General features: G+C 50.0%; 7 protein-coding genes, 3 long non-coding RNA genes and 5 pseudogenes across 10 annotated transcripts; 6 read left to right on the plus strand and 9 right to left on the minus strand.

Moving 5' to 3' along the window:
• The first annotated feature begins 73,531 nt into the window (after positions 1-73,531).
• LOC139605362 (zinc finger protein 551-like) lies at positions 73,532-558,413 on the plus strand. Its single transcript, XM_071456700.1, is given in 5 exon segments — positions 73,532-73,600; positions 89,235-89,563; positions 110,424-110,442; positions 333,501-333,760; positions 558,002-558,413. Coding segments are annotated over 5 exon segments (1,089 nt in total).
• LOC139605351 (uncharacterized) lies at positions 162,822-163,502 on the minus strand. The gene is made up of 2 exons (XR_011684335.1): positions 163,340-163,502; positions 162,822-163,066 (listed from the first exon to the last, which is right to left on the minus strand). It is a non-coding gene; the product is annotated as an uncharacterized lncRNA (long non-coding RNA).
• On the plus strand, positions 163,676-168,826 carry LOC139605352 (uncharacterized). The gene is made up of 2 exons (XR_011684336.1): positions 163,676-164,989; positions 168,333-168,826. It is a non-coding gene; the product is annotated as an uncharacterized lncRNA (long non-coding RNA).
• On the plus strand, positions 204,274-204,957 carry LOC139605350 (uncharacterized). The gene is made up of 2 exons (XR_011684334.1): positions 204,274-204,439; positions 204,713-204,957. It is a non-coding gene; the product is annotated as an uncharacterized lncRNA (long non-coding RNA).
• On the minus strand, positions 229,301-243,167 carry LOC139605353 (TOG array regulator of axonemal microtubules protein 2-like). Its single transcript, XM_071456694.1, has 10 exons — positions 243,013-243,167; positions 241,238-241,343; positions 240,265-240,500; positions 238,591-238,740; positions 237,309-237,426; positions 236,242-236,345; positions 233,988-233,991; positions 232,868-233,084; positions 231,699-231,785; positions 229,301-229,536 (listed from the first exon to the last, which is right to left on the minus strand). The coding sequence occupies exons 1-10, from the start codon at positions 243,165-243,167 to the stop codon at positions 229,301-229,303; spliced, it is 1,413 nt and encodes a 470-aa protein (XP_071312795.1).
• Positions 291,253-308,330, minus strand: LOC139605356 (serine/threonine-protein kinase PAK 3-like; annotated as a pseudogene).
• On the plus strand, positions 326,316-327,014 carry LOC139605357 (olfactory receptor 14J1-like). The gene has a single exon (XM_071456696.1). It carries the CDS (start codon positions 326,316-326,318, stop codon positions 327,012-327,014), a length of 699 nt encoding a protein of 232 aa, XP_071312797.1.
• LOC139605359 (TOG array regulator of axonemal microtubules protein 2-like) lies at positions 441,772-466,839 on the minus strand. The gene is made up of 16 exons (XM_071456697.1): positions 466,750-466,839; positions 465,052-465,212; positions 463,748-463,791; positions 460,151-460,239; positions 459,037-459,214; positions 457,776-457,937; positions 455,524-455,656; positions 453,750-453,855; positions 452,769-453,004; positions 451,094-451,246; positions 449,812-449,929; positions 448,746-448,849; positions 446,727-446,931; positions 445,335-445,551; positions 444,172-444,258; positions 441,772-442,007 (listed from the first exon to the last, which is right to left on the minus strand). The coding sequence occupies exons 1-16, from the start codon at positions 466,837-466,839 to the stop codon at positions 441,772-441,774; spliced, it is 2,319 nt and encodes a 772-aa protein (XP_071312798.1).
• On the minus strand, positions 506,786-527,139 carry LOC139605360 (serine/threonine-protein kinase PAK 3-like; annotated as a pseudogene).
• On the plus strand, positions 551,009-551,806 carry LOC139605361 (olfactory receptor 14J1-like). Its single transcript, XM_071456698.1, has 2 exons — positions 551,009-551,509; positions 551,777-551,806. The coding sequence occupies exons 1-2, from the start codon at positions 551,009-551,011 to the stop codon at positions 551,804-551,806; spliced, it is 531 nt and encodes a 176-aa protein (XP_071312799.1).
• Positions 558,414-674,803: 116,390 nt separating the features above from the next.
• LOC139605348 (serine/threonine-protein kinase PAK 3-like) lies at positions 674,804-681,658 on the minus strand. Its single transcript, XM_071456691.1, has 13 exons — positions 681,580-681,658; positions 680,599-680,636; positions 680,033-680,159; positions 679,963-679,974; positions 678,934-679,068; positions 678,189-678,252; positions 677,509-677,557; positions 677,086-677,198; positions 676,709-676,826; positions 675,856-675,955; positions 675,378-675,574; positions 675,144-675,281; positions 674,804-674,905 (listed from the first exon to the last, which is right to left on the minus strand). The coding sequence occupies exons 1-13, from the start codon at positions 681,656-681,658 to the stop codon at positions 674,804-674,806; spliced, it is 1,272 nt and encodes a 423-aa protein (XP_071312792.1).
• A 3,284-nt stretch (positions 681,659-684,942) lies between these two features.
• On the minus strand, positions 684,943-691,797 carry LOC139605349 (serine/threonine-protein kinase PAK 3-like). The gene is made up of 13 exons (XM_071456692.1): positions 691,719-691,797; positions 690,738-690,775; positions 690,172-690,298; positions 690,102-690,113; positions 689,073-689,207; positions 688,328-688,391; positions 687,648-687,696; positions 687,225-687,337; positions 686,848-686,965; positions 685,995-686,094; positions 685,517-685,713; positions 685,283-685,420; positions 684,943-685,044 (listed from the first exon to the last, which is right to left on the minus strand). The coding sequence occupies exons 1-13, from the start codon at positions 691,795-691,797 to the stop codon at positions 684,943-684,945; spliced, it is 1,272 nt and encodes a 423-aa protein (XP_071312793.1).
• Positions 691,798-865,305: 173,508 nt separating this feature from the next.
• Positions 865,306-882,458, minus strand: LOC139605363 (serine/threonine-protein kinase PAK 3-like; annotated as a pseudogene).
• A 152,885-nt stretch (positions 882,459-1,035,343) lies between these two features.
• Positions 1,035,344-1,052,304, plus strand: LOC139605364 (serine/threonine-protein kinase PAK 3-like; annotated as a pseudogene).
• Positions 1,052,305-1,138,855: 86,551 nt separating this feature from the next.
• LOC139605365 (serine/threonine-protein kinase PAK 3-like) overlaps positions 1,138,856-1,145,183 on the minus strand; it is a 17,183-nt pseudogene continuing 10,855 nt past the window's right edge.

Consider the following 1,145,183-nt stretch of genomic DNA (forward strand, 5'->3'; position numbering starts at 1 on the left):
AGCCCCACTGAGCCCAGGCTGTTTGTAGAGGGAGCAGCCTTGGCCAGCAGCTGCTTCTCTTCCTGTGTGGGAGCTGTCACCTTGTAGCTCTCAGTCTGTGGAAACAGAACACAGGGCTGAGTGTCAGAAGGGGAGCACTTGGGCAACAAAGTCCTGTGCTCCTGGGCCAGGGAGTTCGGAGGGCCCTCTTCTTAAGGGCTCATCATTTTGGCTTATGGCATGGGATGCTGCGCTTGAAAGAAATAAAGGCCTTCTGGGAAAGGCCACCTGATGAAAGGTTTAGAAGATGGCCCTCCCACTTGCTGGTCTCAGCAGCTGGAAGCCAGGGGACCGCAAAGGGCCCAGAGCTGCCGGCAGCGGGGCTGCCTTTGGGAGGGTGTGGGGAGCGGCGTCTCTGTGTGCGAGTGAGCGCCCTGCGCTGCTTTTGTCTTTCAGGGAGCATTGTGAGTCCGGGCCAGCCAATGAGCAAATACACGGCATTTGAAGAACTGGGATGAGAGTAAGCGTGGCGTCGGCTCCTTTTACAAAAGTGTGGGCCAGGTCTTTGGCTGGTGCAATATCAAGCGTGAAGTCAGGCAAGCTCCAATCACGGTCAGGCTCTGGCTTTACCTCCTGTCGCCTGCCTGGACTGCTGGGGCAGAGCAATCCGAAGGCCTCATCAAAGACAAGTTGATGCTGGCATTGTCTTGCTTGCAGCAAGGAGGAGCAGGAGCTGGGAAACCCTCTGCCCCTGCAGCTTTCTGGCCTGAAAGAGCACCTTGCCATTCAAGAAATGTCAGATTCTCAAGGACAGTCTTCTGACTCTAATTGTTCTCACTCTTTTGACACACACATGCATGCACACCTGCACAAGGAGGACTGTTCCCCTTAGGTTTGGAAATGACCTGCCTGAGCGTGCGCCTTGGAGATTTCCAGCAGCCCTTGGTCTTCATGCTGCACCTTAGTGTTCCCTTGGACAGGCTGCCCCGCACGGCAGAGGGCTCACGGGCCGACGTGCTGTTGGCCGAAGAGACGCCGCAGCCAGGCCTTTTCTAAGGAAGGCGTGCAGGCAGCCTGGGGAGATTGCTGCCTCGGCTTGATTTCAGTGCCAAGGGATAAAGGGCTCCTTCTGCTGCTTTTGTCTTTCCAGGGGGTTTGGAGCTGTTTATAAAGCCCTTGACACCAGCAGCGGACAACAGGTAAAGTGCCAACAGCCCCATGCCATTTTGCAGCTCCGGAGCGCTTTCCCCGCTGCTGTGAGCTCTGCCTGGAGGTTTGGGTGGCAGCTCCATGTCTGCAGCAGAGGCTGTTCCTCTGAAGTACACTCTAGGCTCAGGGGGCAGAATGCATTTGGGATGGCCTTTGGTGCTTCTGCTAAGCTCTGCTGTCTAGTGACAAGGCACTTTGGCTCAGCCCGCTGCCTCATCGCAGCAGCACTCGCTCCGTGCTGCTTGTCATCTCGAGCAGGGGGCGTCTTCTCAAGGTAAACGGTGGCCAATGTCATTTCAGGTGGCAATCAAGATCATGTCGCTTGAGGAGGAGATGTCCGAGGAGCTGGCTGCCAATGAAATCCTGGCCATGAGGGACAACAGGAGTCCCAATATCGTTACCTACTTAGACAGGTTGGCGTATTCTCCTGTCAATGTAGCTTTAGCTAGTGCAAGCCCGAAGAGACGATGCCCTTTGATCACTGGCAGAGAAGGGAGCTGGTGGTGATTTCTCTGCTGGTCTCCAGAGAGTGGCAGGAGGTGGAGCTGGTGATCATGAATCTCGTGTGGCACACATAGCTTGGAGAGCAGTTGCTAAAACCTGGCTCGGGCCCGCGAGTGACTGAGGCTGTGCCCATTGCTGTCTCTCCATGCCGTGGTTTTCTTCTTTCAGCTACCTGGTGGATGCGGAGCTCTGGCTGGCCATGGAGTTCATGGACGGCGGCACCTTGTTTGATGTGCTCAGCGCAGTGTACCCGGAGGAAGGACAGATAGGCGCTGTCTGTCGGGAGGTGAGGGATCCCGCTTGTGCTTCCCCAAGCCTGCCCAGGATGCTGCTTGCCAGCTGGAGGTTAAGGACAGCTGGGATTTCTTGGTCTCACCTTTCTTTTGCTGCTGCTGCTGCTGCTGTCACCACACACAGGAGAAGAGCGAGCATGGGAAGTGAACTGCCTGCCGCTGTCCCCGCACTCCTCAGGCTCTGTTCTTGCACTCTTCCATCCTGTGTGTCCTCTGGCGCTGGTGCTGGCTCACTCGCTTGGTTTCACTTGCTTCCTCTTCTTAGCTTTGCCTGGGAATGTTAGCCTGGAGCCTGTCTGTCTGTCCTACATTCCTTGCCACAGGAAGGCAGCATGCAGGCGGCAGAATTTCCAGCTAAGGCCAAAGAGCCGTCCTCAGCTGCAAAGGATAGCATTGCAGCCCGCATGGCGACGGATTCTGGAACAGCTCTAAGGTGCTGCTTCCTCCTCTGCTGCCACTAGGCTTCCCCAAAAATCTTTGCCGTGCCGCCTCCCAGCCAAAGGTGACACGCTTCCTACCCAAGGCCGGCGGAACTTTTGGGAGCCCGGATGCCTTCGCTTGGAAATCGAGAAAAAAACTTCCAAGAGTGTTGAAGCAGCAAGCTCTTCTTCATGACAGCACCATGATGCTGTGCCCTCGCTCACAATTCCCTGAGAAAGCCGTCAATCCCGTTGAGCTCTTTCCTTTCTGGTGGGATGAAATCCGATCCTGTATGTTAACTTTCCCTCCCTCCTTTTTCTCTCTCAGTGCCTGCAAGGACTGCATTTCCTTCATTCCCGCCAAGTCATCCACAGAGATATCAAAAGCAACAACGTCCTTGTGGGCATGGATGGATCTGTCAAGTTGGGTGGGTATCCCTGCTGGGCTGCAGCATTTCCAGCACCTGCCGTGCGCTTGCATTTCGGTGACTGCCACTTGGGCAGAAGCGCCGCTTGGCCAGTGCGTGAATGGTGAGGGTGTTGTGGAAGTGGCCGATGCCTTCTTTGCCTGGCTCCAGGCACGTGGAAGGAGAGCTCAGCTGCTTTTTCAGCTCGATTCAGCATGGCCTGGTCAGGCTTGGAGTGGGCAATGGTTTTGGCCGCTTTGCCAGTGGGAGCTGGCTTTGACAGGCTTTGTTTTTGGCCTCAGGTGACTTTGGCCTCTGTGCTCAGCTCAGCCCTGAGCGCAGCAAGCGCAGCTCCAGCGTCGGCACTCCCAGCTGGATGGCACCGGAGGTGGTGAGAGGAGAAGCCTACGGCCCCAAAGTGGACATCTGGTCCCTGGGCATCATGGGGCTGGAAATGGGGGAAGGGGAAGCTCCTTACGAGCGGGAAGCCCGTCTCAGGGTAAGGTGCAGCTTAACAAGAGGGCTCTGTGTGGAGAGAGCTGATGTGGCTAGCAAAGGAGCAGGTGCAGTGTCCTCTTGCATCCATGTGCTGTAGGTTTTTGAACTGATAGAAAGGAACGGGCCCCCAAAACTGCAGAACCCCAGGCACCACTCGGCTCTCCTGCGCGACTTCCTCCGCTGCTGCCTGCAGGCAGACGAGGACAGGCGCTGGTCTGCCCAGGAGCTCCTGCAGGTAAGAAAAGCAAAGGGGCAAAAAGCCCTGTCAGCTGAGGACACCTGCATGAAGGCATGAGGAGGAGTGTGGGCCACGTGGCGCAGGCAGTTCCCAGCACAGGAAGGCGCAGGGGGACATGCTGCCCTCGGTGCTCTTTGTGTGTCTTCCTGGTAGCCAGGGAATCCTGCTTGAGCCCGTGAGGATGGGACCCTGGAAAGTAAGAGTTCCTTTCTTTGTTCTTTTTCCTCTGGGCAGCATCCCTTTGTGACCTCCGGTGATCCTGCCTCCAGCCAGGCTGCTCTGATCATCTCAGCCAAGCAAGTGCAGGAAGACTGGAGAGGAGACACCTGCGCCTGAGGAGGCCCTTATGCCCCGCCAGCCGAGAGGAGGGAAAAGGGGATGTGTCATCTTTGGGCAGAGCTCCAGCCATCCCCCGAGTATTAAGAGGAGCTGTGCCATAGATAGGAAATATGATTTTTTTTTTCGTATTTGCTCAGTTTAGGTGTTTGGTTAGGTTAGGTAAGGTAAGGTGAGGTAAGGTAAGGTAAGGTAAGGTAAGGTTAGGTTAGGTTAGGTTTGGTTAGGTTAGGTTTGGTTAGGTGTGTGCTAGGTTCAATTTAAAGCTCTGTTGTTTTTTCTTTCTCAAAGAGATGAAAGTTTAAAAGAATTAGGAGATATAGGGATCAACATTTAAGGGCTATGGAACGTAGATAGCTTAGATAATAGAGGATTGTTTAGCTTAGAGTGTTGTTAATTTAAGGAAGCTCTGAGGTATCTTTGAAGTAGAAATGAAAGAATTGTCATAAGAAGAATTAAGCTGTGAGAGGAAAAGCTGGGCTGCAGCCAAACTGGAGCCTGCAGGCGCTCCAAGCTGTCAGACTGAACAGGCCACCTGCAGGACAGAAGGATGAAGATGGAGAAGTAGCGAGGGGATACTTTGTTTCAGCCCGAGTGAGAATAAAAGTCTAAAATATCCAGAGTGTTGTAAGACTCCCTTCCTTGCCAGGCTGTAGCTAAGTGGACGGTCCCCTTCAGAGGCCCAAAGAACATAGTGAGGTAAGCAGCTTTGCTTGCCTGAAGCGTGGAATGCCCGCAGGAAGCTGCCAGACTTGCGGGTAATGAACGCCAGGTAATGAGCTCCCATTCAGGACAACACCAGGAGGCAGATGTGCACTCCTTTCTGGGCCTCTTGTCGTGGAGATGTCAGGGTGATCAGCAGGAATGACCATTTTGTTCCCAGCCTCCTCTCGCTATGTCACCTATGGGATGGAATGGCATTCTCATAGCGGCATCTGGCCCTTCCTCCCTGCTTCTCTTTTCCCCCCTTTTCAGCCCAGAGCCCCAGGGACCATCTGGGCCAGCCTGATCCCCCACGGCTGTGTGCAACCACCAGGGCCTCCTGCACAGCCCCATTGCCACTCTGCTGCCTCCTTGGCCTTTTCCCACATCTGGGCCAGCCTGCTTTTGCCAGCTGTTGGGCACACACACACACAGAGCATACCGCACCTGTCAGGGAGCAATTTGATGCAGGAGCCCCCGCTAAGCACGGCTCACCAGCCCGGCACTTTTCCCACCGAGCTGTGGCTCCATTTGGACTCCATCTGCAGGGATACCCACTGTGAGGGACCGCTCAGGGACTGGATGCTCCTTGACTGGTGCCCACAGGCCTGATTTCCACGCCTCCCCATTCCTCCTAGCCCTAAGGCTGCCTCAGCCTTCTAAACACAATTTTTCTTACTCTAATGCCTTGCTGTGCTTTACTTCATACTCTAAGCAGGAGTACACAGTTTTGATGGTCTTTATTCTAGAATTAAGAACAATAAGTTGGAAGTGCTGCTAGAGTTTGTCATTTTGAACTTGAAGCAACTGCAAAAAGTAGAGAAGCTTTCGGTGCAGCTTTTCAGTTAATTTGAAGTCTCCTTCCTCTTCACTCAGTTTCAGCATATCTGTTGATTTTCCTTTGCTGTCATCTTTTAAGCTTCATCACTTGTCTATGGATCTGTAAAAAACCCCTGTCAACCCAGCGCAAATTTACTAGCCTTTGTAGTTTTCCTCCTCTGGAAAAGCTGAGGCTCCTGTGATCTTCTCCTGTGATCTAGACTTTGATTCCCCTCTTGGCTCTGGCTAAGAGCAGAACAAATGGAATTTATTACCTGCTAGTAAGATCTGCTTGCAAAGGCCGCAGTTAGAGCTAAGCATAAGGCTTCTCCTCCTCCGCCGAATACACATCTTTGTGTCTAGGCCTGGCGATTTCCAGGAGCACCTGGAAGCTACTGCCAAGGACAAAAGTCTCACTCTTGCTGGTTTTGACATGGAGTTTTTGGTAGGATTTTGATCTACATCTACAGTCATCTACAGGAACTGGATTTTTAGATACAAAGTGCCTTCAAGCAACATTTCTAAGCATAGTGGGCAAGGAAGTCTGGATACTAATGAGTTGTGGTTGGTTTTAACTCTGTGTAACATCTGGTACAATATCCCACACCGTGTTATTTTTGACTCTTTCAGGCATTCAAAACTTAGGCTTATTCTTGTCAACACTTTTCTTTCCTCCCTTCAGAAATCTGCATGCCCAGGACTTGTGTTTCCTACTTCATCCTGGGTCATTTAATTTGAAAAGTTTTAGACTTGGATTTTCAACAGTGAATTGTCATTGGCCCAGACTTCAAATTCTCTCAGCACATTCATGTTTTCAACATGACAATTTTTACACTCCAAAATAGTATCTTTCACAGAATTTTAGTAAAAAAAGAAATGGGTGAAGAGCCCTTCACTTAATGCTTTTGCTTCATGAAAATTCCATATTGATCCAGAATAAAGTGGATTTATCTGGATACTCCTGGAAACTCCATGCCTTCTTTCTCCCCTTCTGTAGGAGCACTGGCGGGTGGGACGGCCGGGACGGACGGAGACGAGAGATCTCTGCAGCCAGGCCGTGGAACCTGCGGCTCATTGCAAAGGGCCTGGGTGCAGGGCCCTGCTTGGAGCTGCCAGGCACAGCTCGGAGCAGGCCCGAGAGAAGAGAGGGGCAGAGAGGATGAGAGGGGGAGAGAGTAAGAGGGGAAGAGCGTAAGAGAGCGAGGTTCCCGCTACAATACAATAAATCTTCTTCTCTGTTGAATAGTCTAATTCTCACTAACCAATCTAGTCCAAGATACAAATCCTATAGCATTTACATCCAGCCTGTAAGAATCATTACATTACCATACTGTGTTACATTTTAAACCCTAAAAACTCCTCTTTGGACCCCTCTGCTGAGCTAGTAGGGTCTGCTCTGAACCTTGGACCTGCCTGCAAGCAGAGGGAATTGTTTCCTCAAAAGGGGATTACCTTCAGTTGGGCCACACCATTGTTTTCCAGTTGTTCACTAACTAAGGTATCTCAAAGCTTGCTTTCATTTCAATCTTGCTTATAGTTTCTATATTCTCAAAATCTTTTGCCAGACAATCATATTTATAAGGCTTTCCTGTTTCATCTTCCTCAATACCCTTCCTTTCCTCAATACAAGGAATACCAACATTTCTTATGCCATGATATTTGTTGCCAATATGTTTGTTTGAAGATCATGCATTTAGTAATGCAAGTTATTAAAATCATCTGATCTGGAATCCCTTCCCCACTTCAAAACCCACACACTTCATTTTTGACTCCAGCTGCAGCAGACCTAGACATCTCTTTCACCTGCTTTCTCTCTTGTAATTGACCAGTCCTTTCTCTCTTTGACTACTGATTTGGTCAAATAAAACTAAAATGCAATGATCCCTTGAAACATGATGCTCTAGTCAGCATATTTCCTATTTTCCCATTTATTAGGCAACAAGACTTCATTCTGACAGGTAATAAATACAGACCTTCAGCTTTAAGAGGCAGAGCACATGAATTCCATTCAAATGGGCTCCTTCATATTTAGTTTCTCTTCAGAATGACTCATGAACCGTTTCAAGTTTGGATAAGCAATTAATGCATCAGTGACTAACACACAAGGAAGAGATGATTGTGAGCAAGCAAATAATGGCTTGCTTAGCCACACAGCAGGCTCTGCACTTTTGAAAGAGAATTTCATTACATTTTGTGAGTTTTAAAGAAGCAAACGGAGAACAAAAGTCTCTATATGTTTGGAAGTATCATATATAATTCTGCAAGTGTTCATGTGAGAATCTACAGAGTATCCTGCTTAATGATACATGTAGTTGTGCAGTTTTTTAATTTGTTCATGGGTATGTTTGTGTCAATAACCACATGGAAAGGAATTTTTCTTACATCTTGCAGGAATATTTAAATGGGATGAATATTCATGCTCTAAGCTCTGTGGGCTGTGGCAAGAACACTAATGCCTATATAGCAAGGTTTCCTTTTACAAAACCCTTTTTTCCTACTCCTTTCCAACTTGTTCCCTGCTCTCCTTGGGTCAGCAGAGCAGAGCCACTCTGCCTCCACCTGGAATTTGTCTGTCCCTTTCTTCTTCCTGTTCCAAAATCACCCTTAATCCCTGCCTCCCACAGCTCTGCTCACTGACAAATAAGTGCAGCACCAACCAGTTCATGGTCTCCACACCTGTGCATTATTTGCTGCCGTTCTGCAGAACCCAGTGGAGATGTGTGGGCTTTGCTACCACTGGTGGATTTCTGTATTTTCACATCTCCACAATTGTCATGGATTTAATGCTGCTTCTGCTCCTGAAGTCTCTCTATGTCCATTTATCTGCTGCTATTGCTCAGGGTCCCCAGTGCTTTTCAGCTGGAGCAGAATTGTTTTAGCAAACACCTGTGTGAATGCTCGTGCAGATACAGTGTAATAGGGACTTAGGAGAGCTGCATCATACAAAACAACATCAGTGGGCATTTTTAGGAGAATCTGAAGAAAAGGGGATGTAGTTCTTACACTCTGGACAACAGCTCCAAGTGCCTATTGTCACAGAGCACCCTGCAGATCATCCTGTGCTCCTTTGTGCTCGGCCTGAGGTGCCCGTGCTGCTCTCTGGGCTTGTGCAGAGCCAAGGAGATCCCCGTGGAGGCCACTCTACAGCCTCATGCATGCACAAGAACTTTAGGACACATTTAAGCCTCACACACATGCAAAAAACCCAAACCAAACTGAAACACCACAACAAACTCTGAAAAACGCCAATCACTTGTTTTTAAAATTTTAAAAGTTTAATAGTAATAAAATGGTTATAAAAATAGTAATACAGTTAGAGTAGTAATAATTTGGACAATTTGAATTAGGACAATATGAGACAACAAATACAAAGAGTTACGGACGTCCAGGTACCTTTTTCTGGGCAGCAAAAGCTCAAAAAAGGACACCCGTTAACACAGGATTAACCCGTAAAAGCAACAGCCTGTTGCATATTCATACACTTCATACATGATGCATAAATTCCAAACACAGGATTCTGTCTGGTCATTGTCAACTTCTTCCTCCGAATCCTAACAGCGCCTTCGAGGCGGGAAGAAGTTCATTTCTTCTGATAAGAGGGCCATAAATTCTTTTTCTCTGAAAGATTTAGGTGTCCTGTGGCTGCTACCTCGCTGCAAGCCCTTCCTTTAAAAAAAGTATCCTACATAGCATCGTTTCTATTTTAACAATTTTTATAACCTAAAACTATATTTAACACGGTACTTAAGAGAATTAATACAGCATTACTTTCTAACACAAGACATATAACATTCATTTTAATATTTGCAAAAAGCCAATCATAAAATACATGCATTTTTCACAAAACCAAAAAACCCATGGAAATTTGTTTCCAAGTTATAATCGATTGTCTCGTGTCACCTCCATTCTGTTTTCCAAAGCAGTGTCAGTGTTCAGACAGAAGGACAAAGAGAGGTTTTAGCAGGACTGACCAAGTTTTGGAGGGATGGAGCTGCTCTCCCCCATCAGAGCCTGCTGGCTCTGCCTTTCTGTCTGGATGGGCGGCACAGCCGCGGCCATGGCAGAGCAGCCTCCTGTGCCCCCGCAGTGGGGCTCAGCAGCACTTTAAGCCACTCTCACCCTGCACTGCCCAAGGGCTGCTCTGGCAGCGTCCTCAGCTCTCTCTTGCCCCTTTCCCTCCGTGCTGCCCTGGCAGCTGAAAGCCCGGCTGGCCCAGGGGGGTCTGGGCTCTCAGCCACAGTTGGGTTCTGCTGCTCCAAGCCTGGAGCTGCCACGCTGGGGAAGCCACAGCTGAGAGCTTCCCTGGAGTGCAGCAAACAGAGGGCCTGACACGAGGGGAAAGGGCCCTGAGGTCAGGCCAGAGATGAAGGAAAAGGAAATGGGAAAGGAGAGAAGAGAAAATTCACAGGGCTTGAGAGCTGAATCTTCCCTGCAAACTTTGCATACAAGTCTGGGTTCCCAAAAGATCACTGGTGTCTGAGTTTATTATGAAATAAAAGAGATTAAAAAGAATATTGATTAGTTGCTTATCGGCTATTCTGAGCACTGATGATTTTGGGATCGGAAGGAAAATGGAGTATGTGACCCTGCTATTAAAAAAAGATACATATGCATATAAAAATGTAGGAATCAGAAACACAACATAAAAAACCAAAGATCAAACTAATTCTGGCATTTCCTCATTTTGAAAGTAAGGAATCTGAGCTACAGGTTTCTAAAATCCTTGCAGGTACTTTTATATGTAATACAAGCATACAAGACTTCAGAATGGCAATTTCAAAAGCACTGTGTCTTCACCATGTTCTAACAGTTTTCCAAACAGTTGGAGACAAGAAAATATCAAAGTTCTGGAACCTCTCAAGTCCTTTCATCTCAGTCTAATCCTGAAAGAAAAATCTAAGTTATTGTCTTCTGAATAATAGGTATATTATATTCTATTAAGGAGACATTTGCCTTGTTGGTTTTTTTTTTAATCAGCTGTCCAGTACTGGGAAGAAAACAAGGAAGAAAACAAGATCTTTCTGGAGGCCTAGAATGGTAGCAGAAAGAAGAATTTAAGAGACTCCATTTAGAGCTTCATTTTTCTTACTGGTTATTTTTTCTGGAATTGCCTAGCTAAAACCTGCCAGAATTGCTCTAATAGACTGATTTCTTCCAAGAGAGTAAGAAGGAGAGGAAAATACAGGTCAGTCAGCCTTGCCTCCATCCCCTGACAGGTGATGGAGTAGCTAATCCTGGAAACCGATCCAAACAAATGGAGAAGAAGTTGATTGGGAGTGATGGTTAAGCTACCTGATGCCCGTGACAGGACAGCCAAACGGATGGATATGGGTGGAGCAATGGATGATGTTTACCCCAGCTTTCCCCAAGCCTTTGAGACAGTCTCCTACAGCATCCTTAAACACAAACTGCCAAAATGCCCAGCGAGGAAGGCTGAAAAATGGATGAGGACTGTCATCAGTGGCACAAAGTAGAGCTGGAGGCAAGTCACGGGTGCTCTGAGCCCCAGGGGCTGATGCTGGGGCAGATGCTCTTTAATGTCTTCATTCAAGGCCGGGCTGGAGGAGCAGCTCACCCTCAGCAAGTCTGCAGACAAAACAAAGCTGGCAGGAGCAGCTGAGAGCCCAAATGATTGCACCATTCAGAGGGACCTCGGCAGGCTAAAGAACTGGCCTGAGGGGAATCTGATGGAGTTCAAGGATGGGAAATGAGAAGTCTGGGACCTGGGCAGGAATAACCACAGGCATCAAGAGCTGCAGGAGGCTGACTGCGAGAGAAGCGGCTGTTTTCTCTTCCTTGTCTTGCTGGTTGGGGGTTGTAGCGCAAGGCCAAGGCAGAAGGATGCCTGCAGGCAGAGAAAGAGGGGGTTGGCAGCTGGCCCTGCCGAGCCGAGCGCGGCCAGCCCCGGAGCCGCCCCGCCCGCGCTGTGCCCGCAGCCCCGGCTCTGCCGCGCTCGTCCCCGCCAAGTCCGGCCCGCGCCGGGGCCGCGCTGGGCGCGCGCGGGCCCGAGCGCAGCGCCCCCCTCAGGCCGCGCGCCGCCGGCGCAGCCGCGGCCGTTGCGCTGCGGACGTTGTGGCCACAGTCGGCGATGGACGCCATGGCGGAGCTGCCGCTGCCCGCCGGACTCAGCGCCGGCACCTTCCCCGCCAAGCTCTGGCGCCTGGTGAACAGCCCCCGCGTCCGCTCCGTGCGCTGGGACAGCCGCGCCCAGGGGCTGCTCATCGACCGCTGCCTCTTGGAGCGAGAGCTGCTCAGCTCGGGCCACGCCCACAGGGGCCGTGGCCATGGGCCGGCCCCGGTGCCGCACACCTTCAGGGCCACGCAGTTCCGCAGCTTCGTGCGGCAGCTCTACCGCTACGGCTTCCGCAAGGTGCCGGGCTGGGTGGGCTCGGCTGCGCCGGGCGATGCCGGGGCCTGGCTCCACTACTGCAACCCCTGCTTTCGCCGCGACCGCCCCGACCTCCTGCTCCGCATCAAGCGCCGCAGCGCGGCCAACAGGCAGCGGCCGGCGGCGGGCCGGGAGGGCCGCAGGCGCCCGCCCTGCGGCTCCCGGCAGCTCCCCGGGCCGCGGCCGCTGCCGGCCGGGCGGCGCGGGCGCGGTCGCTTCCAGCCGCTGCCCAGGGAGCGGCCGCCGCTGCCGGCCGGGCGCCCGCCCAGCGGCTTCCTCCTGCTGCACAGGGAGCGGACGCTGCCGGACGGGCGGGAGCTGCGCAGCCCCCGGCCCGGCCGCCTCCAGCAGCCCCCCGGCGAGCGGCCGCTGCTCGTCCGGCGCCCGCCCTGCGGCTTCCACCTGCTGCACAGGGAGCGGCCGCTGCCGGCCCGGCGGGAGGGGCCGAGCCGCTTCCAGGAGCTCTACGGGGAGCGGCCGCCGCCCGCCGAGCGGGAGGTGCTCGGCATCCCGCCCTGCCACTTCCTCGGGCTCCACGGGGAGCGGCCGCTGCCGCTCGGGCGGGAGGGGCCCGGCAGCCGCTCGCAGGAGCTCTACGGGGAGCAGCTGCCTCCGGCCGAGCGGGAGGTGCTCGGGCTCCAGCCCTGCAGCTTCCAGCAGCTCCACAGGGAGCAGCAGCCCCCAGCCTACGACGCCCGAGGTAGGAAAAGAGCTGTAGCCTTGTTTTTCCGAAAGGTCGTGAAAAGTGACCGTTTCAAGTCTTTTTCCACAAGGCTCTGTCATTCTCGGCCAGAAGTTGTCAAGCCTACTAGCAAGGGGCACCTAGGAGGCCGAAAGATTCTCTGCCTTGTTTGCCTGTGTGCTTCCCGTGATGTTTGATCCACAGCAGCACTAGAGCTCTGTGTCCCACAGCCACGTTGTGGAGCCTGACCAATGTGTTTGGATTCTTGCAGCCAGCCCGGGCGCTTCAGGGCCCAGCGCTCCCGCTGGCAGTGCAGCTTGTGCAGCATGGACGGCCTCCAGCTCAGCACAGAACGCGCCTGGGGAGGAGGAATGGCCACCAGCAGATCTAGGCCTTGCTGTAGAGAAAATGATTCGGGAGATCAGGAGGTCCCTGTCTGAAAGATCTCCCTCTGCTCAGGTAATTCCATTGGATGGGGATCAAAGGGGCTGGACTGAGAGCTTTTGAACCTTGTGACACGGTTGAGAAGCAAAGGCTTCTTTAATTGAACTTATTTCATTATTATTTAGTTATTGAATTATTCTCGGTTAAGAAAGATTTCTAAAAGAGAGGATGAAGAAGAAACAAAGAAGAGGTTTTACTTGCTGGGAAAGAGGAGAAGAGTGTTTGGGGAATTGGCCCTGAAGGCCAAGTGTCCCGTGCAGGGAGGGGCATGCCAGAGGTGCCTCTGTCCCAGCTGCAGCAGATGTGGGCTGTGCCTCTTTTGGGTGGGAAGGCCAAGGCAAAGCAAGGGCTGGGCTGCAGCTGCTGCTGCTGTTGTTAGCGTTCAAAAACACACAATCACATAAGCGATTATATGCGGTGCTTTTTATTTAAGAGCTCTGGGAATCGGGGTAGTTTCCACCCAAATCTGATTCCGACCATACATTCAAGGCGAACGTGTTTTATACTCTATCGTTTTGTAACTTTCATGTTAATTATTAAACTTATATTGTTCTATTGTAGGCACAGATTTCAGCTAAACATAGCTTCTCATGGTTCCCCCTTAAATTTCTAACATAGTTTCTCATGATTCTTCTTATGATTATACAATAATTATATTTAGTTACTAAACAATCATCACATCTAACAATTATATCATTTATCATACTGCTTATGCAGGTGCAGTGATCTGAGAAAACACAAAGCCCAACATTTTCAAAGTCTATGTTTAACATTTTCCAGGGCTCCACTATCACTGTGTGAGCCCTGCCGTGCGTGTAGGCGCTCCCAGAGCCATGGCTGGGGCTGGGCTGCAGCTGCAGCTCTCTGTCCTTTTGCAGATTATGACACGTGTTGGCCAAAGAATGTTTCTCTTTTTGTTGATGTGCTGACCCATTGCCTGCAGTACATTTGTGATTATGACTCAAGGGGGGAGTGGGATTTTTTGGATTTACCAATACCTTATTCTCAAGTGGCATGACTTTTGTCTTCTGTAAAGTCACACATAGCAGTTTAGAGAAGCATTTTATTCCATACTAAAAGGAAACATTGCAGGCTCTGAACCATCTTTAGAATCTTTAGGGTTCTGATGGATGAGCTATGGCAGAAGAGATGAATGTTCTGAAACTGGTCATAGTGAGAATATCTTTGTGTCCAAAGGTAATTTGCTTCATTGTGGACACTTACTTCCTCAGTGGAATAGAAACACTACTTGGTTGTCTGGCTTTTCCTGTCTTTTGGGTTGTTTTTTTTCCCTACCCTAACGATGTACAGATTTTTGCCACTGATCCCAAATGTGATCCTGGCAATACCCAGGGTGCATAAATGTTTGCCTGGATGACACCCGTGGGGCAGCAGCAGAGGGCTCCGAGAAGCAGCACCTTGTGATGGGTTGTGTGAGCGGTTGGCTGCGGGTGCTGAGACTCCCAGGCAGAAATGTGTGCTTTGCCTGTGGGTTTGCAGCACACAGCCCTGGGCAGGGCTGGGAGCGAGCTCTGCCCTTGCTGGCAGCCGTGCTGGCAGCAAGGAGAGCCCCTGGCTTTGTGCTGGCTGATTTCTCACAGCTCTGGGATAAGGCAGGCTCAGAGCGTGGGGGCACGTCCCCTCACTTGGTGTCTTCTGGTTTGCTGTGTTCATGTTTTGTCTCAAAGGTCATTTTGGAAGAGCTTCAGTTTCACCTTGGCCCCCTGAATCCTGAGTTTAAAAGGCTTGTCAACCGTGGGGGCAGTGTTCCCTCCTCTGTGCTCCATGTCCTTTGGGAGTGGAGAAGGAGAGTTATTGTATCCCTGATATGATTCCAGCAAAATAGCGAGTGATCTTTGGGTTCCTTTCTTTCTGTTTTTCTGCTCAGGACAATGTTGGTGCTGCCCCTGATTCTTCAGGAGGGGAGCCTGTGAACAGAGCTGCAGCAGAGGAGGCTTCATCTGGCACCGAGAGCTGCAGGAACAGTTCCCAGGAGCCCCAGGAGCCTGGTAAGGACAGAGCCCACACTGATTTAGAGAGCTGTGAGATGGCTGCTCTGAGCAGGGTTGGTGCTTCCTGGTGCCTTTAGTTCAAATCCTGCACTGGCACAACCTCCCTGAGCCCTGCCCTCAACGCTTCTCCAGAGGCTCTGACACTGAGTCCTCTGCTGTGGCAAGAGAGCAGGGAATAAACCTGACCTTGTGGGAGTTGTGTCACCAAGCTGGGTGTCCCAGTTTTGTGCTGAAGTGGGTGGATAAATTTGCTGCAGGGTGCCAGGGGAGGCCAGGCTGAGCGACTCTTGAAGGAACAGGGGAAAAAAGAGCAAAAAGTCAGGGTAGAAGTCCAAATCACTGACTAAATGTAATACCAGTCTGCTGGTATTGGGCCTGACCCACAAGAAAAACAAGGAGCACAACATCAGAGGCCAGCCAATAGAAAAATCACAGTAACTCCAGTATCAGAAGGAAAAGCTGGAATGACCCCTGATTAGGGAGGCCTAAGAGGAGAGAGGGAGCACTGTGGATCCATTCCTTAGCCAAGCTGGTGCAGCCTGCAGGCCTCGTAGGGAGCTCTGTCCCTCCCAGCCCTTCCTGCCAGAGCTGATGGTTGAGTTGGAGCAGCTGCTGCTGACTGCAGAGGGCAGTTTGTAGATGCCAGGTCATGGAGTTGGTTCATGACTCAGCTCCCAGCACCTTCAGCTTCAGCCATTTCAGTGAGGGCTGAGATCTCTCTGTCAGCACAGAGAAAGAACAAGGCTGGGCTTCCTTGTGGCAGCTGGGACTGTCTGTGTTTCAAGCTCTCCTGGGTGCCCTTTGCTTTGCAGGAACTGAGACTTTATCAAGATACTTCAGTGTTTTGAAACACATTTTTGAACACTTGGAATGGTCCCTGTTCTTTTAAGGGCAGATTGCTTCAAATTGCCAAGTGAGAGTCTGCCTTTCAGGCCATCTTTGACAGCCCCTGGTCGAAGGACAATTGCTGCCCAAGGGAAAGGTGCAGAAGGGCCAATATTGACTGAGCGTTGCCTTTGCTTCCCAGATGCCATCTGACCAACATCTCCAGGAGGGCTGCCCTGCATGGCAGGAAGAGACAGGGGAGAGCCTGTGACCATCGGGCAGGTAGAACTCCTCTGTTTGTAGATATGTTTATAGATTTCTATGGTTCTATTTATTAGTGGGTATAGTTCCATTTATAGATGATAGTGTTCTTTTTATATGGACATATATTGATAGATCTGTAGAGTTAAATGTGGATATGTATATAGTTATAGATGTGATATAATTATATTTTATTATATATTTACATTTATAGATTTTCAGAATTAGATTTTTTATATGTGTATAGTAAAATATTTATATATATATATACACATATGTATGCAGTTACATTTATGAATGTGTATAGTTATCTAGTAAGAGGAATAGGAATGTTTAGATGGAGAGATGGATGGATAGATTGCTGTTTGTGTAGGCCTAGGCTGCATTTTTAGCTCTTTTCCCCCTCGGCTGCCTTTTTCACCTCTTGCTTTTGCCCCGGTGCCCCCTGTGTCCCCTGTCCCTGTGCTGGGTCCGAGCTGGCGGCCGGGCCGGGCGGAGCAGCACTTCCAGCCCCGGCTGTCCCTGGAGTGGTGGGAGCTGCCGCTGGCCCCAGGCACTGTCCCCTGAGGAGCTGCTGAAGGACGGTGAGACAGAGGGGGCTGAGGGGCTCAGGGGGCGCTGAAGGGACGGTGACCCTGAGCTGCTGCTGGGGCTGAGGGCTGTGGGGCAGCCGAGGGCCATGGTGGCACTGAGGTGACAGGCAAGTGGCACAGGCTGGCAGGGTGGTGGGTCTGAGGGGACGGGATGGGTCAGAAGGGACTGAGGGGGGTGAGAGGACTGTGAGGGGCTGAAGAAACTGAAGGGGGCTGGGGGTTCACCGAGAGCATGGCGGGGCTGAGGGGATGGAGGGGGCCAGCAGGGAGCACAGAGGGCTCCGGGACTGCAGCTCTGCCAGGCCTTGGAAGCAATTCCAGAGCCTCCACTTTTGCCACAGCTGCCATGAAGACCTTGAGGACAGCCGGAGACTGACGGGAGCCAGCAGGGAGGAGCTGAAGGCCAGCAGCAAGAGCAGTGAACGGGGACCTGCTGCTGCCAGCCTGGAGAGAGCCCGGGTGAGGCCGCAGGCCCGGGGAGGCAGGTGGGGCTGAGGGTGCCGTGGGCTGTGGCCGTGGGCACTGCCCGGCGGGGCAGGAGCGGGCCCTGCCCGTGCTGGGGCTGCTCAGCGCAGCTGCCCCGGCCGGCACAGGGGCTGTCCTTGGGCAAGGCAGCTGTGCCGGCAGGGCCGGGAGCTGTGCCGGCTCTGCTGGGCTGCCGGGGCTGCGGGACAGTCCCGCCGCGGCTGCGCTCACCACAGCCTGGCCCGCTCGGCTGCTTTCTCTTTCTGACCCCCCTGGGAGGCTCTGACATTTCCTCTTCCCTGATGGAAGTGCAGCTGCTGCCAAGGGAAACGTCCCCATACTCACTCAGTGTTCCCTTTGCTTGCCAGATGTTCCATTTGCTGTCGCTGTCCAGGAGAGCTGCTCTGCACGGGAGGAGGAGACCGAGCGAGAGGCTTTGAAGATGGGGCAGCTGGGATCCCTCTGCTTCGAGTGCTGTTTAAAGATACACAGAGTTGAACGTAGCCACAGTTATTATATGTGTATTTCCATATGTGGGTTGCTATTTGTATGTTTTTATTTCCATGTGTATATTCTTATATTTATGTATATTTATTTTGTTATGAATGTATGCTATGTGTATATATATATTTTTGAAATTACATATATGTGTATAAATTTATCTATGTAGACATGGATATTGTTATATCTGTGTTAATTTCTATTTCCTCTGGGTAAAGTTGTGTAGATATCTCTTTTGATACAATTTTTGTTATATGGTTTTTAAAATAGGAATATTGGTAATTGTATAGGTATATAAGTCTATTTTTAAATGCATACTTATCTGTTTCTGGATGTAATTCTATTTACATATCTATGGAGATATTTTTGTATTCCTAGATGAGCTTAATCTTTGTAGTAATATGTAATAAATTAAGTTGTTAAACACCTAATTGATCTTTGTGTATAGTGCGTTGTTGTGGAGGTTGGCAATAAATTAACTGAAGTTGGTATTTGTATATTATTACTTAGAAAGGTTGTAATAATAGAATAAATTCCTGTTTTTAACCTAAATTGAGATTTGTATAGTTCTGTATTGTCGGCGTGGGTGTAGCACTTTGTAATAAATGACATTTTTCAGCTGAAATTGATTCTCGTGTATTTGTGGATCAGCAGTGCGGCTGTAGCAATCTGCAAGAAATGCCATTTGTCAGCTGCGATGGGTGTTGTGTGATTTGTGCTACCCAAAGCCATGAGCAGATGGAAATGCTGGAGGATTTTGGCCATGCAAGTCTCCGGCCATGCCCAGCACATGCCCCACCTGCACTCAGGCTGGGCAGGGGAAGCGCAGATTTGGGCTGGCAGCAGAGCCCCACCTTGGCTCAGAACTCGCTGCAGAGGCCTGCTGAGAAAATTCCGGGGCTCCACTGAGAGCAGAACTCCAAGCAGGAGCAACCCTGGCAGGAGAAATCATTCACAATGAAAAAAGAGAGAAAATGTGGCCAAGCAGATGTGGGGACACTCTGTGAGGCTGATAAAATGCTCTGAATCACCCCTGCCTGGCCACGTCTTCTGCAGAAATGTTTTGTTAAAAACTGAACACCTGCCATGAAATACAGATTGCACTTTCCCCTTCACTTACCTTGCTGTGTGAGTGGAGACATTCTCTCCTTAGCACTGAGAATTTTTGCCCTTCAGCACCTCACATTTAATCAAAGATGGTGTACTACCACTTGGCACCATCAATGAAAACAGCCCTGCCCTCGTGGCAGCGTTTGCAAAGTCTTCCCTCCTCCTGTCCCCACATCTGACAGATGGAACCATCCCCTCCTGTCCCAACTGTGCCTGAGCTGAGTGAGGGCTCCAGGAGCTCAGGAGGCTGCAAGAGCACCGCACGTGGGAAGGTTTTGCAAAGCTTCCTAAGCACCAGTAACCTCTGGGTTTGCCAGTCTTCCCCTGCAATATTGTCCTACTCAAGAATGATCCTGGAGGACACTGTGCCTGCAGCTTACTCAAGTGAAGTTTGTTTTCTTCAAGGCTTGAATAGAGGAAAATGAAAATTGTGGTTTTTAGAGTGAAATTTGGGGTTGGTGCGGCTGGGTTTGCTCCACTATTTGCTGTGGAAAGTAGGGTAAAAGCTTTAAATTCCCAGCAGAAGCTGCCTACCAGCCCACACAGAGCTGAATGAGGCCCAGGTGGGCTTGCTGCATGCTGGTCCAAGGGAAAAGCTGGAACAAAGTCCCCTTTTATTGCAGATGGAGTCTGTACTGGTGTCTCCAGGGCTGTCTGTGGTAAGACACGGCAATCCAGCCAGAGAATGTGGATAGGAGAGTTCCAACAGCAACCTGCTTCTCCAGGGTGAGAGACGAGGCCAGCCCAAAAGCCTGGAAGGTGCTCTGGGCACTGGAGAAGGCCAGGCTGTCCTTGTGCAGGGATGGCCTTCAAAGGGCACCTCACACCTTGTGCTGCTGACCAAGGGCAGCTGGTGGCCTTCCACAAAATGCTTCTTTTGTCCAGCTCTTGGAAAAGTTCCAGCCAGCAACAATTCCTGCTGCTCACACCAGCCCTTTCCAAGCAGGAGGAATTTCAGCAGCAGCCTGACAGCTTAGTGGCAGGAGAATAAAATACTCAGCTGAGCATTATCAACTCTCTGTCAGAAGCCACATCCTCAGCCCCTCATCTCCTCCAGTTGTCTCAGACGTGGAGGAAGCAGCAGGAAATCTCTGATCCTGGAAGGGAAAGCAGAAGGAGGAGAGGCAGTGGCTGGTCCCTGGGGCCTTGGGAGCAGTGAGAGCCATCCAAAACAGGATCTCTGCCGGGCTGTGGAGATAAGAGTGACCAACCAGCAATGCTCTGTGCGAGACTGGAGCCAGATTACCAGAAGCAGTTACACTGATTATTGACCTCCACAATTAGAAATGCACAACAACCACTTAGGTGACTTAATCTGGCCATGATCTTTAGCTGCTTGTTGTGGTTCGTTTTGAGTTTGTTCTGTTCCCCCTTTCTTTTGTCATGATGAAAGGTCCTGTCCGGACTCAGTTAACTGTCAATAGCCAAACCCCTCCCCAACTTCCATGGTTACGACATGAACCCTTTAATTCTCCACCCCCAGTTGCTTGCCTGTCACTCGGCACCCCTGCCTCTTTTTCCAGAAGCTTCTGGCCAGGGTGTCGGTGATTGGCTCAGGGACCGGGACCCCTCCCTTAGTTGTGTATGATTGGTTTTGTCGTTATGTCAATCCTCAATGTATCCTTCCCTTCTTACTCCAGATTTGTTACCCCCCCCCTCCCCTCCCACCTTCTTTATAAACCGAGGTTTTCCCAACCTTGCGGCTCTCAGCCTCTGGATTCATTGGGAGTGTTTGGTCCCTCTGGGGCCCAATAAACCCAATTATACCGAGACACTGAGAGACGCCTCTTCTTTCCTGCGGGTTGGAGTTCAGCGGCCAACGTCCTCAAGGCAGGTTCATTGCCTTAGGCGCGGTACCTGGCTTCGAGTTGGGGAAGCGCCCCACTGGCTGGAGACGGGCTGGTCATCTAGCCAGGGCGTACTCTACCGGCCACACCGCTCCAAGCTGCAATGCCAAAATCTCATCAAATATGTTGCTATCCTTTAAACAAGGAAGGAGAGCACAAATACCGACAATTCTCATCAGCCTTCTGGGTTGGAAAGACCATTTAATTTATGCTCCCTTAGCTGTCACCCTAAACTGCTGTGCAAACCTTAGGTCTCTGTTGGACCTCATAAACTTCTTGAGCATCAACTTAGGTGCAAACCTGCTACAAAACCCTTCAGGCACCACACTGATTTAGAGTGGCAGGACTTCACTGTTCCAGCAGAGAATTTCAGTGCCTTGCTATCTGGATGTGATAGGATTTTCCTCCTGTCCCAACAGACAACAGGGGAAAAGATTTGTTTCTATTATACCATTACATCTAAATCTTTGGTTTGAGAGCAAAAGGAAAATGTTCCTTTAAGAAGTAAGTTCTGCCTGGGCTTTTTGGCATGAGGACAAACTGTGGGGTGCTGGCAGGAGCAGCACTGTCCCTGTGGTTGCAAACCCCCTGAAGGATGAACAGGCTGCTGTCACAGGGGCCACACCTGCAGCATGAAAAGCCAGCGTGCCAATAACTCGATGCAAACTAAACACAAGTGACACAGCTCTGCATCCTCAGCAAGAACTTGTCTCTGCAGAGATGTTGCTGACAGACTCAGCTCTTGTTTGCAAGTGCTGTTAAATTGTCACACAAATCAACCACCCCTCCCTCTCTTGTCCTTCTTGGCGTCGTCCGGCTGCTGAGCTGCTGCAGAGAAAGAAGAGGCAGAGTCCTTCAGGGCAAACGGGGACTTTGCAATGGGCAGAAACTTCCTCCTTTCTTTTGTTTTCAGTGACAACAGAGGGGTTTGTCTTCAGTCCCTGTGTCAGCAGGGAAATTGTGCCTGCCCGTCACACCTAGGATCTGAACAACCTGGATTTTTATTGGTGGAAAACCCACAGTGACCTGACCTTCTGCAGGAATATGGAGAGAAGAGTCAAAAGGGATTCCTGGAATGTTGCAATAAGCAGATAGTGGTCTTAAACATATATAGATAAAAAGGCATAAAAGCTCATAAAAGCGTATGGAACTGATGTAAACCTAATAAAAACAAGCATTTTATTGTAGTAAAGAGTGAGGGTTGCAGACCACAGTGTGAGAAATAGCTACTCACTTTTCATAGTTTAGGAAGGTTTATTAAACCTTATCAAAAATACAACAGAAGACTGAATAAAGAAAAAAGGTTACAGCACCAGCAGCAAAAGATTTTCCTCGCCATGTGCTCAACCCCCTCCCGCTGGAGGCTTTCCCTTTTGAACCCTTTAAGCCCTCCCAAAGTTCTGTCCATCAACCCCTTCTTCGCTGTCCAGTGGTGGAGATCTCTTCCTCAAATTCTGATTGGGGGCTCAGGTGTCGCCATAGTGACAAAGCCAGCCCTCCCAGATGTCCCAGCCCCAGTTTTCCCTTGATAACCAGGGCATGGGGTGCAGCATAACTATAAATCTATAAAACTTTCCTTAAGTTATATACATGATATTTGTCTATTAATTGTGAGAGTCAATCATCACATTACTCAGATATCTATCACAACAGGAAAGGAAGTTTCTGGTGGGAGGAACACTGGTTTTCAAGGTAGGACCAGCTGTTGAGGTTTGATTTGTTCCCTCTTTAGATTACAAGGAAGTCATGGTGTTCCAGAGTAGAAGCTGGTGCCAAAAGTTTGAGAACAGGGTGTGATATGATCACCAGAGTATTTTATCTGTATCCAGGAAGAAGCCCTGCAGAGCTTCTCTTTGGCTTTGACTGAAAGTAGAAGTCTTGTTTTTACCAAGAATTTTGATCTCTTGGTGTTTTGGAGAAAGAAAAAGAAAACCCCAAACCACCTGAAGTCTGCACTGAGGTGAGGTGTATCACAGAGGGCTGAGGGCTCAGCAAGGCAAGAGACCCTCCTGTAATTTAAACTGTTTGTTCAATAATAACAAGAATTTCTCAGGACATGTTGATTTCAGCAGGCACCAGATTCCTTCTTCTTGTTCTGGCCTTTCACATATCACTAAGGAAAGGTGAGGCTGTGTCATTCCCATTTGGATTTTTAATTCTTCAGAAGTCAAAACTGAATTCAAGTCAGGTTCAATAACACTGTAATTTACATACTTCTAAAATCTTGTAGCCTTTTATATTTGCCTGGAGATTTGAGCTTGTTCCTTGACAAGAAGAAAAGACTACATATGGTACTAATCCTTCTTTGATATGAAACAGTTTTCAACAGAAAACAGGGAAAAATGGCATTGAACACATCATGACTTGGAAGAAAGGTGGCTGCTGCAGCAAATACTTACCAGGACAAAAAGGCATGAGCTGTCATTCTTTATGTTATTGTGTGTGCATGAAATACTGTTACTAAGCCTCTGTTTTCAAGAGTATAAAACACACAGGGCAATGAGAATCTCTGTTTAATCTCCTCACCAGTACAACTTGTGCTGGATACTGAGAGCCCTGTTTAATTACTTTAATGCTTTGATCGTTCCTGTCAATATTCAAAAGCCATTAACCATAGCATTCAGTCTCTGGCAGATATTTGGTCTTTTGACCAACTTTTGACTAATTCTTTTCCTCTCTCTTTTAAAACTCACTGGGCTCAGTTAATATCAAGAGCTAGAAAGCCAAAGCCTGTGGGAAAGCACTATTTATTGTAGCAAACATCTATGTTGTCAGAAAATGTCCTTTAGATCAAATCAGAATTTCCAAGGCCTCTATCCTCTCCCTTTCTCCCTTTCTCTTTCCTTTTCCTCTTTTTTGACCTTTCCCTTCCCCTTTCTCATTCTCTCTTCACTCCTATTGTCTCTTCTTTTCACAGAGAGAGGTTTTTATGACCCGTCCCCTTCAGAGGGATTTACCAGCCCTTCATTAACTCTGCCAGATGCTGTTTGAAGGTGTTCTCTGCATTCTCTGAGAGGCATCTCTGCACCATCCTGCCCCTGCAGATGCTCTTGCTTGGTGGCAGAGGCTGCCACAGCAGTGCCAACAGCAACTGTGCAGCCAGAGCTGCAGAATTTGTCACTGCTGGCCTGAAAGTGCCAGCCCTGGATGGAAATATCAGTAGGAGCTCACGCTCTGCCTCCCCGTGCTGACAAATCCCTGGAATCCCTCCTGCTGGGCTCTGTGGCAGCACTGCCAGGGGAGGCAGAGGATGTGACAAATCCTCAGGGACCCCTCGGGCTGGCTCTGGGCAGCAGCACCTTCCCTTGGCCCATGGTCAGTTCTGCAGGCAGGTGCGGCCCCGCTCCTCAAAACACTCCTTGCTTTTTGGGGGAAATCCCTTCAGCTTTAGTCATTCAAGGCTCTGAAAGGGCCCAAAGACTCAACCCTCTTTTTCTGAAAAAGCAGATGATGGGCAGTTCTTCAGCCCATGGAATTAAAAAGAAATTCTTTTGACCCAAGTAGCCTCCAAGCACATATTTTGTGAGGGAATTACTTTGCCACACATGGTGCACTTTCCCTCTTTCACTGCTAACAAGATCCCAGTGTTTGATGCAAACAGCCCCAGAGTATTTTCATGAATAGCTCACAAAATTGCTCACAATCAACCTCTGGAGAAAAGCAAAGTGTGTTTTCTAATGTAACCAATTAGTTTGAATTTTGAATGTTTTGCATTTGCAGCTGAGGCCCTGTAAGCAATTCTAATTGTTGTCAGTAGGTGAGGTACTTCTCAACAAAGAAATAAGGTTTACATGGCATTTCCTAATGGATAATGGTCATAAAAAAGAATGGATGTTTGGAGAGTCTGTTAGTATAATGTGGTATGTTCAAGGTGTCACACACACACTACAACATCTCTTCTTTATACTTCTGTTTTATAAATACATAGGCCTAAGAATTTATAACTTTTATTTGGCTTAAAAGGTCAAAGACTCAGTAGTAAACACCTGTCTCGCCTCCTGGACCTCCGTTCTGGCCATCCAGGGCCATAGGGTGCCACTTCAAAAGGTATTTTCCAGTCAACAGTAGCAGACATAGGCCCCAAGGCACCAACCTGCCCTCTTTGTGTATCATCAGCAATAGAAATTAGTTCCTTCCAGTTCCCAAATGTCAAAATGTATGTATTTTTGCATGGAAACTATGATAACTTTTGCTGATGTTTGTAACATTTCCCAGGGCCAAAGATGATTAAGATTTCTGAAGTTTTACAAAAGAGAGATGCAAATGTCACAGCAAGCATAGCAAGGATGAAGGTTTAATCAGCCTGAAAAAACCCTCTCTTGCTGAAGTCTCCGTAGAATCACAGCTTGATGCAGAGTGCAGGGGTACCACCTCACCCTGTCCATGGGCCATCCTGGAAATGCAGAGATGCCAGCCCCAAGTCTGGTCCTGTGCCTGTTCCTATGCACAATTGTCTCCAAAATCTGCAGCAGCATGTTAGGAAAATTAATCCACAAACACCAGAGGTTTATGTCTAAAAAAGGAGACAGAGGAGTCCTTTTACTTTATTTGAATAAAGGGAGAGGCCATGGGGCATTCCCCTGGGATCTCTCGAATTTTTGGAGGACACAGCCTCCTTTTTATCCCAATTTCCCGGCCCCATTTCCCTTCTCTCTTTCCCCATTGGCTGAGGTACTTGAGAGGGACAGACTCCCCAATATGCCTGATACTGAAGATTTCCCTCTGATGTATAACCCACCCTTTTCATTTTTAATTCTTATGGAATGGAGGGGTTTTTCTTCCCCATTGTTTCTTTCATCTTTCAATGTCCAATTTCAATTATCAGCAAACCTAAAGTTTATTTGTAAAAGCAAATCTCTTTTTCCATTCACCAATCAGTGGAACCCTTCCCATTGTTAGTTTTATCTCCCAGCAGACCCACAGCTTGTCTGTAAAGACAAATGCACTATTCCTCTCACTAGCTATCCCATAACTTGCCTTTCTGTGCAAACACAGAGGTTTCAGTTGCCCACCTTTCAGAGACTGGAGCCTGCCAGACCAGGATGAGCATTCAGCAATGTCTACTTGAATTATCTGAAGTTTTCAATCCAGAAGCCCAAGCTTATGAAGTGTGATTCCTCATTTAATTTCCTATATTCAAAACTGATTTTCCAGATCTACTCATGAGATTGTTCTCAAGGTCTGCTGAGGATATGGAATGGTTTGGAAAGCAAACTAAGGAACAAGGCACCAAAAAAAATGTTACAGGGCCAGGGAGAAAATGCTAAGGGGGGAAAAGGGCAATTGTGTTTTTATTGCACTGTTATTAGCTTGCAATTATATATATATATATATATATATATATATATATATGAGTATATAACTTGCAATTGCTGTGGGGTACTCAACAGTTTATTCAGGTTGAGAACTTGAGTCAAAAGTTTATTACTTCATTCCTGAAGCTGCACACTTGAAATTCTTCAAGTTTGTACATCCCCCGTGAATCCTGTATGCAAAATACTTGAAAACACATTCTTTATCTGAAAGGAAAAATAGATTTAGGCATCATTGCAAGCATTTTGAAAATTCATAGATTCTCAAAGTACTAGGTTAATTCCTGAGACTATTTTTATCTTTTGCTCTTGTGCTTTTTGTTGTCTTATTTCATATTCTGTTACTACCGGTAACCTACATTAATCCTATCTCACTTCAGTGCAATAATAAAGCAAATAATTACCCAAGGGATGAAAAGAGTCTATTCCTCACTTTCCTGCATAAGGATGAAAATGGAACATTTCAGGGACATCAACAACTCATTTCTCTTAATAGTACCCAAAAAAACCCGCCCCCCCCAAAAAAAGCAGCAAGCTTTAAACACTCCACAAATTCTGGCTGAAGTAAGAAGCTCACAAAGGGCACTAAGCCAGGGAGACGTGCACACCATCACCTCATCTGACAAAAATGAACCTGTTTCTCACCACCAGCCAGTTCATAGACCCAAACTCCATCCCCAGCCCCATGTGGAAGCAGTGCCAAGGCACAGGAACCGGGAAGTGTCCCAGGATGCAGAGATAATGCTGCCAGCAGCACTGGCTCAAGCACATTGAAGTTAAGCTGCTGCTGTACAGCAGTTTCTTCAGACTGCTCGGTTCCATGGTCCTGGCTGCATTGTTCACAACAGCCACTTCAGTACAGGACCTGGTGTAGTGAAAAGTTCTGGAGTTCTCTTTCCTGTCTCGTAAATTCCTATTTCTCTTCTTCTTTAAGACACTCACAACTTGAGACACCTCAGGAGGCAACACTTAATTGCAACCAGTTCCCAAAGTGAGCTTGTAAATTATGCTCTATGTTTACATTATCTACTATGGGGATTTCAAAACTCGAAACTGTTATTTTTTCAGTTAAAAATGCCTGCCAATAAAAAGCTGAAACTTGCCAGTTTTAACTCCAGAGGAGAATACTCTCTGTCCCAGACCACCATCCAAACACACCCTTGCTTGGGTACATACAGCTCTGGTACCTTTTGGGTATCTTGAGTGCAGAATTAAAAGATCCAAGAACAGGGGTACAAATACAAGCACTTGTGTAAACAACTAGAAGCAACTAGGAAATTGTTGGGTTGTTTAAATTTTATAGGAAGAATTAACACAGCAGTAGTAGAAATCACCTTTCTACAGAAGCAGCTCTCACAACTAGCACGCTTAAGACTGCACCACTAGTAGTTACTAGGGGTGAAATCCAGTTGTTACATGCCACCAATAGCATGTGGAACTGCTGTAGGAAAATACCACAGACACATTTTCTTCTCTTTTTCTTTCAGTTCCAAAGGGAGTCATAAAACCTGCCTGGCTCCCTGGGTAGCTGTGTTAACACTAAAAATACTGACCAGCAGAAATGATTGCAATCACACTCTATTAAATGATCCATCGGAATCCAAATTATCAAAAATGAGAAAAGATTTATTTATCTTTTTCTGTGACCAAAATACGGTCCTCAAAACCACCACAGCCAAAGAGACAGCGTCGAGCCCGGGGTGGGCGCTGGGTGAACCTGGATCCCACCTCTATCTCATCGGACCCTGCCCCGTTCATTGCTCATGAGAGCCACTTCTTGCAGGGATGCTTTGTACAGTTTATTATGCCCGAGGCGAAGGAGTCCCAGTTTCTTTTGTAACTCTGCATATTCATAGTTGGTTCTTTCCCTGTGCAGAGCTGGACCATCGCCATTTCCTTGTTGATAGCCAGCGCTGATGGATCGGGGAAGTCGGGTATTCACATGGACCTTTCTGGCGACTTTGGCCATCTTGATCGATGTTATCAACAGGGCAATGATCGCTCTGAGGTGTCTTCCCATGACTGGGATAATGGTGATCATTGTGCTGGGTGCTCTGTTCATAAGCTAAGTGCTGATTGTTCTCTTGCTGCCTTCAGGAATTTCGGAATTTGAATAGACGTCTGCCTCTGGGCTGCTTGTGGTAAGAGACTTGTTTGGATTTCACAATCTTGATGAAATACATGCTTTTAGAGCATGAATTATTTCCCCACATACATTACAACACCACTACAATCTTTCACAGAAGAAGGCAATCATACAGATCAGTGTATGGTCAAATTGCCCCCTAATTCTCATAAAGTCCATCTACTCTGGATACCCTTACTTTGTATTTTTGTTTCTCGGTCATCACAGAACTGAGAGCTGCAAGAAAAAGAGAAAGAAATATGAACAGTCCTTGGGTAAGGGAAATACTGGACTGTCAAGAAACTAAAAATAGTTGATAGCATCTGTACCAGGCAATTTCTTTTACTCTCCACCAGTGTCCATTTCAGGCATCCTGTTAGCATAACTAAGAATTTTGCAGCTAAATGCAATGGGCTGCAATTTGAGAGGCCTACAAGAAAAAAACCTTATCAGACTTTTCTTCCCCTCAAGTGACAGGTGCAAATTACAAAAAGGAAAGGGCCTACAGAAATTTAAAATTTTCTAATTTTAGAAAAATATAGTATTAGCATCAGATTCCAAGGGGATAGAGATATAGGAGCAGCAAGGAAATGCTCCCAGAAATGGTTCCTAGCCTGAAGAGACAAGCTAGCCACAGGAACAGGAGAGAGCCACTTCTTTTAAAATGTGTGAATTACTGAATGCAAGAGCCATTGGCCCTTTCAGCTTCTGTTTTTAACAACAAGTAAGCTATTAACTTGTGTTTATGAAGACTTCATTTGGACTTTAATGTTTTTGAGACAGCTTCTGAGCAAAATACAAAGAAACTACATTACATATTAGTAAATGCAGCATTTAGAATAGCAACTAAATAGTCCTATCTCATAGTTAAACGTTCAGTTCTTCATAAATTGTGATCAAGTCCATGAAATGCAGTACCTAATCCAGTTAAATGCCACCTACACCTCAGATTTGCTTGTGTAACTAATATTTTCCACTCCACTCCCTATCCCTTCTCTCCCCACAGTCCTCAAGCCCTCAGCCAGGCACAAGCCAACTTCTCACCTCAACTGCTGTTAGCAATTACCAAGCACCTGTTGGTAATTACCTGAGCACCTGCCCCACCCACAGCAGCTGTAGGTCCCTGGCTGCTGGGAGAACAGGTCTGAAGTGCAGACCCGAACACCACCAACCCCCCACCACAAAAAAAAAAAAAAAAAAATTACGACTTTTCTAAATAATTTGAGACTAGTAAAAGATCAGGACATGAAGGGACTTGTTTATCCCCTTTAGGCCAGTCAAGAAAAAGTTTATATCCTTCTCTGGAAAGGGAAGACAGGGGTTTTTCTTGAAGCAGAAGCATGTTTTATCAGCCCCCTTCCTCATTTGTCCCTGCTCCCCAGGAGGCCATTCACTAGGCATATATATAAATGTCTATGTCTGAAAACACATCTACATGAGTGCATGACTTGCACTGGTGCAATTTAAAGCATAGATTTTATTGCACCAAGATGCAGAAATCTGTTCCAGAAGAGGCACATCTTGTGGAGCTGTAAGGACCCTGCCAGCACATCTGCTACCAAAGCAACAATTCCTGCTCTGCAGTGGCTTAAGTGGGTTGAGATGGAAGTGTTTCTTCATCAATGCATAAACCACAACAAAGCAGTGGTGACAAGCCTTTTTTCCAAGTCTGACTGATGGTTTGGGAAGCAGGTTTGCCTGCAGAGGGCACACAGAAGCATGACACGTTTGCCTACTGTGCACCTCCAATTTCCACACCATCATATCACTCACTGCTCGGTCACTGAGCAAGCTGACAGTGTATGACAGGTTATCCATCCTGCACAGAAAGTCACAGAAAGAAGAAGAGAGGAAGAAAACACGGAAGATGACAATGCAAAAGAAGTTGAAGAAGTGTGGCAAGGATTGAGCATTAAGGGACAGAAATAAGAAGAGACCATACCCTTGAACTGTAAAATCCTGACAGGAAACTGCAAGTGCTTGCATCTATGAGTTCACCACCCGGACTTGCATGCTTCTCCACATTACCATTCTTTCAAAAATTTTGCTTCCTGGACAAGCTGCCAGGTCTCCAGTACCAGTCCTACCTCCCTTCCAGCAGTCTGCATCTGAGCAGAGAGTTGAAAATAGATCAGGGATTACCTGTTACGCTGTAAGCATTCAAGACAGCCAAAGAACTTTGAGGAAAAAGGCCATACTGAGTGCCCAGGACAAAGAGATCTTAAGAAATTGGAAGAAGGAAGTATTGATTGAGGGTCACAGTGATGTTGAGGTTTAGCCTTTCAAAGGTTTGTTGCTTTTCTACTGAAAACTGCAGGTGAGAAAGCCTAGGCAGAGAAGGGAAGGAGAAGCTGTGTAAACAAACCCATATCTGTATACAAGGACAGAAGCAGATTTCTTCTTCACCAGGCTGAAGAGAGTGGTTTTATTATTCGAAAAACAAAAGCCAAACTCCCCCAAGTCAAATATATATTCTCCCACTACATTTAGACATTACAACAATAAAACTGCACTATAAAACTACTGCAGTAAATTAGTCAGTTAGGAACAATAAACAGGGCACAGTTTAATAGTATCCATATCTATCTTTGGAAAGATGAGCAATTACGATCTACATCCCAGCTCGTGCTCAGTATTTACTACAATCTCAAATAACAATAAAGTCAAACACAACAGATGACTGCTGTTCCTACCTTCTGCTTTCCAAACAGAGTTTTAAAAGATAGTTTATTGCAAAATCAGTCTCAAGTATGTTCAAGGCCTTGGGAGCTCTCTAAGCTTAATTAACAACAGAAATAAAAACTATATCTTTATAACAAAGTTATAAAGATCACAACTTTAACATCACACATATAGAATCCATTTTAATATTTGTGGAGAGCCAAGATTATAATATGTAATTTGTATATAACAATCTATTTGTAATATTGCTGAAAGAAGGCACACTTTTCTAAATACCTACTGGCTTTGGTAACTGCTCAAGGTAATGTAGATTGGGCTGTACTACTGTTTACTCATCTTTCTGTTGCACAGAAATCTTGGATACTTTAGTGTGTACATCTGTAATTCTGACATTTTCTGAAATGAAAGCGAGAGGAGAAATGGGCTAAATTCAGATACCTGAAGTTACGTATCAACATTTGCAGACGTAAATCAAATACCCAAGGAAAGCTTTTCTATGGGAAGAATGCCAGAGCAAGTTAAAATATGTATTGATAAGAATAATCAACACAGTAGAAATGAAGAGCATCTGCACCATAGGAGAGAGGGTATAAAATCACACTCTGCATCAAGAGAACATAATTCGTATTTCTTCACAGCCTTCTCCCTTTGCATGCCCCTCTGCAAAGTGCAAGGGGCCCCAAGGACTGAAGGAGACACAGGGAGTCAAATGGAGACACTTGCACCGATCTCACTGGGGGCTCCCAGGGAAGCAGTTTCCTTGGGAATCAAGCCCCTCTCTTCCAAGGGCACCTCCCCAAATGTGTACATTTCCTGGGGAACACCATCACACCCTTAAGTGCATGGTGCAGAGGTTCATGGACATCACAACATAACCAATATGATCCAGTGAAGCTAAATTTAATATTCCTAAAAAGACTTTTTATAATAAATCTCTACTGTCCACGTGTCTCTAGCTAATACATGATTGGTTTATCCTAGCTGTTCACACGTCTAAAACAGAATGCTGATTGGATCATCTAATTTTTCACGCATCTTGCTTTGGTTGTCTGGCCCACCCATGGCTCACTTTCCCAAGCTCGCTGACAAACTTGCTGAGTCCTGATGACTCTTCTTCTTGTATCTTTTTCAAGGATATACCGACCCCATTTCTGAGTATGTCCATAATTCATTCTTTGTGAACGTGTCCATTGTCCATTATTACAAGCAGGCTGGATTGTGCATCGGCTGAATATGGCCCTTGTCTTGCAAAAACTCCTCTGTTCTGTCTCTGAGCCAGCATTCGAGCCGGTTAAACAAAATCCTGCATCTCACGCTGTAAAGAATGTGGAATTAGAGTTGGAATGTGACCCTGAAATAGAAGCAGCTCAGAAACTAAGGTAGAAAAAAGTTATTCCAGAAGCTATTGTAGAAGGGACTTTTCTCTCAAATGATGGAGAGGCTTTTCCTGTAGTAACTAATGCTGCAAGTAGAGTTTGAGAACCTTTCACTTGAAAGATTTTAGAAAAGTTGAGAGCTGCAATTTCACAATTTGGTTGAAAATCCTGACTTGCACAGTCACTTCTGCAGTATATTTTTACATCTAACACATTAATTCCAGCTGATGTGTATACCCTAATAAGACTTATAATGCCACCCCATCAGCAGGTGATGTGTCCTAAAAGCTGGGAGGAAAAGTGTGCTCAGGAAGCACCTAGAGTGCAGGGTGATCCTCTGTATGGTTTAACAGCACAACAGTTACTTGGCAAGGGGCCCTGGGCTACTGGACTGCCCAGGCTAGGAGCATTGATCAAGTCTTGCAGATGAGCCAACAACTAACATATAATGCTATCCTTGCACTTCCAGATAAGTTACACACCATGTCTTTTACACAAATTCACCAAAGAAGAATGAAGACTTTGATAAAGTTTTAGACAAATTGCATGAAGCTATCTCTAATAATTCTGATTTAAATTCAGACACAAAGATACAATTGTATGGACTTTGGGATTATTACTCCATTCCAAATAGCTTTCCCTTCAGTCACAAGAACCTTCCATCTCTTCCAAAATTTGCCTGCTGAAGCTCTTCTGCTCCCTTCCAAATCAGTTCACTACTCCAGCATAACCCTTGAAGCACAGACAGATGACTCTTCGACTAATTATAGTAGAAAAGAAGGGTATTTATTGCAGTGCTGGATACATGTGAACATGTTTCCAAAGACACGTGCAAGGAGTTGCAGACTCCTGCTCTCTATTTCTACAGAAAAGGTTTTACATTAGGTTTCTAAGGACCCATAATACATAATTATTACCTGCCTGCTTCGTATTTTTATCAGCTGAATATCTATTTCAGCTGCGCAATTGTACTCCCTTAACTGGGTTGGTGGGATTTTGAAATGAGGGAGTGGTTGTATGGGAGGAAGAAAGCTGTCTTCCTCATGGTGAACTCTTCTCCCATAGCCAGTTGGCAAGACCTTTTGACCTGCTGGTCATGGTCCAAGCCTCTCCTAACTGTTCAATTATTCTCAAGGCAAGGTATTTCTATGGTCTCTGCTCCTTCACAATTGCTTCCTCTATCCCTGTCACTCCTAGCTTTATGTTCCTAATATATTTGGTACTCTTTAACTAAGGTGTGTGATTTCTGCTAGCTGTATTACTAACTTAGCTTCTTACCTCATTTTAAAATCTTAACTAAAATATGCAATTTTCTACTATCCCAATTCTATTCCCAGCTGGCGCCTCGACTCATCTGCACTTTTCAATTACCCTAATTACATTTTCAGCTAACCCCTTGACTCACCTCAGGCACATCCCTGACTGCCTCTCTCCCAGCAGCTCAGAGCTGCATTGCACAGCGCTTGCTGTGCACCAGAGAGCACAAAGCAGGCTGGCCTGGGGGGCCTGAATATTTCTGCCAAACACTCTGCATCTCAGCCCTTTGCTCTGGCTCAGTGCAGAACTGCAGGTTTGCAGGCGCTTCCTGCCAGAGCTGCGTGAGGCGCTGGCTCCTGCAGATGTGCCCTGCCAAGCTGTCCCTGCCTCACGCTGGCCTCGCTTCCCCTGGCACAAGTGCCGGGCCTGAAGGAGGCTGCCCTGTGCTCCAGCCTGCCGAGCAGCCCGGCTCCCTGCCCCGGTGCCCAGAGTGCTGCACACACTGCTGACCTTTGCCAGGAGTTGCAGGGCAGCCGGCAGGAGAGGAGGAATCCTCAGCCAGCCCAGCGGCCCTCGGCTGCCCTTGGCCTTTCCCTGCTCCTGGGCACACTCCGGACGGCCAATGCCTCCAGGCTGGGCTGTGCCCAGCACGGCTGCGCTTCCCCTCGGGAGCAGCCAGCTGCCACCTGGGCTCTGAGAGCGGAGGATTCGCCCGCTCCCAGGAACAGGCACCCAGGGCCCGGCTCTGCCTCTTGCAGCTCCAAGGGCCTCCTTCCAGCCGGCCTCTGCCGGGGCTCAGGCTGCTCCGGCCTCTGCCGGGGCTCTGCTGGGGCTCCACCCCGGGCAAGGCCGGGCCCGCTCTCACCTCACAGGCGCTGACAGCTCCGCACCACAGGAGACCTTCCCGAGCACCCTCTCTGATCTTTCTGCTTTCTCACTTGAGCAAGGCTCTCCTCCCGCCAAAGACATTGCACCTAGGGATACAAATCCAAGTGGCAGGAACCCCAATGCTCTCCAGTCACAGCTGAAGGCCTGCATTTGCACAAGATGTTTTGGCTGCCTCATTCTTCCTTTGGTTTTGTCTTCAAATGCCATTGTCCTTTCTGCCTCAACTAGAAGTGTCACACATGAACCAAAATGGGCCAGTGTGCTGGCCAAGGGCAGTGTGCTCTGGAGATGATGAATGAAGAGTCTTCCCAACTTTCAAAGCACACTGCAAAAAACACCAATCACTTGTTTTAAAATTTTAAAAGTTTAATAGCAATAAAATGGTTATTAAGATAGTAATAAAAGTTAGAGTAATAAGAATTCGGACAATCAAAGTTAGAACAGTAAAGGACAATAAAAACAAAGACATACAGACAGTCCTGGTGCCTCCTGGGCAATTATGCCCGGAAAGCACGCAGGCTAACAAAGGATTAGCTCTTAAAAGCAATAGCCTGTTGCATATTCATATATCTCATCCATGATGCATAAATTCTTTTCAAACAAAGGGTGTTCTCTGGTTATTGTCAAGTTCTCTCCCTTAATCCAGTTGGCTCCTCAAAGTCGGGAAGGAGGTGGAAGAAAGTTGGTCTTTTCCAATAAGGACGCAAGAATTCTTCTCTTGGGGCTTTAGGTCTCCTGTTGCTGTTATCTCTGGGCAAAGAATTTCTTGATTATTCCATCCCTTTCTTGAGCTAGTTAAAAAAGTATCTTACATCGCATAGCTTCTATTTTACATAATGTTATAACCTAAAACTATATTTACCACTGAAATAATTACCAATATTTTTTTATTTGGAGGTACTTAGGAATAAAAAGAGGATGTATCAGCATTGGAAGGAGGGTCAGGTCTCTAAGGAAGTATTCAAGAAGGCTGCTGGAGCATGCAGAAAAAAAAAATAGGGAGGCCAAACCTCATTTTGAACTTAGAATGGCGACTTCTGTAAAGGATAATAAAAACTGTTTTTACAAATACCTTAATGCTAGAAGGAAGGGTAAGACCAGCCTTTGTTCTTTATTGGACAAGGGAGGGAACTTAGCATCTGCAGATGAGGAGAAGGCAGAAGTGCTTAATGCCTACTTTGCCTCAGTTTTTAGTGGGAAGATGACTTGCCCTCAAGACACCAGCCCGCCTGGAATGGTTGATGGTGTCAGGGAGCAGAATGGTCCCCCCATTATCCAAGAAGAGGCAGTCAAAGAACCACTGAAATGCTTGGATGTTCATAAATTTATGGGACCAGACGGGATCCAGCCCAGGGTAATGAGAGAGCTGGCAAATGAGCTTGCCAAGCCAGTCTCCATCATTTACCAGCAGTCCTGGCTCACTGGTGAGGTTCTGGATGACTGGAAGCTGCCCAATGTGACACCCATTCACAACAAGGGTGCAAAGGAGGATCCTGGTAATTATAGACCAGTCAGCCTGACCTCAGTACCTGGCAAGATAATGGAACAGTTTCTATTAAGTGCCATCACACAGAATTTACAGCATGGCCAGGGTATCAGACCCAGTCAGCATGGCTTTAGGAGGGGTAGGTGATGTTTGACCAACCTGGTCATCTTTTATGACCAGGTAACCCGCCTAGTGGATGCAGGGAAGGCAGTAGATGTTGTTTATTTGGATTTCAGCAAGGCCTTTGGCACTGTCTCCCACAGCACACTCCTAGACAAGCTGGCAGCCCGTGGCTTGGACAGGAGCACTCTTTGCTGGGTTAGGAACTGGCTGGATGGCCGGGCCCAGAGAGTGGTGGTGAATGGTGCTGCATCCAGCTGGCGGCCAGTCACCAGTGGTGTCCCTCAGGGCTCTGTGCTGGGGCCAGTTCTGTTTAATATTTTTATTGATGACATGGATGAGGGCTTAGAGTCTTTCATTAGCAAATTTGCAGATGACACTAAGCTGGGAGCGTGTGTCAATCTGTCAGAGGGACGGAGGGCTTTGCAGAGGGACTTGGAATGGTTGGATGGATGGGCAGAATCCAATGGGATGAAGTTCAAAAAGTCCGAGTCCTGCACTTTGGCCACAATAACCCCCTGCAACGTTATAGGCTGGGGATGGTGTGGCTGGACAGTGCTCAGGAGGAAAGGGACCTGGGCGTGCTGGTTGACAGTTGGCTGAACATGAGCCAGCAGTGTGCCCAGGTGGCCAAGAAGGCCAATGGCATCCTGGCTAGTATCAGGAATAGTGTGGCCAGCAGGAGCAGGGAGGTCATTCTTCCCCTGTACTTGGCACTGGTGAGGCCACACCTTGAGTATTGCATCCAGTTCTGGGCCCCTCAGTTTAGGAGGGACGTTGAGATGCTTGAGCGTGTCCAAAGAAGAGCAACGAGGCTGCTGAGGGGCTTGGAACACAAGCCGTATGAAGAACGACTGAGGGAGCTGGGGTTGTTCAGCCTGGAGAAAAGGAGACTCAGAGGTGACCTCATCACTCTCTTCAGCGTCCTGAAGGGTGACTGTGGTGAGCTGGGGCTCGGTCTCTTTCTCCGGGCAGCAACAGACAGAACAAGAGGACACAGTCTCAAGCTCCGCCAAGGGAGATACAGGCTAGAATTAAGGAGGAAGTTTTTCACAGAAAGAGTGATCAAATACTGGAATCATCTACCCAGGGAGGTGGTGGTGTCACCATCCCTCGATGTGTTTAAAAAAAGACTGGATGTGGACTTGGTGCCATGATCTAGTTGAGGTGTTAGAACATGGGTTGAACTCGATGATCTTGAAGGTCTCTTCCAACCTAGAAATTCTGTGATTCTGTGAATATAGCCGGACGGGACGTACATGAGCTTGTCTGGCCTTTGCTGCTTGACCAAATAGCAGCAACTGTGGAATTTTACCCCAGAGACACTTTTGGCTGGCTGGATGCTGCAGCTGGGCGCTTGGAGGCAAGTCCAGGCATGCAGGAGTTCAGGTTTACCTTTGGTGGAGAAGCTTTAAGGCGAGGTGAAGGAAAGGAGTTGGTTCTGATGGAGGGTTTCGATCCAGAGCTTTATTCCTGGCCCACAGGCCTCTGAATCCATCAACGGCTCCAGGAGAACTCCCAACTGCATGGTTTGCTCGCCCTTTTACCCAGGGGAGAGGGCGAGGGAAGGAACACGGGGGACCACCAGGCAGGTACGGGGCGGGGAAGTCTCAAGGGACTGAGGACACCTGGATGGCCCAATGTCCTTCCAGGAGGGGAGGGCATCTTTTGAATTCTGCCAATCACTCGCCGCCCTTCTGGAATGCCAGGATTGACAGACAGCGCTCAGCAGGGGTCAGGGTGTGGAAAGGAGGGATGATTGACACACCTGGCAGGGAATTATCAGGGAGGAACCTGGGGTATCTGAGGCAAACCATGACATCACACCTCAACATACCACACTACTGAAAAAAATACAGTACTACTGACTAAGATAACATAACACATATAGTATATTAATTTTTATATATATATATATATATATGTTCATTTTAATATCTGTGAAGAGCCTATCCTGTAATATGTACTTTTCATAACACCAAAGAAGCCATTTGCACCTTTAATAGACAGCTGAACACTCAGAAGGAAATGCTCAGCTTGTTCACAGGGTGAGAAAGAAAGGATTCTTCCAGATGAGTTAAAGTTTCAGAAACTTTATTTCTTTACAATCCTACTCTATAATCCTGTAGGGTGGTATTTGCAGAAAAATGGACAGGCACGAAATGAACCAGCCTAACCTCTGGAGCTAACTAAACTAACTAACCTTCTAGAACTAGGTCAGGTTTTTAATAAAGCTGCATTCAACTTTGTGGGTAAAAAGGTGAAGCAGAAGAGTTGCTGACAGACAAAGCGGTAGCAACCCAAATAAAATGACCCTTACAGCATCTACCAATTAGATTAAGGAAAAGATGCGTGCTTGCCTCAGGACAAAATAGAGCTACCAGTCAAGAGATGCTGGACAAAGTGCAGCAACCAACCAAACAATGCATGTCTATAGAAACCTATAGGATAGGAACTAATTATAAACTATGTTTAGAAGCACAATAAATGGCTTCTCCTTGATTCACGTTGAATTGTGCAGAGTCTTTTGTCTTTTCTCCATATACTCCTACTCTAAATCCTACTCTACAGTCCTACTCTAAATCCTACTCTAAGATGGCTATGGAGAAAATGGTCCTGATATGATTATAGCACTGTTTGCTTCTCCATCCTCCTCTTCATTGAGATGATGAGTGGTCTCAGGGTGGATGCAGCCTCAGCTGATGTTACAAATGGATGCTGTTCACAAAAAAACCCCAAAAACAAATACAAAAACAAAAACAAAAAAAGAAAACAAACAAATTAAAAAACAAACCAAAACAAACAAACAAACAAACAAAAACAACAAAAAGACAAAGAACAGTGAAGAGTGAACCATTACTTTCCAAGCTCAGTGCTTCACAGGCTCAATCGGGATTGCTCTGGGTCCTAAAAAGACCCAGAAAGAGGAGCAATGGCACCATCTGCTACCCAGCAGTCATGTGCAGGACCCTGCCATCACAGGCAAACCTGGCCCAGAATCCCACTCATCCATTTATTCAGGTTTCTTTATCTTGTTGGGATCTTTGCCCTGCCAGTGCTCTAGAAATGGTGCTTTCTGTCCCTGGGTTATCTTCCTTTCAGGAAACTCCAATGACTCACATAGGTCCCTGTCTTTGAAAGACAGGCACTGTGCTAATTCCCACAGGGACAGAAAGCAATGTCTACCTTTCCATGCCCTGCCCCTCGTGTGCTGGATGGCACCTTCCTTCCCAGCAGGGCCAGCCCAGTGGCACTGGGTCCTGCAGTTCCCTCTCTGCCACACAACCTGGCAGTAACCCTGGCGCAGTTCCCGTCTGCTTGAGCGTGCCAGGCAGCAGATGGGGCTGGGACAAGTCCCTCCCAGCTGTCCCTGTTTGCGTGCCAGAAACCTCCAAGGGTGGGCTGGGGGGCACAAACCAGGGCCCCTCAGAGGCTCACAGTGAGCCCCCACAGCCCCTCCTGCCACAGCCAAATCTCTGACTGCTCAGCTGGGACTGGCTTCCTTGGGTTCCTCCACCACCATTTCATGTCTCTGTACCCTGCATTGCTCTGCTTCAATTCTTTTGCCATTAGATAAAACTGAACACTCCACCAAATTAGAAAAGAGGGCAACAGAAACAGTCAGAGGACAGAGCACCTCTCCGCTCAGGAAATGCGGAGAAGAGGTGGAGTTATTCAGTTTTGTGAAGAATAGGCCCCAGGGAGACTTTATTGCCACTTTCCAAGACTTCAGAGTAGCTTTGAAGAAAGTGGGGGACATCTTTAACAGGGCCGGTTACAATAGGATATGGACAAATATTTTTAAACACAAAGGGCATCTAATCAGAGTAGGTCTAAGGAAGAACTTGTTTACTCGGAGCATGGTGCCACCCTGGCACAGCTTGCCCCAAGAGCTTGTAGGTGCCCCATCCCTGCAACCATTCCAGCTCCGATGGCAAAGGGCTCTGAGCAACCTGATCTCTTTAAAGATGTCCCTGCTCATTGCAGGACACTTGCACCACAGGACCTTTACAGGGCCCTGCCAGCCCAGCCCAGTCTAGGATTCCTCACTGTTTTCATTTGAAGAGCACCAAGAGTGGAGGTGAGGAGGAAGGGGGCTCATCTGATGCCTTGGACTTGAGTGGAGGAGGAGCCCGGCCCTCAGACCCTGTTTCACCTGCAGCCCCTTCACATTTTACCTGCAGGAGCTCCTTGGCAGACCAGCGCCGCGCCTCGTCTCTCTGCAGGCAGCAGCTCAGGAAGTCACGCAGGCAAGATGAGAATAGGTTGGGCTGCTGCAGCTTTTGTCTTCCTCCTGTGGTTATCAGGAGTTGAGGCTGGGGAAAAAGGAGACACCAGGCTACACCTGCTTCTTTCCTATCTGTAACTGCTCTCCTGGGTCCCATTGATTAAGCTCCACTCTGCAGTGGCAGTTTCTGCCCTGGCAGAGACCCAGAGATGACTTTCCTTTACCAACCAAAAACCCAAACTCCGATGCAGCCACAGCTTTTCCAACATCCCACAGATCTTGCCTTGGCAGCTGATTTCATTGACTGACCTAGTTAGTGGGAACTACATTACCACAAGCACATTTCCTTCCCTGAAGATTCATACCAGCTTGAGAGGCTTTTTTGGAAGAAGGACTTTGCTATACTAACTCTACTATATCCAAGGGTTAGTACATGGAAAAGTATCTCTGCAGTGCTTCTTGGTCCCTTAAGAGCAGCTGCCATAAAACAAAACTAATCAAGCTTTTTGCTTTGTTCTTGAAAACAATGGGAATTGGAAGGAAAGAAAGGAAATCCACCAGGTGTTCCTCAGGTAAGGAAACAAACATTTGGAATCTCATCTTCAACACAGACACATTAAGATGCATGCACAAATGTACTGGGATGAAGATGCCTCCTTGGACACACAGGAGCCACCTGCAGCTCTGTCTCTCAGCAGCCTGAAAATTTCTGCTTTCCTTACATGGAAAAGAAAAACTTTTCATGGTCAAATCAGAAGGAGAGGTTCCATCCCTACGGTCACCCTCTACTCATTTGGCTACTCAAGTCAATGCATTAATGGTAGGCCCATCCCAGAAAGTGCCAGGAAACAAATGGGAGGTTTTGGCAGGCTCTCCACATCACCAGGCTCTGGCTTGGTGACGTGCAGAATGTGGCTTGGGCTAGGAGAGAAACACGATCACTGAGTGTTTCAGCAGCACTGCACAAGAAGCAGAAGAGACTCTGTGGCCTTTACACCCTCATGCCCCAGTTTGAAGCATGTTTCCCAGTGAGAAGAAACTGCACAGTGGGGTAAGTTCCTCTCTAAAAACCAGGCCTTAGCAACTTTCTTGTGTTTGGGCTTCTTTTCTTCATTTCTGGAAATGTAACACCAGTTCTGAGAGGCTTGCCTTGTGGTTTTAGGGGCATCTTCACAGACAGACAAGTGGGAACAACTTGAAACCCAAAGCAAATGTTGCCTGAGAAGAGCTGGGGAGTGTTTGCCTGTGGTGAGGCTTGAGCTGTCTGGCAATCCCTTTCCATGATGTGCAGAAACATCCAGCTGCTCCCCAGAGCTCAGTCCCTCTGGGCACGCCGGCCTCTGGAAACACCTGACGATCCCAGCCTTTCTCCTGCTCAAGAGCATCTAACCTAAGCTGAGCTCCAGTTTCTTCAGCAAGGCCAAGGATGCTCACTTCCATGCAGCTGACAGTGTCCATGGAGCTCAGCAGGTCTTTCTGATACTCCTCAGGCCAAGGAATTACAGTGTAGATTGGCAAGACATTGGCTGATCGTTATCCAGTGTGGTTCGTGTGGAACCAAGCTCTAACATGCTGACAAGTCAGAGGGAGAGAGCTCATTCTGCTTTTGCAAGATGGTATTTAGAAACATAGGACACCAACTTGGAACTATTCAAACCTCAACTTGCAGAATCCATCTCAAATAGACAAAAATATGAATGGCAAGAGGCCTTGGAGTCTCCATAAAAATGCCCACCACTGTAATGATAACTCTGTGCTTGTGGCACTGAAATAGATGGTGACCAAAGAGACTTTGCTATTATCCTCTTTAACCCTCTTTAAGGGTTAACCCTCTTTAATTCTCTTTAAGGAGAATTTCAAATCCAGAAATGGCAATGCACTCCCCTTGTGTACAAATAATTTATGCAGCTTTCTTTCCTTTTCCCACATCACCAGAGGTGACAAAGAGGGTTTTATCCTGACTCTCAGCTGAGCTCAGCCACTGGCCATGGTGGGGAGCTGGAGTCCTCCCTGTCATTAGAACTGTGGAGGCCAGGGATGGCCCTGCTCCTGTGGTAAAGAAACACAGCACCGGTGTCAACTGCCCACGTTGGATCCCAGCCCAGGCACCTGCCTGCAAGCTCATCAACTTGTTAAAGTACCAAGAAACAGCCAAGGGTTTGGCAAACAATTCTAACTGCAGTCGGAGAAAAACACATCCTAAACTTATCCAGGCCACCCACACACATGACTGAACCATGTACAGATGACTTGAAAGCCTGAAAGTTTCGAAGACCCACAGCATTTGGAAAAGATGCTAGAGAATGGAAGAGAAGAGCTGTGTTTAAAAAATGAGAAAGCAAGCAGAACTGCTTGGGCATTGCTTTGGTAGTAGGTTTTTTCTCTTTTTCTTTTTTGTTTACTTTTCTTTTTCCTTTTTTTCTTATGATTTCTATAAAATTGAAACTGGGAAGGTCTGACCTCCATTTCTCAGGATATTTATCACATGTCTACCCTCTCCACTGAAAAATTCTTGTCCTTCAGAAACAGAGTTCCAACATTGTTCAAAAAACAAGTGAGAAATGTCAGGCATGGCTGGAGGCCAAAATGGCAGGTTTCTGAACTGGTTAGGTTTCTGAACTGCCACTTCCCTTTCTGATACAACCAAAGCTACAGCAGATGCTGATGTGTTGCAGGGGCATTTTTAGAAGGAGACCTTGGTGGAAGTGGTGCCAGCAGATGGCAATGGGATTTTGTCCAATGGCACACAGAACATGGGACAGGTGAGAAAGACAGTGGGATCGGTGAGTATTTGCACCTTACCAAGACAGGAGTTGCATTCCAGTGAGGAACTTCTCGTTCCACCATTTCGATGCCCACGATTCCCAAAGACCATATGTCCACTTTGGGGCCATATGGTTGACCTGTCACCACTTCAGGCGCCAGCCACCCAGGAGTGCCGGCCACGCAGCTCCGTCTGCCCTGCTCAGGGGTGAGCTGAGCAAAGAGGCCAAAGTCAGCTGTGGAGAAAACAACAAACCATGAAAGCCAGCTCCAATTAGGAAACCAAGCAAAAGAATTCCCCACTCTCAGGCTAAGAATGTGCTGTTGAATCTCCTGGAGAACTGCGCACGCTCGATTTCCTTGGGGCTTTAGCCAAGGGAGTATGGAATTGGCCGCTTCCAAAAAAACCCAGGTTTCTTAACGCTGCTCACAGCAGTGGACTTTATGCCCCTGAAGCTTTAGATTGTAGCTCCCTCTGTCTGGAAGGGACACACACAGAGCAACGCCACTCTTGACTGCTTGTGGTTCCTTATACCTCTGTGCACGTTGCAACGGTGCCTTCAGCTCGCAGCAGGGGTCCCTGCACTGCCACCAGCACCATTTCTGGGGAGCTGGCAGTCACTCCAAGCAGCCCCACACCCACATCCCTGGAACGCTGCACCTGACCAAGAATATACTGACCCAGCTTGACAGAGCCGTCGGTTTTGAGAAGGATGTTGCAGCTCTTCACATCTTGGTGGATGATGCGGTTTGAGTGCAGAAAATGCAGTCCTTGCAGGCACTGGGCGAGAAAACAGAAACAGGAGGGCAAAAATGAGTGATGTGATTTCATCACACAAGAAAGGAAACAAAGAATCTAAAAGATTCCCTCTCCAGGGGAATGGGGAGTAATGGCAGAACAGTAATGGCCACTGAGAGGAAGAGCTTGCTGCTCCAACACTTGCAGAGCAGGACCTTTCTAAGGAAAGGCACGTCAGCTTTTGAAAGAGCAACAGCACCTGCTGTTGTAGGCTGTGCCCTGCAAACCAGCCAGGATGACTCCTGCTGCAGTGGATGTGCTTTTTCCATGCAGAGGACAAAGGAGGGGTTTTGAAAGGAAAAGTCCCTCCCCTTTGGTGTGAAGCGGATCACTTTTGGGTGGGAGGCTGCATGACAAAGATTTTCTTGCTGGCCTCAGCACAGGCTTGGAAGTATCCCACCAGTCACTTTCCGGGAGCAAAGAGCATTTTGGCTGCACTACTATCCTTTTCAGCTGAGGACTGTGAGACATGAGTCTTTTTTCTTTGCTGATCATTTCAAATCCTGCCACCAGCACCTTTGCTTTTACAGGCAAGGAATGCAGTGAAGACAGACTCCAGGCAAACATTTAGAGAGGCAAGGTGGAGAACAGCAAATACAAATACAAGAGACAGAGCGAGAATACAACAGCAGGAGATAAGAGTACTGGCACTGAGTACAGGGAGTGCAGGGGCACTGGCAGGCCTTTCACTTGAGATGCTTTTACTTGCCCATAGAATAGCAGCAACACAGAAACAAAGCTTGGCACAGGAAATCACTCCAGCTCTGAGCCCCTGTTTCCCAGACAATCCTGCCCAAGCCCTTGGAAACACGGATGGGATTGCTGACCTCCCGACTGATGGCTGCCATCTCATCTTCAGACAGGTAGGTCTTGCTGATGACATTGCTCAGAGTGCCTCCATCCATGTACTCCATAACCAGCCAGAGTTCCTCACCCACAAGGTAGCTGAAAGAAGGAAACAAGGGCGTGGAGATGAATGTACATGGCTAGGTTGCTGTGTGGAAAAGACGGGTTGATTCTTCTTTTCAGGTCCCTTTGAGACAAAGACAAAATAAAGGAATAGACATTCCCTCTTGGCTGTGCATTGTTTGCCATCTGTGCAGTCTCAAGGAGAAAGGCACAGCTGTGAAAAAGGAGATGTCTTAGATGGGCAGCAAGCAAAATGTGCAGTTTAGTAACAGCCCAGATAAAAAACCTGTCATGCATGGTGTTTCTGGAAAAAAGCACCTAGTCTTCCTGGCATGCATAGCAATGGAAAACAGTCAGGCAACAATCCAAGGGAAATCCTTGTTAGTTTACCTGGACGTAAGAAGACACTTGAAAAAAATCAAGCTCCAAAACAAAGTGGTGGCTGTGAATATAGAGATCATTGATTTAGTAAGACACGACTCATCCGGGTTTTTGAACAATTTTCAAATACCATGTGCCAGCGAAGACTCATGCAGACAAAATGCAATCTCTTCCCATCCACTGGAGATGAAAAGAGCAATAATAATTAGCCAATAATTACAGCTCTATTTTCTGCCAGTGACCAAAGTGGGATATTACCTTGCATGTTTGCAATATGTGAACAAACATTCATGGGACAAAAGCACAACTCACCTGTCTAAACAATTGACCAGGTTGGGATTCTTATTCACCTTCATGACCATGAGTTCATTGACTTTTAGTTCCTTCTTCCTCAGTCCTTGAAGATGTATTTTCTTTATGGCCACCTAAAATGACATTGAAAATCAGTAACTTGAGAGGTTGGTGGCACGAGACCACAAGGCACATGGAGCGAGTGATTTTGCAATGACACAGCTGAGCTGTGCCAAACTGCCTTGTGATTAGGCACTGCAGTAATTAGGAACTGACGTTCCAACAGCCCATTTCTCTGCTCCCTTGGGAGCCACTTACAGGACACGTGGGGCCACTGACATTTTGCCTTGACCACTTGGTAACAGCAGTGTCTCAGTTATCACCCACAAAGCTCTGACCACACTCTCTGCTGCTTTGTTTGCGACTCAGAAGAAGCAATCCATGCCTTAAAACTCTGTGGATACATCTTGGGCTATGGGCAGGGCTTAGGGCTTTCAGGGACGCCTTGCAGATCTCTCCCTGTGTGCAGTTCCCAAGTGCAGCAGGTGGCTAAGGAACTACCAGTAACTTTCAGATGTATTGCTGGCAGCCAGAAATGAGACTTCAGGACTCTGAAGCTGTAGCCCCAAAGAGCAGTGAGGTGCTCGAAGGCACCACCTTTGTTTCAGCAATGGAGAGCGAGTGAGCGCGTCCTTCTCTGAAAGGAGCCGCTGCCCTCCGTGCCTTCCTTCTGGCAGCTGAGGAGGACAAAGTCCCAAATGCATTTTGCGGGCTGGCACCAGTCTGTGCTTCTTGTGCCTTTTCAGCACAGCTCTGCCCAAAGCTCCAGCCACAGCTCACACCAGAGGGGAAAGCCCTCGAGTGCAGCAGAATCTGCAGGTGCTGTTGACATTTACCTCTCCTCCTGTGGCAGTGTCGAGTGCTTTACAAACATCTCCAAAAGTTCTAGAAACAAAAGAGAAGCAGAGAAAGGAGAAGCCATTTAGATCTTGCAGTGAAAGCCAGCCCACGCAGGAGATCTGTGCTGTAAATGCCTAAGACCTGCAGGACACTGGAAGCATGGAGATGTCTTTGACAATGCCTTCTGAGCACACTTAGAAATTCTGATCAGCACTGACAATCTAAGCCCAGTGCCTGAACACATTTGCAGCTTGTCTGACTTCACACTTGATACCTATTCCACCAGCAAAACACCTGATGCATAGTTTGGTAAAATTAACATTGCTTGGACTCACCCACTGCCAATATTTTCCAGTTCAATGTATTTTATAATAGGATTTTCCATCTTTGCCATTCTCCCTGAGGGAAACAAAATGCAAGATGTTCACTTTAAAGCAGAGATCCCAGCTTCTAGGAGATACAAAAGGCAGCCCCACTGTCTGGGGCTCTGAGCCCTCCCTTTGTGGACAGCTGGCTAACAACAACAGGAACAGGAACTGGAACAACAAGAAAAGAACAGCAGGTCCACAGCACAAGTGGCTGGCACAGAGACTGATTTCTAGCATCCTTTGAAGTGAGAGACCTCTTGACAGCAGACACACAGGGAGATACATTCAGAGACTGAGACCAGAAGAGAATACCTACCAAGGCAAGTAAGTTTGTCATCTAGAAACATTAAGGAGAGCTGGAACTAACAGTGCCTTTGTTTTCTTGGGAATAAACACTGTGAGATTTAGAAAAGGTTTCCTACTTGCTAAGATTAAATGCACCTGGACATCTAGAATCAATTCCTCTGAACAGATGTCAAGTTCAGAACAGGAGGAATTATTGCCAAGTGTTCCCATCTTTTCCAGCTTGCAGCAGTTTGCCAGAAGAATGCCTCTGCGTTTGTAAACCAGAGCAGCTCATGCTAGAAGCAATCCCGACGGGGCTTTCAGCGTCAGGACCCTCACCCTTTATGAGCAGGCTGAGCTCAAAGACGCCCTTGCCCGTGCCCCGCGTGAAGAACCACGCCGCTTCTCTCCACCCCGACAGCGCGGATCAGTCGCTCCCATTGCACTCGCCCTCTCGGCACCGCACACGTCCCCATCCTCCCAACTCGGCACGGCAGGCATGGGCACAGAGGACAGCAGTGCTCCTCAGGCGCCCTGTGACACAGAGAGCTGCCCAGAGGAGATGCTGACCCTCTTGTGAGTCCGGGCCGTGCGACGCAGCAGCCGGCCCAGAGAAGGGGCTGCTGCCTCAGGCAGCTCCGCGCTGCAGCAGCCGGGCAGCAGCGGGACCCTCCCAGCTAAGGAAGGCTCCAGCCTCTGCACTCCCACCAGCCCTCAGGGGCAGGGCAGCGACCACAACAAGGCTGGCAAAGCCCAAGCATGAGCACTGACAGGCACTGACTGGAAGAAGCCAGAGTGAGCCTGATCCCCGTACAAGCTGTTGCCCCCATTCAGGACACAACAGGATGGGCTTTGAGATCAGCCACACCGAGGCGCAGATCAGTGCCCTTTTTGTCCCAACAGGTGATGGTAGACACAGAATCCACTGGGCTCTCTTCTCAACCCTACCAGATCTTCTCTGAGAGCACAGCACTGGCAGCTGTTAAGGGCAAGAAGCAGATTCATTGGGTTGTGCTGCAGAATCACAAAGGGCTTGATGTGTTCTCCTAGAGACTGATCTCAGCAGAGCTTCTGCCAGTGGCTAGGACTCAAGCAGTCACAGCCTTCTGCTGATCCAGGAACAATCCCTGCTTCTGCCTTCGGCAGAGAGGGAAGCCCAGGCAAACTCCAGCCAGTCTAAGCTGCCCTCAGAGGCAGCAGGAACACCCAGAGCTCTCTCTTGCTGCCTCGGAGCAACGCCAGCACTTCTGTGACACTAAACTGAGGAGAACTCTTTGGCACAGCTATGCTGACACATGCACACAATACACTGTCCCTCAGATAAGAAAGATACCAGACGCACTCAGTTGCTCCAGGGAGTCACCCGCCATCTCCTGTTGCTGAGCAGCAGCTGGGTCAGCACGGGAGGTGAACCAAGTGCTCAGGCCCCACTTCTTCAGCTGGAGAGCAAAGGCTCCTTGGGACAGCACTGCTGCTTCTGCAGCAGCTTCAGTGTCAGAGTCGGTGTAGGTCTGAGACAAGAAATGAGTTTATGTCAGGAAGGTGTGGCAGAGATTGCCCTGAAATGCAAGAGAGATTGCCATTTGAAATGCAGGCCCTTAGGAAGCTGCTGTCAGCCACATGCAGAGCTCTTCAACTGGATTGCTTTGGATGTCCACTTGTGAAACCAAATGGTCAAAACCAAAGGCTGGTTTTACTCGAGGTCATAGCCAGTTTCTTGTTCTAAAGGATGACTGCAGCAACGACCCCTCCACTTCCTCCCAAAGACTCCTTTCCCCCTCCTAGGTCTGCAGATACATTTGCAGCTCCTCATTCTAATGTTCTACCTCCTGCCATGAAATTCTCTTTTTCTGCACCTTCCTCGGGACGTGCTCATCCTGCAGCATCTCTGGATGGTTCAGTTCCTGGGCCTCATGCCAGCCTCGGGGCTCTTGGTTGCCCATCATTTGCTGGAACTCTCTGCAGGCTGCCAGGTAGGATGGCAACACTTCCACCTCAAGTCAAACAGAACAAAGCAGTCAGAGACTACAGCTTGTCCCCGTCAGCCAGGAGTCATCGACTGGGAAGAAAGTAAAGAAAAGGACAGGAGCAGATTCACAAGGGATACAGACAGCTTGTAGCTCGTATTCCAATCTACGTGAGTGACCATGTTCACCTGCAAAAACACCTCAAGAAACAAGGTCACCTGGAAGAAGCCAGCAGGAGTTCATTCGGATGAGTGCTGGCTAAATGGCCAAGGGAGTAATGCTACTGTCTAGAGCATCAGCTGAGATTCAGCAGACCAGGAAGTGCCCTTCAGAGCAGCTCTGACAGAGGCCTCATCAGGATGGCACTCAGAGGCATCACCCACCCCCTGCTGCTCTGCACTGGAAAGGCAAGGAGGCCAGAAACCACCCCTTGGGTGACTGCAGTGGCTATTGCTGTTTCACTCACTTGCTTTTCTAGAGCCTTTTGTTCCTGAAGGAGGCGATTAATTTTCTCTTTGATGATTTTAATTTTTTCGTCTAGCCTCTTCTTCCTTGCCTTGATCCTAGCCTCAGTTTCCTGCAGCTGTGCCTGCACCTGTTCATCAATTTTCTGTAAACAACAACGGAAAGGACTCTCATGAGTGGAGTGGCTGCCATTCCTTCCTTCACCTGTTTTTGTTGATTGCCCCTCTGCATAGGGAGATTCTTCTCCTCTTGGATGTCTTCATTCCTCCTCTTTGCTGCCATGATGTCACTCTGAGCTTCAGGCAGCTCTGCTTGTGGCTCTGCCTTGATGTTCTGTACACACAAAAGCAGAGCAAGTGACTGAGAGCTGCCATCAAGATCAGCTTTTCCCTCTTTTAGCCTCAAAATCACATTTATTCAGCCCCTTCTTTCTGCTTCCCTCCCCAGCTCTGCTTCCACTGTAACCATCCTGTCCCGGTGCTGGTCTCTGCAGATTCCAAGGCTCTGTCCTTTCAGTGCCTGTGGGACTTCCTGGCCTCCTCAGTCCCGGGAGCTCTGGTTTATGCCCCTCTTCCTGCCCTTCCCTCTGTCCCCTGGCCCGTCAGGCTTACCTGGCCATTCTCCTGTGGCTCTTCCACCTGCTGCCTGAGCTGCTCTTCCTGCTCTCGGGCAGGGAACAGCTCTCCCTGAATCTGGCATGGCATCTCAGATAAGGCAGTCTGCTCCTGCTCTTTCTCTAGAAGCACCTGCACAGAAAGCAAGAGAAGATGGGTTTCACCTTCCCGTACGACCTTTGTGGGCCAAGACTCAAAGACTGCTGGGCTCACACGCTCCCAAAGCACTGTGCTGCTGCTCTGCTGGGTCCTTCTCTGCCCGTGGGGAGGCACAGATTCCAAAGTGACCCTGGCCCTACAATCAGGGGCCATCTGGGGCTGAAGCTCCAACAGCCTCTCAGGCAGCTGACAGGGAAGGTGTGGCATTTCTCAAGGGTCTGGTGAGGGCCTCCCTCTGCTTCTGCCATGTCCTCTTTGTCTTTCAGTGGTGACTGACACCTCGCCCTGTCCCACAGCTCCATCCTGGCCCTGCAGGTGGCTTCCTGGGTGAGCTCACTCCTTGTGAGAGACACTTCTGGAGTTCACATTCCCTTCAGGCCTGCACCAGCATTCCTCCTTCCTGACATCTACACTCTTGTTAGAAAATGGGGTCATTCAGGAGATAAGCATGCATGCAAAGATCTCTGATGGAAGTCAGAGAACCTCTATGGCCATCTCAGTATATGGAGGAGGACCAAGGTGTTTCTTCTCCCTCTTTTGTCAACTGAGAATTCTGACCAGCAGTAACAGAGTTTCTCATAAGGCCCCATTAACAAATGCACTTACACAGCCCTGGGGATGCCTGCGAAGGAAACCATGTGTCATGTAATGCATGTATGGGCAAAGTCACCAGACCCCAACTACAGCATGGGATAGTTCCACTCCCTTAGGACATGCAAAAATTTAAAGGATAAAAAGAAGGCTTCAGGTCAGAAAAGGCTGGAGTAGGAAAACATGAGGGGGAAAAAACAACCATCTCTGGAGGGGGAAACATCTCTGCCTGCTCAGGATCAGTCAATGGAACTTGTCTCTACTCCTCTCCTGAAGGGATGCCTTTAGGTGAGCTTTGCATCTTCCACTGCTTTGGAGCAGAGCCAGGAAGATTCAAATAGATAGATAGACAGACAGATCTCACTTTTATAATCTCTCTTTACTGTACTGTGGTATTTACATTCTTTGAACACAGAGAGATATAATTCTCTCTCCTAGGTTTTTTTTAAGGGGAGGTAGTGAGAAACTTAGAGAAGAAGAGAAAACAATTATTATCTCTACTTGCTGTTCTTGTTGTTTAGTACATGTAGAATGTGTTCTAGTGATTGTTTACTGAAAGTGATTTGTTAATTGGATTTTAGTGATAGTTGTTTAGCTTGATTAGCCAATTAGATAAAAGCTGTGTCATGACTGTCTGGAGACAGTCACAAGTTTTTCTTTAGTAGCTTTTTAGTATAGTATCTCTTTAGTATAGTTTTAATATAGTACTAGTGTGATATAACGTAGCTTAAGAAAGCATTTGTTAACCTTCTAAATCATAGAGTTGAAGCACATTATTCACCACCTGGGGGTCACCCTGAATCAGTACTGTCCTTTCTGTCGCTACACACATCAACACTCGGTAGCAGTGCCCCGATCTGCAGCCATCCTGAACTTGCTCTCCTGTTGCTTCAGTAACCCACACTCTTGGGGAATCTGGAGCGTGTGGGTCCTTATGGAATGCAATCAGACCCAGAGAGTTGCACTGGGAACTGCATTCTTTGTGCATCTGTGCTCGGGCAAGTTCTTCTCTTGGACTCGAGCACACTGATGGTGCTAAAGTGGCTGGAATCAGAAATGCAGCCCAGCCCCTCCCAGCTCCTCTAATCTCTGAGCACCAGCTGGAATGCAAGGGCATTGATTTCCTGCTCAATTCCCAAATACAACACACACTGATTCCCTGGGCTGCCAAAAGACACGGGAGCTGTTAACCTGAAAGTGATGTGTTTCTGCCAGTGCTGGAAAAGGGCAGGAAAGATTGAGAAAAAGCTCCCTTGCTCCCTGGAGAAGGAGAAATTACACAAGGCTTCTCCTCCTAGCAAACAAACAAACAAATAAACAAACAAAATATGAAAGTGTTACCTACTCCAGTGTCTAAAGCACTTGGATGCAGTGAAGGGATGTTTGGCAGGGAAACAGCCCTTGTGCTGAGCATTGGATCTATGGATCTAAGGCAGGGATCTATGGAAGTCTGCCTGAAGGTCCCTCATGAGCCCCCCATTGTCCAGGCTAAAGCTCCCTCAGCACCTCCTCGCTGGCCTTGTGCTGCACCCCCTTGCCCAGCTCCCCTGTCCTTCTGTGCACGCGCTGCAGCCCCTCAAGGACTTTCTGCTTCCCAGGGCCCACAGCTGCACCCAGCACTGCAGCGGTGGCCGCAGCGCTGCCCAGCACAGGCCACGCTCGCTGCCCTGCTCCTGCTGCCCCCCTGCTGCTGACACGGCCACCGTGCCCTGGCCCTTCTTGGCCCCCTGGCCACACGCTGCCTCATCTTCAGCGGCTCAAGGCCGCCAGCCCTGCGTCCTTTTGGCCCACGCAGCTCCCCAGCCACAAAGGTGCCCATTTCACTTCAGATACAGCAGGCATCATTGCAAGGTGTACATCCTGGATTTAGCATTACAAGACAGCAGTCAAGGACTTGCAGCTTTGCTCCCACTCTAGGCTCCAATGCAGTTTTCAAAGCAAACTACACAATAGAAGGTATCAACAGACACATGCAGCATCTGGTTTTTGCCTCAGAAGAAGGGTTCAGAACTACTCACTTTGTTTCTTTTGCCACACTAGACAAGAATGGCCCCCCCAGCTTCATGGACAACACAGTCATCTCCTTGCAGCTTATCAAAGACCAAGAAACAGGCAGACTCAGAGCACCTATCTGCTCTGCTACTGGCTGCTCTGCCTGAAGAGGCAGAAGAGCAACCTGACAACAAAGGCACCAAAATCCCTGACTTCAAGCAGCAGCTCTACATCCCCAGCGTGTCTCTGAAATAGTCCCAAGTAAGCACACCCAAGAAGTTTGTGGGGACAAAGCACCACAAAGAGCTTGTGTGGTCAGATCAGCATTTTTTTGTGCCTGCAGCTACTTGGCCAGTCCGTGCAGGGGGACAGGTCCCTCCACGCCACAGTGTCCCCTGTGTATCTGACAAGGCTGAGCACAGTGTCTTTGACATGCTCCCTGCTCTGGGATCAGGGAGCATTCATGCTCCAGGCTGGCCCCTATCAAAATGCCAGGAAGCTGCTGCCTAAGCATGACAGATCAAAGCCCATTGTCCAGCTGTCACAGGCTGGGGGCAATCACCAGGTCCTGGCAGGACTCCAGCACTCAGCATCCTCAGCCAGCAACAGCAAGTGCCGGCTGGTCAGAAACTTGCAGCTCTGCCTTGCACCAAAGACAGCAGCACACACAACTGGCACTTACTGGCTCAGAATGGTCAGGCTGTGGTGTGACCACAGCTGGAGGCTGGCGCTCATCCACCTCATTTGCCTCCTCTTTGGCCTCCTCTCCATGAGCAGAGGGAGCCAGAGGAGAGACTGCTGTTGGTTCTGTGATCTGTGGACAAACAGCAGTGTGAAGGACAGAAAGTTACCTATAATTTATAACCTTATTTCTATTCAGCACTTTATTCTATTCAGCTCTATTTCTACAACCAGCTGTACTAAGGACAAATCAGAAACTTTGAGAACAATGGGATTCTAAGTCACTGTGACTGAATTTAAATGGGCTAATTCAACAGAATTGCTAATAGTTCTGAATTAGACATTATGCCCTGGCTACTATCAAGAAGCAACGTTCTCTCTGCAAAATGAGCTTTTCATTCCTTGAAAGTTCTGAAATGGAAAATCAGGAAAAAGCCAGCAATGGCTTTGTTATTGCTGCTGCAGACATGGAAATGGATTTTCTTTCAGCCTACCCAGCTGGCCCTCTACACTCTGCGGCCACAGGCCAAGCTCACAGCTTGCTCTACAATTCTTAAGCACCAGGAACATGAAATGTTCCTTTCTCACTCACCTCAGGATCAGCACCTCTGAATACACGGATCATGTGATCTGGAGTGGGCAAGGGAAAATGAACAAGGGCTGTGAGAAAACTGCCTGGGCTGCTGAATCCCACAGAAGAGAAGAAGTCAACCCAAACAGAGAGTATTTATCAACATCCCTTCACGTGACATACTTCTTTCACACAGCCAGCAAGAGATCAGGACAATAATCTTGGTTGTGCCTACACTTCGGCGTGTTTAGCCAGTAAATGAATACAAACGTGATCAAGAAAATGCAAATTGTTCTTCAACACTCAATGCTTCTGTTCTGTTCAACAGATAAAGCAGCTCTTGTTCTCTTGTCTTTCAGGTACTTTTTTAAAAAACAGAAGTTGCATGCACTAATTCCCATTAAGTTGCTGAAAACAGTCACCCAGAAAAGCTTCCCCAAAATCCCCCTGAGCTGTGGCAGTTCTACTGTGAAACAGCACAGCAGCAGCTCCAGGGCTCAGGAGCAGACACTCACGGCTTTAGAGTTTGCACTTCACTGCAAAGGGAATCACTATTTTAGCACTCAGCCAAGGGTCAAAATAGACAGTCAAATCCTTTCATTACAAAATTTAGAATAAAAGAAGCTGTCCCTCAGTTCTGGGGAGAACTACAAAGTCTTTAGAAGGCCTTCTGAGAAGGCCTCCCAGTCTGCATTTTGGAATTTGTCCTGCTTGATCCAGCAAACTGAGGAAATGACAGACTCTGCTGCCACAGACTCTCCCGTGGAGGGAACGGAAGCCCTGCAGGTTCCCTTGCAAATGCTGCCCCTGTGGCTACAGGCACCCCCTTTTTAGCTGAACGCCCTGACAGGAGCTTTACCAAACCACTGGCATCCTAATGCTCTTTCTCTTTCAAAATCAACCCAGTCACTAAGAAAGAGCAGGAAGACATGCAAAAGCCAGGTTAGCTTACACCCTAACCTAAATAGAGTTGAAACCTCTACTTACTTGCCAGGCTAGTCATGAAATAGGCGGAATAAACAGTGCCATACATGGTGCAAACTGCAGCAGCGAGTTGCTCAATCATTGTAGCACTGTTGTTCAAGTTTACCCCAGCACTACAAAAGCCAAGACTCCTGTCAGTGTGCAGCTACACACTGACAAAGGCCACAATCAGGAGGATGCTCCTGATCTCAGCAAGCCCTAGGGCTGCTCTGGCACTGAGGCCTTCCGTGCAACAAGGCAACCTTCTGATGTCACCACGACGATGTGGCAACCATGCCCTGATATCACAAAGCAAAGTATGACAAAGCAAAGCATCACAAAGCATGTTAGTCTGTGAATTTATGCAAAGCAGTAACCAACCTTCCCTACAGCAAACACAAAATGGCCTCGGAAGTTCTCCTCTGACACAAAGCAGCACAAACTCCCCCCATGGGCCAAACCCTGTTGTTCAAGGGATCCAAGAGGAACTCCAAGAGTGCCCCAAGCACCTACAGCCTGTACCCCAAGTGAGCATTCAGATGGGACCCAAGCAAAGGAAACCAGACCAAGAAAATGGCCCAAAGCATTGTACAGAACCAGGAGAGAAAGCACTATTGGCATAGCAGCTGAAGTAATTCCTAACCAATCACCCCATATATCTGCATGTTTATTGGATGTTCCCAGGGCTGCTGTGTATGTACATCTCTTCCCCTGCTCCGCCGTTCTTCCCCTTTGGCAGCAGTGGAACTGGCAGCATCTGCCCGCCAGCAGCAGCTGCTCCAAGCTGGGAACGCGGCTGGCGGTGCTGATTTCCAGAGGCTCCTGTGTCCCAGGGAAGCCAAGGCAGGAGCAGCTGAACGGCGCTGGCGCTGCTGCTGCTCTGTGCCAGCGAGCCCCGGCTGGGCAGGGCACGGTGCCCACTGCACTGCGGGCTCCTTCTCCTGCCAGAGCTGGGCACACCTGGGAGCAAGGCATGGCAACCTTTGGGCAAACCAAGGGGTTTCTGGGGCTGCACTGCTCTGCACACACCCAGCTCACCTGCAGCACAGAACCTTGGTCCCCCAAAAGGTAAACAAGATGGAAACAGCTGGAAAAGATCTCATTTCAACCATTCTTTATGCTTCAATAGAAATGACCAAAATGAAAGTTACCGAGCAGGGCCCGATCCACACTGCCAGCTCAGTGTGAGAAAAGAGGCATTACTTTATTTCAGTGCTGGGTGCGTGGGGAATCACTTCCCTGAAACATGCACACCCACGTGTGTGTATCCATGGAACTAAGACATTCCTTTCATTACTTTTATTCATTACTTTGCTCAAACTCACAGGCTAAACATTCTCACAAAGTATTTGACATGTTTAAATCACTTCCCCAAAATTACTGACATTTAGAGTAGGGGTCTCTTGAAGGTCTCTGCTGGTCATGTGGTGAACATCCCATTCCTCAAATTCTCCTTCCATGGTTAAGAGCCTTCTTCTCCTTGAATGCATTGCAGCTACCTCCTCAGTAGGCCCACTGTCTTTATTCTCAAGGCTAAGATATCCACTTGCACACATTAACCACTGGTGTGAGGGAAGGTATGACTCAGCACCGCCTGTTAAAGCTTAACAAATTCACAATTTGTTGCGGGTAAACACTTCCCCAACGTCTCTCCTTCCTTCTCTGGGAATCAAACACAAGCATTTTGTGAGCACTGAGCCCAAGGCCGCCTCCAACCCTCCTGTCACCCACCAGCCCTTCTCTCTTCACAACAGCAGGTCCAGCAGTGCCTTCCCTCACTGGCTCAGTCACCAGCTGTGTCACAAGTTCTCTGTCACACACTCCAGGAACATCCTGGGCTGTTTGCTCTCCGCTGCACTCTGTTGCCAGCAGACATCCCCACCCTGTTCCATAGCCCTTGCAGAACCCTGCACCTGCTATCCCCGGGCACCTGGGAAGGGGAGGCAGTCACGGAAGAGATGCACCAGCTGCACCGGGCAGGAACCAAAACCCTCTCGCGGCACAGCTGCTGGCCTGTCTCTGGCACAGCTCCGGCTGCCCCACTCCTCATGGGCTTTTGGCTGGAAATGCAATTGCACTTTCTGCCTCATGTAGAAATACCAGGGCTGCACAAACAACAGCCAGCAGGCCACATCCCAAAGGCACTGCAGCATGGAGTTGAGAAGGAAGAAGACCCTTCCCCAATTCCTAACCATACCAAAAAATACCACCATAATTGGGACTTTTAATCTTCTGAATGCAGAGTTGATTCACAGGGTGACAAGGGAATCTTCCAATGGAGTTGAAGTTTGGTAGAGTTTTTATTCTGAGTCCTACTCAGACTGTTGATTTGAAAATTTATTTTAAAATATTCTTTAAAAGGCTGTGCAGTCATATGGTTTTGGTCTAATACCAAAATGGCTAGATTTAATTACATCCAAACTGATTAGTCTGTAAAAGCTTTCCTGCAGAATAGCCACTAAACAAGAAATGAAAATCTGTGGACTGTTGACTTTGCAAAATTCTACTAATTTATCAGACAATGAGGCATTTTTAGTTAGATCATAGAGCAAATTAATTCCTATGGATAACTTGATTTGGGTAAACCTGTTGATTTCAAATTAAAATTGCCAGCATGTACTAAGTGGAAATCTGAATACTCACTTCTATGAGGTCTGAATTATTAGATAGTCATTGTTCACCATAATAACAAAAATTAACATTCTGGCTATTTTTTTTTACTTATCGTCAGCTCTTCAACACTCTTTGTAACATAAGAAAGAGAGTTTGTAGCAAGGTGAACCATGGGTTGGTGGAGCATTGCAGAAGGCTCCTGTGTCAGCACTAAATGTTCACATTTACCATGGCATCACTTCTTGCCTTTAATTCCAAGCTACAGCTCAGTTCCTGCAGTATAGATTCACACTTGTAGTCTGTACTTGCAGCTGGTTCTTACTTCCCTGTCCAGAAAAAAATCATGCTTGGATCTCAAATCAAAATGAAACAAGGAGAGAGTCAGGTTCTGGATAGGTATAGCAAGAACTAAGAGATTCTTTTTGCAAATATGTTGAAAAGTTGTTTGTAGATACTGCAAAAATGGCAGATTAAAGACTTGCACTCTAACTTGCAAGCTGAGGTTTGCCTGTTATTTCTGGACTGATTTCTTGAGGCCAGACACTGAACCTAATCAGTAAGAAAATCAAAACCACAGGAGTAGTTTGGAGAATATTGTAAATTATTCTGTCATGATGCTTTTTGCCTAAAAGTTCTGGCCATCATCCGATTGGAGTAATTAGAGGAGATCGAAGCCATCATTCTGTGCCTGTGCACACAGTTCCTTCCCAGGAGCAATCCATGAAGCAACGCTGACGAATCCACACCAGCAGCTGTTGCCACACAGTCATGAAGCAGAGAATATGTATTTCTGCTACACTTGGACAGCTGAAGATGCCTCTGCTGAGCTAATTTTAGTGACTGCTCACCACAGATGAGACCTTGTGGTCAGTCTCCAACAAGTCAGGGCAGTTAATATTCTGCCTAAATGAAGTAAGTCTAGCAATACATAGGCCATGGAGCCTGAGGAAAGCCAGCAGCTGTGGGAGATTTAATTTGTTTCCGTATCTTTCCTTTTACTAATTTATTGCAGTCAATTATTTAAAGAATGGAAACTTTTGGCATACCATTGGCTGGAAGGTTGGTCAATCTTCCATTCATGACTCCTCTGAAAGCATCACCCCAGTGTTTTTATCAGTAACTCTTCCATTATTATGGCTCACACAGCATTTCCTGCAGCTCTTCCTGGAGTCAGGGAAAGGCACCAGGAGAAGGGGGAGAAAGCTGTGTGCAGAGACTGTGTCAGATAAAGAGACATTTGTTTCCTCTTATTTGACTGAATGGCTGCAGGAACCTCGCTAGCACTGCTAGCACTGCTGGCAAGGTGGCCTTTTGCAGGGCTGGGCAGAGTTTGGGGCCCAGGGTCCCTCCTCTCCGTGGGACACCAGGGTAAGCAGCCCCTGTGCCAGCCAGGAGCAGAGGTTCTGTGACTCTGCCCTGGGCACAGGGACCTGCCACTGTCCTGAGCTCCTGCCGCGGGTCCTCTGGGGCAGGTCCTGCTCTGCAGGGATGATGGGCGCAGCTGGGGGGTGGCTGCAATGGGGGGTGGCTTCCAGTGTGCTCTGTTGGTCTGCCACACTGCAGCCAACAGAGCTTCTGGAAGGAGCCTCCTCTTGTGAGCTGCTGGAGCTGGAGCTGGCGCTGGCCACAGAGCCGCTGCTCTCATCCCTGACAGGACCAGAGCACAGCAGCCTCTGGGCCTCCTTGCTGCACAATGACAGTGAGGAGGCCATGGACCAGAGGGTCAGTATGTATGACTCAGTTTCCTGATAAACTGTGCTAAGAAAACCCTGCATCCCTCCTGCCAGATCTAAGACACTCCAAGAAATCTGTTGGCACATTGGGAACTCAGAATTGTTTGCATTTTGAACAATTGTCTTATGAGTGCTTTTGATTGTTTTTGTCATTTTGTGTTGATTCAGTTGATCCTTCAGAGAAGCTTTCCTAATAATATAAAACACGGGGAATTGTGGAGACCCTGGGGGGGCATTCCCTGGTCTAGGGAGACACGAGAAGCTTCCCTCAAAAAGCTGTTAGAGCCCATTGGCTCCTTCCCCTGTTCCTGTGTCTGCTCCTGTGTTCCTGAGCCACACCTTCCCTATTCCCTGACTGGCCCCCTTATCTTTGTACTGCCCCGAGATCAGGGTCAGCCCCCAGGCCCCTGTGGAGACAAAGTGAGACCCTCTGTGCGTGGGTGCTGGGACCTGAACATCTCCCTGCACAGCTGAATAAAACATCTGTGGAGATGATGCAAAGGTCCTTTTTGCTTCTTTACCCTGGACTATGCTAGCAGCAATTCAGATTGCTACAGAGGACAAGCTGCAGTACTGGCACCAAGATTTTGGCAACTTGACCATAGGCACAGAGGGCGTGCAGGATGCTGCTCTATGAATTCTTTAACCAGCCATCTCTGGTGCTGGCATATTCCCTCCAGCTTCTGGTGCAGCCAGGGCCACCTTTGGTCCAGTAGATGACATTGTTATTTGAAAAATTCGGCCCACACCTTGGGCAGGAGGCCATCCACAGGCTCTGGTCCTGCAGGCCCCTGCTCAGCTGGGGACAGTGTTCCCCGTGGGGAAGATGGAGCAGCCATCTCAGGGTCTTGGGGGCTGTTTTCAGCAAGGTGGCCAGGCTCTCTCCCTGCTGGACTCTAGCAATTGTTTGGGGGAGCTGATGGCAAATTGTATGTAGTCCTGTTCATCCTACTCAGAAAACCTGACAGCTTCTATCATTCTTCTGCAGAGTGGGCACGCTGGATTTCTCTTTGCCCACTGCAGGATGCAGCCCAGGCAGAACTGGTGGTGACAGGGCAGAGAAAAATTCACATCCTTCTTAGTGACCTGGCAGATGGGGCAGCTCCATTCTGTCCCCATGGCCATGTCTGTCTGTCACAGCAGGAGGGAGGAGCTGAGGACCATGAGCTGCTCTCATTTGCAATCTTGCTTGGCGAGAGCCCAAGCTCAGCCAGAGGGCTCCAGGCTCTGTCAGTGCCCAAACATAAGCAGAAAGGGATGTTGTATCACAATCCATTCCTTGGTGAAGGAGGTCCATAGCAGCCTCAAGAGGCACCTCAGACACTCAACAGTCAAGGCAGTGACATATGGACAGGACACAGATGGCAGTTCATGGCTGGGAGAGCATTCGTAGACATATCCAAGGACAAATTTCCCAGGAACGCTCCACAGCTCTGGGATCTGCCCATCAGCTCTGTCAGAGGCTTCAGCAGAACAACCAAAGTCCTAAAAAGCAGCTTCCAGACACTTTTCCTACCATCCTGCCTGAGTAGCCGGGTTGCTTGCTGCAAAACACTCTTTTTCTCCTCTTCCCCAATGCCTGTGGACACTTGCAGCCAAAATAAAAAGCTCCTGGCCCTCTGTGTGATGTGATAATACAGTTTTTATATTTCCATGCTGGGATGAAAGAAAGCTGTGCTGTGGGTCAGGAGAGGCCAGGACCCACTTGGCCTTCCTGCAGGCTGAGGCGGTCCCAGCAGACATCCTGCTGCTTTTTTGGGGAATGTGTGAGGTGGAGTGGAGGGGGTGACAGAGAGGCCGAGATTGTAGAGTGGAAACTCAGCTCCAGAGTGGCAGTGCAGACTCTCCCTGCTGAATGCCTGCTGGGGCTGACAAAGAAGGAAAATGCCCCAATAACAGCCCGGTGGCACTGTGTCTCAGGGACAGGTACAGGGAGGTGACAAGAAACAGCAGCATGGCCCGGTCTCACAGCTTCTAGGAAGCAGTGACAGAGGGGCCTCATGTGCCAGAGATTTCAGAAAGGCTGTCTTCTTAAATGGCCACTCTGAAACCCCTCTCTTTGCCTCTTGGGTTTGTGAATGCTTTTGACAGCCACAGCATCCTGGGGCAACGCATTCCACGATTTCATTAAATACTCCTTGAAAAGCTCCTCCCATTGTTCAACTGAGCTGCCAGCCTGGTCATTTCAGAGGCTGCTGCCTTGGTGGAGAGAAAAATCAATCTTCTGCCTTTCAGGGAGCTGAAGGAGAAGGGACTCTTCAGCATCCAACACCTGGCTGGGTCCCATTCAGAGGTCCTGCTTTGTAGACTTCGTGAGGTTTGCTTGGCACTTACCAGTGAGGTGAGAACATTGCTCTGAATTGTCCCCCATACTTGATACACAGTGAGTAGAGTAGGGATGAGCTTGTTCATCTCCATGTGTGCTCAGGGTCTGCCTTCATTTCTGGTTTTAGACCTGAGATTTCCAATGTCTCTCAGCTATCTGCAGGATCTGTGGGCACATGCAGCTGTATTTACTGGCAGGTCGGGTATCTGACACTCATCTTTGAGTGTGGTGCCTTTATAATGCAATGTGCAAATGCAGAAACTGAGACACTAATGCTGTTATTTGCCAGAGTCCCAATCTCTGCCCAAGTTGTAATTCAACAGTGCAAATGAGTCTGTAGAGCTGAGCCTGTGTTTTCTGTTTCCTGGCTGAGTGCTTCAACTGCTGGTGTTGCTTTTTTGAACAGGAGCACCTGACTCTTTTATCTTTATCACTTGTGCCTTTATGATTTGAAAGCAGCTCTTGCTTTAATTTTCCAGTAAAAGGGCCTAAAATCAAAGCTGTGGACCTTTTAGAAGGGTCAAGTAGAACACTTAATGAAATTTTTATTTTAGGCCTGCAGTGAGCAGGTCTGAGGCCAGAAATTGGTGCCAGAGTAAGTGCCTTTCTGTGCTTGTGCTCTCCTGCTCTCCCTGTACTTGTATGTTCCTCTGGACACAGTGGGATGTGTTGTCATTTCCTGGGACTTCTGTTGAAGGCAACTGGTTTTCTTTCCAAGGTGATTCTTCTGTTTCCCCTCATGATTTCCCCAGGTGACCAACCTCCGTTCCAAGGTGTCCTACTCTGCCATTGTCACTCTGGGAGAGCTCTTTGTGACCTTGAAGAAGGACATGGACTCTGAGGTGGATGAGGTTGCTCGGGTCCTTCTCCAGATGGTGTCCAACTCCCCAGAATTTGTTCGGAAAGCAGCCAGTCAGACCCTGGGGATCATGGTGGAGAATGTGACTCCTGCACGAGCAATGACTGCTCTCATGGACATGGGAGTCAAGTAGGTTCTTCTTCTTTTAGTGATGTTCTTCACCTTCGTATGCGTGGGAGGGAGAAGGGATGAGACAGAGAATGGGAATGGTGGGAGGGAAGGGTCCTGCATCCTGCATCTTCTGTGGACTCAGTGACTTGATTCTCTGACCAACCTCACTTCTTTCCTCTTGTCACCTATTTCTGCCCTCCTGCAGCCTATCAGTTCTCAGAATCACAGAACTGTAGAATATGGGGAGTTGGAAGGGGCCCATCAGGACCATTGAGTCCAGCTCCTGGCCTTGCCCAGAACAGCCCAAGGGTCACACCAAGTGCCTGAGATTGTTGTCCAAATGCTTCTTCAACCCTGTCAGGCTTGGTGCTGTGACCACTGCCCTGGGGAGCCTGTTCCAGTGCCCAACCACCCTCTGGGTGAAAAACCCTTTTTCCTGATATCCAAACTAAAGCTCCTCTGACCCAGCTTCCTGCTGCTTCCTGGAGTTCTCCCAGCCTGTCAGATTTTCCTAGATGTGGTGATCAGTGGGGAAGTGAAAGTGCCTGCAAAGGCCAAGGATAGAGCCTTGTGCTTTTGTGGGAAGAGGGACAATTGCAATTGCAGCTGTGAGCAGTGTTTGGTATTTCACAACTCTAACCACAGAGGCCCTGGGAAAACCATGGCTCCTCATGATGCCATTAACTTGAGAAATGAGGAGGGTCCTTGCTGGGGCGTGGAGCACATGGGGGACAATCTGCTGGGTGTGGCCCAGCCTGCACAGCAGGGGCAGCTCCTGCCAAAGGAGCCTTGTATGACTGTCCGGGCCTTGGAGCTCTACTTTCTATTCAAACTGATGTTTCATGTTAGCCTTGAGATGATGAATCACTTTACAGGCACCTTCACAGGCTGACTGCCATGGGACAGCTGAAGCAAATGCTGCCTTAAATGTTGGTGCTGGGCCTGATAGTTCCCAAGAGACACTCTCTAGAACAGGACAACCTGGCTAAACTGCCTGCCACCCTTTCCTCAGCTTTGGAATAGGGTAAAACATTCAGATGGATCCGTTGCCAAGCCCCACAGAAAAAACAGGCTGCATTGCTGGATATTCTGCAACTTCATGGCCCACAATGTGTTTTCCCTGCATTTGTTGTTTTCCAAAGTTCTGCAGATTTGGGGATAAAGGGGTGGAAAGAGCCTCAATCCTGCTGCAGCTCTGTGTACTGGGTGCCCTCTGATGGTCAGCATCAATTGTCCTTAATCTCTAAATTATTCACATGTCATCTATTTCTTGAATCTTTCTCCAAGTAAATACTGTGAAAGAAATTGAGTATCAGACAGTGCAGGGAGACTGAATTCTTCCCTCTTCCATGCAGGCAGGCCTTGTGTACAATGCTAACTTTGTGTTTACCTGAGGACAGAACCTTCTGCAGGTGTCTGAAGGTGCAGGGAGAGCCCAGGCTCCTTCCCCCAGCAAGGGCAGGGAGCAGGCTCTGGCCAAGGCCTGTGCTGCTGCTGCTCCTGGTCCCTGTGGCCCAGGGTTTGCTCTCTCCTCCCCAGCAGCTGCCCCGCCCCGGTGCGGCAGTGTGCGGCCCAACTCCTCCTGTCCCTGATGCAGACAATTGGAGTCACCAAGCTCGCAGGCACAGCCTGGGCTGAGAGGCTGGCACACGTGGCAGGGAAGCTTGCTCAGGACTGTCACAAGGACACAAGGTAATGATCTTCATTTCACCTCCTAAAACAGGAAAACCCTTTTGTGTCTGGCTATAAAGGTGAAACCACACAAGAGTGGAAACTAAAGGGAATATGAAGTTACCTCACGGTGTGAATAAGGGTCGTAGAATCATGGAATATGCTGAGTTGGAAGGGACCCATCAGGGTCATGGAGTCCATCCCCTGGCCATGTGCAGTGACCCCAAGAGTCACTCCATGTGCTTGAGAGCATTGTCCAAACACTTCTTGAGCTCCGTCAGCCTTGGTGCTGTGACCACTGCTCTGGGCTGCCTGGGCAAATGGCTGTACTGGGAAACCTGAGGTTGGCCAGCAAAAAGGAGCATTGCCAACTTTTTCCTGTGGCTTGAAGGATTCTTTACTGAGATCAAAAGAGCTCAGATCAGCCAGTCCAACAGTCTTGTTTGGCCTTAGGTGCACAACACAAAGCCAAAGAGTTGGCTAATGTTCATCACTGAAGGATCCCAAACATCCATTTCTCATTAACTTCAGACTTTCCTAGAAATATTTCAGGGGTCTTTAGCCAACATATTCAGTCTTTCTAAAGTTGTTCTGCAGATTTCTAGAATCTGTTATCTGTGGCTCAGTGAGCTCCACATTTCTTCTTGAAGAAAACTGTGGTTTCCTAGTGGCAAAATCAACCCAAACGACCAAAATCTCCTTCCTTTGGTGATGAAATTCCCATGAATAGCTGCCAAGAACACCAGAGCAACTAGCTGCCCCTGTGCATACACATAGTATAGAATAATCAAGAGGATGCATGAGGTGTTTTGTCCTGGCTTCCCTGCCAGTTAAAGAAAGGCAAAGTATTGTGCAATGGCAGCAAGACACTGCTAATAGGCTCTGACAACAAAGCAGATGTGTTTTGCTTGTTCCCTGGGATCCTTTGATGCACAGAAGCACACCCCCAGTTTCAGAGTGAAATGGTATTTTTCTGTTGCCCCACATTCTCCTCCTGCCTCTTGTGTTCAGCTGACAGCACTGTGCAGTGTCAAGTGAGGTAAATCTCCCTCTTTGCTGAGTAGGTAATGCCTTCTCATGCAGGGATTACACCTGATGAGTTTAAGGTATCAGCCTCTTCTGTTAACACTCTTCCTGTGTTTGTTCACTTTTCTTTCACTTCCTTCCTTCCTTCCTTCCTTGAGGCATTATGGACAGAAGATGGTGAAGATGTTGCTCACTCATCAACAATTTAAATTGCTTCTGGAACAATCTCTTTCCCCCCGTGACCTGGAAGATATTCTGACAAGAATTAAGAAGGAAGTAAGTGCTTGGCAGGAGAAATGTCTCCTTTGTGCAAGTATTGCCACTGCTAATATGAGATCAAACATACCCAATCTGTCTTTAGCTCCTTCCTCTTCTGCTGAATCATTTTGCTCCTGGGAATGAGCTGTTGATCCTCAGCCTGTTCATCAGCAGGCCACAAAGGAACTGATATTATTAGGGACAAAGTGGGGTTTTGAATATTTTCAATATCGGTCACAAAGAGGGAAGGGAAAGAGGAGAAAATGGGTTTACATTTAAGAGTAACCCCCACCATGCTCTCCCTACTCTGCCCCCTGTAAAGCAATTAAGTGAGAATTGTGCTTCTGAAGATAACAGAGTCTTTGCAAAGGACACTGGAAGTAGTAGCACCAAGAAAATTTCCAAATTTACAAAAGATGTCCAAGTCAATCCTAGTTACTACAATGACTGTCTGTCTTTGGGAATGCTGCCCTGCTGTCAAGCCCTGTGGAGCTGGAAGAAGCTTGGTGAATTCAGCAGCATCCAGTGGAAAATCCTTTGTTTGTGTGATGGGGGGGATTTTATTTTTTTTATCGACATTACAGAAGGGAGCCAGCCTTTGAGCAGGCACAGGGAGAGTGAGTGTTGAACCAAATCAACTTCCAACACAATGGGCCAACCCCCAAAGAGTCCAGTTTGTTCTGCTGCTTCCTTCACAAACACTCGTTGCCTGCCAGTTTGCATTATTCCCATTTATGCTCAAGACTAAGGAATTTGGGATTTTAGACTGCTGCTCAGTCTGGTAGCACCCATAACCTGCCTTGGGCTGTTGAAAACAAAGAGTTGGCATCACTGAATCTCTGCTCTGTTTCCATCTGTAAGTTAGGAAATGTTTCCCTAGGCCTTGGTAGCAGTGATCCTGGTTCTAACTTGTGTTTTCAACAGGGAATTTCCTGTTTTATATTCTAAAGATGGATGGGGTTTCTCTATGTCTTTGTAGGGCATGGCAAACCAGAAGGCTGAAGGCCCATCTGTCAAGGAGCCGGTGAAGGAGAGGAACGGTGGCTCAAAGAAGCCCCAGGCCACATTGTCTTCTAGCAAACGGTACTGAGCACTTTTGTCAGATGAGACAAAGCACATGACAAGCTTTACATGTCTCTTCCTCAGGAAAATCTTCCTGGAAGACATGACCAGTGCCACAGATTGTTTCCTTTCCCTACAAATGCTCTAGGATAAAAAATGTCGACTTCTGCATTGTGCTGAACACAACTTCTCTGGAGGGGTTTCCACAAAAATGGAGAGACAAAAAGACACCCATTGGTTGCAGCTCAGACGATGCAGTGCAGTGGCAAGGGCAGTGTTGTGGAGGCTGGGAGAGGGCCAAGTTTCTGCTGCCTGACTTGGGACAAGTAAATTCAACCAGGGCTTTTTTTCCATCTGAGTGGAGTCTTTTTCAGATGGGTGTTTTGATGAGAAATCTCAGTCTGGATGCAAGATGCCATTCCACAAAGATGCAGTTCTCATCCATGGGCTTTGGCCTGGCTGAATCATGGTTTTCTTCCCCTCAAACAGTACCAAGTTTGAGTAGTAAGGAGCAAGGCAATTTCTGAACAACTTCAGTCAACAGGTGTCTGAATGTGGACTTTTTGTCTTGATATTCCTGTCCTTCATGTAACTTGCTTGATGGACAGCATGTTTGGTTTATTTCTCCCTGTGCTGCAATCAGCATTTAAGACAGGAATTTGCTCCTTGCTGTCTCTTCATGCCACTGGCAGAGCTACTTGTACCTGTTCTCCTCTGATAGCAGAGGGGATTTATTTAGCCCTGTCCTGCTCAGCAGTGGCAGGAAAGTGACCACATGCCTCAGTAGCACAGCTAGCATCTTCCTGTGCTCATGGAAGAGACAGGTTGATCAGGAGAATTGTTCCCAGTGGGAACAAGTTAAGCTGTGCATCTAGTCTCTAGGGAAGCAAATGAAATGTGAGTGTAGTTCTGGCATGTCAGGCTTCTGTTTTTATCTCTGTTACTGATTTTCTGAATCCTTCAAATATGGCCCTGTTTATTTGTTCAGATGCATCTGAGCTACTTTTCCAGATTGTCATGCCTGGTTGTAGAGACACTTCTCCAGAGTGATGAGTTTCCTTATTGTAAGACACACACGTCCCATATGAGGAGGCATTTAAACTTGGAAGTAGTGTCTCTCTTTCTCCACAAAGCAATGTGACCTGTGTGCCCTGGCAGCCATCTGAAGATAGATCAGATGCATCTCATCCTTGGTTTTCCTGAGTGAGCAGTGCTGAGAATGTCACTTGCAGATTGTCTGCCATAATGATTGTCATGAGGCCCACGTTGTTCTTCAGAGCCTCATGATTTTCCAGCTTGAAATCACATAATTGGGAAAGCTGCTCAAGATGTTTTGCTCACAATTAATTGAAGGTATTGTCTGTGGCTGCAGCTCTCTCCACAGAGAGGAGCAGGCACAACTTTCCCAGGCATTGTCCTGGGGAAGGCTGTGAGAAGATCAGAGAAAAGAATGAGAAACAATTCTTATCTGCACTTGCTGCACCTCTTGTGGTGAACATGTGGAATGTGTTATGGATATTTGTTTACCAAAGGGTAGTTTCTTAATTGGCCACTTAATTAGTCAATTGGATTCAATTGACTAATCTGGTCTGTCTGTATCTGACTGTCTGTAAGGGTGATGAGTTTCAGTACAGTATAGTATAGTATAGTATAGTATAGTATAGTATAGTATAGTATAGTATAGTATAGTATAGTATAGTATAGTATAGTATAGTACAGTATAATAAAGTGATTGATCAGCCTCAGCCTTCTGGAATCATGGAGGCAATGCTAATTATTTCCTCGACAGGGATGCCATGCTATGATAATGATCACCACCAGGTCCTCATTTGGTTTTATTTTCCAGGGTGAAATCTCTCTCTGATGGGCACCTCCTACACCGTGCAAAAGCCCAGGTCATGTCACCTCCAGCTGTGGAAGAAACGGAGCTGCTCCAGAAGCTTTACCATCTCCTGGAAGCCAAGGGGTTTCAGACAAGGATGGAAGGAGTGGAACTCCTCCAAGACCTGTGCAGAACAAACCCCCAGCTCATCTCCACTAACATTGTCCAAGTATGTAGGGTATCTTCACTGCTCCTTTCCTTTAGCTCCTTTCCTAAGCCTGTAGCAGCAAAGTTAATTCAGTGTGTCTTGGCACTCTGTCCTGGCTGTTTGGGACATGCTGGTCCCTCTTACCCAGACAAATGTAATTCAGGTCCAGGCTTCAGGACAAGTTATTTCAGTCCAGCTGTATTTGTCTGGCAGGTGCCTATTGATGCTGTTCATCAGATGATGGCAGAATTTTCTGCTGGTGTAACTGCTGCTCTCTCCTACTCCCAGTTGGGTGAAGTGAAGGGAATCCAGCCCCTGAAGGCATGGCAATTGCTCTCTAGACCAAAAATGGATTTGCATAGGGAAGAGAAGTATCAGGCTTGGTTGATTTAAACCCAGTTGTTTTTTTTTTAAAGAATACTTCTATATACTCCATCTTGTCTTACACAGGACCAGCTCTGGCTTCTCATTTCCATCCTTGTTCCTATTCCTCTTGGTAAAGACAGTGCTCACCCATCTTGGGAGTCTTTTTTACTCTTTGGAAAAGGAGGAAAACAGCGAAGGACTCATCTCTGCCGTCTCCTCCCAGTAGCTGCTTTTTCCCTTTTTCCAGGAAAAGGTGCCTGACAATGAGGCTGTCAAGGGACTGAGCCTGCTCTAATGAGAGCTGTACAGCACATGACATTTCAGAAGTCCACGTGTTACTTAGAGAAATGGTCTGGATGCTGGAAGAGTTGATCAGAGCCCTGCTCTTCTCCAGACACAGGCTCTGAGACAAACAAAAGAAAACTTCTATCTCCTCCAGCCATAGTTTTGGCAAAATCATAACTGCCCTCAGTACTTGAGGCAACTGTATAGAAAACCGGGCATTGTAAACATCTGCTTCCATTCAGAGCAAAGGTACTCTTTAGCATTAATAAATGGAATTGATTTAATGATTTAGAGATGGAGAGAAATGCCATAGGAACTATTGTGTCCCCAGCCAAACCTCCTAAAAACAGAAGAAAAATCTTTCAACCAGCATGAGGTTGTGCCACCATTCCAGTGAGTGGCCCACAGGAAAACAGTGCAATTGTGCAAGCGAGTGTTGGCCTGAGAGAAAGGATCACTTTCATCTTTGACATTGCTGACTGCTACAGCCACTCTTCAAACAAGGACATTTGAATCCAGCTTTCACGTTGCTTGTTCTCTTCACAGATTTTTGATTATTTTGTCCTGAGAATATCTGACAGCCACAAGAAAGTGAAGCAGAGGGCGCTGGACGTGCTGGCTGAAATCACAGGAGCCCTGAAAGATGCCCTGAACCCGGTGATCATTGGTTTGGTGGAAGGAATAACAAAGAACCTGAATTCAAAGGATGCCAGGGTTCGTGGGGCAGCTGTGAAAGCACTGGAAGAATCCATTGCTCCTTTGGGTAAGGCTGAGCCCTGGCAGGGACTCTCCTCAACTTCGTCTCTGTCTCTCCTGCACACGAGAGCGCTGAGTGCCTTGACAGCTGCTCTTGTCTGTGGAACACTGCAGCTGACACCCACCAGAAGCTGTGCAGCTGCAGTCCTTATGCACCATCCCCAACAGGCTGGAATGTGATCAGCATTTCCCAACAGTCCCAGGAGCCCTTGGCTCTGTGCTGCTTGTCTGAAGAGCAAGTCCTGGGCTACAGCTTTGCTGCAGCTCAGAGGCAAAGGGGGTTTGGAGTTTTCTTGGGCCCCGTCTGACTTCCCAAATGAACAGCTTTGCTGTTGGCATGAAGGGACACTGACCCATCAGAGCTTCTGCAGAGCAGCCACCTGCAAGGCTCTACATTAGAGGCATCAGCTGCCTATTTTCCACTTTTCTTCTTTGTCTTCTATTTTCAAAGGGGAACTGATGATTCACCAAGTTCATTTCTTTGGAACAAATGGGTATAAACCCAGCTGTCAATGATGCCTTGTTCCACATGTTGTTTTGCATGGAGCAAGATGGCCACAGCAATTAACTACATAGGCAAGGGCTGCTCTAAATTCCTCTGCCACACAGATTTATGTCAGCTCTGAGAATGCTGCACTGGGGAAATATGCCTGGAAAAAGGAGTGTTGAAGAGGCAGGTCTTCAAGGGGAGTTTCCACTTTCTCCTCCCCAGTTGCTCTGTGAACTCAGGAACTGCCTGACTCAGTGCCTTTCTGTGACCCAAGTATGGGCTTCTTCCTTTTTGCTCTGGGATGCAAAACCTTTTCACTGCTTCCATGTGACTGAAGTCTTGAGGTCCCTGACGTGAAATGTTTTAACACAGCTCCTGCTACTGCAGACAAGTTTGCATTTACAAATGTGAAAGGAGAGCTTTTCTTTTGGAATTTAAAACCCTGCCAAGGAGGCTGGAAGGAATGAAGAAAAGGATTCAAAACCCAGCAGAAATGTACTTGATTTTATAAAATGGGGTTGGCCCTGCCCTTTGCCTCCCCACTGTGCTTTCTCCTATGACCTGAGAAAAGTGAGCAGAACCATGTGTTTCCCTTGTAGATCAAGTGTCACTGCTGAAAGAGTTCAGCTACCAATGGAATCACCTGAGTGGCCAAGCTCTGCTGGATGTCACCGAGCGTATCACAGGTATGGCCTCCCCTTCTAAGCCAAGAGCTCTGCCCAGGGAGTATTGACAGGGAATGCCTGTGAACAGACAGCAGAGCAGCTCCTCCACATCAGGAGGTGCTGAGCTTGTCCCTGCTGCCCAATAGCCCAGGCAGGTGGATTTGGCAGTTTTGCCCTGGCTGCTGCAGAGCTGGGCAGCATCTGAGATGGGGGCAGCGCTCGGCCTTGGGGCTGAGCTCTCACTGGGGCATCTCAGAACCACCTCCAGCAAAGGGAGGGGCTACAAATACCCCAGCTGGCTCCTCTCTGGGAAGCTCAGGGACATCTGTGATCTTTGAGGGGAAATGGTAGCAAATGCTCTTTCAGGGCATCAGTTTGTTTTGTCCTCACGGAATTCTTGTTTTTCTCTTGGAAAGTTTTGAGGCTGAACCGTGCAGAGCCTGGGGGTCACAGCTTAGGTCAAAACTCAACAGAGGCATCAGAGGCACGGGTTTAGTGCAAGGCAGCCTCTGGGGCACAGGGACAGAAGCAGAGGGCTGAGGCTCCCTGCCTGTGCTGTCCAAGTGGCCTTGGACTGAGCCTTTCAGGGTGTGCAAACAGTGTCTGCCTGTGCCAGCGCTGTCCAAAATGCTACAAATGCATCTGATAATTGATTCCTCAGAGGAGCTTGCTATGTCAGCAACAGCCAAGGAATGGAAAAAGGATAATCTCAATATATAGTAGAAAAGATGATTGATAGCCTTGCTTTACCTGGGGCTAAATCCACTGCTAATGATGCCAGCATCTTTGAATGCAAGGCTTAATACACTTTGTGTCTTCATTAGGAATCTCAAAAGGGCATGTTCAGCAATTGGGAATGTCAAAGGCCCTTTAAAGAGCATTTGAATAAAGTAGATCTCCAGCAATAGGGAATTTAGTTTAGCAGTTCTTTTGTTCTCTTTTTCAAATAAAGGAATTAACCATAAATTAGGAGTACTTTAGAAAGAGCAGATGTTCTCTCTGAGATTTAGTAGGAACAGACAGCTGTTCCTCACGTTTAGTAGTCACCAATGTCTTTAATTGCATTTAAACTCAAATGAACTCCCACTTTAAAATGGGTACCATAACCCTTTCCTGCTTAGCAGAATTGGTTTTGGGTACTTGCAGGAGCTCTTTCAATGTTGATGACTGCTGGTGGATTAACAGCATTGAGAAAATGAAGTCTCTTCCACCACAGAATATTAAATGGCTGCCAGATAACATTTTGTCTGATCAGAAAATAAGAATGGTCTCCAGAGCATTTCAGGTTTTGATCTCTCAGCCAAATCTGCCTTGCAAGAAGCCTGTTGGTAGTAACTTTTTGTCTGTGTTTGATACAGTTCAGTTCAGAAAACGGGCAGAGAGATTTCAGAGACAATATGAGAAAACACTCGTGTTTTGGCTACATTTCAGTCCCCTGTGTAGCATTTTTCTCTCTCTATGCCCCTATTCCAGTGGACATCATAAGAAAAAATGCCATTAACATTGGGAGGGGAAGTGGCATTAAAATGTGGAGATGCCCAAATGCCAGGGCAATGGGGTCTGGGTAATTCTCTAAGACACCCTGAGGTTTGAAACAGCTCTTTGTAGGAAGCCCCAAAAGCATTCTGCCAAAGACACCAGCTGGTCCCTGATGTTTCTCATCCAGCTGTCAGGCAGCAGCCATCTCTGGTGGGCTGGAGTTTTGAGGTGTGTTCTAATCCTGCCCTTTGCTGTGTGCCACTGAGCCAAGGGAAGAGCCAGATTAGACATTTGGCACTTGACATCAAAGGTACAAAAGTGGAATCATCCCTTTTATTAGAAATCTCTCCATTTCCTCTCTGTGGTGCAGTTCCAAATCTTCAGGGTGGGGTTAGAAAAGTTCTTAATGGAAATAAAAGGCAGTTGGACATTTCATTCATTGTTCATGCAGAAAGAGATTGTGAAATAATTTAGTAAAGGTGAAATAATTTAGTAAAGTCTGCCACAGGGACAAGGCTCTGGTTGGAGCAATTAGTCCTGAGGGGTTGGTGGTTCTGTTTCCAGGATGATCAGCTGCTTTGCCCGTTTCTGGATCAAGGGGCTCTGTGTGCTGTTTTGCTGACCTTGGCCAGAGAGGCTTGCCAGAAGCAAAAGCAGAGGTAGATCCTTGTTTGCATTGAGGTTGTGGCTAAGGAGCTGTGTCTCTGTCCCGGCAGTGCTTGTGCAGTGGGTCCATGCCAGGAGCCCTGCAGTCGTCCAGCGCGACGCCCTGCCCGTGCTCTGGTCCTTCCTGGAGAACAAGGCGCTGCCCGTGCGGAGCGCCAATGTCCGCACCGTGGCCACCAAGCTCGCCTCTGCCCTCTACAAGGTGATGGGCACCCAGCTGAAGAAATGTGCTGCCAGCAAGCCTACACACGTGCAGGAAAACCTCTCCAAAATGCTGGGCTGGTGAGGGCGAGATGTTCTCCAGAAAGCTGAGGAAGCGCTGAGTTGGACACCTCTGGATTTGCCTTTTTAGCTGTGCCAAAAATGACAAATTCCAAAGGAAGGGTTTGCATCTGCCCCCGCTCTCTCCATTGCCCTTCCTGGTCATGGCATGGGGGACCTGAAGCAGCTCCAGATGGAGGACAAGGTGAAGGGAACCATGGCTCAGCCTCACACAGAGGTGAGGGGGGAGCTGGGCCAGTCTCTGTTGGGAGGAAGGGTCTTGTGGCAGCGCAGAGAGGCTGTGCACATTGCCAGGGAACAGCTGTGCCCTGCATGTGCCCCTGCAAGGAGCTGTGCTGCTGCCAGTGCCCCTGGAGCTTTAGGGCTGCTGAGCTGTGGGGCAGGCAGAGGAGCAGGAGGGTGCATGTGCAGCTGAGCCATTCCTGGAGAGCACAGGGCTCTGGGCTCCCTGCTGTCCCAGGGCAGCCCAGAGGCCAGGCTGTGCCTGTGCTAGCTCTGGGCAAGTGGCTCAGGGTTTTGCCCTGGCCTGCCTCAAGTGTCTGCCAGCAGGAGCATGTTTCCCTGTGCAGCTGTTTAGAAGTTTGCAGGAAATGTGTCCCATGAAATATGGAGCTTCAGCTGCTTTAGGTTTGCATGGTGGCCTCTGTTAAACATTGTGTCTCCATTTTGCAGATCTGGCTGGTTACAGTCTTACCGAGAAGTTTTCTCAGGACACTTCTAATGTTCCCTCACCCACAAAGTCCTCGCCTCCCATCCAGAAGAGCTCTCTTTCCTCCAAGCTCAGGAAGAAGCTGCCACCTGTATGAAGAGTGTTTGTAGAACAGGATGGATGCCTTAGGCTTCGTAGTTAAAGCTGTACATATGTTCTGATCTTTAGATGTAGTTTTGAATTAATGTGGTTTGATTCTGTCTTTAAAATTTGATGACATATTTTTAATTGTATATATTTTATTTTGATGATGAAAAAAAAGTAAATAAATAAATAAATTAAATTTAAATAAACCAAAAGGAGAATGTGAGACCAGGACCTGCTAGCCTAGAGATTATGGGAGTGCAGCTCACTCAATGTGCCAGTGTCTCACCACATCCTTTCCTCTTTGGGCCTCTCCTCTTCCTCTTTGGCCATGTTTTCTTTGTGTCATTTGTGCTGCTCTTTGTTACTTGGCATTACAACAGGGTCTCCTGTTGACCTGTTTGGGGGACAATGGATCCAAAAGATCCTGTCTAGTCAAAGGTTTTCTACCTAGGTGTGTTCTGGGCTCACCAAAGGCCTGAGCAAAGAAACCAAGAGAAGTGTGCCCAAATGCCAAAGCTTTGCTCCTTTGCAATCTCCCACAGATCTGGCTCACAGGTGTCTTCAATCACAATTCCATAGGTAAGAAGAGGTCATGTCTTTCCCTGGGAAATGATGCATGGCTTTGGCAGAGTCACCTGTGTGTATATTTACCCAGGACAGCAGTCCAGCTGTGTTGTTTGCATCTTGTTTGCAGAAGGATGAGTGCCCTGGGAGGCCAATAACAAGTGCCAAGGGTTCCTCCAATCTGTACTGCAGCCTGGGTGCCATTCAGCCCAGAGCCTGGGGATCATTTGTTCCCACGGACCAGTGCTTGCCAGTGTAATGAATTCCTGCACAGCTGGAAGAAGCAATTCTGGATTCAGCTCCAGCTCTTGGTGGGCTGCATGGTCATTGACAATGCTGCCCTCCCAGAAATTATTCTGCAGTTTCCTTTCATAATCATTGGAAGCTTTTAAACTTCACATTTCAATTTGCTTTTGCCTTAGGGAAAAACACTTCTGGGCCCAGTGCAAACTGTAACCTTTTGACAGCAAAGTCCTCATGGTTGCCAGCTTCTGATGTCACACAGTGTCACCTGGCTGCATGTGTTTTCTGAGCTCTGGGTCTAGTCCTGGCCTAGTAAAGCCCAGGCAGGGTGGCATGTTGCAGGGAAAACGGGTCCATGAGCTTATGGGGTTGCCATCAGCAGCAGAGTGAATGTGCCCTTTGGGGATTACTCTGGAGAGAAAATTAGGGACCTACTCCATGACACAATATTCTCTTAGATCTTTCTGAAATATCCTAGAAAAGGCTGTGAAACTTCACATCTCCTTGCACACCCACTGTTTGAAGAGGGGCATTTTTGTCCCTCCTCAAAGCCATTGCTCTTGCACACAGAAACATGAACATCCACCAGCAGGAATGATGCATGGTCCTGCTGCTGCTGCTGCTTCAGAGCACTGGGCAGTGCAGACCTGGGTATTACCAATATGAGCACTGAATTAGCATTTCATGCTCCTTCAAGCTGTCCAGATCTCAGGGCTTTTTGTTTCAAAGCAGCCACTCCACCATCTCTAGGGAAGAACAGGAAATGGGAACCAGCGACTGCCAGCCTTGCAGGGGTGTAGGGGAGAACCTGAAGTGTCTGCATCCAAAGATGAATGGGAAGAGTAATTGCCAAAGCAAACGCTTCATTAGCATAGCAGGACCAGTTCTTGACTGCATGCTTGCATGAAGATCATTTGGGATCTCCTTTTTGTATCTCATGCAGAAAAGGAGCTCTTAATAATACCACGCTACTTAAACCAGATTGGGATGTAGCTCTGTAGTGGTTCACAATGAAGCAGACTGCCTGCTTTGTCACTGCCAGCCCTGGTGAGCCTGCGAGGGACTGTAGTGTATCCCATGCCTGTTTTGCCTCCAAGAAAAGCTTGGTTTTCCATATTAGTGTGGAGTAAATACAAGAGTAATAAAATGGACAATTAAACTGGCTACTTTGGAGGATATGCTCATGCTTTCGCACGTCAGTCCTGTACCTCATGCTCCCAAGGCTTGTTACTCCTCATGAAATATTTTAACAAAATATCTCAGCTCTCTTGTTACATTTGAATAAAATTGCATCAGATCATCAAGAATTCTGCTGTCAGGAACAAGACAAGAGCCTTGCGACACTCACTTGCAGCTGTCCTGGATTTCTGCAGCCCTTTGTGAAAAGCTGCTGCAGACAGAGTGTTTGGAGTTGGTTTGGGCCTTTCTGGGAGATCTGTGGAGCAGTGTGCAGGGCTCTCCTGGCAGAAAACTGTTTGTCCAAGCCCAGGGACATGGTGCCGGCAGAAGCGGAGCGGCCCCGCTCCCAACCCAAGAGTCTGTGAGCTGAGCCACGCCGGGGAGAAAAGACAGCGAGGGGCTCCAGCCCAGCTGCTTCCCCTGCCCTGACCGTTCCATGGAGCTCTGCCATGGGAGAAAGTCGACGCCGCACGAGCCACCGAGCTTCCATCAGCTGCTGGAACTGCTCCGTGACAGCTCCTGTTCTTCCCGAGAGAGAACCCGGCGCCTTCTTGGAACGCGTGTCATGGGGAGATTCTGTTTGTTAATAAACTGCTGGGGTTTTTCCACTTTCATCTATTAGTACCAATTTCCTATTGCTGGAAAGGGATTGTTGGAACACTTTAGAGGAGATGACTTATTGCACAATATCCTGTTTTAAGTTGTCTCAAACTGTGTGTGAGACAGATGGCTTCACACAGGAGCATCCCCAAGGCTGCTGAGGGGAAGGCACAGAGGAAGACAAACCCAGTATTTCTGAGGGAAACTCCTTGACACCAAACTAACCTGAGTTGTCAAACAGCAGACCTGACGTTTCGAGTCATGGCCCAAAGGGGAAACCTTTCAGTGTGTTTGGTCCAGGCTGGGTTGTGCTCGAGGCAAAGGTGTGTCAGTGTGTTGGATAATACTCTTTCCTTGACCTAGAGATGGGGACACTGAGAGGTGTTTTAAAAACTTTTATTTCATTTTCAGTCTCATGAGAAGGGTGAGACAATACAGATGTTATAATTCAATCAGAAGCTGACTATTTCCTAATTACAGTACATTATAAGTGTTTCTTGGTCTATCAGCTTTTTGCCACACCATGTTGTAGATGCCTTAAAGCCAATTATTTCAAACTACCCCTTGTGGGTCCCTCTACAATGCATCTTTCCTAGCTCTATTTTTCCAAAGTCTTATTTGCAAGGCCATCTTTTGAAACTTTCTTCCAGCTCCATTCCTCTCTCAACAATATCTGTCCTAGTCCATGGCATTTTTAAGTTAGCATTTCTTGTCTCAAGGTTTATAAACAGATTCATACTGTGTGGGCCTTCTATTAGGCCCTAAAAACTTTCTACAAATCCATTTCCCACATCAGTGCACTTGGCTCCTTCTCTGCTCATTGTGCCTGGCAAGCACAGGAGCCCAGAGCTCCTGCAGAACCCATCACAGCACTCAGTGGGAGCAAACTTGTGTCCAGTCCTCACCTGGAGCTGTGGTGCCCAGCATTCCACCTCACTGGAATGAGGAACTGTTCCTGCTCTTTCAGAAGGAGCTAAGGAGGTTTGGCCTTCAGATCAGCTCCTTCCCAGCTCTTGATTTGCTGCCCTGGGGGAGCTGCTGCTTGTGGCAGCACTTGTTTCACAGCTGACAGCCCTGCTCTGCTGGCCTGCAGCCATTGCAGGAGCTTTTGCTGGTGACATTGAACGTTTCAGATCTTCTTAAGGAAAACTCAGGGCGGAACTTGTCAAAAGAGCATTGCCTGGATGATGTTTTTAACATTAGATCTTTCCTTCACCATTGTTCATGTCCATGGGCCTGTGACCCCGAGTGGGTGCTGCCTCCTGAAATCCCAAACGGGGCAGGATGTCTCCCAGCTCCAACCTGCCTGCTCCAGGGGCAGTGTGCTCCGCTGGTGACGGGCACTGGCAGGGGCTGTCCCTGCAGGTCTGTGCAGCAGCAGGGCACCCGCCAGCTCGCCATCCCCACCTGGGGCAGGGGCACGGCTCTGGACAACCCGGCGACATTCTGCTGAGGAGGTGTCCCTGCAGGGGATGGGGTCCCAGGAGCTGGGTGATGTTGTCCTTCTCCCCTGTTTACACACAACTGCAATGGGGTCCACGATGGGGAGGGGATTCCTGACCAATGGGGGGTCCCAGTGAGGTTACACCCATCAACATGGGGGAAGGGGGGAGACGAGTGCAATGGAGGGCACAGAAAAGGGAGGAGGAGAGGTGGGGGGGTGGCCACTTTGGGGTGTAAGGGCAGGAAAACTTGGAAATGGAGGCAAGAAAATGGTGGGGCTGGATACGTTGCTGGCACTGTTTTGTGGGGAATCAACAGGAGGGGGAAGTGGGTAAAGGGGCACAGGAGGGAGGATGAGGGGAAGGTCCAGGGCAGCAGATGCTTTGCTGTCCAGGCAAAGGGAGAGAGGGGATCGGGAGGCGTCAGGGGATCGATAGCAACCCTGGGCCAAGTGACAACGACTGCCAGCCCACTGCCCCTCAGGTGAGGAAGGGTTTTGGGTACATGGGGACAGGAAGAAGGGGAAGTGGTTTTGAACTGGGGATCAAAACCTTTTCCTGAATTTTCCCCTGATTGTTTAACTGAATCACAAAATAAAATGAAAATAAGGATAAATGGAAAAGAGGATAAAACTTCCCCACTTTAAAATTTCCCTCCATTTGTAAAACAAATAACTTGATCCCAACCACATCCAAAACTCAAGCAATAAAACCAATTCCCTCATAACATTCACAAAGTATTTGGAAAGAAAATGAACAAAAGCTTTCCAATTTTCCTTAGAAAAACAAATTCTCCAATCAACAAGGGCACCCACAACCTTGGAATAGACGTGTCTTTGAGGAGGACTCAGCTTAGGGTGACTAAGGTTGTTGCCCATCCTCAGACTTTGTTCCCACACCCAGCAGAAAAAGGAAAATGAAAAAGCAGAAGACCCTCATATATATATATATATATATAACTTACAGTTGCTCTTTGGGCCATTGCCCATCGGGTCAATGAAAATCTGCTGGGCAGGTGCTCAGCCCCTCAATTGGCCTCCGCTACTCCGGGAGCTCTTCGGCCTCTTCAGTCTTCGGAGGGTCCCGGTCGCCCTTCGGACAGCCCCCACTAAAAGGTGAGGGCTTCTCCTGGGGAAAGCGGCTGCGCCAACAGCGACTTTTGTCCTGCAGTGGGAGGCTACAGGAGACACTTCTTCAGGGATCTCTTTGCAGAGGCCGCACGCTGGGCGCCACAGGTTGTGGCAGGTGGTGCTCAGAGCGCTGCAACCTTCCCGAAGAAACTTCTTGAAGAAGACACCTCGGGGCACAGGCAATGTCTGTGCTCATGCCGAGGGATTTCAGCTCTTCTGTGATCCCAGTGACGCAGGAGGAGAGATGGGGTCTTGGTGTGGGGTTCCAAGGAGAACCTTTCCTGAGCTTCATCCTCAAAAGGGTCCAGGGACAAAAAGCCACTCAGGCAGGGAAAGCAGGGGTTTTTATTGGGATCTGGAAGGGCAGGACAGAACACTAGAGTGAATGGGATCAGGGCACAGGGCAGAGCAAAGGGGAAGGACCAATGGATTGCAAGGGATCAACATAAAGCAACAAAGGATTTTGGGGGTGATCTTTTTCCTCTCCCTAACCAGAGGTTATGGCTTAGGGGTTGGTCCTCCAGGGGAGTACAGCAGGCTTTTCCTTGGCCAGTTCTCCGGCCTCCACACAAAGTACCTTAAAAATCTTGAGTATCTCAAAGTATTAATGAGCCCCACTGAGTGTCAGTACAAAGCCCTCAAGGGACTCCTTAAAGCAGATAATTGGGGCCATGATTGCACAAACCTCTCAGAGACTCCAAGGCAAAAGCAAAACCCAAAGTCCTTTGAAAAACCTGCAGTCCCTGCAGGGAGCATTCAGGAGCCCCCAGGGCCAATCCTGAGCAAGGCTCCCCTGGGACTCCTTCCAGCAGATCCTTGAGGCCACTGGGATGTGGGCTAGGGGGGGATGCTGAGGGCAGGACAAGGGGCTGGCAGTGCCCAGCCTGGCTGGGGCTGTGCCAGGAGGCCCCAGGGGCTCAGGACAAGGTGTCTCCTCACAGCCCTTGGTGGCACAGACCCTGCTGTGCCCCAGGGCTCCAAGACTTGGCTTCTCTTTGTCCCCACCTGCCATCAGTGCCTCCAGTTCTCTGCTCTGCCTGGGGCCTGGGGACACTTTCTCAGTCCTGTCCCTCAGTGGGACCCATTAAAACTTCAAGAAACTTTTGAGTTGGATTCTGACTCAGAGTTCTGGAGAGATTTCTTCAGCTCCCTCTCAGGGACTGATGTTCAGGGCCTCAGCACAAAGCCCCAGGGGCTCATTCAAGTCCTGGTGCTGTGTCTGTGCTGCTGAGCTGGGCCGGGCTCCTGGCCCAGAGGCAGCTCCTGGCAAGGGCAGCAGAGCTGCAGAGAGACAGCTCTGGCCAGGAGCAGCTCCTGTGCACAGCCCAGCAGGGCTGGGGCACTGCCTGCAGCCAGCCCGGGCACAGCACAGAGGCACAGAGAGCTTCAGTCACTCAGGGCTGGGAAGGGGCTGAGAAGTGCCTGGGGCACAATCACTGCCAGCCCTTGGCACAGCAACCTCTGGCTGCAGGACAATGCAGCTGCAGCTCCTGCAGTGATCTCCTGAAGCTGCAACATCCCAATGCCTGCAGACCCTGTGAGTACAACTCTGGGTATTTCTGGTGCAGGGGAGGTGAAATGCTCACGAAGCTCTGATGTACTGAGGGGTTCTGATCAGTCACAGAATATTCCCAAGACAAGGATTTTGATAAAAATGAGGAAATTTCCTAAGACTTGGTATTCAGTTTCCTACTATTGGAGAATAGCAGGGAGGAGGGATAAATATTAAAGGATTATTATGGATTTTGACAAGTGCCTGAGACACCTGAACTGTTACTTTTAGTGATCAATAGGTTCACAGGAGATCCCTAATGTGCTTTCAGCCACTCCTCTGCCCATGGCCAGCACCAGCATCACCTTTGCTGGACCCATGAGATTCAGTCTGAGCTGTCCTTTCTCCAAGCTGCAAACAGAACCTGCCCCCAGCCCATGCCCTGCAAACAGGCTGTAGGGGCACAGGGAGTGCATAGAGATTTGGGGTCTGTGAGTGCTGGTGTGGAGAGATTGGGCACAGGGAAACACCTGCAGGAGGAAAGTCTCCAGGAAACAGAGAGAAGATCAGGGAAGGAGAGAAAACAAAACCCAGCAATGCTGTGGCAGGCTGAGATTAGAGATGTGCACAGGATCCCCTGCAGTGCAGCCCCTCCCTCTGAACAAGCCCCCGCCCTCCTGTGCCCCAGCCAAGCCTCTGCCCTCAGGGCCGGGGCTCCAAGGCGCTCAGCCCCTCCTGTGCAGGCAGAGCTGCTGCAGAGCCGTGGGGCAGCTCTGCAGCCCCGGGCCCAGGTCCCTCTGCAGAGCACAGGGCTGGGAGCAGCTGCCCGGCCCTGGGGGCTCTGGAGGGGGCACAGCTGGCTCAGGGTGACGCTGTCCCCAGGGCCCGGCTCTGGGCAATGCTGTCAGGGCAGCCAGGGAAGGAGCTGCATCTCCCACAATCCAATGCCATCAGAAGGACACTTGGGAGTCTCCCTGAGATTTCAGTCCGAGCTGGGAGCTTCAATCCAGGGTGCAAACCTGTCCTAGAGCATCTCTGAGTCATGAGATTGATGGGGAAAGGCAGAGGTGTTCTGACTCTGAAAATGCTGCTGGGTTGGTGAAATGAGCAATGTGAGTCCTTGGCTACAAATGTGCAGCTGGGCTGGGGTGGATCCATCTGCTCTCAGCAGTACCTGGTGACATTTTAGGGGAAGCATGGGAAGGTGATCACCCTCCACCTGAGACAGGTTAAAGCCCAGAGAAACTCTGAACCGGTCACAATGACAGACCATCTCTCCTCTCAGACCATCTCCAGGCTTGGCTGAGGGCACAGGAGGGAGGGGGCTTGATCAGAGGGAGGGGCTCCATCTGCACCACTGTGCCCAAAGACATGCACAATTCCCTCCGGGACACCAGCACCATTTCCTACTCAGCTTGTGCTGCTCAGCTCTTTTTCTTTCTGTTCTTTATCACAGCAGGGTATTCACTGCTGACCATCATGTGCTACGACCGCTACGTGTCCATCTGCAAACCCCTGCACTACGGGACCCTCCTGGGCAGCAGAGCTTGTGCCCACATGGCAGCAGCTGCCTGGGCCTGTGCCTTTCTCCATGCTCTCATGCACACAGCCAATACATTTTCCCTGCCCCTGTGCCATGGCAATGCCCTGGGCCAGTTCTTCTGGGAGGTGCCACAGATCCTCAGGCTCTCCTGCTCACACTCCAACACTCTCAGGGAAGTTGGACTCATCACAGTTAGTGCCTCTTTGGTATTTGGTTGTTTTGTGTTCATTGTTTTCTCCTATGTGCAGACCTTCAGGGCTGTGCTGAGGAGCCCCTCTGAGCAGGGACAGCACAAAGCCTTTTCCACCTGCCTCCCTCACCTGGCCGTGCTCTCCCTGTTTGTCAGCACTGGCATATTTGCTCAGTTGAAGCCCCCCTCCATGTCCTCCCCATCCCTGGATCTGGCCCTGTCAGTTCTGTATTCAGTGGTGCCTCCAGCCCTGAACCCCCTCATCTACAGCCTGAGGAACCAGGAGCTCAAGGCTGCAGTGTGGAGACTGATGACTGGATGCTTTCAGGAACATTCATCTGCTTGCCAGTTTCTGAAAATCACTTGTAATAAAAGTCATCTTTAATACTTCTTGTTGGTTTCAGTTTGGCAGTTCTTTTTCTTTGTTTTAGTTTTTTTCATATTGTCCACAAAGAAATGTCATTGTTTGTGATGTTTCTAATTTTTTTTCTCTCCGTCTTCCCTGTGGCCACAGACTGTGTCAATGAGTTCTTGGTGCCTTTAAAGGAACTAAAGGATCTCCCAGCAGAGTTTTCTGCAGAGATGCCCTTTTGTTGCCTTCTCGGGAGCTGCAGCAGCAATGTCTGTGTGCAGAGCTGGGGCAGATCAGGGCTGGCCCAGCAGCTGTGCCCAGCAGCAGCAGCAGCAGCACTTGGTGTTGCCAGTGCTGCTGCCGTGGCCCTGCCCCGCTGCCCTGGTGGCCCTGGTGTTGCTGCAGGGCCTGAGTGCTCTCGGGGCCGGGCACAGCCCTGGGGGTGGCAGTGCCGGGGCTGCAGCAGGGACAGGCCATGGGCACTGCTGGGGCAGCGCTGACGCCTCAGGCCAGGCCCTGGGGGCTCCAGGCTCCTTGCCCAGGCTCTCTCAAGAACACGGCCAGGCCAATGCTCAGCACAGAAACCCCCGTGAGCAGCCCCAGGCTGGCCATGGGCAGGCTGGGGGCAAACAGCACGGCTGGGGCTCTGCAAGGGCCCTGGGGCAGACGGGAAGGAGCAGCAGAGCAGGGGCTGATCCATCCCCAGTGCGCTGCACAGCCCAGGGCAGCGTCCCAGAGCGTCCTCATGCAGCTGCCAACAACATCCCCCCTCTGCAGCCCTGGCCTCTCCCCCAGCTCTCACAGGTGCCCCATCCTTGCAGGCACAGACACGGCAGCACTGGCTCAGCAGCCCCTGTTTGCATTGCACACAGCAGGGGGAGCACCCCCATGCTGTTGCTGTGGGGACATGAACCTGAGGGAGCACAAATGCCATCAGCCCTGGGGCCAGCAAGGGCTGGGGGACACCAGGGAAACCACTCAGCTTTGTCCTGGCCTCTGCACTCAGCCAGAAAGTTTGTTCCCATCAGCTGGGAGTTTCCTGTGCCACTGCAGACGCTGTTGCTCAGAGCCAGGGCTGCCTGGCAGCCAGCCCCAAACTGCCCTGAGCATTTCCTTTGCTTCACCTTTGCTTTCTTTCCTCTTCCTGATACAAATGTCTTCCCATTGCCCACCCCCGTTCCCTCCCCTGCAAACAGCCCATCCCTGGTTGCCCTTTCCTCTCTGGCCCCACTGCCCATTGCAGTTCCTGACTTGGCCCCATGGGAACGTCCCTTGGGCAGCAGGATCATCCTACAAGTGCTGCAGGAATTGTCTGCAGGCTCCTGCAGTGCCTGCTGCTGCTCCCTTGCCAGAGGCAGCCCAGGCCAGGGGGGCACATCTGGGCTGCTGTGTCTGCCTCTGGGGCTCCCTGTTCTGGGCAGTGAGGAGGAGCTGCACAGGCTCTGCACGACTGACAGGATGGGCTCTGGGGCTGCCAGGAGAAGCTGAGGGACCTGGGCTGCTGGAGCTCCTCAAGAGGAGGCCCAGGGCTCATCCTGCAGCTGCTCCAAGGGTTCTTTCAGAGAATCCCAGAATCAGCAAGGCTGGAACAGGCCATGGAGATCATCAAGTCCAACCTGTGCCCTGACACGGCCTTGTCTCCCCTGGGCCTCCTCTTCTCCAGGATAAACAAGCCCAGCTCCCTCAGCTGCTCCTCAAAGCTCTTGTGTTCCAGACCCCTCCCCAGCCTTGTTGCCCTTCTCTGGACACGCTCCAGCCCCTCCATGTCCTTCCTAAATTGGGGGCCCAGAACTGCAAACAGCACTCAGGTGCTGCCCAAGCAGTGCTGAGCACAGGGGAACAATCCCTGCCCTGCTCCTGCTGCCCACACCATTCCTGAGCCAGGCCAGGAGCCATTGGCCTTCTTGGCCACCTGGGCACACGGCTGGCTCATGTCCAGCCTGCTGTCCATCTGTCCCTGCAGGTCCCTTTCTGCCTGGCTGCTCTCCAGCCCCTCTGTCCCCAGCCTGTAGAGCTGCAGGGGTTGTTGTGGCCAAAGTGCAGGACCCGGCACTTGCACTTGTTCAACCTCACCTTGTTGGATTTGGGCCCTGGATCCAGCCTGTCCAGGGCCCTGTGCAGAGCCCTCCTACCCTCCAGCAGATCCACACTCACACCCAGCTTGCTGTCATCTGCAAATTTGGTGATTTTCTATTCTTTTTCACACATGTGGTAATCATTTCCTCAAAATCATTAACATATTTCCCCTCCTCTTAACCCATGTGTTCTTCTGTCCTGGGGGTGTCTCTGCTGGTCCCTGGTGCTCGTGGAGCCCAATGTTCCCGTGGGCCTGGCTGAGCTGGCAGGACACTGAGGTTGCTGAACTTCCAGTTCCCCTTCTCACACAATGGGCATTGAGTGGTCTCCACAGGCCTGGGGTTGTGGAGAACAAGCTCCAGGGGTCAGCTCAGCTGGTGGAGACAATTTATCCTCTGGTAACATGAGGTCACAGAGTGGGCTGTGACATCACAGAGTGGATCATGTGAGGTCATCGAGCAGCTGTGGCATCATAGACTGCATCTGTGACATCACAGAGCAGGCTGTGACATCACAGGGCAGAGGTCTGACATCACAGAGCAGACTATGACATCACCGACTCTGGTGTGACATCCCAGAGGGGCTGTGTGACATTAGAGAATGGGCTGTGACATCACAGAGGAGGCTGTGACATCACAGAGGGGCTGTGTGACATCCCAGCAGGGCTGTGTCAGGTCACTGGGTTGCTCACTCTGCCCCAGCTCCCCCTCATGTTTCTCCCAACAAGTCCAATGCTGTCCATGCCCAGCAGGGTCCCTGTCCCCTGAGATCCCCCTGGCCCACCTGGAGCCACAGCCTCCACCAAAGGATGTTCCACAGGATCCACCCCAGAGCCTGACAGGGGACAAGGGGCCAGGGCTGTGTGCCCAGGACATCAAGGACAGGGATTCTCCAGGTCACTGTGGCCTGGGTTGGGTTGCCCAGGGCAGGAAAGATGTCTGGCAGCTGGAGCAGGGCCTGGGAAGGGCCTCCAAGGTGGGGCTGGAGCCCTTGGGCTGTGAGCAGAGGCTGAGGGAGCTGGGCTTGTCCAGCCCAGAGCAGGGAAGGCTGAGGGGCTCCTCATCCCTGCCTGGCAGTGCCAGCGAGGAGGGGATGGAGAACACAGAGCCAGGCTCTTCACAGGGGGGCTGGTGGGAGACAAAAGCCAATGGGTGGGAGGGGAAAGAGGGGAGATCAGCCAGGGCATGAGGAGATGAAATGAGTCAGGCTGCTTTCAGCATTTCCTCAACACCAAGAGCAGCCTGACCTCCCTTCTCCATCCACCACTGGCAGCTTTGCAAATCAGGAATTGTTGGAGCTGTTGTGCCCCGACACCAGGATGAGCATCCTGATACAAGAACTTAATTGTGTTTATGTCTATTACCACATTTGTCTAAAATTAATTTTAGTATGGAAATCACCTGTGGATGGTGTACTCATCAGACACTACTGGGACATTTCACATAGCTCAGGGAGGAGCGTGATTGTTATTAAATTGTGTCCTGTTCAACTATGGTCTGCTGGCCATGAAGAGAAACTTTCTGTGCCTCTGAGTCCCACCAGTTCCTGGTCCCTCCAAGGACACAAACCTGATGAGTTGTGGTTCCCACTCCAATGGTGGCACTTGGACCTTGCTCCATAGCCAGAGCAGAGCTCCCTTGTCCCAGAAAGTGCCTGGCAATGCAGGGATGAAGGAAACAGGACAGGCTGTGGGGATCAGGTGCAGGGCAGAGCCAGGGAAATGAATGACTTTTGCATTTTACAGAGCTGTGCCTTCCCTTGGCTTTGCTGGCTGACAATAAATGAACATCCCTCTGGTCTCTGGCAGCTCCTTCTCCAAGGAAAGCAGGGGGGAACTGGAGCCAAGGAGCTGAAAGCTGCAGGTCCAGCCTGGGCTGGAGGGAGCTCAGATTTGCACAAGGCTGCTCTGAGTGCCAGGGCTTGGATGGGGGAAATGGTGGGATGGGGGTAGGGACAGAGTCTGATTGATTGTCAGACATAAAGGGTCTTGATTTTCATATCTATTCCAACTGCATGAGGAGGTACTTGGATTCAGGATCAATTGGAGATTGCACACATCAATGAATTAACAGGAAAAGAAACCTAAACAGAACCAAAAACTATTTCCTCACTGTCTTTGTAAATATAATATATTCACTTTGAATGCAGTTCTGAAATCTGTCCCATTAACCGTGAAAGATTTGGAAATGTAAATCAGATTATTCCCAGAGGATCAGCTTGTTAAGGTGTGCTGAATGTTAATGCGCTCTGGGGCACTGAATTCCTGAACTGAAGAGCTGAAGGCTGAACAAGCCTCTGGAGAAGTAAAATTCAGAGGCAGCCTCCAAGTTTTTAGAGTGTGTGGAGGACAACTTTTTGTCACAGCTGGTGAGTGAGCCCAGCAAGGGAGGGACTATGCTGGACCTGTTGTTTGGGATTAGAGATGGGCTGGGGGGAGATGTGGTGGTTGGAGGCCGCTTGGGGCACAGTGAGCATGAAATTATAGAGTTCCCAATATTTGTGAAATCAGGAGGAACATCTATAAGACTCTTACATTGGACTTCTGGAGGGCAGACTTTGGCCTGATTAGGAGACTTATTCAGAGAGTTCCTTGGGAAGCAGCCCTTAAAAACAAAGGAGTTTGGGAAGGGTGGGTGTGCTTCAAAACAGAGATCTTGTGGGAACAGGAACAGACTGTCCCTGTGTGCTGAAAGAAGAGTTGATGAGGCAAACGTCCAGCCTGGATGGGCAAGGAGGTTTTGATGGAACATAGGAATAAAAAGAGGATGTATCATCTTTGGAAGGACGGTCAGGTCTCTCAGCAAGTATTTAAGGGGGTTGCTAGGGCACGTAGGAAAGAAATTAGGGAGGCCAAAGGACAGTATGAACTTAACTTGGGACATTTTTTAGGGGATAATAAAAAATGTTTTTACAAATATATTAATGGCAAAAGGAAGGGCAAGACCAACCCTTGTTCTTTATTAGATGTGGGAGGGGACTTAGTAACCGCAGATGAGGAGAAGGCAGAGGTGCTTAACACCTTCTTTGCCTCAGTCTTTAGTGGGAAGACTTGCCTACAGGATAACTGTCCTCTTGGGTTGGTAGACAGTGTCAGAGAGCAGAATGATCTGCCCGGGCCAGGGGCTGCACTGCCAGCCCAGAGCCACGTGGGGATCGCCCGGTACCGGCAGGGCAGCAGGGAAACCGGCACTGGGGCAGCAGAAATGGGCAATACAAGAGCTGGGGGTGCTCCAGAAGCCTGGACACGTTGGGATCATGGACAGGGGGGACCCATGGATAGCCCAGGAACCTGAAACAGGGACCCCAGACAGTGCTGACCCCTGGGACGCCTGTGATGCCAAAGTGGTGAGCCAAGAGAAGGGGAACCTGCGGGATTGCCAGGAGCCCCAGAAGCCCAGAGAGAGGAACACCAATACAAACTTGAACTGGAGCAACCCAGACAGGGGGGGCCTCCAGGAGCCCAAAGTGGAGAGACCAGAGAGGGGAAACTGAGGGCTGGGTGTTTTTGCTGCATCTTGGTCATTTGTGTATTTTGGGGGACTGAATCTTGGTGCTTTGGAGGTTTATATGGGTGGCAGATTCCCGGTGACTTCTAGGGATGGGCTTGGGCAGTAGGAACCCGCTAACCCAATGTGCTCATCCATTGTATTTTTCCCCAAACCAGGATTTCTCTTTCCCAAACCTTGGCTGGATGGAGAAGGAGGCTGTGAGGAAGAGGAAGATGTCCCAGGACACGCAGGCAGGTGAGGAGGAAGTCAGTGCCCCTTTCCCCCTCTCTCCTGCTCCATCTCCCAGCCCAGCACGGGCCCTGGCTGCAGGACAATCCTGCTGCCAATGCCATCCTGCAGCCAGGGACACATTGGGAGGATCTCCTTCCCTCTGGCATGGAGGCAAATCCCATCCTCTCCTTGTTCTTCCTCCCCCAGACCAGGAGCTGAGGATGGACACCAGGGAGGACAAATCCTCATGGTATAATCTCATGGAAGAGGCTGTTTTGAGTGACTCCACAGCACAGGAATGCAAGAGGGAGGAAAATCCCTGGAGATCCCACACAAGGAGGGGCTGCAAGCCCAGCCCAGGGTGCTCTGAGGAGGAAAGAGCCACCCTGTGCCAGGAAGGTGGACAGAGCTTCAGCCAGAGCTCGGAGCTGGTGGCCCATGAGCAGCTTGGAGTGTGGGAAGAGCTTCAGGCAGAGCAACAGCCTGATCTGCCACCAGATGATCCACACTGGGGAATGGCCTTAGGAGTGTGGCAAGCGTGGCAAGTGTGGAAAGGGCTTCAGCTGCAGCTCCACCCTCATCATCCACCAGTGCATCCACACTTGGCAGAGGCCCTACCAGTGTCCTGAGTGTCTGAAGAGGTTTCAGAGCAGCTCCCACCTCCTCCTGCACCAGCGGATTCACACTGAGGAGAGGCCCTTCCGCTGCCCTGACTGTGGGAAGGGATTCAAGCACAACTCCACCCTCGTCAGGCACCGGCGCATCCACACCGGGGAGAGGCCCTACAAGTGCTCTGAGTGTGGGAAGAGCTTCAGCCAGAGCTCTCACTTGAACAAACACCAACAGAGGCACCGGTAAGGGAAGCCCTGGAATGACTCGACTGAAGGAGGAGCTTCATGCACTGCTCCAGCTTCATCCCCTATTGGAGGACGCACGTTGGGAAGAGCTCTGGTGATCCATGTTCCCTGTGATCCATGCTGGGAAGACAGCTGTCCCTTTTCCTGCCCCTGCCAGTGTCATGATGGGAGATGGAAGAACATGAGGGTCTGGCCATGGCCGTGTCATTACAGTCACTCCCACCTCAGGTCATTGCCAGGGGCAGGAAAGGGACTCTCTCCCTCCCTGAGAAGAAAGGTGTCCTTTCCAGGCAGCAGGGAAATGTGGCCGGGAAGACCCAGTCGCTGGGGATGTAGTTTTCCCTGTAAATAGCTTTTCTTATCCCTTCTGTTACCAATATTATTTCTGTTCCTGTTTGTTCTTTATCTCGTTGCTGTTCCCAGGAAATTGTTCTTATCCCAGCCCGGGATCTTTGTCTTTTGTGCTTTCCATGGGAGGTGGGAGGGCAGCGAGCGCAGCGCGGTTTTAGCAGGAGCAGGAATTTGAGGAATCCCGTTCCTGAACCCCAGCAGGTGGAAACCGAGCATCCCAGCTGGTGCCAGCCCTGGTGGCCATGGCAACAGCCTTGGGAGCGGGTCCCTGGCTGGGGCTGTGGGAACCTCTTCCCTCTGGTGCCCAAGGGCAGGAGTGGAGGGAACGGCTGCAGCTGAGTTGGGGCAGGCTCAGGTTGGACGTCAGGAAAAGGTTTTTGCCCAGAGGCTGCTGGGGCCCTGGCCAGGCTCCCCAGGGAAGGGTCCCAGCTCCAGGGCTCTCTGAGCTGCAGCAGCGTTTGGCCAGCGCTGCCAGGCCCAGGCTGGCATTGTTGGGGTGTCCTGTGCAGGGCCAGCAGTTGGACTGGAGGATCCTGATGGGTCCCTCCCAGCTCAGCCAATTCTGTGCTTCTGGGATCCCATGAGCCTGGGATGGGACTGCCAATGGTTGCCATGGCAACGGGCTCTGGGTGCAGGCCTGAGCTGGTGTCCATGGCAACCACCCCTGGCATGGGTTCTCCATGGAGCTGCTGAGGGACGGAGCATAGCAACAGGGAGCTGGTGATGGTTGCCATGGAAACTGACCATGGCAACTGGGGGCTGGGGATGGTTGCCATGGAAACCGACCATAGCAACAGGGGGCTGGTGACTGTTGCCATAGAAACTGACCATAGCAACAGGGGGCTGGTGATAGTTGCCATGGAAACTGGCCATAGCAACAGGGGGCTGGTGATAGTCGCCATGGAAACTGACATGGCAACAGGGAGATGGGGATGGTTACCATGGCAACTGACCATAGCAACAAGGGGCTGGGGATTGTTGCCATGGAAACTGACAATAGCAACAGGGAGAAAGGGATGGTTGCCATGGAAACTGACCACAGCAATAGGGAGCTGGTGATGGTTGCCATGGAAACTGAGAATAGCAATAGGGAGCTGGTGATGGTTGCCATGGAAACTGACCATAGCAACAGGGACCTGGGATGGTTGCCATGGAAACTGACCATAGCAACAGGGATATGGGGATGGTTGCCATGGAAACTGACCATAGCAACAGGGACCTGGGGATGGTTGCCATGGAAACTGACCATAGCAACAGGGGCTGGGGATGGTTGCCATGCAATGGTGATGGTTGCCCGTGGCACTGCTGCCATTCTCTGCTGCTGCTGGGGCACTCGGGGCTCTGGCTGAGCAGCAAAGGTGACCCTGAGCCAGGAGCTTTCCTTGCCTGCAGCAAAGCCTCGGCACGCAAAGCCCTTCCTGGGGCTGTGTCCTGTGCCAGCAGGGATTGTGCCAGCGGAGCTGACCCGAAATTTCTTCTCCCAGGCAGCTTTAGGACACACAACATGGAAAAGCCAGAGGCCACTCTCAGCTCTGTGCAGGCCTCCAGCAGAATCCGGAGTGTGAAGCAGCCTGGGAACAGGGTTTAGTGTCAGGGGAGGGGAACGCAGAGCCCTTTTCTGCCCTGTGGGCTGAGGCTCTGCATTTCCAATGGCCCTGCAGCTTCCAAAGGGGCCTTTTTGGCTCACCTGAGAACAGTTCTGCTGAGAGCCTGTCCTAAACCTGCTTTTCCTGCAAATGTGCCCAATCAATTATCTTTTTTTGCAGCCCCAGGTCTTGTGTGAGTGCAAGTGTGACAACTGAAGGATGGAACAGCTCTACTGCGGGGGAGTTCTCTTTTTCTTGATTTGTTTTTTTGTTTATTTGGTTGGTTTGGCTTGATTTGGTTTTTTATCCTTTGTTCTGTTTTGGTTGGTTTGTTTGTGTTGTTGTTTTGGTTTGGTTGTTTGGTTAGGGTGCTGGGGTTTCTTTTGTTTTCATATGGTTTTGTTTGGTTTTTTGTTGGTTTTTCGTTTTTTGTGGTTTCTTTTTTTTATTTTTTGGTTTATATGGTTTTGGGGTTTTTTTTAATTCTCTCTTCCTAGAAGCTCTGGGCAGAGCTCTGTGACTGTGTCTGACACTTGTCTGTGGCACTGTGCAGGTGGCCAGGGGGACCTTCCCCGAGCTGTGTGCAGAGGAATCCACATCAGCCCAGGCCGGGGTGGGCAGTGGCCGCTCAGTTCCATGGACTGGACGCGGCTCTGGACGCTTCCCTTGGAGCGACTGCAGGGAGGGAACGCTGGGGCTGTCACTGCTGGGGTGTCACACACAGGGGACACTGGGGCTGTCACTGCTGGGGTGTCACACACAGGGGACACTGGGGCTGTCACCAATGGGGTGTCACACACAGGGGACGCTGGGGCTGTCACCAATGGGGTGTCACACACAGGGGACACTGGGGCTGTCACCAATGGGGTGTCACACACAGGGAACACTGGGGCTGTCACCAATGGGGTGTCACACACAGGGACACTGGGGCTGTCACTGCTGGGGTGTCACACACAGGGGACACTGGGGCTGTCACCAATGGGGTGTCACACACAGGGGACACTGGGGCTGTCACCAATGGGGTGTCACACACAGGGGACACTGGGGCTGCCCCACTTCTGCCCTGTCCCCAACAGCTCTGCCAGCACCTTGAGGGAACACAAAGGTTGAGCCAAAGGATGAGAATTGCAGAAGGGGCTGAGCTGGGAGGGACCCAATGGGATCATCAAATCCCAGAATCACAGAATCAGAGAATTACTGGGTGGGAAGAGACCTTCAAGAGCATCAAGTCCCACCCATGCCCGAGCACTTCAACTCAACCATGACACTGAGTGCCACATCCAGCCTTTTTTAAACACATCCAGAAATGGTGACTCCATTACCTCCCCAGGCAAACCAATCCAGGACTTTATCACACATTCTGTGAAAACCCTTCTTCCTAATATCCAACCTGTATTTCCCTTGGTGCAGCTTAAGATTGTGTGCTCTGCATCTGTCAGTTGCTGCCTGGAGAAAGAGACTGACCCCCACCTGACTACAACCTCCTTTCAGGAAGGTGGAGAGAGTGGTAAGGTCACCTCTGAGTCTCCTTTTCTCCAGACTGAACAACCCCAGCTCCCTCTCCTCACAGGATTTGTGTTCCAGACCCCGCCCCAGCCTTGTTGCCCTTCTCTGGACACGCTCCAGCCCCTCCATGTCCCTCCTAAGTTGGGGCACCCACAACTGGACACAGCACTCAAGGTACGGTGCCAGTACAGGGCAAGAATGCCAGGTACACCAGAGCCAGGTACAGGTGGAGAATGATCTCCCTGCTCCTGCTGGCCACACTGTTCCTGATCCACACCAGGAGCCCTTGGCCCTCTTGGCCACCAGGGCACTCTGCTGGCTCATGTTCAGCCGGCTGCCAACCAGCACCCCCAGGTCCCTTTCTGCCTGGGCACTGTCCAGCCACACCGTCCCCAGCCTCTGGCCTTGCAGGGGTTATTGTGGCCAAAATGCAGGACTCGCCACTTGGACTTAATTAACTTCATCTCATTGGACTCTGCCCATCCCTCCAACCATTCCAGGTCTCCCTGCAGAGCCCTCCTACCTTCCAGGAGATGGACACACGCTCCCAGCTTAGTGTCATCAGCAGATTTACTAATGAAAGACTCAAGCCCCTCATCCATGGTGTCAAGAGAAATATTGAACAGAGCTGGCCCCAGCACAGAGCTCTGAGGGACACCACTGGTGCCTGGCCCCAGCTGGATGCAGCACCGCTCACCACCACTCTCTGGGCCCAGCCAGCCAGTTCTGAACCCAGCACAGAGTGCTCCTGTCCCAGCCCTGGGCTGCAGCTTTTCCAGGAGTGTGCTGTGGGAGACAGTGCCAAAGGCCCTGCTGGAGTCCAGGCACACAACACCCGCAGCCTTTCCTGCATCCACCAGGAGGCTCACCTGGTCATAGAAGGAGACCAGCTTGGTCAAACATGACCTACCCCTCCTAAACCCCTGCTGGCTGGCTCTGATCCCCTGGCCATCCTGGAAGTGCTGGCTGATGACACTCACTAGAAACTGTTCCATTGCCTTACCGGGTACTGCGGTCAGGCTGCCTGGCCTATAATTACCAGGATCCTCCTTCCCACCCTTGTTGTGAATGGGTGTCACATTGGGCAGCTTCCAGTCATCTGGAACCTCACCAGGGAGCCAGGACTGCTGGTAAATGATGGAGACTGGCTTGGCAAGCTCAGCTGCCAGCTCCCTCATCACCCTGGGGTGGATCCCATCTGCTCCCAGGGAGCTATGAACATCCAAGCAGCTCAGCAGTTCTCTGACTGCATCCTCCTGGATAACAGGGGCCCATTCTGCTCCCTGATGCTCCTCTATGATGCTGTAGCTGCTCAATGACCTCACACAACAAACTCTGTGATGTCATAGCCCAATCTGTGATCTCACAGAACCCACTCTGTGCTGTCACACAGCCCCTTTCTGACATCCCAGCTGCTCTGTGCCTCTGTGACACAGCCACAGAGGTGCCACTGTGACACAGCCCCCTCTGGGACATGCCACAGCCCCTGCCAGTGCTGAGCCCCTGGGAGCTCTGTCTGTGCCCTGCTGGTGTCCCTGAGGGGCCCTGGCAGTGCCCCAGCCCTGCTGGGCTGTGCACAGGAGCTGCTCCTGGCCAGAGCTGTCTCTCTGCAGCTCTGCTGCCCTTGCCAGGAGCTGCCTCTGGGCCAGGAGCCCGGCCCAGCTCAGCAGCACAGACACAGCACCAGGACTTCAATGACCCTCTGGGGCTTTGGTGCTCTTTGCATCAGAGCCAGTCCCTCAGAGTGGGCTCAAAGACTTCTCAAGAACTCAAAGGGAGATTGAAATACTGAAGTTTCTTGTACTTTAAATAGAACCCTGTGAGGGACAGGACTGAGAAAGTGTCCCCAGGTTCCAGGGAGAGCAGAACACCGGAGGCAGTGATGACAGCTGGGGACAAGCAAGGCAAAGGTGTCTCTGGTGCTGAGCAAACCTGGATGTGTTTCAGGAATGCAAAGGGCCAAGGCCTGAGCCCCAGCCCTGGCCAGGCAGATCCTGTCCCTCCCTCCTTGCTCAGGCTCTTCCCGGGATGGGCACTGGCATGTGGGGATGGGCAATGCCAAGGGCAGGAGCATGGGGCGGCCCCTGCCAGGCTGCTGAGCAGGGACAAGGAGGCCATGAGGCCCCAGGCCTGCAAGGGTCACTTGTCCCCTCCTCACGGCTCAGGCCCAGGGCCAGCAGCCATGGCCAAGGTGCTGCCCAAGTTGGCTCTGGCAGGGCTGTCTTGCAGCTGCTGCCCATCCCTGTGCCCTGTGCAGCCCAGGCTGTCCTACGGTGTCCCTGCCCTGGCCTCTGTCCCTGCAGGCTCTCGGCATCCCCCCGCTGCCCCACCTGGCTGGGCCCTTCCTTTGCTGGCAGCTCTGCCTCCTGCCTGCCCCTGCCTGCCCACACAAAGCCTTGGGCTGCTCCAGGCTCCTGCTGGGGACGTGCTGCACCACAGCCCTGCCCTGACAGGGAAATTCCTTTCTCCTGGTGCCACTCTGGGCCTCCCCAGCTGCCCTTGTGCTGCATTCTGCCCCAGCGAGGGGCACAACAACTCCCCCGGCCCCGGAGTCTCAGACCTCAGGCAGCCACCGGTGACCAACAGGGACAGGAATGCAACAGGACGGGTGCAGCTTTAGCAAAATCCAGGACCCTTTATTGTGCCAGGGAACAAGACAAGAAATGAGGGGCAGGGGTCGGGTCATAGGTGTTACATGACAGGGTAGGGGTGGAGTTTAGGGTCAGGGTCCAATAGCAGGAGGAGCAGGGGACTGCAATGGGGTGGATCAAGGAGCAAACCAATGGAAAAAAATAAGGTGGAGACACTGCAGTAGAATTTAAAGCAATGAGGGCACAGGAAAGGAAGAACATTCTGGGGCCATTCCTATTTTGACCAGATGGGGTGGAGTGTCTTTTCCCAGGCTTGCAGGGCCACGCCCCACAGGGTGGAGGGGTGGAATCTTCATTAAATCACGCCCCTCGCCTGATGCTCTCTGTCTGGGTAGAATCCCCACCGCCTGGGGCGGGGGCACTCCACACCTTTGGTGCCATTCTTTCTTTCTCTGCCTGTTTCATACAATGAAGAAAAACTCCAGCATCTGTGGAACCACCCTCCAATTCCTTTCAGGCTACTCCTGTCCTCAGTCTGCACACAACTGAGCCCAGAGCCATCAGCCTCTACATCCTGGTTATGTGATGAGGCCTCCCAACCCCATCTTGGGAGATTTTTGGGTCCTCAATGTGGTCTTTGTAAATGGAAACAGTGGTCAAAGTTATTTTCTCACAGATCTTGCAGTGACAGAACAAGGGTCAATATCTTTGTTACAGATCAGTAATGCCATGGTTGACTCTCCCAAGTAAGGGGCAAATATTAAGTATATGTTAAGAGAAGTTTTGCAGCTGTAGAGTTATGTTTTCCCTCTCCCTTGCATTGTTATCACAGGGTGGCCTCAGTAGTTGGGGCACTTGGGAGGGTCGGCTTGTTACTATGGCAGCACCTGACCTCCAATCCAGCTGTGAGAAAGTGATCTGAGCACCACTGTGAAATAAACACAGGCAGGAGACTTTTCTCCTTTTTAATGCCTTTATTGCAAGTGATGAGCTCTGGGGGGAGAGCTGACGGGTTCACACTCACGCTGCCACTGCTCCCAGTGGTGACTTGGAGGAGGAGGAAGAGTGCAGCTTTGTCCACTGGTCTGTGGCCAGAGCTGGGGATTCTGTCCTCATGGGAGCATCAGGAATAAACCCTTGTTCACTTTTTCAGTTTCACTCCCAGGGTCCTGCCTGTAGCTCAGGTCCTCCCTTGGCTAGGGCAAGGGGCAAAGAAAGGGTCTCAGCATCTTTGCAGGCTCTGGGCTTTGTTCCTCACATCCAGACATCACTTTGATCTCTTAATTCTGTGTTGGTTCGTTGGTTTTGGGGTCTTTTGGTAAGTTTGGAGGGGTGGCTTTCCCGTGGCAGGCTGGCTCCAAGGTCATTTGCATGCCCTCCCATGTCCCCCTGCCATGTCATCCACCTGGCAGCAGTCAGGGTGGTACTGACAAAAGGAGTAGGTAACTAAAAGGACTGGTGATTACAATAACAAACAGTTAGAACTCCACCCTGGCAGCAACTGGTCCAACCTGTTCACTCTGCAACCTTTTAAAAAAAAATTGGCAGCTTTTTCTACTTGTAACAGTCCCCCCTCTTTTTCTTTGATCGGGCTTAAACTTAAGCTTGCATCAACTTGCAATTTCTGACTCATGAGCACAGAATTTCCTTAATTTTTTGTATTGATTATAAATTTCTTGAACACTCTGATAATCATGGCTACTTAACTTTGTTCCCTTTCCTGGTTTCTTCAGGTTAACTTTTTTAGAGATCTTTAGGTTGGTCTGCCTGGCAGATACTACCATTTTAATGAAGCAGGGAAGTAAGCATAGTAAAAAGAGCAAACCAGCAAGTGTACCCACAGTGAAGAAAGCTACTTTTTCCACCAATCTCCTTTGAAAGTCCATAGGTTATTCCAGCAACTGGAATCAAGTGTAGGAGTCCGTACTTGGTTACTTACACATGCTAGTTTTTTATCTTGTTGGAGAGGTTTCTAATGATTGCTCTCTTCATCTCTAATACTGCCTGAAGCCTGATGATTCTGTTTAACATGGATATCGGGGCCCGATAACCCCAGGACCCATCTTGAGCCCAGGTGGCTGGGCCATAAGTCTTGATAATTTTTCTTGGGGTCCAAACCTGGCTCTTAGAATCTTGGATTCTCCCAATTTCTATTGCATTTTGCCTCTTCTGTTTGGTTTCTCTTAAATCATTGTGTATAGGAACTCCTAAACTTGATCCAGTTTCTTTGGGTAATAAGAAGAAAGCTGGTTTTATCATTCTAGCGGTGCAGCTGCCAGACCAGCTTCTCGGCAATTTAGTGCATTCTATAGTACTATAGATCAAAAACAGGACTTTAGGGGCTCCCCAAAAATGTGTTTTTAGCTTCTGTTGGACATTCCAAATATTTAGAAATGTCTTTCATTCTCCAAAAGGGGTTTATCCCTTCTTCAATACATTCATAAAATGCATATGCTTCATGGTAGATACACTTGTTCTTTTCTTTCCTTTCAACAGACCAAAATCTATTTGGATCTCCTGAGATCCACCAGGTAGCAGAGTTCTTTACTGCTAGATACCTTTTACAGACCATTCTTTTGACTGGCCTGTTGTACCCTTTAATACTAAATTCTGAGTTATTCCGTATCCAATTTAAGATTTCTAATAGCCTTAGATTAATTTTTTCCATTGGCCAAATTTCAGTCATCTGGGTACAAACTCGACAATCGGTTAAATTTAGTTTGTGGCTGCCTCTTTCTACTGAATCTATGAAAAGGTTCTTACCTCGGGGTATCTCTAAATGATCTTGTTTTCTTATTGCTTTTACTAACTCTTTCTCTTTGACCAGATCTACCAGGCTTGCTTCAGCAGCATCACATTCAAAGCGCAACCAGGCTTCTCCTACAGGGCACTGTCCCAGGAGTTGCTGCCTAAAAGTGGCGGTATTCTGGGCTATCCAATACATTCTCTTATCTTCTTGACAAAGGACCAATTGGGAGAGGTTAACACAATTAGGGTTAGAATTGATGGACTCTAGACAAGGAGCTCACTTCTTCCTCCTCATAGAGGGGTTGGTAGCACTCACTGCATGGCTCTCCTGGGCTCCCCAGAGCTCCACCAGCAATTAGAGCCATCATTACTACCCTTCCCAAGGGTCCGGTATGGGTCATCTTGCATAGCCTGCCCACCCGGCCTTTCCTCTTGGGGACTTTGCTGAGAAGAAGCTTCCAAGCTCTTTAGAGTCCCTTCTGTGATAAACGAGTCCACTGGATTTCAGGATCATATAATTATTTTTATTATTATGCAAGTGAGAATAAGCAAAGTTCAGCGCTGGGCGGCCGGGAGTCTCCTCTAGGCTCGCACCATTCCTATCCCCAAAGTTCGCCTTTTATCGCCTTCTTCTCCCGGGTCCAGGGATGACGTGGTCTGTCTTTTGAGCTTGCTCGTTCAGTTGCTAGGGGGTCTTTTTCTGCCTTCTGGTGGTCATGGGATGAAGGCTCCAAGTCTTCCTCTTTAACCGCTGAGTGAACTTTCCCTTATAAGGCATATCTAGACAGTGGAATTTTCAGAACACTGTACGATTCCTGCAAGCCTAAGCAATTCTTGCGAGTTTAAGGATTGTTGTTACAGCCTTCCTCTGTGACCTCTGGGTGAACTTTTCCTTATAAGGTATATCTTTACCATGGAATTCCCAAAGCACTATACGATTCCTGCAAGCCAAGCAACCATATGTGGCTGCACATTTAAGAATCAAGCGGTTTTAGCTATTTAGTTCTTGCTTTTATATTGTATAATTATTTAGCTATTGATTTAATTAATGAACAAACGTATTGCTACTTATTACAGTCAGCATGATCCTCTGTGCTCACACAGATGCTCCAGGAGGAAGACCTCAAGATACCCAGCGCCACTGCCCTGAAGCGGGCTGAGCCACTCCTGCCACGCTTGGAGAATGTAAGGCTCTGTGCCCCCAGCCATGGGCACTGGACGCTGCCCAGAAATGTTGTGCCTTGTGCACTTTTGGGCCTCTGCCCTGATGGGCCTGGAATAGTTGGTGCTGAGGTCTTTCCCTTTCCTCCAGGACAACAGCCACGTGCAGCTGCTCTCCATTCAGCTCTTCTGCAAAGTGATGGAGCTGGTAGTGGAAGAGGGGGAAAAGCCTCTCACGAGAATTGTGAGCCAGAGCCTCCTCCCTCTCTTCTTGTGTTGGCACGATGAGAACCGGCGTGTGGCAAAAGTCAGGAGGAGAGACCCTTTGTCATCATGGAAGAAGAGAAGAAAGCTGAGTCGATGACAAGTGGGGAGATGTTGGGGCCCGAGAGCTTGGCCTGAGGGAAGAGGCCACAAGCTGTGAATTCTCCCAGTCGGTGCCAGCAATGGCAGCGAAGGAAGCGTCCCCACGCAGAGCAAGGAGTGCCCACAAGCTGCACCAGTGGAAGGCGGCTGTGAGGGTGCTGTGGGGAGATGGGGCACAGCAACAGCCCTGCCAGTGGCAACAAAGGGCAACAGTCCAGGAGCTGCCCCCAATGGAAAAGGAGGTGACTGAGCCAGAGCTGAGCCAGCGAGGGGAAGGAAGTGTGAACAGCCGGGAGAAGCAGGCACATTCTCCTGCCCCCAGGGAGGAGGTGCCATCAGCAGGGACACAGAGCCCAGTCCCTGCTCCAGACAGCCCCTGCTGCCCCCCAGCCCCTCACCCAGCCCACTGGGAGCCCAAAGCCCCAGTGAGCAGCTGGAAGAGGCAGAGCAGGGCTCAGTGCTGGCAGAGAAGGAGAGTGAGGAGGGCACCTCAGCTGGCAGTGATGAAGACTGGGAATCCTACAGCCAGACTGAGCTGTCCCAAGAGTGCCAAGGTGAGGCAGAGCCAGAGCTGTCCCAAGGAGAGTTCAGCAGCTCCCAAGACCTTTCCAGCTGGGAAGACTGCAGCGAACCAGAGCTCAGAGACCTCCGAGACGATTCCACGGAGGAAGAGAGCAGCAGCACAGACCTGCCACAGGACTGCTGTGAAGGTAACAGCCTCTTCAGCTTCGGGCCCATTCCCTTGCTGTGGGAGGAAGAGGAGGACGACAGCTGGCATGAAGTCTACGCCCAGGAGCTGTATAAAGGCGAAGGCAGGGCCCAAAGGCTGGCAGATCTGGCGGCAGATGGGCTGCCACTGCCCGTCCCTCAGCAGGTCTGGGTTGAGGGGCAGGCAGCGGAGTCCCTGTGTGCCTCGCTTCCCTCGCTGTGCAGCGAAGGCTCCGTGGGCCAGCAGGGGCCCGAGGCAGGGCCACAGAGCCCGGGGCCTGCCCCGCAGAGCCCTGGCGGCGCCTCAGCTGGCCAGCCGGGAGCGCAGGCCCGCAGGCAGCAGCGGCTGCCCCAGGCAAACGGCCCGGCCGCCTCAGGCAGGCACTGCGGGCGCTGCGGGCGCTGCTCTGCTGGCCCTGCCTGGCGCGGCAGCTGCAGGAGCAGCGCCCGTGGCCCTGCCCAGCCCGGGCCGGCCGATGGCGGCTGCTCCCTGCGCGGGGCCCCAGGGAGCCACACGGGCGGCCTCGGCCTGGACATGGCCCCGCAGCCTCAGCTGCCCCGGCCAACCTGGAGCATCTCCCCAGCACCCACAGTCACTGCTGGGGCCAGCCCTAAACAGCACGCGTGGCACACGATTGGTGCCAGAGCGCTCAGCAGGGAATCCCAGAGTCATCGAGGTGGGAGGAGACCCTGATGCTCACCCAGTGCCACTGGCACCCTGGCAGCACCATCACCACCGCAAAACCACATCCCCAAGGGCCACATCTGCACAACTCCTCAACGCCTCAGAGACAGCGACTCCACCGCCTCCTTGGGCAGCTTCTTCCAATGCCTCACCCCTCTGTCAGAGAAAAATTCCTTCTGATATTGAATCCAAACCTCCCCTGGTGCCATCAAAGGCCATTTCCTCTCATCTTGAAAGGATTCCACGCTGGTCCTTTGGGATTATATCCCTGAAGAATGGGCATAGATGGGAGCTGTTGCTCCATGGATGTGACTGCAGGACTTTGATTCACACCATTCCTCCAAAACAAATTAAAGTTGAGTTTAAGAAATAGTAGTAGTAAAAAAAAAAACAAAAAAACCCCCAAACAAACAAAAAAAAAACTTAGATGAAAAGTATTTTAAAAATTAAAAAAAGAATAGGAATAAGAAGATGAAGAAGAAGAAATAGTAGTAGTAAATTTAGTAAGAATAATAAGAATGAAAATAGGAATAAGATGAAGAGGATGATGAACAACTAGTAATTAATATCAGAATATTAAAAAAATAAGAATGACATAGTAAGTAAGCATAACAAGTGAATAAGATTACTTAGAAGGAGAAGAAGAAGAATATTTTAAAGAAGAAGAAAGAATACTAGCAGCAATTAAGAAGAAGAAGAAGGGGAAGAAGAAGACGAGAAAGAAGAAGAGAAAGAAGAAGAAATAATAATAAGATGAAGAATATTAAATCAAAATGCACATCTACAGGTCTTCTAGAATCCCAGAATGCAGGAAAGGACCTTAAAAAGTATCTACTTCCAACTGATCATCCTCTGAGCTCTCTCTCTCTTTTGTACTTCGATCTCCCTAGCTCCCATTTCTTGTTCAATAAAATCCATGTCCAAAACAATCTGGTTTTGTTCTCCTATGGTCTCATTTGTGCCTTCACTGGGGCAGAGGCGCCTCTCCCTCATGGCACCTTAAGCCTGGATGGAAGCATGGGCAGGTTCCTTCCAGCCACAAGCATTCCAGCATTCTGTCAGGGACTCCCTTCCCTTCTTCCCTCTGCTTCCAGCTGCAGAATGGGCAGCAAAGCCGCCTTTGCTGTCTGCTCAGGGAGCCCAGCCAGCTGCTGGAGCTTGACCCTGCCCCTGCACAGCTCCCTTGGGAGGCACGGCAGGAGCAGCACCCTGGCAGCCTCAGCAATTGCCCTCTGACAGCTCTGGCACACACTGCAATGGGCTGCAATTCCAGCTGCCAGTGAGGAAAAGATGGTCCTGCCCTTCAAGGCAAAATTCTGAAGGGGCCAAGACACAGCGAGATCTTACAAAGACATTTCACTGCCAGCCTCCATAACTTCATCCAGGGCTGTTTGAGCACCTGGATTGGGAAGGAAAAAAAAGAAAAATCAGGGGAGGGTCTTTGGCTGGGAGCTGCCACAGGTAAAGAGAGACACTGGAAGGGAAAAGGAGCAGACAAAGGAAGGCAGGAGAGAAAGCAGGACACAAATGGCAACCAGCTGAGAAGGTGGCACTCTGGAAACCAAACCTGGACTTAGGGAATAGGAATGGGACAGAAAGGAAGAATTCTGAAACTTTATTTACTATGCTTGTCTGAGGAACCTGTGCCAGGACTTCACCACCCTGACAGGGAAGAAGTATTTTCTGTACCAAACCTGAATTTCATCCCTGTCACAAGGACATTTTATGAAAAATCCTTTCCTTAGGATTTTTTTCTCCTGAGAAGCTGAGAGGCCTCAGGAACAAAATGTAAACAATGGTTATCTGCTGCTGTGGAATGCAACAGGTGCATCTGTGATTGGTCTCATGTGGTTGTTTCTAATTAATGGCCATTACAGTCAGCTGGCTCAGACTCTCTGTCTGAGACACAAGCCTTTGTTATTCAATCCATTTCTTTTCTATTCTCAGCTAGCCTTCTGATGAAATCCTTTCTTCTATTCTTTTAGTATAGTTTTAATATCATATATATCATAAAATAATAAATCAAGCCTTCTGAAACATGGAGTCAGATCTTCGTCTCTTCCCTCATCCTAAGACCCCTGCGAACACCGTCACAATTTGTGATTTGTGACCTCGAGTGACTGAAGAATTCCTCATTTGGTGAGACCCCAGAGGAGCACTGCTACACTGGGTAAACCCCAAGTGTGTGGCATTGATGGTCACCACACAAGTGACTACAGAATTGGATTCTAGCCAGGAGCTGAAGAGCTGAAGATCCTGAATTTGGACAGAGTTCACAGCAAGGCTGACCACAAAGAGAACCTTTTGAAAAGTGTCCCAGATGTAATGAGTTAATGTCTTGGTTAGTTCATCAAGTTGCTAAAAAGACTAAAAAAAGGGGAAAAGCCAATAATAGAAAAACTGCAAGGATAGATGTAACCAGCTAATATGTTGCAAGATGAATATAACGGGCTAATATATTGCAAAATAACTGTCATAAGGCTTAAACCGCAAAATGTCAGAAGCTAATATGTTGAAAGGCTAAATAAGCAATGTGTAACTAGATGTAGCTATATGCCTATATATGGTAAAGGCTATTGTAAGACCTTGAGGAAGAGGATGGGAGCCTTCGTCCAGACGACCATCAGAAGGCAGAATAAGACCCCCTAGCAACTATCGGCACAGACACAGAGAACACTGGAAGGACACCCAACAACAACAGATAAAAAGGAGGACTGAACTGCTGGGCGGTGTGGGCCAATGGTGGAGAGGTGACTCCCCGGCTACACCCAGTGCTCCCGGTGGGTGCAAGCCTTTTGTTGGCTTCACCCAGTGCTGTAATTTGCCTGTTATCGCTTGCTTTATCAATTAATAAATTACACTTTATTTGGACTCACTTGTCAGTGATTGGTTCCTCACCACAACTTATAACACTAGATACAGATAAAATACTCTGGTGATCTTATCACACCCTGTTCTCAAACTTTTGGCACCAGCTTCTACTCTGGAACACCATGACTTCCTTGTAATCTGAAAGAGGGAACAAATCAAACCTCAACAGCTGGTCCTACCTTGAAAACCAGTGTTCCTCCCACCAGAAACTTCCTTTCCTGTTGTGACAGATGAGTAATGTGATGATTGACTCTCACAATTAATAGACAAATATCATGTATATAACTTAAGGAAAGTTTTATAGATTTATAGTTATGCTGCACCCCATGCCCTGGTTATCAAGGGAAAACTGAGGTTGGGACATCTGGGAGGGCTGGCTTGTCACTATGGCGACACCTGAGCCCCAGTCAGAATTTGAGGAAGAGATCTCCGCCACTGGAGAGCGAAGAAGGGGTTGATGGACAGAACTTTGGGAGGGCTTAAAGGGTTCAAAAGGGAAAGCCTCCAGCGGGAGGGGGCTGAGCACATGGCGAGGAAAATCTTTTGCTTCTGGTGCTGTAACCTTTTTTCTTTATTCAGTTTTCTGTTGTATTTTTGATAAGGTTTAATAAACCTTCCTAAACTATGAAAAGTGAGTAGCTATTTCTCACACTGTGGTCTGCAACCCTCACTCTTTATTACAATAAAATGCTTCTTTTTATTAGGTTTACATCAGTTCCACATGCTTTTATGAGCTTTTACGCCTTTTTATCTATATATGTTTAAGACCACTATCTGCTTATTGCAACATTCCAGGAATCCCTTTTGACTCTTCTCTCCATATTCCTGCAGAAGGTCAAGTCACTGTGGGTTTTCCACCAATAAAAATCCAGGTTGTTCAGATCCTAGGTGTGACGGGCAGGCACAATTTCCCTGCTGACACAGGGACTGAAGACAAACCCCTCTGTTGTCACTGAAAACAAAAGAAAGGAGGAAGTTTCTGCCCATTGCAAAGTCCCCGTTTGCCCTGAAGGACTCTGCCTCTTCTTTCTCTGCAGCAGCTCAGCAGCCGGACGCCAAGAAGGACAAGAGAGGGAGGGTGGTTGATTTGTGTGACAATTTAACAGCACTTGCAAACAAGAGCTGAGTCTGTCAGTAACATCTCTGCAGAGGCAAGTCCTTGCTGAGGATGCAGAGCTGTGTCACTTGTGTTTAGTTTGCATCGAGTTAATGGCACGGTGGCTTTTCATGCTGCAGGTGTGGCCGCTGTGACAGCAGCCTGTTCATCCTTCAGGGGGTTTGCACCCACAGGGACAGTGCTGCTCCTGCCAGCACACCCCAGTTTGTCCTCATGCCAAAAAGCCCAGGCAGAACTTACTTCTTAAAGGAACATTTTCCTTTTGCTCTCAAACCAAAGATTTAGATGTAATGGTATAATAGAAACAAATCTTTTCCCCTGTTGTCTCTTGGGACAGGAGGAAAATCCTATCACATCCAGATAGCAAGGCACTGAAATTCTCTGCTGGAACAGTGAAGTCCTGCCACTCTAAATCAGTGTGGTGCCTGAAGGGTTTTGTAGCAGGTTTGCACCTAAGTTGATGCTCAAGAAGTTTATGAGGTCCAACATAGACCTAAGATTTGCACAGCAGAGTTTAGGCTGACAGCTAAGGGAGCATAAATTAAATGGTCTTTCCAAGCCAGAAGGCTGATGAGAATTGTTGGTATTTGTGCTCTCCTTCCTTGTTTAAAGGATAGCAACATATTTGATGAGATTTTGGCATTGCAGCTAAAGATCATGGCCAGATGAAGTCACCTAAGTGGGTGTTGTGCATTTCTAATTGTGGAGCTCAATAATCAGTGTAACTGCTTCTGGTAATCCGGCTCCAGTCTCGCACAGAGCATTGCTGGTTGGTCACTCTTATCTCCACAGCCCAGCAGAGATCCTGTTTTGGATGGCTCTCACTGCTCCCAAGGCCCCAGGGACCAGCCACTGCCTCTCCTTCTGCTTTCCCTTCCAGGATCAGAGATTTCCTGCTGCTTCCTCCACGTCTGAGACAACTGGAGGAGATGAGGGGCTGAGGATGTGGCTTCTGACAGAGAGTTGATAACGCTCAGCTGAGTATTTTATTCTCCTGCCACTAAGCTGTCAGGCTGCTGCTGAAATTCCTCCTGCTTGGAAAGGGCTGGTGTGAGCAGCAGGAATTGTTGCTGGCTGGAACTTTTCCAAGAGCTGGACAAAAGAAGCATTTTGTGGAAGGCCACCAGCTGCCCTTGGTCAGCAGCACAAGGTGTGAGGTGCCCTTTGAAGGCCATCCCTGCACAAGGACAGCCTGGCCTTCTCCAGTGCCCAGAGCACCTTCCAGGCTTTTGGGCTGGCCTCGTCCCTCACCCTGGAGAAGCAGGTTGCTGTTGGAACTCTCCTATCCACAGTTTCTGGCTGGATTGCCGTGTCTTACCACAGACAGCCCTGGAGACACCAGTACAGACTCCATCTGCAATAAAAGGGGACTTTGTTCCAGCTTTTCCCTTGGACCAGCATGCAGCAAGCCCACCTGGGCCTCATTCAGCTCTGTGTGGGCTGGTAGGCAGCTTCTGCTGGGAATTTAAAGCTTTTACCCTACTTTCCACAGCAAATAGTGGAGCAAACCCAGCTGCACCAACCCCCAAATTTCACTCTAAAAACCACAATTTTCATTTTCCTTTATTCAAGCCTTGAAGAAAACAAACTTCACTTGAGTGAGCTGGAGGCACAGTGTCCTCCAGGATCATTCTTGAGTAGGACAATATTGCAGGGGAAGACTGGCAAACCCAGAGGTTACTGGTGCTTAGGAAGCTTTGCAAAACCTTCCCACGTGCGGTGCTCTTGCAGCCTCCTGAGCTCCTGGAGCCCTCACTCAGCTCAGGCACAGTTGGGACAGGAGGGGATGGTTCTGTCTGTCAGATGTGGGGACAGGAGGAGGGAAGACTTTGCAAACGCTGCCACGAGGGCAGGGCTGTTTTCATTGATGGTGCCAAGTGGTAGTACACCATCTTTGATTAAATGTGAGGTGCTGAAGGGCAAAAATTCTCAGTGCTAAGGAGAGAGTGTCTCCACTCACACAGCAAGGTAAGTGAAGGGGAAAGTGCAATCTGTATTTCATGGCAGGTGTTCAGTTTTTAACAAAACATTTCTGCAGAAGACGTGCCCAGGCAGGGGTGATTCAGAGCATTTTATCAGCCTCACAGAGTATCCCCACATCTGCTTGGCCACATTTTTTCTCTTTTTTCATTGTGAATGATTTCTCCTGCCAGGGTTGCTCCTGCTTGGAGTTCTGCTCTCAGTGGAGCCCCGGAATTTTCTCAGCAGGCCTCTGCAGCGAGTTCTGAGCCAAGGTGGGGCTCTGCTGCCAGCCCAAATCTGCGCTTCCCCTGCCCAGCCTGAGTGCAGGTGGGGCATGTGCTGGACATGGCCGGAGACTTGCATGGCCAAAATCCTCCAGCATTTCCATCTGCTCATGGCTTTGGGTAGCACAAATCACACAACACCCATCGCAGCTGACAAATGGCATTTCTTGCAGATTGCTACAGCCGCACTGCTGATCCACAAATACACGAGAATCAATTTCAGCTGAAAAATGTCATTTATTACAAAGTGCTACACCCACACCGACAATACAGAACTATACAAATCTCATATTAGGGGTTAAAAACAGGAATTTATTCTATTATTACAACCTTTCTATGTAATAATATACAAATACCAACTTCAGTTAATTTATTGCCAACCTCCACAACAACGCACTATACACAAAGATCAATTAGGTGTTTAACAACTTAATTTATTACATATTACTACAAGGATTAAGCCCATCTAGGAATACAAAAGTGTCTCCATTGATATGTAAATAGAATTACATCCAGAAACAGATAAGTATGCATTTAAAAATAGACTTATATACCTATACAATTACCAATATTCCTATTTTAAAAGCCATATAACAAAACTTGTATCAAAAGCGATACCTACACAACTTTACCCACAGGAAATAGAAATTAACACAGATATAACAATATCCATGTCTACATAGATAAATTTATACACATATATGTAATTTCAAATATATATATATATATACACATAGCATACATTCATAACAAAATAAATATACATAAACATAAGAATATACACATGGAAATAAACACATACAAATAGCAACCCACATATGGAAATACACATATAATAACTGTGGCTACGTTCAACTCTGTGTATCTTTAAACAGCACTCGAAGCAGAAGGATCCCAGCTGCCCCATCTTCAAAGCCTCTCGCTTGGTCTCCTCCTCCCGTGCAGAGCAGCTCTCCTGGACAGCGACAGCAGATGGAACACCTGGCAAGCAAAGGGAACACGGAGTGAGTATGGGGACGTTTCCCTTGGCAGCAGCTGCACTTCCATCAGGGAAGAGGAAATGTCAGAGCCTCCCAGGGGGGTCAGAAAGAGAAAGCAGCCGAGCGGGCCAGGCTGTGGTGAGCGCAGCCGCGGCGGGACTGTCCCGCAGCCCCGGCAGCCCAGCAGAGCCGGCACAGCTCCCGGCCCTGCCGGCACAGCTGCCTTGCCCAAGGACAGCCCCTGTGCCGGCCGGGGCAGCTGCGCTGAGCAGCCCCAGCACGGGCAGGGCCCGCTCCTGCCCCGCCGGGCAGTGCCCACGGCCACAGCCCACGGCACCCTCAGCCCCACCTGCCTCCCCGGGCCTGCGGCCTCACCCGGGCTCTCTCCAGGCTGGCTGCAGCAGGTCCCCGTTCACTGCTCTTGCTGCTGGCCTTCAGCTCCTCCCTGCTGGCTCCCGTCAGTCTCCGGCTGTCCTCAAGGTCTTCATGGCAGCTGTGGCAAAAGTGGAGGCTCTGGAATTGCTTCCAAGGCCTGGCAGAGCTGCAGTCCCGGAGCCCTCTGTGCTCCCTGCTGGCCCCCTCCATCCCCTCAGCCCCGCCATGCTCTCGGTGAAGCCCCAGCCCCCTTCAGTTTCTTCAGCCCCTCACAGTCCTCTCACCCCCCTCAGTCCCTTCTGACCCATCCCGTCCGCTGAGACCCACCACCCTGCCAGCCTGTGCCACTTGCCTGTCACCTCAGTGCCACCATGGCCCTCGGCTGCCCCACAGCCCTCAGCCCCAGCAGCAGCTCAGGGTCACCGTCCCTTCAGTGCCCCCTCAGCCCCCTCTGTCTCACCGTCCTTCAGCAGCTCCTCAGGGGACAGTGCCTGGGGCCAGCGGCAGCTCCCACCGCTCCAGGGACAGCCAGGGCTGGAAGTGCTGCTCCGCCCGGCCCGGCCGCCAGCTCGGACCCAGCACAGGGACAGGGGACACAGGGGGCACCGGGGCAAAAGCAAGAGGTGAAAAAGGCAGCCGAGGGGGAAAAGAGCTAAAAATGCAGCCTAGGCCTACACAAACAGCAATCTATCCATCCATCTCTCCATCTAAACATTCCTATTCCTCTTACTAGAGAACTATACACATTCATAAATGTAACTTCATACATATGCATATATATATATATATATATAAATATTTTACACATATAAAAATCTAACTCTGAAAATCTATACATGTAAATATATAATAAAATATAATTATATCACATCTATAACTATATACATATCCACATTTAACTCTACAGATCTATCAATATATGTCCATATAAAAAGAACACTATCATCTATAAATGGAACTATACCCACTAATAAATAGAACCATAGAAATCTATAAACATATCTACAAACAGAGGAGTTCTACCTGCCCGATGGTCACAGGCTCTCCCCTGTCTCTTCCTGCCATGCAGGGCAGCCCTCCTGGAGATGTTGGTCAGATGGCATCTGGGAAGCAAAGGAAACGCTTTTAATCAATATTGGCCCTTCTGCCCCTTTCCCTTGGGCAGCAATTGTCCTTTGACCAGGGGCTGTCCAAGATGGCCTGAAAGGCAGACTCTCACTTGGCAATTTGAAGCAATCTGCCCTTAAAAGAACAGGGACCATTCCAAGTGTTCAAATGTGTGTTTCAAAACACTGAAGTATCTTGATAAAGTCTCAGCCCCCGCAATGCAAAGGGCACCCAGGAGAGCTTGAAACACAGACAGTCCCAGCTGCCACAATAAAGCCCAGCCTTGTTCTTTCTCTGAGCTGACAGAAAGACCTCAGCCCTCACTGAAATGGCTGAAGCTGAAGGTGCTGGGAGCTGAGTCATGAACCAGCTCCATGACCTGGCATCTACAAACTGCCCTCTGCAGTGAGCAGCAGCTGCTCCAACTCGACCATCAGCTCTGGCAGGAAGGGCTGGGAGGGACAGAGCTCCCTACGAGGCCTGCAGGCTGCACCAGCTTGGCTAAGGAATGGATCCACAGTGCTCCCTCTCCCCTCTTAGGCCTCCCTAATCAGGGGGCATTCCAGCTTTTCCTTCTGATACTGGAGTTACTGTGATTTTTCTATTGGTTGGCCTCTGATGTTGTGCTCCTTGTTTTCTTGTGGGTCAGGCCCAATACCAGCAGACTGGTATTACATTTAGTCAGTGATTTGGACTTCTACCCTGACTTTTTGCTCTTTTTTCCCCCTGTTCCTTCAAGAGTCGCTCAGCCTGGCCTCCCCTGGCACCCTGCAGCAAATTTATCCACCCACTTCAGCACAAAACTGGGACACCCGGCTTGGTGACACAACTCCCACAAGGTCAGGTTTATTTCCTGCTCTCTTGCCACAGCAGAGGACTCAGTGTCAGAGCCTCTGGAGAAGCGTTGAGGGCAGGGCTCAGGGAGGTTGTGCCAGTGCAGGATTTGAACTAAGGGCACCAGGAAGCACCAACCCTGCTCAGAGCAGCCATCTCACAGCTCTCTAAATCAGTGTGGGCTCTGTCCTTACCAGGCTCCTGGGGCTCCTGGGAACTGTTCCTGCAGCTCTCGGTGCCAGATGAAGCCTCCTCAGCTGCAGCTCTGTTCACAGGCTCCCCTCCTGAAGAATCAGGGGCAGCACCAACATTGTCCTGAGCAGAAAAACAGAAAGAAAGGAACCCAAAGATCACTCGCTATTTTGCTGGAATCATATCAGGGATACAGTAACTCTCCTTCTCCACTCCCAAAGGACATGGAGCACAGAGGAGGGAACACTGCCCCCACGGTTCACATGACAAGCCTTTTAAACTCAGGATTCAGGGGGCCAAGGTGAAACTGAAGCTCTTCCAAAATGACCTTTGAGACAAAACATGAACACAGCAAACCAGAAGACACCAAGTGAGGGGACGTGCCCCCACGCTCTGAGCCTGCCTTATCCCAGAGCTGTGAGAAATCAGCCAGCACAAAGCCAGGGGCTCTCCTTGCTGCCAGCACGGCTGCCAGCAAGGGCAGAGCTCGCTCCCAGCCCTGCCCAGGGCTGTGTGCTGCAAACCCACAGGCAAAGCACACATTTCTGCCTGGGAGTCTCAGCACCCCCAGCCAACCGCTCACACAACCCATCACAAGGTGCTGCTTCTCGGAGCCCTCTGCTGCTGCCCCACGGGTGTCATCCAGGCAAACATTTATGCACCCTGGGTATTGCCAGGATCACATTTGGGATCAGTGGCAAAAATCTGTACATCGTTAGGGTAGGGAAAAAAAACAACCCAAAAGACAGGAAAAGCCAGACAACCAAGTAGTGTTTCTATTCCACTGAGGAAGTAAATGTCCACAATGAAGCAAATTACCTTTGGTCACAAAGATATTCTCACTATGACCAGTTTCAGAATATTCATCTCTTCTGCCATAGCTCATCCATCAGAACCCTAAAGATTCTAAAGATGGTTCAGAGCCTGCAATGTTTCCTTTTAGTATGGAATAAAATGCTTCTCTAAACTATTTGTGACTTTACAGAAGACAAAAGTCATGCCACTTGAGAATAAGGTATTGGTAAATCCAAAAAATCCCACTCTCCCCCTTGAGTCATAATCACAAATGTACTGCAGGCAATGGGTCAGCACATCAACAGAAAGAGAGACATTCTTTGGCCAACACGTGTCATAATCTGCAAAAGGACAGAGAGCTGCAGCTGCAGCCCAGCCCCAGCCACGGCTCTGGGAGCGCCTACACGCACGGCAGGGCTCACACAGTGATAGTGGAGCCCTGGAAAATGTTAAAGATAGACTTTGAAAATGTTGGACTTTGTGTTTTCTCAGATCACTGCACCTGCATAAGCAGTATGATAAATGATATAATTGTTAGATGTGATGATTGTTTAGGAAGTAAATATAATTATTGTATAATCATAAGAAGAATCATGAGAAACTATGTTAGAAATTTAAGGGGGAACCATGAGAAGCTAAGTTTAGCTGAAATCTGTGCATACAATAGAACAATATAAGTTTAATAATTAACATGAAAGTTATATAAAGATAGAGTATAAAACACGTTCACCTCGAATGTATGGTCGCAATCATATTTGGGTGGAAACTACCCCGATTCCCAGAGCTCTTAAATAAAAAGTACCGCATATAATCGCTTATGTGATTGTGTGTTTTTGAACGCTAACAACAGCAGCAGCAGCTGCAGCCCAGCCCTTGCTTTGCCTTGGCCTTCCCACCCAAAAGAGGCACAGCCCACATCTGCTGCAGCTGGGACAGAGGCACCTCTGGCATGCCCCTCCCTGCACGGGACACTTGGCCTTCAGGGCCAATTCTCCAAACACTCTTCTCCTCTTTCCCAGCAAGTAAAACCTCTTCTTCATTTCTTCTTCATCCCCTCTTTTAGAAATCTTTCTTAACCGAGAATAATTCAATAACTAAATAATAATGAAGTAAGTTCAATTAAAGAAGCCTTTGCTTCTCAACCGTGTCACAAGGTTCAAAAGCTCTCAGTCCAGCCCCTTTGATCCCCATCCAATGGAATTACCTGAGCAGAGGGAGATCTTTCAGACAGGGACCTCCTGATCTCCCGAATCATTTTCTCTACAGCAAGGCCTAGATCTGCTGGTGGCCATTCCTCCTCCCCAGGCGCGTTCTGTGCTGAGCTGGAGGCCGTCCATGCTGCACAAGCTGCACTGCCAGCGGGAGCGCTGGGCCCTGAAGTGCCCGGGCTGGCTGCAAGAATCCAAACACATTGGTCAGGCTCCACAACGTGGCTGTGGGACACAGAGCTCTGGTGCTGCTGTGGATCAAACATCACAGGAAGCACACAGGCAAAGCAGGCAGAGAATCTTTCGGCCTCCTGCTTGCCCCTTGCTAGGAGGCTTGACAACTTCTGGCCGAGAATGACAGAGCCTTGTGGAAAACGACTTGAAACGGTCACTTTTCACGACCTTTCGGAAAAACAAGGCTACAGCTCTTTTCCTACCTCGGGCGTCGTAGGCTGCGCGCTGCTGCTCCCTGTGGAGCTGCTGGAAGCTGCAGGGCTGGAGCCCGAGCACCTCCCGCTCGGCCGGAGGCAGCTGCTCCCCGTAGAGCTCCTGCGAGCGGCTGCGGGGCCCCTCCCGCCCGAGCGGCAGCGGCCGCTCCCCGTGGAGCCCGAGGAAGTGGCAGGGCGGGATGCCGAGCACCTCCCGCTCGGCGGGCGGCGGCCGCTCCCCGTAGAGCTCCTGGAAGCGGCTCGGCCCCTCCCGCCGGGCCGGCAGCGGCCGCTCCCTGTGCAGCAGGTGGAAGCCGCAGGGCGGGCGCCGGGCGAGCAGCGGCCGCTCGCCGGGGGGCTGCTGGAGGCGGCCGGGCCGGGGGCTGCGCAGCTCCCGCCCGTCCGGCAGCGTCCGCTCCCTGTGCAGCAGGAGGAAGCCGCTGGGCGGGCGCCCGGCCGGCAGCGGCGGCCGCTCCCTGGGCAGCGGCTGGAAGCGACCGCGCCCGCGCCGCCCGGCCGGCAGCGGCCGCGGCCCGGGCAGCTGCCGGGAGCCGCAGGGCGGGCGCCTGCGGCCCTCCCGGCCCGCCGCCGGCCGCTGCCTGTTGGCCGCGCTCCGGCGCTTGATGCGGAGCAGGAGGTCGGGGCGGTCGCGGCGAAAGCAGGGGTTGCAGTAGTGGAGCCAGGCCCCGGCATCGCCCGGCGCAGCCGAGCCCACCCAGCCCGGCACCTTGCGGAAGCCGTAGCGGTAGAGCTGCCGCACGAAGCTGCGGAACTGCGTGGCCCTGAAGGTGTGCGGCACCGGGGCCGGCCCATGGCCACAGCCCCTGTGGGCGTGGCCCGAGCTGAGCAGCTCTCGCTCCAAGAGGCAGCGGTCGATGAGCAGCCCCTGGGCGCGGCTGTCCCAGCGCACGGAGCGGACGCGGGGGCTGTTCACCAGGCGCCAGAGCTTGGCGGGGAAGGTGCCGGCGCTGAGCCCGGCGGGCAGCGGCAGCTCCGCCATGGCGTCCATCGCCGACTGTGGCCACAACGCCCGCAGCGCAACGGCCGCGGCTGCGCCGGCGGCGCGCGGCCTGAGGGGGGCGCTGCGCTCGGGCCCGCGCGCGCCCAGCGCGGCCCCGGCGCGGGCCGGACTTGGCGGGGACGAGCGCGGCAGAGCCGGGGCTGCGGGCACAGCGCGGGTGGGGCGGCTCCGGGGCTGGCCGCGCTCGGCTCGGCAGGGCCAGCTGCCAACCCCCTCTTTCTCTGCCTGCAGGCATCCTTCTGCCTTGGCCTTGCGCTACAACCCCCAACCAGCAAGACAAGGAAGAGAAAACAGCCGCTTCTCTCGCAGTCAGCCTCCTGCAGCTCTTGATGCCTGTGGTTATTCCTGCCCAGGTCCCAGACTTCTCATTTCCCATCCTTGAACTCCATCAGATTCCCCTCAGGCCGGTTCTTTAGCCTGCCGAGGTCCCTCTGAATGGCGCAATCATTTGGGCTCTCAGCTGCTCCTGCCAGCTTTGTTTTGTCTGTAGACTTGCTGAGGGTGAGCTGCTCCTCCAGCCCGGCCATGAATGAAGACATTAAAGAGCATCTGCCCCAGCATCAGCCCCTGGGGCTCAGAGCACCCGTCACTTGCCTCCAGCTCTACTTTGTGCCACTGATGACAGTCCTCATCCATTTTTCAGCCTTCCTCGCTGGGCATTTTGGCAGTTTGTGTTTAAGGATGCTGTAGGAGACTGTCTCAAAGGCTTGGGGAAAGCTGGGGTAAACATCATCCATTGCTCCACCCATATCCATCCGTTTGGCTGTCCTGTCACGGGCATCAGGTAGCTTAACCATCACTCCCAATCAACTTCTTCTCCGTTTGTTTGGATCGGTTTCCAGGATTAGCTACTCCATCACCTGTCAGGGGATGGAGGCAATGCTGACTGACCTGTATTTTCCTCTCCTTCTTACTCTCTTGGAAGAAATCAGTCTATTAGAGCAATTCTGGCAGGTTTTAGCTAGGCAATTCCAGAAAAAATAACCAGTAAGAAAAATGAAGCTCTAAATGGAGTCTCTTAAATTCTTCTTTCTGCTACCATTCTAGGCCTCCAGAAAGATCTTGTTTTCTTCCTTATTTTCTTCCCAGTACTGGACAGCTGATTAAAAAAAAAACCAACAAGGCAAATGTCTCCCTAATAGAATATAATATACCTATTATTCAGAAGACAATAGCTTAGATTTTTCTTTTAGGGTTAGACTGAGATGAAAGGACTTGAGAGGTTCCAGAACTTTGATATTTTCTTGTCTCCAACTGTTTGGAAAACTGCTAGAACATGGTGAAGACACAGTGCTTTTGAAAATGCCATTCTGAAGTTTTGTATGCTTGTATTACATATAAAAGTACCTGCAAGAATTTTAGAAACCTGTAGCTCAGATTCCTTACCTTCAAAATGAGGAAATGCCAGAATTAGTTTGATCTTTGGTTTTTTATGTTATGTTTCTGATTGCTACATTTTTATACGCATATGCGTCTTTTTTTAAAAGCATGGTCACATACTCCATTTTCCTTCCGATCCCAAAATCATCAGTGCTCAGAATAGCCGATAAGCAACTAATCAATATTCTTTTTAATCTCTTTTATTTCATAATAAACTCAGACACCAGTGATCTTTTGGGAACCCAGACTTGTATGCAAAGTTTGCAGGGAAGATTCAGCTCTCAAGCCCTGTGAATTTTCTCTTCTCTCCTTTCCCATTTCCCTTTTCCTTCATCTCTGGCCTGACCTCAGGGCCCTTTCCCCTCGTGTCAGGCCCTCTGTTTGCTGCACTCCAGGGAAGCTCTCAGCTGTGGCTTCCCCAGCGTGGCAGCTCCAGGCTTGGAGCAGCAGAACCCAACTGTGGCTGAGAGCCCAGACCTCCCTGGGCCAGCCGGGCTTTCAGCTGCCAGGGCAGCACGGAGGAAAAGGGGCAAGAGAGAGCTGAGGACGCTGCCAGAGCAGCCCTTGGGCAGTGCAGGGTGAGAGTGGCTTAAAGTGCTGCTGAGCCCCACTGCGGGGGCACAGGAGGCTGCTCTGCCATGGCCGCGGCTGTGCCGCCCATCCAGACAGAAAGGCAGAGCCAGCAGGCTCTGATGGGGGAGAGCAGCTCCATCCCTCCAAAACTTGGTCAGTCCTGCTAAAACCTCTCTTTGTCCTTCTGTCTGAACACTGACACTGCTTTGGAAAACAGAATGGAGGTGACACGAGACAATCGATTATAACTTGGAAACAAGTTTCCATGGGTTTTTTGGTTTTGTGAAAAATGCATGTATTTTATGATTGGCTTTTCGCAAATATTAAAATGAATATTATATGTCTTGTGTTAGAAAGTAATGCTGTATTAATTCTCTTAAGTACTGTGTTAAATATAGTTTTAGGTTATAAAAATTGTTAAAATAGAAATGATGCTATGTAGGATACTTTTTTTAAAGGAAGGGCTTGCAGCGAGATAGCAGCCACAGGACACCTGAATCTTCCAGAGAAAAAGAATTTATGGCCCTCTTATCAGAAGAAACGAACTTCTTCCCGCCTCGAAGGCGCTGTTAGGATTCGGAGGAAGAAGTTGAGGATGACCAGACAGAATCCTGTGTTTGAATGGAATTTATGCATCATGTATGAAGTGTATGAATATGCAACAGGCTGTTGCTTTTAAGGGTTAATCCTGTGTTAACGGGTGTCTTTTTTTGGCTTTTGCTGCCCAGAAAAAGGTACCCGGACGTCCGTAACTCTTTGTATTTGTTGTCTCATATTGTCCTAATTCAAATTGTCCAAATTATTACTACTCTAACTGTATTACTATTTTTATAACCATTTTATTACTATTAAACTTTTAAAATTTTAAAAAGAAGTGATTGGCGTTTTTCAGAGTTTGTTGTGGTGTTTCCGTTTGGTTTGGGTTTTTTGCATGTGTGTGAGGCTTAAATGTGTCCTAAAGTTCTTGTGCATGCATGAGGCTGTAGAGTGGCCTCCACGGGGATCTCCTTGGCTCTGCACAAGCCCAGAGAGCAGCACGGGCACCTCAGGCCGAGCACAAAGGAGCACAGGATGATCTGCAGGGTGCTCTGTGACAATAGGCACTTGGAGCTGTTGTCCAGAGTGTAAGAACTACATCCCCTTTTCTTCAGATTCTCCTAAAAATGCCCACTGATGTTGTTTTGTATGATGCAGCTCTCCTAAGCCCCTATTACACTGTATCTGCACGAGCATTCACACAGGTGTTTGCTAAAACAATTCTGCTCCAGCTGAAAAGCACTGGGTACCCTGAGCAATAGCAGCAGATAAATGGACATAGAGAGACTTCAGGAGCAGAAGCAGCATTAAATCCATGACAATTGTGGAGATGTGAAAATACAGAAATCCACCAGTGGTAGCAAAGCCCACACATCTCCACTGGGTTCTGCAGAATGGCAGCAAATAATGCACGGGTGTGGAGACCATGAACTGGTTGGTGCTGCACTTATTTGTCAGTGAGCAGAGCTTTGGGAGGCAGGGATTAAGGGTGATTTTGGAACAGGAAGAAGAAAGGGACAGACAAATTCCAGGTGGAGTCAGAGTGGCTCTGCTCTGCTGACCCAAGCAGAGCAGGGAACAAGTTGGAAAGGAGTAGGAAAAAGAGTTTTGTAAAAGGAAACCTTGCTATATAGGCATTAGTGTTCTTGCCACAGCCCACAGAGCTTAGAGCATGAATATTCATCCCATTTAAATATTCCTGCAAGATGTAAGAAAAATTCCTTTCCATGTGGTTATTGACACAAACATACCCATGAACAAATTAAAAAACTGCACAACTACATGTATCATTAAGCAGGATACTCTGTAGATTCTCACATGAACACTTGCAGAATTATATATGATACTTCCAAACATATAGAGACTCTTGTTCTCCGTTTGCTTCTTTAAAACTCACAAAATGTAATGAAATTCTCTTTCAAAAGTGCAGAGCCTGCTGTGTGGCTAAGCAAGCCATTATTTGCTTGCTCACAATCATCTCTTCCTTGTCTGTTAGTCACTGATGCATTAATTGCTTATCCAAACTTGAAACGGTTCATGAGTCATTCTGAAGAGAAACTAAATATGAAGGAGCCCATTTGAATGGAATTCATGTGCTCTGCCTCTTAAAGCTGAAGGTCTGTATTTATTACCTGTCAGAATTTGTGACTGCGGTCACAAGGGTTTTCAGGATGAAGAAGAGATTAGAATGTTGACTCCATGATCAGAAGGCTTGATTTATTATTTTACGATATATGTTACATTAGACTATACTAAAAAGCAATAGAAAGGAAAAGGTTTCTTGAGAAGCTAGCTAAGCTAAGAATAGAAAAGGAATGAATAACAAAGATCTGTGTCTCAGAGCAAGAGCCAGCTCTGCCATGAGTGGTCAAGAAATCCAAACACCCACAGGAGACCAATCACGGGGTCTACCTGTTGCATTCCACAGCAGCAGATAACCATTGTTTACTTCAGAGCTGAAACTGCAGCTTCTCACAAGGAAAAATCCTAAGAAAGGATTTTTCATGAAAGATGTCTGCGACATGTCACCTTTTTTTATTTAGTTAAATTAAAAGGAAAAAGTGTTTGCAATTTTCTCTGCTGTACTCATGCTGAAGAAAAAGACAAACACTTGACAGGCTATCTGTTGCCAATCAAACTCCACTCAAGTGCTCCTGTGGAATGCACTGGGAATTTCTTCACCCGTAGAACATAAATTCTATCATATCACTAAAACAATTCTATAATATAAGAAAATGCAAAAACAATGCAAAGAAAATTCAAGTCCAAGCAGCTGAGTTTCAGGAAAAGTCCATGGCTTGAAGATGTTCCTCTTTGCCATATCTGAAAGTTTCTTTTGGTCCTGAAGCAGGCTTGCTACAGAAAGTCCATCAATAGTTATCAAATGTCCATTGACAGTCTTCAAAAAGAATTTCGAGAGAATTTCTGAAATGTCTTGCCACAGCCCTTTATTGAACAACTTGGGCTGAAGCCAATCCCTGGCTCCTCAATGCCTCTGAGCTGCTGCCAGCTCTTTCACCCTTTTTTATTCAATTCAATTTAATTTTTTTTTTTTTTTTTTTTTTTTTTTTTTTTTTTTTTTTTTTTTTTTTTTTTTTTTGTCTTGTCGGAAAGAGCAGCAGCAGCAAAGGAGCCAGAGAGAGGCCCTTGGGGGCCCTGGCCCATGTGGAAGGATCAGGAACCCCAGACCTGGCCCACAGAAAGGTGGCCCAGGACCAGAAGGGGGAAGCAAAGCCCCCAAACCCAACAGGAGGCCGGGAGGTGGCCCTGGCCCAAGCAACCAAGCCAGACAGCCCAGGCCCAGCCCCCGAGGCAGGTTCTGCATTGGCACAGACTCGCAGTACAATGGCAGAAGGGGTGACCAAACGCTTCCTTTCCCCAAAATCACCGAGGCATGCTGGCAATGGGAAGACAGAAGCTGTCCCGAGAAACTTGTCTCGGGTCTGGGGATGTCCTTTCCCCCCAGCAGACAAGCGATGCTCGCTTCCTGCTGTTCCCTCTGCCTCTGTGATGCAAATGCACCAGGTGTTCCTCCCATCTTCGTCACGGCACCACCTCCACCCTCTCTGGGCTGGGGACCAGGGGCAGAACTTTCGGGACCCACCTCCCCCTCGCCGCTGGGGCGTGCGAGGGGCGGCAGAGAGATTCGCATCCCCCAGGGGGAAACCCTGGACCAAACACCCCCCAACCCGCCAAAAATGCTGATCTTGAAAACAGGCAGCCGGGCTGCGCCCACAGCCAGCTGTCGGGCCATGCCTCCTCCACGGAAGGACAGGCTGACGCCCTCTTCCCCTGTCCCAGCTCCCCCCGTAGGGGCAGCCCCGGGACAACCCGAAAAACTCGGGGAGGAAGTCACGCTGGATGCAGGAGGCGCCGCTGCAGCTGCCGCCGGCTCCAGGTCAGCCTCTGACGCAGGCACGGAGGACGGAGTCCCCGCAGGGGCGGGCAGCGCGGCCGCCTGGGGAGGCGGCGGGGTCGGCAGCTTCTTCTGCACCGGCCTCTGACATGGGCCGCGGAAGCGCAGTCGCAGAAGGCAGCGGGACGGCCGGGGGGAGCGGTGGATCGCTGTTGCCCAGCAACATCGGCGCAGCCGCGGGAAGCGGTGTCTCTGAGGCCTCAGATGCAGGCAGGGAAGCCGGCGGAAGCGCGGCCGGAGCGCCCACAGGCTCCCCAGCAGGGGCAGCCGCGGGAGGGGCCGCGCGGGGAAGCGCCCGCACGTGCGGGGCGGGTTGAGGCGGCGCTGGCGGCACTGGCCGGGGCGGTGCCTGTGGCACTGGCCGGGGCGGTGCTGCCCACTCCCATCCCCCCTGAGAGCAACGGGAGGGGGGAACAAACGGCTGCGTCTGAGCATGCTCCGAAGACGCAGTAAAAAAAACTTCGGCTGCAGGCAAAACTTCACCCCCCCACTGTGGTTCAGGGGGGCTGGAAAGCAGCAGAGCGTCCCCTTCCAAAGGGTCTTCCCCCGGAATCGGGGGGAACGGGGCTTTGCCCTTGCAGTTAGCAATCCAGGGAAAAACAGCTGCTCTCCGTTTCAAGACTAGAAAGAGCAACAAAAAGGTTGGATAAATCGAGGGGCATCCGAACCCACGGCCCAAAAAGAATTGGAAAATGGAGTCCATACACTCCCAGACAAACACATCAAGGGCATATAGCACATTCGTAAAAAACCCAAAGAGCTTTGCCCATCGAAAAAACTCATATAAATCTGTCTCCAACAGGAGAATTCCGTCCTCTTCACCCCATTTTTGCCAGAGGGCAATAAGTTTCTCCTCTGAAGGGGAGAATGGAACCTCATCCTCTATGGGAGAAGTCCTCCAGATGAGCAGCCACAAACTGCGAATGGCCTCATCTTTAGGAGGGGAAAAACCAACAGTACCTTGTGACAGTGTCCAGGACTCTCTGGCTATCTGCATGGTGCTGCTGAGCATTCTGAACATCTTCCTGCAAGCTTTTCAGAAGGTTCTCTTTGTGGTCAGCCTTGCTGTGAACTCTGTCCAAATTCAGATCTTCAGTTCTTCAGCTCCTGGCTAGAATCCACTTCTGTGGTCACTTGTGAAGCAACCATCAATGCCACACATTCGGGGTTTACCCAGTGCAGCAATGCTCCTCTGGTGGTCTCACCAAGTGATGATTGTCCTCCTCAGTCGGGGGTCACCAATTGTGACTGCGGTCACAAGGGTTTTCAGGATGAAGAAGAGACGAGAATGTTGACTCCATGATCAGAAGGCTTGATTTATTATTTTATGATATATGTTAAATTAGACTATACTGAAAAGCAATAGAAAGGAAAAGGTTTCTTGAGAAGCTAGCTCAGCTAAGAATAGAAAAGAATGAATAACAAAGATCTGTGTCTCAGACAGAGCAAGAGCCAGCTCTGCCATGAGTGGTCAGGAAATCCAAACACCCACAGGAGACCAATCACGGGGTCTACCTGTTGCATTCCACAGCAGCAGATAACCATTGTTTACTTTGGTTACTGAAACTGCAGCTTCTCACAAGGAAAAATCCTAAGAAAGGATTTTTCATGAAAGATGTCTGTGACAAGAATTAAGTCTTGTTGCCTAATAAATGGGAAAATAGGAAATATGCTGACTAGAGCACCATGTTTCAAGGGATCATTGCATTTTAGTTTTATTTGACCAAATCAGTAGTCAAAGAGAGAAAGGACTGGTCAAATACAGCAGACAAAGCAGGTGAAAGAGATGTCTAGGTCTGCTGCAGCTGGAGTCAAAAATGAAGTGTTTGGGTTTTGAAGTGGGGAAGGGATTCCAGATCAGATGATTTTAACTAACTTGCATTACTAAATGCATGATCTTCAAACAAACATGTTGGTATTCCTTGTATTGAGGAAAGGAAGGGTATTGGGGAAGATGAAACAGGAAAGCCTTATAAATATGATTGTCTGGCAAAAGATTTTGAGAATATAGAAACTATAAGCAAGATTGAAATGAAAGCAAGCTTTGAGATACCTTAGTTAGTGAACAACTGGAAAACAATGGTGTGGCCCAACTGAAGGTAATCCCCTTTTGAGGAAACAATTCCCTCTGCTTGCAGACAGGTCCAAGGTTCAGAGCAGACCCTACTAGCTCAGCAGAAGGGGTCCAAAGAGGAGTTTTTAGGGTTGAAAATGTAACACAGTATGGTAATGTAATGATTCTTACAGGCTGGATGTAAATGCTATAGGATTTGTATCTTGGACTAGATTGGTTAGTGAGAATTAGACTATTCAACAGAGAAGAAGATTTATTGTATTGTAGCGGGAACCTCGCTCTCTTACGCTCTTCCCCTCTTACTCTCTCCCCCTCTCATCCTCTCTGCCCCTCCCTTCTCTCGGGCCTGCTCCGAGCTGTGCCTGGCAGCTCCAAGCAGGGCCCTGCACCCAGGCCCTTTGCAATGAGCCGCAGGTTCCACGGCCTGGCTGCAGAGATCTCTCGTCTCCGTCCGTCCCGACCGTCCCACCCGCCAGTGCTCCTGCAGAAGGGGAGAAAGAAGGCATGGAGTTTCCAGGAGTATCCAGATAAATCCACTTTATTCTGGATCAATATGGAATTTTCATGAAGCAAAAGCATTAAGTGGAGGGCTCTTCACCCATTTCCTTTTTTACTAAAATTCTGTGAAAGATACTATTTTGGAGTGTAAAAATTGTCATGTTGAAAACATGAATGTGCTGAGAGAATTTGAAGTCTGGGCCGACGACAATTCACTGTTGAAAATCCAAGTCTAAAACTTTTCAAATTAAATGACCAGGATGAAGTAGGAAACACACCCTTGAACCTTGATTTGCCTCTTCTAGCTCATTCCTGAAAGTGGTAGGCAAAGAGGATCCCACAGAAATCAGAGGAGCATCAGGGTCTATCCCTAAAAGGCAACTGTAGATGGGAAACAACTTGGGAATTAGAGGGACATCAATGAGCCACTTGTGAGTCCAGCTGTTAGTGAAGAGCCCTTTTCCAAAGAAATGCCAGCTTCTCTCAAGGAAGCTGAGCAGCAGGACATTATGGCTGACGTAGCTGGCAGGTACAAAGCAGAGAGAGCGGGAAATTTCTGGAAATGAACCCTGTCTTCACTGATGACAGCAGGATGAAGAACCCATTTTATCAGACTCTGGCTCTTAGTAAGAAAGGAAGAAAGCTCTATTTATGAGATCAGGCCCAGCTGTTCATGGTCAGAGGTGGTATCAGCTGCTCAGCAGAAGGCATAGCTTTAACTCCAGCTCATCATGCCTGGAGGCAGCCCTGGAAGTGCTCCTGCACTTCAGCTGGTGCCAGGGCACAGGGACACCCGCACACCCTCCCTAGACCCCTGTATGCCATAAAACTAAAGGCATCTCCCCAGCCAACCATCCAATCCAGCACTTAGCACAGAGCACACATCTGCATGAAAAAATACAGAGAAAAGTGCAATTACAAAACATACTGGGGGCTCAATATAATACAGGAAAAATTCAGATTTTGGTACTTACCTTCATAAATGAGCATACCTACTAGCTCTTTTCCCTAAATTAATTCATGGTTAAACGTCTGCACTTTCCATAGCAGTGTCCTAAAATTCTTCCATTCATGCATTCCCAGCTAGCAGAGCTCTCACACAACCTGTTTTTTCTCTGAAGTGTAAGGAAGGACTTAGTTCAGATGAACTGTGCTGCTTCCTCTGAAAGATATAAAATTATGGAAATAATATCTGCAAAGCCATAGGTTCTTTAAGGCAGGCCTCTGGTATGTAAAATAGGGAGTGTTTACATTTAGCATCATGTGCACATAAGATAACGATCAAACCAGGTTCTTACCTTCATGAAAATTAGTTTTTGTGCTCCCAGATATGGCACAGCCAAATAAGGCCGAGCTCAGACACAAATGCGTTCCTCACCACACAAATGGCCAAACAAATGACAGCTGCCAGTGACACTTTTCCTGCGGTCCCGAGTGCCCCAAGCGCGGATCCAAGCGGCGTCTCACCTGCTCAGCTCTTTCCGGCCCGCGGATCCAAGCCCGTCCCGGAGCGTCAGGAGCAGGGATGGGAGCTCAGCAGCTCGGGCTCGATGCCGTGTGCTCCGCTCGGGGCTCCGAGAGCTCCTGCGGGGCCGGAGCAGCCCCGGGCAGCGGGAGCAGCTCCTGCTGCGGCAGCCGGGCAGCCTCTCCCCAGACACACAGGTGGCTGCACACCTGTGCATTCAGGGCCAGCTCCATTCTGCTGCCCTGGGGCTGGCGCTCTCCACTGTGTTGCTGTTAGTGCACATTGGTGTGTTGGTCCTGGAAACACCCAGGAACAGGCAACTCTCAGGCACACATTCTGCTCCCCGGGATGTGCTGCACAGTCCCTGCCTGTTCCAAACACCAATTTGGTTTTCTTCTGAGAGCTGTGTTTTCCATCTCCATGTTTGACCAGCTGATTGCCCCCGTTGATTATTTTCATTCAGCATTTGTGGATTTCACACATTTGCAGTTGTGCTGACTGCTCCTTCCAGCTGCGCAAGGACAGCCAGTGTGGACCTTTTCCTATGTAAAATGCATTGTGTGAGGACTGTTGGGCTGGAGGGCCCTTCTGTAATGTTATTGCCCCAATTCCTTCTGCTGAGAAAGAGAATTGGATTCAGGCAGTTAATCCATTTTGTAGATGCTGCAAAATCTAATCTGTAACAAACACACGATCAAGTATATGGGAATTGGTGTCAGTTCCTTTCTTCCTTCCCAAACTAGGAAAGCCATTTTTTCTAAAATCCTCTAGCAAATGGCTGTTCCATACTGGAACTTCTCAGCATTAAAAAATTGCATTGACATCTCTATAAAATATTTCTCTGGATTTTCTTTCTCTCTTTTAAACTCTCATTGCAATCTAGATGGAAACCAATGTTCAAATGGCAGAATTTCTCTGCCAGTCCAAATACAGCAATTTGCCTAAACGTAATTAAACTGAAGTTTGGTGCAAACCTACACAGGCCTATGTAGATAAGAAAAAGATGAATACTGATTATTCCTATGCAGTATAGGGAAAAAATAATCTATGGTTAAATCATGTAATGTGATATATCATATTTATTTATATATTAAATAATGAAATCTGTTTATTATTTTTATATATCATGTAGTGCTAAATCCTGGTTTATTGTTTTCCTATTAAAATGTCATTGGTGGATGACATAAAGCAGTGAGTCAAATTAAGAAAAAAAAATTTTGAATATTTTTCTGACAAGATTTTTTTAAGATTCAGAGGTAAATAACAATCATCTGATACAAGAAGTTGGTGAAACTGCATTTTGCCTGTTAGTCAGAATCTTTGATTAGCTCTATCCAGTGATTTCTAGATCTGGCTGAAATGAAGTAGCTTTTTACAGACAGTATATGGAAACTTTGAGGGAGAGATTAAAAAAAGGCATTGACAGATCCTGATATCTGATTTATTGGGGTATTTAGCCATGTGCATAAGCACATGAACTGCAGTGATCTGTGACAGGCTTCATTTGCCTAAAGGATCTGGCTTAACTTGGAATGCACAATTCGGAAAGAAGATTCCATGGACATAGACAATGAAGTAAGCTTTAAAAACTTGACAACAGCAGAGGAGAACTAGTGAAAGCTTTACTCAGAAATGAATAGAGAATTTTCTTTTTTCTAAAATTATAAGAGCATATTTGTTTGTGCCTCACCAGTGCCTAATGCTTTCTGTGGTTCAGCACGGGGAGCCATCCTAGACCAAATCCAGACCCAGACGAATCTCTCAGATAATCACAGCTCACCCCCTCTGCTCCTCTGACTCGGTGAGCTGCGGGAAGGCGTTGCTCCAACCCAACTTGTTTTCCTTTGGAGGCCATTCCAGATTGTGAATCCAATGGCTATGTTTGGCAAAGGACATGTGCTCTGTGTCATGCCATGGTTTCTGTGACGTGGGTCAGCCACAGGATCCATCTCCTTTTGCCTCTCTGTTTTGATTTACTCAGTGAAAAAGTAGCCATGTACATATGTTTGGATGTACAGGCATGTGAGCAAATGGTTCATCTTGCTCACTGTGAAGGCAGGTGGGAAAAATTGGAAGAACAAGACTGCTTTTATACAAAATTCAATACTAATTTCATAGAAAATCACTAAGGAGCTGATTAATGAAGAAGATCACTTAATGCCTCCTAATTAGATTGATGGCATTTACCCAGCGCCCTTAATTCATTGTGCATTAAGGAGAAATGGCTAAGGTTTTCAATTGAAGGCTTTGTTTACTCCCAGTCCTTAATTTCAAGGTTGTCATCCATGCAGTGGAATTTCCTTTTGTTTTTTTGCATTAAGAGTTCAGTGGAAATAACTTGGCTGGTTAAAACCAAAGTACAAAGAAGGCTCCAATGGTATTATGGTAAAGATCTATGGGCAGAAACATCATTAAGGAAAAGAGGAAAACACCATTATATAAGGGTTGCAGTGTTGATCCAAAAACAAGGGAACGAGGATGATGGCATCCAAAAGTGACCAGTATGATTTGATGATTATGTAATTGCTGGAACCAGATATTACAAGAGGTGAAAAAAATCTGAAAAACCTAGAGGAAATGCTCCTGGATCTGAATCCTGATTTCCCCACTATACAGCTGCTTATGGCCTCTGTTCTAATATCCATCCATCTACAAAAAAAGATGAAATTACCACAGAAGCTTTCTTTCCAGACTGATTAAAGGGAGCAGGATAATAGACAACAGAACTGGTAATACATTATAAGTAGAGACTTGTTGCAATGTAATGGTCTAAGGCATAATTTGTGGCATAAATCCTATTTCAGGAAAGAATTTAAGCATATATTTAAGTCTATCTTTATTGACACAATGCCTTTAAAATATGCTTCAGATGAAATGTGGGCTTAAAGTCAAATTAAATATAATATTGAAATATATGTGCAAACTTACAATGATTTTTTTTAGGATTCCCAAGTGAGGATAACTTCAAAACCATTTTATTTTGTCTTAAATTAACATTGATTTTGTGCACAAGAAAGTTATCCAAGATATTGCTGGCTGGGGGTCTATGTACAAGTCATGAACGGGACGGGACTGCTGAGGAATGTGCCTCGAGCTGTTTGTTTTCCAGCATCAGTCTGTTATAAATGATAATCGAATGAGCCAAATTATCAAAAATGCGAAAAGATTTATCTTTTTGCGCATCCAAAATATGGTCCTCAAAACCACCACAGCCAAAGAGACAGCGCCGAGCCCGGGATCGGCACTGGGTGAACCTGGATCCAGCCTCTATCTCATCGAATCCTCCCCCGTTCATGAGAGCCGCTTCTAGCACGAGGTTTTGTACAGTTTATTGTGCCCGAGGCAGAGGAGTCCCAATTTCTTTTGTAACTCCTCACATTCATAGTTGGTTCTTTCACTGTGCAGAGCTGGACAAAGGCCGTCTCCTGGTTGATGGCCAGCGTTGATTGAGGCCGGGGAAGCCATGTATTCACATGTATGTTCCTGGCATCCCTGGCTATTTGATCGCTGTTATCGCAGGACGGTGATCGCTCTTAGGCGGTTTCTGATGACTCGAGATACCGGTGATCATCCTGCTGGGAGCGTCCATTCTTACGCTAAAGTGTCGAACTTTATCTAGCCGTCTCTGGGAATCTTAGAGTTTGAATGGACATCCGTCCCTTAGGCCATGTGTGGTCAGAGACACGTTTGGATTTCACAATCTTTATAAAAGACATTCTTTGGTAGCATGAATTATTTCTAACATATATTACAAGTCTCATTACATGGTTATGACAATGGGAAGATGCCAGCAGCTCACATCCCCAGCAGCAGACAAAGAATGTCTGTTATCAGCAGATGTCCTCTCCCGAGGGAGGTGTGAATGTGGTCACTCAAAGAGAGAGATAAAGCAAACTGCCCACTTGACAAAAGATAATCTGCCATACAGATGGTAATTGAAAACATCTTGCATTGCAATCTTCAACGTTATCCACCCCTTTTTCTATTTCCATTTGCATCACAAAGAAACCTTACACACAGTTCTCACTTAAGACTAGGTTTCCCCGTGGTACACAATGGCTTTCTCCATCTTTCTGCTTTACCCACCAAGTGCAACCAGGTCCTTGAGCAAAAACAATTCCACAGATGGGTTTGTCTTTGCCTGAGGTGGGAGTAACCCAAACAGTCTTTCCTAAAATACCTTTGACGTGTACAACGGGGACTTTATCTCCATCCACTGTGTGCAGGGGTTCAGACTGGGCAGGACCAGCTCGATTTATGGACCCTCTGGTGTTGACCATCCAGGTGGCTTTTGCTAAGTTCATTTCCCAATTTCTAAAAGTCCCCCCCCCGAGTGCTTAAGGGTAGTTTTAAGTAGTCCATTGCACCGTTCAACTTTCCCAGCAGCTGGTGCATGATAGGGGATATGATATATTCATTCAATACCATGTTCCCTGGCCCAGGTGCTGATAAGGCCATTCTTAAAATGGGTCCTGTTGTCTGACTCAATTCTCTCAGGGGTGCCATGTCTCCACAGGATTTGCTTTTCCAGGCCCAGGATGGTGTTCCGGGCAGTGGCATGAGGCACAGGGTCGGTCTCCAACCATCCAGTGGTGGCTTCCACCATGGTCAGCACGTAGCGCTTGCCCTGGCGTGTCTGGGGCAGTGGGATGGAGTCAATCTGCCAGGCCTCCCCATACTTGTACTTGGGTCACCACCCACCATACCACAGGGGCTTCACTCGCTTGGCCTGCTTGATGGCAGCACACGTCTCACAGTCATGGATAACCTGAGAAATACTGTCCATGGTTAGATCCACCCCTCAGTCTCGTGCCCACTTATAGGTGGCATCTCTACCCTGATGACCTGAGGCATCATGGGCACATTGAGCTAGGAACAACTCCCCCTTATGTTGCCAATCTAAGTCTATCTTTGACACCTCTATTTTTGCTGCCTGATCTACCTGCTCGTTGTTTCGGTGTTCCTCATTAGCCCAACTCTTGGGGACATGGGCATCTACATGGCAGACTTTCACAGGTAGCTTCTCTAACCGAGCAGCAATATCTTTCCATTCATCAGCAGCCCAGATCGGTTTTCCCCTACGCTGCCAGTTGGCCTTTTTCCACCTTTCCAGCCAGCCCCAAAGAGCATTGGCTACCATCCATGAATCAGTGTAGACGTAGAGCTTTGACCATTTCTCTCTCTCAGCAATGTCCAGGGCCAGCTGAACAGCTTTGAGTTCAGCAAGTTGATTTGATCCACCTTCTCCTTCGGTAGCTTGTGCAACCTGTCGTGTGGGGCTCCATACGGCTGCTTTCCACTTCTGGTTCATCCCTACAATGCAGCAAGCACCATCAGTAAAAAGAGTGTATCGTGTATCTTCTGCTGGCAGTTCGTTGTATGGTGGAGCTTCTTCAGAACGTGTCACTGGTTCTTGTTCCTCTTCATCAGTCAGACCAAAGTTCTCACCTTCCGGCCAGTTTGTAATTATCTCCAGAATCCCAGGGTGATTCAGGTTTCCAATATGGGCGCGCTGTGTGATAAGAGCAATCCAGTTACTCCATGTAGCGTCGGTGGCGTGGTGGGTGGTGGGAACCTTTCCTTTAAACATCCACCCCAGCACTGGTAGTCGGGGTGCCATGGGGAGTTGTGCTTCCGTGCCAGTCACCTCTGAGGAGGTGAGCCTGGACTCCTTCATAGGCAGCCAAGATTTCCTTCTCTGTGGGAGTGGAGTTGGCTTTGGACCCTCTGTAGCTTCGACTCCAAAATCCCAGTGGTCGGCCTTGAGTCTCCCCAGGCACCTTCTGCCAAAGGCTCCAGGACAAGCCATGGTTCCCGGCTGCAGAGTAGAGCATGTTCTTCACATCTGGTCCCGTCCTGACCGGGCCACGGGCTACTGCATGAGCCATCTCCTGCTGGATCTGGGCAAAGGCTTGTTGCTGCTCAGGGCCCCAGTGGAACTCGTTCTTCTTGTGGATTAACCAGGTAGAGAGGATGCACGATCTGACTGTATTTGGGAATGTGCATCCTCCAAAAACCTATGGCACCCAGGAAAGCTTGTGTTTCCTTCTTACTGGATGGTGGAGACATTGTAGTGATTTTGTTGATGACCTCAGTGGGAATCTGACCACTTCACTCCCAGGAACTGGATCTCCCGGGCAGGTCCCTTGACTTTACTCTTCTTGATAGCGAAGCCGGCTTCGAGCAAAATCCTGATGATCCTCTCTCCTTTCTCAAATACTTCCATTGCCGTGTTCCCCCACACAGTGATGTCATCGATGTACTGCAAGTGCTCTGGAGCCTCACCCTTTTCCAGTGCAGTCTGGATCAGTCTATGGCAGATGGTGGGGCTGTGCTTCCACCCCTGGGACAGTCGGTTCCAGGTGTACTGCATGCCCCTCCAGGTGAAAGCAAACTGAGACCTGCATTCTGCTGCCAAAGGAATGGAGAAAAATGCATTAGCAATGTCTATAGTGGCATACCACTTTGCTGCCTTGGACTCCAGCTCGTACCTGAGTTCCAACATGTCTGGCACAGCAGTGCTCAGCGGTGGAATCACTTCATTCAAGCCACGATAGTCCACAGTCAATCTCCATTCTCTGTCAGACTTGCGCACAGGCCAGATGGGGCTGTTGAAGGGTGAGTGAGTCTTGCTGACCACCCCTTGGCTCTCCAGCTCACGGATCATTTTGTGGATGGGGATCATGGCGTCTCGATTCGTCCGATACTGCCGGCGGTGCACTGTCGAGGTGGCAATTGGCACTCGTTGCTCTTCCACCTTCAGGAGACCTACTGCAGATGGGCTTTCTGATAGTCCAGGCAAAGTGTTCAACTGCTTGATGTTTTCTGCCTCCACAGCAGCTATGCCAAAAGCCCATCTCAGTCCCTTTGGGTCCTTGTAATGGCCGCTCCAGAGGAAATCTATGCCCGGAATACACGGGGCCTCTGGGCCAGTCACAATAGGATGCTTTTTCCACTCTTTCCCAGTCAGGCTCACCTCGGCTTACAACAGGGTCAATTGCTGGGATCCCCCTGTCACCCCGGCAATGGAAATAGGTTCCGCCCCCACATGTCCCAATGGTATCAGGGTACACTGCGCACCAGTATCAACTAAGGCATCATACTTTTGTGGTTCTGATGTGCCAGGCCATCGGATCCACACCATCCAGAAAATCCAGTTTTCCCATGCCTCTCCCTGGCTAGAGGCAGGGCCCCTCTAACCCTGGGTATACATGGTAGAGGTACCTTCCAGGGGATCTGACAGATCATACTCAGCAGCTCGGTCATGGGAGGCTGAGGCTACCTTCACTTTACTGGAGTTCCCTCGATTAGTGTTTCCCTCCTTGAGTTGATGCCCCCGTGCTGCCAGGACAGAAGTGGGTTTTCCATCCCACCTTCCCATGTCTTCCCCATGGTCACGCAGAAAAAAACCACAGGTCAGCCCGTGGGCTGTACCCTCTCTCTGTAGCTGGGGAACGTTGGGCTCTGACTCTGGGGCCTGTGACTCGCACTGGTGCCATATGGGAACTGTTCCTCCTCATCATCTCCCTCATCTCCTCTCTGAGTCCTTGGACCACGGCAGAGACAGGAACCTGCATCGGGCCATTGATCATACTTTCATAATTCCTAAGCTTGTTGGCCACAGAACCCACAGTCTCTCAGTTGGTATCGGCATTAATTGTTGCAATAAAGGTGGTGTATTGGGATGGCCCTAGATTTGCCAGGCTCCACAACATTTGCCCTGTGCACCTGACTTGCCCGGGGTCATTATCATGCTGTCCATCCTTCCCAAAGGGTATCTCCAATACTGCCACTTCTCTCAGCTGTTGAATCCCTTCCTCAAGAGTCTTCCAGTGCATTCTGTGGTGCTGCTCCTGCATTCTTTCCCTGTGAACAAACCTCTCTCTGACACTTATTAAAAGCCGCTCCCAGAGGGAAAGGGACCCTGGCTCCCTTACAAAAATCTGATTGATACCTGAATCCTGGGTCAAGGGTCCCAAATTCCTTGCCTCACCACCATCCAGCTGGACGCCTGTACCCATAAGATCCCAGACCATGAGTAGCCAGGTTGTATAAGCCTCACGTCCCCGTCGTACAAAGTCTTTGTGCAGATTACGGAGACTTTCGTACATCAGGGACTCGGTGATGATCGCAACCTCTGGCTCCCCTGTGGGTTGTGAGAGCCCTCCCCTATCTGGGTGCTCTGCTTTCATCTTAGATCTCCTTGTTTCTACAGGGGCAACTGCTGCTGGCTGTGATTGCCTTTGCAGTTCAGCTGGAACCTGGACAGTTGTAACATCTGTGGGTTCTGCTGCTGCACTATTAGACTCTCCCTCTTGAAGGCAGGGGAGGGCTTCTCACCAGCTGGGGAAGTGTATTCCTTCAGCACCTGGCCCATCTCACGTATCTCCTTCACCAGACCCCCCATCCAATCTGGGTAGTTCACATCTGGGCTGGGCTGTGGGGCAGGGTCAGACTCTGGGGCAGCAGCATCCCTAGACTCTGGTGGCGTATTAGGTGCTGGGGTAGGTGTCATGGTAGTTATCCAGGTTAGTCTCCCCTTCTCTCTAAATCCTAAATAGAGCAGGCCTACCAGCAACACCAGACACTGTATGATATCATTAAGATTTAGAGTGGATCTGAGCCCTTGAAAAACTGGTGGGGTGGACCCAAAGAAATGGCTAAAGTGTTGGGAGAAGATTTTGCCTGGTGTCATTTCTTTACAGCAGGTGCCATTATTAAAGTAACCCCAAAAACATACAGTTAGTGTGTGATAGCTGTGAATCCATTTGCCTGCTTTCCAGAGGAAGTTAAAAATCCATTAATTCCTCACCTTATTCACCCATAAAACAAAGCAGATAACAGACATGGTAGCCTTGGTTATAGGACCCACGTTTAGATAAGGGCCTATAAATGGGAGAAATACAGCCATGATCATGTGCCACCCAAACCAGGGCAAGTTGGACCACATGGTGTTGCTTAATGAGGTTTCTATAGCTACACACAAAAATTAGATTACTCAAGAACTGTTATTCCCTTTTTGTTTCTGTGCCCTTGAGCCCTACGTTGGGCACCAAAATCTATCTCGGGTTTGGAAAGACGGGAGTCTGCTAAGGAAGGCAGGAGCCTCCTGTGAAATGGAGAATGTAAACCCTCCCCACCCCTCTGAATTGCTATAAATTTTACATTAAGGGGCTCTCAGGTAAAAATATGGGAGCAGGAAATAACAGTTCTATATTGGGGAAAAGAAAAAAAAAAATGATAAAATAAACAATGCAGTACACTAGAACAACACTGACAGAGTAAGAACCTGACCTGAAACCCTGTGGGCCAGGGTGCTGGTGGCAGTCCAATTGGAAATGTGGCTGCTGTCCTCCTAAAGTATCAGGTGTGGTACTGTTGGAGCGAGGGGGATCTGTAGAGATGGATGTATTCTTCCTCTGAAGATCCAGTGGAAGAAGAGGGAGCTGCTGTTTCTCCAGGGAAACCCGTGGAGAAAGCCGTATGGCGTCTCAAAAACTTCTGGATTATATCTGGGTAGCAATGCTTGGCTCCTCCCTCTGGGCAGAGCATCTCACAATGGGATGTTTTAGTCCTTATCAGCCATGCAGTGACATTCAATGGTCTGTTATCAGCAGATGTCCCACACCAAGGAAAGTAAGAATGTGGTCACTCAAAAGAGAGAGATAAGGCAAACTGCCCACTTGAAAAATGTAATCTGCCATAGAGATGGCAATGGAAAACAACTTGCATTGCAATCTTCAGGAGGGGGGAAAAGAGAAGCAGGGAGGAAGGGCCAGATGCCGCTATGAGAATGCCATTCCATCTCATAGGGGACATAGTGAGAGGAGGCTGGGAACAAAATGGTCATTCCTGCTGATCACCCTGACATCTTCACGACAAGAGGCCCAGAAAGGAGTGCACATCTGCCTCCTGGTGTTGTCCCGAATGGGAGCTCATTACCTGGCGTTCATTACCCACAAGGTAATGGGTAATTGGCAGCTTCCCGCGGGCATTCCACGCTTCAGGCAAGCAAAGCTGCTTACCTCACTATGTTCTTTGGGCCTCTGAAGGGGACCGTCCACTTAGCTACAGCCTGGCAAGGAAGGGAGTCTTACAACACTCTGGATATTTTAGACTTTTATTCTCACTCGGGCTGAAACAAAGTATCCCCTCGCTACTTCTCCATCTTCATCCTTCTGTCCTGCAGGTGGCCTGTTCAGGCTGACAGCTTGGAGCGCCTGCAGGCTCCAGTTTGGCTGCAGCCCAGCTTTTCCTCTCACAGCTTAATTCTTCTTATGACAATTCTTTCATTTCTACTTCAAAGATACCTCAGAGCTTCCTTAAATTAACAACACTCTATTCTAAGCTAAACAATCCTCTATTATCTAAGCTATCTACGTTCCATAGCCCTTAAATGTTGATCCCTATATCTCCTAATTCTTTTAAACTTTCATCTCTTTGAGAAAGAAAAAACAACAGAGCTTTAAATTGAACCTAGCACACACCTAACCAAACCTAACCTAACCTACCCTAACCTTACCTTACACCTTACCTTACCTTACCTTACCTTACCTAACCTAACCAAACACCTAAACTGAGCAAATACGGAAAAAAAATCATATTTCCTATCTATGGCACAGCTCCTCTTAATACGCGGGGGATGGCTGGAGCTCTGCCCAAAGATGACACATCCCCTTTTCCCTCCTCTCGGCTGGCGGGGCATAAGGGCCTCCTCAGGCGCAGGTGTCTCCTCTCCAGTCTTCCTGCACTTGCTTGGCTGAGATGATCAGAGCAGCCAGGCTGGAGGCAGGATCGCCGGAGGTAACAAAGGGATGCTGCCCAGAGGAAAAAGAACAAAGAGAGGAACTCTTACTTTCCAGGGTCCCATCCTCACAGGCTCAGGCAGGATTCCCTGGCTACCAGGAAGACACACAAAGAGCACCGAGGGCAGCATGTCCCCCTGCGCCTTCCTGTGCTGGCAGCTGCCTGCGCCACGTGGCCCACACTCCTCCTCATGCCTTCATGCAGGTGTCCTCAGCTGACAGGGCTTTTTGCCCCTTTGCTTTTCTTACCTGCAGGAGCTCCTGGGCAGACCAGCGCCTGTCCTCGTCTGCCTGCAGGCAGCAGCGGAGGAAGTCGCGCAGGAGAGCCGAGTGGTGCCTGGGGTTCTGCAGTTTTGGGGGCCCGTTCCTTTCTATCAGTTCAAAAACCTACAGCACATGGATGCAAGAGGACACTGCACCTGCTCCTTTGCTAGCCACATCAGCTCTCTCCACACAGAGCCCTCTTGCTAAGCTGCACCTTACCCTGAGACGGGCTTCCCGCTCGTAAGGAGCTTCCCCTTGCACCATTTCCAGCCCCATGATGCCCAGGGACCAGATGTCCACTTTGGGGTCGTAGGCTTCTCCTCTCACCACCTCCGGTGCCATCCAGCTGGGAGTGCCGACGCTGGAGCTGCGCTTGCTGCGCTCAGGGCTGAGCTGAGCACAGAGGCCAAAGTCACCTGAGGCCAAAAACAAAGCCTGTCAAAGCCAGCTCCCACTGGCAAAGCGGCCAAAACCATTGCCCACTCCAAGCCTGACCAGGCCATGCTGAATCGAGCTGAAAAAGCAGCTGAGCTCTCCTTCCACGTGCCTGGAGCCAGGCAAAGAAGGCATCGGCCACTTCCATAACACCCTCACCATTCACGCACTGGCCAAGCGGCGCTTCTGCCCAAGTGGCAGTCACCGAAATGCAAGCGCACGGCAGGTGCTGCAAATGCTGCAGCCCAGCAGGGATACCCACCCAACTTGACAGATCCATCCATGCCCACAAGGACGTTGTTGCTTTTGATGTCTCTGTGGATGACTTGGCGGGAATGAAGGAAATGCAGTCCTTGCAGGCACTGAGAGAGAAAAAGGAGGGAGGGAAAGTTAACGTACAGGATCGGATTTCATCCCAGCAGAAAGGAAAGAGCTCAACGGGATTGACGGCTTTCTCAGGGAATTGTGAGCGAGGGCACAGCATCATGGTGCTGTCAAGAAGAAGAGCTTGCTGCTTAAACACTCTTGGAAGTTTTTTTCTCGATTCCAAGCGAAGGCATCCGGGCTCCCAAAAGTTCCGCCGGCCTTGGGTAGGAAGCGTGTCACCTTTGGCTGGGAGGCAGCACGGCAAAGATTTTTGGGGAAGCCTAGTGGCAGCAGAGGAGGAAGCAGCACCTTAGAGCTGTTCCAGAATCCATCGCCATGTGGGCTGCAACGCTATCCTTTGCAGCTGAGGACGGCTCTTTGCCCTTAGCTTGAAATTCTGCCGCCTGCATGCTGCCTTCCCGTGGCAAGGAATGTAGGACAGACAGACAGGCTCCGGGCAAACATTCCCAGGCAAAGCTGAGAAGAGGAAGCCAATGAAACCAAGCGAGTGAGCCAGCACCAGCGCCAGAGGACAGACAGGATGGAAGAGTGCAAGAACAGAGCCTGAGGAGTGCGGGGACAGCGGCAGGCAGTTCACTTCCCATGCTCGCTCTTCTCCTGTGTGTGGTGACAGCAGCAGCAGCAGCAGCAAAAGAAAGGTGAGAGCAAGAAATCTCGGCTGTCCTTAACCTCCAGCTGGCAAGCAGCATCCTGGGCAGGCTTGGGGAAGCACAAGCGGGATCCCTCACCTCCCGACAGACAGCGCCTATCTGTCCTTCCTCCGGGTACACTGCGCTGAGCACATCAAACAAGGTGCCGCCGTCCATGAACTCCATGGCCAGCCAGAGCTCTGCATCCACCAGGTAGCTGAAAGAAGAAAACCACGGCATGGAGAGACAGCAATGGGCACAGCCTCAGTCACTCGCGGGCCCGAGCCAGGTTTTTGCAACTACTCTCCAAGCTACGTGTGCCACACGAGATTCATGATCACCAGCTCCACCTCCTGCCACTCTCTGGAGACCAGCAGAGAAATCACCACCAGCTCCCTTCTCTGCCAGTGATCAAAGGGCATCGTCTCTTCGGGCTTGCACTAGCTAAAGCTACATTGACAGGAGAATACGCCAACCTGTCTAAGTAGGTAACGATATTGGGACTCCTGTTGTCCCTCATGGCCAGGATTTCATTGGCAGCCAGCTCCTCGGACATCTCCTCCTCAAGCGACATGATCTTGATTGCCACCTGAAATGACATTGGCCACCGTTTACCTTGAGAAGACGCCCCCTGCTCGAGATGACAAGCAGCACGGAGCGAGTGCTGCTGCGATGAGGCAGCGGGCTGGGCCAAAGTGCCTTGTCACTAGACAGCAGAGCTTAGCAGAAGCACCAAAGGCCATCCCAAATGCATTCTGCCCCCTGAGCCTAGAGTGTACTTCAGAGGAACAGCCTCTGCTGCAGACATGAAGCTGCCACCCAAACCTCCAGGCAGGGCTCACAGCAGTGGGGAAAGCGCTCCAGAGCTGCAAAATGGCACGGGGCTGTTGGCACTTTACCTGTTGTCCGCTGCTGGTGTCAAGGGCTTTATAAACAGCTCCAAAGCCCCTGGAAAGACAAAAGCAGCAGAAAGAGCCCCTTTATCCCTTGGCACTGAAATCAAGCCTAGGCAGCAGATCTCCCCAGGCTGCCTGCATGCCTTCCTTAGAAAATGCCTGGCTGCGGCGTCTCTTCAGCCAACAGCACGTCGGCCCGTGAGCCCTCTGCCGTGCAGGGCAGCCTGTCCAAGGGAACACTAAGGTGCAGCATGAAGACCAAGGGCCGCTGGAAATCTCCAAGGCGCACACCCAGCCAGGTTATCTCCAAACCTAAGGGGAACAGTCCTCCTTGTGCGGGTGTGCATGCATGTGTGTGTCAAAAGAGTGAGAACAATGAGAGTCAGAAGACTGTCCTTGAGAATCTGACATTTCTTGAATGGCAAGGTGCTCTTTCAGGCCAGAAAGCTGCAGGGGCAGAGGGCTTCCCCGCTCCTGCTCCTCCTTGCTGCAAGCAAGACAATGCCAGCATCAACTTGTCTTTGATGAGGCCTTCGGATTGCTCTGACCCAGCAGTCCAGGCAGGCGACAGGAGGTAAAGCCAGAGCCTGACTGTGATTGGAGCTTGCCTGACTTCACGCTTGATATTGCACCAGCCAAAGACCTGGCCCACACTTTTGTAAAAGGAGCCGAGGCCACGCTTACCCTCGTCCCAGTTCTTCAAATGCCGTGTATTTGCTCATTGGCTGGCCCGGACTCACAATGCTCCCTGAAAGCCAAAAGCAGCGCAGGGCGCTGACTCGCACACAGAGACGCCGCTCCCCACACCCTCCCAAAGGCAGCCCCGCAGCCGGCAGCTCTGGGCCCTTTGCGGTCCCCTGGCTTCCAGCTGCTGAGACCAGCAAGTGGGAGGGCCATCTTCTCCACCTTTCATCAGGTGGCCTTTCCCAGAAGGCCTTTATTTCTTTCAAGCGCAGCATCCCATGCCATAAGCCAAAATGATGAGACCTTAAGAAGAGGGCCCTAAGAGGTCACCAAGGGCCTTTGCAGCCTCTGCAGTCACAGCCACCATCACTGGCAGGTCCACTGCCAGCGGCACAAAGTGTCTGAGCCAGAGGACGTGTAAGAACGGGAGCCCAAAAACAGCTGGGGCCAGAGAGCTCCCTGGGGCCTAGTCACTTGCTAGGTGCCAGCCTTCTGCTCAAGCAGAAACAATCTCTGCTTTTGTCTTTGGCACACAAGGCAGCCCAGGCAGAGCCAAGCCAGGCCCAGCAGCCCTCACAGGCAGCAGGAAGTCCCTGAGCGCTGCCGCGCTGCCTCAAAGCACAACAACAGCTTCTGCCGAGAGGCCTAAGCGCCTCTGAGAGCGAGGGGCAACTTCTGGCACAGCCTACACCCAGACACACACACAACACACTGCTCTGGCAGACAAGAAATGCACCCGACTTACTCAGTGTCTGCCGGCCCTGCTCCTGCCTCATCTCGGGCTGCTGGGCTGCGCTGCTGCAGGAAGTGCCAGCAGCGGGGGGCGAGCTGGCTGCTGCAGGCCACGCTGGTCCAGTGGCACCAGGTTGAATTGCAGAGCCTGTGTTGAGCTGGGACCAGAAAGGATTGCCCGTCAGAAGGGTGCCTGGCACACATCATGCTCCGCCGAGTGCACGGCCAAAGCAAGGCCTTGGGAAGGTGCTGTCAGCCACCGCCAGGCCTCTCCAGCTGGGGCCTTTCCCATGTCCCCTTCTCAAAGGCAACTTTGGCAAAAGCCCAAAGGCTACTTGGATCCAGCCCCTCAGGGCCACCTCCATGCTCCATGTTTTCAGCTTTTCTGCAAGACACTGGCAACAAGGGATCCATGGGGCTGCCAAGATCCAGAAAGACATCAGAGCAGTTTCCCAGAGCCTTGTTGCTTTCCTCCTCCTGTCTTTCCCTGGGCAATGAAATCAGCCCGCAGCTGGCATGCAGTGGTCTGCTCAGAAGCCCGCAGCATGGCCCTTCTCTGATCCTTTTCACGCATTGCCCCTGTCCATGGCAGCCTTTAGGGAGCGGCCCTTCGGAGACGCCTTCCTGCCCTGCCCAGACCCACGCGCCCTTCACAATGTAGGGCTGCCAAGGATTCTCCTCTGCAAAGGCTGCTCTGACCGGCTGGAAGTGAAGCACAGCCTGAAGCTAATTAGTCCATGGAGAGGGCAGGTCCCTTCCAGGGGCCAGTGTCTGCCAGGTCCCCTGCAAGGCCGGCAACTGCGTCTTTGGGCCGCTCCGTCCGCTGACCACAGGCCATTTTGTTCCCAAATAAACTCGGTCACTGCTGTGGCATAAAGAGCAGAGTCAAGCAAAAGCCGGGTGATGCCAGCCCCAGGAGAAACCTTTACTTACGAGTCAGCTGGGTCAGGTAGTAGCCAGAATAGACAACAGAAAAGACCGTGCAAACCGCGGCACAGACCTGCCCGATCATTTTGGCAGCGCTGTGCGGGTTTGCACACTGGATGCCACCCAAGGCAAAGCCCAGACTCCTCTCGGGGTGCAGGCCGTCTGCTGAGAACTCCTTGAGCACAAGGATCCTCCTGCAGGGAGCCAGCAGAAGAGCCGCTCTGGACAAGCAGGCCTTGTGTGCACCGGGGCAACGCTGTGCTGACAGCACTGTGACGTGGCACCGCTCCCCTGACCTCACAATAGCAGCTGTTCTATGGCTTTCTTGTGCCCAGCAAGCCAACCTTCTGTACAGCTGATGCGAAAGAAAAGCCTGGGAAGTTCTCCTCACTCATAAAGCAGCAGAAAATGTCCTCCCAGTCCATAAGGCAGTGCTCAAGGCATCCCAGGGGAACTCAGAAAATGGGCCAACCCAAGCGGCATCCAAGGAATCCAAGCAAACGCGCCTTTTGGTCCCAAAAGTGCAAAAGTCTGGTTCTTCTAGGTGGCATGCTAGCTGGTTCTGAAAAGTCTCACTTCTTCAATGCCATTTAGGGGGGAAAAGAAGCAAAGATAATAAATTTCCAGGAGTATTTTAGGCTGCAGTCACTTCTTGAGCACGTGGGTGCGTGCTGACCTATGGAGGGGCTTGACAGCTGGCCTGCAAGCAAAGCTGAGTTCATAGAAGACATCCCAATTGATGGGTTTTCAGTGTATCCATAGCAAGGAAGAAGACAAGGCCGTCAGCATGGAAACCGATTAGAAAAGAGAGATGAAATTTTCGTTAGCGAGACTAGTGCCTAAGTAGATGTGTATACTTGCCTTATAAATTTCTGTAAAACTTTTGCCAATTCTATTGATGTTAATTGCTTTGCACCAATGGATATAAGGAGTTATTGTGGTGTAGTCAGTGACTTAAGATCACGCTTTGTTAAGAGTGTATAAGCTGGAGAACACGCAGAATAAAGAAAACTTTTTTCTTCTTGGACCCTGATCACGTGTGTATGTCACGTCCGGCCTAATGGTGACAGTTGCCAATCTCTGGGTCAAGAGACAAGTATTGTCTGACAGATAGCTTGTCAACAAACTGAGAAAGAATTGAGTACCTGGGCATGCAGATTTCTGAAGGGAGGAAAGAAAAGTGTTGACAAGAATAAGCCTAAGTTTTAAACACCTGAAACAGTAAAAAATAACACGTTGTGGGATATTGTACCAGATATTCCATAGAGTTAAAACCAACCACAACTCATTAGTATCTGGACTTCCTTGCCCACTATGCTTAGAAATGTTGCTTGAAGGCACTTTGTATCTAAAAAATCCAGTTCCTGTAGATGACTGTAGATGTAGATCAAAATCCTACCAAAAACTCCGTGTCAAAACCAGCAAGAGTGAGACTTTTGTCCTTGGCAGTAGCTTCCAGGTGCTCCTGTGTCGCAGACATCTTTCATGAAAAATCCTTTCTTAGGATTTTTCCTTGTGAGAAGCTGCAGTTTCAGCAACCAAAAGTAAACAATGGTTATCTGCTGCTGTGGAATGCAACAGGCAGTCCTGTGATTGGTCTCCTGTGGATGTTTGGATTTCCTGACCACTCATGGCAGAGCTGGCTCTTGCTCTGTCTGAGACACAGATCTTTGTTATTCATTCTTTTCTATTCTTAGCTTAGCTAGCTTCTGAAGAAACCTTTTCCTTTGTATTGTTTTTTAGTATAGTCTTGATGTAACATATATCATAAAATAATAAATCAAGCCTTCTGATCATGGAGTCAACATTCTCGTCTCTTCTTCATCCTGAAAACCCTTGTGACCACGGTCACAGTCTTTGTCCATGGAATCTTCTTTCCAAATTGTGCATTCCAAGTTAAGCCAGATCCTTTAGGCAAATGAATCCTCTCACATGCAGTGACATGCAGTGACATGTCACATGCACATGAACTCCATGCAGTTCATGTGCTTATGCACATGGCTAAATACCCCAATAAATCAGATATCAGCATCTGTCAATGCCTTTTTTTAATCTCTCCCTCAAAGTTTCCATATACTGTCTGTAAAAAGCTACTTCATTTCAGCCAGATCTAGAAATCACTGGATAGAGCTAATCAAAGATTCTGACTAAAGGGCAAAATGCAGTTTCACCAACTTCTTGTATCAGATGATTGTTATTTACCTCTGAATCCTAAAAAAATCTTGTCAGAAAAATATTCAAAATTTTTTTCTTAATTTGATTCATTGCTTTATGTCATCCACCAATGACATTTTAATAGGAAAACAATAAACCAGGATTTAGCGCTACATGATATATAAAAATAATAAACAGATTTCATTATTTAATATATAAATAAATATGATATATCACATTACATGATTTAACCATAGGTTATTTTTTCTCTATACTGCATAGGAATAATCAGTATTCATCTTTTTCTTATCTACATAGGCCTGTGTAGGTTTGCACCAAACTTCAGTTTAATTACGTTTAGGCAAATTGCTGTATTTGGACTGGCAGAGAAATTCTGCCATTTGAACATTGGTTTCCATCTAGATTGCAATGAGAGTTTAAAAGAGAGAAAGAAAATCCAGAGAAATATTTTATAGAGATGTCAATGCAATTTTTTAATGCTGAGAAGTTCCAGTATGGAACAGCCATTTGCTAGAGGATTTTAGAAAAAATGGCTTTCCTAGTTTGGGAAGGAAGAAAGGAACTGACACCAATTCCCATATACTTGATCGTGTGTTTGTTACAGATTAGATTTTGCAGCATCTACAAAATGGATTAACTGCCTGAATCCAATTATCTTTCTCAGCAGAAGGAATTGGGGCAATAACATTACAGAAGGGCCCTCCAGCCCAACAGTCCTCACCCAATGCATTTTACATAGGAAAAGGTCCACACTGGCTGTCCTTGCGCAGCTGGAAGGAGCAGTCAGCACAACTGCAAATGTGTGAAATCCACAAATGCTGAATGAAAATAATCAACGGGGGCAATCAGCTGGTCAAACATGGAGATGGAAAACACAGCTCTCAGAAGAAAACCAAATTGGTGTTTGGAACAGGCAGGGACTGTGCAGCACATCCCGGGGAGCAGAATGTGTGCCTGAGAGTTGCCTGTTCCTGGGTGTTTCCAGGACCAACACACCAATGTGCACTAACAGCAACACAGTGGAGAGCGCCAGCCCCAGGGCAGCAGAATGGAGCTGGCCCTGAATGCACAGGTGTGCAGCCACCTGTGTGTCTGGGGAGAGGCTGCCCGGCTGCCGCAGCAGGAGCTGCTCCCGCTGCCCGGGGCTGCTCCGGCCCCGCAGGAGCTCTCGGAGCCCCGAGCGGAGCACACGGCATCGAGCCCGAGCTGCTGAGCTCCCATCCCTGCTCCTGACGCTCCGGGACGGGCTCGGATCCGCGGGCCGGAAAGAGCTGAGCAGGTGAGACGCCGCTTGGATCCGCGCTTGGGGCACTCGGGACCGCAGGAAAAGTGTCACTGGCAGCTGTCATTTGTTTGGCCATTTGTGTGGTGAGGAACGCATTTGTGTCTGAGCTCGGCCTTATTTGGCTGTGCCATATCTGGGAGCACAAAAACTAATTTTCATGAAGGTAAGAACCTGGTTTGATCGTTATCTTATGTGCACATGATGCTAAATGTAAACACTCCCTATTTTACATACCAGAGGCCTGCCTTAAAGAACCTATGGCTTTGCAGATATTATTTCCATAATTTTATATCTTTCAGAGGAAGCAGCACAGTTCATCTGAACTAAGTCCTTCCTTACACTTCAGAGAAAAAACAGGTTGTGTGAGAGCTCTGCTAGCTGGGAATGCATGAATGGAAGAATTTCAGGACACTGCTATGGAAAGTGCAGACGTTTAACCATGAATTAATTTAGGGAAAAGAGCTAGTAGGTATGCTCATTTATGAAGGTAAGTACCAAAATCTGAATTTTTCCTGTATTATATTGAGCCCCCAGTATGTTTTGTAATTGCACTTTTCTCTGTATTTTTTCATGCAGATGTGTGCTCTGTGCTAAGTGCTGGATTGGATGGTTGGCTGGGGAGATGCCTTTAGTTTTATGGCATACAGGGGTCTAGGGAGGGTGTGCGGGTGTCCCTGTGCCCTGGCACCAGCTGAAGTGCAGGAGCACTTCCAGGGCTGCCTCCAGGCATGATGAGCTGGAGTTAAAGCTGTGCCTTCTGCTGAGCAGCTGATACCACCTCTGACCATGAACAGCTGGGCCTGATCTCATAAATAGAGCTTTCTTCCTTTCTTACTAAGAGCCAGAGTCTGATAAAATGGGTTCTTCATCCTGCTGTGATCAGTGAATACAGGGTTCATTTCCAGAAATTTCCCGCTCTCTCTGCTTTGTACCTGCCAGCTACATCAGCCATAATGTCCTGCTGCTCAGCTTCCTTGAGAGAAGCTGGCATTTCTTTGGAAAAGGGCTCTTCACTAACAGCTGGACTCACAAGTGGCTCATTGATGTCCCTCTAATTCCCAAGTTGTTTCCCATCTACAGTTGCCTTTTAGGGATAGACCCTGATGCTCCTCTGATTTCTGTGGGATCCTCTTTGCCTACCACTTTCAGGAATGAGCTAGAAGAGGCAAATCAAGGTTCAAGGGAAGGACTTGTGTTTCCTACTTCATCCTGGGTCACTTAATTTGAAAAGTTTTAGACTTGGATTTTCAACAGTGAATTGTCATTGGCCCAGACTTCAAATTCTCTCAGCACATTCATGTTTTCAACATGACAATTTTTACACTCCAAAATAGTATCTTTCACAGAATTTTAGTAAAAAAGGAAATGGGTGAAGAGCCCTCCACTTAATGCTTTTGCTTCATGAAAATTCCATATTGATCCAGAATAAAGTGGATTTATCTGGATACTCCTGGAAACTCCATGCCTTCTTTCTCCCCTTCTGCAGGAGCACTGGCGGGTGGGACGGTCGGGACGGACGGAGACGAGAGATCTCTGCAGCCAGGCCGTGGAACCTGCGGCTCATTGCAAAGGGCCTGGGTGCAGGGCCCTGCTTGGAGCTGCCAGGCACAGCTCGGAGCAGGCCCGAGAGAAGGGAGGGGCAGAGAGGATGAGAGGGGGAGAGAGTAAGAGGGGAAGAGCGTAAGAGAGCGAGGTTCCCGCTACAATACAATAAATCTTCTTCTCTGTTGAATAGTCTAATTCTCACTAACCAATCTAGTCCAAGATACAAATCCTATAGCATTTACATCCAGCCTGTAAGAATCATTACATTACCATACTGTGTTACATTTTCAACCCTAAAAACTCCTCTTTGGACCCCTTCTGCTGAGCTAGTAGGGTCTGCTCTGAACCTTGGACCTGCCTGCAAGCAGAGGGAATTGTTTCCTCAAAAGGGGATTACCTTCAGTTGGGCCACACCATTGTTTTCCAGTTGTTCACTAACTAAGGTATCTCAAAGCTTGCTTTCATTTCAATCTTGCTTATAGTTTCTATATTCTCAAAATCTTTTGCCAGACAATCATATTTATAAGGCTTTCCTGTTTCATCTTCCCCAATACCTTTCCTTTCCTCAATACAAGGAATACCAACATTTCTTATGCCATGATATTTGTTGCCAATGTGTTTGTTTGAAGTTCATGCATTTAGTAATGCAAGTTATTAAAATCATCTGATCTGGAATCCCTTCCCCACTTCAAAACCCACACACTTCATTTTTGACTCCAGCTGCAGCAGACCTAGACATCTCTTTCACCTGCTTTCTCTGTTGTAATTGACCAGCCCTTTCTCTCTTTGACTACTGATTTGGTCAAATAAAACTAAAATGCAATGATCCCTTGAAACATGGTGCTCTAGTCAGCATAGTTCCTATTTTCCCATTTATTAGGCAACAAGACTTCATTCTGACAGGTAATAAATACAGACCTTCAGCTTTAAGAGGCAGAGGATATGAATTCCATTCAAATGGGCTCCTTCATATTTAGTTTCTCTTCAGAATGACTCATGAACCGTTTCAAGTTTGGATAAGCAATTAATGCATCAGTGACTAACAGACAAGGAAGAGATGATTGTGAGCAAGCAAATAATGGCTTGCTTAGCCACACAGCAGGCTCTGCACTTTTGAAAGAGAATTTCATTACATTTTGTGAGTTTTAAAGAAGCAAACGGAGAACAAGAGTCTCTATATGTTTGGAAGTATCATATATAATTCTGCAAGTGTTCATGTGAGAATCTACAGAGTATCCTGGTTAATTGTACATGTAGTTGTGCAGTTTTTTTATTTGTTCATGGGTATGTTTGTGTAAATAACCACATGGAAAGGAATTTTTCTTACATCTTGCAGCAATATTTAAATGGGATGAATATTCATGCTCTAAGCTCTGTGGGCTGTGGCAAGAACACTAATGCCTATATAGCAAGGTTTCCTTTTACAAAACTCTTTTTTCCTACTCCTTTCCAACTTGTTCCCTGCTCTCCTTGGGTCAGCAGAGCAGAGCCACTCTGCCTCCACCTGGAATTTGTCTGTCCCTTTCTTCTTCCTGTTCCAAAATCACCCTTAATCCCTGCCTCCCAAAGCTCTGCTCACTGACAAATAAGTGCAGCACCAACCAGTTCATGGTCTCCACACCCGTGCATTATTTGCTGCCATTCTGCAGAACCCAGTGGAGATGTGTGGGCTTTGCTACCACTGGTGGATTTCTGTATTTTCACATCTCCACAATTGTCATGGATTTAATGCTGCTTCTGCTCCTGAAGTCTCTCTATGTCCATTTATCTGCTGCTATTGCTCAGGGTACCCGGTGCTTTTCAGCTGGAGCAGAATTGTTTTAGCAAACACCTGTGTGAATGCTCGTGCAGATACAGTGTAATAGGGGCTTAGGAGAGCTGCATCATACAAAACAACATCAGTGGGCATTTTTAGGAGAATCTGAAGAAAATGGGATGTAGTTCTTACACACTGGACAACAGCTCCAAGTGCCTGCTGTCACAGAGCACCCTGCAGATCATCCTGTGCTCCTTTGTGCTCGGCCTGAGGTGCCCGTGCTGCTCTCTGGGCTTGTGCAGAGCCAAGGAGATCCCCGTGGAGGCCACTCTACAGCCTCATGCATGCACAAGAACTTTAGGACACATTTAAGCCTCACACACATGCAAAAAACCCAAACCAAACTGAAACACCACAACAAACTCTGAAAAACGCCAATCACTTGCTTTTAAAATTTTAAAAGTTTTATAGTAATAAAATGGTTATAAAAATTGTAATACAATTAGAGTAGTAATAATTTGGACAATTTGAATTAGGACAATATGAGACAACAAATACAAAGAGTTACGGACGTCTGGGTACCTTTTTCTGGGCAGCAAAAGCCGAAAAAAGGACACCCGTTAACACAGGATTAACCCTTAAAAGCAACAGCCTGTTGCATATTCATACACTTCATACATGATGCATAAATTCCATTCAAACACAGGATTCTGTCTGGTCATTGTCAACTTCTTCCTCTGAATCCTAACAGCGCCTTCGAGGCAGGAAGAAGTTCATTTCTTCTGATAAGAGTGCCATAAATTCTTTTTCTCTGAAAGATTTAGGTGTCCTGTGGCTGCTATCTCGCTGCAAGCCCTTCCTTTAAAAAAAGTATCCTACATAGCATCGTTTCTATTTTAACAATTTTTATAACCTAAAACTATATTTAACACAGTACTTAAGAGAATTAATACAGCATTACTTTCTAACACAAGACATATAATATTCATTTTAATATTTGCGAAAAGCCAATCATAAAATACATGCATTTTTCACAAAACCAAAAAACCCATGGAAACTTGTTTCCAAGTTATAATCGATTGTCTCGTGTCACCTCCATTCTGTTTTCCAAAGCAGTGTCAGTGTTCAGACAGAAGGACAAAGAGAGGTTTTAGCAGGACTGACCAAGTTTTGGAGGGATGGAGCTGCTCTCCCCCATCAGAGCCTGCTGGCTCTGCCTTTCTGTCTGGATGGGCGGCACAGCCGCGGCCATGGCAGAGCAGCCTCCTGTGCCCCCGCAGTGGGGCTCAGCAGCACTTTAAGCCACTCTCACCCTGCACTGCCCAAGGGCTGCTCTGGCAGCGTCCTCAGCTCTCTCTTGCCCCTTTCCCTCCGTGCTGCCCTGGCAGCTGAAAGCCCGGCTGGCCCAGGGGGGTCTGGGCTCTCAGCCACAGTTGGGTTCTGCTGCTCCAAGCCTGGAGCTGCCACGCTGGGGAAGCCACAGCTGAGAGCTTCCCTGGAGTGCAGCAAACAGAGGGCCTGACACGAGGGGAAAGGGCCCTGAGGTCAGGCCAGAGATGAAGGAAAAGGGAAATGGGAAAGGAGAGAAGAGAAAATTCACAGGGCTTGAGAGCTGAATCTTCCCTGCAAACTTTGCATACAAGTCTGGGTTCCCAAAAGATCACTGGTGTCTGAGTTTATTATGAAATAAAAGAGATTAAAAAGAATATTGATTAGTTGCTTATCGGCTATTCTGAGCACTGATGATTTTGGGATCGGAAGGAAAATGGAGTATGTGACCATGCTTTTAAAAAAAGATACATATGCGTATAAAAATGTAGGAATCAGAAACACAACATAAAAAACCAAAGATCAAACTAATTCTGGCATTTCCTCATTTTGAAGGTAAGGAATCTGAGCTACAGGTTTCTAAAATTCTTGCAGGTCCTTTTATATGTAATACAAGCATACAAGACTTCAGAATGGCATTTTCAAAAGCACTGTGTCTTCACCATGTTCTAGCAGTTTTCCAAACAGTTGGAGACAAGAAAATATCAAAGTTCTGGAACCTCTCAAGTCCTTTCATCTCAGTCTAATCCTGAAAGAAAAATCTAAGTTATTGTCTTCTGAATAATAGGTATATTATATTCTATTAGGGAGACATTTGCCTTGTTGGTTTTTTTTTTAATCAGCTGTCCAGTACTGGGAAGAAAATAAGGAAGAAAACAAGATCTTTCTGGAGGCCTAGAATGGTAGCAGAAAGAAGAATTTAAGAGACTCCATTTAGAGCTTCATTTTTCTTACTGGTTATTTTTTCTGGAATTGCCTAGCTAAAACCTGCCAGAATTGCTCTAATAGATTGATTTCTTCCAAGAGAGTAAGAAGGAGAGGAAAATACAGGTCAGTCAGCCTTGCCTCCATCCCCTGACAGGTAATCCTGGAAACCGATCCAAACAAACGGAGAAGAAGTTGATTGGGAGTGATGGTTAAGCTACCTGATGCCCGTGACAGGACAGCCAAACGGATGGATATGGGTGGAGCAATGGATGATGTTTACCCCAGCTTTCCCCAAGCCTTTGAGACAGTCTCCTACAGCATCTTTAAACACAAACTGCCAAAATGCCCAGCGAGGAAGGCTGAAAAATGGATGAGGACTGTCATCAGTGGCACAAAGTAGAGCTGGAGGCAAGTGACGGGTGCTCTGAGCCCCAGGGGCTGATGCTGGGGCAGATGCTCTTTAATGTCTTCATTCAAGGCCGGGCTGGAGGAGCAGCTCACCCTCAGCAAGTCTGCAGACAAAACAAAGCTGGCAGGAGCAGCTGAGAGCCCAAATGATTGCGCCATTCAGAGGGACCTCGGCAGGCTAAAGAACCGGCCTGAGGGGAATCTGATGGAGTTCAAGGATGGGAAATGAGAAGTCTGGGACCTGGGCAGGAATAACCACAGGCATCAAGAGCTGCAGGAGGCTGACTGCGAGAGAAGCGGCTGTTTTCTCTTCCTTGTCTTGCTGGTTGGGGGTTGTAGCGCAAGGCCAAGGCAGAAGGATGCCTGCAGGCAGAGAAAGAGGGGGTTCGCAGCTGGCCCTGCCGAGCCGAGCGCGGCCAGCCCCGGAGCCGCCCCGCCCGCGCTGTGCCCGCAGCCCCGGCTCTGCCGCGCTCGTCCCCGCCAAGTCCGGCCCGCGCCGGGGCCGCGCTGGGCGCGCGCGGGCCCGAGCGCAGCGCCCCCCTCAGGCCGCGCGCCGCCGGCGCAGCCGCGGCCGTTGCGCTGCGGGCGTTGTGGCCACAGTCGGCGATGGACGCCATGGCGGAGCTGCCGCTGCCCGCCGGGCTCAGCGCCGGCACCTTCCCCGCCAAGCTCTGGCGCCTGGTGAACAGTCCCCGCGTCCGCTCCGTGCGCTGGGACAGCCGCGCCCAGGGGCTGCTCATCGACCGCTGCCTCTTGGAGCGAGAGCTGCTCAGCTCGGGCCACGCCCACAGGGGCCGTGGCCATGGGCCGGCCCCGGTGCCGCACACCTTCAGGGCCACGCAGTTCCGCAGCTTCGTGCGGCAGCTCTACCGCTACGGCTTCCGCAAGGTGCCGGGCTGGGTGGGCTCGGCTGCGCCGGGCGATGCCGGGGCCTGGCTCCACTACTGCAACCCCTGCTTTCGCCGCGACCGCCCCGACCTCCTGCTCCGCATCAAGCGCCGGAGCGCGGCCAACAGGCAGCGGCCGGCGGCGGGCCGGGAGGGCCGCAGGCGCCCGCCCTGCGGCTCCCGGCAGCTGCCCGGGCCGCGGCCGCTGCCGGCCGGGCGGCGCGGGCGCGGTCGCTTCCAGCCGCTGCCCAGGGAGCGGCCGCCGCTGCCGGCCGGGCGCCCGCCCAGCGGCTTCCTCCTGCTGCACAGGGAGCGGACGCTGCCGGACGGGCGGGAGCTGCGCAGCCCCCGGCCCGGCCGCCTCCAGCAGCCCCCCGGCGAGCGGCCGCTGCTCGCCCGGCGCCCGCCCTGCGGCTTCCACCTGCTGCACAGGGAGCGGACGCTGCCGGACGGGCGGGAGCTGCGCAGCCCCCGGCCCGGCCGCCTCCAGCAGCCCCCCGGCGAGCGGCCGCTGCTCGCCCGGCGCCCGCCCTGCGGCTTCCACCTGCTGCACAGGGAGCGGCCGCTGCCGGCCCGGCGGGAGGGGCCGAGCCGCTTCCAGGAGCTCTACGGGGAGCGGCCGCCGCCCGCCGAGCGGGAGGTGCTCGGCATCCCGCCCTGCCACTTCCTCGGGCTCCACGGGGAGCGGCCGCTGCCGCTCGGGCGGGAGGGGCCCCGCAGCCGCTCGCAGGAGCTCTACGGGGAGCAGCTGCCTCCGGCCGAGCGGGAGGTGCTCGGGCTCCAGCCCTGCAGCTTCCAGCAGCTCCACAGGGAGCAGCAGCCCCCAGCCTACGACGCACGAGGTAGGAAAAGAGCTGTAGCCTTGTTTTTCCGAAAGGTCGTGAAAAGTGACCGTTTCAAGTCGTTTTCCACAAGGCTCTGTCATTCTCGGCCAGAAGTTGTCAAGCCTACTAGCAAGGGGCACCTAGGAGGCCGAAAGATTCTCTGCCTGCTTTGCCTGTGTGCTTCCCGTGATGTTTGATGCACAGCAGCACCAGAGCTCTGTGTCCCACAGCCACGTTGTGGAGCCTGACCAATGTGTTTGGATTCTTGCAGCCAGCCCGGGCGCTTCAGGGCCCAGCGCTCCCGCTGGCAGTGCAGCTTGTGCAGCATGGACGGCCTCCAGCTCAGCACAGAACGCGCCTGGGGAGGAGGAATGGCCACCAGCAGATCTAGGCCTTGCCGTAGAGAAAATGATTCGGGAGATCAGGAGGTCCCTGTCTGAAAGATCTCCCTCTGCTCGGGTAATTCCATTGGATGTGGATCAAAGGGGCTGGACTGAGAGCTTTTGAGCCTTGTGACACGGTTGAGAAGCAAAGGCTTCTTTAATTGAACTTATTTCATTATTATTTACTTACTGAATTATTCTCGGTTAAGAAAGATTTTTAAAAGAGGGGATGAAGAAGAAATGAAGAAGAGGTTTTACTTGCTGGGAAAGAGGAGAAGAGTGTTTGGAGAATTGGCACTGAAGGCCAAGTGTCCCGTGCAGGGAGGGGCATGCCAGAGGTGCCTCTGTCCCAGCTGCAGCAGATGTGGGCTGTGCCTCTTTTGGGTGGGAAGGCCAAGGCAAAGCAAGGGCTGGGCTGCAGCTGCTGCTACTGTTGTTAGCGTTCAAAAACACACAATCACATAAGCGATTATATGCGGTACTTTTTATTTAAGAGCTCTGGGAATCGGGGTAGTTTCCACCCAAATCTGATTCCGACCATACATTCGAGGCGAACGTGTTTTATACTCTATCGTTGTATAACTTTCATGTTAATTATTAAACTTATATTGTTCTATTGTATGCACAGATTTCAGCTAAACATAGCTTCTCATGGTTCCCCCTTAAATTTCTAACATAGTTTCTCCTGATTCTTCTTATGATTATACAATAATTATATTTACTTCCTAAACAATCATCACATCTAACAATTATTTATCCTACTGCTTACGCAGGTGCAGTGATCTGAGAAAACACAAAGTCCAATATTTTCAAAGTCTATCTTTAACATTTTCCAGGGCTCCACTATCACCGTGTGAGCCCTGCTGTGCGTGTAGGCGTTCCCAGAGCCGTGGCTGGGGCTGGGCTGCAGCTGCAGCTCTCTGTCCTTTTGCAGATTATGACACGTGTTGGCCAAAGAATGTCTCTCTTTCTGTTGATGTGCTGACCCATTGCCTGCAGTACATTTGTGATTATGACTCAAGGGGGGGAGTGGGATTTTTTGCATTTACCAATACCTTATTCTCAAGTGGCATGACTTTTGTCTTCTGTAAAGTCACACATAGCAGTTTAGAGAAGCATTTTATTCCATAATAAAAGGAAACATTGCAGGCTCTGAACCATCTTTAGAATCTTTAGGGTTCTGATGGATGAGCAATGGCAGAAGAGATGAATATTCTGAAACTGGTCATAGTGAGAATATCTTTGTGACCAAAGGTAATTTGCTTCATTGTGGACACTTACTTCCTCAGTGGAATAGAAACACTACTTGGTTGTCTGGCTTTTCCTGTCTTTTGGATTGTTTTTTTTCCCTACCCTAACGATGTACAGATTTTTGCCACTGATCTCAAATGTGATCCTGGCAATACCCAGGGTGCATAAATGTTTGCCTGGATGACACCCGTGGGGCAGCAGCAGAGGGCTCCGAGAAGCAGCACCTTGTGATGGGTTGTGTGAGCGGTTGGCTGCGGGTACTGAGACTCCCAGGCAGAAATGTGTGCTTTGCCTGTGGGTTTGCAGCACACAGCCCTGGGCAGGGCTGGGAGCGAGCTCTGCCCTTGCTGGCAGCCGTGCTGGCAGCAAGGAGAGCCCCTGGCTTTGTGCTGGCTGATTTCTCACAGCTCTGGGATAAGGCAGGCTCAGAGCGTGGGGGCACGTCCCCTCACTTGGTGTCTTCTGGTTTGCTGTGTTCATGTTTTGTCTCAAAGGTCATTTTGGAAGAGCTTCAGTTTCACCTTGGCCCCCTGAATCCTGAGTTTAAAAGGCTTGTCATGTGAACCGTGGGGGCAGTGTTCCCTCCTCTGTGCTCCATGTCCTTTGGGAGTGGAGAAGGAGAGTTACTGTATCCCTGATATGATTCCAGCAAAATAGCGAGTGATCTTTGGGTTCCTTTCTTTCTGTTTTTCTGCTCAGGACAATGTTGGTGCTGCCCCTGATTCTTCAGGAGGGGAGCCTGTGAACAGAGCTGCAGCAGAGGAGGCTTCATCTGGCACCGAGAGCTGCAGGAACAGTTCCCAGGAGCCCCAGGAGCCTGGTAAGGACAGAGCCCACACTGATTTAGAGAGCTGTGAGATGGCTGCTCTGAGCAGGGTTGGTGCTTCCTGGTGCCTTTAGTTCAAATCCTGCACTGGCACAACCTGCCTGAGCCCTGCCCTCCACGCTTCTCCAGAGGCTCTGACACTGAGTCCTCTGCTGTGGCAAGAGAGCAGGGAATAAACCTGACCTTGTGGGAGTTGTGTCACCAAGCTGGGTGTCCCAGTTTTGTGCTGAAGTGGGTGGATAAATTTGCTGCAGGGTGCCAGGGGAGGCCAGGCTGAGCGACTCTTGAAGGAACAGGGGGAAAAAAGAGCAAAACGTCAGGGTAGAAGTCCAAATCACTGACTAAATGTAATACCAGTCTGCTGGTATTGGGCCTGACCCACAAGAAAAACAAGGAGCACAACATCAGAGGCCAACCAATAGAAAAATCACAGTAACTCCAGTATCAGAAGGAAAAGCTTGAATGCCCCCTGATTAGGGAGGCCTAAGAGGGGAGAGGGAGCACTGTGGATCCATTCCTTAGCCAAGCTGGTGCAGCCTGCAGGCCTCGTAGGGAGCTCTGTCCCTCCCAGCCCTTCCTGCCAGAGCTGATGGTTGAGTTGGAGCAGCTGCTGCTCACTGCAGAGGGCAGTTTGTAGATGCCAGGTCATGGAGCTTGTTCATGACTCAGCTCCCAGCACCTTCAGCTTCAGCCATTTCAGTGAGGGCTGAGGTCTCTCTGTCAGCACAGAGAAAGAACAAGGCTGGGCTTCCTTGTGGCAGCTGGGACTGTCTGTGTTTCAAGCTCTCCTGGGTGCCCTTTGCACTGCGGGAGCTGAGACTTTATCAAGATACTTCAGTGTTTTGAAACACACATTTGAACACTTGGAATGGTCCCTGTTCTTTTAAGGGCAGATTGCTTCAAATTGCCAAGTGAGAGTCTGCCTTTCAGGCCATCTTGGACAGCCCCTGGTCAAAGGACAATTGCTGCCCAAGGGAAAGGGGCAGAAGGGCCAATATTGACTGAGCGTTGCCTTTGCTTCCCAGATGCCATCTGACCAACATCTCCAGGAGGGCTGCCCTGCATGGCAGGAAGAGACAGGGGAGAGCCTGTGACCATCGGGCAGGTAGAACTCCTCTGTTTGTAGATATGTTTATAGATTTCTATGGTTCTATTTATTAGTGGGTATAGTTCCATTTATAGATGATAGTGTTCTATTTATATGGACATAGCTTGATAGATCTGTATAGTTAAATGTGGATATGTATATAGTTATAGATGTGATATAATTATATTTTATTATATATTTACATTTCTAGATTTTTAGAGTTAGTTTTTTATATGTGTAGAGTAAAATATTTTTATATATATATACATATGTATGAAGTTACATTTATGAATGTGTGTAGTTACATAGTAAGAGGAATAGGAATGTTTAGATGGAGAGATGGATGGATAGATTGCTGTTTGTGTAGGCCTAGGCTGCATTTTTAGCTCTTTCCCCCCTCGGCTGCCTTTTTCACCTCTTGCTTTTGCCCCGGTGCCCCCTGTGTCCCCTGTCCCTGTGCTGGGTCCGAGCTGGCGGCCGGGCCGGGAGAAGCAGCACTTCCAGCCCCGGCTGTCCCTGGAGCGGTGGGAGCTGCCGCTGGCCCCAGGCACTGTCCCCTGAGGAGCTGCTGAAGGACGGTGAGACAGAGGGGGCTCAGGGGGCGCTGAAGGGACGGTGACCCTGAGCTGCTGCTGGGGCTGAGGGCTGTGGGGCAGCCGAGGGCCATGGTGGCACTGAGGTGACAGGCAAGTGGCACAGGCTGGCAGGGTGGTGGGTCTCAGCGGACGGGATGGGTCAGAAGGGACTGAGGGGGGTGAGAGGACTGTGAGGGGCTGAAGAAACTGAAGGGGGCTGGGGGTTCACCGAGAGCATGGCAGGGCTGAGGGGATGGAGGGGGCCAGCAGGGAGCACAGAGGGCTCCGGGACTGCAGCTCTGCCAGGCCTTGGAAGCAATTCCAGAGCCTCCACTTTTGCCACAGCTGCCATGAAGACCTTGAGGACAGCCGGAGACTGACGGGAGCCAGCAGGGAGGAGCTGAAGGCCAGCAGCAAGAGCAGTGAACGGGGACCTGCTGCTGCCAGCCTGGAGAGAGCCCGGGTGAGGCCGCAGGCCCGGGGAGGCAGGTGGGGCTGAGGGTGCCGTGGGCTGTGGCCGTGGGCACTGCCCGGCGGGGCAGGAGCGGGCCCTGCCCGTGCTGGGGCTGCTCAGTGCAGCTGCCCCGGCCGGCACAGGGGCTGTCCTTGGGCAAGGCAGCTGTGCCGGCAGGGCCGGGAGCTGTGCCGGCTCTGCCGGGCTGCCGGGGCTGCGGGACAGTCCCGCCGCGGCTGCGCTCACCACAGCCTGGCCCGCTCGGCTGCTTTCTCTTTCTGACCCCCCTGGGAGGCTCTGACATTTCCTCTTCCCTGATGGAAGTGCAGCTGTTGCCAAGGGAAACGTCCCCATACTCACTCCGTGTTCCCTTTGCTTGCCAGATGTTCCATCTACTGTCGCTGTCCAGGAGAGCTGCTCTGCACGGGAGGAGGAGACCGAGCGAGAGGCTTTGAAGATGGGGCAGCTGGGGTCCCTCTGCTTCGAGTGCTGTTTAAAGATACACAGACTTGAACGTAGCCACAGTTATTATATGTGTATTTCCACATGTGGGTTGCTATTTGTATGTGTTTATTTCCATGTGTATATTCTTATATTTATGTATATTTATTTTGTTATGAATGTATGCTATGTATATATATATATATTTGAAATTACGTATATGTGTATAAATTTATCTATGTAGACATGGATATTGTTATATCTGTGTTAATTTCTATTTCCTGTGGGTAAAGTTGTGTAGGTATCTCTTTTGATACAAGTTTTGTTATACGGCTTAAAATAGGAATATTGGTATTTGTATAGGTATATAAGTCTATTTTTATATGCATACTTATCTGTTTCTGGATGTAATTCTATTTACATATCTATGGAGATATTTTTGTATTCCTAGATGAGCTTAATCCTTGTAGTAATATGTAATAAATTAAGTTGTTAAATATTAAATGTTAAACACCTAATTGATCTTTGTGTATAGTGCGTTGTTGTGGAGGTTGGCAATAAATTAACTGAAGTTGGTATTTGTATATTATTACATAGAAAGGTTGTAATAATAGAATAAATTCCTGTTTTTAACCTAAATTGAGATTTGTATAGTTCTGTATTGTCGGTGTGGGTGTAGCACTTTGTAATAAATGACATTTTTCAGCTGAAATTGATTCTCGTGTATTTGTGGATCAGCAGTGCGGCTGTAGCAATCTGCAAGAAATGCCATTTGTCAGCTGCGATGGGTGTTGTGTGATTTGTGCTACCCAAAGCCATGAGCAGATGGAAATGCTGGAGGATTTTGGCCATGCAAGTCTCCGGCCATGCCCAGCACATGCCCCACCTGCACTCAGGCTGGGCAGGGGAAGCGCAGATTTGGGCTGGCAGCAGAGCCCCACCTTGGCTCAGAACTCGCTGCAGAGGCCTGCTGAGAAAATTCCGGGGCTCCACTGAGAGCAGAACTCCAAGCAGGAGCAACCCTGGCAGGAGAAATCATTCACAATGAAAAGAGAGAAAATGTGGCCAAGCAGATGTGGGGATACTCTGTGAGGCTGATAAAATGCTCTGAATCACCCCTGCCTGGCCACGTCTTCTGCAGAAATGTTTTGTTAAAAACTGAACACCTGCCATGAAATACAGATTGCACTTTCCCCTTCACTTACCTTGCTGTGTGAGTGGAGACACTCTCTCCTTAGCACTGAGAATTTTTGCCCTTCAGCACCTCACATTTAATCAAAGATGGTGTACTACCACTTGGCACCATCAATGAAAACAGCCCTGCCCTCGTGGCAGCGTTTGCAAAGTCTTCCCTCCTCCTGTCCCCACATCTGACAGACGGAACCATCCCCTCCCAACTGTTCCACAGTCCCAACTGTGCCTGAGCTGAGTGAGGGCTCCAGGAGCTCAGGAGGCTGCAAGAGCACCGCACGTGGGAAGGTTTTGCAAAGCTTCTTAAGCACCAGTAACCTCTGGGTTTGCCAGTCTTCCCCTGCAATATTGTCCTACTCAAGAATGATCTTGGAGGACACTGTGCCTCCAGCTCACTCAAGTGAAGTTTGTTTTCTTCAAGGCTTGAATAGAAGAAAATGAAAATTGTGGTTTTTAGAGTTCAATTTGGGGGTTGGTGCGGCTGGGTTTGCTCCACCGTTTGCTGAGGAAAGTAGGGTAAAAGCTTTAAATTCCCAGCAGAAGCTGACTACCAGCCCACACAGAGCTGAATGAGGCCCAGGTGGGCTTGCTGCATGCTGGTCCAAGGGAAAAGCTGGAACAAAGTCCCCTTTTATTGCAGATGGAGTCTGTACTGGTGTCTCCAGGGCTGTCTGTGGTAAGACACGACAATCCAGCCAGAAACTGTGGATAGGAGAGTTCCAACAGCAACCTGCTTCTCCAGGGTGAGGGACGAGGCCAGCCCAAAAGCCTGGAAGGTGCTCTGGGCACTGGAGAAGGCCAGGCTGTCCTTGTGCAGGGATGGCCTTCAAAGGGCACCTCACACCTTGTGCTGCTGACCAAGGGCAGCTGGTGGCCTTCCACAAAATGCTTCTTTTGTCCAGCTCTTGGAAAAGTTCCAGCCAGCAACAATTCCTGCTGCTCACACCAGCCCTTTCCAAGCAGGAGGAATTTCAGCAGCAGCCTGACAGCTTAGTGGCAGGAGAATAAAATCCTCAGCTGAGCGTTATCAACTCTCTGTCAGAAGCCACATCCTCAGCCCCTCATCTCCTCCAGTTGTCTCAGACGTGGAGGAAGCAGCAGGAAATCTCTGATCCTGGAAGGGAAAGCAGAAGGAGGAGAGCCAGTGGCTGGTCCCTGAGGCCTTGGGAGCAGTGAGAGCCATCCAAAACAGGATCTCTGCCGGGCTGTGGAGATAAGAGTGACCAACCAGCAATGCTCTGTGCGAGACTGGAGCCAGATTACCAGAAGCAGTTACACTGATTATTGAGCTCCACAATTAGAAATGCACAACAACCACTTAGGTGACTTCATCTGGCCATGATCTTTAGCTGCAATGCCAAAATCTCATCAAATATGTTGCTATCCTTTAAACCAGGAAGGAGAGAACAAATACCAACAATTCTCATCAGCCTTCTGGCTTGGAAAGACCATTTAATTTATGCTCCCTTAGCTGTCAGCCTAAACTCTGCTGTGCAAACCTTAGGTCGCTGTTGGACCTCATAAACTTCTTGAGCATCAACTTAGGTGCAAACCTGCTACAAAACCCTTCAGGCACCACACTGATTTAGAGTGGCAGGACTTCACTGTTCCAGCAGAGAATTTTATTTACTTGCTCCTGCAAGTCATTTCCAGAGTGGAAGTGAAATCAGTGCCTTGCTATCTGGATGTGATAGGATTTTCCTCCTGTCCCAAGAGACAACAGGGGAAAAGATTTGTTTCTATTATACCATTACATCGAAATCTTTGGTTTGAGAGCAAAAGGAAAATATTCCTTTAAGAAGTAAGTTCTGCCTGGGCTTTTTGGCATGAGGACAAACTGGGGTGTGCTGGCAGGAGCAGCACTGTCCCTGTGGGTGCAAACCCCCTGAAGGATGAACAGGCTGCTGTCACAGGGGCCACACCTGCAGCATGAAAAGCCACCGTGCCATTAACTCGATGCAAACTAAACACAAGTGACACAGCTCTGCATCCTCAGCAAGGACTTGCCTCTGCAGAGATGTTACTGACAGACTCAGCTCTTGTGTGCAAGTGCTGTTAAATTGTCACACAAATCAACCACCCCTCCCTCTCTTGTCCTTCTTGGCGTCCGGCTGCTGAGCTGCTGCTGAGAAAGAAGAGGCAGAGTCCTTCAGGGCAAACGGGGACTTTGCAATGGGCAGAAACTTCCTCCTTTCTTTTGTTTTCAGTGACAACAGAGGGGTTTGTCTTCAGTCCCTGTGTCAGCAGGGAAACTGTGCCTGCCCGTCACACCTAGGATCTGAACAACCTGGATTTTTATTGGTGGAAAACCCACAGTGACCTGACCTTCTGCAGGAATATGGAGAGAAGAGTCAAAAGGGATTCCTGGAATGTTGCAATAAGCAGATAGTGGTCTTAAACATATATAGATAAAAAGGCATAAAAGCTCATAAAAGCATATGGAACTGATGTAAACCTAATAAAAAGAAGCATTTTATTGTAATAGTGAGGGTTGCAGACCACAGTGTGAGAAATAGCTACTCACTTTTCATAGTTTAGGAAGGTTTATTAAACCTTATCAAAAATACAACAGAAAACTGAATAAAGAAAAAAGGTTACAGCACCAGAAGCAAAAGATTTTCCTCGCCATGTGCTCAGCCCCCTCCCGCTGGAGGCTTTCCCTTTTGAACCCTTTAAGCCCTCCCAAAGTTCTGTCCATCAACCCCTTCTTCGCTGTCCAGTGGCGGAGCTCTCTTCCTCAAATTCTGATTGGGGGCTCAGGTGTCGCCATAGTGACAAAGCCAGCCCTCCCAGATGTCCCAGCCCCAGTTTTCCCTTGATAACCAGGGCATGGGGTGCAGCATAACTATAAATCTATAAAACTTTCCTTAAGTTATATACATGATATTTGTCTATTAATTGTGAGAGTCAATCATCACGTTACTCATCTGTCACCACAGGAAAGGAAGTTTCTGGTGGGAGGAACACTGGTTTTCAAGGTAGGACCAGCTGTTGAGGTTTGATTTGTTCCCTCTTTCAGATTACAAGGAAGTCATGGTGTTCCAGAGTAGAAGCTGGTGCCAAAAGTTTGAGAAACAGGGTGTGATAAGATCACCAGAGTATTTTATCTGTATCTAGGAAGAAGCCCTGCAGAGCTTCTCTTTGGCTTGGACTGAAAGTAGAAGTCCTGTTTTTACCAAGAATTTTGATCTCTTGGTGTTTTGGAGAAAGAAAAAGAAAACCCCAAACCACCTGAAGTCTGCATTGAGGTGAGGTGTATCACAGAGGGCTGAGGGCTCAGCAAGGCAAGAGACCCTCCTGTAATTTAAACTGTTCGTTCAATAATAACAAGAATTTCTCAGGACAGGTTGATTTCAGCAGGCACCAGATTCCCTCTTCTTGTTCTGGCCTTTCACATATCACTAAGGAAAGGTGAGGCTGTGTCATTCCCATTTGGAGTTTTAATTCTTCAGAAGTCAAAACTGAATTCAAGTCAGGTTCATTAACACTGTAATTTACATACTTCTAAAATCTTGTAGCCTTTTATATTTGCCTGGAGATTTGAGCTTGTTCCTTGACAAGAAGAAAAGACTACATATGGGACTAATCCTTTTTTGATATGAAACAGTTTTCAACAGAAAACAGGGAAAAATGGCATTGAACACATCATGACTTGGAAGAAAGGTGGCTGCTGCAGCAAATACTTACCAGGACAAAAAGGCATGAGCTGTCATTCTTTATGTTATTGTGTGTGCATGAAATACTGTTACTAAGCCTCTGTTTTCAAGAGTATAAAACACACAGTGCAATGAGAATCTCTGTTTAATCTCCTCACCAGTACAACTTGTGCTGGATACTGAGAGCCCTGTTTAATTACTTTAATGCTTTGATCATTCCTGTCAATGTTCAAAAGCCATTAACCATAGCATTCAGTCTCTGGCAGATATTTGGTCTTGAAGGAAAACTTTTGACTAATTCTTTTCCTCTCTCTTTTAAAACTCACTGGGCTCAGTTAATATCAAGAGCTAGAAAGCCAAAGCCTGTGGGAAAGCACTATTTATTGTAGCAAACATCTATGTTGTCAGAAAATGTCCTTTAGATCAAATCAGAATTTCCAAGGCCTCTATCCTCTCCCTCTCTCCCTCTCTCCCTTTCTCTTTCCTTTTCCTCTTTTTTGACCTTCCCCTTCCCCTTTCTCATTCCCTCTTCACTCCTATTGTCTCTTCTTTTCACAGAGAGAGGTTTTTATGACCTGTCCTGTTGTAGTGCGTTCTTATATTTTGTAATACCTTGAAGTAGTTGGTTTTGTATTCCCATGTTTTTCCCAAATGGTTTATCCCAGACTGCACCCCCCTCCTCCTTTTGTGTTATCCCTTTCCTGGGATAAGATCTCCAAAACCCCCACCCTGGCTCTCTGCCAGTCACCTCGACATCCCAGCCCCCTACCTAGAAGTTTCGGTCCAAGTTGTCGAGTGATTAGCCAGGGGCCAAGGGTCAACCCCCCAAGTCCTGCCCCATACGCTGTTTTGTATGTCTGTCCCCCCAGCACCCATCCCCCAGAGATACCTATTGGTCAGTAGGATTTTATCTATGTTAGTTTCCTCCCCCCTTTAAATGTAAGCTTCGAACATCCCCCAGGGCTCTCGGCAGGAACCCCCTGAGGTATAGGAGCTCGCTCGGGACTCCTTAATAAAACCTTGGAATACCCCCTGCTGGGAGACGGCCCCTTTCCTCTTCCACCGACGTCTCGGTCGTCTCTGCTGCAACGAAGGCAACCAGCCTGAGTGCCCTCAGCACCCTCGGGGCACAGAGAGTGTCTCCCTGCAGTCGGCCGTGGTGGGGCTACCCCCCCACTCTCTGCTGACCCGGGTAAGGCCCAGGGACTTGAGAGGCTTGCAGAGAGACTGGGACAGCTTGGCGCCCAGCCGTGGGGCTCTGGGACCATTCCAGGAGCCCACGGAAAGGGGCTCGGACATACTTTCAGTCTGTTCGATAAGCCTTCGGCCGGCAAGCTACCTCAGGAAAGAAAAAACTCCGTTCTAGTGAGTTGCTCTCCTGTGGACGAAGCTGGGAGCTTCTTATGTACCCTAAGAAGTCAGCTTTAGGTGGAAATCAACATCCCAGGCTTTTTCGTTCCCCTCTCCTGCAGTTGGATTGGTAAGTTTTACCCTTCTCTTGTTTTTCCCCTCTTTGGGAGGGGGTGTTTCCCTGCCCTTTGTTCTCAGCCCCGCCGCGGAGGGCTGAAGTTTTTTTTCTCTCTATTGTGGGCAGACTGCCAGCTGTAGGCTTTTCTCCTCCCCCCCCCCCACCTGGGTTGCTGAAATTTGAGATACAAATTTAAAATCAGAGCCAAAATGGGTGCTAGGCTTTCTGTATCTCACAAGGGTGTCTATTATCATCTCTTAAACATTCTTAAGAGTGAAAAAATCCGATTTTCAAAAACAGATGTTAAACAGTTCGTCAGATGGCTTTTCCTTCACTTCCCTGACGTGTCCACTGAAAATCTCAGTGATTTGGCTTTTTGGGACAAAATTGGTAGTGAATTATTGAAGGCAGGGAAAGCAGGAGACATATCTCCGTCAAAATTTGCTTTCTTAGCCCTGCAGATAAGAAATGTTGTAAAATTTAATTTAAAGATGCAAGAACAGCCATCCGGCAACAGTTTCAATATCTCTGTTTCCCAAAAACCCGATCTACCCCCCTCCGAGTTCGGTTCTCCCTCCCCCACCCCCCTTTCCCCACTCCCAGCCCCTGCACAAACCCCTGCCTCCCCCCAGAGGCCCCCTGTCTCCAACCTGGACACTTCTGCCCTGAATTCCCGAAATCCCACCCTCCCCCCTGCTTCCACAAGTTATAATACCGTGTCTCACAACCTTAGTGCCCGCCTTGGTACCCCTGAGCCGCGCCCGGTAACTTCCCCGGACCATAATGGCGGACACCACGTGGCAATGGTGGTTTCCTTGCCTTCCCATAATCCCTTTCGCTCTCCCAACAACCCATTCTGCTCGGAGCACCCCGCCCCCGAAACCCGCCCTCCCGCCCTTCCCCCGTCTCCTCCCCCGGCCCCGGCCGCCCCTCCCGCCCCGGCCCCGGCCGCCCCTCCTGCTCTGGCCCTGGCCGCCCCCGCCCCCTCAGAGCTCTGCCCGCCCGCCGCGGGCTCCCTCCGCCCCCCCCACGGCCCGCCCCCCGGCGCTCAGAGCAGTGTAACAAGAGACGCTGTTGCTGGGAGACCGAACCCGGAAACAGGACAGTCCTTTTCTGCTGCCCCTGTCTCATATATCCCTGATTTAAACGGGGCATTCCAGCCAAATTATAGCCCCCTTTCTGTTGATTCTGTTAAAGAACTAGCCAAAGCCCAGAAAGATTTTGGGAGATCAAGTGAATATTTTAGAGGGCTCCTTAAAGCTACATTATTCGCTCACATTTTAACCCCTGCTGATATAAAACACCTTTTTTCCTGCCTGTTATCCTCTTCTGAATATCTCTTGTGGGAAGTTGCATGGCAAAAAGGATTGAGAGCAATTTTACCAGCTCTGTGGGCTGATGAAGCTACTGCTCGTGATGTTTATGGTAATATGTTATCCCTCGATCATCTCTGTGGACAGGGAGGTTGGGAAGATAGCGTGATCCAGGCAGAAAGCATTCCCACAAGGGCTTTCAGAGAAGGTGCTAGAGCAGCTGAGAAAGCTTTCTTTGGGCTCCGTCCTAGTATTCCAATTGAAAATTATTTGAAAATAACACAATCTCCATCTGAGTCCTTTTTGAGTTTTGTGGAAAGGTTGAGAAAAGCTGTTGAATTGCAAGTTCAGAATGAAGGAGCCAGGATGGAAATCCTCACCGAGATTGCTAAAGAAAATGCCAATGAGAAGTGCAAAGCTGCTATCCTCAGCCTGCCTCTTGACCCAACGCCTACGCTGCAGGCCATGCTTGAAGTGTGTGAGAGGAAAGTTACCATTACCCTCGCTGACCACGACGAGAGACCAAAACCACAGAGGAGGATTGCTGCAGTGGAAACCCCTGAGCCATCATTCACCAGCCAGCTCCAGCATGTCACGATGCCACAAGAGAGAATCTCCAGCTCTAATAGACCTTGCCATCTTTGTGGGAAGTTGGGGCATTGGATGCCGGACTGCCCTCTGAAAAAGCAGTTTTTAGATTTTAAATACAATATGCTTAAAAACCAGAATTCCCCAAAGGACCACCTCTCAAAAAACTGAGTAAAGAGCGCTCCTTTCCCCAGCGCTATGACAAAAATAGGGTGGGCTCAATTCAAGTACGGGGGAGGGAAAAGAAATCTAGTGTAAAAGATGTATCGGTGCCAAGCGAGGCACTGGCTTTGAACAAAACAGAACACTCATTTCATTGGAATAATCCCAGACCAATTTTAACCACTGACTCTTCACATAACCCTTACAGGCTGGCGTTGACCGAACCTCTCCATCTCAGAGACACTAACTGGCATTTCATATCTGTTAACCCTGAACAACCAGGTACTTGGACACAGCTTTGCCAGAAGCGTCACAGTAAGTATGTCGTCCTTGGGGACACAAAGCACACACCCCAAGAAATTATTATTCCTCCAGGTCTCATATCATCAGACCCGAAACAATTTGTCATATGGCTTCACTGTACTCATCCACCCGTGTATTTGCCCAAAGGCCAAATCATAGCCCAAGCCATCCCAGTGCCTGAGCCTCCATGGGAGCAGGAGCAAGCAGACACCCTCAGAGGTAAACTCCTTCCCAATGTCTGCTGGACTCAGGTATTGGGAAGAGAAAAACCCAAGCTATCATGTGGGTTACACCGTGGTGGTGAGTACAAGTCCATACAAGGACTTCTAGATACTGGAGCAGATGTCACGATTATTCCATCTAAAGAGTGGCCATCACACTGGGAATTGCAAAACGTAGCAGGACACGTGCAAGGTGTAGGGGGAATTCAATTGGCAAGACAGTCAAAAAACGTTGTTCAAATTGAGGGACCCAATGGCAAAATAGCTTCCATTCGCCCGTTTGTTTTAGACTACACAGAGCCCCTCTGGGGCAGAGATTTAATGGTTCAATGGGGAACCACAACTGACATCCCAGAAAACCCGCAGGTTTTTCGGGGAGCGGTCGCTGAGGTGCGCCATGCCCAAAAATTGACTTGGAAAACTGATACTCCAATAAGGGTAGTTCAGTGGCCGCTCAATAAAACCAAATTAAAGGCGCTTGAAGAACTTGTACAAGAGCAGTTAGAAAAAGGTCACATTGTGGAGACCACGTCGCCGTGGAATTCGCCTGTCTTTGTCATTAAAAAACCAAACAAAGACAAGTGGAGACTACTCCATGACCTCCGTCAAATCAACAACGTTATTGAGGACATGGGCTCCCTACAACCAGGGATGCCCTCCCCAAGCATGCTTCCACAAAATTGGTCTTTAGCTGTAATTGACATCAAAGATTGTTTTTTTCACATTCCCCTACATCCTGACGATGCTCCGCGTTTTGCCTTTTCGGTTCCCACCATTAACCTGGAGGCCCCAATGAAGAGATACCATTGGACCGTCCTCCCTCAGGGACTAAAAGTCAGTCCTGTGATTTGCCAGAGGTATGTTTCTTCCCTGTTGTCTCCAGTCCGTGAAGCTGCAGGAGATTCCATCATCCTGCACTACATGGATGACATCCTGGTGTGTGCCCCAAGTGATGACATGCTTACTCACACACTTGACCTGACAATCAATGCATTGGTTGCTGCAGGGTTCGAGCTCCAAGAAGAAAAGATTCAAAAGATGCCACCTTGGAAGTACCTGGGCCTTGAAATTGGAAAGCGGACCATTGTGCCGCAAAAATTGACTATCAAACATGATATCAAAACCTTAGCGGATCTCCATCAACTTTGTGGATCCTTAAATTGGGTGAGACCTTGGCTAGGCATTTCCACCGAAGACCTAGCCCCCCTTTTCAATTTGTTAAAAGGGGGAGATGACCTTAGTGCTCCCAGGACCCTCACCCAGGAAGCGAAAACCGCACTGGAGAAAGTTCAGGAAATCATGTCTACTAGGCAGGCCCACAGGTGCCAGCAGGGTCTCCCCTTCAAATTTATCATCTTAGGCAAACTGCCACATCTCCATGGTATGATTTTTCAGTGGGAAACTGTCCAGGCAAAGAAAAAGGACCAGGTCAAGAAAGATCCCCTCTTAATTATAGAGTGGGTTTTTCTCAGTCACAACAGGTCAAAAAGGATGACAATGCCACAGGAGCTGATGGCAGAATTGATCCGGAAAGCAAGGATACGGATCAGAGAATTGGCAGGGTGTGACTTTGACTGCATTTACATTTCCTTAAACCTGAAATCAGGCCATTTGTCTCAAGCAATGCTAGAGCAATTTTATCAAGAGAATGAAGCCTTGCAATTAGCCCTAGATAGCTACACAGGCCAAATTTCAATTCACAGACCAGCCCACAAAATTTTCAACTCAGATGTTCAGTTTTCATTATCACTGACAAGTATTCAGAGCAGGACACCTCTAAAAGCACTGACAGTTTTTACTGACGCGTCTGGTGAGTCTCACAAGTCAGTGGTAACTTGGAAAGATCCCCAAACTCAACAGTGGGAGGCAGATATTGCCAAGGTGGAAGGATCACCCCAAATTGCTGAGTTGGCCGCTGTAGTCAGAGCTTTTGAGAAGTTTCCTGAGCCTTTAAATGTAGTTACTGATTCAGCTTATGTTGCAGGTGTAGTGTCTAGGGCAGAGAATGCTGTGTTGCAAGAAGTTTCCAACATTCCTTTATATGAATTACTTTCTAAGTTAGTAAGAATTATTTCTGGCCGAGAACACCCATTTTATGTAATGCATGTTAGGTCACACACAGACCTGCCGGGGTTCATTGCAGAAGGTAACCGGAAAGCTGATGCCCTTGCGGCTACAGCCAAGATGGCCCCGCTCCCAGAGGTATTCCAACAAGCAAAGATCAGTCATCAATTTTTCCATCAGAATGCACCTGCCTTGGTCCGACAATTCCATCTGAAGCACAAACAAGCCCAAGCCATCGTAGCCACCTGCCCTTCTTGTCAAAATCAGTCACTACCTACCTTAAGTGCAGGTGCAAACCCTAGGGGCTTGCAGAGCTGCGAAGCGTGGCAGACAGATGTAACCCACATCCCGTCATTTGGCAGATTTAAATATGTCCACGTCTCCGTGGATACCTTTTCTGGTGCCATCTATGCTTCTGCCCACACAGGGGAGAAAGCCAGTGAGGTAAAGAAGCATTTCATGCAAGCCTTTTCCACATTAGGAATCCCTAAGGTCATCAAAACAGACAATGGCCCAGCGTACAAGTCCAAAGACCTTCAGAGCTTCCTGCAGCAATGGGGAATAGAACACAAAACAGGCATCCCCTATTCCCCGACAGGCCAAGCTGTGGTGGAGAGAGCCCATCAGAATCTAAAAAAGGTTCTTCACCGACAACGTGAAGTGATGAAAACAGAGACCCCTCAAATCCAGCTGTCCAAAGCACTGTTCACACTGAACTTTTTGAACTGTACCTTTGAAAACCTTAACCCACCTATTGTAAGACATTTTAACGAGAACAGTCAGCACAAATTAAAAGTCCGTCCGCCAGTCCTCATAAAGGACCCTGAAACTTGGAAAATAGAGGGGCCCCATGAGCTCGTAGTCTGGGGTAGGGGATATGCGTGCGTATCCACTCCCTCAGGCTTGAGATGGATCCCCTCCAGGTGGGTGAGACCGTACATTCCTAAGGTGTCAAAGGACAAAGCTGCAACACAGGTAGCCAGTGCCTGCTGGAGGAGGAAGCGCCGTCAGACTCTTTAAAGTTAAATTGTTGTTACCTGGACCTCATCCCTAACATTTTTTATTTTCAGTTTTAGTGTTTTCCTTTGATCTGAACTCAGCCCTGGTGTCATCAGAATGAGCCCCATCCTTCCGTTGCTTCTGTTGACAGCCGTCCATCCAGGTCAGATGTGGATTGTTCCACAACCCCAAGCAAATGTGTGGACCACCCTCGCCAGAGTCCTCAACCAAGACCACATTTGCCTGTCAACCTCTTCTGTGTCTGACCCGATGTCCACTTGCCTTGTGGGGATCCCATCTAAATATGATGAATTTCCGCCAACATTAGCTGCTCCCCTTCCCCCAGTATATAATCCGTTATCCCCTTGGTCAAAATTAATTGATAGACAAGCAGTAGCAGAAAAAGAACCCCAAGAATTTGAACTCCTTGGTTCTGCCAAGGCATTCTATTGTGTTCAGTTTACGTTTACACCAAAAGATCAAGTAGATTTGTACCATGAAGTCAAACAGTTTAAAGTGAATTATACAGCAAAAATTTGGTGTAAGAAAATTTCCCAAGTAGGAATACCTTCTACCCCTGATAATAAGCCCCGTGCCCTTCCTAAGGGGTTTTTCCTCATTTGCGGGGACAGGGCATGGGCAGGCATCCCCTCTCGTCTAATCGGAGGTCCATGCACCATTGGAAAGCTGAGCCTGTTTACACCCAACAAAACCCAAATCATGGATTGGCAAACCAAAACCAGCACCCGCAATTCGGCCCGCAAAAAGAGAGATTTAAGGAATCTGGACCCAAATTGCGATTCTGAAATTGTACATTGGTCCAAACCAAAAGGAGTTGCGATCACCGTGTTTTTGCCATGGGTGTCTGCAGCTAAAGCTCTAGGCGAGTTATCACATCTAGAGTGTTGGGTTGCTAAACAGGCCAATATTACATCAGCTGCACTTTCAGACCTCCTGGCAGACGATGAAACAACAAGGCAAGCCACCCTACAAAATCGGGCTGCAATTGATTTTCTCCTCTTGCTACATAATCAGCGTTGTGAGGAGTTTGAAGGTCTCTGTTGCCTGAATCTGTCATCCAAAGCTGAAAATGTCCACAAAATCATCGGGAAGATGCAACAAATGGTCCAAGACATCAAGCAAGAAACAGCGGACTGGATGGATGGACTCTTTCAGGGATGGGGACTCTCGGGCTGGGTCAAATCCATTTTGAAATCTGTATTTTTAGTTTTGCTTGTTCTTCTTGTTATTTTGATCAGTTTTGGGATCATCAAGAGCATTGTGACCAAACTGATCTCGAAAGCTATTTCCCCTTTAGAGGTCAATCAGGTGACTGTTCCCACCTCTTCTGAGGAAGGGACAGAAACCTCTGCAGAATTTACAAAACAGCCTTGGTTTGCTGATGATTGATAGCACTCCGAGCTGAAATTTAATGTTTAGGTGCCTCTTCCTTTTTTATTTAAACGAAAAGAGGGAGATGTTGTAGTGCGTTCTTATATTTTGTAATACCTTGAAGTAGTTGGTTTTGTATTCCCATGTTTTTCCCAAATGGTTTATCCCAGACTGCACCCCCCTCCTCCTTTTGTGTTATCCCTTTCCTGGGATAAGATCTCCAAAACCCCCACCCTGGCTCTCTGCCAGTCACCTCGACATCCCAGCCCCCTACCTAGAAGTTTCGGTCCAAGTTGTCGAGTGATTAGCCAGGGGCCAAGGGTCAACCCCCCAAGTCCTGCCCCATACGCTGTTTTGTATGTCTGTCCCCCCAGCACCCATCCCCCAGAGATACCTATTGGTCAGTAGGATTTTATCTATGTTAGTTTCCTCCCCCCTTTAAATGTAAGCTTCGAACATCCCCCAGGGCTCTCGGCAGGAACCCCCTGAGGTATAGGAGCTCGCTCGGGACTCCTTAATAAAACCTTGGAATACCCCCTGCTGGGAGACGGCCCCTTTCCTCTTCCACCGACATCTCGGTCGTCTCTGCTGCAACGAAGGCAACCAGCCTGAGTGCCCTCAGCACCCTCGGGGCACAGAGAGTGTCTCCCTGCAGTCGGCCGTGGTGGGGCTACCCCCCCACTCTCTGCCGACCCGGGTAAGGCCCAGGGACTTGAGAGGCTTGCAGAGAGACTGGGACACCGTCCCCTTCAAAGGGATTTACCAGCCCTTCATTAACTCTGCCAGATGCTGTTTGAAGGTGTTCTCTGCGTTCTCTGAGAGGCATCTCTGCACCATCCTGCCCCTGCAGATGCTCTTGCTTGGTGGCAGAGGCTGCCACAGCAGTGCCAACAGCAACTGTGCAGCCAGAGCTGCAGAATTTGTCACTGCTGGCCTGAAAGTGCCAGCCCTGGATGGAAATATCAGTAGGAGCTCACGCTCTGCCTCCCCGTGCTGACAAATCCCTGGAATCCCTCCTGCTGGGCTCTGTGGCAGCACTGCCAGGGGAGGCAGAGGATGTGACAAATCCTCAGGGACCCCTCGGGCTGGCTCTGGGCAGCAGCACCTTCCCTTGGCCCATGGTCAGTTCTGCAGGCAGGTGCAGCCCCGCTCCTCAAAACACTCCTTGCTTTTTGGGGGAAATCCCTTCAGCTTTAGTCATTCAAGGCTCTGAAAGGGCCCAAAGACTCAACCCTCTTTTTCTGAAAAAGCAGATGATGGGCAGTTCTTCTGCCCATGGAATTAAAAAGAAATTCTTTTGACCCAAGTAGCCTCCAAGCACATATTTTGTGAGGGAATTACTTTGCCACACATGGTGCACTTTCCCTCTTTCACTGCTAACAAGATCCCAGTGTTTGATGCAAACAGCCCCAGAGTATTTTCATGAATAGCTCACAAAATTGCTCACAATCAACCTCTGGAGAAAAGCAAAGTGTGTTTTCTAATGTAACCAATTAGTTTGAGTTTTGAATGTTTTGCATTTGCAGCTGAGGCCCTGTAAGCAATTCTAATTGTTGTCAGTAGGTGAGGTACTTCTCAACAAAGAAATAAGGTTTACATGGCATTTCCTAATGGATAATGGTCATAAAAAAGAATGGATGTTTGGAGAGTCTGTTAGTATAATGTGGTATGTTCAAGGTGTCACACACACACTACAACATCTCTTCTTTATACTTCTGTTTTATAAATACATGATCCTAAGAATTTATAACTTTTATTTGGCTTAAAAGGTCAAAGACTCAGTAGTAAACACCTGTCTCGCCTCCTGGACCTCTGTTCTGGCCATCCAGGGCCATAGGGTGCCACTTCAAAGGTATTTTCCAGTCAACAGTAGCAGACATAGGCCCCAAGGCACCAACCTGCCCTCTTTGTGTATCATCAGCAATAGAAATTAGTGCCTTCCAGTTCCCAAATGTCAAAATGTATGTATTTCTGCATGGAAACTATGATGACTTTTGCTGATGTTTGTAACATTTCCCAGGGCCAAAGATGATTAAGATTTCTGAAGTTTTACAAAAGAGAGATGCAAATGTCACAGCAAGCATAGCAAGGATGAAGGTTTAATCAGCCTGAAAAAACCCTCTCTTGCTGAAGTCTCCGTAGAATCACAGCTTGGTGCAGAGTGCACGGGTACCACCTCACCCTGTCCATGGGCCATCCTGGAAATGCAGAGATGCCAGCCCCAAGTCTGGTCCTGTGCCCGTTCCTATGCACAATTGTCTCCAAAATCTGCAGCAGCATGTTAGGAAAATTAATCCACAAACACCAGAGGTTTATGTCTAAAAAAGGAGACAGAGGAGTCCTTTTACTTTATTTGAATAAAGGGAGAGGCCATGGGGCATTCCCCTGGGATCTCTCGAATTTTTGGAGGACACAGCCTCCTTTTTATCCCAATTTCCCGGCCCCATTTCCCTTCTCTCTTTCCCCATTGGCTGAGGTACTTGAGAGGGACAGACTCCCCAATATGCCTGATACTGAAGATTTCCCTCTGATGTATAACCCACCCTTTTCATTTTTAATTCTTATGGAATGGAGGGGTTTTTCTTCCCCATTGTTTCTTTCATCTTTCAATGTCCAATTTCAATTATCAGCAAACCTAAAGTTTATTTGTAAAAGCAAATCTCTTTTTCCATTCACCAATCAGTGGAACCCTTCCCATTGTTAGTTTTATCTCCCAGCAGACCCACAGCTTGTCTGTAAAGACAAATGCACTATTCCTCTCACTAGCTATCCCATAACTTGCCTTTCTGTGCAAACACAGAGGTTTCAGTTGCCCACCTTTCAGAGACTGGAGCCTGCCAGACCAGGATGAGCATTCAGCAATGTCTACTTGAATTATCTGAAGTTTTCAATCCAGAAGCCCAAGCTTATGAAGTGTGATTCCTCATTTAATTTCCTATATTCAAAACTGATTTTCCAGATCTACTCATGAGATTGTTCTCAAGGTCTGCTGAGGAAATGGAATGGTTTGGAAAGCAAACTAAGGAACAAGGCACAAAAAAAATGTTACAGGGCCAGGGAGAAAATGCTAAGGGGGGAAAAGGGCAATTGTGTTTTTATTGCACTGTTATTAGCTTGCAATTATATATATATATATATGAATATATAACTTGCAATTACTGTGGGGTACTCAACAGTTTATTCAGGTTGAGAACTTGAGTCAAAAGTTTATTACTTCATTCCTGAAGCTGCACACTTGAAATTCTTCAGGTTTGCACATCCCCGGTGAATCCTGTATGCAAAATACTTGAAAACACATTCTTTATCTGAAAGGAAAAATAGATTTAGGCATCATTGCAAGCATTTTGAAAATTCATAAATTCTCAAAGTACTAGGTTAATTCCTGAGACTATTTTTATCTTTTGCTCTTGTGCTTTTTGTTGTCTTATTTCATATTCTGTTACTACCTGTAACCTACATTAATCCTATCTCACTTCAGTGCAATAATAAAGCAAATAATTACCCAAGGGATGAAAAGAGTCTATTCTTCACTTTCTTGCATAAGGATGAAAATGGAACATTTCAGGGACATCAACAACTCATTTCTCTTAATAGTACCCAAAAAAACCCGCCCCCCCAAAAAAGCAGCAAGCTTTAAACACTCCACAGATTCTGGCTGAAGTAAGAAGCTCACAAAGGGCACTAAGCCAGGGAGACGTGCACACCATCACCTCATCTGACAAAAATGAACCTGTTTCTCACCACCAGCCAGTTCATAGACCCAAACTCCATCCCCAGCCCATGTGGAAGCAGTGCCAAGGCACAGGAACCGGGAAGTGTCCCAGGATGCAGAGATAATGCTGCCAGCAGCACTGGCTCAAGCACATTGAAGTTAAGCTGTTGCTGTACAGCAGTTTCTTCAGACTGCTCGGTTCCATGGTCCTGGCTGCATTGTTCACAACAGCCACTTCAGTACAGGACCTGGTGTAGTGAAAAGTTCTGGAGTTCTCTTTCCTGTCTCGTAAATTCCTATTTCTCTTCCTCTTTAAGACACTCACAACTTGAGACACCTCAGGAGGCAACACTTAATTGCAACCAGTTCCCAAAGTGAGCTTGTAAATTATGCTCTATGTTTACATTATCTACTATGGGGATTTCAAAACTCGAAACTGTTATTTTTTCAGTTAAAAATGCCTGCCAATAAAAAGCTGAAACTTGCCAGTTTTAACTCCAGAGGAGAATACTCTCTGTCCCAGACCACCATCCAAACACACCCTTGCTTGGGTACATACAGCTCTGGTACCTTTTGGGTATCTTGAGTGCAGAATTAAAAGATCCAAGAACAGGGGTACAAATACAAGCACTTGTGTAAACAACTAGAAGCAACTAGGAAATTGTTGGGTTGTTTAAATTTTATAGGAAGAATTAACACAGCAGTAGTAGAAATCACCTTTCTACAGAAGCAGCTCTCACAACTAGCACACTTAAGACTGCACCACAAGTAGTTACTAGGGGTGAAATCCAGTTGTTACATGCCACCAATAGCATGTGGAACTGCTGTAGGAAAATACCACAGACACATTTTCTTCTCTTTTTCTTTCAGTTCCAAAGGGAGTCATAAAACCTGCCTGGCTCCCTGGGTAGCTGTGTTAACACTAAAAATACTGACCAGCAGAAATGATTGCAATCACACTCTATTAAATGATCCATCGAAATCCAAATTATCAAAAATGAGAAAAGATTTATTTATCTTTTTCTGTGACCAAAATACGGTCCTCAAAACCACCACAGCCAAAGAGACAGCGTCGAGCCCGGGGTGGGCGCTGGGTGAACCTGGATCCCACCTCTATCGCATCGGACCCTGCCCCGTTCATTGCTCATGAGAGCCACTTCTTGCAGGGATGCTTTGTACAGTTTATTATGCCCGAGGCGAAGGAGTCCCAGTTTCTTTTGTAACTCTGCATATTCACAGTTGGTTCTTTCCCTGTGCAGAGCTGGACCATCGCCATTTCCTTGTTGATAGCCAGCGCTGATGGATCAGGGAAGTCGGGTATTCACATGGACCTTTCTGGCGACTTTGGCCATCTTGATCGATGTTATCAACAGGGCAATGATCGCTCTGAGGTGTCTTCCCATGACTGGGATAATGGTGATCATTGTGCTGGGTGCTCTATTCATAAGCTAAGTGCTGATTGTTCTCCTGCTGCCTTCAGGAATTTCGGAATTTGAATAGACGTCTGCCTCTGGGCTGCTTGTGGTAAGAGACTTGTTTGGATTTCACAATCTTGATGAAATACATGCTTTTAGAGCATGAATTATTTCCCAACATATATTACAACACCACTACAATCTTTCACAGAAGAAGGCAATCATACAGATCAGTGTATGGTCAAATTGCCCCCTAATTCTCATAAAGTCCATCTACTCTGGATACCCTTACTTTGTATTTTTGTTTCTCGGTCATCACAGAACTGAGATCTGCAAGAAAAAGAGAAAGAAATATGAACACTCCTTGGGTAAGGGAAATACTGGACTGTCAGGAACTAAAAATAGTTGATAGCATCTGTACCAGGCAATTTCTTTTACTCTCTACCAGTTTCCATTTCAGGCATCCTGTTAGCATGACTAAGAATTTTGCAGCTAAATGCAATGGGCTGCAATTTGAGAGGCCTACAAGAAAAAAACCTTATCAGACTTTTTTTCCCCTCAAGTGACAGGTCCAAATGACAAAATGAAAGGGCCTACAGAAACTTAAAATTTTCTAATTTTAGAAAAATATAGTATTAGCATCAGATTCCACAGGGATAGAGATATAGGAGCAGCAAGGAAATGCTCCCAGAAATGGTTCCTAGCCTGAAGAGACAAGCTAGCCACAGGAACAGGAGAGAGCCACTTCTTTTAAAATGTGTGAATTACTGAATGCAAGAGCCATTGGCCCTTTCAGCTTCTATTTTTAACAAAAAGTAAGCTATTAACTTGTGTTTATGAAGATTTTATTTGGACTTTAATGTTTTTGAGACAGCTTCTGAGCAAAATACAAAGAAACTACATTACATATTAGTAAATGCAACATTTAGAATAGCAACTAAATAGTCCTATCTCATAGTTCAATGTTCAGTTCTTCATAAATTGTGATCAATTCCATGAAATGCAGTACCTAATCCAGTTAAATGCCACCTACACCTCAGATTTGCTTGTGTAACTAATATTTTCCACTCCACTCCCTATCCCTTCTCTCCCCACAGTCCTCAAGCCCTCAGCCAGGCACAAGCCAACTTCTCACCTCAACTGCTGTTAGCAATTACCAAGCACCTGTTGGTAATTACCTGAGCACCTGCCCCACCCACAGCAGCTGTAGGTCCCTGGCTGCTGGGAGAACAGGTCTGAAGTGCAGACCCGAACACCATCAACCCCCCACAAAAAAAAAAAAAAAAATACAACTTTTCTAAATAATTTGAGACTAGTAAAAGATCAGGACATGGAGGGACTTGTTTATCCCCTTTAGGCCAATCAAGAAAAAGTTTATATCCTTCTCTGGAAAGGGAAGACGGGGGTTTTTCTTGAAGCAGAAGCATGTTTTATCAGCCCCCTTCCTCATTTGTCCCTGCTCCCCAGGAGGCCATTCACTAGGCATATATATAAATATCTATGTCTGAAAACACATCTACATGAGTGCATGACTTGCCCTGGTGCAATTTAAAGCATAGATTTTATTGCACAAAGGTGCAGAAATCTGTTCCAGAAGAGGCACATCTTGTGGAGCTGTAAGGACCCTGCCAGCACATCTGCTCCCAAAGCAACAATTCCTGCTCTGCAGTGGCTTAAGCGGGCTGAGATGGAAGTGTTTCTTCATCAATGCATAAACCACAACAAAGCAGTGGTGACAAGCCTTTTTTCCAAGTCTGACTGAAGGTTTGGGAAGCAGGTTTGCCTGCAGAGGGCCCACAGAAGCATGACACGTTTGCCTACTGTGCACCTCCAATTTCCACACCATCATATCACTCACTACTCGGTCACTGAGCAAGCTGACAGTGTATGACAGGTTATCCATCCTGCACAGAAAGTCACAGAAAGAAGAAGAGAGGAAGAAAACACGGAAGATGACAATGCAAAAGAAGTTGAAGAAGTGTGGCAAGGATTGAGCATTAAGGGACAGAAATAAGAAGAGACCATACCCTTGAACTGTAAAATCCTGACAGGAAACTGCAAGTGCTTGCATCTATGAGTTCACCACCTGGACTTGCATGCTTCTCCACATTACCATTCTTTCAAAAATTTTGCTTCCTGGACAAGCTGCCAGGTCTCCAGTACCAGTCCTACCTCCCTTCCAGCAGTCTGCATCTGAGCAGAGAGTTGAAAATAGATCAGGGATTACCTGTTACGCTGTAAGCATTCAAGACAGCCAAAGAACTTTGAGGAAAAAGGCCATACTGAGTGCCCAGGACAAAGAGATCTTAAGAAATTGGAAGAAGGAAGTATTGGTTGAGGGTCACAATTATATTGAGGTTTAGCCTTTCAAAGGTTTGTTGCTTTTCTACTGAAAACTGCAGGTGAGAAAGCCTAGGCAGAGAAGGGAAGGAGAAGCTGTGTAAACAAACCCATAGCTGTATACAAGGACAGAAGCAGATTTCTTCTTCACCTGGCTGAAGAGAGTGGTTTTATTATTCGAAAAACAAAAGCCAAACTCCCCCAAGTCAAATATATATTCTCCCACTACATTTAGACATTACAACAATAAAAATGCACTATAAAACTACTGCAGTAAATTAGTCAGTTAGGAACAATAAACAGGGCACAGTTTAATAGTATCCATATCTATCTTTGGAAAGATGAGCAATTACAATCTGCATCCCAGCTCGTGCTCAGGATTTACTACAATCTCAAATAACAATAAAGTCAAACACAACAGATGACTGCTGTTCCTACCTTCTGCTTTCCAAACAGAGTTTTAAAAGATAGTTTATTGCAAAATCAGTCTCAAGTATGTTCAAGGCCTTGGGAGCTCTCTAAGCTTAATTAACAACAGAAATAAAAACTATATCTTTATAACAAAGTTATAAAGATCACAACTTTAACATCACACATATAGAATCCATTTTAATATTTGTGGAGAGCCAAGATTATAATATTTTAATTTGTATATAACAATCTATTTGTAATATTGCTGAAAGAAGGCACACTTTTCTAAATACCTACTGGCTTTGGTAACTGCTCAAGGTAATGTAGATTGGGCTGTACTACTGTTTACTCATCTTTCTGTTGCACAGAAATCTTGGATACTTTAGTGTGTACATCTGTAATTCTGACATTTTCTGAAATGAAAGCGAGAGGAGAAATGGGCTAAATTCAGATACCTGAAGTTACGTATCAACATTTGCAGACGTAAATCAAATACCCAAGGAAAGCTTTTCTATAGGAAGAATGCCAGAGCAAGTTAAAATATGTATTGATAAGAATAATCAACACAGTAGAAATGAAGAGCATCTGCACCATAGGAGAGAGGGTATAAAATCACACTCTGCATCAAGAGAACATAATTCGTATTTCTTCACAGCCTTCTCCCTTTGCATGCCCCTCTGCAAAGGGCAAGGGGCCCCAAGGACTGAAGGGGACACAGGGAGTCAAATGGAGACACTTGCACCGATCTCACTGGGGGCTCCTGGGGAAGCAGTTTCCTTGGGAATCAAGCCCCTCTCTTCCAAGGGCACCTCCCCAAATGTGTACATTTCCCGGGGAACACCATCATACACTTAAGAAACCATGGCAAGGCCGAATTGCTTGTGCTTCTTGCAGCACAGGCGCTCCAGCTGGAGCTCATCTTCCTTGCCCCGAGTCTGTTTCCACACGTCACTTTGGGCACACAGCCCCGGGCCCCTCCAAACACGACCTGCCTGCTGCCTCTGCACGTGCCTGAGCTCCTGCCCGCACTCAGGGCAGCAAAACCAGGCTGTTCCCAGCCTGGGAGCGGAGCCCTGTTCCCGCAGGAGGCCCTGGTGAGCCCCTTGCAGGATGCTCCACCGTGCACGCAGCCCTTCTCCTGCCCGCCCAGAACGCTCCTGGCACAGCAGGACACAAGCTGGCCGGCTCTGGGCTCAGCACAGCCCAAACAGAGGCACAGGAAGACGCAGCAGCGGTTTTGCAGCCCTGCCCAAGAGAGGTGCGAAGGGTCTCCTCCCTCTGGTCTCACTTGGTTGGGTTTCTGACTGGGCCTGAGGCAGGGGCTGCCATTCCTCACTTGTGGGGAGAGCAGAGCTGCCAGAACCACACCGAGCTTGCAGGCACTGCCTGACAGCGCTGTGGCCGCTGGGACGGTCGCGCCTCTGAGGCTCAGCCACTCCCTGCTGCTGCTGCTTTTAGGCACACCCAAAGCTCACTGTTAGGCCACGACAGTCTCTGCTTCCGCCCTCTTCCTGTCCGTGTGTAGGCATGGAGCATTGCTGTGCTTTCAGGAAGCTCTCTGTGAAAAACTTCCAGCATTGCAAGCTCCTCTGCCCTCCATAGATGCATGCTGTGGAATCCCTCACAGCTGCCTTCAGAGCATCCTCAAGCTGGCTCTTCTAAAACCCAGGGTCCTTGTTCCCTTCAGCATGCTCAGCATGACCTTCAACTCCATGGTGCTGTGCAGTTGCACAGGACAGGGACCTTTACAGCCTGAGCTGCCCTTGTTCCTCTCTGCCTGTGCACAGAACACAGCGTGGAAGAGAACGGCAGCAGGGCCCTGCGTGTCCCCGGCCTCAGGATTTGTGCCGCTTCAGCTCCACGGACACGGGGGTAAAGTGACAAAGCCAAACTGTTTATTAAGGGAAGGCAAAGCGAAGGGGTCAATTGGGAGGCAGAAAAGGGGACAGGCAGGGCCTGGGGGCTGGAGAGAGGGAGGGAACTGCCAACAGGGAGGGAGATGACAGGAGCTCCTGGAGCTTCCCACAGGCTCAGCTGTGACCAACAAGAGCTGTGCCTGGAGTTCCAGCTGGAACCCTGTGCTCTGCAGGTGGTCTCATCTGCATTGGGAACTGGGGGTTGCCGAAGGACACGGGTTCTTCTGATCCTGCAGACAAAGTTCGGCAGATCTTGCCTCGAACTTCAGCTGGATTGAATTGGTTGATGGAGGAGGGGCACTCGTATTCCCTCAGGGCTTGAAGGGCTGGAAAAAAGAAGCCCAGAGGCACGGTTAGAGGCCGGATTGCGGGAATCCAGGGAAACACTCCTGCCAGGCAATCCCAGCCAGCTCCTGCTATGGCCAGAAGGGAGCCGGAGACAAGGGCTTGGGCCGGAAGGTGCTGGCCTCGGCTCCCCCACGTGTCCCTGGCAGCTCTCCGGGCTGTGCCCCCGCCGCCCCTGGTCCGCACGGGGAGCAGAGCCCTCGGCAGCCCGGGCAGCGATTGTAGCTCCGGAGCCGGGATGTGCAGCTGCCCCCGGCGGCCCCCGCTGGCACCCCCGCGGCTGCCCCCACTCACCCTGACTGGGGACCTGGAGCTCCTCCTTCTGCCCCATCATGAGCACTCTGGCGAGCCCTGGCAAGCCGGAGCCCGTGGCGGCGCCAGGTGGCACAGCTGCCCGACACGGGCGCTGCCAGCCCTGCGGCCGCACGCCCTCCTGCCCGGGCAGGGCTCCTGCCGGCCCCTGCCGCACGCTGCCGCCCGAGGGCTCGGCTGCGGGAGGGCGGCGGCAGCGCCGAGGGCGGGCGGGGCTGCAGCGGCCCGGGCGCGGCTCCCGCTGTAGCCGGGGCAGCAGCCGGGCCGGGGCAGGGAGGGGCGCCGGGTTCGTGGCTCAGCGATGAACCTGAGGGCCGCCTCTCGCAGGGGCCTCTGTGGGCTCTGCAGGTGCAGGGCCCAGCGCAGGTGCTCGGCCGCTCGGCTCTCGTCCTCCAGCAGCTGCGGGGAGCACCGACAGGGAAGGCTCGGCGCGGGCTCTGCCCCTCGGCCGGGCGCTCCCTGCGCCCAGCAGCGGCCGAGCCGGCCCGCACGGCCCAGGGCAGGGAGCGGCGTGTGGGGCGCAGGCTGGCGGGCCCGGCTGCGGCGCTGGGCAGGGCCACAGCTGCCAGCCCCGGCACGGGGGGCAGGGGGCTTCTCCAGCCTGCGGCTGGGGCTCCCGCGCTGTCCTTACCAGGTGCTCGGCAAACTTCATGCGCTGCTCCTTCATCAGCAGCTCCTCCAGGTCCCTTCTCCTCAGGAAGCGTGCCGCACAAAGCAGGGCTTGGCCGGAGGCCTGGAGAGCGGCAGAGAGCCGCAGGTGGCACCAGAGCCCAGGGCACAGGACCCGGGTCCCTGTGCCACGGCCAGGGGAGGCTGGAGCCCGCCAAGTGCCAGGGCAGGAAGCAGCCAAGCCCCCTGCCAGGGATGCGGCAGCGTCACACAAAACCTCACCTTGGCCACGTGCAGGTTCTTATCCTGCCAGCGCAAGAATAGAGGGAGCAGGCTCTGGTTCACGATTGTCGTGAGAAGCTCTTCCCCCTCTTCCGCTACCAGCTCCATCAGCTTGCAGAAGAGCTGAATGGAGAGCAGCTGCACGTGGCTGTTGTCCTGGAAGGAAAGGAAAAGTCCTAAGCACCAACTACTCCTGGCCCACTGGGGCAAAAGCTCAGAACTGCACAGAACACAAAGTTTCCAGGTAGCATCCAGTGCCCTTTTCTGGGGGCACAGAGCCTTACGTTCTCAAAGTGTGGCAGGAGGGGCTCAGCCAGCTTCAGGGCGGTGACGCTGGGTAGCAGGAGGTCTTTGTCCTGGAGCATATGTGTGAGCACACAGAGGCTCATCCAGACCACCTCTGCATCTGGATCAGCCAGCTGCTGCACCAGGTGTTGATAGAGGCCGCGTATTCCTCCGGCCTGTGTGCAAGACCAGGCTGTGCTGTGAAGCCGTGAACGGCTGCAGCACCAACAGCAGCAGCTGAAGCGGGAGGCAGGAGAGCTGGGAGCAGCTGCCTCTGCTGCCAAAGGCCAGCCAAGCCAAGAGGTCTGCGTTGCCCAGCCCCACGCTGCTGCCAGCGGGGCTTCAGCCACTGCCCCCTTCTCACTAGCGAGGGCTCCTGGCTGAGCACCACGAGGCCTCTGAGCGCCAGGCGCAGCCTGTCCCTGCACTGGCTGGGCAGGTGCCTGGATACCAGCAGCAGGGCACTGGGACCGTGTTTGCTCAAGTCCAGGCACTCCAGGAGCTGAAAGGCACAGGAGGGCAGTGCCAGGGGATCCGGCCGGCAGGAGCCCGGAGCCGCACAGGGCCGGGCCAGGCAGCAGCAGCGGGTGCAGGCGGCGTCCCAGGCGGCTGCAGCTACGAGAGGCCCGAGAGCTGGGAGGCAGCTCAGCCAGGCAGCGCTGGCCATCAGGCTCACCTCCACAAAGAAGGCCAGGGCAGGCAGATGCCAGTGGGGCTGCTTCCCCATGAGCAGGCTGAGCAGGTGCGAGGCCATGAAGGGACACAAGGGGCTCAAGGCACGGCGCATCTCCCTGCCAGGGGAAAAAGGCACCAAGGCCCTGAGCCGGCGGGCAGGCAAACCTCTCCCAGGAGTGACTCACAGAGGTCTGATCTTTCCCCAGCACTCTGCAAGGGCACATGGGCCCCTTGGGAGGTGGCTGCTCCTGGGCATCCTCCTCTCCCAGCCTTTTCCAGTCTGCTCGGCCCTCTCTCGCTGACAAGGCCCTCTCGCTTACAACCCCGGGGACTGTGTGGGGCACTCTGGGCAGGGCGCACAAATGCTGGCGGTGGTGGCAGGAGTAAGGGATCTCACCTGGCCAGCAGACCTGCTGCATAGTGCTGGGTGTCAGCACAGAGCAGTTTCTCCCAGACCCGCTTGTGCTTCAGAGCCACCAGCTTCTTGTCAAAGCCCAGGCGGGACAGCAGAGCCCTCATGGTCTGTGCTGCAAACCTGCGTGCCGAGCAAAGGCCAGGTCACTCTGGGAGTGCTGGTCCTGGCCACAAGGGCGTGGGAAGGAAGGGGTGACTGGCACCTGTGGGGATGGCAGGGAAGGCCGTGTTCCTCCCGGCATGCTCTCCAGAAGCTCCAGGTCTCAAAGTCCCCTGGCATCTGCTCTGTGGTGGTGACAATTTGCAAGAACAGAGCCACGAACAGTTGGGGAGAATAAAGGAGAATGGCATAGTGCCACTCGGACATGGGGGCAATCCTCCACAGCACCAGAGTTGCCTGCAAGAGACAAAGCAGCCCGAGGCAGGGCTCAGTGCCAGGGTGTCCATGAGGCAGAGGCTGAGGGGAGATGCAGGGGGAGCACCGGGCCTGCTGCCCCTGAGCCTGCCCCTAGGCCAGCTTTCAGCCCAGGCAGGGAGCTGCAGGCTGGGAAGAGCAGGGAGAGCTGCTAGAGAGGTGACCGGGAGGGCGAGCAAAGGCCAGCTCCAGAAACTCACAGCCAGGGCAAAGACGGCCTTGTCCCCACAGGAGAAGCTGCCGTAGGGCGGCTGCTCCTCCACGGCAGAGAGCAGCGCTGGAAGCACCTCCTGGGCGGCCACTCCCAACGTGCCCATGGCTCTCCACGTCAGTGCGGCGGCTCTGTGGGACGAGAGCTGCGCGTCAGCACTGTGCCCCGTGCGGCTGCGTGGGGCTGGGTGACAGAGCCCCAGTGCCCTGAGGGGCAGGGAGGGAGCATGGCAGAGGCTCAGGAAACAGAGGGGCCTGAGGCTCCCGCAGCTCTCTGCCTGTCTGGCAGAGCCCGCTGGACAGGCTGTACAGGGCCAGGGGCCCTACGAGCCGGTGAGCACCAAGCTCTTGAGGCAGTTGTGCCCCGTACCTGTCACACGTCGGGGCACAGCACAGGAGGCTCATCACCACTTGAGCAGGGTGTTCCTCCGTCAGGCTCAGAATCTCCATTTGCAGCCCAGCGTCCATGGTGACACGGGACGCCAGTCTCTGGAGAATGTCCCTGACCCTGGCTAGCACCTGGAGGAGGCGCCATGGGGAAGACTTGGAGTGCTGCCCAAGGGAGCAACTTGCCCAGCTTCCCCCAAGAAGTGCTTGCCTTCCCACCCCGCTGTGATGGCCTCAAAGGCTGAGGGGGTCCAGCGGATGTAGCTTGAGGGGCCAGGTGATCCTGGGAGGCCTTCAGCCCTGGCCCCAGGCTGCTTACCTGCTGTGGAGAAGCAGCACCCTTCTGGAAAACCTCCAGAGTGGGTGCAGGAGTCCCGGTCAGTGTGGGCATGGCCTGAGTCTCTGGCATGCCCTGAGCCTGGGTGTGGGTGGTGGCCATGCCCTCAGTCAGGGCCATGTCAGCCTCCGCCCTGCCCTGGGCCGTGTCCTGCTCAGAGGCTGCTGCGAGCTGCGAGGACGCTGAGCTGGCAGCAGGCTCTGCCCACAGCCGGCCAGGCCTGGAGTCGGGCTGGGCCGTGCCCCCGGTGCCGGTGCCGCCGGTCTTTGTGCGGCCAAGGCGCAGGAGCCTCCGCAGTGTCTGCAGCAGAAGGAAGGGCGGGAAGAGAGGGACGTTCCACGGCCTGCTCCAAGCGCAGGGCTCGGCCGGGCAGTGCCAGCAGGCCCGGCCCAGGTGGGGACGGCCGCAGGTACCTGCGCTGCTCTGCGGAAGCGGCCATGGGTGGGCTCCTGCTCTTGAGCCTGGTCCTTGGCTGCATCTGGCAAAGAGCGAGCACAGCCAGAGCTGAGGGGCTGCAGGAGAGGCCGGAGAACACGGCCCAGCCCTGCGCTCCCCAGGCAGGGACAACCCCCTGCATGCCCAGGGGACAGAGCACGACCATTGGAGGGGCAGCCCCGGCCCCTGTGCCATCCTGTCTGTGGGCACATCCTGGGATGGGATGGGATGGGATGGGATGGGATGGGATAGGATGGGATGGGGCCAGGCTTGCTGCAGGCACCTGCCCTGGGGCCCAGCTCTGCCACTCACCGTCCTGCAGCGGCTGCACGTGCTCCGGCTCTGCAGGCTGCTGCGCTGGGGCAGCTGCAGGGCCATTCTTTTTCTTCCCTCGAAGCCCCTTGAACAGGCTGAGCACTCTGCCCGCCATCCCGCTGTCTGACCTCTAGGGCACTTTCAAATGCCTCAGCCAAGGCCCGAGTCAGCGAGTGCTGCAGTCGTGCCTTGCGGGCACCTGCAACAGAGGAGCCTTGGGAAGGCTACAGGACAGCAAGTCCTGCACTCAAGGCCTCCTGTCACAATGACAGGAGACTCCTGGTGAATGATGGAGGTCACCAAGTCCAACGGCCTGGCCACGAGGGCAGCGGCCGCAGGGATGGGAAATGCCTCGGAAAAGCTCCGAGTCACCGAGTGCCGAGGTCTGGCCGTGAGGCCAGCCGCAGCAGGAACGCCTCGGAAAAGCTCAGGGTCAGCAAGGAACAAGCCGGCTGTGCAGGGGCTCCTCACAGCACCGCTCTGTCCCGTCCTGTCCCCTCGCGTGCACCGAGCACTGTGGCGTGGTCGCAGCGCCGCCAGCCCCTATGTCAGCGCGTGTCACAAAGGGCTGCTCAGACACGCTGTCCCTTTCGGTTCCACGGTCACCCTGCTGCACCGTGTCACAAAGGGCCCTTGGACACGCTGCCACGTGCCCCGGGGCTGCCCCCTCCCCACCCAAGGTGCCCCCGGTTGGAAGGAATCTCTTGCCCCGAGTGTCTGACGCAGCCCTGGACACACCAAGCTCGGCCAAGTGCTCAGGGAAGGACTCTCCACAGTGCCCGGCCTGCACAGCCCAGCTCAGTGCCGGCCCTGGAGCTGAGCAGCTTCCAGCAAGCAAGAGGCAAACGTGTCTTGCCGAGAGTCTAAACACACCAGAGAGGCAAGATGGCATTAATGTGTGCATAAAGGCCTTTGAAATCACAGCTCTCTGAGAGGCATTTGGGGCTCTCAGCTGGACAGAGATGATCCCGCTCTGTCCTGTGCTCAGAGGTGGGGAACACACCCTGCCGCTGGTGCTTGGCTTGGTCTCTGCAGGCCCAGGCAGATGCCAAAGCTGCTCTTCACAGCCTTCACCCCTCTGCCAAGTGCAAGGGGCCTCAAGGTTGGAAAGGAGCACAGGGAGCCAAATGGAGACAGCTGCACTTACCTCACTGGGGGCTCCTGGGGAAGCACTTTGCTTGAGAAGCAAGCCCCTCTCTTCCAAAGGCATTTCCCCAAATGCCTACATTGCCCAGGGAACACCAAAGCACACTTAAGAAACCATGGCAAGGCTGAATTACTTCTGCTTCTTGCAGCACAGGCACTCCAGCTGGAGCTCATCTTCCTTGCCCCCAAGTCTGTTTCCACGTGTCCCTTGTGGCGCACAGCCCCGGGCCCCTCCAAACACGACCTGCCTGCTGCCTCTGCACGTGCCTGAGCTCCTGCCCGCACTCAGGGCAGCAAAACCAGGCTGTTCCCAGCCAGGGAGCGGAGCCCTGTTCCCGCAGGAGGCCCTGGTGAGCCCCTTCCCCACTGTACACGCAGCCCTTCTCCTGCCCGCCCAGAACGCTCCTGGCACAGCAGGACACAAGCTGGCCGGCTCTGGGCTCAGCACAGCCCAAACAGAGGGGCAGGAAGACGCAGCGGCTGTTTTGCAGCCATGCCCCAGAGAGATGGGAAGGGTCCCCTGCCTCTGGTCTCGCTTGGTTGGGTTTCTGACTGGATCTGAGGCAGGGGCTGCGATTCCTCACTTGTGGGGAGAGCAGAGCTGCCGGAACCGCACCCAGTGTGCAGGCACTGCCTGACAGCGCTGCAGCCACTGGGACGGTCGCGCCTCCGAGTCTCAGCCACTCCCTGCTGCTGCTGCTGCTGCTCCATTTGCTTTCAGGCACACCCAAAGCTCACTGCTAGGCCATGGTGGTCTCTGGTTCTGCCCTGTTCCTGTCCGTGTGTAGGCATGGAGCATTGCTGTGCTTTGAGGAAGCTCTTTGTGAAACCTTCCAGCATTGCAAGCTCCTTTGCCCTCAGTGGATGCTTGCCATGGAATCCCACATGGCTGGGTTCACAGCATACTCAAGCTGGCTCTTTTAAAACCCAGGGTCCTTGTCCCCTTCAGCATGCTCAGCACAACCTTTAACTCCATGGTGCTGTGCAGCTGGAGCAGCAGGACAGGGACCTTTGCAGCCTGAGCTGCCCTTGCTCCTCTCTGTCCGGGCCCAGAACGCAGCACGGAGGAGAACGGCAGCAGGACCCTGTGTGTCCCCTCTGACCGTGTTCACAGGGGTCTCAGGTTGAGGGAAGAGATGAGGATTTGACTCCATGTTTCAGAAGGCTTGATTTATTATTTTATGATATATATTACATAAAAACTATATTAAAAGAAGAAAGGATTTCATCAGAAGGCTAGCTAAGAATAGAATAGGAAAGAATGATAATAAAGGCCTGTGGCTCAGACTCTCTGTCCGAGCCAGCTGGGCTGTGATTGACCATTAATTAGAAACATCCAACATGCACCAATCAAAGATCTGCCTGTTGCATTCCACAGCATAAGATAATTATTGTTTACATTTCATTCCTGATGCCTCTCAGCTTCTCAAGAGGAAAACTCCTACCTAAGGAAAGGATTTTTCATAAAAGATGTCTGTGACATATCACCCTTTTTTAATTTTAGTTAAATTAAAAAGAAAAGTGTTTGTAATTTTTTCTGCTGGGCTCATGCAGAGGAAAGAACAAACACTTGACAGGTTATCTGTTGCCAAGCAAAACCTCAATCAAGTGCTGATGTGAAGTGATCAGGGAAATTCTTCACCTGGAGAACATATAATTCTATCATATCACTAAAACAATCTTACAATATAAGAAAATGCAAAAAACAATGCAAAGAAAGTTCATTGCTCCAAGTCCAAACAGCTGAGTTTCAGGAGAAAGTCTGTGAAGATGTTCCACTTTGGCATCTCTGAAAGTCCCTTTTGGTCCTGAAACAGGCTTGCAGAATCCTGAAACAACAAATTGCTAAAAAAAAAATCCATCAATAGTTATCAAAAATACATTGATAGTCATCAAACAATTCTGAGAAAATTTCTAGAATGTCTTGGCAACAGCCCTTTATTGAACCACTTGGGCTGAGGCTAATTTTTGCCTCTTCAATGCTTTTGAGCTGCTGCTAGCTCTTTCAACTTTTTATTTAATTTTTTTAAAATTTTTTTTTCATTTTCGGAAAGAGCAGCAGCAGCAGAGAGGAGTCTCTGAGGCCCTGAGGGGGCCCTGGCCCTCTTGGAAGGATCAGGAACCCCAGACCTTGCCCACAGAACGCTGGCCCAGGTCCTGATGGGGGAAGCAAAGCCCCCAAACCCAACAGCCGGCCGGGCAGCGGCCCTGGCCCGGGGAACCGAGCCAAACGGCCCAGACCCGACCCACGAGGTGGGCTCTGCGTTGTCACAGACCAGCACCCTGCTGCCAATGCAATGGCAGATGAGCGACCAAACGCTTCCTTCCCCCCGAACCACCGGCCCATACCGGCAGTTGGGGAATAGAAGCTGTCCCGAGAATCTTCATCTCGGATCCGGGGATGTTTTTTCCCCACAGCAAGCGAGCGATGGTCGCTTTCCGCTGTTTCCCTCGCCTCTGCAATGCAAATGCAAAAGGTGTTCCCACTTTCTGCCCCTCGGTACCACCCCCAGCCCCTCCGGGCTGGAGACCAGAGGCAGAACTTTCAGAAGCCACCCCCCCCACGCCACTGGGGCGCACGAGGGATGGCAGGGAGCTTTGCAACCCCCAAGGGGGAACTCCCAACCAAACGCAAACTGGCTCGTGAAAAATGCTGAGTTTGAAAGCAGGCAGCCGGGCTGCACCTGCACTTAGCTGTCGGGCCATGCCTCCTCCATGGAAAGAGAGGCCGACGCCCCCTTCCTCTGTCCCAGCTTCCCCGCAGGGGCAGCCCCAGGACAGCCTGAAAAACATGGGGGGGAGTCACGCTGGTTGCAGGTGCCGCAGCAGCTGCTGCTGGGGGCGGCAGGACCGCGGGCGGCTCTGATGATGGTTCCGCAGGCTCGGCGTCATTTTCAGCATCATCTTGAACTGGGACCGGGCCGGCAGCAGGTGGCGAGGCCGGAGGGAGTGCATCCCCCGCTGGGCCGGAGGCAGCAGCCGCGTCTCCTCCGGGTTCCGGAAGCTGCAGCGCAGGCAAAACAGCAAAACCGGCGGAGCCAACACAGGAGACAGCGGGACAGCCGGGGGGGAGGCAGGGCCGGGGGATCGGCCCCTGGCTCCGGGATCGGCCGCGCAGGCGCAGTCGCTGAAACAGCCGGAGCCGCGGGTGGGGCTGCCCAGGGAGGCGGCCACGCCCGCGGGGCTGGTCAGGGAGGCCCCGCAGGCCCGGGAGGCGGCACCACGGGGACTGGTGCTGCCTGCGGAGCCAGCTGGGGCGGGGTCTGTGGGGCTGGCCAGGGCGGGGTCCGCGGGGGTGGCCGGGACAGGACCCGGAGGCCCAGCTCAGATCTCCCCTGAGGGCAACGAGGCGGGGGGGAAAAGCGGCTCCGTCTGAGCATGCTCCAAAGGCGCAGAAAAAAACCTCTCCTTCAGCTGCAGGCAAAGCCTCAACCCCCCGCTGCGATTCAGGGGGGCCAGGAAGCAGCAGGTCGTGTTCCTGGACCGGGTCCACTCCTGCCGGGGCCGGCGGGAAGGGAGCTTGACCCCTGCAGTCGGCAATCCACTGAAAAGAAGCTGCTTTCCGTTTAAAAACTGGGAAGAGAGTTCTGAATGACAGATAAATCTGAGCATATCCAAAACCCTGATAACGAGTGTCATCGAAAATCGATTCCATACATTCCTATATATATATATCAAAAGAATACAGAACATCAACAAAAAACCCAAGGTGTTTTGTCCAACTAAAAAACTCATAGAAATGTCTCGTCACCAGAGGAACTCTGTCCTCATGACCCCATTCTCGCCAGAGGGTAATAATTTTCTCCGCTGATGGGGAGAATGGAACCTGCATCTCCGTAGGAACCCTATCCCAAATGTCCTCCCACATTCTGCGAATGGCAGCATTGTCAGGAAGGGAAGAGTTAACAGTACCTTGTGACAGTGTCCTCTGGGCTTCAGCAGGCTGCTCTGTGCTGCAAAGGTTTCCGGACATCTTGCCTGGTGTTATAGGTTGCGGTGAGGAATCAATCGCCGACAAGTGAGTCCAAATGAAATGTAATTTATTAATTGATAGAGCAAGCGATAACAGGCAAATTACAGCACTGGGTGAAGCCAACAAAAGGCTTGCACCCACCGGGAGCACTGGGTGTAGCCGGGGAGTCACCGCTCCACCATCGGCCCACACCGCCCGGCAGTTCAGTCCTCCTTTTTATCTGTTGTTGTTGGGTGTCCTTCCAGTGTTCTCTGCGTCTGTGCCGATAGTTGCTAGGGGGTCTTATTCTGCCTTCTGGTGGTCGTCTGGACGAAGGCTCCCATCCTCTTCCTCGAGGTCTTACAATAGCCTTTACCATATATAGGCACATAGCTACATCTAGTTACACATTGCTTATTTAGCCTTTCAACATATTAGCTTCTGACATTTTGCGGTTTAAGCCTTATGACAGTTATTTTGCAATATATTAGCCCGTTATATTCATCTTGCAACATATTAGCTGGTTACATCTATCCTTGCAGTTTTTCTATTATTGGCTTTTCCCCTTTTTTTAGTCTTTTTAGCAACTTGATGAACTAACCAAGACATTAACTCATTACATCTGGGACACTTTTCAAAAGGTTCTCTTTGTGGTCAGCCTTGCTGTGAACTCTGTCCAAATTCAGGATCTTCAGCTCTTCAGCTCCTGGCTAGAATCCAATTCTGTAGTCACTTGTGTGGTGACCATCAATGCCACACACTCGGGGTTTAGCCAGTGTAGCAGTGCTCCTCTGGGGTCTCACCAAATGAGGAATTCTTCAGTCACTCGAGGTCACAAATCACAAATTGTGACGGTGGTCGCAGGGGTCTTAGGATGAGGGAAGAGACGAAGATCTGACTCCATGTTTCAGAAGGCTTGATTTATTATTTTATGATATATATGATATTAAAACTATACTAAAAGAATAGAAGAAAGGATTTCATCAGAAGGCTAGCTGAGAATAGAAAAGAAATGGATTGAATAACAAAGGCTTGTGTCTCAGACAGAGAGTCTGAGCCAGCTGACTGTAATGGCCATTAATTAGAAACAACCACATGAGACCAATCACAGATGCACCTGTTGCATTCCACAGCAGCAGATAACCATTGTTTACATTTTGTTCCTGAGGCCTCTCAGCTTCTCAGGAGAAAAAAATCCTAAGGAAAGGATTTTTCATAAAATGTCCCTGTGACAGGGATGAAATTCAGGTTTGGTACAGAAAATACTTCTTCCCTGTCAGGGTAGTGAAGTCCTGGCACAGGTTGCTCAGACAAGCATAGTAAATAAAGTTTCAGAATTCTTCCTTTCTGTCCCATTCCTATTCCCTAAGTCCAGGTTTGGTTTCCAGAGTGCCACCTTCTCGGCTGGTTGCCATTTGTGTCCTGCTTTCTCTCCTGCCTTCCTTTGTCTGCTCCTTTTCCCTTCCAGTGTCTCTCTTTACCTGTGGCAGCTCCCAGCCAAAGACCCTCCCCTGATTTTTCTTTTTTTTCCTTCCCAATCCAGGTGCTCAAACAGCCCTGGATGAAGTTATGGAGGCTGGCAGTGAAATGTCTTTGTAAGATCTCGCTCCATTTGTGTCTTGGCCCCTTCAGAATTTTGCCTTGAAGGGCAGGACCATCTTTTCCTCACTGGCAGCTGGAATTGCAGCCCATTGCAGTGTGTGCCAGAGCTGTCAGAGGGCAATTGCTGAGGCTGCCAGGGTGCTGCTCCTGCCGTGCCTCCCAAGGGAGCTGTGCAGGGGCAGGGTCAAGCTCCAGCAGCTGGCTGGGCTCCCTGAGCAGACAGCAAAGGCGGCTTTGCTGCACTTTCTGCAGCTGGAAGCAGAGGGAAGAAGGGAAGGGAGTCCCTGACAGAATGCTGGAATGCTTGTGGCTGGAAGGAACCTGCCCATGCTTCCATCCAGGCTTAAGGTGCCATGAGGGAGAGGTGCCTCTGCCCCAGTGAAGGCACAAATGAGACCATAGGAGAACAAAACCAGATTGTTTTGGACATGGATTTTATTGAACAAGAAATGGGAGCTAGGGAGATCGAAGTACGAAAGCGGTCTTGGATAGAGAGAGCTCAGAGGCTGATCAGTTGGAAGTAGATACTTTTTAAGGTCCTTTCCTGCATTCTGGGATTCTAGAAGACCTGTAGATGTGCATTTTGATTTAATATTCTTCATCTTATTATTATTTTTTCTTCTTTCTCTTCTTTCTTGTCTTCTTCTTCCCCTTCTTCTTCTTAATTGCTGCTAGTATTCTTTCTTCTTCTTTAAAATATTCTTCTTCTTCTCCTTCTAAGTAATCTTATTCACTTGTTATGCTTACTTACTATGTCATTCTTATTTTTTTAATATTCTGATATTAATTACTAGTTGTTCATCTTCCTCTTCATCTTATTCCTATTCTCATTCTTATTATTCTTACTAAATTTACTACTACTATTTCTTCTTCTTCATCTTCTTATTCCTATTCTTTTTTTTAATTTTTAAAATACTTTTCATCTAAGTTTTTTTGGTTTTTTTTGTTTTTTTTTTTTTTTACTACTACTATTTCTTAAACTCAACTTTAATTTGTTTTGGAGGAATGGTGTGAATCAAAGTCCTGCAGTCACATCCATGGAGCAACAGCTCCCATCTATGCCCATTCTTCAGGGATATAATCCCAAAGGACCAGCGTGGAATCCTTTCAAGATGAGAGGAAATGGCCTTTGATGGCACCAGGGGAGGTTCGGATTCAATATCAGAAGGAATTTTTCTCTGACAGAGGGGTGAGGCATTGGAAGAAGCTGCCGAGGGAGGCGGTGGAGTCGCTGTCTCGGAGGCATTGAGGAGTTGTGAGGATGTGGCCCTTGGGGATGTGGTTTTGCAGTGGTGATGGTGCTGCCAGGGTGCCAGTGGCACTGGGTGAGCATCAGGGTCTCCTCCCACCTCGATGACTCTGGGATTCCCTGCTGAGCGCTCTGGCACCAATCGTGTGCCACACGTGCTGTTTAGGGCTGGCCCCAGCAGTGACTGTGGGTGCTGGGGAGATGCTCCAGGTTGGCTGGGGCACCTGAGGCTGCGGGGCCATGTCCAGGCCGAGGCCACCCGTGTGGCTCCCTGGGGCCCCGCGCAGGGAGCAGCTGCCATCGGCCGGCCCGGGCTGGGCAGGGCCACGGGCGCTGCTCCTGCAGCTGCCGCGCCAGGCAGGGCCAGCAGAGCAGCGCCCGCAGCGCCCGCAGCGCCCGCCTGAGGCGGCCGGGCCGTTTGCCTGGGGCAGCCGCTGCTGCCTGCGGGCCTGCGCTCCCGGCTGGCCAGCTGAGGCGCCGCCAGGGCTCTGCGGGGCAGGCCCCGGGCTCTGTGGCCCTGCCTCGGGCCCCTGCTGGCCCACGGAGCCTTCGCTGCACAGCCAGGGAAGCGAGGCACACAGGGACTCCGCTGCCTGCCCCTCAACCCAGACCTGCTGAGGGACGGGCAGTGGCAGCCCATCTGCCGCCAGACCTGCCTTTGGGCCCTGCCTTCGCCTTCGTACAGCTCCTGGGCGTAGACTTCATGCCAGCTGTTGTCCTCCTCTTCCTCCCACAGCAAGGGAATGGGCCCAAAGCTGAAGAGGCTGTTACCTTCACAGCAGTCCTGTGGCAGGTCTGTGCTGCTGCTGTCTTCCTCCGTGGAATCGTCTCGGAGTTCTCTGAGCTCTGGTTTGTTGCAGTCTTCCCAGCTGGAGAGGTCTTGGGAGCTGCTGAACTCTCCTTGGGACAGCTCTGGCTCTGCCTCACCTTGGCACTCTTGGGACAGCTCAGTCTGGCTGTAGGATTCTCAGTCTTCATCATTGCCAGCTGAGGTGCCCTCCTCACTCTCCTTCTCTGCCAGCACTGAGCCCTGCTCTGCCTCTTCCAGCTGCTCACTGGGGCTTTGGGCTCCCAGTGGGCTGGGTGAGGGGCTGGGGGGCAGCAGGGGCTGTCTGGAGCAGGGACTGGGCTCTGTGTCCCTGCTGATGGCACCTCCTCCCTGGGGGCAGGAGAATGTGCCTGCTTCTCCGGGCTGTTCACACTTCCTTCCCCTCGCTGGCTCAGCTCTGGCTCAGTCACCTCCTTTTCCATTGGGGGCAGCTCCTGGACTGTTGCCCTTTGTTGCCACTGGCAGGGCTGTTGCTGTGCCCCATCTCCCCACAGCACCCTCACAGCCGCCTTCCACTGGTGCAGCTTGTGGGCACTCCTTGCTCTGCGTGGGGACGCTTCCTTCACTGCCATTGCTGGCACCGACTGGGAGAATTCACAGCTTGTGGCCTCTTCCCTCAGTCCAAGCTCTCGGGCCCCAACATCTCCCCACTTGTCATCGACTCAGCTTTCTTCTCTTCTTCCATGATGACAAAGGGTCTCTCCTCCTGACTTTTGCCACACGCCGGTTCTCATCGTGCCAACACAAGAAGAGAGGGAGGAGGCTCCGGCTCACAATTCTCGTGAGAGGCTTTTCCCCCTCTTCCACTACCAGCTCCATCACTTTGCAGAAGAGCTGAATGGAGAGCAGCTGCACGTGGCTGTTGTCCTGGAGGAAAGGGAAAGACCTCAGCACCAACTATTCCAGGCCCATCAGGGCAGAGGCCCAAAAGTGCACAAGGCACAACATTTCTGGGCAGCGTCCAGTGCCCATGGCTGGGGGCACAGAGCCTTACATTCTCCAAGCGTGGCAGGAGTGGCTCAGCCAGCTTCAGGGCGGTGGCGCTGCATATCTTGAGGTCTTCCTCCTGGAGCATCTGTGTGAGCACAGAGGATCATGCTGACTGTAATAAGTAGCAATACGTTTGTTCATTAATTAAATCAATAGCTAAATAATTATACAATATAAAAGCAAGAACTAAATAGCTAAAACCGCTTGATTCTTAAATGTGCAGCCACATATGGTTGCTTGGCTTGCAGGAATCGTATAGTGCTTTGGGAATTCCATGGTAAAGATATACCTTATAAGGAAAAGTTCACCCAGAGGTCACAGAGGAAGGCTGTAACAACAATCCTTAAACTCGCAAGAATTGCTTAGGCTTGCAGGAATTGTACAGTGTTCTGAAAATTCCACTGTCTAGATATGCCTTATAAGGGAAAGTTCACTCAGCGGTTAAAGAGGAAGACTTGGAGCCTTCATCCCATGACCACCAGAAGGCAGAAAAAGACCCCCTAGCAACTGAACGAGCAAACTCAAAAGACAGACCACGTCATCCCTGGACCTGGGAGAAGAAGGCGATAAAAGGCGAACTTTGGGGATAGGAATGGTGCGAGCCTAGAGGAGACTCCCGGCCGCTCAGCGCTGAAGTTTGTTTATTCTTGCTTGCATAATAATAAAAATAATTATATGATCCTGAAATCCAGTGGACTCATTTATCACAGAAGGGACTCTAAAGAGCTTGGAAGCTTCTTCTCAGCAAAGTCCCCAAGAGGCAAGGCTGGGTGGGCCGGCTGTGCAAGATGACCCATACCGGACCCTTGGGAAGGGTAGTAATGATGGCTCTAATTGCTGGTGGAGCTCTGGGGAGCCCAGGAGAGCCGTGCAGTGAGTGCTACCAACCCCTCTATGAGGAGGAAGAAGTGAGCTCCTTGTCTAGAGTCCATCAATTCTAACCCTAATTGTGTTAACCTCTCCCAGTTGGTCTTTTGTCAAGAAGATAAGGGAATGTATTGGATAGCCCAGAATACCGCCACTTTTAGGCAGCAACTCCTGGGACAGTGCCCTGTAGGAGAAGCCTGGTTGCGCTTTGAATGTGATGCTGCTGAAGCAAGCCTGGTAGATCTGGTCAAAGAGAAAGAGTTAGTAAAAGCAATAAGAAAACAAGATCATTTAGAGATACCCCGAGGTAAGAACGTATTCATGGATTCAGTAGAAAGAGGCAGCCACAAACTAAATTTAACCGATTGTCGAGTTTGTACCCAGATGACTGAAATTTGGCCATGGGTAAAGATTAATCTAAGGCTATTAGAAATCTTAAACTGGATACGGAATAACTCAGAATTTAGTATTAAAGGGTACAACAGGCCAGTCAAAAGAATGGTCTGTAAAAGGTATCTAGCAGTAAAGAACTCTGCTACCTGGTGGATCTCAGGAGATCCAAATAGATTTTGGTCTGTTGAAAGGAAAGAAAAGAACAAGTGTATCTACCATGAAGCATATGAATTTTATGAATGTATTGAAGAAGGGATAAACCCCTTTTGGAGAATGAAAGACATTTCTAAATATTGGGAATGTCCAACAGAAGCTAAAAACACATTTTTGGGGAGCCCCTAAACACCTGTTTTTGATCTATAGTACTATAGAATGCACTAAATTGCCGAGAAGCTGGTCTGGCAGCTGCACCGCTAGAATGATAAAACCAGCTTTCTTCTTATTACCCAAAGAAACTGGATCAAGTTTAGGAGTTCCTATACACAATGATTTAAGAGAAACCAAACAGAAGAGGCAAAATGCAATAGAAATTGGGAGAATCCAAGATTCTAAGAGCCAGGTTTGGACCCCAAGAAAAATTATCAAGACTTATGGCCCAGCCACCGGGGCTCAAGATGGGTCCTGGGGTTATTGGGCCCCGATATCCATGTTAAACAGAATCATCAGGCTTCAGGCAGTATTAGAGATGAAGAGAGCAATCATTAGAAACCTCTCAAACAAAATAAAAAACTAGCATGTGTAAGTAACCAAGAATGGACTCCTACACTTGATTCCAGTTGCTGGAATAACCTATGGACTTTCAAAGGAGATTGGTGGAAAAAAGTAGCTTTCTTCACTGTGGGTACACTTGCTGGTTTGCTCTTTTTACTATGCTTACTTCCCTGCTTCATTAAAATGGTAGTATCTGCCAGGCAGACCAACCTAAAGATCTCTAAAAAAGTTAACCTGAAGAAACCAGGAAAGGGAACAAAGTTAAGTAACCACGATTATCAGAGTGTTCAAGAAATTTATAATCAATACAAAAAATTAAGGAAATTCTGTGCTTATGAGTCAGAAATTGCAAGTTGATGCGAGCTTAAATTTAAGCCCGATCAAAGAAAAAGAGGGGGGACTGTTACAAGTAGAAAAAGCTGCCAATTTTTTTTTAAAGGTGGCAGAGTGAACAATTTGGACCAGTTGCTGCCAGGGTGGAGTTCTAACTGTTTGTTATTATAATCACCAGTCCTTTTAGTTACCTACTCCTTTTGTCAGTACCACCCTGCCTGCTGCCAGGTGGATGACATGGCGGGGGGACATGGGAGGGCATGCAAATGACCTTGGAGCCAGCCTGCCATGGGAAAGCCACCCCTCCAAACTTACCCAAAGACCCCAAAAACAACAAACCAACACAGAATTAAGAGATCAAAGTGATGTCTGGATGTGAGGAACAAAGCCCAGAGCCTGCAGAGATGCTGAGACCCTTTCTTTGCCCCTTGCCCTAGCCAAGGAAGGACCTCAGCTAGAGGCAGGACCCTGGGAGTCAAACTGAAAAAGTGAACAAGGGATTATTCCTGATGCTGCCATGAGGACAGAATCCCCAGCTCTGGTCACAGACCAGTGGACAAAGCTGCACTCTTCCTCCTCCTCCAAGTCACCACTGGGAGCAGTGGCAGCGTGAGTGTGAACCTGTCAGCTCTCCCCCCAGAGCTCATCACTTGCAATAAAGGCATTAAAAAGGAGAAAAGTCTCCTGCCTGTGTTTATTTCACAGTGGTGCTCAGATCACTTTCTCACAGCTGGATTGGAGGTCAGGTGCTGCCATAGGAACAAGCTGACCCTCCCAAGGGCCCCAGCTACTGAGGCCACCCTGTGATAACAATGCAAGGGAGAGGGAAAACATAACTTGTCCCAGTCTCTCTGCAAGCCTCTCAAGTCCCTGGGCCTTACCCGGGTCGGCAGAGAGTGGGGGGGGTGACCCCACCACGGCCGACTGCGGGGAGACACTCTCTGTGCCCCGAGGGTGCTGAGGGCACTCAGGCTGGTTGCCTTCGCTGCAGCAGAGACGACCGAGACGTCGGTGGAAGAGGAAAGGGGCCGACTCCCAGCAGGGGATATTCCAAGGTTTTATTAAGGAGTCCCGAGGGAGCTCCTATACCTCAGGGGGTCCTCCTGCCGAGAGCGCTGGGGGACGTTCGGAGCTTACATTTAAAGGGGGGAGGAAACTAACATAGATAAAATCCTACTGACCAATAGGTATCTCTGGGGGATGGGTGCTGGGGGGACAGACATACAAAGCAGAGTATGGGGCAGGACTTGGGGGGTTGACCCTTGGCCCCTGGCTAATCACTCGACAACTTGGACCGAAACTTCTCGGTAGGGGGCTGGGATGCCGAGGTGACTGGCAGAGAGCCAGGGTGGGGGTTTTGGAGATCTTATCCCAGGAAAGGGATAACACAAAAGGAGGGGGGGGGGTGCAGTCTGGGATAAACCATTTGGGAAAAACATGGGAATACAAAACCAACTACTTCAAGGTATTACAAAATATAAGAACGCACTACAACATCTCCCTCTTTTCGTTTAAATAAAAAAGGAAGAGGCACCTAAACATTAAATTTCAGCTCGGAGTGCTATCAATCATCAGCAAACCAAGGCTGTTTTGTAAATTCTGCAGAGGTTTCTGTCCCTTCCTCAGAAGAGGTGGGAACAGTCACCTGATTGACCTCTAAAGGGGAAATAGCTTTCGAGATCAGTTTGGTCACGATGCTCTTGATGATTCCAAAACTGATCAAAATAACAAGAAGAACAAGCAAAACTAAAAATACAGATTTCAAAATGGATTTGACCCAGCCCGAGAGTCCCCATCCCTGAAAGAGTCCATCCATCCAGTCCGCTGTCTCTTGCTTGATGTCTTGGACCATTTGTTGCATCTTCCCGATGATTTTGTGGACATTTTCAGCTTTGGATGACAGATTCAGGCAACAGAGACCTTCAAACTCCTCACAACGATGATTATGTAGCAGGAGGAGAAAATCAATTGCAGCCCGATTTTGTAGGGTGGCTTGCCTTGTTGTTTCATCGTCTGCCAGGAGGTCTGAAAGTGCAGCTGATGTAATATTGGCCTGTTTAGCAACCCAACACTCTAGATGTGATAATTCGCCTAGAGCCTTAGCTGCAGACACCCATGGCAAAAACACGGTGATCGCAACTCCTTTTGGTTTGGACCAATGTACAATTTCAGAATCGCAATTTGGGTCCAGATTCTTTAAATCTCTCTTTTTGCGGGCCGAATTGCGGGTGTTGGTTTTGGTTCGCCAATCCATAATTTGGGTTTTGTTGGGTGTAAACAGGCTCAGCTTTCCAATGGTGCATGGACCTCCGATTAGACGAGAGGGGATGCCTGCCCATGCCCTGTCCCCGCAAATGAGGAAAAACCCCTTAGGAAGGGCACGGGGCTTATTATCAGGGGTAGAAGGTATTCCTACTTGGGAAATTTTCTTACACCAAATTTTTGCTGTATAATTCACTTTAAACTGTTTGACTTCATGGTACAAATCTACTTGATCTTTTGGTGTAAACGTAAACTGAACACAATAGAATGCCTTGGCAGAACCAAGGAGTTCAAATTCTTGGGGTTCTTTTTCTGCTACTGCTTGTCTATCAATTAATTTTGACCAAGGGGATAACGGATTATATACTGGGGGAAGGGGAGCAGCTAATGTTGGCGGAAATTCATCATATTTAGATGGGATCCCCACAAGGCAAGTGGACATCGGGTCAGACACAGAAGAGGCTGACAGGCAAATGTGGTCTTGGTTGAGGACTCTGGCGAGGGTGGTCCACACATTTGCTTGGGGCTGTGGAACAATCCACATCTGACCTGGATGGACGGCTGTCAACAGAAGCAACGGAAGGATGGGGCTCATTCTGATGACACCAGGGCTGAGTTCAGACCAAAGGAAAACACTAAAACTGAAAATAAAAAATGTTAGGGATGAGGTCCAGGTAACAACAATTTAACTTTAAAGAGTCTGACGGCGCTTCCTCCTCCAGCAGGCACTGGCTACCTGTGTTGCAGCTTTGTCCTTTGACACCTTAGGAATGTACGGTCTCACCCACCTGGAGGGGATCCATCTCAAGCCTGAGGGAGTGGATACGCACGCATACCCCCTACCCCAGACTACGAGCTCATGGGGCCCCTCTATTTTCCAAGTTTCAGGGTCCTTTATGAGGACTGGCGGACGCACTTTTAATTTGTGCTGACTGTTCTCGTTAAAATGTCTTACAATAGGTGGGTTAAGGTTTTCAAAGGTACAGTTCAAAAAGTTCAGTGTGAACAGCGCTTTGGACAGCTGGATTTGAGGGGTCTCTGTTTTCATCACTTCACGTTGCCGGTGAAGAACCTTTTTTAGGTTCTGATGGGCTCTCTCCACCACAGCTTGGCCTGTCGGGGAATAGGGGATGCCTGTTTTGTGTTCTATTCCCCATTGCTGCAGGAAGCTCTGAAGGTCTTTGGACTTGTACGCTGGGCCATTGTCTGTTTTGATGACCTTAGGGATTCCTAATGTGGAAAAGGCTTGCATGAAATGCTTCTTTACCTCACTGGCCTTCTCCCCTGTGTGGGCAGAAGCATAGATGGCACCAGAAAAGGTATCCACGGAGACGTGGACATATTTAAATCTGCCAAATGATGGGATGTGGGTTACATCTGTCTGCCACACTTCGCAGCTCTGCAAGCCCCTAGGGTTTGCACCTGCACTTAAGGCAGGTAGTGACTGATTTTGACAAGAAGGGCAGGTGGCTACGATGGCTTGGGCTTGTTTGTGCTTCAGATGGAATTGTCGGACCAAGGCAGGTGCATTCTGATGAAAAAATTGATGACTGATCTTTGCTTGTTGGAATACCTCTGGGAGCGGGGCCATCTTGGCTGTAGCCGCAAGGGCATCAGCTTTCCGGTTACCTTCTGCAATGAACCCCGGCAGGTCTGTGTGTGACCTAACATGCATCACATAGAATGGGTGTTCTCGGCAAGAAATTATTCTTACTAACTTAGAAAGTAGTTCATATAAAGGAATGTTGGAAACTTCTTGCAACACAGCATTCTCTGCCCTAGACACTACACCTGCAACATAAGCTGAATCAGTGACTACATTTAAAGGCTCAGGAAACTTCTCAAAAGCTCTGACTACAGCGGCCAACTCAGCAATTTGGGGTGATCCTTCCACCTTGGCAATATCTGCCTCCCACTGTTGAGTTTGGGGATCTTTCCAAGTTACCACTGACTTGTGAGACGCACCAGACGCATCAGTAAAAACTGTCAGTGCTTTTAGAGGTGTCCTGCTCTGAATACTTGTCAGTGATAATGAAAACTGAACATCTGAGTTGAAAATTTTGTGGGCCGGTCTGTGAATTGAAATTTGGCCTGTGTAGCTATCTAGGGCTAATTGCAAGGCTTCATTCTCTTGATAAAATTGCTCTAGCATTGCTTGAGACAAATGGCCTGATTTCAGGTTTAAGGGAATGTAAATGCAGTCAAAGTCACACCCTGCCAATTCTCTGATCCGTATCCTTGCTTTCCGGATCAATTCTGCCATCAGCTCTTGTGGCATTGTCATCCTTTTTGACCTGTTGTGACTGAGAAAGACCCACTCTATAATTAAGAGGGGATCTTTCTTGACCTGGTCCTTTTTCTTTGCCTGGACAGTTTCCCACTGAAAAATCATACCATGGAGATGTGGCAGTTTGCCTAAGATGATAAATTTGAAGGGGAGACCCTGCTGGCACCTGTGGGCCTGTCTAGTAGACATGATTTCCTGAACTTTCTCCAGTGCGGTTTTCGCTTCCTGGGTGAGGGTCCTAGGAGCACTAAGGTCATCTCCCCCTTTTAACAAATTGAAAAGGGGGGCTAGGTCTTCGGTGGAAATGCCTAGCCAAGGTCTCACCCAATTTAAGGATCCACAAAGTTGATGGAGATCCGCTAAGGTTTTGATATCATGTTTGATAGTCAATTTTTGCGGCACAATGGTCCGCTTTCCAATTTCAAGGCCCAGGTACTTCCAAGGTGGCATCTTTTGAATCTTTTCTTCTTGGAGCTCGAACCCTGCAGCAACCAATGCATTGATTGTCAGGTCAAGTGTGTGAGTAAGCATGTCATCACTTGGGGCACACACCAGGATGTCATCCATGTAGTGCAGGATGATGGAATCTCCTGCAGCTTCACGGACTGGAGACAACAAGGAAGAGACATACCTCTGGCAAATCACAGGGCTCACTTTCAGTCCCTGAGGGAGGACGGTCCAATGGTATCTCTTCATTGGGGCCTCCAGGTTAATGGTGGGAACCGAGAAGGCAAAACGCGGAGCATCGTCAGGATGTAGGGGAATGTGAAAAAAACAATCTTTGATGTCAATTACAGCTAAAGACCAATTTTGTGGAAGCATGCTTGGTGAGGGCATTCCTGGTTGTAGGGACCCCATGTCCTCAATAACATTGTTGATTTGACGGAGGTCATGGAGTAGTCTCCACTTGTCTTTGTTTGGTTTTTTAATGACAAAGACAGGCGAATTCCACGGCGACGTGGTCTCCACAATGTGACCTTTTTCTAACTGCTCTTGTACAAGTTCTTCAAGCGCCTTTAATTTGGTTTTGTTGAGCGGCCACTGAACTACCCTTATTGGAGTATCAGTTTTCCAAATCAATTTTTGGGCGTGGCGCACCTCAGCGACCGCTCCCCGAAAAACCTGCGGGTTTTCTGGGATGTCAATTGTGGTTCCCCATTGAACCATTAAATCTCTGCCCCAGAGGGGCTCTGTGTAGTCTAAAACAAATGGGCGAATGGAAGCTATTTTGCCATTGGGTCCCTCAATTTGAACAACGTTTTTTGACTGTCTTGCCAATTGAATTCCCCCTACACCTTGCACGTGTCCTGCTACGTTTTGCAATTCCCAGTGTGATGGCCACTCTTTAGATGGAATAATCGTGACATCTGCTCCAGTATCTAAAAGTCCTTGTATGGACTTGTACTCACCACCACGGTGCAACCCACATGATAGCTTGGGTTTTTCTTTTCCCAATACCCGAGTCCAGCAGACATTGGGAAGGAGTTTACCTCTGAGGGTGTCTGCTTGCTCCTGGTCCCATGGAGGCTCAGGTACTGGGATGGCTTGGGCTATGATTTGGCCTTTGGGCAAGTACACGGGTGGATGAGTACAGTGAAGCCATATGACAAATTGTTTCGGGTCTGATGATATGAGACCCGGAGGAATAATAATTTCTTGGGGTGTGTGTTTTGTGTCCCCAAGGACGACATACTTACTGTGACGCTTCTGGCAAAGCTGTGTCCAAGTACCTGGTTGTTCAGGGTTAACAGATATGAAATGCCAGTTAGTGTCTCTGAGATGAAGAGGTTCAGTCAACGCCAGCCTGTAAGGATTATGTGAAGAGTCAGTGGTTAAAATTGGTCTGGGATTATTCCAAGGAAATGAATGTTCTGTTTTGTTCAAAGCCAGTGCCTCGCTTGGCACCGATACATCTTTTACACTAGATTTCTTTTCCCTCCCCCGTACTTGAATTGAGCCCACCCTATTTTTGTCATAGCGCTGGGGAAAGGAGCGCTCTTTACTCAGTTTTTTGAGAGGTGGTCCTTTGGGGAATTCTGGTTCTTAAGCATATTGTATTTAAAGTCTAAAAACTGCTTTTTCAGAGGGCAGCCAGGCATCCAATGCCCTAACTTCCCACAAAGATGGCAAGGTCTATTAGAGCTGGAGATTCTCTCTTGTGGCATCGTGACATGCTGGAGCTGGCTGGTGAATGATGGCTCAGGGGTTTCCACTGCAGCAATCCTTCTCTGTGGTTTTGGTCTCTCATCGTGGTCAGCGAGGGTAATGGTAACTTTCCTCTCACACACTTCAAGCATGGCCTGCAGCGTAGGCGTTGGGTCAAGAGGCAGGCTGAGGATAGCAGCTTTGCACTTCTCATTGGCATTTTCTTTAGCAATCTCGGTGAGGATTTCCATCCTGGCTCCTTCATTCTGAACTTGCAATTCAACAGCTTTTCTCAACCTTTCCACAAAACTCAAAAAGGACTCAGATGGAGATTGTGTTATTTTCAAATAATTTTCAATTGGAATACTAGGACGGAGCCCAAAGAAAGCTTTCTCAGCTGCTCTAGCACCTTCTCTGAAAGCCCTTGTGGGAATGCTTTCTGCCTGGATCACACTGTCTTCCCAACCTCCCTGTCCACAGAGGTGATCGAGGGATAACATATTACCATAAACATCACGAGCAGTAGCTTCATCAGCCCACAGAGCTGGTAAAATTGCTCTCAATCCTTTTTGCCATGCAACTTCCCACAAGAGATATTCAGAAGAGGATAACAGGCAGGAAAAAAGGTGTTTTATATCAGCAGGGGTTAAAATGTGAGCAAATAATGTAGCTTTAAGGAGCCCTCTAAAATATTCACTTGATCTCCCAAAATCTTTTTGGGCTTTGGCTAGTTCTTTAACAGAATCAACAGAAAGGGGGCTATAATTTGGCTGGAATGCCCCGTTTAAATCAGGGATATATGAGACAGGGGCAGCAGAAAAGGACTGTCCTGTTTCCGGGTTCTGACTCCCAGCGACAGCGTCTCTTGTTACACTGGTCTGAGCGCCGGAGGGCGGGCCGTGGGGGGGGCGGAGGGAGCCCGCGGCGGGCGGGCAGAGCTCTGAGGGGGCGGGGGCGGCCGGGGCCAGAGCGGGAGGGGCGGCCGGGGCCGGGGTGGGAGGAGCCGGAGGAGGGGCCGGGGGAGGAGACGGGGGAAGGGCGGGAGGGCGGGTTTCGGGGGCGGGGTGCTCCGAGCAGAATGGGTTGTTGGGAGAGCGAAAGGGATTATGGGAAGGCGAGGAAACCACCATTGCCACGTGGTGTCCGCCATTATGGTCCGGGGAAGTTACCGGGCGCGTCTCAGGGGTACCAAGTCGGGCACAAAGGTTGTGAGACACGGTATTATAACTTGTGGAAGCAGGGGGGAGGGTAGGATTTCGGGAATTCAGGGCAGAAGTGTCCGGGTTGGAGACAGGGAACCTCGGGGGGGGAGCAGGGATTTGTGCAGGGGCTGGGGGTGGGGGGAGGTGAGTGGAGGAGGGAGAACCGAACTCGGAGGGGGGTAGATCGGGTTTTTGGGAAACAGAGATATTGAAACTGTTGCCGGATGGCTGTTCTTGCATCTTTAAATTAAATTTTACAACATTTCTTATCTGCAGGGCTAAAAAAGCAAATTTTGACGGAGATATGTCTCCTGCTTTCCCTGCCTTCAATAATTCACTACCAATTTTGTCCCAAAAAGCCAAATCACTGAGATTTTCAGTGGACACGTCAGGGAAGTGAAGGAAAAGCCATCTGACGAACTGTTTAACATCTGTTTTTGAAAATCGGATTTTTTCACTCTTAAGAATGTTTAAGAGATGATAATAGACACCCTTGTGAGATACAGAAAGCCTAGCACCCATTTTGGCTCTGATTTTAAATTTGTATCTCAAATTTCAGCAACCCAGGTGGGGGGGGGGAGGAGAAAAGCCTACAGCTGGCAGTCTGCCCACAATAGAGAGAAAAAAAAATTCAGCCCTCCGCGGCGGGGCTGGGAACAAAGGGCAGGGAAACACCCCCTCCCAAAGAGGGGAGAAACAAGAGAAGGGTAAAACTTACCAATCCAACTGCAGGAGAGGGGAACGAAAAAGCCTGGGATGTTGATTTCCACCTGAAGCTGACTTCTTGGGGTACATAAGAAGCTCCCAGCTTCGTCCACAGGAGAGCAACTCACTAAAACGGAGTGTGTTCTTCCGAGGTAGCTTGCCGGCCAAAGGCTTATCGAACAGACTGAAAGTATGTCCGAGCCCCTTTCCGTGGGCTCCTGGAATGGTTCCAGAGCCCCACGGCTGGGCGCCAAGCTGTCCCAGTCTCTCTGCAAGCCTCTCAAGTCCCTGGGCCTTACCCGGGTCGGCAGAGAGTGGGGGGGGTGACCCCACCACGGCCGACTGCGGGGAGACACTCTCTGTGCCCCGAGGGTGCTGAGGGCACTCAGGCTGGTTGCCTTCGCTGCAGCAGAGACGACCGAGACGTCGGTGGAAGAGGAAAGGGGCCGACTCCCAGCAGGGGATATTCCAAGGTTTTATTAAGGAGTCCCGAGGGAGCTCCTATACCTCAGGGGGTCCTCCTGCCGAGAGCGCTGGGGGACGTTCGGAGCTTACATTTAAAGGGGGGAGGAAACTAACATAGATAAAATCCTACTGACCAATAGGTATCTCTGGGGGATGGGTGCTGGGGGGACAGACATACAAAGCAGAGTATGGGGCAGGACTTCGGGGGTTGACCCTTGGCCCCTGGCTAATCACTCGACAACTTGGACCGAAACTTCTCGGTAGGGGGCTGGGATGCCGAGGTGACTGGCAGAGAGCCAGGGTGGGGGTTTTGGAGATCTTATCCCAGGAAAGGGATAACACAAAAGGAGGGGGGGGGGTGCAGTCTGGGATAAACCATTTGGGAAAAACATGGGAATACAAAACCAACTACTTCAAGGTATTACAAAATATAAGAACGCACTACAACAATAACTCTACAGCTGCAAAACTTCTCTTAACATATACTTAATATTTGCCCCTTACTTGGGAGAGTCCACCATGGCATAACTGATCTGTAACAAAGATATTGACCCTTGTTCTGTCACTGCAAGATCTGTGAGAAAATAACTTTGACCACTGTTTCCATTTACAAAAACCACGTTGAGGACCCAAAAATCTCCCAAGATGGGGTTGGGAGGCCTCACCACATAACCAGGATGTAGAGGCTGATGGCTCTGGGCTCAGTTGTGTGCAGACTGAGGACAGGAGTAGCCTGAAAGGAATTGGAGGGTGGTTCCACAGATGCTGGAGTTTTTCTTCATTGTATGAAACAGGCAGAGAAAGAAAGAATGGCACCAAGGGTGTGGAGTGCCCCCGCCCCAGGCGGCGGGGATTCTACCCAGACAGAGAGCATCGGGCGAGGGGCGTGATTTAACAAAGATTCCACCCCTCCACCTGTGGGGCGTGGCCCTGCTAGCCCGGGAAAAGACACTCCACCCCATCTGGTCAAAATAGGAATGGCCCCAGAATGTTCTTCCTTTCCTGTGCCCTCATTGCTTTAAATTCTACTGCAGTGTCCCCGCCTTATTTTTTCCCATTGGTTTGCTCCTTGATCCACCCCATTGCAGTCCCCTGCTCCTCCTGCTATTGGACCCTGACCCTAAACTCCACCCCTACCCTGTCATGTAAAACCCATGACCCGACCCCCGCCCCTCATTTCTTGTCTTGTTCCCTGGCACAATAAAGGGTCCTGGATTTTGCTAAAGCCGGACCCATCCTGTTGCATTCCTGTCCCTGTTGGTCACCGGTGGCTGCCTGAGGTCTGGGACTCCGGGGCCGGGGGAGTTGTTGTGCCCCTCGCTGGGGCAGAATGCAGCACAAGGGCAGCTGGGGAGGCCCAGAGTGGCACAAGGAGAAAGGAATTTCCCTGTCAGGGCAGGGCTGTGGTGCAGCACGTCCCCAGCAGGAGCCTGGAGCAGCCCAAGGCTTTGTGTGGGCAGGCAGGGGCAGGCAGGAGGCAGAGCTGCCAGCAAAGGAAGGGCCCAGCCAGGTGGGGCAGCCGGGGGATGCCGAGAGCCTGCAGGGACAGAGGCCAGGGCAGGGACACCGTAGGACAGCCTGGGCTGCACAGGGCACAGGGATGGGCAGCAGCTGCAAGACAGCCCTGCCAGAGACAACTTGGGCAGCACCTTGGCCATGGCTGCTGGCCCTGGGCCTGAGCCGTGAGGAGGGGACAAGTGACCCTTGCAGGCCTGGGGCCTCATGGCCTCCTTGTCCCTGCTCAGCAGCCTGGCAGGGGCCGCCCCATGCTCCTGCCCTTGGCATTGCCCATCCCCACATGCCAGTGCCCATCCCGGGAAGAGCCTGAGCAAGGAGGGAGGGACAGGATCTGCCTGGCCAGGGCTGGGGCTCAGGCCTTGGCCCTTTGCATTCCTGAAACACATCCAGGTTTGCTCAGCACCAGAGACACCTTTGCCTTGCTTGTCCCCAGCTGTCATCACTGCCTCCGGTGTTCTGCTCTCCCTGGAACCTGGGGACACTTTCTCAGTCCTGTCCCTCACAGGGTTCTATTTAAAGTACAAGAAACTTCAGTATTTCAATCTCCCTTTGAGTTCTTGAGAAGTCTTTGAGCCCACTCTGAGGGACTGGCTCTGATGCAAAGAGCACCAAAGCCCCAGAGGGTCATTGAAGTCCTGGTGCTGTGTCTGTGCTGCTGAGCTGGGCCGGGCTCCTGGCCCAGAGGCAGCTCCTGGCAAGGGCAGCAGAGCTGCAGAGAGACAGCTCTGGCCAGGAGCAGCTCCTGTGCACAGCCCAGCAGGGCTGGGGCACTGCCAAGGCCCCTCAGGGACACCAGCAGGGAACAGACAGAGCTCCCAGGGGCTCAGCACTGGCAGGGGCTGTGGCATGTCCCAGAGGGGGCTGTGTCACAGTGGCACCTCTGTGGCTGTGTCACAGAGGCACAGAGCAGCTGGGATGTCAGCAAGGGGCTGTGTGACAGCACAGAGTGGGTTCTGTGAGATCACAGATTGGGCTATGACATCACAGAGTTTGTTGTGTGAGGTCATTGAGCAGCTACAGCATCATAGAGGAGCATCAGGGAGCAGAATGGGCCCTCTGTTATCCAGGAGGAGGCAGTCAGAGAACTGCTGAGCTGCTTGGATGTTCATAGATCCCTGGGAGCAGATGGGATCCAACCCAGGGTGATGAGGGAGCTGGCAGCTGAGCTTGCCAAGCCAGTCTCCATCATTTACCAGCAGTCCTGGCTCCCTGGTGAGGTTCCAGATGACTGGAAGCTGCCCAATGTGACACCCATTCACAACAAGGGTGGGAAGGAGGATCCTGGTAATTATAGGCCAGGCAGCCTGACCTCAGTACCCGGTAAGGCAATGGAACAGTTTCTAGTGAGTGTCATCAGCCAGCACTTCCAGGATGGCCAGGGGATCAGAGCCAGCCAGCAGGGGTTTAGGAGGGGTAGGTCGTGTTTGAGCAAGCTGGTCTCCTTCTATGACCAGGTGAGCCTCCTGGTGGATGCAGGAAAGGCTGTGGGTGTTGTGTGCCTGGACTCCAGCAAGGCCTTTGGCACTGTGTCCCCCAGCACACTCCTGGAAAAGCTGCAGCCCAGGGCTGGGACAGGAGCACTCTGTGCTGGGTTCAGAACTGGCTGGCTGGGCCCAGAGAGTGGTGGTGAGCGGTGCTGCATCCAGCTGGGGCCAGGCACCAGTGGTGTCCCTCAGGGCTCTGTGCTGGGGCCAGCTCTGTTCAATATTTCTATTGGCACCATGGATGAGGGGCTTGAGTCTTTCATTAGTAAATCTGCAGATGACACTAAGCTGGGAGCGTGTGTCCATCTCCTGGAAGGTAGGAGGGCTCTGCAGGGAGACCTGGAATGGTTGGAGGGATGGGCAGAGTCCAATGAGATGAAGTTAATTAAGTCCAAGTGGCGAGTCCTGCATTTTGGCCACAATAACCCCTGCAAGGCCAGAGGCTGGGGACGGTGTGGCTGGACAGTGCCCAGGCAGAAAGGGACCTGGGGGTGCTGGTTGGCAGCCAGCTGAACATGAGCCAGCAGAGTGCCCTGGTGGCCAAGAGGGCCAAGGGCTCCTGGTGTGGATCAGGAACAGTGTGGCCAGCAGGAGCAGGGAGATCATTCTCCACCTGTACCCGGCTCTGGTGTACCTGGCATTCTTGCCTCGTACTGGCACCGTACCTTGAGTGCTGTGTCCAGTTCTGGGTGCCCCAACTTAGGAGGGACATGGAGGGGCTGGAGCGTGTCCAGAGAAGGGCAACAAGGCTGGGGAGGGGTCTGGAACACAAATCCTGTGAGGAGAGGGAGCTGGGGTTGTTCAGTCTGGAGAAAAGGAGACTCAGAGGTGACCTTACCACTCTCTCCACCTTCCTGAAAGGAGGTTGTGGTCAGGTGGGGGTCAGTTTCTTTCTCCAGGCAGACACTGACAGATGCAGAGCACACAATCTTAAGCTGCACCAAGGGAAATATAGGTTGAATATTAGGAAGAAGGGTTTTCACAGAATGTGTGATAAAGTCCTGGATTGGTTTGCCCGGGGAGGTAATGGAGTCACCATTTCTGGATGTGTTTATAAAAGGCTGGATGTGGCACTCAGTGTCATGGTTCAGTTGAAGTGCTCGGGCATGGGTGGGACTTGATGCTCTTGAAGGTCTCTTCCAACCCAGTAATTCTCTGATTCTGTGATTCTGGAATTTGATGATCCCATTGGGTCCCTCCCAGCTCAGCCCCTTCTGCAATTGTCATCCTTTGGCTCAACCTTTGTGTTCCCTCAAGGTGCTGGCAGAGCTGTTGGGGACAGGGCAGAAGTGGGGCAGCCCCAGCGTTGCCCTGTGTGTGACACCCCATTGGTGACAGCCCCAGTGTCCCCTGTGTGTGACACCCAAGCGGTGACAGCCCCAGTGTCCTCTGTGTGTGACACCCCATTGGTGACAGCCCCAGTGTCCCCTGTGTGTGACACCCCATTGGTGACAGCCCCAGTGTTCCCTGTGTGTGACACCCCATTGGTGACAGCCCCAGTGTCCCCTGTGTGTGACACCCCATTGGTGACAGCCCCAGTGTTCCCTGTGTGTGACACCCCAGCGGTGACAGCCCCAGTGTCCCCTGTGTGTGACACCCCAGCAGTGACAGCCCCAGCGTTCCCTCCCTGCAGTCGCTCCAAGGGAAGCGTCCAGAGCCGCGTCCAGTCCATGGAACTGAGCGGCCACTGCCCACCCCGGCCTGGGCTGATGTGGATTCCTCTGCACACAGCTCGGGGAAGGTCCCCCTGGCCACCTGCACAGTTCCACAGACAAGTGTCAGACACAGTCACAGAGCTCTGCCCAGAGCTTCTAGGAAGAGATAATTAGAAAAAACTCCAAAACCATATAAACCAAAAAATTAAAAAAAAAAAAAACACAAGAAATGAAAAACCAACAAAAAACCAAACAAAACCATATGAAAACAAAAGAAACCCCAGCACCCTAACCAAACAACCAAACCAAAAACACAACACAAACAAACCAACCAAAACAGAACAAAGGATAAAAAACCAAATCAAGCCAAACCAACCAAATAAACAAAAAAACAAATCAAGAAAAAGAGAACTCCCCCCCAGTAGAGCTGTTCCATCCTTCAGTTGTCACACTTGCACTCACACAAGACCTGGGGCTGCAAAAAAAGAGAATTGATTCGGCACGTTTGCAGAAAAAGCAGGTTTAGGACAGGCTCTCAGCAGAACTGTTCTCAGCTGAGCCAAAAAGGCCCCTTTGGCAGCTGCAGGGCCATTGGAAACGCAGACTCTCAGCCCACAGGGCAGGAAAGGGCTCTGAGTTCCCCTCCCCTGACACTAAACCCTGTTCCCAGGCTGCTTCACACTCCGGATTCTGCTGGAGGACTGCACAGAGCTGAGAGTGGCCTCTGGCTTTTCCATGTTGTGTGTCCTAAAGCTGCCTGGGAGAAGAAATTTCGGGTCAGCTCCGCTGGCACAATCCCTGCTGGCACAGGACACAGCCCCAGGAAGGGCTTTGCGTGCCGAGGCTTTGCTGCAGGCAAGAAAAGCTCCTGGCTCAGGGTCACCTTTGCTGCTCAGCCAGAGCCCCGAGTGCCCCAGCAGCAGCAGAGAATGGCAGCAGTGCCACGGGCAACCATCACCATTGCATGGCAACCATCCCCAGCCCCTGTTGCTGTGGTCAGTTTCCATGGCAACCATCACCAGCCCCCTGTTGCTATGGTCAGTTTCCATGGCAACCATCCCCATCTCCCTGTTACTATGGTCAGTTTCCATGGAACCATGCCCACCCCCTGTTGCTATGGTCAGTTTCCATGGCAACAATCCCCATCTCCTTGTTATCACAGTCAGTTTCCATGGCAACCATCACCAGCCCCTGTTGCTATGGTCAGTTTCCATGGCAACCATCAGCAGCCCCTTGTTGCTCTTGTCAGTTTCCATGGCAACCATCCCCATCTCCCTGTTGCTATGGTCAGTTTCCATGGCAACCATCACCAGCTCCCTGTTGCTATGCTCAGTCCCTCAGCAGCTCCATGGAGACCCCATGCCAGGGGTGGTTGCCATGGAGACCAGCTCAGGCCTGCACCCAGAGCCCGTTGCCATGGCAACCATTGGCAGTCCCATCCCCAGGCTCATGGGATCCCAGAAGCACAGAATTGGCTGAGCTGGGAGGGACCCATCAGGATCCTCCAGTCCAACTGCTGGCCCTGCACAGGACACTCCAACAATGCCAGCCTGGGCCTGGCAGCGCTGGCCAAACGCTGCTGCAGCTCAGAGAGCCCTGGAGCTGGGACCCTTCCCTGGGGAGCCTGGCCAGGGCCCCAGCAGCCTCTGGGCAAAAACCTTTTCCTGACATCCAACCTGAGCCTGCCCCGACTCAGCTGCAGCCGCTCCCTCCACTCCTGCCCCTGGGCACCAGAGGGAAGAGGTTCCCACAGCCCCAGCCAGGGACCCGCTCCCAAGGCTGTTGCCATGGCCACCAGGGCTGGCACCAGCTGGGATGCTCGGTTTCCACCTGCTGGGGTTCAGGAACGGGATTCCTCAAATTCCTGCTCCTGCTAAAACCGCGCTGCGCTCGCTGCCCTCCCACCTCCCATGGAAAGCACAAAAGACAAAGATCCCAGGCTGGGATAAGAACAATTTCCTGGGAACAGCAACGAGATAAAGAACAAACAGGAACAGAAATAATATTGGTAACAGATGGGATAAGAAAAGCTATTTGCAGGGAAAACTACATCACCACCCACTGGGTCTTCCCGGCCACGTATTCCCTCCTGTCTGGAAAGGACACCTTTCTTCTCAGGGAGAGAGAGAGTCCCTTTCCTGCCCCTGGCAATGACCTGAGGTGGGAGTGACTGTAATGACACGGCCATGGCCAGACCCTCATGTTCTTCCATCTCCCATCATGACACTGGCAGGGGCAGGAAAAGGGACAGGGGTCTTCCCAGCATGGATCACAGGGAACATGGATCACCAGAGCTCTTCCCAACGTGCGTCCTCCAATAGGGGATGAAGCTGGAGCAGTGCATGAAGCTCCTCCTTCAGTCGAGTCATTCCAGGGCTTCCCTTACCGGTGCCTCTGTTGGTGTTTGTTCAAGTGAGAGCTCTGGCTGAAGCTCTTCCCACACTCAGAGCACTTGTAGGGCCTCTCCCCGGTGTGGATGCGCCGGTGCCTGACGAGGGTGGAGTTGTGCTTGAATCCCTTCCCACAGTCAGGGCAGCGGAAGGGCCTCTCCTCAGTGTGAATCCGCTGGTGCAGGAGGAGGTGGGAGCTGCTCTGAAACCTCTTCAGACACTCAGGACACTGGTAGGGCCTCTGCCAAGTGTGGATGCACTGGTGGATGATGAGGGTGGAGCTGCAGCTGAAGCCCTTTCCACACTTGCCACGCTTGCCACACTCCTAAGGCCATTCCCCAGTGTGGATCATCTGGTGGCAGATCAGGCTGTTGCTCTGCCTGAAGCTCTTCCACACTCCAAGCTGCTCATGGGCCACCAGCTCCGAGCTCTGGCTGAAGCTCTGTCCACCTTCCTGGCACAGGGTGGGCCTTTTCTCCTCAGAGCACCCTGGGCTGGGCTTGCAGCCCCTCCTTGTGTGGGATCTGCAGGGATTTTCTGCCCTCTTGCATTCCTGTGCTGAGGAGTCATTCAAAACAGCCTCTTTCATGAGTGGGGATTTGTCCTCCCTGGTGTCCATCCTCAGCTCCTGCCCTGGGGGAGGCAGGACAAGGAGAGGATGGGATTTGCCTCCATGCCAGAGGGAAGGAGATCCTCCCAATGTGTCCCTGGCTGCAGGACGGCATCGGCAGCAGGATTGTCCTGCAGCCAGGGCCCGTGCTGGGCTGGGAGATGGAGCAGGAGAGAGGGGGAAAGGGGCACTGACTTCCTCCTCACCTGCCTGCATGTCCTGGGACATCTTCCTCTTCCTCACAGCCTCCTTCTCCATCCAGCCAAGGTTTGGGAAAGAGAAATCCTGGTTTGGGGAAAAATACAATGGATGAGCACATTGGGTTAGGGGGTTCCTACTGCCCAAGCCCATCCCTAGAAGTCACTGGGAATCTGTCACCCATATAAACCTCCAAAGCACCAAGATTCAGTCCCCCAAAATACACAAATGACCAAGATGCAGCAAAAACACCCAGCCCTCAGTTTCCCCTCTCTGGTCTCTCCACTTTGGGCTCCTGGAGGCCCCCCCTGTCTGGGTTGCTCCAGTTCAAGTTTGTATTGGTGTTCCCCTCTCTGGGCTGCTGGGGCTCCTGGCAATCCCGCAGGTTCCCCTTCTCTGGGCTCACCACTTTGGCATCACAGGCGTCCCAGGGGTCAGCACTGTCCGGGGTCCCTGTTTCAGGCTCCTGGGCTATCCATGGGTCCCCCCTGTCCATGCTCCCAACGTGTCCAGGCTTCTGGAGCACCCCCAGCTCTCGTATTGCCCATTTCTGCTCCCCCAGTGCCGGTTTCCCTGCTGCCCTGCCGGTACCGGGCGATCCCCACGTGGCTCTGGGCTGGCAGTGCAGCCCCTGGCCCGGGCAGATCATTCTGCTCTCTGACACTGTCTACCAACCCAAGAGGACAGTTATCCTGTAGGCAAGCCTTCCCACTAAAGACTGAGGCAAAGAAGGTGTTAAGCACCTCTGCCTTCTTCTCATCTGCGGTTACTAAGTCCCCTCCCACATCTAATAAAGAACAAGGGTTGGTCCTACCCTTCCTTTTGCCATTAATATATTTGTAAAAACATTTTTTATTATCCCTTACAAAATTTCCCAATTTAATTTCATACTGAGCTTTGGCCTCCCTAATTTCTTTCCTACGTGCCCTAGCAACCCCCTTAAATACTTGCTGAGAGACCTGACCCTCCTTCCAAAGATGATACATCCTCTTTTTATTCCTATGTTCCATCAAAACCTCCTTGCCCATCCAGGCTGGACGTTTGCCTCATCAACTCTTCTTTCAGCACACAGGGACAGTCTGTTCCTGTTCCCACAAGATCTCTGTTTTGAAGCACACCCACCCTTCCCAAACTCCTTTGTTTTTAAGGGCTGCTTCCCAAGGAACTCTCTGAATAAGTCTCCTAATCAGGCCAAAGTCTGCCCTCCAGAAGTCCAATGTAAGAGTCTTATAGATGTTCCTCCTGATTTCACAAATATTGGGAACTCTATAATTTCATGCTCACTATGCCCCAAGCGGCCTCCAACCACCACATCTCCCCCCAGCCCATCTCTAATCCCAAACAACAGGTCCAGCATAGCCCCTCCCCTGCTGGGCTCACTCACCAGCTGTGACAAAAAGTTGTCCTCCACACACTCTAAAAACTTGGAGGCTGCCTCTGAATTTTACTTCTCCAGAGGCTTGTTCAGCCTTCAGCTCTTCAGTTCAGGAATTCAGTGCCCCAGAGCTCATTAACATTCAGCACACCTTAACAAGCTGAGCCTCTGGGAATAATCTGATTTACATTTCCAAATCTTTCATGGTTAATGGGACAGATTTCAGAACTGCATTCCAAGTGAATATATTATATTTACAAAGACAGTGAGGAAATATTTTTTGGTCCTGTTTAGGTTTTCCTGTTAATTCATTGATATGTGCAATCTCCAATTGATCCTGAATCCAAGTACCTCCTCATGCATTTGGAATAGATATGAAAATCAAGACCCTTTATGTCTGACAATCAATCAGACTCTGTCCCTACCCCCATCCCACCATTTCCCCCATCCAAGCCCTGGCACTCAGAGCAGCCTTGTGCAAATCTGAGCTCCCTCCAGCCCAGGCTGGACCTGCAGGTTTCAGCTCCTTGGCTCCAGTTCCCCCCTGCTTTCCTTGGAGAAGGAGCTGCCAGAGACCAGAGGGATGTTCATTTATTGTCAGCCAGCAAAGCCAAGGGAAGGCACAGCTCTGTAAAATGCAAAAGTCATTCATTTCCCTGGCTGTGCCCTGCACCTGATCCCCACAGCCTGTCCTGTTTCCTTCATCCCTGCATTGCCAGGCACTTTCTGGGGCAAGGGAGCTCTGCTCTGGCTATGGAGCAAGGTCCAAGTGCCACCATTGGAGTGGGAACCACAACTCATCAGGTTTGTGTCCATTGGGGGTCAGGAACTGGTGGGACTCAGAGGCACAGAAAGTTTCTCTTCAAGGCCAGCAGACCATAGTTGAACAGGACACAATTTAATAACAATCACGCCCCTCCCTGAGCTATGTGCAATGTCCCAGCAGTGTCTGATGAGTGCACCGTCCACAGGTGATTTCCATACTAAAATTAATTTTAGACAAACCTGGTAATAGATATAAACACAATTAAGGTCTTGTATCAGGATGCTCATCCTGGTGTGGGGGCACAACAGCTCAAACAATTCCTGATTTGCAAAGCTGCCAGTGGTGGTTGGAGAAGGGAGGTCAGGCTGCTCTTGGTGTTGAGGAAATGCTGAAAGCAGCCTGACTCATTTCATCTCCTCATGCCCTGGCTGATCTCCCCTCTTTCCCCTCCCACCCATTGGCTTTTGTCTCCCACCAGCCCCCCTGTGAAGAGCCTGGCTCTGTGTTCTCCATCCCCTCCTCGCTGGCACTGCCAGGCAGGGATGAGGAGCCCCTCAGCCTTCCCTGCTCCAGGCTGGACAAGCCCAGCTCCCTCAGCCTCTGCTCACAGCCCAAGGGCTCCAGCCCCACCTTGGAGGCCCTTCCCAGGCCCTGCTCCAGCTGCCAGACATCTTTCCTGCCCTGGGCAACCCAACCCAGGCCACAGTGACCTGGAGAATCCCTGTCCTTGATGTCCTGGTCACACAGCCCTGGCCCCTTGTCCCCTGTCAGGCTCTGGGGTGGATCCTGTGGAACATCCTTTGGTGGAGGCTGTGGCTCCAGGTGGGCAGGGGGATCCCGGGGGACAGGGACCCTGCTGGGCATGGACAGCATTGGACTTGTTGGGAGAAACGGTGAGGGGGAGCTGGGGCAGAGTGAGCAACCCAGTGACCTGACACAGCCCTGCTGGGATGTCACACAGCCCCTCTGGGATGTCACAGCCTCCTCTGGGATGTCACAGCCCATTCTCTAATGTCACACAGCCCCTCTGGGATGTCACAGACCATTCTCTGATGTCACAGAGCTGCTCTCTGATGTCACACCAGAGTCGGTGATGTCATAGTCTGCTCTGTGATGTCAGACCTCTGCCCTGTGATGTCACAGCCTGCTCTGTGATGTCACAGATGCAGTCTATGATGCCACAGCTGCTCGATGACCTCACATGATCCACTCTGTGATGTCACAGCCCACTCTGTGACCTCATGTTACCAGATGATAAATTGTCTCTACCAGCTGAGCTGACCCCTAGAGCTTGTTCTCCACAACCCCAGGCCTGTGGAGACCACACAATGCCCATTGTGTGAGAAGGGGAACTGGAAGTTCAGCAGCCTCAGTGTCCTGCCAGCTCAGCCAGGCCCACGGGAACATTGGGCTCCACGAGCACCAGGGACCAGCAGAGACACCCCCAGGACAGAAGAACACATGGGTTAAGAGGAGGGGAAATATGTTAATGATTTTGGGGAAATGATTACCACATGTGTGAAAAAGAAGAGAAAATCACCAAATTTGCAGATGACACCAAGCTGGGTGTGAGTGTGGATCTGCTGGAGGGTAGGAGGGCTCTGCACAGGGCCCTGGACAGGCTGGAAGCAGGGCCCAAATCCAACAAGGTGAGGTTGAACAAGTCCAGGTGCTGGGTCCTGCACTTTGGCCACAACAACCCCTGCAGCTCTACAGGCTGGGGACAGAGGGGCTGGAGAGAAGCCAGGCAGAAAGGGACCTGCAGGGACAGATGGACAGCAGGCTGGATATGAGGCAGCCGTGTGCCCAGGTGGCCAAGAAGGCCAATGGCTCCTGGCCTGGCTCAGGAATGGTGTGGGCAGCAGGAGCAGGGCAGGGATTGTTCCCCTGTGCTCAGCACTGCTTGGGCAGCACCTCGAGTGCTGTTTGCAGTTCTGGGCCCCCAATTTAGGAAGGACATGGAGGGGCTGGAGCGTGTCCAGAGAAGGGCAACAAGGCTGGGGAGGGGTCTGGAACACAAGAGCTTTGAGGAGCAGCTGAGGGAGCTGGGCTTGTTTATCCTGGGGAAGAGGAGGCCCAGGGGAGACAAGGTGGTGTCAGGGCACAGGTTGGACTTGATGATCTCCTCCATGGCCTGTTCCAGCCTTGCTGATTCTGGGATTCTCTGAAAGAACCCTTGGAGCAGCTGCAGGATGAGCCCTGGGCCTCCTCTTGAGGAGCTCCAGCAGCCCAGGTCCCTCAGCTTCTCCTGGCAGCCCCAAAGCCCAGCCTGTCAGTCGTGCAGAGCCTGTGCAGCTCCTCCTCACTGCCCAGAACAGGGAGCCCCAGAGGCAGACACAGCAGCCCAGATGTGCCCCCCTGGCCTGGGCTGCCTCTGGCAAGGGAGCAGCAGCAGGCACTGCAGGAGCCTGCAGACAATTCCTGCAGCACTTGTAGGATGATCCTGCTGCCCAAGGGACGTTCCCATGGGGCCAAGCCAGGAACTGCAATGGGCAGTGGGGCCAGAGAGGAAAGGGCAACCAGGGATGGGCTGTTTGCAGGGGAGGGAACGGGGGTGGGCAATGGGAAGACATTTGTATCAGGAAGAGGAAAGAAAGCAAAGGTGAAGCAAAGGAAATGCTCAGGGCAGTTTGGGGCTGGCTGCCAGGCAGCCCTGGCTCTGAGCAACAGCGTCTGCAGTGGCACAGGAAACTCCCAGCTGATGGGAACAAACTTTCTGGCTGAGTGCAGAGGCCAGGACAAAGCTGAGTGGTTTCCCTGGTGTCCCCCAGCCCTTGCTGGCCCCAGGGCTGATGGCATTTGTGCTCCCTCAGGTTCATGTCCCCACAGCAACAGCATGGGGGTGCTCCCCCTGCTGTGTGCAATGCAAACAGGGGCTGCTGAGCCAGTGCTGCCGTGTCTGTGCCTGCAAGGATGGGGCACGGGTGTGAGCTGGGGGAGAGGCCAGGGCTGCAGAGGGGGGATGTTGTTGGCAGCTGCATGAGGACGCTCTGGGACGCTGCCCTGGGCTGTGCAGCGCACTGGGCATGGATCAGCCCCTGCTCTGCTGCTCCTTCCCGTCTGCCCCAGGGCTCTTGCAGAGCCCCAGCCGTGCTGTTTGCCCCCAGCCTGCCCACGGCCAGCCTGGGGCTGCTCACGGGGGTTTCTGTGCTGAGCATTGGCCTGGCCGTGTTCTTGAGAGAGCCTGGGCAAGGAGCCTGGAGCCCCCAGGGCCTGGCCTGAGGCGTCAGCGCTGCCCCAGCAGTGCCCATGGCCTGTTCCTGCTGCAGCCCCGGCACTGCCACCCCCAGGGCTGTGCCCGGCCCCGAGAGCACTCAGGCCCTGCAGCAACACCAGGGCCACCAGGGCAGCGGGGCAGGGCCATGGCAGCAGCACTGGCAACACCAAGTGCTGCTGCTGCTGCTGCTGGGCACAGCTGCTGGGCCAGCCCTGATCTGCCCCAGCTCTGCACACAGACATTGCTGCTGCAGCTCCAGAGAAGGCAACAAAAGGGCATCTCTGCAGAAAACTCTGCTGGGAGATCCTTTAGTTCCTTTAAAGGCACCAAGAACTCATTGACACAGTCTGTGGCCACAGGGAAGATGGAGAGAAACAAAATGAGAAATGGCACAAACAATGACATCTCTTTGTGGAAAATATGAAAAAAACTAAAACAAAGAAAAAGAACTGCCAAACTGAAACCAACAAGAAGTATTAAAGATGACTTTAATTACAAGTGATTTGCTGAAATTGGCAAGCAGATGAATGTTCCTGAAAGCATCCAGTCATCAGTCTCCACACTGCAGCCTTGAGCTCCTGGTTCCTCAGGCTGTAGATGAGGGGGTTCAGGGCTGGAGGCACCACTGAGTACAGAACTGACAGGGCCAGATCCAGGGATGGGGAGGACATGGAGGGGGCCTTCAACTGAGCAAATATGCCAGTGCTGACAAACAGGGAGAGCACGGCCAGGTGAGGGAGGCAGGTGGAAAAGGCTTTGTGCTGTCCCTGCTCAGAGGGGCTCCTCAGCACAGCCCTGAAGATCTGCACATAGGAGAAAACAATGAACACAAAACAACCAAATACCAAAGAGGCACTAACTGTGATGAGTCCAACTTCCCTGAGAGTGTTGGAGTGTGAGCAGGAGAGCCTGAGGATCTGTGGCACCTCACAGAAGAACTGGCCCAGGGCATTGCCATGGCACAGGGGCAGGGAAAATGTATTGGCTGTGTGCATGAGAGCATGGAGAAAGGCACAGGCCCAGGCAGCTGCTGCCATGTGGGCACAAGCTCTGCTGCCCAGGAGGGTCCCGTAGTGCAGGGGTTTGCAGATGGACACGTAGCGGTCGTAGCACATGATGGTCAGCAGTGAATACCCTGCTGTGATAAAGAACAGAAAGAAAAAGAGCTGAGCAGCACATGCTGAGTAGGAGATGGTGCTGGTGTCCCGGAGGGAATTGTGCATGGCTTTGTGGACAGTGGTGCAGATGGAGCCCAGGTCGCTGAGGGCCAGGCTGAGCAGGAAGAAGAACATGGGCGTGTGCAGGTGGTGGCCGCAGGCTACGGCGCTGATGATGAGGCCGTTGGCCAGGAGGGCAGCCAGGGAGATGCCCAGCAAGAGGCAGAAGTGCAGGAGCTGCAGCTGCCGCATGTCTGCCAATGCCAGCAGGAGGAAGTGCCTGATGGAGCTGCTGTTGGACATTTGCTGGAGCTGGCCATGGGGACCTGTTCATGGAGAAAGGACAGTGAAGAGTTAGAGGAGATCCCTGTAACCAAAATCAAAGCCATTTCCCATACACTCTCCCCAAAACACACACAGAGACATCCTTTTGTGTTCAAGAGTTCTGTTTTTTTTTTTTTATAAGCTTCCCCACATCTCTTCTGGTGTTTTTGGATATCAGAAACCCTCAGCATTTCTGCTGCACTCAGGGAGAACAGAGCAAGTTCTGTGAGGCAGAGTGATGAGTGGAGACTGAGGAGAGATGGTCTGTCATTGTGACCTGTTCAGAGTTTCTCTGGGCTTTAACCTGTCTCAGGTGGAGGGTGATCACCTTCCCATGCTTCCCCTAAAATGTCACCAGGTAGTGCTGAGAGCAGATGGATCCACCCCAGCCCAGCTGCACATTTGTAGCCAAGGACTCACATTGCTCATTTCACCAACCCAGCAGCATTTTCAGAGTCAGAACACCTCTGCCTTTCCCCATCAATCTCATGACTCAGAGATGCTCTAGGACAGGTTTGCACCCTGGTTTGGAGCTCCCAGCTTGGACTGAAATCTCAGGGAGACTCCCAAGTGTCCTTCTGATGGCATTGGATTGTGGGAGATGCAGCTCCTTCCCTGGCTGCCCTGACAGCATTGCCCAGAGCCGGGCACTGGGGACAGCGTCACCCTGAGCCAGCTGTGCCCCCTCCAGAGCCCCCAGGGCCGGGCAGCTGCTCCCAGCCCTGTGCTCTGCAGAGGGAACTGGGCCCGGGGCTGCAGAGCTGCCCCACGGCTCTGCTGCAGCTCTGCCTGCACAGGAGGGGCTCCACGCCTTGGAGCCCCGGCCCTGAGGGCAGAGGCTTGGCTGGGGCACAGGAGGGAGGGGGCTTGTTCAGAGGGAGGGGCTGCACTGCAGGGGATCCTGTGCACATCTCTAATCTTAGCCTGCCACAGCATTGCTGGGTTTTGTTTTCTCTCCTTCCCTGACCTTCTCTCTGTTTCCTGGAGACTTTCCTCCTGCAGGTGTTTCCCTGTGCCCAATCTCTCCACACCAGCACTCACAGACCCCAAATCTCTGTGCACTCCCTGTACCCCTACAGCCTGTTTGCAGGGCATGGGCTGGGGGCAGGTTCTGTTTGCAGCTTGGAGAAAGGACAGCTCAGACTGAATCCCATGGGTCCAGCAAAGGTGATGCTGGTCCGGCCATGGGCAGAGGAGTGGCTGAAAGCACATTAGGGATCTCCTGTGAACCTATTGATCACTAAAAGTAACAGTTCAGGTGTCTCAGGCACTTGTCAAAATCCATAATCATCCTTTAATATTTATCACCCCTCCCTGCCATTCTCCAATAGTAGGAAACTGAATACAAAGTCTTAGGAAATTTCCTCATTTTTATCAAAATCCTTGTCTTGGGAATATTCTGTGACTGATCAGAACCCCTCAGTACATCAGAGCTTCATGAGCATTTCACCTCCCCTGCACCAGAAATACTTAGAGTTGTACTCACAGAGTCTGCAGGCATTGGGATGTTGCAGCTTCAGGAGATCACTGCAGGAGCTGCAGCTGCATTGTCCTGCAGCCAGAGGTTGCTGTGCCAAGGGCTGGCAGTGATTGTGCCCCAGGCACTTCTCAGCCCCTTCCCAGCCCTGAGTGACTGAAGCTCTCTGTGCCTCTGGGCTGTGCCCGGGCTGGCTGCAGGCAGTGCCCCAGCCCTGCTGGGCTGTGCACAGGAGCTGCTCCTGGCCAGAGCTGTCTCTCTGCAGCTCTGCTGCCCTTGCCAGGAGCTGCCTCTGGGCCAGGAGCCCGGCCCAGCTCAGCAGCACAGACACAGCACCAGGACTTGAATGAGCCCCTGGGGCTTTGTGCTGAGGCCCTGAACATCAGTCCCTGAGAGGGAGCTGAAGAAACCTCTCCAGAACTCCGAGTCAGAATCCAACTCTAAAGTTTCTTTGACTTTTAATGGGTCTCACTGAGGGACAAAATGGAGAAAGTGTCCCCAGGCCCCAGGCAGAGCAGAGAACTGGAGGCAGTGATGACAGGTGGGGACAAAGAGAAGCCAAGTCTGGGTGCCCTGGGGCACAGCAGGGTCTGTGCCACCAAGGGCTGTGAGGAGACACCTTGTCCTGAGGCCCTGGGGCCTCCTGGCACAGCCCCAGCCAGGCTGGGCACTGCCAGCCCCTTGTCCTGCCCTCAGCATCCCCCCCTAGCCCACATCCCAGTGGCCTCAAGGATCTGCTGGAAGGAGTCCCTGGGGAGCCTTGCTCAGGAATGGCCCTGGGGGCTCCTGAATGCTCCCTGCAGGGACTGCAGGTTTTTCAAAGGACTTTGGGTTTTGCTTTTGCCTTGGAGTCTCTGAGAGGTCTGTGCAATCATGGCCCCAATTATCTGCTTTAAGGAGTCCCTTGAGGGCTTTGTACTGACACTCAGTGGGGCTCATTAATACTTTGAGATACTCAAGATTTTTAAGGTAATTTGTGTGGAGGCTGGAGAACTGGCCAAGGAAAAGCCTGCTCTACTCCCCTGGAGGACCAACCCCTAAGCTATAACCTCTGGTTAGGGAGAGCAAAAAGTTCACCCCCAAAATCCTTTGTTGCTTTATGTTGATCCCTTACAACCCATTGGTCCTTCCCCTTTGCTCTGCCCCTGTGCCCTGATCCCATTCACTCTAGTGTTCTATCCTGCCCTTCGAGACCCCAATATAAAGCCCTGCTTTCCCTGCCTGAGTGGCTTTTTGTCCCTGGACCCTTTTGAGGATGAAGCTCAGGAAAGGTTCTCCTTGGAACCCCACACCAAGACCCCGTCTCTCCTCCTGCGTCGCCGGGATCACAGAAGAGCTGAAATCCCTCGGCATGAGCACAGACATTGCCTGTGCCCCGAGGTGTCTTCTTCAAGAAGTTTCTTCGGGAAGGTTGCAGCGCTCTGAGCACCACCTGCCACAACCTGTGGCGCCCAGCGTGCGGCCTCTGCAAAGAGATCCCTGAAGAAGTGTCTCCTGCAGCCTCCCACTGCAGGACAAAAGTCGCTGTTGGCGCAGCCGCTTTCCCCAGGAGAAGCCCTCACCTTTTAGTGGGGGCTGCCCGAAGGGCGACCGGGACCCTCCGAAGACTGAAGAGGCCAAAGAGCTCCCGGAGTAGCGGAGGCCAATTGAGGGGCTGAGCACCTGCCCAGCAGATTTTCATTGACCCAATGGGCAATGGCCCAAAGAGCAACTGTAAGTTATATATATATATGTGTATATATATATATATATATATATATATATTAGGGTCTTCTGTTTTTTCATTTTCCTTTTTCTGCTGGGTGTGGGAACAAAGTCTGAGGATGGGCAACAACCTTAGTCACCCTAAGCTGAGTCCTCCTCAAAGACACGTCTATTCCAAGGTTGTGGGTGCCCTTGTTGATTGGAGAATTTGTTTTTCTAAGGGAAATTGGAAAGCTTTTGTTCATTTTCTTTCCAAATACTTTGTGAATGTTATGAGGGAATTGGTTTTATTGCTTGAGTTTTGGATGTGGTTGGGATCAAGTTATTTGTTTTACAAATGGAGGGAAATTTTAAAGTGGGGAAGTTTTATCCTCTTTTCCATTTCTCCTCTTTTTCATTCTATTTATGATTCAGTTAAACAATCGGGGGAAAATTCAGGAAAAGTTTTTAGTCCCCAGTTCAAAACCACTTCCCCTTCTTCCTGTCCCCATGTACCCAAAACCCTTCCTCACCTGAGGGGCAATGGGCTGGCAGTCGTTGTCACTTGGCCCAGGGTTGCTATCGATCCCCTGACGCCTCCCGATCCCCTCTCTCCCTTTGCCTGGACAGCAAAGCGTCTGCTGCCCTGGACCTTCCCCTCATCCTCCCTCCTGTGCCCCTTTACCCACTTCCCCCTCCTGTTGATTCCCCACTAAACAGTGCCAGCAGCGTATCCAGCCCCACCATTTTCTTGCCTCCATTTCCAAGTTTTCCTGCCCTTACACCCCAAAGCGGCCACCTCCCCACCTCTCCTCCTCCCTTTTCTGTGCCCTCCATTGCACTCGTCTCCCCCCTTCCCCCCATGTTGATGGGTGTAACCACACTGGGACCCCCCATTGGTCAGGAATCCCCTCCCCATCGTGGACCCCATTGCAGTTGTGTATAAACAGGGGAGAAGGACAACATCACCCAGCTCCTGGGACCCCATCCCCTGCAGGGACACCTCCTCAGCAGAATGTGCCCGGGTTGTCCAGAGCCGTGCCCCTGCCCCAGGTGGGGATGGCGAGCTGGCGGGTGCCCTGCTGCTGCACAGACCTGCAGGGACAGCCCCTGCCAGTGCCCATCACCAGCGGAGCACACTGCCCCTGGAGCAGGCAGGTTGGAGCTGGGAGACATCCTGCCCCGTTTGGGATTTCAGGAGGCAGCACCCACTCGGGGTCACAGGCCCATGGACATGAGCACTGGGTGGAGGGAAGATCTAATGTTAAAAGCATCATCCAGGCAATGCTCTTTTGACAAGTTCTGCCCTGAGTTTTCCTTAAGAAGATCTGAAACGTTCAATGTCACCAGCAAAAGCTCCTGCAATGGCTGCAGGCCAGCAGAGCAGGGCTGTCAGCTGTGAAACAAGTGCTGCCACAAGCAGCAGCTCCCCCAGGGCAGCAAATCAAGAGCTGGGAAGGAGCTGATCTGAAGGCCAAACCTCCTTAGCTCCTTCTGAAAGAGCAGGAACAGTTCCTCATTCCAGTGAGGTGGAATGCTGGGCACCACAGCTCCAGGTGAGGACTGGACACAAGTTTGCTCCCACTGAGTGCTGTGATGGGTTCTGCAGGAGCTCTGGGCTCCTGTGCTTGCCAGGCACAATGAGCAGAGAAGGAGCCAAGTGCACTGATGTGGGAAATGGATTTGTAGAAAGTTTTTAGGGCCTAATAGAAGGCCCACACAGTATGAATCTGTTTATAAACCTTGAGACAAGAAATGCTAACTTAAAAATGCCATGGACTAGGACAGATATTGTTGAGAGAGGAATGGAGCAGGAAAAAAGTTTCAAAAGATGGCCTTGCAAATAAGACTTTGGAAAAATAGAGCTATGAAAGATGCATTGTAGAGGGACCCACAAGGAGTAGTTTGAAATAATTGGCTTTAAGGCATCTACAACATGGCGTGGCAAAAGTCTGATAGACCAAGAAACACTTATAATGTATTGTAATTAGGAAATAGTCAGCTTCTGATTGAATTATAACATCTGTATTGTCTCACCCTTCTCATGAGACTGAAAATGGAATACAAGTTTTTAAAACACCTCTCAGTGTCCCCATCTCTAGGTCAAGAAAAGAGTATTATCCAACACACTGACACACCTTTGCCTCGAGCACAACCCAGCCTGGACCAAACACACTGAAAGGTTTCCCCTTTGGGCCATGACTCGAAACGTCAGGTCTGCTGTTTGACAACTCAGGTTGGTTTGGTGTCAAGGAGTTTCCCTCAGAAATACTGGGTTTGTCTTCCTCTGTGCCTTCCCCTCAGCAGCCTTGGGGATGCTCCTGTGTGAAGCCATCTGTCTCACACACAGTTTGAGACAACTTAAAACAGGATATTGTGCAATAAGTCATCTCCTCTAAAGTGTTCCCGCAATCCCTTTCCAGCAATAGGAAATTGGTACTAATAGATGAAAGTGGAAAAACCCCAGCAGTTTATTAACAAACAGAATCCCCCCATGACACACGTTCCAAGAAGGCGCCGGGTTCTCTCTCGGGAAGAACAGGAGCTGTCACGGAGCAGTTCCAGCAGCTGATGGAAGCTCGGTGGCTCGTGCGGCGTCGACTTTCTCCCATGGCAGAGCTCCATGGAACGGTCAGGGCAGGGGAAGCAGCTGGGCTGGAGCCCCTCGCTGTCTTTTCTCCCCGGCGTGGCTCAGCTCACAGACTCTCGGGCTGGGAGCGGGGCCGCTCCGCTTCTGCCGGCACCATGTCCCTGGGCTTGGACAAACAGTTTTCTGCCAGGAGAGCCCTGCACACTGCTCCACAGATCTCCCAGAAAGGCCCAAACCAACTCCAAACACTCTGTCTGCAGCAGCTTTTCACAAAGGGCTGCAGAAATCCAGGACAGCTGCAAGTGAGTGTCGCAAGGCTCTTGTCTTGTTCCTGACAGCAGAATTCTTGATGATCTGATGCAATTTTATTCAAATGTAACAAGAGAGCTGAGATATTTTGTTAAAATATTTCATGAGGAGTAACAAGCCTTGGGAGCATGAGGTACAGGACTGACGTGCGAAAGCATGAGCATATCCTCCAAAGTAGCCAGTTTAATTGTCCATTTTATTACTCTTGTATTTACTCCACACTAATATGGAAAACCAAGCTTTTCTTGGAGGCAAAACAGGCATGGGATACACTACAGTCCCTCACAGGCTCACCAGGGCTGGCAGTGACAAAGCAGGCAGTCTGCTTCATTGTGAACCACTACAGAGCCACATCCCAATCTGGTTTAAGTAGCGTGGTATTATTAAGAGCTCCTTTTCTGCATGAGATACAAAAAGGAGATCCCAAATGATCTTCATGCAAGCATGCAGTCAAGAACTGGTCCTGCTATGCTAATGAAGCGTTTGCTTTGGCAATTATACTCTTCCCATTCATCTTTGGATGCAGACACTTCAGGTTCTCCCCTACACCCCTGCAAGGCTGGCAGTCGCTGGTTCCCATTTCCTGTTCTTCCCTAGAGATGGTGCAGTGGCTGCTTTGAGACAAAAAGCCCTGAGATCTGGACAGCTTGAAGGAGCATGAAATGCTAATTCAGTGCTCATATTGGTAATACCCAGGTCTGCACTGCCCAGTGCTCTGAAGCAGCAGCAGCAGCAGGACCATGCATCATTCCTGCTGGTGGATGTTCATGTTTCTGGTGTGCAAGAGCAATAGCTTTGAGGAGGGACAAAAATGCCCCTCTTCAAACAGTGGGTGTGCAAGGAGAGGTGAAGTTTCACAGCCTTTTCTAGGATATTTCAGAAAGATCTAAGAGAATATTGGGGCATGGAGTAGGTCCCTAGTTTTGTCTCCAGAGAAATCCCCAAAGGGCACATTCACTCTGCTGCTGATGGCAACCCCATAAGGTCATGCACCCGTTTTCCCTGCAACGTGCCACCCTGCCTGGGCTTTACTAGGCCAGGACTAGAGCCAGAGCAAAGCAAACACATGCAGCCAGGTGACATTGTGTGACATCAGAAGCTGGCAACCATGAGGACTTTGCTGTCAAAAGGTTACAGTTTGCACTGGGCCTAGAAGTGTTTTTCCCTAAGGCAAAGCACATTGAAATGTGAAGTTTAAAAGCTTCAAATGATTATGAAAGGAAACGGCAGAATAATTTCTGGGAGGGCAGCATTGTCAATGACCATGCAGCCCACCAAGAGCTGGAGCTGAATCCAGAATTGCTTCTTCCAGCTGTGCAGGAATTCATTACACTGTCAAGCATTGGTCCATGGGAACAAATGATCCCCAGGCTCTGGGCTGAATGGCACCCAGGCTGCAGTACAGATTGGAGGAACCCTTGGCACTTGTTATTGGCCTCCCAGGGCACTCATCCTTCTGCAAACAAGGTGCAAACAACACAGCTGGACTGCTGTCCTGGGTAAATATACATACAGGTGACTCTGCCAAAGCCATGCATCATTTCCCAGGGAAAGACATGACCTCTTCTTACCTATGGAATTGTGATTGAAGACACCTGTGAGCCAGATCTGTGGGAGATTGCAAAGGAGCAAAGCTTTGGCATTTGGGCACACTTCTCTTGGTTTCTTTGCTCAGGCCTTTGGTGAGCCCAGAACACACCGAGGTAGAAAACCTTTGACTAGACAGGATCTTTTGGATCCATTGTCCCCCAAACAGGTCAACAGGTGACCCTGTTGTAATGCCAAGTAACAAAGAGCAGCACAAATGACACAAAGAAAACACGGCCAAAGAGGAAGAGGAGAGGCCCAAAGAGGAAAGGATGTGGTGAGACACTGGCACATTGAGTGAGCTGCACTCCCATAATCTCTAGGCTAGCAGGTCCTGGTCTCGCATTCTCCTTTTGGTTTATTTAAATTTAATTTATTTATTTATTTACTTTTTTTTCATCATCAAAATAAAATATATACAATTAAAAATATGTCATCAAATTTTAAAGACAGAATCAAAACACATTAATTCAAAACAACATCTAAAGATCAGAACATATGTACAGCTTTAACTACGAAGCCTAAGGCATCCATCCTGTTCTTCAAACAGTCTTCATACAGGTGGCAGCTTCTTCCTGAGCTTGGAGGAAAGAGGGCTCTTCTGGACGGGAGGCGAGGACTTTGTGGGTGAGGGAACATCGGAAGTGTCCCGAGAAAACTTCTCGGTAAGACTGTAACCAGCCAGATCTGCAAAATGGAGACACAAAGTTTAACAGAGGCCACCATGCAAACCTAAAGCAGCTGAAACTCCGTATTTCATGGGACACATTTCCTGCAAACTTCTAAACAGCTGCACAGGGAAACATGCTCCTGCTGGCAGACACTTGAGGCAGGCCAGGGCAAAACCCTGAGCCACTTGCCCAGAGCTAGCACAGGCACAGCCTGGCCTCTGGGCTGCCCTGGGACAGCAGGGAGCCCAGAGCCCTGTGCTCTCCAGGAATGGCTCAGCTGCACATGCACCCTCCTGCTCCTCTGCCTGCCCCACAGCTCAGCAGCCCTAAAGCTCCAGGGGCACTGGCAGCAGCACAGCTCCTTGCAGGGCACATGCAGGGCACAGCTGTTCCCTGGCAATGTGCACAGCCTCTCTGCGCTGCCACAAGACCCTTCCTCCCAACAGAGACTGGCCCAGCTCCCCCCTCACCTCTGTGTGAGGCTGAGCCATGGTTCCCTTCACCTTGTCCTCCATCTGGAGCTGCTCCAGGCCCCCCATGCCATGACCAGGAAGGGCAATGGAGAGAGCGGGGGCAGATGCAAACCCTTCCTTTGGATTTGGTCATTTTTGGCACAGCTAAAAAGGCAAATCCAGAGGTGTCCAACTCAGCACTTCCTCAGCTTTCTGGAGAACATCTCGCCCTCACCAGCCCAGCATTTTGGAGAGGTTTTCCCGCACGTGTGGAGGCTTGCTGGCAGCACATTTCTTCAGCTGGGTGCCCATCACCTTGTAGAGGGCAGAGGCGAGCTTGGTGGCCACGGTGCGGACATTGGCGCTCCGCACGGGCAGCGCCTTGTTCTCCAGGAAGGACCAGAGCACGGGCAGGGCGTCGCACTGGACGACTGCAGGGCTCCTGGCATGGACCCACTGCACAAGCACTGCCGGGACAGAGACACAGCTCCTTAGCCACAACCTCAATGCAAACAAGGATCTACCTCTGCTTTTGCTTCTGGCAAGCCTCTCTGGCCAAGGTCAGCAAAACAGCACACAGAGCCCCTTGATCCAGAAACGGGCAAAGCAGCTGATCATCCTGGAAACAGAACCACCAACCCCTCAGGACTAATTGCTCCAACCAGAGCCTTGTCCCTGTGGCAGACTTTGCACCTTTACTAAATTATTTCACAATCTCTTTCTGCATGAACAATGAATGAAATGTACAACTGCCTTTTTTTTCCATTAAGAAGTTGTCTAAACCCACCCTGAAGATTTGGAACTGCACCACACAGAGGAAATGGAGAGATTTCTAATGAAAGGGATGATTCCACTTTTGTACCTTTGATGTCAAGTGCCAAATGCCTAATCTGGCTCTTCCCTTGGCTCAGTGGCACACAGCAAAGGGCAGGATTAGAACACACCTCAAAACTCCAGCCCACCAGAGATGGCTGCTGCCTGACAGCTGGATGAGAAACATCAGGGACCAGCTGGTGTCTTTGGCAGAATGCTTTTGGGGCTTCCTACAAAGAGCTGTTTCAAACCTCAGGGTGTCTTAGAGAATTACCCAGACCCCATTGCCCTGGCATTTGGGCATCTCCACATTTTAATGCCACTTCCCCTCCCAATGTTAATGGCATTTTTTCTTATGATGTCCACTGGAATAGGGGCATAGAGAGAGAAAAATGCTACACAGGGGACTGAAATGTAGCCAAAACACGAGTGTTTTCTCATATTGTCTCTGAAATCTCTCTGCCCGTTTTCTGAACTGAACTGTATCAAACACAGACAAAAAGTTACTACCAACAGGCTTCTTGCATGGCAGATTTGGCTGAGAGATCAAAACCTGAAATGCTCTGGAGACCATTCTTATTTTCTGATCAGACAAAATGTTATCTGGCAGCCATTTAATATTCTGTGGTGGAAGAGACTTCATTTTCTCAATGCTGTTAATCCACCAGCAGTCATCAACATTGAAAGAGCTCCTGCAAGTACCCAAAACCAATTCTGCTAAGCAGGAAAGGGTTATGGTACCCATTTTAAAGTGGGAGTTCATTTGAGTTTAAATGCAATTAAAGACATTGGTGACTACTAAACGTGAGGAACAGCTGTCTGTTCCTACTAAATCTCAGAGAGAACATCTGCTCTTTCTGAAGTAGTCCTAATTTATGGTAATTCCTTTATTTGAAAAAGAGATCAAAAGAACTGCTCAACTAAATTCCCTATTGCTGGAGATCTACTTTATTCAAATGCTCTTTAAAGGGCCTTTGACATTCCCAATTGCTGAACATGCCCTTTTGAGATTCCTAATGAAGACACAAAGTGTATTAAACCTTGCATTCAAAGATGCTGGCATCATTAGCAGTGGATTTAGCCCCAGGTAAAGCAAGGCTATCAATCATCTTCTCTACTATATATTGAGATTATCCTTTTTCCATTCCTTGGCTGTTGCTGACATAGCAAGCTCCTCTGAGGAATCAATTATCAGATGCATTTGTAGCATTTTGGACAGTGCTGGCACAGGCAGACACTGTTTGCACACCCTGAAAGGCTCAGTCCAAGGCCACTTGGACAGCACAGGCAGGGAGCCTCAGCCCTCTGCTTCTGTCCCTGTGCCCCAGAGGCTGCCTTGCACTAAACCCGTGCCTCTGATGCCTCTGTTGAGTTTTGACCTAAGCTGTGACCCCCAGGCTCTGCACGGTTCAGCCTCAAAACTTTCCAAGAGAAAAACAAGAATTCCGTGAGGACAAAACAAACTGATGCCCAGAAAGAGCATTTGCCACCATTTCCCCTCAAAGATCACAGATGTCCCTGAGCTTCCCAGAGAGGAGCCAGCTGGGGTATTTGTAGCCCCTCCCTTTGCTGGAGGTGGTTCTGAGATGCCCCAGTGAGAGCTCAGCCCCGAGGCCGAGCGCTGCCCCCATCTCAGATGCTGCCCAGCTCTGCAGCAGCCAGGGCAAACCTGCCAAATCCACCTGCCTGGTCTATTGGGCAGCAGGGACAAGCTCAGCACCTCCTGATGTGGAGGAGCTGCTCTGCTGTCTGTTCACAGGCATTCCCTGTCAATACTCCCTGGGCAGAGCTCTTGGCTTAGAAGGGGAGGCCATACCTGTGATACGCTCGGTGACATCCAGCAGAGCTTGGCCACTCAGGTGATTCCATTGGTAGCTGAACTCTTTCAGCAGTGACACTTGATCTACAAGGGAAACACATGGTTCTGCTCACTTTTCTCAGGTCATAGGAGAAAGGACAGTGGGGAAGCAAAGGGCAGGGCCAACCCCATTTTATAAAATCAAGTACATTTCTGTGGATTTTTGAATCCTTTTCTTCATTCCTTCCAGCCTCCTTGGCAGGGTTTTAAATTCCAAAAGAAAAGCTCTCCTTTCACATTTGTAAATGCAAACTTGTCTGCTGTAGCAGGAGCTGTGTTAAAACATTTCACGTCAGGGACCTCAAGAGTTCAGTCACATGGAAGCAGTGAAAAGGTTTTGCATCCCAGAGCAAAAAGGAAGAAGCCCATACTTGGGTCACAGAAAGGCACTGAGTCAGGCAGTTCCTGAGTTCACAGAGCAACTGGGGAGGAGAAAGTGGAATCTCCCCTTGAAGACCTGCCTCTTCAACACTCCTTTTTCCAGGCATATTTCCCCAGTGCAGCATTCTCAGAGCTGACATAAATCTGTGTGGCAGAGGAATTGAGAGCAGCCCTTGCCTATGTAGTTAATTGCTGTGGCCATCTTGCTCCATGCAAAACAACATGTGGAACCAGGCATCATTGACAGCTGGGTTTATACCTGTTTGTTCTAAAGAAATGAACTTGGAAAATCATAAGTTCCCCTTTGAAAATAGAAGACAAAGAAGAAAAGTGGAAAATAGGCAGCTGATGCCTCTAATGTAGAGCCTTGCAGGTGGCTGCTCTGCAGAAGCTCTGATGGGTCAGTGTCCCTTCATGCCAACAGCAAAGCTGTTCATTTGGGAAGTCAGACGGGACCCAAGCAAACTCCAAACCCCCTTTGCCTCTGAACTGCAGCAAAGCTGTAGCCCAGGACTTGCTCTTCAGACAAGCAGCACAGAGCCAAGGGCTCCTGGGACTGTTGGGAAATGCTGATCACATTCCAGCCTGTTGGGGATGGTGCATAAGGACTGCAGCTGCACAGCTTCTGGTGGGTGTCAGCTGGAGTGTTCCACAGACAAGAGCAGCTGTCAAGGCACTCAGCGCTCTCTTGTGCAGGAGAGACAGAGACAAAGTTGAGGAGAGTCCCTGCCAGGGCTCAGCCTTACCCAAATGAGCAATGGATTCTTCCAGTGCTTTCACAGCTGCCCCACGAACCCTGGCATCCTTTGAATTCAGGTTCTTTGTTATTCCTTCCACCAAACCAATGATCACCGGGTTCAGGGCATCTTTCAGGGCTCCTGTGATTTCAGCCAGCACGTCCAGCGCCCTCTGCTTCACTTTCTTGTGGCTGTCAGATATTCTCAGGACAAAATAATCAAAAATCTGTGAAGAGAACAAGCAACGTGAAAGCTGGATTCAAATGTCCTTGTTTGAAGAGTGGCTGTAGCAGTCAGCAATGTCAAAGATGAAAGTGATCCTTTCTCTCAGGTCAGCACTCGCTTGCACAATTGCACTGTTTTCCTGTGGGCCACTCACTGGAATGGTGGCACAACCTCATGCTGGTTGAAAGATTTTCTTCTGTTTTTAGGAGGTTTGGCTGGGGACACAATAGTTCCTATGGCATTTCTCTCCATCTCTAAATCATTAAATCAATTCCATCTATTAATGCTAAAGAGTACCTTTGCTTTGAATGGAAGCAGATGTTTACAATGCCCGGTTTTCTATACAGTTGCCTCAAGTACTGAGGGCAGTTATGATTTTGCCAAAACTATGGCTGGAGGAGATAGAAGTTTTCTTTTGTTTGTCTCAGAGCCTGTGTCTGGAGAAGAGCAGGGCTCTGATCAACTCTTCCAGCATCCAGACCATTTCTCTAAGTAACAGGTGGACTTCTGAAATGTCATGTGCTGTACAGCTCTCATTAGAGCAGGCTCAGTCCCTTGACAGCCTCATTGTCAGGCACCTTTTCCTGGAAAAAGGGAAAAAGCAGCTACTGGGAGGAGAAGGCAGAGATGAGTCCTTCGCTGTTTTCCTCCTTTTCCAAAGAGTAAAAAAGACCTCCAAGAAGGGTGAGCACTGTCTTTACCAAGAGGAATAGGAACAAGGATGGAAATGAGTAGCCAGAGCTGGTCCTGTGTAAGACAAGATGGAGTTCATAGAAGCGTTGTTTTTGAAAAAACAACTGGGTCTAAACCAACCCAGCCTGATACTTCTCTTCCCTATGCAAACCCATTTTTGGTCTAGAGAACAATTGCCTTGCTTTCAGGGGCTGGATTCCCTTCACTTCACCCAACTGGGAGTAGGAGAGAGCAGCAGTTACACCAGCAGAAAATTGACCATCATCTGATGAACAGCATCAATAGGCACCTGCCAGACAAATACAGCTGGACTGAAATAACTTGTCCTGAAGCCTGGACCTGAATTACATTTGTCTGGGTAAGAGGGACCAGCATGTCCCAAACAGCCAGGACGGAGTGCCAAGACACACTGAATTAACTTTGCTGCTACAGGCTTAGGAAAGGAGCTAAAGGAAAGGAGCAGTGAAGATACCCTACATACTTGGACAATGTTAGTGGAGATGAGCTGGGGGTTTGTTCTGCACAGGTCTTGGAGGAGTTCCACTCCTTCCATCCTTGTCTGAAACCCCTTGGCTTCCAGGAGATGGTAAAGCTTCTGGAGCAGCTCCGTTTCTTCCACAGCTGGAGGTGATGTGACCTGGGCTTTTGCACGGTGTAGGAGGTGCCCATCAGAGAGAGATTTCACCCTGGAAAATAAAACCAAATGAGGACCTGGTGGTGATCATTATCATAGCATGGCATCCCTGTCGAGGAAATAATTAGCATTGCCTCCATGATTCCAGAAGGCTGAGTCTGATCAATCACTTTATTATACTGTACTGTACTGTACTATACTATACTATACTATATTATACTATACTGAAACTCATTGCCCTTACAGACAGTCAGATACAGAAAGACCAGATTGGTCAATTGAATCCAAAACACCATCACCAGTGGCCAATTAAGAAATTACCCTTTGGTAAACAAATCTCCATAACACATTGCACATGTTCACTACAAGAGGTACAGCAAGTGCAGATAAGAATTGTTTCTCATTCTTTTCTCTGATCTTCTCACAGCCTTCCCCAGGACAATGCCTGGGAAAGTTGTGCCTGCTGCTCTCTATGGAGAGAGCTGCAGCCACAGACAATACCTTCAGTTAATTGTGAGCAAAACATCTTGAGCAGCTTTCCCAATTATGTGATTTCAAGCTGGAAAACCATGAGGCTCTGAAGAACAACGTGGACCTCATGACAATCATTATGGCAGACAATCTGCAAGTGACATTCTCAGCACTGTTCACTCAGGAAAACCAAGGATGAGATGCATCTGATCTATCTTCAGATGGCTGCCAGGGCACAAAGGTCACATTGCTTTGTGGAGAAAGAGAGACACTACTTCCAGGTTTAAATGCCTCCTCATATGGGACCTGTGTGTCTTAGAATAAGGAAACTCATCACTCTGGAGAAGTGTCTCTACAACCAGGCATGACAATCTGGAAAAGTAGCTCAGATGCATCTGAACAGATAAACAGGGCCATATTTGAAGGATTCAGAAAATCAGTAACAGAGATAAAAACAGAAGCCTGACATGCCAGAACTACACTCACATTTCATTTGCTTCCCTAGAGACTAGATGCACAGCTTAACAACCCCACTGGGAACAATTCTCCTGATCAACCTGTCTCTTCCATGAGCACAGGAAGATGCTAGCTGTGCTACTGAGGCATGTGGTCACTTTCCTGCCACTGCTGAGCAGGACAGAGCTAAAGAAATCCCCTCTGCTATCAGAGGAGAACAGGTACAAGTAGCTCTGCCAGTGGCATGAAGAGACAGCAAGGAGCAAATTCCTGTCTTAAATGCTGATTGCAGCACAGGGGGAAATAAACCACACATGCTGTCCATCAAGCAAGTTACATGAAGGACAGGAATATCAAGACAAAAAGTCCACATTCAGACACCTGTTGACTGAAGTTGTTCAGAAATTGCCTTGCTCCTTACTACTCAAACTTGGTACTGTTTGAGGGTAAGAAAACCATGATTCAGCCAGGCCAAACCCCATGGATGAGATCTGCATCTTTGTGGAATGGCATCTTGCATCCAGACTGAGATTTCTCATCAAAACACCCATCTGAAAAAGACTCCACTCAGATGGAAAAAAAGCCCTGGTTGAATTTACTTGTCCCAAGTCAGGCAGCAGAAACTTGGCCCTCTCCCAGCCTCCACAACACTGCCCTTGCCACTGCACTGCATCGTCTGAGCTGCAACCAATGGGTGTCTTTTTGTCTCTCCATTTTTGTGGAAACCCCTCCAGAGAAGTTGTGTTCAGCACAATGCAGAAGTCGACATTTTTTATCCTAGAGCATTTGTAGGGAAAGGAAACAATCTGTGGCACTGGTCATGTCTTCCAGGAAGATTTTCCTGAGGAAGAGACATGTAAAGCTTGTCATGTGCTTTGTCTCATCTGACAAAAGTGCTCAGTACCGTTTGCTAGAAGACAATGTGGCCTGGGGCTTCTTTGAGCCACCGTTCCTCTCCTTCACCGGCTCCTTGACAGATGGGCCTTCAGCCTTCTGGTTTGCCATGCCCTACAAAGACATAGAGAAACCCCATCCATCTTTAGAATATAAAACAGGAAATTCCCTGTTGAAAACACAAGTTAGAACCAGGATCACTGCTACCAAGGCTTAGGGAAACATTTCCTAACTTACAGATGGAAACAGAGCAGAGATTGAGTGATGCCAACTCTTTGTTTTCAACAGCCCAAGGCAGGTTATGGGTGCTACCAGACTGAGCAGCAGTCTAAAATCCCAAATTCCTTAGTCTTGAGCATAAATGGGAATAATGCAAACTGGCAGGCAATGAGTGTTTGTGAAGGAAGCAGCCGAACAAACTGGACTCTTTGGGGGTTGGCCCATTGTGTTGGAAGTTGATTTGGTTCAACACTCACTCTCCCTGTGCCTGCTCAAAGGCAGGCTCCCTTCTGAAATGTCGATAAAAAAAATAAAATCCCCCCCCATCAAACAAACAAAGAATTTTCCACTGGATGCTGCTGAATTCACCAAGCTTCTTCCAGCTCCACAGGGCTTGACAGCAGGGCAGCATTCCCAAAAGACAGACAGTCATTGTAGTAACTAGGATTGACTTGGACATCTTTTGTAAATTTGGAAATTTTCTTGGTGCTACTACTTCCAGTGTCCTTTTCAAAGACTCTGTTATCTTCAGAAGCACAATTCTCACTTAATTGCTTTACAGGGGATAGAGTAGGGAGAGCATGGTGGGGGTTACTCTTAAATGTAAACCCATTTTCTCCTCTTTCCCTTCCCTCTTTGTGACCAATATTGACAATATTCAGAACCCCACTTTGTCCCTAATAATATCAGTTCCTTTGTGGCCTGCTGATGAACAGGCTGAGGATCAACAGCTCATTCCCAGGAGCAAAATGATTCAGCAGAAGAGGAATGAGCTAAAGACAGATTGGGTATGTTTGATCTCATATTAGCAGTGGCAATACTTGCACAAAGGAGACATTTCTCCTGCCAAGCACTTACTTTCTTCTTAATTCTTGTCAGAATATCTTCCAGGTCACGGGGGGAAAGAGATTGTTCCAGAAGCATTTTAAATTGTTGATGAGTGAGCAACATCTTCACCATCTCCTGTCCATAATGCCTAAGGAAGGAAGGAAGGAAGGAAATGAAAAAAAAGTGAACAAACACAGGAAGAGTGTTAACAGAAGAGGCTGATACCTTAAACTCATCAGGTGCAATCCCTGCATGAGAAGGCATTACCTACTCAGCAAAGAGGGAGATTTACCTCACTTGACACTGCACAGTGCTGTCAGCTGAACACAAGAGGCAGGAGGAGAATGTGGGGCAACAGAAAAATACCATTTCACTCTGAAACTGGGGGTGTGCTTCTGTGGCATCAAAGGATCCCAGGGAACAAGCAAAACACATCTGCTTTGTTGTCAGAGCCTATTAGCAGTGTCTTGCTGCCATTGCACAATAATTTGCCTTTCTTTAACTGGAAGGGAAGCCAGGACAAAACACCTCAAGCATCCTCTTGATTATTCTATACTATGTGTATGCACAGGGGCAGCTAGTTGCTCTGGTGTTCTTGGCAGCTATTCATGGGAATTTCATCACCAAAGGAAGGGGATTTTGCTGGTTTGGGTTGATTTTGCCACTAGGAAACCACAGTTTTCTTCAAGAAGAAACGTGGAGCTCACTGAGCCACAGATAACAGCATTCTAGAAATCTGCAGAACAAGTTTAGAAAGACTGAATATGTTGGCTAAAGACCCCTGAAATATTTCTAGGAAAGTCTGAAGTTAATGAGAAATGGATTTTTGGGATCCTTCAGTGATGAACATTAGCCAACACTTTGGCTTTGTGTTGTGCACCTAAGGCCAAACAAGACTGTTGGACTGGCTGATCTGAGCTCTTTTCATCTCAGGAAAGAATCCTTCAAGCCACAGGAAAAAGTTGGCAATGCTCCTTTTTGCTGGCCAACCTCAGGTTTCCCAGTACAGCCATTTGCCCAGGCAGCCCAGAGCAGTGGTCACAGCACCAAGGCTGACAGAGCTCAGGAAGTGTTTGGACAATGCTCTCAAGCACATGGAGTGACTCTTGGGGTCACTGCACATGGCCAGGGGATGGACTCCATGACCCTGATGGGTCCCTTCCAACTCAGCATATTCCACGATTCTGTGACCCTTATTCACACCGTGAGGTAACTTCATATTCCCTTTAGTTTCCACTCTTGTGTGGTTTCACCTTTACAGCCAGACACAAAAGGGTTTTCCTGTTTTAGGAGGTGAAATGAAGATCATTACCTTGTGTCCTTGTGACAGTCCTGAGCAAGCTTCCCTGCCACGTGTGCCAGCCTCTCAGCCCAGGCTGTGCCTGCGAGCTTGGTGACTCCAATTCTCTGCATCAGGGACAGGAGGAGTTGGGCTGCACACTGCCGCACCGGGGCGGGGCAGCTGCTGGGGAGGAGAGAGCAAACCCTGGGCCACAGGGACCAGGAGCAGCAGCAGCACAGGCCTTGGCCAGAGCCTGCTCCCTGCCCGTGCTGGGGGAAGGAGCCTGGGCTCTCCCTGCACCTTCAGACACCTGCAGAAGGTTCTGTCCTCAGGTAAACACAAAGTTAGCATTGTACACAAGGCCTGCCTGCACGGAAGAGGGAGGAATTCAGTCTCCCTGCACTGTCTGATCCTCAATTTCTTTCACAGTATTTACTCGGAGAAAGATTCAAGAAATAGATGACATGTGAATAATTTAGAGATTAAGGACAATTGATGCTGACCATCAGAGGGCACCCAGTACACAGAGCTGCAGCAGGATTGAGGCTCTTTCCACCCATTTATCCCCAAATCTGCAGACCTTTGGAAAACAACAAATGCAGGGAAAACACATTGTGGGCCATGAAGTTGCAGAATATCCAGCAATGCAGCCTGTTTTTTCTGTGGGGCTTGGCAACGGATCCATCTGAATGTTTTACCCTATTCCAAAGCTGAGGAAAGGGTGGCAGGCAGTTTAGCCAGGTTGTCCTGTTCTCGAGAGTGTCTCTTGGGAGCTATCAGGCCCAGCACCAACATTTAAGGCAGCATTTGCTTCAACTGTCCCATGGCAGTCAGCCTGTGAAGGTGCCTGTAAAGTGATTCATCATCTCAAGGCTAACATGAAACATCAGTTTGAATAGAAAGTAGAGCTCTAAGGCCAGGACAGTCATACAAGGCTCCTTTGGCAGGAGCTGCCCCTGCTGTGCAGGCTGGGCCACACCCAGCAGATTGTCCCCCATGTGCTCCACGCCCCAGCAAGGACCCTCCTCATTTCTCAAGTTAATGGCATCATGAGGAGCCATGGTTTTCCCAGGGCCTCTGTGGTTAGTGCTGTGAAATACCAAACACTGCTCACAGCTGCAATTGCAATTGTCCCTCTTCCCACAAAAGCACAAGGCTCTATCCTTGGCCTTTGCAGGCACTTTCACTTCCCCACTGATCACCACATCTAGGAAAATCTGACAGGCTGGGAGAACTCCAGGAAGCAGCAGGAAGCTGGGTCAGAGGAGCTTTACTTTGGGTATCAGGAAAAAGGGTTTTTCACCCAGAGGGTGGTTGGGCACTGGAACAGGCTCCCCAGGGCAGTGGTCACAGCACCAAGCCTGGCAGGGGTGAAGAAGCATTTGGACAACAATCTCAGGCACTTGGTGTGACCCTTGGGCTGTTCTGGGCAAGGCCAGGAGCTGGACTCGATGGTCCTGATGGGCCCCTTCCAACTCCCCATATTCTACAGTTCTATGATTCTGAGAACTGATAGGCTGCAGGAGGGCAGAAATAGGTGACAAGAGGAAAGAAGTGAGGTTGGTCAGAGAATCAAGTCACTGAGTCCACAGAAGATGCAGGATGCAGGACCCTTCCCTCCCACCATTCCCATTCTCTGTCTCATCCCTTCTCCCTCCCACGCATACGAAGGTGAAGAACATCACTAAAAGAAGAAGAACCTACTTGACTCCCATGTCCATGAGAGCAGTCATTGCTCGTGCAGGAGTCACATTCTCCACCATGATCCCCAGGGTCTGACTGGCTGCTTTCCGAACAAATTCTGGGGAGTTGGACACCATCTGGAGAAGGACCCGAGCAACCTCATCCACCTCAGAGTCCATGTCCTTCTTCAAGGTCACAAAGAGCTCTCCCAGAGTGACAATGGCAGAGTAGGACACCTTGGAACGGAGGTTGGTCACCTGGGGAAAGCATGAGGGGAAACATAAGAATCACCTTGGAAAGAAAACCAGTTGCCTTCAACAGAAGTCCCAGGAAATGACAACACATCCCACTGTGTCCAGAGGAACATACAAGTACAGGGAGAGCAGGAGAGCACAAGCACAGAAAGGCACTTACTCTGGCACCAATTTCTGGCCTCAGACCTGCTCACTGCAGGCCTAAAATAAAAATTTCATTAAGTGTTCTACTTAACCCTACTAAAATGTCCACAGCTTTGATTTTAGGCCCTTTTACTAGAAAATCAAAGCAAGAGCTGCTTTCATATCAGAAAGGCACAAGTGATAAAGATAAAAGAGTCAGGTGCTCCTGTTCAAAAAAGCAACACCAGCAGTTGAAGCACTCAGCCAGGAAACAGAAAACACAGGCTCAGCTCTACAGACTCATTTGCACTGTTGAATTACAACTTGGGCAGAGATTGGGACTCTGGCAAATAACAGCATTAGTGTCTCAGTTTCTGCATTTGCACATTGCATTATAAAGGCACCACACTCAAAGATGAGTGTCAGATACCCGACCTGCCAGTAAATACAGCTGCATGTGTCCACAGATCCTGCAGATAGCTGAGAGACATTGTAAATCTCAGGTCTAAAACCAGAAATGAAGGCAGACCCTGAGCACACATGGAGATGAACAAGCTCATCCCTACTCTACTCACTGTGTATGAAGTAGGGGGGACAATTCAGAGCAATGTTCTCACCTCGCTGGTAAGTGCCAAGCAAACCTCACGAAGTCTACAAAGCAGGACCTCTGAATGGGACCCAGCCAGGTGTTGGATGCTGAAGAGTCCCTTTTCCTTCAGCTCCCTGAAAGGCAGAAGATTGATTTTTCTCTCCACCAAGGCAGCAGCCTCTGAAATGACCCGGCTGGCAGCTCAGTTGAACAATGGGAGGAGCTTTTCAAGGAGTATTTAATGAAATCGTGGAATGCGTTGCCCCAGGATGCTGTGGCTGTCAAAAGCATTCACAAACCCAAGAGGCAAAGAGAGGGGTTTCAGAGTGGCCATTTAAGAAGACAGCCTTTCTGAAATCTCTGGCCCATGAGGCCCCTCTGTCACTGCTTCCTAGAAGCTGTGAGACCGGGCCATGCTGCTGTTTCTTGTCACCTCCCTGTACCTGTCCCTGAGACACAGTGCCACCGGGCTGTTATTGGGGCATTTCCCTTCTTTGTCAGCCCCAGCAGGCATTCAGCAGGGAGAGTCTCCACTGCCACTCTGGAGCTGAGTTTCCACTCTACAATCTCGGCCTCTCTGTCACCCCCTCCACTCCACCTCACACATTCCCCAACAAAGCAGCAGGATGTCCCAGGAGATTCCACCCCTGGGCAAGAACTGTTGAAACTCTGGCTTTTCCCAAAACCCCCTACCTAAAACAACCCCCACAACAGCAACAGGTTATTTAAAAGGTGCAAACAACTCTGTCTCTGAGCACTTGCTTTGTGCAGGCCCTCAGCCACAGGAAGGTCTGTGAGGCATCAGGGCTGCAGCCCAGGGCTGGTGACCGATCCCACGGGCACCCCTGAGGGTCATCCGGACCCCCCACACCTGCAGAAGCTCTCTGCACCTCAGAGGGCACCAAAGAGAAATGGGGAAGAGAAAGCAGAAGAGAAAGGGCAAAGCAAAGGTGACTGCACAAGGAGATGCATCGTGGCAGATTTTTCATGCTTATCCCAGTGAGAATGGAGTCCTTAACCCAGTGTGAATGAAGCATCCACCAGGGAGTGATCAAAAAGACATCAGAAAGAAAACCAATATCACCTAACATTTGTAGGGTTATCACCTCTGGGCCTCCTTCTGCTTGTGTATAGTTTTGGGACACATTGGGAGTATTGACAAAACATCTCAGGCCCATATGAAGCAGTGAGAAGGAAAAAGTTGAATTCCAAAGTTCAAGATTTCTAGAGGATTTTCTTTCTTTTTCCTTCTCTTCTGCCATGAGCCCTTCAGGAGTAATGGCAGGCTGAGGGACTTGAAAGCACAACTCAGTCCATTTCTCAGAAAGAGGAACTCCCTGGAGCTGCTTCTGGGACTCCCATGCAGGAGGTCACAGGGAGACCCTGTCACCTGCCACTGCTGTCAGCAGTGGGAGCAGAGAGGAATCTTACTCAGTCCCACTGGGCCAGTGGCCCGAGGCACCCAAATCTCTACACTCAAAACTTCTGCCATCCTGCTTCTGCCTTCAGCCAGCAAATCATCTCCTTCCAGAGCTTTCTCTCTTCCCTCAAGGTTTCCTTTGCAGCTCCATGGAGCAGCAGGCAAAGCAAGGAAACAGCACGGACCTGCTGCAGCTGCAGCACTGCTGCAGAGCAAGGCCAAGAAAAGGCTGCTCCCCAGTCTTCATCCTCTCCCTGCTCTGCAGTGGTTTCACCAGTGCCCTTTGGCCCTCTGGGCTCTCGGGGCTCTGAGGCATGAGCAAGACACGCTTCTGACCGACCTTAACGCTGAGAGGGACACAGAGGGAACGGGGCCTTTCTTACCAGTCATCGCTGCCCAGCAAGGAGACTGCCTCCTGCAAGGACTGCTGTGGGTCTGAAGAGGCTCTGTCCTTCTGCCCACGCCCACAGAGCGGCTCCTCTCGGCGCTTGGCACCAGGGGCCGGCTGCGAGGTCACTGTGAGGAGAGGGTCGGCCATGGGCGCTGCAGCCCCGGGCAAGGCCCCACCATGGAGCGGCCTCAGCCCCATCTCCCAGCCAGGGCTCCGTGCGCTACAAACTGGCGCTGGCTCAGAGGCTTCCCTGCTGTCTGGCTCCTGGGGCTCCTTGCTTGCTCCCAGCCTCCCCCAGCTGGGCCCAGCTCCGGGCTGAAGCTGACAATTGCCCCCGCAGCGCCAGCTCCCAAGTGCCACAGGTGCCACAGCCAGCGGCAGTTCCTGCGGCCGCAGAGCTCCCGCTCCCTGCGAGGCAGCGCTGACCAGCAGCACTGGCTGCCCAGGAGGGAACCCCTCAGGGGCCCCTCTTGTCTCAGTGCCCTGATTGCCCCCAGCCCTGAGGACAGGGGCCCTCTGCAACTCCCTGAGGAGAGACCTGCAGCTGCCTGGAGACAGCACCAAGCCCAGCCTGAACAACCCAGCCCTGCTGGGCCTGGCTCAATCCCCACGGAGCAGCTGCCAGGGAACAGCCACACCTGACCCTTCCCACCTGACAGCGCCTCTGTTCCCATTAACTGCAAATATTCCAGACAGAGGCAGCTGAGTGCACATACATTTTAGCCTGCTATTGGGAAGGGAGTACTTTATGGATTTTCTTCTTTCCAAGCATCATGAACCTTTCCTCTTTCAGAGGTACACACTGCCTGTATTTCAAGGATGCTGAGGTGAAATTGATTTCCCATCTAATGGACGTCTTTGCAAACGCAGCAGTTTCTAAGCTTTCTCTTGTGGAAAAATGCAATTTCCAGACTAGACAGTTGATAAAAAAGCCTTCCAAATGCACTCTGAGGATAAAAATATGCAAATACAGATCCACACTGTTGACAGATGCACTCTCTTGTTAATCAGTTGACCTGGGTTTGCCTTAATTGAATTTTTTGGTACGGAAAACAATTTACAAGGTATGAGAAAAATCTGATGAGAAATGCATTCCTTATGAAACCCATTTGTTATCAAAAGCACCGTCAATCAAAAATTTCATGTCATGCACTCAGAAGCTCATTTTCTAATGCATAGATGAAAACATTTGAGATGTCTAAAATGATGGAGTATAAATATTGCACAGAATCTAGATGAACTGCTCTGGACTCTGTAGGGTTTTTGTGCTACCTTGCATGTTCTCACAAAGTATGGAGGAACCATAACATCAAAAATATTCAGAAGGGAGCTAATCTGGATGTCACTGAGGTACCCCAGCCACTGACACCAGTGATGTAGGCACACACATCTGGATTCCCTGTGAATGGAGAGCCACACCAGGCTAGTTCTGGTCAATTCTGAACATGGAAGTAGCATCACTAGAAAAGAGCATTCAAGTATCACTCCTAGCTCCCTTCTTCTTATCTCACCCTACTTGGGATCACAGCACAGGCAGGCTGCCCACAAAGGAGAGACCAGAGCCATAGGGACTATCTGCTGGGTATTTGCTGCAGGCAGCAAACAGCCTGGGAGCAGCAGGCAGCCCCTGCTGGCTGCCATCTGCTGCACAGGGGTGCTGTATTTGCTGGGTGACACAGGAGGCACTGCTTGTTCCCTCCTGGCACTGCAGGCTGTGGGATGGCGGCAGCGAGGAGCCATCGGGCACCTCTGGCAGCAGCAGCAGCACGACTGCACCGAGCCACTGAGTGCCCTGCAGAGACAGCCCTTGCTGGATAGCAGGACAGCTGGCTGCAGAACTGGACAGCAGCACAGGCACAGGGCCCAGATGCTGAGTGAACAACTGATCGTGGTGGTTCTCGTAGGAGCACAGTGAGCACAGCCTGGCAGAGTGCCCTGCAGCTCATCCCTGCAGTCCCAGCTGCCTCCTGGCACCAGTGCTGTAGTTTGGACTCTCAGCATGGGCAAAAGCCAGAGCTCAGGCCTTTACCATGACTTTATTCAGCTCAGCTTTCCAATGGATCTCTAAGAACCAACTGCTCCAGTACTTCCAAGCTGGAGTAACTCAAAAGTACATTTGCTGTTCACTCTCAGGACAGACTATGGAGCCAAGATCCCAGCAGTGCTGGCTGAGGCAGGAGGCAGTTTATGCTCCTTGTGCAAGGACAAACCCGGTGGGAAAAGCTGCCATGGAGCAGGCTTACCTGAGGAGCTGTGTGGGAAGCTGCCATCCCCATGGGTAATGGGTGTATTGGGCAGTAAAGGAACATTGTCCTGCTTCCTCACAACCTCCTTCTTCAAGGCACCACCAGGGTGTGTTCTCTGCACTCTAGAAGCTGTGCCATCAACAGGTGGTAGGCTAAAGGCTGCAGGGACCAAAGAGGAGCTTGTAAGGGGAGAGTGCTGGACAGAAAACTTGCTGGAGCTGGGTAACATCTGCTTGTTATCCCAATGAACTTCAAGTATAACAATGAAATGCCACTTTATACCAAGTATAACACTAACATGGGACAATGATCACAGAATCCTAGACGAGTTTGGATTGGAAGGCACCTTTAAGCACCATCTAGTCCAACCCCTGTGAGCAGGGACATCTTCATCCTGATCAGGTTCCTCAGATCTCCATGTAAGCTGGCCTTGAACACCTTCAAGGATGGACCAACAACAGCTTCTTTGGGAAAACCCTTCCAGCTTTTCATTCCCTTCATTATTAAAAAAAAAATCTCCCTAATATCTAATCTAAATCTACCTACCCTATTCTAGCCAAACTGCAGTGATGCTTCCCCTAAGAAACAAGGACAGCCGGGATTCAGTCGGGAACGCTGCTGCCTCCTGGGGCTACAGCAGAAGCCCTGGCTGGGGCTTCAGCACAGCTCTACAGCGCCAGCTCCTCAGCAGGGAGTGGCAGGAGAAGGATCTCTGGTGTTTTCATCACAAGGAGCTGAATTTTGTTTCTTCCAGGTTGCAGCCTGGTTGAAAAGCATTCTTTTGGACTCCCCTTCCCTGGAGGCTGCTCTCCAGGACAGAGTCTGAAGCCCCAGTGTACTTTGCAAGACAGAATTTTCTACTCTGAAAGACTTTAGAGATGAAGGGGGCAAGCTGATATTCTCTTACTGACTCAGTGAGGCCATGGGCAAGACACTTCATGCCTCTCTATTTTTCTTTGGGAAACAGAATGCAATCCCAAGCAAGCTTCCACTCAGATGCAAGCAGAACAGCTCCCCAGTCTGATTGCAACGCTGTGCAAAGGGCAAGCAAGTGGTCAAAAAGGACCACCACAAGTGTAGCCACCACTTACTTGCTGCAGCTGCATCCCCAGGCTTGACTGTCCCAGGAATAGGTGGCAATGATGTTTTCCTCTGTCTCCTTTTCTTCATCTCTCTCTCCAAAAGCTCTGCGTCCTTCCGCCCCAAGTTCTTTTGAGCCAACATGCACAAAGCAGCACGGATCTGGGTGCAATGGAAATACATCATAGACTGTAAGCAGAGACACACAAACCACACACAACATCTCATCAGGAGCACAGAGTCCACACAGTGCCATAGGCTTCAATGCAGCTCCAGCCACATTCCAATAGTTTCAGAGGAATGTCTCCTGTCCTTACCTTGGCAATTACACACAGTGAGGGGGAACACTTCAGTGCCACAACCTTCCACTGCTGCAACTGCAACCTATGTCAGGAAGCCCTGCTTGAAGCATCAAAGTCATAGGAGTGCTCCAAGACAGAGGAAGAGCTGACATGGCCAGCGAGCAGGCAGTTCAGTTCCTACAGGCCATGGCAGGAGAATAAAAACCATGTGCAATACCCAGCAAGGAGGGCTAATGAGCTGTTGCTTAACACTCCAGGAATTGCAGCTGTTTCTCACTTCCTGGCTTCTGAACAACTCAGCTCTGAAGGGCTCTGAAGGACTTGGTCTCTGAGACCAGGAGACCAAAAGGAGGAGTCATGTGAAAACAAATTGCAGAAACACTGATGGCAATGAGCAGAAAACTTGAGAATGAGAGGGCTGTGAGATACAGCCACAAAGGTGACCAGGAAAAATCAACCTCTCCCATTTTCTTTTGCAGCCTTGCTTACACCCAACATTAGAATCTTTGTTTCTCTGCTTCCGAGGGTGCACTTTGCCCACAGTCACTGATGTGTAGCTTGCTCTGCCATTCAGAACTTCTCTAAAACAGCCTTTGCACATAAAGAATGCTTCTGGCATGACCTTAGCACCATCTCCAAACCAGGGACCTAGGCACCACTGGAAATAGCCAAGCAATGGTTCTGTAGCTGTCCAATATATTCCCAAGGGAATCCCCAGCCCCCAAGAGTGGCAGATGATGATTTTCAGTGACATTTTGGGCCAAGCACTAAACAGCCACAGGAAAGGAAGTCTGCTCATCCCTGTCCTTATCCCTTACCTTTCCAAAGCCGTCCCTCAGCTCTTTGTCCCTCGTTAGACCAGGACTGGTGGGATGATCTGTCTCCTTGGCCTGGCTCAGTGGGAGGCCTGGGAATGGAAGCAAAGGTTCCTGGAAACCTCTGGCAGACTTCAAGCCCCCAAAAACGCAATGCTGGGCAACAGGCAAGACAGGTTCCAGAGTGCAGAGCTCTCAAGACACAGAGATTGGGATTGAGAGCAGCAAGGTACAATGCCTAGACCCTCTCCCAAGGGAGGGGCTACTGGCAGCAGACATGCCATGGCTCTGTTGGCCAGCAGACTGAAACCTGCTGCATGGTGAAGGCCTCAGCCCCTGCATGCTGGAGAGCCTCTGTGCCTGATAGAGAAGGGCAGAGATGGAGATTGCTCTGGACAGAGATTCTTATCTGCCCTTATTCATGCTGATTGTAGTAAACATCATCTTTCCTGTTCCTGAAAGGAGCCCCAGGTTCTAATACCTGGATGCATGTAGATCAACATTGTCTTCTCTTTGTCGGAAAATTTTAGAGGACATTCAAAGAAAATCTGAGCATTGCAGGAGTGCAGGAGTGTTACCCAAATGTGAACTGTGCTCTTGACACTAGATATTTCAATTTCCCCAAGGATTTTCATTCTAAACTGTATGAGATTGGGCCACTTTTGGGCCAGGCTGACTAAAGGCTGATTTTCTAGTTGAAATTCTATACAACAGCTTCACAGAGGATAAATTAAGTGGCAACACAGTAGAAAAAAAGCAATGTCTTAAATCAGGATTTTTGGCCCCTGCAGAATGGTCAGCATAATAATAAAAAAGGAGACAGATAGCAGCTATGTGAAAGGAGGGCCTTGGAAGGGAAAAGCATTTGGGATGTTGGCAGGGAAACTACAGATCCCAAGGTAACCTCCTTGGGACCATTTCTGTCAGTCAGGCCAGCAAAAGGGACACACAAAATGTAACAGAGGTGGAGATGCAATCTAAAGCATCTGAAGCTCCATATTTCATGGGACACATTTCCTGCAAACTTCTAAACAGCTGCACAGGGAAACATGCTCCTGCTGGCAGACACTTGAGGCAGGCCAGGGCAAAACCCTGAGCCACTTGCCCAGAGCTAGCACAGGCACAGCCTGGCCTCTGGGCTGCCCTGGGACAGCAGGGAGCCCAGAGCCCTGTGCTCTCCAGGAATGGCTCAGCTGCACATGCACCCTCCTGCTCCTCTGCCTGCCCCACAGCTCAGCAGCCCTAAAGCTCCAGGGGCACTGGCAGCAGCACAGCTCCTTGCAGGGGCACATGCAGGGCACAGCTGTTCCCTGGCAATGTGCACAGCCTCTCTGCGCTGCCACAAGACCCTTCCTGCTGCCAGCAAGCAGCCCAGCTCCCCCCTCCCCTCTGCCCTTGTCCTCCCTGGCAGTGCCCCTGGGGCCAGCGCGGCTCCGCGGCCTCTGCCGGGGCTCCTGGGCCAAGGCCCCTGAGCCGCCCGGGAGCCCAGACCTCCATTCCCAAGGCCGGGCTGCGGCACAGGAGGCTCCAAGCCCAACAGGTCAGCCAGTTCCCTTGGGAACAGAGCCATCCCAGCTCCTATCTTGCACCAAGAGCTCTTTCCCTTCTTCCTCTGCGTGTTTGCTGTAGGCTCAGAAGAAGCTGACATTCAGGTGCAAGAGAAGAAGTGAGTTAATTGAACTCATGCCTTTACAATCAACCCATCTAATGGGTGAGGAATTCAAAGCGTATTCTAGTTACTGAAAAGATTGCTTGGTTTTTTATTTTTCATGAAACTAGCATCAGTTTAATTTCTCTGAACAAGATGGAGCTGGCAAGCCAAGAGAGAAGGGCTCTACTAGTTCATGTGGTGCCCGTTGCCTCCCCACTACTACAGGATCCCTTTCCTTCCAAACAGTTGGGAATTCACAGTGCTCTCTAGAATCTGACCCTGGCAAGGAAGTAATTGTTTTCAAAAGTAATTTCCAAGGCCTTTGTTTCTGTAGGTCCCACTCAATTCCAGGTCTGGTTTTGCATTTTTGGGGTTTTTATATTAGTCTTTGCAACAAAAGAAGCGCTGGGACACAAACAATAGCACCACATTTTAGAAAGCAAAAGAAGCTTTGCTTTCTGCATTAGATGTGCCCAGTATTCTGGGAGCCTGTCTTTGTAGGGAAAAAAATGCTCATCTCAAAGTTCCACTTTTGCTCTACTTACTTGTTCCAGGGGTTTATTCCCTGCTGTCTTTTCAGCAGAGACACCCAAACCCAACATAAACATGACCTGCCTCCAAACATTTCTGATCTTGGCTAATACTGTCAATTCAAAATATTCCTAATGGAAATAGCAGAGGGTAGGTCATTTTGAAATACTCTCCAACAGAGCAGTTAGAATTAAGAGAACAAGTTCTTTACATGGCTGCACAGAGAATAAAATCCTATGGCAGCCAAGCAGGATGAGTGTCTTAAACCTGGATTCCTTCATCCTGTAGAATGCTGGGGTCAGTAATAAAAGTGAGACGGGTAAGGTTTAATGAGATAGGGAATTTCTAGTCCAGAAATGATCCAGCAAAAATGTCACCTTACTTACTGAGCAGGACTATTCTCTGGCTGCATTAAGCATTCCAGATGCACATCAGCAAGTAAGGAGTCCTTCCAAAGGGGCCATAGCCAGGATTTGGCAGAACTAACCCTGAGCCCCAAAGGGACCAGGGGATCTGATCCCTTGTTCTGCATCAGCAGAATTATTTCTCCAAGTCTCATCTCTCCTATCCTTACACACCCAGAGATGCCTAAGGAACAACAACAGTGTCATTGAGGCTTTCAGCTTGAAAGCATTGCCTGACCCAGATGCAGCAGAGACTGCATTTTGTCTGGCACAATTCCACTTGTCAGGGATCAGGCAAGGCAGGGACAGGGACAAGGCAGAAGGCATCTCCTGCCCCAGCCTCAGCCTGCAACACTGACACAGGCAGAGACAGCCAGGGAAGAGATTTGTCACTGTGAACCTGCCATAGGTGGCTTTGGGCTTGTGCTGTCACAGCATGACAAACTCACACCCTGCCTAGGCTGCATCCATTTGGAAGCCTCCTTCTCCTTCACTGGAAAATTCTAAAGGACTTTCTATCATAGGAGGTTTCCCTATTTCTGCCAGTGCAAAACCAGGCAATGTCCATGAATCCCCTTCAGATGTCAAAGGGTTCAGCTCAGAAACTGCCCCAAGGAAAGCTTTTCTGCTTCAAAAGCAGCAAGAAGGAGTGGAAACATCTCACATTTCATGTTAAATGCCTTCTTTTTCCCTGCTAGTTGTGACACTAAAAAGGCTGCAGGGAGATAAAAAGAATGTGCAGGATGGAGAGGAAGGTATCCTATTCCAGCACTGCATTTCAGGGGCCCCCAGGTACCACTCAACACTTCACACTGGAGGAATTTTCACTGTGCCACCAGAGAACACTCCCACTGACTGGGCTCTGGGAGAGTCCACTGAGCCCACCAAAGAATTGAAACGAATTTAAAGAAATTTTGAAAAGAATGGGTTTTCACAAAGCTTTCCAAATGTCACCTCTGAGTCAAGAATACAATGGTCATTCTAGGACAGACATGCCCTGTACCTACCTGTATCTTCAGAATTCTCTTTGCTTCTGCTGCTGAGTCTTGGCCTTGAGAAAATGAAGAACAAAAGAACATGTGAGGAGGTAGAAAGAGAAGGGAGGGAAAGGGCTTACCATAAGAGGAGGCAAAACTTTGAAACATGGTCACTGTGATGAAGGGGGAAATTCAACACAGAAACCCAACAGGATGCTGTGACTGTGGTCACAAGGGTTTTCAGGATGAAGAAGAGACGAGAATGTTGACTCCATGATCAGAAGGCTTGATTTATTATTTTATGATATATGTTACATTAGACTATACTAAAAGCAATAGAAAGGAAAAGTTTCTTCAGCAGCTAGCTAAGCTAAGAATAGAAAAGGAATGAATAACAAAGATCTGTGTCTCAGACAGAGCAAGAGCCAGCTCTGCCATGAGTGGTCAAGAAATCCAAACACCCACCGGAGACCAATCACCTGTTGCATTCCACAGCAGCAGATAACCATTGTTTACTTTGGTTGCTGAAAACTGCAGCTTCTCACAAGGAAAAATCCTAAGAAAGGATTTTTCATGAAAGATGTCTGCGACAGGATGCAAAGCTGTTTCATTGTCCTTAAGTTTGCCATTGCTGGAGTCACACAGAGCTGGCCAAGCTCTGGCTGAAACACAGCAGTCATTGTTCAACTTGCATCAGAACTCTCCAGTTCTGCTGCCTCTCCTTTTGGGGCCAAGTGGCTCCCACAGCCTCTCTGAAGCAGCAAGAGCTGCTGAGCTGAGACACGAGTCTGTAAGGAGGGCAGCTACTTTTGTACAGCTGCCAAAGCTTGACTTGGCCTGCCCGTGCCTTACCCTGGTGACAGCCTCGTGCTACATGTGGTCAGAGCACTGCTGTCTCCTGAGAATGCTATTACACCTGCTGGCTCTTTCAGGAAAACAAAGGCTGTTTCCAACTCAGCTGCTAGGGAAGGATGTTCAGATCACACCTTAAAAGCTCCACCGAAGATTCTCAATTGGCATGATACTTCTGTGACTCCCTCTTTATTGTTACCACTTGGATAAGGGTAATAGCTACATTTTCTCTTGCATATCCAAGCCAATATTTTTCCATCAGGTACAGTCCTATGCCTCTTCTCTAGCACCTTGCCCTCTTTGATCTTAAACCCAGATCAAAATATTAAACATCAATCGGACTATATGTCAGATTTTACATCTATACTGCAAAATTCATCTGGCATCTCATTTCACAGTGGAGGCCCAGGCACAGTGAAGTTACACCTGATGTTTACAGAAGCAGCACCTGAATTTGCAGACACCTCTCCAGTAGCCAATATTTGCCCAAGCATATTCACCTGGTTGTAGAATTTGACAGTCAAGGATCACAGCTTTCAAAGACCTGCAGGACCCCATCCCATGCAGTACAGTTCCCAAATGACACCACAACCATTACAGAGGGATTCAATAGCCAAGTCCAGCAGAGGACCCATCCTGAGGTGCTTTAAAGCCCTGCCTCCTCTTCCCCACCACCACCTCTGTTCTTGGGGTATATATGTGTTGGGTTTGACATTGTGCTGGATGATCATCATGGATGGGTAAATATTGAATACACAGAGGTTTTCCAAAATACAGGAGACAGATGGCTGTGCAAAATAACCACACGAGATGGGAAGAGAGAGGTGAACAGCACGCTGGAGTAACAGACACCTTGGCTTACCTCATCTCCTGGGACTCCTGGAATTCCAGCTGGGCAGAGCTTGGCAGGGACCCTGCAGCACTGCCCACAGGGGGACTCACTGCCCTGCGGATGGGGGGGATCAAAGGCAGTCCCAGTGACCCCTTCTTCATATCCCCACCAATGGAGTAGAGCAAGGAAGCCTGGAAAGAGAAGAACACAGTGCTCAGATCAAGCATCCAGCCTTGCCCCCATTCATGCCTCAAGACATTTAGCCGTGCATTTAACTGGGACCTGCCAGGAAAAGCCAAACTGATGGAGCAGCTTGGCCCAGGACAGGGAAAGGTGACCTAGGAAAGGGAAGTGGTGAGGGAGAGACCATGTCCCACATTTGCCACCACTCCCCTTGTGCTCAGTTTTCTCCAAGTGTGGTTGCATTCCCAGCTGGCTTCCACGTGTTTGACATCAAGATGTCCTGGGGTGCCACTGCCTCCACTGGCCTTGTGGATGGCATGGGAATGGCTTTAGATCAATATTCTCTTGCTGTCCCTGAGGCACCAAACAGCCAGTGCTGATCTCCAGCCATGTCCCCACAAAGCCATTCTGCAGGATGTCCAAACCTGCTTTTCTCAAGCCCCTCATTTCTTCTGCTGCTGCCCTTCCCTCCTACACTTCCCCAGCAGCCTTTGAGCCCAGATGCTGCTGAGCTCTCGGGATGCTGGCTGCTCTCCAGCTCCCACACATCCATCATCTCAGGCTCCCTGGCACTGAGGAAGTTCAGCAGAGCTCCCTGCCCTGCTGCTCTCTGCAAGGTCTCTGCCAGCCCCAGTTGCTCCAGGGCCCCCATGCCATGGCCAGGAATGGGGCTGGAGGCAGCAGGGGCAGGTGCACACCCTTCCTTCATATTCCACCATTTCTGGCCCAGCTAAAGAGCCAAACCAGGACCTGTTCAAACTGCACTGAAAGGGTCAGTTCCTGTCAGGGATACACTGGGCCCTTTCTCAGCAAGGCTGAAATCAACTACCAGACTCCTTGATTGCACATTCTGTCTACCAAAACTGTTGTTCATCTGCCTCCTCCTGCACCCCATGGCAAACCCAAAACAACTGCAGGTCCTGGCCCTGCTGCCAAGGCAGTCGTGGGGCTGGGCTCTGGGCTGCTCTCCCCATGGCCACCTCCCATCCCTTCCCTCTGCACAAAGCCATGCCAGAGCACACAGCTGCCCAGAAGCTGATGAACTCTAGAAATAGCAGCAGACACAACTGTGCAGAGGGCATGGCTGTGCAACTCAAAAGCTGAGACAACCTGGAACTGACTTTGCAGGACTGCCTGTTCCAGCAAACACCTTTTTCCATCCTAACCAGACACAGCTGACAGAAAACACCACCAAGACACAGAGATGGTTCACAGATACCCATAGTTTACTCAATCTAGAAGGACAGCTTCTCCAGATTGGACAACTTTAGCTGCTCTGACTGCTTGTTGCTGTTTTCTCAGCCATAAGACACACAAGGAACCACGGCAGAGCCCAGAAGCCATTCAAAGACCTCTCCTGCTATTGATCCATGCTGAGGATGTGAACTCTCCACTACACACCCACTGCAGAGACAGCCTGAAGCACAGTGTCCAGCTGAGCTCTTCTTTGGCTCAGCTGCTTCCCTGGGCTCACAGCACAGGAAAAGGTGTCCAAGCTCTGCCTACAGCAAATAAACTGAAAATCTACCACACAGGACTTAGCTTGGTCTCCTTACCTTAGAACTTTTTCCTTCTGAACTCTGCTCCTGGTTTCTTCCTCTCTCATCATCATAGGCAGTGCCATTTTTCTTGTTCTCCTTCTCCATGCTGTCCATTTCATTTGTGTCAGAGGAAGGAGAGCTCGCCCGGATGGGAGGCAATGGCTTGGAGGGAAGCAGCGAAGAGGGACACGGCCAGAAAGACTTGGAAGAAATGAACCTATCCCAGCCTGCAAAGTGGAGGAATTCTCACTGTGCCACCAGAGAACGCTCCCAGTGACTGGGCTCTCAGAGAGTCCACCGAGCCCATCAAGGAATTGAAGCGAATTTAAAGAAATTTTGAAAAGAATGGGTTTTCACCAAGCTTTCCAAATGTCTCCTCTGAGTCAAGACTACAGTGGTTATTCTAGGACAGACATGCCCTGTACCTACCTGCATGTTCAGAGTTCTTCTCTTTGTTTAGGCTGCTGGGTCCTGGCCTGGAGAAAATGGAGGACAAAAGAACATGTGAGGAGGTAGAAAGAGAAGGGGGGGAATGGGTGTACCATGAAAGGAGGAAAACCTACTTAGCATGGTCACTGTGATGAAGGGGGAAATGCAACCCATAAACCCAACAGGATGCAAAGCTGATTCATTGTCCTTAAGCTTTCAGTTGCTGGAATCACACAGAGCTGCCAGGCTCTGGATGAAATAATGGCCAAGTGCAGCAGAGGACCCATCTTGAGGTGCTTTGAAGCCCTGCCTCCTCTTCCCTACCACCAGCAGTCATTGTTCAACTTGCATCAGAACTCCCCAGTTCTGCTGCCTCTCCTTTTGGAGCCAAGTGGCTCCCACAGCCTCTCTGAAGCAGCAAGAGCTGCTGAGCTGAGACACGAGTCTGTAAGGAGGGCAGCTACTTTTGTACAGCTGCCAAAGCTCGACTTGGCCTGCCCGTGCCTTACCCTGGTGACAGCCTCGTGCTACATGTGGTCAGAGCACTGCTGTCTCCCGAGAATGCTATTACACCTGCTGGCTCTTTCAGGAAAACAAAGGCTGTTTCCAACTTAGCTGCTAGGGAAGGATGTTCAGATCACACCTTAAAAGCCCTACCAAGGATTCTCAATTGGCATGATACTTCTCTGTCTCCCTCCTTATTGTTATCACTCAAATAAGCTTGACAGCTACATTTTCTCACACACATCCAAGCCAATATTTTTCCATCAGGTACAGTCCTGTAACTTTTCTCCACCACCTTGCCCTCTTTGATCTTAAGCCCAGATCAAAATATTAAACATTGATCAAATTATACATCTATACCCCAAAACATATCTGGGATCTCATTTCACAGTGGAGGCCCAGACACAGTGAAGTTACATCTGATGTTGACAGAAGCAGCACCTGAATTTGCAGACACCTCTCCAGTAGCCAATATTTGTCCATTCATAATCTCATGGGTGCAGAATTTGACAGTCAAGGATCACAGCATTCAAAGATCTGCAGGATCCAGACCCATGCAATTCAGTTCCCAAATGACACCACAACCATTACAGAGGGATTCAATAGCCAAGTCCAGCAGAGGACCCATCCTGAGGTGCTTTAAAGCCCTGCCTCCTCTTCCCCACCACCACCTCTGCTCTTGGGACATTGCTGTTGCCTTTGCCATTGTGCTGGATGATCATAGATGGCCAAAATGGTGAATACACAGAGGTTTTCCAAAATACAGGAGACAGATGGCTGTGCAAAATAACCACACGAGATGGGAAGAGAGAGGTGAACAGCACGCTGGAGTAACAGACACCTTGGCTTACCTCATCTCCTGGGACTCCTGGAATTCCAGCTGGGCAGAGCTTGGCAGGGACCCTGCAGCACTGCCCACAGGGGGACTCACTGCCCTGCGGATGGGGGGGATCAAAGGCAGTCCCAGTGACCCCTTCTTCATATCCCCACCAATGGAGTAGAGCAAGGAAGCCTGGAAAGAGAAGAACACAGTGCTCAGATCAAGCATCCAGCCTTGCCCCCATTCATGCCTCAAGACATTTAGCCGTGCATTTAACTGGGACCTGCCAGGAAAAGCCAAACTGATGGAGCAGCTTGGCCCAGGACAGGGAAAGGTGACCTAGGAAAGGGAAGTGGTGAGGGAGAGACCATGTCCCACATTTGCCACCACTCCCCTTGTGCTCAGTTTTCTCCAAGTGTGGTTGCATTCCCAGCTGGCTTCCATGTGTTTGACATCAAGATGTTCTGGGGTGCCACTGCCTCCACTGGCCTTGTGGATGGCATGGGAATGGCTTTAGATCAATATTCTCTTGCTGTCCCTGAGGCACCAAACAGCCAGTGCTGATCTCCAGCCATGTCCCCACAAAGCCATTCTGCAGGATGTCCAAACCTGCTTTTCTCAAGCCCCTCATTTCTTCTGCTGCTGCCCTTCCCTCCTACACTTCCCCAGCAGCCTTTGAGCCCAGATGCTGCTGAGCTCTCGGGATGCTGGCTGCTCTCCAGCTCCCACACATCCATCATCTCAGGCTCCCTGGCACTGAGGAAGTTCAGCAGAGCTCCCTGCCCTGCTGCTCTCTGCAAGGTCTCTGCTGGCCCCAGTTGCTCCAGGGCCCCCATGCCATGGCCAGGAATGGGGCTGGAGGCAGCAGGGGCAGGTGCACACCCTTCCGTCATATCCCATCATTTCTGGCCCAGCTAAAGAGCCAAACCAGGACCTGTTCAAACTTCACTGAAAGGGTCAGTTCCTGTCAGGGAAAAGGTCTCAGAGCTCTGCTGACAGCACATCAACTGAACATTTACCACACTGAACTTTGCTTGGTCTCCCTACCTTAGGTCCTTTTCCCTCTGAATTCAGCTCCTGTTTTTTTCTACTCTCCTCATCCCAGCCAGTGCCATTTTTCCCATTCTCCTGCTCTCTGCTGCATGTTGGGCTTGGCTTGGTAGAAGGAGAGCTCTTCTGGATGGGAGGCAACGGCTTGGAGGGAAGGAGCATGGAGGGATTTGCCAGCGAAAATCTCTTGGCAAGAGGGTAAGCAGTCAGGCCTGCAAAGTGGAGACACAAAATGTAACAGAGGCCACCATGCAAACCTAAAGCATCTGAAGCTCCGTATTTCATGGGACACATTTCCTGGAAATGTCTAAACAGCTGCACTGGGAAACATGCTCCTGCTGGCAGACACTTGAGGCAGGCCAGGGCAAAACCCTGAGCCACTTGCCCAGAGCTAGCACAGGCACAGCCTGGCCTCTGGGCTGCCCTGGGACAGCAGGGAGCCCAGAGCCCTGTGCTCTCCAGGAATGGCTCAGCTGCACATGCACCCTCCTGCTCCTCTGCCTGCCCCACAGCTCAGCAGCCCTAAAGCTCCAGGGGCACTGGCAGCAGCACAGCTCCTTGCAGGGGCACATGCAGGGCACAGCTGTTCCCTGGCAATGTGCACAGCCTCTCTGCGCTGCCACAAGACCCTTCCTCCCAACAGAGAATAGCTCACATCCAATCTCACCTCTGGGTGAGGCTGAGCCATGCTCACAAGAAAGGAAGTGGGTTTTGGGAACTCCCACCTTTATCATCAACACATCTATTGGGTGTGGCACTCAAGGTTTTTTTTTTTAATTTTTGACACAATTCCTTTGGGTTTGTTTTTTTTCCTGGAACTAGCTTGTGTTTAATTCTTCTGAACAATATTAAGTTAGCACGTCTGAAGGGAAAGATAGAAAGCTCCAATGGTAAGAGGGGAAAAGATTCCTTCTTGAGGGTGGCCTTCTGTGAATCCACAGGAAAAATCCACACAGATATGACTGTTATTTCTGAAAACCACAAAGACCTCTCAGCCACCAGGCAGGCCTTATTGGTGTGTCTGTAGCACCGTAATACCATCCTCAATGTTTGACCTGATCAGCAAGCAGAGGAAGAATGGGAAATTTATCTGTAGTGAGACCCAACATTGATGGCAAAGAAAGCAACAGGACTTGCATCTCATGCCCATGTCCTATCTGTGGTCAGCTGTGGCCACAGTCCCTGTCCTGGCTGACAGTATGAGTGATTTGGCTACTGTCAAAAAGGAGAATGCAGAGTAAACTAATGACAGAATGTTGTGATGCCATGGGTGTCCTTGCAGGATCATCTGTAGCTGTCAGCCACCTACTCTGACACAGAGCCAGCACTGACCACCATGGAGCTGTTTTCCCTGAAATCTGGGGGGATTATTTTTCCATTTTGTTCTGGCCTTTCAGCTCCTTCCTATCCTCACCTTTTCCTTCAGGGGTCTTTCCTTTTCCAGTAAAATCCATGTTTGAACCCATGCTTCTGCCTGGCAGAAGTGCCTGGGTTGGAATTTGGGGACGCTCTCAGAGCAGTCAGCGCTGGGAGCTCGGTGCCAGCCTTTGAACAAGGCCGGGTGACTCCAATCGCCAGCGCTCGGCACAGAGAGGCAGAGCCAGACGCGTCTGCTGCCACTGGGGCCGTGCCAAGCACAACCTGCACCACCCCAGCGTGGGGCTGCCCCTTTGTGACACGCTCACCATGGTTCTCTCGTTTCCATGGCTGCAAAACCCCAGCCCAACTCCATCCCCTTCCATTCCCCTCCCAAGGGCAGCCAGCCCTTAGCCCAGCCAGGCCAGGCCTGAGCGTTTCTCACTGTCTAGGAAGGAGACCCTTTCCAAAGCTACTTTTCAAGGCCTTTATTTCTGTAATTCCCACTGGGTTCTGGGTTGCAGCTTGTTGGTGGGGGATTTTGTTTATTTGTCTTCACATTAAACCAAGTGCTGGGACACAAACAATGGCCCCGGGCTCTCAGGACTCTAGCTGGTCAGAGTGACCCTGAGATACGTTAGAAAGTCTCTTTTCCCAGCCAGGCGGTCGAAGAAGGAGTCAGAGCTTTCATTTCTTGGTCTCAAGGTTGTTTGTTTTATCTTATCTATAAACTTCTTTCTCCTGCCTGCCGAGATCCACTCAGCAAGAATGTCAGAGGCACTCTGCCTGCCTCCGGGGTGGTGTTACCTTTTTTACTAAAAACTACGTGTACAATATTTACAATTACTTTCCAATACCTATCACCTATGTTAGACAGTGAGCTTCTACTCTAAACCAATCTAAAGGTGCCAACATCACAGCTGAAGATGGAGGCTAGGAAGAAGAAGGAAAAAGGACAAGGCACACCCAAATTCCTCCATCTTGGGACCCTGAGCCCCCATTCTAAAAACCTCAAAAATCTATTTTTCACTCAGTGATAAATTCACTATCGTACCACTTAAACTTGCGTGGCTTGTAATTCTTCATGTAAGGTTGGTAATTGTTTTCTCCAAGGGCTAAATCAAAGGCACTGGGGTCTTGGGCTCTGGGCCAGGGTCTCTGAGCCCCCTGGGCAGGGGCTCAAGTCCTCCAGGGCACCCAGAGAATTTCCTGGGTTCTGACACCGGGCGGTGAAAGTAAAAGCAGCTTTGCACTCCCCTGTAGATGACCCCAGAATTCAGTTGGCTGAGAGGTGTAGGGAGCAAACTGACCATCCAAACATTCCACTTTTGCTCTACTTCATTGTTCCAGGGGTTTATTTCCTGCTTTCTTTATTGCACAGACACCCAAACCAAACATAAACATGATCTACCTCAAAACATTTCTGATCCTGGCACTTCCTGACAATTCCAAATTTTCTTAATGGAAATGGCAAGGGGCAGTCATTCTGAAATACACTCCAACAGAAAAGATAAAACGAATCATGCTTGATTTGGCAGAACTAAGCCAAATCTATGGGACCCCTGGGGCTGATCCCTTTTTCTCATCTTCAAGTCTCATCTCTCCTGTCTATTCAAAGAAGCTTTGCACTCTGCATTAGATGCCCCCAGTATTCAGTGGGCTGATATGATCAGTCTATCTGTAGGGTGTAAATTGGCCATGCAGAGTTCTCCTTTGTTGTTCAAGGGGTTTATTCCCATTTTCTTTCCTGCAGACACACCCAAACCCAACATTACAACATGCCTCAAAGCAAATCTCATTTGGACTGTCCCTGAAAATTCAAACCTACCCTCAGAGTGTTTCCCTGTCCCCAGGGACAGGCTCCAAGGCTGGGCTCTCACCTGCACGGAATGAAGAAGAGCTGCTGCCCTTGCCAGCGGCTCCGGGCTCTCGCCATCAGCGCTTTGAATGCAGCTTTTGTACACACTCTGCCTCTCTGAGCCCCGCAGCATTCCCGGGCATCAGCAGTGCTGCTGCAGGCCAACATCCTCCAGGCCCAGCTGCAGCAAGGAGATTGCAACAAGGCCTGGCTGCAGGAGTCTCCAGCCTGCAGCAGCCCTTCCCCTGCGGCGGAATCATCTTGTGCTGCCATGGGGGAGCAAAGGGGGTGAGGGGCTCTTTGCAGATGAGGGTCTCCTCCATGTGCTGCTGCTCGCTGGGCTGATACAGCTGCTGGTGCCCTCCCACACAGCTGTACCTGGAGCCTGCCTGGGAAAATAACACTGCCAGTGCCAGTGCCAGTGTCAGCCACCCATCCCTGCCATGGCCCTGCCCTCAGGGCGTCCTGCCCACCAAACTGCTCCAGTCAGGTGATGTCAGGCACCATCAAAATACATTCAAACAATGCATTTTCCACATTCTGGCAAAATCATGGCCATACAGGCCACGTGCTGGAGGCAGACTGCTGTTGGCAGAATGGGGGAAGCCCCAGCAGCTGCTCTCCCCAGGCTGGATGGCCATGGCAGCAGAGGCAAGTCTCTCACTGTGCCCACTGCTGTGGGACCCAGTGCTTTGGACATGTTCCCACTGAACTCAGGCTGCTGCTACAGCAGCACCATGCCTTCACACACTTGATAACAAAGAGTTGGAATGGCACACAGGACTGCCCCAAATGCTATTAAAAAAAAAAAAAAAAAAAGCGGGGGGAGGGGGATGGGGAAGGGGGCAAGTGAGTTAGAATAGTTTGCTCATTTTTAATACAAACATGCCTGGATTTAAGCAGGGACACTGGGCTAATCCTACCGGGGACTGGTTTGTAAGCCTTGTCTCTAGCAATTCCCACCAGTCTGCAGGCATTTTCAGTAGAAAGGGGTAGATAAGATTTTACAGCACATGCACGAGCAATTCTGAGCTGGAACTCAAAGGACAAGACAAATACCCCCAAATCGGCCACCCATGGGGAAAGGAAGAAAGAAAAGCAGATGAAATAAGTGCCATTGTGGCTGAATTGACTGCATCAATCCCATGGTCAAACCTTTCTGTACAAAAGCACCTCAATTCAAACACACAGCTTAAGATTAAGGAATTCAAGTTTTTCGAGAGCATTTAAAGCCTGATTCCTATTACTTTCAAGGAAAGGTAGATGCTAAATTTCTTAAAAACACAAATGTGGGTCTATTTGGTACTGCATCCTTCAAAAGCAGGAATGGAGGTTTAGAATTGCAGAATTGTTTCCATTGGAAAAGACCATCAAGATCATAGAGTCCTCCCAAAACCTGAGGCCACTAACACTGCCAAGGCCACCACCAAAGCATATCCCAGGTAATGTCGTGGGATGGGACATCTTCCTTGTCTCCTTTGTCTCCCCAGGAGCCCTTTGGAAAGAGAAATGCCCACACAGGCTTTATCTGACTCCTTTCCAGCCAGCCTTTCCCTCACTCCTGGGTCTCATTTGCTCCACAGGCTTCACCAGCTCGCTCAGCTCAGAGGAGCTGTCAGAGGAGAAAACGCTGCCTGGTGTGGGGCTGTCTGATCCCTGTCTCATCTTGATTCCATCTGCCCCGCTCCCTCCCCCATCCAAGAGACCGAAGGATCCCCCAACCCCACGGTGCTGCACCAGATCCCAGGCACATTCCCTCCTGCACTCCTTGGCGGCCCCGGGGAGGCTCCAGAGCCCTCCCTGTGTGCGGGACAGCTGCTGCAGCACCGCTGCGCCTGCGTGCGAGCAGCACCCAAGGAGCAGCTGCGCCAGTTCAGAGTCTGAAACGGAATCCTCAGGGCACACAAATGACAACTGGCATTTCAGGGCTGGCAGGAGAAGCTAAATCCATCTGCTCGCTGCCCTTTCTAGCCATGGCCACGCTGATGCAATTGGAAGAATTGCCCCTGCCCAGGAAGCTCTCAGGTGCAAGAGAGCAGCAAAAGCCAGGTGTTTCTGAGGTGCTAGCTGCCAGTGCTTCAGGTTTTCCTTCCAAGTTCTAAGGGGTTTGGACTATTTTTACCATTTCAACATTTTCTGTGTGTCCCTGTGAGTGAGTAAGCACCACAAACCAACTCCCTCAAAGCCTTGAGGTACTGCCAAAGCAGAACTTGTTCATGCTCTTTTCTCCTGGTGATTTTATAATCCCGTGCAGACTCTGATATCAAACCCATGCTGTAGAGAAAAGATTGACCTTGGCATCCTGGGGCACTTTCTGGGTGGGTGTTTGAATCTGCTTTTCCAGGCCTTGGGCTTGTTATGAATGAGAAGCTTGACTGGGCCAATATTCAAGCAGCAATCAATTTATTATTTAATATGGTAAAGTATGAGCAATACAGCGCTGGGTACAGTGGGGGAAGTTTTCCCTCCAACTGCACACCAATAATTGATGGTTACAGGTATTTATAGGGGTACTCATCAGTTTTTTTTTTAACAGTTTCTATTTCCAATTTTTACTCATCAGCAATTTTTATTCCAAATCATTACATCACAATTCTATACACTATTGTGATTTGAATTTCTCAGGATGTATTTTCAAAGGAGTATCCCCAGATGGTGCTGGTCCAGTTTCCGAAAGAAGAAAGATGAATCCCATCTGGTGGAGTCCAGCTCCCCAGATGTGTCCACCTTTTAATTGCAGAGACTATAAATCTCATAACAGTGATGTCCAGCTTCCCTTTGGTTGAAACCATAAGTCCTTGAGGTGATGTTCATCTTCCTTTCTCAAGCTGTTTTTCTCTGCTTTAATAAGGCGTGAGATAAGCATATTTCCTATATATGTTCCAAAGCTATAGTTTCAAGGATACAAGTAATATTCTAAAATTATACTTCAAAATGTTATTATTGCAGAGCTTTTTTTTTATGGATTAAATGCAAGCAAGAAGCAACATCATTAACACCTTAATTCCAATGCTCCTAAATCAACCAGGGTTAATTTCAAACAAAAGATATGGTCAAAGGCCTTTTCCCATGCTTTATTTTCCTCAGTTATTATTAGAATTCACAACTATCCCATTGTCGATGTCCACACATTTCGCATTTGCAAGTACACACTTCGCCTGTTTGTACCTGACACCAAACACAGCTTTGCATCTCACACCCTCAGCAAGTCTGCAGACAAAACTAAGCGGGCAGGAGCAGCTGAGAGCCCAAATGATTGCGCCATTCAGAGGGACCTCGGCAGGCTAAAGAACTGGCCTGAGGGGAATCTGATGGAGTTCAAGGATGGGAAATGAGAAGTCTGGGACCTGGGCAGGAATAAGCGCAGGCATCAAGAGCTGCAGGAGGCTGACTGCGAGAGAAGCGGCTGTTTTCTCTTCCTTGTCTTGCTGGTTGGGGGTTGTAGCGCAAGGCCAAGACAGAAGGATGCCTGCAGGCAGAGAAAGAGGGGGTTCGCAGCTGGCCCTGCCGAGCCGAGCGCGGCCAGCCCCGGAGCCGCCCCGCCCGCGCTGTGCCCGCAGCCCCGGCTCTGCCGCGCTCGTCCCCGCCAAGTCCGGCCCGCGCCGGGGCCGCGCTGGGCGCGCGCGGGCCCGAGCGCAGCGCCCCCCTCAGGCCGCGCGCCGCCGGCGCAGCCGCGGCCGTTGCGCTGCGGACGTTGTGGCCACAGTCGGCGATGGACGCCATGGCGGAGCTGCCGCTGCCCGCCGGGCTCAGCGCCGGCACCTTCCCCGCCAAGCTCTGGCGCCTGGTGAACAGCCCCCGCGTCCGCTCCGTGCGCTGGGACAGCCGCGCCCAGGGGCTGCTCATCGACCGCTGCCTCTTGGAGCGAGAGCTGCTCAGCTCGGGCCACGCCCACAGGGGCCGTGGCCATGGGCCGGCCCCGGTGCCGCACACCTTCAGGGCCACGCAGTTCCGCAGCTTCGTGCGGCAGCTCTACCGCTACGGCTTCCGCAAGGTGCCGGGCTGGGTGGGCTCGGCTGCGCCGGGCGATGCCGGGGCCTGGCTCCACTACTGCAACCCCTGCTTTCGCCGCGACCGCCCCGACCTCCTGCTCCGCATCAAGCGCCGGAGCGCGGCCAACAGGCAGCGGCCGGCGGCGGGCCGGGAGGGCCGCAGGCGCCCGCCCTGCGGCTCCCGGCAGCTGCCCGGGCCGCGGCCGCTGCCGGCCGGGCGGCGCGGGCGCGGTCGCTTCCAGCCGCTGCCCAGGGAGCGGCCGCCGCTGCCGGCCGGGCGCCCGCCCAGCGGCTTCCTCCTGCTGCACAGGGAGCGGACGCTGCCGGACGGGCGGGAGCTGCGCAGCCCCCGGCCCGGCCGCCTCCAGCAGCCCCCCGGCGAGCGGCCGCTGCTCGCCCGGCGCCCGCCCTGCGGCTTCCACCTGCTGCACAGGGAGCGGCCGCTGCCGGCCCGGCGGGAGGGGCCGAGCCGCTTCCAGGAGCTCTACGGGGAGCGGCCGCCGCCCGCCGAGCGGGAGGTGCTCGGCATCCCGCCCTGCCACTTCCTCGGGCTCCACGGGGAGCGGCCGCTGCCGCTCGGGCGGGAGGGGCCCGGCAGCCGCTCGCAGGAGCTCTACGGGGAGCAGCTGCCTCCGGCCGAGCGGGAGGTGCTCGGGCTCCAGCCCTGCAGCTTCCAGCAGCTCCACAGGGAGCAGCAGCCCGCAGCCTACGACGCCCGAGGTAGGAAAAGAGCTGTAGCCTTGTTTTTCCGAAAGGTCGTGAAAAGTGACCGTTTCAAGTCGTTTTCCACAAGGCTCTGTCATTCTCGGCCAGAAGTTGTCAAGCCTACTAGCAAGGGGCACCTAGGAGGCCGAAAGATTCTCTGCCTGCTTTGCCTGTGTGCTTCCTGTGATGTTTGATGCACAGCAGCACCAGAGCCCTGTGTCCCACAGCCACGTTGTGGAGCCTGACCAATGTGTTTGGATTCTTGCAGCCAGCCTGGGCACTTCAGGGCCCAGCGCTCCCGCTGGCAGTGCAGCTTGTGCAGCATGGACGGCCTCCAGCTCAGCACAGAACGCACCTGGGGAGGAGGAATGGCCACCAGCAGATCTAGGCCTTGCTGTAGAGAAAATGATTCGGGAGATCAGGAGGTCCCTGTCTGAAAGATCTCCCTCTGCTCAGGTAATTCCATTGGATGGGGATCAAAGGGGCTGGACTGAGAGCTTTTGAACCTTGTGACACGGTTGAGAAGCAAAGGCTTCTTTAATTGAACTTATTTCATTATTATTTACTTACTGAATTATTCTTGGTTAAGAAAGATTTCTAAAAGAGGGGATGAAGAAGAAATGAAGAAGAGATTTTACTTGCTGGGAAAGAGGAGAAGAGTGTTTGGGGAATTGGCCCTGAAGGCCAAGTGTCCCGTGCAGGGAGGGGCATGCCAGAGGTGCCTCTGTCCCAGCTGCAGCAGATGTGGGCTGTGCCTCTTTTGGGTGGGAAGGCCAAGGCAAAGCAAGGGCTGGGCTGCAGCTGCTGCTGCTGTTGTTAGCGTTCAAAAACACACAATCACATAAGCGATTATATGCGGTGCTTTTCATTTAAGAGCTCTGGGAATCGGGGTAGTTTCCACCCAAATATGATTGCGACCATACATTCGAGGTGAACGTGTTTTATACTCTATCTTTATATAACTTTCATGTTAATTATTAAACTTATATTGTTCTATTGTATGCACAGATTTCAGCTAAACTTAGCTTCTCATGGTTCCCCCTTAAATTTCTAACATAGTTTCTCATGATTCTTCTTATGATTATACAATAATTATATTTACTTCCTAAACAATCATCACATCTAACAATTATATCATTTATCATACTGCTTATGCAGGTGCAGTGATCTGAGAAAACACAAAGTCCAATATTTTCAAAGTCTATCTTTAACATTTTCCAGGGCTCCACTATCACTGTGTGAGCCCTGCTGTGCGTGTAGGCGCTCCCAGAGCCGTGGCTGGGGCTGGGCTGCAGCTGCAGCTCTCTGTCCTTTTGCAGATTATGACACGTGTTGGCCAAAGAATGTCTCTCTTTCTGTTGATGTGCTGACCCATTGCCTGCAGTACATTTGAGATTATGACTCAAGGGGGGGAGTGGGATATTTTGCATTTACCAATACCTTATTCTCAAGTGGCATGACTTTTGTCTTCTGTAAAGTCACACATAGCAGTTTAGAGAAGCATTTTATTCCATAATAAAAGGAAACATTGCAGGCTCTGGATCATCTTTAGAATCTTTAGGGTTCTGATGGATGAGCTATGGCAGAAGAGATGAATGTTCTGAAACTGGTCATAGTGAGAATATCTTTGTGTCCAAAGGTAATTTGCTTCATTGTGGACATTTACTTCCTCAGTGGAATAGAAACACTACTTGGTTGGCTGGCTTTTCCTGTCTTTTGGGTTGTTTTTTTTCCCTACCCTAACGACGTACAGATTTTTGCCACTGATCACCAATGTGATCCTGGCAATACCCAGGGTGCATAAATGTTTGCCTGGATGACACCCGTGGGGCAGCAGCAGAGGGCTCCGAGAAGCAGCACCTTGTGATGGGTTGTGTGAGCGGTTGGCTGCGGGTGCTGAGACTCCCAGGCAGAAATGTGTGCTTTGCCTGTGGGTTTGCAGCACACAGCCCTGGGCAGGGCTGGGAGCGAGCTCTGCCCTTGCTGGCAGCCGTGCTGGCAGCAAGGAGAGCCCCTGGCTTTGTGCTGGCTGATTTCTCACAGCTCTGGGATAAGGCAGGCTCAGAGCGTGGGGGCACGTCCCCTCACTTGGTGTCTTCTGGTTTGCTGTGTTCATGTTTTGTCTCAAAGGTCATTTTGGAAGAGCTTCAGTTTCACCTTGGCCCCCTGAATCCTGAGTTTAAAAGGCTTGTCATGTGAACCGTGGGGGCAGTGTTCCCTCCTCTGTGCTCCATGTCCTTTGGGAGTGGAGAAGGAGAGTTATTGTATCCCTGATATGATTCCAGCAAAATAGCGAGTGATCTTTGGGTTCCTTTCTTTCTGTTTTTCTGCTCAGGACAATGTTGGTGCTGCCCCTGATTCTTCAGGAGGGGAGCCTGTGAACAGAGCTGCAGCAGAGGAGGCTTCATCTGGCACCGAGAGCTGCAGGAACAGTTCCCAGGAGCCCCAGGAGCCTGGTAAGGACAGAGCCCACACTGATTTAGAGAGCTGTGAGATGGCTGCTCTGAGCAGGGTTGGTGCTTCCTGGTGCCTTGAGTTCAAATCCTGCACTGGCACAACCTGCCTGAGCCCTGCCCTCCACGCTTCTCCAGAGGCTCTGACACTGAGTCCTCTGCTGTGGCAAGAGAGCAGGGAATAAACCTGACCTTGTGGGAGTTGTGTCACCAAGCCGGGTGTCCCAGTTTTGTGCTGAAGTGGGTGGATAAATTTGCTGCAGGGTGCCAGGGGAGGCCAGGCTGAGCGACTCTTGAAGGAACAGGGGGAAAAAAGAGCAAAAAGTCAGGGTAGAAGTCCAAATCACTGACTAAATGTAATACCAGTCTGCTGGTATTGGGCCTGACCCACAAGAAAAACAAGGAGCCCAACATCAGAGGCCAACCAATAGAAAAATCACAGTAACTCCAGTATCAGAAGGAAAAGCTTGAATGACCCCTGATTAGGGAGGCCTAAGAGGAGAGAGGGAGCACTGTGGATCCATTCCTTAGCCAAGCTGGTGCAGCCTGCAGGCCTCGTAGGGAGCTCTGTCCCTCCCAGCCCTTCCTGCCAGAGCTGATGGTTGAGTTGGAGCAGCTGCTGCTGACTGCAGAGGGCAGTTTGTAGATGCCAGGTAATGGAGCTGGTTCATGACTCAGCTCCCAGCACCTTCAGCTTCAGCCATTTCAGTGAAGACTGAGGTCTCTCTGTCAGCACAGAGAAAGAACAAGGCTGGGCTTCCTTGTGGCAGCTGGGACTGTCTGTGTTTCAAGCTCTCCTGGGTGCCCATTGCACTGTGGGGGCTGAGACTTTATCAAGATACTTCAGTGTTTTGAAACACACTTTTGAACACTTGGAATGGTCCCTGTTCTTTTAAGGGCAGATTGCTTCAAATTGCCAAGTGAGAGTCTGCCTTTCAGGCCATCTTGGACAGCCCCTGGTCGAAGGACAATTGCTGCCCAAGGGAAAGGGGCAGAAGGGCCAATATTGACTGAGCGTTGCCTTTGCTTCCCAGATGCCATCTGACCAACATCTCCAGGAGGGCTGCCCTGCATGGCAGGAAGAGACAGGGGAGAGCCTGTGACCATCGGGCAGGTAGAACTCCTCTGTTTGTAGATATGTTTATAGATTTCTATGGTTCTATTTATTAGTGGGTATAGTTCCATTTATAGATGATAGTGTTCTATTTATATGGACATAGCTTGATAGATCTGTATAGTTAAATGTGGATATGTATATAGTTATAGATGTGATATAATTATATTTTATTATATATTTACATTTCTAGATTTTTAGAGTTAGTTTTTTATATGTGTAGAGTAAAATATTTTTATATATATATACATATGTATGAAGTTACATTTATGAATGTGTGTAGTTATATAGTAAGAGGAATAGGAATCTTTAGATGGACAGATGGATGGATAGATTGCTGTTTGTGTAGGCCTAGGCTGCATTTTTAGCTCTTTGCCCCCTCGGCTGCCTTTTTCACCTCTTGCTTTTGCCCCGGTGCCCCCTGTGTCCCCTGTCCCTGTGCTGGGTCCGAGCTGGCGGCCGGGCCGGGCGGAGCAGCACTTCCAGCCCTGGCTGTCCCTGGAGCGGTGGGAGCTGCCGCTGGCCCCAGGCACTGTCCCCTGAGGAGCTGCTGAAGGACGGTGAGACAGAGGGGGCTCAGGGGGCGCTGAAGGGACGGTGACCCTGAGCTGCTGCTGGGGCTGAGGGCTGTGGGGCAGCCGAGGGCCATGGTGGCACTGAGGTGACAGGCAAGTGGCACAGGCTGGCAGGGTGGTGGGTCTCAGGGGACGGGATGGGTCCGAAGGGACTGAGGGGGGTGAGAGGACTGTGAGGGGCTGAAGAAACTGAAGGGGGCTGGGGCTTCACCGAGAGCATGGCGGGGCTGAGGGGATGGAGGGGGCCAGCAGGGAGCACAGAGGGCTCTGGGACTGCAGCTCTGCCAGGCCTTGGAAGCAATTCCAGAGCCTCCACTTTTGCCACAGCTGCCATGAAGACCTTGAGGACAGCCGGAGACTGACGGGAGCCAGCAGGGAGGAGCTGAAGGCCAGCAGCAAGAGCAGTGAACGGGGACCTGCTGCAGCCAGCCTGGAGAGAGCCCGGGTGAGGCCACAGGCCCGGGGAGGCAGGTGGGGCTGAGGGTGCCGTGGGCTGTGGCCGTGGGCACTGCCCGGCGGGGCAGGAGCGGGCCCTGCCCGTGCTGGGGCTGCTCAGCGCAGCTGCCCCGGCCGGCACAGGGGCTGTCCTTGGGCAAGGCAGCTGTGCCGGCAGGGCCGGGAGCTGTGCCGGCTCTGCCGGGCTGCCGGGGCTGCGGGACAGTCCCGCCGCGGCTGCGCTCACCACAGCCTGGCCCGCTCGGCTGCTTTCTCTTTCTGACCCCCCTGGGAGGCTCTGACATTTCCCTGATGGAAGTGCAGCTGCTGCCAAGGGAAACGTCCCCATACTCACTCAGTGTTCCCTTTGCTTGCCAGATGTTCCATCTGCTGTCGCTGTCCAGGAGAGCTGCTCTGCACGGGAGGAGGAGACCGAGCGAGAGGCTTTGAAGATGGGGCAGCTGGGGTCCCTCTGCTTCGAGTGCTGTTTAAAGATACACAGACTTGAACGTAGCCACAGTTATTATATGTGTATTTCCATATGTGGGTTGCTAATTGTGTTTATTTCCATGTGTATATTCTTATATTTATGTATATTTATTTTGTTATGAATGTATGCTATGTGTATATATATATATATATATTTGAAATTACATATATGTGTATAAATTTATCTATGTAGACATGGATATTGTTATATCTGTGTTAATTTCTATTTCCTGTGGGTAAAGTTGTGTAGGTATCTCTTTTGATACAATTTTTGTTATATGGTTTAAAAATAGGAATATTGGTATTTGTATAGGTATATAAGTCTATTTTTAAATGCATACTTATCTGTTTCTGGATGTAATTCTATTTACATATCTATGGAGATATTTTTGTATTCCTAGATGGGCTTAATCCTTGTAGTAATATGTAATAAATTAAGTTGTTAAACACCTAATTGATCTTTGTGTATAGTGCGTTGTTGTGGAGGTTGGCAATAAATTAACTGAAGTTGGTATTTGTATATTATTACATAGAAAGGTTGTAATAATAGAATAAATTCCTGTTTTTAACCTAAATTGAGATTTGTATAGTTCTGTATTGTTGGCGTGGGTGTAGCACTTTGTAATAAATGACATTTTTCAGCTGCAATTGATTCTCGTGTATTTGTGGATCAGCAGTGCGGCTGTAGCAATCTGCAAGAAATGCCATTTGTCAGCTGCGATGGGTGTTGTGTGATTTGTGCTACCCAAAGCCATGAGCAGATGGAAATGCTGGAGGATTTTGGCCATGCAAGTCTCCGGCCATGCCCAGCACATGCCCCACCTGCACTCAGGCTGGGCAGGGGAAGCGCAGATTTGGGCTGGCAGCAGAGCCCCACCTTGGCTCAGAACTTGCTGCAGAGGCCTGCTGAGAAAATTCCGGGGCTCCACTGAGAGCAGAACTCCAAGCAGGAGCAACCCTGGCAGGAGAAATCATTCACAATGAAAAAAGAGAGAAAATGTGGCCAAGCAGATGTGGGGATACTCTGTGAGGCTGATAAAATGCTCTGAATCACCCCTGCCTGGGCAGGTCTTCTGCAAAAATGTTTTGTTAAAAACTGAACACCTCCCATGAAATACAGATTGCACTTTCCCCTTCACTTACCTTGCTGTGTGAGTGGAGACACTCTCTCCTTAGCACTGAGAATTTCTGCCCTTCAGCACCTCACATTTAATCAAAGATGGTGTACTACCACTTGGCACCATCAATGAAAACAGCCCTGCCCTCGTGGCAGCGTTTGCAAAGTCTTCCCTCCTCCTGTCCCCACATCTGACAGACGGAACCATCCCCTCCTGTCCCAACTGTGCCTGAGCTGAGTGAGGGCTCCAGGAGCTCTGGAGGCTGCAAGAGCACCGCACGTGGGAAGGTTTTGCAAAGCTTCCTAAGCACCAGTAACCTCCGGGTTTGCCAGTCTTCCCCTGCAATATTGTCCTACTCAAGAATGATCTTGGAGGACACTGTGCCTCCAGCTTACTCAAGTGAAGTTTGTTTTCTTCAAGGCTTGAATAGAGGAAAATGAAAATTGTGGTTTTTAGAGTGAAATTTGGGAGTTGGTGCGGCTGGGTTTGCTCCACTGTTTGCTGTGGAAAGTAGGGTAAAAGCTTTAAATTCCCAGCAGAAGCTGCCTACCAGCCCACACAGAGCTGAATGAGGCCCAGGTGGGCTTGCTGCATGCTGGTCCAAGGGAAAAGCTGGAACAAAGTCCCCTTTTATTGCAGATGGAGTCTGTACTGGTGTCTCCAGGGCTGTCTGTGGTAAGACACGGCAATCCAGCCAGAAACTGTGGATAGGAGAGTTCCAACAGCAACCTGCTTCTCCAGGGTGAGGGACGAGGCCAGCCCGAAAGCCTGGAAGGTGCTCTGGGCACTGGAGAAGGCCAGGCTGTCCTTGTGCAGGGACGGCCTTCAAAGAGCACCTCACACCTTGTGCTGCTGACCAAGGGCAGCTGGTGGCCTTCCACAAAATGCTTCTTTTGTCCAGCTCTTGGAAAAGTTCCAGCCAGCAACAATTCCTGCTGCTCACACCAGCCCTTTCCAAGCAGGAGGAATTTCAGCAGCAGCCTGACAGCTTAGTGGCAGGAGAATAAAATCCTCAGCTGAGCGTTATCAACTCTCTGTCAGAAGCCACATCCTCAGCCCCTCATCTCCTCCAGTTGTCTCAGATGTGGAGGAAGCAGCAGGAAATCTCTGATCCTGGAAGGGAAAGCAGAAGGAGGAGAGCCAGTGGCTGGTCCCTGGGGCCTTGGGAGCAGTGAGAGCCATCCAAAACAGGATCTCTGCCGGGCTGTGGAGATAAGAGTGACCAACCAGCAATGCTCTGTGCGAGACTGGAGCCAGATTACCAGAAGCAGTTACACTGATTATTGAGCTCCACAATTAGAAATGCACAACAACCACTTAGGTGACTTCATCTGGCCATGATCTTTAGCTGCTTGTTGTGGTTCGTTTTGAGTTTGTTCTGTTCCCCCTTTCTTTTGTCATGATAAAAGGTCCTGTCCGGACTCAGTTAACTGTCAATAGCCAAACCCCTCCCCAACTTCCATGGTTACGACATGTATCCTTTAATTCTCCACCCCCGGTCCTGCCTGTCACTCGGCACCCCTGCCTCTTTTTCCAGAAGCTTCTGGCCAGGGTGTCGGTGATTGGCTCAGGGACCGGGACCCCTCCCTTAGTTGTGTATGATTGGTTTTGTCATTACATCAATCCTCAATGTATCCTTCCCTTCTTACTCCAGATTTGTTACCCCCCCCTCCCCTCCCACCTTCTTTATAAACCGAGGTTTTCGCCACCTTGGGGCTCTCAGCCTCTGGATTCATTGGGAGTGTTTGGTCCCTCTGGGGCCCAATAAACCCAATTATACCGAGACACTGAGAGACGCCTCTTCTTTCCTGCGGGTTGGAGTTCAGCGGCCAACGTCCTCAAGGCAGGTTCATTGCCTTAGGCGCGGTACCTGGCTTCGAGTTTGGGAAGTGCCCCACTAGCTGGAGACGGGCTGGTCATCTAGCCAGGGCGTGCCCACCGGCCACACCGCTCCAAGCTGCAATGCCAAAATCTCATCAAATATGTTGCTATCCTTTAAACAAGGAAGGAGAGCACAAATACCAACAATTCTCATCAGCCTTCTGGCTTGGAAAGACCATTTAATTTATGCTCCCTTAGCTGTCAGCCTAAACTCTGCTGTGCAAACCTTAGGTCTATGTTGGACCTCATAAACTTCTTGAGCATCAACTTAGGTGCAAACCTGCTACAAAACCCTTCAGGCACCACACTGATTTAGAGTGGCAGGACTTCACTGTTCCAGCAGAGAATTTCAGTGCCTTGCTATCTGGATGTGATAGGATTTTCCTCCTGTCCCAAGAGACAACAGGGGAAAAGATTGGTTTCTATTATACCATTACATCTAAATCTTTGGTTTGAGAGCAAAAGGAAAACGTTCCTTTAAGAAGTAAGTTCTGCCTGGGCTTTTTGGCATGAGGACAAACTGGGGTGTGCTGGCAGGAGCAGCACTGTCCCTGTGGGTGCAAACCCCCTGAAGGATGAACAGGCTGCTGTCACAGGGGCCACACCTGCAGCATGAAAAGCCACCATGCCAATAACTCGATGCAAACTAAACACAAGTGACACAGCTCTGCATCCTCAGCAAGGACTTGCCTCTGCAGAGATGTTACTGACAGACTCAGCTCTTGTTTGCAAGTGCTGTTAAATTGTCACACAAATCAACCACCCCTCCCTCTCTTGTCCTTCTTGGCGTCCGGCTGCTGAGCTGCTGCAGAGAAAGAAGAGGCAGAGTCCTTCAGGGCAAACGGGGACTTTGCAATGGGCAGAAACTTCCTCCTTTCTTTTGTTTTCAGTGACAACAGAGGGGTTTGTCTTCAGTGCCTGTGTCAGCAGGGAAATTGTGCCTGCCCGTCACACCTAGGATCTGAACAACCTGGATTTTTATTGGTGGAAAACCCACAGTGACCTGACCTTCTGCAGGAATATGGAGAGAAGAGTCAAAAGGGATTCCTGGAATGTTGCAATAAGCAGATAGTGGTCTTAAACATATATAGATAAAAAGGCATAAAAGCTCATAAAAGCGTATGGAACTGATGTAAACCTAATAAAAAGAAGCATTTTATTGTAGTAAAGAGTGAGGGTTGCAGACCAGAGTGTGAGAAATAGCTACTCACTTTTCATAGTTTAGGAAGGTTTATTAAACCTTATCAAAAATACAACAGAAAACTGAATAAAGAAAAAAGGTTACAGCACCAGAAGCAAAAGATTTTCCTCGCCATGTGCTCAGCCCCCTCACGCTGGAGGCTTTCCCTTTTGAACCCTTTAAGCCCTCCCAAAGTTCTGTCCATCAACCCCTTCTTCGCTGTCCAGTGGCGGAGCTCTCTTCCTCAAATTCTGATTGGGGCTCAGGTGTCGCCATAGTGACAAGCCAGCCCTCCCAGATGTCCCAGCCCCAGTTTTCCCTTGATAACCAGGGCATGGGGTGCAGCATAACTATAAATCTATAAAACTTTCCTTAAGTTATATACATGATATTTGTCTATTAATTGTGAGAGTCAATCATCACGTTACTCATCTGTCACCACAGGAAAGGAAGTTTCTGGTGGGAGGAACACTGGTTTTCAAGGTAGGACCAGCTGTTGAGGTTTGATTTGTTCCCTCTTTCAGATTACGAGGAAGTCATGGTGTTCCAGAGTAGAAGCTGGTGCCAAAAGTTTGAGAACAGGGTGTGATAAGATCACCAGAGTATTTTATCTGTATCCAGGAAGAAGCCCTGCAGAGCTTCTCTTTGGCTTGGACTGAAAGTAGAAGTCCTGTTTTTACCAAGAATTTTGATCTCTTGGTGTTTTGGAGAAAGAAAAAGAAAACCCCAAACCACCTGAAGTCTGCATTGAGGTGAGGTGTATCACAGAGGGCTGAGGGCTCAGCAAGGCAAGAGACCCTCCTGTAATTTAAACTGTTCTTTCAATAACAACAAGAATTTCTCAGGACAGGTTGATTTCAGCAGGCACCAGATTCCCTCTTCTTGTTCTGGCCTTTCACATATCACTAAGGAAAGGTGAGGCTGTGTCATTCCCATTTGGATTTTTAATTCTTCAGAAGTCAAAACTGAATTCAAGTCAGGTTCATTAACACTGTAATTTACATACTTCTAAAATCTTGTAGCCTCTTATATTTGCCGGGAGATTTGAGCTTGTTCCTTGACAAGAAGAAAAGACTACATATGGGACTAATCCTTTTTTGATAGGAAACAGTTTTCAACAGAAAACAGGGAAAAATGGCATTGAACACATCATGACTTGGAAGAAAGGTGGCTGCTGCAGCAAATACTTACCAGGACAAAAAGGCATGAGCTGTCATTCTTTATGTTATTGTGTGTGCATGAAATACTGTTACTAAGCCTCTGTTTTCAAGAGTATAAAACACACAGTGCAATGAGAATCTCTATTTAATCTCCTCACCAGTACAACTTGTGCTGGATACTGAGAGCCCTGTTTAATTACTTTAATGCTTTGATCATTCCTGTCAATGTTCAAAAGCCATTAACCATAGCATTCAGTCTCTGGCAGATATTTGGTCTTGAAGGAAAACTTTTGACTAATTCTTTTCCTCTCTCTTTTAAAACTCACTGGGCTCAGTTAATATCAAGAGCTAGAAAGCCAAAGCCTGTGGGAAAGCACTATTTATTGTAGCAAACATCTATGTTGTCAGAAAATGTCCTTTAGATCAAATCAGAATTTCCAAGGCCTCGATCCTCTCCCTTTCTCCCTTTCTCTTTCCTTTTCCTCTTTTTTGACCTTTCCCTTCCCCTTTCTCATTCCCTCTTCACTCCTATTGTCTCTTCTTTTCACAGAGAGAGGTTTTTATGACCCGTCCCCTTCAAAGGGATTTACCAGCCCTTCATTAACTCTGCCAGATGCTGTTTGAAGGTGTTCTCTGCGTTCTCTGAGAGGCATCTCTGCACCATCCTGCCCCTGCAGATGCTCTTGCTTGGTGGCAGAGGCTGCCACAGCAGTGCCAACAGCAACTGTGCAGCCAGAGCTGCAGAATTTGTCACTGCTGGCCTGAAAGTGCCAGCCCTGGATGGAAATATCAGTAGGAGCTCACGCTCTGCCTCCCCGTGCTGACAAATCCCTGGGATCCCTCCTGCTGGGCTCTGTGGCAGCACTGCCAGGGGAGTCAGAGGATGTGACAAATCCTCAGGGACCCCTCGGGCTGGCTCTGGGCAGCAGCACCTTCCCTTGGCCCATGGTCAGTTCTGCAGGCAGGTGCGGCCCCGCTCCTCAAAACACTCCTTGCTTTTTGGGGGAAATCCCTTCAGCTTTAGTCATTCAAGGCTCTGAAAGGGCCCAAAGACTCAACCCTCTTTTTCTGAAAAAGCAGATGATGGGCAGTTCTTCAGCCCATGGAATTAAAAAGAAATTCTTTTGACCTAAGTAGCCTCCAAGCACATATTTTGTGAGGGAATTACTTTGCCACACATGGTGCACTTTCCCTCTTTCACTGCTAACAAGATCCCAGTGTTTGATGCAAACAGCCCCAGAGTATTTTCATGAATAGCTCACAAAATTGCTCACAATCAACCTCTGGAGAAAAGCAAAGTGTGTTTTCTAATGTAACCAATTAGTTTGAGTTTTGAATGTTTTGCATTTGCAGCTGAGGCCCTGTAAGCAATTCTAATTGTTGTCAGTAGGTGAGGTACTTCTCAACAAAGAAATAAGGTTTACATGGCATTTCCTAATGGATAATGGTCATAAAAAAGAATGGATGTTTGGAGAGTCTGTTAGTATAATGTGGTATGTTCAAGGTGTCACACACACACTACAACATCTCTTCTTTATACTTCTGTTTTATAAATACATGATCCTAAGAATTTATAACTTTTATTTGGCTTAAAAGGTCAAAGCTGTCCCAGTCTCTCTGCGAGTCCTCTCAAGTCCCTGGGCCTTACCCGGGTCAGCAGAGAGTGGGGGGGTAGCCCCACCACGGCCGACTGCGGGGAGACACTCTCTGTGCCCCGAGGGTGCTGAGGGCACTCAGGCTGGTTGCCTTTGCTGCGGCAGAGACGACCGAGACGTCGGTGGAAGAGGAAAGGGGCCGTCTCCCAGCAGGGGATATTCCAAGGTTTTATTAAGGAGTCCCGAGGGAGCTCCTATACCTCAGGGGCTTCCTGCCGAGAGCCCTGGGGGATGTCCGGAGCTCACATTTAAAGGGGGGAGGAAACTAACATAGATAAAATCCTACTGACCAATAGGTATCTCTGGGGGATGGGTGCTGGGGGAATAGACATACAAAACAGCGTATGGGGCAGGACTTGGGGGGTTGACCCTTGGCCCCTGGCTAATCACTCGACAACTTGGACCGAAACTTCTAGGTAAGGGGCTGGGATGTCGAGGTGACTGGCAGAGAGCCAGGGTGGGGGTTTTGGAGATCTTATCCCGGGAAAGGGATAACACAAGTAGAGGGAAAAGGAGGGGGGGGGGTAAAGTCTGGGATAAACCATTTGGGAAAAACATGGGAATACAAAACAAACTACTTGAAAGTATTACAAAATATAAGAATGCACTACAACAAAAGACTCAGTAGTAAACACCTGTCTCGCCTCCTGGACCTCCGTTCTGGCCATCCAGGGCCATAGGGTGCCACTTCAAAGGTATTTTCCAGTCAACAGTAGCAGACATAGGCCCCAAGGCACCAACCTGCCCTCTTTGTGTATCATCAGCAATAGAAATTAGTTCCTTCCAGTTCCCAAATGTCAAAATGTATGTATTTTTGCATGGAAACTATGATGACTTTTGCTGATGTTTGTAACATTTCACAGGGCCCAAGATGATTAAGATTTCTGAAGTTTTACAAAGGAGAGATGCAAATGTCACAGCAAGCATAGCAAGGATGAAGGTTTAATCAGCCTGAAAAAACCCTCTCTTGCTGAAGTATCCATGGAATCACAGCTTGATGCAGAGTGCACGGGTACCACCTCACCCTGTCCATGGGCCATCCTGGAAATGCAGAGATGCCAGCCCCAAGTCTGGTCCTGTGCCCGTTCTTATGCACAATTGTCTCCAAAATCTGCAGCAGCATGTTAGGAAAATTAATCCACAAGCACCAGTGGTTTATGTCCAAAAAAGAGACAGAGGAGTCCTTTTACTTTATTTGAATAAAGGGAGAGGCCATGGGGCATTCCCCTGGGATCTCTCGAATTTTTGGAGGACACAGCCTCCTTTTTATCCCAATTTCCCGGCCCCATTTCCCTTCTCTCTTTCCCCATTGGCTGAGGTACTTGAGAGGGACAGACTCCCCAATATGCCTGATACTGAAGATTTCTCTCTGATGTATAACCCACCCTTTTCATTTTTAATTCTTATGGAATGGAGGGGTTTTTCTTCCCCATTGTTTCTTTCATCTTTCAGTGTCCAATTTCAATTATCAGCAAACCTAAAGTTTATTTGTAAAAGCAAATCTCTTTTTCCATTCACCAATCAGTGGAACCCTTCCCATTGTTAGTTTTATCTCCCAGCAGACCCACAGCTTGTCTGTAAAGACAAATGCACTATTCCTCTCACTAGCTATCCCATAACTTGCCTTTCTGTGCAAACACAGAGGTTTCAGTTGCCCACCTTTCAGAGACTGGAGCCTGCCAGACCAGGATGAGCATTCAGCAATGTCTACTTGAATTATCTGAAGTTTTCAATCCAGAAGCCCAAGCTTATGAAGTGTGATTCCTCATTTAATTTCCTATATTCAAAACTGATTTTCCAGATCTACTCATGAGATTGTCCTCAAGGTCTGCTGAGGATATGGAATGGTTTGGAAAGCAAACTAAGGAACAAGGCACCAAAAAAAATGTTACAGGGCCAGGGAGAAAATGCTAAGGGGGGAAAAGGGCAATTGTGTTTTTATTGCACTGTTATTAGCTTGCAATTATATATATATATATATATATGAGTATATAACTTGCAATTGCTGTGGGGTACTCAACAGTTTATTCAGGTTGAGAACTTGAGTCAAAAGTTTATTACTTCATTCCTGAAGCCGCACACTTGAAATTCTTCAAGTTTGTACATCCCCGGTGAATCCTGTATGCAAAATACTTGAAAACACATTCTTTATCTGAAAGGAAAAATAGATTTAGGCATCATTGCAAGCATTTTGAAAATTCATAAATTCTCAAAGTACTAGGTTAATTCCTGAGACTATTTTTATCTTTTGCTCTTGTGCTTTTTGTTGTCTTATTTCATATTCTGTTACTACCTGTAACCTACATTAATCCTATCTCACTTCAGTGCAATAATAAAGCAAATAATTACCCAAGGGATGAAAAGAGTCTATTCTTCACTTTCTTGCATAAGGATGAAAATGGAACATTTCAGGGACATCAACAACTCATTTCTCTTAATAGCACCCAAAAAAACCTGCCCCCCCCCCCCCCAAAAAAAAAAGCAGCAAGCTTTAAACACTCCACAGATTCTGGCTGAAGTAAGAAGCTCACAAAGGACACTAAGCCAGGGAGACGTGCACACCATCACCTCATCTGACAAAAATGAACCTGTTTCTCACCACCAGCCAGTTCATAGACCCAAACTCCATCCCCAGCCCATGTGGAAGCAGTGCCAAGGCACAGGAACCGGGAAGTGTCCCAGGATGCAGAGATAATGCTGCCAGCAGCACTGGCTCAAGCACATTGAAGTTAAGCTGTTGCTGTACAGCAGTTTCTTCAGACTGCTCGGTTCCATGGTCCTGGCTGCATTGTTCACAACAGCCACTTCAGTACAGGACCTGGTGTAGTGAAAAGTTCTGGAGTTCTGTTTCCTGTCTCGTAAATTCCTATTTCTCTTCTTCTTTAAGACACCCACAACTTGAGACACCTCAGGAGGCAACACTTAATTGCAACCAGTTCCCAAAGTGAGCTTGTAAATTATGCTCTATGTTTACATTATCTACTATGGGGATTTCAAAACTCGAAGCTGTTATTTTTTCAGTTAAAAATGCCTGCCAATAAAAAGCTGAAACTTGGCCAGTTTTAACTGCAGAGGAGAATACTCTCTGTCCCAGACCACCATCCAAACACACCCTTGCTTGGGTACATACAGCTCTGGTACCTTTTGGGTATCTTGAGTGCAGAATTAAAAGATCCAAGAACAGGGGTACAAATACAAGCACTTGTGTAAACAACTAGAAGCAACTAGGAAATTGTTGGGTTGTTTAAATTTTATAGGAAGAATTAACACAGCAGTAGTAGAAATCACCTTTCTACAGAAGCAGCTCTCACAACTAGCACGCTTAAGACTGCACCACTAGTAGTTACTAGGGGTGAAATCCAGTTGTTACATGCCACCAATAGCATGTGGAACTGCTGTAGGAAAATACCACAGACACATTTTCTTCTCTTTTTCTTTCAGTTCCAAAGGGAGTCATAAAACCTGCCTGGCTCCCTGGGTAGCTGTGTTAACACTAAAAATACTGACCAGCAGAAATGATTGCAATCACACTCTATTAAATGATCCATCGGAATCCAAATTATCAAAAATGAGAAAAGATTTATTTATCTTTTTCTGCGACCAAAATACGGTCCTCAAAACCACCACAGCCAAAGAGACAGCGTCGAGCCCGGGGTGGGCGCTGGGTGAACCTGGATCCCACCTCTATCGCATCGGACCCTGCCCGTTCATTGCTCATGAGAGCCACTTCTTGCACGGATGCTTTGTACAGTTTATTATGCCCGAGGCGAAGGAGTCCCAGTTTCTTTTGTAACTCTGCATATTCATAGTTGGTTCTTTCCCTGTGCAGAGCTGGACCATCGCCATTTCCTTGTTGATAGCCAGCGCTGATGGATCAGGGAAGTCGGGTATTCACATGGACCTTTCTGGCGACTTTGGCCATCTTGATCGATGTTATCAACAGGGCAATGATCGCTCTGAGGTGTCTTCCCATGACTGGGATAATGGTGATTATTGTGCTGGGTGCTCTATTCATAAGCTAAGTGCTGATTGTTCTCCTGCTGCCTTCAGGAATTTCGGAATTTGAATAGACGTCTGCCTCTGGGCTGCTTGTGGTAAGAGACTTGTTTGGATTTCACAATCTTGATGAAATACATGCTTTTAGAGCATGAATTATTTCCCAACATATATTACAACACCACTACGATCTTTCACAGAAGAAGGCAATCATACAGATCAGTGTATGGTCAAATTGCCCCCTAATTCTCATAAAGTCCATCTACTCTGGATACCCTTACTTTGTATTTTTGTTTCTCGGTCATCACAGAACTGAGAGCTGCAAGAAAAAGAGAAAGAAATATGAACACTCCTTGAGTAAGGGAAATACTGGACTGTCAGGAACTAAAAATAGTTGATAGCATCTGTACCAGGCAATTTCTTTTACTCTCTACCAGTGTCCATTTCAGGCATCCTGTTAGCATGACTAAGAATTTTGCAGCTAAATGCAATGGGCTGCAATTTGAGAGGCGTACAAGAAAAAAACCTTATCAGACTTTTCTTCCCCTCAAGTGACAGGTGCCAATTACAAAATGAAAGGGCCTACAGAATTTTCAAATTTTCTAATTTTAGAAAAATATAGTATTAGCATCAGATTCCACAGGGATAGAGATATAGGAGCAGCAAGGAAATGCTCCCAGAAATGGTTCCTAGCCTGAAGAGACAAGCTAGCCACAGGAACAGGAGAGAGCCACTTCTTTTAAAATGTGTGAATTACTGAATGCAAGAGCCATTGGCCCTTTCAGCTTCTGTTTTTAACAAAAAGTAAGGTATTAACTTGTGTTTATGAAGACTTTATTTGGACTTTAATGTTTTTGAGACAGCTTCTGAGTAAAATACAAAGAAACTACATTACATATTAGTAAATGCAGCATTTAGAATAGCAACTAAATAGTCCTATCTCATAGTTCAATGTTCAGTTCTTCATAAATTGTGATCAATTCCATGAAATGCAGTACCTAATCCAGTTAAATGCCACCTACACCTCAGATTTGCTTGTGTAACTAATATTTTCCACTCCACTCCCTATCCCTTCTCTCCCCACAGTCCTCAAGCCCTCAGCCAGGCACAAGCCAACTTCTCACCTCAACTGCTGTTAGCAATTACCAAGCACCTGTTGGTAATTACCTGAGCACCTGCCCCACCCACAGCAGCTGCCGGTCCCTGGCTGCTGGGAGAACAGGTCTGAAGTGCAGACCCGAACACCACCAACCCCCCACAAAAAAAAAAAAAAAATTACAACTTTTCTAAATAAGTTGAGACTAGTAAAAGATCAGGACATGGAGGGACTTGTTTATCCCCTTTAGGCCAGTCAAGAAAAAGTTTATATCCTTCTCTGGAAAGGGAAGACGGGGGTTTTTCTTGAAGCAGAAGCATGTTTTATCAGCCCCCTTCCTCATTTGTCCCTGCTCCCCAGGAGGCCATTCACTAGGCATATATATAAATATCTATGTCTGAAAACACATCTACATGAGTGCATGACTTGCCCTGGTGCAATTTAAAGCATAGATTTTATTGCACAAAGGTGCAGAAATCTGTTCCAGAAGAGGCACATCTTGTGGAGCTGTAAGGACCCTGCCAGCACATCTGCTCCCAAAGCAACAATTCCTGCTCTGCAGTGGCTTAAGCGGGCTGAGATGGAAGTGTTTCTTCATCAATGCATAAACCACAACAAAGTAGTGGTGACAAGCCTTTTTTCCAAGTCTGACTGAAGGTTTGGGAAGCAGGTTTGCCTGCAGAGGGCCCACAGAAGCATGACACGTTTGCCTACTGTGCACCTCCAATTTCCACACCATCATATCACTCACTACTCAGTCACTGAGCAAGCTGACAGTGTATGACAGGTTATCCATCCTGCACAGAAAGTCACAGAAAGAAGAAGAGAGGAAGAAAACATGGAAGATGACAATGCAAAAGAAGTTGAAGAAGTGTGGCAAGGATTGAGCATTAAGGGACAGAAATAAGAAGAGACCATACCCTTGAACTGTAAAATCCTGACAGGAAACTGCAAGTGCTTGCATCTATGAGTTCACCACCTGGACTTGCATGCTTCTCCACATTACCATTCTTCCAAAAATTTTGCTTCCTGGACAAGCTGCCAGGTCTCCAGTACCAGTCCTACCTCCCTTCCAGCAGTCTGCATCTGAGCAGAGAGTTGAAAATAGATCAGGGATTACCTGTTATGATGTAAGCATTCAAGACAGCCAAAGAACTTTGAGGAAAAAGGCCATACTGAGTGCCCAGGACAAAGAGATCTTAAGAAATTGGAAGAAGGAAGTATTGGTTGAGGGTCACAATTATATTGAGGTTTAGCCTTTCAAAGGTTTGTTGCTTTTCTACTGAAAACTGCAGGTGAGAAAGCCTAGGCAGAGAAGGGAAGGAGAAGCTGTGTAAACAAACCCATAGCTGTATACAAGGACAGAAGCAGATTTCTTCTTCACCAGGCTGAAGAGAGTGGTTTTATTATTCGAAAAACAAAAGCCAAACTCCCCCAAGTAAAATATATATTCTCCCACTACATTTAGACATTACAACAATAAAAATGCACTATAAAACTACTGCAGTAAATTAGTCAGTTAGGAACAATAAACAGGGCACAGTTTAATAGTATCCATATCTATCTTTGGAAAGATGAGCAATTACAATCTGCATCCCAGCTCGTGCTCAGGATTTACTACAATCTCAAATAACAATAAAGTCAAACACAACAGATGACTGCTGTTCCTACCTTCTGCTTTCCAAACAGAGTTTTAAAAGATAGTTTATTGCAAAATCAGTCTCAAGTATGTTCAAGGCCTTGGGAGCTCTCTAAGCTTAATTAACAACAGAAATAAAAACTATATCTTTATAACAAAGTTATAAAGATCACAACTTTAACATCACACATATAGAATCCATTTTAATATTTGTGGAGAGCCAAGATTATAATATTTTAATTTGTATATAACAATCTATTTGTAATATTGCTGAAAGAAGGCACACTTTTCTAAATACCTACTGGCTTTGGTAACTGCTCAAGGTAATGTAGATTGGGCTGTACTACTGTTTACTCATCTTTCTGTTGCACAGAAATCTTGGATACTTTAGTGTGTACATCTGTAATTCTGACATTTTCTGAAATGAAAGCGAGAGGAGAAATGGGCTAAATTCAGATACCTGAAGTTACGTATCAACATTTGCAGACGTAAATCAAATACCCAAGGAAAGCTTTTCTATGGGAAAAATGCCAGAGCAAGTTAAAATATGTATTGATAAGAATAATCAACACAGTAGAAATGAAGAGCATCTGCACCATAGGAGAGAGGGTATAAAATCACACTCTGCATCAAGAGAACATCATTCGTATTTCTTCACAGCCTTCTCCCTTTGCATGCCCCTCTGCAAAGTGCAAGGGGCCCCAAGGACTGAAGGAGACACAGGGAGTCAAATGGAGACACTTGCACCGATCTCACTGGGGGCTCCTGGGGAAGCAGTTTCCTTGGGAATCAAGCCCCTCTCTTCCAAGGGCACCTCCCCAAATGTGTACATTTCCTGGGGAACACCATCACACCCTTAAGTGCATGGTGCAGAGGTTCACGGACATCACAACATAACCAATATGATCCAGTGAACCTAAATTTAATACTCCTAAAAAGACTTTTTATAATAAATCTCTACTGTCCATGTGTCTCTAGCTAATACATGATTGGTTTATCCTAGCTGTTCACACATCTAAAATAGAATGCTGAGTGGATCACTAATTTTTCACGCGTCTTGCTTTGGTTGTCTGGCCCACCCATGGCTCACTTTCCCAAGCTCACTGACAAACTTGCTGAGTCCTGATGACTCTTCTTCTTGTATCTTTTTCAAGAATATACCGACCCCATTTCTGAGTATGTCCATAATTCATTCTTTGTGAACGTGTCCATTGTCCATTATTACAAGCAGGCTGGATTGTGCATCGGCTGAATATGGCCCTTGTCTTGCAAAAACTCCTCTGTTCTGTCTCTGAGCCAGCATTCGAGCCGGTTAAACAAAATCCTCCATCTCACGCTGTAAAGGATGTGGAATTAGAGTTGGAATGTGACCCTGAAATAGAAGCAGCTCAGAAACTAAGGTAGAAAAAAGTTATTCCAGAAGCTATTGTAGAAGGGACTTTTCTCTCAAATGATGGAGAGGCTTTTCCTGTAGTAACTAATGCTGCAAGTAGAGTTTGAGAACCTTTCACTTGGAAGATTTTAGAAAAGTTGAGAGCTGCAATTTCACAATTTGGTTGAAAATCCTGACTTGCACAGTCACTTCTGCAGTATATTTTTACATCTAACACATTAATTCCAGCTGATGTGCATACCCTAATAAGACTTATAATGCCACCCCATCAGCAGGTGATGTGTCATAAAAGCTGGGAGGAAAAGTGTGCTCAGGAAGCACCTAGAGTGCAGGGTGATCCTCTGTATGGTTTAACAGCACAACAATTACTTGGCAAGGGGCCCTGGGCTACTGGACTGCCCAGGCTAGGAGCATTGATCAAGTCCTGCAGATGAGCCAACAACTAACATATAATGCTATCCTTGCACTTCCAGATAAGTTACACACCATGTCTTTTACACAAATTCACCAAAGAAGGATGAAGACTTTGATAAATTTTTAGACAAATTGCATGAAGCTATCTCTAATAATTCTGATTTAAATTCAGACACAAAGATACAATTGTATGGACTTTGGGATTATTACTCCATTCCAAATAGCTTTCCCTTCAGTCACAAGAGCCTTCCATCTCTTCCAAAAGTTGCCTGCTGAAACTCTTCTGCTCCCTTCCAAATCAGTTCACTACTCCAGCATAACCCTTGAAGCACAGACAGATGACTCTTCAACTAATTATAGTAGAAAAGAAGGGTATTTATTGCAGTGCTGGATACATGTGAACATGTTTCCAAAGACACGTGCAAGGAGTTGCAGACACCTGCTCTCTATTTCTACAGAAAAGGTTTTACATTAGGTTTCTAAGGACCCATAATACATAATTATTACCTGCCTGCTTCATATTTTTATCAGCTGAATATCTATTACAGCTGCGCAATTGTACTCCCTTAACTGGGTTGGTGGGAGTTTGAAATGAGGGAGTGGTTGTATGGGAGGAAGAAAGCTGTCTTCCTCATGGTGAACTCTTCTCCCATGGCCAGTTGGCAAGACCTTTTGACCTGCTGGTCATGGTCCAAGCCTCTCCTAACTGTTCAATTATTCTCAAGGCAAGGTATTTCTATGGTCTCTGCTCCTTCACAATTGCTTCCTCTATCCCTGTCACTCCTAGCTTTATGTTCCTAATATATTTGGTACTCTTTAACTAAGGGGCGTGATTTCTGCTAGCTGTATTACTAACTTAGCTTCTTACCTCAATTTAAAATCTTAACTAAAATATGCAATTTTCTACTATCCCAATTCTATTCCCAGCTGGCGCCTCGACTCATCTGCACTTTTCAATTACCCTAATTACATTTTCAGCTAACCCCTTGACTCACCTCAGGCACATCCCTGACTGCCTCTCTCCCAGCAGCTCAGAGCTGCATTGCACAGCGCTTGCTGTGCACCAGAGAGCACAAAGCAGGCTGGCCTGGGGGGCCTGACTATTTCTGCCAAACACTGTGCATCTCAGCCCTTTGCTCTGGCTCAGTGCAGAACTGCAGGATTGCAGGCGCTTCCTGCCAGAGCTGCGTGAGGCGCTGGCTCCTGCAGATGTGCCCTGCCAAGCTGTCCCTGCCTCATGCTGGCCTCGCTTCCCCTGGCACAAGTGCCGGGCCTGAAGGAGGCTGCCCTGTGCTCCAGCCTGCCGAGCAGCCCGGCTCCCTGCCCCGGTGCCCAGAGTGCTGCACACACTGCTGACCTTTGCCAGGAGTTGCAGGGCAGCCGGCAGGAGAGGAGGAATCCTCAGCCAGCCCAGCGGCCCTCGGCTGCCCTTGGCCTTTCCCTGCTCCTGGGCACACTCCGGACGGCCAATGCCTCCAGGCTGGGCTGTGCCCAGCACGGCTGCGCTTCCCCTCGGGAGCAGCCAGCTGCCACCTGGGCTCTGAGAGCGGAGGATTCGCCCGCTCCCAGGAACAGGCACCCAGGGCCCGGCTGCTGCCTCTTGCAGCTCCAAGGGCCTCCTTCCAGCCGGCCTCTGCCGGGGCTCAGGCTGCTCCGGCCTCTGCCGGGGCTCTGCTGGGGCTCCACCCCGGGCAAGGCCGGGCCTGCTCTCACCTCACAGGCGCTGACAGCTCCGCACCACAGGAGACCTTCCCGAGCACCCTCTCTGATCTTTCTGCTTTCTCACTTGAGCAAGGCTCTCCTCCCGCCAAAGACATTGCACCTAGGGATACAAATCCAAGTGGCAGGAACCCCAATGCTCTCCAGTCACAGCTGAAGGCCTGCATCTGCACAAGATGTTTGGGCTGCCTCATTCTTCCTTTGGTTTTGTCTTCAAATGCCATTGTCCTTTCTGCCTCAACTAGAAGGGTCACACATGAACCAAAACGGGCCAGTGTGCTGGCCAAGGGCAGTGTGCTCTGGAGATGATGAATGAAGAGTCTTCCCAACTTTCAAAGCACACTGCAAAAAACACCAATCACTTGTTTTAAAATTTTAAAAGTTTAATAGCAATAAAATGGTTATTAAGATAGTAATAAAAGTTAGAGTAATAAGAATTCGGACAATCAGAGTTAGAACAGTAAAGGACAATAAAAACAAAGACATACAGACAGTCCTGGTGCCTCCTGGGCAATTATGCCCAGAAAGCACGCAGGCTAACAAAGGATTAGCCCTTAAAAGCAATAGCCTGTTGCATATTCATATATCTCATCCATGATGCATAAATTCTTTTCAAACAAAGGGTGTTCTCTGGTTATTGTCAAATTCTCCCCCTTAATCCAGTTGGCTCCTCAAAGACGGGAAGGAGGTGGAAGAAAGTTGGTCTTTTCCAAGAAGGACGCAAGAATTCTTCTCTTGGGGCTTTAGGTGTCCTGTTGCTGTTATCTCTGGGCAAAGAATTTCTTGATTATTCCATCCCTTTCTTGAGCTAGTTAAAAAAGTATCTTACATCGCATAGCTTCTATTTTACATAATGTTATAACCTAAAACTATATTTACCACTGAAATAATTACCAATATTTTTTTATTTGGAGGTACTTAGGAATAAAAAGAGGATGTATCAGCATTGGAAGGAGGGTCAGGTCTCTAAGGAAGTATTCAAGAAGGCTGCTGGAGCATGCAGAAAATAAAATAGGGAGGCCAAAGCTCATTTTGAACTTAGAATGGCAACTTCTGTAAAGGATAATAAAAACTGTTTTTACAAATACCTTAATGCTAGAAGGAAGGGTAAGACCAGCCTTTGTTCTTTATTGGACAAGGGAGGGAACTTAGCATCTGCAGATGAGGAGAAGGCAGAAGTGCTTAATGCCTACTTTGCCTCAGTTTTTAGTGGGAAGATGACTTGCCCTCAAGACACCGGCCCGCCTGGAATGGTTGATGGTGTCAGGGAGCAGAATGGTCCCCCCATTATCCAAGAAGAGGCAGTCAAAGAACCACTGAAATGCTTGGATGTTCATAAATCTATGGGACCAGACGGGATCCAGCCCAGGGTAATGAGAGAGCTGGCAAATGAGCTTGCCAAGCCAGTCTCCATCATTTACCAACAGTCCTGGCTCACTGGTGAGGTTCCGGATGACTGGAAGCTGCCCAATGTGACACCCATTCACAACAAGGGTGCAAAGGAGGATCCTGGTAATTATAGACCAGTCAGCCTGACCTCGGTACCTGGCAAGATAATGGAACAGTTTATATTAAGTGCCATCACACAGAATTTACAGTATGGCCAGGGTATCAGACCCAGTCAGCATGGCTTTAGGAGAGGTAGGTCATGTTTGACCAACCTGGTCACCTTTTATGACCAGGTAACCCGCCTAGTGGATGCAGGGAAGGCAGTAGATGTTGTTTATTTGGATTTCAGCAAGGCCTTTGGCACTGTCTCCCACAGCACACTCCTAGACAAGCTGGCAGCCCGTGGCTTGGACAGGAGCACTCTTTGCTGGGTTAGGAACTGGCTGGATGGCTGGGCCCAGAAAGTGGTGGTGAATGGTGCTGCATCCAGCTGGGGCCAGTCACCAGTGGTGTCCCTCAGGGCTCTGTGCTGGGGCCAGTTCTGTTTAATATTTTTATTGATGATATGGATGAGGGCTTAGAGTCTTTCATTAGCAAATTTGCAGATGACACTAAGCTGGGAGCATGTGTCGATCTGTCAGAGGGACGGAGGGCTTTGCAGAGGGACTTGGAATGGTTGGATGGATGGGCAGAATCAATTGGGATGAAGTTCAAAAAGTCCAAGTCCTGCACTTTGGCCACAATAACCCCCTGCAACATTATAGGCTGGGGATGGTGTGGCTGGACAGTGCTCAGGAGGAAAGGGACCTGGGCGTGCTGGTTGACAGTTGGCTGAACATGAGCCAGCAGTGTGCCCAGGTGGCCAAGAAGGCCAATGGCATCCTGGCTAGTATCAGGAATAGTGTGGCCAGCAGGAGCAGGGAGGTCATTCTTCCCCTGTACTTGGCACTGGTGAGGCCACACCTTGAGTATTGCATCCAGTTCTGGGCCCCTCAGTTTAGGAGGGACGTTGAGATGCTTGAGCGTGTCCAAAGGAGAGCAACGAGGCTGCTGAGGGGCTTGGAACACAAGCCGTATGAAGAACGACTGAGGGAGCTGGGGTTGTTCAGCCTGGAGAAAAGGAGACTCAGAGGTGACCTTATCATTCTCTTCAGCGTCCTGAAGGGTGACTGTGGTGAGCTGGGGCTTGGTCTCTTTCTCCGGGCAGCAACAGAACAAGAGGACACAGTCTCAAGCTCCGCCAAGGGAGATACAGGCTAGAATTAAGGAGGAAGTTTTTCACAGAAAGAGTGATCAAATACTGGAATCATCTACCCAGGGAGGTGGTGGAGTCACCATCCCTCGATGTGTTTAAAAAAAGACTGGATGTGGACTTGGTGCCATGATCTAGTTGAGGTGTTAGAACATGGGTTGGACTCGATGATCTTGAAGGTCTCTTCCAATCTAGAAATTCTGTGATTCTGTGAATATAGCCGGACGGGACGTACATGAGCTTGTCTGGCCTTTGCTGCTTGACCAAATAGCAGCAACTGTGGAATTTTACCCCAGAGACACTTTTGGCTGGCTGGATGCTGCAGCTGGGCACTTGGAGGCAAGTCCAGGCATGCAGGAGTTCAGGTTTACCTTTGGTGGAGAAGCTTTAAGGCGAGGTGAAGGAAAGGAGTTGGTTCTGATGGAGGGTTTCGATCCAGAGCTTTATTCCTTGCCCACAGGCCTCTGAATCCATCAACGGCTCCAGGAGAACTCCCAACCGCATGGTTTGCTCGCCCTTTTACCCGGGGGAGAGGGCGAGGGAAGGAACACGGGGGACCACCAGGCAGGTACAGGGCGGGGAAGTCTCAAGGGACAGAGGACACCTGGATGGCCCAATGTCCTTCCAGGAGGGGAGGGCATCTTTTGAATTCTGCCAATCACTCGCCGCCCTTCTGGAATGCCAGGATTGACAGACAGCGCTCAGCAGGGGTCAGGGTGTGGAAAGGAGGGATGATTGACACACCTGGCAGGGAATTATCAGGGAGGAACCTGGGGTATCTGAGGCAAACCATGACATCACACCGCAACATACCACACTACTGAAAAAAATACAGTACTACTGACTAAGATAACATAACACATATAGTATATTAATTTTTATATATATATATATGTTCATTTTAATATCTGTGAAGAGCCTATCCTGTAATATGTACTTTTCATAACACCAAAGAAGCCATTTGCACCTTTAATAGACAGCTGACAACTCAGAAGGAAATGCTCAGCTTGTTCACAGGGTGAGAAAGAAAGGATTCTTCCAGATGAGTTAAAGTTTCAGAAACTTTATTTCTTTACAATCCTACTCTATAATTCTGTAGGGTGGTATTTGCAGAAAAATGGACAGGCACTAAATGAACCAGCCTAACCTCTGGAGCTAACTAAACTAACTAACCTTCTAGAACTAGGTCAGGTTTTTAATAAAGCTGCATTCAACTTTGTGGATAAAAAGGTGAAGCAGAAGAGTTGCTGACAGACAAAGGGGTAGCAACCCAAATAAAATGACCCTTACAGCATCTACCAATTAGATTAAGGAAAAGATGCATGCTTGCCTCAGGACAAAATAGAGCTACCAGTCAAGAGATGCTGGACAAAGTGCAGCAACCAACCAAACAATGCATGTCTATAGAAACCTATAGGATAGGAACTAATTATAAACTATGCTTAGAAGCACAATAAACGGCTTGTCCTTGATTCACATTGAATTGTGCAGTCTTTTGTCTTTTCTCCACATACTCCTACTCTAAATCCTACTCTACAGTCCTACTCTAAATCCTACTCTAAGATGGCTATGGAGAAAATGGTCCTGATATGATTATAGCACTGTTTGCTTCTCCATCCTCCTCTTCATTGAGATGATGAGTGGTCTCAGGGTGGATGCAGCCTCAGCTGATGTTACAAATGGATGCTGTTCACAAAAAAACCCCAAAACCCAAAAACAAATACAAAAACAAAAAAAAGAAAACAAACAAATTAAAAACCAAACCAAACCAACCAAACAAACAACAAACAACAAAAAGACAAAGAACAGTGAAGAGTGAACCATTATTTTCCAAGCTCAGTGCTTCACAGGCTCAATCGGGATTGCTCTGGGTCCTAAAAAGACCCAGAAAGAGGAGCAATGGCACCATCTGCTACCCAGCAGTCATGTGCAGGACCCTGCCATCACAGGCAAACCTGGCCCAGAATCCCACTCATCCATTTATTCAGGTTTCTTTATCTTGTTGGGATCTTTGCCCTGCCAGTGCTCTAGAAATGGTGCTTTCTGTCCCTGGGTTATCTTCCTTTCAGGAAACTCCAATGACTCACATAGGTCCCTGTCTTTGAAAGACAGGCACTGTGCTAATTCCCACAGGGACAGAAAGCAATGTCTACCTTTCCATGCCCTGCCCCTCGTGTGCTGGATGGCACCTTCCTTCCCAGCAGGGCCAGCCCAGTGGCACTGGGTCCTGCAGTTCCCTCTCTGCCACACAACCTGGCAGTAACCCTGGCGCAGTTCCCGTCTGCTTGAGCGTGCCAGGCAGCAGATGGGGCTGGGACAAGTCCCTCCCAGCTGTCCCTGTTTGCGTGCCAGAAACCTCCAAGGGTGGGCTGGGGGGCACAAACCAGGGCCCCTCAGAGGCTCACAGTGAGCCCCCACAGCCCCTCCTGCCACAGCCAAATCTCTGACTGCTCAGCTGGGACTGGCTTCCTTGGGTTTCTCCACCACCATTTCATGTCTCTGTACCCTGCATTGCTCTGCTTCAATTCTTTTGCCATTAGATAAAACTGAACACTCCACCAAATTAGAAAAGAGGGCAACAGAAACAGTCAGAGGACAGAGCACCTCTCCGCTCAGGAAATGCGGAGAAGAGGGGGAGTTATTCAGTTTTGTGAAGAATAGGCCCCAGGGAGACTTTATTGCCACTTTCCAAGACTTCAGAGTAGCTTTGAAGAAAGTGGGGGACATCTTTAACAGGGTCGGTTACAATAGGATATGGACAAATATTTTTAAACACAAAGGGCATCAAATCAGAGTAGGTCTAAGGAAGAAAGAACTTGTTTACGCGGAGCATGGTGCCACCCTGGCACAGCTTGCCCCAAGAGCTTGTAGGTGCCCCATCCCTGCAACCATTCCAGCTCTGATGGCAAAGGGCTCTGAGCAACCTGATCTCTTTAAAGATGTCCCTGCTCATTGCAGGACACTTGCACCACAGGACCTTTACAGGGCCCTGCCAGCCCAGCCCAGTCTAGGATTCCTCACTGTTTTCATTTGAAGAGCACCAAGAGTGGAGGTGAGGAGGAAGGGGGCTCATCTGATGCCTTGGACTTGAGTGGAGGAGGAGCCCGGCCCTCAGACCCTGTTTCACCTGCAGCCCCTTCACATTTTACCTGCAGGAGCTCCTTGGCAGACCAGCGCCGCGCCTCGTCTCTCTGCAGGCAGCAGCTCAGGAAGTCACGCAGGCAAGATGAGAATAGGTTGGGCTGCTGCAGCTTTTGTCTTCCTCCTGTGGCTATCAGGAGTTGAGGCTGGGGAAAAAGGAGACACCAGGCTACACCTGCTTCTTTCCTATCTGTAACTGTTCTCCTGGGTCCCATTGATTAAGCTCCACTCTGCAGTGGCAATTTCTGCCCTGGCAGAGACCCAGAGATGACTTTCCTTTACCAACCAAAAACCCAAACTCCAATGCAGCCACAGCTTTTCCCACAGATCATCCCACAGATCTTGCCTTGGCAGCTGATTTCATTGACTGACCTGGTTAGTGGGAACTACATCACCACAAGCACATTTCCTTCCCTGAAGATTCATACCAGCTTGAGAGGCTTTTTGGAAGAAGGACTTTGCTATACTAACTCTACTATATCCAAGGGTTAGTACATGGAAAAGTATCTCTGCAGTGCTTCTTGGTCCCTTAAGAGCAGCTGCCATAAAACAAAACTAATCAAGCTTTTTGCTTTGTTCTTGAAAACAATGGGAATTGGAAGGAAAGAAAGGAAATCCACCAGGTGCTCCTCAGGTAAGGAAACAAACATTTGGAATCTCATCTTCAACACAGACACATTAAGATGCATGCACAAATGTACTGGGATGAAAACGCCTCCTTGGACACACAGGAGCCACCTGCAGCTCTGTCTCTCAGCAGCCTGAAAATTTCTGCTTTCCTTACATGGAAAAGAAAAACTTTTCATGGTCAAATCAGAAGGAGAGGTTCCATCCCTACGGTCACCCTCTACTCATTTGGCTATTCAAGTCAATGCATTAATGGTAGGCCCATCCCAGAAAGTGCCAGGAAACAAATGGGAGGTTTTGGCAGGCTCTCCACATCACCAGGCTCTGGCTTGGTGACGTGCAGAATGTGGCTTAGGCTAGGAGAGAAACACGATCACTGAGTGTTTCAGCAGCACTGCACAAGAAGCAGAAGAGACTCTGTGGCCTTTACACCCTCATGCCCCAGTTTGAAGCATGTTTCCCAGTGAGAAGAAACTGCACAGTGGGGTAAGTTCCTCTCTAAAAACCAGGCCTTAGCAACTTTCTTGTGTTTGGGCTTCTTCATTTCTGGAAATGTAACACCAGTTCTGAGAGGCTTGCCTTGTGGTTTTAGGGGCATCTTCACAGACAGACAAGTGGGAACAACTTGAAACCCAAAGCAAATGTTGCCTGAGAAGAGCTGGGGAGTGTTTGCCTGTGGTGAGGCTTGAGCTGTCTGGCAATCCCTTTCCATGATGTGCAGAAACATCCAGCTGCTCCCCAGAGCTCAGTCCCTCTGGGCACGCCGGCCTCTGGAAACACCTGACGATCCCAGCCTTTCTCCTGCTCAAGAGCATCTAACCTAAGCTGAGCTCCAGTTTCTTCAGCAAGGCCAAGGATGCTCACTTCCATGCAGCTGACAGTGTCCATGGAGCTCAGCAGGTCTTTCTGATACTCCTCAGGCCAAGGAATTACAGTGTAGATTGGCAAGACATTGGCTGATCGTTATCCAGTGTGGTTTGTGTGGAACCAAGCTCTAACATGCTGACAAGTCAGAGGGAGAGAGCTCATTCTGCTTTTGCAAGATGGTATTTAGAAACATAGGACACCAACTTGGAACTATTCAAACCTCAACTTGCAGAATCCATCTCAAATAGACAAAAATATGAATGGCAAGAGGCCTTGGAGTCTCCATAAAAATGCCCACCACTGTAATGATAACTCTGTGCTTGTGGCACTGAAATAGATGGTGACCAAAGAGACTTTGCTATTATCCTCTTTAACCCAAAGGAGAATTTCAAATCCAGAAATGGCAATGCACTCCCCTTGTGTACAAATAATTTATGTGGCTTTCTTTCCTTTTCCCACATCACCAGAGGTGACAAAGAGGGTTTTATCCTGACTCTCAGCTGAGCTCAGCAACTGGCCATGGTGGGGAGCTGGAGTCCTCCCTGTCATTAGAACTGTGCAGGCCAGGGATGGCCCTGCTCCTGTGGTAAAGAAACACAGCACCGGTGTCAACTGCCCACGTTGGATCCCAGCCCAGGCACCTGCCTGCAAGCTCATCAACTTGTTAAAGTACCAAGAAACAGCCAAGGGTTTGGCAAACAATTCAAACTGCACTCGGAGAAAAACACATCCTAAACTTATCCAGGCCACCCACACACATGCCTGAACCATGTACAGATGACTTGAAAGCCTGAAAGTTTCGAAGACCCACAGCATTTGGAAAAGATGCTAGAGAATGGAAGAGAAGAGCTGTGTTTAAAAAATGAGAAAGCAAGCAGAACCGCTTGGGCATTGCTTTGGTAGTAGGTTTTTTCTCTTTTCCTTTTTGTTTACTTTTCTTTTTCCTTTTTTTCTTATGTTTTCTATAAAATTGAAACTGGGAAGGTCTGACCTCCATTTCTCAGGATATTTATCACATGTCTACCCTCTCCACTGAAAAATTCTTGTCCTTCAGAAACAGAGTTCCAACATTGTTCAAAAAACAAGTGAGAAATGTCAGGCATGGCTGGAGGCCAAAATGGCAGGTTTCTGAACTGGTTAGGTTTCTGAACTGCCACTTCCCTTTCTGATACAACCAAAGCTACAGCAGATGCTGATGTGTTGCAGGGGCATTTTTAGAAGGAGACCTTGGTGGAAGTGGTGCCAGCAGATGGCAATGGGATTTTGTCCAATGGCACACAGAACATGGGACAGGTGAGAAAGACAGTGGGATCGGTGAGTATTTGCACCTTACCAAGACAGGAGTTGCATTCCAGTGAGGAACTTCTCGTTCCACCATTTCGATGCCCACGATTCCCAAAGACCATATGTCCACTTTGGGGCCATATGGTTGACCTGTCACCACTTCAGGCGCCAGCCACCCAGGAGTGCCGGCCACGCAGCTCCGTCTGCCCTGCTCAGGGGTGAGCTGAGCAAAGAGGCCAAAGTCAGCTGTGGAGAAAACAACAAACCATGAAAGCCAGCTCCAATTAGGAAACCAAGCAAAAGAATTCCCCACTCTCAGGCTAAGAATGTGCTGTTGAATCTCCTGGAGAACTGCGCACGCTCGATTTCCTTGGGGCTTTAGCCAAGGGAGTATGGAATTGGCCGCTTCCAAAAAAACCCAGGTTTCTTAACGCTGCTCACAGCAGTGGACTTTATGCCCCTGAAGCTTTAGATTGTAGCTCCCTCTGTCTGGAAGGGACACACACAGAGCAACGCCACTCTTGACTGCTTGTGGTTCCTTATACCTCTGTGCACGTTGCAACGGTGCCTTCAGCTCGCAGCAGGGGTCCCTGCACTGCCACCAGCACCATTTCTGGGGAGCTGGCAGTCACTCCAAGCAGCCCCACACCCACATCCCTGGAACGCTGCACCTGACCAAGAATATACTGACCCAGCTTGACAGAGCCGTCGGTTTTGAGAAGGATGTTGCAGCTCTTCACATCTTGGTGGATGACGTGGTTTGAGTGCAGAAAATGCAGTCCTTGCAGGCACTGAGCGAGAAAACAGAAACAGGAGGGCAAAAATGAGTGATGTGATTTCATCACACAAGAAAGGAAACAAAGAATCTAAAAGATTCCCTCTCCAGGGGAATGGGGAGTAATGGCAGAACAGTAATGGCCACTGAGAGGAAGAGCTTGCTGCTCCAACACTTGCAGAGCAGGACCTTTCTAAGGAAAGGCACGTCAGCTTTTGAAAGAGCAACAGCACCTGCTGTTGTAGGCTGTGCCCTGCAAACCAGCCAGGATGACTCCTGCTGCAGTGGATGTGCTTTTTCCATGCAGAGGACAAAGGAGGGGTTTTGAAAGGAAAAGTCCCTCCCCTTTGGTGTGAAGCGGATCACTTTTGGGTGGGAGGCTGCATGACAAAGATTTTCTTGCTGGCCTCAGCACAGGCTTGGAAGTATCCCACCAGTCACTTTCCGGGAGCAAAGAGCATTTTGGCTGCACTACTATCCTTTTCAGCTGAGGACTGTGAGACATGAGTCTTTTTTCTTTGCTGATCATTTCAAATCCTGCCACCAGCACCTTTGCTTTTACAGGCAAGGAATGCAGTGAAGACAGACTCCAGGCAAACATTTAGAGAGGCAAGGTGGAGAACAGCAAATACAAATACAAGAGACAGAGCGAGAATACAACAGCAGGAGATAAGAGTACTGGCACTGAGTACAGGGAGTGCAGGGGCACTGGCAGGCCTTTCACTTGAGATGCTTTTACTTGCCCATAGAATAGCAGCAACACAGAAACAAAGCTTGGCACAGGAAATCACTCCAGCTCTGAGCCCCTGTTTCCCAGACAATCCTGCCCAAGCCCTTGGAAACACGGATGGGATTGCTGACCTCCCGACTGATGGCTGCCATCTCATCTTCAGACAGGTAGGTCTTGCTGATGACATTGCTCAGAGTGCCTCCATCCATGTACTCCATAACCAGCCAGAGTTCCTCACCCACAAGGTAGCTGAAAGAAGGAAACAAGGGCGTGGAGATGAATGTACATGGCTAGGTTGCTGTGTGGAAAAGACGGGTTGATTCTTCTTTTCAGGTCCCTTTGAGACAAAGACAAAATAAAGGAATAGACATTCCCTCTTGGCTGTGCATTGTTTGCCATCTGTGCAGTCTCAAGGAGAAAGGCACAGCTGTGAAAAAGGAGATGTCTTAGATGGGCAGCAAGCAAAATGTGCAGTTTAGTAACAGCCCAGATAAAAAACCTGTCACGCATGGTGTTTCTGGAAAAAAGCACCTAGTCTTCCTGGCATGCATAGCAATGGAAAACAGTGGCAACAATCCAACGGAAATCCTTGTTAGTTTACCTGGACCTAAGAAGACACTTGAAAAAAATCAAGCTCCAAAACAAAGTGGTGGCTGTGAATATAGAGATCATTGATTTAGTAAGACACGACTCATCCGGGTTTTTGAACAATTTTCAAATACCATGTGCCAGCGAAGACTCATGCAGACAAAATGCAATCTCTTCCCATCCACTGGAGATGAAAAGAGCAGTTATAATTAGCCAATAATTACAGCTCTATTTTCTGCCAGTGACCAAAGTGGGATTTTACCTTGCATGTTTGCAATATGTGAACAAACATTCATGGGACAAAAGCACAACTCACCTGTCTAAACAATTGACCAGGTTGGGATTCTTATTCACCTTCATGACCATGAGTTCATTGACTTTTAGTTCCTTCTTCCTCAGTCCTTGAAGATGTATTTTCTTTATGACCACCTAAAATGACATTGAAAATCAGTAACTTGAGAGGTTGGTGGCACGAGACCACAAGGCACATGGAGCGAGTGATTTCGCAATGACACAGCTGAGCTGTGCCAAACTGCCTTGTGATTAGGCACTGCAGTAATTAGGAACTGATGTTCCAACAGCCCATTTCTCTGCTCCCTTGGGAGCCAGTTACAGGACACGTGGGGCCACTGACATTTTGCCTTGACCACTTGGTAACAGCGGTGTCTCAGTTATCAACCACAAAGCTCTGACCACACTCTCTGCTGCTTTGTTTGCGACTCAGAAGAAGCAATCCATGCCTTAAAACTCTGTGGATACATCTTGGGCTATGGGCAGGGCTTAGGGCTTTCAGGGACGCCTTGCAGATCTCTCCCTGTGTGCAGTTCCCAAGTGCAGCAGGTGGCTAAGGAACCACCAGTAACTTTCAGATGTATTTGCTGGCAGCCAGAAATGAGACTTCAGGACTCTGAAGCTGTAGCCCCAAAGAGCAGTGAGGTGCTCGAAGGCACCACCTTTGTTTCAGCAATGGAGAGCGAGTGAGCGCGTCCTTCTCTGAAAGGAGCCGCTGCCCTCCGTGCCTTCCTTCTGGCAGCTGAGGAGGACAAAGTCCCAAATGCATTTTGCGGGCTGGCACCAGTCTGTGCTTCTTGTGCCTTTTCAGCACAGCTCTGCCCAAAGCTCCAGCCACAGCTCACACCAGAGGGGAAAGCCCTCGAGTGCAGCAGAATCTGCAGGTGCTGTTGACAGTTACCTCTCCTCCTGTGGCAGTGTCGAGTGCTTTACAAACATCTCCAAAAGTCCTAGAAACAAAACAGAAGCAGAGAAAGGAGAAGCCATTTAGATCTTGCAGTGAAAGCCAGCCCACGCAGGAGATCTGTGCTGTAAATACCTAAGACCTGCAGGACACTGGAAGCATGGAGATGTCTTTGACAATGCCTTCTGAGCACACTTAGAAATTCTGATCAGCACTGACAATCTAAGCCCAGTGTTTGAACACATTTGCAGCTTGTCTGACTTCACACTTGATACCTATTCCACCAGCAAAACACCTGATGCATAGTTTGGTAAAATTAACATTGCTTGGACTCACCCACTGCCAATATTTTCCAGTTCAATGTATTTTATAATAGGATTTTCCATCTTTGCCATTCTCCCTGAGGGAAACAAAATGCAAGATGTTCGCTTTAAAGCAGAGATCCCAGCTTCTAGGAGATACAAAAGGCAGCCCCACTGTCTGGGGCTCTGAGCCCTCCCTTTGTGGACAGCTGGCTAACAACAACAGGAACAGGAACTGGAACAACAAGAAAAGAACAGCAGGTCCACAGCACAAGTGGCTGGCACAGAGACTGATTTCTAGCATCCTTTGAAGTGAGAGACCTCTTGACAGCAGACACACAGGGAAGCACAGGGAGATACATTCAGAGACTGAGACCAGAAGAGAACACCTACCAAGGCAAGTAAGTTTGTCATCTAGAAACATTAAGGAGAGCTGGAACTAACAGTGCCTTTGTTTTCTTGGGAATAAACACTGTGAGATTTAGAAAAGGTTTCCTACTTGCTAAGATTAAATGCACCTGGACATCTAGAATCAATTCCTCTGAACAGATGTCAAGTTCAGAACAGGAGGAATTATTGCCAAGTGTTCCCATCTTTTCCAGCTTGCAGCAGTTTGCCAGAAGAATGCCTCTGCGTTTGTAAACCAGAGCAGCTCATGCTAGAAGCAATCCCGACAGGGCTTTCAGCGTCAGGACCCTCACCCTTTATGAGCAGGCTGAGCTCAAAGACGCCCTTGCCCGTGCCCCGCGTGAAGAACCACGCCGCTTCTCTCCACCCCGACAGCGCGGATCAGTCGCTCCCATTGCACTCGCCCTCTCGGCACCGCACACGTCCCCATCTTCCCAACTCGGCACGGCGGGCATGGGCACAGAGGACAGCAGTGCTCCTCAGGCGCCCTGTGACACAGAGAGCTGCCCAGAGGAGATGCTGACCCTCTTGTGAGTCCGGGCCGTGCGACGCAGCAGCCGGCCCAGAGAAGGGGCTGCTGCCTCAGGCAGCTCCGCGCTGCAGCAGCCGGGCAGCAGCGGGACCCTCCCAGCTAAGGAAGGCTCCAGCCTCTGCACTCCCACCAGCCCTCAGGGGCAGGGCAGCGACCACAACAAGGCTGGCAAAGCCCAAGCATGAGCACTGACAGGCACTGACTGGAAGAAGCCAGAGTGAGCCTGAGCCCTGTACAAGCTGTTGCCCCCATTCAGGACACAACAGGATGGGCTTTGAGATCAGCCACACCGAGGCGCAGATCAGTGCCCTTTTTGTCCCAACAGGTGATGGTAGACACAGAATCCACTGGGCTCTCTTCTCAACCCTACCAGATCTTCTCTGAGAGCACAGCACTGGCAGCTGTTAAGGGCAAGAAGCAGATTCATTGGGTTGTGCTGCAGAATCACAAAGGGCTTGATGTGTTCTCCTAGAGACTGATCTCAGCAGAGCTTCTGCCAGTGGCTAGGACTCAAGCAGTCACAGCCTTCTGCTGATCCAGGAACAATCCCTGCTTCTGCCTTCGGCAGAGAGGGAAGCCCAGGCAAACTCCAGCCAGTCTAAGCTGCCCTCAGAGGCAGCAGGAACACCCAGAGCTCTCTCTTGCTGCCTCGGAGCAACGCCAGCACTTCTGTGACACTAAACTGAGGAGAACCCTTTGGCACAGCTATGCTGACACGTGCACACAATACACTGTCCCTCAGATAAGAAAGATACCAGACGCACTCAGTTGCTCCAGGGAGTCACCCGCCATCTCCTGTTGCTGAGCAGCAGCTGGGTCAGCACGGGAGGTGAACCAAGTGCTCAGGCTCCACTTCTTCAGCTGGAGAGCAAAGGCTCCTTGGGATGGCACTGCTGCTTCTGCAGCAGCTTCAGTGTCAGAGTCGGTGTAGGTCTGAGACAAGAAATGAGTTTATGTCAGGAAGGTGTGGCACAGATTGCCCTGAAATGCAAGAGAGATTGCCATTTGAAATGCAAGCCCTTAGGAAGCTGCTGTCAGCCACATGCAGAGCTCTTCAACTGGATTGCTTTGGATGCCACTTGTGAAACCAAATGGTCAAAACCAAAGGCTGGTTTTACTCGAGGTCATAGCCAGTTTCTTGTTCTAAAGGATGACTGCAGCAACGACCCCTCCACTTCCTCCCAAAGACTCCTTTCCCCCTCCTAGGTCTGCAGATACATTTGCAGCTCCTCATTCTAATGTTCTACCTCCTGCCATGAAATTCTCTTTTTCTGCACCTTCCTCGGGACGTGCTCATCCTGCAGCATCTCTGGATGGTTCAGTTCCTGGGCCTCATGCCAGCCTCGGGGCTCTTGGTTGCCCATCATTTGCTGGAACTCTCTGCAGGCTGCCAGGTAGGATGGCAACACTTCCACCTCAAGTCAAACAGAACAAAGCAGTCAGAGACTACAGCTTGTCCCCGTCAGCCAGGAGTCATCGACTGGGAAGAAAGTAAAGAAAAGGACAGGAGCAGATTCACAAGGGATACAGACAGCTTGTAGCTCGTATTCCAGATCTATGTGAGTGACCATGTTCACCTGCAAAAACACCTCAAGAAACAAGGTCACCTGGAAGAAGCCAGCAGGAGTTCATTCGGATGAGTGCTGGCTAAATGGCCAAGGGAGTAATGCCACTGTCTAGAGCATCAGCTGAGATTCAGCAGACCAGGAAGTGCCCTTCAGAGCAGCTCTGACAGAGGCCTCATCAGGATGGCCTCAGAGGCATCACCCACCCCCTGCTGCTCTGCACTGGAAAGGCAAGGAGGGCAGAAACCACCCCTTGGGTGACTGCAGTGGCTATTGCTGTTTCACTCACTTGCTTTTCTAGAGCCTTTTGTTCCTGAAGGAGGCGATTAATTTTCTCTTTGATGATTTTAATTTTTTCGTCTAGCCTCTTCTTCCTTGCCTTGATCCTAGCCTCAGTTTCCTGCAGCTGTGCCTGCACCTGTTCATCAATTTTCTGTAAACAACAACGGAAAGGACTCTCATGAGTGGAGTGGCTGCCATTCCTTCCTTCACCTGTTTTTGTTGATTGCCCCTCTGCATAGGGAGATTCTTCTCCTCTTGGATGTCTTCATTCCTCCTCTTTGCTGCCATGATGTCACTCTGAGCTTCAGGCAGCTCTGCTTGTGGCTCTGCCTTGATGTTCTGTACACACAAAAGCAGAGCAAGTGACTGAGAGCTGCCATCAAGATCAGCTTTTCCCTCTTTTAGCCTCAAAATCACATTTATTCAGCCCCTTCTTTCTGCTTCCCTCCCCAGCTCTGCTTCCACTGTAACCATCCTGTCCTGGTGCTGGTCTCTGCAGATTCCAAGGCTCTGTCCTTTCAGTGCCTGTGGGACTTCCTGGCCTCCTCAGTCCCAGGAGCTCTGGTTTATGCCCCTCTTCCTGCCCTTCCCTCTGTCCCCTGGCCAGTCAGGCTTACCTGGCCATTCTCCTGTGGCTCTTCCACCTGCTGCCTGAGCTGCTCTTCCTGCTCTCGGGCAGGGAACAGCTCTCCCTGAATCTGGCATGGCATCTCAGATAAGGCAGTCTGCTCCTGCTCTTTCTCTAGAAGCACCTGCACAGAAAGCAAGAGAAGATGGGTTTCACCTTCCCGTACGACCTTTGTGGGCCAAGACTCAAAGACTGCTGGGCTCACACGCTCCCAAAGCACTGTGCTGCTGCTCTGCTGGGTCCTTCTCTGCCCGTGGGGAGGCACAGATTCCAAAGTGACCCTGGCCCTACAATCAGGGGCCATCTGGGGCTGAAGCTCCAACAGCCTCTCAGGCAGCTGACAGGGAAGGTGTGGCATTTCTCAAGGGTCTGGTGAGGGCCTCCCTCTGCTTCTGCCATGTCCTCTTTGTCTTTCAGTGGTGACTGACACCCCGCCCTGTCCCACAGCTCCATCCTGGCCCTGCAGGTGGCTTCCTGGGTGAGCTCACTCCTTGTGAGAGACACTTCTGGAGTTCACATTCCCTTCAGGCCTGCACCAGCATTCCTCCTTCCTGACATCTACACTCTTGTTAGAAAATGGGGTCATTCAGGAGATAAGGATGCATGCAAAGATCTCTGATGGAAGTCAGAGAACCTCTATGGCCATCTCAGTATATGGAGGAGGACCAAGGTGTTTCTTCTCCCTCTTTTGTCAACTGAGAATTCTGACCAGCAGTAACAGAGTTTCTCATAAGGCCCCATTAACAAATGCACTTACACAGCCCTGGGGATGCCAGCGAAGGAAACCATGTGTCATGTAATGCATGTATGGGCAAAGTCACCAGACCCCAACTACAGCATGGGATAGTTCCACTCCCTTAGGACATGCAAAAATTTAAAGGGTAAAAAGAAGGCTTCAGGTCAGAAAAGGCTGGAGTAGGGAAACATGAGGGGAAAAAACAACCATCTCTGGAGGGGGAAACATCTCTGCCTGCTCAGGATCAGTCAATGGAACTTGTCTCTACTCCTCTCCTGAAGGGATGCCTTTAGGTGAGCTTTGCATCTTCCACTGCTTTGGAGCAGAGCCAGGAAGATTCAAATAGATAGATAGACAGACAGATCTCACTTTTATAATCTCTCTTTACTGTACTGTGGTATTTACATTCTTTGAACACAGAGAGATATAATTCTCTCTCCTAGGTTTTTTTTAAGGGGAGGTAGTGAGAAACTTAAGAGAAGAAGAGAAAACAATTATTATCTCTACTTGCTGTTCTTGTTGTTTAGTACATGTAGAATGTGTTCTGTGATTGTTTACTGAAAGTGATTTGTTAATTGGATTTTAGTGATAGCTGTTTAGCTTGATTAGCCAATTAGATAAAAGCTGTGTCATGACTGTCTGGAGACAGTCACAAGTTTTTCTTTAGTAGCTTTTTAGTATAGTATCTCTTTAGTATAGTTTTAATATAGTACTAGTGTGATATAACATAGCTTAAGAAAGCATTTGTTTAACCTTCTAAATCACAGAGTCAAAGCACATTATTCACCACCTGGGGGTCACCCTGAATCAATACTGTCCTTTCTGTCGCTACACACATCAACACTCGGTAGCAGTGCCCCGATCTGCAGCCATCCTGAACTTGCTCTCCTGTTGCTTCAGTAACCCACACTCTTGGGGAATCTGGAGCGTGTGGGTCCTTATGGAATGCAATCAGACCCAGAGCGTTGCACTGGGAACTGCACTCTTTGTGCATCTGTGCTCGGGCAAGTTCTTCTCTTGGACTCGAGCACACTGATGGTGCTAAAGTGGCTGGAATCAGAAATGCAGCCCAGCCCCCCCCAGCTCCTCTAATCTCTGAGCACCAGCTGGAATGCAAGGGCATTGATTTCCTGCTCAATTCCCAAATACAACACACACTGATTCCCTGGGCTGCCAAAAGACACGGGAGCCGTTAACCTGAAAGTGATGTGTTTCCGCCAGTGCTGGAAAAGGGCAGGAAAGATTGAGAAAAAGCTCCCTTGCTCCCTGGAGAAGGAGAAATTACACAAGGCTTCTCCTCCTAGCAAACAAACAAACAAATAAACAAACAAAATATGAAAGTGTTACCTACTCCAGTGTCTAAAGCACTTGGATGCAGTGAAGGGATGTTTGGCAGGGAAACAGCCCTTGTGCTGAGCATTGGATCTATGGATCTAAGGCAGGGATCTATGGAAGTCTGCCTGAAGGTCCCTCATGAGCCCCCATTGTCCAGGCTAAAGCTCCCTCAGCACCTCCTCGCTGGCCTTGTGCTGCACCCCCTTGCCCAGCTCCCCTGTCCTTCTGTGCACGCGCTGCAGCCCCTCAAGGACTTTCTGCTTCCCAGGGCCCACAGCTGCACCCAGCACTGCAGCGGTGGCCGCAGCGCTGCCCAGCACAGGCCACGCTCGCTGCCCTGCTCCTGCTGCCCCCCTGCTGCTGACACGGCCACCGTGCCCTGGCCCTTCTTGGCCCCCTGGCCACACGCTGCCTCATCTTCAGCGGCTCAAGGCCGCCAGCCCTGCGTCCTTTTGGCCCACGCAGCTCCCCAGCCACAAAGGTGCCCATTTCACTTCAGATACAGCAGGCATCATTGCAAGGTGTACATGCTAGATTTAGCATTACAAGACAGCAGTCAGGGACTTGCAGCTTTGCTCCCACTCTAGGCTCCAATGCAGTTTTCAAAGCAAACTACACAATAGAAGGTATCAACAGACACATGCAGCATCTGGTTTTTGCCTCAGAAGAAGGGTTCAGAACTACTCACTTTGTTTCTTTTGCCACACTAGACAAGAATGGCCCCCCCAGCTTCATGGACAACACAGTCATCTCCTTGCAGCTTATCAAAGACCAAGAAACAGGCAGACTCAGAGCACCTATCTGCTCTGCTACTGGCTGCTCTGCCTGAAGAGGCAGAAGAGCAACCTGACAACAAAGGCACCAAAATCCCTGACTTCAAGCAGCAGCTCTACATCCCCAGCGTGTCTCTGAAATAGTCCCAAGTAAGCACACCCAAGAAGTTTGTGGGGACAAAGCACCACAAAGAGCTTGTGTGGTCAGATCAGCATTTTTTTGTGCCTGCAGCTACTTGGCCAGTCTGTGCAGGGGGACAGGTCCCTCCATGCCACAGTGTCCCCTGTGTATCTGACAAGGCTGAGCACAGTGTCTTTGACATGCTCCCTGCTCTGGGATCAGGCAGCATTCATGCTCCAGGCTGGCCCCTGTCCAAATGCCAGGAAGCTGCTGCCTAAGCATGACAGATCAAAGCCCATTGTCCAGCTGTCACAGGCTGGGGGCAATCACCAGGTCCTGGCAGGACTCCAGCACTCAGCATCCTCAGCCAGCAACAGCAAGTGCCGGCTGGTCAGAAACTTGCAGCTCTGCCTTGCACCAAAGACAGCAGCACACACAACTGGCACTTACTGGCTCAGAATGGTCAGGCTGTGGTGTGACCACAGCTGGAGGCTGGCACTCATCCACCTCATTTGCCTCCTCTTTGGCCTCCTCTCCATGAGCAGAGGGAGCCAGAGGAGAGACTGCTGTTGGTTCTGTGATCTGTGGACAGACAGCAGTGTGAGGGACAGAAAGTTACCTATAATTTATAACCTCATTTCTATTCAGCACTTTATTCTATTCGGCTCTATTTCTACAACCAGCTGTACTAAGGACAAATCAGAAACTTTTATAACAATGGGATTCTAAGTCACTGTGACTGAATTTAAATGGGCTAATTCAACAGAATTGCTAATAGTTCTGAATTAGACATTATGTCCTGGCTACTATCAAGAAGCAACATTCTCTCTGCAAAATGAGCTTTTCATTCCTTGAAAGTTCTGAAATGGAATATCAGGAAAAAGCCAGCAATGCCTTTGTTATTGCTGCTGCAGACATGGAAATGGATTTTCTTTCAGCCTACCCAGCTGGCCCTCTACACTCTGCGGCCACAGGCCAAGCTCACAGCTTGCTCTCCAATTCTTAAGCACCAGGAACATGAAATGTTCCTTTCTCACTCACCTCAGGATCAGCACCTCTGAATACACGGATCATGTGATCTGGAGTGGGCAAGGGAAAATGAACAAGGGCTGTGAGAAAACTGCCTGGGCTGCTGAATCCCACAGAAGAGAAGAAGTCAACCCAAACAGAGAGTATTTTTCTTTATCAACATCCCTTCACGTGACATACTTCTTTCACACAGCCAGCAAGAGATCAGGACAATAATCTTGGTTGTGCCTACACTTTGGCCTGTTTAGCCAGTAAATGAATACAAACGTGATCAAGAAAATGCAAATTGTTCTTCAACACTCCATGCTTCTGTTCTGTTCAACAGATAAAGCAGCTCTTGTTCTCTTGTCTTTCAGGTACTTTTTTAAAAAACAGAAGTTGCATGCACTAATTCCCATTAAGTTGCTGAAAACAGTCACCCAGAAAAGCTTCCCCAAAATCCCCCTGAGCTGTGGCAGTTCTACTGTGAAACAGCACAGCAGCAGCTCCAGGGCTCAGGAGCAGACACTCACGGCTTTAGAGTTTGCACTTCACTGCAAAGGGAATCACTATTTTAGCACTCAGTCAAGGGTCAAAATAGACAGTCAAATCTTTTCATTACAAAATTTAGAATAAAAGAAGCTGTCCCTCAGTTCTGGGGAGAACTACAAAGTCTTTAGAAGGCCTTCTGAGAAGGCCTCCCAGTCTGCATTTTGGAAGTTGTCCTGCTTGATCCAGCAAACTGAGGAAATGACAGACTCTGCTGCCACAGACTCTCCCGTGGAGGGAACAGAAGCCCTGCAGGTTCCCTTGCAAATGCTGCCCCTGTGGCTACAGGCACCCCCTTTTTAGCTGAACGCCCTGACAGGAGCTTTACCAAACCACTGGCATCCTAATGCTCTTTCTCTTTCAAAATCAACCCAGTCACTAAGAAAGAGCAGGAAGACATGCAAAAGCCAGGTTAGCTTACACCCTAACCTAAATAGAGTTGAAACCTCTACTTACTTGCCAGGCTAGTCATGAAATAGGCGGAATAAACAGTGCCATACATGGTGCAAACTGCAGCAGCGAGTTGCTCAATCATTGTAGCACTGTTGTTCAAGTTTACCCCAACACTACAAAAGCCAAGACTCCTGTCAGTGTGCAGCTACACACTGACAAAGGCCACAATCAGGAGGATGCTCCTGATCTCAGCAAGCCCTAGGGCTGCTCTGGCACTGAGGCCTTCCGTGCAACAAGGCAACCTTCTGATGTCACCACGACGATGTGGCAACCATGCCCTGATATCACAAAGCAAAGTATGACAAAGCAAAGCATCACAAAGCATGTTAGTCTGTGAATTTATGCAAAGCAAAACCAACCTTCCCTACAGCAAACACAAAATGGCCTCGGAAGTTCTCCTCTGACACAAAGCAGCACAAACTCCCCCCATGGGCCAAACCCTGTTGTTGAAGGGATCCAAGAGGAACTCCAAGAGTGCCCCAAGCACCTACAGCCTGTACCCCAAGTGAGCATTCAGATGGGACCCAAGCAAAGGAAACCAGACCAAGAAAATGGCCCAAAGCATTGTACAGAACCAGGAGAGAAAGCACTATTGGCATAGCAGCTGAAGTAATTCCTAACCAATCACCCCATATATCTGCATGTTTATTGGATGTTCCCAGGGCTGCTGTGTATGTACATCTCTTCCCCTGCTCTGCCTTTCTTCCCCTTTGGCAGCAGTGGAACTGGCAGCATCTGCCCGCCAGCAGCAGCTGCTCCAAGCTGGGAACGCGGCTGGCGGTGCTGATTTCCAGAGGCTCCTGTGTCCCAGGGAAGCCAAGGCAGGAGCAGTTGAACGGCGCTGGCGCTGCTGCTGCTCTGTGCCAGAGAGCCCCGGCTGGGCAGGGCACGGTGCCCACTGCGCTGCGGGCTCCTTCTCCTGCCAGAGCTGGGCACACCTGGGAGCAAGGCATGGCAACCTTTGGGCAAACCAAGGGGTTTCTGGGGCTGCACTGCTCTGCACACACCCAGCTCACCTGCAGCACAGAACCTTGGTCCCCCAAAAGGTAAACAAGATGGAAACAGCTGGAAAAGATCTCATTTCAACCATTCTTTATGCTTCCCTGAAACATGCACACCCACGTGTGTGTATCCATGGAACTAAGACATTCCTTTCATTACTTTTATTCATTACTTTGCTCAAACTCACAGGCTAAACATTCTCACAAAGTATTTGACATGTTTAAATCACTTCCCCAAAATTACTGACATTTAGAGTAGGGGTCTCTTGAGGGTCTCTGCTGGTCATGTGGTGAACATCCCATTCCTCAAATTCTCCTTCCATGGTTAAGAGCCTTCTTCTCCTTGAATGCATTGCAGCTACCTCCTCAGTAGGCCCACTGTCTTTATTCTCAAGGCTAAGATATCCACTTGCACACATTAACCACTGGTGTGAGGGAAGGTATGACTCAGCACCGCCTGTTAAAGCTTAACAAGTTCACAATTTGTTGCAGGTAAACACTTCCCCAACGTCTCTCCTTCCTTCTCTGGGAATCAAACACAAGCATTTTGTGAGCACTGAGCCCAAGGCCGCCTCCAACCCTCCTGTCACCCACCAGCCCTTCTCTCTTCACAAACAGCAGGTCCAGCAGTGCCTTCCCTCACTGGCTCAGTCACCAGCTGTGTCAGAAGTTCTCTGTCACACACTCCAGGAACATCCTGGGCTGTTTGCTCTCCGCTGCACTCTGTTGCCAGCAGACATCCCCACCCTGTTCCATAGCCCTTGCAGAACCCTGCACCTGCTATCCCGGGGCACCTGGGAAGGGGAGGCAGTCACGGAAGAGATGCACCAGCTGCACCGGGCAGGAACCAAAACCCTCTCGCGGCACAGCTGCTGGCCTGTCTCTGGCACAGCTCCGGCTGGCCCACTCCTCATGGGCTTTTGGCTGGAAATGCAATTGCACTTTCTGCCTCATGTAGAAATACCAGGGCTGCACAAACAACGGCCAGCAGGCCACATCCCAAAGGCACTGCAGCATGGAGTTGAGAAGGAAGAAGACCCTTCCCCAATTCCTAACCATACCAAAAAATACCACCATAATTGGGACTTTTGTCTTCTAGCAAACGGTACTGAGCACTTTTGTCAGATGAGACAAAGCACATGACAAGCTTTACATGTCTCTTCCTCAGGAAAATCTTCCTGGAAGACATGACCAGTGCCACAGATTGTTTCCTTTCCCTACAAATGCTCTAGGATAAAAAATGTCGACTTCTGCATTGTGCTGAACACAACTTCTCTAGAGGGGTTTCCACAAAAATGGAGAGACAAAAAGACACCCATTGGTTGCAGCTCAGACGATGCAGTGCAGTGGCAAGGGCAGTGTTGTGGAGGCTGGGAGAGGGCCAAGTTTCTGCTGCCTGACTTGGGACAAGTAAATTCAACCAGGGCTTTTTTTCCATCTGAGTGGAGTCTTTTTCAGATGGGTGTTTTGATGAGAAATCTCAGTCTGGATGCAAGATGCCATTCCACAAAGATGCAGTTCTCATCCATGGGCTTTGGCCTGGCTGAATCATGGTTTTCTTACCCTCAAACAGTACCAAGTTTGAGTAGTAAGGAGCAAGGCAATTTCTGAGCAACTTCAGTCAACAATGTGGAATGTCTGATGGTGGTGTCTGAATGTCAATGTGGTGTCTGAATGTGGACTTTTTGTCTTGATATTCCTGTCCTTCATGTAACTTGCTTGATGGACAGCATGTGTGGTTTATTTCCCCCTGTGCTGCAATCAGCATTTAAGACAGGAATTTGCTCCTTGCTGTCTCTTCATGCCACTGGCAGAGCTACTTGTACCTGTTCTCCTCTGATAACAGAGGGGATTTATTTAGCTCTGTCCTGCTCAGCAGAGGCAGGAAAGTGACCACATGCCTCAGTAGCACAGCTAGCATCTTCCTGTGCTCATGGAAGAGACAGGTTGATCAGGAGAATTGTTCCCAGTGGGGTTGTTAAGCTGTGCATCTAGTCTCTAGGGAAGCAAATGAAATGTGAGTGTAGTTCTGGCATGTCAGGCTTCTGTTTTTATCTCTGTTACTGATTTTTCTGAATCCTTCAAATATGGCCCTGTTTATCTGTTCAGATGCATCTGAGCTGCTTTTCCAGATTGTCATGCCTGGTTGTAGAGACACTTCTCCAGAGTGATGAGTTTCCTTATTCTAAGACACACACGTCCCATATGAGGAGGCATTTAAACTTGGAAGTAGTGTCTCTCTTTCTCCACAAAGCAATGTGACCTGTGTGCCCTGGCAGCCATCTGAAGATAGATCAGATGCATCTCATCCTTGGTTTTCCTGAGTGAGCAGTGCTGAGAATGTCACTTGCAGATTGTCTGCCATAATGATTGTCATGAGGTCCACGTTGTTCTTCAGAGCCTCATGGTTTTCCAGCTTGAAATCACATAATTGAGAAAACTGCTCAAGATGTTTTGCTCACAATTAACTGAAGGTATTGTCTGTGGCTGCAGCTCTCTCCACAGAGAGCAGCAGGCACAACTTTCCCAGGCATTGTCCTGGGGAAGGTTGTGAAAAGATCAGAGAAAAGAATGAGAAACAATTCTTATCTGCACTTGCTGCACCTCTTGTTGTGAACATGTGGAATGTGTTATGGAGATTTGTTTACCAAAGGGTAGTTTCTTAATTGGCCACTTAATTAGTCAATTGGATTCAATTGACTAATCTGGTCTGTCTGTATCTGACTGTCTGTAAGGGTGATGAGTTTCAGTACAGTATAGTATAGTATAGTATAGTATAGTATAGTATAGTATAGTATAGTATAGTATAGTATAGTATAGTATAGTACAGTATAATAAAGTGATTGATCAGCCTCAGCCTTCTGGAATCATGGAGGCAATGCTAATTATTTCCTTGATGGGGATGCCATGCTATGATAATTATCACCACCAGGTCCTCATTTGGTTTTATTTTCCAGGGTGAAATCTCCCTCTGATGGCCACCTCCTACACCGTGCAAAAGCTCAGGTCACGTCACCTCCAGCTGTGGAAGAAACGGAGCTGCTCCAGAAGCTTTACCATCTCCTGGAAGCCAAGGGGTTTCAGACAAGGATGGAAGGAGTGGAACTCCTCCAAGACCTGTGCAGAACAAACCCCCAGCTCATCTCCACTAACATTGTCCAAGTATGTAGGGTATCTTCACTGCTCCTTTCCTTTAGCTCCTTTCCTAAGCCTGTAGCAGCAAAGTTAATTCAGTGTGTCTTGGCACTCCGTCCTGGCTGTTTGGGACATGCTGGTCCCTCTTACCCAGACAAATGTAATTCAGGTCCAGGCTTCAGGACAAGTTATTTCAGTCCAGCTGTATTTGTCTGGCAGGTGCCTATTGATGCTGTTGATCAGATGATGGCAGAATTTTCTGCTGGTGTAACTGCTGCTCTCTCCTGCTCTCAGTTGGGTGAAGTGAAGGGGATCCAGCCCCTGAAAGCATGGCAATTGTTCTCTAGACCAAAAATGGGTTTGCATAGGGAAGAGAGGTATCAGGCTTGGTTGATTTAAACCCAGTTGTTTTTTTTTAAAGAATACTTCTGTAAACTCCATCTTGTCTTACACAGGCACAGCTCTGGCTACTCATTTCCATCCTTGTTCCTATTCCTCTTGGTAAAGACAGTGCTCACCCTTCTTGGGGGTCTTTTTTTCTCTTTGGAAAAGGAGGAAAACAGCGAAGGACTCATCTCTGCCTTCTCCTCCCAGTAGCTGCTTTTTCCCTTTTTCCAGGAAAAGGTGCCTGACAATGAGGCTGTCAAAGGACTGAACCTGCTCTAATGAGAGCTGTACAGCACATGACATTTCAGAAGTCCACCTGTTACTTAGAGAAATGGTCTGGATCGTGGAAGAGTTGATCAGAGCCCTGCTCTTCTCCAGACACAGGCTCTGAGACAAACAAAAGAAAACACAGATCTCCTCCAGCCATAGTTTTGGCAAAATCATAACTGCCCTCAGTACTTGAGGCAACTGTATAGAAAACCGGGCATTGTAAACATCTGCTTCCATTCAAAGCAAAGGTACTCTTTAGCATTAATAGATGGAATTGATTTAATGATTTAGAGATGGAGAGAAATGCCATAGGAACTATTGTGTCCCCAGCCAAACCTCCTAAAAACAGAAGAAAATCTTTCAACCAGCATGAGGTTGGGCCACCATTCCAGTGAGTGGCCCACAGGAAAACAGTGCAATTGTGCAAGCGAGTGCTGACCTGAGAGAAAGGATCACTTTCATCTTTGACATTGCTGACTGCTACAGCCACTCTTCAAACAAGGACATTTGAATCCAGCTTTCATGTTGCTTGTTCTCTTCACAGATTTTTGATTATTTTGTCCTGAGAATATCTGACAGCCACAAGAAAGTGAAGCAGAGGGCGCTGGACGTGCTGGCTGAAATCACAGGAGCCCTGAAAGATGCCCTGAACCCGGTGATCATTGGTTTGGTGGAAGGAATAACAAAGAACCTGAATTCAAAGGATGCCAGGGTTCGTGGGGCAGCTGTGAAAGCACTGGAAGAATCCATTGCTCATTTGGGTAAGGCTGAGCCCTGGCAGGGACTCTCCTCAACTTCGTCTCTGTCTCTCCTGCACAAGAGAGCACTGAGTGCCTTGACAGCTGCTCTTGTCTGTGGAACACTCCAGCTGACACCCACCAGAAGCTGTGCAGCTGCAGTCCTTATGCACCATCCCCAACAGGCTGGAATGTGATCAGCATTTCCCAACAGTCCCAGGAGCCCTTGGCTCTGTGCTGCTTGTCTGAAGAGCAAGTCCTGGGCTACAGCTTTGCTGCAGTTCAGAGGCAAAGGGGGTTTGGAGTTTGCTTAGGCCCTGTCTGACTTCCCAAATGAACAGCTTTGCTGTTGGCATGAAGGGACACTGACCCATCAGAGCTTCTGCAGAGCAGCCACCTGCAAGGCTCTACATTAGAGGCATCAGCTGCCTATTTTCCACTTTTCTTCTTTGTCTTCTATTTTCAAAGGGGAACTTATGATTTTCCAAGTTCATTTCTTTAGAACAAACAGGTATAAACCCAGCTGTCAATGATGCCTGGTTCCACATGTTGTTTTGCATGGAGCAAGATGGCCACAGCAATTAACTACATAGGCAAGGGCTGCTCTCAATTCCTCTGCCACACAGATTTATGTCAGCTCTGAGAATGCTGCACTGGGGAAATATGCCTGGAAAAAGGAGTGTTGAAGAGGCAGGTCTTCAAGGGGAGATTCCACTTTCTCCTCCCCAGTTGCTCTGTGAACTCAGGAACTGCCTGACTCAGTGCCTTTCTGTGACCCAAGTATGGGCTTCTTCCTTTTTGCTCTGGGATGCAAAACCTTTTCACTGCTTCCATGTGACTGAACTTTTGAGGTCCCTGACGTGAAATGTTTTAACACAGCTCCTGCTACAGCAGACAAGTTTGCATTTACAAATGTGAAAGGAGAGCTTTTCTTTTGGAATTTAAAACCCTGCCAAGGAGGCTGGAAGGAATGAAGAAAAGGATTCAAAAATCCACAGAAATGTACTTGATTTTATAAAATGGGGTTGGCCCTGCCCTTTGCTTCCCCACTGTCCTTTCTCCTATGACTTGAGAAAAGTGAGCAGAACCATGTGTTTCCCTTGTAGATCAAGTGTCACTGCTGAAAGAGTTCAGCTACCAATGGAATCACCTGAGTGGCCAAGCTCTGCTGGATGTCACCGAGCGTATCACAGGTATGGCCTCCCCTTCTAAGCCAAGAGCTCTGCCCAGGGAGTATTGACAGGGAATGCCTGTGAACAGACAGCAGAGCAGCTCCTCCACATCAGGAGGTGCTGAGCTTGTCCCTGCTGCCCAATAGACCAGGCAGGTGGATTTGGCAGGTTTGCCCTGGCTGCTGCAGAGCTGGGCAGCATCTGAGATGGGGGCAGCGCTCGGCCTTGGGGCTGAGCTCTCACTGGGGCATCTCAGAACCACCTCCAGCAAAGGGAGGGGCTACAAATACCCCAGCTGGCTCCTCTCTGGGAAGCTCAGGGACATCTGTGATCTTTGAGGGGAAATGGTGGCAAATGCTCTTTCAGGGCATCAGTTTGTTTTGTCCTCACGGAATTCTTGTTTTTCTCTTGGAAAGTTTTGAGGCTGAACCGTGCAGAGCCTGGGGGTCACAGCTTAGGTCAAAACTCAACAGAGGCATCAGAGGCACGGGTTTAGTGCAAGGCAGCCTCTGGGGCACAGGGACAGAAGCAGAGGGCTTAGGCTCCCTGCCTGTGCTGTCCAAGTGGCCTTGGACTGGGCCTTTCAGGGTGTGCAAACAGTGTCTGCCTGTGCCAGCACTGTCCAAAATGCTACAAATGCATCTGATAATTGATTCCTCAGAGGAGCTTGCTATGTCAGCAATAGCCAAGGAATGGAAAAAGGATAATCTCAATATATAGAAGAGAAGACGATTGATAGCCTTGCTTTACCTGGGGCTAAATCCACTGCTAATGATGCCAGCATCTTTGAATGCAAGGTTTAATACACTTTGTGCCTTCATTAGGAATCTCAAAAGGGCATGTTCAGCAATTGGGAATGTCAAAGGCCCTTTAAAGAGCATTTGAATAAAGTAGATCTCCAGCAATAGGGAATTTAGTTGAGCAGTTCTTTTGATCTCTTTTTCAAATAAAGGAATTACCATAAATTAGGAGTACTTTAGAAAGAGCAGATGTTCTCTCTGAGATTTAGTAGGAACAGACAGCTGTTCCTCACGTTTAGTAGTCACCAATGTCTTTAATTGCATTTAAACTCAAATGAACTCCCACTTTAAAATGGGTACCATAACCCTTTCCTGCTTAGCAGAATTGGTTTTGGGTACTTGCAGGAGCTCTTTCAATGTTGATGACTGCTGGTGGATTAACAGCATTGAGAAAATGAAGTCTCTTCCACCACAGAATATTAAATGGCTGCCAGATAACATTTTGTCTGATCAGAAAATAAGAATGGTCTCCAGAGCATTTCAGGTTTTGATCTCTCAGCCAAATCTGCCATGCAAGAAGCCTGTTGGTAGTAACTTTTTGTCTGTGTTTCATACAGTTCAGTTCAGAAAACGGGCAGAGAGATTTCAGAGACAATATGAGAAAACACTTGTGTTTTGGCTACATTTCAGTCCCCTGTGTAGCATTTTTCTCACTCTATGCCCCTATTCCAGTGGACATTATAAGAAAAAATGCCATTAACACTGGGAGGGGAAGTGGCATTAAAATGTGGAGATGCCCAAATGCCAGGGCAATGGGGTCTGGGTAATTCTCTAAGACACCCTGAGGTTTGAAACAGCTCTTTGTAGGAAGCCCCAAAAGCATTCTGCCAAAGACACCAGCTGGTCCCTGATGTTTCTCATCCAGCTGTCAGGCAGCAGCCATCTCTGGTGGGCTGGAGTTTTGAGGTGTGTTCTAATCCTGCCCTTTGCTGTGTGCCACTGAGCCAAGGGAAGAGCCAGATTAGGCATTTGGCACTTGACATCAAAGGTACAAAAATGGAATCATCCCTTTCATTAGAAATCTCTCCATTTCCTCTCTGTGGTGCAGTTCCAAATCTTCAGGGTGGGGTTAGAAAAGTTCTTAATGGAAATAAAAGGCAGTTGGACATTTCATTCATTGTTCATGCAGAAAGAGATTGTGAAATAATTTAGTAAAGGTGCAAAGTCTGCCACAGGGACAAGGCTCTGGTTGGAGCAATTAGTCCTGAGGGGTTGGTGGTTCTGTTTCCAGGATGATCAGCTGCTTTGCCCGTTTCTGGATCAAGGGGCTCTGTGTGCCATTTTGCTGACCTTGGCCAGAGAGGCTTGCCAGAAGCAAAAGCAGAGGTAGATCCTTGTTTGCATTGAGGTTGTGGCTAAGGAGCTGTGTCTCTGTCCCGGCAGTGCTTGTGCAGTGGGTCCATGCCAGGAGCCCTGCAGTCGTCCAGCGCGACGCCCTGCCCGTGCTCTGGTCCTTCCTGGAGAACAAGGCGCTGCCCGTGCGGAGCGCCAATGTCCGCACCGTGGCCACCAAGCTCGCCTCTGCCCTCTACAAGGTGATGGGCACCCAGCTGAAGAAATGTGCTGCCAGCAAGCCTCCACACGTGCGGGAAAACCTCTCCAAAATGCTGGGCTGGTGAGGGCGAGATGTTCTCCAGAAAGCTGAGGAAGTGCTGAGTTGGACACCTCTGGATTTGCCTTTTTAGCTGTGCCAAAAATGACCAAATCCAAAGGAAGGGTTTGCATCTGCCCCCGCTCTCTCCATTTCCCTTCCTGGTCATGGCATGGGGGACCTGAAGCAGCTCCAGATGGAGGACAAGGTGAAGGGAACCATGGCTCAGCCTCACACAGAGGTGAGGGGGGAGCTGGGCCAGTCTCTGTTGGGAGGAAGGGTCTTGTGGCAGCGCAGATAGGCTGTGCACATTGCCAGGGAACAGCTGTGCCCTGCATGTGCCCCTGCAAGGAGCTGTGCTGCTGCCAGTGCCCCTGGAGCTTTAGGGCTGCTGAGCTGTGGGGCAGGCAGAGGAGCAGGAGGGTGCATGTGCAGCTGAGCCATTCCTGGAGAGCACAGGGCTCTGGGCTCCCTGCTGTCCCAGGGCAGCCCAGAGGCCAGGCTGTGCCTGTGCTAGCTCTGGGCAAGTGGCTCAGGGTTTTGCCCTGGCCTGCCTCAAGTGTCTGCCAGCAGGAGCATGTTTCCCTGTGCAGCTGTTTAGAAGTTTGCAGGAAATGTGTCCCATGAAATACGGAGCTTCAGCTGCTTTAGGTTTGCATGGTGGCCTCTGTTAAACTTTGTGTCTCCATTTTGCAGATCTGGCTGGTTACAGTCTTACCGAGAAGTTTTCTCTTCCGATGTTCCCTCACCCACAAAGTCCTCGCCTCCCCTCCAGAAGAGCTCTCTTTCCTCCAAGCTCAGGAAGAAGCTGCCACCTGTATGAAGACTGTTTGAAGAACAGGATTGATGCCTTAGGCTTCATAGTTAAAGCTGTACATATGTTCTGATCTTTAGATGTAGTTTTGAATTATTGTGTTTTGATTCTGTCTTTAAAATTTGATGACATATTTTTAATTGTATATATTTTCTTTTGATGATGAAAAAAAAGTAAATAAATAAATAAATTAAATTTAAATAAACCAAAAGGCGTATGTGAGACCAGGACCTGCTAGCCTAGAGATTATGGGAGTGCAGCTCACTCAATGTGCCAGTGTCTCACCACATCCTTTCCTCTTTGGGCCTCTCCTCTTCCTCTTTGGCCGTGTTTTCTTTGTGTCATTTGTGCTGCTCTTTGTTACTTGGCATTACAACAGGGTCACCTGTTGACCTGTTTGGGGGACAATGGATCCAAAAGATCCTGTCTAGTCAAAGGTTTTCTACCTCGGTGTGTTCTGGGCTCACCAAAGGCCTGAGCAAAGAAACCAAGAGAAGTGTGCCCAAATGCCAAAGCTTTGCTCCTTTGCAATCTCCCACAGATCTGGCTCACAGGTGTCTTCAATCACAATTCCACAGGTAAGAAGAGGTCATGTCTTTCCCTGGGAAATGATGCATGGCTTTGGCAGAGTCACCTGTATGTATATTTACCCAGGAGAGCAGTCCAGCTGTGTTGTTTGCACCTTGTTTGCAGAAGGATGAGTGCCCTGGGAGGCCAATAACAAGTGCCAAGGGTTCCTCCAATCTGTACTGCAGCCTGGGTGCCATTCAGCCCAGAGCCTGGGGATCATTTGTTCCCATGGACCAATGCTTGACAGTGTAATGAATTCCTGCACAGCTGGAAGAAGCAATTCTGGATTCAGCTCCAGCTCTTGGTGGGCTGCATGGTCATTGACAATGCTGCCCTCCCAGAAATTATTCTGCCGTTTCCTTTCATAATCATTTGAAGCTTTTAAACTTCACATTTCAATGTGCTTTGCCTTAGGGAAAAACACTTCTAGGCCCAGTGCAAACTGTAACCTTTTGACAGCAAAGTCCTCATGGTTGCCAGCTTCTGATGTCACACAATGTCACCTGGCTGCATGTGTTTGCTTTGCTCTGGCTCTAGTCCTGGCCTAGTAAAGCCCAGGCAGGGTGGCACGTTGCAGGGAAAACGGGTGCATGACCTTATGGGGTTGCCATCAGCAGCAGAGTGAATGTGCCCTTTGGGGATTTCTCTGGAGACAAAATTAGGGACCTACTCCATGCCCCAATATTCTCTTAGATCTTTCTGAAATATCCTAGAAAAGGCTGTGAAACTTCACCTCTCCTTGCACACCCACTGTTTGAAGAGGGGCATTTTTGTCCCTCCTCAAAGCCATTGCTCTTGCACACAGAAACATGAACATCCACCAGCAGGAATGATGCATGGTCCTGCTGCTGCTGCTGCTTCAGAGCACTGGGCAGTGCAGACCTGGGTATTACCAATATGAGCACTTAATTAGCATTTCATGCTCCTTCGAGCTGTCCAGATCTCAGGGCTTTTTGTCTCAAAGCAGCCACTGCACCATCTCTAGGGAAGAACAGGAAATGGGAACCGGCGACTGCCAGCCTTGCAGGGGTGTAGGGGAGAACCTGAAGTGTCTGCATCCAAAGATGAATGGGAAGAGTGTAATTGCCAAAGCAAATGCTTCATTACCATAGCAGGACCAGTTCTTGACTACATGCTTGCATGAAGATCATTTGGGATCTCCTTTTTGTATCTCATGCAGAAAAGGAGCTCTTAATAATACCACGCTACTTAAACCAGATTGGGATGTGGCTCTGTAGTGGTTCACAATGAAGCAGACTGCCTGCTTTGTCACTGCCAGCCCTGGTGAGCCTGCGAGGGACTGTAGTGTATCCCATGCCTGTTTTGCCTCCAAGAAAAGCTTGGTTTTCCATATTAGTGTGGAGTAAATACAAGAGTAATAAAATGGACAATTAAACTGGCTACTTTGGAGGATATGTGCATGCTTTTGCATGTCAGTCCTGTACCTCATGCTCCCAAGGCTTGTTACTCCTCATGAAATATTTTAACAAAATATCTCAGCTCTCTTGTTACATTTGAATAAAATTGCATCAGATCATCAAGAATTCTGCTGTCAGGAACAAGACAAGAGCCTTGCGACACTCACTTGCAGCTGTCCTGGATTTCTGCAGCCCTTTGTGAAAAGCTGCTGCAGACAGATTGTTTGGAGTTGGTTTGGGCCTTTCTGGGAGATCTGTGGAGCAGTGTGCAGGGCTCTCCTGGCAGAAAACTGTTTGTCCAAGCCCAGGGACATGGTGCCGGCAGAAGCGGAGCGGCCCCGCTCCCAGCCCGAGAGTCTGTGAGCTGAGCCACGCCAGGGAGAAAAGACAGCGAGGGGCTCCAGCCCAGCTGCTTCCCCTGCCCTGACCGTTCCATGGAGCTCTGCCATGGGAGAAAGTCGACGCCGCACGAGCCACCGAGCTTCCATCAGCTGCTGGAACTGCTCCGTGACAGCTCCTGTTCTTCCCGAGAGAGAACCCGGCGCCTTCTTGGAACGCGTGTCATGGGGGGATTCTGTTTGTTAATAAACTGCTGGGGTTTTTCCACTTTCATCTATTAGTAACAATTTCCTATTGCTGGAAAGGGATCGTTGGAACACTTTAGAGGAGATGACTTATTGCACAATATCCTGTTTTAAGTTGTCTCAAACTGTGTGAGACAGATGGCTTCACACAGGAGCATCCCCAAGGCTGCTGAGGGGAAGGCACAGAGGAAGACAAACCCAGTATTTCTGAGGGAAACTCCTTGACACCAAACCAACCTGAGTTGTCAAACAGCAGACCTGACGTTTCGAGTCATGGCCCAAAGGGGAAACCTTTCAGTGTGTTTGGTCCAGGCTGGGTTGTGCTTGAGGCAAAGGTGTGTCAGTGTGTTGGATAATACTCTTTTCTTGACCTAGAGATGGGGACACTGAGAGGTGTTTTAAAAACTTGTATTCCATTTTCAGTCTCATGAGAAGGGTGAGACAATACAGATGTTCTAATTCAATCAGAAGCTATTTCCTAATTACAGTACATTATAAGTGTTTCTTGGTCTATCAGCCTTTTGCCATGCCATGTTGTAGATGCCTTAAAGCCAATTATTTCAAACTACCCCTTGTGGGTCCCACTACAATGCATCTTTCATAGCTCTATTTTTCCAAAGTCTTATTTGCAAGGCCATCTTTTGAAACTTTTTTCCAGCTCCATTCCTCTCTCAACAATATCTGTCCTAGTCCATGGCATTTTTAAGTTAGCATTTCTTGTCTCAAGGTTTATAAACAGATTCATACTGTGTGGGCCTTCTATTAGGCCCTAAAAACTTTCTACAAACCCATTTCCCACATCAGTGCACTTGGCTCCTTCTCTGCTCATTGTGCCTGGCAAGCACAGGAGCCCAGAGCTCCTGCAGAACCCATCACAGCACTCAGTGGGAGCAAACTTGTGTCCAGTCCTCACCTGGAGCTGTGGTGCCCAGCATTCCACCTCACTGGAATGAGGAACTGTTCCTGCTCTTTCAGAAGGAGCTAAGGAGGTTTGGCCTTCAGATCAGCTCCTTCCCAGCTCTTGATTTGCTGCCCTGGGGGAGCTGCTGCTTGTGGCAGCACTTGTTTCACAGCTGACAGCCCTGCTCTGCTGGCCTGCAGCCATTGCAGGAGCTTTTGCTGGTGACATTGAATGTTTCAGATCTTCTTAAGGAAAACTCAGGGCAGAACTTGTCAAAAGAGCATTGCCTGGATGATGTTTTTAACATTAGATCTTTCCTCCACCCAGTGCTTATATCCATGGGCCTGTGACCCCGAGTGGGTGCTGCCTCCTGAAATCCCAAATGGGGCAGGATGTCTCCCAGCTCCAACCTGCCTGCTCCAGGGGCAGTGTGCTCCGCTGGTGACGGGCACTGGCAGGGGCTGTCCCTGCAGGTCTGTGCAGCAGCAGGGCACCCCCCAGCTCGCCATCCCCACCTGGGGCAGGGGCACGGCTCTGGACAACCCGGGCACATTCTGCTGAGGAGGTGTCCCTGCAGGGGATGGGGTCCCAGGAGCTGGGTGATGTTGTCCTTCTCCCCTGTTTATACACAACTGCAATGGGGTCCATGATGGGCAGGGGATTCCTGACCAATGGGGGGTCCTGGTGTGGGTACACCCATCAACATGGGGGGAAGGGGGGAGACAAGAGCAATGGAGGGCACAGAAAAGGGAGGAGGAGAGGTGGGGAGGTGGCCACTTTGGGGTGTAAGGGCAGGAAAACTTGGAAATGGAGGCAACAAAATGGTGGGGCTGGATACGTTGCTGGCACTGTTTAGTGGGGAATCAACAGGAGGGGGAAGTGGGTAAAGGGGCACAGGAGGGAGGATGAGGGGAAGGTCCAGGGCAGCAGACGCTTTGCTGTCCAGGCAAAGGGAGAGAGGGGATCGGGAGGCGTCAGGGGATCGATAGCAACCCTGGGCCAAGTGACAACGACTGCCAGCCCATTGCCCCTCAGGTGAGGAAGGGTTTTGGGTACATGGGGACAGGAAGAAGGGGAAGTGGTTTTGAACTGGGGACTAAAAACTTTTCCTGAATTTTCCCCCGATTGTTTAACTGAATCATAAATAGAATGAAAAAGAGGAGAAATGGAAAAGAGGATAAAACTTCCCCACTTTAAAATTTCCCTCCATTTGTAAAACAAATAACTTGATCCCAACCACATCCAAAACTCAAGCAATAAAACCAATTCCCTCATAACATTCACAAAGTATTTGGAAAGAAAATGAACAAAAGCTTTCCAATTTCCCTTAGAAAAACAAATTCTCCAATCAACAAGGGCACCCACAACCTTGGAATAGACGTGTCTTTGAGGAGGACTCAGCTTAGGGTGACTAAGGTTGTTGCCCATTCTCAGACTTTGTTCCCACACCCAGCAGAAAAAGGAAAATGAAAAAACAGAAGACCCTCATATATATGTGTATATATATATATATATATATAACTTACAGTTGCTCTTTGGGCCATTTCCCATTGGGTCAATGAAAATCTGCTGGGCAGGTGCTCAGCCCCTCAATTGGCCTCCGCTACTCCGGGAGCTCTTCGGCCTCTTCAGTCTTCGGAGGGTCCCGGTCGCCCTTTGGACAGCCCCCACTAAAAGGTGAGGGCTTCTCCTGGGGAAAGCGGCTGCGCCAACAGCGACTTTTGTCCTGCAGTGGGAGGCTGCAGGAGACACTTCTTCAGGGATCTCTTTGCAGAGGCCGCACGCTGGGCGCCACAGGTTGTGGCAGGTGGTGCTCAGAGCGCTGCAACCTTCCCGAAGAAACTTCTTGAAGAAGACACCTCGGGGCACAGGCAATGTCTGTGCTCATGCCGACGCAGAAGGAGAGACGGGGTCTTGGTGTGGGGTTCCAAGGAGAACCTTTCCTGAGCTTCATCCTCAAAAGGGTCCAGGGACAAAAAGCCACTCAGGCAGGGAAAGCAGGGGTTTATATTGGGGTCTCGAAGGGCAGGACAGAACACTAGAGTGAATGGGATCAGGGCACAGGGGCAGAGCAAAGGGGAAGGACCAATGGGTTGCAAGGGATCAACATAAAGCAACAAAGGATTTTGGGGGTGATCTTTTTGCTCTCCCTAACCAGAGGTTATGGCTTAGGGGTTGGTCCTCCAGGGGAGTACAGCAGGCTTTTCCTTGGCCAGTTCTCCAGCCTCCACACAAAGTACCTTAAAAATCTTGAGTATCTCAAAGTATTAATGAGCCCCACTGAGTGTCAGTACAAAGCCCTCAAGGGACTCCTTAAAGCAGATAATTGGGGCCATGATTGCACAAACCTCTCAGAGACTCCAAGGCAAAAGCAAAACCCAAAGTCCTTTGAAAAACCTGCAGTCCCTGCAGGGAGCATTCAGGAGCCCCCAGGGCCATTCCTGAGCAAGCTCCCCTGGGACTCCTTCCAGCAGATCCTTGAGGCCACTGGGATGTGGGCTAGGGGAGGATGCTGAGGGCAGGACAAGGGGCTGGCAGTGCCCAGCCTGGCTGGGGCTGTGCCAGGAGGCCCCAGGGCCTCAGGACAAGGTGTCTCCTCACAGCCTTTGGTGGCACAGACCCTGCTGTGCCCCAGGGCACCCAGACTTGGCTTCTCTTTGTCCCCACCTGTCATCACTGCCTCCAGGTCTCTGCTCTGCCTGGGGCCTGAGGACACTTTCTCAGTCCTGTCCCTCAGTGGGACCCATTAAAAGTCAAAGAAACTTTAGAGTTGGATTCTGACTCGGAGTTCTGGAGAGGTTTCTTCAGCTCCCCCTCAGGGACTGATGTTCAGGGCCTCAGCACAAAGCCCCAGGGGCTCATTCAAGTCCTGGTGCTGTGTCTGTGCTGCTGAGCTGGGCCAGGCTCCTGGCCCAGAGGCAGCTCCTGGCAAGGGCAGCAGAGCTGCAGAGAGACAGCTCTGGCCAGGAGCAGCTCCTGTGCACAGCCCAGCAGGGCTGGGGCACTGCCTGCAGCCAGCCCGGGCACAGCCCAGAGGCACAGAGAGCTTCAGTCACTCAGGGCTGGGAAGGGGCTGAGAAGTGCCTGGGGCACAATCACTGCCAGCCCTTGGCACAGCAACCTCTGGCTGCAGGACAATGCAGCTGCAGCTCCTGCAGTGATCTCCTGAAGCTGCAACATCCCAATGCCTGCAGACCCTGTGAGTACCACTCTGAGTATTTCTGGCGCAGGGGAGGTGAAATGCTCATGAAGCTCTGATGTACTGAGGGGTTCTGATCAGTCACAGAATATTCCCAAGACAAGGATTTTGATAAAAATGAGGAAATTTCCTAAGACTTGGTATTCAGTTTCCTACTATTGGAGAATAGCAGGGAGGGGGGGATAATTATTAAAGGATGATTATGGATTTTGACAAGTGCCTGAAACATCTGAACTGTTACTTCTAGTGATCAATAGGTTCACAGGAGATCCCTAATGTGCTTTCAGCCACTCCTCTGCCCATGGCCGGACCAGCATCACCTTTGCTGGACCCATGAGATTCAGTCTGAGCTGTCCTTTCTCCAAGCTGCAAACAGAACCTGCCCCCAGCCCATGCCCTGCAAACAGGCTGTAGGGGCACAGGGAGTGCACAGAGATTTGGGGTCTGTGAGTGCTGGTGTGGAGAGATTGGGCACAGGGAAACACCTGCAGGAGGAAAGTCTCCAGGAAACAGAGAGAAGGTCAGGGAAGGAGAGAAAACAAAACCCAGCAATGCTGTGGCAGGCTAAGATTAGAGATGTGCACAGGATCCCCTGCAGTGCAGCCCCTCCCTCTGAACAAGCCCCCTCCCTCCTGTGCCCCAGCCAAGCCTCTGCCCTCAGGGCCAGGGCTCCAAGGCGCTCAGCCCCTCCTGTGCAGGCAGAGCTGCAGCAGAGCCGTGGGGCAGCTCTGCAGCCCCGGGCCCAGTTCCCTCTGCAGAGCACAGGGCTGGGAGCAGCTGCCCGGCCCTGGGGGCTCTGGAGGGGGCACAGCTGGCTCAGGGTGACGCTGTCCCCAGTGCCCGGCTCTGGGCAATGCTGTCAGGGAAGGAGCTGCATCTCCCTTCATCCAATGCCATCAGAAGGACACTTGTGAGTCTCCCTGAGATTTCAGTCTGAGCTGGGAGCTTCAATCCAGGGTGCAAACCTGTCCTAGAGCATCTCTGAGTCATGAGATTGATGGGGAAAGGCAGAGGTGTTCTGACTCTGAAAATGCTGCTGGGTTGGTGAAATGAGCAATGCCAGTCCTTGGCTACAAATGTGCAGCTGGGCTGGGGTGGATCCATCTGCTCTCAGCAGTACCTGGTGACATTTTAGGGGAAGCATGGGAAGGTGATCACCCTCCACCTGAGACAGGTTAAAGCCCAGAGAAACTCTGAACAGGTCACAATGACAGACCATCTCTCCTCAGTCTGCACTCATCACTGCCTCACAGAACTTGCTCTGTTCTCCCTGAGTGCAGCAGAAATGCTGAGGGTTTCTGATATCCAAAAACACCAGAAGAGATGTGGGGAAGCTTATAAGAAAAACCCCAGAACTCTTGAACACAAAAGGATGTCTCTGTGTGTGTTTTGGGGAGAGTGTATGGGAAATGGCTTTGATTTTGGTTACAGGGATCTCCTCTAACTCTTCACTGTCCTTTCTCCATGAACAGGTCCCCATGGCAGCCCCAGCAAATGTCCAACAGCAGCTCCATCAGGCACTTCCTGCTGCTGGCATTGGCAGACACGCGGCAGCTGCAGCTCCTGCACTTCTGCCTCTTGCTGGGCATCTCCCTGGCTGCCCTCCTGGCCAACGGCCTCATCATCAGCGCCGCAGCCTGCGGCCACCACCTGCACACGCCCATGTTCTTCTTCCTGCTCAGCCTGGCCCTCGCTGACCTGGGCTCCATCTGCACCACTGTCCACAAAGCCATGCACAATTCCCTCCGGGACACCAGCACCATCTCCTACTCAGCATGTGCTGCTCAGCTCTTTTTCTTTCTGTTCTTTATCACAGCAGGGTATTCACTGCTGACCATCATGTGCTACGACCGCTACGTGTCCATCTGCAAACCCCTGCACTACGGGACCCTCCTGGGCAGCAGAGCTTGTGCCCACATGGCAGCAGCTGCCTGGGCCAGTGCCTTTCTCCATGCTCTCATGCACACAGCCAATACATTTTCCCTGCCCCTGTGCCATGGCAATGCCCTGGGCCAGTTCTTCTGTGAGGTGCCCCAGATCCTCAGGCTCTCCTGCTCACACTCCAACACTCTCAGGGAAGTTGGACTCATCACAGTTAGTGCCTCTTTGGTATTTGGTTGTTTTGTGTTCATTGTTTTCTCCTATGTGCAGATCTTCAGGGCTGTGCTGAGGAGCCCCTCTGAGCAGGGACAGCACAAAGCCTTTTCCACCTGCCTCCCTCACCTGGCCGTGCTCTCCCTGTTTGTCAGCACTGGCATATTTGCTCAGTTGAAGCCCCCCTCCATGTTCTCCCCATCCCTGGACCTGGCCCTGTCAGTTCTGTACTCAGTGGTGCCTCCAGCCCTGAACCCCCTCATCTACAGCCTGAGGAACCAGGAGCTCAAGGCTGCAGTGTGGAGACTGATGACTGGATGCTTTCAGGAACATTAATCTGCTTGCCAATTTCTGAAAATCACTTGTAATAAAAGTCATCTTTAATACTTCTTGTTGGTTTCAGTTTGGCAGTTCTTTTTCTTTGTTTTAGTTTTTTTCATATTGTCCACAAAGAAATGTCATTGTTTGTGCCATTTCTCATTTTGTTTCTCTCCATCTTCCCTATGGCCACAGACTGTGTCAATGAGCTCTTGGTGCCTTTAAAGGAACTAAAGGATCTCCCAGCAGAGTTTTCCACAGAGATGCCCTTTTGATGCCTTCTCTGGAGCTGCAGCAGCAATGTCTGTGTGCAGAGCTGGGGCAGATCAGGGCTGGCCCAGCAGCTGTGCCCAGCAGCAGCAGCAGCAGCACTTGGTGTTGCCAGTGCTGCTGCCGTGGCCCTGCCCCGCTGCCCTGGTGGCCCTGGTGTTGCTGCAGGGCCTGAGTGCTCTCGGGGCCGGGCACAGCCCTGGGGGTGGCAGTGCCGGGGCTGCAGCAGGGACAGGCCATGGGCACTGCTGGGGCAGCGCTGACGCCTCAGGCCAGGCCCTGGGGGCTCCAGGCTCCTTGCCCAGGCTCTCTCAAGAACACGGCCAGGCCAATGCTCAGCACAGAAACCCCCGTGAGCAGCCCCAGGCTGGCCATGGGCAGGCTGGGGACAAACAGCATGGCTGGGGCTCTGCAAGGGCCCTGGGGCAGACGGGAAGGAGCAGCAGAGCAGGGGCTGATCCATGCCCAGTGCGCTGCACAGCCCAGGGCAGCGTCCCAGAGCGTCCTCATGCAGCTGCCAACAACATCCCCCCTCTACAGCCCTGGCCTCTCCCCCAGCTCACACAGGTGCCCCATCCTTGCAGGCACAGACACGGCAGCACTGGCTCAGCAGCCCCTGTTTGCATTGCACACAGCAGGGGGAGCACCTCCATGCTGTTGCTGTGGGGACATGAACCTGAGGGAGCACAAATGCCATCAGCCCTGGGGCCAGCAAGGGCTGGGGGACACCAGGGAAACCACTCAGCTTTGTCCTGGCCTCTGCACTCAGCCAGAAAGTTTGTTCCCATCAGCTGGGAGTTTCCTGTGCCACTGCAGACGCTGTTGCTCAGAGCCAGGGCTGCCTGGCAGCCAGCCCCAAACTGCCCTGAGCATTTCCTTTGCTTCACCTTTGCTTTCTTTCCTCTTCCTGATACAAATGTCTTCCCATAGCCCACCCCCGTTCCCTCCCCTGCAAACAGCCCATCCCTGGTTGCCCTTTCCTCTCTGGCCCCACTGCCCATTGCAGTTCCTGACTTGGTCCCATGGGAACGTCCCTTGGGGAGCAGGATCATCCTACAAGTGCTGCAGGAATTGTCTGCAGGCTCCTGCAGTGCCTGCTGCTGCTCCCTTGCCAGAGGCAGCCCAGGCCAGGGGGGCACATCTGGGCTGCTGTGTCTGGCTCTGGGGCTCCCTGTTCTGGGCAGTGAGGAGGACCTGCACAGGCTCTGCACGACTGACAGGATGGGCTCTGGGGCTGCCAGGAGAAGCTGAGGGACCTGGGCTGCTGGAGCTCCTCAAGAGGAGGCCCAGGGCTCATCCTGCAGCTGCTCCAAGGGTTCTTTCAGAGAATCCCAGAATCAGCAAGGCTGGAACAGGCCATGGAGATCATCAAGTCCAACCTGTGCCCTGACACGGCCTTGTCTCCCCTGGGCCTCCTCTTCTCCCGGATAAACAAGCCCAGCTCCCTCAGCTGCTCCTCAAAGCTCTTGTGTTCCAGACCCCTCCCCAGCCTTGTTGCCCTTCTCTGGACACGCTCCAGCCCCTCCATGTCCTTCCTAAATTGGGGGCCCAGAACTGCAAACAGCACTCGAGGTGCTGCCCAAGCAGTGCTGAGCACAGGGGAACAATCCCTGCCCTGCTCCTGCTGGCCACACCATTCCTGAGCCAGGCCAGGAGCCATTGGCCTTCTTGGCCACCTGGGCACACGGCTGGCTCATGTCCAGCCTGCTGTCCATCTGTCCCTGCAGGTCCCTTTCTGCCTGGCTGCTCTCCAGCCCCTCTGTCCCCAGCCTGTAGAGCTGCAGGGGTTGTTGTGGCCAAAGTGCAGGAACCCGCACCTGGACTTGTTCAACCTCACCTTGTTGGATTTGGGGCCTGGATCCAGCCTGTCCAGGGCCCTGTGCAGAGCCCTCCTACCCTCCAGCAGATCCACACTCACACCCAGCTTGCTGTCATCTGCAAATTTGCTGATTTTCTATTCTTTTTCTTACCACACATGTGGTAATCATTTCCCCAAAATCCTTAACATATTTCCCCTCCTCTTAACCCATGTGTTCTGTCCTGGGGGTTTCTCTGCGTGTCCCTGGTGCTCATGGAGCCCAATGTTCCTGTGGGCCTGGCTGAGCTGGCAGGACACTGAGGCTGCTGAACTTCCAGTTCCCCTTCTCACACAATGGGCATTGTGTGCTCTCCACAGGCCTGGGGTTGTGGAGAACAAGCTCCAGGGGTCAGCTCAGCTGGTGGAGACAATTTATCATCTGGTAACATGAGGTCACAGAGTGGGCTGTGACATCACAGAGTGGATCATGTGAGGTCATCGAGCAGCTGTGGCATCATAGACTGCATCTGTGACATCACAGAGCAGGCTGTGACATCACAGGGCAGAGGTCTGACATCACAGGGCAGACTATGACATCACAGACTGGTGTGACATCAGAGAGCAGCTGTGTGACATTACAGAATGGGCTGTGACATCCCAGAGGGGCTGTGTGATATCAGAGAATGGGCTGTGACATCACAGAGGGGCTGTGTGACATTAGAGAATGGGCTGTGACATCACAGAGCCCGCTGTGACATCCCAGAGGGGCTGTGTGACATTACAGAATGGGCTGTGACATCCCAGAGGAGGCTGTGACATCCCAGAGGGGCTGTGTGACATCCCAGCAGGGCTGTGTCAGGTCACTGGGTTGCTCACTCTGCCCCAGCTCCCCCTCACCGTTTCTCCCAACAAGTCCAATGCTGTCCATGCCCAGCAGGGTCCCTGTCCCCCGGGATCCCCCCGGCCCACCTGGAGCCACAGCCTCCACCAAAGGATGTTCCACAGGATCCACCCCAGAGCCTGACAGGGGGCAAGGGGCCAGGGCTGTGTGACCAGGACATCAAGGACGGGGATTCTCCAGGTCACTGTGGCCTGGGTTGGGTTGCCCAGGGCAGGAAAGATGTCTGGCAGCTGGAGCAGGGCCTGGGAAGGGCCTCCAAGGTGGGGCTGGAGCCCTTGGGCTGTGAGCAGAGGCTGAGGGAGCTGGGCTTGTCCAGCCTGGAGCAGGGAAGGCTGAGGGGCTCCTCATCCCAGCCTGGCAGTGCCAGCAAGGAGGGGATGGAGAACACAGAGCCAGGCTCTTCACAGGGGGGCTGGTGGGAGACAAAAGCCACTGGGTGGGAGGGGAAAGAGGGGAGCTCAGCCAGGGCATGAGGAGATGAAATGAGTCAGGCTGCTTTCAGCATTTCCTGAACACCAAGAGCAGCCTGACCTCCCTTCTCCATCCACCACTGGCAGCTTTGCAAATCAGGAATTGTTGGAGCTGTTGTGCCCCGACACCAGGATGAGCATCCTGATACAAGAACTTAATTGTGTTTATATCTATTACCACATTTGTCTAAAATTAATTTTAGTATGGAAATCTCCTGTGGAGGGTGCACTCATCAGACACTACTGGGACATTGCACATAGCTCAGGGAGGAGCGTGATTGTTACTAAATTGTGTCCTGTTCAACTATGGTCTGCTGGCCTTGAAGAGAAACTTTCTGTGCCTCTGAGTCCCACCAGTTCCTGACCCCCAATGGACACAAACCTGATGACTTGTGGTTCCCACTCCAATGGTGGCACTTGGACCTTGCTCCATCCCCAGAGCAGAGCTCCCTTGTCCCAGAAGGTCCCTGGCAATGCAGGGATGAAGGAAACAGGACAGGCTGTGGGGATCAGGTGCAGGGCACAGCCAGGGAAATGAATGACTTTTGCATTTTACAGAGCTGTGCCTTCCCTCGGCTTTGCTGGCTGACAATAAATGAACATCCCTCTGGTCTCTGGCAGCTCCTTCTCCAAGGAAAGCAGGGGGGAACTGCAGCCAAGGAGCTGAAAGCTGCAGGTCCAGCCTGGGCTGGAGGGAGCTCAGATTTGCACAAGGCTGCTCTGAGTGCCAGGGCTTGGATGGGAGAAATGGTGGGATGGGGGTAGGGACAGAGTCTGATTGATTGTCAGACATAAAGGGTCTTGATTTTCATATCTATTCCAAATGCATGAGGAGGTACTTGGATTCAGGATCAATTGGAGATTGCACATATCAATGAATTAACAGGAAAACCTAAACAGAACCAAAAAATATTTCCTCACTGTCTTTGTAAATATAATATATTCACTTTGAATGCAGTTCTGAAATCTGTCCCATTAACCACGAAAGATTTGGAAATGTAAATCAGATTATTCCCAGAGGCTCAGCTTGTTAAGGTGTGCTGAATGTTAATGAGCTCTGGGGCACTGAATTCCTGAACTGAAGAGCTGAAGGCTGAACAAGCCTCTGGAGAAGTAAAATTCAGCAGCAGCCTCCAAGTTTTTAGAGTGTGTGGAGGACAACTTTTTGTCACAGCTGGTGAGTGAGCCCAGCAGGGGAGGGACTATGCTGGACCTGTTGTTTGGGATTAGAGATGGGCTGGGGGGAGATGTGGTGGTTGGAGGCCGCTTGGGGCACAGTGAGCATGAAATTATAGAGTTCCCAATATTTGTGAAATCAGGAGGAACATCTATAAGACTCTTACATTGGACTTCTGGAGGGCAGACTTTGGCCTGATTAGGAGACTTATTCAGAGAGTTCCTTGGGAAGCAGCCCTTAAAAACAAAGGAGTTTTGGAAGGGTGGGTGTGCTTCAAAACAGAGATCTTGTGGGAACAGGAACAGACTGTCCCTGTGTGCTGAAAGAAGAGTTGATGAGGCAAACGTCCAGCCTGGATGGGCAAGGAGGTTTTGATGGAACATAGGAATAAAAAGAGGATGTATCATCTTTGGAAGGAGGGTCAGGTCTCTCAGCAAGTATTTAAGGGGGTTGCTAGGGCATGTAGGAAAGAAATTAGGGAGGCCAAAGCTCAGTATGAAATTAAATTGGGAAATTTTGTAAGGGATAATAAAAAATGTTTTTACAAATATATTAATGGCAAAAGGAAGGGTAAGACCAACCCTTGTTCTTTATTAGATGTGGGAGGGGACTTAGTAACCGCAGATGAGAAGAAGGCAGAGGTGCTTAACACCTTCTTTGCCTCAGTCTTTAGTGGGAAGGCTTGCCTACAGGATAACTGTCCTCTTGGGTTGGTAGACAGTGTCAGAGAGCAGAATGATCTGCCCGGGCCAGGGGCTGCACTGCCAGCCCAGAGCCATGTGGGGATCGCCCGGTACCGGCAGGGCAGCAGGGAAACCGGCACTGGGGCCGCAGAAATGGGCAATACAAGAGCTGGGGTTGCTCCAGAAGCCTGGACATGTTGGGATCATGGACAGGGGGGACCCATGGATACCCCAGGAGCCTGAAACAGGGACCCCAGACAGTGCTGACCCCTGGGACGCCTGTGATGCCAAAGTGGGGAGCCCAGAGAAGGGGAACCTGCGGGATTGCCAGGAGCCCCAGAGCCCAGAGAGGGGAACACCAATACAAACTTGAACTGGAGCAACCCAGACAGGGGGGGCCTCCAGGAGCCCAAAGTGGAGAGACCAGAGAGGGGAAACTGAGGGCTGGGTGTTTTTGCTGCATCTTGGTCATTTGTGTATTTTGGGGGACTGAATCTTGGTGCTTTGGAGGTTTATATGGGCGACAGATTCCCAGTGACTTCTAGGGATGGGCTTGGGCAGTAGGAACCCGCTAACCCAATGTGCTCATCCATTGTATTTTTCCCCAAACCAGGATTTCTCTTTCCCAAACCTTGGCTGGATGGAGAAGGAGGCTGTGAGGAAGAGGAAGATGTCCCAGGACACGCAGGCAGGTGAGGAGGAAGTCAGTGCCCCTTTCCCCCTCTCTCCTGCTCCATCTCCCAGCCCAGCACGGGCCCTGGCTGCAGGACAATCCTGCTGCCGATGCCGTCCTGCAGCCAGGGACACATTGGGAGGATCTCCTTCCCTCTGGCATGGAGGCAAATCCCATCCTCTCCTTGTCCTGCCTCCCCCAGGGCAGGAGCTGAGGATGGACACCAGGGAGGACAAATCCTCATGGTATAATCTCATGGAAGAGGCTGTTTTGAGTGACTCCACAGCACAGGAATGCAAGAGGGAGGAAAATCCCTGGAGATCCCACACAAGGAGGGGCTGCAAGCCCAGCCCAGGGTGCTCTGAGGAGGAAAGAGCCACCCTGTGCCAGGAAGGTGGACAGAGCTTCAGCCAGAGCTCGGAGCTGGTGGCCCATGAGCAGCTTGGAGGGTGGGAAGAGCTTCAGGCAGAGCAACAGCCTGATCTGCCACCAGATGATCCACACTGGGGAATGGCCTTAGGAGTGTGGCAAGTGTGGCAAGTGTGGAAAGGGCTTCAGCTGCAGCTCCACCCTCATCATCCACCAGTGCATCCACACTTGGCAGAGGCCCTACCAGTGTCCTGAGTGTCTGAAGAGGTTTCAGAGCAGCTCCCACCTCCTCCTGCACCAGCGGATTCACACTGAGGAGAGGCCCTTCCGCTGCCCTGACTGTGGGAAGGGATTCAAGCACAACTCCACTCTCGTCAGGCACCGGCGCATCCACACTGGGGAGAGGCCCTACAAGTGCTCTGAGTGTGGGAAGAGCTTCAGCCAGAGCTCTCACTTGAACAAACACCAACAGAGGCACCGGTAAGGGAAGCCCTGGAATGACTCGACTGAAGGAGGAGCTTCATGCACTGCCCCAGCTTCATCCCCTATTGGAGGACGCACGTTGGGGAGAGCTCTGGTGATCCATGTTCCCTGTGATCCATGCTGGGAAGACACCTGTCCCTTTTCCTGCCCCTGCCAGTGTCATGATGGGAGATGGAAGAACATGAGGGTCTGGCCATGGCCGTGTCATTACAGTCACTCCCACCTCAGGTCATTGCCAGGGGCAGGAAAGGGACTCTCTCTCTCCCTGAGAAGAAAGGTGTCCTTTCCAGACAGGAGGGAATACGTGGCCGGGAAGACCCAGTCGCTGGTGATGTAGTTTTCCCTGTAAATAGCTTTTCTTATCCCATCTGTTATCAATATTATTTCTGTTCCTTTTGTTCTTTATCTCGTTGCTGTTCCCAGGAAATTGTTCTTATCCCAGCCCGGGATCTTTGTCTTTTGTGCTTTCCATGGGAGGTGGGAGGGCAGCAAGCGCAGCGTGGTTTTAGCAGGAGCAGGAATTTGAGGAATCCCGTTCCTGAACCCCAGCAGGTGGAAACCGAGCATCCCAGCTGGTGCCAGCCCTGGTGGCCATGGCAGCAGCCTTGGGACCGGGTCCCTGGCTGGGGCTGTGGGAACCTCTTCCCTCTGGTGCCCAGGGGCAGGAGTGGAGGGAGCGGCTGCAGCTGAGTCGGGGCAGGCTCAGGTTGGATGTCAGGAAAAGGTTTTTGCCCAGAGGCTGCTGGGGCCCTGGCCAGGCTCCCCAGGGAAGGGTCCCAGCTCCAGGGCTCTCTGAGCTGCAGCAGCATTTGGCCAGCGCTGCCAGGCCCAGGCTGGCATTGTTGGAGTGTCCTGTGCAGGGCCAGCAGTTGGACTGGAGGATCCTGATGGGTCCCTCCCAGCTCAGCCAATTCTGTGCTTCTGGGAACCCCCATGAGCCTGGGGATGGGACGGCCAATGGTTGCCATGGCAATGGGCTCTGGGTGCAGGCCTGAGCTGGTGTCCATGGCAACCACCCCGGCATGGGGACTCCATGGAGCTGCTGAGGGACTGAGCATAGCAACAGGGAGCTGGTGATGGTTGCCATGGAAACCTACCATAGCAACAGGGGGTGGGCATGGTTCCATGGAAACTGACCATAGCAACAGGGAGATGGGGATGGTTGCCACAGAAACTGACCACAGCAACAGGGGCCTGGGGATGTTTGCCATGGAAACTGACCATAGCAACAGAGGGTGGGCATAGTTGCCATGGAAACTGACCATAGCAACAGGGGGTGGGCATGGTTGCCATGGAAACCTACCATAGTAACGGGGGCTGGGGATTGTTGCCATGGAAACTGACCATAGCAACAGGGAGCTGGTGATGGTTGCCATGCAATGGTGATGGTTGCCCGTGGCGCTGCTGCCATTCTCTGCTGCTGCTGGGGCACTCGGGGCTCCGGCTGAGCAGCAAAGGTGACCCTGAGCCAGGAGCTTTCCTTGCCTGCAGCAAAGCCTCGGCACGCAAAGCCCTTCCTGGGGCTGTGTCCTGTGCCAGCAGGGATTGTGCCAGTGGAGCTGACCCGAAATTTCTTCTCCCAGGCAGCTTTAGGACACACAACATGGAAAAGCCAGAGGCCACTCTCAGCTCTGTGCAGTCCCCCAGCAGAATCCTGAGTCTGAAGCAGCCTGGGAACAGGGTTTAGTGTGAGGGGAGGGGAACGCAGAGCCCTTTTCTGCCCTGTGGGCTGAGGCTCTGCATTTCCAATGGCCCTGCAGCTGCCAAAGGGGCCTTTTTGGCTCAGCTGAGAACAGTTCTGCTGAGAGCCTGTCCTAAACCTGCTTTTTCTGCAAATGTGCCCAATCAATTCTCTTTTTTTGCAGCCCCACGTCTTGTGTGACTGCAAGTGTGACAACTGAAGGATGGAACAGCTCTACTGGGGGGAGTTCTCTTTTTCTTGATTTGTTTTTTTTGTTTATTTGGTTGGTTTGGCTTGATTTGGTTTTTTATCCTTTGTTCTGTTTTGGTTGGTTTGTTTGTGTTGTGTTTTTGGTTTGGTTGTTTGGTTAGGGTGCTGGGGTTTCTTTTGTTTTCATATGGTTTTGTTTGGTTTTTTGTTGGTTTTTCATTTTTTGTGTTTTTTTTTTTTTTAATTTTTTAGTTTATATGGTTTTGGAGTTTTTTTTAATTATCTCTTCCTAGAAGCTCTGGGCAGAGCTCTGTGACTGTGTCTGACACTTGTCTGTGGCACAGTGCAGGTGGCCAGGGGGACCTTCCCCGAGCTGTGTGCAGAGGAATCCACATCAGCCCAGGCCGGGGTGGGCAGTGGCCGCTCAGTTCCATGGACTGGACGCGGCTCTGGACGCTTCCCTTGGAGCGACTGCAGGGAGGGAACGCTGGGGCTGTCACTGCTGGGGTGTCACACACAGGGGACACTGGGGCTGTCACCAATGGGGTGTCACACACAGGGAACACTGGGGCTGTCACTGCTGGGGTGTCACACACAGGGGACACTGGGGCTGTCACCAATGGGGTGTCACACACAGGGGATGCTGGGGCTGTCACTGCTGGGGTGTCACACACAGGGGACACTGGGGCTGTCACCAATGGGGTGTCACACACAGGGACACTGGGGCTGTCACTGCTGGGGTGTCACACACAGGGGACACTGGGGCTGTCACCAATGGGGTGTCACACACAGGGCAACGCTGGGACTGCCCCACTACTGCCCTGTCCCCAACAGCTCTGCCAGCACCTTGAGGGAACACAAAGGCTGAGCCAAAGGATGAGAATTGCAGAAGGGGCTGAGCTGGGAGGGACCCAATGGGATCATCAAATCCCAGAATCACAGAATCAGAGAATTACTGGGTTGGAAGAGACCTTCAAGAACATCAAGTCCCACCCATGCCCGAACACTTCAACTGAACCATGACACTGAGTGCCACATCCAGCCTTTTTTAAACACATCCAGAAATGGTGACTCCATTACCTCCCCAGGCAAACCAATCCAGGACTTTATCACACATTCTGTGAAAACCCTTCTTCCTAATATCCAACCTGTATTTCCCTTGGTGCAGCTTAAGATTGTGTGCTCTGCATCTGTCAGTTGTTGCCTGGAGAAAGAAACTGACCCCCACCTGACTACAACCTCCTTTCAGGAAGGTGGAGAGAGTGGTAAGGTCACCTCTGAGTCTCCTTTTCTCCAGACTGAACAACCCCAGCTCCCTCTCCTCACAGGATTTGTGTTCCAGACCCCTCCCCAGCCTTGTTGCCCTTCTCTGGACACGCTCCAGCCCCTCCATGTCCCTCCTAAGTTGGGGCACCCACAACTGGACACAGCACTCAAGGTACGGTGCCAGTACGAGGCAAGAATGCCAGGTACACCAGAGCCAGGTACAGGTGGAGAATGATCTCCCTGCTCCTGCTGGCCACACTGTTCCTGATCCACACCAGGAGCCCTTGGCCCTCTTGGCCACCAGGGCATTCTGCTGGCTCATGTTCAGCCGGCTGCCAACCAGCACCCCCAGGTCCCTTTCTGCCTGGGCACTGTCCAGCCACACCGTCCCCAGCCTCTGGCCTTGCAGGGGTTATTGTGGCCAAAATGCAGGACTCGCCACTTGGACTTAATTAACTTCATCTCATTGGACTCTGCCCATCCCTCCAACCATTCCAGGTCTCCCTGCAGAGCCCTCCTACCTTCCAGGAGATGGACACACGCTCCCAGCTTAGTGTCATCAGCAGATTTACTAATGAAAGACTCAAGCCCCTCATCCATGGTGTCAATAGAAATATTGAACAGAGCTGGCCCCAGCACAGAGCCCTGAGGGACACCACTGGTGCCTGGCCCCAGCTGGATGCAGCACCGCTCACCACCACTCTCTGGGCCCAGCCAGCCAGTTCTGAACCCAGCACAGAGTGCTCCTGTCCCAGCCCTGGGCTGCAGCTTTTCCAGGAGTGTGCTGGGGGACACAGTGCCAAAGGCCTTGCTGGAGTCCAGGCACACAACAGCCACAGCCTTTCCTGCATCCACCAGGAGGCTCACCTGGTCATAGAAGGAGACCAGCTTGCTCAAACACGACCTACCCCTCCTAAACCCCTGCTGGCTGGCTCTGACCCCCTGGCCATCCTGGAAGTGCTGGCTGATGACACTCACTAGAAACTGTTCCATTGCCTTACCGGGTACTGAGGTCAGGCTGCCTGGCCTATAATTACCAGGATCCTCCTTCCCACCCTTGTTGTGAATGGGTGTCACATTGGGCAGCTTCCAGTCATCTGGAACCTCACCAGGGAGCCAGGACTGCTGGTAAATGATGGAGACTGGCTTGGCAAGCTCAGCTGCCAGCTCCCTCATCACCCTGGGGTGGATCCCATCTGCTCCCAGGGAGCTATGAACATCCAAGCAGCTCAGCAGTTCTCTGACTGCCTCCTCCTGGATAACAGGGGGCCCATTCTGCTCCCTGATGCTCCTCTATGATGCTGTAGCTGCTCAATGACCTCACACAACAAACTCTGGGATGTCATAGCCCAACCTGTGATCTCACAGAACCCACTCTGTGCTGTCACACAGCCCCTTTCTGACATCCCAGCTGCTCTGTGCCTCTGTGACACAGCCACAGAGGTGCCACTGTGACACAGCCCCCTCTGGGACATGCCACAGCCCCTGCCAGTGCTGAGCCCCTGGGAGCTCTGTCTGTGCCCTGCTGGTGTCCCTGAGGGGCCCTGGCAGTGCCCCAGCCCTGCTGGGCTGTGCACAGGAGCTGCTCCTGGCCAGAGCTGTCTCTCTGCAGCTCTGCTGCCCTTGCCAGGAGCTGCCTCTGGGCCAGGAGCCCGGCCCAGCTCAGCAGCACAGACACAGCACCAGGACTTCAATGACCCTCTGGGGCTTTGGTGCTCTTTGCATCAGAGCCAGTCCCTCAGAGTGAGCTCAAAGACTTCTCAAGAACTCAAAATCAGATTCCAAGTCCAAACTTTCTTGAACTTTTAATGGGTCTCACTGAGGGACAGGACTGAGAAAGTGTCCCTAAGTTCCAAGTAGAGCAGAACAGTGGAGATAGTAATGACAGCTGGGGACAAGCAAGGGAAAGGTGTCTCTGGTGCTGAGCAAACCTGGATGTGTTTCAGGAATGCAAAGGGCCAAGGCCTGAGCCCCAGCCCTGGCCAGGCAGATCCTGTCCCTCCCTCCTTGCTCAGGCTCTTCCCAGGATGGGCACTGGCATGTGGGGATGGGCAATGCCAAGGGCAGGAGCGTGGGGCGGCCCCTGCCAGGCTGCTGAGCAGGGACAAGGAGGCCATGAGGCCCCAGGCCTGCAAGGGTCACTTGTCCCCTCCTCACGGCTCAGGCCCAGGCCCAGCAGCCATGGCCAAGGTGCTGCCCAGGTTGGCTCTGGCAGGGCTGTCTTGCAGCTGCTGCCCACCCCTGTGCCCTGTGCAGCCCAGGCTGTCCTACGGTGTCCCTGCCCTGGCCTCTGTCCCTGCAGGCTCTCGGCATCCCCCGGCTGCCCCACCTGGCTGGGCCCTTCCTTTGCTGGCAGCTCTGCCTCCTGCCTGCCCCTGCCTGCCCACACAAAGCCTTGGGCTGCTCCAGGCTCCTGCTGGGGACGTGCTGCACCACAGCCCTGCCCTGCCAGGGAAATTCCTTTCTCCTGGTGCCACTCTGGGCCTCCCCAGCTGCCCTTGTGCTGCATTCTGCCCCAGCGAGGGGCACAACAACTCCCCCGGCCCCGGAGTCCCAGACCTCAGGCAGCCACCGGTGACCAACAGGGACAGGAATGCAATAGGACGGGTCCGGCTTTAGCAAAATCCAGGACCCTTTATTGTGCCAGGGGACAAGACAAGAAATGAGGGGCGGGGGTCAGGTCATGGGTTTTACATGACAGGGTAGGGGTGGAGTTTAGGGTCAGGGTCCAATAGCAGGAGGAGCAGGGGACTGCAATGGGGTGGATCAAGGAGCAAACCAATGGAAAAAAATAAGGTGGGGATACTGCAGTAGAATTTAAAGCAATGAGGGCACAGAAAAGGAAGAACATTCTGGGGCCATTCCTATTTTGACCAGATGGGGTGGAGTGTCTTTTCCCGGGCTAGCAGGGCCACGCCACACAGGGTGGAGGGGTGGAATCTTCGTTAAATCTCGCCCCTCGCCCGATGCTCTCTGTCCGGGTAGAATCCCCGCCGCCTGGGGCAGGGGCACTCCACACCCTTGGTGCCATTCTTTCTTTCTCTGCCTGTTTCATACAATGAAGAAAAACTCCAGCATCTGTGGAACCACCCTTCAATTCCTTTCAGGCTACTCCTGTCCTCAGTCTGCACACAACTGAGCCCAGAGCCATCAGCCTCTACATTCTGGTTATGTGGTGAGGCCTCCCAACCCCATCTTGGGAGATTTTTGGGTCCTCAACGTGGTCTTTGAAAATGGAAACAGTGGTCAAAGTTATTTTCTCACAGATCTTGCAGTGACAGAACAAGGGTCAATATCTTTGTTACAGATCAGTAATGCCATGGTGGACTCTCCCAAGTAAGGGGCAAATATTAAGTATATGTTAAGAGAAGTTTTGCAGCTGTAGAGTTATGTTTTCCCTCTCCCTTGCATTGTTATCACAGGGTGGCCTCAGTAGCTGGGGCCCTTGGGAGGGTCGGCTTGTTACTATGGCAGCACCTGACCTCCAATCCAGCTGTGAGAAAGTGATCTGAGCACCACTGTGAAATAAACACAGGCAGGAGACTTTTCTCCTTTTTAATGCCTTTATTACAAGTGATGAGCTCTGGGGGGAGAGCTGACGGGTTCACGCTCACGCTGCTACTGCTCCCAGTGGTGACTTGGAGGAGGAGGAAGAGTGCAGCTTTGTCCACTGGTCTGTGACCAGAGCTGGGGATTCTGTCCTCATGGGAGCATCAGGAATAATCCCTTGTTCACTTTTACAGTTTGACTCCCAGGGTCCTGCCTCTAGCTGAGGTCCTTCCTTGGCTAGGGCAAGGGGCAAAGAAAGGGTCTCAGCATCTCTGCAGGCTCTGGGCTTTGTTCCTCACATCCAGACATCACTTTGATCTCTTAATTCTGTGTTGGTTCATTGTTTTTGGGGTCTTTGGGTAAGTTTGGAGGGGTGGCTTTCCCATGGCAGGCTGGCTCCAAGGTCATTTGCATGCCCTCCCATGTCCCCCCACCATGTCATCCACCTGGCAGCAGGCAGGGTGGTACTGACAAAAGGAGTAGGTAACTAAAAGGACTGCTGATTACAATAACAAACAGTTAGAACTCCACCCTGGCAGCAACTGGTCCAACCTGTTCACTCTGCAACCTTTTAAAAAAAATTGGCAGCTTTTTCTACTTATAACAGTCCCTCCTCTTTTTGTTTGATCAGGCTTAAACTTAAGCTTGCATCAACTTGCAATTTCTGACTCATGAGCACAGAATTTCCTTAATTTTTTGTATTGATTATAAATTTCTTGAACACTCTGATAATCATGGCTACTTAACTTTGTTCCCTTTCCTGGTTTCTTCAGGTTAACTTTTTTAGAGATTTTGAGGTTGGTCTGCCTGGCAGATACTACCATTTTAATGAAGCAGGGAAGTAAGCATAGTAAAAAGAGCAAACCAGCAAGTGTACCCACAGTGAAGAAAGCTACTTTTTCCACCAATCTCCTTTGAAAGTCCATAGGTTATTCCAGCAACTGGAATCAAATGTAGGAGTCCGTTCTTGGTTACTTACACATGCTAGTTTTTTATCTTGTTGGAGAGGTTTCTAATGATTGCTCTCTTCATCTCTAATACTGCCTGAAGCCTGATGAATCTGTTTAACATGGATATCGGGGCCCAATAACCCCAGGACCCATCTTGAGCCCTGGTGGCTGGGCCATAAGTCTTGATAATTTTTCTTGGGGTCCAAACCTGGCTCTTAGAATCTTGGATTCTCCCAATTTCTATTGCATTTTGCCTCTTCTGTTTGGTTTCTCTTAAATCATTGTGTATAGGAACTCCTAAACTTGATCGAGTTTCTTTGGGTAATAAGAAGAAAGCTGGTTTTATCATTCTAGCGGTGCAGCTGCCAGACCAGCTTCTCGGCAATTTAGTGCATTCTATAGTACTATAGATCAAAAACAGGTGTTTAGGGGCTCCCCAAAAATGTGTTTTTAGCTTCTGTTGGACATTCCCAATATTTAGAAATGTCTTTCATTCTCCAAAAGGGGTTTATCCCTTCTTCAATACATTCATAAAATTCATATGCTTCATGGTAGATACACTTGTTCTTTTCTTTCCTTTCAACAGACCAAAATCTATTTGGATCTCCTGAGATCCACCAGGTAGCAGAGTTCTTTACTGCTAGATACCTTTTACAGACCATTCTTTTGACTGGCCTGTTGTACCCTTTAATACTAAATTCTGAGTTATTCCGTATCCAGTTTAAGATTTCTAATAGCCTTAGATTAATCTTTACCCATGGCCAAATTTCAGTCATCTGGGTACAAACTCGACAATCGGTTAAATTTAGTTTGTGGCTGCCTCTTTCTACTGAATCCATGAATACGTTCTTACCTCGGGGTATCTCTAAATGGTCTTGTTTTCTTATTGCTTTTACTATCTCTTTCTCTTTGACCAGATCTACCAGGCTTGCTTCAGCAGCATCACATTCAAAGCGCAACCAGGCTTCTCCTACAGGGCACTGTCCCAGGAGTTGCTGCCTAAAAGTGTCGGTATTCTGGGCTATCCAATACATTCTCTTATCTTCTTGACAAAAGACCAACTGCGAGAGGTTAACACAATTAGGGTTAGAATTGATGGACTCTAGACAAGGAGCTCACTTCTTCCTCCTCACAGAGGGGTTGGTAGCACTCACTGCACGGCTCTCCTGGGCTCCCCAGAGCTCCACCAGCAATTAGAGCCATCATTACTACCCTTCCCAAGGGTCCGGTATGGGTCATCTTGCACAGCCTGCCCACCCGGCCTTGCCTCTTGGGGACTTTGCTGAGAAGAAGCTTCCAAGCTCTTTAGAGTCCCTTCTGTGATAAACGAGTCCACTGGATTTAAGGATCATATAATTATTTTTATTATTATGCAAGTGAGAATAAGCAAAGTTCAGTGCTGAGCGGCCGGGAGTCTCCTCTAGGCTCGCACCGTTCCTATCCCCAAAGTTCGCCTTTTATTGCCTTCTTCTCCCGGGTCCAGGGATGACGTGGTCTGTCTTTTGAGCTTGCTCGTTCAGTTGCTAGGGGGTCTTTTTCTGCCTTCTGGTGGTCGTGGGATGAAGGCTCCAAGTCTTCCTCTTTAACCGCTGAGTGAACTTTCCCTTATAAGGCATATCTAGACAGTGGAATTTTCAGAACACTATACGATTCCTGCAAGCCTAAGCAATTCTTGCGAGTTTAAGGATTGTTGTTACAGCCTTCCTCTGTGACCTCTGGGTGAACTTTTCCTTATAAGGTATATCTTTACCATGGAATTCCCAAAGCACTATACGATTCCTGCAAGCCAAGCAACCGTATGTGGCTGCACATTTAAGAATCAAGCAGTTTTAGCTATTTAGTTATTGCTTTGATATTGTATCATTATTTAGCTATTGATTTAATTAATGAACAAAGGTATTGCTACTTATTACAGTCAGCATGATCCTCTGTGCTCACACAGATGCTCCAGGAGGAAGACCTCAAGATACCCAGCGCCACCGCCCTGAAGCTGGCTGAGCCACTCCTGCCACGCTTGGAGAATGTAAGGCTCTGTGCCCCCAGCCATGGGCACTGGACGCTGCCCAGAAATGTTGTGCCTTGTGCACTTTTGGGCCTCTGCCCTGATGGGCCTGGAATAGTTGGTGCTGAGGTCTTTTCCTTTCCTCCAGGACAACAGCCACGTGCAGCTGCTCTCCATTCAGCTCTTCTGCAAAGTGATGGAGCTGGTAGTGGAAGAGGGGGAAAAGCCTCTCACGAGAATTGTGAGCCGGAGCCTCCTCCCTCTCTTCTTGTGTTGGCATGATGAGAACCGGCGTGTGGCAAAAGTCAGGAGGAGAGACCCTTTGTCATCATGGAAGAAGAGAAGAAACCTGACGTCGATGACAAGTGGGGAGATGTTGGGGCCCGAGAGCTTGGCCTGAGGGAAGAGGCCACAAGCTGTGAATTCTCCCAGTCGGTGCCAGCAATGGCAGTGAAGGAAGCGTCCCCACGCAGAGCAAGGAGTGCCCACAAGCTGCACCAGTGGAAGGCGGCTGTGAGGGTGCTGTGGGGAGATGGGGCACAGCAACAGCCCTGCCAATGGCAACAAAGGGCAACAGTCCAGGAGCTGCCCCCAATGGAAAAGGAGGTGACTGAGCCAGAGCTGAGCCAGCGAGGGGAAGGAAGTGTGAACAGCCGGGAGAAGCAGGCACATTCTCCTGCCCCCAGGGAGGAGGTGCCATCAGCAGGGACACAGAGCCCAGTCCCTGCTCCAAACAGTCCCTGCTGCCCCCCAGCCCCTCACCCAGCCCACTGGGAGCCCAAAGCCCCAGTGAGCAGCTGGAAGAGGCAGAGCAGGGCTCAGTGCTGGCAGAGAAGGAGAGTGAGGAGGGCACCTCAGCTGGCAGTGATGAAGACTGGGAATCCTACAGCCAGACTGAGCTGTCCCAAGAGTGCCAAGGTGAGGCAGAGCCAGAGCTGTCCCAAGGAGAGTTCAGCAGCTCCCAAGACCTCTCCAGCTGGGAAGACTGCAGCAAACCAGAGCTCAGAGAACTCCGAGACGATTCCACAGAGGAAGAGAGCAGCAGCACAGACCTGCCACAGGACTGCTGTGAAGGTAACAGCCTCTTCAGCTTCGGGCCCATTCCCTTGCTGTGGGAGGAATAGGAGGACGACAGCTGGCATGAAGTCTACGTCCAGGAGCTGTATAAAGGCGAAGGCAGGGCCCAATGGCTGGCAGGTCGGGCGGCAGATGGGCTGCCACTGCCCGTCCCTCAGCAGGTCTGGGTTGAGGGGCAGGCAGCGGAGTCCCTGTGTGCCTCGCTTCCCTGGCTGTGCAGCGAAGGCTCCGTGGGCCAGCAGGGGCCCGAGGCAGGGCCACAGAGCCCGGGGCCTGCCCCGCAGAGCCCTGGCGGCGCCTCAGCTGGCCAGCCGGGAGCGCAGGCCCGCAGGCAGCAGCGGCTGCCCCAGGCAAACGGCCCGGCCGCCTCAGGCAGGCACTGCGGGCGCTGCGGGCGCTGCGGGCGCTGCTCTGCTGGCCCTGCCTGGCGCGGCAGCTGCAGGAGCAGCGCCCGTGGCCCTGCCCAGCCCGGGCCGGCCGATGGCGGCTGCTCCCTGCGCGGGGCCCCAGGGAGCCACACGGGCGGCCTCGGCCTGGACATGGCCCCGCAGCCTCAGGTGCCCCAGCCAACCTGGAGCATCTCCCCAGCACCCACAGTCACTGCTGGGGCCAGCCCTAAACAGCACGCGTGGCACACGATTGGTGCCAGAGCGCTCAGCAGGGAATCCCAGAGTCATCCAGGTGGGAGGAGACCCTGATGCTCACCCAGTGCCACTGGCACCCTGGCAGCACCATCACCACTGCAAAACCACATCCCCAAGGGCCACATCCGCACAACTCCTCAATGCCTCAGAGACAGTGACTCCACCGCCTCCTTGGGCAGCTTCTTCCAATGCCTCACCCCTCTGTCAGAGAAAAATTCCTTCTGATATTGAATCCAAACCTCCCCTGGTGCCATCAAAGGCCATTTCCTCTCATCTTGAAAGGATTCCACGCTGGTCCTTTGGGATTATATCCCTGAAGAATGGGCATAGATGGGAGCTGTTGCTCCATGGATGTGACTGCAGGACTTTGATTCACAATTAAAGTTGAGTTTATGAAATAATAGTAGTAAAAAAAAACAAAACAAAAAAAAAAAAAAAACCAAAAAAAAAAACCCAAAAAACTTAGATGAAAAGTATTTTAAAAATTAAAAAAAAGAATAGGAATAAGAAGATGAAGAAGAAGAAATAGTAGTAGTAAATTTAGTAAGAATAATAGGAATGAATATAGGAATAAGATGAAGAGGATGATGAACAACTAGTAATTAATATCAGAATATTAAAAAAATAAGAATGACATAGTAAGTAAGCATAACAAGTGAATAAGATTACTTAGAAGGAGAAGAAGAAGAATATTTTAAAGAAGAAGAAAGAATACTAGCAGCAATTAAGAAGAAGGGGAAGAAGAAGACGAGAAAGAAGAAGAGAAAGAAGAAGAAATAATAATAAGATGAAGAATATTAAATCAAAATGCACATCTACATGTCTTCTAGAATCCCAGAATGCAGGAAAGGACCTTAAAAGTATCTACTTCCAACTGATCATCCTCTGAGCTCTCTCTCTCTTTCGTACTTCGATCTCCCTAGCTCCCATTTCTTGTTCAATAAAATCCATGTCCAAAACAATCTGGTTTTGTTCTCCTATGGTCTCATTTGTGCCTTCACTGGGGCAGAGGCGCCTCTCCCTCATGGCACCTTAAGCCTGGATGGAAGCATGGGTAGGTTCCTTCCAGCCACAAGCATTCCAGCATTCTGTCAGGGACTCCCTTCCCTTCTTCCCTCTGCTTCCAGCTGCAGAATGTGCAGCAAAGCCGCCTTTGCTGTCTGCTCAGGGAGCCCAGCCAGCTGCTGGAGCTTGACCCTGCCCCTGCACAGCTCCCTTGGGAGGCACGGCAGGAGCAGCACCCTGGCAGCCTCAGCAATTGCCCTCTGACAGCTCTGGCACGCACTGCAATGGGCTGCAATTCCAGCTGCCAGCGAGGAAAAGATGGTCCTGCCCTTCAAGTCAAAATTCTGAAGGGGCCAAGACACAAACGGAGCGAGATCTTACAAAGACATTTCACTGCCAGCCTCCATAACTTCATCCAGGGCTGTTTGAGCACCTGGATTGGGAAGGAAAAAAAAAAGAAAAATCAGGGGAGGGTCTTTGGCTGGGAGCTGCCACAGGTAAAGAGAGACACTGGAAGGGAAAAGGAGCAGACAAAGGAAGGCAGGAGAGAAAGCAGGACACAAATGGCAACCAGCCGAGAAGGTGGCACTCTGGAAACCAAACCTGGACTTAGGGAATAGGAATGGGACAGAAAGGAAGAATTCTGAAACTTTATTTACTATGCTTGTCTGAGCAACCTGTGCCAGGACTTCACCACCATGACAGGGAAGAAGTATTTTCTGTACCAAACCTGAATTTCATCCCTGTCACAGGGACATTTTATGAAAAATCCTTTCCTTAGGATTTTTTTCTCCTGAGAAGCTGAGAGGCCTCAGGAACAAAATGTAAACAATGGTTATCTGCTGCTGTGGAATGCAACAGGTGCATCTGTGATTGGTCTCATGTGGTTGTTTCTAATTAATGGCCATTACAGTCAGCTGGCTCAGACTCTCTGTCTGAGACACAAGCCTTTGTTATTCAATCCATTTCTTTTCTATTCTCAGCTAGCCTTCTGATGAAATCCTTTCTTCTATTCTTTTAGTATAGTTTTAATATCATATATATCATAAAATAATAAATCAAGCCTTCTGAAACATGGAGTCAGATCTTCGTCTCTTCCCTCATCCTAAGACCCCTGCGAACACCGTCACAATTTGTGATTTGTGACCTCGAGTGACTGAAGAATTCCTCATTTGGTGAGACCCCAGAGGAGCACTGCTACACTGGGTAAACCCCGAGTGTGTGGCATTGATGATCACCACACAAGTGACCACAGAATTGGATTCTAGCCAGGAGCTGAAGAGCTGAAGATCCTGAATTTGGACAGAGTTCACAGCAAGGCTGACCACAAAGAGAACCTTTTGAAAAGTGTCCCAGATGTAATGAGTTAATGTCTTAGTTAGTTCATCAAGTTGCTAAAAAGACTATAAAAAGGGGAAAAGCCAATAATAGAAAAACTGCAAGGATAGATGTAACCAGCTAATATGTTGCAAGATGAATATAAGGGCTAATATATTGCAAAATAACTGTCATAAGGCTTAAACTGCAAAATGTCAGAAGCTAATATGTTGAAAGGCTAAATAAGCAATGTGTAACTAGATGTAGCTATGTGCCTATATATGGTAAAGGCTATTGTAAGACCTTGAGGAAGAGGACGGGAGCCTTCATCCAGACGACCACCAGAAGGCAGAATAAGACCCCCTAGCAACTATCGGCACAGACGCAGAGAACACTGGAAGGACACCCAACAACAACAGATAAAAAGGAGGACTGAACTGCTGGGCGGTGTGGGCCGATGGTGGAGCGGTGACTCCCCGGCTACACCCAGCGCTCCCGGTGGGTGCAAGCCTTTTGTTGGCTTCACCCAGTGCTGTAATTTGCCTGTTATCACTTGCTCTATCAATTAATAAATTACACTTTATTTGGACTCACTTGTCAGTGATTGGTTCCTCACCGCAACTTATAACACTAGATACAGATAAAATACTCTGGTGATCTTATCACACCCTGTTCTCAAACTTTTGGCACCAGCTTCTACTCTGGAACACCATGACTTCCTTGTAATCTGAAAGAGGGAACAAATCAAACCTCAACAGCTGGTCCTACCTTGAAAACCAGTGTTCCTCCCACCAGAAACTTCCTTTCCTGTTGTGACAGATGAGTAATGTGATGATTGACTCTCACAATTAATAGACAAATATCATGTATATAACTTAAGGAAAGTTTTATAGATTTATAGTTATGCTGCACCCCATGCCCTGGTTATCCAGGGAAAACTGGGGCTGGGACATCTGGGAGGGCTGGCTTGTCACTATGGCGACACCTGAGCCCCAATCAGAATTTGAGGAAGAGATCTCCACACCTGGACAGCGAAGAAGGGGTTGATGGACAGAACTTCGGGAGGGCTTAAAGGGTTAAAAAGGGAAAGCCTCCAGCGCGAGGGGGCTGAGCACATGGCGAGGAAAATCTTTTGCTGCCGGTGCTGTAACCTTTTTTCTTTATTCAGTTTTCTGTTGTATTTTTGATAAGGTTTAATAAACCTTCCTAAACTACGAAAAGTGAGTAGCTATTTCTCACACTGTAAGGGTCTGCAACCCTCACTCTTTACTACAATAAAATGCTACTTTTTATTAGGTTTACATCAGTTCCATATGCTTTTATGAGCTTTTATGCATTTTTATCTATATATGTTTAAGACCACTATCTGCTTATTGCAACATTCCAGGAATCCCTTTTGACTCTTCTCTCCATATTCCTGCAGAAGGTCAGGTCACTGTGGGTTTTCCACCAATAAAAATCCAGGTTGTTCAGATCCTAGGTGTGACGGGCAGGCACAGTTTCCCTGCTGACACAGGGACTGAAGACAAACCCCTCTGTTGTCACTGAAAACAAAAGAAAGGAGGAAGTTTCTGCCCATTGCAAAGTCCCCGTTTGCCCTGAAGGCAAACTCTGCCTCTTCTTTCTCAGCAGCAGCTCAGCAGCCGGACGCCAAGAAGGACAAGAGAGGGAGGGGTGGTTGATTTGTGTGACAATTTAACAGCACTTGCAAACAAGAGCTGAGTCTGTCAGCAACATCTCTGCAGAGGCAAGTCCTTGCTGAGGATGCAGAGCTGTGTCACTTGTGTTTAGCTTGCATCGAGTTAATGGCACGGTGGCTTTTCATGCTGCAGGTGTGGCCCCTGTGACAGCAGCCTGTTCATCCTTCAGGGGGTTTGCACCCACAGGGACAGTGCTGCTCCTGCCAGCACACCCCAGTTTGTCCTCATGCCAAAAAGCCCAGGCAGAACTTACTTCTTAAAGGAACGTTTTCCATTTGCTCTCAAACCAAAGATTTAGATGTAATGGTATAATAGAAACCAATCTTTTCCCCTGTTGTCTCTTGGGACAGGAGGAAAATCCTATCACATCCAGATAGCAAGGCACTGATTTCAGTTCCACTCTGGAAATGACTTGCAGGAGCAAGTGAATAAAATTCTCTGCTGGAACAGTGAAGTCCTGCCACTCTAAATCAGTGTGGTGCCTGAAGGGTTTTGTAGCAGGTTTGCACCTAAGTTGATGCTCAAGAAGTTTATGAGGTCCAACATAGACCTAAGGTTTGCACAGCAGTTTAGGCTGACAGCTAAGGGAGCATAAATTAAATGGTCTTTCCAAGCCAGAAGGCTGATGAGAATTGTTGGTATTTGTGCTCTCCTTCCTTGTTTAAAGGATAGCAACATATTTGATGAGATTTTGGCAGTGCAGCTAAAGATCATGGCCAGATGAAGTCACCTAAGTGGGTGTTGTGCATTTCTAATTGTGGAGCTCAATAATCAGTGTAACTGCTTCTGGTAATCTGGCTCCAGTCTCGCACAGAGCATTGCTGGTTGGTCACTCTTATCTCCACAGCCCGGCAGAGATCCTGTTTTGGATGGCTCTCACTGCTCCCAAGGCCCCAGGGACCAGCCACTGGCTCTCCTCCTTCTGCTTTCCCTTCCAGGATCAGAGATTTCCTGCTGCTTCCTCCACGTCTGAGACAACTGGAGGAGATGAGGGGCTGAGGATGTGGCTTCTGACAGAGAGTTGATAACACTCAGCTGAGGATTTTATTCTCCTGCCACTAAGCTGTCAGGCTGCTGCTGGAATTCCTCCTGCTTGGAAAGGGCTGGTGTGAGCAGCAGGAATTGTTGCTGGCTGGAACTTTTCCAAGAGCTGGACAAAAGAAGCATTTTGTGGAAGGCCACCAGCTGCCCTTGGTCAGCAGCACAAGGTGTGAGGTGCTCTTTGAAGGCCGTCCCTGCACAAGGACAGCCTGGCCTTCTCCAGTGCCCAGAGCACCTTCCAGGCTTTTGGGCTGGCCTCGTCCCTCACCCTGGAGAAGCAGGTTGCTGTTGGAACTCTCCTATCCACAGTTTCTGGCTGGATTGCCGTGTCTTACCACAGACAGCCCTGGAGACACCAGTACAGACTCCATCTGCAATAAAAGGGGACTTTGTTCCAGCTTTTCCCTTGGCCCAGCATGCAGCAAGCCCACCTGGGCCTCATTCAGCTCTGTGTGGGCTGGTAGTCAGCTTCTGCTGGGAATTCAAAGCTTTTACCCTACTTTCCACAGCAAATAGTGGAGCAAACCCAGCCGCACCAACCCCCAAATTTCACTCTAAAAACCACAATTTTCATTTTCCTCTATTCAAGCCTTGAAGAAAACAAACTTCGCTTGAGTAAGCTGGAGGTACAGTGTCCTCCAAGATCATTCTTGAGTAGGACAATATTGCAGGGGAAGACTGGCAAACCCAGAGGTTACTGGTGCTTAGGAAGCTTTGCAAAACCTTCCCACGTGCGGTGCTCTTGCAGCCTCCTGAGCTCCTGGAGCCCTCACTCAGCTCAGGCACAGTTGGGACAGGAGGGGATGGTTCCATCTGTCAGATGTGGGGACAGGAGGAGGGAAGACTTTGCAAACGCTGCCACGAGGGCAGGGCTGTTTTCATTGATGGTGCCAAGTGGTAGTACACCATCTTTGATTAAATGTGAGGTGCTGAAGGGCAAAAATTCTCAGTGCTAAGGAGAGAGTGTCTCCACTCACTCAGCAAGGTAAGTGAAGGGGAAAGTGCAATCTGTATTTCATGGCAGGTGTTCAGTTTTTAACAAAACATTTTTGCAGAAGACCTGCCCAGGCAGGGGTGATTCAGAGCATTTTATCAGCCTCACAGAGTATCCCCACATCTGCTTGGCCACATTTTCTCTCTTTTGTTCATTGTGAATGATTTCTCCTGCCAGGGTTGCTCCTGCTTGGAGTTCTGCTCTCAGTGGAGCCCCGGAATTTTCTCAGCAGGCCTCTGCAGCGAGTTCTGAGCCAAGGTGGGGCTCTGCTGCCAGCCCAAATCTGCGCTTCCCCTGCCCAGCCTGAGTGCAGGTGGGGCATGTGCTGGGCATGGCCGGAGACTTGCATGGCCAAAATCCTCCAGCATTTCCATCTGCTCATGGCTTTGGGTAGCACAAATCACACAACACCCATCGCAGCTGACAAATGGCATTTCTTGCAGATTGCTACAGCCGCACTGCTGATCCACAAATACACGAGAATCAATTGCAGCTGAAAAATGTCATTTATTACAAAGTGCTACACCCACGCCGACAATACAGAACTATACAAATCTCAATTTAGGTTAAAAACGGGAATTTATTCTATTATTACAACCTTTCTATGTAATAATATACAAATACCAACTTTAGTTAATTTATTGCCAACCTCCACAACAACGCACTATACACAAAATCAATTAGGTGTTTAACAACTAAATTTATTACATATTACTACAAGGATTAAGCCCATCTAGGAATACAAAAATATCTCCATAGATATGTAAATTGAATTACATCCAGAAATAGATAAATATGCATATAAAAATAGACTTATATACCTATACAATTACCAATATTCCTATTTCAAAAGCCATATAATAAAAATTGTATCAAAAGAGATACCTAAACAACTTTACCCAAAGGAAATAGAAATTAACACAGATATAACAATATCCATGTCTACATAGATAAATTTATACACATATATGTAATTTCAAATATATATTTATAGACACATAGCATACATTCATAACAAAATAAATATATATAAATATAAGAATATACACATGGAAATAAACACATACAAATAGCAACCCACATATGGAAATACACATATAATAACTGTGGCTACGTTCAAGTCTGTGTATCTTTAAACAGCACTCGAAGCAGAGGGACCCCAGCTGCCCCATCTTCAAAGCCTCTCGCTCGGTCTCCTCCTCCCGTGCAGAGCAGCTCTCCTGGACAGCGACAGCAGATGGAACATCTGGCAAGCAAAGGGAACACTGAGTGAGTATGGGGACGTTTCCCTTGGCAGCAGCTGCACTTCCATCAGGGAAATGTCAGAGCCTCCCAGGGGGGTCAGAAAGAGAAAGCAGCCGAGCGGGCCAGGCTGTGGTGAGCGCAGCCGCGGCGGGACTGTCCCGCAGCCCCGGCAGCCCGGCAGAGCCGGCACAGCTCCCGGCCCTGCCGGCACAGCTGCCTTGCCCAAGGACAGCCCCTGTGCCGGCCGGGGCAGCTGCGCTGAGCAGCCCCAGCACGGGCAGGGCCCGCTCCTGCCCCGCCGGGCAGTGCCCATGGCCACAGCCCACGGCACCCTCAGCCCCACCTGCCTCCCCGGGCCTGTGGCCTCACCCGGGCTCTCTCCAGGCTGGCAGCAGCAGGTCCCCGTTCACTGCTCTTGCTGCTGGCCTTCAGCTCCTCCCTGCTGGCTCCCGTCAGTCTCCTCCGGCTGTCCTCAAGGTCTTCATGGCAGCTGTGGCAAAAGTGGAGGCTCTGGAATTGCTTCCAAGGCCTGGCAGAGCTGCAGTCCCGGAGCCCTCTGTGCTCCCTGCTGGCCCCCTCCATCCCCTCAGCCCCGCCATGCTCTCGGTGAAGCCCCAGCCCCCTTCAGTTTCTTCAGCCCCTCCCAGTCCTCTCACCCCCCTCAGTCCCTTCTGACCCATCCCGTCCCCTCAGACCCACCACCCTGCCAGCCTGTGCCACTTGCCTGTCACCTCAGTGCCACCATGGCCCTCGGCTGCCCCACAGCCCTCAGCCCCAGCAGCAGCTCAGGGTCACCGTCCCTTCAGCGCCCCCTGAGCCCCCTCTGTCTCACCGTCCTTCAGCAGCTCCTCAGGGGACAGTGCCTGGGGCCAGCGGCAGCTCCCACCGCTCCAGGGACAGCCGGGGCTGGAAGTGCTGCTCCGCCCGGCCCGGCCGCCAGCTCGGACCCAGCACAGGGACAGGGGACACAGGGGGCACTGGGGCAAAAGCAAGAGGTGAAAAAGGCAGCCGAGGGGGGAAAGAGCTAAAAATGCAGCCTAGGCCTACACAAACAGCAATCTATCCATCCATCTCTCCATCTAAACATTCCTATTCCTCTTACTAAATAACTATACACATTCATAAATGTAACTGCATCCATATATGTGTATATATATATAAAAATATTTTACTCTACACATATAAAAATCTAATTCTGAAAATCTATAAATGTAAATATATAATAAAATATAATTATATCACATCTATAACTATATACATATCCACATTTAACTATACAGATCTATCAAGCTATGTCCATATAAATAGAACACTATCATCTATAAATGGAACTATACCCACTAATAAATAGAACCATAGAAATCTATAAACATATCTACAAACAGAGGAGTTCTACCTGCCCGATGGTCACAGGCTCTCCCCTGTCTCTTCCTGCCATGCAGGGCAGCCCTCCTGGAGATGTTGGTCAGATGGCATCTGGGAATCAAAGGCAACGCTCAGTCAATATTGGCCCTTCTGCCCCTTTCCCTTGGGCAGCAATTGTCCTTCGACCAGGGGCTGTCCAAGATGGCCTGAAAGGCAGACTCTCACTTGGCAATTTGAAGCAATCTGCCCTTAAAAGAACAGGGACCATTCCAAGTGTTCAAAAGTGTGTTTCAAAACACTGAAGTATCTTGATAAAGTCTCAGCCCCCGCAGTGCAAAGGGCACCCAGGAGAGCTTGAAACACAGACAGTCCCAGCTGCCACAAGGAAGCCCAGCCTTGTTCTTTCTCTGTGCTGACAGAGAGACCTCAGTCTTCACTGAAATGGCTGAAGCTGAAGGTGCTGGGAGCTGAGTCATGAACCAGCTCCATGACCTGGCATCTACAAACTGCCCTCTGCAGTCAGCAGCAGCTGCTCCAACTCGACCATCAGCTCTGGCAGGAAGGGCTGGGAGGGACAGAGCTCCCTACGAGGCCTGCAGGCTGCACCAGCTTGGCTAAGGAATGGATCCACAGTGCTCCCTCTCTCCTCTTAGGCCTCCCTAATCAGGGGGCATTCCAGCTTTTCCTTCTGATACTGGAGTTACTGTGATTTTTCTATTGGTTGGCCTCTGATGTTGTGCTCCTTGTTTTTCTTGTGGGTCAGGCCCAATACCAGCAGACTGGTATTACGTTTAGTCAGTGATTTGGACTTCTACCCTGACTTTTTGCTCTTTTTTTCCCTTGTTCCTTCAAGAGTCGCTCAGCCTGGCCTCCCCTGGCACCCTGCAGCAAATTTATCCACCCACTTCAGCACAAAACTGGGACACCCGGCTTGGTGACACAACTCCCACAAGGTCAGGTTTATTCCCTGCTCTCTTGCCACAGCAGAGGACTCAGTGTCAGAGCCTCTGGAGAAGCGTGGAGGGCAGGGCTCAGGGAGGTTGTGCCAGTGCAGGATTTGAACTCAAGGCACCAGGAAGCACCAACCCTGCTCAGAGCAGCCATCTCACAGCTCTCTAAATCAGTGTGGGCTCTGTCCTTACCAGGCTCCTGGGGCTCCTGGGAACTGTTCCTGCAGCTCTCGGTGCCAGATGAAGCCTCCTCTGCTGCAGCTCTGTTCACAGGCTCCCCTCCTGAAGAATCAGGGCCAGCACCAACATTGTCCTGAGCAGAAAAACAGAAAGAAAGGAACCCAAAGATCACTCGCTATTTTGCTGGAATCATATCAGGGATACAATAATTTTCCTTCTCCACTCCAAAGGACATGGAGCACAGAGGAGGGAACACTGCCCCCATGGTTCACATGACAAGCCTTTTAAACTCAGGATTCAGGGGGCCAAGGTGAAACTGAAGCTCTTCCAAAATGACCTTTGAGACAAAACATGAACACAGCAAACCAGAAGACACCAAGTGAGGGGACGTGCCCCCACACTCTGAGCCTGCCTTATCCCAGAGCTGTGAGAAATCAGCCAGCACAAAGCCAGGGGCTCTCCTTGCTGCCAGCACGGCTGCCAGCAAGGGCAGAGCTCGCTCCCAGCCCTGCCCAGGGCTGTGTGCTGCAAACCCACAGGCAAAGCACACATTTCTGCCTGGGAGTCTCAGCACCCGCAGCCAACCGCTCACACAACCCATCACAAGGTGCTGCTTCTCGGAGCCCTCTGCTGCTGCCCCACGGGTGTCATCCAGGCAAACATTTATGCACCCTGGGTATTGCCAGGATCACATTTGTGATCAGTGGCAAAAATCTGTACATCGTTAGGGTAGGGAAAAAAAACAACCCAAAAGACAGGAAAAGCCAGACAACCAAGTAGTGTTGCTATTCCACTGAGGAAGTAAGTGTCCACAATGAAGCAAATTACCTTTGGACACAAAGATATTCTCACTATGACCAGTTTCAGAATATTCATCTCTTCTGCCATAGCTCATCCATCAGAACCCTAAAGATTCTAAAGATGATCCAGAGCCTGCAATTTCCTTTTATTATGGAATAAAATGCTTCTCTAAACTGCTATGTGTGACTTTACAGAAGACAAAAGTCATGCCGCTTGAGAATAAGGTATTGGTAAATGCAAAAAATCCCACTCCCCCCCTTGAGTCATAATCTCAAATGTACTGCAGGCAATGGGTCAGCACATCAACAGAAAGAGAGACATTCTTTGGCCAACACGTGTCATAATCTTCAAAAGGACAGAGAGCTGCAGCTGCAGCCCAGCCCCAGCCACGGCTCTGGGAGCGCCTACACGCACGGCAGGGCTCACACAGTGATAGTGGAGCCCTGGAAAATGTTAAAGATAGACTTTGAAAATATTGGACTTTGTGTTTTCTCAGATCACTGCACCTGCGTAAGCAGTAGGATAAATGATATAATTGTTAGATGTGATGATTGTTTAGTAACTAAATATAATTATTGTATAATCATAAGAAGAATCAGGAGAAACTATGTTAGAAATTTAAGGGGGAACCATGAGAAGCTAAGTTTAGCTGAAATCTGTGCCTACAATAGAACAATATAAGTTTAATAATTAACACGAAAGTTATATAACGATAGAGTATAAAACACGTTCACCTCGAATGTATGGTCAGAATCAGATTTGGGTGGAAACTACCCCGATTCCCAGAGCTCTTAAATAAAAAGCACCGCATATAATCACTTATGTGATTGTGTGTTTTTGAATGCTAACAACAGCAGCAGCAGCTGCAGCCCAGCCCTTGCTTTGCCTTGGCCTTCCCACCCAAAAGAGGCACAGCCCACATCTGCTGCAGCTGGGACAGAGGCACCTCTGGCATGCCCCTCCCTGCACGGGACACTTGGCCTTTAGTGCCAATTCTCCAAACACTCTTCTCCTCTTTCCCAGCAAGTAAAACCCCTTCTTCATTTCTTCTTCATCCCCTCTTTTAGAAATCTTTCTTAACCAAGAATAATTCAATAAGTAAATAATAATGAAATAAGTTCAATTAAAGAAGCCTTTGCTTCTCAACCGTGTCACAAGGCTCAAAAGCTCTCAGTCCAGCCCCTTTGATCCCCATCCAATGGAATTACCTGAGCAGAGGGAGATCTTTCAGACAGGGACCTCCTGATCTCCCGAATCATTTTCTCCACGGCAAGGCCTAGATCTGCTGGTGGCCATTCCTCCTCCCCAGGCGCATTCTGTGCTGAGCTGGAGGCCGTCCATGCTGCACAAGCTGCACTGCTAGCGGGAGCGCTGGGCCCTGAAGTGCCCGGGCTGGCTGCAAGAATCCAAACACATTGGTCAGGCTCCACAACGTGGCTGTGGGACACAGAGCTCTAGTGCTGCTGTGGATCAAACATCACGGGAAGCACACAGGCAAAGCAGGCAGAGAATCTTTCGGCCTCCTAGGTGCCCCTTGCTAGTAGGCTTGACAGCCTCTGGCCGAGAATGACAGAGCCTTGTGGAAAACGACTTGAAACGGTCACTTTTCACGACCTTTCGGAAAAACAGGGCTACAGCTCTTTTCCTACCTCGTGCGTCGTAGGCTGGGGGCTGCTGCTCCCTGTGGAGCTGCTGGAAGCTGCAGGGCTGGAGCCCGAGCACCTCCCGCTCGGCCGGAGGCAGCTGCTCCCCGTAGAGCTCCTGCGAGCGGCTGCAGGGCCCCTCCCGCCCGAGCGGCAGCGGCCGCTCCCCGTGGAGCCCGAGGAAGTGGCAGGGCGGGATGCCGAGCACCTCCCGCTCGGCGGGCGGCGGCCGCTCCCCGTAGAGCTCCTGGAAGCGGCTCGGCCCCTCCCGCCGGGCCGGCAGCGGCCGCTCCCTGTGCAGCAGGTGGAAGCCGCAGGGCGGGCGCCGGGCGAGCAGCGGCCGCTCGCCGGGGGGCTGCTGGAGGCGGCCGGGCCGGGGGCTGCGCAGCTCCCGCCCGTCCGGCAGCGTCCGCTCCCTGTGCAGCAGGAGGAAGCCGCTGGGCGGGCGCCCGGCCGGCAGCGGCGGCCGCTCCCTGGGCAGCGGCTGGAAGCGACCGCGCCCGCGCCGCCCGGCCGGCAGCGGCCGCGGCCCGGGGAGCTGCCGGGAGCCGCAGGGCGGGCGCCTGCGGCCCTCCCGGCCCGCCGCCGGCCGCTGCCTGTTGGCCGCGCTCCGGCGCTTGATGCGGAGCAGGAGGTCGGGGCGGTCGCGGCGAAAGCAGGGGTTGCAGTAGTGGAGCCAGGCCCCGGCATCGCCCGGCGCAGCCGAGCCCACCCAGCCCGGCACCTTGCGGAAGCCGTAGCGGTAGAGCTGCCGCACGAAGCTACGGAACTGCGTGGCCCTGAAGGTGTGCGGCACCGGGGCCGGCCCATGGCCACGGCCCCTGTGGGCGTGGCCCGAGCTGAGCAGCTCTCGCTCCAAGAGGCAGCGGTCGATGAGCAGCCCCTGGGCGCGGCTGTCCCAGCGCACGGAGCGGACGCGGGGGCTGTTCACCAGGCGCCAGAGCTTGGCAGGGAAGGTGCCGGCGCTGAGCCCGGCGGGCAGCGGCAGCTCCGCCATGGCGTCGATCGCCGACTGTGGCCACAACGCCCGCAGCGCAACGGCCGCGGCTGCGCCGGCGGCGCGCGGCCTGAGGGGGGCGCTGCGCTCGGGCCCGCGCGCGCCCGGCGCGGCCCCGGCGCGGGCCGGACTTGGCGGGGACGAGCGCGGCAGAGCCGGGGCTGCGGGCACAGCGCGGGCGGGGCGGCTCCGGGGCTGGCCGCGCTCGGCTCGGCAGGGCCAGCTGCCAACCCCCTCTTTCTCTGCCTGCAGGCATCCTTCTGCCTTGGCCCTGCGCTACAACCCCCAACCAGCAAGGCAAGGAAGAGAAAACAGCCGCTTCTCTCGCAGTCAGCCTCCTGCAGCTCTTGATGCCTGTGGTTATTCCTGCCCAGGTCCCAGACTTCTCATTTCCCATCCTTGAACTCCATCAGATTCCCCTCAGGCCAGTTCTTTAGCCTGCCGAGTTCCCTCTGAATGGCGCAATCATTTGGGCTCTCAGCTGCTCCTGCCAGCTTTGTTTTGTCTGCAGACTTGCTGAGGGTGAGCTGCTCCTCCAGCCCGGCCATGAATGAAGACATTAAAGAGCATCTGCCCCAGCATCAGCCCCTGGGGCTCAGAGCACCCGTGACTTGCCTCCAGCTCTACTTTGTGCCACTGATGACAGTCCTCATCCATTTCTCAGCCTTCCTCGCTGGGCATTTTGGCAGTTTGTGTTTAAGGATGCTGTAGGAGACTGTCTCAAAGGCTTGGGGAAAGCTGGGGTAGACATCATGCATTGCTCCACCCATATCCATCCGTTTGGCTGTCCTATCACAGGCATCAGGTAGCTTAACCATCACTCCCAATCAACTTCTTCTCCATTTGTTTGGATCGGTTTCCAGGATTAGTTACTCCATCACCTGTCAGGGGATGGAGGCAAGGCTGACTGACCTGTATTTTCCTCTCCTTCTTACTCTCTTGGAAGAAATCAGTCTATTAGAGCAATTCTGGCAGGTTTTAGCTAGGCAGTTCAGAAAAAATAACCAGTAAGAAAAATGAAACTCTAAATGGAGTCTCTTAAATTCTTCTTTCTGCTGCCATTCTAGGCCTCCAGAAAGATCTTGTTTTCTTTCCAGTACTGGACAGCTGATTAAAAAAAAAAAAACAACCCAGGCAAATGTCTCCTTAATAGAATATAATATACCTATTATTCAGAAGACAATAACTTAGATTTTTCTTTCAGGATTAGACTGAGATGAAAGGACTTGAGAGGTTCCAGAACTTTGATATTTTCTTGTCTCCAGCTGTTTGGAAAACTGTTAGAAAATGGTGAAGACACAGTGCTTTTGAAAATGCCATTCTGAAGTCTTGTATGCTTGTATTACATATAAAAGTACCTGCAAGGATTTTAGAAACCTGTAGCTCAGATTCCTTACTTTCAAAATGAGGAAATGCCAGAATTAGTTTGATCTTTGGTTTTTTATGTTGTGTTTCTGATTCCTACATTTTTATACGCATATGTATCTTTTTTTAATAGCATGGTCACATACTCCATTTTCCTTCCGATCCCAAAATCATCAGTGCTCAGAATAGCCGATAAGCAACTAATCAATATTCTTTTTAATCTCTTTTATTTCATAATAAACTCAGACACCAGTGATCTTTTGGGAACCCAGACTTGTATGCAAAGTTTGCAGGGAAGATTCAGCTCTCAAGCCCTGTGAATTTTCTCTTCTCTCCTTTCCCATTTCCCTTTTCCTTCATCTCTGGCCTGACCTCAGGGCCCTTTCCCCTCGTGTCAGGCCCTCTGTTTGCTGCACTCCAGGGAAGCTCTCAGCTGTGGCTTCCCCAGCGTGGCAGCTCCAGGCTTGGAGCAGCAGAACCCAACTGTGGCTGAGAGCCCAGACCTCCCTGGGCCAGCCGGGCTTTCAGCTGCCAGGGCAGCACGGAGGGAAAGGGGCAAGAGAGAGCTGAGGACGCTGCCAGAGCAGCCCTTGGGCAGTGCAGGGTGAGAGTGGCTTAAAGTGCTGCTGAGCCCCACTGCAGGGGCACAGGAGGCTGCTCTGCCATGGCCGCGGCTGTGCCGCCCATCCAGACAGAAAGGCAGAGCCAGCAGGCTCTGATGGGGGAGAGCAGCTCCATCCCTCCAAAACTTGGTCAGTCCTGCTAAAACCTCTCTTTGTCCTTCTGTCTGAACGCTGACACTGCTTTGGAAAACAGAATGGAGGTGACACGAGACAATCGATTATAACTTGGAAACAAATTTCCATGGGTTTTTTGGTTTTGTGAAAAATGCATGTATTTTATGATTGGCTTTTCGCAAATATTAAAATGAATGTTATATGTCTTGTGTTAGAAAGTAATGCTGTATTAATTCTCTTAAGTACTGTGTTAAATATAGTTTTAGGTTATAAAAATTGTTAAAATAGAAACGATGCTATGTAGGATACTTTTTTTAAAGGAAGGGCTTGCAGCGAGATAGCAGCCACAGGAAACCTGAATCTTTCAGAGAAAAAGAATTTATGGCCCTCTTATCAGAAGAAACGAACTTCTTCCCGCCTCGAAGGCGCTGTTAGGATTCGGAGGAAGAAGTTGACTATGACCAGACAGAATCCTGTGTTTGAATGGAATTTATGCATCATGTATGAAGTGTATGAATATGCAACAAGCTGTTGCTTTTAAGGGTTAATCCTGTGTTAACGGGTGTCCTTTTTTCGGCTTTTGCTGCCCAGAAAAAGGTACCTGGACGTCCGTAACTCTTTGTATTTGTTGTCTCATATTGTCCTAATTCAAATAGTCCAAATTATTACTACTCTAATTGTATTACAATTTTTATAACCATTTTATTACTATTAAACTTTTAAAATTTTAAAAAGAAGTGATTGGCATTTTTCAGAGTTTGTTGTGGTGTTTCAGTTTGGTTTGGGTTTTTTGCATGTGTGTGAGGCTTACATGTGTCCTAAAGTTCTTGTGCATGCATGAGGCTGTAGAGTGGCCTCCACGGGGATCTCCTTGGCTCTGCACAAGCCCAGAGAGCAGCACGGGCACCTCAGGCCGAGCACAAAGGAGCACAGGATGATCTGCAGGGTGCTCTGTGACAGCAGGCACTTGGAGCTGTTGTCCAGTGTGTAAGAGCTACATCCCCTTTTCTTCAGATTCTCCTAAAAATGCCCACTGATGTTGTTTTTTATGATGCAGCTCTCTTAAGCCCCTATTACATTGTATCTGCACAAGCATTCACACAGGTGTTTGCTAAAACAATTCTGCTCCAGCTGAAAAGCACTGGGTACCCTGAGCAATAGCAGCAGATAAATGGACATAGAGAGACTTCAGGAGCAGAAGCAGCATTAAATCCATGACAATTGTGGAGATGTGAAAATACAGAAATCCACCAATGGTAGCAAAGCCCACACATCTCCACTGGGTTCTGCAGAATGGCAGCAAATACTGCACAGGTGTGGAGACCATGAACTGGTTGGTGCTGCACTTATTTGTCAGTGGGCAGAGCTGTGGGAAGCAGGGATTAAGGGTGATTTTGGAACAGGAAGAAGAAAGGGACAGACAAATTCCAGGTGGAGGCAGAGTGGCTCTGCTCTGCTGACCCAAGGAGAGCAGGGAACAAGTTGGAAAGGAGTAGGAAAAAAGAGTTTTGTAAAAGGAAACCTTGCTATATAGGCATTAGTGTTCTTGCCACAGCCCACAGAGCTTAGAGCATGAATATTCATCCCATTTAAATATTCCTGCAAGATGTAAGAAAAATTCCTTCACATGTGGTTATTGACACAAACATACCCATGAACAAATAAAAAAACTGCACAACTACATGTATCATTAAGCAGAATACTCTGTAGATTCTCACATTGACACTTGCAGAATTATATATGATACTTCCAAACATATAGAGACTTTTGTTCTCCGTTTGCTTCTTTAAAACTCACAAAATGTAATGAAATTCTCTTTCAAAAGTGCAGAGCCTGCTGTGTGGCTAAGCAAGCCATTATTTGCTTGCTCACAATCATCTCTTCCTTGTGTGTTAGTCACTGATGCATTAATTGCTTATCCAAACTTGAAACGGTTCATGAGTCATTCTGAAGAGAAACTAAATTTGAAGGAGCCCATTTGAATGGAATTCATGTCCTCTGCCTCTTAAAGCTGAAGGTCTGTATTTATTACCTGTCAGAATGAAGTCTTGTTGCCTAATAAATGGGAATATAGGAACTATGCTGACTAGAGCACCATGTTTCAAGGGATCATTGCATTTTAGTTTTATTTGACCAAATCAGTAGTCAAAGAGAGAAAGGACTGGTCAATTACAAGAGAGAAAGCAGGTGAAAGAGATGTCTAGGTCTGCTGCAGCTGGAGTCAAAAATGAAGTGTGTGGGTTTTGAAGTGGGGAAGGGATTCCAGATCAGATGATTTTAACTAACTTGAATTACTAAATGCACGATCTTCAAACAAACACATTGGCAACAAATATCATGGAATAAGAAATGTTGGTATTCCTTGTCTTGAGGAAAGGAAGGGTATTGGGGAAGATGAAACAGGAAAGCCTTATAAATATGATTGTCTGGCAAAAGATTTTGAGAATATAGAAACTATAAGCAAGATTGAAATGAAAGCAAGCTTTGAGATACCTTAGTTAGTGAACAACTGGAAAACAATGGTGTGGCCCAACTGAAGATAATCCCCTTTTGAGGAAACAATTCCCTCTGCTTGCAGGAGGTTCAAGGTTCAGAGCAGACCCTACTAGCTCAGCAGAAGGGGTCCAAAGAGGAGTTTTTAGGGTTGAAAATGTAACACAGTATGGTAATGTAATGATTCTTACAGGCTGTATGTAAATGCTATAGGATTTGTATCTTGGACTAGATTGGTTAGTGAGAATTAGACTATTCAACAGAGAAGAAGATTTATTGTATTGTAGCGGGAACCTCGCTCTCTTACGCTCTTCCCCTCTTACTCTCTCCCCCTCTCAGCCTCTCTGCCCCTCCCTTCTCTCGGGCCTGCTCCGAGCTGTGCCTGGCAGCTCCAAGCAGGGCCCTGCACCCAGGCCCTTTGCAATGAGCCGCAGGTTCCACGGCCTGGCTGCAGAGATCTCTCGTCTCCGTCCGTCCCGACCGTCCCACCCCGCAGTGCTCCTACAGAAGGGGAGAAAGAAGGCATGGAGTTTCCAGGAGTATCCAGATAAATCCACTTTATTCTGGATCAATATGGAATTTTCATGAAGCAAAAGCATTAAGTGGAGGGCTCTTCACCCATTTCTTTTTTTACTAAAATTCTGTGAAAGATACTATTTTAGAGTGTAAAAACTTTCATGTTGAAAACATGAATGTGCTGAGAGAATTTGAAGTCTGGGCCAATGACAATTCACTGTGGAAAATCCAAGTCTAAAACTTTTCAAATTAAATGACCCAGGATGAAGTAGGAAACACAAGTCCTTCCCTTGAACCTTGATTTGCCTCTTCTAGCTCATTCCTGAAAGTGGTAGGCAAAGAGGATCCCACAGAAATCAGAGGAGCATCAGGGTCTATCCCTAAAAGGCAACTGTAGATGGGAAACAACTTGGGAATTAGAGGGACATCAATGAGCCACTTGTGAGTCCAGCTGTTAGTGAAGAGCCCTTTTCCAAAGAAATGCCAGCTTCTCTCAAGGAAGCTGAGCAGCAGGACATTATGGCTGATGTAGCTGGCAGGTACAAAGCAGAGAGAGCGGGAAATTTCTGGAAATGAACCCTGTATTCACTGATCACAGCAGGATGAAGAACCCATTTTATCAGACTCTGGCTCTTAGTAAGAAAGGAAGAAAGCTCTATTTATGAGATCAGGCCCAGCTGTTCATGGTCAGAGGTGGTATCAGCTGCTCAGCAGAAGGCACAGCTTTAACTCCAGCTCATCATGCCTGGAGGCAGCCCTGGAAGTGCTCCTGCACTTCAGCTGGTGCCAGGGCACAGGGACACCCGCACACCCTCCCTAGACCCCTGTATGCCATAAAACTAAAGGCATCTCCCCAGCCAACCCTCCAATCCAGCACTTAGCACAGAGCATGTCACTGCCAGTGACATCTGCATGAAAAAATACAGAGCAAAGTGCAATTACAAAACATACTGGGGGCTCAATATAATACAGGAAAAATTCTGATTTTGGTGCTTACCTTCATAAATGAGCATACCTACTAGCTCTTTTCCCTAAATTAATTCATGGTTGAACGTCTGCACTTTCCATAGCAGTGTCCTAAAATTCTTCCATTCATTCATTCCCAGCTAGCAGAGCTCTCACACACCCTGTTTTTTCTCTGAAGTGTAAGGAAGGACTTAGTTCAGATGAACTGTGCTGCTTCCTCTGAAAGATATAAAATTGTGGAAATAATATCTGCAAAGTCATAGGTTCTTTAAGGCAGGCCTCTGGTATGTAAAATAGGGAGTGTTTACATTTAGCATCATGTGCACATAAGATAACGATCAAACCATGTTCTTACCTTCATGGAAAATAGTTTTTGTGCTCCCAGATATGGCACAGGCAAATAAGGCCGAACTCAGACACAAATGCGTTCCTCACCACACAAATGGCCAAACAAATGACAGCTGCCGGTGACACTTTTCCTGCGGTCCCGAGTGCCCCAAGCGCGGATCCAAGCGGCGTCTCACCTGCTCAGCTCTTTCCGGCCCGCGGATCCAAGCCCGTCCCGGAGCGTCAGGAGCAGGGATGGGAGCTCAGCAGCTCGGGCTCGATGCCGTGTGCTCCGCTCGGGGCTCCCGAGAGCTCCTGCGGGGCCGGAGCAGCCCCGGGCAGCGGGAGCAGCTCCTGCTGTGGCAGCCGGGCAGCCTCTCCCCAGACACACAGGTGACTGCACACCCGTGCATTCAGGGCCAGCTCCATTCTGCTGCCCTGGGGCTGGCGCTCTCCACTGTGTTGCTGTTAGTGCACATTGGTGTGTTGGTCCTGGAAACACCCAGGAACAGGCAACTCTCAGGCACACATTCTGCTCCCCGGGATGTGCTGCACAGTCCCTGCCTGTTCCAAACATCAATTTGGTTTTGTTCTGAGAGCTGTATTTTCCATCTCAGGGTTTGACCAGCTGATTGCCCCCGTTGATTATTTTCATTCAGCATTTGTGGATTTCACACATTTGCAGTTGTGCTGACTGCTCCTTCCAGCTGCACAAGGACAGCCAGTGTGGACCTTTTCCTATGTAAAATGCATTGTGTGAGGACTGTTGGGCTGGAGGGCCCTTCTGTAATGTTATTGCCCCAATTCCTTCTGCTGAGAAAGATAATTGGATTCAGGCAGTTAATCCATTTTGTAGATGCTGCAAAATCTAATCTGTAACAAACACACGATCAAGTATATGGGAATTGGTGTCAGTTCCTTTCTTCCTTCCCAAAGTAGGAAAGCCATTTTTTCTAAAATCCTCTAGCAAATGGCTGTTCCATACTGGAACTTCTCAGCATTAAAAAATTGCATTGACATCTCTCTAAAATATTTCTCTGGATTTTCTTTCTCTCTTTTAAACTTTCATTGCAATCTAGATGGAAACCAATGTTCAAATGGCAGAATTTCTCTGCCAGTCCAAATACAGCAATTTGCCGAAACGTAATTAAACTGAAGTTTGGTGCAAACCTACACAGGCCTATGTAGAGAAGAAAAAGATGAATACTGATTATTCCTATGCAGTATAGGGAAAAAATAATCTATGGTTAAATCACATAATGTGATATATCATATTTATTTATTTATTAAATAATGAAATCAGTTATTATTTTTATATATCATGTAGCGCTAAATCCTGGTTTATTGTTTTCCTATTAAAATTTCATTGGTGGATGACATAAAGCAATGAATCAAATTAAGAAAAATATTTTGAATATTTTTCTGACAAGATTTTTTTAAGATTCAGAGGTAAATAACAATCATCTGATACAAGAAGGTGGTGAAACTGCATTTTGCCCTTTAGTCAGAATCTTTGATTAGCTCTATCCAGTGATTTCTAGATCTGGCTGAAATGAAGTAGCTTTTTACAGACAATTGATGGAAACTTTGAGGGAGAGATAAAAAAAGGTATTGACAGATCCTGATATCTGATTTATTGGGGTATTTAGCCATGTGCATAAGCACATGAACTGCATGGAGTCAATGTGCATGTGACATGTCACTGCATGTCACTGCATGTCACTGCATGTGACAGGAGTCATTTGCCTAAAGGATCTGGCTTAACTTGGAATGCACAATTTGGAAAGAAGATTCCATGGACAAAGACTGTGATCGTGGTCACAAGGGTTTTCAAGATGAAGAAGAGACGAGAGTGTTGACTCCATGATCAGAAGGCTTGATTTATTATTTTATGATATATGTTACATCAAGACTATACTAAAAAGCAATAGAAAGGAAAAGGTTTCTTCAGAAGGTAGCTAAGCTAAGAATAGAAAAGGAATGAATAACAAAGATCTGTGTCTCAGACAGAGCAAGAGCCAGCTCTGCCATGAGTGGTCAGGAAATCCAAACATCCACAGGAGACCAATCACAGGACTGCCTGTTGCATTCCACAGCAGCAGATAACCATTGTTTACTTTTGGTTGCTGAAACTGCAGCTTCTCACAAGGAAAAATCATAAGAAAGGATTTTTCATGAAAGATGTCTACGGCACAGGAGCACCTGGAAGCTATTGCCAAGGACAAAAGTCTCACTCTTGCTGGTTTTGACACGGATTTTTTGGTAGGATTTTGATCTACATCTACAGTCATCTACAGGAACTGGATTTTTAGATACAAAGTGCCTTCAAGCAACATTTCTAAGCATAGTGGGCAAGGAAGTCCAGATACTAATGAGTTGTGGTTGGTTTTAACTCTGTGGAACATCTGGTACAATATCCCACAACGTGTTATTTTTGACTCTTTCAGGCGTTTAAAACTTAGGCTTATTCTTGTCAACACTTTTCTTTCCTCCCTTCAGAAATCTGCATGCCCAGGTACTCAATTCTTTCTCAGTTTGTTGACAAGCTACCTGTCAGACAATACTTGTCTCTTGACCCAGAGATGGGCAACTGTCACCATTAGGCCGGACGTGGCATACACACGTGATCAGGGTCCAAGAAGAAAAAAGTTTTCTTTATTCTGCCTGTTCTCCAGCTTATACACTCTTAACAAAGCGTGATCTTAAGTCACTGACTACACCACCATAACTTCTTATATCCATTGGTGCAAAGCAATTAACATCAACAGAATTGGCAAAAGTTTTACAGAAATTTATAAGGCAAGTATACACATCTACTTAGGCACTAGTCTAGCTTACGAAAATTTCATCTCTCTTTTCTAATCGGTTTCCATGCTGACGGCCTTGTCTTCTTCCTTGCTATGGATACACTGAAAACCCATCAATTGGGATGTCTTCTATGAACTCAGCTTTGCTTGCAGGCCAGCTGTCAAGCCCCTCCATAGGTCAGCACGCACCCGCGTGCTCGAGAAGTGACTGCAGCCTAAAATACTCCTGGAAATTTATTATCTTTGCTTCTTTTCCCCCCTAAATGGCATCGAAGAAGTGAGACTTTTCAGAACCAGCTAGCATGCCACCTAGAAGAAGCAGACTTTTGCTTTCAGTCAAAGCTTTTGGGACCAAAAGGCGCGTTTGCTTGGATTCCTTGGATGCCGCTTGGGTTGGCCCATTTTCTGAGTTCCCCTGGGATGCCTTGAGCACTGCCTTATGGACTGGGAGGACATTTTCTGCTGCTTTATGAGTGAGGAGAACTTCCCAGGCTTTTCTTTTGCATCAGCTGTAGAGAAGGTTGCCTTGCTGGGCACAAGGAAGCCATAGAACAGCTGCTATTGTGAGGTCAGGGGAGCGGTGCCACGTCACAGTGCTGTCAGCACAGCGTTGCCCCGGGGCACGCAAGGCCTGCTTGTCCAGAGCGGCTCTTCTGCTGGCTCCCTGCAGGAGGATCCTTGTGCTCAAGGAGTTCTCAGCAGACGGCCTGCACCCCGAGAGGAGTCTGGTCTTTGCCTTGGCTGGCATCCAGTGTGCAAACCCGCACAGCGCTGCCAAAATGATCGGGCAGGTCTGTGCCACGGTTTGCACGGTCTTTTCTGTTGTCTATTCTGGCTACTACCTGACCCAGCTGACTCGTAAGTAAAGGTTTCTCCTGGGGCTGGCATCACCCGGCTTTTGCTTGACTCTGCTCTTCATGCCGCAGCAGTGACCGGGTTTATTTGGGAACAAAATGGCCATGAAGATGCCACCGCTTTGGTCAATGTCCTGCCAGCAGCATCAGCTAAAAAGGGGGCATCTGTGTACTGGGGGGCGGGTGCAGAGTATTTGCCCTGCAACCTGCAGCGGTTGCCTTCCCTCCCCGAGAGAGTGCGCGGCACTGGAGTCTGTCATTTCCTGCGCTTGCTGCTTCAAGCAAGACAAGCTGCTGATTGCAGACTCGGAGGGGAGATGCTCAGAAGTACTGCTAGCAACTCAGTGGCTCTCTCCAGGAGCGAAGGAAAGCGCCTTTCGCTACAACATTGCCCCTTAGAGGCCTTGGCTGCGTGACTTGACCCTTTGATGGTGTGCCAAGACTGCGATTGCCTTGGCTCTGCAGCACAAAGTCCAGTGCAGGGAGGGTTTGCTGCTGAGCCCAGCAGCTGTTCCTGGGCTGCTTCAGCAGGGAGCTGCCACAGGGAAGGGGCCCTTTGGGGAAGCTTTGCTGGGCTACCATCTTCAGCCAAGGCATGGGATTTAGGGCATGCCTTTTAAAAGAATCTACATCTAAAATGCAGGAAAGAGAAGAGGAAAATGCTGCTTGAGCTGTTGGGCACAAGGGAAGCTCAGAGTGTTGAAGAGCAAGGGGCATTTCCAGCAGCGTCTTTCTATTTCTCTCTTGGCAAAAGAGGCCCAAATGTAGACAGAGCCTACTCTAGCGTCCTTGTTGTTCTCTTGGCTGCTGTGGGAAAGAGCTGTTGCTCCTGGAGGCCTGTTGGGAAAGGGAAATGCTCTGTGTTGGGACTGCCTTGTGCTGCGGGAGTGGCCAGCACAGGCACTTTTCTAAGGGCCTCTGGTTCCTTTTCCCTTGCTCGCTGCAGGTCACCTGACACGCGGATGGAGGCAAGCCTGGCCTTTGGTGAGTGGCAAAGGAAGCTGGGACGTTGCTGGCGTGTGACAATGGGGCGGCAATTCTGCCAGCTTGGCCTCTTGCAGTCCAGTGTGGAGTGCCAGCGTGGGAGGCTGAAAGAAAGGCCAAGTGCCCCGTGGCATCAGCAGTAGCAAAGGGAGCACTGGCTGTTTGCTGATTTTGCAGGGAAGAGCCTTTCAAGAGATGAAAGGCAAATGGGACAGCTGCAAGGCATCTTGCTGCTTCTAGGCAGCAGGGAAGCTCAAATGCACAGCAAGATGGGAGTAGCACCTCATTCAGCCAACTTCCTGGGCTTTTCATGACTCAGAGTCCCACTTGTATCAAAGTCTACCATTTCCCCTTCTTCTGGGTCCTTTCCCAGCTCAACAGAAAGCAGCTCCTGAGGGATTGCCTTTTGCCCATCTGTCTCACTTCTGTCTGTCTGCAGGCCTCAACAGCAGGGTCAGCAGCTCCTCTGGCTGCCTCTGGCATTGAGGAAGAGGCTGAAGAGGAGCAAAAGAGCATCAAGCCTCCAGCTGCTCTCCCTGCACAGCCTGAGCTTGCAGAGCCGGTAAGTGGCAGCTGAGCTTGGCACTGCCTTTGGTGCAGGGCCAGGCTTCCAGTTTTGGAGCAGCCCTTGTTGCTCGTGGCTGAAGATGCTGGCGGCTGTGTGCCTGCCGGGACCTAGTGCTGCTTCAGGCAAGCCAGGGAGCCCTGGCCAATGGGGTCTGAAGTTTGGCATTTAAGCTGGGATGCTGAGAGGGCCCGAGAATGTCTCCTGGCATCAGACAGGAGGCAGCATTCAATGATTCTCAGTGTAGCAGTCAGCCCCGTGTGCCCATTGTCAGTGCAGGCTGCCTGTGGTCAGCGGACGGAGCGGCCCAAAGACGCAGTTGCCGGCCTTGCAGGGGACCTGGCAGACACTGGCCCCTGGAAGGGACCTGCCCTCTCCATGGACTAATTAGCTTCAGGCTGTGCTTCACTTCCAGCCGCTCAGAGCAGCCTTTGCAGAGGAGAATCCTTGGCAGCCCTACATTGTGAAGGGCGCGTGGGTCTGGGCAGGGCAGGAAGGCGTCTCCGAAGGGCCGCTCCCTAAAGGCTGCCATGGAGAGGGGCAATGCGTGAGAAGGATCAGAGAAGGGCCATGCTGCGGGCTTCTGAGCAGACCACTGCATGCCAGCTGCGGGCTGATTTCATTGCCCAGGGAAAGACAGGAGGAGGAAAGCAACAAGGCTCTGGGGAACTGCTCTGATGCCTTTCTGGATCTTGGCAGCCCCATGGATCCCTTGTTGCCAGTGTCTTGCAGAAAAGCTGAAAACATGGAGCATGGAGGTGGCCCTGAGGGGCTGGATCCAAGTAGCCTTTGGGCTTTTGCCAAAGTTGCCTTTGAGAAGGGGACATGGGAAAGGCCCCAGCTGGAGAGGCCTGGCGGTGGCTGACAGCAGCTTCCCAAGGCCTTGCTTTGGCCGTGCACTCGGCGGAGCATGATGTGTGCCAGGCACCCTTCTGACGGGCAATCCTTTCTGGTCCCAGCTCAACACAGGCTCTGCAATTCAACCTGGTGCCGCTGGACCAGCGTGGCCTGCAGCAGCCAGCTCGCCCCCCGCTGCTGGCACTTCCTGCAGCAGCGCAGCCCAGCAGCCCGAGATGAGGCAGGAGCAGGGCCGGAAGACACTGAGTAAGTCGGCTGCATTTCTTGTCTGCCAGAGCAGTGTGTTGTGTGCGTGTCTGGGTGTAGGCTGTGCCAGACGTTGCCCCTCGCTCTCAGAGGCACTTAGGCCTCTCGGCAGAAGCCGTTGTTGTGCTTTGAGGCAGCGCGGCAGCGCTCAGGGACTTCCTGCTGCCTGTGAGGGCGGCTGGGCCTGGCTTGGCTCTGCCTGGGCTGCCTTGTGTGCCAAAGACAAAAGCAGAGATTGTTTCTGCTTGAGCAGAAGGCTGGCACCTAGCAAGTGACTAGGCCCCAGGGAGCTCTCTGGCCCCAGCTGTTTTCGGGCTCCCGTTCTTACACGTCCTCTGGCTCAGACACTTTGTGGCCCTGGCAGTGGACCTGCCAGTGATGGTGGCTGTGACTGCAGAGGCTGCAAAGGCCCTTGGTGACCTCTTAGGGCCCTCTTCTTAAGGTCTCATCATTTTGGCTTATGGCATGGGGTGCTGCGCTTGAAAGAAATCAAGGCCTTCTTGGAAAGGCCACCTGATGAAAGGTGGAGAAGATGGCCCTCCCACTTGCTGGTCTCAGCAGCTGGAAGCCAGGGGACCGCAAAGGGCCCAGAGCTGCCGGCAGCGGGGCTGCCTTTGGGAGGGTGTGGGGAGCGGCGTCTCTGTGTGCGAGTGAGCGCCCTGCGCTGCTTTTGTCTTTCAGGGAGCATTGTGAGTCCGGGCCAGCCAATGAGCAAATACACGGCATTTGAAGAACTGGGACGAGGGTAAGCGTGGCCTCGGCTCCTTTTACAAAAGTGTGGGCCAGATCTTTGGCTGGTGCAAGATCAAGCGTGAAGTCAGGCAAGCTCCAATCACGGTCAGGCTCTGGCTTTACCTCCTGTCGCCTGCCTGGACTGCTGGGGCAGAGCAATCCGAAGGCCTCATCAAAGACAAGTTGATGCTGGCATTGTCTTGCTTGCAGCAAGGAGGAGCAGGAGCTGGGAAGCCCTCTGCCCCTGCAGCTTTCTGGCCTGAAAGAGCACCTTGCCATTCAAGAAATGTCAGATTCTCAAGGACAGTCTTCTGACTCTCATTGTTCTCACTCTTTTGACACACACATGCATGCACACCCGCACAAGGAGGACTGTTCCCCTTAGGTTTGGAAATAACCTGGCTGGGCGTGCGCCTTGGAGATTTCCAGCGGCCCTCGGTCTTCATGCTGCACCTTAGTGTTCCCTTGGACAGGCTGCCCCGCAGGGCAGAGGGCTCACGGGCCGACGTGCTGTTGGCCGAAGAGACGCCGCAGCCAGGCGTTTTCTAAGGAAGGCGTGCAGGCAGCCTGGGGAGATCTGCTGCCTAGGCTTGATTTCAGTGCCAAGGGATAAAGGGCTCTTTCTGCTGCTTTTGTCTTTCCAGGGGCTTTGGAGCTGTTTATAAAGCCCTTGACACCAGCAGCGGACAACAGGTAAAGTGCCAACAGCCCCATGCCATTTTGCAGCTCTGGAGCGCTTTCCCCGCTGCTGTGAGCCCTGCCTGGAGGTTTGGGTGGCAGCTCCATGTCTGCAGCAGAGGCTGTTCCTCTGAAGTACACTCTAGGCTCAGGGGGCAGAATGCATTTGGGATGGCCTTTGGTGCTTGTGCTAAGCTCTGCTGTCTAGTGACAAGGCCCTTTGGCCCAGCCCGCTGCCTCATTGCAGCAGCACTCGCTCCGTGCTGCTTGTCATCTCGAGCAGGGGGCGTCTTCTCAAGGTAAACGGTGGCCAATGTCATTTCAGGTGGCAATCAAGATCATGTCGCTTGAGGAGGAGATGTCCGAGGAGCTGGCTGCCAATGAAATCCTGGCCATGAGGGACAACAGGAGTCCCAATATCGTTACCTACTTAGACAGGTTGGCGTATTCTCCTGTCAATGTAGCTTTAGCTAGTGCAAGCCCGAAGAGACGATGCCCTTTGGTCACGGGCAGAGAAGGGAGCTGCTGGTGATTTCTCTGCTGGTCTCCAGAGCGTGGCAGGAGGTGGAGCTGGTGATCATGAATCTCGTGTGGCACACGTAGTTTGGAGAGCAGTTGCAAAAACCTGGCTCGGGCCCTCGGCTGACTGAGGCTGTGCCCATTGCTGTCTCTCCATGCCGTGGTTTTCTTCTTTCAGCTACCTGGTGGATGCGGAGCTCTGGCTGGCCATGGAGTTCATGGACGGCGGCACCTTGTTTGATGTGCTCAGCGCAGTGTACCCGGAGGAAGGACAGATAGGCGCTGTCTGTCGGGAGGTGAGGGATCCCGCTTGTGCTTCCCCAAGCCTGTCCAGGATGCTGCTTGCCAGCTGGAGGTTAAGGACAGCCGGGATTTCTTGCTCTCACCTTTCTTTTGCTGCTGCTGCTGCTGCTGCTGTCACCACACACAGGAGAAGAGCGAGCATAGGAAGTGAACTGCCTGCCACTGTCCCCGCACTCCTCAGGCTCTGTTCTTGCACTCTTCCATCCTGTCTGTCCTCTGGCGCTGGTGCTGGCTCACTCGCTTGGGTTCACTTGCTTCCTCTTCTTAGCTTTGCCTGGGAATGTTAGCCTGGAGCCTGTCTGTCTGTCCTACATTCCTTGCCACGGGAAGGCAGCATGCAGGCGGCAGAATTTCCAGCTAAGGCCAAAGAGCCGTCCTCAGCTGCAAAGGATAGCATTGCAGCCCGCATGGCGACGGATTCTGGAACAGCTCTAAGGTGCTGCTTCCTCCTCTGCTGCCACTAGGCTTCCCCAAAAATCTTTGCCGTGCCGCCTCCCAGCCAAAGGTGACGCGCTTCCTACCCAAGGCCGGCGGAACTTTTGGGAGCCCGGATGCCTTCGCTTGGAATCGAGAAAAAAACTTCCAAGAGTGTTGAAGCAGCAAGCTCTTCTTCGTGACAGCACCATGATGCTGTGCCCTCGCTCACAATTCCCTGAGAAAGCCGTCAATCCTGTTGAGCTCTTTCCTTTCTGGTGGGATGAAATCCCATCCTGTACGTTAACTTTCCCTCCCTCCTTTTTCTCTCTCAGTGCCTGCAAGGACTGCATTTCCTTCATTCCCGCCAAGTCATCCACAGAGACATCAAAAGCAACAACGTCCTTGTGGGCATGGATGGATCTGTCAAGTTGGGTGGGTATCCCTGCTGGGCTGCAGCATTTGCAGCACCTGCCGTGCGCTTGCATTTCGGTGACTGCCACTTGGGCAGAAGCGCCGCTTGGCCAGTGCGTGAATGGTGAGGGTGTTGTGGAAGTGGCTGATGCCTTCTTTGCCTGGCTCCAGGCACGTGGAAGGAGAGCTCAGCTGCTTTTTCAGCTCGATTCAGCATGGCCTGGTCAGGCTTGGAGTGGGCAATGGTTTTGGCCGCTTTGCCAGTGGGAGCTGGCTTTGACAGGCTTTGTTTTTGGCCTCAGGTGACTTTGGCCTCTGTGCTCAGCTCAGCCCTGAGCGCAGCAAGCGCAGCTCCAGCGTCGGCACTCCCAGCTGGATGGCACCGGAGGTGGTGAGAGGAGAAGCCTACGGCCCCAAAGTGGACATCTGGTCCCTGGGCATCATGGGGCTGGAAATGGTGGAAGGGGAAGCTCCTTACGAGCGGGAAGCCCGTCTCAGGGTAAGGTGCAGCTTAGCAAGAGGGCTCTGTGCGGAGAGAGCTGATGTGGCTAGCAAAGGAGCAGGTGCAGTGTCCTCTTGCATCCATGTGCTGTAGGTTTTTGAACTGATAGAAAGGAACGGGCCCCCAAAACTGCAGAACCCCAGGCACCACTCGGCTCTCCTGCGCGACTTCCTCCGCTGCTGCCTGCAGGCAGACGAGGACAGGCGCTGGTCTGCCCAGGAACTCCTGCAGGTAAGAAAAAGCAAAGGGGCAAAAAGCCCTGTCAGCTGAGGACACCTGCATGAAGGCATGAGGAGGAGTGTGGGCCACGTGGCGCAGGCAGCTGCCAGCACAGGAAGGCGCAGGGGGACATGCTGCCCTCGGTGCTCTTTGTGTGTCTTCCTGGTAGCCAGGGAATCCTGCTTGAGCCCGTGAGGATGGGACCCTGGAAAGTAAGAGTTCCTTTCTTTGTTCTTTTTCCTCTGGGCAGCATCCCTTTGTTACCTCCGGCGATCCTGCCTCCAGCCTGGCTGCTCTGATCACCTCAGCCAAGCAAGTGCAGGAAGACTGGAGAGGAGACACCTGCGCCTGAGGAGGCCCTTATGCCCCGCCAGCCGAGAGGAGGGAAAAGGGGATGTGTCATCTTTGGGCAGAGCTCCAGCCATCCCCCGCGTATTAAGAGGAGCTGTGCCATAGATAGGAAATATGATATTTTTTTTTCGTATTTGCTCAGTTTAGGTGTTTGGTTAGGTTAGGTAAGGTAAGGTAAGGTAAGGTAAGGTAAGGTAAGGTAAGGTAAGGTAAGGTTAGGTTAGGTTAGGTTCGGTTAGGTTTGGTTAGGGTAGGTTTGGTTAGGTGTGTGCTAGGTTCAATTTAAAGCTCTGTTGTTTTTTCTTTCTCAAAGAGATGAAAGTTTAAAAGAATTAGGAGATATAGGGATCAACATTGAAGGGCTATGGAACATAGATAGCTTAGATAATAGAGGATTGTTTAGCTTAGAATAGAGTGTTGTTAATTTAGGCAAGCTCTGAGGTATCTTTGAAGTAGAAATGAAAGAATTGTCATAAGAAGAATTAAGCTGTGAGAGGAAAAGCTGGGCTGCAGCCGAACTGGAGCCTGCAGGCGCTCCAAGCTGTCAGCCTGAACAGGCCACCTGCAGGACAGAAGGATGAAGATGGAGAAGTAGCGAGGGGATACTTTGTTTCAGCCCGAGTGAGAATAAAAGTCTAAAATATCCAGAGTGTTGTAAGACTCCCTTCCTTGCCAGGCTGTAGCTAAGTGGACGGTCCCCTTCAGAGGCCCAAAGAACATAGTGAGGTAAGCAGCTTTGCTTGCCTGAAGCGTGGAATGCCCGCGGGAAGCTGCCAGACTTGCGGGTAATGAAGACCAGGTAATGAGCTCCCATTCAGGACAACACCAGGAGGCAGATGTGCACTCCTTTCTGGGCCTCTTGTCGTGAAGATGTCAGGGTGATCAGCGGGAATGACCATTTTGTTCCCAGCCTCCTCTCACTATGTCCCCTATGGGATGGAATGGCATTCTCATAGCGGCATCTGGCCCTTCCTCCCGGCTTCTCGTTTCCCCCCTGGTGAAGATTGCAATGCAAGTTGTTTTCCATTGCCATCTCTATGGCAGATTACCTTTGTCAAGTGGGCAGTTTGCCTTATCTCTCCCTTTTGAGGGACCACCTTCACACTTTCCTCGGGTGGGGACATCTGCTGATAACAGACCATTGAATGTCACTGCATGGCTGATAAGGACTAAAACATCCCATTGTGAGATGCTCTGCCCAGAGGGAGGAGCCAAGCATTGCTACCCAGATATAATCCAGAAGTTTTTGAGACGCCATACAGCTTTCTCCACGGGATTCCCTGGAGAAACAGCAGCTCCCTCTTCTTCCACTGGATCTTCAGAGGAAGAATACATCCATCTCTACAGATCCCCCTCGCTCCAACAGTACCACACCTGATACTTTAGGAGGACAGCAGCCACATTTCCAATTGGACTGCCACCAGCACCCTGGCCCACAGGGTTTCAGGTCGGGTTCTGACTCTGTCAGTCTTGTTCTAGTGTACTGCATTGTTTATTTTATCCTTTTCTTTTTCTTTTCCCCAATAAAGAACTGTTATTTCCTGCTCCCATATTTTTGCCTGAGAGCCCCTTAATGTAAAATTTACAGCAATTTGGAGGGGTGGGGAGGGTTTACATTCTCCATTTCAGGGGAGGCTCCTGCCTTCCTTAGCAGACTCCTGTCTTTCCAAAACCGAGACAGATTTTGGTGCCCAGCGTAGGGCTCAAGGGCACAGAAACAAAAAGGGAATAACAGTTCTTGAGTAATCTAATTTTTGTGTGTGGCTATAGAAACCTCATTAAGCAACACCATGTGGTCCAACTTGCCCTGGTTTGGGTGGCACATGATCGTGGCTGTATTTCTCCCATTTATAGGCCCTTATCTAAACATGGGTCCTATAACCAAGGCTACCATGTCTGTTATCCGTTTTGTTTTATGGGTGAATAAGGTGAAGAATTAATGGATTTTTAACTTCCTCTGGAAAGCAGGCAAATGGATTCACAGCTATCACACACTAACTGTATGTTTTTGGGGTTACTTTAATAATGGCACCTGCTGTAAAGAAATGACACCAGGCAAAATCTTCTCCCAACACTTTAGCCATTTATTTGGGTCCGCCCCACCAGTTTTTGAAGGGTTCAGATCCATTCTAAATCTTAATGATATCATACAGTGTCTGGTGTTGCTGGTAGGCCTGCTTTATTTAGGATTTAGAGAGAAGGGGAGACTAACCTGGATAACTACCATGACACCTACCCCAGAACCTAATACGCCACCAGAGTCTAGGGATGCTGCTGCCCCAGAGCCTGACCCTGCCCCACAGCCCCCCCCAGATGTGAACTACCCAGATTGGATAGGGGGTCTGGTGAAGGAGATACGTGAGATGGGCCAGGTGCTGAAGGAATACACTTCCCCAGCTGGTGAGAAGCCCTCCCCTGCCTTCAAGAGGGAGAGTCTAATAGTGCAGCAGCAGAACCCACAGATGTTACAACTGTCCAGGTTCCAGCTGAACTGCAAAGGCAATCACAGCCAGCAGCAGTTGCCCCTGTAGAAACAAGGAGATCTAAGATGAAAGCAGAGCACCCAGATAGGGGAGGGCTCTCACAACCCACAGGGGAGCCAGAGGTTGCGATCATCACCGAGTCCCTGGCGTACGAAAGTCTCCGTAATCTGCACAAAGACTTTGTACGACGGGGATGTGAGGCTTATACAACCTGGCTACTCTGGGTCTGGGATCTTATGGGTACAGGCGTCCAGCTGGATGGTGGTGAGGCAAGGAATTTGGGACCCTTGACCCAGGATTCAGGTATCAATCAGATTTTTGTAAGGGAGCCAGGATCCCTTTCCCTCTGGGAGCAGCTTTTAATAAGTGTCAGAGAGAGGTTTGTTCACAGGCAAAGAATGCAGGAGCAGCACCACAGAATGCACTGGAAGACTCTTGAGGAAGGGATTCAACAGCTGAGAGAAGTGGCAGTATTGGAGGTACTCTTTGGGAAGGATGGACAGAATGATAATGACCCTGGGCAAGTCAGGTGCACAGGGCAAATGTTGTGGAGCCTGGCAAATCTAGGGCCATCCCAATACACCACCTTTATTGCAACAATTAATGCCGATACCAACCGAGAGACTGTGGGTTCTGTGGCCAACAAGCTTAGGAATTATGAAAGTATGATCAATGGCCCGATGCAGGCTCCTGTCTCTGCCATGGTCCAAGGACTCAGAGAGGAGATGAGGGAGATGATGAGGAGGAACAGTTCCCATATGGCACCAGTGCGAGTCACAGGCCCCAGAGTCAGAGCCCAACGTTCCCCAGCTACAGAGAGAGGGTACAGCCCACAGCCTGACCTGTGGTTTTTTCTGCGTGACCATGGGGAAGACATGGGAAGGTGGGATGGAAAACCCACTTCTGTCCTGGCAGCACGGGGGCATCAACTCAAGGAGGGAAACACTAATCGAGGGAACTCCAGTAAAGTGAAGGTAGCCTCAGCCTCCCATGACCGAGCTGCTGAGTATGATCTGTCAGATCCCCTGGAAGGTACCTCTACCATGTATACCCAGGGTTAGAGGGGCCCTGCCTCTAGCCAGGGAGAGGCACGGGAAAACTGGATTTTCTGGACGGTGTGGATCCGATGGCCTGGCACATCAGAACCACAAAAGTACAATGCCTTAGTTGATGCTGGTGTGCAGTGTACCCTGATACCATCAGGACATGTGGGGGCGGAACCTATTTCCTTTGCTGGGGTGACAGGGGGATCCCAGGAATTGACCCTGTTGGAAGCCGAGGTGAGCCTGACTGGGAAAGAGTGGAAAAAGCATCCTATTGTGACTGGCCCAGAGGCCCCGTGTATTCCGGGCATAGATTTCCTCTGGAGCGGCTATTACAAGGACCCAAAGGGACTGAGATGGGCTTTTGGCATAGCTGCTGTGGAGGCAGAAAACATCAAGCAGTTGAACACTTTGCCTGGACTATCAGAAAGCCCATCTGCAGCAGGTCTCCTGAAGGTGGAAGAGCAACGAGTGCCAATTGCCACCTCGACAGTGCACCGCCGGCAGTATCGGACGAATCGAGACGCCGTGATCCCCATCCACAAAATGATCCGTGAGCTGGAGAGCCAAGGGGTGGTCAGCAAGACTCACTCACCCTTCAACAGCCCCATCTGGCCTGTGCACAAGTCTGACAGAGAATGGAGATTGATTGTGGACTATCGTGGCTTGAATGAAGTGACTCCACCGCTGAGCGCTGCTGTGCCAGACATGTTGGAACTCCGGTACGAGCTGGAGTCCAAGGCAGCAAAGTGGTATGCCACTATAGACATTGCTAATGCATTTTTCTCCATTCCTTTGGCAGCAGAATGCAGGTCTCAGTTTGCTTTCACCTGGAGGGGTGTGCAGTACACCTGGAACCGACTGTCCCAGGGGTGGAAGCACAGCCCCACCATCTGCCATGGACTGATGCAGACTTCACTGGAAAAGGGTGAGGCTCCAGAGCACTTGCAGTACATTGATGACATCATTGTGTGGGGGAACACGGCAATGGAAGTGTTTGAGAAAGGAGAGAGGATCATCAGGATTTTGCTCGAAGCCAGCTTCGCTATCAAGAAGAGTAAAGTCAAGGGACCTGCCTGGGAGATCCAGTTCCTGGGAGTGAAGTGGTCAGATTCCAACCGAGGTCATCAACAAAATCACTACAATGTCTCCACCATCCAGCAAGAAGGAATCGCAAGCTTTCCTGGGTGCCATAGGTTTTTGGAAGATGCACATTCCCAAATACAGTCAGATCGTGCATCCTCTCTACCTGGTTAACCCGCAAGAAGAACGAGTTCCACTGGGGCCCTGAGCAGCAACAAGCCTTTGCCCAGATCCAGCAGGAGATGGCTCATGCAGTAGCCCGTGGCCCGGTCAGGACGGGACCAGATGTGAAGAACATGCTCTACTCTGCAGCCGGGAACCATGGCTTGTCCTGGAGCCTTTGGCAGAAGGTGCCTGGGGAGACTCGAGGCCGACCACTGGGATTTTGGAGTCGAAGCTACAGAGGGTCCAAAGCCAACTCCACTCCCACAGAGAAGGAAATCTTGGCTGCCTATGAAGGAGTCCAGGCTGCCTCAGAGGTGACTGGCATGGAAGCACAACTCCTCCTGGCACCCAGTGCTGGGGTGGATGTTTAAAGGAAAGGTTCCCACCACCCACCACGCCACCAACGCTACATGGAGTAACTGGATTGCTCTTATCACACAGCGCGCCCGTATTGGAAACCTGAATTGCCCTGGGATTCTGGAGATAATTACAAACTGGCCGGAAGGTGAGAACTTTGGTCTGACTGATGAAGAGGAACAAGAACCAGTGACACGTGCTGCACTTGGTGGGTAAAGCAGAAAGATGGAGAAAGCCATTGTGTACCACAGGGAAACCTAGTCTTAAGTGAAAACTGTGTGTAAGGTTTCTTTGTGATGCAAATGGAAATAGAAAAAGGGGTGGATAATGTTGAAGATTGCAATGCAAGATGTTTTCAATTACCATCTGTATGGCAGATTATCTTTTGTCAAGTGGGCAGTTTGCTTTATCTCTCTCTTTGAGTGACCACATTCACACCTCCCTTGGGAGAGGACATCTGCTGATAACAGACATTCTTTGTCTGCTGCTGGGGATGTGAGCTGCTGGCATCTTCCCATTGTCATAACCATGTAATGAGACTTGTAATATATGTTAGAAATAATTCATGCTACCAAAGAATGTCTTTTATAAAGATTGTGAAATCCAAACGTGTCTCTGACCACACACGGCCTGAGGGACGGATGTCCATTCAAACTCTAAGATTCCCAGAGACGGCTAGATAAAGTTCGACACTTTAGCGTAAGAATGGACGCTCCCAGCAGGATGATCACCGGTATCTCGAGTCATCAGAAACCGCCTAAGAGCGATCATCGTCCTGCGGATAACATCGATCAAATAGCCAGGGATGCCAGGAACATACATGTGAATACATGGCTTCCCCGGCCTCAATCAACGCTGGCCATCAACCAGGAGACGGCCTTTGTCCAGCTCTGCACAGTGAAAGAACCAACTATGAATGTGAGGAGTTACAAAAGAAATTGGGACTCCTCTGCCTCGGGCACAATAAACTGTATAAAACCTCGTCTCTAGAAGCGGCTCTCATGAACGGGGGAGGATTCGATGCGATAGAGGCTGGATCCAGGTTCACCCAGTGCCGATCCTGGGCTCGGCGCTGTCTCTTTGGCTGTGGTGGTTTTGAGGACCATATTTTGGCTGTGCAAAAAGATAAATCTTTTCGCATTTTTGACAATTTGGCTTTCGATTATCATTTATAACAGACTGATGCTGGAAAACAAACAGCTCGAGGCACGTTCCTCAGCAGTCCCGTCCCATTCATGACTTGTACATAGACCCCCGGCCAGCAATATCTTGGATAACTTTCTTGTGCACAAAATCAATGTTAATTTAAGACAAAATAAAATGGTTTTGAAGTTATCCTCACTTGGGAATCCTAAAAAAAATCATTGTAAGTTTGCACATATATTTCAATATTATATTTAATTTGACTTTAAGCCCACATTTCATCTGAAGCATATTTTAAAGGCATTGTGTCAATAAAGATAGACTTAAATATATGCTTAAATTCTTTCCTGAAATAGGATTTATGCCACAAATTATGCCTTAGACCATTACATTGCAACAAGTCTCTACTTATAATGTATTACCAGTTCTGTTGTCTATTATCCTGCTCCCTTTAATCAGTCTGGAGAGAAAGCTTCTGTGGTAATTTCATCTTTTTTTGTAGATGGATGGAAATTAGAACAGAGGCCATAAGCAGCTGTACAGTGGGGAAATCAGGATTCAGATCCAGGAGCATTTCCTCTAGGTTTTTCAGATTTTTTTCACCTCTTGTAATATCGGTTCCAGCAATTACATAATCATCAAATCATACTGGTCACTTTTGGATGCCATCATCCTCGTTCCCTTGTTTTTGGATCAACACTGCAACCCTTATATAATGGTGTTTTCCTCTTTTCCTTAATAATGTTTCTGACCATAGATCTTTACCATAATACCATTGCAGCCTTCCTTGTACTTTGGTTTTAACCAGCCAAGTTATTTACACTGAACTCTTAATGCAAAAAAACAAAAGGAAATTCCACTGCGTGGATGACAGCCTTGAAATTAAGGACTGGGAGTAAACAAAGCCTTCAATTGAAAACCTTAGCCATTTCTCCTTAATGCACAATGAATTAAGGGCGCTGGGTAAATGCCATCATTCTAATTAGGAAGCATTAAGTGATCTTCTTCATTAATCAGCTCCTTAGTGATTTTCTATGAAATTAGTATTGAATTTTGTATAAAAGCAGTCTTTTTCTTCCAATTTTTCCCACCTGCCTTCACAGTGAGCAAGATGAACCATTTGCTCACATGCCTGTACATCCAAACATATGTACATGGCTACTTTTTCACTGAGTAAATCAAAACAGAGAGGCAAAAGGAGATGGATCCTGTGGCTGACCCACGTCACAGAAACCATGGCATGAAACAGAGCACATGTCCTTTGCCAAACATAGCCATTGGATTCACAATCTGGAATGGCCTCCAAAGGAAAACAAGTTGGGTTGGAGCAACGCCTTCCCGCAGCTCACCGAGTCAGAGGAGCAGAGGGGGTGAGCTGTGATTATCTGAGAGATTCGTCTGGGTCTGGATTTGGTCTAGGATGGCTCCCCGTGCTGAACCGCAGAAAGCATTAGGCAGTGGTGAGGCACAAACAAATATGCTCTTATAATTTTAGAAAAAAGAAAATTCTCTATTAATTTCTGAGTAAGGCTTTCACTAGTTCTCCTCTGCTGTTGTCAAGTTTTTAAAGCTTACTTCATTGTCTATGTCCACGGAATCTTCTTTCCAAATTGTGCATTCCAAGTTAAGCCAGATCCTTTAGGCAAATAAATCCTGTCACAGATCACTGCAGTTCATGTGCTTATGCACATGGCTAAATACCCCAATCAATCAGATATCAGGATCTGTCAATGCCTTTTTTTATCTCTCCCTCAAAGTTTCCATATATTATCTGTAAAAAGCTACTTCATTTCAGCCAGATCTAGAAATCACTGGATAGAGCTAATCAAAGATTCTGACTAAAGGGCAAAATGCAGTTTCACCAACTTCTTGTATCAGATGATTGTTATTTACCTCTGAATCTTAAAAAAATCTTGTCAGAAAAATATACAAAAATTTTTTTCTTAATTTGATTCATTGCTTTATGTCATCCACCAATGACATTTTAATAGGAAAACAATAAACCAGGATTTAGCGCTACATGATATATAAAAATAATAAACAGATTTCATTATTTAATAAATAAATAAATATGATATATCACATTACATGATTTAACCATAGGTTATTTTTTCTCTATACTGCATAGGAATAATCAGTATTCATCTTTTTCTTATCTACATAGGCCTGTGTAGGTTTGCACCAAACTTCAGTTTAATTATGTTTAGGCAAATTGCTGTATTTGGACTGGCAGAGAAATTCTGCCATTTGAACATTGGTTTCCATCTAGATTGCAATGAGAGTTTAAAAGAGAGAAAGAAAATCCAGAGAAATATTTTATAGAGATGTCAATGCAATTTTTTAATGCTGAGAAGTTCCAGTATGGAACAGCCATTTGCTAGAGGATTTTAGAAAAAATGGCTTTCCTACTTTGGGAAGGAAGAAAGGAACTGACACCAATTCCCATATACTTGATCGTGTGTTTGTTACAGATTAGATTTTGCAGCATCTACAAAATGGATTAACTGCCTGAATCCAATTATCTTTCTCAGCAGAAGGAATTGGGGCAATAACATTACAGAAGGGCCCTCCAGCCCAACAGTCCTCACCCAATGCATTTTACATAGGAAAAGGTCCACACTGGCTGTCCTTGCGCAGCTGGAAGGAGCAGTCAGCACAACTGCAAATGTGTGAAATCCACAAATGCTGAATGAAAATAATCAACGGGGGCAATCAGCTGGTCAAACCCTGAGATGGAAAACACAGCTCTCAGAACAAAACCAAATTGGTGTTTGGAACAGGCAGGGACTGTGCAGCACATCCCTGGGAGCAGAATGTGTGCCTGAGAGTTGCCTGTTCCTGGGTGTTTCCAGGACCAACACACCAATGTGCACTAACAGCAACACAGTGGAGAGCACCAGCCCCAGGGCAGCAGAATGGAGCTGGCCCTGAATGCACGGGTGTGCAGTCACCTGTGTGTCTGGGGAGAGGCTGCCCGGCTGCCGCAGCAGGAGCTGCTCCCGCTGCCCGGGGCTGCTCCGGCCCCGCAGGAGCTCTCGGAGCCCCGAGCGGAGCACACGGCATCGAGCCCGAGCTGCTGAGCTCCCATCCCTGCTCCTGACGCTCCGGGATGGGCTCGGATCCGCGGGATGGAAAGAGCTGAGCAGGTGAGACGCCGCTTGGATCCGCGCTTGGGGCACTCGGGACCGCAGGAAAAGTGTCACCGGCAGCTGTCATTTGTTTGGCCATTTGTGTGGTGAGGAACGCATTTGTGTCTGAGCTCAGCCTTATTTGGCTGTGCCATATCTGGGAGCACAAAAACTATTTTTCATGAAGGTAAGAAAATGGTTTGATTGTTATCTTATGTGCACATGATGCTAAATGTAAACACTCCCTATTTTACATACCAGAGGCGTGCCTTAAAGAACCTATGACTTTGCAGATATTATTTCCATAATTTTATATCTTTCAGAGGAAGCAGCACAGTTCATCTGAACTAAGTCCTTCCTTACACTTCAGAGAAAAAACAGGGTGTGTGAGAGCTCTGCTAGCTGGGAATGCATGAATGGAAGAATTTTAGGACACTGCTATGGAAAGTGCAGACTTTTAACCACGATTTAGGGAAAAGAGCTAGTAAGTATGCTCATTTATGAAGGTAAGTACCAAAATCTGAATTTTTCCTGTATTATATTGAGCCCCCAATATGTTTTGTAATTGCACTTTTCTCTGTATTTTTTCATGCAGATGTCACTGGCAGTGACATGCTCTGTGCTAAGTGCTGGATTGGATGGTTGGCTGGGGAGATGCCTTTAGTTTTATGGCATACAGGGGTCTAGGGAGGGTGTGCGGGTGTCCCTGTGCCCTGGCACCAGCTGAAGTGCAGGAGCACTTCCAGGGCTGCCTCCAGGCATGATGAGCTGGAGTTAAAGCTGTGCCTTCTGCTGAGCAGCTGATACCACCTCTGACCATGAACAGCTGGGCCTGATCTCATAAATAGAGCTTTCTTCCTTTCTTACTAAGAGCCAGAGTCTGATAAAATGGGTTCTTCATCCTGCTGTGATCAGTGAAGACAGGGTTCATTTCCAGAAATTTCCCGCTTTCTCTGCTTTGTACCTGCCAGCTACATCAGCCATAATGTCCTGCTGCTCAGCTTCCTTGAGAGAAGCTGGCATTTCATTGGAAAAGGGCTCTTCACTAACAGTTGGACTCACAAGTGGCTCATTGATGTCCCTCTAATTCCCAAGTTGTTTCCCATCTACAGTTGCCTTTTAGGGATAGACCCTGATGCTCCTCTGATTTCTGTGGGATCCTCTTTGCCTACCACTTTCAGGAATGAGCTAGAAGAGGCAAGTCAAGCTTCAAGGGAAGGACTTGTGTTTCCTACTTCATCCTGGGTCACTTAATTTGAAAAGTTTTAGACTTGGATTTTCCACAGTGAATTGTCATTGGCCCAGACTTCAAATTCTCTCAGCACATTCATGTTTTCAACATGAAAGTTTTTACACTCCAAAATAGTCTCTTTCACAGAATTTTAGTAAAAAAAGAAATGGGTGAAGAGCCCTCCACTTAATGCTTTTGCTTCATGAAAATTCCATATTGATCCAGAATAAAGTGGATTTATCTGGATACTCCTGGAAACTCCATGCCTTCTTTCTGCCCTTCTGCAGGAGCACTGCGGGGTGGGACGGTCGGGACGGACGGAGACGAGAGATCTCTGCAGCCAGGCCGTGGAACCTGCGGCTCATTGCAAAGGGCCTGGGTGCAGGGCCCTGCTTGGAGCTGCCAGGCACAGCTCGGAGCAGGCCCGAGAGAAGGGAGGGGCAGAGAGGATGAGAGGGGGAGAGAGTAAGAGGGGAAGAGCGTAAGAGAGCGAGATTCCCGCTACAATACAATAAATCTTCTTCTCTGTTGAATAGTCTAATTCTCACTAACCAATCTAGTCCAAGATACAAATCCTATAGCATTTACATCCAGCCTGTAAGAATCATTACATTACCATACTGTGTTACATTTTAAACCCTAAAAACTCCTCTTTGGACCCCTTCTGCTGAGCTAGTAGGGTCTGCTCTGAACCTTGGACCTGCCTGCAAGCAGAGGGAATTGTTTCCTCAAAAGGGGATTACCTTCAGTTGGGCCACACCATTGTTTTCCAGCTGTTCACTAACTAAGGTATCTCAAAGCTTGCTTTCTTTCAACCTTGCTTATAGTTTCTATATTCTCAAAATCTTTTGCCAGACAACCATATTTATAAGGCTTTCCTGTTTCATCTTCCTCAATACCCTTCCTTTCCTCAATACAAGGAATACCAACATGTTTGTTTGAAGATCATGCATTTAGTAATGCAAGTTAGTTAAAATCATCTGATCTGGAATCCCTTCCCCACTTCAAAACCCACACACTTCATTTTTGACTCCAGCTGCAGCAGACCTAGACATCTCTTTCACCTGCTTTCTCTGTTGTAATTGACCAGCCCTTTCTCTCTTTGACTACTGATTTGGTCAAATAAAACTAAAATGCAATGATCCCTTGAAACATGGTGCTCTAGTCAGCATATTTCCTATTTTCCCATTTATTAGGCAACAAGACTTCATTCTGACAGGTAATAAATACAGACCTTCAGCTTTAAGAGGCAGAGGACATGAATTCCATTCAAATGGGCTCCTTCATATTTAGTTTCTCTTCAGAATGACTCATGAACCGTTTCAAGTTTGGATAAGCAATTAATGCATCAGTGACTAACACACAAGGAAGAGATGATTGTGAGCAAGCAAATAATGGCTTGCTTAGCCACACAGCAGGCTCTGCACTTTTGAAAGAGAATTTCATTACATTTTGTGAGTTTTAAAGAAGCAAATGGAGAACAAAAGTCTCTATATGTTTGGAAGTATCATATATAATTCTGCAAGTGTTCATGTGAGAATCTACAGAGTATCCTGCTTAATGATACATGTAGTTGTGCAGTTTTTTTATTTGTTCATGGGTATGTTTGTGTCAATAACCACATGGAAAGGAATTTTTCTTACATCTTGCAGGAATATTTAAATGGGATGAATATTCATGCTCTAAGCTCTGTGGGCTGTGGCAAGAACACTAATGCCTATATAGCAAGGTTTCCTTTTACAAAACTCTTTTTTCCTACTCCTTTCCAACTTGTTCCCTGCTCTGCTTGGGTCAGCAGAGCAGAGCCACTCTGCCTCCACCTGGAATTTGTCTGTCCCTTTCTTCTTCCTGTTCCAAAATCACCCTTAATCCCTGCCTCCCACAGCTCTGCTCACTGACAAATAAGTGCAGCACCAACCAGTTCATGGTCTCCACACCTGTGCATTATTTGCTGCCATTCTGCAGAACCCAGTGGAGATGTGTGGGCTTTGCTACCATTGGTGGATTTCTGTATTTTCACATCTCCACAATTGTCATGGATTTAATGCTGCTTCTGCTCCTGAAGTCTCTCTATGTCCATTTATCTGCTGCTATTGCTCAGGGTCCCCAGTGCTTTTCAGCTGGAGCAGAATTGTTTTAGCAAACACCTGTGTGAATGCTCGTGCAGATACAGTGTAATAGGGGCTTAAGAGAGCTGCATCATACAAAACAACATCAGTGGGCATTTTTAGGAGAAGCTGAAGAAGAGGGGATGTAGCTCTTACACACTGGACAACAGCTCTAAGTGCCTTTTGTCACAGAGCACCCTGCAGATCATCCTGTGCTCCTTTGTGCTCGGCCTGAGGTGCCAGTGCTGCTCTCTGGGCTTGTGCAGAGCCAAGGAGATCCCCGTGGAGGCCACTCTACAGCCTCATGCATGCACAAGAACTTTAGGACACATTTAAGCCTCACACACATGCAAAAAACCCAAACCAAACGGAAACACCAGAACAAACTCTGAAAAACACCAATCACTTGTTTTTAAAATTTTAAAAGTTTAATAATAATAAAATGGTTATAAAAAAAGTCATACAATTAGAGAAGTAATAATTTGGAAATTTGAATTAGGACAATATGAGACAACAAATACAAAGAGTTACGGACGTCTGGGTACCTTTTTCTGGGCAGCAAAAGCCCGAAAAAGGACACCCGTTAACACAGGATTAACCCTTAAAAGCAACAGCCTGTTGCATATTCATACACTTCATACATGATGCATAAATTCCATTCAAACACAGGATTCTGTCTGGTCATCGTCAACTTCTTCCTGAGGAATACTAACAGCGCCTTTGAGGCGGGAAGAAGTTCATTTCTTCTGATAAGAGGGCCATAAATCCTTCTTCTCTGAAAGATTTAGGTGTCCTGTGGCTGCTATCGCACTGAGAGCCCTTCCTTTAAAAAAAGTATCCTACATAGCATCGTTTCTATTTTAACAATTTTTATAACCTAAAACTGTATTTAACACAGTACTTAAGAGAATTAATACAGCATTACTTTCTAACACAAGACATATAACATTCATTTTAATATTTGCAAAAAGCCAATCATAAAATACATGCATTTTTCACAAAACCAAAAAACCCATGGAAATTTGTTTCCAAGTTATAATCGATTGTCTCTTGTCACCTCCATTCTGTTTTCCAAAGCAGTGTCAGTGTTCAGACAGAAGGACAAAGAGAGGTTTTAGCAGGACTGACCAAGTTTTGGAGGGATGGAGCTGCTCTCCCCCATCAGAGCCTGCTGGCTCTGCCTTTCTGTCTGGATGGGCGGCACAGCCGCGGCCATGGCAGAGCAGCCTCCTGTGCCCCCGCAGTGGGGCTCAGCAGCACTTTAAGCCACTCTCACCCTGCACTGCCCAAGGGCTGCTCTGGCAGCATCCTCAGCTCTCTCTTGCCCCTTTCCCTCCGTGCTGCCCTGGCAGCTGAAAGCCCGGCTGGCCCAGGGGGGTCTGGGCTCTCAGCCACAGTTGGGTTCTGCTGCTCCAAGCCTGGAGCTGCCACGCTGGGGAACCCACAGCTGAGAGCTTCCCTGGAGTGCAGCAAACAGAGGGCCTGACACGAGGGGAAAGGGCCCTGAGGTCAGGCCAGAGATGAAGGAAAAGGGAAATGGCAAAGGAGAGAAGAGAAAATTCACAGGGCTTGAGAGCTCAATCTTCCCTGCAAACTTTGCATACAAGTCTGGATTCCCAAAAGATCACTGGTGTCTGAGTTTATTATGAAATAAAAGAGATTAAAAAGAATATTGATTAGTTGCTTATTGGCTATTCTGAGCACTGATGATTTTGGGATCGGAAGGAAAATGGAGTATGTGACCCTGCTATTAAAAAAAGATACATATGCATATAAAAATGTAGGAATCAGAAACACAACATAAAAAATCAAAGATCAAACTAATTCTGGCATTTCCTCATTTTGAAAGTAAGGAATCTGAGCTACAGGTTTCTAAAATCCTTGCAGGTACTTTTATATGTAATACAAGCATACAAGACTTCAGAATGGCATTTTCAAAAGCACTGTGTCTTCACCATGTTCTAGCAGTTTTCCAAACAGTTGGAGACAAGAAAATATCAAAGTTCTGGAACCTCTCAAGTCCTTTCATCTCAGTCTAATCCTGAAAGAAAAATCTAAGTTATTGTCTTCTGAATAATAGGTATATTATATTCTATTAGGGAGACATTTGCCTTGTTGGTTTTTTTTTAATCAGCTGTCCAGTACTGGGAAGAAAACAAGATCTTTCTGGAGGCCTAGAATGGTAGCAGAAAGAAGAATTTTAGAGACTCCATTTAGAGCTTCATTTTTCTTACTGGTTATTTTTTCTGGAATTGCCTAGCCAAAACCAGCCAGAATTGCTCTAATAGACTGATTTCTTCCAAGAGAGTAAGAAGGAGAGGAAAATACAGGTCAGTCAGCCTTGCCTCCATCCCCTGACAGGTGATGGAGTAACTAATCCTGGAAACCGATCCAAACAAACGGAGAAGAAGTTGATTGGGAGTGATGGTTAAGCTACGTGATGCCCGTGATAGGACAGCCAAACGGATGGATATGGGTGGAGCAATGCATGATGTCTACCCCAGCTTTCCCCAAGCCTTTGAGACAGTCTCCTACAGCATCCTTAAACACAAACTGCCAGAATGCCCAGCGAGGAAGGCTGAAAAATGGATGAGGACTGTCATCAGTGGCACAAAGTAGAGCTGGAGGCAAGTCACGGGTGCTCTGAGCCCCAGGGGCTGATGCTGGGGCAGATGCTCTTTAATGTCTTCATTCACGGCCGGGCTGGAGGAGCAGCTCATCCTCAGCAAGTCTGCAGACAAAACAAAGCTGGCAGGAGCAGCTGAGAGCCCAAATGATTGCGCCATTCAGAGGGACCTCGGCAGGCTAAAGAAGCGGCCTGAGGGGAATCTGATGGAGTGCAAGGATGGGAAATGAGAAGTCTGGGACCTGGGCAGGAATAAGCGCAGGCATCAAGAGCTGCAGGAGGCTGACTGCGAGAGAAGCGGCTGTTTTCTCTTCCTTGTCTTGCTGGTTGGGGGTTGTACCGCAGGGCCAAGGCAGAAGGATGCCTGCAGGCAGAGAAAGAGGGGGTTGGCAGCTGGCCCTGCCGAGCCGAGCGCGGCCAGCCCCGGAGCCGCCCCGCCCGCGCTGTGCCCGCAGCCCCGGCTCTGCCGCGCTCGTCCCCGCCAAGTCCGGCCCGCGCCGGGGCCGCGCTGGGCGCGCGCGGGCCCGAGCGCAGCGCCCCCCTCAGGCCGCGCGCCGCCGGCGCAGCCGCGGCCGTTGCGCTGCGGGCGTTGTGGCCACAGTCGGCGATGGACGCCATGGCGGAGCTGCCGCTGCCCGCCGGGCTCAGCGCCGGCACCTTCCCCGCCAAGCTCTGGCGCCTGGTGAACAGCCCCCGCGTCCGCTCCGTGCGCTGGGACAGCCGCGCCCAGGGGCTGCTCATCGACCGCTGCCTCTTGGAGCGAGAGCTGCTCAGCTCGGGCCACGCCCACAGGGGCCGTGGCCATGGGCCGGCCCCGGTGCCGCACACCTTCAGGGCCACGCAGTTCCGCAGCTTCGTGCGGCAGCTCTACCGCTACGGCTTCCGCAAGGTGCCGGGCTGGGTGGGCTCGGCTGCGCCGGGCGATGCCGGGGCCTGGCTCCACTACTGCAACCCCTGCTTTCGCCGCGACCGCCCCGACCTCCTGCTCCGCATCAAGCGCCGCAGCGCGGCCAACAGGCAGCGGCCGGCGGCGGGCCGGGAGGGCCGCAGGCGCCCGCCCTGTGGCTCCCGGCAGCTGCCCGGGCCGCGGCCGCTGCCGGACGGGCGGCGCGGGCGCGGTCGCTTCCAGCCGCTGCCCAGGGAGCGGCCGCCGCTGCCGGCCGGGCGCCCGCCCAGCGGCTTCCTCCTGCTGCACAGGGAGCGGACGCTGCCGGACGGGCGGGAGCTGCGCAGCCCCCGGCCCGGCCGCCTCCAGCAGCCCCCCGGCGAGCGGCCGCTGCTCGCCCGGCGCCCGCCCTGCGGCTTCCACCTGCTGCACAGGGAGCGGCCGCTGCCGGCCCGGCGGGAGGGGCCGAGCCGCTTCCAGGAGCTCTACGGGGAGCGGCCGCCGCCCGCCGAGCGGGAGGTGCTCGGCATCCCGCCCTGCCACTTCCTCGGGCTCCACGGGGAGCGGCCGCTGCCGCTCGGGCGGGAGAGGCCCCGCAGCCGCTCGCAGGAGCTCTACGGGGAGCAGCTGCCTCCGGCCGAGCGGGAGGTGCTCGGGCTCCAGCCCTGCAGCTTCCAGCAGCTCCACAGGGAGCAGCAGCCCCCGGCCTACGACGCACGAGGTAGGAAAAGAGCTGTAGCCTTGTTTTTCCGAAAGGTCGTGAAAAGTGACCGTTTCAAGTCGTTTTCCACAAGGCTCTGTCATTCTCGGCCAGAGGCTGTCAAGCCTACTAGCAAGGGGCACCTAGGAGGCCGAAAGATTCTCTGCCTGCTTTGCCTGTGTGCTTCCCGTCATGTTTGATCCACAGCAGCACCAGAGCTCTGTGTCCCACAGCCACGTTGTGGAGCCTGACCAATGTGTTTGGATTCTTGCAGCCAGCCCGGGCACTTCAGGGCCCAGCGCTCCCGCTGGCAGTGCAGCTTGTGCAGCATGGACGGCCTCCAGCTCAGCACAGAACGCGCCTGGGGAGGAGGAATGGCCACCAGCAGATCTAGGCCTTGCCGTAGAGAAAATGATTCGGGAGATCAGGAGGTCCCTGTCTGAAAGATCTCCCTCTGCTCAGGTAATTCCATTGGATGGGGATCAAAGGGGCTGGACTGAGAGCTTTTGAACCTTGTGACACGGTTGAGAAGCAAAGGCTTCTTTAATTGAACTTATTTCATTATTATTTACTTATTGAATTATTCTTGGTTAAGAAAGATTTTTAAAAGAGGGGATGAAGAAGAAACGAAGAGGTTTTACTTGCTGGGAAAGAGGAGAAGAGTGTTTGGGGAATTGGCACTGAAGGCCAAGTGTCCCGTGCAGGGAGGGGCATGCCAGAGGTGCCTCTGTCCCAGCTGCAGCAGATGTGGGCTGTGCCTCTTTGGGGTGGGAAGGCCAAGGCAAAGCAAGGGCTGGGCTGCAGCTGCTGCTGCTGTTGTTAGTGTTCAAAAACACACAATCACATAAGCGATTATATGCGGTGCTTTTTATTTAAGAGCTCTGGGAATTGGGGTAGTTTCCACCCAAATCTGATTCCGACCATACATTCGAGGTGAACGTGTTTTATACTCTATCGTTTTGTAACTTTCATGTTAATTATTAAACTTATATTGTTCTATTGTAGGCACAGATTTCAGCTAAACATAGCTTCTCATGGTTCCCCCTTAAATTTCTAACATAGTTTCTCATGATTCTTCTTATGATTATACAATAATTATATTTAGTTACTAAACAATCATCACATCTAACAATTATATCATTTATCCTACTGCTTACGCAGGTGCAGTGATCTGAGAAAACACAAAGCCCAACGTTTTCAAAGTCTATCTTTAACATTTTCCAGGGCTCCACTATCACTGTGTGAGCCCTGCCGTGCGTGTAGGCGCTCCCAGAGCCGTGGCTGGGGCTGGGCTGCAGCTGCAGCTCTCTGTCCTTTTGCAGATTATGACACGTGTTGGCCAAAGAATGTCTCTCTTTCTGTTGATGTGCTGATCCATTGCCTACAGTACATTTGTGATTATGACTCAAGGGGTGGAGTGGGATTTTTTGGATTTACCAATACCTTATTCTCAAGTGGCATGACTTTTGTCTTCTGTAAAGTCACACATAGCAGTTTAGAGAAGCATTTTATTCCATAAGAAAAGGACACATTGCAGGCTCTGAACCATCTTTAGAATCTTTAGTGTTCTGATGGATAAGCTATGGCAGAAGAGATGAATATTCTGAAACTGGTCATAGTGAGAATATCTTTGTGTCCAAAGGTAATTTGCTTCATGGTGGACATTTACTTCCTCAGTGGAATAGAAACACTACTTGGTTGTCTGGCTTTTCCTGTCTTTTGGGTTGTTTTTTTTCCCTACCCTAACGACGTACAGATTTTTGCCACTGATCACCAATGTGATCCTGGCAATACCCAGGGTGCATAAATGTTTGCCTGGATGACACCCATGGGGCAGCAGCAGAGGGCTCCGAGAAGCAGCACCTTGTGATGGGTTGTGTGAGCGGTTGGCTGGGGGTGCTGAGACTCCCAGGCAGAAATGTGTGCTTTGCCTGTGGGTTTGCAGCACACAGCCCTGGGCAGGGCTGGGAGCGAGCTCTGCCCTTGCTGGCAGCCGTGCTGGCAGCAAGGAGAGCCCCTGGCTTTGTGCTGGCTGATTTCTCACAGCTCTGGGATAAGGCAGGCTCAGAGCGTGGGGGCACGTCCCCTCACTTGGTGTCTTCTGCTTTTCTGTGTTCGTGTTTTGTCTCAAAGGTCATTTTGGAAGAGCTTCAGTTTCACCTTGGCCCCCTGAATCCTGAGTTTAAAAGGCTTGTCATGTGAACCGTGGGGGCAGTGTTCCCTCCTCTGTGCTCCATGTCCTTTGGGAGTGGAGAAGGAGAGTTATTGTATCCCTGATATGATTCCAGCAAAATAGTCAGTGATCTTTGGGTTCCTTTCTTTCTGTTTTTCTGCTCAGGACAATGTTGGTGCTGCCCCTGATTCTTCAGGAGGGGAGCCTGTGAACAGAGCTGCAGCAGAGGAAGCTTCATCTGGCACCGAGAGCTGCAGGAACAGTTCCCAGGAGCCCCAGGAGCCTGGTAAGGACAGAGCCCACACTGATTTAGAGAGCTGTGAGATGGCTGCTCTGAGCAGGGTTGGTGCTTCCTGGTGCCTTGAGTTCAAATCCTGCACTGGCACAACCTCCCTGAGCCCTGCCCTCCACGCTTCTCCAGAGGCTCTGACACTGAGTCCTCTGCTGTGGCAAGAGAGCAGGGAATAAACCCGACCTTGTGGGAGTTGTGTCACCAAGCCGGGTGTCCCAGTTTTGTGCTGAAGTGGGTGGATAAATTTGCTGCAGGGTGCCAGGGGAGGCCAGGCTGAGCGACTCTTGAAGGAACAGGGGGAAAAAAGAGCAAAACGTCAGGGTAGAAGTCCAAATCACTGACTAAATGTAATACCAGTCTGCTGGTATTGGGCCTGACCCACAAGAAAAACAAGGAGCACAACATCAGAGGCCAACCAATAGAAAAATCACAGTAACTCCAGTATCAGAAGGAAAAGCTGGAATGCCCCCTGATTAGGGAGGCCTAAGAGGAGAGAGGGAGCACTGTGGATCCATTCCTTAGCCAAGCTGGTGCAGCCTGCAGGCCTCGTAGGGAGCTCTGTCCCTCCCAGCCCTTCCTGCCAGAGCTGATGGTCGAGTTGGAGCAGCTGCTGCTGACTGCAGAGGGCAGTTTGTAGATGCCAGGTAATGGAGCTGGTTCATGACTCAGCTCCCAGCACCTTCAGCTTCAGCCATTTCAGTGAGGGCTGAGGTCTCTCTGTCAGCTCAGAGAAAGAACAAGGCTGGGCTTCCTTGTGGCAGCTGGGACTGTCTGTGTTTCAAGCTCTCCTGGGTGCCCTTTGCACTGCGGGGGCTGAGACTTTATCAAGATACTTCAGTGTTTTGAAACACACTTTTGAACACTTGGAATGGTCCCTGTTCTTTTAAGGTAGATTGCTTCAAATTGCCAAGTGAGAGTCTGCCTTTCAGGCCATCTTGGACAGCCCCTGGTTGAAGGACAATTGCTGCCCAAGGGAAAGGTGCAGAAGGGCCAATATTGACTGAGCGTTGCCTTTGCTTCCCAGATGCCATCTGACCAACATCTCCAGGAGGGCTGCCCTGCATGGCAGGAAGAGACAGGGGAGAGCCTGTGACCATCGGGCAGGTAGAACTCCTCTGTTTGTAGATATGTTTATAGATTTCTAGGGTTCTATTTATTAGTGGGTATAGTTCCATTTATAGATGATAGTGTTCTATTTATATGGACATAGCTTGATAGATCTGTATAGTTAAATGTGGATATGTATATAGTTATAGATGTGATATAATTATATTTTATTATATATTTACATTTCTAGATTTTCAGAGTTAGATTTTTATATGTGCAGAGTAAAATATTTATATATATATATACATATGTATGAAGTTACATTTATGAATGTGTATAGTTATCTAGTAAGAGGAATAGGAATGTTTAGGTGGAGAGATGGATGGATAGATTGCTGTTTGTGTAGGCCTAGGTTGCATTTTTAGCTCTTTGCCCCCTCGGCTGCCTTTTTCACCTCTTGCTTTTGCCCCGGTGCTCCCTGTGTCCCCTGTCCCTGTGCTGGGTCCGAGCTGGCGGCCGGGCCGGGCGGAGCAGCACTTCCAGCCCCGGCTGTCCCTGGAGCGGTGGGAGCTGCCGCTGGCCCCAGGCACTGTCCCCTGAGGAGCTGCTGAAGGACGGTGAGACAGAGGGGGCTGAGGGGCTCAGGGGGCGCTGAAGGGACGGTGACCCTGAGCTGCTGCTGGGGCTGAGGGCTGTGGGGCAGCCGAGGGCCATGGTGGCACTGAGGTGACAGGCAAGTGGCACAGGCTGGCAGGGTGGTGGGTCTCAGGGGACGGGATGGGTCAGAAGGGACTGAGGGGGGTGAGAGGACTGGGAGGGGCTGAAGAAACTGAAGGGGGCTGGGGCTTCACCGAGAGCATGGCGGGGCTGAGGGGATGGAGGGGGCCAGCAGGGAGCACAGAGGGCTCTGGGACTGCAGCTCTGCCAGGCCTTGGAAGCAATTCCAGAGCCTCCACTTTTGCCACAGCTGCCATGAAGACCTTGAGGACAGCCGGAGACTGACGGGAGCCAGCAGGGAGGAGCTGAAGGCCAGCAGCAAGAGCAGTGAACGGGGACCTGCTGCTGCCAGCCTGGAGAGAGCCCGGGTGAGGCCACAGGCTCGGGGAGGCAGGTGGGGCTGAGGGTGCCGTGGGCTGTGGCCGTGGGCACTGCCCGGCGGGGCAGGAGCGGGCCCTGCCCGTGCTGGGGCTGCTCAGCGCAGCTGCCCCGGCCGGCACAGGGGCTGTCCTTGGGCAAGGCAGCTGTGCCGGCAGGGCCGGGAGCTGTGCCGGCTCTGCCGGGCTGCCGGGGCTGCGGGACAGTCCCGCCGCGGCTGCGCTCACCACAGCCTGGCCCGCTCGGCTGCTTTCTCTTTCTGACCCCCCTGGGAGGCTCTGACATTTCCTCTTCCCTGATGGAAGTGCAGCTGCTGCCAAGGGAAACGTCCCCATACTCACTCAGTGTTCCCTTTGCTTGCCAGATGTTCCATCTGCTGTCGCTGTCCAGGAGAGCTGCTCTGCACGGGAGGAGGAGACCGAGCGAGAGGCTTTGAAGATGGGGCAGCTGGGGTCCCTCTGCTTCGAGTGCTGTTTAAAGATACACAGACTTGAACGTAGCCATGGTTTATTATATGTGTATTTCCATATGTGGGCTGCTATTTGTATGTGTTTATTTCCATGTGTATATTCTTATATTTATGTATATTTATTTTGTAATGAATGTATGCTATGTGTATATATATATATTTTTGAAATTATATATATGTGTATAAATTTATCTATGTAGACATGGATATTGTTATATCTGTGTTAATTTCTATTTCCTGTGGGTAAAGTTGTGTAGGTATCTCTTTTGATACAATTTTTGTTATATGGCTTTTAAAATAGGAATATTGGTATTTGTATAGGTATATAAGTCTATTTTTATATGCATATTTATCTGTTTCTGGATGTAAGTCTATTTACATATCTATGGAGATATTTTTGTATTCCTAGATGGGCTTAATCCTTGTAGTAATATGTAATAAATTAAGTTGTTAAACACCTAATTGATCTTAGTGTATAGTGCGTTGTTGTGGTGGTTGGCAATAAATTAACTGAAGTCGGTATTTGTATATTATTACATAGAAAGGTTGTAATAATAGAATAAATTCCTGTTTTTAACCTAAATTGAGATTTGTATAGTTCTGTATTGTCGGCGTGGGTGTAGCACTTTGTAATAAATGACATTTTTCAGCTGCAATTGATTCTCGTGTATTTGTGGATCAGCAGTGCGGCTGTAGCAATCTGCAAGAAATGCCATTTGTCAGCTGCGATGGGTGTTGTGTGATTTGTGCTACCCAAAGCCATGAGCAGATGGAAATGCTGGAGGATTTTGGCCATGCAAGTCTCCGGCCATGTCCAGCACATGCCCCACCTGCACTCAGGCTGGGCAGGGGAAGCGCAGATTTGGGCTGGCAGCAGAGCCCCACCTTGGCTCAGAACTCGCTGCAGAGGCCTCTGAGAAAATTCCGGGGCTCCACTGAGAGCAGAACTCCAAGCAGGAGCAACCCTGGCAGGAGAAATCATTCACAATGAAAAAAAGAGAGAAAATGTGGCCAAGCAGATGTGGGGATACTCTGTGAGGCTGATAAAATGCTCTGTACCACCCCTGCCTGGGCACGTCTTCTGCAAGAATGTTTTGTTAAAAACTGAACACCTCCCATGAAATACAGATTGCACTTTCCCCTTCACTTACCTTGCTGTGTGAGTGGAGACACTCTCTCCTTAGCACTGAGAATTTTTGCCCTTCAGCACCTCACATTTAATCAAAGATGATGTACTACCACTTGGCACCATCAATGAAAACAGCCCTGCCCTCGTGGCAGCGTTTGCAAAGTCTTCCCTCCTCCTGTCCCCACATCTGACAGACGGAACCATCCCCTCCTGTCCCAACTGTGCCTGAGCTGAGTGAGGGCTCCAGGAGCTCAGGAGGCTGCAAGAGCACCGCACGTGGGAAGGTTTTGCAAAGCTTCCTAAGCACCAGTAACCTCTGGGTTTGCCAGTCTTCCCCTGCAATATTGTCCTACTCAAGAATGATCTTGGAGGACACTGTACCTCCAGCTTACTCAAGTGAAGTTTGTTTTCTTCAAGGCTTGAATAGAGGAAAATGAAACTTGTGGTTTTTAGAGTGAAATTTGGGGGTTGGTGCAGCTGGGTTTGCTCCACCATTTGCTGAGGAAAGTAGGGTAAAAGGTTTAAATTGCCAGCAGAAGCTGACTACCAGCCCACACAGAGCTGAATGAGGCCCAGGTGGGCTTGCTGCATGCTGGGCCAAGGGAAAAGCTGGAACAAAGTCCCCTTTTATTGCAGATGGAGTCTGTACTGGTGTCTCCAGAGCTGTCTGTGGTAAGACACGGCAATCCAGCCAGAAACTGTGGATAGGAGAGTTCCAACAGCAACCTGCTTCTCCAGGGTGAGGGACGAGGCCAGCCCAAAAGCCTGGAAGGTGCTCTGGGCACTGGAGAAGGCCAGGCTGTCCTTGTGCAGGGATGGCCTTCAAAGGGCACCTCAAACCTTGTGCTGCTGACCAAGGGCAGCTGGTGGCCTTCCACAAAATGCTTCTTTTGTCCAGCTCTTGGAAAAGTTCCAGCCAGCAACAATTCCTGCTGCTCACACCAGCCCTTTCCAAGCAGGAGGAATTTCAGCAGCAGCCTGACAGCTTAGTGGCAGGAGAATAAAATCCTCAGCTGAGCGTTATCAACTCTCTGTCAGAAGCCACATCCTCAGCCCCTCATCTCCTCCAGTTGTCTCAGACGTGGAGGAAGCAGCAGGAAATCTCTGATCCTGGAAGAGAAAGCAGAAGGAGAAGAGGCAGTGGCTGGTCCCTGGGGCCTTGGGAGCAGTGAGAGCCATCCAAAACAGGATCTCTGCCGGGCTGTGGAGATAAGAGTGACCAACCAGCAATGCTCTGTGCGAGACTGGAGCCCGATTACCAGAAGCAGTTACACTGATTATTGAGCTCCACAATTAGAAATGCACAACACCCACTTAGGTGACTTCATCTGGCCATGATCTTTAGCTGCACTGCCAAAATCTCATCAAATATGTTGCTATCCTTTAAACAAGGAAGGAGAGCACAAATACCAACAATTCTCATCAGCCTTCTGGCTTGGAAAGACCATTTAATTTATGCTCCCTTAGCTGTCAGCCTAAACTCTGCTGTGCAAACCTTAGGTCTATGTTGGACCTCATAAACTTCTTGAGCATCAACTTAGGTGCAAACCTGCTACAAAACCCTTCAGGCACCACACTGATTTAGAGTGGCAGGACTTCACTGTTCCTGCAGAGAATTTTATTCACTTGCTCCTGCAAGTCATTTCCAGAGTGGAAGTGAAATCAGTGCCTTGCTATCTGGATGTGATAGGATTTTCCTCCTGTCCCAAGAGACAACAGGGGAAAAGATTGGTTTCTATTATACCATTACATCTAAATCTTTGGTTTGAGAGCAAAAGGAAAACGTTCCTTTAAGAAGTAAGTTCTGCCTGGGCTTTTTGGCATGAGGACAAACTGGGGTGTGCTGGCAGGAGCAGCACTGTCCCTGTGGGTGCAAACCCCCTGAAGGATGAACAGGCTGCTGTCACAGGGGCCACACCTGCAGCATGAAAAGCCACCGTGCCATTAACTCGATGCAAACTAAACACAAGTGACACAGCTCTGCATCCTCAGCAAGGACTTGCCTCTGCAGAGATGTTACTGACAGACTCAGCTCTTGTGTGCAAGTGCTGTTAAATTGTCACACAAATCAACCACCCCTCCCTCTCTTGTCCTTCTTGGCGTCCGGCTGCTGAGCTGCTGCTGAGAAAGAAGAGGCAGAGTCCTTCAGGGCAAACGGGGACTTTGCAATGGGCAGAAACTTCCTCCTTTCTTTTGTTTTCAGTGACAACAGAGGGGTTTGTCTTCAGTGCCTGTGTCAGCAGGGAAATTGTGCCTGCCCGTCACACCTAGGATCTGAACAACCTGGATTTTTATTGGTGTAAAACCCACAGTGACCCAACCTTCTGCAGGAATATGGAGAGAAGAGTCAAAAGAGATTCCTGGAATGTTGCAATAAGCAGATAGTGGTCTTAAACATATATAGATAAAAAGGCATAAAAGCTCATAAAAGCATATGGAACTGATGTAAACCTAATAAAAAGAAGCATTTTATTGTAATAAAGAGTGAGGGTTGCAGACCACAGTGTGAGAAATAGCTACTCACTTTTCATAGTTTAGGAAGGTTTATTAAACCTTATCAAAAATACAACAGAAGACTGAATAAAGAAAAAAGGTTACAGCACCAGCAGCAAAAGATTTTCCTTGCCATGTGCTCAGCCCCCTCACGCTGGAGGCTTTCCCTTTTGAACCCTTTAACCCCTCCCAAAGTTCTGTCCATCAACCCCTTCTTCGCTGTCCAGTGGCGGAGATCTCTTCCTCAAATTCTGACTGGGGCTCAGGTGTCGCCATAGTGACAAGCCAGCCCTCCCAGATGTCCCAGCCCCAGTTTTCCCTTGATAACCAGGGCATGGGGTGCAGCATAACTATAAATCTATAAAACTTTCCTTAACTTATATACATGATATTTGTCTATTACTTGTGAGAGTCAATCATCACATTACTCATCTGTCACAACAGGAAAGGAAGTTTCTGGTGGGAGGAACACTGGTTTTCAAGGTAGGACCAGCTGTTGAGGTTTGATTTGTTCCCTCTTTCAGATTACAAGGAAGTCATGGTGTTCCAGAGTAGAAGCTGGTGCCAAAAGTTTGAGAACAGGGTGTGATAAGATCACCAGAGTATTTTATCTGTATCTAGTGTTATAAGTTGCAGTGAGGAACCAATCACTGACAAGTGAGTCCAAATAAAGTGTAATTTATTAATTGATAAAGCAAGCGATAACAGCAAATTACAGCACTGGGTGAAGCCAACAAAAGGCTTGCACCCACCGGGAGCACTGGGTGTAGCCGGGGAGTCACCACTCCACCTTCGGCCCACACCGCCCAGCAGTTCAGTCCTCCTTTTTATCTGTTGTTGTTGGGTGTCCTTCCAGTGTTCTCTGCGTCTGTGCCGATAGTTGCTAGGGGGTCTTATTCTGCCTTCTGGTGGTCATCTGGATGAAGGCTCCCGTCCTCTTCCTCAAGGTCTTAAAATAGCCTTTACCATATATAGGCACATAGCTACATCTAGTTACACATTGCTTATTTAGCCTTTCAACATATTAGCTTCTGACATTTTGCGGTTTAAGCCTTATGACAGTTATTTTGCAATATATTAGCCTGTTATATTCATCTTGCAACATATTAGCTGGTTACATCTATCCTTGCAGTTTTTCTATTATTGGCTTTTCCCCTTTTTATAGTCTTTTTAGCAACTTGATGAACTAACTAAGACATTAACTCATTACATCTGGGACACTTTTCAAAAGGTTCTCTTTGTGGTCAGCCTTGCTGTGAACTCTGTCCAAATTCAGGATCTTCAGCTCTTCAGCTCCTGGCTAGAATCCAATTCTGTGGTCACTTGTGTGGTGATCATCAATGCCACACACTCGGGGTTTACCCAGTGTAGCAGTGCTCCTCTGGGGTCTCACCAAATGAGGAATTCTTCAGTCACTCGAGGTCACAAATCACAAATTGTGACGGTGGTCGCAGGGGTCTTAGGATGAGGGAAGAGACGAAGATCTGACTCCATGTTTCAGAAGGCTTGATTTATTATTTTATGATATATATGATATTAAAACTATACTAAAAGAATAGAAGAAAGGATTTCATCAGAAGGCTAGCTGAGAATAGAAAAGAAATGGATTGAATAACAAAGGCTTGTGTCTCAGACAGAGAGTCTGAGCCAGCTGACTGTGATGGCCATTAATTAGAAACAACCACATGAGACCAATCACAGATGCACCTGTTGCATTCCACAGCAGCAGATAACCATTGTTTACATTTTGTTCCTGAGGCCTCTCAGCTTCTCAGGAGAAAAAAATCCTAAGGAAAGGATTTTTCATAAAATGTCCCTGTGACAGGGATGAAATTCAGGTTTGGTACAGAAAATACTTCTTCCCTGTCAGGGTGGTGAAATCCTGGCACAGGTTGCTCAGACAAGCCTAGTAAATAAAGTTTCAGAATTCTTCCTTTCTGTCCCATTCCTATTCCCTAAGTCCAGGTTTGGTTTCCAGAGTGCCACCTTCTCAGCTGGTTGCCATTTGTGTCCTGCTTTCTCTCCTGCCTTCCTTTGTCTGCTCCTTTTCCCTTCCAGTGTCTCTCTTTACCTGTGGCAGCTCCCAGCCAAAGACCCTCCCCTGATTTTTCTTTTTTTTTCCTTCCCAATCCAGGTGCTCAAACAGCCCTGGATGAAGTTATGGAGGCTGGCAGTGAAATGTCTTTGTAAGATCTCACTCCGTTTGTGCCTTGGCCCCTTCAGAATTTTGCCTTGAAGGCCGGGACCATCTTTTCCTCTCTGGCAGCTGGAATTGCAGCCCATTGCAGTGTGTGCCAGAGCTGTCAGAGGGCAATTGCTGAGGCTGCCAGGGTGCTGCTCCTGCTGTGCCTCCCAAGGGAGCTGTGCAGGGGCAGGGTCAAGCTCCAGCAGCTGGCTGGGCTCCCTGAGCAGACAGCAAAGGCGGCTTTGCTGCACATTCTGCAGCTGGAAGCAGAGGGAAGAAGGGAAGGGAGTCCCTGACAGAATGCTGGAATGCTTGTGGCTGGAAGGAACCTGCCCATGCTTCCATCCAGGCTTAAGGTGCCATGAGGGAGAGGCGCCTCTGCCCCAGTGAAGGCACAAATGAGACCACAGGAGAACAAAACCAGATTGTTTTGGACATGGATTTTATTGAACAAGAAATGGGAGCTAGGGAGATCGAAGTACAAAAGAGAGAGAGAGCTCAGAGGATGATCAGTTGGAAGTAGATACTTTTTAAGGTCCTTTCCTGCATTCTGGGATTCTAGAAGACATGTAGATGTGCATTTTGATTTAATATCCTTCATCTTATTATTATTTCTTCTTTCTCTTCTTCTTTCTCGTCTTCTTCTTCCCCTTCTTCTTCTTCTTAATTGCTGCTAGTATTCTTTCTTCTTCTTTAAAATATTCTTCTTCTTCTCCTTCTAAGTAATCTTATTCACTTGGTATGCTTACTTACTATGTCATTCTTATTTTTTTAATATTCTGATATTAATTACTAGTTGTTCATCTTCATCTTATTCCTATTCTCATTCTTATTATTCTTACTAAATTTACTACTACTATTTCTTCTTCTTCATCTTCTTATTCCTATTCTTTTTTTTTAATTTTTAAAATACTTTTCATCTAAGTTTTTTTTCTTTTTTTTTTTTTTTCTACTACTATTTCTTAAACTCAACTTTAATTTGTTTTGGAGGAATGGTGTGAATCAAAGTCCTCCAGTCAAATCCATGGAGCAACAGCTCCCATCTATGCCCATTCTTCAGGGATATAATCCCAAAGGACCAGCGTGGAATCCTTTCAAGATGAGAGGAAATGGCCTTTGATGGCACCAGGGGAGGTTCGGATTCAATATCAGAAGGAATTTTTCTCTGACAGAGGGGTGAGGCATTGGAAGAAGCTGCCCAGGGAGGCAGTGGAGTCACTGTCCCTGAGGCATTGAGGAGTTGTGCGGATGTGGCCCTTGGGGACGTGGTTTTGCGGTGGTGATGGTGCTGCCAGGGTGCCAGTGGCACTGGGTGAGCATCAGGGTCTCCTCCCACCTGGATGACTCTGGGATTCCCTGCTGAGCGCTCTGGCACCAATCGTGTGCCACGCGTGCTGTTTAGGGCTGGCCCCAGCAGTGACTGTGGGTGCTGGGGAGATGCTCCAGGTTGGCCGGGGCAGCTGAGGCTGCGGGGCCATGTCCAGGCCGAGGCCGCCCGTGTGGCTCCCTGGGGCCCCGCGCAGGGAGCAGCCGCCATCGGCCGGCCCGGGCTGGGCAGGGCCACGGGCGCTGCTCCTGCAGCTGCCGCGCCAGGCAGGGCCAGCAGAGCAGCGCCCGCAGCGCCCGCAGCGCCCGCCTGAGGCGGCCGGGCCGTTTGCCTGGGGCAGCCGCTGCTGCCTGCGGGCCTGCGCTCCCGGCTGGCCAGCTGAGGCGCTGCCAGGGCTCTGCGGGGCAGGCCCCGGGCTCTGTGGCCCTGCCTCGGGCCCCTGCTGGCCCACGGAGCCTTTGCTGCACAGCCAGGGACGCGAGGCACACAGGGACTCCGCTGCCTGCCCCTCAACCCAGACCTGCTGAGGGACGGGCAGTGGCAGCCCATCTGCCGCCAGACCTGCCAGCCTTTGGGCCCTGCCTTCTCCTTCATACAGCTCCTGGACGTAGACTTCATGCCAGCTGTCGTCCTCCTCTTCCTCCCACAGCAAGGGAGTGGGCCCAAAGCTGAAGAGGCTGTTACCTTCACAGCAGTCCTGTGGCAGGTCTGTGCTGCTGCTGTCTTCCTCCGTGGAATTGTCTTGGAGTTCTCTGAGCTCTGGTTCGCTGCAGTCTTCCCAGCTGGAGAGGTCTTGGGAGCTGCTGAACTCTCCTTGGGACAGCTCTGGCTCTGCCTCACCTTGGCACTCTTGGGACAGCTCAGTCTGGCTGTAGGATTCCCAGTCTTCATCACTGCCAGCTGAGGTGCCCTCCTCACTCTCCTTCTCTGCCAGCACTGAGCCCTGCTCTGCCTCTTCCAGCTGCTCACTGGGGCTTTGGGCTCCCAGTGGGCTGGGTGAGGGGCTGGGGGGCAGCAGGGGCTGTCTGGAGCAGGGACTGGGCTCTGTGTCCCTGCTGATGGCACCTCCTCCCTGGGGGCAGGAGAATGTGCCTGCTTCTCCTGGCTGTTCACACTTCCTTCCCCTCGCTGGCTCAGCTCTGGCTCAGTCACCTCCTTTTCCATTGGGGGCAGCTCCTGGACTGTTGCCCTTTGTTGCCATTGGCAGGGCTGTTGCTGTGTCCCATCTCCCCACAGCACCCTCACAGCCGCCTTCCACTGGTGCAGCTTGTGGGCACTCCTTGCTCTGCGTGGGGACGCTTCCTTCACTGCCACTGCTGGCACCGACTGGGAGAATTCACAGCTTGTGGCCTCTTCCCTCAGGCCAAGCTCTTGGGCCCCAACATCTCCCCACTTGTCATCGACTCAGGTTTCTTCTCTTCTTCCATGATGACAAAGGGTCTCTCCTCCTGACTTTTGCCACACGCCGGTTCTCATCTTTCCAATGCAAGAAGAGAGGGAGGAGGCTCCGGCTCTCAATTCTCGTGAGAGGCTTTTCCCCCTCTTCCACTACCAGCTCCATCACTTTGCAGAAGAGCTGAATGGAGAGCAGCTGCACGTGGCTGTTGTCCTGGAGGAAAGGAAAAGACCTCAGCACCAACTATTCCAGGCCCATCAGGGCAGAGGCCCAAAAGTGCACAAGGCACAACATTTCTGGGCAGCGTCCAGTGCCCATGGCTGGGGGCACAGAGCCTTACATTCTCCAAGCGTGGCAGGAGTGGCTCAGCCAGCTTCAGGGCGGTGGCACTGGGTATCTTGAGGTCTTCCTCCTGGAGCATCTGTGTGAGCACAGAGGATCATGCTCACTGTAATAAGTAGCAATACGTTTGTTCATTAATTAAATCAATAGCTAAATAATGATACAATATAAAAGCAATGACTAAATAGCTAAAACCTCTTGATTCTTAAATGTGCAGCCACATATGGTTGCTTGGCTTGCAGGAATCGTATAGTGCTTTGGGAATTCTATTGTAAAGATATACCTTATAAGGAAAAGTTCACCCAGAGGTCACAGAGGAAGGCTGTAACAACAATCCTTAAACTCGCAAGAATTGCTTAGGCTTGCAGGAATCGTATAGTGTTCTGAAAATTCCACTGTCTAGATATGTCTTATAAGGGAAAGTTCACTCAGCGGTTAAAGAGGAAGACTTGGAGCCTTCATCCCATGACCACCAGAAGGCAGAAAAAGACCCCCTTGCAACTGAACGAGCAAGCGTAAAAGACAGACCACGTCATCCCTGGACCCGGGAGAAGAAGGCAATAAAAGGTGAACTTTGGGGATAGGAACGGTGCCAGCCTAGAGGAGCGGAGACTCCCGGCCGCCCAGCGCTGACCTTTGCTTATTCTCACTTGCATAATAATAAAAATAATTATATTATCCTTAAATCCAGTGGACTCGTTTATCACAATTTGGTGCTGTGACTTGGATCCAGAAAACGGGGTTGGTTCAAGAATCCTGGGGGGGCGCCCACCACCTGGTGGCCCTGGCCTTCTCACCCGACCCCACATCTGGACTGACGAACCTAAATTCGGGAATAAGCAAGGAAAACACCGGTAACCCTGTAAACTTTGTGCACAAAGATCCGAGCGACGACGCAGGACGCGCGAGTATACGAGGTGAACCGCTCGGTTGGGGTTGGGATCCCAGGGCACAGTGAATGAGACGTCCACCTGCGGACAACGTGAGAGAGACCCTCTAGTAGTGCGGTTCTCGTAGCCCACAAGGGAGCAAGCCACGACCGAGGGGTTTTGTGTGTGTGTGTGTGTGTGTGTGTGTGGAGGTGCCTTGGAAGATGGGGCAGAAGAAAAGCAAGCCTTCTGATCCCATGGGGGAGGGTCCCCAGTTACCCCCAATACCTAAGGACAGTCCGTTAGGATTAATGATTAAGTATTGGGATGATTTTCCCTCCAGAAAGGGGAAGGATAAGGCAAAAATGATAAATTATTTAATGGTAGTGTGGTGAAGTAAGAATCTGGATTCAGGGAGTATATACTGGCCCATTTTCAGATCCTTCGAGGATTGGGTCTGTCAAGCCCTGAACATTTATGTGAATTCTAAAGAGCCGGTGAACCCAGAGGAGAGTGCATATGCTAAATTATGGTTGGTAGGAAGTAATGAGCAAACAGCTAGGCTGTTCCCCCATAAGGGAAGTCAAGGGGAGGAGGAAAAAAAGAAAAAGTCTCGACCAGAGGAATATGTTCCTATTTATCCTCCCCCGTATGTACCACCAGCTCCCCCTGAACCCCTCCCAAACGCACCCCTGGCATCGGCCCCTAATAGACAGCAGGTCGCGGACTCCCCGGATTGCAGGAGGCGTACTCGGAGTCAGATGAGGAGAGTAATTGAGGAAGGAGAGAGCAGTGGGTTGTTCCCTCTCAGGGAAATAGCATTAGGAGGACCTCAAGCTGGGATGGGGTTTGTCACTGTTCCTTTGAACTCAGGAGATGTGTGCGAGTTTAAGAAAGAGATGGGAAAATTATTAGAAGACCCCATAGGAGTAGCAGAAAGAGTGGATCAGTTCCTAGGGCTAAACATCTATACTTGGGTAGAGATGCAATCCATTCTAGGCATCCTATTTACAACAGAGGAGAGAGGGAGGATTAGAAGGGCAGGAATGAGGATTTGGGACACCCAACATGTTCAAGGTCCCGTGGCTGATGTGAAATGGCCCTTGCAAAATCCCAACTGGAACAATCAGGACCCCAACCATCGTGGTCATATGCAGGACTTAAGAACCATCATAATCCAGGGCATACGAGAGGCTGTACCCCGGGGACAAAATATAAGCAAGGCATTCAAAGAGTGCCAAGGAAAGGATGAGACCCCACTGAATGGTTGGAAAGATTAAGGAAGAGTTCTCAGTTATACTCAGGGGTGGACCCAGAGACGCCAATGGGGCAAGAGCTCCTTAAAACACAGTTTGTAGCCAAATCATGGGAGGATGTTTGAAAGAAATTAGAAAAGTTAGAGGATTGGCAGGACAGAGGACTTGATGAATTGCTCAGGGAGGCTCAGAAGGTATATGTTAGACGGGAGGATGAGGCACACAAAAGACAAGTTCAGATGATGGTGGCAGCAGTCAGGGAGAGACAGCAAAACAACCTTCCACCACGAGAAAGAAATGGCATGAGGAGAGGTCCCCGGGATTTAGGAGGACCTCCAACTGGAGGGAGAGAAGGAACAGTGTGCTACTATTGTGGTGGAAAAGGACACATGAAGAGGGAATGCCGAAAGAGGCTTAGGGATGAGAAAATGTTCAAAGAGGATTAGGGGGGTCAAGGGCTCTATCTATTGGGGACCCAAATGTCATCGGAGCCCTTGGTAAAACTTAAGGTGGGTCCCCAGCAAACCCCCTTAACCTTCCTTGTAGATACAGGGGCTGAGAGATCAACAGTTCAATCTTTGCCCCTGGGATGTAAAATTCCACCTTCCACAGTACAGGTTATTGGGGCAAAAGGAGAACCCTTCAAGGTTCCTGTAATTAAAGATGTCTTAATAGAATCAGAGAAGAAAATAGGGGTAGGATCACTGCTACTGGTCCCTGAAGCTGATTACAATTTATTAGGAAGAGATTTAATGGTGGAATTAGGAATAAATATAAATATTGAAGAAAAACAGCTGAAAGTCAGGTTGTGCCCCTTACAGGTCACTGACGAAGAGAAAATCAACCCAGAAGTCTGGTATACCCCTGATACAGCAGGAAGATTGAATATAGAGCCCTTCACAGTCAACATTCAAAACCCAGAAATCCCAGTAAGGATAAAACAATATCCCATGTCAGATGAGGGGCGAAGGGGACTAAAACCAGAGGTAGAACGGTTAATACAACAAGGGCTCTTGGAACCTTTCATGTCTCCCTTCAACACCCCCATCTTACCTGTAACGAAACCAGACGGAAAATACCGATTAGTACATGATCTAAGGGAAATAAATAAGAGAGCCATTGCCCAATTCCCTGTAGTAGCAAACCCCCATACATTGCTCAGTCAATTGAAACCAGATGATCACTGGTATAGTGTTATAGATTTGAAAGAGGCCTTTTGGGCGTGCCCCTTGAAAGAAGAATGTAGAGATTATTTTGCATTTGAATGGGAAGATCCCGATACCCACCGAAAGCAACAACTAAGGTGGACAGTGCTCCCACAGGGATTCACAGAATCCCCGAATTTGTTTGGGCAGGCACTAGAGCAAATAATGAAATCCTATACCCCAAACCAAGGAATAACCACTGTTTAATATGTAGATGACCTTTTAATTGCTGGAAAAAGTGAGGAATCAGTTAGAGAAGAAAGCATTAAGCTTCTGAACTTTTTAAGCATCCAGGGGCTGAAGGTGTCCAAAAGTAAATTGCAATTCGTAGAAGAAGAAGTGAAGTACCTAGGACACCGACTTAGTAAAGGAACTAAAACACTAGACCCAGGGAGGGTTAAGGGAATCCTCTCCCTTCCTCCCCCAAGAAATAAGAGACAAATCAGGCAGCTATTGGGTCTTGTAGGATACTGCAGACAATGGATTGAAAACTTTAGTGGTAAAGTAAAATTTTTTTTATGAAAAACTAACTGCTGAAGGTTTGATGAAATGGACTGAGAAGGATGATGAATCATTAGAACAATTAAAAGAGGAATTGGCTAATGCCCCGGTGCTAAGCCTCCTGGATGTTAGGAGACCCTTTTATTTGTTTGTTAACACTGAGGCAGGGGTAGCATTTGGAGTACTGGCTCAGGACTGGGCCGGCAGTCGAAAACCAGTAGCATTTCTTTCTAAAATACTAGATCCTGTAAGTAGAGGATGGCCAACATGTTTGCAGATTATAGTGGCAACAGCCCTCTTAGTGGAAGAAGCTCTCAAAATTACCTGTGGAGGAGAACTGAAAGTCTTTACCCCCCATAACATACGGGCAGTATTGCAACAAGAGGCAGAAAAATGGATAACAGACTCAAGACTTCTGAAATATGAGGGCATTTTACTGTCATCCCCTTGGTTGATACTTGAAACCACCTCTCTGCAAAACCCCGCTGAATTCTTGTTTGGAGATCCACAGGAGAATTTAACTCATGACTGCCTACATAGCATAGAAAAACAAACAAAAATTAGGCCGGACCTCGAAGAAGAAGAAGAACTGGAGGAGGGAGAAAGGTTATTTGTGGATGGGTCCTCTAGAGTTGTTGAGGGAAAGTGAATTTCTGGATATGCAATTGTAGGAGGTGAAAATTTGGAAATAATAGAATCTGGACCTTTGAGTCCTAGTTGGTCAGCCCAGGCCTGTGAGCTGTATGCAGTATTGCGGGCTCTAAAACTCTTGGAAGCTAAGGTTGGGACCATCTACATGGACTCAAAATACACCTTTGGAGTGTTACATACTTTTGGGAAAATTTGGGAAGAAAGAGGGTTAATAAACTCCCGAGGAAGAGAATTAATACATCAGGAACTAATTACTCAGGTACTACAAGCTTTAAGAGGCCCAAAGAAAATAGCAATAGTACATGTTAAAGGACATCCAAAGGGTCTCTCCCATTTGATCAGAGGAAACAACACAGCAGACAGAGAGGCAAAGGAAGCTGCTCTCAGAAAATTCCAGGATCAGGGGATAAGGAGAACGCGAGATGATGAGAAAGTTCGAGTCCTGAGCTTTACAGCCCAGGAAGAGAAGAAATTAGACAAAATGGGAATAAAAGAGAATGGGGGTATTTGAAAATTGCCAGACGATAGGGAAGTACTGCCAAAATCTATGGCCCGAAGAATAGTGCAGCAGCTGCATGACCAGACTCATTGGGGAACCCAAGCCTTAGTAGATCAGTTTACTATTAAGTACATGTGTATAGGAATTTACCATATAGCAAAACAAGTAGTTAGAGGATGTATAACATGCCAAAGAGTTAACAGACATCAGGCTCGAGAAAGGATTCCAGGAGGAAGGGAATTAGCACACCAACCTTTTTCACATGTACTAATAGATTTCCCCGAGCTACAAAAAGTAGGGAGATACAAGTACTTATTGGTACTGGTAGACCATCTAACCCACTTTGTAGAAGCATATCCTACATCGTGAGCTACTGCAAATGTGGTGATTAAAACCCTGCTGGAAGAAATAATCCCTAGGTATGGACTAGTAGAAATACTAGACTCTGATAGAGGTCCCCATTTTGCAAACAAAGTACTGAGAGAGGTAACCAGGGCCTTAGGCACTAAATGGCAATATCACACCCCTTGGCACCCTCAAAGCTCAGGGAGGGTGGAAAGGGCAAATGGAGAAATCAAGAAGCAACTCACCAAGCTCATGGTAGAAACTAAAATGTCTTGGGTCAGATGTTTACCCATGGCATTGTTAAACATCAGAACCCAACCCAGGACGGATGTGGGAATCTCTCCCTTTGAAATGCTTTATGGAATGCCTTATGACTTAGAACTCCCAGGGAACCATCCTTGCATCCAAGATAGTCAAATTCAGGGTTACATACAACAGTTAATGAAACGGAGGGAGGAATTAAAACGAAAAGGGCTATTGGTACAAAGACCCCCTTTGGATATAATAATGCATAAGCTTAAACACAGAGATAGGCTCCAAATTAAGACTTGGAAAGAGACATCCCTAACACCCCAATGGGAAGGTCCCTATGTTGTCCTCTTTCCCACAGAAACAGCCATCCCAACTGCTGAAAAAGGCTGGACACATGCCAGTCGAGTGAAAGGGCCCATCACTGCAGACACCCCTGGGAGGTGACCAGTCGCCCTGGAGGTCTACGGCTCACCCTTCGGAAGGCACAGGAACCTGCGCCAGCTGGGAACGGGAATGACTGAATTAGGGGACAGAGAACTATACCGATTGAGACTCTTGGTAAGAAAACCCCTGCAGGAACTGGAACAGGAGTTAAAGTGCCCTCTGCCGTGGAAAACCTGGAATGAACTGACGCTTGCTCTTTCAGTAGTGGCTAAGTGAGGCAAGAATTATTCAATTACACCCAGTGTCTTAAATGTCGGGAATCTTCTTGTCGGGCATGGGTAAAAATCTTTTGCGGGGGCTGTAAAGACAAATGGTGGATTCTCCAGTCACATTTGGTGGGGAGTGCATGGTGTCTTACTTGTGATTGGGATTGGAGAAGAGCAAATCCATTAAGAGCCTTAAGAGAATTTATAAGGATCCCTGGAGAGCGGGAGATCCCTGACAGAGAAGCAGCGTCACTAGTTGAAAATCTAGAACAGAGAAGAGATTGGGCCCTGGCATGGGAATTCCAGCACCAATTGCATAGGATCACACGCCAAAACCAGACAGTCATATTAACTACCTGGTGTAAGAAGGGAATCCACGTTCCTCTGGGGTGGCAAGTGAGGCCTGACGAGGGGAATAGCACGATTCGCTGCTATTCCCAAGACTATAAACAACAAAAACGTAGAGAACGTAGGGAAGAACAACGTAACTCTAGGAAGACAGGAGAAAGTGAATAAAAGGCAGAAGGTGGACCCTAAGTAGGTGTGGGACTCAGGCCCTGTAAAGCTCGCTAGGGACGGCAGAGAGTCTGTCATAAAATCAAAGAAATCCTTTGCAAGAGACCCTTTGCCTGGAGGCCTGACAGCCTGCCCTTAGGAGTGGGGGCAGGAGTTAAGGAGATAGCCCAAATAATGCACCCCCTGAAGACTACCCCTGCTGCCCAGAAGATAATGATCCCTGCAGACCAACGCACCCGGGCTGGCAGGCGAGGCAGAGAGGTGAGGAGTAGTGGGGGAGAGCAACGGAGCACAGGAACAGGAACGGAGCACAGGAAAGCCCCAGGTAAAAGAGATATGAGTACGAAAGGAGAAAGAAATTTGTTGCTAGGACCCTGCCCTGCTTGGCGAGCTACATTAATTATTATAACCCTGAGCCTCCCAGCTGCCTGGGGAAACCCTCATCAGCCTTACAAAGAGAACATGATCCCCCTAAGTAAATGATCCCTGACTGGTCTTAGGCCTTTCTGCAATCTACCGGATCTATGGGGAATACCACAGGTTTAAGTTTACTAACATTAGTACTGCATGACAGTCTGCCGCATGCTAGACACGAATGGAAGAAGCAGAAAACCTGGCAGCTTCAAGGAGTAGTGGGAGAACAAATTAATATTGGATGTCGAATGGTTAATGGGTCTGACCATACTAACGCAATTGCAATCAGTGTTTCCATGGGTCAGGAGGATAAACAAATAGCAGATTGTGCATACCCAATAACACGAGACTGCTGGCAAAACTTCACATTAACTCACACTGCAGAGGTAGTCTGTCTCTGGTCGAAAGATACACAGGGCCTTTCTTTTAAATTTATAATAGATACTAAAACGCACTCTACCACTGCTGAACCTCACAATATCACCACTCCACCTGCACCACCAAGTCATACTCACCCCAAAAATTTTCAAAATTGCACCTTATATAATCAGGAAAACTGGTCAACAACAAATATTATTCAATCCAGCATGGTCTCTCAAACAGGTCGAACTGCTGATGCAGACCAATGTTTCAGGCATCCAGCCAGCTTGTTCTCCGTTTCTGCAAACATTCTTTGAAGGCTGAACCATTTGGCTCCGGAAATGCAGCTCTTTTACAACAAGGAAACTTAGAGATGTGACCGGTGTTCTAGGTACAGGATTGGGAATTCTGAATAGCGTTGATTCGGAAGTACTAATGAACAAATTGGCTGCTATGACTAGAGATCTGTCCAAATTACAGCAACCACTGAAGTCATCTCTGTTAGCCTTGGGGACACAGCAGTGGATGCTGTCAAACATTTTGCCAAATTGGGAAAGAGTAAATGTGAACGATCACAAATTGGTGATTGATGCACTCAGTGCTGCACAAAATAATGTTTCCTTAGCTCTCAGCTGTATCCAGGCACGACTGTGGATGCAGTCAGTTTCTGCCTCGATTATAAGAGAAGACAAGGAAGGCACTTTCCCCACAGAAATTCAGAAAATAATCTGGGACAATGCCACCAGTTTTGAAAGAGAATTCCAATCCTGGTGGAAACTGGTGAATTTTACCTATAATGCTATCTCAAATACAGCTACTGCTTTTGTCTTGACCATATACAATGCCTCTGTACATCTAGTTTTTCCTGGTATTGCATTAGGGATAAACCATGATGGAACTGTTCTCTATCCTATAGAACATAGGGCATGGGCCCATCAGTTTGATGACAAATGGCAAACTGTTGATTTGGAATCTTGTATTATCCGAGAACAATTGGGGTTCATCTGTGAAGGCAATGTAATTATAGCTCAAGATATCTGTTTAGACGTGGAGCAAAACATCTCTAATTTTGAGATTCGTCCTAACGAGACTTCTAAAACAGTTCTTACATACATAGGCAATGGATGTGCGTGTTTTAGAACTATTTGTGATTCTGTGCTTGTAGATAATATTGTGGTGGATACAAAGAATCACTCAAACTTCTGTGCTTGTAACTTCACTAAGATTACCGGGTGTGATGTCACTTATGAAGCTAAAGTCACCTCTCATCTTCTATTACAATCCAACTACACACTGCTTCACAAGCTAATGCCCACCCCGACTGGGATGAACTTCACTCTAGTGAGACAACTGATGCTCCATCAAGACCTGATCAAAATCCTCGAGAAAATCAAGGAAAGTGGACAGAAAACCCTAGTGACTGTTCATCATGACGCAGGAAAAATACACCAGGTTATAGAGAGGGTAAAGCAAGATGGTGAGCACAGGTGGTGGGATACCCTGTTCGGGTGGTCTCCTACTACCACAGGTGTCCTAAACAGTATATGCCATCCCATTGTTGTTCTTTTGATTCTGATTGTGCTTGGTTTTATTTTGTCAGCAGTTCTATTCATTATGAATTGGAATATGATGAAAAAGCTAAGGAAATTAGCATCTAAAATTAGTGCACATAGCTTAACTGATGAGGAAACTCAGTTAACACTTGCTAGGAAGGAACTAAAAAGATTTAATGAACAAAATTGGTAAAAAAAATTGGGGGATTGTAATAAGTAGCAATACGTTTGTTCATTAATTAAATCAATAGCTAAATAATTATACAATATAAAAGCAATAACTAAATAGCTAAAACCGCTTGATTCTTAAATGTGCAGCCACATATGGTTGCTTGGCTTGCAGGAATCGTATAGTGCTTTGGGAATTCCATGGTAAAGATATACCTTATAAGGAAAAGTTCACCCAGAGGTCACAGAGGAAGGCTGTAACAACAATCCTTAAACTCGCAAGAATTGCTTAGGCTTGCAGGAATCGTATAGTGTTCTGAAAATTCCACTGTCTAGATATGCCTTATAAGGGAAAGTTCACTCAGCGGTTAAAGAGGAAGACTTGGAGCCTTCATCCCATGACCACCAGAAGGCAGAAAAAGACCCTCTAGCAACTGAACGAGCAAGCACAAAAGACAGACCACGTCATCCCTGGACCCGGGAGAAGAAGGCAATAAAAGGCGAACTTTGGGGATAGGAACGGTGCGAGCCTAGAGGAGACTCCCGGCCGCTCAGCACTGAACTTTGCTTATTCTCACTTGCATAATAATAAAAATAATTATATGATCCTTAAATCCAGTGGACTCGTTTATCACAGAAGGGACTCTAAAGAGCTTGGAAGCTTCTTCTCAGCAAAGTCCCCAAGAGGCAAGGCCGGGTGGGCAGGCTGTGCAAGATGACCCATAGCGGACCCTTGGGAAGGGTAGTAATGATGGCTCTAATTGCTGGTGGAGCTCTGGGGAGCCCAGGAGAGCCGTGCAGTGAGTGCTACCAACCCCTCTATGAGGAGGAAGAAGTGAGCTCCTTGTCTAGAGTCCATCAATTCTAACCCTAATTGTGCTAACCTCTCCCAATTGGTCCTTTGTCAAGAAGATAAGAGAATGTATTGGATAGCCCAGAATACCGCCACTTTTAGGCAGCAACTCCTGGGACAGTGCCCTGTAGGAGAAGCCTGGTTGCGCTTTGAATGTGATGCTGCTGCAGCAAGCCTGGTAGATCTGGTCAAAGAGAAAGAGATAGTAAAAGCAATAAGAAAACAAGATCATTTAGAGATACCCCGAGGTAAGAACCTTTTCATAGATTCAGTAGAAAGAGGCAGCCACAAACTAAATTTAACCGATTGTTGAGTTTGTACCCAGATGACTGAAATTTGGCCATGGGAAAAGATTAATCTAAGGCTATTAGAAATCTTAAATTGGATACGGAATAACTCAGAATTTAGTATTAAAGGGTACAACAGGCCAGTCAAAAGAATGGTCTGTAAAAGGTATCTAGCAGTAAAGAACTCTGCTACCTGGTGGATCTCAGGAGATCCAAATAGATTTTGCTCTGTTGAAAGGAAAGAAAAGAACAAATGTATCTACCATGAAGCATATGAATTTTATGAATGTATTGAAGAAGGGATAAACCCCTTTTGGAGAATGAAAGACATTTCTAAATATTAGGAATGTCCAACAGAAGCTAAAAACACAGTTTTGGGGAGCCCCTAAACACCTGTTTTTGATCTATAGTACTATAGAATGCACTAAATTGCCGAGAAGCTGGTCTGGTAGCTGCACCGCTAGAATGATAAAACCAGCTTTCTTCTTATTACCCAAAGAAACTGGATCAAGTTTAGGAGTTCCTATACACAATGATTTAAGAGAAACCAAACAGAAGAGGCAAAATGCAATAGAAATTGGGAGAATCCAAGATTATAAAAGCCAGGTTTGGACCCCAAGAAAAATTATCAAGACTTATGGCCCAGCCACCTGGGCTCAAGATGGGTCCTGGGGTTATTGGGCCCCGATATCCATGTTAAACAGAATCATCAGGCTTCAGGCAGTATTAGAGATGAAGAGAGCAATCATTAGAAACCTCTCCAACAAGATAAAAAACTAGCATGTGTAAGTAACCAAGAACGGACTCCTACACTTGATTCCAGTTGCTGGAATAACCTATGGACTTTCAAAGGAGATTGGTGGAAAAAAGTAGCTTTCTTCACTGTGGGTACACTTGCTGGTTTGTTCTTTTTACTATGCTTACTTCCCTGCTTCATTAAAATGGTAGTATCTGCCAGGCAGACCAACCTCAAAATCTCTAAAAAAGTTAACCTGAAGAAACCAGGAAAGGGAACCAAGTTAAGTAACCATGATTACCAGAGTGTTCAAAAAATTTATAATCAATACAAAAAATTAAGGAAATTCTGTGCTCATGAGTCAGAAATTGCAAGTTGATGAGAGCTTAAGTTTAAGCCCGATCAAAGAAAAAGAGGGGGGACTGTTACAAGTAGAAAAAGCTGCCAATTTTTTTTAAAAGGTTGCAGAGTGAACAGGTTGGACCAGTTGCTGCCAGGGTGGAGTTCTAACTGTTTGTTATTGTAATCACCAGTCCTTTTAGTTACCTACTCCTTTTGTCAGTACCACCCTGACTGCTGCCAGGTGGATGACATGGCGGGGGGACATGGGAGGGCATGCAAATGACCTTGGAGCCAGCCTGCCACGGGAAAGCCACCCCTCCAAACTTACCCAAAGACCCCAAAAACAACGAACCAACACAGAATTAAGAGATCAAAGTGATGTCTGGATGTGAGGAACAAAGCCCAGAGCTTGCAAAGATGCTGAGACCCTTTCTTTGCCCCTTGCCCTAGCCAAGGAAGGACCTCAGCTAGAGGCAGAACCCTGGGAGTCAAACTGAAAAGGTGAACAAGGGATTATTCCTGATGCTCCCATGAGGACAGAATCCCCAGCTCTGGCCACAGACCAGTGGACAAAGCTGCACTCTTCCTCCTCCTCCAAGTCACCACTGGGAGCAGTGGCAGCGTGAGTGTGAACCCGTCAGCTCTCCCCCCAGAGCTCATCACTTGCAATAAAGGCATTAAAAAGGAGAAAAGTCTCCTGCCTGTGTTTATTTCACAGTGGTGCTCAGATCACTTTCTCACAGCTGGATTGGAGGTCAGGTGCTGCCATAGTAACAAGCTGACCCTCCCAAGTGCCCCAGCTACTGAGGCCACCCTGTGATAACAATGCAAGGGAGAGGGAAAACATAACTCTACAGCTGCAAAACTTCTCTTAACATATACTTAATATTTGCCCCTTACTTGGGAGAGTCCACCATGGCATTACTGATCTGTAACAAAGATATTGACCCTTGTTCTGTCACTGCAAGATCTGTGAGAAAATAACTTTGACCACTGTTTCCATTTTCAAAGACCACATTGAGGACCCAAAAATCTCCCAAGATGGGGTTGGGAGGCCTCATCACATAACCAGGATGTAGAGGCTGATGGCTCTGGGCTCAGTTGTGTGCAGACTGAGGACAGGAGTAGCCTGAAAGGAATTGGAGGGTGGTTCCACAGATGCTGGAGTTTTTCTTCATTGTATGAAACAGGCAGAGAAAGAAAGAATGGCACCAAGGGTGTGGAGTGCCCCCGCTCCAGGCGGCGGGGATTCTACCCAGACAGAGAGCATCAGGCGAGGAGCGAGATTTAATGAAGATTCCACCCCTCCACCTGTGGGGCATGGCCCTGCAAGCCCGGGAAAAGACACTCCACCCCATCTGGTCAAAACAGGAATGGCCCCAGAATGTTCTTCCTTTTCTGTGCCCTCATTGCTTCAAATTCTACTGCAGTGTCCCCGCCTTATTTTATTCCATTGGTTTGCTCCTTGATCCACCCCATTGCAGTCCCCTGCTCCTCCTGCTATTGGACCCTGACCCTAAACTCCACTCCTACCCTGTCATGTAAAACCCATGACCTGACCCCCGCCCCTCATTTCTTGTCTTGTTCCCTGGCACAATAAAGGGTCCTGGATTTTGCTAAAGCCGGACCCGTCCTGTTGCATTCCTGTCCCTGTTGGTCACCGGTGGCTGCCTGAGGTCTGAGACTCCGGGGCCGGGGGAGTTGTTGTGCCCCTCGCTGGGGCAGAATGCAGCACAAGCGCAGCTGGGGAGGCCAAGACTGGACAGCAGGAGAAAGGAATTTCCCTGGCAGGGCAGGGCTGTGGTGCAGCACGTCCCCAGCAGGAGCCTGGAGCAGCCCAAGGCTTTGTGTGGGCAGGCAGGGGCAGGCAGGAGGCAGAGCTGCCAGCAAAGGAAGGGCCCAGCCAGGTGGGGCAGCTGGGGGATGCCGAGAGCCTGCAGGGACAGAGGCCAGGGCAGGGACACCGTAGGACAGCCTGGGCTGCACAGGGCACAGGGATGGGCAGCAGCTGCAAGACAGCCCTGCCAGAGCCAACCTGGGCAGCACCTTGGCCATGGCTGCTGGCCCTGGGCCTGAGCCGTGAGGAGGGGACAAGTGACCCTTGCAGGCCTGGGGCCTCATGGCCTCCTTGTCCCTGCTCAGCAGCCTGGCAGGGGCTGCCCCACGCTCCTGCCCTTGGCATTGCCCATCCCCACATGCCAGTGCCCATCCCGGGAAGAGCCTGAGCAAGGAGGGAGGGACAGGATCTGCCTGGCCAGGGCTGGGGCTCAGGCCTTGGCCCTTTGCATTCCTGAAACACATCCAGGTTTGCTCAGCACCAGAGACACCTTTGCCTTGCTTGTCCCCAGCTGTCATTACTATCTCCAGTGTTCTGCTCTACTTGGAACTTAGGGACACTTTCTCAGTCCTGTCCCTAAGTGAGACCCATTAAAAGTTAAAGAAAGTTTGGACTTGGAATCTGATTTTGAGTTCTTGAGAAGTCTTTGAGCCCACTCTGAGGGACTGGCTCTGATGCAAAGAGCACCAAAGCCCCAGAGGGTCATTGAAGTCCTGGTGCTGTGTCTGTGCTGCTGAGCTGGGCCGGGCTCCTGGCCCAGAGGCAGCTCCTGGCAAGGGCAGCAGAGCTGCAGAGAGACAGCTCTGGCCAGGAGCAGCTCCTGGGCACAGCCCAGCAGGGCTGGGGCACTGCCAGGGCCTCTCAGGGACACCAACAGGGCACAGACAGAGCTCCCAGGGGCTCAGCACTGGCAGGGGCTGTGGCATGTCCCAGAGGGGGCTGTGTCACAGTGGCACCTCTGTGGCTGTGTCATAGAGGCACAGAGCAGCTGGGATGTCAGAAAGGGGCTGTGTGACAGCACAGAGTGGGTTCTGTGAGATCACAGATTGGGCTATGACATCACAGAGTTTGTTGTGTGAGGTCATTGAGCAGCTACAGCATCATAGAGGAGCATCAGGGGGCAGAATGGGCCCCTGTTATCCAGGAGGAGGCAGTCAGAGAACTGCTGAGCTGCTTGGATGTTCATAGATCCCTGGGAGCAGATGGGATCCAACCCAGGGTGATGAGGGAGCTGGCAGCTGAGCTTGCCAAGCCAGTCTCCATCATTTACCAGCAGTCCTGGCTCCCTGGTGAGGTTCCAGATGACTGGAAGCTGCCCAATGTGACACCCATTCACAACAAGGGTGGGAAGGAGGATCCTGGTAATTATAGGCCAGGCAGCCTGACCTCAGTACCCGGTAAGGCAATGGAACAGTTTCTAGTGAGTGTCATCAGCCAGCACTTCCAGGATGGCCAGGGGATCAGAGCCAGCCAGCAGGGGTTTAGGAGGGGTAGGTCGTGTTTGACCAAGCTGGTCTCCTTCTATGACCAGGTGAGCCTCCTGGTGGATGCAGGAAAGGCTGTGGCTGTTGTGTGCCTGGACTCCAGCAGGGCCTTTGGCACTGTCTCCCCCAGCACACTCCTGGAAAAGCTGCAGCCCAGGGCTGGGACAGGAGCACTCTGTGCTGGGTTCAGAACTGGCTGGCTGGGCCCAGAGAGTGGTGGTGAGCGGTGCTGCATCCAGCTGGGGCCAGGCACCAGTGGTGTCCCTCAGGGCTCTGTGCTGGGGCCAGCTCTGTTCAATATTTCTCTTGACACCATGGATGAGGGGCTTGAGTCTTTCATTAGTAAATCTGCAGATGACACTAAGCTGGGAGCGTGTGTCCATCTCCTGGAAGGTAGGAGGGCTCTGCAGGGAGACCTGGAATGGTTGGAGGGATGGGCAGAGTCCAATGAGATGAAGTTAATTAAGTCCAAGTGGCGAGTCCTGCATTTTGGCCACAATAACCCCTGCAAGGCCAGAGGCTGGGGACGGTGTGGCTGGACAGTGCCCAGGCAGAAAGGGACCTGGGGGTGCTGGTTGGCAGCCGGCTGAACATGAGTCAGCAGAGTGCCCTGGTGGCCAAGAGGGCCAAGGGCTCCTGGTGTGGATCAGGAACAGTGTGGCCAGCAGGAGCAGGGAGATCATTCTCCACCTGTACCTGGCTCTGGTGTACTTGGCATTCTTGCCCTGTACTGGCACCGTACCTTGAGTGCTGTGTCCAGTTGTGGGTGCCCCAACTTAGGAGGGACATGGAGGGGCTGGAGCGTGTCCAGAGAAGGGCAACAAGGCTGGGGAGGGGTCTGGAACACAAATCCTGTGAGGAGAGGGAGCTGGGGTTGTTCAGTCTGGAGAAAAGGAGACTCAGAGGTGACCTTACCACTCTCTCCACCTTTCCTGAAAGGAGGTTGTAGTCAGGTGGGGGTCAGTCTCTTTCTCCAGGCAGCAACTGACAGATGCAGAGCACACAATCTTAAGCTGCACCAAGGGAAATATAGGGTGGATATTAGGAAGAAGGGTTTTCACAGAATGTGTGATAAAGTCCTGGATTGGTTTGCCTGGGGAGGTAATGGAGTCACCTTCTCTGGATGTGTTTAAAAAAGGCTGGATGTGGCACTCAGTGTCATGGTTTAGTTGAAGTGTTAGGGCATGGGTGGGACTTGATGCTCTTGAAGGTCTCTTCCAACCCAGTAATTCTCTGATTCTGTGATTCTGGGATTTGATGATCCCATTGGGTCCCTCCCAGCTCAGCCCCTTCTGCAATTCTCATCCTTTGGCTCAACCTTTGTGTTCCCTCAAGGTGCTGGCAGAGCTGTTGGGGACAGGGCAGAAGTGGGGCAGCCCCAGTGTTCCCGTGTGTGACACCCCATTGGTGACAGCCCCAGTGTCCCCTGTGTGTGACACCCCAGTGGTGACAGCCCCAGTGTCCCCTGTGTGTGACACCCCAGTGGTGACAGCCCCAGCGTCCCCTGTGTGTGACACCCCATTGGTGACAGCCCCAGCGTTCCCTGTGTGTGACACCCCAGCAGTGACAGCCCCAGTGTCCCCTGTGTGTGACACCCCATTGGTGACAGCCCCAGTGTTCCCTGTGTGTGACACCCCATTGGTGACAGCCCCAGTGTCCCGTGTGTGACACCCCAGCAGTGACAGCCCCAGTGTCCCCTGTGTGTGACACCCCATTGGTGACAGCCCCAGTGTTCCCTGTGTGTGACACCCCATTGGTGACAGCCCCAGTGTCCCCTGTGTGTGACACCCCAGCAATGACAGCCCCAGCGTTCCCTCCCTGCAGTCGCTCCAAGGGAAGCGTCCAGAGCCACGTCCAGTCCATGGAACTGAGCGGCCACTGCCCACCCCGGCCTGGGCTGATGTGGATTCCTCTGCACACAGCTCGGGGAAGGTCCCCCTGGCCACCTGCACAGTGCCACAGACAAGTGTCAGACACAGTCACAGAGCTCTGCCCAGAGCTTCTAGGAAGAGATAATTAAAAAAAACTCCAAAACCATATAAACCAAAAAATAATTTAAAAAAACCACAAAAAATGAAAAACCAACAAAAAACCAAACAAAACCATATGAAAACAAAAGAAACCCCAGCACCCTAACCAAACAACCAAACCAAAACAACAACACAAACAAACCAACCAAAACAGAACAAAGGATAAAAAGCCAAATCAAGCCAAACCAACCAAATAAACAAAAAAACAAATCAAGAAAAAGAGAACTCCCCCCCAGTAGAGCTGTTCCATCCTTCAGTTGTCACACTTGCACTCACACAAGACCTGGGGCTGCAAAAAAAGAGAATTGATTGGGCACATTTGTAGGAAAAGCAGGTTTAGGACAGGTTCTCAGCAGAACTGTTCTCAGCTGAGCCAAAAAGGCCCCTTTGGCAGCTGCAGGGCCATTGGAAATGCAGAGCCTCAGCCCACAGGGCAGGAAAGGGCTCTGAGTTCCCCTCCCCTGACACTAAACCCTGTTCCCAGGCTGCTTCACACTCCAGATTCTGCTGGAGGACTGCACAGAGCTGAGAGTGGGCTCTGGCTTTTCCATGTTGTGTGTCCTAAAGCTGCCTGGGAGAAGAAATTTCGGGTCAGCTCCGCTGGCACAATCCCTGCTGGCCCAGGAAGGGCTTTGCGTGCCGAGGCTTTGCTGCAGGCAAGGAAAGCTCCTGGCTCAGGGTCACCTTTGCTGCTCAGCCAGAGCCCCGAGTGCCCCAGCAGCAGCAGGGAATGGCAGCAGTGCCACGGGCAACCATCACCATTGCATGGCGACCATCCCCAGCTCCCTGTTGCTATGGTCAGTTTCCATGGCAACAATCCCCAGGCCCCTGTTGCTGCGGTAAGTTTCCATGGCAACCATCCCCATCTCCCTGTCGCTATGGTCAGTTTCCATGGCAACCATGCCCACCCCCTGTTGCTATGGTCCGTTTCCATGGCAACAATCCCCACCCCCACTTACTATGGTAGGTTTCCAAGGCAACCATCACCAGCTCCCTGTTGTTATGGTCAGTTTCCATGGCAACCATGCCCACCCCCTGTTGCTATGGTCAGTTTCCATGGCAACCATGCCCACCCTCTGTTGCTATGGTCAGTTTCCATGGCAAACATCCCCAGGCCCCTGTTGCTGTGGTCAGTTTCCATGGCAACCATCCCCATCTCCCTGTTGCTATGGTCAGTTACCACAGAACCATGCCCACCCTCTGTTGCTATGGTCAGTTTACATGGCACCCATCCCATCTCCCTGTTGCTATGGTCAGTTTCCATGGCAACCATCACCAGCTTCCTGTTGCTATGGTCAGTCCCTCAGCAGCTCCATGGAGTCCCCATGCCAGGGGTGGTTGCCATGGAAACCAGCTCAGGCCTGCAGCCAGAGCCCGTTGCCATGGCAACCATTGGCCGTCCCATCCCCAGGCTCATGGGATCCCAGAAGCACAGAATTGGCTGAGCTGGGAGGGACCCATCAGGATCCTCCAGTCCAACTGCTGGCCCTGCACAGGACACCCCAACAATGCCAGCCTGGGCCTGGCAGCGCTGGCCAAACGCTGCTGCAGCTCAGAGAGCCCTGGAGCTGGGACCCTTCCCTGGGGAGCCTGGCCACGGCCCCAGCAGCCTCTGGGCAAAAACCTTTTCCTGACATCCAACCTGAGCCTGCCCCGACTCAGCTGCAGCCGCTCCCTCCACTCCTGTCCCTGGGCACCAGAGGGAAGAGGTTCCCACAGCCCCAGCCAGGGACCCGCTCCCAAGGCTGCTGCCATGGCCACCAGGGCTGGCACCAGCTGGGATGCTCGGTTTCCACCTGCTGGGGTTCAGGAATGGGATTCCTCAAATTCCTGCTCCTGCTAAAACCACGCTGCGCTCGCTGCCCTCCAACCTCACATGGAAAGCACAAAAGACAAAGATCCCAGGCTGGGATAAGAACAATTTCCTGGGAACAGCAACGAGATAAAGAACAAAAGGAACAGAAATAATATTGGTAACAGATGGGATAAGAAAAGCTATTTACAGGGAAAACTACATCACCAGCGACTGGCTCTTCCCGGGCACGTATTCCCTGGAAAGGACACCTTTCTTCTCTCCCTTTCCTGCCCCTGGCAATGACCTGAGGTGGGAGTGACTGTAATGACACAGCCATGGCCAGACCCTCATGTTCTTCCATCTCCCATCATGACACTGGCAGGGGCAGGAAAAGGGACAGGTGTCTTCCCAGCATGGATCACAGGGAACATGGATCACCAGAGCTCTCCCCAACGTGCGTCCTCCAATAGGGGATGAAGCTGGAGCAGTGCATGAAGCTCCTCCTTCAGTCGAGTCATTCCAGGGCTTCCCTTACCGGTGCCTCTGTTGGTGTTTGTTCAAGTGAGAGCTCTGGCTGAAGCTCTTCCCACACTCAGAGCACTTGTAGGGCCTCTCCCCGGTGTGGATGCGCCGGTGCCTGACGAGGGTGGAGTTGTGCTTGAATCCCTTCCCACAGTCAGGGCAGCGGAAGGGCCTCTCCTCAGTGTGAATCCGCTGGTGCAGGAGGAGATGGGAGCTGCTCTGAAACCTCTTCAGACACTCAGGACACTGGTAGGGCCCCTGCCAAGTGTGGATGCACTGGTGGATGATGAGGGTGGAGCTGCAGCTGAAGCCCTTTCCACACTTGCCACGCTTGCCACACTCCTAAGGCCATTCCCCAGTGTGGATCATCTGGTGGCAGATCAGGCTGTTGCTCTGCCTGAAGCTCTTCCCACACTCCAAGCTGCTCATGGGCCACCAGCTCCGAGCTCTGGCTGAAGCTCTGTCCACCTTCCTGGCACAGGGTGGCTCTTTCCTCCTCAGAGCACCCTGGGCTGGGCTTGCAGCCCCTCCTTGTGTGGGATCTCCAGGGATTTTCCTCCCTCTTGCATTCCTGTGCTGTGGAGTCACTCAAAACAGCCTCTTTCATGAGATTATACCATGAGGATTTGTCCTCCCTGGTGTCCATCCTCAGCTCCTGGTCTGGGGGAGGAAGAACAAGGAGAGGATGGGATTTGCCTCCATGCCAGAGGGAAGGAGATCCTCCCAATGTGTCCCTAGCTGCAGGATGGCATCGGCAGCAGGATTGTCCTGCAGCCAGGGCCCATGCTGGGCTGGGAGATGGAGCAGGAAAGAGGGGGAAAGGGGCACTGACTTCCTCCTCACCTGCCTGCGTGTCCTGGGACATCTTCCTCTTCCTCACAGCCTCCTTCTCCATCCAGCCAAGGTTTGGGAAAGAGAAATCCTGGTTTGGGGAAAAATACAATGGATGAGCACATTGGGTTAGGGGGTTCCTACTGCCCAAGCCCATCCCTAGAATTCACTGGGAATCTGCCACCCATATAAACCTCCAAAGCACCAAGATTCAGTCCCCCAAAATACACAAATGACCAAGATGCAGCAAAAACACCCAGCCCTCAGTTTCCCCTCTCTGGTCTCTCCACTTTGGGCTCCTGGAGGCCCCCCCTGTCTGGGTTGCTCCAGTTCAAGTTTGTATTGGTGTTCCTCTCTCTGGGCTGCTGGGGCTCCTGGCAATCCCGCAGGTTCCCCTTCTCTGGGCTCCCCACTTTGGCATCACAGGCGTCCCAGGGGTCAGCACTGTCCGGGGTCCCTGTTTCAGGCTCCTGGGGTATCCATGGGTCCCCCCTGTCCATGCTCCCAACATGTCCAGGCTTCTGGAGCACCCCCAGCTCTCGTATTGCCCATTTCTGCTGCCCCAGTGCCGGTTTCCCTGCTGCCCTGCCGGTACCGGGCGATCCCCATGTGGCTCTGGGCTGGCAGTGCAGCCCCTGGCCCGGGCAGATCATTCTGCTCTCTGACACTGTCTACCAACCCAAGAGGACAGGTATCCTGTAGGCAAGCCTTCCCACTAAAGACTGAGGCAAAGAAGGTGTTAAGCACCTCTGCCTTCTCCTCATCTGCGGTTACTAAGTCCCCTCCCACATCTAATAAAGAACAAGGGTTGGTCCTACCCTTCCTTTTGCCATTAATATATTTGTAAAAACATTTTTTTATTATCCCTTACAAAATGTCCCAAGTTACGTTCATATTGACCTTTGGCCTCCCTAATTTCTTTCCTACATGCCCTAGCAACCCCCTTAAATACTTGCTGAGAGACCTGACCCTCCTTCCAAAGATGATACATCCTCTTTTTATTCCTATGTTCCATCAAAACCTCCTTGCCCATCCAGGCTGGACGTTTGCCTCATCAACTCTTCTTTCAGCACACAGGGACAGTCTGTTCCTGTTCCCACAAGATCTCTGTTTTGAAGCACACCCATGCTTCCCAAACTCCTTTGTTTTTAAGGGCTGCTTCCCAAGGAACTCTCGGAATAAGTCTCCTAATCAGGCCAAAGTCTGCCCTCCAGAAGTCCAATGTAAGAGTCTTATAGATGTTCCTCCTGATTTCACAAATGTTGGGAACTCTATAATTTCATGCTCACTGTGCCCCAAGCAGCCTCCAACCACCACATCTCCCCCCAGCCCATCTCTAATCCCAAACAACAGGTCCAGCATAGTCCCTCCCCTGCTGGGCTCACTCACCAGCTGTGACAAAAAGTTGTCCTCCACACACTCTAAAAACTTGGAGGCTGCTGCTGAATTTTACTTCTCCAGAGGCTTGTTCAGCCTTCAGCTCTTCAGTTCAGGAATTCAGTGCCCCAGAGCTCATTAACATTCAGCACACCTTAACAAGCTGAGCCTCTGGGAATAATCTGATTTACATTTCCAAATCTTTTCTGGTTAATTGGACAGATTTCAGAACTGCATTCAAAGTGAATATATTATATTTACAAAGACAGTGAGGAAATATTTTTTGGTTCTGTTTAGGTTTTCCTGTTAATTCATTGATATGTGCAATCTCCAGTTGATACTGAATCCAAGTACCTCCTCATGCATTTGGAATAGATATGAAAATCAAGACCCTTTATGTCTGACAATCAATCAGACTGTGTCCCTACCCCCATCCCACCATTTCCCCATCCAAGCCCTGGCACTCAGAGCAGCCTTGTGCAAATCTGAGCTCCCTCCAGCCCAGGCAGGACCTGCAGGTTTCAGCTCCTTGGCTCCAGTTCCCCCCTGCTTTCCTTGGAGAAGGAGCTGCCAGAGACCAGAGGGATGTTCATTTATTGTCAGCCAGCAAAGCCAAGGGAAGGCACAGCTCTGTAAAATGCAAAAGTCATTCATTTCCCTGGCTCTGCCCTGCCCCTGATCCCCACAGCCTGTCCTGTTTCCTTCATCCCTGCATTGCCAGGCACTTTCTGGGACAAGGGAGCTCTGCTCTGGCTATGGAGCAAGGTCCAAGTGCCACCATTGGAGTGGGAACCACAACTCATCAGGTTTGTGTCCTTGGAGGGACCAGGAACTGGTGGGACTCAGAGGCACAGAAAGTTTCTCTTCAAGGCCAGCAGACCATAGTTGAACAGGACACAATTTAGTAACAATCTCGCCCCTCCCTGAGCTCTGTGAAATGTCCCAGTAGCGTCTGATGAGTGCACCCTCCACAGGTGATTTCCATACTAAAATTAATTTTAGACAAATGTGGTAATAGATATAAACACAATTAAGTTCTTGTATCAGGATGCTCATCCTGGTGTGGGGGCACAACAGCTCAAACAATTCCTGATTTGCAAAGCTGCCAGTGGTGGATGGAGAAGGGAGGTCAGGCTGCTCTTGGTGTTCAGGAAATGCTGAAAGCAGCCTGACTCATTTCATCTCCTCATGCCCTGGCTGATCTCCCCTCTTTCCCCTCCCACCCATTGGCTTTTGTCTCCCACCAGCCCCCCTGTGAAGAGCCTGGCTCTGTGTTCTCCATCCCCTCCTCGCTGGCACTGCCAGGCTGGGATGAGGAGCCCCTCAGCCTTCCCTGCTCCAGGCTGGACAAGCCCAGCTCCCTCAGCCTCTGCTCACAGCCCAAGGGCTCCAGCCCCACCTTGGAGGCCCTTCCCAGGCCCTGCTCCAGCTGCCAGACATCTTTCCTGCCCTGGGCAACCCAACCCAGGCCACAGTGACCTGGATAATCCCCATCCTTGATGTCCTGGTCACACAGCCCTGGCCCCTTGTCCCCTGTCAGGCTCTGGGGTGGATCCTGTGGAACATCCTTTGGTGGAGGCTGTGGCTCCAGGTGGGCCGGGGGGATCCCGGGGGACAGGGACCCTGCTGGGCATGGACAGCATTGGACTTGTTGGGAGAAACGGTGAGGGGGAGCTGGGGCAGAGTGAGCAACCCAGTGACCTGACACAGCCCTGCTGGGATGTCACACAGCCCCTCTGGGATGTCACAGCCTCCTCTGTGATGTCACAGACCATTCTGTAATGTCACACAGCCCCTCTGGGATGTCACAGCCTCCTCTGTGATGACACACCAGAGTCTGTGATGTCATAGTCTGCCCTGTGATGTCAGACCTCTGCCCTGTGATATCACAGCTGGCTCTGTGATGTCACAGATGCAGTCTATGATGCCACAGCTGTTGGATGACCTCACATGATCCACTCTGTGATGTCACAGCCCACTCTGTGACCTCATGTTACCAGATGATAAATTGTCTCCACCAGCTGAGCTGACACCTGGAGCTTGTTCTCCACAACCCCAGGCCTGTGGAGACCACACAATGCCCACTGTGTGAGAAGGGGAACTGGAAGTTCAGCAGCCTCAGTGTCCTGCCAGCTCAGCCAGGCCCACAGGAACATTGGGCTCCACGAGCACCAGGGACCAGCAGAGAGACTCCCAGGACAGAAGAACACATGGGTTAAGGGGAGAGGAAATATGTTAATGATTTTCGGGAAATTATTATCACATGTGTAAAAAAGAATAAAAAATCACCAAATTTGCAGATGACAGCAAGCTGGGTGTGAGTGTGGATCTGCTGGAGGGTAGGAGGGCTCTGCACAGGGCCCTGGACAGGCTGGATCCAGGGCCCAAATCCAACAAGGTGAGGTTGAACAAGTCCAAGTGCCGGGTCCTGCACTTTGGCCACAACAACCCCTGCAGCTCTACAGGCTGGAGACAGAGGGGCTGGAGAGCAGCCAGGCAGAAAGGGACCTGCAGGGACAGATGGACAGCAGGCTGGACATGAGCCAGCCGTGTGCCCAGGTGGCCAAGAAGGCCAATGGCTCCTGGCCTGGCTCAGGAATGGTGTGGGCAGCAGGAGCAGGGCAGGGATTGTTCCCCTGTGCTCAGCACTGCTTGGGCAGCACCTCGAGTGCTGTTTGCAGTTCTGGGCCCCCAATTTAGGAAGGACATGGAGGGGCTGGAGCGTGTCCAGAGAAGGGCAACAAGGCTGGGGAGGGGTCTGGAACACAAGAGCTTTGAGGAGCAGCTGAGGGAGCTGGGCTTGTTTATCCTGGAGAAGAGGAAGCCCAGGGGAGACAAGGCCGTGTCAGGGCACAGGTTGGACTTGATGATCTCCATGGCCTGTTCCAGCCTTGCTGATTCTGGGATTCTCTGAAAGAACCCTTGGAGCAGCTGCAGGATGAGCCCTGGGCCTCCTCTTGAGGAGCTCCAGCAGCCCAGGTCCCTCAGCTTCTCCTGGCAGCCCCAGAGCCCATCCTGTCAGTCGTGCAGAGCCTGTGCAGCTCCTCCTCACTGCCCAGAACAGGGAGCCCCAGAGGCAGACACAGCAGCCCAGATGTGCCCCCCTGGCCTGGGCTGCCTCTGGCAAGGGAGCAGCAGAAGGCACTGCAGGAGCCTGCAGACAATTCCTGCAGCACTTGTAGGATGATCCTGCTGCCCAAGGGACGTTCCCATGGGGCCAAGTCAGGAACTGCAATGGGCAGTGGGGCCAGAGAGGAAAGGGCAACCAGGGATGGGCTGTTTGCAGGGGAGGGAACAGGGGTGGGCTATGGGAAGACATTTGTATCAGGAAGAGGAAAGAAAGCAAAGGTGAAGCAAAGGAAATGCTCAGGGCAGTTTGGGGGTGGCTGCCAGGCAGCCCTGGCTCTGAGCAAGAGCGTCTGCAGTGGCACAGGAAACTCCCAGCTGATGGGAACAAACTTTCTGGCTGACTGCAGAGGCCAGGACAAAGCTGAGTGGTTTCCCTGGTGTCCCCCAGCCCTTGCTGGCCCCAGGTGCTGATGGCATTTGTGCTCCCTCAGGTTCATGTCCCCACAGCAACAGCATGGGGGTGCTGCCCCTGCTGTGGGCAATGCAAACAGGGGCTGCTGAGCCAGTGCTGCCGTGTCTGTGCCTGCAAGGATGGGGCACGGGTGTGAGCTGGGGGAGAGGCCAGGGCTGCAGAGGGGGGATGTTGTTGGCAGCTGCATGAGGACGCTCTGGGACGCTGCCCTGGGCTGTGCAGCGCACTGGGCATGGATCAGCCCCTGCTCTGCTGCTCCTTCCCGTCTGCCCCAGGGCCCTTGCAGAGCCCCAGCCATGCTGTTTGCCCCCAGCCTGCCCACGGCCAGCCTGGGGCTGCTCACGGGGGTTTCTGTGCTGAGCATTGGCCTGGCCGTGTTCTGGAGAGAGCCTGGGCAAGGAGCCTGGAGCCCCCAGGGCCTGGGCTGAGGCGTCAGCACTGCCCCAGCAGTGCCCATGGCCTGTCCCTGCTGCAGCCCCGGCACTGCCACCCCCAGGGCTGTGCCCGGCCCCGAGAGCACTCAGGCCCTGCAGCAACACCAGGGCCACCAGGGCAGCGGGGCAGGGCCACGGCAGCAGCACTGGCAACACCAAGTGCTGCTGCTGCTGCTGCTGGGCACAGCTGCTGGGCCAGCCCTGATCTGCCCCCGCTCTGCACACAGACATTGCTGCTGCAGCTCCCGAGAAGGCAACAAAAGGGCATCTCTGCAGAAAACTCTGCTGGGAGATGCTTTAGTTCCTTTAAAGGCAGCAAGAGCTCATTGACACAGTCTGTGGCCACAGGGAAGATGGAGAGAAACAAAATGAGAAACGGCACAAACAATGACATTTCTTGTGGACAATATGAAAAAAAACTAAAACAAAGAAAAAGAACTGCCAAACTGAAACCAACAAGAAGTATTAAAGATGACTTTTATTACAAGTGATTTGCTGAAATTGGCAAGCAGATGAATGTTCCTGAAAGCCTCCAGTCATCAGTCTCCACACTGCAGCCTTGAGCTCCTGGTTCCTCAGGCTGTAGATGAGGGGGTTCAGGGCTGGAGGCGCCACTGAGTACAGAACTGACAGGGCCAGATCCAGGGATGGGGAGGACATGGAGGGGGACTTCAACTGAGCAAATATGCCAGTGCTGAAAAACAGGGAGAGCACGGCCAGGTGAGGGAGGCAGGTGGAAAAGGCTTTGTGCTGTCCCTGCTGAGAGGGGATCCTCAGCACAGCCCGGAAGATCTGCACATAGGAGAAAACAATGAACACAAAACAACTAAATACCAAAGAGGCACTAACTGTGATGAGTCCAACTTCCCTGAGAGTGTTGGAGTGTGAGCAGGAGAGCCTGAGGATCTGGGGCACCTCACAGAAGAACTGGCCCAGGGCATTGCCATGGCACAGGGGCCGGGAAAATGTATTGGCTGTGTGCATGAGAGCATGGAGAAAGGCACTGGCCCAGGCAGCTGCTGCCATGTGGGCACAAGCTCTGCTGCCCAGGAGGGTCCCGTAGTGCAGGGGTTTGCAGATGGACACGTAGGGGTCGTAGCACATGATGGTCAGCAGTGAATACCCTGCTGTGATAAAGAACAGAAAGAAAAAGAGCTGAGCAGCACATGCTGAGTAGGAGATGGTGCTGGTGTCCCGGAGGGAATTGTGCATGGCTTTGGGGACAGTGGTGCAGATGGAGCCCAGGTCGCTGAGGGCCAGGCTGAGCAGGAAGAAGAACATGGGCGTGTGCAGGTGGTGGCCGCAGGCTACGGCGCTGATGATGAGGCCGTTGGCCAGGAGGGCAGCCAGGGAGATGCCCAGCAAGAGGCAGAAGTGCAGGAGCTGCAGCTGCCGCGTGTCTGCCAATGCCAGCAGCAGGAAGTGCCTGATGGAGCTGCTGTTGGACATTTGCTGGGGCTGGCCATGGGGACCTGTTCATGGAGAAAGGACAGTGAAGAGTTAGAGGAGATCCCTGTAACCAAACTCAAAGCCATTTCCCATACACTCTCCCCAAAACACACACAGAGACATCCTTTTGTGTTCAAGAGTTCTGGGGTTTTTCTTATAAGCTTCCCCACACCTCTTCTGGTGTTTTTGGATATCAGAAGCCCTCAGCATTTCTGCTGCACTCAGGGAGAACAGAGCAAGTTCTGTGAGGCAGAGTGATGAGTGGAGACTGAGGAGAGATGGTCTGTCATTGTGACCTGTTCAGAGTTTCTCTGGGCTTTAACCTGTCTCAGGTGGAGGGTGATCACCTTCCCATGCTTCCCCTAAAATGTCACCAGGTACTGCTGAGAGCAGATGGATCCACCCCAGCCCAGCTGCACATTTGTAGCCAAGGACTCGCATTGCTCATTTCACCAACCCAGCAGCATTTTCAGAGTCAGAACACCTCTGCCTTTCCCCATCAATCTCATGACTCAGAGATGCTCTAGGACAGGTTTGCACCCTGGATTGGAGCTCCCAGCTTGGACTGAAATCTCAGGGAGACTCCCAAGTGTCCTTCTGATGGCATTGGATTGTGGGAGATGCAGCTCCTTCCCTGGCTGCCCTGACAGCATTGCCCAGAGCCGGGCCCTGGGGACAGCGTCACCCTGAGCCAGCTGTGCCCCCTCCAGAGCCCCCAGGGCCGGGCAGCTGCTCCCAGCCCTGTGCTCTGCAGAGGGAATTGGGCCCGGAGCTGCAGAGCATCCAAGTGTGTTTATTTTCTCTCCTTCCCGGATCTTGTCTCTGCTTTCTGGAGATTTTCCTCCTGCAACTGTTTCCCTGTGCCCGATCTCTCCACACCAGCACTCACAGACCCCAAATCTCTGTGCACTCCCTGTGCCCCTACAGCCTGTTTGCAGGGCATGGGCTGGGGGCAGGTTCTATTTGCAGCTTGGAGAAAGGACAGCTCAGACTGAATCTCATGGGTCCAGCAAAGGTGATGCCGGTCCTGGCCATGGGCAGAGGAGTGGCTGAAAGCACATTAGAGATCTCCTGTGAACCTATTGATCACTAAAAGTAACAGTTCAGGTGTCTCAGGCACTTGTCAAAATCCATAATCATCCTTTAATAGTTATCCCTCCTCCCTGCCATTCTCCAATAGTAGGAAACTGAATATAAAGTCTTAGGAAATTTCCTCATTTTTATCAAAATCCTTGTCTTGGAAATATTCTGTGACTGATCAGAACCCTTCAGTACATCAGAGCTTCATGAGCATTTCACCTCCCCTGCACCAGAAACACTCAGAGTGGTACTCACAGAGTCTGCAGGCATTGGGATGTTGCAGCTTTAGGAGATCACTGCAGGAGCTGCAGCTGCATTGTCCTGCAGCCAGAGGTTGCTGTGCCAAGGGCTGGCAGTGATTGTGCCCCAGGCACTTCTCAGCCCCTTCCCAGCCCTGAGTGCTTGAAGCTCTCTGTGCCTCTGTGCTGTGCCCGGGCTGGCTGCAGGCAGTGCCCCAGCCCTGCTGGGCTGTGCACAGGAGCTGCTCCTGGCCAGAGCTGTCTCTCTGCAGCTCTGCTGCCCTTGCCAGGAGCTGCCTCTGGGCCAGGAGCCCGGCCCAGCTCAGCAGCACAGACACAGCACCAGGACTTGAATGAGCCCCTGGGGCTTTGTGCTGAGGCCCTGAACATCAGTCCCTGAGAGGGAGCTGAAGAAACCTCTCCAGAACTCCGAGTCAGAATCCAACTCCAAAGTTTCTTTGACTTTTAATGGGTCCCACTGAGGGACAGGACTGAGCAAGTGTCCCCAGGCCCCAGGCAGAGCAGAGAACTGGAGGCAGTGATGGCAGGTGGGGACAAAGAGAAGCCAAGTCTTGGAGCCCTGGGGCACAGCAGGGTCTGTGCCACAGAGGGCTGGGAAGAGACACCTTGTCCTGAGGCCCTGGGGCCTCCTGGCACAGCCCCAGCCAGGCTGGGCACTGCCAGCCCCTTGTCCTGCCCTCAGCATCCCCCCCTAGCCCACATCCCAGTGGCCTCAAGGATCTGCTGGAAGGAGTCCCAGGGGAGCCTTGCTCAGGATTGGTCCTGGGGGCTACTGAATGCTCCCTGCAGGGACTGCAGGTTTTTCAAAGGACTTTGGGTTTTGCTTTTGCCTTGGAGTCTCTGAGAGGTTTGTGCAATCATGGCCACAATTATCTGCTTTAAGGAGTCCCTTGAGGGCTTTGTACTGACACTCAGTGGGGCTCATTAATACTTTGAGATACTCAAGATTTTTAAGGTACTTTGTGTGGAGGCTGGAGAACTGGCCAAGGAAAAGCCTGCTGTACTCGCCTGGAGGACCAACCCCTAAGCCATAACCTCTGGTTAGGGAGAGCAAAAAGATCACCCCCAAAATCCTTTGTTGCTTTATGTTGATCCCTTGCAACCCATTGGTCCTTCCCCTTTGCTCTGCCTGTGCCCTGATCCCATTCACTCTAGTGTTCTGTCCTGCCCTTCAAGACCCCAATATAAACCCCTGCTTTCCCTGCCTGAGTGGCTTTTTGTCCCTGGACCCTTTTGAGGATGAAGCTCAGGAAAGGTTCTCCTTGGAACCCCACATGAAGACCCCGTCTCTCCTCCTGCGTTGCCGGGATCACAGAAGAGCTGAAATCCCTCGGCATGAGCACAGACATTGCCTGTGCCCCGAGGTGTCTTCTTCAAGAAGTTTCTTTGGGAAGGTTGCAGCGCTCTGAGCACCACCTGCCACAACCTGTGGCGCCCAGTGTGCGGCCTCTGCAAAGAGATCCCTGAAGAAGTGTCTCCTGCAGCCTCCCACTGCAGGACAAAAGTCGCTGTTGGCGCAGCCGCTTTCCCCAGGAGAAGCCCTCACGTTTTAGTGGGGGCTGTCCGAAGGGCGACCGGGACCCTCCGAAGACTGAAGAGGCCAAAGAGCTCCCGGAGTAGCGGAGGCCACTTGAGGGGCTGAGCACCTGCCCAGCAGATTTTCATTGATCCGATGGGCAATGGCCCAAAGAGCAACTGTAAGTTATATATATATATATATATATATATATATATATATATATATGAGGGTCTTCTGTTTTTTCATTTTCCTTTTTCTGCTGGGTGTGAGAACAAAGTCTGAGGATGGGCAACAACCTTAGTCACTCTAAGCTGAGTCCTCCTCAAAGACACATCTATTCCAAGGTTGTGGGTGCCCTTGTTGATTGGAGAATTTGTTTTTCTAAGGGAAATTGGAAAGCTTTTGTTCATTTTCTTTCCAAATACTTTGTGAATGTTACAAGGGAATCGGTTTTATTGCTTGAGTTTTGGATGTGGTTGGGATCAAGTTATTTGGTTTACAAATGGAGGGCAATTTTAAAGTGGGGAAGTTTTATCCTCTTTTCCATTTATCCTTATTTTCATTCTATTTATGATTCAGTTAAACAATCGGGGGAAAATTCAGGTAAACTTTTTGGTCCCCAGTTCAAAACCACTTCCCCTTCTTCCTGTCCCCATGTACCCAAAACCCTTCCTCACCTGAGGGGCAATGGGCTGGCAGTCGTTGTCACTTGGCCCAGGGTTGCTATTGATCCCCTGACGCCTCCCGATCCCCTCTCTCCCTTTGCCTGGACAGCAAAGCGTCTGCTGCCCTGGACCTTCCCCTCATCCTCCCTCCTGTGCCCCTTTACCCACTTCCCCCTCCTGTTGATTCCCCACAAACAGTGCCAGCAACGTATCCAGCCCCACCATTTTGTTGCCTCCATTTCCAAGTTTTCCTGCCCTTACACCCCAAAGTGGCCACCTCCCCACCTCTCCTCCTCCCTTTTCTGTGCCCTCCTTTGCACTCGTCTCCCCCCTTCCCCCCATGTTGATGGGTGTAACCACACCAGGACCCCCCATTGGTCAGGAATCCCCTCCCCATCGTGGACCCCATTGCAGTTGTGTATAAACAGGGGAGAAGGACAACATCACCCAGCTCTTGGGACCCCATCCCCTGCAGGGACACCTCCTCAGCAGAATGTCCCCGGGTTGTCCAGAGCCGTTCCCCTGCCCCAGGTGGGGATGGCAAGCTGGGGGGTGCCCTGCTGCTGCACAGACCTGCAGGGACAGCCCCTGCCAGTGCCCGTCACCAGCGGAGCACACTGCCCCTGGAGCAGGCAGGTTGGAGCTGGGAGACATCCTGCCCCGTTTGGGATTTCAGGAGGCAGCACCCACTCGGGGTCACAGGCCCATGGACATGAGCACTGGGTGGAGGAAAGATCTAATGTTAAAAACATCATCCAGGCAATGCTCTTTTGACAAGTTCTGCCATGAGTTTTCCTTAAGAAGGTCTGAAACGTTCAATGTCACCAGCAAAAGCTCCTGCAATGGCTGCAGGCCAGCAGAGCAGGGCTGTCAGCTGTGAAACAAGTGCTGCCACAAGCAGCAGCTCCCCCAGGGCAGCAAATCAAGAGCTGGGAAGGAGCTGATCTGAAGGCCAAACCTCCTTAGCTCCTTCTGAAAGAGCAGGAACAGTTCCTCATTCCAGTGAGGTGGAATGCTGGGCACCACAGCTCCAGGTGAGGACTGGACACAAGTTTGCTCCCACTGAGTGCTGTGATGGGTTCTGCAGGAGCTCTGGGCTCCTGTGCTTGCCAGGCACAATGAGCAGAGAAGGAGCCAAGTGCACTGATGTGGGAAATGGGTTTGTAGAAAGTTTTCAGGGCCTAATAGAAGGCCCACACAGTATGAATCTGTTTATAAACCTTGAGACAAGAAATGCTAACTTAAAAATGCCATGGACTAGGACAGATATTGTTGAGAGAGGAATGGAGCTGGAAAAAAGTTTCAAAAGATGGCCTTGCAAATAAGACTTTGGAAAAATAGAGCTAGGAAAGATGCATTGTAGAGGGACCCACAAGGGGTAGTTTTAAATAATTGGCTTTAAGGCATCTACAACATGGCATGGCAAAAGACTGATAGACCAAGAAACACTTATAATGTACTGTAATTAGGAAATAGTCAGCTTCTGATTGAATTATAACATCTGTATTGTCTCACCCTTCTCATGAGACTGAAAATGGAATAAAAGTTTTTAAAACACCTCTCAGTGTCCCCATCTCTAGGTCAAGAAAAGAGTATTATCCAACACACTGACACACCTTTGCCTCGAGCACAACCCAGCCTGGACCAAACACACTGAAAGGTTTCCCCTTTGGGCCATGACTCGAAACGTCAGGTCTGCTGTTTGACAACTCAGGTTGGTTTGGTGTCAAGGAGTTTCCCTCAGAAATACTGGGTTTGTCTTCCTCTGTGCCTTCCCCTCAGCAGCCTTGGGGATGCTCCTGTGTGAAGCCATCTGTCTCACACAGTTTGAGACAACTTAAAACAGGATATTGTGCAATAAGTCATCTCCTCTAAAGTGTTCCCGCAATCCCTTTCCAGCAATAGGAAATTGTTACTAATAGATGAAAGTGGAAAAACCCCAGCAGAATCCCCCCATGACACGTGTTCCAAGAAGGCGCCGGGTTCTCTCTCGGGAAGAACAGGAGCTGTCACGGAGCAGTTCCAGCAGCTGATGGAAGCTCGGTGGCTCGTGCGGCGTCGACTTTCTCCCATGGCAGAGCTCCATGGAACGGTCAGGGCAGGGGAAGCAGCTGGGCTGGAGCCCCTCGCTGTCTTTTCTCCCCGGCGTGGCTCAGCTCACAGACTCTCGGGCTGGGAGCGGGGCCGCTCCGCTTCTGCCGGCACCATGTCCCTGGGCTTGGACAAACAGTTTTCTGCCAGGAGAGCCCTGCACACTGCTCCACAGATCTCCCAGAAAGGCCCAAACCAACTCCAAACACTCTGTCTGCAGCAGCTTTTCACAAAGGGCTGCAGAAATCCAGGACAGCTGCAAGTGAGTGTCGCAAGGCTCTTGTCTTGTTCCTGACAGCAGAATTCTTGATGATCTGATGCAATTTTATTCAAATGTAACAAGAGAGCTGAGATATTTTGTTAAAATATATCATGAGGAGTAACAAGCCTTGGGAGCATGAGGTACAGGACTGACATGCAAAAGCATGCACATATCCTCCAAAGTAGCCAGTTTAATTGTCCATTTTATTACTCTTGTATTTACTCCACACTAATAAGGAAAACCAAGCTTTTCTTGGAGGCAAAACAGGCATGGGATTCACTACGGTCCCTCGCAGGCTCACCAGGGCTGGCAGTGACAAAGCAGGCAGTCTGCATCATTGTGAACCACTACAGAGCCACATCCCAATCTGGTTTAAGTAGCGTGGTATTATTAAGAGCTCCTTTTCTGCATGAGATAGAAAAAGGAGATCCCAAATGATCTTCATGCAAGCATGTAGTCAAGAACTGGTCCTGCTATGCTAATGAAGCGTTTGCTTTGGCAATTACACTCTTCCCATTCATCTTTGGATGCAGACACTTCAGGTTCTCCCCTACACCCCTGCAAGGCTGGCAGTCGCTGGTTCCCATTTCCTGTTCTTCCCTAGAGATGGTGCAGTGGCTGCTTTGAAACAAAAAGCCCTGAGATCTGGACAGCTCGAAGGAGCATGAAATGCTAATTAAGTGCTCATATTGGTAATACCCAGGTCTGCACTGCCCAGTGCTCTGAAGCAGCAGCAGCAGCAGGACCATGCATCATTCCTGCTGGTGGATGTTCATGTTTCTGGTGTGCAAGAGCAATGGCTTTGAGGAGGGACAAAAATGCCCCTCTTCAAACAGTGGGTGTGCAAGGAGAGGTGAAGTTCCACAGCCTTTTCTAGGATATTTCAGAACGATCTAAGAGAATATTGTGTCATGGAGTAGGTCCCTAATTTTGTCTCCAGAGAAATCCCCAAAGGGCACATTCACTCTGCTGCTGATGGCAACCCCATAAGCTCATGGACCCGTTTTCCCTGCAACATTCCACCCTGCCTGGGCTTTACTAGGCCAGGACTAGACCCAGAGCAAAGCAAACACATGCAGCCAGGTGACATTGTGTGACATCAGAAGCTGGCAACCATGAGGACTTTGCTGTCAAAAGGTTACAGTTTGCACTGGGCCCAGAAGTGTTTTTCCCTAAGGCAAAGCACATTGAAATGTGAAGTTTAAAAGCTTCAAATGATTATGAAAGGAAACTGCAGAATCATTTCTGGGAGGGCAGCATTGTCAATGACCATGCAGCCCACCAAGAGCTGGAGCTGAATCCAGAATTGCTTCCTCCAGCTGTGCAGGAATTCATTACACTGGCAAGCATTGGTCCATGGGAACAAATGATCCCCAGGCTCTGGGCTGAATGGCACCCAGGCTGCAGTACAGATTGGAGGAACCCTTGGCACTTGTTATTGGCCTCCCAGGGCACTCATCCTTCTGCAAACAAGGTGCAAACAACACAGCTGGACTGCTGTCCTGGGTAAATATACACACAGGTGACTCTGCCAAAGCCATGCATCATTTCCCAGGGAAAGACATGACCTCTTCTTACCTATGGAATTGTGATTGAAGACACCTGTGAGCCAGATCTGTGGGAGATTGCAAAGTAGCAAAGCTTTGGGATTTGGGCACACTTCTCTTGGTTTCTTTGCTCAGGCCTTTGGTGAGCGCAGAACACACCTAGGTAGAAAACCTTTGACTAGACAGGATCTTTTGGATCCATTGTCCCCCAAACAGGTCAACAGGTGACCCTGTTGTAATGCCAAGTAACAAAGAGCAGCACAAATGACACAAAGAAAACATGGCCAAAGAGGAAGAGGAGAGGCCCAATGAGGAAAGGATGTGGTGAGACACTGGCACATTGAGTGAGCTGCACTCCCATAATCTCTAGGCTAGCAGATCCTGGTCTCACATACGCCTTTTGGTTTATTTAAATTTAATTTATTTATTTATTTACTCTTTTTTCATCATCAAAAGAAAATATATACAATTAAAAATATGTCATCAAATTTTAAAGACAGAATCAAAACACATTAATTCAAAACTACATCTAAAGATCAGAACATATGTACAGCTTTAACTACGAAGCCTAAGGCATCAATCCTATTCTTCAAACACTCTTCATACAGGTGGCAGCTTCTTCCTCAGCTTGGAGGAAAGAGAGCTCTTCTGGACGGGAGGAGAGGACTTTGTGGGTGAGGGAACATCGGAAGTGTCCCGAGAAAACTTCTCGGTAAGACTGTAACCAGCCAGATCTGCAAAATGGAGACACAAAGTTTAACAGAGGCCACCATGCAAACCTAAAGCAGCTGAAGCTCCATATTTCATGGGACACATTTCCTGGAAATGTCTAAACAGCTGCACAGGGAAACATGCTCCTGCTGGCAGACACTTGAGGCAGGCCAGGGCAAAACCCTGAGCCACTTGCCCAGAGCTAGCACAGGCACAGCCTGGCCTCTGGGCTGCCCTGGGACAGCAGGGAGCCCAGAGCCCTGTGCTCTCCAGGAATGGCTCAGCTGCACATGCACCCTCCTGCTCCTCTGCCTGCCCCACAGCTCAGCAGCCCTAAAGCTCCAGGGGCACTGGCAGCAGCACAGCTCCTTGCAGGGGCACATGCAGGGCACAGCTGTTCCCTGGCAATGTGCACAGCCTCTCTGCACTGCCACAAGACCCTTCCTCCCAACAGAGACTGGCCCAGCTCCCCCCTCACCTCTGCATGAGGCTGAGCCATGGTTCCCTTCACCTTGTCCTCCATCTGGAGCTGCTCCAGGCCCCCCATGCCATGACCAGGAAGGGCAATGGAGAGAGCGGGGGCAGATGCAAACCCTTCCTTTGGATTTGGTCATTTTTGGCACAGCTAAAAAGGCAAATCCAGAGGTGTCCAACTCAGCGCTTCCTCAGCTTTCTGGAGAACATCTCGCCCTCACCAGCCCAGCATTTTGGAGAGGTTTTCCCGCACGTGTGCAGGCTTGCTGGCAGCACATTTCTTCAGCTGGGTGCCCATCACCTTGTAGAGGGCAGAGGCGAGCTTGGTGGCCACGGTGCGGACATTGGCGCTCCGCACGGGCAGCGCCTTGTTCTCCAGGAAGGACCAGAGCACGGGCAGGGCGTCGCGCTGGATGACTGCAGGGCTCCTGGCATGGACCCACTGCACAAGCACTGCCGGGACAGAGACACAGCTCCTTAGCCACAACCTCAGTGCAAACAAGCATCTACCTCTGCTTTTGCTTCTGGCAAGCCTCTCTGGCCAAGGTCAGCAAAACGGCACACAGAGCCCCTTGATCCAGAAACGGGCAAAGCAGCTGATCATCCTGGAAACAGAACCACCAACCCCTCAGGACTAATTGCTCCAACCAGAGCCTTGTCCCTGTGGCAGACTTTGCACCTTTACTAAATTATTTCACAATCTCTTTCTGCATGAACAATGAATGAAATGTCCAACTGCCATCTATTTCCATTAAGAAGTTGTCTAAACCCCACCCTGAAGATTTGGAACTGCACCACAGAAAGGAAATTGAGAGATTTCTAATAAAAGGGATGATTCCATTTTTGTACCTTTGATGTCAAGTGCCAAATGCCTAATCTGGCTCTTCCCTTGGCTCAGTGGCACACAGCAAAGGGCAGGATTAGAACACACCTCAAAACTCCAGCCCACCAGAGATGGCTGCTGCCTGACAGCTGGATGAGAAACATCAGGGACCAGCTGGTGTCTTTGGCAGAATGCTTTTGGGGCTTCCTACAAAGAGCTGTTTCAAACCTCAGGGTGTCTTAGAGAATTACCCAGACCCCATTGCTGTGGCATTTGGGCATCTCCACATTTTAATGCCACTTCCCCTCCCAACGTTAATGGCATTTTTTCTTATAATGTCCACTGGAATAGGGGCACAGAGAGAGAAAAATGCTACACAGGGGACTGAAATGTAACCAAAACACAAGTGTTTTCTCATATTGTCTCTGAAATCTCTCTGCCCATTTTCTGAACTGAACTGTATCAAACACAGACAAAAAGTTACTACCAACAGGCTTCTTGCATGGCAGATTTGGCTGAGAGATCAAAACCTGAAATGCTCTGGAGACCATTCTTATTTTCTGATCAGACAAAATGTTATCTAGCAGCCATTTAATATTCTGTGGTGGAAGAGACTTCATTTTCTCGATGCTGTTAATCCACCAGCAGTCATCAACATTGAAAGAGCTCCTGCAAGTACCCAAAACCAATTCTGCTAAGCAGGAAAGGGTTATGGTACCCATTTTAAAGTGGGAATTCATTTGAGTTTAAATGCAATTAAAGACATTGGTGACTACTGAACATGAGGAACAGCTGTCTGTTCCTACTAAATCTCAGAGAGAACATCTGCTCTTTCTAAAGTACTCCTAATTTATGGTTAATTCCTTTATTTGAAAAAGAGATCAAAAGAACTGCTAAACTAAATTCCCTATTGCTGGAGATCTACTTTATTCAAATGCTCTTTAAAGGGCCTTTGACATTCTCAATTGCTGAACATGCCCTTTTGAGATTCCTAATGAAGACACAAAGTGTATTAAACCTTGCATTCAAAGATGCTGGCATCATTAGCAGTGGATTTAGCCCCAGGTAAAGCAAGGCTATCAATTGTCTTCTCTTCTATATATTGAGATTATCCTTTTTCCATTCCTTAGCTATTGCTGACATAGCAAACTCCTCTGAGGAATCAATTATCAGCTGCATTTGTGGCATTTTGGACAGCGCTGGCACAGGCAGACACTGTTTGCACACCCTGAAAGGCTCAGTCCAAGGCCACTTGGACAGCACAGGCAGGGAGCCTCAGCCCTCTGCTTCTGTCCCTGTGCCCCAGAGGCTGCCTTGCACTAAACCTGTGCCTCTGATGCCTCTGTTGAGTTTTGACCTAAGCTGTGACCCCCAGGCTCTGCACGGTTCAGCCTCAAAACTTTCCAAGAGAAAAACAAGAATTCCGTGAGGACAAAACAAACTGATGCCCTGAAAGAGCATTTGCCACCATTTCCCCTCAAAGATCACAGATGCCCCTGAGCTTCCCAGAGAGGAGCCAGCTGGGGTATTTGTAGCCCCTCCCTTTGCTGGAGGTGGTTCTGAGATGCCCCAGTGAGAGCTCAGCCCCGAGGCCGAGCGCTGCCCCCATCTCAGATGCTGCCCAGCTCTGCAGCAGCCAGGGCAAACCTGCCAAATCCACCTGCCTGGGCTATTGGGCAGCAGGGACAAGCTCAGCACCTCCTGATGTGGAGGAGCTGCTCTGCTGTCTGTTCACAGGCATTCCCTGTCAATACTCCCTGGGCAGAGCTCTTGCCTTAGAAGGGGAGGCCATACCTGTGATACGCTCGGTGACATCCAGCAGAGCTTGGCCACTCAGGTGATTCCATTGGTAGCTGAACTCTTTCAGCAGTGACACTTGATCTACAAGGCAAACACATGGTTCTGCTCACTTTTCTCAGGTCATAGGAGAAAGGACAGTGGGGAGGGAAAGGGCAGGGACAATCCCATTTTATAAAATCAAGTACATTTCTGCTGGGTTTTGAAACCTTTTCTTCATTCCTTCCAGCCTCCTTGGCAGGGTTTTAAATTCCAAAAGAAAAGCTCTCCTTTCACATTTGTAAATGCAAACTTCTCTGCTGTAGCAGGAGCTGTGTTAAAACATCTCACATCAGGGACCTCAAGAGTTCAGTCACATGGAAGCAGTGAAAAGGTTTTGCATCCCAGAGCAAAAAGGAAGAAGCCCATACTTGGGTCGCAGAAAGGCACTGAGTCAGGCAGTTCCTGAGTTCACAGAGCAACTGGGGAGGAGAAAGTGGAAACTCCCCTTGAAGACCTGCCTCTTCAACACTCCTTTTTCCAGGCATATTTCCCCAGTGCAGCATTCTCAGAGCTGACATAAATCTGTGTGGCAGAGGAATTTAGAGCAGCCCTTGCCTATGTAGTTAATTGCTGTGGCCATCTTGCCCCATGCAAAACAACATGTGGAACAAGGCATCATTGACAGCTGGGTTTATACCCATTTGTTCTAAAGAAATGAACTTGGTGAATCATCAGTTCCCCTTTGAAAATAGAAGACAAAGAAGAAAAGTGGAAAATAGGCAGCTGATGCCTCTAATGTAGAGCCTTGCAGGTGGCTGCTCTGCAGAAGCTCTGATGGGTCAGTGTCCCTTCATGCCAACAGCAAAGCTGTTCATTTGGGAAGTCAGACGGGGCCTAAGCAAACTCCAAACCCCCTTTGCCTCTGAACTGCAGCAAAGCTGTAGCCCAGGACTTGCTCTTCAGACAAGCAGCACAGAGCCAAGGGCTCCTGGGACTGTTGGGAAATGCTGATCACATTCCAGCCTGTTGGGGATGGTGCATAAGGACTGCAGCTGCACAGCTTCTGGTGGGTGTCAGCTGCAGTGTTCCACAGACAAGAGCAGCTGTCAAGGCACTCAGCGCTCTCTTGTGCAGGAGAGACAAAGTTGAGGAGAGTCCCTGCCAGGGCTCAGCCTTACCCAAATGAGCAATGGATTCTTCCAGTGCTTTCACAGCTGCCCCACGAACCCTGGCATCCTTTGAATTCAGGTTCTTTGTTATTCCTTCCACCAAACCAATGATCACCGGGTTCAGGGCATCTTTCAGGGCTCCTGTGATTTCAGCCAGCACGTCCAGCGCCCTCTGCTTCACTTTCTTGTGGCTGTCAGATATTCTCAGGACAAAATAATCAAAAATCTGTGAAGAGAACAAGCAACGTGAAAGCTGGATTCAAATGTCCTTGTTTGAAGAGTGGCTGTAGCAGTCAGCAATGTCAAAGATGAAAGTGATCCTTTCTCTCAGGCCAGCACTCGCTTGCACAATTGCACTGTTTTCCTGTGGGCCACTCACTGGAATGGTGGCACAACCTCATGCTGGTTGAAAGATTTTCTTCTGTTTTTAGGAGGTTTGGCTGGGGACAGAATAGTTCCTATGGCATTTCTCTCCATCTCTAAATCATTAAATCAATTCCATTGATTAATGCTAAAGAGTACCTTTGCTTTGAATGGAAGCAGATGTTTACAATGCCCGGCTTTCTATACAGTTGCCTCAAGTACTGAGGGCAGTTATGATTTTGCCAAAACTATGGCTGGAGGAGGTCTGAGTTTTCTTTTGTTTGTCTCAGAGCCTGTGTCTGGAGAAGAGCAGGGCTCTGATCAACTCTTCCAGCATCCAGACTCTTTCTCTAAGTAACAGGTGGACTTCTGAAATGTCATGTGCTGTACAGCTCTCATTAGAGCAGGCTCAGTCCCTTGACAGCCTCATTGTCAGGCACCTTTTCCTGGAAAAAGGGAAAAAGCAGCTACTGGGAGGAGAAGGCAGAGATGAGTCCTTTGCTGTTTTCCTCCTTTTCCAAAGAGTAAAAAAGACCCCCAAGAAGGGTGAGCACTGTCTTTACCAAGAGGACTAAGAACAAGGATGGAAATGAGAAGCCAGAGCTGGTCCTGTGTAGGACAAGATGGAGTATATAGAAGTATTCTTTAAAAAAAAAACAACTGGGTTTAAACCAACCAAGCCTGATACCTCTCTTCCCTATGCAAATCCATTTTTGGTCTAGAGAACAATTGCCTTGTTTTCAGGGGCTGGATTCCCTTCACTTCACCCAACTGAGAGCAGGAGAGAGCAGCAGTTACAATAGCAGAAAATTCTGCCATCATCTGATGAACAGCATCAATAGGCACCTGCCAGACAAATACAGCTGGACTGAAATAACTTGTCCTGAAGCCTGGATCTGAATTACATTTGTCTGGGTAAGAGGGACCAGCATGTCCCAAACAGCCAGGACAGAGTGCCAAGACACACTGAATTAACTTTGCTGCTACAGGCTTAGGAAAGGAGCTAAAGGAAAGGAGCAGTGAAGATACCCTACATACTTGGACAATGTTAGTGGAGATGAGCTGGGGGTTTGTTCTGCACAGGTCTTGGAGGAGTTCCACTCCTTCCATCCTTGTCTGAAACCCCTTGGCTTCCAGGAGATGGTAAAGCTTCTGGAGCAGCTCCGTTTCTTCCACAGCTGGAGGTGACGTGACCTGGGCTTTTGCACGGTGTAGGAGGTGCCCATAAGAGGGAGATTTCACCCTGGAAAATAAAACCAAATGAGGACCTGGTGGTGATCATTATCATAGCATGGCATCCCTGTCGAGGAAATAATTAGCATTGCCTCCATGATTCCAGAAGGCTGAGGCTGATCAATCACTTTATTATACTGTACTATACTATACTATACTATACTATACTATACTATACTATACTATACTATACTATACTATACTATACTATACTATACTGAAACTCATCACCCTTACAGACAGTCAGATGCAGACAAACCAGGTTGGTCAATTGAATCCAAAACACCATCACCAGTGGCCAATTAAGAAATTACCCTTTGGTAAACAAATCTCCATAACACATTCCACATGTTCACAACAAGAGGTGCAGCAAGTGCAGATAAGAATTGTTTCTCATTCTTTTCTCTGATCTTCTCACAGCCTTCCCCAGGACAATGCCTGGGAAAGTTGTGCCTGCTGCTCTCTATGGAGAGAGCTGCAGCCACAGACAATACCTTCAGTTAATTGTAAGCAAAACATCTTGAGCAGCTTTCCCAATTATGTGATTTCAAGCTGGAAAATCATCAGGCTCTGAAGAACAACATGGACCTCATGACAATCATTATGGCAGACAATCTGCAAGTGACATTCTCAGCACTGCTCACTCAGGAAAACCAAGGATGAGATGCATCTGATCTATCTTCAGATGGCTGCCAGGGCACACAGGTCACATTGCTTTGTGGAGAAAGAGAGACACTACTTCCAGGTTTAAATGCCTCCTCATATGGGACGTGTGTGTCTTACAATAAGGAAACTCATCACTCTGGAGAAGTGTCTCTACAACCAGGCATGACAATCTGGAAAAGTAGCTCAGATGCATCTGAACAGATAAACAGGGCCATATTTGAAGGATTCAGAAAATCAGTAACAGAGATAAAAACAGAAGCCTGACATGCCAGAACTACACTCACAATTCATTTGCTTCCCTAGAGACTAGATGCACAGCTTAACAACCCCACTGGGAACAATTCTCCTGATCAACCTGTCTCTTCCATGAGCACAGGAAGATGCTAGCTGTGCTACTGAGGCATGTGGTCACTTTCCTGCCTCTGCTGAGCAGGACAGAGCTAAAGAAATCCCCTCTGCTATCAGAGGAGAACAGGTACAAGTAGCTCTGCCAGTGGCATGAAGAGACAGCAAGGAGCAAATTCCTGTCTTAAATGCTGATTGCAGCACAGGGGGAAATAAACCAAACATGCTGTCCATCAAGCACGTTACATGAAGGACAGGAATATCAAGACAAAAAGTCCACATTCAGACACCTGTTGACTGAAGTTGTTCAGAAATTGCCTTGCTCCTTACTGCTCAAACTTGGTACTGTTTGAGGGTAAGAAAACCATGATTCAGCCAGGCCAAACCTCATGGATGAGAACTGCATCTTTGTGGAATGGCATCTTGCTTCTAGATTGAGATTTCTCATCAAAACACCCATCTGAAAAAGACTCCACTCAGACGGAAAAAAAGCCCTGGTTGAATTTACTTGTCCCAAGTCAGGCAGCAGAAACTTGGCCCTCTCCCAGCCTCCACAACACTGCCCTTGCCACTGCACTGCATCGTCTGAGCTGCAACCAATGGGTGTCTTTTTGTCTCTCCATTTTTGTGGAAACCCCTCCAGAGAAGTTGTGTTCAGCACAATGCAGAAGTCGACGTTTTTTATCCTAGAGCATTTGTAGGGAAAGGAAACAATCTGTGGCACTGGTCATGTCTTCCAGGAAGATTTTCCTGAGGAAGAGACATGTAAAGCTTGTCATGTGCTTTGTCTCATCTGACAAAAGTGCTCAGTACCGTTTGCTAGAAGACAATGTGGCCTGGGGCTTCTTTGAGCCACCGTTCCTCTCCTTCACCGGCTCCTTGACAGATGGGCCTTCAGCCTTCTGGTTTGCCATGCCCTACAAAGACATAGAGAAACCCCATCCATCTTTAGAATATAAAACAGGAAATTCCCTGTTGAAAACACAAGTTAGAACCAGGATCACTGCTACCAAGGCTTAGGGAAACATTTCCGAACTTACAGATGGAAACAGAGCAGAGATTGAGTGATGCCAACTCTTTGTTTTCAACAGCCCAAGGCAGGTTATGGGTGCTACCAGACTGAGCAGCAGTCTAAAATCCCAAATTCCTTTGTCTTGAGCATAAATGGGAATAATGCAAAGTGGCAGGCAATGAGTGTTTGTGAAGGAAGCAGCAGAACAAACTGGACTCTTTGGGGGTTGGCCCATTGTGTTGGAAGTTGATTTGGTTCAACACTCACTCTCCCTGTGCCTGCTCAAAGGCAGGCTCCCTTCTGTAATGTCGATAAAAAAAATAAAATCCCCCCCATCAAACAAACAAAGGATTTTCCACTGGATGCTGCTGAATTCACCAAGCTTCTTCCAGCTCCACAGGGCTTGACAGCAGGGCAGCATTCCCAAAAGACAGACAGTCATTGTAGTAACTAGGATTGACTTGGACATCTTTTGTAAATTTGGAAATTTACTTGGCGCTACTACTTCCAGTGTCCTTTGCAAAGACTCTGTTATCTTCAGAAGCACAATTCTCACTTAATTGCTTTACAGGGGGCAGAGAAGGGAGAGCATGGTGGGGGTTACTCTTAAATGTAAACCCATTTTCTCCTCTTTCCCTTCCCTCTTTGTGACCAATATTGAAAATATTCAAAACCCCACTTTGTCCCTAATAATATCAGTTCCTTTGTGGCCTGCTGATGAACAGGCTGAGCATCAACAGCTCATTCCCAGGAGCAAAATGATTCAGCAGAAGAGGAATGAGCTAAAGACAGATTGGGTATGTTTGATCTCATATTAGCAGTGGCAATACTTGCACAAAGGAGACATTTCTCCTGCCAAGCACTTACTTCCTTCTTAATTCTTGTCAGAATATCTTCCAGGTCACGGGGGGAAAGAGATTGTTCCAGAAGCATTTTAAATTGTTGATGAGTGAGCAACATCTTCACCATCTCCTGTCCATAATGCCTAAGGAAGGAAGGCAGGAAGGAAATGAAAGAAAAGTGAACAAACACAGGAAGAGTGTTAACAGAAGAGGCTGATACCTTAAACTCATCATGTGCAATCCCTGCATGAGAAGGCATTACCTACTCATCAAAGAGGGAGATTTACCTCACTTGACGCTGCACAGTGCTGTCAGCTGAACACAAGAGGCAGGAGGAGAATGTGGGGCAACAGAAAAATACCATTTCACTCTGAAACTGGGGGTGTGCTTCTGTGGCATCAAAGGATCCCAGGGAACAAGCAAAACACATCTGCTTTGTTGTCAGAGCCTCTTAGCAGTGTCTTGCTGCCATTGCACAATAATTTGCCTTTCTTTAACTGGCAGGGAAGCCAGGACAAAACACCTCATGCATCCTCTTGATTATTCTATACTATGTGTATGCACAGGGGCAGCTAGTTGCTCTGGTGTTCTTGGCAGCTATTCATGGGAATTTCATCACCAAAGGAAGGAGATTTTGGTCGTTTGGGTTGATTTTGCCACTAGGAAACCACAGTTTTCTTCAAGAAGAAATGTGGAGCTCACTGAGCCACAGATAACAGCATTCTAGAAATCTGCAGAACAAGTTTAGAAAGACTGAATATGTTGGCTAAAGACCCCTGAAATATTTCTAGGAAAGTCTGAAGTTAATGAGAAATGGATTTTTGGGATCCTTCAGTGATGAACATTAGCCAACTCTTTGGCTTTGTGTTGTGCACCTAAGGCCAAACAAGACTGTTGGACTGGCTGATCTGAGCTCTTTTGATCTCAGTAAAGAATCCTTCAAGCCACAGGAAAAAGTTGGCAATGCTCCTTTTTGCTGGCCAACCTCAGGTTTCCCAATACAGCCATTTGCCCAGGCAGCCCAGAGCAGTGGTCACAGCACCAAGGCTGACAGAGCTCAGGAAGTGTTTGGACAATGCTCTCAAGCACATGGAGTGACTCTTGGGGTCACTGCACATGGCCAGGGGATGGACTCCATGACCCTGATGGGTCCCTTCCAACTCAGCATATTCCATGATTCTGTGACCCTTATTCACACCATGAGGTAACTTCATATTCCCTTTAGTTTCCACTCTTGTGTGGTTTCACCTTTATAGCCAGACACAAAAGGGTTTTCCTGTTTTAGGAGGTGAAATGAAGATCATTACCTTGTGTCCTTGTGACAGTCCTGAGCAAGCTTCCCTGCCACGTGTGCCAGCCTCTCAGCCCAGGCTGTGCCTGCGAGCTTGGTGACTCCAATTGTCTGCATCAGGGACAGGAGGAGTTGGGCCGCACACTGCCGCACCGGGGCGGGGCGGCTGCTGGGGAGGAGAGAGCAAACCCTGGGCCACAGGGACCAGGAGCAGCAGCAGCACAGGCCTTGGCCAGAGCCTGCTCCCTGCCCGTGCTGGGGGAAGGAGCCTGGGCTCTCCCTGCACCTTCAGACACCTGCAGAAGGTTCTGTCCTCAGGTAAACACAAAGTTAGCATTGCACACAAGGCCTGCCTGCACGGAAGAGGGAGGAATTCAGTCTCCCTGCACTGTCTGATCCTCAATTTCTTTCACAGTATTTACTTGGAGAAAGATTCAAGAAATAGATGACATATGAATAATTTAGAGATTAAGGACAATTCATGCTGACCCATCAGAGGGCACCCAGTACACAGAGCTGCAGCAGGATTGAGGCTCTTTCCACCCATTTATCCCCAAATCTGCAGACCTTTGGAAAACAACAAATGCAGGGAAAACACATTGTGGGCCATGAAGTTGCAGAATATCCAGCAATGCAGCCTGTTTTTTCTGTGGGGCTTGGCAACGGATCCATCTGAATTTTTTACCCTATTCCAAAGCTGAGGAAAGGGTGGCAGGCAGTTTAGCCAGGTTGTCCTGTTCTAGAGAGTGTCTCTTGGGAACTATCAGGCCCAGCACCAACATTTAAGGCAGCATTTGCTTCAACTGTCCCATGGCAGTCAGCCTGTGAAAGTGCCTGTAAAGTGATTCATCATCTCAAGGCTAACATGAAACATCAGTTTGAATAGAAAGTAGAGCTCTAAGGCCAGGACAGTCATACAAGGCTCCTTTGGCAGGAGCTGCACCTGCTGTGCAGGCTGGGCCACACCCAGCAGATTGTCCCCCATGTGCTCCACGCCCCAGCAAGGACCCTCCTCATTTCTCAAGTTAATGGCATCATGAGGAGCCATGGTTTTCCCAGGGCCTCTGTGGTTAGTGCTGTGAAATACCAAACACTGCTCACAGCTGCAATTGCAATTGTCCCTCTTCCCACTAAAGCACAAGGCTCTATCCTTGGCCTTTGCAGGCACTTTCACTTCCCCACTGATCACCACATCTAGGAAAATCTGACAGGCTGGGAGAACTCCAGGAAGCAGCAGGAAGCTGAGTCAGAGGAGCTTTACTTTGGGTATCAGGAAAAAGGGTTTTTCACCCAGAGGGTGGTTGGGCACTGGAACAGGCTCCCCAGGGCAGTGGTCACAGCACCAAGCCTGACAGGGGTGAAGAAGCATTTGGACAACAATCCCAGGCACTTGGTGTGACCCTTGGGCTGTTCTGGGCGAGGCCAGGAGCTGGACTCAATGGTCCTGATGGGCCCCTTCCAACTCCCCATATTCTACAGTTCTGTGATTCTGAGAACTAATAGGCTGCAGGAGGGCAGAAATAGGTGACAAGAGGAAAGAAGTGAGGGTGGTTGGAGAATCAAGTCACTAAGTTCACAGAAGATGCAGGATGCAGGACCCTTCCCTCCCACCATTCCCATTCTCTGTCTCATCCCTTCTCCCTCCCACGCACACGAAGGTGAAGAACATCACTAAAAGAAGGAGAACCTACTTGACTCCCATGTCCATGAGAGCAGTCATTGCTCGTGCAGGAGTCACATTCTCCACCATGATCCCCAGGGTCTGACTGGCTGCTTTCCGAACAAATTCTGGGGAGTTGGACACCATCTGGAGAAGGACCCGAGCAACCTCATCCACCTCAGAGTCCATGTCCTTCTTCAAGGTCACAAAGAGCTCTCCCAGAGTGACAATGGCAGAGTAGGACACCTTGGAACGGAGGTTGGTCACCTGGGGAAATCATGAGGGGAAACAGAAGAATCACCTTGGAAAGAAAACCAGTTGCCTTCAACAGAAGTCCCAGGAAATGACAACACATCCCACTGTGTCCAGAGGAACATACAAGTACAGGGAGAGCAGGAGAGCACAAGCACAGAAAGGCACTTACTCTGGCACCAATTTCTGGCCTCAGACCTGCTCACTGCAGGCCTAAAATAAAAATTTCATTAAGTGTTCTACTTAACCCTTCTAAAATGTCCACAGCTTTGATTTTAGGCCCTTTTACTAGAAAATCAAAGCAAGAGCTGCTTTCATATCAGAAAGGCACAAGTGATAAAGATAAAAGAGTCAGGTGCTCCTGTTCAAAAAAGCAAAAAAGCAACACCAGCAGTTGAAGCACTCAGCCAGGAAACAGAAAACACAGGCTCAGCTCTACAGACTCATTCGCAGTGTTGAATTACAACTTGGGCAGAGATTGGGACTCTGGCAAATAACAGCATTAGTGTCTCAGTTTCTGCATTTGCACATTGCATTATAAAGGCACCACACTCAAAGATGAGTGTCAGATACCCGACCTGCCAGTAAATACAGCTGCATGTGCCCACAGATCCTGCAGATAGCTGAGAGACATTGGAAATCTCAGGTCTAAAACCAGAAATGAAGGCAGACCCTGAGCACACATGGAGATTAACAAGCTCATCCCTACTCTACTCACTGTGTATGAAGTAGGGGGGACAATTCAGAGCAATGTTCTCACCTCGCTGGTAAGTGCCAAGCAAACCTCACGAAGTCTACAAAGCAGGACCTCTGAATGGGACCCAGCCAGGTGTTGGATGCTGAAGAGTCCCTTTTCCTTCAGCTCCCTGAAAGGCAGAAGATTGATTTTTCTCTCCACCAAGGCAGCAGCCTCTGAAATGACCAGGCTGGCAGCTCAGTTGAACAATGGGAGGAGCTTTTCAAGGAGTATTTAATGAAATCGTGGAATGCGTTGCCCCAGGATGCTGTGGCTGTCAAAAGCATTCACAAACCCAAGAGGCAAAGAGAGGGGTTTCAGAGTGGCCATTTAAGAAGACAGCCTTTCTGAAATCTCTGGCCCATGAGGCCCCTCTGTCTCTGCTTCCTAGAAGCTGTGAGACCGGGCCATGCTGCTGTTTCTTGTCCCCTCCCTGTACCTGTCCCTGAGACACAGTGCCACCGGGCTGTTATTGGGGCATTTTCCTTCTTTGTCAGCCCCAGCAGGCATTCAGCAGGGAGAGTCTGCACTGCCACTCTGGAGCTGAGTTTCCACTCTACAATCTCGGCCTCTCTGTCACCCCCTCCACTCCACCTCACACATTCCCCAAAAAAGCAGCAGGATGTCCCAGGAGATTCCACCCCTGGGCAAAAACTGTTGAAACTCTGGCTTTTCCCAAAACCCCCTACCTAAAACAACCCCCACAACTGCCACAGGTTATTTAAAAGGTGCAAACAACTCTGTCTCTGAGCACTTGCTTTGTGCAGGCCCTCAGCCACAGGAAGGTCTGTGAGGCATCAGGGCTGCAGCCCAGGGCTGGTGACCGATCCCACGGGCACCCCTGAGGGTCATCCGGACCCCCACACCTGCAGAAGCTCTCTGCACCTCAGAGGGCACCAAAGAAAAATGGGGAAGAGAAAGCAGAAGAGAAAGGGCAAAGCAAAGGTGACTGCACAAGGAGATGCATCGTGGCAGATTTTTCATGCTTATCCCAGTGAGAATGGAGTCCTTAACCCAGTGTGAATGAAGCATCCACCAGGGAGTGATCAAAAAGACATCAGAAAGAAAACCAGTATCACCTAACATTTGTAGGGTTATCACCTCTGGGCCTCCTTCTGCTTGTGTATAGTTTTGGGACACATTGGGAGTATTGACAAAACATCTCAGGCCCATATGAAGCAGTGAGAAGGAAAAAGTTGAATTCCAAAGTTCAAGATTTCTAGAGGATTTTCTTTCTTTTTCCTTCTCTTCTGCCATGAGCCCTTCAGGAGTAATGGCAGGCTGAGGGACTTGAAAGCACAACTCAGTCCATTTCTCAGAAAGAGGAACTCCCTGGAGCTGCTTCTGGGACTCCCATGCAGGAGGTCACAGGGAGACCCTGTCACCTGCCACTGCTGTCAGCAGTGGGAGCAGAGAGGAATCTTACTCAGTCCCACTGGGCCAGTGGCCCGAGGCACCCAAATCTCTACACTCAAAGCTTCTGCCATCCTGCTTCTGCCTTCAGCCAGCAAATCATCTCCTTCCAGAGCTTTCTCTCTTCCCTCAAGGTTTCCTTTGCAGCTCCATGGAGCAGCAGGCAAAGCGAGGAAACAGCACAGACCTGCTGCAGCTGCAGCACTGCTGCAGAGCAAGGCCAAGAAAAGGCTGCTCCCCAATCTTCATCCTCTCCCTGCTCTGCAGTGGTTTCACCAGTGCCCTTTGGCCCTCTGGGCTCTCGGGGCTCTGAGGCACGAGCAAGACACGCTTCTGACCGACCGTAACGCCGAGAGGGACACAGAGGGAACGGGGCCTTTCTTACCAGTCATCGCTGCCCAGCAAGGAGACTGCCTCCTGCAAGGACTGCTGTGGGTCTGAAGAGGCTCTGTCCTTCTGCCCATGCCCACGGAGCGGCTCCTCTCGGCGCTTGGCACCAGGGGCCGGCTGCGAGGTCACTGTGAGGAGAGGGTCGGCCATGGGCGCTGCAGCCCCGGGCAAGGCCCCGCCATGGAGCGGCCTCAGCCCCATCTCCCAGCCAGGGCTCCGTGTGCTACAAACTGGCACTGGCTCAGAGGCTTCCCTTGCTGTCTGGCTCCTGGGGCTCCTTGCTTGCTCCCAGCCTCCCCCAGCTGGGCCCAGCTCTGGGCTGAAGCTGACAATTGCCCCCGCAGCACCAGCTCCCAAGTGCCACAGGTGCCACAGCCAGCGGCAGTTCCTGCGGCCGCAGAGCTCCTGCTCCCTGCGAGGCAGCGCTGACCAGCAGCACTGGCTGCCCAGGAGGGAACCCCTCAGGGGCCCCTCTTGTCTCAGTGCCCTGATTGCCCCCAGCCCTGAGGACAGGGGCCCTCTGCAACTCCCTGAGGAGAGACCTGCAGCTGCCTGGAGACAGCACCAAGCCCAGCCTGAACAACCCAGCCCTGCTGGGCCCGGCTCAATCCCCACGGAGCAGCTGCCAGGGAACAGCCACACCTGACCCTTCCCACCTGACAGCGCCTCTGTTCCCATTGACTGCAAATATTCCAGACAGAGGCAGCTGAGTGCACATACATTTTAGCCTGCTATTGGGAAGGGAGTTCTTTATGGATTTTCTTCTTTCCAAGCATCATGAACCTTTCCTCTTTCAGAGGTACACACTGCCTGTATTTCAAGGATGCTGAGGTGAAATTGATTTCCCATCTAATGGACCTCTTTGCAAACACAGCAGTTTCTAATCTTTCTCTTGAGGAAAAAAGCAATTTCCAGACTAGACAGTTGATAAAAAAGCCTTCCAAATTCACTCTGAGGATAAAATATGCAAATACAGATTCACACTGTTGACAGATGCACTCTCTTGTTAATCAGTTGACCTGGGATTGCCTTAATTGAATTTTTTGGTAAGGAAAACAATTTACAAGGTATGAAAAAAATCTGATGAGAAATGCATTCCTTATGAAACCCATTTGTCATCAAAAGCACCGTCAATCAAAAATTTCATGTCATGCACTCAGAAGCTCATTTTCTAATGCATAGATGAAAACATTTGAGATGTCTAAAATGATGGAGTATAAATATTGCACAGAATCTAGATGAACTGCTCTGGACTCTGTAGGGTTTTTGTGCTACCTTGCATGTTCTCACAAAGTACGGAGGAACCATAACATCAAAAATATTCAGAAGGGAGCTAATCTGGATGTCACTGAGGTACCCCAGCCACTGACACCAGTGATGTAGACACACACATCTGGATTCCCTGTGAATGGAGAGCCACACCAGGCTAGTTCTGGTCAATTCTGAACATGGAAGTAGCATCACTAGAAAAGAGCATTCAAGTATCACTCCTAGCTCCCTTCTTCTTATCTCACCCTACTTGGGATCACAGCACAGGCAGGCTGCCCACAAAGGAGAGACCAGAGCCATAGGGACTATCTGCTGGGTATTTGCTGCAGGCAGCAAACAGCCTGGGAGCAGCAGGCAGCCCCTGCTGGCTGCCATCTGCTGCACAGGGGTGCTGTATTTGCTGGGTGACACAGGAGGCACTGCTTGTTCCCTCCTGGCCCTGCAGGCTGTGGGATGGCGGCAGCGAGGAGCCATCGGGCACCTCTGGCAGCAGCAGCAGCACGACTGCACCGAGCCACTGAGTGCCCTGCAGAGACAGCCCTTGCTGGATAGCAGGACAGCTGGCTGCAGAACTGGACAGCAGCACAGGCACAGGGCCCAGATGGTGAGTGAACAACTGATCGTGGTGGTTCTCGTAGGAGCACAGTGAGCACAGCCTGGCAGAGTGCCCTGCAGCTCATCCCTGCAGTCCCAGCTGCCTCCTGGCACCAGTGCTGTAGTTTGGACTCTCAGCATGGGCAAAAGCCAGAGCTCAGGCCTTTACCACGACTTTATTCAGCTCAGCTTTCCAATGGATCTCTAAGAACCAACTGCTCCAGTACTTCCAAGCTGGAGTAACTCAAAAGTACATTTGCTGTTCACTCTCAGGACAGACTATGGAGCCAAGATCCCAGCAGTGCTGGCTGAGGCAGGAGGCAGTTTGTGCTCCTTGTGCAAGGACAAACCCGAGTGGGAAAAGCTGCCATGGAGCAGGCTTACCTGAGGAGCTGTGTGGGAAGCTGCCATCCCCATGGGTGATGGGTGTATTGGGCAGTAAGGGAACATTGTCCTGCTTCCTCACGACCTCCTTCTTCAAGGCACCACCAGGGTGTGTTCTCTGCACTCTAGAAGCTGTGCCATCAACAGGTGGTAGGCTAAAGGCTGCAGGGACCAAAGAGGAGCTTGTAAGGGGAGAGTGCTGGACAGAAAACTTGATGGAGCTGGGTAACATCTCTTTGTTATCCCAAAGAATTTCAAGTATAACAATGAAATGCCACTTTATACCAAGTATAACACTAACATGGGACAATGATCACAGAATCCTAGACGAGTTTGGATTGGAAGGCACCTTTAAGCACCATCTAGTCCAACCCCTGTGAGCAGGGACATCTTCATCCTGATCAGGTTCCTCAGATCCCCATGTAAGCTGGCCTTGAACACCTTCAAGGATGGACCAACAACAGCTTCTTTGGGAAAACCCTTCCAGCTTTTCATTCCCTTCATTATTAAAAAAAAAATCTCCCTAATATCTAATCTAAATCTACCTACCCTATTCTAGCCAAACTGCAGTGATGCTTCCCCTAAGAAACAAGGAAACCCAGCATTGCTTTGCCTTTGTTCTCCTGTTGCAGAGGCTGGCAGGGGCAGCTGCCAAAGCAAAGTGCAGATAACCTTGGGTGCTGGCCTGGGGCTGAGTGCTGCCTCCTCAGGGCCCCGCTGCCGCCCTCGGGCAGCGCTCACAGCCCTGCAGGCAGAGCCCCTCAGCCGGGATTCAGTCGGGAACGCTGCTGCCTCCTGGGGCTACAGCAGAAGCCCTGGCTGGGGCTTCAGCACAGCTCTACAGCGCCAGCTCCTCAGCAGGGAGTGGCAGGAGAAGGATCTCTGGTGTTTTCATCACAAGGAGCTGAATTTTGTTTCTTCCAGGTTGCAGCCTGGTTGAAAAGCATTCTTTTGGACTCCCCTTCCCTGGAGGCTGCTCTCCAGGAGAGAGTCTGAAGCCCCAGTGTACTTTGCAAGACAGAATTTTCTACTCTGAAAGACTTTAGAGGTCAAGGGGGCAAGCTGATATTCTCTTACTGACTCAGTAAGGCCATGGGCAAGACACTTCATGCCTCTCTATTTTTCTTTGGGAAACAGAATGCAATCCCAAGCAAGCTTCCACTCAGATGCAAGCTGAACAGCTCCCCAGTCTGATTGCAACACTGTGCAACGGGCAAGCAAGTGGTCAAAAAGGACCACCACAAGTGTAGCCACCACTTACTTGCTTCAGCTGCATCCCCAGGCTTGACTGTCTCAGGAATAGGTGGCAATGATGTTTTCCTCTGTCTCCTTTTCTTCATCTCTCTCTCCAAAAGCTCTGCGTCCTTCCGCCCCAAGTTCTTTTGAGCCAACATGCACAAAGCAGCACGGATCTGGGTGCAATGGAAATACATCATAGACTGTAAGCAGAGACACACAAACCACACACAACATCTCATCAGGAGCACAGAGTCCACACAGTGCCATAGGCTTCAATGCAGCTCCAGCCACATTCCAATAGTTTCAGAGGAACGTCTCCTGCCCTCACCTTGGCAATTACACACAGTGAGGGGGAACACTTCAGTGCCACAACCTTCCACTGCTGCAACTGCAACCTATGTCAGGAAGCCCTGCTTGAAGCATCAAAGTCATAGGAGTGCTCCAAGACAGAGGAAGAGCTGACATGGCCAGTGAGCAGGCAGTTCAGTTCCTACAGGCCATGGCAGGAGAATAAAAACCATGTGCAATACCCAGCAAGGAGGGCTAATGAGCTGTTGCTTAACACTCGTGGCCAGGAATTGCAGCTGTTTCTCACTTCCTGGCTTCTGAACAACTCAGCTCTGAAGGGCTCTGAAGGACTTGGTCTCTGAGACCAGGAGACCAAAAGGAGGAGTCATGTGAAAACAAATTGCAGAAATACTGATGGCAATGAGCAGAAAACTTGAGAATGAGAGGGCTGTGAGATACAGCCACAAAGGTGACCAGGAAAAATCAACCTCTCCCATTTTCTTTTGCAGCCTTGCTTACACCTAACATTAGAATCTTTGCTTCTCTGCTTCCGAGGGTGCGCTTTGCCCACGGTCACTGATGTGTAGCTTGCTCTGCCATTCAGAACTTCTCTAAAACAGCCTTTGCACATAAAGAATGCTTCTGACATGACCTTAGCACCATCTCCAAACCAGGGACCTTGGCACCACTGGAAATAGCCAAGCAATGGTTCTGTAGCTGTCCAATATATTCCCAAGGGAATCCCCATCCCCCAAGAGTGGCAGATGATGATTTTCAGTGACATTTTGGGCCAAGCACTAAACAGCCACAGGAAAGGAAGTCTGCTCATCCCTGTTCTTATCCCTTACCTTTCCAAAGCCGTCCCTCAGCTCTTTGTCCCTCGTTAGACCAGGACTGGTGGGATGATCTGTCTCCTTGGCCTGGCTCAGTAGGAGGCCTGGGAATGGAAGCAAAGGTTCCTGTAAACCTCTGGCAGACTTCAAGCCCCCAAAAACGCAATGCTGGGCAAGAGGCAAGACAGGTTCCAGAGTGCAGAGCTCTCAAGACACAGAGATTGGGATGGAGAGCAGCAAGGTACAATGCCTAGACCCTCTCCCAAGGGAGGGGCTACTAGCAGCAGACATGCCATGGCTCTGTTGGCCAGCAGGCTGAAACCTGCTGCATGGTGAAGGCCTCAGCCCCTGCATGCTGGAGAGCCTCTGTGTCTGATAGAGAAGGGCAGAGATGGAGATTGCTCTGGACAGAGATTCTTATCTGCCCTTATTCATGCTGATTGTAGTAAACATCATCTTTCCTGTTCCTGAAAGGAGCCCCAGGTTCTAATACCTGGATGCATTTAGATCAACATTGTCTTCTCTTTGTCGGAAAATTTTAGAGGACATTCAAAGAAAATCTGAGCATTGCAGGAGTGCAGGAGTGTTACCCAAATGTGAACTGTGTTTTTGACACTAGATATTTCATTTTCCCCAAGGATTTTCATTCTAAACTGTATGAGATTGGGCCACTTTCGGGCCAGGCTGACTAAAGGCTGATTTTCTAATTGCAATTCTATACAACAGCTTCACAGAGGATAAATTAAGTGGCAACACAGTAGAAAAAAAGCAATGTCTTAAATCAGGATTTTTGGCCCCTGCAGAATGGTCAGCATAATAATAAAAAAGGAGACAGATAGCAGCTATGTGAAAGGAGGGCCTTGGAAGGGAAAAGCATTTGGGATGTGGGCAGGGAAACTACAGATCCCAAGGTAACCTCCTTGGGACCACTGCTGTCAGTCAGGCCAGCAAAAGGGACACACAAAATGTAACAGAGTTGGAGATGCAATCTAAAGCATCTGAAGCTCCATATTTCATGGGACACATTTCCTGGAAACTTCTAAAGAGCTGCACAGGGAAGCATGCTCCTGCTGGCAGACACTTGAGGCAGGCCAGGGCAAAACCCTGAGCCACTTGCCCAGAGCTAGCACAGGCACAGCCTGGCCTCTGGGCTGCCCTGGGACAGCAGGGAGCCCAGAGCCCTGTGCTCTCCAGGAATGGCTCAGCTGCACATGCACCCTCCTGCTCCTCTGCCTGCCCCACAGCTCAGCAGCCCTGCAGCTCCAGGGGCACTGGCAGCAGCACAGCTCCTTGCAGGGCACATGCAGGGCACAGCTGTTCCCTGGCAATGTGCACAGCCTCTCTGCGCTGCCACAAGACCCTTCCTGCTGCCAGCAAGCAGCCCAGCTCCCCCCTCCCCTCTGCCCTTGTCCTCCCTGGCAGTGCCCCTGGGGCCAGCGCGGCTCCGCGGCCTCTGCCGGGGCTCCTGGGCCAAGGCCCCTGAGCCGCCCGGGAGCCCAGACCTCCATTCCCAAGGCCGGGCTGCGGCACAGGAGGCTCCAAGCCCAACAGGTCAGCCAGTTTCCTTGGGAACAGAGCCATCCCAGCTCCTGTCTTGCACCAAGAGCTCTTTCCCTTCTTCCTCTGCGTGTTTGCTGTAGGCTCAGAAGAAGCTGACATTCAGGTGCAAGAGAAGAAGTGAGTTAATTGAACTCATGCCTTTACAATCAACCCATCTAATGGGTGAGGAATTCAAAGCGTATCCTAGTTACTGAAAAGATTGCTTGGTTTTTTATTTTTCATGAAACTAGCATCAGTTTCATTTCTCTGAACAATATGGAGCTGGCAAGCCAAGAGAGAAGGGCTCTACTAGTTCATGTGGTGCCCGTTGCCTCCCCACTACTACAGGATCCCTTTCCTTCCAAACAGTTGGGAATTCACAGTGCTCTCTAGAATCTGACCCTGGCAAGGAAGTAATTGTTTTCAAAAGTAATTTCCAAGGCCTTTGTTTCTGTAGGTCCCACTCAATTCCAGGTCTGGTTTTGCATTTTTGGGGTTTTTGTATTACTCTTTGCAACAAAAGAAGTGCTGGGACACAAACAATGGCACCATGTTTTAGAAAGCAAAAGAAGCTTTGCTTTCTCCATTAGATGTGCCCAGTATTCTGGGAGCCTGTCTTTGTAGGGAAAAAAATGCTCATCTCACAAAGTTCCACTTTTGCTCTACTTACTTGTTCCAGGGGTTTATTCCCTGCTGTCTTTTCAGCAGAGACACCCAAACCCAACATAAACATGACCTGCCTCCAAACATTTCTGATCTTGGCTAATACTGTCAATTCAAAATATTCCTAATGGAAATAGCAGAGGGTAGGTCATTTTGAAATACTCTCCAACAAAGCAGTTAGAATTAAGAGAACAAGTTCTTTACATGGCTGCACAGAGAATAAAATCCTATGGCAGCCAAGCAGGATGAGTGTCTTAAACCTGGATTCCTTCATCCTGTAGAATGCTGGGGTCAGTAATAAAAGTGAGACAGGTAAGGTTTAATGAGATAGGGAATTTCTAGTCCAGAATTGATCCAGCAAAAATGTCACCTTACTTACTGAGCAGGACTATTCTCTGGCTGCATTAAGCATTCCAGATGCACATCAGCAAGTAAGGAGTCATTCCAAAGGGGCCATAGCCAGGATTTGGCAGAACTAACCCTGAGCCCCAAAGGGACCAGGGGATCTGATCCCTTGTTCTGCATCAGCAGAATTATTTCTCCAAGTCTCATCTCTCCTATCCTTACACACCCAGAGATGCCTAAGGAACAACAACAGTGTCATTGAGGCTTTCAGCTTGAAAGCACTGCCTGACCCAGATGCAGCAGAGACTGCATTTTGTCTGGCACAATTCCACTTGTCAGGGATCAGGCAAGGCAGGGACAGGGACAAGGCAGAAGGCATCTCCTGCCCCAGCCTCAGCCTGCAACACTGACACAGGCAGAGACAGCCAGGGAAGAGATTTGTACCTGTGAACCTGCCATAGGTGGCTTTGGGCTTGTGCTGTCACAGCATGACAAACTCACACCCTGCCTAGGCTGCATCCATTTGGAAGCCCTCTTCTCCTTCTCCTTCACTGGAAAATTCTAAAGGACTTTCTATCATAGGAGGTTTCCCTATTTCTGCCAGTGCAAAACCAGGTAATGTCCATTAATCCCCTTCAGATGTCAAAGGGTTCAGCTCAGAAATTGCCCCAAGGAAAGCTTTTCTGCTTCAAAAGCAGGAGGAAGGAGTGGGAACATCTCTCATTTCATGTTAAATGCCTTCTTTTCCCCTACTAGTTGTGACACTAAAAAGGCTGCAGGGAGATAAAAAGAATGTGCAGGATGGAGAGGAAGGTATTCTATTCCAGCACTGCATTTCAGGGGCCCCCAGGTACTACTCAACACTTCACACTGGAGGAATTCTCACTGTGCCACGAGAGAACACTCCCACTGACTGGGCTCTCAGAGAGTCCACTGAGCCCAAAAAGGAATTGAAACGAATTTAAAGAAATTTTGAAAAGAATTGGTTTTAACCAAGCTTTCCAAATGTCACCTCTGAGTCAAGAATACAATGGTCATTCTAGGACAGACATGCCCTGTACCTACCTGCATCTTCAGAATTCTCTTTGCTTCTGCTGCTGGGTCTTGGCCTTGAGAAAATGAAGAACAAAAGAACATGTGAGGAGGTAGAAAGAGAAGGGAGGGAAAGGGCTCACCATAAGAGGAGGCAAAACTTTGAAACACGGTCACTGTGATGAAGGGGGAAATGCAACACATAAACCCAACAGGATGCAAAGCTGATTCATTGTCCTTAAGTTTGTCATTGCTGGAGTCACACAGAGCTGGCCAAACTCTGGCTGAAACACAGCAGTCATTGTTCAACTTGCATCAGAACTCCCCAGTTCTGCTGCCTCTCCTTTTGGGGCCAAGTGGCTCCCACAGCCTCTCTGAAGCAGCAAGAGCTGCTGAGCTGAGACACGAGTCTGTAAGGAGGGCAGCTACTTTTGTACAGCTGCCAAAGCTTGACTTGGCCTGCCCGTACCTTACCCTGGTGACAGCCTCGTGCTACATGTGGTCAGAGCACTGCTGTCTCCTGAGAATGATATTACACCTGCTGGCTCTTTCAGGAAAACAAAGGCTGTTCCCAACTCAGCTGCTAGGGAAGGATGTTCAGTTCACACCTTTAAAGCTCCACCGAAGATTCTCAATTGGCATGATACTTCTGTGACTCCCTCTTTATTGTTACCACTTGGATAAGGGTAATAGCTATATTTTCTCTTGCAGATCCAAGCCAATATTTTTCCATCAGGTACAGTCCTATGCCTCTTCTCTAGCACCTTTCCCTCTTTGATCTTAAACCCAGCTCAAAATATTAGACATCAATCGGACTATACGTCAGATTTTACATCTATACTGCAAAATTCATCTGGGATCTCATTTCACAGTGGAGGCCCAGGCACAGTGAAGTTACACCTGATGTTTACAGAAGCAGCACCTGAATTTGCAGACACCTCTCCAGTAGCCAATATTTGCCCAAGCATATTCACCTGGTTGTAGAATTTGACAGTCAAGGATCACAGCATTCAAAGACCTGCAGGACCCCATCCCATGCAGTACAGTTCCCAAATGACACCACAACCATTACAGAGGGATTCAATAGCCAAGTCCAGCAGAGGACCCATCCTGAGGTGCTTTAAAGCCCTGCCTCCTCTTCCCCACCACCACCTCTGCTCTTGGGGTATATATGGTGTTGGGTTTGCCATTGTGCTGGATGATCATCATGGATGGGTAAATGTTGAATACACAGAGGTTTTCCAAAATACAGGAGACAGATGGCTGTGCAAAATAACCACACAAGAAGGGAAGAGTGAGGTGAACAGCACACTGGAGTAACAGACACCTTGGCTTACCTCATCTCCTGGGGCTCCTGGAATTCCAGCTGGGCAGAGCTTGGCAGGGACCCTGCAGCACTGCCCACAGGGGGACTCACTGCCCTGCGGATGGGGGGGATCAAAGGCAGTCCCAGTGACCCCTTCTTCATATCCCCACCAATGGAGTAGAGCAAGGAAGCCTGGAAAGAGAAGAACACAGTGCTCAGATCAAGCATCCAGCCTTGCCCCCATTCATGCCTCAAGACATTTAGCCATGCATTTAACTGGGACCTGCCAGGAAAAGCCAAACTGATCATCCAGCTTGGCCCAGGACAGGGAAAGGTGACCTAGGAAAGGGAAGTGGTGAGGGAGAGACCATGTCCCACATTTGCCACCACTCCCCTTGTGCTCAGTTTTCTCCAAGTGTGGCTGCATTCCCAGCTGGCTTCCACGTGTTTGACATCAAGATGTCCTGGGGTGCCACTGCCTCCACTGGCCTTGTGGATGGCATGGGAATGGCTTTAGATCAATATTCTCTTGCTGTCCCTGAGGCACCAAACAGCCAGTGCTGATCTCCAGCCATGTCCCCACAAAGCCATTCTGCAGGATGTCCAAACCTGCTTTTCTCAAGCCCCTCATTTCTTCTGCCGCTGCCCTTCCCTCCTACACTTCCCCAGCAGCCTTTGAGCCCAGATGCTGCTGAGCTCTCGGGATGCTGGCTGCTCTCCAGCTCCCACACATCCATCATCTCAGCCTCCCTGGCACTGAGGAAGTTCAGCAGAGCTCCCTGCCCTGCTGCTCTCTGCAAGGTCTCTGCCAGCCCCAGTTGCTCCAGGGCCCCCATGCCATGGCCAGGAATGGGGCTGGAGGCAGCAGGGGCAGGTGCACACCCTTCCTTCATATCCCATCATTTCTGGCCCAGCTAAAGAGCCAAACCAGGACCTGTTCAAACTGCACTGAAAGGGTCAGTTCCTGTCAGGGATACACTGGGCCCTTTCTCAGCAAGGCTGAAGTCAACTACCAGAGTCCTTGATTGCACATTCTGTCTACCAAAGCTGTTGCTCATCTGCCTCCTCCTGCACCCCATGGCAAACCCAAAACAACTGCAGGTCCTGGCCCTGCTGCCAAAGGCAGTCGTGGGGCTGCTCTCCCCATGGCCACCTCCCATCCCTTCCCTCTGCACAAAGCCATGCCAGAGCACACAGCTGCCCAGAAGCTGATGAACTCTAGAAATAGCAGCAGACACAACTGTACAGAGGGTGTGGCTGTGCAACTCAAAAGCTGAGACAACCTGGAACTGACTTTGCAGGACTGCCTGTTCCAGCAAACACCTTTTTCCATCCTAACCAGACACAGCTGGCAGAAAACACCACCAAGACACAGAGATGGTTCACAGATACCCATAGTTTACTCAGTCTAGAAGGACAGCTTCTCCAGATTGGACAACTTTAGCTGCTCTGACTGCTTGTTGCTGTTTTCTCAGCCATAAGACACACAAGGAACCACGGCAGAGCCCAGAAGCCATTCAAAGACCTCCCCTGCTATTTATCCATGCTGAGGATGTGAACTCTCCACTACACACCCATTGCAGAGACAGCCTGAAGCACAGTGTCCAGCTGAGCTCTTCTTTGGCTCAGCTGCTTCCCTGGGCTCACAGCACAGGAAAAGGTCTCCAAAATCTGCCTACAGCAAATAAACTGAAAATCTACCACACAGGACTTAGCTTGGTCTCCTTACCTTAGAACTTTTTCCTTCTGAACTCTGCTCCTGGTTTCTTCCTCTCTCCTCATCATAGGCAGTGCCATTTTTCTTGTTCTCCTTCTCCATGCTGTCCATTTCACTTGTGTTAGAGGAAGGAGAGCTCGCCCGGATGGGAGGCAATGGCTTGGAGGGAAGCAGCGAAGAGGGACACGGCCGGAAAGACTTGGAAGAAATGAACCTATCCCAGCCTGCAAAGTGGAGGAATTCTCACTGTGCCACCAGAGAACACTCCCAGTGACTGGGCTCTCAGAGAGTCCACCGAGCCCATCAAGGAATTGAAGCGAATTTAAAGAAATTTTGAAAAGAATGGGTTTTCACCAAGCTTTCCAAATGTCTCCTCTGAGTCAAGACTACAGTGGTCATTCTAGGACAGACATGCCCGGTACCTACCTGCATGTTCAGAGTTCTTCTCTTTGTTTAGGCTGCTGGGTCCTGGCCTGGAGAAAATGGAGGACAAAAGAACATGTGAGGAGATAGAAAGAGAAGGGGGGGAATGGGTGTACCATGAAAGGAGGAAAACCTACTTAGCATGGTCACTGTGATGAAGGGGGAAATGCAACCCATAAACCCAACAGGATGCAAAGCTGATTCATTGTCCTTAAGCTTTCAGTTGCTGGAATCACACAGAGCTGCCAGGCTCTGGATGAAATAATGGCCAAGTCCAGCAGAGGACCCATCTTGAGGTGCTTTGAAGCCCTGCCTCCTCTTCCCCACCACCAGCAGTCATTCTTCAACTTGCATCAGAACTCCCCAGTTCTGCTGCCTCTCCTTTTGGAGCCAAGTGGCTCCTACAGCCTCTCTGAAGCAGCAAGAGCTGCTGAGCTGAGACACGAGTCTGTAAGGAGGGCAGCTACTTTTGTACAGCTGCCAAAGCTTGACTTGGCCTGCCCGTGCCTTACCCTGGTGACAGCCTCGTGCTACATGTGGTCAGAGCACTGCTGTCTCCTGAGAATGATATTACACCTGCTGGCTCTTTCAGGAAAACAAAGGCTGTTTCCAACTCAGCTGCTAGGGAAGGATGTTCAGTTCACACCTTAAAAGCTCCACCGAAGATTCTCAATTGGCATGATACTTCTCTGTCTCCCTCCTTATTGTTATCACTCAGATAAGCTTGACAGCTACATTTTCTCACACACATCCAAGCCAATATCTTTCCATCAGGTACAGTCCTGTAACTTTTCTCCACCACCTTGCCCTCTTTGATCTTAAGCCCAGATCAAAATATTAAACATTGATCAAATTATACATCTATACTGCAAAACATATCTGGGATCTCATTTCACAGTGGAGGCCCAGACACAGTGAAGTTACACCTGATGTTGACAGAAGCAGCACCTGAATTTGCAGACACCTCTCCAGTAGCCAATATTTGTCCATACATAATCTCATGGGTGCAGAATTTGACAGACAAGGATCACAGCATTCAAAGATCTGCAGGATCCAGACCCATGCAATTCAGTTCCCAAATGACACCACAACCATTACAGTGGGAATCAAGTGCCAAGTCCAGCAGAGGACCCATCCTGAGGTGCTTTAAAGCCCTGCCTCCTCTTCCCCACCACCACCTCTGCTCTTGGGACATTGCTGTTGCCTTTGCCATTGTGCTGGATGATCATAGATGGCCAAAATGGAGAATACACAGAGGTTTTCCAAAATACAGGAGACAGATGGCTGTGCAAAATAACCACACAAGAAGGGAAGAGTGAGGTGAACAGCACACTGGAGTAACAGACACCTTGGCTTACCTCATCTCCTGGGGCTCCTGGAATTCCAGCTGGGCAGAGCTTGGCAGGGACCCTGCAGCACTGCCCACAGGGGGACTCACTGCCCTGCGGATGGGGGGGATCAAAGGCAGTCCCAGTGACCCCTTCTTCATATCCCCACCACTGGAATAGAGCAAGGAAGCCTGGAAAGAGAAGAACACAGTGCTCAGATCAAGCATCCAGCCTTGCCCCCATTCATGCCTCAAGACATTTAGCCATGCATTTAACTGGGACCTGCCAGGAAAAGCCAAACTGATCATCCAGCTTGGCCCAGGACAGGGAAAGGTGACCTAGGAAAGGGAAGTGGTGAGGGAGAGACCATGTCCCACATTTGCCACCACTCCCCTTGTGCTCAGTTTTCTCCAAGTGTGGCTGCATTCCCAGCTGGCTTCCACGTGTTTGACATCAAGATGTTCTGGTGTGCCACTGCCTCCACTGGCCTCGTGGATGGCATGGGAATGGCTTTAGATCAATATTCTCTTGCTGTCCCTGAGGCACCAAACAGCCAGTGCTGATCTCCAGCCATGTCCCCACAAAGCCATTCTGCAGGATGTCCAAACCTGCTTTTCTCAAGCCCCTCATTTCTCCTGCTGCTTCCCTTCCCTCCTACACTTCCCCAGCAGCCTTTGAGCCCAGATGCTGCTGAGCTCTCGGGATGCTGGCTGCTCTCCAGCTCCCACACATCCATCATCTCAGCCTCCCTGGCACTGAGGAAGTTCAGCAGAGCTCCCTGCCCTGCTGCTCTCTGCAAGGTCTCTGCCAGCCCCAGTTGCTCCAGGGCCCCCATGCCATGGCCAGGAATGGGGCTGGAGGCAGCAGGGGCAGGTGCACACCCTTCCTTCATATTCCACCATTTCTGGCCCAGCTAAAGAGCCAAACCAGGACCTGTTCAAACTTCACTGAAAGGGCAAATTCCTGTCAGGGAAAAGGTCTCAGAGCTCTGCTGACAGCACATCAACTGAACATTTACCACACAGGACTTTGCTTGGTCTCCTTACCTTAGGTCCTTTTCCCTCTGAATTCAGCTCCTGTTTTTTTCTACTCTCCTCATCCCAGCCAGTGCCATTTTTCCCATTCTCCTGCTCTCCGCCGCATGTTGGGCTTGGCTTGGTAGAAGGAGAGCTCTTCTGGAAGGGAAGCAATGGCTTGGAGGGAAGGAGCATGGAGGGATTTGCCAGGGAAAACCTCTTGGCAAGAGGGTAACCAGTCAGGCCTGCAAAGTGGAGATACAAAATGTAACAGAGGCCACCATGCAAACCTAAAGCAGCTGAAGCTCCATATTTCATGGGACTCATTTCCTGGAAATGTCTAAACAGCTGCACTGGGAAACATGCTCCTGCTGGCAGACACTTGAGGCAGGCCAGGGCAAAACCCTGAGCCACTTGCCCAGAGCTAGCACAGGCACAGCCTGGCCTCTGGGCTGCCCTGGGACAGCAGGGAGCCCAGAGCCCTGTGCTCTCCAGGAATGGCTCAGCTGCACATGCACCCTCCTGCTCCTCTGCCTGCCCCACAGCTCAGCAGCCCTGCAGCTCCAGGGGCACTGGCAGCAGCACAGCTCCTTGCAGGGCACATGCAGGGCACAGCTGTTCCCTGGCAATGTGCACAGCCTCTCTGCGCTGCCACAAGACCCTTCCTCCCAACAGAGAATAGCTCACATCCAATCTCACCTCTGGGTGAGGCTGAGCCATGCTCACAAGAAAGGAAGTGGGTTTTGGGAACTCCCACCTTTATCATCAACACATCTATTGGGTGTGGCACTCAAGGTTTTTTTTTTAATTTTTGACACAATTTCTTTGGGTTTTTTTTTTTTTCCTGGAACTAGCTTGTGTTTAATTCTTCTGAACAATATTAAGTTAGCACGTCTGAAGGGAAAGATAGAAAGCTCCAACGGTATGAGGGGAAAAAGATTCCTTCTTGAGCGTGGCCTTCTGTGAATCCACAGGAAAAACCCATACTAGCTGTGACTGTTATTTCTAAAAACCACAAAGACCTCTCAGCCACCAGGCAGGCCTTATTGGTGTGTCTGTAGCACCGTAATACCATGCTCAATGTGTTGACCTGATCAGCAAGCAGAGGAAGAATGGGAAATTTATCTGTAGTGAGACCCAACATTGATGGCAAAGAAAGCAACAGGACTTGCATCTCATGCCCATGTCTTATCTGTGGTCAGCTGTGGCCACAGTCCCTGTCCTGGCTGACAGTATGAGTGATTTGGCTACTGTCAAAAAGGAGAATGCAGAGTAAACTAATGACAGAATGTTGTGATGCCATGGGTGTCCTTGCAGGATCATCTGTAGCTGTCAGCCACCTACTCTGACACAGAGCCAGCACTGACCACCATGGAGCTGTTTTCCCTGAAATCTGGGGGGATTATTTTTCCATTTTGTTCTGGCCTTTCAGCTCCTTTCTGTCCTCACCTTTTCCTTCAGGGGTCTTTCCTTTTCCGGTAAAATCCATGTTTGAACCCGTGCTTCTGCCTGGCAGAAGTGCCTGGGTTGAAATTTGGGGACGCTCTCAGAGCAGTCAGCGCCGGGAGCTCAGTGCCAGCCTTTGAACAAGGCCGGGTGACTCCAATCGCCAGCGCTCGGCACAGAGAGGCAGAGCCAGACGCGTCTGCTGCCACTGGGGCCGTGCCAAGCACAACCTGCACCGCCCCAGTGTGGGGCTGCCCCTTTGTGACACGCTCACCATGGTTCTCTCGTTTCCATGGCTGCAAAACCCCAGCCCAACTCCATCCCCTTCCATTCCCCTCCCAAGGGCAGCCAGCCCTTAGCCCAGCCAGGCCAGGCCTGAGCGTTTCTCACTGTCTAGGAAGGAGACCCTTTCCAAAGCTACTTTTCAAGGCCTTTATTTCTGTAATTCCCACTGGGTTCTGGGTTGCAGCTTGTTGGTGGGGGATTTTGTTTATTTCTCTTCACATCAAACCAAGTGCTGGGACACAAACAATGGCCCTGGGCTCTCAGGACTCTAGCTGGTCAGAGTGACCCTGAGATACGTTAGAAAGTCTCTTTTCCCAGCCAGGCGGTCGAAGAAGGAGTCAGAACTTTCATTTCTCGGTCTCAAGGTTGTTTGTTTTATCTTATCTATAAACTTCTTTCTCCTGCCTGCCGAGGTCCACTCAGCAAGAATGTCAGAGGCACTCTGCCTGCCTCCGGGGTGGTGTTACCTTTTTTACTAAAAACTACGTGTACAATATTTACAATTACTTTCCAATACCTATCACCTATGTTAGACAGTGAGCTTCTACTCTAAACCAATCTAAAAGTGCCAACATCACAGCTGAAGATGGAGGCTAGGAAGAAGAAGGAAAAAGGACAAGGCACACCCAAATTCCTCCATCTTGGGACCCCGAGCCCCCATTCTAAAAACCTCAAAAATCTATTTTTCACTCTGTGATAAATTCACTATCGTACCACTTAAACTTGCGTGGCTTGTAATTCTTCATGTAAGGTTGGTAATTGTTTTCTCCAAGGGCTAAATCAAAGGCACTGGGGTCTTGGGCTCTGGGCCAGGGTCTCTGAGCCCCCTGGGCAGGGGCTCAAGTCCTCCAGGGCAGCCAGAGGAATTTCCTGGGTTCTGACACCGGGCGGTGAAAGTAAAAGCAGCTTTGCACTCCCCTGTAGATGACCCCAGAATTCAGTTGGCTGAGAGCTGTAGGGAGCAAACTGACCATCCAAACATTCCACTTTTGCTCTACTTCATTGTTCCAGGGGTTTATTTCCTGCTTTCTTTATTGCACAGACACCCAAACCAAACATAAACATGATCTACCTCAAAACATTTCTGATCCTGGCACTTCCTGACAATTCCAAATTTTCTTAATGGAAATGGCAAGGGGCGGTCATTTTGAAATACACTCCAACAGAAAAGATAAAACGAATCATGCTTGATTTGGCAGAACTAAGCCAAATCTATGGGACCCCTGGGGCTGATCCCTTTTTCTCATCTTCAAGTCTCATCTCTCCTGTCTATTCAAAGAAGCTTTGCACTCTGCATTAGATGCCCCCAGTATTCAGTGGGCTGATATGATCAGTCTATCTGTAGGGTGTAAATTGGCCATGCAGAGTTCTCCTTTGTTGTTCAAGGGGTTTATTCCCGTTTTCTTTCCTGCAGACACACCCAAACCAAACATTACAACATGCCTCAAAGCAATTCTCATTTGGACTGTCCCTGAGAATTCAAACCTACCCTCAGAGCGTTTCCCTGTCCCCAGGGACAGGCTCCAAGGCTGGGCTCTCACCTGCACGGAATGAAGAAGAGCTGCTGCCCTTGCCAGCGGCTCCGGGCTCTCGCCATCAGCGCTTTGAATGCAGCTTTTGTACACACTCTGCCTCTCTGAGCCCAGCAGCATTCCCGGGCATCAGCAGTGCTGCTGCAGGCCAACATCCTCCAGGCACAGCTGCAGCAAGGAGATTGCAACAAGGCCTGGCTGCAGGAGTCTCCAGCCTGCAGCAGCCCTTCCCCTGCGGCGGAATCATCTTGTGCTGCCATGGGGGAGCAAAGGAGGTGAGGGGATCTTTGCAGATGAGGGTCTCCTCCATGTGCTGCTGCTCGCTGGGCTGATACAGCTGCTGGTGCCCTCCCCCACAGCTGTACCAGGAGCCTGCCTGGGAAAATAACACTGCCAGTGCCAGTGCCAGCCACCCATTTTATAAAACCGTGCAGACTCTGATATCAAACCCGTGCTGTAGAGATTGACCTTGGCATCCTGGGGCACTTTCTGGGTGGGTGTTTGAATCTGCTTTTCCAGGCCTTGGGCTGAACACGGTGAGGCCGAGGCCTGGGCCCCTCCAGGCGGCGCCGGGAGCCCCGGGGCAGCGGCGAGGGGCGGCCCTGAGGGGCGGCACAGGGGGCATTTCCCCCGAGCGGGCGGGCGGGCGAGCGGCGGGGAAAGGCGCCCTGGCCACAAGGGCCAGCACAAGGGCCCCGGCTCTCTGCAGTGCGGGCGGCCCAGCGCCAATCGCTGCTCCCGGAGCCGCTGCCAGGGCCGGGTCTCCTCCCCGCCGCTGACCCTGCACCTGCAGCGCTGCCTCCGCCTCTGCCGGGCTCCCCGGCACGGACGGCAAGGCCGTGGACACGCTGCAGCAGGGGCCCAGCAGGGACACCCAGATGGTGCCGGGGCTGCAGCTCCTCTCCTGCAAGGAAAGGCTGACACAGCTTGGCTTCTTCAGCCTGGGAAAGAGACCGAGCCTTGATCCAGCTGCGGCCTTCCAGTACCTGAGGGCAACCTACAAGAAAGCTGGACAGGGACTTTGTACAAGGGCAGGTAGGGACAGGACCAGGGAGAATGGATCCAAATGGAGAGAGAGTCAGTTTAGGTAAGGGATTCAGAAAAAAGACTCTCCTGGAACAGTTTGCCCAGAGAAGGTGTGGGTTTTGAGAAGACAAAATCAGGAGAAGAGGGAGAGAGAGATTCACAGTCGACCTTGGATTCAGGATGGGTCCATTTGCCATGGATCCATCATCAGGTGGGAGGAGCTGTGTTGGAAATGGGCTCCCTGAGCCTGGATCAGCTCCCAGTGCCCAGAGAGCAGCAGAGCAGAGGTGGCTGAGCCCCACTGAGCCCAGGCTGTTTGTAGAGGGGGCAGCCTTGGCCAGCAGCTGCTTCTCTTCCTGTGTGGGAGCTGTCACCTTGTAGCTCTCAGTCTGTGGAAACAGAACACAGGGCTGAGTGTCAGAAGAGGAACACTTGGGCAACAAAGTCCTGTGCTCCTGGGCCAGGGAGTTCGGAGGGCCCTCTTCTTAAGGTCTCATCATTTTGGCTTATGGCATGGGATGCTGCGCTTGAAAGAAATCAAGGCCTTCTTGGAAAGGCCACCTGATGAAAGGTGGAGAAGATGGCCCTCCCACTTGCTGGTCTCAGCAGCTGGAAGCCAGGGGACTGCAAAGGGCCCAGAGCTGCCGGCAGCAGGGCTGCCTTTGGGAGGGTGTGGGGAGCGGCGTCTCTGTGTGCGAGTGAGCGCCCTGCGCTGCTTTTGTCTTTCAGGGAGCATTGTGAGTCCGGGCCAGCCAATGAGCAAATACACGGCATTTGAAGAACTGGGACGAGGGTAAGCGTGGCCTCGGCTCCTTTTACAAAAGTGTGGGCCAGGTCTTTGGCTGGTGCAAGATCAAGCGTGAAGTCAGGCAAGCTCCAATCACAGTCAGGCTCTGGCTTTACCTCCTGTCGCCTGCCTGGACTGCTGGGGCAGAGCAATCCGAAGGCCTCATCAAAGACAAGTTGATGCTGGCATTGTCTTGCTTGCAGCAAGGAGGAGCAGGAGCTGGGAAACTCTCTGCCCCTGCTGCTTTCTGGCCTGAAAGAGCACCTTGCCATTCAAGAAATGTCAGATTCTCAAGGACAGTCTTCTGACTCTAATTGTTCTCACTCTTTTGACACACACATGCATGCACACCCGCACAAGGAGGACTGTTCCCCTTAGGTTTGGAAATAACCTGGCTGGGCGTGCGCCTTGGAGATTTCCAGTGGCCCTTTGTCTTCATGCTGCACCTTAGTGTTCCCTTGGACAGGCTGCCCCGCAGGGCAGAGGGCTCACGGGCCGACGTGCTGTTGGCCGAAGAGACGCCGCAGCCAGGCGTTTTCTAAGGAAGGCGTGCAGGCAGCCTGGGGAGATCTGCTGCCTAGGCTTGATTTCAGTGCCAAGGGATAAAGGGCTCTTTCTGCTGCTTTTGTCTTTCCAGGGGCTTTGGAGCTGTTTATGAAGCCCTTGACACCAGCAGCGGACAACAGGTAAAGTGCCAACAGCCCCATGCCATTTTGCAGCTCTGGAGCACTTTCCCCGCTGCTGTGAGCCCTGCCTGGAGGTTTGGGTGGCAGCTCCATGTCTGCAGCAGAGGCTGTTCCTCTGAAGTACACTCTAGGCTCAGGGGGCAGAATGCATTTGGGATGGCCTTTGGTGCTTCTGCTAAGCTCTGCTGTCTAGTGACAAGGCCCTTTGGCCCAGCCCGCTGCCTCATTGCAGCAGCACTCGCTCCGTGCTGCTTGTCATCTCGAGCAGGGGGCATCTTCTCAAGGTAAACGGTGGCCAATGTCATTTCAGGTGGCAATCAAGATCATGTCGCTTGAGGAGGAGATGTCCGAGGAGCTGGCTGCCAATGAAATCCTGGCCATGAGGGACAACAGGAGTCCCAATATCGTTACCTACTTAGACAGGTTGGCGTATTCTCCTGTCAATGTAGCTTTAGCTAGTGCAAGCCCGAAGAGACGATGCCCTTTGGTCACTGGCAGAGAAGGGAGCTGGTGGTGATTTCTGTGCTGGTCTCCAGAGTGTGGGAGGAGGTGGAGCTGGTGATCATGAATCTCTTGTGGCACACGTAGCTTGGAGAGCAGTTGCTAAAACCTGGCCCGGGCCCCTGGCTGACTGAGGCTGTGCCCATTGCTGTCTCTCCATGCCGTGGTTTTCTTCTTTCAGCTACCTGGTGGATGCGGAGCTCTGGCTGGCCATGGAGTTCATGGACGGCGGCACCTTGTTTGATGTGCTCAGCGCAGTGTACCCGGAGGAAGGACAGATAGGCGCTGTCTGTCGGGAGGTGAGGGATCCCGCTTGTGCTTCCCCAAGCCTGTCCAGGATGCTGCTTGCCAGCTGGAGGTTAAGGACAGCCGGGATTTCTTGCTCTCACCTTTCTTTTGCTGCTGCTGCTGCTGCTGCTGCTGTCACCACACACAGGAGAAGAGCGAGCATGGGAAGTGAACTGCCTGCCGCTGTGCCCGCAGTCCTCAGGCTCTGTTCTTGCACTCTTCCATCCTGTCTGTCCTCTGGCGCTGGTGCTGGCTCACTCGCTTGGGTTCACTTGCTTCCTCTTCTTAGCTTTGCCTGGGAATGTTAGCCTGGAGCCTGTCTGTCCTACATTCCTTGCCACGGGAAGGCAGCATGCAGGCGGCAGAATTTCAAGCTAAGGGCAAAGAGCCGTCCTCAGCTGCAAAGGATAGCGTTGCAGCCTGCATGGCGACGGATTCTGGAACAGCTCTAAGGTGCTGCTTCCTCCTCTGCTGCCACTAGGCTTCCCCAAAAATCTTTGCCGTGCCGCCTCCCAGCCAAAGGTGACGCGCTTCCTACCCAAGGCCGGCAGAACTTTTGGGAGCCCGGATGCCTTCGCTTGGAAATCGAGAAAAAACTTCCAAGAGTGTTGAAGCAGCAAGCTCTTCTTCGTGACAGCACCATGATGCTGCACCCTCGCTCACAATTCTCTGAGAAAGCCATCAATCCTGTTGAGCTCTTTCCTTTCTGGTGGGATGAAATCTGATCCTGTACGTTAACTTTCCCTCCCTCCTTTTTCTCTCTCAGTGCCTGCAAGGACTGCATTTCCTTCATTCCCGCCAAGTCATCCACAGAGATATCAAAAGCAACAACGTCCTTGTGGGCATGGATGGATCTGTCAAGTTGGGTGGGTATCCCTGCTGGGCTGCAGCATTTCCAGCACCTGCCATGCGCTTGCATTTCGGTGACTGCCACTTGGGCAGAAGCGCTGCTTGGCCAGTGCGTGAATGGTGAGGGTGTTGTGGAAGTGGCTGATGCCTTCTTTGCCTGGCTCCAGGCACGTGGAAGGAGAGCTCAGCTGCTTTTTCAGCTCGATTCAGCATGGCCTGGTCATGCTTGGAGTTGGAGAGGGCAATGGTTTTGGCCGCTTTGCCAGTGGGAGCTGGCTTTGACAGGCTTTGTTTTTGGCCTCAGGTGACTTTGGCCTCTGTGCTCAGCTCAGCCCTGAGCGCAGCAAGCGCAGCTCCAGCGTCGGCACTCCCAGCTGGATGGCACCGGAGGTGGTGAGAGGAGAAGCCTACGGCCCCAAAGTGGACATCTGGTCCCTGGGCATCATGGGGCTGGAAATGGTGGAAGGGGAAGCTCCTTACGAGCGGGAAGCCCGTCTCAGGGTAAGGTGCAGCTTAGCAAGAGGGCTCTGTGTGGAGAGAGCTGATGTGGCTAGCAAAGGAGCAGGTGCAGTGTCCTCTTGCATACATGTGCTGTAGGTTTTTGAACTGATAGAAAGGAACGGGCCCCCAAAACTGCAGAACCCCAGGCACCACTCGGCTCTCCTGCGCGACTTCCTCCGCTGCTGCCTGCAGGCAGACGAGGACAGGCGCTTGTCTGCCCAGGAACTCCTGCAGGTAAGAAAAAGCAAAGGGGCAAAAAGCCCTGTCAGCTGAGGACACCTGCATGAAGGCATGAGGAGGAGTGGGGGCCACGTGGCGCAGGCAGCTCCCAGCACAGGAAGGCGCAGGGGGACATGCTGCCCTCGGTGCTCTTTGTGTGTCTTCCTGGTAGCCAGGGAATCCTGCTTGAGCCTGTGAGGATGGGATCCTGGAAAGTAAGAGTTCCTTTCTTTGTTCTTTTTCCTCTGGGCAGCATCCCTTTGTTACCTCTGGCGATCCTGCCTCCAGCCTGGCTGCTCTGATCACCTCAGCCAAGCAAGTGCAGGAAGACTGGAGAGGAGACACCTGCGCCTGAGGAGGCCCTTATGCCCCGCCAGCCGAGAGGAGGGAAAAGGGGATGTGTCATCTTTGGGCAGAGCTCCAGCCATCCCCCGCGTATTAAGAGGAGCTGTGCCATAGATAGGAAATATGATTTTTTTCGTATTTGCTCAGTATAGGTGTTTGGTTAGGTAAGGTAAGGTAAGGTAAGGTAAGGTTAGGTTAGGTTAGGTTTGGTTAGGTTAGGTTTGGTTAGGTGTGTGCTAGGTTCAATTTAAAGCTCTGTTGTTTTTTCTTTCTTAAAGAGATGAAAGTTTAAAAGAATTAGGAGATATAGGGATCAACATTTAAGGGCTATGGAACGTAGATAGCTTAGATAATAGAGGATAGTTTAGCTTAGAATAGAGTGTTGTTAATTTAAGGAAGCTCTGAGGTATCTTTGAAGTAGAAATGAAAGAATTGTCATAAGAAGAATTAAGCTGTGAGAGGAAAAGCTGGGCTGCAGCCGAACTGGAGCCTGCAGGCGCTCCAAGCTGTCAGCCTGAACAGGCCACCTGCAGGACAGAAGGATGAAGATGGAGAAGTAGCGAGGGGATCCTTTGTTTCAGCCCGAGTGAGAATAAAAGTCTAAAATATCCAGAGTGTTGTAAGACTCCCTTCCTTGCCAGGCTGTAGCTAAGTGGACGGTCCCCTTCAGAGGCCCAAAGAACATAGTGAGGTAAGCAGCTTTGCTTGCCTGAAGCGTGGAATGCCCGCGGGAAGCTGCCAGACTTGCGGGTAATGAACGCCAGGTAATGAGCTCCCATTCAGGACAACACCAGGAGGCAGATGTGCACTCCTTTCTGGGCCTCTTGTCGTGAAGATGTCAGGGTGATCAGCGGGAATGACCATTTTGTTCCCAGCCTCCTCTCGCTATGTCCCCTATGGGATGGAATGGCATTCTCATAGCGGCATCTGGCCCTTCCTCCCGGCTTCTCTTTTCCCCCCTTTTCAGCCCAGTGCCCCAGGGACCATCTGGGCCAGCCTGATCCCCCACAGCTGTGTGCAACCACCAGGGCCTCCTGCACAGCCCCATTGCCACTCTGCTGCCTCCTTGGCCTTTTCCCACATCTGGGCCAGCCTGCTCTTGCCAGCTGTTGGGCACACACACACACAGCATACCGCACCTGTCAGGGAGCAATTTGATGCAGGAGCCCCTGCTAAGCACGGCTCACCAGCCCGGCACTTTTCCCACCGAGCTGTGGCTCCATTTGGACTCCATCTGCAGGGATACCCACTGTGAGGGACCGCTCAGGGACTGGATGCTCCTTGACTGGTTCCCACAGGCCTGATTTCCACGCCTCCCCATTCCTCCTAGCCCTAAGGCTGCCTCAGCCTTCTAAACACAATTTTTCTTACTCTAATGCCTTCCTGTGCTTTACTTCATACTCTAAGCAGGAGTACACAGTTTTGATGGTCTTTATTCTAGAATTAAGAACAATAAGTTGGAAGTGCTGCTAGAGTTTGTCATTTTGAACTTGAAGCAACTGCAAAAAGTAGAGAAGCTTTCGCTGCAGCTTTTCAGTTAATTTGAAGTCTCCTTCCTCTTCACTCAGTTTCAGCATATCTGTTGATTTTCCTCTGCTGTCATCTTTTAAGCTTCATCACTTGTCTACGGATCTGTAAAAAACCCCTGTCAACCCAGCGCAAATTTACTAGCCTTTGTAGTTTTCCTCCTCTGGAAAAGCTGAGGCTCCTGTGATCTTCTCCTGTGATCTAGACTTTGATTCCCATCTTGGCTCTGGCTAAGAGCAGAACTAATGGAATTTATTACCTGCTAGTAAGATCTGCTAGCAAAGGTCGCAGTTAGAGCTAAGCATAAGGCTTCTCCTCCTCCGCCGAATACACATCTTTGTGTCTAGGCCTGGCGATTTCCAGGAGCACCTGGAAGCTACTGCCAAGGACAGAAGTCTCACTCTTGCTGGTTTTGACACGGAGTTTTTGGTAGGATTTTGATCTACATCTACAGTCATCTACAGGAACTGGATCTTTGACACAAAGTGCCTTCAAGCAACATTTCTAAGCATAGTGGGCAAGGAAGTCTAGATACTAATGAGTTGTGGCTGGTTTTAACTCTGTGGAACATCTGGTACAATATCCCACAACGTGTTATTTTTGACTCTTTCAGGCGTTTAAAACTCAGGCTTATTCTTGTCAACACTTTTCTTTCCTCCCTTCAGAAATCTGCATGCCCAGGTACTCAATTCTTTCTCAGTTTGTTGACAAGCTACCTGTCAGACAATACTTGTCTCTTGACCCAGAGATGGGCAACTGTCACCATTAACCAGGGTTAATTTCAAACAAAAGATAGGTTCAAAGGCCTTTTTCCATGCTTTATTTTCCTCAGTTATTATTAGAATTCACAACTATCCCATTGTCGATGTCCACACATTTCGCATTCGCAAGTACACACTTCGCCAGTTTGTACCTGACACCAAACACAGCTTTGCATCTCACACCCTCAGCAAGTCTGCAGACAAAACAAAGCTGGCAGGAGCAGCTGAGAGCCCAAATGATTGCACCATTCAGAGGGACCTCGGCAGGCCAAAGAACCGGCCTGAGGGGAATCTGATGGAGTTCAAGGATGGGAAATGAGAAGTCTGGGACCTGGGCAGGAATAAGCGCAGGCATCAAGAGCTGCAGGAGGCTGACTGCGAGAGAAGCGGCTGTTTTCTCTTCCTTGTCTTGCTGGTTGGGGGTTGTAGCGCAGGGCCAAGGCAGAAGGATGCCTGCAGGCAGAGAAAGAGGGGGTTGGCAGCTGGCCCTGCCGAGCCGAGCGCGGCCAGCCCCGGAGCCGCCCCGCCCGCGCTGTGCCCGCAGCCCCGGCTCTGCCGCGCTCGTCCCCGCCAAGTCCGGCCCGCGCCGGGGCCGCGCTGGACGCGCGCGGGCCCGAGCGCAGCGCCCCCCTCAGGCCGCGCGCCGCCGGCGCAGCCGCGGCCGTTGCGCTGCGGGCGTTGTGGCCACAGTCGGCGATCGACGCCATGGCGGAGCTGCCGCTGCCCGCCGGGCTCAGCGCCGGCACCTTCCCCGCCAAGCTCTGGCGCCTGGTGAACAGCCCCCGCGTCCGCTCCGTGCGCTGGGACAGCCGCGCCCAGGGGCTGCTCATCGACCGCTGCCTCTTGGAGCGAGAGCTGCTCAGCTCGGGCCACGCCCACAGGGGCCGTGGCCATGGGCCGGCCCCGGTGCCGCACACCTTCAGGGCCACGCAGTTCCGCAGCTTCGTGCGGCAGCTCTACCGCTACGGCTTCCGCAAGGTGCCGGGCTGGGTGGGCTCGGCTGCGCCGGGCGATGCCGGGGCCTGGCTCCACTACTGCAACCCCTGCTTTCGCCGCGACCGCCCCGACCTCCTGCTCCGCATCAAGCGCCGCAGCGCGGCCAACAGGCAGCGGCCGGCGGCGGGCCGGGAGGGCCGCAGGAGCCCGCCCTGCGGCTCCCGGCAGCTCCCCGGGCCGCGGCCGCTGCCGGCCGGGCGGCGCGGTCGCTTCCAGCCGCTGCCCAGGGAGCGGCCGCCGCTGCCGGCCGGGCGCCCGCCCAGCGGCTTCCTCCTGCTGCACAGGGAGCGGACGCTGCCGGACGGGCGGGAGCTGCGCAGCCCCCGGCCCGGCCGCCTCCAGCAGCCCCCCGGCGAGCGGCCGCTGCTCGCCCGGCGCCCGCCCTGCGGCTTCCACCTGCTGCACAGGGAGCGGCCGCTGCCGGCCCGGCGGGAGGGGCCGAGCCGCTTCCAGGAGCTCTACGGGGAGCGGCCGCCGCCCGCCGAGCGGGAGGTGCTCGGCATCCCGCCCTGCCACTTCCTCGGGCTCCACGGGGAGCGGCCGCTGCCGCTCGGGCGGGAGAGGCCCCGCAGCCGCTCGCAGGAGCTCTACGGGGAGCAGCTGCCTCCGGCCGAGCGGGAGGTGCTCGGGCTCCAGCCCTGCAGCTTCCAGCAGCTCCACAGGGAGCAGCAGCCCCCAGCCTACGACGCACGAGGTAGGAAAAGAGCTGTAGCCTTGTTTTTCTGAAAGGTCGTGAAAAGTGACCGTTTCAAGTCGTTTTCCACAAGGAAGGCTCTGTCATTCTCGGCCAGAGGCTGTCAAGCCTACTAGCAAGGGGCACCTAGGAGGCCGAAAGATTCTCTGCCTGCTTTGCCTGTGTGCTTCCCGTGATGTTTGATCCACAGCAGCACCAGAGCTCTGTGTCCCACAGCCACGTTGTGGAGCCTGACCAATGTGTTTGGATTCTTGCAGCCAGCCCGGGCACTTCAGGGCCCAGCGCTCCCGCTGGCAGTGCAGCTTGTGCAGCATGGACGGCCTCCAGCTCAGCACAGAACGCGCCTGGGGAGGAGGGATGGCCACCAGCAGATCTAGGCCTTGCCGTAGAGAAAATGATTCGGGAGATCAGGAGGTCCCTGTCTGAAAGATCTCCCTCTGCTCGGGTAATTCCATTGGATGGGGATCAAAGGGGCTGGACTGAGAGCTTTTGAACCTTGTGACACGGTTGAGAAGCAAAGGCTTCTTTAATTGAACTTCTTTCATTATTATTTAGTTATTGAATTATTCTCGGTTAAGAAAGATTTCTAAAAGAGGGGATGAAGAAGAAATGAAGAAGAGGTTTTACTTGCTGGGAAAGAGGAGAAGAGTGTTTGGAGAATTGGCACTGAAGGCCAAGTGTCCCGTGCAGGGAGGGGCATGCCAGAGGTGCCTCTGTCCCAGCTGCAGCAGATGTGGGCTGTGCCTCTTTTGGGTGGGAAGGCCAAGGCAAAGCAAGGGCTGGGCTGCAGCTGCTGCTGCTGTTGTTAGCGTTCAAAAACACACAATCACATAAGCGATTATATGCGGTGCTTTTTATTTAAGAGCTCTGGGAATCGGGGTAGTTTCCACCCAAATCTGATTCCGACCATACATTCAAGGTGAACGTGTTTTATACTCTATCGTTATATAACTTTCGTGTTAATTATTAAACTTATATTGTTCTATTGTATGCACAGATTTCAGCTAAACATAGCTTCTCATGGTTCCCCCTTAAATTTCTAACATAGTTTCTCCTGATTCTTCTTATGATTATACAATAATTATATTTAGTTAGTAAACAATCATCACATCTAACAATTATATCATTTATCCTACTGCTTACGCAGGTGCAGTGATGTGAGAAAACACAAAGCCCAACGTTTTCAAAGTCTATCTTTAACATTTTCCAGGGCTCCACTATCACTGTGTGAGCCCTGCCGTGCGTGTAGGCGCTCCCAGAGCCGTGGCTGGGGCTGGGCTGCAGCTGCAGCTCTCTGTCCTTTTGCAGATTATGACACGTGTTGGCCAAAGAATGTCTCTCTTTCTGTTGATGTGCTGACCCATTGCCTGCAGTACATTTGTGATTATGACTCAAGGGGGGAGTGGGATTTTTGGATTTACCAGTACCTTATTCTCAAGTGGCATGACTTCTGTCTTCTGTAAAGTCACACATAGCAGTTTAGAGAAGCATTTTATTCCATAAGAAAAGGAAACATTGCAGGCTCTGAACCATCTTTAGAATCTTTAGGGTTCTGATGGATGAGCTATGGCAGAAGAGATGAATATTCTGAAACTGGTCATAGTGAGAATATCTTTGTGACCAAAGGTAATTTGCTTCACTGTGGACACTTACTTCCTCAGTGGAATAGCAACACTACTTGGTTGTCTGGCTTTTCCTGTCTTTTGGGTTGTTTTTTTTTTCCCTACCCTAACAATGTACAGATTTTTGCCACTGATCCCAAATGTGATCCTGGCAATACCCAGGGTGCATAAATGTTTGCCTGGATGACACCCGTGGGGCAGCAGCAGAGGGCTCCGAGAAGCAGCACCTTGTGATGGGTTGTGTGAGCGGTTGGCTGCGGGTGCTGAGACTCCCAGGCAGAAATGTGTGCTTTGCCTGTGGGTTTGCAGCACACAGCCCTGGGCAGGGCTGGGAGCGAGCTCTGCCCTTGCTGGCAGCCGTGCTGGCAGCAAGGAGAGCCCCTGGCTTTGTGCTGGCTGATTTCTCACAGCTCTGGGATAAGGCAGGCTCAGAGCGTGGGGGCACGTCCCCTCACTTGGTGTCTTCTGGTTTGCTGTGTTCATGTTTTGTCTCAAAGGTCATTTTGGAAGAGCTTCAGTTTCACCTTGGCCCCCTGAATCCTGAGTTTAAAAGGCTTGTCATGTGAACCGTGGGGGCAGTGTTCCCTCCTCTGTGCTCCATGTCCTTTGGGAGTGGAGAAGGAGAGTTATTGTATCCCTGATATGATTCCAGCAAAATAGTCAGTGATCTTTGGGTTCCTTTTTTTCTGTTTTTCTGCTCAGGACAATGTTGGTGCTGCCCCTGATTCTTCAGGAGGGGAGCCTGTGAACAGAGCTGCAGCAGAGGAGGCTTCATCTGGCACCGAGAGCTGCAGGAACAGTTCCCAGGAGCCCCAGGAGCCTGGTAAGGACAGAGCCCACACTGATTTAGAGAGCTGTGAGATGGCTGCTCTGAGCAGGGTTGGTGCTTCCTGGTGCCTTGAGTTCAAATCCTGCACTGACACAACCTCCCTGAGCCCTGCCCTCCACGCTTCTCCAGAGGCTCTGACACTGAGTCCTCTGCTGTGGCAAGAGAGCAGGGAATAAACCTGACCTTGTGGGAGTTGTGTCACCAAGCCGGGTGTCCCAGTTTTGTGCTGAATTGGGTGGATAAATTTGCTGCAGGGTGCCAGGGGAGGCCAGGCTGAGCGACTCTTGAAGGAACAGGGGGAAAAAAGAGCAAAACGTCAGGGTAGAAGTCCAAATCACTGACTAAATGTAATACCAGTCTGCTGGTATTGGTCCTGACCCACAAGAAAACAAGGAGCACAACATCAGAGGCCAACCAATAGAAAAATCACAGTAACTCCAGTATCAGAAGGAAAAGCTGGAATGACCCCTGATTAGGGAGGCCTAAGAGGAGAGAGGGAGCACTGTGGATCCATTCCTTAGCCAAGCTGGTGCAGCCTGCAGGCCTTGTAGGGAGCTCTGTCCCTCCCAGCCCTTCCTGCCAGAGCTGATGGTCGAGTTGGAGCAGCTGCTGCTGACTGCAGAGGGCAGTTTGTAGATGCCAGGTAATGGAGCTGGTTCATGACTCAGCTCCCAGCACCTTCAGCTTCAGCCATTTCAGTGAAGACTGAGGTCTCTCTGTCAGCACAGAGAAAGAACAAGGCTGGGCTTCCTTGTGGCAGCTGGGACTGTCTGTGTTTCAAGCTCTCCTGGGTGTCCTTTGCACTGTGGGGGCTGAGACTTTATCAAGATACTTCAGTGTTTTGAAACACACTTTTGAACACTTGGAATGGTCCCTGTTCTTTTAAGGGCAGATTGCTTCAAATTGCCAAGTGAGAGTCTGCCTTTCAGGCCATCTTGGACAGCCCCTGGTTGAAGGACAATTGCTGCCCAAGGGAAAGGTGCAGAAGGGCCAATATTGACTGAGCGTTGCCTTTGCTTCCCAGACGCCATCTGACCAACATCTCCAGGAGGGCTGCCCTGCATGGCAGGAAGAGACAGGGGAGAGCCTGTGACCATCGGGCAGGTAGAACTCCTCTGTTTGTAGATATGTTTATAGATTTCTATGGTTCTATTTATTAGTGGTTAGAGTTCCATTTATAGATGATAGTGTTCTATTTATATGGACATAGCTTGATAGATCTGTATAGTTAAATGTGGATATGTATATAGTTATAGATGTGATATATTTTATTATACATTTACATTTATAGATTTTCAGAGTTAGTTTTTTATATGTGTAGAGTAAAATATTTTTATATATATATATATACACATATGTATGAAATTACACTTATGAATGTGTATAGTTATCTAGTAAGAGCAATAGGAATGTTTAGGTGGAGAGATTGATGGATAGATTGCTGTTTGTGTAGGCCTAGGCTGCATTTTTAGCTCTTTCCCCCCCTCGGCTGCCTTTTTCACCTCTTGCTTTTGCCCCGGTGCCCCCTGTGTCCCCTGTCCCTGTGCTGGGTCCGAGCTGGCGGCCGGGCCGGGCGGAGCAGCACTTCCAGCCCCGGCTGTCCCTGGAGCGGTGGGAGCTGCCGCTGGCCCCAGGCACTGTCCCCTGAGGAGCTGCTGAAGGACGGTGAGACAGAGGGGGCTCAGGGGGCGCTGAAGGGACGGTGACCCTGAGCTGCTGCTGGGGCTGAGGGCTGTGGGGCAGCCAAGGGCCATGGTGGCACTGAGGTGACAGGCAAGTGGCACAGGCTGGCAGGGTGGTGGGTCTCACGGGACGGGATGGGTCAGAAGGGACTGAGGGGGGTGAGAGGACTGGGAGGGGCTGAAGAAACTGAAGGGGGCTGGGGCTTCACCGAGAGCATGGCGGGGCTGAGGGGATGGAGGGGGCCAGCAGGGAGCACAGAGGGCTCTGGGACTGCAGCTCTGCCAGGCCTTGGAAGCAATTCCAGAGCCTCCACTTTTGCCACAGCTGCCATGAAGACCTTGAGGACAGCCAGAGACTGACGGGAGCCAGCAGGGAGGAGCTGAAGGCCAGCAGCAAGAGCAGTGAACGGGGACCTGCTGCTGCCAGCCTGGAGAGAGCCCGGGTGAGGCCACAGGCCCGGGGAGGCAGGTGGGGCTGAGGGTGCCGTGGGCTGTGGCCGTGGGCACTGCCCGGCGGGGCAGGAGCGGGCCCTGCCCGTGCTGGGGCTGCTCAGCGCAGCTGCCCCGGCCGGCACAGGGGCTGTCCTTGGGCAAGGCAGCTGTGCCGGCAGGGCCGGGAGCTGTGCCGGCTCTGCCGGGCTGCCGGGGCTGCGGGACAGTCCCGCCGCGGCTGCGCTCACCACAGCCTGGCCCGCTCGGCTGCTTTCTCTTTCTGACCCCCCTGGGAGGCTCTGACATTTCCTCTTCCCTGATGGAAGTGCAGCTGCTGCCAAGGGAAACGTCCCCATACTCACTCAGTGTTCCCTTTGCTTGCCAGATGTTCCATCTGCTGTCGCTGTCCAGGAGAGCTGCTCTGCACAGGAGGAGGAGACTGAGCGAGAGGCTTTGAAGATGGGGCAGCTGGGGTCCCTCTGCTTCGAGTGCTCTTTAAAGATACACAGACTTGAACGTAGCCACAGTTTATTATATGTGTATTTCTATATGTGGACTGCTATTTGTATGTGTTAATTTCCATGTGTATATTCTTATATTTATGTATATTTATTTTGTTATGAATGTATGCTATGTGTATATATATATATATATTTTTGAAATTACATATCTGTGTATAAATTTATCTATGTAGACATGGATATTGTTATATCTGTGTTAATTTCTGTTTCCTGTGGGTAAAGTTGTGTAGGTATCTCTTTTGATACAATTTTTGTTATATGGCTTTTAAAATAGGAATACTGGTATTTGTATAGGTATATGGGTCTATTTTTAAATGCATACTTATCTGTTTCTGAATGTAATTCTATTTACATATCTATGGAGATATTTTTGTATTCCTAGATGGGCTTAATCCTTGTAGTAATATGTAATAAATTAAGTTGTTAAACACCTAATTGATCTTTGTGTATAGTGCGTTGTTGTGGAGGTTGGCAATAAAGTAACTGAAGTTGGTATTTGTATATTATTACATAGAAAGGTTGTAATAATAGAATAAATTCCTGTTTTTAACCTAAATTGAGATTTGTATAGTTCTGTATTGTCGGCGTGGGTGTAGCACTTTGTAATAAATGACATTTTTCAGCTGAAATTGATTCTCGTGTATTTGTGGATCAGCAGTGTGGCTGTAGCAATCTGCAAGAAATGCCATTTGTCAGCTGCCATGGGTGTTGTGTGATTTGTGCTACCCAAAGCCATGAGCAGATGGAAATGCTGGAGGATTTTGGCCATGCAAGTCTCCGGCCATGCCCAGCACATGCCCCACCTGCACTCAGGCTGGGCAGGGGAAGCGCAGATTTGGGCTGGCAGCAGAGCCCCACCTTGGCTCAGAACTCGCTGCAGAGGCCTGCTGAGAAAATTCCGGGGCTCCACTGAGAGTAGAACTCTCAAGCAGGAGCAACCCTGGCAGGAGAAATCATTCACAATGAACAAAAGAGAGAAAATGTGGCCAAGCAGATGTGGGGATACTCTGTGAGGCTGATAAAATGCTCTGAATCACCCCTGCCTGGGCACGTCTTCTGCAAGAATGTTTTGTTAAAAACTGAACACCTCCCATGAAATACAGATTGCACTTTCCCCTTCACTTACCTTGCTGTGTGAGTGGAGACACTCTCTCCTTAGCACTGAGAATTTTTGCCCTTCAGCACCTCACATTTAATCAAAGATGATGTACTACCACTTGGCACCATCAATGAAAACAGCCCTGCCCTCGTGGCAGCGTTTGCAAAGTCTTCCCTCCTCCTGTCCCCACATCTGACAGACGGAACCATCCCCTCCTGTCCCAACTGTGCCTGAGCTGAGTGAGGGCTCCAGGAGCTCTGGAGGCTGCAAGAGCACCGCACGTGGGAAGGTTTTGCAAAGCTTCCTAAGCACCAGTAACCTCTGGGTTTGCCAGTCTTCCCCTGCAATATTGTCCTACTCAAGAATGATCCTGGAGGACACTGTGCCTCCAGCTCACTCAAGTGAAGTTTGTTTTCTTCAAGGCTTGAAAAGAGGAAAATGAAAATTGTGGTTTTTAGAGTGAAATTTGGGGGTTGGTGCGGCTGGGTTTGCTCCACTATTTGCTGTGGAAAGTAGGGTAAAAGCTTTAAATTCCCAGCAGAAGCTGACTACCAGCCCACACAGAGCTGAATGAGGCCCAGGTGGGCTTGCTGCATGCTGGTCCAAGGGAAAAGCTGGAACAAAGTCCCCTTTTATTGCAGATGGAGTCTGTACTGGTGTCTCCAGGGCTGTCTGTGGTAAGACACGGCAATCCAGCCAGAAACTGTGGATAGGAGAGTTCCAACAGCAACCTGCTTCTCCAGGGTGAGGGACAAGGCCAGCCCGAAAGCCTGGAAGGTGCTCTGGGCACTGGAGAAGGCCAGGCTGTCCTTGTGCAGGGACGGCCTTCAAAGGGCACCTCATACCTTGTGCTGCTGACCAAGGGCAGCTGGTGGCCTTCCACAAAATGCTTCGTTTGTCCAGCTCTTGGAAAAGTTCCAGCCAGCAACAATTCCTGCTGCTCACACCAGCCCTTTCCAAGCAGGAGGAATTCCAGCAGCAGCCTGACAGCTTAGTGGCAGGAGAATAAAATAACTGAGCGTTATCAACTCTCTGTCAGAAGCCACATCCTCAGCCCCTCATCTCCTCCAGTTGTCTCAGACATGGAGGAAGCAGCAGGAAATCTCTGATCCTGGAAGGGAAAGCAGAAGGAGGAGAGCCAGTGGCTGGTCCCTGGGGCCTTGGGAGCAGTGAGAGCCATCCAAAACAGGATCTCTGCCGGGCTGTGGAGATAAGAGTGACCAACCAGCAATGCTCTGTGTGAGACTGGAGCCAGATTACCAGAAGCAGTTACACTGATTATTGACCTCCACAATTAGAAATGCACAACAACCACTTAGGTGACTTCATCTGGCCATGATCTTTAGCTGCAATGCCAAAATCTCATCAAATATGTTGCTATCCTTTAAACAAGGAAGGAGAGCACAAATACCAACAATTCTCATCAGCCTTCTGGCTTGGAAAGACCATTTAATTTATGCTCCCTTAGCTGTCAGCCTAAACTCTGCTGTGCAAACCTTAGGTCTATGTTGGACCTCATAAACTTCTTGAGCATCAACTTAGGTGCAAACCTGCTACAAAACCCTTCAGGCACCACACTGATTTAGAGTGGCAGGACTTCACTGTTCCAGCAGAGAATTTTATTCACTTGCTCCTGCAAGTCATTTCCAGAGTGGAAGTGAAATCATTGCCTTGCTATCTGGATGTGATAGGATTTTCCTCCTGTCCCAACAGACAACAGGGGAAAAGATTTGTTTCTATTATACCATTACATCTAAATCTTTGGTTTGAGAGCAAACGGAAAACGTTCCTTTAAGAAGTAAGTTCTGCCTGGGCTTTTTGGCATGAGGACAAACTGGGGTGTGCTGGCAGGAGCAGCACTGTCCCTGTGGGTGCAAACCCCCTGAAGGATGAACAGGCTGCTGTCACAGGGGCCACACCTGCAGCATGAAAAGCCACCGTGCCATTAACTCGATGCAAACTAAACACAAGTGACACAGCTCTGCATCCTCAGCAAGGACTTGCCTCTGCAGAGATGTTACTGACAGACTCAGCTCTTGTGTGCAAGTGCTGTTAAATTGTCACACAAATCAACCACCCCTCCCTCTCTTGTCCTTCTTGGCGTCCGGCTGCTGAGCTGCTGCTGAGAAAGAAGGGGCAGAGTCCTTCAGGGCAAACGGGGACTTTGCAATGGGCAGAAACTTCCTCCTTTCTTTTGTTTTCAGTGACAACAGAGGGGTTTGTCTTCAGTGCCTGTGTCAGCAGGGAAATTGTGCCTGCCCGTCACACCTAGGATCTGAACAACCTGGATTTTTATTGGTGGAAAACCCACAGTGACCTGACCTTCTGCAGGAATATGGAGAGAAGAGTCAAAAGGGATTCCTGGAATGTTGCAATAAGCAGATAGTGGTCTTAAACATATATAGATAAAAAGGCATAAAAGCTCATAAAAGCGTATGGAACTGATGCAAACCTAATAAAAAGTAGCATTTTATTGTAATAAAGAGTGAGGGTTGCAGACCACAGTGTGAGAAATAGCTACTCACTTTTCATAGTTTAGGAAGGTTTATTAAACCTTATCAAAAATACAACAGAAGACTGAATAAAGAAAAAAGGTTACAGCACCGGCAGCAAAAGATTTTCCTCGCCATGTGCTCAGCCCCCTCACGCTGGAGGCTTTCCCTTTTGAACCCTTTAAGCCCTCCCAAAGTTCTGTCCATCAACCCCTTCTTCGCTGTCCAGTGGTGGAGATCTCTTCCTCAAATTCTGATTGGGGCTCAGGTGTCGCCATAGTGACAAGCCAGCCCTCCCAGATGTCCCAACCCCAGTTTTCCCTTGATAACCAGGGCATGGGGTGCAGCATAACTATAAATCTATAAAACTTTCCTTAACTTATATACATGATATTTGTCTATTACTTGTGAGAGTCAATCATCACATTACTCATCTGTCACAACAGGAAAGGAAGTTTCTGGTGGGAGGAACACTGGTTTTCAAGGTAGGACCAGCTGTTGAGGTTTGATTTGTTCCCTCTTTAGATTACAAGGAAGTCATGGTGTTCCAGAGTAGAAGCTGGTGCCAAAAGTTTGAGAACAGGGTGTGATAAGATCACCAGAGTATTTTATCTGTATCCAGGAAGAAGCCCTGCAGAGCTTCTCTTTGGCTTTGACTGAAAGTAGAAGTCCTGTTTTTTCCAAGAATTTTGATCTCTTGGTGTTTTGGAGAAAGAAAAAGAAAGCCCCAAACCACCTGAAGTCTGCATTGAGGTGAGGTGTATCACAGAGGGCTGAGGGCTCAGCAAGGCAAGAGACCCTCCTGTAATTTAAACTGTTCGTTCAATAATAACAAGAATTTCTCAGGACAGGTTGATTTCAGCAGGCACCAGATTCCCTCTTCTTGTTCTGGCCTTTCACATATCACTAAGGAAAGGTGAGGCTGTGTCATTCCCATTTGGATTTTTAATTCTTCAGAAGTCAAAACTGAATTCAAGTCAGGTTCATTAACACTGGAATTTACATACTTCTAAAATCTTGTAGTCTTTTATATTTGCCTGGAGATTTCAGCTTGTTCCTTGACAAGAAGAAAAGACTACATATGGTACTAATCCTTTTTTGTTATGAAACAGTTTTCAACAGAAAACAGGGGAAAATGGCATTGAACACATCATGACTTGGAAGAAAGGTGGCTGCTGCAGCAAATACTTACCAGGACAAAAAGGCATGAGCTGTCATTCTTTATGTTATTGTGTGTGCATGAAATACTGTTACTAAGCCTCTGTTTTCAAGAGTATAAAACACACAGTGCAATGAGAATCTCTATTTAATCTCCTCACCAGTACAACTTGTGCTGGATACTGAGAGCCCTGTTTAATTACTTTAATGCTTTGACCATTCCTGTCAATGTTCAAAAGCCATTAACCATAGCATTCAGTCTCTGGCAGATATTTGGTCTTGAAGGAAAACTTTTGACTAATTCTTTTCCTCTCTCTTTTAAAACTCACTGGGCTCAGTTAATATCAAGAGCTAGAAAGCCAAAGCCTGTGGGAAAGCACTATTTATTGTAGCAAACATCTATGTTGTCAGAAAATGTCCTTTAGATCAAATCAGAATTTCCAAGGCCTCTATCCTCTCCCTTTCTCCCTTTCTCTTTCCTTTTCCTCTTTTTTGACCTTTCCCTTCCCCTTTCTCATTCCTTCCTCACTCCTATTGTTTCTTCTTTTCACAGAGAGAGGTTTTTATGACCCGTCCCCTTCAGAGGGATTGACCAGCCCTTCATTAACTCTGCCAGATGCTGTTTGAAGGTGTTCTCTCCGTTCTCTGAGAGGCATCTCTGCACCATCCTGCCCCTGCAGATGCTCTTGCTTGGTGGCAGAGGCTGCCACAGCAGTGCCAACAGCAACTGTGCAGCCAGAGCTGCAGAATTTGTCACTGCTGGCCTGAAAGTGCCAGCCCTGGATGGAAATATCAGTAGGAGCTCACGCTCTGCCTCCCCGTGCTGACAAATCCCTGGAATCCCTCCTGCTGGGCTCTGTGGCAGCACTGCCAGGGGAGGCAGAGGATGTGACAAATCCTCAGGGACCCCTCGGGCTGGCTCTGGGCAACAGCACCTTCCCTTGGCCCATGGTCAGTTCTGCAGGCAGGTGCGGCCCCGCTCCTCAAAACACTCCTTGCTTTTTGGGGGAAATCCCTTCAGCTTCAGTCATTCAAGGCTCTGAAAGGGCCCAAAGACTCAACCCTCTTTTTCTGAAAAAGCAGATGATGGGCAGTTCTTCTGCCCATGGAATTAAAAAGAAATTCTTTTGACCCAAGTAGCCTCCAAGCACATATTTTGTGAGGGAATTACTTTGCCACACATGGTGCACTTTCCCTCTTTCACTGCTAACAAGATCCCAGTGTTTGATGCAAACAGCCCCAGAGTATTTTCATGAATAGCTCACAAAATTGCTCACAATCAACCTCTGGAGAAAAGCAAAGTGTGTTTTCTAATGTAACCAATTAGTTTGAGTTTTGAATGTTTTGCATTTGCAGCTGAGGCCCTGTAAGCAATTCTAATTGTTGTCAGTAGGTGAGGTACTTCTCAACAAAGAAATAAGTTTTACATGGCATTTCCTAATGGATAATGGTCATAAAAAAGAATGGATGTTTGGAGAGTCTGTTAGTATAATGTGGTATGTTCAAGGTGTCACACACACACTACAACATCTCTTCTTTATACTTCTGTTTTATAAATACATAGGCCTAAGAATTTATAACTTTTATTTGGCTTAAAAGGTCAAAGACTCAGTAGTAAACACCTGTCTCGCCTCCTGGACCTCCGTTCTGGCCATCCAGGGCCATAGGGTGCCACTTCAAAAGGTATTTTCCACTCAACAGTAGCAGACATAGGCCCCAAGGCACCAACCTGCCCTCTTTGTGTATCATCAGCAATAGAAATTAGTTCCTTCCAGTTTCCAAATGTCAAAATGTATGTATTTTTGCATGGAAACTATGATGACTTTTGCTGATGTTTGTAACATTTCACAGGGCCAAAGATGATTAAGATTTCTGAAGTTTTACAAAAGAGAGATGCAAATGTCACAGCAAGCATAGCAAGGATGAAGGTTTAATCAGCCTGAAAAAACCCTCTCTTGCTGAAGTCTCCATAGAATCACAGCTTGATGCAGAGTGCACGGGTACCACCTCACCCTGTCCATGGGCCATCCTGGAAATGCAGAGATGCCAGCCCCAAGTCTGGTCCTGTGCCCGTTCTTATGCACAATTGTCTCCAAAATCTGCAGCAGCATGTTAGGAAAATTAATCCACAAACACCAGAGGTTTATGTCTAAAAAAGGAGACAGAGGAGTCCTTTTACTTTATTTGAATAAAGGGAGAGGCCATGGGGCATTCCCCTGGGATCTCTTGAATTTTTGGAGGACACAGCCTCCTTTTTATCCCATTTTCCCGGCCCCATTTCCCTTCTCTCTTTCCCCATTGGCTGAGGTACTTGAGAGGGACAGACTCCCCAATATGCCTGATATCAAAGATTTCCCTCTGATGTATAACCCACCCTTTTCATTTTTAATTCTTATGGAATGGAGGGGTTTTTCGTCCCCATTGTTTCTTTCATCTTTCAATGTCCAGTTTCATTTATCAGCAAACCTAAAGTTTATTTGTAAAAGCAAATCTCTTTTTCCATTCACCAATCAGTGGAACCCTTCCCATTGTTAGTTTTATCTCCCAGCAGACCCACAGCTTGTCTGTAAAGACAAATGCACTATTCCTCTCACTAGCTATCCCATAACTTGCCTTTCTGTGCAAACACAGAGGTTTCAGTTGCCCACCTTTCAGAGACTGGAGCCTGCCAGACCAGGATGAGCATTCAGCAATGTCTACTTGAATTATCTGAAGTTTTCAATCCAGAAGCCCAAGCTTATGAAGTGTGATTCCTCATTTAATTTCCTATATTCAAAACTGATTTTCCAGATCTACTCATGAGATTGTTCTCAAGGTCTGCTGAGGATATGGAATGGTTTGGAAAGCAAACTAAGGAACAAGGCACAAAAAAAATGTTACAGGGCCAGGGAGAAAATGCTAAGGGGGGAAAAGGGCAATTGTGTTTTTATTGCACTGTTATTAGCTTGCAATTATATATATATATATATGAATATATAACTTGCAATTACTGTGGGGTACTCAACAGTTTATTCAGGTTGAGAACCTGAGTCAAAAGTTTATTACTTCATTCCTGAAGCTGCACACTTGAAATTCTTCAAGTTTGTACATCCCCGGTGAATCCTGTATGCAAAATACTTGAAAACACATTCTTTATCTGAAAGGAAAAATAGATTTAGGCATCATTGCAAGCATTTTGAAAATTCATAGATTCTCAAAGTACTAGGTTAATTCCTGAGACTATTTTTATCTTTTGCTCTTGTGCTTTTTGTTGTCTTATTTCATATTCCGTTACTACCTGTAACCTACATTAATCCTATCTCACTTCAGTGCAATAATAAAGCAAATAATTACCCAAGGGATGAAAAGAGTCTATTCCTCACTTTCTTGCATAAGGATGAAAATGGAACATTTCAGGGACATCAACAACTCATTTCTCTTAATAGTACCCAAAAAAACCCGCCCCCCCCAAAAAAGCAGCAAGCTTTAAACACTCCACAAATTCTGGCTGAAGTAAGAAGCTCACAAAGGGCACTAAGCCAGGGAGACGTGCACACCATCACCTCATCTGACAAAAATGAACCTGTTTCTCACCACCAGCCAGTTCATAGACCCAAACTCCATCCCCAGCCCCATGTGGAAGCAGTGCCAAGGCACAGGAACCGGGAAGTGTCCCAGGATGCAGAGATAATGCTGCCAGCAGCACTGGCTCAAGCACATTGAAGTTAAGCTGTTGCTGTACAGCAGTTTCTTCAGACTGCTCGGTTCCATGGTCCTGGCTGCATTGTTCACAACAGCCACTTCAGTACAGGACCTGGTGTAGTGAAAAGTTCTGGAGTTCTCTTTCCTGTCTCGTAAATTCCTATTTCTCTTCTTCTTTAAGACACCCGCAACTTGAGACACCTCAGGAGACAACACTTAATTGCAACCAGTTCCCAAAGTGAGCTTGTAAATTATGCTCTATGTTTACATTATCTACTATGGGGATTTCAAAACTCTAAGCTGGTATTTTTTCAGTTAAAAATGCCTGCCAATAAAAAGCTGAAACTTGCCAGCTTTAACTCCAGAGGAGAATACTCTCTGTCCCAGACCACCATCCAAACACACCCTTGCTTGGGTACATACAGCTCTGGTACCTTTTGGGTATCTTGAGTGCAGAATTAAAAGATCCAAGAACAGGGGTACAAATACAAGCACTTGTGTAAACTACTAGAAGCAACTAGGAAATTGTTGGGTTGTTTAAATTTTATAGGAAGAATTAACACAGCAGTAGTAGAAATCACCTTTCTACAGAAGCAGCTCTCACAACTAGCACGCTTAAGACTGCACCACAAGTAGTTACTAGGGGTGAAATCCAGTTGTTACATGCCACCAATAGCATGTGGAACTGCTGTAGGAAAATACCACAGACACATTTTCTTCTCTTTTTCTTTCAGTTCCAAAGGGAGTCATAAAACCTGTCTGGCTCCCTGGGTAGCTGTGTTAACACTAAAAATACTGACCAGCAGAAATGATTGCAATCACACTCTATTAAATGATCAATCAAAATCCAAATTATCAAAAATGAGAAAAGATTTATTTATCTTTTTCTGCGACCAAAATACAATCCTCAAAACCACCACAGCCAAAGAGACAGCGTCGAGCCCGGGGTGGGCGCTGGGTGAACCTGGATCCCACCTCTATCGCATCGGACCCTGCCCCTTCATTGCTCATGAGAGCCACTTATTGCAGGGATGCTTTGTACAGTTTATTATGCCCGAGGCAAAGGAGTCCCAGTTTCTTTTGTAACTCTGCATATTCACAGTTGGTTCTTTCCCTGTGCAGAGCTGGACCATCGCCATTTCCTTGTTGATAGCCAGCGCTGATGGATCAGGGAAGTCGGGTATTCACATGGACCTTTCTGGCGACTTTGGCCATCTTGATCGATGTTATCAACAGGGCAATGATCACTCTGAGGTGTCTTCCCATGACTGGGATAATGGTGATCATTGTGCTGGGTGCTCTATTCATAAGCTAAGTGCTGATTGTTCTCCTGCTGCCTTCAGGAATTTCGGAATCAGAATAGACGTCTGCCTCTTGGGCTGCTTGTGGTAAGAGACTTGTTTGGATTTCACAATCTTGATGAAATACATGCTTTTAGAGCATGAATTATTTCCCAGCATATATTACGACACCACTACAATCTTTCACAGAAGAAGGCAATCATACAGATCAGTGTATGGTCAAATTGCCCCCTAATTCTCATAAAGTCCATCTACTCTGGATACCCTTACTTTGTATTTTTGTTTCTCGGTCATCACAGAACTGAGAGCTGCAAGAAAAAGAGAAAGAAATATGAACAGTCCTTGGGTAAGGGAAATACTGGACTGTCAAGAAACTAAAAATAGTTGATAGCATCTGTACCAGGCAATTTCTTTTACTCTCTACCAGTGTCCATTTCAGGCATCCTGTTAGCATAACTAAGAATTTTGCAGCTAAATGCAATGGGCTGCAATTTGAGAGGCCTACAAGAAAAAAACCTTATCAGACTTTTTTTCCCCTCAAGTGACAGGTGCAAATGACAAAATTAAAGGGCCTACAGAAATTTTAAATTTTCTAATTTTAGAAAAATAAAGTATTAGCATCAGATTCCACAGGGATAGAGATATAGGAGCAGCAAGGAAATGCTCCCAGAAATGGTTCCTAGCCTGAAGAGACAAGCTAGCCACAGGAACAGGAGAGAGCCACTTCTTTTAAAATGTGTGAATTACTGAATGCAAGAGCCATTGGCCCTTTCAGCTTCTATTTTTAACAAAAAGTAAGCTATTAACTTGTGTTTATGAAGACTTTATTTGGACTTTAATGTTTTTGAGACAGCTTCTGAGCAAAATACAAAGAAACTACATTACATATTAGTACATGCAGCATTTAGAATAGCAACTAAATAGTCCTATCTCATAGTTCAATGTTCAGTTCTTCATAAATTGTGATCAAGTCCATGAAATGCAGTACCTAATCCAGTTAAATGCCACCTACACCTCAGATTTGCTTGTGTAACTAATATTTTCCACTCCACTCCCTATCCCTTCTCTCACCACAGTCCTCAAGCCCTCAGCCAGGCACAAGCCAACTTCTCACCTCAACTGCTGTTAGCAATTACCAAGCACCTGTTGGTAATTACCTGAGCACCTGCCCCACCCACAGCAGCTGTAGGTCCCTGGCTGCTGGGAGAACAGGTCTGAAGTGCAGACCCGAACACCACCAACCCCCCACCAAAAAAAAAAAAAAAATTACGACTTTTCTAAATAAGTTGAGACTAGTAAAAGATCAGGACATGGAGGGGCTTGTTTATCCCCTTTAGGCCAGTCAAGAAAAAGTTTATATCCTTCTCTGGAAAGGGAAGACAGGGGTTTTTCTTGAAGCAGAAGCATGTTCTATCAGCCCCCTTCCTCATTTGTCCCTGCTCCCCAGGAGGCCATTCACTAGGCATATATAGAAATATCTATGTCTGAAAACACATCTACATGAGTGCATGACTTGCACTGGTGCAATTTAAAGCATAGATTTTATTGCAATAAGATGCAGAAATCTGTTCCAGAAGAGGCACATGTTGTGGAGCTGTAAGGACCCTGCCAGCACATCTGCTACCAAAGCAACAATTCCTGCTCTGCAGTGGCTTAAGCGGGTTGAGATGGAAGTGTTTCTTCATCAATGCACAAACCACAACAAAGTAGTGGTGACAAGCCTTTTTTCCAAGTCTGACTGAAGGTTTGGGAAGCAGGTTTGCCTGCAGAGGGCACACAGAAGCATGACACGTTTGCCTACTGTGCACCTCCAATTTCCACACCATCATATCACTCACTGCTCAGTCACTGAGCAAGCTGACAGTGTATGACAGGTTACCCATCCTGAACAGAAAGTCACAGAAAGAAGAAGAGAGGAAGAAAACACGGAAGATGACAATGCAAAAGAAGTTGAAGAAGTGTGGCAAGGATTGAGCATTAAGGGACAGAAATAAGAAGAGACCATACCCTTGAACTGTAAAATCCTGACAGGAAACTGCAAGTGCTTGCATCTATGAGTTCACCACCCAGACTTGCATGCTTCTCCACATTACCATTCTTTCAAAAATTTTGCTTCCTGGACAAGCTGCCAGGTCTCCAGTACCAGTCCTACCTCCCTTCCAGCAGTCTGCATCTGAGCAGAGAGTTGAAAATAGATCAGGGATTACCTGTTACGCTGTAAGCATTCAAGACAGCCAAAGAACTTTGAGGAAAAAGGCCATACTGAGTGCCCAGGACAAAGAGATCTTAAGAACTGGAAGAAGGAAGTATTGATTGAGGGTCACAGTTATGTTGAGGTTTAGCCTTTCAAAGGTTTGTTGCTTTTCTACTGAAAACTGCAGGTGAGAAAGCTTAGGCAGAGAAGGGAAGGAGAAGCTGTGTAAACAAACCCATAGCTGTATACAAGGACAGAAGCAGATTTCTTCTTCACCAGGCTGAAGAGAGTGGTTTTATTATTCGAAAAACAAAAGCCAAGCTACCCCAAGTCAAATATATATTCTCCCACTACATTTAGACATTACAACAATTAAAAAGCACTATAAAACTACTGCAGTAAATTAGTCAGTTAGGAACAATAAACAGGGCACAGTTTAATAGTATCCATATCTATCTTTGGAAAGATGAGCAATTACAATCTGCATCCCAGCTCGTGCTCAGGATTTACTACAATCTCAAATAACAATAAAGTCAAACACAACAGATGACTGCTGTTCCTACCTTCTGCTTTCCAAACAGAGTTTTAAATGATAGTTTATTGCAAAATCAGTCTCAAGTATGTTCAAGGCCTTGGGAGCTCTCTAAGCTTATTTAACAACAGAAATAAAAACTATATCTTTATAACAAAGTTATAAAGATCACAATTTTAACATCACACATATAGAATCCATTTTAATATTTGTGTAGAGCCAATATTATAATATGATAATTTGTATATAACAATCGATTAGTAATATTGCTGAAAGAAGGCACACTTTTCTAAATACCTACTGGCTTTGGTAACTGCTAAAGGTAATGTAGATTGGGCTGTACTACTGTTTACTCATCTTTCTGTGGCACAGAAATCTTGGATGCTTTAGTGTGTACGTCTGTAATTCTGACATTTTCTGAAATGAAAGCGAGAGGAGAAATGGGCTAAATTCAGATACCTGAAGTTACGTATCAACATTTGCAGACGTAAATCAAATACCCAAGGAAAGCTTTTCTATGGGAAGAATGCCAGAGCAAGTTAAAATATGTATTGATAAGAATAATCAACACAGTAGAAATGAAGAGCATCTGCACCATAGGAGAGAGGGTATAAAATCACACTCTGCATCAAGAGAACATAATTCGTATTTCTTCACAGCCTTCTCCCTTTGCATGCCCCTCTGCAAAGTGCAAGGGGCCCCAAGGACTGAAGGAGACACAGGGAGTCAAATGGAGACACTTGCACCGATCTCACTGGGGGCTCCTGGGGAAGCAGTTTCCTTGGGAATCAAGCCCCTCTCTTCCAAGGGCACCTCCCCAAATGTGTACATTTCCTGGGGAACACCATCACACCCTTAAGTGCATGGTGCAGAGGTTCACGGACATCACAACATAACCAATATGATCCAGTGAAGCTAAAGTTATTATTCCTAAAAAGACTTTTTATAATAAATCTCTACTGTCCATGTGTCTCTAGCTAATACAGGATTGGTTTATCCTAGCTGTTCACACGTCTAAAACAGAATGCTGATTGGATCATCTAATTTTTCACGCATCTTGCTTTGGTTGTCTGGCCCACCCATGGCTCACTTTCCCAAGCTTGCTGACAAACTTGCTGAGTCCTGATGACTCTTCTTCTTGTATCTTTTTCAAGAATATACCGACCCCATTTCTGAGTATGTCCATAATTCATTCTTTGTGAACGTGTCCATTGTCCATTATTACAAGGAGGCTGGATTGTGCATCGGCTGAATATGGCCATTGTCTTGCAAAAACTCCTCTGTTCTGTCTCTGAGCCAGCATTCGAGCCGGTTAAACAAAATCCTCCATCTCACGCTGTAAAGAATGTGGAATTAGAGTTGGAATGTGACCCTGAAATAGAAGCAGCTCAGAAACTAAGATAGAAAAAAGTAATTCCAGAAACTATTGTAGAAGGGCCTTTTCTCTCAAATGATGGAGAGGCTTTTCCTGTAGTAACTAATGCTGCAAGTAGAGTTTGAGAACCTTTCACTTGGAAGATTTTAGAAAAGTTGAGAGTTGCAATTTCACAATTTGGTTGAAAATCCCAACTTGCACAGTCACTTCTGCAGTATATTTTTACATCTAACACATTAATTCCAGCTGATGTGCATACCCTAATAAGACTTATAATGCCACCCCATCAGCAGGTGATGTGTCCTAAAAGCTGGGAGGAAAAGTGTGCTCAGGAAGCACCTAGAGTGCAGGGTGATCCTCTGTATGGTTTAACAGCACAGCAGTTACTTGGCAAGGGGCCCTGGGCTACTGGACTGCCCAGGCTAGGAGCATTGATCAAGTCTTGCAGATGAGCCAACAACTAACATATAATGCTATCCTTGCACTTCCAGATGGGTTACACACCATGTCTTTTACACAAATTCACCAAAGAAGAATGAAGACTTTGATAAATTTTTAGACAAATTGCATGAAGCTATCTCTAATAATTCTGATTTAAATTCAGACACAAAGATACAATTGTATGGACTTTGGGATTATTACTCCATTCCAAATAGCTTTCCCTTCAGTCACAAGAGCCTTCCATCTCTTCCAAAAATTGCCTGCTGAAACTCTTCTGCTCCCTTCCAAATCAGTTCACTACTCCAGCATAACTCTTGAAGCACGGACAGATGACTCTTAGACTAATTATAGTAGAAAAGAAGGGTATTTATTGCAGTGCTGGATACATGTGAACATGTTTCCAAAGACACGTGCAAGGAGTTGCAGACTCCTGCTCTCTATTTCTACAGAAAAGGTTTTACATTAGGTTTCTAAGGACCCATAATACATAATTATTACCTGCCTGCTTCATATTTTTATCAGCTGAATATCTATTACAGCTGCGCAATTGTACTCCCTTAACTGGGTTGGTGGGATTTTGAAATGAGGGAGTGGTTGTATGGGAGGAAGAAAGCTGTCTTCCTCATGGTGAACTCTTCTCCCATGGCCAGTTGGCAAGACCTTTTGACCTGCTGGTCATGGTCCAAGCCTCTTCTAACTGTTCAATTATTCTCAAGGCAAGGTATTTCTATGGTCTCTGCTCCTTCACAATTGCTTCCTCTATCCCTGTCACTCCAAGCTTTATGTTCCTAATATATTTGGTACTCTTCAACTAAGGTGCGTGATTTCTGCTAGCTGTATTACTAACTTAGCTTCTTACCTCATTTTAAAATCTTAACTAAAATATGCAATTTTCTACTATCCCAATTCTATTCCCAGCTGGCCCCTTGACTCATCTGCACTTTTCAATTACCCTAATTACATTTTCAGCTAAGCCCTTGACTCACCTCAGGCACATCCCTGACTGCCTCTCTCCCAGCAGCTCAGAGCTGCATTGCACAGCGCTTGCTGTGCACCAGAGAGCACAAAGCAGGCTGGCCTGGGGGGCCTGACTATTTCTGCCAAACACTGTGCATCTCAGCCCTTTGCTCTGGCTCAGTGCAGAACTGCAGGATTGCAGGCGCTTCCTGCCAGAGCTGCGTGAGGCGCTGGCTCCTGCAGATGTGCCCTGCCAAGCTGTCCCTGCCTCATGCTGGCCTCGCTTCCCCTGGCACAAGTGCCGGGCCTGAAGGAGGCTGCCCTGTGCTCCAGCCTGCCGAGCAGCCCGGCTCCCTGCCCCGGTGCCCAGAGTGCTGCACACACTGCTGACCTTTGCCAGGAGTTGCAGGGCAGCCGGCAGGAGAGGAGGAATCCTCAGCCAGCCCAGCGGCCCTCGGCTGCCCTTGGCCTTTCCCTGCTCCTGGGCACACTCCGGACGGCCAATGCCTCCAGGCTGGGCTGTGCCCAGCACGGCTGCGCTTCCCCTCGGGAGCAGCCAGCTGCCACCTGGGCTCTGAGAGCGGAGGATTCGCCCCCTCCCAGGAACAGGCACCCAGGGCCCGGCTGCTGCCTCTTGCAGCTCCAAGGGCCTCCTTCCAGCCGGCCTCTGCCGGGGCTCAGGCTGCTCCGGCCTCTGCCGGGGCTCTGCTGGGGCTCCACCCCGGGCAAGGCCGGGCCCGCTCTCACCTCACAGGCGCTGACAGCTCCGCACCACAGGAGACCTTCCCGAGCACCCTCTCTGATCTTTCTGCTTTCTCACTTGAGCAAGGCTCTCCTCCCGCCAAAGACATTGCACCTAGGGATACAAATCCAAGTGGCAGGAACCCCAATGCTCTCCAGTCACAGCTGAAGGCCTGCATCTGCACAAGATGTTTGGGCTGCCTCATTCTTCCTTTGGTTTTGTCTTCAAATGCCATTGTCCTTTCTGCCTCAACTAGAAGGGTCACACATGAACCAAAATGGGCCAGTGTGCTGGCCAAGGGCAGTGTGCTCTGGAGATGATGAATGAAGAGTCTTCTCAACTTTCAAAGCACACTGCAAAAAACACCAATCACTTGTTTTAAAATTTTAAAAGTTTAATAGCAATAAAATGGTTATTAAGATAGTAATAAAAGTTAGAGTAATAAGAATTCGGACAATCAAAGTTAGAACAGTAAAGGACAATAAAAACAAAGACATACAGACAGTCCTGGTGCCTCCTGGGCAATTATGCCCGGAAAGCACGCAGGCTAACAAAGGATTAGCCCTTAAAAGCAATAGCCTGTTGCATATTCATATATCTCATACATGATGCATAAATTCTTTTCAAACAAAGGGTGTTCTCTGGTTATTGTCAAGTTCTCTCCCTTAATCCAGTTGGCTCCTCAAAGTCGGGAAGGAGGTGGAAGAAAGTTGGTCTTTTCCAATAAGGACGCAAGAATTCTTGGGGCTTTAGGTCTCCTGTTGCTGTTATCTCTGGGCAAAGAATTTCTTGATTATTCCATCCCTTTCTTGAGCTAGTTAAAAAAGTATCTTACATCACATAGCTTCTATTTTACATAATGTTATAACCTAAAACTATATTTACCACTGAAATAATTACCAATATTTTTTTATTTGGAGGTACTTAGGAATAAAAAGAGGATGTATCAGCATTGGAAGGAGGGTCAAGTCTCTAAGGAAGTATTCAAGAAGGCTGCTGGAGCATGCAGAAAATAAAATAGGGAGGCCAAAGCTCATTTTGAACTTAGAATGGCAACTTCTGTAAAGGATAATAAAAACTGTTTTTACAAATACCTTAATGCTAGAAGGAAGGGTAAGACCAGCCTTTGTTCTTTATTGGACAAGGGAGGGAACTTAGCATCTGCAGATGAGGAGAAGGCAGAAGTGCTTAATGCCTACTTTGCCTCAGTTTTTAGTGGGAAGATGACTTGCCCTCAAGACACCGGCCCGCCTGGAATGGTTGATGGTGTCAGGGAGCAGAATGGTCCCCCCATTATCCAAGAAGAGGCAGTCAAAGAACCACTGAAATGCTTGGATGTTCATAAATCTATGGGACCAGACGGGATCCAGCCCAGGGTAATGAGAGAGCTGGCAAATGAGCTTGCCAAGCCAGTCTCCATCATTTACCAACAGTCCTGGCTCACTGGTGAGGTTCCGGATGACTGGAAGCTGCCCAATGTGACACCCATTCACAACAAGGGTGCAGAGGAGGATCCTGGTAATTATAGACCAGTCAGCCTGACCTCAGTACCTGGCAAGATAATGGAACAGTTTCTATTAAGTGCCATCACACAGAATTTACAGCATGGCCAGGGTATCAGAGCCAGTCAGCATGGCTTTAGGAGGGGTAGGTGATGTTTGACCAACCTGGTCACCTTTTATGACCAGGTAACCCGCCTAGTGGATGCAGGGAAGGCAGTAGATGTTGTTTATTTGGATTTCAGCAAGGCTTTGGCACTGTCTCCCACAGCATACTCCTAGACAAGCTGGCAGCCCATGGCTTGGACAGGAGCACTCTTTGCTGGGTTAGGAACTGGCTGGATGGCTGGGCCCAGAGAGTGGTGGTGAATGGTGCTGCATCCAGCTGGCGGCCAGTCACCAGTGGTGTCCCTCAGGCCTCTGTGCTGGGGCCAGTTCTGTTTAATATTTTTATTGATGACATGGATGAGGGCTTAGAGTCATTCATTAGCAAATTTGCAGATGACACTAAGCTGGGAGCATGTGTCGATCTGTCAGAGGGACGGAGGGCTTTGCAGAGGGACTTGGAATGGTTGGATGGATGGACAGAATCCAATGGGATGAAGTTCAAAAAGTCCGAGTCCTGCACTTTGGCCACAATAACCCCCTGCAACATTATAGGCTGGGGATGGTGTGGCTGGACAGTGCTCAGGAGGAAAGGGACCTGGGCGTGCTGGTTGACAGTCGGCTGAACATGAGCCAGCAGTGTGCCCTGGTGGCCAAGAAGGCCAATGGCATCCTGGCTAGTATCAGGAATAGTGTGGCCAGCAGGAGCAGGGAGGTCATTCTTCCCCTGTACTCGGCACTGGTGAGGCCACACCTTGAGTATTGCGTCCAGTTCTGGGCCCCTCAGTTTAGGAGGGACGTTGAGATGCTTGAGCGTGTCCAAAGAAGAGCAACGAGGCTGCTGAGGGGCTTGGAACACAAGCCATATGAAGAACGACTGAGGGAGCTGGGGTTGTTCAGCCTGGAGAAAAGGAGACTCAGAGGTGACCTTATCACTCTCTTCAGCGTCCTGAAGGGTGACTGTGGTGAGCTGGGGCTTGGTCTCTTTCTCCGGGCAACAACAGACAGAACAAGAGGACACAGTCTCAAGCTGCACCAAGGGAGATACAGGCTAGAATTAAGGAGGAAGTTTTTCACAGAAAGAGTGATCAAATACTGGAATCATCCACAGAGGGAGGTGGTGGAGTCACCATCCCTCGATGTGTTTAAAAAAAGACTGGATGTGGACTTGGTGCCATGATCTAGTTGAGGTGTTAGAACATGGGTTGGACTCGATGATCTTGAAGGTCTCTTCCAACCTAGAAATTCTGTGATTCTGTGAATATAGCCGGACGGGACGTACATGAGCTTGTCTGGCCTTTGCTGCTTGACCAAATAGCAGCAACTGTGGAATTTTACCCCAGAGACACTTTTGGCTGGCTGGATGCTGCAGCTGGGCGCTTGGAGGCAAGTCCAGGCATGCAGGAGTTCAGGTTTACCTTTGGTGGAGAAGCTTTAAGGCGAGGTGAAGGAAAGGAGTTGGTTCTGATGGAGGGTTTCGATCCAGAGCTTTATTCCTGGCCCACAGGCCTCTGAATCCATCAACGGCTCCAGGAGAACTCCCAACCGCATGGTTTGCTCGCCCTTTTAGCCGGGGGAGAGGGCGAGGGAAGGAACACGGGGGACCACCAGCCAGGTACGGGGCGGGGAAGTCTCAAGGGACTGAGGACACCTGGATGGCCCAATGTCCTTCCAGGAGGGGAGGGCATCTTTTGAATTCTGCCAATCACTCGCCGCCCTTCTGGAATGCCAGGATTGACAGACAGTGCTCAGCAGGGGTCAGGGTGTGGAAAGGAGGGATGATTGACACACCTGGCAGGGAATTATCAGGGAGGAACCTGGGGTATCTGAGGCAAACCATGACATCACACCGCAACATACCACACTACTGAAAAAAATACAGTACTACTGACTAAGATAACATAACACATATAGTATATTAATTTATATATATATATATATATATGTTCATTTTAATATCTGTGAAGAGCCTATCCTGTAATATGTACTTTTCACAACATCAAAGAAGCCATTTGCACCTTTAATAGACAGCTGACAACTCAGAAGGAAATGCTCACTTGTTCACAGGGTGAGAAAGAAAGGATTCTTCCAGATGAGGTAAAGTTTCAGAAACTTTATTTCTTTACAATCCCACTCTATAATCCTGTAGGGTGGTATTTGCAGAAAAATGGACAGGCACTAAATGAACCAGCCTAACCTCTGGAGCTAACTAAACTAACTAACCTTCTAGAACTAGGTCAGGTTTTTAATAAAGCTGCATTCAACTTTGTGGATAAAAAGGTGAAGCAGAAGAGTTGCTGACAGACAAAGGGGTAGCAACCCAAATAAAATGACCCTTACAGCATCTACCAATTAGATTAAGGAAAAGATGCGTGCTTGCCTCAGGACAAAATAGAGCTACCAGTCAAGAGATGCTGGACAAAGTGCAGCAACCAACCAAACAATGCATGTCTATAGAAACCTTTAGGATAGGAACTAATTATAAACTATGTTTAGAAGCACAATAAACGGCTTGTCCTTGATTCACATTGAATTGTGCAGTCTTTTGTCTTTTCTCCACATACTCCTACTCTAAATCCTACTCTACAGTCCTACTCTAAATCCTACTCTAAGATGGCTATGGAGAACATGGTCCTGATATGATTATAGCACTGTTTGCTTCTCCATCCTCCTCTTCATTGAGATGATGAGTGGTCTCAGGGTGGATGCAGCCTCAGCTGATGTTACAAATGGATGCTGTTCACAAAAAAACCCCAAAACCCAAAAACAAATACAAAAACAAAAAAAAAAGAAAACAAACAAATTAAAACAAACAAACAAACAAAAAACAAACAACAAAAAGACAAAGAACAGTGAAGAGTGAACCATTACTTTCCAAGCTCAGTGCTTCACAGGCTCAATCAGGATTGCTCTGGGTCCTAAAAAGACCCAGAAAGAGGAGCAATGGCACCATCTGCTACCCAGCAGTCATGTGCAGGACCCTGCCATCACAGGCAAACCTGGCCCAGAATCCCGCTCATCCATTTATTCAGGTTTCTTTATCTTGTTGGGATCTTTGCCCTGCCAGTGCTCTAGAAATGGTGCTTTCTGTCCCTGAGTTATCTTCCTTTCAGGAAACTCCAATGACTCACATAGGTCCCTGTCTTTGAAAGACAGGCACTGTGCTAATTCCCACAGGGACAGAAAGCAATGTCTGTCTTTCCATGCCCTGCCCCTCGTGTGCTGGATGGCACCTTCCTTCCCAGCAGGGCCAGCCCAGTGGCACTGGGTCCTGCAGTTCCCTCTCTGCCACACAACCTGGCAGTAACCCTGGCGCAGTTCCCGTCTGCTTGAGCGTGCCAGGCAGCAGATGGGGCTGGGACAAGTCCCTCCCAGCTGTCCCTGTTTGCGTGCCAGAAACCTCCAAGGGTGGGCTGGGGGGCACAAACCAGGGCCCCTCAGAGGCTCACAGTGAGCCCCCACAGCCCCTCCTGCCACAGCCAAATCTCTGACTGCTCAGCTGGGACTGGCTTCCTTGGGTTCCTCCACCACCATTTCATGTCTCTGTACCCTGCATTGCTCTGCTTCAATTCTTTTGCCATTAGATAAAACTGAACACTCCACCAAATTAGAAAAGAGGGCAACAGAAACAGTCAGAGGACAGAGCACCTCTCTGCTCAGGAAATGCGGAGAAGAGGTGGAGTTATTCAGTTTTGTGAAGAATAGGCCCCAGGGAGACTTTATTGCCACTTTCCAAGACTTCAGAGTAGCTTTGAAGAAAGTGGGGGACATCTTTAACAGGGTCGGTTACAATAGGATATGGACAAATATTTTTAAACACAAAGGGCATCTAATCAGAGTAGGTCTAAGGAAGAACTTGTTTACTCGGAGCATGGTGCCACCCTGGCACAGCTTGCCCCAAGAGCTTGTAGGTGCCCCATCCCTGCAACCATTCCAGCTCCGGTGGCAAAGGGCTCTGAGCAACCTGATCTCTTTAAAGATGTCCCTGCTCATTGCAGGACACTTGCACCACAGGACCTTTACAGGGCCCTGCCAGCCCAGCCCAGTCTAGGATTCCTCACTGTTTTCATTTGAAGAGCACCAAGAGTGGAGGTGAGGAGGAAGGGGGCTCATCTGATGCCTTGGACTTGAGTGGAGGAGGAGCCCGGCCCTCAGACCCTGTTTCACCTGCAGCCCCTTCACATTTTACCTGCAGGAGCTCCTTGGCAGACCAGCGCCGCGCCTCGTCTCTCTGCAGGCAGCAGCTCAGGAAGTCACGCAGGCAAGATGAGAATAGGTTGGGCTGCTGCAGCTTTTGTCTTCCTCCTGTGGTTATCAGGAGTTGAGGCTGGGGAAAAAGGAGACACCAGGCTACACCTGCTTCTTTCCTATCTGTAACTGCTCTCCTGGGTCCCATTGATTAAGCTCCACTCTGCAGTGGCAGTTTCTGCCCTGGCAGAGACCCAGAGATGACTTTCCTTTACCAACCAAAAACCCAAACTCCGATGCAGCCACAGCTTTTCCAACATCCCACAGATCTTGCCTTGGCAGCTGATTTCATTGACTGACCTAGTTAGTGGGAACTACATCACCACAAGCACATTTCCTTCCCTGAAGATTCATACCAGCTTGAGAGGCTTTTTGGAAGAAGGACTTTGCTATACTAACTCTACTATATCCAAGGGTTAGTACATGGAAAAGTATCTCTGCAGTGCTTCTTGGTCCCTTAAGAGCAGCTGCCATAAAACAAAACTAATCAAGCTTTTTGCTTTGTTCTTGAAAACAATGGGAATTGGAAGGAAAGAAAGGAAATCCACCAGGTGTTCCTCAGGTAAGGAAACAAACATTTGGAATCTCATCTTCAACACAGACACATTAAGATGCATGCACAAATGTACTGGGATGAAAACACCTGCTTGGACACACAGGAGCCACCTGCAGCTCTGTCTCTCAGCAGCCTGAAAATTTCTGCTTTCCTTACATGGAAAAGAAAAACTTTTCATGGTCAAATCAGAAGGAGAGGTTCCATCCCTACGGTCACCCTCTACTCATTTGGCTACTCAAGTCAATGCATTAATGGTAGGCCCATCCCAGAAAGTGCCAGGAAACAAATGGGAGGTTTTGGCAGGCTCTCCACATCACCAGGCTCTGGCTTGGTGACGTGCAGAATGTGGCTTGGGCTAGGAGAGAAACACGATCACTGAGTGTTTCAGCAGCACTGCACAAGAAGCAGAAGAGACTCTGTGGCCTTTACACCCTCATGCCCCAGTTTGAAGCATGTTTCCCAGTGAGAAGAAACTGCACAGTGGGGTAAGTTCCTCTCTAAAAACCGGTGCCTTAGCAACTTTCTTGTGTTTGGGCTTCTTTTCTTCATTTCTGGAAATGTAACACCAGTTCTGAGAGGCTTGCCTTGTGGTTTTAGGGGCATCTTCACAGACAGACAAGTGGGAACAACTTGAAACCCAAAGCAAATGTTGCCTGAGAAGAGCTGGGGAGTGTTTGCCTGTGGTGAGGCTTGAGCTGTCTGGCAATCCCTTTCCATGATGTGCAGAAACATCCAGCTGCTCCCCAGAGCTCAGTCCCTCTGGGCACGCCGGCCTCTGGAAACACCTGACGATCCCAGCCTTTCTCCTGCTCAAGAGCATCTAACCTAAGCTGAGCTCCAGTTTCTTCAGCAAGGCCAAGGATGCTCACTTCCATGCAGCTGACAGTGTCCATGGAGCTCAGCAGGTCTTTCTGATACTCCTCAGGCCAAGGAATTACAGTGTAGATTGGCAAGACATTGGCTGATCGTTATCCAGTGTGGTTCGTGTGGAACCAAGCTCTAACATGCTGACAAGTCAGAGGGACAGAGCTCATTCTGCTTTTGCAAGATGGTATTTAGAAACATAGGACACCAACTTGGAACTATCAAGTTCCAAGTTCCAAGTTCCAAACCTCAACTTGCAGAATCCATCTCAAATAGACAAAAATATGAATGGCAAGAGGCCTTGGAGTCTCCATAAAAATGCCCACCACTGTAACGATAACTCTGTGCTTGTGGCACTGAAATAGATGGTGACCAAAGAGACTTTGCTATTATCCTCTTTAACCCAAAGGAGAATTTCAAATCCAGAAATGGCAATGCACTCCCCTTGTGTACAAATAATTTATGCGGCTTTCTTTCCTTTTCCCACATCACCAGAGGTGACAAAGAGGGTTTTATCCTGACTCTCAGCTGAGCTCAGCCACTGGCCATGGTGGGGAGCTGGAGTCCTCCCTGTCATTAGAACTGTGCAGGCCAGGGATGGCCCTGCTCCTGTGGTAAAGAAACACAGCACCGGTGTCAACTGCCCACGTTGGATCCCAGCCCAGGCACCTGCCTGCAAGCTCATCAACTTGTTAAAGTACCAAGAAACAGCCAAGGGTTTGGCAAACAATTCTAACTGCAGTCGGAGAAAAACACATCCTAAACTTATCCAGGCCACCCACACACATGACTGAACCATGTACAGATGACTTGAAAGCCTGAAAGTTTCGAAGACCCACAGCATTTGGAAAAGATGCTACAGAATGGAAGAGAAGAGCTGTGTTTAAAAAATGAGAAAGCAAGCAGAACTGCTTGAGCATTGCTTTGGTAGTAGGTTTTTTCTCTTTTTCTTTTTTGTTTACTTTTCTTTTTCCTTTTTTTCTTATGTTTTCTATAAAATTGAAACTGGGAAGGTCTAACCTCCATTTCTCAGGATATTTATCACATGTCTACCCTCTCCACTGAAAAATTCTTGTCCTTCAGAAACAGAGTTCCAACATTGTTCAAAAAACAAGTGAGAAATGTCAGGCATGGCTGGAGGCCAAAATGGCAGGTTTCTGAACTGGTTAGGTTTCTGAACTGCCACTTCCCTTTCTGATACAACCAAAGCTACAGCAGATGCTGATGTGTTGCAGGGGCATTTTTAGAAGGAGACCTTGGTGGAAGTGGTTCCAGCAGATGGCAATGGGATTTTGTCCAATGGCACACAGAACATGGGACAGGTGAGAAAGACAGTGGGATCAGTGAGTATTTGCACCTTACCAAGACAGGAGTTGCATTCCAGTAAGGAACTTCTCGTTCCACCATTTCGATGCCCACGATTCCCAAAGACCATATGTCCACTTTGGGGCCATATGGTTGACCTGTCACCACTTCAGGCGCCAGCCACCCAGGAGTGCCGGCCACGCAGCTCCGTCTGCCCTGCTCAGGGGTGAGCTGAGCAAAGAGGCCAAAGTCAGCTGTGGAGAAAACAACAAACCATGAAAGCCAGCTCCAATTAGGAAACCAAGCAAAAGAATTCCCCACTCTCAGGCTAAGAATGTGCTGTTGAATCTCCTGGAGAACTGTGCACGCTTGATTTCCTTGGGGCTTTAGCCAAGGGAGTATGAAATTGGCCGTTTCCAAAAAAACCCAGGTTTCTTAACGCTGCTCACAGCAGTGGACTTTATGCCCCTGAAGCTTTAGATTGTAGCTCCCTCTGTCTGGAAGGGACACACACAGAGCAACGCCACTCTTGACTGCTTGTGGTTCCTTATACCTCTGTGCACGTTGCAACGGTGCCTTCAGCTCGCAGCAGGGGTCCCTGCACTGCCACCAGCACCATTTCTGGGGAGCTGGCAGTCACTCCAAGCAGCCCCACACCCACATCCCTGGAACGCTGCACCTGACCAAGAATATACTGACCCAGCTTGACAGAGCCGTCGGTTTTGAGAAGGATGTTGCAGCTCTTCACATCTTGGTGGATGACGCGGTTTGAGTGCAGAAAATGCAGTCCTTGCAGGCACTGAGCGAGAAAACAGAAACAGGAGGGCAAAAATGAGTGATGTGATTTCATCACACAAGAAAGGAAACAAAGAATCTAAAAGATTCCCTCTCCAGGGGAATGGGGAGTAATGGCAGAACAGTAATGGCCACTGAGAGGAAGAGCTTGCTGCTCCAACACTTGCAGAGCAGGACCTTTCTAAGGAAAGGCACGTCAGCTTTTGAAAGAGCAACAGCACCTGCTGTTGTAGGCTGTGCCCTGCAAACCAGCCAGGATGACTCCTGCTGCAGTGGACGTGCTTTTTCCATGCAGAGGACAAAGGAGGGGTTTTGAAAGGAAAAGTCCCTCCCTTTGGTGTGAAGCGGATCACTTTTGGGTGGGAGGCTGCATGACAAAGATTTTCTTGCTGGCCTCAGCACAGGCTTGGAAGTATCCCACCAGTCACTTTCCGGGAGCAAAGAGCATTTTGGCTGCACTACTATCCTTTTCAGCTGAGGACTGTGAGACATGAGTCTTTTTTCTTTGCTGATCATTTCAAATCCTGCCACCAGCACCTTTGCTTTTACAGGCAAGGAATGCAGTGAAGACAGACTCCAGGCAAACATTTAGAGAGGCAAGGTGGAGAACAGCAAATACAAATACAAGAGACAGAGCGAGAATACAACAGCAGGAGATAAGAGTACTGGCACTGAGTACAGGGAGTGCAGGGGCACTGGCAGGCCTTTCACTTGAGATGCTTTTACTTGCCCATAGAATAGCAGCAACACAGAAACAAAGCTTGGCACAGGAAATCACTCCAGCTCTGAGCCCCTGTTTCCCAGACAATCCTGCCCAAGCCCTTGGAAACACGGATGGGATTGCTGACCTCCCGACTGATGGCTGCCATCTCATCTTCAGACAGGTAGGTCTTGCTGATGACATTGCTCAGAGTGCCTCCATCCATGTACTCCATAACCAGCCAGAGCTCCTCACCCACAAGGTAGCTGAAAGAAGGAAACAAGGGCGTGGAGATGAATGTACATGGCTAGGTTGCTGTGTGGAAAAGACGGGTTGATTCTTCTTTTCAGGTCCCTTTGAGACAAAGACAAAATAAAGGAATAGACATTCCCTCTTGGCTGTGCTTTGTTTGCCATCTGTGCAGTCTCAAGGAGAAAGGCACAGCTGTGAAAAAGGAGATGTCTTAGATGGGCAGCAAGCAAAATGTGCAGTTTAGTAACAGCCCAGATAAAAAACCTGTCGCGCATGGTGTTTCTGGAAAAAAGCACCTAGTCTTCCTGGCATGCATAGCAATGGAAAACAGTGGCAACAATCCAAGGGAAATCCTTGTTAGTTTACCTGGACCTAAGAAGACACTTGAAAAAAATCAAGCTCCAAAACAAAGTGGTGGCTGTGAATATAGAGATCATTGATTTAGTAAGACACGACTCATCCGGGTTTTTGAACAATTTTCAAATACCATGTGCCAGCGAAGACTCATGCAGACAAAATGCAATCTCTTCCCATCCACTGGAGATGAAAAGAGCAGTTATAATTAGCCAATAATTACAGCTCTATTTTCTGCCAGTGACCAAAGTGGGATTTTACCTTGCATGTTTGCAATATGTGAACAAACATTCATGGGACAAAAGCACAACTCACCTGTCTAAACAATTGACCAGGTTGGGATTCCTATTCACCTTCATGACCATGAGTTCATTGACTTTTAGTTCCTTCTTCCTCAGTCCTTGAAGATGTATTTTCTTTATGGCCACCTAAAATGACATTGAAAATCAGTAACTTGAGAGGTTGGTGGCACGAGACCACAAGACACATGGAGCGAGTGATTTTGCAATGACACAGCTGAGCTGTGCCAAACTGCCTTGTGATTAGGCACTGCAGTAATTAGGAACTGACGTTCCAACAGCCCATTTCTCTGCTCCCTTGGGAGCCACTTACAGGACACGTGGGGCCACTGACATTTTGCCTTGACCACTTGGTAACAGCAGTGTCTCAGTTATCACCCACAAAGCTCTGACCACACTCTCTGCTGCTTTGTTTGCGACTCAGAAGAAGCAATCCATGCCTTAAAACTCTGTGGATACATCTTGGGCTATGGGCAGGGCTTAGGGCTTTCAGGGACGCCTTGCAGATCTCTCCCTGTGTGCAGTTCCCAAGTGCAGCAGGTGGCTAAGGAACCACCAGTAACTTTCAGATGTATTTGCTGGCAGCCAGAAATGAGAATTCAGGACTCTGAAGCTGTAGCCCCAAAGAGCAGTGAGGTGCTCGAAGGCACCACCTTTGTTTCAGCAATGGAGAGCGAGTGAGCGCGTCCTTCTCTGAAAGGAACCACTGCCCTCCGTGCCTTCCTTCCGGCAGCTGAGGAGGACAAAGTCCCAAATGCATTTTGCGGGCTGGCACCAGTCTGTGCTTCTTGTGCCTTTTCAGCACAGCTCTGCCCAAAGCTCCAGCCACAGCTCACACCAGAAGGGAAAGCCCTCGAGTGCAGCAGAGTCTGCAGGTGCTGTTGACATTTACCTCTCCTCCTGTGGCAGTGTCAAGTGCTTTACAAACATCTCCAAAAGTCCTAGAAACAAAAGAGAAGCAGAGAAAGGAGAAGCCATTTAGATCTTGCAGTGAAAGCCAGCCCACGCAGGAGATCTGTGCTGTAAATGCCTAAGACCTGCAGGACACTGGAAGCATGGAGATGTCTTTGACAATGCCTTCTGAGCACACTTAGAAATTCTGATCAGCACTGACAATCTAAGCCCAGTGCCTGAACACATTTGCAGCTTGTCTGACTTCACACTTGATACCTATTCCACCAGCAAAACACCTGATGCATAGTTTTGTAAAATTAACATTGCTTGGACTCACCCACTGCCAATATTTTCCAGTTCAATGTATTTTATAATAGGATTTTCCATCTTCGCCATTCTCCCTGAGGGAAACAAAATGCAAGATGTTCACTTTAAAGCAGAGATCCCAGCTTCTAGGAGATACAAAAGGCAGCCCCAGTGTCTGGGGCTCTGAGCCCTCCCTTTGTGGACAGCTGGCTAACAACAACAGGAACAGGAACTGGAACAACAAGAAAAGAACAGCAGGTCCACAGCACAAGTGGCTGGCACAGAGACTGATTTCTAGCATCCTTTGAAGTGAGAGACCTCTTGACAGCAGACACACAGGGAAGCACAGGGAGATACATTCAGAGACTGAGACCAGAAGAGAACACCTACCAAGGCAAGTAAGTTTGTCATCTAGAAACATTAAGGAGAGCTGGAACTAACAGTGCCTTTGTTTTCTTGGGAATAAACACTGTGAGATTTAGAAAAGGTTTCCTACTTGCTAAGATTAAATGCACCTGGACATCTAGAATCAATTCCTCTGAACAGATGTCAAGTTCAGAACAGGAGGAATTATTGCCAAGTGTTCCCATCTTTTCCAGCTTGCAGCAGTTTGCCAGAAGAATGCCTCTGCGTTTGTAAACCAGAGCAGCTCATGCTAGAAGCAATCCCGACGGGGCTTTCAGCATCAGGGCCCTCACCCTTTATGAGCAGGCTGAGCTCAAAGACGCCCTTGCCCGTGCCCCGCGTGAAGAACCACGCCGCTTCTCTCCACCCCGACAGCGCGGATCAGTCGCTCCCATTGCACTCGCCCTCTCGGCACCACACACGTCCCCATCCTCCCAACTCGGCACAGCGGGCATGGGCACAGAGGACAGCAGTGCTCCTCAGGCACCCTGTGACACAGAGAGCTGCCCAGAGGAGATGCTGACCCTCTTGTGAGTCCAGGCCGTGCGACGCAGCAGCCGGCCCAGAGAAGGGGCTGCTGCCTCAGGCAGCTCCGCGCTGCAGCAGCCGGGCAGCAGCGGGACCCTCCCAGCTAAGGAAGGCTCCAGCCTCTGCACTCCCACCAGCCCTCAGGGGCAGGGCAGCGACCACAACAAGGCTGGCAAAGCCCAAGCATGAGCACTGACAGGCACTGACTGGAAGAAGCCAGAGTGAGCCTGAGCCCTGTACAAGCTGTTGCCCCCATTCAGGACACAGCAGGATGGGCTTTGAGATCAGCCACACCGAGGCGCAGATCAGTGCCCTTTTTGTCCCAACAGGTGATGGTAGACACAGAATCCACTGGGCTCTCTTCTCAACCCTACCAGATCTTCTCTGAGAGCACAGCACTGGCAGCTGTTAAGGGCAAGAAGCAGATTCATTGGGTTGTGCTGCAGAATCACAAAGGGCTTGATGTGTTCTCCTAGAGACTGATCTCAGCAGGGATTCTGCCAGTGGCTAGGACTCAAGCAGTCACAGCCTTCTGCTGATCCAGGAACAATCCCTGCTTCTGCTTTTGGCAGAGAGGGAAGCCCAGGCAAACTCCAGCCAGTCTAAGCTGCCCTCAGAGGCAGCAGGAACACCCAGAGCTCTCTCTTGCTGCCTCGGAGCAACGCCAGCACTTCTGTGACACTAAACCGAGGAGAACCCTTTGGTACAGCTATGCTGACACGTGCACACAATACACTGTCCCTCAGATAAGAAAGATACCAGACGCACTCAGTTGCTCCAGGGAGTCACCCGCCATCTCCTGTTGCTGAGCAGCAGCTGGGTCAGCACGGGAGGTGAACCAAGTGCTCAGGCTCCACTTCTTCAGCTGGAGAGCAAAGGCTCCTTGGGATGGCACTGCTGCTTCTGCAGCAGCTTCAGTGTCAGAGTCGGTGTAGGTCTGAGACAAGAAATGAGTTTATGTCAGGAAGGTGTGGCAGAGATTGCCCTGAAATGCAAGAGAGATTGCCATTTGAAATGCAAGCCCTTAGGAAGCTGCTGTCAGCGACATGCAGAGCTCTTCAACTGGATTGCTTTGGATGTCCACTTGTGAAACCAAATGGTCAAAACCAAAGGCTGGTTTTACTCGAGGTCATAGCCAGTTTCTTGTTCTAAAGGATGACTGCAGCAACGACCACTCCACTTCCTCCCAAAGACTCCTTTCCCCCTCCTAGGTCTGCAGATACATTTGCAGCTCCTCATTCTAATGTTCTACCTCCTGCCATGAAATTCTCTTTTTCTGCACCTTCCTCGGGACGTGCTCATCCTGCAGCATCTCTGGATGGTTCAGTTCCTGGGCCTCATGCCAGCCTCGGGGCTCTTGGTTGCCCATCATTTGCTGGAACTCTCTGCAGGCTGCCAGGTAGGATGGCAACACTTCCACCTCAAGTCAAACAGAACAAAGCAGTCAGAGACTACAGCTTGTCCCCGTCAGCCAGGAGTCATCGACTGGGAAGAAAGTAAAGAAAAGGACAGGAGCAGATTCACAAGGGATACAGACAGCTTGTAGCTCGTATTCCAGATCTATGCGAGTGACCATGTTCACCTGCAAAAACACCTCAAGAAACAAGGTCACCTGGAAGAAGCCAGCAGGAGCTCATTCGGATGAGTGCTGGCTAAATGGCCAAGGGAGTAATGCCACTGTCTAGAGCATCAGCTGAGATTCAGCAGACCAGGAAGTGCCCTTCAGAGCAGCTCTGACAGAGGCCTCATCAGGATGGCCTCAGAGGCATCACCCACCCCCTGCTGCTCTGCACTGGAAAGGCAAGGAGGGCAGAAACCACCCCTTGGGTGACTGCAGTGGCTATTGCTGTTTCACTCACTTGCTTTTCTAGAGCCTTTTGTTCCTGAAGGAGGCGATTAATTTTCTCTTTGATGATTTTAATTTTTTCATCTAGCCTCTTCTTCCTTGCCTTGATCCTAGCCTCAGTTTCCTGCAGCTGTGCCTGCACCTGTTCATCAATTTTCTGTAAACAACAACGGAAAGGACTCTCTTTCATGCGTGGAGTGGCTGCCATTCCTTCATTCACCTGTTTTTGTTGATTGCCCCTCTGCATAGGGAGATTCTTCTCCTCTTGGATGTCTTCATTCCTCCTCTTTGCTGCCATGATGTCACTCTGAGCTTCAGGCAGCTCTGCTTGTGGCTCTGCCTTGATGTTCTGTACACACAAAAGCAGAGCAAGTGACTGAGAGCTGCCATCAAGATCAGCTTTTCCCTCTTTTAGCCTCAAAATCATATTTATTCAGCCCCTTCTTTCTGCTTCCCTCCCCAGCTCTGCTTCCACTGTAACCATCCTGTCCCGGTGCTGGTCTCTGCAGATTCCAAGGCTCTGTCCTTTCAGTGCCTGTGGGACTTCCTGGCCTCCTCAGTCCCAGGAGCTCTGGTTTATGCCCCTCTTCCTGCCCTTCCCTCTGTCCCCTGGCCAGTCAGGCTTACCTGGCCATTCTCCTGTGGCTCTTCCACCTGCTGCCTGAGCTGCTCTTCCTGCTCTCGGGCAGGGAACAGCTCTCCCTGAATCTGGCATGGCATCTCAGATAAGGCAGTCTGCTCCTGCTCTTTCTCTAGAAGCACCTGCACAGAAAGCAAGACAAGATGGGTTTCACCTTCCCGTACGACCTTTGTGGGCCAAGACTCAAAGACTGCTGGGCTCACACGCTCCCAAAGCACTGTGCTGCTGCTCTGCTGGGTCCTTCTCTGCCCGTGGGGAGGCACAGATTCCAAAGTGACCCTGGCCCTACAATCAGGGGCCATCTGGGGCTGAAGCTCCAACAGCCTCTCAGGCAGCTGACAGGGAAGGTGTGGCATTTCTCAAGGGTCTGGTGAGGGCCTCCCTCTGCTTCTGCCATGTCCTCTTTGTCTTTCAGTGGTGACTGACACCCCGCCCTGTCCCACAGCTCCATCCTGGCCCTGCAGGTGGCTTCCTGGGTGAGCTCACTCCTTGTGAGAGACACTTCTGGAGTTCACATTCCCTTCAGGCCTGCACCAGCATTCCTCCTTCCTGACATCTACACTCTTGTTAGAAAATGGGGTCATTCAGGAGATAAGGATGCATGCAAAGATCTCTGATGGAAGTCAGAGAACCTCTATGGCCATCTCAGTATATGGAGGAGGACCAAGGTGTTTCTTCTCCCTCTTTTGTCAACTGAGAATTCTGACCAGCAGTAACAGAGTTTCTCATAAGGCCCCATTAACAAATGCACTTACACAGCCCTGGGGATGCCAGCGAAGGAAACCATGTGTCATGTAATGCATGTATGGGCAAAGTCACCAGACCCCAACTACAGCATGGGATAGTTCCACTCCCTTAGGACATGCAAAAATTTAAAGGATAAAAAGAAGGCTTCAGGTCAGAAAAGGCTGGAGTAGGGAAACATGAGGGGAAAAAACAACCATCTCTGGAGGGGGAAACATCTCTGCCTGCTCAGGATCAGTCAATGGAACTTGTCTCTACTCCTCTCCTGAAGGGATGCCTTTAGGTGAGCTTTGCATCTTCCACTGCTTTGGAGCAGAGCCAGGAAGATTCAAATAGATAGATAGACAGACATCTCACTTTTATAATCTCTCTTTACTGTGCTGTGGTATTTACATTCTTTGAACACAGAGAGATATAATTCTCTCTCCTAGGTTTTTTTTAAGGGGAGGTAGTGAGAAACTTAGAGAAGAAGAGAAAACAATTATTATCTCTACTTGCTGTTCTTGTTGTTTAGTACATGTAGAATGTGTTCTAGTGATTGTTTACTGAAAGTGATTTGTTAATTGGATTTTAGTGATAGCTGTTTAGCTTGATTAGCCAATTAGATAAAAGCTGTGTCATGACTGTCTGGAGACAGTCACAAGTTTTTCTTTAGTAGCTTTTTAGTATAGTATCTCTTTAGTATAGTTTTAATATAGTACTAGTGTGATATAACGTAGCTTAAGAAAGCATTTGTTTAACCTTCTAAATCATAGAGTCAAAGCACATTATTCACCACGTGGGGGTCACCCTGAATCAATACTGTCCTTTCTGTCGCTACACACATCAACACTCGGTAGCAGTGCCCCGATCTGCAGCCATCCTGAACTTGCTCTCCTGTTGCTTCAGTAACCCACACTCTTGGGGAATCTGGAGCGTGTGGGTCCTTATGGAATGCAATCAGACCCAGAGCGTTGCACTGGGAACTGCACTCTTTGTGCATCTGTGCTCGGGCAAGTTCTTCTCTTGGACTCGAGCACACTGATGGTGCTAAAGTGGCTGGAATCAGAAATGCAGCCCAGCCCCTCCCAGCTCCTCTAATCTCTGAGCACCAGCTGGAATGCAAGGGCATTGATTTCCTGCTCAATTCCCAAATACAACACACACTGATTCCCTGGGCTGCCAAAAGACACGGGAGCCGTTAACCTGAAAGTGATGTGTTTCTGACAGTGCTGGAAAAGGGCAGGAAAGATTGAGCAAAAGCTCCCTTGCTCCCTGGAGAAGGAGAAATTACACAAGGCTTCTCCTTCTAGCAAACAAACAAACAAATAAACAAACAAAATATGAAAGTGTTACCTACTCCAGTGTCTAAAGCACTTGGATGCAGTGAAGGGATGTTTGGCAGGGAAACAGCCCTTGTGCTGAGCATTGGATCTATGGATCTAAGGCAGGGATCTATGGAAGTCTGCCTGAAGGTCCCTCATGAGCCCCCATTGTCCAGGCTAAAGCTCCCTCAGCACCTCCTCGCTGGCCTTGTGCTGCACCCCCTTGCCCAGCTCCCCTGTCCTTCTGTGCACGCGCTGCAGCCCCTCAAGGACTTTCTGCTTCCCAGGGCCCACAGCTGCACCCAGCACTGCAGCGGTGGCCGCAGCGCTGCCCAGCACAGGCCACGCTCGCTGCCCTGCTCCTGCTGCCCCCCTGCTGCTGACACGGCCACCGTGCCCTGGCCCTTCTTGGCCCCCTGGCCACACGCTGCCTCATCTTCAGCGGCTCAAGGCCGCCAGCCCTGCGTCCTTTTGGCCCACACAGCTCCCCAGCCACAAAGGTGCCCATTTCACTTCAGATACAGCAGGCATCATTGCAAGGTGTACATCCTGGTTTTAGCATTACAAGACAGCAGTCAAGGACTTGCAGCTTTGCTCCCACTCTAGGCTCCAATGCAGTTTTCAAAGCAAACTACACAATAGAAGGTATCAACAGACACATGCAGCGTCTGGGTTTTGCCTCAGAAGAAGGGTTCAGAACTACTCACTTTGTTTCTTTTGCCACACTAGACAAGAATGCCCCCCCCAGCTTCATGGACAACACAGTCATCTCCTTGCAGCTTATCAAAGACCAAGAAACAGGCAGACTCAGAGCATCTATCTGCTCTGCTACTGGCTGCTCTGCCTGAAGAGGCAGAAGAGCAACCTGACAACAAAGGCACCAAAATCCCTGACTTCAAGCAGCAGCTCTACATCCCCAGCGTGTCTCTGAAATAGTCCCAAGTAAGCACACCCAAGAAGTTTGTGGGGACAAAGCACCACAAAGAGCTTGTGTGGTCAGATCAGCATTTTTTTGTGCCTGCAGCTACTTGGCCAGTCCGTGCAGGGGGACAGGTCCCTCCACGCCACAGTGTCCCCTGTGTATCTGACAAGGCTGAGCACAGTGTCTTTGACATGCTCCCTGCTCTGGGATCAGGCAGCATTCATGCTCCAGGCTGGCCCCTGTCCAAATGCCAGGAAGCTGCTGCCTAAGCATGACAGATCAAAGCCCATTGTCCAGCTGTCACAGGCTGGGGGCAATCACCAGGTCCTGGCAGGACTCCAGCACTCAGCATCCTCAGCCAGCAACAGCAAGTGCCGGCTGGTCAGAAACTTGCAGCTCTGCCTTGCACCAAAGACAGCAGCACACACAACTGGCACTTACTGGCTCAGAATGGTCAGGCTGTGGTGTGACCACAGCTGGAGGCTGGCGCTCATCCACCTCATTTGCCTCCTCTTTGGCCTCCTCTCCATGAGCAGAGGGAGCCAGAGGAGAGACTGCTGTTGGTTCTGTGATCTGTGGACAAACAGCAGTGTGAAGGACAGAAAGTTACCTATAATTTATAACCTTATTTCTATTCAGCACTTTATTCTATTCAGCTCTATTTCTACAACCAGCTGTACTAAGGACAAATCAGAAACTTTGAGAACAATGGGATTCTAAGTCACTGTGACTGAATTTAAATGGGCTAATTCAACAGAATTGCTAATAGTTCTGAATTAGACATTATGCCCTGGCTACTATCAAGAAGCAACATTCTCTCTGCAAAATGAGCTTTTCATTCCTTGAAAGTTCTGAAATGGAAAATCAGGAAAAAGCCAGCGATGCCTTTGTTATTGCTGCTGCAGACATGGAAATGGATTTTCTTTCAGCCTACCCAGCTGGCCCTCTACACTCTGCGGCCACAGGCCAAGCTCACAGCTTGCTCTCCAATTCTTAAGCACCAGGAACATGAAATGTTCCTTTCTCACTCACCTCAGGATCAGCACCTCTGAATACACGGATCATGTGATCTGGAGTGGGCAAGGGAAAATGAACAAGGGCTGTGAGAAAACTGCCTGGGCTGCTGAATCCCACAGAAGAGAAGAAGTCAACCCAAACAGAGAGTATTTTTCTTTATCAACATCCCTCCACGTGACATACTTCTTTCACACAGCCAGCAAGAGATCAGGACAATAATCTTGGTTGTGCCTACACTTCGGCCTGTTTAGCCAGTAAATGAATACAAACGTGATCAAGAAAACGCAAATTGTTCTTCAACACTCAATGCTTCTGTTCTGTTCAACAGTCCCTGTGGCAGCTCTACTGTGAAACAGCACAGCAGCAGCTCCAGGGCTCAGGAGCAGACACTCATGGCTTTAGAGTTTGCACTTCACTGCAAAGGGAATCACTATTTTAGCACTCAGTCAAGGGTCAAAATAGACAGTCAAATCCTTTCAATACAAAATTTAGAATAAAAGAAGCTGTCCCTCAGTTCTGGGGAGAACTACAAAGTCTTTAGAAGGCCTTCTGAGAAGGCCTCCCAGTCTGCATTTTGGAAGTTGTCCTGCTTGATCCAGCAAACTGAGGAAATGACAGACTCTGCTGCCACAGACTCTCCCTGGAGGGAACGGAAGCCCTGCAGGTTCCCTTGCAAATGCTGCCCCTGTGGCTACAGGCACCCCCTTTTTAGCTGAACGCCCTGACAGGAGCTTTACCAAACCACTGGCATCCTAATGCTCTTTCTCTTTCAAAATCAACCCAGTCACTAAGAAAGAGCAGGAAGACATGCAAAAGCCAGGTTAGCTTACACCCTAACCTAAATAGAGTTGAAACCTCTACTTACTTGCCAGGCTAGTCATGAAATAGGTGGAATAAACAGTGCCATACATGGTGCAAACTGCAGCAGCGAGTTGCTCAATCATTGTAGCACTGTTGTTCAAGTTTACCCCAACACTACAAAAGCCAAGACTCCTGTCAGTGTGCAGCTACACACTGACAAAGGCCACAATCAGGAGGATGCTCCTGATCTCAGCAAGCCCTAGGGCTGCTCTGGCACTGAGGCCTTCCGTGCAACAAGGCAACCTTCTGATGTCACCACGACGATGTGGCAACCATGCCCTGATATCACAAAGCAAAGTATGACAAAGCAAAGCATCACAAAGCATGTTAGTCTGTGAATTTATGCAAAGCAGTAACCAACCTCCCCTACAGCAAACACAAAATGGCCTCGGAAGTTCTCCTCTGACACAAAGCAGCACAAACTCCCCCCATGGGCCAAACCCTGTTGTTGAAGGGATCCAAGAGGAACTCCAAGAGTGCCCCAAGCACCTACAGCCTGTACCCCAAGTGAGCATTCAGATGGGACCCAAGCAAAGGAAACCAGACCAAGAAAATGGCCCAAAGCATTGTACAGAACCAGGAGAGAAAGCACTATTGGCATAGCAGCTGAAGTAATTCCTAACCAATCACCCCATATATCTGCATGTTTATTGGATGTTCCCAGGGCTGCTGTGTATGTACATCTCTTCCCCTGCTCTGCCTTTCTTCCCCTTTGGCAGCAGTGGAACTGGCAGCATCTGCCCGCCAGCAGCAGCTGCTCCAAGCTGGGAACGCGGCTGGCGGTGCTGATTTCCAGAGGCTCCTGTGTCCCAGGGAAGCCAAGGCAGGAGCAGCTGAACGGCGCTGGCGCTGCTGCTGCTCTGTGCCAGAGAGCCCCGGCTGGGCAGGGCACGGTGCCCACTGCGCTGCGGGCTCCTTCTCCTGACAGAGCTGGGCACACCTGGGAGCAAGGCATGGCAACCTTTGGGCAAACCAAGGGGTTTCTGGGGCTGCACTGCTCTGCACACACCCAGCTCACCTGCAGCACAGAACCTTGGTCCCCCAAAAGGTAAACAAGATGGAAACAGCTGGAAAAGATCTCATTTCAACCATTCTTTATGCTTCAATAGAAATGACCAAAATGAAAGTTACCGAGCAGGGCCCGATCCACACTGCCAGCTCAGTGTGAGAAAAGAGGCATTACTTTATTTCAGTGCTGGGTGCGTGGGGAATCACTTCCCTGAAACATGCACACCCACATGTGTGTATCCATGGAACTAAGACATTCCTTTCATTACTTTTATTCATTACTTTGCTCAAACTCACAGGCTAAACATTCTCACAAAGTATTTGACATGTTTAAATCACTTCCCCAAAATTACTGACATTTAGAGTAGGGGTCTCTTGAGGGTCTCTGCTGGTCATGTGGTGAACATCCCATTCCTCAAATTCTCCTTCCATGGTTAAGAGCCTTCTTCTCCTTGAATGCATTGCAGCTACCTCCTCAGTAGGCCCACTGTCTTTATTCTCAAGGCTAAGATATCCACTTGCACACATTAACCACTGGTGTGAGGGAAGGTATGACTCAGCACCGCCTGTTAAAGCTTAACAAATTCACAATTTGTTGCAGGTAAACACTTCCCCAACGTCTCTCCTTCCTTCTCTGGGAATCAAACACAAGCATTTTGTGAGCACTGAGCCCAAGGCCGCCTCCAACCCTCCTGTCACCCACCAGCCCTTCTCTCTTCACAAACAGCAGGTCCAGCAGTGCCTTCCCTCACTGGCTCAGTCACCAGCTGTGTCACAAGTTCTCTGTCACACACTCCAGGAACATCCTGGGCTGTTTGCTCTCCGCTGCACTCTGTTGCCAGCAGACATCCCCACCCTGTTCCATAGCCCTTGCAGAACCCTGCACCTGCTATCCCCGGGCACCTGGGAAGGGGAGGCAGTCACGGAAGAGATGCACCAGCTGCACCGGGCAGGAACCAAAACCCTCTCGCGGCACAGCTGCTGGCCTGTGTCTGGCACAGCTCCGGCTGCCCCACTCCTCATGGGCTTTTGGCTGGAAATGCAATTGCACTTTCTGCCTCATGTAGAAATACCAGGGCTGCACAAACAACGGCCAGCAGGCCACATCCCAAAGGCACAGCAGCATGGAGTTGAGAAGGAAGAAGACCCTTCCCCAATTCCTAACCATACCAAAAAATACCACCATAATTGGGACTTTTAATCTTCTGAATGCAGAGTTGATTCACAGGGTGACAAGGGAATCTTCCAATGGAGTTGAAGTTTGGTAGAGTTTTTATTCTGAGTCCTACTCAGACTGTTGATTTGAAAATTTATTTTAAAATATTCTTTAAAAGGCTGTGCAGTCATATGGTTTTGGTCTAATACCAAAATGGCTAGATGAAATGTACTGGCATTTTAATTACATCCAAACTGATTAGTCTGTAAAAGCTTTCCTGCAGAATAGCCACTAAACAAGAAATGAAAATCTGTGGACTGTTGACTTTGCAAAATTCTACTAAATTTATCAGACAATGAGGCATTTTTAGTTAGATCATAGAGCAAATTAATTCCTATGGATAACTTGATTTGGATAAACCTGTTGATTTCAAATTAAAATTGCTAGCATGAACTAAGTGGAAATCTGAATACTCACTTCTATGAGGTCTGAATTATTAGATAGTCATTGTTCACCATAATAACAAAAATTAACATTCTGGCTATTTTTTTTACTTATCATCAGCTCTTCAACACTCTTTGTAACATCAGAAAGAGAGTTTGTAGCAAGGTGAACCATGGGTTGGTGGAGCATTGCAGAAGGCTCCTGTGTCAGCACTAAATATTCACATTTACCATGGCATCACTCCTTGCCTTTAATTCCAAGCTACAGCTCAGTTCCTGCAGTATAGATTCACACTTGTAGTCTGTATTTGCAGCTGGTTCTTACTTCCCTGTCCAGAAAAAAATCATGCTTGGATCTCAAATCAAAATGAAACAAGGAGAGAGTCAGGTTCTGGATAGGTATAGCAAGAACTAAGAGATTCTTTTTGCAAATATGTTGAAAAGTTGTTTGTAGATACTGCAAAAATGGCAGATTAAAGACTTGCACTCTAACTTGCAAGCTGAGGTTTGCCTGTTATTTCTGGACTGATTTCTTGAGGCCAGACACTGAACCTAATCAGTAAGAAAATCAAAACCACAGGAGTAGTTTGGAGAATATTGTAAATTATTCTGTCATGATGCTTTTTGCCTAAAAGTTCTGGCCATCATCCGATTGGAGTAATTAGAGGAGATCGAAGCCATCATTCTGTGCCTGTGCACACAGTTCCTTCCCAGGAGCAATCCATGAAGCAACGCTGACGAATCCACACCAGCAGCTGTTGCCACACAGTCATGAAGCAGAGAATATGTATTTCTGCTACACTTGGACAGCTGAAGATGCCTCTGCTGAGCTAATTTTAGTGACTGCTCACCACAGATGAGACCTTGTGGTCAGTCTCCAACAAGTCAGGGCAGTTAATATTCTGCCTAAATGAAGTAAGTCTAGCAATACATAGGCCATGGAGTCTGAGGAAAGCCAGCAGCTGTGGGAGATTTAATTTGTTTCCGTATCTTTCCTTTTACTAATTTATTGCAGTCAATTATTTAAAGAATGGAAACTTTTGGCATACCATTGGCTGGAAGGTTGGTCAATCTTCCATTCATGACTCCTCTGAAAGCATCACCCCAGTGTTTTTATCAGTAACTCTTCCATTATTATGGCTCACACAGCATTTCCTGCAGCTCTTCCTGGAGTCAGGGAAAGGCACCAGGAGGAGGGGGAGAAAGCTGTGTGCAGAGACTGTGTCAGATAAAGAGACATTTGTTTCCTCTTATTTGACTGAATGGCTGCAGGAACCTCGCTAGCACTGCTAGCACTGCTGGCAAGGTGGCCTTTTGCAGGGCTGGGCAGAGTTTGGGGCCCGGGGTCCCTCCTCTCCATGGGACACCAGGGTAAGCAGCCCCTGTGCCAGCCAGGAGCAGAGGTTCTGTGACTCTGCCCTGGGCACAGGGACCTGCCACTGTCCTGAGCTCCTGCCGCGGGTCCTCTGGGGCAGGTCCTGCTCTGCAGGGATGATGGGCGCAGCTGGGGGGTGGCTGCAATGGGGGTGGCTTCCAGTGTGCTCTGTTGGTCTGCCACACTGCAGCCAACAGAGCTTCTGGAAGGAGCCTCCTCTTGTGAGCTGCTGGAGCTGGAGCTGGCGCTGGCCACAGAGCCGCTGCTCTCATCCCTGACAGGACCAGAGCACAGCAGCCTCTGGGCCTCCTTGCTGCACAATGACAGTGAGGAGGCCATGGACCAGAGGGTCAGTATGAATGACTCAGTTTCCTGATAAACTGTGCTAAGAAAACCCTGCATCCCTCCTGCCAGATCTAAGACACTCCAAGAAATCTGTTGGCACATTGGGAACTCAGAATTGTTTGCATTTTGAACAATTGTCTTATGAGTGCTTTTGATTGTTTTTGTCATTTTGTGTTGATTCAGTTGATCCTTCAGAGAAGCTTTCCTAATAATATAAAACACGGGGAATTGTGGAGACCCTGGGGGGGCATTCCCTGGTCTAGGGAGACACGAGAAGCTTCCCTCAAAAAGCTGTTAGAGCCCATTGGCTCCTTCCCCTGTTCCTGTGTCTGCTCCTGTGTTCCTGAGCCACACCTTCCCTATTCCCTGATTGCCCCCCTTATCTTTGTACTGCCCCGAGATCAGGGTCAGCCCCTAGGCCCCTGTGGAGACAAAGTGAGACCCTCTGTGCGTGGGTGCTGGGACCTGAACATCTCCCTGCACAGCTGAATAAAACATCTGTGGAGATGATGCAAAGGTCCTTTTTGCTTCTTTACCCTGGACTATGCTAGCAGCAATTCAGATTGCTACAGAGGACAAGCTGCAGTACTGGCACCAAGATTTTGGCAACTTGACCATAGGCACAGAGGGCGTGCAGGATGCTGCTCTATGAATTCTTTAACCAGCCATCTCTGGTGCTGGCATATTCCCTCCAGCTTCTGGTGCAGCCAGGGCCACCTTTGGTCCAGTAGATGACATTGTTATTTGAAAAATTCGGCCCACACCTTGGGCAGGAGGCCATCCACAGGCTCTGGTCCTGCAGGCCCCTGCTCAGCTGGGGACAGTGTTCCCCGTGGGGAAGATGGAGCAGCCATCTCAGGGTCTTGGGGGCTGTTTTCAGCAAGGTGGCCAGGCTCTCTCCCTGCTGGACTCTAGCAATTGTTTGGGGGAGCTGATGGCAAATTGTATGTAGTCCTGTTCATCCTACTCAGAAAACCTGACAGCTTCTATCATTCTTCTGCAGAGTGGGCATGCTGGATTTCTCTTTGCCCACTGCAGGATGCAGCCCAGGCAGAACTGGTGGTGACAGGGCAGAGAAAAATTCACATCCTTCTTAGTGACCTGGCAGATGGGGCAGCTCCATTCTGTCCCCATGGCCATGTCTGTCTGTCACAGCAGGAGGGAGGAGCTGAGGACCATGAGCTGCTCTCATTTGCAATCTTGCTTGGCGAGAGCCCAAGCTCAGCCAGAGGGGTCCAGGCTCTGTCAGTGCCCAAACATAAGCAGAAAGGGATGTTGTATCACAATCCATTCCTTGGTGAAGGAGGTCCATAGCAGCCTCAAGAGGCACCTCAGACACTCAACAGTCAAGGCAGTGACATATGGACAGGACACAGATGGCAGTTCATGGCTGGGAGAGCATTCGTAGACATATCCAAGGACAAATTTCCCAGGAACGCTCCACAGCTCTGGAATCTGCCCATCAGCTCTGTCAGAGGCTTCAGCAGAACAACCAAAGTCCTAAAAAGCAGCTTCCAGACACTTTTCCTACCATCCTGCCTGAGTAGCCAGGTTGCTTGCTGCAAAACACTCTTTTTCTCCTCTTCCCCAATGCCTGTGGACACTTGCAGCCAAAATAAAAAGCTCCTGGCCCTCTGTGTGATGTGATAATACAGTTTCTATATTTCCATGCTGGGATGAAAGAAAGCTGTGCTGTGGGTCAGGAGAGGCCAGGACCCACTTGGCCTTCCTGCAGGCTGAGGCGGTCCCAGCAGACATCCTGCTGCTTTTTTGGGGAATGTGTGAGGTGGAGTGGAGGGGGTGACAGAGAGGCCGAGATTGTAGAGTGGAAACTCAGCTCCAGAGTGGCAGTGCAGACTCTCCCTGCTGAATGCCTGCTGGGGCTGACAAAGAAGGAAAATGCCCCAATAACAGCCCGGTGGCACTGTGTCTCAGGGACAGGTACAGGGAGGTGACAAGAAACAGCAGCATGGCCCGGTCTCACAGCTTCTAGGAAGCAGTGACAGAGGGGCCTCATGGGCCAGAGATTTCAGAAAGGCTGTCTTCTTAAATGGCCACTCTGAAACCCCTCTCTTTGCCTCTTGGGTTTGTGAATGCTTTTGACAGCCACAGCATCCTGGGGCAACGCGTTCCACGATTTCATTAAATACTCCTTGAAAAGCTCCTCCCATTGTTCAACTGAGCTGCCAGCCGGGTCATTTCAGAGGCTGCTGCCTTGGTGGAGAGAAAAATCAATCTTCTGCCTTTCAGGGAGCTGAAGGAGAAGGGACTCTTCAGCATCCAACACCTGGCTGGGTCCCATTCAGAGGTCCTGCTTTGTAGACTTCGTGAGGTTTGCTTGGCACTTACCAGCGAGGTGAGAACATTGCTCTGAATTGTCCCCCCTACTTCATACACAGTGAGTAGAGTAGGGATGAGCTTGTTCATCTCCATGTGTGCTCAGGGTCTGCCTTCATTTCTGGTTTTAGACCTGAGATTTCCAATGTCTCTCAGCTATCTGCAGGATCTGTGGGCACATGCAGCTGTATTTACTGGCAGGTCGGGTATCTGACACTCATCTTTGAGTGTGGTGCCTTTATAATGCAATGTGCAAATGCAGAAACTGAGACACTAATGCTGTTATTTGCCAGAGTCCCAATCTCTGCCCAAGTTGTAATTCAACACTGCAAATGAGTCTGTAGACCTGAGCCTGTGTTTTCTGTTTCCTGGCTGAGTGCTTCAGCTGCTGGTGTTGCTTTTTTGAACAGGAGCACCTGACTCTTTTATCTTTATCACTTGTGCCTTTCTGATTTGAAAGCAGCTCTTGCTTTGATTTTTTAGTAAAAGGGCCTAAAATCAAAGCTGTGGACATTTTAGAAGGGTTAAGTAGAACACTTAATGAAATTTTTATTTTAGGCCTGCAGTGAGCAGGTCTGAGGCCAGAAATTGGTGCCAGAGTAAGTGCCTTTCTGTGCTTGTGCTCTCCTGCTCTCCCTGTACTTGTATGTTCCTCTGGACACAGTGGGATGTGTTGTCATTTCCTGGGACTTCTGTTGAAGGCAACTGGTTTTCTTTCCAAGGTGATTCTTATGTTTCCCCTCATGATTTCCCCAGGTGACCAACCTCCGTTCCAAGGTGTCCTACTCTGCCATTGTCACTCTGGGAGAGCTCTTTGTGACCTTGAAGAAGGACATGGACTCTGAGGTGGATGAGGTTGCTCGGGTCCTTCTCCAGATGGTGTCCAACTCCCCAGAATTTGTTCGGAAAGCAGCCAGTCAGACCCTGGGGATCATGGTGGAGAATGTGACTCCTGCACGAGCAATGACTGCTCTCATGGACATGGGAGTCAAGTAGGTTCTCCTTCTTTTAGTGATGTTCTTCACCTTCGTGTGCGTGGGAGGGAGAAGGGATGAGACAGAGAATGGGAATGGTGGGAGGGAAGGGTCCTGCATCCTGCATCTTCTGTGAACTCAGTGACTTGATTCTCCAACCAACCTCACTTCTTTCCTCTTGTCACCTATTTCTGCCCTCCTCCAGCCTATCAGTTCTCAGAATCACAGAACTGTAGAATATGGGGAGTTGGAAGGGGCCCATCAGGACCATCGAGTCCAGCTCCTGGCCTTGCCCAGAACAGCCCAAGGGTCACACCAAGTGCCTGAGATTGTTGTCCAAATGCTTCTTCAACCCTGCCAGGCTTGGTGCTGTGACCACTGCCCTGGGGAGCCTGTTCCAGTGCCCAACCACCCTCTGGGTGAAAAACCCTTTTTCCTGATATCCAAACTAAAGCTCCTCTGACCCAGCTTCCTGCTGCTTCCTGGAGTTCTCCCAGCCTGTCAGATTTTCCTAGATGTGGTGATCAGTGGGGAAGTGAAAGTGCCTGCAAAGGCCAAGGATAGAGCCTTGTGCTTTTGTGGGAAGAGGGACAATTGCAATTGCAGCTGTGAGCAGTGTTTGGTATTTCACAGCACTAACCACAGAGGCCCTGGGAAAACCATCTCTCCTCATGATGCCATTAACTTGAGAAATGAGGAGGGTCCTTACTGGGGCATGGAGCACATGGGGGACAATCTGCTGGGTGTGGCCCAGCCTGCACAGCAGGTGCAGCTCCTGCCAAAGGAGCCTTGTATGACTGTCCTGGCCTTAGAGCTCTACTTTCTATTCAAACTGATGTTTCATGTTAGCCTTGAGATGATGAATCACTTACAGGCACTTTCACAGGCTGACTGCCATGGGACAGCTGAAGCAAATGCTGCCTTAAGTGTTGGTGCTGGGCCTGATAGTTCCCAAGAGACACTCTCGAGAACAGGACAACCTGGCTAAACTGCCTGCCACCCTTTCCTCAGCTTTGGAATAGGGTAAAACATTCAGATGGATCCGTTGCCAAGCCCCACAGAAAAAACAGGCTGCATTGCTGGATATTCTGCAACTTCACGGCCCACAATGTGTTTTCCCTGCATTTGTTGTTTTCCAAAGGTCTGCAGATTTGGGGATAAATGGGTGGAAAGAGCCTCAATCCTGCTGCAGCTCTGTGTACTGGGTGCCCTCTGATGGTCAGCATCAATTGTCCTTAATCTCTAAATTATTCACATGTCATCTATTTCTTGAATCTTTCTCCAAGTAAATACTGTGAAAGAAATTGAGGATCAGACAGTGCAGGGAGACTGAATTCCTCCCTCTTCCGTGCAGGCAGGCCTTGTGTACAATGCTAACTTTGTGTTTACCTGAGGACAGAACCTTCTGCAGGTGTCTGAAGGTGCAGGGAGAGCCCAGGCTCCTTCCCCCAGCACGGGCAGGGAGCAGGCTCTGGCCAAGGCCTGTGCTGCTGCTGCTCCTGGTCCCTGTGGCCCAGGGTTTGCTCTCTCCTCCCCAGCAGCTGCCCCGCCCCGGTGCGGCAGTGTGCAGCCCAACTCCTCCTGTCCCTGATGCAGAGAATTGGAGTCACCAAGCTCGCAGGCACAGCCTGGGCTGAGAGGCTGGCACACGTGGCAGGGAAGCTTGCTCAGGACTGTCACAAGGACACAAGGTAATGATCTTCATTTCACCTCCTAAAACAGGAAAACCCTTTTGTGTCTGGCTATAAAGGTGAAACCACACAAGAGTGGAAACTAAAGGGAATATGAAATTACCTCATGGTGTGAATAAGGGTCGTAGAATCATGGAATATGCTGAGTTGGAAGGGACCCATCAGGGTCATGGAGTCCATCCCCTGGCCATGTGCAGTGACCCCAAGAGTCACTCCATGTGCTTGAGAGCATTGTCCAAACACTTCCTGAGCTCTGTCAGCCTTGGTGCTGTGACCACTGCTCTGGGCTGCCTGGGCAAATGGCTGTACTGGGAAACCTGAGGTTGGCCAGCAAAAAGGAGCATTGCCAGCTTTTTCCTGTGGCTTGAAGGATTCTTTACTGAGATCAAAAGAGCTCAGATCAGCCAGTCCAACAGTCTTGTTTGGCCTTAGGTGCACAACACAAAGCCAAAGAGTTGGCTAATGTTCATCACTGAAGGATCCCAAACATCCATTTCTCATTAACTTCAGACTTTCCTAGAAATATTTCAGGGGTCTTTAGCCAACATATTCAGTCTTTCTAAACTTGTTCTGCAGATTTCTAGAATGCTGTTATCTGTGGCTCAGTGAGCTCCACATTTCTTCTTGAAGAAAACTGTGGTTTCCTAGTGGCAAAATCAACCCAAACGACCAAAATCTCCTTCCTTTGGTGATGAAATTCCCATGAATAGCTGCCAAGAACACCAGAGCAACTAGCTGCCCCTGTGCATACACATAGTATAGAATAATCAAGAGGATGCATGAGGTGTTTTGTCCTGGCTTCCCTGCCAGTTAAAGAAAGGCAAATTATTGTGCAATGGCAGCAAGACACTGCTAAGAGGCTCTGACAACAAAGCAGATGTGTTTTGCTTGTTCCCTGGGATCCTTTGATGCCACAGAAGCACACCCCCAGTTTCAGAGTGAAATGGTATTTTTCTGTTGCCCCACATTCTCCTCCTGCCTCTTGTGTTCAGCTGACAGCACTGTGCAGCGTCAAGTGAGGTAAATCTCCCTCTTTGATGAGTAGGTAATGCCTTCTCATGCAGGGATTGCACATGATGAGTTTAAGGTATCAGCCTCTTCTGTTAACACTCTTCCTGTGTTTGTTCACTTTTCTTTCATTTCCTTCCTGCCTTCCTTCCTTAGGCATTATGGACAGGAGATGGTGAAGATGTTGCTCACTCATCAACAATTTAAAATGCTTCTGGAACAATCTCTTTCCCCCCGTGACCTGGAAGATATTCTGACAAGAATTAAGAAGGAAGTAAGTGCTTGGCAGGAGAAATGTCTCCTTTGTGCAAGTATTGCCACTGCTAATATGAGATCAAACATACCCAATCTGTCTTTAGCTCATTCCTCTTCTGCTGAATCATTTTGCTCCTGGGAATGAGCTGTTGATGCTCAGCCTGTTCATCAGCAGGCCACAAAGGAACTGATATTATTAGGGACAAAGTGGGGTTTTGAATATTTTCAATATTGGTCACAAAGAGGGAAGGGAAAGAGGAGAAAATAGGTTTACATTTAAGAGTAACCCCCACCATGCTTTCCCTACTCTGCCCCCTGTAAAGCAATTAAGTGAGAATTGTGCTTCTGAAGATAACAGAGTCTTTGCAAAGGACACTGGAAGTAGTAGCACCAAGAAAATTTCCAGATTTAGAAAAGATGTCCAAGTCAATCCTAGTTACTACAATGACTGTCTGTCTTTTGGGAATGCTGCCCTGCTGTCAAGCCCTGTGGAGCTGGAAGGAGCTTGGTGAATTCAGCAGCATCCAGTGGAAAATCCTTTGTTTGTTTGATGGGGGGGATTTTATTTTTTTTATCAACATTACAGAAGGGAGCCTGCCTTTGAGCAGGCACAGGGAGAGTGAGTGTTGAACCAAATCAACTTCCAACACAATGGGCCAACCCCCAAAGAGTCCAGTTTGTTCTGCTGCTTCCTTCACAAACACTCATTGCCTGCCACTTTGCATTATTCCCATTTATGCTCAAGACAAAGGAATTTGCGATTTTAGACTGCTGCTCAGTCTGGTAGCACCCGTAACCTGCCTTGGGCTGTTGAAAACAAAGAGTTGGCATCACTCAATCTCTGCTCTGTTTCCATCTGTAAGTTCGGAAATGTTTCCCTAAGCCTTGGTAGCAGTGATCCTGGTTCTAACTTGTGTTTTCAACAGGGAATTTCCTGTTTTATATTCTAAAGATGGATGGGGTTTCTCTATGTCTTTGTAGGGCATGGCAAACCAGAAGGCTGAAGGCCCATCTGTCAAGGAGCCGGTGAAGGAGAGGAACGGTGGCTCAAAGAAGCCCCAGGCCACATTGTCTTCTAGCAAACGGTACTGAGCACTTTTGTCAGATGAGACAAAGCACATGACAAGCTTTACATGTCTCTTCCTCAGGAAAATCTTCCTGGAAGACATGACCAGTGCCACAGATTGTTTCCTTTCCCTACAAATGCTCTAGGATAAAAAATGTCGACTTCTGCATTGTGCTGAACACAACTTCTCTGGAGGGGTTTCCACAAAAATGGAGAGACAAAAAGACACCCATTGGTTGCAGCTCAGACGATGCAGTGCAGTGGCAAGGGCAGTGTTGTGGAGGCTGGGAGAGGGCCAAGTTTCTGCTGCCTGACTTGGGACAAGTAAATTCAACCAGGGCTTTTTTTCCATCTGAGTGGAGTCTTTTTCAGATGGGTGTTTTGATGAGAAATCTAAGTCTGGATGCAAGATGCCATTCCACAAAGATGCAGTTCTCATCCATGGGGTTTGGCCTGGCTGAATCATGGTTTTCTTACCCTCAAACAGTACCAAGTTTGAGTAGTAAGGAGCAAGGCAATTTCTGAACAACTTCAGTCAACAGGTGTCTGAATGTGGACTTTTTGTCTTGATATTCCTGTCCTTCATGTAACTTGCTTGATGGACAGCATGTTTGGTTTATTTCCCCCTGTGCTGCAATCAGCATTTAAGACAGGAATTTGCTCCTTGCTGTCTCTTCATGCCACTGGCAGAGCTACTTGTACCTGTTCTCCTCTGACAACAGAGGGGATTTCTTTAGCTCTGTCCTGCTCAGCAGTGGCAGGAAAGTGACCACATGCCTCAGTAGCACAGCTAGCATCTTCCTGTGCTCATGGAAGAGACAGGTTGATCAGGAGAATTGTTCCCAGTGGGGTTGTTAAGCTGTGCATCTAGTCTCTAGGGAAGCAAATGAAATGTGAGTGTAGTTCTGGCATGTCAGGCTTCTGTTTTTATCTCTGTTACTGATTTTCTGAATCCTTCAAATATGGCCCTGTTTATCTGTTCAGATGCATCTGAGCTACTTTTCCAGATTGTCATGCCTGGTTGTAGAGACACTTCTCCAGAGTGATGAGTTTCCTTATTGTAAGACACACACGTCCCATATGAGGAGGCATTTAAACCTGGAAGTAGTGTCTCTCTTTCTCCACAAAGCAATGTGACCTGTGTGCCCTGGCAGCCATCTGAAGATAGATCAGATGCATCTCATCCTTGGTTTTCCTGAGTGAGCAGTGCTGAGAATGTCACTTGCAGATTGTCTGCCATAATGATTGTCATGAGGTCTCCACGTTGTTCTTCAGAGCCTGATGATTTTCCAGCTTGAAATCACATAATTGGGAAAGCTGCTCAAGATGTTTTGCTCACAATTAACTGAAGGTATTGTCTGTGGCTGCAGCTCTCTCCATAGAGAGCAGCAGGCACAACTTTCCCAGGCATTGTCCTGGGGAAGGCTGTGAGAAGATCAGAGAAAAGAATGAGAAACAATTCTTAGCTGCACTTGCTGCACCTCTTGTTGTGAACATGTGGAATGTGTTATGGAGATTTGTTTACCAAAGGGTAGTTTCTTAATTGGCCACTGGTGATGGTGTTTTGGATTCAATTGACCAATCTGGTCTGTCTGTATCTGACTGTCTGTAAGGGTGATGAGTTTCAGTATAGTATAGTATAGTATAGTATAGTATAGTATAGTATAGTATAGTATAGTATAGTATAGTATAGTATAGTATAGTATAGTACAGTATAATAAAGTGATTGATCAGCCTCAGCCTTCTGGAATCATGGAGGCAATGCTAATTATTTCCTCGACAGGGATGCCATGCTATGATAATGATCACCACCAGGTCCTCATTTGGTTTTATTTTCCAGGGTGAAATCTCCCTCTGATGGGCACCTCCTACACCGTGCAAAAGCCCAGGTCACGTCACCTCCAGCTGTGGAAGAAACGGAGCTGCTCCAGAAGCTTTACCATCTCCTGGAAGCCAAGGGGTTTCAGACAAGGATGGAAGGAGTGGAACTCCTCCAAGACCTGTGCAGAACAAACTCCCAGCTCATCTCCACTAACATTGTCCAAGTATGTAGGGTATCTTCACTGCTCCTTTCCTTTAGCTCCTTTCCTAAGCCTGTAGCAGCAAAGTTAATTCAGTGTGTCTTGGCACTCTGTCCTGGCTGTTTGGGACATGCTGGTCCCTCTTACCCAGACAAATGTAATTCAGATCCAGGCTTCAGGACAAGTTATTTCAGTCCAGCTGTATTTGTCTGGCAGGTGCCTATTGATGCTGTTCATCAGATGATGGCAGAATTTTCTGCTGGTGTAACTGCTGCTCTCTCCTGCTCTCAGTTGGGTTAAGTGAAGGGAATCCAGCCCCTGAAAACAAGGCAATTGTTCTCTAGACCAAAAATGGGTTTGCATAGGGAAGAGAAGTATCAGGCTTGGTTGATTTAAACCCAGTTGTTTTTTTTTAAAGAATACTTCTATATACTCCATCTTGTCTTACACAGGACCAGCTCTGGCTTCTCATTTCCATCCTTGTTCCTATTCCTCTTGGTAAAGACAGTGCTCACCCTTCTTGGGGGTCTTTTTTACTCTTTGGAAAAGGAGGAAAACAGCGAAGGACTCATCTCTGCCTTCTCCTCCCAGTAGCTGCTTTTTCCCTTTTTCCAGGAAAAGGTGCCTGACAATGAGGCTGTCAAGGGACTGAGCCTGCTCTAATGAGAGCTGTACAGCACATGACATTTCAGAAGTCCACCTGTTACTTAGAGAAATGGTCTGGATGCTGGAAGAGTTGCTCAGAGCCCTGCTCTTCTCCCGACACAGGCTCTGAGACAAACAAAAGAAAACTCAGACCTCCTCCAGCCATAGTTTTGGCAAAATCATAACTGCCCTCAGTACTTGAGGCAACTGTATAGAAAGCCGGGCATTGTAAACATCTGCTTCCATTCAAAGCAAAGGTACTCTTTAGCATTAATCAATGGAATTGATTTAATGATTTAGAGATGGAGAGAAATGCCATAGGAACTATTCTGTCCCCAGCCAAACCTCCTAAAAACAGAAGAAAATCTTTCAACCAGCATGAGGTTGTGCCACCATTCCAGTGAGTGGCCCACAGGAAAACAGTGCAATTGTGCAAGCGAGTGCTGGCCTGAGAGAAAGGATCACTTTCATCTTTGACATTGCTGACTGCTACAGCCACTCTTCAAACAAGGACATGTGGATCCAGCTTTCACATTGCTTGTTCTCTTCACAGATTTTTGATTATTTTGTCCTGAGAATATCTGACAGCCACAAGAAAGTGAAGCAGAGGGCGCTGGACGTGCTGGCTGAAATCACAGGAGCCCTGAAAGATGCCCTGAACCCGGTGATCATTGGTTTGGTGGAAGGAATAACAAAGAACCTGAATTCAAAGGATGCCAGGGTTCGTGGGGCAGCTGTGAAAGCACTGGAAGAATCCATTGCTCATTTGGGTAAGGCTGAGCCCTGGCAGGGACTCTCCTCAACTTCGTCTCTGTCTCTCCTGCACAAGAGAGCGCTGAGTGCCTTGACAGCTGCTCTTGTCTGTGGAACACTGCAGCTGACACCCACCAGAAGCTGTGCAGCTGCAGTCCTTATGCACCATCCCCAACAGGCTGGAATGTGATCAGCATTTCCCAACAGTCCCAGGAGCCCTTGGCTCTGTGCTGCTTGTCTGAAGAGCAAGTCCTGGGCTACAGCTTTGCTGCAGTTCAGAGGCAAAGGGGGTTTGGAGTTTGCTTAGGCCCCGTCTGACTTCCCAAATGAACAGCTTTGCTGTTGGCATGAAGGGACACTGACCCATCAGAGCTTCTGCAGAGCAGCCACCTGCAAGGCTCTACATTAGAGGCATCAGCTGCCTATTTTCCACTTTTCTTCTTTGTCTTCTATTTTCAAAGGGGAACTGATGATTCACCAAGTTCATTTCTTTAGAACAAACGGGTATAAACCCAGCTGTCAATGATGCCTTGTTCCACATGTTGTTTTGCATGGAGCAAGATGGCCACAGCAATTAACTACATAGGCAAGGGCTGCTCTCAATTCCTTTGCCACACAGATTTATGTCAGCTCTGAGAATGCTGCACTGGGGAAATATGCCTGGAAAAAGGAGTGTTGAAGAGGCAGGTCTTCAAGGGGAGTTTCCACTTTCTCCTCCCCAGCTGCTCTGTGAACTCAGGAACTGCCTGACTCAGTGCCTTTCTGTGACCCAAGTATGGGCTTCTTCCTTTTTGCTCTGGGATGCAAAACCTTTTCACTGCTTCCATGTGACTGAACTCTTGAGGTCCCTGATGTGAAATGGTTTAACACAGCTCCTGCTACAACAGACAAGTTTGCATTTACAAATGTGAAAGGAGAGCTTTTCTTTTGGAATTTAAAACCCTGCCAAGTAGGCTGGAAGGAATGAAGAAAAGGATTCAAAACCCAGCAGAAATGTACTTGATTTTATAAAAGGGCAGGTTGGCCCTGCCCTTTGCCTCCCCACTGTCCTTTCTCCTATGACCTGAGAAAAGTGAGCAGAACCATGTGTTTGCCTTGTAGATCAAGTGTCACTGCTGAAAGAGTTCAGTTACCAATGGAATCACCTGAGTGGCCAAGCTCTGCTGGATGTCACCGAGCGTATCACAGGTATGGCCTCCCCTTCTAAGGCAAGAGCTCTGCCCAGGGAGTATTGACAGGGAATGCCTGTGAACAGACAGCAGAGCAGCTCCTCCACATCAGGAGGTGCTGAGCTTGTCCCTGCTGCCCAATAGCCCAGGCAGGTGGATTTGGCAGGTTTGCCCTGGCTGCTGCAGAGCTGGGCAGCATCTGAGATGGGGGCAGCGCTCAGCCTCGGGGCTGAGCTCTCACTGGGGCATCTCAGAACCACCTCCAGCAAAGGGAGGGGCTACAAATACCCCAGCTGGCTCCTCTCTGGAAGCTCAGGGACATCTGTGATCTTTGAGGGGAAATGGTGGCAAATGCTCTTTCAGGGCATCAGTTTGTTTTGTCCTCACGGAATTCTTGTTTTTCTCTTGGAAAGTTTTGAGGCTGAACCGTGCAGAGCCTGGGGGTCACAGCTTAGGTCAAAACTCAACAGAGGCATCAGAGGCACGGGTTTAGTGCAAGGCAGCCTCTGGGGCACAGGGACAGAAGCAGAGGGCTGAGGCTCCCTGCCTGTGCTGTCCAAGTGGCCTTGGACTGAGCCTTTCAGGGTGTGCAAACAGTGTCTGCCTGTGCCAGCACTGTCCAAAATGCTACAAATGCAGCTGATAATTGATTCCTCAGAGGAGCTTGCTATGTCAGCAACAGCCAAGGAATGGAAAAAGGATAATCTCAATATATAGAAGACGATTGATAGCCTTGCTTTACCTGGGTCTAAATCCACTGCTAATGATGCCAGCATCTTTGAATCCAAGGTTTAATACATTTTGTGTCTTCATTAGGAATCTCAAAAGGGCATGTTCAGCAATTGAGAATGTCAAAGGTCCTTTAAAGAGCATTTGAATAAAGTAGATCTCCAGCAATAGGGAATTTAGTTTAGCAGTTCTTTTGATCTCTTTTTCAAATAAAGGAATTAACCATAAATTAGGAGTACTTTAGAAAGAGCAGATGTTCTCTCTGAGATTTAGTAGGAACAGACAGCTGTTCCTCACGTTCAGTAGTCACCAATGTCTTTAATTGCATTTAAACTCAAATGAATTCCCATTTTAAAATGGGTACCATAACCCTTTCCTGCTTAGCAGAATTGGTTTTGGGTACTTGCAGGAGCTCTTTCAATGTTGATGACTGCTGGTGGATTAACAGCATCGAGAAAATGAAGTCTCTTCCACCACAGAATATTAAATGGCTGCTAGATAACATTTTGTCTGATCAGAAAATAAGAATGGTCTCCAGAGCATTTCAGGTTTTGATCTCTCAGCCAAATCTGCCATGCAAGAAGCCTGTTGGTAGTAACTTTTTGTCCGTGTTTGATACAGTTCAGTTCAGAAAATGGGCAGAGAGATTTCAGAGACAATATGAGAAAACACTTGTGTTTTGGTTACATTTCAGTCCCCTGTGTAGCATTTTTCTTTCTCTATGCCCCTATTCCAGTGGACATTATAAGAAAAAATGCCATTACGTTGGGAGGGGAAGTGGCATTAAAATGTGGAGATGCCCAAATGCCAGGGCAATGGGGTCTGGGTAATTCTCTAAGACACCCTGAGGTTTGAAACAGCTCTTTGTAGGAAGCCCCAAAAGCATTCTGCCAAAGACACCAGCTGGTCCCTGATGTTTCTCATCCAGCTGTCAGGCAGCAGCCATCTCTGGTGGGCTGGAGTTTTGAGGTGTGTTCTAATCCTGCCCTTTGCTGTGTGCCACTGAGCCAAGGGAAGAGCCAGATTAGGCATTTGGCACTTGACATCAAAGGTACAAAAATGGAATCATCCCTTTCATTAGAAATCTCTCCATTTCCTCTCTGTGGTGCAGTTCCAAATCTTCAGGGTGGGTTTAGACAACTTCTTAATGGAAATAAAAGGCAGTTGGACATTTCATTCATTGTTCATGCAGAAAGAGATTGTGAAATAATTTAGTAAAGGTGCAAAGTCTGCCACAGGGACAAGGCTCTGGTTGGAGCAATTAGTCCTGAGGGGTTGGTGGTTCTGTTTCCAGGATGATCAGCTGCTTTGCCCGTTTCTGGATCAAGGGGCTCTGTGTGCTGTTTTGCTGACCTTGGCCAGAGAGGCTTGCCAGAAGCAAAAGCAGAGGTAGATGCTTGTTTGCACTGAGGTTGTGGCTAAGGAGCTGTGTCTCTGTCCCGGCAGTGCTTGTGCAGTGGGTCCATGCCAGGAGCCCTGCAGTCGTCCAGCGCGACGCCCTGCCCGTGCTCTGGTCCTTCCTGGAGAACAAGGCGCTGCCCGTGCGGAGCGCCAATGTCCGCACCGTGGCCACCAAGCTCGCCTCTGCCCTCTACAAGGTGATGGGCACCCAGCTGAAGAAATGTGCTGCCAGCAAGCCTGCACACGTGCGGGAAAACCTCTCCAAAATGCTGGGCTGGTGAGGGCGAGATGTTCTCCAGAAAGCTGAGGAAGCGCTGAGTTGGACACCTCTGGATTTGCCTTTTTAGCTGTGCCAAAAATGACCAAATCCAAAGGAAGGGTTTGCATCTGCCCCCGCTCTCTCCATTGCCCTTCCTGGTCATGGCATGGGGGGCCTGGAGCAGCTCCAGATGGAGGACAAGGTGAAGGGAACCATGGCTCAGCCTCACACAGAGGTGAGGGGGGAGCTGGGCCAGTCTCTGTTGGGAGGAAGGGTCTTGTGGCAGTGCAGAGAGGCTGTGCACATTGCCAGGGAACAGCTGTGCCCTGCATGTGCCCCTGCAAGGAGCTGTGCTGCTGCCAGTGCCCCTGGAGCTTTAGGGCTGCTGAGCTGTGGGGCAGGCAGAGGAGCAGGAGGGTGCATGTGCAGCTGAGCCATTCCTGGAGAGCACAGGGCTCTGGGCTCCCTGCTGTCCCAGGGCAGCCCAGAGGCCAGGCTGTGCCTGTGCTAGCTCTGGGCAAGTGGCTCAGGGTTTTGCCCTGGCCTGCCTCAAGTGTCTGCCAGCAGGAGCATGTTTCCCTGTGCAGCTGTTTAGACATTTCCAGGAAATGTGTCCCATGAAATATGGAGCTTCAGCTGCTTTAGGTTTGCATGGTGGCCTCTGTTAAACTTTGTGTCTCCATTTTGCAGATCTGGCTGGTTACAGTCTTACCGAGAAGTTTTCTCAGGACACTTCCAATGTTCCCTCACCCACAAAGTCCTCACCTCCCGTCCAGAAGAGCTCTCTTTCCTCCAAGCTCAGGAAGAAGCTGCCACCTGTATGAAGAGTGTTTGAAGAACAGGATTGATGCCTTAGGCTTCATAGTTAAAGCTGTACATATGTTCTGATCTTTAAATGTAGTTTTGAATTAATGTGTCTTGATTCTGTCTTTAAAATTTGATGACATATTTTTAATTGTATATATTTTCTTTTGATGATGAAAAAAGAGTAAATAAATAAATTAATTAAATTTAAATAAACCAAATGGAGTATGTGAGACCAGGACCTGCTAGCCTAGAGATTATGGGAGTGCAGCTCACTCAATGTGCCAGTGTCTCACCACATCCTTTCCTCATTGGGCCTCTCCTCTTCCTCTTTGGCCATGTTTTCTTTGTGTCATTTGTGCTGCTCTTTGTTACTTGGCATTACAACAGGGTCACCTGTTGACCTGTTTGGGGGACAATGGATCCAAAAGATCCTGTCTAGTCAAAGGTTTTCTACCTAGGTGTGTTCTGCGCTCACCAAAGGCCTGAGCAAAGAAACCAAGAGAAGTGTGCCCAAATGCCAAAGCTTTGCTCCTTTGCAATCTCCCACAGATCTGGCTCACAGGTGTCTTCAATCACAATTCCATAGGTAGAAGAGGTCATGTCTTTCCCTGGGAAATGATGCATGGCTTTGGCAGAGTCACCTGTATGTATATTTACCCAGGAGAGCAGTCCAGCTGTGTTGTTTGCACCTTGTTTGCAGAAGGATGAGTGCCCTGGGAGGCCAATAACAAGTGCCAAGGGTTCCTCCAATCTCTACTGCAGCCTGGGTGCCATTCAGCCCAGAGCCTGGGGATCATTTGTTCCCATGGACCAGTGCTTGCCAGTGTAATGAATTCCTGCACAGCTGGAAGAAGCAATTCTGGATTCAGCTCCAGCTCTTGGTGGGCTGCATGGTCATTGACAATGCTGCCCTCCCAGAAATTATTCTGCAGTTTCCTTTCATAATCATTTGAAGCTTTTAAACTTCACATTTCAATGTGCTTTGCCTTAGGGAAGAACACTTCTGGGCCCAGTGCAAACTGTAACCTTTTGACAGCAAAGTCCTCATGGTTGCCAGCTTCTGATGTCACACAATGTCACCTGGCTGCATGTGTTTGCTTTGCTCTGGGTCTAGTCCTGGCCTAGTAAAGCCCAGGCAGGGTGGAATGTTGCAGGGAAAACCGGTCCATGAGCTTATGGGGTTGCCATCAGCAGCTGAGTGAATGTGCCCTTTGGGGATTTCTCTGGAGACAAAATTAGGGACCTACTCCATGCCACAATATTCTCTTAGATCTTTCTGAAATATCCTAGAAAAGGCTGTGGAACTTCACCTCTCCTTGCACACCCACTGTTTGAAGAGGGGCATTTTTGTCCCTCCTCAAAGCCATTGCTCTTGCACACCAGAAACATGAACATCCACCAGCAGGAATGATGCATGGTCCTGCTGCTGCTGCTGCTTCAGAGCACTGGGCAGTGCAGACCTGGGTATTACCAATATGAGCACTTAATTAGCATTTCATGCTCCTTCGAGCTGTCCAGATCTCAGGGCTTTTTGTCTCAAAGCAGCCACTGCACCATCTCTAGGGAAGAACAGGAAATGGGAACCAGCGACTGCCAGCCTTGCAGGGGTGTAGGGGAGAACCTGAAGTGTCTGCATCCAAAGATGAATGGAAAGAGTGTAATTTTCAAAGCAAACGCTTCATTAGCATAGCAGGACCAGTTCTTGACTGCATGCTTGCATGAAGATCATTTGGGATCTCCTTTTTGTATCTCATGCAGAAAAGGAGCTCTTAATAATACCACACTACTTAAACCAGATTGGGATGTAGCTCTGTAGTGGTTCACAATGAAGCAGACTGCCTGCTTTGTCACTGCCAGCCCTGGTGAGCCTGCGAGGGACTGTAGTGTATCCCATGCCTGTTTTGCCTCCAAGAAAAGCTTGGTTTTCCATATTAGTGTGGAGTAAATACAAGAGTAATAAAATGGACAATTAAACTGGCTACTTTGGAGGATATGCTCATGCTTTTGCATGTCAGTCCTGTACCTCATGCTCCCAAGGTTTGTTACTCCTCATGAAATATTTTAACAAAATATCTCAGCTCTCTTGTTACATTTGAATAAAATTGCATCAGATCATCAAGAATTCTGCTGTCAGGAACAAGACAAGAGCCTTGCGACACTCCCTTGCAGCTGTCCTGGATTTCTGCAGCCCTTTGTGAAAAGCTGCTGCAGACAGAGTGTTTGGAGTTGGTTTGGGCCTTTCTGGGAGATCTGTGGAGCAGTGTGCAGGGCTCTCCTGGCAGAAAACTGTTTGTCCAAGCCCAGGGACATGGTGCCGGCAGAAGCGGAGCGGCCCCGCTCCCAGCCCGAGAGTCTGTGAGCTGAGCCACGCCAGGGAGAAAAGACAGCGAGGGGCTCCAGCCCAGCTGCTTCCCGTGCCCTGGCCGTTCCATGGAGCTCTGCCATGGGAGAAAGTCGACGCCGCACGAGCCACCGAGCTTCCATCAGCTGCTGGAACTGCTCCGTGACAGCTCCTGCTCTTCCCGAGAGAGAACCCGGCGCCTTCTTGGAACGCGTGTCATGGGGAGATTCTGTTTGTTAATAAACTGCTGGGGTTTTTCCACTTTCATCTATCAGTAACAATTTCCTATTGCTGGAAAGGGATTGTTGGAACACTTTAGAGGAGATGACTTATTGCACAATATCCTGTTTTAAGTTGTCTCAAACTGTGTGAGACAGATGGCTTCACACAGGAGCATCCCCAAGGCTGCTGAGGGGAAGGCACAGAGGAAGACAAACCCAGTATTTCTGAGGGAAACTCCTTGACACCAAACCAACCTGAGTTGTCAAACAGCAGACCTGACGTTTCGAGTCATGGCCCAAAGGGGAAACCTTTCAGTGTGTTTGGTCCAGGCTGGGTTGTGCTTGAGGCAAAGGTGTGTCAGTGTGTTGGATAATACTCTTTTCTTGACCTAGAGATGGGGACACTGAGAGGTGTTTTAAAAACTTTTATTCCATTTTCAGTCTCATGAGAAGGATGAGACAATACAGATGTTATAATTCAATCAGAAGCTATTTCCTAATTACAGTACATTATAAGTGTTTCTTGGTCTATCAGCTTTTTGCCACACCATGTTGTAGATGCCTTAAAGCCAATTATTTCAAACTACCCCTTGTGGGTCCCTCTACAATGCATCTTTCATAGCTCTATTTTTCCAAAGTCTTATTTGCAAGGCCATCTTTTGAAACTTTTTTCCAGCTCCATTCCTCTCTCAACAATATCTGTCCTAGTCCATGGCATTTTTAAGTTAGCATTTCTTGTCTCAAGGTTTATAAACAGATTCATACTGTGTGGGCCTTCTATTAGGCCCTAAAAACTTTCTACAAACCCATTTCCCACATCAGTGCACTTGGCTCCTTCTCTGCTCATTGTGCCTGGCAAGCACAGGAGCCCAGAGCTCCTGCAGAACCCATCACAGCACTCAGTGGGAGCAAACTTGTGTCCAGTCCTCACCTGCAGCTGTGGTGCCCAGCATTCCACCTGATTGGAATGAGGAACTGTTCCTGCTCTTTCAGAAGGAGCTAAGGAGGTTTGGCCTTCAGATCAGCTCCTTCCCAGCTCTTGATTTGCTGCCCTGGGGGAGCTGCTGCTTGTGGCAGCACTTGTTTCACAGCTGACAGCCCTGCTCTGCTGGCCTGCAGCCATTGCAGGAGCTTTTGCTGGTGACATTGAACGTTTCAGACCTTCTTAAGGAAAACTCATGGCAGAACTTGTCAAAAGAGCATTGCCTGGGTGATATTTTTAACATTAGATCTTTCCTCCACCCAGTGCTCATGTCCATGGGCCTGTGACCCCGAGTGGGTGCTGCCTCCTGAAATCCCAAACGGGGCAGGATGTCTCCCAGCTCCAACCTGCCTGCTCCAGGGGCAGTGTGCTCCGCTGGTGACGGGCACTGGCAGGGGCTGTCCCTGCAGGTCTGTGCAGCAGCAGGGCACCCCCCAGCTCGCCATCCCCACCTGGGGCAGGGGCACGGCTCTGGACAACCCGGGGACATTCTGCTGAGGAGGTGTCCCTGCAGGGGATGGGGTCCCAAGAGCTGGGTGATGTTGTCCTTCTCCCCTGTTTATACACAACTGCAATGGGGTCCATGATGGGGAGGGGATTCCTGACCAATGGGGGGGTCCTGGTGTGGGTACACCCATCAACATGGGGGGAAGGGGGGAGACGAGTGCAATGGAGGGCACAGAAAAGGGAGGAGGAGAGGTGGGGAGGTGGCCACTTTGGGGTGTAAGGGCAGGAAAACTTGGAAATGGAGGCAAGAAAATGGTGGGGCTGGATACGCTGCTGGCACTGTTTTGTGGGGAATCAGCAGGAGGGGGAAGTGGGTAAAGGGGCACAGGAGGGAGGATGAGGGGAAGGTCCAGGGCAGCAGACGCTTTGCTGTCCAGGCAAAGGGAGAGAGGGGATCGGGAGGCGTCAGGGGATCGATAGCAACCCTGGGCCAAGTGACAACGACTGCCAGCCCATTGCCCCTCAGGTGAGGAAGGGTTTTGGGTACATGGGGACAGGAAGAAGGGGAAGTGGTTTTGAACTGGGGACCAAAAGGTTTTCCTGAATTTTACCCCGATTGTTTAACTGAATCATAAATAGAATGAAAATAAGGATAAATGGAAAAGAGGATAAAACTTCCCCACTTTAAAATTTCCCTCCATTTGTAAAACAAATAACTTGATCCCAACCACATCCAAAACTCAAGCAATAAAACCGATTCCCTTGTAACATTCACAAAGTATTTGGAAAGAAAATGAACAAAAGCTTTCCAATTTCCCTTAGAAAAACAAATTCTCCAATCAACAAGGGCACCCACAACCTTGGAATAGACGTGTCTTTGAGGAGGACTCAGCTTAGGGTGACTAAGGTTGTTGCCCATCCTCAGACTTTGTTCCCACACCCAGCAGAAAAAGGAAAATGAAAAAACAGAAGACCCTCATATATATATATATATCTCTAACTTACAGTTGCTCTTTGGGCCATTGCCCATTGGGTCAATGAAAATCTGCTGGGCAGGTGCTCAGCCCCTCAAGTGGCCTCCGCTACTCCGGGAGCTCTTTGGCCTCTTCAGTCTTCGGAGGGTCCCGGTCGCCCTTCGGACAGCCCCCACTAAAACGTGAGGTCTTCTCCTGGGGAAAGCGGCTGCGCCAACAGCGACTTTTGTCCTGCAGTGGGAGGCTGCAGGAGACACTTCTTCAGGGATCTCTTTGCAGAGGCTGCACGCTGGGCGCCACAGGTTGTGGCAGGTGGTGCTCAGAGCGCTGCAACCTTCCCGAAGAAACTTCTTGAAGAAGACACCTCGGGGCACAGGCAATGTCTGTGCTCATGCCGAGGGATTTCAGCTCTTCTGTGATCCCGGCGACGCAGGAGGAGAGACGGGGTCTTGGTGTGGGGTTCCAAGGAGAACCTTTCCTGAGCTTCATCCTCAAAAGGGTCCAGGGACAAAAAGCCACTCAGGCAGGGAAAGCAGGGCTTTATATTGGGATCTCGAAGGGCAGGATAGAACACTAGAGTGAATGGGATCAGGGCACAGGGGCAGAGCAAAGGGGAAGGACCAATGGGTTGCAAGGGATCAACATAAAGCAACAAAGGATTTTGGGGGTGATCTTTTTGCTCTCCCTAACCAGAGGTTATGGCTTAGGGGTTGGTCCTCCAGGCGAGTACAGCAGGCTTTTCCTTGGCCAGTTCTCCAGCCTCCACACAAAGTACCTTAAAAATCTTGAGTATCTCAAAGTATTAATGAGCCCCACTGAGTGTCAGTACAAAGCCCTCAAGGGACTCCTTAAAGCAGATAATTTGGGCCATGATTGCACAAACCTCTCCCAGAGTCTGTATCAAAAGGGAAACACCAGGTACCTTAAAATAACTGAAATAGTACCCTAAGGCATGAATGAGCCCCACTGAGTGTTGTTACTGACAAAGCCTCTCCAGGGAATAATTACAGCAGAGAATTGGAGGCCATGATTGCACAAACCTCTCAGACACTCCAAGGCAAAAGCAAAACCCAAAGTCCTTTGAAAAACCTGCAGTCCCTGGGAGCATTCAGGAGCCCTCAGGGCCATTCCTGAGCAAGGCTCCCCTGGGACTCCTTCCAGCAGATCCTTGAGGCCACTGGGATGTGGGCTAGGGGGGGATGCTGAGGGCAGCACAAGGGGCTGGCAGTGCCCAGCCTGGCTGGGGCTGTGTCAGGAGGCCCCAGGGCCTCAGGACAAGGTGTCTCCTCCCAGCCCTTGGTGGCACAGACCCTGCTGTGCCCCAGGGCACCCAGACTTGGCTTCTCTTTGTCCCCACCTGCCATCAGTGCCTCCAGTTCTCTGCTCTGCCTGGGGCCTGGGGACACTTTCTCTATCCTGTCCCTCAGTGGGACCCATTAAAACTTCAAGAAACTTTGGAGTTGGATTGTGATTCGGAGTTCTGGAGAGATTTCTTCAGCTCCCTCTCAGGGACTGATGTTCAGGGCCTCAGCACAAAGCCCCAGAGGCTCATTCAAGTCCTGGTGCTGTGTCTGTGCTGCTGAGCTGGGCCGGGCTCCTGGCCCAGAGGCAGCTCCTGGCAAGGGCAGCAGAGCTGCAGAGAGACAGCTCTGGCCAGGAGCAGCTCCTGTGCACAGCCCAGCAGGGCTGGGGCACTGCCTGCAGCCAGCCCGGGCACAGCACAGAGGCACAGAGAGCTTCAAGCACTCAGGGCTGGGAAGGGGCTGAGAAGTGCCTGGGGCACAATCACTGCCAGCCCTTGGCACAGCAACCTCTGGCTGCAGGACAATGCAGCTGCAGCTCCTGCAGTGATCTCCTAAAGCTGCAACATCCCAATGCCTGCAGACTCTGTGAGTACAACTCTGAGTATTTGTGGTGCAGGGGCGGTGAAATGCTCATGAAGCTCTGATGTACTGAGGGGTTCTGATCAGTCACAGAATATTCCCAAGACAAGGATTTTGATAAAAATGAGGAAATTTCCCAAGAGTTTGTATTCAGTTTCCTACTATTGGAGAGTGGCAGGGAGGAGGGATAACTATTAAAGGATGATTATGGATTTTGACAAGTGCCTGAGACACCTGAACTGTTACTTTTAGTGATCAATAGGTTCACAGGAGATCCCTAATGTGCTTTCAGCCACTCCTCTGCCCATGGCCAGGACCGGCATCACCTTTGCTGGACCCATGAGATTCAGTCTGAGCTGTCCTTTCTCCAAGCTGCAAACAGAACCTGCCCCCAGCCCATGCCCTGCAAACAGGCTGTAGGGGCACAGGGAGTGCACAGAGATTTGGGGTCTGTGAGTGCTGGCAGGGAGAGATCGGGCACAGGGAAACACCTGCAGGAGGAAAGTCTCCAGGAAACAGAGACAAGATCAGGGAATGAGAGAAAATAAACACACTTGGATGCTCTGCAGCCCCGGGCCCAGTTCCCTCTGCAGAGCACAGGGCTGGGAGCAGCTGCCCGGCCCTGGGGGCTCTGGAGGGGGCACAGCTGGCTCAGGGTGACGCTGTCCCCAGTGCCCGGCTCTGGGCAATGCTGTCAGGGCAGCCAGGGAAGGAGCTGCATCTCCCACAATCCAATGCCATCAGAAGGACACTTGGGAGTCTCCCTGAGATTTCAGTCCAAGCTGGGAGCTCCAATCCAGGGTGCGAACCTGTCCTAGAGCATCTCTGAGTCATGAGATTGATGGGGAAAGGCAGAGGTGTTCTGACTCTGAAAATGCTGCTGGGTTGGTGAAATGAGCAATGTGAGTCCTTGGCTACAAATGTGCAGCTGGGCTGGGGTGGATCCATCTGCTCTCAGCAGTACCTGGTGACATTTTAGGGGAAGCATGGGAAGGTGATCACCCTCCACCTGGGACAGGTTAATGCCCAGAGAAACTCTGAACAGGTCACAATGACAGACCATCTCTCCTCTCAGACCATCTCCAGGCTTGGCTGGGGGCACAGGAGGGAGGGGGCTTGATCAGAGGGAGGCGCTCCATCTGCACCACTGTCCCCAAAGCCATGCACAATTCCCTCCGGGGCACCAGCAACATCTCCTACTCAGCATGTGCTGCTCAGCTCTTTTTCTTTCTGTTCTTTATCACAGCAGGGTATTCACTGCTGACGATCATGTGCTACGACCACTACGTGTCCATCTGCAAACCCCTGCACTACAGGACCCTCCTGGACAGCAGAGCTTGTGCCCACATGGCAGCAGCTGCCTGGGCCTGTGCCTTTCTCCATGCTCTCATGCACACAGCCAATACATTTTCCCGGCCCCTGTGCCATGACAATGCCCTGGGCCAGTTCTTCTGTGAGGTGCCCCAGATCCTCAGGCTCTCCTGCTCACACTCCAACACTCTCAGGGAAGTTGGACTCATCACAGTTAGTGCCTCTTTGGTATTTGGTTGTTTTGTGTTCATTGTTTTCTCCTATGTGCAGATCTTCCGGGCTGTGCTGAGGATCCCCTCTCAGCAGGGACAGCACAAAGCCTTTTCCACCTGCCTCCCTCACCTGGCCGTGCTCTCCCTGTTTGTCAGCACTGGCATATTTGCTCAGTTGAAGCCCCCCTCCATGTCCTCCCCATCCCTGGATCTGGCCCTGTCAGTTCTGTACTCAGTGGTGCCTCCAGCCCTGAACCCCTTCATCTACAGCCTGAGGAACCAGGAGCTCAAGGCTGCAGTGTGGAGACTGATGACTGGATGCTTTCAGGAACATTCATTTGCTTGCCAATTTCAGCAAATCACTTGTAATAAAAGTCATCTTTAATACTTCTTGTTGGTTTCAGTTTGGCACTTCTTTTTCTTTGTTTTAGTTTTTTTCATATTGTCCACAAAGAAATGTCATTGTTTGTGCCGTTTCTCATTTTTTTTCTCTCCGTCTTCCCTGTGGGCACAGACTGTGTCAATGAGCTCTTGCTGCCTTTAAAGGAACTAAAGCATCTCCCAGCAGAGTTTTCTGCAGAGATGCCCTTTTGTTGCCTTCTCTGGAGCTGCAGCAGCAATGTCTGTGTGCAGAGCTGGGGCAGATCAGGGCTGGCCCAGCAGCTGTGCCCAGCAGCAGCAGCAGCAGCACTTGGTGTTGCCAGTGCTGCTGCCATGGCCCTGCCCCGCTGCCCTGGTGGCCCTGGTGTTGCTGCAGGGCCTGAGTGCTCTCGGGGCCGGGCACAGCCCTGGGGGTGGCAGTGCCGGGGCTGCAGCAGGGACAGGCCATGGGCACTGCTGGGGCAGTGCTGACGCCTCAGGCCAGGCCCTGGGGGCTCCAGGCTCCTGGCCCAGGCTCTCTCAAGAACACGGCCAGGCCAATGCTCAGCACAGAAACCCCCGTGAGCAGCCCCAGGCTGGCCGTGGGCAGGCTGGGGGCAAACAGCACGGCTGGGGCTCTGCAAGGGCCCTGGGGCAGACGGGAAGGAGCAGCAGAGCAGGGCCTGATCCATGCCCAGTGCGCTGCACAGCCCAGGGCAGCGTCCCAGAGCGTCCTCATGCAGCTGCCAACAACATCCCCCCTCTGCAGCCCTGGCCTCTCCCCCAGCTCACACAGGTGCCCCATCCTTGCAGGCACAGACACGGCAGCACTGCCTCAGCAGCCCCTGTTTGCATTGCCCACAGCAGGGGCAGCACTCCCATGCTGTTGCTGTGGGGACATGAACCTGAGGGAGCACAAATGCCATCAGCACCTGGGGCCAGCAAGGGCTGGGGGACACCAGGGAAACCACTCAGCTTTGTCCTGGCCTCTGCAGTCAGCCAGAAAGTTTGTTCCCATCAGCTGGGAGTTTCCTGTGCCACTTCAGACGCTGTTGCTCAGAGCCAGGGCTGCCTGGCAGCCAGCCCCAAACTGCCCTGAGCATTTCCTTGGCTTCACCTTTGCTTTCTTTCCTCTTCCTGATACAAATGTCTTCCCATTGCCCACCCCCGTTCCCTCCCCTGCAAACAGCCCATCCCTGGTTGCCCTTTCCTCTCTGGCCCCACTGCCCATTGCAGTTCCTGACTTGGCCCCATGGGAACGTCCCTTGGGCAGCAGGATCATCCTACAAGTGCTGCAGGAATTGTCTGCAGGCTCCTGCAGTGCCTTCTGCTGCTCCCTTGCCAGAGGCAGCCCAGGCCAGGGGGGCACATCTGGGCTGCTGTGTCTGCCTCTGGGGCTCCCTGTTCTGGGCAGTGAGAAGGAGCTGCAGAGGCTCTGCACGACTGACAGGATGGGCTTTGGGGCTGCCAGGAGAAGCTGAGGGCCCTGGGATGCTGGAGCTCCTCAAGAGGAGGCCCAGGGCTCATCCTGCAGCTGCTCCAAGGGTTCTTTCAGAGAATCCCAGAATCAGCAAGGCTGGAACAGGCCATGGAGATCATCAAGTCCAACCTGTGCCCTGACACTGCCATGTCTCCCCTGGGCCTCCTCTTCTCCAGGATAAACAAGCCCAGCTCCCTCAGCTGCTCCTCAAAGCTCTTGTGTTCCAGACCCCTCCCCAGCCTTGTTGCCCTTCTCTGGACACGCTCCAGCCCCTCCATGTCCTTCCTAAATTGGGGGCCCAGAACTGCAAACAGCACTCGAGGTGCTGCCCAAGCAGTGCTGAGCACAGGGGAACAATCCCTGCCCTGCTCCTGCTGGCCACACCATTCCTGAGCCAGGCCAGGAGCCATTGGCCTTCTTGGCCACCTGGGCACACGGCTGGCTCATGTCCAGCCTGCTGTCCATCTGTCCCTGCAGGTCCCTTTCTGCCTGGCTGCTCTCCAGCCCCTCTGTCCCCAGCCTGTAGAGCTGCAGGGGTTGTTGTGGCCAAAGTGCAGGACCCGGCACTTGGACTTGTTCAACCTCACCTTGTTGGATCCAGCCTGTCCAGGGCCCTGTGCAGAGCCCTCCTACCCTCCAGCAGATCCACACTCACACCCAGCTTGGTGTAATCTGCAAATTTGGTGATTTTCTATTCTTTTTCACACATGTGGTAATCATTTCCTCAAAATCATTAACATATTTCCCCTCCATTTAACCCATGTGTTCTTCTGTCCTGGGGGTGTCTCTGCTGGTCCCTGGTGCTCGTGGAGCCCAATGTTCCCGTGGGCCTGGCTGAGCTGGCAGGACACTGAGGCTGCTGAACTTCCAGTTCCCCTTCTCACACAATGGGCATTGTGTGCTCTCCACAGGCCTGGGGTTGTGGAGAACAAGCTCCAGGTGTCAGCTCAGCTGGTGGAGACAATTTATCATCTGGTAACATGAGGTCACAGAGTGGGCTGTGACATCACAGAGTGGGTCATGTAAGGTCATCAAGCAGCTGTGGCATCATAGACTGCCTCTGTGACATCACAGAGCCAGCTGTGACATCACAGGGCAGAGGTCTGACATCACAGGGCAGACTATGACATCACAGACTCTGGTGTGACATCAGAGAGCAGCTCTGTGACATCAGAGAATGATCTGTGACATCCCAAAGGGGCTGTGTGACATTACAGAATGGTCTGTGACATCCCAGAGGAGGCTGTGACATCCCAGAGGGGCTGTGTGACATTAGAGAATGGGCTGTGACATCACAGAGGAGGCTGTGACATCCCAGAGGGGCTGTGTGACATTACAGAATGGGCTGTGACATCACAGAGGAGGCTGTGACATCCCAGAGCAGGCTGTGACATCCCAGCAGGGCTGTGTCAGGTCACTGGGTTGCTCACTCTGCCCCAGCTCCCCCTCACCGTTTCTCCCAACAAGTCCAATGCTGTCCATGCCCAGCAGGGTCCCTGTCCCCCGGGATCCCCCTGCCCACCTGGAGCCACAGCCTCCACCAAAGGATGTTCCACAGGATCCACCCCAGAGCCTGACAGGGGACAAGGGGCCAGGGCTGTGTGACCAGGACATCAAGGACGGGGATTATCCAGGTCACTGTGGCCTGGGTTGGGTTGCCCAGGGCAGGAAAGATGTCTGGCAGCTGGAGCAGGGCCTGGGAAGGGCTTCCAAGGTGGGGCTGGAGCCCTTGGGCTGTGAGCAGAGGCTGAGGGAGCTGGGCTTGTCCAGCCCAGAGCAGGGAAGGCTGAGGGGCTCCTCATCCCAGCCTGGCAGTGCCAGTGAGGAGGGGATGGAGAACACAGAGCCAGGCTCTTCACAGGGGGGCTGGTGGGAGACAAAAGCCAATGGGTGGGAGGGGAAAGAGGGGAGATCAGCCAGGGCATGAGGAGATGAAATGAGTCAGGCTGCTTTCAGCATTTCCTCAACACCAAGAGCAGCCTGACCTCCCTTCTCCAACCACCACTGGCAGCTTTGCAAATCAGGAATTGTTTGAGCTGTTGTGCCCCGACACCAGGATGAGCATCCTGATACAAGAACTTAATTGTGTTTATATCTATTACCACATTTGTCTAAAATTAATTTTAGTATGGAAATCACCTGTGGAGGGTGCACTCATCAGACGCTACTGGGACATTTCACATAGCTCAGGGAGGAGCGTGATTGTTACTAAATTGTGTCCTGTTCAACTATGGTCTGCTGGCCTTGAAGAGAAACTTTCTGTGCCTCTGAGTCCCACCAGTTCCTGGTCCCTCCAAGGACACAAACCTGATGAGTTGTGGTTCCCACTCCAATGGTGGCACTTGGACCTTGCTCCATAGCCAGAGCAAAGCTCCTTGTCCCAGAAAGTGCCTGGCAATGCAGGGATGAAGGAAACAGGACAGGCTGTGGGGATCAGGGGCAGGGCACAGCCAGGGAAATGAATGACTTTTGCATTTTACAGAGCTGTGCCTTCCCTTGGCTTTGCTGGCTGACAATAAATGAACATCCCTCTGGTCTCTGGCAGCTCCTTCTCCAAGGAAAGCAGGGGGGAACTGGAGCCAAGGAGCTGAAACCTGCAGGTCCAGCCTGGGCTGGAGGGAGCTCAGATTTGCACAAGGCTGCTCTGAGTGCCAAGGCTTGGGTGGGGGAAATGGTGGGATGGGGGTAGGGACACAGTCTGATTGATTGTCAGACATAAAGGGTCTTGATTTTCATATCTATTCCAAATGCATGAGGAGGTACTTGGATTCAGGATCAATTGGAGATTGCACATATCGATGAATTAACAGGAAAACCTAAACAGAACCAAAAAATATTTCCTCACTGTCTTTGTAAATATAATATATTCACTTTGAATGCAGTTCTGAAATCTGTCCAATTGACCATGAAAGATTTGGAAATGTAAATCAGATTATTCCCAGAGGCTCAGCTTGTTAAGGTGTGCTGAATGTTAATGAGCTCTGGGGCACTGAATTCCTGAACTGAAGAGCTGAAGGCTGAACAAGCCTCTGGAGAAGTAAAATTCAGCAGCAGCCTCCAAGTTTTTAGAGTGTGTGGAGGACAACTTTTTGTCACAGCTGGTGAGTGAGCCCAGCAGGGGAGGGACTATGCTGGACCTGTTGTTTGGGATTAGAGATGGGCTGGGGGGAGATGTGGTGGTTGGAGGCCGCTTGGGGCATAGTGACCATGAAATTATAGAGTTCCCAATATTTGTGAAATCAGGAGGAACATCTATAAGACTCTTACATTAGACTTCTGGAGGGCAGACTTTGGCCTGTTTAGGAGACTTATTCCGAGAGTTCCTTGGGAAGCAGCCCTTAAAAACAAAGGAGTTTGGGAAGCATGGGTGTGCTTCAAAACAGAGATCTTGTGGGAACAGGAACAGACTGTCCCTGTGTGCTGAAAGAAGAGTTGATGAGGCAAACATCGAGCCTGGATGGGCAAGGAGGTTTTGATGGAACATAGGAATAAAAAGAGGATGTATCATCTTTGGAAGGAGGGTCAGGTCTCTCAGCAAGTATTTAAGGGGGTTGCTAGGGCACGTAGGAAAGAAATTAGGGAGGCCAAAGCTCAGTATGAACTTAACTTGGGACATTTTGTAAGGGATAATAAAAAAATGTTTTTACAAATATATTAATGGCAAAAGGAAGGGTAAGACCAACCCTTGTTCTTTATTAGATGTGGGAGGGGACTTAGTAACCGCAGATGAGGAGAAGGCAGAGGTGCTTAACACCTTCTTTGCCTCAGTCTTTAGTGGGAAGGCTTGCCTACAGGATAACTGTCCTCTTGGGTTGGTAGACAGTGTCAGAGAGCAGAATGATCTGCCCGGGCCAGGGGCTGCACTGCCAGCCCAGAGCCACGTGGGGATCGCCCGGTACCGGCAGGGCAGCAGGGAAACCGGCACTGGGGCAGCAGAAATGGGCAATACGAGAGCTGGGGGTGCTCCAGCAGCCTGGACATGTTGGGAGCATGGACAGGGGGGACCCATGGATAGCCCAGGAGCCTGAAACAGGGACCCCGGACAGTGCTGACCCCTGGGACGCCTGTGATGCCAAAGTGGGGAGCCCAGAGAAGGGGAACCTGCGGGATTGCCAGGAGCCCCAGAGCCCAGAGAGGGGAACACCAATACAAACTTGAACTGGAGCAACCCAGACAGGGGGGGCCTCCAGGAGCCCAAAGTGGAGAGACCAGAGAGGGGAAACTGAGGGCTGGGTGTTTTTGCTGCATCTTGGTCATTTGTGTATTTTGGGGGACTGAATCTTGGTGCTTTGGAGGTTTATATGGGCGACAGATTCCCAGTGACTTCTAGGGATGGGCTTGGGCAGTAGGAACCCGCTAACCCAATGTGCTCATCCATTGTATTTTTCCCCAAACCAGGATTTCTCTTTCCCAAACCTTGGCTGGATGGAGAAGGAGGCTGTGAGGAAGAGGAAGATGTCCCAGGACACGCAGGCAGGTGAGGAGGAAGTCAGTGCCCCTTTCCCCCTCTCTCCTGCTCCATCTCCCAGCCCAGCACGGGCCCTGGCTGCAGGACAATCCTGCTGCCGATGCCGTCCTGCAGCCAGGGACACATTGGGAGGATCTCCTTCCCTCTGGCATGGAGGCAAATCCCATCCTCTCCTTGTCCTTCCTCCCCCAGACCAGGAGCTGAGGATGGAGACCAGGGAGGACAAATCCTCATGGTATAATCTCATGGAAGAGGCTGTTTTGAGTGACTCCACAGCACAGGAATGCAAGAGGGCAGAAAATCCCTTGAGATCCCACACAAGGAGGGGCTGCAAGCCCAGCCCAGGGTGCTCTGAGGAGGAAAGAGCCACCCTGTGCCAGGAAGGTGGACAGAGCTTCAGCCAGAGCTCGGAGCTGGTGGCCCATGAGCAGCTTGGAGTGTGGGAAGAGCTTCAGGCAGAGCAACAGCCTGATCTGCCACCAGATGATCCACACTGGGGAATGGCCTTAGGAGTGTGGCAAGTGTGGCAAGTGTGGAAAGGGCTTCAGCTGCAGCTCCACCCTCATCATCCACCAGTGCATCCACACTTGGCAGAGGCCCTACCAGTGTCCTGAGTGTCTGAAGAGGTTTCAGAGCAGCTCCCACCTCCTCCTGCACCAGCGGATTCACACTGAGGAGAGGCCCTTCCGCTGCCCTGACTGTGGGAAGGGATTCAAGCACAACTCCACCCTCGTCAGGCACCGGCGCATCCACACCGGGGAGAGGCCCTACAAGTGCTCTGAGTGTGGGAAGAGCTTCAGCCAGAGCTCTCACTTGAACAAACACCAACAGAGGCACCGGTAAGGGAAGCCCTGGAATGACTCGACTGAAGGAGGAGCTTCATGCACTGCTCCAGCTTCATCCCCTATTGGAGGACGCACGTTGGGAAGAGCTCTGGTGATCCATGTTCCCTGTGATCCATGCTGGGAAGACAGCTGTCCCTTTTCCTGCCCCTGCCAGTGTCATGATGGGAGATGGAAGAACATGAGGGTCTGGCCATGGCCGTGTCATTACAGTCACTCCCACCTCAGGTCATTGCCAGGGGCAGGAAAGGGACTCTCTCTCTCCCTGAGAAGAAAGGTGTCCTTTCCAGACAGGAGGGAATACGTGCCCGGGAAGAGCCAGTCGCTGGTGATGTAGTTTTCCCTGTAAATAGCTTTTCTTATCCCTTCTGTTACCAATATTATTTCTGTTCCTTTTGTTCTTTATCTCGTTGCTGTTCCCAGGAAATTGTTCTTATCCCAGCCCGGGATCTTTGTCTTTTGTGCTTTCCATGGGAGGTGGGAGGGCAGCGAGCGCAGCGCGGTTTTAGCAGGAGCAGGAATTTGAGGAATCCCGTTCCTGAACCCCAGCAGGTGAAACCGAGCATCCCAGCTGGTGCCAGCCCTGGTGGCCATGGCAGCAGCCTTGGGAGCGGGTCCCTGGCTGGGGCTGTGGGAACCTCTTCCCTCTGGTGCCCAGGGACAGGAGTGGAGGGAGCGGCTGCAGCTGAGTCAGGGCAGGCTCAGGTTGGATGTCAGGAAAAGGTTTTTGCCCAGAGGCTGCTGGGGCCCTGGCCAGGCTCCCCAGGGAAGGGTCCCAGCTCCAGGGCTCTCTGAGCTGCAGCAGCGTTTGGCCAGCACTGCCAGGCCCAGGCTGGCATTGTTGGGGTGTCCTGTGCAGGGCCAGCAGTTGGACTGGAGGATCCTGATGGGTCCCTCCCAGCTCAGCCAATTCTGTGCTTCTGGGATCCCATGAGCCTGGGATGGGACCGCCAATGGTTGCCATGGCAACGGGCTCTGGCTGCAGGCCTGAGCTGGTGTCCATGGCAACCACCCCTGGGATGGGGTCTCCATGGAGCTGCCGAGGGACTGAGCATAGCAACAGGGATCTGGTGATTGTTGCCATGGAAACTGACCATAGCAACAGGGAGATGGGGATGGTTGCCATGTAAACTGACCATAGCAACAGGGGCTGGTGATGGTTGCCATGGAAACTGACTGTGATAACAGGGAGATGGGGATGGTTGCCATGGAAACTGACCACAGCAACAGGGGGTGGCCATGGTTCCATGGAAACTGACCATAGCAACAGGGAGATGGGGATGGTTGCCATGGAAACTGACCAAAGCAACAGGGGCCTGGGGATGTTTGCCATGGAAACTGACCATAACAACAGGGAGCTGGTGATGGTTGCCATGGAAACCTACCATAGTAAAGGGGGCTGGGTATTGTTGCCATGGAAACTGACCATAGCAACAGGGGTGGGCATGGTTGCCGTGGAAACTGACCATAGCAACAGGGAGATGGGGATGGTTGCCATGGAAACTGACCATAGCAACAGGGGCCTGGGGATGGTTGCCATGGAAACCGACCATAGCAACAGGGGGCTGGTGATGGTTGCCATGGAAAATGACCATAGCAACAGGGGCCTGGGGATGGTCGCCATGCAATGGCGATGGTTGCCCGTGGCACTGCTGCCATTCTCTGCTGCTGCTGGGGCACTCGGGGCTCTGGCTGAGCAGCAAAGGTGACCCTGAGCCAGGAGCTTTCCTTGCCTGCAGCAAAGCCTCGGCACGCAAAGCCCTTCCTGGGGCTGTGCCCTGTGCCAGCAGGGATTGTGCCAGCGGAGCTGACCTGAAATTTCTTCTCCCAGGCAGCTTTAGGACACACAACATGGAAAAGCCAGAGCCCACTCTCAGCTCTGTGCAGTCCTCCAGCAGAATCCAGAGTGTGAAGCAGCCTGGGAACAGGGTTTAGTGTCAGGGGAGGGGAACTCAGAGCCCTTTTCTGCCCTGTGGGCTGAGGCTCTGCATTTCCAATGGCCCTGCAGCTGCCAAAGGGGCCTTTTTGGCTCAGCTGAGAACAGTTCTGCTGAGAGCCTGTCCTAAACCTGCTTTTTCTGCAAACGTGCCCAATCAATTCTCTTTTTTTGCAGCCCCAGGTCTTGTGTGAGTGCAAGTGTGACAACTGAAGGATGGAACAGCTCTACTGGGGGGAGTTCTCTTTTTCTTGATTTGTTTTTTTTGTTTATTTGGTTGGTTTGGCTTGATTTGGTTTTTTATCCTTTGTTCTGTTTTGGTTGGTTTGTTTGTGTTGTTGTTTTGGTTTGGTTGTTTGGTTAGGGTGCTGGGGTTTCTTTTGTTTTCATATGGTTTTGTTTGTTTTTTTGTTGGTTTTTCATTTTTTGTGGTTTTTTTAAATTATTTTTTGGTTTATATGGTTTTGGAGTTTTTTTTAATTCTCTCTTCCTAGAAGCTCTGGGCAGAGCTCTGTGACTGTGTCTGACACTTGTCTGTGGCACTGTGCAGGTGGCCAGGGGGACCTTCCCCAAGCTGTGTGCAGAGGAATCCACATCAGCCCAGGCCGGGGTGGGCAGTGGCCGCTCAGTTCCATGGACTGGACGCGGCTCTGGACGCTTCCCTTGGAGTGACTGCAGGGAGGGAACGCTGGGGCTGTCACTGCTGGGGTGTCACACACAGGGGACACTGGGGCTGTCACCGCTGGGGTGTCACACACAGGGAACACTGGGGCTGTCACTGCTGGGGTGTCACACACAGGGGACACTGGGGCTGTCACCACTGGGGTGTCACACACAGGGGACACTGGGGCTGTCACCAATGGGGTGTCACACACAGGGGACACTGGGGCTGTCACCAATGGGGTGTCACACACAGGGGAAACTGGGGCTGCCCCACTTCTGCCCTGTCCCCAACAGCTCTGCCAGCACCTTGAGGGAACACAAAGGTTGAGCCAAAGGATGAGAATTGCAGAAGGGGCTGAGCTGGGAGGGACCCAATGGGATCATCAAATCCCAGAATCACAGAATCAGAGAATTACTGGGTTGGAAGAGACCTTCAAGAGCATCAAGTCCCACCCATGCCCTAACACTTCAACTAAACCATGACACTGAGTGCCACATCCAGCCTTTTTTAAACACATCCAGAGAAGGTGACTCCATTACCTCCCCAGGCAAACCAATCCAGGACTTTATCACACATTCTGTGAAAACCCTTCTTCCTAATATCCAACCTATATTTCCCTTGGTGCAGCTTAAGATTGTGTGCTCTGCATCTGTCAGTGTCTGCCTGGAGAAAGAGACTGACCCCCACCTGACTACAACCTCCTTTCAGGAAGGTGGAGAGAGTGGTAAGGTCACCTCTGAGTCTCCTTTTCTCCAGACTGAACAACCCCAGCTCCCTCTCCTCACAGGATTTGTGTTCCAGACCCCTCCCCAGCCTTGTTGCCCTTCTCTGGACACGCTCCAGCCCCTCCATGTCCCTCCTAAGTTGGGGCACCCACAACTGGACACAGCACTCAAGGTACGGTGCCAGTACAGGGCAAGAATGCCAAGTACACCAGAGCCAGGTACAGGTGGAGAATGATCTCCCTGCTCCTGCTGGCCACACTGTTCCTGATCCACACCAGGAGCCCTTGGCCCTCTTGGCCACCAGGGCACTCTGCTGGCTCATGTTCAGCCGGCTGCCAACCAGCACCCCCAGGTCCCTTTCTGCCTGGGCACTGTCCAGCCACACCGTCCCCAGCCTCTGGCCTTGCAGGGGTTATTGTGGCCAAAATGCAGGACTCGCCACTTGGACTTAATTAACTTCATCTCATTGGACTCTGCCCATCCCTCCAACCATTCCAGGTCTCCCTGCAGAGCCCTCCTACCTTCCAGGAGATGGACACACGCTCCCAGCTTAGTGTCATCTGCAGATTTACTAATGAAAGACTCAAGCCCCTCATCCATGGTGTCAATAGAAATATTGAACAGAGCTGGCCCCAGCACAGAGCCCTGAGGGACACCACTGGTGCCTGGCCCCAGCTGGATGCAGCACCGCTCACCACCACTCTCTGGGCCCAGCCAGCCAGTTCTGAACCCAGCACAGAGTGCTCCTGTCCCAGCCCTGGGCTGCAGCTTTTCCAGGAGTGTGCTGTGGGAGACAGTGCCAAAGGCCCTGCTGGAGTCCAGGCACACAACACCCACAGCCTTTCCTGCATCCACCAGGAGGCTCACCTGGTCATAGAAGGAGACCAGCTTGGTCAAACACGACCTACCCCTCCTAAACCCCTGCTGGCTGGCTCTGATCCCCTGGCCATCCTGGAAGTGCTGGCTGATGACACTCACTAGAAACTGTTCCATTGCCTTACCGGGTACTGAGGTCAGGCTGCCTGGCCTATAATTACCAGGATCCTCCTTCCCACCCTTGTTGTGAATGGGTGTCACATTGGGCAGCTTCCAGTCATCTGGAACCTCACCAGGGAGCCAGGACTGCTGGTAAATGATGGAGACTGGCTTGGCAAGCTCAGCTGCCAGCTCCCTCATCACCCTGGGTTGGATCCCATCTGCTCCCAGGGATCCATGAACATCCAAGCAGCTCAGCAGTTCTCTGACTGCCTCCTCCTGGATAACAGGGGCCCATTCTGCTCCCTGATGCTCCTCTATGATGCTGTAGCTGCTCAATGACCTCACACAACAAACTCTGTGATGTCATAGCCCAATCTGTGATCTCACAGAACCCACTCTGTGCTGTCGCACAGCCCCTTTCTGACATCCCAGCTGCTCTGTGCCTCTGTGACACAGCCACAGAGGTGCCACTGTGACACAGCCCCCTCTGGGACATGCCACAGCCCCTGCCAGTGCTGAGCCCCTGGGAGCTCTGTCTGTGCCCTGCTGGTGTCCCTGAGGGGCCCTGGCAGTGCCCCAGCCCTGCTGGGCTGTGCACAGGAGCTGCTCCTGGCCAGAGCTGTCTCTCTGCAGCTCTGCTGCCCTTGCCAGGAGCTGCCTCTGGGCCAGGAGCCTGGCCCAGCTCAGCAGCACAGACACAGCACCAGGACTTCAATGACCCTCTGGGGCTTTGGTGCTCTTTGCATCAGAGCCAGTCCCTCAGAGTGGGCTCAAAGACTTCTCAAGAACTCAAAGGGAGATTGAAATACTGAAGTTTCTTGTACTTTAAATAGAACCCTGTGAGGGACAGGACTGAGAAAGTGTCCCCAGGTTCCAGGGAGAGCAGAACACCGGAGGCAGTGATGACAGCTGGGGACAAGCAAGGCAGAGGTGTCTCTGGTGCTGAGCAAACCTGGATGTGTTTCAGGAATGCAAAGGGCCAAGGCCTGAGCCCCAGCCCTGGCCAGGCAGATCCTGTCCCTCCCTCCTTGCTCAGGCTCTTCCCGGGATGGGCACTGGCATGTGGGGATGGGCAATGCCAAGGGCAGGAGCGTGGGGCGGCCCCTGCCAGGCTGCTGAGCAGGGACAAGGAGGCCATGAGGCCCCAGGCCTGCAAGGGTCACTTGTCCCCTCCTCACGGCTCAGGCCCAGGGCCAGCAGCCATGGCCAAGGTGCTGCCCAGGTTGGCTCTGGCAGGGCTGTCTTGCAGCTGCTGCCCATCCCTGTGCCCTGTGCAGCCCAGGCTGTCCTACGGTGTCCCTGCCCTGGCCTCTGTCCCTGCAGGCTCTCGGCATCCCCCGGCTGCCCCACCTGGCTGGGCCCTTCCTTTGCTGGCAGCTCTGCCTCCTGCCTGCCCCTGCCTGCCCACACAAAGCCTTGGGCTGCTCCAGGCTCCTGCTGGGGACGTGCTGCACCACAGCCCTGCCCTGCCAGGGAAATTCCTTTCTCCTGGTGCCACTCTGGGCCTCCCCAGCTGCCCTTGTGCTGCATTCTGCCCCAGCGAGGGGCACAACAACTCCCCCAGCCCCGGAGTCTCAGACCTCAGGCAGCCACCGGTGACCAACAGGGACAGGAATGCAACAGGACGGGTCTGGCTTTAGCAAAATCCAGGACCCTTTATTGTGCCAGGGAACAAGACAAGAAATAAGGGGCAGGGGTCGGGTCATGGGTTTTACATGACAGGGTAGGGGTGGAGTTTAGGGTCAGGGTCCAATAGCAGGAGGAGCAGGGAACTGCAATGGGGTGGATCAAGGAGCAAACCAATGGAAAAAAATAAGGTGGGGACACTGCAGTAGAATTTAAAACAATGAGGGCACAGGAAAGGAAGAACATTCTGGGGCCATTCCTATTTTGACCAGATGGGGTGGAGTGTCTTTTCCCGGGCTAGCAGGGCCACGCCCCACAGGGTGGAGGGGTGGAATCTTCGTTAAATCTCGCCCCTCGCCTGATGCTCTCTGTCTGGGTAGAATCCCTGCCGCCTGGGGCGGGGACACTCCACACCCTTGGTGCCATTCTTTCTTTCTCTGCCTGTTTCATACAATGAAGAAAAACTCCAGCATCTGTGGAACCACCCTCCAATTCCTTTCAGGCTACTCCTGTCCTCAGTCTGCACACAACTGAGCCCAGAGCCATCAGCCTCTACATCCTGGTTATGTGATGAGGCCTCCCAACCCCATCTTGGGAGATTTTTGGGTCCTCAATGTGGTCTTTGAAAATGGAAACAGTGGTCAAAGTTATTTTCTCACAGATCTTGCAGTGACAGAACAAGGGTCAATATCTTTGTTACAGATCAGTAATGCCATGGTGGACTCTCCCAAGTAAGGGGCAAATATTAAGTATATGTTAAGAGAAGTTTTGCAGCTGTAGAGTTATGTTTTCCCTCTCCCTTGCATTGTTATCACAGGGTGGCCTCAGTAGCTGGGGCACTTGGGAGGGTCAGCTTGTTACTATGGCAGCACCTGACCTCCAATCCAGCTGTGAGAAAGTGATCTGAGCACCACTGTGAAATAAACGCAGGCAGGAGACTTTTCTCCTTTTTAATGCCTTTATTACAAGTGATGAGCTCTGGGGGGAGAGCTGATGGGTTCACACTCACGCTGCCACTGCTCCCAGTGGTGACTTGGAGGAGGAGGAAGAGTGCAGCTTTGTCCACTGGTCTGTGGCCAGAGCTGGGGATTCTGTCCTCATGGGAGCATCAGGAATAATCCCTTGTTCACTTTTTCAGTTTCACTCCCAGGGTCCTGCCTGTAGCTCAGGTCCTCCCTTGGCTAGGGCAAGGGGCAAAGAAAGGGTCTCAGCATCTCTGCAGGCTCTGGGCTTTGTTCCTCACATCCAGACATCACTTTGATCTCTTAATTCTGTGTTGGCTCATTGTTTTTGGGGTCTTTTGGTAAGTTTGGAGGGGTGGCTTTCCCATGGCAGGCTGGCTCCAAGGTCATTTGCATGCCCTCCCATGTCCCCCCACCATGTCATCCACCTGGCAGCAGTCAGGGTGGTACTGACAAAAGGAGTAGGTAACTAAAAGGACTGGTGATTACAATAACAAACAGTTAGAACTCCACCCTGGCAGCAACTGGTCCAACCTGTTCACTCTGCAACCTTTAAAAAAAAATTGGCAGCTTTTTCTACTTATAACAGTCCCCCCTCTTTTTCTTTGATCGGGCTTAAACTTAAGCTCGCATCAACTTGCAATTTCTGACTCATGAGCACAGAATTTCCTTAATTTTTTGTATTGATTATAAATTTCTTGAACACTCTGATAATCATGGCTACTTAACTTTGTTCCCTTTCCTGGTTTCTTCAGGTTAACTTTTTTAGAGATCTTTAGGCTGGTCTGCCTGGCAGATACTACCATTTTAATGAAGCAGGGAAGTAAGCATAGTAAAAAGAGCAAACCAGCAAGTGTACCCACAGTGAAGAAAGCTACTTTTTTCCACCAATCTCCTTTGAAAGTCCATAGGTTATTCCAGCAACTGGAATCAAGTGTAGGAGTCCGTTCTTGGTTACTTACACATGCTAGTTTTTTATCTTGTTGGAGAGGTTTTTAATGATTGCTCTCTTCATCTCTAATACTGCCTGAAGCCTGATGATTCTGTTTAACATGGATATCGGGGCCCAATAACCCCAGGACCCATCTTGAGCCCAGGTGGCTGGGCCATAAGTCTTGATAATTTTTCTTGGGGTCCAAACCTGGCTCTTAGAATCTTGGATTCTCCCAATTTCTATTGCATTTTGCCTCTTCTGTTTGGTTTCTCTTAAATCATTGTGTATAGGAACTCCTAAACTTGATCCAGTTTCTTTGGGTAATAAGAAGAAAGCTGGTTTTATCATTCTAGCGGTGCAGCTGCCAGACCAGCTTCTCGGCAATTTAGTGCATTCTATAGTACTATAGATCAAAAACAGGTGTTTGGGGGCTCCCCAAAAATGTGTTTTTAGCTTCTGTTGGACATTCCCAATATTTAGAAATGTCTTTCATTCTCCAAAAGGGGTTTATCCCTTCTTCAATACATTCATAAAATTCATATGCTTCATGGTAGATACACTTGTTCTTTTCTTTCCTTTCAGCAGAGCAAAATCTATTTGGATCTCCTGAGATCCACCAGGTAGCAGAGTTCTTTACTGCTAGATACCTTTTACAGACCATTCTTTTGACTGGCCTGTTGTACCCTTTAATACTAAATTCTGAGTTATTCCGTATCCAATTTAAGATTTCTAATAGCCTTAGATTAATCTTTTCCCATGGCCAAATTTCAGTCATCTGGGTACAAACTCGACAATCGGTTAAATTTAGTTTGTGGCTGACTCTTTCTACTGAATCTATGAAAAGGTTCTTACCTCGGGGTATCTCTAAATGATCTTGTTTTCTTATTGCTTTTACTAACTCTTTCTCTTTGACCAGATCTACCAGCCTTGCTTCAGCAGCATCACATTCAAAGCGCAACCAGGCTTCTCCTACAGGGCACTGTCCCAGGAGTTGCTGCCTAAAAGTGGCAGTATTCTGGGCTATCCAATACATTCCCTTATCTTCTTGACAAAGGACCAATTGGGAGAGGTTAACACAATTAGGGTTAGAATTGATGGACTCTAGACAAGGAGCTCACTTCCTCCTCATAGAGGGGTTGGTAGCACTCACTGCACGGCTCTCCTGGGCTCCCCAGAGCTCCACCAGCAATTAGAGCCATCATTACTACCCTTCCCAAGGGTCCGCTATGGGTCATCTTGCACAGCCTGCCCACCCGGCCTTGCCTCTTGGGGACTTTGCTGAGAAGAAGCTTCCAAGCTCTTTAGAGTCCCTTCTGTGATAAACGAGTCCACTGGATTTAAGGACCATATAATTATTTTTATTATTATGCAAGCGAGAATAAGCAAAGTTCAGCGCTGGGCGGCCGGGAGTCTCCTCTAGGCTGGCACCGTTCCTATCCCCAAAGTTCGCCTTTTATTGCCTTCTTCTACCGGGTCCAGGGATGACGTGGTCTGTCTTTTGCGCTTGCTCGTTCAGTTGCTAGGGGGTCTTTTTCTGCCTTCTGGTGGTCATGGGATGAAGGCTCCAAGTCTTCCTCTTTAACCTCTGAGTGAACTTTCCCTTATAAGGCATATCTAGACAGTGGAATTTTCAGAACACTGTACTATTCCTGCAAGCCTAAGCAATTCTTGCAAGTTTAAGGATTGTTGTTACAGCCTTCCTCTGTGACCTCTGGGTGAACTTTTCCTTATAAGGCATATCTTTACCATGGAATTCCCAAAGCACTATACGATTCCTGCAAGCCAAGCAACCATATGTGGCTGCACATTTAAGAATCAAGCGGTTTTAGCTATTTAGCTATTTAGTTATTGCTTTTATATTGTATAATTATTTAGCTAATGATTTAATTAATGAACAAACGTATTGCTACTTATTACAATCCCCCATTTTTTTTTACCAGTTTTGTTCATTAAATCTTTTTAGTTCCTTCCTAGCAAGTGTTAACTGAGTTTCCTCATCAGTTAAGCTATGTGCACTAATTATAGAAGCTAATTTCCTTAGCTTTTTCATCATATTCCAATTCATAATGAATAGAACTGCTGACAAAATAAAACCAAGCACAATCAGAATCAAAAGAACAACAATGGGATGGCATATACTGTTTAGGACACCTGTGGTAGTAGGAGACCACCCGAACAGGGTATCCCACCACCTGTGCTCGCCATCTTGCTTTACCCTCTCTATAACCCGGTGTATTTTTCCTACGTCATGATGAACAGTCACTAGGGTTTTCTGTCCGCTTTCCTTGATTTTCTCGAGGATTTTGATTAGGTCTTGATGGAGCATCAGTTGTCTCACTAGAGTGAAGTTCATCCCAGTCGGGGTGGGCATTAGCTTGTGAAGCAGTGTGTAGTTGGATTGTAATAGGTGATGAGAGGTGACTTTAGCTTCATAAGTGATATCACACCCTGTAATCTTAGTGAAGTTACAAGCACAGAAGTTTGAGTGATTCTTTGTATCCACCACAATATTATCTACAAGCACAGAAGCACAAATAGTTCTAAAACATGCACATCCATTGCCTATGTATGTAAGAACTGTTTTAGAAGTCTCGTTAGGACGAATCTCAAAATGACAGATGTTTTGCTCCGTGTCTAAACAGATATCTTGAGCTATAATTACATTGCCTTCACAGATGAACCCCAATTGTTCTCGGATAATACAAGATTCCAAATCAACAGTTTGCCATTTGTCATCAAACTGATGGGCCCATCCCCTATGTTCTATAGGATAGAGAACAGTTCCGTCATGGTTTATCCCTAATGCAATACCAGGAAAAACTAGATGTACAGAGGCATTGTGTATGGTCAAGACAAAAGCAGTAGCTGTATTTGAAATAGCATTATAGGTAAAATTCACCAGTTTCCACCAGGATTGGAATTCTCTTTCAAAACTGGTGGCATTGTCCCAGATTATTTTCTGAATTTCTGTGGGGAAAGTGCCTTCCTTGTCTTCTCTTATAATCGAGGCAGAAACTGACTGCATCCACAATTGTTCCTGGATACAGCTGAGGGCTAAGGAAACATTATTTTGTGCAGCACTGAGTGCATCAATCACCAGTTTGTGATCGTTCACATTTACTCTTTCCCAATTTGGCAAAATGTTTGACAGCATCCACTGCTGTGTCCCCAAGGCTAACAGAGATGACTTCAGTGGTTGCTGTAATTTGGACAGATCTCTAGTCATAGCAGCCAATTTGTTCATTAGTACTTCCGAATCAACGCTATTCAGAATTCCCAATCCTGTACCTAGAACACCGGTCGCATCTCTAAGTTTCCTTGTTTTAAAAGAGCTGCGTTTCCGGAGCCAAATGGTTCAGCCTTCAAAGGATGTTTGCAAAAATGGAGAACAAGCTGGCTGGATGTCTGAAACATTGGTCTGCATCAGCAGTTTGACCTGTTTGAGAGACCATGCTGGATTGAATAATATTTGTTGTTGACCAGTTTTCCTGATTATATAAGGTCCAAGTTTGAAAATTTTTGGGGTGAGTATGACTGGTGGTGCGGGTGGAGTGGTGATATTGTGAGGTTCAGCAGTGGTAGAGTGCGTTTTAGTATCTATTATAAATTTAAAAGAAAGGCCCTGTGTATCTTTCGACCAGAGACAGACTACCTCTGCAGTGTGAGTTAATGTGAAGTTTTGCCAGCAGTCTCGTGTTATTGGGTATGCACAATCTGCTATTTGTTTATCCTTCTGACCCATGGAAACACTGATTGCAATTGCGTTAGTATGGTCAGACCCATTAACCATTCGACATCCAATATTAATTTGTTCTCCCACTACTCCTTGAAGCTGCCAGGTTTTCTGCTTCTTCCATTCGTGTCTAGCATGCGGCAGACTGTCATGCAGTACTAATGTTAGTAAACTTAAACCTGTGGTATTCCCCATAGATCCGGTAGATTGCAAAAAGGCCTAAGACCAGTCAGGGATCAGGGTCCATTTACTTAGGGGGATCATGTTCTCTTTGTAAGGCTGATGAGGGTTTCCCCAGGCAGCCGGGAGGCTCAGGGTTATAATAATTAAGGTAGCTCGCCAAGCAGGGAAGGGTCCTAGCAACAAATTTCTTTCTCCTTTTGTACTCATATCTCTTTTACCTGGGGCTTTCCTGTGCTCCATTCCTGTTCCTGTGCTCCGTTGCTCTCCCCCACTACTCCTCACCTCTCTGCCTCGCCTGCCAGCCCGGGTGCGTCGGTCTGCAGGGATCATTATCTTCTGGGCAGCAGGGGTAGTCTTCAGGGGGTGCCTTATTTGGGCTATCTCCTTAACTCCTGCCCCCAGTCCTAAGGGCAGGCTGTCAGGCCTCCAGGCAAAGGGTCTCTTGCAAAGGATTTCTTTGATTTTATGATGGACTCTCTGCCATCCCTAGCGAGCTTTACAGGGCCTGAGTCCCACACCTACTTAGGGTCCACCTCTGCCTTTTATTCACTTTCTTCTATCTTCCTAGAGTTATGTCGTTCTTCCCTACATTCTCTACATTTTTGTTGTTTATAAACTCGGGAATAACAGCGAATCGTGCTATTCCACTCGTCAGGCCTCACTTGCCACCCCAGAGGAACGTGGATTCCCTTCTTACACCAGATAGTTAATATGACTGTCTGGTTTTGGCGTGTGATCCTATGCAATTGGTGCTGGAATTCTCATGCCAGGGCCCAATCTCTTCTCTGTTCTAGATTTTCAACTAGTGACGCTGCTTCTCTGTTGGGGATCTCCCGCTCTCCAGGGATCCTTATAAATTCTCTTAAGGCTCTTAATGGATTTGCTCTTCTCCAATCCCAATCACAAGTAAGACACCATGCACCCCCCACCAAATGTGACTGGAGAATCCACCATTTGTCTTTACAGCCCCCGCAAAAGATTTTTACCCATGCCCGACAAGAAGATTCCTGACATTTAAGACACTCGGTGTAATTGAATAATTCTCGCCTCACTTCAGCCACTACTGAAAGAGCAAGTGTCAGTTCATTCCAGGTTTTCCACGGCAGAGGGCACCTTAACTCCTGTTCCAGTTCCTGCAGGGGTTTTCTTACCAAGAGTCTCAATCGGTATAGTTCTCTGTCCCCTAATTCAGTCATTCCCGTTCCCAGCTGGCGCAGGTTCCTGTGCCTTCCGAAGGGTTGGCCGTAGATCTCCAGGGCGACTGGTCACCTCCCAGGGGTGTCTGCAGTGATGGGCCCTTTCACTCGACTGGCATGTGTCCAGCCTTTTTCAGCAGTTGGGATGGCTGTTTCTGTGGGAAAGAGGACAACATAGGGACCTTCCCATTGGGGTGTTAGGGATGTCTCTTTCCAAGTCTTAATTAGGAGCCTATCTCTGGGTTTAAACTTATGCATTATTATATCCAAAGGGGGTCTTTGTACCAATAGCCCTTTTCGTTTTAATTCCTCCCTCCGTTTCATTAACTGTTGTATGTAACCCTGAATTTGACTATCTTGGATGCAAGGATGGTTCCCCGGGAGTTCTAAGTCATAAGGCATTCCATAAAGCATTTCAAAGGGAGAGATTCCCACATCCGTCCTGGGTTGGGTTCTGATGTTTAACAATGCCATGGGTAAACATCTGACCCAAGACATTTTAGTTTCTACCATGAGCTTGGTGAGTTGCTTCTTGATTTCTCCATTTGCCCTTTCCACCCTCCCTGAGCTTTGAGGGTGCCAAGAGGTGTGATATTGCCATTTAGTGCCTCAGGCCCTGGTTACTTCTCTCAGTACTTTGTTTGCAAAATGGGGACCTCTATCAGAGTCTAGTATTTCTACTAGTCCATACCTAGGGATTATTTCTTCCAGCAGGGTTTTAATCACCACATTTGCAGTAGCCCACGATGTAGGATATGCTTCTACAAAGTGGGTTAGATGGTCTACCAGTACCAATAAGTACTTGTATCTCCCTACTTTCGGTAGCTTGGGGAAATCTATTTGTACATGTGAAAAAGGTCGGTGTGCTAATTCCCTTCCTCCTGGAATCCTTTCTCGAGCCTGATGTCTGTTAACTCTTTGGCATGTTATACATCCCCTAACTACTTGCTTTGCTATATCGTAAATTCCTATACACATGTACTTAATAGTAAACTGATCTACTAAGGCTTGGGTTCCCCAATGAGTCTGGTCATGCAGCTGCTGCACTATTCTTTGGGCCATAGATTTTGGCAGTACTTCCCTATCGTCTGGCAATTTTCAAATACCCCCATTCTCTTTTATTCCCATTTTGTCTAATTTCTTCTCTTCCTGGGCTGTAAAGCTCAGGACTCGAACTTTCTCATCATCTCGCGTTCTCCTTATCCCCTGATCCTGGAATTTTCTGAGAGCAGCTTCCTTTGCCTCTCTGTCTGCTGTGTTGTTTCCTCTGATCAAATGGGAGAGACCCTTTGGATGTCCTTTAACATGTACTATTGCTATTTTCTTTGGGCCTCTTAAAGCTTGTAGTACCTGAGTAATTAGTTCCTAATGTATTAATTCTCTTCCTCGGGAGTTTATTAACCCTCTTTCTTCCCAAATTTTCCCAAAAGTATGTACCACTCCAAAGGTGTATTTTGAGTCCATGTAGATGGTCCCAACCTTAGCTTCCAAGAATTTTAGAGCCCGCAATACTGCATACAGCTCACAGGCCTGGGCTGACCAACTAGGACTCAAAGGTCCAGATTCTATTATTTCCAAATTTTCACCTCCTACAATCGCATATCCAGAAATTCACTTTCCCTCAACAACTCTAGAGGACCCATCCACAAATAACCTTTCTCCCTCCTCCAGTTCTTCCTCTTCGAGGTCCGGCCTAATTTTTGTTTGTTTTTCTATGCTATGTAGGCAGTCATGAGTTAAATTCTCCTGTGGATCTCCAAACAAGAATTCAGCGGGGTTTTGCAGAGAGGTGGTTTCAAGTATCAACCAAGGGGATGACAGTAAAATGCCCTCGTATTTCAGAAGTCTTGAGTCTGTTATCCATTTTTCTGCCTCTTGTTGCAATACTGCCCGTATGTTATGGGGGGTAAAGACTTTCAGTTCTCCTCCACAGGTAATTTTGAGAGCTTCTACCACTAAGAGGGCTGTTGCCACTATAATCTGCAAACATGTTGGCCATCCTCTACTTACAGGATCTAGTATTTTAGAAAGAAATGCTACTGGTTTTTGACTGCTGGCCCAGTCCTGAGCCAGTACCCCAAATGCTACTCCTGCCTCAGTGTTAACAAACAAATAAAAGGGTCTCCTAACATCCGGGAGGCTTAGCACCGGGGCATTAGCCAATTCCTCTTTTAATTGTTCTAATGATTCATCATCCTTCTCAGTCCATTTCATCAAACCTTCAGCAGTTAGTTTTTCATAAAAAAAATTTTACTTTACCACTAAAGTTTTCAATCCATTGTCTGCAGTATCCTACAAGACCCAATAGCTGCCTGATTTGTCTCTTATTTCTTGGGGGAGGAAGGGAGAGGATTCCCTTAACCCTCCCTGGGTCTAGTGTTTTAGTTCCTTTACTAAGTCGGTGTCCTAGGTACTTCACTTCTTCTTCTACGAATTGCAATTTACTTTTGGACACCTTCAGCCCCTGGATGCTTAAAAAGTTCAGAAGCTTAATGCTTTCTTCTCTAACAGATTCCTCACTTTTTCCAGCAATTAAAAGGTCATCTACATATTGAACAGTGGTTATTCCTTGGTTTGGGGTATGGGATTTCATTATTTGCTCTAGTGCCTGCCCAAACAAATTCGGGGATTCTGTGAATCCCTGTGGGAGCACTGTCCACCTTAGTTGTTGCTTTCGGTGGGTATCAGGATCTTCCCATTCAAATGCAAAATAATCTCTACATTCTTCTTTCAAGGGGCATGCCCAAAAGGCCTCTTTCAAATCTATAACACTATACCAGTGATCATTTGGTTTCAATTGACTGAGCAATGTATGGGGGTTTGCTACTACAGGGAATTGGGCAATGGTTCTCTTATTTATTTCCCTTAGATCATGTACTCATCGGTATTTTCCATCTGGTTTCTTTACAGGTAAGATGGGGGTGTTGAAGGGAGACATGAAAGGTTCCAAGAGCCCTTGTTGTATTAACCGTTCTACCTCTGGTTTTAGTCCCCTTCGCCCCTCATCTGACATGGGATATTGTTTTATCCTTACTGGGATTTCTGGGTTTTGAATGTTGACTGTGAAGGGCTTTATATTCAATCTTCTTGCTGTATCAGGGGTATACCAGACTTCTGGGTTGATTTTCTCTTTGTCAGTGACCTGTAAGGGGCATAACCTGACTTTCAGCTTTCAAGATTTATGTTTATTCCTAATTCCACCATTAAATCTCTTCCTAATAAATTGTAATCAGCTTCAGGGACCAGTAGCAGTGATCCTACCCCTATTTTCTTCTCTGATTCTATTAAGACATCTTTAATTACAGGAACCTTGAAGGGTTCTCCTTTTGCCCCAATAACCTGTACTGTGGAAGGTGGAATTTTACATCCCAGGGGCAAAGATTGAACTGTTGATCTCTCAGCCCCTGTATCTACAAGGAAGGTTAAGGGGGTTTGCTGGGGACCCACCTTAAGTTTTACCAAGGGCTCCGATGACATTTGGGTCCCCAATAGATAGAGCCCTTGACCCCCCTAATCCTCTTTGAACATTTTCTCATCCCTAAGCCTCTTTCGGCATTCCCTCTTCATGTGTCCTTTTCCACCACAATAGTAGCACACTGTTCCTTCTCTCCCTCCAGTTGGAGGTCCTCCTAAATCCCGGGGACCTCTCCTCATGCCATTTCTTTCTCGTGGTGGAAGGTTGTTTCGCTGTCCCTCCCTGACTGCTGCCACCATCATCCGAACTTGTCTTTTGTGTGCCTTGTCCTCCCATCTAACATATACCTTCTGAGCCTCCCTGAGCAACTCATCAAGTCCTCTGTCCTGCCAATCCTCTAACATTTCTAATTTCTTTCAAACATCCTCCCATGATTTGGCTACAAACTGTGTTTTAAGGAGCTCTTGCCCCATTGGCGTCTCTGGGTCCACCCGAGTATAACTGAGAACTCTTCCTTAATCTTTCCAACCATTCAGTGGGGGTCTCATCTTTTCCTTGGCACTCTTTGAATGCCTTGCTTATATTTTGTCCCCGGGGCACAGCCTCTCGTATGCCCTGGATTATGATGGTTCTTATTAAGTCCTGCATATGACCACAATGGTTGGGGTCCTGATTGTTCCAGTTGGGATTTTGCAAGGGCCATTTCACATCAGTCGCGGGACCTTGAACATGTTGGGTGTCCCAAATCCTCATTCCTGCCCTTCTAATCATTCCTCTCTCCTCTGTTGTAAATAGGATGCCTAGAATGGATTGCATCTCTACCCAAGTATATATGTTTAGCCCTAGGAACTGATCCACTCTTTCTGCTACTCCTATAGGGTCTTCTAATAATTTTCCCATCTCTTTCTTAAACTCGCAGACATCTCCCGAGTTCAAGGGAACAGTGACAAACCCCATCCCAGCTTGAGGTCCTCCTAATGCTATTTCCCTGAGAGGGAACAACCCACTGCTCTCTCCTTCCTCAATTACTGTCCTCATCTGACTCCGAGTACGCCTCCTGCAATCCGGGAGTCCGTGACCTGCTGTCTATTAGGGGCCGATACCAGGGGTGCGTTTGGGAGGGGTTCAGGGGGAGCTGGTGGTACATACGGGGGAGGATAAATAGGAACATATTCCTCCGGTCGAGACTTTTTCTTTTTTTCCTCCTGCCCTTGACTTCCCTTAAGGGGGAACAGCCTAGCTGTTTGCTCATTACTTCCTACCAACCATAATTTAGCATATGCACTCTCCTCTGGGTTCACCAGCTCTTTAGAATTCATATAAATGTTCAGGGCTTGACAGACCCAATCCTCGAAGGATCTGAAAATGGGCCAGTATATACTCCCTGAATCCAGATTCTTACCTCCCCACACTACCATTAAATAATTTATCATTTTTGCTTTATCCTTCCCCTTTCTGGAGGGAAAATCATCCCAGTACTTAATCATTAATCCTAACGGACTGTCCTTAGGTATTGGGGGTAATTGGGGACCCTCCCCCATGGGATCAGAAGGCTTGCTTTTCTTCTGCCCCATCTTCCAAGGCACCTCCACACACACACACACACACAAAACCCCTCGGTCGTGGCTCGCTCCCTTGTGGGCTACGAGAACCGCACTACTAGAGGGTCCCTCTCATGTCGTCCACAGGTGGCCGTCTCATTCACCATGCCCTGGGATCCCAACCCCAACCGAGCGGTTCACCTCGTATACTCACGCGTCCTGCGTCATCGCTCGGATCTTCGTGCACAAAGTTTACAGGGTTACCGGTGTTTTCCTTGCTTATTCCGGAATTTAGGTTCATCACTCCAGATGAGGGGTCGGGTGAGAAGGCCAGGGCCACCAGGTGGTGGGGTGCCCCCTCAGGATTCTTGAACCAACCCCGTTTTCTGGATCCAAGTCACGGCAACAAATTGTGATAAACGAGTCCACTGGATTTAAGGATAATATAATTATTTTTATTATTATGCAAGTGAGAATAAGCAAAGTTCAGCGCTGGGCGGCCGGGAGTCTCCTCTAGGCTGGCACCGTTCCTATCCCCAAAGTTCACCTTTTATTGCCTTCTTCTCCCGGGTCCAGGGATGACGTGGTCTGTCTTTTGTGCTTGCTCGTTCATTTGCTAGGGGGTCTTTTTCTGCCTTCTGGTGGTCGTGGGATGAAGGCTCCAAGTCTTCCTCTTTAACCTCTGAGTGAACTTTCCCTTATAAGGCATATCTAGACAGTGGAATTTTCAGAACACTATACGATTCCTGCAAGCCTAAGCAATTCTTGCGAGTTTAAGGATTGTTGTTACAGCCTTCCTCTGTGACCTCTGGGTGAACTTTTCCTTATAAGGTATATCTTTACCATGGAATTCCCAAAGCACTATACGATTCCTGCAAGCCAAGCAACCATATGTGGCTGCACATTTAAGAATCAAGCGGTTTTAGCTATTTAGTCATTGCTTTTATATTATATAATTATTTAGCTATTGATTTAATTAATGAACAAAGGTATTGCTACTTATTACAGTCAGCATGATCCTCTGTGCTCACACAGATGCTCCAGGAGGAAGACCTCAAGATACCCAGCGCCACCGCCCTGAAGCTGGCTGAGCCCCTCCTGCCACGCTTGGAGAATGTAAGGCTCTGTGCCCCCAGCCATGGGCACTGGACGCTGCCCAGAAATGTTGTGCCTTGTGCACTTTTGGGCCTCTGCCCTGATGGGCCTGGAATAGTTGGTGCTGAGGTCTTTTCCTTTCCTCCAGGACAACAGCCACGTGCAGCTGCTCTCCATTCAGCTCTTCTGCAAAGTGATGGAGCTGGTAGTGGAAGAGGGGGAAAAGCCTCTCACGAGAATTGTGAGCCAGAGCCTCCTCCCTCTCCTCTTGTGTTGGAAAGATGAGAACTGGCGTGTGGCAAAAGTCAGGAGGAGAGACCCTTTGTCATCATGGAAGAAGAGAAGAAACCTGACGTCGATGACAAGTGGGGAGATGTTGGGGCCCGAGAGCTTGGCCTGAGGGAAGAGGCCACAAGCTGTGAATTCTCCCAGTCGGTGCCAGCAATGGCAGCGAAGGAAGCGTCCCCACGCAGAGCAAGGAGTGCCCACAAGCTGCACCAGTGGAAGGCGGCTGTGAGGGTGCTGTGGGGAGATGGGGCAGAGCAACAGCCCTGCCAGTGGCAACAAAGGGCAACAGTCCAGGAGCTGCCCCCAATGGAAAAGGAGGTGACTGAGCCAGAGCTGAGCCAGCAAGGGGAAGGAAGTGTGAACAGCCGGGAGAAGCAGGCACATTCTCCTGCCCCCAGGGAGGAGGTGCCATCAGCAGGGACACAGAGCCCAGTCCCTGCTCCAGACAGCCCCTGCTGCCCCCCAGCCCCTCACCCAGCCCACTGGGAGCCCAAAGCCCCAGTGAGCAGCTGGAAGAGGCAGAGCAGGGCTCAGTGCTGGCAGAGAAGGAGAGTGAGGAGGGCACCTCAGCTGGCAGTGATGAAGACTGGGAATCCTACAGCCAGACTGAGCTGTCCCAAGAGTGCCAAGGTGAGGCAGAGCCAGAGCTGTCCCAAGGAGAGTTCAGCAGCTCCCAAGACCTCTCCAGCTGGGAAGACTGCAACGAACCAGAGCTCAGAGAACTCCGAGACGATTCCATGGAGGAAGACAGCAGCAGCACAGACCTGCCACAGGACTGCTGTGAAGGTAACAGCCTCTTCAGCTTTGGGCCCATTCCCTTGCTGTGGAAGGAAGAGGAGGACGACGGCTGGCATGAAGTCCACGTCCAGGAGCTGTATGAAGGAGAAGGCAGGGCCCAAAGGCTGGCAGGTCTGGCGGCAGATGGGCTGCCACTGCCCGTCCCTCAGCAGGTCTGGGTTGAGGGGCAGGCAGCGGAGTCCCTGTGTGCCTCGCTTCCCTTGCTGTGCAGCGAAGGCTCCGTGGGCCAGCAGGGGCCCGAGGCAGGGCCACAGAGCCCGGGGCCTGCCCCGCAGAGCCCTGGCGGCGCCTCAGCTGGCCAGCCGGGAGCGCAGGCCCGCAGGCAGCAGCGGCTGCCCCAGGCAAACGGCCCGGCCGCCTCAGGCGGGCACTGCGGGCGCTGCGGGCGCTGCTCTGCTGGCCCTGCCTGGCGCGGCAGCTGCAGGAGCAGCGCCCGTGGCCCTGCCCAGCCCGGGCCGGCCGATGGCGGCTGCACCCTGCGCGGGGCCCCAGGGAGCCACACGGGCGGCCTCGGCCTGGACATGGCCCCGCAGCCTCAGCTGCCCCGGCCAACCTGGAGCATCTCCCCAGCACCCACAGTCACTGCTGGGGCCAGCCCTAAACAGCACGCGTGGCACATGATTGGTGCCAGAGCGCTCAGCAGGGAATCCCAGAGTCATCGAGGTGGGAAGAGACCCTGATGCTCACCCAGTGCCACTGGCACCCTGGCAGCACCATCACCACCGCAAAACCACATCCCCAAGGGCCACATCCGCACAATTCCTCAATGCCTAAGAGACAGCGACTCCACCGCCTCCTTGGGCAGCTTCTTCCAATGCCTCACCCCTCTGTCAGAGAAAAATTCCTTCTGATATTGAATCCGAACCTCCCCTGGTGCCATCAAAGGCCATTTCCTCTCATCTTGAAAGGATTCCACACTGGTCCTTTGGGATTATATCCCTGAAGAATGGGCATAGATGGGAGCTGTTGCTCCATGGATTTGACTGCAGGACTTTGATTCTTCCAAAACAAATTAAAGTTGAGTTTAAGAAATAGTAGTAGTAAAAAAAAAAAGAAAAAAGAAAAAAAAGCTTAGATGAAAAGTATTTTAAAAATTAAAAAAAAGAATAGGGATAAGAAGATGAAGAAGAAGAAATAGTAGTAGTAAATTTAGTAAGAATAATAAGAATGAGAATAGGAATAAGATGAAGAGGAAGATGAACAACTAGTAATTAATATCAGAATATTAAAAAAATAAGAATGACATAGTAAGTAAGCATAACAAGTGAATAAGATTACTTAGAAGGAGAAGAAGAAGAATATTTTAAAGAAGAAGAAAGAATACTAGCAGCAATTAAGAAGAAGAAGAAGGGGAAGAAGAAGACGAGAAAGAAGAAGAGAAAGAAGAAGAAATAATAATAAGATGAAGGATATTAAATCAAAATGCACATCTACATGTCTTCTAGAATCCCAGAATGCAGGAAAGGACCTTAAAAAGTATCTACTTCCAACTGATCATCCTCTGAGCTCTCTCTCTCCAAGACCACTTTCGTACTTCGATCTTCCTAGCTCCCATTTCTTGTTCAATAAAATTCATGTCCAAAACAATCTGGTTTTGTTCTCTTATGGTCTCATTTGTGCATTCACTGGGGTAGAGGCACCTCTCCCTCATGGCACCTTAAGCCTGGATGGAAGCATGGGCAGGTTCCTTCCAGCCACAAGCATTCCAGCATTCTGTCAGGGACTCCCTTCCCTTCTTCCCTCTGCTTCCAGCTGCAGAATGGGCAGCAAAGCCGCCTTTGCTGTCTGCTCAGGGAGCCCAGCCAGCTGCTGGAGCTTGACCCTGCCCCTGCACAGCTCCCTTGGGAGGCACGGCAGGAGCAGCACCCTGGCAGCCTCAGCAATTGCCCTCTGACAGCTCTGGCACACACTGCAATGGCCTGCAATTCCAGCCGCCAGTGAAGAAAAGATGGTCCTGTCCTTCAAGGCAAAATTCTGAAGGGGCCAAGACACAAATGGAGTGAGATCTTACAAAGACATTTCACTGCCAGCCTCCATAACTTCATCCAGGGCTGTTTGAGCACCTGGATTGGGAAGGAAAAAAAAGAAAAATCAGGGGAGGGTCTTTGGCTGGGAGCTGCCACAGGTAAAGAGAGACACTGGAAGGGAAAAGGAGCAGACAAAGGAAGACAGGAGAGAAAGCAGGACACAAATGGCAACCGGCCGAGAAGGTGGCACTCTGGAAACCAAACCTGCACTTAGGGAATAGGAATGGGACAGAAAGGAAGAATTCTGAAACTTTATTTACTATGCTTGTCTGAGCAACCTGTGCCAGGACTTCACCACCCTGACAGGGAAGAAGTATTTTCTGTACCAAACCTGAATTGCATCCCTGTCACAGGGACATTTTATGAAAAATCCTTTCCTTAGGATTTTTTTCTCCTGAGAAGCTGAGAGGCCTCAGGAACAAAATGTAAACAATGATTATCTGCTGCTGTGGAATGCAACAGGTGCATCTGTGATTGGTCTCATGTGGTTGTTTCTAATTAATGGCCATTACAGTCAGTTGGCTCAGACTCTCTGTCTGAGACACAAGCCTTTGTTATTCAATCCATTTCTTTTCTATTCTCAGCTAGCCTTCTGATGAAATACTTTCTTCTATTCTTTTAGTATAGTTTTAATATCATATATATCATAAAATAATAAATCAAGCCTTCTGAAACATGGAGTCAGATCTTCGTCTCTTCCCTCATCCTAAGACCCCTGTGACCACCGTCACAATTTGTGATTTGTGACCTCGAGTGACTGAAGAATTCCTCATTTGGTGAGACCCCAGAGGAGCACTGCTACACTGGCTAAACCCCGAGTGTGTGGCATTGATGGTCACCACACAAGTGACTACAGAATTGGATTCTAGCCAGGAGCTGAAGAACTGAAGATCCTGAATTTGGACAGAGTTCACAGCAAGGCTGACCACAAAGAGAACCTTTTGAAAAGTGTCCCAGATGTAATGAGTTAATGTCTTAGTTAGTTCATCAAGTTGCTAAAAAGACTAAAAAAAGGGGAAAAGCCAATAATAGAAAAACTGCAAGGATAGATGTAACCAGCTAATATGTTGCAAGATGAATATAACGGGCTAATATATTGCAAAATAACTGTCATAAGGCTTAAACCGCAAAATGTCAGAAGCTAATATGTTGAAAGGCTAAATAAGCAATGTGTAGCTAGATGTAGCTATATGCCTATATATGGTAAAGGCTATTGTAAGACCTTGAGGAAGAGGACAGGAGCCTTCGTCCAGACGACCACCAGAAGGCAGAATAAGACCCCCTAGCAACTCTCGGCACAGACACAGAGAACACTGGAAGGACACCCAACAACAACAGATAAAAAGGAGGACTGAACTGCCGGGCGGTGTGGGCCGATGGTGGAGCGGTGACTCCCCGGCTACACCCAGCGCTCCCGGTGGGTGCAAGCCTTTTGTTGGCTTCACCCAGTGCTGTAATTTGCCTGTTATCGCTTGCTCTATCAATTAATAAACTATACTTTATTTGGACTCACTTGTCAGTGATTGGTTCCTCACTGCAACTTATAACACTAGATACAGATAAAATACTCTGGTGATCTTATCACACCCTGTTCTCAAACTTTTGGCACCAGCTTCTACTCTGGAACACCATGACTTCCTTGTAATCTGAAAGAGGGAACAAATCAAACCTCAACAGCTGGTCCTACCTTGAAAACCAGTGTTCCTCCCACCAGAAACTTCCTTTCCTGTTGTGACAGATGAGTAATGTGATGATTGACTCTCACAATTAATAGACAAATATCATGTATATAACTTAAGGAAAGTTTTATAGATTTATAGTTATGCTGCACCCCATGCCCTGGTTATCAAGGGAAAACTGGGGTTGGGACATCTGGGAGGGCTGGCTTGTCACTATGGCGACACCTGAGCCCCAATCAGAATTTGAGGAAGAGATCTCCACCACTGGACAGCGAAGAAGGGGTTGATGGACAGAACTTTGGGAGGGCTTAATGGGTTCAAAAGGGAAAGACTCCAGCGTGAGGGGGCTGAGCACATGGTGAGGAAAATCTTTTGCTTCTGGTGCTGTAACCTTTTTTCTTTATTCAGTTTTCTGTTGTATTTTTGATAAGGTTTAATAAACCTTCCTAAACTATGAAAAGTGAGTAGCTATTTCTCACACTGTGGTCTGCAACCCTCACTCTTTATTACAATAAAATGCTTCTTTTTATTAGGTTTACATCAGTTCCACATGCTTTTATGAGCTTTTATGCCTTTTTATCTATATATGTTTAAGACCACTATCTGCTTATTGCAACATTCCAGGAATCCCTTTTGACTCTTCTCTCCATATTCCTGCAGAAGGTCAGGTCACTGTGGGTTTTCCACCAATAAAAATCCAGGTTGTTCAGATCCTAGGTGTGACGGGCAGGCACAATTTCCCTGCTGACACAGGGACTGAAGACAAACCCCTCTGTTGTCACTGAAAACAAAAGAAAGGAGGAAGTTTCTGCCCATTGCAAAGTCCCCGTTTGCCCTGAAGGACTCTGCCTCTTCTTTCTCAGCAGCAGCTCAGCAGCCGGACGCCAAGAAGGACAAGAGAGGGAGGGGTGGTTGATTTGTGTGACAATTTAACAGCACTTGCAAACAAGAGCTGAGTCTGTCAGTAACATCTCTGCAGCGGCAAGTCCTTGCTGAGGATGCAGAGCTGTGTCACTTGTGTTTAGTTTGCATCGAGTTAATGGCACGGTGGCTTTTCATGCTGCAGGTGTGGCCCCTGTGACAGCAGCCTGTTCATCCTTCAGGGGGTTTGCACCCACAGGGACAGTGCTGCTCCTGCCAGCACACCCCAGTTTGTCCTCATGCCAAAAAGCCCAGGCAGAACTTACTTCTTAAAGGAACGTTTTCCGTTTGCTCTCAAACCAAAGATTTCGATGTAATGGTATAATAGGAACAAATCTTTTCCCCTGTTGTCTGTTGGGACAGGAGGAAAATCCTATCACATCCAGATAGCAAGGCACTGAAATTCTCTGCTGGAACAATGAAGTCCTGCCACTCTAAATCAGTGTGGTGCCTGAAGGGTTTTGTAGCAGGTTTGCACCTAAGTTGATGCTCAAGAAGTTTATGAGGTCCAACATAGACCTAAGGTTTGCACAGCAGAGTTTAGGCTGACAGCTAAGGGAGCATAAATTAAATGGTCTTTCCAAGCCAGAAGGCTGATGAGAATTGTTGGTATTTGTGCTCTCCTTCCTTGTTTAAAGGATAGCAACATATTTGATGAGATTTTGGCATTGCAGCTAAAGATCATGGCCAGATTAAGTCACCTAAGTGGGTGTTGTGCATTTCTAATTGTGGAGCTCAATAATCAGTGTAACTGCTTCTGGTAATCTGGCTCCAGTCTCACACAGAGTATTGCTGGTTGGTCACTCTTATCTCCACAGCCCAGCAGAGATCCTGTTTTGGATGGCTCTCACTGCTCCCAAGGCCCCAGGGACCAGCCACTGCCTCTTCTCCTTCTGCTTTCCCTTCCAGGATCAGAGATTTCCTGCTGCTTCCTCCACGTCTGAGACAACTGGAGGAGATGAGGGGCTGAGGATGTGGCTTCTGACAGAGAGCTGATAACGCTCAGCTGAGTATTTTATTCTCCTGCCACTAAGCTGTCAGGCTGCTGCTGGAATTCCTCCTGCTTGGAAAGGGCTGGTGTGAGCAGCAGGAATTGTTGCTGGCTGGAACTTTTCCAAGAGCTGGACAAACGAAGCATTTTGTGGAAGGCCACCAGCTGCCCTTGGTCAGCAGCACAAGGTATGAGGTGCCCTTTGAAGGCCGTCCCTGCACAAGGACAGCCTGGCCTTCTCCAGTGCCCAGAGCACCTTCCAGGCTTTCGGGCTGGCCTCGTCCCTCACCCTGGAGAAGCAGGTTGCTGTTGGAACTCTCCTATCCACATTCTCTGGCTGGATTGCTGTGTCTTACCACAGACAGCCCTGGAGACACCAGTACAGACTCCATCTGCAATAAAAGGGGACTTTGTTCCAGCTTTTCCCTTGGCCCAGCATGCAGCAAGCCCACCTGGGCCTCATTCAGCTCTGTGTGGGCTGGTAGTCAGCTTCTGCTGGGAATTTAAAGCTTTTACCCTACTTTCCACAGCAAATAGTGGAGCAAACCCAGCCGCACCAACCCCCAAATTTCACTCTAAAAACCACAAGTTTCATTTTCTTCTATTCAAGCCTTGAAGAAAACAAACTTCACTTGAGTGAGCTGGAGGCACAGTGTCCTCCAAGATCATTCTTGAGTAGGACAATATTGCAGGGGAAGACTGGCAAACCCAGAGGTTACTGGTGCTTAGGAAGCTTTGCAAAACCTTCCCACGTGCGGTGCTCTTGCAGCCTCCAGAGCTCCTGGAGCCCTCACTCAGCTCAGGCACAGTTGGGACAGGAGGGGATGCTTCCGTCTGTCAGATGTGGGGACAGGAGGAGGGAAGACTTTGCAAACGCTGCCACGAGGGCAGGGCTGTTTTCATTGATGGTGCCAAGTGGTAGTACACCATCTTTGATTAAATGTGAGGTGCTGAAGGGCAAAAATTCTCAGTGCTAAGGAGAGAGTGTCTCCACTCACACAGCAAGGTAAGTGAAGGGGAAAGTGCAATCTGTATTTCATGGGAGGTGTTCAGTTTTTAACAAAACATTTTTGCAGAAGACGTGCCCAGGCAGGGGGGATTCAGAGCATTTTATCAGCCTCACAGAGTATCCCCACATCTGCTTGGCCACATTTTCTCTCTTTTTTCATTGTGAATGATTTCTCCTGCCAGGGTTGCTCCTGCTTGGAGTTCTACTCTCAGTGGAGCCCCGGAATTTTCTCAGCAGGCCTCTGCAGTGAGTTCTGAGCCAAGGTGGGGCTCTGCTGCCAGCCCAAATCTGCGCTTCCCCTGCCCAGCCCGAGTGCAGGTGGGGCATGTGCTGGGCATGGCCGGAGACTTGCATGGCCAAAATCCTCCAGCATTTCCATCTGCTCATGGCTTTGGGTAGCACAAATCACACAACACCCATCGCAGCTGACAAATGGCATTTCTTGCAGATTGCTACAGCCGCACTGCTGATCCACAAATACACGAGAATCAATTTCAGCTGAAAAATGTCATTTATTACAAAGTGCTACACCCACGACAACAATACAGAACTATACAAATCTCAATTTAGGTTAAAAACAGGAATTTATTCTATTATTACAACCTTTCTATGTAATAATATACAAATACCTACTTCAGTTAATTTATTGCCAACCTCCACAACAACGCACTATACACAAAGATCAATTAGGTGTTTAACAACTTAATTTATTACATATTACTACAAGGATTAAGCCCATCTAGGAATACAAAAATATCTCCATAGATATGTAAATAGAATTACATCCAGAAACAGATAAGTATGCATTTAAAAATAGACTTATATACCTATACAAATACCAATATTCCTATTTTAAAAGCCATATAAAAAAAATTGTATCAAAAGAGATACCTACACAACTTTACCCACAGGAAACAGAAATTAACACAGATATAACAATATCCATGTCTACATAGATAAATTTATACACATATATGTAATTTCAAATATATATATATATATACACAGCATACATTCATAACAAAATAAATATACATAAATATAAGAATATACACATCAAAATAAATACATACAAATAGCAGCCCACATATAGAAATACACATATAATAACTGTGGCTACGTTCAAGTCCGTGTATCTTTAAACAGCACTCGAATCAGAGGGACCCCAGCTGCCCCATCTTCAAAGCCTCTCGCTCGGTCTCCTCCTCCCGTGCAGAGCAGCTCTCCTGGACAGCGACAGCAGATGGAACACCTGGCAAGCAAAGGGAACACGGAGTGAGTATGGGGACGTTTCCCTTGGCAGCAGCTGCACTTCCATCAGGGAAGAGGAAATGTCAGAGCCTCCCAGGGGGGTCAGAAAGAGAAAGCAGCCGAGCGGGCCAGGCTGTGGTGAGCGCAGCCGCGGCGGGACTGTCCCGCAGCCCCGGCAGCCCGGCAGAGCCGGCACAGCTCCCGGCCCTGCCGGCACAGCTGCCTTGCCCAAGGACAGCCCCTGTGCCGGCCGGGGCAGCTGCGCTGAGCAGCCCCAGCACGGGCAGGGCCCGCTCCTGCCCCGCCGGGCAGTGCCCACGGCCACAGCCCACGGCACCCTCAGCCCTACCTGCCTCCCCGGGCCTGTGGCCTCACCCGGGCTCTCTCCAGGCTGGCAGCAGCAGGTCCCCGTTCACTGCTCTTGCTGCTGGCCTTCAGCTCCTCCCTGCTGGCTCCCGTCAGCCTCCGGCTGTCCTCAAGGTCTTCATGGCAGCTGTGGCAAAAGTGGAGGCTCTGGAATTGCTTCCAAGGCCTGGCAGAGCTGCAGTCCCGGAGCCCTCTGTGCTCCCTGCTGGCCCCCTCCATCCCCTCAGCCCCGCCATGCTCTCGGTGAAGCCCCAGCCCCCTTCAGTTTCTTCAGCCCCTCCCAGTCCTCTCACCCCCCTCAGTCCCTTCTGACCCATCCCGTCCCCTGAGACCCACCACCCTGCCAGCCTGTGCCACTTGCCTGTCACCTCAGTGCCACCATGGCCCTCGGCTGCCCCACAGCCCTCAGCCCCAGCAGCAGCTCAGGGTCACCGTCCCTTCAGCGCCCCCTGAGCCCCCTCTGTCTCACCGTCCTTCAGCAGCTCCTCAGGGGACAGTGCCTGGGGCCAGCGGCAGCTCCCACCGCTCCAGGGACAGCCGGGGCTGGAAGTGCTGCTCCGCCCGGCCCGGCCGCCAGCTCGGACCCAGCACAGGGACAGGGGACACAGGGGGCACTGGGGCAAAAGCAAGAGGTGAAAAAGGCAGCCGAGGGGGGAAAGAGCTAAAAATGCAGCCTAGGCCTACACAAACAGCAATCTATCCATCCATCTGTCCATCTAAACATTCCTATTCCTCTTACTAGATAACTATACACATTCATAAATGTAACTTCATACATATGTATATATATATATATAAATATTTTACTCTACACATATAAAAAACTAACTCTGAAAATCTATAAATGTAAATATATAATAAAATATAATTATATCACATCTATAACTATATACATATCCACATTTAACTATACAGATCTATCAAGCTATGTCCATATAAATAGAACACTATCATCTATAAATGGAACTATACCCACTAATAAATAGAACCATAGAAATCTATAAACATATCTACAAACAGAGGAGTTCTACCTGCCCGATGGTCACAGGCTCTCCCCTGTCTCTTCCTGCCATGCAGGGCAGCCCTCCTGGAGATGTTGGTCAGATGGCATCTGGGAAGCAAAGGCAACGCTCAGTCAATATTGGCCCTTCTGCCCCTTTCCCTTGGGCAGCAATTGTCCTTTGACCAGGGGCTGTCAAAGATGGCCTGAAAGGCAGACTCTCACTTGGCAATTTGAAGCAATCTGTCCTTCAAAGAACAGAGACCATTCCAAGTGTTCAAAAGTGTGTTTCAAAACACTGAAGTATCTTGATAAAGTCTCAGCCCCCGCAGTGCAAAGGGCACCCAGGAGAGCTTGAAACACAGACAGTCCCAGCTGCCACAAGGAAGCCCAGCCTTGTTCTTTCTCTGTGCTGACAGAGAGACCTCAGTCTTCACTGAAATGGCTGAAGCTGAAGGTGCTGGGAGCTGAGTCATGAACCAGCTCCATTACCTGGCATCTACAAACTGCCCTCTGCAGTCAGCAGCAGCTGCTCCAACTCGACCATCAGCTCTGGCAGGAAGGGCTGGGAGGGACAGAGCTCCCTACGAGGCCTGCAGGCTGCACCAGCTTGGCTAAGGAATGGATCCACAGTGCTCCCTCTCTCCTCTTAGGCCTCCCTAATCAGGGGGCATTCCAGCTTTTCCTTCTGATACTGAGGTTACTGTGATTTTTCTATTGGTTGGCCTCTGATGTTGTGCTCCTTGTTTTTCTTGTGGGTCAGGCCCAATACCAGCAGACTGGTATTACATTTAGTCAGTGATTTGGACTTCTACACTGACTTTTTGCTCTTTTTTCCCCCTGTTCCTTCAAGAGTCGCTCAGCCTGGCCTCCCCTGGCACCCTGCAGCAAATTTATCCACCCACTTCAGCACAAAACTGGGACACCCGGCTTGGTGACACAACTCCCACAAGGTCAGGTTTATTCCCTGCTCTCTTGCCACAGCAGAGGACTCAGTGTCAGAGCCTCTGGAGAAGCGTGGAGGGCAGGGCTCAGGGAGGTTGTGTCAGTGCAGGATTTGAACTCAAGGCACCAGGAAGCACCAACCCTGCTCAGAGCAGCCATCTCACAGCTCTCTAAATCAGTGTGGGCTCTGTCCTTACCAGGCTCCTGGGGCTCCTGGGAACTGTTCCTGCAGCTCTCGGTGCCAGATGAAGCCTCCTCTGCTGCAGCTCTGTTCACAGGCTCCCCTCCTGAAGAATCAGGGGCAGCACCAACATTGTCCTGAGCAGAAAAACAGAAAGAAAGGAACCCAAAGATCACTGACTATTTTGCTGGAATCATATCAGGGATACAATAACTCTCCTTCTCCACTCCCAAAGGACATGGAGCACAGAGGAGGGAACACTGCCCCCACGGTTCACATGACAAACCTTTTAAACTCAGGATTCAGGGGGCCAAGGTGAAACTGAAGCTCTTCCAAAATGACCTTTGAGACAAAACATGAACACAGCAAACCAGAAGACACCAAGTGAGGGGACGTGCCCCCACGCTCTGAGCCTGCCTTATCCCAGAGCTGTGAGAAATCAGCCAGCACAAAGCCAGGGGCTCTCCTTGCTGCCAGCACGGCTGCCAGCAAGGGCAGAGCTCGCTCCCACACAGCCCAGGGCTGTGTGCTGCAAACCCACAGGCAAAGCACACATTTCTGCCTGGGAGTCTCAGCACCCGCAGCCAACCGCTCACACAACCCATCACAAGGTGCTGCTTCTCAGAGCCCTCTGCTGCTGCCCCACGGGTGTCATCCAGGCAAACATTTATGCACCCTGGGTATTTCCAGGATCACATTTGGGATCAGTGGCAAAAATCTGTACATCATTAGGGTAGGGAAAAAAAACAACCCAAAGACAGGAAAAGCCAGACAACCAAGTAGTGTTTCTATTCCACTGAGGAAGTAAGTGTCCACAATGAAGCAAATTACCTTTGGACACAAAGATATTCTCACTATGACCAGTTCCAGAATATTCATCTCTTCTGCCATAGCTCATCCATCAGAACCCTAAAGATTCCGCCGCAGGGGAAGGGCTGCTGCAGGCTGGAGACTCCTGCAGCCAGGCCTTGTTGCAATCTCCTTGCTGCAGCTGTGCCTGGAGGATGCTGGCCTGCAGCAGCACTGCTGATGCCCGGGAATGCTGCTGGGCTCAGAGAGGCAGAGTGTGTACAAAAGCTGCATTCAAAGCGCTGATGGCAAGAGCCCGGAGCCGCTGGCAAGGGCAGCAGCTCTTCTTCATTCCGTGCAGGTGAGAGCCCAGCCTTGGAGCCTGTCCCTGGGGACAGGGAAACACTCTGAGGGTAGGTTTGAATTTTCAGGGACAGTCCAAATGAGAATTGCTTTGAGGCATGTTGTAATGTTGGGTTTGGGTGTGTCTGCAGGAAAGAAAACGGGAATAAACCCCTTGAACAACAAAGGAGAACTCTGCATGGCCAATTTACACCCTGCAGATAGACTGATCATATCAGCCCACTGAATACTGGGGGCATCTAATGCAGAGTGCAAAGCTTCTTTGAATAGACAGGAGAGATGAGACTTGAAGATGAGAAAAAGGGATCAGCCCCAGGGGTCCCATAGATTTGGCTTAGTTCTGCCAAATCAAGCATGATTCGTTTTATCTTTTCTGTTGGAGTGTATTTCAGAATGACTGCCCCTTGCCATTTCCATTAAGAAAATTTGGAATTGTCAGGAAGTGCCAGGATCAGAAATGTTTTGAGGTAGATCATGTTTATGTTTGGTTTGGGTGTCTGTGCAATAAAGAAAGCAGGAAATAAACCCCTGGAACAATGAAGTAGAGCAAAAGTGGAACGTTTGGATGTTCAATTTGCTCCCTACACCTCTCAGCCAACTGAATTCTGGGGTCATCTACGGGGGAGTGCAAAGCTGCTTTTACTTTCACCGCCCGGTGTCAGAACCCAGGAAATTCCTCTGGCTGCCCTGGAGGACTTGAGCCCCTGCCCAGGGGGCTCAGAGACCCTGGCCCAGAGCCCAAGACCCCAGTGCCTTTGATTTAGCCCTTGGAGAAAACAATTACCAACCTTACATGAAGAATTACAAGCCACGCAAGTTTAAGTGGTACGATAGTGAATTTATCACAGAGTGAAAAATAGATTTTTGAGGTTTTTAGAATGGGGGCTCGGGGTCCCAAGATGGAGGAATTTGGGTGTGCCTTGTCCTTTTTCCTTCTTCTTCCTAGCCTCCATCTTCAGCTGTGATGTTGGCACTTTTAGATTGGTTTAGAGTAGAAGCTCACTGTCTAACATAGGTGATAGGTATTGGAAAGTAATTGTAAATATTGTACACGTAGTTTTTAGTAAAAAAGGTAACACCACCCCGGAGGCAGGCAGAGTGCCTCTGACATTCTTGCTGAGTGGATCTCGGCAGGCAGGAGAAAGAAGTTTATAGATAAGATAAAACAAACAACCTTGAGACCGAGAAATGAAAGTTCTGACTCCTTCTTCGACCTCCTGGCTGGGAAAAGAGACTTTCTAACGTATCTCAGGGTCACTCTGACCAGCTAGAGTCCTGAGAGCCCAGGGCCATTGTTTGTGCCCCAGCACTTGGTTTGATGTGAAGAGAAATAAACAAAATCCCCCACCAACAAGCTGCAACCCAGAACCCAGTGGGAATTACAGAAATAAAGGCCTTGAGAAGTAGCTTTGGAAAGGGTCTCCTTCCTAGACAGTGAGAAACGCTCAGGCCTGGCCTGGCTGGGCTAAGGGCTGGCTGCCCTTGGGAGGGGAATGGAAGGGGATGGAGTTGGGCTGGGGTTTTGCAGCCATGGAAACGAGAGAACCATGGTGAGCGTGTCACAAAGGGGCAGCCCCACACTGGGGCGGTGCAGGTTGTGCTTGGCACGGCCCCAGTGGCAGCAGACGCGTCTGGCTCTGCCTCTCTGTGCCGAGCGCTGGCGATTGGAGTCACCCGACCTTGTTCAAAGGCTGGCACCGAGCTCCCGGCGCTGACTGCTCTGAGAGCGTCCCCAAATTCCAACCCAGGCACTTCTGCCAGGCAGAAGCACGGGTTCAAACATGGATTTTACTGGGAAAGGAAAGACCCCTGAAGGAAAAGGTGAGGATAGGAAGGAGCTGAAAGGCCGGAGCCAAATGGAAAAAAATCCCCCCAGATTTCAGGGAAAACAGCTCCATGGTGGTCAGTGCTGGCTCTGTGTCAGAGTAGGTGGCTGACAGCTACAGATGATCCTGCAAGGACACCCATGGCATCACAACATTCTGTCATTAGTTTACTCTGCATTCTCCTTTTTGACAGTAGCCAAATCACTCATACTATCAGCCAGGACAGGGACTGTGGCCACAGCTGACCACCGATAGGACATGGGCATGAGATGCAAGTCCTGTTGCTTTCTTTGCCATCAATGTTGGGTCTCACTACAGATAAATTTCCCATTCTTCCTCTGCTTGCTGATCAGGTCAAACATTGAGGATGGTATTACGGTGCTACAGACACACCAATAAGGCCTGCCTGGTGGCTGAGAGGTCTTTGTGGTTTTCAGAAATAACAGTCATATCTGTGTGGATTTTTCCTGTGGATTCACAGAAGGCCACCCTCAAGAAGGAATCTTTTTCCCCTCTTACCATTGGAGCTTTCTATCTTTCCCTTCAGACGTGCTAACTTAATATTGTTCAGAAGAATTAAACACAAGCTAGTTCCATAAAAAAAACCCACAGAAATTGTGTCAGAAATTAAAAAAACCCTTGAGTGTCACACCCAATAGATGTGTTGATGATAAAGGTGGGAGTTCCCAAAACCCACTTCCTTTCTTGTGAGCATGGCTCAGCCTCACCCAGAGGTGAGATTGGATGTGAGCTATTCTCTGTTGGGAGGAAGGGTCTTGTGGCAGCGCAGAGAGGCTGTGCACATTGCCAGGGAACAGCTGTGCCCTGCATGTGCCCCTGCAAGGAGCTGTGCTGCTGCCAGTGCCCCTGGAGCTTTAGGGCTGCTGAGCTGTGGGGCAGGCAGAGGAGCAGGAGGGTGCATGTGCAGCTGAGCCATTCCTGGAGAGCACAGGGCTCTGGGCTCCCTGCTGTCCCAGGGCAGCCCAGAGGCCAGGCTGTGCCTGTGCTAGCTCTGGGCAAGTGGCTCAGGGTTTTGCCCTGGCCTGCCTCAAGTGTCTGCCAGCAGGAGCATGTTTCCCTGTGCAGCTGTTTAGACATTTGCAGGAAATGAGTCCCATGAAATATGGAGCTTCAGGGGCTTTAGGTTTGCATGGTGGCCTCTGTTACATTTTGTGTCTCCACTTTGCAGGCCTGACTGGTTACCCTCTTGCCAAGAGGTTTTCCCTGGCAAATCCCTCCATGCTCCTTCCCTCCAAGCCGTTGCCTCCCATCCAGAAGAGCTCTCCTTCTACCAAGCCAAGCCCAACATTCAGCAGAGAGCAGGAGAATGGGAAAAATGGCACTGGCTGGGATGAGGAGAGTAGAAAAAAACAGGAGCTGAATTCAGAGGGAAAAGGATGTAAGGTAGGAGACCAAGCAAAGTCCTGTGTGGTAAATTTTCAGTTTTTGTCCTGTCAGCAGAGCTGTGAGACCTTTTCCCTGACAGGAACTGACCCTTTCAGTGAAGTTTGAACAGGTCCTGGTTTGGCCCTTTAGCTGGGCCAGAAATGGTGGAATATGAAGGAAGGGTGTGCACCTGCCCCTGCTGCCTCCAGCCCCATTCCTGGCCATGGCATGGGGGCCCTGGAGCAACTGGGGCTGGCAGAGACCTTGCAGAGAGCAGCAGGGCAGGGAGCTCTGCTGAACTTCCTCAGTGCCAGGGAGGCTGAGATGATGGATGTGTGGGAGCTGGAGAGCAGCCAGCATCCCGAGAGCTCAGCAGCATCTGGGCTCAAAGGCTGCTGGGGAAGTGTAGGAGGGAAGGGAAGCAGCAGGAGAAATGAGGGGCTTGAGAAAAGCAGGTTTGGACATCCTGCAGAATGGCTTTGTGGGGACATGGCTGGAGATCAGCACTGGCTGTTTGGTACCTTAGGGACAGCAAGAGAATATTGATCTAAAGCCATTCCCATGCCATCCACAAGGCCAGTGGAGGCAGTGGCACCCCAGGACATCTTGATGTCAAACACGTGGAAGCCAGCTGGCAATGCAGCCACACCTGGAGAAAACTGAGCAAAAGGGCAGAGGTGGCAAATGTGGACATGGGCTGTCCCTAACCACCTCCCTTTCCATTCCCCATCCTGGGCCAAGCTGCTCCATCAGTTTGCCTTGTCTTTTCCTGGCAGGTCCCAGTTAAATGCATGGCGAAATGTCTTGAGGCATGAATGGGGGCAAGGCTGGATGCTTGATCTGAGCACTGTGTTCTTCTCTTTCCAGGCTTCCTTGCTCTACTCCATTGGTGGGGATATGAAGAAGGGGTCACTGGGACTGCCTTTGATCCCCCCCATCCGCAGGGCAGTGAGTCCCCCTGTGGGCAGTGCTGCAGGGTCCCTGCCAAGCTCTGCCCAGCTGGAATTCCAGGAGCCCCAGGAGATGAGGTAAGCCAAGGTGTCTGTTACTCCAGTGTGCTGTTCACCTCACTCTTCCCTTCTTGTGTGGTTATTTTTCCCAGTCAGGTGTCCCATGTATTTAGGCAAAGCTCTGTGTATTCTCCATTTTGGCCATCTATGATCATCCAGCACAATGGCAAAGGCAACAGCAATGTCCCAAGAGCAGAGGTGGTGGTGGGGAAGAGGAGGCAGGGCTTTAAAGCACCTCAGGATGGGTCCTCTGCTGGACTTGGCTATTGAATCCCTCTGTAATGGTTGTGGTGTCATTTGGGAACTGTACTGCATGGGATGGGGTCCTGCAGAACTTTGAATGCTGTGATCCTTGACTGTCAAATTCTGCAAACAGGAGATTATGTATGGACAAATATTGGCTACTGGAGAGGGGTCTGCAAATTCAGGTGCTGCTTCTGTAAACATCAGGTGTAACTTCACTGTGCCTGGGCCTCCACTGTGAAATGAGATGCCAGATATGTTTTGGGGTATAGATGTATAATTTGATCAATGTTTAATATTTTGATCTGGGCTTAAGATCAAAGAGGGCAAGGTAGTGGAGAAAAGTTACAGGACTGTAGCTGATGGAAAGATATTGGCTTGGATGTGTGTGAGAAAATGTAGCTGTCAAGCTTATCTGAGTGATAACAATAAGGAGGGAGACAGAGAAGTATCATTCCAATTGAAAATCCTTGGTAGGGCTTTTAAGGTGCAATCTGAATATCCTCCTCCAGCAGCTGAGTTGGGAACAGCCTTTGTTTTCCTGAAAGAGCCAGCAGGTGTAATATCATTCTCAGGAGACAGCAGTGCTCTGACCACATGTAGCACGAGGCTGTCACCAGGGTAAGGCACGGGCAGGCCAAGTCGAGCTTTGGCAGCTGTACAAAAGTAGCTGCTCTCCTTACAGACTCGTGTCTCAGCTCAGCAGCTCTTGCTGCTTCAGAGAGGCTGTGGGAGCCACTTGGCCCCAAAAGGAGAGGCAGCAGAACTGGGGAGTTCTGATACAGGTTGAAGAATGACTGCTGGTGGTGGGGAAGAGGAGGCAGGGCTTCAAAGCACCTCAAGATGGGTCCTCTGCTGGACTTGGCCATTATTTCATCCAGAGCCTGGCAGCTCTGTGTGATTCCAGCAACTGAAAGCTTAAGGACAATGAATCAGCTTTGCATCCTGTTGGGTTTATGGGTTGCATTTCCCCCTTCATCACAGTGACCATGCTAAGTAGGTTTTCCTCCTTTCATGGTACACCCATTCCCCCCCCTTCTCTTTCTACCTCCTCACATGTTCTTTTGTCCTCCATTTTCTCCAGGCCAGGATCCAGCAGCCTAAACAAAGAGAAGAACTCTGTAGATGCAGGTAGGTATAGGGCATGTCTGTCCTAGAATGACCACTGTAGTCTTGACTCAGAGGAGACATTTGGAAAGCTTGGTGAAAACCCATTCTTTTCAAAATTTCTTTAAATTCGCTTCAATTCCTTGATGGGCTCGGTGGACTCTCTGAGAGCCCAGTCACTGGGAGTGTTCTCTGGTGGCACAGTGAGAATTCCTCACTTTGCAGGCTGGGATAGGTTCATTTCTTCCAAGTCTTTCTGGCCGTGTCCCTCTTCGCTGCTTCCCTCCAAGCCATTGCCTCCCATCCGGGCGAGCTCTCCTTCCTCTAACACAAGTGAAATGGACAGCATGGAGAAGGAGAACAAGAAAAATGGCACTGCCTATGATGAGGAGAGAGGAAGAAACCAGGAGCAGAGTTCAGAAGGAAAAAGTTCTAAGGTAAGGAGACCAAGCTAAGTCCTGTGTGGTAGATTTTCAGTTTATTTGCTGTAGGCAGAGTTTGGAGACCTCTTCCTGTGCTGTGAGCACAGGGAAGCAGCTGAGCCAAAGAAGAGCTCAGCTGGACACTGTGCTCCAGGCTGTCTCTGCAATGGGTGTGTAGGGCAGACTTCACATCCTCAGCATGGATCAATAGCAGGGGAGGTCTTTGAATGGCTTCTGGGCTCTGCTGTGGTTCCTTGTGTGTCTTATGGTTGAGAAAACAGCAACAAGCAGTCAGAGCAGCTAAAGTTGTCCAATCTGGAGAAGCTGTCCTTCTAGACTGAGTAAACTATGGGTATCTGTGAACCATCTCTGTGTCTTGGTGGTGTTTTCTGCCAGCTGTGTCTGGTTAGGATGGAAAAAGGTGTTTGCTGGAACAGGCAGTCCTGCAAAGTCCGTTCCAGGTTGTCTCAGCTTTTGCGTTGCACAGCCATGCCCTCTGCACAGTTGTGTCTGCTGCTATTTCTAGAGTTCATCAGCTTCTGGGCAGCTGTGTGCTCTGGCATGGCTTTGTGCAGAGGGAAGGGATGGGAGGTGGCCATGGGGAGAGCAGCCCAGAGCCCAGCCCCACGACTGCCTTGGCAGCAGGGCCAGGACCTGCAGTTGTTTTGGGTTTGCCATGGGGTGCAGGAGGAGGCAGATGAGCAACAGCTTTGGTAGACAGAATGTGCAATCAAGGACTCTGGTAGTTGATTTCAGCCTTGCTGAGAAAGGGCCCAGTGTATCCCTGACAGGAACTGACCCTTTCAGTGAAGTTTGAAAAGGTCCTGGTTTGGCTCTTTAGCTGGGCCAGAAATGGTGGAATATGAAGGAAGGGTGTGCACCTGCCCCTGCTGCCTCCAGCCCCATTCCTGGCCATGGCATGGGGGCCCTGGAGCAACTGGGGCTGGCAGAGACCTTGCAGAGAGCAGCAGGGCAGGGAGCTCTGCTGAACTTCCTCAGTGCCAGGGAGGCTGAGATGATGGATGTGTGGGAGCTGGAGAGCAGCCAGCATCCCGAGAGCTCAGCAGCATCTGGGCTCAAAGGCTGCTGGGGAAGTGTAGGAGGGAAGGGCAGCAGCAGGAGAAATGAGGGGCTTGAGAAAAGCAGGTTTGGACATCCTGCAGAATGGCTTTGTGGGGACATGGCTGGAGATCAGCACTGGCTGTTTGGTGCCTCAGGGACAGCAAGAGAATATTGATCTAAAGCCATTCCCATGCCATCCACAAGGCCAGTGGAGGCAGTGGCACCCCAGGACATCTTGATGTCAAACACGTGGAAGCCAGCTGGGAATGCAGCCACACTTGGAGAAAACTGAGCACAAGGGGAGTGGTGGCAAATGTGGGACATGGTCTCTCCCTCACCACTTCCCTTTCCTAGGTCACCTTTCCCTGTCCTGGGCCAAGCTGGATGATCAGTTTGGCTTTTCCTGGCAGGTCCCAGTTAAATGCATGGCTAAATGTCTTGAGGCATGAATGGGGGCAAGGCTGGATGCTTGATCTGAGCACTGTGTTCTTCTCTTTCCAGGCTTCCTTGCTCTACTCCATTGGTGGGGATATGAAGAAGGGGTCACTGGGACTGCCTTTGATCCCCCCCATCCGCAGGGCAGTGAGTCCCCCTGTGGGCAGTGCTGCAGGGTCCCTGCCAAGCTCTGCCCAGCTGGAATTCCAGGAGCCCCAGGAGATGAGGTAAGCCAAGGTGTCTGTTACTCCAGCGTGCTGTTCACCTCACTCTTCCCTTCTTGTGGGAAGGTTATTTTGCACAGCCATCTGTCTCCTGTATTTTGGCAAACTTCTGTGTATTCTATATTTTACCCATCCATGATCATCCAGCACAATGTGAAACACAACACCATATATACCCCAAGAGCAGAGGTGGTGGTGGGGAAGAGGAGGCAGGGCTTCAAAGCACCTCAAGATGGGTCCTCTGCTGGACTTGGCACTTGATTCCCTCTGTAATGGTTGTGGTCACATTTGGGAACTGTACTGCATGGGATGGGGTCCTGCAGGTCTTTGAATGCTGTGATCCTTGACTGTCAAATTCTACAACCAGGTGAATATGCTTGGGCAAATATTGGCTACTGGAGAGGGGTCAGCAAATTCAGGTGCTGCTTCTGTAAACATCAGGTGTAACTTCACTGTGCCTGGGCCTCCACTGTGAAATGAGATGCCAGATGAATTTTGCAGTATAGATGTAAAATCTGATGTATAATCCAATTGATGTTTAATATTTTGATCTGGGTTTAAGATCAAAGAGGGAAAGGTGCTAGAGAAGAGGCATAGGACTGTACCTGATGGAAAAATATTGGCTTGGATATGCAAGAGAAAATGTAGCTATTACCCTTATCCAAGTGCTAACAATAAAGAGGGAGTCACAGAAGTATCATGCCAATTGAGAATCTTTGGTGGAGCTTTTAAGGTGTGAACTGAACATCCTTCCCTAGCAGCTGAGTTGGAAACAGCCTTTGTTTTCCTGAAAGAGCCAGCAGGTGTAATATCATTCTCAGGAGACAGCAGTGCTCTGACCACATGTAGCACGAGGCTGTCACCAGGGTAAGGTACGGGCAGGCCAAGTCAAGCTTTGGCAGCTGTACAAAAGTAGCTGCCCTCCTTACAGACTCGTGTCTCAGCTCAGCAGCTCTTGCTGCTTCAGAGAGGCTGTGGGAGCCACTTGGCCCCAAAAGGAGAGGCAGCAGAACTGGGGAGTTCTGATGTAAGTTGAAGAATGACTGCTGTGTTTCAGCCAGAGCTTGGCCAGCTCTGTGTGACTCCAGCAATGGCAAACTTAAGGACAATGAATCAGTTTTGCATCCTGTTGGGTTTATGTGTTGCATTTCCCCCTTCATCACAGTGACCATGTTTAAAATTTTGCCTCCTCTTATGGTAAGCCCTTTCCCTCCCTTCTCTTTCTACCTCCTCACATGTTCTTTTGTCCTTCATTTTCTCAAGGCCAAGACCCAGCAGCAGAAGCAAAGAGAATTCTGAAGATGCAGGTAGGTACAGGGCATGTCTGTCCTAGAATGACCATTGTAGTCTTGACTCAGAGGTGACATTTGGAAAGCTTGGTTAAAACCAATTCTTTTCAAAATTTCTTTAAATTTGTTTCAATTCTTTTGTGGGCTCAGTGGACTCTCTGAGAGCCCAGTCAGTGGGAGTGTTCTCTCGTGGCACAGTGAGAATTCCTCCAGTGTGAAGTGTTGAGTAGTACCTGGGGGCCCCTGAAATGCAGTGCTGGAAGAGGATACCTTCCTCTCCATCCTGCACATTCTTTTTATCTCCCTGCAGCCTTTTTAGTGTCACAACTAGTAGGGAAAAAGAAGGCATTTAACATGAAATGAGAGATGTTCCCACTCCTTCCTCCTGCTTTTGAAGCAGAAAATCTTTCCTTGGGGCAGTTTCTGAGCTGAACCCTTTGACATCTGAAGGGGATTCATGGACATTGCCTGGTTTTGAACTGGCAGAAATAGGGAAACCTCCTATGATAGAAAGTCCTTTAGAATTTTCCAGTGAAGGAGAAGGAGCCTTCCAAATGGATGCAGCCTAGGCAGGGTGTGAGTTTGTCATGCTGTGACAGCACAAGCCCAAAGCCACCTATGGCAGGTTCACAGGTACAAATCTCTTCCCTGGCTGTCTCTGCCTGTGTCAGTGTTGCAGGCTGAGGCTGGGGCAGGAGATGCCTTCTGCCTTGTCCCTGTCCCTGCCTTGCCTGATCCCTGACAAGTGGAATTGTGCCAGACAAAATGCAGTCTCTGCTGCATCTGGGTCAGGCAGTGCTTTCAAGCTGAAAGCCTCAATGACACTGTTGTTGTTCCTTAGGCATCTCTGGGTGTGTAAGGATAGGAGAGATGAGACTTGGAGAAATAATTCTGCTGATGCAGAACAAGGGATCAGATCCCCTGGTCCCTTTGGGGCTCAGGGTTAGTTCTGCCAAATCCTGGCTATGGCCCCTTTGGAATGACTCCTTACTTGCTGATGTGCATCTGGAATGCTTAATGCAGCCAGAGAATAGTCCTGCTCAGTAAGTAAGGTGACATTTTTGCTGGATCAATTCTGGACTAGAAATTCCCTATCTCATTAAACCTTACCTGTCTCACTATTACTGACCCCAGCATTCTCCAGGGTGAAGGAATCCAGGTTTAAGACACTCATCCTGCTTGGCTGCCATAGGATTTTATTCTCTGTGCAGCCATGTAAAGAACTTGTTCTCTTAATTCTAACTGCTTTGTTGGAGAGTATTTCAAAATGACCTACCCTCTGCTATTTCCATTAGGAATATTTTGAATTGACAGTATTAGCCAAGATCAGAAATGTTTGGAGGCAGGTCATGTTTATGTTGGGTTTGGGTGTCTCTGCTGAAAAGACAGCAGGGAATAAACCCCTGGAACAAGTAAGTAGAGCAAAAGTGGAACTTTGAGATGAGCATTTTTTTCCCTACAAAGACAGGCTCCCAGAATACTGGGCACATCTAATGGAGAAAGCAAAGCTTCTTTTGCTTTCTAAAATGTGGTGCCATTGTTTGTGTCCCAGCACTTCTTTTGTTGCAAAGAGTAATACAAAAACCCCAAAATGCAAAACCCAACCTGGAATTGAGTGGGACCTACAGAAACAAAGGCCTTGGAAATTACCTTTGAAAACAATTACTTCCTTGCCAGGGTCAGATTCTAGAGAGCACTGTGAATTCCCAACTGTTTGGAAGGAAAGGGATCCTGTAGTAGTGAGGAGGAAACGGGCACCACATGAACTAGTAGAGCCCTTCTCTCTTGGCTTGCCAGCTCCATATTGTTCAGAGAAATTAAACTGATGCTAGTTTCATGAAAAATAAAAAAACAAGCAATCTTTTCAGTAACTAGAATACGCTTTGAATTCCTCCACTAGTAGAGCCCTTCTCTCTTGGCTTGCCAGCTCCATATTGTTCAGAGAAATTAAACTGATGCTTCTTTCATGAAAAATAAAAAACCAAGCAATCTTTTCAGTAACTAGAATACGCTTTGAATTCCTCACCCATTAGATGGGTTGATTGTAAAGGCATGAGTTCAATTAACTCACTTCTTCTCTTGCACCTGAATGTCAGCTTCTTCTGAGCCTACAGCAAACACGCAGAGGAAGAAGGGAAAGAGCTCTTGGTGCAAGACAGGAGCTGGGATGGCTCTGTTCCCAAGGAAACTGGCTGACCTGTTGGGCTTGGAGCCTCCTGTGCCGCAGCCCGGCCTTGGGAATGGAGGTCTGGGCTCCCGGGCGGCTCAGGGGCCTTGGCCCAGGAGCCCCGGCAGAGGCCGCGGAGCCGCGCTGGCCCCAGGGGCACTGCCAGGGAGGACAAGGGCAGAGGGGAGGGGGGAGCTGGGCTGCTTGCTGGCAGCAGGAAGGGTCCTGTGGCAGCGCAGAGAGGCTGTGCACATTGCCAGGGAACAGCTGTGCCCTGCATGTGCCCCTGCAAGGAGCTGTGCTGCTGCCAGTGCCCCTGGAGCTGTAGGGCTGCTGAGCTGTGGGGCAGGCAGAGGAGCAGGAGGGTGCATGTGCAGCTGAGCCATTCCTGGAGAGCACAGGGCTCTGGGCTCCCTGCTGTCCCAGGGCAGCCCAGAGGCCAGGCTGTGCCTGTGCTAGCTCTGGGCAAGTGGCTCAGGGTTTTGCCCTGGCCTGCCTCAAGTGTCTGCCAGCAGGAGCATGTTTCCCTGTGCAGCTGTTTAGACATTTCCAGGAAATGTGTCCCATGAAATACGGAGCTTCAGAGGCTTTAGATTGCATCGCCGCCTCTGTTACATTTTGTGTGTCCCTTTTGCTGGCCTGACTGACAGCAGTGGTCCCAAGGAGGTTACCTTGGGATCTGTAGTTTCCCTGCCCACATCCCAAATGCTTTTCCCTTCCAAGGCCCTCCTTTCACATAGCTGCTATCTGTCTCCTCTTTTATTATTATGCTTACCATTCTGCAGGGGCAAAAAATCCTGATTTAAGACATTGGTTTTTTTCTACTGTGTTGCCACTTAATTTATCCTCTGTGAAGCTGTTGTATAGAATTGCAATTAGAAAATCAGCCTTTAGTCAGCTTGGCCTCTAAGTGGCCCAATCTCATACAGTTTAGAATGAAAATCCTTGGGGAAAATGAAATATCTAGTGTCAAAAACACAGTTCACATTTGGGTAACACTCCTGCACTCCTACAATGCTCAGATTTTCTTTCAATGTCCTCTAAAATTTTCCGACAAAGAGAAGACAATGTTGATCTAAATGCATCCAGGTATTAGAACCTGGGGCTCCTTTCAGGAACAGGAAAGATGATGTTTACTACAATCAGCATGAATAAGGGCAGATAAGAATCTCTGTCCAGAGCAATCTCCATCTCTGCCCTTCTCTATCAGGCACAGAGGCTCTCCAGCATGCAGGGGCTGAGGCCTTCACCATGCAGCAGGTTTCAGCCTGCTGGCCAACAGAGCCATGGCATGTCTGCTGCCAGTAGCCCCTCCCTTGGGAGAGGGTCTAGGCATTGTACCTTGCTGCTCTCCATCCCAATCTCTGTGTCTTGAGATCTCTGCACTCTGGAACCTGTCTTGCCTGTTGCTCAGCATTGCGTTTTTGGGGGCTTGAAGTCTGCCAGAGGTTTACAGGAACCTTTGCTTCCATTCCCAGGCCTCCCACTGAGCCAGGCCAAGGAGACAGATCATCCCACCAGTCCTGGTCTAACGAGGGACAAAGAGCTGAGGGACGGCTTTGGAAAGGTAAGGGATAAGAACAGGGATGAGCAGACTTCCTTTCCTGTGGCTGTTTAGTGCTTGGCCCAAAATATCACTGAAAATCATCATCTGCCATTCTTGGGGGATGGGGATTCCCTTGGGAATATATTGGACAGCTACAGAACCATTGCTTGGATATTTCCAGTGGTGCCAAGGTCCCTGGTTTGGAGATGGTGCTAAGGTCATGTCAGAAGCATTCTTTATGTGCAAAGGCTGTTTTAGAGAAGTTCTGAATGGCAGAGCAAGCTACACATCAGTGACCGTGGGCAAAGCGCACCCTCGGAAGCAGAGAAGCAAAGATTCTAATGTTAGGTGTAAGCAAGGCTGCAAAAGAAAATGGGAGAGGTTGATTTTTCCTGGTCACCTTTGTGGCTGTATCTCACAGCCCTCTCATTCTCAAGTTTTCTGCTCATTGCCATCAGTATTTCTGCAATTTGTTTTCACATGACTCCTCCTTTTGGTCTCCTGGTCTCAGAGACCAAGTCCTTCAGAGCCCTTCAGAGCTGAGTTGTTCAGAAGCCAGGAAGTGAGAAACAGCTGCAATTCCTGGCCACGAGTGTTAAGCAACAGCTCATTAGCCCTCCTTGCTGGGTATTGCACATGGTTTTTATTCTCCTGCCATGGCCTGTAGGAACTGAACTGCCTGCTCACTGGCCATGTCAGCTCTTCCTCTGTCTTGGAGCACTCCTATGACTTTGATGCTTCAAGCAGGGCTTCCTGACATAGGTTGCAGTTGCAGCAGTGGAAGGTTGTGGCACTGAAGTGTTCCCCCTCACTGTGTGTAATTGCCAAGGTGAGGGCAGGAGACGTTCCTCTGAAACTATTGGAATGTGGCTGGAGCTGCATTGAAGCCTATGGCACTGTGTGGACTCTGTGCTCCTGATGAGATGTTGTGTGTGGTTTGTGTGTCTCTGCTTACAGTCTATGATGTATTTCCATTGCACCCAGATCCGTGCTGCTTTGTGCATGTTGGCTCAAAAGAACTTGGGGCGGAAGGACGCAGAGCTTTTGGAGAGAGAGATGAAGAAAAGGAGACAGAGGAAAACATCATTGCCACCTATTCCTGAGACAGTCAAGCCTGGGGATGCAGCTGAAGCAAGTAAGTGGTGGCTACACTTGTGGTGGTCCTTTTTGACCACTTGCTTGCCCGTTGCACAGTGTTGCAATCAGACTGGGGAGCTGTTCAGCTTGCATCTGAGTGGAAGCTTGCTTGGGATTGCATTCTGTTTCCCAAAGAAAAATAGAGAGGCATGAAGTGTCTTGCCCATGGCCTTACTGAGTCAGTAAGAGAATATCAGCTTGCCCCCTTGACCTCTAAAGTCTTTCAGAGTAGAAAATTCTGTCTTGCAAAGTACACTGGGGCTTCAGACTCTCTCCTGGAGAGCAGCCTCCAGGGAAGGGGAGTCCAAAAGAATGCTTTTCAACCAGGCTGCAACCTGGAAGAAACAAAATTCAGCTCCTTGTGATGAAAACACCAGAGATCCTTCTCCTGCCACTCCCTGCTGAGGAGCTGGCGCTGTAGAGCTGTGCTGAAGCCCCAGCCAGGGCTTCTGCTGTAGCCCCAGGAGGCAGCAGCGTTCCCGACTGAATCCCGGCTGAGGGGCTCTGCCTGCAGGGCTGTGAGCGCTGCCCGAGGGCGGCAGCGGGGCCCTGAGGAGGCAGCACTCAGCCCCAGGCCAGCACCCAAGGTTATCTGCACTTTGCTTTGGCAGCTGCCCCTGCCAGCCTCTGCAACAGGAGAACAAAGGCAAAGCAATGCTGGGTTTCCTTGTTTCTTAGGGGAAGCATCACTGCAGTTTGGCTTTAAGCTAGAATAGGGTAGATTTAGATTAGACATAAGGGAGATTTTTTTTTAATAATGAAGGGAATGAAAAGCTGTAAGGCTTGCCCAGAGAAGCTGTTGCTGGTCCATCCTTGAAGGTGTTCAAGGCCAGCTTACATGGAGATCTGAGGAACCTGATCAGGATGAAGATGTCCCTGCTCACAGGGGTTGGACTAGATGGTGCTTAATGGTGCTTTCCAATCCAAACTCTTTTAGGATTCTGTGATCATTGTCCCATGTTAGTGTTATACTTGGTATAAAGTGGTATTTCATTGTTACACTTGAAATTCTTTGGGATAACAAAGAGATGTTACCCAGCTCCAGCAAGTTTTCTGGCCCTTTCCATTGCCACCCTGTCCAGCACTCTCCCCTTACAAGCTCCTCTTTGGTCCCTGCAGCCTTTAGCCTACCACCTGTTGATGGCACAGCTTCTAGAGTGCAGAGAACACACCCTGGTGGTGCCTTGAAGAAGGAGGTTGTGAGGAAGCAGGACAATGTTCCTTTACTGCCCAATACACCCATCACCCATGGGAATGGCAGCTTCCCACACAGCTCCTCAGGTAAGCCTGCTCCATGGCAGCTTTTCCCACTCGGGTTTGTCCTTGCACAAGGAGCACAAACTGCCTCCTGCCTCAGCCAGCACTGCTGGGATCTTGGCTCCATAGTCTGTCCTGAGAGTGAACAGCAAATGTACTTTTGAGTTACTCCAGCTTGGAAGTACTGGAGCAGTTGGTTCTTAGAGATCCATTGGAAAGCTGAGCTGAATAAAGTCGTGGTAAAGGCCTGAGCTCTGGCTTTTGCCCATGCTGAGAGTCCAAACTACAGCACTGGTGCCAGGAGGCAGCTGGGACTGCAGGGATGAGCTGCAGGGCACTCTGCCAGGCTGTGCTCACTGTGCTCCTACGAGAACCACCACGATCAGTTGTTCACTCACCATCTGGGCCCTGTGCCTGTGCTGCTGTCCAGTTCTGCAGCCAGCTGTCCTGCTATCCAGCAAGGGCTGTCTCTGCAGGGCACTCAGTGGCTCGGTGCAGTCGTGCTGCTGCTGCTGCCAGAGGTGCCCGATGGCTCCTCGCTGCCGCCATCCCACAGCCTGCAGGGCCAGGAGGGAACAAGCAGTGCCTCCTGTGTCACCCAGCAAATACAGCACCCCTGTGCAGCAGATGGCAGCCAGCAGGGGCTGCCTGCTGCTCCCAGGCTGTTTGCTGCCTGCAGCAAATACCCAGCAGATAGTCCCTATGGCTCTGGTCTCTCCGTTGTGGGCAGCCTGCCTGTGCTGTGATCCCAAGTAGGGTGAGATAAGAAGAAGGGAGCTAGGAGTGATACTTGAATGCTCTTTTCTAGTGATGCTACTTCCATGTTCAGAATTGACCAGAACTAGCCTGGTGTGGCTCTCCATTCACAGGGAATCCAGATGTGTGTGTCTACATCACTGGTGTCAGTGGCTGGGGTACCTCAGTGACATCCAGATTAGCTCCCTTCTGAATATTTTTGGTGTTATGGTTCCTCCACACTTTGTGAGAACATGCAAGGTAGCACAAAAACCCTACAGAGTCCAGAGCAATTCATCTAGATTCTGTGCAATATTTATACTCCATCATTTTAGACATCTCAAATGTTTTCATCTATGCATTAGAAAATGAGCTTCTGAGTGCATGACATGAAATTTTTGATTGACGGTGGTTTTGATGACAAATGGGTTTCATAAGGAATGCATTTCTCATCAGATTTTTCTCTTACCTCGTAAATTGTTTTCCGTACCAAAAAATTCAATTAAGGCAAACCCAGGTCAACTGATTAACAAGAGAGTGCATCTGTCAACAGTGTGGATCTGTATTTGCATATTTTTATCCTCCGAGTGCATTTGGAAGGCTTTTTTATCAACTGTCTAGTCTGGAAATTGCGTTTTTCCACAAGAGAAAGCTTAGAAACTTCTGCATTTGCAAAGACGTCCATTAGATGGGAAATAAATTTCACCTCAGCAACCTTGAAATACAGGCAGTGTGTACCTCTGAAAGAGGAAAGGTTCATGATGCTTGGAAAGAAGAAAATCCATAAAGTACTCCCTTCCCAATAGCAGGCTAAAATGTATGTGCACTCAGCTGCCTCTGTCTGGAATATTTGCAGTCAATGGGAACAGAGACACTGTCAGCTGGGAAGGGTCAGGTGTGGCTGTTCCCTGGCAGCTGCTCCGTGGGGATTGAGCCGGGCCCAGCAGGGCTGGGTTGTTCAGGCTGGGCTTGGTGCTGTCTCCAGGCAGCTGCAGGTCTCTCCTCAGGGAGTTGCAGAGGGCCCCTGTCCTCAGGGCTGGGGGCAATCAGGGCACTGAGACAAGAGGGGCCCCTGAGGGGTTCCCTCCTGGGCAGCCAGTGCTGCTGGTCAGCGCTGCCTCGCAGGGAGCGGGAGCTCTGCGGCCGCAGGAACTGCCGCTGGCTGTGGCACCTGTGGCACTTGGGAGCTGGCGCTGCGGGGGCAATTGTCAGCTTCAGCCCGGAGCTGGGCCCAGCTGGGGGAGGCTGGGAACAAGCAAGGAGCCCCAGGAGCCAGACAGCAGGGAAGCCTCTGAGCCAGTGCCAGTTTGTAGCACACGGAGCCCTGGCTGGGAGATGGGGCTGAGGCCGCTCCATGGCGGGGCCTTGCCTGGGGCTGCAGCGCCCATGGCCGACCCTCTCCTCACAGTGACCTCGCAGCCGGGCCCTGGTGCCAAGTGCCGAGAGGAGCCGCTCCATGGGCATGGGCAGAAGGACAGAGCCTCTTCAGACCCACAGCAGTCCTTGCAGGAGGCAGTCTCCTTGCTGGGCAGCGATGACTGGTAAGAAAGGCCCTGTTCCCTCTGTGTCCCTCTCGGCGTTACGGTCGGTCAGAAGCGTGTCTTGCTCGTGCCTCGGAGCCCCGAGAGCCCAGAGGGCCAAAGGGCACTGGTGAAACCACTGCAGAGCAGGGAGAGGATGAAGATTGGGGAGCAGCCTTTTCTTGGCCTTGCTCTGCAGCAGTGCTGCAGCTGCAGCAGGTCTGTGCTGTTTCCTCGCTTTGCCTGCTGCTCCATGGAGCTGCAAAGGAAACCTTGAGGGAAGAGAGAAAGCTCTGGAAGGAGATGATTTGCTGGCTGAAGGCAGAAGCAAGATGGCAGAAGTTTTGAGTGTAGAGATTTAGGTGCCTCGGGCCACTGGCCCAGTGGGACTGAGTAAGATTCCTCTCTGCTCCCACTGCTGACAGCAATGGCAGGTGACAGGGTCTCCCTGTGACCTCCTGCATGGGAGTCCCAGAAGCAGTTGATCACTCCCTGGTGGATGCTTCATTCACACTGGGCTAAGGACTCCATTCCCACTGGGATAAGCATGAAAAATCTGCCATGATGCATCTCCTTGTGCAGTCACCTTTGCTTTGCCCTTTCTCTTCTGCTTTCTCTTCCCCATTTCTCTTTGGTGCCCTCTGAGGTGCAGAGAGCTTCTGCAGGTGTGGGGGTCCGGATGACCCTCAGGGGTGCCCGTGGGATCGGTCACCAGCCCTGGGCTGCAGCCCTGATGCCTCACAGACCTTCCTGTAGCGGAGGGCCTGCACAAAGCAAGTGCTCAGAGACAGTGTTGTTAGCACCTTTAAATAACCTGTGGCAGTTGTGGGGGTTGTTTTAGGTAGGGGGTTTTGGGAAAAGCCAGAGTTTCAACAGTTTTTGCCCAGGGGTAGAATCTCCTGGGACATCCTGCTGCTTTTTTGGGGAATGTGTGAGGTGGAGTGGAGGGGGTGACAGAGAGGCTGAGATTGTAGAGTGGAAACTCAGCTCCAGAGTGGCAGTGCAGACTCTCCCTGCTGAATGCCTGCTGGGGCTGACAAAGAAGGAAAATGCCCCAATAACAGCCCGGTGGCACTGTGTCTCAGGGACAGGTACAGGGAGGTGACAAGAAACAGCAGCATGGCCCGGTCTCACAGCTTCTAGGAAGCAGTGACAGAGGGGCCTCATGGGCCAGAGATTTCAGAAAGGCTGTCTTCTTAAATGGCCACTCTGAAACCCCTCTCTTTGCCTCTTGGGTTTGTGAATGCTTTTGACAGCCACAGCATCCTGGGGTGGAAAGAGCCTCAATCCTGCTGCAGCTCTGTGTACTGGGTGCCCTCTGATGGGTCAGCATGAATTGTCCTTAATCTCTAAATTATTCATATGTCATCTATTTCTTGAATCTTTCTCCGAGTAAATACTGTGAAAGAAATTGAGGATCAGACAGTGCAGGGAGACTGAATTCCTCCCTCTTCCGTGCAGGCAGGCCTTGTGTGCAATGCTAACTTTGTGTTTACCTGAGGACAGAACCTTCTGCAGGTGTCTGAAGGTGCAGGGAGAGCCCAGGCTCCTTCCCCCAGCACGGGCAGGGAGCAGGCTCTGGCCAAGGCCTGTGCTGCTGCTGCTCCTGGTCCCTGTGGCCCAGGGTTTGTTCTCTCCTCCCCAGCAGCCGCCCCGCCCCGGTGCGGCAGTGTGCGGCCCAACTCCTCCTGTCCCTGATGCAGACAATTGGAGTCACCAAGCTCGCAGGCACAGCCTGGGCTGAGAGGCTGGCACATGTGGCAGGGAAGCTTGCTCAGGACTGTCACAAGGACACAAGGTAATGATCTTCATTTCACCTCCTAAAACAGGAAAACCCTTTTGTGTCTGGCTATAAAGGTGAAACCACACAAGAGTGGAAACTAAAGGGAATATGAAGTTACCTCATGGTGTGAATAAGGGTCACAGAATCATGGAATATACTGAGTTGGAAGGGACCCATCAGGGTCATGGAGTCCATCCCCTGGCCATGTGCAGTGACCCCAAGAGTCACTCCATGTGCTTGAGAGCATTGTCCAAACACTTCTTGAGCTCTGTCAGCCTTGGTGCTGTGACCACTGCTCTGGGCTGCCTGGGCAAATGGCAGTACTGGGAAACCTGAGGTTGGCCAGCAAAAAGGAGCATTGCCAACTTTTTCCTGTGGCTTGAAGGATTCTTTACTGAGATCAAAAGAGCTCAGATCAGCCAGTCCAACAGTCTTGTTTGGCCTTAGGTGCACAACACAAAGCCAAAGAGTTGGCTAATGTTCATCACTGAAGGATCCCAAAAATCCATTTCTCATTAACTTCAGACTTTCCTAGAAATATTTCAGGGGTCTTTAGCCAACATATTCAGTCTTTCTAAACTTGTTCTGCAGATTTCTAGAATGCTGTTATCAGTGGCTCAGTGAGCTCCACATTTCTTCTTGAAGAAAACTGTGGTTTCCTAGTGGCAAAATCAACCAAACCACCAAAATCCCCTTCCTTTGGTGATGAAATTCCCATGAACAGCTGCCAAGAACACCAGAGCAACTAGCTGCCCCTGTGCATACACATAGTATAGAATAATCAAGAGGATGCATGAGGTGTTTTGTCCTGGCTTCCCTGCCAGTTAAAGAAAGGCAAATTATTGTGCAATGGCAGCAAGACACTGCTAAGAGGCTCTGACAACAAAGCAGATGTGTTTTGCTTGTTCCCTGGGATCCTTTGATGCCACAGAAGCACACCCCCAGTTTCAGAGTGAAATGGTATTTTTCTGTTGCTCCACATTCTCCTCCTGCCTCTTGTGTTCAGCTGACAGCACTGTGCAGCGTCAAGTGAGGTAAATCTCCCTCTTTGCTGAGTAGGTAATGCCTTCTCATGCAGGGATTGCACCTGATGAGTTTAAGGTATCAGCCTCTTCTGTTAACACTCTTCCTGTGTTTGTTCACTTTTTTTTTCATTTCCTTCCTGCCTTCCTTCCTTAGGCATTATGGACAGGAGATGGTGAAGATGTTGCTCACTCATCAACAATTTAAAATGCTTCTGGAACAATCTCTTTCCCCCCGTGACCTGGAAGATATTCTGACAAGAATTAAGAAGGAAGTAAGTGCTTGGCAGGAGAAATGTCTCCTTTGTGCAAGTATTGCCACTGCTAATATGAGATCAAACATACCCAATCTGTCTTTAGCTCATTCCTCTTCTGCTGAATCATTTTGCTCCTGGGAATGAGCTGTTGATGCTCAGCCTGTTCATCAGCAGGCCACAAAGGAACTGATATTATTAGGGACAAAGTGGGGTTTTGAATATTTTCAATATTGGTCACAAAGAGGGAAGGGAAAGAGGAGAAAATAGGTTTACATTTAAGAGTAACCCCCACCATGCTTTCCCTACTCTGCCCCCTGTAAAGCAATTAAGTGAGAATTGTGCTTCTGAAGATAACAGAGTCTTTGCAAAGGACACTGGAAGTAGTAGCACCAAGTAAATTTCCAAATTTACAAAAGATGTCCAAGTCAGTCCTAGTTACTACAATGACTGTCTGTCTTTTGGGAATGCTGCCCTGCTGTCAAGCCCTGTGGAGCTGGAAGAAGCTTGGTGAATTCAGCAGCATCCAGTGGAAAATCCTTTGTTTGTTTGATGGGGGGGATTTTATTTTTTTTATCGACATTACAGAAGGGAGCCTGCCTTTGTGCAGGCACAGGGAGAGTGAGTGTTGAACCAAATCAACTTCCAACACAATGGGCCAACCCCCAAAGAGTCCAGTTTGTTCTGCTGCTTCCTTCACAAACACTCCTTGCCTGCCACTTTGCATTATTCCCATTTATGCTCAAGACGAAGGAATTTGGGATTTTAGACTGCTGCTCAGTCTGGTAGCACCCATAACCTGCCTTGGGCTGTTGAAAACAAAGAGTTGGCATCACTCAATCTCTGCTCTGTTTCCATCTGTAAGTTCGGAAATGTTTCCCTAAGCCTTGGTAGCAGTGATCCTGGTTCTAACTTGTGTTTTCAACAGGGAATTTCCTGTTTTATATTCTAAAGATGGATGGGGTTTCTCTATGTCTTTGTAGGGCATGGCAAACCAGAAGGCTGAAGGCCCATCTGTCAAGGAGCCGGTGAAGGAGAGGAACGATGGCTCAAAGAAGCCCCAGGCCACATTGTCTTCTAGCAAACGGTACTGAGCACTTTTGTCAGATGAGACAAAGCACATGACAAGCTTTACATGTCTCTTCCTCAGGAAAATCTTCCTGGAAGACATGACCAGTGCCACAGATTGTTTCCTTTCCCTACAAATGCTCTAGGATAAAAAATGTCGACATCTGCATTGTGCTGAACACAACTTCTCTGGAGGGGTTTCCACAAAAATGGAGAGACAAAAAGACACCCATTGGTTGCAGCTCAGACGATGCAGTGCAGTGGCAAGGGCAGTGTTGTGGAGGCTGGGAGAGGGCCAAGTTTCTGCTGCCTGACTTGGGACAAGTAAATTCAACCAGGGCTTTTTTTCCATCTGAGTGGAGTCTTTTTCAGATGGGTGTTTTGATGAGAAATCTCAGTCTGGATGCAAGATGCCATTCCACAAAGATGCAGTTCTCATCCATGGGGTTTGGCCTGGCTGAATCATGGTTTTCTTACCCTCAAACAGTACCAAGTTTGAGTAGTAAGGAGCAAGGCAATTTCTGAACAACTTCAGTCAACAGGTGTCTGAATGTGGACTTTTTGTCTTGATATTCCTGTCCTTCATGTAACTTGCTTGATGGACAGCATGTTTGGTTTATTTTCCCCTGTTCTGCAATCAACATTTAAGACAGGAATTTGCTCCTTGCTGTCTCTTCATGCCACTGGCAGAGCTACTTGTACCTGTTCTCCTCTGACAACAGAGGGGATTTATTTAGCTCTGTCCTGCTCAGCAGTGGCAGGAAAGTGACCACATGCCTCAGTAGCACAGCTAGCATCTTCCTGTGCTCATGGAAGAGACAGGTTGATCAGGAGAATTGTTCCCAGTGGGGTTGTTAAGCTGTGCATCTAGTCTCTAGGGAAGCAAATGAAATGTGAGTGTAGTTCTGGCATGTCAGGCTTCTGTTTTTATCTCTGTTACTGATTTTCTGAATCCTTCAAATATGGCCCTGTTTATCTGTTCAGATGCATCTGAGCTGCTTTTCCAGATTGTCATGCCTGGTTGTAGAGACACTTCTCCAGAGTGATGAGTTTCCTTATTGTAAGACACACACGTCCCATATGAGGAGGCATTTAAACTTGGAAGTAGTGTCTCTCTTTCTCCACAAAGCAATGTGACCTGTGTGCCCTGGCAGCCATCTGAAGATAGATCAGATGCATCTCATCCTTGGTTTTCCTGAGTGAGCAGTGCTGAGAATGTCACTTGCAGATTGTCTGCCATAATGATTGTCATGAGGTCCATGTTGTTCTTCAGAGCCTGATGATTTTCCAGCTTGAAATCACATAATTGGGAAAGCTGCTCAAGATGTTTTGCTCACAATTAACTGAAGGTATTGTCTGTGGCTGCAGCTCTCTCCACAGAGAGCAGCAGGCACAACTTTCCCAGGCATTGTCCTGGGGAAGGCTGTGAGAAGATCAGAGAAAAGAATGAGAAACAATTCTTATCTGCACTTGCTGCACCTCTTGTTGTGAACATGTGGAATGTGTTATGGAGATTTGTTTACCAAAGGGTAGTTTCTTAATTGGCCACTTAATTAGTCAATTGGATTCAATTGACTAATCTGGTCTGTCTGTATCTGACTGTCTGTAAGGGTGATGAGTTTCAGTATAGTATAGTATAGTATAGTATAGTATAGTATAGTATAGTATAGTATAGTATAGTATAGTATAGTATAGTACAGTATAATAAAGTGATTGATCAGCCTCAGCCTTCTGGAATCATGGAGGCAATGCTAATTATTTCCTCGACAGGGATGCCATGCTATGATAATGATCACCACCAGGTCCTCATTTGGTTTTATTTTCCAGGGTGAAATCTCCCTCTGATGGGCACCTCCTACACCGTGCAAAAGCCCAGGTCACGTCACCTCCAGCTGTGGAAGAAACGGAGCTGCTCCAGAAGCTTTACCATCTCCTGGAAGCCAAGGGGTTTCAGACAAGGATGGAAGGAGTGGAACTCCTCCAAGACCTGTGCAGAACAAACCCCCAGCTCATCTCCACTAACATTGTCCAAGTATGTAGGGTATCTTCACTGCTCCTTTCCTTTAGCTCCTTTCCTAAGCCTGTAGCAGCAAAGTTAATTCAGTGTGTCTTGGCACTCTGTCCTGGCTGTTTGGGACATGCTGGTCCCTCTTACCCAGACAAATGTAATTCAGGTCCAGGCTTCAGGACAAGTTATTTCAGTCCAGCTGTATTTGTCTGGCAGGTGCCTATTGATGCTGTTCATCAGATGATGGCAGAATTTTCTGCTATTGTAACTGCTGCTCTCTCCTGCTCTCAGTTGGGTGAAGTGAAGGGAATCCAGCCCCTGAAAGCAAGGCAATTGTTCTCTAGACCAAAAATGGGTTTGCATAGGGAAGAGAGGTATCAGGCTTGGTTGATTTAAACCCAGTTGTTTTTTTTTAAAGAATACTTCTGTAAACTCCATCTTGTCTTACACAGGCACAGCTCTGGCTACTCATTTCCACCCTTGTTCCTATTCCTCTTGGTAAAGACAGTGCTCACCCTTCTTGGGGGTCTTTTTTACTCTTTGGAAAAGGAGGAAAACAGCGAAGGACTCATCTCTGCCTTCTCCTCCCAGTAGCTGCTTTTTCCCTTTTTCCAGGAAAAGGTGCCTGACAATGAGGCTGTCAAGGGACTGAGCCTGCTCTAATGAGAGCTGTACAGCACATGACATTTCAGAAGTCCACCTGTTACTTAGAGAAAGAGTCTGGATGCTGGAAGAGTTGATCAGAGCCCTGCTCTTCTCCAGACACAGGCTCTGAGACAAACAAAAGAAAACACAGATCTCCTCCAGCCATAGTTTTGGCAAAATCATAACTGCCCTCAGGACTTGAGGCAACTGTATAGAAAACTGGGCATTGTAAACATCTGCTTCCATTCAAAGCAAAGGTACTCTTTAGCATTAATAAATGGAATTGATTTAATGATTTAGAGATGGAGAGAAATGCCATAGGAACTATTCTGTCCCCAGCCAAACCTCCTAAAAACAGAAGAAAATCTTTCAACCAGCATGAGGTTGGGCCACCATTCCAGTGAGTGGCCCACAGGAAAACAGTGCAATTGTGCAAGCGAGTGCTGGCCTGAGAGAAAGGATCACTTTCATCTTTGACATTGCTGACTGCTACAGCCACTCTTCAAACAAGGACATGTGGATCCAGCTTTCACATTGCTTGTTCTCTTCACAGATTTTTGATTATTTTGTCCTGAGAATATCTGACAGCCACAAGAAAGTGAAGCAGAGGGCGCTGGACGTGCTGGCTGAAATCACAGGAGCCCTGAAAGATGCCCTGAACCCGGTGATCATTGGTTTGGTGGAAGGAATAACAAAGAACCTGAATTCAAAGGATGCCAGGGTTCGTGGGGCAGCTGTGAAAGCACTGGAAGAATCCATTGCTCCTTTGGGTAAGGCTGAGCCCTGGCAGGGACTCTCCTCAACTTTGTCTCTGTCTCTCCTGCACAAGAGAGCGCTGAGTGCCTTGACAGCTGCTCTTGTCTGTGGAACACTGCAGCTGACACCCACCAGAAGCTGTGCAGCTGCAGTCCTTATGCACCATCCCCAACAGGCTGGAATGTGATCAGCATTTCCCAACAGTCCCAGGAGCCCTTGGCTCTGTGCTGCTTGTCTGAAGAGCAAGTCCTGGGCTACAGCTTTGCTGCAGTTCAGAGGCAAAGGGGGTTTGGAGTTTGCTTAGGCCCCGTCTGATTTCCCAAATGAACAGCTTTGCTGTTGGCATGAAGGGACACTGACCCATCAGAGCTTCTGCAGAGCAGCTACCTGCAAGGCTCTACATTAGAGGCATCAGCTGCCTATTTTCCACTTTTCTTCTTTGTCTTCTATTTTCAAAGGGGAACTTATGATTTTCCAAGTTCATTTCTTTAGAACAAACAGGTATAAACCCAGCTGTCAATGATGCCTTGCTCCACATGTTGTTTTGCATGGGGCAAGATGGCCACAGCAATTAACTACATAGGCAAGGGCTGCTCTAAATTCCTCTGCCACACAGATTTATGTCAGCTCTGAGAATGCTGCACTGGGGAAATATGCCTGGAAAAAGGAGTGTTGAAGAGGCAGGTCTTCAAGGGGAGTTTCCACTTTCTCCTCCCCAGCTGCTCTGTGAACTCAGGAACTGCCTGACTCAGTGCCTTTCTGTGACCCAAGTATGGGCTTCTTCCTTTTTGCTCTGGGATGCAAAACCTTTTCACTGCTTCCATGTGACTGAACTCTTGAGGTCCCTGATGTGAGATGTTTTAACACAGTTCCTGCTACAGCAGACAAGTTTGCATTTACAAATGTGATAGGAGAGCTTTTCTTTTGGAATTTAAAACCCTGCCAAGTAGGCTGGAAGGAATGAAGAAAAGGATTCAAAACCCAGCAGAAATGTACTTGATTTTATAAAATGGGGTTGGCCCTGCCCTTTGCCTCCCCACTGTCCTTTCTCCTATGACCTGAGAAAAGTGAGCAGAACCATGTGTTTGCCTTGTAGATCAAGTGTCACTGCTGAAAGAGTTCAGCTACCAATGGAATCACCTGAGTGGCCAAGCTCTGCTGGATGTCACCGAGCGTATCACAGGTATGGCCTCCCCTTCTAAGGCAAGAGCTCTGCCCAGGGAGTATTGACAGGGAATGCCTGTGAACAGACAGCAGAGCAGCTCCTCCACATCAGGAGGTGCTGAGCTTGTCCCTGCTGCCCAATAGCCCAGGCAGGTGGATTTGGCAGGTTTGCCCTGGCTGCTGCAGAGCTGGGCAGCATCTGAGATGGGGGCAGCGCTCGGCCTTGGGGCTGAGCTCTCACTGGGGCATCTCAGAACCACCTCCAGCAAAGGGAGGGGCTACAAATACCCCAGCTGGCTCCTCTCTGGGAAGCTCAGGGGCATCTGTGATCTTTGAGGGGAAATGGTGGCAAATGCTCTTTCAGGGCATCTGTTTTGTCCTCACGGAATTCTTGTTTTTCTCTTGGAAAGTTTTGAGGCTGAACCGTGCAGAGCCTGGGGGTCACAGCTTAGGTCAAAACTCAACAGAGGCATCAGAGGCACAGGTTTAGTGCAAGGCAGCCTCTGGGGCACAGGGACAGAAGCAGAGGGCTGAGGCTCCCTGCCTGTGCTGTCCAAGTGGCCTTGGACTGAGCCTTTCAGGGTGTGCAAACAGTGTCTGCCTGTGCCAGCACTGTCCAAAATGCTACAAATGCAGCTGATAATTGATTCCTCAGAGGAGCTTGCTATGTCAGCAATAGCCAAGGAATGGAAAAAGGATAATCTCAATATATAGAAGAGAAGACGATTGATAGCCTTGCTTTACCTGGGTCTAAATCCACTGCTAATGATGCCAGCATCTTTGAATGCAAGGTTTAATACACTTTGTGTCTTCATTAGGAATCTCAAAAGGGCATGTTCAGCAATTGGGAATGTCAAAGGCCCTTTAAAGAGCATTTGAATAAAGTAGATCTCCAGCAATAGGGAATTTAGTTGAGCAGTTCTTTTGATCTCTTTTTCAAATAAAGGAATTAACCATAAATTAGGAGTACTTTAGAAAGAGCAGATGTTCTCTCTGAGATTTAGTAGGAACAGACAGCTGTTCCTCACGTTCAGTAGTCACCAATGTCTTTAATTGCATTTAAACTCAAATGTATTCCCATTTTAAAATGGGTACCATAACTCTTTCCTGCTTAGCAGAATTGGTTTTGGGTACTTGCAGGAGCTCTTTCAATGTTGATGACTGCTGGTGGATTAACAGCATTGAGAAAATGAAGTCTCTTCCACCACAGAATATTAAATGGCTGCCAGATAACATTTTGTCTGATCAGGAAATAAGAATGGTCTCCAGAGCATTTCAGGTTTTGATCTCTCAGCCAAATCTGCCATGCAAGAAGCCTGTTGGTAGTAACTTTTTGTCTGTGTTTGATACAGTTCAGTTCAGAAAATGGGCAGAGAGATTTCAGAGACAATATGAGAAAACACTTGTGTTTTGGTTACATTTCAGTCCCCTGTGTAGCATTTTTCTTTCTCTAGGCCCCTATTCCAGTGGACAGTATAAGAAAAAATGCCATTAACGTTGAGAGGGGAAGTGGCATTAAAATGTGGAGATGCCCAAATGCCAGGGCAATGGGGTCTGGGTAATTCTCTAAGACACCCTGAGGTTTGAAACAGCTCTTTGTAGGAAGCCCCAAAAGCATTCTGCCAAAGACACCAGCTGGTCCCTGATGTTTCTCATCCAGCTGTCAGGCAGCAGCCATCTCTGGTGGGCTGGAGTTTTGAGGTGTGTTCTAATCCTGCCCTTTGCTGTGTGCCACTGAGTCAAGGGAAGAGCCAGATTAGGCATTTGGCACTTGACATCAAAGGTACAAAAATGGAATCATCCCTTTTATTAGAAATCTCTCAATTTCCTCTCTGTGGTGCAGTTCCAAATCTTCAGGGTGGGTTTAGACAACTTCTTAATGGAAATAAAAGGCAGTTGGACATTTCATTCATTGTTCATGCAGAAAGAGATTGTGAAATAATTTAGTAAAGGTGCAAAGTCTGCCACAGGGACAAGGCTCTGGTTGGAGCAATTAGTCCTGAGGGGTTGGTGGTTCTGTTTCCAGGATGATCAGCTGCTTTGCCCGTTTCTGGATCGAGGGGCTCTGTGTGCCATTTTGCTGATCTTGGCCAGAGAGGCTTGCCAGAAGCAAAAGCAGAGGTAGATGCTTGTTTGCACTGAGGTTGTGGCTAAGGAGCTGTGTCTCTGTCCCGGCAGTGCTTGTGCAGTGGGTCCATGCCAGGAGCCCTGCAGTCGTCCAGCGCGACGCCCTGCCCGTGCTCTGGTCCTTCCTGGAGAACAAGGCGCTGCCCGTGCGGAGCGCCAATGTCCGCACCGTGGCCACCAAGCTCGCCTCTGCCCTCTACAAGGTGATGGGCACCCAGCTGAAGAAATGTGCTGCCAGCAAGCCTGCACACGTGCGGGAAAACCTCTCCAAAATGCTGGGCTGGTGAGGGCGAGATGTTCTCCAGAAAGCTGAGGAAGCGCTGAGTTGGACACCTCTGGATTTGCCTTTTTAGCTGTGCCAAAAATGACCAAATCCAAAGGAAGGGTTTGCATCTGCCCCTGCGCTCTCCATTGCCCTTCCTGGTCATGGCATGGGGGGCCTGGAGCAGCTCCAGATGGAGGACAAGGTGAAGGGAACCATGGCTCAGCCTCACACAGAGGTGAGGGGGGAGCTGGGCCAGTCTCTGTTGGGAGGAAGGGTCTTGTGGCAGCGCAGAGAGGCTGTGCACATTGCCAGGGAACAGCTGTGCCCTGCATGTGCCCTGCAAGGAGCTGTGCTGCTGCCAGTGCCCCTGGAGCTGCAGGGCTGCTGAGCTGTGGGGCAGGCAGAGGAGCAGGAGGGTGCATGTGCAGCTGAGCCATTCCTGGAGAGCACAGGGCTCTGGGCTCCCTGCTGTCCCAGGGCAGCCCAGAGGCCAGGCTGTGCCTGTGCTAGCTCTGGGCAAGTGGCTCAGGGTTTTGCCCTGGCCTGCCTCAAGTGTCTGCCAGCAGGAGCATGTTTCCCTGTGCAGCTGTTTAGACATTTCCAGGAAATGTGTCCCATGAAATATGGAGCTTCAGCTGCTTTAGGTTTGCATGGTGGCCTCTGTTAAACTTTGTGTCTCCATTTTGCAGATCTGGCTGGTTACAGTCTTACCGAGAAGTTTTCTCGGGACACTTCCGATGTTCCCTCACCCACAAAGTCCTCGCCTCCCGTCCAGAAGAGCTCTCTTTCCTCCAAGCTTAGGAAGAAGCTGCCACCTGTATGAAGAGTGTTTGAAGAATAGGATTGATGCCTTAGGCTTCATAGTTAAAGCTGTACATATGTTCTGATCTTTAGATGTAGTTTTGAATTAATGTGTTTTGATTCTGTCTTTAAAATTTGATGACATATTTTTAATTGTATATATTTTCTTTTGATGATGAAAAAAAAGTAAATAAATAAATAAATAAAATTTAAATAAACCAAAAGGAGAATGTGAGACCAGGACCTGCTAGCCTAGAGATTATGGGAGTGCAGCTCACTCAATGTGCCAGTGTCTCACCACATCCTTTCCTCATTGGGCCTCTCCTCTTCCTCTTTGGCCATGTTTTCTTTGTGTCATTTGTGCTGCTCTTTGTTACTTGGCATTACAACAGGGTCTCCTGTTGACCTGTTTGGGGGACAATGGATCCAAAAGATCCTGTCTAGTCAAAGATTTTCTACCTAGGTGTGTTCTGGGCTCACCAAAGGCCTGAGCAAAGAAACCAAGAGAAGTGTGGCCAAATCCCAAAGCTTTGCTCCTTTGCAATCTCCCACAGATCTGGCTCACAGGTGTCTTCAATCACAATTCCATAGGTAAGAAGAGGTCATGTCTTTCCCTGGGAAATGATGCATGGCTTTGGCAGAGTCACCTGTATGTATATTTACCCAGGACAGCAGTCCAGCTGTGTTGTTTGCACCTTGCTTGCAGAAGGGTGAGTGCCCTGGGAGGCCAATAACAAGTGACAAGGGTTCCTCCAATCTCTACTGCAGCCTGGGTGCCATTCAGCCCAGAGCCTGGGGATCATTTGTTCCCATGGACCAGTGCTTGCCAGTGTAATGAATTCCTGCACAGCTGGAAGAAGCAATTCTGGATTCAGCTCCAGCTCTTGGTGGGCTGCATGGTCATTGACAATGCTGCCCTCCCAGAAATGATTCTGCAGTTTCCTTTCATAATCATTTGAAGCTTTTAAACTTCACATTTCAATTTGCTTTGCCTTAGGGAAAAACACTTCTGGGCCCAGTGCAAACTGTAACCTTTTGACAGCAAAGTCCTCATGGTTGCCAGCTTCTGATGTCACACAGTGTCACCTGGCTGCATGTGTTTGCTGAGCTCTGGGTCTAGTCCTGGCCTAGTAAAGCCCAGGCAGGGTGGCATGTTGCGGTTGCGCTGGTTAGCTGATGGTGAGTGGGTGCCCGGCGAGCTTGCCAGCCCAGCCCGCAGTGGAGGGGCGCTTGCCGAACTCAAAGTTCAGTCCGCACCTTGGTGGGTCCACGGACGCCTCGCAAACACAATCACGAACCACACGAAGGAAGAAGGGAGGACTCCGAAGGAAGGATAGAAAACTCGACTGGTTTATTGACCAGTAACAGAACACCGGGGGAAACTGAGGGAAGGGAGCCTTCGGAGACAAGGAGGGTCTGAGGGGAGCGAGTTTATAAATGCAGGGGGGGGTGGGCATGGGTGGTGACATACAAGAACCAATTGAAATGAAGCAGGGGTGGGGTCAGCTTTGGATGACAAGTGGACCTAACAAATGGAACGAACCTAGGGGAGGGGCCCCGGTCCTCTGACCAACCACCCAGCGCCCAGGAAAGAAGTTTCTGGAGCTAAGGGATGGGTTGCCGGGTGACGGGCAGGGAGCTCAGGGTGGAGAGGCCCGGGATACATTGAAGTAACTATGGAAACAGGGGAAGGATCAGGAGACTGGCATATAACAAACCAGGGTGAGGGATTTCCAGACCGAACCACAGACCAAAGAACAGGGAGGAAAGTGGGGCAAACCAAAAACAAGATACCACATCATGTTGCAGGGAAAACTGGTCCATGAGCTTATGGGGTTGCCATCAGCAGCAGAATGAATGTGCCCTTTGGGGATTTCTCTGGAGACAAAATTAGGGACCTACTCCATGACACAATATTCTCTTAGATCGTTCTGAAATATCCTAGAAAAGGCTGTGGAACTTCACCTCTCCTTGCACACCCACTGTTTGAAGAGGGGCATTTTTGTCCCTCCTCAAAGCCATTGCTCTTGCACACCAGAAACATGAACATCCACCAGCAGGAATGATGCATGGTCCTGCTGCTGCTGCTGCTTCAGAGCACTGGGCAGTGCAGACCTGGGTATTACCAATATGAGCACTTAATTAGCATTTCATGCTCCTTCGAGCTGTCCAGATCTCAGGGCTTTTTGTTTCAAAGCAGCCACTGCACCATCTCTAGGGAAGAACAGGAAATGGGAACCAGCGACTGCCAGCCTTGCAGGGGTGTAGGGGAGAACCTGAAGTGTCTGCATCCAAAGATGAATGGGAAGAGTGTAATTGCCAAAGCAAACGCTTCATTAGCATAGCAGGACCAGTTCTTGACTGCATGCTTGCATGAAGATCATTTGGGATCTCCTTTTTGAATCTCATGCAGAAAAGGAGCTCTTAATAATACCACGCTAATTAAACCAGATTGGGATGTGGCTCTGTAGTGGTTCACAATGAAGCAGACTGCCTGCTTTGTCACTGCCAGCCCTGGTGAGCCTGTGAGGGACTGTAGTGTATCCCATGCCTGTTTTGCCTCCAAGAAAAGCTTGGTTTTCCATATTAGTGTGGAGTAAATACAAGAGTAATAAAATGGACAATTAAACTGGCTACTTTGGAGGATATGCTCATGCTTTTGCAGGTCAGTCCTGTACCTCATGCTCCCAAGGCTTGTTACTCCTCATGAAATATTTTAACAAAATATTTCATCTCTCTTGTTACATTTGAATAAAATTGCATCAGATCATCAAGAATTCTGCTGTCAGGAACAAGACAAGAGCCTTGCGACACTCACTTGCAGCTGTCCTGGATTTCTGCAGCCCTTTGTGAAAAGCTGCTGCAGACAGAGTGTTTGGAGTTGGTTTGGGCCTTTCTGGGAGATCTGTGGAGCAGTGTGCAGGGCTCTCCTGGCAGAAAACTGTTTGTCCAAGCCCAGGGACATGGTGCCGGCAGAAGTGGAGCGGCCCCGCTCCCAGCCCGAGAGTCTGTGAGCTGAGCCACGCCGGGGAGAAAAGACAGCGAGGGGCTCCAGCCCAGCTGCTTCCCGTGCCCTGACCGTTCCATGGAGCTCTGCCATGGGAGAAAGTCGACGCCGCACGAGCCACCGAGCTTCCATCAGCTGCTGGAACTGCTCCGTGACAGCTCCTGTTCTTCCCGAGAGAGAACCCGGCGCCTTCTTGGAACGCGTGTCATGGGGGGATTCTGTTTGTTAATGAACTGCTGGGGTTTTTCCACTTTCATCTATTAGTAACAATTTCCTATTGCTGGAAAGGGATTGTTGGAACACTTTAGAGGAGATGACTTATTGCACAATATCCTGTTTTAAGTTGTCTCAAACTGTGTGAGACAGATGGCTTCACATAGGAGCATCCCCAAGGCTGCTGAGGGGAAGGCACAGAGGAAGACAAACCCAGTATTTCTGAGGGAAACTCCTTGACAACAAACCAACCTGAGCTGTCAAACAGCAGACCTGACGTTTCGAGTCATGGCCCAAAGGGGAAACCTTTCAGTGTGTTTGGTCCAGGCTGGGTTGTGCTTGAGGCAAAGGTGTGTCAGTGTGTTGGATAATACTCTTTTCTTGATCCAGAGATGGGGACACTGAGAGGTGTTTTAAAAACTTGTATTCCATTTTCAGTCTCATGAGAAGGGTGAGACAATACAGATGTTATAATTCAATCAGAAGCTGACTATTTCCTGATTACAATACATTATAGGTGTTTCTTGGTCTATCAGCTTTTTGCCACCCCATGTTGTAGATGCCTTAAAGCCAATTATTTAAAACTACCCCTTGTGGGTCCCTCTACAATGCATCTTTCATAGCTCTATTTTTCCAAAGTCTTATTTGCAAGGCCATCTTTTGAAACTTTTTTCCAGCTCCATTCCTCTCTCAACAATATCTGTCCTAGTCCATGGCATTTTTAAGTTAGCATTTCTTGTCTCAAGGTTTATAAACAGATTCATACTGTGTGGGCCTTCTATTAGGCCCTGAAAACTTTCTACAAACCCATTTCCCACATCAGTGCACTTGGCTCCTTCTCTGCTCATTGTGCCTGGCAAGCACAGGAGCCCAGAGCTCCTGCAGAACCCATCACAGCACTCAGTGGGAGCAAACTTGTGTCCAGTCCTCACCTGGAGCTCTGGTGCCCAGCATTCCACCTCACTGGAATGAGGAACTGTTCCTGCTCTTTCAGAAGGAGCTAAGGAGGTTTGGCCTTCAGATCAGCTCCTTCCCAGCTCTTGATTTGCTGCCCTGGGGGAGCTGCTGCTTGTGGCAGCACTTGTTTCACAGCTGACAGCCCTGCTCTGCTGGCCTGCAGCCATTGCAGGAGCTTTTGCTGGTGACATTGAACGTTTCAGATCTTCTTAAGGAAAACTCAGGGCAGAACTTGTCAAAAGAGCATTGCCTGGATGATGTTTTTAACATTAGATCTTTCCTCCACCCAGTGCTCATGTCCATGGGCCTGTGACCCCGAGTGGGTGCTGCCTCCTGAAATCCCAAACGGGGCAGGATGTCTCCCAGCTCCAACCTGCCTGCTCCAGGGGCAGTGTGCTCCGCTGGTGACGGGCACTGGCAGGGGCTGTCCCTGCAGGTCTGTGCAGCAGCAGGGCACCCCCCAGCTCGCCATCCCCACCTGGGGCAGGGGCACGGCTCTGGACAACCCGGGGACATTCTGCTGAGGAGGTGTCCCTGCAGGGGATGGGGTCCCAGGAGCTGGGTGATGTTGTCCTTCTCCCCTGTTTATACACAACTGCAATGGGGTCCACGATGGGGAGGGGATTCCTGACCAATGGGGGGGTCCTGGTGTGGGTACACCCATCAACATGGGGGGAAGGGGGGAGACAAGTGCAATGGAGGGCACAGAAAAGGGAGGAGGAGAGGTGGGGAGGTGGCCGCTTTGGGGTGTAAGGGCAGGAAAACTTGGAAATGGAGGCAACAAAATGGTGGGGCTGGATACGTTGCTGGCACTGTTTTGTGGGGAATCAGCAGGAGGGGGAAGTGGGTAAAGGGGCACAGGAGGGAGGATGAGGGGAAGGTCCAGGGCAGCAGACGCTTTGCTGTCCAGGCAAAGGGAGAGAGGAGATCGGGAGGCGTCAGGGGATCGATAGCAACCCTGGGCCAAGTGACAACGACTGCCAGCCCATTGCCCCTCAGGTGAGGAAGGGTTTTGGGTACATGGGGACAGGAAGAAGGGGAAGTGGTTTTGAACTGGGGACCAAAAACTTTTCCTGAATTTTCCCCCGATTGTTTAACTGAATCATAAATAGAATGAAAATAAGGATAAATGGAAAAGAGGATAAAACTTCCCCACTTTAAAATTTCCCTCCATTTGTAAAACAAATAACTTGATCCCAACCACAACCAAAACTCAAGCAATAAATCCGATTCCCTTGAAAAATTCACCAAGTATTTGGAAAGAAAATGAACAAAAGCTTTCCAATTTCCCTTAGAAAAACAAATTCTCCAATCAACAAGGGCACCCACAACCTTGGAATAGATGTGTCTTTGAGGAGGGCTCAGCTTAGGGTGACTAAGGTTGTTGCCCATCCTCAGACTTTGTTCCCACACCCAGCAGAAAAAGAAAAATGAAAAAACAGAAGACCCTCATATATATATATATATCTCTAACTTACAGTTGCTCTTTGGGCCATTGCCCATTGGGTCAATGAAAATCTGCTGGGCAGGTGCTCAGCCCCTCAATTGGCCTCTGCTACTCCGGGAGCTCTTTGGCCTCTTCAGTCTTCGGAGGGTCCCGGTCGCCCTTCGGACAGCCCCCACTAAAAGGTGAGGGCTTCTCCTGGGGAAAGCGGCTGCGCCAACAGCGACTTTTGTCCTGCAGTGGGAGGCTGCAGGAGACACTTCTTCAGGGATCTCTTTGCAGAGGCCGCACGCTGGGCGCCACAGGTTGTGGCAGGTGGTGCTCAGAGCGCTGCAACCTTCCCAAAGAAACTTCTTGAAGAAGACACCTTGGGGCACAGGCAATGTCTGTGCTCATGCCGAGGGATTTCAGCTCTTCTGTGATCCCGGTGATGCAGGAGGAGAGACGGGGTCTTGGTGTGGGGTTCCAAGGAGAACCTTTCCTGAGCTTCATCCTCAAAAGGGTCCAGGGACAAAAAGCCACTCAGGCAGGGAAAGCAGGGCTTTATATTGGGGTCTCGAAGGGCAGGACAGAACACTAGAGTGAATGGGATCAGGGCACAGGGGCAGAGCAAAGGGGAAGGACCAATGGGTTGCAAGGGATCAACATAAAGCAACAAAGGATTTTGGGGGTGAACTTTTTGCTCTCCCTAACCAGAGGTTATGGGGTTGGTCCTCCAGGGGAGTTCAGCAGGCTTTTCTTTGGCCAGTTCTCCAGCCTCCACACAAAGTACCTTAAAAATCTTGAGTATCTCAAAGTATTAATGAGCCCCACTGAGTGTCAGTACAAAGCCCTCAAGGGACTCCTTAAAGCAGATAATTGGGGCCATGATTGCACAGACCTCTCAGAGACTCCAAGGCAAAAGCAAAACCCAAAGTCCTTTGAAAAACCTGCAGTCCCTGCAGGGAGCATTCAGGAGCCCCAGGGCCATTCCTGAGCAAGGCTCCCCAGGGACTCCTTCCAGCAGATCCTTGAGGCCACTGGGATGTGGGCTAGGGGGGGATGCTGAGGGCAGGACAAGGGGCTGACAGTGCCCAGCCTGGCTGGGGCTGTGCCAGGAGGCCCCAGGGCCTCAGGACAAGGTGTCTCCTCACAGCCCTTGGTGGCACAGACCCTGCTGTGCCCCAGGCCACCAAGACTTGGCTTCTCTTTGTCCCCACCTGTCATCACTGCCTCCAGTTCTCTGCTCTGCCTGGGGCCTGGGGACACTTGCTCAGTCCTGTCCCTCAGTGGGACCCATTAAAACTTCAAGAAACTTTGGAGTTGGATTCTGACTCAGAGTTCTGGAGAGATTTCTTCAGCTCCCCCTCAGGGACTGATGTTCAGGGCCTCAGCACAAAGCTCCAGGGGCTCATTCAAGTCCTGGTGCTGTGTCTGTGCTGCTGAGCTGGGCCGGGCTCCTGGCCCAGAGGCAGCTCCTGGCAAGGGCAGCAGAGCTGCAGAGAGACAGCTCTGGCCAGGAGCAGCTCCTGTGCACAGCCCAGCAGGGCTGGGGCACTGCCTGCAGCCAGCCCGGGCACAGCACAGAGGCACAGAGAGCTTCAAGCACTCAGGGCTGGGAAGGGGCTGAGAAGTGCCTGGGGCACAATCACTGCCAGCCCTTGGCACAGCAACCTCTGGCTGCAGGACAATGCAGCTGCAGCTCCTGCAGTGATCTCCTGAAGCTGCAACATCCCAATGCCTGCAGACTCTGTGAGTACCACTCTGAGTATTTCTGGTGCAGGGGAGGTGAAATGCTCATGAAGCTCTGATGTACTGAGGGGTTCTGATCAGTCACAGAATATTCCCAAGACAAGGATTTTGATAAAAATGAGGAAATTTCCCAAGAGTTTGTATTCAGTTTCCTACTATTGGAGAATGGCAGGGAGGAGGGATAACTATTAAAGGATGATTATGGATTTTGACAAGTGCCTGAGACATCTGAACTGTTACTTTTAGTGATCAATAGGTTCACAGGAGATCCCTAATGTGCTTTCAGCCACTCCTCTGCCCATGGCCAGGACCGGCATCACCTTTGCTGGACCCATGGGATTCAGTCTGAGCTGTCCTTTCTCCAAGCTGCAAACAGAACCTGCCCCCAGCCCATGCCCTGCAAACAGGCTGTAGGGGCACAGGGAGTGCACAGAGATTTGGGGTCTGTGAGTGCTGGTGTGGAGAGATCGGGCACAGGGAAACACCTGCAGGAGGAAAGTCTCCAGGAAACAGAGAGAAGGTCAGGGAAGGAGAGAAAACAAAACCCAGCAATGCTGTGGCAGGCTAAGATTAGAGATGTGCACAGGATCCCCTGCAGTGCAGCCCCTCCCTCTGAACAAGCCCCCTCCCTCCTGTGCCCCAGCCAAGCCTCTGCCCTCAGGGCCGGGGCTCCAAGGCACGCAGCCCCTCCTGTGCAGGCAGAGCTGCAGCAGAGCCGTGGGGCAGCTCTGCAGCCCCGGGCCCAGGTCCCTCTGCAGAGCACAGGGCTGGGAGCAGCTGCCCGGCCCTGGGGGCTCTGGAGGGGGCACAGCTGGCTCAGGGTGACGCTGTCCCCAGGGCCCGGCTCTGGGCAATGCTGTCAGGGCAGCCAGGGAAGGAGCTGCATCTCCCACAATCCAATGCCATCAGAAGGACACTTGGGAGTCTCCCTGAGATTTCAGTCCAAGCTGGGAGCTTCAGTCCAGGGTGCAAACCTGTCCTAGAGCATCTCTGAGTCATGAGATTGATGGGGAAAGGCAGAGGTGTTCTGACTCTGAAAATGCTGCTGGGTTGGTGAAATGAGCAATGCCAGTCCTTGGCTACAAATGTGCAGCTGGGCTGGGGTGGATCCATCTGCTCTCAGCAGTACCTGGTGACATTTTAGGGGAAGCATGGGAAGGTGATCACCCTCCACCTGAGACAGGTTAAAGCCCAGAGAAACTCTGAACAGGTCACAATGACAGACCATCTCTCCTCAGTCTCCACTCATCACTCTGCCTCACAGAACTTGCTCTGTTCTCCCTGAGTGCAGCAGAAATGCTGAGGGCTTCTGATATCCAAAAACACCAGAAGAGATATGAGGAAACTTATAAGAAAAACCCCAGAACTCTTGAACACAAAAGGATGTCTCTGTGTGTGTTTTGGGGAGAGTGTATGGGAAATGGCTTTGATTTTGGTTACAGGGATCTCCTCTAACTCTTCACTGTCCTTTCTCCATGAACAGGTCCCCATGGCCAGCCCCAGCAAATGTCCAACAGCAGCTCCATCAGGCACTTCCTGCTGCTGGCATTGGCAGACACGCGGCAGCTGCAGCTCCTGCACTTCTGCCTCTTGCTGGGCATCTCCCTGGCTGCCCTCCTGGCCAACGGCCTCATCATCAGCGCCGTAGCCTGCGGCCACCACCTGCACACGCCCATGTTCTTCTTCCTGCTCAGCCTGGCCCTCAGCGACCTGGGCTCCATCTGCACCACTGTGCCCAAAGCCATGCACAATTCCCTCCGGGACACCAGCACCATCTCCTACTCAGCTTGTGCTGCTCAGCTCTTTTTCTTTCTGTTCTTTATCACAGCAGGGTATTCACTGCTGACCATCATGTGCTACGACCGCTACGTGTCCATCTGCAAACCCCTGCACTACGGGACCCTCCTGGGCAGCAGAGCTTGTGCCCACATGGCAGCAGCTGCCTGGGCCTGTGCCTTTCTCCATGCTCTCATGCACACAGCCAGTACATTTTCCTTGCCCCTGTGCCATGGCAATGCCCTGGGCCAGTTCTTCTGTGAGGTGCCCCAGATCCTCAGGCTCTCCTGCTCACACTCCAACACTCTCAGGGAAGTTGGACTCATCACAGTTAGTGCCTCTTTGGTATTTAGTTGTTTTGTGTTCATTGTTTTCTCCTATGTGCAGATCTTCAGGGCTGTGCTGAGGATCCCCTCTCAGCAGGGACAGCACAAAGCCTTTTCCACCTGCCTCCCTCACCTGGCCGTGCTCTCCCTGTTTGTCAGCACTGGCATATTTGCTCAGTTGAAGCCCCCCTCCATGTCCTCCCCATCTCTGGATCTGGCCCTGTCAGTTCTGTACTCAGTGGTGCCTCCAGCCCTGAACCCCCTCATCTACAGCCTGAGGAACCAGGAGCTCAAGGCTGCAGTGTGGAGACTGATGACTGGATGCTTTCAGGAACATTCATCTGCTTGCCAATTTCAGCAAATCACTTGTAATAAAAGTCATCTTTAATACTTCTTGTTGGTTTCAGTTTGGCTGTTCTTTGTTTTAGTTTTTTTCGTATTGTCCACAAAGAAATGTCATTGTTTGTGCCGTTTCTCATTTTGTTTCTCTCCATCTTCCCTGTGGCCACAGACTGTGTCAATGAGCTCTTGGTGCCTTTAAAGGAACTAAAGGATCTCCCAGCAGAGTTTTCTGCAGAGATGCCCTTTTGTTGCCTTCTCTGGAGCTGCAGCAGCAATGTCTGTGTGCAGAGCTGGGGCAGATCAGGGCTGGCCCAGCAGCTGTGCCCAGCAGCAGCAGCAGCAGCACTTGGTGTTGCCAGTGCTGCTGCCGTGGCCCTGCCCCGCTGCCCTGGTGGCCCTGGTGTTGCTGCAGGGCCTGAGTGCTCTCGGGGCCGGGCACAGCCCTGGGGGTGGCAGTGCCGGGGCTGCAGCAGGGACAGGCCATGGGCACTGCTGGGGCAGCGCTGACGCCTCAGCCCAGGCCCTGGGGGCTCCAGGCTCCTGGCCCAGGCTCTCTCAAGAACACGGCCAGGCCAATGCTCAGCACAGAAACCCCCGTGAGCAGCCCCAGGCTGGCCGTGGGCAGGCTGGGGGCAAACAGCACGTCTGGGGCTCTGCAAGGGCCCTGGGGCAGACGGGAAGGAGCAGCAGAGCAGGGGCTGATCCATGCCCAGTGCGCTGCACAGCCCAGGGCAGCGTCCCAGAGCGTCCTCATGCAGCTGCCAACAACATCCCCCCTCTGCAGCCCTGGCCTCTCCCCCAGCTCACACCCGTGCCCCATCCTTGCAGGCACAGACACGGCAGCACTGGCTCAGCAGCCCCTGTTTGCATTGCCCACAGCAGGGGGAGCACCCCCATGCTGTTGCTGTGGGGACATGAACCTGAGGGAGCACAAATGCCATCAGCCCTGGGGCCAGCAAGGGCTGGGGGACACCAGGGAAACCACTCAGCTTTGTCCTGGCCTCTGCAGTCAGCCAGAAAGTTTGTTCCCATCAGCTGGGAGTTTCCTGTGCCACTGCAGATGCTGTTGCTCAGAGCCAGGGCTGCCTGGCAGCCACCCCCAAACTGCCCTGAGCATTTCCTTGGCTTCACCTTTGCTTTCTTTCCTCTTCCTGATACAAATGTCTTCCCATTGCCCACCCCCGTTCCCTCCCCTGCAAACAGCCCATCCCTGGTTGCCCTTTCCTCTCTGGCCCCACTGCCCATTGCAGTTCCTGACTTGGCCCCATGGGAACGTCCCTTGGGCAGCAGGATCATCCTACAAGTGCTGCAGGAATTGTCTGCAGGCTCCTGCAGTGCCTGCTGCTGCTCCCTTGCCAGAGGCAGCCCAGGCCAGGGGGGCACATCTGGGCTGCTGTGTCTGCCTCTGGGGCTCCCTGTTCTGGGCAGTGAGGAGGAGCTGCACAGGCTCTGCACGACTGACAGGATGGGCTCTGGGGCTGCCAGGAGAAGCTGAGGGACCTGGGCTGCTGGAGCTCCTGAAGAGGAGGCCCAGGGCTCATCCTGCAGCTGCTCCAAGGGTTCTTTCAGAGAATCCCAGAATCAGCAAGGCTGGAACAGGCCATGGAGATCATCAAGTCCAACCTGTGCCCTGACACTGCCTTGTCTCCCCTGGGCCTCCTCTTCCCCAGGATAAACAAGCCCAGCTCCCTCAGCTGCTCCTCAAAGCTCTTGTGTTCCAGACCCCTCCCCAGCCTTGTTGCCCTTCTCTGGACACGCTCCAGCCCCTCCATGTCCTTCCTAAACTGGGGGCCCAGAACTGCAAACAGCACTCGAGGTGCTGCCCAAGCAGTGCTGAGCACAGGGGAACAATCCCTGCCCTGCTCCTGCTGCCCACACCATTCCTGAGCCAGGCCAGGAGCCATTGGCCTTCTTGGCCACCTGGGCACACGGCTGCCTCATATCCAGCCTGCTGTCCATCTGTCCCTGCAGGTCCCTTTCTGCCTGGCTGCTCTCCAGCCCCTCTGTCCCCAGCCTGTAGAGCTGCAGGGCTTGTTGTGGCCAAAGTGCAGGACCCGGCACTTGGACTTGTTCAACCTCACCTTGTTGGATTTGGGCCCTGGATCCAGCCTGTCCAGGGCCCTGTGCAGAGCCCTCCTACCCTCCAGCAGATCCACACTCACATCCAGCTTGGTGTCATCTGCAAATTTGGTGATTTTCTATTCTTTTTCACACATGTGGTAATCATTTCCCCAAAATCATTAACATATTTCCCCTCCTCTTAACCCATGTGTTCTTCTGTCCTGGGGGTGTCTCTGCTGGTCCCTGGTGCTCATGGAGCCCAATGTTCCTGTGGGCCTGGCTGAGCTGGCAGGACACTGAGGCTGCTGAACTTCCAGTTCCCCTTCTCACACAATGGGCATTGTGTGCTCTCCACAGGCCTGGGGTTGTGGAGAACAAGCTCCAGGGGTCAGCTCAGCGGGTGGAGACAATTTATCATCTGGTAACATGAGGTCACAGAGTGGGCTGTGACATCACAGAGTGGATCATGTGAGGTCATCCAACAGCTGTGGCATCATAGACTGCATCTGTGACATCACAGAGCCAGCTGTGACATCACAGGGCAGAGGTCTGACATCACAGGGCAGACTATGACATCACAGACTCTGGTGTGACATCAGAGAGCAGCTCTGTGACATCAGAGAATGGTCTGTGACATCCCAGAGGGGCTGTGTGACATTAGAGAATGGGCTGTGACATCACAGAGGAGGCTGTGACATCCCAGAGGGGCTCTGTGACATTAGAGAATGGGCTGTGACATCACAGAGGAGGCTGTGACATCCCAGAGGGGCTGTGTGACATTACAGAATGGGCTGTGACATCACAGAGGAGGCTGTGACATCCCAGAGGGGCTGTGTGACATCCCAGCAGGGCTGTGTCAGGTCACTGGGTTGCTCACTCTGCCCCAGCTCCCCCTCACCGTTTCTCCCAACAAGTCCAATGCTGTCCATGCCCAGCAGGGTCCCTGTCCCCCGGGATCCCCCCGGCCCACCTGGAGCCACAGCCTCCACCAAAGGATGTTCCACAGGATCCACCCCAGAGCCTGACAGGGGACAAGGGGCCAGGGCTGTGTGACCAGGACATCAAGGACGGGGATTCTCCAGGTCACTGTGGCCTGGGTTGGGTTGCCCAGGGCAGGAAAGATGTCTGGCAGCTGGAGCAGGGCCTGGGAAGGGCCTCCAAGGTGGGGCTGGAGCCCTTGGGCTGTGAGCAGAGGCTGAGGGAGCTGGGCTTGTCCAGCCCAGAGCAGGGAAGGCTGAGGGGCTCCTCATCCCAGCCTGGCAGTGCCAGCGAGGAGGGGATGGAGAACACAGAGCCAGGCTCTTCACAGGGGGGCTGGTGGGAGACAAAAGCCAATGGGTGGGAGAGGAAAGAGGGGAGCTCAGCCAGGGCATGAGGAGATTAAATGAGTCAGGCTGCTTTCAGCATTTCCTCAACACCAAGAGCAGCCTGACCTCCCTTCTCCATCCACCACTGGCAGCTTTGCAAATCAGGAATTGTTTGAGCTGTTCTGCCCCCACACCAGGATGAGCATCCTGATACAAGAACTTAATTGTGTTTATATCTATTACCACATTTGTCTAAAATTAATTTTAGTATGGAAATCACCTGTGGAGGGTGCACTCATCAGACACTGCTGGGACATTGCACAGAGCTCAGGGAGGAGCGTGATTGTTATTTAATTGTGTCCTGTTCAACTATGGTCTGCTGGCCTTGAAGAGAAACTTTCTGTGCCTCTGAGTCCCACCAGTTCCTGGTCCCTCCAAGGACACAAACCTGATGAGTTGTGGTTCCCACTCCAATGGTGGCACTTGGACCTTGCTCCATAGCCAGAGCAGAGCTCCCTTGCCCCAGAAAGTGCCTGGCAAAGGAGGGATGAAGGAAACAGGACAGGCTGTGGGGATCAGGTGCAGGGCACAGCCAGGGAAATGAATGACTTTTGCATTTTACAGAGCTGTGCCTCCCCTTGGCTTTGCTGGCTGACAATAAATGAACATCCCTCTGGTCTCTGGCAGCTCCTTCTCCAAGGAAAGCAGGGGGGAACTGGAGCCAAGGAGCTGAAACCTGCAGGTCCAGCCTGGGCTGGAGGGAGCTCAGATTTGCACAAGGCTGCTCTGAGTGCCAGGGCTTGGATGGGGGAAATGGTGGGATGGGGGTAGGGACAGAGTCTGATTGATTGTCAGACATAAAGGGTCTTGATTTTCATATCTATTCCAAATGCATGAGGAGGTACTTGGATTCAGTATCAATTGGAGATTGCACATATCAATGAATTAACAGGAAAAGAAACCTAAACAGAACCAAAAAATATTTCCTCACTTTGTAAATATAATATATTCACTTTGAATGCAGTTCTGAAATCTGTCCAATTAACCACAAAAGATTTGGAAATGTAAATCAGATTATTCCCAGAGGCTCAGCTTGTTAAGGTGTGCTGAATGTTAATGAGCTCTGGGGCACTGAATTCCTGAACTGAAGAGCTGAAGGCTGAACAAGCCTCTGGAGAAGTAAAATTCAGAGGCAGCCTCCAAGTTTTTAGAGTGTGTGGAGGACAACTTTTTGTCACAGCTGGTGAGTGAGCCCAGCAGGGGAGGGACTATGCTGGACCTGTTGTTTGGGATTAGAGATGGGCTGGGGGGAGATGTGGTGGTTGGAGGCCGCTTGGGGCATAGTGAGCATGAAATTATAGAGTTCCCAATATTTGTGAAATCAGGAGGAACATCTATAAGACTCTTACATTGGACTTCTGGAGGGCAGACTTTGGCCTGATTAGGAGACTTATTCAGAGAGTTCCTTGGGAAGCAGCCCTTAAAAACAAAGGAGTTTGGGAAGGGTGGGTGTGCTTCAAAACAGAGATCTTGTGGGAACAGGAACAGACTGTCCCTGTGTGCTGAAAGAAGAGTTGATGAGGCAAACGTCCAGCCTGGATGGGCAAGGAGGTTTTGATGGAACATAGGAATAAAAAGAGGATGTATCATCTTTGGAAGGAGGGTCAGGTCTCTCAGCAAATATTTAAGGGGGTTGCTAGGGCACGTAGGAAAGAAATTAGGGAGGCCAAAGCTCAGTATGAACTTAACTTGGGACATTTTGTAAGGGATAATAAAAAAATGTTTTTACAAATATATTAATGGCAAAAGGAAGGGTAGGACCAACCCTTGTTCTTTATTAGATGTGGGAGGGGACTTAGTAACTGCAGATGAGGAGAAGGCAGAGGTGCTTAACACCTTCTTTGCCTCAGTCTTTAGTGGGAAGGCTTGCCTACAGGATAACTGTCCTCTTGGGTTGGTAGACAGTGTCAGAGAGCAGAATGATCTGCCCGGGCCAGGGGCTGCACTGCCAGCCCAGAGCCACGTGGGGATCGCCCGGTACCGGCAGGGCAGCAGGGAAACCGGCACTGGGGCAGCAGAAATGGGCAATACGAGAGCTGGGGGTGCTCCAGAAGCCTGGACATGTTGGGAGCATGGACAGGGGGGACCCATGGATAGCCCAGGAGCCTGAAACAGGGACCCCGGACAGTGCTGACCCCTGGGACGCCTGTGATGCCAAAGTGGAGAGCCCAGAGAAGGGGAACCTGTGGGATTGCCAGGAGCCCCAGAGCCCAGAGAGGGGAACACCAATACAAACTTGAACTGGAGCAACCCAGACAGGGGGGGCCTCCAGGAGCCCAAAGTGGAGAGACCAGAGAGGGGAAACTGAGGGCTGGGTGTTTTTGCTGCATCTTGGTCATTTGTGTATTTTGGGGGACTGAATCTTGGTGCTTTGGAGGTTTATATGGGTGGCAGATTCCCAGTGACTTCTAGGGATGGGCTTGGGCAGTAGGAACCCCCTAACCCGATGTGCTCATCCATTGTATTTTTCCCCAAACCAGGATTTCTCTTTCCCAAACCTTGGCTGGATGGAGAAGGAGGCTGTGAGGAAGAGGAAGATGTCCCAGGACACGCAGGCAGGTGAGGAGGAAGTCAGTGCCCCTTTCCCCCTCTCTCCTGCTCCATCTCCCAGCCCAGCACGGGCCCTGGCTGCAGGACAATCCTGCTGCCGATGCCATCCTGCAGCCAGGGACACATTGGGAGGATCTCCTTCCCTCTGGCATGGAGGCAAATCCCATCCTCTCCTTGTCCTTCCTCCCCCAGACCAGGAGCTGAGGATGGAGACCAGGGAGGACAAATCCTCATGGTATAATCTCATGAAAGAGGCTGTTTTGAGTGACTCCACAGCACAGGAATGCAAGAGGGAGGAAAATCCCTGGAGATCCCACACAAGGAGGGGCTGCAAGCCCAGCCCAGGGTGCTCTGAGGAGGAAAGGCCCACCCTGTGCCAGGAAGGTGGACAGAGCTTCAGCCAGAGCTTGGAGCTGGTGGCCCATGAGCAGCTTGGAGTGTGGGAAGAGCTTCAGGCAGAGCAACAGCCTGATCTGCCACCAGATGATCCACACTGGGGAATGGCCTTAGGAGTGTGGCAAGTGTGGCAAGTGTGGAAAGGGCTTCAGCTGCAGCTCCACCCTCATCATCCACCAGTGCATCCACACTTGGCAGAGGCCCTACCAGTGTCCTGAGTGTCTGAAGAGGTTTCAGAGCAGCTCCCACCTCCTCCTGCACCAGCGGATTCACACTGAGGAGAGGCCCTTCCGCTGCCCTGACTGTGGGAAGGGATTCAAGCACAACTCCACCCTCGTCAGGCACCGGCGCATCCACACCGGGGAGAGGCCCTACAAGTGCTCTGAGTGTGGGAAGAGCTTCAGCCAGAGCTCTCACTTGAACAAACACCAACAGAGGCACCGGTAAGGGAAGCCCTGGAATGACTCGACTGAAGGAGGAGCTTCATGCACTGCTCCAGCTTCATCCCCTATTGGAGGACGCACGTTGGGAAGAGCTCTGGTGATCCATGTTCCCTGTGATCCATGCTGGGAAGACACCTGTCCCTTTTCCTGCCCCTGCCAGTGTCATGATGGGAGATGGAAGAACATGAGGGTCTGGCCATGGCCGTGTCATTACAGTCACTCCCACCTCAGGTCATTGCCAGGGGCAGGAAAGGGACTCTCTCTCTCCCTGAGAAGAAAGGTGTCCTTTCCAGGCAGGAGGGAATACGTGCCCGGGAAGAGCCAGTCGCTGGTGATGTAGTTTTCCCTGTAAATAGCTTTTCTTATCCCTTCTGTTACCAATATTATTTCTGTTCCTTTTGTTCTTTATCTCGTTGCTGTTCCCAGGAAATTGTTCTTATCCCAGCCCGGGATCTTTGTCTTTTGTGCTTTCCATGGGAGGTGGGAGGGCAGCGAGCGCAGCGCGGTTTTAGCAGGAGCAGGAATTTGAGGAATCCCGTTCCTGAACCCCAGCAGGTGAAACCGAGCATCCCAGCTGGTGCCAGCCCTGGTGGCCATGGCAGCAGCCTTGGGAGTGGGTCCCTGGCTGGGGCTGTGGGAACCTCTTCCCTCTGGTGCCCAGGGACAGGAGTGGAGGGAGCGGCTGCAGCTGAGTCAGGGCAGGCTCAGGTTGGATGTCAGGAAAAGGTTTTTGCCCAGAGGCTGCTGGGGCCCTGGCCAGGCTCCCCAGGGAAGGGTCCCAGCTCCAGGGCTCTCTGAGCTGCAGCAGCGTTTGGCCAGCGCTGCCAGGCCCAGGCTGGCATTGTTGGGGTGTCCTGTGCAGGGCCAGCAGTTGGACTGGAGGATCCTGATGGGTCCCTCCCAGCTCAGCCAATTCTGTGCTTCTGGGATCCCATGAGCCTGGGGATGGGACTGCCAATGGTTGCCATGGCAACGGGCTCTGGCTGCAGGCCTGAGCTGGTGTCCATGGCAACCACCCCTGGGATGGGGTCTCCATGGAGCTGCCGAGGGACTGAGCATAGCAACAGGGATCTGGTGATTGTTGCCATGGAAACTGACCATAGCAACAGGGAGATGGGGATGGTTGCCATGTAAACTGACCATAGCAACAGGGGCTGGTGATGGTTGCCATGGAAACTGACTGTGATAACAGGGAGATGGGGATGGTTGCCATGGAAACTGACCACAGCAACAGGGGGTGGCCATGGTTCCATGGAAACTGACCATAGCAACAGGGAGATGGGGATGGTTGCCATGGAAACTGACCAAAGCAACAGGGGCCTGGGGATGTTTGCCATGGAAACTGACCATAACAACAGGGAGCTGGTGATGGTTGCCATGGAAACCTACCATAGTAAAGGGGGCTGGGTATTGTTGCCATGGCAACTGACCATAGCAACAGGGGTGGGCATGGTTGCCGTGGAAACTGACCATAGCAACAGGGAGATGGGGATGGTTGCCATGGAAACTGACCATAGCAACAGGGGCCTGGGGATGGTTGCCATGGAAACCGACCATAGCAACAGGGGGCTGGGGATGGTTGCCATGCAATGGTGATGGTTGCCCGTGGCACTGCTGCCATTCTCTGCTGCTGCTGGGGCACTTGGGGCTCTGGCTGAGCAGCAAAGGTGACCCTGAGCCAGGAGCTTTCCTTGCCTGCAGCAAAGCCTCGGCACGCAAAGCCCTTCCTGGGGCTCTGCCCTGTGCCAGCAGGGATTGTGCCAGCGGAGCTGACCCGAAATTTCTTCTCCCAGGCAGCTTTAGGACACACAACATGGAAAAGCCAGAGCCCACTCTCAGCTCTGTGCAGTCCTCCAGCAGAATCCAGAGTGTGAAGCAGCCTGGGAACAGGGTTTAGTGTCAGGGGAGGGGAACTCAGAGCCCTTTTCTGCCCTGTGGGCTGAGGCTCTGCGTTTCCAATGGCCCTGCAGCTGCCAAAGGGGCCTTTTTGGCTCAGCTGAGAACAGTTCTGCTGAGAGCCTGTCCTAAACCTGCTTTTTCTGCAAACGTGCCCAATCAATTCTCTTTTTTTGCAGCCCCAGGTCTTGTGTGAGTGCAAGTGTGACAACTGAAGGATGGAACAGCTCTACTGGGGGGAGTTCTCTTTTTCTTGATTTGTTTTTTTTTGTTTATTTGGTTGGTTTGGCTTGATTTGGTTTTTTATCCTTTGTTCTGTTTTGGTTGGTTTGTTTGTGTTGTTGTTTTGGTTTGGTTGTTTGGTTAGGGTGCTGGGGTTTCTTTTGTTTTCATATGGTTTTGTTTGGTTTTTTGTTGGTTTTTATTTTTTGTGGGGTTTTTTTTATTATTTTTTGGTTTATATGGTTTTGGAGTTTTTTTTAATTATCTCTTCCTAGAAGCTCTGGGCAGAGCTCTGTGACTGTGTCTGACACTTGTCTGTGGCACTGTGCAGGTGGCCAGGCGGACCTTCCCCGAGCTGTGTGCAGAGGAATCCACATCAGCCCAGGCCGGGGTGGGCAGTGGCCGCTCAGTTCCATGGACTGGACGTGGCTCTGGACGCTTCCCTTGGAGCGACTGCAGGGAGGGAACGCTGGGGCTGTCACTGCTGGGGTGTCACACACAGGGGACACTGGGGCTGTCACTGCTGGGGTGTCACACACAGGGCAACGCTGGGGCTGTCACTGCTGGGGTGTCACACACAGGGAACGCTGGGGCTGTCACTGCTGGGGTGTCACACACAGGGGACGCTGGGGCTGTCACCAATGGGGTGTCACACACAGGGGACACTGGGGCTGCCCCACTTCTGCCCTGTCCCCAACAGCTCTGCCAGCACCTTGAGGGAACACAAAGGTTGAGCCAAAGGATGAGAATTGCAGAAGGGGCTGAGCTGGGAGGGACCCAATGGGATCATCAAATCCCAGAATCACAGAATCAGAGAATTACTGGGTTGGAAGAGACCTTCAAGATCATCGAGTCCCACCCATGTCCTAACACTTCAACTAAACCATGACACTGAGTGACACATCCAGCCTTTTATAAACACATCCAGAAATGGTGACTCCATTACCTCCCCGGGCAAACCAATCCAGGACTTTATCACACATTCTATGAAAACCCTTCTTCCTAATATCCACCCTATATTTCCCTTGGTGCAGCTTAAGATTGTGTGCTCTGCATCTGTCAGTTGCTGCCTGGAGAAAGAGACTGACCCCACCTGACTACAACCTCCTTTCAGGAAGGTGGAGAGAGTGGTAAGGTCACCTCTGAGTCTCCTTTTCTCCAGACTGAACAACCCCAGCTCCCTCTCCTCACAGGATTTGTGTTCCAGACCCCTCCCCAGCCTTGTTGCCCTTCTCTGGACACGCTCCAGCCCCTCCATGTCCCTCCTAAGTTGGGGCACTCAGAACTGGACACAGCACTCAAGGTACGGTGCCAGTACAGGGCAAGAATGCCAAGTACACCAGAGCCAGGTACAGGTGGAGAATGATCTCCCTGCTCCTGCTGGCCACACTGTTCCTGATCCACACCAGGAGCCCTTGGCCCTCTTGGCCACCAGGGCACTCTGCTGGCTCATGTTCAGCCGGCTGCCAACCAGCACCCCCAGGTCCCTTTCTGCCTGGGCACTGTCCAGCCACACCGTCCCCAGCCTCTGGCCTTGCAGGGGTTATTGTGGCCAAAATGCAGGACTCGCCACTTGGACTTAATTAACTTCATCTCATTGGACTCTGCCCCTCCCTCCAACCATTCCAGGTCTCCCTGCAGAGCCCTCCTACCTTCCAGGAGATGGACACACGCTCCCAGCTTAGTGTCATCTGCAGATTTACTAATGAAAGACTCAAGCCCCTCATCCATGGTGTCAAGAGAAATATTGAACAGAGCTGGCCCCAGCACAGAGCCCTGAGGGACACCACTGGTGCCTGGCCCCAGCTGGATGCAGCACCGCTCACCACCACTCTCTGGGCCCAGCCAGCCAGTTCTGAACCCAGCACAGAGTGCTCCTGTCCCAGCCCTGGGCTGCAGCTTTTCCAGGAGTGTGCTATGGGAGACAGTGCCAAAGGCCTTGCTGGAGTCCAGGCACACAACACCCACAGCCTTTCCTGCATCCACCAGGAGGCTCACCTGGTCATAGAAGGAGACCAGCTTGGTCAAACACGACCTACCCCTCCTAAACCCCTGCTGGCTGGCTCTGACCCCCTGGCCATCCTGGAAGTGCTGGCTGATGACACTCACTAGAAACTGTTCCATTGCCTTACCGGGTACTGAGGTCAGGCTGCCTGGCCTATAATTGCCAGGATCCTCCTTCCCACCCTTGTTGTGAATGGGTGTCACATTGGGCAGCTTCCAGTCATCTGGAACCTCACCAGGGAGCCAGGACTGCTGGTAAATGATGGAGACTGGCTTGGCAAGCTCAGCTGCCAGCTCCCTCATCACCCTGGGTTGGATCCCATCTGCTCCCAGGGATCTATGAACATCCAAGCAGCTCAGCAGTTCTCTGACTGCCTCCTCCTGGATAACAGGGGCCCATTCTGCTCCCTGATGCTCCTCTATGATGCTGTAGTTGCTCAATGACCACACACAACAAACTCTGGGATGTCATAGCCCAATCTGTGATCTCACAGAACCCACTCTGTGCTGTCACACAGGCGCTTTCTGACATCCCAGCTGCTCTGTGCCTCTGTGACACAGCCACAGAGGTGCCACTTTGACACAGCCCCCTCTGGGACATGCCACAGCCCCTGCCAGTGCTGAGCCCCTGGGAGCTCTGTCTGTGCCCTGCTGGTGTCCCTGAGGGGCCCTGGCAGTGCCCCAGCCCTGCTGGGCTGTGCACAGGAGCTGCTCCTGGCCAGAGCTGTCTCTCTGCAGCTCTGCTGCCCTTGCCAGGAGCTGCCTCTGGGCCAGGAGCCTGGCCCAGCTCAGCAGCACAGACACAGCACCAGGACTTCAATGACCCTCTGGGGCTTTGGTGCTCTTTGCATCAGAGCCAGTGCCTCAGAGTGGGCTCAAAGACTTCTCAAGAACTCAAAATCAGATTCCAAGTCCAAACTTTCTTGAACTTTTAATGGGTCCCACTGAGGGACAGGACTGAGAAAGTGTCCCTAAGTTCCAAGTAGAGCAGAACACTGGAGGCAGTGATGACAGCTGGGGACAAGCAAGGGAAAGGTGTCTCTGGTGCTGAGCAAACCTGGATGTGTTTCAGGAATGCAAAGGGCCAAGGCCTGAGCCCCAGCCCTGGCCAGGCAGATCCTGTCCCTCCCTCCTTGCTCAGGCTCTTCCCGGGATGGGCACTGGCATGTGGGGATGGGCAATGCCAAGGGCAGGAGCATGGGGCGGCCCCTGCCAGGCTGCTGAGCAGGGACAAGGAGGCCATGAGGCCCCAGGCCTGCAAGGGTCACTTGTCCCCTCCTCACGGCTCAGGCCCAGGGCCAGCAGCCATGGCCAAGGTGCTGCCCAGGTTGGCTCTGGCAGGGCTGTCTTGCAGCTGCTGCCCATCCCTGTGCCCTGTGCAGCCCAGGCTGTCCTACGGTGTCCCTGCCCTGGCCTCTGTCCCTGCAGGCTCTCGGCATCCCCCGGCTGCCCCACCTGGCTGGGCCCTTCCTTTGCTGGCAGCTCTGCCTCCTGCCTGCCCCTGCCTGCCCACACAAAGCCTTGGGCTGCTCCAGGCTCCTGCTGGGGACGTGCTGCACCACAGCCCTGCCCTGCCAGGGAAATTCCTTTCTCCTGGTGCCACTCTGGGCCTCCCCAGCTGCCCTTGTGCTGCATTCTGCCCCAGCGAGGGGCACAACAACTCCCCTGGCCCCGGAGTCTCAGACCTCAGGCAGCCACCGGTGACCAACAGGGACAGGAATGCAACAGGACGGGTCCGGCTTTAGCAAAATCCAGGACCCTTTATTGTGCCAGGGAACAAGACAAGAAATGAGGGGCAGGGGTCGGGTCATGGGTTTTACATGACAGGGTAGGGGTGGAGTTTAGGGTCAGGGTCCAATAGCAGGAGGAGCAGGGGACTGCAATGGGGTGGATCAAGGAGCAAACCAATGGAAAAAAATAAGGCAGGGACACTGCAGTAGAATTTAAAGCAATGAGGGCACAAGAAAGGAAGAACATTCTGGGGCCATTCCTATTTTGACCAGATGGGGCGGAGTGTCTTTTCCCGGGCTTGCAGGGCCACACCCCACAGGGTGGAGGGGTGGAATCTTTGTTAAATCACGCCCCTCGCCCGATGCTCTCTGTCTGGGTAGAATCCCCACCGCCTGGGGCAGGGGCACTCCACACCTTTGGTGCCATTCTTTCTTTCTCTGCCTGTTTCATACAATGAAGAAAAACTCCAGCATCTGTGGAACCACCCTCCAATTCCTTTCAGGCTACTCCTGTCCTCAGTCTGCACACAACTGAGCCCAGAGCCATCAGCCTCTACATCCTGGTTATGTGGTGAGGCCTCCCAACCCCATCTTGGGAGATTTTTGGGTCCTGAATGTGGTCTTTGTAAATGGAAACAGTGGTCAAAGTTATTTTCTCACAGATCTTGCAGTGACAGAACAAGGGTCAATATCTTTGTTACAGATCAGTAATGCCATGGTGGACTCTCCCAGGTAAGGGGCAAATATTAAGTATATGTTAAGAAAATTTTGCAGCTGTAGAGTTATGTTTTTCCTCTCCCTTGCATTGTTATCACAGGGTGGCCTCAGTAGCTGGGGCCCTTGGGAGGGTCAGCTTGTTACTATGGCAGCACCTGACCTCCAATCCAGCTGTGAGAAAGTGATCTGAGCACCACTGTGAAATAAACACAGGCAGGAGACTTTTCTCCTTTTTAATGCCTTTATTGCAAGTGATGAGCTCTGGGGGGAGAGCTGACGGGTTCACACTCACGCTGCCACTGCTCCCAGTGGTGACTTGGAGGAGGAGGAAGAGTGCAGCTTTGTCCACTGGTCTGTGGCCAGAGCTGGGGATTCTGTCCTCATGGGAGCATCAGGAATAATCCCTTGTTCACTTTTTCAGTTTGACTCCCAGGGTCCTGCCTGTAGCTGAGGTCCTTCCTTGGCTAGGGCAAGGGCAAAGAAAGGGTCTCAGCGTCTCTGCAGGCTCTGGGCTTTGTTCCTCACATCCAGACATCACTTTGATCTCTTAATTCTGTGTTGGCTCGTTGTTTTTGGGGTCTTTGGGTAAGTTTGGAGGGGTGGCTTTCCCATGGCAGGCTGGCTCCAAGGTCATTTGCATGCCCTCCCATGTCCCCCCCGCCATGTCATCCACCTGGCAGCAGTCAGGGTGGTACTGACAAAAGGAGTAGGTAACTAAAAGGACTGGTGATTACAATAACAAACAGTTAGAACTCCACCCTGGCAGCAACTGGTCCAACCTGTTCACTCTGCAACCTTTTAAAAAAAAATTGGCAGCTTTTTCTACTTATAACAGTCCCCCCTCTTTTTCTTTGATCGGGCTTAAACTTAAGCTCGCATCAACTTGCAATTTCTGAGTCATGAGCATAGGATTTCCTTAATTTTTTGTATTGATTATAAATTTCTTGAACACTCTGATAATCATGGCTACTTAACTTTGTTCCCTTTCCTGGTTTCTTCAGGTTAACTTTTTTAGAGATCTTTAGGTTGGTCTGCCTGGCAGATACTACCATTTTAATGAAGCAGGGAAGTAAGCATAGCAAAAAGAGCAAACCAGCAAGTGTACCCACAGTGAAGAAAGCTACTTTTTTCCACCAATCTCCTTTGAAAGTCCATAGGTTATCCCACCAGCTGGAATCAAGTGTAGGAGTCCGTTCTTGGTTACTTACACATGCTAGTTTTGTATTTTGTTCGAGAGGTTTCTAATGATTGTTCTCTTCATCTCTAATACTGCCTGAAGCCTGATGATTCTGTTTAACATGGATATCGGGGCCCGATAACCCCAGGACCCATCTTGAGCCCCGGTGGCTGGGCCATAAGTCTTGATAATTTTTCTTGGGGTCCAAACCTGGCTCTTAGAATCTTGGATTCTCCCAATTTCTATTGCATTTTGCCTCTTCTGTTTGGTTTCTCTTAAATCATTGTGTATAGGAACTCCTAAACTTGATCCAGTTTCTTTGGGTAATAAGAAGAAAGCTGGTTTTATCATTCTAGCAGTGCAGCTGCCAGACCAGCTTCTCGGCAATTTAGTGCATTCTATAGTACTATAGATCAAAAACAGGTGTTTAGGGGCTCCCCAAAAATGTGTTTTTAGCTTCTGTTTGACATTCCCAATATTTAGAAATGTCTTTCATTCTCCAAAAGGGGTTTATCCCTTCTTCAATACATTCATAAAATTCATATGCTTCATGGTAGATACACTTGTTCTTTTCTTTCCTTTCAGCAGAGCAAAATCTATTTGGATCTCCTGAGATCCACCAGGTAGCAGAGTTCTTTACTGCTAGATACCTTTTACAGACCATTCTTTTGACTGGCCTGTTGTACCCTTTAATACTAAATTCTGAGTTATTCCGTATCCAATTTAAGATTTCTAATTAGATTAATCTTTTCCCATGGCCAAATTTCAGTCATCTGGGTACAAACTCGACAATCGGTTAAATTTAGTTTGTGGCTGCCTCTTTCTACTGAATCTATGAAAAGGTTCTTACCTCGGGGTATCTCTAAATGATCTTGTTTTCTTATTGCTTTTACTATCTCTTTCTCTTTGACCAGATCTACCAGGCTTGCTTCAGCAGCATCACATTCAAAGCACAACCAGGCTTCTTCTACAGGGCACTGTCCCAGGAGTTGCTGCCTAAAAGTGGCAGTATTCTGGGCTATCCAATACATTCTCTTATCTTCTTGACAAAAGACCAATTGGGAGAGGTTAGCACAATTAGGGTTAGAATTGATGGACTCTAGACAAGGAGCTCACTTCCTCCTCATAGAGGGGTTGGTAGCACTCACTGCACGGCTCTCCTGGGCTCCCCAGAGCTCCACCAGCAATTAGAGCCATCATTACTACCCTTCCCAAGGGTCCGCTATGGGTCATCTTGCACAGCCTGCCCACCCGGCCTTGCCTCTTGGGGACTTTGCTGAGAAGAAGCTTCCAAGCTCTTTAGAGTCCCTTCTGTGATAAACGAGTCCACTGGATTTAAGGACCATATAATTATTTTTATTATTATGCAAGAGAGAATAAGCAAAGTTCAGCGCTGGGCGGCCGGGAGTCTCCTCTAGGCTGGCACCATTCCTATCCCCAAAGTTCGCCTTTTATTGCCTTCTTCTCCCGGGTCCAGGGATGACGTGGTCTGTCTTTTGCGCTTGCTCGTTCATTTGCTAGGGGGTCTTTTTCTGCCTTCTGGTGGTCGTGGGATGAAGGCTCCAAGTCTTCCTCTTTAACCGCTGAGTGAACTTTCCCTTATAAGGCATATCTAGACAGTGGAATTTTCAGAACACTATACGATTCCTGCAAGCCTAAGCAATTCTTGCGAGTTTAAGGATTGTTGTTACAGCCTTCCTCTGTGACCTCTGGGTGAACTTTTCCTTATAAGGTATATCTTTACCATGGAATTCCCAAAGCACTATACGATTCCTGCAAGCCAAGCAACCATATGTGGCTGCACATTTAAGAATCAAGCGGTTTTAGCTATTTAGTCATTGCTTTTATATTATATAATTATTTAGCTATTGATTTATTTATTGAACAAACATATTGCTACTTATTACAGTCAGCATGATCCTCTGTGCTCACACAGACGCTCCAGGAGGAAGACCTCAAGATACCCAGCGCCACCGCCCTGAAGCTGGCTGAGCCACTCCTGCCACGCTTGGAGAATGTAAGGCTTTGTGCCCCCAGCCATGGGCACTGGACGCTGCCCAGAAATGTTGTGCCTTGTGCACTTTTGGGCCTCTACCCTGATGGGCCTGGAATACTTGGTGCTGAGGTCTTTTCCTTTCCTCCAGGACAACAGCCACGTGCAGCTGCTCTCCATTCAGCTCTTCTGCAAAGTGATGGAGCTGGTAGTGGAAGAGGGGGAAAAGCCTCTCATGAGAATTGTGAGCCGGAGCCTCCTCCCTCTCCTCTTGTGTTGGCACGATGAGAACCGGCATGTGGCAAAAGTCAGGAGGAGAGACCCTTTGTCATCATGGAAGAAGAGAAGAAACCTGAGTCAATGACAAGTGGGGAGATGTTGGGGCCCGAGAGCTTGGCCTGAGGGAAGAGGCCACAAGCTGTGAATTCTCCCAGTCGGTGCCAGCAGTGGCAGCGAAGGAAGCGTCCCCACTCAGAGCAAGGAGTGCCCACGAGCTGCACCAGTGGAAGGCGGCTGTGAGGGTGCTGTGGGGAGATGGGGCACAGCAACAGCCCTGCCAGTGGCAACAAAGGGCAACAGTCCAGGAGCTGCCCCCAATGGAAAAGGAGGTGACTGAGCCAGAGCTGAGCCAGCGAGGGGAAGGAAGTGTGAACAGCTGGGAGAAGCAGGCACATTCTCCTGCCCCCAGGGAGGAGGTGCCATCAGCAGGGACACAGAGCCCAGTCCCTGCTCCAGACAGCCCCTGCTGCCCCCCCAGCCCACTGGGAGCCCAAAGCCCCAGTGAGCAGCTGGAAGAGGCAGAGCAGGGCTCAGTGCTGGCAGAGAAGGAGAGTGAGGAGGGCACCTCAGCTGGCAGTGATGAAGACTGGGAATCCTACAGCCAGACTGAGCTTTCCCCAGAGAGCCAACATGAGGCAGAGCCAGAGCTGTCCCAAGGAGAGTTCAGCAGCTCCCAAGACCTCTCCAGCCGGGAAGACTGCAGCGAACCAGAGCGCAGAGAACTCCAAGACAATTCCACGGAGGAAGACAGCAGCAGCACAGACCTGCCACAGGACTGCTGTGAAGGTAACAGCCTCTTCAGCTTTGGGCCCATTCCCTTGCTGTGGGAGGAAGAGGAGGACGACAGCTGGCATGAAGTCTATGTCCAGGAGCTGTATGAAGGAGAAGGCAGGGCCCAAAGGCTGGCAGGTCTGGCGGCAGATGGGCTGCCACTGCCCGTCCCTCAGCAGGTCTGGGTTGAGGGGCAGGCAGCGGAGTCCCTGTGTGCCTCGCTTCCCTTGCTGTGCAGCGAAGGCTCCGTGGGCCAGCAGGGGCCCGAGGCAGGGCCACAGAGCCCGGGGCCTGCCCCGCAGAGCCCTGGCGGCGCCTCAGCTGGCCAGCCGGGAGCGCAGGCCCGCAGGCAGCAGCGGCTGCCCCAGGCAAACGGCCCGGCCGCCTCAGGCGGGCGCTGCGGGCGCTGCGGGCACTGCTCTGCTGGCCCTGCCTGGCGCGGCAGCTGCAGGAGCAGCGCCCGTGGCCCTGCCCAGCCCGGGCCGGCCGATGGCGGCTGCTCCCTGCGCGGGGCCCCAGGGAGCCACACGGGCGGCCTCGGCCTGGACATGGCCCCGCAGCCTCAGGTGCCCCAGCCAACCTGGAGCATCTCCCCAGCACCCACAGTCACTGCTGGGGCCAGCCCTAAACAGCACGCGTGGCACACGATTGGTGCCAGAGCGCTCAGCAGGGAATCCCAGAGTCATCCAGGTGGGAGGAGACCCTGATGCTCACCCAGTGCCACTGGCACCCTGGCAGCACCATCACCACTGCAAAACCACGTCCCCAAGGGCCACATCTGCACAACTCCTCAATGCCTCAGAGACAGCAACTCCACCGCCTCCCTGGGCAGCTTCTTCCAATGCCTCACCCCTCTGTCAGAGAAAAATTCCTTCTGATATTGAATCCACACCTCCCCTGGTGCCATCAAAGGCCATTTCCTCTCATCTTGAAAGGATTCCACACTGGTCCTTTGGGATTATATCCCTGAAGAATGGGCATAGATGGGAGCTGTTGCTCCATGGATGTGACTGCAGGACTTTGATTCTTCCAAAACAAATTAAAGTTGAGTTTAAGAAATAGTAGTAGTAAAAAAAAAAAAAGAAAAAAGAAAAAAAAACTTAGATGAAAAGTATTTTAAAAATTAAAAAAAAGAATAGGAATAAGAAGATGAAGAAGAAGAAATAGTAGTAGTAAATTTAGTAAGAATAATAAGAATGAGAATAGGAATAAGATGAAGAGGAAGATGAACAACTAGTAATTAATATCAGAATATTAAAAAAATAAGAATGACATAGTAAGTAAGCATAACAAGTGAAAGAGATTACTTAGAAGGAGAAGAAGAAGAATATTTTAAAGAAGAAGAAAGAATACTAGCAGCAATTAAGAAGAAGAAGAAGGGGAAGAAGAAGACGAGAAAGAAGAAGAGAAAAAAGAAATAATAATAAAATGAAGGATATTAAATCAAAATGCACATCTACAGGTCTTCTAGAATCCCAGAATGCAGGAAAGGACCTTAAAAAGTATCTACTTCCAACTGATCATCCTCTGAGCTCTCTCTCTCCAAGACCTCTTTCGAACTTCGATCTCCCTAGCTCCTATTTCTTGTTCAATAAAATTCATGTCCAAAACAATCTGGTTTTGTTCTCCTATGGTCTCATTTGTGCCTTCACTGGGGCAGAGGCGCCTCTCCCTCATGGCACCTTAAGCCTGGATGGAAGCATGGGCAGGTTCCTTCCAGCCACAAGCATTCCAGCATTCTGTCAGGGACTCCCTTCCCTTCTTCCCTCTGCTTCCAGCTGCAGAATGGGCAGCAAAGCCGCCTTTGCTGTCTGCTCAGGGAGCCCAGCCAGCTGCTGGAGCTTGACCCTGCCCCTGCACAGCTCCCTTGGGAGGCACGGCAGGAGCAGCACCCTGGCAGCCTCAGCAATTGCCCTCTGACAGCTCTGGCACACACTGGAATGGGCTGCAATTCCAGCTGCCAGCGTGGAAAAGATGGTCCTGCCCTTCAAGGCAAAATTCTGAAGGGGCCAAGACACAAACGGAGCGAGATCTTACAAAGACATTTCACTGCCAGCCTCCATAACTTCATCCAGGGCTGTTTGAGCACCTGGATTGGGAAGGAAAAAAAAGAAAAATCAGGGGAGGGTCTTTGGCTGGGAGCTGCCACAGGTAAAGAGAGACACTGGAAGGGAAAAGGAGCAGACAAAGGAAGGCAGGAGAGAAAGCAGGACACAAATGGCAACCAGCCAAGAAGGTGGCACTCTGGAAACCAAACCTGCACTTAGGGAATAGGAATGGGACAGAAAGGAAGAATTCTGAAACTTTATTTACTAGGCTTGTCTGAGCAACCTGTGCCAGGACTTCACCACCCTGACAGGGAAGAAGTATTTTCTGTACCAAACCTGAATTTCATCCCTGTCACAGGGACATTTTATGAAAAATCCTTTCCTTAGGATTTTTTTCTCCTGAGAAGCTGAGAGGCCTCAGGAACAAAATGTAAACAATGATTATCTGCTGCTGTGGAATGCAACAGGTGCATCTGTGATTGGTCTCATGTGGTTGTTTCTAATTAATGGCCATCACAGTCAGCTGGCTCAGACTCTCTGTCTGAGACACAAGCCTTTGTTATTCAATCCATTTCTTTTCTATTCTCAGCTAGCCTTCTGATAAAATCCTTTCTTCTATTCTTTTAGTATAGTTTTAATATCATATATATCATAAAATAATAAATCAAGCCTTCTGAAACATGGAGTCAGATCTTCGTCTCTTCCCTCATCCTAAGACCCCTGTGACCACCGTCACAATTTGTGATTTGTGACCTTGAGTGACTGAAGAATTCCTCATTTGGTGAGACCCCAGAGGAGCACTGCTACACTGGGTAAACCCCAAGTGTGTGGCATTGATGGTCACCACACAAGTGACTACAGAATTGGATTCTAGCCAGGAGCTGAAGAACTGAAGATCCTGAATTTGGACAGAGTTCACAGCAAGGCTGACCACAAAGAGAACCTTTTGAAAAGTGTCCCAGATGTAATGAGTTAATGTCTTAGTTAGTTCATCAAGTTGCTAAAAAGACTAAAAAAAGGGGAAAAGCCAATAATAGAAAAACTGCAAGGATAGATGTAACCAGCTAATATGTTGCAAGATGAATATAACGGGCTAATATATTGCAAAATAACTGTCATAAGGCTTAAACCGCAAAATGTCAGAAGCTAATATGTTGAAAGGCTAAATAAGCAATGTGTAGCTAGATGTAGCTATATGCCTATATATGGTAAAGGCTATTGTAAGACCTTGAGGAAGAGGACAGGAGCCTTCGTCCAGACGACCACCAGAAGGCAGAATAAGACCCCCTAGCAACTCTCGGCACAGACACAGAGAACACTGGAAGGACACCCAACAACAACAGATAAAAAGGAGGACTGAACTGCCGGGCGGTGTGGGCCGATGGTGGAGCGGTGACTCCCCGGCTACACCCAGCGCTCCCGGTGGGTGCAAGCCTTTTGTTGGCTTCACCCAGTGCTGTAATTTGCCTGTTATCGCTTGCTTTATCAATTAATAAATTACACTTTATTTGGACTCACTTGTCAGTGATTGGTTCCTCACTGCAACTTATAACACTAGATACAGATAAAATACTCTGGTGATCTTATCACACCCTGTTCTCAAACTTTTGGCACCAGCTTCTACTCTGGAACACCATGACTTCCTCGTAATCTGAAAGAGGGAACAAATCAAACCTCAACAGCTGGTCCTACCTTGAAAACCAGTGTTCCTCCCACCAGAAACTTCTTTTCCTGTTGTGACAGATGAGTAATGTGATGATTGACTCTCACAATTAATAGACAAATATCATGTATATAACTTAAGGAAAGTTTTATAGATTTATAGTTATGCTGCACCCCATGCCCTGGTTATCAAGGGAAAACTGGGGCTGGGACATCTGGGAGGGCTGGCTTGTCACTATGGCGACACCTGAGCCCCAATCAGAATTTGAGGAAGAGATCTCCACCACTGGACAGCGAAGAAGGGGTTGATGGACAGAACTTTGGGAGGGCTTAAAGGGTTAAAAAAGGGAAAGCCTCCAGCGTGAGGGGGCTGAGCACATGGCGAGGAAAATCTTTTGCTGCCGGTGCTGTAACCTTTTTTCTTTATTCAGTCTTCTGTTGTATTTTTGATAAGGTTTAATAAACCTTCCTAAACTATGAAAAGTGAGTAGCTATTTCTCACACTGTGGTCTGCAACCCTCACTCTTTACTACAATAAAATGCTTGTTTTTATTAGGTTTACATCAGTTCCATACGCTTTTATGAGCTTTTATGCCTTTTTATCTATATATGTTTAAGACCACTATCTGCTTATTGCAACATTCCAGGAATCCCTTTTGACTCTTCTCTCCATACTCCTGCAGAAGGTCAGGTCACTGTGGGTTTTCCACCAATAAAAATCCAGGTTGTTCAGATCCTAGGTGTGACGGGCAGGCACAATTTCCCTGCTGACACAGGCACTGAAGACAAACCCCTCTGTTGTCACTGAAAACAAAAGAAAGGAGGAAGTTTCTGCCCATTGCAAAGTCCCCGTTTGCCCTGAAGGACTCTGCCTCTTCTTTCTCACTAGCAGCTCAGCAGCCGGACGCCAAGAAGGACAAGAGAGGGAGGGGTGGTTGATTTGTGTGACAATTTAACAGCACTTGCACACAAGAGCTGAGTCTGTCAGCAACATCTCTGCAGAGGCAAGTCCTTGCTGAGGATGCAGAGCTGTGTCACTTGTGTTTAGTTTGCATCGAGTTAATGGCACGGTGGCTTTTCATGCTGCAGGTGTGGCCCCTGTGACAGCAGCCTGTTCATCCTTCAGGGGGTTTGCACCCACAGGGACAGTGCTGCTCCTGCCAGCACACCCCAGTTTGTCCTCATGCCAAAAAGCCCAGGCAGAACTTACTTCTTAAAGGAACGTTTTCCTTTTGCTCTCAAACCAAAGATTTCGATGTAATGGTATAATAGAAACAAATCTTTTCCCCTGTTGTCTCTTGGGACAGGAGGAAACTCCTATCACATCCAGATAGCAAGGCACTGATTTCACTTCCACTCTGGAAATGACTTGCAGGAGCAAGTGAATAAAATTCTCTGCTGGAACAGTGAAGTCCTGCCACTCTAAATCAGTGTGGTGCCTGAAGGGTTTTGTAGCAGGTTTGCACCTAAGTTGATGCTCAAGAAGTTTATGAGGTCCAACATAGACCTAAGGTTTGCACAGCAGAGTTTAGGCTGACAGCTAAGGGAGCATAAATTAAATGGTCTTTCCAAGCCAGAAGGCTGATGAGAATTGTTGGTATTTGTGCTCTCCTTCCTTGTTTAAAGGATAGCAACATATTTGATGAGATTTTGGCATTGCAGCTAAAGCTCATGGCCAGATGAAGTCACCTAAGTGGTTGTTGTGCATTTCTAATTGTGGAGGTCAATAATCAGTGTAACTGCTTCTGGTAATCGGGCTCTAGTCTCGCACAGAGCATTGCTGGTTGGTCACTCTTATCTCCACAGCCCGGCAGAGATCCTGTTTTGGATGGCTCTCACTGCTCCCAAGGCCCCAGGGATCAGCCACTGGCTCTCCTCCTTCTGCTTTCCCTTCCAGTATCAGAGATTTCCTGCTGCTTCCTCCACGTCTGAGACAACTGGAGGAGATGAGGGGCTGAGGATATGGCTTCTGACAGAGAGTTGATAACGCTCAGCTGAGGATTTTATTCTCTTGCCACTAAGCTGTCAGGCTGCTGCTGAAATTCCTCCTGCTTGGAAAGGGCTGGTGTGAGCAGCAGGAATTGTTGCTGGCTGGAACTTTTCCAAGAGCTGGACAAAAGAAGCATTTTGTGGAAGGCCACCAGCTGCCCTTGGTTGTTGCCTTCTTGTGAAGGCCACGATGACCTGGTTTCAGAGTCTGGCACTTCGATCTCCTTCGTGGGATCCCTTGTGGCCAATAACAGACGCTGACACCAATGTGGTGGACGGTTAAAAGCCTTTATTGAAGGGTCTTAGGGGTATTTATGGACTAAGGGGTCTCTCTACGTCAGACAGGGGTTTGGCTATACTTTCTAGGGTTAGTATGGAGTGGAAAGTTACTGGCATGCATAGGTTAGGGGGGCTACACGTCTGGCTACATTCCAAGGGTGATCCTTATCTATGGGGAGGGGTGTAGAAGGATTCCTGTAACTTTCCGTTACAGCCCGAAATCTTCCGAGCGCCTGTCCCTGGCCTACCACACTTGGTCAGCAGCACAAGGTGTGAGGTGCCCTTTGAAGGCCATCTCTGCACAAGGACAGCCTGGCCTTCTCCAGTGCCCAGAGCACCTTCCAGGCTTTTGGGCTGGCCTCGTCCCTCACCCTGGAGAAGCAGGTTGCTGTTAGAACTCTCCTATCCACAGTTTCTGGCTGGATTGCCGTGTCTTACCACAGACAGCCCTGGAGACACCAGTACAGACTCCATCTGCAATAAAAGGGGACTTTGTTCCAGCTTTTCCCTTGGCCCAGCATGCAGCAAGCCCACCTGGGCCTCATTCAGCTCTGTGTGGGCTGGTAGTCAGCTTCTGCTGGGAATTTAAAGCTTTTACCCTACTTTCCACAGCAAATAGTGGAGCAAACCCAGCCGCACCAACCCCCAAATTTCACTCTAAAAACCACAAGTTTCATTTTCCTCTATTCAAGCCTTGAAGAAAACAAACTTCGCTTGAGTAAGCTGGAGGCACAGTGTCCTCCAAGATCATTCTTGAGTAGGACAATATTGCAGGGGAAGACTGGCAAACCCAGAGGTTACTGGTGCTTAGGAAGCTTTGCAAAACCTTCCCACGTGCGGTGCTCTTGCAGCCTCCTGAGCTCCTGGAGCCCTCACTCAGCTCAGGCACAGTTGGGACAGAAGGGGATGGTTCTGTCTGTCAGATTTGGGGACAGGAGGAGGGAAGACTTTGCAAACGCTGCCACGAGGGCAGGGCTGTTTTCATTGATGGTGCCAAGTGGTAGTACATCATCTTTGATTAAATGTGAGGTGCTGAAGGGCAAAAATTCTCAGTGCTAAGGAGAGAGTGTCTCCACTCACACAGCAAGGTAAGTGAAGGGGAAAGTGCAATCTGTATTTCATGGGAGGTGTTCAGTTTTTAACAAAACATTCTTGCAGAAGACGTGCCCAGGCAGGGGTGATTCAGAGCATTTTATCAGCCTCACAGAGTATCCCCACATCTGCTTGGCCACATTTTCTCTCTTTTTTCATTGTGAATGATTTCTCCTGCCAGGGTTGCTCCTGCTTGGAGTTCTACTCTCAGTGGAGCCCCGGAATTTTCTCAGCAGGCCTCTGCAGCGAGTTCTGAGCCAAGGTGGGGCTCTGCTGCCAGCCCAAATCTGCGCTTCCCCTGCCCAGCCTGAGTGCAGGTGGGGCATGTGCTGGGCATGGCCGGAGACTTGCATGGCCAAAATCCTCCAGCATTTCCATCTGCTCATGGCTTTGGGTAGCACAAATCACACAACACCCATGGCAGCTGACAAATGGCATTTCTTGCAGATTGCTACAGCCGCACTGCTGATCCACAAATACACGAGAATCAATTTCAGCTGAAAAATGTCATTTATTACAAAGTGCTACACCCACGCCGACAATACAGAACTATACAAATCTCAATTTAGGTTAAAAACGGGAATTTATTCTATTATTACAACCTTTCTATGTAATAATATACAAATACTAACTTCAGTTAATTTATTGCCAACCTCCACAACAACCACTATACACTAAGATCAATTAGGTGTTTAACAACTTAATTTATTACATATTACTACAAGGATTAAGCTCATCTAGGAATACAAAAATATTTCCATAGATATGTAAATAGAATTACATCCAGAAACAGATAAATATGTGTCGCTGTCGAGGCGGTCACGACATAAAACAGAGACCACAAGCAGTCTCAGTTGGCAACACTTTATTATTGAATATGGCTGATTTTTATACACTTTCCAGTTGTTTATCCTTCTTCTATCTTTACTATTGGCCACAATAGATCAACATAATACTATTGGTGAAAAAGTTATGGTGACTTAATTAACTTTCTAAAAATGTTTCATCCAGCTGCAAAGTTCTTCTATCCCTCCTCTCTCGGTCTCCTTGGTTACAGCCTTGGAGAGAGCTCCTTATCAGTTTCTTCTTACTTCTCAGCTTCTTCTCGCTCCTTTAGCTAACAGGCCCGCTGTTAGCCCCTTCCACAATTCCCCCTTTTTGTTTTTGGACTGTAAATACAGCTGCTATGGATTTTTGCAGGGCCCTTTGCAAAAATCCCAGCAGAGAGGGGACATACAAAACTCACAATCACAACCATCAACAAAATTCCCACTCTTAATACAATCATTCCTGTCCTTCATCCATCTTTGAGTACTGATATATGGTCTTAGCCAATGTCATCCGCACGTTCTGCTTCAACTGCGGAACCATCCATCCTGTCCTTTCCTGCACGTTCTAAGTAAGGTTTAACACAGCAAGCAGGAACCCATCGAGGACCATTATCTGTCAAAACACAAGCATAACCCCTCCCCCAGGTTATCAGTTCCACTGGGCCAGACCATATACCCGTAATCAAATCCTTAACCCATACCTTAACATTTCTACGGAAATCTGGTTGCTTAGAATTCAAAGAAGAAAAATGGTAAAAGATTGGGGATAACTGTGAATCAGGTAGGGGACGCAAAAAGTTCAACACATAAACAGCTTTATCTAATCTCACTTGAGGTGACTCCTGTTGCATTCCCCCTTTTTGTTTTTGAACCTGACGTTTAAGAAATCCGTGAGCTCTTTCAATAATTGCTTGGCCCGTGGGGACATGTGGAATGCCTGTAGAATGCTCAATGCCCCAAGCACGAAAGAATGCTTGCATTTTCTGCGAAGCATATGCTGGGCCGTTATCTGTTTTTATGTGACACGGAACACCTAGAATAGAAAAGGCGTGATAAAAATGACGAATAGCATCACGAGTTTTTTCTCCTGTGAATGCTGAAGCAACCATTGCATGAGAAAAAGTATCAACTGTAACATGAACATACTTAAAGCGACCAAATTCTGGTATTTTAGTAACATCAGTTTGCCATTCTTCTAACGCCGAAAGGCCCCTAGGGTTGGTACCATAATACTGAGTGACATGAGTCATGTGACAGTCAGGACAAGAAGAAAGGATTGATTTTGCTTCACCAGAAGACAATTTGAATTGCTGCTGTAAAGCTTGAGCACTCTGATGAAAAAATTGGTGAGATAAAATTGCCTGCTGCAACACATTGGGTACAGTTTTGATTGCAGCAGCAGCTACTAGAGAATCAACATAGGCATTGCCTTCAACAAAAAATCCTGGTAATGATGTATGGCTGCGAATGTGCATGATGAAGTAAGGATGTTTTCGAGCGCCAATAACTGTCCATAGCTTTACTAACATATTAAACAATGGCTTCTCTTGAACATTATACAACACTGCTTGATCTAAATGCTTAACCAAATTGGCAACATAAATGGAATCGGTAACTATATTTACAAGACCAGGAAACAAAGTAAAAGCCAAAAGAACAGCAGAAAGTTCAACCAGTTGAGGAGATCCCTGCTGAATCATTGTCTCATATTCCCAGTGATCATCCTTTCTCCAAGCCACAGCTGCTTTTCCGGTTTTCCCGGATCCATCTGTAAAAACCGTTATACCTTCCACTGGAACAGGAGAACAAATTTGTTTCCCCTCAAAAGGAATCTCTTTAGTCAAGGTTAGAACAGGATGAGAAGGCAAATGGTATGTGATCTGGCCTGTAAAACAAGATAAGGCAGACTGCAATTCGTGATTATTTTGAAAGCACCATTCAAAATACCACTGTTGTACAGGTATCACAATGGTCACAGGGTCATGTCCCAAAATCTCATGACATCGCCTGCGGCCCTTGATGATAATGTCTGCAAAAAGCTCATAAAGTCCTGGAGCTGTTTTCCGAGATCTGAAAGATAAAAATATCCATTCCAGAATATGCAGTCGATCTTCCCAATTATCATTCCATTGACACAGTATCCCACATGGTATTTCATGGTCTTTCAAAATAAACAATTGAACACCAACAGAGATATCTATCCTGTTAACAAATTTGTGTGCTAGGGCTAATTCTATTTCTTCTAGGGTCTTTTTTGCTGCTGAGGTCAATTGCCTCCTATCAGTAGAGGAGGTGATGCCTGACAACAAATCAAACAATGGCTGCATCTGATGATTAGTTATACCTAAATATGATCGAATCCAACCTATCAAACCAACCAATTTCTGTACATCAGTAGCAGTTTTAACATCAATGTCTAACTTTACAGGTTGAGGCATAACTTGAGTGTTGGTCACCAACATACCTAGATATTTCCAAGGCATGTGTTCCTGCACCTTCTCTGGAGCAATGATCAGGCCAAAAGCCTTCAAATTTGTCACAGCACATTGTTTAAGAGCTGATAGCTGTTGTTTGTTGTCAGATGCCAACAAGATATCATCCATGTAGTGATAACAGTAGCAATTTTTAAATTGCTCCCGCACTTTTGACAAAGCCTGTGCCACAAACCATTGACAAATAGTTGGCGAATTTTTCATGCCTTGGGGAAGTACCTTCCATTGATATCTTTTATCAGGTTCCGCATGATTTATAGAAGGCACAGTGAAAGCGAATTTTTCTTTGTCCTGCTCAGCCAATGGAATAGTGAAGAAACAATCTTTCAGATCAATGACAACTATTTCCCATTCCTGTGGAATCATTGTGGGTGTAGGAAGGCCTGGTTGTAAAGCTCCCATTGTTGCCATTACAGCATTTATCTGCCGTAAATCATGTAAAAGTCTCCATTTTCCCGATTTCTTTTTTATTACAAAAACAGGGGTATTCCAGGGACTGAATGATTCCTCAATATGTCCTGCTTGCAATTGTTCTGTGACTAATTCTTGCAGGGCAGTAAGCTTTTCAGTAGTAAGGGGCCACTGGCGAACCCAGACAGGCTTATCTGTCAACCATGTCAGGGCTACGACTGGACGTTCATTGCCCTGCATCACAGTGGCCCCCATTAAAAATCCGTAGTAATTTTGACACCCCATTGAGATAAGCAATCTCGTCCCCACAAACTCTGAGGAGCATCGGCAACATAGGGTCTGATGTTAGCTTGTTGGCCATCAGGATGTTTCACATTAATTACAATGGCTGACAGGCCACCTGTTGTAGCACCACCCAACCCCAGGAGTCCAAAACTTGCATGAGTGAGAGGCCACGATTGAGGCCAGCAAAGTCGCGAGAGTATTGTGACATCTGCTCCAGTGTCAATCAAACCTGTTACTGATATAGTTCCTGGATGACATCCACTGGCAGTGAGAGTGCATGTCTTTTCTGGACGGCTCTCCATTACTTTCTCAGTCCAGAACACTTGAGGTACTCCTGTTGATCCAAAACTTCCTGCGCCGCGACTTCGGTCCACTGTATTTGGAACAGAACTTACAAAAGGTACAATTTGAGCAATGCAGGTTCCTTTCTGAATAGTGACAGGAGGGTCATCGATGGATACCATGGCATGAATCTGTCCTAAATAATCGGCATCAATAAGCCCTAGATGCACATGAATACCTCTAAGTGTAGTACTTGACCTCCCTATTAAAAATGCACTCAATCCCCGTCCTATCGGACCATAGGCATCAAGGGGCACTTTACATATTTCTTTTGTCAGAATGGTTACTGTGTCAGTGGTGGGTATATCAATCCCTGCGGACCCGCTTGTTGCCCCTGAGTATTGCTCGCAAATGGGTAGCTTTGCAGTGCTGGGAAGGCCCGCATTTGCTGTTGTGGTAGTTGTTGTTGTTGGGGTATTTGTTTCCCCACGCGCCCCTTCGCGCTCCTCTTTGGGTTTCCCTGCAATAGCTGACCATTTGCGTGATATTTACTCCTGCACTGTTTAGCATAGTGCCCAAGTTTAGCACAGCGATTGCACACAACATCGCTGCTTGCACTTGGCTTAAATGTTGTTTTCCGGACAGCATTTGACACTGTGGTACACTGTGATCTTACATGCCCTTGTTGTCCACAATTATAACATTTTGCTGAAGGTCTTAGCACTGCAGCAAGAGCTGCCATTTTATGCTCGACTGAACCAACTTTTGAGCAAGCAGTAACCATTTCAGACAAGGTGGGTTCCCCAGGTAAAGTATCAATAATCTTTCTGCAATCTGGGTTTGCATTTTCTTTAGCCAATTGTACACACAATTTGTCTCGCAAGGTTTCATCTTCTACCTGTTTCTCAATAGCTGCAGCAAGTTTTTCTGCAAACTGCAAAAATGGTTCTCTCGTCCCTTGCTGTATAGTGACATATTTCTGTTTTAGAGCTGCCATTTCCATTGTTTTAGTTAAGGCACTCATGCCAATTTGTTGAGCTTGTGCCAAAATCGAAGGATCCCACCTTGCCTGTAAATCTGGATTAGCAAAAGGCCCAGTGCCCAGTAGGGCATCAACACCCACAGCATGACGAGGGTCGTGTTGAGGCAACTGCATGTTTGTTAAAGCAGTGCGTTCAGCCGCTCGCCTCCAAGTTTCTTGAAATACACCGTATTGTACTGGCTGGAATAAAATTGTAGCAAGATGCGCGATGTCATAAGGTGAAAGCAAATCTGCATTAATCACACGTATTAATTGCATTACCTCTGAGGAATTGATACCGTACTGAGCCACTTTCGATTGGAGGTCTTGCACAACCCTCCAGGCAAAGACGTGATGACTGTCATCCTGCCCTGTTCCAGGAGCTGCTTTAAAAACTGGAAAAGCCATAGGGTTATCACAAGCAACATTTGCATTGACACTGTTCTCCTGAGGTACTCTTGGAGCACCTAACCTTTCTATGGTGTCCCAATTCTTTTCTTCAACTGCTTTCTTCCTAACAAATTCCCAAAACTCCTTAGGGTGTCGAGGAAGCACAGTTACTTGACATGGAGGCAAAGTCCATGGGGCAGCAAGGCTAGAGCTCTTTGGAGGTAAAGAGACCAGAGCTCCTTGCCCCAACTCAGGTGTTACTGCAGGCGACTCATCACTTGCTTCACTGCTGCTGTCACTGTCAGGTAACGGAGGATACGGCCTCGCAGGTTGTTCAAGCTGCTCAGACGGGAGCGGGGGGGCGGACGGCTGGACTAGAGCGGAGGGAAGTGGGGGGGCAGATGGCTGGGTTTGTCTCTCTGCTAAAGACATTTCAGCTAACTGGCGTAGCGGTGTAGTATATACAGGCACCATTGCGAGCTGCTGTGCAGGTGTGTGATAAGGAGGTTTAGGGGTCTGATAAGAGGATGCTACGGCAGGTTGCCCAGAAGTTTTGGCAGCTTTCCCAGAAGCCTTGGCAGCTTGCCCAGAAGCTCTGGCAGCTTTCCCGGAAGCTTTGGCAGCCTTCCCGGAAGCTCTGGCAGCTTGCCAGGTAACTTGCATGGCACCCGGACTTTCTTCAAGTTCCCCATCAGAGGCCCCCTCTGCCTCATCCCCCCCGTCAGGTTCTGTTATCAGCCCCAGCTCTTCGTCCGCATCCCGCTCTGCTTGTTCTCGCTCTGTTTTCCATTCCTTTAATGCCTCAAAGAGCGATTCCCAAGTAACTGCTAGATCGACAACCGTTTTATCTCCCTTTCGGATGACTTCCCACAGTCTGTCCCCGACTTTTTTCCATGCCTTAACACTAAAAGCTGTGTGGGGATCAGTGCCAAAATTCTGTGATTTAGCCCACAGCAGTATATTTCGAAGGGCATAGTCTGACGTATTAATTCCCTTATTTCTTAACAAAACTTTCCATGTAGCCAGAACATTTTCTTCCTCTTTAGTTAAATTATGTCCCATTATTACTAGTTGGTGGCTCACCTTCTTCCAGGTGTCTTGATTGGAGAAAATCAGGTCCGGACCTCCCTGTGGCTTCCACCTGCCACTCTCAGCTGCACCAACGCCGCCTCCCCCACTACGTCCCAGTGGGTCACGGTTGCCAGTTGCTAGGACCTCGTATGGGCCCCCACCGACTTCTTATCACATCGGGGATCACCAAATGTCGCTGTCGAGGCGGTCACGACATAAAACAGAGACCACAAGCAGTCTCAGTTGGCAACACTTTATTATTGAATATGGCTGATTTTTATACACTTTCCAGTTGTTTATCCTTCTTCTATCTTTACTATTGGCCACAATAGATCAACATAATACTATTGGTGAAAAAGTTATGGTGACTTAATTAACTTTCTAAAAATGTTTCATCCAGCTGCAAAGTTCTTCTATCCCTCCTCTCTCGGTCTCCTTGGTTACAGCCTTGGAGAGAGCTCCTTATCAGTTTCTTCTTACTTCTCAGCTTCTTCTCGCTCCTTTAGCTAACAGGCCCGCTGTTAGCCCCTTCCACAAATATGCATATAAAAACAGACTTATATACCTATACAAATACCAATATAGCAACCCACATATGGAAATACACATATAATAAACTGTGGCTACGTTCAAGTCTGTGTATCTTTAAACAGCACTCGAATCAGAGGGACCCCAGCTGCCCCATCTTCAAAGCCTCTCGCTCGGTCTCCTCCTCCCGTGCAGAGCAGCTCTCCTGGACAGCGACAGCAGATGGAACACCTGGCAAGCAAAGGGAACACGGAGTGAGTATGGGGACGTTTCCCTTGGCAGCAGCTGCACTTCCATCAGGGAAGAGGAAATGTCAGAGCCTCCCAGGGGGGTCAGAAAGAGAAAGCAGCCGAGCGGGCCAGGCTGTGGTGAGCGCAGCCGCGGCGGGACTGTCCCGCAGCCCCGGCAGCCCGGCAGAGCCGGCACAGCTCCCGGCCCTGCCGGCACAGCTGCCTTGCCCAAGGACAGCCCCTGTGCCGGCCGGGGCAGCTGCGCTGAGCAGCCCCAGCACGGGCAGGGCCCGCTCCTGCCCCGCCGGGCAGTGCCCACGGCCACAGCCCACGGCACCCTCAGCCCCACCTGCCTCCCCGGGCCTGTGGCCTCACCCGGGCTCTCTCCAGGCTGGCAGCAGCAGGTCCCCGTTCACTGCTCTTGCTGCTGGCCTTCAGCTCCTCCCTGCTGGCTCCCGTCAGTCTCCGGCTGTCCTCAAGGTCTTCATGGCAGCTGTGGCAAAAGTGGAGGCTCTGGAATTGCTTCCAAGGCCTGGCAGAGCTGCAGTCCCAGAGCCCTCTGTGCTCCCTGCTGGCCCCCTCCATCCCCTCAGCCCCGCCATGCTCTCGGTGAAGCCCCAGCCCCCTTCAGTTTCTTCAGCCCCTCCCAGTCCTCTCACCCCCCTCAGTCCCTTCTGACCCATCCCGTCCCCTGAGACCCACCACCCTGCCAGCCTGTGCCACTTGCCTGTCACCTCAGTGCCACCATGGCCCTCGGCTGCCCCACAGCCCTCAGCCCCAGCAGCAGCTCAGGGCCACCGTCCCTTCAGCGCCCCCTGAGCCCCCTCTGTCTCACCGTCCTTCAGCAGCTCCTCAGGGGACAGTGCCTGGGGCCAGCGGCAGCTCCCACCGCTCCAGGGACAGCCGGGGCTGGAAGTGCTGCTCCGCCCGGCCCGGCCGCCAGCTCGGACCCAGCACAGGGACAGGGGACACAGGGGGCACCGGGGCAAAAGCAAGAGGTGAAAAAGGCAGCCGAGGGGGGAAAGAGCTAAAAATGCAGCCTAGGCCTACACAAACAGCAATCTATCCATCCATCTGTCCATCTAAACATTCCTATTCCTCTTACTAGAGAACTATACACATTCATAAATGTAACTTCATACATATGTGTATATATATATATAAATATTTTACTCTACACATATAAAAATCTAACTCTGAAAATCTATAAATGTAAATATATAATAAAATATAATTATATCACATCTATAACTATATACATATCCACATTTAACTATACAGATCTATCAAGCTATGTCCATATAAATAGAACACTATCATCTATAAATGGAACTATACCCACTAATAAATAGAACCATAGAAATCTATAAACATATCTACAAACAGAGGAGTTCTACCTGCCCGATGGTCACAGGCTCTCCCCTGTCTCTTCCTGCCATGCAGGGCAGCCCTCCTGGAGATGTTGGTCAGATGGCATCTGGGAAGCAAAGGCAACGCTCAGTCAATATTGGCCCTTCTGCCCCTTTCCCTTGGGCAGCAATTGTCCTTCGACCAGGGGCTGTCAAAGATGGCCTGAAAGGCAGACTCTCACTTGGCAATTTGAAGCAATCTGCCCTTAAAAGAACAGGGACCATTCCAAGTGTTCAAAAGTGTGTTTCAAAACACTGAAGTATCTTGATAAAGTCTCAGCCCCCGCAGTGCAAAGGGCACCCAGGAGAGCTTGAAACACAGACAGTCCCAGCTGCCACAAGGAAGCCCAGTCTTGTTCTTTCTCTGTGCTGACAGAGAAACCTCAGCCCTCACTGAAATGGCTGAAGCTGAAGGTGCTGGGAGCTGAGTCATGAACCAGCTCCATTACCTGGCATCTACAAACTGCCCTCTGCAGTCAGCAGCAGCTGCTCCAACTCGACCATCAGCTCTGGCAGGAAGGGCTGGGAGGGACAGAGCTCCCTACGAGGCCTGCAGGCTGCACCAGCTTGGCTAAGGAATGGATCCACAGTGCTCCCTCTCTCCTCTTAGGCCTCCCTAATCAGGGGTCATTCCAGCTTTTCCTTCTGATACTGGAGTTACTGTGATTTTTCTATTGGTTGGCCTCTGATGTTGTGCTCCTTGTTTTTCTTGTGGGTCAGGCCCAATACCAGCAGACTGGTATTACATTTAGTCAGTGATTTGGACTTCTACCCTGACGTTTTGCTCTTTTTTCCCCCTGTTCCTTCAAGAGTCGCTCAGCCTGGCCTCCCCTGGCACCCTGCAGCAAATTTATCCACCCACTTCAGCACAAAACTGGGACACCCGGCTTGGTGACACAACTCCCACAAGGTCAGGTTTATTCCCTGCTCTCTTGCCACAGCAGAGGACTCAGTGTCAGAGCCTCTGGAGAAGTGTGGAGGGCAGGGCTCAGGGAGGTTGTGCCCCTTGCAGGATTTGAACTAAAGGCACCAGGAAGCACCAACCCTGCTCAGAGCAGCCATCTCACAGCTCTCTAAATCAGTGTGGGCTCTGTCCTTACCAGGCTCCTGGGGCTCCTGGGAACTGTTCCTGCAGCTCTCGGTGCCAGATGAAGCTTCCTCTGCTGCAGCTCTGTTCACAGGCTCCCCTCCTGAAGAATCAGGGGCAGCACCAACATTGTCCTGAGCAGAAAAACAGAAAGAAAGGAACCCAAAGATCACTGACTATTTTGCTGGAATCATATCAGGGATACAATAACTCTCCTTCTCCACTCCCAAAGGACATGGAGCACAGAGAAGGGAACACTGCCCCCACGGTTCACATGACAAGCCTTTTAAACTCAGGATTCAGGGGGCCAAGGTGAAACTGAAGCTCTTCCAAAATGACCTTTGAGACAAAACATGAACACAGCAAACCAGAAGACACCAAGTGAGGGGACGTGCCCCCACGCTCTGAGCCTGCCTTATCCCAGAGCTGTGAGAAATCAGCCAGCACAAAGCCAGGGGCTCTCCTTGCTGCCAGCACGGCTGCCAGCAAGGGCAGAGCTCGCTCCCAGCCCTGCCCAGGGCTGTGTGCTGCAAACCCACAGGCAAAGCACACATTTCTGCCTGGGAGTCTCAGCACCCGCAGCCAACCGCTCACACAACCCATCACAAGGTGCTGCTTCTCGGAGCCCTCTGCTGCTGCCCCACGGGTGTCATCCAGGCAAACATTTATGCACCCTGGGTATTGCCAGGATCACATTTGGGATCAGTGGCAAAAATCTGTACATCGTTAGGGTAGGGAAAAAAACAACCCAAAAGACAGGAAAAGCCAGACAACCAAGTAGTGTTTCTATTCCACTGAGGAAGTAAGTGTCCACAATGAAGCAAATTACCTTTGGACACAAAGATATTCTCACTATGACCAGTTTCAGAATATTCATCTCTTCTGCCATAGCTCATCCATCAGAACCCTAAAGATTCTAAAGATGGTTCAGAGCCTGCAATGTTTCCTTTTCTTATGGAATAAAATGCTTCTCTAAACTGCTATGTGTGACTTTACAGAAGACAAAAGTCATGCCGCTTGAGAATAAGGTATTGATAAATCCAAAAAATCCCACTCCCCCCTTGAGTCATAATCACAAATGTAGTGCAGGCAATGGGTCAGCACATCAACAGAAAGAGAGACATTCTTTGGCCAACACGTGTCATAATGTGCAAAAGGACAGAGAGCCGCAGCTGCAGCCCAGCCCCAGCCACGGCTCTGGGAGCGCCTACACGCACGGCAGGGCTCACACAGTGATAGTGGAGGCCTGGAAAATGTTAAAGATAGACTTTGAAAATGTTGGGCTTTGTGTTCTCTCAGATCACTGCACCTGCGTAAGCAGTAGGATAAATGATATAATTGTTAGATGTGATGATTGTTTAGTAACTAAATATAATTATTGTATAATCATAAGAAGAATCAGGAGAAACTATGTTAGAAATTTAAGGGGGAACCATGAGAAGCTATGTTTAGCTGAAATCTGTGCCTACAATAGAACAATATAAGTTTAATACTTAACAAGAAAGTTATATAACGATAGAGTATAAAACACGTTCGCCTCGAATGTATGGTCGGAATCAGATTTGGGTGGAAACTACCCCGATTCCCAGAGCTCTTAAATAAAAAGCACCGCATATAATCGCTTATGTGATTGTGTGTTTTTGAACGCTAACAACAGCAGCAGCAGCTGCAGCCCAGCCCTTGCTTTGCCTTGGCCTTCCCACCCAAAAGAGGCACAGCCCACATCTGCTGCAGCTGGGACAGAGGCACCTCTGGCATGCCCCTCCCTGCACGGGACACTTGGCCTTCAGTGCCAATTCTCCAAACACTCTTCTCCTCTTTCCCAGCAAGTAAAACCTCTTCTTCATTTCTTCTTCATCCCCTCTTTTAGAAATCTTTCTTAACCGAGAATAATTCAATAACTAAATAATAATGAAAGAAGTTCAATTAAAGAAGCCTTTGCTTCTCAACCGTGTCACAAGGTTCAAAAGCTCTCAGTCCAGCCCCTTTGATCCCCATCCAATGGAATTACCCGAGCAGAGGGAGATCTTTCAGACAGGGACCTCCTGATCTCCCGAATCATTTTCTCTACGGCAAGGCCTAGATCTGCTGGTGGCCATTCCTCCTCCCCAGGCGCGTTCTGTGCTGAGCTGGAGGCCGTCCATGCTGCACAAGCTGCACTGCCAGCGGGAGCGCTGGGCCCTGAAGTGCCCGGGCTGGCTGCAAGAATCCAAACACATTGGTCAGGCTCCACAACGTGGCTGTGGGACACAGAGCTCTAGTGCTGCTGTGGATCAAACATCACAGGAAGCACACAGGCAAAGCAGGCAGAGAATCTTTCGGCCTCCTAGGTGCCCCTTGCAAGTAGGCTTGACAGCCTCAGACCGAGAATGACAGAGCCTTCCTTGTGGAAAACGACATGAAACGGTCACTTTTCACGACCTTTCGGAAAAACAAGGCTACAGCTCTTTTCCTACCTCGTGCGTCGTAGGCTGGGGGCTGCTGCTCCCTGTGGAGCTGCTGGAAGCTGCAGGGCTGGAGCCCGAGCACCTCCCGCTCGGCCGGAGGCAGCTGCTCCCCGTAGAGCTCCTGCAAGCGGCTGCGGGGCCCCTCCCGCCCGAGCGGCAGCGGCCGCTCCCCGTGGAGCCCGAGGAAGTGGCAGGGCGGGATGCCGAGCACCTCCCGCTCGGCGGGCGGCGGCCGCTCCCCGTAGAGCTCCTGGAAGCGGCTCGGCCCCTCCCGCCGGGCCGGCAGCGGCCGCTCCCTGTGCAGCAGGTGGAAGCCGCAGGGCGGGCGCCGGGCGAGCAGCGGCCGCTCGCCGGGGGGCTGCTGGAGGCGGCCGGGCCGGGGGCTGCGCAGCTCCCGCCCGTCCGGCAGCGTCCGCTCCCCGTGCAGCAGGAGGAAGCCGCTGGGCGGGCGCCCGGCCGGCAGCGGCGGCCGCTCCCTGGGCAGCGGCTGGAAGCGACCGCGCCCGCGCCGCCCGGCCGGCAGCGGCCGCGGCCCGGGGAGCTGCCGGGAGCCGCAGGGCGGGCGCCTGCGGCCCTCCCGGCCCGCCGCCGGCCGCTGCCTGTTGGCCGCGCTGCGGCGCTTGATGCGGAGCAGGAGGTCGGGGCGGTCACGGCGAAAGCAGGGGTTGCAGTAATGGAGCCAGGCCCCGGCATCGCCCGGCGCAGCCGAGCCCACCCAGCCCGGCACCTTGCGGAAGCCGTAGCGGTAGAGCTGCCGCACGAAGCTGCGGAACTGCGTGGCCCTGAAGGTGTGCGGCACCGGGGCCGGCCCATGGCCACGGCCCCTATGGGCGTGGCCCGAGCTGAGCAGCTCTCGCTCCAAGAGGCAGCGGTCGATGAGCAGCCCCTGGGCGCGGCTGTCCCAGCGCATGGAGCGGACGCGGGGGCTGTTCACCAGGCGCCAGAGCTTGGCGGGGAAGGTGCCGGCGCTGAGCCCGGCGGGCAGCGGCAGCTCCGCCATGGCGTCCATCGCCGACTGTGGCCACAACGCCCGCAGCGCAACGGCCGCGGCTGCGCCGGCGGCGCGCGGCCTGAGGGGGGCGCTGCGCTCGGGCCCGCGCGCGCCCAGCGCGGCCCCGGCGCGGGCCGGACTTGGCGGGGACGAGCGCGGCAGAGCCGGGGCTGCGGGCACAGCGCGGGCGGGGCGGCTCCGGGGCTGGCCGCGCTCGGCTCGGCAGGGCCAGCTGCCGACCCCCTCTTTCTCTGCCTGCAGGCATCCTTCTGCCTTGGCCTTGCGCTACAGCCCCCAACCAGCAAGACAAGGAAGAGAAAACAGCCGCTTCTCTCGCAGTCAGCCTCCTGCAGCTCTTGATGCCTGCGCTTATTCCTGCCCAGGTCCCAGACTTCTCATTTCCCATCCTTGAACTCCATCAGATTCCCCTCAGGCCAGTTCTTTAGCCTGCCGAGGTCCCTCTGAATGGCGCAATCATTTGGGCTCTCAGCTGCTCCTGCCAGCTTTGTTTTGTCTGCAGACTTGCTGAGGGTGAGCTGCTCCTCCAGCCCGGCCGTGAATGAAGACATTAAAGAGCATCTGCCCCAGCATCAGCCCCTGGGGCTCAGAGCACCCGTGACTTGCCTCCAGCTCTACTTTGTGCCACTGATGACAGTCCTCATCCATTTTTCAGCCTTCCTCGCTGGGCATTTTGGCAGTTTGTGTTTAAGGATGCTGTAGGAGACTGTCTCAAAGGCTTGGGGAAAGCTGGGGTAGACATCATCCATTGCTCCACCCATATCCATCCGTTTGGCTGTCCTATCACGGGCATCAGGTAGCTTAACCATCACTCCCAATCAACTTCTTCTCCGTTTGTTTGGATCGGTTTCCAGGATTAGCTACTCCATCACCTGTCAGGGGATGGAGGCAAGGCTGACTGACCTGTATTTTCCTCTCCTTCTTACTCTCTTGGAAGAAACCAGTCTATTAGAGCAATTCTGGCTGGTTTTGGCTAGGCAATTCCAGAAAAAATAACCAGTAAGAAAAATGAAGCTCTAAATGGAGTCTCTTAAATTCTTCTTTCTGCTACCATTCTAGGCCTCCAGAAAGATCTTGTTTTCTTCCTTGTTTTCTTCCCAGTACTGGACAGCTGATTAAAAAAAAACCAACAAGGCAAATGTCTCCTTAATAGAATATAATATGCCTATTATTCAGAAGACAATAACTTAGATTTTTCTTTCAGGATTAAACTGAGATGAAAGGACTTGAGAGGTTCCAGAACTTTGATATTTTCTTGTCTCCAACTGTTTGGAAAACTGCTAGAACATGGTGAAGACACAGTGCTTTTGAAAATGCATTCTGAAGTCTTGTATGCTTGTATTACATATAAAAGTACCTGCAAGGATTTTAGAAACCTGTAGCTCAGATTCCTTACTTTCCAAATGAGGAAATGGCAGAATTAGTTTGATCTTTGGTTTTTTATGTTGTGTTTCTGATTCCTACATTTTTATACGCATATGTATCTTTTTTTAAAAGCAGGGTCACATACTCCATTTTCCTTCCGATCCCAAAATCATCAGTGCTCAGAATAGCCAATAAGCAACTAATCAATATTCTTTTTAATCTCTTTTATTTCATAATAAACTCAGACACCAGTGATCTTTTGGGAATCCAGACTTGTATGCAAAGTTTGCAGGGAAGATTGAGCTCTCAAGCCCTGTGAATTTTCTCTTCTCTCCTTTGCCATTTCCCTTTTCCTTCATCTCTGGCCTGACCTCAGGGCCCTTTCCCCTCGTGTCAGGCCCTCTGTTTGCTGCACTCCAGGGAAGCTCTCAGCTGTGGCTTCCCCAGCGTGGCAGCTCCAGGCTTGGAGCAGCAGAACCCAACTGTGGCTGAGAGCCCAGACCCCCCTGGGCCAGCCGGGCTTTCAGCTGCCAGGGCAGCACGGAGGGAAAGGGGCAAGAGAGAGCTGAGGACGCTGCCAGAGCAGCCCTTGGGCAGTGCAGGGTGAGAGTGGCTTAAAGTGCTGCTGAGCCCCACTGCGGGGGCACAGGAGGCTGCTCTGCCATGGCCGCGGCTGTGCCGCCCATCCCGACAGAAAGGCAGAGCCAGCAGGCTCTGATGGGGGAGAGCAGCTCCATCCCTCCAAAACTTGGTCAGTCCTGCTAAAACCTCTCTTTGTCCTTCTGTCTGAACACTGACACTGCTTTGGAAAACAGAATGGAGGTGACACAAGACAATCGATTATAACTTGTAAACAAATTTCCATGGGTTTTTTGATTTTGTGAAAAATGCATGTATTTTATGATTGGCTTTTTGCAAATATTAAAATGAATGTTATATGTCTTGTGTTAGAAAGTAATGCTGTATTAATTCTCTTAAGTACTGTGTTAAATATAGTTTTAGGTTATAAAAATTGTTAAAATAGAAACGATGCTATGTAGCATACTTTTTTTAAAGGAAGGGCTCGCAGTGAGATAGCAGCCACAGGACACCTGAATCTTTCAGAGAAAAAGAATTTATGGCCCTCTTATCAGAAGAAACGAACTTCTTCCTGCCTCGAAGGCGCTGTTAGGATTTGGAGGAAGAAGTTGACAATGACCAGACAGAATCCTGTGTTTGAATGGAATTTATGCATCATGTAGGAAGTGTATGAATATGCAACAGGCTGTTGCTTTTAAGGGTTAATCCTGTGTTAACGGGTGTCCTTTTTCGGGCTTTTGCTGCCCAGAAAAAGGTACCCGGACGTCCGTAACTCTTTGTATTTGTTGTCTCATATTGTCCTAATTCAAATTGTCCAAATTATTACTACTCTAATTGTATTACAATTTTTAACCATTTTATTACTATGAAATTTTAAAATTTTAAAAACAAGTGATTGGCATTTTTCAGAGTTTGTTGTGGTGTTTCCGTTTGGTTTGGGTTTTTTGCATGTGTGTGAGGCTTAAATGTGTCCTAAAGTTCTTGTGCATGCATGAGGCTGTAGAGTGGCCTCCACGGGGATCTCCTTGGCTCTGCACAAGCCCAGAGAGCAGCACGGGCACCTCAGGCCGAGCACAAAGGAGCACAGGATGATCTGCAGGGTGCTCTGTGACAACAGGCACTTGGAGCTGTTGTCCAGAGTGTAAGAACTACATCCCCTCTTCTTCAGATTCTCCTAAAAATGCCCACTGATGTTGTTTTGTATGATGCAGCTCTCTTAAGCCCCTATTACACTGTATCTGCACGAGCATTCACACAGGTGTTTGCTAAAACAATTCTGCTCCAGCTGAAAAGCACTGGGTACCCTGAGCAATAGCAGCAGATAAATGGACATAGAGAGACTTCAGGAGCAGAAGCAGCATTAAATCCATGACAATTGTGGAGATGTGAAAATACAGAAATCCACCAGTGGTAGCAAAGCCCACACATCTCCACTGGGTTCTGCAGAATGGCAGCAAATAATGCACAGGTGTGGAGACCATGAACTGGTTGGTGCTGCACTTATTTGTCGGTGAGCAGAGCTGTGGGAGGCAGGGATTAAGGGTGATTTTGGAACAGGAAGAAGAAAGGGACAGACAAATTCCAGGTGGAGGCAGAGTGGCTCTGCTCTGCTGACCCAAGGAGAGCAGGGAACAAGTTGGAAAGGAGTAGGAAAAAAGAGTTTTGTAAAAGGAAACCTTGCTATATAGGCATTAGTGTTCTTGCCACAGCCCACAGAGCTTAGAGCATGAATATTCATCCCATTTATATATGCCTGCAAGATGTAAGAAAAATTCCTTTCCATGTGGTTATTGACACAAACATACCCATGAACAAATAAAAAAACTGCACAACTACATGTATCATTAAGCTGGATACTCTGTAGATTCTCACATGAACACTTGCAGAATTATATATGATACTTCCAAACATATAGAGACTTTTGTTCTCTGTTTGCTTCTTTAAAACTCACAAAATGTAATGAAATTCTCTTTCAAAAGTGCAGAGCCTGCTGTGTGGCTAAGCAAGCCATTATTTGCTTGCTCACAATCATCTCTTCCTTGTGTGTTAGTCACTGATGCATTAATTGCTTATCCAAACTTGAAACGGTTCATGAGTCATTCTGAAGAGAAACTAAATTTGAAGGAGCCCATTTGAATGGAATTCATGTCCTCTGCCTCTTAAAGCTGAAGGTCTGTATTTATTACCTGTCAGAATGAAGTCTTGTTGCCTAATAAATGGGAAAATAGGAAATATGCTGACTAGAGCACCATGTTTCAAGGGATCATTGCATTTTAGTTTTATTTGACCAAATGAGTAGTCAAAGAGAGAAAGGGCTGGTCAATTACAAGAGAGAAAGCAGGTGAAAGAGATGTCTAGGTCTGCTGCAGCTGGAGTCAAAAATGAAGTGTGTGGGTTTTGAAGTGGGGAAGGGATTCCAGATCAGATGATTTTAACTAACTTGCATTACTAAATGCACGATCTTCAAACAAACACGTTGGTATTCCTTGTATTGAGGAAAGGAAGGGTATTGGGGAAGATGAAACAGGAAAGCCTTATAAATATGATTGTCTGGCAAAAGATTTTGAGAATATAGAAACTATAAGCAAGATTGAAATGAAAGCAAGCTTTGAGATACCTTAGTTAGTGAACAACTGGAAAACAATGGTGTGGCCCAACTGAAGGTAATCCCCTTTTGAGGAAACAATTCCCTCTGCTTGCAGGCAGGTCCAAGGTTCAGAGCAGACCCTACTAGCTCAGCAGAAGGGGTCCAAAGAGGAGTTTTTAGGGTTGAAAATGTAACACAGTATGGTAATGTAATGATTCTTACAGGCTGGATGTAAATGCTATAGGATTTGTATCTTGGACTAGATTGGTTAGTGAGAATTAGAATATTCAACACAGAAGAAGATTTATTGTATTGTAGCGGGAACCTTGCTCTCTTACGCTCTTCCCCTCTTACTCTCTCCCCCTCTCAGCCTCTCTGCCCCTCCCTTCTCTCGGGCCTGCTCCGAGCTGTGCCTGGCAGCTCCAAGCAGGGCCCTGCACCCAGGCCCTTTGCAATGAGCCGCAGGTTCCACGGCCTGGCTGCAGAGATCTCTCGTCTCCGTCCGTCCCGACCCGCCAGTGCTCCTGCAGAAGGGCAGAAAGAAGGCATGGAGTTTCCAGGAGTATCCAGATAAATCCACTTTATTCTGGATCAATATGGAATTTTCATGAAGCAAAAGCATTAAGTGGAGGGCTCTTCACCCATTTTTTTTTTAATAAAATTCTGTGAAAGATACTATTTTGGAGTGTAAAAATTGTCATGTTGAAAACATGAATGTGCTGAGAGAATTTGAAGTCTGGGCCAATGACAATTCACTGTTGAAAATCCAAGTCTAAAACTTTTCAAATTAAGTGACCCAGGATGAAGTAGGAAACACAAGTCCTGGGCATGCAGATTTCTGAAGGGAGGAAAGAAAAGTATTGACAAGAATAAGCCTAAGTTTTAAACGCCTGAAAGAGTCAAAAATAACACGTTGTGGGATATTGTACCAGATGTTCCACAGAGTTAAAACCAACCACAACTCATTAGTATCTGGACTTCCTTGCCCACTATGCTTAGAAATGTTGCTTGAAGGCACTTTGTATCTAAAAATCCAGTTCCTGTAGATGACTGTAGATGTAGATCAAAATCCTACCAAAAACTCCGTGTCAAAACCAGCAAGAGTGAGACTTCTGTCCTTGGCAGTAGCTTCCAGGTGCTCCTGGAAATCGCCAGGCCTAGACACAAAGATGTGTATTCGGCGGAGGGAGAGAAGCCTTATGCTTAGCTCTAACTGCGACCTTTGCTAGCAGATCTTACTAGCAGGTAATAAATTCCATTAGTTCTGCTCTTAGCCAGAGCCAAGATGGGAATCAAAGTCTAGATCACAGGAGAAGATCACAGGAGCCTCAGCTTTTCCAGAGGAGGAAAACTACAAAGGCTAGTAAATTTGCGCTGGGTTGACAGGGGTTTTTTACAGATCCGTAGACAAGTGATGAAGCTTAAAAGATGACAGCAGAGGAAAATCAACAGATATGCTGAAACTGAGTGAAGAGGAAGGAGACTTCAAATTAACTGAAAAGCTGCAGCGAAAGCTTCTCTACTTTTTGCAGTTGCTTCAAGTTCAAAATGACAAACTCTAGCAGCACTTCCAACTTATTGTTCTTAATTCTAGAATAAAGACCATCAAAACTGTGTACTCCTGCTTAGAGTATGAAGTAAAGCACAGGAAGGCATTAGAGTAAGAAAAATTGTGTTTAGAAGGCTGAGGCAGCCTTAGGGCTAGGAGGAATGGGGAGGCGTGGAAATCAGGCCTGTGGGAACCAGTCAAGGAGCATCCAGTCCCTGAGCGGTCCCTCACAGTGGGTATCCCTGCAGATGGAGTCCAAATGGAGCCACAGCTCGGTGGGAAAAGTGCCGGGCTGGTGAGCCGTGCTTAGCAGGGGCTCCTGCATCAAATTGCTCCCTGACAGGTGCAGTATGCTGTGTGTGTGTGTGCCCAACAGCTGGCAAGAGCAGGCTGGCCCAGATGTGGGAAAAGGCCAAGGAGGCAGCAGAGTGGCAATGGGGCTGTGCAGGAGGCCCTGGTGTTGCACACAGACGTGGGGGATCAGGCTGGCCCAGATGGTCCCGGGGGCTCTGGGCTGAAAAGGGGGGAAAAGAGAAGCCGGGAGGAAGGGCCAGATGCCGCTATGAGAATGCCATTCCATCCCATAGGGGACATAGTGAGAGGAGGCTGGGAACAAAATGGTCATTCCTGCTGATCACCCTGACATCTTCACGACAAGAGGCCCAGAAAGGAGTGCACATCTGCCTCCTGGTGTTGTCCTGAATGGCAGCTCATTACCTGGCGTTCATTACCCGCAAGTCTGGCAGCTTCCCGCGGGCATTCCACGCTTCAGGCAAGCAAAGCTGCTTACCTCACTATGTTCTTTGGGCCTCTGAAGGGGACCGTCCACTTAGCTACAGCCTGGCAAGGAAGGGAGTCTTACAACACTCTGGATATTTTAGACTTTTATTCTCACTCGGGCTGAAACAAAGTATCCCCTCACTACTTCTCCATCTTCATCCTTCTGTCCTGCAGGTGGTCTGTTCAGGCTGACAGCTTGGAGCGCCTGCAGGCTCCAGTTCCGCTGCAGCCCAGCTTTTCCTCTCACAGCTTAATTCTTCTTATGACAATTCTTTCATTTCTACTTCAAAGATACCTCAGAGCTTCCTTAAATTAACAACACTCTATTCTAAGCTAAACAATCCTCTATTATCTAAGCTATCTACGTTCCATAGCCCTTCAATGTTGATCCCTATATATCCTAATTCTTTTGAACTTTCATCTCTTTGAGAAAGAAAAAAACAACAGAGCTTTAAATTGAACCTAGCACACACCTAACCAAACCAAACCTAACCTAACCAAACCTAACCTTACCTTACCTTACCTTACCTTACCTTACCTTACCTTACCTTACCTAACCAAACACCTAAACTGAGCAAATACAAAAAAAAAAAAAATCATATTTCCTATCTATGGCACAGCTCCTCTTAATACGCGGGGGATGGCTGGAGCTCTGCCCAAAGATGACACATCCCCTTTTCCCTCTCTCGGCTGGCGGGGCATAAGAGCCTCCTCAGGCGCAGGTGTCTCCTCTCCAGTCTTCCTGCACTTGCTTGGCTGAGGTGATCAGAGCAGCCAGGCTGGAGGCAGGATCGCCGGAGGTAACAAAGGGATGCTGCCCAGAGGAAAAAGAACAAAGAAAGGAACTCTTACTTTCCAGGATCCCATCCTCACGGGCTCAGGCAGGATTCCCTGGCTACCAGGAAGACACACAAAGAGCACCGAGGGCAGCATGTCCCCCTGCGCCTTCCTGTGCTGGCAGCTGCCTGTGCCACGTGGCCCACACTCCTCCTCATGCCTTCATGCAGGTGTCCTCAGCTGACAGGGCTTTTTGCCCCTTTGCTTTTTCTTACCTGCAGGAGTTCCTGGGCAGACCAGCGCCTGTCCTCGTCTGCCTGCAGGCAGCAGCGGAGGAAGTCACGCAGGAGAGCCGAGTGGTGCCTGGGGTTCTGCAGTTTTGGGGGCCCGTTCCTTTCTATCAGTTCAAAAACCTACAGCACATGGATGCAAGAGGACACTGCACCTGCTCCTTTGCTAGCCACATCAGCTCTCTCCACACAGAGCCCTCTTGCTAAGCTGCACCTTACCCTGAGACGGGCTTCCCGCTCGTAAGGAGCTTCCCCTTCCACCATTTCCAGCCCCATGATGCCCAGGGACCAGATGTCCACTTTGGGGCCGTAGGCTTCTCCTCTCACCACCTCCGGTGCCATCCAGCTGGGAGTGCCAACGCTGGAGCTGCGCTTGCTGCGCTCAGGGCTGAGCTGAGCACAGAGGCCAAAGTCACCTGAGGCCAAAAACAAAGCCTGTCAAAGCCAGCTCCCACTGGCAAAGGGGCCAAAACCATTGCCCACTCCAAGCCTGACCAGGCCATGCTGAATCGAGCTGAAAAAGCAGCTGAGCTCTCCTTCCACGTGCCTGGAGCCAGGCAAAGAAGGCATCGGCCACTTCCACAACACCCTCACCATTCACGCACTGGCCAAGCGGCGCTTCTGCCCAAGTGGCAGTCACCGAAATGCAAGCGCACGGCAGGTGCTGGAAATGCTGCAGCCCAGCAGGGATACCCACCCAACTTGACAGATCCATCCATGCCCACAAGGACGTTGTTGCTTTTGATGTCTCTGTGGATGACTTGGCGGGAATGAAGGAAATGCAGTCCTTGCAGGCACTGAGAGAGAAAAAGGAGGGAGGGAAAGTTAACGTACAGGATGGGATTTCATCCCACCAGAAAGGAAAGAGCTCAACGGGATTGACGGCTTTCTCAGGGAATTGTGAGCGAGGGCGCAGCATCATGGTGCTGTCACGAAGAAGAGCTTGCTGCTTCAACACTCTTGGAAGTTTTTTTCTCGATTCCAAGCGAAGGCATCCGGGCTCCCAAAAGTTCCGCCGGCCTTGGGTAGGAAGCGCGTCACCTTTGGCTGGGAGGCGGCACGGCAAAGATTTTTGGGGAAGCCTAGTGGCAGCAGAGGAGGAAGCAGCACCTTAGAGCTGTTCCAGAATCCATCGCCATGCGGGCTGCAACGCTATCCTTTGCAGCTGAGGACGGCTCTTTGGCCTTAGCTGGAAATTCTGCCGCCTGCATGCTGCCTTCCCGTGGCAAGGAATGTAGGACAGACAGACAGGCTCCAGGCTAACATTCCCAGGCAAAGCTAAGAAGAGGAAGCAAGTGAACCCAAGCGAGTGAGGCAGCACCAGCGCCAGAGGACACACAGGATGGAAGAGTGCAAGAACAGAGCCTGAGGAGTGCGGGCACAGCGGCAGGCAGTTCACTTCCCATGCTCGCTCTTCTCCTGTGTGTGGTGACAGCAGCAGCAGCAGCAGCAAAAGAAAGGTGAGAGCAAGAAATCCCGGCTGTCCTTAACCTCCAGCTGGCAAGCAGCATCCTGGGCAGGCTTGGGGAAGCACAAGCGGGATCCCTCACCTCCCGACAGACAGCGCCTATCTGTCCTTCCTCCGGGTACACTGCGCTGAGCACATCAAACAAGGTGCCGCCGTCCATGAACTCCATGGCCAGCCAGAGCTCCGCATCCACCAGGTAGCTGAAAGAAGAAAACCACGGCATGGAGAGACAGCAATGGGCACAGCCTCAGTCAGCCGAGGGCCCGAGCCAGGTTTTTGCAACTGCTCTCCAAGCTACGTGTGCCACACGAGATTCATGATCACCAGCTCCACCTCCTGCCACGCTCTGGAGACCAGCAGAGAAATCACCAGCAGCTCCCTTCTCTGCCAGTGACCAAAGGGCATCGTCTCTTCGGGCTTGCACTAGCTAAAGCTACATTGACAGGAGAATACGCCAACCTGTCTAAGTAGGTAACGATATTGGGACTCCTGTTGTCCCTCATGGCCAGGATTTCATTGGCAGCCAGCTCCTCGGACATCTCCTCCTCAAGCGACATGATCTTGATTGCCACCTGAAATGACATTGGCCACCGTTTACCTTGAGAAGACGCCCCCTGCTTGAGATGACAAGCAGCACGGAGCGAGTGCTGCTGCAATGAGGCAGCGGGCTGGGCCAAAGGGCCTTGTCACTAGACAGCAGAGCTTAGCACAAGCACCAAAGGCCATCCCAAATGCATTCTGCCCCCTGAGCCTAGAGTGTACTTCAGAGGAACAGCCTCTGCTGCAGACATGGAGCTGCCACCCAAACCTCCAGGCAGGGCTCACAGCAGCGGGGAAAGCGCTCCAGAGCTGCAAAATGGCATGGGGCTGTTGGCACTTTACCTGTTGTCCGCTGCTGGTGTCAAGGGCTTTATAAACAGCTCCAAAGCTCCTGGAAAGACAAAAGCAGCAGAAAGAGCCCTTTATCCCTTGGCACTGAAATCAAGCCTAGGCAGCAGATCTCCCCAGGCTGCCTGCACGCCTTCCTTAGAAAACGCCTGGCTGCGGCGTCTCTTCGGCCAACAGCACGTCGGCCCGTGAGCCCTCTGCCGTGCGGGGCAGCCTGTCCAAGGGAACACTAAGGTGCAGCATGAAGACCAAGGGCCGCTGGAAATCTCCAAGGCGCACGCCCAGCCACGTCATTTCCAAACCTAAGGGGAACAGTCCTCCTTGTGCGGGTGTGCATGCATGTGTGTGTCAAAAGAGTGAGAACAATGAGAGTCAGAAGACTGTCCTTGAGAATCTGACATTTCTTGAATGGCAAGGTGCTCTTTCAGGCCAGAAAGCTGCAGGGGCAGAGGGCTTCCCAGCTCCTGCTCCTCCTTGCTGCAAGCAAGACAATGCCAGCATCAAGTTTTCTTTGATGAGGCCTTCGGATTGCTCTGCCCCAGCAGTCCAGGCAGGCGACAGGAGGTAAAGCCAGAGCCTGACCGTGATTGGAGCTTGCCTGACTTCACGCTTGATCTTGCACCAGCCAAAGACCTGGCCCACACTTTTGTAAAAGGAGCCGAGGCCACGCTTACCCTCGTCCCAGTTCTTCAAATGCCGTGTATTTGCTCATTGGCTGGCCCGGACTCACAATGCTCCCTGAAAGACAAAAGCAGCGCAGGGCGCTCACTCGCACACAGAGACGCCGCTCCCCACACCCTCCCAAAGGCAGCCCCGCTGCCGGCAGCTCTGGGCCCTTTGCGGTCCCCTGGCTTCCAGCTGCTGAGACCAGCAAGTGGGAGGGCCATCTTCTCCACCTTTCATCAGGTGGCCTTTCCAAGAAGGCCTTGGTTTCTTTCAAGCGCAGCATCCCATGCCATAAGCCAAAATGATGAGACCTTAAGAAGAGGGCCCTAAGAGGTCACCAAGGGCCTTTGCAGCCTCTGCAGTCACAGCCACCATCACTGGCAGGTCCACTGCCAGGGCCACAAGGTGTCTGAGCCAGAGGAGGTGTAAGAACGGGAGCCCGAAAACAGCTGGGGCCAGAGAGCTCCCTGGGGCCTAGTCACTTGCTAGGTGCCAGCCTTCTGCTCAAGCAGAAACAATCTCTGCTTTTGTCTTTGGCACACAAGGCAGCCCAGGCAGAGCCAAGCCAGGCCCAGCCGCCCTCACAGGCAGCAGGAAGTCCCTGAGCGCTGCCGCGCTGCCTCAAAGCACAACAACGGCTTCTGCCGAGAGGCCTAAGCGCCTCTGAGAGCGAGGGGCAACTTCTGGCACAGCCTACACCCAGACACGCACACAACACACTGCTCTGGCAGACAAGAAATGCAGCCGACTTACTCAGTGTCTTCCGGCCCTGCTCCTGCCTCATCTCGGGCTGCTGGGCTGCGCTGCTGCAGGAAGTGCCAGCAGCGGGGGGCGAGCTGGCTGCTGCAGGCCACGCTGGTCCAGCGGCACCAGGTTGAATTGCAGAGCCTGTGTTGAGCTGGGACCAGAAAGGATTGCCCGTCAGAAGGGTGTCTGGCACACATGCTCCGCCGAGTGCAGGGCCAAAGCAAGGCCTTGGGAAGGTGCTGTCAGCCACCGCCAGGCCTCTCCAGCTGGGGCCTTTCCCATGTCCCCTTCTCAAAGGCAACTTTGACAAAAGCCCAAAGGCTACTTGGATCCAGCCCCTCAGGGCCACCTCCATGCTCCATGTTTTCAGCTTTTCTGCAAGACACTGGCAACAAGGGATCCATGGGGCTGCCAAGATCCAGAAAGGCATCAGAGCAGTTCCCCAGAGCCTTGTTGCTTTCCTCCTCCTGTCTTTCCCTGGGCAATGAAATCAGCCCGCAACTGGCATGCAGTGCTCTGCTCAGAAGCCCGCAGCATGGCCCTTCTCTGATCCTTCTCACGCATTGCCCCTCTCCATGGAAGCCTTTAGGGAGCGGCCCTTTGGAGACGCCTTCCTGCCCTGCCCAGACCCACGCGCCCTTCACAATGTAGGGCTGCCAAGGATTCTCCTCTGCAAAGGCTGCTCTGAGCGGCTGGAAGTGAAGCACAGCCTGAAGCTAATTAGTCCATGGAGAGGGCAGGTCCCTTCCAGGGGCCAGTGTCTGCCAGGTCCCCTGCAAGGCCGGCAACTGCGTCTTTGGGCCGCTCCGTCCGCTGACCACAGGCAGCCTGCACTGACAATGGGCACACGGGGCTGACTGCTACACTGAGAATCATTGAATGCTGCCTCCTGTCTGATGCCAGGAGACATTCTCGGGCCCTCTCGGCATCCCAGCTTAAATGCCAAACTTCAGACCCCATTGGCCAGGGCTCCCTGGCTTGCCTGAAGCAGCACTAGGTCCCGGCAGGCACACAGCCGCCAGCATCTTCAGCCACGAGCAACAAGGGCTGCTCCAAAACTGGAAGCCTGGCCCTGCACCAAAGGCAGTGCCAAGCTCACTGCCACTTACCGGCTCTGCAAGCTCAGGCTGTGCAGGGAGAGCAGCTGGAGGCTTGATGCTCTTTTGCTCCTCTTCAGCCTCTTCCTCAATGCCAGAGGCAGCCAGAGGAGCTGCTGACCCTGCTGTTGAGGCCTGCAGACAGACAGAAGTGAGAGAGATGGGCAAAAGGCAATCCCTCAGGAGCTGCTTTCTGTTGAGCTGGGAAAGGACCCAGAAGAAGGGGAAATGGTAGACTTTGATACAAGTGGGACTCTGAGTCATGAAAAGCCCAGGAAGTTGGCTGGATGAGGTGCTACTCCCATCTTGCTGTGCATTTGAGCTTCCCTGCTGCCTAGAAGCAGCAAGATGCCTTGCAGCTGTCCCATTTGCCTTTCATCTCTTGAAAGGCTCTTCCCTGCAAAATCAGCAAACAGCCAGTGCTCCCTTTGCTACTGCTGATGCCACGGGGCACTTGGCCTTTCTTTCAGCCTCCCACGCTGGCACTCCACACTGGACTGCAAGAGGCCAAGCTGGCAGAATTGCCGCCCCATTGTCACACGCCAGCAACGTCCCAGCTTCCTTTGCCACTCACCAAAGGCCAGGCTTGCCTCCATCCGCGTGTCAGGTGACCTGCAGCGAGCAAGGGAAAAGGAACCAGAGGCCCTTAGAAAAGTGCCTGTGCTGGCCACTCCCGCAGCACAAGGCAGTCCCAACACAGAGCATTTCCCTTTCCCAACAGGCCTCCAGGAGCAACAGCTCTTTCCCACAGCAGCCAAGAGAACAACAAGGACGCTAGAGTAGGCTCTGTCTACATTTGGGCCTCTTTTGCCAAGAGAGAAATAGAAAGACGCTGCTGGAAATGCCCCTTGCTCTTCAACACTCTGAGCTTCCCTTGTGCCCAACAGCTCAAGCAGCATTTTCCTCTTCTCTTTCCTGCATTTTAGATGGAGATTCTTTTAAATGGCATGCCCTAATTCCCATGCCTTGGCTGAAGATGGTAGCCCAGCAGAGCTTCCCCAAAGGGCCCCTTCCCTGTGGCAGCTCCCTGCTGAAGCAGCCCAGGAACAGCTGCTGGGCTCAGCAGCAAACCCTCCCTGCACTGGACTTTGTGCTGCATCGCCAAGGCAATCGCAGTCTTGGCACACCATCAAGGGGTCAAGTCACGCAGCCAAGGCCTCTAAGGGGCAATGTTGTAGCGAAAGGCGCTTTCCTTCGCTCCTGGAGAGAGCCACTGAGTTGCTAGCAGTACTTCTGAGCATCTCCCCTCCGAGTCTGCAATTAGCAGCTTTGTCTTGCTTGAAGCAGCAAGCGCAGGAAATGACAGACTCCAGTGCCGCGCACTCTCTCGGGGAGGGAAGGCAACCGCTGCAGGTTGCAGGGCAAATACTCTGCACCCGCCCCCCAGTACACAGATGCCCCCTTTTTAGCTGATGCTGCTGGCAGGACATTGACCAAAGCGGTGGCATCTTCATGGCCATTTTGTTCCCAAATAAACTCGGTCACTGCTGTGGCATGAAGAGCAGAGTCAAGCAAAAGCCGGGTGATGCCAGCCCCAGGAGAAACCTTTACTTACGAGTCAGCTGGGTCAGGTAGTAGCCAGAATAGACAACAGAAAAGACCGTGCAAACCGCGGCACAGACCTGCCCGATCATTTTGGCAGCGCTGTGCGGGTTTGCACACTGAATGCCAGCCAAGGCAAAGCCCAGACTCCTCTCGGGGTGCAGGCCGTCTGCTGAGAACTCCTTGAGCACAAGGATCCTCCTGCAGGGAGCCAGCGGAAGAGCCGCTCTGGACAAGCAGGCCTTGCGTGCACCGGGGCAACGCTGTGCTGACAGCACTGTGACGTGGCACCGCTCCCCTGACCTCACAATAGCAGCTGTTCTATGGCTTCCTTGTGCCCAGCAAGGCAACCTTCTGTACAGCTGATGCGAAAGAAAAGCCTGGGAAGTTCTCCTCACTCATAAAGCAGCAGAAAATGTCCTCCCAGTCCATAAGGCAGTGCTCAAGGCATCCCAGGGGAACTCAGAAAATGGGCCAACCCAAGCGGCATCCAAGGAATCCAAGCAAACGCGCCTTTTGGTCCCAAAAGCTTTGACTGAAAGCAAAAGTCTGCTTCTTCTAGGTGGCATGCTAGCTGGTTCTGAAAAGTCTCACTTCTTCAATGCCATTTAGGGGGGAAAAGAAGCAAAGATAATAAATTTCCAGGAGTATTTTAGGCTGCAGTCACTTCTCAAGCACGTGGGTGCGTGCTGGCCTATGGAGGGGCTTGACAGCTGGCCTGCAAGCAAAGCTGAGTTCATAGAAGACACCCCAATTGATGGGTTTTCAGTGTATCCATAGCAAGGAAGAAGACAAGGCCGTCAGCATGGAAACCGATTAGAAAAGAGAGATGAAATTTTCGTAAGCTAGACTAGTGCCTAAGTAGATGTGTATACTTGCCTTATAAATGTCTGTAAAACTTTTGCCAATTCTATTGACGTTAATTGCTTTGCACCAATGGATATAAGAAGTTATGGTGGTGTAGTCAGTGACTTAAGATCACGCTTGGTTAAGAGTGTATAAGCTGGAGAACAGGCAGAATAAAGAAAACTTTTTTCTTCTTGGACCCTGATCACGTGTGTATGCCACGTCCGGCCTAATGGTGACAGTTGCCCATCTCTGGGTCAAGAGACAAGTATTGTCTGACAGGTAGCTTGTCAACAAACTGAGAAAGAATTGAGTACCTGGGCATGCAGATTTCTGAAGGGAGGAAAGAAAAGTGTTGACAAGAATAAGCCTGACTTTTAAACGCCTGAAAGAGTCAAAAATAACACGTTGTGGGATATTGTACCAGATGTTCCACAGAGTTAAAACCAACCACAACTCATTAGTATCTGGACTTCCTTGCCCACTATGCTTAGAAATGTTGCTTGAAGGCACTTTGTATCTAAAAATCCAGTTCCTGTAGATGACTGTAGATGTAGATCAAAATCCTACCAAAAACTCCATGTCAAAACCAGCAAGAGTGAGACTTCTGTCCTTGGCAGTAGCTTCCAGGTGCTCCTGGAAATCGCCAGGCCTAGACACAAAGATGTGTATTCGGCGGAGGGAGAGAAGCCTTATGCTTAGCTCTAACTGCGACCTTTGCTAGCAGATCTTACTAGCAGCTAATAAATTCCATTTGCTCTGCTCTTAGCCAGAGCCAAGATGGGAATCAAAGTCTAGATCACAGGAGAAGATCACAGGAGCTTCAGCTTTTCCAGAGGAGGGAAAATACAAAGGCTAGTAAATTTGCGCTGGGTTGACAGGGGTTTTTTACAGATCCATAGACAAGTGATGAAGCTTAAAAGATGACAGCAGAGGAAAATCAACAGATATGCTGAAACTGAGTGAAGAGGAAGGAGACTTCAAATTAACTGAAAAGCTGCAGCGAAAGCTTCTCTACTTTTTGCAGTTGCTTCAAGTTCAAAATGACAAACTCTAGCAGCACTTCCAACTTATTGTTCTTAATTCTAGAATAAAGACCATCAAAACTGTGTACTCCTGCTTAGAGTATGAAGTAAAGCACAGGAAGGCATTAGAGTAAGAAAAATTGTGTTTAGAAGGCTGAGGCAGCCTTAGGGCTAGGAGGAATGGGGAGGCGTGGAAATCAGGCCTGTGGGCACCAGGCAGGGAGCATCCAGTCCCTGAGCGGTCCCTCACAGTGGGTATCCCTGCAGATGGAGTCCAAATGGAGCCACAGTTCGGTGGGAAAAGTGCCGGGCTGGTGAGCCGTGCTTAGCGGGGGCTCCTGCATCAAATTGCTCCCTGACAGGTGCAGTATGCTGTGTGTGTGTGTGCCCAACAGCTGGCAAGAGCAGGCTGGCCCAGATGTGGGAAAAGGCCAAGGAGGCAGCAGAGTGGCAATGGGGCTGTGCAGGAGGCCCTGGTGTTGCACACAGACGTGGGGGATCAGGCTGGCCCAGATGGTCCCGGGGGCTCTGGGCTGAAAAGGGGGGAAAAGAGAAGCCGGGAGGAAGGGCCAGATGCCGCTATGAGAATGCCATTCCATCCCATAGGGGACATAGTGAGAGGAGGCTGGGAACAAAATGGTCATTCCTGCTGATCACCCTGACATCTTCACGACAAGAGGCCCAGAAAGGAGTGCACATCTGCCTCCTGGTGTTGTCCTGAATGGCAGCTCATTACCTGGCGTTCATTACCCGCAAGTCTGGCAGCTTCCCGCGGGCATTCCACGCTTCAGGCAAGCAAAGCTGCTTACCTCACTATGTTCTTTGGGCCTCTGAAGGGGACCGTCCACTTAGCTACAGCCTGGCAAGGAAGGGAGTCTTACAACACTCTGGATATTTTAGACTTTTATTCTCACTCGGGCTGAAACAAAGTATCCCCTCACTACTTCTCCATCTTCATCCTTCTGTCCTGCAGGTGGTCTGTTCAGGCTGACAGCTTGGAGCGCCTGCAGGCTCCAGTTCCGCTGCAGCCCAGCTTTTCCTCTCACGGCTTAATTCTTCTTATGACAATTCTTTCATTTCTACTTCAAAGATACCTCAGAGCTTCCTTAAATTAACAACACTCTATTCTAAGCTAAACAATCCTCTATTATCTAAGCTATCTACGTTGCATAGCCCTTAAATGTTGATCCCAATATATCCTAATTCTTTTGAACTTTCATCTCTTTGAGAAAGAAAAAACAACAGAGCTTTAAATTGAACCTAGCACACACCTAACCAAACCTAACCTAACCAAACCTAACCTAACCAAACCTAACCTAACCTAACCTTACCTTACCTTACCTTACCTTACCTAACCAAACACCTAAACTGAGCAAATACAAAAAAAATCATATTTCCTATCTATGGCACAGCTCCTCTTAATACGCGGGGGATGGCTGGAGCTCTGCCCAAAGATGACACATCCCCTTTTCCCTCCTCTCGGCTGGCGGGGCATAAGAGCCTCCTCAGGCGCAGGTGTCTCCTCTCCAGTCTTCCTGCACTTGCTTGGCTGAGGTGATCAGAGCTGCCAGGCTGGAGGCAGGATCGCCGGAGGTAACAAAGGGATGCTGCCCAGAGGAAAAAGAACAAAGAAAGGAACTCTTACTTTCCAGGATCCCATCCTCACGGGCTCAGGCAGGATTCCCTGGCTACCAGGAAGACACACAAAGAGCACCGAGGGCAGCATGTCCCCCTGCGCCTTCCTGTGCTGGCAGCTGCCTGTGCCACGTGGCCCACACTCCTCCTCATGCCTTCATGCAGGTGTCCTCAGCTGACAGGGCTTTTTGCCCCTTTGCTTTTTCTTACCTGCAGGAGTTCCTGGGCAGACCAGCGCCTGTCCTTGTCTGCCTGCAGGCAGCAGCGGAGGAAGTCGCGCAGGAGAGCCGAGTGGTGCCTGGGGTTCTGCAGTTTTGGGGGCCCGTTCCTTTCTATCAGTTCAAAAACCTACAGCACATGGATGCAAGAGGACACTGCACCTGCTCCTTTGCTAGCCACATCAGCTCTCTCCACACAGAGCCCTCTTGCTAAGCTGCACCTTACCCTGAGACGGGCTTCCCGCTCGTAAGGAGCTTCCCCTTCCACCATTTCCAGCCCCATGATGCCCAGGGACCAGATGTCCACTTTGGGGCCGTAGGCTTCTCCTCTCACCACCTCCGGTGCCATCCAGCTGGGAGTGCCGACGCTGGAGCTGCGCTTGCTGTGCTCAGGGCTGAGCTGAGCACAGAGGCCAAAGTCACCTGAGGCCAAAAACAAAGCCTGTCAAAGCCAGCTCCCACTGGCAAAGCGGCCAAAACCATTGCCCACTCCAAGCCTGACCAGGCCATGCTGAATCGAGCTGAAAAAGCAGCTGAGCTCTCCTTCCACGTGCCTGGAGCCAGGCAAAGAAGGCATCGGCCACTTCCACAACACCCTCACCATTCACGCACTGGCCAAGCGGCGCTTCTGCCCAAGTGGCAGTCACCGAAATGCAAGCGCACGGCAGGTGCTGGAAATGCTGCAGCCCAGCAGGGATACCCACCCAACTTGACAGATCCATCCATGCCCACAAGGACGTTGTTGCTTTTGATGTCTCTGTGGATGACTTGGCGGGAATGAAGGAAATGCAGTCCTTGCAGGCACTGAGAGAGAAAAAGGAAGGAGGGAAAGTTAACGTACAGGATCGGATTTCATCCCACCAGAAAGGAAAGAGCTCAATGGGATTGACGGCTTTCTCAGGGAATTGTGAGCGAGGGCACAGCATCATGGTGCTGTCACGAAGAAGAGCTTGCTGCTTCAACACTCTTGGAAGTTTTTTTCTCGATTCCAAGCGAAGGCATCCGGGCTCCCAAAAGTTCCGCCGGCCTTGGGTAGGAAGCGCGTCACCTTTGGCTGGGAGGCGGCACGGCAAAGATTTTTGGGGAAGCCTAGTGGCAGCAGAGGAGGAAGCAGCACCTTAGAGCTGTTCCAGAATCCATCGCCATGCGGGCTGCAACGCTATCCTTTGCAGCTGAGGACGGCTCTTTGGCCTTAGCTGGAAATTCTGCCGCCTGCATGCTGCCTTCCCGTGGCAAGGAATGTAGGACAGACAGACAGGCTCCAGGCTAACATTCCCAGGCAAAGCTGAGAAGAGGAAGCAAGTGAACCCAAGCGAGTGAGGCAGCACCAGCGCCAGAGGACACACAGGATGGAAGAGTGCAAGAACAGAGCCTGAGGAGTGCGGGCACAGCGGCAGGCAGTTCACTTCCCATGCTCGCTCTTCTCCTGTGTGTGGTGACAGCAGCAGCAGCAGCAGCAAAAGAAAGGTGAGAGCAAGAAATCCCGGCTGTCCTTAACCTCCAGCTGGCAAGCAGCATCCTGGACAGGCTTGGGGAAGCACAAGCGGGATCCCTCACCTCCCGACAGACAGCGCCTATCTGTCCTTCCTCCGGGTACACTGCGCTGAGCACATCAAACAAGGTGCCGCCGTCCATGAACTCCATGGCCAGCCAGAGCTCCGCATCCACCAGGTAGCTGAAAGAAGAAAACCACGGCATGGAGAGACAGCAATGGGCACAGCCTCAGTCAGCCGAGGGCCCGAGCCAGGTTTTTGCAACTGCTCTCCAAACTACGTGTGCCACACAAGATTCATGATCACCAGCTCCACCTCCTGCCACGCTCTGGAGACCAGCAGAGAAATCACCAGCAGCTCCCTTCTCTGCCAGTGACCAAAGGGCATCGTCTCTTCGGGCTTGCACTAGCTAAAGCTACATTGACAGGAGAATACGCCAACCTGTCTAAGTAGGTAACGATATTGGGACTCCTGTTGTCCCTCATGGCCAGGATTTCATTGGCAGCCAGCTCCTCGGACATCTCCTCCTCAAGCGACATGATCTTGATTGCCACCTGAAATGACATTGGCCACCGTTTACCTTGAGAAGACGCCCCCTGCTCGAGATCACAAGCAGCACGGAGCGAGTGCTGCTGCAATGAGGCAGCGGGCTGGGCCAAAGGGCCTTGTCACTAGACAGCAGAGCTTAGCACAAGCACCAAAGGCCATCCCAAATGCATTCTGCCCCCTGAGCCTAGAGTGTACTTCAGAGGAACAGCCTCTGCTGCAGACATGGAGCTGCCACCCAAACCTCCAGGCAGGGCTCACAGCAGCGGGGAAAGCGCTCCAGAGCTGCAAAATGGCATGGGGCTGTTGGCACTTTACCTGTTGTCCGCTGCTGGTGTCAAGGGCTTTATAAACAGCTCCAAAGCCCCTGGAAAGACAAAAGCAGCAGAAAGAGCCCTTTATCCCTTGGCACTGAAATCAAGCCTAGGCAGCAGATCTCCCCAGGCTGCCTGCACGCCTTCCTTAGAAAACGCCTGGCTGCGGCGTCTCTTCGGCCAACAGCACGTCGGCCCGTGAGCCCTCTGCCGTGCGGGGCAGCCTGTCCAAGGGAACACTAAGGTGCAGCATGAAGACCAAGGGCCGCTGGAAATCTCCAAGGCGCACGCCCAGCCACGTCATTTCCAAACCTAAGGGGAACAGTCCTCCTTGTGCGGGTGTGCATGCATGTGTGTGTCAAAAGAGTGAGAACAATGAGAGTCAGAAGACTGTCCTTGAGAATCTGACATTTCTTGAATGGCAAGGTGCTCTTTCAGGCCAGAAAGCTGCAGGGGCAGAGGGCTTCCCAGTTCCTGCTCCTCCTTGCTGCAAGCAAGACAATGCCAGCATCAAGTTTTCTTTGATGAGGCCTTCGGATTGCTCTGCCCCAGCAGTCCAGGCAGGCGACAGGAGGTAAAGCCAGAGCCTGACCGTGATTGGAGCTTGCCTGACTTCACGCTTGATCTTGCACCAGCCAAAGACCTGGCCCACACTTTTGTAAAAGGAGCCGAGGCCACGCTTACCCTCGTCCCAGTTCTTCAAATGCCGTGTATTTGCTCATTGGCTGGCCCGGACTCACAATGCTCCCTGAAAGACAAAAGCAGCGCAGGGCGCTCACTCGCACACAGAGACGCCGCTCCCCACACCCTCCCAAAGGCAGCCCCGCTGCCGGCAGCTCTGGGCCCTTTGCGGTCCCCTGGCTTCCAGCTGCTGAGACCAGCAAGTGGGAGGGCCATCTTCTCCACCTTTCATCAGGTGGCCTTTCCAAGAAGGCCTTGGTTTCTTTCAAGCGCAGCATCCCATGCCATAAGCCAAAATGATGAGACCTTAAGAAGAGGGCCCTAAGAGGTCACCAAGGGCCTTTGCAGCCTCTGCAGTCACAGCCACCATCACTGGCAGGTCCACTGCCAGGGCCACAAGGTGTCTGAGCCAGAGGAGGTGTAAGAACGGGAGCCCGAAAACAGCTGGGGCCAGAGAGCTCCCTGGGGCCTAGTCACTTGCTAGGTGCCAGCCTTCTGCTCAAGCAGAAACAATCTCTGCTTTTGTCTTTGGCACACAAGGCAGCCCAGGCAGAGCCAAGCCAGGCCCAGCCGCCCTCACAGGCAGCAGGAAGTCCCTGAGCGCTGCCGCGCTGCCTCAAAGCACAACAACGGCTTCTGCCGAGAGGCCTAAGCGCCTCTGAGAGCGAGGGGCAACTTCTGGCACAGCCTACACCCAGACACGCACACAACACACTGCTCTGGCAGACAAGAAATGCAGCCGACTTACTCAGTGTCTTCCGGCCCTGCTCCTGCCTCATCTCGGGCTGCTGGGCTGCGCTGCTGCAGGAAGTGCCAGCAGCGGGGGGCGAGCTGGCTGCTGCAGGCCACGCTGGTCCAGCGGCACCAGGTTGAATTGCAGAGCCTGTGTTGAGCTGGGACCAGAAAGGATTGCCCGTCAGAAGGGTGTCTGGCACACATGCTCCGCCGAGTGCAGGGCCAAAGCAAGGCCTTGGGAAGGTGCTGTCAGCCACCGCCAGGCCTCTCCAGCTGGGGCCTTTCCCATGTCCCCTTCTCAAAGGCAACTTTGACAAAAGCCCAAAGGCTACTTGGATCCAGCCCCTCAGGGCCACCTCCATGCTCCATGTTTTCAGCTTTTCTGCAAGACACTGGCAACAAGGGATCCATGGGGCTGCCAAGATCCAGAAAGGCATCAGAGCAGTTCCCCAGAGCCTTGTTGCTTTCCTCCTCCTGTCTTTCCCTGGGCAATGAAATCAGCCCGCAGCTGGCATGCAGTGCTCTGCTCAGAAGCCCGCAGCATGGCCCTTCTCTGATCCTTCTCACGCATTGCCCCTCTCCATGGAAGCCTTTAGGGAGCGGCCCTTCGGAGACGCCTTCCTGCCCTGCCCAGACCCACGCGCCCTTCACAATGTAGGGCTGCCAAGGATTCTCCTCTGCAAAGGCTGCTCTGAGCGGCTGGAAGTGAAGCACAGCCTGAAGCTAATTAGTCCATGGAGAGGGCAGGTCCCTTCCAGGGGCCAGTGTCTGCCAGGTCCCCTGCAAGGCCGGCAACTGCGTCTTTGGGCCGCTCCGTCCGCTGACCACAGGCAGCCTGCACTGACAATGGGCACACGGGGCTGACTGCTACACTGAGAATCATTGAATGCTGCCTCCTGTCTGATGCCAGGAGACATTCTCGGGCCCTCTCGGCATCCCAGCTTAAATGCCAAACTTCAGACCCCATTGGCCAGGGCTCCCTGGCTTGCCTGAAGCAGCACTAGGTCCCGGCAGGCACACAGCCGCCAGCATCTTCAGCCACGAGCAACAAGGGCTGCTCCAAAACTGGAAGCCTGGCCCTGCACCAAAGGCAGTGCCAAGCTCACTGCCACTTACCGGCTCTGCAAGCTCAGGCTGTGCAGGGAGAGCAGCTGGAGGCTTGATGCTCTTTTGCTCCTCTTCAGCCTCTTCCTCAATGCCAGAGGCAGCCAGAGGAGCTGCTGACCCTGCTGTTGAGGCCTGCAGACAGACAGAAGTGAGAGAGATGGGCAAAAGGCAATCCCTCAGGAGCTGCTTTCTGTTGAGCTGGGAAAGGACCCAGAAGAAGGGGAAATGGTAGACTTTGATACAAGTGGGACTCTGAGTCATGAAAAGCCCAGGAAGTTGGCTGGATGAGGTGCTACTCCCATCTTGCTGTGCATTTGAGCTTCCCTGCTGCCTAGAAGCAGCAAGATGCCTTGCAGCTGTCCCATTTGCCTTTCATCTCTTGAAAGGCTCTTCCCTGCAAAATCAGCAAACAGCCAGTGCTCCCTTTGCTACTGCTGATGCCACGGGGCACTTGGCCTTTCTTTCAGCCTCCCACGCTGGCACTCCACACTGGACTGCAAGAGGCCAAGCTGGCAGAATTGCCGCCCCATTGTCACACGCCAGCAACGTCCCAGCTTCCTTTGCCACTCACCAAAGGCCAGGCTTGCCTCCATCCGCGTGTCAGGTGACCTGCAGCGAGCAAGGGAAAAGGAACCAGAGGCCCTTAGAAAAGTGCCTGTGCTGGCCACTCCCGCAGCACAAGGCAGTCCCAACACAGAGCATTTCCCTTTCCCAACAGGCCTCCAGGAGCAACAGCTCTTTCCCACAGCAGCCAAGAGAACAACAAGGACGCTAGAGTAGGCTCTGTCTACATTTGGGCCTCTTTTGCCAAGAGAGAAATAGAAAGACGCTGCTGGAAATGCCCCTTGCTCTTCAACACTCTGAGCTTCCCTTGTGCCCAACAGCTCAAGCAGCATTTTCCTCTTCTCTTTCCTGCATTTTAGATGTAGATTCTTTTAAAAGGCATGCCCTAAATCCCATGCCTTGGCTGAAGATGATAGCCCAGCAAAGCTTCCCCAAAGGGCCCCTTCCCTGTGGCAGCTCCCTGCTGAAGCAGCCCAGGAACAGCTGCTGGGCTCAGCAGCAAACCCTCCCTGCACTGGACTTTGTGCTGCAGAGCCAAGGCAATCGCAGTCTTGGCACACTATCAAAGGGTCAAGTCACACAGCCAAGGCCTCTAAGGGGCAGAATTGGGAGCGAAAGGTGCTTTCCTTCGCTCCTGGAGAGAGCCACTGAGTTGCTAGTAGTACTTCTGAGCATCTCCCCTCCGAGTCTGCAATTAGCAGCTTGTCTTGCTTGAAGCAGCAAGCGCAGGAAATGACAGACTCCAGTGCCGCGCACTCTCTCGGGGAGGGAAGGCAACCGCTGCAGGTTGCAGGGCAAATACTCTGCACCCGCCCCCCAGTACACAGATGCCCCCTTTTTAGCTGATGCTGCTGGCAGGACATTGACCAAAGCGGTGGCATCTTCATGGCCATTTTGTTCCCAAATAAACTCGGTCACTGCTGTGGCATGAAGAGCAGAGTCAAGCAAAAGCCAGGTGATGCCAGCCCCAGGAGAAACCTTTACTTACGAGTCAGCTGGGTCAGGTAGTAGCCAGAATAGACAACAGAAAAGACCGTGCAAACCGCGGCACAGACCTGCCCGATCATTTTGGCAGCGCTGTGCGGGTTTGCACACTGGATGCCAGCCAAGGCAAAGCCCAGACTCCTCTCGGGGTGCAGGCCGTCTGCTGAGAACTCCTTGAGCACAAGGATCCTCCTGCAGGGAGCCAGCGGAAGAGCCGCTCTGGACAAGCAGGCCTTGCGTGCACCGGGGCAACGCTGTGCTGACAGCACTGTGACATGGCACCGCTCCCCTGACCTCACAATAGCAGCTGTTCTATGGCTTCCTTGTGCCCAGCAAGGCAACCTTCTGTACAGCTGATGCGAAAGAAAAGCCTGGGAAGTTCTCCTCACTCATAAAGCAGCAGAAAATGTCCTCCCAGTCCATAAGGCAGTGCTCAAGGCATCCCAGGGGAACTCAGAAAATGGGCCAACCCAAGCGGCATCCAAGGAATCCAAGCAAACGCGCCTTTTGGTCCCAAAAGCTTTGACTGAAAGCAAAAGTCTGCTTCTTCTAGGTGGCATGCTAGCTGGTTCTGAAAAGTCTCACTTCTTCAATGCCATTTAGGGGGGAAAAGAAGCAAAGATAATAAATTTCCAGGAGTATTTTAGGCTGCAGTCACTTCTCGAGCACGTGGGTGCGTGCTGACCTATGGAGGGGCTTGACAGCTGGCCTGCAAGCAAAGCTGAGTTCATAGAAGACATCCCAATTGATGGGTTTTCAGTGTATCCATAGCAAGGAAGAAGACAAGGCCGTCAGCATGGAAACCAATTAGAAAAGAGAGATGAAATTTTCGTAAGCTAGACTAGTGCCTAAGTAGATGTGTATACTTGCCTTATAAATGTCTGTAAAACTTTTGCCAATTCTATTGACGTTAATTGCTTTGCACCAATGGATATAAGAAGTTATGGTGGTGTAGTCAGTGACTTAAGATCACGCTTGGTTAAGAGTGTATAAGCTGGAGAACAGGCAGAATAAAGAAAACTTTTTTCTTCTTGGACCCTGATCACGTGTGTATGCCACGTCCGGCCTAATGGTGACAGTTGCCCATCTCTGGGTCAAGAGACAAGTATTGTCTGACAGGTAGCTTGTCAACAAACTGAGAAAGAATTGAGTACCTGGGCATGCAGATTTCTGAAGGGAGGAAAGAAAAGTGTTGACAAGAATAAGCCTGACTTTTAAACGCCTGAAAGAGTCAAAAATAACACGTTGTGGGATATTGTACCAGATGTTCCACAGAGTTAAAACCAACCACAACTCATTAGTATCTGGACTTCCTTGCCCACTATGCTTAGAAATGTTGCTTGAAGGCACTTTGTATCTAAAAATCCAGTTCCTGTAGATGACTGTAGATGTAGATCAAAATCCTACCAAAAACTCCATGTCAAAACCAGCAAGAGTGAGACTTTTGTCCTTGGCAGTAGCTTCCAGGTGCTCCTGTGTCGCAGACGTCTTTCATGAAAAATCCTTTCTTAGGATTTTTCCTTGTGAGAAGCTGCAGTTTCAGCAACCAAAAGTAAACAATGGTTATCTGCTGCTGTGGAATGCAACAGGTAGTCCTGTGATTGGTCTCCTGTGGATGTTTGAATTTCCTGACCACTCATGGCAGAGCTGGCTCTTGCTCTGTCTGAGACACAGGTCTTTGTTATTCATTCTTTTCTATTCCTAGCTTAGCTAGCTTCTGAAAAAACCTTTTCCTTTGTATTGTTTTTTAGTATAGTCTTGATGTAACATATATCATAAAATAATAAATCAAGCCTTCTGATCATGGAGTCAACATTCTCGTCTCTTCTTCATCCTGAGAACCCTTGTGACCACGGTCACAGTCTATGTCCACGGAATCTTCTTTCCAAATTGTGCATTCCAAGTTAAGCCAGATCCTTTAGGCAAATGAATCCTCTCACATGCAGTGACATGCAGTGACATGTCACATGCACATGAACTCCATGCAGTTCATGTGCTTATGCACATGGCTAAATACCCCAATAAATCAGATATCAGGATCTGTCAATGCCTTTTTTTAATCTCTCCCTCAAAGTTTCCATATACTGTCTGTAAAAAGCTACTTCATTTCAGCCAGATCTAGAAATCACTGGATAGAGCTAATCAAAGATTCTGACTAACGGGCAAAATGCAGTTTCACCAACTTCTTGTATCAGATGATTGTTATTTACCTCTGAATCTTAAAAAAATCTTGTCAGAAAAATATTCAAAATTTTTTTCTTAATTTGATTCATTGCTTTATGTCATCCACCAATGACATTTTAATAGGAAAACAATAAACCAGGATTTAGCGCTACATGATATATAAAAATAATAAACAGATTTCATTATTTAATAAATAAATAAATATTATATATCACATTACGTGATTTAACCATAGGTTATTTTTTCTCTATACTGCATAGGAATAATCAGTATTCATCTTTTTCTTATCTACATAGGCCTGTGTAGGTTTGCACCAAACTGCAGTTTAATTACGTTTAGGCAAATTGCTGTATTTGGACTGGCAGAGAAATTCTGCCATTTGAACATTGGTTTCCATCTAGATTGCAATGAAAGTTTAAAAGAGAGAAAGAAAATCCAGAGAAATATTTTATAGAGATGTCAATGCAATTTTTTAATGCTGAGAAGTTCCAGTATGGAACAGCCATTTGCTAGAGGATTTTAGAAAAAATGGCTTTCCTACTTTGGGAAGGAAGAAAGGAACTGACACCAATTCCCATATACTTGATCGTGTGTTTGTTACAGATTAGATTTTGCAGCATCTACAAAATGGATTAACTGCCTGAATCCAATTATCTTTCTCAGCAGAAGGAATTGGGGCAATAACATTACAGAAGGGCCCTCCAGCCCAACAGTCCTCACCCAATGCATTTTACATAGGAAAAGGTCCACACTGGCTGTCCTTGCGCAGCTGGAAGGAGCAGTCAGCACAACTGCAAATGTGTGAAATCCACAAATGCTGAATGAAAATATTCAACGGGGGCAATCAGCTGGTCAAACCCTAAGATGGAAAACACAGCTCTCAGAACAAAACCAAATTGGTGTTTGGAACAGGCAGGGACTGTGCAGCACATCCCGGGGAGCAGAACGTGTGCCTGAGAGTTGCCTGTTCCTGGGTGTTTCCAGGACCAACACACCAATGTGCACTAACAGCAACACAGTGGAGAGCGCCAGCCCCAGGGCAGCAGAATGGAGCTGGCCCTGAATGCACGGGTGTGCAGTCACCTGTGTGTCTGGGGAGAGGCTGCCCGGCTGCCGCAGCAGGAGCTGCTCCCGCTGCCCGGGGCTGCTCCGGCCCCGCAGGAGCTCTCGGAGCCCCGAGCGGAGCACATGGCATCGAGCCCGAGCTGCTGAGCTCCCATCCCTGCTCCTGACGCTCCGGGACGGGCTCGGATCCGCGGGATGGAAAGAGCTGAGCAGGTGAGACGCCGCTTGGATCCGCGCTTGGGGCACTCGGGACCGCAGGAAAAGTGTCACCGGCAGCTGTCATTTGTTTGGCCATTTGTGTGGTGAGGAACGCATTTGTGTCTGAGCTCGGCCTTATTTGGCTGTGCCATATCTGGGAGCACAAAAACTATTTTTCATGAAGGTAAGAAACATGGTTTGATCGTTATCTTATGTGCACATGATGCTAAATATAAACACTCCCTATTTTACATACCAGAGGCCTGCCTTAAAGAACCTATGGCTTTGCAGATATTATTTCCACAATTTTATATCTTTCAGAGGAAGCAGCACTGTTCATCTGAACTAAATCCTTCCTTACACTTCAGAGAAAAAACAGGTTGTGTGAGAGCTCTGCTAGCTGGGAATGAATGAATGGAAGAATTTTAGGACACTGCTATGGAAAGTGCAGACGTTCAACCATGAATTAATTTAGGGAAAAGAGCTAGTAGGTATGCTCATTTATGAAGGTAAGTACCAAAACCTGAATTTTTCCTGTATTATATTGAGCCCCCAATATGTTTTGTAATTGCACTTTTCTCTGTATTTTTTCATGCAGATGTCACTGGCAGTGACATGCTCTGTGCTAAGTGCTGGATTGGATGGTTGGCTGGGGAGATGCCTTTAGTTTTATGGCATACAGGGGTCTAGGGAGGGTGTGCGGGTGTCCCTGTGCCCTGGCACCAGCTGAAGTGCAGGAGCACTTCCAGGGCTGCCTCCAGGCATGATGAGCTGGAGTTAAAGCTGATACCACCTCTGACCATGAACAGCTGGGCCTGATATCATAAATAGAGCTTTCTTCCTTTCTTACTAAGAGCCAGAGTCTGATAAAATGGGTTCTTCATCCTGCTGTGATCAGTGAATACAGGGTTCATTTCCAGAAATTTCCCGCTTTCTCTGCTTTGTACCTGCCAGCTACATCAGCCATAATGTCCTGCTGCTCAGCTTCCTTGAGAGAAGCTGGCATTTCTTTGGAAAAGGGCTCTTCACTAACAGTTGGACTCACAAGTGGCTCATTGATGTCCCTCTAATTCCCAAGTTGTTTCCCATCTACAGTTGCCTTTTAGGGATAGACCCTGATGCTCCTCTGATTTCTGTGGGATCCTCTTTGCCTACCACTTTCAGGAATGAGCTAGAAGAGGCAAATCAAGGTTCAAGGGAAGGACTTGTGTTTCCTACTTCATCCTGGGTCATTTAATTTGAAAAGTTTTAGACTTGGATTTTCCACAGTGAATTGTCATTGGCCCAGACTTCAAATTCTTTCAACATGAAAGTTTTTACACTCCAAAATAGTATCTTTCACAGAATTTTAGTAAGAAAAGAAATGGGTGAAGAGCCCTCCACTTAATGCTTTTGCTTCATGAAAATTCCATATTGGTCCAGAATAAAGTGAATTTATCTGGATACTCCTGGAAACTCCATGCCTTCTTTCTCCCCTTCTGCAGGAGCACTGCGGGGTGGGACGGTCGGGACGGACGGAGACGAGAGATCTCTGCAGCCAGGCCGTGGAACCTGCGGCTCATTGCAAAGGGCCTGGGTGCAGGGCCCTGCTTGGAGCTGCCAGGCACAGCTCGGAGCAGGCCCGAGAGAAGAGAGGGGCAGAGAGGATGAGAGGGGGAGAGAGTGAGAGGGGGAGAGAGTAAGAGGGGAAGAGCGTAAGAGAGCGAGGTTCCTGCTACAATACAATAAATCTTCTTCTGTGTTGAATAGTCTAATTCTCACTAACCAATCTAGTCCAAGATACAAATCCTATAGCATTTACATCCAGCCTGTAAGAATCATTATATTACCATACTGTGTTACATTTTAAACCCTAAAAACTCCTCTTTGGACCCCTTCTGCTGAGCTAGTAGGGTCTGCTCTGAACCTTGGACCTGTCTGCAAGCAGAGGGAATTGTTTCCTCAAAAGGGGATTACCTTCAGTTGGGCCACACCATTGTTTTCCAGTTGTTCACTAACTAAGGTATCTCAAAGCTTGCTTTCTTTCAATCTTGCTTATAGTTTCTATATTCTCAAAATCTTTTGCCAGACAATCATATTTATAAGGCTTTCCTGTTTCATCTTCCCCAATACCCTTCCTTTCCTCAATACAAGGAATACCAATGTGTTTGTTTGAAGATCATGCATTTAGTAATGCAAGTTATTAAAATCATCTGATCTGGAATCCCTTCCCCACTTCAAAACCCACACACTTCATTTTTGACTCCAGCTGCAGCAGACCTAGACATCTTTCACCTGCTTTCTCTGTTGTAATTGACCAGTCCTTTCTCTCTTTGACTACTCATTTGGTCAAATAAAACTAAAATGCAATGATCCCTTGAAACATGGTGCTCTCATCAGCATATTTCCTATTTTCCCATTTATTAGGCAACAAGACTTCATTCTGACAGGTAATAAATACAGACCTTCAGCTTTAAGAGGCAGAGCACATGAATTCCATTCAAATGGGCTCCTTCATATTTAGTTTCTCTTCAGAATGACTCATGAACTGTTTCAAGTTTGGATAAGCAATTAATGCATCAGTGACTAACACACAAGGAAGAGATGATTGTGAGCAAGCAAATAATGGCTTGCTTAGCCACACAGCAGGCTCTGCACTTTTGAAAGAGAATTTCATTACATTTTGTGAGTTTTAAAGAAGCAAACAGAGAACAAGAGTCTCTATATGTTTGGAAGTATCATATATAATTCTGCAAGTGTTAATGTGAGAATCTACAGAGTATCCTGCTTAATGATACATGTAGTTGTGCAGTTTTTTTATTTGTTCATGGGTATGTTTGTGTCAATAACCACATGTGAAGGATTTTTTCTTACATCTTGCAGGAATATTTAAATGGGATGAATATTCATGCTCTAAGCTCTGTGGGCTGTGGCAAGAACACTAATGCCTATATAGCAAGGTTTCCTTTTACAAAACTCTTTTTTCCTACTCCTTTCCAACTTGTTCCCTGCTCTCCTTGGGTCAGCAGAGCAGAGCCACTCTGCCTCCACCTGGAATTTGTCTGTCCCTTTCTTCTTCCTGTTCCAAAATCACCCTTAATCCCTGCCTCCCACAGCTCTGCTCACTGACAAATAAGTGCAGCACCAACCAGTTCATGGTCTCCACACCTGTGCATTATTTGCTGCCATTCTGCAGAACCCAGTGGAGATGTGTGGGCTTTGCTACCATTGGTGGATTTCTGTATTTTCACATCTCCACAATTGTCATGGATTTAATGCTGCTTCTGCTCCTGAAGTCTCTCTATGTCCATTTATCTGCTGCTATTGCTCAGGGTACCCAGTGCTTTTCAGCTGGAGCAGAATTGTTTTAGCAAACACCTGTGTGAATGCTCGTGCAGATACAGTGTAATAGGGGCTTAGGAGAGCTGCATCATAAAAAACAACATCAGTGGGCATTTTTAGGAGAAGCTGAAGAAGAGGGGATGTAGTTCTTACACACTGGACAACAGCTCCAAGTGCCTGTTGTCACAGAGCACCCTGCAGATCATCCTGTGCTCCTTTGTGCTCGGCCTGAGGTGCCCGTGCTGCTCTCTGGGCTTGTGCAGAGCCAAGGAGATCCCCGTGGAGGCCACTCTACAGCCTCATGCATGCACAAGAACTTTAGGACACATTTAAGCCTCACACACATGCAAAAAACCCAAACCAAACTGAAACACCACAACAAACTCTGAAAAACACCAATCACTTGTTTTTAACATTTTAAAAGTTTAATAGTAATAAAATGGTCATAAAAATTGTAATACAATTAGAGTAGTAATAATTTGGACAATTTGAATTAGGACAATATGAGACAACAAATACAAAGAGTTATGGACGTCCGGGTACCTTTTTCTGGGGTACCTTTTTCTGGGCAGCAAAAGCCCAAAAAAGGACACCCGTTAACACAGGATTAACCCTTAAAAGCAACAGCCTGTTGCATATTCATACACTTCCTACATGATGCATAAATTCCATTCAAACACAGGATTCTGTCTGGTCATTGTCAACTTCTTCCTCCAAATCCTAACAGCGCCTTTGAGGCAGGAAGAAGTTCGTTTCTTCTGATAAGAGGGCCATAAATTCTTTTTCTCTGAAAGATTTAGGTGTCCTGTGGCTGCTATCTCGCTGCAAGCCCTTCCTTTAAAAAAAGTATCCTACATAGCATCGTTTCTATTTTAACAATTTTTATAACCTAAAACTATATTTAACACAGTACTTAAGAGAATCAATACAGCATTACTTTCTAACACAAGCCATATAATATTCATTTTAATATTTGCAAAAAGCCAATCATAAAATACATGCATTTTTCACAAAACCAAAAAACCCATGGAAATTTGTTTCCAAGTTATAATCGATTGTCTCGTGTCACCTCCATTCTGTTTTCCAAAGCAGTGTCAGTGTTCAGACAGAAGGACAAAGAGAGGTTTTAGCAGGACTGACCAAGTTTTGGAGGGATGGAGCTGCTCTCCCCCATCAGAGCCTGCTGGCTCTGCCTTTCTGTCTGGATGGGCGGCACAGCCGCGGCCATGGCAGAGCAGCCTCCTGTGCCCCCGCAGTGGGGCTCAGCAGCACTTTAAGCCACTCTCACCCTGCACTGCCCAAGGGCTGCTCTGGCAGCGTCCTCAGCTCTCTCTTGCCCCTTTCCCTCCGTGCTGCCCTGGCAGCTGAAAGCCCGGCTGGCCCAGGGGGGTCTGGGCTCTCAGCCACAGTTGGGTTCTGCTGCTCCAAGCCTGAAGCTGCCACGCTGGGGAACCCACAGCTGAGAGCTTCCCTGGAGTGCAGCAAACAGAGGGCCTGACACGAGGGGAAAGGGCCCTGAGGTCAGGCCAGAGATGAAGGAAAAGGGAAATGGCAAAGGAGAGAAGAGAAAATTCACAGGGCTTGAGAGCTCAATCTTCCCTGCAAACTTTGCATACAAGTCTGGATTCCCAAAAGATCACTGGTGTCTGAGTTTATTATGAAATAAAAGAGATTAAAAAGAATATTGATTAGTTGCTTATCGGCTATTCTGAGCACTGATGATTTTGGGATAGGAAGGAAAATGGAGTATGTGACCATGCTATCAAAAAAAGATACATATGCATATAAAAATTTAGCAATCAGAAACACAACATAAAAAACCAAAGATCAAACTAATTCTGGCATTTCCTCATTTTGAAAGTAAGGAATCTGAGCTACAGGTTTCTAAAATCCTTGCAGGTCCTTTTATATGTAATACAAGCATACAAGACTTCAGAATGGCATTTTCAAAAGCACTGTGCCTTCACCATGTTCTAGCAGTTTTCCAAACAGTTGGAGACAAGAAAATATCAAAGTTCTGGAACCTCTCAAGTCCTTTCATCTCAGTCTAATCCTGAAAGAAAAATCTAAGTTATTGTCTTCTGAATAATAGGTATATTATATTCTATTAAGGAGACATTTGCCTTGTTGGTTATTTTTTTTAATCAGCTGTCCAGTACTGGAAAGAAAACAAGATCTTTCTGGAGGTCTAGAATGGTAGCAGAAAGAAGATTTTAAGAGACTCCATTTAGAGCTTCATTTTTCTTACTGGTTATTTTTTCTGGAATTGCCTAGCTAAAACCAGCCAGAATTGCTCTAATAGACTGGTTTCTTCCAAGAGAGTAAGAAGGAGAGGAAAATACAGGTCAGTCAGCCCTGCCTCCATCCCCTGACAGGTGATGGAGTAACCAATCCTGGAAACCGATCCAAACAAATGGAGAAGAAGTTGATTGGGAGTGATGGTTAAGCTACCTGATGCCCGTGATAGGACAATCAAACGGATGGATATGGGTGGAGCAATGCATGATGTGTACCCCAGCTTTCCCCAAGCCTTTGAGACAGTCTCCTACAGCATCCTTAAACACAAACTGCCAGAATGCCCAGCGAGGAAGGCTGAAAAATGGATGAGGACTGTCATCAGTGGCACAAAGTAGAGCTGGAGGCAAGTCACGGGTGCTCTGAGCCCCAGGGGCTGATGCTGGGGCAGATGCTCTTTAATGTCTTCATTCACGGCCGGGCTGGAGGAGCAGCTCACCCTCAGCAAGTCTACAGACAAAACAAAGCTGGCAGGAGCAGCTGAGAGCCCAAATGATTGCGCCATTCAGAGGGACCTCGGCAGGCTAAAGAACTGGCCTGAGGGGAATCTGATGGAGTTCAAGGATGGGAAATGAGAAGTCTGGGACCTGGGCAGGAATAAGTGCAGGCATCAAGAGCTGCAGGAGGCTGACTGCGAGAGAAGCGGCTGTTTTCTCTTCCTTGTCTTGCTGGTTGGGGGTTGTACCGCAGGGCCAAGGCAGAAGGATGCCTGCAGGCAGAGAAAGAGGGGGCTGGCAGCTGGCCCTGCCGAGCCGAGCGCGGCCAGCCCCGGAGCCGCCCCGCCCGCGCTGTGCCCGCAGCCCCGGCTCTGCCGCGCTCGTCCCCGCCAAGTCCGGCCCGCGCCGGGGCCGCGCTGGGCGCGCGCGGGCCCGAGCGCAGCGCCCCCCTCAGGCCGCGCGCCGCCGGCGCAGCCGCGGCCGTTGCGCTGCGGGCGTTGTGGCCACAGTCGGCGATGGACGCCATGGCGGAGCTGCCGCTGCCCGCCGGGCTCAGCGCCGGCACCTTCCCCGCCAAGCTCTGGCGCCTGGTGAACAGCCCCCGCGTCCGCTCCGTGCGCTGGGACAGCCGCGCCCAGGGGCTGCTCATCGACCGCTGCCTCTTGGAGCGAGAGCTGCTCAGCTCGGGCCACGCCCACAGGGGCCGTGGCCATGGGCCGGCCCCGGTGCCGCACACCTTCAGGGCCACGCAGTTCCGCAGCTTCGTGCGGCAGCTCTACCGCTACGGCTTCCGCAAGGTGCCGGGCTGGGTGGGCTCGGCTGCGCCGGGCGATGCCGGGGCCTGGCTCCACTACTGCAACCCCTGCTTTCGCCGCGACCGCCCCGACCTCCTGCTCCGCATCAAGCGCCGCAGCGCGGCCAACAGGCAGCGGCCGGCGGCGGGCCGGGAGGGCCGCAGGCGCCCGCCCTGCGGCTCCCGGCCGCTCCCCGGGCCGCGGCCGCTGCCGGACGGGCGGCGCGGGCGCGGTCGCTTCCAGCCGCTGCCCGGGGAGCGGCCGCCGCTGCCGGCCGGGCGCCCGCCCAGCGGCTTCCTCCTGCTGCACAGGGAGCGGACGCTGCCGGACGGGCGGGAGCTGCGCAGCCCCCGGCCCGGCCGCCTCCAGCAGCCCCCCGGCGAGCGGCCGCTGCTCGCCCGGCGCCCGCCCTGCGGCTTCCACCTGCTGCACAGGGAGCGGCCGCTGCCGGCCCGGCGGGAGGGGCCGAGCCGCTTCCAGGAGCTCTACGGGGAGCGGCCGCCGCCCGCCGAGCGGGAGGTGCTCGGCATCCCGCCCTGCCACTTCCTCGGGCTCCACGGGGAGCGGCCGCTGCCGCTCGGGCGGGAGGGGCCCCGCAGCCGCTTGCAGGAGCTCTACGGGGAGCAGCTGCCTCCGGCCGAGCGGGAGGTGCTCGGGCTCCAGCCCTGCAGCTTCCAGCAGCTCCACAGGGAGCAGCAGCCCCCAGCCTACGACGCACGAGGTAGGAAAAGAGCTGTAGCCTTGTTTTTCCAAAAGGTCGTGAAAAGTGACCATTTCAAGTCGTTTTCCACAAGGCTCTGTCATTCTCGGCCAGAAGTTGTCAAGCCTACTAGCAAGGGGCACCTAGGAGGCCGAAAGATTCTCTGCCTGCTTTGCCTGTGTGCTTCCCGTGATGTTTGATCCACAGCAGCACCAGAGCTCTGTGTCCCACAGCCACGTTGTGGAGCCTGACCAATGTGTTTGGATTCTTGCAGCCAGCCCGGGCACTTCAGGGCCCAGCGCTCCCGCTGGCAGTGCAGCTTGTGCAGCATGGACGGCCTCCAGCTCAGCACAGAACGCGTCTGGGGAGGAGGAATGGCCACCAGCAGATCTAGGCCTTGCCGTAGAGAAAATGATTCGGGAGATCAGGAGGTCCCTGTCTGAAAGATCTCCCTCTGCTCGGGTAATTCCATTGGATGGGGATCAAAGGGGCTGGACTGAAAGCTTTTGAACCTTGTGACATGGTTGAGAAGCAAAGGCTTCTTTAATTGAACTTATTTCATTATTATTTACTTACTGAATTATTCTTGGTTAAGAAAGATTTCTAAAAGAGGGGATGAAGAAGAAATGAAGAAGAGGTTTTACTTGCTGGGAAAGAGGAGAAGAGTGTTTGGAGAATTGGCACTAAAGGCCAAGTGTCCCGTGCAGGGAGGGGCATGCCAGAGGTGCCTCTGTCCCAGCTGCAGCAGATGTGGGCTGTGCCTCTTTTGGGTGGGAAGGCCAAGGCAAAGCAAGGGCTGGGCTGCAGCTGCTGCTGCTGTTGTTAGCGTTCAAAAACACACAATCACATAAGCGATTATATGCGGTGCTTTTTATTTAAGAGCTCTGGGAATCGGGGTAGTTTCCACCCAAATCTGATTCCGACCATACATTCGAGGCGAACGTGTTTTATACTCTATCGTTATATAACTTTCATGTTAATTATTAAACTTATATTGTTCTATTGTATGCACAGATTTCAGCTAAACATAGCTTCTCATGGTTCCCCCTTAAATTTCTAACATAGTTTCTCATGATTCTTCTTATGATTATACAATAATTATATTTAGTTACTAAACAATCATCACATCTAACAATTATATCATTTATCCTACTGCTTACGCAGGTGCAGTGATCTGAGAAAACACAAAGCCCAACATTTTCAAAGTCTATCTTTAACATTTTCCAGGGCTCCACTATCACTGTGTGAGCCCTGCCGTGCGTGTAGGCGCTCCCAGAGCCGTGGCTGGGGCTGGGCTGCAGCTGCAGCTCTCTGTCCTTTTGCAGATTATGACACGTGTTGGCCAAAGAATGTCTCTCTTTCTGTTGATGTGCTGACCCATTGCCTGCAGTACATTTGTGATTATGACTCAAGGGGGGAGTGGGATTTACCAATACCTTATTCTCAAGCGGCATGACTTTTGTCTTCTGTAAAGTCACACATAGCAGTTTAGAGAAGCATTTTATTCCATAAGAAAAGGACACATTGCAGGCTCTGAACCATCTTTAGAATCTTTAGGGTTCTGATGGATGAGCTATGGCAGAAGAGATGAATATTCTGAAACTGGTCATAGTGAGAGTATCTTTGTGTCCAAAGGTAATTTGCTTCACTGTGGACATTTACTTCCTCAGTGGAATAGAAACACTACTTGGTTGTCTGGCTTTTCCTGTCTTTTGGGTTGTTTTTTTTCCCTACCCTAACGATGTACAGATTTTTGCCACTGATCCCAAATGTGATCCTGGCAATACCCAGGGTGCATAAATGTTTGCCTGGATGACACCCGTGGGGCAGCAGCAGAGGGCTCCGAGAAGCAGCACCTTGTGATGGGTTGTGTGAGCGGTTGGCTGCGGGTGCTGAGACTCCCAGGCAGAAATGTGTGCTTTGCCTGTGGGTTTGCAGCACACAGCCCTGGGCAGGGCTGGGAGCGAGCTCTGCCCTTGCTGGCAGCCGTGCTGGCAGCAAGGAGAGCCCCTGGCTTTGTGCTGGCTGATTTCTCACAGCTCTGGGATAAGGCAGGCTCAGAGCGTGGGGGCACGTCCCCTCACTTGGTGTCTTCTGGTTTGCTGTGTTCATGTTTTGTCTCAAAGGTCATTTTGGAAGAGCTTCAGTTTCACCTTGGCCCCCTGAATCCTGAGTTTAAAAGGCTTGTCATGTGAACCGTGGGGGCAGTGTTCCCTTCTCTGTGCTCCATGTCCTTTGGGAGTGGAGAAGGAGAGTTATTGTATCCCTGATATGATTCCAGCAAAATAGCGAGTGATCTTTGGGTTCCTTTCTTTCTGTTTTTCTGCTCAGGACAATGTTGGTGCTGGCCCTGATTCTTCAGGAGGGGAGCCTGTGAACAGAGCTGCAGCAGAGGAAGCTTCATCTGGCACCGAGAGCTGCAGGAACAGTTCCCAGGAGCCCCAGGAGCCTGGTAAGGACAGAGCCCACACTGATTTAGAGAGCTGTGAGATGGCTGCTCTGAGCAGGGTTGGTGCTTCCTGGTGCCTTGAGTTCAAATCCTGCACTGGCACAACCTCCCTGAGCCCTGCCCTCCACACTTCTCCAGAGGCTCTGACACTGAGTCCTCTGCTGTGGCAAGAGAGCAGGGAATTAACCTGACCTTGTGGGAGTTGTGTCACCAAGCCGGGTGTCCCAGTTTTGTGCTGAAGTGGGTGGATAAATTTGCTGCAGGGTGCCAGGGGAGGCCAGGCTGAGCGACTCTTGAAGGAACAGGGGAAAAAAGAGCAAAAAGTCAGGGTAGAAGTCCAAATCACTGACTAAATGTAATACCAGTCTGCTGGTATTGGGCCTGACCCACAAGAAAAACAAGGAGCACAACATCAGAGGCCAACCAATAGAAAAATCACAGTAACTCCAGTATCAGAAGGAAAAGCTTGAATGCCCCCTGACTGGGGGGGCCTAAGAGGAGAGAGGGAGCACTGTGGATCCATTCCTTAGCCAAGCTGGTGCAGCCTGCAGGCCTTGTAGGGAGCTCTGTCCCTCCCAGCCCTTCCTGCCAGAGCTGATGGTCGAGTTGGAGCAGCTGCTGCTGACTGCAGAGGGCAGTTTGTAGATGCCAGGTAATGGAGCTGGTTCATGACTCAGCTCCCAGCACCTTCAGCTTCAGCCATTTCAGTGAAGACTGAGGTCTCTCTGTCAGCTCAGAGAAAGAACAAGGCTGGGCTTCCTTGTGGCAGCTGGGACTGTCTGTGTTTCAAGCTCTCCTGGGTGCCCTTTGCACTGCGGGGGCTGAGACTTTATCAGGATACTTCAGTGTTTTGAAACACACTTTTGAACACTTGGAATGGTCCCTGTTCTTTTAAGGGCAGATTGCTTCAAATTGCCAAGTGAGAGTCTGCCTTTCAGGCCATCTTTGACAGCCCCTGGTCGAAGGACAAATGCTGCCCAAGGGAAAGGTGCAGAAGGGCCAATATTGACTGAGCGTTGCCTTTGCTTCCCAGATGCCATCTGACCAACATCTCCAGGAGGGCTGCCCTGCATGGCAGGAAGAGACAGGGGAGAGCCTGTGACCATCGGGCAGGTAGAACTCCTCTGTTTGTAGATATGTTTATAGATTTCTATGGTTCTATTTATTAGTGGTTAGAGTTCCATTTATAGATGATAGTGTTCTATTTATATGGACATAGCTTGATAGATCTGTATAGTTAAATGTGGATATGTATATAGTTATAGATGTGATATAATTATATTTTATTATATATTTACATTTATAGATTTTCAGAGTTAGATTTTTATATGTGTAGAGTAAAATATTTATATATATATATATATATATATACATATGTATGAAGTTACATTTATGAATGTGTATAGTTATATAGTAAGAGGAATAGGAATGTTTAGGTGGAGAGATTGCTGGATAGATTGCTGTTTGTGTAGGCCTAGGTTGCATTTTTAGCTCTTTGCCCCCTCGGCTGCCTTTTTCACCTCTTGCTTTTGCCCCGGTGCCCCCTGTGTCCCCTGTCCCTGTGCTGGGTCCGAGCTGGCGGCCGGGCCGGGCGGAGCAGCACTTCCAGCCCCGGCTGTCCCTGGAGCGGTGGGAGCTGCCGCTGGCCCCAGGCACTGTCCCCTGAGGAGCTGCTGAAGGACGGTGAGACAGAGGGGGCTCAGGGGGCTCAGGGGGCGCTGAAGGGACGGTGACCCTGAGCTGCTGCTGGGGCTGAGGGCTGTGGGGCAGCCGAGGGCCATGGTGGCACTGAGGTGACAGGCAAGTGGCACAGGCTGGCAGGGTGGTGGGTCTCAGGGGACGGGATGGGTCAGAAGGGACTGAGGGGGGTGAGAGGACTGGGAGGGGCTGAAGAAACTGAAGGGGGCTGGGGGTTCACCGAGAGCATGGCGGGGCTGAGGGGATGGAGGGGGCCAGCAGGGAGCACAGAGGGCTCTGGGACTGCAGCTCTGCCAGGCCTTGGAAGCAATTCCAGAGCCTCCACTTTTGCCACAGCTGCCATGAAGACCTTGAGGACAGCCAGAGACTGACGGGAGCCAGCAGGGAGGAGCTGAAGGCCAGCAGCAAGAGCAGTGAACGGGGACCTGCTGCTGCCAGCCTGGAGAGAGCCCGGGTGAGGCCACAGGCCCGGGGAGGCAGGTGGGGCTGAGGGTGCCGTGGGCTGTGGCCGTGGGCACTGCCCGGCGGGGCAGGAGCGGGCCCTGCCCGTGCTGGGGCTGCTCAGCGCAGCTGCCCCGGCCGGCACAGGGGCTGTCCTTGGGCAAGGCAGCTGTGCCGGCAGGGCCGGGAGCTGTGCCGGCTCTGCCGGGCTGCCGGGGCTGCGGGACAGTCCCGCCGCGGCTGCGCTCACCACAGCCTGGCCCGCTCGGCTGCTTTCTCTTTCTGACCCCCCTGGGAGGCTCTGACATTTCCTCTTCCCTGATGGAAGTGCAGCTGCTGCCAAGGGAAACGTCCCCATACTCACTCCGTGTTCCCTTTGCTTGCCAGGTGTTCCATCTGCTGTCGATGTCCAGGAGAGCTGCTCTGCACGGGAGGAGGAGACCGAGCGAGAGGCTTTGAAGATGGGGCAGCTGGGATCCCTCTGCTTCGAGTGCTGTTTAAAGATACACAGACTCGAACGTAGCCATGGTTTATTATATGTGTATTTCTATATGTGGGTTGCTATTTGTATGTGTTTATTTCCATGTGTATATTCTTATATTTATGTATATTTATTTTGTTATGAATGTATGCTATGTATATATATATATATTTGAAATTACATATATGTGTATAAATTTATCTATGTAGACATGGATATTGTTATATCTGTGTTAATTTCTATTTCCTGTGGGTAAAGTTGTGTAGGTATCTCTTTTGATACAATTTTTGTTATATGGCTTTTAAAATAGGAATATTGGTATTTGTATAGGTATATAAGTCTATTTTTATATGCATATTTATCTGTTTCTGAATGTAATTCTATTTACATATCTACAGAGATATTTTTGTATTCCTAGATGAGCTTAATCTTTGTAGTAATATGTAATAAATTAAGTTGTTAAACACCTAATTGATCTGTGTGTATAGTGCGTTGTTGTGGAGGTTGGCAATAAATTAACTGAAGTTGGTATTTGTATATTATTACATAGAAAGGTTGTAATAATAGAATAAATTCCTGTTTTTAACCTAAATTGAGATTTGTATAGTTCTGTATTGTCGGTGTGGGTGTAGCACTTTGTAATAAATGACATTTTTCAGCTGAAATTGATTCTCGTGTATTTGTGGATCAGCAGTGCGGCTGTAGCAATCTGCAAGAAATGCCATTTGTCAGCTGCCATGGGTGTTGTGTGATTTGTGCTACCCAAAGCCATGAGCAGATGGAAATGCTGGAGGATTTTGGCCATGCAAGTCTCCGGCCATGCCCAGCACATGCCCCACCTGCACTCAGGCTGGGCAGGGGAAGCGCAGATTTGGGCTGGCAGCAGAGCCCCACCTTGGCTCAGAACTCGCTGCAGAGGCCTGCTGAGAAAATTCCGGGGCTCCACTGAGAGCAGAACTCCAAGCAGGAGCAACCCTGGCAGGAGAAATCATTCACAATGAAAAAAGAGAGAAAATGTGGCCAAGCAGATGTGGGGATACTCTGTGAGGCTGATAAAATGCTCTGAATCACCCCTGCCTGGGCACGTCTTCTGCAAAAATGTTTTGTTAAAAACTGAACACCTCCCATGAAATACAGATTGCACTTTCCCCTTCACTTACCTTGCTGAGTGAGTGGAGACACTCTCTCCTTAGCACTGAGAATTTTTGCCCTTCAGCACCTCACATTTAATCAAAGATGGTGTACTACCACTTGGCACCATCAATGAAAACAGCCCTGCCCTCGTGGCAGCGTTTGCAAAGTCTTCCCTCCTCCTGTCCCCACATCTGACAGACAGAACCATCCCCTTCTGTCCCAACTGTGCCTGAGCTGAGTGAGGGCTCCAGGAGCTCTGGAGGCTGCAAGAGCACCGCACGTGGGAAGGTTTTGCAAAGCTTCCTAAGCACCAGTAACCTCTGGGTTTGCCAGTCTTCCCCTGCAATATTGTCCTACTCAAGAATGATCCTGGAGGACACTGTGCCTCCAGCTCACTCAAGCCAAGTTTGTTTTCTTCAAGGCTTGAATAGAGGAAAATGAAAATTGTGGTTTTTAGAGTGAAATTTGGGGGTTGGTGCGGCTGGGTTTGCTCCACTATTTGCTGTGGAAAGTAGGGTAAAAGCTTTAAATTCCCAGCAGAAGCTGACTACCAGCCCACACAGAGCTGAATGAGGCCCAGGTGGGCTTGCTGCATGCTGGGCCAAGGGAAAAGCTGGAACAAAGTCCCCTTTTATTGCAGATGGAGTCTGTACTGGTGTCTCCAGGGCTGTCTGTGGTAAGACACGGCAATCCAGCCAGAAACTGTGGATAGGAGAGTTCCAACAGCAACCTGCTTCTCCAGGGTGAGGGACGAGGCCAGCCCAAAAGCCTGGAAGGTGCTCTGGGCACTGGAGAAGGCCAGGCTGTCCTTGTGCAGGGACGGCCTTCAAAGGGCACCTCACACCTTGTGCTGCTGACCAAGGGCAGCTGGTGGCCTTCCACAAAATGCTTCGTTTGTCCAGCTCTTGGAAAAGTTCCAGCCAGCAACAATTCCTGCTGCTCACACCAGCCCTTTCCAAGCAGGAGGAATTTCAGCAGCAGCCTGACAGCTTAGTGGCAGGAGAATAAAATCCTCAGCTGAGCGTTATCAACTCTCTGTCAGAAGCCACATCCTCAGCCCCTCATCTCCTCCAGTTGTCTCAGACGTGGAGGAAGCAGCAGGAAATCTCTGATCCTGGAAGGGAAAGCAGAAGGAGGAGAGCCAGTGGCTGGTCCCTGGGGCCTTGGGAGCAGTGAGAGCCATCCAAAACAGGATCTCTGCTGGGCTGTGGAGATAAGAGTGACCAACCAGCAATGCTCTGTGTGAGACTGGAGCCAGATTACCAGAAGCAGTTACACTGATTATTGACCTCCACAATTAGAAATGCACAACAACCACTTAGGTGACTTCATCTGGCCATGATCTTTAGCTGCAATGCCAAAATCTCATCAAATATGTTGCTATCCTTTAAACAAGGAAGGAGAGCACAAATACCAACAATTCTCATCAGCCTTCTGGCTTGGAAAGACCATTTAATTTATGCTCCCTTAGCTGTCAGCCTAAACTCTACTGTGCAAACCTTAGGTCTATGTTGGACCTCATAAACTTCTTGAGCATCAACTTAGGTGCAAACCTGCTACAAAACCCTTCAGGCACCACACTGATTTAGAGTGGCAGGACTTCACTGTTCCAGCAGAGAATTTTATTCACTTGCTCCTGCAAGTCATTTCCAGAGTGGAAGTGAAATCAGTGCCTTGCTATCTGGATGTGATAGGAGTTTCCTCCTGTCCCAAGAGACAACAGGGGAAAAGATTTGTTCCTATTATACCATTACATCTAAATCTTTGGTTTGAGAGAAAAAGGAAAATGTTCCTTTAAGAAGTAAGTTCTGCCTGGGCTTTTTGGCATGAGGACAAACTGGGGTGTGCTGGCAGGAGCAGCACTGTCCCTGTGGGTGCACACCCCCTGAAGGATGAACAGGCTGCTGTCACAGGGGCCACACCTGCAGCATGAAAAGCCACCGTGCCATTAACTCGATGCAAACTAAACACAAGTGACACAGCTCTGCATCCTCAGCAAGGACTTGCCTCTGCAGAGATGTTACTGACAGACTCAGCTCTTGTTTGCAAGTGCTGTTAAATTGTCACACAAATCAACCACCCCTCCCTCTCTTGTCCTTCTTGGCGTCCGGCTGCTGAGCTGCTGCTGAGAAAGAAGAGGCAGAGTCCTTCAGGGCAAACGGGGACTTTGCAATGGGCAGAAACTTCCTCCTTTCTTTTGTTTTCAGTGACAACAGAGGGGTTTGTCTTCAGTCCCTGTGTCAGCAGGGAAACTGTGCCTGCCCGTCACACCTAGGATCTGAACAACCTGGATTTTTATTGGTGGAAAACCCACAGTGACCTGACCTTCTGCAGGAATATGGAGAGAAGAGTCAAAAGGGATTCCTGGAATGTTGCAATAAACAGATAGTGGTCTTAAACATATATAGAGAAAAATGCATAAAAGCTCATAAAAGCGTATGGAACTGATGTAAACCTAATAAAAACAAGCATTTTATTGTAGTAAAGAGTGAGGGTTGCAGACCACAGTGTGAGAAATAGCTACTCACTTTTCATAGTTTAGGAAGGTTTATTAAACCTTATCAAAAATACAACAGAAGACTGAATAAAGAAAAAAGGTTACAGCACCGGCAGCAAAAGATTTTCCTCGCCATGTGCTCAGCCCCCTCACGCTGGAGGCTTTCCCTTTTGAACCCTTTAAGCCCTCCCAAAGTTCTGTCCATCAACCCCTTCTTCGCTGTCCAGTGGTGGAGATCTCTTCCTCAAATTCTGATTGGGGCTCAGGTGTCGCCATAGTGACAAGCCAGCCCTCCCAGATGTCCCAGCCCCAGTTTTCCCTTGATAACCAGGGCATGGGGTGCAGCATAACTATAAATCTATAAAACTTTCCTTAAGTTATATACATGATATTTGTCTATTAATTGTGAGAGTCAATCATCACATTACTCATCTGTCACAACAGGAAAAGAAGTTTCTGGTGGGAGGAACACTGGTTTTCAAGGTAGGACCAGCTGTTGAGGTTTGATTTGTTCCCTCTTTCAGATTACAAGGAAGTCATGGTGTTCCAGAGTAGAAGCTGGTGCCAAAAGTTTGAGAACAGGGTGTGATAAGATCACCAGAGTATTTTATCTGTATCTAGTGTTTTAAGTTGCGGTGAGGAACCAATCACTGACAAGTGAGTCCAAATAAAGTGTAATTTATTAATTGATAAAGCAAGCGATAACAGGCAAATTACAGCACTGGGTGAAGCCAACAAAAGGCTTGCACCCACCGGGAGAATTGGGTGTAGCTGGGGAGTCACCGCTCCACCATCGGCCCACACCGCCCGGCAGTTCAGTCCTCCTTTTTATCTGTTGTTGTTGGGTGTCCTTCCAGTGTTCTCTGCGTCTGTGCCGATAGTTGCTAGGGGGTCTTATTCTGCCTTCTGGTGGTCGTCTGGATGAAGGCTCCCGTCCTCTTCCTCAAGGTCTTACAATAGCCTTTACCATATATAGGCATATAGCTACATCTAGCTACACATTGCTTATTTAGCCTTTCAACATATTAGCTTCTGACATTTTGCGGTTTAAGCCTTATGACAGTTATTTTGCAATATATTAGCCCGTTATATTCATCTTGCAACATATTAGCTGGTTACATCTATCCTTGCAGTTTTTCTATTATTGGCTTTTCCCCTTTTTATAGTCTTTTTAGCAACTTGATGAACAAACTAAGACATTAACTCATTACATCTGGGACACTTTTCAAAAGGTTCTCTTTGTGGTCAGCCTTGCTGTGAACTCTGTCCAAATTCAGGATCTTCAGTTCTTCAGCTCCTGGCTAGAATCCAATTCTGTAGTCACTTGTGTGGTGATCATCAATGCCACACACTCGGGGTTTAGCCAGTGTAGCAGTGCTCCTCTGGGGTCTCACCAAATGAGGAATTCTTCAGTCACTCAAGGTCACAAATCACAAATTGTGACGGTGTTCGCAGGGGTCTTAGGATGAGGGAAGAGACGAAGATCTGACTCCATGTTTCAGAAGGCTTGATTTATTATTTTATGATATATATGATATTAAAACTATACTAAAAGAATAGAAGAAAGGATTTCATCAGAAGGCTAGCTGAGAATAGAAAAGAAATGGATTGAATAACAAAGGCTTGTGTCTCAGACAGAGAGTCTGAGCCAGCTGACTGTGATGGCCATTAATTAGAAACAACCACATGAGACCAATCACAGATGCACCTGTTGCATTCCACAGCAGCAGATAACCATTGTTTACATTTTGTTCCTGAGGCCTCTCAGCTTCTCAGGAGAAAAAAATCTTAATGAAAGGATTTTTCATAAAATGTCCCTGTGACAGGGATGCAATTCAGGTTTGGTACAGAAAATACTTCTTCCCTGTCAGGGTGGTGAAGTCCTGGCACAGGTTGCTCAGACAAGCATAGTAAATAAAGTTTCAGAATTCTTCCTTTCTGTCCCATTCCTATTCCCTAAGTGCAGGTTTGGTTTCCAGAGTGCCACCTTCTCGGCTGGTTGCCATTTGTGTCCTGCTTTCTCTCCTGCCTTCCTTTGTCTGCTCCTTTTCCCTTCCAGTGTCTCTCTTTACCTGTGGCAGCTCCCAGCCAAAGACCCTCCCCTGATTTTTCTTTTTTTTCCTTCCCAATCCAGGTGCTCAAACAGCCCTGGATGAAGTTATGGAGGCTGGCAGTGAAATGTCTTTGTAAGATCTCGCTCCGTTTGTGCCTTGGCCCCTTCAGAATTTTGCCTTGAAGGGCAGGACCATCTTTTCCACGCTGGCAGCTGGAATTGCAGCCCATTGCAGTGTGTGCCAGAGCTGTCAGAGGGCAATTGCTGAGGCTGCCAGGGTGCTGCTCCTGCCGTGCCTCCCAAGGGAGCTGTGCAGGGGCAGGGTCAAGCTCCAGCAGCTGGCTGGGCTCCCTGAGCAGACAGCAAAGGTGGCTTTGCTGCCCATTCTGCAGCTGGAAGCAGAGGGAAGAAGGGAAGGGAGTCCCTGACAGAATGCTGGAATGCTTGTGGCTGGAAGGAACCTGCCCATGCTTCCATCCAGGCTTAAGGTGTCATGAGGGAGAGGTGCCTCTGCCCCAGTGAAGGCACAAATGAGACCACAGGAGAACAAAACCAGATTGTTTTGGACATGAATTTTATTGAACAAGAAATGGGAGCTAGGGAGATCGAAAGAGGTCTTGGAGAGAGAGAGCTCAGAGGATGATCAGTTGGAAGTAGATACTTTTTAAGGTCCTTTCCTGCATTCTGGGATTCTAGAAGACATGTAGATGTGCATTTTGATTTAATATCCTTCATCTTATTATTATTTCTTCTTCTTTCTCTTCTTCTTTCTCGTCTTCTTCTTCCCCTTCTTCTTCTTCTTAATTGCTGCTAGTATTCTTTCTTCTTCTTTAAAATATTCTTCTTCTTCTCCTTCTAAGTAATCTTATTCACTTGTTATGCTTACTTACTATGTCATTCTTATTTTTTTAATATTCTGATATTAATTACTAGTTGTTCATCTTCCTCTTCATCTTATTCCTATTCTCATTCTTATTATTCTTACTAAATTTATTACTACTATTTCCTCTTCTTCATCTTCTTATTCCTATTCTTTTTTTTAATTTTTAAAATACTTTTCATCTAAGTTTTTTTTCTTTTTTCTTTTTTCTTTTTTCTTTTTTTACTACTACTATTTCTTAAACTCAACTTTAATTTGTTTTGGAAGAATCAAAGTCCTGCAGTCAAATCCATGGAGCAACAGCTCCCATCTGTGCCCATTCTTCAGGGATATAATCCCAAAGGACCAGGGTGGAATCCTTTCAAGATGAGAGGAAATGGCCTTTGATGGCACCAGGGGAGGTTTGGATTCAATATCAGAAGGAATTTTTCTCTGACAGAGGGGTGAGGCATTGGAAGAAGCTGCCCAGGGAGGCGGTGGAGTCGCTGTCTCTGAGGCATTGAGGAGTTGTGCGGATGTGGCCCTTGGGGACGTGGTTTTGCAGTGGTGATGGTGCTGCCAGGGTGCCGGTCGCACTGGGTGAGCATCAGGGTCTCTTCCCATCTCGATGACTCTGGGATTCCCTGCTGAGCTCTCTGGCACCAATCGTGTCCCACGCGTGCTGTTTAGGGCTGGCCCCAGCAGTGACTGTGGGCGCTGGGGAGATGCTCCAGGTTGGCCGGGGCAGCTGAGGCTGCAGGGCCATGTCCAGGCCGAGGCTGCCCGTGCGGCTCCCTGGGGCCCCGCGCAGGGAGCAGCCGCCATCGGCCGGCCCGGGCTGGGCAGGGCCACGGGCGCTGCTCCTGCAGCTGCTGCGCCAGGCAGGGCCAGCAGAGCAGCGCCCGCAGCGCCCGCAGCGCCCGCCTGAGGCGGCCGGGCCGTTTGCCTGGGGCAGCCGCTGCTGCCTGCGGGCCTGCGCTCCCGGCTGGCCAGCTGAGGCGCCGCCAGGGCTCTGCGGGGCAGGCCCCGGGCTCTGTGGCCCTGCCTCGGGCCCCTGCTGGCCCACGGAGCCTTCGCTGCACAGCCAGGGACGCGAGGCACACAGGGACTCCGCTGCCTGCCCCTCAACCCAGACCTGCTGAGGGACGGGCATTGGCAGCCCATCTGCCGCCAGACCTGCCAGCCTTTGGGCCCTGCCTTCTCCTTCGTACAGCTCCTGGACGTAGACTTCATGCCAGCTGTCGTCCTCCTCTTCCTCCCACAGCAAGGGAGTGGGCCCGAAGCTGAAGAGGCTGTTACCTTCACAGCAGTCCTGTGGCAGGTCTGTGCTGCTGCTCTCTTCCTCCGTGGAATTGTCTCGGAGTTCTCTGAGCTCTGGTTCGCTGCAGTCTTCCCGGCTGGAGAGGTCTTGGGAGCTGCTGAACTCTCCTTGGGACAGCTCTGGCTCTGCCTCACCTTGGCACTCTGGGGAAAGCTCAGTCTGGCTGTAGGATTCCCAGTCTTCATCACTGCCAGCTGAGGTGCCCTCCTCACTCTCCTTCTCTGCCAGCACTGAGCCCTGCTCTGCCTCTTCCAGCTGCTCACTGGGGCTTTGGGCTCCCAGTGGGCTGGGTGAGGGGCTGGGGGGGCAGCAGGGGCTGTCTGGAGCAGGGACTGGGCTCTGTGTCCCTGCTGATGGCACCTCCTCCCTGGGGGCAGGAGAATGTGCCTGCTTCTCCCAGCTGTTCACACTTCCTTCCCCTCGCTGGCTCAGCTCTGGCTCAGTCACCTCCTTTTCCATTGGGGGCAGCTCCTGGACTGTTGCCCTTTGTTGCCACTGGCAGGGCTGTTGCTGTGCCCCATCTCCCCACAGCACCCTCACAGCCGCCTTCCACTGGTGCAGCTCGTGGGCACTCCTTGCTCTGCGTGGGGACGCTTCCTTCGCTGCCATTGCTGGCACCGACTGGGAGAATTCACAGCTTGTGGCCTCTTCCCTCAGGCCAAGCTCTCGGGCCCCAACATCTCCCCACTTGTCATCGACTCAGGTTTCTTCTCTTCTTCCATGATGACAAAGGGTCTCTCCTCCTGACTTTTGCCACACGCTGGTTCTCATCGTGCCAACACAAGAGGAGAGGGAGGAGGCTCCGGCTCACAATTCTCATGAGAGGCTTTTCCCCCTCTTCCACTACCAGCTCCATCACTTTGCAGAAGAGCTGAATGGAGAGCAGCTGCACATGGCTGTTGTCCTGGAGGAAAGGAAAAGACCTCAGCACCAACTATTCCAGGCCCATCAGGGTAGAGGCCCAAAAGTGCACAAGGCACAACATTTCTGGGCAGCGTCCAGTGCCCATGGCTGGGGGCACAGAGCCTTACATTCTCCAAGCGTGGCAGGAGTGGCTCAGCCAGCTTCAGGGCGGTGGCGCTGGGTATCTTGAGGTCTTCCTCCTGGAGCATCTGTGTGAGCACAGAGGATGATGCTGACTGTAATAAGTAGCAATACGTTTGCCCATTTCTGCTGCCCCAGTGCCGGTTTCCCTGCTGCCCTGCCGGTACCGGGCGATCCCCACGTGGCTCTGGGCTGGCAGTGCAGCCCCTGGCCCGGGCAGATCATTCTGCTCTCTGACACTGTCTACCAACCCAAGAGGACAGTTATCCTGTAGGCAAGCCTTCCCACTAAAGACTGAGGCAAAGAAGGTGTTAAGCACCTCTGCCTTCTCCTCATCTGCAGTTACTAAGTCCCCTCCCACATCTAATAAAGAACAAGGGTTGGTCTTACCCTTCCTTTTGCCATTAATATATTTGTAAAAACATTTTTTTATTATCCCTTACAAAATGTCCCAAGTTAAGTTCATACTGAGCTTTGGCCTCCCTAATTTCTTTCCTACATGCCCTGGCAACCCCCTTAAATACTTGCTGAGAGACCTGACCCTCCTTCCAAAGATGATACATCCTCTTTTTATTCCCATGTTCCATCAAAACCTCCTTGCCCATCCAGGCTGGACGTTTGCCTCATCAACTCTTCTTTCAGCACACAGGGACAGTCTGTTCCTGTTCCCACAAGATCTCTGTTTTGAAGCACACCCACCCTTCCCAAACTCCTTTGTTTTTAAGGGCTGCTTCCCAAGGAACTCTCTGAATAAGTCTCCTAATCAGGCCAAAGTCTGCCCTCCAGAAGTCCAATGTAAGAGTCTTATAGATGTTCCTCCTGATTTCACAAATATTGGGAACTCTATAATTTCATGCTCACTATGCCCCAAGCGGCCTCCAACCACCACATCTCCCCCCAGGCCATCTCTGATCCCAAACAACAGGTCCAGCATAGTCCCTCCCTTGCTGGGCTCACTCACCAGCTGTGACAAAAAGTTGTCCTCCACACACTCTAAAAACTTGGAGGCTGCCTCTGAATCCCACTTCTCCAGAGGCTTGTTCAGCCTTCAGCTCTTCAGTTCAGGAATTCAGTGCCCCAGAGCTCATTAACATTCAGCACACCTTAACAAGCTGAGCCTCTGGGAATAATCTGATTTACATTTCCAAATCTTTTCTGGTTAATGGGACAGATTTCAGAACTGCATTCAAAGTGAATATATTATATTTACAAAGACAGTGAGGAAATAGTTTTTGGTTCTGTTTAGGTTTTCCTGTTAATTCATTGATATGTGCAATCTCCAATTGATCCTGAATCCAAGTACCTCCTCATGCATTTGGAATAGATATGAAAATCAAGACCCTTTATGTCTGACAATCAATCAGACTCTGTCCCTACCCCCATCCCACCATTTCCCCCATCCAAGCCCTGGCACTCAGAGCAGCCTTGTGCAAATCTGAGCTCCCTCCAGCCCAGGCTGCACCTGCAGGTTTCAGCTCCTTGGCTCCAGTTCCCCCCTGCTTTCCTTGGAGAAGGAGCTGCCAGAGACCAGAGGGATGTTCATTTATTGTCAGCCAGCAAAGCCAAGGGGAGGCACAGCTCTGTAAAACGCAAAAGTCATTCATTTCCCTGGCTGTGCCCTGCACCTGATCCCCACAGCCTGTCCTGTTTCCTTCATCCCTCCTTTGCCAGGCACTTTCTGGGACAAGGGAGCTCTGCTCTGGCTATGGAGCAAGGTCCAAGTGCCACCATTGGAGTGGGAACCACAACTCATCAGGTTTGTGTCCATTGGGGACCAGGAACTGGTGGGACTCAGAGGCACAGAAATTTTCCTGTAAGACTGGACAGGGAAACAAATCATTTAGTTTCTAAATTTTCAAATACTAAATTTCACTAAATTTTCAAATACATTCAGGTTTCAGTATGTCCAGCTCTCTCAGTTGCTGAGGGTTGGACATTTGTACATTTACTCAGACCCCTGGTGCTGAAAGCAGCCTGACTCATTTCATCTCCTCATGCCCTGGCTGATCTCCCCTCTTTCCCCTCCCACCCAGTGGCTTTTGTCTCCCACCAGCCCCCCTGTGAAGAGCCTGGCTCTATGTTCTCCATCCCCTCCTCGCTGGCACTGCCAGGCTGGGATGAGGAGCCCCTCAGCCTTCCCTGCTCCGGGCTGGACAAGCCCAGCTCCCTCAGCCTCTGCTCACAGCCCAAGGGCTCCAGCCCCACCTTGGAGGCCCTTCCCAGGCCCTGCTCCAGCTGCCAGACATCTTTCCTGCCCTGGGCAACCCAACCCAGGCCACAGTGACCTGGAGAATCCCCGTCCTTGATGTCCTGGTCACACAGCCCTGGCCCCTTGTCCCCTGTCAGGCTCTGGGGTGGATCCTGTGGAACATCCTTTGGTGGAGGCTGTGGCTCCAGGTGGGCCGGGGGGATCCCGGGGGACAGGGACCCTGCTGGGCATGGACAGCATTGGACTTGTTGGGAGAAACGGTGAGGGGGAGCTGGGGCAGAGTGAGCAACCCAGCGACCTGACACAGCCCTGCTGGGATGTCACACAGCACCTCTGGGATGTCACAGCCTCCTCTGTGATGTCACAGCCCATTCTCTAATGTCACACAGCCCCTCTGGGATGTCACAGACCATTCTCGGATGTCACACAGCTGCTCTCTGATGACACACCAGAGTCTGTGATGTCATAGTCTGCCCTGTGATGTCAGACCTCTGCCCTGTGATGTCACAGCCTGCTCTGTGATGTCACAGATGCAGTCTATGATGCCACAGCTGCTCGATGACCTCACATGATCCACTCTGTGATGTCACAGCCCACTCTGTGACCTCATGTTACCAGATGATAAATTGTCTCCACCAGCTGAGCTGACACCTGGAGCTTGTTCTCCACAACCCCAGGCCTGTGGAGAGCACACAATGCCCATTGTGTGAGAAGGGGAACTGGAAGTTCAGCAGCCTCAGTGTCCTGCCAGCTCAGCCAGGCCCACGGGAACATTGGGCTCCACGAGCACCAGGGACCAGCAGAGACACCCCCAGGACAGAAGAACACATGGGTTAAGAGGAGGGGAAATATGTTAATGATTTTGGGGAAATGATTACCACATGTGTGAAAAAGAATAGAAAATCACCAAATTTGCAGATGACACCAAGCTGGATGTGCGTGTGGATCTGCTGGAGGGTAGGAGGGCTCTGCACAGGGCCCTGGGCAGGCTGGATCCAGGGCCCAAATCCAACAAGGTGAGGTTGAACAAGTCCAAGTGCCGGGTCCTGCACTTTGGCCACAACAACCCCTGCAGCTCTACAGGCTGGGGACAGAGGGGCTGGAGAGCAGCCAGGCAGAAAGGGACCTGCAGGGACAGATGGACAGCAGGCTGGACATGAGCCAGCCGTGTGCACAGGTGGCCAAGAAGGCCAATGGCTCCTGGCCTGGCTCAGGAATGGTGTGGGCAGCAGGAGCAGGGCAGGGATTGTTCCCCTGTGCTCAGCACTGCTTGGGCAGCACCTTGAGTGCTGTTTGCAGTTCTGGGCCCCCAATTTAGGAGGGACATGGAGGGGCTGGAGCGTGTCCAGAGAAGGGCAACAAGGCTGGGGAGGGGTCTGGAACGCAAGAGCTTTGAGGAGCAGCTGAGGGAGCTGGGCTTGTTTATCCTGGAGAAGAGGAGGCCCAGGGGAGACAAGGCAGTGTCAGGGCACAGCTTGGACTTGATGATCTCCATGGCCTGTTCCAGCCTTGCTGATTCTGGGATTCTCTGAAAGAACCCTTGGAGCAGCTGCAGGATGAGCCCTGGGCCTCCTCTTGAGGAGCTCCAGCAGCCCAGGTCCCTCAGCTTCTCCTGGCAGCCCCAAAGCCCAGCCTGTCAGTCGTGCAGAGCCTGTGCAGCTCCTCCTCACTGTCCAGAACAGGGAGCCCCAGAGGCAGACACAGCAGCCCAGATGTGCCCCCCTGGCCTGGGCTGCCTCTGGCAAGGGAGCAGCAGCAGGCACTGCAGGAGCCTGCAGACAATTCCTGCAGCACTTGTAGGATGATCCTGCTGCCCAAGGGACGTTCCCATGGGGCCAAGTCAGGAACTGCAATGGGCAGTGGGGCCAGAGAGGAAAGGGCAACCAGGGATGGGCTGTTTGCAGGGGAGGGAACGGGGGTGGCCAATGGGAAGACATTTGTATCAAGAAGAGGAAAGAAAGCAAAGGTGAAGCCAAGGAAATGCTCAGGGCAGTTTGGGGGTGGCTGCCAGGCAGCCCTGGCTCTGAGCAACAGCATCTGCAGTGGCACAGGAAACTCCCAGCTGATGGGAACAAACTTTCTGGCTGACTGCAGAGGCCAGGACAAAGCTGAGTGGTTTCCCTGGTGTCCCCCAGCCCTTGCTGGCCCCAGGGCTGATGGCATTTGTGCTCCCTCAGGTTCATGTCCCCACAGCAACAGCATGGGGGTGCTCCCCCTGCTGTGGGCAATGCAAGCAGGGGCTGCTGAGCCAGTGCTGCCGTGTCTGTGCCTGCAAGGATGGGGCACGGGTGTGAGCTGGGGGAGAGGCCAGGGCTGCAGAGGGGGGATGTTGTTGGCAGCTGCATGAGGACGCTCTGGGACGCTGCCCTGGGCTGTGCAGCACCCTGGGGATGGATCAGCCCCTGCTCTGCTGCTCCTTCCCGTCTGCCCCAGGGCCCTTGCAGAGCCCCAGCTGTGCTGTTTGCTCCCAGCCTGCCCACGGCCAGCCTGGGGCTGCACGGGGGTTTCTGTGCTGAGCATTGGCCTGGCCGTGTTCTTGAGAGAGCCTGGGCAAGGAGCCTGGAGCCCCCAGGGCCTGGCCTGAGGCGTCAGCACTGCCCCAGCAGTGCCCATGGCCTGTCCCTGCTGCAGCCCCGGCACTGCCACCCCCAGGGCTGTGCCCGGCCCCGAGAGCACTCAGGCCCTGCAGCAACACCAGGGCCACCAGGGCAGCGGGGCAGGGCCACGGCAGCAGCACTGGCAACACCAAGTGCTGCTGCTGCTGCTGCTGGGCACAGCTGCTGGGCCAGCCCTGATCTGCCCCAGCTCTGCACACAGACATTGCTGCTGCAGCTCCAGAGAAGGCAACAAAAGGGCATCTCTGCAGAAAATTCTGCTGGGAGATCCTTCAGTTCCTTTAAAGGCACCAAGAGCTCATTGACACAGTCTGTGGCCACAGGGAAGACGGAGAGAAAAAAAATGAGAAACGGCACAAACAATGACATTTCTTTGTGGACAATATGAAAAAAACTAAAACAAAGAAAAGGAAGTGCCAAACTGAAACCAACAAGAAGTATTAAAGATGACTTTTATTACAAGTGATTTTCAGAAATTGGCAAGCAGATGAATGTTCCTGAAAGCATCCAGTCATCAGTCTCCACACTGCAGCCTTGAGCTCCTGGTTCCTCAGGCTGTAGATGAGGGGGTTCAGGGCTGGAGACACCACTGAGTACAGAACTGACAGGGCCAGGTCCAGGGATGGGGAGGACATGGAGGGGGGCTTCAACGGAGCAAATATACCAGTGCTGACAAACAGGGAGAGCACGGCCAGGTGAGGGAGGCAGGTGGAAAAGGCTTTGTGCTGTCCCTGCTGAGAGGGGATCCTCAGCACAGCCCTGAAGATCTGCACATAGGAGAAAACAATGAACACAAAACAACTAAATACCAAAGAGGCACTAACTGTGATGAGTCCAACTTCCCTGAGAGTGTTGGAGTGTGAGCAGGAGAGCCTGAGGATCTGGGGCACCTCAAAGAAGAACTGGCCCAGGGCATTGCCATGGCACAGGGGCAGGGAAAATGTATTGGCTGTGTGCATGAGAGCATGGAAAAAGGCACAGGCCCAGGCAGCTGCTGCCATGTGGGCACAAGCTCTGCTGCCCAGGAGGGTCCCGTAGTGCAGGGGTTTGCAGATGGACACGTAGTGGTCGTAGCACATGATGGTCAGCAGTGAATACCCTGCTGTGATAAAGAACAGAAAGAAAAAGAGCTGAGCAGCACATGCTGAGTAGGAGATGGTGCTGGTGTCCCGGAGGGAATTGTGCATGGCTTTGGGGACAGTGGTGCAGATGGAGCCCAGGTCGCTGAGGGCCAGGCTGAGCAGGAAGAAGAACATGGGCGTGTGCAGGTGGTGGCCGCAGGCTACGGCGCTGATGATGAGGCCGTTGGCCAGGAGGGCAGCCAGGGAGATGCCCAGCAAGAGGCAGAAGTGCAGGAGCTGCAGCTGCCGCGTGTCTGCCAATGCCAGCAGCAGGAAGTGCCTGATGGAGCTGCTGTTGGACATTTGCTGGGGCTGGCCATGGGGACCTGTTCATGGAGAAAGGACAGTGAAGAGTTAGAGGAGATCCCTGTAACCAAAATCAAAGCCATTTCCCATACACTCTCCCCAAAACACACACAGACACATCCTTTTGTGTTCAAGAGTTCTGGGGTTTTCCATATAAGCTTCCCCACATCTCTTCTGGTGTTTTTGGATATCAGAAGCCCTCAGCATTTCTGCTGCACTCAGGGAGAACAGAGCAAGTTCTGTGAGGCAGAGTGATGAGTGGAGACTGAGGAGAGATGGTCTGTCATTGTGACCTGTTCAGAGTTTCTCTGGGCTTTAACCTGTCTCAGGTGGAGGGTGATCACCTTCCCATGCTTCCCCTAAAATGTCACCAGGTACTGCTGAGAGCAGATGGATCCACCCCAGCCCAGCTGCACATTTGTAGCCAAGGACTGGCATTGCTCATTTCACCAACCCAGCAGCATTTTCAGAGTCAGAACACCTCTGCCTTTCCCCATCAAGCTCATGACTCAGAGATGCTCTAGGACAGGTTTGCACCCTGGACTGAAGCTCCCAGCTTGGACTGAAATCTCAGGGTGACTCCCAAGTGTCCTTCTGATGGCATTGGATTGTGGGAGATGCAGCTCCTTCCCTGGCTGCCCTGACAGCATTGCCCAGAGCCGGGCCCTGGGGACAGCGTCACCCTGAGCCAGCTGTGCCCCCTCCAGAGCCCCCAGGGCCGGGCAGCTGCTCCCAGCCCTGTGCTCTGCAGAGGGACCTGGGCCCGGGGCTGCAGAGCTGCCCCACGGCTCTGCTGCAGCTCTGCCTGCACAGGAGGGGCTGCGCGCCTTGGAGCCCCGGCCCTGAGGGCAGAGGCTTGGCTGGGGCACAGGAGGGAGGGGGCTTGTTCAGAGGGAGGGGCTGCACTGCAGGGGATCCTGTGCACATCTCTAATCTTAGCCTGCCACAGCATTGCTGGGTTTTGTTTTCTCTCCTTCCCTGATCTTCTCTCTTTTTCCTGGAGACTTTCCTCCTGCAGGTGTTTCCCTGTGCCCGATCTCTCCACACCAGCACTCACAGACCCCAAATCTCTGTGCACTCCCTGTGCTCCTACAGCCTGTTTGCAGGGCATGGGCTGGGGGCAGGTTCTGTTTGCAGCTTGGAGAAAGGACAGCTCAGACTGAATCTCATGGGTCCAGCAAAGGTGATGCCGGTCCTGGCCATGGGCAGAGGAGTGGCTGAAAGCACATTAGGGATCTCCTGTGAACCTATTGATCACTAAAAGTAACAGTTCAGATGTTTCAGGCACTTGTCAAAATCCATAATCATCCTTTAATATTTATCACCCCTCCCTGCCATTCTCCAATAGTAGGAAACTGAATACAAAGTCTTAGGAAATTTCCTCATTTTTATCCAAATCCTTGTCTTGGGAATATTCTGTGATTGATCAGAACCCCTCTGTACATCAGAGCTTCATGAGCATTTCACCTCCCCTGAACCAGAAATACTCAGAGTGGTACTCACAGAGTCTGCAGGCATTGGGATGTTGCAGCTTCAGGAGATCACTGCAGGAGCTGCAGCTGCATTGTCCTGCAGCCAGAGGTTGCTGTGCCAAGGGCTGGCAGTGATTGTGCCCCAGGCACTTCTCAGCCCCTTCCCAGCCCTGAGTGCTTGAAGCTCTCTGTGCCTCTGTGCTGTGCCTGGGCTGGCTGCAGGCAGTGCCCCAGCCCTGCTGGGCTGTGCACAGGAGCTGCTCCTGGCCAGAGCTGTCTCTCTGCAGCTCTGCTGCCCATTCCAGGAGCTGCCTCTGGGCCAGGAGCCCGGCCCAGCTCAGCAGCACAGACACAGCACCAGGACTTGAATGAGCCCCTGGGGCTTTGTGCTGAGGCCCTGAACATCAGTCCCTGAGGGGGAGCTGAAGAAATCTCTCCAGAACTCCGAGTAAGAATCCAACTCCAAAGTTTTTTTGACTTTTAATGGGTCCCACTGAAGGACAGGACTGAGAAAGTGTCCCCAGGCCCCAGGCAGAACAGAGAACTGGAGGCAGTGATGGCAGGAGGGGACAAAGAGAAGCCAAGTCTTGAAGCCCTGGGGCACAGCAGGGTCTGTGCCACCAAGGGCTGGGAGGAGACACCTTGTCCTGAGGCCCTGGGGCCTCCTGGCACAGCCCCAGCCAGGCTGGGCACTGTCAGCCCCTTGTCCTGCCCTCAGCATCCCCCCCTAGCCCACATCCCAGTGGCCTCAAGGATCTGCTGGAAGGAGTCCCAGGGGAGCCTTGCTCAGGAATGGCCCTGGGGGCTCCTGAATGCTCCCTGCAGGGACTGCAGGTTTTTCAAAGGACTTTGGGTTTTGCTTTTGCCTTGGAGTGTCTGAGAGGTCTGTGCAATCATGGCCCCAATTATCTGCTTTAAGGAGTCCCTTGAGGGCTTTGTACTGACACTCAGTGGGGCTCATTAATACTTTGAGATACTCAAGATTTTTAAGGTACTTTGTGTGGAGGCTGGAGAACTGGCCAAGGAAAAGCCTGCTGTACTCCCCTGGAGGACCAACCCCTAAGCCATAACCTCTGGTTAGGGAGAGCAAAAAGTTCACCCCCAAAATCCTTTGTTGCTTTATGTTGATCCCTTGCAACCCATTGGTCCTTCCCCTTTGCTCTGCCCCTGTGCCCTGATCCCATTCACTCTAGTGTTCTGTCCTGCCCTTCGAGACCCCAATATAAAGCCCTGCTTTCCCTGCCTGAGTGGCTTTTTGTCCCTGGACCCTTTTGAGGATGAAGCTCAGGAAAGGTTCTCCTTGGAACCCCACACCAAGACCCCGTCTCTCCTCCTGCGTCGCCGGGATCACAGAAGAGCTGAAATCCCTCGGCATGAGCACAGACATTGCCTGTGCCCCGAGGTGTCTTCTTCAAGAAGTTTCTTCGGGAAGGTTGCAGCGCTCTGAGCACCACCTGCCACAACCTGTGGCGCCCAGTGTGCGGCCTCTGCAAAGAGATCCCTGAAGAAGTGTCTCCTGCAGCCTCCCACTGCAGGACAAAAGTCGCTGTTGGCGCAGCCGCTTTCCCCAGGAGAAGACCTCACCTTTTAGTGGGGGCTGTCCGAAGGGCGACCGGGACCCTCCGAAGACTGAAGAGGCCAAAGAGCTCCCGGAGTAGCGGAGGCCAATTGAGGGGCTGAGCACCTGCCCAGCAGATTTTCATTGACCCGATGGGCAATGGCCCAAAGAGCAACTGTAAGTTAGAGATATATATATATATATGAGGGTCTTCTGTTTTTTCATTTTTCTTTTTCTGCTGGGTGTGGGAACAAAGTCTGAGGATGGGCAACAACCTTAGTCACCCTAAGCTGAGCCCTCCTCAAAGACACATCTATTCCAAGGTTGTGGGTGCCCTTGTTGATTGGAGAATTTGTTTTTCTAAGGGAAATTGGAAAGCTTTTGTTCATTTTCTTTCCAAATACTTTGTGAATGTTACAAGGGAATCGGTTTTATTTCTTGAGTTTTGGATGTGGTTGGGATCAAGTTATTTGGTTTACAAATGGAGGGAAATTTTAAAGTGGGGAAGTTTTATCCTCTTTTCCATTTATCCTTATTTTCATTCTATTTATGATTCAGTTAAACAATCGGGGGAAAATTCAGGAAAAGTTTTTGGTCCCCAGTTCAAAACCACTTCCCCTTCTTCCTGTCCCCATGTACCCAAAACCCTTCCTCACCTGAGGGGCAATGGGCTGGCAGTCGTTGTCACTTGGCCCAGGGTTGCTATCGATCCCCTGACGCCTCCCGATCTCCTCTCTCCCTTTGCCTGGACAGCAAAGCGTCTGCTGCCCTGGACCTTCCCCTCATCCTCCCTCCTGTGCCCCTTTACCCACTTCCCCCTCCTGCTGATTCCCCACAAAACAGTGCCAGCAACGTATCCAGCCCCACCATTTTGTTGCCTCCATTTCCAAATTTTCCTGCCCTTACACTCCAAAGTGGCCACCTCCCCACCTCTCCTCCTCCCTTTTCTGTGCCCTCCATTGCTCTCATCTCCCCCCTTCCCCCCATGTTGATGGGTGTAACCACACCAGGACCCCCCATTGGTCAGGAATCCCCTCCCCATCATGGACCCCATTGCAGTTGTGTATAAACAGGGGAGAAGGACAACATCACCCAGCTCTTGGGACCCCATCCCCTGCAGGGACACCTCCTCAGCAGAATGTCCCCGGGTTGTCCAGAGCCGTTCCCCTGCCCCAGGTGGGGATGGCGAGCTGGGGGGTGCCCTGCTGCTGCACAGACCTGCAGGGACAGCCCCTGCCAGTGCCCGTCACCAGCGGAGCACACTGCCCCTGGAGCAGGCAGGTTGGAGCTGGGAGACATCCTGCCCCGTTTGGGATTTCAGGAGGCAGCACCCACTCGGGATCACAGGCCCATGGACATCAACACTGGTGAAGGAAAGATCTAATGTTAAAAACATCATCCAGGCAATGCTCTTTTGACAAGTTCTGCTCTGAGTTTTCCTTAAGAAGATCTGAAACGTTCAATGTCACCAGCAAAAGCTCCTGCAATGGCTGCAGGCCAGCAGAGCAGGGCTGTCAGCTGTGAAACAAGTGCTGCCACAAGCAGCAGCTCCCCCAGGGCAGCAAATCAAGAGCTGGGAAGGAGCTGATCTGAAGGCCAAACCTCCTTAGCTCCTTCTGAAAGAGCAGGAACAGTTCCTCATTCCAGTGAGGTGGAATGCTGGGCACCAGAGCTCCAGGTGAGGACTGGACACAAGTTTGCTCCCACTGAGTGCTGTGATGGGTTCTGCAGGAGCTCTGGACTCCTGTGCTTGCCAGGCACAATGAGCAGAGAAGGAGCCAAGTGCATTGATGTGGGAAATGGGTTTGTAGAAAGTTTTCAGGGCCTAATAGAAGGCCCACACAGTATGAATCTGTTTATAAACCTTGAGACAAGAAATACTAACTTAAAAATGCCATGGAATAGGACAGATATTGTTGAGAGAGGAATGGAGCTGGAAAAAAGTTTCAAAAGATGGCCTTGCAAATAAGACTTTGGAAAAATAGAGCTAGGAAAGATGCATTGTAGAGGGACCCACAAGGAGTAGTTTTAAATAATTGGCTTTAAGGCATCTACAACATGGTGTGGCAAAAGTCTGATAGACCAAGAAACACTTATAATGTACTGTAATTAGGAAATAGCTTCTGATTGAATTATAACATCTGTATTGTCTCACCCTTCTCATGAGACTGAAAATGGAATACAAGTTTTTAAAACACCTCTCAGTGTCCCCATCTCTAGGTCAAGAAAAGAGTATTATCCAACACACTGACACACCTTTGCCGCGAGCACAACCCAGCCTGGACCAAACACACTGAAAGGTTTCCCCTTTGGGCCATGACTCGAAACGTCAGGTCTGCTGTTTGACAACTCAGGTTGGTTTGGTGTCAAGGAGTTTCCCTCAGAAATACTGGGTTTGTCTTCCTCTGTGCCTTCCCCTCAGCAGCCTTGGGGATGCTCCTGTGTGAAGCCATCTGTCTCACACAGTTTGAGACAACTTAAAACAGGATATTGTGCAATAAGTCATCTCCTCTAAAGTGTTCCCGCAATCCCTTTCCAGCAATAGGAAATTGTTACTAATAGATGAAAGTGGGAAAACCCCAGCAGTTTATTAACAAACAGAATCCCCCCATGACACGCGTTCCAAGAAGGCGCCGGGTTCTCTCTCGGGAAGAACAGGAGCTGTCACGGAGCAGTTCCAGCAGCTGATGGAAGCTCGGTGGCTCATGCGGCGTCGACTTTCTCCCATGGTAGAGCTCCATGGAACGGTCAGGGCAGGGGAAGCAGCTGGGCTGGAGCCCCTCGCTGTCTTTTCTCCCCGGCGTGGCTCAGCTCACAGACTCTCGGGCTGGGAGCGGGGCCGCTCCGCTTCTGCCGGCACCATGTCCCTGGGCTTGGACAAACAGTTTTCTGCCAGGAGAGCCCTGCACACTGCTCCACAGATCTCCCAGAAAGGCCCAAACCAACTCCAAACACTCTGTCTGCAGCAGCTTTTCACAAAGGGCTGCAGAAATCCAGGACAGCTGCAAGTGAGTGTTGCAAGGCTCTTGTCTTGTTCCTGACAGCAGAATTCTTGATGATCTGATGCAATTTTATTCAAATGTAACAAGAGACCTGAGGGTTTTATTTTGTTAAAATATTTCATGAGGAGTAACAAGCCTTGGGAGCATGAGGTACAGGACTGACATGCAAAAGCATGAGCATATCCTCCAAAGTGGCCAGTTTAATTGTCCATTTTATTACTCTTGTATTTACTCCACACTAATATGGAAAACCAAGCTTTTCTTGGAGGCAAAACAGGCTGGGATACACTACAGTCCCTCGCAGGCTCACCAGGGCTGGCAGTGACAAAGCAGGCAGTCTGCTTCATTGTGAACCACTACAGAGCTACATCCCAATCTGGTTTAAGTAGTGTGGTATTATTAAGAGCTCCTTTTCTGCATGAGATAGAAAAAGGAGATCCCAAATGATCTTCATGCAAGCATGCAGTCAAGAACTGGTCCTGCTATGCTAATGAAGCGTTTGCTTTGGCAATTACACTCTTCCCATTCATCTTTGGATGCAGACACTTCAGGTTCTCCCCTACACCCCTGCAAGGCTGGCAGTCGCTGGTTCCCATTTCCTGTTCTTCCCTAGAGATGGTGCAGTGGCTGCTTTGAAACAAAAAGCCCTGAGATCTGGACAGCTCGAAGGAGCATGAAATGCTAATTAAGTGCTCATATTGGTAATACCCAGGTCTGCACTGCCCAGTGCTCTGAAGCAGCAGCAGCAGCAGGACCATGCATCATTCCTGCTGGTGGATGTTCATGTTTCTGGTGTGCAAGAGCAATGGCTTTGAGGAGGGACAAAAATGCCCCTCTTCAAACAGTGGGTGTGCAAGGAGATGTGAAGTTTCACAGCCTTTTCTAGGATATTTCAGAAAGATCTAAGAGAATATTGTGTCATGGAGTAGGTCCCTAATTTTGTCTCCAGAGAAATCCCCAAAGGGCACATTCACTCTGCTGCTGATGGCAACCCCATAAGCTCATGGACCCGTTTTCCCTGCAACATGCCACCCTGCCTGGGCTTTACTAGGCCAGGACTAGACCCAGAGCTCAGCAAACACATGCAGCCAGGTGACATTGTGTGACATCAGAAGCTGGCAACCATGAGGACTTTGCTGTCAAAAGGTTACAGTTTGCACTGGGCCTAGAAGTGTTTTTCCCTAAGGCAAAGCACATTGAAATGTGAAGTTTAAAAGCTTCAAATGATTATGAAAGGAAACTGCAGAATAATTTCTGGGAGGGCAGCATTGTCAATGACCATGCAGCCCACCAAGAGCTGGAGCTGAATCCAGAATTGCTTCTTCCAGCTGTGCAGGAATTCATTACACTGGCAAGCACTGGTCCATGGGAACAAATGATCCCCAGGCTCTGGGCTGAATGGCACCCAGGCTGCAGTAGAGATTGGAGGAACCCTTGGCACTTGTTATTGGCCTCCCAGGGCACTCATCCTTCTGCAAACAAGGTGCAAACAACACAGCTGGACTGCTGTCCTGGGTAAATACACATACAGGTGACTCTGCCAAAGCCATGCATCATTTCCCAGGGAAAGACATGACCTTTTCTTACCTATGGAATTGTGATTGAAGACACCTGTGAGCCAGATCTGTGGGAGATTGCAAAGGAGCAAAGCTTTGGCATTTGGGCACACTTCTCTTGGTTTCTTTGCTCAGGCCTTTGGTGAGCCCAGAACACACCTAGGTAGAAAACCTTTGACTAGACAGGATCTTTTGGATCCATTGTCCCCCAAACAGGTCAACAGGAGACCCTGTTGTAATGCCAAGTAACAAAGAGCAGCACAAATGACACAAAGAAAACATGGCCAAAGAGGAAGAGGAGAGGCCCAATGAGGAAAGGATGTGGTGAGACACTGGCACATTGAGTGAGCTGCACTCCCATAATCTCTAGGCTAGCAGGTCCTGGTCTCACATACTCCATTTGGTTAATTTAAATTTTATTTATTTATTTATTTACTTTTTTTTCATCATCAAAAGAAAATATATACAATTAAAAATATGTCATCAAATTTTAAAGACAGAATCAAGACACATTAATTCAAAACTACATTTAAAGATCAGAACATATGTACAGCTTTAACTATGAAGCCTAAGGCATCAATCCTGTTCTTCAAACACTCTTCATACAGGTGGCAGCTTCTTCCTGAGCTTGGAGGAAAGAGAGCTCTTCTGGACGGGAGGTGAGGACTTTGTGGGTGAGGGAACATCGGAAGTGTCCTGAGAAAACTTCTCGGTAAGACTGTAACCAGCCAGATCTGCAAAATGGAGACACAAAGTTTAACAGAGGCCACCATGCAAACCTAAAGCAGCTGAAGCTCCATATTTCATGGGACTCATTTCCTGGAAATGTCTAAACAGCTGCACAGGGAAACATGCTCCTGCTGGCAGACACTTGAGGCAGGCCAGGGCAAAACCCTGAGCCACTTGCCCAGAGCTAGCACAGGCACAGCCTGGCCTCTGGGCTGCCCTGGGACAGCAGGGAGCCCAGAGCCCTGTGCTCTCCAGGAATGGCTCAGCTGCACATGCACCCTCCTGCTCCTCTGCCTGCCCCACAGCTCAGCAGCCCTGCAGCTCCAGGGGCACTGGCAGCAGCACAGCTCCTTGCAGGGGCACATGCAGGGCACAGCTGTTCCCTGGCAATGTGCACAGCCTATCTGCGCTGCCACAAGACCCTTCCTCCCAACAGAGACTGGCCCAGCTCCCCCCTCACCTCTGTGTGAGGCTGAGCCATGGTTCCCTTCACCTTGTCCTCCATCTGGAGCTGCTCCAGGCCCCCCATGCCATGACCAGGAAGGGCAATGGAGAGAGCAGGGGCAGATGCAAACCCTTCCTTTGGATTTGGTCATTTTTGGCACAGCTAAAAAGGCAAATCCAGAGGTGTCCAACTCAGCGCTTCCTCAGCTTTCTGGAGAACATCTCGCCCTCACCAGCCCAGCATTTTGGAGAGGTTTTCCCGCACGTGTGCAGGCTTGCTGGCAGCACATTTCTTCAGCTGGGTGCCCATCACCTTGTAGAGGGCAGAGGCGAGCTTGGTGGCCACGGTGCGGACATTGGCGCTCCGCACGGGCAGCGCCTTGTTCTCCAGGAAGGACCAGAGCACGGGCAGGGCGTCGCGCTGGACGACTGCAGGGCTCCTGGCATGGACCCACTGCACAAGCACTGCCGGGACAGAGACACAGCTCCTTAGCCACAACCTCAGTGCAAACAAGCATCTACCTCTGCTTTTGCTTCTGGCAAGCCTCTCTGGCCAAGGTCAGCAAAACGGCACACAGAGCCCCTTGATCCAGAAACGGGCAAAGCAGCTGATCATCCTGGAAACAGAACCACCAACCCCTCAGGACTAATTGCTCCAACCAGAGCCTTGTCCCTGTGGCAGACTTTGCACCTTTACTAAATTATTTCACAATCTCTTTCTGCAGGAACAATGAATGAAATGTCCAACTGCCTTTTATTTCCATTAAGAACTTTTCTAACCCCACCCTGAAGATTTGGAACTGCACCACAGAGAGGAAATGGAGAGATTTCTAATAAAAGGGATGATTCCATTTTTGTACCTTTGATGTCAAGTGCCAAATGTCTAATATGGCTCTTCCCTTGGCTCAGTGGCACACAGCAAAGGGCAGGATTAGAACACACCTCAAAACTCCAGCCCACCAGAGATGGCTGCTGCCTGACAGCTGGATGAGAAACATCAGGGACCAGCTGGTGTCTTTGGCAGAATGCTTTTGGGGCTTCCTACAAAGAGCTGTTTCAAACCTCAGGGTGTCTTAGAGAATTACCCAGACCCCATTGCTGTGACATTTGGGCATCTCCACATTTTAATGCCACTTCCCCTCCCAATGTTAATGGCATTTTTTCTTATAATGTCCACTGGAATAGGGGCATAGAGAGAGAAAAATGCTACACAGGGGACTGAAATGTAGCCAAAACACAAGTGTTTTCTCATATTGTCTCTGAAATCTCTCTGCCCGTTTTCTGAACTGAACTGTATCAAACACAGACAAAAAGTTACTACCAACAGGCTTCTTGCATGGCAGATTTGGCTGAGAGATCAAAACCTGAAATGCTCTGGAGACCATTCTTATTTCCTGATCAGACAAAATGTTATCTAGCAGCCATTTAATATTCTGTGGTGGAAGAGACTTCATTTTCTCAATGCTGTTAATCCACCAGCAGTCATCAACATTGAAAGAGCTCCTGCAAGTACCCAAAACCAATTCTGCTAAGCAGGAAAGGGTTATGGTACCCATTTTAAAATGGGAATTCATTTGAGTTTAAATGCAATTAAAGACATTGGTGACTACTGAACGTGAGGAACAGCTGTCTGTTCCTACTAAATCTCAGAGAGAACATCTGCTCTTTCTAAAGTACTCCTAATTTATGGTTGATTCCTTTATTTGAAAAAGAGAACAAAAGAACTGCTAAACTAAATTCCCTATTGCTGGAGATCTACTTTATTCAAATGCTCTTTAAAGGGCTTTTGACGTTCCCAATTGCTGAACATGCCCTTTTGAGATTCCTAATGAAGACACAAAGTGTATTAAACCTTGCATTCAAAGATGCTGGCATCATTAGCAGTGGATTTAGACCCAGGTAAAGCAAGGCTATCAATCATCTTCTCTTCTATATATTGAGATTATCCTTTTTCCATTCCTTGGCTATTGCTGACATAGCAAGCTCCTCTGAGGAATCAATTATCAGCTGCATTTGTAGCATTTTGGACAGTGCTGGCACAGGCAGACACTGTTTGCACACCCTGAAAGGCTCAGTCCAAGGCCACTTGGACAGCACAGGCAGGGAGCCTCAGCCCTCTGCTTCTGTCCCTGTGCCCCAGAGGCTGCCTTGCACTAAAGCCGTGCCTCTGATACCTCTGTTGAGTTTTGACCTAAGCTGTGACCCCCAGGCTCTGCACAGTTCAGTCTCAAAACTTTCCAAGAGAAAAACAAGAATTCCGTGAGGACAAAACAAACCGATGCCCTGAAAGAGCATTTGCCACCATTTCCCCTCAAAGATCACAGATGTCCCTGAGCTTCCCAGAGAGGAGCCAGCTGGGGTATTTGTAGCCCCTCCCTTTGCTGGAGGTGGTTCTGAGATGCCCCAGTGAGAGCTCAGCCCCGAGGCCGAGCGCTGCCCCCATCTCAGATGCTGCCCAGCTCTGCAGCAGCCAGGGCAAACCTGCCAAATCCACCTGCCTGGGCTATTGGGCAGCAGGGACAAGCTCAGCACCTCCTGATGTGGAGGAGCTGCTCTGCTGTCTGTTCACAGGCATTCCCTGTCAATACTCCCTGGGCAGAGCTCTTGGCTTAGAAGGGGAGGCCATACCTGTGATACGCTCGGTGACATCCAGCAGAGCTTGGCCACTCAGGTGATTCCATTGGTAGCTGAACTCTTTCAGCAGTGACACTTGATCTACAAGGCAAACACATGGTTCTGCTCACTTTTCTCAGGTCATAGGAGAAAGGACAGTGGGGAGGCAAAGGGCAGGGCCAACTCCATTTTATAAAATCAAGTACATTTCTGCTGGGTTTTGAATCCTTTTCTTCATTCCTTCCAGCCTCCTTGGCAGGGTTTTAAATTCCAAAAGAAAAGCTCTCCTTTCACATTTGTAAATGCAAACTTGTCTGTTGTAGCAGGAGCTGTGTTAAAACATCTCACATCAGGGACCTCAAGAGTTCAGTCACATGGAAGCAGTGAAAAGGTTTTGCATCCCAGAGCAAAAAGGAAGAAGCCCATACTTGGGTCACAGAAAGGCACTGAGTCAGGCAGTTCCTGAGTTCACAGAGCAACTGAGGAGGAGAAAGTGCAAACTCCCCTTGAAGACCTGCCTCTTCAACACTCCTTTTTCCAGGCATATTTCCCCAGTGCAGCATTCTCAGAGCTGACATAAATCTGTGTGGCAGAGGAATTTAGAGCAGCCCTTGCCTATGTAGTTAATTGCCGTGGCCATCTTGCCCCATGCAAAACAACATGTGGAACAAGGCATCATTGACAGCAGGGTTTATACCCGTTTGTTCTAAAGAAATGAACTTGGTGAATCATCAGTTCCCCTTTGAAAATAGAAGACAAAGAAGAAAAGTGGAAAATAGGCAGCTGATGCCTCTAATGTAGAGCCTTGCAGGTGGCTGCTCTGCAGAAGCTCTGATGGGTCAGTGTCCCTTCATGCCAACAGCAAAGCTGTTCATTTGGGAAGTCAGACGGGGCCCAAGCAAACTCCAAACCCCCTTTGCCTCTGAGCTGCAGCAAAGCTGTAGCCCAGGACTTGCTCTTCAGACAAGCAGCACAGAGCCAAGGGCTCCTGGGACTGTTGGGAAATGCTGATCACACTCCAGCCTGTTGGGGATGGTGCATAAGGACTGCAGCTGCACAGCTTCTGGTGGGTGTCAGCTGCAGTGTTCCACAGACAAGAGCAGCTGTCAAGGCACTCAGTGCTCTCTTGTGCAGGAGAGACAGAGACGAAGTTGAGGAGAGTCCCTGCCAGGGCTCAGCCTTACCCAAATGAGCAATGGATTCTTCCAGTGCTTTCACAGCTGCCCCACGAACCCTGGCATCCTTTGAATTCAGGTTCTTTGTTATTCCTTCCACCAAACCAATGATCACCGGGTTCAGGGCATCTTTCAGGGCTCCTGTGATTTCAGCCAGCACGTCCAGCGCCCTCTGCTTCACTTTCTTGTGGCTGTCAGATATTCTCAGGACAAAATAATCAAAAATCTGTGAAGAGAACAAGCAACGTGAAAGCTGGATTCAAATGTCCTTGTTTGAAGAGTGGCTGTAGCAGTCAGCAATGTCAAAGATGAAAGTGATCCTTTCTCTCAGGCCAGCACTCGCTTGCACAATTGCACTGTTTTCCTGTGGGCCACTCACTGGAATGGTGGCCCAACCTCATGCTGGTTGAAAGATTTTCTTCTGTTTTTAGGAGGTTTGGCTGGGGACACAATAGTTCCTATGGCATTTCTCTCCATCTCTAAATCATTAAATCAATTCCATTTATTAATGCTAAAGAGTACCTTTGCTTTGAATGGAAGCAGATGTTTACAATGCCCAGTTTTCTATACAGTTGCCTCAAGTCCTGAGGGCAGTTATGATTTTGCCAAAACTATGGCTGGAGGAGATAGAAGTTTTCTTTTGTTTGTCTCAGAGCCTGTGTCTGGAGAAGAGCAGGGCTCTGATCAACTCTTCCAGCATCCAGACCATTTCTCTAAGTAACAGGTGGACTTCTGAAATGTCATGTGCTGTACAGCTCTCATTAGAGCAGGCTCAGTCCCTTGACAGCCTCATTGTCAGGCACCTTTTCCTGGAAAAAGGGAAAAAGCAGCTACTGGGAGGAGAAGGCAGAGATGAGTCCTTCGCTGTTTTCCTCCTTTTCCAAAGAGTAAAAAAGACCCCCAAGAAGGGTGAGTACTGTCTTTACCAAGAGGAATAGGAACAAGGGTGGAAATGAGTAGCCAGAGCTTGCCTGTGTAAGACAAGATGGAGTTTACAGAAGTATTCTTTAAAAAAAAACAACTGGGTTTAAATCAACCAAGCCTGATACCTCTCTTCCCTATGCAAACCCATTTTTGGTCTAGAGAACAATTGCCTTGCTTTCAGGGGCTGGATTCCCTTCACTTCACCCAACTGGGAGCAGGAGAGAGCAGCAGTTACACCAGCAGAAAATTCTGCCATCATCTGATGAACAGCATCAATAGGCACCTGCCAGACAAATACAGCTGGACTGAAATAACTTGTCCTGAAGCCTGGACCTGAATTACATTTGTCTGGGTAAGAGGGACCAGCGTGTCCCAAACAGCCAGGACAGAGTGCCAAGACACACTGAATTAACTTTGCTGCTACAGGCTTAGGAAAGGAGCTAAAGGAAAGGAGCAGTGAAGATACCCTACATACTTGGACAATGTTAGTGGAGATGAGCTGGGGGTTTGTTCTGCACAGGTCTTGGAGGAGTTCCACTCCTTCCATCCTTGTCTGAAACCCCTTGGCTTCCAGGAGATGGTAAAGCTTCTGGAGCAGCTCTGTTTCTTCCACAGCTGGAGGTGACGTGACCTGGGCTTTTGCACGGTGTAGGAGGTGCGCATCAGAGGGAGATTTCACCCTGGAAAATAAAACCAAATGAGGACCTGGTGGTGATAATTATCATAGCATGGCATCCCCATCAAGGAAATAATTAGCATTGCCTCCATGATTCCAGAAGGCTGAGGCTGATCAATCACTTTATTATACTGTACTATACTGTACTATACTATACTATACTATACTATACTATACTATACTATACTATACTATACTATACTATACTGAAACTCATTGCCCTTACAGACAGTCTGATACAGACAGACCAGATTAGTCAATTGAATCCAATTGACTAATTAAGTGGCCAATTAAGAAACTACCCTTTGGTAAACAAATCTCCATAACACATTCCACATGTTCACAACAAGAGGTGCAGCAAGTGCAGATAAGAATTGTTTCTCATTCTTTTCTCTGATCTTCTCACAGCCTTCCCCAGGACAATGCCTGGGAAAGTTGTGCCTGCTGCTCTCTATGGAGAGAGCTGCAGCCACAGACAATACCTTCAGTTAATTGTGAGCAAAACATCTTGAGCAGCTTTCCCAATTATGTGATTTCAAGCTGGAAAATCATCAGGCTCTGAAGAACAACGTGGACCTCATGACAATCATTATGGCAGACAATCTGCAAGTGACATTCTCAGCACTGCTCACTCAGGAAAACCAAGGATGAGATGCATCTGATCTATCTTCAGATGGCTGCCAGGGCACACAGGTCACATTGCTTTGTGGAGAAAGAGAGACACTACTTCCAAGTTTAAATGCCTCCTCATATGGGACGTGTGTGTCTTACAATAAGGAAACTCATCACTCTGGAGAAGTGTCTCTACAACCAGGCATGACAATCTGGAAAAGCAGCTCAGATGCATCTGAACAGATAAACAGGGCCATATTTGAAGGATTCAGAAAATCAGTAACAGAGATAAAAACAGAAGCCTGACATGCCAGAACTACACTCACATTTCATTTGCTTCCCTAGAGACTAGATGCACAGCTTAACAACCCCACTGGGAACAATTCTCCTGATCAACCTGTCTCTTCCATGAGCACAGGAAGATGCTAGCTGTGCTACTGAGGCATGTGGTCACTTTCCTGCCACTGCTGAGCAGGACAGAGCTAAATAAATCCCCTCTGCTATCAGAGGAGAACAGGTACAAGTAGCTCTGCCAGTGGCATGAAGAGACAGCAAGGAGCAAATTCCTGTCTTAAATGATGATTGCAGCACAGGGGGAAATAAACCAAACATGCTGTCCATCAAGCAAGTTACATGAAGGACAGGAATATCAAGACAAAAAGTCCACATTCAGACACCTGTTGACTGAAGTTGCTCAGAAATTGCCTTGCTCCTTACTACTCAAACTTGGTACTGTTTGAGGGTAAGAAAACCATGATTCAGCCAGGCCAAAGCCCATGGATGAGAACTGCATCTTTGTGGAATGGCATCTTGCATCCAGACTGAGATTTCTCATCAAAACACCCATCTGAAAAAGACTCCACTCAGATGGAAAAAAAGCCCTGGTTGAATTTACTTGTCCCAAGTCAGGCAGCAGAAACTTGGCCCTCTCCCAGCCTCCACAACACTGCCCTTGCCACTGCACTGCATCGTCTGAGCTGCAACCAATGGGTGTCTTTTTGTCTCTCCATTTTTGTGGAAACCCCTCCAGAGAAGTTGTGTTCAGCACAATGCAGAAGTCGACATTTTTTATCCTAGAGCATTTGTAGGGAAAGGAAACAATCTGTGGCACTGGTCATGTCTTCCAGGAAGATTTTCCTGAGGAAGAGACATGTAAAGCTTGTCATGTGCTTTGTCTCATCTGACAAAAGTGCTCAGTACCGTTTGCTAGAAGACAATGTGGCCTGGGGCTTCTTTGAGCCATCGTTCCTCTCCTTCACCGGCTCCTTGACAGATGGGCCTTCAGCCTTCTGGTTTGCCATGCCCTACAAAGACATAGAGAAACCCCATCCATCTTTAGAATATAAAACAGGAAATTCCCTGTTGAAAACACAAGTTAGAACCAGGATCACTGCTACCAAGGCTTAGGGAAACATTTCCGAACTTACAGATGGAAACAGAGCAGAGATTGAGTGATGCCAACTCTTTGTTTTCAATAGCCCAAGGCAGGTTATGGGTGCTACCAGACTGAGCAGCAGTCTAAAATCCCAAATTCCTTAGTCTTGAGCATAAATGGGAATAATGCAAACGGGCAGGCAAGGAGTGTTTGTGAAGGAAGCAGCAGAACAAACTGGACTCTTTGGGGGTTGGCCCATTGTGTTGGAAGTTGATTTGGTTCAACACTCACTCTCCCTGTGCCTGCACAAAGGCAGGCTCCCTTCTGTAATGTCGATAAAAAAAATAAAATCCCCCCCATCAAACAAACAAAGGATTTTCCACTGGATGCTGCTGAATTCACCAAGCTTCTTCCAGCTCCACAGGGCTTGACAGCAGGGCAGGATTCCCAAAAGACAGACAGTCATTGTAGTAACTAGGATTGACTTGGACATCTTTTCTAAATCTGGAAATTTTCTTGGTGCTACTACTTCCAGTGTCCTTTGCAAAGACTCTGTTATCTTCAGAAGCACAATTCTCACTTAATTGCTTTACAGGGGGCAGAGTAGGGAGAGCATGGTGGGGGTTACTCTTAAATGTAAACCCATTTTCTCCTCTTTCCCTTCCCTCTTTGTGACTGATATTGAAAATATTCAGAACCCCACTTTTTCCCTAATAATATCAGTTCCTTTGTGGCCTGCTGATGAACAGGCTGAGGATCAACAACTCATTCCCAGGAGCAAAATGATTCAGCAGAAGAGGAATGAGCTAAAGACAGATTGGGTATGTTTGATCTCATATTAGCAGTGGCAATACTTGCACAAAGGAGACATTTCTCCTGCCAAGCACTTACTTCCTTCTTAATTCTTGTCAGAATATCTTCCAGGTCACGGGGGGAAAGAGATTCCAGAAGCATTTTAAATTGTTGATGAGTGAGCAACATCTTCACCATCTCCTGTCCATAATGCCTAAGGAAGGAAGGCAGGAAGGAAATGAAAAAAAAAGTGAACAAACACAGGAAGAGTGTTAACAGAAGAGGCTGATACCTTAAACTCATCAGGTGCAATCCCTGCATGAGAAGGCATTACCTACTCAGCAAAGAGGGAGATTTACCTCACTTGACACTGCACAGTGCTGTCAGCTGAACACAAGAGGCAGGAGGAGAATGTGGGGCAACAGAAAAATACCATTTCACTCTGAAACTGGGGGTGTGCTTCTGTGGCATCAAAGGATCCCAGGGAACAAGCAAAACACATCTGCTTTGTTGTCAGAGCCTCTTAGCAGTGTCTTGCTTCCATTGCGCAATAATTTGCCTTTCTTTAACTGGCAGGGAAGCCGGGACAAAACACCTCATGCATCCTCTTGATTATTCTATACTATGTGTATGCACAGGGGCAGCTAGTTGCTCTGGTGTTCTTGGCAGCTATTCATGGGAATTTCATCACCAAAGGAAGGGGATTTTGGTGGTTTGGTTGATTTTGCCACTAGGAAACCACAGTTTTCTTCAAGAAGAAATGTGGAGCTCACTGAGGCACTGATAACAGCATTCTAGAAATCTGCAGAACAGGTTTAGAAAGACTGAATATGTTGGCTAAAGACCCCTGAAATATTTCTAGGAAAGTCTGAAGTTAATGAGAAATGGATGTTTGGGATCCTTCAGTGATGAACATTAGCCAACTCTTTGGCTTTGTGTTGTGCACCTAAGGCCAAACAAGACTGTTGGACTGGCTGATCTGAGCTCTTTTGATCTCAGTAAAGAATCCTTCAAGCCACAGGAAAAAGTTGGCAATGCTCCTTTTTGCTGGCCAACCTCAGGTTTCCCAGTACAGCCATTTGCCCAGGCAGCCCAGAGCAGTGGTCACAGCACCAAGGCTGACAGAGCTCAAGAAGTGTTTGGACAATGCTCTCAAGCACATGGAGTGACTCTTGGGGTCACTGCACATGGCCAGGGGATGGACTCCATGACCCTGATGGGTCCCTTCCAACTCAGCATATTCCATGATTCTACCACCTTTATTCACACCGTGAGGTAACTTCATATTCCCTTTAGTTTCCACTCTTGTGTGGTTTCACCTTTATAGCCAGACACAAAAGGGTTTTCCTGTTTTAGGAGGTGAAATGAAGATCATTACCTTGTGTCCTTGTGATAGTCCTGAGCAAGCTTCCCTGCCACATGTGCCAGCCTCTCAGCCCAGGCTGTGCCTGCGAGCTTGGTGACTCCAATTCTCTGCATCAGGGACAGGAGGAGTTGGGCCGCACACTGCCGCACCGGGGTGGGGCGGCTGCTGGGGAGGAGAGAGCAAACCCTGGGCCACAGGGACCAGGAGCAGCAGCAGCACAGGCCTTGGCCAGAGCCTGCTCCCTGCCCGTGCTGGGGGAAGGAGCCTGGGCTCTCCCTGCACCTTCAGACACCTGCAGAAGGTTCTGTCCTCAGGTAAACACAAAGTTAGCATTGTACACAAGGCCTGCCTGCACGGAAGAGGGAGGAATTCAGTCTCCCTGCACTGTCTGATACTCAATTTCTTTCACAGTATTTACTCGGAGAAAGATTCAAGAAATAGATGACATATGAATAATTTAGAGATTAAGGACAATTGATGCTGACCATCAGAGGGCACCCAGTACACAGAGCTGCAGCAGGATTGAGGCTCTTTCCACCCCAGGATGCTGTGGCTGTCAAAAGCATTCACAAACCCAAGAGGCAAAGAGAGGGGTTTCAGAGTGGCCATTTAAGAAGACAGCCTTTCTGAAATCTCTGGCCCATGAGGCCCCTCTGTCACTGCTTCCTAGAAGCTGTGAGACCGGGCCATGCTGCTGTTTCTTGTCACCTCCCTGTACCTGTCCCTGAGACACAGTGCCACCGGGCTGTTATTGGGGCATTTCCCTTCTTTGTCAGCCCCAGCAAGCATTCAGCAGGGAGAGTCTGCACTGCCACTCTGGAGCTGAGTTTCCACTCTACAGTCTCGGCCTCTCTGTCACCCCCTCCACTCCACCTCACACATTCCCCAAAAAAGCAGCAGGATGTCCCAGGATATTCCACCCCTGGGCAAGAACTGTTGAAACTCTGGCTTTTCCCAAAACCCCCTACCTAAAACAACCCCCACAACAGCAACAGGTTATTTAAAAGGTGCAAACAACTCTGTCTCTGAGCACTTGCTTTGTGCAGGCCCTCAGCCACAGGAAGGTCTGTGAGGCATCAGGGCTGCAGCCCAGGGCTGGTGACTGATCCCACAGGCACCCCTGAGGGTCATCCGGACCCCCACACCTGCAGAAGCTCTCTGCACCTCAGAGGGCACCAAAGAGAAATGGGGAAGAGAAAGCAGAAGAGAAAGGGCAAAGCAAAGGTGACTGCACAAGGAGATGCATCGTGGCAGATTTTTCATGCTTATCCCAGTGAGAATGGAGTCCTTAGCCCAGTGTGAATGAAGCATCCACCAGGGAGTGATCAAAAAGACATCAGAAAGAAAACCAATATCACCTAACATTTGTAGGGTTATCACCTCTGGGCCTCCTTCTGCTTGTGTATAGTTTTGGGACACATTGGGAGTATTGACAAAACATCTCAGGCCCATATGAAGCACTGAGAAGGAAAAAGTTGAATTCCAAAGTTCAAGATTTCTAGAGGATTTTCTTTCTTTTTCCTTCTCTTCTGCCATGAGCCCTTCAGGAGTAATGGCAGGCTGAGGGACTTGAAAGTACAACTCAGTTCATTTCTCAGAAAGAGGAACTCCCTGGAGCTGCTTCTGGGACTCCCATGCAGGAGGTCACAGGGAGACCCTGTCACCTGCCACTGCTGTCAGCAGTGGGAGCAGAGAGGAATCTTACTCAGTCCCACTGGGCCAGTGGCCCGAGGCACCCAAATCTCTACACTCAAAACTTCTGCCATCCTGCTTCTGCCTTCAGCCAGCAAATCATCTCCTTCCAGAGCTTTCTCTCTTCCCTCAAGGTTTCCTTTGCAGCTCCATGGAGCAGCAGGCAAAGCGAGGAAACAGCACGGACCTGCTGCAGCTGCAGCACTGCTGCAGAGCAAGGCCAAGAAAAGGCTGCTCCCCAATCTTCATCCTCTCCCTGCTCTGCAGTGGTTTCACCAGTGCCCTTTGGCCCTCTGGGCTCTCGGGGCTCCGAGGCACGAGCAAGACACGCTTCTGACCGACCGTAACGCCGAGAGGGACACAGAGGGAACGGGGCCTTTCTTACCAGTCATCGCTGCCCAGCAAGGAGACTGCCTCCTGCAAGGACTGCTGTGGGTCTGAAGAGGCTCTGTCCTTCTGCCCATGCCCACGGAGCGGCTCCTCTCGGCGCTTGGCACCAGGGGCCGGCTGCGAGGTCACTGTGAGGAGAGGGTCGGCCATGGGCGCTGCAGCCCCAGGCAAGGCCCCGCCATGGAGCGGCCTCAGCCCCATCTCCCAGCCAGGGCTCCGTGTGCTACAAACTGGCACTGGCTCAGAGGCTTCCCTGCTGTCTGGCTCCTGGGGCTCCTTGCTTGCTCCCAGCCTCCCCCAGCTGGGCCCAGCTCCGGGCTGAAGCTGACAATTGCCCCCGCAGCGCCAGCTCCCAAGTGCCACAGGTGCCACAGCCAGCGGCAGTTCCTGCGGCCGCAGAGCTCCCGCTCCCTGTGAGGCAGCGCTGACCAGCAGCACTGGCTGCCCAGGAGGGAACCCCTCAGGGGCCCCTCTTGTCTCAGTGCCCTGATTGCCCCCAGCCCTGAGGACAGGGGCCCTCTGCAACTCCCTGAGGAGAGACCTGCAGCTGCCTGGAGACAGCACCAAGCCCAGCCTGAACAACCCAGCCCTGCTGGGCCCGGCTCAATCCCCACGGAGCAGCTGCCAGGGAACAGCCACACCTGACCCTTCCCACCTGACAGCGCCTCTGTTCCCATTGACTGCAAATATTCCAGACAGAGGCAGCTGAGTGCACATACATTTTAGCCTGCTATTGGGAAGGGAGTACTTTATGGATTTTCTTCTTTCCAAGCATCATGAATCTTTCCTCTTTCAGAGGTACACACTGCCTGTATTTCAAGGATGCTGAGGTGAAATTGATTTCCCATCCAATGGACCTCTTTGCAAAAGCAGCAGTTTCTAAGCTTTCTCTTGTGAAAAACGCAATTTCCAGACTAGACAGTTGATAAAAAAGCCTTCCAAATGCACTCTGAGGATAAAAATATGCAAATACAGATCCACACTGTTGACAGATGCACTCTCTTGTTAATCAGTTGACCTGGGTTTGCCTTAATTGAATTTTTTGGTAAGGAAAACAATTTACAAGGTATGAAAAATATCTGATGATAAATGCATTCCTTATGAAACCCATTTGTCATCAAAAGCACCGTCAATCAAAAATTTCATGTCATGCACTCAGAAGCTCATTTTCTAATGCATAGATGAAAACATTTGAGATGTCTAAAATGATGGAGTATAAATATTGCACAGAATCTAGATGAACTGCTCTGGACTCTGTAGGGTTTTTGTGCTACCTTGCATGTTCTCACAAAGTACGGAGGAACCATAACATCAAAAATATTCAGAAGGGAGCTAATCTGGATGTCACTGAGGTACCCCAGCCACTGACACCAGTGATGTAGACACACACATCTGGATTCCCTGTGACTGGAGAGCCACACCAGGCTAGTTCTGGTCAATTCTGAACATGAAAGTAGCATCACTAGAAAAGGGCATTCAAGTATCACTCCTAGCTCCCTTCTTCTTATCTCACCCTACTTGGGATCACAGCACAGGCAGGCTGCCCACAAAGGAGAGACCAGAGCCATAGGGACTATCTGCTGGGTATTTGCTGCAGGCAGCAAACAGCCTGGGAGCAGCAGGCAGCCCCTGCTGGCTGCCATCTGCTGCACAGGGGTGCTGTATTTGCTGGGTGACACAGGAGGCACTGCTTGTTCCCTCCTGGCCCTGCAGGCTGTGGGATGGCGGCAGCGAGGAGCCATCGGGCACCTCTGGCAGCAGCAGCAGCACGACTGCACCGAGCCACTGAGTGCCCTGCAGAGACAGCCCTTGCTGGATAGCAGGACAGCTGGCTGCAGAACTGGACAGCAGCACAGGCACAGGGCCCAGATGCTGAGTGAACAACTGATCGTGGTGGTTCTCGTAGGAGCACAGTGAGCACAGCCTGGCAGAGTGCCCTGCAGCTCATCCCTGCAGTCCCAGCTGCCTCCTGGCACCAGTGCTGTAGTTTGGACTCTCAGCATGGGCAAAAGCCAGAGCTCAGGCCTTTACCACGACTTTATTCAGCTCAGCTTTCCAATGGATCTCTAAGAACCAACTGCTCCAGTACTTCCAAGCTGGAGTAACTCAAAAGTACATTTGCTATTCACTCTCAGGACAGACTATGGAGCCAAGATCCCAGCAGTGCTGGCTGAGGCAGGAGGCAGTTTGTGCTCCTTGTGCAAGGACAAACCCGAGTGGGAAAAGCTGCCATGGAGCAGGCTTACCTGAGGAGCTGTGTGGGAAGCTGCCATCCCCATGGGTGATGGGTGTATTGGGCAGTAAGGGAACGTTGTCCTGCTTCCTCACGACCTCCTTCTTCAAGGCACCACCAGGGTGTGTTCTCTGCACTCTAGAAGCTGTGCCATCAACAGGTGGTAGGCTAAAGGCTGCAGGGACCAAAGAGGAGCTTGTAAGGGGAGAGTGCTGGACAGAAAACTTGCTGGAGCTGGGTAACATCTCTTTGTTATCCCAAAGAACTTCAAGTATTACAATGAAATACCACTTTATACCAAGTATAACACTAACATGGGACAATGATCACAGAATCCTAAAAGAGTTTGGATTGGAAAGCACCATTAAGCACCATCTAGTCCAACTCCTGTGAGCAGGGACATCTTCATCCTGATCAGGTTCCTCAGATCTCCATGTAAGCTGGCCTTGAACACCTTCAAGGATGGACCAACAACAGCTTCTCTGGGAAAGCCTTCCAGCTTTTCATTCCCTTCATTATTAAAAAAAAATTCTCCCTTATGTCTAATCTAAATCTACCCTATTCTAGCTTAAAGCCAAACTGCAGTGATGCTTCCCCTAAGAAACAAGGAAACCCAGCATTGCTTTGCCTTTGTTCTCCTGTTGCAGAGGCTGGCAGGGGCAGCTGCCAAAGCAAAGTGCAGATAACCTTGGGTGCTGGCCTGGGGCTGAGTGCTGCCTCCTCAGGGCCCCGCTGCCGCCCTCGGGCAGCGCTCACAGCCCTGCAGGCAGAGCCCCTCAGCCGGGATTCAGTCGGGAACGCTGCTGCCTCCTGGGGCTACAGCAGAAGCCCTGGCTGGGGCTTCAGCACAGCTCTACAGCGCCAGCTCCTCAGCAGGGAGCGGCAGGAGAAGGATCTCTGGTGTTTTCATTACAAGGAGCTGAATTTTGTTTCTTCCGGGTTGCAGCCTGGTTGAAAAGCATTCTTTTGGACTCCCCTTCCCTGGAGGCTGCTCTCCAGGAGAGAGTCTAAAGCCCCAGTGTACTTTGCAAGACAGAATTTTCTACTCTGAAAGACTTTAGAGGTGAAGGGGGCAAGCTGATATTCTCTTACTGACTCCGTGAGGCCATGGGCAAGACACTTCATGCCTCTCTATTTTTCTTTGGGAAACAGAATGCAATCCCAAGCAAGCTTCCACTCAGATGCAAGCAGAACAGCAGCCCAGTCTGATTGCAACACTGTGCAAAGGGCAAGCAAGTGGTCAAAAAGGACCACCACAAGTGTAGCCACCACTTACTTGCTTCAGCTGCATCCCCAGGCTCGACTGTCTCAGGAATAGGTGGCAATGATGTTTTCCTCTGTCTCCTTTTCTTCATCTCTCTCTCCAAAAGCTCTGCATCCTTCCGCCCCAAGTTCTTTTGAGCCAACATGCACAAAGCAGCACGGATCTGGGTGCAATGGAAATACATCATAGACTGTAAGCAGAGACACACAAACCACACACAACATCTCATCAGGAGCACAGAGTCCACACAGTGCCATAGGCTTCAATGCAGCTCCAGCCACATTCCAATAGTTTCAGAGGAATGTCTCCTGTCCTCACCTTGGCAATTACACACAGTGAGGGGGAACACTTCAGTGCCACAACCTTCCACTGCTGCAACTGCAACCTATGTCAGGAAGCCCTGCTTGAAGCATCAAAGTCATAGGAGTGCTCCAAGACAGAGGAAGAGCTGACATGGCCAGTGAGCAGGCAGTTCAGTTCCTACAGGCCATGGCAGGAGAATAAAAACCATGTGCAATACCCAGCAAGGAGGGCTAATGAGCTGTTGCTTAACACTCGTGGCCAGGAATTGCAGCTGTTTCTCACTTCCTGGCTTCTGAACAACTCAGCTCTGAAGGGCTCTGAAGGACTTGGTCTCTGAGACCAGGAGACCAAAAGGAGGAGTCATGTGAAAACAAATTGCAGAAACACTGATGGCAATGAGCAGAAAACTTGAGAATGAGAGGGCTGTGAGATACAGCCACAAAGGTGACCAGGAAAAATCAACCTCTCCCATTTTCTTTTGCAGCCTTGCTTACACCCAACATTAGAATCTTTGCTTCTCTGCTTCCGAGGGTGCACTTTGCCCACGGTCACTGATGTGTAGCTTGCTCTGCCATTCAGACCTTCTCTAAAACAGCCTTTGCACATAAAGAATGCTTCTGGCATGACCTTGGCACCATCTCCAAACCAGGGACCTTGGCACCACTGGAAATATCCAAGCAATGGTTCTGTAGCTGTCCAATATATTCCCAAGGGAATCCCCATCCCCCAAGAGTGGCAGATGATGATTTTCAGTGACATTTTGGGCCAAGCACTAAACAGCCACAGGAAAGGAAGTCTGCTCATCCCTGTCCTTATCCCTTACCTTTCCAAAGCCGTCCCTCAGCTCTTTGTCCCTCGTTAGACCAGGACTGGTGGGATGATCTGTCTCCTTGGCCTGGCTCAGTGGGAGGCCTGGGAATGGAAGCAAAGGTTCCTGGAAACCTCTGGCAGACTTCAAGCCCCCAAAAACGCAATGCTGGGCAACAGGCAGGACAGGTTCCAGAGTGCAGAGCTCTCAAGACACAGAGATTGGGATGGAGAGCAGCAAGGTACAATGCCTAGACCCTCTCCCAAGGGAGGGGCTACTGGCAGCAGACATGCCATGGCTCTGTTGGCCAGCAGGCTGAAACCTGCTGCATGGTGAAGGCCTCAGCCCCTGCATGCTGGAGAGCCTCTGTGTCTGATAGAGAAGGGCAGAGATGGAGATTGCTCTGGACAGAGATTCTTATCTGCCCTTATTCATGCTGATTGTAGTAAACATCATCTTTCCTGTTCCTGAAAGGAGCCCCAGGTTCTAATACCTGGATGCATTTAGATCAACATTGTCTTCTCTTTGTCGGAAAATTTTAGAGGACATTCAAAGAAACTCTGAGCATTGCAGGAGTGCAGGAGTGTTACCCAAATGTGAACTGTGTTCTTGACACTAGATATTTCAATTTCCCCAAGGATTTTCATTCTAAACTGTATGAGATTGGGCCACTTTTGGGCCAGGCTGACTAAAGGCTGATTTTCTAGTTGAAATTCTATACAACAGCTTCACAGAGGATAAATTAAGTGGCAACACAGTAGAAAAAAAGCAATGTCTTAAATCAGGATTTTTGGCCCCTGCAGAATGGTCAGCATAATAATAAAAGAGGAGACAGATAGCAGCTATGTGAAAGGAGGGCCTTGGAAGGGAAAAGCATTTGGGATGTTGGCAGGGAAACTACAGATCCCAAGGTAACCTCCTTGGGACCACTGCTGTCAGTCAGGCCAGCAAAAGGGACACACAAAATGTAACAGAGGCGGCGAAGCAATCTAAAGCATCTGAAGCTCTGTGTTTCATGCGACACATTTCCTGCAAACTTCTAAACAGCTGCACTGGGAAACATGCTCCTGCTGGCAGACACTTGAGGCAGGCCAGGGCAAAACCCTGAGCCACTTGCCCAGAGCTAGCACAGGCACAGCCTGGCCTCTGGGCTGCCCTGGGACAGCAGGGAGCCCAGAGCCCTGTGCTCTCCAGGAATGGCTCAGCTGCACATGCACCCTCCTGCTCCTCTGCCTGCCCCACAGCTCAGCAGCCCTGCAGCTCCAGGGGCACTGGCAGCAGCACAGCTCCTTGCAGGGGCACATGCAGGGCACAGCTGTTCCCTGGCAATGTGCACAGCCTCTCTGCGCTGCCACAAGACCCTTCCTGCTGCCAGCAAGCAGCCCAGCTCCCCCCTCCCCTCTGCCCTTGTCCTCCCTGGCAGTGCCCCTGGGGCCAGCGCGGCTCCGCGGCCTCTGCCGGGGCTCCTGGGCCAAGGCCCCTGAGCCGCCCGGGAGCCCAGACCTCCATTCCCAAGGCCGGGCTGCGGCACAGGAGGCTCCAAGCCCAACAGGTCAGCCAGTTCCCTTGGGAACAGAGCCATCCCAGCTCCTATCTTGCACCAAGAGCTCTTTCCCTTCTTCCTCTGGGTCTTTGCTGTAGGCTCAGAAGAAGCTGACATTCAGGTGCAAGAGAAGAAGTGAGTTAATTGAACTCATGCCTTTACAATCAACCCATCTAATGGGTGAGGAATTCAAAGCGTATTCTAGTTACTGAAAAGATTGCTTGGTTTTTTATTTTTCATGAAACTAGCAGCAGTTTAATTTCTCTGAACAATATGGAGCTGGTAAGCCAAGAGAGAAGGGCTCTACTAGTTCATGTGGTGCCCTTTGCCTCCCCACTACTACAGGATCCCTTTCCTTCCAAACAGTTGGGAATTCACAGTGGTCTCTAGAATCTGACACTGGCAAGGAAGTAATTGTTTTCAAAAGTAATTTTCAAGGCCTTTGTTTCTGTAGGTCCCACTCAATTCCAGGTCGGGTTTTGCATTTTTGGGGTTTTTATATTAGTCTTTGCAACAAAAGAAGTGCTGGGACACAAACAATGGCACCACATTTTAGAAAGCAAAAGAAGCTTTGCTTTCTCCATTAGATGTGCCCAGTATTCTGGGAGCCTGTCTTTGTAGGGAAAAAAATGCTCATCTCAAAGTTCCACTTTTGCTCTACTTACTTGTTCCAGGGGTTTATTCCCTGCTGTCTTTTCAGCAGAGACACCCAAACCCAACATATATGTGACCTGCCTCCAAACATTTCTGATCTTGGCTAATACTGTCAATTCAAAATATTCCTAATGGAAATAGCAGAGGGTAGGTCATTTTGAAATACTCTCCAACAGAGCAGTTAGAATTAAGAGAACAAGTTCTTTACATGGCTGCACAGAGAATAAAATCCTATGGCAGCCAAGCAGGATGAGTGTCTTAAACCTGGATTCCTTCATCCTGTAGAATGCTGGGGTCAGTAATAAAAGTGAGACAGCTAAGGTTTAATGAGATAGGGAATTTCTAGTCCAGAAATGATCCAGCAAAAATGTCACCTTACTTACTGAGCAGGACTATTCTCTGGCTGCATTAAGCATTCCAGATGCACATCAGCAAGTAAGGAGTCATTCCAAAGGGGCCATAGCCAGGATTTGGCAGAACTAACCCTGAGCCCCAAAGGGACCAGGGGATCTGATCCCTTGTTCTGCATCAGCAGAATTATTTCTCCAAGTCTCATCTCTCCTATCCTTACACACCCAGAGATGCCTAAGGAACAACAACAGTGTCATTGAGGCTTTCAGCTTGAAAGCACTGCCTGACCCAGATGCAGCAGAGATTGCATTTTGTCTGGCACAATTCCACTTGTCAGGGATCAGGCAAGGCAGGGACAGGGACAAGGCAGAAGGCATCTCCTGCCCCAGCCTCAGCCTGCAACACTGACACAGGCAGAGACAGCCAGGGAAGAGATTTGTCACTATGAACCTGCCATAGGTGGCTTTGGGCTTGTGCTGTCACAGCATGACAAACTCACACCCTGCCTAGGCTGCATCCATTTGGAAGGCTCCTTCTCCTTCACTGGAAAATTCTAAAGGACTTTCTATCATAGGAGGTTTCCCTATTTCTGCCAGTGCAAAACCAGGCAATGTCCATGAATCCCCTTCAGATGTCAAAGGGTTCAGCTCAGAAACTGCCCCAAGGAAAGCTTTTCTGCTTCAAAAGCAGGAGGAAGGAGTGGGAACATCTCACATTTCATGTTAAATGCCTTCTTTTTCCCTGCTAGTTGTGACACTAAAAAGGCTGCAGGGAGATAAAAAGAATGTGCAGGATGGAGAGGAAGGTATCCTCTTCCAGCACTGCATTTCAGGGGCCCCCAGGTACCACTCAACACTTCACACTGGAGGAATTTTCACTGTGCCACGAGAGAACACTCCCACTGACTGGGCTCTGGGAGAGTCCACTGAGCCCACCAAAGAATTGAAACGAATTTAAAGAAATTTTGAAAAGAATTGGTTTAAACCAAGCTTTCTAAATGTCACCTCTGAGTCAAGAATACAATGGTCATTCTAGGACAGACATGCCCTGTACCTACCTGCATCTTCAGAATTCTCTTTGCTTCTGCTGCTGAGTCTTGGCCTTGAGAAAATGAAGAACAAAAGAACATGTGAGGAGGTAGAAAGAGAAGGGAGGGAAAGGGCTTACCATAAGAGGAGGCAAAACTTTGAAACATGGTCACTGTGATGAAGGGGGAAATGCAACACAGAAACCCAACAAGATGCAAAGCTGATTCATTGTCCTTAATTTTGCCATTGCTGGAGTCACACAGAGCTGGCCAAGCTCTGGCTGAAACACAGCAGTCATTGTTCAACCTGTATCAGAACTCCCCAGTTCTGCTGCCTCTCCTTTTGGGGCCAAGTGGCTCCCACAGCCTCTCTGAAGCAGCAAGAGCTGCTGAGCTGAGACACGAGTCTGTAAGGAGGGCAGCTACTTTTGTACAGCTGCCAAAGCTTGACTTGGCCTGCCCGTGCCTGACCCTGGTGACAGCCTCGTGCTACATGTGGTCAGAGCACTGCTGTCTCCTGAGAATGCTATTACACCTGCTGGCTCTTTCAGGAAAACAAAGGCTGTTTCCAACTCAGCTGCTAGGGAAGGATGTTCAGATCACACCTTAAAAGCTCCACCGAAGATTCTCAATTGGCATGATACTTCTCTGTCTCCCTCCTTATTGTTATCACTCAAATAAGCTTGACAGCTACATTTTCTCACACACATCCAAGCCAATATTTTTCCATCAGCTACAGTCCTGTAACTTTTCTCCACCACCTTGCCCTCTTTGATCTTAAGCCCAGATCAAAATATTAAACATTGATCAAATTATACATCTATACCCCAAAACATATCTGGGATCTCATTTCACTGTGGAGGCCCAAGCACAGTGAAGTTACACCTGATGTTTACAGAAGCAGCACCTGAATTTGCAGACACCTCTCCAGTAGCCAATATTTGTCCATACATAATCTCATGGGTGCAGAATTTGACAGTCAAGGATCACAGCATTCAAAGATCTGCAGGATCCAGACCCATGCAATTCAGTTCCCAAATGACACCACAACCATTACAGAGGGAATCAAGTGCCAAGTCCAGCAGAAGACCCATCCTGAGGTGCTTTAAAGCCCTGCCTCCTCTTCCCCACCACCACCTCTGCTCTTGGGACATTGCTGTTGCCTTTGCCATTGTGCTGGATGATCATAGATGGCCAAAATGTTGAATACACAGAGGTTTTCCAAAATACAGGAGACAGATGGCTGTGCAAAATAACCACACAAGAAGGGAAGAGTGAGGTGAACAGCACACTGGAGTAACAGACACCTTGGCTTACCTCATCTCCTGGGGCTCCTGGAATTCCAGCTGGGGAGTGCTTGGCAGGGACCCTGCAGCACTGCCCACAGGGGGACTCACTGCCCTGCGGATGGGGGGGATCAAAGGCAGTCCCAGTGACCCCTTCTTCATATCCCCACCAATGGAATAGAGCAAGGAAGCCTGGAAAGAGAAGAACACAGTGCTCAGATCAAGCATCCAGCCTTGCCCCCATTCATGCCTCAAGACATTTCGCCATGCATTTAACTGGGACCTGCCAGGAAAAGCCAAACTGATCCTCCAGCTTGGCCCAGGACAGGGAAAGGTGACCTAGGAAAGGGAAGTGGTGAGGGAGAGACCATGTCCCACATTTGCCACCACTCCCCTTGTGCTCAGTTTTCTCCAAGTGTGGCTGCATTCCCAGCTGGCTTCCACATGTTTGACATCAAGATGTTCTGGGGTGCCACTGCCTCCACTGGCCTTGTGGATGGCATGGGAATGGCTTTAGATCAATATTCTCTTGCTGTCCCTGAGGCACCAAACAGCCAGTGCTGATCTCCAGCCATGTCCCCACAAAGCCATTCTGCAGGATGTCCAAACCTGCTTTTCTCAAGCCCCTCATTTCTTCTGCTGCTGCCCTTCCCTCCTACACTTCCCCAGCAGCCTTTGAGCCCAGATGCTGCTGAGCTCTCGGGATGCTGGCTGCTCTCCAGCTCCCACACATCCATCATCTCAGCCTCCCTGGCACTGAGGAAGTTCAGCAGAGCTCCCTGCCCTGCTGCTCTCTGCAAGGTCTCTGCCGGCCCCAGTTGCTCCAGGGCCCCCATGCCATGGCCAGGAATGGGGCTGGAGGCAGCAGGGGCAGGTGCACACCCTTCCTTCATATCCCATCATTTCTGGCCCAGCTAAAGGGCCAAACCAGGACCTGTTCAAACTTCAGTGATAGGGAAATTCCTGTCAGGGAAAAGGTCTCAGAGCTCTGCTGACAGCACATCAACTGAACATTTACCACACTGAACTTTGCTTGGTCTCCTTACCTTACGTCCTTTTCCCTCTGAATTCAGCTCCTGTTTTTTTCTACTCTCCTCATCCCAGCCAGTGCCATTTTTCCCATTCTCCTGCTCTCTGCTGCATGTTGGGCTTGGCTTGGTAGAAGGAGAGCTCTTCTGGATGGGAGGCAATGGCTTGGAGGGAAGGAGCATGGAGGGACTTGCCAGCGAAAATCTCTTGGCAAGAGGGTAACCAGTCAGGCCTGCAAAGTGGAGACACAAAATAGAACAGAGGCCACCATGCAAACCTAAAGCTGCTGAAGCTCCATATTTCATGGGACACATTTCCTGCAAACTTCTAAACAGCTGCACAGGGAAACATGCTCCTGCTGGCAGACACTTGAGGCAGGCCAGGGCAAAACCCTGAGCCACTTGCCCAGAGCTAGCACAGGCACAGCCTGGCCTCTGGGCTGCCCTGGGACAGCAGGGAGCCCAGAGCCCTGTGCTCTCCAGGAATGGCTCAGCTGCACATGCACCCTCCTGCTCCTCTGCCTGCCCCACAGCTCAGCAGCCCTGCAGCTCCAGGGGCACTGGCAGCAGCACAGCTCCTTGCAGGGCACATGCAGGGCACAGCTGTTCCCTGGCAATGTGCACAGCCTCTCTGCGCTGCCACAAGACCCTTCCTCCCAACAGAGAATAGCTCACATCCAATCTCACCTCTGGGTGAGGCTGAGCCATGCTCACAAGAAAGGAAGTGGGTTTTGGGAACTCCCACCTTTATCATCAACACATCTATTGGGTGTGGCACTCAAGGTTTTTTTTTTAATTTTTGACACAATTTCTTTGGTTTTTTTTTTTTTTTCCTGGAACTAGCTTGTGTTTAATTCTTCTGAACAATATTAAGTTAGCACGTCTGAAGGGAAAGATAGAAAGCTCCAATGGTAAGAGGGGAAAAGATTCCTTCTTGAGGGTGGCCTTCTGTGAATCCACAGGAAAAACCCATACTAGCTGTGACTGTTATTTCTAAAAACCACAAAGACCTCTCAGCCACCAGGCAGGCCTTATTGGTGTGTCTGTAGCACCGTAATACCATCCTCAATGTTTGACCTGATCAGCAAGCAGAGGAAGAATGGGAAATTTATCTGTAGTGAGACCCAACATTGATGGCAAAGAAAGCAACAGGACTTGCATCTCATGCCCATGTCCTAGCTGTGGTCAGCTGTGGCCACAGTCCCTGTCCTGGCTGACAGTATGAGTGATTTGGCTACTGTCAAAAAGGAGAATGCAGAGTAAACTAATGACAGAATGTTGTGATGCCATGGGTGTCCTTGCAGGATCATCTGTAGCTGTCAGCCACCTACTCTGACACAGAGCCAGCACTGACCACCATGGAGCAGTTTTCCCTGAAATCTGGGGGGATTATTTTTCCATTTGGCTCCGGCCTTTCAGCTCCTTTCTGTCCTCACCTTTTCCTTCAGGGGTCTTTCCTTTTCCAGTAAAATCCATGTTTGAGCCCGTGCTTCTGCCTGGCAGAAGTGCCTGGGTTGGAATTTGGGAACGCTCTCAGAGCAGTCAGCGCCGGGAGCTCAGTGCCAGCCTTTGAACAAGGCCGGGTGACTCCAATCGCCAGCGCTCGGCACAGAGAGGCAGAGCCAGACGCGTCTGCTGCCACTGGGGCCGTGCCAAGCACAACCTGCACCGCCCCAGTGTGGGGCTGCCCCTTTGTGACACGCTCACCATGGTTCTCTCGTTTCCATGGCTGCAAAACCCCAGCCCAACTCCATCCCCTTCCATTCCCCTCCCAAGGGCAGCCAGCCCTTAGCCCAGCCAGGCCAGGCCTGAGCGTTTCTCACTGTCTAGGAAGGAGACCCTTTCCAAAGCTACTTCTCAAGGCCTTTATTTCTGTAATTCCCACTGGGTTCTGGGTTGCAGCTTGTTGGTGGGGGATTTTGTTTATTTCTCTTCACATCAAACCAAGTGCTGGGACACAAACAATGGCCCCGGGCTCTCAGGACTCTAGCTGGTCAGAGTGACCCTGAGATACGTTAGAAAGTCTCTTTTCCCAGCCAGGCGGTCGAAGAAGGAGTCAGAGCTTTCATTTCTCGGTCTCAAGGTTGTTTCTTGGCTCTTATCTATAAACTTCTTTCTCCTGCCTGCCGAGGTCCACTCAGCAAGAATGTCAGAGGCACTCTGCCTGCCTCCGGGGTGGTGTTACCTTTTTTACTAAAAACTACGTGTACAATATTTACAATTACTTTCCAATACCTATCACCTATGTGAGCTTCTACTCTAAACCAATCTAAAAGTGCCAACATCACAGCTGAAGATGGAGGCTAGGAAGAAGAAGGAAAAAGGACAAGGCACACCCAAATTCCTCCATCTTGGGACCCTGAGCCCCCATTCTAAAAACCTCAAAAATCTATTTTTCACTCAGTGATAAATTCACTATCGTAACACTTAAACTTGCGTGGCTTGTAATTCTTCATATAAGGTTGGTAATTGTTTTCTCCAAGGGCTAAATCCAAGGCACTGGGGTCTTGGGCTCTGGGCCAGGGTCTCTGAGCCCCCTGGGCAGGGGCTCAAGTCCTCCAGGGCAGCCAGAGGAATTTCCTGGGTTCTGACACCGGGTGGTGGAAGTAAAAGCAGCTTTGCACTCCCCTGTAGATGACCCCAGAATTCAGTTGGCTGAGAGCTGTAGGGAGCAAACTGACCATCCAAACATTCCACTTTTGCTCTACTTCATTGTTCCAGGGGTTTATTTCCTGCTTTCTTTATTGCACAGACACCCAAACCAAACATAAACATGATCTACCTCAAAACATTTCTGATCCTGGCACTTCCTGACAATTCCAAATTTTCTTAATGGAAATGGCAAGGGGCGGTCATTTTGAAATACACTCCAACAGAAAAGATAAAACGAATCATGCTTGATTTGGCAGAACTAAGCCAAATCTATGGGACCCCTGGAGCTGATCCCTTTTTCTCATCTTCAAGTCTCATCTCTCCTGTCTATTCAAAGAAGCTTTGCACTCTGCATTAGATGCCCCCAGTATTCAGTGGGCTGATATGATCAGTGTATCTGTAGGGTGTAAATTGGCCATGCAGAGTTCTCCTTTGTTGTTCAAGGGGTTTATTCCCATTTTCTTTCCTGCAGACACACCCAAACCCAACATTACAACATGCCTCAAAGCAATTCTCATTTGGACTGTCCCTGAAAATTCAAACCTACCCTCAAAAGAGCGTTTCCCTGTCCCCAGGGACAGGCTCCAAGGCTGGGCTCTCACCTGCACGGAATGAAGAAGAGCTGCTGCCCTTGCCAGCGGCTCCGGGCTCTCGCCATCAGCGCTTTGAATGCAGCTTTTGTACACACTCTGCCTCTCTGAGCCCAGCAGCATTCCCGGGCATCAGCAGTGCTGCTGCAGGCCAACATCCTCCAGGCCCAGCTGCAGCAAGGAGATTGCAACAAGGCCTGGCTGCAGGAGTCTCCAGCCTGCAGCAGCCCTTCCCCTGCAGCGGAATCATCTTGCGCTGCCATGGGGGAGCAAAGGGGGTGAGGGGCTCTTTGTAGATGAGGGTCTCCTCCATGTGCTGCTGCTCGCTGGGCTGATACAGCTGCTGGTGCCCTCCCCCACAGCTGTACCAGGAGCCTGCCTGGGAAAATAACACTGCCTGTGCCAGTGCCAGTGCCAGCCACCCATCCCTGCCATGGCCCTGCCCTCAGGGCGTCCTGCCCACCAAACTGCTCCAGTCAGGTGATGTCAGGCACCATCAAAATACATTCAAACAATGCATTTTCCACATTCTGGCACAATCATGGCCATACAGGCCACGTGCTGGAGGCAGACTGCTGTTGGCAGAATGGGGGAAGCCCCAGCAGCTGCTCTCCCCAGGCTGGATGGCCATGGCAGCAGAGGCAAGTCTCTCACCGTGCCCACTGCTGTGGGACCCAGTGCTTTGGACATGTTCCCACTGAACTCAGGCTGCTGCTACAGCAGCACCATGCCTTCACACACTTGATAACAAGGAGCTGGAATGGCACACAGGACTGCCCCAAAAGCTACAAAAAAAAAAAAGGGGGGGGGGATGAGGAAGGGGGCAAGTGAGTTAGAATAGTTTGCTCATTTTTAATACAAGCATGCCTGGATTTAAGCAGGGACACTGGGCTAATCCTACCGGGGACTGGTTTGTAAGCCTTGTCTCTAGCAATTCCCACCAGTCTGCAGGCATTTTCAGTAGAAAGGGGTAGATAAGATTTTACAGCACATGCACGAGCAATTCTGAGCCGGAACTCAAAGGACAAGACAAATACCCCCAAATCGGCCACCCATGGGGAAAGGAAGAAAGAAAAGCAGATGAAACAAGTGCCATTGTGGCTGAATTGACTGCATCAATCCCATGGTCAAACCTTTCTGTACAAAAGCACCTCAATTCAAACACACAGCTTAAGATCAAGGAATTCAAGTTTTTCGAGAGCATTTAAAGCCTGATTCCTATTACTTTCAAGGAAAGGTAGATGCTAAATTTCTTAAAAACACAAATGTGGGTCTATTTGGTACTGCATCCTTCAAAAGCAGGAATGGAGGTTTAGAATTGCAGAATTGTTTCCATTGGAAAAGACCATCAAGATCATAGAGTCCTCCCAAAACCTGAGACCACTAACACTGCCAAGGCCACCACCAAAGCATATCCCAGGTAATGTCGTGGGATGGGACATCTTCCTTGTCTCCTTTGTCTCCCCAGGAGCCCCTTGGAAAGAGAAATGCCCACACAGGCTTTATCTGACTCCTTCCCAGCCAGCCTTTCCCTCACTCCTGGGTCTCATTTGCTCCACTGGCTTCACCAGCTCGCTCAGCTCAGAGGAGCTCTCAGAGGAGAAAACGCTGCCTGGTGTGGGGCTGTCTGATCCCTGTCTCATCTTGATTCCATCTGCCCCGCTCCCTCCCCCATCCAAGAGACCGAAGGATCCCCCCAACCCCACGGTGCTGCACCAGATCCCGGGCACGTTCCCTCCTGCGCTCCTTGGCGGCCCCGGGGAGGCTCCAGAGCCCTCCCTGTGTGCGGGACAGCTGCTGCAGCACCGCTGCGCCTGCGTGCGAGCAGCGCCCAAGGAGCAGCTGCGCCAGTTCAGAGTCTGAAACGGAATCCTCAGGGCACACAAATGACAACTGGCATTTCAGGGCTGGCAGGAGAAGCTAAATCCATCTGCTCGCTGCCCTTTCTAGCCATGGCCACGCTGATGCAATTGGAAGAATTGCCCCTGCCCAGGAAGCTCTCAGGTGCAAGAGAGCAGCAAAAGCCAGGTGTTTCTGAGGTGCTAGCTGCCAGTGCTTCAGGTTTTCCTTCCAAGTTCTAAGGGGTTTGGACTATTTTTACCATTTCAACATTTTCTGTGTGTCCCTGTGAGTGAGTAAGCACCACAAACCCTCTCCATCAAGGCCTTGAGGGACTGCCAGAGCAGAACTTGTTCATGCTCTTTTATCCTGGTGATTTTATAATCCCGTGCAGACTCTGATATCAAACCCATGCTGTAGAGAAAAGATTGACCTTGGCATCCTGGGGCACTTTCTGGGTGGGTGTTTGAATCTGCTTTTCCAGGCCTTGGGCTTGTTATGAATGAGAAGCTTGACTGGGCCAATATTCAAGCAGCAATCAATTTATTATTTAATATGGTAAAGTATGAGCAATACAGCGCTGGGTACAGTGGGGGAAGTTTTCCCTCCAACTGCACACCAATAATTGATGGTTACAGGTATTTATAGGGGTACTCATCAGTTTTTTTTTTTTAACAGTTTCTATTTCCAATTTTTACTCATCAGCAATTTTTAATCCAAATCATTACATCACAATTCTATACACTATTGTGATTTGAATTTCTCAGGATGTATTTTCAAAGGAGTATCCCCAGATGGTGCTGGTCCAGTTTCTGAAAGAAGAAAGATGAATCCCATCTGGTGGAGTCCAGCTCCCCAGATGTGTCCACCTTTTAATTGCAGAGACTATAAATCTCATAACAGTGATGTCCAGCTTCCCTTTGGTCGAAACCATAAGTCCTTGAGGTGATGTTCATCTTCCTTTCTCAAGCTGTTTTTCTCTGCTTTAATAAGGCGTGAGATAAGCATATTTCCTATATATCTTCCAAAGCTATAGTTTCAAGGATACAAGTAATATTCTAAAATTATACTTCAAAATGTTATTATTGCAGAGCTTTTTTTTTTATGGATTAAATGCAAGCAAGAAGCAACATCATTAACACCTTAATTCCAATGCTCCTAAATCAACCAGGGTTAATTTCAAACAAAAGATATGGTCAAAGGCCTTTTTCCATGCTTTATTTTCCTCAGTTATTATTAGAATTCACAACTATCCCATTGTTGATGTCCACACATTTCGCATTTGCAAGTACACACTTTGCCTGTTTGTACCTGACACCAAACACAGCTTTGCATCTCACACCCTCAGCAAGTCTGCAGACAAAACTAAGCTGGCAGGAGCAGCTGAGAGCCCAAATGATTGCGCCATTCAGAGGGACCTCAGCAGGCTAAAGAACTGGCCTGAGGGGAATCTGATGGAGTTCAAGGATGGGAAATGAGAAGTCTGGGACCTGGGCAGGAATAAGTGCAGGCATCAAGAGCTGCAGGAGGCTGACTGCGAGAGAAGCGGCTGTTTTCTCTTCCTTGTCTTGCTGGTTGGGGGTTGTAGCGCAAGGCCAAGGCAGAAGGATGCCTGCAGGCAGAGAAAGAGGGGGTTGGCAGCTGGCCCTGCCGAGCCGAGCGCGGCCAGCCCCGGAGCCGCCCCGCCCGCGCTGTGCCCGCAGCCCCGGCTCTGCCGCGCTCGTCCCCGCCAAGTCCGGCCCGCGCCGGGGCCGCGCTGGGCGCGCGCAGGCCTGAGCGCAGCGCCCCCCTCAGGCCGCGCGCCGCTGGCGCGGCCGCGGCCGTTGCGCTGCGGGCGTTGTGGCCACAGTCGGCGATGGACGCCATGGCGGAGCTGCCGCTGCCCGCCGGGCTCAGCGCCGGCACCTTCCCCGCCAAGCTCTGGCGCCTGGTGAACAGCCCCCGCGTCCGCTCCGTGCGCTGGGACAGCCGCGCCCAGGGGCTGCTCATCGACCGCTGCCTCTTGGAGCGAGAGCTGCTCAGCTCGGGCCACGCCCACAGGGGCCGTGGCCATGGGCCGGCCCCGGTGCCGCACACCTTCAGGGCCACGCAGTTCCGCAGCTTCGTGCGGCAGCTCTACCGCTACGGCTTCCGCAAGGTGCCGGGCTGGGTGGGCTCGGCTGCACCGGGCGATGCCGGGGCCTGGCTCCACTACTGCAACCCCTGCTTTCGCCGTGACCGCCCCGACCTCCTGCTCCGCATCAAGCGCCGCAGCGCGGCCAACAGGCAGCGGCCGGCGGCGGGCCGGGAGGGCCGCAGGCGCCCGCCCTGCGGCTCCCGGCAGCTCCCCGGGCCGCGGCCGCTGCCGGCCGGGCGGCGCGGGCGCAGTCGCTTCCAGCCACTGCCCAGGGAGCGGCCGCCGCTGCCGGCCGGGCGCCCGCCCAGCGGCTTCCTCCTGCTGCACAGGGAGCGGACGCTGCCGGACGGGCGGGAGCTGCGCAGCCCCCGGCCCGGCCGCCTCCAGCAGCCCCCCGGCGAGCGGCCGCTGCTCGCCCGGCGCCCGCCCTGCGGCTTCCACCTGCTGCACAGGGAGCGGCCGCTGCCGGCCCGGCGGGAGGGGCCGAGCCGCTTCCAGGAGCTCTACGGGGAGCGGCCGCAGCCCGCCGAGCGGGAGGTGCTCGGCATCCCGCCCTGCCACTTCCTCGGGCTCCACGGGGAGCGGCCGCTGCCGCTCGGGCGGGAGGGGCCCCGCAGCCGCTCGCAGGAGCTCTACGGGGAGCAGCTGCCTCCGGCCGAGCGGGAGGTGCTCGGGCTCCAGCCCTGCAGCTTCCAGCAGCTCCACAGGGAGCAGCAGCCCCCAGCCTACGACGCACGAGGTAGGAAAAGAGCTGTAGCCTTGTTTTTCCAAGAGGTCGTGAAAAGTGACCGTTTCAAGTCGTTTTCCACAAGGCTCTGTCATTCTCGGCCTGAGGCTGTCAAGCCTACTTGCAAGGGGCACCTAGGAGGCCGAAAGATTCTCTGCCTGCTTTGCCTGTGTGCTTCCCGTGATGTTTGATCCACAGCAGCACTAGAGCTCTGTGTCCCACAGCCACGTTGTGGAGCCTGACCAATGTGTTTGGATTCTTGCAGCCAGCCCGGGCACTTCAGGGCCCAGCGCTCCCGCTGGCAGTGCAGCTTGTGCAGCATGGACGGCCTCCAGCTCAGCACAGAACGCGCCTGGGGAGGAGGAATGGCCACCAGCAGATCTAGGCCTTGCCGTAGAGAAAATGATTCGGGAGATCAGGAGGTCCCTGTCTGAAAGATCTCCCTCTGCTCGGGTAATTCCATTGGATGGGGATCAAAGGGGCTGGACTGAGAGCTTTTGAACCTTGTGACACGGTTGAGAAGCAAAGGCTTCTTTAATTGAACTTATTTCATTATTATTTAGTTATTGAATTATTCTCGGTTAAGAAAGATTTCTAAAAGAGGGGATGAAGAAGAAATGAAGAAGAGGTTTTACTTGCTGGGAAAGAGGAGAAGAGTGTTTGGAGAATTGGCACTAAAGGCCAAGTGTCCCGTGCAGGGAGGGGCATGCCAGAGGTGCCTCTGTCCCAGCTGCAGCAGATGTGGGCTGTGCCTCTTTTGGGTGGGAAGGCCAAGGCAAAGCAAGGGCTGGGCTGCAGCTGCTGCTGCTGTTGTTAGCGTTCAAAAACACACAATCACATAAGCGATTATATGCGGTGCTTTTTATTTAAGAGCTCTGGGAATCGGGGTAGTTTCCACCCAAATCTAATTCCGACCATGCATTCAAGGTGAACGTGTTTTATACTCTATCATTATATAACTTTCATGTTAATTATTAAACTTATATTGTTCTACTGTATGCACAGATTTCAGCTAAACATAGCTTCTCATGGTTCCCCCTTAAATTTCTAACATAGTTTCTCCTGATTCTTCTTATGATTATACAATAATTATATTTAGTTACTAAACAATCATCACATCTAACAATTATATCATTTATCCTACTGCTTACGCAGGTGCAGTGATCTGAGAAAACACAAAGCCCAACATTTTCAAAGTCTATCTTTAACATTTTCCAGGGCTCCACTATCACTGTGTGAGCCCTGCCGTGCGTGTAGACGCTCCCAGAGCCGTGGCTGGGGCTGGGCTGCAGCTGCAGCTCTCTGTCCTTTTGCACATTATGACACGTGTTGGCCAAAGAATGTCTCTCTTTCTGTTGATGTGCTGACCCATTGCCTGCACTACATTTGTGATTATGACTCAAGGGGGGGAGTGGGATTTTTGGATTTACCAATACCTTATTCTCAAGCAGTATGACTTTTGTCTTCTGTAAAGTCACGCATAGCAGTTTAGAGAAGCATTTTATTCCATAAGAAAAGGAAACATTGCAGGCTCTGAACCATCTTTAGAATCTTTAGGGTTCTGATGGATGAGCTATGGCAGAAGAGATGAATATTCTGAAACTGGTCATAGTGAGAATATCTTTGTGTCCAAAGGTAATTTGCTTCATGGTGGACATTTACTTCCTCAGTGGAATAGAAACACTACTTGGTTGTCTGGCTTTTCCTGTCTTTTGGGTTGTTTTTTTTCCCTACCCTAACGATGTACAGATTTTTGCCACTGATCCCAAATGTGATCCTGGCAATACCCAGGGTGCATAAATGTTTGCCTGGATGACACCCGTGGGGCAGCAGCAGAGGGCTCCGAGAAGCAGCACCTTGTGATGGGTTGTGTGAGCGGTTGGCTGCGGGTGCTGAGACTCCCAGGCAGAAATGTGTGCTTTGCCTGTGGGTTTGCAGCACACAGCCCTGGGCAGGGCTGGGAGCGAGCTCTGCCCTTGCTGGCAGCCGTGCTGGCAGCAAGGAGAGCCCCTGGCTTTGTGTTGGCTGCTTTCTCACAGCTCTGGGATAAGGCAGGCTCAGAGCGTGGGGGCACGTCCCCTCACTTGGTGTCTTCTGGTTTGCTGTGTTCATGTTTTGTCTCAAAGGTCATTTTGTAGGAGCTTCAGTTTCACCTTGGCCCCCTGAATCCTGAGTTTAAAAGGCTTGTCATGTGAACCGTGGGGGCAGTGTTCCCTCCTCTGTGCTCCATGTCCTTTGGGAGTGGAGAAGGAGAGTTATTGTATCCCTGATATGATTCCAGCAAAATAGTCAGTGATCTTTTGTCGGGTCCGGCTGTCTGTCTCTGCCCCGACACGGGTAGAGTGGTTCTTTGGTGGGCGCGATGCAAAGGACGAGTCTGGACTCTTCAGCTTTCGGTCTTCAGGTTGTTTATTATTTCTTATCTACAAAATTTTTCTGTCTGCCCAACAGAGGTCTGATCTGCAGGCAGTCACAGGCACTCTCTGACCACCCACGGGGCGGTCATGTCTTTTTATACTAAAACCTACGTATACAATATTTACCTTTATTTCCCAATGCTTTTCGCCCATGTTGGCAAGTGCACCTTCACCAGAAACCAATCTCTAAGTGCCAACATCATCACAGGAGATGGAGGACAAGAAGAAGAAAGAAGAAGGACAAGACACGCCCCGATCTCTCCATCTTGTCTCCATAACCCCCCTGTACCAAAAACCTTAAAGTCTATATCTCACCCTCTAAATGTGTCTCTTTTACACCTTTTACTCTAAAGTGATTCTCTTGTCCTCAGACTCTTGTTACTTCTGTGGATGGATCAAAATCAAGCCACCAAGCACTCTTGGCAACATTCCAGGGTTTTCGAGACCCCCAAGGGTTCTCCTGGCATCTCTGGACATCGGGAACGATGTGCTGAGATCCCACATCTCCCCCTTCTGTTTGCACCAAGAAGACTTCTTTGGCAACTTGACTCATGACACGTCTCACACACATAAAGATGCATGGGACGATGAGCATGAGGACTAAGAGTATTATTAAAATATAAAATCCCATTTTTAAAAACCCTCTCCATAGGGGAGAAAGATCAAAAAATTCCTGCCACATCATCAATCCATGACCCAGTGATCTCGCCTAATTTCTTTATACTGTCTTTTATATTTTGAATGCTTTCATGAATTGATCTCGAATGATCTGAGAGGTTCATGCAGCACATTCCCTCAAACTCTTCACATCCATGTCCATGAGCGAGCAATAGATAATCGATTGCTGCCCTATTTTGAAGAGTTGCCTCTCTCACACTGCTTACATCTTTTAACATGTCACTCAAAGCGAGAGAAACTGATTGAGCATGCTTGCTCAACCAACAACCCATGTGGTCCAGTTGAGTCAAGGCCACCCCCGATGCTGTCTGAGGTGAGAAAATTGCTGCTGCAATTCTCCTTGCCTTGTCCCAGGTGTATACTTCATCATCACAGTCTGCACTGTAATGTTGCAAGGACCTTTTCTCTTTGTGTTTTTGTTCTCTCAACACTTTTAAATCTGGTGACAACATTGAAATCCTCCCAATGCTGCATGGACCTCCCTTGGCATTTGCAGGAATGCCGTGCCAAATTCTGTCCCCACAAATTAAAAACAACCCACGTGGCAATTGCACTGGGACCTGGATTGATCCTTTGGCTGTCGTCACAGTGTGATTGCACCAAGCTGATGCGTTTCTATAATATTCATGATTTGGTGTGACATCAATGCTATTGTTTGTCCTTGACACATTCGAATTTTCAAATTTCATGCATAGCTCCATTGTTGTGGACCCAAAAATCTCCAATTCCTGCGGTTCAGTAGAAGCTACAGGTAAAAGATGTGTCCACGCACACCATTCATTCACAGGATCTTTGATGACCTGTGAAATCTCCATTGGAGGATGCCCTGGAATTGGCCATTCGCCCACTGGCAACCCAACCATGCATGCCGTGAATGGTTTCCCTGGTTTCGAATGTGTCAGGCAGATACTTTCTAAATTTGCTGCCTGGGCTAACGTTTCCCAAACATTTTGTTTCGGCTGACTGACTGAGCTGGCATTGAGGGTTGAGTACTTGAGCGTTTCTTTTGAGTGGAAGGGGTTTGAACCATAGGGATTGAGGCTAGAGGCATCGGTCTCGGAGAGGGGATGGAGCCCCGGGATGCCGAACCCCGAGTGTGGCCCCTTCTTTTCGCCCCAGACGTCACAGAGGATCGGACCCGCCCCCGACCTCGCTCCGCCGGCACTTCCCGCACATGCGTGCCTTCGGGGACGCCCTCTGCCTCCCCTGTACTGACGTCACTGTCTCCGTCCCGCTCCACCTCCGAAATCTCCTCCCTATCGTCTCTTCCTGCCCCTCTCTCCTCCTCCTCTGACGCTGTATCCACACCCCCCGCCGAAGCGCGCAGCCCCCCCACCGCGGGTGCCCCCTTTCTCGCTGCGATTCGAGCCGATCTCCGGGTCCAGACTTCCGGGTCTGACGTCACCACCACGCGTCTCCTGCGTCCCTTCACAGCAGCTCTCCGGAGCTCTGCAGCTGCTCCGCCCTTGCCGCCCGTGTCTGACGCTCCCGCGCTGGTTTGAGAGGTCTCCCCGGCCATTCCCTGAGCCTTGCCCGACCCGCGCGTCTTTGGCACCGCTCCAGAGGCGACTGTCGCTTTCGGCATTGCGCTCGCAAGAGTCGCATGGAAACCCGTGTCTCCCATTGCCTCCCCGCCCCCCCCACCGGCCGCCGCCGCTTCCGCGCCGCCGCGCCTGCCGCGAGAGAGCGCATTCCCCCTCCCCGCTTGTTCCCTTTGAACCCCCCTCCCCGACTCCGCCACGTTTTCCACCTCCTCCCCCCCTGATTCCTGCGAATCGGGACAGTACACTCCGGAAGGGTGGCCTGTCTCCTCGATGTCGCTGGGAGAAAACTTTATTTCATCAGGAAGAGGAATGGTATCATCAGTGTCTGAGTCGGAGTCTGAGGTCCCTGTATTCTCTGTGGTTTCAGGGTGCTTTAGGGTTCCCTTGGGTTTTCGGGATGGTGGGACTGAGGGCAATGACATTTCCCCTTGTACCCTTTTCTCAGGCACCTTTTCCCCCGGGCTAATTGAGATCAGAGCCAATTTCTGCTTGGAACCTTGCTCTGCTCCCTCTGCCCCTTTGGGACCTGCAACAACTTGTTGCCTGGCTGACCCCCTAAATTGAGTCGAGGTCGCCTCTAACATAATTCTTGCTGAGGACAGCAACTTTAAGGCTGTTTTATCCTCATTGATGGCTAGAAAATATAGGTGTCTGTTAACTTCTTGCCAAAAGCCTACTTCAAATAACAACCTTGTTTCGGAGTACGGGTAATTACACCGCACCCATAGCAATAATTCTCTAAGCTTTTTCTTTGGGATCCCCTTAGTGTGTGTGTCTGCCACGCCTTGTAGGTCGGACAGAATTTCTATTTGTTCCTGGGAAAGTGTACCCCCCATGTTCTTAATTCTTGACCTTCTCACCGAATTCCTGTCGTCAGAGCAGTCCGGAGGCTCCTGGTCTCTGGCCTGCAGGTCACAGGAGATGGATCCGGAGGCGCCTTTCCGATTCCGATCCGGGCTGTTCTGCTACGAACTTTCTTCGGCTGAGGTGGAGTGCGATGTTTTCTGCGGCTGCTGCGTTTTCAGAGTCTCCTGGCTGCTTTCTGGCTGTTTTCCCAAGGAGTTATCAGGCTCTCCTGGGAATGAGTCCAACTCGGGAGCTGCCCACTCGGTGCTTCAAGGCTGCCCCTGTGCAAGAGGTGCACAGCAGAGCTCACCGTGGCTCAGCGAAGGCTGCCGGATGCTGCTGGATCGCCGGTTGCTGCCGAGCTGCTCCCGGGTCGCCGCCGGGTGCCCACCGGTGCCGGTGCCCACGGGGTGCCCACCCAGGGACGCCAAATGTCGGGTTCGGCTGTCTGTCTCTGCCCCGACACGGGTAGAGTGGTTCTTTGGTGGGCGCGATGCAAAGGACGAGTCTGGACTCTTCAGCTTTCGGTCTTCAGGTTGTTTATTATTTCTTATCTACAAAATTTTTCTGTCTGCCCAACAGAGGTCTGATCTGCAGGCAGTCACAGGCACTCTCTGACCACCCACGGGGCGGTCATGTCTTTTTATACTAAAACCTACGTATACAATATTTACCTTTATTTCCCAATGCTTTTCGCCCATGTTGGCAAGTGCACCTTCACCAGAAACCAATCTCTAAGTGCCAACATCATCACAGGAGATGGAGGACAAGAAGAAGAAAGAAGAAGGACAAGACACGCCCCGATCTCTCCATCTTGTCTCCATAACCCCCCTGTACCAAAAACCTTAAAGTCTATATCTCACCCTCTAAATGTGTCTCTTTTACACCTTTTACTCTAAAGTGATTCTCTTGTCCTCAGACTCTTGTTACTTCTGTGGATGGATCAAAATCAAGCCACCAAGCACTCTTGGCAACATTCCAGGGTTTTCGAGACCCCCAAGGGTTCTCCTGGCATCTCTGGACATCGGGAACGATGTGCTGAGATCCCACAATCTTTGGGTTCCTTTCTTTCTGTTTTTCTGCTCAGGACAATGTTGGTGCTGCCCCTGATTCTTCAGGAGGGGAGCCTGTGAACAGAGCTGCAGCAGAGGAAGCTTCATCTGGCACCGAGAGCTGCAGGAACAGTTCCCAGGAGCCCCAGGAGCCTGGTAAGGACAGAGCCCACACTGATTTAGAGAGCTGTGAGATGGCTGCTCTGAGCAGGGTTGGTGCTTCCTGGTGACTTGAGTTCAAATCCTGCACTGGCACAACCTCCCTGAGCCCTGCCCTCCACGCTTCTCCAGAGGCTCTGACACTGAGTCCTCTGCTGTGGCAAGAGAGCAGGGAATAAACCTGACCTTGTGGGAGTTGTGTCACCAAGCCGGGTGTCCCAGTTTTGTGCTGAAGTGGGTGGATAAATTTGCTGCAGGGTGCCAGGGGAGGCCAGGCTGAGCGACTCTTGAAGGAACAGGGGAAAAAAAGAGCAAAACGTCAGTATCAAGTCCAAATCACTGACTAAATGTAATACCAGTCTGCTGGTATTGGGCCTGACCCACAAGAAAAACAAGGAGCACAACATCAGAGGCCAACCAATAGAAAAATCACAGTAACTCCAGTATCAGAAGGAAAAGCTGGAATGACCCCTGATTAGGGAGGCCTAAGAGGAGAGAGGGAGCACTGTGGATCCATTCCTTAGCCAAGCTGGTGCAGCCTGCAGGCCTTGTAGGGAGCTCTGTCCCTCCCAGCCCTTCCTGCCAGAGCTGATGGTCGAGTTGGAGCAGCTGCTGCTCACTGCAGAGGGCAGTTTGTAGATGCCAGGTAATGGAGCTGGTTCATGACTCAGCTCCCAGCACCTTCAGCTTCAGCCATTTCAGTGAAGACTGAGGTCTCTCTGTCAGCTCAGAGAAAGAACAAGGCTGGGCTTCCTTGTGGCAGCTGGGACTGTCTGTGTTTCAAGCTCTCCTGGGTGCCCTTTGCACTGCGGGGGCTGAGACTTTATCAAGATACTTCAGTGTTTTGAAACACACTTTTGAACACTTGGAATGGTCCCTGTTCTTTTAAGGGCAGATTGCTTCAAATTGCCAAGTGAGAGTCTGCCTTTCAGGCCATCTTGGACAGCCTCTGGTCGAAGGACAATTGCTGCCCAAGGGAAAGGTGCAGAAGGGCCAATATTGACTGAGCGTTGCCTTTGCTTCCCAGATGCCATCTGACCAACATCTCCAGGAGGGCTGCCCTGCATGGCAGGAAGAGACAGGGGAGAGCCTGTGACCATCGGGCAGGTAGAACTCCTCTGTTTGTAGATATGTTTATAGATTTCTATGGTTCTATTTATTAGTGGGTATAGTTCCATTTATAGATGATAGTGTTCTATTTATATGGACATAGCTTGATAGATCTGTATAGTTAAATGTGGATATGTATATCGTTATAGATATGATATAATTATATTTTATGATATATTTAAATTTATAGATTTTAGAGTTAGTTTTTTATATGTGTAGAGTAAAATATTTTTATATATATATACATATGTATGAAGTTACATTTATGAATGTGTATAGTTATCTAGTAAGAGGAATAGGAATGTTTAGGTGGAGAGATGGATGGATAGATTGCTGTTTGTGTAGGCCTAGGCTGCATTTTTAGCTCTTTGCCCCCTCGGCTGCCTTTTTCACCTCTTGCTTTTGCCCCGGTGCCCCCTGTGTCCCCTGTCCCTGTGCTGGGTCCGAGCTGGCGGCCGGGCCGGGCGGAGCAGCACTTCCAGCCCCGGCTGTCCCTGGAGCGGTGGGAGCTGCCGCTGGCCCCAGGCACTGTCCCCTGAGGAGCTGCTGAAGGACGGTGAGACAGAGGGGGCTGAGGGGCTCAGGGGGCGCTGAAGGGACGGTGACCCTGAGCTGCTGCTGGGGCTGAGGGCTGTGGGGCAGCCGAGGGCCATGGTGGCACTGAGGTGACAGGCAAGTGGCACAGGCTGGCAGGGTGGTGGGTCTCAGGGGACGGGATGGGTCAGAAGGGACTGAGGGGGGTGAGAGGACTGGGAGGGGCTGAAGAAACTGAAGGGGGCTGGGGCTTCACCGAGAGCATGGCGGGGCTGAGGGGATGGAGGGGGCCAGCAGGGAGCACAGAGGGCTCCGGGACTGCAGCTCTGCCAGGCCTTGGAAGCAATTCCAGAGCCTCCACTTTTGCCACAGCTGCCATGAAGACCTTGAGGACAGCCGGAGACTGACGGGAGCCAGCAGGGAGGAGCTGAAGGCCAGCAGCAAGAGCAGTGAACGGGGACCTGCTGCTGCCGGCCTGGAGAGAGCCCGGGTGAGGCCACAGGCCCGGGGAGGCAGGTGGGGCTGAGGGTGCCGTGGGCTGTGGCCGTGGGCACTGCCCGGCGGGGCAGGAGCGGGCCCTGCCCGTGCTGGGGCTGCTCAGCGCAGCTGCCCCGGCCGGCACAGGGGCTGTCCTTGGGCAAGGCAGCTGTGCCGGCAGGGCCGGGAGCTGTGCCGGCTCTGCCGGGCTGCCGGGGCTGAGGGACAGTCCCGCCGCGGCTGCGCTCACCACAGCCTGGCCCGCTCGGCTGCTTTCTCTTTCTGACCCCCCTGGGAGGCTCTGACATTTCCTCTTCCCTGATGGAAGTGCAGCTGCTGCCAAGGGAAACGTCCCCATACTCACTCAGTGTTCCCTTTGCTTGCCAGGTGTTCCATCTGCTGTCGCTGTCCAGGAGAGCTGCTCTGCACGGGAGGAGGAGACCGAGCGAGAGGCTTTGAAGATGGGGCAGCTGGGGTCCCTCTGCTTCGAGTGCTGTTTAAAGATACACAGACTTGAACGTAGCCATGGTTTATTATATGTGTATTTCCATATGTGGGTTGCTAATTGTATGTGTTTATTTCCATGTGTATATTCTTATATTTATGTATATTTATTTTGTTATGAATGTATGCTATGTGTATATATATATATATTTGAAATTACATATATGTGTATAAATTTATCTATGTAGACATGGATATTGTTATATCTGTGTTAATTTCTATTTCCTGTGGGTAAAGTTGTGTAGGTATCTCTTTTGATACAATTTTTGTTATATGGCTTTTAAAATAGGAATATTGGTATTTGTATAGGTATATAAGTCTATTTTAATATGCGTATTTATCTTTTTCTGGATGTAATTCTATTTACATATCTATGGAGATTTTTTTGTATTCCTAGATGGGCTTAATCCTTGTAGCAATATGTAATAAATTAAGCTGTTAAACACCTAATTGATCTGTGTGTATAGTGCGTTGTTGTGGAGGTTGGCAATAAATTAACTGAAGTTGGTATTTGTATATTATTACATAGAAAGGTTGTAATAATAGAATAAATTCCCATTTTTAACCTAAATTGAGATTTGTATAGTTCTGTATTGTCGGCGTGGGTGTAGCACTTTGTAATAAATGACATTTTTCAGCTGAAATTGATTCTCGTGTATTTGTGGATCAGCAGTGCGGCTGTAGCAATCTGCAAGAAATGCCATTTGTCAGCTGCCATGGGTGTTGTGTGATTTGTGCTACCCAAAGCCATGAGCAGATGGAAATGCTGGAGGATTTTGGCCATGCAAGTCTCCGGCCATGCCCAGCACATGCCCCACCTGCACTCAGGCTGGGCAGGGGAAGCGCAGATTTGGGCTGGCAGCAGAGCCCCACCTTGGCTCAGAACTCGCTGCAGAAGCCTGCTGAGAAAATTCCGGGGCTCCACTGAGAGCAGAACTCCAAGCAGGAGCAACCCTGGCAGGAGAAATCATTCACAATGAAAAAAGAGAGAAAATGTGGCCAAGCAGATGTGGGGATACTCTGTGAGGCTGATAAAATGCTCTGAATCACCCCTGCCTGGGCACGTCTTCTGCAAGAATGTTTTGTTAAAAACTGAACACCTCCCATGAAATACAGATTGCACTTTCCCCTTCACTTACCTTGCTGAGTGAGTGGAGACACTCTCTCCTTAGCACTGAGAATTTTTGCCCTTCAGCACCTCACATTTAATCAAAGATGGTGTACTACCACTTGGCACCATCAATGAAAACAGCCCTGCCCTCGTGGCAGCGTTTGCAAAGTCTTCCCTCCTCCTGTCCCCACATCTGACAGACGGAACCATCCCCTTCTGTCCCAACTGTGCCTGAGCTGAGTGAGGGCTCCAGGAGCTCAGGAGGCTGCAAGAGCACCGCACGTGGGAAGGTTTTGCAAAGCTTCCTAAGCACCAGTAACCTCTGGGTTTGCCAGTCTTCCCCTGCAATATTGTCCTACTCAAGAATGATCTTGGAGGACACTGTGCCTCCAGCTTACTCAAGCGAAGTTTGTTTTCTTCAAGGCTTGAATAGAGGAAAATGAAACCTGTGGTTTTTAGAGTGAAATTTGGGGGTTGGTGCGGCTGGGTTTGCTCCACTATTTGCTGTGGAAAGTAGGGTAAAAGCTTTAAATTGCCAGCAGAAGCTGACTACCAGCCCACACAGAGCTGAATGAGGCCCAGGTGGGCTTGCTGCATGCTGGGCCAAGGGAAAAGCTGGAACAAAGTCCCCTTTTATTGCAGATGGAGTCTGTACTGGTGTCTCCAGGGCTGTCTGTGGTAAGACACGGCAATCCAGCCAGAAACTGTGGATAGGAGAGTTCCAACAGCAACCTGCTTCTCCAGGGTGAGGTACGAGGCCAGCCCAAAAGCCTGGAAGGTGCTCTGGGCACTGGAGAAGGCCAGGCTGTCCTTGTGCAGGGACGGCCTCCAAAGGGCACCTCACACCTTGTGCTGCTGACCAAGGGCAGCTGGTGGCCTTCCACAAAATGCTTCTTTTGTCCAGCTCTTGGAAAAGTTCCAGCCAGCAACAATTCCTGCTGCTCACACCAGCCCTTTCCAAGCAGGAGGAATTTCAGCAGCAGCCTGACAGCTTAGTGGCAGGAGAATAAAATATTCAGCTGAGCGTTATCAACTCTCTGTCAGAAGCCACATCCTCAGCCCCTCATCTCCTCCAGTTGTCTCAGACGTGGAGGAAGCAGCAGGAAATCTCTGATCCTGGAAGGGAAAGCAGAAGGAGGAGAGCCAGTGGCTGGTCCCTGGGGCCTTGGGAGCAGTGAGAGCCATCCAAAACAGGATCTCTGCCGGGCTGTGGAGATAAGAGTGACCAACCAGCAATGCTCTGTGCGAGACTGGAGCCAGATTACCAGAAGCAGTTACACTGATTATTGACCTCCACAATTAGAAATGCACAACAACCACTTAGGTGACTTCATCTGGCCATGATCTTTAGCTGCTTGTTGTGGTTCGTTTTGAGTTTGTTCTGTTCCCCCTTTCTTTTGTCATGATAAAAGGTCCTGTCTGGACTCAGTTAACTGTCAATCCCCAAACCCCTCCCTAACTTCCATGGTTACGACATATATCCTTTTAGTTCTCCACCCCCAGTTGCCTGCCTGTCACTCGGCACCCCTGCCTCTTTTTCCAGAAGCTTCTGGCCAGGGTGTCGGTGATTGGCTCAGGGACCGGGACCCCTCCCTTAGTTGTGTATGATTGGTTTTGTCATTATGTCAATCCTCAATGTATCCTTCCCTTCTTACTCCAGATTTGTTACCCCCCCCCCCTCCCCTCCCACCTTCTTTATAACCGAGGTTTTCCCCACCTTGGGGCTCTCAGCCTCTGGATTCATTGGGAGTGTTTGGTCCCTCTGGGGCCCAATAAACCCGATTATACCGAGACACTGAGAGACGCCTCTTCTTTCCTGCGGGTTGGAGTTCAGCGGCCAACGTCCTCAAGGCAGGTTCATTGCCTTAGGCGCAGTACCTGGCTTCGAGTTGGGGAAGCGCCCTACTGGCTGGAGATGGGCTGGTCATCTAGCCAGGGCGTGCTCTACCGGCCACACCGCTCCAAGCTGCAATGCCAAAATCTCATCAAATATGTTGCTATCCTTTAAACAAGGAAGGAGAGCACAAATACCAACAATGCTCATCAGCCTTCTGGGTTGGAAAGACCATTTAATTTATGCTCCCTTAGCTGTCAGCCTAAACTCTGCTGTGCAAACCTTAGGTCTCTGTTGGACCTCATAAATTTCTTGAGCATCAACTTAGGTGCAAACCTGCTACAAAACCCTTCAGGCACCACACTGATTTAGAGTGGCAGAACTTCACTGTTCCAGCAGAGAATTTCAGTGCCTTGCTATCTGGATGTGATAGGATTTTCCTCCTGTCCCAACAGACAACAGGGGAAAAGATTTGTTCCTATTATACCATTACATTGAAATCTTTGGTTTGAGAGCAAAAGGAAAACGTTCCTTTAAGAAGTAAGTTCTGCCTGGGCTTTTTGGCATGAGGACAAACTGGGGTGTGCTGGCAGGAGCAGCACTGTCCCTGTGGGTGCAAAACCCCTGAAGGATGAACAGGCTGCTGTCACAGGGGCCACACCTGCAGCATGAAAAGCCACCGTGCCATTAACTCGATGCAAACTAAACACAAGTGACACAGCTCTGCATCCTCAGCAAGGACTTGCCTCTGCAGAGATGTTACTGACAGACTCAGCTCTTGTGTGCAAGTGCTGTTAAATTGTCACACAAATCAACCACCCCTCCCTCTCTTGTCCTTCTTGGCGTCCGGCTGCTGAGCTGCTGCTGAGAAAGAAGAGGAAGAGTCCTTCAGGGCAAACGGGGACTTTGCAATGGGCAGAAACTTCCTCCTTTCTTTTGTTTTCAGTGACAACAGAGGGGTTTGTCTTCAGTGCCTGTGTCAGCAGGGAAATTGTGCCTGCCCGTCACACCTAGGATGTGAACAACCTGGATTTTTATTGGTGGAAAACCCACAGTGACCTGACCTTCTGCAGGAATATGGAGAGAAGAGTCAAAAGGGATTCCTGGAATGTTGCAATAAGCAGATAGTGGTCTTAAGCATATATAGATAAAAAGGCATAAAAGCTCATAAAAGCGTATGGAACTGATGTAAACCTAATAAAAAGAAGCATTTTATTGTAATAAGGAGGGAGGGTTGCAGACCACAGTGTGAGAAATAGCTACTCACTTTTCATAGTTTAGGAAGGTTTATTAAACCTTATCAAAAATACAACAGAAAACTGAATAAAGAAAAAAGGTTACAGCACCAGCAGCAAAAGATTTTCCTCGCCATGTGCTCAGCCCCCTCACGCTGGAGGCTTTCCCTTTTGAACCCTTTAAGCCCTCCCAAAGTTCTGTCCATCAACCCCTTCTTCGCTGTCCAGTGGTGGAGATCTCTTCCTCAAATTCTGATTGGGGCTCAGGTGTCGCCATAGTGACAAGCCAGCCCTCCCAGATGTCCCAACCCCAGTTTTCCCTTGATAACCAGGGCATGGGGTGCAGCATAACTATAAATCTATAAAACTTTCCTTAACTTATATACATGATATTTGTCTATTACTTGTGAGAGTCAATCATCACATTACTCATCTGTCACAACAGGAAAGGAAGTTTCAGGTGGGAGGAACACTGGTTTTCAAGGTAGGACCAGCTGTTGAGGTTTGATTTGTTCCCTCTTTCAGATTACAAGGAAGTCATGGTGTTCCAGAGTAGAAGCTGGTGCCAAAAGTTTGAGAACAGGGTGTGATAAGATCACCAGAGTATTTTATCTGTATCTAGTGTTATAAGTTGCAGTGAGGAACCAATCACTGACAAGTGAGTCCAAATAAAGTGTAATTTATTAATTGATAAAGCAAGCGATAACAGGCAAATTACAGCACTGGGTGAAGCCAACAAAAGGCTTGCACCCACCGGGAGCGCTGGGTGTAGCCGGGGAGTCATCGCTCCACCATCGGCCCACACCGCCCAGCAGTTCAGTCCTCCTTTTTATCTGTTGTTGTTGGGTGTCCTTCCAGTGTTCTCTGCGTCTGTGCCGAGAGTTGCTGGGGGGTCTTATTCTGCCTTCTGGTGGTCGTCTGGACGAAGGCTCCTGTCCTCTTCCTCAAGGTCTCACAATAGCCTTTACCATATATAGGCATATAGCTACATCTAGTTACACATTGCTTATTTAGCCTTTCAACATATTAGCTTCTGACATTTTGCGGTTTAAGCCTTATGACAGTTATTTTGCAATATATTAGCCCATTATATTCATCTTGCAACATATTAGCTGGTTACATCTATCCTTGCCGTTTTTCTATTATTGGCTTTTCCCCTTTTTATAGTCTTTTTAGCAACTTGATGAACAAACTAAGACATTAACTCATTACATCTGGGACACTTTTCAAAAGGTTCTCTTTGTGGTCAGCCTTGCTGTGAACTCTGTCCAAATTCAGGATCTTCAGTTCTTCAGCTCCTGGCTAGAATCCAATTCTGTAGTCACTTGTGTGGTGACCATCAATGCCACACACTCGGGGTTTAGCCAGTGTAGCAGTGCTCCTCTGGGGTCTCACCAAATGAGGAATTCTTCAGTCACTCAAGGTCACAAATCACAAATTGTGACGGTGTTCGCAGGGGTCTTAGGATGAGGGAAGAGACGAAGATCTGACTCCATGTTTCAGAAGGCTTGATTTATTATTTTATGATATATATGATATTAAATCTATACTAAAAGAATAGAAGAAAGGATTTCATCAGAAGGCTAGCTGAGAATAGAAAAGAAATGGAATGAATAACAAAGGCTTGTGTCTCAGACAGAGAGTCTGAGCCAGCTGACTGTGATGGCCATTAATTAGAAACAACCACATGAGATCAATCACAGATGCAGGTGTTGCATTCCACAGCAGCAGATAACCATTGTTTACATTTTGTTCCTGAGGCCTCTCAGCTTCTCAGGAGAAAAAAATCCTAAGGAAAGGATTTTTCATAAAATGTCCCTGTGACAGGGATGCAATTCAGGTTTGGTACAGAAAATACTTCTTCCCTGTCAGGGTGGTGAAGTCCTGGCACAGGTTGCTCAGACAAGCCTAGTAAATAAAGTTTCAGAATTCTTCCTTTCTGTCCCATTCCTATTCCCTAAGTCCAGGTTTGGTTTCCAGAGTGCCACCTTCTCGGCTGGTTGCCATTTGTGTCCTGCTTTCTCTCCTGCCTTCCTTTGTTTGATCCTTTTCCCTTCCAGTGTCTCTCTTTACCTGTGGCAGCTCCCAGCCAAAGACCCTCCCCTGATTTTTCTTTTTTTTCCTTCCCAATCCAGGTGCTCAAACAGCCCTGGATGAAGTTATGGAGGCTGGCAGTGAAATGTCTTTGTAAGATCTCGCTCCGTTTGTGCCTTGGCCCCTTCAGAATTTTGCCTTGAAGGACAGGACCATCTTTTCCTCGCTGGCAGCTGGAATTGCAGGCCATTGCAGTGTGTGCCAGAGCTGTCAGAGGGCAATTGCTGAGGCTGCCAGGGTGCTGCTCCTGCCGTGCCTCCCAAGGGAGCTGTGCAGGGGCAGGGTCAAGCTCCAGCAGCTGGCTGGGCTCCCTGAGCAGACAGCAAAGGCGGCTTTGCTGCACATTCTGCAGCTGGAAGCAGAGGGAAGAAGGGAAGGGAGTCCCTGACAGAATGCTGGAATGCTTGTGGCTGGAAGGAACCTGCCCATGCTTCCATCCAGGCTTAAGGTGCCATGAGGGAGAGGTGCCTCTACCCCAGTGAATGCACAAATGAGACCATAAGAGAACAAAACCAGATTGTTTTGGACATGAATTTTATTGAACAAGAAATGGGAGCTAGGAAGATCGAAGTACGAAAGCGGTCTTGGAAAGAGAGAGCTCAGAGGATGATCAGTTGGAAGTAGATACTTTTTAAGGTCCTTTCCTGCATTCTGGGATTCTAGAAGACATGTAGATGTGCATTTTGATTTAATATCCTTCATCTTATTATTATTTCTTTTTTCTCTTCTTCTTTCTCATCTTCTTCTTCCCCTTCTTCTTCTTCTTAATTGCTGCTAGTATTCTTTCTTCTTTAAAATATTCTTCTTCTCCTTCTAAGTAATCTTATTCACTTGTTATGCTTACTTACTATGTCATTCTTATTTTTTTAATATTCTGATATTAATTACTAGTTGTTCATCTTCCTCTTCATCTTATTCCTATTCTCATTCTTATTATTCTTACTAAATTTACTACTACTATTTCTTCTTCTTCATCTTCTTATCCCTATTCTTTTTTTTAATTTTTAAAATACTTTTCATCTAAGTTTTTTTTCTTTTTTCTTTTTTTTTTTACTACTACTATTTCTTAAACTCAACTTTAATTTGTTTTGGAAGAATCAAAGTCCTGCAGTCAAATCCATGGAGCAACAGCTCCCATCTATGCCCATTCTTCAGGGATATAATCCCAAAGGACCAGTGTGGAATCCTTTCAAGATGAGAGGAAATGGCCTTTGATGGCACCAGGGGAGGTTTGGATTCAATATCAGAAGGAATTTTTCTCTGACAGAGGGGTGAGGCATTGGAAGAAGGTGCCCAGGGAGGCGGTGGAGTCGCTGTCTCTTAGGCATTGAGGAGTTGTGCGGATGTGGCCCTTGGGGATGTGGTTTTGCAGTGGTGATGGTGCTGCCAGGGTGCCAGTGGCACTGGGTGAGCATCAGGGTCTCTTCCCACCTCGATGACTCTGGGATTCCCTGCTGAGCGCTCTGGCACCAATCGTGTGCCACGCGTGCTGTTTAGGGCTGGCCCCAGCAGTGACTGTGGGTGCTGGGGAGATGCTCCAGGTTGGCCGGGGCAGCTGAGGCTGCGGGGCCACGTCCAGGCCGAGGCCGCCCATGTGGCTCCCTGGGGCCCCGCGCAGGGAGCAGCCGCCATCGGCCAGCCCGGGCTGGGCAGGGCCACGGGCGCTGCTCCTGCAGCTGCCGCGCCAGGCAGGGCCAGCAGAGCAGCGCCCGCAGCGCCCGCAGCGCCCGCCTGAGGCGGCCGGGCCGTTTGCCTGGGGCAGCCGCTGCTGCCTGCGGGCCTGCGCTCCCGGCTGGCCAGCTGAGGCACCGCCAGGGCTCTGCGGGGCAGGCCCCGGGCTCTGTGGCCCTGCCTCGGGCCCCTGCTGGCCCACGGAGCCTTCGCTGCACAGCCAGGGAAGCGAGGCACACAGGGACTCCGCTGCCTGCCCCTCAACCCAGACCTGCTGAGGGACGGGCAGTGGCAGCCCATCTGCCGCCAGACCTGCCAGCCTTTGGGCCCTGCCTTCTCCTTCATACAGCTCCTGGACGTGGACTTCATGCCAGCCGTCGTCCTCCTCTTCCTCCCACAGCAAGGGAGTGGGCCCAAAGCTGAAGAGGCTGTTACCTTCACAGCAGTCCTGTGGCAGGTCTGTGCTGCTGCTGTCTTCCTCCATGGAATCGTCTCGGAGTTCTCTGAGCTCTGGTTCGTTGCAGTCTTCCCGGCTGGAGAGGTCTTGGGAGCTGCTGAACTCTCCTTGGGACAGCTCTGGCTCTGCCTCACCTTGGCACTCTTGGGACAGCTCAGTCTGGCTGTAGGATTCCCAGTCTTCATCACTGCCAGCTGAGGTGCCCTCCTCACTCTCCTTCTCTACCAGCACTGAGCCCTGCTCTGCCTCTTCCAGCTGCTCACTGGGGCTTTGGGCTCCCAGTGGGCTGGGTGAGGGGCTGGGGGGCAGCAGGGGCTGTCTGGAGCAGGGACTGGGCTCTGTGTCCCTGCTGATGGCACCTCCTCCCTGGGGGCAGGAGAATGTGCCTGCTTCTCCCGGCTGTTCACACTTCCTTCCCCTCGCTGGCTCAGCTCTGGCTCAGTCACCTCCTTTTCCAATGGGGGCAGCTCCTGGACTGTTGCCCTTTGTTGCCACTGGCAGGGCTGTTGCTGTGCCCCATCTCCCCACAGCACCCTCACAGCCGCCTTCCACTGGTGCAGCTTGTGGGCACTCCTTGCTCTGCGTGGGGACGCTTCCTTCACTGCCATTGCTGGCACCGACTGGGAGAATTCACAGCTTGTGGCCTCTTCCCTCAGGCCAAGCTCTCGGGCCCCGACATCTCCCCACTTGTCATCGACGTCAGGTTTCTTCTCTTCTTCCATGATGACAAAGGGTCTCTCCTCCTGACTTTTGCCACACGCCGGTTCTCATCTTTCCAACACAAGAGGAGAGGGAGGAGGCTCTGGCTCACAATTCTCGTGAGAGGCTTTTCCCCCTCTTCCACTACCAGCTCCATCACTTTGCAGAAGAGCTGAATGGAGAGCAGCTGCACGTGGCTGTTGTCCTGGAGGAAAGGAAAAGACCTCAGCACCAAGTATTCCAGGCCCATCAGGGTAGAGGCCCAAAAGTGCACAAGGCACAACATTTCTGGGCAGCGTCCAGTGCCCGTGGCTGGGGGCACAGAGCCTTACATTCTCCAAGCGTGGCAGGAGTGGCTCAGCCAGCTTCAGGGCGGTGGCGCTGGGTATCTTGAGGTCTTCCTCCTGGAGCATCTGTGTGAGCACAGAGGATCATGCTGACTGTAATAAGTAGCAATACCTTTGTTCATTAATTAAATCAATAGCTAAATAATTATATAATATAAAAGCAATGACTAAATAGCTAAAACCGCTTGATTCTTAAATGTGCAGCCACATATGGTTGCTTGGCTTGCAGGAATCGTATAGTGCTTTGGGAATTCCATGGTAAAGATATACCTTATAAGGAAAAGTTCACCCAGAGGTCACAGAGGAAGGCTGTAACAACAATCCTTAAACTCGCAAGAATTGCTTAGGCTTGCAGGAATCGTATAGTGTTCTGAAAATTCCACTGTCTAGAGATGCCTTATAAGGGAAAGTTCACTCAGCGGTTAAAGAGGAAGACTTGGAGCCTTCATCCCATGACCACCAGAAGGCAGAAAAAGACCCCCTAGCAAATGAACAAGCAAGCGTAAAAGACAGACCACGTCATCCCTGGACCCGGGAGAAGAAGGCAATAAAAGGCGAACTTTGGGGATAGGAACGGTGCCAGCCTAGAGGAGCGGAGACTCCCGGCCACCCAGCGCTGAACTTTGCTTATTCTCACTTGCATAATAATAAAAATAATTATATTATCCTTAAATCCAGTGGACTCGTTTATCACAATTTGTTGCCGTGACTTGGATCCAGAAAACAGGGTTGGTTCAAGAATCCTGAGGGGGCGCCCCACCACCTGGTGGCCCTGGCCTTCTCACCCGACCCCTCATCTGGAGTGATGAACCTAAATTCAGGAATAAGCAAGGAAAACACCGGTAACCCTGTAAACTTTGTGCACGAAGATCCGAGCGACGACGCAGGACGCGTGAGTATACGAGGTGAACGGCTCGGTTGGGGTTGGGATCCCAGGGTACGGTGAATGAGACGGCCACCTGTGGACGACGTGAGAGGGACCCTCTAGTAGTGCGGTTCTCGTAGCCCACAAGGGAGCGAGCCACGACCGAGGGGTTTTGTGTGTGTGTGTGTGTGTGTGTGTGGAGGTGCCTTGGAAGATGGGGCAGAAGAAAAGCAAGCCTTCTGATCCCATGGGGGAGGGTCCCCAATTACCCCCAATACCTAAGGACAGTCCGTTAGGATTAATGATTAAGTATTGGGATGATTTTCCCTCCAGAAAGGGGAAGGATAAGGCAAAAATGATAAATTATTTAATGGTAGTGTGGGGAGGTAAGAATCTGGATTCAGGGAGTATATACTGGCCCATTTTCGGATCCTTCGAGGATTGGGTCTGTCAAGCCCTGAACATTTATATGAATTCTAAAGAGCTGGTGAACCCAGAGGAGAGTGCATATGCTAAATTATGGTTGGTAGGAAGTAATGAGCAAACAGCTAGGCTGTTCCCCCTTAAGGGAAGTCAAGGGCAGGAGGAAAAAAAGAAAAAGTGTCTCGACAGGAGGAATATGTTCCTATTTACCCTCCCCCGTATGTACCACCAGCTCCCCCTGAACCCCTCCCAAACGCACCCCTGGCATCGGCCCCTAATAGACAGCAGGTCACGGACTCCCGGATTGCAGGAGGCGTACTCGGAGTCAGATGAGGACAGTAATTGAGGAAGGAGAGAGCAGTGGGTTGTTCCCTCTCAGGGAAATAGCATTAGGAGGACCTCAAGCTGGGATGGGGTTTGTCACTGTTCCCTTGAACTCGGGAGATGTCTGCGAGTTTAAGAAAGAGATGGGAAAATTATTAGAAGACCCCATAGGAGTAGCAGAAAGAGTGGATCAGTTCCTAGGGCTAAACATATATACTTGGGTAGAGATGCAATCCATTCTAGGCATCCTATTTACAACAGAGGAGAGAGGAATGATTAGAAGGGCAGGAATGAGGATTTGGGACACCCAACATGTTCAAGGTCCCGTGACTGATGTGAAATGGCCCTTGCAAAATCCCAACTGGAACAATCAGGACCCCAACCATTGTGGTCATATGCAGGACTTAATAAGAACCATCATAATCCAGGGCATACGAGAGGCTGTGCCCCGGGGACAAAATATAAGCAAGGCATTCAAAGAGTGCCAAGGAAAAGATGAGACCCCCACTGAATGGTTGGAAAGATTAAGGAAGAGTTCTCAGTTATACTCGGGTGGACCCAGAGACGCCAATGGGGCAAGAGCTCCTTAAAACACAGTTTGTAGCCAAATCATGGGAGGATGTTTGAAAGAAATTAGAAATGTTAGAGGATTGGCAGGACAGAGGACTTGATGAGTTGCTCAGGGAGGCTCAGAAGGTATATGTTAGATGGGAGGACAAGGCACACAAAAGACAAGTTCGGATGATGGTGGCAGCAGTCAGGGAGGGACAGCGAAACAACCTTCCACCACGAGAAAGAAATGGCATGAGGAGAGGTCCCCGGGATTTAGGAGGACCTCCAACTGGAGGGAGAGAAGGAACAGTGTGCTACTATTGTGGTGGAAAAGGACACATGAAGAGGGAATGCCGAAAGAGGCTTAGGGATGAGAAAATGTTCAAAGAGGATTAGGGGGGTCAAGGGCTCTATCTATTGGGGACCCAAATGTCATCGGAGCCCTTGGTAAAACTTAAGGTGGGTCCCCAGCAAACCCCCTTAACCTTCCTTGTAGATACAGGGGCTGAGAGATCAACAGTTCAATCTTTGCCCCTGGGATGTAAAATTCCACCTTCCACAGTACAGGTTATTGGGGCAAAAGGAGAACCCTTCAAGGTTCCTGTAATTAAAGATGTCTTAATAGAATCAGAGAAGAAAATAGGGGTAGGATCACTGCTACTGGTCCCTGAAGCTGATTACAATTTATTAGGAAGAGATTTAATGGTGGAATTAGGAATAAACATAAATCTTGAAAGCTGAAAGTCAGGTTATGCCCCTTACAGGTCACTGACAAAGAGAAAATCAACCCAGAAGTCTGGTATACCCCTGATACAGCAAGAAGATTGAATATAAAGCCCTTCACAGTCAACATTCAAAACCCAGAAATCCCAGTAAGGATAAAACAATATCCTATGTCAGATGAGGGGCGAAGGGGACTAAAACCAGAGGTAGAACGGTTAATACAACAAGGGCTCTTGGAACCTTGCATGTCTCCCTTCAACACCCCCATCTTACCTGTAACGAAACCAGATGGAAAATACCGATGAGTACATGATCTAAGGGAAATAAATAAGAGAACCATTGCCCGGTTCCCTGTAGTAGCAAACCCCCATACATTGCTCAGTCAATTGAAACCAAATGATCACTGGTATAGTGTTATAGATTTGAAAGAGGCCTTTTGGGCGTGCCCCTTGAAAGAAGAATGTAGAGATTATTTTGCATTTGAATGGGAAGATCCTGATACCCACCGAAAGCAACAACTAAGGTGGACAGTGCTCCCACAGGGATTCACAGAATCCCCGAATTTGTTTGGGCAGGCACTAGAGCAAATAATGAAATCCTATACCCCAAACCAAGGAATAACCATTGTTCAATATGTAGATGACCTTTTAATTGCTGGAAAAAGTGAGGAATCAGTTAGAGAAGAAAGCATTAAGCTTCTGAACTTTTTAAGCATCCAGGGGCTGAAGGTGTCCAAAAGTAAATTGCAATTCGTAGAAGAAGAAGTGAAGTACCTAGGACACTGACTTAGTAAAGGAACTAAAACACTAGACCCAGGGAGGGTTAAGGGAATCCTCTCCCTTCCTCCCCCAAGAAATAAGAGACAAATCAGGCAGCTATTGGGTCTTGTAGGATACTGCAAACAATGGATTGAAAACTTTAGTGGTAAAGTAAAATTTTTTTATGAAAAACTAACTGCTGAAGGTTTGATGAAATGGACTGAGAAGGATGATGAATCATTAGAACAATTAAAAGAGGAATTGGCTAATGCCCCGGTGCTAAGCCTTCTGGATGTTAGGAGACCCTTTTATTTGTTCGTTAACACTGAGGCAGGAGTAGCATTTGGGGTACTGGCTCAGGACTGGGCCGGCAGTCAAAAACCAGTAGCATTTCTTTCTAGAATACTAGATCCTGTAAGTAGAGGATGGCCAACATGTTTGCAGATTATAGTGGCAACAGCCCTCTTAGTGGTAGAAGCTCTCAAAATTACCTGTGGAGGAGAACTGAAAGTCTTTACCCCCCATAACATACGGGCAGTATTGCAACAAGAGGCAGAAAAATGGATAACAGACTCAAGACTTCTGAAATACGAGGGCATTTTACTGTCATCCCCTTGGTTGATACTTGAAACCACCTCTCTGCAAAACCCCGCTGAATTCTTGTTTGGAGATCCACAGGAGAATTTAACTCATGACTGCCTACATAGCATAGAAAAACAAACAAAAATTAGGCCGGACCTCGAAGAGGAAGAACTGGAGGAGGGAGAAAGGTTATTTGTGGATGGGTCCTCTAGAGTTGTTGAGGGAAAGCGAATTTCTGGATATGCGATTGTAGGAGGTGAAAATTTGGAAATAATAGAATCTGGACCTTTGAGTCCTAGTTGGTCAGCCCAGGCCTGTGAGCTGTATGCAGTATTGCGGGCTCTAAAATTCTTGGAAGCTAAGGTTGGGACCATCTACATGGACTCAAAATACACCTTTGGAGTGGTACATACTTTTGGGAAAATTTGGGAAGAAAGAGGGTTAATAAACTCCCGAGGAAGAGAATTAATACATTAGGAACTAATTACTCAGGTACTACAAGCTTTAAGAGGCCCAAAGAAAATAGCAATAGTACATGTTAAAGGACATCCAAAGGGTCTCTCCCATTTGATCAGAGGAAACAACACAGCAGACAGAGAGGCAAAGGAAGCTGCTCTCAGAAAATTCCAGGATCAGGGGATAAGGAGAACGCGAGATGATGAGAAAGTTCGAGTCCTGAGCTTTACAGCCCAGGAAAAGAAGAAATTAGACAAAATGGGAATAAAAGAGAATGGGGGTATTTGAAAATTGCCAGACGATAGGGAAGTACTGCCAAAATCTATGGCCCAAAGAATAGTGCAGCAGCTGCATGACCAGACTCATTGGGGAACCCAAGCCTTAGTAGATCAGTTTACTATTAAGTACATGTGTATAGGAATTTACGATATAGCAAAACAAGTAGCTAGGGGATGTATAACATGCCAAAGAGTTAACAGACATCAGGCTCGAGAAAGGATTCCAGGAGGAAGGGAATTAGCACACTGACCTTTTTCACATGTACAAATAGATTTCCCCAAGCTACCGAAAGTAGGGAGATACAAGTACTTATTGGTACTGGTAGACCATCTAACCCACTTTGTAGAAGCATATCCTACATCGTGGGCTACTGCAAATGTGGTGATTAAAACCCTGCTGGAAGAAATAATCCCTAGGTATGGACTAGTAGAAATATTAGACTCTGATAGAGGTCCCCATTTTGCAAACAAAGTACTGAGAGAAGTAACCAGGGCCTGAGGCACTAAATGGCAATATCACACCTCTTGGCACCCTCAAAGCTCAGGGAGGGTGGAAAGGGCAAATGGAGAAATCAAGAAGCAACTCACCAAGCTCATGGTAGAAACTAAAATGTCTTGGGTCAGATGTTTACCCATGGCATTGTTAAAGATCAGAACCCAACCCAGGACGGATGTGGGAATCTCTCCCTTTGAAATGCTTTATGGAATGCCTTATGACTTAGAACTCCCGGGGAACCATCCTTGCATCCAAGATAGTCAAATTCAGGGTTACATACAACAGTTAATGAAACGGAGGGAGGAATTAAAACGAAAAGGGCTATTGGTACAAAGACCCCCTTTGGATATAATAATGCATAAGCTTAAACCCGGAGATAGGCTCCTAATTAAGACTTGGAAAGAGACATCCCTAACACCCCAATGGGAAGGTCCCTATGTTGTCCTCTTTCCCACAGAAACAGCCATCCCAACTGCTGAAAAAGGCTGGACACATGCCAGTCGAGTGAAAGGGCCCATCACTGCAGACACCCCTGGGAGGTGACCAGTCGCCCTGGAGATCTACGGCCAACCCTTCGGAAGGCACAGGAACCTGCGCCAGCTGGGAACGGGAATGACTGAATTAGGGGACAGAGAACTATACCGATTGAGACTCTTGGTAAGAAAACCCCTACAGGAACTGGAACAGGAGTTAAGGTGCCCTCTGCCGTGGAAAACCTGGAATGAACTGACACTTGCTCTTTCAGTAGTGGCTGAAGTGAGGCGAGAATTATTCAATTACACCCAGTGTCTTAAATGTCAGGAATCTTCTTGTCGGGCATGGGTAAAAATCTTTTGCGGGGGCTGTAAAGACAAATGGTGGATTCTCCAGTCACATTTGGTGGGGGGTGCATGGTGTCTTACTTGTGATTGGGATTGGAGAAGAACAAATCCATTAAGAGCCTTAAGAGAATTTATAAGGATCCCTGGAGAGTGGGAGATCCCCGACAGAGAAGCAGCGTCACTAGTTGAAAATCTAGAACAGAGAAGAGATTGGGCCCTGGCATGGGAATTCCAGCACCAATTGCATAGGATCACACGCCAAAACCAGACAGTCATATTAACTACCTGGTGTAAGAAGGGAATCCACGTTCCTCTGGGGTGGCAAGTGAGGCCTGACGAGTGGAATAGCACGATTCACTGCTATTCCCGAGTCTATAAACAACAAAAACGTAGAGAACATAGGGAAGAACGACATAACTCTAGGAAGACAGAAGAAAGTGAATAAAAGGCAGAGGGTGGACCCTAAGTAGGTGTGGGACTCAGGCCCTGTAAAGCTCGCTAGGGACAGCAGAGAGTCCGTCGTAAAATCAAAGAAATCCTTTGCAAGAGACCCTTTGCCTGGAGACCTGACAGCCTGCCCTTAGGAGTGGGGGCAGGAGTTAAGGAGATAGCCCAAATAATGCACCCCCTGAAGACTACCCCTGCTGCCCAGAAGATAATGATCCCTGCAGACCGACGCCCCCGGGCTGGCAGGCGAGGCAGAGAGGTGAGGAGTAGTGGGGGAGAGCAACGGAGCACAGGAACAGGAACGGAGCACAGGAAAGCCCCAGGTAAAAGAGATATGAGTACAAAAGGAGAAAGAAATTTGTTGCTAGGACCCTGCCCTGCTTGGCGAGCTACATTAATTATTATAACCCTGAGCCTCCCGGCTGCCTGGGGAAACCCTCATCAGCCTTACAAAGAGAACATGATCCCCCTAAGTAAATGGACCCTGATCCCTGACTGGTCTTAGGCCTTTTTGCAATCTACCGGATCTATGGGGAATACCACAGGTTTAAGTTTACTAACATTAGTACTGCATGACAGTCTGCCGTACGCTAGACATGAATTGAAGAAGCAGAAAACCTGGCAGCTTCAAGGAGTAGTGGGAGAACAAATTAATATTGGATGTCAAATGGTTAATGGGTCTGACCATACTAACGCAATTGCAATCAGTGTTTCCATGGGTCAGGAGGATAAACAAATAGCAGACTGTGCATACCCAATAACACGAGACTGCTGCAAAACTTCACATTAACTCACACTGCAGAGGTAGTCTGTCTCTGGTCGAAAGACACACAGGGCCTTTCTTTTAAATTTATAATAGATACTAAAACGCACTCTACCACTGCTGAACCTCACAATATCACCACTCCACCTGCACCACCAGTCATACTCACCCCAAAAATTTTCAGAATTGGACCTTATATAATCAGGAAAACTGGTCAACAACAAATATTATTCAATCCAGCATGGTCTCTCAAACAGGTCAAACTGCTGATGCAGACCAATGTTTCAGACATCCAGCCAGCTTGTTCTCCATTTTTGCAAACATCCTTTGAAGGCTGAACCATTTGGCTCTGGAAACGCAGCTCTTTTAAAACAAGGAAACTTAGAGATGCGACCGGTGTTCTAGGTACAGGATTGAAAATTCTGAATAGCATTGATTTGGAAGTACTAATGAACAAATTGGCTGCTATGACTAGAGATCTGTCCAAATTACAGCAACCACTGAAGTCATCTCTGTTAGCCTTGGGGACACAGCAGTGGATGCTGTCAAACATTTTGCCAAATTGGGAAAGAGTAAATGTGAACGATCACAAATTGGTGATTGATGCACTCAGTGCTGCACAAAATAATGTTTCCTTAGCCCTCAGCTGTATCCAGGCACAATTGTGGATGCAGTCAGTTTCTGCCTCGATTATAAGAGAAGACAAGGAAGGCACTTTCCCCACAGAAATTCAGAAAATAATCTGGGACAATGCCACCAGTTTTGAAAGAGAATTCCAACCCTGGTGGAAACTGGTGAATTTTACCTATAATGCTATTTCAAATACAGCTACTGCTTTTGTCTTGACCATACACAATGCCTCTGTACATCTAGTTTTTCCTGGTATTGCATTAGGGATAAACCATGACGGAGCTGTTCTCTATCCTATAGAACATAGGGGATGGGCCCATCAGTTTGATGACAAATGGCAAACTGTTGATTTGGAATCTTGTATTATCCGAGGACAACTGGGGTTCATCTGTGAAGGCAATGTAATTATAGTTCAAGATATCTGCTTAGACACGGAGCAAAACATCTGTCATTTTGAGATTCGTCCTAACGAGACTTCTAAAACAGTTCTTACATACATAGACAATGGATGTGCATGTTTTAGAACTATTTGTGCTTCTGTGCTTGTAGATAATATTGTGGTGGATACAAAGAATCACTCAAACTTCTGTGCTTGTAGCTTCACTAAGATTACAGGGTGTGATATCACTTATGAAACTAAAGTCACCTCTCATCACCTATGACAATCCAACTACACACTGCTTCACAAGCTAATGCCCACCCCGACTGGGATGAACTTCACTCTAGTGAGACAACTGATGCTCCATCAAGACCTGATCAAAATCCTCGAGAAAATCAAGGAAAGCGGACAGAAAACCCTAGTGACTGTTCATCATGACGTAGGAAAAATACACCAGGTTATAGAGAGGGTAAAGCAAGATGGCGAGCACAGGTGGTGGGATACCCTGTTCAGGTGGTCTCCTACTACCACAGGTGTCCTAAACAGTATATGCCATCCCATTGTTGTTCTTTTGATTCTGATTGTGCTTGGTTTTATTTTGTCAGCAGTTCTATTCGTTATGAATTGGGATATTATGAAAAAGCTAAGGAAATTAGCATCTATAACTAGTGCACATAGCTTAACTGATGAGGAAACTCAGTTAATGCTTGCTAGGAAGGAAGTAAAAAGATTTAATGAACAAAATTGGTAAAAAAAAAATGGGGGTTGTAATAAGTAGCAATATGTTTGTTCATTAATTAAATCATTAGCTAAATAATTATACAATAAAAAAGCAATAACTAAATAGCTAAAACCGCTTGATTCTTAAATGTGCAGCCACATATGGTTGCTTGGCTTGCAGGAATCGTATAGTCCTTTGGGAATTCCATGGTAAAGATATACCTTATAAGGAAAAGTTCACCCAGAGGTCACAGAGGAAGGCTGTAACAACAATCCTTAAACTCGCAAGAATTGCTTAGGCTTGCAGGAATCGTACAGTGTTCTGAAAATTCCACTGTCTAGATATGCCTTATAAGGGAAAGTTCACTCAGCGGTTAAAGAGGAAGACTTGGAGCCTTCATCCCATGACCACCAGAAGGCAGAAAAAGACCCCCTAGCAACTGAACGAGCAAGCTCAAAAGACAGACCACGTCATCCCTGGACCCGGGAGAAGAAGGCAATAAAAGGCGAACTTTGGGGATAGGAACGGTGCCAGCCTAGAGGAGACTCCCGGCCGCCCAGCGCTGAACTTTGCTTATTCTCGCTTGCATAATAATAAAAATAATTATATGGTCCTTAAATCCAGTGGACTCGTTTATCACAGAAGGGACTCTAAAGAGCTTGGAAGCTTCTTCTCAGCAAAGTCCCCAAGAGGCAAGGCCGGGTGGGCAGGCTGTGCAAGATGACCCATACCGGACCCTTGGGAAGGGTAGTAATGATGGCTCTAATTGCTGGTGGAGCTCTGGGGAGCCCAGGAGAGCCGTGCAGTGAGTGCTACCAACCCCTCTATGAGGAGGAAGAAGTGAGCTCCTTGTCTAGAGTCCATCAATTCTAACCCTAATTGTGTTAACCTCTCCCAATTGGTCCTTTGTCAAGAAGATAAGAGAATGTATTGGATAGCCCAGAATACCGCCACTTTTAGGCAGCAACTCCTGGGACAGTGCCCTGTAGGAGAAGCCTGGTTGCGCTTTGAATGTGATGCTGCTGAAGCAAGCCTGGTAGATCTGGTCAAAGAGAAAGAGATAGTAAAAGCAATAAGAAAACAAGATCATTTAGAGATACCCCGAGGTAAGAACCTTTTCATAGATTCAGTAGAAAGAGGCAGCCACAAACTAAATTTAACCGATTGTCGAGTTTGTACCCAGATGACTGAAATTTGGCCATGGGAAAAAATTAATCTAAGGCTATTAGAAATCTTAAATTGGATACGGAATAACTCAGAATTTAGTATTAAAGGGTACACCGGCCAGTCAAAAGAATGGTCTGTAAAAGGTATCTAGCAGTAAAGAACTCTGCTACCTGGTGGATCTCAGGAGATCCAAATAGATTTTGCTCTGTTGAAAGGAAAGAAAAGAACAAGTGTATCTACCATGAAGCATATGAATTTTATGAATGTATTGAAGAAGGGATAAACCCCTTTTGGAGAATGAAAGACATTTCTAAATATTGGGAATGTCCAACAGAAGCTAAAAACACATTTTTGGGGAGCCCCTAAACACCTGTTTTTGATCTATAGTACTATAGAATGCACTAAATTGCCGAGAAGCTGGTCTGGCAGTTGCACCGCTAGAATGATAAAACCAGCTTTCTTCTTATTACCCAAAGAAACTGGATCAAGTTTAGGAGTTCCTATACACAATGATTTAAGAGAAACCAAACAGAAGAGGCAAAATGCAATAGAAATTGGGAGAATCCAAGATTCTAAGAGCCAGGTTTGGACCCCAAGAAAAATTATCAAGACTTATGGCCCAGCCACCTGGGCTCAAGATGGGTCCTGGGGTTATCAGGCCCCGATATCCATGTTAAACAGAATCATCAGGCTTCAGGCAGTATTAGAGATGAAGAGAGCAATCATTAGAAACCTCTCCAACAAGGTAAAAAACTAGCATGTGTAAGTAACCAAGAACGGACTCCTACACTTGATTCCAGTTGCTGGAATAACCTATGGACTTTCAAAGGAGATTGGTGGAAAAAAGTAGCTTTCTTCACTGTGTGTACACTTGCTGGTTTGCTCTTTTTACTATGCTTACTTCCCTGCTTCATTAAAATGGTAGTATCTGCCAGGCAGACCAACCTAAAGATCTCTAAAAAAGTTAACCTGAAGAAACCAGGAAAGGGAACAAAGTTAAGTAGCCATGATTATCAGAGTGTTCAAGAAATTTATAATCAATACAAAAAATTAAGGAAATTCTGTGCTCATGAGTCAGAAATTGCAAGTTGATGCGAGCTTAAGTTTAAGCCTGATCAAAGAAAAAGAGGGGGGACTGTTATAAGTAGAAAAAGCTGCCAATTTTTTTTAAAAGGTGGCAGAGTGAACAGGTTGGACCAGTTGCTGCCAGGGTGGAGTTCTAACTGTTTGTTGTTGTAATCAGCAGTCCTTTTAGTTACCTACTCCTTTTGTCAGTACCACCCTGACTGCTGCCAGGTGGATGACATGGCGGGGGGACATGGGAGGGCGTGCAAATGACCTTGGAGCCAGCCTGCCACGGGAAAGCCACCCCTCCAAACTTACCAAAAGACCCCAAAAACAACGAACCAACACAGAATTAAGACATCAAAGTGATGTCTGGATGTGAGGAACAAAGCCCAGAGCCTGCAAAGATGCTGAGACCCTTTCTTTGCCCTTGCCCTAGCCAAGGGAGGACCTGAGCTACAGGCAGGACCCTGGGAGTCAAACTGAAAAAGTGAACAAGGGATTATTCCGGATGCTCCCATGAGGACAGAATCCCCAGCTCTGGCCACAGACCAGTGGACAAAGCTGCACTCTTCCTCCTCCTCCAAGTCACCACTGGGAGCAGTGGCAGCGTGAGCGTGAACCCGTCAGCTCTCCCCCCAGAGCTCATCACTTGCAATAAAGGCATTAAAAAGGAGAAAAGTCTCCTGCCTGCGTTTATTTCACAGTGGTGCTCAGATCACTTTCTCACAGCTGGATTGGAGGTCAGGTGCTGCCATAGTAACAAGCCGACCCTCCCAAGGGCCCCAGCTACTGAGGCCACCCTGTGATAACAATGCAAGGGAGAGGGAAAACATAACTCTACAGCTGCAAAACTTCTCTTAACATATACTTAATATTTGCCCCTTACTTGGGAGAGTCCACCATGGCATTACTGATCTGTAACAAAGATATTGACCCTTGTTCTGTCACTGCAAGATCTGTGAGAAAATAACTTTGACCACTGTTTCCATTTTCAAAGACCACATTGAGGACCCAAAAATCTCCCAAGATGGGGTTGGGAGGCCTCATCACATAACCAGGATGTAGAGGCTGATGGCTCTGGGCTCAGTTGTGTGCAGACTGAGGACAGGAGTAGCCTGAAAGGAATTGGAGGGTGGTTCCACAGATGCTGGAGTTTTTCTTCATTGTATGAAACAGGCAGAGAAAGAAAGAATGGCACCAAGGGTGTGGAGTGCCCCCGCCCCAGGCGGTGGGGATTCTACCCAGACAGAGAGCATTGGGCGAGGGGCGAGATTTAACAAAGATTCCACCCCTCCACCCTGTGGGGCGTGGCCCTGCAAGCCTGGGAAAAGACACTCCACCCCATCTGGTCAAAATAGGAATGGCCCCAGAATGTTCTTCCTTTCCTGTGCCCTCATTGCTTTAAATTCTACTGCAGTGTCCCCACCTTATTTTTTTCCATTGGTTTGCTCCTTGATCCACCCCATTGCAGTTCCCTGCTCCTCCTGCTATTGGACCCTGACCCTAAACTCCACCCCTACCCTGTCATGTAAAACCCATGACCCGACCCCTGCCCCTCATTTCTTGTCTTGTTCCCTGGCACAATAAAGGGTCCTGGATTTTGCTAAAGCCGGACCCGTCCTGTTGCATTCCTGTCCCTGTTGGTCACCGGTGGCTGCCTGAGGTCTGAGACTCCGGGGCCGGGGGAGTTGTTGTGCCCCTCGCTGGGGCAGAATGCAGCACAAGGGCAGCTGGGGAGGCCCAGAGTGGCACCAGGAGAAAGGAATTTCCCTGCCAGGGCAGGGCTGTGGTGCAGCACGTCCCCAGCAGGAGCCTGGAGCAGCCCAAGGCTTTGTGTGGGCAGGCAGGGGCAGGCAGGAGGCAGAGCTGCCAGCAAAGGAAGGGCCCAGCCAGGTGGGGCAGCCGGGGGATGCCGAGAGCCTGCAGGGACAGAGGCCAGGGCAGGGACACCGTGGGACAGCCTGGGCTGCACAGGGCACAGGGATGGGCAGCAGCTGCAAGACAGCCCTGCCAGAGCCAACCTGGGCAGCACCTTGGCCATGGCTGCTGGCCCTGGGCCTGAGCCGTGAGGAAGGGACAAGTGACCCTTGCAGGCCTGGGGCCTCATGGCCTCCTTGTCCCTGCTCAGCAGCCTGGCAGGAGCCGCCCCATGCTCCTGCCCTTGGCATTGCCCATCCCCACATGCCAGTGCCCATCCCGGGAAGAGCCTGAGCAAGGAGGGAGGGACAGGATCTGCCTGGCCAGGGCTGGGGCTCAGGCCTTGGCCCTTTGCATTCCTGAAACACATCCAGGTTTGCTCAGCACCAGAGACACCTTTCCCTTGCTTGTCCCCAGCTGTCATTACTATCTCCAGTGTTCTGCTCTACTTGGAACTTAGGGACACTTTCTCAGTCCTGTCCCTCAGTGAGACCCATTAAAAGTTAAAGAAAGTTTGGACTTGGAATCTAACTTTGAGTTCTTAAGAAGTCTTTGAGCCCACTCTGAGGGACTGGCTCTGATGCAAAGAGCACCAAAGCCCCAGAGGGTCATTCAAGTCCTGGTGCTGTGTCTGTGCTGCTGAGCTGGGCTGGGCTCCTGGCCCAGAGGCAGCTCCTGGCAAGGGCAGCAGAGCTGCAGAGAGACAGCTCTGGCCAGGAGCAGCTCCTGTGCACAGCTCAGCAGGGCTGGGGCACTGCCAGGGCCCCTCAGGGACACCAGCAGGGCACAGACAGAGCTCCCAGGGGCTCAGCACTGGCAGGGGCTGTGGGATGTCCCAGAGGGGGCTGTGTCACAGTGGCACCTCTGTGGCTGTGTCACAGAGGCACAGAGCAGCTGGGATGTCAGCAAGGGGCTGTGCGACAGCACAGAGTGGGTTCTGTGAGATCACAGATTGGGCTATGACATCCCAGAGTTTGTTGTGTGAGGTCATTGAGCAGCTACAGCATCATAGAGGAGCATCAGGGAGCCGAATGGGCCCCCTGTTATCCAGGAGGAGGCAGTCAGAGAACTGCTGAGCTGCTTGGATGTTCATAGATCCCTGGGAGCAGATGGGATCCACCCCAGGGTGATGAGGGAGCTGGCAGCTGAGCTTGTCAAGCCAGTCTCCATCATTTACCAGCAGTCCTGGCTCCCTGGTGAGGTTCCAGATGACTGGAAGCTGCCCAATGTGACACCCATTCACAACAAGGGTGGGAAGGAGGATCCTGGTAATTATAGGCCAGGCAGCGTGACCTCAGTACCCGGTAAGGCAATGGAACAGTTTCTAGTGAGTGTCATCAGCCAGCACTTCCAGGATGGCCAGGGGATCAGAGCCAGCCAGCAGGGGTTTAGGAGGGGTAGGTCGTGTTTGAGCAAGCTGGTCTCCTTCTATGACCAGGTGAGCCTCCTGGTGGATGCAGGAAAGGCTGTGGGTGTTGTGTGCCTGGACTCCAGCAGGGCCTTTGGCACTGTCTCCCCCAGCACACTCCTGGAAAAGCTGCAGCCCAGGGCTGGGACAGGAGCACTCTGTGCTGGGTTCAGAACTGGCTGGCTGGGCCCAGAGAGTGGTGGTGAGCGGTGCTGCATCCAGCTGGGGCCAGGCACCAGTGGTGTCCCTCAGGGCTCTGTGCTGGGGCCAGCTCTGTTCAATATTTCTATTGACACCATGGATGAGGGGCTTGAGTCTTTCATTAGTAAATCTGCAGATGACACTAAGCTGGGAGCGTGTGTCCATCTCCTGGAGGGTAGGAGGGCTCTGCACGGAGACCTGGAATGGTTGGAGGGATGGGCAGAGTCCAATGAGATGAAGTTAATTAAGTCCAAGTGGCGAGTCCTGCATTTTGGCCACAATAACCCCTGCAAGGCCAGAGGCTGGGGACGGTGTGGCTGGACAGTGCCCAGGCAGAAAGGGACCTGGGGGTGCTGGTTGGCAGCCGGCTGAACATGAGCCAGCAGAGTGCCCTGGTGGCCAAGAGGGCCAAGGGCTCCTGGTGTGGATCAGGAACAGTGTGGCCAGCAGGAGCAGGGAGATCATTCTCCACCTGTACCTGGCTCTGGTGTACCTGGCATTCTTGCCCTGTACTGGCACCGTACCTTGAGTGCTGTGTCCAGTTCTGGGTGCCCCAACTTAGGAGGGACATGGAGGGGCTGGAGCATGTCCAGAGAAAGGCAACAAGGCTGGGGAGGGGTCTGGAACACAAATCCTGTGAGGAGAGGGAGCTGGGGTTGTTCAGTCTGGAGAAAAGGAGACTCAGAGGTGACCTTACCACTCTCTCCACCTTCCTGAAAGGAGGTTGTAGTCAGGTGGGGGTCAGTCTCTTTCTCCAGGCAGCAACTGACAGATGCAGAGCACACAATCTTAAGCTGCACCAAGGGAAATATAGGTTGGATATTAGGAAGAAGGGTTTTCACAGAATGTGTGATAAAGTCCTGGATTGGTTTGCCTGGGGAGGTAATAGTCACCATCTCTGGATGTGTTTAAAAAAGGCTGGATGTGGCACTCAGTGTCATGGTTTAGTTGAAGTGTTAGGACATGGGTGGGACACGATGATCTTGAAGGTCTCTTCCAACCCAGTAATTCTCTGATTCTGTGATTCTGGGATTTGATGATCCCATTGGGTCCCTCCCATCTCAGCCCCTTCTGCAATTCTCATCCTTTGGCTCAATCTTTGTGTTCCCTCAAGGTGCTGGCAGAGCTGCTGGGGACAGGGCAGAAGTGGGGCAGCCCCAGTGTCCCGTGTGTGTGACACCCCATTGGTGACAGCCCCAGTGTCCCCTGTGTGTGACACCCCATTGGTGACAGCCCCAGTGTCCCCTGTGTGTGACACCCCAGCAGTGACAGCCCCAGTGTCCCCTGTGTGTGACACCCCATTGGTGACAGCCCCAGTGTCCCCTGTGTGTGACACCCCAGCAGTGACAGCCCCAGTGTCCCCTGTGTGTGACACCCCAGCAGTGACAGCCCCAGCGTTCCCTCCCTGCAGTCGCTCCAAGGGAAGCGTCCAGAGCCGCGTCCAGTCCATGGAACTGAGCGGCCACTGCCCATCCCGGCCTGGGCTGATGTGGATTCCTCTGCACACAGCTTGGGGAAGGTCCCCCTGGCCACCTGCACAGTGCCACAGACAAGTGTCAGACACAGTCACAGAGCTCTGCCCAGAGCTTCTAGGAAGAGATAATTAAAAAAAACTCCAAAACCATATAAACCAAAAAATTAAAAAAAAAAAAACACAAAAAATGAAAAACCAACAAAAACCCAAACAAAACCATATGAAAACAAAAGAAACCCCAGCACCCTAACCAAACAACCAAACCAAAAACACAACACAAACAAACCAACCAAAACAGAACAAAGGATAAAAAACCAAATCAAGCCAAACCAACCAAATAAACAAAAAAAAAACAAATCAAGAAAAAGAGAACTCCCCCCCAGTAGAGCTGTTCCATCCTTCAGTTGTCACACTTGCACTCACACAAGACCTGGGGCTGCAAAAAAAGAGAATTCATTGAGCACATTTGCAGGAAAAGGAGGTTAAGGACAGGCTCTCAGCAGAACTGTTCTCAGCTGAGCCAAAAAGGCCCCTTTGGCAGCTGCAGGGCCATTGGAAATGCAGAGCCTCAGCCCACAGGGCAGGAAAGGGCTCTGAGTTCCCCTCCCCTGACACTAAACCCTGTTCCCAGGCTGCTTCAGACTCAGGATTCTGCTGGAGGACTGCACAGAGCTGAGAGTGGCCTCTGGCTTTTCCATGTTGTGTGTCCTAAAGCTGCCTGGGAGAAGAAATTTCGGGTCAGCTCCGCTGGCACAATCCCTGCTGGCACAGGGCAGAGCCCCAGGAAGGGCTTTGCGTGCCGAGGCTTTGCTGCAGGCAAGGAAAGCTCCTGGCTCAGGGTCACCTTTGCTGCTCAGCCAGAGCCCCGAGTGCCCCAGCAGCAGCAGAGAATGGCAGCAGTGCCACGGGCAACCATCACCATTGCATGGCGACCATCACCAGCCCCTGTTGCTGTGGTCAGTTTCCATGGCAACCATCCCCAGCCCCCGTTGCTGTGGTCAGTTTCCATGGCAACGATCACCAGGCCCCTGTTGCTGTGGTCAGTTTCCATGGCAACCATCACCAGGCCCTGTTGCTATGGTCAGTTTCCATGGCAACCATCCCCAGCTCCCTGTTGCTATGGTCAGTTTCCATGGCAACCATGCCCACCCCCTGTTGCTATGGTCAGTTTCCATGGCAACAAGCCCCATCTCCCTGTTATCACAGTCAGTTTCCATGGCAACCATCACCAGCTATGGTCAGTTTCCATGGCAACCATCACCAGCTCCCTGTTGCTATGCTCAGTCCCTCAGCAGCTCCATGGAGTCCCCATGCCAGGGGTGGTTGCCATGGACACCAGCTCAGGCCTGCACCCAGAGCCCATTGCCATGGCAACCATTGGCAGTCCCATCCCAGGCTCATGGGATCCCAGAAGCACAGAATTGGCTGAGCTGGGAGGGACCCATCAGGATCCTCCAGTCCAACTGCTGGCCCTGCACAGGACACCCCAACAATGCCAGCCTGGGCCTGGCAGCGCTGGCCAAACGCTGCTGCAGCTCAGAGAGCCCTGGAGCTGGGACCCTTCCCTGGGGAGCCTGGCCAGGGCCCCAGCAGCCTCTGGGCAAAAACCTTTTCCGAACATCCAACCTGAGCCAGCCCCGACTCAGCTGCAGCCGCTCCCTCCACTCCTGTCCCTGGGCACCAGAGGGAAGAGGTTCCCACAGCCCCAGCCAGGGACCCGCTCCCAAGGCTGCTGCCATGGCCACCAGGGCTGGCACCAGCTGGGATGCTCGGTTTCACCTGCTGGGGTTCAGGAACGGGATTCCTCAAATTCCTGCTCCTGCTAAAACCGCGCTGCCCTCGCTGCCCTCCCACCTCCCATGGAAAGCACAAAAGGCAAAGATCCTGGGCTGGGATAAGAACAATTTCCTGGGAACAGCAACGAGAAAAGGAACAAACAGGAACAGAAATAATATTGGTAACAGAAGGGATAAGAAAAGCTATTTACAGGGAAAACTACATCACCAGCGACTGGCTCTTCCCAGCCACGTATTCCCTCCTGCCTGGAAAGGACACCTTTCTTCTCAGGGAGAGAGAGAGTCCCTTTCCTGCCCCTGGCAATGACCTGAGGTGGGAGTGACTGTAATGACACGGCCATGGCCAGACCCTCATGTTCTTCCATCTCCCATCATGACACTGGCAGGGGCAGGAAAAGGGACAGGTGTCTTCCCAGCATGGATCACAGGGAACATGGATCACCAGAGCTCTCCCCAGCGTGCGTCCTCCAATAGGGGATGAAGCTGGAGCAGTGCATGAAGCTCCTCCTTCAGTCGAGTCATTCCAGGGCTTCCCTTACCAGTGCCTCTGTTGGTGTTTGTTCAAGTGAGAGCTCTGGCTGAAGCTCTTCCCACACTCAGAGCACTTGTAGGGCCTCTCCCCGGTGTGGATGCGCCGGTGCCTGACGAGGGTGGAGTTGTGCTTGAATCCCTTCCCACAGTCAGGGCAGCGGAAGGGCCTCTCCTCAGTGTGAATCCGCTGGTGCAGGAGGAGGTGGGAGCTGCTCTGAAACCTCTTCAGACACTCAGGACGCTATTAGGGCCTCTGCCAAGTGTGGATGCACTGGTGGATGATGAGGGTGGAGCTGCAGCTGAAGCCCTTTCCACACTTGCCACGCTTGCCACACTCCTAAGGCCATTCCCCAGTGTGGATCATCTGGTGGCAGATCAGGCTGTTGCTCTGTCTGAAGCTCTTCCCACACTCCAAGCTGCTCATGGGCCACCAGCTCCGAGCTCTGGCTTAAGCTCTGTCCACCTTCCTGGCACAGGGTGGCTCTTTCCTCCTCAGAGCACCCTGGGCTGGGCTTGCAGCCCCTCCTTGTGTGGGATCTCCAGGGATTTTCCTCCCTCTTGCATTCCTGTGCTGTGGAGTCACTCAAAAGATCCTCTTCCACGAGATTATACCATGAGGATTTGTCCTCCCTGGTCTCCATCCTCAGCTCCTGGTCTGGGGGAGGAAGGACAAGGAGAGGATGGGATTTGCCTCCATGCCAGAGGGAAGGAGATCCTCCCAATGTGTCCCTGGCTGCAGGATGGCATCGGCAGCAGGATTGTCCTGCAGCCAGGGCCCGTGCTGGGCTGGGAGATGGAGCAGGAGAGAGGGGGAAAGGGGCACTGACTTCCTCCTCACCTGCCTGCATGTCCTGGGACATCTTCCTCTTCCTCACAGCCTCCTTCTCCATCCAGCCAAGGTTTGGGAAAGAGAAATCCTGGTTTGGGGAAAAATACAATGGATGAGCACATTGGGTTAGGGGGTTCCTACTGCCCAAGCCCATCCCTAGAAGTCACTGGGAATCTGCCACCCATATAAACCTCCAAAGCACCAAGATTCAGTCCCCCAAAATACACAAATGACCAAGATGCAGCAAAAACACCCAGCCCTCAGTTTCCCCTCTCTGGTCTCTCCACTTTGGGCTCCTGGAGGCCCCCCCTGTCTGGGTTGCTCCAGTTCAAGTTTGTATTGGTGTTCCCCTCTCTGGGCTGCTGGGGCTCCTGGCAATCCCGCAGGTTCCCCTTCTCTGGGCTCACCACTTTGGCATCACAGGCGTCCCAGGGGTCAGCACTGTCCGGGGTCCCTGTTTCAGGCTCCTGGGGTATCCATGGGTCCCCCCTGTCCATGCTCCCAACGTGTCCAGGCTTCTGGAGCACCCCCAGCTCTCGTATTGCCCATTTCTGCTGCCCCAGTGCCGGTTTCCCTGCTGCCCTGCCGGTACCGGGCGATCCCCACGTGGCTCTGGGCTGGCAGTGCAGCCCCTGGCCCGGGCAGATCATTCTGCTCTCTGACACTGTCTACCAACCCAAGAGGACAGTTATCCTGTAGGCAAGCCTTCCCACTAAAGACTGAGGCAAAGAAGGTGTTAAGCACCTCTGCCTTCTCCTCATCTGCGGTTACTAAGTCCCCTCCCACATCTAATAAAGAACAAGGGTTGGTCTTACCCTTCCTTTTGCCATTAATATATTTGTAAAAACATTTTTTTATTATCCCTTACAAAATGTCCCAAGTTAAGTTCATACTGAGCTTTGGCCTCCCTAATTTCTTTCCTACGTGCCCTAGCAACCCCCTTAAATACTTGCTGAGAGACCTGACCCTCCTTCCAAAGATGATACATCCTCTTTTTATTCCTATGTTCCATCAAAACCTCCTTGCCCATCCAGGCTGGACGTTTGCCTCATCAACTCTTCTTTCAGCACACAGGGACAGTCTGTTCCTGTTCCCACAAGATCTCTGTTTTGAAGCACACCCACCCTTCCCAAACTCCTTTGTTTTTAAGGGCTGCTTCCCAAGGAACTCTCTGAATAAGTCTCCTAATCAGGCCAAATTCTGCCCTCCAGAAGTCCAATGTAAGAGTCTTATAGATGTTCCTCCTGATTTCACAAATATTGGGAACTCTATAATTTCATGCTCACTGTGCCCCAAGCGGCCTCCAACCACCACATCTCCCCCCAGCCCATCTCTAATCCCAAACAACAGGTCCAGCATAGTCCCTCCCCTGCTGGGCTCACTCACCAGCTGTGACAAAAAGTTGTCCTCCACACACTCTAAAAACTTGGAGGCTGCTGCTGAATTTTACTTCTCCAGAGGCTTGTTCAGCCTTCAGCTCTTCAGTTCAGGAATTCAGTGCCCCAGAGCTCATTAACATTCAGCACACCTTAACAAGCTGAGCCTCTGGGAATAATCTGATTTACATTTCCAAATCTTTTCTGGTTAATTGGACAGATTTCAGAACTGCATTCAAAGTGAATATATTATATTTACAAAGACAGTGAGGAAATATTTTTTGGTTCTGTTTAGGTTTCTTTTCCTGTTAATTCATTGATGTGTGCAATCTCCAATTGATCCTGAATCCAAGTACCCCCTCATGCATTTGGAATAGATATGAAAATCAAGACCCTTTATGTCTGACAATCAATCAGACTGTGTCCCTACCCCCATCCCACCATTTCCCCCATCCAAGCCCTGGCACTCAGAGCAGCCTTGTGCAAATCTGAGCTCCCTCCAGCCCAGGCTGCACCTGCAGGTTTCAGCTCCTTGGCTCCAGTTCCCCCCTGCTTTCCTTGGAGAAGGAGCTGCCAGAGACCAGAGGGATGTTCATTTCTTGTCAGCCAGCAAAGCCAAGGGGAGGCACAGCTCTGTAAAATGCAAAAGTCATTCATTTCCCTGGCTGTGCCCTGCACCTGATCCCCACAGCCTGTCCTGTTTCCTTCATCCCTCCTTTGCCAGGCACTTTCTGGGGCAAGGGAGCTCTGCTCTGGCTATGGAGCAAGGTCCAAGTGCCACCATTGGAGTGGGAACCACAACTCATCAGGTTTGTGTCCTTGGAGGGACCAGGAACTGGTGGGACTCAGAGGCACAGAAAGTTTCTCTTCAGGGCCAGCAGACCATAGTTGAACAGGACACAATTTAATAACAATCACGCTCCTCCCTGAGCTATGTGCAATGTCCCAGTAGTGTCTGATGAGTGCACCCTCCACAGGTGATTTCCATACTAAAATTAATTTTAGACAAATGTGGTAATAGATATAAACACAATTAAGTTCTTGTATCAGGATGCTCATCCTGGTGTGGGGGCACAACAGCTCAAACAATTCCTGATTTGCAAAGCTGCCAGTGGTGGATGGAGAAGGGAGGTCAGGCTGCTCTTGGTGTTGAGGAAATGCTGAAAGCAGCCTGACTCATTTCATCTCCTCATGCCCTGGCTGAGCTCCCCTCTTTCCCCTCCCACCCATTGGCTTTTGTCTCCCACCAGCCCCCCTGTGAAGAGCCTGGCTCTGTGTTCTCCATCCCCTCCTCGCTGGCACTGCCAGGCTGGGATGAGGAGCCCCTCAGCCTTCCCTGCTCCAGGCTGGACAAGCCCAGCTCCCTCAGCCTCTGCTCACAGCCCAAGGGCTCCAGCCCCACCTTGGAGGCCCTTCCCAGGCCCTGCTCCAGCTGCCAGACATCTTTCCTGCCCTGGGCAACCCAACCCAGGCCACAGTGACCTGGAGAATCCCCGTCCTTGATGTCCTGGTCACACAGCCCTGGCCCCTTGTCCCCTGTCAGGCTCTGGGGTGGATCCTGTGGAACATCCTTTGGTGGAGGCTGTGGCTCCAGGTGGGCCGGGGGGATCCCGGGGGACAGGGACCCTGCTGGGCATGGACAGCATTGGACTTGTTGGGAGAAACGGTGAGGGGGAGCTGGGGCAGAGTGAGCAACCCAGTGACCTGACACAGCCCTGCTGGGATGTCACACAGCCCCTCTGGGATGTCACAGCCTCCTCTGTGATGTCACAGCCCATTCTGTAATGTCACACAGCCCCTCTGGGATGTCACAGCCTCCTCTGTGATGTCACAGCCCATTCTCTAATGTCACACAGCCCATCTGGGATGTCACAGATCATTCTCCGATGTCACAGAGCTGCTCTCTGATGTCACAGCCAACTCTGTGATGTCATAGTCTGCTCTGTGATGACAGACCTCTGCCCTGTGATGTCACAGCCTGCTCTGTGATGTCACAGATGCAGTCTATGATGCCACAGCTGCTCGATGACCTCACATGATCCACTCTGTGATGTCACAGCCCACTCTGTGACCTCATGTTACCAGATGATAAATTGTCTCCACCAGCTGAGCTGACCCCTGGAGCTTGTTCTCCACAACCCCAGGCCTGTGGAGAGCACACAATGCCCATTGTGTGAGAAGGGGAACTGGAAGTTCAGCAGCCTCAGTGTCCTGCCAGCTCAGCCAGGCCCACGGGAACATTGGGCTCCACGAGCACCAGGGACCAGCAGAGAAACCCCCAAGACAGAAGAACACATGGGTTAAGAGGAGGGGAAATATGTTAATGATTTTGGGGAAATGATTACCACATGTGTGAAAAAGAATAGAAAATCAGCAAATTTGCAGATGACACCAAGCTGGGTGTGAGTGTGGATCCGCTGGAGGGTAGGAGGGCTCTGCACAGGGCCCTGGGCAGGCTGGATCCAGGCCCCAAATCCAACAAGGTGAGGTTGAACAAGTCCAAGTGCCGGGTCCTGCACTTTGGCCACAACAACCCCTGCAGCTCTACAGGCTGGGGACAGAGGGGCTGGAGAGCAGCCAGGCAGAAAGGGACCTGCAGGGACAGATGGACAGCAGGCTGGACATGAGCCAGCCGTGTGCCCAGGTGGCCAAGAAGGCCAATGGCTCCTGGCCTGGCTCAGGAATGGTGTGGGCAGCAGGAGCAGGGCAGGGATTGTTCCCCTGTGCTCAGCACTGCTTGGGCAGCACCTCGAGTGCTGTTTGCAGTTCTGGGCCCCCAATATAGGAGGGACATGGAGGGGCTGGAGCGTGTCCAGAGAAGGGCAACAAGGCTGGGGAGGGGTCTGGAACACAAGAGCTTTGAGGAGCAGCTGAGGGAGCTGGGCTTGTTTATCCTGGAGAAGAGGAGGCCCAGGGGAGACAAGGCAGTGTCAGGGCACAGCTTGGACTTGATGATCTCCATGGCCTGTTCCAGCCTTGCTGATTCTGGGATTCTCTGAAAGAACCCTTGGAGCAGCTGCAGGATGAGCCCTGGGCCTCCTCTTGAGGAGCTCCAGCAGCCCAGGGCCCTCAGCTTCTCCTGGCAGCCCCAAAGCCCATCCTGTCAGTCGTGCAGAGCCTCTGCAGCTCCTCCTCACTGCCCAGAACAGGGAGCCCCAGGGGCAGACACAGCAGCCCAGATGTGCCCCCCTGGCCTGGGCTGCCTCTGGCAAGGGAGCAGCAGCAGGCACTGCAGGAGCCTGCAGACAATTCCTGCAGCACTTGTAGGATGATCCTGCTGCCCAAGGGACGTTCCCATGGGGCCAAGTCAGGAACTGCAATGGGCAGTGGGGCCAGAGAGGAAAGGGCAACCAGGGATGGGCTGTTTGCAGGGGAGGGAACGGGGGTGGGCAATGGGAAGACATTTGTATCAGGAAGAGGAAAGAAAGCAAAGGTGAAGCCAAGGAAATGCTCAGGGCAGTTTGGGGGTGGCTGCCAGGCAGCCCTGGCTCTGAGCAACAGCGTCTGCAGTGGCACAGGAAACTCCCAGCTGATGGGAACAAACTTTCTGGCTGACTGCAGAGGCCAGGACAAAGCTGAGTGGTTTCCCTGGTGTCCCCCAGCCCTTGCTGGCCCCAGGGCTGATGGCATTTGTGCTCCCTCAGGTTCATGTCCCCACAGCAACAGCATGGGGGTGCTCCCCCTGCTGTGGGCAATGCAAACAGGGGCTGCTGAGGCAGTGCTGCCATGTCTGTGCCTGCAAGGATGGGGCACGGGTGTGAGCTGGGGGAGAGGCCAGGGCTGCAGAGGGGGGATGTTGTTGGCAGCTGCATGAGGACGCTCTGGGACGCTGCCCTGGGCTGTGCAGCGCACTGGGCATGGATGAGCCCCGGGTCTGCTGCTCCTTCCCGTCTGCCCCAGGGCCCTTGCAGAGCCCCAGCCGTGCTGTTTGCCCCCAGCCTGCCCACGGCCAGCCTGGGGCTGCTCACGGGGGTTTCTGTGCTGAGCATTGGCCTGGCCGTGTTCTTGAGAGAGCCTGGGCAAGGAGCCTGGAGCCCCCAGGGCCTGGGCTGAGGCGTCAGCGCTGCCCCAGCAGTGCCCATGGCCTGTCCCTGCTGCAGCCCCGGCACTGCCACCCCCAGGGCTGTGCCCGGCCCCGAGAGCACTCAGGCCCTGCAGCAACACCAGGGCCACCAGGGCAGCGGGGCAGGGCCACGGCAGCAGCACTGGCAACACCAAGTGCTGCTGCTGCTGCTGCTGGGCACAGCTGCTGGGCCAGCCCTGATCTGCCCCAGCTCTGCACACAGACATTGCTGCTGCAGCTCCAGAGAAGGCAACAAAAGGGCATCTCTGCAGAAAATTCTGCTGGGAGATCCTTCAGTTCCTTTAAAGGCACCAAGAACTCATTGACACAGTCTGTGGCCACAGGGAAGACAGAGAGAAAAAAAATGAGAAACGTCACAAACAATGACATTTCTTTGTGGACAATATGAAAAAAACTAAAACAAAGAAAAAGAACTGCCAAACTGAAACCAACAAGAAGTATTAAAGATGACTTTTATTACAAGTGATTTTCAGAAATTGGCAAGCAGATGAATGTTCCTGAAAGCATCCAGTCATCAGTCTCCACACTGCAGCCTTGAGCTCCTGGATCCTCAGGCTGTAGATGAGGGGGTTCAGGGCTGGAGGCACCACTGAGTACAGAACTGACAGGGCCAGATCCAGAGATGGGGAGGACATGGAGGGGGGCTTCAACGGAGCAAATATGCCAGTGCTGACAAACAGGGAGAGCACGGCCAGGTGAGGGAGGCAGGTGGAAAAGGCTTTGTGCTGTCCCTGCTCAGAGGGGATCCTCAGCACAGCCCTGAAGATCCGCACATAGGAGAAAACAATGAACACAAAACAACCAAATACCAAAGAGGCACTAACTGTGATGAGTCCAACTTCCCTGAGAGTGTTGGAGTGTGAGCAGGAGAGCCTGAGGATCTGGGGCACCTCCCAGAAGAACTGGCCCAGGGCATTGTCATGGCACAGGGGCAGGGAAAATGTATTGGCTGTGTGCATGAGAGCATGGAGAAAGGCACTGGCCCAGGCAGCTGCTGCCATGTGGGCACAAGCTCTGCTGCCCAGGAGGGTCCCGTAGTGCAGGGGTTTGCAGATGGACACGTAGCGGTCGTAGCACATGATGGTCAGCAGTGAATACCCTGCTGTGATAAAGAACAGAAAGAAAAAGAGCTGAGCAGCACAAGCTGAGTAGGAGATGGTGCTGGTGTCCCGGAGGGAATTGTGCATGGCTTTGGGGACAGTGGTGCAGATGGAGCGCCTCCCTCTGATCAAGCCCCCTCCCTCCTGTGCCCCCAGCCAAGCCTGGAGATGGTCTGAGAGGAGAGATGGTCTGTCATTGTGACCTGTTCAGAGTTTCTCTGGGCTTTAACCTGTCTCAGGTGGAGGGTGATCACCTTCCCATGCTTCCCCTAAAATGTCACCAGGTACTGCTGAGAGCAGATGGATCCACCCCAGCCCAGCTGCACATTTGTAGCCAAGGACTCGCATTGCTCATTTCACCAACCCAGCAGCATTTTCAGAGTCAGAACACCTCTGCCTTTCCCCATCAATCTCATGACTCAGAGATGCTCTAGGACAGGTTTGCACCCTGGATTGGAGCTCCCAGCTTGGACTGAAATCTCAGGGAGACTCCCAAGTGTCCTTCTGATGGCATTGGATTGTGGGAGATGCAGCTCCTTCCCTGGCTGCCCTGACAGCATTGCCCAGAGCCGGGCCCTGGGGACAGCGTCACCCTGAGCCAGCTGTGCCCCCTCCAGAGCCCCCAGGGCCGGGCAGCTGCTCCCAGCCCTGTGCTCTGCAGAGGGAATTGGGCCCGGGGCTGCAGAGCATCCAAGTGTGTTTATTTTCTCTCCTTCCCGGATCTTGTCTCTGCTTTCTGGAGATTTTCCTCCTGCAACTGTTTCCCTGTGCCCGATCTCTCCACACCAGCACTCACAGACCCCAAATCTCTGTGCACTCCCTGTGCCCCTACAGCCTGTTTGCAGGGCATGGGCTGGGGGCAGGTTCTATTTGCAGCTTGGAGAAAGGACAGCTCAGACTGAATCCCATGGGTCCAGCAAAGGTGATGCCGGTCCTGGCCATGGGCAGAGGAGTGGCTGAAAGCACATTAGGGATCTCCTGTGAACCTATTGATCACTAAAAGTAACAGTTCAGGTGTCTCAGGCACTTGTCAAAATCCATAATCATCCTTTAATATTTATCACCCCTCCCTGCCATTCTCCAATAGTAGGAAACTGAATACAAAGTCTTAGGAAATTTCCTCATTTTTATCCAAATCCTTGTCTTGGGAATATTCTGTGATTGATCAGAACCCCTCAGTACATCAGAGCTTCATGAGCATTTCACCTCCCCTGCACCAGAAATACTCAGAGTAGTACTCACAGAGTCTGCAGGCATTGGGATGTTGCAGCTTCAGGAGATCACTGCAGGAGCTGCAGCTGCATTGTCCTGCAGCCAGAGGTTTCTGTGCCAAGGGCTGGCAGTGATTGTGCCCCAGGCACTTCTCAGCCCCTTCCCAGCCCTGAGTGCTTGAAGCTCTCTGTGCCTCTGTGCTGTGCCCGGGCTGGCTGCAGGCAGTGCCCCAGCCCTGCTGGGCTGTGCACAGGAGCTGCTCCTGGCCAGAGCTGTCTCTCTGCAGCTCTGCTGCCCTTGCCAGGAGCTGCCTCTGGGCCAGGAGCCCGGCCCAGCTCAGCAGCACAGACACAGCACCAGGACTTGAATGAGCCCCTGGGGCTTTGTGTGAGGCCCTGAACATCAGTCCCTGAGGGGGAGCTGAAGAAACCTCTCCAGAACTCCAAGGCAGAATCCAACTCTAAAGTTTCTTTGACTTTTAATGGGTCTCACTGAGGGACAGGACTGAGCAAGTGTCCCCAGGCCCCAGGCAGAGCAGAGAACTGGAGGCACTGATGACAGGTGGGGACAAAGAGAAGCCAAGTCTTGGAGCCCTGGGGCACAGCAGGGTCTGTGCCACCAAGGGCTGGGAGGAGACACCTTGTCCTGAGGCCCTGGGGCCTCCTGGCACAGCCCCAGCCAGGCTGGGCACTGCCAGCCCCTTGTCCTGCCCTCAGCATCCCCCCCTAGCCCACATCCCAGTGGCCTCAAGGATCTGCTGGAAGGAGTGCCAGGGGAGCCTTGCTCAGGAATGGCCCTGAGGGCTCCTGAATGCTCCCTGCAGGGACTGCAGGTTTTTCAAAGGACTTTGGGTTTTGCTTTTGCCTTGGAGTCTCTGAGAGGTTTGTGCAATCATGGCCCCAATTATCTGCTTTAAGGAGTCCCTTGAGGGCTTTGTACTGACACTCAGTGGGGCTCATTAATACTTTGAGATACTCAAGATTTTTAAGGTACTTTGTGTGGAGGCTGGAGAACTGGCCAAGGAAAAGCCTGCTGTACTCCCCTGGAGGACCAACCCCTAAGCCATAACCTCTGGTTAGGGAGAGCAAAAAGTTCACCCCCAAAATCCTTTGTTGCTTTATGTTGATCCCTTGCAACCCATTGGTCCTTCCCCTTTGCTCTGCCCCTGTGCCCTGATCCCATTCACTCTAGTGTTCTGTCCTGCCCTTCGAGATCCCAATATAAAGCCCTGCTTTCCCTGCCTGAGTGGCTTTTTGTCCCTGGACCCTTTTGAGGATGAAGCTCAGGAAAGGTTCTCCTTGGAACCCCACACCAAGACCCCGTCTCTCCTCCTGCGTCGCCGGGATCACAGAAGAGCTGAAATCCCTCGGCATGAGCACAGACATTGCCTGTGCCCCGAGGTGTCTTCTTCAAGAAGTTTCTTCGGGAAGGTTGCAGCGCTCTGAGCACCACCTGCCACAACCTGTGGCGCCCAGCGTGCGGCCTCTGCAAAGAGATCCCTGAAGAAGTGTCTCCTGCAGCCTCCCACTGCAGGACAAAAGTCGCTGTTGGCGCAGCCGCTTTCCCCAGGAGAAGCCCTCACGTTTTAGTGGGGGCTGTCCGAAGGGCGACCGGGACCCTCCGAAGACTGAAGAGGCCAAAGAGCTCCCGGAGTAGCGGAGGCCAATTGAGGGGCTGAGCACCTGCCCAGCAGATTTTCATTGACCCAATGGGCAATGGCCCAAAGAGCAACTGTAAGTTATATATATATATGTGTATATATATATATATATATATATATGAGGGTCTTCTGTTTTTTCATTTTCCTTTTTCTGCTGGGTGTGGGAACAAAGTCTAAGGATGGGCAACAACCTTAGTCATCCTAAGCTGAGTCCTCCTCAAAGACACGTCTATTCCAAGGTTGTGGGTGCCCTTGTTGATTGGAGAATTTGTTTTTCTAAGGGAAATTGGAAAGCTTTTGTTCATTTTCTTTCCAAATACTTTGTGAATGTTATGAGGGAATCGGTTTTATTGCTTGAGTTTTGGATGTGGTTGGGATCAAGTTATTTGGTTTACAAATGGAGGGAAATTTTAAAGTGGGGAGGTTTTATCCTCTTTTCCATTTATCCTTATTTTCATTTTATTTTGTGATTCAGTTAAACAATGGGGGAAAATTCAGGAAAAGTTTTTGGTCCCCAGTTCAAAACCACTTCCCCTTCTTCCTGTCCCCATGTACCCAAAACCCTTCCTCACCTGAGGGGCAATGGGCAGGCAGTCGTTGTCACTTGGCCCAGGGTTGCTATCGATCCCCTGACGCCTCCCGATCCCCTCTCTCCCTTTGCCTGGACAGCAAAGCGTCTGCTGCCCTGGACCTTCCCCTCATCCTCCCTCCTGTGCCCCTTTACCCACTTCCCCCTCCTGTTGATTCCCCACAAAACAGTGCCAGCAGCGTATCCAGCCCCACCATTTTGTTGCCTCCATTTCCAAGTTTTCCTGCTCTTACACCCCAAAGTGGCCACCTCCCCACCTCTCCTCCTCCCTTTTCTGTGCCCTCCATTGCACTTGTCTCCCCCCTTCCCCCCATGTTGATGGGTGTAACCTCACTGGGACCCCCCATTGGTCAGGAATCCCCTGCCCATCGTGGACCCCATTGCAGTTGTGTATAAACAGGGGAGAAGGACAACATCACCCAGCTCCTGGGACCCCATCCCCTGCAGGGACACCTCCTCAGCAGAATGTCCCCGGGTTGTCCAGAGCCGTGCCCCTGCCCCAGGTGGGGATGGCGAGCTGGGGGGTGCCCTGCTGCTGCACAGACCTGCAGGGACAGCCCCTGCCAGTGCCCGTCACCAGCGGAGCACACTGCCCCTGGAGCAGGCAGGTTGGAGCTGGGAGACATCCTGCCCCGTTTGGGATTTCAGGAGGCAGCACCCACTCGGGGTCACAGGCCCATGGACATGAGCACTGGGTGGAGGAAAGATCTAATGTTAAAAACATCATCCAGGTAATGCTCTTTTGACAATGCTCTTTTGACTGCCCTGAGTTTTCCTTAAGAAGATCTGAAACGTTCAATGTCACCAGCAAAAGCTCCTGCAATGGCTGCAGGCCAGCAGAGCAGGGCTGTCAGCTGTGAAACAAGTGCTGCCCCAAGCAGCAGCTCCCCCAGGGCAGCAAATCAAGAGCTGGGAAGGAGCTGATCTGAAGGCCAAACCTCCTTAGCTCCTTCTGAAAGAGCAGGAACAGTTCCTCATTCCAGTGAGGTGGAATGCTGGGCACCACAGCTCCAGGTGAGGACTGGACACAAGTTTGCTCCCACTGAGTGCTGTGATGGGTTCTGCAGGAGCTCTGGGCTCCTGTGCTTGCCAGGCACAATGAGCAGAGAAGGAGCCAAGTGCACTGATGTGGGAAATGGATTTGTAGAAAGTTTTCAGGGCCTAATAGAAGGCCCACACAGTATGAATCTGTTTATAAACCTTGAGACAAGAAATGCTAACTTAAAAATGCCATGGACTAGGACAGATATTGTTGAGAGAGGAATGGAGCTGGAAAAAAGTTTCAAAAGATGGCCTTGCAAATAAGACTTTGGAAAAATAGAGCTATGAAAGATGCATTGTAGAGGGACCCACAAGGGGTAGTTTTAAATAATTGGCTTTAAGGCATCTACAACATGGTGTGGCAAAAAGCTGATAGACCAAGAAACACTTATAATGTATTGTAATCAGGAAATAGTCAGCTTCTGATTGAATTATAACATCTGTATTGTCTCACCCTTCTCATGAGACTGAAAATGGAATACAAGTTTTTAAAACACCTCTCAGTGTCCCCATCTCTAGGTCAAGAAAAGAGTATTATCCAACACACTGACACACCTTTGCCGCGAGCACAACCCAGCCTGGACCAAACACACTGAAAGGTTTCCCCTTTGGGCCATGACTCGAAACGTCAGGTCTGCTGTTTGACAGCTCAGGTTGGTTTGGTGTCAAGGAGTTTCCCTCAGAAATACTGGGTTTGTCTTCCTCTGTGCCTTTCCCTCAGCAGCCTTGGGGATGCTCCTGTGTGAAGCCATCTGTCTCACACAGTTTGAGACAACTTAAAACAGGATATTGTGCAATGAGTCATCTCCTCTAAAGTGTTCCCGCAATCCCTTTCCAGCAATAGGAAATTGTTACTAATAGATGAAAGTGGAAAAACCCCAGCAGTTCATTAACAAACAGAATCCCCCCATGACACGCGTTCCAAGAAGGCGCCGGGTTCTCTCTCGGGAAGAACAGGAGCTGTCACGGAGCAGTTCCAGCAGCTGATGGAAGCTCGGTGGCTCGTGCGGCATCGACTTTCTCCCATGGCAGAGCTCCATGGAACGGTCAGGGCAGGGGAAGCAGCTGGGCTGGAGCCCCTCGCTGTCTTTTCTCCCCGGCGTGGCTCAGCTCACAGACTCTCGGGCTGGGAGCGGGGCCGCTCCGCTTCTGCCGGCACCATGTCCCTGGGCTTGGACAAACAGTTTTCTGCCAGGAGAGCCCTGCACACTGCTCCACAGATCTCCCAGAAAGGCCCAAACCAACTCCAAACACTCTGTCTGCAGCAGCTTTTCACAAAGGGCTGCAGAAATCCAGCTGCAAGTGAGTGTTGCAAGGCTCTTGTCTTGTTCCTGACAGCAGAATTCTTGATGATCTGATGCAATTTTATTCAAATGTAACAAGAGACCTGAGGGTTTTATTTTGTTAAAATATTTCATGAGGAGTAACAAGCCTTGGGAGCATGAGGTACAGGACTGACATGCAAAAGCATGAGCATATCCTCCAAAGTGGCCAGTTTAATTGTCCATTTTATTACTCTTGTATTTACTCCACACTAATGAGGAAAACCAAGCTTTTCTTGGAGGCAAAACAGGCATGGGATACACTACAGTCCCTCGCAGGCTCACCAGGGCTGGCAATGACAAAGCAGGCAGTCTGCTTCATTGTGAACCACTACAGAGCCACATCCCAATCTGGTTTAAGTAGTGTGGTATTATTAAGAGCTCCTTTTCTGCATGAGATACAAAAAGGAGATCCCAAATGATCTTCATGCAAGCATGCAGTCAAGAACTGGTCCTGCTATGCTAATGAAGCGTTTGCTTTGGCAATTACACTCTTCCCATTCATCTTTGGATGCAGACACTTCAGGTTCTCCCCAACACCCCTGCAAGGCTGGCAGTCACTGGTTCCCATTTCCTGTTCTTCCCTAGAGATGGTGCAGTGGCTGCTTTGAGACAAAAAGCCCTGAGATCTGGACAGCTCGAAGGAGCATGAAATGCTAATTAAGTGCTCATATTGGTAATACCCAGGTCTGCACTGCCCAGTGCTCTGAAGCAGCAGCAGCAGCAGGACCATGCATCATTCCTGCTGGTGGATGTTCATGTTTCTGGTGTGCAAGAGCAATGGCTTTGAGGAGGGACAAAAATGCCCCTCTTCAAACAGTGGGTGTGCAAGATGTGAAGTTTCACAGCCTTTTCTAGGATATTTCAGAAAGATCTAAGAGAATATTGTGTCATGGAGTAGGTCCCTAATTTTGTCTCCAGAGAAATCCCCAAAGGGCACATTCACTCTGCTGCTGATGGCAACCCCATAAGCTCATGGACCCGTTTTCCCTGCAACATTCCACCCTGCCTGGGCTTTACTAGGCCAGGACTAGACCCAGAGCAATGCAAACACCTGCAGCCAGGTGACATTGTGTGACATCAGAAGCTGGCAACCATGAGAACTTTGCTGTCAAAAGGTTACAGTTTGCACTGGGCCCAGAAGTGTTCTTCCCTAAGGCAAAGCACATTGAAATGTGAAGTTTAAAAGCTTCAAATGATTATGAAAGGAAACTGCAGAATCATTTCTGGGAGGGCAGCATTGTCAATGACCATGCAGCCCACCAAGAGCTGGAGCTGAATCCAGAATTGCTTCTTCCAGCTGTGCAGGAATTCATTACACTGGCAAGCACTGGTCCATGGGAACAAATGATCCCCAGGCTCTGGGCTGAATGGCACCCAGGCTGCAGTAGAGATTGGAGGAACCCTTGGCACTTGTTATTGGCCTCCCAGGGCACTCATCCTTCTGCAAACAAGGTGCAAACAACACAGCTGGACTGCTGTCCTGGGTAAATATACATACAGGTGACTCTGCCAAAGCCATGCATCATTTCCCAGGGAAAGACATGACCTCTTCTTACCTATGGAATTGTGATTGAAGACACCTGTGAGCCAGATCTGTGGGAGATTGCAAAGGAGCAAAGCTTTGGCATTTGGGCACACTTCTCTTGGTTTCTTTGCTCAGGCCTTTGGTGAGCCCAGAACACACCTAGGTAGAAAACCTTTGACTAGACAGGATCTTTTGGATCCATTGTCCCCCAAACAGGTCAACAGGAGACCCTGTTGTAATGCCAAGTAACAAAGAGCAGCACAAATGACACAAAGAAAACATGGCCAAAGAGGAAAAGGAGAGGCCCAAAGAGGAAAGGATGTGGTGAGACACTGGCACATTGAGTGAGCTGCACTCCCATAATCTCTAGGCTAGCAGGTCCTGGTCTCACATACTCCATTTGGTTTATTTAAATTTTATTTATTTATTTATTTATTATTTATTTTCATCATCAAAAGAAAATATATACAATTAAAAATATGTCATCAAATTTTAAAGACAGAATCAAAACACATTAATTCAAAACTACATCTAAAGATGAGAACATATGTACAGCTTTAACTACGAAGCCTAAGGCATCAATCCTGTTCTTCAAACACTCTTCATACAGGTGGCAGCTTCTTCCTGAGCTTGGAGGAAAGAGAGCTCTTCTGGACAGGAGGCGAGGACTTTGTGGGTGAGGGAACATCGGAAGTGTCCCGAGAAAACTTCTCGGTAAGACTGTAACCAGCCAGATCTGCAAAATGGAGACACAAAGTTTAACAGAGGCCACCATGCAAACCTAAAGCAGCTGAAGCTCCGTGTTTCATGGGACACATTTCCTGGAAATGTCTAAACAGCTGCACAGGGAAACATGCTCCTGCTGGCAGACACTTGAGGCAGGCCAGGGCAAAACCCTGAGCCACTTGCCCAGAGCTAGCACAGGCACAGCCTGCCTAATGGATGTGTTTGCAAACGCAGCAGTTTCTAATCTTTCTCTTGAGGAAAAAAGCAATTTCCAGACTAGACAGTTGATAAAAAAGCCTTCCAAATTCACTCTGAGGATAAAATATGCAAATACAGATTCACACTGTTGACAGATGCACTCTCTTGTTAATCAGTTGACCTGGGTTTGCCTTAATTGAATTTTTTGGTAAGGAAAAAAATTTACAAGGTATGAGAAAAATCTGATGATAAATGCATTCCTTATGAAACCCATTTGTCATCAAAAGCACTGTCAATCAAAAATTTCATGTCATGCACTCAGAAGCTCATTTTCTAATGCATAGATGAAAACATTTGAGATGTCTAAAATGATGGAGTATAAATATTGCACAGAATCTACATGAACTGCTCTAGACTCTGTAGGGTTTTTGTGCTACCTTGCAGGTTCTCACAAAGTACGGAGGAACCATAACACCAAAAATATTCAGAAGGGAGCTAATCTGGATGTCACTGAGGTACCCCAGCCACTGACACCAGTGATGTAGACACACACATCTGGATTCCCTGTGAATGGAGAGCCACACCAGGCTAGTTCTGGTCAATTCTGAACATGGAAGTAGCATCACTAGAAAAGGGCATTCAAGTATCACTCCTAGCTCCCTTCTTCTTATCTCACCCTACTTGGGATCACAGCACAGGCAGGCTGCCCACAAAGGAGAGACCAGTTCCATAGGGACTATCTGCTGGGTATTTGCTGCAGGCAGCAAACAGCCTGGGAGCAGCAGGCAGCCCCTGCTGGCTGCCATCTGCTGCACAGGGGTGCTGTATTTGCTGGGTGACACAGGAGGCACTGCTTGTTCCCTCCTGGCCCTGCAGGCTGTGGGATGGCGGCAGCGAGGAGCCATCGGGCACCTCTGGCAGCAGCAGCAGCACGACTGCACCGAGCCACTGAGTGCCCTGCAGAGACAGCCCTTGCTGGATAGCAGGACAGCTGGCTGCAGAACTGGACAGCAGCACAGGCACAGGGCCCAGATGCTGAGTGAACAACTGATCGTGGTGGTTCTCGTAGGAGCACAGTGAGCACAGCCTGGCAGAGTGCCCTGCAGCTCATCCCTGCAGTCCCAGCTGCCTCCTGGCACCAGTGCTGTAGTTTGGACTCTCAGCATGGGCAAAAGCCAGAGCTCAGGCCTTTACCACGACTTTATTCAGCTCAGCTTTCCAATGGATCTCTAAGAACCAACTGCTCCAGTACTTCCAAGCTGGAGTAACTCAAAAGTACATTTGCTGTTCACTCTCAGGACAGACTATGGAGCCAAGATCCCGGCAGCGCTGGCTGAGGCAGGAGGCAGTTTGTGCTCCTTGTGCAAGGACAAACCCGAGTGGGAAAAGCTGCCATGGAGCAGGCTTACCTGAGGAGCTGTGTGGGAAGCTGCCATCCTCATGGATGATGGGTGTATTGGGCAGTAAGGGAACGTTGTCCTGCTTCCTCACGACCTCCTTCTTCAAGGCACCACCAGGGTGTGTTCTCTGCACTCTAGAAGCTGTGCCATCAACAGGTGGTAGGCTAAAGGCTGCAGGGACCAAAGAGGAGCTTGTAAGGGGAGAGTGCTGGACAGAAAACTTGCTGGAGCTGGGTAACATCTGCTTGTTATCCCAAAGAACTTCAAGTATAACAATGAAATACCACTTTATACCAAGTATAACACTAACATGTGACAATAATCATAGAATCCTAGAAGAGTTTGGGTTGGAAGGCACCTTTAAGCACCATCTAGTCCAACCCCTGTGAGCAGGGACATCTTCATCCTGATCAGGTTCCTCAGATCTCCATGTAAGCTGGCCTTGAACACCTTCAAGGATGGACCAACAACAGCTTCTCTGGGCAAGCCTTCCAGCTTTTCATTCCCTTCATTATTAAAAAAAAATTCTCCCTTACATCTAATCTAAATCTACCCTATTCTAGCTTAAAGCCAAACTGCAGTGATGCTTCCCCTAAGAAACAAGGAAACCCAGCATTGCTTTGCCTTTGTTCTCCTGTTGCAGAGGCTGGCAGGGGCAGCTGCCAAAGCAAAGTGCAGATAACCTTGGGTGCTGGCCTGGGGCTGAGTGCTGCCTCCTCAGGGCCCTGCTGCCGCCCTCGGGCAGCGCTCACAGCCCTGCAGGCAGAGCCCCTCAGCCGGGATTCAGTCGGGAACGCTGCTGCCTCCTGGGGCTACAGCAGAAGCCCTGGCTGGGGCTTCAGCACAGCTCTACAGCGCCAGCTCCTCAGCAGGGAGTGGCAGGAGAAGGATCTCTGGTGTTTTCATTACAAGGAGCTGAATTTTGTTTCTTCCGGGTTGCAGCCTGGTTGAAAAGCTTTCTTTTGGACTCCCCTTCCCTGGAGGCTGCTCTCCAGGAGAGAGTCTGAAGCCCCAGTGTACTTTGCAAGACAGAATTTTCTACTCTGAAAGACTTTAGAGGTCAAGGGGGCAAGCTGATATTCTCTTACTGACTCCGTGAGGCCATGGGCAAGACACTTCATGCCTCTCTATTTTTCTTTGGGAAACAGAATTCAATCCCAAGCAAGCTTCCACTCAGATGCAAGCTGAACAGCTCCCCAGTCTGATTGCAACACTGTGCAAAGGGCAAGCAAGTGGTCAAAAAGGACCACCACAAGTGTAGCCACCACTTACTTGCTTCAGCTGCATCCCCCGGCTCGACTGTCTCAGGAATAGGTGGCAATGATGTTTTCCTTTGTCTCCTTTTCTTCATCTCTCTCTCCAAAAGCTCTGCGTCCTTCCGCCCCAAGTTCTTTTGAGCCAACATGCACAAAGCAGCACGGATCTGGGTGCAATGGAAATACATCATAGACTGTAAGCAGAGACACACAAACCACACACAACATCTCATCAGGAGCACAGAGTCCACACAGTGCCATAGGCTTCAATGCAGCTCCAGCCACATTCCAATAGTTTCAGAGGAACGTCTCCTGTGCTCACCTTGGCAATTACACACAGTGAGGGGGAACACTTCAGTGCCACAACCTTCCACTGCTGCAACTGCAACCTATGTCAGGAAGCCCTGCTTGAAGCATCAAAGTCATAGGAGTGCTCCAAGACAGAGGAAGAGCTGACATGGCCAGTGAGCAGGCAGTTCAGTTCCTACAGGCCATGGCAGGAGAATAAAAACCATGTGCAATACCCAGCAAAGAGGGCTAATGAGCTGTTGCTTAACACTCGTGGCCAGGAATTGCAGCTGTTTCTCACTTCCTGGCTTCTGAACAACTCAGCTCTGAAGGGCTCTGAAGGACTTGGTCTCTGAGACCAGGAGACCAAAAGGAGGAGTCATGTGAAAACAAATTGCAGAAACACTGATGGCAATGAGCAGAAAACTTGGGAATGAGAGGGCTGTGAGATACAGCCACAAAGGTGACCAGGAAAAATCAACCTCTCCCATTTTCTTTTGCAGCCTTGCTTACACCTAACATTAGAATCTTTGCTTCTCTGCTTCCGAGGGTGCACTTTGCCCACGGTCACTGATGTGTAGCTTGCTCTGCCATTCAGACCTTCTCTAAAACAGCCTTTGCACATAAAGAATGCTTCTGGCATGACCTTAGCACCATCTCCAAACCAGGGACCTAGGCACCACTGGAAATAGCCAAGCAATGGTTCTGTAGCTGTCCAATATATTCCCAAGGGAATCCCCATCCCCCAAGAGTGGCAGATGATGATTTTCAGTGACATTTTGGGCCAAGCACTAAACAGCCACAGGAAAGGAAGTCTGCTCATCCCTGTCCTTATCCCTTACCTTTCCAAAGCCGTCCCTCAGCTCTTTGTCCCTCGTTAGACCAGGACTGGTGGGATGATCTGTCTCCTTGGCCTGGCTCAGTGGGAGGCCTGGGAATGGAAGCAAAGGTTCCTGGAAACCTCTGGCAGACTTCAAGCCCCCAAAAACGCAATGCTGGGCAACAGGCAGGACAGGTTCCAGAGTGCAGAGCTCTCAAGACACAGAGATTGGGATGGAGAGCAGCAAGGTACAATGCCTAGACCCTCTCCCAAGGGAGGGGCTACTGGCAGCAGACATGCCATGGCTCTGTTGGCCAGCAGGCTGAAACCTGCTGCATGGTGAAGGCCTCAGCCCCTGCATGCTGGAGAGCCTCTGTGTCTGATAGAGAAGGGCAGAGATGGAGATTGCTCTGGACAGAGATTCTTATCTGCCCTTATTCATGCTGATTGTAGTAAACATCATCTTTCCTGTTCCTGAAAGGAGCCCCAGGTTCTAATACCTGGATGTATTTAGATCAACATTGTCTTCTCTTTGTTGGAAAATTTTAGAGGACATCCAAAGAAAATCTGAGCATTGCAGGAGGGCAGGAGTGTTACCCAAATGTGAACTGTGTTCTTGACACTAGATATTTCATTTTCCCCAAGGATTTTCATTCTAAACTGTATGAGATTGGGCCACTTTCGGGCCAGGCTGACTAAAGGCTGATTTTCTAATTGCAATTCTATACAACAGCTTCACAGAGGATAAATTAAGTGGCAACACAGTAGAAAAAAAGCAATGTCTTAAATCAGGATATTTTGCCCCTGCAGAATGGTCAGTATAATAATAAAAAAGGAGACTTAGATAGTGGCTATGTGAAAGGAGGGCCTTGGAAGGGAAAAGCATTTGGGATGTTGGCAGGGAAACTGCAGATCCCAAGGTAACCTCCTTGGGACCACTGCTGTCAGTCAGGCCAGCAAAAGGGACACACAAAATGTAACAGAGGTGGAGATGCAATCTAAAGCATCTGAAGCTCCATATTTCATGGGACACATTTCCTGCAAACTTCTAAACAGCTGCACAGGGAAACATGCTCCTGCTGGCAGACACTTGAGGCAGGCCAGGGCAAAACCCTGAGCCACTTGCCCAGAGCTAGCACAGGCACAGCCTGGCCTCTGGGCTGCCCTGGGACAGCAGGGAGCCCAGAGCCCTGTGCTCTCCAGGAATGGCTCAGCTGCACATGCACCCTCCTGCTCCTCTGCCTGCCCCACAGCTCAGCAGCCCTACAGCTCCAGGGGCACTGGCAGCAGCACAGCTCCTTGCAGGGGCACATGCAGGGCACAGCTGTTCCCTGGCAATGTGCACAGCCTCTCTGCGCTGCCACAAGACCCTTCCTGCTGCCAGCAAGCAGCCCAGCTCCCCCCTCCCCTCTGCCCTTGTCCTCCCTGGCAGTGCCCCTGGGGCCAGCGCGGCTCCGCGGCCTCTGCCGGGGCTCCTGGGCCAAGGCCCCTGAGCCGCCCGGGAGCCCAGACCTCCATTCCCAAGGCCGGGCTGCGGCACAGGAGGCTCCAAGCCCAACAGGTCAGCCAGTTCCCTTGGGAACAGAGCCATCCCAGCTCCTGTCTTGCACCAAGAGCTCTTTCCCTTCTTCCTCTGGGTCTTTGCTGTAGGCTCAGAAGAAGCTGACATTCAGGTGCAAGAGAAGAAGTGAGTTAATTGAACTCATGCCTTTACAATCAACCCATCCAATGGGTGAGGAATTCAAAGCGTATTCTAGTTACTGAAAAGATTGCTTGGTTTTTTATTTTTCATGAAACTAGCAGCAGTTTAATTTCTCTGAACAATATGGAGATGGCAAGCCAAGAGAGAAGGGCTCTACTAGTTCATGTGGTGCCCATTGCCTCCCCATTACTACAGGATCCCTTTCTTTCCAAACAGTTGGGAATTCACAGTGCCCTCTAGAATCTGACACTGGCAAGGAAGTAATTGTTTTCAAAAGTAATTTTCAAGGCCTTTGTTTCTGCAGGTCCCACTCAATTCCAGGTCCGGTTTTGCATTTTTGGGGTTTTTATATTACTCTTTGCAACAAAAGAAGTGCCAGGACACAAACAATGGCACCATGTTTTAGAAAGCAAAAGAAGCTTTGCTTTCTCCATTAGATGTGCCCAGTATTCTGTGAGCCTGTCTTTGTAGGGAACAAAGTGCTCATCTCAAAGTTCCACTTTTGCTCTACTTACTTGTTCCAGGGGTTTATTCCCTGCTGTCTTTTCAGCAGAGACACCCAAACCCAACATATATGTGACCTGCCTCCAAACATTTCTGATCTTGGCTAATACGGTCAATTCAAAATATTCCTAATGGAAACAGCAGAGGGTAGGTCATTTTGAAATACTCTCCAACAGAGCAGTTAGAATTAAGAGAACAAGTTCTTTACATGGCTGCACAGAAAATAAAATCTTATGGTAGCCAAGCAGGATGAGTGTCTTAAACCTGGATTCCTTCACCCTGGAGAATGCTGGGGTCAGTAATAAAAGTGAGACAGATAAGGTTTAATGAGATAGGGAATTTCTAGTCCAGAATTGATCCAGCAAAAATGTCACCTTACTTACTGAGCAGGACTATTCTCTGGCTGCATTAAGCATTCCAGATGCACATCAGCAAGTAAGGAGTCATTCCAAAGGGGCCATAGCCAGGATTTGGCAGAACTAACCCTGAGCCCCAAAGGGACCAGGGGATCTGATCCCTTGTTCTGCATCAGCAGAATTATTTCTCCAAGTCTCATCTCTCCTATCCTTACACACCCAGAGATGCCTAAGGAACAACAACAGTGTCATTGAGGCTTTCAGCTTGAAAGCACTGCCTGACCCAGATGCAGCAGAGACTGCATTTTGTCTGGCACAATTCCACTTGTCAGGGATCAGGCAAGGCAGGGACAGGGACAAGGCAGAAGGCATCTCCTGCCCCAGCCTCAGCCTGCAACACTGACACAGAGACAGCCAGGGAAGAGATTTGTCACTGTGAACCTGCCATAGGTGGCTTTGGGCTTGTGCTGTCACAGCATGACAAACTCACACCCTGCCTAGGCTGCATCCATTTGGAAGGCTCCTTCTCTTTCACTGGAAAATTCTAAAGGACTTTCTATCATAGGAGGTTTCCCTATTTCTGCCAGAGCAAAACCAGGCAATGTCCATGAATCCCCTTCAGATGTCAAAGGGTTCAGCTCAGAAACTGCCCCAAGGAAAGCTTTTCTGCTTCAAAAGCAGGAGGAAGGAGTGGGAACATCTCTCATTTCATGTTAAATGCCTTCTTTTTCCCTACTAGTTGTGACACTAAAAAGGCTGCAGGGAGATAAAAAGAATGTGCAGGATGGAGAGGAAGGTATCCTCTTCCAGCACTGCATTTCAGGGACCCCCAGGTACCACTCAACACTTCACACTGGAGGAATTTTCACTGTGCCACGAGAGAACACTCCCACTGACTGGGCTCTGGGAGAGTCCACTGAGCCCACAAAAGAATTGAAACGAATTTAAAGAAATTTTGAAAAGAATGGGTTTAAACCAAGCTTTCCAAATGTCACCTCTGAGTCAAGAATACAATGGTCATTCTAGGACAGACATGCCCTGTACCTACCTGCATCATCAGAATTCTCTTTGCCTCTGCTGCTGGGTCTTGGCCTTGTGAAAATGAAGAACAAAAGAACATGTGAGGAGGTAGAAAGAGAAGGGAGGGAAAGGGCTTACCATAAGAGGAGGCAAAATTTAAAACATGGTCACTGTGATGAAGGGGGAAATGCAACACAGAAACCCAACAAGATGCAAAGCTGATACATTGTCCTTAAGTTTGCCATTGCTGGAGTCACGCAGAGCTGGCCAAGCTCTGGCTGAAACACAGCAGTCATTGTTCAATTTGCATCAGAACTCCCCAGTTCTGCTGCCTCTCCTTTTGGGGCCAAGTGGCTCCCACAGCCTCTCTGAAGCAGCAAGAGCTGCTGAGCTGAGACACGAGTCTGTAAGGAGGGCAGCTACTTTTGTACAGCTGCCAAAGCTTGACTTGGCCTGCCCGTGCCTGACCCTGGTGACAGCCTCGTGCTACATGTGGTCAGAGCACTGCTGTCTCCTGAGAATGATATTACACCTGCTGGCTCTTTCAGGAAAACAAAGGCTGTTTCCAACTCAGCTGCTAGGGAAGGATGTTCAGATCACACCTTAAAAGCTCCACCAAAGATTCTCAATTGGCATGATACTTCTGTGATTCCCTCTTTATTGTTACCACTTGGATAAGTGTAATAGCTACATTTTCTCACACACATCCAAGCCAATATTTTTCCATCAGGTACAGTCCTATGTCTCTTCTCTAGCACCTTGCCCTTGTTGATCTTAAACCCAGATCAAAATATTAAACATCAGTCAGATTGTACGTCAGATTTTACATCTATACTGCAAAATTCATCTGGCATCTCATTTCACAGTAGAGGCCCAGGCACAGTGAAGTTACACCTGATGTTTACAGAAGCAGCACCTGAATTTGCAGACCCCTCTCCAGTAGCCAATATTTGTCCAAGCATATTCTCCTGTTTGTAGAATTTGACAGTCAAGGATCACAGCATTCAAAGACCTGCAGGACCCCATCCCATGCAGTACAGTTCCCAAATGACACCACAACCATTACAGAGGGAATCAAGTGCCAAGTCCAGCAGAGGACCCATCTTGAAGTGCTTTGAAGCCCTGCCTCCTCTTCCCCACCACCACCTCTGCTCTTGGGGTATATATGGTGTTGGGTTTGACATTGTGCTGGATGATCATCATGGTTGGTAAATATTGAATACACAGAGGTTTTCCAAAATACAGGAGACAGATGGCTGTGCAAAATAACCACACAAGAAAGGAAGAGAGAGGTGAACAGCACACTGCAGCAGCAGACACCTTGGCTTACCTCATCTCCTGGGACTCCTGGAATTCCAGCTGGGCAGAGCTTGGCAGGGACCCTGCAGCACTGCCCACAGGGGGACTCACTGCCCTGCGGATGGGGGGGATCAAAGGCAGTCCCAGTGACCCCTTCTTCAAATCCCCACCACTGGAATAGAGCAAGGAAGCCTGGAAAGAGAAGAACACAGTGCTCAGATCAAGCATCCAGCCTTGCCCCCATTCATGCCTCAAGACATTTAGCCATGCATTTAACTGGGACCTGCCAGGAAAAGCCAAACTGATCCTCCAGCTTGGCCCAGGACAGGGAAAGGTGACCTAGGAAAGGGAAGTGGTGAGGGAGAGACCATGTCCCACATTTGCCACCACTCCCCTTGTGCTCAGTTTTCTCCAAGTGTGGCTGCATTCCCAGCTGGCTTCCACATGTTTGACATCAAGATGTTCTGGGGTGCCACTGCCTCCACTGGCCTTGTGGATGGCATGGGAATGGCTTTAGATCAATATTCTCTTGCTGTCCCTGAGGCACCAAACAGCCAGAGCTGATCTCCAGCCATGTCCCCACAAAGCCATTCTGCAGGATGTCCAAACCTGCTTTTCTCAAGCCCCTCATTTCTTCTGCCGCTGCACTTCCCTCCTACACTTCCCCAGCAGCCTTTGAGCCCAGATGCTGCTGAGCTCTCGGGATGCTGGCTGCTCTCCAGCTCCCACACATCCATCATCTCAGCCTCCCTGGCACTGAGGAAGTTCAGCAGAGCTCCCTGCCCTGCTGCTCTCTGCAAGGTCTCTGCCGGCCCCAGTTGCTCCAGGGCCCCCATGCCATGGCCAGGAATGGGGCTGGAGGCAGCAGGGGCAGGTGCACACCCTTCCTTCATATTCCACCATTTCTGGCCCAGCTAAAGAGCCAAACCAGGACCTGTTCAAACTGCACTGAAAGGGTCAGTTCCTGTCAGGGATACACTGGGCCCTTTCTCAGCAAGGCTGAAATCAACTACCAGACTCCTTGATTGCACATTCTGTCTACCAAAGCTGTTGCTCATCTGCCTCCTCCTGCACCCCATGGCAAACCCAAAACAACTGCAGGTCCTGGCCCTGCTGCCAAAGGCAGTCGTGGGGCTGGGCTCTGGGCTGCTCTCCCCATGGCCACCTCCCATCCCTTCCCTCTGCACAAAGCCATGCCAGAGCACACAGCTGCCCAGAAGCTGATGAACTCTAGAAATAGCAGCAGACACAACTGTGCAGAGGGCATGGCTGTGCAACTCAAAAGCTGAGACAACCTGGAACGGACTTTGCAGGACTGCCTGTTCCAGCAAACACCTTTTTCCATCCTAACCAGACACAGCTGACAGAGAACACTACCAAGACACAGAGATGGTTCACAGATACCCATAGTTTACTCAGTCTAGAAGGACAGCTTCTCCAGATTGGACAACTTTACCTGCTCTGACTGCTTGTTGCTGTTTTCTCAGCCATAAGACACACAAGGAACCACGGCAGAGCCCAGAAGCCATTCAAAGACCTCCCCTGCTATTGATCCATGCTGAGGATGTGAAGTCTGCCCTACACACCCATTGCAGAGACAGCCTGAAGCACAGTGTCCAGCTGAGCTCTTCTTTGGCTCAGCTGCTTGCCTGGGCTCACAGCACAGGAAAAGGTCTCCAAACTCTGCCTACAGCAAATAAACTGAAAATCTACCACACAGGACTTAGCTTGGTCTCCTTACCTTAGAACTTTTTCCTTCTGAACTCTGCTCCTGGTTTCTTCCTCTCTCCTCATCATAGGCAGTGCCATTTTTCTTGTTCTCCTTCTCCATGCTGTCCATTTCATTTGTGTTAGAGGAAGGAGAGCTCGCCCGGATGGGAGGCAACGGCTTGGAGGGAAGCAGCGAAGAGGGACACGGCAGGAAAGACTTGGAAGAAATGAACCTATCCCAGCCTGCAAAGTGGAGGAATTCTCACTGTGCCACCAGAGAACACTCCCAGTGACTGGGCTCTCAGAGAGTCCACCGAGCCCATCAAGGAATTGAAGCGAATTTAAAGAAATTTTGAAAAGAATGGGTTTTCACCAAGCTTTCCAAATGTCTCCTCTGAGTCAAGACTACAGTGGTCATTCTAGAACAGACATGCCCTGTGCCTACCTGCATGTTCAGAGTTCTTCTCTTTGTATAGGCTGCTGGATCCTGGCCTGGAGAAAATGGAGGACAAAAGAACATGTGAGGAGGTAGAAAGAGAAGGGGGGAATGGGTGTACCATGAAAGGAGGAAAACCTACTTAGCATGGTCACTGTGATGAAGGGGGAAATGCAACACATAAACCCAACAGGATGCAAAGCTGATTCATTGTCCTTAAGCTTTCAGTTGCTGGAATCACACAGAGCTGCCAGGCTCTGGATGAAATAATGGCCAAGTGCAGCAGAGGACCCATCTTGAGGTGCTTTGAAGCCCTGCCTCCTCTTCCCTATCACCAGCAGTCATTCTTCAACTTGCATCAGAACTCCCCAGTTCTGCTGCCTCTCCTTTTGGGGCCAAGTGGCTCCCACAGCCTCTCTGAAGCAGCAAGAGCTGCTGAGCTGAGACACGAGTCTGTAAGGAGGGCAGCTACTTTTGTACAGCTGCCAAAGCTTGACTTGGCCTGCCCGTGCCTTACCCTGGTGACAGCCTCGTGCTACATGTGGTCAGAGCACTGCTGTCTCCTGAGAATGATATTACACCTGCTGGCTCTTTCAGGAAAACAAAGGCTGTTCCCAACTCAGCTGCTGGAGGAGGATATTCAGATTGCACCTTAAAAGCCCTACCAAGGATTTTCAATTGGAATGATACTTCTCTGTCTCCCTCCTTATTGTTATCACTCAAATAAGCTTGACAGCTACATTTTCTCACACACATCCAAGCCAATATTTTTCCATCAGCTACAGTCCTGTAACTTTTCTCCACCACCTTGCCCTCTTTGATCTTAAGCCCAGATCAAAATATTAAACATTGATCAAATTATACATCTATACCCCAAAACAAATCATGGATCTCATTTCACAGTGGAGGCCCAAGCACAGTGAAGTTACACCTGATGTTTACAGAAGCAGCACCTGAATTTGCAGACACCACTCCAGTAGCCAATATTTGTCCATACATAATCTCATGGGTGCAGAATTTGACAGTCAAGGATCACAGCATTCAAAGATCTGCAGGATCCAGACCCATGCAATTCAGTTCCCAAATGACACCACAACCATTACAGAGGGAATCAAGTTCCACATCCAGCAGAGGACCCATCTTGAGGTGCTTCAAAGCCCTGTCTCCTCTTCCCCACCACCACCTCTGCTCTTGGGACATTGCTGTTGCCTTTGCCATTGTGCTGGATGATCATAGATGGCCAAAATGGAGAATACACAGAGCTTTGCCTAAATACATGGGACACTTGACTGGGAAAAATAACCACACAAGAAGGGAAGAGAGAGGTGAACAGCACACTGGAGTAACAGACGCCTTGGCTTACCTCATCTCCTGGGGCTCCTGGAATTCCAGCTGGGCAGAGCTTGGCAGGGACCCTGCAGCACTGCCCACAGGGGGACTCACTGCCCTGCGGATGGGGGGGATCAAAGGCAGTCCCAGTGACCCCTTCTTCATATCCCCACCAATGGAATAGAGCAAGGAAGCCTGGAAAGAGAAGAACACAGTGCTCAGATCAAGCATCCAGCCTTGCCCCCATTCATGCCTCAAGACATTTAGCCATGCATTTAACTGGGACCTGCCAGGAAAAGCCAAACTGATCCTCCAGCTTGGCCCAGGACAGGGAAAGGTGACCTAGGAAAGGGAAGTGGTGAGGGAGAGACCATGTCCACATTTGCCACCACTCCCCTTGTGCTCAGTTTTCTCCAAGTGTGGCTGCATTCCCAGCTGGCTTCCACATGTTTGACATCAAGATGTTCTGGGGTGCCACTGCCTCCACTGGCCTTGTGGATGGCATGGGAATGGCTTTAGATCAATATTCTCTTGCTGTCCCTGAGGCACCAAACAGCCAGTGCTGATCTCCAGCCATGTCCCCACAAAGCCATTCTGCAGGATGTCCAAACCTGCTTTTCTCAAGCCCCTCATTTCTCCCGCTGCTGCACTTCCCTCCTACACTTCCCCAGCAGCCTTTGAGCCCAGATGCTGCTGAGCTCTCGGGATGCTGGCTGCTCTCCAGCTCCCACACATCCATCATCTCAGCCTCCCTGGCACTGAGGAAGTTCAGCAGAGCTCCCTGCCCTGCTGCTCTCTGCAAGGTCTCTGCCGGCCCCAGTTGCTCCAGGGCCCCCATGCCATGGCCAGGAATGGGGCTGGAGGCAGCAGGGGCAGGTGCACACCCTTCCTTCATATTCCACCATTTCTGGCCCAGCTAAAGAGCCAAACCAGGACCTGTTCAAACTTCACTGAAAGGGTCAGTTCCTGTCAGGGAAAAGGTCTCACAGCTCTGCTGACAGGACAAAAACTGAAAATTTACCACACAGGACTTTGCTTGGTCTCCTACCTTACATCCTTTTCCCTCTGAATTCAGCTCCTGTTTTTTTCTACTCTCCTCATCCCAGCCAGTGCCATTTTTCCCATTCTCCTGCTCTCTGCTGCATGTTGGGCTTGGCTTGGTAGAAGGAGAGCTCTTCTGGATGGGAGGCAACGGCTTGGAGGGAAGGAGCATGGAGGGACTTGCCAGGGAAAACCTCTTGGCAAGAGGGTAACCAGTCAGGCCTGCAAAGTGGAGACACAAAATGTAACAGAGGCCACCATGCAAACCTAAAGCTGCTGAAGCTCCATATTTCATGGGACTCATTTCCTGGAAATGTCTAAACAGCTGCACAGGGAAACATGCTCCTGCTGGCAGACACTTGAGGCAGGCCAGGGCAAAACCCTGAGCCACTTGCCCAGAGCTAGCACAGGCACAGCCTGGCCTCTGGGCTGCCCTGGGACAGCAGGGAGCCCAGAGCCCTGTGCTCTCCAGGAATGGCTCAGCTGCACATGCACCCTCCTGCTCCTCTGCCTGCCCCACAGCTCAGCAGCCCTGCAGCTCCAGGGGCACTGGCAGCAGCACAGCTCCTTGCAGGGCACATGCAGGGCACAGCTGTTCCCTGGCAATGTGCACAGCCTCTCTGCGCTGCCACAAGACCCTTCCTCCCAACAGAGAATAGCTCACATCCAATCTCACCTCTGGGTGAGGCTGAGCCATGCTCACAAGAAAGGAAGTGGGTTTTGGGAACTCCCACCTTTATCATCAACATATCTATTGGGTGTGACACTCAAGGGTTTTTTTAATTTCTGACACAATTTCTTTGGGTTTTTTTTATGGAACTAGCTTGTGTTTAATTCTTCTGAACAATATTAAGTAGCACGTCTGAAGGGAAAGATAGAAAGCTCCAATGGTAAGAGGGGAAAAACATTCCCTCTTGAGGGTGGCCTTCTGTGAATCCACAGGTAAAACCCATACTAGCTGTGACTGTTATTTCTGAAAACCACAAAGACCTCTCAGCCACCAGGCAGGCCTTATTGGTGTGTCTGTAGCACCGTAATACCATCCTCAATGTTTGAGCTGATCAGCAAGCAGAGGAAGAATGGGAAATTTATCTGTAGTGAGACCCAACATTGATGGCAAAGAAAGCAACAGGACTTGCATCTCATGCCCATGTCTTATCTGTGGTCAGCTGTGGCCACAGTCCCTGTCCTGGCTGACAGTATGAGTGATTTGGCTACTGTCAAAAAGGAGAATGCAGAGTAAACTAATGACAGAATGTTGTGATGCCATGGGTGTCCTTGCAGGATCATCTGTAGCTGTCAGCCACCTACTCTGACACAGAGCCAGCACTGACCACCATGGAGCAGTTTTCCCTGAAATCTGGGGGGATTATTTTTCCATTTGGCTCCGGCCTTTCAGCTCCTTTCTGTCCTCACCTTTTCCTTCAGGGGTCTTTCCTTTCCCAGTAAAATCCATGTTTGAGCCCATGCTTCTGCCTGGCAGAAGTGCCTGGGTTGGAATTTGGGAACGCTCTCAGAGCAGTCAGCGCTGGGAGCTCGGTGCCAGCCTTTGAACAAGGCCGGGTGACTCCAATCGCCAGCGCTCGGCACAGAGAGGCAGAGCCAGACGCGTCTGCTGCCACTGGGGCCGTGCCAAGCACAACCTGCACCGCCCCAGTGTGGGGCTGCCCCTTTGTGACACGCTCACCATGGTTCTCTCGTTTCCATGGCTGCAAAACCCCAGCCCAACTCCATCCCCTTCCATTCCCCTCCCAAGGGCAGCCAGCCCTTAGCCCAGCCAGGCCAGGCCTGAGCGTTTCTCACTGTCTAGGAAGGAGACCCTTTCCAAAGCTACTTCTCAAGGCCTTTATTTCTGTAATTCCCACTGGGTTCTGGGTTGCAGCTTGTTGGTGGGGGATTTTGTTTATTTCTCTTCACATCAAACCAAGTGCTGGGACACAAACAATGGCCCCGGGCTCTCAGGACTCTAGCTGGTCAGAGTGACCCTGAGATACGTTAGAAAGTCTCTTTCCCAGCCAGGCGGTCGAAGAAGGAGTCAGAGCTTTCATTTCTTGGTCTCAAGGTTGTTTCTTGGCTCTTATCTATAAACTTCTTTCTCCTGCCTGCCGAGGTCCACTCAGCAAGAATGTCAGAGGCACTCTGCCTGCCTCCGGGGTGGTGTTACCTTTTTTACTAAAAACTACGTGTACAATATTTACAATTACTTTCCAATACCTATCACCTATGTTAGACAGTGAGCTTCTACTCTAAACCAATCTAAAAGTGCCAACATCACAGCTGAAGATGGAGGCTAGGAAGAAGAAGGAAAAAGGACAAGGCACACCCAAATTCCTCCATCTTGGGACCCCGAGCCCCCATTCTAAAAACCTCAAAAATCTATTTTTCACTCAGTGATAAATTCACTATCGTAACACTTAAACTTGCGTGGCTCGTAATTCTTCATATAAGGTTGGTAATTGTTTTCTCCAAGGGCTAAATCCAAGGCACTGGGGTCTTGGGCTCTGTGCCAGGGTCTCTGAGCCCCCTGGGCAGGGGCTCAAGTCCTCCAGGGCAGCCAGAGGAATTTCCTGGGTTCTGACACCGGGCGGTGAAAGTAAAAGCAGCTTTGCACTCCCCTGTAGATGACCCCAGAATTCAGTTGGCTGAGAGGTGTAGGGAGCAAACTGACCATCCAAACATTCCACTTTTGCTCTACTTCATTGTTCCAGGGGTTTATTTCCTGCTTTCTTTATTGCACAGACACCCAAACCAAACATAAACATGATCTACCTCAAAACATTTCTGATCCTGGCACTTCCTGACAATTCCAAATTTTCTTAATGGAAATGGCAAGGGGCGGTCATTTTGAAATACACTCCAACAGAAAAGATAAAACGAATCATGCTTGATTTGGCAGAACTAAGCCAAATCTATGGGACCCCTGGGGCTGATCCCTTTTTCTCATCTTCAAGTCTCATCTCTCCTGTCTATTCAAAGAAGCTTTGCACTCTGCATTAGATGCCCCCAGTATTCAGTGGGCTGATATGATCAGTGTATCTGCAGGGTGTAAATTGGCCATGCAGAGTTCTCCTTTGTTGTTCAAGGGGTTTATTCCCATTTTCTTTCCTGCAGACACACCCAAACCCAACATTACAACATGCCTCAAAGCAATTCTCATTTGGACTGTCCCTGAAAATTCAAACCTGCCCTCAGAGTGTTTCCCTGTCCCCAGGGACAGGCTCCAAGGCTGGGCTCTCACCTGCACGGAATGAAGAAGAGCTGCTGCCCTTGCCAGCGGCTCCGGGCTCTCGCCATCAGCGCTTTGAATGCAGCTTTTGTACACACTCTGCCTCTCTGAGCCCCGCAGCATTCCCGGGCATCAGCAGTGCTGCTGCAGGCCAGCATCCTCCAGGCACAGCTGCAGCAAGGAGATTGCAACAAGGCCTGGCTGCAGGAGTCTCCAGCCTGCAGCAGCCCTTCCCCTGCAGCGGAATCATCTTGTGCTGCCATGGGGGAGCAAAGGGGGTGAGGGGCTCTTTGCAGATGAGGGTCTCCTCCATGTGCTGCTGCTCGCTGGGCTGATACAGCTGCTGGTGCCCTCCCCCGCAGCTGTACCAGGAGCCTGCCTGGGAAAATAACACGGCCAGTGCCAGTGCCAGCCACCCATTTTATAAAACCGTGCAGACTCTGATATCAAACCCGTGCTGTAGAGATTGACCTTGGCATCCTGGGGCACTTTCTGGGTGGGTGTTTGAATCTGCTTTTCCAGGCCTTGGGCTGAGCACGGTGAGGCCGAGGCCTGGGCCCCTCCAGGCGGCGCCGGGAGCCCCGGGGCAGCGGCGAGGGGCGGCCCTGAGGGGCGGCACAGGGGGCATTTCCCCCGAGCGGGCGAGCGGGCGAGCGGCGGGGAAAGGCGCCCTGGCCACAAGGGCCGGCACAAGGGCCCCGGCTCTCTGCAGTGCGGGCGGCCCAGCGCCAATCGCTGCTCCCGGAGCCGCTGCCAGGGCCGGGTCTCCTCCCCGCCGCTGACCCTGCACCTGCAGCGCTGCCTCCGCCTCTGCCCGGCTCCCCGGCACGGACGGCAAGGCCGTGGACACGCTGCAGCAGGGGCCCAGCAGGGACACCCAGATGGTGCCGGGGCTGCAGCTCCTCTCCTGCAAGGAAAGGCTGACACAGCTTGGCTTCTTCAGCCTGGGAAAGAGACCGAGCCTTGATCCAGCTGCGGCCTTCCAGTACCTGAGGGCAACATACAAGAAAGCTGGACAGGGACTTTGTACAAGGGCAGGTAGGGACAGGACCAGGGAGAATGGATCCAAATGGAGAGAGAGTCAGTTTAGGTAAGGGATTCAGAAAAAAGACTCCCCTGGAACAGTTTGCCCAGAGAAGGTGTGGGTTTTGAGAAGACAAAATCAGGAGAAGAGGGAGAGAGAGATTCACAGTCGACCTTGGATTCAGGATGGGTCCATTTGCCATGGATCCATCATCAGGTGGGAGGAGCTGTGTTGGAAATGGGCTCCCTGAGCCTGGATCAGCTCCCAGTGCCCAGAGAGCAGCAGAGCAGAGGTGGCTGAACCCCACTGAGCCCAGGCTGTTTGTAGAGGGAGCAGCCTTGGCCAGCAGCTGCTTCTCTTCCTGTGTGGGAGCTGTCACCTTGTAGCTCTCAGTCTGTGGAAACAGAACACAGGGCTGAGTGTCAGAAGAGGAGCACTTGGGCAACAAAGTCCTGTGCTCCTGGGCCAGGGAGTTCGGAGGGCCCTCTTCTTAAGGTCTCATCATTTTGGCTTATGGCATGGGATGCTGCGCTTGAAAGAAATCAAGGCCTTCTTGGAAAGGCCACCTGATGAAAGGTGGAGAAGATGGCCCTCCCACTTGCTGGTCTCAGCAGCTGGAAGCCAGGGGACTGCAAAGGGCCCAGAGCTGCCGGCAGCAGGGCTGCCTTTGGGAGGGTGTGGGGAGCGGCGTCTCTGTGTGCGAGTGAGCGCCCTGCGCTGCTTTTGTCTTTCAGGGAGCATTGTGAGTCCGGGCCAGCCAATGAGCAAATACACGGCATTTGAAGAACTGGGACGAGGGTAAGCGTGGCCTCGGCTCCTTTTACAAAAGTGTGGGCCAGATCTTTGGCTGGTGCAAGATCAAGCGTGAAGTCAGGCAAGCTCCAATCACGGTCAGGCTCTGGCTTTACCTCCTGTCGCCTGCCTGGACTGCTGGGTCAGAGCAATCCGAAGGCCTCATCAAAGACAAGTTGATGCTGGCATTGTCTTGCTTGCAGCAAGGAGGAGCAGGAGCTGGGAAGCCCTCTGCCCCTGCAGCTTTCTGGCCTGAAAGAGCACCTTGCCATTCAAGAAATGTCAGATTCTCAAGGACAGTCTTCTGACTCTAATTGTTCTCACTCTTTTGACACACACATGCATGCACACCTGCACAAGGAGGACTGTTCCCCTTAGGTTTGGAAATGACGTGGCTGGGCGTGCGCCTTGGAGATTTCCAGCAGCCCTCGGTCTTCATGCTGCACCTTAGTGTTCCCTTGGACAGGCTGCCCCGCACGGCAGAGGGCTCACGGGCCGACGTGCTGTTGGCCGAAGAGACGCCGCAGCCAGGCGTTTTCTAAGGAAGGCGTGCAGGCAGCCTGGGGAGATCTGCTGCCTAGGCTTGATTTCAGTGCCAAGGGATAAAGGGCTCTTTCTGCTGCTTTTGTCTTTCCAGGGGCTTTGGAGCTGTTTATAAAGCCCTTGACACCAGCAGCGGACAACAGGTAAAGTGCCAACAGCCCCATGCCATTTTGCAGCTCTGGAGCGCTTTCCCCACTGCTGTGAGCCCTGCCTGGAGGTTTGGGTGGCAGCTCCATGTCTGCAGCAGAGGCTGTTCCTCTGAAGTACACTCTAGGCTCAGGGGGCAGAATGCATTTGGGATGGCCTTTGGTGCTTGTGCTAAGCTCTGCTGTCTAGTGACAAGGCCCTTTGGCCCAGCCCGCTGCCTCATTGCAGCAGCACTCGCTCCGTGCTGCTTGTCATCTCAAGCAGGGGGCATCTTCTCAAGGTAAACGGTGGCCAATGTCATTTCAGGTGGCAATCAAGATCATGTCGCTTGAGGAGGAGATGTCCGAGGAGCTGGCTGCCAATGAAATCCTGGCCATGAGGGACAACAGGAGTCCCAATATCGTTACCTACTTAGACAGGTTGGCGTATTCTCCTGTCAATGTAGCTTTAGCTAGTGCAAGCCCGAAGAGACGATGCCCTTTGGTCACGGGCAGAGAAGGGAGCTGCTGGTGATTTCTCTGCTGGTCTCCAGAGCGTGGCAGGAGGTGGAGCTGGTGATCATGAATCTCTTGTGGCACACGTAGCTTGGAGAGCAGTTGCTAAAACCTGGCCCGGGCCCCTGGCTGACTGAGGCTGTGCCCATTGCTGTCTCTCCATGCCGTGGTTTTCTTCTTTCAGCTACCTGGTGGATGCGGAGCTCTGGCTGGCCATGGAGTTCATGGACAGCGGCACCTTGTTTGATGTGCTCAGCGCAGTGTACCCGGAGGAAGGACAGATAGGCGCTGTCTGTCGGGAGGTGAGGGATCCCGCTTGTGCTTCCCCAAGCCTGCCCAGGATGCTGCTTGCCAGCTGGAGGTTAAGGACAGCCGGGATTTCTTGCTCTCACCTTTCTTTTGCTGCTGCTGCTGCTGCTGCTGCTGTCACCACACACAGGAGAAGAGCGAGCATGGGAAGTGAACTGCCTGCCGCTGTGCCCGCACTCCTCAGGCTCTGTTCTTGCACTCTTCCATCCTGTGTGTCCTCTGGCGCTGGTGCTGGCTCACTCGCTTGGGTTCACTTGCTTCCTCTTCTCAGCTTTGCCTGGGAATGTTAGCCTGGAGCCTGTCTGTCTGTCCTACATTCCTTGCCACAGGAAGGCAGCATGCAGGCGGCAGAATTTCAAGCTAAGGGCAAAGAGCCGTCCTCAGCTGCAAAGGATAGCGTTGCAGCCTGCATGGCGACGGATTCTGGAACAGCTCTAAGGTGCTGCTTCCTCCTCTGCTGCCACTAGGCTTCCCCAAAAATCTTTGCCGTGCCGCATCCCAGCCAAAGGTGACGCGCTTCCTACCCAAGGCTGGCAGAACTTTTGGGAGCCCGGATGCCTTCGCTTGGAAATCGAGAAAAAACTTCCAAGAGTGTTGAAGCAGCAAGCTCTTCTTCGTGACAGCACCATGATGCTGCACCCTCGCTCACAATTCTCTGAGAAAGCCGTCAATCCCGTTGAGCTCTTTCCTTTCTGGTGGGATGAAATCTGATCCTGCACGTTAACTTTCCCTCCCTCCTTTTTCTCTCTCAGAGCCTGCAAGGACTGCATTTCCTTCATTCCCGCCAAGTCATCCACAGAGATATCAAAAGCAACAACGTCCTTGTGGGCATGGATGGATCTGTCAAGTTGGGTGGGTATCCCTGCTGGGCTGCAGCATTTCCAGCACCTGCCATGCGCTTGCATTTCGGTGACTGCCACTTGGGCAGAAGCGCCGCTTGGCCAGTGCGTGAATGGTGAGGGTGTTGTGGAAGTGGCCGATGCCTTCTTTGCCTGGCTCCAGGCACGTGGAAGGAGAGCTCAGCTGCTTTTTCAGCTCGATTCAGCATGGCCTGGTCAGGCTTGGAGTTGGAGAGGGCAATGGTTTTGGCCGCTTTGCCAGTGGGAGCTGGCTTTGACAGGCTTTGTTTTTGGCCTCAGGTGACTTTGGCCTCTGTGCTCAGCTCAGCCCTGAGCGCAGCAAGCGCAGCTCCAGCGTCGGCACTCCCAGCTGGATGGCACCGGAGGTGGTGAGAGGAGAAGCCTACGGCCCCAAAGTGGACATCTGGTCCCTGGGCATCATGGGGCTGGAAATGGTGGAAGGGGAAGCTCCTTACGAGCGGGAAGCCCGTCTCAGGGTAAGGTGCAGCTTAGCAAGAGGGCTCTGTGTGGAGAGCGCTGATGTGGCTAGCAAAGGAGCAGGTGCAGTGTCCTCTTGCATCCATGTGCTGTAGGTTTTTGAACTGATAGAAAGGAACGGGCCCCCAAAACTGCAGAACCCCAGGCACCACTCGGCTCTCCTGCGCGACTTCCTCCGCTGCTGCCTGCAGGCAGACGAGGACAGGCGCTGGTCTGCCCAGGAACTCCTGCAGGTAAGAAAAAGCAAAGGGGCAAAAAGCCCTGTCAGCTGAGGACACCTGCATGAAGGCACTAGGAGGAGTGTGGGCCACGTGGCGCAGGCAGCTGCCAGCACAGGAAGGCGCAGGGGGACATGCTGCCCTCGGTGCTCTTTGTGTGTCTTCCTGGTAGCCAGGGAATCCTGCTTGAGCCTGTGAGGATGGGATCCTGGAAAGTAAGAGTTCCTTTCTTTGTTCTTTTTCCTCTGGGCAGCATCCCTTTGTTACCTCTGGCGATCCTGCCTCCAGCCTGGCTGCTCTGATCACCTCAGCCAAGCAAGTGCAGGAAGACTGGAGAGGAGACACCTGCGCCTCAGGAGGCCCTTATGCCCCGCCAGCCGAGAGGAGGGAAAAGGGGATGTGTCATCTTTGGGCAGAGCTCCAGCCATCCCCCGCGTATTAAGAGGAGCTGTGCCATAGATAGGAAATATGATTTTTTTCGTATTTGCTCAGTATAGGTGTTTGGTTAGGTAAGGTAAGGTAAGGTTAGGTTAGGTTAGGTTAGGGTAGGTTAGGTTAGGTTTGGTTAGGTGTGTGCTAGGTTCAATTTAAAGCTCTGTTGTTTTTTCTTTCTCAAAGAGATGAAAGTTTAAAAGAATTAGGATATATAGGGATCAACATTTAAGGGCTATGGAACGTAGATAGCTTAGATAATAGAGGATAGTTTAGCTTAGAATAGAGTGTTGTTAATTTAAGGAAGCTCTGAGGTATCTTTGAAGTAGAAATGAAAGAATTGTCATAAGAAGAATTAAGCTGTGAGAGGAAAAGCTGGGCTGCAGCCGAACTGGAGCCTGCAGGCGCTCCAAGCTGTCAGCCTGAACAGGCCACCTGCAGGACAGAAGGATGAAGATGGAGAAGTAGCGAGGGGATCCTTTGTTTCAGCCCGAGTGAGAATAAAAGTCTAAAATATCCAGAGTGTTGTAATACTCCCTTCCTTGCCAGGCTGTAGCTAAGTGGACGGTCCCCTTCAGAGGCCCAAAGAACATAGTGAGGTAAGCAGCTTTGCTTGCCTGAAGCGTGGAATGCCCGCGGGAAGCTGCCAGACTTGCGGGTAATGAACGCCAGGTAATGAGCTCCCATTCAGGACAACACCAGGAGGCAGATGTGCACTCCTTTCTGGGCCTCTTGTTGTGAAGATGTCAGGGTGATCAGCGGGAATGACCATTTTGTTCCCAGCCTCCTCTCGCTATGTCACCTATGGGATGGAATGGCATTCTCATAGCGGCATCTGGCCCTTCCTCCCGGCTTCTCTTTTCCCCCCTTTTCAGCCCAGTGCCCCAGGGACCATCTGGGCCAGCCTGATCCCCCACGGCTGTGTGCAACCACCAGGGCCTCCTGCACAGCCCCATTGCCACTCTGCTGCCTCCTTGGCCTTTTCCCACATCTGGGCCAGCCGGCTCTTGCCAGCTGTTGGGCACACACACACACAGCATACCGCACCTGTCAGGGAGCAATTTGATGCAGGAGCCCCTGCTAAGCACGGCTCACCAGCCCGGCACTTTTCCCACCAAGCTGTGGCTCCATTTGGACTCCATCTGCAGGGATACCCACTGTGAGGGACCGCTCAGGGACTGGATGCTCCTTGACTGGTGCCCACAGGCCTGATTTCCACGCCTCCCCATTCCTCCTAGCCCTAAGGCTGCCTCAGCCTTCTAAACACAATTTTTCTTACTCTAATGCCTTCCTGTGCTTTACTTCATACTCTAAGCAGGAGTACACAGTTTTGATGGTCTTTATTCTAGAATTAAGAACAATAAGTTGGAAGTGCTGCTAGAGTTTGTCATTTTGAACTTGAAGCAACTGCAAAAAGTAGAGAAGCTTTCGCTGCAGCTTTTCAGTTAATTTGAAGTCTCCTTCCTCTTCACTCAGTTTCAGCATATCTGTTGATTTTCCTCTGCTGTCATCTTTTAAGCTTCATCACTTGTCTACGGATCTGTAAAAAACCCCTGTCAACCCAGCGCAAATTTACTAGCCTTTGTATTTTCCCTCCTCTGGAAAAGCTGAAGCTCCTGTGATCTTCTCCTGTGATCTAGACTTTGATTCCCATCTTGGCTCTGGCTAAGAGCAGAGCAAATGGAATTTATTAGCTGCTAGTAAGATCTGCTAGCAAAGGTCGCAGTTAGAGCTAAGCATAAGGCTTCTCTCCCTCCGCCGAATACACATCTTTGTGTCTAGGCCTGGCGATTTCCAGGAGCACCTGGAAGCTACTGCCAAGGACAGAAGTCTCACTCTTGCTGGTTTTGACACGGAGTTTTTGGTAGGATTTTGATCTACATCTACAGTCATCTACAGGAACTGGATCTTTGACACAAAGTGCCTTCAAGCAACATTTCTAAGCATAGTGGGCAAGGAAGTCTAGATACTAATGAGTTGTGGTTGGTTTTAACTCTGTGGAACATCTGGTACAATATCCCACAACGTGTTATTTTTGACTCTTTCAGGCGTTTAAAACTCAGGCTTATTCTTGTCAACACTTTTCTTTCCTCCCTTCAGAAATCTGCATGCCCAGGTACTCAATTCTTTCTCAGTTTGTTGACAAGCTACCTGTCAGACAATACTTGTCTCTTGACCCAGAGATGGGCAACTGTCACCATTAACCAGGGTTAATTTCAAACAAAAGATAGGTTCAAAGGCCTTTTTCCATGCTTTATTTTCCTCAGTTATTATTAGAATTCACAACTATCCCATTGTTGATGTCCACACATTTCGCATTCGCAAGTACACACTTCGCCAGTTTGTACCTGACACCAAACACAGCTTTGCATCTCACACCCTCAGCAAGTCTGCAGACAAAACAAAGCTGGCAGGAGCAGCTGAGAGCCCAAATGATTGCACCATTCAGAGGGACCTCGGCAGGCCAAAGAACCGGCCTGAGGGGAATCTGATGGAGTTCAAGGATGGGAAATGAGAAGTCTGGGACCTGGGCAGGAATAAGCGCAGGCATCAAGAGCTGCAGGAGGCTGACTGCGAGAGAAGCGGCTGTTTTCTCTTCCTTGTCTTGCTGGTTGGGGGTTGTAGCGCAAGGCCAAGGCAGAAGGATGCCTGCAGGCAGAGAAAGAGGGGGTTCGCAGCTGGCCCTGCCGAGCCGAGCGCGGCCAGCCCCGGAGCCGCCCCGCCCGCGCTGTGCCCGCAGCCCCGGCTCTGCCGCGCTCGTCCCCGCCAAGTCCGGCCCGCGCCGGGGCCGCGCTGGGCGCGCGCGGGCCCGAGCGCAGCGCCCCCCTCAGGCCGCGCGCCGCCGGCGCAGCCGCGGCCGTTGCGCTGCGGGCGTTGTGGCCACAGTCGGCGATGGACGCCATGGCGGAGCTGCCGCTGCCCGCCGGGCTCAGCGCCGGCACCTTCCCCGCCAAGCTCTGGCGCCTGGTGAACAGCCCCCGCGTCCGCTCCGTGCGCTGGGACAGCCGCGCCCAGGGGCTGCTCATCGACCGCTGCCTCTTGGAGCGAGAGCTGCTCAGCTCGGGCCACGCCCACAGGGGCCGTGGCCATGGGCCGGCCCCGGTGCCGCACACCTTCAGGGCCACGCAGTTCCGCAGCTTCGTGCGGCAGCTCTACCGCTACGGCTTCCGCAAGGTGCCGGGCTGGGTGGGCTCGGCTGCGCCGGGCGATGCCGGGGCCTGGCTCCACTACTGCAACCCCTGCTTTCGCCGCGACCGCCCCGACCTCCTGCTCCGCATCAAGCGCCGGAGCGCGGCCAACAGGCAGCGGCCGGCGGCGGGCCGGGAGGGCCGCAGGCGCCCGCCCTGCGGCTCCCGGCAGCTGCCCGGGCCGCGGCCGCTGCCGGCCGGGCGGCGCGGGCGCGGTCGCTTCCAGCCGCTGCCCAGGGAGCGGCCGCCGCTGCCGGCCGGGCGCCCGCCCAGCGGCTTCCTCCTGCTGCACAGGGAGCGGACGCTGCCGGACGGGCGGGAGCTGCGCAGCCCCCGGCCCGGCCGCCTCCAGCAGCCCCCCGGCGAGCGGCCGCTGCTTGCCTGGCGCCCGCCCTGCGGCTTCCACCTGCTGCACAGGGAGCGGCCGCTGCCGGCCCGGCGGGAGGGGCCGAGCCGCTTCCAGGAGCTCTACGGGGAGCGGCCGCCGCCCGCCGAGCGGGAGGTGCTCGGCATCCCGCCCTGCCACTTCCTCGGGCTCCACGGGGAGCGGCCGCTGCCGCTCGGGCGGGAGGGGCCCCGCAGCCGCTCGCAGGAGCTCTACGGGGAGCAGCTGCCTCCGGCCGAGCGGGAGGTGCTCGGGCTCCAGCCCTGCAGCTTCCAGCAGCTCCACAGGGAGCAGCAGCCCCCAGCCTACGACGCACGAGGTAGGAAAAGAGCTGTAGCCTTGTTTTTCCAAAAGGTCGTGAAAAGTGACCGTTTCAAGTCGTTTTCCACAAGGTTCTGTCATTCTCGGCCAGAGGCTGTCAAGCCTCCTAGCAAGGGGCACCTAGGAGGCCGAAAGATTCTCTGCCTGCTTTGCCTGTGTGCTTCCCGTCATGTTTGATCCACAGCAGCACTAGAGCTCTGTGTCCCACAGCCACGTTGTGGAGCCTGACCAATGTGTTTGGATTCTTGCAGCCAGCCCGGGCACTTCAGGGCCCAGCGCTCCCGCTGGCAGTGCAGCTTGTGCAGCATGGACGGCCTCCAGCTCAGCACAGAACGCGCCTGGGGAGGAGGAATGGCCACCAGCAGATCTAGGCCTTGCCGTAGAGAAAATGATTCGGGAGATCAGGAGGTCCCTGTCTGAAAGATCTCCCTCTGCTCGGGTAATTCCATTGGATGGAGATCAAAGGGGCTGGACTGAGAGCTTTTGAACCTTGTGACACGGTTGAGAAGCAAAGGCTTCTTTAATTGAACTTCTTTCATTATTATTTAGTTATTGAATTATTCTTGGTTAAGAAAGATTTCTAAAAGAGGGGATGAAGAAGAAATGAAGAAGAGGTTTTACTTGCTGGGAAAGAGGAGAAGAGTGTTTGGAGAATTGGCACTGAAGGCCAAGTGTCCCGTGCAGGGAGGGGCATGCCAGAGGTGCCTCTGTCCCAGCTGCAGCAGATGTGGGCTGTGCCTCTTTTGGGTGGGAAGGCCAAGGCAAAGCAAGGGCTGGGCTGCAGCTGCTGCTGCTGTTGTTAGCGTTCAAAAACACACAATCACATAAGCGATTATATGCGGTGCTTTTTATTTAAGAGCTCTGGGAATCGGGGTAGTTTCCACCCAAATCTGATTCCGACCATACATTCAAGGTGAACGTGTTTTATACTCTATCGTTATATAACTTTCGTGTTAATTATTAAACTTATATTGTTCTATTGTATGCACAGATTTCAGCTAAACATAGCTTCTCATGGTTCCCCCTTAAATTTCTAACATAGTTTCTCCTGATTCTTCTTATGATTATACAATAATTATATTTAGTTAGTAAACAATCATCACATCTAACAATTATATCATTTATCCTACTGCTTACGCAGGTGCAGTGATGTGAGAAAACACAAAGCCCAACATTTTCAAAGTCTATCTTTAACATTTTCCAGGCCTCCACTATCACTGTGTGAGCCCTGCCGTGCGTGTAGGCGCTCCCAGAGCCGTGGCTGGGGCTGGGCTGCAGCTGCAGCTCTCTGTCCTTTTGCAGATTATGACACAAGTTGGCCAAAGAATGTCTCTCTTTCTGTTGATGTGCTGACCCATTGCCTGCAGTACATTTGTGATTATGACTCAAGGGGGGAGTGGGATTTTTGGATTTACCAGTACCTTATTCTCAAGTGGCATGACTTTTGTCTTCTGTAAAGTCACACATAGCAGTTTAGAGAAGCATTTTATTCCATAAGAAAAGGAAACATTGCAGGCTCTGAACCATCTTTAGAATCTTTAGGGTTCTGATGGATGAGCTATGGCAGAAGAGATGAATATTCTGAAACTGGTCATAGTGAGAATATCTTTGTGACCAAAGGTAATTTCCTTCATTGTGGACACTTACTTCCTCAGTGGAATAGAAACACTACTTGGTTGTCTGGCTTTTCCTGTCTTTTGGGTTGGTTTTTTTTTCCCTACCCTAACGATGTACAGATTTTTGCCACTGATCCCAAATGTGATCCTGGCAATACCCAGGGTGCATAAATGTTTGCCTGGATGACACCCGTGGGGCAGCAGCAGAGGGCTCCGAGAAGCAGCACCTTGTGATGGGTTGTGTGAGCGGTTGGCTGCGGGTGCTGAGACTCCCAGGCAGAAATGTGTGCTTTGCCTGTGGGTTTGCAGCACACAGCCCTGGGCAGGGCTGGGAGCGAGCTCTGCCCTTGCTGGCAGCCGTGCTGGCAGCAAGGAGAGCCCCTGGCTTTGTGCTGGCTGATTTCTCACAGCTCTGGGATAAGGCAGGCTCAGAGCGTGGGGGCACGTCCCCTCACTTGGTGTCTTCTGCTTTTCTGTGTTCGTGTTTTGTCTCAAAGGTCATTTTGGAAGAGCTTCAGTTTCACCTTGGCCCCCTGAATCCTGAGTTTAAAAGGCTTGTCATGTGAACCGTGGGGGCAGTGTTCCCTCCTCTGTGCTCCATGTCCTTTGGGAGTGGAGAAGGAGAGTTATTGTATCCCTGATATGATTCCAGCAAAATAGTCAGTGATCTTTGGGTTCCTTTCTTTCTGTTTTTCTGCTCAGGACAATGTTGGTGCTGGCCCTGATTCTTCAGGAGGGGAGCCTGTGAACAGAGCTGCAGCAGAGGAAGCTTCATCTGGCACCGAGAGCTGCAGGAACAGTTCCCAGGAGCCCCAGGAGCCTGGTAAGGACAGAGCCCACACTGATTTAGAGAGCTGTGAGATGGCTGCTCTGAGCAGGGTTGGTGCTTCCTGGTGCCTTGAGTTCAAATCCTGCACTGGCACAACCTCCCTGAGCCCTGCCCTCCACGCTTCTCCAGAGGCTCTGACACTGAGTCCTCTGCTGTGGCAAGAGAGCAGGGAATAAACCTGACCTTGTGGGAGTTGTGTCACCAAGCCGGGTGTCCCAGTTTTGTGCTGAAGTGGGTGGATAAATTTGCTGCAGGGTGCCAGGGGAGGCCAGGCTGAGCGACTCTTGAAGGAACAGGGGGAAAAAAGAGCAAAAAGTCAGGGTAGAAGTCCAAATCACTGACTAAATGTAATACCAGTCTGCTGGTATTGGGCCTGACCCACAAGAAAACAAGGAGCACAACATCAGAGGCCAACCAATAGAAAAATCACAGTAACTCCAGTATCAGAAGGAAAAGCTGGAATGACCCCTGATTAGGGAGGCCTAAGAGGAGAGAGGGAGCACTGTGGATCCATTCCTTAGCCAAGCTGGTGCAGCCTGCAGGCCTCGTAGGGAGCTCTGTCCCTCCCAGCCCTTCCTGCCAGAGCTGATGGTCGAGTTGGAGCAGCTGCTGCTCACTGCAGAGGGCAGTTTGTAGATGCCAGGTAATGGAGCTGGTTCATGACTCAGCTCCCAGCACCTTCAGCTTCAGCCATTTCAGTGAAGACTGAGGTCTCTCTGTCAGCTCAGAGAAAGAACAAGGCTGGGCTTCCTTGTGGCAGCTGGGACTGTCTGTGTTTCAAGCTCTCCTGGGTGCCCTTTGCACTGTGGGGGCTGAGACTTTATCAAGATACTTCAGTGTTTTGAAACACACTTTTGAACACTTGGAATGGTCCCTGTTCTTTTAAGGGCAGATTGCTTCAAATTGCCAAGTGAGAGTCTGCCTTTCAGGCCATCTTGGACAGCCCCTGGTCAAAGGACAATTGCTGCCCAAGGGAAAGGTGCAGAAGGGCCAATATTGACTGAGCGTTGCCTTTGCTTCCCAGACGCCATCTGACCAACATCTCCAGGAGGGCTGCCCTGCATGGCAGGAAGAGACAGGGGAGAGCCTGTGACCATCAGGCAGGTAGAACTCCTCTGTTTGTAGATATGTTTATAGATTTCTATGGTTCTGTTTATTAGTGGTTATAGTTCCATTTATAGATGATAGTGTTCTATTTATATGGACATAGCTTGATAGATCTGTATAGTTAAATGTGGATATGTATATAGTTATAGATGTGATATATTTTATTATACATTTACATTTATAGATTTTCAGAGTTAGTTTTTTATATGTGTAGAGTAAAATATTTATATATATATATATACACATATGTATGAAATTACACTTATGAATGTGTATAGTTATCTAGTAAGAGCAATAGGAATGTTTAGGTGGAGAGATTGATGGATAGATTGCTGTTTGTGTAGGCCTAGGCTGCATTTTTAGCTCTTTCCCCCCTCGGCTGCCTTTTTCACCTCTTGCTTTTGCCCCGGTGCCCCCTGTGTCCCCTGTCCCTGTGCTGGGTCCGAGCTGGTGGCCGGGCCGGGCGGAGCAGCACTTCCAGCCCCGGCTGTCCCTGGAGCGGTGGGAGCTGCCGCTGGCCCCAGGCACTGTCCCCTGAGGAGCTGCTGAAGGACGGTGAGACAGAGGGGGCTCAGGGGGCGCTGAAGGGACGGTGACCCTGAGCTGCTGCTGGGGCTGAGGGCTGTGGGGCAGCCGAGGGCCATGGTGGCACTGAGGTGACAGGCAAGTGGCACAGGCTGGCAGGGTGGTGGGTCTCAGGGGACGGGATGGGTCAGAAGGGACTGAGGGGGGTGAGAGGACTGTGAGGGGCTGAAGAAACTGAAGGGGGCTGGGGCTTCACCGAGAGCATGGCGGGGCTGAGGGGATGGAGGGGGCCAGCAGGGAGCACAGAGGGCTCTGGGACTGCAGCTCTGCCAGGCCTTGGAAGCAATTCCAGAGCCTCCACTTCTGCCACAGGTGCCATGAAGACCTTGAGGACAGCCGGAGACTGACAGGAGCCAGCAGGGAGGAGCTGAAGGCCAGCAGCAAGAGCAGTGAACGGGGACCTGCTGCTGCCAGCCTGGAGAGAGCCCGGGTGAGGCCACAGGCCCGGGGAGGCAGGTGGGGCTGAGGGTGCCGTGGGCTGTGGCCGTGGGCACTGCCCGGCGGGGCAGGAGCGGGCCCTGCCCGTGCTGGGGCTGCTCAGCGCAGCTGCCCCGGCCGGCACAGGGGCTGTCCTTGGGCAAGGCAGCTGTGCCGGCAGGGCCGGGAGCTGTGCCGGCTCTGCCGGGCTGCCGGGGCTGCGGGACAGTCCCGCCGCGGCTGCGCTCACCACAGCCTGGCCCGCTCGGCTGCTTTCTCTTTCTGACCCCCCTGGGAGGCTCTGACATTTCCTCTTCCCTGATGGAAGTGCAGCTGCTGCCAAGGGAAACGTCCCCATACTCACTCAGTGTTCCCTTTGCTTGCCAGGTGTTCCATCTGCTGTCGCTGTCCAGGAGAGCTGCTCTGCACAGGAGGAGGAGACCGAGCGAGAGGCTTTGAAGATGGGGCAGCTGGGGTCCCTCTGCTTCGAGTGCTCTTTAAAGATACACAGACTTGAACGTAGCCACAGTTTATTATATGTGTATTTCCATATGTGGACTGCTATTTGTATGTGTTAATTTCCATGTGTATATTCTTATATTTATGTATATTTATTTTGTTATTAATGTATGCTATGTGTATATATATATATTTTTTTGAAATTACATATCTGTGTATAAATTTATCTATGTAGACATGGATATTGTTATATCTGTGTTAATTTCTGTTTCCTGTGGGTAAAGTTGTGTAGGTATCTCTTTTGATACAATTTTTGTTATATGGCTTTTAAAATAGGAATACTGGTATTTGTATAGGTATATGGGTCTATTTTTAAATGCATACTTATCTGTTTCTGAATGTAATTCTATTTACATATCTATGGAGATATTTTTGTATTCCTAGATGGGCTTAATCCTTGTAGTAATATGTAATAAATTAAGTTGTTAAACACCTAATTGATCTTTGTGTATAGTGCGTTGTTGTGGAGGTTGGCAATAAAGTAACTGAAGTTGGTATTTGTATATTATTACATAGAAAGGTTGTAATAATAGAATAAATTCCTGTTTTTAACCTAAATTGAGATTTGTATAGTTCTGTATTGTCGGCGTGGGTGTAGCACTTTGTAATAAATGACATTTTTCAGCTGCAATTGATTCTCGTGTATTTGTGGATCAGCAGTGCGGCTGTAGCAATCTGCAAGAAATGCCATTTGTCAGCTGCGATGGGTGTTGTGTGATTTGTGCTACCCAAAGCCATGAGCAGATGGAAATGCTGGAGGATTTTGGCCATGCAAGTCTCCGGCTATGCCCAGCACATGCCCCACCTGCACTCAGGCTGGGCAGGGGAAGCGCAGATTTGGGCTGGCAGCAGAGCCCCACCTTGGCTCAGAACTCGCTGCAGAGGCCTGCTGAGAAAATTCCGGGGCTCCACTGAGAGTAGAACTCCAAGCAGGAGCAACCCTGGCAGGAGAAATCATTCACAATGAACAAAAGAGAGAAAATGTGGCCAAGCAGATGTGGGGATGCTCTGTGAGGCTGATAAAATGCTCTGAATCACCCCTGCCTGGGCACGTCTTCTGCAAGAATGTTTTGTTAAAAACTGAACACCTCCCATGAAATACAGATTGCACTTTCCCCTTCACTTACCTTGCTGTGTAGTGGAGACACTCTCTCCTTAGCACTGAGAATTTTTGCCCTTCAGCACCTCACATTTAATCAAAGATGGTGTACTACCACTTGGCACCATCAATGAAAATAGCCCTGCCCTCGTGGCAGCGTTTGCAAAGTCTTCCCTCCTCCTGTCCCCACATCTGACAGACGGAACCATCCCCTCCTGTCCCAACTGTGCCTGAGCTGAGTGAGGGCTCCAGGAGCTCAGGAGGCTGCAAGAGCACCGCACGTGGGAAGGTTTTGCAAAGCTTCCTAAGCACCAGTAACCTCTGGGTTTGCCAGTCTTCCCCTGCAATATTGTCCTACTCAAGAATGATCCTGGAGGACACTGTGCCTCCAGCTCACTCAAGTGAAGTTTGTTTTCTTCAAGGCTTGAATAGAGGAAAATGAAACTTGTGGTTTTTAGAGTGAAATTTGGGGGTTGGTGCGGCTGGGTTTGCTCCACTATTTGCTGTGGAAAGTAGGGTAAAAGCTTTAAATTCCCAGCAGAAGCTGCCTACCAGCCCACACAGAGCTGAATGAGGCCCAGGTGGGCTTGCTGCATGCTGGGCCAAGGGAAAAGCTGGAACAAAGTCCCCTTTTATTGCAGATGGAGTGTGTACTGGTGTCTCCAGGGCTGTCTGTGGTAAGACACGGCAATCCAGCCAGAAACTGTGGATAGGAGAGTTCCAACAGCAACCTGCTTCTCCAGGGTGAGGGACGAGGCCAGCCCAAAAGCCTGGAAGGTGCTCTGGGCACTGGAGAAGGCCAGGCTGTCCTTGTGCAGGGACGGCCTTCAAAGGGCACCTCACACCTTGTGCTGCTGACCAAGGGCAGCTGGTGGCCTTCCACAAAATGCTTCTTTTGTCCAGCTCTTGGAAAAGTTCCAGCCAGCAACAATTCCTGCTGCTCACACCAGCCCTTTCCAAGCAGGAGGAATTTCAGCAGCAGCCTGACAGCTTAGTGGCAGGAGAATAAAATAACTGAGCGTTATCAACTCTCTGTCAGAAGCCACATCCTCAGCCCCTCATCTCCTCCAGTTGTCTCAGACATGGAGGAAGCAGCAGGAAATCTCTGATCCTGGAAGGGAAAGCAGAAGGAGGAGAGCCAGTGGCTGGTCCCTGGGGCCTTGGGAGCAGTGAGAGCCATCCAAAACAGGATCTCTGCTGGGCTGTGGAGATAAGAGTGACCAACCAGCAATGCTCTGTGCGAGACTGGAGCCAGATTACCAGAAGCAGTTACACTGATTATTGAGCTCCACAATTAGAAATGCACAACAACCACTTAGGTGACTTCATCTGGCCATGATCTTTAGCTGCAATGCCAAAATCTCATCAAATATGTTGCTATCCTTTAAACAAGGAAGGAGAGCACAAATACCAACAATTCTCATCAGCCTTCTGGCTTGGAAAGACCATTTAATTTATGCTCCCTTAGCTGTCAGCCTAAACTCTGCTGTGCAAACCTTAGGTCTATGTTGGACCTCATAAACTTCTTGAGCATCAACTTAGGTGCAAACCTGCTACAAAACCCTTCAGGCACCACACTGATTTAGAGTGGCAGGACTTCACTGTTCCAGCAGAGAATTTTATTCACTTGCTCCTGCAAGTCATTTCCAGAGTGGAACTGAAAACAGTGCCTTGCTATCTGGATGTGATAGGATTTTCCTCCTGTCCCAACAGACAACAGGGGAAAAGATTTGTTCCTATTATACCATTACATCGAAATCTTTGGTTTGAGAGCAAACGGAAAACGTTCCTTTAAGAAGTAAGTTCTGCCTGGGCTTTTTGGCATGAGGACAAACTGGGGTGTGCTGGCAGGAGCAGCACTGTCCCTGTGGGTGCAAACCCCCTGAAGGATGAACAGGCTGCTGTCACAGGGGCCACACCTGCAGCATGAAAAGCCACCGTGCCATTAACTCGATGCAAACTAAACACAAGTGACACAGCTCTGCATCCTCAGCAAGGACTTGCCTCTGCAGAGATGTTGCTGACAGACTCAGCTCTTGTGTGCAAGTGCTGTTAAATTGTCACACAAATCAACCACCCCTCCCTCTCTTGTCCTTCTTGGCGTCCGGCTGCTGAGCTGCTAGTGAGAAAGAAGAGGCAGAGTCCTTCAGGGCAAACGGGGACTTTGCAATGGGCAGAAACTTCCTCCTTTCTTTTGTTTTCAGTGACAACAGAGGGGTTTGTCTTCAGTGCCTGTGTCAGCAGGGAAATTGTGCCTGCCCATCACACCTAGGATCTGAACAACCTGGATTTTTATTGGTGGAAAACCCACAGTGACCTGACCTTCTGCAGGAATATGGAGAGAAGAGTCAAAAGGGATTCCTGGAATGTTGCAATAAGCAGATAGTGGTCTTAAACATATATAGATAAAAAGGCATAAAAGCTCATAAAAGCGTATGGAACTGATGCAAACCTAATAAAAAGTAGCATTTCATTGTAATAAAGAGTGAGGGTTGCAGACCACAGTGTGAGAAATAGCTACTCACTTTTCATAGTTTAGGAAGGTTTATTAAACCTTATCAAAAATACAACAGAAGACTGAATAAAGAAAAAAGGTTACAGCACCGGCAGCAAAAGATTTTCCTTGCCATGTGCTCAGCCCCCTCGCGCTGGAGGCTTTCCCTTTTGAACCCTTTAAGCCCTCCCAAAGTTCTGTCCATCAACCCCTTCTTCGCTGTCCAGTGGTGGAGATCTCTTCCTCAAATTCTGATTGGGGCTCAGGTGTCGCCATAGTGACAAGCCAGCCCTCCCAGATGTCCCAACCCCAGTTTTCCCTTGATAACCAGGGCATGGGGTGCAGCATAACTATAAATCTATAAAACTTTCCTTAAGTTATATACATGATATTTGTCTATTACTTGTGAGAGTCAATCATCACATTACTCATCTGTCACAACAGGAAAGGAAGTTTCTGGTGGGAGGAACACTGGTTTTCAAGGTAGGACCAGCTGTTGAGGTTTGATTTGTTCCCTCTTTAGATTACAAGGAAGTCATGGTGTTCCAGAGTAGAAGCTGGTGCCAAAAGTTTGAGAACAGGGTGTGATAAGATCACCAGAGTATTTTATCTGTATCTAGGAAGAAGCCCTGCAGAGCTTCTCTTTGGCTTGGACTGAAAGTAGAAGTCCTGTTTTTTCCAAGAATTTTGATCTCTTGGTGTTTTGTAGAAAGAAAAAGAAAGCCCCAAACCACCTGAAGTATGCATTGAGGTGAGGTGTATCACAGAGGGCTGAGGGCTCAGCAAGGCAAGAGACCCTCCTGTAATTTAAACTGTTCGTTCAATAATAACAAGAATTTCTCAGGACAGGTTGATTTCAGCAGGCACCAGATTCCCTCTTCTTGTTCTGGCCTTTCACATATCACTAAGGAAAGGTGAGGCTGTGTCATTCCCATTTGGATTTTTAATTCTTCAGAAGTCAAAACTGAATTCAAGTCAGGTTCATTAACACTGGAATTTACATACTTCTAAAATCTTGTAGTCTTTTATATTTGCCTGGAGATTTCAGCTTGTTCCTTGACAAGAAGAAAAGACTACATATGGTAATAATCCTTTTTTGTTATGAAACAGTTTTCAACAGAAAACAGGGGAAAATGGCATTGAACACATCATGACTTGGAAGAAAGGTGGCTGCTGCAGCAAATACTTACCAGGACAAAAAGGCATGAGCTGTCATTCTTTATGTTATTGTGTGTGCATGAAATACTGTTACTAAGCCTCTGTTTTCAAGAGTATAAAACACACAGTGCAATGAGAATCTCAATTTAATCTCCTCACCAGTACAACTTGTGCTGGATACTGAGAGCCCTGTTTAATTACTTTAATGCTTTGATCATTCCTGTCAATGTTCAAAAGCCATTAACCATAGCATTCAGTCTCTGGCAGATATTTGGTCTTGAAGGAAAACTTTTGACTAATTCTTTTCCTCTCTCTTTTAAAACTCACTGGGCTCAGTTAATATCAAGAGCTAGAAAGCCAAAGCCTGTGGGAAAGCACTATTTATTGTAGCAAACATCTGTGTTGTCAGAAAATGTCCTTTAGATCAAATCAGAATTTCCAAGGCCTCTATCCTCTCCCTCTCTCCCTTTCTCTTTCCTTTTCCTCTTTTTTGACCTTTCCCTTCCCCTTTCTCATTCCTTCCTCACTCCTATTGTCTCTTCTTTTCACAGAGAGAGGTTTTTATGACCCATCCCCTTCAGAGGGATTTACCAGCCCTTCATTAACTCTGCCAGATGCTGTTTGAAGGTGTTCTCTGCGTTCTCTGAGAGGCATCTCTGCACCATCCTGCCCCTGCAGATGCTCTTGCTTGGTGGCAGAGGCTGCCACAGCAGTGCCAACAGCAACTGTGCAGCCAGAGCTGCAGAATTTGTCACTGCTGGCCTGAAAGTGCCAGCCCTGGATGGAAATATCAGTAGGAGCTCACGCTCTGCCTCCCCGTGCTGACAAATCCCTGGAATCCCTCCTGCTGGGCTCTGTGGCAGCACTGCCAGGGGAGGCAGAGGATGTGACAAATCCTCAGGGACCCCTCGGGCTGGCTCTGGGCAGCAGCACCTTCCCTTGGCCCATGGTCAGTTCTGCAGGCAGGTGCGGCCCCGCTCCTCAAAACACTCCTTGCTTTTTGGGGGAAATCCCTTCAGCTTTAGTCATTCAAGGCTCTGAAAGGGCCCAAAGACTCAACCCTCTTTTTCTGAAAAAGCAGATGATGGGCAGTTCTTCTGCCCATGGAATTAAAAAGAAATTCTTTTGACCCAAGTAGCCTCCAAGCACATATTTTGTGAGGGAATTACTTTGCCACACATGGTGCACTTTCCCTCTTTCATTGCTAACAAGATCCCAGTGTTTGATGCAAACAGCCCCAGAGTATTTTCATGAATAGCTCACAAAATTGCTCACAATCAACCTCTGGAGAAAAGCAAAGTGTGTTTTCTAATGTAACCAATTAGTTTGAGTTTTGAATGTTTTGCATTTGCAGCTGAGGCCCTGTAAGCAATTCTAATTGTTGTCAGTAGGTGAGGTACTTCTCAACAAAGAAATAAGTTTTACATGGCATTTCCTAATGGATAATGGTCATAAAAAAGAATGGATGTTTGGAGAGTCTGTTAGTATAATGTGGTATGTTCAAGGTGTCACACACACACTACAACATCTCTTCTTTATACTTCTGTTTTATAAATACATAGGCCTAAGAATTTATAACTTTTATTTGGCTTAAAAGGTCAAAGACTCAGTAGTAAACACCTGTCTCGCCTCCTGGACCTCCGTTCTGGCCATCCAGGGCCATAGGGTGCCACTTCAAAAGGTATTTTCCAGTCAACAGTAGCAGACATAGGCCCCAAGGCACCAACCTGCCCTCTTTGTGTATCATCAGCAATAGAAATTAGTTCCTTCCAGTTTCCAAATGTCAAAATGTATGTATTTTTGCATGGAAACTATGATGACTTTTGCTGATGTTTGTAACATTTCACAGGGCCAAAGATGATTAAGATTTCTGAAGTTTTACAAAAGAGAGATGCAAATGTCACAGCAAGCATAGCAAGGATGAAGGTTTATTCAGCCTGAAAAAACCCTCTCTTGCTGAAGTCTCCGTAGAATCACAGCTTGATGCAGAGTGCACGGGTACCACCTCACCCTGTCCATGGGCCATCCTGGAAATGCAGAGATGCCAGCCCCAAGTCTGGTCCTGTGCCCGTTCCTATGCACAATTGTCTCCAAAATCTGCAGCAGCATGTTAGGAAAATTAATCCACAAACACCAGAGGTTTATGTCTAAAAAAGGAGACAGAGGAGTCCTTTTACTTGATTTGAATAAAGGGAGAGGCCATGGGGCATTCCCCTGGGATCTCTTGAATTTTTGGAGGACACAGCCTCCTTTTTATCCCAATTTCCCGGCCCCATTTCCCTTCTCTCTTTCCCCATTGGCTGAGGTACTTGAGAGGGACAGACTCCCCAATATGCCTGATACCAAAGATTTCCCTCTGATGTATAACCCACCCTTTTCATTTTTAATTCTTATGGAATGGAGGGGTTTTTCGTCCCCATTGTTTCTTTCATCTTTCAATGTCCAGTTTCATTTATCAGCAAACCTAAAGTTTATTTGTAAAAGCAAATCTCTTTTTCCATTCACCAATCAGTGGAACCCTTCCCATTGTTAGTTTTATCTCCCAGCAGACCCACAGCTTGTCTGTAAAGACAAATGCACTATTCCTCTCACTAGCTATCCCATAACTTGCCTTTCTGTGCAAACACAGAGGTTTCAGTTGCCCACCTTTCAGAGACTGGAGCCTGCCAGACCAGGATGAGCATTCAGCAATGTCTACTTGAATTATCTGAAGTTTTCAATCCAGAAGCCCAAGCTTATGAAGTGTGATTCCTCATTTAATTTTCTATATTCAAAACTGATTTTCCAGATCTACTCATGAGATTGTTCTCAAGGTCTGCTGAGGATATGGAATGGTTTGGAAAGCAAACTAAGGAACAAGGCACAAAAAAAATGTTACAGGGCCAGGGAGAAAATGCTAAGGGGGGAAAAGGGCAATTGTGGTTTTATTGCACTGTTATTAGCTTGCAATTATATATATATATATATGAATATATAACTTGCAATTACTGTGGGGTACTCAACAGTTTATTCAGGTTGAGAACCTGAGTCAAAAGTTTATTACTTCATTCCTGAAGCTGCACACTTGAAATTCTTCAAGTTTGTACATCCCCGGTGAATCCTGTATGCAAAATACTTGAAAACACATTCTTTATCTGAAAGGAAAAATAGATTTAGGCATCATTGCAAGCATTTTGAAAATTCATAGATTCTCAAAGTACTAGGTTAATTCCTGAGACTATTTTTATCTTTTGCTCTTGTGCTTTTTGTTGTCTTATTTCATATTCCGTTACTACCTGTAACCTACATTAATCCTATCTCACTTCAGTGCAATAATAAAGCAAATAATTACCCAAGGGATGAAAAGAGTCTATTCCTCACTTTCTTGCATAAGGATGAAAATGGAACATTTCAGGGACATCAACAACTCATTTCTCTTAATAGTACCCAAAAAAACCCGCCCCCCCCCCAAAAAGCAGCAAGCTTTAAACACTCCACAAATTCTGGCTGAAGTAAGAAGCTCACAAAGGGCACTAAGCCAGGGAGACGTGCACACCATCACCTCATCTGACAAAAATGAACCTGTTTCTCACCACCAGCCAGTTCATAGACCCAAACTCCATCCCCAGCCCCATGTGGAAGCAGTGCCAAGGCACAGGAACCGGGAAGTGTCCCAGGATGCAGAGATAATGCTGCCAGCAGCACTGGCTCAAGCACATTGAAGTTAAGCTGTTGCTGTACAGCAGTTTCTTCAGACTGCTCGGTTCCATGGTCCTGGCTGCATTGTTCACAACAGCCACTTCAGTACAGGACCTGGTGTAGTGAAAAGTTCTGGAGTTCTCTTTCCTGTCTCGTAAATTCCTATTTCTCTTCTTCTTTAAGACACCCGCAACTTGAGACACCTCAGGAGACAACACTTAATTGCAACCAGTTCCCAAAGTGAGCTTGTAAATTATGCTCTATGTTTACATTATCTACTATGGGGATTTCAAAACTCGAAGCTGTTATTTTTTTCAGTTAAAAATGCCTGCCAATAAAAAGCTGAAACTTGCCAGCTTTAACTCCAGAGGAGAATACTCTCTGTCCCAGACCACCATCCAAACACACCCTTGCTTGGGTACATACAGCTCTGGTACCTTTTGGGTATCTTGAGTGCAGAATTAAAAGATCCAAGAACAGGGGTACAAATACAAGCACTTGTGAAAACTACTAGAAGCAACTAGGAAATTGTTGGGTTGTTTAAATTTTATAGGAAGAATTAACACAGCAGTAGTAGAAATCACCTTTCTACAGAAGCAGCTCTCACAACTAGCACGCTTAAGACTGCACCACAAGTAGTTACTAGGGGTGAAATCCAGTTGTTACATGCCACCAATAGCATGTGGAACTGCTGTAGGAAAATACCACAGACACATTTTCTTCTCTTTTTCTTTCAGTTCCAAAGGGAGTCATAAAACCTGTCTGGCTCCCTGGGTAGCTGTGTTAACACTAAAAATACTGACCAGCAGAAATGATTGCAATCACACTCTATTAAATGATCAATCAAAATCCAAATTATCAAAAATGAGAAAAGATTTATTTATCTTTTTCTGTGACCAAAATACGATCCTCAAAACCACCACAGCCAAAGAGACAGCGTCGAGCCCGGGGTGGGCGCTGGGTGAACCTGGATCCCACCTCTATCGCATCGGACCCTGCCCGTTCATTGCTCATGAGAGCCACTTCTTGCAGGGATGCTTTGTACAGTTTATTATGCCCAAGGCGAAGGAGTCCCAGTTTCTTTTGTAACTCTGCATATTCATAGTTGGTTCTTTCCCTGTGCAGAGCTGGACCATCGCCATTTCCTTGTTGATAGCCAGCGCTGATGGATCAGGGAAGTCGGGTATTCACATGGACCTTTCTGGCGACTTTGGCCATCTTGATCGATGTTATCAACAGGGCAATGATCGCTCTGAGGTGTCTTCCCATGACTGGGATAATGGTGATCATTGTGCTGGGTGCTCTATTCATAAGCTAAGTGCTGATTGTTCTCCTGCTGCCTTCAGGAATTTCGGAATCAGAATAGACGTCTGCCTCTCGGGCTGCTTGTGGTAAGAGACTTGTTTGGATTTCACAATCTTGATGAAATACATGCTTTTAGAGCATGAATTATTTCCCAGCATATATTACGACACCACTACAATCTTTCACAGAAGAAGGCAATCATACAGATCAGTGTATGGTCAAATTGCCCCCTAATTCTCATAAAGTCCATCTACTCTGGATACCCTTACTTTGTATTTTTGTTTCTCGGTCATCACAGAACTGAGAGCTGCAAGAAAAAGAGAAAGAAATATGAACAGTCCTTGAGTAAGGGAAATACTGGACTGTCAAGAAACTAAAAATAGTTGATAGCATCTGTACCAGGCAATTTCTTTTACTCTCTACCAGTGTCCATTTCAGGCATCCTGTTAGCATAACTAAGAATTTTGCAGCTAAATGCAATGGGCTGCAATTTGAGAGGCCTACAAGAAAAAAACCTTATCAGACTTTTTTTCCCCTCAAGTGACAGGTACAAATTACAAAATTAAAGGGCCTACAGAAATTTTAAATTTTCTAATTTTAGAAAAACAAAGTATTAGCATCAGATTCCACAGGGATAGAGATATAGGAGCAGCAAGGAAATGCTCCCAGAAATGGTTCCTAGCCTGAAGAGACAAGCTAGCCGCAGGAACAGGACAGAGCCACTTCTTTTAAAATGTGTGAATTACTGAATGCAAGAGCCATTGGCCCTTTCAGCTTCTATTTTTAACAACAAGTAAGCTATTAACTTGTGTTTATAAAGACTTTATTTGGACTTTAATGTTTTTGAGACAGCTTCTGAGCAAAATACAAAGAAACTACATTACATATTAGTACATGCAGCATTTAGAATAGCAACTAAATAGTCCTATCTCATAGTTCAATGTTCAGTTCTTCATAAATTGTGATCAAGTCCATGAAATGCAGTACCTAATCCAGTTAAATGCCACCTACACCTCAGATTTGCTTGTGTAACTAATATTTTCCACTCCACTCCCTATCCCTTCTCTCACCACAGTCCTCAAGCCCTCAGCCAGGCACAAGCCAACTTCTCACCTCAACTGCTGTTAGCAATTACCAAGCACCTGTTGGTAATTACCTGAGCACCTGCCCCACCCACAGCAGCTGTAGGTCCCTGGCTGCCGGGAGAACAGGTCTGAAGTGCAGACCCGAACACCACCAACCCCGCACCAAAAAAAAAATAAAATTACGACTTTTCTAAATAATTTGAGACTAGTAAAAGATCAGGACATGGAGGGGCTTGTTTATCCCCTTTAGGCCAGTCAAGAAAAAGTTTATATCCTTCTCTGGAAAGGGAAGACAGGGGTTTTTCTTGAAGCAGAAGCATGTTCTATCAGCCCCCTTCCTCATTTGTCCCTGCTCCCCAGGAGGCCATTCACTAGGCATATATAGAAATATCTATGTCTGAAAACACATCTACATGAGTGCATGACTTGCACTGGTGCAATTTAAAGCATAGATTTTATTGCAATAAGATGCAGAAATCTGTTCCAGAAGAGGCACATCTTGTGGAGCTGTAAGGACCCTGCCAGCACATCTGCTCCCAAAGCAACAATTCCTGCTCTGCAGTGGCTTAAGCGGGCTGAGATGGAAGTGTTTCTTCATCAATGCATAAACCACAACAAAGCAGTGGTGACAAGCCTTTTTTCCAAGTCTGACTGATGGTTTGGGAAGCAGGTTTGCCTGCAGAGGGCACACAGAAGCATGACACGTTTGCCTACTGTGCACCTCCAATTTCCACACCATCATATCACTCACTGCTCGGTCACTGAGCAAGCTGACAGTGTATGACAGGTTATCCATCCTGCACAGAAAGTCACAGAAAGAAGAAGAGAGGAAGAAAACACGGAAGATGACAATGCAAAAGAAGTTGAAGAAGTGTGGCAAGGATTGAGCATTAAGGGACAGAAATAAGAAGAGACCATACCCTTGAACTGTAAAATCCTGACAGGAAACTGCAAGTGCTTGCATCTATGAGTTCACCACCCAGACTTGCATGCTTCTCCACATTACCATTCTTTCAAAAATTTTGCTTCCTGGACAAGCTGCCAGGTCTCCAGTACCAGTCCGACCTCCCTTCCAGCAGTCTGCATCTGAGCAGAGAGTTGAAAATAGATCAGGGATTACCTGTTACGCTGTAAGCATTCAAGACAGCCAAAGAACTTTGAGGAAAAAGGCCATACTGAGTGCCCAGGACAAAGAGATCTTAAGAACTGGAAGAAGGAAGTATTGATTGAGGGTCACAATTATGTTGAGTTTTAGCCTTTCAAAGGTTTGTTGCTTTTCTACTGAAAACTGCAGGTGAGAAAGCCTAGGCAGAGAAGGGAAGGAGAAGCTGTGTAAACAAACCCATAGCTGTATACAAGGACAGAAGCAGATTTCTTCTTCACCAGGCTGAAGAGAGTGGTTTTATTATTCGAAAAACAAAAGCCAAACTACCCCAAGTCAAATATATATTCTCCCACTACATTTAGACATTACAACAATTAAAAAGCACTATAAAACTACTGCAGTAAATTAGTCAGTTAGGAACAATAAACAGGGCACAGTTTAATAGTATCCATATCTATCTTTGGAAAGATGAGCAATTACAATCTGCATCCCAGCTCGTGCTCAGGATTTACTACAATCTCAAATAACAATAAAGTCAAACACAACAGATGACTGCTGTTCCTACCTTCTGCTTTCCAAACAGAGTTTTAAATGATAGTTTATTGCAAAATCAGTCTCAAGTATGTTCAAGGCCTTGGGAGCTCTCTAAGCTTATTTAACAACAGAAATAAAAACTATATCTTTATAACAAAGTTATAAAGATCACAATTTTAACATCACACATATAGAATCCATTTTAATATTTGTGTAGAGCCAATATTATAATATGATAATTTGTATATAACAATCGATTAGTAATATTGCTGAAAGAAGGCACACTTTTCTAAATACCTACTGGCTTTGGTAACTGCTCAAGGTAATGTAGATTGGGCTGTACTACTGTTTACTCATCTTTCTGTGGCACAGAAATCTTGGATACTTTAGTGTGTACATCTGTAATTCTGACATTTTCTGAAATGAAAGCGAGAGGAGAAATGGGCTAAATTCAGATACCTGAAGTTACGTATCAACATTTGCAGACGTAAATCAAATACCCAAGGAAAGCTTTTCTATGGGAAGAATGCCAGAGCAAGTTAAAATATGTATTGATAAGAATAATCAACACAGTAGAAATGAAGAGCATCTGCACCATAGGAGAGAGGGTATAAAATCACACTCTGCATCAAGAGAACATCATTCGTATTTCTTCACAGCCTTCTCCCTTTGCATGCCCCTCTGCAAAGTGCAAGGGGCCCCAAGGACTGAAGGAGACACAGGGAGTCAAATGGAGACACTTGCACCGATCTCACTGGGGGCTCCTGGGGAAGCACTTTCCTTGGGAATCAAGCCCCTCTCTTCCAAGGGCACCTCCCCAAATGTGTACATTTCCTGGGGAACACCATCACACCCTTAAGTGCATGGTGCAGAGGTTCACAGACATCACAACATAACCAATATGATCCAGTGAAGCTAAAGTTATTATTCCTAAAAAGACTTTTTATAATAAATCTCTACTGTCCATGTGTCTCTAGCTAATACAGGATTGGTTTATCCTAGCTGTTCACACATCTAAAACAGAATGCTGATTGGATCATCTAATTTTTCACGCATCTTGCTTTGGTTGTCTGGCCCACCCATGGCTCACTTTCCCAAGCTTGCTGACAAACTTGCTGAGTCCTGATGACTCTTCTTCTTGTATCTTTTTCAAGAATATACCGACCCCATTTCTGAGTATGTCCATAATTCATTCTTTGTGAACGTGTCCATTGTCCATTATTACAAGCAGGCCGGATTGTGCATCGGCTGAATATGGCCATTGTCTTGCAAAAACTCCTCTGTTCTGTCTCTGAGCCAGCATTCGAGCCGGTTAAACAAAATCCTCCATCTCACGCTGTAAAGAATGTGGAATTAGAGTTGGAGTGTGACCCTGAAATAGAAGCAGCTCAGAAACTAAGGTAGAAAAAAGTAATTCCAGAAACTATTGTAGAAGGGCCTTTTCTCTCAAATGATGGAGAGGCTTTTCCTGTAGTAACTAATGCTGCAAGTAGAGTTTGAGAACCTTTCACTTGGAAGATTTTAGAAAAGTTGAGAGTTGCAATTTCACAATTTGGTTGAAAATCCCAACTTGCACAGTCACTTCTGCAGTATATTTTTACATCTAACACATTAATTCCAGCTGATGTGCATACCCTAATAAGACTTATAATGCCACCCCATCAGCAGGTGATGTGTCATAAAAGCTGGGAGGAAAAGTGTGCTCAGGAAGCACCTAGAGTGCAGGGTGATCCTCTGTATGGTTTAACAGCACAGCAGTTACTTGGCCAAGGGGCCCTGGGCTACTGGACTGCCCAGGCTAGGAGCATTGATCAAGTCTTGCAGATGAGCCAACAACTAACATATAATGCTATCCTTGCACTTCCAGATGGGTTACACACCATGTCTTTTACACAAATTCACCAAAGAAGAATGAAGACTTTGATAAATTTTTAGACAAATTGCATGAAGCTATCTCTAATAATTCTGATTTAAATTCAGACACAAAGATACAATTGTATGGACTTTGGGATTATTACTCCATTCCAAATAGCTTTCCCTTCAGTCACAAGAGCCTTCCATCTCTTCCAAAAATTGCCTGCTGAAACTCTTCTGCTCCCTTCCAAATCAGTTCACTACTCCAGCATAACTCTTGAAGCACGGACAGATGACTCTTCAACTAATTATAGTAGAAAAGAAGGGTATTTATTGCAGTGCTGGATACATGTGAACATGTTTCCAAAGACACGTGCAAGGAGTTGCAGACTCCTGCTCTCTATTTCTACAGAAAAGGTTTTACATTAGGTTTCTAAGGACCCATAATACATAATTATTACCTGCCTGCTTCATATTTTTATCAGCTGAATATCTATTACAGCTGCGCAATTGTACTCCCTTAACTGGGTTGGTGGGATTTTGAAATGAGGGAGTGGTTGTATGGGAGGAAGAAAGCTGTCTTCCTCATGGTGAACTCTTCTCCCATGGCCAGTTGGCAAGACCTTTTGACCTGCTGGTCATGGTCCAAGCCTCTTCTAACTGTTCAATTATTCTCAAGGCAAGGTATTTCTATGGTCTCTGCTCCTTCACAATTGCTTCCTCTATCCCTGTCACTCCAAGCTTTATGTTCCTAATATATTTGGTACTCTTCAACTAAGGTGCGTGATTTCTGCTAGCTGTATTACTAACTTAGCTTCTTACCTCATTTTAAAATCTTAACTAAAATATGCAATTTTCTACTATCCCAATTCTATTTCCAGCTGGCCCCTTGACTCATCTGCACTTTTCAATTACCCTAATTACATTCTCAGCTAACCCCTTGACTCACCTCAGGCACATCCCTGACTGCCTCTCTCCCAGCAGCTCAGAGCTGCATTGCACAGCGCTTGCTGTGCACCAGAGAGCACAAAGCAGGCTGGCTTGGGGGGCCTGAATATTTCTGCCAAACACTGTGCATCTCAGCCCTTTGCTCTGGCTCAGTGCAGAACTGCAGGATTGCAGGCGCTTCCTGCCAGAGCTGCGTGAGGCGCTGGCTCCTGCAGATGTGCCCTGCCAAGCTGTCCCTGCCTCACGCTGGCCTCGCTTCCCCTGGCACAAGTGCCGGGCCTGAAGGAGGCTGCCCTGTGCTCCAGCCTGCCGAGCAGCCCGGCTCCCTGCCCCGGTGCCCAGAGTGCTGCACACACTGCTGACCTTTGCCAGGAGTTGCAGGGCAGCCGGCAGGAGAGGAGGAATCCTCAGCCAGCCCAGCGGCCCTCGGCTGCCCTTGGCCTTTCCCTGCTCCTGGGCACACTCCGGACGGCCAATGCCTCCAGGCTGGGCTGTGCCCAGCACGGCTGCGCTTCCCCTCGGGAGCAGCCAGCTGCCACCTGGGCTCTGAGAGCGGAGGATTCGCCCGCTCCCAGGAACAGGCACCCAGGGCCCGGCTCTGCCTCTTGCAGCTCCAAGGGCCTCCTTCCAGCCGGCCTCTGCTGGGGCTCAGGCTGCTCCGGCCTCTGCCGGGGCTCTGCTGGGGCTCCACCCCGGGCAAGGCCGGGCCCGCTCTCACCTCACAGGCGCTGACAGCTCCGCACCACAGGAGACCTTCCCGAGCACCCTCTCTGATCTTTCTGCTTTCTCACTTGAGCAAGGCTCTCCTCCCGCCAAAGACATTGCACCTAGGGATACAAATCCAAGTGGCAGGAACCCCAATGCTCTCCAGTCACAGCTGAAGGCCTGCATCTGCACAAGATGTTTGGGCTGCCTCATTCTTCCTTTGGTTTTGTCTTCAAATGCCATTGTCCTTTCTGCCTCAACTAGAAGGGTCACACATGAACCAAAATGGGCCAGTGTGCTGGCCAAGGGCAGTGTGCTCTGGAGATGATGAATGAAGAGTCTTCCCAACTTTCAAAGCACACTGCAAAAAACACCAATCACTTGTTTTAAAATTTTAAAAGTTTAATAGCAATAAAATGGTTATTAAGATAGTAACAAAAGTTAGAGTAATAAGAATTCGGACAATCAGAGTTAGAACAGTAAAGGACAATAAAAACAAAGACATACAGACAGTCCTGGTGCCTCCTGGGCAATTATGCCCCGAAAGCACGCAGGCTAACAAAGGATTAGCTCTTAAAAGCAATAGCCTGTTGCATATTCATATATCTCATCCATGATGCATAAATTCTTTTCAAACAAAGGGTGTTCTCTGGTTATTGTCAAGTTCTCTCCCTTAATCCAGTTGGCTCCTCAAAGTCGCGAAGGAGGTGGAAGAAAGTTGGTCTTTTCCAATAAGGACGCAAGAATTCTTCTCTTGGGGCTTTAGGTCTCCTGTTGCTGTTATCTCTGGGCAAAGAATTTCTTGATTATTCCATCCCTTTCTTGAGCTAGTTAAAAAAGTATCTTACATCACATAGCTTCTATTTTACATAATGTTATAACCTAAAACTATATTTACCACTGAAATAATTACCAATATTTTTTTATTTGGAGGTACTTAGGAATAAAAAGAGGATGTATCAGCATTGGAAGGAGGGTCAAGTCTCTAAGGAAGTATTCAAGAAGGCTGCTGGAGCATGCAGAAAATAAAATAGGGAGGCCAAAGCTCATTTTGAACTTAGAATGGCAACTTCTGTAAAGGATAATAAAAACTGTTTTTACAAATACCTTAATGCTAGAAGGAAGGGTAAGACCAGCCTTTGTTCTTTATTGGACAAGGGAGGGAACTTAGCATCTGCAGATGAGGAGAAGGCAGAAGTGCTTAATGCCTACTTTGCCTCAGTTTTTAGTGGGAAGATGACTTGCCCTCAAGACACCGGCCCGCCTGGAATGGTTGATGGTGTCAGGGAGCAGAATGGTCCCCCCATTATCCAAGAAGAGGCAGTCAAAGAACCACTGAAATGCTTGGATGTTCATAAATCTATGGGACCAGACGGGATCCAGCCCAGGGTAATGAGAGAGCTGGCAAATGAGCTTGCCAAGCCAGTCTCCATCATTTACCAACAGTCCTGGCTCACTGGTGAGGTTCCGGATGACTGGAAGCTGCCCAATGTGACACCCATTCACAACAAGGGTGCAGAGGAGGATCCTGGTAATTATAGACCAGTCAGCCTGACCTCAGTACCTGGCAAGATAATGGAACAGTTTATATTAAGTGCCATCACACAGAATTTACAGCATGGCCAGGGTATCAGACCCAGTCAGCATGGCTTTAGGAGGGGTAGGTGATGTTTGACCAACCTGGTCACCTTTTATGACCAGGTAACCCGCCTAGTGGATGCAGGGAAGGCAGTAGATGTTGTTTATTTGGATTTCAGCAAGGCTTTGGCACTGTCTCCCACAGCATACTCCTAGACAAGCTGGCAGCCCATGGCTTGGACAGGAGCACTCTTTGCTGGGTTAGGAACTGGCTGGATGGCCGGGCCCAGAGAGTGGTGGTGAATGGTGCTGCATCCAGCTGGCGGCCAGTCACCAGTGGTGTCCCTCAGGGCTCTGTGCTGGGGCCAGTTCTGTTTAATATTTTTATTGATGACATGGATGAGGGCTTAGAGTCATTCATTAGCAAATTTGCAGATGACACTAAGCTGGGAGCATGTGTCGATCTGTCAGAGGGACGGAGGGCTTTGCAGAGGGACTTGGAATGGTTGGATGGATGGACAGAATCCAATGGGATGAAGTTCAAAAAGTCCGAGTCCTGCACTTTGGCCACAATAACCCCCTGCAACATTATAGGCTGGGGATGGTGTGGCTGGACAGTGCTCAGGAGGAAAGGGACCTGGGCGTGCTGGTTGACAGTCGGCTGAACATGAGCCAGCAGTGTGCCCTGGTGGCCAAGAAGGCCAATGGCATCCTGGCTAGTATCAGGAATAGTGTGGCCAGCAGGAGCAGGGAGGTCATTCTTCCCCTGTACTCGGCACTGGTGAGGCCACACCTTGAGTATTGCGTCCAGTTCTGGGCCCCTCAGTTTAGGAGGGACGTTGAGATGCTTGAGCGTGTCCAAAGGAGAGCAACGAGGCTGCTGAGGGGCTTGGAACACAAGCCGTATGAAGAACGACTGAGGGAGCTGGGGTTGTTCAGCCTGGAGAAAAGGAGACTCAGAGGTGACCTTATCACTCTCTTCAGCGTCCTGAAGGGTGACTGTGGTGAGCTGGGGGTCGGTCTCTTTCTCCGGGCAACAACAGACAGAACAAGAGGACACAGTCTCAAGCTGCACCAAGGGAGATACAGGCTAGAATTAAGGAGGAAGTTTTTCACAGAAAGAGTGATCAAATACTGGAATCATCCACAGAGGGAGGTGGTGGAGTCACCATCCCTCGATGTGTTTAAAAAAAGACTGGATGTGGACTTGGTGCCATGATCTAGTTGAGGTGTTAGAACATGGGTTGGACTCGATGATCTTGAAGGTCTCTTCCAACCTAGAAATTCTGTGATTCTGTGAATATAGCCGGACGGGACGTACATGAGCTTGTCTGGCCTTTGCTGCTTGACCAAATAGCAGCAACTGTGGAATTTTACCCCAGAGACACTTTTGGCTGGCTGGATGCTGCAGCTGGGCACTTGGAGGCAAGTCCAGGCATGCAGGAGTTCAGGTTTACCTTTGGTGGAGAAGCTTTAAGGCGAGGTGAAGGAAAGGAGTTGGTTCTGATGGAGGGTTTCGATCCAGAGCTTTATTCCTGGCCCACAGGCCTCTGAATCCATCAACGGCTCCAGGAGAACTCCCAACCGCATGGTTTGCTCGCCCTTTTACCCGGGGGAGAGGGCGAGGGAAGGAACACGGGGGACCACCAGCCAGGTACGGGGCGGGGAAGTCTCAAGGGACAGAGGACACCTGGATGGCCCAATGTCCTTCCAGGAGGGGAGGGCATCTTTTGAATTCTGCCAATCACTCGCCGCCCTTCTGGAATGCCAGGATTGACAGACAGCGCTCAGCAGGGGTCAGGGTGTGGAAAGGAGGGATGATTGACACACCTGGCAGGGAATTATCAGGGAGGAACCTGGGGTATCTGAGGCAAACCATGACATCACACCGCAACATACCACACTACTTAAAAAAATACAGTACTACTGACTAAGATAACATAACACATATAGTATATTAATTTTTTTATATATATATATATATGTTCATTTTAATATCTGTGAAGAGCCTATCCTGTAATATGTACTTTTCACAACATCAAAGAAGCCATTTGCACCTTTAATAGACAGCTGACAACTCAGAAGGAAATGCTCACTTGTTCACAGGGTGAGAAAGAAAGGATTCTTCCAGATGAGGTAAAGTTTCAGAAACTTTATTTCTTTACAATCCTACTCTATAATCCTGTAGGGTGGTATTTGCAGAAAAATGGACAGGCACTAAATGAACCAGCCTAACCTCTGGAGCTAACTAAACTAACTAACCTTCTAGAACTAGGTCAGGTTTTTAATAAAGCTGCATTCAACTTTGTGGATAAAAAGGTGAAGCAGAAGAGTTGCTGACAGACAAAGGGGTAGCAACCCAAATAAAATGACCCTTACAGCATCTACCAATTAGATTAAGGAAAAGATGCGTGCTTGCCTCAGGACAAAATAGAGCTACCAGTCAAGAGATGCTGGACAAAGTGCAGCAACCAACCAAACAATGCATGTCTATAGAAACCTATAGGATAGGAACTAATTATAAACTATGTTTAGAAGCACAATAAATGGCTTGTCCTTGATTCACATTGAATTGTGCAGTCTTTTGTCTTTTCTCCACATACTCCTACTCTAAATCCTACTCTACAGTCCTACTCTAAATCCTACTCTAAGATGGCTATGGAGAAAATGGTCCTGATATGATTATAGCACTGTTTGCTTCTCCATCCTCCTCTTCATTGAGATGATGAGTGGTCTCAGGGTGGATGCAGCCTCAGCTGATGTTACAAATGGATGCTGTTCACAAAAAAACCCCAAAACCCAAAAACAAATACAAAAACAAAAAAAGAAAACAAACAAATTAAAACAAACAAACAAACAAACAAAAAACAAACAACAAAAAGACAAAGAACAGTGAAGAGTGAACCATTACTTTCCAAGCTCAGGGCTTCACAGGCTCAATTGGGATTGCTCTGGGTCCTAAAAAGACCCAGAAAGAGGAGCAATGGCACCATCTGCTACCCAGCAGTCATGTGCAGGACCCTGCCATCACAGGCAAACCTGGCCCAGAATCCCGCTCATCCATTTATTCAGGTTTCTTTATCTTGTTGGGATCTTTGCCCTGCCAGTGCTCTAGAAATGGTGCTTTCTGTCCCTGAGTTATCTTCCTTTCAGGAAACTCCAATGACTCACATAGGTCCCTGTCTTTGAAAGACAGGCACTGTGCTAATTCCCACAGGGACAGAAAGCAATGTCTGTCTTTCCATGCCCTGCCCCTCGTGTGCTGGATGGCACCTTCCTTCCCAGCAGGGCCAGCCCAGTGGCACTGGGTCCTGCAGTTCCCTCTCTGCCACACAACCTGGCAGTAACCCTGGCGCAGTTCCCGTCTGCTTGAGCGTGCCAGGCAGCAGATGGGGCTGGGACAAGTCCCTCCCAGCTGTCCCTGTTTGCGTGCCAGAAACCTCCAAGGCTGGGCTGGGGGGCACAAACCAGGGCCCCTCAGAGGCTCACAGTGAGCCCCCACAGCCCCTCCTGCCACAGCCAAATCTCTGACTGCTCAGCTGGGACTGGCTTCCTTGGGTTCCTCCACCACCATTTCATGTCTCTGTACCCTGCATTGCTCTGCTTCAATTCTTTTGCCATTGGATAAAACTGAACACTCCACCAAATTAGAAAAGAGGGCAACAGAAACAGTCAGAGGACAGAGCACCTCTCTGCTCAGGAAATGCGGAGAAGAGGTGGAGTTATTCAGTTTTGTGAAGAATAGGCCCCAGGGAGACTTTATTGCCACTTTCCAAGACTTCAGAGTAGCTTTGAAGAAAGTGGGGGACATCTTTAACAGGGTCGGTTACAATAGGATATGGACAAATATTTTTAAACACAAAGGGCATCTAATCAGAGTAGGTCTAAGGAAGAACTTGTTTACTCGGAGCATGGTGCCACCCTGGCACAGCTTGCCCCAAGAGCTTGTAGGTGCCCCATCCCTGCAACCATTCCGGCTCCGGTGGCAAAGGGCTCTGAGCAACCTGATCTCTTTAAAGATGTCCCTGCTCATTGCAGGACACTTGCACCACAGGACCTTTACAGGGCCCTGCCAGCCCAGCCCAGTCTAGGATTCCTCACTGTTTTCATTTGAAGAGCACCAAGAGTGGAGGTGAGGAGGAAGGGGGCTCATCTGATGCCTTGGACTTGAGTGGAGGAGGAGCCCGTCCCTCAGACCCTGTTTCACCTGCAGCCCCTTCACATTTTACCTGCAGGAGCTCCTTGGCAGACCAGCGCCGCGCCTCGTCTCTCTGCAGGCAGCAGCTCAGGAAGTCACGCAGGCAAGATGAGAATAGGTTGGGCTGCTGCAGCTTTTGTCTTCCTCCTGTGGCTATCAGGAGTTGAGGCTGGGGAAAAAGGAGACACCAGGCTACACCTGCTTCTTTCCTATCTGTAACTGCTCTCCTGGGTCCCATTGATTAAGCTCCACTCTGCAGTGGCAGTTTCTGCCCTGGCAGAGACCCAGAGATGACTTTCCTTTACCAACCAAAAACCCAAACTCCGATGCAGCCACAGCTTTTCCAACATCCCACAGATCTTGCCTTGGCAGCTGATTTCATTGACTGACCTAGTTAGTGGGAACTACATCACCACAAGCACATTTCCTTCCCTGAAGATTCATACCAGCTTGAGAGGCTTTTTGGAAGAAGGACTTTGCTATACTAACTCTACTATATCCAAGGGTTAGTACATGGAAAAGTATCTCTGCAGTGCTTCTTGGTCCCTTAAGAGCAGCTGCCATAAAACAAAACTAATCAAGCTTTTTGTTTTGTTCTTGAAAACAATGGGAATTGGAAGGAAAGAAAGGAAATCCACCAGGTGCTCCTCAGGTAAGGAAACAAACATTTGGAATCTCATCTTCAACACAGACACATTAAGATGCATGCACAAATGTACTGGGATGAAAACACCTGCTTGGACACACAGGAGCCACCTGCAGCTCTGTCTCTCAGCAGCCTGAAAATTTCTGCTTTCCTTACATGGAAAAGAAAAACTTTTCGTCAAATCAGAAGGAGAGGTTCCATCCCTACGGTCACCCTCTACTCATTTGGCTACTCAAGTCAATGCATTAATGGTAGGCCCATCCCAGAAAGTGCCAGGAAACAAATGGGAGGTTTTGGCAGGCTCTCCACATCACCAGGCTCTGGCTTGGTGACGTGCAGAATATGGCTTGGGCTAGGAGAGAAACACGATCACTGAGTGTTTCAGCAGCACTGCACAAGAAGCAGAAGAGACTCTGTGGCCTTTACACCCTCATGCCCCAGTTTGAAGCATGTTTCCCAGTGAGAAGAAACTGCACAGTGGGGTAAGTTCCTCTCTAAAAACCGGTGCCTTAGCAACTTTCTTGTGTTTGGGCTTCTTTTCTTCATTTCTGGAAATGTAACACCAGTTCTGAGAGGCTTGCCTTGTGGTTTTAGGGGCATCTTCACAGACAGACAAGTGGGAACAACTTGAAACCCAAAGCAAATGTTGCCTGAGAAGAGCTGGGGAGTGTTTGCCTGTGGTGAGGCTTGAGCTGTCTGGCAATCCCTTTCCATGATGTGCAGAAACATCCAGCTGCTCCCCAGAGCTCAGTCCCTCTGGGCACGCAGGCCTCTGGAAACACCTGACGATCCCAGCCTTTCTCCTGCTCAAGAGCATCTAACCTAAGCTGAGCTCCAGTTTCTTCAGCAAGGCCAAGGATGCTCACTTCCATGCAGCTGACAGTGTCCATGGAGCTCAGCAGGTCTTTCTGATACTCCTCAGGCCAAGGAATTACAGTGTAGATTGGCAAGACATTGGCTGATCGTTATCCAGTGTGGTTCGTGTGGAACCAAGCTCTAACATGCTGACAAGTCAGAGGGACAGAGCTCATTCTGCTTTTGCAAGATGGTATTTAGAAACATAGGACACCAACTTGGAACTATCAAGTTCCAAGTTCCAAGTTCCAAACCTCAACTTGCAGAATCCATCTCAAATAGACAAAAATATGAATGGCAAGAGGCCTTGGAGTCTCCATAAAAATGCCCACCACTGTAACGATAACTCTGTGCTTGTGGCACTGAAATAGATGGTGACCAAAGAGACTTTGCTATTATCCTCTTTAACCCAAAGGAGAATTTCAAATCCAGAAATGGCAATGCACTCCCCTTGTGTACAAATAATTTATGCGGCTTTCTTTCCTTTTCCCACATCACCAGAGGTGACAAAGAGGGTTTTATCCTGACTCTCAGCTGAGCTCAGCCACTGGCCATGGTGGGGAGCTGGAGTCCTCCCTGTCATTAGAACTGTGCAGGCCAGGGATGGCCCTGCTCCTGTGGTAAAGAAACACAGCACCGGTGTCAACTGCCCACGTTGGATCCCAGCCCAGGCACCTGCCTGCAAGCTCATCAACTTGTTAAAGTACCAAGAAACAGCCAAGGGTTTGGCAAACAATTCTAACTGCAGTCGGAGAAAAACACATCCTAAACTTATCCAGGCCACCCACACACATGACTGAACCATGTACAGATGACTTGAAAGCCTGAAAGTTTCGAAGACCCACAGCATTTGGAAAAGATGCTACAGAATGGAAGAGAAGAGCTGTGTTTCAAAAATGAGAAAGCAAGCAGAACTGCTTGGGCATTGCTTTGGTAGTAGGTTTTTTCTCTTTTTCTTTTTTGTTTACTTTTCTTTTTCCTTTTTTTCTTATGTTTTCTATAAAATTGAAACTGGGAAGGTCTAACCTCCATTTCTCAGGATATTTATCACATGTCTACCCTCTCCACTGAAAAATTCTTGTCCTTCAGAAACAGAGTTCCAACATTGTTCAAAAAACAAGTGAGAAATGTCAGGCATGGCTGGAGGCCAAAATGGCAGGTTTCTGAACTGGTTAGGTTTCTGAACTGCCACTTCCCTTTCTGATACAACCAAAGCTACAGCAGATGCTGATGTGTTGCAGGGGCATTTTTAGAAGGAGACCTTGGTGGAAGTGGTTCCAGCAGATGGCAATGGGATTTTGTCCAATGGCACACAGAACATGGGACAGGTGAGAAAGACAGTGGGATCAGTGAGTATTTGCACCTTACCAAGACAGGAGTTGCATTCCAGTGAGGAACTTCTCGTTCCACCATTTCGATGCCCACGATTCCCAAAGACCATATGTCCACTTTGGGGCCATATGGTTGACCTGTCACCACTTCAGGCGCCAGCCACCCAGGAGTGCCGGCCACGCAGCTCCACCTGCCCTGCTCAGGGGTGAGCTGAGCAAAGAGGCCAAAGTCAGCTGTGGAGAAAACAACAAACCATGAAAGCCAGCTCCAATTAGGAAACCAAGCAAAAGAATTCCCCACTCTCAGGCTAAGAATGTGCTGTTGAATCTCCTGGAGAACTGTGCACGCTTGATTTCCTTGGGGCTTTAGCCAAGGGAGTATGAAATTGGCCGTTTCCAAAAAAACCCAGGTTTCTTAACGCTGCTCACAGCAGTGGACTTTATGCCCCTGAAGCTTTAGATTGTAGCTCCCTCTGTCTGGAAGGGACACACACAGAGCAACGCCACTCTTGACTGCTTGTGGTTCCTTATACCTCTGTGCACGTTGCAACTGTGCCTTCAGCTCGCAGCAGGGGTCCCTGCACTGCCACCAGCACCATTTCTGGGGAGCTGGCAGTCACTCCAAGCAGCCCCACACCCACATCCCTGGAACGCTGCACCTGACCAAGAATATACTGACCCAGCTTGACAGAGCCGTCGGTTTTGAGAAGGATGTTGCAGCTCTTCACATCTTGGTGGATGACGCGGTTTGAGTGCAGAAAATGCAGTCCTTGCAGGCACTGAGCGAGAAAACAGAAACAGGAGGGCAAAAATGAGTGATGTGATTTCATCACACAAGAAAGGAAACAAAGAATCTAAAAGATTCCCTCTCCAGGGGAATGGGGAGTAATGGCAGAACAGTAATGGCCACTGAGAGGAAGAGCTTGCTGCTCCAACACTTGCAGAGCAGGACCTTTCTAAGGAAAGGCACGTCAGCTTTTGAAAGAGCAACAGCACCTGCTGTTGTAGGCTGTGCCCTGCAAACCAGCCAGGATGACTCCTGCTGCAGTGGATGTGCTTTTTCCATGCAGAGGACAAAGGAGGGGTTTTGAAAGGAAAAGTCCCTCCCTTTGGTGTGAAGCGGATCACTTTTGGGTGGGAGGCTGCATGACAAAGATTTTCTTGCTGGCCTCAGCACAGGCTTGGAAGTATCCCACCAGTCACTTTCCGGGAGCAAAGAGCATTTTGGCTGCACTACTATCCTTTTCAGCGGAGGACTGTGAGACATGAGTCTTTTTTCTTTGCTGATCATTTCAAATCCTGCCACCAGCACCTTTGCTTTTACAGGCAAGGAATGCAGTGAAGACAGACTCCAGGCAAACATTTAGAGAGGCAAGGTGGAGAACAGCAAATACAAATACAAGAGACAGAGCGAGAATACAACAGCAGGAGATAAGAGTACTGGCACTGAGTACAGGGAGTGCAGGGGCACTGGCAGGCCTTTCACTTGAGATGCTTTTACTTGCCCATAGAATAGCAGCAACACAGAAACAAAGCTTGGCACAGGAAATCACTCCAGCTCTGAGCCCCTGTTTCCCAGACAATCCTGCCCAAGCCCTTGGAAACACGGATGGGATTGCTGACCTCCCGACTGATGGCTGCCATCTCATCTTCAGACAGGTAGGTCTTGCTGATGACATTGCTCAGAGTGCCTCCATCCATGTACTCCATAACCAGCCAGAGTTCCTCACCCACAAGGTAGCTGAAAGAAGGAAACAAGGGCGTGGAGATGAATGTACATGGCTAGGTTGCTGTGTGGAAAAGACGGGTTGATTCTTCTTTTCAGGTCCCTTTGAGACAAAGACAAAATAAAGGAATAGACATTCCCTCTTGGCTGTGCTTTGTTTGCCATCTGTGCAGTCTCAAGGAGAAAGGCACAGCTGTGAAAAAGGAGATGTCTTAGATGGGCAGCAAGCAAAATGTGCAGTTTAGTAACAGCCCAGATAAAAAACCTGTCGCGCATGGTGTTTCTGGAACAAAGCACCTAGTCTTCCTGGCATGCATAGCAATGGAAAACAGTGGCAACAATCCAAGGGAAATCCTTGTTAGTTTACCTGGACCTAAGAAGACACTTGAAAAAAATCAAGCTCCAAAACAAAGTGGTGGCTGTGAATATAGAGATCATTGATTTAGTAAGACACGACTCATCCGGGTTTTTGAACAATTTTCCAATACCATGTGCCAGCGAAGAGTCATGCAGACAAAATGCAATCTCTTCCCATCCACTGGAGATGAAAAGAGCAGTTATAATTAGCCAATAATTACAGCTCTATTTTCTGCCAGTGACCAAAGTGGGATTTTACCTTGCATGTTTGCAATATGTGAACAAACATTCATGGGACAAAAGCACAACTCACCTGTCTAAACAATTGACCAGGTTGGGATTCCTATTCACCTTCATGACCATGAGTTCATTGACTTTTAGTTCCTTCTTCCTCAGTCCTTGAAGATGTATTTTCTTTATGGCCACCTAAAATGACATTGAAAATCAGTAACTTGAGAGGTTGGTGGCACGAGACCACAAGACACATGGAGCGAGTGATTTTGCAATGACACAGCTGAGCTGTGCCAAACTGCCTTGTGATTAGGCACTGCAGTAATTAGGAACTGACGTTCCAACAGCCCATTTCTCTGCTCCCTTGGGAGCCACTTACAGGACACGTGGGGCCACTGACATTTTGCCTTGACCACTTGGTAACAGCAGTGTCTCAGTTATCACCCACAAAGCTCTGACCACACTCTCTGCTGCTTTGTTTGCGACTCAGAAGAAGCAATCCATGCCTTAAAACTCTGTGGATACATCTTGGGCTATGGGCAGGGCTTAGGGCTTTCAGGGACGCCTTGCAGATCTCTCCCTGTGTGCAGTTCCCAAGTGCAGCAGGTGGCTAAGGAACCACCAGTAACTTTCAGATGTATTTGCTGGCAGCCAGAAATGAGAATTCAGGACTCTGAAGCTGTAGCCCCAAAGAGCAGTGAGGTGCTCGAAGGCACCACCTTTGTTTCAGCAATGGAGAGCGAGTGAGCGCGTCCTTCTCTGAAAGGAGCCGCTGCCCTCCGTGCCTTCCTTCCGGCAGCTGAGGAGGACAAAGTCCCAAATGCATTTTGCGGGCTGGCACCAGTCTGTGCTTCTTGTGCCTTTTCAGCACAGCTCTGCCCAAAGCTCCAGCCACAGCTCACACCAGAGGGGAAAGCCCTCGAGTGCAGCAGAGTCTGCAGGTGCTGTTGACATTTACCTCTCCTCCTGTGGCAGTGTCGAGTGCTTTACAAACATCTCCAAAAGTTCTAGAAACAAAAGAGAAGCAGAGAAAGGAGAAGCCATTTAGATCTTGCAGTGAAAGCCAGCCCACGCAGGAGATCTGTGCTGTAAATGCCTAAGACCTGCAGGACACTGGAAGCATGGAGATGTCTTTGACAATGCCTTCTGAGCACACTTAGAAATTCTGATCAGCACTGACAATCTAAGCCCAGTGCCTGAACACATTTGCAGCTTGTCTGACTTCACACTTGATACCTATTCCACCAGCAAAACACCTGATGCATAGTTTTGTAAAATTAACATTGCTTGGACTCACCCACTGCCAATATTTTCCAGTTCAATGTATTTTATAATAGGATTTTCCATCTTCGCCATTCTCCCTGAGGGAAACAAAATGCAAGATGTTCACTTTAAAGCAGAGATCCCAGCTTCTAGGAGATACAAAAGGCAGCCCCAGTGTCTGGGGCTCTGAGCCCTCCCTTTGTGGACAGCTGGCTAACAACAACAGGAACAGGAACTGGAACAACAAGAAAAGAACAGCAGGTCCACAGCACAAGTGGCTGGCACAGAGACTGATTTCTAGCATCCTTTGAAGTGAGAGACCTCTTGACAGCAGACACACAGGGAAGCACAGGGAGATACATCCAGAGACTGAGACCAGAAGAGAACACCTACCAAGGCAAGTAAGTTTGTCATCTAGAAACATTAAGGAGAGCTGGAACTAACAGTGCCTTTGTTTTTTTGGGAATAAACACTGTGAGATTTAGAAAAGGTTTCCTACTTGCTAAGATTAAATGCACCTGGACATCTAGAATCAATTCCTCTGAACAGATGTCAAGTTCAGAACAGGAGGAATTATTGCCAAGTGTTCCCATCTTTTCCAGCTTGCAGCAGTTTGCCAGAAGAATGCCTCTGCATTTGTAAACCAGAGCAGCTCATGCTAGAAGCAATCCCGACGGGGCTTTCAGCATCAGGGCCCTCACCCTTTATGAGCAGGCTGAGCTCAAAGACGCCCTTGCCCGTGCCCCGCGTGAAGAACCACGCCGCTTCTCTCCACCCCGACAGCGCGGATCAGTCGCTCCCATTGCACTCGCCCTCTCGGCACCGCACACGTCCCCATCTTCCCAACTCGGCACGGCGGGCATGGGCACAGAGGACAGCAGTGCTCCTCAGGCACCCTGTGACACAGAGAGCTGCCCAGAGGAGATGCTGACCCTCTTGTGAGTCCGGGCCGTGCGACGCAGCAGCCGGCCCAGAGAAGGGGCTGCTGCCTCAGGCAGCTCCGCGCTGCAGCAGCCGGGCAGCAGCGGGACCCTCCCAGCTAAGGAAGGCTCCAGCCTCTGCACTCCCACCAGCCCTCAGGGGCAGGGCAGCGACCACAACAAGGCTGGCAAAGCCCAAGCATGAGCACTGACAGGCACTGACTGGAAGAAGCCAGAGGGAGCCTGAGCCCTGTACAAGCTGTTGCCCCCATTCAGGACACAACACGATGGGCTTTGAGATCAGCCACACCGAGGCGCAGATCAGTGCCCTTTTTGTCCCAACAGGTGATGGTAGACACAGAATCCACTGGGCTCTCTTCTCAACCCTACCAGATCTTCTCTGAGAGCACAGCACTGGCAGCTGTTAAGGGCAAGAAGCAGATTCATTGGGTTGTGCTGCAGAATCACAAAGGGCTTGATGTGTTCTCCTAGAGACTGATCTCAGCAGAGCTTCTGCCAGTGGCTAGGACTCAAGCAGTCACAGCCTTCTGCTGATCCAGGAACAATCCCTGCTTCTGCTTTTGGCAGAGAGGGAAGCCCAGGCAAACTCCAGCCAGTCTAAGCTGCCCTCAGAGGCAGCAGGAACACCCAGAGCTCTCTCTTGCTGCCTCGGAGCAACGCCAGCACTTCTGTGACACTAAACCGAGGAGAACCCTTTGGTACAGCTATGCTGACACGTGCACACAATACATTGTCCCTCAGATAAGAAAGATACCAGACGTACTCAGTTGCTCCAGGGAGTCACCCGCCATCTCCTGTTGCTGAGCAGCAGCTGGGTCAGCACGGGAGGTGAACCAAGTGCTCAGGCTCCACTTCTTCAGCTGGAGAGCAAAGGCTCCTTGGGACAGCACTGCTGCTTCTGCAGCAGCTTCAGTGTCAGAGTCGGTGTAGGTCTGAGACAAGAAATGAGTTTATGTCAGGAAGGTGTGGCAGAGATTGCCCTGAAATGCAAGAGAGATTGCCATTTGAAATGCAAGCCCTTAGGAAGCTGCTGTCAGCGACATGCAGAGCTCTTCAACTGGATTGCTTTGGATGTCCACTTGTGAAACCAAATGGTCAAAACCAAAGGCTGGTTTTACTCGAGGTCATAGCCAGTTTCTTGTTCTAAAGGATGACTGCAGCAACGACCCCTCCACTTCCTCCCAAAGACTCCTTTCCCCCTCCTAGGTCTGCAGATACATTTGCAGCTCCTCATTCTAATGTTCTACCTCCTGCCATGAAATTCTCTTTTTCTGCACCTTCCTCGGGACGTGCTCATCCTGCAGCATCTCTGGAGGGTTCAGTTCCTGGGCCTCATGCCAGCCTCGGGGCTCTTGGTTGCCCATCATTTGCTGGAACTCTCTGCAGGCTGCCAGGTAGGATGGCAACACTTCCACCTCAAGTCAAACAGAACAAAGCAGTCAGAGACTACAGCTTGTCCCCGTCAGCCAGGAGTCATCGACTGGGAAGAAAGTAAAGAAAAGGACAGGAGCAGATTCACAAGGGATACAGACAGCTTGTAGCTCGTATTCCAGATCTACGTGAGTGACCATGTTCACCTGCAAAAACACCTCAAGAAACAAGGTCACCTGGAAGAAGCCAGCAGGAGCTCATTCGGATGAGTGCTGGCTAAATGGCCAAGGGAGTAATGCCACTGTCTAGAGCATCAGCTGAGATTCAGCAGACCAGGAAGTGCCCTTCAGAGCAGCTCTGACAGAGGCCTCATCAGGATGGCCTCAGAGGCATCACCCACCCCCTGCTGCTCTGCACTGGAAAGGCAAGGAGGGCAGAAACCACCCCTTGGGTGACTGCAGTGGCTATTGCTGTTTCACTCACTTGCTTTTCTAGAGCCTTTTGTTCCTGAAGGAGGCGATTAATTTTCTCTTTGATGATTTTAATTTTTTCGTCTAGCCTCTTCTTCCTTGCCTTGATCCTAGCCTCAGTTTCCTGCAGCTGTGCCTGCACCTGTTCATCAATTTTCTGTAAACAACAACGGAAAGGACTCTCTTTCATGCGTGGAGTGGCTGCCATTCCTTCATTCACCTGTTTTTGTTGATTGCCCCTCTGCATAGGGAGATTCTTCTCCTCTTGGATGTCTTCATTCCTCCTCTTTGCTGCCATGATGTCACTCTGAGCTTCAGGCAGCTCTGCTTGTGGCTCTGCCTTGATGTTCTGTACACACAAAAGCAGAGCAAGTGACTGAGAGCTGCCATCAAGATCAGCTTTTCCCTCTTTTAGCCTCAAAATCACATTTATTCAGCCCCTTCTTTCTGCTTCCCTCCCCAGCTCTGCTTCCACTGTAACCATCCTGTCCCGGTGCTGGTCTCTGCAGATTCCAAGGCTCTGTCCTTTCAGTGCCTGTGGGACTTCCTGGCCTCCTCAGTCCCAGGAGCTCTGGTTTATGCCCCTCTTCCTGCCCTTCCCTCTGTCCCCTGGCCAGTCAGGCTTACCTGGCCATTCTCCTGTGGCTCTTCCACCTGCTGCCTGAGCTGCTCTTCCTGCTCTCGGGCAGGGAACAGCTCTCCCTGAATCTGGCATGGCATCTCAGATAAGGCAGTCTGCTCCTGCTCTTTCTCTAGAAGCACCTGCACAGAAAGCAAGACAAGATGGGTTTCACCTTCCCGTACGACCTTTGTGGGCCAAGACTCAAAGACTGCTGGGCTCACACGCTCCCAAAGCACTGTGCTGCTGCTCTGCTGGGTCCTTCTCTGCCCGTGGGGAGGCACAGATTCCAAAGTGACCCTGGCCCTACAATCAGGGGCCATCTGGGGCTGAAGCTCCAACAGCCTCTCAGGCAGCTGACAGGGAAGGTGTGGCATTTCTCAAGGGTCTGGTGAGGGCCTCCCTCTGCTTCTGCCATGTCCTCTTTGTCTTTCAGTGGTGACTGACACCCCGCCCTGTCCCACAGCTCCATCCTGGCCCTGCAGGTGGCTTCCTGGGTGAGCTCACTCCTTGTGAGAGACACTTCTGGAGTTCACATTCCCTTCAGGCCTGCACCAGCATTCCTCCTTCCTGACATCTACACTCTTGTTAGAAAATGGGGTCATTCAGGAGATAAGGATGCATGCAAAGATCTCTGATGGAAGTCAGAGAACCTCTATGGCCATCTGAGTAAATGGAGGAGGACCAAGGTGTTTCTTCTCCCTCTTTTGTCAACTGAGAATTCTGACCAGCAGTAACAGAGTTTCTCATAAGGCCCCATTAACAAATGCACTTACACAGCCCTGGGGATGCCAGCGAAGGAAACCATGTGTCATGTAATGCATGTATGGGCAAAGTCACCAGACCCCAACTACAGCATGGGATAGTTCCACTCCCTTAGGACATGCAAAAATTTAAAGGATAAAAAGAAGGCTTCAGGTCAGAAAAGGCTGGAGTAGGGAAACATGAGGGGAAAAAACAACCATCTCTGGAGGGGGAAACATCTCTGCCTGCTCAGGATCAGTCAATGGAACTTGTCTCTACTCCTCTCCTGAAGGGATGCCTTTAGGTGAGCTTTGCATCTTCCACTGCTTTGGAGCAGAGCCAGGAAGATTCAAATAGATAGACAGACAGATCTCACTTTTATAATCTCTCTTTACTGTACTGTGGTATTTACATTCTTTGAACACAGAGAGATATAATTCTCTCTCCTAGGTTTTTTTTAAGGGGAGGTAGTGAGAAACTTAGAGAAGAAGAGAAAACAATTATTATCTCTTCTTGCTGTTCTTGTTGTTTAGTACATGTAGAATGTGTTCTAGTGATTGTTTACTGAAAGTGATTTGTTAATTGGATTTTAGTGATAGTTGTTTAGCTTGATTAGCCAATTAGATAAAAGCTGTGTCGTGACTGTCTGGAGACAGTCACAAGTTTTTCTTTAGTAGCTTTTTAGTATAGTATCTCTTTAGTATAGTTTTAATATAGTACTAGTGTGATATAACATAGCTTAAGAAAGCATTTGTTTAACCTTCTAAATCATAGAGTCGAAGCACATTATTCACCACGTGGGGGTCACCCTGAATCAATACTGTCCTTTCTGTCGCTACACACATCAACACTCGGTAGCAGTGCCCCGATCTGCAGCCATCCTGAACTTGCTCTCCTGTTGCTTCAGTAACCCACACTCTTGGGGAATCTGGAGCGTGTGGGTCCTTATGGAATGCAATCAGACCCAGAGCGTTGCACTGGGAACTGCACTCTTTGTGCATCTGTGCTCGGGCAAGTTCTTCTCTTGGACTCGAGCACACTGATGGTGCTAAAGTGGCTGGAATCAGAAATGCAGCCCAGCCCCTCCCAGCTCCTCTAATCTCTGAGCACCAGCTGGAATGCAAGGGCATTGATTTCCTGCTCAATTCCCAAATACAACACACACTGATTCCCTGGGCTGCCAAAAGACACGGGAGCCGTTAACCTGAAAGTGATGTGTTTCCGCCAGTGCTGGAAAAGGGCAGGAAAGATTGAGAAAAAGCTCCCTTGCTCCCTGGAGAAGGAGAAATTACACAAGGCTTCTCCTTCTAGCAAACAAACAAACAAATAAACAAAATATGAAAGTGTTACCTACTCCAGTGTCTAAAGCACTTGGATGCAGTGAAGGGATGTTTGGCAGGGAAACAGCCCTTGTGCTGAGCATTGGATCTCTGGATCTAAGGCAGGGATCTATGGAAGTCTGCCTGAAGGTCCCTCATGAGCCCCCATTGTCCAGGCTAAAGCTCCCTCAGCACCTCCTCGCTGGCCTTGTGCTGCACCCCCTTGCCCAGCTCCCCTGTCCTTCTGTGCACGCGCTGCAGCCCCTCAAGGACTTTCTGCTTCCCAGGGCCCACAGCTGCACCCAGCACTGCAGCGGTGGCCGCAGCGCTGCCCAGCACAGGCCACGCTCGCTGCCCTGCTCCTGCTGCCCCCCTGCTGCTGACACGGCCACCGTGCCCTGGCCCTTCTTGGCCCCCTGGCCACACGCTGCCTCATCTTCAGCGGCTCAAGGCCGCCAGCCCTGCGTCCTTTTGGCCCACGCAGCTCCCCAGCCACAAAGGTGCCCATTTCACTTCAGATACAGCAGGCATCATTGCAAGGTGTACATCCTGGTTTTAGCATTACAAGACAGCAGTCAAGGACTTGCAGCTTTGCTCCCACTCTAGGCTCCAATGCAGTTTTCAAAGCAAACTACACAATAGAAGGTATCAACAGACACATGCAATGTCTGGTTTTTGCCTCAGAAGAAGGGTTCAGAACTACTCACTTTGTTTCTTTTGCCACACTAGACAAGAATGCCCCCCCCAGCTTCATGGACAACACAGTCATCTCCTTGCAGCTTATCAAAGACCAAGAAACAGGCAGACTCAGAGCACCTATCTGCTCTGCTACTGGCTGCTCTGCCTGAAGAGGCAGAAGAGCAACCTGACAACAAAGGCACCAAAATCCCTGACTTCAAGCAGCAGCTCTACATCCCCAGCGTGTCTCTGAAATAGTCCCAAGTAAGCACACCCAAGAAGTTTGTGGGGACAAAGCACCACAAAGAGCTTGTGTGGTCAGATCAGCATTTTTTTGTGCCTGCAGCTACTTGGCCAGTCTGTGCAGGGGGACAGGTCCCTCCACGCCACAGTGTCCCCTGTGTATCTGACAAGGCTGAGCACAGTGTCTTTGACATGCTCCCTGCTCTGGGATCAGGGAGCATCCATGCTCCAGGCTGGCCCCTGTCCAAATGCCAGGAAGCTGCTGCCTAAGCATGACAGATCAAAGCCCATTGTCCAGCTGTCACAGGCTGGGGGCAATCACCAGGTCCTGGCAGGACTCCAGCACTCAGCATCCTCAGCCAGCCACAGCAAGTGCCGGCTGGTCAGAAACTTGCAGCTCTGCCTTGCACCAAAGACAGCAGCACACACAACTGGCACTTACTGGCTCAGAATGGTCAGGCTGTGGTGTGACCACAGCTGGAGGCTGGCGCTCATCCACCTCATTTGCCTCCTCTTTGGCCTCCTTTCCATGAGCAGAGGGAGCCAGAGGAGAGACTGCTGTTGGTTCTGTGATCTGTGGACAGACAGCAGTGTGAGGGACAGAAAGTTACCTATAATTTATAACCTTATTTCTATTCAGCACTTTATTCTATTCAGCTCTATTTCTACAACCAGCTGTACTAAGGACAAATCAGAAACTTTGAGAACAATGGGATTCTAAGTCACTGTGACTGAATTTAAATGGGCTAATTCAACAGAATTGCTAATAGTTCTGAATTAGACATTATGCCCTGGCTACTATCAAGAAGCAACATTCTCTCTGCAAAATGAGCTTTTCATTCCTTGAAAGTTCTGAAATGGAAAATCAGGAAAAAGCCAGCAATGCCTTTGTTATTGCTGCTGCAGACATGGAAATGGATTTTCTTTCAGCCTACCCAGCTGGCCCTCTACACTCTGCTGCCACAGGCCAAGCTCACAGCTTGCTCTACAATTCTTAAACACCAGGAACATGAAATGTTCCTTTCTCACTCACCTCAGGATCAGCACCTCTGAATACACGGATCATGTGATCTGGAGTGGGCAAGGGAAAATGAACAAGGGCTGTGAGAAAACTGCCTGGGCTGCTGAATCCCACAGAAGAGAAGAAGTCAACCCAAACAGAGAGTATTTTTCTTTATCAACATCCCTCCACGTGACATACTTCTTTCACACAGCCAGCAAGAGATCAGGACAATAATCTTGGTTGTGCCTACACTTCGGCCTGTTTAGCCAGTAAATGAATACAAACGTGATCAAGAAAACGCAAATTGTTCTTCAACACTCAATGCTTCTGTTCTGTTCAACAGATAAAGCAGCTCTTGTTCTCTTGTCTTTCAGGTACTTTTTTAAAAAACAGAAGTTGCATGCACTAATTCCCATTAAGTTGCTGAAAACAGTCACCCAGAAAAGCTTCCCCAAAATCCCCCTGAGCTGTGGCAGTTCTACTGTGAAACAGCACAGCAGCAGCTCCAGGGCTCAGGAGCAGACACTCATGGCTTTAGAGTTTGCACTTCACTGCAAAGGGAATCACTATTTTAGCACTCAGTCAAGGGTCAAAATAGACAGTCAAATCCTTTCATTACAAAATTTAGAATAAAAGAAGCTTTCCCTCAGTTCTGGGGAGAACTACAAAGTCTTTAGAAGGCCTTCTGAGAAGGCCTCCCAGTCTGCATTTTGGAAGTTGTCCTGCTTGATCCAGCAAACTGAGGAAATGACAGACTCTGCTGCCACAGACTCTCCCTGGAGGGAACGGAAGCCCTGCAGGTTCCCTTGCAAATGCTGCCCCTGTGGCTACAGGCACCCCCTTTTTAGCTGAACGCCCTGACAGGAGCTTTACCAAACCACTGGCATCCTAATGCTCTTTCTCTTTCAAAATCAACCCAGCCACTAAGAAAGAGCAGGAAGACATGCAAAAGCCAGGTTAGCTTACACCCTAACCTAAATAGAGTTGAAACCTCTACTTACTTGCCAGGCTAGTCATGAAATAGGCGGAATAAACAGTGCCATACATGGTGCAAACTGCAGCAGCGAGTTGCTCAATCATTGTAGCACTGTTGTTCAAGTTTACCCCAACACTACAAAAGCCAAGACTCCTGTCAGTGTGCAGCTACACACTGACAAAGGCCACAATCAGGAGGATGCTCCTGATCTCAGCAAGCCCTAGGGCTGCTCTGGCACTGAGGCCTTCCGTGCAACAAGGCAACCTTCTGATGTCACCACGACGATGTGGCAACCATGCCCTGATATCACAAAGCAAAGTATGACAAAGCAAAGCATCACAAAGCATGTTAGTCTGTGAATTTATGCAAAGCAGTAACCAACCTCCCCTACAGCAAACACAAAATGGCCTCGGAAGTTCTCCTCTGACACAAAGCAGCACAAACTCCCCCCATGGGCCAAACCCTGTTGTTCAAGGGATCCAAGAGGAACTCCAAGAGTGCCCCAAGCACCTACAGCCTGTACCCCAAGTGAGCATTCAGATGGGACCCAAGCAAAGGAAACCAGACCAAGAAAATGGCCCAAAGCATTGTACAGAACCAGGAGAGAAAGCACTATTGGCATAGCAGCTGAAGTAATTCCTAACCAATCACCCCATATATCTGCATGTTTATTGGATGTTCCCAGGGCTGCTGTGTATGTACATCTCTTCCCCTGCTCTGCCTTTCTTCCCCTTTGGCAGCAGTGGAACTGGCAGCATCTGCCCGCCAGCAGCAGCTGCTCCAAGCTGGGAACGCGGCTGGCGGTGCTGATTTCCAGAGGCTCCTGTGTCCCAGGGAAGCCAAGGCAGGAGCAGCTGAACGGCGCTGGCGCTGCTGCTGCTCTGTGCCAGAGAGCCCCGGCTGGGCAGGGCACGGTGCCCACTGCGCTGCGGGCTCCTTCTCCTGCCAGAGCTGGGCACACCTGGGAGCAAGGCATGGCAACCTTTGGGCAAACCAAGGGGTTTCTGGGGCTGCACTGCTCTGCACACACCCAGCTCACCTGCAGCACAGAACCTTGGTCCCCCAAAAGGTAAACAAGATGGAAACAGCTGGAAAAGATCTCATTTCAACCATTCTTTATGCTTCAATAGAAATGACCAAAATGAAAGTTACCGAGCAGGGCCCGATCCACACTGCCAGCTCAGTGTGAGAAAAGAGGCATTACTTTATTTCAGTGCTGGGTGCGTGGGGAATCACTTCCCTGAAACATGCACACCCACGTGTGTGTATCCATGGAACTAAGACATTCCTTTCATTACTTTTATTCATTACTTTGCTCAAACTCACAGGCTAAACATTCTCACAAAGTATTTGACATGTTTAAATCACTTCCCCAAAATTACTGACATTTAGAGTAGAGGTCTCTTGAGGGTCTCTGCTGGTCATGTGGTGAACATCCCATTCCTCAAATTCTCCTTCCATGGTTAAGAGCCTTCTTCTCCTTGAATGCATTGCAGCTACCTCCTCAGTAGGCCCACTGTCTTTATTCTCAAGGCTAAGATATCCACTTGCACACATTAACCACTGGTGTGAGGGAAGGTATGACTCAGCACCGCCTGTTAAAGCTTAACAAATTCACCATTTGTTGCAGGTAAACACTTCCCCAACGTCTCTCCTTCCTTCTCTGGGAATCAAACACAAGCATTTTGTGAGCACTGAGCCCAAGGCCGCCTCCAACCCTCCTGTCACCCACCAGCCCTTCTCTCTTCACAACAGCAGGTCCAGCAGTGCCTTCCCTCACTGGCTCAGTCACCAGCTGTGTCACAAGTTCTCTGTCACACACTCCAGGAACATCCTGGGCTGTTTGCTCTCCGCTGCACTCTGTTGCCAGCAGACATCCCCACCCTGTTCCATAGCCCTTGCAGAACCCTGCACCTGCTATCCCGGGGCACCTGGGAAGGGGAGGCAGTCACGGAAGAGATGCACCAGCTGCACCGGGCAGGAACCAAAACCCTCTCGCGGCACAGCTGCTGGCCTGTGTCTGGCACAGCTCCGGCTGCCCCACTCCTCATGGGCTTTTGGCTGGAAATGCAATTGCACTTTCTGCCTCATGTAGAAATACCAGGGCTGCACAAACAACGGCCAGCAGGCCACATCCCAAAGGCACTGCAGCATGGAGTTGAGAAGGAAGAAGACCCTTCCCCAATTCCTAACCATACCAAAAAATACCACCATAATTGGGACTTTTAATCTTCTGAATGCAGAGTTGATTCACAGGGTGACAAGGGAATCTTCCAATGGAGTTGAAGTGTGGTAGAGTTTTTATTCTGAGTCCTATTCAGACTGTTGATTTGAAAATTTATTTTAAAATATGCTTTAAAAGGCTGTGCAGTCATATGGTTTTGTTCTAATACCAAAATGGCTAGATTTAATTACATCCAAACTGATTAGTCTGTAAAAGCTTTCCTGCAGAATAGCCACTAAACAAGAAATGAAAATCTGTGGACTGTTGACTTTGCAAAATTCTACTAAATTTATCAGACAATGAGGCATTTTTAGTTAGATCATAGAGCAAATTAATTCCTATGGATAACTTGATTTGGATAAACCTGTTGATTTCAAATTAAAATTGCTAGCATGAACTAAGTGGAAATCTGAATACTCACTTCTATGAGGTCTGAATTATTAGATAGTCATTGTTCACCATAATAACAAAAATTAACATTCTGGCTATTTTTTTTACTTATCGTCAGCTCTTCAACACTCTTTGTAACATCAGAAAGAGAGTTTGTAGCAAGGTGAACCATGGGTTGGTGGAGCATTGCAGAAGGCTCCTGTGTCAGCACTAAATATTCACATTTACCATGGCATCACTCCTTGCCTTTAATTCCAAGCTACAGCTCAGTTCCTGCAGTATAGATTCACACTTGTAGTCTGTATTTGCAGCTGGTTCTTACTTCCCTGTCCAGAAAAAAATCATACTTGGATCTCAAATCAAAATGAAACAAGGAGAGAGTCAGGTTCTGGATAGGTATAGCAAGAACTAAGAGATTCTTTTTGCAAATATGTTGAAAAGTTGTTTGTAGATACTGCAAAAATGGCAGATTAAAGACTTGCACTCTAACTTGCAAGCTGAGGTTTGCCTGTTATTTCTGGACTGATTTCTTGAGGCCAGACACTGAACCTAATCAGTAAGAAAATCAAAACCACAGGAGTAGTTTGGAGAATATTGTAAATTATTCTGTCATGATGCTTTTTGCCTAAAAGTTCTGGCCATCATCCGATTGGAGTAATTAGAGGAGATCGAAGCCATCATTCTGTGCCTGTGCACACAGTTCCTTCCCAGGAGCAATCCATGAAGCAACGCTGACGAATCCACACCAGCAGCTGTTGCCACACAGTCATGAAGCAGAGAATATGTATTTCTGCTACACTTGGACAGCTGAAGATGCCTCTGCTGAGCTAATTTTAGTGACTGCTCACCACAGATGAGACCTTGTGGTCAGTCTCCAACAAGTCAGGGCAGTTAATATTCTGCCTAAATGAAGTAAGTCTAGCAATACATAGGCCATGGAGCCTGAGGAAAGCCAGCAGCTGTGGGAGATTTAATTTGTTTCCGTATCTTTCTTTTTACTAATTTATTGCAGTCAATTATTTAAAGAATGGAAACTTTTGGCATACCATTGGCTGGAAGGTTGGTCAATCTTCCATTATGACTCCTCTGAAAGCATCACCCCAGTGTTTTTATCAGTAACTCTTCCATTATTATGGCTCACACAGCATTTCCTGCAGCTCTTCCTGGAGTCAGGGAAAGGCACCAGGAGGAGGGGGAGAAAGCTGTGTGCAGAGACTGTGTCAGATAAAGAGACATTTGTTCCCTCTTATTTGACTGAATGGCTGCAGGAACCTCGCTAGCACTGCTAGCACTGCTGGCAAGGTGGCCTTTTGCAGGGCTGGGCAGAGTTTGGGGCCCGGGGTCCCTCCTCTCCGTGGGACACCAGGGTAAGCAGCCCCTGTGCCAGCCAGGAGCAGAGGTTCTGTGACTCTGCCCTGGGCACAGGGACCTGCCACTGTCCTGAGCTCCTGCCGCGGGTCCTCTGGGGCAGGTCCTGCTCTGCAGGGATGATGGGCGCAGCTGGGGGGTGGCTGCAATGGGGGGTGGCTTCCAGTGTGCTCTGTTGGTCTGCCACACTGCAGCCAACAGAGCTTCTGGAAGGAGCCTCCTCTTGTGAGCTGCTGGAGCTGGAGCTGGCGCTGGCCACAGAGCCGCTGCTCTCATCCCTGACAGGACCAGAGCACAGCAGCCTCTGGGCCTCCTTGCTGCACAATGACAGTGAGGAGGCCATGGACCAGAGGGTCAGTATGAATGACTCAGTTTCCTGATAAACTGCGCTAAGAAAACCCTGCATCCGTCCTGCCAGATCTAAGACACTCCAAGAAATCTGTTGGCACATTGGGAACTCAGAATTGTTTGCATTTTGAACAATTGTCTTATGAGTGCTTTTGATTGTTTTTGTCATTTTGTGTTGATTCAGTTGATCCTTCAGAGAAGCTTTCCTAATAATATAAAACACGGGGAATTGTGGAGACCCTGGGGGGGCATTCCCTGGTCTAGGGAGACACGAGAAGCTTCCCTCAAAAAGCTGTTAGAGCCCATTGGCTCCTTCCCCTGTTCCTGTGTCTGCTCCTGTGTTCCTGAGCCACACCTTCCCTATTCCCTGATTGCCCCCCTTATCTTTGTACTGCCCCGAGATCAGGGTCAGCCCCTAGGCCCCTGTGGAGACAAAGTGAGACCCTCTGTGCGTGGGTGCTGGGACCTGAACATCTCCCTGCACAGCTGAATAAAACATCTGTGGAGATGATGCAAAGGTCCTTTTTGCTTCTTTACCCTGGACTATGCTAGCAGCAATTCAGATTGCTACAGAGGACAAGCTGCAGTACTGGCACCAAGATTTTGGCAACTTGACCATAGGCACAGAGGGCGTGCAGGATGCTGCTCTATGAATTCTTTAACCAGCCATCTCTGGTGCTGGCATATTCCCTCCAGCTTCTGGTGCAGCCAGGGCCACCTTTGGTCCAGTAGATGACATTGTTATTTGAAAAATTCGGCCCACACCTTGGGCAGGAGGCCATCCACAGGCTCTGGTCCTGCAGCCCCTGCTCAGCTGGGGACAGTGTTCCCCGTGGGGAAGATGGAGCAGCCATCTCAGGGTCTTGGGGGCTGTTTTCAGCAAGGTGGCCAGGCTCTCTCCCTGCTGGACTCTAGCAATTGTTTGGGGGAGCTGATGGCAAATTGTATGTAGTCCTGTTCATCCTACTCAGAAAACCTGACAGCTTCTATCATTCTTCTGCAGAGTGGGCATGCTGGATTTCTCTTTGCCCACTGCAGGATGCAGCCCAGGCAGAACTGGTGGTGACAGGGCAGAGAAAAATTCACATCCTTCTTAGTGACCTGGCAGATGGGGCAGCTCCATTCTGTCCCCATGGCCATGTCTGTCTGTCACAGCAGGAGGGAGGAGCTGAGGACCATGAGCTGCTCTCATTTGCAATCTTGCTTGGCGAGAGCCCAAGCTCAGCCAGAGGGGTCCAGGCTCTGTCAGTGCCCAAACATAAGCAGAAAGGGATGTTGTATCACAATCCATTCCTTGGTGAAGGAGGTCCATAGCAGCCTCAAGAGGCACCTCAGACACTCAACAGTCAAGGCAGTGACATATGGACAGGACACAGATGGCAGTTCATGGCTGGGAGAGCATTCGTAGACATATCCAAGGACAAATTTCCCAGGAACGCTCCACAGTTCTGGGATCTGCCCATCAGCCCTGTCAGAGGCTTCAGCAGAACAACCAAAGTCCTAAAAAGCAGCTTCCAGACACTTTTCCTACCATCCTGCCTGAGTAGCCGGGTTGCTTGCTGAAAAACACTCTTTTTCTCCTCTTCCCCAATGCCTGTGGACACTTGCAGCCAAAATAAAAAGCTCCTGGCCCTCTGTGTGATGTGATAATACAGTTTCTATATTTCCATGCTGGGATGAAAGAAAGCTGTGCTGTGGGTCAGGAGAGGCCAGGACCCACTTGGCCTTCCTGCAGGCTGAGGCGGTCCCAGCAGACATCCTGCTGCTTTTTTGGGGAATGTGTGAGGTGGAGTGGAGGGGGTGACAGAGAGGCCGAGATTGTAGAGTGGAAACTCAGCTCCAGAGTGGCAGTGCAGACTCTCCCTGCTGAATGCCTGCTGGGGCTGACAAAGAAGGAAAATGCCCCAATAACAGCCCGGTGGCACTGTGTCTCAGGGACAGGTACAGGGAGGTGACAAGAAACAGCAGCATGGCCCGGTCTCACAGCTTCTAGGAAGCAGTGACAGAGGGGCCTCATGGGCCAGAGATTTCAGAAAGGCTGTCTTCTTAAATGGCCACTCTGAAACCCCTCTCTTTGCCTCTTGGGTTTGTGAATGCTTTTGACAGCCACAGCATCCTGGGGCAACGCATTCCACGATTTCATTAAATACTCCTTGAAAAGCTCCTCCCATTGTTCAACTGAGCTGCCAGCCGGGTCATTTCAGAGGCTGCTGCCTTGGTGGAGAGAAAAATCAATCTTCTGCCTTTCAGGGAGCTGAAGGAGAAGGGACTCTTCAGCATCCAACACCTGGCTGGGTCCCATTCAGAGGTCCTGCTTTGTAGACTTCGTGAGGTTTGCTTGGCACTTACCAGCGAGGTGAGAACATTGCTCTGAATTGTCCCCCATACTTGATACACAGTGAGTAGAGTAGGGATGAGCTTGTTCATCTCCATGTGTGCTCAGGGTCTGCCTTCATTTCTGGTTTTAGACCTGAGATTTCCAATGTCTCTCAGCTATCTGCAGGATCTGTGGGCACATGCAGCTGTATTTACTGGCAGGTCGGGTATCTGACACTCATCTTTGAGTGTGGTGCCTTTACAATGCAATGTGCAAATGCAGAAACTGAGACACTAATGCTGTTATTTGCCAGAGTCCCAATCTCTGCCCAAGTTGTAATTCAACACTGCAAATGAGTCTGTAGACCTGAGCCTGTGTTTTCTGTTTCCTGGCTGAGTGCTTCAGCTGCTGGTGTTGCTTTTTTGAACAGGAGCACCTGACTCTTTTATCTTTATCACTTGTGCCTTTCTGATTTGAAAGCAGCTCTTGCTTTAATTTTTTAGTAAAAGGGCCTAAAATCAAAGCTGTGGACATTTTAGAAGGGTTAAGTAGAACACTTAATGAAATTTTTATTTTAGGCCTGCAGTGAGCAGGTCTGAGGCCAGAAATTGGTGCCAGAGTAAGTGCCTTTCTGTGCTTGTGCTCTCCTGCTCTCCCTGTACTTGTATGTTCCTCTGGACACAGTGGGATGTGTTGTCATTTCCTGGGACTTCTGTTGAAGGCAACTGGTTTTCTTTCCAAGGTGATTCTTATGTTTCCCCTCATGATTTCCCCAGGTGACCAACCTCCGTTCCAAGGTGTCCTACTCTGCCATTGTCACTCTGGGAGAGCTCTTTGTGACCTTGAAGAAGGACATGGACTCTGAGGTGGATGAGGTTGCTCGGGTCCTTCTCCAGATGGTGTCCAACTCCCCAGAATTTGTTCGGAAAGCAGCCAGTCAGACCCTGGGGATCATGGTGGAGAATGTGACTCCTGCACGAGCAATGACTGCTCTCATGGACATGGGAGTCAAGTAGGTTCTCCTTCTTTTAGTGATGTTCTTCACCTTCGTGTGCGTGGGAGGGAGAAGGGATGAGACAGAGAATGGGAATGGTGGGAGGGAAGGGTCCTGCATCCTGCATCTTGTGTGAACTCAGTGACTTGATTCTCTGACCAACCTCACTTCTTTCCTCTTGTCACCTATTTCTGCCCTCCTGCAGCCTATCAGTTCTCAGAATCACAGAACTGTAGAATATGGGGAGTTGGAAGGGGCCCATCAGGACCATCGAGTCCAGCTCCTGGCCTTGCCCAGAACAGCCCAAGGGTCACACCAAGTGCCTGAGATTGTTGTCCAAATGCTTCTTCAACCCTGCCAGGCTTGGTGCTGTGACCACTGCCCTGGGGAGCCTGTTCCAGTGCCCAACCACCCTCTGGGTGAAAAACCCTTTTTCCTGATACCCAAAGTAAAGCTCCTCTGACTCAGCTTCCTGCTGCTTCCTGGAGTTCTCCCAGCCTGTCAGATTTTCCTAGATGTGGTGATCAGTGGGGAAGTGAAAGTGCCTGCAAAGGCCAAGGATAGAGCCTTGTGCTTTAGTGGGAAGAGGGACAATTGCAATTGCAGCTGTGAGCAGTGTTTGGTATTTCACAGCACTAACCACAGAGGCCCTGGGAAAACCATCTCTCCTCATGATGCCATTAACTTGAGAAATGAGGAGGGTCCTTACTGGGGCATGGAGCACATGGGGGACAATCTGCTGGGTGTGGCCCAGCCTGCACAGCAGGTGCAGCTCCTGCCAAAGGAGCCTTGTATGACTGTCCTGGCCTTAGAGCTCTACTTTCTATTCAAACTGATGTTTCATGTTAGCCTTGAGATGATGAATCACTTACAGGCACTTTCACAGGCTGACTGCCATGGGACAGCTGAAGCAAATGCTGCCTTAAGTGTTGGTGCTGGGCCTGATAGTTCCCAAGAGACACTCTCGAGAACAGGACAACCTGGCTAAACTGCCTGCCACCCTTTCCTCAGCTTTGGAATAGGGTAAAACATTCAGATGGATCCGTTGCCAAGCCCCACAGAAAAAACAGGCTGCATTGCTGGATATTCTGCAACTTCACGGCCCACAATGTGTTTTCCCTGCATTTGTTGTTTTCCAAAGGTCTGCAGATTTGGGGATAAATGGGTGGAAAGAGCCTCAATCCTGCTGCAGCTCTGTGTACTGGGTGCCCTCTGATGGTCAGCATCAATTGTCCTTAATCTCTAAATTATTCACATGTCATCTATTTCTTGAATCTTTCTCCAAGTAAATACTGTGAAAGAAATTGAGTATCAGACAGTGCAGGGAGACTGAATTCCTCCCTCTTCCGTGCAGGCAGGCCTTGTGTACAATGCTAACTTTGTGTTTACCTGAGGACAGAACCTTCTGCAGGTGTCTGAAGGTGCAGGGAGAGCCCAGGCTCCTTCCCCCAGCACGGGCAGGGAGCAGGCTCTGGCCAAGGCCTGTGCTGCTGCTGCTCCTGGTCCCTGTGGCCCAGGGTTTGCTCTCTCCTCCCCAGCAGCCGCCCCGCCCCGGTGCGGCAGTGTGCGGCCCAACTCCTCCTGTCCCTGATGCAGACAATTGGAGTCACCAAGCTCGCAGGCACAGCCTGGGCTGAGAGGCTGGCACACGTGGCAGGGAAGCTTGCTCAGGACTGTCACAAGGACACAAGGTAATGATCTTCATTTCACCTCCTAAAACAGGAAAACCCTTTTGTGTCTGGCTATAAAGGTGAAACCACACAAGAGTGGAAACTAAAGGGAATATGAAATTACCTCATGGTGTGAATAAAGGTCGTAGAATCATGGAATATGCTGAGTTGGAAGGGACCCATCAGGGTCATGGAGTCCATCCCCTGGCCATGTGCAGTGACCCCAAGAGTCACTCCATGTGCTTGAGAGCATTGTCCAAACACTTCTTGAGCTCTGTCAGCCTTGGTGCTGTGACCACTGCTCTGGGCTGCCTGGGCAAATGGCTGTACTGGGAAACCTGAGGTTGGCCAGCAAAAAGGAGCATTGCCAGCTTTTTCCTGTGGCTTGAAGGATTCTTTCCTGAGATCAAAAGAGCTCAGATCAGCCAGTCCAACAGTCTTGTTTGGCCTTAGGTGCACAACACAAAGCCAAAGTGTTGGCTAATGTTCATCACTGAAGGATCCCAAACATCCATTTCTCATTAACTTCAGACTTTCCTAGAAATATTTCAGGGGTCTTTAGCCAACATATTCAGTCTTTCTAAACTTGTTCTGCAGATTTCTAGAATGCTGTTATCTGTGGCTCAGTGAGCTCCACATTTCTTCTTGAAGAAAACTGTGGTTTCCTAGTGGCAAAATCAACCCAAACCACCAAAATCTCCTTCCTTTGGGGATTAAATTCCCATGAATAGCTGCCAAGAACACCAGAGCAACTAGCTGCCCCTGTGCATACACATAGTATAGAATAATCAAGAGGATGCATGAGGTGTTTTGTCCTGGCTTCCCTGCCAGTTAAAGAAAGGCAAATTATTGCGCAATGGCAGCAAGACACTGCTAAGAGGCTCTGACAACAAAGCAGATGTGTTTTGCTTGTTCCCTGGGATCCTTTGATGCCACAGAAGCACACCCCCAGTTTCAGAGTGAAATGGTATTTTTCTGTTTCCCCACATTCTCCTCCTGCCTCTTGTGTTCAGCTGACAGCACTGTGCAGCGTCAAGTGAGGTAAATCTCCCTCTTTGCTGAGTAGGTAATGCCTTCTCATGCAGGGATTGCACCTGATGAGTTTAAGGTATCAGCCTCTTCTGTTAACACTCTTCCTGTGTTTGTTCACTTTTCTTTCATTTCCTTCCTGCCTTCCTTCCTTAGGCATTATGGACAGGAGATGGTGAAGATGTTGCTCACTCATCAACAATTTAAAATGCTTCTGGAACAATCTCTTTCCCCCCGTGACCTGGAAGATATTCTGAACAGAATTAAGAAGAAAGTAAGTGCTTGGCAGGAGAAATGTCTCCTTTGTGCAAGTATTGCCACTGCTAATATGAGATCAAACATAGCCAATCTGTCTTTAGCTCATTCCTCTTCTGCTGAATCATTTTGCTCCTGGGAATGAGCTGTTGATCCTCAGCCTGTTCATCAGCAGGCCACAAAGGAACTGATATTATTAGGGACAAAGTGGGGTTTTGAATATTTTCAATATTGGTCACAAAGAGGGAAGGGAAAGAGGAGAAAATGGGTTTACATTTAAGAGTAACCCCCACCATGCTCTCCCTACTCTGCCCCCTGTAAAGCAATTAAGTGAGAATTGGGCTTCTGAAGATAACAGAGTCTTTGCAAAGCACACTGGAAGTAGTAGCACCAAGAAAATTTCCAAATTTACAAAAGATGTCCAAGTCAATCCTAGTGACTACAATGACTGTCTGTCTTTTGGGAATGCTGCCCTGCTGTCAAGCCCTGTGGAGCTGGAAGGAGCTTGGTGAATTCAGCAGCATCCAGTGGAAAATCCTTTGTTTGTTTGATGGGGGGGATTTTATTTTTTTTATCAACATTACAGAAGGGAGCCTGCCTTTGTGCAGGCACAGGGAGAGTGAGTGTTGAACCAAATCAACTTCCAACACAATGGGCCAACCCCCAAAGAGTCCAGTTTGTTCTGCTGCTTCCTTCACAAACACTCGTTGCCTGCCAGTTTGCATTATTCCCATTTATGCTCAAGACAAAGGAATTTGGGATTTTAGACTGCTGCTCAGTCTGGTAGCACCCATAACCTGCCTTGGGCTGTTGAAAACAAAGAGTTGGCATCACTCAATCTCTGCTCTGTTTCCATCTGTAAGTTCGGAAATGTTTCCCTAAGCCTTGGTAGCAGTGATCCTGGTTCTAACTTGTGTTTTCAAGAGGGAATTTCCTGTTTTATATTCTAAAGATGGATGGGGTTTCTCTATGTCTTTGTAGGGCATGGCAAACCAGAAGGCTGAAGGCCCATCTGTCAAGGAGCCAGTGAAGGAGAGGAACGGTGGCTCAAAGAAGCCCCAGGCCACATTGTCTTCTAGCAAACGGTACTGAGCACTTTTGTCAGATGAGACAAAGCACATGACAAGCTTTACATGTCTCTTCCTCAGGAAAATCTTCCTGGAAGACATGACCAGTGCCACAGATTGTTTCCTTTCCCTACAAATGCTCTAGGATAAAAAATGTCGACTTCTGCATTGTGCTGAACACAACTTCTCTGGAGGGGTTTCCACAAAAATGGAGAGACAAAAAGACACCCATTGGTTGCAGCTCAGACGATGCAGTGCAGTGGCAAGGGCAGTGTTGTGGAGGCTGGGAGAGGGCCAAGTTTCTGCTGCCTGACTTGGGACAAGTAAATTCAACCAGGGCTTTTTTTCCATCTGAGTGGAGTCTTTTTCAGATGGGTGTTTTGATGAGAAATCTCAGTCTGGATGCAAGATGCCATTCCACAAAGATGCAGTTCTAATCCATGGGCTTTGGCCTGGCTGAATCATGGTTTTCTTACCCTCAAACAGTACCAAGTTTGAGTAGTAAGGAGCAAGGCAATTTCTGAACAACTTCAGTCAACAGGTGTCTGAATGTGGACTTTTTGTCTTGATATTCCTGTCCTTCATATAATTTGCTTGATGGACAGCATGTTTGGTTTATTTCCCCCTGTGCTGCAATCAACATTTAAGACAGGAATTTGCTCCTTGCTGTCTCTTCATGCCACTGGCAGAGCTACTTGTACCTGTTCTCCTCTGATAGCAGAGGGGATTTCTTTAGCTCTGTCCTGCTCAGCAGAGGCAGGAAAGTGACCACATGCCTCAGTAGCACAGCTAGCATCTTCCTGTGCTCATGGAAGAGACAGGTTGATCAGGAGAATTGTTCCCAGTGGGGTTGTTAAGCTGTGCATCTAGTCTCTAGGGAAGCAAATGAAATGTGAGTGTAGTTCTGGCATGTCAGGCTTCTGTTTTTATCTCTGTTACTGATTTTCTGAATCCTTCAAATATGGCCCTGTTTATCTGTTCAGATGCATCTGAGCTGCTTTTCCAGATTGTCATGCCTGGTTGTAGAGACACTTCTCCAGAGTGATGAGTTTCCTTATTCTAAGACACACACGTCCCATATGAGGAGGCATTTAAACTTGGAAGTAGTGTCTCTCTTTCTCCACAAAGCAATGTGACCTGTGTGCCCTGGCAGCCATCTGAAGATAGATCAGATGCATCTCATCCTTGGTTTTCCTGAGTGAGCAGTGCTGAGAATGTCACTTGCAGATTGTCTGCCATAATGATTGTCATGAGGTCTCCACGTTGTTCTTCAGAGCCTGATGATTTTCCAGCTTGAAATCACATAATTGGGAAAGCTGCTCAAGATGTTTTGCTCACAATTAACTGAAGGTATTGTCTGTGGCTGCAGCTCTCTCCATAGAGAGCAGCAGGCACAACTTTCCCAGGCATTGTCCTGGGGAAGGCTGTGAGAAGATCAGAGAAAAGAATGAGAAACAATTCTTAGCTGCACTTGCTGCACCTCTTGTTGTGAACATGTGGAATGTGTTATGGAGATTTGTTTACCAAAGGGTAGTTTCTTAATTGGCCACTGGTGATGGTGTTTTGGATTCAATTGACCAATCTGGTCTGTCTGTATCTGACTGTCTGTAAGGGTGATGAGTTTCAGTATAGTATAGTATAGTATAGTATAGTATAGTATAGTATAGTATAGTATAGTATAGTATAGTATAGTATAGTATAGTACAGTATAATAAAGTGATTGATCAGCCTCAGCCTTCTGGAATCATGGAGGCAATGCTAATTATTTCCTCGACAGGGATGCCATGCTATGATAATTATCACCACCAGGTCCTCATTTGGTTTTATTTTCCAGGGTGAAATCTCCCTCTGATGGGCACCTCCTACACCGTGCAAAAGCCCAGGTCACGTCACCTCCAGCTGTGGAAGAAACGGAGCTGCTCCAGAAGCTTTACCATCTCCTGGAAGCCAAGGGGTTTCAGACAAGGATGGAAGGAGTGGAACTCCTCCAAGACCTGTGCAGAACAAACCCCCAGCTCATCTCCACTAATATTGTCCAAGTATGTAGGGTATCTTCACTGCTCCTTTCCTTTAGCTCCTTTCCTAAGCCTGTAGCAGCAAAGTTAATTCAGTGTGTCTTGGCACTCTGTCCTGGCTGTTTGGGACATGCTGGTCCCTCTTACCCAGACAAATGTAATTCAGGTCCAGGCTTCAGGACAAGTTATTTCAGTCCAGCTGTATTTGTCTGGCAGGTGCCTATTGATGCTGTTCATCAGATGATGGCAGAATTTTCTGCTGGTGTAACTGCTGCTCTCTCCTACTCTCAGTTGGGTTAAGTGAAGGGAATCCAGCCCCTGAAAACAAGGCAATTGTTCTCTAGACCAAAAATGGATTTGCATAGGGAAGAGAAGTATCAGGCTTGGTTGATTTAAACCCAGTTGTTTTTTTTTAAAGAATACTTCTATATACTCCATCTTGTCTTACACAGGACCAGCTCTGGCTTCTCATTTCCATCCTTGTTCCTATTCCTCTTGGTAAAGACAGTGCTCACCCTTCTTGGGGGTCTTTTTTACTCTTTGGAAAAGGAGGAAAACAGCTAAAGACTCATCTCTGCCTTCTCCTCCCAGTAGCTGCTTTTTCCCTTTTTCCAGGAAAAGGTGCCTGACAATGAGGCTGTCAAGGGACTGAGCCTGCTCTAATGAGAGCTGTACAGCACATGACATTTCAGAAGTCCACCTGTTACTTAGAGAAAGAGTCTGGATGCTGGAAGAGTTGATCAGAGCCCTGCTCTTCTCCAGACACAGGCTCTGAGACAAACAAAAGAAAACTTCTATCTCCTCCAGCCATAGTTTTGGCAAAATCATAACTGCCCTCAGGACTTGAGGCAACTGTATAGAAAACTGGGCATTGTAAACATCTGCTTCCATTCAAAGCAAAGGTACTCTTTAGCATTAATAAATGGAATTGATTTAATGATTTAGAGATGGAGAGAAATGCCATAGGAACTATTGTGTCCCCAGCCAAACCTCCTAAAAACAGAAGAAAATCTTTCAACCAGCATGAGGTTGGGCCACCATTCCAGTGAGTGGCCCACAGGAAAACAGTGCAATTGTGCAAGCGAGTGCTGGCCTGAGAGAAAGGATCACTTTCATCTTTGACATTGCTGACTGCTACAGCCACTCTTCAAACAAGGACATGTGGATCCAGCTTTCACATTGCTTGTTCTCTTCACAGATTTTTGATTATTTTGTCCTGAGAATATCTGACAGCCACAAGAAAGTGAAGCAGAGGGCGCTGGACGTGCTGGCTGAAATCACAGGAGCCCTGAAAGATGCCCTGAACCCGGTGATCATTGGTTTGGTGGAAGGAATAACAAAGAACCTGAATTCAAAGGATGCCAGGGTTCGTGGGGCAGCTGTGAAAGCACTGGAAGAATCCATTGCTCATTTGGGTAAGGCTGAGCCCTGGCAGGGACTCTCCTCAACTTTGTCTCTGTCTCTCCTGCACAAGAGAGCGCTGAGTGCCTTGACAGCTGCTCTTGTCTGTGGAACACTGCAGCTGACACCCACCAGAAGCTGTGCAGCTGCAGTCCTTATGCACCATCCCCAACAGGCTGGAATGTGATCAGCATTTCCCAACAGTCCCAGGAGCCCTTGGCTCTGTGCTGCTTGTCTGAAGAGCAGGTCCTGGGCTACAGCTTTGCTGCAGCTCAGAGGCAAAGGGGGTTTGGAGTTTGCTTGGGCCCCGTCTGACTTCCCAAATGAACAGCTTTGCTGTTGGCATGAAGGGACACTGACCCATCAGAGCTTCTGCAGAGCAGCCACCTGCAAGGCTCTACATTAGAGGCATCAGCTGCCTATTTTCCACTTTTCTTCTTTGTCTTCTGTTTTCAAAGGGGAACTGATGATTCACCAAGTTCATTTCTTTAGAACAAACGGGTATAAACCCAGCTGTCAATGATGCCTTGTTCCACATGTTGTTTTGCATGGAGCAAGATGGCCACAGCAATTAACTACATAGGCAAGGGCTGCTCTAAATTCCTCTGCCACACAGATTTATGTCAGCTCTGAGAATGCTGCACTGGGGAAATATGCCTGGAAAAAGGAGTGTTGAAGAGGCAGGTCTTCAAGGGGAGTTTGCACTTTCTCCTCCCCAGCTGCTCTGTGAACTCAGGAACTGCCTGACTCAGTGCCTTTCTGTGACCCAAGTATGGGCTTCTTCCTTTTTGCTCTGGGATGCAAAACCTTTTCACTGCTTCCATGTGACTGAACTCTTGAGGTCCCTGATGTGAGATGTTTTAACACAGCTCCTGCTACAACAGACAAGTTTGCATTTACAAATGTGAAAGGAGAGCTTTTCTTTTGGAATTTAAAACCCTGCCAAGTAGGCTGGAAGGAATGAAGAAAAGGATTCAAAACCCAGCAGAAATGTACTTGATTTTATAAAAGGGCAGGTTGGCCCTGCCCTTTGCCTCCCCACTGTCCTTTCTCCTATGACCTGAGAAAAGTGAGCAGAACCATGTGTTTCCCTTGTAGATCAAGTGTCACTGCTGAAAGAGTTCAGCTACCAATGGAATCACCTGAGTGGCCAAGCTCTGCTGGATGTCACCGAGCGTATCACAGGTATGGCCTCCCCTTCTAAGGCAAGAGCTCTGCCCAGGGAGTATTGACAGGGAATGCCTGTGAACAGACAGCAGAGCAGCTCCTCCACATCAGGAGGTGCTGAGCTTGTCCCTGCTGCCCAATAGCCCAGGCAGGTGGATTTGGCAGGTTTGCCCTGGCTGCTGCAGAGCTGGGCAGCATCTGAGATGGGGGCAGCGCTCGGCCTCAGGGCTGAGCTCTCACTGGGGCATCTCAGAACCACCTCCAGCAAAGGGAGGGGCTACAAATACCCCAGCTGGCTCCTCTCTGGGAAGCTCAGGGACATCTGTGATCTTTGAGGGGAAATGGTGGCAAATGCTCTTTCAGGGCATCAGTTTGTTTTGTCCTCACGGAATTCTTGTTTTTCTCTTGGAAAGTTTTGAGGCTGAACCGTGCAGAGCCTGGGGGTCACAGCTTAGGTCAAAACTCAACAGAGGCATCAGAGGCACGGGTTTAGTGCAAGGCAGCCTCTGGGGCACAGGGACAGAAGCAGAGGGCTGAGGCTCCCTGCCTGTGCTGTCCAAGTGGCCTTGGACTGAGCCTTTCAGGGTGTGCAAACAGTGTCTGCCTGTGCCAGCACTGTCCAAAATGCTACAAATGCAGCTGATAATTGATTCCTCAGAGGAGCTTGCTATGTCAGCAACAGCCAAGGAATGGAAAAAGGATAATCTCAATATATAGAAGACGATTGATAGCCTTGCTTTACCTGGGTCTAAATCCACTGCTAATGATGCCAGCATCTTTGAATCCAAGGTTTAATACATTTTGTGTCTTCATTAGGAATCTCAAAAGGGCATGTTCAGCAATTGAGAATGTCAAAGGTCCTTTAAAGAGCATTTGAATAAAGTAGATCTCCAGCAATAGGGAATTTAGTTTAGCAGTTCTTTTGATCTCTTTTTCAAATAAAGGAATTAACCATAAATTAGGAGTACTTTAGAAAGAGCAGATGTTCTCTCTGAGATTTAGTAGGAACAGACAGCTGTTCCTCACGTTCAGTAGTCACCAATGTCTTTAATTGCATTTAAACTCAAATGAATTCCCATTTTAAAATGGGTACCATAACTCTTTCCTGCTTAGCAGAATTGGTTTTGGGTACTTGCAGGAGCTCTTTCAATGTTGATGACTGCTGGTGGATTAACAGCATCGAGAAAATGAAGTCTCTTCCACCACAGAATATTAAATGGCTGCTAGATAACATTTTGTCTGATCAGGAAATAAGAATGGTCTCCAGAGCATTTCAGGTTTTGATCTCTCAGCCAAATCTGCCATGCAAGAAGCCTGTTGGTGGTAACTTTTTGTCTGTGTTTGATACAGTTCAGTTCAGAAAATGGGCAGAGAGATTTCAGAGACAATATGAGAAAACACTTGTGTTTTGGCTACATTTCAGTCCCCTGTGTAGCATTTTTCTTTCTCTATGCCCCTATTCCAGTGGACAGTATAAGAAAAAATGCCATTACGTTGAGAGGGGAAGTGGCATTAAAATGTGGAGATGCCCAAATGCCAGGGCAATGGGGTCTGGGTAATTCTCTAAGACACCCTGAGGTTTGAAACAGCTCTTTGTAGGAAGCCCCAAAAGCATTCTGCCAAAGACACCAGCTGGTCCCTGATGTTTCTCATCCAGCTGTCAGGCAGCAGCCATCTCTGGTGGGCTGGAGTTTTGAGGTGTGTTCTAATCCTGCCCTTTGCTGTGTGCCACTGAGTCAAGGGAAGAGCCAGATTAGGCATTTGGCACTTGGCATCAAAGGTACAAAAGTGGAATCATCCCTTTCATTAGAAATCTCTCCATTTCCTCTCTGTGGTGCAGTTCCAAATCTTCAGGGTGGGTTTAGACAACTTCTTAATGGAAATAAAAGGCAGTTGGACATTTCATTCATTGTTCATGCAGAAAGAGATTGTGAAATAATTTAGTAAAGGTGCAAAGTCTGCCACAGGGACAAGGCTCTGGTTGGAGCAATTAGTCCTGAGGGGTTGGTGGTTCTGTTTCCAGGATGATCAGCTGCTTTGCCTGTTTCTGGATCAAGGGGCTCTGTGTGCTGTTTTGCTGACCTTGGCCAGAGAGGCTTGCCAGAAGCAAAAGCAGAGGTAGATGCTTGTTTGCACTGAGGTTGTGGCTAAGGAGCTGTGTCTCTGTCCCGGCAGTGCTTGTGCAGTGGGTCCATGCCAGGAGCCCTGCAGTCGTCCAGCGCGACGCCCTGCCCGTGCTCTGGTCCTTCCTGGAGAACAAGGCGCTGCCCGTGCGGAGCGCCAATGTCCGCACCGTGGCCACCAAGCTCGCCTCTGCCCTCTACAAGGTGATGGGCACCCAGCTGAAGAAATGTGCTGCCAGCAAGCCTGCACACGTGCGGGAAAACCTCTCCAAAATGCTGGGCTGGTGAGGGCGAGATGTTCTCCAGAAAGCTGAGGAAGCGCTGAGTTGGACACCTCTGGATTTGCCTTTTTAGCTGTGCCAAAAATGACAAATTCCAAAGGAAGGGTTTGCATCTGCCCCCGCTCTCTCCATTGCCCTTCCTGGTCATGGCATGGGGGGCCTGGAGCAGCTCCAGATGGAGGACAAGGTGAAGGGAACCATGGCTCAGCCTCACACAGAGGTGAGGGGGGAGCTGGGCCAGTCTCTGTTGGGAGGAAGGGTCTTGTGGCAGCGCAGAGAGGCTGTGCACATTGCCAGGGAACAGCTGTGCCCTGCATGTGCCCCTGCAAGGAGCTGTGCTGCTGCCAGTGCCCCTGGAGCTGCAGGGCTGCTGAGCTGTGGGGCAGGCAGAGGAGCAGGAGGGTGCATGTGCAGCTGAGCCATTCCTGGAGAGCACAGGGCTCTGGGCTCCCTGCTGTCCCAGGGCAGCCCAGAGGCCAGGCTGTGCCTGTGCTAGCTCTGGGCAAGTGGCTCAGGGTTTTGCCCTGGCCTGCCTCAAGTGTCTGCCAGCAGGAGCATGTTTCCCTGTGCAGCTGTTTAGAAGTTTGCAGGAAATGTGTCCCATGAAATATGGAGCTTCAGCTGCTTTAGGTTTGCATGGTGGCCTCTGTTAAACTTTGTGTCTCCATTTTGCAGATCTGGCTGGTTACAGTCTTACCGAGAAGTTTTCTCAGGACACTTCCGATGTTCCCTCACCCACAAAGTCCTCACCTCCCGTCCAGAAGAGCTCTCTTTCCTCCAAGCTCAGGAAGAAGCTGCCACCTGTATGAAGAGTGTTTGAAGAACAGGATGGATGCCTTAGGCTTCGTAGTTAAAGCTGTACATATGTTCTGATCTTTAGATGTAGTTTTGAATTAATGTGTCTTGATTCTGTCTTTAAAATTTGATGACATATTTTTAATTGTATATATTTTATTTTGATGATGAAAAAAGAGTAAATAAATAAATAAATAAAATTTAAATAAACCAAAAGGCGTATGTGAGACCAGGACCTGCTAGCCTAGAGATTATGGGAGTGCAGCTCACTCAATGTGCCAGTGTCTCACCACATCCTTTCCTCATTGGGCCTCTCCTCTTCCTCTTTGGCCGTGTTTTCTTTGTGTCATTTGTGCTGCTCTTTGTTACTTGGCATTACAACAGGGTCACCTGTTGACCTGTTTGGGGGACAATGGATCCAAAAGATCCTGTCTAGTCAAAGGTTTTCTACCTAGGTGTGTTCTGCGCTCACCAAAGGCCTGAGCAAAGAAACCAAGAGAAGTGTGCCCAAATGCCAAAGCTTTGCTCCTTTGCAATCTCCCACAGATCTGGCTCACAGGTGTCTTCAATCACAATTCCATAGGTAAGAAGAGGTCATGTCTTTCCCTGGGAAATGATGCATGGCTTTGGCAGAGTCACCTGTATGTATATTTACCCAGGACAGCAGTCCAGCTGTGTTGTTTGCACCTTGTTTGCAGAAGGATGAGTGCACTGGGAGGCCAATAACGAGTGACAAGGGTTCCTCCAATCTCTACTGCAGCCTGGGTGCCATTCAGCCCAGAGCCTGGGGATCATTTGTTCCCATGGACCAGTGCTTGCCAGTGTAATGAATTCCTGCACAGCTGGAAGAAGCAATTCTGGATTCAGCTCCAGCTCTTGGTGGGCTGCATGGTCATTGACAATGCTGCCCTCCCAGAAATTATTCTGCAGTTTCCTTTCATAATCATTTGAAGCTTTTAAACTTCACATTTCAATGTGCTTTGCCTTTGGGAAAAACACTTCTGGGCCCAGTGCAAACTGTAACCTTTTGACAGCAAAGTCCTCATGGTTGCCAGCTTCTGATGTCACACAATGTCCCCTGGCTGCAGGTGTTTGCTTTGCTCTGGCTCTAGTCCTGGCCTAGTAAAGCCCAGGCAGGGTGGAATGTTGCAGGGAAAACGGGTCCATGAGCTTATGGGGTTGCCATCAGCAGCAGAGTGAATGTGCCCTTTGGGGATTTCTCTGGAGACAAAATTAGGGACCTACTCCATGCCCCAATATTCTCTTAGATCGTTCTGAAATATCCTCGAAAAGGCTGTGAAACTTCACATCTCCTTGCACACCCACTGTTTGAAGAGGGGCATTTTTGTCCCTCCTCAAAGCCATTGCTCTTGCACACCAGAAACATGAACATCCACCAGCAGGAATGATGCATGGTCCTGCTGCTGCTGCTGCTTCAGAGCACTGGGCAGTGCAGACCTGGGTATTACCAATATGAGCACTTAATTAGCATTTCATGCTCCTTCGAGCTGTCCAGATCTCAGGGCTTTTTGTTTCAAAGCAGCCACTGCACCATCTCTAGGGAAGAACAGGAAATGGGAACCAGCGACTGCCAGCCTTGCAGGGGTGTAGGGGAGAACCTGAAGTGTCTGCATCCAAAGATGAATGGGAAGAGTGTAATTGCCAAAGCAAACGCTTCATTAGCATAGCAGGACCAGTTCTTGACTGCATGCTTGCATGAAGATCATTTGGGATCTCCTTTTTTGTATCTCATGCAGAAAAGGAGCTCTTAATAATACCACGCTACTTAAACCAGATTGGGATGTGGCTCTGTAGTGGTTCACAATGATGCAGACTGCCTGCTTTGTCACTGCCAGCCCTGGTGAGCCTGTGAGGGACTGTAGTGTATCCCATGCCTGTTTTGCCTCCAAGAAAAGCTTGGTTTTCCTCATTAGTGTGGAGTAAATACAAGAGTAATAAAATGGACAATTAAACTGGCCACTTTGGAGGATATGCTCATGCTTTCGCATGTCAGTCCTGTACCTCATGCTCCCAAGGCTTGTTACTCGTCATGAAATATTTTAACAAAATATCTCAGCTCTCTTGTTACATTTGAATAAAATTGCATCAGATCATCAAGAATTCTGCTGTCAGGAACAAGACAAGAGCCTTGCAACACTCACTTGCAGCTGTCCTGGATTTCTGCAGCCCTTTGTGAAAAGCTGCTGCAGACAGAGTGTTTGGAGTTGGTTTGGGCCTTTCTGGGAGATCTGTGGAGCAGTGTGCAGGGCTCTCCTGGCAGAAAACTGTTTGTCCAAGCCCAGGGACATGGTGCCGGCAGAAGCGGAGCGGCCCCGCTCCCAGCCCGAGAGTCTGTGAGCTGAGCCACGCCAGGGAGAAAAGACAGCGAGGGGCTCCAGCCCAGCTGCTTCCCCTGCCCTGACCGTTCCATGGAGCTCTGCCATGGGAGAAAGTCGACGCCGCACGAGCCACCGAGCTTCCATCAGCTGCTGGAACTGCTCCGTGACAGCTCCTGTTCTTCCCGAGAGAGAACCCGGCGCCTTCTTGGAACGCGTGTCATGGGGGGATTCTGTTTGTTAATGAACTGCTGGGGTTTTTCCACTTTCATCTATTAGTAACAATTTCCTATTGCTGGAAAGGGATTGTTGGAACACTTTAGAGGAGATGACTTATTGCACAATATCCTGTTTTAAGTTGTCTCAAACTGTGTGAGACAGATGGCTTCACACAGGAGCATCCCCAAGGCTGCTGAGGGGAAGGCACAGAGGAAGACAAACCCAGTATTTCTGAGGGAAACTCCTTGACACCAAACCAACCTGAGCTGTCAAACAGCAGACCTGATGTTTCGAGTCATGGCCCAAAGGGGAAACCTTTCAGTGTGTTTGGTCCAGGCTGGGTTGTGCTCGAGGCAAAGGTGTGTCAGTGTGTTGGATAATACTCTTTTCTTGACCTAGAGATGGGGACACTGAGAGGTGTTTTAAAAACTTGTATTCCATTTTCAGTCTCATGAGAAGGATGAGACAATACAGATGTTATAATTCAATCAGAAGCTGACTATTTCCTAATTACAGTACATTATAAGTGTTTCTTGGTCTATCAGCTTTTTGCCACACCATGTTGTAGATGCCTTAAAGCCAATTATTTCAAACTACCCCTTGTGGGTCCCTCTACAATGCATCTTTCATAGCTCTATTTTTCCAAAGTCTTATTTGCAAGGCCATCTTTTGAAACTTTCTTCCAGCTCCATTCCTCTCTCAACAATATCTGTCCTAGTCCATGGCATTTTTAAGTTAGCATTTCTTGTCTCAAGGTTTATAAACAGATTCATACTGTGTGGGCCTTCTATTAGGCCCTGAAAACTTTCTACAAATCCATTTCCCACATCAGTGCACTTGGCTCCTTCTCTCCTCATTGTGCCTGGCAAGCACAGGAGCCCAGAGCTCCTGCAGAACCCATCACAGCACTCAGTGGGAGCAAACTTGTGTCCAGTTTGCTGACAGCCCTGCTCTGCTGGCCTGCAGCCATTGCAGGAGCTTTTGCTGGTGACATTGAACGTTTCAGATCTTCTTAAGGAAAACTCAGGGCAGAACTTGTCAAAAGAGCATTGCCTGGATGATGATTTTAACATTAGATCTTTCCTCCACCCAGTGCTCATGTCCATGGGCCTGTGACCCCGAGTGGGTGCTGCCTCCTGAAATCCCAAACGGGGCAGGATGTCTCCCAGCTCCAACCTGCCTGCTCCAGGGGCAGTGTGCTCCGCTGGTGACGGGCACTGGCAGGGGCTGTCCCTGCAGGTCTGTGCAGCAGCAGGGCACCCCCCAGCTCGCCATCCCCACCTGGGGTAGGGGCACGGCTCTGGACAACCCGGGGACATTCTGCTGAGGAGGTGTCCCTGCAGGGGATGGGGTCCCAAGAGCTGGGTGATGTTGTCCTTCTCCCCTGTTTATACACAACTGCAATGGGGTCCACGATGGGCAGGGGATTCCTGACCAATGGGGGGGTCCTGGTGTGGGTACACCCATCAACATGGGGGGAAGGGGGGAGACGAGAGCAATGGAGGGCACAGAAAAGGGAGGAGGAGAGGTGGGGAGGTGGCCACTTTGGGGTGTAAGGGCAGGAAAACTTGGAAATGGAGGCAACAAAATGGTGGGGCTGGATACGTTGCTGGCACTGTTTGTGGGGAATCAACAGGAGGGGGAAGTGGGTAAAGGGGCACAGGAGGGAGGATGAGGGGAAGGTCCAGGGCAGCAGACGCTTTGCTGTCCAGGCAAAGGGAGAGAGGGGATCGGGAGGTGTCAGGGGATCGATAGCAACCCTGGGCCAAGTGACAACGACTGCCAGCCCATTGCCCCTCAGGTGAGGAAGGGTTTTGGGTACATGGGGACAGGAAGAAGGGGAAGTGGTTTTGAACTGGGGATCAAAACCTTTTCCTGAATTTTCCCCCGATTGTTTAACTGAATCATAAATAAAATGAAAATAAGGATAAATGGCAAAGAGGATAAAACTTCCCCACTTAAAAATTTCCCTCCATTTGTAAACCAAATAACTTGATCCCAACCACATCCAAAACTCAAGCAATAAAACTGATTCCCTCATAACATTCACAAAGTATTTGGAAAGAAAATGAACAAAAGCTTTCCAATTTCCCTTAAAAAAACAATTTCTCCAATCAACAAGGGCACCCACAACTTTGGAATAGATGTGTCTTTGAGGAGGACTCAGCTTAGGATGACTAAGGTTGTTGTCCATCTTCAGACTTTGTTCCCACACCCAGCAGAACAAGGAAAATGAAAAAACAGAAGACCCTCATATATATATATATATATATATATATAACTTACAGTTGCTCTTTGGGCCATTGCCCATCGGGTCAATGAAAATCTGCTGGGCAGGTGCTCAGCCCCTCAATTGGCCTCCGCTACTCCGGGAGCTCTTTGGCCTCTTCAGTCTTCGGAGGGTCCCGGTCGCCCTTCGGACAGCCCCCACTAAAACGTGAGGGCTTCTCCTGGGGAAAGCGGCTGCGCCAACAGCGACTTTTGTCCTGCAGTGGGAGGCTGCAGGAGACACTTCTTCAGGGATCTCTTTGCAGAGGCCGCACGCTGGGCGCCACAGGTTGTGGCAGGTGGTGCTCAGAGCGCTGCAACCTTCCCGAAGAAACTTCTTGAAGAAAACACCTCGGGGCACAGGCAATGTCTGTGCTCATGCCGAGTGATTTCAGCTCTTCTGTGATCCCAGCGACGCAGGAGGAGAGACGGGGTCTTGGTGTGGGGTTCCAAGGAGAACCTTTCCTGAGCTTCATCCTCAAAAGGGTCCAGGGACAAAAAGCCACTCAGGCAGGGAAAGCAGGGGTTTATATTGGGATCTCGAAGGGCAGGACAGAACACTAGAGTGAATGGGATCAGGGCACGGGGGCAGAGCAAAGGGGAAGGACCAATGGGTTGCAAGGGATCAACATAAAGCAACAAAGGATTTTGGGGGTGAACTTTTTGCTCTCCCTAACCAGAGGTTATGGCTTAGGGGTTGGTCCTCCAGGGGAGTTCAGCAGGCTTTTCCTTGGCCAGTTCTCCAGCCTCCACACAAAGTACCTTAAAAATCTTGAGTATCTCAAAGTATTAATGAGCCCCACTGAGTGTCAGTACAAAGCCCTCAAGGGACTCCTGAAAGCAGATAATTGGGGCCATGATTGCACAAACCTCTCTGAGACTCCAAGGCAAAAGCAAAACCCAAAGTCCTTTGAAAAACCTGCAGTCCCTGCAGGGAGCATTCAGGAGCCCTCAGGGCCATTCCTGAGCAAGGCTCCCCTGGGACTCCTTCCAGCAGATCCTTGAGGCCACTGGGATGTGGGCTAGGGGGGGATGCTGAGGGCAGGACAAGGGGCTGACAGTGCCCAGCCTGGCTGGAGCTGTGCCAGGAGGCCCCAGGGCCTCAGGACAAGGTGTCTCCTCACAGCCTTTGGTGGCACAGACCCTGCTGTGCCCCAGGGCTTCAAGACTTGGCTTCTCTTTGTCCCCACCTGTCATCAGTGCCTCCAGTTCTCTGTTCTGCCTGGGGCCTGGGGACACTTGCTCAGTCCTGTCCCTCAGTGAGACCCATTAAAAGTCAAAGAAACTTTAGAGTTGGATTCTGCCTTGGAGTTCTGGAGAGGTTTCTTCAGCTCCCCCTCAGGGACTGATGTTCAGGGCCTCACACAAAGCCCCAGGGGCTCATTCAAGTCCTGGTGCTGTGTCTGTGCTGCTGAGCTGGGCCGGGCTCCTGGCCCAGAGGCAGCTCCTGGCAAGGGCAGCAGAGCTGCAGAGAGACAGCTCTGGCCAGGAGCAGCTCCTGTGCACAGCCCAGCAGGGCTGGGGCACTGCCTGCAGCCAGCCCGGGCACAGCACAGAGGCACAGAGAGCTTCAAGCACTCAGGGCTGGGAAGGGGCTGAGAAGTGCCTGGGGCACAATCACTGCCAGCCCTTGGCACAGCAACCTCTGGCTGCAGGACAATGCAGCTGCAGCTCCTGCAGTGATCTCCTGAAGCTGCAACATCCCAATGCCTGCAGACTCTGTGAGTACCACTCTGAGTATTTCTGGTTCAGGGGAGGTGAAATGCTCATGAAGCTCTGATGTACAGAGGGGTTCTGATCAATCACAGAATATTCCCAAGACAAGGATTTTGATAAAAATGAGGAAATTTCCTAAGACTTTGTATTCAGTTTCCTACTATTGGAGAATGGCAGGGAGGGGTGATAAATATTAAAGGATGATTATGGATTTTGACAAGTGCCTGAGACACCTGAACTGTTACTTTTAGTGATCAATAGGTTCACAGGAGATCCCTAATGTGCTTTCAGCAACTCCTCTGCCCATGGCCAGCACCAGCATCACCTTTGCTGGACCCATGAGATTCAGTCTGAGCTGTCCTTTCTCCAAGCTGCAAACAGAACCTGCCCCCAGCCCATGCCCTGCAAACAGGCTGTAGGGGCACAGGGAGTGCACAGAGATTTGGGGTCTGTGAGTGCTGGTGTGGAGAGATCGGGCACAGGGAAACACCTGCAGGAGGAAAGTCTCCAGGAAACAGAGACAAGATCAGGGAAGGAGAGAAAACAAAACCCAGCAATGCTGTGGCAGGCTAAGATTAGAGATGTGCACAGGATCCCCTGCAGTGCAGCCCCTCCCTCTGAACAAGCCCCCTCCCTCCTGTGCCCCAGCCAAGCCTCTGCCCTCAGGGCCGGGGCTCCAAGGCGTGCAGCCCCTCCTGTGCAGGCAGAGCTGCAGCAGAGCCGTGGGGCAGCTCTGCAGCCCCGGGCCCAGGTCCCTCTGCAGAGCACAGGGCTGGGAGCAGCTGCCCGGCCCTGGGGGCTCTGGAGGGGGCACAGCTGGCTCAGGGTGACGCTGTCCCCAGGGCCCGGCTCTGGGCAATGCTGTCAGTGCAGCCAGGGAAGGAGCTGCATCTCCCACAATCCAATGCCATCAGAAGGACACTTGGGAGTCTCCCTGAGATTTCAGTCCAAGCTGGGAGCTCCAATCCAGGGTGCAAACCTGTCCTAGAGCATCTCTGAGTCATGAGATTGATGGGGAAAGGCAGAGGTGTTCTGACTCTGAAAATGCTGCTGGGTTGGTGAAATGAGCAATGCGAGTCCTTGGCTACAAATGTGCAGCTGGGCTGGGGTGGATCCATCTGCTCTCAGCAGTACCTGGTGACATTTTAGGGGAAGCATGGGAAGGTGATCACCCTCCACCTGAGACAGGTTAAAGCCCAGAGAAACTCTGAACAGGTCACAATGACAGACCATCTCTCCTCTCAGACCATCTCCAGGCTTGGCTGGGGGCACAGGAGGGAGGGGGCTTGATCAGAGGGAGGCGCTCCATCTGCACCACTGTCCCCAAAGCCATGCACAATTCCCTCCGGGACACCAGCACCATCTCCTACTCAGCTTGTGCTGCTCAGCTCTTTTTCTTTCTGTTCTTTATCACAGCAGGGTATTCACTGCTGACCATCATGTGCTACGACCGCTACGTGTCCATCTGCAAACCCCTGCACTACAGGACCCTCCTGGGCAGCAGAGCTTGTGCCCACATGGCAGCAGCTGCCTGGGCCAGTGCCTTTCTCCATGCTCTCATGCACACAGCTGTAGAGAGCTTTTTGGATAATTGGTTAGCTGAGAAAGGACATTCCGATGTGATACCGATGGATAAGGGTAAGAGAAACAAGCTGGGAACTGAGCAACCGGTGCCTAATTACTGACGAAGGTCACAGTGACCTTCTCTAAAACGGGAAGACAGGGGAGAAAATTGCTTGCCAGAAAATGTAGCTATCCCAAGGTAGAGAAATTAGAAGAATGTACACATAGAAGCAAAATAATTGTTAAGAGATAGAAGTAGGTGTGTCTGATCTAAGTGTGCTTTAACCAATAAGGAGCTCGGCTTTTGCAATATGTATAAGCTTCATTAACACTAATATAAATATGTGTAGAGTTTCAATAAACTTCGAGATTTGCTATTCATCGCATATGGTGTGTCGCATCTCTCCCGCCGTTACGACACACAGCCAATACATTTTCCCTGCCCCTGTGCCATGGCAATGCCCTGGGCCAGTTCTTCTGTGAGGTGCCACAGATCCTCAGGCTCTCCTGCTCACACTCCAACACTCTCAGGGAAGTTGGACTCATCACAGTTAGTGCCTCTTTGGTATTTGGTTGTTTTGTGTTCATTGTTTTCTCCTATGTGCAGATCTTCAGGGCTGTGCTGAGGAGCCCCTCTGAGCAGGGACAGCACAAAGCCTTTTCCACCTGCCTCCCTCACCTGGCCGTGCTCTCCCTGTTTGTCAGCACTGGCATATTTGCTCAGTTGAAGTCCCCCTCCATGTCCTCCCCATCCCTGGATCTGGCCCTGTCAGTTCTGTACTCAGTGGTGCCTCCAGCCCTGAACCCCTTCATCTACAGCCTGAGGAACCAGGAGCTCAAGGCTGCAGTGTGGAGACTGATGACTGGATGCTTTCAGGAACATTCATCTGCTTGCCAATTTCTGAAAATCACTTGTAATAAAAGTCATCTTTAAAATTTCTTGTTGGTTTCAGTTTGGCAGTTCTTTTTCTTTGTTTTAGTTTTTTTCATATTGTCCACAAAGAAATGTCATTGTTTGTGACGTTTCTCATTTTGTTTCTCTCCATCTTCCCTGTGGCCACAGACTGTGTCAATGAGTTCTTGGTGCCTTTAAAGGAACTAAAGGATCTCCCAGCAGAGTTTTCTGCAGAGATGCCCTTTTGTTGCCTTCTCGGGAGCTGCAGCAGCAATGTCTGTGTGCAGAGCGGGGGCAGATCAGGGCTGGCCCAGCAGCTGTGCCCAGCAGCAGCAGCAGCAGCACTTGGTGTTGCCAGTGCTGCTGCCGTGGCCCTGCCCCGCTGCCCTGGTGGCCCTGGTGTTGCTGCAGGGCCTGAGTGCTCTCGGGGCCGGGCACAGCCCTGGGGGTGGCAGTGCCGGGGCTGCAGCAGGGACAGGCCATGGGCACTGCTGGGGCAGCGCTGACGCCTCAGCCCAGGCCCTGGGGGCTCCAGGCTCCTTGCCCAGGCTCTCTCAAGAACACGGCCAGGCCAATGCTCAGCACAGAAACCCCCGTGAGCAGCCCCAGGCTGGCCGTGGGCAGGCTGGGGGCAAACAGCACGGCTGGGGCTCTGCAAGGGCCCTGGGGCAGACGGGAAGGAGCAGCAGACCCGGGGCTCATCCATGCCCAGTGCGCTGCACAGCCCAGGGCAGCGTCCCAGAGCGTCCTCATGCAGCTGCCAACAACATCCCCCCTCTGCAGCCCTGGCCTCTCCCCCAGCTCACACCCGTGCCCCATCCTTGCAGGCACAGACACGGCAGCACTGCCTCAGCAGCCCCTGTTTGCATTGCACACAGCAGGGGGAGCACCCCCATGCTGTTGCTGTGGGGACATGAACCTGAGGGAGCACAAATGCCATCAGCCCTGGGGCCAGCAAGGGCTGGGGGACACCAGGGAAACAACTCAGCTTTGTCCTGGCCTCTGCAGTCAGCCAGAAAGTTTGTTCCCATCAGCTGGGAGTTTCCTGTGCCACTGCAGACGCTGTTGCTCAGAGCCAGGGCTGCCTGGCAGCCACCCCCAAACTGCCCTGAGCATTTCCTTGGCTTCACCTTTGCTTTCTTTCCTCTTCCTGATACAAATGTCTTCCCATTGCCCACCCCCGTTCCCTCCCCTGCAAACAGCCCATCCCTGGTTGCCCTTTCCTCTCTGGCCCCACTGCCCATTGCAGTTCCTGACTTGGCCCCATGGGAACGTCCCTTGGGCAGCAGGATCATCCTACAAGTGCTGCAGGAATTGTCTGCAGGCTCCTGCAGTGCCTGCTGCTGCTCCCTTGCCAGAGGCAGCCCAGGCCAGGGGGGCACATCTGGGCTGCTGTGTCTGCCTCTGGGGCTCCCTGTTCTGGGCAGTGAGAGGAGCTGCAGAGGCTCTGCACGACTGACAGGATGGGCTTTGGGGCTGCCAGGAGAAGCTGAGGGACCTGGGCTGCTGGAGCTCCTCAAGAGGAGGCCCAGGGCTCATCCTGCAGCTGCTCCAAGGGTTCTTTCAGAGAATCCCAGAATCAGCAAGGCTGGAACAGGCCATGGAGATCATCAAGTCCAAGCTGTGCCCTGACACTGCCTTGTCTCCCCTGGGCCTCCTCTTCTCCAGGATAAACAAGCCCAGCTCCCTCAGCTGCTCCTCAAAGCTCTTGTGTTCCAGACCCCTCCCCAGCCTTGTTGCCCTTCTCTGGACACGCTCCAGCCCCTCCATGTCCTTCCTAAATTGGGGGCCCAGAACTGCAAACAGCACTCGAGGTGCTGCCCAAGCAGTGCTGAGCACAGGGGAACAATCCCTGCCCTGCTCCTGCTGCCCACACCATTCCTGAGCCAGGCCAGGAGCCATTGGCCTTCTTGGCCACCTGGGCACACGGCTGGCTCATGTCCAGCCTGCTGTCCATCTGTCCCTGCAGGTCCCTTTCTGCCTGGCTGCTCTCCAGCCCCTCTGTCCCCAGCCTGTAGAGCTGCAGGGGTTGTTGTGGCCAAAGTGCAGGACCCGGCACTTGGACTTGTTCAACCTCACCTTGTTGGATTTGGGCCCTGCTTCCAGCCTGTCCAGGGCCCTGTGCAGAGCCCTCCTACCCTCCAGCAGATCCACACTCACACCCAGCTTGCTGTCATCTGCAAATTTGGTGATTTTCTATTCTTTTTCACACATGTGGTAATCATTTCCCCAAAATCATTAACATATTTCCCCTCCTCTTAACCCATGTGTTCTTCTGTCCTGGGGGTCTCTCTGCTGGTCCCTGGTGCTCGTGGAGCCCAATGTTCCTGTGGGCCTGGCTGAGCTGGCAGGACACTGAGGCTGCTGAACTTCCAGTTCCCCTTCTCACACAATGGGCATTGTGTGCTCTCCACAGGCCTGGGGTTGTGGAGAACAAGCTCCAGGTGTCAGCTCAGCTGGTGGAGACAATTTATCATCTGGTAACATGAGGTCACAGAGTGGGCTGTGACATCACAGAGTGGATCATGTGAGGTCATCCAACAGCTGTGGCATCATAGACTGCCTCTGTGACATCACAGAGCAGGCTGTGACATCACAGGGCAGAGGTCTGACATCACAGGGTAGACTATGACATCACAGACTCTGGTGTGACATCAGAGAGCATCTCTGTGACATCAGAGAATGGTCTGTGACATCCCAGAGGGGCTGTGTTACATTACAGAATGGGCTGTGACATCACAGAGCAGGCTGTGACATCCCAGAGGGGCTGTGTGACATTACAGAATGGGCTGTGACAACACAGAGCAGGCTGTGACATCCCAGAGGTGCTGTGTGACATCCCAGCAGGGCTGTGTCAGGTCACTGGGTTGCTCACTCTGCCCCAGCTCCCCCTCACCGTTTCTCCCAACAAGTCCAATGCTGTCCATGCCCAGCAGGGTCCCTGTCCCCCGGGATCCCCCCGGCCCACCTGGAGCCACAGCCTCCACCAAAGGATGTTCCACAGGATCCACCCCAGAGCCTGACAGGGGACAAGGGGCCAGGGCTGTGTGACCAGGACATCAAGGACGGGGATTCTCCAGGTCACTGTGGCCTGGGTTGGGTTGCCCAGGGCAGGAAAGATGTCTGGCAGCTGGAGCAGGGCCTGGGAAGGGCCTCCAAGGTGGGGCTGGAGCCCTTGGGCTGTGAGCAGAGGCTGAGGGAGCTGGGCTTGTCCAGCCTGGAGCAGGGAAGGCTGAGGGGCTCCTCATCCCAGCCTGGCAGTGCCAGCGAGGAGGGGATGGAGAACACAGAGCCAGGCTCTTCACAGGGGGGCTGGTGGGAGACAAAAGCCAATGGGTGGGAGGGGAAAGAGGGGAGCTCAGCCAGGGCATGAGGAGATGAAATGAGTCAGGCTGCTTTCAGCATTTCCTCAACACCAAGAGCAGCCTGACCTCCCTTCTCCATCCACCACTGGCAGCTTTGCAAATCAGGAATTGTTTGAGCTGTTGTGCCCCCACACCAGGATGAGCATCCTGATACAAGAACTTAATTGTGTTTATATCTATTACCACATTTGTCTAAAATTAATTTTAGTATGGAAATCACCTGTGGAGGGTGCACTCATCAGACACTGCTGGGGCATTGCACATAGCTCAGGGAGGAGCGTGATTGTTATTAAATTGTGTCCTGTTCAACTATGGTCTGCTGGCCTTGAAGAGAAACTTTCTGTGCCTCTGAGTCCCACCAGTTCCTGACCCCCAATGGACACAAACCTGATGAGTTGTGGTTCCCACTCCAATGGTGGCACTTGGACCTTGCTCCATAGCCAGAGCAGAGCTCCCTTGTCCCAGAAAGTGCCTGGCAAAGGAGGGATGAAGGAAACAGGACAGGCTGTGGGGATCAGGTGCAGAGCACAGCCAGGGAAATGAATGACTTTTGCATTTTACAGAGCTGTGCCTCCCCTTGGCTTTGCTGGCTGACAAGAAATGAACATCCCTCTGGTCTCTGGCAGCTCCTTCTCCAAGGAAAGCAGGGGGGAACTGGAGCCAAGGAGCTGAAACCTGCAGGTGCAGCCTGGGCTGGAGGGAGCTCAGATTTGCACAAGGCTGCTCTGAGTGCCAGGGCTTGGATGGGGGAAATGGTGGGATGGGGGTAGGGACAGAGTCTGATTGATTGTCAGACATAAAGGGTCTTGATTTTCATATCTATTCCAAATGCATGAGGAGGTACTTGGATTCAGGATCAATTGGAGATTGCACATATCAATGAATTAACAGGAAAACCTAAACAGGACCAAAAAATATTGCCTCACTGTCTTTGTAAATATAATATATTCACTTTGAATGCAGTTCTGAAATCTGTCCCATTAACCATGAAAGATTTGGAAATGTAAATCAGATTATTCCCAGAGGCTCAGCTTGTTAAGGTGTGCTGAATGTTAATGAGCTCTGGGGCACTGAATTCCTGAACTGAAGAGCTGAAGGCTGAACAAGCCTCTGGAGAAGTAAAATTCAGCAGCAGCCTCCAAGTTTTTAGAGTGTGTGGAGGACAACTTTTTGTCACAGCTGGTGAGTGAGCCCAGCAGGGGAGGGACTATGCTGGACCTGTTGTTTGGGATTAGAGATGGGCTGGGGGGAGATGTGGTGGTTGGAGGCCGCTTGGGGCATAGCGAGCATGAAATTATAGAGTTCCCAATATTTGTGAAATCAGGAGGAACATCTATAAGACTCTTACATTGGACTACTGGAGGGCAGACTTTGGCCTGATTAGGAGACTTATTCAGAGAGTTCCTTGGGAAGCAGCCCTTAAAAACAAAGGAGTTTGGGAAGGGTGGGTGTGCTTCAAAACAGAGATCTTGTGGGAACAGGAACAGACTGTCCCTGTGTGCTGAAAGAAGAGTTGATGAGGCAAACGTCCAGCCTGGATGGGCAAGGAGGTTTTGATGGAACATAGGAATAAAAAGAGGATGTATCATCTTTGGAAGGAGGGTCAGGTCTCTCAGCAAGTATTTAAGGGGGTTGCTAGGGCACGTAGGAAAGAAATTAGGGAGGCCAAAGCTCAGTATGAACTTAACTTGGGACATTTTGTAAGGGATAATAAAAAAATGTTTTTACAAATATATTAATGGCAAAAGGAAGGGTAAGACCAACCCTTGTTCTTTATTAGATGTGGGAGGGGACTTAGTAACCGCAGATGAGGAGAAGGCAGAGGTGCTTAACACCTTCTTTGCCTCAGTCTTTAGTGGGAAGGCTTGCCTACAGGATAACTGTCCTCTTGGGTTGGTAGACAGTGTCAGAGAGCAGAATGATCTGCCCGGGCCAGGGGCTGCACTGCCAGCCCAGAGCCACGTGGGGATCGCCCGGTACCGGCAGGGCAGCAGGGAAACCGGCACTGGGGCAGCAGAAATGGGCAATACGAGAGCTGGGGGTGCTCCAGAAGCCTGGACATGTTGGGAGCATGGACAGGGGGGACCCATGGATACCCCAGGAGCCTGAAACAGGGACCCCGGACAGTGCTGACCCCTGGGACGCCTGTGATGCCAAAGTGGTGAGCCCAGAGAAGGGGAACCTGCGGGATTGCCAGGAGCCCCAGAGCCCAGAGAGGGGAACACCAATACAAACTTGAACTGGAGCAACCCAGACAGGGGGGGCCTCCAGGAGCCCAAAGTGGAGAGACCAGAGAGGGAAAACTGAGAGCTGGGTGTTTTTGCTGCATCTTGGTCATTTGTGTATTTTGGGGGACTGAATCTTGGTGCTTTGGAGGTTTATATGGGTGGCAGATTGCCAGTGACTTCTAGGGATGGGCTTGGGCAGTAGGAACCCGCTAACCCAATGTGCTCATCCATTGTATTTTTCCCCAAACCAGGATTTCTCTTTCTCAAACCTTGGCTGGATGGAGAAGGAGGCTGTGAGGAAGAGGAAGATGTCCCAGGACACGCAGGCAGGTGAGGAGGAAGTCAGTGCCCCTTTCCCCCTCTCTCCTGCTCCATCTCCCAGCCCAGCACGGGCCCTGGCTGCAGGACAATCCTGCTGCCGATGCCATCCTGCAGCCAGGGACACATTGGGAGGATCTCCTTCCCTCTGGCATGGAGGCAAATCCCATCCTCTCCTTGTCCTTCCTTCCCCAGACCAGGAGCTGAGGATGGAGACCAGGGAGGACAAATCCTCATGGTATAATCTCATGGAAGAGGCTGTTTTGAGTGACTCCACAGCACAGGAATGCAAGAGGGAGGAAAATCCCTGGAGATCCCACACAAGGAGGGGCTGCAAGCCCAGCCCAGGGTGCTCTGAGGAGGAAAGGCCCACCCTGTGCCAGGAAGGTGGACAGAGCTTCAGCCAGAGCTCGGAGCTGGTGGCCCATGAGCAGCTTGGAGTGTGGGAAGAGCTTCAGGCAGAGCAACAGCCTGATCTGCCACCAGATGATCCACACTGGGGAATGGCCTTAGGAGTGTGGCAAGCGTGGCAAGTGTGGAAAGGGCTTCAGCTGCAGCTCCGCCCTACAAGTGCTCTGAGTGTGGGAAGAGCTTCAGCCAGAGCTCTCACTTGAACAAACACCAACAGAGGCACCGGTAAGGGAAGCCCTGGAATGACTCAACTGAAGGAGGAGCTTCATGCACTGCTCCAGCTTCATCCCCTATTGGAGGATGCACGTTTGCAAGAGCTCTGGTGATCCATGTTCCCTGTGATCCATGCTGGGAAGACACCTGTCCCTTTTCCTGCCCCTGCCAGTGTCATGATGGGAGATGGAAGAACATGAGGGTCTGGCCATGGCCGTGTCATTACAGTCACTCCCACCTCAGGTCATTGCCAGGGGCAGGAAAGGGACTCTCTCTCTCCCTGACAAGAAAGGTGTCCTTTCCAGGGAATACGTGGCCGGGAAGAGCCAGTCGCTGGTGATGTAGTTTTCCCTGTAAATAGATTTTCTTATCCCTTCTGTTACCAATATTATTTCTGTTCCTGTTTGTTCCTTTTCTCGTTGCTGTTCCCAGGAAATTGTTCTTATCCCAGCCCAGGATCTTTGCCTTTTGTGCTTTCCATGGGAGGTGGGAGGGCAGCGAGGGCAGCGCGGTTTTAGCAGGAGCAGGAATTTGAGGAATCCCGTTCCTGAACCCCAGCAGGTGAAACCGAGCATCCCAGCTGGTGCCAGCCCTGGTGGCCATGGCAGCAGCCTTGGGAGCGGGTCCCTGGCTGGGGCTGTGGGAACCTCTTCTCTCTGGTGCCCAGGGACAGGAGTGGAGGGAGCGGCTGCAGCTGAGTCGGGGCAGGCTCAGGTTGGATGTCAGGAAAAGGTTTTTGCCCAGAGGCTGCTGGGGCCCTGGCCAGGCTCCCCAGGGAAGGGTCCCAGCTCCAGGGCTCTCTGAGCTGCAGCAGCGTTTGGCCAGCGCTGCCAGGCCCAGGCTGGCATTGTTGGGGTGTCCTGTGCAGGGCCAGCAGTTGGACTGGAGGATCCTGATGGGTCCCTCCCAGCTCAGCCAATTCTGTGCTTCTGGGATCCCATGAGCCTGGGATGGGACTGCCAATGGTTGCCATGGCAATGGGCTCTGGGTGCAGGCCTGAGCTGGTGTCCATGGCAACCACCCCTGGCATGGGGACTCCATGGAGCTGCTGAGGGACTGAGCATAGCAACAGGGAGCTGGTGATGGTTGCCATGGAAACTGACCATAGCAACAGGGAGATGGTGATGGTTGCCATGGCAACTGACAATAGCAACAAGGGGCTGCTGATGGTTGCCATGTAAACTGACAATAGCAACAGGGGGCTGGTGATGGTGCCATGGAAACTGACTGTGATAACAAGGAGATGGGGATTGTTGCCATGGAAACTGACCATAGCAACAGGGGGTGGGCATGGTTCCATGGAAACTGACCATAGTAACGGGGAGATGGGGATGGTTGCCATGGAAACTGACCATAGCAACAGGGAGATGGGGATGGTTGCCATGGAAACTGACAATAGCAACAGGGAGCTGGGGATGGTTGCCATGGAAACTGACCATAGCAATAGGGGCTGGGGATGGTTGCCATGCAATGGTGATGGTTGCCCGTGGCACTGCTGCCATTCTCTGCTGCTGCTGGGGCACTCGGGGCTCTGGCTGAGCAACAAAGGTAACCCTGAGCCAGGAGCTTTCCTTGCCTGCAGCAAAGCCTCGGCACGCAAAGCCCTTCCTGGGGCTCTGCCCTGTGCCAGCAGGGATTGTGCCAGCGGAGCTGACCCGAAATTTCTTCTCCCAGGCAGCTTTAGGACACACAACATGGAAAAGCCAGAGCCCACTCTCAGCTCTGTGCAGGCCTCCAGCAGAATCCTGAGTGTGAAGCAGCCTGGGAACAGGGTTTAGTGTCAGGGGAGGGGAACTCAGAGCCCTTTCCTGCCCTGTGGGCTGAGGCTCTGCATTTCCAATGGCCCTGCAGCTGCCAAAGGGGCCTTTTTGGCTCAGCTGAGAACAGTTCTGCTGAGAGCCTGTCCTAAACCTGCTTTTTCTGCAAACGTGCCCAATCAATTCTCTTTTTTTGCAGCCCCAGGTCTTGTGTGAGTGCAAGTGTGACAACTGAAGGATGGAACAGCTCTACTGGGGGGGAGTTCTCTTTTTCTTGATTTGTTTTTTTGTTTATTTGGTTGGTTTGGCTTGATTTGGTTTTTTATCCTTTGTTCTGTTTTGGTTGGTTTGTTTGTGTTGTGTTTTTGGTTTGGTTGTTTGGTTAGGGTGCTGGGGTTTCTTTTGTTTTCATATGGTTTTGTTTGGTTTTTTGTTGGTTTTTCATTTTTTGTGTTTTTTTTTTTTTTTTTAATTTTTTGGTTTATATGGTTTTGGAGTTTTTTTTAATTCTCTCTTCCTAGAAGCTCTGGGCAGAGCTCTGTGACTGTGTCTGACACTTTGGAGCAGTGGCCAGTGGAAAGTAAAACGCCCAGGCTAGATAAGTGTCCAGCCAACCTCCAGCCAGTAAGGCACTTCCCCAACCCGGAGTCAGGGCCTTGTGCCTAAGGCGATGTCAGGCCTTGCGGACGTGTGGCCGCAGTAGAGAGCTCCGAAGTCACAGGATGAAATGAAGAGGCGACTCTCAGTTTCTTCGGGGGGGAGGTTTTATTGGTAAGGAAACGTGGAGTTGTTCGGTGGAAGAAGCTGAGAGCCCCGAGGCAAGGAAAGCCTCGGTTTTACAGAGGGTGGGAGGGGTGAAAGATAGCAAATCAGAGAGGGATACATTAAGGATTGGCATGATCGGAGAACCCATCAAACACAGTTGCGGGAGGGACCCTGGCCCCTAACCCAATCACTCGACACCCTGGCCCGAACTCTCTAGAAAAAGAGGCAGGGGTGTCGAGTGACAGGCAGGCTTCCAGGGGTGGGGAACAAGAAAGATAACCAAGACAACTGGGGAGGGTTTTGGGGATTGACACAAACTGGTAACAGGGCAGGACCTTCTGAGAGAACAATGGGGGGAAAACTGAACAAGCATAAAACACACCACAACAACACTTGTCTGTGGCACTGTGCAGGTGGCCAGGGGGACCTTCCCCGAGCTGTGTGCAGAGGAATCCACATCAGCCCAGGCCGGGGTGGGCAGTGGCCGCTCAGTTCCATGGACTGGACGCGGCTCTGGACGCTTCCCTTGGAGCGACTGCAGGGAGGGAACGCTGGGGCTGTCACTGCTGGGGTGTCACACACAGGGGACACTGGGGCTGTCACCAATGGGGTGTCACACACAGGGGACACTGGGGCTGTCACTGCTGGGGTGTCACACACAGGGGACACTGGGGCTGTCACCAATGGGGTGTCACACACAGGGGACACTGGGGCTGTCACCAATGGGGTGTCACACATGGGAACACTGGGGCTGCTCCACTTCTGCCCTGTCCCCAACAGCTCTGCCAGCACCTTGAGGGAACACAAAGGTTGAGCCAAAGGATGAGAATTGCAGAAGGGGCTGAGCTGGGAGGGACCCAATGGGATCATCAAATCCCAGAATCACAGAATCAGAGAATTACTGGGTGGGAAGAGACCTTCAAGAGCATCAAGTCCCACCCATGCCCGAACACTTCAAGTAAACCATGACACTGAGTGCCACATCCAGCCTTTTTTAAACACATCCAGAGAAGGTGACTCCATTACCTCCCCAGGCAAACCAATCCAGGACTTTATCACACATTCTGTGAAAACCCTTCTTCCTAATATCCAACCTATATTTCCCTTGGTGCAGCTTAAGATTGTGTGCTCTGCATCTGTCAGTTGCTGCCTGGAGAAAGAGACTGACCCCCACCTGACTACAACCTCCTTTCAGGAAGGTGGAGAGAGTGGTAAGGTCACCTCTGAGTCTCCTTTTCTCCAGACTGAACAACCCCAGCTCCCTCTCCTCACAGGATTTGTGTTCCAGACCCCTCCCCAGCCTTGTTGCCCTTCTCTGGACACGCTCCAGCCCCTCCATGTCCCTCCTAAGTTGGGGCACCCACAACTGGACACAGCACTCAAGGTACGGTGCCAGTACAGGGCAAGAATGCCAAGTACACCAGAGCCAGGTACAGGTGGAGAATGATCTCCCTGCTCCTGCTGGCCACACTGTTCCTGATCCACACCAGGAGCCCTTGGCCCTCTTGGCCACCAGGGCACTCTGCTGGCTCATGTTCAGCCGGCTGCCAACCAGCACCCCCAGGTCCCTTTCTGCCTGGGCACTGTCCAGCCACACCGTCCCCAGCCTCTGGCCTTGCAGGGGTTATTGTGGCCAAAATGCAGGACTTGCCACTTGGACTTAATTAACTTCATCTCATTGGACTCTGCCCATCCCTCCAACCATTCCAGGTCTCCGTGCAGAGCCCTCCTACCTTCCAGGAGATGGACACACGCTCCCAGCTTAGTGTCATCTGCAGATTTACTAATGAAAGACTCAAGCCCCTCATCCATGGTGTCAATAGAAATATTGAACAGAGCTGGCCCCAGCACAGAGCCCTGAGGGACACCACTGGTGCCTGGCCCCAGCTGGATGCAGCACCGCTCACCACCACTCTCTGGGCCCAGCCAGCCAGTTCTGAACCCAGCACAGAGTGCTCCTGTCCCAGCCCTGGGCTGCAGCTTTTCCAGGAGTGTGCTGGGGGAGACAGTGCCAAAGGCCCTGCTGGAGTCCAGGCACACAACACCCACAGCCTTTCCTGCATCCACCAGGAGGCTCACCTGGTCATAGAAGGAGACCAGCTTGGTCAAACACGACCTACCCCTCCTAAACCCCTGCTGGCTGGCTCTGATCCCCTGGCCATCCTGGAAGTGCTGGCTGATGACACTCACTAGAAACTGTTCCATTGCCTTACCGGGTACTGAGGTCAGGCTGCCTGGCCTATAATTGCCAGGATCCTCCTTCCCACCCTTGTTGTGAATGGGTGTCACATTGGGCAGCTTCCAGTCATCTGGAACCTCACCAGGGAGCCAGGACTGCTGGTAAATGATGGAGACTGGCTTGGCAAGCTCAGCTGCCAGCTCCTTCATCACCCTGGGGTGGATCCCATCTGCTCCCAGGGATCTATGAACATCCAAGCAGCTCAGCAGTTCTCTGACTGCCTCCTCCTGGATAACAGGGGCCCATTCTGCTCCCTGATGCTCCTCTATGATGCTGTAGCTGCTCAATGACCTCACACAACAAACTCTGGGATGTCATAGCCCAATCTGTGATCTCACAGAACCCACTCTGTGCTGTCGCACAGCCCCTTGCTGACATCCCAGCTGCTCTGTGCCTCTGTGACACAGCCACAGAGGTGCCACTGTGACACAGCCCCCTCTGGGACATCCCACAGCCCCTGCCAGTGCTGAGCCCCTGGGAGCTCTGTCTGTGCCCTGCTGGTTTCCCTGAGGGGCCCTGGCAGTGCCCCAGCCCTGCTGGGCTGTGCACAGGAGCTGCTCCTGGCCAGAGCTGTCTCTCTGCAGCTCTGCTGCCCTTGCCAGGAGCTGCCTCTGGGCCAGGAGCCCGGCCCAGCTCAGCAGCACAGACACAGCACCAGGACTTGAATGACCCTCTGGGGCTTTGGTGCTCTTTGCATCAGAGCCAGTCCCTCAGAGTGGGCTCAAAGACTTCTCAAGAACTCAAAGGGAGATTGAAATACTGAAGTTTCTTGTACTTTAAATAGAACCCTGTGAGGGACAGGACTGAGAAAGTGTCCCCAGGTTCCAGGGAAAGCAGAACAGCGGAGGCAGTGATGACAGCTGGGGACAAGCAAGGCAAAGGTGTCTCTGGTGCTGAGCAAACCTGGATGTGTTTCAGGAATGCAAAGGGCCAAGGCCTGAGCCCCAGCCCTGGCCAGGCAGATCCTGTCCCTCCCTCCTTGCTCAGGCTCTTCCCGGGATGGGCACTGGCATGTGGGGATGGGCAATGCCAAGGGCAGGAGCATGGGGCGGCCCCTGCCAGGCTGCTGAGCAGGGACAAGGAGGCCATGAGGCCCCAGGCCTGCAAGGGTCACTTGTCCCCTCCTCACGGCTCAGGCCCAGGGCCAGCAGCCATGGCCAAGGTGCTGCCCAGGTTGGCTCTGGCAGGGCTGTCTTGCAGCTGCTGCCCATCCCTGTGCCCTGTGCAGCCCAGGCTGTCCCACGGTGTCCCTGCCCTGGCCTCTGTCCCTGCAGGCTCTCGGCATCCCCCGGCTGCCCCACCTGGCTGGGCCCTTCCTTTGCTGGCAGCTCTGCCTCCTGCCTGCCCCTGCCTGCCCACACAAAGCCTTGGGCTGCTCCAGGCTCCTGCTGGGGACGTGCTGCACCACAGCCCTGCCCTGGCAGGGAAATTCCTTTCTCCTGGTGCCACTCTGGGCCTCCCCAGCTGCCCTTGTGCTGCATTCTGCCCCAGCGAGGGGCACAACAACTCCCCCAGCCCCGGAGTCTCAGACCTCAGGCAGCCACCGGTGACCAACAGGGACAGGAATGCAACAGGACGGGTCCGGCTTTAGCAAAATCCAGGACCCTTTATTGTGCCAGGGAACAAGACAAGAAATGAGGGGCAGGGGTCGGGTCATGGGTTTTACATGACAGGGTAGGGGTGGAGTTTAGGGTCAGGGTCCAACAGCAGGAGAGCAGGGGACTGCAATGGGGTGGATCAAGGAGCAAACCAATGGAAAAAAATAAGGTGGAGACACTGCAGTAGAATTTAAAGCAATGAGGGCACAGGAAAGGAAGAACATTCTGGGGCCATTCCTGTTTTGACCAGATGGGGTGGAGTGTCTTTTCCCGGGCTTGCAGGGCCACGCCCCACAGGTGGAGGGGTGGAATCTTTGTTAAATCTCGCCCCTCGCCAGATGCTCTCTGTCTGGGTAGAATCCCCGCTGCCTGGGGCGGGGGCACTCCACACCCTTGGTGCCATTCTTTCTTTCTCTGCCTGTTTCATACAATGAAGAAAAACTCCAGCATCTGTGGAACCACCCTCCAATTCCTTTCAGGCTACTCCTGTCCTCAGTCTGCACACAAGTGAGCCCAGAGCCATTAGCCTCTACATCCTGGTTATGTGATGAGGCCTCCCAACCCCATCTTGGGAGATTTTTGGGTCCTCAACGTGGTCTTTGTAAATGGAAACAGTGGTCAAAGTTATTTTCTCACAGATCTTGCAATGACAGAACAAGGGTCAATATCTTTGTTACAGATCAGTAATTCCATGGTGGACTCTCCCAAGTAAGGGGCAAATATTAAGTATATGTTAAGAGAAGTTTTGCAGCTCTATAGTTATGTTTTCCCTCTCCCTTGCATTGTTATCACAGGGTGGCCTCAGTAGCTGGGGCCCTTGGGAGGGTCGGCTTGTTCCTATGGCAGCACCTGACCTCCAATCCAGCTGTGAGAAAGTGATCTGAGCACCACTGTGAAATAAACGCAGGCAGGAGACTTTTCTCCTTTTTAATGCCTTTATTGCAAGTGATGAGCTCTGGGGGGAGAGCTGACGGGTTCACACTCATGCTTCCACTGCTCCCAGTGGTGACTTGGAGGAGGAGGAAGAGTGCAGCTTTGTCCACTGGTCTGTGGCCAGAGCTGGGGATTCTGTCCTCATGGGAGCATCAGGAAAAATCCCTTGTTCACTTTTTCAGTTTGACTCCCAGGGTCCTGCCTGTAGCTCAGGTCCTTCCTTGGCTAGGGCAAGGGCAAAGAAAGGGTGTCAGCATTTCTGCAGGCTCTGGGCTTTGTTCCTCACATCCAGACATCACTTTGATCTCTTAATTCTGTGTTGGTTCGTTGTTTTTGGGGTCTTTTGGTAAGTTTGGAGGGGTGGCTTTCCCGTGGCAGGCTGGGTCCAAGGTCATTTGCACGCCCTCCCACGTCCCCCCGCCATGTCATCCACCTGGCAGCAGTCAGGGTGGTACTGACAAAAGGAGTAGGTAACTAAAAGGACTGGTGATTACAATAACAAACAGTTAGAACTCCACCCTGGCAGCAACTGGTCCAACCTGTTCACTCTGCCACCTTTTAAAAAAAAATGGCAGCTTTTTCTACTTATAACAGTCCCCCCTCTTTTTCTTTGATCGGGCTTAAACTTAAGCTCGCATCAACTTGCAATTTCTGACTCATGAGCACAGAATTTCCTTAATTTTTTGTATTGATTATAAATTTCTTGAACACTCTGATAATCATGGCTCCTTAACTTTGTTCCCTTTCCTGGTTTCTTCAGGTTAACTTTTTTAGAGATCTTTAGGTTGGTCTGCCTGGCAGATACTACCATTTTAATGAAGCAGGGAAGTAAGCATAGTAAAAAGAGCAAACCAGCAAGTGTACACACAGTGAAGAAAGCTACTTTTTTCCACCAATCTCCTTTGAAAGTCCATAGGTTATTCCAGCAACTGGAATCAAGTGTAGGAGTCCGTTCTTGGTTACTTACACATGCTAGTTTTTTATCTTGTTCGAGAGGTTTCTAATGATTGCTCTCTTCATCTCTAATACTGCCTGAAGCCTGATGATTCTGTTTAACATGGATATCGGGGCCTGATAACCCCAGGACCCATCTTGAGCCCAGGTGGCTGGGCCATAAGTCTTGATAATTTTTCTTGGGGTCCAAACCTGGCTCTTAGAATCTTGGATTCTCCCAATTTCTATTGCATTTTGCCTCTTCTGTTTGGTTTCTCTTAAATCATTGTGTATAGGAACTCCTAAACTTGATCCAGTTTCTTTGGGTAATAAGAAGAAAGCTGGTTTTATCATTCTAGCGGTGCAGCTGCCAGACCAGCTTCTCGGCAATTTAGTGCATTCTATAGTACTATAGATCAAAAACAGGTGTTTGGGGGCTCCCCAAAAATGTGTTTTTAGCTTCTGTTGGACATTCCCAATATTTAGAAATGTCTTTCATTCTCCAAAAGGGGTTTATCCCTTCTTCAATACATTCATAAAATTCATATGCTTCATGGTAGATACACTTGTTCTTTTCTTTCCTTTCAACAGAGCAAAATCTATTTGGATCTCCTGAGATCCACCAGGTAGCAGAGTTCTTTACTGCTAGATACCTTTTACAGACCATTCTTTTGACTGGCCTGTTGGACCCTTTAATACTAAATTCTGAGTTATTCCGTATCCAGTTTAAGATTTCTAATAGCCTTAGATTAATCTTTTCCCATGGCCAAATTTCAGTCATCTGGGTACAAACTCCACAATCGGTTAAATTTAGTTTGTGGCTGACTCTTTCTACTGAATCTATAAATACGTTCTTACCTCGGGGTATCTCTAAATGGTCTTGTTTTCTTATTGCTTTTACCATCTCTTTCTCTTTGACCAGATCTACCAGGCTTGCTTCAGCAGCATCACATTCAAAGCGCAACCAGGCTTCTCCTACAGGGCACTGTCCCAGGAGTTGCTGCCTAAAAGTGGCGGTATTCTGGGCTATCCAATACATTCCCTTATCTTCTTGACAAAGGACCAATTGGGAGAGGTTAACACAATTAGGGTTAGAATTGATGGACTCTAGACAAGGAGCTCACTTCTTCCTCCTCATAGAGGGGTTGGTAGCACTCACTGCACGGCTCTCCTGGGCTCCCCAGAGCTCCACCAGCAATTAGACCCATCATTACTACCCTTCCCAAGGGTCCGGTGTGGGTCATCTTGCACAGCCTGCCCACCCGGCCTTGCCTCTTGGGGACTTTGCTGAGAAGAAGCTTCCAAGCTCTTTAGAGTCCCTTCTGTGATAAACGAGTCCACTGGATTTAAGGACCATATAATTATTTTTATTATTATGCAAGCGAGAATAAGCAAAGTTCAGTGCTGGGCGGCCGGGAGTCTCCTCTAGGCTGGCACTGTTCCTATCCCCAAAGTTCGCCTTTTATTGCCTTCTTCTCCCGGGTCCAGGGATGACGTGGTCTGTCTTTTGCGCTTGCTCGTTCAGTTGCTAGGGGGTCTTTTTCTGCCTTCTGGTGGTCGTGGGATGAAGGCTCCAAGTCTTCCTCTTTAACCGCTGAGTGAACTTTCCCTTATAAGGCATCTCTAGACAGTGGAATTTTCAGAACACTATACGATTCCTGCAAGCCTAAGCAATTCTTGCGAGTTTCAGGATTGTTGTTACAGCCTTCCTCTGTGACCTCTGGGTGAACTTTTCCTTTTAAGGTATATCTTTACCATGGAATTCCCAAAGCACTATACGATTCCTGCAAGCCAAGCAACCGTATGTGGCTGCACATTTAAGAATCAAGCGGTTTTAGCTATTTAGTTATTGCTTTTATATTGTATCATTATTTAGCTATTGATTTAATTAATGAACAAACATATTGCTACTTATTACAGTCAGCATGATCCTCTGTGCTCACACAGATGCTCCAGGAGGAAGACCTCAAGATACCCAGTGCCACCGCCCTGAAGCTGGCTGAGCCACTCCTGCCACGCTTGGAGAATGTAAGGCTCTGTGCCCCCAGCCACGGGCACTGGACGCTGCCCAGAAATGTTGTGCCTTGTGCACTTTTGGGCCTCTGCCCTGATGGGCCTGGAATACTTGGTGCTGAGGTCTTTTCCTTTCCTCCAGGACAACAGCTACGTGCAGCTGCTCTCCATTCAGCTCTTCTGCAAAGTGATGGAGCTGGTAGTGGAAGAGGGGGAAAAGCCTCTCACGAGAATTGTGAGCCGGAGCCTCCTCCCTCTCTTCTTGCGTTGGCACGATGAGAACCGGCGTGTGGCAAAAGTCAGGAGGAGAGACCCTTTGTCATCATGGAAGAAGAGAAGAAACCTGACGTCGATGACAAGTGGGGAGATGTTGGAGCCCGAGAGCTTGGCCTGAGGGAAGAGGCCACAAGCTGTGAATTCTCCCAGTCGGTGCAAGCAATGGCAGCGAAGGAAGCGTCCCCACGCAGAGCAAGGAGTGCCCACAAGCTGCACCAGTGGAAGGCGGCTGTGAGGGTGCTGTGGGGAGATGGGGCACAGCAACAGCCCTGCCAATGGCAACAAAGGGCAACAGTCCAGGAGCTGCCCCCAATGGAAAAGGAGGTGACTGAGCCAGAGCTGAGCCAGCGAGGGGAAGGAAGTGTGAACAGCCGGGAGAAGCAGGCACATTCTCCTGCCCCCAGGGAGGAGGTGCCATCAGCAGGGACACAGAGCCCAGTCCCTGCTCCAGACAGCCCCTGCTGCCCCCCAGCCCCTCACCCAGCCCACTGGGAGCCCAAAGCCCCAGTGAGCAGCTGGAAGAGGCAGAGCAGGGCTCAGTGCTGGCAGAGAAGGAGAGTGAGGAGGGCACCTCAGCTGGCAGTGATGAAGACTGGGAATCCTACAGCCAGACTGAGCTGTCCCAAGAGTGCCAAGGTGAGGCAGAGCCAGAGCTGTCCCAAGGAGAGTTCAGCAGCTCCCAAGACCTCTCCAGCTGGGAAGACTGCAACGAACCAGAGCTCAGAGAACTCCGAGACGATTCCACGGAGGAAGAGCAGCAGCAGCACAGACCTGCCACAGGACTGCTGTGAAGGTAACAGCCTCTTCAGCTTTGGGCCCACTCCCTTGCTGTGGGAGGAAGAGGAGGACGACAGCTGGCATGAAGTCTACGTCCAGGAGCTGTATGAAGGAGAAGGCAGGGCCCAAAGGCTGGCAGGTCTGGCGGCAGATGGGCTGCCACTGCCCTTCCCTCAGCAGGTCTGGGTTGAGGGGCAGGCAGCGGAGTCCCTGTGTGCCTCGCTTCCCTGGCTGTGCAGCGAAGGCTCTGTGGGCCAGCAGGGGCCCGAGGCAGGGCCACAGAGCCCGGGGCCTGCCCCGCAGAGCCCTGGCGGCGCCTCAGCTGGCCAGCTGGGAGCGCAGGCCCGCAGGCAGCAGCGGCTGCCCCAGGCAAACGGCCCGGCCGCCTCAGGCAGGCGCTGCGGGCGCTGCGGGCGCTGCTCTGCTGGCCCTGCCTGGCGCGGCAGCTGCAGGAGCAGCGCCCGTGGCCCTGCCCAGCCCGGGCCGGCCGATGGCGGCTGCTCCCTGCGCGGGGCCCCAGGGAGCCACACGGGCGGCCTCGGCCTGGACATGGCCCCGCAGCCTCAGCTGCCCCGGCCAACCTGGAGCATCTCCCCAGCACCCACAGTCACTGCTGGGGCCAGCCCTAAACAGCACGCGTGGCACACGATTGGTGCCAGAGCGCTCAGCAGGGAATCCCAGAGTCATCGAGGTGGGAGGAGACCCTGATGCTCACCCAGTGCGACCGGCACCCTGGCAGCACCATCACCACCGCAAAACCACGTCCCCAAGGGCCACATCCGCACAACTCCTCAATGCCTCAGAGACAGCGACTCCACCGCCTCCTTGGGCAGCTTCTTCCAATGCCTCATCCCTCTGTCAGAGAAAAACTCCTTCTGATATTGAATCCAAACCTCCCCTGGTGCCATCAAAGGCCATTTCCTCTCATCTTGAAAGGATTCCACCCTGGTCCTTTTGGATTATATCCCTGAAGAATGGGCATAGATGGGAGCTGTTGCTCCATGGATTTGACTGGAGGACTTTGATTCACACCATTCCTCCAAAACAAATTAAAGTTGAGTTTAAGAAATAGTAGTAGAAAAAACAAAAAAGAAAAAAAACTTAGATGAAAAGTATTTTAAAAATTAAAAAAAAGAATAGGAATAAGAAGATGAAGAAGAAGAAATAGTAGTAGTAAATTTAGTAAGAATAATAAGAATGAGAATAGGAATAAGATGAAGATGAACAACTAGTAATTAATATCAGAATATTAAAAAAATAAGAATGACATAGTAAGTAAGCATAACAAGTGAATAAGATTACTTAGAAGGAGAAGAAGAAGAATATTTTAAAGAAGAAGAAAGAATACTAGCAGCAATTAAGAAGAAGAAGAACGGGAAGAAGAAGACGAGAAAGAAGAAGAGAAAGAAGAAATAATAATAAGATGAAGGATATTAAATCAAAATGCACATCTACATGTCTTCTAGAATCCCAGAATGCAGGAAAGGACCTTAAAAAGTATCTACTTCCAACTGATCATCCTCTGAGCTCTCTCTCTCCAGGACCTCTTTTGTACTTCGATCTCCCTAGCTCCCATTTCTTGTTCAATAAAATCCATGTGCAAAACAATCTGGTTTTGTTCTCCTGTGGTCTCATTTGTGCCTTCACTGGGGCAGAGGCGCCTCTCCCTCATGGCACCTTAAGCCTGGATGGAAGCATGGGTAGGTTCCTTCCAGCCACAAGCATTCCAGCATTCTGTCAGGGACTCCCTTCCCTTCTTCCCTCTGCTTCCAGCTGCAGAATGTGCAGCAAAGCCGCCTTTGCTGTCTGCTCAGGGAGCCCAGCCAGCTGCTGGAGCTTGACCCTGCCCCTGCACAGCTCCCTTGGGAGGCACGGCAGGAGCAGCACCCTGGCAGCCTCAGCAATTGCCCTCTGACAGCTCTGGCACGCACTGCAATGGGCTGCAATTCCAGCTGCCAGCGAGGAAAAGATGGTCCTGTCCTTCAAGGCAAAATTCTGAAGGGGCCAAGACACAAACGGAGCGAGATCTTACAAAGACATTTCACTGCCAGCCTCCATAACTTCATCCAGGGCTGTTTGAGCACCTGGATTGGGAAGGAAAAAAAAGAAAAATCAGGGGAGGGTCTTTGGCTGGGAGCTGCCACAGGTAAAGAGAGACACTGGAAGGGAAAAGGAGCAGACAAAGGAAGGCAGGAGAGAAAGCAGGACACAAATGGCAACCAGCCGAGAAGGTGGCACTCTGGAAACCAAACCTGCACTTAGGGAATAGGAATGGGACAGAAAGGAAGAATTCTGAAACTTTATTACTATGCTTGTCTGAGCAACCTGTGCCAGGACTTCACCACCCTGACAGGGAAGAAGTATTTTCTGTACCAAACCTGAATTGCATCCCTGTCACAGGGACATTTTATGAAAAATCCTTTCCTTAGAATTTTTTTCTCCTGAGAAGCTGAGCGGCCTCAGGAACAAAATGTAAACAATGGTTATCTGCTGCTGTGGAATGCAACAGGTGCATCTGTGATTGGTCTCATGTGGTTGTTTCTAATTAATGGCCATCACAGTCAGCTGGCTCAGACTCTCTGTCTGAGACACAAGCCTTTGTTATTCAATCCATTTCTTTTCTATTCTCAGCTAGCCTTCTGATGAAATCCTTTCTTCTATTCTTTTAGTATAGTTTTAATATCATATATATCATAAAATAATAAATCAAGCCTTCTGAAACATGGAGTCAGATCTTCGTCTCTTCCCTCATCCTAAGACCCCTGTGACCACCGTCACAATTTGTGATTTGTGACCTCGAGTGACTGAAGAATTCCTCATTTGGTGAGACCCCAGAGGAGCACTGCTACACTGGCTAAACCCCGAGTGTGTGGCATTGATGGTCACCACACAAGTGACCACAGAATTGGATTCTAGCCAGGAGCTGAAGAACTGAAGATCCTGAATTTGGACAGAGTTCACAGCAAGGCTGACCACAAAGAGAACCTTTTGAAAAGTGTCCCAGATGTAATGAGTTAATGTCTTAGTTTGTTCATCAAGTTGCTAAAAAGACTATAAAAAGGGGAAAAGCCAATAATAGAAAAACGGCAAGGATAGATGTAACCAGCTAATATGTTGCAAGATGAATATAATGGGCTAATATATTGCAAAATAACTGTCATAAGGCTTTGTCATGGTTTAACACTGGCACAATGCCAGTGCCCCCATGAAAATACCTTCTCCCTGGTTTCTGCTGTGAGATGTGACCAGGAATAAGCAAAGCAGGCTCTTACTTAGGGAAAAAAAAGAACTAGAACTTTATTAACTACTCTACAACTACAGATAAAATGAAACACACACACTGGGAAAATGAAAACTTCACAAATGCATTTCCTCCTCCCCCCACCAAATTTCCAACACAATACATTTGTTTCTCAAATCACCAACTCTCAGTCCAGCACCACCCTTCAAACAATCAATCCTCAGTTCATCAAGAGGAGAGGAGTCCTTCTTGTGCCATGGGCTTCCCCTGGAAACACAATCGAAGCCTCGTGTGTTTCCGTGTCACTCGTGGCACCGCCCGGAGTACATCTGCCGTCGTGACTTCTTCCTTTTCATGTCCAGTGCTCTGACCACTGAACACGGACCAGAACTGCTTCTAGGGTTGTCTTTTAAGGATGCTCTGTCCCGATCCAAAAAAGGCACAGTCTCTCCTTTGGGACACCTGTCCCCACAATCTCTCCTTTGGGACACCTGTCCCCCCCATATTTTTCACCCCCTGGGGCCGAGGGGCATCAACACTGAACCCTCTTGGTTCTGAGGCCGTCATCTCTCTTCTGGGACACCTGTCCCCACAATCTCTCCTTTGGGACAGCTGTCCCCCCCATATTTTTCCACCCCCTGGGGCCGAGGGGCATCAACCCTGAACCCTCTTGGTTCTGTCCATGGCTATACAAAAAGAGTCCAGCAAAAGCCACTCCATCATCTCTTCCCACTAGGATTCTTCTCTACTCTTCTACTATCTCTCGCTTGCCCAGACCTCTCTCACACCGGCCCATTTCCTTTTTGATCTTCCACTCTATCTTCTAGGAAAGGTCAATGTTCTGTAAAGTTCTCATTCTCCAAAAAGGGGTTAAAAGCTCCTACAAGCGGCCGGCTGAACCCCCCCCCTCTTCTCCGTCCCAGCCGTGCTGCCGGCACAGGCCCATGTTTATCAAGCTTCAAGGTCACAGTCTCAGGCAGCGGCTCTTTCTCTCTCTCTGTGTCTCTCAGGGGGGGCTGCCCGATGGCTCCCGGTGTCTCTCTCTCTCTTTCTCTCTTCCACCCTTCCACCCCGGGGCTCAGGCCTACCTCTCCCGGCCACATGGCTTTCCCCTCCCCCTGCCCAGCCAGCAGCTGGGCCGGGGGAGAGACCCGAACTCTTTCCCGCCGGAAACCCAAGAGGGCCCTCCCAGGGGAGAGCTCTGCTTTTAACCCCGTGTTCTCAGAGGCGGATCCATGTCCCAATGGCCAGGTTAAATGCCAATATTAAAGTCTGAATATCCATTGGCCAAAAACACGGCATCCCAAAAAACACATTTCCTGTCAAACCACCACAGTAGCTCAGATGCATCTGAACAGATAAATAGGGCCATATTTGAAGGATTCAGAAAATCAGTAACAGAGATAAAAACAGAAGCCTGACATGCCAGAACTACACTCACATTTCATTTGCTTCCCTAGAGACTAGATGCACAGCTTAACAACCCCACTGGGAACAATTCTCCTGATCAACCTGTCTCTTCCATGAGCACAGGAAGATGCTAGCTGTGCTACTGAGGCATGTGGTCACTTTCCTGCCACTGCTGAGCAGGACAGAGCTAAAGAAATCCCCTCTGTTGTCAGAGGAGAACAGGTACAAGTAGCTCTGCCAGTGGCATGAAGAGACAGCAAGGAGCAAATTCCTGTCTTAAATGATGATTGCAGCACAGGGGGAAATAAACCAAACATGCTGTCCATCAAGCAAATTACATGAAGGACAGGAATATCAAGACAAAAAGTCCACATTCAGACACCTGTTGACTGAAGTTGTTCAGAAATTGCCTTGCTCCTTACTACTCAAACTTGGTACTGTTTGAGGGGAAGAAAACCATGATTCAGCCAGGCCAAAGCCCATGGATGAGATCTGCATCTTTGTGGAATGGCATCTTGCATCCAGACTGAGATTTCTCATCAAAATACCCATCTGAAAAAGACTCCACTCAGATGGAAAAAAAGCCCTGGTTGAATTTACTTGTCCCAAGTCAGGCAGCAGAAACTTGGCCCTCTCCCAGCCTCCACAACACTGCCCTTGCCACTGCACTGCATCGTCTGAGCTGCAACCAATGGGTGTCTTTTTGTCTCTCCATTTTTGTGGAAACCCCTCCAGAGAAGTTGTGTTCAGCACAATGCAGAAGTCGACATTTTTTATCCTAGAGCATTTGTAGGGAAAGGAAACAATCTGTGGCACTGGTCATGTCTTCCAGGAAGATTTTCCTGAGGAAGAGACATGTAAAGCTTGTCATGTGCTTTGTCTCATCTGACAAAAGTGCTCAGTACCGTTTGCTAGAAGACAATGTGGCCTGGGGCTTCTTTGAGCCACCGTTCCTCTCCTTCACCGGCTCCTTGACAGATGGGCCTTCAGCCTTCTGGTTTGCCATGCCCTACAAAGACATAGAGAAACCCCATCCATCTTTAGAATATAAAACAGGAAATTCCCTGTTGAAAACACAAGTTAGAACCAGGATCACTGCTACCAAGGCTTAGGGAAACATTTCCTAACTTACAGATGGAAACAGAGCAGAGATTGAGTGATGCCAACTCTTTGTTTTCAACAGCCCAAGGCAGGTTATGGGTGCTACCAGACTGAGCAGCAGTCTAAAATCCCAAATTCCTTTGTCTTGAGCATAAATGGGAATAATGCAAAGTGGCAGGCAAGGAGTGTTTGTGAAGGAAGCAGCAGAACAAACTGGACTCTTTGGGGGTTGGCCCATTGTGTTGGAAGTTGATTTGGTTCAACACTCACTCTCCCTGTGCCTGCTCAAAGGCAGGCTCCCTTCTGTAATGTTGATAAAAAAATAAAATCCCCCCCATCAAACAAACAAAGGATTTTCCACTGGATGCTGCTGAATTCACCAAGCTCCTTCCAGCTCCACAGGGCTTGACAGCAGGGCAGCATTCCCAAAAGACAGACAGTCATTGTAGTAACTAGGATTGACTTGGACATCTTTTGTAAATTTGGAAATTTTCTTGGCACTACTACTTCCAGTGTCCTTTGCAAAGACTCTGTTATCTTCAGAAGCCCAATTCTCACTTAATTGCTTTACAGGGGGCAGAGTAGGGAGAGCATGGTGGGCGTTACTCTTAAATGTAAACCCATTTTGTCCTCTTTCCCTTCCCTCTTTGTGACCAATATTGAAAATATTCAAAACCCCACTTTGTCCCCAATAATATCAATTCCTTTGTGGCCTGCTGATGAACAGGCTGAGGATCAACAGCTCATTCCCAGGAGCAAAATGATTCAGCAGAAGAGGAATGAGCTCAAGACAGATTGGGTATGTTTGATCTCATATTAGCAGTGGCAATACTTGCACAAAGGAGACATTTCTCCTGCCAAGCACTTACTTCCTTCTTAATTCTTGTCAGAATATCTTCCAGGTCACGGGGGGAAAGAGATTGTTCCAGAAGCATTTTAAATTGTTGATGAGTGAGCAACATCTTCACCATCTCCTGTCCATAATGTCTAAGGAAGGAAGGCAGGAAGGAAATGAAAAAAAAGTGAACAAACACAGGAAGAGTGTTAACAGAAGAGGCTGATACCTTAAACTCATCAGGTGTAATCCCTGCATGAGAAGGCATTACCTACTCAGCAAAGAGGGAGATTTACCTCACTTGACACTGCACAGTGCTGTCAGCTGAACACAAGAGGCAGGAGGAGAATATGGGGCAACAGAAAAATACCATTTCACTCTGAAACTGGGGGTGTGCTTCTGTGGCATCAAAGGATCCCAGGGAACAAGCAAAACACATCTGCTTTGTTGTCAGAGCCTCTTAGCAGTGTCTTGCTGCCATTGCACAATAATTTGCCTTTCTTTAACTGGCAGGGAAGCCAGGACAAAACACCTCATGCATCCTCTTGATTATTCTATACTATGTGTATGCACAGGGGCAGCTAGTTGCTCTGGTGTTCTTGGCAGCTATTCATGGGAATTTAATCCCCAAAGGAAGGAGATTTTGGTGGTTTGGGTTGATTTTGCCACTAGGAAACCACAGTTTTCTTCAAGAAGAAATGTGGAGCTCACTGAGCCACTGATAACAGCATTCTAGAAATCTGCAGAACAAGTTTAGAAAGACTGAATATGTTGGCTAAAGACCCCTGAAATATTTCTAGGAAAGTCTGAAGTTAATGAGAAATGGATGTTTGGGATCCTTCAGTGATGAACATTAGCCAACACTTTGGCTTTGTGTTGTGCACCTAAGGCCAAACAAGACTGTTGGACTGGCTGATCTGAGCTCTTTTGATCTCAGTAAAGAATCCTTCAAGCCACAGGAAAAAGCTGGCAATGCTCCTTTTTGCTGGCCAACCTCAGGTTTCCCAGTACAGCCATTTGCCCAGGCAGCCCAGAGCAGTGGTCACAGCACCAAGGCTGACAGAGCTCAAGAAGTGTTTGGACAATGCTCTCAAGCACATGGAGTGACTCTTGGGGTCACTGCACATGGCCAGGGGATGGACTCCATGACCCTGATGGGTCCCTTCCAACTCAGCATATTCCATGATTCTACCACCCTTATTCACACCATGAGGTAACTTCATATTCCCTTTAGTTTCCACTCTTGTGTGGTTTCACCTTTATAGCCAGACACAAAAGGGTTTTCCTGTTTTAGGAGGTGAAATGAAGATCATTACCTTGTGTCCTTGTGATAGTCCTGAGCAAGCTTCCCTGCCACGTGTGCCAGCCTCTCAGCCCAGGCTGTGCCTGCGAGCTTGGTGACTCCAATTGTCTGCATCAGGGACAGGAGGAGTTGGGCCGCACACTGCCGCACCGGGGCGGGGCGGCTGCTGGGGAGGAGAGAGCAAACCCTGGGCCACAGGGACCAGGAGCAGCAGCAGCACAGGCCTTGGCCAGAGCCTGCTCCCTGCCCGTGCTGGGGGAAGGAGCCTGGGCTCTCCCTGCACCTTCAGACACCTGCAGAAGGTTCTGTCCTCAGGTAAACACAAAGTTAGCATTGCACACAAGGCCTGCCTGCACGGAAGAGGGAGGAATTCAGTCTCCCTGCACTGTCTGATACTCAATTTCTTTCACAGTATTTACTCGGAGAAAGATTCAATAGATGACATATGAATAATTTAGAGATTAAGGACAATTGATGCTGACCCATCAGAGGGCACCCAGTACACAGAGCTGCAGCAGGATTGAGGCTCTTTCCACCCCAGGATGCTGTGGCTGTCAAAAGCATTCACAAACCCAAGAGGCAAAGAGAGGGGTTTCAGAGTGGCCATTTAAGAAGACAGCCTTTCTGAAATCTCTGGCCCATGAGGCCCCTCTGTCACTGCTTCCTAGAAGCTGTGAGACCGGGCCATGCTGCTGTTTCTTGTCACCTCCCTGTACCTGTCCCTGAGACACAGTGCCACCGGGCTGTTATTGGGGCATTTTCCTTCTTTGTCAGCCCCAGCAGGCATTCAGCAGGGAGAGTCTGCACTGCCACTCTGGAGCTGAGTTTCCACTCTACAATCTCGGCCTCTCTGTCACCCCCTCCACTCCACCTCACATATTCCCCAGAAAAGCAGCAGGATGTCCCAGGAGATTCCACCCCTGGGCAAGAACTGTTGAAACTCTGGCTTTTCCCAAAACCCCCTACCTAAAACAACCCCCACAACTGCCACAGGTTATTTAAAAGGTGCAAACAACTCTGTCTCTGAGCACTTGCTTTGTGCAGGCCCTCAGCCACAGGAAGGTCTGTGAGGCATCAGGGCTGCAGCCCAGGGCTGGTGACTGATCCCACGGGCACCCCTGAGGGTCATCCGGACCCCCCACACCTGCAGAAGCTCTCTGCACCTCAGAGGGCACCAAAGAGAAATGGGGAAGAGAAAGCAGAAGAGAAAGGGCAAAGCAAAGGTGACTGCACAAGGAGATGCATCGTGGCAGATTTTTCATGCTTATCCCAGTGGGAATGGAGTCCTTAACCCAGTGTGAATGAAGCATCCACCAGGGAGTGATCAACTGCTTCTGGGACTCCCATGCAGGAGGTCACAGGGAGACCCTGTCACCTGCCACTGCTGTCAGCAGTGGGAGCAGAGAGGAATCTTACTCAGTCCCACTGGGCCAGTGGCCCGAGGCACCTAAATCTCTACACTCAAAGCTTCTGCCATCCTGCTTCTGCCTTCAGCCAGCAAATCATCTCCTTCCAGAGCTTTCTCTCTTCCCTCAAGGTTTCCTTTGCAGCTCCATGGAGCAGCAGGCAAAGCGAGGAAACAGCACGGACCTGCTGCAGCTGCAGCACTGCTGCAGAGCAAGGCCAAGAAAAGGCTGCTCCCCAATCTTCATCCTCTCCCTGCTCTGCAGTGGTTTCACCAGTGCCCTTTGGCCCTCTGGGCTCTCGGGGCTCCGAGGCACGAGCAAGACACGCTTCTGACCGACCGTAACGCCGAGAGGGACACAGAGGGAACAGGGCCTTTCTTACCAGTCATCTCCTTGCCCAGCAAGGAGACTGCCTCCTGCAAGGACTGCTGTGGGTCTGAAGAGGCTCTGTCCTTCTGCCCACGCCCACGGAGCGGCTCCTCTCGGCGCTTGGCACCAGGGCCCGTCTGCGAGGTCACTGTGAGGAGAGGGTCGGCCATGGGCGCTGCAGCCCCGGGCAAGGCCCCGCCATGGAGCGGCCTCAGCCCCATCTCCCAGCCAGGGCTCCGTGTGCTACAAACTGGCACTGGCTCAGAGGCTTCCCTGCTGTCTGGCTCCTGGGGCTCCTTGCTTGCTCCCAGCCTCCCCCAGCTGGGCCCAGCTCCGGGCTGAAGCTGACAATTGCCCCCGCAGCGCCAGCTCCCAAGTGCCACAGGTGCCACAGCCAGCGGCAGTTCCTGCGGCCGCAGAGCTCCCGCTCCCTGCGAGGCAGCGCTGACCAGCAGCACTGGCTGCCCAGGAGGGAACCCCTCAGGGGCCCCTCTTGTCTCAGCGCCCTGATTGCCCCCAGCCCTGAGGACAGGGGCCCTCTGCAACTCCCTGAGGAGAGACCTGCAGCTGCCTGGAGACAGCACCAAGCCCAGCCTGAACAACCCAGCCCTGCTGGGCCCGGCTCAATCCCCACGGAGCAGCTGCCAGGGAACAGCCACACCTGACCCTTCCCACCTGACAGCGCCTCTGTTCCCATTGACTGCAAATATTCCAGACAGAGGCAGCTGAGTGTGCATACATTTTAGCCTGCTATTGGGAAGGGAGTACTTTATGGATTTTCTTCTTTCCAAGCATCATGAACCTTTCCTCTTTCAGAGGTACACACTGCCTGTATTTCAAGGTTGCTGAGGTGAAATTGATTTCCCATCTAATGGACGTCTTTGCAAACGCAGCCGTTTCTAAGCTTTCTCTTGTGGAAAAACGCAATTTCCAGACTAGACAGTTGTTAAAAAGCCTTCCAAACGCACTCAGAGGATAAAAATATGCAAATACAGATCCACACTGTTGACAGATGCACTCTCTTGTTAATCAGTTGACCTGGGTTTGCCTTAATTGAATTTTTTGGTACGGAAAACAATTTACGAGGTAAGAGAAAAATCTGATGAGAAATGCATTCCTTATGAAACCCATTTGTCATCAAGAGCACCGTCAATCAAAAATTTCATGTCATGCACTCAGAAGCTCATTTTCTAATGCATAGATGAAAACATTTGAGATGTCTAAAATGATGGAGTATAAATATTGCACAGAATCTAGATGAACTGCTCTGGACTCTGTAGGGTTTTTGTGCTACCTTGCATGTTCTCACAAAGTGTGGAGGAACCATAACACCAAAAATATTCAGAAGGGAGCTAATCTGGATGTCACTGAGGTACCCCAGGCACTGACACCAGTGATGTAGACACACACATCTGGATTCCCTGTGAATGGAGAGCCACACCAGGCTAGTTCTGGTCAATTCTGAACATGAAAGTAGCATCACTAGAAAAGAGCATTCAAGTATCACTCTTAGCTCCCTTCTTCTTATCTCACCCTACTTGGGATCACAGCACAGGCAGGCTGCCCACAAAGGAGAGACCAGTTCCATAGGGACTATCTGCTGGGTATTTGCTGCAGGCAGCAAACAGCCTGGGAGCAGCAGGCAGCCCCTGCTGGCTGCCATCTGCTGCACAGGGGTGCTGTATTTGCTGGGTGACACAGGAGGCACTGCTTGTTCCCTCCTGGCACTGCAGGCTGTGGGATGGCGGCAGCGAGGAGCCATCGGGCACCTCTGGGAGCAGCAGCAGCACGACTGCACCAAGCCACTGAGTGCCCTGCAGAGACAGCCCTTGCTGGATAGCAGGACAGCTGGCTGCAGAACTGGACAGCAGCACAGGCACAGGGCCCAGATGCTGAGTGAACAACTGATCGTGGTGGTTCTCGTAGGAGCACAGTGAGCACAGCCTGGCAGAGTGCCCTGCAGCTCATCCCTGCAGTCCCAGCTGCCTCCTGGCACCAGTGCTGTAGTTTGGACTCTCAGCATGGGCAAAAGCCAGAGCTCAGGCCTTTACCACGACTTTATTCAGCTCAGCTTTCCAATGGATCTCTAAGAACCAACTGCTCCAGTACTTCCAAGCTGGAGTAACTCAAAAGTACATTTGCTATTCACTCTCAGGACAGACTATGGAGCCAAGATCCCAGCAGTGCTGGCTGAGGCAGGAGGCAGTTTGTGCTCCTTATGCAAGGACAAACCCGAGTGGGAAAAGCTGCCATGGAGCAGGCTTACCTGAGGAGCTGTGTGGGAAGCTGCCATCCCCATGGATGATGGGTGTATTGGGCAGTAAAGGAACATTGTCCTGCTTCCTCACGACCTCCTTCTTCAAGGCACCACCAGGGTGTGTTCTCTGCACTCTAGAAGCTGTGCCATCAACAGGTGGTAGGCTAAAGGCTGCAGGGACCAAAGAGGAGCTTGTAAGGGGAGAGTGCTGGACAGGGTGACAATGGAAAGGGCCAGAAAACTTGCTGGAGCTGGGTAACATCTGCTTGTTATCCCAAAGAACTTCAAGTATAACAATGAAATACCACTTTATACCAAGTATAACACTAACATGGGACAATGATCACAGAATCCTAAAAGAGTTTGGATTGGAAAGCACCATTAAGCACCATCTAGTCCAACCCCTGTGAGCAGGGACATCTTCATCCTGATCAGGTTCCTCAGATCTCCATGTAAGCTGGCCTTGAACACCTTCAAGGATGGACCAACAACAGCTTCTCTGGGCAAACCTTCCAGCTTTTCATTCCCTTCATTATTAAAAAAAAATTCTCCCTTATGTCTAATCTAAATCTACCCTATTCTAGCTTAAAGCCAAACTGCAGTGATGCTTCCCCTAAGAAACAAGGAAACCCAGCATTGCTTTGCCTTTGTTCTCCTGTTGCAGAGGCTGGCAGGGGCAGCTGCCAAAGCAAAGTGCAGATAACCTTGGGTGCTGGCCTGGGGCTGAGTGCTGCCTCCTCAGGGCCCCGCTGCCGCCCTCGGGCAGCGCTCACAGCCCTGCAGGCAGAGCCCCTCAGCCGGGATTCAGTCGGGAACGCTGCTGCCTCCTGGGGCTACAGCAGAAGCCCTGGCTGGGGCTTCAGCACAGCTCTACAGCGCCAGCTCCTCAGCAGGGAGTGGCAGGAGAAGGATCTCTGGTGTTTTCATCACAAGGAGCTGAATTTTGTTTCTTCCGGGTTGCAGCCTGGTTGAAAAGCATTCTTTTGGACTCCCCTTCCCTGGAGGCTGCTCTCCAGGAGAGAGCCTGAAGCCCCAGTGTACTTTGCAAGACAGAATTTTCTACTCTGAAAGACTTTAGAGGTCAAGGGGGCAAGCTGATATTCTCTTACTGACTCAGTGAGGCCATGGGCAAGACACTTCATGCCTCTCTATTTTTCTTTGGGAAACAGAATGCAATCCCAAGCAAGCTTCCACTCAGATGCAAGCAGAACAGCTCCCCAGTCTGATTGCAACACTGTGCAAAGGGCAAGCAAGTGGTCAAAAAGGACCACCACAAGTGTAGCCACCACTTACTTGCTTCAGCTGCATCCCCAGGCTCGACTGTCTCAGGAATAGGTGGCAATGATGTTTTCCTCTGTCTCCTTTCCTTCATCTCTCTCTCCAAAAGCTCTGCGTCCTTCCGCCCCAAGTTCTTTTGAGCCAACATGCACAAAGCAGCACGGATCTGGGTGCAATGGAAATACATCATAGACTGTAAGCAGAGACACACAAACCACACACAACATCTCATCAGGAGCACAGAGTCCACACAGTGCCATAGGCTTCAATGCAGCTCCAGCCACATTCCAATAGTTTCAGAGGAATGTCTCCTGTCCTCACCTTGGCAATTACACACAGTGAGGGGGAACACTTCAGTGCCACAACCTTCCACTGCTGCAACTGCAACCTATGTCAGGAAGCCCTGCTTGAAGCATCAAAGTCATAGGAGTGCTCCAAGACAGAGGAAGAGCTGACATGGCCAGCGAGCAGGCAGTTCAGTTCCTACAGGCCATGGCAGGAGAATAAAAACCATGTGCAATACCCAGCAAGGACGGCTAATGAGCTGTTGCTTAACACTCGTGGCCAGGAATTGCAGCTGTTTCTCACTTCCTGGCTTCTGAACAACTCAGCTCTGAAGGGCTCTGAAGGACTTGGTCTCTGAGACCAGGAGACCAAAAGGAGGAGTCATGTGAAAACAAATTGCAGAAACACTGATGGCAATGAGCAGAAAACTTGAGAATGAGAGGGCTGTGAGATACAGCCACAAAGGTGACCAGGAAAAATCAACCTCTCCCATTTTCTTTTGCAGCCTTGCTTACACCCAACATTAGAATCTTTGCTTCTCTGCTTCCGAGGGTGCACTTTGCCCACGTTCACTGATGTGTAGCTTGCTCTGCCATTCAGAACTTCTCTAAAACAGCCTTTGCACATAAAGAATGCTTCTGGCAAGACCTTAGCACCATCTCCAAACCAGGGACCTAGGCACCACTGGAAATAGCCAAGCAATGGTTCTGTAGCTGTCCAATATATTCCCAAGGGAATCCCCATCCCCCAAGAGTGGCAGATGATGATTTTCAGTGACATTTTGGGCCAAGCACTAAACAGCCACAGGAAAGGAAGTCTGCTCATCCCTGTCCTTATCCCTTACCTTTCCAAAGCCGTCCCTCAGCTCTTTGTCCCTCGTTAGACCAGGACTGGTGGGATGATCTGTCTCCTTGGCCTGGCTCAGTGGGAGGCCTGGGAATGGAAGCAAAGGTTCCTGTAAACCTCTGGCAGACTTCAAGCCCCCAAAAACGCAATGCTGGGCAAGAGGCAAGACAGGTTCCAGAGTGCAGAGCTCTCAAGACACAGAGATTGGGATGGAGAGCAGCAAGGTACAATGCCTAGACCCTCTCCCAAGGGAGGGGCTACTGGCAGCAGACATGCCATGGCTCTGTTGGCCAGCAGGCTGAAACCTGCTGCATGGTGAAGGCCTCAGCCCCTGCATGCTGGAGAGCCTCTGTGTCTGATAGAGAAGGGCAGAGATGGAGATTGCTCTGGACCAAGATTCTTATCTGCCCTTATTCATGCTGATTGTAGTAAACATCATCTTTCCTGTTCCTGAAAGGAGCCCCAGGTTCTAATACCTGGATGTATTTAGATCAACATTGTCTTCTCTTTGTCGGAAAATTTTAGAGGACATTCAAAGAAAATCTGAGCATTGCAGGAGTGCAGGAGTGTTACCCAAATATGAACTGTGTTCTTGACACTAGATATTTCATTTTCCCCAAGGATTTTCATTCTAAACTGTATGAGATTGGGCCACTTTTGGGCCAGGCTGACTAAAGGCTGATTTTCTAGTTGAAATTCTATACAACAGCTTCACAGAGGATAAATTAAGTGGCAACACAGTAGAAAAAAAGCAATGTCTTAAATCAGGATTTTTGGCCCCTGCAGAATGGTCAGCATAATAAAAAAGGAGACAGATAGCAGCTATGTGAAAGGAGGGCCTTGGAAGGGAAAAGCATTTGGGATGTGGGCAGGGAAACTGCAGATCCCAAGGTAACCTCCTTGGGACCACTTCTGTCAGTCAGGCCAGCAAAAGGGACACACAAAATGTAACAGAGGTGGAGATGCAATCTAAAGCATCTGAAGCTCCGTATGGGACACATTTCCTGGAAATGTCTAAACAGCTGCACAGGGAAACATGCTCCTGCTGGCAGACACTTGAGGCAGGCCAGGGCAAAACCCTGAGCCACTTGCCCAGAGCTAGCACAGGCACAGCCTGGCCTCTGGGCTGCCCTGGGACAGCAGGGAGCCCAGAGCCCTGTGCTCTCCAGGAATGGCTCAGCTGCACATGCACCCTCCTGCTCCTCTGCCTGCCCCACAGCTCAGCAGCCCTGCAGCTCCAGGGGCACTGGCAGCAGCACAGCTCCTTGCAGGGGCACATGCAGGGCACAGCTGTTCCCTGGCAATGTGCACAGCCTCTCTGCGCTGCCACAAGACCCTTCCTGCTGCCAGCAAGCAGCCCAGCTCCCCCCTCCCCTCTGCCCTTGTCCTCCCTGGCAGTGCCCCTGGGGCCAGCGCGGCTCCGCGGCCTCTGCCGGGGCTCCTGGGCCAAGGCCCCTGAGCCGCCCGGGAGCCCAGACCTCCATTCCCAAGGCCGGGCTGCGGCACAGGAGGCTCCAAGCCCAACAGGTCAGCCAGTTCCCTTGGGAACAGAGCCATCCCAGCTCCTATCTTGCACCAAGAGCTCTTTCCCTTCTTCCTCTGCGTGTTTGCTGTAGGCTCAGAAGAAGCTTACATTCAGGTGCAAGAGAAGAAGTGAGTTAATTGAACTCATGCCTTTACAATCAACCCATCTAATGGGTGAGGAATTCAAAGCGTATCCTAGTTACTGAAAAGATTGCTTGGTTTTTTATTTTTCATGAAACTAGCAGCAGTTTAATTTCTCTGAACAATATGGAGATGGCAAGCCAAGAGAGAAGGGCTCTACTAGTTCATGTGGTGCCCGTTTCCTCCTCACTACTACAGGATCCCTTTCCTTCCAAACAGTTGGGAATTCACAGTGCTCTCTAGAATCTGACCCTGGCAAGGAAGTAATTGTTTTCAAAAGTAATTTCCAAGGCCTTTGTTTCTGTAGGTCCCACTCAATTCCAGGTCTGGTTTTGCATTTTTGGGGTTTTTATATTAGTCTTTGCAACAAAAGAAGTGCTGGGACACAAACAATGGCACCACATTTTAGAAAGCAAAAGAAGCTTTGCTTTCTCCATTAGATGTGCCCAGTATTCTGGGAGCCTGTCTTTGTAGGGAAAAAAATGCTCATCTCAAAGTTCCACTTTTGCTCTACTTACTTGTTCCAGGGGTTTATTCCCTGCTGTCTTTTCAGCAGAGACACCCAAACCCAACATAAACATGACCTGCCTCCAAACATTTCTGATCTTGGCTAATACTGTCAATTCAAAATATTCCTAATGGAAATAGCAGAGGGTAGGTCATTTTGAAATACTCTCCAACAGAGCAGTTAGAATTAAGAGAACAAGTTCTTTACATGGCTGCACAGAGAATAAAATCCTATGGCAGCCAAGCAGGATGAGTGTCTTAAACCTGGATTCCTTCATCCTGTAGAATGCTGGGGTCAGTAATAAAAGTGAGACAGGTAAGGTTTAATGAGATAGGGAATTTCTAGTCCAGAATTGATCCAGCAAAAATGTCACCTTACTTACTGAGCAGGACTATTCTCTGGCTGCATTAAGCATTCCAGATGCACATCAGCAAGTAAGGAGTCATTCCAAAGGGGCCATAGCCAGGATTTGGCAGAACTAACCCTGAGCCCCAAAGGGACCAGGGGATCTGATCCCTTGTTCTGCATCAGCAGAATTACTTCTCCAAGTCTCATCTCTCCTATCATTACACACCCAGAGATGCCTAAGGAACAACAACAGTGTCATTGAGGCTTTCAGCTTGAAAGCATTGCCTGACCCAGATGCAGCAGAGACTGCATTTTGTCTGGCACAATTCCACTTGTCAGGGATCAGGCAAGGCAGGGACAGGGACAAGGCAGAAGGCATCTCCTGCCCCAGCCTCAGCCTGCAACACTGACACAGGCAGAGACAGCCAGGGAAGAGATTTGTACCTGTGAACCTGCCATAGGTGGCTTTGGGCTTGTGCTGTCACAGCATGACAAACTCACACCCTGCCTAGGCTGCATCCATTTGGAAGGCTCCTTCTCCTTCACTGGAAAATTCTAAAGGACTTTCTATCATAGGAGGTTTCCCTATTTCTGCCAGAGCAAAACCAGGCAATGTCCATGAATCCCCTTCAGATGTCAAAGGGTTCAGCTCAGAAACTGCCCCAAGGAAAGCTTTTCTGCTTCAAAAGCAGGAGGAAGGAGTGGGAACATCTCTCATTTCATGTTAAATGCCTTCTTTTTTCCTACTAGTTGTGACACTAAAAAGGCTGCAGGGAGATAAAAAGAATGTGCAGGATGGAGAGGAAGGTATCCTCTTCCAGCACTGCATTTCAGGGGCCCCCAGGTACCACTCAACACTTCACACTGGAGGAATTTTCACTGTGCCACCAGAGAACACTCCCACTGACTGGGCTCTGGGAGAGTCCACTGAGCCCACCAAAGAATTGAAACGAATTTAAAGAAATTTTGAAAAGAATGGGTTTTCACAAAGCTTTCCAAATGTCACCTCTGAGTCAAGAATACAATGGTCATTCTAGGACAGACATGCCCTGTACCTACCTGCATCTTCAGAATTCTCTTTGCTTCTGCTGCTGAGTCTTGGCCTTGAGAAAATGAAGAACAAAAGAACATGTGAGGAGGTAGAAAGAGAAGGGAGGGGAAGGGCTTACCATAAGAGGAGGCAAAACTTTGAAACATGGTCACTGTGATGAAGAGGAAAATGCAACACAGAAACCCAACAAGATGCAAAGCTGATTCATTGTCCTGAAGTTTGCCATTGCTGGAGTCACACAGAGCTGGCCAAGCTCTGGCTGAAACACAGGAGTCATTCTTCAACTTGCATCAGAACTCTCCAGTTCTGCTGCCTCTCCTTTTGGAGCCAAGTGGCTCCCACAGCCTCTCTGAAGCAGCAAGAGCTGCTGAGCTGAGACACGAGTCTGTAAGGAGGGCAGCTACTTTTGTACAGCTGCCAAAGCTTGACTTGGCCTGCTCGTGCCTGACCCTGGTGACAGCCTCGTGCTACATGTGGTCAGAGCACTGCTGTCTCCTGAGAATGCTATTACACCTGCTGGCTCTTTCAGGAAAACAAAGGCTGTTTCCAACTCAGCTGCTAGGGAAGGATGTTCAGTTCACACCTTTAAAGCTCCACCGAAGATTCTCAATTGGCATGATACTTCTGTGACTCCCTCTTTACTGTTCGCACTTGGATAAGGGTAATAACTATATTTTCTCTTGCAGATCCAAGCATTTATTTTTCTATCGAGTACAGTCCTATGCCTCTTCTCTAGCACCTTTCCCTCTTTGATCTTAAACCCAGATCAAAATATTAAATATCAATCGGACTATACATCAGATTTTACATCTATACTGCAAAATTCATCTGGGATCTCATTTCACAGTGGAGGCCCAGGCACAGTGAAGTTACACCTGATGTTGACAGAAGCAGCACCTGAATTTGCAGACACCTCTCCAGTAGCCAATATTTGCCCAAGCATATTCACCTGGTTGTAGAATTTGACAGTCAAGGATCACAGCATTCAAAGACCTGCAGGACCCCATCCCATGCAGTACAGTTCCCAAATGTCACCACAACCATTACAGAGGGATTCAATAGCCAAGTCCAGCAGAGGACCCATCCTGAGGTGCTTTAAAGCCCTGCCTCCTCTTCCCCACCACCACCTCTGCTCTTGGGGTATATATGGTGTTGGGTTTGACATTGTGCTGGATGATCATCATGGATGGGTAAATATTGAATACACAGAGGTTTTCCAAAATACAGGAGACAGATGGCTGTGCAAAATAACCACACAAGAAGGGAAGAGTGAGGTGAACAGCACACTGGAGTAACAGACACCTTGGCTTACCTCATCTCCTGGGGCTCCTGGAATTCCAGCTGGGCAGAGCTTGGCAGGGACCCTGCAGCACTGCCCACAGGGGGACTCACTGCCCTGCGGATGGGGGGGATCAAAGGCAGTCCCAGTGACCCCTTCTTCATATCCCCACCAATGGAGTAGAGCAAGGAAGCCTGGAAAGAGAAGAACACAGTGCTCAGATCAAGCATCCAGCCTTGCCCCCATTCATGCCTCAAGACATTTAGCCGTGCATTTAACTGGGACCTGCCAGGAAAAGCCAAACTGATCCTCCAGCTTGGCCCAGGACAGGGAAAGGTGACCTAGGAAAGGGAAGTGGTGAGGGAGAGACCATGTCCCACATTTGCCACCACTCCCCTTGTGCTCAGTTTTCTCCAAGTGTGGCTGCATTCCCAGCTGGCTTCCACGTGTTTGACATCAAGATGTTCTGGGGTGCCACTGCCTCCACTGGCCTTGTGGATGGCATGGGAATGGCTTTAGATCAATATTCTCTTGCTGTCCCTTAGGCACCAAATAGCCAGTGCTGATCTCCAGCCATGTCCCCACAAAGCCATTCTGCAGGATGTCCAAACCTGCTTTTCTCAAGCCCCTCATTTCTTCTGTTGCTGCCCTTCCCTCCTACACTTCCTCAGCAGCCTTTGAGCCCAGATGCTGCTGAGCTCTCGGGATGCTGGCTGCTCTCCAGCTCCCACACATCCATCATCTCAGCCTCCCTGGCACTGAGGAAGTTCAGCAGAGCTCCCTGCCCTGCTGCTCTCTGCAAGGTCTCTGCCAGCCCCAGTTGCTCCAGGGCCCCCATGCCATGGCCAGGAATGGGGCTGGAGGCAGCAGGGGCAGGTGCACACCCTTCCTTCATATTCCACCATTTCTGGCCCAGCTAAAGAGCCAAACCAGGACCTGTTCAAACTGCACTGAAAGGGTCAGTTCCTGTCAGGGATACACTGGGCCCTTTCTCAGCAAGGCTGAAATCAACCACCAGAGTCCTTGATTGCACATTCTGTCTACCAAAGCTGTTGCTCATCTGCCTCCTCCTGCACCCCATGGCAAACCCAAAACAACTGCAGGTCCTGGCCCTGCTGCAAAGGCAGTCGTGGGGCTGGGCTCTGGGCTGCTCTCCCCATGGCCACCTCCCATCCCTTCCCTCTGCACAAAGCCATGCCAGAGCACACAGCTGCCCAGAAGCTGATGAACTCTAGAAATAGCAACAGACACAACTGTGCAGAGGGCATGGCTGTGCAACTCAAAAGCTGAGACAACCTGGAACTGACTTTGCAGGACTGCCTGTTCCAGCAAACACCTTTTTCCATCCTAACCAGACACAGCTGACAGAAAACACCACCAAGACACAGAGATGGTTCACAGATACCCATAGTTTACTCAGTCTAGAAGGACAGCTTCTCCAGATTGGACAACTTTACCTGCTCTGACTGCTTGTTGCTGTTTTCTCAACCATAAGACACACAAGGAACCATGGCAGAGCCCAGAAGCCATTCAAAGACCTCCCCTGCTATTGATCCATGCTGAGGATGTGAACTCTCCACTACACACCCATTGCAGAGACAGCCTGAAGCACAGTGTCCAGCTGAGCTCTTCTTTGGCTCAGCTGCTTCCCTGGGCTCACAGCACAGGAAAAGGTCTCCAAGCTCTGCCTACAGCAAATAAACTGAAAATCTACCACACAGGACTTAGCTTGGTCTCCTTACCTTAGAACTTTTTCCTTCTGAACTCTGCTCCTGGTTTCTTCCTCTCTCCTCATCATAGGCAGTGCCATTTTTCTTGTTCTCCTTCTCCATGCTGTCCATTTCATTTGTGTTAGAGGAAGGAGAGCTCGCCCGGATGGGAGGCAACGGCTTGGAGGGAAGCAGCGAAGAGGGACACGGCAGGAAAGACTTGGAAGAAATGAACCTATCCCAGCCTGCAAAGTGAGGAATTCTCACTGTGCCACCAGAGAACACTCCCAGTGACTGGGCTCTCAGAGAGTCCACCGAGCCCATCAAGGAATTGAAGCGAATTTAAAGAAATTTTGAAAAGAATGGGTTTTCACCAAGCTTTCCAAATGTCTCCTCTGAGTCAAGACTACAGTGGTTATTCTAGGACAGACATGCCCTGTACCTACCTGCATCTTCAGAGTTCTTCTCTTTGTTTAGGCTGCTGGATCCTGGCCTGGAGAAAATGGAGGACAAAAGAACATGTGAGGAGGTAGAAAGAGAAGGGGGGGAATGGGTGTACCATGAAAGGAGGAAAACCTACTTAGCATGGTCACTGTGATGAAGGGGGAAATGCAACCCATAAACCCAACAGGATGCAAAGCTGATTCATTGTCCTTAAGCTTTCAGTTGCTGGAATCACACAGAGCTGCCAGGCTCTGGATGAAATAATGGCCAAGTGCAGCAGAGGACCCATCTTGAGGTGCTTTGAAGCCCTGCCTCCTCTTCCCTACCACCAGCAGTCATTCTTCAACTTGCATCAGAACTCCCCAGTTCTGCTGCCTCTCCTTTTGGAGCCAAGTGGCTCCCACAGCCTCTCTGAAGCAGCAAGAGCTGCTGAGCTGAGACACGAGTCTGTAAGGAGGGCAGCTACTTTTGTACAGCTGCCAAAGCTTGACTTGGCCTGCTCGTGCCTTACCCTGGTGACAGCCTCGTGCTACATGTGGTCAGAGCACTGCTGTCTCCTGAGAATGATATTACACCTGCTGGCTCTTTCAGGAAAACAAAGGCTGTTTCCAACTCAGCTGCTAGGGAAGGATGTTCAGTTCACACCTTAAAAGCTCCACCGAAGATTCTCAATTGGCATGATACTTCTCTGTCTCCCTCCTTATTGTTATCACTCAGATAAGCTTGACAGCTACATTTTCTCACACACATCCAAGCCAATATTTTTCCATCAGGTACAGTCCTGTAACTTTTCTCCACCACCTTGCCCTCTTTGATCTTAAGCCCAGATCAAAATATTAAACATTGATCAAATTATACATCTATACCCCAAAACATATCTGGGATCTCATTTCACCTGGAGGCCCAGACACAGTGAAGTTACACCTGATGTTTACAGAAGCAGCACCTGAATTTGCAGACACCAGTCCAGTAGCCAATATTTGTCCATACATAATCTCATGGGTGCAGAATTTGACAGTCAAGGATCACAGCATTCAAAGATCTGCAGGATCCAGACCCATGCAATTCAGTTCCCAAATGACACCACAACCATTACAGAGGGATTCAATAGCCAAGTCCAGCAGAGGACCCATCCTGAGGTGCTTTAAAGCCCTGCCTCCTCTTCCCCACCACCACCTCTGCTCATGGGACATTGCTGTTGCCTTTGCCATTGTGCTGGATGATCATAGATGGCCAAAATGGAGAATACACAGAGGTTTTCCAAAATACAGGAGACAGATGGCTGTGCAAAATAACCACATGAGATGGGAAGAGAGAGGTGAACAGCACACTGGAGTAACAGACACCTTGGCTTACCTCATCTCCTGGGGCTCCTGGAATTCCAGCTGGGCAGAGCTTGGCAGGGACCCTGCAGCACTGCCCACAGGGGGACTCACTGCCCTGCGGATGGGGGGGATCAAAGGCAGTCCCAGTGACCCCTTCTTCAAATCCCTACCACTGGAATAGAGCAAGGAAGCCTGGAAAGAGAAGAACACAGTGCTCAGATCAAGCATCCAGCCTTGCCCCCATTCATGCCTCAAGACATTTAGCCATGCATTTAACTGGGACCTGCCAGGAAAAGCCAAACTGATCCTCCAGCTTGGCCCAGGACAGGGAAAGGTGACCTAGGAAAGGGAAGTGGTGAGGGAGAGACCATGTCCCACATTTTCCACCACTCCCCTTGTGCTCAGTTTTCACCAAGTGTGGCTGCATTCCCAGCTGGCTTCCACGTGTTTGACATCAAGATGTTCTGGGGTGCCACTGCCTCCACTGGCCTTGTGGATGGCATGGGAATGGCTTTAGATCAATATTCTCTTGCTGTCCCTTAGGCACCAAACAGCCAGTGCTGATCTCCAGCCATGTCCCCACAAAGCCATTCTGCAGGATGTCCAAACCTGCTTTTCTCAAGCCCCTCATTTCTTCTGCTGCTGCCCTTCCCTCCTACACTTCCCCAGCAGCCTTTGAGCCCAGATGCTGCTGAGCTCTCGGGATGCTGGCTGCTCTCCAGCTCCCACACATCCATCATCTCAGCCTCCCTGGCACTGAGGAAGTTCAGCAGAGCTCCCTGCCCTGCTGCTCTCTGCAAGGTCTCTGCCGGCCCAAGTTGCTCCAGGGCCCCCATGCCATGGCCAGGAATGGGGCTGGAGGCAGCAGGGGCAGGTGCACACCCTTCCTTCATATTCCACCATTTCTGGCCCAGCTAAAGGGCCAAACCAGGACCTGTTCAAACTTCAGTGATAGGGCAAATTCCTGTCAGGGAAAAGGTCTCAGAGCTCTGCTGACAGCGCATCAACTGAACATTTACCACACTGAACTTTGCTTGGTCTCCTTACCTTACGTCCTTTTCCCTCTGAATTCAGCTCCTGTTTTTTTCTACTCTCCTCATCCCAGCCAGTGCCATTTTTCCCATTCTCCTGCTCTCTGCTGAATGTTGGGCTTGGCTTGGTAGAAGGAGAGCTCTTCTGGATGGGAGGCAATGGCTTGGAGGGAAGGAGCATGGAGGGATTTGCCAGGGAAAATCTCTTGTCAAGAGGGTAACCAGTCAGGCCTGCAAAGTGGAGACACAAAATGTAACAGAGGCCACCATGCAAACCTAAAGCATCTGAAGCTCCATATTTCATGGGACACATTTCCTGGAAATGTCTAAACAGCTGCACAGGGAAACATGCTCCTGCTGGCAGACACTTGAGGCAGGCCAGGGCAAAACCCTGAGCCACTTGCCCAGAGCTAGCACAGGCACAGCCTGGCCTCTGGGCTGCCCTGGGACAGCAGGGAGCCCAGAGCCCTGTGCTCTCCAGGAATGGCTCAGCTGCACATGCACCCTCCTGCTCCTCTGCCTGCCCCACAGCTCAGCAGCCCTGCAGCTCCAGGGGCACTGGCAGCAGCACAGCTCCTTGCAGGGCACATGCAGGGCACAGCTGTTCCCTGGCAATGTGCACAGCCTCTCTGCACTGCCACAAGACCCTTCCTCCCAACAGAGAATAGCTCACATCCAATCTCACCTCTGGGTGAGGCTGAGCCATGCTCACAAGAAAGGAAGTGGGTTTTGGGAACTCCCACCTTTATCATCAACACATCTATTGGGTGTGGCACTCAAGGTTTTTCTTTTTTTAATTTTTGACACAATTTCTTTGGGTTTTTTTTTTTCCTGGAACTAGCTTGTGTTTAATTCTTCTGAACAATATTAAGTTAGCACGTCTGAAGGGAAAGATAGAAAGCTCCAATGGTAAGAGCGGAAAAGATTCCTTCTTGAGGGTGGCCTTCTGTGAATCCACAGGAAAAACCCATACTAGCTGTGACTGTTATTTCTAAAAACCACAAAGACCTCTCAGCCACCAGGCAGGCCTTATTGGTGTGTCTGTAGCACTGTAATACCATCCTCAATGTTTGACCTGATCAGCAAGCAGAGGAAGAATGGGAAATTTATCTGTAGTGAGACCCAACATTGATGGCAAAGAAAGGAACAGGACTTGCATCTCATGCCCATGTCTTATCTGTGGTCAGCAGTGGCCACAGTCCCTGTCCTGGCTGACAGTATGAGTGATTTGGCTACTGTCAAAAAGGAGAATGCAGAGTAAACTAATGACAGAATGTTGTGATGCCATGGGTGACCTTGCAGGATCATCTGTAGCTGTCAGCCACCTACTCTGACACAGAGCCAGCACTGACCACCATGGAGCAGTTTTCCCTGAAATCTGGGGGGATTATTTTTCCATTTTGTTCTGGCCTTTCAGCTCCTTTCTGTCCTCACCTTTTCCTTCAGGGGTCTTTCCTTTTCCAGTAAAATCCATGTTTGAACCCATGCTTCTGCCTGGCAGAAGTGCCTGGGTTGGAATTTGGGGACGCTCTCAGAGCAGTCAGCGCTGGGAGCTCGGTGCCAGCCTTTGAACAAGGCCGGGTGACTCCAATCGCCAGCGCTCGGCACAGAGAGGCAGAGCCAGACGCGTCTGCTGCCACTGGGGCCGTGCCAAGCACAACCTGCACCGCCCCAGTGTGGGGCTGCCCCTTTGTGACACGCTCACCATGGTTCTCTCGTTTCCATGGCTGCAAAACCCCAGCCCAACTCCATCCCCTTCCATTCCCCTCCCAAGGGCAGCCAGCCCTTAGCCCAGCCAGGCCAGGCCTGAGCGTTTCTCACTGTCTAGGAAGGAGACCCTTTCCAAAGCTACTTCTCAAGGCCTTTATTTCTGTAATTCCCACTGGGTTCTGGGTTGCAGCTTGTTGGTGGGGGATTTTGTTTATTTCTCTTCACATCAAACCAAGTGCTGGGGCACAAACAATGGCCCCGGGCTCTCAGGACTCTAGCTGGTCAGAGTGACCCCGAGATACATTAGAAAGTCTCTTTTCCCAGCCAGGCGGTCGAAGAAGGAGTCAGAACTTTCATTTCTCGGTCTCAAGGTTGTTTCTTGGCTCTTATCTATAAACTTCTTTCTCCTGCCTGCCGAGATCCACTCAGCAAGAATGTCAGAGGCACTCTGCCTGCCTCCGGGGTGGTGTTACCTTTTTTACTAAAAACTACGTGTACAATATTTACAATTACTTTCCAATACCTATCACCTATGTTAGACAGTGAGCTTCTACTCTAAACCAATCTAAAAGTGCCAACATCACAGCTGAAGATGGAGGCTAGGAAGAAGAAGGAAAAAGGACAAGGCACACCCAAATTCCTCCATCTTGGGACCCTGAGCCCCCATTCTAAAAACCTCAAAAATCTATTTTTCACTCAGTGATAAATTCACTATCGTGCCACTTACACTTGCGTGGCTTGTAATTCTTCATATAAGGTTGGTAATTGTTTTCTCCAAGGGCTAAATCAAAGGCACAGGGGTCTTGGGCTCTTGGCCAGGGTCTCTGAGCCCCCTGGGCAGGGGCTCAAGTCCTCCAGGGCAGCCAGAGGAATTTCCTGGGTTCTGACACCGGGCAGTGGAAGTAAAAGCAGCTTTGCACTCCCCTGTAGATGACCCCAGAATTCAGTTGGCTGAGAGCTGTAGGGAGCAAACTGACCATCCAAACATTCCACTTTTGCTCTACTTCATTGTTCCAGGGGTTTATTTCCTGCTTTCTTTATTGCACAGACACCCAAACCAAACATAAACATGATCTACCTCAAAACATTTCTGATCCTGGCACTTCCTGACAATTCCAAATTTTCTTAATGGAAATGGCAAGGGGCGGTCATTTTGAAATACACTCCAACAGAAAAGATAAAACGAATCATGCTTGATTTGGCAGAACTAAGCCAAATCTATGGGACCCCTGGGGCTGATCCCTTTTTCTCATCTTCAAGTCTCATCTCTCCTGTCTATTCAAAGAAGCTTTGCACTCTGCATTAGATGCCCCCAGTATTCAGTGGGCTGATATGATCAGTGTATCTGTAGGGTGTAAATTGGCCATGCAGAGTTCTCCTTTGTTGTTCAAGGGGTTTATTCCCATTTTCTTTCCTGCAGACACACCCAAACCCAACATTACAACATGCCTCAAAACAATTCTCATTTGGACTGTCCCTGAAAATTCAAACCTACCCTCAAAAGAGCGTTTCCCTGTCCCCAGGGACAGGCTCCAAGGCTGGGCTCTCACCTGCACGGAATGAAGAAGAGCTGCTGCCCTTGCCAGCAGCTCCGGGCTCTCGCCATCAGCGCTTTGAATGCAGCTTTTGTACACACTCTGCCTCTCTGAGCCCCGCAGCATTCCCGGGCATCAGCAGTGCTGCTGCAGGCCAGCATCCTCCAGGCACAGCTGCAGCAAGGAGATTGCAACAAGGCCTGGCTGCAGGAGTCTCCAGCCTGCAGCAGCCCTTCCCCTGCGGCGGAATCATCTTGTGCTGCCATGGGGGAGCAAAGGGGGTGAGGGGCTCTTTGCAGATGAGGGTCTCCTCCATGTGCTGCTGCTCGCTGGGCTGATACAGCTGCTGGTGCCCTCCCCCACAGCTGTACCTGGAGCCTGCCTGGGAAAATAACACTGCCTGTGCCAGTGCCAGTGCCAGCCACCCATCCCTGCCATGGCCCTGCCCTCAGGGCGTCCTGCCCACCAAACTGCTCCAGTCAGGTGATGTCAGGCACCATCAAAATACATTCAAACAATGCATTTTCCACATTCTGGCAAAATCATGGCCATACAGGCCACGTGCTGGAGGCAGACTGCTGTTGGCAGAATGGGGGAAGCCCCAGCAGCTGCTCTCCCCAGGCTGGATGGCCATGGCAGCAGAGGCAAGTCTCTCACCGTGCCCACTGCTGTGGGACCCAGTGCTTTGGACATGTTCCCACTGAACTCAGGCTGCTGCTACAGCAGCACCATGCCTTCACACACTTGATAACAAGGAGCTGGAATGGCACACAGGACTGCCCCAAAAGCTACAAAAAAAAAAGTGGGGGAGGGGGGGATGGGGAAGGGGGCAAGTGAGTTAGAATAGTTTGCTCATTTTTAATACAAGCATGCCTGGATTTAAGCAGGGACACTGGGCTAATCCTGCTGGGGACTGGTTTGTAAGCCTTGTCTCTAGCAATTCCCACCAGTCTGCAGGCATTTTCAGTAGAAAGGGGTAGATAAGATTTTACAGCACATGCACGAGCAATTCTGAGCCGGAACTCAAAGGACAAGACAAATACCCCCAAATCGGCCACCCATGGGGAAAGGAAGAAAGAAAAGCAGATGAAACAAGTGCCATTGTGGCTGAATTGACTGCATCAATCCCATGGTCAAACCTTTCTGTACAAAAGCACCTCAATTCAAACACACAGCTTAAGATCAAGGAATTCAAGTTTTTCGAGAGCATTTAAAGCCTGATTCCTATTACTTTCAAGGAAAGGTAGATGCTAAATTTCTTAAAAACACAAATGTGGGTCTATTTGGTACTGCATCCTTCAAAAGCAGGAATGGAGGTTTAGAATTGCAGAACTGTTTCCATTGGAAAAGACCATCAAGATCATAGAGTCCTCCCAATAACCTGAGACCACTAACACTGCCAAGGCCACCACCAAAGCATATCCCAGGTAATGTCGTGGGATGGGACATCTTCCTTGTCTCCTTTGTCTCCCCAGGAGCCCCTTGGAAAGAGAAATGCCCACACAGGCTTTATCTGACTCCTTTCCAGCCAGCCTTTCCCTCACTCCTGGGTCTCATTTGCTCCACAGGCTTCACCAGCTCGCTCAGCTCAGAGGAGCTCTCAGAGGAGAAAACTCTGCCTGGTGTGGGGCTGTCTGATCCCTGTCTCATCTTGATTCCATCTGCCCCGCTCCCTCCCCCATCCAAGAGACCGAAGGATCCCCCCAACCCCACGGTGCTGCACCAGATCCCGGGCACGTTCCCTCCTGCGCTCCTTGGCGGCCCCGGGGAGGCTCCAGAGCCCTCCCTGTGTGCGGGACAGCTGCTGCAGCACCGCTGCGCCTGCGTGCGAGCAGCGCCCAAGGAGCAGCTGCGCCAGTTCAGAGTCTGAAACGGAATCCTCAGGGCACACAGATGACAACTGGCATTTCAGGGCTGGCAGGAGAAGCTAAATCCATCTGCTCGCTGCCCTTTCTAGCCATGGCCACGCTGATGCAATTGGAAGAATTGCCCCTGCCCAGGAAGCTCTCAGGTGCAAGAGAGCAGCAAAAGCCAGGTGTTTCTGAGGTGCTAGCTGCCAGTGCTTCAGGTTTTCCTTCCAAGTTCTAAGGGGTTTGGACTATTTTTACCATTTCAACATTTTCTGTGTGTCCCTGTGAGTGAGTAAGCACCACAAACCCTCTCCGTCAAGGCCTTGAGGGACTGCCAGAGCAGAACTTGTTCATGCTCTTTTCTCCTGGTGATTTTATAATCCCGTGCAGACTCTGATATCACCCATGCTGTAGAGAAAAGATTGACCTTGGCATCCTGGGGCACTTTCTGGGTGGGTGTTTGAATCTGCTTTTCCAGGCCTTGGGCTTGTTATGAATGAGAAGCTTGACTGGGCCAATATTCAAGCAGCAATCAATTTAATATTTAATATGGTAAAGTATGAGCAATACAGCGCTGGGTACAGTGGGGGAAGTTTTCCCTCCAACTGCACACCAATAATTGATGGTTACAGGTATTTATAGGGGTACTCATCAGGTTTTTTTTTTTTAACAGTTTCTATTTCCAATTTTTACTCATCAGCAATTTTTATTCCAAATCATTACATCACAATTCTATACACTATTGTGATTTGAATTTCTCAGGATGTATTTTCAAAGGAGTATCCCCAGATGGTGCTGGTCCAGTTTCCGAAAGAAGAAAGATGAATCCCATCTGGTGGAGTCCAGCTCCCCAGATGTGTCCACCTTTTAATTGCAGAGACTATAAATCTCATAACAGTGATGTCCAGCTTCCCTTTGGTCGAAACCATAAGTCCTTGAGCTGATGTTCATCTTCCTTTCTCAAGCTGTTTTTCTCTGCTTCAATAAGGCGTGAGATAAGCATATTTCCTATATATCTTCCAAAGCTATAGTTTCAAGGATACAAGTAATATTCTAAAATTATACTTCAAAATGTTATTATTGCAGAGCTTTTTTTTTATGGATTAAATGCAAGCAAGAAGCAACATCATTAACACCTTAATTCCAATGCTCCTAAATCAACCAGGGTTAATTTCAAACAAAAGATATGCTCAAAGGCCTTTTTCCATGCTTTATTTTCCTCAGTTATTAGAATTCACAACTATCCCATTGTCGATGTCCACACATTTCGCATTCGCAAGTACACACTTCGCCTGTTTGTACCTGACACCAAACACAGCTTTGCATCTCACACCCTCAGCAAGTCTGCAGACAAAACTAAGCGGGCAGGAGCAGCTGAGAGCCCAAATGATTGCGCCATTCAGAGGGACCTCGGCAGGCTAAAGAACTGGCCTGAGGGGAATCTGATGGAGTTCAAGGATGGGAAATGAGAAGTCTGGGACCTGGGCAGGAATAAGCGCAGGCATCAAGAGCTGCAGGAGGCTGACTGCGAGAGAAGCGGCTGTTTTCTCTTCCTTGTCTTGCTGGTTGGGGGTTGTAGCGCAGGGCCAAGGCAGAAGGATGCCTGCAGGCAGAGAAAGAGGGGGTTGGCAGCTGGCCCTGCCGAGCCGAGCGCGGCCAGCCCCGGAGCCGCCCCACCCGCGCTGTGCCCGCAGCCCCGGCTCTGCCGCGCTCGTCCCCGCCAAGTCCGGCCCGCGCCGGGGCCGCGCTGGGCGCGCGCGGGCCCGAGCGCAGCGCCCCCCTCAGGCCGCGCGCCGCCGGCGCAGCCGCGGCCGTTGCGCTGCGGGCGTTGTGGCCACAGTCGGCGATGGACGCCATGGCGGAGCTGCCGCTGCCCGCCGGGCTCAGCGCCGGCACCTTCCCCGCCAAGCTCTGGCGCCTGGTGAACAGCCCCCGCGTCCGCTCCGTGCGCTGGGACAGCCGCGCCCAGGGGCTGCTCATCGACCGCTGCCTCTTGGAGCGAGAGCTGCTCAGCTCGGGCCACGCCCACAGGGGCCGTGGCCATGGGCCGGCCCCGGTGCCGCACACCTTCAGGGCCACGCAGTTCCGCAGCTTCGTGCGGCAGCTCTACCGCTACGGCTTCCGCAAGGTGCCGGGCTGGGTGGGCTCGGCTGCGCCGGGCGATGCCGGGGCCTGGCTCCACTACTGCAACCCCTGCTTTCGCCGCGACCGCCCCGACCTCCTGCTCCGCATCAAGCGCCGGAGCGCGGCCAACAGGCAGCGGCCGGCGGCGGGCCGGGAGGGCCGCAGGCGCCCGCCCTGCGGCTCCCGGCAGCTCCCCGGGCCGCGGCCGCTGCCGGACGGGCGGCGCGGGCGCGGTCGCTTCCAGCCGCTGCCCAGGGAGCGGCCGCCGCTGCCGGCCGGGCGCCCGCCCAGCGGCTTCCTCCTGCTGCACAGGGAGCGGACGCTGCCGGACGGGTGGGAGCTGCGCAGCCCCCGGCCCGGCCGCCTCCAGCAGCCCCCCGGCGAGCGGCCGCTGCTCGCCCGGCGCCCGCCCTGCGGCTTCCACCTGCTGCACAGGGAGCGGCCGCTGCCGGCCCGGCGGGAGGGGCCGAGCCGCTTCCAGGAGCTCTACGGGGAGCGGCCGCCGCCCGCCGAGCGGGAGGTGCTCGGCATCCCGCCCTGCCACTTCCTCGGGCTCCACGGGGAGCGGCCGCTGCCGCTCGGGCGGGAGGGGCCCCGCAGCCGCTCGCAGGAGCTCTACGGGGAGCAGCTGCCTCCGGCCGAGCGGGAGGTGCTCGGGCTCCAGCCCTGCAGCTTCCAGCAGCTCCACAGGGAGCAGCAGCCCCCAGCCTACGACGCACGAGGTAGGAAAAGAGCTGTAGCCTTGTTTTTCTGAAAGGTCGTGAAAAGTGACCGTTTCAAGTCGTTTTCCACAAGGAAGGCTCTGTCATTCTCGGCCAGAGGCTGTCAAGCCTACTAGCAAGGGGCACCTAGGAGGCCGAAAGATTCTCTGCCTGCTTTGCCTGTGTGCTTCCCGTCATGTTTGATCCACAGCAGCACTAGAGCTCTGTGTCCCACAGCCACGTTGTGGAGCCTGACCAATGTGTTTGGATTCTTGCAGCCAGCCCGGGCACTTCAGGGCCCAGCGCTCCCGCTGGCAGTGCAGCTTGTGCAGCATGGACGGCCTCCAGCTCAGCACAGAACGCGCCTGGGGAGGAGGAATGGCCACCAGCAGATCTAGGCCTAGCCGTAGAGAAAATGATTCGGGAGATCAGGAGGTCCCTGTCTGAAAGATCTCCCTCTGCTCGGGTAATTCCATTGGATGGGGATCAAAGGGGCTGGACTGAAAGCTTTTGAACCTTGTGACACGGTTGAGAAGCAAAGGCTTCTTTAATTGAACTTATTTCATTATTATTTAGTTATTGAATTATTCTCGGTTAAGAAAGATTTCTAAAAGAGGGGATGAAGAAGAAATGAAGAAGAGGTTTTACTTGCTGGGAAAGAGGAGAAGAGTGTTTGGAGAATTGGCACTGAAGGCCAAGTGTCCCGTGCAGGGAGGGGCATGCCAGAGGTGCCTCTGTCCCAGCTGCAGCAGATGTGGGCTGTGCCTCTTTTGGGTGGGAAGGCCAAGGCAAAGCAAGGGCTGGGCTGCAGCTGCTGCTGCTGTTGTTGGCGTTCAAAAACACACAATCACATAAGTGATTATATGCGGTGCTTTTTATTTAAGAGCTCTGGGAATCGGGGTAGTTTCCACCCAAATCTGATTCCGACCATACATTCGAGGTGAACGTGTTTTATACTCTATATAACTTTTGTGTTAATTATTAAACTTATATTGTTCTACTGTATGCACAGATTTCAGCTAAACATAGCTTCTCATGGTTCCCCCTTAAATTTCTAACATAGTTTCTCCTGATTCTTCTTATGATTATACAATAATTATATTTAGTTACTAAACAATCATCACATCTAACAATTATATCATTTATCATACTGCTTACGCAGGTGCAATGATCTGAGAAAACACAAAGCCCAATATTTTCAAAGTCTATCTTTAACATTTTCCAGGGCTCCACTAACACTGTGTGAGCCCTGCCGTGCGTGTAGACGCTCCCAGAGCCGTGGCTGGGGCTGGGCTGCAGCTGCAGCTCTCTGTCCTTTTGCAGATTATGACACATGTTGGCCAAAGAATGTCTCTCTTTCTGTTGATGTGCTGACCCATTGCCTACAGTACATTTGTGATTATGACTCAAGGGGGGGAGTGGGATTTTTTGGATTTATCAATACCTTATTCTCAAGTGGCATGACTTTTGTCTTCTGTAAAGTCACACATAGCAGTTTAGAGAAGCATTTTATTCCATAAGAAAAGGAAACATTGCAGGCTCTGAACCATCTTTAGAATCTTTAGGGTTCTGATGGATGAGCTATGGCAGAAGAGATGAATATTCTGGAACTGGTCATATTGAGAGTATCTTTGTGACCAAAGGTAATTTCCTTCATTGTGGACACTTACTTCCTCAGTGGAATAGAAACACTACTTGGTTGTCTGGCTTTTCCTGTCTTTTGGGTTGTTTTTTTTCCCTACCCTAACGATGTACAGATTTTTGCCACTGATCCCAAATGTGATCCTGGAAATACCCAGGGTGCATAAATGCTTGCCTGGATGACACCCGTGGGGCAGCAGCAGAGGGCTCCGAGAAGCAGCACCTTGTGATGGGTTGTGTGAGCGGTTGGCTGCGGGTGCTGAGACTCCCAGGCAGAAATGTGTGCTTTGCCTGTGGGTTTGCAGCACACAGCCCTGGGCAGGGCTGGGAGCGAGCTCTGCCCTTGCTGGCAGCCGTGCTGGCAGCAAGGAGAGCCCCTGGCTTTGTGTTGGCTGATTTCTCACAGCTCTGGGATAAGGCAGGCTCAGAGCGTGGGGGCACATCCCCTCACTTGGTGTCTTCTGGTTTGCTGTGTTCATGTTTTGTCTCAAAGGTCATTTTGGAAGAGCTTCAGTTTCACCTTGGCCCCCTGAATCCTGAGTTTAAAAGGCTTGTCATGTGAACCGTGGGGGCAGTGTTCCCTCCTCTGTGCTCCATGTCCTTTGGGAGTGGAGAAGGAGAGTTATTGTATCCCTGATATGATTCCAGCAAAATAGCGAGTGATCTTTGGGTTCCTTTCTTTCTGTTTTTCTGCTCAGGACAATGTTGGCGCTGCCCCTGATTCTTCAGGAGGGGAGCCTGTGAACAGAGCTGCAGCAGAGGAAGCTTCATCTGGCACCGAGAGCTGCAGGAACAGTTCCCAGGAGCCCCAGGAGCCTGGTAAGGACAGAGCCCACACTGATTTAGAGAGCTGTGAGATGGCTGCTCTGAGCAGGGTTGGTGCTTCCTGGTGACTTGAGTTCAAATCCTGCACTGACACAACCTCCCTGAGCCCTGCCCTCCACGCTTCTCCAGAGGCTCTGACACTGAGTCCTCTGCTGTGGCAAGAGAGCAGGGAATAAACCTGACCTTGTGGGAGTTGTGTCACCAAGCCGGGTGTCCCAGTTTTGTGCTGAAGTGGGTGGATAAATTTGCTGCAGGGTGCCAGGGGAGGCCAGGCTGAGCGACTCTTGAAGGAACAGGGGAAAAAAGAGCAAAAAGTCAGGGTAGAAGTCCAAATCACTGACTAAATGTAATACCAGTCTGCTGGTATTGGGCCTGACCCACAAGAAAAACAAGGAGCACAACATCAGAGGCCAACCAATAGAAAAATCACAGTAACTCCAGTATCAGAAGGAAAAGCTGGAATGACCCCTGATTAGGGAGGCCTAAGAGGAGAGAGGGAGCACTGTGGATCCATTCCTTAGCCAAGCTGGTGCAGCCTGCAGGCCTCGTAGGGAGCTCTGTCCCTCCCAGCCCTTCCTGCCAGAGCTGATGGTTGAGTTGGAGCAGCTGCTGCTGACTGCAGAGGGCAGTTTGTAGATGCCAGGTAATGGAGCTGGTTCATGACTCAGCTCCCAGCACCTTCAGCTTCAGCCATTTCAGTGAGGGCTGAAGTCTCTCTGTCAGCACAGAGAAAGAACAAGGCTGGGCTTCCTTGTGGCAGCTGGGACTGTCTGTGTTTCAAGCTCTCCTGGGTGCCCTTTGCACTGCGGGGGCTGAGACTTTATCAAGATACTTCAGTGTTTTGAAACACACTTTTGAAGACTTGGAATGGTCCCTGTTCTTTTAAGGGCAGATTGCTTCAAATTGCCAAGTGAGAGTCTGCCTTTCAGGCCATCTTGGACAGCCCCTGGTCGAAGGACAATTGCTGCCCAAGGGAAAGGGGCAGAAGGGCCAATATTGACTGAGCGTTGCCTTTGCTTCCCAGATGCCATCTGACCAACATCTCCAGGAGGGCTGCCCTGCATGGCAGGAAGAGACAGGGGAGAGCCTGTGACCATCGGGCAGGTAGAACTCCTCTGTTTGTAGATATGTTTATAGATTTCTATGGTTCTATTTATTAGTGGTTAGAGTTCCATTTATAGATGATAGTGTTCTATTTATATGGACATAGCTTGATAGATCTGTATAGTTAAATGTGGATATGTATATAGTTATAGATGTGATATAATTATATTTTATTATATATTTACATTTCTAGATTTTTAGAGTTAATTTTTTATATGTGTAGAGTAAAATATTTTTATATATATACACATATGTATGAAGTTACATTTATGAATGTGTATAGTTATCTAGTAAGAGGAATAGGAATGTTTAGGTGGAGAGATGGATGGATAGATTGCTGTTTGTGTAGGCCTAGGCTGCATTTTTAGCTCTTTCCCCCCTCGGCTGCCTTTTTCACCTCTTGCTTTTGCCCCGGTGCCCCCTGTGTCCCCTGTCCCTGTGCTGGGTCCGAGCTGGCGGCCGGGCCGGGCGGAGCAGCACTTCCAGCCCCGGCTGTCCCTGGAGCGGTGGGAGCTGCCGCTGGCCCCAGGCACTGTCCCCTGAGGAGCTGCTGAAGGACGGTGAGACAGAGGGGGCTCAGGGGGCGCTGAAGGGACGGTGACCCTGAGCTGCTGCTGGGGCTGAGGGCTGTGGGGCAGCCGAGGGCCATGGTGGCACTGAGGTGACAGGCAAGTGGCACAGGCTGGCAGGGTGGTGGGTCTCAGGGGACGGGATGGGTCAGAAGGGACTGAGGGGGGTGAGAGGACTGGGAGGGGCTGAAGAAACTGAAGGGGGCTGGGGCTTCACCGAGAGCATGGCGGGGCTGAGGGGATGGAGGGGGCCAGCAGGGAGCACAGAGGGCTCCGGGACTGCAGCTCTGCCAGGCCTTGGAAGCAATTCCAGAGCCTCCACTTTTGCCACAGCTGCCATGAAGACCTTGAGGACAGCCGGAGACTGACGGGAGCCAGCAGGGAGGAGCTGAAGGCCAGCAGCAAGAGCAGTGAACGGGGACCTGCTGCTGCCAGCCTGGAGAGAGCCCGGGTGAGGCCACAGGCCCGGGGAGGCAGGTGGGGCTGAGGGTGCCGTGGGCTGTGGCCGTGGGCACTGCCCGGCGGGGCAGGAGCGGGCCCTGCCCGTGCTGGGGCTGCTCAGCGCAGCTGCCCCGGCCGGCACAGGGGCTGTCCTTGGGCAAGGCAGCTGTGCCGGCAGGGCCGGGAGCTGTGCCGGCTCTGCCGGGCTGCCGGGGCTGCGGGACAGTCCCGCCGCGGCTGCGCTCACCACAGCCTGGCCCGCTCGGCTGCTTTCTCTTTCTGACCCCCCTGGGAGGCTCTGACATTTCCTCTTCCCTGATGGAAGTGCAGCTGCTGCCAAGGGAAACGTCCCCATACTCACTCCGTGTTCCCTTTGCTTGCCAGGTGTTCCATCTGCTGTCGCTGTCCAGGAGAGCTGCTCTGCACGGGAGGAGGAGACCGAGCGAGAGGCTTTGAAGATGGGGCAGCTGGGGTCCCTCTGCTTCGAGTGCTGTTTAAAGATACACAGACTTGAACGTAGCCACAGTTTATTATATGTGTTTTTCTATATGTGGGCTGCTATTTGTATGTGTTTTTTTCCATGTGTATATTCTTATATTTATGTATATTTATTTTGTTATCAATGTATGCTATGTGTATATATATATATATATTTGAAATTACATATATGTGTATCAATTTATCTATGTAGACATGGATATTGTTATATCTGTGTTTATTTCCTGTGGGTAAAGTTGTGTAGGTATCTCTTTTGATACAATTTTTGTTATATGGCTTTTAAAATAGGAATATTGGTATTTGTATAGGTATATAGGTCTATTTTAAAATGCATACTTATCTGTTTCTGAATGTAATTCTATTTACATATCTACAGAGATATTTTTGTATTCCTGGATGGGCTTAATTCTTGTAGTAATATGTAATAAATTAAGTTGTTAAACACCTAATTGATCTTTGTGTATAGTGCGTTGTTGTGGAGGTTGGCAATAAAGTAACTGAAGTTGGTATTTGTATATTATTACATAGAAAGGTTGTAATAATAGAATAAATTCCTGTTTTTAACCTAAATTGAGATTTGTATAGTTCTGTATTGTCGGCGTGGGTGTAGCACTTTGTAATAAATGACATTTTTCAGCTGAAATTGATTCTCGTGTATTTGTGGATCAGCAGTGCGGCTGTAGCAATCTGCAAGAAATGCCATTTGTCAGCTGCCATGGGTGTTGTGTGATTTGTGCTACCCAAAGCCATGAGCAGATGGAAATGCTGGAGGATTTTGGCCATGCAAGTCTCCAGCCATGCCCAGCACATGCCCCACCTGCACTCAGGCTGGGCAGGGGAAGCGCAGATTTGGGCTGGCAGCAGAGCCCCACCTTGGCTCAGAACTCGCTGCAGAGGCCTGCTGAGAAAATTCCGGGGCTCCACTGAGAGCAGAACTCCAAGCAGGAGCAACCCTGGCAGGAGAAATCATTCACAATGAAAAAAGAGAGAAAATGTGGCCAAGCAGATATGGGGACACTCTGTGAGGCTGATAAAATGCTCTGAATCACCCCTGCCTGGGCACGTCTTCTGCAAAAATGTTTTGTTAAAAACTGAACACCTCCCATGAAATACAGATTGCACTTTCCCCTTCACTTACCTTGCTGTGTGAGTGGAGACATTCTCTTCTTAGCACTGAGAATTTTTGCCCTTCAGCACCTCACATTTAATCAAAGATGGTGTACTACCACTTGGCACCATCAATGAAAACAGCCCTGCCCTCGTGGCAGCGTTTGCAAAGTCTTCCCTCCTCCTGTCCCCACATCTGACAGACGGAACCATCCCCTCCTGTCCCAACTGTGCCTGAGCTGAGTGAGGGCTCCAGGAGCTCTGGAGGCTGCAAGAGCACCGCACGTGGGAAGGTTTTGCAAAGCTTCCTAAGCACCAGTAACCTCTGGGTTTGCCAGTCTTCCCCTGCAATATTGTCCTACTCAAGAATGATCCTGGAGGACACTGTGCCTCCAGCTCACTCAAGTGAAGTTTGTTTTCTTCAAGGCTTGAATAGAGGAAAATGAAACTTGTGGTTTTTAGAGTGAAATTTGGGGGTTGGTGCGGCTGGGTTTGCTCCACTATTTGCTGTGGAAAGTAGGGTAAAAGCTTTAAATTCCCAGCAGAAGCTGACTACCAGCCCACACAGAGCTGAATGAGGCCCAGGTGGGCTTGCTGCATGCTGGGCCAAGGGAAAAGCTGGAACAAAGTCCCCTTTTATTGCAGATGGAGTGTGTACTGGTGTCTCCAGGGCTGTCTGTGGTAAGACACGGCAATCCAGCCAGAAACTGTGGATAGGAGAGTTCCAACAGCAACCTGTTTCTCCAGGGTGAGGGACGAGGCCAGCCCAAAAGCCTGGAAGGTGCTCTGGGCACTGGAGAAGGCCAGGCTGTCCTTGTGCAGGGATGGCCTTCCAAGGGCACCTCACACCTTGTGCTGCTGACCAAGGGCAGCTGGTGGCCTTCCACAAAATGCTTCTTTTGTCCAGCTCTTGGAAAAGTTCCAGCCAGCAACAATTCCTGCTGCTCACACCAGCCCTTTCCAAGCAGGAGGAATTTCAGCAGCAGCCTGACAGCTTAGTGGCAGGAGAATAAAATCCTCAGCTGAGCGTTATCAGCTCTCTGTCAGAAGCCACATCCTCAGCCCCTCATCTCCTCCAGTTGTCTCAGACGTGGAGGAAGCAGCAGGAAATCTCTGATCCTGGAAGGGAAAGCAGAAGGAGGAGAGCCAGTGGCTGGTCCCTGGGGCCTTGGGAGCAGTGAGAGCCATCAAAAACAGGATCTCTGCTGGGCTGTGGAGATAAGAGTGACCAACCAGCAATGCTCTGTGCGAGACTGGAGCCAGATTACCAGAAGCAGTTACACTGATTATTGACCTCCACAATTAGAAATGCACAACAACCACTTAGGTGACTTCATCTGGCCATGATCTTTAGCTGCAATGCCAAAATCTCATCAAATATGTTGCTATCCTTTAAACAAGGAAGGAGAGCACAAATACCAACAATTCTCATCAGCCTTCTGGCTTGGAAAGACCATTTAATTTATGCTCCCTTAGCTGTCAGCCTAAACTCTGCTGTGCAAACCTTAGGTCTATGTTGGACCTCATAAACTTCTTGAGCATCAACTTAGGTGCAAACCTGCTACAAAACCCTTCAGGCACCACACTGATTTAGAGTGGCAGGACTTCACTGTTCCAGCAGAGAATTTTATTCACTTGCTCCTGCAAGTCATTTCCAGAGTGGAACTGAAAACAGTGCCTTGCTATCTGGATGTGATAGGATTTTCCTCCTGTCCCAACAGACAACAGGGGAAAAGATTGGTTTCTATTATACCATTACATCGAAATCTTTGGTTTGAGAGCAAAAGGAAAACGTTCCTTTAAGAAGTAAGTTCTGCCTGGGCTTTTTGGCATGAGGACAAACTGGGGTGTGCTGGCAGGAGCAGCACTGTCCCTGTGGGTGCAAACCCCCTGAAGGATGAACAGGCTGCTGTCACAGGGGCCACACCTGCAGCATGAAAAGCCACCGTGCCATTAACTCGATGCAAACTAAACACAAGTGACACAGCTCTGCATCCTCAGCAAGGACTTGCCTCTGCAGAGATGTTGCTGACAGACTCAGCTCTTGTGTGCAAGTGCTGTTAAATTGTCACACAAATCAACCACCCCTCCCTCTCTTGTCCTTCTTGGCGTCCGGCTGCTGAGCTGCTGCTGAGAAAGAAGAGGAAGAGTCCTTCAGGGCAAACGGGGACTTTGCAATGGGCAGAAACTTCCTCCTTTCTTTTGTTTTCAGTGACAACAGAGGGGTTTGTCTTCAGTCCCTGTGTCAGCAGGGAAACTGTGCCTGCCCGTCACACCTAGGATCTGAACAACCTGGATTTTTATTGGTGGAAAACCCACAGTGACCTGACCTTCTGCAGGAATATGGAGAGAAGAGTCAAAAGGGATTCCTGGAATGTTGCAATAAGCAGATAGTGGTCTTAAACATATATAGATAAAAAGGCATAAAAGCTCATAAAAGCGTATGGAACTGATGTAAACCTAATTAAAACAAACATTTTATTGTAGTAAAGAGTGAGGGTTGCAGACCACAGTGTGAGAAATAGCTACTCACTTTTCATAGTTTAGGAAGGTTTATTAAACCTTATCAAAAATACAACAGAAAACTGAATAAAGAAAAAAGGTTACAGCACCGGCAGCAAAAGATTTTCCTCGCCATGTGCTCAGCCCCCTCACGCTGGAGGCTTTCCCTTTTTAACCCTTTAAGCCCTCCCAAAGTTCTGTCCATCAACCCCTTCTTCGCTGTCCAGTGGTGGAGATCTCTTCCTCAAATTCTGATTGGGGCTCAGGTGTCGCCATAGTGACAAGCCAGCCCTCCCAGATGTCCCAGCCCCAGTTTTCCCTGGATAACCAGGGCATGGGGTGCAGCATAACTATAAATCTATAAAACTTTCCTTAAGTTATATACATGATATTTGTCTATTAATTGTGAGAGTCAATCATCACATTACTCATCTGTCACAACAGGAAAAGAAGTTTCTGGTGGGAGGAACACTGGTTTTCAAGGTAGGACCAGCTGTTGAGGTTTGATTTGTTCCCTCTTTCAGATTACAAGGAAGTCATGGTGTTCCAGAGTAGAAGCTGGTGCCAAAAGTTTGAGAACAGGGTGTGATAAGATCACCAGAGTATTTTATCTGTATCTAGTGTTTTAAGTTGCAGTGAGGAACCAATCACTGACAAGTGAGTCCAAATAAAGTGTAATTTATTAATTGATAAAGCAAGCGATAACAGGCAAATTACAGCACTGGGTGAAGCCAACAAAAGGCTTGCACCCACTGGGAGCACTGGGTGTAGCTGGGGAGTCACCGCTCCACCATCGGCCCACACCGCCCGGCAGTTCAGTCCTCCTTTTTATCTGTTGTTGTTGGGTGTCCTTCCAGTGTTCTCTGCGTCTGTGCCGAGAGTTGGTGGGGGGTCTTATTCTGCCTTCTGGTGGTCGTCTGGATGAAGGCTCCCATCCTCTTCCTCAAGGTCTTACAATAGCCTTTACCATATATAGGCATATAGCTACATCTAGCTACACATTGCTTATTTAGCCTTTCAACATATTAGCTTCTGACATTTTGCGGTTTAAGCCTTATGACAGTTATTTTGCAATATATTAGCCCGTTATATTCATCTTGCAACATATTAGCTGGTTACATCTATCCTTGCCGTTTTTCTATTATTGGCTTTTCCCCTTTTTATAGTCTTTTTAGCAACTTGATGAACAAACTAAGACATTAACTCATTACATCTGGGACACTTTTCAAAAGGTTCTCTTTGTGGTCAGCCTTGCTGTGAACTCTGTCCAAATTCAGGATCTTCAGTTCTTCAGCTCCTGGCTAGAATCCAATTCTGTAGTCACTTGTGTGGTGACCATCAATGCCACACACTCGGGGTTTAGCCAGTGTAGCAGTGCTCCTCTGGGGTCTCACCAAATGAGGAATTCTTCAGTCACTCGAGGTCACAAATCACAAATTGTGACGGTGGTCGCAGGGGTCTTAGGATGAGGGAAGAGACGAAGATCTGACTCCATGTTTCAGAAGGCTTGATTTATTATTTTATGATATATATGATATTAAAACTATACTAAAAGAATAGAAGAAAGGATTTCATCAGAAGGCTAGCTGAGAATAGAATAGAAATGGATTGAATAACAAAGGCTTGTGTCTCAGACAGAGAGTCTGAGCCAGCTGACTGTGATGGCCATTAATTAGAAACAACCACATGAGACCAATCACAGATGCACCTGTTGCATTCCACAGCAGCAGATAACCATTGTTTACATTTTGTTCCTGAGGCCTCTCAGCTTCTCAGGAGAAAAAAATCCTAAGGAAAGGATTTTTCATAAAATGTCCCTGTGACAGGGATGCAATTCAGGTTTGGTACAGAAAATACTTCTTCCCTGTCAGGGTGGTGAAGTCCTGGCACAGGTTGCTCAGACAAGCATAGTAAATAAAGTTTCAGAATTCTTCCTTTCCCTAAGTGCAGGTTTGGTTTCCAGAGTGCCACCTTCTCGGCTGGTTGCCATTTGTGTCCTGCTTTCTCTCCTGCCTTCCTTTGTCTGCTCCTTTTCCCTTCCAGTGTCTCTCTTTACCTGTGGCAGCTCCCAGCCAAAGACCCTCCCCTGATTTTTCTTTTTTTTCCTTCCCAATCCAGGTGCTCAAACAGCCCTGGATGAAGTTATGGAGGCTGGCAGTGAAATGTCTTTGTAAGATCTCGCTCCGTTTGTGCCTTGGCCCCTTCAGAATTTTGCCTTGAAGGGCAGGACCATCTTTTCCTCGCTGGCAGCTGGAATTGCAGCCCATTGCAGTGTGTGCCAGAGCTGTCAGAGGGCAATTGCTGAGGCTGCCAGGGTGCTGCTCCTGCCGTGCCTCCCAAGGGAGCTGTGCAGGGGCAGGGTCAAGCTCCAGCAGCTGGCTGGGCTCCCTGAGCAGACAGCAAAGGCGGCTTTGCTGCACATTCTGCAGCTGGAAGCAGAGGGAAGAAGGGAAGGGAGTCCCTGACAGAATGCTGGAATGCTTGTGGCTGGAAGGAACCTGCCCATGCTTCCATCCAGGCTTAAGGTGCCATGAGGGAGAGGCGCCTCTGCCCCAGTAAAGGCACAAATGAGACCATAGGAGAACAAAACCAGATTGTTTAGGACATGAATTTTATTGAACAAGAAATGGGAGCTAGGGAGATCGAAGTACGAAAGAGAGAGAGAGCTCAGAGGATGATCAGTTGGAAGTAGATATTTTTAAGGTCCTTTCCTGCATTCTGGGATTCTAGAAGACATGTAGATGTGCATTTTGATTTAATATCCTTCATCTTATTATTATTTCTTCTTTCTCTTCTTCTTTCTCATCTTCTTCTTCCCCTTCTTCTTCTTCTTAATTGCTGCTAGTATTCTTTCTTCTTCTTTAAAATATTCTTCTTCTTCTCCTTCTAAGTAATCTTATTCACTTGTTATGCTTACTTACTATGTCATTCTTATTTTTTTAATATTCTGATATTAATTACTAGTTGTTCATCATCCTCTTCATCTTATTCCTATTTTCATTCTTATTATTCTTACTAAATTTACTACTACTATTTCTTCTTCTTCATCTTCTTATTCCTATTCTTTTTTTAATTTTTAAAATACTTTTCATCTAAGGTTTTTTTTTTTTTTTTTTTTTTTTTTTTACTACTACTATTTCTTAAACTCAGCTTTAATTTGTTTTGAAGGAATGGTGTGAATCAAAGTCCTGCAGTCACATCCATGGAGCAACAGCTCCCATCTATGCCCATTCTTCAGGGATATAATCCCAAAGGACCAGCGTGGAATCCTTTCAAGATGAGAGGAAATGGCCTTTGATGGCACCAGGGGAGGTTCGGATTCAATATCAGAAGGAATTTTTCTCTGACAGAGGGGTGAGGCATTGGAAGAAGCTGCCCAAGGAGGCGGTGGAGTCGCTGTCTCTGAGGCATTGAGGAGTTGTGTGGATGTGGCCCTTGGGGATGTGGTTTTGCAGTGGTGATGGTGCTGCCAGGGTGCCGGTCGCACTGGGTGAGCATCAGGGTCTCCTCCCACCTCGATGACTCTGGGATTCCCTGCTGAGCGCTCTGGCACCAATCGTGTGCCACGCGTGCTGTTTAGGGCTGGCCCCAGCAGTGACTGTGGGTGCTGGGGAGATGCTCCAGGTTGGCCGGGGCAGCTGAGGCTGCGGGGCCATGTCCAGGCCGAGGCCGCCCGTGTGGCTCCCTGGGGCCCCGCGCAGGGAGCAGCCGCCATCGGCCGGCCCGGGCTGGGCAGGGCCACGGGCGCTGCTCCTGCAGCTGCCGCGCCAGGCAGGGCCAGCAGAGCAGCGCCCGCAGCGCCCGCAGCGCCCGCCTGAGGCGGCCGGGCCGTTTGCCTGGGGCAGCCGCTGCTGCCTGCGGGCCTGCGCTCCCGGCTGGCCAGCTGAGGCGCCGCCAGGGCTCTGCGGGGCAGGCCCCGGGCTCTGTGGCCCTGCCTCGGGCCCCTGCTGGCCCACGGAGCCTTCGCTGCACAGCCAGGGAAGCGAGGCACACAGGGACTCCGCTGCCTGCCCCTCAACCCAGACCTGCTGAGGGACGGGCAGTGGCAGCCCATCTGCCGCCAGACCTGCCAGCCTTTGGGCCCTGCCTTCTCCTTCGTACAGCTCCTGGACGTAGACTTAATGCCAGCTGTCGTCCTCCTCTTCCTCCCACAGCAAGGGAATGGGCCCAAAGCTGAAGAGGCTGTTACCTTCACAGCAGTCCTGTGGCAGGTCTGTGCTGCTGCTCTCTTCCTCCGTGGAATTGCCTCAGAGTTCTCTGAGCTCTGGTTCGCTGCAGTCTTCCCAGCTGGAGAGGTCTTGGGAGCTGCTGAACTCTCCTTGGGACAGCTCTGGCTCTGCCTCACCTTGGCACTCTTGGGACAGCTCAGTCTGGCTGTAGAATTCCCAGTCTTCATCACTGCCAGCTGAGGTGCCCTCCTCACTCTCCTTCTCTGCCAGCACTGAGCCCTGCTCTGCCTCTTCCAGCTGCTCACTGGGGCTTTGGGCTCCCAGTGGGCTGGGTGAGGGGCTGGGGGGCAGCAGGGGCTGTCTGGAGCAGGGACTGGGCTCTGTGTCCCTGCTGATGGCACCTCCTCCCTGGGGGCAGGAGAATGTGCCTGCTTCTCCCGGCTGTTCACACTTCCTTCCCCTCGCTGGCTCAGCTCTGGCTCAGTCACCTCCTTTTCCATTGGGGGCAGCTCCTGGACTGTTGCCCTTTGTTGCCACTGGCAGGGCTGTTGCTGTGCCCCATCTCCCCACAGCACCCTCACAGCCGCCTTCCACTGGTGCAGCTTGTGGGCACTCCTTGCTCTGCGTGGGGACGCTTCCTTCGCTGCCATTGCTTGCACCGACTGGGAGAATTCACAGCTTGTGGCCTCTTCCCTCAGGCCAAGCTCTCGGGCCCCAACATCTCCCCATTTGTCATCGACTCAGGTTTCTTCTCTTCTTCCATGATGACAAAGGGTCTCTCCTCCTGACTTTTCCCACACGCTGGTTCTCATCGTGCCAACACAAGAAGAGAGGGAGGAGGCTCTGGCTCACAATTCTCGTGAGAGGCTTTTCCCCCTCTTCCACTACCAGCTCCATCACTTTGCAGAAGAGCTGAATGGAGAGCAGCTGCACGTGGCTGTTGTCCTGGAGGAAAGGAAAAGACCTCAGCACCAACTATTCCAGGCCCATCAGGGAAGAGGCCCAAAAGTGTCGGGTTCGGCTGTCTGTCTCTGCCCCGACACGGGTAGAGTGGTTCTTGGGTGGCATGCGTTTCAAAGGACGAGTCTGGACTCTTCAGCTTTTCGATCTTCGGATTGTTTATTATTTCTTATCTACAAAATTTTCTGTCTGCCCAACAGAGGTCTGATCTGCAAGCAGTCACAGGCACTCTCTGACCACCCACGGGGCGGTCATGTCTTTTTATACTAAAATCTACGTACACTATATTTACCTTTATTTCCCAATGCTTTTCACCCATGTTAGCAAGTGCACCTTCACCATAAACCAATCCCAAAGTGCCAACATCATCACAGGAGATGGAGGACAAGAAGAAGAAAGAAGAAGGACGAGACACACCCTGATCCCTCCATCTTGTCTCCATAACCCCCCTGTACCAAAAACCTTAAAGTCTGTATTTCACCCTCTAAATGTGTCTCTTTTACGCCTTTTACTCTAAAGTGATTCTCTTGTCCTCAAACTCTTGTTACTTCTGTGGATGGATCAAAATCAAGCCACCAAACACTCTTGGCAACATTCCAGGATTTTCGAGACCCCCAAGGGTTCTCCTGGCATCTCTGGACATCGGGAACGATGTGCTGAGTTCCCACACAAAAGTGCACAAGGCACAACATTTCTGGGCAGCGTCCAGTGCCCGTGGCTGGGGGCACAGAGCCTTACATTCTCCAAGCGTGGCAGGAGTGGCTCAGCCAGCTTCAGGGCAATGGCGCTGGGTATCTTGAGGTCTTCCTCCTGGAGCATCTGTGTGAGCACAGAGGATCATGCTGACTGTAATAAGTAGCAATACGTTTGTTCATTAATTAAATCAATAGCTAAATAATTATACAATATAAAAGCAATGACTAAATAGCTAAAACCGCTTGATTCTTAAATGTGCAGCCACATACGGTTGCTTGGCTTGCAGGAATCGTATAGTGCTTTGGGAATTCCATGGTAAAGATATACCTTATAAGGAAAAGTTCACCCAGAGGTCACAGAGGAAGGCTGTAACAACAATCCTGAAACTCGCAAGAATTGCTTAGGCTTGCAGGAATAGTACAGTGTTCTGAAAATTCCACTGTCTAGATATGCCTTATAAGGGAAAGTTCACTCAGCGGTTAAAGAGGAAGACTTGGAGCCTTCATCCCACGACCACCAGAAGGCAGAAAAAGACCCCCTAGCAACTGAACGAGCAAGCGCAAAAGACAGACCACGTCATCCCTGGACCCGGGAGAAGAAGGCAATAAAAGGTGAACTTTGGGGATAGGAACGGTGCCAGCCTAGAGGAGACTCCCGGCCGCCCAGCACTGAACTTTGCTTATTCTCGCTTGTATAATAATAAAAATAATTATATGATCCTTAAATCCAGTGGACTCGTTTATCACAGAAGGGACTCTAAAGAGCTTGGAAGCTTCTTCTCAGCAAAGTCCCCAAGAGGCAAGGCCGGGTGGGCAGGCTGTGCAAGATGACCCATACCGGACCCTTGGGAAGGGTAGTAATGATGGCTCTAATTGCTGGTGGAGCTCTGGGGAGCCCAGGAGAGCCGTGCAGTGAGTGCTACCAACCCCTCTATGAGGAGGAAGTGAGCTCCTTGTCTAGAGTCCATCAATTCTAACCCTTATTGTGTTAACCTCTCCCAGTTGGTCTTTTGTCAAGAAGATAAGAGAATGTATTGGATAGCCCAGAATACCGCCACTTTTAGGCAGCAACTCCTGGGACAGTGCCCTGTAGGAGAAGCCTGGTTGCGCTTTGAATGTGATGCTGCTGCAGCAAGGCTGGTAGATCTGGTCAAAGAGAAAGAGTTAGTAAAAGCAATAAGAAAACAAGATCATTTAGAGATACCCCGAGGTAAGAACCTTTTCATAGATTCAGTAGAAAGAGGCAGCCACAAACTAAATTTAACCGATTGTGGAGTTTGTACCCAGATGACTGAAATTTGGCCATGGGAAAAAATTAATCTAAGGCTATTAGAAATCTTAAATTGGATACGGAATAACTCAGAATTTAGTATTAAAGGGTCCAACAGGCCAGTCAAAAGAATGGTCTGTAAAAGGTATCTAGCAGTAAAGAACTCTGCTACCTGGTGGATCTCAGGAGATCCAAATAGATTTTGCTCTGTTGAAAGGAAAGAAAAGAACAAGTGTATCTACCATGAAGCATATGAATTTTATGAATGTATTGAAGAAGGGATAAACCCCTTTTGGAGAATGAAAGACATTTCTAAATATTGGGAATGTCCAACAGAAGCTAAAACCACATTTTTGGGGAGCCCCTAAACACCTGTTTTTGATCTATAGTACTATAGAATGCACTAAATTGCCGAGAAGCTGGTCTGGCAGCTGCACCGCTAGAATGATAAAACCAGCTTTCTTCTTATTACCCAAAGAAACGGGATCAAGTTTAGGAGTTCCTATACACAATGATTTAAGAGAAACCAAACAGAAGAGGCAAAATGCAATAGAAATTGGGAGAATCCAAGATTCTAAGAGCCAGGTTTGGACCCCAAGAAAAATTATCAAGACTTATGGCCCAGCCACCTGGGCTCAAGATGGGTCCTGGGGTTATCGGGCCCCGATATCTATGTTAAACAGAATCATCAGGCTTCAGGCAGTATTAAAGATGAAGAGAGCAATCATTAGAAACCTCTCGAACAAGATAAAAAACTAGCATGTGTAAGTAACCAAGAACGGACTCCTACACTTGATTCCAGTTGCTGGAATAACCTATGGACTTTCAAAGGAGATTGGTGGAAAAAAGTAGCTTTCTTCACTGTGTGTACACTTGCTGGTTTGCTCTTTTTACTATGCTTACTTCCCTGCTTCATTAAAATGGTAGTATCTGCCAGGCAGACCAACCTAAAGATCTCTAAAAAAGTTAACCTGAAGAAACCAGGAAAGGGAACAAAGTTAAGGAGCCATGATTATCAGAGTGTTCAAGAAATTTATAATCAATACAAAAAATTAAGGAAATTCTGTGCTCATGAGTCAGAAATTGCAAGTTGATGCAAGCTTAAGTTTAAGCCCAAAGAAAAAGAGGGGGGACTGTTACAAGTAGAAAAAGCTGCCAATTTTTTTTAAAAGGTGGCAGAGTGAACAGGTTGGACCTGTTGCTGCCAGGGTGGAGTTCTAACTGTTTGTTATTGTAATCACCAGTCCTTTTAGTTACCTACTCCTTTTGTCAGTACCACCCTGACTGCTGCCAGGTGGATGACATGGCGGGGGGACATGGGAGGGCATGCAAATGACCTTGGAGCCAGTCTGCCACGGGAAAGCCACCCCTCCAAACTTACCAAAAGACCCCAAAAACAACGAGCCAACACAGAATTAAGAGATCAAAGTGATGTCTGGATGTGAGGAACAAAGCCCAGAGCCTGCAGAAATGCTGAGACCCTTTCTTTGCCCCTTGCCCTCGCCAAGGAAGGACCTCAGCTAGAGGCAGGAGCCTGGGAGTCAAACTGAAAAAGTGAACAAGGGATTATTCCTGATGCTCCCATGAGGACAGAATCCCCAGCTCTGGCCACAGACCAGTGGACAAAGCTGCACTCTTCCTCCTCCTCCAAGTCACCACTGGGAGCAGTGGCAACATGAGCGTGAACCTGTCAGCTCTCCCCCCAGAGCTCATCACTTGTAATAAAGGCATTAAAAAGGAGAAAAGTCTCCTGCCTGTGTTTATTTCACAGTGGTGCTCAGATCACTTTCTCACAGCTGGATTGGAGGTCAGGTGCTGCCATAGTAACAAGCCGACCCTCCCAAGGGCCCCAGCTACTGAGGCCACCCTGTGATAACAATGCAAGGGAGAGGGAAAACATAACTCTACAGCTGCAAAACTTCTCTTAACATATACTTAATATTTGCCCCTTACTTGGGAGAGTCCACCATGGCATTACTGATCTGTAACAAAGATATTGACCCTTGTTCTGTCATTGCAAGATCTGTGAGAAAATAACTTTGACTACTGTTTCCATTTTCAAAGACCACGTTGAGGACCCAAAAATCTCCCAAGATGGGGTTGGGAGGCCTCATCACATAACCAGGATGTAGAGGCTAATGGCTCTGGGCTCACTTGTGTGCAGACTGAGGACAGGAGTAGCCTGAAAGGAATTGGAGGGTGGTTCCACAGATGCTGGAGTTTTTCTTCATTGTATGAAACAGGCAGAGAAAGAAAGAATGGCACCAAGGGTGTGGAGTGCCCCCGCCCCAGGCGGTGGGGATTCTACCCAGACAGAGAGCATCGGGCGAGGGGCGTGATTTAATGGAGATTCCACCCCTCCACCTGTGGGGCGTGGCCCTGCAAGCCCGGGAAAAGACACTCCACCCCATCTGGTCAAAACAGGAATGGCCCCAGAATGTTCTTCCTTTCCTGTGCCCTCATTGCTTTAAATTCTACTGCAGTGTCCCCACCTTATTTTTTTCCATTGGTTTGCTCCTTGATCCACCCCATTGCAGTCCCCTGCTCCTCCTGCTATTGGACCCTGACCCTAAACTCCACCCCTAGCCTGTCATGTAAAACCCATGACCCGACCCCTGCCCCTCATTTCTTGTCTTGTTCCCTGGCACAATAAAGGGTCCTGGATTTTGCTAAAGCCAGACCCGTCCTGTTGCATTCCTGTCCCTGTTGGTCACCGGTGGCTGCCTGAGGTCTGAGACTCCGGGGCCAGGGGAGTTGTTGTGCCCCTCGCTGGGGCAGAATGCAGCACAAGGGCAGCTGGGGAGGCCCAGAGTGGCACCAGGAGAAAGGAATTTCCCTGCCAGGGCAGGGCTGTGGTGCAGCACGTCGCCAGCAGGAGCCTGGAGCAGCCCAAGGCTTTGTGTGGGCAGGCAGGGGCAGGCAGGAGGCAGAGCTGCCAGCAAAGGAAGGGCCCAGCCAGGTGGGGCAGCCGGGGGATGCCGAGAGCCTGCAGGGACAGAGGCCAGGGCAGGGACACCGTAGGACAGCCTGGGCTGCACAGGGCACAGGGATGGGCAGCAGCTGCAAGACAGCCCTGCCAGAGCCAACTTGGGCAGCACCTTGGCCATGGCTGCTGGCCCTGGGCCTGAGCCGTGAGGAGGGGACAAGTGACCCTTGCAGGCCTGGGGCCTCATGGCCTCCTTGTCCCTGCTCAGCAGCCTGGCAGGGGCCGCCCCATGCTCCTGCCCTTGGCATTGCCCATCCCCACATGCCAGTGCCCATCCCGGGAAGAGCCTGAGCAAGGAGGGAGGGACAGGATCTGCCTGGCCAGGGCTGGGGCTCAGGCCTTGGCCCTTTGCATTCCTGAAACACATCCAGGTTTGCTCAGCACCAGAGACACCTTTGCCTTGCTTGTCCCCAGCTGCCATCACTGCCTCCGCTGTTCTGCTTTCCCTGGAACCTGGGGACACTTTCTCAGTCCTGTCCCTCACAGGGTTCTATTTAAAGTACAAGAAACTTCAGTATTTCAATCTCCCTTTGAGTTCTTGAGAAGTCTTTGAGCCCACTCTGAGGGACTGGCTCTGATGCAAAGAGCACCAAAGCCCCAGAGGGTCATTCAAGTCCTGGTGCTGTGTCTGTGCTGCTGAGCTGGGCCGGGCTCCTGGCCCAGAGGCAGCTCCTGGCAAGGGCAGCAGAGCTGCAGAGAGACAGCTCTGGCCAGGAGCAGCTCCTGTGCACAGCCCAGCAGGGCTGGGGCACTGCCAGGGCCCCTCAGGGAAACCAGCAGGGCACAGACAGAGCTCCCAGGGGCTCAGCACTGGCAGGGGCTGTGGCATGTCCCAGAGGGGGCTGTGTCACAGTGGCACCTCTGTGGCTGTGTCACAGAGGCACAGAGCAGCTGGGATGTCAGCAAGGGGCTGTGCGACAGCACAGAGTGGGTTCTGTGAGATCACAGATTGGGCTATGACATCCCAGAGTTTGTTGTGTGAGGTCATTGAGCAGCTACAGCATCATAGAGGAGCATCAGGGAGCAGAATGGGCCCCTGTTATCCAGGAGGAGGCAGTCAGAGAACTGCTGAGCTGCTTGGATGTTCACAGATCCCTGGGAGCAGATGGGATCCACCCCAGGGTGATGAGGGACCTGGCAGCTGAGCTTGCCAAGCCAGTCTCCATCATTTACCAGCAGTCCTGGCTCCCTGGTGAGGTTCCAGATGACTGGAAGCTGCCCAATGTGACACCCATTCACAACAAGGGTGGGAAGGAGGATCCTGGTAATTATAGGCCAGGCAGCCTGACCTCAGTACCCGGTAAGGCAATGGAACAGTTTCTAGTGAGTGTCATCAGCCAGCACTTCCAGGATGGCCAGGGGATCAGAGCCAGCCAGCAGGGGTTTAGGAGGGGTAGGTCGTGTTTGAGCAAGCTGGTCTCCTTCTATGACCAGGTGAGCCTCCTGGTGGATGCAGGAAAGGCTGTGGGTGTTGTGTGCCTGGACTCCAGCAAGGCCTTTGGCACTGTGTCCCCCAGCACACTCCTGGAAAAGCTGCAGCCCAGGGCTGGGATAGGAGCACTCTGTGCTGGGTTCAGAACTGGCTGGCTGGGCCCAGAGAGTGGTGGTGAGCGGTGCTGCATCCAGCTGGGGCCAGGCACCAGTGGTGTCCCTCAGGGCTCTGTGCTGGGGCCAGCTCTGTTCAATATTTCTATTGACACCATGGATGAGGGGCTTGAGTCTTTCATTAGTAAATCTGCAGATGACACTAAGCTGGGAGCGTGTGTCCATCTCCTGGAAGGTAGGAGGGCTCTGCACGGAGACCTGGAATGGTTGGAGGGATGGGCAGAGTCCAATGAGATGAAGTTAATTAAGTCCAAGTGGCGAGTCCTGCATTTTGGCCACAATAACCCCTGCAAGGCCAGAGGCTGGGGACGGTGTGGCTGGACAGTGCCCAGGCAGAAAGGGACCTGGGGGTGCTGGTTGGCAGCCGGCTGAACATGAGCCAGCAGAGTGCCCTGGTGGCCAAGAGGGCCAAGGGCTCCTGGTGTGGATCAGGAACAGTGTGGCCAGCAGGAGCAGGGAGATCATTCTCCACCTGTACCTGGCTCTGGTGTACTTGGCCTTCTTGCCCTGTACTGGCACCGTACCTTGAGTGCTGTGTCCAGTTGTGGGTGCCCCAACTTAGGAGGGACATGGAGGGGCTGGAGCGTGTCCAGAGAAGGGCAACAAGGCTGGGGAGGGGTCTGGAACACAAATCCTGTGAGGAGAGGGAGCTGGGGTTGTTCAGTCTGGAGAAAAGGAGACTCAGAGGTGACCTTACCACTCTCTCCACCTTCCTGAAAGGAGGTTGTAGTCAGGTGGGGGTCAGTCTCTTTCTCCAGGCAGCAACTGACAGATGCAGAGCACACAATCTTAAGCTGCACCAAGGGAAATATAGGTTGGATATTAGGAAGAAGGGTTTTCACAGAATGTGTGATAAAGTCCTGGATTGGTTTGCCTGGGGAGGTAATAGTCACCATCTCTGGATGTGTTTAAAAAAGGCTGGATGTGGCACTCAGTGTCATGGTTCAGTTGAAGTGTTCGGGCATGGGTGGGACTCGATGCTCTTGAAGGTCTCTTCCAACCCAGTAATTCTCTGATTCTGTGATTCTGGGATTTGATGATCCCATTGGGTCCCTCCCAGCTCAGCCCCTTCTGCAATTCTCATCCTTTGGCTCAACCTTTGTGTTCCCTCAAGGTGCTGGCAGAGCTGTTGGGGACAGGGCAGAAGTGGGGCAGCCCCAGCGTTGCCCTGTGTGTGACACCCCATTGGTGACAGCCCCAGTGTCCCCTGTGTGTGACACCCCATTGGTGACAGCCCCAGCGTCCCCTGTGTGTGACACCCCAGCAGTGACAGCCCCAGTGTCCCTGTGTGTGACACCCCAGCAGTGACAGCCCCAGTGTCCCCTGTGTGTGACACCCCAGCAGTGACAGCCCCAGTGTCCCTGTGTGTGACACCCCATTGGTGACAGCCCCAGTGTCCCCTGTGTGTGACACCCCATTGGTGACAGCCCCAGCGTTCCCTCCCTGCAGTCGCTCCAAGGGAAGCGTCCAGAGCCGCGTCCAGTCCATGGAACTGAGCGGCCACTGCCCACCCCGGCCTGGGCTGATGTGGATTCCTCTGCACACAGCTCGGGGAAGGTCCCCCTGGCCACCTGCACAGTGCCACAGACAAGTGTCAGACACAGTCACAGAGCTCTGCCCAGAGCTTCTAGGAAGAGATAATTAAAAAAAACTCCAAAACCATATAAACCAAAAAATAATTTAAAAAAACCACAAAAAATGAAAAACCAACAAAAAACCAAACAAAACCATATGAAAACAAAAGAAACCCCAGCACCCTAACCAAACAACCAACCCAAAACAACAACACAAACAAACCAACCAAAACAGAACAAAGGATAAAAAACTAAATCAAGCCAAACCAACCAAATAAACAAAAAAACCAATCAAGAAAAAGAGAACTCCCCCCCAGTAGAGCTGTTCCATCCTTCAGTTGTCACACTTGCACTCACACAAGACCTGGGGCTGCAAAAAAAGAGAATTGATTGGGCACATTTGCAGGAAAAGCAGGTTAAGGACAGGCTCTCAGCAGAACTGTTCTCAGCTGAGCCAAAAAGGCCCCTTTGGCAGCTGCAGGGCCATTGGAAATGCAGAGCCTCAGCCCACAGGGCAGGAAAGGGCTCTGAGTTCCCCTCCCCTGACACTAAACCCTGTTCCCAGGCTGCTTCACACTCCAGATTCTGCTGGAGGACTGCACAGAGCTGAGAGTGGCCTCTGGCTTTTCCATGTTGTGTGTCCTAAAGCTGCCTGGGAGAAGAAATTTCGGGTCAGCTCCGCTGACACAATCCCTGCTGGCACAGGGCAGAGCCCCAGGAAGGGCTTTGCGTGCCGAGGCTTTGCTGCAGGCAAGGAAAGCTCCTGGCTCAGGGTCACCTTTGCTGCTCAGCCAGAGCCCCGAGTGCCCCAGCAGCAGCAGAGAATGGCAGCAGCGCCACGGGCAACCATCACCATTGCATGGCAACCATCCCCAGCCCCTGTTGCTATGGTCAGTTTCCATGGCAACCATCCCCAGCCCCCTGTTGCTATGGTCAGTTTCCATGGCAACCATCCCCAGGCCCCTGTTGCTGTGGTCAGTTTCCATGGCAACCATCCCCATCTCCCTGTTACTATGGTCAGTTTCCATGGAACCATGCCCACCCCCTGTTGCTATGGTCAGTTTCCATGGCAACAATCCCCATCTCCTTGTTATCACAGTCAGTTTCCATGGCAACCATCAGCAGCCCCTTGTTGCTATTGTCAGTTTCCATGGCAACCATCAGCAGCCCCTTGTTGCTATTGCCAGTTTCCATGGCAACCATCCCCATCTCCCTGTTGCTATGGTCAGTTTCCATGGCAACCATCACCAGCTCCCTGTTGCTATGCTCAGTCCCTCAGCAGCTCCATGGAGACCCCATGCCAGGGATGGTTGCCATGGACACCAGCTCAGGCCTGCACCCAGAGCCCATTGCCATGGCAACCATTGGCAGTCCCATCCCCAGGCTCATGGGATCCCAGAAGCACAGAATTGGCTGAGCTGGGAGGGACCCATCAGGATCCTCCAGTCCAACTGCTGGCCCTGCACAGGACACTCCAACAATGCCAGCCTGGGCCTGGCAGCGCTGGCCAAACGCTGCTGCAGCTCAGAGAGCCCTGGAGCTGGGACCCTTCCCTGGGGAGCCTGGCCACGGCCCCAGCAGCCTCTGGGCAAAAACCTTTTCCTGACATCCAACCTGAGCCTGCCCCGACTCAGCTGCAGCCGCTCCCTCCACTCCTGTCCCTGGGCACCAGAGGGAAGAGGTTCCCACAGCCCCAGCCAGGGACCCGCTCCCAAGGCTGCTGCCATGGCCACCAGGGCTGGCACCAGCTGGGATGCTCGGTTTCCACCTGCTGGGGTTCAGGAATGGGATTCCTCAAATTCCTGCTCCCGCTAAAACCGCGCTGCCCTCGCTGCCCTCCCACCTCCCATGGAAAGCACAAAAGACAAAGATCCCAGGCTGGGATAAGAACAATTTCCTGGGAACAGCAACGAGATAAAGAACAAAAGGAACAGAAATAATATTGGTAACAGAAGGGATAAGAAAATCTATTTACAGGGAAAACTACATCACCAGCGACTGGCTCTTCCCGGCCACGTATTCCCTGGAAAGGACACCTTTCTTGTCAGGGAGAGAGAGAGTCCCTTTCCTGCCCCTGGCAATGACCTGAGGTGGGAGTGACCGTAATGACACGGCCATGGCCAGACCCTCATGTTCTTCCATCTCCCATCATGACACTGGCAGGGGCAGGAAAAGGGACAGGTGTCTTCCCAGCATGGATCACAGGGAACGTGGATCACCAGAGCTCTTCCCAACGTGCGTCCTCCAATAGGGGATGAAGCTGGAGCAGTGCATGAAGCTCCTCCTTCAGTTGAGTCATTCCAGGGCTTCCCTTACCGGTGCCTCTGTTGGTGTTTGTTCAAGTGAGAGCTCTGGCTGAAGCTCTTCCCACACTCAGAGCACTTGTAGGGCCTCTCCCCGGTGTGGATGCGCCGGTGCCTGACGAGGGTGGAGTTGTGCTTGAATCCCTTCCCACAGTCAGGGCAGCGGAAGGGCCTCTCCTCAGTGTGAATCCCCTGGTGCAGGAGGAGATGGGAGCTGCTCTGAAACCTCTTCAGACACTCAGGACGCTATTAGGGCCTCTGCCAAGTGTGGATGCACTGGTGGATGATGAGGGTGGAGCTGCAGCTGAAGCCCTTTCCACACTTGCCACGCTTGCCACACTCCTAAGGCCATTCCCCAGTGTGGATCATCTGGTGGCAGATCAGGCTGTTGCTCTGTCTGAAGCTCTTCCCACACTCCAAGCTGCTCATGGGCCACCAGCTCCGAGCTCTGGCTGAAGCTCTGTCCACCTTCCTGGCACAGGGTGGCTCTTTCCTCCTCAGAGCACCCTGGGCTGGGCTTGCAGCCCCTCCTTGTGTGGGATCTGCAGGGATTTTCTGCTCTCTTGCATTCCTGTGCTGTGGAGTCACTCAAAACAGCCTCTTCCATGAGATTATACCATGAGGATTTGTCCTCCCTGGTCTCCATCCTCAGCTCCTGGTCTGGGGGAGGAAGGACAAGGAGAGGATGGGATTTGCCTCCATGCCAGAGGGAAGGAGATCCTCCCAATGTGTCCCTGGCTACAGGACGGCATCGGCAGCAGGATTGTGCTGCAGCCAGGGCCCGTGCTGGGCTGGGAGATGGAGCAGGAGAGAGGGGGAAAGGGGCACTGACTTCCTCCTCACCTGCCTGCGTGTCCTGGAACATCTTCCTCTTCCTCACAGCCTCCTTCTCCATCCAGCCAAGGTTTGGGAAAGAGAAATCCTGGTTTGGGGAAAAATACAATGGATGAGCACATTGGGTTAGCGGGTTCCTACTGCCCAAGCCCATCCCTAGAATTCACTGGGAATCTGCCACCCATATAAACCTCCAAAGCACCAAGATTCAGTCCCCCAAAATACACAAATGACCAAGATGCAGCAAAAACACCCAGCCCTCAGTTTCCCATCTCTGGTCTCTCCACTTTGGGCTCCTGGAGGCCCCCCCTGTCTGGGTTGCTCCAGTTCAAGTTTGTATTGGTGTTCCCCTCTCTGGGCTCTGGGGCTCCTGGCAATCCCGCAGGTTCCCCTTCTCTGGGCTCCCCACTTTGGCATCACAGGCGTCCCAGGGGTCAGCACTGTCCGGGGTCCCTGTTTCAGGCTCCTGGGGTATCCATGGGTCCCCCCTGTCCATGCTCCCAACATGTCCAGGCTTCTGGAGCACCCCCAGCTCTCGTATTGCCCATTTCTGCTGCCCCAGTGCCGGTTTCCCTGCTGCCCTGCCGGTACCGGGCGATCCCCACGTGGCTCTGGGCTGGCAGTGCAGCCCCTGGCCCGGGCAGATCATTCTGCTCTCTGACACTGTCTACCAACCCAAGAGGACAGTTATCCTGTAGGCAAGCCTTCCCACTAAAGACTGAGGCAAAGAAGGTGTTAAGCACCTCTGCCTTCTCCTCATCTGCGGTTACTAAGTCCCCTCCCACATCTAATAAAGAACAAGGGTTGGTCCTACCCTTCCTTTTGCCATTAATATATTTGTAAAAACATTTTTTATTATCCCTTACAAAATGTCCCAAGTTAAGTTCATACTGAGCTTTGGCCTCCCTAATTTCTTTCCTACGTGCCCTAGCAACCCCCTTAAATACTTGCTGAGAGACCTGACCCTCCTTCCAAAGATGATACATCCTCTTTTTATTCCTATGTTCCATCAAAACCTCCTTGCCCATCCAGGCTGGACGTTTGCCTCATCAACTCTTCTTTCAGCACACAGGGACAGTCTGTTCCTGTTCCCACAAGATCTCTGTTTTGAAGCACACCCACCCTTCCCAAACTCCTTTGTTTTTAAGGGCTGCTTCCCAAGGAACTCTCTGAATAAGTCTCCTAATCAGGCCAAATTCTGCCCTCCAGAAGTCCAATGTAAGAGTCTTATAGATGTTCCTCCTGATTTCACAAATATTGGGAACTCTATAATTTCATGCTCACTGTGCCCCAAGCGGCCTCCAACCACCACATCTCCCCCCAGGCCATCTCTGATCCCAAACAACAGGTCCAGCATAGTCCCTCCCCTGCTGGGCTCACTCACCAGCTGTGACAAAAAGTTGTCCTCCACACACTCTAAAAACTTGGAGGCTGCTGCTGAATTTTACTTCTCCAGAGGCTTGTTCAGCCTTCAGCTCTTCAGTTCAGGAATTCAGTGCCCCAGAGCTCATTAACATTCAGCACACCTTAACAAGCTGAGCCTCTGGGAATAATCTGATTTACATTTCCAAATCTTTCATGGTTAATGGGACAGATTTCAGAACTGCATTCAAAGTGAATATATTATATTTACAAAGACAGTGAGGCAATATTTTTTGGTCCTGTTTAGGTTTTCCTGTTAATTCATTGATATGTGCAATCTCCAATTGATCCTGAATCCAAGTACCTCCTCATGCAGTTGGAATAGATATGAAAATCAAGACCCTTTATGTCTGACAATCAATCAGACTCTGTCCCTACCCCCATCCCACCATTTCCCCCATCCAAGCCCTGGCACTCAGAGCAGCCTTGTGCAAATCTGAGCTCCCTCCAGCCCAGGCTGCACCTGCAGGTTTCAGCTCCTTGGCTCCAGTTCCCCCCTGCTTTCCTTGGAGAAGGAGCTGCCAGAGACCAGAGGGATGTTCATTTCTTGTCAGCCAGCAAAGCCAAGGGGAGGCACAGCTCTGTAAAATGCAAAAGTCATTAATTTCCCTGGCTGTGCCCTGCACCTGATCCCCACAGCTTGTCCTGTTTCCTTCATCCCTCCTTTGCCAGGCACTTTCTGGGACAAGGGAGCTCTGCTCTGGCTATGGAGCAAGGTCCAAGTGCCACCATTGGAGTGGGAACCACAACTCATCAGGTTTGTGTCCTTGGAGGGACCAGGAACTGGTGGGACTCAGAGGCACAGAAAGTTTCTCTTCATGGCCAGCAGACCATAGTTGAACAGGACACAATTTAATAACAATCACGCTCATCCCTGAGCTATGTGCAATGTCCCAGCAGTGTCTGATGAGTGCACCCTCCACAGGTGATTTCCATACTAAAATTAATTTTAGACAAATGTGGTAATAGATATAAACACAATTAAGTTCTTGTATCAGGATGCTCATCCTGGTGTGGGGGCACAACAGCTCAAACAATTCCTGATTTGCAAAGCTGCCAGTGGTGGATGGAGAAGGGAGGTCAGGCTGTTCTTGGTGTTGAGGAAATGCTGAAAGCAGCCTGACTCATTTCATCTCCTCATGCCCTGGCTGATCTCCCCTCTTTCCCCTCCCACCCATTGGCTTTTGTCTCCCACCAGCCCCCCTGTGAAGAGCCTGGCTCTGTGTTCTCCATCCCCTCCTCGCTGGCACTGCCAGGCTGGGATGAGGAGCCCCTCAGCCTTCCCTGCTCCAGGCTGGACAAGCCCAGCTCCCTCAGCCTCTGCTCACAGCCCAAGGGCTCCAGCCCCACCTTGGAGGCCCTTCCCAGGCCCTGCTCCAGCTGCCAGACATCTTTCCTGCCCTGGGCTGTCTCGGTCTCTCTGCAAGCCTCTCAAAGCCCCTGGGCCAGTCCCGAGTCGGCAGACACCAGGGAAGGCAGCCCCGACACGGCCGACAGCAGGGAGACACTCTCTGTGCCCCGAGGGTGCTGAGGGCACTTAGGCTGGTTGCCTTCGCTGCAGCAGAGACAGCAGAGACATCGGTAGAAGAGAAAGGGCCGACTCTTAGCAGGGGTTAATCCAAGGTTTTATTAGGAGTCCCGAAGGAGCTCCTGCACCTCAGGGAGCCTCCTGCCGAGAGCCCCGGGAGATGTCCCAAGGTTACATTTAAAGGGAGGTGGAAACCAAAAGTAGATAACATTTTACCAACCAATAAGTATCTCTGGGAGATGGGTGCTGGGGGATAGACATATAGGACAGCGTATAGGGCAGGGCTTGGGGGGCTGACCCCTGGCCTCTGGCTAATCACTCGACAACTTGGACCGAAACTTCTGGATGGGGGGGATGGGATGCTGAGTGATTGACAGAGAGCCAGGGTGGGGGTTTGGGGATGATCTCATCCTGGGAGAGGAATTACACAGGTAAAGGGAGGGGGGTACAGTCTGGGATAAACCATTTGGGAAAAATATGGGAATACAAAACAAAACTACTTCAAAGTATTACAAAATATAAAAACGCACTACAACACTGGGCAACCCAACCCAGGCCACAGTGACCTGGAGAATCCCCGTCCTTGATGTCCTGGTCACACAGCCCTGGCCCCTTGTCCCCTGTCAGGCTCTGGGGTGGATCCTGTGGAACATCCTTTGGTGGAGGCTGTGGCTCCAGGTGGGCCGGGGGGATCCCGGGGGACAGGGACCCTGCTGGGCATGGACAGCATTGGACTTGTTGGGAGAAACGGTGAGGGGGAGCTGGGGCAGAGTGAGCAACCCAGTGACCTGACACAGCCCTGCTGGGATGTCACACAGCCCCTCTGGGATGTCACAGCCTGCTCTGGGATGTCACAGACCATTCTGTAATGTCACACAGCCCCTCTGGGATGTCACAGCCTCCTCTGTGATGTCACAGCCCATTCTGTAATGTCACACAGCCCCTCTGGGATGTCACAGCCTCCTCTGTGATGTCACAGCCCATTCTCTAATGTCACACAGCCCCTCTGGGATGTCACAGATCATTCTCCGATGTCACAGAGCTGCTCTCTGATGTCACAGCCAACTCTGTGATGTCATAGTCTGCCCTGTGATGTCAGACCTCTGCCCTGTGATGTCACAGCCTGCTCTGTGATGTCACAGATGCAGTCTATGATGCCACAGCTGCTCGATGACCTCACATGATCCACTCTGTGATGTCACAGCCCACTCTGTGACCTCATGTTACCAGATGATAAATTGTCTCCACCAGCTGAGCTGACCCCTGGAGCTTGTTCTCCACAACCCCAGGCCTGTGGAGAGCACACAATGCCCATTGTGTGAGAAGGGGAACTGGAAGTTCAGCAACCTCAGTGTCCTGCCAGCTCAGCCAGGCCCACGGGAACATTGGGCTCCACGAGCACCAGGGACCAGCAGAGAAACCCCCAAGACAGAAGAACACATGGGTTAAGAGGAGGGGAAATATGTTAATGATTTTGGGGAAATGATTACCACATGTGTGAAAAAGAATAGAAAATCACCAAATTTGCAGATGACAGCAAGCTGGGTGTGAGTGTGGATCTGCTGGAGGGTAGGAGGGCTCTGCACAGGGCCCTGGACAGGCTGGAAGCAGGGCCCAAATCCAACAAGGTGAGGTTGAACAAGTCCAAGTGCCGGGTCCTGCACTTTGGCCACAACAACCCCTGCAGCTCTACAGGCTGGGGACAGAGGGGCTGGAGAGCAGCCAGGCAGAAAGGGACCTGCAGGGACAGATGGACAGCAGGCTGGACATGAGCCAGCCGTGTGCCCAGGTGGCCAAGAAGGCCAATGGCTCCTGGCCTGGCTCAGGAATGGTGTGGGCAGCAGGAGCAGGGCAGGGATTGTTCCCCTGTGCTCAGCACTGCTTGGGCAGCACCTCGAGTGCTGTTTGCAGTTCTGGGCCCCCAATTTAGGAAGGACATGGAGGGGCTGGAGCGTGTCCAGAGAAGGGCAACAAGGCTGGGGAGGGGTCTGGAACACAAGAGCTTTGAGGAGCAGCTGAGGGAGCTGGGCTTGTTTATCCTGGAGAAGAGGAGGCCCAGGGGAGACAAGGCCGTGTCAGGGCACAGGTTGGACTTGATGATCTCCATGGCCTGTTCCAGCTTTGCTGATTCTGGGATTCTCTGAAAGAACCCTTGGAGCAGCTGCAGGATGAGCCCTGGGCCTCCTCTTGAGGAGCTCCAGCAGCCCAGGTCCCTCAGCTTCTCCTGGCAGCCCCAAAGCCCATCCTGTCAGTCGTGCAGAGCCTCTGCAGCTCCTCTCACTGCCCAGAACAGGGAGCCCCAGAGGCAGACACAGCAGCCCAGATGTGCCCCCCTGGCCTGGGCTGCCTCTGGCAAGGGAGCAGCAGCAGGCACTGCAGGAGCCTGCAGACAATTCCTGCAGCACTTGTAGGATGATCCTGCTGCCCAAGGGACGTTCCCATGGGGCCAAGTCAGGAACTGCAATGGGCAGTGGGGCCAGAGAGGAAAGGGCAACCAGGGATGGGCTGTTTGCAGGGGAGGGAACGGGGGTGGGCAATGGGAAGACATTTGTATCAGGAAGAGGAAAGAAAGCAAAGGTGAAGCCAAGGAAATGCTCAGGGCAGTTTGGGGGTGGCTGCCAGGCAGCCCTGGCTCTGAGCAACAGCGTCTGCAGTGGCACAGGAAACTCCCAGCTGATGGGAACAAACTTTCTGGCTGACTGCAGAGGCCAGGACAAAGCTGAGTTGTTTCCCTGGTGTCCCCCAGCCCTTGCTGGCCCCAGGGCTGATGGCATTTGTGCTCCCTCAGGTTCATGTCCCCACAGCAACAGCATGGGGGTGCTCCCCCTGCTGTGGGCAATGCAAGCAGGGGCTGCTGAGGCAGTGCTGCCATGTCTGTGCCTGCAAGGATGGGGCACGGGTGTGAGCTGGGGGAGAGGCCAGGGCTGCAGAGGGGGGATGTTGTTGGCAGCTGCATGAGGAGGCTCTGGGACGCTGCCCTGGGCTGTGCAGCGCACTGGGGATGGATGAGCCCCGGGTCTGCTGCTCCTTCCCGTCTGCCCCAGGGCCCTTGCAGAGCCCCAGCTGTTGCTGCCCTCAGCTGCCATGGCAACCCTCAGGACAAAGCAGTGCCAGGGCTGTTCCAGGTACAATTGCAGTGACACTCGTTGGTGCCACCAGGTGCCATGGCAACCAATGCCCGCACCCGTTGTGATGGTTGGTGGCCATGGAAAGCTGCCCTGGGCCCCTTGCTCAGGGCTGCTGTCAGTGCCCAGAGCCAGAGGGGATCCCTTGCTGGGGGCTGTGCCATGGCCACCTGCCCTGTGCCGCGCTGGCCACTCAGGCACCAGGAACCAGCAGCCAAGGGCACTGCCAGGGCCAAAGGCCAGGTCAGCCAGACAGAAAGGGGCAGGGCTGGGCACTGTTTCCATGGCAACCGTCACTGGGGGGACACCTGGGTCGCCTGGCCTGGCAGTTGCCATGGAAAGCCCTGGCAGGCACTGAGGGCACAGCCCCTGGCACTGAGACACTGCTGGGCCGGGTGCTGAGCACAGCGCTGAGCACGCAGAGATGGTTTTGTTCTTGCTGAGCTGCAGCACAGCCAAGGCCTGTCCTGCCCCTCGTCCAGCCACGCTGGGGAGGGGCTGGGGCTGCGGGGGAGCTTGGCAGGGGACACAGCCAGGACAGGTGACCCCAACTGACCCCGGGCACAGCCCAGACCACAGCACATCATGCTCAGGGTATGAAGGGGGGGAACAAGGAGGAAGGGGGGAATTTTGGAGCGAGGGCTTTTGCCTTCCCAGGTAACACTTAGGCAAGAGGGGGCCCTGTTTCACCAGTGGGCAGGGTCACTACCAAAGACACAGACACCAACTTAAGGAATTGTGTCATTTATATCATGCACAGCTGCAAAGAATTACAAAAGGATAAGCTCAGCAAAGCACATCATCATTAGGAAAGAATTACAAAAGAAGCTCAGCAATCCATCCAGTCATGACTACCAAAGATTGCCTGCAGTGATTAAAGAAAGATCCGTCAGCAGTTCCCCTCAGATTTTACCATCACCCAGACCCACACATCAGCTGGGGAAGCCAAGGACTGCAGAGCCACTCCCAGACACTGGGAATTCCTGCAGGTGCCGCCACCTCTGCAGGCAAGGAGGCTCCAGGCCCGCTGGGAGAGGACACAGCTTTTCCACTGTTAAACAAACAAGCTGACATCACTGCTACTGTGGCAACATCTGGTTTCATTCTCCTCATTGGTTCCTCCCAAAGCCTGGCCAGGGCTCAAGGAGGAACCAAGGGAGTTGACTTTGATCCTTCAGCCCCAAACAAGGCCAGATGGGGCCGGGGCTGGTTTCTCAATACAGAAAGATAAATCCATGTTTTATCAAGGAACACATGCACTGATCATGTTGTTAATAATGCTTCCTTAAGGAGTGGATACAAATACAACATTTGGTTGGAAGGTTCCTCTAGAGGTGAACTTTGCCTCAGGGCCTGTTCAGGCCTTGGGACTTTGATCAGTCCTGGGACCTACAATGAACTACAACCTTCCTAACCATTCTTTCAATAACACAGTTTAGATTGAGACATTAGGCATAAAGGCATCTCCTCTTGTGCTTCAATTAAGTGCTGTTTAATTGCATTACTCTGAGCTATTCACGTTCCTTTTGAAACATGCCTAAATAGTTGCTGGTATTCTCTGTTATTTATCAAATGCCTCTCTTTTCTAGAGACTGCCTCTTTTAAGACAAGTCCCAATACTCCACTTCCCAGCACAAAGCATCACAACAACTCTAACATGGAATGTCAGAGTGCACACCAAGTGCACACGCTGCAATGATGACAGGCACTGCCACAAATGCATGTCACAGCAGCCTCCACTTTGGCAGCCATGAAGCCAATCCCAGCAAGAAGAATTTTCTTCTTTCTGCCACTCTTCTACTGCTCTTTGTGTCAAGGTGATTGCTGACTGCTGGCCTTCAAACCCATCCCTGAGAGCAGTGCAACATTCCTGTCCCATGAGAGCCCAGGCTCCTCCTTGGCCAGCAGGCAGATCATCCAAGGCCATGGGGTTCTGTGGAGTCCCCAGTTGTGTTTGTTGGAGCTCACAGGATGTGCTATTGGACATTTTAACAGCATCATTTGCTACTTCTCCTAATCATCCATTCAGCTTATTCCTGTCAACTCCACACGATGGGGCAGCACACATGGGCCACAGGATGAACCAGAATCTTTTGCTTGCTGAAGGCCAAGGCATTCCTTGGGGGGAAAATGTTCTCTGGGCCCCAACTCTTCCTTGTGGTTGTTGCTGAAGGACCCAAAATGGTGACCCTGCAGCCAAGAGTGGTGTGACACTGACACCGAGCAGCTCCAGCAGCCCAAGTTCTACTGACATTGGCAGTGATGCAAAAGCACAGAAATCCTCTCACACTGTGGCCTCTGGAACTAGAACAGGCTTTGGTTTCTCCTGAAGGCAAATCTTAGGGAATCCTGTCCAAGTGATCATTGTATTCCTGTGTTCTCTTTAACTGTCCCTTCCCTGACAGTGACGAGTCAGAGCCCATGGACAGAGTTCTGGCCACCCCACAGGGTGGGCCCTCCAAGGGAGCCCCATTCCTGCCAACTCCAGCTGAGAACACACCCAGCAATTGGTGACATGCAGCACTTTGCCTACCCTGATCTTTACATTTTCATAACTCATCATTACATTTTGATGACTAACCCCTTGGTGAAACACTAGAGGTGTTTGTGGCAGACAAAGATTCTGGCTGACTATCAAGGTACACCTTACAGACATCAGTAGTACTTTAGTGACACCGTTCTTCATTCTTTTTTCTCAGTCTCATTCACATTAGGAACAAGAATTCTGTGGTCCATGGAGCTGGCACCTTTTTAATTCCAGAATAATGCCCCCAGGCCCTTTGCTGTTCAGCTTTACCATGTTGTCTGTGGCCAACAAGGCTTGGGGGGGCCCTTTCCCCTCTGGCTGGAAGGGGCCGGGTCCCAGTCCCTGAGGGGCACCCGGGCTCCTGGATGCAATTCCTGTGCAAGTCCCTCGGTGTCACAGCAGCCTTCACATGGAGCCCCGTGGATCAGAGCATTTCCCAAAGGGGCCCTTGGGGCAAACAGGCAGATCTGGTCTGGCAGGATGTGTAAAACAATATCCTGTCAGATCTACTTGTTCTCACACACAATCCTTGGCTGCAGGGACACATCCCCATTGTTCCTGCCCAGGTTTCAGGACTCAGTTGTCTTTCCCAGGAGCTGCTCCTTCAGCTGCCTCGGGAGGGCCATTTGGCCTCCGGACCCACACTCTGGCTCCATTATTAGGGCTGCTGGATCCAAACCCTTTATCTCCACAAACGGTGGTGACTGGAGCTGGATCTCCTTTTTTCACAATCGTTCTTAAAATTGCAATATTGATAATTGTGCTACCCTGTCATGGGGTTGAATAATCCAATCTTGTTCACTATTGTTTAACAGAATTACTGTAATTTCTCCTGGATATTCTGCATCAATTCCTCCTGCCGTGACAGGAACACTTTGCAAGGCCAAGCTCCAAGGAAGCAGTTACCAAAGCAAAGTGTCCTGGAGGAATCTGAATTCCTGTTGCAGAATTGATAGCTCTCATTTGCTTTGAATTTATCCTAATTAATTCCAATGCATGAAGGCCCAGCCCTGCAGCCTCTGGGCTGGCCCTGCCAGGGGCCATCACAGCCAGAACAATTTCCCAGGCAGCCCAAGTCTCACTGCCCATGGTTGGATTTGCAAACTGGGGGCAGCCGTGCACAGCCAGGGGGTTTCCATTTCCCCAGTGGGCCATTGTTGAGGGCATGGGGCACATCTGGGAGATGGGTTCTCCATGGGAAAAGGTTCCCATCTCCTCATTTGTTCAACTGCTCTTTTAACAACCCCTTCACCCGTGCAACCAATCCTGCAGCTTGTGGATAGTCTGGTACATGAAAAACCCTGCAGGCTTAATCACTGTATTTTTCACAGGAACAGACAAAGCATTCTGCATCACAGTATCAGCACACCCTGTAAAAATCGCCAATTTCCTCCCTTCCTCCTTTTTTCATTGTATACAATCTCACAATGTTGACCACTGACATTAGGGTCCTGGCCAATCCTGTTCTGTAGGGTATTTAGAGTTACATCCCTGAGCAGCCAAAGCTACCAAATTAGTAATGTCAGCACTATTTCATATTATTCCTATTTTTTATGTAGATATTGATATAGACATATTGAAATATAGATACATATTAAAAATATATAAATACATATATAAATATATATATATTAATGTCTTATACTATAAATACGTGTATAATGATACAATATATCAATATTTCACTTGCACAAATGCATCTGAGCTCAAGAAAAAAACCTTCTTCTGTTGCTTCATGTGGGAGCATTCCAACAATAATTGTTCCTTCTGAAGGTACTGTTTCCTATGTACTCTCAACAAATTCATCTTTGTCTGCCCAAACCCACAAGGTCTTTTCCTTTTCCATGTGCAACTTTTGGATGCATTTGAAGCCATCCAGGGCTGCAGCTTCTTTTACCTGACTGCCCCAGTGCTCCCACGGGGCTCCGACCTCAGCCCACTCCAGAGCCAGGGAACTCCAGGGAAGGGCTTCCCATCTGGGAATTTCTGATGGCACTGATTCCTCACATTTATATTGAACAAGTGACATTTTGTTGGGATCTGGCCAGACTGTGCCAGTTTTGTTTCACCAGTGGGCAAAGTCAGCACCAAAGACACAGACTCCAACTGAAGGAATCAGTGTCATTTCCTGCAGTTCAGAGCAGCAAAGAATCACAAAAGGAGCAGCTCAGCAATGCACCCAATCATCCCCACCAAAGATTGCCTGCAGTGATTAAGAAAGATCCAGCAGCATTTACCCTCAGCCTTTCCCATCCCCCAGATGCACACAGCAGCTGGGGAAGCTGTCACAGCCAAGGGCTGCAGAGCCACTCCTGGGCACTGGCAATTCCTGCAGGTGCCTCCAGCCCCAGCTGAGGCTCCAAGCCCGCTGGGAGAGGGCCCAGCTCTGACAGTGCTGCATGAACAAACTGACAGCACTGCTAGTGTGCCAACATCTGCTTTCATCCTCCTCTTGGGCCCCTCCCAAAGCCTGGCCAGGGCTCAAGGAGGAACCAAGGGAGCTGACTTTGACCATACAGCCCCAAACAAGGCCAGATGTCAGATTTCATGGCCTTGTCTGGCTTCTAAATACACAAAGGTCAATACATGTTTCACTAAGGAGTGGCTGCATCTATCACAGTGCTAATGACCATGCATATTTCATTAGGGAGCAGATACAAAGATAACCTTTGCTTGGAAGGTTCCTCCAGAGGCCACCTTTGGCTCAGGGCCTGCTGTCCAGGCCTCACTCAGGGCTGCTGTCCAGGCCTTGGCACTTCAGGGACGTGCTTTAGTGCTGGGCTTGGCACTGCTGGGTGAGCGGCTGCACTGGGTGAGCTCAGAGGGCTTTTCCAACAGAAAGGATTCTGTGATTCCATGATTCTATCCACTGCATTCAGCTGAGGCTATTTTAGCAGCATTACTTTGCTCCAAAAGTTCCCTCTTGCCCAGCTCCTGTGGCCTGAGGCTTCAGCTCCTTCAGCTCCTGGTGCTGAGCTGCTCATGCTGAACGAGACGACTCGGAGAGAAGAACACAGTCCATCCAATTCCTTCTGGGACACACAGAGGGGAGGCTGTGCAAACAGGAGCATTGTTTGCTGTGGCCTCCTCTCTGCCCTTCACGCCTTTCAGCACTTGGAACCAGCCAAGAGCTTTCTCCAAGAGTGCAATGGAGCAGCTGTTCCTGCTCCCGGGCCTGGCTCTTCCCAGTCTCTGACCTTGCCTGCTTCTGTCCCTCTTGCTGTGCCCTCTGTTCCCCCAGGGCCCGCTGGCTGCTGCCCAGGACTGTGGCACTGGCACAGATCCAGTGCTCCAGACCCTCCTTTCTGTGCCCTTGGAGCTGCCTGGGCACAGCAGCCTTTTCCATCTGCAAGCTCCCCATGGACAGGGAGTGCCCAGCTCCGTTCCTTGCACAGCCTCCAGGAGCCCAGGGCTGCCATCTCAAGTCCCTGCTGGCACTGGGGGCTCCCAGGTGCCTCAGGCTGCTGTGACACCGCTGCACACGGGAGGGAACAGGGGCAGGGGCTGTGCTGAAAGTCAGCTCCATCTGCTGCTGCTGCTGCTGCTGTGGGGTCATTTGTGCAGCCCTGGCCCAGAGTCAGGGATCAGATCCTGCCAGTCTCTTCCAGCCCTGGCTGCTCAGAGTTTGGGCCTCGGAGCCTCAGGTGGCCAAAGGCAGCTGCTGCTGGTCCCTCTGTGTGCCCGTGTTCAGCAGTGCTGCTCCATCAGTCTGTGCCCAGTAACGGGAAAAGCCTCAGCCCTGCAGGGCCAGGAGCTGCCGGGCTCTGCCTGAGCAGCTCAGCCAGCAGGAAGGGAGCTGCTCCACACGGGAACCAGGAGCAAAGGACATTCCTTTTGTAGGACATGTTTTCTGTTAAAAAAAAAAAAGAAAGACAAAGAATTTAATAAAAACACAGAAGAGAATGTGAAAGATAAAAACAAAACCCAAGTGTGTAAAGAAAAATAGTGCATAACTTTGGATTAAGAGGTAACTGATCTTTCTTAAAAAGAGAACTCAGGTATTTATTTTGTAAATGTGGTAATGGCATGGATCCATCTTACTGACCTCAGTAACCTTTTTAAAAAAGATTTTGGGGTTTGTTTCCAATACTGTAATTTTGAATTGTGGTGAAATTGGTGTGAAGGAAGAAGAAATTGCTTTGTGCCCTGCCAGCTCCAAGCAGGATTGGGAATCTAAACTCTGTCAAAGCCCAAATCCTTGAGAAGATGACCTTCCTTCTCAGCCTGGGAATGAGCTGCACATTCCCTTTGAAACTGCCAGGGATTTCTTAGAGTCACAAAGTCCCACTGAGAGCTTTTTGCTCTGGTTTGGCAGTGCAGAAGGGCAATTCTCCATCCATCAGCTCCAGACTGCACGGCCTCAGGAGCACGGCCCACTCGCCAGCTTTGGCCCACTCGTGGCACTTCTAGAGGAAGAAGAAAGTGCAATTGCACAATTCCAGCCAGTCAAGAAGAAAGAATGGGACAGACAAAACACCCTGGGCAGATCCAGGCATTCAGCTGGGACTGTGGAGAGTTTGGGTCCTTGCCAGTTGGATGTGTGTCCCCAGCTGCAATCTCTGGGCCTGCAGCAGAGTCTCACTCACCTGCCAAAGCAGAAAGCTCAGGCGCTGTGCTCGCAACGGGCTCGTCTGATGCAAAGCTGTCAGAGCAATGTGAGGGCAGAGCCATCCCAGCTGGGCCCAGGGCAGAGCCCAGCAGAGCCCTGGCAGAGCCCAGAGCAGCCTCAGCACTCGCAGAGCCCGGCTGCAAGGAGAGAAAGCAGAAACCACCCGTCAGCTGAGGGCTCCTGTGCCCTTGTGCCAAGGCCTGCGGTGCCCAGGCCATGCTGGCTGTGCCCAGAGCTGTGCCCAGAGCTGCCCATCCCTGCTGCCTTTGGCAGCAGAGCAGGAGGGCAGGACATGTGCCCAGCCTGCAGCCAGCCACGGCACATCCAGCGCTCAGCAGCTGCCCAGAGCAGGATGCTCCTGTGCTCGCTGCCATCTCCCAAAAGCTCTGATCCCACCCTGCCAAGCACACAGGGACCCACCTCACACCACCCACGGCTGCAAGAAAAGCTGCTCCCAAACCATGGCCTCAGCCTTCTCCAAGGGCACGGCCCATCCACGCCACAGCTGCTCCCAAGCACTTCCCCATCCACACTGGACCACCTCGAACGCTTCCTCTGGAAAAATAAACAACACATTATTGAAAAGAGATTAGAGACAAAAAGGCAAAACAAGAAAAACAGTAAAAACTCTTATCTCTGTCAGGGCCTTGAGGAAGGCCCAACTCCTACATGGTGGGGAAAAACCCAGCCATGGCTGAGGGAAGCCCACTCTTTCTCTCTTCCCCCCTGTACTGCCTCCCCCAAAATCATGGTGATCCCAAAGCAAACAAGGGCTGCTTGTGGCCTCTGACAGCCAATTGCTCAGGGCTTGCCAGCGCCCCAGCCCCTCAGGCTCTGCCCCAGCCCGGCCAAGCTGCCCGGCAGCAGCTCCAGAGCAGCCCCATCCAGAGGCACCTGGGAGCCCTCAGCAAGGCAGCCAGCAGCACACGGGCAGGAGGACACGGATGGCGCTTCCTGCCTGGCACAGGGCTTGTGGCCATCTCCAGGCACCGCTCTGGCAGGGATCCCCGCAGCTCCGGCCCTGCCCAGCTGCTCTGGCGGCACCACAAAGGCTTCAGCAGAACCACCACAGGCCAAGGGGCTTCTGGCCATTTCCCCTGGCCCACTGCACGCTGGGCAGCTGGATGAGCACAAGCACCCTTTCCCCTTCAGGGCCCCACCACCCCTCAGCCTGCTGTGCTGCTGAGCACAAGCACCCTTTTCACCCTTTCCTGCCTCTTGCCCTGCACACCCTGGGCAGCAAAGAAAAGCTCCTGGCAGTCTGTATATCATAACACATTCTAGAATTGAGGTATTTACAGTAATCTATAGTATATAATAATATATATAATTATAATATACTCTAGAATTTATTTACTTACAATATAGACAAAAAATGGAAAAGAAGAAAAGAAAAATCTTGAAGAAAAGGAAAATTACCCCTGGCTCAGGTTGCCCCAGCAAAGAAAGCCTCCCAGATCAGCTCTCCTCCTCAGTCATCCGGCAGAGCAGGCAGCCGAGCCCCGACAGGCGAGGCCGAGTCCTCCATGCCCTGCGCAGCTGATCTTGCAGCCTCTGCATGGTGGAATATCGCCCACGCTGTATTGCCCGGAGGACATGCAGTGTTTCAAGTGCCAGCGCTGACACGGCACTGCTCCTGTCCTTCGTCCGGCGTTCCAGGGCTGCAAGAAAGAGGAACAGAGCCACGGTCAGAGCCGGATCTGCGGGGAGCCCAGGAGAGCCCCCTGCAAGGGCCATCGCAGCCGGCTCTTGCCATGGGCAGGAGGGAGCAGGGAGCAAGGGGATCAGGCCGAAGCTGCTGGCCACCAATGGCCCACGTGGCCCTGAAAGCTCAGTGTGCTCTGGCCACGGGAGCAGAGCCCTCCGCAGCCAGGGCAGGGCTTGCAGCTCTCCCCCCGGCAGCCCGCGCTGCCAGCCCGCTGCCCTCACTCACCTCTGCAGATCAGCTGCAGCTCTCGCTGCTGCCCCCTCAGGCGCCGCCCGGCCATGCCTGTGAACACAGAGCCTGTCACGGCGCCAGCGGCACAGCTCCCTGCCAGCGGCGCTGCCGGCGCTGTGGCCACACGGGCTGCTGGCCCGGCAGGGCTCAGCCCGGCCCTTGGCGCACGCTGCCGCCCCAGGGCACGGCTGCCAGAGGGCGGCAGCAGCAATGCCCAGGCCAGGCGGGGCTCCACGGCGCCGGGCCCGGCTGGCGCTGCCGGGGCAGCAGGCGGGGCCAGGGCCGAGCTGCGGCGGGCCGGGGAGGGAGCCCGGGCTCGTGGCTCACCCATGAACCTGATGGCCGCCTCTCGCAGGGGCTTCTGTGGGCTCTCCAGGTAGCGCAGGGCCCGGCGCACGTGCTCGGCCGCTCGGCTCCTGTCCTCTGCCAGCTGCAGAGAGCGGCAGGAGGGAAGGGTTGGCGCGGGCTCAGCCTCTGGGCCGGGCGCTGCCTGCGCCCAGCCCCGGCCTCCCCTGCCCGCACAGGCCTGAGGCGCGGCCAGCAGCCGCCGGCCAAGGGTTCCGGGGGCAGGGGGCAGCGGGCCGGCTGCTGCCCGGGGAGCCGCGGTGCCGGCCCACAGCCCCGCCGGGCCGGGGCTCCATGGGCACCCGGCTCAGGCCCACGGGAGCCTGGAGCAGAGCCTGTGCGGCCTCTGGCTGCAGCAGCGGGCGGGGACACAGCTGCCCGCCCCGCACCCTGAGCACCGCCCTCAGGGGCCTTCTCCAGCCTGAGGCTGGGGCTTGCAGGCCATCCTTACCAGGAGCTCAGTGAACTTCGAGAGTTTCTCTTTCTTCACAGTTTTTTCAAGATCCTTCCTTTTCAGGAACTTGACCGCACAAAGCAGCGTTCCCTGAGAAGTCTGGAGAGCAGCAGAGACGTGGAGATGGCCCCACAGCCCAGGGCACAGGAGCCGCAGCCTGGAGGAGGCTGCAGTCCAGCAGGCGCAGGGCAGGAGGCAGCCGAGCCCCCTGCCAGGGGGACAGCAGCAGCCCATGAGTCCTCACCTGTGCCACACGCAGATTCTCATCATGGCAATGGAAGAAGAGTGGGAGCAGGCTCTGACACACTTGTGTCATCAGGGGCTTTTTTCCTTCTTCTTCTACAGCAGACATCAAGGTGTGAAAGAGAATCATGGAGAGCTGCTGCACCTGGCAATCGCCCTGTAGAACAGGAAGGCAGCAAGAGCTCAGCATCAGCTGATTCTGGCCCACATTTGGTGCAGGCCTGCATCTCCACAGGGCACCGAGTGTCCAGGCAGCAGCCAGTGGCTGTGGCTGGGGGCACAGAGCCTTACGTTGTCAAAGAGTGGCAGGAACAGCTTAGCCAGGTCCAGGGCCACGGGGCTGGGTATCCTGGCACCATCATCCAGGAAGAGATAGCCCAGTATCCTGGTGGTCATCCAGAGCAGGAACTCCATGAGCCTTTCAGTCAGGCTCCGCCTTCTTTCAGCCTGTGCGGAAGGCAAGTTTGTGAAAGGCCACCCTGCTGCCGCAGGGCCCAGAGGCCAAAGGCCTGTCCTGAAGCACTCGGGCAGCTGAAGCGGGAGGGACGAGAGCTGGGAGCAGCTGCCCCAGTGCCCAAAGCCCAGGCAGGGCCAAGCAACTGCGTTGCCCAGCCCCACGCTGCCTGCACGGCTTCCGCCACTGCCCCCTTCTCACCAGCGGGGAATGGTCCCTGAGATGCTGGCTGCCAGTGTCTGCGCGCTCCCTCCGCAGGTGCCTTGGCAAGACATCCATGATGCTGTCCCTGCATTCCCTCAAGTCCAGGCACTCGAGGCCCTGAAAGGCACAGGCCAGTGACGGGGGAGCCGGCCGGCAGGAGCCCGGAGCCGCACAGGGCTGGGCCCAGGCAGCAGCACAGGGCGCGGGCACCGTCCCAGGCGGCTGCGGCGACGAGAGGGCAGAGAGCTGGGAGGCAGCTCAGCCAGGTCATGCTGGCCTTCAGGCTCACCTCTGCAAGGAATGCCAGAGCAAGGAAATCCCAGTATGGCCTCTTTTTGCTGAGCATCTCAAGGAGGCAGTCTAAGATCCTTATACACAAGGGCCTGGATGCATGGCACATCTCCCTGGAAGGTGGAAAATGGCACTAAGACCCTGAGCCAGGGGGGAAGCCTCTCCCAGCACTGACTCACACAGTTCTTGTCTTTCCCCACCACCCTGCCAGGGGACCTGGGCCCTTTGAGATGTGGCCACTCCTGGGCACCCTCCTTTCCCAGCCTTTTTCCAGCCTGCTTGGCTGTCCCTCATCCCTTTGGCCCATGGGGACTGTGTGGGACAGCCCGGGCACAGGGCGCAAATGCCGGGAGCAATGGGGACAAGGGGGTCTCACCCGGCCAGCAGAGCCACGGCACAGTGGTGGGTATCAATGCAGAGCAGCGTGTCCCAGCCACGCTTGCCTTCCATTGACACCACCACGTGCTCACACTGGAGAAGGCAGAGCAGGGACTTCAGGGTCTGCACTGCAAACCTGTGTGCACAGCAAAGCCCAGGTCACACTGGCAGCACTGGCTCCTTTGCGGGCCATGTGGCAGGGACAGGAGGACTGGCATGGAGCACCTGTTGGGGCTGGTGGCAAGGCCGTGCTCTTCCTGGCATCCCTTCCAGAAGGTTTCAACCTCCTCTGGCATCTCTTCTGTGCTGAAGAACACTTGGAAGAGCAGATGCACAAAAAGGTGGGGAAAATACGGCTCCACTACACGTGGGACAGGGGGCTCCTGGAGGATCTTCCACATCACCACGGTTGCCTGCAAGGGACAAAGCCCCCCGAGACAGCGCTCAGTGCCGAGGTGTCTGTGTGGCAGGGCCCGAGCATGGCAGGGAGAGGCCCGGAGAGACCTTGGCAGGGCGAGCACGGGCCCTGGTGGGCCTGAAGCTGCCCCTGGGCCAGGTTTCAGGCCAGCGCCTGAGGCAGGGAGATGCAGTGGAGGAAGGAGGATGGAGAGCTGCTGGAGAGGCGGCCTTGTGGCCAGCAAAGGCCACTTGCAGAAACTCACAGCCAGGCCAAAGACACCCGTTTTGTCCCCATCGGAGGTACACGTGCTGCGCTCTGGCCAGCTCCCCAGCACATCCAGGAGTATCAGCTGCACTGGCTCTGCAGTCCTGGACGAGCACATGATGGTCTTCCACATGGAGATGGCAGCTCTGCGGGGTTAGAGCTCTGTCTCAGGGGGATCTCAGACACAGCACCGTGGCCTGGGCATCCCTAGGGGCCCGGGCTGACCACCAGCTCTGCCTCTGCCCATTGCCACTCGCCAGCAGCAGCCAGGCAGCCCAGCCCTGTGGGGACAGAGCCCTGAGGGGCGGCAAGGGAACATTGGCAGCAGGCTCGGGGGCTGACGTGCCAGGGCTGGGAAAGGCAGCAGCCAGAGGGCCCTGGAACTCTCTGTTGGTCAGACACCTGGGACAGGCGGTACAGGGTGATGAGCTGGGGAGGCCTGAGCCCTCTGGGCAGGTGGGCCCCATACCTGTCACAGGAAGGGGCCACACGCAGCAGCGTCAGGACTGTGTCATCCGGGTGTGCTTTGGTGACATTCAGCAGGGCCTTGTCCAGCCTGTGCTCGGCAGAATCATTGGCCTTGAGCCATCGGTGAATGTACCTCACCGTGGCAGGCACCTGGAGAAGGCACGGGGAGACTTGGAAAGCTGCCAGAGGGAGTAATGTCCCCAGGGTCCCCAGAGAATGCTTCCCTTGCCAGGGCACTGCCATGGCCTCAAAGGCTCCCAGGGACCAGCAGGCGTGGCTGGGGAAGCCACGGGACTCATGGGGGAACTGAAGCCTGGCCCCAGGCTGCTTACTTGCTCTGGCCTGGCAGCCCCCTTCTCCAGGAGCAAATCCAGCAGGGCGGCACTGGTCTCATGATTGAGGAGCTCCGAGTGAGCTCTGAGCCCAGTGCCCATGGTGCTGCTCTCTTCCTGACGAATGCTCCTGATGAAGTCGCCAACCATCTGTAGAAGGGCAAGAAGCCAGGGATATTGCATGGAGTGCTCCACACACAGGGCTGGGCTGAGCAGGGACAGCAGGCCCAGCCCAGCTGGGGGTGGCTGCAGGTACCTGCGCTGTTCTTCGGAAGCGGCCTCGGGTGCGTTCCTGCTCTTGTGTGCGCTCCAGGGCTGCATCTGGCAAAGAGCGAGCGCAGCCAGAGCTGAGGGGCTGCGGGAGAGGCCGGAGAACACAGCCCAGCCCTGCGCTGCCCAGGCAGGGAGAGCCCCAGGATGCTCCAGGGGGATGGAGCACGGCCACTGCGGGGTGTCTGCCCGGCCCCTCTTCCGTCCTGTCCGTGGGCATTTCCCCAGGGAATGGCATGGCATGGCATGGCATGGCATGGCATGGCATGGGACGGCATGGGGCCAAGTTGGCTGGAGGTTCCAGCCCTGCCACTCACCCTCCTGCGGTGGATGGAATGGCACCACCTCTTCAGTCTCCCGTGCTGGGATAGCTCCAGGGCCTTCTTCCTCCTCCTCCTCCACGCAGGCCAGCTTGGGCACTCTCGAGGCTCTGTGCTCCATGGCTGTGCCTGGCCCGCGCCCCAGCAGCGAACCCCGCCGGTGCCGCTCCTGCAGGGCCTGGTGCGCCTTCCCTGCGGGCGGGACGCGGCTGTCAGCGCTCGGCCCGGGGCCAGCAACGGCCCCCGAGCGCCCCTCAGCCGCCCCGGGCCGGCCATGTCCAGGCGTTCGCTCTTTGGAACGCGGCACGGGAGGCTCGGGGCCGGCGGCCGCGCTGCCGAGCGGCGGAGCTCGGGCCGGGGAAGCCGCAGCGGAGGCGGCGGGAGCGGCCGCGCCGCCTGTGTCCTCCGCGGGCCCCGGGAGGAGCCGGGGCCGGGGCCGGGGTCGGGGCCGGGGTCGGGACTGGACCCTGCCTCGGGTCCGGGGCCGGGCTCGGGCCAGGCGGAGCCGAAGGGCGGCGATGCCGCCCGCGCACCAGGAACTGATGCCCGCCCAGCAGCGCCACCGCCAGTACGGCCAGAGCCGGGCGGAGGCGAGAGCGCGGCGGGACGGCCGGGGCCGGGCACGGGGCAGCCCCGCCCGGGGCCGGGGGCGGGCCGGGGGCATGGCCCGGCCCGGCAGGGGAGAGGGAGGCAGGGAGAGGAGAGGGACGCCGGGCAAGGGACCCCGAGAGAAGGGTGCCCGACAGCGGGAAAGGGAGAGAAAGAGAAAGAAAGAGAAAGAAATAGAGAAACAGAAAGATTTTTCTTGTCTATCTGCTTTTGCTTCCGCTTCCGCTGCTGCTGCCGCCGCTGCTGCTGCCGCCGCTGCCGCCGCTGCAACTGAAGCACCGGGGGCCGTTCGTCCCCGTGTCCGTTCCCCTCTCGCCCCACGAGCCCCACGTTCGAGCCCCGCGCGCCCCGGGGGCAGCCCCTGAGTCTGTCCAAACACGGGAACTTTGCAGCGGTGAGCCCAGATGCAGAGCCCTGACTCCTGCACACTGGCACAGCAATCCCCTCGCTTGCTGCTCTGCATTGGCCTGGATGAGGGTCAAACACTGTCGGGCCACCTTCCCTTGGTGTAGGATTCCTACCTGACCCCAGCACTGCACTTACGCTTCCAGTGTTGCTTTCCCGTAAAAACAGGGGAAGGAAAACTGTGTGTGGCTCATGGTGTTTTAGAGTGTCTAAAAATCACTAAGTCACCGATCTTAGAGGTGAGGTGCATCTGGAATTACATGGAAAAGGGGAGCATAGAAATAAATAGAGGAAAACATCTTGGATTGTTTCTTTCATTTTCATTTCACTTCTGGAAAGCTGTTTCAGTATTCCAGGAATCTTCTCCTGTCTGCTCTTCTCACAAACCTCTCCTGGAGAGCAAGGTTGAGCTTCTGTCACAAGATTTGCCACCAGCTGCAGCTTCTCTTGGCTTTCCACACTGCACAATGTGTGCAGCCTGACTTTTGCAGCAAAGCAGGACAAATGTTTGGAGAACTTTACATGTCCTTTCTTTTCCTGGTGGGCTGGGGAGTTGTGCCACTGGTGAAGTTTTCATTGTGACTGTTTGTGCTGGTTTAGGGCAAATTTTGGGAGGAAACCTCCAAAAGGGTCCATCTAGAAAGCAAGTTCAAGCGGCCCCTCCCCCTACTAGTTCAGGAAAAGACTTCCCTCAAGAAAAGTGAAAAAAACCCAGTTTATTTAACAAGTAAAGTATTCACAAGGATGAAAAATGAATAATATTAAATGAAACCTCTGACAGTGCTGAAGAGATGGCAAATTCAGAAAGTCCTTTTTGTGGCTTGTAGTTGGCTCACTCGGTCTCTTCTAAGTCTCTTTGGTGCTGGAATGCAGTGTCCCAGAGCTCGGTGGGCCACAGGTGTGAGCTGCCGGTGTTTTTCTGGGTTTTCAGTCCAGAGCAGGTTTAAACAGTTCCAAGAAAAAGGAAAGTCACAGTCCAAAGGAACTTCTCTGCCCCAGCTAGCTAAAACCAAATTGCTAGACCTGGGCTGTGAAGGCACCAGGATATTTCCAAATCTGGGCACTGTCAGTCCCAGCAAACACCAGATCTGGATGGTGCTGGAGCCAGAACCTGCAACTTTCCAAATTTTGTCTTTCTGTGCCAGCAAATCACTGGACTTGGGCTGTGCCAGCACCAGGAAGTTTTCAGATCTGGGCATTGGCACTGCCAGCAAACACCAGATCTGGGTGGTGTCGTTGCCAGCGACAGAAATCTGCCAGATTTGGGCTCTGCTGGCATCGGGAAATTTCCAAATCTGGGTTCTGGTGCAGGAAACACAAGATGTGGGTGGTGCCAGACCCAGTAGCAGGAAGCTGCCATGGCTTTTGGATTTCTGTGCCAGCAAATTGCTGCATTTGGGCTATGCCAGAATGGGGAAATTTCCAGATCTGGGCACTGGCAGTGCCAGCAAACAGCCCATTTCAGGCTCCAGGCTCCAGGAAGGACTGGATCTGGATGCCTTCTTCTTTGCCTTCCTTCTTTCCTTCCTTCTTTCCTGGGGTCCTGCTGCCAGCAAACCCCAGATTGGGCGGTACTGGCAAGGGGAAATTGCCAGGTTTTAGCTTTCTTTACCAGCAAATTCTGGACATGGGCGGTGCCAGAAGAGGGAAATTGCCAGATGTGGGCACCGGCAGTGCCAGCGCACACCAGATCTGGGTGGGGAATGTGCCAGCACCGGGAAATTGCCAAATGTGAACTTTCTGTGCCAGCATATTGCTGGAATTATGCTGTGCGGGCATCTGAAAAATTCTGGATCTGGGCACTTGTGGTGTCAGCAAACACAAGATTGGGTTGCTGTAGGTACCAGGTATTTGCTTGGTTTTGGCTTTCTTTGCCAGCAAATTGCTGGACTTGGGCTGCACCGGAACCACAAAATTTCTGGATCTGGGCACTGGCGATTCTGGGAAACTCCAGATCTGAGCAGTGACAGTCCTGGTTCCAGGAAATTACTGGGTTTTGTCTTTCTGTGCCAGCAAACTGCTGGACTTGGGCTGTGCTGCCACTGGGGAACTGCTGGATCTGGGCACTGGCAGTGCCGGCAAACACCAGCTCTGGGTGGGGCCAGCACCAGGTATTTGCAAGGTTTTGGCTTTCTGTGCCAGAAAATTACTGGACTCGGGCTGTGCCAGCTGGGAAATTCCCGCAACTGGGCACTGGTGGTGCCAGCAAACACCAGATCTTGGCATTGCCAATGATGGTAGCAGGAAATTGCCAGAATTTGGCTTTCTGTGCCAGAAAACTGCTGGACTTGGCTCTGCCAGAACAGGGAAATACCAGATCTGAGCACTGGCAGTGGCAGTAAACACCAGGTCTGGGCGCCTGTATTGGCATCAGGAAATTGCCTGATTGTGGCTTTCTGTGCCAGCAAATTGCTGGACTTGGGCTGTGCAAGAATATGGAAATATCAAGATCTGGGAACTGGCAGTGCCAGCAAACACCACATTTCAGGAAGGATTGAATCTGGACCCGTTCCCTCCCTGCCTCCCTCCCTCAACAAGGTGCCAGAGGGGCTGGAGAGCAGCCAGGCAGAAAGGGACCTGCAGGGACAGATGGACAGCAGGCTGGACATGAGCCAGCCGTGTGCCCAGGTGGCCAAGAAGGCCAATGGCTCCTGGCCTGGCTCAGGAATGGTGTGGGCAGCAGGAGCAGGGCAGGGATTGTTCCCCTGTGCTCAGCACTGCTTGGGCAGCACCTCGAGTGCTGTTTGCAGTTCTGGGCCCCCAATTTAGGAAGGACATGGAGGGGCTGGAGCGTGTCCAGAGAAGGGCAACAAGGCTGGGGAGGGGTCTGGAACACAAGAGCTTTGAGGAGCAGCTGAGGGAGCTGGGCTTGTTTATCCTGGAGAAGAGGAGGCCCAGGGGAGACAAGGCAGTGTCAGGGCACAGCTTGGACTTGATGATCTCCATGGCCTGTTCCAGCTTTGCTGATTCTGGGATTCTCTGAAAGAACCCTTGGAGCAGCTGCAGGATGAGCCCTGGGTCTCCTCTTGAGGAGCTCCAGCAGCCCAGGGCCCTCAGCTTCTCCTGGCAGCCCCAAAGCCCATCCTGTCAGTCGTGCAGAGCCTCTGCAGCTCCTCCTCACTGCCCAGAACAGGGAGCCCCAGAGGCAGACACAGCAGCCCAGATGTGCCCCCTGGCCTGGGGTGCCTCTGGCAAGGGAGCAGCAGCAGGCACTGCAGGAGCCTGCAGACAATTCCTGCAGCACTTGTAGGATGATCCTGCTGCCCAAGGGATGTTCCCATGGGGCCAAGTCAGGAACTGCAATGGGCAGTGGGGCCAGAGAGGAAAGGGCAACCAGGGATGGGCTGTTTGCAGGGGAGGGAACGGGGGTGGGCAATGGGAAGACATTTGTATCAGGAAGAGGAAAGAAAGCAAAGGTGAAGCAAAGGAAATGCTCAGGGCAGTTTGGGGGTGGCTGCCAGGCAGCCCTGGCTCTGAGCAACAGCGTCTGCAGTGGCACAGGAAACTCCCAGCTGATGGGAACAAACTTTCTGGCTGACTGCAGAGGCCAGGACAAAGCTGAGTGGTTTCCCTGGTGTCCCCCAGCCCTTGCTGGCCCCAGGGCTGATGGCATTTGTGCTCCCTCAGGTTCATGTCCCCACAGCAACAGCATGGGGGTGCTGCCCCTGCTGTGGGCAATGCAAGCAGGGGCTGCTGAGCCAGTGCTGCCGTGTCTGTGCCTGCAAGGATGGGGCACCTGTGTGAGCTGGGGGAGAGGCCAGGGCTGCAGAGGGGGGATGTTGTTGGCAGCTGCATGAGGACGCTCTGGGACGCTGCCCTGGGCTGTGCAGCGCACTGGGCATGGATCAGCCCCTGCTCTGCTGCTCCTTCCCGTCTGCCCCAGGGCCCTTGCAGAGCCCCAGCCGTGCTGTTTGCCCCCAGCCTGCCCACAGCCAGCCTGGGGCTGCTCACGGGGGTTTCTGTGCTGAGCATTGGCCTGGCCGTGTTCTTGAGAGAGCCTGGGCAAGGAGCCTGGAGCCCCCAGGGCCTGGGCTGAGGCGTTCAGCGCTGCCCCAGCAGTGCCCATGGCCTGTCCCTGCTGCAGCCCCGGCACTGCCACCCCCAGGGCTGTGCCCGGCCCCGAGAGCACTCAGGCCCTGCAGCAACACCAGGGCCACCAGGGCAGCGGGGCAGGGCCACGGCAGCAGCACTGGCAACACCAAGTGCTGCTGCTGCTGCTGCTGGGCACAGCTGCTGGGCCAGCCCTGATCTGCCCCCGCTCTGCACACAGACATTGCTGCTGCAGCTCCAGAGAAGGCAACAAAAGGGCATCTCTGCAGAAAACTCTGCTGGGAGATGCTTTAGTTTCTTTAAAGGCACCAAGAGCTCATTGACACAGTCTGTGGCCACAGGGAAGATGGAGAGAAAAAAAATGAGAAACGTCACAAACAATGACATTTCTTTGTGGACAATATGAAAAAAACTAAAACAAAGAACTGCCAAACTGAAACCAACAAGAAGTATTAAAGATGACTTTAATTACAAGTGATTTGCTGAAATTGGCAAGCAGATTAATGTTCCTGAAAGCATCCAGTCATCAGTCTCCACACTGCAGCCTTGAGCTCCTGGTTCCTCAGGCTGTAGATGAGGGGGTTCAGGGCTGGAGGCACCACTGAGTACAGAACTGACAGGGCCAGATCCAGGGATGGGGAGGACATGGAGGGGGGCTTCAACTGAGCAAATATGCCAGTGCTGACAAACAGGGAGAGCACGGCCAGGTGAGGGAGGCAGGTGGAAAAGGCTTTGTGCTGTCCCTGCTCAGAGGGGATCCTCAGCACAGCCCTGAAGATCTGCACATAGGAGAAAACAATGAGCACAAACCAACCAAATACCAAAGAGGCACTAAATGTGATGAGTCCAACTTCCCTGAGAGTGTTGGAGTGTGAGCAGGAGAGCCTGAGGATCTGTGGCACCTCACAGAAGAACTGGCCCAGGGCATTGCCATGGCACAGGGGCAGGGAAAATGTATTGGCTGTGTGCATGAGAGCATGGAGAAAGGCACAGGCCCAGGCAGCTGCTGCTATGTGGGCACAAGCTCTGCTGCCCAGGAGGGTCCCGTAGTGCAGGGGTTTGCAGATGGACACGTAGGGGTCGTAGCACATGATGGTCAGCAGTGAATACCCTGCTGTGATAAAGAACAGAAAGAAAAAGAGCTGAGCAGCACATGCTGAGTAGGAGATGGTGCTGGTGTCCCGGAGGGAATTGTGCATGGCTTTGGGGACAGTGGTGCAGATGGAGCCCAGGTCGCTGAGGGCCAGGCTGAGCAGGAAGAAGAACATGGGCGTGTGCAGGTGGTGGCCGCAGGCTACGGCGCTGATGATGAGGCCGTTGGCCAGGAGGGCAGCCAGGGAGATGCCCAGCAAGAGGCAGAAGTGCAGGAGCTGCAGCTGCCGCGTGTCTGCCAATGCCAGCAGGAGGAAGTGCCTGATGGAGCTGCTGTTGGACATTTGCTGGGGCTGGCCACGGGGACCTGTTCATGGAGAAAGGACAGTGAAGAGTTAGAGGAGATCCCTGTAACCAAAATCAAAGCCATTTCCCATACACTCTCCCCAAAACACACACAGAGACATCCTTTTGTGTTCAAGAGTTCTGGGGTTTTTCTTATAAGCTTCCCCACATCTCTTCTGGTGTTTTTGGATATCAGAAGCCCTCAGCATTTCTGCTGCACTCAGGGAGAACAGAGCAAGTTCTGTGAGGCAGAGTGATGAGTGGAGACTGAGGAGAGATGGTCTGTCATTGTGACCTGTTCAGAGTTTCTCTGGGCTTTAACCTGTCTCAGGTGGAGGGTGATCACCTTCCCATGCTTCCCCTAAAATGTCACCAGGTACTGCTGAGAGCAGATGGATCCACCCCAGCCCAGCTGCACATTTGTAGCCAAGGACTTGCATTGCTCATTTCACCAACCCAGCAGCATTTTCAGAGTCAGAACACCTCTGCCTTTCCCCATCAAGCTCATGACTCAGAGATGCTCTAGGACAGGTTTGCACCCTGGTTTGGAGCTCCCAGCTTGGACTGAAATCTCAGGGAGACTCCCAAGTGTCCTTCTGATGGCATTGGATTGTGGGAGATGCAGCTCCTTCCCTGGCTGCCCTGACAGCATTGCCCAGAGCCGGGCCCTGGGGACAGCGTCACCCTGAGCCAGCTGTGCCCCCTCCAGAGCCCCCAGGGCCAGGCAGCTGCTCCCAGCCCTGTGCCCTGCAGAGGGACCTGGGCCCGGGGCTGCAGAGCTGCCCCACGGCTCTGCTGCAGCTCTGCCTGCACAGGAGGGGCTGCACGCCTTGGAGCCCCGGCCCTGAGGGCAGAGGCTTGGCTGGGGCACAGGAGGGAGGGGGCTTGTTCAGAGGGAGAGGCTGCACTGGAGGGGATCCTGTGGACATCTCTTATCTTAGCCTGCCACAGCATTGCTGGGTTTTGTTTTCTCTCCTTCCCTGATCTTGTCTCTGTTTCCTGGAGACTTTCCTCCTGCAGGTGTTTCCCTGTGCCCGATCTCTCCACACCAGCACTCACAGACCCCAAATCTCTGTGCACTCCCTGTGCCCCTACAGCCTGTTTGCAGGGCATGGGCTGGGGGCAGGTTCTGTTTGCAGCTTGGAGAAAGGACAGCTCAGACTGAATCTCATGGGTCCAGCAAAGGTGATGCTGGTGCTGGCCATGGGCAGAGGAGTGGCTGAAAGCACATTAGGGATCTCCTGTGAACCTATTGATCACTAAAAGTAACAGTTCAGGTGTCTCAGGCACTTGTCAAAATCCATAATCATCCTTTAATAGTTATCCCCCCCTCCCTGCCATTCTCCAATAGTAGGAAACTGAATACAAAGTCTTAGGAAATTTCCTCATTTTTATCAAAATCCTTGTCTTGGGAATATTCTGTGATTGATCAGAGCCCCTCAGTACATCAGAGCTTCATGAGCATTTCACCTCCCCTGCACCAGAAATACCCAGAGTAGTACTCACAGAGTCTGCAGGCATTGGGATGTTGCAGCTTTAGGAGATCACTGAAGGAGAGAGAGGCTGGAGAACTGGCCAAGGAAAAGCCTGCTCTACTCCCCTGGAGGACCAACCCCTAAGCCATAACCTCTGGTTAGGGAGAGCAAAAAGTTCACCCCCAAAATCCTTTGTTGCTTTATGTTGATCCCTTGCAATCCATTGGTCCTTCCCCTTTGCTCTGCCCCTGTGCCCTGATCCCATTCACTCTAGTGTTCTGTCCTGCCCTTCGAGACCCCAATATAAAGCCCTGCTTTCCCTGCCTGAGTGGCTTTTTGTCCCTGGACCCTTTTGAGGATGAAGCTCAGGAAAGGTTCTCCTTGGAACCCCACACCAAGACCCCGTCTCTCCTCCTGCGTCGCCGGGATCACAGAAGAGCTGAAATCCCTCGGCATGAGCACAGACATTGCCTGTGCCCCGAGGTGTCTTCTTCAAGAAGTTTCTTTGGGAAGGTTGCAGCGCTCTGAGCACCACCTGCCACAACCTGTGGCGCCCAGCGTGCGGCCTCTGCAAAGAGATCCCTGAAGAAGTGTCTCCTGCAGCCTCCCACTGCAGGACAAAAGTCGCTGTTGGCGCAGCCGCTTTCCCCAGGAGAAGCCCTCACGTTTTAGTGGGGGCTGTCCGAAGGGCGACCGGGACCCTCCGAAGACTGAAGAGGCCAAAGAGCTCCCGGAGTAGCAGAGGCCACTTGAGGGGCTGAGCACCTGCCCAGCAGATTTTCATTGACCCGATGGGCAATGGCCCAAAGAGCAACTGTAAGTTAGAGATATATATATATATATGAGGGTCTTCTGTTTTTTCATTTTCCTTGTTCTGCTGGGTGTGGGAACAAAGTCTGAAGATGGACAACAACCTTAGTCATCCTAAGCTGAGTCCTCCTCAAAGACACATCTATTCCAAAGTTGTGGGTGCCCTTGTTGATTGGAGAAATTGTTTTTTTAAGGGAAATTGGAAAGCTTTTGTTCATTTTCTTTCCAAATACTTTGTGAATGTTATGAGGGAATCAGTTTTATTGCTTGAGTTTTGGATGTGGTTGGGATCAAGTTATTTGTTTTACAAATGGAGGGAAATTTTTAAGTGGGGAAGTTTTATCCTCTTTGCCATTTATCCTTATTTTCATTCTATTTATGATTCAGTTAAACAATCGGGGGAAAATTCAGGAAAAGGTTTTGATCCCCAGTTCAAAACCACTTCCCCTTCTTCCTGTCCCCATGTACCCAAAACCCTTCCTCACCTGAGGGGCAATGGGCTGGCAGTCGTTGTCACTTGGCCCAGGGTTGCTATCGATCCCCTGACGCCTCCCGATCTCCTCTCTCCCTTTGCCTGGACAGCAAAGCGTCTGCTGCCCTGGACCTTCCCCTCATCCTCCCTCCTGTGCCCCTTTACCCACTTCCCCCTCCTGTTGATTCCCCACTAAACAGTGCCAGCAATGTATCCAGCCCCACCATTTTCTTGCCTCCATTTCCAAGTTTTCCTGCCCTTACACCCCAAAGTGGCCACCTCCCCACCTCTCCTCCTCCCTTTTCTGTGCCCTCCATTGCTCTCGTCTCCCCCCTTCCCCCCATGTTGATGGGTGTAACCACACCAGGACCCCCCCCATTGGTCAGGAATCCCCTCCCCATCGTGGACCCCATTGCAGTTGTGTATAAACAGGGGAGAAGGACAACATCACCCAGCTCCTGGGACCCCATCCCCTGCAGGGACACCTCCTCAGCAGAATGTCCCCGGGTTGTCCAGAGCCGTGCCCCTGCCCCAGGTGGGGATGGCGAGCTGGGGGGTGCCCTGCTGCTGCACAGACCTGCAGGGACAGCCCCTGCCAGTGCCCGTCACCAGCGGAGCACACTGCCCCTGGAGCAGGCAGGTTGGAGCTGGGAGACATCCTGCCCCGTTTGGGATTTCAGGAGGCAGCACCCACTCGGGGTCACAGGCCCATGGACATGAGCACTGGGTGGAGGAAAGATCTAATGTTAAAATCATCATCCAGGCAATGCTCTTTTGACAAGTTCTGCCCTGAGTTTTCCTTAAGAAGATCTGAAACGTTCAATGTCACCAGCAAAAGCTCCTGCAATGGCTGCAGGCCAGCAGAGCAGGGCTGTCAGCTGTGAAACAAGTGCTGCCCCAAGCAGCAGCTCCCCCAGGGCAGCAAATCAAGAGCTGGGAAGGAGCTGATCTGAAGGCCAAACCTCCTTAGCTCCTTCTGAAAGAGCAGGAACAGTTCCTCATTCCAGTGAGGTGGAATGCTGGGCACCACAGCTCCAGGTGAGGACTGGACACAAGTTTGCTCCCACTGAGTGCTGTGATGGGTTCTGCAGGAGCTCTGGGCTCCTGTGCTTGCCAGGCACAATGAGCAGAGAAGGAGCCAAGTGCACTGATGTGGGAAATGGATTTGTAGAAAGTTTTCAGGGCCTAATAAAAGGCCCACACAGTATGAATCTGTTTATAAACCTTGAGACAAGAAATGCTAACTTAAAAATGCCATGGAATAGGACAGATATTGTTGAGAGAGGAATGGAGCTGGAAAAAAGTTTCAAAAGATGGCCTTGCAAATAAGACTTTGGAAAAATAGAGCTATGAAAGATGCATTGTAGAGGGACCCACAAGGGGTAGTTTTAAATAATTGGCTTTAAGGCATCTACAACATGGCATGGCAAAAGTCTGATAGACCAAGAAACACTTATAATGTATTGTAATTAGGAAATAGTCGGCTTGTGATTGTGATGGTGTGAATTATAACATCTGTATTGTCTCACCCTTCTCATGAGACTGAAAATGGAATACAAGTTTTTAAAACACCTCTCAGTGTCCCCATCTCTAGGTCAAGAAAAGAGTATTATCCAACACACTGACACACCTTTGCCTCGAGCACAACCCAGCCTGGACCAAACACACTGAAAGGTTTCCCCTTTGGGCCATGACTCGAAACATCAGGTCTGCTGTTTGACAACTCAGGTTGGTTTGGTGTCAAGGAGTTTCCCTCAGAAATACATGACCTCTTCTTACCTATGGAATTGTGATTGAAGACACCTGTGAGCCAGATCTGTGGGAGATTGCAAAGGAGCAAAGCTTTGGCATTTGGGCACACTTCTCTTGGTTTCTTTGCTCAGGCCTTTGGTGAGCCCAGAACACACCTAGGTAGAAAACCTTTGACTAGACAGGATCTTTTGGATCCATTGTCCCCCAAACAGGTCAACAGGAGACCCTGTTGTAATGCCAAGTAACAAAGAGCAGCACAAATGACACAAAGAAAACACGGCCAAAGAGGAAGAGGAGAGGCCCAATGAGGAAAGGATGTGGTGAGACACTGGCACATTGAGTGAGCTGCACTCCCATAATCTCTAGGCTAGCAGGTCCTGGTCTCACATACTCCTTTTGGTTTATTTAAATTTTATTTATTTATTTATTTACTTTTTTTTCATCATCAAAAGAAAATGTATAGAATTAAAAATATGTCATCAAATTTTAAAGACAGAATCAAACCACATTAGTTCAAAACTACATCTAAAGATCAGAACATATGTACAGCTTTAACTACGAAGCCTAAGGCATCAATCCTGTTCTTCAAACACTCTTCATACAGGTGGCAGCTTCTTCCTGAGCTTGGAGGAAAGAGAGCTCTTCTGGACGGGAGGCGAGGACTTTGTGGGTGAGGGAACATCGGAAGTGTCCCGAGAAAACTTCTCGGTAAGACTGTAACCAGCCAGATCTGCAAAATGGAGACACAAAGTTTAACAGAGGCCACCATGCAAACCTAAAGCAGCTGAAGCTCCATATTTCATGGGACACATTTCCTGCAAACTTCTAAACAGCTGCACAGGGAAACATGCTCCTGCTGGCAGACACTTGAGGCAGGCCAGGGCAAAACCCTGAGCCACTTGCCCAGAGCTAGCACAGGCACAGCCTGGCCTCTGGGCTGCCCTGGGACAGCAGGGAGCCCAGAGCCCTGTGCTCTCCAGGAATGGCTCAGCTGCACATGCACCCTCCTGCTCCTCTGCCTGCCCCACAGCTCAGCAGCCCTGCAGCTCCAGGGGCACTGGCAGCAGCACAGCTCCTTGCAGGGCACATGCAGGGCACAGCTGTTCCCTGGCAATGTGCACAGCCTCTCTGCGCTGCCACAAGACCCTTCCTCCCAACAGAGACTGGCCCAGCTCCCCCCTCACCTCTGTGTGAGGCTGAGCCATGGTTCCCTTCACCTTGTCCTCCATCTGGAGCTGCTCCAGGCCCCCCATGCCATGACCAGGAAGGGCAATGGAGAGAGCGGGGGCAGATGCAAACCCTTCCTTTGGAATTTGTCATTTTTGGCACAGCTAAAAAGGCAAATCCAGAGGTGTCCAACTCAGCGCTTCCTCAGCTTTCTGGAGAACATCTCGCCCTCACCAGCCCAGCATTTTGGAGAGGTTTTCCCGCACGTGTGCAGGCTTGCTGGCAGCACATTTCTTCAGCTGGGTGCCCATCACCTTGTAGAGGGCAGAGGCGAGCTTGGTGGCCACGGTGCGGACATTGGCGCTCCGCACGGGCAGCGCCTTGTTCTCCAGGAAGGACCAGAGCACGGGCAGGGCGTCGCGCTGGACGACTGCAGGGCTCCTGGCATGGACCCACTGCACAAGCACTGCCGGGACAGAGACACAGCTCCTTAGCCACAACCTCAATGCAAACAAGCATCTACCTCTGCTTTTGCTTCTGGCAAGCCTCTCTGGCCAAGGTCAGCAAAACAGCACACAGAGCCCCTTGATCCAGAAACGGGCAAAGCAGCTGATCATCCTGGAAACAGAACCACCAACCCCTCAGGACTAATTGCTCCAACCAGAGCCTTGTTCCTGTGGCAGACTTTGCACCTTTACTAAATTATTTCACAATCTCTTTCTGCAGGAACAATGAATGAAATGTCCAACTGCCTTTTATTTCCATTAAGAAGTTGTCTAACCCCACCCTGAAGATTTGGAACTGCACCACAGAGAGGAAATGGAGAGATTTCTAATAAAAGGGATGATTCCACTTTTGTACCTTTGATGTCAAGTGCCAAATGCCTAATCTGGCTCTTCCCTTGGCTCAGTGGCACACAGCAAAGGGCAGGATTAGAACACACCTCAAAACTCCAGCCCACCAGAGATGGCTGCTGCCTGACAGCTGGATGAGAAACATCAGGGACCAGCTGGTGTCTTTGGCAGAATGCTTTTGGGGCTTCCTACAAAGAGCTGTTTCAAACCTCAGGGTGTCTTAGAGAATTACCCAGACCCCATTGCCCTGGCATTTGGGCATCTCCACATTTTAATGCCACTTCCCCTCCCAATGTTAATGGCATTTTTTCTTATAATGTCCACTGGAGTAGGGGCATAGAGAGAGAAAAATGCTACACAGGGGACTGAAATGTAGCCAAAACACGAGTGTTTTCTCATATTGTCTCTGAAATCTCTCTGCCCGTTTTCTGAACTGAACTGTATCAAACACAGACAAAAAGTTACTACCAACAGGCTTCTTGCATGGCAGATTTGGCTGAGAGATCAAAACCTGAAATGCTCTGGAGACCATTCTTATTTCCTGATCAGACAAAATGTTATCTAGCAGCCATTTAATATTCTGTAGTGGAAGAGACTTCATTTTCTCAATGCTGTTAATCCACCAGCAGTCATCAACATTGAAAGAGCTCCTGCAAGTACCCAAAACCAATTCTGCTAAGCAGGAAAGGGTTATGGTACCCATTTTAAAATGGGAATTCATTTGAGTTTAAATGTAATTAAAGACATTGGTGACTACTGAACGTGAGGAACAGCTGTCTGTTCCTACTAAATCTCAGAGAGAACATCTGCTCTTTCTAAAGTACTCCTAATTTATGGTTAATTCCTTTATTTGAAAAAGAGATCAAAAGAACTGCTAAACTAAATTCCCTATTGCTGGAGATCTACTTTATTCAAATGCTCTTTAAAGGGCTTTTGACGTTCCCAATTGCTGAACATGCCCTTTTGAGATTCCTAATGAAGACACAAAGTGTATTAAACCTTGCATTCAAAGATGCTGGCATCATTAGCAGTGGATTTAGCCCCAGGTAAAGCAAGGCTATCAATTGTCTTCTATATATTGAGATTATCCTTTTTCCATTCCTTGGCTGTTGCTGACATAGCAAGCTCCTCTGAGGAATCAATTATCAGCTGCATTTGTAGCATTTTGGACAGTGCTGGCACAGGCAGACACTGTTTGCACACCCTGAAAGGCTCAGTCCAAGGCCACTTGGACAGCACAGGCAGGGAGCCTCAGCCCTCTGCTTCTGTCCCTGTGCCCCAGAGGCTGCCTTGCACTAAACCCGTGCCTCTGATGCCTCTGTTGAGTTTTGACCTAAGCTGTGACCCCCAGGCTCTGCACGGTTCAGCCTCAAAACTTTCCAAGAGAAAAACAAGAATTCCGTGAGGACAAAACAAACTGATGCCCTGAAAGAGCATTTGCCACCATTTCCCCTCAAAGATCACAGATGTCCCTGAGCTTCCCAGAGAGGAGCCAGCTGGGGTATTTGTAGCCCCTCCCTTTGCTGGAGGTGGTTCTGAGATGCCCCAGTGAGAGCTCAGCCCCGAGGCCGAGCGCTGCCCCCATCTCAGATGCTGCCCAGCTCTGCAGCAGCCAGGGCAAACCTGCCAAATCCACCTGCCTGGGCTATTGGGCAGCAGGGACAAGCTCAGCACCTCCTGATGTGGAGGAGCTGCTCTGCTGTCTGTTCACAGGCATTCCCTGTCAATACTCCCTGGGCAGAGCTCTTGCCTTAGAAGGGGAGGCCATACCTGTGATACGCTCGGTGACATCCAGCAGAGCTTGGCCACTCAGGTGATTCCATTGGTAGCTGAACTCTTTCAGCAGTGACACTTGATCTACAAGGGAAACACATGGTTCTGCTCACTTTTCTCAGGTCATAGGAGAAAGGACAGTGGGGAGGCAAAGGGCAGGGCCAACCTGCCCTTTTATAAAATCAAGTACATTTCTGCTGGGTTTTGAATCCTTTTCTTCATTCCTTCCAGCCTCCTTGGCAGGGTTTTAAATTCCAAAAGAAAAGCTCTCCTTTCACATTTGTAAATGCAAACTTGTCTGCAGTAGCAGGAGCTGTGTTAAACCATTTCACATCAGGGACCTCAAGAGTTCAGTCACATGGAAGCAGTGAAAAGGTTTTGCATCCCAGAGCAAAAAGGAAGAAGCCCATACTTGGGTCACAGAAAGGCACTGAGTCAGGCAGCTCCTGAGTTCACAGAGCAACTGGAGAGGAGAAAGTGCAAACTCCCCTTGAAGACCTGCCTCTTCAACACTCCTTTTTCCAGGCATATTTCCCCAGTGCAGCATTCTCAGAGCTGACATAAATCTGTGTGGCAGAGGAATTTAGAGCAGCCCTTGCCTATGTAGTTAATTGCTGTGGCCATCTTGCTCCATGCAAAACAACATGTGGAGCAAGGCATCATTGACAGCTGGGTTTATACCTGTTTGTTCTAAAGAAATGAACTTGGAAAATCATAAGTTCCCCTTTGAAAATAGAAGACAAAGAAGAAAAGTGGAAAATAGGCAGCTGATGCCTCTAATGTAGAGCCTTGCAGGTGGCTGCTCTGCAGAAGCTCTGATGGGTCAGTGTCCCTTCATGCCAACAGCAAAGCTGTTCATTTGGGAAGTCAGACAGGGCCTAAGCAAACTCCAAACCCCCTTTGCCTCTGAACTGCAGCAAAGCTGTAGCCCAGGACTTGCTCTTCAGACAAGCAGCACAGAGCCAAGGGCTCCTGGGACTGTTGGGAAATGCTGATCACATTCCAGCCTGTTGGGGATGGTGCATAAGGACTGCAGCTGCACAGCTTCTGGTGGGTGTCAGCTGCAGTGTTCCACAGACAAGAGCAGCTGTCAAGGCACTCAGCGCTCTCTTGTGCAGGAGAGACAGAGACAAAGTTGAGGAGAGTCCCTGCCAGGGCTCAGCCTTACCCAAATGAGCAATGGATTCTTCCAGTGCTTTCACAGCTGCCCCACGAACCCTGGCATCCTTTGAATTCAGGTTCTTTGTTATTCCTTCCACCAAACCAATGATCACCGGGTTCAGGGCATCTTTCAGGGCTCCTGTGATTTCAGCCAGCACGTCCAGCGCCCTCTGCTTCACTTTCTTGTGGCTGTCAGATATTCTCAGGACAAAATAATCAAAAATCTGTGAAGAGAACAAGCAACGTGAAAGCTGGATTCAAATGTCCTTGTTTGAAGAGTGGCTGTAGCAGTCAGCAATGTCAAAGATGAAAGTGATCCTTTCTCTCAGGCCAACACTCGCTTGCACAATTGCACTGTTTTCCTGTGGGCCACTCACTGGAATGGTGGCCCAACCTCATGCTGGTTGAAAGATTTTCTTCTGTTTTTAGGAGGTTTGGCTGGGGACAGAATAGTTCCTATGGCATTTCTCTCCATCTCTAAATCATTAAATCAATTCCATTGATTAATGCTAAAGAGTACCTTTGCTTTGAATGGAAGCAGATGTTTACAATGCCTGGTTTTCTATACAGTTGCCTCAAGTCCTGAGGGCAGTTATGATTTTGCCAAAACTATGGCTGGAGGAGATCTGTGTTTTCTTTTGTTTGTCTCAGAGCCTGTGTCTGGAGAAGAGCAGGGCTCTGATCAACTCTTCCAGCATCCAGACCATTTCTCTAAGTAACAGGTGGACTTCTGAAATGTCATGTGCTGTACAGCTCTCATTAGAGCAGGCTCAGTCCCTTGACAGCCTCATTGTCAGGCACCTTTTCCTGGAAAAAGGGAAAAAGCAGCTACTGGGAGGAGAAGGCAGAGATGAGTCCTTCGCTGTTTTCCTCCTTTTCCAAAGAGTAAAAAAGACCCCCAAGAAGGGTGAGTACTGTCTTTACCAAGAGGAATAGGAACAAGGGTGGAAATGAGTAGCCAGAGCTGTGCCTGTGTAAGACAAAATGGAGTTTACAGAAGTATTCTTTAAAAAAAAACAACTGGGTTTAAATCAACCAAGCCTGATACCTCTCTTCCCTATGCAAACCCATTTTTGGTCTAGAGAACAATTGCCTTGCTTTCAGGGGCTGGATTCCCTTCACTTCACCCAACTGGGAGTAGGAGAGAGCAGCAGTTACACCAGCAGAAAATTCTGCCATCATCTGATGAACAGCATCAATAGGCACCTGCCAGACAAATACAGCTGGACTGAAATAACTTGTCCTGAAGCCTGGACCTGAATTACATTTGTCTGGGTAAGAGGGACCAGCATGTCCCAAACAGCCAGGACAGAGTGCCAAGACACACTGAATTAACTTTGCTGCTACAGGCTTAGGAAAGGAGCTAAAGGAAAGGAGCAGTGAAGATACCCTACATACTTGGACAATGTTAGTGGAGATGAGCTGGGGGTTTGTTCTGCACAGGTCTTGGAGGAGTTCCACTCCTTCCGTCCTTGTCTGAAACCCCTTGGCTTCCAGGAGATGGTAAAGCTTCTGGAGCAGCTCCGTTTCTTCCACAGCTGGAAGTGACGTGACCTGGGCTTTTGCACGGTGTAGGAGGTGTCCATCAGAGGGAGATTTCACCCTGGAAAATAAAACCAAATGAGGACCTGGTGGTGATCATTATCACAGCATGGCATCCCCATCAAGGAAATAATTAGCATTGCCTCCATGATTCCAGAAGGCTGAGGCTGATCAATCACTTTATTATACTGTACTATACTATACTATACTATACTATACTATACTATACTATACTATACTATACTATACTATACTATACTATACTATACTGAAACTCATTGCCCTTACAGACAGTCTGATACAGACAGACCAGATTAGTCAATTGAATCCAATTGACTAATTAAGTGGCCAATTAAGAAACTACCCTTTGGTAAACAAATCTCCATAACACATTCCACATGTTCACAACAAGAGGTGCAGCAAGTGCAGATAAGAATTGTTTCTCATTCTTTTCTCTGATCTTCTCACAGCCTTCCCCAGGACAATGCCTGGGAAAGTTGTGCCTGCTGCTCTCTATGGAGAGAGATGCAGCCACAGACAATACCTTCAGTTAATTGTGAGCAAAACATCTTGAGCAGCTTTCCCAATTATGTGATTTCAAGCTGGAAAATCATGAGGCTCTGAAGAACAACGTGGACCTCATGACAATCATTATGGCAGACAATCTGCAAGTGACATTCTCAGCACTGCTCACTCAGGAAAACCAAGGATGAGATGCATCTGATCTATCTTCAGATGGCTGCCAGGGCACACAGGTCACATTGCTTTGTGGAGAAAGAGAGACACTACTTCCAAGTTTAAATGCCTCCTCATATGGGACGTGTGTGTCTTACAATAAGGAAACTCATCACTCTGGAGAAGTGTCTCTACAACCAGGCATGACAATCTGGAAAAGCAGCTCAGATGCATCTGAACAGATAAACAGGGCCATATTTGAAGGATTCAGAAAATCAGTAACAGAGATAAAAACAGAAGCCTGACATGCCAGAACTACACTCACATTTCATTTGCTTCCCTAGAGACTAGATGCACAGCTTAACAACCCCACTGGGAACAATTCCCCTGATCAACCTGTCTCTTCCATGAGCACAGGAAGATGCTAGCTGTGCTACTGAGGCATGTGGTCACTTTCCTGCCACTGCTGAGCAGGACAGAGCTAAAGAAATCCCCTCTGCTATCAGAGGAGAACAGGTACAAGTAGCTCTGCCAGTGGCATGAAGAGACAGCAAGGAGCAAATTCCTGTCTTAAATGATGATTTCAGCACAGGGGGAAATAAACCAAACATGCTGTCCATCAAGCAAGTTACATGAAGGACAGGAATATCAAGACAAAAAGTGCACATTCAGACACCTGTTGACTGAAGTTGTTCAGAAATTGCCTTGCTCCTTACTACTCAAACTTGGTACTGTTTGAGGGTAAGAAAACCATGATTCAGCCAGGCCAAACCACATGGATGAGAACTGCATCTTTGTGGAATGGCATCTTGCATCCAGACTGAGATTTCTCATCAAAACACCCATCTGAAAAAGACTCCACTCAGATGGAAAAAAAGCCCTGGTTGAATTTACTTGTCCCAAGTCAGGCAGCAGAAACTTGGCCCTCTCCCAGCCTCCACAACACTGCCCTTGCCACTGCACTGCATCGTCTGAGCTGCAACCAATGGGTGTCTTTTTGTCTCTCCATTTTTGTGGAAACCCCTCCAGAGAAGTTGTGTTCAGCACAATGCAGAAGTCGACATTTTTTATCCTAGAGCATTTGTAGGGAAAGGAAACAATCTGTGGCACTGGTCATGTCTTCCAGGAAGATTTTCCTGAGGAAGAGACATGTAAAGCTTGTCATGTGCTTTGTCTCATCTGACAAAAGTGCTCAGTACCGTTTGCTAGAAGACAATGTGGCCTGGGGCTTCTTTGAGCCACCGTTCCTCTCCTTCACTGGCTCCTTGACAGATGGGCCTTCAGCCTTCTGGTTTGCCATGCCCTACAAAGACATAGAGAAACCCCATCCATCTTTAGAATATAAAACAGGAAATTCCCTCTTGAAAACACAAGTTAGAACCAGGATCACTGCTACCAAGGCTTAGGGAAACATTTCCTAACTTACAGATGGAAACAGAGCAGAGATTGAGTGATGCCAACTCTTTGTTTTCAATAGCCCAAGGCAGGTTATGGGTGCTACCAGACTGAGCAGCAGTCTAAAATCCCAAATTCCTTAGTCTTGAGCATAAATGGGAATAATGCAAACGGGCAGGCAAGGAGTGTTTGTGAAGGAAGCAGCAGAACAAACTGGACTCTTTGGGGGTTGGCCCATTGTGTTGGAAGTTGATTTGGTTCAACACTCACTCTCCCTGTGCCTGCTCAAAGGCAGGCTCCCTTCTGTAATGTCGATAAAAAAAATAAAATCCCCCCCATCAAACAAACAAAGGATTTTCCACTGGATGCTGCTGAATTCACCAAGCTTCTTCCAGCTCTACAGGGCTTGACAGCAGGGCAGCATTCCCAAAAGACAGACAGTCATTGTAGTAACTAGGATTGACTTGGACATCTTTTGTAAATTTGGAAATTTTCTTGGTGCTACTACTTCCAGTGTCCTTTGCAAAGACTCTGTTATCTTCAGAAGCACAATTCTCACTTAATTGCTTTACAGGGGGCAGAGTAGGGGAGCATGGTGGGGGTTACTCTTAAATGTAAACCCATTTTCTCCTCTTTCCCTTCCCTCTTTGTGACCAATATTGAAAATATTCAGAACCCCACTTTTTCCCTAATAATATCAGTTCCTTTGTGGCCTGCTGATGAACAGGCTGAGGATCAACAACTCATTCCCAGGAGCAAAATGATTCAGCAGAAGAGGAATGAGCTAAAGACAGATTGGGTATGTTTGATCTCATATTAGCAGTGGCAATACTTGCACAAAGGAGACATTTCTCCTGCCAAGCACTTACTTCCTTCTTAATTCTTGTCAGAATATCTTCCAGGTCACGGGGGGAAAGAGATTGTTCCAGAAGCATTTTAAATTGTTGATGAGTGAGCAACATCTTCACCATCTCCTGTCCATAATGCCTAAGGAAGGAAGGCAGGAAGGAAATGAAAAAAAAAGTGAACAAACACAGGAAGAGTGTTAACAGAAGAGGCTGATACCTTAAACTCATCAGGTGTAATCCCTGCATGAGAAGGCATTACCTACTCAGCAAAGAGGGAGATTTACCTCACTTGACACTGCACAGTGCTGTCAGCTGAACACAAGAGGCAGGAGGAGAATGTGGGGCAACAGAAAAATACCATTTCACTCTGAAACTGGGGGTGTGCTTCTGTGGCATCAAAGGATCCCAGGGAACAAGCAAAACACATCTGCTTTGTTGTCAGAGCCTCTTAGCAGTGTCTTGCTGCTATTGCACAATAATTTGCCTTTCTTTAACTGGCAGGGAAGCCAGGACAAAACACCTCATGCATCCTCTTGATTATTCTATACTATGTGTATGCACAGGGGCAGCTAGTTGCTCTGGTGTTCTTGGCAGCTATTCATGGGAATTTCATCACCAAAGGAAGGGGATTTTGGTGGTTTGGTTGATTTTGCCACTAGGAAACCACAGTTTTCTTCAAGAAGAAATGTGGAGCTCACTGAGGCACTGATAACAGCATTCTAGAAATCTGCAGAACAGGTTTAGAAAGACTGAATATGTTGGCTAAAGACCCCTGAAATATTTCTAGGAAAGTCTGAAGTTAATGAGAAATGGATTTTTGGGATCCTTCAGTGATGAACATTAGCCAACACTTTGGCTTTGTGTTGTGCACCTAAGGCCAAACAAGACTGTTGGACTGGCTGATCTGAGCTCTTTTGATCTCAGTAAAGAATCCTTCAAGCCACAGGAAAAAGTTGGCAATGCTCCTTTTTGCTGGCCAACCTCAGGTTTCCCAATACAGCCATTTGCCCAGGCAGCCCAGAGCAGTGGTCACAGCACCAAGGCTGACAGAGCTCAGGAAGTGTTTGGACAATGCTCTCAAGCACATGGAGTGACTCTTGGGGTCACTGCACATGGCCAGGGGATGGACTCCATGACCCTGATGGGTCCCTTCCAACTCAGCATATTCCATGATTCTGTGACCCTTATTCACACCGTGAGGTAACTTCATATTCCCTTTAGTTTCCACTCTTGTGTGGTTTCACCTTTATAGCCAGACACAAAAGGGTTTTCCTGTTTTAGGAGGTGAAATGAAGATCATTACCTTGTGTCCTTGTGACAGTCCTGAGCAAGCTTCCCTGCCACGTGTGCCAGCCTCTCAGCCCAGGCTGTGCCTGCGAGCTTGGTGACTCCAATTGTCTGCATCAGGGACAGGAGGAGTTGGGCCGCACACTGCCGCACCGGGGCGGGGCGGCTGCTGGGGAGGAGAGAGCAAACCCTGGGCCACAGGGACCAGGAGCAGCAGCAGCACAGGCCTTGGCCAGAGCCTGCTCCCTGCCCGTGCTGGGGGAAGGAGCCTGGGCTCTCCCTGCACCTTCAGACACCTGCAGAAGGTTCTGTCCTCAGGTAAACACAAAGTTAGCATTGCACACAAGGCCTGCCTGCACGGAAGAGGGAGGAATTCAGTCTCCCTGCACTGTCTGATACTCAATTTCTTTCACAGTATTTACTCGGAGAAAGATTCAAGAAATAGATGACATATGAATAATTTAGAGATTAAGGACAATTCATGCTGACCATCAGAGGGCACCCAGTACACAGAGCTGCAGCAGGATTGAGGCTCTTTCCACCCATTTATCCCCAAATCTGCAGACCTTTGGAAAACAACAAATGCAGGGAAAACACATTGTGGGCCATGAAGTTGCAGAATATCCAGCAATGCAGCCTGTTTTTTCTGTGGGGCTTGGCAACGGATCCATCTGAATGTTTTACCCTATTCCAAAGCTGAGGAAAGGGTGGCAGGCAGTTTAGCCAGGTTGTCCTGTTCTAGAGAGTGTCTCTTGGGAACTATCAGGCCCAGCACCAACATTTAAGGCAGCATTTGCTTCAGCTGTCCCATGGCAGTCAGCCTGTGAAGGTGCCTGTAAAGTGATTCATCATCTCAAGGCTAACATGAAACATCAGTTTGAATAGAAAGTAGAGCTCTAAGGCCAGGACAGTCATACAAGGCTCCTTTGGCAGGAGCTGCACCTGCTGTGCAGGCTGGGCCACACCCAGCAGATTGTCCCCCATGTGCTCCACGCCCCAGCAAGGACCCTCCTCATTTCTCAAGTTAATGGCATCATGAGGAGCCATGGTTTTCCCAGGGCCTCTGTGGTTAGTGCTGTGAAATACCAAACACTGCTCACAGCTGCAATTGCAATTGTCCCTCTTCCCACTAAAGCACAAGGCTCTATCCTTGGCCTTTGCAGGCACTTTCACTTCCCCACTGATCACCACATCTAGGAAAATCTGACAGGCTGGGAGAACTCCAGGGAGCAGCAGGAAGCTGAGTCAGAGGAGCTTTACTTTGGATATCAGGAAAAAGGGTTTTTCACCCAGAGGGTGGTTGGGCACTGGAACAGGCTCCCCAGGGCAGTGGTCACAGCACCAAGCCTGACAGGGGTGAAGAAGCATTTGGACAACAATCCCAGGCACTTGGTGTGACCCTTGGGCTGTTCTGGGCAAGGCCAGGAGCTGGACTCAATGGTCCTGATGGGCCCCTTCCAACTCCCCATATTCTACAGTTCTGTGATTCTGAGAACTGATAGGCTGCAGGAGGGCAGAAATAGGTGACAAGTGAGGTTGGTCAGAGAATCAAGTCACTGAGTTCACACAAGATGCAGGATGCAGGACCCTTCCCTCCCACCATTCCCATTCTCTGTCTCATCCCTTCTCCCTCCCACGCACACGAAGGTGAAGAACATCACTAAAAGAAGGAGAACCTACTTGACTCCCATGTCCATGAGAGCAGTCATTGCTCGTGCAGGAGTCACATTCTCCACCATGATCCCCAGGGTCTGACTGGCTGCTTTCCGAACAAATTCTGGGGAGTTGGACACCATCTGGAGAAGGACCCGAGCAACCTCATCCACCTCAGAGTCCATGTCCTTCTTCAAGGTCACAAAGAGCTCTCCCAGAGTGACAATGGCAGAGTAGGACACCTTGGAACGGAGGTTGGTCACCTGGGGAAATCATGAGGGGAAATATAAGAATCACCTTGGAAAGAAAACCAGTTGCCTTCAACAGAAGTCCCAGGAAATGACAACACATCCCACTGTGTCCAGAGGAACATACAAGTACAGGGAGAGCAGGAGAGCACAAGCACAGAAAGGCACTTACTCTGGCACCAATTTCTGGCCTCAGACCTGCTCACTGCAGGCCTAAAATAAAAATTTCATTAAGTGTTCTACTTAACCCTTCCAAAATGTCCACAGCTTTTATTTTAGGCCCTTTTACTGGAAAATCAAAGCAAGAGCTGCTTTCAAATCAGAAAGGCACAAGTGATAAAGATAAAAGAGTCAGGTGCTCCTGTTCAAAAAAGCAACACCAGCAGTTGAAGCACTCAGCCAGGAAACAGAAAACACAGGCTCAGCTCTACAGACTCATTCGCAGTGTTGAATTACAACTTGGGCAGAGATTGGGACTCTGGCAAATAACAGCATTAGTGTCTCAGTTTCTGCATTTGCACATTGCATTGTAAAGGCACCACACTCAAAGATGAGTGTCAGATACCCGACCTGCCAGTAAATACAGCTGCATGTGCCCACAGATCCTGCAGATAGCTGAGAGACATTGGAAATCTCAGGTCTAAAACCAGAAATGAAGGCAGACCCTGAGCACACATGGAGATGAACAAGCTCATCCCTACTCTACACACTGTGTATGAAGTATGGGAGACAATTCAGAGCAATGTTCTCACCTCTCTGGTAAGTGCCAAGCAAACCTCACGAAGTCTACAAAGCAGGACCTCTGAATGGGACCCAGCCAGGTGTTGGATGCTGAAGAGTCCCTTCTCCTTCAGCTCCCTGAAAGGCAGAAGATTGATTTTTCTCTCCACCAAGGCAGCAGCCTCTGAAATGACCAGGCTGGCAGCTCAGTTGAACAATGGGAGGAGCTTTTCAAGGAGTATTTAATGAAATCGTGGAACGCGTTGCCCCAGGATGCTGTGGCTGTCAAAAGCATTCACAAACCCAAGAGGCAAAGAGAGGGGTTTCAGAGTGGCCATTTAAGAAGACAGCCTTTCTGAAATCTCTGGCCCATGAGGCCCCTCTGTCACTGCTTCCTAGAAGCTGTGAGACCGGGCCATGCTGCTGTTTCTTGTCACCTCCCTGTACCTGTCCCTGAGACACAGGGCTGTTATTGGGGCATTTTCCTTCTTTGTCAGCCCCAGCAGGCATTCAGCAGGGAGAGTCTGCACTGCCACTCTGGAGCTGAGTTTCCACTCTACAATCTCGGCCTCTCTGTCACCCCCTCCACTCCACCTCACACATTCCCCAAAAAAGCAGCAGGATGTCTGCTGGGACCGCCTCAGCCTGCAGGAAGGCCAAGTGGGTCCTGGCCTCTTCTGACCCACAGCACAGCTTTCCTTCATCCCAGCATGGAAATATAAAAACTGTATTATCACATCACACAGAGGGCCAGGAGCTTTTTATTTTGGCTGCAAGTGTCCACAGGCATTGGGGAAGAGGAGAAAAAGAGTGTTTTGCAGCAAGCAACCTGGCTACTCAGGCAGGATGGTAGGAAAAGTGTCTGGAAGCTGCTTTTTAGGACTTTGGTTGTTCTGCTGAAGCCTCTGACAGAGCTGATGGGCAGATCCCAGAGCTGTGGGGCGTTCCTGGGAAATTTGTCCTTGGATATGTCTACGAATGCTCTCCCAGCCATGAACTGCCATCTGTGTCCTGTCCATATGTCACTGCCTTGACTTTTGAGTGTCTGAGGTGCCTCTTGAGGCTGCTATGGACCTCCTTCACCAAGGAATGGATTGTGATACAACATCCCTTTCTGCTTATGTTTGGGCACTGACAGAGCCTGGAGCCCTCTGGCTGAGCTTGGGCTCTCGCCAAGCAAGATTGCAAATGAGAGCAGCTCATGGTCCTCAGCTCCTCCCTCCTGCTGTGACAGACAGACATGGCCATGGGGACAGAATGGAGCTGCCCCATCTGCCAGGTCACTAAGAAGGATGTGAATTTTTCTCTGCCCTGTCACCACCAGTTCTGCCTGGGCTGCATCCTGCAGTGGGCAAAGAGAAATCCAGCGTGCCCACTCTGCAGAAGAATGATAGAAGCTGTCAGGTTTTCTGAGTAGGATGAACAGGACTACATACAATTTGCCATCAGCTCCCCCAAACAATTGCTAGAGTCCAGCAGGGAGAGAGCCTGGCCACCTTGCTGAAAACAGCCCCCAAGACCCTGAGATGGCTGCTCCATCTTCCCCATGGGGAACACTGTCCCCAGCTGAGCAGGGGCTGCAGGACCAGAGCCTGTGGATGGCCTCCTGCCCAAGGTGTGGGCTGAATTTTTCAAATAACAATGTCATCTACTGGACCAAAGGTGGCCCTGGCTGCACCAGAAGCTGGAGGGAATATGCCAGCACCAGAGATGGCTGGTTAAAGAATTCATAGAGCAGCATCCTGCACGCCCTCTGTGCCTATGGTCAAGTTGCCAAAATCTTGGTGCCAGTACTGCAGCTTGTCCTCTGTAGCAATCTGAATTGCTGCTAGCATAGTCCAGGGTAAAGAAGCAAAAAGGACCTTTGCATCATCTCCACAGATGTTTTATTCAGCTGTGCAGGGAGATGTTCAGGTCCCAGCACCCACGCACAGAGGGTCTCACTTTGTCTCCACAGGGGCCTAGGGGCTGACCCTGATCTCGGGGCAGTACAAAGATAAGGGGGGCACTCAGGGAATAGGGAAGGTGTGGCTCAGGAACACAGGAGCAGACACAGGAACAGGGGAAGGAGCCAATGGGCTCTAACAGCTTTTTGAGGGAAGCTTCTCGTGTCTCCCTAGACCAGGGAATGCCCCCCCAGGGTCTCCACAATTCCCCGTGTTTTATATTATTAGGAAAGCTTCTCTGAAGGATCAACTGAATCAACACAAAATGACAAAAACAATCAAAAGCACTCATAAGACAATTGTTCAAAATGCAAACAATTCTGAGTTCCCAATGTGCCAACAGATTTCTTGGAGTGTCTTAGATCTGGCAGGAGGGATGCAGGGTTTTCTTAGCACAGTTTATCAGGAAACTGAGTCATTCATACTGACCCTCTGGTCCATGGCCTCCTCACTGTCATTGTGCAGCAAGGAGGCCCAGAGGCTGCTGTGCTCTGGTCCTGTCAGGGATGAGAGCAGCGGCTCTGTGGCCAGCGCCAGCTCCAGCTCCAGCAGCTCACAAGAGGAGGCTCCTTCCAGAAGCTCTGTTGGCTGCAGTGTGGCAGACCAACAGAGCACACTGGAAGCCACCCCCCATTGCAGCCACCCCCCAGCTGCGCCCATCATCCCTGCAGAGCAGGACCTGCCCCAGAGGACCCGCGGCAGGAGCTCAGGACAGTGGCAGGTCCCTGTGCCCAGGGCAGAGTCACAGAACCTCTGCTCCTGGCTGGCACAGGGGCTGCTTACCCTGGTGTCCCACGGAGAGGAGGGACCCCGGGCCCCAAACTCTGCCCAGCCCTGCAAAAGGCCACCTTGCCAGCAGTGCTAGCAGTGCTAGCGAGGTTCCTGCAGCCATTCAGTCCAATAAGAGGAAACAAATGTCTCTTTATCTGACACAGTCTCTGCACACAGCTTTCTCCCCCTCCTCCTGGTGCCTTTCCCTGACTCCAGGAAGAGCTGCATGAAATGCTGTGTGAGCCATAATAATGGAAGAGTTACTGATAAAAACACTGGGGTGATGCTTTCAGAGGAGTCATGAATGGAAGATTGACCAACCTTCCAGCCAATGGTATGCCAAAAGTTTCCATTCTTTAAATAATTGACTGCAATAAATTAGTAAAAAGAAAGATACGGAAACAAATTAAATCTCCCACAGCTGCTGGCTTTCCTCAGGCTCCATGGCCTATGTATTGCTAGACTTACTTCATTTAGGCAGAATATTAACTGCCCTGACTTGTTGGAGACTGACCACAAGGTCTCATCTGTGGTGAGCAGTCACTAAAATTAGCTCAGCAGAGGCATCTTCAGCTGTCCAAGTGTAGCAGAAATACATATTCTCTGCTTCATGACTGTGTGGCAACAGCTGCTGGTGTGGATTCGTCAGCGTTGCTTCATGGATTGCTCCTGGGAAGGAACTGTGTGCACAGGCACAGAATGATGGCTTCGATCTCCTCTAATTACTCCAATCGGATGATGGCCAGAACTTTTAGGCAAAAAGCATCATGACAGAATAATTTACAATATTCTCCAAACTACTCCTGTGGTTTTGATTTTCTTACTGATTAGGTTCAGTGTCTGGCCTCAAGAAATCAGTCCAGAAATAACAGGCAAACCTCAGCTTGCAAGTTAGAGTGCAAGTCTTTAATCTGCCATTTTTGCAGTATCTACAAACAACTTTTCAACATATTTGCAAAAAGAATCTCTTAGTTCTTGCTATACCTATCCAGAACCTGACTCTCTCCTTGTTTCATTTTGATTTGAGATCCAAGCATGATTTTTTTCTGGACAGGGAAGTAAGAACCAGCTGCAAATACAGACTACAAGTGTGAATCTATACTGCAGGAACTGAGCTGTAGCTTGGAATTAAAGGCAAGGAGTGATGCCATGGTAAATGTGAATATTTAGTGCTGACACAGGAGCCTTCTGCAATGCTCCACCAACCCATGGTTCACCTTGCTACAAACTCTCTTTCTGATGTTACAAAGAGTGTTGAAGAGCTGACGATAAGTAAAAAAAATAGCCAGAATGTTAATTTTTGTTATTATGGTGAACAATGACTATCTAATAATTCAGACCTCATAGAAGTGAGTATTCAGATTTCCACTTAGTACATGCTGGCAATTTTAATTTGAAATCAACAGGTTTATCCAAATCAAGTTATCCATAGAAATTAATTTGCTCTATGATCTAACTAAAAATGCCTCATTGTCTGATAAATTTAGTAGAATTTTGCAAAGTCAACAGTCCACAGATTTTCATTTCTTGTTTAGTGGCTATTCTGCAGGAAAGCTTTTACAGACTAATCAGTTTGGATGTAATTAAATCTAGCCATTTTGGTATTAGAACAAAACCATATGACTGCACAGCCTTTTAAAAAATATTTTAAAATAAATTTTCAAATCAACAGTCTGAGTAGGACTCAGAATAAAAACTCTACCACACTTCAACTCCATTGGAAGATTCCCTTGTCACCCTGTGAATCAACTCTGCATTCAGAAGATTAAAAGTCCCAATTATGGTGGTATTTTTTGGTATGGTTAGGAATTGGGGAAGGGTCTTCTTCCTTCTCAACTCCATGCTGCAGTGCCTTTGGGATGTGGCCTGCTGGCCGTTGTTTGTGCAGCCCTGGTATTTCTACATGAGGCAGAAAGTGCAATTGCATTTCCAGCCAAAAGCCCATGAGGAGTGGGGCAGCCGGAGCTGTGCCAGACACAGGCCAGCAGCTGTGCCGCGAGAGGGTTTTGGTTCCTGCCCGGTGCAGCTGGTGCATCTCTTCCGTGACTGCCTCCCCTTCCCAGGTGCCCGGGGATAGCAGGTGCAGGGTTCTGCAAGGGCTATGGAACAGGGTGGGGATGTCTGCTGGCAACAGAGTGCAGCGGAGAGCAAACAGCCCAGGATGTTCCTGGAGTGTGTGACAGAGAACTTGTGACACAGCTGGTGACTGAGCCAGTGAGGGAAGGCACTGCTGGACCTGCTGTTTGTGAAGAGAGAAGGGCTGGTGGGTGACAGGAGGGTTGGAGGCGGCCTTGGGCTCAGTGCTCACAAAATGCTTGTGTTTGATTCCCAGAGAAGGAAGGAGAGACGTTGGGGAAGTGTTTACCTGCAACAAATGGTGAATTTGTTAAGCTTTAACAGGCGGTGCTGAGTCATACCTTCCCTCACACCAGTGGTTAATGTGTGCAAGTGGATATCTTAGCCTTGAGAATAAAGACAGTGGGCCTACTGAGGAGGTAGCTGCAATGCATTCAAGGAGAAGAAGGCTCTTAACCATGGAAGGAGAATTTGAGGAATGGGATGTTCACCACATGACCAGCAGAGACCCTCAAGAGACCTCTACTCTAAATGTCAGTAATTTTGGGGAAGTGATTTAAACATGTCAAATACTTTGTGAGAATGTTTAGCCTGTGAGTTTGAGCAAAGTAATGAATAAAAGTAATGAAAGGAATGTCTTAGTTCCATGGATACACACACGTGGGTGTGCATGTTTCAGGGAAGTGATTCCCCACGCACCCAGCACTGAAATAAAGTAATGCCTCTTTTCTCACACTGAGCTGGCAGTGTGGATCGGGTCCTGCTCCGTAACTTTCATTTTGGTCATTTCTATTGAAGCATAAAGAATGGTTGAAATGAGATCTTTTCCAGCTGTTTCCATCTTGTTTACCTTTTGGGGGACCAAGGTTCTGTGCTGCAGGTGAGCTGGGTGTGTGCAGAGCAGTGCAGCCCCAGAAACCCCTTGGTTTGCCCAAAGGTTGCCATGCCTTGCTCCCAGGTGTGCCCAGCTCTGGCAGGAGAAGGAGCCCGCAGCGCAGTGGGCACCGTGCCCTGCCCAGCCGGGGCTCTCTGGCACAGAGCAGCAGCAGCGCCAGCGCCGTTCAGCTGCTCCTGCCTTGGCTTCCCTGGGACACAGGAGCCTCTGGAAATCAGCACCGCCAGCCGCGTTCCCAGCTTGGAGCAGCTGCTGCTGGCGGGCAGATGCTGCCAGTTCCACTGCTGCCAAAGGGGAAGAAAGGCAGAGCAGGGGAAGAGATGTACATACACAGCAGCCCTGGGAACATCCAATAAACATGCAGATATATGGGGTGATTTGTTAGGAATTACTTCAGCTGCTATGCCAATAGTGCTTTCTCTCCTGGTTCTGGACAATGCTTTGGGCCATTTTCTTGGTCTGGTTTCCTTTGCTTGGGTCCCATCTGAATGCTCACTTGGGGTACAGGCTGTAGGTGCTTGGGGCACTCTTGGAGTTCCTCTTGGATCCCTTCAACAACAGGGTTTGGCCCATGGGGGGAGTTTGTGCTGCTTTGTGTCAGAGGAGAACTTCCGAGGCCATTTTGTGTTTGCTGTAGGGGAGGTTGGTTACTGCTTTGCATAAATTCACAGACTAACATGCTTTGTGATGCTTTGCTTTGTCATACTTTGCTTTGTGATATCAGGGCATGGTTGCCACATCGTCGTGGTGACATCAGAAGGTTGCCTTGTTGCACGGAAGGCCTCAGTGCCAGAGCAGCCCTAGGGCTTGCTGAGATCAGGAGCATCCTCCTGATTGTGGCCTTTGTCAGTGTGTAGCTGCACACTGACAGGAGTCTTGGCTTTTGTAGTGTTGGGGTAAACTTGAACAACAGTGCTACAATGATTGAGCAACTCGCTGCTGCAGTTTGCACCATGTATGGCACTGTTTATTCCGCCTATTTCATGACTAGCCTGGCAAGTAAGTAGAGGTTTCAACTCTATTTAGGTTAGGGTGTAAGCTAACCTGGCTTTTGCATGTCTTCCTGCTCTTTCTTAGTGGCTGGGTTGATTTTGAAAGAGAAAGAGCATTAGGATGCCAGTGGTTTGGTAAAGCTCCTGTCAGGGCGTTCAGCTAAAAAGGGGGTGCCTGTAGCCACAGGGGCAGCATTTGCAAGGGAACCTGCAGGGCTTCCGTTCCCTCCAGGGAGAGTCTGTGGCAGCAGAGTCTGTCATTTCCTCAGTTTGCTGGATCAAGCAGGACAACTTCCAAAATGCAGACTGGGAGGCCTTCTCAGAAGGCCTTCTAAAGACTTTGTAGTTCTCCCCAGAACTGAGGGAAAGCTTCTTTTATTCTAAATTTTGTAATGAAAGGATTTGACTGTCTATTTTGACCCTTGACTGAGTGCTAAAATAGTGATTCCCTTTGCAGTGAAGTGCAAATTCTAAAGCCATGAGTGTCTGCTCCTGAGCCCTGGAGCTGCTGCTGTGCTGTTTCACAGTAGAACTGCCACAGCTCAGGGGGATTTTGGGGAAGCTTTTCTGGGTGACTGTTTTCAGCAACTTAATGGGAATTAGTGCATGCAACTTCTGTTTTTTAAAAAAGTACCTGAAAGACAAGAGAACAAGAGCTGCTTTATCTGTTGAACAGAACAGAAGCATTGAGTGTTGAAGAACAATTTGCGTTTTCTTGATCACGTTTGTATTCATTTACTGGCTAAACAGGCCGAAGTGTAGGCACAACCAAGATTATTGTCCTGATCTCTTGCTGGCTGTGTGAAAGAAGTATGTCACGTGGAGGGATGTTGATAAAGAAAAATACTCTCTGTTTGGGTTGACTTCTTCTCTTCTGTGGGATTCAGCAGCCCAGGCAGTTTTCTCACAGCCCTTGTTCATTTTCCCTTGCCCACTCCAGATCACATGATCCGTGTATTCAGAGGTGCTGATCCTGAGGTGAGTGAGAAAGGAACATTTCATGTTCCTGGTGTTTAAGAATTGTAGAGCAAGCTGTGAGCTTGGCCTGTGGCAGCAGAGTGTAGAGGGCCAGCTGGGTAGGCTGAAAGAAAATCCATTTCCATGTCTGCAGCAGCAATAACAAAGGCATTGCTGGCTTTTTCCTGATTTTCCATTTCAGAACTTTCAAGGAATGAAAAGCTCATTTTGCAGAGAGAATGTTGCTTCTTGATAGTAGCCAGGGCATAATGTCTAATTCAGAACTATTAGCAATTCTGTTGAATTAGCCCATTTAAATTCAGTCACAGTGACTTAGAATCCCATTGTTCTCAAAGTTTCTGATTTGTCCTTAGTACAGCTGGTTGTAGAAATAGAGCTGAATAGAATAAAGTGCTGAATAGAAATAAGGTTATAAATTATAGGTAACTTTCTGTCCCTCACACTGCTGTCTGTCCACAGATCACAGAACCAACAGCAGTCTCTCCTCTGGCTCCCTCTGCTCATGGAAAGGAGGCCAAAGAGGAGGCAAATGAGGTGGATGAGCGCCAGCCTCCAGCTGTGGTCACACCACAGCCTGACCATTCTGAGCCAGTAAGTGCCAGTTGTGTGTGCTGCTGTCTTTGGTGCAAGGCAGAGCTGCAAGTTTCTGACCAGCCGGCACTTGCTGTGGCTGGCTGAGGATGCTGAGTGCTGGAGTCCTGCCAGGACCTGGTGATTGCCCCCAGCCTGTGACAGCTGGACAATGGGCTTTGATCTGTCATGCTTAGGCAGCAGCTTCCTGGCATTTGGACAGGGGCCAGCCTGGAGCATGGATGCTCCCTGATCCCAGAGCAGGGAGCATGTCAAAGACACTGTGCTCAGCCTTGTCAGATACACAGGGGACACTGTGGCGTGGAGGGACCTGTCCCCCTGCACAGACTGGCCAAGTAGCTGCAGGCACAAAAAAATGCTGATCTGACCACACAAGCTCTTTGTGGTGCTTTGTCCCCACAAACTTCTTGGGTGTGCTTACTTGGGACTATTTCAGAGACACGCTGGGGATGTAGAGCTGCTGCTTGAAGTCAGGGATTTTGGTGCCTTTGTTGTCAGGTTGCTCTTCTGCCTCTTCAGGCAGAGCAGCCAGTAGCAGAGCAGATAGGTGCTCTGAGTCTGCCTGTTTCTTGGTCTTTGATAAGCTGCAAGGAGATGACTGTGTTGTCCATGAAGCTGGGGGGGGCATTCTTGTCTAGTGTGGCAAAAGAAACAAAGTGAGTAGTTCTGAACCCTTCTTCTGAGGCAAAAACCAGACATTGCATGTGTCTGTTGATACCTTCTATTGTGTAGTTTGCTTTGAAAACTGCATTGGAGCCTAGAGTGGGAGCAAAGCTGCAAGTCCTTGACTGCTGTCTTGTAATGCTAAAACCAGGATGTACACCTTGCAATGATGCCTGCTGTATCTGAAGTGAAATGGGCACCTTTGTGGCTGGGGAGCTGCGTGGGCCAAAAGGACGCAGGGCTGGCGGCCTTGAGCCGCTGAAGATGAGGCAGCGTGTGGCCAGGGGGCCAAGAAGGGCCAGGGCACGGTGGCCGTGTCAGCAGCAGGGGGGCAGCAGGAGCAGGGCAGCGAGCGTGGCCTGTGCTGGGCAGCGCTGCGGCCACCGCTGCAGTGCTGGGTGCAGCTGTGGGCCCTGGGAAGCAGAAAGTCCTTGAGGGGCTGCAGCGCGTGCACAGAAGGACAGGGGAGCTGGGCAAGGGGGTGCAGCACAAGGCCAGCGAGGAGGTGCTGAGGGAGCTTTAGCCTGGACAATGGGGGCTCATGAGGGACCTTCAGGCAGACTTCCATAGATCCCTGCCTTAGATCCAGAGATCCAATGCTCAGCACAAGGGCTGTTTCCCTGCCAAACATCCCTTCACTGCATCCAAGTGCTTTAGACACTGGAGTAGGTAACACTTTCATATTTTGTTTGTTTATTTGTTTGTTTGTTTGCTAGAAGGAGAAGCCTTGTGTAATTTCTCCTTCTCCAGGGAGCAAGGGAGCTTTTTCTCAATCTTTCCTGCCCTTTTCCAGCACTGGCGGAAACACATCACTTTCAGGTTAACGGCTCCCGTGTCTTTTGGCAGCCCAGGGAATCAGTGTGTGTTGTATTTGGGAATTGAGCAGGAAATCAATGCCCTTGCATTCCAGCTGGTGCTCAGAGATTAGAGGAGCTGGGAGGGGCTGGGCTGCATTTCTGATTCCAGCCACTTTAGCACCATCAGTGTGCTCGAGTCCAAGAGAAGAACTTGCCCGAGCACAGATGCACAAAGAGTGCAGTTCCCAGTGCAACGCTCTGGGTCTGATTGCATTCCATAAGGACCCACACGCTCCAGATTCCCCAAGAGTGTGGGTTACTGAAGCAACAGGAGAGCAAGTTCAGGATGGCTGCAGATCGGGGCACTGCTACCGAGTGTTGATGTGTGTAGTGACAGAAAGGACAGTATTGATTCAGGGTGACCCCCACGTGGTGAATAATGTGCTTTGACTCTATGATTTAGAAGGTTAAACAAATGCTTTCTTAAGCTATGTTATATCACACTAGTACTATATTAAAACTATACTAAAGAGATACTATACTAAAAAGCTACTAAAGAAAAACTTGTGACTGTCTCCAGACAGTCATGACACAGCTTTTATCTAATTGGCTAATCAAGCTAAACAACTATCACTAAAATCCAATTAACAAATCACTTTCAGTAAACAATCACTAGAACACATTCTACATGTACTAAACAACAAGAACAGCAAGTAGAGATAATAATTGTTTTCTCTTCTTCTCTTAAGTTTCTCACTACCTCCCCTTAAAAAAAACCTAGGAGAGAGAATTATATCTCTCTGTGTTCAAAGAATGTAAATACCACAGTACAGTAAAGAGAGATTATAAAAGTGAGATCTGTCTGTCTATCTATTTGAATCTTCCTGGCTCTGCTCCAAAGCAGTGGAAGATGCAAAGCTCACCTAAAGGCATCCCTTCAGGAGAGGAGTAGAGACAAGTTCCATTGACTGATCCTGAGCAGGCAGAGATGTTTCCCCCTCCAGAGATGGTTGTTTTTTCCCCTCATGTTTCCCTACTCCAGCCTTTTCTGACCTGAAGCCTTCTTTTTATCCTTTAAATTTTTGCATGTCCTAAGGGAGTGGAACTATCCCATGCTGTAGTTGGGGTCTGGTGACTTTGCCCATACATGCATTACATGACACATGGTTTCCTTCGCTGGCATCCCCAGGGCTGTGTAAGTGCATTTGTTAATGGGGCCTTATGAGAAACTCTGTTACTGCTGGTCAGAATTCTCAGTTGACAAAAGAGGGAGAAGAAACACCTTGGTCCTCCTCCATTTACTCAGATGGCCATAGAGGTTCTCTGACTTCCATCAGAGATCTTTGCATGCATGCTTATCTCCTGAATGACCCCATTTTCTAACAAGAGTGTAGATGTCAGGAAGGAGGAATGCTGGTGCAGGCCTGAAGGGAATGTGAACTCCAGAAGTGTCTCTCACAAGGAGTGAGCTCACCCAGGAAGCCACCTGCAGGGCCAGGATGGAGCTGTGGGACAGGGCGGGGTGTCAGTCACCACTGAAAGACAAAGAGGACATGGCAGAAGCAGAGGGAGGCCCTCACCAGACCCTTGAGAAATGCCACACCTTCCCTGTCAGCTGCCTGAGAGGCTGTTGGAGCTTCAGCCCCAGATGGCCCCTGATTGTAGGGCCAGGGTCACTTTGGAATCTGTGCCTCCCCACGGGCAGAGAAGGACCCAGCAGAGCAGCAGCACAGTGCTTTGGGAGCGTGTGAGCCCAGCAGTCTTTGAGTCTTGGCCCACAAAGGTCGTACGGGAAGGTGAAACCCATCTTGTCTTGCTTTCTGTGCAGGTGCTTCTAGAGAAAGAGCAGGAGCAGACTGCCTTATCTGAGATGCCATGCCAGATTCAGGGAGAGCTGTTCCCTGCCCGAGAGCAGGAAGAGCAGCTCAGGCAGCAGGTGGAAGAGCCACAGGAGAATGGCCAGGTAAGCCTGACTGGCCAGGGGACAGAGGGAAGGGCAGGAAGAGGGGCATAAACCAGAGCTCCTGGGACTGAGGAGGCCAGGAAGTCTCACAGGCACTGAAAGGACAGAGCCTTGGAATCTGCAGAGACCAGCACCGGGACAGGATGGTTACAGTGGAAGCAGAGCTGGGGAGGGAAGCAGAAAGAAGGGGCTGAATAAATGTGATTTTGAGGCTAAAAGAGGGAAAAGCTGATCTTGATGGCAGCTCTCAGTCACTTGCTCTGCTTTTGTGTGTACAGAACATCAAGGCAGAGCCACAAGCAGAGCTGCCTGAAGCTCAGAGTGACATCATGGCAGCAAAGAGGAGGAATGAAGACATCCAAGAGGAGAAGAATCTCCCTATGCAGAGGGGCAATCAACAAAAACAGGTGAATGAAGGAATGGCAGCCACTCCACACATGAAAGAGAGTCCTTTCCGTTGTTGTTTACAGAAAATTGATGAACAGGTGCAGGCACAGCTGCAGGAAACTGAGGCTAGGATCAAGGCAAGGAAGAAGAGGCTAGATGAAAAAATTAAAATCATCAAAGAGAAAATTAATCGCCTCCTTCAGGAACAAAAGGCTCTAGAAAAGCAAGTGAGTGAAACAGCAATAGCCACTGCAGTCACCCAAGGGGTGGTTTCTGCCCTCCTTGCCTTTCCAGTGCAGAGCAGCAGGGGGTGGGTGATGCCTCTGAGGCCATCCTGATGAGGCCTCTGTCAGAGCTGCTCTGAAGGGCACTTCCTGGTCTGCTGAATCTCAGCTGATGCTCTAGACAGTGGCATTACTCCCTTGGCCATTTAGCCAACACTCATCCGAATGAACTCCTGCTGGCTTCTTCCAGGTGACCTTGTTTCTTGAGGTGTTTTTGCAGGTGAACATGGTCACTCACGTAGATCTGGAATACGAGCTACAAGCTGTCTGTATCCCTTGTGAATCTGCTCCTGTCCTTTTCTTTACTTTCTTCCCAGTCGATGACTCCTGGCTGACGGGGACAAGCTGTAGTCTCTGACTGCTTTGTTCTGTTTGACTTGAGGTGGAAGTGTTGCCATCCTACCTGGCAGCCTGCAGAGAGTTCCAGCAAATGATGGGCAACCAAGAGCCCCGAGGCTGGCATGAGGCCCAGGAACTGAACCATCCAGAGATGCTGCAGGATGAGCACCTCCCGAGGAAGGTGCAGAAAAAGAGAATTTCATGGCAGGAGGTAGAACATTAGAATGAGGAGCTGCAAATGTATCTGCAGACCTAGGAGGGGGAAAGGAGTCTTTGGGAGGAAGTGGAGGGGTCGTTGCTGCAGTCATCCTTTAGAACAAGAAACTGGCTATGACCTCGAGTAAAACCAGCCTTTGGTTTTGACCATTTGGTTTCACAAGTGGACATCCAAAGCAATCCAGTTGAAGAGCTCTGCATGTCGCTGACAGCAGCTTCCTAAGGGCTTGCATTTCAAATGGCAATCTCTCTTGCATTTCAGGGCAATCTCTGCCACACCTTCCTGACATAAACTCATTTCTTGTCTCAGATCTACACTGACTCTGACACTGAAGCTGCTGCAGAAGCAGCAGTGCCGTCCCAAGGAGCCTTTGCTCTCCAGCTGAAGAAGTGGAGCCTGAGCACTTGGTTCACCTCCCGTGCTGACCCAGCTGCTGCTCAGCAACAGGAGATGGCGGGTGACTCCCTGGAGCAACTGAGTACGTCTGGTATCTTTCTTATCTGAGGGACAGTGTATTGTGTGCACGTGTCAGCATAGCTGTACCAAAGGGTTCTCCTCGGTTTAGTGTCACAGAAGTGCTGGCGTTGCTCCGAGGCAGCAAGAGAGAGCTCTGGGTGTTCCTGCTGCCTCTGAGGGCAGCTTAGACTGGCTGGAGTTTGCCTGGGCTTCCCTCTCTGCCAAAGGCAGAAGCAGGGATTGTTCCTGGATCAGCAGAAGGCTGTGACTGCTTGAGTCCTAGCCACTGGCAGAATCCCTGCTGAGATCAGTCTCTAGGAGAACACATCAAGCCCTTTGTGATTCTGCAGCACAACCCAATGAATCTGCTTCTTGCCCTTAACAGCTGCCAGTGCTGTGCTCTCAGATAAGATCTGGTAGGGTTGAGAAGAGAGCCCAGTGGATTCTGTGTCTACCATCACCTGTTGGGACAAAAAGGGCACTGATCTGCGCCTCGGTGTGGCCGATCTCAAAGCCCATCCTATTGTGTCCTGAATGGGGGCAACAGCTTGTACAGGGCTCAGGCTCCCTCTGGCTTCTTCCAGTCAGTGCCTGTCAGTGCTCATGCTTGGGCTTTGCCAGCCTTGTTGTGGTCGCTGCCCTGCCCCTGAGGGCTGGTGGGAGTGCAGAGGCTGGAGCCTTCCTTAGCTGGGAGGGTCCCGCTGCTGCCCGGCTGCTGCAGCGCGGAGCTGCCTGAGGCAGCAGCCCCTTCTCTGGGCCGGCTGCTGCGTCGCACGGCCCGGACTCACAAGAGGGTCAGCATCTCCTCTGGGCAGCTCTCTGTGTCACAGGGCGCCTGAGGAGCACTGCTGTCCTCTGTGCCCATGCCCGCCGTGCCGAGTTGGGAGGATGGGGACGTGTGCGGTGCCGAGAGGGCGAGTGCAATGGGAGCGACTGATCCGCGCTGTCGGGGTGGAGAGAAGCGGCGTGGTTCTTCACGCGGGGCACGGGCAAGGGCGTCTTTGAGCTCAGCCTGCTCATAAAGGGTGAGGGCCCTGACGCTGAAAGCCCCGTCGGGATTGCTTCTAGCATGAGCTGCTCTGGTTTACAAACGCAGAGGCATTCTTCTGGCAAACTGCTGCAAGCTGGAAAAGATGGGAACACTTGGCAATAATTCCTCCTGTTCTGAACTTGACATCTGTTCAGAGGAATTGATTCTAGATGTCCAGGTGCATTTAATCTTAGCAAGTAGGAAACCTTTTCTAAATCTCACAGTGTTTATTCCCAAGAAAACAAAGGCACTGTTAGTCCCAGCTCTCCTTAATGTTTCTAGATGACAAACTTACTTGCCTTGGTAGGTGTTCTCTTCTGGTCTCAGTCTCTGAATGTATCTCCCTGTGCTTCCCTGTGTGTCTGCTGTCAAGAGGTCTCTCACTTCAAAGGATGCTAGAAATCAGTCTCTGTGCCAGCCACTTGTGCTGTGGACCTGCTGTTCTTTTCTTGTTGTTCCAGTTCCTGTTCCTGTTGTTGTTAGCCAGCTGTCCACAAAGGGAGGGCTCAGAGCCCCAGACAGTGGGGCTGCCTTTTGTATCTCCTAGAAGCTGGGATCTCTGCTTTAAAGTGAACATCTTGCATTTTGTTTCCCTCAGGGAGAATGGCGAAGATGGAAAATCCTATTATAAAATACATTGAACTGGAAAATATTGGCAGTGGGTGAGTCCAAGCAATGTTAATTTTACCAAACTATGCATCAGGTGTTTTGCTGGTGGAATAGGTATCAAGTGTGAAGTCAGACAAGCTGCAAATGTGTTCAGGCACTGGGCTTAGATTGTCAGTGCTGATCAGAATTTCTAAGTGTGCTCAGAAGGCATTGTCAAAGACATCTCCATGCTTCCAGTGTCCTGCAGGTCTTAGGCATTTACAGCACAGATCTCCTGCGTGGGCTGGCTTTCACTGCAAGATCTAAATGGCTTCTCCTTTCTCTGCTTCTGTTTTGTTTCTAGGACTTTTGGAGATGTTTGTAAAGCACTCGACACTGCCACAGGAGGAGAGGTAACTGTCAACAGCACCTGCAGACTCTGCTGCACTCGAGGGCTTTCCCCTCTGGTGTGAGCTGTGGCTGGAGCTTTGGGCAGAGCTGTGCTGAAAAGGCACAAGAAGCACAGACTGGTGCCAGCCCGCAAAATGCATTTGGGACTTTGTCCTCCTCAGCTGCCAGAAGGAAGGCACGGAGGGCAGCGGCTCCTTTCAGAGAAGGACGCGCTCACTCGCTCTCCATTGCTGAAACAAAGGTGGTGCCTTCGAGCACCTCACTGCTCTTTGGGGCTACAGCTTCAGAGTCCTGAAGTCTCATTTCTGGCTGCCAGCAAATACATCTGAAAGTTACTGGTGGTTCCTTAGCCACCTGCTGCACTTGGGAACTGCACACAGGGAGAGATCTGCAAGGCGTCCCTGAAAGCCCTAAGCCCTGCCCATAGCCCAAGATGTATCCACAGAGTTTTAAGGCATGGATTGCTTCTTCTGAGTCGCAAACAAAGCAGCAGAGAGTGTGGTCAGAGCTTTGTGGGTGATAACTGAGACACTGCTGTTACCAAGTGGTCAAGGCAAAATGTCAGTGGCCCCACATGTCCTGTAACTGGCTCCCAAGGGAGCAGAGAAATGGGCTGTTGGAACGTCAGTTCCTAATTACTGCAGTGCCTAATCACAAGGCAGTTTGGCACAGCTCAGCTGTGTCATTGCAAAATCACTCGCTCCATGTGCCTTGTGGTCTCGTGCCACCAACCTCTCAAGTTACTGATTTTCAATGTCATTTTAGGTGGTCATAAAGAAAATACATCTTCAAGGACTGAGGAAGAAGGAACTAAAAGTCAATGAACTCATGGTCATGAAGGTGAATAAGAATCCCAACCTGGTCAATTGTTTAGACAGGTGAGTTGTGCTTTTGTCCCATGAATGTTTGTTCACATATTGCAAACATGCAAGGTAAAATCCCACTTTGGTCACTGGCAGAAAATAGAGCTGTAATTATTGGCTAATTATAACTGCTCTTTTCATCTCCAGTGGATGGGAAGAGATTGCATTTTGTCTGCATGACTCTTCGCTGGCACATGGTATTGGAAAATTGTTCAAAAACCCGGATGAGTCGTGTCTTACTAAATCAATGATCTCTATATTCACAGCCACCACTTTGTTTTGGAGCTTGATTTTTTTCAAGTGTCTTCTTAGGTCCAGGTAAACTAACAAGGATTTCCCTTGGATTGTTGCCACTGTTTTCCATTGCTATGCATGCCAGGAAGACTAGGTGCTTTTTTCCAGAAACACCATGCGTGACAGGTTTTTTATCTGGGCTGTTACTAAACTGCACATTTTGCTTGCTGCCCATCTAAGACATCTCCTTTTTCACAGCTGTGCCTTTCTCCTTGAGACTGCACGGATGGCAAACAAAGCACAGCCAAGAGGGAATGTCTATTCCTTTATTTTGTCTTTGTCTCAAAGGGACCTGAAAAGAAGAATCAACCCGTCTTTTCCACACAGCAACCTAGCCATGTACATTCATCTCCACGCCCTTGTTTCCTTCTTTCAGCTACCTTGTGGGTGAGGAACTCTGGCTGGTTATGGAGTACATGGATGGAGGCACTCTGAGCAATGTCATCAGCAAGACCTACCTGTCTGAAGATGAGATGGCAGCCATCAGTCGGGAGGTCAGCAATCCCATCCGTGTTTCCAAGGGCTTGGGCAGGATTGTCTGGGAAACAGGGGCTCAGAGCTGGAGTGATTTCCTGTGCCAAGCTTTGTTTCTGTGTTGCTGCTATTCTATGGGCAAGTAAAAGCATCTCAAGTGAAAGGCCTGCCAGTGCCCCTGCACTCCCTGTACTCAGTGCCAGTACTCTTATCTCCTGCTGTTGTATTCTCGCTCTGTCTCTTGTATTTGTATTTGCTGTTCTCCACCTTGCCTCTCTAAATGTTTGCCTGGAGTCTGTCTTCACTGCATTCCTTGCCTGTACAAGCAGAGGTGCTGGTGGCAGGATTTGAAATGATCAGCAAAGAAAAAAGACTCATGTCTCACAGTCCTCAGCTGAAAAGGATAGTAGTGCAGCCAAAATGCTCTTTGCTTCCGGAAAGTGACTGGTGGGATATTTCCAAGCCTGTGCTGAGGCCAGCAAGAAAATCTTTGTCATGCAGCCTCCCACACAAAAGCGATCCGCTTCACACCAAAGGGACGGCTTTTCCTTTCAAAACCCCTCCTTTGTCCTCTGCATGGAAAAAGCACGTCCACTGCAGCAGGAGTCATCCTGGCTGGTTTGCAGAGCACAGCCTACAACAGCAGGTGCTGTTGCTCTTTCAAAAGCTGATGTGCCTTTCCTTAGAAAGGTCCTGCTCTGCAAAAGTTGGAGCAGCAAGCTCTTCCTCTCAGTGGCCATTACTGTTCTGCCATTACTCCCCATTCCCCTGGAGAGGGAATCTTTTAGATTCTTTGTTTCCTTTCTTGTGTGATGAAATCACATCACTCATTTTTGCCCTCCTGTTTCTGTTTTCTCGCTCAGTGCCTGCAAGGACTGCATTTTCTGCACTCAAACCGCGTCATCCACCAAGATGTGAAGAGCTGCAACATCCTTCTCAAAACCGACGGCTCTGTCAAGCTGGGTCAGTATATTTTGGTCAGGTGCAGCGTTCCAGGAATGTGGGTGTGGGGCTGCTTGGAGTGACTGCCAGCTCCCCAGAAATGGTGCTGGTGGCAGTGCAGGGACCCCTGCTGCGAGCTGAAGGCACCGTTGCAACGTGCACAGAGGTATAAGGAACCACAAGCAGTCAAGAGTGGCGTTGCTCTGTGTGTGTCCCTTCCAGACAGAGGGAGCTACAATCTAAAGCTTCAGGGGCATAAAGTCCACTGCTGTGAGCAGCCTTAAGAAACCTGGGTTTTTTTGGAAACGGCCAATTCCATACTCCCTTGGCTAAAGCCTCAAGGAAATCGAGCGTGCGCAGTTCTCCAGGAGATTCAACAGCACATTCTTAGCCTGAGAGTGGGGAATTCTTTTGCTTGGTTTCCTAATTGGAGCTGGCTTTCATGGTTTGTTGTTTTCTCTACAGCTGACTTTGGCCTCTTTGCTCAGCTCACCCCTGAGCAGGGCAGGTGGAGCTGCGTGGCCGGCACTCCTGGGTGGCTGGCGCCTGAAGTGGTGACAGGTCAACCATATGGCCCCAAAGTGGACATATGGTCTTTGGGAATCGTGGGCATCGAAATGGTGGAACGAGAAGTTCCTTACTGGAATGCAACTCCTGTCTTGGTAAGGTGCAAATACTCACTGATCCCACTGTCTTTCTCACCTGTCCCATGTTCTGTGTGCCATTGGACAAAATCCCATTGTCATCTGCTGGCACCACTTCCACCAAGGTCTCCTTCTAAAAATGCCCCTGCAACACATCAGCATCTGCTGTAGCTTTGGTTGTATCAGAAAGGGAAGTGGCAGTTCAGAAACCTAACCAGTTCAGAAACCTGCCATTTTGGCCTCCAGCCATGCCTGACATTTCTCACTTGTTTTTTGAACAATGTTGGAACTCTGTTTCTGAAGGACAAGAATTTTTCAGTGGAGAGGGTAGACATGTGATAAATATCCTGAGAAATGGAGGTTAGACCTTCCCAGTTTCAATTTTATAGAAAACATAAGAAAAAAAGGAAAAAGAAAAGTAAACAAAAAAGAAAAAGAGAAAAAACCTACTACCAAAGCAATGCCCAAGCAGTTCTGCTTGCTTTCTCATTTTTGAAACACAGCTCTTCTCTTCCATTCTGTAGCATCTTTTCCAAATGCTGTGGGTCTTCGAAACTTTCAGGCTTTCAAGTCATCTGTACATGGTTCAGTCATGTGTGTGGGTGGCCTGGATAAGTTTAGGATGTGTTTTTCTCCGACTGCAGTTAGAATTGTTTGCCAAACCCTTGGCTGTTTCTTGGTACTTTAACAAGTTGATGAGCTTGCAGGCAGGTGCCTGGGCTGGGATCCAACGTGGGCAGTTGACACCGGTGCTGTGTTTCTTTACCACAGGAGCAGGGCCATCCCTGGCCTGCACAGTTCTAATGACAGGGAGGACTCCAGCTCCCCACCATGGCCAGTGGCTGAGCTCAGCTGAGAGTCAGGATAAAACCCTCTTTGTCACCTCTGGTGATGTGGGAAAAGGAAAGAAAGCCGCATAAATTATTTGTACACAAGGGGAGTGCATTGCCATTTCTGGATTTGAAATTCTCCTTTGGGTTAAAGAGGATAATAGCAAAGTCTCTTTGGTCACCATCTATTTCAGTGCCACAAGCACAGAGTTATCGTTACAGTGGTGGGCATTTTTATGGAGACTCCAAGGCCTCTTGCCATTCATATTTTTGTCTATTTGAGATGGATTCTTGAATAGTTCCAAGTTGGTGTCCTATGTTTCTAAATACCATCTTGCAAAAGCAGAATGAGCTCTGTCCCTCTGACTTGTCAGCATGTTAGAGCTTGGTTCCACACGAACCACACTGGATAACGATCAGCCAATGTCTTGCCAATCTACACTGTAATTCCTTGGCCTGAGGAGTATCAGAAAGACCTGCTGAGCTCCATGGACACTGTCAGCTGCATGGAAGTGAGCATCCTTGGCCTTGCTGAAGAAACTGGAGCTCAGCTTAGGTTAGATGCTCTTGAGCAGGAGAAAGGCTGGGATCGTCAGGTGTTTCCAGAGGCCAGCGTGCCCAGAGGGACTGAGCTCTGGGGAGCAGCTGGATGTTTCTGCACATCATGGAAAGGGATTGCCAGACAGCTCAAGCCTCACCACAGGCAAACACTCCCCAGCTCTTCTCAGGCAACATTTGCTTTGGGTTTCAAGTTGTTCCCACTTGTCTGTCTGTGAAGATGCCCCTAAAACCACAAGGCAAGCCTCTCAGAACTGGTGTTACATTTCCAGAAATGAAGAAAAGAAGCCCAAACACAAGAAAGTTGCTAAGGCCTGGTTTTTAGAGAGGAACTTACCCCACTGTGCAGTTTCTTCTCACTGGGAAACATGCTTCAAACTGGCGCATGAGGGTGTAAAGGCCACAGAGTCTCTTCTGCTTCTTGTGCAGTGCTGCTGAAACACTCAGTGATCGTGTTTCTCTCCTAGCCCAAGCCACATTCTGCACGTCACCAAGCCAGAGCCTGGTGATGTGGAGAGCCTGCCAAAACCTCCCATTTGTTTCCTGGCACTTTCTGGGATGGGCCTACCATTAATGCATTGACTTGAGTAGCCAAATGAGTAGAGGGTGACCGTAGGGATGGAACCTCTCCTTCTGATTTGACCATGAAAAGTTTTTCTTTTCCATGTAAGGAAAGCAGAAATTTTCAGGCTGCTGAGAGACAGAGCTGCAGGTGGCTCCTGTGTGTCCAAGGAGGCGTCTTCATCCCAGTACATTTGTGCATGCATCTTAATGTGTCTGTGTTGAAGATGAGATTCCAAATGTTTGTTTCCTTACCTGAGGAACACCTGGTGGATTTCCTTTCTTTCCTTCCAATTCCCATTGTTTTCAAGAACAAAGCAAAAAGCTTGATTAGTTTTGTTTTATGGCAGCTGCTCTTAAGGGACCAAGAAGCACTGCAGAGATACTTTTCCATGTACTAACCCTTGGATATAGTAGAGTTAGTATAGCAAAGTCCTTCTTCCAAAAAGCCTCTCAAGCTGGTATGAATCTTCAGGGAAGGAAATGTGCTTGTGGTGATGTAGTTCCCACTAACTAGGTCAGTCAATGAAATCAGCTGCCAAGGCAAGATCTGTGGGATGTTGGAAAAGCTGTGGCTGCATCGGAGTTTGGGTTTTTGGTTGGTAAAGGAAAGTCATCTCTGGGTCTCTGCCAGGGCAGAAACTGCCACTGCAGAGTGGAGCTTAATCAATGGGACCCAGGAGAGCAGTTACAGATAGGAAAGAAGCAGGTGTAGCCTGGTGTCTCCTTTTTCCCCAGCCTCAACTCCTGATAGCCACAGGAGGAAGACAAAAGCTGCAGCAGCCCAACCTATTCTCATCTTGCCTGCGTGACTTCCTGAGCTGCTGCCTGCAGAGAGACGAGGCGCGGCGCTGGTCTGCCAAGGAGCTCCTGCAGGTAAAATGTGAAGGGGCTGCAGGTGAAACAGGGTCTGAGGGACGGGCTCCTCCTCCACTCAAGTCCAAGGCATCAGATGAGCCCCCTTCCTCCTCACCTCCACTCTTGGTGCTCTTCAAATGAAAACAGTGAGGAATCCTAGACTGGGCTGGGCTGGCAGGGCCCTGTAAAGGTCCTGTGGTGCAAGTGTCCTGCAATGAGCAGGGACATCTTTAAAGAGATCAGGTTGCTCAGAGCCCTTTGCCACCGGAGCCGGAATGGTTGCAGGGATGGGGCACCTACAAGCTCTTGGGGCAAGCTGTGCCAGGGTGGCACCATGCTCCAAGTAAACAAGTTCTTCCTTAGACCTACTCTGATTTGATGCCCTTTGTGTTTAAAAATATTTGTCCATATCCTATTGTAACCGACCCTGTTAAAGATGTCCCCCACTTTCTTCAAAGCTACTCTGAAGTCTTGGAAAGTGGCAATAAAGTCTCCCTGGGGCCTATTCTTCACAAAACTGAATAACTCCACCTCTTCTCCGCATTTCCTGAGCAGAGAGGTGCTCTGTCCTCTGACTGTTTCTGTTGCTGTCTTTTCTAATTTGGTGGAGTGTTCAGTTTTATCTAATGGCAAAAGAATTGAAGCAGAGCAATGCAGGGTACAGAGACATGAAATGGTGGTGGAGGAACCCAAAGAAGCCAGTCCCAGCTGAGCAGTCAGAGATTTGGCTGTGGCAGGAGGGGCTGTGGGGGCTCACTGTGAGCCTCTGAGGGGCCCTGGTTTGTGCCCCCCAGCCCACCCTTGGAGGTTTCTGGCACGCAAACAGGGACAGCTGGGAGGGACTTGTCCCAGCCCCATCTGCTGCCTGGCACGCTCAAGCAGACGGGAACTGCGCCAGGGTTACTGCCAGGTTGTGTGGCAGAGAGGGAACTGCAGGACCCAGTGCCACTGGGCTGGCCCTGCTGGGAAGGAAGGTGCCATCCAGCACACGAGGGGCAGGGCATGGAAAGGTAGACATTGCTTTCTGTCCCTGGGGGAATTAGCACAGTGCCTGTCTTTCAAAGACAGGGACCTATGTGAGTCATTGGAGTTTCCTGAAAGGAAGATAACCCAGGGACAGAAAGCACCATTTCTAGAGCACTGGCAGGGCAAAGATCCCAACAAGATAAACAAACCTGAATAAATGGATGAGCGGGATTCTGGGCCAGGTTTGCCTGTGATGGCAGGGTCCTGCACATGACTGCTGGTAGCAGATGGTGCCATTGCTCCTCTTTCTGGGTCTTTTTAGGACCCAGAGCAATCCAAATTGAGCCTGTGAAGTACTGAGCTTGGAAAGTAATGGTTCACTCTTCACTGTTCTTTGTCTTTTTGTTGTTTGTTTGTTTGTTTTGGTTTGTTTTTTAATTTGTTTGTTTTCTTTTTTTTGTTTTTGTATTTGTTTTTGGGTTTTGGGGTTTTTTTGTGAACAGCATCCATTTGTAACATCAGCTGAGGCTGCATCCACCCTGAGACCACTCATCATCTCAATGAAGAGGAGGATGGAGAAGCAAACAGTGCTATAATCATATCAGGACCATTTTCTCCATAGCCATCTTAGAGTAGGATTTAGAGTAGGACTGTAGAGTAGGATTTAGAGTAGGAGTATGTGGAGAAAAGACAAAAGACTGCACAATTCAATGTGAATCAAGGACAAGCCATTTATTGTGCTTCTAAGCATAGTTTATAATTAGTTCCTATCCTAAAGGTTTCTATAGACATGCATTGTTTGGTTGGTTGCTGCACTTTGTCCAGCATCTCTTGACTGGTAGCTCTATTTTGTCCTGAGGCAAGCACGCATCTTTTCCTTAATCTAATTGGTAGATGCTGTAAGGGTCATTTTATTTGGGTTGCTACCCCTTTGTCTGTCAGCAACTCTTCTGCTTCACCTTTTTATCCACAAAGTTGAATGCAGCTTTATTAAAAACCTAACCTAGTTCTAGAAGGTTAGTTAGTTTAGTTAGCTCCAGAGGTTAGGCTGGTTCATTTAGTGCCTGTCCATTTTTCTGCAAATACCACCCTACAGGATTATAGAGTAGGATTGTAAAGAAATAAAGTTTCTGAAACTTTAACTCATCTGGAAGAATCCTTTCTTTCTCACCCTGTGAACAAGCTGAGCATTTCCTTCTGACTTGTCAGCTGTCTATTAAAGGTGCAAATGGCTTCTTTGGTGTTGTGAAAAGTACATATTACAGGATAGGCTCTTCACAGATATTAAAATGAACATATATATATATATATAAATTAATATACTATATGTGTTATGTTATCTTAGTCAGTAGTACTGTATTTTTTTCAGTAGTGTGGTATGTTGCGGTGTGATGTCATGGTTTGCCTCAGATACCCCAGGTTCCTCCCTGATAATTCCCTGCCAGGTGTGTCAATCATCCCTCCTTTCCACACCCTGACCCCTGCTGAGCGCTGTCTGTCAATCCTGGCATTCCAGAAGGGCGGCGAGTGATTGGCAGAATTCAAAAGATGCCCTCCCCTCCTGGAAGGACATTGGGCCATCCAGGTGTTCTCAGTCCCTTGAGACTTCCCCGCCCCGTACCTGGCTGGTGGTCCCCTGTGTTCCTTCCCTTGCCCTCTCCCCCGGCTAAAAGGGCGAGCAAACCATGCGGTTGGGAGTTCTCCTGGAGCCGTTGATGGATTCAGAGGCCTGTGGGCCAGGAATAAAGCTCTGGATCGAAACCCTCCATCAGAACCAACTCCTTTCCTTCACCTCGCCTTAAAGCTTCTCCACCAAAGGTAAACCTGAACTCCTGCATGCCTGGACTTGCCTCCAAGCGCCCAGCTGCAGCATCCAGCCAGCCAAAAGTGTCTCTGGGGTAAAATTCCACAGTTGCTGCTATTTGGTCAAGCAGCAAAGGCCAGACAAGCTCATGTATGTCCCGTCCGGCTATATTCACAGAATCACAGAATTTCTAGGTTGGAAGAGACCTTCAAGATCATCGAGTCCAACCCATGTTCTAACACCTCAACTAGATCATGGCACCAAGTCCACATCCAGTCTTTTTTTAAACACATCGAGGGATGGTGACTCCACCACCTCCCTGGGTAGATGATTCCAGTATTTGATCACTCTTTCTGTGAAAAACTTCCTCCTTAATTCTAGCCTGTATCTCCCTTGGCGCAGCTTGAGACTGTGTCCTCTTGTTCTGTCTGTTGTTGCCCGGAGAAAGAGACCGACCCCCAGCTCACCACAGTCACCCTTCAGGACGCTGAAGAGAGTGATGAGGTCACCTCTGAGTCTCCTTTTCTCCAGGCTGAACAACCCCAGCTCCCTCAGTCGTTCTTCACACGGCTTGTGTTCCAAGCCCCTCAGCAGCCTCGTTGCTCTCCTTTGGACACGCTCAAGCATCTCAACGTCCCTCCTAAACTGAGGGGCCCAGAACTGGACGCAATACTCAAGGTGTGGCCTCACCAGTGCCGAGTACAGGGGAAGAATGACCTCCCTGCTCCTGCTGGCCACACTATTCCTGATACTAGCCAGGATGCCATTGGCCTTCTTGGCCACCTGGGCACACTGCTGGCTCATGTTCAGCTGACTGTCAACCAGCATGCCCAGGTCCCTTTCCTCCTGAGCACTGTCCAGCCACACCATCCCCAGCCTATAACGTTGCAGAGGGTTATTGTGGCCAAAGTGCAGGACTCGGCACTTGGACTTTTTGAACTTCATCCCATTGGATTCTGCCCATCCATCCAACCATTCCAAGTCCCTCTGCAAAGCCCTCCATCCCTCTGACAGATCGACACATGCTCCCAGCTTAGGGTCATCTGCAAATTTGCTAATGAATGACTCTAAGCCCTCATCCATGTCATCAATAAAAATATTAAACAGAACTGGCCCCAGCACAGAGGCCTGAGGGACACCACTGGTGACTGGCCGCCAGCTGGATGCAGCACCATTCACCACCACTCTCTGGGCCCGGCCATCCAGCCAGTTCCTAACCCAGCAAAGAGTGCTCCTGTCCAAGCCACGGGCTGCCAGCTTGTCTAGGAGTGTGCTGTGGGAGACAGTGCCAAAGGCCTTGCTGAAATCCAAATAAACAACATCTACTGCCTTCCCTGCATCCACTAGGTGGGTTACCTGGTCATAAAAGATGACCAGGTGGGTCAAACATGACCTACCCCTCCTAAAGCCATGCTGACTGGGTCTGATACCCTGGCCATGCTGTAAATTCTGTGTGATGGCACTTAATATAAACTGTTCCATTATCTTGCCAGGTACTGAGGTCAGGCTGACTGGTCTATAATTACCAGGATCCTCCTTTGCACCCTTGTTGTGAATGGGTGTCACATTGGGCAGCTTCCAGTCATCCGGAACCTCACCAGTGAGCCAGGACTGCTGGTAAATGATGGAGACTGGCTTGGCAAGCTCATTTGCCAGCTCTCTCATTACCCTGGGCTGGATCCCGTCTGGTCCCATAGATTTATGAACATCCAAGCATTCAAGTGGTTCTTTGACTGCCTCTTCTTGGATAATGGGGGGACCATTCTGCTCCCTGACACCATCAACCATTCCAGGCGGGCCGGTGTCTTGAGGGCAAGTCATCTTCCCACTAAAAACTGAGGCAAAGTAGGCATTAAGCACTTCTGCCTTCTCCTCATCTGGAGATGCTAAGTTCCCTCCCTTGTCCAATAAAGAACAAAGGCTGGTCTTACCCTTCCTTCTAGCATTAAGGTATTTGTAAAAACAGTTTTTATTATCCTTTACAGAAGTTGCCATTCTAAGTTCAAAATGAGCTTTGGCCTCCCTATTTTTTTTTCTGCATGCTCCAGCAGCCTTCTTGAATACTTCCTTAGAGACCTGACCCTCCTTCCAATGCTGATACATCCTCTTTTTATTCCTAAGTATCTCCAAATAAAAAAATATTGGTAATTATTTCAGTGGTAAATATAGTTTTAGGTTATAACATTATGTAAAATAGAAGCTATGCGATGTAAGATGCTTTTTTAACTAGCTCAAGAAAGGGATGGGATAATCAAGAAATTCTTTGCCCAGAGATAACAGCAACAGGACACCTAAAGCCCCAAGAGAAGAATTCTTGCGTCCTTATTGGAAAAGACCAACTTTCTTCCACCTCCTTCGCGACTTTGAGGAGCCAACTGGATTAAGGGGGAGTACTTGACAATAACCAGAGAACACCCTTTGTTTGAAAAGAATTTATGCATCATGGATGAGATATATGAATATGCAACAGGCTATTGCTTTTAAGGGCTAATCCTTTGTTAGCCTGCGTGCTTTCGGGGCATAATTGCCCAGGAGGCACCAGGACTGTCTGTATGTCTTTGTTTTTATTGTCCTTTACTGTTCTAACTCTGATTGTCTGAATTCTTATTACTCTAACTTTTATTACTATCTTAATAACCATTTTATTGCTATTAAACTTTTAAAATTTTAAAACAAGTGATTGGTGTTTTTTGCAGTGTGCTTTGAAAGTTGGGAAGACTCTTCATTCATCATCTCCAGAGCACACTGCCCTTGGCCAGCACACTGGCCCGTTTTGGTTCATGTGTGACCCTTCTAGTTGAGGCAGAAAGGACAATGGCATTTGAAGACAAAACCAAAGGAAGAATGAGGCAGCCCAAACATCTTGTGCAGATGCAGGCCTTCAGCTGTGACTAGAGAGCATTGGGGTTCCTGCCACTTGGATTTGTATCCCTAGGTGCAATGTCTTTGGCGGGAGGAGAGCCTTGCTCAAGTGAGAAAGCAGAAAGATCAGAGAGGGTGCTCGGGAAGGTCTCCTGTGGTGCGGAGCTGTCAGCGCCTGTGAGGTGAGAGCGGGCCCGGCCTTGCCCGGGGTGGAGCCCCAGCAGAGCCCCGGCAGAGGCCGGAGCAGCCTGAGCCCCGGCAGAGGCCGGCTGGAAGGAGGCCCTTGGAGCTGCAAGAGGCAGAGCCGGGCCCTGGGTGCCTGTTCCTGGGAGCGGGCGAATCCTCCGCTCTCAGAGCCCAGGTGGCAGCTGGCTGCTCCCGAGGGGAAGCGCAGCCGTGCTGGGCACAGCCCAGCCTGGAGGCATTGGCCGTCCGGAGTGTGCCCAGGAGCAGGGAAAGGCCAAGGGCAGCCGAGGGCCGCTGGGCTGGCTGAGGATTCCTCCTCTCCTGCCGGCTGCCCTGCAACTCCTGGCAAAGGTCAGCAGTGTGTGCAGCACTCTGGGCACCGGGGCAGGGAGCCGGGCTGCTCGGCAGGCTGGAGCACAGGGCAGCCTCCTTCAGGCCCGGCACTTGTGCCAGGGGAAGCGAGGCCAGCGTGAGGCAGGGACAGCTTGGCAGGGCACATCTGCAGGAGCCAGCGCCTCACGCAGCTCTGGCAGGAAGCGCCTGCAATCCTGCAGTTCTGCACTGAGCCAGAGCAAAGGGCTGAGATGCAGAGTGTTTGGCAGAAATATTCAGGCCCCCCAGGCCAGCCTGCTTTGTGCTCTCTGGTGCACAGCAAGCGCTGTGCAATGCAGCTCTGAGCTGCTGGGAGAGAGGGAGTCAGGGATGTGCCTGAGGTGAGTCAAGGGGTTAGCTGAAAATGTAATTAGGGTAACTGAAAAGTGCAGATGAGTCAAGGGGCCAGCTGGAAATAGAATTGGGATAGTAGAAAATTGCATATTTTAGTTAAGATTTTAAAATGAGGTAAGAAGCTAAGTTAGTAATACAGCTAGCAGAAATCACGCACCTTAGTTAAAGAGTACCAAATATATTAGGAACATAAAGCTTAGAGTGACAGGGATAGAGGAAGCAATTGTGAAGGAGCAGAGACCATAGAAATACCTTGCCTTGAGAATAATTGAACAGTTAGGAGAGGCTTGGACCATGACCAGCAGGTCAAAAGGTCTTGCCAACTGGCCATGGGAGAAGAGTTCACCATGAGGAAGACAGCTTTCTTCCTCCCATACAACCACTCCCTCATTTCAAAATCCCACCAACCCAGTTAAGGGAGTACAATTGCGCAGCTGTAATAGATATTCAGCTGATAAAAATATGAAGCAGGCAGGTAATAATTATGTATTATGGGTCCTTAGAAACCTAATGTAAAACCTTTTCTGTAGAAATAGAGAGCAGGAGTCTGCAACTCCTTGCACGTGTCTTTGGAAACATGTTCACATGTATCCAGCACTGCAATAAATACCCTTCTTTTCTACTATAATTAGTCTAAGAGTCATCTGTCCATGCTTCAAGTGTTATGCTGGAGTAGTGAACTGATTTGGAAGGGAGCAGAAGAATTTCAGCAGGCATCTTTTGGAAGAGATGGAAGGCTCTTGTGACTGAAGGGAAAGCTATTTGGAATGGAGTAATAAACCCAAAGTCCATACAATTGTATCTTTGTGTCTGAATTTAAATCAGAATTATTAGAGATAGCTTCATGCAATTTGTCTAAAAATTTATCAAAGTCTTCATTCTTCTTTGGTGAATTTGTGTAAAAGACATGGTGTGTAACCCATCTGGAAGTGCAAGGATAGCATTATATGTTAGTTGTTGGCTCATCTGCAGGACTTGATTAATGCTCCTAGCCTGGGCAGTCCAGTAGCCCAGGGCCCTTGGCCAAGTAACTGTTGTGCTGTTAAACCATACAGAGGATCACCCTGCACTCTAGGTGCTTCCTGAGCACACTTTTCCTCCCAGCTTTTAGGACACATCACCTGCTGATGGGGTGGCATTATAAGTCTTATTAGGGTATGCACATCAGCTGGAATTAATGTGTTAGATGTAAAAATATACTGCAGAAGTGACTGTGCAAGTTGGGATTTTCAACCAAATTGTGAAATTGCAACTCTCAACTTTTCTAAAATCTTCCAAGTGAAAGGTTCTCAAACTCTACCTGCAGCATTAGTTACTACAGGAAAAGCCTCTCCATCATTTGAGAGAAAAGTCCCTTCTACAATAGCTTCTGGAATAACTTTTTTCTACCTTAGTTTCTGAGCTGCTTCTATTTCAGGGTCACATTCCAACTCTAATTCCACATTCTTTACAGCGTGAGATGCAGGATTTTGTTTAACCGGCTCGAATGCTGGCTCAGAGACAGAACAGAGGAGTTTTTGCAAGACAATGGCCATATTCAGCCGATGCACAATCCAGCCTCCTTGTAATAATGGACAATGGACACGTTCACAAAGAATGAATTATGGACATACTCAGAAATGGGGTTGGTATATTCTTGAAAAAGATACAAGAAGAAGAGTCATCAGGACTCAGCAAGTTTGTCAGCAAGCTTGGGAAAGTGAGCCATGGGTGGGCCAGACAACCAAAGCAAGACGCGTGAAAAATTAGATGATCCAATCAGCATTCTGTTTTAGACGTGTGAACAGCTAGGATAAATCAATCATGTATTAGCTAGAGACACGTGGACAGTAGAGATTTATTATAAAAAGTCTTTTTAGGAATAATAACTTTAGCTTCACTGGATCATATTGGTTATGTTGTGATGTCCATGAACCTCTGCACCATGCACTTAAGGGTGTGATGGTGTTCCCCAGGAAATGTACACATTTGGGGAGGTGCCCTTGGAAGAGAGGGGCTTGATTCCCAAGGAAACTGCTTCCCCAGGAGCCCCCAGTGAGATCGGTGCAAGTGTCTCCATTTGACTCCCTGTGTCTCCTTCAGTCCTTGGGGCCCCTTGCACTTTGCAGAGGGGCATGCAAAGGGAGAAGGCTGTGAAGAAATACGAATGATGTTCTCTTGATGCAGAGTGTGATTTTATACCCTCTCTCCTATGGTGCAGATGCTCTTCATTTCTACTGTGTTGATTATTCTTATCAATACATATTTTAACTTGCTCTGGCATTCTTCCCATAGAAAAGCTTTCCTTGGGTATTTGATTTACGTCTGCAAATGTTGATACGTAACTTCAGGTATCTGAATTTAGCCCATTTCTCCTCTCGCTTTCATTTCAGAAAATGTCAGAATTACAGATGTACACACTAAAGTATCCAAGATTTCTGTGCCACAGAAAGATGAGTAAACAGTAGTACAGCCCAATCTACATTACCTTGAGCAGTTACCAAAGCCAGTAGGTATTTAGAAAAGTGTGCCTTCTTTCAGCAATATTACAAATACATTGTTATATACAAATTATAATATTATAATCTTGGCTCTACACAAATATTAAAATGGATTCTATATGTGTGATGCTAAAGTTGTGATCTTTATAACTTTGTTATAAAGATATAGTTTTTATTTCTGTTGTTAAATAAGCTTAGAGAGCTCCCAAGGCCTTGAACATACTTGAGACTGATTTTGCAATAAACTATCTTTTAAAACTCTGTTTGGAAAGCAGAAGGTAGGAACATCAGTCATCTGTTGTGTTTGACTTTATTGTTATTTGAGATTGTAGTAAATACTGAGCACGAGCTGGGATGCAGATTGTAATTGCTCATCTTTCCAAAGATAGATATGGATACTATTAAACTGTGCCTTGTTTATTGTTCCTAACTGACTAATTTACTGCAGTAGTTTTATAGTGCATTTTTATTGTTATAATGTCTAAATGTAGTGGGAGAATATATATTTGACTTGGGGTAGTTTGGCTTTTGTTTTTCGAATAATAAAACCACTCTCTTCAGCCTGGTGAAGAAGAAATCTTCTTCTGTCCTTGTATACAGCTATGGGTTTGTTTACACAGCTTCTCCTTCCCTTCTCTGCCTAAGCTTTCTCACCTGCAGTTTTCAGTAGAAAAGCAACAAACCTTTGAAAGGCTAAACCTCAACATAACTGTGACCCTCAATCAATACTTCCTTCTTCCAGTTCTTAAGATCTCTTTGTCCTGGGCACTCAGTATGGCCTTTTTCCTCAAAGTTCTTTGGCTGTCTTGAATGCTTACAGCATAACAGGTAATCCCTGATCTATTTTCAACTCTCTGCTCAGATGCAGACTGCTGGAAGGGAGGTAGGACTGGTACTGGAGACCTGGCAGCTTGTCCAGGAAGCAAAATTTTTGAAAGAATGGTAATGTGGAGAAGCATGCAAGTCCGGGTGGTGAACTCATAGATGCAAGCACTTGCAGTTTCCTGTCAGGATTTTACAGTTCAAGGGTATGGTCTCTTCTTATTTCTGTCCCTTAATGCTCAATCCTTGCCACACTTCTTCAACTTCTTTTGCATTGTCATCTTCCGTGTTTTCTTCCTCTCTTCTTCTTTCTGTGACTTTCTGTGCAGGATGGATAACCTGTCATACACTGTCAGCTTGCTCAGTGACCGAGCAGTGAGTGATATGATGGTGTGGAAATTGGAGGTGCACAGTAGGCAAACGTGTCATGCTTCTGTGTGCCCTCTGCAGGCAAACCTGCTTCCCAAACCTTCAGTCAGACTTGGAAAAAAGGCTTGTCACCACTGCTTTGTTGTGGTTTGTGCATTGATGAAGAAACACTTCCATCTCAGCCCGCTTAAGCCACTGCAGAGCAGGAATTGTTGCTTTGGTAGCAGATGTGCTGGCAGGGTCCTTACAGCTCCACAAGATGTGCCTCTTCTGGAACAGATTTCTGCATCTTGGTGCAATAAAATCTATGCTTTAAATTGCACCAGGGCAAGTCATGCACTCATGTAGATGTGTTTTCAGACATAGATATTTCTATATATGCCTAGTGAATGGCCTCCTGGGGAGCAGGGACAAATGAGGAAGGGGGCTGATAAAACATGCTTCTGCTTCAAGAAAAACCCCCGTCTTCCCTTTCCAGAGAAAGATATAAACTTTTTCTTGATTGGCCTAAAGGGGATAAACAAGTCCCTCCATGTCCTGATCTTTTACTAGTCTCAACTTATTTAGAAAAGTCGTTTTTTTTTTTTTTTTTTTGTGGTGGGGGGTTGGTGGTGTTCGGGTCTGCACTTCAGACCTGTTCTCCCAGCAGCCAGGGACCTACAGCTGCTGTGGGTGGGGCAGGTGCTCAGGTAATTACCAACAGGTGCTTGGTAATTGCTAACAGCAGTTGAGGTGAGAAGTTGGCTTGTGCCTGGCTGAGGGCTTGAGGATTGTGGTGAGAGAAGGGATAGGGAGTGGAGTGGAAAATATTAGTTACACAAGCAAATCTGAGGTGTAGGTGGCATTTAACTGGATTAGGTACTGCATTTCATGGACTTGATCACAATTTATGAAGAACTGAACATTGAACTATGAGATAGGACTATTTAGTTGCTATTCTAAATGCTGCATTTACTAATATGTAATGTAGTTTCTTTGTATTTTGCTCAGAAGCTGTCTCAAAAACATTAAAGTCCAAATAAAGTCTTCATAAACACAAGTTAATAGCTTACTTTTTGTTAAAAACAGAAGCTGAAAGGGCCAATGGCTCTTGCATTCAGTAATTCACACATTTTAAAAGAAGTGGCTCTCTCCTGTTCCTGTGGCTAGCTTGTCTCTTCAGGCTAGGAACCATTTCTGGGAGCATTTCCTTGCTGCTCCTATATCTCTATCCCTGTGGAATCTGATGCTAATACTATATTTTTTTAAAATTAGAAAATTTGAAATTTCTGTAGGCCCTTTCCTTTTTGTCATTTGCAAATGTCACTTGAGGGGAAAAAAGTCTGATAAGGTTTTTTTCTTGTAGGCCTCTCAAATTGCAGCCCATTGCATTTAGCTGCAAAATTCTTAGTTATGCTAACAGGATGCCTGAAATGGACACTGGTAGAGAGTAAAAGAAATTGCCTGGTACAGATGCTATCAACTATTTTTAGTTCCTGACAGTCCAGTATTTCCCTTACCCAAGGACTGTTCATATTTCTTTCTCTTTTTCTTGCAGCTCTCAGTTCTGTGATGACCAAGAAACAAAAATACAAAGTAAGGGTATCCAGAGTAGATGGACTTTATGAGAATTAGGGGGCAATTTGACCATACACTGATCTGTATGATTGCCTTCTTCTGTGAAAGATTGTAGTGGTGTTGTAATATATGCTGGGAAATAATTCATGCTCTAAAAGCATGTATTTCATCAAGATTGTGTAATCCAAACAAGTCTCTTACCACAAGCAGCCCAGAGGCAGACGTCTATTCAAATTCCAAAATTCCTGAAGGCAGCAGGAGAACAATCAGCACTTAGCTTATGAATAGAGCACCCAGCACAATGATCACCATTATCCCAGTCATGGGAAGACACCTCAGAGCGATCATTGCCCTGTTGATAACATCGATCAAGATGGCCAAAGTCGCCAGAAAGGTCCATGTGAATACCCGACTTCCCCGATCCATCAGCGCTGGCTATCAACAAGGAAATGGCGATGGTCCAGCTCTGCACAGGGAAAGAACCAACTATGAATATGCAGAGTTACAAAAGAAACTGGGACTCCTTCGCCTTGGGCATAATAAACTGTACAAAGCATCCCTGCAAGAAGTGGCTCTCATGAGCAATGAACGGGGCAGGGTCCGATGCGATAGAGGTGGGATCCAGGTTCACCCAGCGCCCACCCCGGGCTCGACGCTGTCTCTTTGGCTGTGGTGGTTTTGAGGACCGTATTTTGGTCACAGAAAAAGATAAATAAATGTTTTCTCATTTTTGATAATTTGGATTTTGATTGATCGTTTAATAGAGTGTGATTGCAATCATTTCTGCTGGTCAGTATTTTTAGTGTTAACACAGCTACCCAGGGAGCCAGACAGGTTTTATGACTCTCTTTGGAACTGAAAGAAAAAGAGAAGAAAATGTGTCTGTGGTATTTTCCTACAGCAGTTCCACATGCTATTGGTGGCATGTAACAACTGGATTTCACCCCTAGTAACTACTTGTGGTGCAGTCTTAAGCGTGCTAGTTGTGAGAGCTGCTTCTGTAGAAAGGTGATTTCTACTACTGCTGTGTTAATTCTTCCTATAAAATTTAAACAACCCAACAATTTCCTAGTTGCTTCTAGTTGTTTACACAAGTGCTTGTATTTGTACCCCTGGTCTTGGATCTTTTAATTCTGCACTCAAGATACCCAAAAGGTACCAGAGCTGTATGTACCCAAGCAAGGGTGTGTTTGGATGGTGGTCTGGGACAGAGAGTATTCTCCTCTGGAGTTAAAGCTGGCCAAGTTTCAGCTTTTTATTGGCAGGCATTTTTAACTGAAAAAAATAACAGCTTAGAGTTTTGAAATCCCCATAGTAGATAATGTAAACATAGAGCATAAATTACAAGCTCACTTTGGGAACTGGTTGCAATTAAGTGTTGCCTCCTGAGGTGTCTCATGTTGCGGGTGTCTTAAAGAAGAAGAGAAATAGGAATTTACGAGACAGGAAAGAGAACTCCAGAACTTTTCACTACACCAGGTCCTGTACTGAAGTGGCTGTTGTGAACAATGCAGCCAGGACCATGGAACCTAGCAGTCTGAAGAAACTGCTGTACAGCAGCAGCTTAACTTCAATGTGCTTGAGCCAGTGCTGCTGGCAGCATTATCTCTGCATCCTGGGACACTTCCCGGTTCCTGTGCCTTGGCACTGCTTCCACATGGGCTGGGGATGGAGTTTGGGTCTATGAACTGGCTGGTGGTGAGAAACAGGTTCATTTTTGTCAGATGAGGTGATGGTGTGCACGTCTCCCTGGCTTAGTGCCCTTTGTGAGCTTCTTACTTCAGCCAGAATTTGTGGAGTGTTTAAAGCTTGCTGCTTTTTTGGGGGGGCGGGATTTTTTGGGTACTATTAAGAGAAATGAGTTGTTGATGTCCCTGAAATGTTCCATTTTCATCCTTATTCAAGAAAGTGAGGAATAGACTCTTTTCATCCCTTGGGTAATTATTTGCTTTATTATTGCACTGAAGTGAGATAGGATTAATGTAGGTTACAGGTAGTAACGGAATATGAAATAAGACAACAAAAAGCACAAGAGCAAAAGATAAAAATAGTCTCAGGAATTAACCTAGTACTTTGAGAATTTATGAATTTTCAAAATGCTTGCAATGATGCCTAAATCTATTTTTCCTTTCAGATAAAGAATGTGTTTTCAAGTATTTTGCATACAGGATTCACTGGGGATGTACAAACTTGAAGAATTTCAAGTGTGTGGCTTCAGGAATGAAGTAATAAACTTTTGACTTAGGTTCTAAACCTGAATAAACTGTTGAGTACACCACAGTAATTGCAAGTTATATATTCATATATATATATATATATATATAGTTGCAAGCTAATAACAGTGCAATAAAAACACAATTGCCCTTTTCCCCCCTTAGCATTTTCTCCCTGGCCCTGTAACATTTTTTTTGTGCCTTGTTCCTTAGTTTGCTTTCTAAACCATTCCATATCCTCAGCAGACCTTGAGAACAATCTCATGAGTAGATCTGGAAAATCAGTTTTGAATATAGGAAATTAAATGAGGAATCACACTTCATAAGCTTGGGCTTCTGGATTGAAAACTTCAGATAATTCAAGTAGACATTGCTGAATGCTCAACCTGGTCTGGCAGGCTCCAGTCTCTGAAAGGTGGGCAACTGAAACCTCTGTGTTTGCACAGAAAGGCAAGTTATGGGATAGCTAGTGAGAGGAATAGTGCATTTGTCTTTACAGACAAGCTGTGGGTCTGCTGGGAGATAAAACTAACAATGGGAAGGGTTCCACTGATTGGTGAATGGAAAAAGAGATTTGCTTTTACAAATAAACTTTAGGTTTGCTGATAAATGAAATTGGACACTGAAAGATGAAAGAAACAATGGGGAAGAAAAACCCCTCCATTCCATAAGAATTAAAAATGAAAAGGGTGGGTTATACATCAGAGGGAAATCTTCAGTATCAGGCATATTGGGGAGTCTGTCCCTCTCAAGTACCTCAGCCAATGGGGAAAGAGAGAAGGGAAATGGGGCCGGGAAATTGGGATAAAAAGGAGGCTGTGTCCTCCAAAAATTCAAGAGATCCCAGGGGAATGCCCCATGGCCTCTCCCTTTATTCAAATCAAGTAAAAGGACTCCTCTGTCTCCTTTTTGGACATAAACCTCTGGTGTTTGTGGATTAATTTTCCTAACATGCTGCTGCAGATTTTGGAGACAATTGTGCATAAGAACGGGCACAGGACCAGACTTGGGGCTGGCATCTCTGCATTTCCAGGATGGCCCATGGACAGGGTGAGGTGGTACCCGTGCACTCTGCATCAAGCTGTGATTCTATGGAGACTTCAGCAAGAGAGGGTTTTTTCAGGCTGATTAAACCTTCATCCTTGCTATGCTTGCTGTGACATTTGCATCTCTCTTTTGTAAAACTTCAGAAATCTTAATCATCTTTGGCCCTGTGAAATGTTACAAACATCAGCAAAAGTCATCATAGTTTCCATGCAAAAATACATACATTTTGACATTTGGGAACTGGAAGGCACTAATTTCTATTGCTGATGATACACAAAGAGGGCAGGTTGGTGCCTTGGGGCCTATGTCTGCTACTGTTGACTGGAAAATACCTTTGAAGTGGCACCCTATGGCCCTGGATGGCCAGAACGGAGGTCCAGGAGGCGAGACAGGTGTTTACTACTGAGTCTTTGACCTTTTAAGCCAAAAAAAAGTTATAAATTCTTAGGATCATGTATTTATAAAACAGAAGTATAAAGAAGAGATGTTGTAGTGTGTGTGTGTGTGTGACACCTTGAACATACCACATTATACTAACAGACTCTCCAAACATCCATTCTTTTTTTTGACCATTATCCATTAGGAAATGCCATGTAAACCTTATTTCTTTGTTGAGAAGTACCTCACCTACTGACAACAATTAGAATTGCTTACAGGGCCTCAGCTGCAAATGCAAAACATTCAAAACTCAAACTAATTGGTTACATTTGAAAACACACTTTGCTTTTCTCCAGAGGTTGATTGTGAGCAATTTTGTGAGCTATTCATGAAAATATTCTGGGGCTGTTTGCATCAAACACTGGGATCTTGTTAGCAGTGAAAGAGGGAAAGTGCACCATGTGTGGCAAAGTAATTCCCTCACAAAATATGTGCTTGGAGGCTACTTGGGTCAAAAGAATTTCTTTTTAATTCCATGGGCAGAAGAACTGCCCATCATCTGCTTTTTCAGAAAAAGAGGGTTGAGTCTTTGGGCCCTTTCAGAGCCTTGAATGACTGAAGCTGAAGGGATTTCCCCCAAAAAGCAAGGAGTGTTTTGAGGAGCGGGGCCGCACCTGCCTGCAGAACTGACCATGGGCCAAGGGAAGGTGCTGCTGCCCAGAGCCAGCCCGAGGGGTCCCTGAGGATTTGTCACATCCTCTGCCTCCCCTGGCAGTGCTGCCACAGAGCCCAGCAGGAGGGATCCCAGGGATTTGTCAGCACGGGGAGGCAGAGCGTGAGCTCCTACTGATATTTCCATCCAGGGCTGGCACTTTCAGGCCAGCAGTGACAAATTCTGCAGCTCTGGCTGCACAGTTGCTGTTGGCACTGCTGTGGCAGCCTCTGCCACCAAGCAAGAGCATCTGCAGGGGCAGGATGGTGCAGAGATGCCTCTCAGAGAACGGAGAGAACACCTTCAAACAGCATCTGGCAGAGTTAATGAAGGGCTGGTAAATCCCCTTGAAGGGGACGGGTCATAAAAACCTCTCTCTGTGAAAAGAAGAGACAATAGGAGTGAAGAGGGAATGAGAAAGGGGAAGGGAAAGGTCAAAAAAGAGGAAAAGGAAAGAGAAAGGGAGAGAGGGAGAGGATCGAGGCCTTGGAAATTCTGATTTGATCTAAAGGACATTTTCTGACAACATAGATGTTTGCTACAATAAATAGTGCTTTCCCACAGGCTTTGGCTTTCTAGCTCTTGATATTAACTGAGCCCAGTGAGTTTTAAAAGAGAGAGGAAAAGAATTAGTCAAAAGTTTTCCTTCAAGACCAAATATCTGCCAGAGACTGAATGCTATGGTTAATGGCTTTTGAACATTGACAGGAATGATCAAAGCATTAAAGTAATTAAACAGGGCTCTCAGTATCCAGCACAAGTTGTACTGGTGAGGAGATTAAACAGAGATTCTCATTGCACTGTGTGTTTTATACTCTTGAAAACAGAGGCTTAGTAACAGTATTTCATGCACACACAATAACATAAAGAATGACAGCTCATGCCTTTTTGTCCTGGTAAGTATTTGCTGCAGCAGCCACCTTTCTTCCAAGTCATGATGTGTTCAATGCCATTTTTCCCTGTTTTCTGTTGAAAACTGTTTCATAACAAAAAAGGATTAGTACCATATGTAGTCTTTTCTTCTTGCCAAGGAACAAGCTGAAATCTCCAGGCAAATATAAAAGACTACAAGATTTTAGAAGTATGTAAATTCCAGTGTTAATGAACCTGACTTGAATTCAGTTTTGACTTCTGAAGAATTAAAACTTCAAATGGGAATGACACAGCCTCACCTTTCCTTAGTGATATGTGAAAGGCCAGAACAAGAAGAGGGAATCTGGTGCCTGCTGAAATCAACATGTCCTGAGAAATTCTTGTTATTATTGAATGAACAGTTTAAAATACTGGAGGGTCTCTTGCCTTGCTGAGCCCTCAGCCCTCTGTGATACACCTCACCTCAATGCAGACTTAGGTGGTTTGGGGCTTTCTTTTTCTTTCTCCAAAACACCAAGAGATCAAAATTCTTGGTAAAAACAGGACTTCTACTTTCAGCCCAAGCCAAAGAGAAGCTCTGCAGGGCTTCTTCCTAGATACAGATAAAATACTCTGGTGATCTTATCACACCCTGTTCTCAAACTTTTGGCACCAGCTTCTACTCTGGAACACCATGACTTCCTTGTAATCTGAAAGAGGGAACAAATCAAACCTCAACAGCTGGTCCTACCTTGAAAACCAGTGTTCCTCCCACCAGAAACTTCCTTTCCTGTTGTGACAGATGAGTAATGTGATGATTGACTCTCACAATTAATAGACAAATATCATGCATATAACTTAAGGAAAGTTTTATAGATTTATAGTTATGCTGCACCCCATGCCCTGGTTATCCAGGGAAAACTGGGGTTGGGACATCTGGGAGGGCTGGCTTGTCACTATGGCGACACCTGAGCCCCAATCAGAATTTGAGGAAGAGATCTCCACCACTGGACAGTGAAGAAGGGGTTGATGGACAGAACTTTGGGAGGGCTTAAAGGGTTCAAAAGGGAAAGCCTCCAGCGTGAGGGGGCTGAGCACATGGCGAGGAAAATCTTTTGCTGCTGGTGCTGTAACCTTTTTTCTTTATTCAGTTTTCTGTTGTATTTTTGATAAGGTTTAATAAACCTTCCTAAACTATGAAAAGTGAGTAGCTATTTCTCACACTGTGGTCTGCAACCCTCACTCTTTACTACAATAAAATGCTTGTTTTTATTAGGTTTACATCAGTTCCATACGCTTTTATGAGCTTTTATGCCTTTTTATCTATATATGTTTAAGACCACTATCTGCTTATTGCAACATTCCAGGAATCCCTTTTGACTCTTCTCTCCATATTCCTGCAGAAGGCCAGGTCACTGTGGGTTTTACACCAATAAAAATCCAGGTTGTTCAGATCCTAGGTGTGACGGGCAGGCAAAATTTCCCTGCTGACACAGGGACTGAAGACAAACCCCTCTGTTGTCACTGAAAACAAAAGGAAGGAGGAAGTTTCTGCCCATTGCAAAGTCCCCGTTTGCCCTAAGGACTCTGCCTCTTCTTTCTCAGCAGCAGCTCAGCAGCCGGACGCCAAGAAGGACGAGAGAGGGAGGGGTGGTTGATTTGTGTGACAATTTAACAGCACTTGCACACAAGAGCTGAGTCTGTCAGCAACATCTCTGCAGAGGCAAGTCCTTGCTGAGGATGCAGAGCTGTGTCACTTGTGTTTAGTTTGCATCGAGTTAATGGCACGGTGGCTTTTCATGCTGCAGGTGTGGCCCCTGTGACAGCAGCCTGTTCATCCTTCAGGGGGTTTGCACCCACAGGGACAGTGCTGCTCCTGCCAGCACACCCCAGTTTGTCCTCATGCCAAAAAGCCCAGGCAGAACTTACTTCTTAAAGGAACGTTTTCCGTTTGCTGTCAAACCAAAGATTTAGATGTAATGGTATAAGAGGAAAAAATCTTTTCCCCTGTTGTCTGTTGGGACAGGAGGAAACTCCTATCACATCCAGATAGCAAGGCACTGTTTTCACTTCCACTCTGGAAATGACTTGCAGGAGCAAGTGAATAAAATTCTCTGCTGGAACAGTGAAGTCCTGCCACTCTAAATCAGTGTGGTGCCTGAAGGGTTTTGTAGCAGGTTTGCACCTAAGTTGATGCTCAAGAAGTTTATGAGGTCCAACACAGACCAAAGGTTTGCACAGCAGAGTTTAGGCTGACAGCTAAGGGAGCATAAATTAAATGGTCTTTCCAAGCCAGAAGGCTGATGAGAATTGTTGGTATTTGTGCTCTCCTTCCTTGTTTAAAGGATAGCAACATATTTGATGAGATTTTGGCAGTGCAGCTAAAGATCATGGCCAGATGAAGTCACCTAAGTGGTTGTTGTGCATTTCTAATTGTGGAGGTCAATAATCAGTGTAACTGCTTCTGGTAATCTGGCTCCAGTCTCGCACAGAGCATTGCTGGTTGGTCACTCTTATCTCCACAGCCCGGCAGAGATCCTGTTTTGGATGGCTCTCACTGCTCCCAAGGCCCCAGGGACCAGCCACTGGCTCTCCTCCTTCTGCTTTCCCTTCCAGGATCAGAGATTTCCTGCTGCTTCCTCCACGTCTGAGACAACTGGAGGAGATGAGGAGCTGAGGATGTGGCTTCTGACAGAGAGCTGATAATGCTCAGCTGAGGATTTTATTCTCCTGCCACTAAGCTGTCAGGCTGCTGCTGGAATTCCTCCTGCTTGGAAAGGGCTGGTGTGAGCAGCAGGAATTGTTGCTGGCTGGAACTTTTCCAAGAGCTGGACAAAAGAAGCATTTTGTGGAAGGCCACCAGCTGCCCTTGGTCAGCAGCACAAGGTGTGAGGTGCCCTTTGAAGGCCGTCCCTGCACAAGGACAGCCTGGCCTTCTCCAGTGCCCAGAGCACCTTCCAGGCTTTTGGGCTGGCCTCGTCCCTCACCCTGGAGAAGCAGGTTGCTGTTGGAACTCTCCTATCCACAGTTTCTGGCTGGATTGCCATGTCTTACCACAGACAGCCCTGGAGACACCAGTACAGACTCCATCTGCAATAAAAGGGGACTTTGTTCCAGCTTTTCCCTTGGCCCAGCATGCAGCAAGCCCACCTGGGCCTCATTCAGCTCTGTGTGGGCTGGTAGTCAGCTTCTGCTGGCAATTTAAACCTTTTACCCTACTTTCCACAGCAAATAGTGGAGCAAACCCAGCTGCACCAACCCCCAAATTTCACTCTAAAAACCACAAGTTTCATTTTCCTCTATTCAAGCCTTGAAGAAAACAAACTTGGCTTGAGTAAGCTGGAGGTACAGTGTCCTCCAAGATCATTCTTGAGTAGGACAATATTGCAGGGGAAGACTGGCAAACCCAGAGGTTACTGGTGCTTAGGAAGCTTTGCAAAACCTTCCCACGTGCGGTGCTCTTGCAGCCTCCTGAGCTCCTGGAGCCCTCACTCAGCTCAGGCACAGTTGGGACAGGAGGGGATGGTTCCGTCTGTCAGATGTGGGGACAGGAGGAGGGAAGACTTTGCAAACGCTGCCACGAGGGCAGGGCTGTTTTCATTGATGGTGCCAAGTGGTAGTACATCATCTTTGATTAAATGTGAGGTGCTGAAGGGCAAAAATTCTCAGTGCTAAGGAGAGAGTGTCTCCACTCACACAGCAAGGTAAGTGAAGGGGAAAGTGCAATCTGTATTTCATGGGACGTGTTCAGTTTTTAACAAAACATTTTTGCAGAAGACCTGCCCAGGCAGGGGTGATTCAGAGCATTTTATCAGCCTCACAGAGTATCCCCACATCTGCTTGGCCACATTTTCTCTCTTTTTTTCATTGTGAATGATTTCTCCTGCCAGGGTTGCTCCTGCTTGGAGTTCTGCTCTCAGTGGAGCCCCGGAATTTTCTCAGCAGGCCTCTGCAGCGAGTTCTGAGCCAAGGTGGGGCTCTGCTGCCAGCCCAAATCTGCGCTTCCCCTGCCCAGCCCGAGTGCAGGTGGGGCATGTGCTGGGCATGGCCGGAGACTTGCATGGCCAAAATCCTCCAGCATTTCCATCTGCTCATGGCTTTGGGTAGCACAAATCACACAACACCCATCGCAGCTGACAAATGGCATTTCTTGCAGATTGCTACAGCCGCACTGCTGATCCACAAATACACGAGAATCAATTTCAGCTGAAAAATGTCATTTATTACAAAGTGCAACACCCACGCTGACAATACAGAACTATACAAATCTCAATTTAGGTTAAAAACAGGAATTTATTCTATTATTACAACCTTTCTATGTAATAATATACAAATACCAACTTCAGTTAATTTATTGCCAACCTCCACAACAACGCACTATACACAAAGATCAATTAGGTGTTTAACAACTTAATTTATTACATATTACTACAAGGATTAAGCTCATCTAGGACTACAAAAATATCTCCATAGATATGTAAATAGAATTACATCCAGAAACAGATAAATATGCATATAAAAATAGACTTATATACCTATACAATTACCAATATTTCTATTTTCAAAGCCATATAACAAAAATTGTATCAAAAGAGATACCTACACAACATTACCCACAGGAAACAGAAATTAACACAGATATAACAATATCCATGTCTACATAGATAAATTTATACACATATATGTAATTTCAAAAATATATATATATATATACACATAGCATACATTCGTAACAAAATAAATATACATAAATATAAGAATATACACATGGAAATAAACACATACAAATAGCAGCCCACATATGGAAATACACATATAATAAACCATGGCTACGTTCAAGTCTGTGTATCTTTAAACAGCACTCGAAGCAGAGGGACCCCAGCTGCCCCATCTTCAAAGCCTCTCGCTCGGTCTCCTCCTCCCGTGCAGAGCAGCTCTCCTGGACAGCGACAGCAGATGGAACACCTGGCAAGCAAAGGGAACACGGAGTGAGTATGGGGACGTTTCCCTTGGCAGCAGCTGCACTTCCGTCAGGGAAGAGGAAATGTCAGAGCCTCCCAGGGGGGTCAGAAAGAGAAAGCAGCCGAGCGGGCCAGGCTGTGGTGAGCGCAGCCGCGGCGGGACTGTCCCGCAGCCCCGGCAGCCCGGCAGAGCCGGCACAGCTCCCGGCCCTGCCGGCACAGCTGCCTTGCCCAAGGACAGCCCCTGTGCCGGCCGGGGCAGCTGCGCTGAGCAGCCCCAGCACGGGCAGGGCCCGCTCCTGCCCCGCCGGGCAGTGCCCACGGCCACAGCCCACGGCACCCTCAGCCCCACCTGCCTCCCCGGGCCTGTGGCCTCACCCGGGCTCTCTCCAGGCTGGCAGCAGCAGGTCCCCGTTCACTGCTCTTGCTGCTGGCCTTCAGCTCCTCCCTGCTGGCTCCCGTCAGTCTCCGGCTGTCCTCAAGGTCTTCATGGCAGCTGTGGCAAAAGTGGAGGCTCTGGAATTGCTTCCAAGGCCTGGCAGAGCTGCAGTCCTGTGTCCCTCTGTGCTCCCTGCTGGCCCCCTCCATCCCCTCAGCCCCGCCATGCTCTCGGTGAAGCCCCAGCCCCCTTCAGTTTCTTCAGCCCCTCACAGTCCTCTCACCCCCCTCAGTCCCTTCTGACCCATCCCGTCCCCTGAGACCCACCACCCTGCCAGCCTGTGCCACTTGCCTGTCACCTCAGTGCCACCATGGCCCTCGGCTGCCCCACAGCCCTCAGCCCCAGCAGCAGCTCAGGGTCACCGTCCCTTCAGCGCCCCCTGAGCCCCCTCTGTCTCACCGTCCTTCAGCAGCTCCTCAGGGGACAGTGCCTGGGGCCAGCGGCAGCTCCCACCGCTCCAGGGACAGCCGGGGCTGGAAGTGCTGCTCCGCCCGGCCCGGCCGCCAGCTCGGACCCAGCACAGGGACAGGGGACACAGGGGGCACCGGGGCAAAAGCAAGAGGTGAAAAAGGCAGCCGAGGGGGCAAAGAGCTAAAAATGCAGCCTAGGCCTACACAAACAGCAATCTATCCATCCATCTGTCCATCTAAACATTCCTATTCATCTTACTAGATAACTATACACATTCATAAATGTAACTGCATACATATGTATATATATATATATAAATATTTTACTCTACACATATAAAAATCTAACTCTGAAAATCTATAAATGTAAATATATAATAAAATATAATTATATCACATCTATAACTATATACATATCCACATTTAACTATACAGATCTATCAAGCTATGTCCATATAAATACAACACTATCATCTATAAATGGAACTATACCCACTAATAAATAGAACCATAGAAATCTATAAACATATCTACAAACAGAGGAGTTCTACCTGCCCGATGGTCACAGGCTCTCCCCTGTCTCTTCCTGCCATGCAGGGCAGCCCTCCTGGAGATGTTGATCAGATGGCATCTGGGAAGCAAAGGCAACGCTCAGTCAATATTGGCCCTTCTGCACCTTTCCCTTGGGCAGCAATTGTCCTTCGACCAGGGGCTGTCCAAGATGGCCTGAAAGGCAGACTCTCACTTGGCAATTTGAAGCAATCTGCCCTTAAAAGAACAGGGACCATTCCAAGTGTTCAAAAGTGTGTTTCAAAACACTGAAGTATCTTGATAAAGTCTCAGCCCCCGCAGTGCAAAGGGCACCCAGGAGAGCTTGAAACACAGACAGTCCCAGCTGCCACAAGGAAGCCCAGCCTTGTTCTTTCTCTGTGCTGACAGAGAGACCTCAGTCTTCACTGAAATGGCTGAAGCTGAAGGTGCTGGGAGCTGAGTCATGAACCAGCTCCATTACCTGGCATCTACAAACTGCCCTCTGCAGTCAGCAGCAGCTGCTGCAACTCGACCATCAGCTCTGGCAGGAAGGGCTGGGAGGGACAGAGCTCCCTATGAGGCCTGCAGGCTGCACCAGCTTGGCTAAGGAATGGATCCACAGTGCTCCCTCTCTCCTCTTAGGCCTCCCTAATCAGGGGTCATTCCAGCTTTTCCTTCTGATACTGGAGTTACTGTGATTTTTCTATTGGTTGGCCTCTGATGTTGTGCTCCTTGTTTTCTTGTGGGTCAGGACCAATACCAGCAGACTGGTATTACATTTAGTCAGTGATTTGGACTTCTACCCTGACGTTTTGCTCTTTTTTCCCCCTGTTCCTTCAAGAGTCGCTCAGCCTGGCCTCCCCTGGCACCCTGCAGCAAATTTATCCACCCACTTCAGCACAAAACTGGGACACCCGGCTTGGTGACACAACTCCCACAAGGTCAGGTTTATTCCCTGCTCTCTTGCCACAGCAGAGGACTCAGTGTCAGAGCCTCTGGAGAAGCGTGGAGGGCAGGGCTCAGGGAGGTTGTGCTAGTGCAGGATTTGAACTCAAGGCACCAGGAAGCACCAACCCTGCTCAGAGCAGCCATCTCACAGCTCTCTAAATCAGTGTGGGCTCTGTCCTTACCAGGCTCCTGGGGCTCCTGGGAACTGTTCCTGCAGCTCTCGGTGCCAGATGAAGCCTCCTCTGCTGCAGCTCTGTTCACAGGCTCCCCTCCTGAAGAATCAGGGGCAGCACCAACATTGTCCTGAGCAGAAAAACAGAAAGAAAGGAACCCAAAGATCACTCGCTATTTTGCTGGAATCATATCAGGGATACAATAACTCTCCTTCTCCACTCCCAAAGGACATGGAGCACAGAGGAGGGAACACTGCCCCCACGGTTCACATGACAAGCCTTTTAAACTCAGGATTCAGGGGGCCAAGGTGAAACTGAAGCTCTTCCAAAATGACCTTTGAGACAAAACACGAACACAGAAAAGCAGAAGACACCAAGTGAGGGGACGTGCCCCCACGCTCTGAGCCTGCCTTATCCCAGAGCTGTGAGAAATCAGCCAGCACAAAGCCAGGGGCTCTCCTTGCTGCCAGCACGGCTGCCAGCAAGGGCAGAGCTCGCTCCCAGCCCTGCCCAGGGCTGTGTGCTGCAAACCCACAGGCAAAGCACACATTTCTGCCTGGGAGTCTCAGCACCCGCAGCCAACCGCTCACACAACCCATCACAAGGTGCTGCTTCTCGGAGCCCTCTGCTGCTGCCCCACGGGTGTCATCCAGGCAAACATTTATGCACCCTGGGTATTGCCAGGATCACATTTGGGATCAGTGGCAGAAATCTGTACATCATTAGGGTAGGGAAAAAAAACAACCCAAAAGACAGGAAAAGCCAGACAACCAAGTAGTGTTTCTATTCCACTGAGGAAGTAAATGTCCACCATGAAGCAAATTACCTTTGGTCACAAAGATATTCTCACTATGACCAGTTTCAGAATATTCATCTCTTCTGCCATAGCTCATCCATCAGAACCCTAAAGATTCTAAAGATGGTTCAGAGCCTGCAATGTTTCCTTTTAGTATGGAATAAAATGCTTCTCTAAACTATTTGTGACTTTACAGAAGACAAAAGTCATGCCACTTGAGAATAAGGTACTGGTAAATCCAAAAAATCCCACTCTCCCCCTTGAGTCATAATCACAAATGTACTGCAGGCAATGGGTCAGCACATCAACAGAAAGAGAGACATTCTTTGGCCAACACGTGTCATAATCTTCAAAAGGACAGAGAGCCGCAGCTGCAGCCCAGCCCCAGCCACGGCTCTGGGAGCGCCTACACGCACGGCAGGGCTCACACAGTGATAGTGGAGCCCTGGAAAATGTTAAAGATAGACTTTGAAAATGTTGGGCTTTGTGTTTTCTCAGATCACTGCACCTGCATAAGCAGTAGGATAAATGATATAATTGTTAGATGTGATGATTGTTTAGGAAGTAAATATAATTATTGTATAATCATAAGAAGAATCATGAGAAACTATGTTAGAAATTTAAGGGGGAACCATGAGAAGCTAAGTTTAGCTGAAATCTGTGCATACAATAGAACAATATAAGTTTAATAATTAACATGAAAGTTATATAACGATAGAGTATAAAACACGTTCACCTCGAATGTATGGTCGGAATCAGATTTGGGTGGAAACTACCCCGATTCCCAGAGCTCTTAAATAAAAAGCACCACATATAATCGCTTATGTGATTGTGTGTTTTTGAACGCCAACAACAGCAGCAGCAGCTGCAGCCCAGCCGTTTCTTTGCCTTGGCCTTCCCACCCAAAAGAGGCACAGCCCACATCTGCTGCAGCTGGGACAGAGGCACCTCTGGCATGCCCCTCCCTGCACGGGACACTTGGCCTTCAGTGCCAATTCCCCAAACACTCTTCTCCTCTTTCCCAGCAAGTAAAACCTCTTCGTTTCTTCTTCATCCCCTCTTTTAAAAATCTTTCTTAACCAAGAAAAATTCAATAAGTAAATAATAATGAAGTAAGTTCAATTAAAGAAGCCTTTGCTTCTCAACCGTGTCACAAGGTTCAAAAGCTCTCAGTCCAGCCCCTTTGATCCCCATCCAATGGAATTACCCGAGCAGAGGGAGATCTTTCAGACAGGGACCTCCTGATCTCCCGAATCATTTTCTCTACGGCAAGGCCTAGATCTGCTGGTGGCCATTCCTCCTCCCCAGGCGCGTTCTGTGCTGAGCTGGAGGCCGTCCATGCTGCACAAGCTGCACTGCCAGCGGGAGCGCTGGGCCCTGAAGTGCCCGGGCTGGCTGCAAGAATCCAAACACATTGGTCAGGCTCCACAACGTGGCTGTGGGACACAGAGCTCTAGTGCTGCTGTGGATCAAACATGACGGGAAGCACACAGGCAAAGCAGGCAGAGAATCTTTCGGCCTCCTAGGTGCCCCTTGCTAGTAGGCTTGACAGCCTCAGGCCGAGAATGACAGAGCCTTGTGGAAAACGACTTGAAACGGTCACTTTTCTCGACCTTTCGGAAAAACAAGGCTACAGCTCTTTTCCTACCTCCTGCGTCGTAGGCTGGGGGCTGCTGCTCCCTGTGGAGCTGCTGGAAGCTGCAGGGCTGGAGCCCGAGCACCTCCCGCTCGGCCGGAGGCAGCTGCTCCCCGTAGAGCTCCTGCGAGCGGCTGCGGGGCCCCTCCCGCCCGAGCGGCAGCGGCCGCTCCCCGTGGAGCCCGAGGAAGTGGCAGGGCGGGATGCCGAGCACCTCCCGCTCGGCGGGCGGCGGCCGCTCCCCGTAGAGCTCCTGGAAGCGGCTCGGCCCCTCCCGCCGGGCCGGCAGCGGCCGCTCCCTGTGCAGCAGGTGGAAGCCGCAGGGCGGGCGCCGGGCGAGCAGCGGCCGCTCGCCGGGGGGCTGCTGGAGGCGGCCGGGCCGGGGGCTGCGCAGCTCCCGCCCGTCCGGCAGCGTCCGCTCCCTGTGCAGCAGGAGGAAGCCGCTGGGCGGGCGCCCGGCCGGCAGCGGCGGCCGCTCCCTGGGCAGCGGCTGGAAGCGACCGCGCCCGCGCCGCCCGTCCGGCAGCGGCCGCGGCCCGGGGAGCTGCCGGGAGCCGCAGGGCGGGCGCCTGCGGCCCTCCCGGCCCGCCGCCGGCCGCTGCCTGTTGGCCGCGCTGCGGCGCTTGATGCGGAGCAGGAGGTCGGGGCGGTCGCGGCGAAAGCAGGGGTTGCAGTAGTGGAGCCAGGCCCCGGCATCGCCCGGCGCAGCCGAGCCCACCCAGCCCGGCACCTTGCGGAAGCCGTAGCGGTAGAGCTGCCGCACGAAGCTGCGGAACTGCGTGGCCCTGAAGGTGTGCGGCACCGGGGCCGGCCCATGGCCACGGCCCCTGTGGGCGTGGCCCGAGCTGAGCAGCTCTCGCTCCAAGAGGCAGCGGTCGATGAGCAGCCCCTGGGCGCGGCTGTCCCAGCGCACGGAGCGGACGCGGGGGCTGTTCACCAGGCGCCAGAGCTTGGCGGGGAAGGTGCCGGCGCTGAGCCCGGCGGGCAGCGGCAGCTCCGCCATGGCGTCCATCGCCGACTGTGGCCACAACGCCCGCAGCGCAATGGCCGCGGCTGCGCCGGCGGCGCGCGGCCTGAGGGGGGCGCTGCGCTCGGGCCCGCGCGCGCCCAGCGCGGCCCCGGCGCGGGCCGGACTTGGCGGGGACGAGCGCGGCAGAGCCGGGGCTGCGGGCACAGCGCGGGCGGGGCGGCTCCGGGGCTGGCCGCGCTCGGCTCGGCAGGGCCAGCTGCCAACCCCCTCTTTCTCTGCCTGCAGGCATCCTTCTGCCTTGGCCTTGCGCTACAACCCCCAACCAGCAAGACAAGGAAGAGAAAACAGCCGCTTCTCTCGCAGTCAGCCTCCTGCACCTCTTGATGCCTGCGCTTATTCCTGCCCAGGTCCCAGACTTCTCATTTCCCATCCTTGAACTCCATCAGATTCCCCTCAGGCCGGTTCTTTAGCCTGCCGAGGTCCCTCTGAATGGCGCAATCATTTGGGCTCTCAGCTGCTCCTGCCAGCTTTGTTTTGGCTGCAGACTTGCTGAGGGTGAGCTGCTCCTCCAGCCCGGCCATGAATGAAGACATTAAAGAGCATCTGCCCCAGCATCAGCCCCTGGGGCTCAGAGCACCCGTGACTTGCCTCCAGCTCTACTTTGTGCCACTGATGACAGTCCTCATCCATTTTTCAGCCTTCCTCGCTGGGCATTTTGGCAGTTTGTGTTTAAGGATGCTGTAGGAGACTGTCTCAAAGGCTTGGGGAAAGCTGGGGTAGACATCATCCATTGCTCCACCCATATCCATCCGTTTGGCTGTCCTGTCATGGGCATCAGGTAGCTTAACCATCACTCCCAATCAACTTCTTCTCCATTTGTTTGGATCGGTTTCCAGGATTGGTTACTCCATCACCTGTCAGGGGATGGAGGCAGGGCTGACTGACCTGTATTTTCCTCTCCTTCTTACTCTCTTGGAAGAAACCAGTCTATTAGAGCAATTCTGGCTGGTTTTAGCTAGGCAATTCCAGAAAAAATAACCAGTAAGAAAAATGAAGCTCTAAATGGAGTCTCTTAAATTCTTCTTTCTGCTACCATTCTAGGCCTCCAGAAAGATCTTGTTTTCTTTCCAGTACTGGACAGCTGATTAAAAAAAAAAACCAACAAGGCAAATGTCTCCTTAATAGAATATAATATACCTATTATTCAGAAGACAATAACTTAGATTTTTCTTTCAGGATTAGACTGAGATGAAAGGACTTGAGAGGTTCCAGAACTTTGATATTTTCTTGTCTCCAACTGTTTGGAAAACTGCTAGAACATGGTGAAGGCACAGTGCTTTTGAAAATGCCATTCTGAAGTCTTGTATGCTTGTATTACATATAAAAGTACCTGCAAGGATTGTAGAAACCTGTAGCTCAGATTCCTTACTTTCCAAATGAGGAAATGCCAGAATTAGTTTATCTTTGGTTTTTTATGTTGTGTTTCTGATTGCTACATTTTTATATGCATATGTATCTTTTTTTAATAGCAGGGTCACATACTCCATTTTCCTTCCGATCCCAAAATCATCAGTGCTCAGAATAGCCGATAAGCAACTAATCAATATTCTTTTTAATCTCTTTTATTTCATAATAAACTCAGACACCAGTGATCTTTTGGGAATCCAGACTTGTATGCAAAGTTTGCAGGGAAGATTCAGCTCTCCAGCCCTGTGAATTTTCTCTTCTCTCTTTCCCATTTCCCTTTTCCTTCATCTCTGGCCTGACCTCAGGGCCCTTTCCCCTCGTGTCAGGCCCTCTGTTTGCTGCACTCCAGGGAAGCTCTCAGCTGTGGCTTCCCCAGCGTGGCAGCTCCAGGCTTGGAGCAGCAGAACCCAACTGTGGCTGAGAGCCCAGACCCCCCTGGGCCAGCCGGGCTTTCAGCTGCCAGGGCAGCACGGAGGGAAAGGGGCAAGAGAGAGCTGAGGACGCTGCCAGAGCAGCCCTTGGGCAGTGCAGGGTGAGAGTGGCTTAAAGTGCTGCTGAGCCCCACTGCGGGGGCACAGGAGGCTGCTCTGCCATGGCCGCGGCTGTGCCGCCCATCCAGACAGAAAGGCAGAGCCAGCAGGCTCTGATGGGGGAGAGCAGCTCCATCCCTACCAAAACTTGGTCAGTCCTGCTAAAACCACTCTTTGTCCTTCTGTCTGAACACTGACACTGCTTTGGAAAACAGAATGGAGGTGACACGAGACAATCGATTATAACTTGGAAACAAATTTCCATGGGTTTTTTGGTTTTGTGAAAAATGCATGTATTTTATGATTGGCTTTTCGCAAATATTAAAATGAATGTTATATGTCTTGTGTTAGAAAGTAATGCTGTATTAATTCTCTTAAGTACTGTGTTAAATATAGTTTTAGGTTATAAAAATTGTTAAAATAGAAACGATGCTATGTAGGATACTTTTTTTAAAGGAAGGGCTCGCAGCGAGATAGCAGCCACAGGACACCTGAATCTTCCAGAGAAAAAGAATTTATGGCCCTCTTATCAGAAGAAACGAACTTCTTCCCGCCTCCAAGGCGCTGTTAGGATTCGGAGGAAGAAGTTGACTATGACCAGACAGAATCCTGTGTTTGAATGGAATTTATGCATCATGTATGAAGTGTATGAATATGCAACAGGCTGTTGCTTTTAAGGGTTAATCCTGTGTTAACGGGTGTCCTTTTTTGGGCTTTTGCTACCCAGAAAAAGGTACCCAGACGTCCGTAACTCTTTGTATTTGTTGTCTCATATTGTCCTAATTCAAATTTCCAAATTATTACTTCTCTAATTGTATGACTATTTTTATAACCATTTTATTACTATTAAACTTTTAAAATTTTAAAAACAAGTGATTGGTGTTTTTCAGAGTTTGTTGTGGTGTTTCCGTTTGGTTTGGGTTTTTTGCATGTGTGTGAGGCTTACATGTGTCCTAAAGTTCTTGTGCATGCATGAGGCTGTAGAGTGGCCTCCACGGGGATCTCCTTGGCTCTGCACAAGCCCAGAGAGCAGCACGGGCACCTCAGGCCGAGCACAAAGGAGCACAGGATGATCTGCAGGGTGCTCTGTGACAACAGGCACTTGGAGCTGTTGTCCAGTGTGTAAGAACTACATCCCCTTTTCTTCAGCTTCTCCTAAAAATGCCCACTGATGTTGTTTTGTGTGATGCAGCTCTCTTAAGCCCCTATTACACTGTATCTGCACGAGCATTCACACAGGTGTTTGCTAAAACAATTCTGCTCCAGCTGAAAAGCACTGGGTACCCTGAGCAATAGCAGCAGATAAATGGACATAGAGAGACTTCAGGAGCAGAAGCAGCATTAAATCCATGACAATTGTGGAGATGTGAAAATACAGAAATCCACCAGTGGTAGCAAAGCCCACACATCTCCACTGGGTTCTGCAGAATGGCAGCAAATAATGCACAGGTGTGGAGACCATGAACTGGTTGGTGCTGCACTTATTTGTCAGTGAGCAGAGCTGTGGGAGGCAGGGATTAAGGGTGATTTTGGAACAGGAAGAAGAAAGGGACAGACAAATTCCAGGTGGAGGCAGAGTGGCTCTGCTCTGCTGACCCAAGGAGAGCAGGGAACAAGTTGGAAAGGAGTAGGAAAAAAGAGTTTTGTAAAAGGAAACCTTGCTATATAGGCATTAGTGTTCTTGCCACAGCCCACAGAGCTTAGAGCATGAATATTCATCCCATTTAAATATTCCTGCAAGATGTAAGAAAAATTCTTTTCCTTGTGGTTCTTTACACAAACATACCCATGAACAAATAAAAAAACTGCACAACTACATGTATCATTAAGCAGGATACTCTGTAGATTCTCACATGAACACTTGCAGAATTATTTATGATACTTCCAAACATATAGAGACTCTTGTTCTCCATTTGCTTCTTTAAAACTCACAAAATGTAATGAAATTCTCTTTCAAAAGTGCAGAGCCTGCTGTGTGGCTAAGCAAGCCATTATTTGCTTGCTCACAATCATCTCTTCCTTGTGTGTTAGTCACTGATGCATTAATTGCTTATCCAAACTTGAAACGGTTCATGAGTCATTCTGAAGAGAAACTAAATATGAAGGAGCCCATTTGAATGGAATTCATGTCCTCTGCCTCTTAAAGCCGAAGGTCTGTATTTATTACCTGTCAGAATGAAGTCTTGTTGCCTAATCAATGGGAAAATAGGAACTATGCTGACTAGAGCACCATGTTTCAAGGGATCATTGCATTTTAGTTTTATTTGACCAAATCAGTAGTCAAAGAGAGAAAGGACTGGTCAATTACAACAGAGAAGGCAGGTGAAAGATGTCTAGGTCTGCAGCAGCTGGAGTCAAAAATGAAGTGTGTGGGTTTTGAAGTGGGGAAGGGATTCCAGATCAGATGATTTTAACTAACTTGAATTACTAAATGCACGATCTTCAAACAAACACATTGGCAACAAATATCATGGCATAAGAAATGTTGGTATTCCTTGTCTTGAGGAAAGGAAGGGTATTGAGGAAGATGAAACAGGAAAGCCTTATAAATATGATTGTCTGGCAAAAGATTTTGAGAATATAGAAACTATAAGCAAGATTGAAATGAAAGCAAGCTTTGAGATACCTTAGTTAGTGAACAACTGGAAAACAATGGTGTGGCCCAACTGAAGGTAATCCCCTTTTGAGGAAACAATTCCCTCTGCTTGCAGGAGGTCCAAGGTTCAGAGCAGACCCTACTAGCTCAGCAGAAGGGGTCCAAAGAGGAGTTTTTAGGGTTTAAAATGTAACACAGTATGGTAAGGTAATGATTCTTACAGGCTGGATGTAAATGCTATAGGATTTGTATCTTGGACTAGATTGGTTAGTGAGAATTAGACTATTCAACAGAGAAGAAGATTTATTGTATTGTAGCGGGAACCTCGCTCTCTTACGCTCTTCCCCTCTTACTCTCTCCCCCTCTCATCCTCTCTGCCCCTCCCTTCTCTCGGGCCTGCTCCGAGCTGTGCCTGGCATCTCCAAGCAGGGCCCTGCACCCAGGCCCTTTGCAATGAGCCGCAGGTTCCACGGCCTGGCTGCAGAGATCTCTCGTCTCCGTCCGTCCCGACCGTCCCACCCCCCAGTGCTCCTACAGAAGGGCAGAAAGAAGGCATGGAGTTTCCAGGAGTATCCAGATAAATCCACTTTATTCTGGATCAATATGGAATTTTCATGAAGCAAAAGCATTAAGTGGAGGGCTCTTCACCCATTTCTTTTTTTACTAAAATTCTGTGAAAGATACTATTTTAGAGTGTAAAAACTTTCATGTTGAAAACATGAATGTGCTGAGAGAATTTGAAGTCTGGGCCAATGACAATTCACTGTTGAAAATCCAAGTCTAAAACTTTTCAAATTAAATGACCCAGGATGAAGTAGGAAACACAAGTCCTTCCCTTGAACCTTGATTTGCCTCTTCTAGCTCATTCCTGAAAGTGGTAGGCAAAGAGGATCCCACAGAAATCAGAGGAGCATCAGGGTCTATCCCTAAAAGGCAACTGTAGATGGAAAACAACTTGGGAATTAGAGGGACATCAATGAGCCACTTGTGAGTCCAGCTGTTAGTGAAGAGCCATTTTCCAAAGAAATGCCAGCTTCTCTCAAGGAAGCTGAGCAGCAGGACATTATGGCTGATGTAGCTGGCAGGTACAAAGCAGAGAAAGCGGGAAATTTCTGGAAATGAACCCTGTCTTCACTGATCACAGCAGGATGAAGAATCCATTTTATCAGACTCTGGCTCTTAGTAAGAAAGGAAGAAAGCTCTATTTTCTATATCAGGCCCAGCTGTTCATGGTCAGAGGTGGTATCAGCTGCTCAGCAGAAGACACAGCTTTAACTCCAGCTCATCATGCCTGGAGGCAGCCCTGGAAGTGCTCCTGCACTTCAGCTGGTGCCAGGGCACAGGGACACCCGCACACCCTCCCTAGACCCCTGCCATAAAACTAAAGGCATCTCCCCAGCCAACCCTCCAATCCAGCACTTAGCACAGAGCACACATCTGCATGAAAAAATACAGAGAAAAGTGCAATTACAAAACATACTGGGGGCTCAATATAATACAGGAAAACTTCAGATTTTGGTACTTACCTTCATAAATGAGCATACCTACTAGCTCTTTTCCCTAAATTAATTCATGGTTGAACATCTGCACTTTCCATAGCAGTGTCCTAAAATTCTTCCATTCATTCATTCCCAGCTAGCAGAGCTCTCACACAACCTGTTTTTTCTCTGAAGTGTAAGGAAGGATTTAGTTCAGATGAACTGTGCTGCTTCCTCTGAAAGATATAAAATGATGGAAATAATATCTGCAAAGTCATAGGTTCTTTAAGGCAGGCCTCTGGTATGTAAAATAGGGAGTGTTTACATTTAGCATCATGTGCACATAAGATAACGATCAAACCATTTTCTTACCTTCATGAAAAATAGTTTTTGTGCTCCCAGATATGGCACAGGCAAATAAGGCCGAGCTCAGACACAAATGCGTTCCTCACCACACAAATGGCCAAACAAATGACAGCTGCCGGTGACACTTTTCCTGCGGTCCCGAGTGCCCCAAGCGCGGATCCAAGCGGCGTCTCACCTGCTCAGCTCATTCCGGCCCGCGGATCCGAGCCCGTCCCGGAGCGTCAGGAGCAGGGATGGGAGCTCAGCAGCTCGGGCTCGATGCCGTGTGCTCCGCTCGGGGCTCCGAGAGCTCCTGCGGGGCCGGAGCAGCCCCGGGCAGCGGGAGCAGCTCCTGCTGCGGCAGCCGGGCAGCCTCTCCCCAGACACACAGGTGACTGCACACCCGTGCATTCAGGGCCAGCTCCATTCTGCTGCCCTGGGGCTGGCACTCTCCACTGTGTTGCTGTTAGTGCACATTGGTGTGTTGGTCCTGGAAACACCCAGGAACAGGCAACTCTCAGGCACACATTCTGCTCCCGGGGATGTGCTGCACAGTCCCTGCCTGTTCCAAACACCAATTTGGTTTTGTTCTGAGAGCTGTGTTTTCCATCTCAGGGTTTGACCAGCTGATTGCCCCCGTTGATTATTTTCATTCAGCATTTGTGTATTTCACACATTTGCAGTTGTGCTGACTGCTCCTTCCAGCTGCGCAAGGACAGCCAGTGTGGACCTTTTCCTATGTAAAATGCATTGTGTGAGGACTGTTGGGCTGGAGGGCCCTTCTGTAATGTTATTGCCCCAATTCCTTCTGCTGAGAAAGATAATTGGATTCAGGCAGTTAATCCATTTTGTAGATGCTGCAAAATCTAATCTGTAACAAACACACGATCAAGTATATGGGAATTGGTGTCAGTTCATTTCTTCCTTCCCAAAGTAGGAAAGCCATTTTTTCTAAAATCCTCTAGCAAATGGCAGTTCCATACTGGAACTTCTCAGCATTAAAAAATTGCATTGACATCTCTCTAAAATATTTCTCTGGATTTTCTTTCTCTCTTTTAAACTCTCATTGCAATCTAGATGGAAACCAATGTTCAAATGGCAGAATTTCTCTGCCAGTCCAAATACAGCAATTTGCCGAAACGTAATTAAACTGAAGTTTGGTGCAAACCTACACAGGCCTATGTAGAGAAGAAAAAGATGAATACTGATTATTCCTATGCAGTATAGGGAAAAAATAATCTATGGTTAAATCACATAATGTGATATATCATATTTATTTATTTATTAAATAATGAAATCAGTTATTATTTTTATATATCATGTAGCGCTAAATCCTGGTTTATTGTTTTCCTATTAAAATTTCATTGGTGGATGACATAAAGCAATGAATCAAATTAAGAAAAAAAAAATTGAATATTTTTCTGACAAGATTTTTTTAAGATTCAGAGGTAAATAACAATCATCTGATACAAGAAGTTGGTGAAACTGCATTTTGCCCTTTAGTCAGAATCTTTGATTAGCTCTATCCAGTGATTTCTAGATCTGGCTGAAATGAAGTAGCTTTTTACAGACAGTATATGGAAACTTTGAGGGAGAGATAAAAAAAGGAATTGACAGATCCTGATATCTGATTTATTGGGGTATTTAGCCATGTGCATAAGCAGATGAACTGCATGGAGTTCATGTGCATGTGACATGTCACTGCATGTCACTGCATGTGAGAGGATTCATTTGCCTAAAGGATCTGGCTTAACTTGGAATGCACAATTTGGAAAGAAGATTCCATGGACATAGACTGTGATCGTGGTCACAAGGGTTTTCAGGATGAAGAAGAGACGAGAGTGTTGACTCCATGATCAGAAGGCTTGATTTATTATTTTATGATATATGTTACATCAAGACTATACTAAAAAGCAATAGAAAGGAAAAGGTTTCTTCAGAAGGTAGCTAAGCTAAGAATAGAAAAGGAATGAATAACAAAGATCTGTGTCTCAGACAGAGCAAGAGCCAGCTCTGCCATGAGTGGTCAGGAAATCCAAACATCCACAGGACGCCAATCACAGGACTACCTGTTGCATTCCACAGCAGCAGATAACCATTGTTTACTTTTGGTTGCTGAAACTGCAGCTTCTCACAAGGAAAAATCCTAAGAAAGGATTTTTCATGAAAGACGTCTGCGACACAGGAGCACCTGGAAGCTACTGCCAAGGACAAAAGTCTCACTCTTGCTGGTTTTGACACGGAGTTCTTGGTAGGATTTTGATCTACATCTACAGTCATCTACAGGAACTGGATTTTTAGATACAAAGTGCCTTCAAGCAACATTTCTAAGCATAGTGGGCAAGGAAGTCCAGATACTAATGAGTTGTGGTTGGTTTTAACTCTGTGGAACATCTGGTACAATATCCCACAACGTGTTATTTTTGACTCTTTCAGGCGTTTAAAACTTAGGCTTATTCTTGTCAACACTTTTCTTTCCTCCCTTCAGAAATCTGCATGCCCAGGTACTCAATTCTTTCTCAGTTTGTTGACAAGCTACCTGTCAGACAATACTTGTCTCTTGACCCAGAGATGGGCAACTGTCACCATTAGGCCGGACGTGGCATACACACGTGATCAGGGTCCAAGAAGAAAAAAGTTTTCTTTATTCTGCCTGTTCTCCAGCTTATACACTCTTAACAAAGCGTGATCTTAAGTCACTGACTACACCACCAGAACTTCTTATATCCATTGGTGCAAAGCAATTAACGTCAATAGAATTGGCAAAAGTTTTACAGAAATTTATAAGGCAAGTATACACATCTACTTAGGCACTAGTCTAGCTTACGAAAATTTCATCTCTCTTTTCTAATCGGTTTCCATGCTGACGGCCTTGTCTTCTTCCTTGCTATGGATACACTGAAAACCCATCAATTGGGATGTCTTCTATGAACTCAGCTTTGCTTGCAGGCCAGCTGTCAAGCCCCTCCATAGGTCAGCACGCACCCGCGTGCTTGAGAAGTGACTGCAGCCTAAAATACTCCTGGAAATTTATTATCTTTGCTTCTTTTCCCCCCTAAATGGCATTGAAGAAGTGAGACTTTTCAGAACCAGCTAGCATGCCACCTAGAAGAAGCAGACTTTTGCTTTCAGTCAAAGCTTTTGGGACCAAAAGGCGCGTTTGCTTGGATTCCTTGGATGCCGCTTGGGTTGGCCCATTTTCTGAGTTCCCCTGGGATGCCTTGAGCACTGCCTTATGGACTGGGAGGACATTTTCTGCTGCTTGATGAGTGAGGAGAACTTCCCAGGCTTTTCTTTCGCATCAGCTGTACAGAAGGTTGCCTTGCTGGGCACAAGGAAGCCATAGAACAGCTGCTATTGTGAGGTCAAGGGAGCGGTGCCACGTCACAGTGCTGTCAGCACAGCGTTGCCCCGGTGCACGCAAGGCCTGCTTGTCCAGAGCGGCTCTTCCGCTGGCTCCCTGCAGGAGGATCCTTGTGCTCAAGGAGTTCTCAGCAGACGGCCTGCACCCCGAGAGGAGTCTGGGCTTTGCCTTGGCTGGCATCCAGTGTGCAAACCCGCACAGCGCTGCCAAAATGATCGGGCAGGTCTGTGCCACGGTTTGCACGGTCTTTTCTGTTGTCTATTCTGGCTACTACCTGACCCAGCTGACTCGTAAGTAAAGGTTTCTCCTGGGGCTGGCATCACCCGGCTTTTGCTTGACTCTGCTCTTCATGCCGCAGCAGTGACCGGGTTTATTTGGGAACAAAATGGCCATGAAGATGCCACCGCTTTGGTCAATGTCCTGCCAGCAGCATCAGCTAAAAAGGGGGCATCTGTGTACTGGGGGGCGGGTGCAGAGTATTTGCCCTGCAACCTGCAGCGGTTGCCTTCCCTCCCCGAGAGAGTGCGCGGCACTGGAGTCTGTCATTTCCTGCGCTTGCTGCTTCAAGCAAGACAAGCTGCTGATTGCAGACTCGGAGGGGAGATGCTCAGAAGTACTGCTAGCAACTCAGTGGCTCTCTCCAGGAGCGAAGGAAAGCGCCTTTCGCTACAACATTGCCCCTTAGAGGCCTTGGCTGCGTGACTTGACCCTTTGATGGTGTGCCAAGACTGCGATTGCCTTGGCTCTGCAGCACAAAGTCCAGTGCAGGGAGGGTTTGCTGCTGAGCCCAGCAGCTGTTCCTGGGCTGCTTCAGCAGGGAGCTGCCACAGGGAAGGGGCCCTTTGGGGAAGCTTTGCTGGGCTACCATCTTCAGCCAAGGCATGGGATTTAGGGCATGCCTTTTAAAAGAATCTACATCTAAAATGCAGGAAAGAGAAGAGGAAAATGCTGCTTGAGCTGTTGGGCACAAGGGAAGCTCAGAGTGTTGAAGAGCAAGGGGCATTTCCAGCAGCGTCTTTCTATTTCTCTCTTGGCAAAAGAGGCCCAAATGTAGACAGAGCCTACTCTAGCGTCCTTGTTGTTCTCTTGCCTGCTGTGGGAAAGAGCTGTTGCTCCTGGAGGCCTGTTGGGAAAGGGAAATGCTCTGTGTTGGGACTGCCTTGTGCTGCGGGAGTGGCCAGCACAGGCACTTTTCTAAGGGCCTCTGGTTCCTTTTCCCTTGCTCGCTGCAGGTCACCTGACACGCGGATGGAGGCAAGCCTGGCCTTTGGTGAGTGGCAAAGGAAGCTGGGACGTTGCTGGCGTGTGACAATGGGGCGGCAATTCTGCCAGCTTGGCCTCTTGCAGTCCAGTGTGGAGTGCCAGCGTGGGAGGCTGAAAGAAAGGCCAAGTGCCCCGTGGCATCAGCAGTAGCAAAGGGAGCACTGGCTGTTTGCTGATTTTGCAGGGAAGAGCCTTTCAAGAGATGAAAGGCAAATGGGACAGCTGCAAGGCATCTTGCTGCTTCTAGGCAGCAGGGAAGCTCAAATGCACAGCAAGATGGGAGTAGCACCTCATTCAGCCAACTTCCTGGGCTTTCCATGACTCAGAGTCCCACTTGTATCAAAGTCTACCATTTCCCCTTCTTCTGGGTCCTTTCCCAGCTCAACAGAAAGCAGCTCCTGAGGGATTGCCTTTTGCCCATCTCTCTCACTTCTGTCTGTCTGCAGGCCTCAACAGCAGGGTCAGCAGCTCCTCTGGCTGCCTCTGGCATTGAGGAAGAGGCTGAAGAGGAGCAAAAGAGCATCAAGCCTCCAGCTGCTCTCCCTGCACAGCCTGAGCTTGCAGAGCCCGTAAGTGGCAGTGAGCTTGGCACTGCCTTTGGTGCAGAGCCAGGCTTCCAGTTTTGGAGCAGCCCTTGTTGCTCGTGGCTGAAGATGCTGGCGGCTGTGTGCCTGCCGGGACCTAGTGCTGCTTCAGGCAAGCCAGGGAGCCCTGGCCAATGGGGTCTGAAGTTTGGCATTTAAGCTGGGATGCCGAGAGGGCCCGAGAATGTCTCCTGGCATCAGACAGGAGGCAGCATTCAATGATTCTCAGTGTAGCAGTCAGCCCCGTGTGCCCATTGTCAGTGCAGGCTGCCTGTGGTCAGCGGACGGAGCGGCCCAAAGACGCAGTTGCCGGCCTTGCAGGGGACCTGGCAGACACTGGCCCCTGGAAGGGACCTGCCCTCTCCATGGACTAATTAGCTTCAGGCTGTGCTTCACTTCCAGCCGCTCAGAGCAGCCTTTGCAGAGGAGAATCCTTGGCAGCCCTACATTGTGAAGGGCGCGTGGGTCTGGGCAGGGCAGGAAGGCGTCTCCAAAGGGCCGCTCCCTAAAGGCTTCCATGGAGAGGGGCAATGCGTGAGAAGGATCAGAGAAGGGCCATGCTGCGGGCTTCTGAGCAGAGCACTGCATGCCAGCTGCGGGCTGATTTCATTGCCCAGGGAAAGACAGGAGGAGGAAAGCAACAAGGCTCTGGGGAACTGCTCTGATCGCTTTCTGGATCTTGGCAGCCCCATGGATCCCTTGTTGCCAGTGTCTTGCAGAAAAGCTGAAAACATGGAGCATGGAGGTGGCCCTGAGGGGCTGGATCCAAGTAGCCTTTGGGCTTTTGCCAAAGTTGCCTTTGAGAAGGAGACATGGGAAAGGCCCCAGCTGGAGAGGCCTGGCGGTGGCTGACAGCACCTTCCCAAGGCCTTGCTTTGGCCCTGCACTCGGCGGAGCATGTGTGCCAGACACCCTTCTGACGGGCAATCCTTTCTGGTCCCAGCTCAACACAGGTTCTGCAATTCAACCTGGTGCCGCTGGACCAGCGTGGCCTGCAGCAGCCAGCTCGCCCCCCGCTGCTGGCACTTCCTGCAGCAGCGCAGCCCAGCAGCCCGAGATGAGGCAGGAGCAGGGCCGGAAGACACTGAGTAAGTCGGCTGCATTTCTTGTCTGCCAGAGCAGTGTGTTGTGTGCGTGTCTGGGTGTAGGCTGTGCCAGAAGTTGCCCCTCGCTCTCAGAGGCGCTTAGGCCTCTCGGCAGAAGCCGTTGTTGTGCTTTGAGGCAGCGCGGCAGCGCTCAGGGACTTCCTGCTGCCTGTGAGGGCGGCTGGGCCTGGCTTGGCTCTGCCTGGGCTGCCTTGTGTGCCAAAGACAAAAGCAGAGATTGTTTCTGCTTGAGCAGAAGGCTGGCACCTAGCAAGTGACTAGGCCCCAGGGAGCTCTCTGGCCCCAGCTGTTTTCGGGCTCCCGTTCTTACACCTCCTCTGGCTCAGACACCTTGTGGCCCTGGCAGTGGACCTGCCAGTGATGGTGGCTGTGACTGCAGAGGCTGCAAAGGCCCTTGGTGACCTCTTAGGGCCCTCTTCTTAAGGTCTCATCATTTTGGCTTATGGCATGGGATGCTGCGCTTGAAAGAAACCAAGGCCTTCTTGGAAAGGCCACCTGATGAAAGGTGGAGAAGATGGCCCTCCCACTTGCTGGTCTCAGCAGCTGGAAGCCAGGGGACCGCAAAGGGCCCAGAGCTGCCGGCAGCGGGGCTGCCTTTGGGAGGGTGTGGGGAGCGGCGTCTCTGTGTGCGAGTGAGCGCCCTGCGCTGCTTTTGTCTTTCAGGGAGCATTGTGAGTCCGGGCCAGCCAATGAGCAAATACACGGCATTTGAAGAACTGGGACGAGGGTAAGCGTGGCCTCGGCTCCTTTTACAAAAGTGTGGGCCAGGTCTTTGGCTGGTGCAAGATCAAGCGTGAAGTCAGGCAAGCTCCAATCACGGTCAGGCTCTGGCTTTACCTCCTGTCGCCTGCCTGGACTGCTGGGGCAGAGCAATCCGAAGGCCTCATCAAAGAAAACTTGATGCTGGCATTGTCTTGCTTGCAGCAAGGAGGAGCAGGAGCTGGGAAGCCCTCTGCCCCTGCAGCTTTCTGGCCTGAAAGAGCACCTTGCCATTCAAGAAATGTCAGATTCTCAAGGACAGTCTTCTGACTCTCATTGTTCTCACTCTTTTGACACACACATGCATGCACACCCGCACAAGGAGGACTGTTCCCCTTAGGTTTGGAAATGACGTGGCTGGGCGTGCGCCTTGGAGATTTCCAGCGGCCCTTGGTCTTCATGCTGCACCTTAGTGTTCCCTTGGACAGGCTGCCCCGCACGGCAGAGGGCTCACGGCCCGACGTGCTGTTGGCCGAAGAGACGCCGCAGCCAGGCGTTTTCTAAGGAAGGCGTGCAGGCAGCCTGGGGAGATCTGCTGCCTAGGCTTGATTTCAGTGCCAAGGGATAAAGGGCTCTTTCTGCTGCTTTTGTCTTTCCAGGGGCTTTGGAGCTGTTTATAAAGCCCTTGACACCAGCAGCGGACAACAGGTAAAGTGCCAACAGCCCCATGCCATTTTGCAGCTCTGGAGCGCTTTCCCCGCTGCTGTGAGCCCTGCCTGGAGGTTTGGGTGGCAGCTCCATGTCTGCAGCAGAGGCTGTTCCTCTGAAGTACACTCTAGGCTCAGGGGGCAGAATGCATTTGGGATGGCCTTTGGTGCTTCTGCTAAGCTCTGCTGTCTAGTGACAAGGCCCTTTGGCCCAGCCCGCTGCCTCATTGCAGCAGCACTCGCTCCGTGCTGCTTGTGATCTCGAGCAGGGGGCGTCTTCTCAAGGTAAACGGTGGCCAATGTCATTTCAGGTGGCAATCAAGATCATGTCGCTTGAGGAGGAGATGTCCGAGGAGCTGGCTGCCAATGAAATCCTGGCCATGAGGGACAACAGGAGTCCCAATATCGTTACCTACTTAGACAGGTTGGCGTATTCTCCTGTCAATGTAGCTTTAGCTAGTGCAAGCCCGAAGAGACGATGCCCTTTGGTCACGGGCAGAGAAGGGAGCTGCTGGTGATTTCTCTGCTGGTCTCCAGAGCGTGGCAGGAGGTGGAGCTGGTGATCATGAATCTCGTGTGGCACACGTAGTTTGGAGAGCAGTTGCAAAAACCTGGCTCGGGCCCTCGGCTGACTGAGGCTGGGCCCATTGCTGTCTCTCCATGCCGTGGTTTTCTTCTTTCAGCTACCTGGTGGATGCGGAGCTCTGGCTGGCCATGGAGTTCATGGACGGCGGCACCTTGTTTGATGTGCTCAGCGCAGTGTACCCGGAGGAAGGACAGATAGGCGCTGTCTGTCGGGAGGTGAGGGATCCCGCTTGTGCTTCCCCAAGCCTGTCCAGGATGCTGCTTGCCAGCTGGAGGTTAAGGACAGCCGTGATTTCTTGCTCTCACCTTTCTTTTGCTGCTGCTGCTGCTGCTGCTGTCACCACACACAGGAGAAGAGCGAGCATGGGAAGTGAACTGCCTGCCACTGTCCCCGCACTCCTCAGGCTCTGTTCTTGCACTCTTCCATCCTGTCTGTCCTCTGGCGCTGGTGCTGGCTCACTCGCTTGGGTTCACTTGCTTCCTCTTCTTAGCTTTGCCTGGGAATGTTAGCCTGGAGCCTGTCTGTCTGTCCTACATTCCTTGCCACGGGAAGGCAGCATGCAGGCGGCAGAATTTCCAGCTAAGGCCAAAGAGCCGTCCTCAGCTGCAAAGGATAGCATTGCAGCCCGCATGGCGACGGATTCTGGAACAGCTCTAAGGTGCTGCTTCCTCCTCTGCTGCCACTAGGCTTCCCCAAAAATCTTTGCCGTGCCGCCTCCCAGCCAAAGGTGACGCGCTTCCTACCCAAGGCCGGCGGAACTTTTGGGAGCCCGGATGCCTTCGCTTGGAATCGAGAAAAAAACTTCCAAGAGTGTTGAAGCAGCAAGCTCTTCTTCGTGACAGCACCATGATGCTGTGCCCTCGCTCACAATTCCCTGAGAAAGCCGTCAATCCCGTTGAGCTCTTTCCTTTCTGGTGGGATGAAATCCCATCCTGTACGTTAACTTTCCCTCCCTCCTTTTTCTCTCTCAGTGCCTGCAAGGACTGCATTTCCTTCATTCCCGCCAAGTCATCCACAGAGACATCAAAAGCAACAACGTCCTTGTGGGCATGGATGGATCTGTCAAGTTGGGTGGGTATCCCTGCTGGGCTGCAGCATTTGCAGCACCTGCCGTGCGCTTGCATTTGGGTGACTGCCACTTGGGCAGAAGCGCCGCTTGGCCAGTGCGTGAATGGTGAGGGTGTTGTGGAAGTGGCTGATGCCTTCTTTGCCTGGCTCCAGGCACGTGGAAGGAGAGCTCAGCTGCTTTTTCAGCTCGATTCAGCATGGCCTGGTCAGGCTTGGAGTGGGCAATGGTTTTGGCCGCTTTGCCAGTGGGAGCTGGCTTTGACAGGCTTTGTTTTTGGCCTCAGGTGACTTTGGCCTCTGTGCTCAGCTCAGCCCTGAGCGCAGCAAGCGCAGCTCCAGCGTCGGCACTCCCAGCTGGATGGCACCGGAGGTGGTGAGAGGAGAAGCCTACGGCCCCAAAGTGGACATCTGGTCCCTGGGCATCATGGGGCTGGAAATGGTGGAAGGGGAAGCTCCTTACGAGCGGGAAGCCCGTCTCAGGGTAAGGTGCAGCTTAGCAAGAGGGCTCTGTGTGGAGAGAGCTGATGTGGCTAGCAAAGGAGCAGGTGCAGTGTCCTCTTGCATCCATGTGCTGTAGGTTTTTGAACTGATAGAAAGGAACGGGCCCCCAAAACTGCAGAACCCCAGGCACCACTCGGCTCTCCTGCGTGACTTCCTCCGCTGCTGCCTGCAGGCAGATGAGGACAGGCGCTGGTCTGCCCAGGAGCTCCTGCAGGTAAGAAAAAGCAAAGGGGCAAAAAGCCCTGTCAGCTGAGGACACCTGCATGAAGGCACTAGGAGGAGTGTGGGCCACGTGGCGCAGGCAGCTGCCAGCACAGGAAGGCGCAGGGGGACATGCTGCCCTCGGTGCTCTTTGTGTGTCTTCCTGGTAGCCAGGGAATCCTGCTTGAGCCCGTGAGGATGGGATCCTGGAAAGTAAGAGTTCCTTTCTTTGTTCTTTTTCCTCTGGGCAGCATCCCTTTGTGACCTCCGGCGATCCTGCCTCCAGCCTGGCTGCTCTGATCACCTCAGCCAAGCAAGTGCAGGAAGACTGGAGAGGAGACACCTGCGCCTGAGGAGGCCCTTATGCCCCGCCAGCCGAGAGGAGGGAAAAGGGGATGTGTCATCTTTGGGCAGAGCTCCAGCCATCCCCCGCGTATTAAGAGGAGCTGTGCCATAGATAGGAAATATGATTTTTTTCATATTTGCTCAGTTTAGGTGTTTGGTTAGGTAAGGTAAGGTTAGGTTAGGTTAGGTTAGGTTCGGTTAGGTTAGGTTAGGTTAGGTTTGGTTAGGTTAGGTTTGGTTAGGTGTGTGCTAGGTTCAATTTAAAGCTCTGTTGTTTTTTCTTTCTCAAAGAGATGAAAGTTTAAAAGAATTAGGAGATATAGGGATCAACATTTAAGGGCTATGCAACGTAGATAGCTTAGATAATAGAGGATTGTTTAGCTTAGAATAGAGTGTTGTTAATTTAGGCAAGCTCTGAGGTATCTTGGAAGTAGAAATGAAAGAATTGTCATAAGAAGAATTAAGCTGTGAGAGGAAAAGCTGGGCTGCAGCCGAACTGGAGCCTGCAGGTGCTCCAAGCTGTCAGCCTGAACAGGCCACCTGCAGGACAGAAGGAAGAAGATGGAGAAGTAGCGAGGGGATCCTTTGTTTCAGCCCGAGTGAGAATAAAAGTCTAAAATATCCAGAGTGTTGTAAGACTCCCTTCCTTGCCAGGCTGTAGCTAAGTGGACGGTCCCCTTCAGAGGCCCAAAGAACATAGTGAGGTAAGCAGCTTTGCTTGCCTGAAGCGTGGAATGCCCGCGGGAAGCTGCCAGACTTGCGGGTAATGAACGCCAGGTAATGAGCTCCCATTCAGGACAACACCAGGAGGCAGATGTGCACTCCTTTCTGGGCCTCTTGTGAAGATGTCAGGGTGATCAGCGTGAATCACCATTTTGTTCCCAGCCTCCTCTCACTATGTCACTTATGGGATGGAATGGCATTCTCATAGCGGCATCTGGCCCTTCCTCCCTTCTTTTCCCCCCTCCTGAAGATTGCGATGCAAATTGTTTTCCATTGCCATCTTTATGGAGATTACCCTTGTCAAGTTGTCAATTTGCCTTATCTCTCTCTTTTGAGTGACCACATTCTTACTTTCCTTGGTGCGGGACATCTGCTGATAACAGACCATTGAATATCACTGCATGGCTGATAAGGACTAAAACATCCCATTGTGAGATGCTCTGCCCAGAGGGAGGAGCCAAGCATTGCTACCCAGATATAATCCAGAAGTTTTTGAGACGCCATACAGCTTTCTCCACGGGTTTCCCTGGAGAAACAGCAGCTCCCTCTTCTTCCACTGGATCTTCAGAGGAAGAATACATCCATCTCTACAGATCCCCCTCGCTCCAACAGCACCACACCTGATACTTTAGGAGGACAGCAGCCACATTTCCAATTGGACTGCCACCAGCACCCTGGCCCACAGGGTTTCAGGTCGGGTTCTTACTCTGTCAGTGTTGTTCTAGTGTACTGCATTGTTTATTTTATCCTTTTTTTTTTCTTTTCCCCAATATAGAACTGTTATTTCCTGCTCCCATATTTTTGCCTGAGAGCCCCTTAATGTAAAATTTATAGCAATTCGGAGGGGTGGGGAGGGTTTACATTCTCCATATCACAGGAGGCTCCTGCCTTCCTTAGCAGACTCCCGTCTTTCCAAAACCGAGACAGATTTTGGTGCCCAGCGTAGGGCTCAAGGGCACAGAAACAAAAAGGGAATAACAGTTCTTGAGTAATCTAATTTTTGTGTGTAGCAATAGAAACCTCATTAAGCAACACCATGTGGTCCAACTTGCCCTGGTTTGGGTGGCACATGATCGTGGCTGTATTTCTCCCATTTATAGGCCCTTATCTAAACGTGGGTCCTATAACCAAGGCTACCATGTCTGTTATCTGCTTTGTTTTATGGGTGAACAGGTGAGGAATTAATGGATTTTTAACTTCCTCTGGAAAGCAGGCAAATGGATTCACAGCTATCACACACTAACTGTATGTTTTTGGGGTTACTTTAATAATGGCACCTGCTGTAAAGAAATGACACCAGGCAAAATCTTCTCCCAACCCTTTAGCCATTTATTTGGGTCCACCCCACCAGTTTTTCAAGGGCTCAGATCCACTCTAAATCTTAATGATATCATACAGTGTCTGGTGTTTCTGGTAGGCCTGCTTTATTTAGGATTTAGAGAGAAGGGGAGACTAACCTGGATAACTACCATGACACCTACCCCAGCACCTAATACGCCACCAGAGTCTAGGGATGCTGCTGCCCCAGAGCCTGACCCTGCCCCACAGCCCAGCCCAGATGTGAACTACCCAGATTGGATGGGGGGTCTGGTGAAGGAGATACGTGAGATGGGCCAGGTGCTGAAGGAATACACTTCCCCAGCTGGTGAGAAGCCCTCCCCCCGCCTTAAAGAGGGAGAGTCTAATAGTGCAGCAGCAGAACCCACAGATGTTACAACTGTCCAGGTTCCAGCTGAACTGCAAAGGCAATCACAGCCAGCAGCAGTTGCCCCTGTAGAAACAAGGAGATCTAAGATGAAAGCAGAGCACCCAGATAGGGGAGGGCCCTCACAACCCACAGGGGAGCCAGAGGTTGCGATCATCACCGAGTCCCTGATGTACGAAAGTCTCCGTAATCTGCACAAAGACTTTGTACGACGGGGACGTGAGGCTTATACAACCTGGCTACTCCGGGTCTGGGATCTTATGGGTACAGGCGTCCAGCTGGATGGTGGTGAGGCAAGGAATTTGGGACCCTTGACCCAGGATTCAGGTATCAATCAGATTTTTGTAAGGGAGCCAGGGTCCCTTTCCCTCTGGGAGCGGCTTTTAATAAGTGTCAGAGAGAGGTTTGTTCACAGGCAAAGAATGCAGGAGCAGCACCACAGAATGCACTGGAAGACTCTTGAGGAAGGGATTCAACAGCTGAGAGAAGTGGCAGTATTGGAGGTACCCTTTGGGAAGGATGGACAGCATGATAATGACCCCGGGCAAGTCAGGTGCACAGGGAAAATGTTGTGGAGCCTGGCAAATCTAGGGCCATCCCAATACACCACCTTTATTGCAACAATTAATGCCGATACCAACCGAGAGACTGTGGGTTCTGTGGCCAACAAGCTTAGGAATTATGAAAGTATGATCAATGGCCCAATGCAGGCTCCTGTCTCTGCCGTGGTCCAAGGACTCAGAGAGGAGATGAGGGAGATGATGAGGAGGAACAGTTCCCATATGGCACCAGTGCGAGTCACAGGCCCCAGAGTCAGAGCCCAACGTTCCCCAGCTACAGAGAGAGGGTACAGCCCACGGGCTGACCTGTGGTTTTTTTCTGCGTGACCATGGGGAAGACATAGGAAGGTGGGATGGAAAACCCACTTCTGTCCTGGCAGCACGGGGGCATCAACTCAAGGAGGGAAACACTAATCAAGGGAACTCCAGTAAAGTGAAGGTAGCCTCAGCCTCCCATGACCGAGCTGCTGAGTATGATCTGTCAGATCCCCTGGAAGGTACCTCTACCATGTATACCCAGGGTTAGAGGGGCCCTGCCTCTAGCCAGGGAGAGGCACGGGAAAACTGGATTTTCTGGACGGTGTGGATCCGATGGCCTGGCACATCAGAACCACAAAAGTACGATGCCTTAGTTGATGCTGGTGCGCAGTGTACCCTGATACCATTGGGACACGTGGGGGCGGAACCTATTTCCATTGCTGGGGTGACAGGGGGATCCCAGCAATTGACCCTGTTGGAAGCTGAGGTGAGCCTGACTGGGAAAGAGTGGAAAAAGCATCCTATTGTGACTGGCCCAGAGGCCCCGTGTATTCCGGGCATAGATTTCCTCCGGAGCGGCCGTTACAAGGACCCAAAGGGACTGAGATGGGCTTTTGGCATAGCTGCTGTGGAGGCAGAAAACATCAAGCAGTTGAACACTTTGCCTGGACTATCAGAAAGCCCATCTGCAGCAGGTCTCCTGAAGGTGGAAGAGCAACGAGTGCCAATTGCCACCTCGACAGTGCACCGCCGGCAGTATCGGACGAATCGAGACGCCGTGATCCCCATCCACAAAATGATCCGTGAGCTGGAGAGCCAAGGGGTGGTCAGCAAGACTCACTCACCCTTCAACAGCCCCATCTGGCCTGTGCACAAGTCTGACAGAGAATGGAGATTGATTGTGGACTATCGTGGCTTGAATGAAGTGAGTCCACCGCTGAGCGCTGCTGTGCCAGACATGTTGGAACTCCGGTACGAGCTGGAGTCCAAGGCAGCAAAGTGGTATGCCACTATAGACATTGCTAATGCATTTTTCTCCATTCCTTTGGCAGCAGAATGCAGGTCTCAGTTTGCTTTCACCTGGAGGAGTGTGCAGTACACCTGGAACCCACTGTCCCAGGGGTGGAAGCACAGCCCCACCATCTGCCATGGACTGATGCAGACTGCACTGGAAAAGGGTGAGGCTCCAGAGCACTTGCAGTACATCGATGACATCATTGTGTGGGGGAACACGGCAATGGAAGTATTTGAGAAAGGAGAGAGGATCTTCAGGATTTTGCTCGAAGCTGGCTTCGCTATCAAGAAGAGTAAAGTCAAGGGACCTGCCTGGGAGATCCAGTTCCTGGGAGTGAAGTGGTCAGATTCCCACTGAGGTCATCAACAAAATCACTACAATGTCTCCACCATCCAGCAAGAAGGAAACGCAAGCTTTCCTGGGTGCCATAGGTTTTTGGAGGATGCACATTCCCAAATACAGTCAGATCGTGCATCCTCTCTACCTGGTTAACCCGCAAGAAGAACGAGTTCCACTGGGGCCCTGAGCAGCAACAAGCCTTTGCCCAGATCCAGCAGGAGATGGCTCATGCAGTAGCCCGTGGCCCGGTCAGGACGGGACCAGATGTGAAGAACATGCTCTACTCTGCAGCCGGGAACCATGGCTTGTCCTGGAGCCTTTGGCAGAAGGTGCCTGGGGAGACTCAAGGCCGACCACTGGGATTTTGGAGTCGAAGCTACAGAGGGTCCAAAGCCAACTCCACTCCCACAGAGAAGGAAATCTTGGCTGCCTATGAAGGAGTCCAGGCTCACCTCCTCAGAGGTGACTGGCACGGAAGCACAATTCCTCCTGGCACCCCGACTACCAGTGCTGGGGTGGATGTTTAAAGGAAAGGTTCCCACCACCCACCACACCACCGACACTACATGGAGTAACTGGATTGCTCTTATCACACAGCGCGCCCGTATTGGAAACCTGAATCACCCTGGGATTCTGGAGATAATTACAAACTGGCCGGAAGGTGAGAACTTTGGTCTGACTGATGAAGAGGAACAAGAACCAGTGACACGTGCTGAAGAAGCTCCACCATACATCGAACTGCCAGCAGAAGATACACGATACACTCTTTTTACTGATGGTGCTTGCTGCATTGTAGGGATGAACCAGAAGTGGAAAGCAGCCGTATGGAGCCCCACACGACAGGTTGCACAAGCTACCGAAGGAGAAGGTGGATCAAGTCAACTTGCTGAACTCAAAGCTGTTCAGCTGGCCCTGGACATTGCTGAGAGAGAGAAATGGTCAAAGCTCTACCTCTACACTGATTCATGGATGGTAGCCAATGCTCTTTGGGGCTGGCTGGAAGGTGGAAAAAGGCCAACTGGCAGCGTAGGGGAAAACCGATCTGGGCTGCTGATGAATGGAAAGAAATTGCTGCTCGGTTAGAGAAGCTACCTGTGAAAGTCTGCCATGTAGATGCCCATGTCCCCAAGAGTCGGGCTAATGAGGAACACCAAAACAACGAGCAGGTAGATCAGGCAGCAAAAATAGAGGTGTCAAAGATAGATTGGCAACATAAGGGGGAGTTGTTCCTAGCTCAATGTGCCCATGATGCCACAGGTCATCAGGGTAGAGATGCCACCTATAAGTGGGCACGAGACCAAGGGGTGGATCTAACCATGGACAGTATTTCTCAGGTTATCCATGACTGTGAGACGTGTGCTGCCATCAAGCAGGCCAAGCGAGTGAAGCCCCTGTGGTATGGTGGGTGGTGATCCAAGTACAAGTATGGGGAGGCCTGGCAGATTGACTCCATCCCACTGCCCCAGACACGCCAGGGCAAGCGCTACGTGCTGACCATGGTGGAAGCCACCACTGGATGGTTGGAGACCTACCCTGTGCCTCATGCCACTGCCCGGAACACCATCCTGGTCCTGGAAAAGCAAATCCTGTGGAGACATGGCACCCCTGAGAGAATTGAGTCACACAACAGGACCCATTTTAAGAATGGCCTTATCAGCACCTGGGCCAGGGGGACATGGTATTGAATGGATTATCATATCCCCTATCATGCACCAGCTGCTGGGAAAGTTGAACGGTGCAATGGACTACTTAAAACTACCCTTAAGCACTCGGGGGGGGGGGGGGGGGCTTTTAGAAATTGAGAAATGAACTTAGCAAAAGCCACCTGGATGGTCAACACCAGAGGGTCCATAAATCGAGCTGGTCCTGCCCAGTCTGAACCTCTGCACACAGTGGATGGAGATAAAGTCCCCGTTGTACACGTGAAAGGTATTTTAGGAAAGACTGTTTGAGTTACTCCCACCTCAGGCAAAGACAAACCCATCTGTGGAATTGTTTTTGCTCAAGGACCTGGTTGCACTTGGTGGGTAAAGCAGAAAGATGGAGAAAGCCATTGTGTACCACGGGGAAACCTAGTCTTAAGTGAAAACTGTGTGTAAGGTTTCTTTGTGATGCAAATGGAAATAGAAAAAGGGGTGGATAACGTTGAAGATTGCAATGCAAGATGTTTTCAATTACCATCTGTATGGCAGATTATCTTTTGTCAAGTGGGCAGTTTGCTTTATCTCTCTCTTTGAGTGACCACATTCACACCTCCCTCGGGAGAGGACATCTGCTGATAACAGACATTCTTTGTCTGCTACTGGGGATGTGAGCTGCTGGCATCTTCCCATTGTCATAACCATGTAATGAGACTTGTAATATATGTTAGAAATAATTCATGCTACCAAAGAATGTATTTTATAAAGATTGTGAAATCCAAACATGTCTCTGACCACACACGGCCTGAGGGACGGATGTCCATTCAAACTCTAAGATTTCCAGAGACGGCTAGATAAAGTTCGACACTTTAGCGTAAGAATGGACGCTCCCAGCAGGATGATCACCGGTATCTCGAGTCATCAGAAACCGCCTAAGAGCGATCATCGTCCTGCGGATAACATCGATCAAATAGCCAGGGATGCCAGGAACATACATGTGAATACATGGCTTCCCCGGCCTCAATCAACGCTGGCCATCAACCAGGAGACGGCCTTTGTCCAGCTCTGCACAGTGAAAGAACCAACTATGAATGTGAGGAGTTACAAAAGAAATTGGGACTCCTCTGCCTCGGGCACAATAAACTGTACAAAACCTCGTGCTAGAAGCGGCTCTCATGAACGGGGGAGGATTTGATGCGATAGAGGCTGGATCCAGGTTCACCCAGTGCCGATCCCGGGCTCGGCGCTGTCTCTTTGGCTGTGGTGGTTTTGAGGACCATATTTTGGCTGTGCAAAAAGATAAATCTTTTCGCATTTTTGATAATTTGGCTTTCGATTATCATTTATAACAGACTGATGCTGGAAAACAAACAGCTCGAGGCACGTTCCTCAGCAGTCCCGTCCCGTTCATGGCTTGTACATAGACCCCCAGCCAGCAATATCTTGGATAACTTTCTTGTGCACAAAATCAATGTTAATTTAAGACAAAAAAAAATGGTTTTGAAGTTATCCTCACTTGGGAATCCTAAAAGAAATCATTGTAAGTTTGCACATATATTTCAATATTATATTTAATTTGACTTTAAGCCCACATTTCATCTGAAGCATATTTTAAAGGCATTGTGTCAATAAAGATAGACTTAAATATATGCTTAAATTCTTTCCTGAAATAGGATTTATGCCACAAATTATGCCTTAGACTATTACATTGCAACAAGTCTCTACTTCTAATGTATTACCAGTTCTGTTGTCTATTATCCTGCTCCCTTTAATCAGTCTGGAGAGAAAGCTTCTGTGGTAATTTCATCTTTTTTTGTAGATGGATGGAAATTAGAACAGAGGCCATAAGCAGCTGTACAGTGGGGAAATCAGGATTCAGATCCAGGAGCATTTCCTCTGGGTTTTTCAGATTTTTTTCACCTCTTGTAATATCTGGTTCCAGCAATTACATAATCATCAAATCATACTGGTCACTTTTGGATGCCCTCATCCTCGTTCCCTTGTTTTTGGATCAACACTGCAACCCTTATATAATGGTGTTTTCCTCTTTTCCTTAATGATGTTTCTGCCCATAGATCTTTACCATAATACCATTGCAGCCTTCCTTGTACTTTGGTTTTAACCAGCCAAGTTATTTACACTGAACTCTTAATGCAAAAAAACAAAAGGAAATTCCACTGCATGGATGACAACCTTGAAATTAAGGACTGGGAGTAAACAAAGCCTTCAATTGAAAACCTTAGCCATTTCTCCTTAATGCACAATGAATTAAGGGCGCTGGGTAAATGCCATCAATCTAATTAGGAGGCATTAAGAGATCTTCTTCATTAATCAGCTCCTTAGTGATTTTCTATGAAATTAGTATTGAATTTTGTATAAAAGCAGTCTTGTTCTTCCAATTTTTCCCACCTGCCTTCACAGTGAGCAAGATGAACCATTTGCTCACATGCCTGTACATCCAAACATATGTACATGGCTACTTTTTCACTGAGTAAATCAAAACAGAGAGGCAAAAGGAGATGGATCCTGTGGCTGACCCACGTCACAGAAACCATGGCATGAAACAGAGCACATGTCCTTTGCCAAACATAGCCATTGGATTCACAATCTGGAATGGCCTCCAAAGGAAAACAAGTTGGGTTGGAGCAACGCCTTCCCGCAGCTCACCGAGTCAGAGGAGCAGAGGGGGTGAGCTGTGATTATCTGAGAGATTCGTCTGGGTCTGGATTTGGTCTAGGATGGCTCCCCGTGCTGAACCACAGAAAGCATTAGGCACTGGTGAGGCACAAACAAATATGCTCCTATAATTTTAGAAAAAAGAAAATTCTCTATTCATTTCTGAGTAAGGCTTTCACTAGTTCTCCTCTGCTGTTGTCAAGTTTTTAAAGCTTACTTCATTATCTATGTCCACGGAATCTTCTTTCCAAATTGTGCATTCCAAGTTAAGCCAGATCCTTTAGGCAAATGAATGCTGTCACAGATCACTGCAGTTCATGTGCTTATGCACATGGCTAAATACCCCAATAAATCAGATATCAGGATCTGTCAATTCCTTTTTTTAATCTCTCCCTCAAAGTTTCCATAAATTGTCTGTAAAAAGCTACTTCATTTCAGCCAGATCTAGAAACCACTGGATAGAGCTAATCAAAGATTCTGACTAAAGGGCAAAATGCAGTTTCACCAACTTCTTGTATCAGATGATTGTTATTTACCTCTGAATCTTAAAAAAATCTTGTCAGAAAAATATTCAAATTTTTTTTTTCTTAATTTGACTCATTGCTTTATGTCATCCACCAATGACATTTTAATAGGAAAACAATAAACCAGGATTTAGCGCTACATGATATATAAAAATAATAACTGATTTCATTATTTAATAAATAAATAAATATGATATATCACATTACGTGATTTAACCCTAGGTTATTTTTTCCCTATACTGCATAGGAATAATCAGTATTCATCCTTTTCTTATCTACATAGGCCTGTGTAGGTTTGCACCAAACTTCAGTTTAATTACATTTAGGCAAATTGCTGTATTTGGACTGGCAGAGAAATTCTGCCATTTGAACATTGGTTTCCATCTAGATTGCAATGAGAGTTTAAAAGAGAGAAAGAAAATCCAGAGAAATATTTTATAGAGATGTCAATGCAATTTTTTAATGCTGAGAAGTTCCAGTATGGAACAGCCATTTGCTAGAGGATTTTAGAAAAAATGGCTTTCCTAGTTTGGGAAGGAAGAAAGGAACTGACACCAATTCCCATATACTTGATCGTGTGTTTGTTACAGATTAGATTTTGCAGCATCTGCAAAATGGATTAACTGCCTGAATCCAATTATCTTTCTCAGCAGAAGGAATTGGGGCAATAACATTACAGAAGGGCCCTCCAGCCCAACAGTCCTCACACAATGCATTTTACATAGGAAAAGGTCCACACTGGCTGTCCTTGCGCAGCTGGAAGGAGCAGTCAGCACAACTGCAAATGTGTGAAATCCACAAATGCTGAATGAAAATAATCAACGGGGGCAATCAGCTGGTCAAACCCTGAGATGGAAAACACAGCTCTCAGAACAAAACCAAATTGGTGTTTGGAACAGGCAGGGACTGTGCAGCACATCCCTGGGAGCAGAATGTGTGCCTGAGAGTTGCCTGTTCCTGGGTGTTTCCAGGACCAACACACCAATGTGCACTAACAGCAACACAGTAGAGAGCGCCAGCCCCAGGGCAGCAGAATGGAGCTGGCCCTGAATGCACGGGTGTGCAGTCACCTGTGTGTCTGGGGAGAGGCTGCCCGGCTGCCGCAGCAGGAGCTGCTCCCGCTGCCCGGGGCTGCTCCGGCCCCGCAGGAGCTCTCGGAGCCCCGAGCGGAGCACACGGCATCGAGCCCGAGCTGCTGAGCTCCCATCCCTGCTCCTGACGCTCCGGGACGGGCTCGGATCCGCGGGCCGGAAAGAGCTGAGCAGGTGAGACGCCGCTTGGATCCGCGCTTGGGGCACTCGGGACCGCAGGAAAAGTGTCACCGGCAGCTGTCATTTGTTTGGCCATTTGTGTGGTGAGGAACGCATTTGTGTCTGAGCTCAGCCTTATTTGCCTGTGCCATATCTGGGAGCACAAAAACTATTTTTCATGAAGGTAAGAAAATGGTTTGATCGTTACCTTATGTGCACATGATGCTAAATGTAAACACTCCCTATTTTACATACCAGAGGCCTGCCTTAAAGAACCTATGACTTTGCAGATATTATTTCCATCATTTTATATCTTTCAGAGGAAGCAGCACAGTTCATCTGAACTAAGTCCTTCCTTACACTTCAGAGAAAAAACAGGTTGTGTGAGAGCTCTGCTAGCTGGGAATGCATGAATGGAAGAATTTTAGGACACTGCTATGGAAAGTGCAGATGTTTAACCACGATTTAGGGAAAAGAGCTAGTAGGTATGCTCATTTATGAAGGTAAGTACCAAAATCTGAATTTTTCCTGTATTATATTGAGCCCCCAATATGTTTTGTAATTGCACTTTGCTCTGTATTTTTTCATGCAGATGTCACTGGCAGTGACATGCTCTGTGCTAAGTGCTGGATTGGAGGGTTGGCTGGGGAGATGCCTTTAGTTTTATGGCATACAGGGGTCTAGGGAGGGTGTGCGGGTGTCCCTGTGCCCTGGCACCAGCTGAAGTGCAGGAGCACTTCCAGGGCTGCCTCCAGGCATGATGAGCTGGAGTTAAAGCTGTGCCTTCTGCTGAGCAGCTGATACCACCTCTGACCATGAACAGCTGGGCCTGATATCATAAATAGAGCTTTCTTCCTTTCTTACTAAGAGCCAGAGTCTGATGAAATGGGTTCTTCATCCTGCTGTCATCAGTGAAGACAGGGTTCATTTCCAGAAATTTCCCACTTTCTCTGCTTTGTACCTGCCAGCTACATCAGCCATAATGTCCTGCTGCTCAGCTTCCTTGAGAGAAGCTGGCATTTCTTTGGAAAAGGGCTCTTCACTAACAGCTGGACTCACAAGTGGCTCATTGATGTCCCTCTAATTCCCAAGTTGTTTCCCATCTACAGTTGCCTTTTAGGGATAGACCCTGATGCTCCTCTGATTTCTGTGGGATCCTCTTTGCCTACCACTTTCAGGAATGAGCTAGAAGAGGCAAATCAAGGTTCAAGGGAAGGACTTGTGTTTCCTACTTCATCCTGGGTCATTTAATTTGAAAAGTTTTAGACTTGGATTTTCCACAGTGAATTGTCATTGGCCCAGACTTCAAATTCTCTCAGCACATTCATGTTTTCAACATGAAAATTTTTACACTCCAAAATAGTATCTTTCACAGAATTTTAGTAAAAAAAGAAATGGGTGAAGAGCCCTCCACTTAATGCTTTTGCTTCATGAAAATTCCATATTGATCCAGAATAAAGTGGATTTATCTGGATACTCCTGGAAACTCCATGCCTTCTTTCTGCCCTTCTGTAGGAGCACTGGCGGGTGGGACGGTCGGGACGGACGGAGACGAGAGATCTCTGCAGCCAGGCCGTGGAACCTGCGGCTCATTGCAAAGGGCCTGGGTGCAGGGCCCTGCTTGGAGCTGCCAGGCACAGCTCGGAGCAGGCCCGAGAGAAGAGAGGGGCAGAGAGGCTGAGAGGGGGAGAGAGTAAGAGGGGAAGAGCGTAAGAGAGCGAGGTTCCCGCTACAATACAATAAATCTTCTTCTGTGTTGAATAGTCTAATTCTCACTAACCAATCTAGTCCAAGATACAAATCCTATAGCATTTACATCCAGCCTGTAAGAATCATTACATTACCATACTGTGTTACATTTTAAACCCTAAAAACTCCTCTTTGGACCCCTCTGCTGAGCTAGTAGGGTCTGCTCTGAACCTTGGACCTGCCTGCAAGCAGAGGGAATTGTTTCCTCAAAAGGGGATTACCTTCAGTTGGGCCACACCATTGTTTTCCAGTTGTTCACTAACTAAGGTATCTCAAAGCTTGCTTTCATTTCAATCTTGCTTATAGTTTCTATATTCTCAAAATCTTTTGCCAGACAATCATATTTATAAGGCTTTCCTGTTTCATCTTCCCCAATACCCTTCCTTTCCTCAAGACAAGGAATACCAATGTGTTTGTTTGAAGATCATGCATTTAGTAATGCAAGTTATTAAAATCATCTGATCTGGAATCCCTTCCCCACTTCAAAACCCACACACTTCATTTTTGACTCCAGCTGCAGCAGACCTAGACATCTCTTTCACCTGCTTTCTCTGTTGTAATTGACCAGTCCTTTCTCTCTTTGACTACTGATTTGGTCAAATAAAACTAAAATGCAATGATCCCTTGAAACATGGTGCTCTAGTCAGCATAGTTCCTATTTTCCCATTTATTAGGCAACAAGACTTCATTCTGACAGGTAATAAATACAGACCTTCAGCTTTAAGAGGCAGAGGACATGAATTCCATTCAAATGGGCTCCTTCATATTTACTTTCTCTTCAGAATGACTCATGAACCGTTTCAAGTTTGGATAAGCAATTAATGCATCAGTGACTAACACACAAGGAAGAGATGATTGTGAGCAAGCAAATAATGGCTTGCTTAGCCACACAGCAGGCTCTGCACTTTTGAAAGAGAATTTCATTACATTTTGTGAGTTTTAAAGAAGCAAACGGAGAACAAGAGTCTCTATATGTTTGGAAGTATCATATATAATTCTGCAAGTGTTAATGTGAGAATCTACAGAGTATCCTGCTTAATGATACATGTAGTTGTGCAGTTTTTTTATTTGTTCATGGGTATGTTTGTGTCAATAACCACATGGAAAGGAATTTTTCTTACATCTTGCAGGAATATTTAAATGGGATGAATATTCATGCTCTAAGCTCTGTGGGCTGTGGCAAGAACACTAATGCCTATATAGCAAGGTTTCCTTTTACAAAACTCTTTTTTCCTACTCCTTTCCAACTTGTTCCCTGCTCTCCTTGGGTCAGCAGAGCAGAGCCACTCTGCCTCCACCTGGAATTTGTCTGTCCCTTTCTTCTTCCTGTTCCAAAATCACCCTTAATCCCTGCCTCCCACAGCTCTGCTCACTGACAAATAAGTGCAGCACCAACCAGTTCATGGTCTCCACACCTGTGCATTATTTGCTGCCATTCTGCAGAACCCAGTGGAGATGTGTGGGCTTTGCTACCACTGGTGGATTTCTGTATTTTCACATCTCCACAATTGTCATGGATTTAATGCTGCTTCTGCTCCTGAAGTCTCTCTATGTCCATTTATCTGCTGCTATTGCTCAGGGTCCCCAGTGCTTTTCAGCTGGAGCAGAATTGTTTTAGCAAACACCTGTGTGAATGCTCGTGCAGATACAGTGTAATAGGGGCTTAAGAGAGCTGCATCATACAAAACAACATCAGTGGGCATTTTTAGGAGAATCTGAAGAAGAGGGGATGTAGCTCTTACACACTGGACAACAGCTCCAAGTGCCTGTTGTCACAGAGCACCCTGCAGATCATCCTGTGCTCCTTTGTGCTCGGCCTGAGGTGCCCGTGCTGCTCTCTGGGCTTGTGCAGAGCCAAGGAGATCCCCGTGGAGGCCACTCTACAGCCTCATGCATGCACAAGAACTTTAGGACACATTTAAGCCTCACACACATGCAAAAAACCCAAACCAAACTGAAACACCACAACAAACTCTGAAAAACACCAATCACTTGTTTTTAAAATTTTAAAAGTTTAATAGTAATAAAATGGTTATAAAAATAGTCATACAATTAGAGAAGTAATAATTTGGAAATTTGAATTAGGACAATATGAGACAACAAATACAAAGAGTTACGGACGTCTGGGTACCTTTTTCTGGGCAGCAAAAGCCCGAAAAAGGACACCCGTTAACACAGGATTAACCCTTAAAAGCAACAGCCTGTTGCATATTCATACACTTCATACATGATGCATAAATTCCATTCAAACACAGGATTCTGTCTGGTCATTGTCAACTTCTTCCTCCGAATCCTAACAGCGCCTTCGAGGCAGGAAGAAGTTCGTTTCTTCTGATAAGAGGGCCATAAATTCTTTTTCTCTGGAAGATTCAGGTGTCCTGTGGCTGCTATCTCGCTGCGAGCCCTTCCTTTAAAAAAATTATCCTGCATAGCATCGTTTCTATTTAAAAAATTTTTATAACCTAAAACTATATTTAACACAGTACTTAAGAGAATTAATACAGCATTACTTTCTAACACAAGACATATAATATTCATTTTAATATTTGCGAAAAGCCAATCATAAAATACATGCAATTTTCACAAAACCAAAAAACCCATGGAAATTTGTTTCCAAGTTATAATCGATTGTCTCGTGTCACCTCCATTCTGTTTTCCAAAGCAGTGTCAGTGTTCAGACAGAAGGACAAAGAGAGGTTTTAGCAGGACTGACCAAGTTTTGGAGGGATGGAGCTGCTCTCCCCCATCAGAGCCTGCTGGCTCTGCCTTTCTGTCTGGATGGGCGGCACAGCCGCGGCCATGGCAGAGCAGCCTCCTGTGCCCCCGCAGTGGGGCTCAGCAGCACTTTAAGCCACTCTCACCCTGCACTGCCCAAGGGCTGCTCTGGCAGCGTCCTCAGCTCTCTCTTGCCCCTTTCCCTCCGTGCTGCCCTGGCAGCTGAAAGCCCGGCTGGCCCAGGGGGGTCTGGGCTCTCAGCCACAGTTGGGTTCTGCTGCTCCAAGCCTGGAGCTGCCACGCTGGGGAACCCACAGCTGAGAGCTTCCCTGGAGTGCAGCAAACAGAGGGCCTGACACGAGGGGAAAGGGCCCTGAGGTCAGGCCAGAGATGAAGGAAAAGGGAAATGGGAAAGGAGAGAAGAGAAAATTCACAGGGCTTGAGAGCTGAATCTTCCCTGCAAACTTTGCATACAAGTCTGGATTCCCAAAAGATCACTGGTGTCTGAGTTTATTATGAAATAAAAGAGATTAAAAAGAATATTGATTAGTTGCTTATCGGCTATTCTGAGCACTGATGATTTTGGGATCGGAAGGAAAATGGAGTATGTGACCCTGCTATTAAAAAAAGATACATATGCATATAAAAATGTAGCAATCAGAAACACAACATAAAAAACCAAAGATCTAACTAATTCTGGCATTTCCTCATTTGGAAAGTAAGGAATCTGAGCTACAGGTTTCTACAATCCTTGCAGGTACTTTTATATGTAATACAAGCATACAAGACTTCAGAATGGCATTTTCAAAAGCACTGTGCCTTCACCATGTTCTAGCAGTTTTCCAAACAGTTGGAGACAAGAAAATATCAAAGTTCTGGAACCTCTCAAGTCCTTTCATCTCAGTCTAATCCTAAAAGAAAAATCTAAGTTATTGTCTTCTGAATAATAGGTATATTATATTCTATTAAGGAGACATTTGCCTTGTTGGTTATTTTTTTTAATCAGCTGTCCAGTACTGGAAAGAAAACAAGATCTTTCTGGAGGTCTAGAATGGTAGCAGAAAGAAGAATTTAAGAGACTCCATTTAGAGTTTCATTTTTCTTACTGGTTATTTTTTCTGGAATTGCCTAGCTAAAACCAGCCAGAATTGCTCTAATAGACTGGTTTCTTCCAAGAGAGTAAGAAGGAGAGGAAAATACAGGTCAGTCAGCCTTGCCTCCATCCCCTGACAGGTGATGGAGTAACTAATCCTGGAAACCGATCCAAACAAACGGAGAAGAAGTTGATTGGGAGTGATGGTTAAGCTACCTGATGCCCGTGATAGGACAGCCAAACGGATGGATATGGGTGGAGCAATGGATGATGTCTACCCCAGCTTTCCCCAAGCCTTTGAGACAGTCTCCTACAGCATCCTTAAACACAAACTGCCAAAATGCCCAGCGAGGAAGGCTGAAAAATGGATGAGGACTGTCATCAGTGGCACAAAGTAGAGCTGGAGGCAAGTCACGGGTGCTCTGAGCCCCAGGGGCTGATGCTGGGGCAGATGCTCTTTAATGTCTTCATTCATGGCCGGGCTGGAGGAGCAGCTCACCCTCAGCAAGTCTGCAGCCAAAACAAAGCTGGCAGGAGCAGCTGAGAGCCCAAATGATTGCGCCATTCAGAGGGACCTCGGCAGGCTAAAGAACCGGCCTGAGGGGAATCTGATGTAGTTCAAGGATGGGAAATGAGAAGTCTGGGACCTGGGCAGGAATAAGCGCAGGCATCAAGAGCTGCAGGAGGCTGACTGTGAGAGAAGCGGCTGTTTTCTCTTCCTTGTCTTGCTGGTTGGGGGCTGTAGCGCAAGGCCAAGGCAGAAGGATGCCTGCAGGCAGAGAAAGAGGGGGTTGGCAGCTGGCCCTGCCGAGCCGAGCGCGGCCAGCCCCGGAGCCGCCCCGCCCGCGCTGTGCCCGCAGCCCCGGCTCTGCCGCGCTCGTCCCCGCCAAGTCCGGCCCGCGCCGGGGCCGCGCTGGGCGCGCGCGGGCCCGAGCGCAGCGCCCCCCTCAGGCCGCGCGCCGCCGGCGCAGCCGCGGCCATTGCGCTGCGGGCGTTGTGGCCACAGTCGGCGATGGACGCCATGGCGGAGCTGCCGCTGCCCGCCGGGCTCAGCGCCAGCACCTTCCCCGCCAAGCTCTGGCGCCTGGTGAACAGCCCCCGCGTCCGCTCCGTGCGCTGGGACAGCCGCGCCCAGGGGCTGCTCATCGACCGCTGCCTCTTGGAGCGAGAGCTGCTCAGCTCGGGCCACGCCCACAGGGGCCGTGGCCATGGGCCGGCCCCGGTGCCGCACACCTTCAGGGCCACGCAGTTCCGCAGCTTCGTGCGGCAGCTCTACCGCTACGGCTTCCGCAAGGTGCCGGGCTGGGTGGGCTCGGCTGCGCCGGGCGATGCCGGGGCCTGGCTCCACTACTGCAACCCCTGCTTTCGCCGCGACCGCCCCGACCTCCTGCTCCGCATCAAGCGCCGGAGCGCGGCCAACAGGCAGCGGCCGGCGGCGGGCCGGGAGGGCCGCAGGCGCCCGCCCTGCGGCTCCCGGCAGCTCCCCGGGCCGCGGCCGCTGCCGGACGGGCGGCGCGGGCGCGGTCGCTTCCAGCCGCTGCCCAGGGAGCGGCCGCCGCTGCCGGCCGGGCGCCCGCCCAGCGGCTTCCTCCTGCTGCACAGGGAGCGGACGCTGCCGGACGGGCGGGAGCTGCGCAGCCCCCGGCCCGGCCGCCTCCAGCAGCCCCCCGGCGAGCGGCCGCTGCTCGCCCGGCGCCCGCCCTGCGGCTTCCACCTGCTGCACAGGGAGCGGCCGCTGCCGGCCCGGCGGGAGGGGCCGAGCCGCTTCCAGGAGCTCTACGGGGAGCGGCCGCCGCCCGCCGAGCGGGAGGTGCTCGGCATCCCGCCCTGCCACTTCCTCGGGCTCCACGGGGAGCGGCCGCTGCCGCTCGGGCGGGAGGGGCCCCGCAGCCGCTCGCAGGAGCTCTACGGGGAGCAGCTGCCTCCGGCCGAGCGGGAGGTGCTCGGGCTCCAGCCCTGCAGCTTCCAGCAGCTCCACAGGGAGCAGCAGCCCCCAGCCTACGACGCACGAGGTAGGAAAAGAGCTGTAGCCTTGTTTTTCCGAAAGGTCGTGAAAAGTGACCGTTTCAAGTCGTTTTCCACAAGGCTCTGTCATTCTCGGCCTGAGGCTGTCAAGCCTACTTGCAAGGGGCACCTAGGAGGCCAAAAGATTCTCTGCCTGCTTTGCCTGTGTGCTTCCCGTCATGTTTGATCCACAGCAGCACTAGAGCTCAGTGTCCCACAGCCACGTTGTGGAGCCTGACCAATGTGTTTGGATTCTTGCAGCCAGCCCGGGCACTTCAGGGCCCAGCGCTCCCGCTGGCAGTGCAGCTTGTGCAGCATGGACGGCCTCCAGCTCAGCACAGAACGCGCCTGGGGAGGAGGAATGGCCACCAGCAGATCTAGGCCTTGCCGTAGAGAAAATGATTCGGGAGATCAGGAGGTCCCTGTCTGAAAGATCTCCCTCTGCTCGGGTAATTCCATTGGATGGGGATCAAAGGGGCTGGACTGAGAGCTTTTGAACCTTGTGACACGGTTGAGAAGCAAAGGCTTCTTTAATTGAACTTACTTCATTATTATTTACTTATTGAATTTTTCTTGGTTAAGAAAGATTTTTAAAGAGGGGATGAAGAAGAAACGAAGAGGTTTTACTTGCTGGGAAAGAGGAGAAGAGTGTTTGGAGAATTGGCACTGAAGGCCAAGTGTCCCGTGCAGGGAGGGGCATGCCAGAGGTGCCTCTGTCCCAGCTGCAGCAGATGTGGGCTGTGCCTCTTTTGGGTGGGAAGGCCAAGGCAAAGCAAGGGCTGGGCTGCAGCTGCTGCTGCTGTTGTTAGCGTTCAAAAACACACAATCACATAAGCAATTATATGCGGTGCTTTTTATTTAAGAGCTCTGGGAATCGAGGTAGTTTCCACCCAAATCTGATTCCGACCATACATTCGAGGCGAACGTGTTTTATACTCTATCGTTATATAACTTTCATGTTAATTATTAAACTTATATTGTTCTATTGTATGCACAGATTTCAGCTAAACTTAGCTTCTCATGGTTCCCCCTTAAATTTCTAACATAGTTTCTCATGATTCTTCTTATGATTATACAATAATTATATTTACTTCCTAAACAATCATCACATCTAACAATTATATCATTTATCCTACTGCTTATGCAGGTGCAGTGATCTGAGAAAACACAAAGCCCAACATTTTCAAAGTCTATCTTTAACATTTTCCAGGGCTCCACTATCACTGTGTGAGCCCTGCCGTGCGTGTAGGCGCTCCCAGAGCCGTGGCTGGGGCTGGGCTGCAGCTGCAGCTCTCTGTCCTTTTGCAGATTATGACATGTGTTGGCCAAAGAATGTCTCTCTTTCTGTTGATGTGCTGACCCATTGCCTGCAGTACATTTGTGATTATGACTCAAGGGGGAGAGTGGGATTTTTTGGATTTACCAGTACCTTATTCTCAAGTGGCATGACTTTTGTCTTCTGTAAAGTCACAAATAGTTTAGAGAAGCATTTTATTCCATACTAAAAGGAAACATTGCAGGCTCTGAACCATCTTTAGAATCTTTAGGGTTCTGATGGATGAGCTATGGCAGAAGAGATGAATATTCTGGAACTGGTCATAGTGAGAATATCTTTGTGTCCAAAGGTAATTTGCTTCATTGTGGACATTTACTTCCTCAGTGGAATAGAAACACTACTTGGTTGTCTGGCTTTTCCTGTCTTTTGGGTTGTTTTTTTTCCCTACCCTAATGATGTACAGATTTCTGCCACTGATCCCAAATGTGATCCTGGCAATACCCAGGGTGCATAAATGTTTGCCTGGATGACACCCGTGGGGCAGCAGCAGAGGGCTCCGAGAAGCAGCACCTTGTGATGGGTTGTGTGAGCGGTTGGCTGCGGGTGCTGAGACTCCCAGGCAGAAATGTGTGCTTTGCCTGTGGGTTTGCAGCACACAGCCCTGGGCAGGGCTGGGAGCGAGCTCTGCCCTTGCTGGCAGCCGTGCTGGCAGCAAGGAGAGCCCCTGGCTTTGTGCTGGCTGATTTCTCACAGCTCTGGGATAAGGCAGGCTCAGAGCGTGGGGGCACGTCCCCTCACTTGGTGTCTTCTGGTTTGCTGTGTTCATGTTTTGTCTCAAAGGTCATTTTGGAAGAGCTTCAGTTTCACCTTGGCCCCCTGAATCCTGAGTTGAAAAGGCTTGTCATGTGAACCGTGGGGGCAGTGTTCCCTCCTCTGTGCTCCATGTCCTTTGGGAGTGGAGAAGGAGAGTTATTGTATCCCTGATATGATTCCAGCAAAATAGCGAGTGATCTTTGGGTTCCCTTCTTTCTGTTTTTCTGCTCAGGACAATGTTGGTGCTGCCCCTGATTCTTCAGGAGGGGAGCCTGTGAACAGAGCTGCAGCAGAGGAAGCTTCATCTGGCACCGAGAGCTGCAGGAACAGTTCCCAGGAGCCCCAGGAGCCTGGTAAGGACAGAGCCCACACTGATTTAGAGAGCTGTGAGATGGCTGCTCTGAGCAGGGTTGGTGCTTCCTGGTGCCTTTAGTTCAAATCCTGCACGGGCACAACCTCCCTGAGCCCTGCCCTCCACGCTTCTCCAGAGGCTCTGACACTGAGTCCTCTGCTGTGGCAAGAGAGCAGGGAATAAACCTGACCTTGTGGGAGTTGTGTCACCAAGCCGGGTGTCCCAGTTTTGTGCTGAAGTGGGTGGATAAATTTGCTGCAGGGTGCCAGGGGAGGCCAGGCTGAGCGACTCTTGAAGGAACAGGGGGAAAAAAGAGCAAAAAGTCAGGGTAGAAGTCCAAATCACTGACTAAATGTAATACCAGTCTGCTGGTATTGGGCCTGACCCACAAGAAAACAAGGAGCACAACATCAGAGGCCAACCAATAGAAAAATCACAGTAACTCCAGTATCAGAAGGAAAAGCTGGAATGACCCCTGATTAGGGAGGCCTAAGAGGGGAGAGGGAGCACTGTGGATCCATTCCTTAGCCAAGCTGGTGCAGCCTGCAGGCCTCGTAGGGAGCTCTGTCCCTCCCAGCCCTTCCTGCCAGAGCTGATGGTCGAGTTGGAGCAGCTGCTGCTGACTGCAGAGGGCAGTTTGTAGATGCCAGGTAATGGAGCTGGTTCATGACTCAGCTCCCAGCACCTTCAGCTTCAGCCATTTCAGTGAGGGCTGAGGTCTCTCTGTCAGCTCAGAGAAAGAACAAGGCTGGGCTTCCTTGTGGCAGCTGGGACTGTCTGTGTTTCAAGCTCTCCTGGGTGCCCTTTGCACTGCGGGGGCTGAGACTTTATCAAGATACTTCAGTGTTTTGAAACACACTTTTGAACACTTGGAATGGTCCCTGTTCTTTTAAGGGCAGATTGCTTCAAATTGCCAAGTGAGAGTCTGCCTTTCAGGCCATCTTGGACAGCCCCTGGTCGAAGGACAATTGCTGCCCAAGGGAAAGGTGCAGAAGGGCCAATATTGACTGAGCGTTGCCTTTGCTTCCCAGATGCCATCTGACCAACATCTCCAGGAGGGCTGCCCTGCATGGCAGGAAGAGACAGGGGAGAGCCTATGACCATCGGGCAGGTAGAACTCCTCTGTTTGTAGATATGTTTATAGATTTCTACGGTTCTATTTATTAGTGAGTATAGTTCCATTTATAGATGATAGTGTTCTTTTTATATGGACATATATTGATAGATCTGTATAGTTAAATGTGGATATGTATATAGTTATAGATGTGATATAATTATATTTTATTATATATTTACATGTATAGATTTTCAGAGTTAGATTTTTATATGTGTAAAATATTTATATATATATATATATATGCATATGTATTCAGTTACATTTATGAATGTGTATAGTTATCTAGTAAGAGGAATAGGAATGTTTAGATGGAGAGATGGATGGATAGATTGCTGTTTGTGTAGGCCTAGGCTGCATTTTTAGCTCTTTGCCCCCTCGGCTGCCTTTTTCACCTCTTGCTTTTGCCCCGGTGCCCCCTGTGTCCCCTGTCCCTGTGCTGGGTCCGAGCTGGCGGCCGGGCCGGGCGGAGCAGCACTTCCAGCCCCGGCTGTCCCTGGAGCGGTGGGAGCTGCCGCTGGCCCCAGGCACTGTCCCCTGAGGAGCTGCTGAAGGACGGTGAGACAGAGGGGGCTCAGGGGGCTCAGGGGGCGCTGAAGGGACGGTGACCCTGAGCTGCTGCTGGGGCTGAGGGCTGTGGGGCAGCCGAGGGCCATGGTGGCACTGAGGTGACAGGCAAGTGGCACAGGCTGGCAGGGTGGTGGGTCTCAGGGGACGGGATGGGTCAGAAGGGACTGAGGGGGGTGAGAGGACTGTGAGGGGCTGAAGAAACTGAAGGGGGCTGGGGCTTCACCGAGAGCATGGCGGGGCTGAGGGGATGGAGGGGGCCAGCAGGGAGCACAGAGGGACACAGGACTGCAGCTCTGCCAGGCCTTGGAAGCAATTCCAGAGCCTCCACTTTTGCCACAGCTGCCATGAAGACCTTGAGGACAGCCGGAGACTGACGGGAGCCAGCAGGGAGGAGCTGAAGGCCAGCAGCAAGAGCAGTGAACGGGGACCTGCTGCTGCCAGCCTGGAGAGAGCCCGGGTGAGGCCACAGGCCCGGGGAGGCAGGTGGGGCTGAGGGTGCCGTGGGCTGTGGCCGTGGGCACTGCCCGGCGGGGCAGGAGCGGGCCCTGCCCGTGCTGGGGCTGCTCAGCGCAGCTGCCCCGGCCGGCACAGGGGCTGTCCTTGGGCAAGGCAGCTGTGCCGGCAGGGCCGGGAGCTGTGCCGGCTCTGCCGGGCTGCCGGGGCTGCGGGACAGTCCCGCTGCGGCTGCGCTCACCACAGCCTGGCCCGCTCGGCTGCTTTCTCTTTCTGACCCCCCTGGGAGGCTCTGACATTTCCTCTTCCCTGATGGAAGTGCAGCTGCTGCCAAGGGAAACGTCCCCATACTCACTCCGTGTTCCCTTTGCTTGCCAGGTGTTCCATCTGCTGTCGCTGTCCAGGAGAGCTGCTCTGCACGGGAGGAGGAGACCGAGCGAGAGGCTTTGAAGATGGGGCAGCTGGGATCCCTCTGCTTCGAGTGCTGTTTAAAGATACACAGACTTGAACATAGCCACAGTTTATTATATGTGTATTTCCATATGTGGGTTGCTATTTGTATGTGTTTATTTCCATGTGTATATTCTTATATTTATGTATATTTATTTTGTTATGAATGTATGCTATGTGTATATATATATATATATTTGAAATTACATATATGTGTATAAATTTATCTATGTAGACATGGATATTGTTATATCTGTGTTAATTTCTGTTTCCTGTGGGTAAAGTTGTGTAGGTATCTCTTTTGATACAATTTTTGTTATATGGCTTTTAAAATAGAAATATTGGTAATTGTATAGGTATATAAGTCTATTTTTAAATGCATACTTATCTGTTACTGGATGTAATTCTATTTACATATCAATGGAGATACTTTTGTAGTCCTGGATGGGCTTAATCCTTGTAGTAATATGTAATAAATTAAGTTGTTAAACACCTAATTGATCTTTGTGTATAGTGCGTTGTTGTGGAGGTTGGCAATAAAGTAACTGAAGTTGGTATTTGTATATTATTACATAGAAAGGTTGTAATAATAGAATAAATTCCTGTTTTTAACCTAAATTGAGATTTGTATAGTTCTGTATTGTCGGCGTGGGTGTTGCACTTTGTAATAAATGACATTTTTCAGCTGAAATTGATTCTCGTGTATTTGTGGATCAGCAGTGCGGCTGTAGCAATCTGCAAGAAATGCCATTTGTCAGCTGCCATGGGTGTTGTGTGATTTGTGCTACCCAAAGCCATGAGCAGATGGAAATGCTGGAGGATTTTGGCCATGCAAGTCTCCGGCCATGCCCAGCACATGCCCCACCTGCACTCAGGCTGGGCAGGGGAAGCGCAGATTTGGGCTGGCAGCAGAGCCCCACCTTGGCTCAGAACTCGCTGCAGAGGCCTGCTGAGAAAATTCCGGGGCTCCACTGAGAGCAGAACTCCAAGCAGGAGCAACCCTGGCAGGAGAAATCATTCACAATGAAAAAAAGAGAGAAAATGTGGCCAAGCAGATGTGGGGATACTCTGTGAGGCTGATAAAATGCTCTGAATCACCCCTGCCTGGGCACGTCTTCTGCAAAAATGTTTTGTTAAAAACTGAACACGTCCCATGAAATACAGATTGCACTTTCCCCTTCACTTACCTTGCTGTGTGAGCGGAGACACTCTCTCCTTAGCACTGAGAATTTTTGCCCTTCAGCACCTCACATTTAATCAAAGATGATGTACTACCACTTGGCACCATCAATGAAAACAGCCCTGCCCTCGTGGCAGCGTTTGCAAAGTCTTCCCTCCTCCTGTCCCCACATCTGACAGACGGAACCATCCCCTCCTGTCCCAACTGTGCCTGAGCTGAGTGAGGGCTCCAGGAGCTCAGGAGGCTGCAAGAGCACCGCACGTGGGAAGGTTTTGCAAAGCTTCCTAAGCACCAGTAACCTCTGGGTTTGCCAGTCTTCCCCTGCAATATTGTCCTACTCAAGAATGATCTTGGAGGACACTGTGCCTGCAGCTTACTCAAGTGAAGTTTGTTTTCTTCAAGGCTTGAATAGAGGAAAATGAAAATTGTGGTTTTTAGAGTGAAATTTGGGGGTTGGTGCGGCTGGGTTTGCTCCACTATTTGCTGAGGAAAGTAGGGTAAAAGCTTTAAATTCCCAGCAGAAGCTGACTACCAGCCCACACAGAGCTGAATGAGGCCCAGGTGGGCTTGCTGCATGCTGGGCCAAGGGAAAAGCTGGAACAAAGTCCCCTTTTATTGCAGATGGAGTCTGTACTGGTGTCTCCAGGGCTGTCTGTGGTAAGACATGGCAATCCAGCCAGAAACTGTGGATAGGAGAGTTCCAACAGCAACCTGCTTCTCCAGGGTGAGGGACGAGGCCAGCCCAAAAGCCTGGAAGGTGCTCTGGGCACTGGAGAAGGCCAGGCTGTCCTTGTGCAGGGACGGCCTTCAAAGGGCACCTCACACCTTGTGCTGCTGACCAAGGGCAGCTGGTGGCCTTCCACAAAATGCTTCTTTTGTCCAGCTCTTGGAAAAGTTCCAGCCAGCAACAATTCCTGCTGCTCACACCAGCCCTTTCCAAGCAGGAGGAATTTCAGCAGCAGCCTGACAGCTTAGTGGCAGGAGAATAAAATCCTCAGCTGAGCGTTATCAACTCTCTGTCAGAAGCCACATCCTCAGCCCCTCATCTCCTCCAGTTGTCTCAGACGTGGAGGAAGCAGCAGGAAATCTCTGATCCTGGAAGGGAAAGCAGAAGGAGGAGAGCCAGTGGCTGGTCCCTGGGGCCTTGGGAGCAGTGAGAGCCATCCAAAACAGGATCTCTGCTGGGCTGTGGAGATAAGAGTGACCAACCAGCAATGCTCTGTGCGAGACTGGAGCCAGATTACCAGAAGCAGTTACACTGATTATTGACCTCCACAATTAGAAATGCACAACAACCACTTAGGTGACTTCATCTGGCCATGATCTTTAGCTGCAATGCCAAAATCTCATCAAATATGTTGCTATCCTTTAAACAAGGAAGGAGAGCACAAATACCAACAGTTCTCATCAGCCTTCTGGCTTGGAAAGACCATTTAATTTATGCTCCCTTAGCTGTCAGCCTAAACTCTGCTGTGCAAACCTTTGGTCTATGTTGGACCTCATAAACTTCTTGAACATCAACTTAGGTGCAAACCTGCTACAAAACCCTTCAGGCACCACACTGATTTAGAGTGGCAGGACTTCACTGTTCCAGCAGAGAATTTTATTCACTTGCTCCTGCAAGTCATTTCCAGAGTGGAAGTGAAAACAGTGCCTTGCTATCTGGATGTGATAGGATTTTCCTCCTGTCCCAACAGACAACGGGAAAAGATTGGTTTCTATTATACCATTACATCTAAATCTTTGGAGAGCAAAAGGAAAATGTTCCTTTAAGAAGTAAGTTCTGCCTGGGCTTTTTGGCATGAGGACAAACTGGGGTGTGCTGGCAGGAGCAGCACTGTCCCTGTGGGTGCAAACCCCCTGAAGGATGAACAGGCTGCTGTCACAGGGGCCACACCTGCAGCATGAAAAGCCAGCGTGCCATTAACTCGATGCAAACTAAACACAAGTGACACAGCTCTGCATCCTCAGCAAGGACTTGCCTCTGCAGAGATGTTACTGACAGACTCAGCTCTTGTGTGCAAGTGCTGTTAAATTGTCACACAAATCAACCACCCCTCCCTCTCTTGTCCTTCTTGGCGTCCGGCTGCTGAGCTGCTGCTGAGAAAGAAGAGGCAGAGTCCTTCAGGGCAAACGGGGACTTTGCAATGGGCAGAAACTTCCTCCTTTCTTTTGTTTTCGGTGACAACAGAGGGGTTTGTCTTCAGTGCCTGTGTCAGCAGGGAAATTGTGCCTGCCCGTCACACCTAGGATCTGAACAACCTGGATTTTTATTGGTGGAAAACCCACAGTGACCTGACCTTCTGCAGGAATATGGAGAGAAGAGTCAAAAGGGATTCCTGGAATGTTGCAATAAGCAGATAGTGGTCTTGAACATATATAGATAAAAAGGGATAAAAGCTCATAAAAGCGTATGGAACTGATGTACACCTTATAAAAAGAAGCATTTTATTGTAATAAAGAGTGAGGGTTGCAGACCACAGTGTGAGAAATAGCTACTCACTTTTCATAGTTTAGGAAGGTTTATTAAACCTTATCAAAAATACAACAGAAGACTGAATAAAGAAAAAAGGTTACAGCACCAGCAGCAAAAGATTTTCCTCGCCATGTGCTCAGCCCCCTCACGCTGGAGGCTTTCCCTTTTGAACCCTTTAAGCCCTCCCAAAGTTCTGTCCATCAACCCCTTCTTCGCTGTCCAGTGGTGGAGATCTCTTCCTCAAATTCTGATTGGGGCTCAGGTGTCGCCATAGTGACAAGCCAGCCCTCCCAGATGTCCCAACCCCAGTTTTCCCTGGATAACCAGGGCATGGGGTGCAGCATAACTATAAATCTATAAAACTTTCCTTAAGTTATATACATGATATTTGTCTATTACTTGTGAGAGTCAATCATCACATTACTCATCTGTCACAACAGGAAAGGAAGTTTCTGGTGGGAGGAACACTGGTTTTCAAGGTAGGACCAGCTGTTGAGGTTTGATTTGTTCCCTCTTTAGATTACAAGGAAGTCATGGTGTTCCAGAGTAGAAGCTGGTGCCAAAAGTTTGAGAACAGGGTGTGATAAGATCACCAGAGTATTTTATCTGTATCTAGGAAGAAGCCCTGCAGAGCTTCTCTTTGGCTTGGACTGAAAGTAGAAGTCCTGTTTTTACCAAGAATTTTGATCTCTTGGTGTTTTGGAGAAAGAAAAGGAAAACCCCAAACCACCTGAAGTCTGCATTGAGGTGAGGTGTATCACAGAGGGCTGAGGGCTCAGCAAGGCAAGAGACCCTCCTGTAATTTAAACTGTTCTTTCAATAATAACAAGAATTTCTCAGGACATGTTGATTTCAGCAGGCACCAGATTCCCTCTTCTTGTTCTGGCCTTTCACATATCACTAAGGAAAGGTGAGGCTGTGTCATTCCCATTTGGATTTTTAATTCTTCAGAAGTCAAAACTGAATTCAAATCAGGTTCATTAACACTGCAATTTACATAGTTCTAAAATCTTGTAGCCTTTTATATTTGCCTGGAGATTTCAGCTTGTTCCTTGACAAGAAGAAAAGACTACATATGGTACTAATCCTTCTTTGATAGGAAACAGTTTTCAACAGAAAACAGGGAAAAATGGCATTGAACACATCATGACTTGGAAGAAAGGTGGCTGCTGCAGCAAATACTTACCAGGACAAAAAGGCTGAGCTGTCATTCTTTATGTTATTGTGTGTGCATGAAATACTGTTACTAAGCCTTTGTTTTCAAGAGTATAAAACACACAGTGCAATGAGAATCTCTATTTAATCTCCTCACCAGTACAACTTGTGCTGGATACTGAGAGCCCTGTTTAATTACTTTAATGCTTTGATCATTCCTGTCAATGTTCAAAAGCCATTAACCATAGCATTCAGTCTCTGGCAGATATTTGGTCTTGAAGGAAAACTTTTTACTAATTCTTTTCCTCTCTCTTTTAAAACTCACTGGGCTCAGTTAATATCAAGAGCTAGAAAGCCAAAGCCTGTGGGAAAGCACTATTTATTGTAGCAAACATCTATGTTGTCAGAAAATGTCCTTTAGATCAAATCAGAATTTCCAAGGGCTTGATCCTCTCCCTCTCTCCCTTTCTCTTTCCTTTTCCTCTTTTTTGACCTTTCCCTTCCCCTTTCTCATTCCCTCCTCACTCCTATTGTTTCTTCTTTTCACAGAGAGAGGTTTTTATGACCCGTCCCCTTCAGAGGGATTGACCAGCCCTTCATTAACTCTGCCAGATGCTGTTTGAAGGTGTTCTCTCCGTTCTCTGAGAGGCATCTCTGCACCATCCTGCCCCTGCAGATGCTCTTGCTTGGTGGCAGAGGCTGCCACAGCAGTGCCAACAGCAACTGTGCAGCCAGAGCTGCAGAATTTGTCACTGCTGGCCTGAAAGTGCCAGCCCTGGATGGAAATATCAGTAGGAGCTCACGCTCTGCCTCCCCGTGCTGACAAATCCCTGGGATCCCTCCTGCTGGGCTCTGTGGCAGCACTGCCAGGGGAGGCAGAGGATGTGACAAATCCTCAGGGACCCCTCGGGCTGGCTCTGGGCAGCAGCACCTTCCCTTGGCCCATGGTCAGTTCTGCAGGCAGGTGCGGCCCCGCTCCTCAAAACACTCCTTGCTTTTTGGGGGAAATCCCTTCAGCTTCAGTCATTCAAGGCTCTGAAAGGGCCCAAAGACTCAACCCTCTTTTTCTGAAAAAGCAGATGATGGGCAGTTCTTCAGCCCATGGAATTAAAAAGAAATTCTTTTGACCCAAGTAGCCTCCAAGCACATATTTTGTGAGGGAATTACTTTGCCACACATGGTGCACTTTCCCTCTTTCACTGCTAACAAGATCCCAGTGTTTGATGCAAACAGCCCCAGAGTATTTTCATGAATAGCTCACAAAATTGCTCACAATCAACCTCTGGAGAAAAGCAAAGTGTGTTTTCTAATGTAACCAATTAGTTTGAGTTTTGAATGTTTTGCATTTGCAGCTGAGGCCCTGTAAGCAATTCTAATTGTTGTCAGTGGGTGAGGTACTTCTCAACAAAGAAATAAGGTTTACATGGCATTTCCTAATGGATAATGGTCATAAAAAAGAATGGATGTTTGGAGAGTCTGTTAGTATAATGTGGTATGTTCAAGGTGTCACACACACACACACACTACAACATCTCTTCTTTATACTTCTGTTTTATAAATACATAGGCCTAAGAATTTATAACTTTTTTTTGGCTTAAAAGGTCAAAGACTCAGTAGTAAACACCTGTCTCGCCTCCTGGACCTCCGTTCTGGCCATCCAGGGCCATAGGGTGCCACTTCAAAAGGTATTTTCCAGTCAACAATAGCAGACATAGGCCCCAAGGCACCAACCTGCCCTCTTTGTGTGTCATCAGCAATAGAAATTAGTGCCTTCCAGTTCCCAAATGTCAAAATGTATGTATTTTTGCATGGAAACTATGATGACTTTTGCTGATGTTTGTAACATTTCACAGGGCCCAAGATGATTAAGATTTCTGAAGTTTTACAAAAGAGAGATGCAAATGTCACAGCAAGCATAGCAAGGATGAAGGTTTAATCAGCCTGAAAAAACCCTCTCTTGCTGAAGTCTCCATAGAATCACAGCTTGATGCAGAGTGCAGGGGTACCACCTCACCCTGTCCATGGGCCATCCTGGAAATGCAGAGATGCCAGCCCCAAGTCTGGTCCTGTGCCCGTTCTTATGCACAATTGTCTCCAAAATCTGCAGCAGCATGTTAGGAAAATTAATCCACAAACACCAGAGGTTTATGTCCAAAAGGGAGACAGAGGAGTCCTTTTACTTGATTTGAATAAAGGGAGAGGCCATGGGGCATTCCCCTGGGATCTCTCGAATTTTTGGAGGACAAAGCCTCCTTTTTATCCCAATTTCCCGGCCCCATTTCCCTTCTCTCTTTCCCCATTGGCTGAGGTACTTGAGAGGGACAGACTCCCCAATATGCCTGATACTGAAGATTTCCCTCTGATGTATAACCCACCCTTTTCATTTTTAATTCTTATGGAATGGAGGGGTTTTTCTTCCCCATTGTTTCTTTCATCTTTCAATGTCCAATTTCAATTATCAGCAAACCTAAAGTTTATTTGTAAAAGCAAATCTCTTTTTCCATTCACCAATCAGTGGAACCCTTCCCATTGTTAGTTTTATCTCCCAGCAGACCCACAGCTTGTCTGTAAAGACAAATGCACTATTCCTCTCACTAGCTATCCCATAACTTGCCTTTCTGTGCAAACACAGAGGTTTCAGTTGCCCACCTTTCAGAGACTGGAGCCTGCCAGACCAGGATGAGCATTCAGCAATGTCTACTTGAATTATCTGAAGTTTTCAATCCAGAAGCCCAAGCTTATGAAGTGTGATTCCTCATTTAATTTCCTATATTCAAAACTGATTTTCCAGATCTACTCATGAGATTGTTCTCAAGGTCTGCTGAGGATATGGAATGGTTTGGAAAGCAAACTAAGGAACAAGGCACCAAAAAAATGTTACAGAGCCAGGAAGAAAATGCTAAGGGGGGAAAAGGGCAATTGTGTTTTTATTGCACTGTTATTGGCTTGCAATTATATATATATATATATGAATATATAACTTGCAATTGCTGTGGGGTACTCAACAGTTTATTCAGGTTGAGAACCTGAGTCAAAAGTTTATTACTTCATTCCTGAAGCTGCACACTTGAAATTCTTCAAGTTTGTACATCCCCGGTGAATCCTGTATGCAAAATACTTGAAAACACATTCTTTATCTGAAAGGAAAAATAGATTTAGGCATCATTGCAGGCAATTTGAAAATTCATAGATTCTCAAAGTACTAGGTTAATTCCTGAGACTATTTTTATCTTTTGCTCTTGTGCTTTTTGTTGTCTTATTTCTGTTTATATTCTGTTACTACCTGTAACCTACATTAATCCTATCTCACTTCAGTGCAGTAATAAAGCAAATAATTACCCAAGGGATGAAGAATCTATTCCTCACTTTCTTGCATAAGGATGAAAATGGAACATTTCAGGGACATCAACAACTCATTTCTCTTAATAGTACCCAAAAAAACCCGCCCCCCCAAAAAAGCAGCAAGCTTTAAACACTCCACAAATTCTGGCTGAAGTAAGAAGCTCACAAAGGGCACTAAGCCAGGGAGACGTGCACACCATCACCTCATCTGACAAAAATGAACCTGTTTCTCACCACCAGCCAGTTCATAGACCCAAACTCCATCCCCAGCCCCATGTGGAAGCAGTGCCAAGGCACAGGAACCGGGAAGTGTCCCAGGATGCAGAGATAATGCTGCCAGCAGCACTGGCTCAAGCACATTGAAGTTAAGCTGCTGCTGTACAGCAGTTTCTTCAGACTGCTCGGTTCCATGGTCCTGGCTGCATTGTTCACAACAGCCACTTCAGTACAGGACCTGGTGTAGTGAAAAGTTCTGGAGTTCTCTTTCCTGTCTCGTAAATTCCTATTTCTCTTCTTCTTTAAGACACCCATAACTTGAGACACCTCAGCAGGCAACACTTAATTGCAACCAGTTCCCAAAGTGAGCTTGTAATTTATGCTCTATGTTTACATTATCTATTATGGGGATTTCAAAACTCGAAGCTGTTATTTTTTCAGTTAAAAATGCCTGCCAATAAAAAGCTGAAACTTGGCCAGCTTTAACTCCAGAGGAGAATACTCTCTGTCCCAGACCACCATCCAAACACACCCTTGCTTGGGTACATACAGCTCTGGTACCTTTTGGGTATCTTGAGTGCAGAATTAAAAGATCCAAGAACAGGGGTACAAATACAAGCACTTGTGTAAACAACTAGAAGCAACTAGGAAATTGTTGGGTTGTTTAAATTTTATAGGAAGAATTACCACAGCAGTAGTAGAAATCACCTTTCTACAGAAGCAGCTCTCACAACTAGCACGCTTAAGACTGCACCACAAGTAGTTACTAGGGGTGAAATCCAGTTGTTACATGCCACCAATAGCATGTGGAACTGCTGTAGGAAAATACCACAGACACATTTTCTTCTCTTTTTCTTTCAGTTCCAAAGAGAGTCATAAAACCTGTCTGGCTCCCTGGGTAGCTGTGTTAACAGTAAAAATACTGACCAGCAGAAATGATTGCAATCACACTCTATTAAATGATCAATCGAAATCCAAATTATCAAAAATGAGAAAACATTTATTTATCTTTTTCTGTGACCAAAATACGGTCCTCAAAACCACCACAGCCAAAGAGACAGCGTCGAGCCCGGGGTGGGCGCTGGGTGAACCTGGATCCCACCTCTATCACATCGGACCCTGCCCCGTTCATTGCTCATGAGAGCCACTTCTTGCAGGGATGCTTTGTACAGTTTATTATGCCCGAGGCGAAGGAGTCCCAGTTTCTTTTGTAACTCTGCATATTCATAGTTGGTTCTTTCCCTGTGCAGAGCTGGACCATCGCCATTTCCTTGTTGATAGCCAGCGCTGATGGATCGGGGAAGTCGGGTATTCACATGGACCTTTCTGGCGACTTTGGCCATCTTGATCGATGTTATCAACAGGGCAATGATCGCTCTGAGGTGTCTTCCCATGACTGGGATAATGGTGATCATTGTGCTGGGTGCTCTATTCATAAGCTAAGTGCTGATTGTTCTCCTGCTGCCTTCAGGAATTTTGGAATTTGAATAGACGTCTGCCTCTGGGCTGCTTGTGGTAAGAGACTTGTTTGGATTTCACAATCTTGATGAAATACATGCTTTTAGAGCATGAATTATTTCCCAGCATATATTACAACACCACCACAATCTTTCACAGAAGAAGGCAATCATACAGATCAGTGTATGGTCAAATTGCCCCCTAATTCTCATAAAGTCCATCTACTCTGGATATCCTTACTTTGTATTTTTGTTTCTCGGTCATCACAGAACTGAGAGCTGCAAGAAAAAGAGAAAGAAATATGAACACTCCTTGGGTAAGGGAAATACTGGACTGTCAAGAAACTAAAAATAGTTGACAGCATCTGTACCAGGCAATTTCTTTTACTCTCTACCAGTGTCCATTTCAGGCATCCTGTTAGCATGACTAAGAATTTTGCAGCTAAATGCAATGGGCTGCAATTTGAGAGGCCTACAAGAAAAAAACCTTATCAGACTTTTTTTCCCCTCAAGTGACAGGTCCAAATGACAAAATGAAAGGGCCTACAGAAATTTTAAACTTTCTAATTTTAGAAAAATATAGTATTAGCATCAGATTCCAAGGGGATAGAGATAGAGGAGCAGCAAGGAAATGCTCCCAGAAATGGTTCCTAGCCTGAAGAGACAAGCTAGCCACGGGAACAGGAGAGAGCCACTTCTTTTAAAATGTGTGAATTACTGAATGCAAGAGCCATTGGCCCTTTCAGCTTCTATTTTTAACAAAAAGTAAGCTATTAACTTGTGTTTATGAAGACTTTATTTGGACTTTAATGTTTTTGAGACAGCTTCTGAGCAAAATACAAAGAAATTACATAACATATTAGTAAGTGCAGCATTTAGAATAGCAACTAAATAGTCCTATCTCATAGTTCAATGTTCAGTTCTTCATAAATTGTGATCAATTCCATGAAATGCAGTACCTAATCCAGTTAAATGCCACCTACACCTCAGACTTGCTTGTGTAACTAATATTTTCCACTCCACTCCCTATCCCTTCTCTCCCCACAGTCCTCAAGCCCTCAGCCAGGCACAAGCCAACTTCTCACCTCAACTGCTGTTAGCAATTACCAAGCACCTGTTGGTAATTACCTGAGCACCTGCCCCACCCACAGCAGCTGTAGGTCCCTGGCTGCTGGGAGAACAGGTCTGAAGTGCAGACCCGAACACCACCAACCCACCACAAAAAAAAAAAAAAAAAAAAAATTACAACTTTTCTAAATAATTTGAGACTAGTAAAAGATCAGGACATGGAGGGACTTGTTTATCCCCTTTAGGCCAATCAAGAAAAAGTTTATATCTTTCTCTGGAAAGGGAAGACGGGGGTTTTTCTTGAAGCAGAAGCATGTTTTATCAGCCCCCTTCCTCATTTGTCCCTGCTCCCCAGGAGGCCATTCACTAGGCATATATAGAAATATCTATGTCTGAAAACACATCTACATGAGTGCATGACTTGCCCTGGTGCAATTTAAAGCATAGATTTTATTGCACCAAGATGCAGAAATCTGTTCCAGAAGAGGCACATCTTGTGGAGCTGTAAGGACCCTGCCAGCACATCTGCTACCAAAGCAACAATTCCTGCTCTGCAGTGGCTTTAGCGGGCTGAGATGGAAGTGTTTCTTCATCAATGCACAAACCACAACAAAGTGGTGGTGACAAGCCTTTTTTCCAAGTCTGACTGAAGGTTTGGGAAGCAGGTTTGCTTGCAGAGGGCACACAGAAGCATGACACGTTTGCCTACTGTGCACCTCCAATTTCCACACCATCATATCACTCACTGCTCGGTCACTGAGCAAGCTGACAGTGTATGACAGGTTATCCATCCTGCACAGAAAGTCACAGAAAGAAGAAGAGAGGAAGAAAACATGGAAGATGACAATGCAAAAGAAGTTGAAGAAGTGTGGCAAGGATTGAGCATTAAGGGACAGAAATAAGAAGAGACCATACCCTTGAACTGTAAAATCCTGACAGGAAACTGCAAGTACTTGCATCTATGAGTTCACCACCCGGACTTGCATGCTTCTCCACATTACCATTCTTTCAAAAATTTTGCTTCCTGGACAAGCTGCCAGGTCTCCAGTACCAGTCCTACCTCCCTTCCAGCAGTCTGCATCTGAGCAGAGAGTTGAAAATAGATCAGGGATTACCTGTTACGCTGTAAGCATTCAAGACAGCCAAAGAACTTTGAGGAAAAAGGCCATACTGAGTGCCCAGGACAAAGAGATCTTAAGAAATTGGAAGAAGGAAGTATTGGTTGAGGGTCACAGTTATGTTGAGGCTTAGCCTTTCAAAGGTTTGTTGCTTTTCTACTGAAAACTGCAGGTGAGAAAGCCTAGGCAGAGAAGGGAAGGAGAAGCTGTGTAAACAAACCCATAGCTGTGTACAAGGACAGAAGCAGATTTCTTCTTCACCAGGCTGAAGAGAGTGGTTTTATTATTTGAAAAACAAAAGCCAAACTCCCCCAAGTCAAATATATATTCTCCCACTACATTTAGACATTACAACAACAAAAATGCACTATAAAACTACTGCAGTAAATTAGTCAGTTAGGAACAATAAACAGGGCACAGTTTAATAGTATCCATATCTGTCTTTGGAAAGATGAGCAATTACAATCTGCATCCCAGCTCGTGCTCAGGATTTACTACAATCTCAAATAACAATAAAGTCAAACACAACAGATGACTGCTGTTCCTACCTTCTGCTTTCCAAACAGAGTTTTAAAAGATAGTTTATTGCAAAATCAGTCTCAAGTATGTTCAAGGCCTTGGGAGCTCTCTAAGCTTATTTAACAACAGAAATAAAAACTATATCTTTATAACAAAGTTATAAAGATCACAATTTTAACATCACACATATAGAATCCATTTTAATATTTGTGTAAAACCAAGATTATAATATTATAATTTGTATATAACAATCCATTTGTAATATTGCTGAAAGAAGGCACACTTTTCTAAATACCTACTGGCTTTGGTAACTGCTCAAGGTAATGTAGATTGGGCTGTACTACTGTTTACTCATCTTTCTGTGGCACAGAAATCTTGGATACTTTAGTGTGTACATCTGTAATTCTGACATTTTCTGAAATGAAAGCGAGAGGAGAAATGGGCTAAATTCAGATACCTGAAGTTACGTATCAACATTTGCAGACGTAAATCAAATACCCAAGGAAAGCTTTTCTATGGGAAGAATGCCAGAGCAAGTTAAAATATGTATTGATAAGAATAATCAACACAGTAGAAATGAAGAGCATCTGCACCATAGGAGAGAGGGTATAAAATCACACTCTGCATCAAGAGAACATCATTCGTATTTCTTCACAGCCTTCTCCCTTTGCATGCCCCTCTGCAAAGTGCAAGGGGCCCCAAGGACTGAAGGAGACACAGGGAGTCAAATGGAGACACTTGCACCGATCTCACTGGGGGCTCCTGGGGAAGCACTTTCCTTGGGAATCAAGCCCCTCTCTTCCAAGGGCACCTCCCCAAATGTGTACATTTCCTGGGGAACACCATCACACCCTTAAGTGCATGGTGCAGAGGTTCATGGACATCACAACATAACCAATATGATCCAGTGAAGCTAAAGTTATTATTCCTAAAAAGACTTTTTATAATAAATCTCTACTGTCCACGTGTCTCTAGCTAATACATGATTGGTTTATCCTAGCTGTTCACACGTCTAAAACAGAATGCTGATTGGATCATCTAATTTTTCACGCATCTTGCTTTGGTTGTCTGGCCCGCCCATGGCTCACTTTCCCAAGCTCGCTGACAAACTTGCTGAGTCCTGATGACTCTTCTTCTTGTATCTTTTTCAAGAATATACCGACCCCATTTCTGAGTATGTCCATAATTCATTCTTTGTGAACGTGTCCATTGTCCATTATTACAAGCAGGCTGGATTGTGCATCGGCTGAATATGGCCCTTGTCTTGCAAAAACTCCTCCATTCTGTCTCTGAGCCAGCATTCGAGCTGGTTAAACAAAATCCTCCATCTCACGCTGTAAAGAATGTGGAATTAGAGTTGGAATGTGACCCTGAAATAGAAGCAGCTCAGAAACTAAGGTAGAAAAAAGTAATTCCAGAAGCTATTGTAGAAGGGACTTTTCTCTCAAATGATGGAGAGGCTTTTCCTGTAGTAACTAATGCTGCAAGTAGAGTTTGAGAACCTTTCACTTGGAAGATTTTAGAAAAGTTGAGAGCTGCAATTTCACAATTTGGTTGAAAATCCCAACTTGCACAGTCACTTCTGCAGTATATTTTTACATCTAACACATTAATTCCAGCTGATGTGTATACCCTAATAAGACTTATAATGCCACTCCATCAGCAGGTGATGTTCCATAAAAGCTGGGAGGAAAAGTGTGCTCAGGAAGCACCTAGAGTGCAGGGTGATCCTCTGTATGGTTTAACAGCACAGCAGTTACTTGGCAAGGGGCCCTGGGCTACTGGACTGCCCAGGCTAGCAGCATTGATCAAGTCCTGCAGATGAGCCAACAACTAACATATAATGCTATCCTTGCACTTCCAGATGGGTTACACACCATGTCTTTTACACAAATTCACCAAAGAAGAATGAAGACTTTGATAAATTTTTAGACAAATTGCATGAAGCTATCTCTAATAATTCTGATTTAAATTCAGACACAAAGATACAATTGTATGGACTTTGGAATTATTACTCCATTCCAAATAGCTTTCCCTTCAGTCACAAGAGCCTTCCATCTCTTCCAAAAATTGCCTGCTGAAACTCTTCTGCTCCCTTCCAAATCAGTTCACTGCTCCAGCATAACCCTTGAAGCACGGACAGATGACTCTTCAACTAATTATAGTAGAAAAGAAGGGTATTTATTGCAGTGCTGGATACATGTGAACATGTTTCCAAAGACACGTGCAAGGAGTTGCAGAATCCTGCTCTCTATTTCTACAGAAAAGGTTTTACATTAGGTTTCTAAGGACCCATAATACATAATTATTACCTGCCTGCTTCATATTTTTATCAGCTGAATATCTATTACAGCTGCGCAATTGTACTCCCTTAACTGGGTTGGTGGGATTTTGAAATGAGGGAGTGGTTGTATGGGAGGAAGAAAGCTGTCTTCCTCATGGTGAACTCTTCTCCCATGGCCAGTTGGCAAGACCTTTTGACCTGCTGGTCATGGTCCAAGCCTCTCCTAACTGTTCAATTATTCTCAAGGCAAGGTATTTCTATGGTCTCTGCTCCTTCACAATTGCTTCCTCTATCCCTGTCACTCTAAGCTTTATGTTCCTAATATATTTGGTACTCTTTAACTAAGGGGCGTGATTTCTGCTAGCTGTATTACTAACTTAGCTTCTTACCTCATTTTAAAATCTTAACTAAAATATGCAATTTTCTACTATCCCAATTCTATTCCCAGCTGGCCCCTTGACTCATCTGCACTTTTCAATTACCCTAATTACATTTTCAGCTAAGCCCTTGACTCACCTCAGGCACATCCCTGACTGCCTCTCTCCCAGCAGCTCAGAGCTGCATTGCACAGCGCTTGCTGTGCACCAGAGAGCACAAAGCAGGCTGGCCTGGGGGGCCTGAATATTTCTGCCAAACACTGTGCATCTCAGCCCTTTGCTCTGGCTCAGTGCAGAACTGCAGGATTGCAGGCGCTTCCTGCCAGAGCTGCGTGAGGCGCTGGCTCCTGCAGATGTGCCCTGCCAAGCTGTCCCTGCCTCACGCTGGCCTCGCTTCCCCTGGCACAAGTGCCGGGCCTGAAGGAGGCTGCCCTGTGCTCCAGCCTGCCGAGCAGCCCGGCTCCCTGCCCCGGTGCCCAGAGTGCTGCACACACTGCTGACCTTTGCCAGGAGTTGCAGGGCAGCCGGCAGAAGAGGAGGAATCCTCAGCCAGCCCAGCGGCCCTCGGCTGCCCTTGGCCTTTCCCTGCTCCTGGGCACACTCCGGACGGCCAATGCCTCCAGGCTGGGCTGTGCCCAGCACGGCTGCGCTTCCCCTCGGGAGCAGCCAGCTGCCACCTGGGCTCTGAGAGCGGAGGATTCGCCCGCTCCCAGGAACAGGCACCCAGGGCCCGGCTGCTGCCTCTTGCAGCTCCAAGGGCCTCCTTCCAGCCGGCCTCTGCCGGGGCTCAGGCTGCTCCGGCCTCTGCCGGGGCTCTGCTGGGGCTCCACCCCGGGCAAGGCCGGGCCCGCTCTCACCTCACAGGCGCTGACAGCTCCGCACCACAGGAGACCTTCCCGAGCACCCTCTCTGATCTTTCTGCTTTCTCACTTGAGCAAGGCTCTCCTCCCGCCAAAGACATTGCACCTAGGGATACAAATCCAAGTGGCAGTGTTATAAAATTGACTCAAAACGAGTAATTTCCAATCAAAGAATTTATTAATTATTGAAGCAGCTATACTACGTAAGCAAAGGCTCAGCGCTGGGCGACAGGGGAGTCTCCGCTCCACCTACTGCCGCACCAACTAGTTTCTGATTCAGTCCTTTTATCCTCTCCATCCTTCAGGAGTCCATGTTATCTCGGAGTACTCTGCGCCTGTGCTGGTTGTTGCTAGAGGGTCATCCTTCTGTCTCCTGGTGGTCGGTGATAAAAGGCTGCGGAGTCCTCCTCAGCTGCGTCTTCTTCACCCTATGTCTTTATTTGGTGACTTTTCCGTGGAAAATTACCAAAATCTTATGATTAATGCAATATGTGCCCTATCAAGCAAGCAAATGTCCTGCCTTGCAAACTGTTTATCTGCCCCTGCCCCTTCCCCAGCTTTTCCCTGGTCGTTATCTCTGTGAGTTATCTGCTTGTACCATTTGTCAGCGGGAAAGGTTTCCCTGCTGGGTGTTAATCTGCCCCTACACTTTCCCCAGCCTTTCCCTGGTCGTTATTTCTGTGAGTTATCTGTTTGTACCATTTGCTGGGTGGGACTATGTGTGGGCTCCTGCAACCCCTTCCCTGGTATCCTTGTAGCTCATATCTCATGAAGTAGTACAGAAATAGTCAGCAGACAACTCTTGTAACACATTGGTCTCTTTTTCGTGACGAACAAAATGTAATCCCTCATCTCAGGCAGGAACCCCAATGCTCTCCAGTCACAGCTGAAGGCCTGCATCTGCACAAGATGTTTGGGCTGCCTCATTCTTCCTTTGGTTTTGTCTTCAAATGCCATTGTCCTTTCTGCCTCAACTAGAAGGGTCACACATGAACCAAAATGGGCCAGTGTGCTGGCCAAGGGCAGTGTGCTCTGGAGATGATGAATGAAGAGTCTTCCCAACTTTCAAAGCACACTGCAAAAAACACCAAACACTTGTTTTAAAATTTTAAAAGTTTAATGGCAATAAAATGGTTATTAAGATAGTAATAAAAGTTAGAGTAATAAGAATTCGGACAATCAGAGTTAGAACAGTAAAGGACAATAAAAATAAAGACATACAGACAGTCCTGGTGCCTCCTGGGCAATTATGCCCGGAAAGCACGCAGGCTAACAAAGGATTAGCTCTTAAAAGCAATAGCCTGTTGCATATTCATCTATCTCATCCATGATGCATAAATTCTTTTCAAACAAAGGGTGTTCTCTGGTTATTGTCAAGTTCTCTCCCTTAATCCAGTTGGCTCCTCAAAGTCGGGAAGGAGGTGGAAGAAAGTTGGTCTTTTCCAATAAGGACGCAAGAATTCTTCTCTTGGGGCTTTAGGTGTCCTGTTGCTGTTATCTCTGGGCAAAGAATTTCTTGATTATTCCATCCCTTTCTTGAGCTAGTTAAAAAAGTATCTTACATCGCATAGCTTCTATTTTACATAATGTTATAACCTAAAACTATATTTACCACTGAAATAATTACCAATATTTTTTTATTTGGAGGTACTTAGGAATAAAAAGAGGATGTATCAGCATTGGAAGGAGGGTCAGGTCTCTAAGGAAGTATTCAAGAAGGCTGCTGGAGCATGCAGAAAAGAAAATAGGGAGGCCAAAGCTCATTTTGAACTTAAAATGGCAACTTCTGTAAAGGATAATAAAAACTGTTTTTACAAATACCTTAATGCTAGAAGGAAGGGTAAGACCAGCCTTTGTTCTTTATTGGACAAGGGAGGGAACTTAGCATCTGCAGATGAGGAGAAGGCAGAAGTGCTTAATGCCTACTTTGCCTCAGTTTTTAGTGGGAAGATGACTTGCCCTCAAGACACCGGCCCGCCTGGAATGGTTGATGGTGTCAGGGAGCAGAATGGTCCCCCCATTATCCAAGAAGAGGCAGTCAAAGAACCACTTGAATGCTTGGATGTTCATAAATCTATGGGACCAGACGGGATCCAGCCCAGGGTAATGAGAGAGCTGGCAAATGAGCTTGCCAAGCCAGTCTCCATCATTTACCAACAGTCCTGGCTCACTGGTGAGGTTCCGGATGACTGGAAGCTGCCCAGTGTGACACCCATTCACAACAAGGGTGCAAAGGAGGATCCTGGTAATTATAGACCAGTCAGCCTGACCTCAGTACCTGGCAAGATAATGGAACAGTTTCTATTAAGTGCCATCACACAGAATTTACAGCATGGCCAGGGTATCAGACCCAGTCAGCATGGCTTTAGGAGGGGTAGGTGATGTTTGACCAACCTGGTCACCTTTTATGACCAGGTAACCCGCCTAGTGGATGCAGGGAAGGCAGTAGATGTTGTTTATTTGGATTTCAGCAAGGCCTTTGGCACTGTCCCCACAGCACACTCCTAGACAAGCTGGCAGCCCGTGGCTTGGACAGGAGCACTCTTTGCTGGGTTAGGAACTGGCTGGATGGCCGAGCCCAGAGAGTGGTGGTGAATGGTGCTGCATCCAGCTGGCAGCCAGTCACCAGTGGTGTCCCTCAGGGCTCTGTGCTGGGGCCAGTTCTGTTTAATATTTTTATTGATGACATGGATGAGGGCTTAGAGTCATTCATTAGCAAATTTGCAGATGACCCTAAGCTGGGAGCATGTGTCGATCTGTCAGAGGGACGGAGGGCTTTGCAGAGGGACTTGGAATGGTTGGATGGATGGGCAGAATCCAATGGGATGAAGTTAATTAGTCCAAGTGCCGAGTCCTGCACTTTGGCCACAATAACCCCCTGCAACATTATAGGCTGGGGATGGTGTGGCTGGACAGTGCTCAGGAGGAAAGGGACCTGGGCGTGCTGGTTGACAGTCGGCTGAACATGAGCCAGCAGTGTGCCCAGGTGGCCAAGAAGGCCAATGGCATCCTGGCTAGTATCAGGAATAGTGTGGCCAGCAGGAGCAGGGAGGTCATTCTTCCCCTGTACTCAGCACTGGTGAGGCCACACCTTGAGTATTGCGTCCAGTTCTGGGCCCCTCAGTTTAGGAGGGACGTTGAGATGCTTGAGCGTGTCCAAAGAAGAGCAACGAGGCTGCTGAGGGGCTTGGAACACAAGCCGTGTGAAGAACGACTGAGGGAGCTGGGATTGTTCAGCCTGGAGAAAAGGAGACTCAGAGGTGACCTTATCACTCTCTTCAGCGTCCTGAAGGGTGACTGTGGTGAGCTGGGGGTCGGTCTCTTTCTCCGGGCAGCAACAGACAGAACAAGAGGACACAGTCTCAAGCTGCGCCAAGGGAGATGCAGGCTAGAATTAAGGAGGAAGTTTTTCACAGAAAGAGTGATCAAATACTGGAATCATCCACCGAGGGAGGTGGTGGAGTCACCATCCCTCGATGTGTTTAAAAAAAGACTGGATGTGGACTTGGTGCCATGATCTAGTTGAGGTGTTAGAACATGGGTTGGACTCAATGATTTTGAAGGTCTCTTCCAACCTAGAAATTCTGTGATTCTGTGAATATAGCCGGACGGGACGTACATGAGCTTGTCTGGCCTTTGCTGCTTGACCAAATAGCAGCAACTGTGGAATTTTACCCCAGAGACACTTTTGGCTGGCTGGATGCTGCAGCTGGGCACTTGGAGGCAAGTCCAGGCATGCAGGAGTTCAGGTTTACCTTTGGTGGAGAAGCTTTAAGGCGAGGTGAAGGAAAGGAGTTGGTTCTGATGGAGGGTTTCGATCCAGAGCTTTATTCCTGGCCCACAGGCCTCTGAATCCATCAACGGCTCCAGGAGAACTCCCAACCGCATGGTTTGCTCGCCCTTTTAGCCGGGGGAGAGGGCGAGGGAAGGAACACGGGGGACCACCAGCCAGGTACGGGGCGGGGAAGTCTCAAGGGACTGAGGACACCTGGATGGCCCAATGTCCTTCCAGGAGGGGAGGGCATCTTTTGAATTCTGCCAATCACTCGCCGCCCTTCTGGAATGCCAGGATTGACAGACAGCGCTCAGCAGGGGTCAGGGTGTGGAAAGGAGGGATGATTGACACACCTGGCAGGGAATTATCAGGGAGGAACCTGGGGTATCGGAGGCAAACCATGACATCACACCGCAACATACCACACTACTGAAAAAAATACAGTACTACTAACTAAGACAACATAACACATATAGTATATTAATTTATATATATATATATATGTTCATTTTAATATCTGTGAAGAGCCTATCATGTAATATGTACTTTTCATAACACCAAAGAAGCCATTTGCACCTTTAATAGACAGCTGAACACTCAGAAGGAAATGCTCAGCTTGTTCACAGGGTGAGAAAGAAAGGATTCTTCCAGATGAGTTAAAGTTTCAGAAACTTTATTTCTTTACAATCCTACTCTATAATCCTGTGGGGTGGTATTTGCAGAAAAATGGACAGGCACTAAATGAACCAGCCTAACCTCTGGAGCTAACTAAACTAACTAACCTTCTAGAACTAGGTCAGGTTTTTAATAAAGCTGCATTCAACTTTGTGGATAAAAAGGTGAAGCAGAAGAGTTGCTGACAGACAAAGGGGTAGCAACCCAAATAAAATGACCCTTACAGCATCTACCAATTAGATTAAGAAAAAGATGCGTGCTTGCCTCAGGACAAAATAGAGCTACCAGTCAAGAGATGCTGGACAAAGTGCAGCAACCAACCAAACAATGCATGTCTTTAGAAACCTATAGGATAGGAACTAATTATAAACTATGTTTAGAAGCACAATAAACGGCTTGTCCTTGATTCACGTTGAATTGTGCAGAGTCTTTTGTCTTTTCTCCATATACTCCTACTCTAAATCCTACTCTACAGTCCTACTCTAAATCCTACTCTAAGATGGCTATGGAGAAAATGGTCCTGATATGATTATAGCACTGTTTGCTTCTCCATCCTCCTCTTCATTGAGATGATGAGTGGTCTCAGGGTGGATGCAGCCTCAGCTGATGTTACAAATGGATGCTGTTCACAAAAAAACCCCAAAAACCAAAAACAAATACAAAAACAAAAACAAAAAAAGAAAACAAACAAATTAAAAAACAAAACAAACCAAAACAAACAAACAAACAAAAAAAAACCAACAAAAAGACAAAGAACAGTGAAGAGTGAACCATTACTTTCCAAGCTCAGTGCTTCACAGGCTCAATTGGGATTGCTCTGGGTCCTAAAAAGACCCAGAAAGAGGAGCAATGGCACCATCTGCTACCCAGCAGTCATGTGCAGGACCCTGCCATCACAGGCAAACCTGGCCCAGAATCCCACTCATCCATTTATTCAGGTTTCTTTATCTTGTTGGGATCTTTGCCCTGCCAGTGCTCTAGAAATGGTGCTTTCTGTCCCTGGGTTATCTTCCTTTCAGGAAACTCCAATGACTCACATAGGTCCCTGTCTTTGAAAGACAGGCACTGCGCTAATTCCCACAGGGACAGAAAGCAATGTCTACCTTTCCATGCCCTGCCCCTCGTGTGCTGGATGGCACCTTCCTTCCCAGCAGGGCCAGCCCAGTGGCACTGGGTCCTGCAGTTCCCTCTCTGCCACACAACCTGGCAGTAACCCTGGCGCAGTTCCCGTCTGCTTGAGCGTGCCAGGCAGCAGATGGGGCTGGGACAAGTCCCTCCCAGCTGTCCCTGTTTGCGTGCCAGAAACCTCCAAGGCTGGGCTGGGGGGCACAAACCAGGGCCCCTCAGAGGCTCACAGTGAGCCCCCACAGCCCCTCCTGCCACAGCCAAATCTCTGACTGCTCAGCTGGGACTGGCTTCCTTGGGTTCCTCCACCACCATTTCATGTCTCTGTACCCTGCATTGCTCTGCTTCAATTCTTTTGCCATTGGATAAAACTGAACACTCCACCAAATTAGAAAAGATGGCAACAGAAACAGTCAGAGGACAGAGCACCTCTCTGCTCAGGAAATGCGGAGAAGAGGTGGAGTTATTCAGTTTTGTGAAGAATAGGCCCCAGGGAGACTTTATTGCCACTTTCCAAGACTTCAGAGTAGCTTTGAAGAAAGTGGGGGACATCTTTAACAGGGTCGGTTACAATAGGATATGGACAAATATTTTTAAACACAAAGGGCATCAAATCAGAGTAGGTCTAAGGAAGAACTTGTTTACTCGGAGCATGGTGCCACCCTGGCACAGCTTGCCCCAAGAGCTTGTAGGTGCCCCATCCCTGCAACCATTCCAGCTCCGGTGGCAAAGGGCTCTGAGCAACCTGATCTCTTTAAAGATGTCCCTGCTCATTGCAGGACACTTGCACCACAGGACCTTTACAGGGCCCTGCCAGCCCAGCCCAGTCTAGGATTCCTCACTGTTTTCATTTGAAGAGCACCAAGAGTGGAGGTGAGGAGGAAGGGGGCTCATCTGATGCCTTGGACTTGAGTGGAGGAGGAGCCCGGCCCTCAGACCCTGTTTCACCTGCAGCCCCTTCACATTTTACCTGCAGGAGCTCCTTGGCAGACCAGCGCCGCGCCTCGTCTCTCTGCAGGCAGCAGCTCAGGAAGTCACGCAGGCAAGATGAGAATAGGTTGGGCTGCTGCAGCTTTTGTCTTCCTCCTGTGGCTATCAGGAGTTGAGGCTGGGGAAAAAGGAGACACCAGGCTATACCTGCTTCTTTCCTATCTGTAACTGCTCTCCTGGGTCCCATTGATTAAGCTCCACTCTGCAGTGGCAGTTTCTGCCCTGGCAGAGACCCAGAGATGACTTTCCTTTACCAACCAAAAACCCAAACTCCGATGCAGCCACAGCTTTTCCAACATCCCACAGATCTTGCCTTGGCAGCTGATTTCATTGACTGACCTAGTTAGTGGGAACTACATCACCACAAGCACATTTCCTTCCCTGAAGATTCATACCAGCTTGAGAGGCTTTTTGGAAGAAGGACTTTGCTATACTAACTCTACTATATCCAAGGGTTAGTACATGGAAAAGTATCTCTGCAGTGCTTCTTGGTCCCTTAAGAGCAGCTGCCATAAAACAAAACTAATCAAGCTTTTTGCTTTGTTCTTGAAAACAATGGGAATTGGAAGGAAAGAAAGGAAATCCACCAGGTGCTCCTCAGGTAAGGAAACAAACATTTGGAATCTCATCTTCAACACAGACACATTAAGATGCATGCACAAATGTACTGGGATGAAAACGCCTGCTTGGACACACAGGAGCCACCTGCAGCTCTGTCTCTCAGCAGCCTGAAAATTTCTGCTTTCCTTACATGGAAAAGAAAAACTTTTCATGGTCAAATCAGAAGGAGAGGTTCCATCCCTACGGTCACCCTCTACTCATTTGGCTACTCAAGTCAATGCATTAATGGTAGGCCCATCCCAGAAAGTGCCAGGAAACAAATGGGAGGTTTTGGCAGGCTCTCCACATCACCAGGCTCTGGCTTGGTGACGTGCAGAATATGGCTTGGGCTAGGAGAGAAACACGATCACTGAGTGTTTCAGCAGCACTGCACAAGAAGCAGAAGAGACTCTGTGGCCTTTACACCCTCATGCCCCAGTTTGAAGCATGTTTCCCAGTGAGAAGAAACTGCACAGTGGGGTAAGTTCCTCTCTAAAAACCGGTGCCTTAGCAACTTTCTTGTGTTTGGGCTTCTTTTCTTCATTTCTGGAAATGTAACACCAGTTCTGAGAGGCTTGCCTTGTGGTTTTAGGGGCATCTTCACAGACAGACAAGTGGGAACAACTTGAAACCCAAAGCAAATGTTGCCTGAGAAGAGCTGGGGAGTGTTTGCCTGTGGTGAGGCTTGAGCTGTCTGGCAATCCCTTTCCATGATGTGCAGAAACATCCAGCTGCTCCCCAGAGCTCAGTCCCTCTGGGCACGCCGGCCTCTGGAAACACCTGACGATCCCAGCCTTTCTCCTGCTCAAGAGCATCTAACCTAAGCTGAGCTCCAGTTTCTTCATCAAGGCCAAGGATGCTCACTTCCATGCAGCTGACAGTGTCCATGGAGCTCAGCAGGTCTTTCTGATACTCCTCAGGCCAAGGAATTACAGTGTAGATTGGCAAGACATTGGCTGATCGTTATCCAGTGTGGTTTGTGTGGAACCAAGCTCTAACATGCTGACAAGTCAGAGGGACAGAGCTCATTCTGCTTTTGCAAGATGGTATTTAGAAACATAGGACACCAACTTGGAACTATCAAGTTCCAAGTTCCAAGTTCCAAACCTCAACTTGCAGAATCCATCTCAAATAGACAAAAATATGAATGGCAAGAGGCCTTGGAGTCTCCATAAAAATGCCCACCACTGTAACGATAACTCTGTGCTTGTGGCACTGAAATAGATGGTGACCAAAGAGACTTTGCTATTATCCTCTTTAACCCAAAGGAGAATTTCAAATCCAGAAATGGCAATGCACTCCCCTTGTGTACAAATAATTTTTGCGGCTTTCTTTCCTTTTCCCACATCACCAGAGGTGACAAAGAGGGTTTTATCCTGACTCTCAGCTGAGCTCAGCCACTGGCCATGGTGGGGAGCTGGAGTCCTCCCTGTCATTAGAACTGTGCAGGCCAGGGATGGCCCTGCTCCTGTGGTAAAGAAACACAGCACCGGTGTCAACTGCCCACGTTGGATCCCAGCCCAGGCACCTGCCTGCAAGCTCATCAACTTGTTAAAGTACCAAGAAACAGCCAAGGGTTTGGCAAACAATTCTAACTGCAGTCGGAGAAAAACACATCCTAAACTTATCCAGGCCACCCACACACATGACTGAACCATGTACAGATGACTTGAAAGCCTGAAAGTTTCGAAGACCCACAGCATTTGGAAAAGATGCTACAGAATGGAAGAGAAGAGCTGTGTTTCAAAAATGAGAAAGCAAGCAGAACTGCTTGGGCATTGCTTTGGTAGTAGGTTTTTTCTCTTTTTCTTTTTTGTTTACTTTTCTTTTTCCTTTTTTTCTTATGTTTTCTATAAAATTGAAACTGGGAAGGTCTAACCTCCATTTCTCAGGATATTTATCACATGTCTACCCTCTCCACTGAAAAATTCTTGTCCTTCAGAAACAGAGTTCCAACATTGTTCAAAAAACAAGTGAGAAATGTCAGGCATGGCTGGAGGCCAAAATGGCAGGTTTCTGAACTGGTTAGGTTTCTGAACTGCCACTTCCCTTTCTGATACAACCAAAGCTACAGCAGATGCTGATGTGTTGCAGGGGCATTTTTAGAAGGAGACCTTGGTGGAAGTGGTTCCAGCAGATGGCAATGGGATTTTGTCCAATGGCACACAGAACATGGGACAGGTGAGAAAGACAGTGGGATCAGTGAGTATTTGCACCTTACCAAGACAGGAGTTGCATTCCAGTAAGGAACTTCTCGTTCCACCATTTCGATGCCCACGATTCCCAAAGACCATATGTCCACTTTGGGGCCATATGGTTGACCTGTCACCACTTCAGGCGCCAGCCACCCAGGAGTGCCGGCCACGCAGCTCCGTCTGCCCTGCTCAGGGGTGAGCTGAGCAAAGAGGCCAAAGTCAGCTGTGGAGAAAACAACAAACCATGAAAGCCAGCTCCAATTAGGAAACCAAGCAAAAGAATTCCCCACTCTCAGGCTAAGAATGTGCTGTTGAATCTCCTGGAGAACTGTGCACGCTCGATTTCCTTGGGGCTTTAGCCAAGGGAGTATGAAATTGGCCGTTTCCAAAAAAACCCAGGTTTCTTAAGGCTGCTCACAGCAGTGGACTTTATGCCCCTGAAGCTTTAGATTGTAGCTCCCTCTGTCTGGAAGGGACACACACAGAGCAACGCCACTCTTGACTGCTTGTGGTTCCTTATACCTCTGTGCACGTTGCAACTGTGCCTTCAGCTTGCAGCAGGGGTCCCTGCACTGCCACCAGCACCATTTCTGGGGAGCTGGCAGTCACTCCAAGCAGCCCCACACCCACATCCCTGGAACGCTGCACCTGACCAAGAATATACTGACCCAGCTTGACAGAGCCGTCGGTTTTGAGAAGGATGTTGCAGCTCTTCACATCTTGGTGGATGACGTGGTTTGAGTGCAGAAAATGCAGTCCTTGCAGGCACTGAGCGAGAAAACAGAAACAGGAGGGCAAAAATGAGTGATGTGATTTCATCACACAAGAAAGGAAACAAAGAATCTAAAAGATTCCCTCTCCAGGGGAATGGGGAGTAATGGCAGAACAGTAATGGCCACTGAGAGGAAGAGCTTGCTGCTCCAACACTTGCAGAGCAGGACCTTTCTAAGGAAAGGCACGTCAGCTTTTGAAAGAGCAACAGCACCTGCTGTTGTAGGCTGTGCCCTGCAAACCAGCCAGGATGACTCCTGCTGCAGTGGACGTGCTTTTTCCATGCAGAGGACAAAGGAGGGGTTTTGAAAGGAAAAGTCCCTCCCCTTTGGTGTGAAGCGGATCACTTTTGGGTGGGAGGCTGCATGACAAAGATTTTCTTGCTGGCCTCAGCACAGGCTTGGAAGTATCCCACCAGTCACTTTCTGGGAGCAAAGAGCATTTTGGCTGCACTACTATCCTTTTCAGCGGAGGACTGTGAGACATGAGTCTTTTTTCTTTGCTGATCATTTCAAATCCTGCCACCAGCACCTTTGCTTTTACAGGCAAGGAATGCAGTGAAGACAGACTCCAGGCAAACATTTAGAGAGGCAAGGTGGAGAACAGCAAATACAAATACAAGAGACAGAGCGAGAATACAACAGCAGGAGATAAGAG

This window comes from Agelaius tricolor, unplaced genomic scaffold, assembly GCF_023055355.1.
Source record: "Agelaius tricolor isolate 1412-34295 unplaced genomic scaffold, bAgeTri1.0.p SCAF_65, whole genome shotgun sequence".
Lineage (NCBI taxonomy): Eukaryota > Metazoa > Chordata > Aves > Passeriformes > Icteridae > Agelaius > Agelaius tricolor.

What these genes read in the sequence shown, in the direction of transcription:
- LOC139605348 (XM_071456691.1), bottom strand. Translation starts at nt 681,658, where the DNA reads ATGATCGGGCAGGTCTGTGCCGCGGTTTGCACGGTCTTTTCTGTTGTC. An exon ending in CTACCTGACCCAGCTGACTC is followed by an intron (nt 680,637 to 681,579) that starts GTAAGTAAAGGT and finishes TGCTCGCTGCAG; the next exon opens with GTCACCTGACACGCGGATGG. An exon ending in GCAGGGCCGGAAGACACTGA is followed by an intron (nt 678,253 to 678,933) that starts GTAAGTCGGCTG and finishes TTTGTCTTTCAG; the next exon opens with GGAGCATTGTGAGTCCGGGC.
- LOC139605359 (XM_071456697.1), bottom strand. Translation starts at nt 466,839, where the DNA reads ATGGAGAAGGAGAACAAGAAAAATGGCACTGCCTATGATGAGGAGAGA. An exon ending in TGGGGATGCAGCTGAAGCAA is followed by an intron (nt 457,938 to 459,036) that starts GTAAGTGGTGGC and finishes TGGTCCCTGCAG; the next exon opens with CCTTTAGCCTACCACCTGTT. An exon ending in TCTCCACTAACATTGTCCAA is followed by an intron (nt 445,552 to 446,726) that starts GTATGTAGGGTA and finishes TTCTCTTCACAG; the next exon opens with ATTTTTGATTATTTTGTCCT.
- LOC139605357 (XM_071456696.1), top strand. Translation starts at nt 326,316, where the DNA reads ATGCACAATTCCCTCCGGGACACCAGCACCATCTCCTACTCAGCATGT.
- LOC139605361 (XM_071456698.1), top strand. Translation starts at nt 551,009, where the DNA reads ATGTGCTACGACCACTACGTGTCCATCTGCAAACCCCTGCACTACAGG. An exon ending in TGTACTCAGTGGTGCCTCCA is followed by an intron (nt 551,510 to 551,776) that starts GCCCTGAACCCC and finishes CTGTGGGCACAG; the next exon opens with ACTGTGTCAATGAGCTCTTG.
- LOC139605353 (XM_071456694.1), bottom strand. Translation starts at nt 243,167, where the DNA reads ATGGCCGACCCTCTCCTCACAGTGACCTCGCAGCCGGCCCCTGGTGCC. An exon ending in TTGCTGGGCAGCGATGACTG is followed by an intron (nt 241,344 to 243,012) that starts GTAAGAAAGGCC and finishes TCTGCCTTTCAG; the next exon opens with GGAGCTGAAGGAAAAGGGAC. An exon ending in CTCATGGACATGGGAGTCAA is followed by an intron (nt 238,741 to 240,264) that starts GTAGGTTCTTCT and finishes CCTCCCCAGCAG; the next exon opens with CTGCCCCGCCCCGGTGCGGC.
- LOC139605349 (XM_071456692.1), bottom strand. Translation starts at nt 691,797, where the DNA reads ATGATCGGGCAGGTCTGTGCCGCGGTTTGCACGGTCTTTTCTGTTGTC. An exon ending in ACACCAGCAGCGGACAACAG is followed by an intron (nt 687,338 to 687,647) that starts GTAAAGTGCCAA and finishes ATGTCATTTCAG; the next exon opens with GTGGCAATCAAGATCATGTC. An exon ending in AGCGGGAAGCCCGTCTCAGG is followed by an intron (nt 685,421 to 685,516) that starts GTAAGGTGCAGC and finishes CATGTGCTGTAG; the next exon opens with GTTTTTGAACTGATAGAAAG.